This window comes from Salmo salar, chromosome ssa10 (genome assembly GCF_905237065.1).
Source record: "Salmo salar chromosome ssa10, Ssal_v3.1, whole genome shotgun sequence".
NCBI lineage: Eukaryota > Metazoa > Chordata > Actinopteri > Salmoniformes > Salmonidae > Salmo > Salmo salar.
In genome coordinates, this window is record NC_059451.1 from 27,023,073 (window position 1) to 27,934,935 (window position 911,863).

Genomic DNA, 911,863 nt, shown 5'->3' on the forward strand with positions numbered 1-911,863 from the left:
TTGTTTGTACATTCTGAAAGTTTTGTGGCAGTGATTTCAGTTTAGAGTGTTGAAGCCTGCATTCCACCATTGAAATGAGCGGGGATACAATACATTTTATAGTTTGAGGTAATGGTATAAAAAGCTGAATACAAGCACACTATTCCAGACTGGTCTGCTCGTTTTAGAGTTTGAATGGCGTGTCTAGCTTAAACGGTTGAAGACAAGCCAGAATTGCTTCCCATTCAAGTCTATGGCCCCTGAAATGCATTGGGATTAATACAAATGTGGTTGTAGTGTGAAAAGTACAAGTAGTATCAAAGCAACAGTTCCAGTGCCAGTCTGCATGTTTTAACTGACTTGCCTAGGTAAATTAAACACTTAAAAACAATTAATAGTATTCCTTTAATAGGCAACTCAACTGCCTGGGAGAGCATATTTTTCAAGAGTTCGTAAAATTCTAAAACATATTAGTCATTTCATCATTATTAAATGATGTTTTAGAAGTAAACAACCTTGTCATTTCTTATTTTATACACAATTAGCAAAAATTTTTTGGGGTAAATTAGGTTCGGTTTTGCACACATTCAAATCAAATCAAAGTTGATTTGTCACAAGCGCCGAATACAACAGGTGTAGACCTTACAGTGAAATGCTTACTTACAGGCTCTAACCAATAGTGTGAAAAAAAAGGTATGTGTGTGTGTGTAGGTAAGTAAAGAAATAGTAAAAAGACATTTGAAAATAAGAGTAGCAAGGCTATATACAGACACCGGTTAGTCAGGCTTATTGAGGTAGTATGTACATGTAGGTATGGTTAAAGTGACTATGCATATATGATGAACAGAGAGTAGCAGTAGCGTAAAAAGAGGGGTTGGCGGGTGGTGGGACACAATACAGATAGCCCGGTTAGCCAATGTGTGGGAGCACTGGTTGGTCGGGCCAATTGAGGTAGTATGCACATGAATGTATAGTTAGAGTGACTATGCATACATGATAAACAAAGAGTAGCAGCAGCGTAAAAGAGGGGTTGGGGGGCCACACAATGCAAATAGTCCGGGTAACCATTTGGTTACCTGTTCAGGAGTCTTAATGGCTTGGGGGTAAAAACTGTTGAGAAGCCTTTTTGTCCTAGACTTGCCACTCCAGTACCGCTTGCCATGCAGTAGTAGAGAGAACAGTCTATGACTGGGGTGGCTGGAGTCTTTGACAATTTGTAAGGCCTTCCTCTGATACCGCCTGGTGTAGAGGTCCTGGAGGGCAGGCAGCTTTGCCCCAGTGATGTACTGGGCCGTACGCACTACCCTCCGAAGTGCCTTGCGGTCGGAGGCCGAGCAATTGCCGTACCAGGCAGTGATGTAACCGGTCAGGATGCTCTCGATGTTGCAGCTGTAGAACCTTTTGAGGATCTGAGGACCCATGCCAAATCTTTTTAGTTTCCTGAGAGGGAATAGGCTTTGTCGTGCCCTCTTCACGACTGTCTTGGTGTGTTTGGACCATTCTAGTTTGTTGTTGATGTGGACACCAAGGAACTTGAAGCTCTCAACCTGCTCCACTGCAGCCCCGTCGATGAGAATGGGGGCGTGCTCGGTGCTCTTTTTCCTGTAGTCCACAATCATCTCCTTAGCATTGGTTACGTTGAGGGATAGGTTGTTATTCTGGCACCACCCAGCCAGGTCTCTGACCTCCTCCCTATAGGCTGTCTCGTCGTTGTCGGTGATCAGGCCTACCACTGTTGTGTCGTCTGCAAACTTAATGATGGTGTTGGAGTCGTGCCTGGCCATGCAGTCGTGGGTGAACAGCGAGTACAGGAGGGGAGTGAGCACGCACCCCTGGGGAGCTCCAGTGTTGAGGATCAGTGTGGCAGATGTGTTGCTACCTACCCTCACCACCTGGGGGCGGCCCGTCAGGAAGTCCAGGATCCAGTTGCAGAGGGAGATGTTTAGTCCCAGGTTCCTTAGCTTAGTGATGAGGTTTGAGGGTACTATGGTGTTGAATGCTGAGCTGTAGTCAATGAATAGCATTCTCACATAGGTGTTCATTTTGTCCAGGTGGGAAAGGGCAGTGTGGAGTGCAATAGAGATTGCATCATCTGTGGATATGTTTGGGCAGTATGCAAATTGGAGTGGGTCTAGGGTTTCTGGGATAATGGTGTTTATGTGAGCCATTACCAGCCTTTCAAAGCACTTCATGGCTACAGATGTGAGTGCTACGGGTCTGTAGTCATTTAGGCAGCTTGCCTTCGTGTTCTTGGGCACAGGGACTATGGTGGTCTGCTTGAAAGATGTTGGTATTACAGACTCAATCAGGGACATGTTGAAAATGTCAGTGAAGACACCTGCCAGTTGGTCAGCACATGCCCAGAGCACACGTCTTGGTAATCCGTCTGGCCCCGCAGCCTTGTGTATGTTGACCTGTTTAAAGGTCTTACTCACATCGGCTACGGAGAGTGTGATCACACAGTCGTCCGGAACAGCTGATGCTCTCATGCATGCCTCAGTGTTGCTTGCCTCGAAGCAAGCATAGAAGTGATTTAGCTCGTCTGGTAGGCTCGTGTCACTGGGCAGCTCGTGGCTGTGCTTCCCTTTGTAGTCTGTAATAGTTTGCAAGCCCTGCCAGGTTAGAGTCCCGCACCTTGAAAGCGGCGGCTCTATCCTTTAGCTCAGTGCGAATGTTGCCTGTAATCCATGGCTTCTGGTTGGGGTATTTTCACTTCCTGATTTTCAACCATCTTTGGATGGGTGTTTTAAAAATATATGGGAGTCCGATAATGAAAACCACATGATCATTTTAATAAATGGCATTGGTTGAGATGATAAAATATTGCAAAATTAGCTGCCTGTTAAGGGGAACGAATTCTTATTTACAATGACGGCCTACCCCAGCCACACCCTAACCCGGACGACGCTGGGCTAATTGGGTACCGCCATATTAAGCCAACGCTAGATATGATTTTGGACAATAGAAAAATATTGTTATGGGATCCTTATTAACTGTCTGCCTGTTATCTTCAAAATTTTTATAATATCATTCAGTACATGAAATGTTATTGTTATTCTAAGCATATGAACTGTAAACGCATTCATTTACATGTATCATATTTATTCAGATCATCAGTCCTCATTTAACTAGGCCCATCTTCCATTATAAGTAAATTAAGCAGACAAGATGTAAATTAATGTATCCTTTTTTTGATGATTAAAAAAATTCCAATACTAAATAATGCTGGTTGAGATGTTTGCGATGCATTATTTATCAAAGTTTAAGTTTCTATAAAAGTCATGCACACAAAAATTATTCATTTCTAGCCTATATCTGGCATCACCATCAACAAACCATAATCTAACTCAGTTTAGGAGCCTGAGATCGCGGATATACTGAGGGAGTCATACCCTATGGTTATGACAATGTCATCCTGTCCTTTGTTTTGTTATGTGTTAAATGTGTATGCTTATAAGGCAAGGTATGCCTATTAGGCTAGGTCTACTTTAAAGCCTAGGTCTACTATGTTGTTTGTAAATGTTTTAAACGTTTATTTAAGAAGACCACAATGAAAATAAGTTTTCAAAGTTTTGGTGTCATCCTCAATGATTTTAAATGCATTATCCACATGTGGGTTGTATTGTGTTTTACATTGTCAAATAAACCTATTTTGAGGCTAAACACAATAATTTTTCAGATATTTTTTTTTATTGGTGTGCCAGTTAAAGGTTAAAGTTGTTATGGTGTTTACGGTTTTGGTACTAGAGATTCCAGCGGAATAATAATAATAATAAGTATGACCAGTTTATAAAGCAAAGCACACCTAATTAAAACCCGTACAATGACGTGTAGCCATTGCCATGCTATTACTATAGATATATAGGGAACCACTACTTCTTGTGTCTAACACAGCTACTTACATTTACATTACATTTATGGCTGTGCTACTTGCCACAGCCAGTTGCTGCAAGACAGCTAGTATTTGCTAGCTCTGGTCCTGTACGTCGTTCGGTTGAGAGTACAGCAGAACGACGCCCTGGACCAGAGCTAGCACTAGCTAACTAGCTAACGTTAGCTGCTAAACTCACAGTCACATAGCAAATCCCGCACATTAGATGCATGGCAAGTAGCCTGTCCAGGCAGAGTGTTTACGGCAAACACTTCAATTTGCTGAACATTTTCATGCTACTAGCTAGTATTATGTATATCAGGTAGCTAGCTAACTAGAAGGTTAACGTTACCTAACAAAGTAACGTCGTTCGCTAGTAACAAGCTTACTTAGCTAACTAGCAAAGTGATGTTTACAAACGATGTTGTGTCGGTCTAGGTGATTGATGCAGCAGTCCAGACTCATTCATAACTAAATGTGCAGCAACCTGCTATGCACTCTCATGCACTTGAATATAGGTACTATAGGAGGTAGGTAGCACTACTATTTACACACCAGCGTCGACGTCTCTCATGTTCTCCTCCATCTTCCTTTCCATTTTTGCACAACACACCAGCGCACAACGCTGGCTGAGTGTTGCCACGGCAACGCAGTCTAGGGATAAGGACAGGTGGGAGGGAGTTGGATGGTTTCCACTAGCTTCCACAGTCAGATTCCTCAGCCACAAAGTCAAAATTGGCTACAAGCCTACAACAACTATTTGCTTTGTGGTCTTCATTTAAGGTTAGGGTTAGGCATAAGAGTTAGCAGCGTGGTTAAGGTTAGGGTTAGGTTTACAATTTAATTTTAAGAAGATAAATTATAGAAATGGGCGGAGTTTATAACTTTGTGACGACCCATTGGGGTTGACCTAAGCAAGTCAAAAGCAGGTGCAAGCCTCAAGTAGAGCATTACATTTTAAGATAAATTATAGAAATCTCTTTGAAAATGTAGAACTCAATTTTATTTACCCAACGCATGTATACACATGGTGTCAACTAAAAGGACCTGAACATATTAACCATTTATAAGAATGATGGTCAAATGAGTAGTAGTTTAGTGTGAAAGGGTAAGAACCATCATTTGGGTCAGTATTTTCCCTGGGACTCTAATTACTGATGAAACATGTAAAACGGTATAAACTCACCTCTGACCTGTTCTCAGATGAGAACTTTTGTCCTGTAGTTCATGAGCTATGTCATTGCACTACTAGTCTGTTGGTGTGAACACAACCATGCTGTTGTTGAGTTGTATAGTCAAAAGTTTTCTGAGAAGGTATGTTTGTTTTAAGTTGGTTGTTTATTTGATGTGTTTGGGTCCAAGAAATAAATGTTTTAATTTTTGAATCTCTGGTAGTGGAAGTAGCCTTATTTTGGAAATCTCCACTAACAATGTATGCTCCTTTCCCCACTTAACTTTTTAGCTAACAGATAACATGGTATGCTACAGAGCCTGAACATGTAGCATGATTTTCAATCGTGATTTTAGAAATGCAATGTCTCGCTGTTGCCAATGGCCCTAAATTATCTACGGATTGATAAAATATGTCCTATGCAGAAATCGCTCCGCCATTTCCTGGTTGCTAAAATGTATAATAGTTTGCCTAATTTCAGATTGTGACATGTAAGTATAGCGTAAAGTATCATTGTACCATCTAACCCGCTGTGAAATATATTTTCCTTAACCACATTTTTTTCCTTCATTTTCAGCTGATTGAAGCTGGTGTACAAAAGTAAAAGAAGCAAAAACCAAACTTAAGCATGGAAAGCATAGAAATAGTGCACATAGAACAGATCTACGCTTCTTAAACTTGCTTTCATTGAGTGACAGACTTATAACTCACATTTATGTGAATTTGGTCCGGTCACCCAAAAAGTTACATATTGCAGCTTTAAAGCATGAGGATTTCTATCCCATTCATAAATGCTAACTACCTTAAGCGCCTATTGACGATAGTAGGACTATCTTCTGGTTAGGAGAGTTTCGTTAAGAGGCCTGACACTTGTTCTAAACGTTAACACACATCGCTTGCTGTACAGTTTTGGAAACAAGCAACTTGTCTTTTATATCAGCAAGAAATACATTTATAAAAAAAAATATATATATATATATATATATATATATATATATATATATATATATATATATATACGGTCAGCTGCAACTGTGTTGAAACCGGTTAAAACAGTGTACAGTAAGTGTATATTTTGCATTTGTGAAATTAAAGTATAGTGCATTATGTTTCTAGAACCGTACCGCAATTGAGAATTGATTAACATTTAGATGAAGTATTTGGCTGTTTTGGCTGCCAGAGCCAATTTGCCTCGAGATTATGTACATTTCTTGGACTATATGGTAACGTTAGGCTCGTTTAGTCCATTATTGGGCTAGAGGCTTTCTAGACAATTGGAGCATATGTCATTAAGCCAATTGCTTTTCATTATTACCGCCACACCTGATTAGCTGCATCAAATGAATGGCCATATGACTCCAGAGCAAGAGGCATATAGACTTTCTGTTGCTTATTTTCAAGTTATAAGCTTTGTGTAACTGGAACAAATAAATAAGGCTGGGAGGAGGGCAATGATTGTTGTCCCTGTGATCATATTTGATAGCTACAGGCAGCTAAACAACTAGGGCGGCATTATTATTTCTTAAATTATAAAGAACTGTGCTGTGCAATATTTCCAGAAAATTGAATAGCTGTCCTTCATGGCATGTCATCCCTTAACTCTAGCCAATTAATGGGCTCCATGGTGCTGGATTTATTTTGGGACTGATGTTCAATGAAATTACTGTGAGACGAGAAACAAAAGTATTTGTACAGTCATTGATATTCAATGCCTATTTTTGATATGGGTTGTTAGTGATCATGTTTTGAGGAGACCATTCCACACTGCTCATAGCAGAACAGGAAAACAGGAAACCCTCAGGGAAAGGGTTTTGCTACTACACAAGATATATTTTCAAATGCTCCTTTCAATGCTACTATTTTAAAATATTTGTATTTATAGCATGACTGAAATGATAAAAAAAAACTCTATACTGTTTTCATGGCTACTTCTCTTAGTGATTGCGTCTAGTCTGTCTTTTCCGGTGGAACACTTCATGTACAGTATTGGTACAAGGAAACCCTTTTTAGTTTGACCATGTAGGGACTTCCAACATATAAAGCACCATCAATGAAAAGGAAGTCATGCAAAATCAAAAGACAGGACATGGGGGACTGGAAAGAACAGGCAGCATAAGAGACTATCACTATGGCGACAGCAATCAAGAGACTTGGGACTGAGCAGGTCAGAGAAGAGGGCTTGAAAGGCAGCTGACAGAGAAATCAACCCTCAGACAGGATGATTCAAGTGACAGCTCATCCCAGAGTACAGGCGGCCTGGCTGTCCCCAGAGAGACTGTTTTGAGAAGCCAGTTGTACATGGTAACAGCCTTTGTGAGGTAAATGTAAGAATAAGGCCATGATAGAAAAAAAACACCTAGTAGTTGTATTATTGACTAGTGCTGTATGGTCTCAGCTGTTCTCTAGGTATGGCCGATTTCAGCCATATTCTTACTCTTTCTTACTCTCTCCCTTCTAACTATCTTTTACATCCATGCAAGTATGCACATAATCACACGTTCAAATGCACAACATTAATAGCATTAGGAGAGAATTGCAGACTGTCTCTCTTCTCTGCTTGCAGTGACTCTGTCCTCTCCTGGCTGTGGTCCATACCAGCAGATGGTCTGGTGTCAATGGGCTGCTATTAACTGGCCACAGTCCTCTCCTGGGGCCTGGCAAAAAAGTACATACAGTGAGTGCACTGGAGACAGACAAGCCATGCTGCTTGTGGAGGTACTGACACTTTTTCACTATTTTAAGATGAAGTCAAACCAAACTGATGAACGGTATCATCACGCAGTTTATTATATTCAGTAGAAATACATCTACAGGAAATTATATTATGTTGCTCTGTAGTAACACTGGAATTACTGTCATAGTTGGGTTGTATAAAAGTGCTTTTACATAGTAACTGTAGTATCCCAAGCCGTAAATGACATACAGTGCAAACCCAAAGAATCTGACCCAAGAGAGACGGTACAGGTGACTGTATCACAAATAACATGTCTCACACCAATGTTCATGTTTTATGTGGCTATTTTTTACTTGTCATGCTGAAAAGGAATTCACTGAATACACAATATATTTATGGTGGTGTTCCATCATCCTGCTATTAAGTAGCCCTATTGAGATGAGGACTAGGCGGAGAAGGAATGAATGAGCCTGATCCCTGTGTCTCATACACATACAGGAAACCGAGAGAACAGGCAGATGTGGTGGCGTCGCTGTAGTTAGAACAGTCTTCCCACCTTGTGGTAGCAAAGTGAACTGTAGCTGCCTGCATGAGAGCGTGAGCGAGCGAGTTGGGGGGGAGAGAGCGACACAGAGAGATGGAATGAGAGAGAGAGGGAGAGAAAGGGCGAGAGAGAGGGAGTTTAAACTAAGAGCTATGTTTTGGGACAAACTAATCTGCTAGAGAGCAGTGTGAGGATCGGAGCGCATTGTGTGAGCGAGTGTGCGGTGGACAGATAAGGGAACAAGCCCGCCAGCCCGACTGCTTGTTTTAATGTGCAGACTGGGGAGATAAAAAAAATATTGACTCTTCAGTCGTGTGCCGAGACCCTGGGCACAAGCGCCACATACACCAGAGGTGTACCACATCCACCAGAGGTGTACCACATCCACCAGAGGTGTACCAAAAAAGGGGAAAAGGGGACAAAAATCTGACACTAAACAGATATTATAGAGGATTTTTTCCCCGTTTTTTAATTGATTTATTTTTTATTTATTTTTTCTTGGGACTGACTCCCATTTCCAGTAGAAAGAGGGAGACAATAACTGAAGGAGAGCCCTTAGAAAATAAGAAAAGGACGAAAAAAAGCATTGACTACAAGATGTTCGAAATCAGCCGAACTCTCAACGCTGCTTTGTTGAGCAATGAGGTAAAGAAATTGGCTTTGTTTCTTCTCACCTCCCCAGTGTATGTGCTGCCTACCATTCTGTGTTGTGTATTATTGTGTGTGTACATTTCTGTGCTCATGGTTTAAGTGTAAAGACGCAGGGTTGATTAATGACCAAAGCTTAGCCTATTAGCCAAGCTCGATGGTTGGTAGTAGAAAAGGATCACTACGCTTCTCACTCATTCTTGCTTGCAGTAACAAATGGGATGCTAGGTGGCTGGCTGTTTTTATGTGACCACTGTTTTATTTCCCCTAATTTACCCAAAGCAAGGTAGCTATCAATGCTAAGCTTGCTTGAGGAATCGCCCATCTTGGGCTCAAAATGTGTGTACGTGCATATGTGTATGAGCGTATGATTGTGTGCTTGTGTGTGGGTGTGTGTGCATATACACACAAGCTTGTGTGTGAGTGCATAGTGTACTGTGATTGCCCTCCTCTTCCCCCCTCTCTTCTTTCGTCTCCTCACTCCCGCTATCCTTTGCCATTCTGTTTCTGTCCTTCCTACCTTCCGTTTCTGTTCTTCCTTTCTCTCCCTCTCCCCCTCTCTCTATCTGTGTGTGAGCGTGCACTCTGTGAGCAGCATCTCAAGATGATGGTGCGGTACCCCCAGCTCTCGGGACTAGCCACTGCTGACGGCTCCGTCCCTGAGAGGCTCTCGCCGCTATTTCCCAGGGATCTCCCATCCACCCAGATGGGGTCCAGGTCACTTTTGGTAAGAGGATAGACAGAAATATCTCACTCTTAAAACACTAACAGGAGGAAAAAGACAAAGCGAGAGAGAGCAGTAGAGAATAGATCAATTTAGGAAGATGACTATCCCCAGGAATTGTATTAGCAGCTATTTACATGCTTGTGTGTGCTCAATAATATCCGCCTACTCTGCCTTATTTAACCCTCTGTCAATCAGTCCGTTATCTTGGGAGTAAGAGCGGCAGAGTGAATTTTCAGCGTGTATGAATTCAGTGTAGCAGCCTCACTGTGTGCGTAGTTTGCCAATGCCTGCATCTCGATGTGCATTTTGTATGTGTGTAAGCTTATCTGTTATGTGCATGGACATAGTTACTGCAATATTTATAAACAATTTATTTTTAAACCATTTTTTATTATCTGAAACAGATCAAATTAGAATATGGAAATGAGTATGTAATATGGCGTCAGGTAATAGTTTTTCATTGAAAAGTGTGGGGTTGTGTACATTACTACATTACTACATTACTACATTCACCATGTTGACACTCGTAACTGCCAGATGTGATGTGCGGCAACTTAATACACAGGGCTACTGCAAGAACAATGAAACCTTGCTACAATTATGAAATACAGTAAAACATAAATGTTATCTTTAATACCTGATGCTCTGTATGGACAGAATATACAAGTATGGATATAGTGTAGTTCAATAGTTTTACTTTTTCTAACATTTGTTTAGACAGGGTACTGATCTGATTTCTTTATGTAATGAAGATGGTGGCTTTTAGTGGCAACTAAGTCAACCTGAAGTTAAACCATAACGATATATTAACAGTTAAATGATGTGCGTAATGAGAAGAGGTAGCAGCAATGCACCTACATTAAGTCTGGTCTTTTAGATCATTTATTCCAGTCTTCCTCCTTATTGTTAGAACGTGAGTCTACAGTATGTGCTGTTTATAATGTAGTGTAGTTCAAGGGGAAGAGAGGCATGAGAAAACCCTCACTGGAAAACGTTGAGAGAAAATCCCTTACTTGGTGCATTAAATCTACATGAAACTGTGGGTGTCTAATCTGTGATGGGCTCTCATTCGGCTTCCCTTCAAACAGGCTCAGCTTCCCACCCTAGAGCTTTCCTGAATTTAGCAGAAATCGTTGTAATGCTGACAGCATTGAGGTCTGCTGTTGACTGTACGCGAATGCAGAGGAAATGTTTGGTCATCCATAAAGACTTAATATTCTTATTCACCTGGCAGAACCGTCTGATTCACTCACACACTATTTCCGCATACACAGTCATGCTATCTAGCTACCTGTAAAGAATCCCAGTAGTTATACTGCTGAGGAAATATAAACTTAAATTGCATATGACAAGTAGATTGATGCTGTAATTTCTCTTTCACATATAACAATAGTACCACACAGTGCCTTAATTTCTTCTGAAATGAAAATGTAATAGTAAATTGTAATAATAGATAGTGAGGTTATGGCAAGTTATTAAATCAACTCTTATAAGCCTTTTAATTGCAACACGTGAAAGTATTTTGCATTTGGGTTAGCTAAAGAACTTGATGTGGATGTTTGTATTCATTTTCATTATATCTGACTGAGTAGGCAGACAGTTCTAAAGCTATGATCAGAGTAAACGCAGACCCTGTTTCTATGTGATCCCGAAAATGCACAAATACGATGCTACTTCCTGTTAAAATAAATGTGAATACATGAGTTGTATGTAAATCAGAATATATGAGGCGTGTCTGGGATTCTGATTACCCTGGTTAAAACTGACCATCGTTACAATGATTAATGGTACCTTCATTAAGCACAGCTAGATCATTTGCATACATTAGATAAATGTGCTGGAAGATTGTTGAGGCTTTGCTCTTGGAGAGCTGGATTGTTTTATTCTTTTGGTGGATGCAAGGCATAATAATATGATACCAGAGACCAAAATGTTTAGCTCTTGATGTCTGAGCTGTCTTACGGTGTGAGCTGTGTAATACCACTGTATGGCTATGCTTCAGTATGAAATCAAAACAGAACGATTGACAAAAGGAAATCAAAAGCTATAATAAAAAGTTGTTATTATACTGGTATGATACTGAACACCTTCAAATATATTTCAAGGGAATCCAGTATAGCAAAGTAATAAAGCAAAATACAAAGCTTGCTAAATGGCTACAGTCTAGAACAATGTCCCTGTAGTCCAGGCAGCCATTTGTCAGGCTCTAGGTGAGCTAGAGAACATTGTGTTTAAAAGGATGTCTAACATGTTCTAGAACTCTACTGAGTTTTCTATCAGAACCAATGGATCCAGCCAACATAGACTGGGAGGAGAACACGCCATTCAGAATAGCAGCCATATTGGTTGCTATGAATGGTCCAAGAAGTTCAGCATGGATAGTAGTCAGAGGCATATATGGGTGAGGAATAAATTAAGATTTCTTAACTGTCTGTTTTGAATGCCGTTCATTTGTGAGCCCCTGATTACTGTCGTCATGCAGCTGTTGTTTTTCATAAAACGCTGTGCTTTCTTTGGTAACTCCATTCTTCAGTAAAAAAAAAAAAGGTTAGATTTACCTTAACTCATTTAAGGCATTGTCACAACAAACAGAAGCAAGACGAGTAGAGGGAATTGTACAGCAGTTGGCAAAGGCATATTGGCACCCCATAGATTGTAAGGGTCATCTCTATTTCACAACAATGATTAGCTCTTTCCATCTGCCGCTTCCATCACTTCCTCCTTCCCTGATTGCAGTGTTTCTCTGGTTAATTTACCCCAGGAAATTAGTTAATTTAAGCTCCACAAGTCTGCCTTTGCTGTTACACAAACAGGTGCAATATACAGAGGCATGTATCATCTCTGAGAGAGGCAGCGCACTGTGCCAAGTAGGTAGAATCCCCCGCCTAACTGCGACACAAAATCATATCTCAGATACAAAGGCCATAGATTGATATTGATTAACTTACAGGCGCATAATTTTAGGATTTACTATCGGTGAATAATGAAATTAAGAAATAACCAGGATTTGTTTAATGGTGGATTTGGACCAATATTGAGTGTTAGTGACCAATATTGAACTGAATGAAGATCTCAATTCATAACATGTCAATACCAACATGATTCATTGAACCATATGGGTTCATCGGATTTAGATTATTTTTTTAAAAGAGCAGTATGAGTAAGAAAGAGCCAAGACACACAATCACTCAGTGTGTGGTTGTCTGAAAATAAAGGAATGCTTCCTTTTTCAGCAGAGGTACCAGAACCTTGCTCAATCATATGTGGCTAGGTTAATGCGATTTGGCAGAGCTCTCTTCAGTTTTAGGTAGAAAAGTGCTATTTCTCCTGCAGGTCAATCAGCGGTCATCTGCATACAGCTGCAGAACTACAGCCCATCTCAACTGCGGCACAGCGGTTAACTACATATAGGCTGTGGAACATCTTATCATAGATTATTGTAGTGTGTGTCCACAATTTTTATTATTATTATTATTTTCTTATTTCACCTTTATTTAACCAAGTAGGCCAATTGAGAACAAGTTCTCATTTACAACTGCGACCTGGCCAAGATAAAGCAAAGCAGTGCGACAAAAACAACAGAGAGTTAGACATGGGATAAACAAACATACAGTCAATAACACAATAGAAATATCTGTATACAGTGTGTGCAAATGAAGTAAGAAGGTAAGGCAATAAATAGGCCAATAGTAGTGAAGTAATTACAATTTAGCAATTTACACTGGAGTGATATGTGCAGATGAGGATGTGCAAATAGAAATACTGGGGTGCAAAAGAGTAGAAAAACAAAAACAAATATGTGGATGAGGTAGGTAGATAGATGGGCTATTTACAGATGGGCTGTGTACAGCTGCAGCGATCGGTAAGCTGCTCTGACAGCTGATGCTTAAAGTTAGTGAGGGAGATATAAGTCTCCAACTTCTGTGATTTTTGCAATTCGTTCCAGTCATTGGCAGCAGAGAACTGGAAGGAAAGGCGGCCAAAGGGGTGTTGGCTTTGGGGATGACCAGTGAAATATACCTGCTGGAGCGCGTGCAACGGGTGGGTGTTGCTATGGTGACCAGTGAGCTGAGATAAGGCGGAGCTTTACCTAGCAAAGACTTAGAGATGACTTGGAGCCAGTGGGTTTGGCGACGAATATGTAGTGAGGACCAGCCAACGAGAGCATACAGGTCGCAGTGGTGGGTAGTATATGGGGCTTTGGTGACAAAACGGATGGCACTATGATCGACTGCATCCAATTTGCTGAGTAGTGTGTTGGAGGCTATTTTGTAAATGACATCGCCGAAGTCAAGGATCGGTAGGATAGTCAGTTTTACGAGGGTATGTTTGGCAGCATGAGTGAAGGAGGCTTTGTTGTGAAATAGGAAGCCGATTCTAGATTTAACTTTGGATTGGAAATGCTTAATGTGAGTCTGGAATGAGAGTTTACAGTCTAGCCAGACACCTAGGTATTTATAGTTGTCCACATATTCTAAGTCAGAACCGAACAATAAGGCTGTTCGAGAATATGCTGAGCTACTTGAATAGTTACATGCTTACTACATGCTAATTACGCCCATAAAGAAACTGTTGGGTCAGGTGGCCTGTGTGGTATAGGGTATGCTTTGTCAGCTTCTTGTAAAGAACCCAGTAACTGTCCAATGAATGCCAATCACACTGATCGTGTCAAGTCAATGTCATCATAATTGATTTCGGAGCCGGCTGTGGTAGCTACTGTACTGTGTTCCTGCGTGGCAGGCAGGGCCGGGAGGGTAGGCTGGCAGTGCCACACTGAGACGGGGGCAGTGCTGCAAGGGGGGCCTGGTGAGCAGCAGCTGAGCCAGTGTCCCGCTGGGAGCCGTCACCGCTGAGTGGAGCAGGTGTCTCCAGCCAGACAAAAAGCTTCCCTAAGCCAGAGGGGAGGCAGGGCCGACCACAGCACTGTGTGCCCCGCAGAGGACAGGTGGCCCACTCTCTCTCTCGCCCTCTCTCTCTACTCCTTCACAGTGCCTCCTCCAGGGGCTGTCTTTTAATACCCAGCCACCCTATTGTGTAACTTGTCCTCCGAGTACATTTAAGTGTGATCACATTAGCATGTTTCGCTAGCAATGTCACTGTCCATGGTGCTGAAGGTCCAGATAGATATACAGGGGGAGGTGGTTGTCATCCATAACACTTAGCGGAAGGGTCAGCTTTCTGAATACAGGCAGCCTGACCTGGAAGTAAGTCTGTGATTTCACCCGTAGAGGCGTTTGAAGACTAGAGAAACACAGAATACAATTATGATGATAGTTTGCAAACCAAGACTTTGAGAACAGAAATTGTAGTTTGACTGTTATGTCACAGTTCTTAACAACTTACAATAGTTTGAAACCACAAACTTTAATAGCAAACATTACTGCTTTTTCCTCTTACAACCCCCAAGAGCAGTTATATTGTGTTGATTAAACCGACATTTCATTTTAGAGCCACTTTTATTTACCGGTATGCTTACTGTAGCCATTGTTTCATGTCTAATCACAGTTATTTCACGGCTGTTAACAGAGTAATTAGAAAAGGAACAATGTTGAAAAGTTTGGAGAGAAAAAATGTAATTGTGTTGTCTTTATTGCCTGAGAGCGAGGTTTACTCTCGTCTGTGTACACACAGTAATGAATGTTACTGTTAATTAGAGTGGAACGGTGAAAGGGTATTGGGGAAAACAGACACAGCTTTATGCCAATCTCAGTCAACTGTTTCCGTACACTCAGTTCCAGCAGCATAAACATGGGCCACACCACCAACCATAACAAAGGAGGCATTACCCAGCTTGAGCCCCACTGACCAGTGTAGTTTACTATTGTAATCTCTCTTAGCTGACTGGGCTCAAAATCCCAAAACACAACACAAGAAGTGGGGTGGAATGGGGGCGCCCATGACCTGCGGATTCCATCTTTAATAAAAATAACAATGACGCTCTAGTCAAGATTATCTCCTCACAAAAGACACATTCAACCTTTTCAAGACATACAATTGAAGTGTCGATATTAGAAAAAAATGCCTTTTAATTTTATTCAAAATTGCATTGCACATTATGATGCATAAGAATATAAAACAAAAAAAATGGCAGTCAAATGGATGCACCTGCTATTCAAGAGCAAATCAGTATCGGGCCTCCATCTTAAGAGTAGAGATTCAAGAATGCATAGCTCACAGCTTACTGACCGTTGGTGAAGTAATAAATGTAGCCAACACCTGAGCAATAGGCTGTGGCTGAATCTTGACATCTTTTTTTAGCACATCCCTTTTATTGATTTACTAATTGTTTGGGAGCTAGAGAGTGACTGCTGCGGTCATGAATAAATGATATGTGCCTGACGTGTACATTACTGAGGAAGACCTGCGAGGCCAGGCATTACTTCCTTAGACACATAGCGGTTCTCTTCACAGCCCTGGGAAAGCATCATCCCTACTAGTTTTCCAAGCCATTAATAATTCATCCTTTCTAACAGCAGCATTCAGGTTTAAATGTGTTACCATGGAGTCTTCCTAGAACATCAGTGACAAGACTCTAAAATAACCCAATTTAAAGCAGGAGAAAAGCGTATTTATGTATGGTAATTATTCCTTAAGGTATTCTTCTCTGCTGCGCTCTCCATTCTCCATTTCTTTACTCTCCTTATCTCGTTCTCTATCCTCCTGAGAAAGAGCATGTGCGCGTGTGTGGGATGGGTGGGGGGGGGCTTGTTTTTTTAGAGCAGTGTTTCCCAACTCCAGTCCTCGAGGCAGGTTGACGTTTATTGTCATGAGTCTTGCCCTGGAGGCAGAACGGAGCGGTTTCCACTGGATGGGCCAGCTACAAAATAAAAAATAATGAAAACAAAAATGTGCTTTTTGATCTTAATTGAAGGTAAGGGTTAGGCATAAGGGTTAGCAGTGTGGTTAGGGTTGGGTTTAACATCAGATTTTATGACTTTGTGGCTATACCAGCTAGAGCTGCCTCCAGTACATGAGTAATCTCAATAAATGGCAACCTACATCCTCAAGTGCCCCCAACACCACACACTTTTGTTGTAGCCACAGAAAAACACACCTGATTCAGAGGGCTGTATTCATTCCTTTCATAGCTACAGTGTAGAAACACAACATCATTTATTAATGCATTGCATTTGATCAAACATAGGTCTACGCCTATCTAAACAAGGGGTTTTCTTGTTTAATAAAACACAGCTACTACAACACACAAGGTGAAGCTCTTCGACAAGGATATATGCTGTTAAACTAAAATACTGCAGAGTTAGGCTAGCATTGTGCACTCGCTTTCCTACTAGCATCATAAGGAGGAGCAGTAAACCATGAAGTGACATTTAGAAAGACGAAATGTGCAGCGTGGGCATGTTAGAAGGGCTCCAGTGCTCTGAGGCAGGCAGGCAGCACAGCGAAGGGCTGGGGCCAGGCAGGAGAATGATTCCCCGCTCTGAGGGGAGGTGCTGATTAAAGCCCCAGCCAGATGGACCGCAGTGGTCACCCTCAGAGCGTGGGGGTACCCCGACTGGGATCAAACACAGAGCAGGCCGCCCCACAGCCAACCACTACACCACCATGACAGCACTCGCCACACACAATGGCAACACAGACGCCAATAACGATGAGGGGCAACACTGGTAATGACGAGGGGAGAAAGCAACGTGTCGTTGCAGTTGAATGTCATTTATGAAGCGGCAACACCTCTGTAATCCAAATGGACTGTAATCCAAGGTCTCCTGCTGTGATTGCACCATCCGAGCCAGAATACATGTCAACCATGCAAACACCCCTGTGCAATCTTACAGCCCTCTCATTTCAGTTAAAGTTATTGGGGCCTAAGTCCTTGCTTCCAAACAATTTTTTGGAAGTATATACTTAAGATGTAGGCTACCTTGCTGTGGTTCAGTATTTATAAAACAAAGTTCCTTTGGTGTGGCCACTGCTTTTTGTAATAACTACCACTGCTATTGAATTGTAATAACTGTCTTACTACCTGTATTTTGTGACGTGGCCATCTCTCCATATACAGTATGTGGTTTTCTCCCATCACATTCTGTTCCACAGACAGAGATATCTTAGGCAGGTAGACAAGCCATGTCACTTCTTAACTCTAAAAGCTCCAGCTACACTGAACAAAAATATAAACGCAACATGTTAAGTGTTGGTTTCATGTTTCATGAGCTGAAATAAAATATCCCAGACATTTTCAATCCGCACAAAAAACATATTTCTCTCACATTTTGTGTACATTTGTTAACATCCCTGTTAGTGAGCATTTCTCCTTTGTCAAGATAATCCATCCACCTGACAGGTGTGGCATATCATGAAGCTGAATAAACAGTATGATCATTACACAGGTGCACCTTGTCCTGGGGACAATAAAAGGCCACTCTAAAATGTGCAGTTTTGTCGTACAACACAATGCCACAGATGTCTCAAGTGTGCAATTGGCATGCTGACTGCAGGAATGTCCACCAGAGCTGTTTCCAAAGAATTGAATGGTAATTTCTCTACCATAAACCGCCTCCAATGTTATTTTTGAGAATTTGACAGTACGTCCAACCGGCCTCACATCCGCAGACTACTTGTATGGCGTTGTGTGTACGAGCGGTTTGCTATGTTTAACGTTGTGAACAAAGTGCCCCATGATGGCGGTGGGGTTATGGTATGGGCAGGCATAAACTACGGACAACAAACACAATTGCATTTTAATCGATGGCAATTTGAATGCACAAAAATACAGTGAGAATTAATGTCTTGTTGAGAAGTTTCTCTTAGGTGGTGATATGAGTATGAGTTGAAATGGAAATGATTCATGTCCAATGACATGGAAAGATAGGTATTTACCGGAGAAAAGTTTCTCATGCAGTTTTAGGAGCTGAGTAAGGATTTGGCAGAATGCTTGTCTGTCGTCTTAAACATCAAAGATAACAGAAGCCAGTCCGGATGGCCAAATGTAGATTTGTAATTGATGCCTGATGTCTCGGAGTAAGCAATGCTGAGTTTGTCACACTGTATCGAGACAAAAGGTCTGACCCAAATTTGTTGATTTGTTACGGATGCAGACTGGACTTAAGCCAGGTAAGTGATGATAATCAATCTGAGTTGCACGGCCAGGTGCAGCCAAAACTTCGATACAGGAAGTAAATGGATTCTTCAAGGGAAATCAAAAAGAGCTACGTAAGCTCCTGTATACGGAGGAGAATACAAAACTGGGTGTCATTAAAAATAGTCAGCTAATTTATGAGGAACGTACTGTACTGGGATTTTTCCATGACAGGCCCAGTTCCATGGAAAGTGTATGATGAACAGAATGTTTTTGAGGTCTATCTTTCTTTGCCAAATCAGGCATAAATGGGCTAGAAAAGCAGGCAGGGGAGGACACTTTCAATCCGGTTAGTGTCCCTCATAGGAAATGTCACAGCACGGGCTGGAAGAGGCGAGGCCTCCTGTTAGCAAAGCTGAGGATCTAACTACAGGCCCAGTGTGACATGCTAATTAATCAAGGACTGTTGACCTTTCACTGACCTGGTTTTCTGGTGGTCATTCAAATAGCATTGTGAAAGTCACCATTTCATTACAGATCACTTTTTTATTCTTTAAAATCAAAGGGAATTTCGGATTTATTCGTAAAAATATGGATGTCCATGGATGAATGTAACAAATTCTGAAATCTATTTTGTTTATTCAAAGTACATGTATGGCATTGAGCACAGAGGGTTACATGTATGGCATTGAGCACAGAGGGTTAGTTACATGTATGGCATTAAGCACAGAGGGTTGGTACATGTATGGCATTAAGCACAGAGGGTTAGTTACATGTATGGCATTGAGCACAGAGGGTTAGTTACATGTATGGCATTGAGCACAGAGGGTTAGTACATGTATGGCATTAAGCACAGAGGGTTGGTACATGTATGGCATTAAACACAGAGGGTTGGTACATGTATGGCATTAAGCACAGAGGGTTGGTACATGTATGGCATTAAACACAGAGGGTTGGTACATGTATGGCATTAAACACAGAGGGTTGGTACATGTATGGCATTAAACACAGAGGGTTGGTACATGTATGGCATTAAGCACAGAGGGTTGGTACATGTATGGCATTAAGCACAGAGGGTTGGTACATGTATGGCATTAAGCACAGAGGGTTGGTACATGTATGGCATTAAGCACAGAGGGTTGGTACATGTATGGCATTGAGCACAGAGGGTTGGTACATGTATGAGCATGACATATTGAAACTTCTTACAATGTTAACAGTTCTTGACACATTTCAGGTGACACCAACACTTTGCTATTTTTCAAATAAACCTGTAATTATTCAGAGTGAAACATGAGTCGAACACACTGGATCTAACAGGTAGATTGCTTTGACTTAAATGAAGTTGACACTATAAGACTGTCTGCTGCATGCCTACACTGATTCCATACTAACTACATACAGAAGAGATATCTTACAATGTTGCTATTCTAACTGCAAAAATCAAGTCTACAATATGTGTGTGTGAGAGAGAGAGAGTGCGTGTGTGCGTGCGTGTGTAGTCAGCAGTAACATTTATAAAAATCATTGGTTGAAACTCAAGTCAGCATTGAGGACCGATCCCTATTTGCATCAGCAGAAAAAAAATATTCACTGGATGTTAATCCGTGGAGCGGTTTTGAGTGGGAGGGGTTTAGGGTGAGTAGGGAGGACAGGAGAGAGCAGGCGGAGTTCATGACAATTAGCCAGATGCTGGTCTCAAAATTAGCAGGCTTTCAGCAGAGGCAGCAGCCATTCTGGTGGGGCACTATAATTAGGGCTTCAGCAATCGGTGTGTCAGGTCGGAGGTACTTTGGGAACAAAGGGTGTGAGAGAGAGCGTCTGGGCATGTCCAGGCAGAGACAATCAATGAGACGGGCTTTACATTGCTGACTGCACCGTTGGCAATCCTCCTGGGTTAGGGCCAGTAAAGCTTTCCACTTTAAAAAAATGGAAGCATAATTTTTATTTTTTTTACATTCCAGAATAGTCTAAATAGATTAGCCTGTACAGTACAGTACATAAGGCTAAAGCTGAATTCACATTTATTTTTATGCAACATCTTACAAAATCCCAAAAACTAAATTAGACAAAATTTGATAGATTGTACCTTCCTTATATTTGTCGCGCAAACACGCACACACATACAGGGCTGTGATGATTATGTAATTTTGAGTAACAATGAATTGTCAAGCTAATAGTCGCTGTTATTGTCATACATTTTATTTTTGTTTAAAAATGTTTTGAGCTCGTAATGTATCATAATGGATATTTGAAAATGAGCTATGACACACCTAATGAATACAATACAGCTTTGGTGACACCCGTCTCAAAAGTGAAAGGTTTTGACCACTTGGAGCCTCTCCTCTTGACCATGCCATTCTGCTCCTATAATGACCAACCTTATCCCTTTCGTGTAAAACTGAAAAACTGCTATTGGGTAAACGATATCCACTTGAAAATAAAGTATAATTATTGTTATAACGGTTATTTTCCTTAGTTCACGGTTATTGTTAATCATTGTCGGTTACATGATTATACGATTATTGCCAGCCCTACACACACACACACACACACACACACACACACACACACACACACACACACACACACACACACACACACACACACACACACACAGTGTATATAAAGAGCCAAAGCCCAAGGGAGGGAAACCTTCCTGCCCAGCAACCCTAGTGACTGAATTCTCCCAGCATGGGTGGCATCCTATTTAGAATCTCTGAAACAGCTCACTCCATCTGTCTTCAGGCAGCCAACCTTCAGGCAGCCAACCTTCAGGCAGCCAACCAATATGTAGCACTGCTTTAAGACCCCATTCACTCTCATCCATCACATTCTACAGTATTTATTAAAACAACGTAAGAAAATAATTTGGTGAAAAAAAGCAAGTACAATAGAGGATATTTAGGATATTTTAAATATTTTGAGTTATTAAGGATGTTGTGCGTAGACAAGAATCTTCTTCCTGGAGCGCCTTTACTGCATACCTATTATTTCAACAGTTAAAGTTCTCTGTAATCAAAAATAAAAATGATTGTTTTTCATCTGTGTTATGTTCTGATATTTACAGCCAAGAATTAAAAGGTGGCAATAAAAGCATGGTGCCAGAGAGAATATTAAAGTCAGTGAGGCGGAGAATTATTTCCCAAGCTTGCACAGAATGCAATGAATTCTAAAAGGTCAAGTCAGAAGAATAAAAGCGATAGAAAACCTAGTCTAGTATTAATTGCAGGTTTCTAGACTGAGAAGCATTGCACCAGAAAACTCCCGAAACAAAAGGCAGTTGGTATGTGATATTGTCCCTGGCAGTAAGGGATAGCAGAAGATACCACACATAATTAAAATAACTCCAGCAAACACGTCCATTCGGGAAACATCCGAGTCCTGTTGATTCCTAATTGAGGGTGGCAAGGCTTTAGCCGTAGCTTTAATTAATGCTCATTAGTATTTCAAGCACATTGTTGTGCATGGCTTTAGTACTCAGTGAGGTGGAGGGGCCAGAGGTGCAGTGGGGAGATTGGAGAGCTTCAAAGCTCTTCCTAGCAGTTTCTCACTGTGGGGAAATTCTGTGCCCTGTGAAAGTTGACCAACGTTATTGGTCTCTTCTCATTGTCACTATGCATGTAAATACTGTATATGGATTTTATACAGTGTACTACCACTGTACGTGTACAAATATACATACAGTGCATACATATTATGTGCAGATATAGTATGTATAGCATGCATTCATAAAGAAAATACATACATTGTCTACTTTACATATTGAGAAATAAACACTTGAGTCATTCCAAGCCCACGTCCACACCAAAAAACTCCTGAAAATGTTTTGGGCGTATTATGGATTAGGTTAACAGTGCTGCAGCGTTTTGTTGGCTGTCAAGAGCTCTGTGTGATTTGCCATCAGCGCTCGTTCAGCTGGAGATTGGTGAACTCAGCCAGAGGTTAATGGACTTACTCAAGTTAGTCTGCCTGCCATGAGAGCCACCTCCTCCTAATTGAATAAAAGAGGACCAGCTAGATGTCTCTGGTGTCTGGAATAAAACAATGTACTGTAATGACGCAGTGTTGAACAATGGATAAAATAGCCCTACTGCTGCCTAACACACATGCAAATGCTGTAACAAAACATTGGGCAGTAACAAAACAACCACACAGCAAAGTGTAATATACTGTGCCATGTCAACTAAATGAATTAGAGTATGCAGGTGCTTGCTCTCCTTGTCGCTGAGTCTGGGGCCAGCTAAGGTAAATCGGGTATTTTATGGCCTCTCTGGTCACTGCAGCTCTCATACCAAAAGCTATTCTAATCAAATCAGACTATCCCCAAGAGGATGTGGCTGCTAGATTAAGGTAGATGAGGTATAGAACATACTGTATACAATATGTATTGTTATTGCATCTAAAATACTGTATAAAATATGCATTGTTATTTTATCATTGTAAAATCTAGTTATGAATTATTGTTTGGCCTACATCGAATCATATCTGTGTGTTGGAGGCCACATTGAATACATTTATGGAGGCATTATCATAATGCAAAGGTGGCATTACTGAAGTTTATGTTTGAGATGTGGCATGTACTGTAGTTAACTTGGGCAGGGTAGGGTTGACAGGACTGCAGTAGTACAGGGATGTCAAATGTTCAGGCTGCTGCACAGACACTATGGAGGCTCTAGTCTAGAGCGGCCCGGTTACATTGTGTTTGAGAAAAAATGTTAACTCTCAAATATGTCATTGTTGCAATAGTTTGTGAGTAGGCAACATAGAATCATGCTAAATGATTTTATATTGCGGTAATTTTCCTAATGTGGGCAGTTTGTGTTACTACCTCACACTGGTCCAAAGGCCGGCAGATGGTGATGTTGAGTGGTTTCATCTTACCGTCCAAAGGGAATGCATGCAGCTGGCTATCCACTCGTATCCCCCACGGACCGGTTCGTACATAAAACATTCTCCATTCAGGCTGCAAAGGCTTCGATTTCCTCCTGAACTAGATTCAATGGCGACAAGGTGGGGAAAATATTAATACATTCTTTATGAAACACCATTTTCCACCACCATGCTAGAGTGACTAATGAGGGAGAGGCTATACGGACACACCTGGTGCCCAAATTGCTGACGTATGTCACACAGCGAGAGTAGAGTGGAGACGAACGGATTTGGTTTAGTCAGTCATTTGTCCTGATGAGCCCTTCCCAGCTAGCTAGCTAATAGATGTGGCTAGAAACTTCAGCGAGAATTAGATACTTGTCTGTCGAAGTTGGGACTTTCTGTCTCAAACGTTTGCCCCTTATTCTATTTATTTCAGCGTGATATCGATAATAGTGATTCATCAAAAAAAGTATATATATACACAGAACAAAAATATAAATGCAACAATTTAAAAGATTTTACTGAATTACAGTTCATATAAGGAAATCAGTCAATTGAAATAGATTGATTATGCCCTAATCTATGAATTTCACATGACTGGATAGGGGTGCAGCCATGTGAGGGCATAGGCCCACCCACTGTGGAGCCTGGCCCAGCCAATCAGAATGAGTTTTTCCTCAAAAGAGGCCTTTATTACAGACAGAAATACACTATATATACAAAAATATGGGAACTACTCTTCAAATGAGTGGATTTGGCTATTTCAGCCACATCCGTTGCTGACAGGTGTATAAAATCGAGCACAGTCATGCAATCTCCATAGACAAAACATTGGCAGTAGAATGGCCTTACTGAAGAGCTCAGACTTTCAACGTGGCACCGTCATAGAATGACACCTTTCCAACAAATCAGTTTGTCACATTTCAGCCCTGCTAAAACTGCCCCGGTCAACTGTAAGTGCTGTTATTGTGAAGTGGAAACGTCTAAGAGCAACAATGGCTCAGCTGCTAAGTGGTAGGCCACAGAAGCTCACAGAACCGGACCGCCGAGTGCTGAAGCGCCTAGCGCATAAAAATTGTCTGTCCTTGGTTGCAACACTCACTACCGAGTTCCAAACTGCCTCTGGAAGCAACGTCAGCACACAAACTGTTTGTCGAGCTTCATGAAATGGGTTTCCATGGCCGAGCTGCCACACACAAGCCTAAGATCATGATGTGCCAAGCGTCAGCTGGAGTGGTGTAAAGCTCGCCGCCATTGGAATCTGGAGCAGTGGAAATGCGTTCTCTGGAGTGATTAATCACGCTTCACCATCTGGAAGTCAGACTAACGAATCGGGGTTTGGCTGATGCCAGGAGAACGCTACCTGCCTGAATGCACAGTGCCAACTGTAAAGTTTGGTGGAGGAGGCTGTTTTTCATGGTTCGGGCTTGAACCCTTAATTCCAGTTCAGAAATCTTAACGCTACAGCATACAATGACATTCTTGACGATTCTGTGCTTCCAAATTTGTAGCAACAGTTTGGCCCTTTCCTGTTTCAGCATGACAATGACCCTGTGCACAAAGCGAGGTCCATACAGAAATGGTTTGTTGAGATCGGTGTGGAACAACTTGACTGGCCTGCACAGAGCCCTGACCTCAACCCCATCAAACACCTTTTGGGTGAACTGGAACACCGACTGCAAACCAGGCCTAACCGCCCAACATCAGTGCCCGAGCTCATTAATGCTCTTATGGCTGAATGGAAGCAAGTCCCTGCAGCAATGTTCCAACATCTAGGGAAAGCCTTCCCAGAGAGTGGAGGCCTTTATAGCCGCAAAGGGGGACCAACTCCATATTAATGCCCATGATTTTTGGAATGAGATGTTCGACGTGCAGGTGTTCACATACATTTGGTCATGTAGTGTACTACTGTTTCTGCATATTGGTTATTCATTTGGACACTTTAAAACTGTGTTTTTACATTGGGCTATTTGTCAAAATGTATTGTCAACAGGAAGCAGCTACAGCATTATTTTCAACTTAAGTTTTAGGAATACAAATGTAACTTTCAGCATTAATTTCCGATGGTATTTGTAATATTCATATGTGAATACATACCGAATTATAATTGGATGCATTTTACCGCCGTATCCTACTGTGCGGTGATTGGTTAAGACCACCCAGACTGTTAGGTCATGGCCAGTTGATCGTGGTTGGAGATAGGCGAACATGCAGTTGTAGCTAGTTAATAAAGAGTTATGTTAAGAAACATCCTGTAGTTCTGCGTTTTATTATTTTGTACAAAGCATACAAAACAAGACAGTATTGTACTTAATCAGTCCAAAAACGTGCTGTGATTTATTTATTTGGGTGATATAGCAGAAATCACCTAAACGGGTTTGCCCTGCCTAGTAGTAGGCTTATAGGTATGGGATGTGATGCATCCCCTACCCAGGTACCAAAGTCCTCCCACCAGAGCACTACAACCACAGAGCTGTAATTATTGATGGTGCTTGCGTGCAGCTGTGAAGGGAAGCACATGTGGTTGAAGCTCACAGAAAAGACAGGAGGGAGCAGGGGGTATAGAGGGGCAAGCTGGGGCAAGGCTGTAACATTAACAAAATCATCAACATCAAAAGGGCAGATATACTACTGTGTAATGCCATGCTACTGTACTTCTCTATATAATGTTAATGGTGCTGGGTCTCCATCCATGTAGGCTACAAAACCTCATCACACCGTGTGTGGGGGGGTGGTTATTGGTTACCTTGCTCCATGTTACAGCTGCCAATTAACTTCTCTGCCTTCGCTTGGAGGTTAGATGAATACTGTAGATGTTGTAGTGCGTAATATAAATAGCATCTTACGTCGGTACCATCGCCCCCCGTAGTTCCCTGCTGCTCCGTCTCTAGCCCTCCCCCAACACTCTCCTCCACTAGCGCGCCACCCCTTCCCCGCTCTATCGCAGCCAATGAGATTCTAAACCATACAGACTGAATAACCCATAAATGGTTTGAAGGAAAAGGGATGCTTGCATTAGCTGTTTCCTTTCAGTGAAGACTTACCCTTTTAGTTTTGTTTTATTTTTTGGGACCGTTTCTTTTCTCCGACGCTCCCGCAGAGATTTCCACCCACGGCTCGCCTCTGACACGCTGCACACACTGCAGGCTCACGTTCATCCACTCACACGCGCCTTCTTTATCCGATTGTCATTGGGACCACGCGCGCCCAGCACTAGGATCGACTCCTTTAGCAACCGATTTTCTTTATCCACACGAAGACTAAATACTTGCTGCTCTCCTTTCGCTTTATCCTCCTCAATCTAAAACAAGAATGGTCATGGTGAGTAGGGAACAATTTGTTTAGCCTATGCTAAGGCATCTGTCTTATCTATCTCGTTATTTATCTACATTTAATGAACTGCTTTGAGTCACCGTCATCATTGCACCTCTGCAGCAGTAGCCTAGCCAGGTGATACACTTCCGTATGGGGTTTGTGTTTGAATCCGTAGGGAGCCTATCCCAATTTTTGGGGCGCTTTGTTGTTTCTAGATGTATCGCTCCTGCAGGTGTGTGTGAGATTTACAGTTTGACGTGAGTATAGAATAAAACTTTATTGTCCATCCAGGATGGACATTTTTCTTTGGCTTTACCTTATATTAAAACGATCACACACATACATTCTCACATCACACACTTCTAAAAGTCAGACCGTTATATTGCATACACTAAAAACATAGAGGACACCGCTACATTCATTCACTCACAATGCACTGTTAAAATAGATAGCTATATGCATATCATTAGTAGGCTGTGTTAACTAACAGCTAAGCCAGCCTTGGGTTAACAGCCAATTTATTTTTTAAATAACTGCAACTTAAAATTAGGCTATATAACATTTGTATTTTGAATTTGTTTTAGCAATATCTAATGATATTTTTCATGAATTGTAAATGACATACGTTTTAACTGGATTCGCATCCTTATTTGAATAAGATACATGCAATAAATATGAGCACATATGAATGTATACAACTAGGGTAGTGTGTATTTGCAGACTTAATCATGCATGCAGTAATAGCTAATTTATATACATAGTGCTGTTCAGGCATCCTATTACCATAGTGCCTGAGGGTGCAATCACTCTTTGTGCTCACTCAAGCAAAGACCTTAGCAGCGATTGATTGCTTTGCTGGTACCAAAAAGCTTTTCTTTGCCAAGCGCTCCTTGCATCTGTGAGGCTACCAGAGTGAATGTGTTAACTTTGTGGAGGAGTGGGCTGGAAAGACAGGCGCAGGAGCCAGTGAGAATGCTGCAGCACACGCTTCCAGAGAAAGGGGAGCTCTGACCTCACAGATGAGGAGGAGACTGGGGAGGGGGCTGCAGCCTTTTACATTCTCACCCAGCCGCTCTGGAAGAAGGGAATGCCTGCTTTCACAAGCCGCCTACTGTCTGACCATCACAGAGCGAGAAAGCAAGAGAGAGAGCTCCAAGTGAGGGGGAAATTTGCTCAGGCGCTGGGGAGAGAAAACAGCTGCCGGCTCACAAATGGAGTGGAATGGGTTTAAAATGGTAAGGAGGCTGCAGCCTGCCAGCTGCTTGTTGTGTCCTTGCATCCATCCGACAGCCTGCAGCAGTAGCACCATGCCTCACTCAGTGTGCCTTCCTTCCCTAACAGTTAATGGGGTGTTATTCATCCAGTTTTGGGAGAAGGCGATGGGTATAGTCATTGCTCTGAGAGGAAAAGCATGGAGGCGAGGGGCAGTGGAGAGGTTTCGGGGATCGACACCCATTTTACGACCATGAAGTGGTGCGTGAATCTCCTGGCCTCCCTGTAGGTTTGCACAATCGTAAACTGTTCATGTTACCTGTGCACAGCAAACGTAAAGTACATTGTTTTATCTGATATTTTGCCTGCATGATATTGTTCATGATGTTGTTCGTTGTAAATAGTTGATTGTACTTTTGTAGGTTTGGTATATTCATGTTTTATAGTGCACATTTTGGTAGGTTTTATTTTTGTAATGTTTGACAGTGTATGTACTGTAGGCCTACGGTTGTGAATAGCGTTTGTGAATGTGTAGTGTATCAGAGGGAGATGTGTGTGTGTGTGTGTGTGTGTGTGTGTGTGTGTGTGTGTGTGTGTGTGTGTGTGTGTGTGTGTGTGTGTGTGTGTGTGATATGCATGCCTGCATTGGTGTACATTTCCCCTCACTTAGACAGGTTTTTAAAGAATTGCCTGTGCCTCCTCTGCTTCTGCCTCTGACACTGCTGGTAGCTCTTGTCTGTGCTGCATGGTGGATGTTTGTGCATCCATTGTTGACAAAGGGCTCAGAGTCACTTCCTCCCCGGGCTGTCCCCCGGCTGGTGGGAGGGAGTGCCTGCCAGGGACTCAGTTTAACTCTGATCCATCCACAACAACAACATACAGCCAAGTGGCAGGGCTGACTAACCAAATCAACAAACACATATTTTTGTAAAACCTTTCTGCACTCACAGAGGCTGTTTTCCCTGACGTCTACATTTCCATAGACATATCAAACATTATTTTACTGTATGCTGTTAATAATAAGCTGAATAAAATGTTAAAATGGCATTATCCTGCTTTTAAAATGTTGTCCCTGTCACAAAGGGAATTTGCCAGCTTCCATATTAGCATCTTGAATGTGGGAAGCATTATTCATTTTTCGAAGTGAATATTTGATCGTTTGTGTGTGGGCTTTTCCGTGCAATCAAAATGCTAATTGAAAAGAAAGCAATTCCCAACCATGGTGACAGCGATAGCACCCTGTCTCCCTGACTGCTCTCTGTAGCGTAGTGATGGAGGGGTTTGCCAGTAACTCAGTACTAAAGGAGGGAGGCGTGGGCGTTGGGAGTGATAGAAGGAAGGAGAGAGAGAGGGGGGGGGATATCTAACGTTAGTGTTTACGGTGTGGAACTGAGCGCGCTCCTCATCGAGCAGCACCCTGCTGTCTGTCAGAGGGGCTCAAACACTGGGCAGTGTCACCACACTTCTACTGCCTTCCATTAGAGTTACAACACTCAGGGTGCAATCTTTACTATCCAGCACCAAGGTTACATATCAATGCTAATAGTAGAGATACTCAGATTAATATAAAGTAGGGTTTTGTGAGCAGCTGGATGGTATGCCACAGACTGGTGTGGGTAGAGGAGGGGGCTGCTGACCTTAGTGGGAGAACTGGGGGTGAGTAAAGAGCTGTGGCGAGTGGTTCAGAAGGTGGGAGAGTTTGCACTTGATGGTGCTAACACACATAACAGTGGAGTGTCAACGGGGCTCTCAGATTCTCACAGTTGGACAGGGAGTGAGAGAGGGTAAAGAGACGAATAAGAATCATATTTTATAAGATCAGGTTGTGTTCTCTTTGCTTAGGCTACGCTACCATTGTTGTGAAGAGAAGTCATTCTAAAACGGACCAGTATTGCCTCAAACAGCGATAGGATCTATAGGTGAGGCAAGGTCCTCCTGGAAGAATACAATGATTTATTTCTACCTGAATCAGGTAATGGTGAAGGAGGTATAAGTATGGGTGTAAGAACAGTATTAAAGCTAGTAGAGGTTCTGCCGAACAACCTCGGCGGTGGTTTGAGGTGATTAAATTAGCGTGCTCCGCCTTAGATTCTGTGCCCTTGAGAGTAGTGCTCTTGAGAATAGTGTACTCAAATCAAACATGTAAAGGTAAAGTTCAGCTTGCTGAGTGCTGTTTCCATCCATCCAATCAGGTATGAAATATCATGGTTACATTTTTATACATGTAACAATGGGATGTATTTGAAAGGATGACATGATAGTTGCATGATAAACAGTAACATATTGGCTGCAATATAATACTGAATAGGAAATAAACTGCTAAAACATTGTTTTTTTTTGTCATGGATGTCTTGTAGTTAATGTATTGTATCCTATGCTGTGCAGATGCAGTTGTTCATAGAGTTGAAAAGAAGTACAACTGACAAGTGTCCAGATGTACATAGACAACTGAGAGCCGGATTAACTAGACAAATTAAGAGAGGAGATGAGGCTGACTAAAATGGACAGTGGAATACTTTGCCATTACTCAACAGGGCAGTTTACATCTACCGATCTGTAATCAGCGCATAATATCAATATTCGGTACCATCCCTATCATAGAGGCATCTAACCATTAATTACAGCAATATAACTGACCACATGCCTCGCCCTTAGATCTGAAGCAATCTGTAGAACCGTTGAATAGCCAGATGTGGACAAATAAACACCCCGCAGCTCTCCAATGTTTTGTGTGAGATGTGATCGTGTTGTTGCTGTTGACATGCTACCGTGCCTATGAGAAGACTTGGACTGAATCTCCAGTCCCTGAGCAGCGTGGGTAATTATTCACATGCAACTCCCAGCAGAAATGCCACATGTTCATGTTGGTGTCCTCTCAATCATCTATCTCCTTCCTGCTTCCAGTCAGGCATAGTCACTAACATGGCAGTATCTTAATCAAAGTGGTGATTTGTTAAATAATTGCATGTTTTGATTATTTATGCCCTGAAGGGGGGATCTATAGTAATTCATTTGGATTGAGATTTAAAGCAGGATGATAAATCACATATAGTAGAACATTTGCTTTGTAAAGTAGGTTCACATTTTAATTTCAAACTTATGCCATAAATGTCTCTCGTTTATAATTGATTCAAAAAAGCTTTTTGTTTTATTGATAACACTATGCATTTGAATGAATTGGAAAGCAAGGAAATTATAACACAGTTTAATCCCATAAGCATGAATACGTCTCCCTATAAATGTTTTGGTGTTATCAATATTACTAATGTAAGCAAGAAAAACACTCATTTTCAACGTACCTTGGCCTATACTCAGACAAAAACAGTAGGAACTAATGAGCTAATGCCCATTTGAATAAGCCGCTCTGAACCATTGTCTCAAATATATGGCTTTGTTATTAAATATTCCTTTTGTGTGAAGACTAAACGTACATGAATATCAACAAAACGTTTTAGTTAAAAATGGAATAGGCTTCCACAATGATATATTTTATTTATTTATTTAAATTTCCCCTTTAGAAAGGAAAGATGAAGGAATTCAGCTGTGAGGGGAACTGACTTCACAAATACAAGTCTAATTCCTTTGGTGGAAATTGAAAGTACCACAGACAGACAATAATCAGCTACAAATTCTTAGCGCAAACAACCCGGTAGCAAACACAGGGTCATGCACTTGTTGTTTGTTGCTCCTGCTTTTCTGAGTAAATATACTAAAGGAAAGTAAGGAAATAGATAGATATTAATATATCCTCTCTATATCTCTGTTCATTCAAAGATGGAAGTAGAACGCTGACTTCCATATTTCTACTCTTCTCTTTCTTCATCCTCCTCTGTATTCCGTGTGTTTTGTGTGTTACATACTTTTGGATTTGAGTGGCAGTTACTCCTGAGACTGCCCAAACCGCACACTCCTCTGATCTACATTTTGCATCCCAGGAAAAGGAGAAAAGAAAGCAGCAGCAGCAGCAGCAGCAGTAGGCTTGGTATCGTTAGCAGTTGCTCCGGCTCGTTGTTCAACGTTGCCAAGTAAAGTGGCCAGTTACTGTGATGATAAAGGACGTTTCAAGGTCATCCCTCCAACAGGGGATTTTTTTCACAGCCTGGAAGGCATCAAACATTTATATTTCTGTTGCCGGATGAATTATACATTTAACATACAACATAACAACATGCAACAAAATGGCACTGCTGGTTGGATTACAAACAACGCACATTAGGCCTATTGCTTCCCTACATCTTTACACACAGTCTGCACCATCAAATCCTAGTACTGTAAATATAAACAGGGGGAAATATTCTGTTTCTACTTGCTGTAGGTCAAGAGAAAGAAAGGGGAGGAGGATTAAGAATGAGATGGAAGGAGGAAGGAAGTACATTTCCTAGTCAGATCTGCCCACAGACCCGTAGCGGACAGGGTACCCACAGACCCGTAGCGGACAGGGTACCCACAGACCCGTAGCGGACAGGGTACCCACAGACCCGTAGCGGACAGGGTACCCACAGACCCGTAGCGGACAGGGTACCCACAGACCCGTAGCGGACAGGGTACCCACAGACCCGTAGCGGACAGGGTACCCACAGACCCGTAGCGGACAGGGTACCCACAGACAAGGGGTCAGGGTGGTGGAACTGACAGATGCTTCCTCAATCCCTATTGAGAACATAAAAGCGTTACTGCCTAAAAGTATATGGTTCATACCATTATTTTTCTATCGCTGTCAAAAGCTGAGGCAAGCATGAGTGCGATGAGATTTGATCACTAGGTCGTTCCACCTCAAAAAGCACAAGGAAGAGGATTTCAACACCCACCATCTCAGATTGTTCTAAAATCGTTTCTGTAGTTCATAACAGATACAATTAGCATTCCTGAAACATCATTTTATTGAATTTGAGAAATTAAACTAATTGCATCCCCCCAAAAATAAATACATATTTGAATCCTATAAATTAGAATGTCTAATTTGTGTGCAATCAATTAGCTTAATTTATCTGAGATAAAATAAAATGCCAACAAAATAATGCTTCAGGAATGCAAATCATACATGTTTCTAACTACAGACACAATTTCAGAACAATCTGAGATGGTGAGTGTCATGGCTATCTGAAATGACATGGAACAATTCCACTGCCATCAGAGGTTTTGTTATCTGGGAAAGGGATTCATCCTGTCAATGCCTATACCAGTGTTTCCCAAACTCTATCCTGGGGACCCCAAGGGGTGCAAGTTTTGGTTTTTGCCCTAGAACTACACAGCTGATTCAAAGAATCAAAGCTTGATGATTAGTTCATTATTTGAATCAGCTGTGTAGTACTAGGGCAAAAACTAAAATGTGCACCCCCCAGGACCAAGTTTGAAAAACGCTGGCCTATTCCCTTCATATCAGCGGTAAAATGTTCTTCTCAAACTAGATGGAAATATGAATTTTACTACAGATATCTATCAAGACAGATAAACATTTGAAGCAATTAACAGAACCATCAATTTGAGATCCAGAGAGAGCAGATGGTAGACATCTATATCTTCCAAATACATGTCTCCCCGCCATGCTATTGATATAAAACTCCATTCCAGAATTTTCCATGGAAATAGCCCTATATTTTCTGGCACATACTATATGAACATAGATAGTCTCCTGTGGGCATTTTCAATTACACTGTACCACGGCAGAAGGAGATTAATCTTCTATTTTGAATGCATGCCACATTTTATGGTTTAGTTGATATGCTGGAGGGGTAATCTTAGCTGTGAGTATACATTTAGGCTTTGTCTTCTCACTGCAGCAGAAGCTAAATTTGAGTAGATTTTTTTTTAAATATTGAAATCTGTTTCCAATTTTCTAATGACCTAATATGCTCCAAGTTAGTATATTATAACACAGAAAAATTTGAGGATTAGTTTCACAGATGCACTTTTTTATATGAATATGACTCATAGAGCTTGTATAGTATGATTAGTACCAGTACAATTAAATGTACTGCACATGGATAGATATAACAATGGATGCTAATACAGAACATACTGTACATTCAACTGTCATACAAGGACATTATATGTAATGAATCTGTCTCTCCTGCTCTTCTCAAATAATGTATTAACTGTCTCCATCCAGGTGCTTGCTTTTCCGTATTTTCGATTGTATTATTTACTTAAGATAGATGACATGTCCTTTCGTCTTGCAGCTATTTGATTATATGAGCTCGAGTTCAGATCCTAATCAATAACCAGATTAGCTCCTAGCAATGTACTGTTATCATGGGCCTTGGAATGAAGCCCTGTGCAACGGCTGGTGTCTGTGTGATTTAGCTTCCTGTGTGAGCTGCAAGGCCCCTGACTGTCAGGAGAAGGCAGGCACACATTCTGGTCATTGGAAACACACAAGCAGGCAGGCAGCCTGGGAAGCAGCTGATGGGGCAGCAGAGATCATAGGCAGTGATTAGATTAGGAGGAGCCTTGCTCTGCTCTGGCTGGGCCTCGTGTGTGTGTGTGTGTGTGTGTGTGTGTGCAGGGAGCCTGGGACTCTCCCTCTCTGTCTTATAGGCTTTGCCCTGGTGCAGCTTAGTTTCTGGTCTTTTACCTACAGGCTATTTGTACATCTATACCTGTTTTACCCAAGCAGATATGACTCATCCTGGCTTCAAATCAGCATTAATTAAAAGTACATCCAGGGGATAGTGTTTAGGCGTGTGCAAAGGTTTGATGAACTAGAATCCAAAGTACATTAGTTCATTCTAATTTGAACAAAAAAATGTAAATATTTAATTACAACTAGGCTGGGGTTTTTACATATCATTTCTATTTTAGACCTTACGAGCAAGGAGAGACGCTTATTGTTGGTCAGGAACATTGATGCCTTTACAGGTGCAGTGATCTGACACCGGGTGCTGATGCAGTGGAACCATGGCTTCTACACTGGCTAAAAACAACCTCAAGATGGTAATGAGCTTTCACTTAAAATACGAACGAATACAAACCAAGGCTGCATTGTACTGTAGTCACCTTCATTCAGAAGTATCCCACTTGTGTAGATGAGGGTCCAATCATGTAGTAGTGATAGAGTGGCGCGGGTGTGTGCGTAGTGAGGGGTGACAGTGTATTGACCCTGTCATTGGGAATCAGCCTTAGGACTGGGGTTAGCAGACATGGGTGGTATTTCTTTCTCTCTCTCTCCTTTAGTTAAACTGTATTAAATGAAATAATGTAATCTGTCACGAAGACTTAATAACCTATTAAGGGAACATTAATATCCCACATGAGCGGTATGATTAGACCACTGCACATGTAGTATTGATGTTTTGTCAGTGATGAGGCTGTGAGGCCCTCTGAGTGGACCACTGTGTTCAGAGTTCAGTCTCAGCTGGCCTTTTGCAGCCTATGGATATCACAGCTCCTCTCCCCATGCTGGCTCATGGACAGGACCTCCAGAGGCCCCTGGGCCCAGGGCTGGGGCCGAACATGTACGCCTAGGGTACAGGGTACGGCCAAGCTGCCAGACAGGTGGCCAGGAGTTCTCACACCACTTCAGGGGAGGGAAGGATAGCACAGGTCAGTGGAGCCACACACATTGAAGTGTCATCTCAGAATCAAGATGCTCACCAATTTTCTGCTTCCATGCATTGGTGCAGAGTTGGGGTTTAGCCAATGTACAAATGGCTTGAGTCCACCTATGGTTTGGCAGTGGCAGGAGACTGCGGCCCGTAGGTCTCTATGGTCACTGTCTGTGGGCTGCTCATTCTCTAGACTAAGGCAGTTTACAACTCCAATGCCACGAAAACAAATCAGGAAAAAGCTCACTGCAGAGAAGCTAGATTACATTTTGATTGAATTCAGGCCTAATTATAATTCAGTTGTGTAGGAAAAAGTTTCAGGCTCTCCCAATGTTTCCCTTCTAGTGGTTATTAAGTGGTCTTTTGTTTGCAATTTGAACTTTCCTGAAAGTAGTCTGGCGGACGTTTACTTGTGCTTTAGTGTTTGCTTTTTTAAAAGATAAGTTGTTTTTCCAATTACGCTCAGAGCTGGGAAGAAGGAGAGGGTGATTTAAGATGCTAGCAGAAAGCTTTAACAGCCAGTGAGTTAGAGTGAGAAGTCCATTTGATGGTGCTTTCAGAAGTGGAGAGTAACACAGACAGACTTAGCTGTCGGATCTGAGATTTAGCCCATGGTCAAAGAATGTCAGGCTATGACCTTCTAGAAGCAGACCTTGGATGCATTTCATATTTATTCTATAACCAGTGTATGTTTTGAGGATACATTCTGAGATTTATATAAGTGTCTACAGTTGGACTATATAATAGAGAATTAATGAAATTGAAACAATGTAAGACTGATGTCTCCAAGGTACTCTGAGATTAGACTAGATGTAGCTGTGATATTTAAAGAGCTTGACTCTGCTGCAGACATCTTCTGCAATTAATAGCGGCGCGTTGCCTTCTCATCTCCTGACCTTTGACCCTAGAGAGTGTACGTAGATTACTCAGTGGAGAGGCCAAGAAAGGGTTCTGGGAAAGTTCTATCGATCCTATAAAACAGTGGACATCATAAGGGGAAAAAGTCAAGCAAAGTGAAATGAAAAATTGCTTACATACAGCACTGAAACATTTATTATTCTGAGTCACACAGAGAAGGGGAGAAAAAATCAATTTGGCAAAGTAGATGCGGATCGATGTTGGTGGAGTCAGGCGGGTGCGGCGCAAGGTGTTCCAGATTACTTTCCTGATTGATCCGACCCAGCTTCCGTCTGACCTGCAGGATGACTGGAGAGGCAACGAAAAATAAAAAGATGGAGAAAAAAATCTATAGCATGGAGGGAACTTCACTGACCTGGAGTTAAGATACAAAAACCATATAAATGTGTCTGAATCGCTTTGATAACTCAAGTTCCCTCTTACTCTGAAGCACTTTGAGGGAGTTGTGGCATGCTGGGGTTTCAATGGTTGAGTTTGTGACCTACCCTCTTCTTGAAATGAGCATTTCAATGGATCGAGGACACTATGACCTTTCACTGTGTTAGTGTGCTTGTTAGAGGACAGAATTACAGAATACTTTACTGTACAATGGACAACCCTTTGATTCAGAAATATTAAATATTTAACAGATTGGATTTCATTCCGTGTTTTATGATTGAACATGTCCATGTAAACAGGAAAATCTGAAAGGATAATTTTACTGATAGTCTAATGAGTCAGTGTATAATATCCTGTTGGGGTCATCCTCTGTTCTAGCATATAGGAGAATGCTGGGATGTGGCGAGACATTGAAATCACAAACAACCATCCAACTGACCTCCATTTTGTGCCAGGCGCTATCAGTTCAATTATACTACTGCCGCATTCTGATCCACTGCAGTGTCTCCTATCCGCATCCATCCCAGCAAAGTCACGGGAAATTGATTGTCTAAGCTCGTTTGGGCAGGGGAGGTCTGCCTGGCAGTAAAGTGGCGCTTTTACAGTGTCACCGTGGCAGAGGAGAGGCTTCTGGTCATGTGAGATTTGCTAGATGACGCAGGCTGCGGAGGGAGATAATGTCCTCTGTGGGCAGTTATAACATTTTCTACATGACTGCCATACCAGACACACACCGCTCACCTCAGGAGCTCAAGGAGATGGGGAGCCCTTACAGGGTGTCAAATATTTGACACACTAGAGAGTATATTGATTATATAATAACTCTGTCTAATGTCTGCTGCGCACAACCAAAATGTATTCCCTGAATAATTGAAATTGTACCCATGAGCGATTGCTCATCTGTTGTTTTTTTTAAATGTAATTGCACTGTCCCTTCATTTGAATATTATTTGAGATGTTATCAGGAAGTGTGTGTGTGTGTGTGTGTGTGTGTGTGTGTGTGTGTGTGTGTGTGTGTGTGTGTGTGTGTGTGTGTGTGTTCATACTGGAGCGAGGCAGACAGACATAGAAAGAGGGAGATAGTCATTATTAGTGGCTGTATTGATACACTTGGCTGTATATCTGTTATTGTACTGGTTATAAAACAATAGAATGTAGGTTTCAGCTACCATAAGTCTTTATCGTATATCTAATACCCACTAAAATCTCTCAATATTTCAGCAACTGTATGCTTGCTTGGAAATTGGTTTTAGAATAGATATTTGTTTGCATAGAGTTAATATTGTAGCTACAATATGTAAATACAAAAGGAACACAAACTACCCTTTTGCTGCAATACTACCAACAACCTCTCAGTAGAGTGGGTAGTACACCATTTGCTAAAATGTTTTGGAAACCATAGCCAATGTTTAGTCCTACACCTGCTTGCTGCTTTTCACCATGTTTTGGGACCTCATTTGAACATGCTGGATATTATGCTTACTTTGGCAAAACCATTCATTTTTAGACGCGCCCATTTAAAGCTATCCATAGCAGATGGGGTGAAAAATGCTTTTAATGTTTCACCTTTGTTTAACATCTCTTTTCAGGTTAGCTTTCCAAATTTGAAATGAGATTAAAACTCAATGGAAAAAAGGATGTTGCTAGTTCAATATGCCCTCTCCTTTAAAATGGACGTTGGTCCACCATATTGGGTGACCTCTTATGTCCACGGGGTATCCAAGCCTTGGGGGCATATCTATTTAAGGCTGTCCAGCCCATGCTGGTTTCTTTGGCTAAAAATAAGTGTCTGTGTCATACCTGTATTCACTTTGACAAATCCTGTGTATATGATGGTTCAGGTTGACTCAAGCAGTGTATTGTTTCATCTGAATCCCTGTGAATGGGAAAATCTAGATCATAAGAAAAAGCTAGATCAAAAATGTATATTACCTTAAGTATTAATCCCCCAAAGATGAATGTGTAATACAGTGTGTTCTTTATATTCTAAAGCTGTAAGATGTTGCTATAACCTTCGGTCTTCACCTAAACTAAAACAGAGGTGGCATCTGGTAAAGGAAATGTACCCATAATTCATTGGCTCAATTTACATTCCCCAAATTATCAACCCAAACATCCTGACACACGCCAACCTGTCACCATACACAAGCTGCCCCTCCCTATTCCCAATTCCCCTCTTCAGCTGACAGTCCATTCTCATCTGGAACCCCAATAACACCCCCTAGAGGATGAATGGTCTCCTCCATCACCTGACCCTGACTGGTTACATCCCATTGCATTCCTCTACCTTCTCATCCCTCTGTCTGGGAGAGTAAATGAAGCAAGAGCTCAGCCTCAAAATCCTCTCCTCCTAAATTGGCTGTTTTAGCTACTGGTGTTACAGCTTCAGCTCTATATTCTGCAGAGGATGCTGCTGCCTGCAGCCCGCAGCTCATTTGAAGAGCTGTCTTTGTCAAGGGGCTTGTTTACTCACCAGGAGTGAGAGGGATATCCACATCATTAATGCTACAGAGGTCACCATTGTTCCCAAGTCAGGTCTATCCTCCTCTCCCTAAATAGACCACGTCATACTCAACACCAACATTACAGTAATTGCCCCTTATCTGAATTATACCCAGGTCTCAATGAGCAGTATTCCTATACAGAAACCAACCCCTATCTGGAAGGAAGCAAAGCCACCTGTGTGTTTTAGTGTGGCTGGTGACCGTAAGGCCTGTGTAGAAAAACAAGCATGTTAAATCTTGACCCTGAAACCTCCTAGGGATCGACAGAGACACAGTGGCGTCAGGCAGAACTCCCGCAGCTACAGGGCTGGGCAGAGAAGGGATTGCTGACACAGCCAAAGATGGTAAGGAGACAGCCACAAAAATGGCTTTTTACCCGACATTACCAATGGTGATGACAGTGCTGCTGAAGGAGCAGGCCTGTCTGTCTGCTAGGCCAGAGGGGAGGGGCCCTGATGCAGGCCGGCCAGGCAGACACACTGCGCCAGCTACTTTTTCTGCCAACCTAATGTACTGTGTGCTTGGAGGATGCTGATTGATTTACTGTGAATGGAAAAAATATGGAGAGTAAATATAGCTTTATATATAATATAAATATGTGAATCTTTACAATATTGGATGTAAAATTGTAATGCTTTAACCATTCATCAACCTTAAAATGTACATGTTTTAGGTCCTATAAATATAAATGCTCTAAAATTTGCATCCAAATGTTTTTATGTCGGCTATATATTTCCCATTCTGTAATTTTGTTTTTGCATCTGGTGTGTTATTTATTGAATAATGAAGACAGTATAGGTAATGGAAAATGTATGCATTTTGTCAAGTTGTGATGTACAATATGCGAAAATATTCCAGCCTTGCAAATCACTTCTTACCTCACTCCCAATCTGAGGTACTGTTTCATAGTCACATAAATACAATCTTATTTCAAATCTAAATAATACACAACAAAATCCTCGATAATAAAAACCCATGACATTAAATCACTGCTACATAAGTATTAAGGATAGGCCTGGATGATCTGTTTTTGTCGACTCACTCATCTAAAGGGGTGAACTTTAACCTCTTCTAATGGACCTCTATCCCCTCCGTCTTCCTCCACACAGACACAGCCTCCAGAGACACTGCCTTACTCACGCCTTGCATGACTCACACACATTAGATTCATGAACCAATATTTATTTCCTACACTCTGAACCCACTAAGGCCTCCATTTTAGTCCAGAGGAAGCAGGTCCCTCCCACACACCATGCCCAGTGGCATTAATGGAGGCTGTAAATCCAGCATTGTGTTTCAGCCCGGTCAGGGGAAACAAGCTCTAATCTGAAGCTAGTGTTAGCTAGCTAGCGTTCTGTTGAATCAGTAGGCCTGGTGTCTGTCCTCAGGCTGATGGTAGAGCTCCTTTGAAGGCTTTGCTTGTGCGCTGTAGTGCCTCGGCCAGGAACCCAGAGAGACCATGGAGATATTGCCTTTCTCAGTACTGGGCTACTCTGTGGGAGAGCAGAGATATCCAGTCACTGAGGCACAATGGACAGCTGAGCATGGGTAGTGCCGGTGGCAGGGGGTAGAAATTATAATTGGTCAATCTAACTGACGGGTCTTGGGTAATTAAAGGTAGCCATTTTCTTTTTCTGGTGAAAACTCAAAGCACACGTCCCATGGAGTTGAAAGTATTTTTGACAGAATGAAGCTCAGCAGGAAGTGTAAACAAATTTAATAAGGCCCCCCAATCAACTTTGTTACTGCTAGGTACTTTATATCTTCTTCCTCGCTGTCTCCGTGGTCCCTCTTTGGTGGAGTGGTGAGGATACTGTCAAAAGCACAATTTGCATGCAGAATAGATCATGAGCGCTTTTAAAGAGGCGGTTCTCTGTTTGTATTCTGCTGTGGGCTCCAGGCATTATCTTGTGTGTTGTTCCATTGTAAAGTAGACTGGTGTGTGTGGAATGAGAAGATGGAGGCTGAAATGATTCACATTCAAGTTTATTTATGATATACCCTCCTCCACTGTAGATAATGTATGTCTCAGGCTTGAGGATCGTGTTAGAAAACCAAAGGAGAAAACAATAGAGTTGAGATCTATGTGACTGATAATGATTGTTCAGAATATTGTGATAAAATATTGTCTATTTTAGTTTTTAGAGCAGTTTTCAACAACATCATTGCTATCAAAACATTAACTTAGCTACAGTCAGATGGGGAAACCTTTCTAAATATGCTGGTTTTGAATAGAGGTACAAACTTCAATGTTATATATATATATATATATATATATATATATAGCTGCATCATATGCATTTCTCCGTGTCTTTGCCATGATGAGGGTGACAAAATGACTACCGTAATCAGAATGATGGGTAGTTTGAGAGCGCTCGATTTAATCTAAACAGTAAACAAAAAAGTTGTTTGACCTTAACCCATTTGACAATTTCATTGGTCTAATTAAAGCTTCATGCCGCCAAAAAACTGAGCACGTCACAGAATGTGTTTTTTGGGAAAATTGAAAGCGGGAAAAATCCATATATTAGCCGCGTCATTGTTTAAGCCGCGAGGTTCAAAGCCTGGGAAGAAAGTTGCGGCTTATAGTCCGGAATTTACGGTATATATATATGTATATATGTATATATATATACCGTAAATTCCGGACTATAAGTTGGACTATAAGAATTTACGGTAAATTCCGGACTATAAGCCGCAACTTTTTTACGGTATATATATATAAATAAATATACCCAAACCTGTGCGAAGATCTTTCCTTTTCTATGATTTTGATTCACTTTTGATTCAAACAGCAGGAACATGTATCCTATTTTCCTCATCTTTTAGATCTTTATTTAAAACCTGTCTGGGCCAGTGGGACGCTTGCGTCCCACCCTAATCAACAGCCAGTGGAATCGCGTCGCGCTAAATGCAAAACCTCATAAATGCTATAACTTCAATTTCTCAAACATATGACTATTTTACACCGTTTTATAGATACACCTCTCCTGAATCGAACCACGTTGTCCGATTTCAAAAAGGCTTTTCAGCAAAAGCAAAACATTAGATTATGTCAGCAGAGTACCCAGCCAGAAATAATCACACAGCCATTTTCAAAGCAACTAGCATGCATCACAAATACCCAAAACACAGCTAAATGCAGCACTAACCTTTGACAACCTTCATCAGATGACACTCCTAGGACATCATGTTACACAACACATGCATTTTTTGTTCGATAAAGTTCATATTTATATATAAAAACAGCATTTTACATCGGCGCATGACGTTCAGAAAATCTTTTCCCTTAAATGCTTCCGGTGAATTAGCGCTACAATTTACTAAATTACTATTCGAAAACATTGTTAAAATGTAATATTGTCATTCAAAGACTTATAGATTAACATGTCTTGAATGCCATGGCTTTGCCAGATTTAAAAATAACTTTACTGGGAAATCACACTTTGCAATAAACGACGTGGTATGCCCAGAAAAAAAGTCTAGGCTATAAATGTTGGAGCCATCTTGGAACGATCAACCATCAAAAATACTATTGTAAATAATCCCTTACCTTTGATTATCTTTATCAGAAGGCACTTCTAGGAATCCCAGGTCCATAACAAATGTAGTTTTGTTCAAAAAAGTTAATAATTTATGTCCCAATAGTGTTAGCGCGCTCCGAAGGCTAGTGAAAATGTACCGTGTGCGTCTGACTTGTCGTCAGGAATGAGCAAAAAATATATAATTAAGTTCGTTCAAACATGTCAAACGTTGTATAACATAAATCTTTAGGGGCTTTTTCAACCAGGGCTTCAATAATATTCCATTGGGACGGTTGCATTGTTTTTCAAAACGTTTCGAAATGGGAGAGTACCCATGGGCGCCGACGTCACAATGGTAATGGCCCATCCCCTGTGACCAAGATAAACAGCCTCTCTTTGGGTCAGTTACTACCATAGAAGACTCAAACCACTTTGTAAAGACTGGGGACATCTAGTGGAAGCCATAGGAAGTGCTAAATGATTCACAAGTCCCTGTGTGTTTCAATGGCAAATGTTTGAAGTGATATCCACACATCAGATTTCAGTTTCCTGTCAGGATTTGTCTCAGGGTTTTGACTGCCATATGAGTTCTGTTATACTCACAGACACCATTCAAACAGTTTTAGAAACTTTAGGGTGTTTTCTATCCAAATCAAACAATTATATGCATATTCTAGTTACTGGGCAGGAGTAGTAACCAGATTAAATCGGGTACGTTTTTTATCCGGTTGTGTAAATACTGCCCCCTATCCCTAACAGGTTTTAAATGACACCAAATTAACTACAGTCATTCATTTTAGAGGTGAGCTTTATACAACCGTTAGTTCATTTTGGTTCACCTCAGGAAGTGTTTACCTGTGTTTTTTTCCAAGGTTCTTTGTTAAAGGTGCAATATGCAGAAATCGCTCTGCCATTTCCTCATTGGTAGAATTCTAATAGTTCATTTAGTTTGTGACCAAACAAGCATTGTATAATGTAGAGAATCATTGTACAATCCAAACCGCTGTGAAATATTTTTTCAATAACCAAAGATATATTTTCAGCTGTTTGAAGCTGGTGTACAAAACCTTAAGTAAAAGACGCAAAAGCGAAACTTAAGAACGGGAAGGATAGAAATAGTGCACAGTACAGATCTACCGTTACTTAGATTTGCGTTCAATGAGAATGACAGATCTATAGCTCACATTTCTGTGTGAATTTGGTCGGGTCTCCCAAAAAGTTACATTTTGCAGCTTTAATGATTTTGTATAGTTGTGTTGTACAGACACTGACAGATTAAACTCAGAGTCTACACAGCCACTCCCCAGTGTCTCTGGTACAGACTTTCAATAAAACACAGAAAAGTAAATCGGTGCTCTGGCTGTTGTTCACACTGCTACATTTCCCTATGTCGTCTTCTTTAGTTAAAAGCCCATCAAGTTTACCTTTCAAAGAACCTTGTTTGGGGTGTTTTCACCCCCATGTGGGGCAGATGCCTTTAACAGCAGGCACCCTGAGGTTCCTATTCTGTCACCCTATATCTCCAAACACAAACACGCCACACCTCACACAGACCTTCCATAAACCTCTTAGGCTCAGCTTCTCTGTGTAAGTGGATGATGGAAATCAACTGACTGTAACCGAGAATCAGATAATACCATTAAACACACAGATTTTATGCTAATGGGTGAATATATTTGGTGGCAGTCTTAGGATCTTGAAATAAGTGTTTACCAGTAGATAAGCACATCAGACTGCCTTTCCTCAGTGCCTCCTCCCTCAAGGGCCAGCAAGCTCTACTTCAAACACCTGCTCTTAAAGCACACTGCAAAACCAGCCGTAAATGTTCCCTGTGACAGACAGCAGTGCCCCGCTGAATCGCTCAAATTTTTACCGCTCTCTAACTGCACCAGCTATCAAAGCACAGAGAAGAACTCAAAAATATCACTCATGTCTCTAACAGCTATGTCTGCATGAATATGTAGGAGTTTAAGTTGCATGTGTACATATAGTGTTTACTTTATGGTCTCATACTGTGAGTTAAACTTGGTCTTTCTTTTGTCTGAGTTTTGATGGCCTGGAATGTAGATTCGATGTTTACTGTGTTTATGTGAGGTCCAATAATGAATCATGGTTCTCAGATTGAGATGCCGTACCTCCTACCTCCCCTTTGATTGTTCTTCTTCCCGAACCCTTCCCTCCCTCAGATAATCAGCAACATGGAGCCTCAGGTGACGAACGGCCCCAACGGCACCACGGCTAACGGGCCGTCCAGCAACAGCCGCAGCTGCCCTTCACCCATGCAAACTGGAGGCCCCACCGACGACAGCAAGACCAACCTCATTGTCAACTACCTGCCCCAGAACATGACCCAGGAGGAGTTCCGCAGCCTGTTCGGCAGCATCGGAGAGATTGAGTCCTGCAAACTGGTCCGCGACAAGATCACAGGTACGATGAAACACAGGCCATGGGAAGAAAGGAAGTGGGTGGGTGTGGTACAGGGTGGGATGGCATGGTGCCAGAGGCCTATGATCCCGGGAAGTACTCCAGCTGGTTACTGCAGAGCAGGAGGATGGGGCTTGGCCTGGAACTGGCCGGTGAGCAGCAAAGTGAAGAAACCCAGTGCTATGTGGCACAGGGGTGTTTAAGCAGCACTTCCGAGCTAATCATGCCTCTAATCCCAGCCTAGTGGCTGTGTGGGTGGTATAGCAGATGGATGGGGGAGGCTGCTCTGAGATAATGCCAGATAATGGCTTTCATTTTAGATCCTACTTAGTGACACTTCTTCCTTGATAATCTCATTAAAAAGGGCCAGTGTTGAAGAGCAACATCTACTCTTGACCATGAGAAGCAGCCAGGCTAGACAGTGGCTCAGGCAGCAGCAGGCTGATGGAAGTACAGGGCCATCTTTTACAATAATGGGCCCGAGCTGGCAGGAAGGTAATGTGTAGTGTATATATAAGAATAGCACCTGGAAACCACACTCTCCACTCCTTTTACATATATTTTTTCGATATGTGTGATGCACAGTAAACCGTGACCGCACAGTAAACAGTGAGACCTAACATTTTATATCGGAGAGAGTAAAAAGAGACATCATAGAGTAATAATATATGACATTTAGCAGATGCTTTTATCCAAAGCAACTTAGTCATGTGTGTATACATTTTATGTATGTGTGGCCCCAGCGGGAATAAAACCCACAAAATGTGGTGTTGCAGCGCCACGCTCTACCAACTGAGGCACAAAGGACCACAAGATTACCAGGAAGCTCTCACTGACCTAAATGGGAAAGTAAGGCCATTTCTGAGAACGTTGTGAGTTCTTCTCTACCATACAAGGTCTCTGATGACTTAGGAACACAAAGTGTGTTATAAATATCCCCCTTCTCCGGTGGATGTCTTTGTTGTCCTCCCATGGGTGCAATTTCGTCGTTGAAACTTTTAGACTAACAAAGCGTTTCTCCCTCTCAGTTGAGGGAATGCCAGGAGGCTGCATGCACAACCACTTGGTATCATTATCTAACTTTCGGGGAGGACAATTTTTTAAGCTTAATATACACCTGAGCCTTTTCTTGTGCTTTTCCAAACATACCTTTCTAGACATTTGACCAGAATACCATTTAAAACACTACATTCTCAAACACCACATACAGGACATTAATGCATATGGACCTGCCCTTTCAGTTAACTGTATGTACATTTTTGAAGTACAGAATGTGAAATTCCTTTACACTGCAGTTCAAAGGGAAGGAGGATGTCGTGAGACAAGGTGATGAGAGCTACCTAAGCCTGAGCGTTGTAAGAGACAGGCTTCTCTTTTCTCTGGGCCGGGTGCTGTCAGCTTTGATGAAGCGAGAGCGGCGTGAGGTACAAGCCCACCCGGCCACTCTGCGCTCGTCTGTCAGGCCCGCTCCAGCTCAGTGAAGTGCCACCTCAGATTGTTTACCCTGCTCCCCACGCCTTTCTTGCTGCGCATGTAATACACCAGGGACCTGCAGGTTAATCTTTTATTTAAGGCAAACTTACACGCACATCGCTAGAGCCCACACATGCCCTCACTGACTCTGGCACATCACCCTCTCAACTTTCTCTCAGGCTGAAGACAAAACTAAAGAGAGACACAAAGTGAGTTGTATTGTGTGGCAGCAGGTTCCACTTTTCAGTGGGAAGGGAGTGAAGGACAGGGTGTTTGAGGTGTTGTCTAAAACAGAAGGTTCTCCAACAGACTTGTGTGTATCTCTATAAAGACGGTATTAAAATCCTAATCCTCAGTAAAAATGCAAACATCTTCAGCCAGAGCTGAAGCACCACCGCCTCTGTCTGCCTCTAATAACATAAACATACACCCTTGGGGAGAGCTAGTGATATTCTTGTGGACCTGGTAACATATTGAATGACAACTTTTAATGGAATACATTAGGAAAGTTTTAGTGATTCTGGTCATCAGCATACAGAGAATGGAAATGACTGATCAGGTGACGCCAAGGCAGGAATTGGATCATTGTCAGTTGCCCATTTTTCTTGATAATTTTGTGCACTGGCTGCATTTCTTTAGGAAAATGAATGTGTTTGTATTTATAACCAGGGAAGCTGAAGTCATTCCGCTACCCAAGAATAGTAAAGCCCCCTTTACTGGCTCAAATAGCCGACAAAAAAATTGTGTTTGACCAGATACAATGCTATTTTACAGTAAACAAATTGACAACAGAATTTCAGCATGCTTATAGGGAATGACACTCAACAAGCACTGCACTTACACAAATGACTGATGATTGGCTGAGAGAAATAGATGATAAAATATTGTGGGGGCTATCTTGTTAGACTTCAGTGCAGCTTTGATATTATTGATCATAGTCTGCTGCTGGAAAAACGTATGTGTTATGGCTTTACACCCCCTGCTATAATGTGGATGAAGAGTTACTTGTCTAACAGAACACAGAGGGTGTTCTTTAATGGAAGCCTCTCAAATATAATCCAGTTAGAATCAGGAATTCCCCAGGGTAGATGTTTAGGCCCCTTGCTTTTTTCAATTTTTACTAACAACATGCCATGACTTTGACTAAAGCCAGAGTTTCTATGTATGCGGATGACTCGACATTAAAAACTTCAGCTACTACAGCGACTGAAATGTCTGCAACACTCAACACAGAGCTGCAGTTCGTTTCAGAGTGGGTGGCAAGGAATAAGTTATCCCTAAATATTTCTAAAACTAAAAGCATTGTATTTGGAACAAAACACTCACTAAACCCTAAACCTCAACTAAATATTGTAATAAATAATGTAGAAATTGAGCAAGTTGAGATGACTAAACTGCTTGGAGTAACACCAGATTGTAAACTGTCATGGTCAAAACATATTGATGCAGTAGTAGCTATGATGGGGAGAAGTCTGTCTATAATAAAGCGATGCTCTGCCTTCTTAGCAACACTATCAACAAGGCAGGCCCTACAGGCCCTACTTTTGTCGCACCTTGACTACTGTTCAGTCGTGACTTCATCACTACTTTTATTTATGAGAGGTATTGACATGTTGAATGCACCGAGATGTCTGTTTAAACTACTGGCACACAGCTTGGACACCCATGCATACCCCACAAGACCTGCCACAAGAGGTCTCTTCACAGTCCCAAGTCCAGAACAGACTATGGGAGGCACACAATACTACATAGAGTCATGACTACATGGAACTCTATTCCACATCAAGTAACTGACACAAGCAGTAAAATTAGATTTAAACGACAGATAAAAAAACACCTTATGGAACAGCGGGGACTGTGAAGCAACAGAAACATTGGCACAGACACATGCATATACACACACACACACACACACACACACACACACACACACACACACACACACAGATTTAGTAATGTAGATATGTTCTAGTGGTGGAGTAGGGGCCTGAGGGCACACAGTGTGTTGTGAATGTATTGTAATGTTTTAAAATTGTATAAACTGCCGTAATTTTGCTGGACCCCAGGAAGAGTAGCTGCTGCTTTGGCAGCAGCTAAATGTGGATCCATAATAAATACATTTATTTTCTCTCATGTCGTTATTTGTATTTCATGCAGGAACAGGAATTGATTGTGCCTGGGATTTGGTTCCTGATAAGAGAGCAACTTTACATACTGAGACAGTCATCTGTTCATGTTCTCCACACAGTAAATAATTACCGCACTGTAATACAAGACCCATCTTCCTCAAAGATGTTCTTCCCTTGAAGAGACCATCACTCGAAGCCCAAGGGGTGGACACAGTTTTTATCCAATGTCTGCTGTGTCCCCTCTCCATTTTAGTTACCCATTTGTTCCTATCATGATTGTACTGGCCATTGTTTTCCAGTTTAGAAGCCCATTTCTGGTCACTTTTGGGTGGTGCCATTTTGAGCCTGGCTGTATCACGGGCACAATAGGTTAAATTACAGCGTATATCAAAGTCTGTATGGACTGACCAACGACAACAATGATCCCTGTACAATCAATGCAGTCACCTTCCCATAATTTAACAACTGGGACAACTGATGCAAATTATACTGACAATGCAACAAAAAAACAAGCAGATGTGAATGAAATATTCATCCTACTTGATGTCTGCTACGATGTAGTAGGCCCTGAAACACCTCACTGTACATCTGAGAGCAGAGAGAGTGTGAAGACCTGTGGTGAACTCGTGTTCGAGTCGCTCCAATCCTCTCTGTGATACACACAGCGAACTTATTGGTCTGACAGGGAAGAGATGAAAAATTCACTTTTTCACTCAGTTTACTCTCATCTCTTTGTTGATACTAAAATATACAGGTAACTGCGAAAATAATAGAAACACTTGAGTAAATCAGGGATAACAAGTATATTTAAAGCAGGCGCTTCCACACAGGTGTGGTTGCTGACTTAATAAGGCAATTAACATGCTTAGGGTCATGTATAGAAATGCTGGGCAAACCATTATTTTGGCTACCATGGCTATACCCCCATTCGTATTTATTAGGAATCCCCATTAGCTGCTGCCTTGCTCTTTTACTGGGGTCCAAACACATTAAGGCACTTACATTACACATAAAACAAAATATAAAACAGTACATCATACAACATTATTACACCACTACATTACAAAATGTATAATACCACCATACAACAATGTATGTGTGCGTGTCTGTACCTTTATGTATGTCTCTTCCATTGGATGACCATGCCCCCATCCACAGGGCACGAGTGGTTACAGTTTAGTTATTTAGCAGACGCTCTTATCCAGAGCAACTAACAGGAGCAAGTAGGGTTAAGTTCCTTGCTCAAGGACAAATACAGATTTTTCACCTAGTTGGCTTGGGAATTTGAACCAGCGACCGTTTGGTTACTGATCCAACTGATAGGCTACCTGCAGCCCCCGTGGTCATTGAATTGTTTGATGAGCATGAAAACGATGTAAACCATATGCCATGGCCGTCTCAGTCACCAGATCTCAACCCAATTGAACACTTATGGGAGTTTCTGGAGCAGAGCCTGAGACAGTGTTTTCCACCAGCATCAACTAACACCAGATGATGGAATTTCTCCTGGAAGAATGACGCATTCCTCCAGTAGAGTTCCAGACACTTGTAGAATCTATGCCAAGGTGGATTGAAGTTTTTCTAAGCTCATGGGGTTCCATCATTTGGTGTTTTGTTGTTTGGCAGTTTCCTGTACGTTCAAAGGAGTTCACAGTCAAAGCCAATGCTGTTTTATTTACTTCCAATACATGGTTTGTATTGTTGGTTTGTTGCTGGAACTGTTTGTTTACTAAGCTCTTGCGCAATCAAACGTTCCATAGTGATGAGCATCAGGAATGAATGTCAGTGCTTTGCAAAGTGGAACACAGTGTGTATTCACCCTCCTCCGGTTCACATGAATCTCACTGGTTCATATAACAATTAATATGATGCAAGCGTGCATAAAATAGCTTCCTCCGTAGAACGCTGATGATAAAACAGTATGATATAAAGTACTTAGTATGACAATGAGGCTGGTAGCTCTTAAATTGGACCAAAGTGAAAGATGGAAAACAAACTCTGCATCACCTTAGACATGCTAGCAAATACCAATTGACTTCATTTCAAATCGCTATCATTTGTTAAATCCAGAATACATTAATATACTGTAAGACAGAAATGATAGAAGGTAAAAGAAGGCATTAATATAGCTGGTATGGGACGAGATTTACACACATCTGACATCTTCCCTTACGCCAGGTATTACAGACCAGCCAGGCCCATGAGTGCAGATGCCTGGAACTCAGAAACTTAAATGTGTGTTTGCAATACATTTTTAGAATCCCAGGCATAAACACACCCGGGCTGTCTCCTTTCTTCTCCCCCCACTCCCTGTGCTGCTTGAGTGGCCCATACATGGGAGAGGGAGAGTGGGCCAGTCAGCCAGTCCCCAGATCTGGAGGACCATCGCACTGCTCCGGCTCTAGCTGCTGTCACTGTTGTCATATCCAGGCCTGACGTCACGGAGCTGGGGCGTCCCAGATTCACAGGGGTCCTCTCTCCTGCTACTCTGCTATCCTCCCAGACATCCTACACATTTTGAGCTTCCAGCCAACTCGCCTCAGGCAACAGCCACCGATTGGGAGGAGGGACTGGGGGTGGGTGGGAGACTCCTGCATATTACAGTTGCTGCTACCTTGGCAACCCCAGAGAACAGACATCTGAGCGGAGGCAGTGTATGTGTGGAATGTTTATTTGGTCAGCAATTTAGTCACACTAATGTAAGCACATAGCTACAGTAAGGCTTTATTAGTGTTTGAATGCCATTATAGTCAAATGCTTATATTATGACCTAATGTTTGTCAATTGTTCAGTGTTATGCCATTGCTGTATGTATAAAAATGAAATATGGCCAAAAATGCATATGGTAAATAGTGGCATACAAAATGCGCTTAATAGCTCTGAGTCCATGTTTGCTGTAATCAAATTACTTTTGCTATTAACAGCCAGTTAGAATGAACTGAGCCTCTGTCCTTTTTTTCGTACTAGAAGCACTTACCGCAGCTAAGTGGTTTATGTAGATTTAAAGTGTGAATTATAAATGTATATTCAATCATATCATAAAACTGCACATTAGGTAATTCTACTTTCTTTAGGAGATTAGCAAACAAAACCTAACTTCTTGAACTTTAACAACATAATACTGAACTGGGAACTTCTAGAAATGTGTATATGTGTATTTGTCGGAATTTAAGTTGGTGACTACTCCCGCAAATATTTTGGAGAGTGCTGGTCCGTCAAAAATAGTACCCAAGTTGCTGTTGCAGCAAGGGTAAAATGTCAGGGAACCAACACGATGATACACATCTGTTTTGACAAACTGAAATGTTTTCTTTCTTCCTCCAAATCTTAAATGTGGCTAAATTTAAGACTGACCAAACCAATATGCCTGTTTCTACCTCAGGAACCTGGTGCTATCAAGGTATGTTACCGTCAGCTGTTCATAGTACTGTCATCTTGTGCACAGTGCACTTTCCCCCTCTTCTCTCTCATCCCATGGCATCTTATATGACAGATTGAAGCCATTTTCACTGACAGGATGGAGTGGGGACTCCGAGACACAGACCGAACATGGAGGCTTAGAGAGAACAGTTTGTCAGTCATTAATACAGAGCATCGCAATGTTGTCTTAACCATTGTGAAATATTAAGGCAATTCTTATTTTTATGAAGGGCCCAATCACAGAAGGATATTGTTTACTGCTAGGTTACAGATCATATCTTGTGTATAGACATGCATGTTAATAAATGGAATGGAGGTACTGTAACTATCTACAGTGTACTTGAAGGTAATAAATCCAATTTTATTGGTAGAGTACACATATTTTCCAGATGTTATCACGGGTGTAGCGAAATGCTTATATTCGTAGCTCCAACAGTGCAGTAATATCTAACAATACAAAACAATAGGAAGGAAGGAAGGAAGGAAGGAAGGAAGACCATAAGTGTATGGAAGCAATGACACAGGAGGCCCCAGCGGGCAACTCTCTTTCCACATGGTGTGTGTGTGTCTGTGGTTCTCTGTGCAAGTCACCACATCGGGAGAGGCAGAACACCCGCTGGAAACACACTCATTTTATCATCTCACACATTCCGCAACCTGCTGCTCTTCAGGAAACAAATAATGGCTTAGTCATACTGTAGCACCACCGAGAGGAGCCACTCACTGGAAATAGCAGTGATTTGCCAAGGAAAAACATTTGGTACACTGCCTATTTCCCCCTCGTATTTATTTTTTGACTGTACGGGGAGCGGTGCAGACCTGGTGAGGTGGTCTCAATTACCCCGGCCCGCTCTCTCATCAGTAGTGGTTAGGGCTAAAACGGGACAGCTGTTATGAAGCATTATGGCACTGCTGTGTTAATGTCACAACTAATGAGCTCAATTATCCCCACGCACGCCTGCTACGAACCAACGCACCACTCTGGATCACAAAGAGGGGGGATCCACTGTCACACACAACTATTGGCCCTGTGCTTTTAGCTCAACTCATCCTAATGAAGGAGCTCAGCACGATCCCACCGCTGACATTACTAAGCTGTATATTTATGAACAATATCCCTTTTAATTGATGTTAAGCATTGTCTTTTTAGTTTGTACATGTTGTTCAAACGCCTCCAGATTTGGGGATGGGATTGGATTGCTGTTGTTAGGAGCTGAAAGTCATGGAAAATGAAGATCTATCCTCATTAAAAGCTAATTAAAACTGCAATGCATCATTTTGGTTTGTGGTTTTAATTGACAATTAAAATGTATAAGTTAATGTATCCATTAGACAAATTAAACGGCATAGAGATAATTTCCTGTTTGCTCTTCCATTAGAGGGTATTTATTATGCTATCTTCATGGCATTTTCAGCTTCCTGGGATGCCTTTTTTTCCAGATGTTTGTCTATAATTATCCTTAATGGCATTTGTACAATCCTTCAAAATGGCACTCAGCCTTTCTAGTGACACGTGGATCTAGATTCCTATATATAACACAGTAAACAACCAGAAAATAAGCCTTTTATACAAAAAGCTAAAACATTTTAGTGCTAAAACACCTGCGCTATCCTGTACAGCTATGTACTGCTCTTAAAGTTTATTTTTTATTTATTTTACCTTTATTTAACCAGGTAGGCCAGTTGAGAACAAGTTCTCATTTACAACTGCGACCTGGACAAGATAAAGCAAAGCAGTGTGACACAGACAACAACACAGAGTTACACATGGAGTAAACAATAAACAAGCCAATAACACAATAAACAAGTCAATGACACAGTAGAAAAAAAGAAAGTCTAAATACAATGCGGAGTAGCTTTGCTGTGCTGTGTGGAACAGCGTTGAGGCGTGCTGGGCTGCGCCGTGCTGAGCTGTGCTGTTCTGAACCGTTCTGTGCTAGGCCTGTGTATTTATTTCAGTCAGGCATCGTGCTGGGTTGAACCTGCTGGGCTGCGTGCGTGCAGAGCAAGTTGTTGTTGTGAAAGGCCAAGACAAGTTTGCCTGCCAGTGTTGGCCCACAGTCTGCGCACTACCACTTTTTGACCTTGTCAGGGTGTGTGTGTGAACACGTTCTATTTACTGTGTAGGTTTTAGTGGTATATTCTCATCAGCGGTCCATAGTTTGCAACAAAACAAAATGTTTTACATGCAGTATGAGTGTATGATTCTGTGCGTTGGCGTTGTGTCTCCAGGAAGCAGCCAGCCCATGGACCCCTGCTGTGGGCTACTCTGTTACTGGTGGGTGGAATCCCCTCATGGAGCTGCCTCGTGCTGAAAGCAGCTGCCTCACCCCATTTCTCCACTCACCTAGGGAGTGGTGCCAGGGGGGTGGGAGGAGGGGCACACCCAGATCTCCCATCCAGCCTTGCCAAGGTGGGCACAGGGACTGGTGCCAACTCCCAAAGACACACTGGTGTAGACTGCACCAGAATTGGAGGGAGTGAGGGATCAGAGACCGGTCCTTGTGTTCATTTGAAATCCATTCACACACATGGACATGCGTTTATAGTATGTATACGGTACATGTGCCTACAAACATATACAAGCACACATGTACTTTAGAGAGGTGCTTGGCACAGCGGACATGACAGTGTAGGGGCCCTGATGGCCTCTCAGAACTGAGCGCTGAGGGCCAGGGTGAGCATGCAGAGGAGGGATGAGCACCGGAGACTCTCTCCACACACACAGCTCCTGCCTGCCTGCCTACCTGCCTGCCCGCCCAAGTGCAATGTAACTGTATCATTAATCGCAACCCAGCACATCCAGGCAGCTCTGCATGAGTGCGCTTCGGAAGCACACTTCATTTCAGCTAACCTTTTGTAAGCTATGCTTGTCGAGCCTCAAGTTCTCCTTGTGAAGCAGTGGAAGGGGGAGGAGGAAGGTGATAGAGAGGGGGGAGCCGCTCTGCAGTTGGCTAATTATCGGCAACCCACATTGAGGAGTATGAGAAGAGATGTCTTTGCGAAGGCACTTTGATATTGAATACATATCCACAGGCCCACGGATATATTTGCGTTAATGGCATAGTTCTATTTTAGTGTCCAAACTTTCCGAGGGGTGCTGTCAGATCAGTGTCAGCGAGATGAAGGGTAAAAATAGCTGTGAACCACAGAGATTCTCTCCAGGACAGGAGGTTTTTAATGATCAATGGGGAAATGATAATCCAGGGTAATCCACTGAAAGTGAGGGAGAAGCATCGTGTTTGATGTGAGAAATACAGCTAGCTCCCTTTGGCCCAAAGCTGCAGCTTGCCTTGGATGCTATTTACTTGGTGCTAAAGCAGCGCTGTTTTACATTTGAGATTCACTTTGTCTTTTCCACTGTGGACTTACTGCTGTCTGTTTCCATTAATGGCTATAAGTACGTTGCTCCACTTGGACTTGCCAGGCACTTGTGTAGCAAGTTTGTTTATTTTACTATCACACAGCCACAATAGCTTTGGGCGTTTGTTGAAAGTCAACTAGCTCAACAAAGCCGGCTCTGCCTGAAATAAATATCCAGAGATGTCAGGAAAATGTTGAATCAAAACAAATCTGGTATTAATGACAATGTCAGATGTTTTTCAAAAACAATGACATTTTTTTCGCTTTCAGTTGTGAAGACATTACTTGGACTTAGAATGTATCTGTACCAATTCTGAATGTACTGGGTAGAATTATGTATTGTAAAAATGCTCTCTCTGTTTTACAGGGCAGAGTCTGGGCTATGGGTTCGTCAACTACATAGACCCAAAGGATGCAGAGAAAGCCATTAACACATTAAACGGACTCAGACTTCAAACCAAAACTATCAAGGTAAGTCAGATTGGTAAAAACTGTTCTGTACCCTGAATATCAATTCACCCAGCGGCCATGTGATTAGGATCGCACTGCTTCAGTGCCCATGTAGGTTTTAGGAATGTTGGGCAGTGACTGAGGCTTCTGATAAGCTAGAGAGCAGATTCATACTCATTTAAATACATGCAGAGAGAGAGAGAGTGAAATAGTAGCTGAATCAAAGAGCATTAAAAGCCGTGAGGTATAACTGATATGCTAATTCATTTCTAAAATGTCAAAATGTAAAGGTGAAACTAGAAAGATTTTCAGACAGTAGGGAAAAAACATTTATTACATGCTGCCCAAAGTTAAATAGAGGACTCAAATTAATATTACATGTTATTAAAGGTTGGAAGTCAAATAAAGATGAAGGGAAAATGGAGAAAGTATCATTTCATAAGTAGTATAGTTTTATTAGTAGTATACTCAATATCCATTTTATATAGTCGTTTGTCTTTACTTGTTGAGCAGGATTACGATCGCTATCCCCTCATATGGCTCTGTTATGCTGTTCGCTTTAAGCCATACTGTAATCTGCTCTGCTACCATAATCCAAGCCCTTTCAGTAACGTATTCCTAATCAGATCAGATTACCCTGCCGAGCTGAATGGGAAAAGCCCATACACAATCCCCAATCCCTCGACAGCCCTGAACATGACAGGTCAATATTGTAAAGGGAAACAACCACACCAGATCAACACAGCCCAGCCTGTTTTCAATCCAGCACAGTGCTTTGAAGTGGGCTCTTGAGAGGCAAGGGCGTGGGGAGACAGGCAGAGCTCTCTGTGTATGTCTGTGCGTGTCAGTGTGTGACAGTCAGTATGACCCACAGTTACTCTAGCGCAGGTCTCACCCACTGAGTGTAGCTGACAGGCGTTAGGATGAGTCACTGGGTCCATGTCTGTAGATTCCCGCTGCCACTCTCCCTCACTAATGAACTCTGCTGATGGAAAACCAGAGGGCCAAGCTAGCACCCAGGCCCCCAACCCAGGCTACTGTAGCAGTGACGCTCCCCAGTCCTCCCAAGTCCCCACGCATCAGGCTTGTCTTTAGGAAGCAGCCCACTTAGGAATCACCAGCGTGCTATGGCCTGTCCCCTTGGGCTAGAGAGAAGAGCCTACTGCTGTTTCTCATTGACGCTGTCAAAACCCATAGCATATTCAGAGCTACACGCACACTCCTCGCTTCCTCAGCTCTTGCACAGCCTCTTCCTCCCACAGCTTGTGTGTAATAAAACGGGAGCGATCTTCCGTGTCTATCATCCTGGAGCACACAGTCCAAAGAGCAAGTACACCAGTGAGCGATGTCCTCTCCCCCCACACGCACTGTCCTCTCCTATCTCTCTCTTACAAATACACACACTGCGTTCCACATCGTTCAGCTTCCTCTGTCTGTCCATCTTATCCAGTCAGACGGAGTAGCATCTTCGACTTCACCCTAGCTCTCAGTGATAGCAGCAGATTCCCTCTCTGCATGAGAGGTTTAGGCCAGCCCTTTTGTCTGTCTCTCCCTTTCGATTTAAATTTTGCTATTTTTATTCTTGCCACTGTGCGAAACCCATTATTTAGACTGTGCTACCCACATCAATAAGGCCTTTTCTGAGTAGCACTGAAGAAAATGCCCCTTTTACAACTTCTAATAAGTGTGTTCAAGGTCATTATCTACTTAAAATATCCATGCAGTGCCACAGGCCTTTCTTTCTGCACCAGAGGTTATCTTAAGCAGCCATGAAAATGAAGACAGACTTCCTAATAGCAGCAGACAGCTCTGTCTTGCAGCCCAGTGTGAGGCTCTCTGGTGGGAGAGAAGAGAGAGCTGCTTGTGGTGTCATTGAACTACAGTTCATACATCGATGTGCAGAGAAAACATTCAGAGCCCTCTTTTCAGGAAGACACTTGACATGAAGAGCTTAGTGTCTTTGATATGACTTTCCAGTTTCACACCAAGCCTCAGCTGATGAAACGTGTGTTTTCTATGCAGTACAATACTGTAGTTAATATGTAGGCAATCATGGTAATGTACAGTAAGCCTATGGGAATATCCATCCGTATGTGTGTACACATAATACTCACAGACACATCACTCCCTATTCCATACACACTTTTCCCTTCTAGTACCCCCATAACACTAGTACCCTCAGTGCTCCAACACTGTAGGGTGTAAACAAAAGGGAGCGGCTCGGTTCGCCACAGAGTTTCACACACACAGGCGGTGTCTTTCTGGGGTATGTTTCTGTCTTTTAAAGCGTGTGGTTTCCTCCTCCATGACACCTCAGAGTTTCTCAGCACAACTCTGCTGCTGCTACCCTGTGGAGGTGTGAGAGGAAGGAGCCCGCTGGAGGTGAGAAGAGCAGGGCTACACAGTCTCTCTTCACACACACACACACACACACACACACACACACACACACACACACACACACACACACACACACACACACACACACACACACACGTTACAGCCATTGGAGGTGTTGATGGATAAGACATATGGGGCAGGCTGACAGGGAGAGAAGGAGAGAAAGTGATAGAACCAAAGGGGAAAGAAGGAAAGTTTGTTTGAAAGAGAAGAAGGGCCACAGGGGAAGCTAACTGCCAATGCTTTTGCCTTCAGAGTTCAACAGGATAATTTGTGATATGCCAATATGTTTTTATTTGTACAAGTACATTTTTTAACCAGGCAAGTCAGTTAAGAACAAATTCTTATTTACAATTTTTTTATTTAACCTTTTTTTAACCAGGTAGGCTAGTTGAGAACAAGTTCTCATTTGCAACTGCGATCTGGCCAAGATAAAGCAAAGCAGTTCGACACATACAACAACACAGAGTTACACATGGAATAAACAAACATACAGTCAATAATACAGTAGAAAAATCTATATACAGCATGTGCAAATGAGGTAGGATAAGGGAGGTAAGGCAATAAATAGGCCATGGTGGCGAAGTAATTACAATATAGCAATTAAACACTGGAATGGTAGATATGCAGAAGATGAATGTGCAAGTAGAGATACTGGGGTGCAAAGGAGCAAGATAAATAAATAAATACAGTATGGGGATGAGGTAGTTGGATGGGCTAATTACAGATGGGCTATGTACAGGTGCAGTGATCTGTGAGCTGCTCTGACAGCTGGTGCTTAAAGCTAGTGAGGGAGATATGAATCTCCAGCTTCAGTGATTTTTGCAGTTCGTTCCAGTCATTGGCAGCAGAGAACTGTCTTTTGGGGTGACCAGTGAGATATACGGGTGGGTGCTGCTATGGTGACCAGTGAGCTGAGATAAGGCGGGGCTTTACCTAGCAGAGACTTGGTGACAAAACGGATGGCATTGTGATAGACTGCATCCAATTTGTTGAGTAGAGTGTTATTTTGTAAATGACATCGCCGAAGTCGAAGATCGGTAGGATGGTCAGTTTTACAAGGGTATGTTTGGCAGCATGAGTGAAGGATGCTTTGTTGCGAAATAGGAAGCCGATTCTAGATTTAATTTTGGATTGGAGATGCTTAATGTGAGTCTGGAAGGAGAGTTTACAGTCTAACCAGACACCTAGGTATTTGTAGTTGTCCACATATTCTAAGTCAGAGCCGTCCAGAGTAGTGATGCTGGACGGGCGGGCAGGTGCGGGCAGCGATCGGTTGAAGAGCATGCATTTAGTTTTACTTGCATTTAAGAGCAGTTGTAGGCCACAGAAGGAGTGTTGTATGGCATTGAAGCTCGTCTGGAGGTTAGTTAACACAGTGTCCAAAGACGAGCCAGAGGTATACAGAATGGTGTCGTCTGCGTAGAGGTGGATCAGAGAATCACCAGCAGCAAGAGCGACATCATTGATGTATACAGAGAAGAGAGTCGGCCCGAGAATTGAACCCTGTGGCACCCCCATAGAGACTGCCAGAGGTCCGGACAACAGGCCCTCCGATTTGACACACTGAACTCTATCAGAGAAGTAGTTGGTGAACCAGGCGAGACAATCATTTGAGAAACCAAGGCTGTTGAGTCTGCCGATGAGAATGTGGTGATTGACAGAGTCGAAAGCCTTGGCCAGGTCTATGAATACGGCTGCACAGTAATGTCTCTTATCGATGGCGGTTATGATATCGTTTAGGACCTTGAGCGTGGCTGAGGTGCCCCCATGACCTGCTCTGAAACCAGATTGCATAGCGGAGAAGGTACGGTGGGATTCGAAATGGTCTGTAATCTGTTTGTTAACTTGGCTTTCGAAGACCTTAGAAAGGCAGGGTAGGATGGATATAGGTCTGTAGCAGTTTGGGTCTAGAGTGTCTCCCCCTTTGAAGAGGGGGATGACCGCGGCAGCTTTCCAATATATGGGAATCTCAGACGATACGAAAGACAGGTTGAACAGGCTAGTAATAGGGGTTGCAACAATTTCGGCAGATCATTTTAGAAAGAGAGGGTCCAGATTGTGCAGCACTTTCAGAACATCAGCTATCTGGATTTGGGTGAAGGAGAAATGGGGGAGGCTTGGGCGAGTTGCTGTGGGGGGTGGAGGGCTGTTGATCAGGGTAGGGGTAGCCAGGTGGAAAGGATGGCCACCCATAGAAAATTATGGCCTACCCCGGCCAACGCTGGGCCAATTGTATGCTGCCCTACGGTACTCCCAATCACTCCCTATGGAACTCCCAATCAAACCCACCTGGAATCGAACCATGGTCTGTAGTGACGCCTCTAGCACTGAGATGCAGTGCCTTAGACCGCTGAGCCACTCGGGAGCCAGTGTTTAATGGCTTATGTCTTTGAATGAATACCCTGGATGGAAAAGGATCTGCAGTCAGCAATGGTAACAGGATTAAACTCACATTTTGAAATAGTAAAACCAGGTCGCAATCTAGAAATTAGAACAGCATTCAACAAAGGACAGGAACTGTTTCAGGAGAGAGCGAACATGGCACGACTGCATCATCAAGGTCTAATTTGCCAGTTATAGATCACGAAGAACACCCTGTCAATGACAAACAGAACAGCCTTCAGATAGTAGCTTCCAATATAGTGTAATACTACAGTTTATATGACATTTTAAAATAAGAGTTAAGGAAATGGTAGCATCTAAATTAGACTGAGGGAGGTGAGTGTGTGCTCTGACAGAATGAGAGCTGTGACCCAGGCTAACAGGAGAGATGACAGCCAAGCATCGACAGTCTGTGTGAGAGTGGGAGTGTGAGGGACTCCGAGTGTGTGAGAGAGAGGCGCTGTCCAAGGTGCTGGTGAGTGTGGCACACTGAAGAGAGGGTGTTACAGAACTGTGGAGGGGTCTGTGAGAGAAGGCACCCACCTCATTCAGGTTGCATAGTTATAGTCAGTACAATCCATCCCCATACAACCCCCCTCACCAAAATAGGATTTCCAAACTACCTCTTTTCGTCTATTTCTCTCTCTCCCACCCTCATCCACAGGCTGTACATACACCTTCTCTCCCATCTACTGTATGTGTGAGTGCATTTGTTTTTATGTAAGAATTAACAAGAGCAATATATATTTGTCCAATACTTCCATATTAATGATGAGGGTTGATGAGGGTTCGATGGGGATCAGGGTTCGATTGGGATGAGGGTTCGATGGGGATGAGGGTTCATGTGTGAGCCTTTTGCTACAGTACACAAATATGAATGTTATACAACAAATGAAAGGGAAGATAAATTGGTGCCTATCTAACTTCCTCACAACTCTTCTGCATGGGGTCTGCAAGGCTAATGTGTAAATGGCTTTTAGATGGAATCTGCTGTAACGCAAGTTATGTGCTAATTAAAACAAGCTCAGTAAGGTGAAGCTCTGTGATTCAGGTCATTAAAAACAACTTGCACCGACATCTCTGCCAATGCCCTGGAAAAAATACAAACCAATGCTCTAAGCTCAAAATGTTCTCATTGATGCTACAGTAATTTTTATCTCTTACCTATCTCCTAAGGTGTCATATGCACGTCCCAGCTCAGCCTCCATCCGAGACGCTAACCTGTATGTGAGTGGTCTGCCAAAGACCATGACCCAGAAGGACCTGGAGCAGCTCTTCTCCCAGTACGGACGCATCATCACCTCCCGCATCCTGGTGGACCAGGTCACAGGTATCCATGGGGAGCCTTTTCATATATATACTTACAAACTTACACACACACACACACACACACACACACACACACACACACACACACACACACACTGTAATCAGCCCAGCACACATGCATTTGCCTAAACATGATAACACACACAAATATGCACACAAACATATATACATAAACGTATGTTCATCTGAGTCATATACACCCTACTCACAACCCGAGCACAGGCACACAAAGAGATTAAACCATGATGCCAAAACATGCAGCATGACTTCCATTGCACAGCTCTTAGATCCATTTCAGAGGTTTTGTCTGCCTGCGGCAGGCTCCAGTGTTATGTGTACTGATGAAGCAGAATGAGTACAACACATTGTAAGCCACACTCATTTGCCTAAGCAGAATAAATCAGCCCTGACACTGGGGCCCTCCACACAACAGAACAGGATCAAATTTAGAGCAGGTCTGTTTATTTGCAGCTATGCTTCCACAAGACCTGTTCCACACAGCCCTCGGGATCACAAACAACAGCACAAAAAGTAAAGGCAGTGGAAAACACATCTGTTCATATAACAACAGTACTAGCCAGCTAGATATTCCCATTAACCTTGTCTCATACCACTGTCATAAATAAATCAACCTCTGAATAGCCTAAATGGAATGGAATGTCTGACGCATTCTGTGGAGCAGTATTTAAAAAAAGAAAATGTCTAAATAATTCATGGTATTACCACGCTTGCACACAGTTTGTCTTAAGAGACGGAACAGTTTCCCAAGCATGTTCTCCACAAGCCCAATGCTCATCCTGCTGGTGTGCCAACAGTCTCTTCTTCTCCATTGTATCCCAACCACACTGTTGAAGGGAACAGTAGGCAGGATCATAACCTTACATGTCTCACAGTGCCAGAACCACTCCACAGAGAGAGAGACAGGCAAATCTTCTGCCTCAGATGCACGCACACACGTTCTCTTTCTCCTTCTCTCTCTTTCTCCCTCTCACTCACACGCACACAGTGCCTGGCCCACCAGCACATACAGGCCCTACCCAGCCCAGAGAGGCCTCCCCTGAGGCAGGGGGATCTGCTGAAGGAATTTCTAATTAAATTTTAGTTGCTGGTGATTAAGAAACAAGGAGGGTTTTAGAGGAGCCCGAGAGCTCAGAGCTGGCACATCACACATACTGCCATAAAGAGAAATGGACCGTAAATTAAAACTCTCTTGCGACTCACACAAGTGTAACTGTGGGGTGAGAGAGGGGAAGAGGGAGAGAGAGATTAGTTTAAAAGCTTTGCCTTTGTCCTTTACTTTTTAGTGGTTAACCATTCATATGTATAGGACAGTTTAATCATGCATTGATTTCAACATCATTACACACACACACACACACACACACACACACACACACACACACACACACACACACACACACACACACGCCAATATCATCAACATAATTTGATATTCCAAATCAGAATTCCCCTCCATCTGTTCAGTTTCAGACATTACTGTGGCTCAGAGTGAGCACACAAGCTCCAAAGGCCAATCTAGGAATCAGTTTGGTTTGGACAAATGTGCTCAAACCCACTAATTAGGAGATTTAGTTCATTTTCACAGACCATCAACGTGATGCATATTGCAGCCAGTCTCCTGCTCAGTATCGTCAGAAAGAACTTTGAGTCACAGTTTGCATAGTTCACAGAGTCAGAGAAGACAATGTTCTGTTACAAATAGTCCAAGGATGGTGGACTGAACTCACATTGACTTGACAATGAGTTGGGACTGGGGAATTATGTTATTACAAAGCCTAAACCCACATTTCTTGCCACTGTCCTGATCATGAAGATTCTGCTGTCCATCAAGAAATAACCCCAATGACCTTTTTAACCAATCAGAACATCACGCGGTAGGCCAGTCGCTCATCCACGCTGATGCAGGCCTGGCAGTCATTGCGTAACACATCAATCATGTAACCAGAGTGTTTTGTCAATATTAGTATCTTTCTCTCCTCTCTTTCTATTGATCTCTGCAGAATGGATATGTGTATTTCCCCTCTATCGGGTAACAAATATCCAGAGAAGCATTTTTATATCGCATCACTCTCTCTAACCTTTGGGGAAAGTTGTCGGATCATGATGTTCAATGCGAACAGAAACTCAATGTGAAGGAAATATAATACGGAGAGGCTTTGATCAGTAGTTAAATATTCTGAACATCTCTGCAGGGCCCAGGCACACAGCAGTCAGTCAATACACATCTCCTCAATAAGGACAATACAATTGATCCGGAGAGCTTTCTTTTCTAAGTTACGCCTAGTCTCACAGACCACAGTATACTAATATTCACAATAATGAGCATGCAAAACATTCATACACACTACATATATTAAAACCCTGATCACATTTCTACTTAATCAATCAGTATGTGGCTTGCTCTCCATAGACACATCTACACTTTTACAGTGGATGTTGATGATGAATGTTGTAATACATTCTGGCTCATGTAAAATCCCCACCATGTGTGGATGAAGATCAAGGCTACGTACTGTATGAGCAAACCTGATTTATTTACAGATAAAAGACCTTGTACAACTCATCTCTTTCCTGGTGTCTCTATAACCCACCAGAACCCATAACATGGAGTGTATTGCATAGTTACCTTGGCCTGCGGTCACACATAGAAGCAGACAGATGGCTTTAACTCTGCTTTTACTGAACGGAGCAGAGAGCACCTAAGCTCTTCAAAGGCTTCTTTCCCACTGCCTTTTCAAAGACCATCTGTATCTATCCCCACAAACTAAGTTACATAAAACATGAACAGGTCTTTCTCTCCATCTTTCTCTCTCTCTGATTAGGAGGCAGGGAGAGGTTTTTTTCCTAATGTGTTTAATGTGTAAGTTTAACAAACATTCCATACAGTTGGTACAGCCACTTAAAAGAGCGGAATGACAAACGGTAGCAAAGCGCTTAGATTTGGAGCAGAGAGAAAAGGCTTTCATCAGCCGCCTGGCCAGATGATCAGATCTCTCCAGATTTCCCAGAGGAATGTTTGCCGGGCGAAGTGTTAGGGAGCACCGTGGTAGTGTCCTGGTGCAGTGGGCGCGCAGAAAGCTTTGTCAGGGCACTGGCAGCTCCTTGCCACTGTCTTCCTTGGTTGTGGTTATTAATAAACCAGCCATTCTCTGTGTTCATGTGTGCTGGGAAGAGATAAGTACAGGTAGAGTTACATAAGCCATGGCTGATTACTGTGAATGAAACTGCCTGTAGCCTGTAGTACATTGTGGCCTAATGCTGTCTGGCCTGTGATAAGTGCTGGAACCGGCTGAAGCTGCCTGCCTGCCACCGTCTGCTTCCCAGCTTTCCTCAGCCTGCCTGTTTGCTTTGCTTTGCTTTGTTTTGATATGCAAAAAAAAAAACATCTGGAAGCTCATTATGTAAATGTGGAAAAAGCTAGTGGGGGGAAAAACATTACTCTACAGTATCAACACTGACAGTAATTCAGTATTATTTTTTTTACTATTAAGTAGATCACTTCTGGGATTGTTTTGTTAGATTTCTGCCTTGCTTGAGGGAACCCCTGATGAAAGCCAAAACTTATACCCTACATTAGATTGTATTCTGAAGCGACTGCTGTCAACTGTCTGACACACAGACCTGTTTGTATGGAGTCTCTCTGCCAGGATATCACAGTCACTGGTTCAAAGGTCATGATCGCCTGACCTGTTGTGGTGTAATTGCATTAGGCCCTGCTGACCTTACAGTGCAGTAGTAGTGTTTCTCCTCATGCCCAGAAGGTCTATACGGCAGTGAAAGGAGAAATGAGAGGAGTTACTGTTAGTGGGGTCAAAGACCCTCACACCTCACTCCACAGCGCTACCATATAGGCACAGAGACCCTCACACCTCTCTAAAAACACAGGGACAGACCTAGTTCCCCAGAGACCACTGCACTAGCCCTCCACTCTTTACACCCATTCCTTAATGACACCACTTCAAGTCAACACTTCATTGAAGTGGCTGGGGTGTTTTTCTCAGATCCCACCCTGAATGTGGGTTTGCAGCCTTCAGCTGTATGCTAAGCACTGCTGTAGTGTAGATCTCTTCAAACAGCTGCAGCCTGGTGCAGTTCAAGACCAAGGGGCATACATAGATTACTGGTGCTTGTCTGCTCTCTTCACCAGAGGTCTGGTCATATCCCAACAGGAGATGAGTCCACAGGGTGTAAACATGTATTTCATTGCTCTAGAAACTCAAAAATACTGTAGTCTTTAAGTCTTATAATGTCCTGACTCTTCCACAAGGGGCATTCTTGACATGAGTAGCTAGTGGGTTTATGGAGAAAAAAAATAAACAACTATGCATGAAGTGATGTTGGGAAACAAAGCACAACTATGATTGTATTGGATTGATAAATGTTCATTAAATTATTAAAGTGAAAGTGACAAACCAGGGTTCAATACTGCGACCAAAACAGTTGCATTTGCGACCGTTTGACTTAGCAGTGTGACACATTTTTTATTGGTGGCAAGGGTGCCGGTGATTTATTTAGTATTTTTTTTATCTAGTCCTGTTCATTTTTGTTTTTATCATGTTTTATTCATACAATTGACCAAAAATAAACCATATTTCTAAAGAGGCAACAACTGCACGGGAAAACTGTCTTTGTGTGTCAGGGCTCGACATACAGGGGAGGTTTCGGAAACCCTCTGAGCCAGGCAATCATCCCCGTCAGTGGCCCGCTTGGGCCAGTGAATTTTTTTTTTAAATGGATTACCAAAACTGTTCGTTGTCTCGATTATTTATCATACGCGCGGCTGCACACATATATAGCAGCTCATAAACAGCTGGTTGTTGTGTAGAGCAACTCACCGAAGACCAACAGCGGTAGTAAATATGTTCCAAATTGTATTTACCAGTAAATGCTAAGGCAAGAATGGGTACGCAAACCAGATATTTAAAAGTTCAAAGTCTTGGTTGAATATTTGCGATGTGCAGTTCAGTCATTATAGCCTACCTTGAAAATCAGACCTTTCCTCTAAGGCTCTCTGGTCCTTGAAAAGTCATTGAAGTTAAAGGTAGCGATTTAGAAGTTCTACTGCTCTAATATAATTATTCTGTGATTTCATTTCTGATCAGTTTTTGAGAGATGCAGTCGCTTTCGTTTGTTTCAATTGAAGGGTGTTGCGCTTCTTGCAGTTAAACCATGTGCGGTTATTATAAGCAAGATAGCCTCATCGCGAACCATTAGAAGAAATCAGCTAAAGCGCGGTCGGAACCTGGTGTTACATCAGTGACGCCTCGCAACACGTCAAACCAATCAAATGCCTTGCTTGGGCAGAGCTCCAAAGGTGCTCACCAGATTAGTACCGAGGAGCAACAGTGCGTGAAGACTAAACATGTCAACAAAACCAGAATGTTTACAGCACGCTGGTTTTCACAGCATTTCTGTCATTTCAAGATGAGCTAAAGCTGCAGCAAGAGGGGAGAAATGGTCTACAACGCTGACCATATCAATATGTTTTTATTTAGACGTTTCTGAAGTGATATTTGGCTGTAAAGGCTAGCATTAGGGACAATAAGTAGCTAGCCACATTGAAGTTCGTTTTGAGAAAAGTCAGCTAACCATGTAAGCTACCTAAGTATAACTAACTAGCTAGTTACTAGCTAGTTCAATTTCTCTCATGTTTATAAAGCCAACAAAATGTTAATAAAAACAGCATATTATTGACCTAAAAGGTTAGCTGTGTTAGCCCAGTCGCTAGTTTATCCAGGGTCAGTGATACATACAGTAGAGAAACCATATTTTAGAGTGTAAAAATAATGTCAATGCATAATGCCATTGGGTGGTAATGCATACTTCTTCATTTTTCATTATACATTGAGTTTTTTCTATAGGCTATTACAACAATTAAATATAACATTTAAGTCCTTGAATTATAATTTCCAAGGTCTGTATGAACCCTGTAGGAGGAAAGAGGGATACCTAGTCAATTGTACAACTGAATGCATTCAACTGAAATGTCTCTTCAGCATTTAAAAACTTCTTCGGGATCGGTGTCCCGTCCATGGGACGGTTGAGCTAACGTAGGCTAATTTGATTAGCATGAGGTTGTAAGTAACAAGAACATTTCCCAGGACATAGATATATCGGATATTGGCAGAAAGCTTAAATTATTGTTAATCTAACTGCACTGTCCAATTTACAGTAGTTTTTACAGTGAAATAATACCATGCTATTGTTTGAGGAGAGTGCACAATTTTGAACATGAAAAGTTATTAATAAACAAATTAGGTACATTTGGGCAGTCTTGATCCACATTTTTTAACAAAAACATTTCATAGATGATGGTACAAAAAAAATACAAAAGAACAGTTGTTTTTTTCTTTGTATTATCTTTTACCAGATCTATTGTGTTATATTTTCCTACATTCCTTTCAACTTTCCACAAACTTCAAAAGTGTTTCCTTTCAAATGGTACCAATAATATGTATATCCTTACTTCAGGGCCTGAGCTACAAGCAGTTAGATTTGGGTATGTCATTTTAGGCGAAAATTTAAAAAAGGGGGCAGATCCTTAAACCCAACCCCTCTGAATCAGAGAGGAGCTGCCATAATCAACATCCACATCTTCAGTGCCCAGAGAACAGTGGGTTAACTGCCTTGCTCAGGGGCAGAACAATAGATTTTTACCTTGTCAGCTCTGGGATTTGATTCAGCAACCTTTTGTTACTGGCCCAACACTCTAACCACTAGGCTACCTGCCGCATGGCTCTCCAACTCTGTTTTCCCTCCAACCCTAATCTAGCGCACCTGATTCTAATAATTAGCTGGTTGATGAACTGAATCAGGTTAGTTACAACTGGAGTTGGAGTGAAACCCTATTGGAGGGAACTCTCCGGGAACAGGATTGGAGAGCCCTGCTGTATAGACTACTTGCGTAGCTCGTAAATGAAAGATAAAATCACCTGCTATTGGAATTATGCACACATCATTTGCTTTCGTAGCCAGTAGCTTTCAGTTGGCACTAGCCCGATGTGCCTCTGGCAATTTTATCTGAATGATGAGCCCTGCTGTGTGCGGTGCAAGTAGGGCCTATAAGTAACTGTTTTCGGGTAGATGGAAAGGTTACTTTTTTTTTACTGTGATATTGTTTTGGTATCAAGTATCCTTTTTCCAGTTCTGCCCTCTAGAGGATTTTGCAGAAAACATGGCACTTTGAAATCTGCAAAAAAATAAATTTAGCACTTTATTCTAACAGTCTCTTTTCTTTGCCGTTACAGTAAATCTCTCCAAATCAATGTAAGAACACAAGGGCATGCTAATTTAAAAGATAGCTAGTCATTATTTGCCTGGTTCTGTATGGAATGCAGGTACATTATGGGACAGGTCATCATCAATTATTGAAAACATTTTTTTTAACATTCTGTGCAACCAAATCGTGATGGTGCCACCAACTGAAAAAGTTAGTGTAGAACCCTGCAAACAAATCAACATAATGTACAAAAACAGTATGCACTTGTTACCACCTAGGAATATCAGTATGACACTATTTTCTACCGAAGCAGCAGTGACCCTAGTTTCACATCGGAGCCAGAGCTGTATGCCAACAATTCAAACCCCTTTGGAATAACAGACTGTGTTTATTATTTTCTAGCAGTGACAACCTAATTATAATGTACAGGTACAGGGAAGGCAGGGAGGGATTGGGAGAGTCTGTCAAGAGCTGCAGCAACCCATAAGTTAAATTATTCAGCATTAGAGTGAATGAAAGCATTCGGCATTGGAGAGATTGTGTGTAAATGTTTGTTCAGGGCTGCACATATCAAAAGAGTATGATTCGAGAAGAAAATGAGACAGCGGAACAGAAAAACATCAATAAGCGCAAGCGGCGTTGTGAGAGAGAAATGACAATAAAAAGTGTTTCTGTGTGTGGTGTAGAGATGTGCACACACAGTATTATGTAAATAGTCCTGGCAGCGTGCTGTCACTGAGCGAGGGTCCCCTGGGCCAGTCAGCCAGCCTCATTAAAAACGAGCAGCACGCGTTTATGGAGACCAAGAAAAGACCTCCTGGGTAGTACGTCTCTCCAAATGTTACTTTCAGGTGGCGGTCAAAAAACATTGCCTTGGAGACGACTCAAATGTCGCCGGCAACATGGCGTGAGGCCTGAGTGTGTGGCCATCAGCTAGGAGGAGAGCTGCAGTGTGTGCTGAGTCCAACGCGCCTCACGGAGTAGCCTCAACGAGCTGTGAGGAGACACAGCACTACAGCAGCTAGCACACAAACAACACAACAGCATTTCTGCATCAGCAGGCATCAGCTCCTCTATAGCCTCCTCTCATGCTCTTTGTGTGAGAGGAAGACAAATTCTGTCTCTTGACAGCACAGGAAATCATGATGGTGCCTTCGCTTTTCCCTCTGCTCTATACTGTCTTCTTCAAATAACACTGTTATACACATAATACAATCCCTCTCTGTATGGAATACAAATAATGTCCAACTCATTGTATCCCCTTTACAAAACTTTGCTTTCAACGTTATTAAAAGCAACAACAGACATCATCTCTGTACCATGTATGAAAGAGATAATAAGGTGGGTGTGTGTGTGTGTGTGTGTGTGTGTGTGTGTGTGTGTGTGTGTGTGTGTGTGTGTGTGTGTGTGTGTGTGTGTGTGTGTGTGTGTGTGTGTGTGTGTGTGTGTGTGTGTGTGTGTGTGTGTGTGTGTGTGTGATCTAACCGGAACCACATGAAGTAAAAGGACGCCCCTATGTTTGTGATGTGTTGGCCCCACAGGTGGTTCGCGGGGTGTGGGGTTCATTCGCTTTGATAAGAGGATAGAGGCTGAGGAGGCCATTAAGGGGCTGAATGGACAGAAGCCCTCTGGAGCTGCTGAGCCCATCACCGTCAAGTTCGCCAACAACCCCAGCCAGAAGACCAGTCAAGCGCTACTGTCCCAGCTGTACCAGTCCCCCAACCGCCGGTACCCAGGCCCCCTGCACCACCAGGCTCAGAGGTTCAGGTAAATACCTAGGGCTCACAACAAGGGTCGGGAGGTCAGGTTCAGCCATTGGGCTATTGGTTCAAATATATGTTTCTACTGTTATATGTACTGTAGAGTTGAGTATGGCACTTTATTGTCTAATTGCAACGATCAACCACCTTGTAAATCATCAGTCACCAATACGATGTTTGATTCTTTGTGCATTCAACCAAGAAAGCATTTTTGTTCCAAAGAGTGGGTTTCCTGGAGCTCCACCCATAACTGAGAAGAACTGTTTACAAGAGACAGTGGGGTTCTGTCGTTCACAATGTCTCCATCACATCACCTCATCACCCTCTTTATTCCATAATGCAACCAACTGTCATCCCCTCTTTCCATCCACTGTTCATTCCCAACACATACTTAGCCTGATACTCACCGATTCCAGACTGTAGTCCCAATGAGAATATATGAAAATTATAATCTGAACCCCAAAAAATATTTAAGATTGTGGAGCAAATTATTATAATAAAAATGATATATATTTATGAAAAGTTAGACCAACAAAGTTAGCAATATAAGACATGATTTTCTGTTCAGTAGAATCCAGGGTCTGAACATTGCAGATCCAGAGCTAGCTGCCTGTAATACACAAAGTCCATTTTCAACCTCCTCATCATTACAACCAACAGCCACAGGGCTAAACCTAATCCACAAACTCAGACAGAAATGCATCACCTATCTTGTCAATGTTGCCCATTTGCCACCAGTCAATATAATGCCTGTTTGTCTGATCCACCTCTAAGAAGGCAATATAATCCTTTAAGCAAAATATTGTAGATTTCAGTTATTAGTGATGCTCCACATTACAAATGACAGTAATTGGTCAATTAGGCTTATTATATTTAAGGTAGAAGCAGGTTTTAATTTAACAGACTTTTTTTAAACGGCCGGTTCCCATTTACATGCACTGAGAGCCACCACTTTTGTATGCTGTGGGCTTGGAGAGGGTGTGTGAAAAGCTGGCATCCAAGGCAGGTTGTTTTTTTACAGCAGCAGCCCATCAGATGTCTCCAGCACAGCGGCCTGAAGCGCCTCCTCAGAGCTTCCAGTCCAATTGACTAATTTACCCACAAAAGCTGATTGCTCAGTCCCAGCCCGCATAATGGCCTAATTGCTGCTTTAATGAGTCAACAAATTTTTGTGCTTTGTTTAGATTTTTTGGTCAGGTTCACAGACGGCATCTCTGCCCACTGATGACCTGCAGCACAGACAGTGTTTTGAAAGGGAGAAGTACTTTAGAATGGCCCCAAGTTCCCAACCCTTCCATTAGGCTGAAAGGCTTACTAAGACATGAGACAGTGCAGACCCATGTGACAAATGATGGTCATTGCGTGGCCACGCAAGACTCACTCGAAAAGCCTCTGATTTATGTGGCTGAGTGGCTTCCATCCTTGGCCCACTGAGCACAGTGACTATCTGTCTGCAGGACCGGCCTGATTTTTCCTCCCAGCCAACTAACAAACACCATTCCATTTGACATTCTACATGGACAGGTGTCAAAAGAAGGACATTTCTTTGGTCAGTTACTATTCAGTAGTGTTTTGTTAGTCCAAACCATACAACATTATTCCCTGATTTGTCATCTTCCTCTCTTAAAACCTTTACCATCTCTCAAAAAATGCCAAACCATTACACTGACAGAACTCTGGAGACGGGGATATATCTATTTTTTTTTTAATTATTATACTATTTAGTAGTATAATATATGTTCAATTTGTCTCTCAACCTTCTTGAAAATGACAAACTTAATGCCAAAGTACCTGAGGGGCAATTGGAATAATGATGCAAAGCAGTTTTCATAGTTTATGACATAAATAATCATTATTTCATTATGCTGTCAGGATCGACATTGATTTTGAGAAAGACAAGATTTCAAAACTTTCTTTGACATCAATACTATGGCTTAACTCACAGTTATAAATTACTTATAAATGATTTGAACACAACAGCACAGATGTACAACGGAACCACTTTGAAAGCCCCGTGCAGCATAAGAATGTGTGGAGCGTGAGAGTGCTCTCCATAGGGCCTCATGCTAAAAAAAGAAAATGTCGCTGTGTGCTGGCTGATTGGGCCACAGAGTGGCCTCTTGTGTTAGCGCTGTACAGTACTGTTGCTAGCCTGCTGCTTTGTTGCTGTGTGAATGACACCACCCCTGACTGGTGGGGCTCCTCAGTGTAATGGCCCATCTCTGGATGGCTTTCTTCTTTGAGTGAGGCAGGGATGTAGAATTAGTTCCATTGAGTGAGTCAACCATCTGCCTGGCATTAACCCCAGAACCCTCCTTCTCTTTACAGGCTGGACAATTTGCTTAATATGGCCTATGGCGTAAAGAGGTAATTAAAACTTCACCGAATGCCAGATGTCCATGTTGACAAAATGATTTCTATCCTGTTTTCTTCATTTTTAGAAGTCACTTGCATTCGAATCAGTTCAAGGTTATTCTGCCTTGATTTTTTAAAATTTTCTTTAGCCTTGTTTAATTTGAATCCACTAACCACAAGTCAAAAGGAAAACAATCGTCTTTTGTTTTCTAATGTTCAATTTGCTTTGAGTATGATGAGTGCTGACTTTTACATTTCGATTGCTTTGGATAGTTTCTGTGTATATTTCTGTTCTCTTGTGTGTAGCTCTTGTTTTTAGGCGTGTTTTTCTACCGGATTCAGGTACTCTAGCCTAACCTCTGTCCAGCTTTAGATGTTACATTGGGATCAAGTTCAGTTTGAAAACACTAATATCAAAGCAGTGAATGGAACTTACAATAACAAACCACCCAATTCAATAGGACTTGCCACAATGGTTATAATAAAACATTTATTACAACATGTTATTACAGCAGTAGTGATGGGGTGTTGGGGTTAAGGGGTCAGGGGTCAGTAAGGGGCAAGATGGGAGAGGCTGGAGACACCTGGATCCCTGCAGGAAATGCTGTTTCACTGCAGCCAGCTCAACTTCTGATCACCTCTTTTTGCTCATAACTTTTGCTTTTGCTACTGTTGATGTAATATGAAGTGAAGCGGCTGTGAGACATCATGATATCAGCTGATGACATTTTGACGCATGTTAGAGTAATCAGTGAGTTCCTTTGATGTCCACTCACTGGAATAGAAAGGCTGTGATCCCAGATGTAGCATGAAAAAATAAGCGTTTGCTTTTTAAATTTTTTAAATGGAATGATTAAATAGCTTTTTCTGTGAAAAGAGCAGATCCACTGAATTCATCGGTTTCCATAGCAGTGATTAGCAGCAATTCTTGCTCTGCAGAATCAGAGAGTGAAGGCTTGACTATAAGACGGTGACAGAATGATGCATGGGAAAGACTCTTTGGCACATAGCTCTACCTCAATGTCCCAGGCAGCAACTCGTTTGTCTAACATACCTCTATTTGTACTGGGGGCAGGAAACAATTAATTCAGTTGAAGGGGGATGCAAATGATCTGGCCAAGAAAATGACAACAAAAAGAAGAGAAGACATTTTTAATATTCACCAATATGCTGCAGTGCCTGCTGGTTCAACAACACAGTACCAATGCAAAGACTATTGAAAATGTACAAACTGTCAAAGCAGTAGAGTTTTGGAATACAGAAATCCAACAAGCCCTGCCTTTAGAACAGCCTTTTGCTTGCTTGGCACATGGTTTGAAGTGGTGATGATTAATGAACAAAGGCAAGCGTAGTAGTAGTCAGTGTGCTTTAGAAGTGAGCAGTGGAGGTGGGAGCTAGGGGAGGGTGGGATGGCTGCAGGTCAGCCAGCCCACCCTTGTTGCTATGCAACTCGTCTCCTTTTCTATGGAAGAACCACAGTGTGCTTGATCCTGCCCTGTTAGACACCACTGTAGTCTCCTCTGTGGCTCTGTTAGCCAGCCTGATTGTCTCTCACCCTCACACACTCACACATACCTGTATTTGCATCGAAATTACTATGGAGGTGTTATTTCACCCAGACAGAGAGATCCGAATACAATTGAACGTGTTAGAGAAGGCCTTGACGTGACTAGAGGTTTTAAGACCCTAGTGAAGGGAAGACTTGCTGTTAGAAAATATACATTTTACACAGGGACTGTAATGAGACACAAACAAGAACCAAAAAGCATATTGTGTTGGCAAAAATGTTAAAGCTCAAGTCGTGGCCAAAGTACTGATGAAAGGTCTGAGTGATTCTTGCCGATACTTAGAGGCTCTGTGGTCTGAGCAAGACTATCGATCACTGTCATCCTCATCCGCCCCACAAGAGATGACTGCAGGAGTGGGTGGATGGAATACACTTTGTTCCTAAAACTACTGGGTTGTAAAGTGTTTCCATTTTCCATTTAGTTTGCTCCTTCCTTCCTCCCTTCCTTAAGAAGGGAGGCTTCTCCGAGACAGCTGCAGTAAAGCGGAAATCTCAATTAAAGCATACCCAATAATGCCTATAGTCATTCCGAGAGGTGGCATAAGAAATTAACCTTTTATCCAATTTACCTTTTATTTAAAGTGGAAATTTCCTTTAAGCGGAAAGGCAATTAAGTGAAGTCAACTGAGCATTCAAATCTCTATCGCAAAAAGGGAGAAGATTACAAGGCGAATAAGTGCAGATTTACTTGGTTGCATACTCAATCTCTGATGAATTTCAAAATCTTTTAATTCAGCAAGTTCCTGTAATTTAGCTCCCAATAGAGGCACTCAGGAAGACCGAGGGAGAAAAGCTTCCCCTGTGCATCCCTCCCTCCTTCGGATGCTGCTGAAGCCATTTCCCAGCAGGCCCCCCACAGAGTAGTCAGCCTTGAGAAAAGGCCACTCAGTCAATATGGAGGCGCACAGAGGGGAAATAGTCTAGCAGGAGGATACAGTACACAGACAGACCCTTAGTCATAGTGCATCATGTGCACTGGGTTGCACTTGTAATAATCAATGTAGGATGGTCAGGAATGATAGAACTGTTTGGTTGGTACTGTATGTGGGTGGGTGCTTTTATTTGTCCTATTTCACACATGTACAAGTGTTTTAATACGCATGTGTGAATTAGAAATGTGGTTTTTGCATATCGCAACTCTCCCTGAGACACACTCAGAGAGTGGGGTCATGGCGAGGTTCACTTTGGACACTTGGAGGGGAACTTGAGTGTATAGGGAAATGCCTTGGCCTACAATCTCAGAGCTTGTAAATCCATGCACACGCAGTTGGTTTTCTATTTCTCTCAATTGGGCATTTGTTTCACTTAACATTGTACTATTTCTCTCCCTCCCTCTCTCTTTCTCTCTGTCTATCTTGTGGTGCAGGTTTTCTCCCATCACCATTGACAGCATGACTAGCCTGGTGGGCATGAACATCCCTGGCCACACAGGCACTGGCTGGTGCATCTTTGTCTACAACCTGTCTCCAGACTCTGACGAGAGCGTCTTATGGCAGCTGTTCGGGCCCTTCGGAGCAGTCAACAACGTCAAGGTCATCCGTGACTTCAACACCAACAAGTGCAAGGGCTTCGGCTTCGTCACCATGACGAACTACGACGAGGCAGCCATGGCCATCGCCAGTCTCAACGGGTACCGGTTGGGAGACCGCGTCTTGCAAGTCTCGTTCAAGACCAACAAGACCCACAAGTCCTGAACCCTTCCTCACTCCAAATCCCCTGTCACCACTACCACTACCACCTTACAGTCGCCCAACACAGCAACTCTCCAGAAGGAACACAGCAAACAAACAAACAAAAAAGAACTAGAAATGGCTTATACTATAACTTTGGAACTATAAGCCAATGTTGCCTAAGTATTACAAAATGAAAGATTAAAATATCCATGATTTGGAACCCCTGTGATTCTACAGGATTCCTGTTGTATATCCTTTCTGTTCTTGTGGTTGTCAAACTATTTTTCTCTTCTATGTAAACAGTAGCAAAAACCAGTCCCCTTATTTCAAAGAAGAGAATGTCCTTTTTAGATTTAACTTTCTTGGTCTTGATTGAGGATTTTTTTCTTTTTTAAATCCGGATCCACTGTCGTTAGAATTATGCCTCCCTGACAGAAGAAGGGAGGGGGCTCTTTTTTAAATTGGTGACCATTCATTCATTTTTTTGTGTATATTAAACCCCCCTAACAATTCTAAGGGATGACACAATCCTGTTTTCTCTGATGCAGAAAAAAAAATCTAACATTTGTTTGTTTTGTATTGCAAACAAAACACGTCTTTCCTCACTGGGGTTTGGGAGATGGGGAGAGGGAAGGGATGGGTTAGAATTCCTGATGACAGGTTAAATGATTTAAAAAACACTGTTGCCAAAGAGAAAATCTCTTTGCTTGAAAATGCGTTTAGAAAAATAAAAAATAAAGAGAAGAAAATCTATTTTTATAATATGATAATTAAAATAATTATTGAAGAATTTTTACAAGAATCTGGATTTGAAAAAATATAAAAATATTTTGACTGGCTAATTAGGCGGTGGGGGAGGGGTGGGCGCCACCTTGTCTTGTTCGTTCTGCCGTGGTACTTTTTAGGAGCAAAGGTTGTTTGTTTTTAGGAGAAAGTGATTGGCGATGATTTTGTAGATGGAAGGTTTTGTCAAGGGATGCAAATTGAGGCGGGTGATCGTTGTAATTTTTCATAGTGCGTAATTATTCAACAGCGATACCCAAAAGGGAAGGGAGAGGGGTCTTTCAAGGCCTAACCATCCTCACAGTTGAGAGCCCAAAGCAAGAAGACCCATTGTCCACTTGTTTTCTTTTTGTCATCAGCCTATGGGATATCAGTAATGAATATATACACATCTATCCATTTAGAAAACATACATTATCTATTGTTTTCTTTGCTATAATTTTGTGGAATTTTAAAATAACTTCCTTTAGCGATCAACAGTAGGTGCTATATTACATGATTCACATATCTTAAATATCCACATTTGTTGTTCTATGTGTTGTTCAGAGAAAAAATACTTCGATGTTGGCATTGAATTGAGCTGCTGTTCTTGTTTATTTTTGTTGTTGGCCCCCATCTGGTTAGACTATTTCTTGCTGAAATACCAGATGACGGACTTTGGGCCGTGTAAGAATCACTTAACAAGTTTTCTTTGGCTTGCTGACTTTTAGGTTACTTGCTAAGTGTGAAGCGTTGTCAAAATTCAATAATAATTAGCTAGTTCTGTTAGTCTAGATATTTGTTTCCTCAAAGGATCTATTACAACTGTGTCTTTATTTGTTGTGTACAAATAGATAATATATAGTCTACATTTGTTTTACAATATCTATATCTATATGAGTTGTCACTGTCTTTTGTTTGAGCTTGTCTTTTTCATATGACAACTTTATGAAGTGATGGTTCAGTTACTTAGAAAACTCGTGAGGAATCCTGTTTAATATGTTGTCATGTCGCTTGTAAAAAAAAAAAATGTAAAAAAGATTTGGAGAAAAATTTTGGTATCTGCCACGGCAAAAGAAACCGAACAAAAGCTTAGAAAATAACTATTTATTCATTTATTTATTGATCGATTGATTGTTTCATTGCTTCAACTATTTATTTATATTGATTATTTATTTTTATATTTATTTGTTCTGTTGTCTGTGTATTTGCGTGAATCTGGTACAGGGAGGGGTGACGTTTCTGAGCAAAAGGGAACAAAGCGACTAGGGGAGAGGCTCTTCCATTAGTCCACTGCACTGAGAACTTTTAGTACGTTTGTGCTTTGTACCGATATTGTACCGATATAAATTACAATATAAAAAAATCTAAAAGTTGAAAACTAAAAACGCTCTTCCCTTATTACTAGAAACAGTTACTCGCTATGCATAACCTAGTTGATAGTTAAATTTGCTATTGCTTTTTTCTTGTCTTGTTAAACAAAATCTTTAAATCTTTTTCAATAAAGTTTAGTCTTAATATAATGTTATAACAGTTGTTCTGGTTCAATATAACCTGTGATAAGTTTGTGTCGTTTTAAAGCCACTCCGCACCCTCCCTCCACACTACCGCTTTGTGATGAAACTTTATGCAAAAATGTGGGTCTGAAGCATAATTTTCAGTTTTCAAACATTTTATAACATCCAATTTTGGAGGCTCAGGCACCTGAATTCGATGAGCAAATGTCCATTGTATTTGAGGGTCATTCATTGCACTGGACTAATCAGTCAACTCACCTAAGAGTCAAACTTATTTTTAGAGAATCATGTTTGAAAATTACAAAAGAACATCTCTTTAAAGAGATCTTGATCATTGTACACTAACTATACTTATGGCACTTGTTGCTATTTAAAAATACTGAAGGTATTTAATGGATTATACCCATTCTATATTTTATATACTATAATATGATATATATTTTGAAAGGTAAAGATAGGGAATGGTTCCTGAAGTACTGAATTGGATTTTGTTGAGCCAGGAAACATGAGGTGTAGGAAAATTGTAAACACTCAGACACATTCATATATATATATACTCTCTCATAACCACATCTTAGGCAGACCATCTGTCATCATCGAACCACTATACAGTTCTGACCTCAGAACACCAACAGACCCCTTTTCATGCTCCAGAGCTGTTTGGAGTTTGAATTATGCAACGACCCCAGTAGAATGTTGTTCTGATGTGTGAACATATTTCCTATGTCTTTTGAACTGTGTTCATGCTCATGAGTGTGTTTGTGAACACGTTTGCGTGTGTGTGTGTGTGTTTGTAAGGGTGTTTGAAACATGGGGATGCGTCACCTCGGTCTATGCCCAACCCCTATGGCTCACACATCCCCTGTAGCGCCTTCTAGTGGCAGCCTGCCAATAGGAAATCAACAGCCAGTAGTGTAGGAGGGAAGGTTAAGAGAGGAACAAGGCTCTTGTCATTTTTAATTTTCTCCTGAAATGTGTTTGTTTACTATCTGAAAATCTATAAACTATCTTTAAAGACAAAAAATAAGAAAACATTTCAGAGCCTAATTGGTCTCTCCTATTTATGTTATTCCTTATCAATTATCAATTATTATTATTGCTATTATTCTTAGTATTCTTATCCTTATTATTAATCCAATTACTGCGATGAATGACTTCATGTTATCCTTGCTAGTTTAGGTCATTTCTGAAACTGGAAACAAAAAAATCTTGCTGTAAATGTTTTTTTTTTCTCCATAAAACTGTTGTGTTTGAATTATTTGTACTTTTGAATGTTGGGACAATAAAATGAGGTGTTGAAGAGCGTTGTTGTTGATTCTCTTGTATGCCGTTATTAAGTGATCAATTGCACATGGTATTTAGCTTTACTCCAAACTCACTTCTTAGAAGTAGTGCAATATATTAGATCAGGGGTCTTCAACTCTTAACCAACGAGGTCTAGAGCCTGCTGGTTTTCTGTTCTATCTGATAATTAATTGCACCCACCTGGTGTCCGAGGTCTAAATCAGTCCCTGATTAGATAGGAACAATGAAAAAAATGAGTGGCTTCGAGGTCCAGAGTTGAGTTTGAGGTTATTAGGTGCTAGATCTCGTAGATACAGAGTGATGTCAAATCAAATTTTATTTGTCACATACAGTGAATACAACAGGTGTAGTAGACCTTACAGTGAAATGCTTACTTACAAGCACTTAACCAACAATGCTTTAAGAAGTTAATAAGAAAAACATGTTAAGTCAAAAAAAAAAAAAATTCTAGGCATAGATAATAAACAGAGAGTAGCAGCAGCGTAAAAGAGGGGTCTGGGTAGCCCTTTGATTAGCTGTTCAGGAGTCTTATGGCTTGGGGGTAGAAGCTGTTAAGAAGCCTTTTGGACCTAGACTTGGCGCTCCGGTACAGCTTGCCATGCGGTAGCAGAGAGAACAGTCTATGACTAGGGTGGCTGGAGTCATTGACAAATTTTAGGGCCTTCCTCTGACACCGCCTGGTATATAGGTCCTGGATGGCAGGAAGCTTGGCCCCAGTGATATACTGAGCCGTACGCACTACCCTCTGTAGTGCCTTGTGGTCGGAGGCTGAGCAGTTGCCATACCAGACAGTGATGCAACCAGTCAGGATGCTCTCGATGGTGCAGCTGTAGAACCTTTTGAGGATCTGAGGACCCATGCCAAATCTTTTCAGTCTCCTGAGGGGGAATAGGTTTTGTCGTGCCCTCTTCACGACTTTCTTATTGTGTTTGGACCATGTTAGTTTGTTGGTGATGTGGACACCAAGAAACTTGAAGTTCTCAACCTGCTCCACTGCAGCCCCGTCGATGAGAATGGGGGCGTGCTCGGTCCTCCGTTTCCTGTAGTCCACAATCATCTCCTTTGTCTTGATCACGTTGAGGGAGAGGTTGTTGTCCTGGCACCACATGGCCAGGAGTCTGACCTCCTCCCTATAGGATGTCTCATCATTGTTGGTGATCAGGCCTACCACTGTTCTGTCATCGGCAAACTTGATAATGGTGTTGGAGTCGTGCCTGGCCATGCAGTCGTGAGTGAACAGGGAGTACAGGAGGGGACTGAGCACGCACCGATGTTGAGGATCAGCGTGGCAGATGTATTGTTACCTACACTTACCACCTGGGGGCGGCCCGTCAGGAAGTCCAGGATCCAGTTGCAGAGGGAGGTGTTTAGTCCCATGGTCCTTAGCTTAGTGATCACTCTCGCTGCTGGTGATTCTCTGATCCACCTCTACGCAGACGACACCATTCTGTATACTTCTGGCCCTTCCTTGGACACTGTGTTAACTAACCTCCAGACGAGCTTCAATGCCATACAACTCTCCTTCCGTGGCCTACAACTGCTCTTAAATGCAAGTAAAACTAAGTACATGCTCTTCAACCGATCACTGCCCGCACCTGCCCGCCCGTCCAGCATCACTACTCTGGACGGTTCTGACTTAGAATATGTTGACAACCAGAAATACCTAGGTGTCTGGCTAGACTGTAAACTCTCCTTCCAGACTCACATTAAGCATCTCCAATCCAAAATTAAATCTAGAATCGGCTTCCTATTTCGCAACAAAGCATCCTTCACTCATGCAGCCAAACATGCCCTCGTAAAACTGACCATCCTACCGATCCTTGACTTCGGCGATGCCATCTATAAAATAGCCTCCAACATTCTACTCAACAAATTGGATCCAGTTTATCACAGTGCCATCCGTTTTGTCACCAAAGCCCCATATATTACCCACCACTGCGACCTGTATGCTCTCGTTAGCTGGCCATCGCTTCATACTCGGCGCCAAACCCACTGGCTCCAGGTCATCTACAAGTCTCTGCTAGGTAAAGCCCCGCCTTATCTCAGCTCACTGGTCACCATAGCAGCACCCACCCGTAACACGCGCTCCAGCAGGTATATCTCACTGGTCACCCCCAAAGCCAATTCCTCCTTTGGCCGCCTCTCCTTCCAGTTCTCTGCTGCCAATGACTGGAACGAACTATAAAAATCTCTGAAGCTGGAGACTCTTACCTCCCTCACTAGCTTTAAGCACCAGCTGTCAGAGCAGCTCACAGATCACTGCACCTGTACATAGCTCATCTGTAATTAGCCCACCCAATCTACCTCATCCCCATACTGTACTTATTTATTTATCTTGCTCCTTTGCACCCCAGTATCTCTACTTGCACATTCATCTTCTGCACACCTACCATTCCAGTGTTTTATTGCTATATTGTAATACTTCGCCACCATGGCCTATTTATTGCCTTACCTCTCTTATCCTACCTCATTTGCACATGCTGTATATAGATTTTTCTACTGTATTTTTGATTGTATGTTTGTTTATTCCATGTGTAACTCTGTGTTGTTGTTTGTGTCAAACTGCTTTGCTTTATCTTGGCCAGGTCGCAGTTGCAAATGAGAACTTGTTCTCAACTAGCCTACCTGGTTAAATAAAGGTGAAATAAAAATAAAAAAAATGAAAAGAGCTTTGAGGGCACTATGGTGTTAAACGCTGAGCTGTAGTCAATGAATAGCATTCTCACATAGGTGTTCCTTAAGTCCAGGTGTGAAAGGGCAGTGTGGAGTGCAATAGAGATTGCATAATCTGTGGATCTGTTGGGATGGTATGCAAATTGGAGTGGGTCTAGGGTTTCTGGGATAATGGTGTATCTCTAAAGCAGGGGTAGCCAGGCAACCCTGTTCCTCGGGAGTGTTGCAGGTACCGCAGAATTTTGTTTCAACTAGGCACCACACCTAACCAACTGAGCTAATTGATCAGTTCAGTGATTGCCTAAATTCAACACACCTGGTCTTCCAGTTCAGTTAAATCCAAAACATGAAGTCCCTGTGGCACTCCAGGACAAGAGTTGCTTTCTCCTGCTCTGAAGCTTCACCTAACTCAGGGGTGTCAAACTCATTCCACGGAGGGCCTATTTTCTGCAGGTTTTTCTTTTTTTCTTTCAATTAAGCCAGAGACAACCAGGTGTGGGGAGTTCCTTACTAATTATTGCCCTTAATTCATCAATCAAGGACAAGGTAGGAGCGAAAACCCGCAGACACTCGGCACTCCGTCGAATGAGTTTGACACCTGTGACCTAACTGCTGCCTTGGGAATACTAAATGTCTATTTCAATATAGATTTCATAGAGAATTATTCACTGCTCAATATAAAATATTTCACTATCATAACTGCTTCATATCTTTCTCAAACACTCGAAACTGATGCATTTTGAACACCATGAAATACACTATATTGTAATAGTGATGAGATAAAAGGCATTTGTCCTCTGTCTTGTAGACAGTCACATAAAACCCAGTCAGGTGGCACGTGGAAAAGTGCAATTGTGAGATACTAGTGCCCCCTGCATCCCTGCTGAAGTATTATTTCTAACATCAGAGATTATCACCTCTCACATTGTTGACATTAACGACGTTTCCATCCACAGATTTTATGTGAGTAAAGTCATACCGTTTAAAAAAAAATCACGACAGCCGTGATGGAAACAGGAAGTTTCGGTACTATTGTATAAATATCAAAATTTGTACGTTCAAAATGGTGGGATCTTTTTGTGTTGGTAAGATTAATAATGCGAGAAATTCCAGTGGAAATGCCTTTATGCGCAAATATTGATATAACAACCATTATATCGAAGTAAACTTGGAGTCACGTGATGACATGGTGTGTGGTCCCCCCCCCCCCACACACACACATTCTGAAATGGCATTTTTGTCCCCCCCAGTTTTATCATTGCACTGTGATACAAAACGCGGCTCCAGTGTGCTTTAGGACCATGCAAACACCTCAGAGTGGTTGGGTAGGCTGCTTTTAAGTTTCAGCCAGCTCCATTTAGGACCTCACAGACACCACAGAGCACAGACATCACACAGCGTGCGGACAGGCTGTGTGAAGGCAAAGCTTCTGAAAGGTTGGCGTATAGGACCAGCACAGGAGAGATGAACAGAGGCAGCTGCTGTATGTGTTGCGCTTTTTCTCTGAGTTGTAATAGCAAGCAGAGCAGAAACTGACTACTCTTTAGTTGACTGATTTAGCTGGCATGGTAACTGCTGTTTGACAAAAAAAAACAAATATTTACTCCAGTGCTGAGCTAGTAGTGTAACTGACATGTTACGTTAGCTAATGTTTCATCACCCTCTCGACTGAAGTGAATGAACTACTAGCAGCTAGTTAGTAGCTACCACAGTCAGTTCAGCTCTAGCTAGCCTCTAGCTATCTGTCAGGTAGCAGTATCTAACAGCTTTTGTGTGTATGGAAATGTTTTGTAGCCTTAGTTTTGTCCCGTTTCAACAGAAGTAAATTTGATGATGTGTCATTGTACCATTAGCTAGCAGAACTAGCCAAAAGTTGGCTAACGTTAGCTAGCTACTTCACTAACTTTAGCTATTATTTTGGCCTCAATCACACTAGACCTGAATCAAATGATGAAACAAGCGGCCAAACGACTGAAGACCGATATTGTAATGTTTTTCAGCCCAATGTGAGCTTTTATTAGTCAGTATAGCAATGTAACATTATTGATCTGTCAGTCTCCCTAGCTAATTCCCTACTTTTCACACTGACGCTGTATAAAAAGCTCTACAGGCTTCACTGTCATCGTGCACAGTCAGTACACAACACTATGCTCATCATGTCTTAGAAGGATCAGATGGTGAAAGGTGTCCCTGCAAGGTCAGACAGCCAAGGAAGATCAGTCTACAGAGCTCAGGTACATTTTGCAGTATATTATAACAATCAGTGAATGGATACAAAGTTCCATTTTGAGTTGATGGGTAGGCTATAGTCTGGGATCTGGGAATAATGGTCATTTCAATTGTTGAAAAATGTATTATATTCATGGATAATATAATATATTAAAGAATTACATTGGTGTACATTTAATGTACACCAATGTAATTCTTTGTCATGCTTCATCTGAGCAGGGTCAGATGGTGACAGAAGTCTCATCAGGGTCAGGCAGTCAGGGAAGACCAGTCTGTGACAGAGCTGAGGTGAATTTTTGCAGATACAACCCATTATTTTCTCTGTGCAGTAAGAAGCTTCAAAGATTGAAACTATTTTAAGGCAGCCTGACAGACCTCTAAAGTTCATTTCCAAAATGTGGCAAGGGTTGATAGAGGCTTTTCCTGATGACACACGTGTAAAACAAAAATGTGAGGAAGAGCTAGGAGACGCTATTGATGATGATGAATGGTACAGATACAGTATGTTAGAATGCCCAGTCATGTTCATATAATCTCAGACATAAATTACTGCAGTTTAAGACCATCCATAGAACATATTATATGCAGGTGAAACTGAATATCATGCACACAGAAATGTAATTATTCTGCTGGAGGTGTAAAACACAAAAGGGGACATATTTGCATATGTTATGGTCTTGTGAAGGCTGGAGGAATTCTAGCAAAGAGTGTGTTCTTTTATCTCAGCATGTCTACAGATTCTCCCTTCTCTCTGTTTATGTTTGCTTGGGAATGTTGATACTGGAGACTGTTATCTGAAGAAACTGTGTAACCTAGCATTCATAGCAGCTAACAAATGCATTGCCATTAATTGGAAGGTTGGTTATCCTCCCACAATGGATGGAAGAAATGTAAACGTATGTATCACTAGATTAGATTTATTACAAGATTGCGGGTATACTGTGCAACTTTCATAAGGTCTGGATGCCTTATACAGAATACAGTACGACAAAAGGAGTCGAAATTGAAAACATGCCCACGTCAGGGGAGATACCTATTTAGGCAATCCCTAGCTGCTGGGCTGCTCAGTCCTGGCCCTTGAGGTCTGCTGTACTGTTGGTTGACACTCTGGCCTTGGCCTATCACACCTGAAACCAATAATGAATCACCAAGATCGTAAAGCTGAGTGGGGTGTGTTGTGTTGGGGCGCTGCAATGCTGTGGACCCCTAGGGACAGGATTGGGTGGTCCAGCTATATTTTGTGCAAGTAAAAAGAGCTCTACAGTACTACTAGACCTATGATATGAATTATATGGCTGGTGTACTGTTTCTGTGTGTTAATGTGTAGGTAGGTGTATGTGTGTTTTTCTAAAACTGTAGTTTTCCAAACCTTTCCTTAAGACATAAAAAAAATGATGGGAAGGAAGTTGTGTTGGGGAGAGACTGGTGGGGGTTGGGCGTGCAGGCAGCTCGGGCTAGCTTGGTGGTCTGGCTGACATTTCATCAAGAGTATGTGTTAATAAAGACAATCGAAAGTCTTTGTACTTTACTGGTGTGTTCATTTGTTAGGCTAGGTGCAACACAATATTGATTATTTAATTATCATTGACCTAGGTCAGACTTATCAATCACTTAAACATATTTAATAATGATCCCTTACCTAGCTTGATGACTGGGCATTTTTGCTTACTTTATGTTGTTCTAAATAGAGACGGCTAGAAGGGCCATGGGTCATATTAGATTTGTAGAAATGCAGGAAATGAGCTTAAGATGCCACAAAAATGGGTGGACCCCCATACCTCCACCAAGTTATGCCCCCCTCCCCCCTCCACACTTCTAAACCCAAAGTTGCCTCCCACTATGACTCGGGGGACCATGCAGTTTATTAGTCTACAGATGAAATAAATGATGATAAACTTCACAGGTTGTCAAAGTGCACGATGATCTTGATGCTCCTTTCCAATAAATACCGAGGGTGTTATTCTGGTGACATGATGATCGATGCATGGCTGCTGTTTGACAAATAAAACTATTCTCGCTCTTATCCATAATATTCTCATCATGTAGACTAGCCTATCAGCACAGCCTACCTGCACTGTATCTGCGAGATATTGTCTCGAGCACATGTGCTAAAACCAGAGTAGGCACATTTGCTATTTAACGCAACAGTTTTTATGACAACTATCGGTAGAGTTGAAAATGCGATGGAAACACGTTGAACTTTAGATGTTGTATTCTGTACATAAAAATGTAAGCACAAAAATAGGCCTACATTTTGTGTGCACTATGTCATCCATCACCCACAGTCTTTTATTTGCAACAAGTACATTTGATGGAAACACATCTCTGGTGGGAAAATGCACATATTGTTTTTATGCAGAAAAATCTGTCGCCTATTGGATGAAAACCTAGCTACTGAAATATAGCCCAATCTTGTCTGTTCATGTGAGACATTTTCCTGCCACAATAATCTCTTAAATAAAAACAAAGGCCATTATGGGTGCTGAGGAGATTATGGATATAAAAGGTGCTGTCCATCCAGCTTTGTGTTTTCCAGTTGTTAATGGTTTAATGAGGCAGGAATCCCATCAAGGCCGGGTTCTGAGAACATGAGTCACTGTTCCACTGCTCTGGAGTCCCCTTCAAACCAGCCATCAGTCTCTGCCTTTAGCATACTGATGGAATAATCTCACCATTCAATTTACCAACTTGCTCTTACAGTCTCACGTCAGAATTAGACTTTCTTCTATGTTCCTCAAATGTCAAATTTCCAAGTTGTTGCAAACGTCAAATTTCCAAGTGTTTAAGTTAAGGCATTAACTCCAAATGTTTAAGGTTAGGGTTAAGTTTAAGCACTAACTACAAAATCTTAAACTTAGGCATTAACTCTGAATGATTAAGGTAAGGGTTAAGGTTTGGGATAGGCTTAAAACAAAACTCTCAAAAACAACATTCTATCACTGGATTCAAACGTGCAACCTTTGGAATCAGAGGCAGATGCTGACGCACATCCGCCATCCCCTGCGCCCGTTTGCCATCCCTGTACACAACGCCCTAGCAAAGCCTACTTGAAGGTAACAGTGCTCACTGATGCCCCTAGTGGCCAGTTTCAACATCATCTCCCAACATCCCCAAACATGGATGGACGTAGAATACCGACTTGTACCATGGGTGACCTGACTGAAGTTTAGCACTGCCCAGTTTCTCAAACAAACTAACTTGTAACGAGAACAAAGGCACTGTAAGGGTAACTTCCCTAGATATCCCTCAATCCCTCCAGCTTGGACTCTGATTGGTGGTGGTGCCATATGATCGGGATTCTCAGTTTTATATAAACCTCTGATCACACTTGTTACGTCGTGTGAATGTCAGCATCCTGCGCTGGTGCAATAGAGAGCAAAGCTGCCAAAAGAAAAGCCTGAAGCTGCCTCAGTAGGAGACACGTTTTGACATGAGTTTTTTTTTCTGCCCCAAATATAAATCCATATGGCAGTGTGGCTGCGCCCCTCTTTTCTCCTCGCCCCTCTGTCACCTCCCCAGGCAGCAGACGTCTTTCTCTGCGCTGCGTAGCGGCATGGTGGCTGGCACCAGCACTGGGCGCCCTATACTGCCTGTTTGTTTAGAGACAGACGGTGTGACTCCACTGTGTTCAGTTCTCAGCTCCAGGCCTCTGCTAAAGCCCCTCACACTGGCCCTGGCACCAAGCAGCACATGCTGGATTCTCTCTCTCTCTTCTTTCGTTTGGCTTTCATCCTCCCAACGATAAAGTGGAACATTACAAGAGTGCACTGCATGGCAAATCACACTGTTGTGCTCCCAACCTGAAGATATACCCAAGATCCTGAGATATAGTTTATGATGCTCTGATAAAAAAGTGCTGCAAAAAGCAGTCAGAAACTTTGAAAAACATAGCTCGTCATATGCCAGTAGTTCCATCATCAAATATAATTTATCCTTTCCCAAAGCAAGGAATGACAGTGGCCAGAAATGTCCCATAGATCTGTATATCTCGGCTCAGCAACCACAGCATCCAACCATCTGTCACAGAGGGCGGCCATGTTCGAAAGCCAATCATCTCATTCCAAGGCCCCTAGAATCCTCGCTCCGCATTCCAACAGCAGGCTGGGACACAACCCAACGCCAGGTTCGCATTCATAGTCAGACAATGACAAACTATGACACATGTATCTGTCAGCATACACACCAGCCACACCTTGCACACACACAGACCCTGCTTTCAAAACATGACTTTCGACTGCCATTGATGTAACTTTGGTTTCTACAACAATTACTTACTTCACAATACCACAAGTCCAAAGAGAGATGCCATGCTATGGATCAGACAAATAGCAACGCTGCTGAAAATACACTCCTGATCAGCTGTTGGAAAAACAATGAGAAAAGGTTCCATAATCCACAGCCAGTAAAGATTAAACAATGAGTTCCATAACATGATGGATATAACTTTGCTGATTTCTCAACAGTACGGTATAGTCAGTGTGGTATATTTCTCATTGGATTTCTGAACCATCCATGTGCACACTGAACTTTTGAAGAGGGTCGAGACAGGTTAGAGTCAAATACTGTACTGCTTGCCTTGGTTCTAAATCCCTGAGGCCCATCAGGTTTCAGAACAGACCAATTTCAATTGGTGGTCATGAATAGAGGATTTAATAAACCTCAAAATATAAGTGTGCCATAATCCTGTCCTTTCCTCAAATGCTGAGGAGAATGTAAGTGATAATGAACCCTTGAAACAGATATACCGTGATCTACTGACTTTATGCTGCATTTGAAATGATTAAAGATATAGTTCAAAAAGGCAACGGACAGCAAGTTCTAGTGGAAGTTGACAGGACATAGTGAACTGTAACTTAGTTACAGTCTGATGTAACACACAGTACACGGGCCTTTCTGTCTGAGGTCTCACCCCACTTGTTCACTGTGTTTTAACACCTGTCATCACAGGTCCAGCTTAGCACCTTCACGCTGAAAACAGCTCTGGAAATGGGTGACCTGTTTGAGATGACCAAATATGGTGCCAGCTGTCTAAAGCTGCTAGAGGCATAAAAACATCCAAACACCAGCCACAGGCTATGATTAGATTAAAACACTACACATATCCAGTTGCCTGGCAGGTACTGGCTCTTGCCTCAGGCCTAAGAGGAACCTATCATCAGCACTGTGCGTATAATTTGAAATCAGTGGGTCAGGCACAGTGTGGATTTATTTTGGCCCTTGGTCCGTGGAATAGGATGTTGTTGTGAGAATCGCACACACACACACACACACACACACACACACACACACACACACACACACACACACACACACACACACACACACACACACACACACAGTGGTGGACATTGAAATCCCCTCTGTCACGCCCTGACCTTAGAGATCCCTTTTATTCTCTATTTGGTTAGGTCAGGGTGTGACTAGGGTGGGCAATCTATGTTTTCTATTTCTTTGTTGGCCGTGTATGGTTCTCAATCAGAGGCAGCTGTCTATCGTTGTCTCTGATTGGGGATCATACTTAGGCAGCCTTTTTCCACCTTTAGTTTGTGGGATCTTGTTTTTGTACTGTTGCTTTCCAGCCCTACAGAACTGTTGTGGTTCGTTTTGTTTTGTATTTGTTGTTTTTTCGGTGTCATCTAAATAAAGAAAGATGTACGCCTACTACACTGCACCTTGGTCCAATCCTTCTTACGACGAACGTAACACCCTCATATTTTCCATGCTACGGACATAGTGAAATTAAACGCAGTGAATTTAATGACATCTGTGGTAGATCATTGAAGTAGAGGGTTTTTAATCATCTGGCTTTAGGAAAAAGTCTGAAATGGATACGCATGGTGATAAAAAGCAGAGTGAGTGCTGTGGAACTGGTCACCAGATTCAACAGCCCACTCCACCAGGCGGAGCAGACAGCTGTCAGACCACCAGTGCTGTTAGTCCTGGATATGAACTGCTCTCCTGGTGGAGTACTCACAATTAGCCGCTAGTACATTTTACAGAGGGTTCCACTCTCAGGCATTGGGTCAATTACGGGTATAATGCACAGCACTGGAGTACAATAAAATCTTGACCCTCTTGATCACACTGTCCACCAATGGTGTAATAGGTAGGAAACAGGGAGAGAAATCCTGAAGCACTGCCCAAATACAAGTAAGATATAATATACAGTATACAGTCTATTTCAGTTAAGTCTACTAAATGTCCTTCGTTTACAGGAGCAGAAAAAGATGTCTGCTAGTGCAGCCAAATAACGGTGACAGGGTATTTGTTATGGTCCCTCCCTGCTTTGACATCTGCTCAGCAACAAAGTTTCCTCTTTAGGAAATGAGTGGGACTGTTGCCAGTTCTCAGAGTCAGCTCTTATGCATTGGCATGGTCAAATTTCTTAACACAAAGAAAACGCTTCGTCTGCATTCGTCCTGGCCGACTACCACATAGGTCCTGCATTAAAGTGTGCAGTATTGAGCTGGTATCTGATTCACTGACCTTCTGTGCGCTCATGCCTTGCAAATGTAATCAAGTGCAGCTCTCGATGCCATTCCCCGGAAAAACCATTCTGGCATGTACTGTACATCCAGGGAAGACGTATAACCCACCACCCCATCAAACCTCCCCAGATGTACACTCTATAAGAGAGACTGAGCCAGAGCCTACAGCTCTGAGCCCAGAGACTGGGGGAGAAATACAGACAGAATTACTGCACCAGCTAGAGAGAAACACCACCAGCCCTACAGCCACTAAATCAGCTCTGGTAGTCTGGAGGCAGGACCAGTGGGTCCAGTGGAAGAGCCTTGGAGAGAGAGGTCCCTGGTTGCCAGTGATTTCCTGGCCTCCTCTGTGTTCCTGCAGTAGAATATGTGCACACCACACATCATTTGGAGGCAGTTCACACAGGACCTCCCGCCCTCTACCGTGCAGGTGGAATTTCACATGCATGGCTGAGCTTCTTGACTGCAGCCAGTGTTGCTAGGCGACAGGCGATCCAGCAGCAGAGGGGACCTGACATTAGGAAAAGCAAATTGACCACAGGAGGGCTAATCTGGCGTGAAACAACAGCTGGCCAGGCATACTCCATCAGCAGGGCCAGGCAGCAGCAGTCACTGTCAAGGTCCAGGGACAGGCCTCCCCATGGGCCAGCGTACCCAGTGTGCCAGGGCCCCGGCAGGCTGCAGCAGGCAGAAGGAGTCCTGCTATGTGATCCATGTTGGAGCTCAAATAAGCTCAGGGCTTATATGCCTGTAGAGCTCAGCGATGACAGCGGTGGGTGTGCAATGATGTCCGAGGCAGGAATCTGTGTTTAGGTTGAGGGTCTGGTGTGTCTGGTGTCTAGATGCTGCTCCATGGGACAGAGTGCAGAGCAGAGATACAGACAGCTGAGGAATGGCAGCTAGTGAATATCATCCCGTCAGTCTAATGTTTATTCAAGGGCATACATCCTCTGTGAAGTAACTCAAGTGCAAGAAGTGCTGGAGAAGACAGCCAGAGTGCTGAGATAATTGAAGCAGAAATGATAGGGGATGAAAACAGTGACAGATCACAAACTGACAACCATCTATATAAAACTTTCAGGAAATTAAGCCTATAACAGGGGCATTAGTTCCTAAGTAAATGCAAAAAAAGCTTGAAACCTCAGGATCCTGTCAGAAAGTAAGATGGTCTGTAACCATAACAAGGAAAGGGGACATCAAAATGCACTATCTGTCTGGAAGTGTGGAGAGCTCTTCACCTCCAGACTAGTAGTCAAAATCAGACATAAAGACAGACAGACAGACCGACAGGGTCTCCTGGAGTGGGTTGTTTGTGTGAATGCATGGCTGTGACGAGAGGGTGAGTCTACCTCAGTAGCACAACAACTGAGCGTAATGATGTGATGGGCTTCCCTGAGTCAAAGCAGGCAGGCAGGGGGTCTCCCTCTAGTCAGAATACTGTCTGACTAATCATAGGGCAACCCCACTAGTAGACAATGGGCCAACAAACCGCCCTCATCAACCTCCCATTCGCTCCATGTAGCCATCAGCCCAGGAATTATCTCCCTTTTTAATTCCAGGTCTTCCTTATTAACTTAACATCAACTGCATAGAAATAACTTGGGATGGAAAGTCAGATGGATGTCAACAACCAAGAAACATAGCAGTAAAATATGGTGGCTTCATCTGAACCCCTGTACTGTTTGATGAAGTAGTACAGTATATCTGTTTCTTTATACATTGATTTTGTCATCAGTGACATTACAGCCATACTGATTTGGAGGTGGTCAGCTAAGTTCCTCTTTGATGTATTCATCTATCAGAGTTTTACTCCGTTTTTTATTACTAGCTATCAAACACTAATGAGATAAATCCATCCACATTATTCTCCCCAGCAGCAGACCCTGCACTGCATCTTGCCAGCTAATTAGCAGAAGATAGAATACATGGCACTAGCATTTGGGGTTGGGGTCCCCCTGGAGGTTGGGCCCCCCAGATAGCATATGAACACGTCCTAAGCCATGAATTATTACTTTTAGAATTACAGGAAATTAGATTTAAAACTGCAAAAATGTCTCACAGCCTCATGGCAAAATGTGTGGAATTGTAGGAAATTAGCTTAGGAATTCTTGAAAGTCGGGACAATCCTTGTCCGGCAGGGAAACTTTATAATAAAAAAAATAAATAAATAGATGTATTAGCATTATTTGAGCTTAAAATGTACATTTACGGGAATTTTATAAAGAAAATATTTGTTTTTTAAGTGTTCATGTATTTCAATATTGCGAAGTTCCATGTCGACTCTATGCCTGGAAAGAACCTTGTCCGGAGCAATTTCAAAACTCTCCCAATTTCAAACTCTCCAAAAACGTGTAAAAAATTTAAAATATAAAAAAGCCAATAATGGATATGAACTGGAAAATGATCTTATATACAATAGTTTCTTGCAATAGCCCTCTGTGACTTCTCTCAAAACTGTGATTCCTAAAAGATGAGTCCAGAAATTTGGTCAACTCTATCAGTTTGTCTAAAATCCTAAATTAATCAGGAATGAGAAACGTCAGCTATAACATAGAAGAGACACACATACATTTTTATGTATTTCATATTGTATTTTGCATTGGATTGTATTCTATTTGTTGTGTATTCTACACTATATATACAAAAGTATGTGGACACCACTTCAAATAAGGGGATTCAGCAATTTCAGCCACACCCGTTGCTGACAGGTGTATAAAATCGAGCACACAGCCTTGCAATCTCCATAGACAAACATCAGCAGTAGAATGGCCTTACTGAAGAGCTCAGTGGCACCGGCATAGGATGTTAGTCACAAGTCAGTTAATCAAATTTCTGCCCTGCTAGAGCTGCCCCAGTCAACTGTAAGTGCTGTTATTGTGAAGTGGAAACGTCAAGGAGCAACAACGGCTCAGCCGTGAAGTGGTAGGCCACACAAGCTCACAAAACGGGACAGCCAAGTGCTATCCTCGGTTGCAATACTCACTACTGAGTTCCAAACTGCCTCTGGAAGCAACGTCAGCACAAGAACTGTTTGTCGGGTTCTTCATGAAATTGATTTCCATGGCCGAGCAGCCGCACACAAGCCTAAGATCACCATGCGCAATGCCAGGCGTCAGCTGGAGTGGTGTAAAGCTCACCGACATTGGACTCTGGAGCAGTAGAAACGCGTTCTCTAGAGTGATGAATTGCACTTCACCATCTGGCAGTCTGACGGACTAATCTGGTTTCGGCGGATACCAGGAGAACGCTACCTGCCCCAATGCATAGTGCCAACTATAAAGTTTGGTGGAGGAGGAATAATGTTCTGGGGCAGTTTTTCATTGTTCGGGCTAGGCCCCTTAGGGAAATCTTAACGCTACAGCCTACAATGACATTCTAGACAATTTTGTGCTTCCAACTTTGTGGCAACAGTTTGGGTAAGGCCCTTTCCTGTTTCAACATGACAATGCTCCCATGCACAAAGCGAGGTCCATACAGAAATGTTTGTCGAGATCGTTGTGGAAGAACATGATTGGCCTGCACAGAGCCTTGACCTCAACCCCATCGAATACCTTTAGGATGAACTGGAACACCGACAGTGAGCCAGGCCTAATCGCCCAACATCAGTGCCCGACCTCACGAATGCTCTTGTGGCTGAATGGAAGCAAGTCCCAACAGCAATGTTCCAACATCTAGTGGAAAGCCATCAGAAGAGTGGAGGCTATTATAGCAGCAAAGGGGGGACCAACTCAACACAACAAAATGTGGAATAAGTCAAGGTGTATGAATACTTTCTGAAGGCACTGTAAAGAGGTGTGTTTCTTTCCAAATCATGTCCAAACAATTGAATTGGCCACAGGTGGACTGACATCTCAAGGATGATCAAAGGAAATTGGATGCACCTGAGTTCAATTTGGAGTGGCATAGCAAAGGGGTGTGAATACTTAAGTAAATTAGATATTTCATTTCCAGTAAATTGGCAAAAATGTCTAAAAACACGTTTTCACTTTGTCATTATGGGGTATTGTGTGTAGATGGACAACAAAAAACATAGATTTTGAATCAATTTTGAATTCAGGCTGGAACACAACAACATGTTGAATAAGTCAAGAGGTATGAATACTTTTTGAAGGCACTGTATATCCTGAAGTCCCTGGTCCTCCTTTTATCAACACAGTGGGGAGACTACCAGAAGTCAGATAGATTCTCATTCTCATTCCCCTTTACCATGCAGCTGCACCACTAAGTCATACATAGCAGTGGTTCTCAACAGTTTTTGCCACGGGACCCAAATTGAACCAGGTCTCAGTCGCAATCCAATATTGATAGTAAATGTACCAACTATACGACAAGGGAACAACAGTCCCACCTTTTTCATTGTCAATAATTCCATTTTGACCATATTCTTGATGAAGAATGTTATGCTCATTGGTTTGAGACCACAAAATCAACCAAATCCGCTAAATAGCATTGCTAATAACTCTATACTGAAAATACTGGGATTGAAGAAAAATGTACTTTGTGACTATGCAAATTCTCTAGTGTGTCCTCACTATTTTGCCTTTCCTTAAAGCGGCAATCTGCAATTCAAAGATTAGCAAAGTGGACACCCTGCCACTGTTTTGGTAAAAAGCTGAGTGATGGGGCTGGAGAAATGTAAGGATGTAATTAATGTACAGTAATGTAATCTGTTTATTACACTCTGCTGTACTTTGTTTCAAAAGCTCTCATTCACCAACCCTTGTCATCGTCACAAAGCTTTCAAATACATACAATTCAATTTCATGTTCTTGCACATACTCGCAAGCCTATGCCAAACACACACACACGCACGCATGCATGCAAACTGGCACATGCCAACTGGTGCATGATAGACTATATAATCTAAATGGCCACTGGAGGCTGTGTTAAATGTCTTGGGGGGCTCGGAAGTCATTACACCACTAAAGGAGCCATATGGTCAGAAAACAAACAAAAACGACTAATTTTCTCCCAAAAATAAGGTCATGAGATGCTTTCTCTTGAGTTGAAGAAAAACAGATGAAGTATCCGTGTTGGCAGCTGTAGTTCTCTAACTTGTGAGAAAAGGTCAATAACCTGCTGTCATCCTTTTTTGTGAACGCATGAAAGTTGACTTGAGGGTTTTGAACTTAGGCCGAGATTCAATTGAAGGGGTGTTATAGTGCAGGGTGCTATTCAGTCAACAATGCAACTTTTAAAGGAATTCTCTTTGACTTTTGTGGAGATCACGTTCATGGTAAATGCTACGTATGTATGCACAAGTGTAAATTATTTTGAATCCCGGCCTTATTAATCTTACCAATTTGTTTATTCATTTATTTACTTGGTGCAATGCAATTCTCAATTAACATCAGATATCTTTCTAGTCCATATCTAAAACCTGATTTTACCATTTTAAGCCCATACAGTGCACTAGGAAAGTATTCAGACCCCTTTCCACATTTTTTAAGTTCCAGCCTTATTCTAAAAATGATTAACAATACCCCATAATGACAAATGAAAAACAGGTTTTTAGAAATGTTTGCAAATGTATAAAAAATAATAATAATGAAAATATCACATTTACATAAATATTCAGACCCTTTACTCAGTACTTTGTAGAAGCACCTTTGGCAGCAATTACAGCCTCGAGTCTTCTTGGATATGACGCTACAAGTTTGGCACACCTGTATTTGGGGAGTTTCACCCATTCTTCTCTGCAGATCCTCTCAAGCTCTCTCAGGCTGGATCTGGAGCGTTGCTGCACAGCAATTTTCAGGTCTCTCAGGGATGTTCGGTCAGGTTCAAGTCCGGGCTCTGGCTGGGCCACTCAAGGACATTCAGAGACTTGTCCTGAAGCCACTCCTGTGTTGTCTTGGCTGTGTTCTTAGTGTTGTTGTCCTATTGGAAGGTGAACCTTCGCCCCAGTCTAAGGTCCTGAGCGCTCTGGACTTTGCTCCATTAATCTTTCCCTCGATCCTGACTAGTCTCCCAGTCCCTGCCACTGAAAGACATCCCCACATTATGATGCTACCACCACCATGCTTCACCGTAAGGGATGGTGCCAGGTTTCCTCCAGATGTGACACTTGGCATTCAGGCCAAAGAGTTCAACCTTGGCTTCATCAGACCAGAGAATCTTGTTTCTCGTGGTTTGAGAGTCCTTTAGGTGCCTTTTTGCAAACTCCAAGCGAGCTGTCATGTGCCTTTTACTGAGGAGTGGCTTCCGTCTGGCCACTCTACCATAAAGGCCTGATTGGCGGAGTGTTGCATAGATGGTTGTCCTTCTGGAAGGTTCTCCCATCTCCACAGAGGAACTCTGGAGCTCTGTCAGAGAGACCATCGGGTTCTTGGTCACCTCCCTGACCTTCTCCCCCGATTGCTCAGTTTGGCCGGGCAGCCAGCTCTAGGAAGAGTCTTGGTGGTTCCAAACTTCTTCCATTTAAGAATGATGGAGGCCACTGTGTTCTTGGGGACCTTCAATGCTGCATAAATATTTTGGTACCCTTCCCCAGATCTGTGCCTCGTGCAAATCCTGTCTCGGAGCTCTATGGACAATTCCTCTAAACTCATGGCATGATTTTTGCATTGACATGCAGTGTCAACTATGGGACCTTACAGTGCCTTTGGAAAGTATTCAGACCCCTTGATTTTTTCCACATTTTATATTTGAGATTCTTCAAAGTAGCCACCCTTTGCACACTCTTGACATTCTCTCAACCAGCTTCATGAGGTAGTCTCCTGGAATGCATATCACTTAACAGGTGTGCCTTCTTAAAAGTTAATTTGAGGAATTTCTTTCCTTCTTAATGCATTTGAGCCAATCAGTTGTGTTGTGACAAGGTAGGGGGGTGTACAGAAGATAGCCCTATTTGGTAAAAGAACAAGTCCATATTATGGACAGCTTAAATAAGCAAAGAGAAACGACAGTCCATCATTACTTTAAGACATGAAGGTCAGTCAATACGAAACATTTCAGGAACTTTGAAAGTTTCTTCAAGTGCAGTCGCGAAAACCATCAAGCGTTATGATGAAACAGGCTCTCATGAAGACCACCACAGGAAAGGAAGACCCAGAGTTACCACCGATGCAGAGGAGAAGTTCGTTAGAGTTACCAGCCCCAGAAATTCCAGCCCAAATAATTGCTTCACAGAGTTCAAGTAACAGAAACATCTCAAAATCAGCTGTTCAGAGGAGACTGTGTGAATCACGCCTTCATGGTCAAATTTCTGCAAAGAAACCACTGCTATAGGACACCAATAAGAAGAAGAGACTTGCTTGGAACAAGAAACACGAGCAATGGACATTAGTCCTGTGGAAATTTGTCCTTTGGTCTGGAATTCAAATTTCAGATTTTTGGTTCCAACTGCCATGTCTTTGTGAGACAAGGTGTGGGTGAACGGACGATCTCTGCATGTGTATTTTCCACCGTAAAGCATGGAGGAGGAGGTGTGATGGTATGGGGTGCTTTGCTGGTGACACCATCTATGATTTATTTAGAATTCAAGGCACACTTAACCAGCATGGCTACCACAGCATTCTGCACCGATACGCCATCCCATTTGGTTTGGGCTTAGTGGGACTATCATTTGTTTTTCAACAGGACAATGACGAAACACACCATCAGGCTTGGAAGGGCTATTTTACCAAAAAGGAGAGTGATGGAGTGCTTCATCAGATGACCTGGCCTCCACAATCCCCCGACCTCAACCAAGTTGAGATGGTTTGGGATGAGTTGGACCGCAGAGAGAAAGAAAAGTAACCAACAAGTGCTCAGCATATGTGGGAACTCCTTCAAGACTGTTGGAAAAGCATTCCAGGTGAAGCTGGTTGAGACAATGCCAAGAGTGTGCAAAGCTGTCATCAAGGCAAAGGGTAGCTATTCGAAGAATCTCAAATATAAAATATATTTTGATTTGTTTAACAATTTTTGGGATACTACATGACCAAGTGGTAGTGACATCTCAAGGATGATCAAAGGAAGTAACATCTCAAAGGAAGTAACGTTTTATTTCATGGTTTTGATGTCTTCACTATAATTCTACAATGTAGAAAATAGTAAAAATAAAGAAAAACCGTTGAATGAGTAGGTGTGTCCAAACTTTTGACTGGTACTGTATGTAAATAATACACAACTGAGATATACAACTGAGAGATAGAGAGACACAGCTGCATGTGAGCTCACATTTTGAACATGTTTTTTTTACAAAAGGATAGATTTGAAATTAGATAAACTTGGATTTTTCAGAAGGGACATATGCAGGATGCTACCCTCCACAGCATGGTCTTCGCTCCAGATCAAAACTACAAACCTTCAACCTAAATTTGGACAAAATTACCTGGAGGGATTACTGCTACAAGGATTCATTTTTCCAAGATATACGGAGGGTCCTCTGGCAAACAGCAGAGACCTGAGGACACCATCCAACCTGGAACTGAGTGAGTAATGTTTGGTCTGATGCTATTTTGAAAGCCAAGAAGAAGAAGAAAAATGTAGTACATTACAATGATACATTTTACTGTATGGGGACTGAATGCTGAGTTAAGGCTGCCAGGCTTGCTAGGACAGACCAGATACAACTACAATTAGCACTGGGGTGTGACGTGAGAGGTGTCAAGGCCTTTGGGTCCACCAAGTGGCATGAGTCTCTCGCAGCCTGCCCCACCCAAATCCAGAGGCCTTTGAAGCCCCCTCCCGCTGTTCAGAGACCATCCACTGGCATTTTCTGCAATAAATCTGCCTCCAGAAATAAAACCTTCTCCCAAGTGGGTGTGACACCTACTCCCGTTGCCTGCTGCACTGCTGCTTGGATTCCACCTGGCGATCTGTTCACCGTCTGCCCTGGCCTGTTTCCCCCTGTCTGGTACAGGTACCCCCACCACACTCCCCCCTCTCTCCTGAGCTTTCGCTCGCCTCCAGCACACACCCACTGTTGGGCTGAGTGACTCTGAACTTAGAATGGCTAGCCCCAAGTCGTTATATATTACATTTTTTGCTTGTGCATTTTTCTATTTTGCTATTTGCCTCATGACTCCTGCATGCTTTGTTGACTCTGAACTTTCTTGTTTACCCAACCGTGGGACAGACTATGTTTGTTCCCACACTCAGGACTCTGACTCTCTATTGGTTACACAGACTTTTGGCCTTCCATCCTATCCAACCACCTCTCGCTGGCTTTGTATTCATGTTGCCTGATGAAATTGCTGTACAATATTTGATTTATTTTGATCTTTTATTTAACCTTTATTTAACTAGGCAAGTCAGTTAAGAACAAATTCTTATTTATAAGATTATAACCTTTTTCGGCAAGACAGATCTTCCAAATATGATCTTGTTGCCATCCAATGCACATTAAAATGTCATAAATCAACACTGCACAGCTCTCCCTGTCCTCTGCCATGCCTTGATTGTATTATTGCTGATGATATCTGGAAATGTGCATGTACACCCTTGCCTATCTACTGTTGCTAGCCCCAATTCTGACTTGTGCTCTGATATCTGCTTCACTGATTTCTGCTCTCGTAAAAGCCTGGGTTTTCCGCACGTTAACACTAGAAGCTTATTACCTAAAATGGATCAATTGAAAGTGTGGGTTCACAGCTCCAATTCAGATGTGTTGGTCATTACTGAGACGTGAATAAGGAAGAGTGTTTTGAATACAATGTTAACCTTTCTGGTTATAATCTTTTTCGGCAAGACAGAGGTGGGGGAGTGGCAATCTTTACCAAGGATCACCTTCAGTGCTAGCTTGTCTCCACCAAGTTTGTCCCCAAACAATTTGATTTGCTGGTTTTAAGCATTACATTTTCAAATAGCTCTTTGTTGACTGTTGCTGGGTACTATCGTCCTCCATCAGCATCAGCCTGTACCCTACCTGCCCTAAGCTCTCTCCTGGCCACTTACACTAAATCTGAATTTGTCCTGCCAGGTGACCTAAACTGGGACATGCTTAAACCACCTGGCCAAGTCTTAAAGACTGGTCTCCCCACAGCAGGATAACAGCAAAAGGGGTACGGGTAATAGGAATTAGAGGATTCACAGTCTGGCTCACCAGTGTACTTGTACCTAGTAATGATTTAGGTCTCGTCACAGGGCAGGTAGCTTTGAAATGCTCCGCAGCACCACAATACAGACAACTGTTGGAGATTAGCCTATGTGAACGTTCCCTAGGCGATAATCTAGCTCTTCCCAGTTGCATAGTTTCCGGTGTATCCGACTCCGACTCGATTCTCGAGGGATATCTCGGGTGGCTTTAAATCCTCTTGGAAAAACAGATTCCCTCGGAGGTGAGCGAGCCACAGCGGATGAACGAGTGTGACCTAGGCTAGACCTCCTCTCACTCCTGCGTTCCCGTAGACGTCCATCAATCCTAATGGTGAGAGCGATGAGGGAATCGAGTTCAACCGGTAATTCCCAAGCAGCTAGCTCATCTTTTATTAACTCTGATAATCCATGGGGGAAGGTATCGAAAAGAGACTCCAGATTCCAGGCACTCTCGGCAGCCAACGTGCAAAGGTCTACAGCGTAGTCTGCCTCACTACGGGAGTCTGCCACACTACATAATTCAAGTAGTTTTCAGGCCGCCTCTCTCCCAGATACCAGAGAATCGAACACCTTCCTCACCTCTGCCAAGAAATCCTCTAGATGACGACAAATGGCGGATTGTTGCTCCCAAACTGCTGTAGCCCAGAAAAGCTCCCTTCCCGACATTAGCGTAATAATATACGCTATCTTTGATTGTTCCGAAAGGAATGAAGATGGATGTAGCTCAAAAATAAGGGAGCACTGAGAAAGAAACGACCCCGGCAGGTTCCAGGATCCCCAGGAGGTAAGCGGGGTTCTCTGGGAGCCGGGGTAGGCTGTACAAACTCACCACTAATAGAAAAAAGGTTACTGGGTGGTTGGGGGTTTGAGGTGGCAGGCTGCCTATGAGCTAACTCCCTGATTTGCTCCATAATAGCCTTAAACCCTTGATCGTGGCGTTCCGTCAGGGAACGAAGCCCTTCCAAAAGGTCCAGTAGTAGCTCCTCATGCCTCCCAATGGTGGCTCCCTGCAGGGAGACAGCGTGGTGAGCTGGTCCAAGTCTGTTGGGTCTGTCATGGCCAGTTCAAACTATAAGGGCACAGGGCGAGACCCAGATGCAGACACGGGAGGCAGATGGTTCGAGTCTCTGATATTTATTATAATCCAAGGGGCAGGCAACAGAATGGTTGTGGACAGGCAAAAAAATCATAACAAAGTCAAAGTCCAGGAGGTACAGAGTGGCAGGCCGGCTCGAGGTCAGGGAAGGCAGTATGGTCAGGCAGGCGGGTTCAGAGTCAGGGCAGGCAAGGGTCAAAACCGGGAGGACTAGCAAAAGAGAGATAAGAAAAAGCAGGAGCACGGGAAAAACACGCTGGTTGACTTGACAAGACAAGACAAACTGGCACAGAGAGACAGGAAACACAGGGATAAATACACAGGGGAAAATAAGCAACATCTGGAGGGGGTGGAGACAATCACAAGGACAGGTGAAACAGATCAGGCCGTGACAAACAAGGTTGTAACCTTTTTTTCCGAATGCACTGTATCCACTATTTTTCAACCATCTGACAAGCAACATGTTGTAGAGGTTTGTACTTGAGCAACTGAAAGATGCTTATGAAAATGCTGTGTTTCCAGAGCGGATATATACTTGTGTTATATTCCATTTAGATCCAAGGTTCAAGATCCAAAAATAGGATTAAGTGTTAGGCTTAGAGTTAATCCTATCCTTGGTCCTTAACCCAAACCGTAATTCTATTCAAAACCTAACCCTATCCCTAAATTCATGTCCACACCACTAATCAACCCTAACCCTAGCTATAACCCAAGACCTAACCCTAACCCTAACCTTTCAGTCTCTCAAGTATCTACCCCTACAACCCTCAAACTCAACTCTGTACCTCGAAGCCAGTTCCACTGCATTTTCTTCATTGTTGCCCTCTATTCATGGACTGATTTACTGTAGATCTGGGACACCAGGTGGGTGATGTTAATTATCAAGTAGAACAGAAAACCAGCAGGCTCCAGAACTCGTAGGGTAAGAGTTGAATACCCCTGCTCTTCAACATGGTATTGTCACAAGGTTGGAGAACAGTGGATATGGGCTTAAAATTCTAAAAGTAGGTTTTGGATATTGACAAAAAATAATTTTATGTTACATTAGCCATGCACTGCACCAAACAGTAAATAAATAAACAAACATAATCTATTTTTATCAACACACTGACTGAAAACAGATCTGTCTCTTTATGTATTCATATGCCCCTTAGAAAGAATTTCCACCATTTCAACCCTCTTCTCTTTTCAGGAAAATGATGGGCCAGCTGGTGTGTTTTTTGATGTGCATTTCTCTTTAATACCAAGCTCTGGCTGCTCTCTCCTGTCTCTGCTCCTCTCTCTTCCTCCACTCCCAGCTCTGAAGCAAAATCCTTCTGGGTCCCAATTAGGACTCAAAGCTGCTGTTCTCTGTATGATAACAACACCAAGCACTGACAACATGCTACCTGTCAACGAGAACATCAACACCCACCATCTGTTCCCTTGCAAATCATCTTCATTACTCTCAACTCACAATATAACGCTTTTCTTTACAAAAAAAATGATAACTTTTTTAATCCTTTCTGATTACTTAGTAATCTGACTCAACTAAAATAGCTATATTTGAGGAAGTCTCTTTCCCTATTCAAATGTCTCAAGATGGATGCTATAAAAACCTGAGAATTCCATTTCCTGATTGTTAAAACTCTAGCTAATTATATTAGAGTTAGCCTTTGTAGGTAACCACATTTCCAACCTAACACCCATATACTCCTAATAGCTTTAACAGTTGGTATATTAATCAGGATGAAACTGATTGGTATGAAAATATGTGAGACAGGTTATTTTGTGAAGTGTAACATGTCCAACAATGAATAACTTCAATCAGACCCCCTCTCTCCCATAGAGGGAGGGGGGGGAACTAGTGGGGGTTAACAACTCATGTCCTGTTGTAAATCAGGGGAGAAGATCCAGGCCTGTGCTCTCAAGATTCACCAAAGGAATGTACTTTGTTTCAGCAGACTTTTTCCCGCTGAAACTCTAACACGTTCAAAAGCGAATACTGGAACAATATTTCTAACATAGAATGTGGGGAAAGGTCAGAGGCAACCTATAGAACACTAATGTTATTTTGTGATGTCATTAAAAATGCTATAAAGGAAATACTGTAACTTGGAAAGTATACCCACTACTGTACATACACACATTTTCCATACTACTACACAAGGTGGAGACGATAAACTCACCTCCCGGACAATCATTAGTACGGCTGATTAGCTGTCCTAAGTAAAGAATCTTCGAAAGCGAATTTAAGTAGGACCATCCTGGTACTCTGCTCAAGCCAACGTATTACACGACTCTCATCACCCCACTGGGAAACCATCGATACGGCTGGCTAGCCTATCTTCAAAGAAGCATCTTCAAGAGCGAATGGAAGGAAAGTAAACTCTGTAGTTCTGTTCAGGACTACACAACAAGTCACGGGATACAGGACAACTACAAAGAAGGACAACAATAGAAGACTTGTTGGAACCATTTCGGACTATCAGAGTCTTACAAGCGTGCCGCGAAAAGGCCCAACCCCATTTCCAAGGCTGCCCTGTTCACCGACAGATCCCGGGTGATCCCAGGCATTTCACATAAATAAATTAATGATTTCTTACTCAAAGCGGGCGGCGGTTCGTGTGCAAAGTATATGGTTACTGTAGGTGAGAGTAGTTTCTGAATGGAACAATGTTAAGTGTCTCTGTCCCTGTCTCTCTCCCTCTCCATCTTTTCTTTAACAAGCATCAATGTTGTTGTCATTCCGCTAGGGACCTGTTTTCAGCGTATTACGTCTCCAGTCAATAACAGGTGCAAAGTGTGTATGTTTATCCTGTGTTCACATTAAATTAGCTAGTAAATAAATAATGAAACCAATTTGTGTAGTACTGAATCATAAGTAAGGCTTGGGTTTTTGCAGATGCAAGGAGTTACGACTGTTCAGAATGATGATATGGTACAGGGTTGTGATTAATAAGTTGACTGTTTATAGATGTGATAGGTATAGACCTTTTATAGATTCATTCGGGAGATGGTAACTATTTAAATAACTACTCTTGTGGTGCCCCAGATCCTAATGATTTAATTGTTATATGATTAATTTAAATCGGGTAACAATTAAACATAGTTAGTTAATTAGTTAAATATGTCACACCCTGATCTGTTTCACCTGTCTTTGTGCTTGTCTCCACCCCCCTCCAGGTGTCGCCAATCTTCCCCATTATCCCAAGTGTATTTATACCTGTGTTCTCTGTTTGTCTGTTGCCAGTTTGTTTTGTTTTGTGAAACCTACCAGCGGTTTCCCCTTGTGTCATGTCCTGACCATAGAGTTCTCTTATTTTCTATGGTAGAGTAGGTCAGGGCGTGACTGGGGGGTTTATCTAGTTTAATTTTTGTATGTTGTGTTCTAGTTTCTTTTTTCTATGTGGGGATCATATTTAAGTTGTTGTTTTTCCCACCTGTGTTTGTGGGAGATTATTTTGAGTTAGTGCATGTTGCACCTCTGTCGTCACGGTTTGTGTTTTGTTTATAGATTATTTGGCTAAGTTTCACAATATATTAAAGATGTGGAACGATACTCACGCTGGGCCTTGGTCCGTTTCTACCCCACCACCAGAGGACCAAGCAGCGTGGCCAGGAGGAATGGACATGGGAGGACATCCTGGATGGCAAAGGATCCTAGACGGGGGAGGAGATCCAGGCCGGATGGGATCACCTCCCATGGGAACAGGTGGAAACAGCGAGGGAGGAACGGCGACGAGATCGGGAGATCCGTTTCTACACACATGCGTCACACCTTGCTCCTGGCTGTTCCTGTTCCCTAGTTTTTCCCAGTTTTTAACATTCTGCCTACCCTGACCCTGAGCCTGCCTGCCGTTCTGTACCTTGCCACACCACACTGGATTATTGACCCCTGCCTGCTCTGACGCTGAGACTGCCTGCCGTTCTGGACCTTTTGCACCCTACCTGTATTACTGACCTCTGTCTGCCCTTGACCTGTCGTTTTGCCTGCACCTGTACTAGTATTAAACTTTAGTTACTTCAACACTGACTGCATCTGGGTCTTACCTGAAACGTGATAAAATAACAGTCTACATATTAATGTTTAAATCAAGTCAAGACAACATTGGGTTTGCTCTTTAGGAAATACATTACATAAATCCATCTCTGATGTCTTTGCTTCTCTACATACCGGATCTGAAGGGCAAAACACACAGCACACAGACCTCCCCTCGCCTCTGGACCACAGGGATACAATGTATCTTTGTAAAGAGGGTGTTCTGCTAAAACACATGGCCCTAACAAAGTCATTAATGTCAAACCCAGTTCTCAGGAATACAGTCCCCTGGTATCAGACGAAGTCCAGTGACAGTGGGTAGAATGACATAGTGACAACATGATGGTTATCTATGTTAGATCAAAAAGCTGGCCAAGAACGATTCGCTCAGAAATTAGACTTTGTTTGAAGATTCAATTAAATGTGTATCACAGCAGGGAGTGAGAGAGTGTGTCGGGGAGGTACTAATGAATCTCAAATGCCATTTTATCCATCATTATACTCCCACTAATGTTACTTTCACTCACACTTCCGCCTTTAAAAAGATCTCACATCACAACGGCAACAGAAATTGTGAATCCTCTCAAGGGAGGCCATCTCAGGAAAAGAGCTGATATGTTTTGTCTATTTTTCCCACATAATTGTCCCATTCCCCCATTTTCTCCCTGATAAAGGCTCTCCTTGATGTCTTAGGAAAACCATACAAATTATAATATAATTTCGTTACAGTCTTTACCAAACTAGGTTTCACTACAACAGTCAGTACATAAGTTTGAAAACTACTCAGAACAAGTAGAGCTGAATTATATAAACACAAATAAAGCTTTTATTGCTGTTGCTATGATAACACTAATTAACAATAACACGTTTCAGTGGCTTAAACTTCCCACTTCCAAACAAGTTTGTCAGCACAATATTCTCTCTCACTCTCTCTTGCTCTCTCTGTTTTTGTCTCTCTCTCTCTCGATTCAATTCAAAGGGAATTGGCAAGGGAAACATACAGTGCCTTCGGAAAGTATTCAGAATCCTTGAATTTATCCACATTTAGTTAGATTACAGCCTTGTCCCAAAATTATTATGTGTAGATTGATTATTAAACCAATCTACACACAATCCCCCATAATGACAAAGCAAAAACAGGTTTTTAGACATTTTTTCTAATTTATAAAAAATAAAAAACAGAAATGTGACATTTACATAAGTATTCAGACCCTTTACTCAGTACTTTGTTGAAGCACCTTTGGCAGAGATTACAGCCTCGAGTCTTCTTGAGCATGACGCTACAAGCTTGGCACACCTGTATTTGAGGAGTTTCTCCCATTCTTCTCTGCAGATCCTCTCAAGCCCTGTCAGATTGGATGGGGAGTGTCGCTGCACAGCTATTTTCATGTCTCTCCAGAGATGTTAGATCGGGTTCAAGTCCGGGCTCTGGCTTGGCCACTCAAGGACATTCAGAGACTTGTCCTGAAGCCACTCCTGCGTTGTCTTGGCTGTGTGCTTAGGGTTGTTGTCCTGTTGGAAGGTGAACCTTCGTCCCAGTCTGAGGTCTTGAGTGCTCTGGGGCAGGTTTTCTCAAGGATCTCTCTGTACTTTGCTCCATTCATCTTTCCCTCAATCCTGACTAGTCTCCCAGTCCCTGCCGCTGAAAAACATCCCCACAGCATGATGCTGCCACCACCATGCTTCACCGTAGGGATGGTGCCAGGTTTCCTCCAGACGTGACGCTTGGCATTCAGGTCAAAGAGTTCAATCTTGGTTTCATCAGACCAGAGAATCTTGTTTATCATGGTCTGAGATCTTTAGGTGCCTTTTGGCAAACTCCAAGCAGGCTGTCATGTGCCTTTTACTGAGGAGTGGCTTCCGTCTGGCCACTCTACCATAAAGGCCTGATTGGTGTTGTAGAGATGCATGTCCTTCTGGAAGGTTCTCCCATCTCCACAGAGGAACTCTGAAGCTCTGTCAGAGTGACCAGCGGGTTCTTGGTCACCTCCCTGACCAAGGCCCTTCTCCCCTGATTGCTCAGTTTGGCCGGGCGGCCAGCTCTAGGAAGAATCTTGGTGGTTCCAAACTTCTTCCATTTAAGAATGATGGAGGCCACTGTATTCTTGGGGACCTTCAATGTTGCATAAATTATTGGTACCCTTCCCCAGATCTGTGCCTTGACACAATCCTGTCTCGGAGCTCTACGGACTATTCCTTCAATCTCATGGCTTGGTTTTTCCTCTGACATGCATTGTCAACTGTGGGACCTTATATAGACAGGTGTGTGCCTTTCCAAATCATGTTCAATCAATTGGATTTACCACAGGTGGACTCCAATCAAGTTGTATTAACGTCTCAAGGATGCTCAGTGGAAATAGGATGCACCTGAGCTCAATTTTGAATCTCAAATCAAATTGTATTTGTCACATGCGCCGAATACAACAGGTGTAGACCTTACAGTGAAATGCTTACTTACAAGCCCTTAACCAACAATGCAGTTTTAAGAAAATACCTAAACAAAAATTACAAATAATTAAAGAGCAGCAGTAAAATAACAATAGCGGGGCTATAAACAGGGGTAACCGCCTGGTATTGAGGTTCTGTATGGCAGGAAGCTTGGCCCCGGTGATAGACTGGGCCGTACGCACTGAAGCAGGAATCAGGAGGATAGAATTATGGTCAGATTTGCCAAATGTAGGGTGAGGGAGAGCTTTATACGCGTCTCTGTGTGTGGAGTAAAGGTGGTCTAGAGTTTTTTTCCCTCTGGTTGCACACTTAACATGCTGATAGAAATGAGGTAAACTGATTTAAGTTTCCCTGCACTAAAGTCCCCAGCCACTTACGTAAATAAGACATTTCTATTTTTGAATAAGTCTATAACGTAACAAAATATGGAACAATTCAAGAGGTCTGAATACTTTCCAAATGCGCTGTACCTCTGTGACCAGAACAGATAATTAAGTAGGAAGTATGAAGTGGGCAGTAAGTTAAGATGTTCAATGATTTGCCTGCATCTTTTATAGCTCACAAACCTCTCTTGATTTGCCCCTTAGCTGACAGGTCACGCGTAGTATCAGAGCAAAGGTCAAGTCGTAGGAGAGCTGTGTCACGTTTGTGTGTAGAGAAGGACCAAGGCGCGGCGTGAGTATCGTTCCACATCTTTATTAATATGTGAAACTTAGCCAAAATACAAAAACAATAAAGAATAAACAAAATGTGACTAAAGAGGTGCTACATGCACTAACTCAAAATAATATCCCACAAACACAGGTGGGAAAAACAACTACTTAAATATGATCCCCAATTAGAGACAACGATGACCAGCTGCCTCTAATTGGGAATCATACAAAAAACCCAACATAGAAAAAAGAAACTAGAACCCAACATAGAAATAAATAAACTAGATAAACCCCCCAGTCACGCCCTGACCTACTCTACCATAGAAAATAAGAGCTCTATGGTCAGGACGTGACAAGCTGCTTGATTCAGAAGAGCACTTTGGTCTGATACATTTTCAACAGGATTCTTTTGTACACCTCCCTTTGAATGAAGGGTTTGTACAAACCAGGGATGTGAACGAACAACATTGTACATTCTTGAATAGATCTGTGGTGGGTAGAAAACAGTGGAACAACATGACTGCTGTGGTGAGGAGGAAACATCTCCATAATTGAGAGAGGGGGAAGCACGGATGAGTCATCTAGAAAGGCCTGCCCACTCCTGGAGAAAAAGCTAATTCCATTTGACGGATATTGATTGGCTATTTTGGCCCTCAGAATCCTGCAAGCATTTGATTTCCTTTCTTTCACCAAAAAGGCCTTTGATTTATTTTCTTGCATATGGCATAGTCGACTTCAAGGGAAATCAGTACATTCATTAAACATGCCCTGCAAAACAAAGCAAACAACACATTAATTAATGGAGGGAGAAATAACACATTTGAAATGGTCTAACATTTGAAAAGACTATCCATATTTTGTTTCCATAACTCATGAGTTTAAATATAAAATGGGTATATGAACAATGTATGATTACATAAAAGAGTGGGAGTGTTTTTTATTTCAACCTGCCCGAACACTTTGAAAGTTTACATTTATTTAAAAAACTATTTTTTTGATAGTTACCCTAATAACAGTGTGTAAAAGCCATAGAGTTAGATAGAGGACTCTAGATGGATAAACCCCATTTTGGTGTGGGCATTGCCACTGAGGGCTTCCACCATTTTAAAGTAGACAACTGGGTGGGACTTCCTATGGGTTAAGGATCACATGATTCAGCCAATGAATTATACCTGTGAGCTAGGTGGAAGTATGCACCCTTTCAGTTTGTCTGCCAACTCATAGAAGTAGTAGAAGAAGAAAATTGACAACTTCAAAATGGAGATTGCCTCAATGGCGCTGCCTGTGCACTCACCGATGCCATAATTTGACATATATGAAAATTATATCTCAATCTATGTCTGTGGTAAAAGCCCATCAGCCATGGAGATAAATGACTCCTACTCCAACAGTGAGGTCTCTACCATGACACGACTGCCCAGGGACCAGGTCGTTATGGCCTCTGCTGTTAAAGCACCCGTACATGTAATTGCAAAGGAATAAAATATTTTGTAGAGACCGTAAAAGTCCTAAAAAGAAGAGAGAGAAAATAAGGAGCAAGTCCCCAGGTTCTCTCCCTTTTGTCATTCCATCTTCTTTTTAATTAAAGGAGATGTACTGCAGAATGCCCTCACCTACTCGTATTCACGGAGGTTTTATATTTCCTCCATTATTAAGCAGTAAAAATGTAGTTTTATGCCTGGTTACAGGTAGGTGAGAAGGGGGATGGAAGGGTGAGGGGAGGTCTGCAGTGGGAGGAGAAGGACTGGGTGGAGAAAGCGCTCGCCTCATCCCTCGCTCTCTCGTCCGCACTATCTCTCTGATCTGTCATTCACTGGCATTTACAGCACATTTCATTCCACCTTTCTTTAAGGACAGTTGGTTTTCCCCCCTGAGTCCATTAACATAAAGGAGAGAGGAAATTAGAATTTTGCAGACATACTCCACCCCTCCCCCATCTTTCTCCTGTGTCTGGGAGTGAGAGGTAGAAACAGTCCAAGCGTGACAGCATCCAGTAAGCACTCTCATTTAGCCCTAACCCATCACAGGGCTTAACACTTCGCTGGCTCTGAACATTGCTGGCCTTACATTTGGGCATTGGACAGTGCAACACATGACCTCTCCCTTAACCTCACCCTTTTACAACACTCCATCCTCTCGCTGTAAGGTCATGGGGAGCCAACAATGCCCACTCTGCATTAGCCTTGATTGATCTGATATCTCCTTGGTGCAGTCTTAGGCCACTCAACACCCATACCATGACATGTACAATTTGGAGAACACACACTCTTTGGAAGATTCTTGAAATGTACACTGTCTAAGGATGTGAGAGTAATGGTTGGATAATGCTTTCTAGCTGGTGTGCAGCTACATCCCGGTGCCAATAGTAGTCATCTAATGGTTCAGACCCTTACTGGTTTCATGGGCAGGCATTTAAAGATGCCTTCTGCTACAGTTAATGCACACTGAGGTGTGTCAAAAAGGCCCGTCAGGTTTTCTGGAGCGTTTTAAGAGACAGGTGTTGTACGGCTCTCACAGTGATATACAGTATCTGTGGTCGGGGGCTCTGGGGTCTGCTGGAGCCTTGATGGAGGTAATCATTCAGGGAAATGGAGGGGCGAAGCGGCTTTAAATACTGCTGCTCCACTGTTTTAGGCTTCACTGCATAAGCAAATAACGCTCTGTGTCTCTCTAATAAGCCAGTGAGCTCAAGGGGAAAATAGCCTCGCAAAAAAGGTTTCTACAAAACACAGCTTTTTTTTAAGCTGACAAATAAATTGCTTACAATATTAATAGTTTCTGCTTCGGAGGCACTGCGGCTGTGAATAAAAATGACATATTTCAATGCCCTGCAATGTCTTAATGTGGAATGTATCATTCGTTGCAACTGGTGGCGATGTTAATAATCCCTACAGCAGTAATGGATTCAGTAAACCCACTTTATTCCAGGTAGCCTAGGTTCTCAGCTAAATCCCTTGATGAATATATAAATACATTTTATAGTTATACTTGTTCTGTCAAATTAGGTATTTTAGCATCCTGCCCCTACTGGAATTATAGACATTTCATTTTTGCTGAATGCAGATAATCATGGTTTCACTGTGGGTTTAGAAGGAAAACCCAGAGAGTTCTGTTCCCCCACACTGACTGATCTGATGTCAGAGGAAATTCTCACCTTCTCTTTCAGCCACAGAATGTGATTAATTCCCCTGCAGTCTTACACAGATTAGAGCTAGTAAGTACCAGGAGACTTTACATGTAGGATTCTCTGTGAACATATGCCAGGTCTGGCTTGGATCAGATTCATGGCAATATATAATTGATGGAAATAAGGATATGAATGAATATGCAAGGGAATTAGCTTACCATTCAACTTGCATCTCAGGTTTGACACATTGAAAACATGTATTATACATTGAAAACACGTAACCCCGTCTGTCTCTCTCTAGACCTCAGAGACAACCCTCAACAGAAATCACCACATGTTCAGAAAACATGACATGAAGGGCTATTTAGCTATAAGAGATTCTCCAGCACTAGATGGAACATGTGCGGTGTCATGCCATCCAGAGGAACATATATAATACAACATAATACCACTTTATTAGAAAGGTATCATCAGGAGCCTCAGAGGACATCGATGTACATTTTCATACACTAACAAGACTAGTATATTCGTACAGTACAATCCAACAGCACATATTAATGCAAAATCATGGAGTCCTCCACTGTGAAGAGATACAAAGTGCAACACAGTGATGACAAAGGAAAACAATCCATGATGGAATTGATGTTGTGTTAATGTATCATTGATTAAACTGATGGCTTCAAAACTGTGAAGAAGAACAATAAATCATGCAGTATTTCCACATCATCAGTCTTTGTAGTGGTGGCCTATGGCACGTCCAATGAGTGGTAAGCAAAGTATAAGGCCTCGTCCAGTCAGCCTCAGACAGACACTGTAAATATGATGGAGTGTCCTACTCAACAACTTGGCAGCAACATGAAAAATGGATTTTCTGACAGATTAAAAAAGATTAAACCAGCAATAAAAACAACAGGAAAATGCTTAATGGACCATATGCGCACACTAAGCTTTTATATGTATTATTTTCCTTTTATTTGGTGCTATTCATCTTATTTATGCCGACAGGACAGAGAGCTGTCAATACAAGCAGATGTGTCACACTGAAGTGTCCTTTGGATGAGTCCTTTAAATAGGAAAATTACCTCCTCTTTCTCACTCTTTCACAAGCGCTCCCCACTAACCCACTGTGGGAAACTCTCAGACAGAATCTGTTGAAATTTACACTTTTAAAAAGGAAGGAAACAAATTCTCCAGGGGTTCAGTCCCTGTCAGCTAAGGAAGTTACAGCTAATACTTGCCATGGCGACCTGTGTCTAAAGAAGTAATTAACCAGTAATTAACCAGGCAGACAGACAGTCAGACAAACCACTGATTGAGTTCATGAACAGTTTATAAGTCAGAGGGAATCTAAAGTTGAGAGTTCTCTCATCCACATTTAAGGTTGAAACCTAAACTAATGTATGTAAACTCCGTCCTACACATGCTATACAAATTCTATACATACACTGCTCAAAAAAATAAAGGGAACACTTAAACAACACAATGTAACTCCAAGTCAATCACACTTATGTGAAATCAAACTGTCCACTTAGGAAGCAACACTGATTGACAATAAATTTCACATGCTGTTGTGCAAATGGAATAGACAACAGGTGGAAATTATAGGCAATTAGCAAGACACCCCCAATAAAGGAGTGGTTCTGCAGGTGGGGACCACAGACCACTTCTCAGTTCCTATGCTTCCTGGCTGATGTTTTGGTCACTTTTGAATGCTGGCGGTGCTTTCACTCTAGTGGTAGCATGAGACGGAGTCTACAACCCACACAAGTGGCTCAGGTAGTGCAGCTCATCCAGGATGGCACATCAATGCGAGCTGTGGCAAGAAGGTTTGCTGTGTCTGTCAGCGTAGTGTCCAGAACATGGAGGCGCTACCAGGAGACACGCCAGTACATCAGGAGACGTGGAGGAGGCCGTAGGAGGGCAACAACCCAGCAGCAGGACCGCTACCTCCGCCTTTGTGCAAGGAGGAGCAGGAGGAGCACTGCCAGAGCCCTGCAAAATTACCTCCAGCAGGCCACAAATGTGCATGTGTCTGCTCAAACGGTCAGGAACAGACTCCATGAGAGTGGTATGAGGGCCCAACGTCCACAGGTGGGGGTTGTGCTTACAGCCCAACACCATGCAGGACGTTTGGCATTTGCCAGAGAACACCAAGATTGGCAAATTCGCCACTGGTGCCCTGTGCTCTTCACAGATGAAAGCAGGTTCACACTGAGCACGTGACAGACGTGACAGAGTCTGGAGACGCCGTGGAGAACGTTCTGCTGCCTGCAACATCCTCCAGCATGACCAGTTTGGCGGTGGGTCAGTCATGGTGTGGGGTGGCATTTCTTTGGGGGGCCGCACTTTCCCTCCATGTGCTCGCCAGAGGTAGCCTGACTGCCATTAGGTACCGAGATGAGATCCTCAGACCCCTTGTGAGACCATATGCTGGTGCGGTTGGCCCTGGGTTCCTCCTAATGCAAGACAATGCTAGACCTCATGTGGCTGGAGTGTGTCAGCAGTTCCTGCAAGAGGAAGGCATTGATGCTATGGACTGGCCCGCCCGTTCCCCAGACCTGAATCCAATTGAGCACATCTGGGACATCATGTCTCGCTCCATCCACCAACGTCACGTTGCACCAGAGACTGTCCAGGAGTTGGCGGATGCTTTAGTCCAGGTCTGGGAGGAGATCCCTCAGGAGACCATCCGCCACCTCATCAGGAGCATGCCCAGGCGTTGTAGGGAGGTCATACAGGCACATGGAGGCCACACACACTACTGAGCCTCATTTTGACATGTTTTAAGGACATTACATCAAAGTTGGATCAGCCTGTAGTGTGGTTTTCCACTTTAATTTTGAGTGTGACTCCAAATCCAGACCTCCATGGGTTGATAAATTGGATTTTCATTGATTATTTTTGTGTGATTTTGTTGTCAGCACATTCAACTATGTAAAGAAAAAAGTATTTAAGAAGATTATTTCTTTCATTCAGATCTAGGATGTGTTGTTTAAGTGTTCCCTTTATTTTTTGGAGCAGTATATTATGTTCAACCTCTGAATTGAGGGGAGGAATCAAAATGGACTTGCGCTACTAATACGGTTTAATTTCAAAGATGTCCGCTAGGAAAAAAGGGGACATTCAATTATGTTTTTCATACAACCAGAACACCTCTTTGTGTATGTCCCTGCACTGATCTCCTCTGGATTTACAACTCTGACAGTGAGGTTTCGTTCCTCAAGCTGTGGGACACGTCTCCCATCCTCAGATCAGACTTATGGCATGGGACATATTGGTGAGATTCCAGTGTCACCTTCCAGCCATAATATGGCATTGTGATGATCAATCAACTTTCCTCCTCCATATTTTCTCTCTCCCTCTCCCCCCCTCTCCCCATTACCCCCCCCCCCCATCCCCTCCTTACACCCCCCCACCCTTCTGAGGGACCTTTCTCTGACATTAGCGTTGGCAGCCAGCAAAGCCACAACAGCTAAATGCTGTCACTTCTCCACAGATGCCTCCCTGGAATGGAGCATACGGGAGGCTATTACATAAAGCTGAGTGACTTAGAAGCAAATCCTTTCTGCCCATAACTGCGAGAGCCTGCTGCCAAACCTCAGGGCAGGCTTTCCCTGAAGTAGGGGGGTATTTTTGGGTTGGAGAAATGAGAAATGCAGAATGTCAGCATTTAATCCTATCCCAGCTGCCCCTTTCTCCCCACTCACTACACACCGCTCCCTCTACAGAGCTGCTTCCTAGCTCTCTCGCTCTCTTTCAGAGAAATAAAACAACAATCTCTGAAGACTTGCCTGTTTGCAAAACTGTCTCTTAGCGTATTGTACAACAACATTTCCGGTCTCAAATTCACTCTTCCTTTGAATCATACTCCAATTTTCTCACCAATTCCAGACCAGCTCAAGTGGTACATTTATGCTAATGAAGCAAAGTTGGAACATAGACAACTCAAGCACGGAGTTTTATCTTTGACTCTAGTGGCCCAAAGCCCATTTTAGCATTGCCAGCAACATTGAGGTGAGTATGCACCCTTTCAGTTTGTTTAATAACTCATAGAAGTAGTAGAATAAGAAATTGACTACTTTAGAAGGGAGATAGCCTCAATTGCGCTTCCCATGCTGTCCCAGACACCATAATTGGACATATACAAAGATGAGAAGTCTAACTAAGTCTATGAGTTGGAAAGGGGGCTCATTTGTTGGTGAAACCCTTCCATGATGGGATCCTGTCTGTCTCAGTGTCCGAATGAGCCTGGCCATGAACAGATACTTCTTGTCTTCACCAGGCAAACACACACACACTGGGCTTTACGTATGAGCTGAGCAAGCTCCTGGTTAATTAGGTGTCACAGATCAGAATTTCACAGATCTCTCAGTCCTTCTCACAGGTCTGCAGTGGTGCTACGTGACAGAGACGAGCGCCATGATATATAATAATAATAATGTGGGTGCTTATATTTGTCCTATTTTACACGTGTGAATTGGAAATGTTTTAGTTGTTGTTGCATATCCCAACTCCCCCTGAGACACCATTGGAGAATGGGTTCACAGCCAGGGTCAGCCATTATCAACAGTGACCCTGGAGCAATTAGGGTTAAGTGCCTTGCTCAAGGGCACATTGACTGATTTTTCACCTTGTCTGCGCTGGATCTGAACTTGCAACCTTTCGGTTACTGGTCCAACACTTTAACCGCTAGGCTACCTGCCGCCCACATATATGCCATTTAGCAGACGCTTATATCCAAAACGACTTACAGTAATGCATGCATACGTTATTGTATGGTTGGCCCCAGCAGGAGTTGAACCCACAACCCTGGCGTTGCATGATGTGTGTAGGAGCACCATGATGTGTGAAGTAACACCTGTATGGTGCTATCTAGAACCAAAAAGGTTAACCAAATACGATAACCCATTGAAGAATCCCATTTGGTTCCAGGTAGAAACCTTTTGGGCTCCATTTAGAATCCTTTCAAAAGAAGGTTCTACGTGGAATCAGAAAGAGTTCTACCTGGAACCAAAAAGGGGACTGCCGCAGAACCCTTTTGGAACCATATAGTGTAGTAGAACCGTGATGTGTAGTTAGTAGCACCATGATGTGTGTAGTTAGTAGCAGCATGATGTGTGTAGTTAGTAACACCACAATGTGTGTAGTTAGTAGCACCATGATATATATTGTTAGTAACACCATGATGTATATTGTTAGTAACACCATGATGTATATTGTTAGTAACACCATGATGTATATTGTTAGTAACACCATGATGTATATTGTTAGTAACACCATGATGTATATTGTTATGTAACACCATGATGTATATTGTTAGTAACACCATGATGTATATTGTTAGTAACACCATGATGTATATTGTTAATAACACCATGATGTATATTGTTAGTAACACCATGATGTATATTGTTAGTAACACCATGATGTATATTGTTAGTAACACCATGATGTATATAGTTAGTAACACCATGATGTATATTGTTAGTAACACCATGATGTATATTGTTAGTAACACCATGATGTATATTGTTAGTAACACCATGATGTATATTGTTAGTAACACCATGATGTATATTGTTATTAACACCATGATGTATATTGTTAGTAACACCATGATGTATATAGTTAGTAACACCATGATGTATATTGTTAGTAACACCATGATGTATATTGTTATGTAACACCATGATGTATATTGTTATGTAACACCATGATGTATATTGTTAGTAACACCATGATGTATATAGTTAGTAACACCATGATGTATATTGTTAGTAACACCATGATGTATATTGTTAGTAACACCATGATGTATATTGTTATGTAACACCATGATGTATATTGTTAGTAACACCATGATGTATATTGTTAGTAACACCATGATGTATATAGTTAGTAACACCATGATGTATATTGTTAGTAACACCATGATGTATATTGTTAGTAACACCATGATGTATATTGTTAGTAACACCATGACATGTATAGCCCCGTGATGTGTGTAGCACCGTGCTCTGCCCAGCTGGCACACATCCTATCAGGCCTCTGCAGCCTCCTTCCTGGTATGATGGAATTGTACTTTCCTTTTTTGTACACAGCTGAATCTATATATCCGTCAGGAATTGATGGCAGCAGGTGTTCATAAATACCTCAGCATTGACTCAGATGAATTAAAAGGCATCAGAACATGTTTATTTACTTGTTGAGCTAATTTCTGGAGGACGTAGACCAAGAAATTGTATTGAGATTTGAGACAATGAAATGCAGCGTCATCGGGGAGCTGTCCTAGTTGGGTTGGTAAAGCGATAAAATGAAGCCATGTATACAGTATTTACCAGGTTCATTGGACCGCCTCAAACATGCACAACTATGGCCAAACAACATCAGTACGAATATAAAGAATAAACGCATGGCATACGCTGAAAATATTATTTATGCACCAGTAGAATAGGTTTGCCAGATAATGTATTATTATTTAGAGGTATTATTTAGCAGAGCAGGAGTTCACAGTCTGAGGTCAGACTCAGTTGTATGATTAATTCTACATGCCCTGGTGAGAACATCCCTTCTAAATTCCCACTCATAAAGTTACATTGTTCAAGGCTACTCATCGGGTTCAGGGGCTTTTGTAATCTTAATAATCATTCTTTGTACAATATATATACAAAAGTGTGTGGACAGCCCTTCAAATTAGTGGATTTGGCTATGTCAGCCACACCCGGTCATGACAGGTGTGTAAAATCAAGCACACAGCCATGCAATCTTCATTGAAAAACATTGGCAGTAGAATGGCCTTACTGAAGAACTCAGTGATTTTCAATGTGGCACCGTCATAGGTTGCCACGTTGCCACGGCTCAGCCGCGAAGTGATAGGCCACACAAGCTCACAGAACGGGACCGCAGAGTCCTGAAGCACGTAGCGCGTAAAAATCGCCTGGCCTCGGTTGCAACACTCACTACCGAGTTCCAAACTGCGTCTGGAAGCAACATCAGCACAATAATTGTTCGTCGGGAGCTTCATGAAATGCGTTTCCATGGCTGAGCAGCTGCACACAAGCCTAAAATCAACATACGCAATGTCAAGTGTTGGCTGGAGTGGTGTAAAGCTCACTTCCATTGGACTCTGGAGCAGTGGAAACACATTCTCTAGAGTGATAAATCATGCTTCACCATCTGGCAGTTCAATGGACAAATCTGGGTTTAGCGGATGCCAGGAGAACGCTACCTGCCCCAATGCATAGTGCCAACTGTAAAGTTTGGTGGAGGAGGAATAATGGTCTGGGGCAGTTTTTCATGGATTGAATGAGGCCCCTTCGTTCCAGTGAAGGGAAATCTTAACGCTAGAGCCTACAATTAAATACTACACGATTCTGTGCTTCCAACTTTGTGGCAACAGTTTGGGGAAGTCCCTTTCCTGTTTCAGCATGACAATGCCCCCGTGCACAAAGCGAGGTCCATACAGATATGGCTAGTCGAGATTGGTGTGGAAGAACTTGACTGGTCTGCACAGAGCCCTGACCTCAACCCCATCGAACACCTTTGGGATGAATTGGAATGTCGACTGCGAGCCAGCCCTAATCTCCCAACATCAGTGGCCGACCTCGCTAGTGCTCTTGTGGCTGAATGGAAGCAAGTCCCCGCAGCAATGTTCCAACATCTAGTGGAAAGCCTTCCCAAAAGAGTGGAGGCTGTTACAGCAGCAAAGGGGGGACCAACTCCATATTAATGCCCATGGTTTTGGAATGAGATGTTCGACAAGCAGGTGTCCATATACTTTTGGTAATGTAGTGTATATGACATCCACATTATCCATCTTGAAGACAGAGTTGCCTATCATCGGTTCATACCAACACTTGCTGGTCAATGGATCCTTGGTGTTCTTTCAGTTTTGCCATAGTGTGTGTTTTAGAACCACAGAAATGTTCTCCTTTCCAACCGTCTTTGTGTTTTTCTCTGCTGAGGCAGTGACTACCAATAGGGAGCGGTCAGTGAGAGGTAACAGAGAGGAGACAGACAGAGAGTTGCCATGACATTAAGATTCTCCCTGTGTGCTCACGCACGCTAGTCACGCCTTTCTCAGGGAATCTTCTCCAGGCACCGCTTCCAAGGTGAGTGCGCACGGTCCTGAGGAGTTGGGAGCCAGAGATAGCTGAGAGAAGCTATTAAAATATGGGCAAGAATTTCCGTTATCTCGCCCACCGAGGCTGTGAACGAGGCTTTGTGTTATTATGGAGATAAAATGCACAGACGCTCTGAACAAGGGAAGGAGGAAGGGCGGGGGCGTAGGAACGTCAGATTTATGGAGCTAGGGAAGCTTAAGGTTATTAAATCTGAAGATTACTCGACTGCGAAATTGTTGAAGTTTTACGAGAAGTTGAGGGATTTAGGCGAGTCCTAAACAGAAGGCATTAGAGGCCAGCGATACATTATTCAGAATTATTTCAGCCCTTTCTTTCCATCTCTCTTGTCTTGCTTCCATTTCCATTAATCTCATAACGAATGCCATATTGAACTATTTCTTAATACCTATTCATGGGCAGCAACCTTCCCCTCCGCTTGGTGCTCTCCCTTTTTACCCCAACCTCTGTGGTCCTCTGACCTTACAACTTCAGTAGTAACCCATCCTGCTAAATAGCTACACAGACTCTCTGAGTTGACCCTTGTATTTTATTATTATTTTTGCACAGTCTCTATGCACACTCACAGGACCATACACACTCCTATTTTATTCACCTTTATTTAACTAGGCAAGTTAGCTAAGAACAAATTCTACACCGGCCAAACCCAGACGACGCTGGGCCAATTGTGCGCCGCCCTATGGGACTCCCAATTACAGCCTGTTATGATACAGTCTGGAATGGAACCAGGGTGTCTGTAGTGACGCCTCTAGCACTGAGATGCAGAGCCTTAGACCGCTGAACCAGGGTGTCTGTAGTGACGCCTCTAGCACTGAGATGCAGAGCCTTAGACCGCTGAACCAGGGTGTCTGTAGTGACGCCTCTAGCACTGAGATGCAGAGCCTTAGACCGCTGCGCCACTCGGGAGTCCACTTACATACACTGACACCCCAACACACATACAAACACTCACTCAATAATTTGCTCACACACACATAGTATGCACATACATGGAACTGACCCTGTCTATAGCATATGCTTACTTACTTTATCGTGTGCTTCTTATTTCTTATTTTTCTATCTCGTATGTATTTTTTCTACCTTGTTATTTTAACATTAGATTGATATTGATTACTGCATTGTTGGGGTTAGAGCTTACATGAAAGGCATTTCACTGTACTTGTGCATGTGACATTAAAACTTGAATAAACACCCAAGGTAGCCATTTATAGCATCATGTGATGAGCCACCAAAGAAAACAATAGAAGTTCAGTATAGAAGTGTTATACAAAATAGCACTACGCACCAGTAAATACAATATTAGGATGACTACAAAGATTTAGTATGCAAGTGTGTGTGAGAGAGAGCATTTGTGAGACTGTTTTCCTTCCCGTTTCTTGAAAAGAAAGACATTCTTAAAAAAAAAGCATAATCTCCAATGGCAACAAAGGATACCTACCTAATGTCATAAATAACACATCAGCTACTACCCAAAAATCAGTTCCTCCTCAGTGGAACATATAGGCAGCCTCCCCCACCTACCTCTGCTAAGACTTTAAAGGGAGCTGCCACTTCTGATCCAGAGGAACCGTTTGACTCCCCCTCTGCTCTCCCTTGTTGTCTCTCACTACTCTCTACCAGCCTCTCTGTTTGAGAACTAGCTACAATGGGCTTATTCAGGTCAGGTTTGTTTTCTCTCTGTAAACACCAAACCGTTTCTCAGAGTGGAACGCACCAGTGGGGGGAGTCAGTGAATAAAACATCTCACGCAGTATAGAACAAACCTTTCCAATAAGATAGACTTTTTCAACCTGGTCAGAGCAAAACGTATTACATTTTACAAAACTCTGTGCCACATTTAGTATGATATGTTACTTTACTTTAGGTTACATTACATTGGCCTACCAATGTAATAGCAGTCATACAATGTAATACAAATTGCAGGACGTATAGTAGCCTACGTCTTGATCACATTTTACCCGTTTAGTGTGATATGCTGCAATCGAGTGTTTTAGTATGATATTCTACTTTAGGTTAGGGATTAAGGTTATGGTTAAGGTAAGAGTTAGGAGTTAGGTTAAAGGGTTAAGGTTTGAGTAAGGGAAGGGTTAGCTAACATGCAAAGTAGTTGCAGAGTAGCTAAAATGTAGTAAGTAGTTGCAAAGAAGCTAATTAGCTAAAATGCTGAAGTTGTTTGTCATGAGATTTGAACAGGCAACCTAAAGTTGCTAGATGTTCACGTTAAATGCCCACCCATCCGCCCTTCCGCCTACTTTTGTTTTTGCCTTAAGTAATCTACTGTCCTTAACAAACATAACATATCAAACCAATTTGAGTGTCCCAGATTTACATTTAATATGTTACATGTAGTCAGTGTAATGCAACCTAATGCAAAGGAACATATCATACTAAATAGAGTGGCACAGATTTTTGTCAAATATAAAAGATTTTTCTCTGAGACCAGGCTGACTTTTTACCCCCCCTCAAATCCAACCATACATCAGTCAAATGTATATCAAATCAAATGTATTTATATAGCCCTTCTTACATCAGCTGATATCTCAAAGTGCTGAAATGAAAGCAGAAAAACACATTTTGGTTTTACATGGGCTATATACGGTATTCGTGGACTTTGGGATGAAGGAGCCCCATTGTACGCCTGTAAACATGCAGCAGTCCTACATGCTCTTTGTTAAACCAGGAGGCCTCAAGATATTTCACACTTCTTTCATTCCCAATTGTGCACAGGTCTTTCTTGTCCCCTCTTTTTCCATTTCTAAATTTGCACAATTTCCCCTCTCCCTCATTGATTTGTACGAGTCAGGGAGAATCCACACACCCCAAACTGGGATTTCATATAGACTAGTTATTGGTGTGTGCGTAAGCATAAGTGTGTGAGTATGTACGTGAATGTACGTGTGTGTGTGTGTGTGCATGTGTTAGGAAGAGGCAGGTCGATGTGTGTAGTAGACAGAGGATTTACACAGTGTTTGTTGACACTCAGAAGCGGCCATCTCTTCCTGATCCACTTGATAATTTCCTTCACCTTGGTAGAGAGAAAATTCATTAACCTCTCTGCCACACAACCATTTCTTGAGATGTGCATGTTTAATGTGGCTTAAAGGAGCTTTTTAAAGCTGTAAACAGTGGCTAATTGGCAGGACTATAAGCAGCGCAACGCATCACACACACCAGCTAACTCGTTAAGAGGTGGTCTTATTTGAACACGATTGCCCCACATCACTCTGTAGCTCCTTACTCTGGTCTCCCCCTCCCCTTCACACTCAGCAGGTCTCTCTAGGGACTAAACAACCACCCCAGGGTCCACAGTGACCATCCAGCACCCATCATACCTATCCCACCCACTCAGCAGCCACCACTGGGGGGGGGGGGGGCGCTGCTGTGGCCTGGAGAGAAAACTCCCACTCAGCCAGGAAGGCTGCTGGAGCATGTGTGTGTGTGGGGGGTGTGGGGGTGCACAGGGAGAGGGAAAGGGGGCAGCTGATGGAAGGTTGGAGTTTTAAGAGCCCCCTTCCACACGTTGGTGAGGTGTTTTCTGTCAGCTACACGCAAAAACAAATAGGTCAAAATACAGGCTGATTGCCACGCTTGTAATTACACTAATGGCTTCATTACTGGCATTAATTTAGCCCTCATCACTGGCATTAATTTAGCCCTCATCAGTCTTTTGCAAGTGATTAATCTAAAGCGGAGGAGGTGCTCAGCGCACAGTTAAAAACGAAAATAATTTCAAATAGAACAAAAATACCAGATTTCCCAGCTTTGTATGTTATCTTAGGACAGTTGTTCACCTCGCTGCATTTCGGGAAGTTGACCAGGCCAGCAAAAAGAGGCTCACTGTGTAAGCAGGACCTGTGTGGTCAAAGACTCAATTCCTCGGCGATATGGACCATATTCTGTTATCAAAAATAGAAGTGTAAGAGGAAAGTATGTTTTATTTTACAAGTAATAGAACCCTGAAATAGCAGATATCAAACAGTATTTAGGTCTGAAATGGCATGAATATATAGACTGCAACAAAACTTGGATATGACTATTGGGTACACTGAAATCAATGTTCCAGGATAACCATTTAAATCATTGTACCAACTGTCAACACATGATGCATCAGCCTTTTTGCCAGCAAGTTGTGCTTTTCTATTTCAAATCAGCACATTTCAGACATGGAATGCAACACAATGTGCTTAACAGGAAAAACAAATAAAAGCAATGAAAATAAAAACTGAAATATTTACTACACAATAAACATAAGAGGACAAAAAGCTAAAGAATAACAATAAAAACTGAACGATTAAATCGCACCCTAAGGAAAAGCAAAGCTAAAAAGGTGTGTTTTAAGATCTCTTTTAAAAATGTCCACAGTTTCAGCCTCCCTCAGGTTCTCTGGCAGGCTATTCCAGAAGCTGGGGGCATAGTAACTAAAGGCTGTCTCTCCATGCCTCTTGGTCCTAGGCTTTGGGATATTTAAAAGGCCAGTACCTGAGGACCTGAGGGACTTACTGACTTACTGGGTACATAACTTAAAAGCATGTCTGACATGTCTTGGGGTGCACAGTCGTGGATTGATTTAAAAACCAATATAAGAATCTTCAAATTCTAAAACTTCTAAAACTCAGAGGCAGCCAGTGCAGAGACCTTAAAACTGTGCCCTCCATCTGGTCTTGGTCAGTACCCGTGCTGCAGCATTCTGTATGTTTTGCAGTTGACCAATAGGTTTCTTGGGTAGACCAGACAGGAGAGCATGTAATTAAAGCATGGATGAGTCTCACTGTATCAGCCTGAGAGAGAAACGTTCACACCTTGGCAATGTTCCTCAGGTGGTAAAAAGCTATTTTGGTCACATTCCTAACGTGTGATTCGAAATAGAGTTCAGAATCTAAAATAACACCTAGGTTTTTTACCTGGTGTTTTATCTTTATTGCCTGTGAATTAAAATGTGCGGACAGATTCTCTCTCTGTACTTTGGCTCCAGCAATAAGTACCTCGGCCTTGTCTTGATTTAGCTGGAGGAAGATGTGAACTATCCAAGTATTTCAATCACTAATACAGTTGTCACGACTTCTGCCGAAGTCAATGCCCCTCCTTGTTCGGGTGGTGCTCGGCGGTCGACGTCTTCTAGCCATCATTGATCAGTTTTTCATTTTCCATTGGTTTTGTCTTGTCTTCCTACACACCTGGTTTCAATTACATTCATTACATGTTGTGTATTTAACCCTCTGTTTCCCCTCATGTCCTTGTCAGTGATTGTTTGTATACAAACAGTACCGAACCCAAAATCAGACGCTGTGGAATGCCACATGTGACATGTATTTTCTTTGAGTTATTGTCACGTCCTGACCAGTAAAAGGGGTTATTTGTTATTGTAGTTTGGTCAGGACGTGGCAGGGGGTATTTGTTTTATGTGGTTCGGGCTGGTTGTGTTAGTAGTTGGGTGTTTGATTTATTATTCCAGGTTTTGGGCACTGTTCTATGTATTTCTATGTTTAGTCTAGTCATTTGTATTTCTATGTTTAGTTAATTGGGGGTTGGACTCTCAATTGGAGGCAGGTGTTTTCTAGTTGCCTCTGATTGAGGGTCCTATAAATAGGTATGTGTTTGTGTTAGTATTTTGTGGGAGATTGCTCTTGTTTAGCTATGTGTGCCTGACAAGACTGTCAAGTTCGTTTTGTGTTTTGTATACGTTTTTGGTGTTTTTCCTTCTTTACAATAATAAAAGAAGATGAGTGTACATTTTCCCGCTGCGTCTTGGTCTCAACCCTACGACAACCGTGACAGTTATGTTCACCAAAGGTGATTAAAAAAAACTCTCGACCGGTTAAATGGGTCCCAAACCAATTTAGAACTGGACAGGAGAGGCCAACCCACCTCTCCAGTCTGTCCAGAAGGACATCATGGTCATCAATGTCGAATGCAGCACTTAAATCCAAGAGTATACGACAGAGAGCTGTTTGGCATCTGTGTAAGCTCTAAGATCATTGAAATCATTTCACACCTGAAGCATTTGTGCCTAGCCGTCGTTAAAAACACTGCTGGGCTAGCACTGCTAGCGTTAGCCTGCTCCATTTTCATGATGGCTAGCAGCTAACTGCTACTTAACAGGAATCCAGGACACAAACTTGTGGGCCCAGCCGTAAAGGCTGATCAGGTCCCGGAATCAGTAGCAATACAAACTTTAGCTATGATTAAAAACGCTTTAAAGAAAACGATTTCATAAAAACAACAAACCGAATGTTGGCAGTACACTGTTCTGTGATACACAAATTAATAATGCAAATTTAACAATGGAGAAAGTAGGCATAAGAATGGACCAGAACAGAGGTACGACTAGTGAATGTGTTTGCCCAGAACACTGAGCCAATAGAAGTTGGGTAAATATTTGGTCCATTAATTTACTGCCCATTTCCAAATAATTAATTTCTGTCCGTGAGCAGCACCTTAATGCAGTACAAATACTGTCACTTACATTCAGATGCATTGACCTTGGCATCCTGGTGTGTGAAGAGGCAAATGGTTTGCAAATTCTCACAGCAGGTGTAACTGAGAGTATTTGTACTGCATCAAGGTGCTGCTCACGGCCAGAAATTAATTACTGGTGATTAGTAATCAGGCCTACCACTGTTGTGTCGTCTTGATGATTGAGTTGGAGACGTGCGTGGCCACGCAGTCATGGGTGAACAGGGAGTACAGGAAGGTCCGCGTAGCGGAGGTGTTGTTGCCTACCCTCACCACCTGGGGTCGGCCCGTCAGGAAGTGAAGGACCAAGCTGCACAGGGCGGTGTTCAGACCCAGGGTCCAGAGCTTAGTGATTAGCTTGGAGGGCACTATGGTTTTGAAAGCTGAGATGTAGTCGATGAGCAGCATTCTGACATACAGTGTATTCGAAAAATATTCAGACACCTTGACTTTCTCCACATTTTGTTACGTTACAGCATTATTCTCAAATGGATTCAATTGTTTGTTTTCTTCATCAATCTACACACAATACCCCATAATGACAAAGCAAAAACAGGTTTTTGACATTTTTGCCCAAAAAATGGAAATAGCACATTTGCTTAAGTATTCAGACCCTTTATTCAATACTTTGTTGAAGCACCTTTGGCAGAGATTACAGCCTTCTTGGGTATGACGCTACAAGCTTGGCACGCCTGTATTTGGGGAGTTTCTCCAATTCTTCTCTGCAGATCGTCTCAAGCTCTGTCAGGTTGGATGGGGATCGCTGCTGCACAACTATTTTCAGGTATCTCCAGAGATGTTCTTTCGGGTACAAGTCCGGGCTCTGGCTGGGCCACTCAAGGACATTCAGAGACTTGTCCCGAAGCCACTCCTGCGTTGTCTTGGATGTGTGCTTCGGGTCATTGTCCTGTTGGAATGTGAACCTTCCCTCCAGTCTGAGGTCCTGAGTGCTCTGGAGCAGGATTTCATCAAGGATCTCTCTGTAGTTTGCTCCGTTCATCTTTCCCTCGATCCTGACTAGTCTCCCAGTCCCTGCCACTGAAAAACCTCCCCACAGTATGATGCTGCCACCATCATGCTTCACCGTAGGGATGGTGCCAGGTTTCCTCCAGATGTGACACTTGGCATTCAAGCCGATGAGTTCAATATTGGTTTCATCAGTCCTGAAAATCTTGTTTCTCATGGTCTGAGAATACTTTTGGCAAACTCCAAGCGGGCTGTCATATGCCTTTTACAGAGGAGTGGCTTCCGTCTGGCCACTCTACCATAAAGGCCTGATTGGTTGAGTGCTGCAGAGATGGTTGTCCTTCTGGAAGGTTCTCCCATCTCCACAGAGGAACTCTGGAGCTCTGTCAGAGTGACCATTGGGTTCTTGGTCACCTCCCTGGCGAAGGCCCTTCTCCTCCGTTTGGCCGGGCGGCCAGATCTAGGAAGATTCTTGGTGGTTCCTTCTTCTTCCATTTAAGAATGATGGAGGCCACTGTGTTCTTGGGGACCTTCAATGCTGCAGAAATTGTTTTGGTACCCTTCCCCAGATCTGTGCCTCGAGACAAGAGTTCTATGAGCAATTCCTTTGACCTCGTGGCTTGGTTTTTGCTCTGACATGCACTGTTACCTGTGGGACCTTATATAGACTGGTGTGTGCCTTTCCAAAGCATGTCCAATCAATTGAATTTACCAATGAAGTTGTAGAAGCATCTCAAGGATGATTAATGGGAACAGGATGCACCTGTGCTCAATTTTCAAGTCTCATAGCAAAGGGTCTGAATACTTTCTCTTTTGTATTTGTAATACATTTGCAAAAAATTCTAAAAAGTCTGATCCACTTTGTCATTATGTGGTATTGATGACATTTTTTTATTTAATCCATTTTAGGAAAAGGCTGTAACTTAACAAAATGTGGAAAAAGTCAAGGGGTCTAAATACTTTCCGAATGCACTTTAGGTATTCCTCTTGTCCAGATGAGATAGGGCAGTGTGCAGTTCGATGGTGATTGCGTCATCCGTGGATCTGTTGGGGCGGTATGGAAATGTTAGGGGTTTGGGGTGTCGGGTAAGATTAAAGATGAGGCTGCCTCTCAAAGTATTTCATGATGACAAAGTGAGTGCTACTGGGCGATAGTCGTTTAGTTCAGTTACCTTTGCTTTCTTGGGTACAGGAACAATTGTGGACATACAAGATGGCGCCGAGAAGATGCGACAGCTACAATGTGGGCACAATTAGAATGTGGATAAGATCAGGACAAAGGCCGCATGTTTGCACCAGGTATAAACAAGGCTAGAGAGAGCGAGAGACACATACACGTACACACCAGTGGAGGCTGGTGGGAGGAGCTATAGGACGGGCTCATTCGAATGGTTGGAATAGAATGACTGGTTTCCATATGTTCGATACCATTCCATTAGTTCCATTCCAGGCATTACATTGAGCCCGTCCTCCTATAGCTCCTCCCAGTCGCCTTCACCGGCACACACATGTATGCACACACACAGGCACAAGTACAGAGCTGTCCATACTGATTAAAGGCTCATGCATCTAGGTGTGTGATTTATAGTTCTCTACTGTTTGGAAAACAATCTCTCAGATCTGAATCATGCAGAGACTGGATACAAAGACTGATGACTTCATGAGCAATCCTTCCTGTAGTCACCTCCTATAACAGAGCCTACATATTCTATAGTGCATCATCTACAGTTCACATTTGTTCCATTTCATTAATGGAGAGCTATGCTCAGATGATCTTGATTAACAAAATGGCTTCTGGGATTGGAACATACCTTCCATTGTTAAATCACAGAATTGATATTGCAGAATGAGGACATTTATCATTTTTGTTTCAATTAAGTTTCGTTGGATAGTACAAATATTACAACTTTTACATTATCTTACATATTATGAACAATAATTTGCTTTGTCCTATATATTAAAACTTGGCAACTCAGAAATGTGTGAACTAATAGTGAAAAGCTTCCTCTCAAGGTTGCAATGGGCAGTTGATCAATACTCCTCCCACACCCTCTCATCCCCTCTCCCACAAGCCACACTCCAAAAACATAAATTCCTTTAAATCCACCCCACTCTCTGTACTCTCCAAGTCCCAATCCATCACTGTCCTCCCAATCAATAATCAATCTGCAGTGTCCTGCACCCTCTCCATCCATCTCCATTGCGTAGCTGAGCACACTCTGCCAGTATAGATCATAATTTGGAGGGCTCTAATTGCTGGTCAGAAAAGGGAGGCCTTTAATGTTATCACAGGTCACCACTCTGCCTACCTCTCAACCTGACCCACTTTCTTCTTCTTCGCTCCCTTCTCACTTTCCGCAATCCCTCTTTCTCTTCAAGACCATGAGAAAATACACACAACCCACCACAAACAACCCTCAAACTACAAGGCCTTTGTGTCTCTCAAGTTTATATACTTCAAGTTAGTTAACCTTTGTTGATTTTTAAAATGAAAAAATCTAAAAGGAATTATTTACAAAGCAACAGTCTGAATGTGTGTGCTTGAGGATCTGGCGGTGTTGATTCTGTGAGTTCCTCCACAGAGGGTGTGTTTTGAGCTGTCAAGGGAGCCCAAATCTCTGCGCTGCCTGCAGAGTAAGCGAAGCACTCAGCTGCATCCAGCGTTTCCATAAAGCGATACGCAGTTAATTAATTTACCTTGAGAAAAAAAGAAATCCCAGGACTGTGCTAACTGCTGCTGTTAACCACTGATATTCTACATTTAAAAAGAATCATAACACAAGTCAGGTGGTGATATGATTATCAAATCAAGACAAGTTACTTTGTGAAAAATTAGGACAGGGTGTTGACTCTTTTGAATGCCCAAGAACATTTTGGCAATCTTCTTGAATAGTTTTTCTGGTGTTTTCCAAGCAACCAGTAATACAAGCCATAAGGGATATCTCCACAGTTTGGAACTGGACAAACAAGTGGGTCTCATGATTAGTCCATGCACAGCTGTACAATCCAAAGGCACATAGGCACTAATTGACGGCCAATGATTAAGAAAAGCCCCGGCCCATGTGAATCCTCAGCTACTAATTGGCTGCTTGTAAAAGATCACCCTGAGGGGAAACAAAGGGCCCTTGAAATATTAATGGCCTTAACAACTCTGGAAGTTCCCCAGGGATTCCTCTTATTGCCGTGTGTTTGGACTGTCATCCTCTCCTGCTGCTTACACTAGCAGAGGAAACATGTATCTGTTGGAGAGGGATCCCCCTTTGGCTGTAGGATCTCCTAAACGTCATAGGAACAGTAATTATATAACAGTTTTTGTTCACTTTAAGCAGTCATCTACATACTCTATATATACAAAGTATGCGGACACCCCTTTAAATTAGTGTATTCAGCTATTTCAGACACACCTGTTGCTGACAGGGGTTTTAAAATCGAGCAAACAGCCATGCAATCTCCATAGACAAACAGCGGCAGTAGAATGGCCTTACTGAAGAGCTCAGTGACTTTGAACGTGACACCGTCATAGGATGCCACCTTTCCAACAAGTCAGTTCGTCAAATTTCTGCCCTGCTAGAGCTGCGCTGGTAAATTGTAAGTGCTGTTATTGTGAAGTGGAAACGTCTAGGAGCAACAATGGCTCAGCCGCAAAGTGGTAGGCCACACAAGCTCACAGAACGGGACCACCGAGTGCTGAAGCGCGTAGAAATCGTCTGTCCTCGGTTGCTATATTCACTACCAAGTTCCAAAGTGCCTCTGGAAGCAACGTCAGCACAAGAACTGTTCGTCGGGAGCTTCATGAAATGGGTTTCCATGGCACACAAGCCTAAGATCACCATGTGCAATGCCAGGCGTCAGCTGGAGTAGTTTAAAGCTCACTGCCATTGGACTCTGGAGCAGTAGAAATGCGTTCTCTGGGGTGATGAATCACGCTTCACCATCTGGCAGTCTAACAGACAAATCTGGGTTTGGCTGATGCCAGGAGAACGCTACCTTCCCCAATGCATAGTACCAACTGGAAAGTTTGGTGGAGGAGGAATAATGTTCTGGGGCTGTTTTTCATGGTTCAAGCTAGGCCCCTTAGTTCCAGTGAAGGGAAATCTTAACGCTAGAGCATAGACAATTATGTGCTTCCAACTTTGTGGCAACAGTTTTGGGAAGGCCCTTTCCGGTTTCAGCATGACAATGCCCCTGTGCCCAAAGTGAGGTCCATACAGAAATAGTTTGTTGAGATCGGTGTGGAAGAACTTGACTGGCCTGCACAGAGCCCTGACCTTAACCCCATCGAAATGTTCAACGAGCAGGTGTCCAGCAGGTGTCCACATACTTTTGGTCATGTAGTGTACCTGACATATAATCAGTATAATGAAAACCCTGGTTCTGTAGCATTTTTCTTTACATCAAAATCATAAATTAAAGACATGCTCCGGTACTTTGGCGACTAGTAAATATTTTTTAAACCTCCCACTTTGGGCTGGATGTGTCAATGTGTAATTCATACATGCATAATCTATGAGTTTTACCTCAATTAGCCACAAAATCCCTAGTTTGAAAGATAGTTTTCTGGAAGATGTGTGGCGCCATTTTCCCTACGTTTAACTCCACGTGGGCCAGCCCCCTAGCAATTTGAGTTTCACCCAATAAGCTTCAGCCCCTCACCATTTGAGTAACAGCTAGAAAGACGCACACACAGTAGAGCGAGAGAGAGCAATGACGTGGTGCACATATCTGCACATTTGTGACATCGATTGAAATTTTCAGCTCATGTGCTACTTTCAGAACTACTGGCTAAAAATAATACAAAAGTACTGGAGAATATCTTTAACTTTAAGCAAACTTCAGAACAAATGGAAGAAGCCATTTATGAGAGCAATACTGTATGTGCAAGAAAATTAATTCCAACCTTCCCATCTCTCTATATGATATGCTAATAATGAATTCCGAACACACATTAAAATGGTGGCAGCTTCTTACTGTTCCTCATCAATGCATTTTGCTGAAATGTACTGTTTGCAATATGCAATTAATAAGTTGTTGAATGCTTTGAATGAATCCCATTCTAAATGTAATTGTCTCCATTCCCCAGAGGCCCAGTGACAAGCCTGGCGACGGTGCCTGTCACTAGAAACAGCCTCATCTTTAATCTTCATTTGATGACTTTCACTCAGTCAGCTGCTGTAGCATAATTCAATGTGAGAGAGAGAGCCAGAGAGGTAGCATGGAGAGGTAGTATGGCAGGTTTCATACAGACCTATTTCTGTCATTCAGACTGGGGGTGTCTCTCATCTGTTGAGTCATACACTTCAAAAGCTTCCACACCACATGAACACACTACATGGGCGGGTGTAGTGAATGTTAGGATGTTTCTGTTTTCTGTACACTGAAGTCCTTGTTTTTCATCCCGGAAATATTAAAGCATGGGGAGTCACATCCTGAAGATCCAACGCTTTCTAAGAAAATTGCCATATTTAGACAGCTGCCTTTACAACTCATGAAGTTTTCTGGCTTAGTAGTGAGTGAGTGAGTGAGTGAGTGAGTGAGTGAGTGAGTGAGTGAGTGAGTGAGTGAGTGAGTGAGTGAGTGAGTGAGTGAGTGAGTGAGTGAGTGAGTGAGTGAGTGAGTGAGTGAGTGAGTGAGTGAGTGAGTGAGAGGGCGAGAGAGAGAGAGAGAGAGAAAGTTTGAACTGTTGCTTGACTTCAGTAGGACCTCTTCTGTTTACACACTACAAGATGCCCTCCCTCTTCTCATACATACACACATGCATAATCACACACGCACGGGTATAGTGTCTCACACACACACACACACACACACACACACACACACACACACACACACACACACACACACACACACACACACACACACACACACACACACACACACACACACACACACACACACACACACACACACACACACAAACACCTTATCTGCACAAGCAGAGTTGACTGACACACCACACTTGAAGTGATTAAATTAGTTCATGCTGTGCTGGCACAGCTTGACGTACATTTATCCTTAAACTCATATGAGCAATTTCAACGAGCACCTCAACCTCTCTGTGGATGCTGAACACTACATTGTGGAGGCGGGGCACATCATCATCTGTCAGGACTGTTGCCCCAGTACAGAGCTCCTGGTTTACATTGCCATACTATTGGGAGACAGATTGCCTCTCTTCCCTTCTCAGTATTCACCAGATTCTGACATCTCACTCTTGCATAAGGCCCATTTTCTGTGTACTTTGAATTACACACACATACACACTCCGATTATGATTACATCGAGCCAAGGTTAGCAAGCATGTTTAAACCAAACAAGAATCCCTGTTCTGCCTCCTGTTCTTCTAGAAAATTAGTACATTACAATCAATTCACACAATCCAGTGAGCTTTCAAATCAATCATTGAATGAACATGGACAGATGCAGTCTGTTAGGCAGCAGTGTCTTACCAAGGGAACTATACCTGACCCATTGGGTTGAGAGGAAATGATTGTGGGCTCTATTTTCGGCTGGCGCTAAGGAGGCGCACGTTAGTTTGCAATTTCATTATGGAAAAACTGGCGCACTGGAATTTTCCACCCCTTATGCCAGGTTCAGCAATTTACCTGTCTAACATCAGCTTGCTTGCACTGAGTTGTGAGGGGTGGAAATATCTAAGGTGTGTCCTTAAAAACAAGTGCAAAAGTGACCATTTCATGCAGCACTAAAGGGAAAGTTTTAATACCCACCAAAAGCAGGTCTAAAGATTAAGGAAGTTGGTAGGCCTGATCCCATGGATTTTGAGAGCAGAAGAACAGCCTGTCCAGCCATGACGCATTGTCGTATTTAGACATGAACGTCATAATTTATCCTGGCCATACATTATACAATAAAACTTTATTAATCCCAGAAGGGCAATTCGTTCAGGGCTGACAGGATGCTTCAAACAGGACAAACACAGACACAGACAGTATAAAACATTTAATATAAACACTTATTAAGGCATCAGTTAAAAGTGCATGATGCAATTTAAGAAACTAAAAGTTAAATGGTAGCCACAGTTTTAATTAATTGCAGGGCTAAACTATCTCTGGAATAGTCCCTAGATCTTCCTTGATGGTCCAGGCGGATGGCCTAGGGCACAAACAAGGCTCTGCGCCTATTGGTGGGACACTTGAGACAGCACAGGAGGCGTCCAAGGGGGAGCAGTTGGAACTGCGGGTTGAGGACATGGGTGCTATCACCCAGGATATCATAGGCCTTCCTCCTGGCCTGCTGCTCAAATAATGAGGCTAGACTTCTGAGAGGCACCCCGGTGATCTTAGAGCAGGTGTTCACAATGGCTTGGAGGCGGTTCCTGTTCTTGACAGAGAGGGATGTGAACCAGCATTTGAAAGAGAAACACAGAATGCTCTTGATGAAAGAACTGTAAAAGGTATGTAGAATTGATTTGTGGACACTGAATGAGTTCAGTTTCCTGAGAAAGTATTGTCTCTGGTGGGCTTTTTTGATGATGGCGTCTGTGTTTTGTTCAAACGTCAGGGTGTTATCAACGATGGTACCAAGATATTTATACTGGTCCACAATGTCCATCTCCTTACCATGGATGATCACTGGGTCCATCCTGTGGGGCTTCCTCCTAAAGTCAACAACCATTTCCTTCATCTTGGAGACATTCAACTCCAGCAGTGCACTGCCACACCAGTCAATGAAGTCCTGAAGGGCTGGGCCGTGGTCCTGCTCAGTCCCTGTGCAAGTGAGTAAGGTGTCTGACATGGTACCATTAGTACAGACTCTCTGTGGCCTGTCAGTTTAAAAAATCCATAATTATCTATGCATAGTCACTTTATTAACTCTACCTACATTTACATATTACCTCAATTACCTCAACACCAATGCCCCTGCACATTGACTCTGTACCGGCACCCCCTGTATATAGCCCCGCTATTGTTATTTTACTGCTGCTCTTTAATTATTTATTTTTATCTCTTACTTTTTGGGGTATTTTCTTAAAACTGCATTGTTGGTTAAGGGCTTGTAAGTAAGCACTTCACTGTAAGGTCTACACCTGTTGTATTCGGCGTATATGACAAATAAAATGTTATTTTGATTTGATGTTTTCCAAGGCTTTGGTCCAGCAAGGACTGGAAATCTGGAGTAGGACCCCGCTGAGCTGCTCAGCACAGTACCGGAGAGTCCTGCCACAGATTCCACCTGGTCCCGGGGCTTTGTTGATTGGTGTGGATTTGAGCAGTTTCATCACGTCATTTTCTTGAGGGTTGAACGTGGCACATGGCGTGAAACTCTGCTTAAGCTCCACAGCGTCAGGGGTGAGGTCGGGCCTCTCAAAACGAGTGTAGAATATGTACAGCTCGTTGGGCAGAGAGGAGTCACTGACCCCTCCAAACTCAAAAGCCTCATTTCTGACTGCACGTTTACAGCGGCCATGTTTTTAATATCCTGCCAGGCTGCCCTATAGTTCACCTGCTCAAACGTCTACTCAATCTTGTTTTTAGATTGATTTTTAGCTTGTCTAATGGCTTGCTTGACTTCCTTGTTAACCATTTTTTTCTGCTCCACCTTACCTGTGAAAAATACCCTTTTTTCTCATTAAGAATGCCCTTGAGCTCCTTGGTCACCCAGGGTTTGTTGTTGGGAAAAATAGTAATCTGTTTCGTTGGGATTATTGAGTCAACACAAAAAGTTATGTATTTTGACACTGTTAGTACTTGTTAATTTAAGCTGGAGCATGACTCTAAGAACAGTTCCCAATTGGTTCAGTCAAAACAGCCTGACAGTGCATCAATACTTTGGGCAGTTCATGTTTTAACTATTCTCACCTCCCTCTCTACTCTCTTCACCACTGGAGTGTAGGCAGGGGCGAGTAGAACGATATGGTGATCAGCTGATTTGGCAAGTGGCAGAAGTCACATATTGACGATAGCCTTTTAGTGCTTTATCCATGGGGCAATGGTAAAAATCCCCAAGGACGAACTTGGGAGAATCTGGTGATATGGTATCCAGTTTATGCAGGGTGTTTTTTAAGAGCTCTGTGGCTTCATCAACATTAGCACGTGGGTGGATATACTGTAAACAACAACATAGAATAGTTGGGGGAATTCACGAGGCAGATAAAAAGGGCAGAAAGAGACAGCAAGAAGTTCAATGTAAGATTCACAGATTTTGTCTCTCACTAATTCTGTGTTGCCAGTAGCGGTACAATCACTGGGGAATCAAAGCCAGGAAAAAAATGCAATATTCCAACCTATGTGTTGTGATAATTGCATTGTTTGCTCTATAACCTGTTAGTTCATATGCCTTGCCACCGTTATATATAGGCCTAAGGCCAAGCCAATAAGAACGTACAGTGGAAGAATAAATTCAACCACAGCTTTGTTTCATCACAAAATCTGAAAGCAACTTCTGTCCGGTGATGTCCACAAAGCATATTGCATGTAACAAACAGTTACATGACCTACAGCATGGTCAATCAAGTTAATGTTTCCAACATTTTTGGACCACAAAACAACTATTGATTTAGAACACTTGGGAGTTACACTGTGTGTGTGTGTGTGTGTGTGTGTGTGTGTGTGTGTGTGTGTGTGTGTGTGTGTGTGTGTGTGTGTGTGTGTGTGTGTGTGTGTGTTTGTTGGAAGTCCCTACAAGAATAGTAAACAAACAAAAATCTGCCCAACTGGGGACATTTTGTTCATCCCCACGAGGTCAAATGCTATTTCTAGAAGGTTTAGGGTCAAGGTTGGGGTTAGAATTACGTTAAGGGTTAGGGTTAGGAGCTAGGGTTAGGGTTAAGGTTAGGTTTTTGGGTTAAGGTTAAGGTTAGGGTTAGGGTTACAGTTAGGGTAAGAGTACTGGTTAGGTTTAGGGTTAGGGGTTAGGGAAAATAGGACTGAATTGTGTGTCCCCACAAGGTCAGCTGTACAAGACTGTGTGTGTGTGTGTGTGTGTGTGTGTGTGTGTGTGTGTGTGTGTGTGTGTGTGTGTGTGTGTGTGTGTGTGTGTGTGTGTGTGTGTGTGTGTGTGTGTGCGTGCGTGCGTGCGTGCGTGTGTGTGTGTGTGTATAAAAAACATGTTGACTCACCCTACAGTGTATTCGGAAAGTATTCAGACCCATTGACTCTTTCCACATTTTGTTACGTTACAACCTTATTCTGAAATATATTAAATTACTTGTTTTCCTCATCAATCTAGACACAATACCCCATAATGACAAAGCAAAAACAGGTTTCTAGAACATTTTGCAAAAAAAAAAGAAAGAAATACATGACTTACATAAGTATTCAGGCCCTTTTATATGAGACTCAAAATTTAGCTCAGGTGCAACCTGTTTCCATTGATCATCCTTGAGATGTTTCTACAACTTGATTGGAGTCCACCTGTGATAAATTCAATTGATTGGACATGATTTGGAAAGGAACACACCTGTCTATATAAGGTCCCACAGTTGACAGTGCATGTCAGAGCAAAAACCAAGCCATGAGGTCGAAGGAGTTGTCCATAGAGCTCCGAGACATGATTGTGTCAAGGCATAGATCTGAGGAAGGGTACAGAAAATGTCTGCAGCATTGAAGGTCCCCAAGAACACAGTGAACCCCTTCACTCTTAAATGGAAAGAGTTTGGAACCACCAACACTCTTCCTAGAGCTGGCCGCCCGGCCAAACTGAGCAATCGAGGGAGAAGGGCCTTGGTCAGGGAGGTGACCAAGAACCCGATGGTCACTCTGACAGAGCTCCAGAGTTCTGCTATGGAGATGGGAGAACCTTCCAGAAGGACAACCATCTCTGCAGCACTCCACCAATCAGGCCTTTATGGTAGAGTGGCCAGACTGAAGCTACTCCTCAGTAAAAGGCATATGACAGCCAACTTTGAGTTTGCCAAAAGGCATGTAAAGACTCTTAGACCATGAGAAACAAGACTCTATGGTCTGATGAAACCAAGATTGAACTCTGTTCGGCCTGAATGCCAAGTGTCACGTCTGGAGGAAACCTGGCACCATCCCTACGGTGAAGCATGGTGGTGGCAGCATCATGCTGTGGGGATGTTTTCAGTGGCAGGGACTGGGAGACTAGTCAGGACTGAGGGAAAGATGAACGCAGCAAGGTACAGAGAGAACCTTGATGAAAACCTACTCCAGATCACTCAGGACCTCAGACTGGAGCGAAGGTTCACCTTCCAACAGGACAACAACCCTAAGCACACAGCTAAGACAATGCAGGAGTGGCTCTGAATGTCCTTGGGTGGCCCAGCCAGAGCTGGCCCAGCCAGAGCTGGGACCCAAAAGAACATCACTGAAGACCTGTGCAACAACGCTCCCCATCCAACCTGACAGATCTTGAGACGATCTGCAGAGAAGAATGGGAGAAACTCCCCAAATACAGGTGTGCCAAGCTTGTAGCGTCATACCAAAGAAGACTCAAGGATGTAATCTCTGCCAAAGGTGCTTCAACAAAGCACTGAGTAAAAGGTCTGAATAGTTATGTGAATGTGATATTTCAGTTTCAATACATTTGGAAACATTTCTAAAAAACAGTTTGCTTTGTCATTATGTGGTATTGTGTGTAGATTGATGAGGGAAACCCATTTATCAATTTTAGAATAAGGCTGTAACGTAACAAAATCTGGAAATCTTCCGAATGCACTGTATAGAAATAACAATGCCATCCTCCTCTCTTTCATGTTGCCGAAATGGTCTATAGTTCTGTCATACAGTACATGCTGTTAGTTTTTTTGTCCTAGGCTACCTGGCTAAAATATTTGCTCACTGGCCTACTTCCTTTCATGGGCAAAGATGAGACAGCTAGTTAACTTTAGCCTACTACATCTAGCTACATATTGAACTTCCATCCTCTCAGGCCAGGGACACAATATATACATTTATGGTTGGATCAGAATTGCAATTATAATCATTGACCAGTACAGATAGTTAAATAAAACCACAAGTCCAAATCCCTATCTACATCAATGGCTACTTTAGGAAAAGGACCGTTTTAGCTAGCTAGCTAGCCACCGGGGGACAACAACACAACGAGATGCAACAATTCAAGTTTCCTTCTGTCAATAACCTTTGGCTTTTGATGTGATTGGTGGGAAGCCAAATCCACACTGGCTTCCCTTGACACTTTTTTTGGTGCACCAGGACCATTCACAGTTAAGTTCACTCAGATTAGCTCAATGCTGATTGGCTATTATTGTATAATTTTTTATCAAGGGGGGCCAAATGCTTGCTGGCTTCCTTTGCGTTCAATGCTATCATATATATAAATATAAATATCATATATTTTTTGACCAGACAGCACCAGATAGAAGAGCTACACATACAGAGCCAGAGGGACGCTTTTTCGCTTGCTTGGATTCTTTCTCTGGTGGGATACATTCAGCCCCTTGCATATTTAAGGAAAATGAGGATACAGAGAGAGACAAAAGATAAAATATAGTATGTTTTGGAAAAAATGACAATTTTTAGAGGAAGCCTGGCTTTCCTTGGCAGCCATGAATACATGCCACTGTTGTTGCACAAGTTCTTATTTACATCAATGCAAACCCCACTGCTCGTTCTTTTCCAGTTCTCAACTTGTGTCTATCCAAATGGACTGGTGCTCCAAATCCATCAATGGAAAGATCGTTGTCACCCACTCCGCTATCCAACCAAGTCTCTCTGAAAACAAGAATAGGCATGTTCCTATATTCATGATTAGCCAAGTAGCCTTCTCAGAATGGCACCGGAGGGGATGGCTGTCGTTTTACAGGCTCCTAACCGACTGTGCTATTTTGTACATTTTTTTGTAACTTATTTTTTTTACTTATTTGTTCATAATGTTGCTGCTACCGTCTCTTATGGCCGGAAATAACTTCTGGACTTCAGAACAGTGATTACTCACCTCAAACTGGATGAAGATTTTTTTCTTTAACGGATCCGACACGATGGATATACTGCTTTCTCGGGAACGGGCCCAAATCCCCGTCATTTGCATGAAGAAAATACAGAGAAAAAGGGGGTGGAGGTCAGGTGCCTTCTGAGAATTCATAGGTGAGTGAGTAAACCTCCACTACCATCCGTTCTATTAGCCAACGTGCAATCATTGGAAAACAAAATGGATGGTATACAAGCAAGACTATCATACCAACGAGACATTAAAAACTGTCATATCTTATGTTTCACTGAGTCGTGGCTGAACGACAACACAAATAATATAGAACTGGCTGGATTTTCCATGCATCGGCAGGATAGAGAAGCTACGTCTGGTAAGACAAGGGGCGGGGTGTGTGTCTATTTGTCAATAACAGCTGGCATGCGATGTCTAATATTAAAGAAGTCTCGAGGTATTGCTCACCTGAGGTTGAGTACCTTATGAGAAGCTGTAGATCACACTATCTACCAAGAGAGTTCTCATCTATATTATTCGTAGCTGTTTATTTACCACCACAAACTGATGCTGGCACTAAGATGGCACTCAACCAGCTGTATAAGGCCATAAGCAAACAAGAAAATGCTCATCCAGAAGTGGCGCTCCTAGTGGCCAGGGACTTTAATGCAGTCAAACTTAAATCCGTTTTACCACATTTCTACCAGCATTTCACATGTGCAACCAGAGGGAAAAAAACTCTTGACCACCTTTATTCCACACAGAGACGCATACAATGCTCTCCCTCACACTCCATTTGGCAAATCTGACCATAATTCTATCCTGCTGATTCCTGCTTACAAGCAAAAACTAATGCAGGAAGTACCAGTGACTCGATCAATACGGAAGTGGTCAGATGACGCGTATGCTATGCTACAGGACTGTTTTGCTAGCACAGACTGGAATATGTTCCGGGATTCATCCAATGGCATTGAGGAGTATACGACCTCAGTCATCGGCTTCATCAATAAGTGCATCGAGGACGTCGTCCCCACAGTGACCGTACGTACATATCCCAATCAGAAGCCATGGATTACAGGCAACAACCGCATCGAGCTAAAGGCTAGAATTGCCACTTTCAAGAAGCCGGAAACTAATCTGGACGCTTATAATAAATGCCGCTACCCCCTCAGACGAACCATCAAACAGGCAAGTGTCAGTACAGGATTAAGATTGAATCCTATTACATCGGCTCTGATGCTTGTCGGATGTGGCAGGGCTTGAAAACTATTACGGACTACAAAGGGAAACCCAGCTGCGAGCTGCCCAGTAACACGAGCCTACCAGACAAGCCAAATGCCTTTTATGCTCACTTCGAGGCAAGCAACACTGAAGCATACATGAGAGCACCAGCTGTTCCAGACGACTGTGTGATAACGCTCTCGGTAGCCGATGTGAGCAAGACCTCTAAACAAGTCAACATTCACCAAGCCGCGGGGCCAAACGGATTACCAGGACGTGTACTCAAAGCATGCGCTGACCAACTGGCAAGTATATTCACTGACATTTTTAACCTCTCCCTGACCGAATCTGTAATACCTACATGTTTCAAGCAGACCACCGTAGTCCCTGTGCCCAAGGAAGCGAAGGTAACCTGCCTAAATGATATCCGCCCCATAGCACTCTTGTCAGTAGCCATGAAGTGCTTTCAAAGGCTGGTCATGGCTCACATCATCACCATCATCCCGGATACCCTAGACCCACTCCATTTCGCAACACCCCAACAGATCCACAGATGACGCAATCTCAATCGCACTCCACACTGCCCTTTCCCACCTGGACAAAAGGAACATCTATGTGAAAATGCTGTTCATTGACTACAGCTCAGCATTCAACACCATAGTGCCCACAAAGCTAATCACTAATCTAAGGACACTGGGACTAAACAACTCCCTCTGCAACTGGATCCTGGACTTCCTGAAGGGCCGCCCCCAGGTGGTAAGGGTAGACAACAACACGTCTGCCACGCTGATCCTCAACACTGCGTGCTTAGTCCCCTCCTGTACTTCCTGTTCACCCACGACTGAGTGGCCAAACACGACTCCAACACCGTCATTCATTTTGCTGATGACACAACAGTAGTAGGCCTGATTACCGACAATGAAGAGAGAACCTATACGGGGGAGGTCAGAGACCTGGCAGTGTGGCTCCAGGACAGCAACCTCTCCTTCCACGTGAGCAAGACAAAGGAGCTGATCGTGGACTACAGGAAAAGGTGGCCAAACAGGCACCATTAACATCAACGGGGCTGTAGTGGAGCGGGTCGAGAGTTTTAAGTTCTTTGGTGTCCACATCACCAATGAACTATCATGGTCCAAACACACCAAGACCGTTATGAAGAGGGCACAACAACACCTTTTCCCCCTCAGGAGACTGAAAAGATTTGGCATGGGTCCCCAGATCCTCAAAAAGTTCTACAACTGTGCCATCAAGAGCATCCTGACCGGTTGCATCACCACCTGGTATGGCAACTGCTCAGCATCTGACTGTAAGGCGCTACAGAGGGTAGTGCGTACGGTCCAGTACATCACTGGGGCCAAGCTTCCTGCCATCCAGGACCTACACAATAGGCGGTGTCAGAGGAAATCCCCCAAAATTGTCAGACTCCAGTCACATAAGTCATAGACTGTTCTCTCTGCTACCGCACGGCAAGCGGTACCAGAGCGCCAAGTCTAGGACCGAAAGGCTCCTTAACAGCTTTTACCGCCAAGCCATAAGAGTGCTGAACAATTAATCAAATGGCCACCCGTACTATTTACATTAACATCCCCCCGCCCTATTTGTTACTACACTACAGCTACTCGCTTTTTATTATCTATGTATAATCAATTTACCCCTACCTACATGTACAAATTGCCTCGACAAACCTGTACCACCGCACATTGACTCGGTACCGGTACCCCCGTATATAGATTTACATTTACATTTACGTCATTTAGCAGACGCTCTTATCCAGAGCGACTTACAAATTGGTATATTCACCTTATGATATCCAGTGGAACAACCACTTTACAATAGTACATCTATATCTTTTTTTTGGGGGGGGGGGGGTAGAAGGATTACTTTATCCTATCCCAGGTATTCCTTAAAGAGGTGGGGTTTCAGGTGTCTACGGAAGGTGGTGATTGACTCCGCTGTCCTGGCATCGTGAGGGAGCTTGTTCCACCATTGGGGTGCCAGAGCAGCGAACAGTTTTGACTGGGCTGAGCGGGAACTGTGCTTCTGCAGAGGTAGGGGGGCCAGCAGGCCAGAGGTGGATGAATGCAGTGCCCTTGTTTGGGTGTAGGGCCTGATCAGAGCCTGAAGGTATGGAGGTGCCGTTCCCCTCACAGCTCCGTAGGCAAGCACCATGGTCTTGTAGCAGATGCGAGCTTCAACTGCCTCGTTATTGTTATTTTATTGTGTTACTTTTTATAATTTTTTACTTTAGTTTATTTGGTATATATTTTCTTCTCTTTCTTGAACTGCATTGTTGGTTAAGGGCTTGTAAGGAAGCATTTCACTGTAAGGTCTACCTGTTGTATTTTGACGCATGTGACAAATAAAGTTTGATTTGATTTGATTTTGATAAAGTGGTTTTAAATGGTCTACTGAGAGTGCCTTGAAATATTTTGGAGGTTTTTGCCTTCATGCTTTTTCATGATTCACAATCAACATGCCTGCATACTTCATTTCGCTTGTTCAAGATGCACTCGTCTAAACTATTCAGTCCTCCTCCCACTGGGCAGAGACATCAGTTCAACATCTAGTTCTTATTTAAATTTGTTTGAGTTGCGTAAAACCCTTTTTGTGTGTCCGTATGCCCATCATGAATCGAGAGATGAGATGATGCCAGTGACCCACGTATTTAGAAGTTAAAGTAAGTAAGTATGCATTCAAGGGCCTTGGCTTAGAAACATTTAACTCACTGCCTTCTTGAAGACAAATAATGTATATAAAATGCTACAGTCTGGCTTTAGACGCAATCATAGCACTGAGACTGCACTCGTGAAGGTGGTAAATTACATTTTAATGGCGTCAGACCAAGGCTCTGCATCTGTCCTCGTGCTCCTAGACTTTGGTGCTGCTTTTGACACCATCGATCACCACATTCTTTTCGGAGAGATTGGAAACCCAAATTGGTCTACATGGAATGGTTTAGATCTTATCTGTCGGAAAGATATCAGTACCTCTCTGTGGATGGTTTGTCCTCTGACAAATCAATTGTACATTTCGGCATTCCTCAAGGTTCCATTTTATGACCGCTATTGTTTTCACTATATATTCTACCTCTTGGTGATGTAATTCGGAAACACAATGTTAACTTTCACTGCTATGCGGACGACACACAGCTTTACATTTCGATGAAACATAGTGAAGCCCCAAAATTTCCTACCCTGGAAGCCTGTGTTTCAGACATATGGAAGTGGATGGCGGCAAATGTTTTACTTTAAAACTCGGACAAAACAGAGATGCTAGTTCTAGGTCCCAAGAAACAAAGATATCTGCTGTTGGATCTGACAATGAATTTTGATGGTTGTACAGTCATCTCAAATACAACTGTGAAGGACCTCGGTGTTACTCTGGACCCTGACTTCTCTTTTGACGAACATATCAAGAGTATTTCAAGGACTGCTTTTTTCCATCTTCGTAACATTGCAAAAATGATGCAGAAAAGCTATTCCATGCTTTGGTCACTTCTAGATTAGACTACTGCAATGCTCTACTCTCTGGCTACCCAGATAAAGCACTAAATAAACTTCAGTTAGTGCTAAACATGGCTGCTAGAATCTTGACTAGAATCCCCCAAAAATGATCATATTACTCCAGTGCTAGCCTCTATATTCTGGCTTCCTGTTAAGGCTAAGGCTGATCACAAGGTTTTATTGCTAGCCTACAAAGCATTACATGGGCTTGCTCCTACCTATCTCTCCGATTTGGTCCTGCCGTACATACCTACATGTATGCTACGATCACAAGACGCAGCCCTCCTTATTGTCCTTAGAATTTCTAAACAAACAGCTGGAGGAAGGGCTTTCTCCTATAAAGCTACATTTTTATGGAATGGTCTGCCTATCCATGTGAGAGATGGAGGCTCGGTCTCGACATGTACAGTTGAAGTCGGAAGTTTACATACATGAAGGGCACATTTTGGCATTTGCTGTATGATTGATGAGAAACTCCATATTGCAAATGTACGGTCCCTTACTAGATGTCCGCGAATGTTTGTAAAATTCGCTGATGGTGGCGAGCCGTGCACCGAGGCCAGATCTTCCGGGGAAGTCATCGAACGAAGTCTCTCGGACATTCGGTTTCCTTTTGATAAAATGTTCTAATTTTGGTAATTTTTCCACTGTCCCGGAAAATACCACCAGAGGGCGAATGCAATCATATTGTAAATCTACAAAACATCACCAATCACGACGTGGCCTTTTCTCCTAAACGGAAAAGACTTTGAAGATGAAACTTGGTGAGCATAGGTTTGGCATTATGGGCAGTTGGCCCCGAACAAGATGGAGTCGTGGCCTCAACGCTTTTTGGGTTAAGGCCATTTTTCTGGGATTAAAGGTCAAAAATGAAAATAGAGCGCTAATTTGACCGCTTCACGTCAAAGTACATGAACCTACGGTGTCAGGAAAAAAGAACCAGACGTTTATCTATCGTAATTTAAGAGAAATTGTACAATGTACAATTGGTGATGTTCAAAAAAAGTAGTTTTGTTTCAAAAACGTTACAGATCCAGTTGCAGCGTGTTCAGATGAATCCGTTAAGGTGGGTTTCGGAGCTCTGCGAGATTTCTGTGATTTTCTGTGATTTCCTGAAATAACACACACTCATTCAACCCTCTGTAAATAAGTCAGTTCTTAACGTAAAGACTTAAAACTCAATAGTCTGTAAGAGCCTAACCCAAGGAGCATATGTGTTCACTTTCAGCTTCCTGTGTCAACCAGAAGTGCTTTAAAATGGTGTCATAGGGGCTGTTTCGAAGGGTTAAAAAGGTCAGATCTTTCCACAACTTCATATGTGTGATTAGGCAACCCTCATGAACTGTAAACCAGTCATTTCTCCCAATAGATGTCAAAGAAAAAACTCTCTCACACACACACACACACATAAAGGATGGAGTGACATAGTCCGGGGCTTAAAGACACACAGAGCCTGCAATGGCATTACCATAATCTCTAGGCTGTGCCGAGTTCAACGAGATGCCCCGCTTGACCGTAGCTTGCTCGGTCTGAGCGCAGCGACCATGAAAAAAGTAGGCCCATAATGAAGCCTGGCCTAAATTGCAGGTGCTTTTGGGTGACAGCGGGAGAACCGTTAGAGCTAGCAGCACAATTCGACCTCAGGAACATTCCTGAGGTCCTTCCGATCTGTGCAAGCATCACCTTGACCATGTGGCATTAACCCTTAACAGTGAAAAGAAGGTGTTTACATCAAACAGTTTGCAATGACTTTTCTCCCCATAGGACTACATTGCCTGCTCCCCTAAATTCAACCTGAAGCCTATGTGGCTTATGAATGTCTTATGAACCTGTCTTCGATGACTATCCATCAGGCCACTATGAGGTCTACCTGTGTTGATTCTAAGCTTCCTGGAGCAACCGGAAGTGGTTAAATTCACCCTAAAGGTATTTTGATGTACCAAACCTGCAGTTTGTGAGAAATAGTGCATTCAACCCTGTGTAAATCAGTCAGTTCTTTACGTAAAGACATGAAACTCAGGATTCTGTGAAAGCCTACCCCAATGAGGATATGTGTTTACTTTAAGCTTCCTGTGTTAATCAGAAGTGCCTTAATTTGGGGTCATAGGGGCTGTTTTGAAGGGTTAAAAAGGTCAGATCATTTCAAAACTTCATATATGTGACTAGGCAACCCTCATGAACTGTAAATCAGTCATTTATCCCATCAGATGTCAAAGAAAAGCTCTCTCACACACACACACACACACACACACACACACACACACACACACACACACACACACACACACACACACACACACACACACACACACACACACACACACACACACACACACATATACACAGCAAGGATGGAGTGACACAGCGGTGCTTAAAGACACACAGAGCCTGCAATGGCATTACCATAATCTCTAGGCAGTGCCGAGATCAACAAGATGCCCCGCTTGACCCTGGCTCGCTCGGTCTGAGAGCAGTGAACGTGAAAAAAAGTAGGCCCATAATGAAGCCTGGCCCTAAATTTCAGGTGCTTTTGGAGGACAGCGGCGGAACCGTTAGGGTTAGAAGCACAATTCGACCTCAGGAACGCTCAGGAACGTTCTGAGGATTCTGTAAAAGCCTACCCCAATGAGGATATGTGTTTACTTTAAGCTTCCTGTGCCAACCGGAAGTGCCTTAAATTGGGGTCGTAGAGGCTGTTTCGAAGGGTTAAAAAAGTCACATCTTTCCAAAACTTCATATGTGTGACTAGGTAACCCTCATGAACTGTAAATCAGTCATTTATCCCATCAGATATCCAAGAAAGGCTCACACACACACACACACAGCAAGGATGGAGTGACAGTGTGGAGCTTAGAGACACACAGAGCCTGCAATAGTTACCTTTGTTAAAACTATGAAAGAACCGTCAGACCTAGAGCTCTGAAACTTTAGAAACCTGTTCTAGAGCTCAAGTCGATAGTGCACGGTGAGTTATGTGGCTCTAGAAGGTTCTCAGACCTATCGAGCCGAAACTTGGGATTCGGGGTCGCCTCAGCTAGGCCTACACATAATGTCAGAACTGGACCCGCAGCTAGAACGTAACTATGTGTTTTATGTTTTTATTATGCTTTAAACAGAAGGCGTTGTGAATTATGGGCCTGCTCTGAAATATGTGATAGTTGGCTTATAATCGAGTTAGGAAAAAGTGGGTCTGGTGTCAGTTTGTATCAGTTTGGTGTCAGAATGATATCTAATTGACTGATGGATGGTGACATTCTGGCTGACTTTTGTCCATTTGCAATATGTTTAAACAGTGATAGACCATCACCAAAATGACATTCTGAAATCAACACCAACGAGCAATGGAGAGGAACCAGAATCACTGCCCGGCCATCCCGAGTTCATCGGGCCAGTCAGTTTCGCATTCCTGCAGTTCTTTTGAGCATGTCAAATTCATGATGGTAAATGCCCATTGAAACATATTGCAAATGGACAGCCGTGCGCCTGGTGATTGGAACGGGTTACCAGGATAACATTTTTATAATGGTTTTAAATGCCTTTAGGGGGGTGCAAGGGGTCCACGGTTGGGTAGGGAGCACCCCCCCATCTGTGCCCATCCAATAGGGGGCGCCACTAGTCATTTTGGACATTTTTCAAAAAATGGTTAAAAAAGAGAGTCCCAATTCTCTCATGTCACCATCGAGCGATGGAGAGGAACCACTAGCATGGCCCAGCCATCTCGAGTTCATCGGGCCAGTCAATTGTGCATTTCTGCAGTATTTTTGAGCATGTCAAATTTGTGATGGTAAATGCCTATTGAAACATATTGCAAATGGACAGTACATTTGCAATATGATTCAACAGTGAAAAACATCACCAAATGGACATGTTGAAATCAACACAACGAGCGATGGTGAGGAACCACTATCACTGCCCAGCCATCCCGAGTTCATCGGGCCAGTCAATTTCGCATTTCTGCAGTATTTTTGTGCATGTCAAATTCGTGATGGTAAATGCCCATTGAAACATATTGCAAATGGACAGCCGTGCACCTGGTGATTGGAATGGGTTATCAGAAGCACATTTTTAAAATGCCTTTGGGGGGAGCAAGGGGTCTATGGTTGGGTAGGGAGCATCCCCACCCGTGCCCATCCAATAGGATGGTCATTTTGGACATTTTTCAAAAAATCATTAAAAAAACAACAGAGTCCCACTTCTCCCTCATCATACATGACAAATAGACCATCTAGGTTGATTCATGGCTTAACATAGGGCTATATATCATTTGGGCAGTATAAATGCCATTTGGACATGGTTCACTGACTTTTGGGTTTGGAAACCAACTTCCTATGATCGTACATGGCAAATGGACAAAACATCCTGATTTGGCACATACAATACTTTCATATTGCATTTGGACATTTCTTGTGGCATTTGGCAAAAAAAGAAAAAAAAAGTTACTTTTGACTTCGACTTTTGACTTCCTATGAAATCATATTTCAAATGGACAAAACCTATGCCTTATGGACAAGTAAAAAAATAAAATAATTATGACAGTAAAATATGACAAAAGTATGTTCATTCAGTTCTTATACATGTGTAATTGACACAAAAATCGAAAGAATTTCAAAAAACGGTCCAGAAAGCCCTTTTTTAAGGGGGTGATACGTTTTTGAAAATGTTTTCATATTTTCAAAATGTTACTCTTGGGTCTTGACTTGTGTTACATTTGCAATAAGAACATTTACGGTGGATCGCGCTCGCCATCTATTGGATTTTTGCTGTGTGACACTTCGCATTTGCCATATGACATTTGCAATATGTTTTGAATGAAACGGCGTCCAAATGAGTGGTATTGTACATAATGTATATGTTTCGTACGGTGCCAATAAGATACCATAGATTTTTGTCCATTTCAGGGGGGTCTTCCCTTACATACACTTAGGTTGGAGTCATTAAAACTAGTTTTCAACCACTCCACAAATTTCTTGTTAACAAACTATAGTTTTGGCAAGTCGGTTAGGACATCTACTTTGTGCATGACACAAGTAATTTTTCCAACAATTGTTTACAAACTGATTATTTCACTTATAATTCACTGTATCACAATTCCAGTGGGTCAGAAGTTTACATGTACTAAGTTGACTGTGCCTTTAAACAGCTTGAAAAATTCCAGAAAATGATGTCATGGCTTTAGAAGTTTCTGATAGGCTAATTGACATAATTTGAGTCAATTGGAGGTGTACCTGTGGATGTATTTCAAGGCCTACCTTCAAACTCAGTGCCTCATTGCTTGACATCATGGGAAAATCAAAGAAATCAACCAAGACCTCAGAAACAAAATGGAAGACCTCCACAAGTCTGGTTCATCCTTGGGAGCAATTTCCAAATGCCTGAAGATACCACGTTCATCAGTACAAACAATAGTACGCAAGTATAAACACCATGGGACCACGCACCCGTCATACCGCTCAGGAAGGAGACGCATTCTGTCTCCTAGAGATGAACGTACTTTGGTGCAAAAAGTGCAAATCAATCCCAGAACAACAGTAAAGGACCTTGTGAAGATGCTGGAGGAAACAGGTACAAAAGTATCTATATCCACAATAAAACGAATCCTATATCGACATAACCTGAAAGGCCGCTCAGCAAGGAAGAAGCCACTGCTCCAAAACCGCCATAAAAAAGCCAGACTACGGTTTGCAACTGCACATGGGGAAAAAGATTGTACTTTTTGGAGAAATATCCTCTGGTCTGATGAAACAAAAATAGAACTGTTTGGCCATAATGACCATCGTTATGTTTGGAGGAAAAAGGGGGAGGCTTGCAAGCCGAAGAACACCATCCCAACCGTGAAGCACGGGGGTGGCAGCATCATGTTGTGGGGGTGCTTTGCTGCAGGAGGGACACTGGTGCACTTCACAAACTAGATGGCATCATGAGGCAGGAAAATGATGTGGATATGTTGAAGCAACATCTCAAGACATCAGTCAGGAAGTTAAAGCTTGATCGTAAATGGGTCTTGCAAATGGACAATGACCCCAAGCATACTTCCAAAGTTGTGGCAAAAGGACTTAAGGACAACAAAATCAAGGTATTAGAGTGGCTATCACAAAGCCCTGACCTCAATCCCATAGAAAATGTGTGGGCAGAACTGAAAAAGCGTGTGCGAGCAAGGAGGCCTACAAACCTGACTCAGTTACACCAGCTCTGTCAGGAGGAATGGGCCAAAATTCACCAAACTTATTGTGGGAAGCTTGTGGAAGGCTACCCGAAACGTTCAATCCAAGTTAAACAATTTAAAGGCAATGCTACCAAATACTAATTGAATGTATGTAAACTTCTGACCCACTGGGAATGTGATGAAATAAATAAAAGCTGGGGCTAGGGTCAATCTGTTATATCTGGTGTAATTCTCCTGTCTTATCTGGTGTAATTATTTTGTCTTATCTGGTGTCCTGTGTGAATTTAAGTATGACCCATTTAATTCCCTCTCTCTCCCTCCCCTACTGGACAATCTGAGCCCTAGGATGCCTCAGGACTACATGGCCAGATGACTCCTGGCTGTCCCCAGTCCACCTGTTCGTGCTGCTGCTCCAGTTTGAACTGTTCTGCCTGCAGCTATGGAACTCTGACCTGTTCACTGGGTGGGGCAGCAGCGTAGCCTAGTGGTTAGAGTGTTGGACTAGTAACCAAAAGGTTGCAAGTTCAAATCCCTGAGCTGACAAGGTACAAATCTGTTGTTCTGCCCCTGAACAAGGCAATTAACTCACTGTTCTTAGGCTGTCATTGAAAATTAGAATTTGTTCTTAACTGACTTACCTAGTAAAATATAAAAACATGCTACCTTGTCCTGGACCTCCTCTCTCTTTACTGCACCTGCTGTCTCAACCTCTGAATGACCCTGCTGGTAATTTATGAATATCTGAACATCTTGAACAACAATCTGGCCTTCATGGCCATGTACCATCTCCACCTGGCACAGCCAGAAGAGGACTGGCCACCACTCAGAGCCTGGTTTCTTCCTAGGTTCCTGCCTTTCTAGTGAGTTTTGCCTCCACAAAATGCTTCTACATCTGCATTGCTTGCTGTTTGGGGTTTTAGGCCGGGATTGTATAGCACTTTGTGAATCTACTGATGTAAAAAGGGCTTTATAAATACATTTAATTGATTGATAAGGTAGGCTACCTAAAAGCAAGGTACAGTATCTAACTAGACATGTTTATATACAGTGCATTTGGAACGTATTCCGACCCCTTGAATTTTTCCACATTTTGTTACAGCCTTATTCTAAATTTGATTAAATATTTATTTTTCTTCATCAATTTACACAAGTATTCAGACCATTTACTCAGTACTTTGTTGAACACCTTTGGTAGCGATTACAGCCTTGAGTCTTCTTGGGTATGATGCTACAAGCTTGGCACAGATCCTCTCAAGCTCTGTCAGGTTGGATGGGGACCGTTGCTGCACAGCTATTTTCAGGTCTCTCCAGAAGTGCAAGCTCTGGCTGGGCCACTCAAGGACATTCAGAGACTTGTCCCGAAGCCACTCCTTCGTTGTCTTGGCTGTGTGCTTAGGTTCGTTGTCCTGTTGGAAGTTAAACCTTCGCCCCAGTCTGAGGTCCTGAGCACTCTGGAGGAGGTTTTCATCAAGGATCTCTTTGTACTTTGCTACATTCATCTTTCCCTCGATCATGACTAGTCTCCCAGTCCCTGAAAAATATCTCCACAAAATGACGGTGCTACCACCATGTTTCACCGTAGGGATGGTGCCAGGTTTCCTCCAGACGTGATGCTTGGCATTCAGGCCAAAGAGTTCAATCTTGGTTTCATCAGACCAGAGAATCTTGTTTGTCATGGCCTGAGAGTCTTTAGGTGCCTTTTGGCAAACTCCAAGCGGGCTCTCATGTGCCTTTTACTGAGGAGTCTGGCCACTCTACCAGAAAGGCCTGATTGGCAGAGTGCTGCAGAGATGGTTGTCCTTCTGGAAGGTTCTCGTGCTTCTACACCTGCATTGCTTGCTGTTTAGGGTTTTAGGCTGGGTTTCTGTACAGCACTTTGAGATATCAGCTGATGTAAGAAGGGCTATATAAATAAGTTTGATTTGATTGGATTTGATTCTCCCATCTCCACAGAGGAACTCTGGTGCTCTGTCAGATTTACCTCCGATGGCTCAGTTTGGCCGGGAGGCCAGCTCTAGGAAGAGTTTTGGTGGTTCCAAACTTCTTCCATTTAAGAATGATGGAAGCCACTGTGCTATTGGGGACCTTCAATGCTGCAGACATTTTTTGGTACCCTTCCCCAGATATGTGCCTTGACACAATCCTTTCTCAGAGTTCTACAGACAATTCCTTCAACTTCGTGGCTTGGTTTTTGCTCTGACATGCATTGTCAACTGTGGGGCCTTATATAGACAGGTGTGTGCCTTTCCAAATCATGTCCAATCAATTGAATTTACCACAGGTGGACTCCAATGAAGTTTTAGAAACATCTCAATGAGGATCAATGGAATCTGGATGCAACTGAGCTCAATTTCAGGTCTCATAGCAAAGGGTCTGAATACTTATGTAAATAAGGTATTTCTGTGTTTTATTTTTAATACATTTGAAAAAGAATCTAAAAACCTGTTTTTGCTTTGACATTATGGGGTATTGTGTGCAGATTGCTGAGGAAAAAATGACATTTAATCAATTTTAGACTAAGCCTGTAACGTAACAAAATGTGGAAAAAGTCAAGGGGTCTGAATTCTTTCCGAAGGCACTGTTTGACCTCTACGGGATGGGTGTCCCTAAACCAGAATGGTTGTTGCTAACGTTCACTAATGTGACTAGAATGACGTTGTATACAACAGCCAACTTTCTTATATGGGCAGAAAGCTTAAAGTCTTAATCTAACTGCAGTGTCCAATTAACAGTAGCTATTATAGTGAAAAAATACCATGCTATTGTTTGAGGAGAGTGCACAACAACAAAAAACGTATCACGGCAACTGGTTTGATACATTCACCTCCGAAGGTGAATAATGTACTTACATTCAGTAATCTTGCTCTGATTTGTCATGCTGAGGGTCCCAGAGATAAAATGTAAATTACATCTAGACTCCTATCTGAAAGTATGACCTTTCTCTTGTATTTCAAAGATGACGAAAAAATATATATACATATATTTCAACAGATCTAATGTGTTATATTCTCCTACATTCATTTTAAATTTCCACAAACCTCAAAGTGTTTCCTTTCAAATGGTATCAAGAATATGCATATCCTTGCCTCAGGTCCTGAGCTACAGGCAATTAGATTTGGGTATGTAATTTTAGGCAAAAATTGAAAAAAAGGGTACGATCCTTAAGAGGATTTATAAGGCTAAAATATTAATGTTTCTGAGGAGATCTATGCACAGCAAGTTATTTGTCAATTAGCTATTCTTAGAATATGTCAAACGTTGTCTCAATGGCATGGCTAATGTTTAATAGTGGAATCCCAGCTTTCCAACAGTGCAGATGTATTTAGGCTATCTACAGTGCCGGTGGACAGGCGACAACGACAGTCATGCTTAGTTTGCTATAGTTAACTAGCGAGATAACTGCTACATATCTACAGTGCTGGTGGTCAGGCGACAACAACATCCATGCTTAGTTAGCTATAGTTAACTAGCGAGATAACTGCTACATATCTACAGTGCTGGTGGACAGGCGACAACAACAGTCATGCTTAGTTTGCTATAGTTAACTAGCGAGATAACTGCTACATATCTACAGTGCTGGTGGACAGGCGACAACAACATCCATGCTTAGTTAGCTATAGTTAACTAGCGAGATAGCTAATTCAAAACATAACTTGTAGCAGTTGTCTCTCATTACCTGCTGCTGAAATTGTCCACTTTCACTTGCACTGGCACACGCAGCACACACAGACACACGCTGAAGGGTCATTACGATAAATGCTGATATGCAGACTTTTAAGTGATTAATAATATTTTAAAGTGTTTCTTAATGAATTACATTAAGAACAATTATGAAACTAATTCCCATGACTTTTCATGACCTTACAAACCCTAATTTGACAATTTGGAACAGCGCATTATGTGCATCCAGGCTGGTGCATTTTCAATCTGTGCAATCTCGAACAGCCTACTGTCACACATCGATTCACAGATGGCAAATACACTTGAACACTAAACTGTCCCAAGTCAAGCACTGATTGAAGCCAAGCGATTAGGCTTCTTACAATGTAGCACAGCCTACACATATTTTGTTTCTATAGGCTATTTAACATACTAGGCTATAAAGAAGTCAATGTCCATGCGGAAATTGGTGACATCAGCACATATTACAACAGTACATAAAACCCAGTGTGTTTAGCCTACACTAGAGACTTCTTGTTTGTTTTTAAAAAATGTAGCCCCTTTTCTCCCCAATTTTGTAATATCCAATTGCGATCTTGTCTCATCTCTGCAACTCCCCAACAGGCTCGGGGGGAGGCGAAGGTCAAGTCATGCGTCCTCCGAAACATGACCCGCCAAACTGCTCTTCTTAACTTCCACCCGCATAACCCAGAAGCCAGCTGCACCAATGAGTCGGAGGAAACACTGTTTGACTGAAGAACAAAGTCAGCTTGCAGGTGCCCAGTCCGCCACAAGGAGTCGCTAGAGCGCGAAGAGCTAAGTAAAGCCCCCCCGGCCAAACCCTCCCCTAACCCGCACAACGCTGGGCCAACTATGCACCGCCCTATGGGACTTCCGGTCATAGCTGGTGTGACACGGCCTGGGATCGAACACCGGTCTGTAGTGATGCCTCAAGCACTGCAACACAGTGCCTTAGACCACTGCGCCACTCGGGAGGCGAGACATTCTTTTTTGGGGCTATTAAGGACTAACATGCTAATTGGAGTTGAGGACAATACATAAAATACCATGAATGCACAACTTGAAGAAACCACATATTTAGCCATGGAGTACGTTCTGATTGGCCAGTGAGGGGTCAATCCTTGACACACCTACAACTTGTCGATTCCTCAAAACCCAGCCCTTTCGCTCCACCGCGCCCATAACTCCCGATGTGAAAATATAACAAATATTTCTGACACATATACACCGCTACCACCAACACTAAGATTTACCATTGCGTTAGTTTTTTTTTAATAGAGCCCTGTGTGTGAGGGTCAAAGAGACTAAGGAGGGGGAGTGGGTCCCAGGACCCAAATAACAAAAGGACCTTTCAATTGATGGTTTAAAATGTGATTGTTGAATCAATATAGCTCAAGGTGCTCCGCTATCAATGCATGCAGAGATGAACTATGTCCAATAGCGACCTCTGACACTCTTCCCCCACCCCTCTCCAGTTTAGACACCTTACCTTAACCGGACAAAAAAATACAGATGGCTGTCAACCATCATTCCCACCACCACACCAGGGTCATAACTCATAACACAATACCCCCAAATACATATACTGTAACACCTAAAAGTTGGTATGTTAGCTAGTTGTGTGTAGTTGGGTATATTCAGTACAAAGAAAGCAATGGTTTTCTTTTGTTGTTGTTGTTTTTAATTCAGTGCAGACAGTAAATAGGGCTCTTAAAATGAAAATGAGTTTTATGTAAGGAGTAACAACCTAAATGGATTTTCTCTACACTAGGAGGCCCTGTGGCTATTTATCTTCTACTGGCTAATTTTACATTACGGCACACTGAGGGAAAACATGGAAAACATACAGTCAGATAGAAGCACAGCATTTCTCAAAATAGTGCCTCAATTTTGTTTCTCGTTTTAGCACCCTAGTCCTAGGAGATCATCTGAACAGCCCTTCTGGAATATAATTTAAAGGGTGCCATCAGCAACTTTTCTGGGAAACACTTTAATGACAATACATGTACTTTATATCACTTGCTTAACCCATGCAATTACATTGTCATAAGTACATGCAGTCCTTTTTAATAATTTCTTGGAAAATAGTTTTAACAGTGGCTTAAGTACTATGTAATTGTCTGTACATGCTGAGTAGATTAGAAGATCAATACATGGGTAATCCCTTTATAGTTATCCTGCAATAATGTCATGTCAAATTTGACTTAAAAAAATTATAATTATCATTGACTGACACGACTGGATGTTGCTGTTATTTAAGAATTAATCATTTGGTTATCACATCCTAAAGATTCCATTGATCACTGGTTTCATGTCATGGGTGTGGGGCATATACTGTACACTGACTATACAAAACATTAAGGACAACTGTTCTTTCCATGACATAGACTGACCAGGTGAAAGCTACGATCCCTTATTTAAGTCACTTGTTAAATCCACTTCAATCATTGTAGATGAAGGGGAGGAGACAGGTTTAAGAATGACTTTTAAGCCTTGAAACAATTGAGACATGGATTGTGTATGTGTGCCATGCAAAATATTTTGGTGCCTTTGACTGGGGTACGGTAGTAGGTGCCAGGCGCACCGGTTTGTGTCGAGAACTGCAATGCTGCTGGATTTTGCACACTCAACAGTTTCCTGTGTGTATCAAGAATGGTCCACCACCCAAAGGACATCGAGCCAACTTGACAAAACTGTGAGAAGCATTGGAGTCAACATGTGCCAGCATCCCTGTGGAACACTTTCGACAACTTGTAGAGTCCATGCCACGATGAATTGAGGCTGTTCTGAGAGCAAAAAGGAGGGGAGTGTAACTCAATATTAGGAAGGTGTTCCTAATGTTTGGTATACTCAATGTGTAATGGGAATGAATTGGATGAATTGAGCTCAATGAGTGCTCTACCACCTTACATCCAGAAGATGGTGCTCTCTCTCTCTCAATGCAAACTGTGGTTCTGTTTGCCAACACACTTCCACTCTAATTAACCCTTAACTCTGTTGTTCCCCAACTCCTACGCTACAGCTGCTCCACAGCCCTTCAACCATTCACCCACCTGGCCCCTCTCCAACCTCACCACTACACTACGATACGCTCCAACATGCTAAACTAAACAATCACCAATGCAGACTGCTGTTGTCGGGGCGACAGAAGAGGGCAGACAGAACTGAGTCAGATAAATAAATGGATTAAAGCATTATCTTGTAGAGACACATGCAGCTCTGTGGGCATTAGAACTATTCTTAGGGAATACACTGTGGTGGTATTCCACTATCTGTATTTCCATGCCTCTGCAACCATGTCCTGAAAACATACAGTATATTCACATCCATCAGTCACAATGAAAATAAAGGTAGTAGGCCTATACAAAAATATAAAACTTAAAAGCAAAAACGTTTCTGAAACATTACAATTCTTAGGACTGTTTTGGTGGGGTTCACTATAATCCTTGTAGCAATAGGATGGTGTGTCTTAAATTTAGAACATTTCCACATGATGCAAGCTACTTGACTGTGTGATATGAAGTGCAGCTATTAGGGGGCATGCAGGGTCATGTTTGACTTTATTGTTGACATGACAGACATCCATGCTGCATATCTCGGCTAGAGGTGGCATTCGTATGGATAGGCTGCCATCTAGTGTCTTTAATCAGACTTGCATGCAACAGTAAATTCCTCAAGTCATGAAGCTCAAGTCATGGATGAGGTGTTCATGGGTATTGTAGTTTCCAAATGATCCTCCTCGTCACACAAAGCTGGCAGGTGCTTCAAGTTGCTTTTATCAAGAAAGACAGTACGTTTAGCAAAACTTATCAATAAATTAGATAAGAATAATAAGCATAAGAAACAAATCATCCAAAATCTGCAACAATAAATGCATGATCTTTCCGATCAAATGTTACTATGATTGTGATATGTGGTTGTCTCACCTAGCTTCCTTAAGATGAATGCACTAATTGTAAGTTGCTCTGGATAAGAGTGTCTGCTAAATGACTAAAATGGAAATGTAATTTTAAAGCTAATCAACAACAAAAAATAATCGTGATTACTGATCAATTCATTTATAATTATAAATGCAACATGCAACAATTTTAATGATTTTACTGAGTTACAGTTCATATAAGGAAATCAGTCAATTGAAATAAATTTATTAGGCCCTAATCTATGGATTTCACATGACTGGGCCCACCAATTTGGGAGCCAGGCCCACCCACAGGGGAGCCTGGCCCAGCCAATCAGAATTAGTTTTTCCCCCAAAAAGGGCTTTATTACAGACAGAAATACTCCTCAGTTTCATCAGCTGTCTGGGTGGCTGGTCTCAGACGATGCCAAAGCTGAAGAAGCCGGATGTAGAGGTCCTGGGCTGGTGTGATTACACGTGGTCTGCGGTTGTGAGGCCGATTGGACATACTGCCAAATTCTCTAAAATGACTTTGGAGGTGGCTTACGGTGGAGAAATGAACATTAAATTCTCTGGCAACAGCTCTGGTGGACATTCCTGCAGTCAGCATGCTAATTGCACACTCCCTCAAAACTTGAGACATCTGCGGCATTGTGTAATGTGACAAAACTGGACATTTTAGTGGCCTTTTATTATCCTCAGCACGTGGTGCACCTGTGTAATGATCATCCTTTTTTTATATATATATTTATTTATTTTTTTTTTTTTTCAAGTTTTACAAAATGTACACCCTTTGGAATTGACCTGGAATTCTGCATAAATTGATCATAAAATGTTATCTGATCTGATCTTCATGTAAGTCACAACAATAGACAAACACAGTCTGCTTAAACTAATAACACACAAACAATTATATGTTTTCATGTCTTTATTGAACACACCGTCTAAACATTCACAGTGCAGGGTGGGAAAAGTAAGTGAACCCTTGGATTTAATAACTGGTTGACCCTCCTTTGGCAGCAATAACCTCAACCAAAAGTTTTCTGTAGTTGCGGTTCAGACCTGCACAACGGTTAGGAGAGATTTTGGACAATTCCTCTTTACAAAACAGTTTCAGTTCAGCAATATTATTGGGATGTCTGGTGTGAACCGCTCTCTTGAGGTCATGGCACAGCATCTCAATCGGGTTGAAGTGAGGACTGACTGAGCCACTCCAGAAGGCATATTTTCATCTGTTAAAGCCATTCTGTTGTTGATTTACTTCTGTGTTTTGGGTCGTTGTCCTGTTACATCACCCAACTTCTGTTGAGCTTCAATTGGCGGACAGATAGCCTTACATTCTCCTGCAAGATGTCTTAAAAAACTTTGGAATTCAAGTTTTTGGAGAAGTCATTAACCTAGGGGTTCACATGCTTTTTCCAACCTACACTGTGAATGTTTACATTATGATTTCAATATAGACAAGAAAATACAATAATTTGTGTATTAGTTTAAGTACACTGTGTTTGTTCATTGTGGTGACTTAGATCAAGATCAGATCATTTTATGACAGATTTATGCAGAAATCCAGGTAATTCCAAAGGGTTCACATTATTTTTCTTGCCACTGTAAGTACAAAGATTTTACCATATCCAAACCACCCTCCCTCCCTCCACTCAAGACATCCACTCACATAAACAAGTCAATACCGATTCAAGATACAAAAAGTGGAGCAACAAAAACAGAAATAAGGCTTCCCAAGTGGCGCAGTGGTCTAAGGCACTGCATCGCAGTGCTAGCTGTGCCACTAGAGATTCTGGGTCTGTCGCAGCCGGACGCGAACGAGAGACCCATGGGACAGCGCACAAGTTAGGGGAGGATTTGGACGGCAGGGATGTCCTTGTCTCATTGTGCACTAGTGACTCCTGTGGCGGTCCGGATGCAATACACGGTCGCCAGGTGTATGGTGTTTCCTACGACACATTGGTGCAGCTGGCTTCCGGGTTAAGTGAGCATTGTGTCAAGAAGCAGTGCGGCTTGGTTGGGTTGTTTTTCGGAGGATGCACGGCTCTCAACCTTCGCCTCTCCCAACTCCGTACGGGAGTTGCAGCGATGACAAGACTGTAACTACCAATTGGACACCACGAAATTGGAGAGAAAAAGAGGGAAATAAAAATAAGTTAATAAATGATCAGAAAACTTAAGACAAACTTGCTTGGACTGGATAGCATTATATTGATGATTGTAGATTGTACCTATTATGTAATGACTACTGGGAAACCTTAATATATCTTATCAGATGGGAGCCTCTGCAAGCCATTGAAGTATGACATAAATGGTTGCCATTTTCTAACAAACATATCATTGGAGCCCCTAAGAGAATACTTCATTTTCTCAAGCTTTGGGAAGAACATTACATCGTTGAGCCATTGAAAAGTAGAGCAGATATGAGCAGACTTCCACTGGAAAAAAAGTATATGTTGAGCTGCTAAGGACATTAAAGCAACAATATCAGCATGTTTGGGTCCAAGGAGAACAAGGTCTCTGCAATACCAAAAACAGCTAGCAAGAACCATGGCTGCAGGTTTATTTCAAGCACCTCAGATAATATCTTTAAAATAGAATCCCAGTCATTTTGTAGTTTAGAGGGTAGAATGAACATGTGACTAAGGTCACATGGTGAGACATAACATCTATCATACTGATCATTTACATTTGGATATATTTCAGACAATCTGGATTTGGAAAAATGCACTCTATGTAAAACCTTAAATTGTATGAGACCAAGACGAGCACAAGATGTAGTGGAGCGTACTCTATCAATCGCCTCATCCCACTACTCCTGTGTAAATTCAACACCCATTTCCCATTGACAAGCAGATTTAGTTTTGTTGGTGGAGTGTTTGTCCAATAACATAATAGAGATAGATCTGAGAAATGATTGCTTTCTGTCAAGGTAATAGAATCAATATGCCATCCCAGGGTTAGCAAGTGGGTGGAGCAGGGAAGCCAGAAAATTGGGAGGAGACACAATGCCTAATTTGAAGGTAACGGAAAAAGTGAGATGGAGGCAAAGAGTATTTAGAGACCAGGTTGGGAAAACTCGAAAAAAAAATAATTTACATATAAGTCTTGGAAGGACTTAATGCTTTCTCTTGCTGGACAAGGAAAGGTATTATCTATTAGGGAAGCGGGGAATAAGTTATTATTATCAATAGGACCCATAGTAGATGCAGAGGAGAATTTAAAATGAAACTGGTACCAAATCTTAAGTGTGGAAAGCACTACAGGATTGCCAGTATAGCGAGAGGAGGACCCTGGGAGAGAAGAGCAGAGTAAAGCAGGAAGATAAGCAGAAATACAAGAATGTGCCTCTAGGTGGCACCATGGGGTATCAGGACCAAGTAACCAGAATGGCAATTTCTGAAAGTTGTAATAGTATAATATAAAAAGTAAAGTACAGTAATAGTATAAAAAGTTGGCTAGTGCAAGCCCTCCACTAAACTTGCATCTCTGAAGTAAAGATCTACTGACTCTGGGTACCTTTCCTCCCCAAATAGATGTGGTAACAGCCTGATTGATTGACTTTCTAAAAAAACATCCTTCCTATAAGTGATAGTGGTAAGCTACCCCATTTCATTTGCGTAAGGAGGGGAACAAAGTTTTTTTAATGTTTAATTTAACCTTTATTTAACTAGGCAAGCCAGTTAAGGTCAAATTATTTTTTACAATGACGGCCTACCCCGGCCAAACCCGGACGACACTAGGCCAATTGTGCGCTGCCCTATGGGACTCCCAATCACGGCCAGATGTGATACAGCCTGGATTCGAATAAGGTACTGTAGTGACGCCTCTTGCACTGAGATGCAGTGCCTTAGACTGCTGTGCCACTCAGAGCATGTAATGAACAAGTTACATTCACTCCAAGATATTTGAAACCAGAGCGGCTAGGCTGAAAAGGCGAGTCTGTCTACTGGATGGATTGATTGGGAAGCATTCACTTTTCTGGAGATTCAGCTTGTAACCGGAGAAGGAGCCATGGTTCTCCAGAATAGAAAGGATAGAAGGTAAACAGGTTAGAGGGTTATTTACATAGAGTAAGACATCATCTGCATATAATGATAACCTATGTGCAATGCCTTCCCGTGTTACAATTTGGAAAGAGGAGGATGCCCGTAAAGCTACAGAAAGGGGCTCAATGGCGACGGCAAATAATAAAGGGGACAGTGGGCAGCCTTGGCGTGTCCCACATTCCAGGGCAAAATAATCAAACATGTGTCATTGGTACAGACACTGGCCTGGGGAGATGTATACAAGAGATGGATCCATGAGCTAAATTTGTCCCCAAATCCAAATTATTTAAGAACAGCAAATAGGTACTCCCATTCAATTCTGTCGAATGCTTTCTCTGCATCTAGGGAGATTACCACCTCAGGGGAGTTGGAGAATGGTTTAGAATAAATCATGTTAAACAGCATCCGAATATTAAAAAAATTAATATCTGTCCATTATAAAGCCGGTTTGTTTCTGTGATATGAATCCTGGTTATGATTACTTCCAGATGCCTCACTATCACCTTCGCCAGCACCTTTACGTCCACATTAAGGAGGCTTATGGGCCTAAATGAAGAACAGGAAGTGGGGTCTTTCCCCTTCTTAAGGATAAGCACTATTGAAGCCTGTGTTAGGGTAGGTGGCAGCGAGCCACGTTCAAGTGACTCATTATACGTAGATAAAAGTAAAGGGGGCTAACTCAGTTGGAAACCCATCAGGCCCTGGAACATTGTTGCCCTGCATTGACTTGATAGACTGAATAATTTCTTCAAGGCTGAGAGGAGAATCAAGGTAATCTGCAGTTTCAAGTATAATCATGCTGTTTAATCAGCTTCTTGATATGCCACACCTGTCAGGTGGATGGATTATCTTGGCAAAGGAGAAATTCTCACTAACAGGGATGCAAACTAATTTCTACACAAAATTGGAGAGAAATAAGCTTTCCGTACATATGGAACATTTCTGGGATTTTTTATTTCAGCTCATGAAACATGGGACCAACACTTTGCATGTTGCGTTTATATTTTTGTTCAGTATAGTAGATTTTGTTATCGGTTTCAAAAAACCTTTATTTTTGTACTTATGTAACAGTGTAGGTTCTGTGTTGGAGCTCGAACCAGGGACCCTTGCACACATCAACAACTGACACCCACGAAGCATCGTTACCCATCGCGCCACAAAAGCCGCAGCCCTTGCAACGCAAGGGGAAACCCTACTTCAAGTCTCAGAGCGAGTGACGTCACTGATTGAAACGCTATTAGCGCTAACTAACTAGCCATTTCACATCGGTTACACTTATGTATTGGATTTTTTTTTTGTGGTGCAATTTTCATATAAGCCCTTGGGGCTTCCAACTTATGTTACACCGTCACACCGCTTTAAACAAAAAATTGTATTGTTCTATAACTTGTTGAATCTGCATTGTTCTATCAATTGTTAAATCTGTATTGTTCTATCTGTATTATTCTATCCATCTCAAACAGGTCTAAATGGCAACGCTCTTGACGCCCTTCTGGAAGAGAAAGAAAACGTAGGGATGCAACAGAGTACTATTACAGTGGCTATCAAGTTGATCACCAGCAAGCAGTGTTGTCACTAAGATGCTGCCAAGTTGTAATAACAATAATTTACAGTAGAGGCCGTTGTCAGACAAGTTCTGGCATCCTGACAGCAAAAGATTTGTACCTTGGCTGCGTTAAACTTGATGATGAAGATAGAAGATGACAGGCCAAAGCCGATACCAAATAATCAAATCAAATGTTATTTGTCACATGCTTCGTAAACAACAGGTGTAGACTAGCAGTGAAATGCCTACTTACAGGCCATTATCAACAACGCAGAGAAAAAATATAGTAAAATAATTACGACGAATTAATACACAATGAGTAGTGACAACGATAACTTGACTATACACTTGTTTCGTTTTCTTTATAACTCGACTATACACACCGGGCACCAGTACCGAGTCAATGTGCTAGATACAGTATGTATATATAGGCAGGGGTAAAGTAACTAGGGAACTGGATAGATAATCAAAATCGAGGTTAGTGATCGCTGTTCTGATGTCCCGAAAGTGTTTTCGGTCATAGGAAATGATGGTGGAGACCTACAACAACAAAAACGTAAATATACACACAGCATTAGGGAGAATCTCAATTGCAAATATTCGCGTCCTCTCTCCTCGCATCCGTATCAAAACCTATTGGTGGAGAAAGTAAGAGGTGCGGGACCTATGGCTTTCTCATCCAATGGGTTTTCAGAAGGAGACGAGGAGAGAGGACGCCAGAGAAATGAATTTGAGATCTTCCCTTAGTGTAACTCTAAATCACAATCTGCTTTACTAAAGTTTGAGTGGTCACAGAGTACTCAAACAGAATGCATCAAAACCAATCATTTATATCTACACTAGATGACTAACAGGGGGCGCTTTTTTAAAGCAACTGCACTTCAATCTTGGCACTCCCTCACCACTGTTATTTTTTGGGGAGAAGCTTAATAAATGCATTTATTAATGTCTACATTTGTTTTTGCCACATTTATTCTGTTACAGAAACCTTAATCCATACTTTTAATTGTTGAATTATGTGAGCTAAACATACAAATATACATTTTTTAAATATATAAACCATTTTCCTTATAGTATAATGTTTTGAAAGTTCTAATGTTACTGTCCCCACAACAATAAACAAATACTTAAATAGGCCTACATGTAATTTAGTCCTTCAAACATTTAATTTAAATGCTGTAGAATTCCATTCATTCATATGGAGGACTGCTTCTTCTGGGGGTGCCAATATGGCCGACCGGTGGCTTCAAAGCCTCTCAATGGCCAATACATAGCATCAGCAATCCAGGGTGTATATACATCACTGATCAAATCTAGGGCCTAGATTCAATCAGATCAACCTGCGATAGCAGACACCCGCATACAGGATGTTTTGTCGGTGTTTGAGGTGGAACTGAGTTGGAGCTGTCAAATCAGTGAGCAGCTGCTCTTGCAATCATTGTCACGATGCCACACCCACCCCACTCGTGTTAGAAGTTCAGAAAGTGTAGGCTATATAGAAATAATTAAGCTCAAAGTGAAAAATCATTCAACGAAATAATGAGGATTTCTATCAGCCTAATCAAGGTGTAGATTACATCTCACATTCCAGAGTTCGAATTTGTAAACAAGGCTGCATGGGATTTCTCTTAATGCGACACCATGCGACCAATGACAATGTCCGCTTTCAGTGTAATACCAGGAGTCGCTTGTGGATTTGACAGCTCTAAAGCAGTTCTACCTCCAACACCGCGAAACAAAAAAAAACTGCTATGCTGATGTTGGCAAAATCGGATTTGACCGAATAGAGCCCTAAGTGTAAGTTTGTTTAGAGAAAGCGTCTTAAGTGTGACTTTATTTTTTAAATAACAAAAATGTAGTAAAATCCTAGTGACACAGTGTATGTATATACACTGAAATGCATTCTCAGATCTGAGGTTTGCCGCCCAGTCCTGGATTTACTCCACTCACTTGCACAGCTAAGAGCAGGAGAGACATCGTTAGTCATCTAGGCTGTATCCAGGGATTAATCAAAATGCAATAACTTGCTCCATTTTCTCTGCCCTTGTTGAGTACCCCTTGCTGATCTGAAAGGACTGGATGTGTTTGAGCAATATGGTAGTAGCTCCACCAAAGCTTGCTAGAAGTTCAGGTTGAGTGTCTGACATAGGGCTTACCAACCAGGAGCTTACACCTATCAAATCCTATCCCATCGAAGGGAGTGATTCAAAAGTGGCAGGGCAAAGGTATGCAGTTACCTACTGAATATGGGCCCAGATATGGAGTCATGTAGCTGCCTAAATTACAAAGTGGTCTCTCATATACTTGAACTTGAACAGAGAGATATCTTCCCTTTACACTAGTAAAGTATGTAAGGTATTCCTAGTCATCACCCTAAAAGCTTTCAGGGAAAATATTCACATATTGAGGTATAGGAGATTAACCAAAAAACTGTTGCTATTTACTGTCAACTGGCTATGGACATACTCAACTGTCTGCCACTGACTTTCAGAATGCAACGTGGTTGACAGTTCACATGTCCAGCATCACCTCTGGAGTATAGCCTGCCTATAAAAACAGGGCTTAGTTTAACCATTGTAGCATAACTGTTGTGGCCTTAGTCTGAAAGGCTGTTTCATGACGCTTTCAGATATAATTAAGCCATGTCTATAATAAAACTATAGTCTACCATGTTTACGTAATTGCTGTTTGAGGTATGGCTATGCTTTGATACAGAGTATCAGTGTATGCACTTTAAACGTTGTACATTGTATAAAAGGGCAGTGGTTAAATTAACAGAAATAGATAGCTAGTTTCACAAATTTCTGTGTTATAGCAAATAAAAAAGAGAACTTAAATTGGGTCAAGATGTAGGCCTATGGTATATCATGGAATTGTTTGTCATTGAAAATGATCATTGTTGGACACATGGTGCTGTATCAGGATTCAAAGTGAATTGGGAGAAAACTTAAATAACGGCCATTTAAAATGATGACTTCTCAAGCTTAGAAAGTAAATGTAAGTGGAAATGGCCAAAGACACATGAAATACTTTTGCCTGATACCATACAATCTGGAGGAGGCATATCAAATCTATTATTTTCCTTTAATAGATTAGATTGAATCTGATGTTCAGAGATTGAGATCTCTCCCTATTTCTTTGTTAGGTAGGGTCAGCATAATCAAAATGACAAAACATTCAACAAAAATATAAACGAAACACGTAAAGTGTTGGTCCCATGCTTCATGAGCTGAAATAAAAGATCCCAGAAATGTTCCATACGCACAAAAAGCTTATTTCTCTCAAATTTTGTACACAAAATTGTTAACATCCCTGTTCGTGAGCATTTCTCCTTTGCCAAGATAATCCATTCACTTGACAGGTGTGGCATATCAAGAATCTGATTAAACAGCATGATCATTACACAGGTGCACCTTGTACTGGGGACAAGGAAAGGCCACACTAAAATGTGCAGTTTTGTCACATTACACAATGCCACAGATGTCTCAAATTTTGAGAGAGCATGCAATTGGCATGCTGACTGTAGGAATGTCCACCAGAGCAGTTGCCAGAGAATTGAATGTTCATTTCTCTACTATAAGCCACCTCCAATGTCGTTTTAGAGAATTTGGCAGTACATCCAACCGGCCTCACAACTGAAGACCACGTGTATGGCGTTGTGTGGGCGAGTGGTTTGCTGATGTTAACGTTGTAAACAAAGTGTCCCATGGTGGCGATGGGGTTATGGTATAGGCAGGCATAATCTACGGACAACAAACACAATTGCATTTCATCAATGGCAATTTGAATGCACAAAAATACTGTGAGGAGATCCTGAGGCTTATTGTGAGGCCCAGGTGTCTGTGAACAACAGATGCATATCTGTATTCCCAGTCATGTGAAATCCATAGATAATGGCCTAATGAATTTATTTAATTTGACTGATTTCCTCATATGAACTGTAACTCAGTAAAAATGAAATTGTTTATATTTTTGTTCAGTATATTACCAAGGTTTATGTATTTATTCCAAGCCCTGCCAGTTTCAATTCCATCTTTTTAAATAAAATAAATGACCTGCTTTCCAACTTTATTTGGAATGGAAAGACCTCAAGTGTCAAATGGACTGTTTTACACTTACCCTATAAAGCTAGAGGTCTTGGACTACCTAATATGAAGATGTATTACTGGACTGCACAACTGCATTCACTTAAACAATGAACAGCAGACTATCCAGGTGCATGGAGGAATATCGAAGCCATAAATGTAATTCCTTATGATCTAAAATATAAATTCTTCTTATATATATATTCATTACTTCAGGTCCAAGGTGTTAAAGAAAAAAAGTCAATCCATGGATTCTCAAATTCCATTCTTATTTGGGAAAATGTACATAATTTCAGGAGGTGGAAAGAACCAATATCACCAGGCATCCCTATTTGGAATAACCCCACCTTACCTCAAGTGTTTAATGACAACACCTGTCCTGGTTCCAAACTGTCATCATGAACTTTGAACGTGCACTATGATGGATGTCTACTGTCCTTCAATCAATTACAAGAAATATTTGGATTATCCAAGGCTGATTTCTTGAAGTTCTTTTTTTACAACTCAGAAATCTTATTCAATCGCTTCAACAGAATCTGGATGAATCTAAGGCATCTAGCATAGAAAAAATACTTAAAGAAGCTGATACGCCAAAGTTGATTGCGAAGTTATAGAAAGGGTTGATTGAAGCTACATGATGGTGCAGAATCTACTGTGCCTTTCTTATTTTTACCTTTATTTTACTAGGCAAGTCAGTTAAGAACAAATTCTTATTTTCAATGACGGCCTAGGAACGGTGGGTTAACTGCCTTGTTCAGGGGCAGAATGACACATTTGTACCTTGTCAGCTCGGGGATTTGATCTTGCAACCTTTCGGTTACTAGTCCAATGCTCTAACCACTAGGCTACACTGCCGCGAAAGTATTCATCCCCCTTGGCGTTATTCTATTTTGTTGCATTACAACCTGCAATTTAAATTGATTTTTATTTGGATTTCATGTAATGGACATACATAAAATAGTCCAAATTGGTGAAGTGAAATGAAAAAAATGACTTGTTTCAACAACAAAAAAACAAAAAAAATGGAAAAGTGGTGCGTGCATATGTATTCACCCCCATTGCTATGAATCCCCTAAATAAGATCTGGTGCAGCCAATTACCTTCAGAAGTCACATAATTAGTTAAATAAAGTCCACCTGTGTGCAATCTAAGTGTCACATAATCTGTCACATGATCTCAGTATATATACACACCTGTTCTGAAAGGCCCCAGAGTCTGCAACACAACTAAGCAAGGGGCACCACCATGCAAGTGGCACCATGAAGACTAAGGAGCTCTCCAAACAGGTCAGGGACAAAGTTTTGAAGAAGTACAGATCAGGGTTGGGTTATAAAAAATATCTGAAACTTTGAACATCCCACAGAGCACCATTAAATCCATTATGAAAAAATTGAAAGAATATGGCACCACAACAAACCTTCCGAGAGAGGGCCGCCCACCAAAACTCACGGACCAGACAAGGAGGGCATTAATCAGAGAGGCAACAAAGAGACCAAAGATAACACTGAAGGATCTGCAAAGCTCCACAGCAGAGATTGGAGTATCTGTTCATAGGACCACTTTAAGCCATACACTCCACAGAGCTGGGCTTTACGGAAGAGTGGCCAGAAGAAAGTTGTTGCTTAAAGAAAAAAATAAACAAACACATTTGGTGTTTGCCAAGAGGCATGTGGGAGACTCCTCAAACATATGGAAGAAGGTACTCTGGTCAGATGAGACAAAAATGTTGCTTTTTGGCCATCAAGGAAAATACTATGTCCGACGCAAACCCAACACCTCTCATCATCCCGAGAACACCATCCCCACAGTGAAGCATGGTGGCGGCAGCATCATGCTGTGGGGATGTTTTTCATCAGCAGGGACTGGGAAACTGGTCAGAATTGAAGGAATGATGGATGGCGCTAAATACAGGGAAGTTCTTGAGGGAAAGCTATTTCAGTCTTCCAGAGATTTGAGACTGGGACGGAGGTTCACCTTCCAGCAGGACAATGACCCTAAGCATACTGCTAAAGCAACACTCGAGTGGTTTAATGGGAAACATTTAAATGTCTTGGAATGGCCTAGTCAAAGCCCAGACCTCAATCCAATTGAAAATCTGTGGTATGACTTAAAGATTGCTGTACACCAGCGGAACCCATCCAACTTGAAGGAGCTGGAGCAGTTTTGCCTTGAAGAATGGGGGAAAATCCCAGTGGCTAGATGTGCCGAGCTTATAGAGACATACTCCAAAATATTTGTAGCTGTAATTGCTGCAAAAGGTGGCTCTACAAAGTATTGAATTTGGGGGGGTGAATAGTTATGCACGCTCAAGTTCTGTTTTTTTTGGTCTTATTTCTTGTTTGTTTCACAATAACAAATATTTTGCATCTTCGAAGTGGTAGGCATGTTGTGTAAATGAAATGATACAACAACAAAAAAATATATTTTAATTCCAGGTTGTAAGGCAACAAAATAGGAAAAATGCCAAGGGGAATACTTTCGCAAGCCACTGTATACGGGAAAAATGGGAAACAGATCTAAAGGAAGAAATTGAGGAGAACCATTGATCACAGATATGTGAAAATGTTCATACTTGCTCCTAAAACCTAAGACAAACTACTGCAATTTAAGATGATTCATAGGAGTTACTACACTCCTCAACCTGGTCTCAGAGCATTTCATACTACTATATACTAAATCCGAGACACTCCATTTAGTATGCTGTGTTATGTTCGGTATGGTTACATAAGACAGATGGTTACTTTATGCTTAAACGGTTGAAGGGTGATTGGTCAGGGTGGATGTGTGGGTGTATAACCCAAACATAAAGCAACCCAAATGTTGCGAGTTCAAATCCCATAATAGACAACATTAGAAATTTAGCTAATTCGCAACATTTCAACTATTTACTACTTTTCAGCTACTTTATAACTACTTAGCATGTTAGCTAACCCTTAACCCTTTTCACTAACCCTTCCCCTAACCTTAACCCAACTCCTAAACTTAACCCTAAGCCCTAGGCTAGCTAACATTAGCTAGAATTTGCAACATATACGTTTTGCAAATTTGTAACATATAATACGAATTGTATTTCGGAACATATCATACGAAATGGGTGATGGACATCCACAAATTAATAAATACCATACGAAATGTAACAAGTATCATACTAAATGGAGTCTCGGGTTTATGTACAGAATAATCCAAAATGCTCTGACCAGGTTGCACTCCTGCCAGAATGCATGCAATGCACACAGAAATATCAGATCTCTGTTGGAACCCTATTACATATGCTGTGGTCCTGTGATAAACTGATACCATTTTGGGATAATGTATGTGCTATCATTTCATTGTGTATAGGAATGTATACCCATCCATCTCCACGATTTTGTCTGTTGGGAAATGTAAATATTGGTTCTCAATATCAAAGTTTTGTAATCTAGGTCTAATTGCTCCTCCAAAAAAAATGTAGAGCCATCAGTTGGAAAGCCTCATATTCACCCTCAAACTGGAGGACTGAACTATCTAGCTACGTACCGTTGGATTTTGTATATTATAAAAGGTAAACAAAAAACAGGAAGTGTTTGACAAAATTCTTATAATTGCATTGTTGGTTAAGGGCTTGTAAGTAAGCATTTCACTGTAACCGGTGTAGACCGGTTGTCTAAGGCGCATGTAACAAATAACATTTTATTTTGTTTTTGATCACCGGGAAGGTGTTGTATAGTGGGCGTTTGGTTTTTGTGTTGTTTGTGTGATGTGGAAAAACAAAGTATACTTTTTTTTTTACAATAATAATTTAAAGATATGAATCGAATGACAGAGAACATGTATTTCCAGTTAAATTAAAGCCATCAAATGGTCTCTATCCCATTCCTATCGAATATCACCTTACTAAGAACTTGTGATGTATGCTGCTGACTGACAATTACTTGGTCCAAAGGGCAATCATAGTATCAAAGGCACGATCATAGCGCAGAGTTTGATTGTCCAGATACTATAAGGATTGCTCAATCCGATATTTTAAAACCAGATTTATTATCATTCCTTGTGGCTGGTCATTTTATGTAAGGATCTGAAGTTATTACAACAAATACACTTTATGAAATGTGTAATAAGGGGCCTCAGTAAGTGTTGGGTTTCGTTTTCCGTTTGTCATTATGAAGGCACCCTGTCAATGACTTTGTTTACATTGTTATTTGGAAGGTGAGAGTAAACACTTCAATTCTGCCGAGCAAGAGAGATGATGTTTCCACGGCATATTTCAATAGTGAAATTTGAATTCTGAAATGAATGTGCTCTTTGCTACTTCCCCAGTGTGTTTCTGTTTTCCCTCTCAAAAGGTATGCGACTAGGCCTATAGCTGGAAAGTCTATACGATTACTATAAGTTAAAAAATAATGCATACAAAGGAATACAAATATTGTCATGAAACAGAGGCGTCATGCCCACACGGGCACGTGCCCCTTCAGATTTTTCTTTTAAAAATATATACACAGTACCAGTCCAAAGTTGACACCTACTCATTCCACGGCTTTTCTTTATTTTTACTTTTTTTCTACAATGTAGAATAATAGTGAAGACAACAAAACTACGTAATAACACATATGGAATCATGTAGTAAGAAAAAAAGTGTTAAACAAATCCAAATATATTTTACATGAGAGATTCTTTAAAGTAGCCACCATTTGCCTTGATGACAGCTTTGCACACTCTTGGTATTCTCTCAACCAGCTTCACTACTAAAGGACCCCAATAATAAGAAGACTTGCTTGGGCCTAGAAACACCAGCAATGGACATTAGACCAGTGGGAATCTGTCTTTTGGTCTGATGTGTGCAAATTTGAGATTTGTGGTACCGATCGCCATGTCTTTGTGAGACGCAGAGTAGGTGAATGGATGATCTCACTTGTGGTTCCCACCGTGGAGCATGGAGGTGGTGGTGTGATGGTGTGGGGTTGCTTTGCTGGTGACACTGTCTGTGATTTATTTAGAATTCAAGGCACACTTAACCAGCATGGCTACCACAGAATTCTGCAGATATGCACCATGCCATCTGGTTTGCGCATTTGTTTTTCAACAGGGTAATGACCCAAAACACTTCCAGGCTGTGTAAGGGCTATTTGACCAAAGAGAGTGATGGAGTGCTGCATCAGATGACCTAGCCTCCACAATTAAGATGGTTTGGGATGAGTTGGACCTCAGAGTGAAGGAAAAGCAGCCAACAAATGCTCAGCATATCTGGAACTCCTTCAAGACTGTTGGAAAAGCCTTCCAGGTGAAGCTGGTTAAGAGAATGCCAAGCATGTGCAAAGCTGTTATTAAGGCAAAGGGTGGCTACTTTGAATGTAAAATATATTTTGATTTATTTCACACTTTTTTGGTTACTACATGATTCCATGTGTTATTTTATAGTTCTGATGTTTTTACTATTATTCTACAATGTAGGAAATAGTTCAAATAAAGAAAAACTCTTGAATAAATAGATGTGTCCAAACTTTTGACTGGTACTGTGTGTGATACATATATATATATATACACATCTTGTTTGCCTATAATATTACTAGCCACCTAACAATTTCATGAAGTTGGCTTTAGCTAGCCCAGCTAGGTTCCCAATCTCCCAACTTCATAACTAGCTATGAAGAAGCCATTTCAGGCTAGCAATCAAGTTAGAGTAGCTGGCTTGTCAAACGATCTTAGCTGGCATGCCCGCTGGCAAGATTGGTAGACGTAAGAAAAACAGGCACTAACTAAAAGTACTAAATAAGACTCATTTCTTTACCCCGATTTTAGCAGAGATGCATATTTCGTTTCTTAAAAAAATTAAAAAGAACCAACAGTCAGGAGTATACAGACAGCTCAAGACGTATTTGTAGATATGCAGAAAAAAAGTTTTTACATAGAATGACGCATAATGATTATGGTTGTAGATTGCAGGAAAAAGCTTTTTCAGGTGTTATAAAAATGACCCCCTCCGGACCACCCTCACATACTTTGTGCCCCGTCAGATTTTTGGGGTGCATGATGAGACATGACACATTTATGAAACATAAAAGTTAGGAAAGGTTAAAATATTACTTGTATAAGCACTATATGATAATTACTACAAATAACAGCCTTATAGGAATAATAATAATATCAGTCAATTGTTTGTGTGGTGTCTAGAAATAATTGGCAATCATTTTGTATAAAATAACATTTATTTCCAGTAATTTCACGTGACACTACAGCTTGTGACAGTGGAGCAATAGACCTGCAAACAAATGCAATTTCACAAAATAGAGAAGTGTTGTAGTGTAGTTGATAAATGCTGGATAAAGTACACAGCTAAAGTCAATTATAATATAATCAATCTCATATAATCAAATGCAATATACAATGTACTGTTGGACAAAAAGTCAGAAAAGGAATGCCAATACATAATTCGTTTTTACAATTAAGCTTTCGATTGTAATGTTCAACGTCAGTAACCTAAACGTTATGGAAATAACTTGATCCCACTTGAACGTTTTTTTTAAAGCTTGGCTGTCCTAAAAAAATAAAAATACAAAATAAAAAGTGAGCAATAATTCATAATTCCTTAGTAACTAAGGTTACCTCCAGATTTATTTTTTTACTATATATTTTTTTTTAAGTAAGAATTGCACCAGGTTCACCAAACACAACAACCCAAATATTTCAAAAAGTGAAATTGGGTTGCACCACTTTTTTTCAATCTCACAAAACCCTACAATTTACATGAACCATATCGAAGTTATAATTTGGATGTGCTCCATATATGCACTTCAGTATTATGCTACTGCATACATTATGGTGTGATGAATAATTTGCCTGTCCGTTTTTCTGGAATTGCAACCCCTTTAGTAATGTTCCAGACAAAATACTTTAATTGTCGAGATATTTTCAGGTTACACACTATGATTGGCGGGGGACTTAAAGCAACAATTGTGTATATGCCCATGGAATAATAGGCTATCTCTGAGAAAAAGTTATATAAGTGAGCTTGGGTTCTGATGCCATTTTGGGCAAGTAAACGGACTAAAAACAAAGCATTATGTACAGCACTGGAGCATCAAACATTACTGATCTCTCCATAACATTCAACACTTGTGGCTACAAATACATTGTTCCTCTCTGAATGTGTCCACTTGAATCCTAGTCCCCACACGACTGAGTTAATGAAGCATTGCACATTCTCAGTCTAACGGTTTGTCTGGGTTATTGTTGACGAGGGGCCCGTACAGGCCATTGGTGTACCCTTGGTCTTTGTGCAAGAGTGTCCTGTCCCGTATGAGGTCACTGAATGAGTAGTCCATTGGTGGCCTGAAGCCCAGAGTTGGCATCAACCCCGTGGTGGAGTAGGGTGTCATGAAGGTGAGCCCTCTGCTGTGGGCCGAGTAGGCCAGCCGCAAGGGGTTTAGTCCCAGATGGGTGCTCAGGGGGTAGGTGCTGGGATCCGCACCAAAATGTGGCGCATTTGGCTGCAGAGGGGAGAAGGCGGAGCGGTTGCTCAGCGTCATTGCGCCGGGTAACATGGGCCTTGGAGTGGAGGAAAGGGGCGGCTGTGCGCTCTGGAGCATGCGTTCTGCTGTCCATACCTGCTCCGGGGCCTTGGCTTGTCCACTGTTGTTGAGAATTTGCTCGATGGCCTGCACCACGTCTTTCCCGCAGCCCTGTAGAACCAGTTCGAGAACACTTCGCTTGTGGCTGGGGAACACTCTGGTCAATATGTCGATGGGGTTCATTTGCCTGGAGGCGGCCGAGGAGGGGGATGGTTCTTGATCATCTTTGTCGGTCTCCGAACCCGAATCAGATCCTAAGGGGCTAATCGAACCCGGGGTGTCCTCTCCGTCTTTCAGTGCCTTGGAGACAGGAGAGCTAATGAACGACTCTCCGTCTCCATTCTCGGAGCCCGAGCCATGACGCCCGTCTGGTGATGAGATCCCTGGTTCGCTGTCAGTGGAAACCGATTTGCCCACCGTCTGCTGCTGGGTCACTGATACTGACATTTGGGACTTCGGAAACAATTCAAACTTCTGCATGCTTGAATCTGTGAAATAGATACATCAAAAAACGATGAGATGTCAGTCAAATAACAAAGAAGCCCAATACGCTCCGTTTGATTATTTTACCAAGATGGTCAGTGTCACTTGACAGTTCGGTAAATTAAAATGCCAACTTGTCATCTTGAAATATGCGTCACGTCAAACATTTCTCCATCAGGGTCCTTTACGTTACTCTTCAAAGTTGCGGAAAACACGCTTATGCACAAAACAATCTGACCTACATTGTGCCAATATCATTATGTCGGCCTATCAGTGTTTATGAGCAGGCTACTCTGAGCAGGATAATATATAAATCCACTTACCGGAGTTACTTTCGTTGTTGACAGAACCGAAGACCTCATAATTCTGACGAGGTGGTATGATGCCGTTGGCGGCCGCCAGAGCTAGCCCTTCTGCTGTCCCGTACAGGAGCTGCAGCTCCCGGGCTTCGTTCTCCTCCTGAGCTTGTTGTCGACGGAGAGCCACTTGTGCGGCCATTACGCGCTGCCTCTCAGCGATTAGGGTGCATTTGGCGCACATGCAGTCCTTCCAGCGGCAATAGCGTTTATGGCCCTTCAGCGCAGATACCACGCCATGATTCCTGCAGCGGGCACACTTCGGGGTGCGAGGATACTTCTCCGTTGCGCGATATAGCATTGGACCCCTCAGGAGGCTACTGGCCATGGAGACGGGGATGTTGACAGACGCTCCGGCTCCAGGGTGGACCTGGGATCCTGACGGCGCGGTGGAGAGCTCTGGTCTCAGATCCATGTCCTATTGCTGATCAATATCTACTATCAATTGGAAAAAGTAACGTGATGATGCAGCGTGTATTGATGCTGAGGAGTAAATTGTTCAACCGTTCACACCAGTCGAACAGTTGTCAACATCTCTGCACAACTTCTAAAGTAGGTTCATCTACTGGTGTTCTGTCCATTGAAGATAACGATACGTAGCCCCACCAAGATAAAGGACCGGTTGTCAACTTGCGCGAGTAAGGTATAAAAACGCCATGCAACCTGTCAAGAGTTGATTAACTCTGCAACAATCTGTACTGAAAAACGAACTTTAAACGTGTTATGTACGAGGAGAAATCCAAGAAACTTGCAGAAATTAGTGCCCTGTTTTAACTTAATATCACCAAAAAGGAGCCGAGGTTGTTATACTCGCACCAGCGTGAGACACTAACTTACTCAAGAGATTGCCACTAGATACAGATCCTCCTCTCTCTATTGTTACTCCTACGTTTTCATTAGACAAATTTGACAACAATGTGGCGCCTGTCATTGGCCAAAGGGGGAAGGTGCAATCTGATTGGCCTGTCACTTTTTCAACTGTGTCCATCTGAGTTCTTTCTCAAATAACAAGTGTTTAGAATCTGAAGGGGATCTGAAGAGCTAAAATACATAATTTTTTCAACTTGAATTCAAAAGCAAATAGAAAACTACGCATCAAGTAATATTTATAAAAATGGTAAATATTATGGAAACAGATTCCAAAGCTCAAATTAAATGTAATTATCGAGACATTCAGGGAATAATTTGATTTCTGAAGTTGATCTGTATTGCTTTACTTGATTATATTGCTTGATGTATCGTTACGTGTCTTTCCTATATAAAACTCCTTTATTGATCCTTTCATTTACGCTTTTTTTATTAAGACAATGTTTAAAGGCTCACTTACGTCACTGCCCTTTAATTCCGTCAAAGCACAAGGTAAGTACATTTACATATTGATTCAAATAGACTAGCTTATGCAGCGCAAGAGCTGGTAGAATGTTGTGCATGGAGTTGGGAAAAAAACGTCTGTAAGATAAATTAAAATACATAACTTTTTATCATAATAGTAATTAACGTGTTTTTATTGTACAATGATAGCACCATTACTACACGATTTTAATGCTACTCATGGACATTAATTATGCGATTCAATTGAGCCAAGCCGGACCCGTTGATACATAGGCTACTTATCTTATGTAGACTATTGTGCACTGACAATAATAAAAACGTTTCAGTGCGGTTAAGTTTAGGAATACAATTGACGTATCGAAGACCATGTCGAAAAGTAGCCTACATATTATTTACGTTGTCAGCAAACAGTGAGCCAACAACTATCCTTCCATTCTAATTTTTTTGGTACAATATTTTAATTCAAGCACATAGCTACCAAATACCTTCAACGTGCATAAATCAAATGGTAAAAAACGAGTAACCTTATGAGTTGATAGGCTATAACCTAAACAAATAATTTACTGTGAGTGAGACAGAAATTTAAAGACCGCATGTTTTGCAATTACAGTAACAGCATTTGAGGTCGTGAGAAAATATAAAATCCAACAACCTCGTACTTGACGGATTGGTCTTTTGCTTGGAATTATTTTTGAGAATAACCATCTTGAAATAATTGCTGCTTGTCACGTTGGCTTTTGTCAGTAGGCAATACCTCAAGTGAAGTGCAAACAGTAGTCAAAGCCTGTATGCAGCACCCCAAGAAAAAGACAATAGGCAAAATTCTTACATTAGTTCATAGACTACGTCTATATTTTCCTGCAATCAAGCTAATTGTTTTATTTGCTATTAATAATCCATGTGTTTTTATGGTTTAGCCTAATCTATTTCCTCTTTAGATGTAATCATTTAAAAAGGCATTGACTGCCAACGTGAGAATAAGTAAGTCGTGATTTACACAAATTAACAATTATATTACTAGCAAATGTTGAAATAGTTGTATATTGAATTATGACATATACATTCCAACTTAGCCTGTATATGAACCATTATTCAACTTGCAGCCTAAGTGTACATTGAATTGTTAAAAAAAAAAAATCACAACATACCAAGATATTAAATGTGTACTTTTGGACGACCAGATTGCAGGTGATACTAACTTGAAGGTTGCTGGCCCGCCATGGACACCAGAGGATGATGTTGCAATCGTTCATGTCACTCCAAGATGAACTTGGGATCCTGATGGTGTCTTGGATCTCTGCCCTCGATGACCTATGCCTACAATCAAATTGTAAACGATGTGGGTATGGTTGATAAATTGGATGAAACTTCGCCGATGCTACACTGGGTACATTTTCAACCGCAGAACTTCATTTTAACTTTGTACAAACCATTTAAATAATGAGGCAAATATCTAACGATAATGATCTATTATAAAATATAAAGGGGTGAGATTAAATGTCAATTCGAGTTGATCAATTCAATAAGAATATTTTATTGATTAATTTAGTCGACTCCAATAACCATTTTAAGTGGCACAACACTACTGGTAAACAAACACATAAATCAAGAGAAAATGGGTCTGTAGGCCATCATGTTTCGATCCTGGTGGATCATGCAATGTTGAGTGTTACGTTTTACTTGCACCAAATTAACTAACATAGGGCCTACAATTCTGTAATTTCACAGTGATATTGATGGACCGCAGAAAACCCAACATTATCCATGTCCCCTCTCTAGTAACCTTTAGTAATAATCCTCATAATTGACTAATACAGGTCGGCTAAACATTTCAGTTGTAGGCCTACATGGGACACTGCAATAATTGTATTTTAATGAATGTGGGTTTAGGCTATATTGACTGGATAGGGCTGCATGAGTAACTTCACAAAAGCAAACCAAAACATCATAACCTGTACCTCTATAACCCTGAGCACCTTTCCACATTTGGTCTAGGCTTTTCTGGTCGCCTCCACTGGAGGTGTATGCCCCACTCTGTTCCGCGCGCTGCGTTTCCCAGCACGCGGAACTGCCACTCATTGATTACCTACAGAATCACAGTAAGCAAATGACACCTGTTTCCCATGCAGCTGTCATCTGCACCTTTAATTAGCCTACCTAATAGAGAAGATATTAAATACATATTTTTTTTACATTAAGTAATTATGTCGGCAGTGATCTCACACGCATGAAAGAGGGGTTCATTGCGTTCACTATAAATCACGGTGTGGGTTAATATGTGATGTTTTATAAAAAGGTGGAGTTTGTAACCTGTAGTAAATGTTGAACACATTTGTTGATTAATATATTGACGATAAACATCAACATGCTAATTAACACAGGCACACAAATCCTTTTGGAGGGCTGTGTGGAACTAAGCATTCATCTAACAATATCGGTTAAAGTTGAAAATATAATAGCCTTGATAGAGTCCACCCAGAAACTATATTTTGCGATTTCATTAGTCCATTGCAGATATACTCCCAAAATGTTTTGCATGTCAGCAATCAAGTTTTAAAGATATAACTTACAAAATACATTAGGTATGATGCATTTTGCATCATACTGACTATATTTCTGTATTTTTAAAGTTCTACTCTTTAAAACTTAATTGCTGACATGCTAAATATTTTTGGGACTATATCAACAATGGATTAATGAAAGAAATACCAAAATATAGTTTTGGGGTGGCATTTTCCTTTAAAATAGTTTAATAAAAATCTTACTCATAAGAATTCAATAGGCCTACTACCATAAAACATTCTTATCTGGGTTCTCTCATGGTTTCCAATGAAATGCCCCAGCGCAAATAAGTGACTGTGGGCACTTAAGAAATTCAACATTCTATGAACTGTTCATTAGGCCTATGCATAAAAAAACATGTGAGGCTTTCATTTCTTTACGAAAGACTAGGTAACTGAGTTTTTACACCTTTTTATACAGCCACAAAATGAATGCTTGACAACATATGTAGCAGCATGTTTCTGCTACCGCAGAACCCTGGTGAAGTATTCGAGCGACCTCTTTCGCTGCTCCCGCCCTGCCTGAGCACTGCTGAACCAGGATTGCCTCCTGGGGTCTTCCGCTGAAATAGCGTAGTTTATTAAACGAGACCGAGGTGAGAGTAGCAGTTATACAAAGTGTAAGCGGTACCGGGTTTGGTGGAAAAACCACTGCGCATTTACACGCTTCATCTGTTCACCAAGTGCTCATTAGGTTGTTAACCTCTAGTTCAAATGAGGCTCTGGCGATGTTGAGTTTAAGCGAATGGTGGCATTTCCCTTAAGACATTTTAGATCAAAACCTTAAAATAACTGCATAAAAATTGCCCTTTGTTGCTGTGACCCACAATATAGGCCCTGAAATAGTTTAGCTATATCGAACCTCACAGGCCACCCCAGTAAAAATTGACTACGCTTGGTCGTACTTAGGCCTACCTTACTCTACCTATAACTCATGGATTACTCTTCAAATAATGAGTCCCATGGGCTCAATGAGAGACACTGGCATTGCTGTACATTTCTCTGAGAATAAGTGGAAGGTCGCAGTCCCTCAAAAAAACACTTGACAGCCCTTCTTCCCCACTCTTGACCGATGGAACACGCATTTCTAAATGGGGGATAACCCCGACATCACATAATTTTTATTGGTCTTTTTGCCAAACCTTTTGCCCACCTTTCAGTTGCAGTACACGCACCACGCACACACTCTCTGAAGCCCGGCCGTTTCTTCTGCCCAAGAGGCAGCGCGGCAGAGGTCATCATCAAATTCAAATTCAAATTAATTTATCCATAAGGAGATTAATTTGATAATGTCATACTGTATTAGGCTACTTAGCCTTATATACACCCATACAATAATGACAACAGTGTGCATATAACTACGTCAACAAAAGTAATCAAGCTATTAATATACAGTCATTCCACGCCTCCAATTCTAAAATGTTAAACAGTTTTAGAGTAGCCTAAATGTGTGTGTGTGTTACTTACGTCCGCACAGCCAATTAAAATGCAGACGTTATCCTTCCACATCTGTCTCCTTTGCAAACGAATGGCACAGAAAAGATAGCCCATGAATGGGCGTTCATTGAGATCACAGATGGAGTATGGGTTTTTGCTCGAAATTTGAGAAACACCATTGTCCCCAATCAAAACTCAATGTGTTGTCCTACAATGGGCTGGGCTTTGAGCTCTGCCGCTTCAATTGGCCTTGTTTTTTAAACTTGAAGTGTTCAGTACAAAGGCTTGCCTCCTAAATGTCACCTCCTGAATGCTCGCCTCAAGACCGTGCTCAAAAAGAAAAATAACACAATTATGAAGCAATAATTAGGCTACTCTGCTTCACTTCGCACGCCACTGCTCCCATTCAACTCCCTTTAGCTCTGCTTAATGCTTTATTCCAGGGCATGATAATCCGAAAGCAACAGATTTCATTTATTTGGGGTATATTTTTTTTGCATATAAATTGATTTGGGACTCGTTAAATAAATTAATGTTCCATGTCGTTGCAATACCAGCCTGTTGAATTATATAGCTTTTCGCTCAGTCCTAACGTTTAGCCGGATGTTAGGCCCATAATAAAAACAACTACAGTCAATTAAGCGTCAATTTGAGTTTAATCGATTACCAATTTACTACAATTACAAAACAGTAAACATCACCAATAGGCATGATGGTGAGTGTGCATTGATAATATTTATTCCTTATGTTTTTACAAGAGCTGAAATTACTGACACGAGTTCACAATTGTGTCAGATCTTGTAATAACTGAACCGCTATGTCACACAACATTTATATTGTCATGGAATTTACGTGAGGGTGGGGAAACAAACCTATTGGCTTGGTTTTTATGCGCCTTTAGTTTATTTTGGTGGTTGGCTATTCATGCATTCAGAAATAGGTTTATAAAAATCGCAATCTGCATATCAACTCACTATCTCATGCTTTTAGTGAGGAATAAAAAAAACCCAGAAAAATAACAAATCGTAAAAGCTACAACTAAGTAGGGCAACGAATGAGGAAAAGTTAAACAATTTCATAAATGGAAAAAAATATATATTTTTGTATGCTAATTGCTCCTCTAAGCACGCAGCGAAACGTAAATGCATCCGCGTTTGCCCTGATTAGCCTCATAATAGCTGTTGATTAAAATGCTGTTCACATGACATCATTTATAAGTGTAGGCCTACGGAGGCTGTAATTATTATATTCTATCAAAAATAAAAACGGCCTAAGAATAGAACATATTGCAAAGTTTTTCTTATATTCTGTTATTGACTGTACGTTTGTTTATTCCATGTGTAACTCGGTGTTGTTGTTTTGTGTCGCACTGCTTTACTTCATCTTGGCCAGGTCGCACTCGTAAATGAGAACTTGTTCTCAACTGGCCTACCTGGTTTAATAAAGGTGAAATAAATAAAAATGGCCTACAGTCCCTATAAACTACATGAAAAACATACTGTAGCTGTGCCAATGTTTGTGACCAATTGCATTTAAAATGGTCTATGCGTTATCCTAAATAGTTCTTATTCCTTTTGAATTTACATAAAGGATAAAATTCTATGAAAAGGCATTTATTTTTGTAGGCGTCAAGAGGTTTAATTAAGTTCTGAACTTTATTTACTTCTACAAATTGAATAAAAGACAGACCAACAATAATGCGAGAAAGACCTAAAAACAGAAATTATACATTTTTCATATGCTATAAGTCCTCCTAATTTCAATCGACAAACAGTTGAGTTTTATTACTAGGGGGACTCACTGTAATCAGTATTTAACGGTCCAATGTACAGTATACTTGTAAGCCTATAGATATACACCATATAAAATAAATATGCAGGTCACTGATTAGTGTTCTACATAGTTACTTTACCCATAGAGAGTGTGTGTACATTCGTTTATTTTTTCTACTAAATAATACTTTTACTACCACAACCTTTATATTTGCATCATCCAAATCTATATTGACTTTAGGGGTGGGGTATTAGGCAATAATGATAGGCTTATCATAAGGCTGTTAAACCTAATGAATCATATATCTTCTGACGCTATAAAGGGAGGTACAATTAATATGCATTCATAAGGAAAAAGTTGTCCTTTCAGATTAACGTTTTTGACTCTTCCACCTCCCCTACTCACTGTCCATCGACCATGCACACATCCAGACTCTCCCTTGCTCTACCCCCCCTCCCAACCACACTCCCTCTTATTGAACAAGAACCCCAGAGAGAAATGAGCCCCCTTTTGTGCCCAACAGTTTAAGCTGCATAGATTCTGTTTCTTTGAGTGCCAACATCTCTGAGAAAGTAAACTTTGAGTGACCCTCCAGGTTAGTTTAGTCTGGGATCCCTCCATCACTTGGTGAGTGGATTTAAAAAGCAGGATGCTGTGGGATCACAACTTACTTCAAAAGGAGAGATCACTTGCATCAGGAATTCTGTTCCCTCACCAGGGGCCAACATTCTTGACCCTGGAAGACTGGTTAAACATTATTGAACACTTCCCTTTTGTTAGGGAAGAATAAAGTCACCACCTGATGTTGCCACCAGTGAATCTGTGTCATAGGAAACCAGAGAATAAGTCCATTGTCACTCTGCCACATTCTCAAAATGTGGGATTTAACGGTGGCGACATTACAAGATCAGACCCTGAGTGACAGCCACCGTCTTTAAGACACACTGACATCCAAAGGTTGACCAAGACGCCAAAGAAAAATTGGTGTCCTGGGAGTTCAAGCTGACATCACCAAATAGTCAAGCCATATTGACTTGATTTGTACATGCATTCCAATATCCATGGGCCAACACTTACCTTGTTATAATTATGGTACGGTCCAGTCTAAGAGAGATGGTGGAAAATCTCACACAGTCAACAACATAAAACAATATTTCTACTAAACATCATATCCATACATGGAAGTGGGACAGTGAAGTCAAATATTGTTGGAAGAAAGCAAGTTTTACAATTCTGAATGATCAACTCATTGACACTCACCTCACCCACTGTTTACTGCAACATTATGCTTGAGAACAGTTATCCTGGGGAATATGACTCCTACAAACTTCAACAATATTGTAAAAATAGGCCTTTACGGACTAATTATTTAGGGATAAAGTGGTTTTGATTAACCGTGTAGACATCAATACACAACCAATTCTCTGGAAGAGAAATCTTTAACAGGACAAATTGCAATTCTAGTACAGTCAAATGTTGTTTTAGCATGGCACAGTTAACATATACTGGCCTTCAATTTATTTATTTTTCAAAATCAGGTGACAAGTTGGATCAAGTTGAGAGAAATATCATAATATCCAATAGGCATTTCTGACTGAATCATCATCATTAGTTGCTGCTGTACAAAAGAGATGCCCAAGTGCATTAGTGAACCATTCAATGATTGAAACTGTAATATCACACACCAGAGAGTTGCACAATCCACATAGTTCCCTGGGGAAGAATGCCTGACAAGGATTATGCACCTGTCTCTTGATTAAGTGCACCTAGTATATGTTCAATGAAATCCTGACCTTCCAGTGACCTCTCCTCTGCCTTAAGCTCTGTTCAGGATTCCATACTTTTACAACCATGATGTCAACTCTGGGCCAAAACAGGTAGCTCTGTAACTGGACGTGCCCTCTGACACGCAGCAAGCTCCTTACATTTAAAATGATCATCTTACCTATTTAAACAAGTCAGTGTTGTGGGACCTTAAAATGGGAAAGCATGAGGGAAGTTTGTCAGTGACAGTTATTAGTTTCGCCAGGATATCAGGAACAGTTTTCCTATCTATGTATAATCCTCGATAATTCAAATGAGGATTTAAACGCTGTGAGCAGTATGTTACTGACAGGGTGTGTCAGGTCAGGTTGTGAAGGGGACCGACTGACGCATGCTCTGCTCGGTCTCACCAGGCACACACACAGCAGCCTGGGGAAGTCTGACTGAATGAACACATTAAACAATCAAATTCCTTGCGTGAGAACCAAGAAAGCGGTGGGTATGTTGCAGAGGGATGAATTCGCCTCCAGGATGGAGAGATTCTTCCCTCTCCACTTAAACAGAGGTCATATGAACACAATCTGACAAGAAGATAAAGATTTTCTAGATTTTCTTATTTGCTCACCACCTGTTTTAACCAATTAACATTCTCCTGCTCTGAAACACACTGCATGTTCCAAGTTAATGACTGACCCTCCACCCAAAGAATAAATAAGAATGCCAGAAATAACAAAATCTATTCTGGACATTTCATTAGAGGCATGCATTGAGAGTACTAATCCTGATTCCCAAAACCTGCCTCTTTGAGAAAAGGAAAAGTCCTCAGTGAACAGGAGGGCTCTACTGTTGGGCCCACTGTGCCGGCTCAAACGTTGCTTTTTGCTGTTAAAAGAACGCCATTTCAGATGGAGAGATAAGCCTATAAGCTTGTCGCGGAAGTGAGAAAATGCTTTTTGCCTTTGAGGCAGATAATATCAGTAGATGTCTGGAAAATATTGCTCTAAACCAAGACAATAAGGCAAATTACTTTTTTAGGAAAAGCAAACTAGTCTCTACCATGATACACGACATGACCAAAAGTATGTGGACACCTACTTGTCGAACATATCATTCCAAAATCATGGCCATTAATATGGAGTTAGTCCCCCCTTTGCTGATATAACAGCCTCCACTCTTTCCTATAGATATTGGAACATTGCTGCAAGGACTTGCTTCCATTCAGCCACAAGAGCATTCGTGAGGTCGGGCACTGATGTTTGGCGATTAAGCCTGGCTCACAGTCAGCATTCCAATTCATCTCAAAGGAGGTCAAGGCTCTGTGCAGTCTAGTCCTTCCACATAGATCTCGACAAACCATTTCTGTATGGACCTCACTTTGTGCAAGGTGGTATTGTCATGCTGAAACAGGAAAGGGACTTCCCAAAACTGTTGCCACAAAGTTGGAAGCACATAATCGTCTAAAATGTCATTGTATGCTGAAGAACTCCCTTCACTGGAACTAAGGGGCCTAGCCCGAACCATGAAAAACATCCCCAGGCCATTATTCCTCCTCCACTAAAAACTTTACAGTTGTCACTATGCATTCGGGCAAGGTAGCGTTCTCCTGGCATCCGCCAAACACAGACTCGTCCGTCGGACTATCAGATGGTGAAGCGTGATTCATCATTCCAGAAAAACAAGTTTCCACTGCTTCAGAGTCCAATGGCGGTGAGCTTTACACCACTCCAGCCGACGCCTGGCATTGCGCATGGTGATCTTAGGCTTGTGTGCGGCTGCTCGGCCATGGAAACCCATTTCATGAAGCTCCCGACGAACAGTTCTTGTGCTGACGTTGCTTCCAGAGGCACTTTGGAACTTGGTAGTGACTGTTGCAAATGAGGACAGACAATTTTTACACGCTACACGCTTCAGCACTCGGCGGTCACATTCTTTGAGTTTGTGTGGCCTACCACTTTGTGGCTGAGCCATTGTTGCGCCTAGACCTTCCCACCTCACAATAACAGCACTTACAGTTGATCGGGGCAGCTCTAGCAGGGCAGAAATTTGACCAAATGACTTGTTGGAAAGGTGGCATCCTATGATGATGCCAAGTTGAGTCACTGAGCAAGGACATTCTACTGCCAATGTTTGTCTATGGAGATTGCATGGCTATGTGCTTTTATACACCCGTCAGCAACGGGTGTCGTTGAAATAGCCGAATCCACTAATTTGAAGGGGTATCCACAAACTTTTGTATATATAGTTTATGTAGACTTCCTGACTGATGTCTTCAGATGTTGCTTCAATATATTCACATAATTTCCCTTCATGATGCCATCTATTTTGTGAAGTGCACCAGTCCCTCCTGCAGCAAAGCACCCCCACAACATGATGCTACCACCCCCGTGCTTCACAGTTGAGATGGTGTTCTTCGGCTTGCAAGCCTCCCCCTTTTTCCTCCAAACATAACGATGGTCATTATGGCCAAACAGTTCTATTTTTTTGTCATCAGACCAGAGGACATTTCTCCAAAAAGTACAATCTTTTTCCCCATGTGCAGTTGCAAACTGTAGTCTGGCTTTTTTATGGCGGTTTTGGAGCAGTGGCTTCTTCTTTGCTGAGCGACCTTTCAGGTTATGTCAATATAGGATTAGTTTTTACTGTGGATATAGATACTTTTGTACCTGTTTCCTCCAGCATCTTCACAAGGTCCTTTGCTGTTGTTCTGTGATTGATTTGCACTTCTCTCACTAAAGTACGTTCATCTCTAGGAGACAGAACGCGTCTCCTTCCTGAGCGGTATGACGGCTGCGTGGTCCCATGGTGTTTATACTTGCGTACTATTGTTTGTACAGATGAACGTGGTACCTTCAGGCGTTTGGAAATTGCTCCCAAGGATGAACCAGACTTGTGGCGGTCCACAATTTTCTTTCTGAGGTCTTGGCTGATTTCTTTTGATTTTCCCATGATGTCAAGCAGAGGCACAGAGTTCGAAGGTAGGCCTTAAAATACATCCACAGGTACACCTCCAATTGACTCAAATGATGTCAATTAGCCTATCAGATGCTTCTAAAGCCATTACATAATTTTTTGAAGTTTTCCAAGCTGTTTAAAGGCACAGTCAACTTAGTGTATGTAAACTTCTGACCCACTGGAATTGTGACACAGTGAACTATAAAAGTGAAATCATCCAAACAATTGTTGGAAAATTTACTTGTGTCATGCACAAAGTAGATGTCCAGACCGACTTGCCAAAACTATAGTTTGTCAACAAGAAATGTGTGGAGTGGTTGAAAAACTAGTTGTAATGACTCCAACCTAAGTGTATGTAAACTTCCGACTTCAACTGCTGTTCCTATGAAGTCCACATACTTTTGTATGTATAGTGTATATTGTTACTGAAAAGCAAATACTGACGCATGATCATACACTGATCACTAGTCACATAATATTTTTTATATTAGATAATAGAACTGGTTGTCCATCAGGAATTCAGTCACTCAGTACACTGAAGTTCATCCAAACAAATTGCTTTTAAAAATGTCTCAAATGTCTAAAGCAAACTCAGCTTGCATAGAGACATGTAGTCTTCACAGCTACTCCAGAGAGCCAATCACTGACCAGATGTGGTGTATTTTCCCCATGCCTGGCTTGCTGAGTTCAGCATGCTGACGTACACACTTCAGAGTCAAACACAAAAACTCCTATTCAGATCCTTCATACAAGGACAGCCCATAGCCTACTGGCCAAATAGACAATAAAAGGTTTAAATAATATAATAGCTTTAATGTTTTGTAGAAAGTTTGCTGAGGTTTCAATGACAGAAACCCTGAAATAATGACTTAGAAGGTGACAATTAAGGAATAAACCAAATTTAAATAAAACCTAATAGCCACTTAAAATACTAAATGTTCCAAGTCAGATTTACAAAATGAATAGCCTACCAATCTCTCCACTACAGCTCAAAACACTCACGGTCAAATCTGTATTAACGATACCACTTAAATTAGAAAAAAAAAAAATGAAAAAAAAAAATCACAAAAGGCCACAATAATACAAAATTCATATGACGTGTATGTGTGTGTGCGCGCGTTTCAAGAGAGTGCTGGCTCAGACGGATGCATGTTCATATATATTTTATATAATGTATATCAAACTAAAACTAATACAGCATCAAACTTAAAAAGGATCAAGAAAAATAAAGTAGTAACAGTTGGTTGTGGAGCATTTTGAAATTAAAACCAGACTGGTCGGAGCAGAGCAGGAGGGGTGCAGATCAGGAACATTGAGCCTCTCTGGCTGCGGGTGGGAAGGGGGTAGGAAGGGGTCCATTCCTGGTTGGGTGCATGAAGGAGCAGGAGGGAGCAATGGGGGTACGACCAATTGCAGGTGGAGATTAGATAGTCCAGCGTTCTCCAGGAAATGTCTCCTTGCTTATCTTATTCAAACAAAACATGAAAAAAAAAAAAAAGCAGCTGTACTGTAGTGGGAAGTCCTTGTCCGTGATGCTGTTCTTCTACTCAAAAGTGTCTTATTAATATCCTTTATCATACTGTAAGTGTGGACAGAGAAAACCATGACACTGCAATTAAGTGAGGGGCGAGTGTGTTTGGCTGTGTGCTTGTGGTAGCTTCTCTGTGCATACGTGTACACTAGGCATTCATGTACGATGCACAGGCCGAGAGCAGGGACGCTTACGCGGGGGTTTTGTGAGTGTGAATAGTGTACTGTATATGTTGTGTATTGTGTGTGTTTGAGAGTTCACCTCCATGTGAGAGGGTGGTCTGTCTCTGTAGACCCACTAAAACCATGCTAGAACTCTTCACTACTCTTCCAGCCAGTCCCACCACCACATGGCCAGGCTGTCCTACTCTTTAGCTTCCAGGAACAGGGTCTCCTGCGGGAAAAGCTTGGCCTCCAGTAAAGACGAGGCTGGGTCTAGCTGGGTGATCTGCAGAGAAAGAGAACAAGAGAAGCATGAGAAGAGGACACATTCATACAGGATACATGACAGTCATTACACAAGTCCTTGTTCTAGCTCCAGTTGGAAGTGACATTTAACCACATGTGCATACATGGAAAGTAGAGGTCGACCGATAAATTGGAATGGCCGATTAACTATGGCCAATTTCAAGTTTTCATATCAATCGGAAATCTGTATTTTTGGAAACCGATTTGGCCGTTTTTTTTACACCTTTATTTAACTAGGCAAGTCAGTTAAGAACACATTCTTATTTCCAATGACGGCCTAGTAACAGTGGGTTAACTGCCTTGTTCAGGGGCAGAACGACAGATTTTTACCTTGTCAGTTCGGGGATTCGTTTTTGCAACTTTCCGGTTACTAGTCCAACGCTCTAACCACCTGCCTTACATTGCACTCCACGAGGAGCCTGCGTGGCAGGCTGACTACCTGTTACGCGAGGGCAGCAAGAAGCCAAGGTAAGTTGCTAGCTAGCATTAAACTTATAAAAATCAATCAAGCTTCACAATCACTAGTTAACTACACATGGTTGATGATATTACTAATTTATCTAGCGTGTCCTGCGTTGCATATAATCGATGCGGTGCCTGTTAATTTCTCATCGAATCACAGCCAACTTCCCCAAACGGGTGATGATTTAGCACAGTCGTTGCACCAAACCTAACCATAAACATCAATGCCTTTCTTTAAAATCAATACAGAAGTATATATTTTTAAATCTGCATATTTAGTTAATATTGTCTGCTAACATGAATTTCTTATAATTAGGGAAATTGTGTCACTTCTCTTGCGTTCCGTGCAAGCAGTCAGGGTATATGCAGCAGTTTGGGCCGCCTGGCTCGTTGCGAACTGTGTGAAGTCCATTTAATCCTAACAAAGACCGTAATTAATTTGCCAGAATTGTACATAATTATGACATAACATTGAAGGTTGTACAATGTAACAGCAATATTTAGACTTAGGGATGCCACCCGTTAGATAAAATACGGAACGGTTCCGTATTTCACTGAAAGAATAAACGTTTTGTTTTTGAAATGATAGTTTCCAGATTTGACCATATTAATGACCAAAGGCTCGTATTTCTGTGTGTTATTATGGTAATAATTAAGTCTATGATTTGATAGAGCAGTCTGACTGAGCGATGGTAGGCAGCAGCAGGCTCGTAAGCATTCATTCAAACAGCACTTTTGTGCGTTTGCCAGCAGTTCTTCGCAATGCTTCAAGCATTGCGCTGTTTAAGACTTCAAGCCTATCAACTCCCAAGATTAAGCTGGTGTAACCGATGTGAAATGGCTAGCTAGTTAGCGGGGTGCACGCTAATAGCGTTTCAAACGTCACTCGCTCTGAGACTTGGCGTAGTTGTTCCCCTTGCTCTGCAAGGGCCACGGCTTTTGTGGAGCGATGGATAACGATGCTTCGAGGGTGGCTGTTGTCGATGTGTTCCTGGTTCGAGCCCAGGTAGGGGCGAGGAGAGGGACGGAAGCTATACTGTTACACTGGCAATACTAAAGTGCCTATGAGAACATCCAATAGTCAAAGGTATATGAAATACAAATGGTATAGAGAGAAATAGTCCTATAATTCCTATAATAACTACAACCTAAAACGTCTTACCTGGGAATATTGAAGACTCATGTTAAATGAACCACCAGCTTTCTCATGTTCTGAGCAAGGAACTTAAACGTTAGCTTTTTTACATGGCACATATTGCACTTTTACTTTCTTCTCTAACACTTTGTTTTTGCATTAATTAAACCAAATTGAACATGTTTCATAATTTATTTGAGGCTAAATTGATTTGATTGATGTATTATATTAAGTTAAAATAAGTGTTCATTCAGTATTGTTGTAATTGTCATTATTACAACCAAAAAAATAATAATAATAAAAATAATAATAATAATAATTATTCGCCCGATTAATCGGTATCGGCCTTTTTTTTTGGGGCCTCCAATAATCGGTATCGGCATTGAGAAATCATAATCGGTCGACCTCTAATGGAAAGTATTAAGTTGCAATGTGCCTGGTAAAAAGTACAAACGATCAACTAGTCCAATTCTTAATCTTTATATGATTGAACACTTTTGTGTACCTTGGGACATGTACACAAATGTGAACGTACCAAAGTACGCCATGCTAACAGATGTACTGGAAAGGTGTTAACTTGGCCTCTGGTTGGGGTATGTCTCTAAGCTACATCATCAAGTGGAAAAGCTGTTGACGGTGAGGCAGTAATCTGATCATCTCTGTTGGTGGCCAGCGTTGCGTTTCCCAGAGAGATTGATCATTTCTGTTTTTCTAAGGCTTCCATCCAAACTAAACGGCTGTGGTTTCTACAAGGACCTGTCTTGAACTATGAGTGTTACGACCATAAACTAACCACCTTTACCTAGTGAATGAATGACCAAACAAAAAGACATAAGGTAGATGCTAATATTAAAAAAGACATACAGTATCAATAAGTGTCAAAATATTCATCATTCAGGTTGAGGGCATAGGCAGAGCATGATGGTAATAATGCATTGCCACCCATAATGCAGCTAATTTCATCAGCCATGTTGACACACGGGTAACCTATGCTGTTTAACACGAGACAACCCAGCCTGCTAGCTTATGAGGGTTAATCACCGTGAGTCTCCTGTTACATAGGCCCCCGTCATCCCCTTCCCCACACCTGGGCCCTCTGTCTACTGTGACGTGGGGGCCAGGCCAGGGCAGGGCTTATCTGTTGCCTGTGGTGACAGCCTCTGATTAGACTGCCTATTATGATCACTGGGGTGGTAATTAACAAGCAGGCATCAGACGACCAGCGCAAGAAGGTCCGAGTTCACCTCACACTGATGAGACCATCCTCACAACGACATTAGGTGGAGAAACAGTGCTGGATGATGTGATGGCTGGAAGACCTTTGAGGCTGAAACCAAGTTAAACACCCACCTCACCTCTCCTTTCACCATGGAGTCAGAGTTTTCTCTTTAACTATCCTGACAGATCTGTCCCTCTCAATCTCTGCTCTGGCTGGGGAAGTAATCCCTGCAGTTGTCAGTTGTCCTGCCCGGTTCGCTGTTGAATTTGGATGCATTGTGCCTGTTATGCCGCCAACAGGCTGATCCTACTCCCTGATATGACATCTCATGTTCTTCTGTTCTACCACACACATGGTAATAAACTAAATCTTCCATCAATATAAATAATGAGTCATATTCCCAATGATCATTGAATCATCAAAACCTAACCTTCAACAGAGCTACATAATTTCAACGGTATGATGCCGGGAGGTCAAAGAGGAGGAAGAATTCATCAGCAAACACAGCTATTCCCGGAGGAAAAGGGAAATGTCACACCAATGGAGGCTCTTTGACATCACGTTCTCATACTCATTTCTCCTGTCATTAGGGCTCCTCGCTCCCCAGCATGACCTGAGCTCATAAGGCAGCACAGGGAGGGGTGTCACGTCAACCTACACAACGCACCGCAGCCAGGGGAAAGCAAGATGGTGTGCTGCTAACAGATTACGTCCCAACGGGTGAACTGAACACCTTTCTTCCCCACCTTTTGCTCAGTATTTCACAAATGCCAGCTATGCTAATGAACCTGACAGGCTGTTATGACACCACAGCATCAGGTATGAGTAAATGAGGGTTTAGGGAGGATCAGGTGCGGCTGTGTGTGTGTTGGGGGGAGGGGAGAGCATCTGACTAAAAAGAAAGTAGAGAAACAAGATGCCACACTGACACAGGAGACAAGCGCCATCAGTGATTGTTTACATTGTTATCCAATTAAGAGACCATAAGCATTGAGGCATCTGTCAACAAACAAAGCTGTTGTTTTTCTCTCCACTCTGCGTCGCGATACCCTCTCTATATTTTCACTGTCTGGCTCTCCCTATATCCGATGAATTCTCTTCTCCCCTGACTGACACATACAGCAGCCGGGCAGAGCCTGACACACAAACATACACAGGCCTACATTATTCATGATATGGCCAACAAAGCAATCTTATCAACGAACAGCTCTATGATAAAGGCAATACACAAGCATTTAAACTGTACTGTATGACTTGTAATTACATTTTAGTGTAGTAGATAAACCAACTAGATGTCTGGCACACAACATGAAACTCTAGCATCAGTCTATGGAGGGCCATTTTAAGTGTTTTGAAGGTTCCGGTTTAATCCGTAGCAGCGGTGTTTTCTCAAGTGCTTGACAATGTTGGTGGATAATCATCTAACCCTATCACACTCATCCTGACAGGCCTCACACAGTTGCCAAACAAACAGAGCAGAACAAGATGCCACCTTCCTTGAGACACACTACTACTGACAAAATAGTCTAATTCCTCTGAAGATCTAAAACTGTTTTCCATCAAATTAAAACTAAATGGCAAATGTTGGTCTAAAATAGGCTCATTCACGTACACTACTTATGCAACTTACCCAAGGACTACGGAGGTTTCAGTGTGTGAACATCAATGTGGGTTGTATCAAGAAAATAATGCACAAGAAATGTTATGCCTACTATCGGCTGTTCCACCCTCCCACTAAGTAGAATTTCTAGATTTTATTTGAGATAATGTTGGATCTTTACTTCCAAGCTCTAGTGAAGGACTAGTAGGAACATTTCTTTATATCGGTTTGAGAACCTGCTATCACATCTCACAAAATAATGTATTAACTCCATGTCATTGTCTTCAGTGTTATGATTATCGTGCTTAACATAATTAACACTTAAGTTGAAGTAAAAATAAATATTGCAAATCACTTCATTAGTATGAATAAAACATTTGATAACTTGAGGCGAGTGAAAAAATAAACACCCGTCTCAAGATGTCAGTTTCCAACATAATCAAACGTGCAGCTGAAATAACATTTATTTATGAAGCCATTTAGGTTCTATGTTAATTCAAACCATATAGCTTGTCTGTTTTAAACTTGTGTTGTCAAGTGTTTATTTGGCCAATTACAAAAGCAGTGGGAGATCATTATGTGCTTCCAGGAACGATGACAACACGTAGAGCCAGGGCGTGAACAACACACTTCAAAGTGGGCCGCCGCCCGGCCTGGAGAGGGGGAGGAGGGTGAAAAGGGGGGCTGCCGTTCCCCAGGGGAACAGGCCCTGAGCTTTTAACTTCTCTGGAACAGGGAAGCAATCTGCTCTCAGAAGTCCCCTATATGCTGTCTAGAGCAGAGCCAACACAAACACCAGTCCCACACACACAGTGCATAAAGTGTGAGACTGAGTACAGTATGCATGTACAGGAGTGTGGGGGGCAGCTAGCCTAGCGGTTAAGAACATTGAGTCAGAACCGAAAGGTCGCTGGTTCAAATTCCCAAGCTGACTAGGTGAAAAATCTGTTGATGTGTCCTTGAGCAAGACACTAAACCCTAATTGCTCCTGTAAGTCGCTCTGGATAAGAGCGTCTGGAATCAGAGCTATAACCTACATGGAGCTATATCCCACATGCAGTCATACAGGTGGGAGAGGATATTGTGGAAAGACTTTTGGGGAAGGAGTATGAATTTTGGGACTATATCAATAAACTGCAATTGTTCTTCCTGTGCGTTTCACTGTTTCAGACTTGAAATGAACCAAGTTGTGCAGATGTGATGTCTAGTTCAGTTGGACACGAGGATCATTTCATAGCACTGTTTATTTTTCCTAAATCTAGAGTTTTGTCTAAATCATTCGACACATTGGTACTGTTCAAACATTTCATTTTCAGAAACCTGGAACATCAATTAGGGTAAGGTTAAACTCAGCACAAAGTACAGTATCACAACGTGAAGAAAAATATCCTGTGAAGACAATGTTTGGGGGTCTAAAACCTAGACTGAGCTAAGTTAACTCACGACTGGAACAACTAAGTATCTAGACCACATACACAGTACATACTGGTTCTGGTGAGTGTGAAGAGGCATGTTGACGCAAAGAGCAAAACATGTAACTTCCTCCAATAACTAACAAGCAGCCAAATAAACAAAAGTATAAAGTCAGCGATGCATTTTATTTCTGTTAAATCATCTTCCACTTAATTGCTTTCTTACTGCTGGCAATTATCTTGAGTTGTCATGCAGGGGAAGAAAGGAGAGAAGAAGTTTAAACATTTGCGGTGTATTACAAATGCAATAGTGGTACATCCGCTAATCCGAGCAGAGCAACAGTGGAAGCGTCTGGAGGAGATTGAGGCTCCTTTTAATTAGAGAGGAGAGCTGCAGGATTAGACGGACTGGGCACTGTTCAGATGCACAAACACACTGGCACACACTGCTTGGCGATGTCCACAATGGCACCCTGTTTTCTATATAGTGCACTACTTTTGACCAGGGCCTACAGGGTTGTGCAGTACTTTTGACCAGGGCCTACAGTGTAGTGCACTACTTTTGACCAGGGCCTACGGGGTAGTGCACTACTTTTGACCAGGGCCTACAGGGTAGTGCACGACATAGAGAACAGGGTACCATTTGGGACATACCATAAACTCTGTTCTCTCTTTCTCCTGTCCTCTGCGCCACGTCTCTACTGGAACTTCATTGAGATTAAGACATTTTTATCTTGGCCTAAAACACATGGATTTTAAAGTGTATTTAAGAAGATGTGAATAAGGCATGGATATGCTTCAATAGATGAAGGCATGTGTGCCCACCTGAGTGTGTGAGCATTTGTATGTGCGTCAATCTTTGTGTACTGTATGTGTCTAGTGTGCGCATGTGTATTAGTGTGTGTGTGCAGTGTGAGTTAGCTAGAGTGAAGTGTTTGTACCCCCATGTTCCCTACAGACTGGGATGGCAGGCTGTCTGGGCAGGCCTGCACACACACACACACACTCCCCTTGATTAATGGAAATCCCATTTTGTTTCCACCACTCCAATTAAGCAGGTAGTTAAAATGGTGCTCATTAGCTACCTGCCACAGCACAGAGCAGAGCGTGGCCAACAGCTCTAATTACTGGGAGGAGAACTCCAGTCGGTGCGGCACCGTGCACCGCGGCTGCAGAGGAACCAACCGAGGAGAATACTGTTGACTGTATCCTAAGTAGCCAGCGCTCTTCTGTGTATACGTACTGGCTAATTAATATTCAACACATTATAAATGCACTTGTGGATAGAAGTCACACACACTCACGCAAGCACATGAAAAAACACATTTCTCATTAGCCCACCATGGCTTTTAATTATACAGAAATCCTCTAACTATCTGAACAGTCACACTCTCTGGACACTGGGGATTGAGATGAGCAACAAACTGGAGCCACATGCAGGGGTGAGCCAATTATGACTGTGGACTTCTCCTGCAGAGATGTTACATTACAGGCTGCTGTGTTGATCACTGCTTAGTACCTGTAGTTAGCCAACCAGAGTTACTGAGCAAATAAAGATAAACATACTGTAGAGTTAAATAATGGTCATTAGTTACACTTTGGTTCCACCTTGTTTAAAGTAGGTATGCGTTCAAGACGATTCGATACATATCTAATTACACAGGCTCCATTACGATACAGGAACGATATGTTTTAGTTAGAAATGATTTGGTGCGATTAGAGAACAAATCGATGCGATTCGGTTCAACGCAATCCGATGCTCTAACATTTGTTGCTGCTGATTGAGCTCATGACCTGGGCCTCTGAGCTTGATCTGTCTGAGCTGACTTCTGTGTTTGGTGTGTGTAAATGATTGTGCACTGAGTATACCAAATAATAGGAACACCTTCCTAATATTGAGTTGCGCACAACTCTCAGAACAGCCTCAATTTGTTGGGGCATGACTGTGTCAAAACATTCCCATATGTCAACTCCAATGCTTCCCACAGTTGTGTCAAGTTGGTTGATGTCCTTTGAGTGGTGGACTATTCTTGATACACATGGGAAACGGAGCTTGAAAAACCCAGCAGCGCTGCAGTTCTTGACACAAACTGGTGAGCCTGGCACCTACTATCATACCTGTCCAAAAGAACTTCAATCTTTTGTTTTGCCCATTGACCCTCTGAATGGCACACATACACAATCCATGTCTGAATTGCCTAAACATCTCCTCCCCCTTCATCTACACTGATTGTAGTGGATTTAACAGGTGACATCAATAAGGGATCATAGCTTTCATCTGGATTCACCTGGTCAGTCTAGGTCATGGACAGAACAGGTGTTAATGTTTTGTATAATCCGTGTAGGTCCATGTACTATGTAGGCACCTGAGTTGAGCCATAATAGCGTTGGGCCAGTAACCAATAGGTCGCTGGTTCGAATCCCCGAGCCGACTAGGTGAAAAATCAGTCAATGTACCCTTCAGCAAGGCACTTAAGCCTAATTGCTCCAGGGTCGCCGTCAATAATGGCTGATCCCTGGCCCCACTCTCCGAGGGTGTCTCAGGGAGAGTGGGATATGCAAAAAAAGAACATGTCCAATTCACACTAATATGTGAAATAGGACAAATGTAAGCACCCACCTAATAATAATAATTATTAGGGAGACCAGGCTTCTACCACCATCAGATTAGGGGTGTGCAATGGAGCCTGTTTTTTGTCTCCAGTATCTTACTTTTAATCCCGTAAAACACGCTTTTCAACAGCACATAGATAACCTATGTAATTTGCTCGGTTGTTACTCAACTAATAAAGCCTAATATCACGCAAGCCATTTTAGCATTTGAATGCTGAATGTGCCGCGCAGATGAGCAAGATCAGGAACAGACCGTCTACCTCGCGTTGGTCAGTGCGCGAAGCTGGCCACAGTGCTCAGTTTGACTAGGCTACTGACATTGCCCGGAGTTGTTCTGCATGCAAAATGACTTTTAGATCAATGACTGTCAACACAGTTAAGCCTACATGCAGTTCCACACTAAAGGAGAGGATGCATCAGTTGTCACAATAGAGGAGTTAATTTTTTGGAAGTTAGAAAGAACATAATATAAAATATTTTCTGATCGACGCATGCTACATTTCAATTGGTTTGTGGCTCGATGTACTTGTATCTTAAATATTTGTATTGGGGACCGATGCTCATCGGTGAATTGCTACATTCCTAATAGAAACACACTGTGGTCCCGTGTGGCTCAGTTGGTAGAGCATGGCGCTTGCAATGCCAGGGTTGTGAGAACGATTCCCACCGGGGGACCAGTACGAAAAAAGTATGAAAATGTATGCATTCCACTACTATAAGTCACTTTGGATAAGACAAAAAATGTAAATACTCACGTTTCTGCGGGGGAAGGTAGTGAGCAGTTTGAAGTCATCCCAGGGGTAGCCCTTGGAGGCCACAAAGTCAAAGAGGACCTGCAGCTTGGTGCTGCCCAGGAAGCGTCGCACCAGAAACTCACCACTGGGAGTTCGTATACGCAGCTTGCTAATTGGCTCGCCTCCCTCCTCCGCAGGCTCTGGCGGCAGGGCATGTTCCAATGAGAGACGGATGGCCTGAACAAAGGGGAGGGACAAAGCAATCATAGAGTAAGGTAGGGAAGGGGGTGATTATTCACAGTTGGACAATGACTTTTAAGTGTGATTAATTTGCTTACACTGACATAAATAACATGGATTCACTTTGTTTCATGGAACAAACTGTGGTAGAAAGGGGAACTTTAAAACGACTATTTATGAGGCAACATATAAATTACACTGAATCCACAAGGCATCAAATCCTCTGGCCTCTTCTTCCAAAACGTGTAGGCTAGTCTTTGCGTCTCATTAATAAAGACATGCAGTACAACGCTAACTCGTGCCGGGGTAGATTAGATAACTGCCCAGAACAAATAGGATCGCCTCATCAACAGCAGAGAAAATTAATCAGGTCTCCAGTGTCACAGAGCAGGACCTGCTGCTCCCACGGGGCTCTTTCCCTCCAGCTTGTTGTTCCTGTTTTGACAGAGGGTAGCATATGCTGTGACAACACACGGCAGCTTTATTTACCAACCATAATGCAATTATATTTCATAAAAGTGAACAACAGTAGCTCATTAGCAGCTCCAGGCTTTGAGTGGGAGCGTGCCAGAGGCGCTCCCCAGGTAGGTGCCTGGTAAAGGGCCCCCCAGCAGCACACTGCACTGTGGCGTCTGTAAAGCCACAGAGCACACGCCTCACTTACTTAGGGCCTGCTTCGCACAAAGAACACACAGGAGCATAACCACTCAACGCAAAAAACAAACACCACCACAGGAGGGGCGGGAGGGGGCAGGGGGGCAGTGTGCACACCTGACAGGAGCACCATGAGGCCACTAGTACCAGTAAATAATGACATCACCACTCCCCCCTCTGCCTCTCTTCCTTTCATCTCCCTCTCCACACAAAGACAAAATCACAGAAAGCATTTCCCCTTGTACTCATGGGTCTACTGAGCGGTTTGTTTCCCTGCGGGGCATTGTGACGGGTGGTGCAGGGCAGACAGCCGGAGACGTGATGCAGACTTGAGGTCTGGTCTGTGGGTACAGACAGTGTGTAGTCCTGGGCGGCTGAGTGGGTGGGTGTTTGGCTGGGCTCCAGGTGTGGGACACCATGCTGCCTTGTTTACACACACACACAATGTCAGAGAAATTAGGCATTGGAACAGCCAGGGATAAGCAGCACAACTCAATGGTTGGGACAGCTGTTGTCCTTCCTCTACACACCATACAGACACACTGGCTCTGCTTATTATCTCCCAACCTTCTACCTGATGACCGATAGCAGTAGTAGTGGGTGATCGAGCGAAACAATCTGGAACTAGGTCTGAGGTTAGAACTCTAGCCTTGTTTAAATACAGTTGAAGTCAGAAGTTTGCATACACCTTAGCCAAATACATTTAAACTTAGTTTTTCACAATTCCTGACATTTAATCCTAGTAAAAATTCCCTGTCTTACTAGGATCACCACTTCATTTTAAGAATGTGAAATGTCAGAATAATAGTAAAGAGAATGATTTATTTCAGCTTTAATTTATTTAATCACATTCCAGTGGGTCAGAAGTTTACATACACTCAATTAGTATTTGGTAGTATTGCCTTTAAATTGTTTAACTTGGGTCAAACGTTTTGGGTAGCCTTCCATAAGCTTCCCACAATACATTGGGTGACTTTTGGCCCATTCGTCCTGACAGAGCTGGTGTAACTGAGTCAGGTTTGTAGGCCTCCTTGCTCGCACACGCTTTTTCAGTTCTGCCCACACATTATCTATAGGATTGAGGTCAGGGCTTTGTGATGGTCACTCCAATACCTTGACTTTGTTGTCCTTAAGCCATTTTGCCACAACTTTGGAAGTATGCTTATAGTCAATGTCCATTTGGAAGACCCATTTGCGACCAAGCTTTGACTTCCTGACTGATGTCTTGAGATGTTGCTTCAATATATCCACATAACTTTCCCCCCTCATGATGCCATCTATTTTGTGAAGTGCACCAGTCACTCCTGCAGCAAAGCACCCCCACAACATGATGCTGCAACCCCCGTGCTTCACGGTTGAGATGGTGTTCTTCGGCTTGCAAACCTCCCCCTTTTCCCTCCAAACATAACGATGGTCAAACAGTTCTATTTTTGTTTCATCAGACCAGAGGACATTTCTCCAAAAAGTACGATCTTTGTCCCCATGTGCAGTTGCAAACCCGTAGCCTGGCTTTTTTATGGCGGTTTTGGAGCAGTGGCTTCTTCCTTGACGAGCGACCTTTCAGGTTATGTTGATATAGGATTTGTTTTTACTGTGGATATAGATACTTTTGTACCTGTTTCTTCCAGCATCTTCACAAGGTCCTTTGCTGTTGTTCTGGGATTGATTTGCACTTTTTGCACCAAAGTACGTTCATCTCTAGGAGACAGAACGCGTCTCCTTCCTAAGCGGTATGACAGCTGCGTGGTCCCATGGTGTTTATACTTGCGTACTATTGTTTGTACAGATGAACATGGTACCTTCAGGCGTTTGGAAATTACTCCCAAGGATGAACCAGACTTGGAGGTCTACAAATGTTTTTCTGAGGTCTTCGCTGATTTCTTGCGATTTTCCCATGATGTCAAGGAAAGAGGCACTGAGTTTGAAGGTAGGCCTTGAAATACATCCACAGGTACACCTCCAATTGACTCAAATGATGTCAATAAGCCTATCAGAAGCTTCTAAAGCCATGACATTTTCTGGAATTTTCCAAGCTGTTTAAAGGCACAGTCAACTTAGTGTATGTAAACTTCTGACCCACTGGAATTGTGATACAGTGAATTATAAGTGCAATAATCTGTCTGTAAACAATTGTTGGAAAAATTACTTGTGTCATACACAAAGTAGATGTCCTAACCGACTTGCCAAAACTATAGTTTAACTTGTTATGGATAGGGGGCAGTATTTTCACAGCCGGATAAAAAAACGTACCCGATTTAATCTGGTTATTACTCCTGCCCAGAAACTAGAATATGCATATAATTAGTAGCTTTGGATAGAAAACACTCCAAAGTTTCTAAAACTGTTTGAATGGTGTCTGTGAGTATAACAGAACTCAAATGGCAGGCCAAAACCTGAGAAGAGTCTGTACAGGAAGTACCCTGTCTGACCATTTCTTGGCCTTCTTTGTCATCTCTATCCAAAACAAAGGATCTCTGCTGTAACGTGACACTTTCTAAGGCTCCCATAGGCTCTCAGAAGGCGCCAGAACGTTGAATGATGACTCTGCAGTTACTGGCTGAAAAACAGTAGCGCATTTGGTAAGTGGTCGATCTGAGAACAATGAGACGGGTGCGCGCGTGCACGTGAAGAGTCCATTTTACTTTTTCAGTCTTTGAACGAAAACAACGACTCCCGGTCGGAATATTATCGCTATTTTACGCGAAAAATCGCATAAAAATTGATTTTAAACAGCGTTTGACATACTTCGAAGTACGGTAATGGAATATTTTGTATTTTTTTGTCACGATACGCGTCCGCGCGTCACCCTTCGGATAGTGTCTTGAACGCACGAACAAAACGCCGCTATTTGGATATAACTATGGATTATTTGGAACCAAACCAACATTTATTGTTGAAGTAGAAGTCCTGGGAGTGCATTCTGACGAAGAACAGCAAAGGTAATCCAATTTTTCTTATAGTAAATCTGAGTTTGGTGAGTACCAAACTTGGTGGGTGTCAAATTAGCTAGCCCGTGATGGCGAGCTATCTACTCAGAATATTGCAAAATGTGCTTTCACCAAAAAGCTATTTTAAAATCGGACACCGCGATTGCATAAATGAGTTCTGTATCTATAATTCTTAAAATAATTGTTATGTTTTTTGTGAACGTTTATCGTGAGTAATTTAGTAAATTCACCGGTGGGAATTCAAGTGTTCGGTGGGAATACTAGTTCTGAACGTCACATGCTAATGTAAAAAGTTGGTTTTTGATATAAATATGTTCTTGATAGAACAAAACATGCATGTATTGTATAACATAATGTCCTAGGAGTGTCATCTGATGAAGATCATCAAAGGTTAGTGCTGCATTTAGCTGTGGTTTTGGTTTTTGTGACATTATATGCTAGCTTGAAAAATGGGTGTCTGATTATTTCTGGCTGGGTACTCTGCTGACATAATCTAATGTTTTGCTTTCGTTGTAAAGCCTTTTTGAAATCAGACAGTGTGGTTAGATTAACGAGAGTCTTGTCTTTAAAATGGTGTAAAATAGTCATATGTTTGAGAAATTGAAGTAATAGCATTTCTAAGGTATTTGAATAACGCGCCACGGGATTCAACTGGCTGTTGAGTAGGTGGAACGATTTCGTCCCGCCGACCCTAGAGAGGTTAACAATTTCTGCTAGTTAGTTTTTGCTACCGTTTGGGGTTTAGCTTGCTTAAGCCTGCTAACTGAGGAGTGTTAATTCACCTGTTCCCATACATGTTTCATTTAAAAAAAAATCTTACAAAGGAGTTGTTTAATCTAACTGCTTAACTATTTATCTGTACATGGAATTGTATTTGCTTTTCTTTTACTCATTTTTTCCCTACTCTACAGGAAAATGCCACGGAAGTGGGAGTCCTGGGAGTGCATTCCGACGAAGATCAGCAAAGGTAAGGGAAGATTTATAATACTAATTCTGAGTTTAGTTGACTCCAGAACTTGGCGGGTAACTGTATAGCTTGCTTTGATGGCTGAGCTCTGTACTCAGAATATTGAAAAATGTGCTTTCGCCGTAAAGCTATTTTAAAATCGGACACAGCGGTTGCATTAAGGAGAAGTGTATCTATAATTATTTCAATAACTGTTGTACATTTTATCAACATTTATGATGAGTATTTTTGTAAATTGATGTGCTCATTTACCGAGAGTTTTGGTGGGAAAACATTTTCTGAACATCACGCGCCAATGTAAAATGGGGTTTATAGATATAAATATGAACTTTATCGAACAAAACATACATGTATTTTGTAACATTGAGTCCTGGGAGTGTCATCTGATGAAGATCAAAGGTTAGTGATTAATTTTAGCTGTATTTCTGGTTTTTGTGACGCCTCTCCTTGCTTGGAAAATGGCTGTGTGGTTTTTCATGTTTAGGCGCTGTCCTAACATAATCTAATATTCTGCTTTCGCTGTAAAGCCTTTTTGAAATCGGACACTGTGGTTGGATTAAGGAGCATCTTATCTTTAAAATGGTGTAGAATACTTGTGTGTTTGAGAAATTTGAATTATGAGATTTTTGTTGTTTGAATTTGCTAGCGTCCCACATGTCCCAGAGAGGTTAACCAGTATTCTACAAGAGGACAGACGCAAGGGACAACAAACACACTGGTCTCTACATTGCAGATGAGCTGAAGGAAGTCATCAATGACCTTAGACCATAGAAAGTATTTACATTGGTGACAGACAATGCTGCAAACATGAAGGCTACTTGGTCTAAAGTGGAGGAGTCCTACCCTCACATCACACCCATTGGCTGTGCTGCTCATGCATTGAGTCTGCTCCTCAAGGACATCATGGCACTGAAAACAATGGATACACACTACAAGAGAGCCAAGGAAATGGTTAGGTATGTGAAGGGTCATCAAGTTATAGCAGCAATCTACCTCACCAAGCAAAGTGAGAAGAATAAGAGCACCACATTGAAGCTGCCCAGCAACACCCGTTGGGGGTGGTGTTGTCATCATGTTTGACAGTCTCCTGGAGGGGAAGGAGTCTCTCCAAGAAATTGCCATATCACAGTCTGCCGATATGGACAGCCCCATCAAGAGGATCCTCCTGGATGATGTATTTTGGGAGAGAGTGGTAAGCAGCCTGAAACCTATAGCAGTAGCCATTCAACAGATTGAGGGAGACAACTCCATCCTGTCTGATATTCAGACTGCTTGCAGATGTAAGAAGAAATCCGTACTGCCCTGCCCACTTCTCTGTTGCTTCAAGCAGAGGAAACTGCAGATCTGAAATAGATCAAAAAGTATGGGCTTCTGCCTGCAGCCCATACACGCCGCAGCGTACATGTTGGACCCCAAGTATGCTAGCAAGAGCATCCTGTCTGGTGCAGAGATCAACAAGACCTATGGTGTCATCACTACCGTGTCTCGCCACCTTGGCCTGGATGAGGGCAAGGTTCTTGGCAGTCTGGCAAAGTACACTTTCAAGCAAGGGCTTTGGGATGGAGATGCAATATGGCAGTCGTGCCAGCATATCTCATCAGTCACCTGGTGGAAGGGACTTTGTGGATCTGAGGCTCTTTCCCCTCATCCTCCAAATTCCACCAACATCAGCCGCCTCAGAGCGCAACTGGTCATTGTTTGGGAACACAAACACGCAACAGACTGACAATACAAGGGTTGAAAAATTGGTGGCCATCCGGGCAAATTATAGGGTTTTTGAGCCTGACAACGAGTCATCCTCAAGGCTGGAAAGTGACAGTGAAGATGAGGCCTCAGAGTCTGATGTTCAAGAGGTGGACTTTGAGGTCCAGGGAGATGACATGGAAGCCTGAGAGGAAGACAACCAAAGCTTTAGTTTCTAGACTATCATTTTACAGATGTAACATTGAGAAAAGTTTGAGATGCGATGGATAATTGGGGACCATTCAATATTCCATTTTGTTGTTCAATGAAATCATCCCATGTGAAGAGTCAAATCAATTAAAGTTCAATTTGTAACTAAATTGTTTTTTTATTTGTATTGGAAGGATTTAATCATTTGCAATTACGTCTACTTATGATAAGGTAAAAGGTTTATGTTTGTCTCCATATAAGGTAAATATATCCAATGCAAAAAACATCTACATTTAAATGGTATTAATATTAAATTGAAAGTATTTCCATTAATTCCCATATATTCCCTGTTAATTCCCATGGAGAGTTTCCACCTCTGAATATTCCCCAAAATGTGAAACCCTATTAAACACACCACATGCCCTCCTGCCTGCCTCACACTTGACTAGGCAGACACACAACCAGACAGGTGAAACACAGTTGACCAGGTGAAAATACACCTGATACAGTCACACACAGGTCAGGATAAATGACTAGATTGTGTTTTCCCCTGCTTTAGACTTTAGGGCCACAATAAGGTAAGCCTGTCTGAGGTAAAGGATGTGGTATAGACTGCATGTAAACAACAGAGGGGCCATTGTTGGGTATCATGTTTCTGAATATCTACACTGTTGCATACAAGCAGGGTCGGTTGGTGGAGAGGAAACCATGGCAACAGGCTAGAGGACTACAGTGATATAATTAAGACTGGACAGAAAGGGCTTTGTTTGGGGCTGTTTAACTAATGTGACAAATCATCTCAGCTAGCTGGTTCACCTGATCCCTGCCGTCTGTGGAGTTTGCTGCTGAGTAAATAGCCAATCAGCTGGCTAAAAGGAGCTATATGTACAGCATCCACCACTGCCATAATTGTTTTTCTTTGTCCCACCGTGCTTTGTGCTGCACCTTTTGTTCACTTGGTTTCAATATGAGCTTGTGTGTTGTAGGGAATTCAAACAGGACAATAACATCTCTGTATGACAAGCTTAACAGGGATAGGGCTTACTGTACACACAAGAGATTAGTACATGTCCCTCTGTCCCTCTGTCTCCACCATGGGGATCACATGTTAGCATACACTCCACAAACAACATATATGGACATGCAGCACGAAACAGACTCAAATACTATACAAAAGTATGTGGATACCCCTTCAAATTAGCGGATTTGGCTATTTCAGCCACACCCGTTGCCGAGAGGTGTATAAAATTGAGCACACAGCCTTGCAATCTCCACAGACAAACATTGGCAGGAGAATGGCCTTACTAAAGAGCTTAGTGACTTTCAACGTGGCACTGCCATAGGATGGTTTGTCAAACTTCTGCCCTGCTAGAGCTGCCCCGGTCCACTGTAAGTGTTGTTTTTGTGAAGTGGAAACGTCTAGGAGCAACAACGGCTCAGCCGCGAAGTGGTAGCCACACAAACTCACAGAACGGGACTGCCAAGTGCTTTAGCGTGTAAAACAACCCTGTCCTCGGTTGCAACACTCACTACCAAGTTCCAAACTGCCTCTGGAAGCAACGTCAGCACAAGAACTGTTTGTTGGGAGCTTCATGAAATGGGTTTCCATGGCCGAGCAGCCGCACACAAGCCTAAGATCACCATGCGCAATGCCAGGCGTCGGCTGGAGTGGTGTAAAGCTCGCCGCCATTGGACTCTGGAGCAGTGGAAACGCATTCTCTGGAGTGATGGATCACGCTTCACCATCTGGCAGTCTGACGGATGAATTTGGGTTTGGCGGATGCCAGGAGAACGCTACCTGCCCCAATGCATAGAGCCAACAGTAAAGTTTGGTGGAGGAATAATGGTCTGGGGCTGTTTTTCATGGTTCGGGCTAGGCCCCTTAGTTCCAGTGAAGGGAAATCTTAACGCTATAGCCTACAACAACATTCTAGACGATTCTGTGCTTCCAACTTCGTGGCAACAATTTGGGGAAGGCCCTTTCCTGTTTCAGCATGACAATGCCCCGTACATAAAGCAAGGTCCATACAGAAATGGTTTGATGAGATCGGTGTGGAAGAACTTGACTGGCCAGCTCAGAGCCCTGACCTCAACCCCATCGAACACCTTCGGAATTAATTGGAACACCAACTATGAGCCAGGCCTAATCGCCCAACATCAGCGCCGACCTCACTACTGCTCGTGGCTGAATGGAAGTAAGTACCCGCAGCAATGTTCCAACAACTCGTGGAAAGCCTTCCCAGTCAAGTGGAGGCTGTTATAGCAACAAAGATGGAACCAACTCCATATTAATGCCCATGATTTTGGAATGAGATGTTTGACGGGTATGTGTCCACATACTTTTGGTCATGTACTGTATAAATGATGTATATTTTTTAAATCTAACAAAGTGACCATGTGTTTTCAGTTATCTAAGTAGGAAATGATTGTTTAACTCTAAACATTAACCATAATGTTCTCACCTCTTTCTCATCATCTGCTTCTTTCTGGATCTGTTGCAGGCGAAGCTGTTCTGCCTGCTCTCTCTCCTGTGCTTCTCTCTGAAACAGATATATTTTTATTCATCCATCCATCCGACATCAAACCATTACGAATAGTGATCAAACAATCAACCATGTGACTGTTAACAGGTTTACTGGGTGGTTTCACAATAACCATTAACGACACATAGTAATGGCCACAATCATAAGATGATTATAGAAGGGTATCCTATTTAAAGTTGTGCTCTGTATAATGTTTCACTTGAGTTGAATGCTCAAATGCATGCTAAAAACCCTCTAACATTTATCTGATGAGAATGGATCCATGCCATTGTGTTGTAGTTGATGCCAAACCTTTTTACGGTCAGCCTCTAATGACAGTTGGTATGCCTCATCCTGCTCCCTCTTCACCATTTCCCTGGCTTCACGTTCATCCTGGATAGAGATCGAGACCACGTTAGAAGAGAAGACAAATACCCTCAAGTTATGAGGCAACCAATAACAACAGAAGTAGTTAAAACAAAGTTGCTTTCTTCCACTGCCACATGTTATATTGTTCTGTGTTGAATAGCTGTGATACCTGGCAGCTGAGCAGCAGGAAGTAGAATGAGAGAACTGAATGCTTTGTGTGGTTTAGCCAGACAAGGCTTGAAAGAGTATCATGTGGGAGAAGGGAATCCATCCGGGCCTCGACTTCCTTAACAGACCTGAGGGCTCTTTTCTTTTCCCTCAGAGTTCCTGTTTGTACAGCGGCAGACGACTGCCTTTCTACGGGCTGTGTGTAAGAGGCTTTCTAAAGCAGGGAGAAAGAACTGTTTCCATTGTGTCAGCAATGGCATTTGTTTTGGAGCCTGGGAGACTACCTTTTATTTTCTGAACCCTGGACTTTGTGCCAATGAAGTGAAAAAGTTGAGCTATTGTGATTTGTGGGGTTTGTGCACAGGGCAGGCAGGGGGAGTGGTCAATTCTTGCAAGCCTGAGAATCAAAAGGATACATTTTTCTGTTGTCCTAAATCATATTGGTCGCTGAACAGACACTGTAGTTAGTAGCATGGTTGAGGACAAAAGAATAAAGGGTCACTTATCGTAAGTGCATTTGTCCAGCACTCACGCAATAACAGTTACTGTAAAGTATAATGTTCTGTATTGTGTGCATTCCCTTTGATAAAATATCATGAAACAAACAAACGTTGCTTTTACTACCCATAACACACATTATGGACAGGTACCTTTCTTCATTTACTGGGTATTGAGGTGATACAATACAGTTTCCAACTACTTATGTAGCCTTTATCTGGTATTAAAATAGATCAAAGGAATAAACAAAAAAGTATGGAACAGATTCTAACAGCCAGGTATTTCCTGCTGTTGATGCGCAGTCCATAACTAACTAAACAGACAATCCAGGTGTGTTTGGTGAAGTCAAGTTCGTTCAAATCTATGTGAAAGTAACTTTTTGGCTCTGCTGCAGTCTGTCCACCTCCCAGGCATGTCAGTCAGTTAGTGAGGAATGCGAGTGTGATGTTGGCAGATGTCTGGGTCTGTCCTCAGAAGAATGGGCCAGCAGAGCAGGACAGCCTCAGACAGTGAGTAGGTGTGAGCTCAGAGCAGTCTGGGATAGCGGGGGCTGTGGCAATGGGAGAACATCAGGTCGGAATATAGGGACTGAGGTTTCAATTTTTTTTGGGATCCCCATTAGCCGACGCCAATGGCGACAGCTAGTCTTCCTGGGGTGAACCTGAATTCTTCTGAGTGACCTGTACTGAAGGGTGACTCAGAGTACACCAACACCCCTAGCCTTAGGAGTCCTCTGCTTGAACTCTCAAGTCCAAATGATGACTGATTACTGACATGCTGTACATAAATCTGACCCAAGGCAATCGACTGATAAGGGGGCCAAGGGGCCAAACAATTGTATTTAAATATCTATGACTGTACACGTAGTGAGGAGATTTAGCTAATATGATAACTCTTTCCAATGATTGAAAGGCGGTCGGTGAGCTCAAGGAGTGACAAGTTCACTTCACAGCGAAGATGTATATGGTCTGGCATTTACAGGATGTGGTTGCAGATTCCTGTGGTTATTAATCACTCTGGTACATTACCCACTCATGATCATTTGTTCTCCTGATTTGTGACATTATCACTTCACATTTCCATCAATACTGACAGGCCTGTGTAATTAACACAACCAGTGACCTTTATGGAGCCAGATTGCTTGTCAAGGTGCCAGAAAATAATATACTACTTGTCATGAACAGAAACATTCTAAATGTGTCAAATTGAAAAGTCATTAACAACCAAATTGCATGGTATGTTAAGTGAATAACAGTATTTATGTAGATATCAAAAGCTGTCATATTCGCTTTGCATCTATGAAGACAATAGCAACGCAACCACCCAAGCTTCTACCCATGAAAACCTGTCCCTCAACTTCTCTAAACGGTGCTGTATCCTCCAGCCTGGTCACACAGGACATACAGCTTGGTGCTGTATCATCCAGCCTGGTCACACAGGACATACAGCTTGGTGCTGTATCATCCAGCCTGCTCACACAGGACATACAGCTTGGTGCTGTATCATCCAGCCTGCTCACACAGGACATACAGCTTGGTGCTGTATCATCCAGCCTGCTCACACAGGACATACAGCTTGGTGATGTATCATCCAGCCTGCTCACACAGGACATACAGCTTGGTGCTGTATCATCCAGCCTGCTCACACAGGACATACAGCTTGGTGCTGTATCATCCAGCCTGCTCACACAGGACATACATCTTGGTGCTGTATCATCCAGCCTGCTCACACAGCTTGATGCCACACAGGACATACAGCTTGGTGCTGTATCATCCAGCCTGGTCACACAGGACATACAGCTTAGTGACAAGTGCACAGTGTACACACTTCTTGTTGCTTATTGGTCTTAATGATTTTTTCTGAAAGGGTATGCATCCAATAAGAACCTAATGGGAACCCCAGTTGCAGACACTCATTGGCTCACCTACAGTTAACCCTCCGGCTATGCGCAAAACAACACTGTCTCACAATTCCCATGACGACATGCTGTAACTAAACTAATCAAACACTGAAAGGTCACTAAACTAGTATTGTTACGTAAACACAGTGGGAGTCTAACACATTCCTCATATGATGTGACTGAGAAAGACAGGCAACCAGCCAGGCCTAGTGCTGAGGAACATGAGACAATCTCAGGTTTTAATCTACTACAACACGCTGCTGCAGATGCCTTTCATCTCAGAGACAGTAACCACTTTGTGACCATTTCTTTCTTTAAATCTCTATCCCATCAACAAGAGTGAAAGGTCTAAAGATAAGTTGGTGAGAGAGAATGTGTACTGGTAGTCAGTCATCGCCCACTGACAAGTTGACACTAAGTATTGAGCACATTGGTCTGAGCCTGATGGCATGTCTTCCCACTTCATCTCTTCCAGACTGCTGATTAATGAGAGGTTTAAACAGTACAAAGAAACAGGGCATTGAGTCACGGGTATTCACTAACAACAAGAACTGTATGCCAAAGACATCATGGTCTAGTGTAGTCAGCTGAGGGGAACTACCTGTTTAAAGGGTCAGACCAAACTGGAATGCCCGTTCTTTGTTTATTTGATGTTGAGTAAATATCTGCTAGTGCGGGAGAATGATTAAATCCATCCATTTCGACACATAAAAGACAGCATTCATGAGGTCAGGTAAATGTCTGACACAGAGGGACCCCAGCCATACTGTTGCAAGATTCCTGTCCTCACATGAAAGAATACCGCTTCTGTTTCGCTGCTTTCTTCTCAGAGTGGAGCTTGGAATTTGTTTGTCGAGTTTCTATTGGATTAAAGCGGCAATGGACAGAGAATGGTGAAAAAGAGAACAATTTGTATCCTGCTCCCATTGTGAAGACCATAGGCACAGTTAACTAAAACCAAATGGGAGGGAAATTGATTGTGCTTTGCCCCCCCTACCCCAGACAATGGGCCTCTCAGATGTGTGTTCCTAGCCTTGGCCCTAAGTGGAGCTGGTGGCAGTCACAATGCCTTCCGATTTGTCTCCGCATATCCCCACTTAGCTCCGAGACAAACTATGGCATAATTCTATGAGAACGGCTCAATTGGCACAATAATTGGCTCACTCTTGGCCTCCTGTGATTAAACAAATCATAGTATATTTCAGTGGCCATGGCCTAATCATGGCTTACATTTCAAACATCTACTCCCCTTTAAAGACTCTGTTCTTCTGTGTGCTTTCAGAGTTCCTCTCATCTGTACCTCATCCTTGATGTCCTCTTGCTGCTGAGCTGAGAAGATTTCCATCGCACCCATTAGCCTCATCATCAACTCATCCACTGTTGTATTGCCTTCAAAGAATAATAAAAAACATGGGATAAAAAAAGGTGTTTTTCTCCTCCCCCATTCGCACAAATACTTACTATTTTATCATTATAGAAGGGTCATAGAGTAAATTGCTAAATTATAGCTACAGTTAAGTATAGCATTATAAACCCCTCCTTTTATCCAGAACATTACAAATATTCAACCCATCAATATCGTTGACTTTCATTACCTTGAATAACATTTAAAACTTCATTTGATGTCCTCTTTCCCATGACAGTAAGGAGCAGGGGGAACTGATCGGTCTTGTATGTCCGAATCGTCTGTGCCACCACACTGCCAAAATGCCTCGTGCAAATGGTGAGTAGTCTAGGAAAGGAAAAGACAGGACGGACATTTTTCACATGAACAGCACTTGAGAGGTACACCGCTCATACCATTAAGGACTTTAAAACCAATTCTGCCTTTTCTTCCAGGAGACGTCCCTGTCTAAATAGGCCTAGTAGACAAATTAGTATTCCCCACCGCATGTGATGAATTGATAGGGCAGAGAGGATTTCTTATTCCATTACAAAGATAGAACTTTAAATTAACATTTCACTAGAAGGAAAAGGGTAGCAGGCAGGCCCTCGGAGCTCACTGTAAATGTCATAATATTAATGAATTGCTATAGAGTGAATGCAAATACAGATTATATTTTTTGCTCGCCTTTTAATAAGATCCACTTTAATAACTGGCTGGTAAAATATAGGAGTAATGAAATGGATGGAGGATGAGGTCAGAGGGGAGAGGGATGGAGTGATTGGTCTGGGCAGGGGTGCTACTCATTAATCATGAATTCAAAGTTGAGAGTGCTAGTTGCATTACTTTTCAAACTTTGAGATGGAACAGCATCAACTCAACGCTTAACCATGGGAAGCATTAGCTCCAATCTCCAATCAGGATTCCAGGAGAAACAAGGTCATTTCAACCACAACATTACTATTTTATTTGACCTTTATTTAACCAGGTAGGCCAGTTGAGAACAAGTACTCATTTACAACTGCGACCTGGCCACAACAAAGCAGTGCGACGAAAACAGAGTTACACATGGGATAAACATACGTACAGTCAATTACACAATAGAAAAAGTCTATGTACAGTGTGTGCAAATGTAGTAAGATTAGGGAGGTAAGGCAATAAATAGGCCATAGAGAATAAATAATTACAATTTAGCATTAACAAGGAGTGACAGATGTGCAAGTAGAGATACTGGGGGTGCAAAAGAGAAAGAATATATATATAATATGGGGAAGAGGTAGTTGGGTGTGCTATTTACAGATGGGCTGTGTACATGTACAGTGATCGGTAAGCTGCTCTGACAGCCGATGCTTAAATCAGCTCTTACCCTAAATCTACACCAAATAGCTCATGTACAGTTGAAGTCAGAAGTTTACATACACCTTAGTCAAATACATTTAAACTCAGTTTTTCACAAATCCTGACATTTAATCCTAGTAAAAATTCCCTGTCATAGGTCAGTGAGGATCACCACTTTATTATAAGAACGTGAAATGTCAGAATAATAGTAAAGAGAATGATTTCAGCTTTTATTTCTTTCATCACATTCCCAGTGGGTCAGAAGTTTACATACTCAATTAGTATTAGGTAGCATTACCTTTAAATTGTTTAACTTGGGTCAAACATTTTAGGTAGCCTTCCACAAGCTTCCCACAATAAGTTGGGTGAATTTTGGCCCATTCCTCCTGACAGAGCTGGTGTAACAGAGTCAGGTTTGTAGGCCTCCTTGCTCGCACACTCTTTTTCAGTTCTGCCCACAAATTTTCTATGGGATTGAGGTCAGGGCTTTGTGATGGCCACTCCAATACCTTGACTTTGTTGTCCTTAAGCAATTTTGCCACAACTTTGGAAGTACACTTGGTGTCATTGTCCATTTGGAAGACCATTTGTGACCAAGCTTTAACTTCCTGACTGATGTCTTGAGATGTTGCTTCAATATATCCACAATTTTTCTCCCTCATGATGCCATCTATTTTGTGAAGTGCACCAGTCCCTCCTGCAGCAAAGCACCCCCACAACATGATGCCGCCACCCCTGTGCTTCACGGTTGGGATGGTGTTCTTCGGCTTGCAAGCCTCCCCCTTTTTCCTCCAAACATTACGATGGCCATTATGGCCAAACAGTTCTATTTTTGTTTCATCAGACCAGAGGACATTTCTCCAAAAAGTACAATCTTTTTCCCCATGTGCAGTAGTCTGGCTTTTTTTATGGCAGTTTTGGAGCAGTGGCTTCTTCCTTGCTGAGCGACCTTTCAGGTTATGTCAATACAGGATTTGTTTTACTGTGGATATAGATACTTTTGTACCCGTTTCCTCCAGCATCTTCACAAGGTCCTCTGCTGTTGTTCTGGGATTGATTTGCACTTCTCACACCAAAGTACGTTCATCTCTAGGAGACAGAACGCGTCTCCTTCCTGAGCGGTATTACGGCTGCGTGGTCCCATGGTGTTTAAACTTGCGTACTATTGTTTGTATAGATGAACGTTGTACCTTCATGCGTTTGGAAATTGCTCCCAAGGATGAACCAGACTTGGAGGTCTACAATTTTGTTCCTGAGGTCTTGACTGATTTCTTGTGATTTTCCCATGATGTCAAGCAAAGAGGCACTGAGTTTGAAGGTAGGCCTTGAAATACATCCACAGGTTTACCTCTAATTGACTGAAATTATGTCAATTAGCCTATCAGAAGCTTCTAAAGCCATGACATCATTTTCTGGAATTTTACAAGCTGTTTAAAAGGCACAGTCAACTTAGAATTATAAGTGAAATAATCTGTCTGTAAACAATTGTTGGGAAAATTACTTGTGTCATGCACATAGTAGATGTCCTAACCGACTTAAACTATAGTTTGTTAATAAGAAATTTGAGGAGTGGATGAAAAACTAGTTTTAATGACTCCAACCTAAGTGTATGTAAACTTGTGACTTCAACTGAGGTTGATCATGGGTTCTGACAATGTGGCTGACCAGTCTTTTGACCATCCAGCTGTGGTTAAGGAGGGGTTCTCCCCATGACACAATGAGGTTAAGAGGATGTCCAAGCCCTGTCCTTGTCCCTGCTCTAGGGGGCCCTGAAAAGGCCTCAACACAGCCAGGCCAAAACAATGGACAGAGGTAATTCTAACCTGTCACCAAGGTCTTGGGAACAATCACCACAGCCTTCAGAGAAACCCAATCTTAATTCCCATATTAAACACAACCTCCTTTGGTTCCAATCAAACACCTTAGGAGTCAACCCAACTACCATACATAGTAAAAAGATTAAGCAGAAGTACACTAACACAGGAGTAACCCTAAAGAGCAGAAATGTTTCTATATATGGCGCGCAGGTCGGCATTTATTGGGATGACTCATACTGGAGGCTGCTCTGCATAGTGGTCACTAGCTGGCACAGCTACAAAGTCAGTCAATCTGGTTTTAAACCTAACCACATTGCTACAGTAACCCTAATGCCTAACACTAACCTTAAATTAATTTGCACACATTTTTACGATAAACAATTTTGACATTGCATCTGGGCTATCTTGCGGAAATCACTCAGTTCTGCCTCCAGGGCAAGATTCATGACAATAAACATCAAACTGTATATGGTGCACAATAACAAGTACTGACACAGCATCACAAATGAAGGGTGAAAATCGTGTCTGAAGCGCAGGAAGTAGAAATTAAACCAAGGAATAAGGTCAATAAGGTGAGCGGTTCACTGCAGTCTCTTTCAGCCATAACATATCTTATAGAATGTATAGCTTTGCTTCTCACAAAATCCTTAAGGGAGTTATTTTTTTCTAACTACTGGAAACACCTGGTCCTTGAATATCAGGTCATGGTTGGTTTGGTAATGAGAGTGACAGCTTCTAATTCAGCTCGCTCTCTTCCTCTCCACATGGCAAAGTGTTAATGTTTCCCTGGACTGTCAGGTTCACTTATTTACATCAAAGTCATGCATGAGATGTTGAGAGACTGCTGCAACTTTACATACACTCCAGTGAGCATACAACAAACTCTCAGGTGTGCTTTAGTCAATCACGTGGAATAGGAACCGGATGCTACACAGAAAACACAGATACTCTGCGCAGACATGTTTTGAATGGAAAATAGCATTTCTCAGGCGATTCTCACGTTTTGAATACAGTGCTTCTGAACAAGTCAGATGAGTGCATGACACTTTCACTGGTAATGTGCTCAATTACAAGGAGTTCAATACCATTATTGAGCGGTACAGAACCGTATGATAAATAGATGACAAGTGGTATGAAAGTAGGCAGTCAAATGCAAAATCATGGAATCAAAAGCTAACAACTATCTGAAAGATGTAGTGTTTTGAGTATATTTATTCATAATGAAGTTCAATACTAGCTGTGCATGAGGCTCAGTGTCTGTGGTATTTCAGAGACATTTTGCCATGGGCAACAATTACATTGGCACGTATTCAACAGGTCTGGTTTTATGCATAATATTTCACTTAACTAAAGGATACGCTATGAGGCCCTATGAGTTAGAATACCTTCTTAATAGCCACTGTGACTCATGCAAATCACCAGTCACTCAGGATCAACCTAAGAGCGTGAGAATGTGGGAAAAACGTGTGTGTACGTACGTACGTTAGAGCAAGTAGCAGTGCACATTATGAAAAGCTCCAGATGTTGCCTGCCTTTAATCTGCAATAAAAAGGCTCAGCTGGGGTAAAAAGCAAGAACCAAAAGGGAGAAAGGGTGCGGAATGAGGGAAGGTCAGTGTCTGAGCCTTTCCCCCGTCTTTCTTAAAACGCCTCCTACCAGGGGGTGGCCTTAGCCCTGAAGTCTAGTGGAAGGAAAAGCTGGGGCCTGCCCCGGAGCAAGAGGCTGCTGCTGGGCCCCAATCAAACCTCCATCTGGTTACCGGCCCTCTCTCCTCCTCCCCACAGTAGAGACATCACACCTGGGACGCTGCCCCATTCTTGCCCTTGGCTAGGGGAGGAGAGCATGGCCAGGGAGGGTCAAGCCTGGCTTTGGGGTCAGGAGTTGAAGGCTTGAGAGTGTTGTTGGGTATTGCTAGCGCAGGGAGTCACATACTGAGACAGGCAGGACATTGGTGGAAATAATGGAATTGGGTTGAGAATTGTTATGGAGGAAATATGAAGTTGGGTTGATAAGGCTGCCATGTCATGAGTGCCCTCAGCCTTTGGGAAATAGAGATGTACTCCCAGGCAATGCAGCCTTCATGGGACCTTCATTCTAACTGACCCTCCATTGAGGCAGATTAGTGAAGATTTGGGGCCCAATTGGGGCCTCATACTGCAAACACAACTACTTTTGTTAGCACACATCCCCCCCCCCCCACAATGAAGAGGGGCTTGAGTTAAAGAGAAACAGTGGTGCGGAGCAGGGGACTGGGGATGAATCTCAGCTATTAAGATAGCATCCACTTGTCAGACAATCTCTGATATTCATTTTGTTTTCAGGGCTACAGCGGTGGATTCCAGAGATGTGATGAGGGCATAGAGTACTCATACATACCTGGCTTTGTTAGCTTCTTTAGTGACATCCCATGCCCATGTGATGAAGTTTTGGCTCAGATAGGCCACTATGGAGTCTGCACACATCATCTGGGAGCAGAAGACGTTGCTGAGCACACTCTCGTCATTGTGGAGGTAGATGGCTAGCAGTTTTCTCTGTGGAAATGGACAGCAGAGAGGTTTTCATTAGCAGAGGTGTGAGGATTGAGAAGCTAATGACCAGCCAGACCCTGAAATACAGGGTGAGAAAAGTGTCCTTGCTCAGAGTCTGGTCCTTGCTCAGAATTTAATCATTGAAGGGAGAGGTTTTATACAGCTTTCACGCGTCGCTCAACAGGAGACCGTGAGTAAAGCGATTGCTTTCACCGACAGCAAGGCCAAACCAATGAAAAGCAAACACACAAAATCAAATGAACAGGGAGTAAATAAAAACTTCCTTTGAGAGGGCCGATGAGAAAACAAAAAGACAAATCACTTCATTTATTTTACACCAAATGCCACTGGCCTTCTCCTGCCTGCTCAGGTTAGCAGCAGGGGTGGGAAATATTGACGAAGCTCTAAAATACAAGGATATTGACGCCATCATATGAGCGACAGATTCTCAGGACTCACTGACAACTAATTTAAAAAAAAAAACACTCACAAACATAAAAGGTTCTCTTGGATGGTGTAGGAAATAAAGCCCTCGAAATTAAATAACTCAAAATAAATTCAGACCCCTTACGTTCCTTACAAAACTCAAGGGGGTGATTTCTCAGGAGCTGTAGCTCCATACCAAAAGCAAAATAAGCACAGGCAGAAAAGTGAGGGAAAGTTAAAAGAAAGTTGTGCTATATTGTGGCCTGTGTAGAAAAGGAGTGGGAGAGCACTGCTGTGTTTGCTCAGCGATTAGAGGTTTAGAATAAGCTCCCCGGTTCCTAGCGGGAAGGAGCTTGGGGCTCATTCAGTGGCCCAATTGAACGCCCTGAAAAGATTAAACACTCATGCTGAGAAGACAAGCAAATGCAGCATTGAGAGTTTTTTTTCCCCTTCTCAAAAAAGATGAAGACACACGCACACACCCTTGCACTCATTATCTTATACATACATGCACGTAGACGCACACACATTCGTTCCTCTGCAACTTGTTTTAAGTCTCCAAAAGGACATTTTCACAAACAGTAGGTTCAAAAACATACATCTTGTAAAGAGTGAACAACCCCTCTCCTTTAATAACACCCAATCACCAACTCCCTCACTTAAACTGTCTTTCCCTCTCTTCTCCAACTGTTCCCTATCTTCTTTCACCTTTTGTAATGCTTTCCTTAGCAGGGACAAATCGCCTGTGAAACCAAATTACTAGGTTCAACCTGGGCTAGAAAGTGACCCAAAAGGCCCTCTTTCTGGTGTGAATCCTCCCACCTGTTCACCATACAGAGGGGAGGAGAGAGTAAAGAAACTAGAGAAAACCGATCTGTTCTGTGAGCCAGACTGTAGTGATTTTCACACAGCACCCTGTCAGTGTTCACTTCTCAGTCACTCCGTCTGTCCATCTCCTAATGTAGACTAGAGCCATGTGAACCAGGTAGCCGTTGGCCAGGAGCTGGGGAAGCAGAATGGGCTCAGCTCACATCCGGATGGTCTTTGTGTCCAGCCTGGACCGTATGATTATCTGCAACATGAGCAGGAATTCTTCTACACAGGTGTGCCACTGGGGGATGAATAGAATGACAACCGAAAGATGCAGTAGACCAGTCAGAATAAAACGACTCGCAAAGTCGGTGAAATGTTGAACTCATCTCATCTTTAACCACACTACCGAGACACAGATTGTGAAATGCAGCACGACTCCAGTGAAAAATACAAGCATTTGTTTTGTTCTACAAAAAGTTTGTTGTACGGGTCATTATAGGACAATGTGAAAATACACCAGCTTGATAACCGTGGCCCCTGATAAACACACTGCCATATGACATTTGTGCCAGCCATCCGTTTTCATTAGTCTCATTCAGTTTATGTATTTGTGTTGTGGGAGAATGTTTTTAATTATAGCCAGTGTTGGGGAGCAGAGAAGCCAGGGGAAAGTGATCATCCACAGTAGCCCGAAGAAAAACAAACACTTCAAAATGAAGACCTCAAATTACTGCTCCCCTGCCACACACACACACACACACACACACACACACACACACACACACACACACACACACACACACACACACACACGGAGAACACACATTCGGATCAATGCTTTAACAGATGGTAGGTACATGATTGAAAAACACATTTTGTATTAATAGTAACCAGTTCTGATTTCATTTTTTTGAGGTGCCATAACCTAGTCAAAATACGTTGTGAAGACAAAATAGCACACAATTGTCAAATTGAATTTAAAGCTACAATACGTCACTTTGTGGGCGACCTAACCAAATGTACATATAAATGTGAGTTATAGACGTGAGTCTAAGACGCGGTAAATCTTCTCTAGGTATGCTATTCTATGTTCCCTGTTCTTCAGTTAAGTTCTTGCATCTTTTACTTTTGTACATCAGCTTCAAAACAGCTGAAAATAAAATATATTTCACAGTGGTTTAGTTGGTACAACGATTCTCAACACTATACATTGTTTTGTCACATAAGCTGAAATTAGGTGAACTATTTGAATTGTTGCAACCAAAGATCTATACATATTGCACCTTAACATAATAAACCTCAGTCTTTATAGTCATGAAACTATAGTCAAAAATATTCAGCTGGGCTTCAGTTCACCTGACTGGAACTGTTCTAGTAGAAACAAATAAAAACATTAAGACATTAAAATGAGATCACTTTCACTAGAGCAGGGAGAGATGGATGAAAATGTGTTTATCCATTCCCTACCCGTGGTATCGATTTCTCCTCTCTCCCTCTCATTGCTCTTTTGCTGAACTACGGGGGATTTAAGCGGATACTCGAGTGTGATAAAACCCTCACCCCGGCACTGCTATGAATTTTGATGTGTGTCTTTGTGTGAGTGAGAGAGCAGGGTTACTCCGATTAACCGCACCGTTAAGGGGATTTGAGGGGAGCCTTGGCAGTGATGGGTGGCCTGTCTGAAGGGCCTTACTGCTGATCCTCTGGAGGGCTCAGGGGCCCAAAGCATTTTCATTAAGGCTGGATTGAGGCGCATCTCTCCCTCCAGAAACGCTTCATCAAATGTAGTGTTTTACTTAGTGATTAGCCCATCAGACATTGAGTGAGACAGATTCCTCTGCAAAATCTCTCCCTGGTCCCTCCTTCCCCTGAAACCTGCATCATACCAATATCCACTAAATGAACAGCTAGTTGCGATGACAAGAGAGGAGAGATTTAGACCAATTTCTTCAAGAGGGAAGAGGGAGGTGGTGCTGGTTGCAGAGGGGTGTTTCGGAAGTTGACACCCAATGGTCACATCAGTGAGTCAGATGTGTGTTTCGCCAGTCTCATCTCCTCCAGGGCTACAGAGAGAGAGTAGGGGGTCAGCTGCATGTGTCCCTTCATATTGGTTTATTTTCATTGACACAATGTACAGTCTCCAGCTGCACCACAGAGAGATCAACGGAGAGGGGGCCATACTGAGCTGGCTTAGGGAAGAGGATATCAGCTGGGAGGCAAGCCGAGCCTCTGCCTCATGGTCTAAAACCCCCCAAACATCTTGCTGTATTCTCCCATTCTAATAAGACAGTAATCCACACAAGCTGTCAGTTGATACAACCCTCCTTAAAAGGACAAAGCAGAAAAATGAAGAAGAATTGTGGGCTAAAAATAAAAGCGGCAGCTGTCATGACGAAAATGTAATGAGGTTTATGAGAGGAATCAAATGGTGTCTCCTTTTGAACAAGCACTCCCACCTTTAGATGTAAAAAAAATAAAAAATAAAAAATAAAAAAAAATGGGACAATGGTCATTTACAGTGCCTTCAAAAAGTATTCCCACTCCTTGACTTATTCCACTTTGTTGGGTTGCAACCCGAATTCAACACACACAATACCCCATAATGACAAAGTGAAAAACTGTTTTTATAAATGTTAGTACATTTATTGAAAATGAAATGCATCATTTACAGAAGTATTCATATCCCTTTGCTATGACACTCCAAATTGTGCATCCATTTTCCTTGATCATTCTTGAGATGTCACTACAACTTGATTGGAGTCCACCTGTGGCCAATTCAATTGTTTGGACACGATTTAGAAAGAAACACCTGTCTATATAAGGTCCCACATTTGACAGTACATTTCAGAGCAGAAACTATACCATGAAATCCAGGGATGTCTGTAGATTTCAGAGATAGAATTGTGCTTAGGCATACAATACAAGTCAAAAGTTTGGACACACCTACTCATTGAAGGGTTTTTCTTTATTTTTACTATATTGTACAATAATAGCGAAGACATCAAAACTATGAAATAACACATTATCAATCATGTTGTAACCAAAAAAAAGTGTTAAACAAATCAAAATATTATTTCAAAGTAGCCACGCTTTGCACACTTGGCATTCTCTCAACCAGCTTCACCTGGAATGATTTCCACCAGTCTAATGTTCATCGCTGGTGTTTCTTGGCCCAAGTCTCTTTTTCTTATTTGGGTCCTTTAGTGGTTTCTTTGCAGCAATTCAACCATGAAAGTGCTCCTGAATGGCACAGCGGTCTAAGGCACAGCATCTCTGTGCTTGAGGCCTAACTACAGACGCCCTGGTTCGAATCCAGGCTGTATCGCAACCGGCCAGGATTGGGAGTCCCATAGGGCAGCGTCGTCTGGGTTTGGCCAGTGTAGGCCGTCATTGTAAATAATTTGTTCTTAACGGACTTGCCTAGTTAAATTAAGGTTAAATAAAAAATAAAAAATTTAAAAAAATTAAAAAATGAAGGCCTGATTCACGCAGTCTCCTCTGAACAGTTGATGTTGAAATGTGTCTGTTACTTTAACCCTGTGAAGCATTTATTTGGGCTCCAATTTCTGAGGCTGGTAACTAAGAAATTGTTAGCTCTGCAACAGAGCTCTGGGTCTTCCTTTCCTGTGGCGGTCCTCATGAGAGCCAGTTTCATCAGAGGGCTTGATGGTTTTTGTGACTGGAATGCAGCCAATAACTTTGAAAGTTTCTTCAAGTGGAAACACTTAAGACACACCCTATTCCCTCAGCCCACCAAATTAAGTGGACACTTTTGATGACACATCATGACGTCTGACGAGTTCACACTTGCAGGGCGAGTGCTAACTGGCGTTAGCCTGCCTAGCTACATCTGAAGGAAAATGTTTTATTTCTACAATTTCACAAAAGCCAATCAAACAAAAACATTATTACTTTTACGAGACGTGTTTGTGCATTAGTAGCACAATTTCCAACTTACTTACATTCGTTTTACTTACACTTGTATGTTGGCTCCATATTGACGGTTTAAGTTTTGGCAGACTTTTCTTAGCGCATGTACAATCATCGCGAATTGAATTATGGGGAGTTTCAGGCCCTGAAGTTAACATAAATTGTACACTCGCAAACTCCATTACAAAAGAGGGCTGAGGGGCTCACGTTTCAAACTTCCCTTGCTTGGCTAATCATTTGGACCAATGACAAATATGGCCGCGGGGATTCCCCCAAGGGCATAAGGCGAGGGTAAGTGGACGAGGGTGTGTCTTGAGTTTGAAATGCAGCTATTGAAATTTTCACGACTGACTGACCTTCATGTCTTAAAGTAATGAACCTTCGTTTCTCTTTGCTTATTTGAGCTGTTCTTGTCCATACTGTAGTATGGACTTGGTCTTTTACCAAATAAGGCCATCTTCTGTATACCACCCCAACCTTGTCACAACAAGTGATTGGCTGAAATGCATTAAGGAAATCAATTCCACAAATGAACTTTTAACAAGGCACACCTGTTAATTGAAATGCATTCCAGGTGACTACCTCATGAAGCTGGTTGAGAGAATGCCAAGAGTGTGCAAAGCTGTCAAGGCAAAGGGTGGCTACTTTGAAGAATCTCAAATATATTTTGATTTGTTTAAACACTTGTGGTTACTACATGATTCCATGTGTGTTATTTCAGTTTTGATGTCTTCACTATTATTCTACAATGTAGAAAATACTAAAAATAAAGAAAAACCATTGAATGAGCAGGTGTGTCCATACTTTTGACTGATACTGTATATCTGGGGAAGGAGTGTTGAAAAGTGGCCCCCACCATTGTGAAATAAATTTACAAAACATGGAACTATCCAGACTCTGCCTAGAGCTGGCCGTCCGACCAAACTGAGCAACCGGGCAAGAAGGACCTTGGTCAGGGAGGTGACCAAGATGGAAGCCACTGCTGAGAAAAAAGGCACATGACAGCACGCTTGGCATTTCCAAAAATGCATGTGAAAGACTCAGATCATAAGGAAAAAGATTTTGTGGTCTGATGAGACAAACTGAACTCTTTGGCCTGAACAAAAAGCGCTGTCTAGAGAAAATCAGGCACAGCTCATCACCCGTCTAACAACATTCCTACCGTAAAGCACGGTGGTGGCAGCATCATGCTATGGGGATGCTTTTCAGCAGCAGAGAGGTAAGGATAGAGGGAACAATCAATGGAGCCAAATACAGGAAAATCCTTGATGAGAACCTGCTTCAGAGTGCAAACAACTTTAGACTGGGGAGACAACAGGACAATGCATACAGCCAAAGCAATGCTGGAATGGCTTCAGAACAAGGATGTGAAGGTTCTTGAGTGTCCCAACCAAAGCCCAGACTTAAATCCCATTGAAAATCTGTGGAAAGACTTGAATATTGCTGTTCACCGGCACTCACCATCTAACTTAACAGAGCTTGAGAAAATCTGCAAGGAAGAATGGGAGAAAATCCCCAAATCCAGATGTGCAAAGCTGATTCAGAAATACTAAAGACGACTCAAAGCTGTAATCGCGGCCTCCCAAGTGGCGCAGCGGTCTAAGGCACTGCATCGCAGTGCTTGAGGCGTCACTACAGACCCAGGTTCGATTCCAGGCTGTGTCGCAGCCGGCCGTGACCGGGAGACCCATGAGGTGGCACACAATTGCCCCAGCGTCATCCAGGTTAGGGGAGGGTTTGGCCGGCCGGGATGTCCTTGTCCCATCGCGCTCTAGCATCTCCTTGTGGCAGGCCGGGCGCAGCACGCCGACTTCATTCGCCAGTTGTACGGGGTTTCCTCCGACATATTAGTGCGGCTGGCTTCCGGGCTAAGCAAGCAGTGCGGCTTGGCAGGGTCGTGTTTTGGAGGTCGCATGGCTCTCGACCTTCGCCTCTACTAGCCCGTACGGGAGTTGCAGCGATGGGACAAGACTAACTACCAATTGGATATCACGAAATTGGTGAGAAAAAAGGGGTAAAAAAAAAAACTAAAACCACCAAAAGTATTGACTCGGGTGTGAATATTTATGTAAATGCTATATTTCGGTATTTCATTTTCAATAAATTTGCAAAATTGTCTAAAAACATGTTTTCACTTTTATTATGGGGTAGTGTGTGTAGATGGGTGATAAAAAAATATTGAATACATTTGAATTCAGGCTGTGACAACAAAATGTGGAATAAGTCAAGGGGTATGAACACTTTCTGAAGGCACCTAGTATCATGTCCTGTTAACCTGTAAATTATACTACTGAGACCAGCTCCTCTACTGTTACTTACATCTCTGGCTTTGCCATAGAAGGCCTCTTGAGATGCTGCCTCCAAAGTACCAATGAAGAACACTGGATGACATTCTCCATACCTGCAACACACACACAAAGGAGATTGACCCGTAAAAAAGAATGCAAGGATCTTCCACATCATTGAGAAGCACAGGCCCCTTAAAACAATACTTAATACGTACCTTGTTGAAAATTCAGCAGTAAAGTGCAGTAAGGCATCACTTTCATTCTCACTATTCTCTGGCACTGCAGAGAAAAACGCATTAGCTTGATAACAATTAAATACCAAATCAACCTTTTTGAATCGAGTGGTAACATCATGCTAAGTGAGGTACGTACTCAAGGCAGCTTTCCGACAGCCTGTAGAAGACCCCATACCGAACATCTCTGATTCGTCCACTCCAAATTCAGACGCATCCTCAAAGTCATCCCCCTCGCTGTCGCTTACCATGTGGACATCTGCGCACTGTTCAAACATATTCGCTTCAGTATTGTTGACCTATCAAACACAATGAAAAATGTAAAACAAAGCCAAATGTACTGTGTGTTGCTCTACCTCTTCTGTGGCCTCCTGGTTGTTGGCTGGTGAGGACCTTCGACACACACTGAGGTGATGGCAGGGGTAGCTGATTCCAGAGGCAGCTAGTGTCATCTGGGGACAGAAACATTTTTTATTTTTTTTATTTTTACACAATACAATAAAATCTGAATAAGCTTACAATGCATTAACCTTCTATAAGGAGGCGTAAAGGCAGAAACAGATCCAAGTTGGAACGCCTTACAAAATACTCTTAAACTGGAAGAACTTGTCCAGATTGGCATTTTTAAATCACTGATGAATGATCTTGAGACTGATTCCCTGACATGTCAATGTTTTTAATTAGCTGTTTTTGATTTTGTTATGCTCTTGTGAATTCTATGGTTTTTACTAGATTATTTGTAGTTTTTCATGTTTGTCTGTAATTTTTGTAATGACTTGGTGCTGCCCATCTTGGCCAGGACGCTCTTGAAAAATAGATTTTAAATCTCAATGAGTCCTTCCTGGTTAAATAAAGGTTAAAAAAATAAAATAAAAAGGTTTAGCATTCACAGATAAACCATTCCGATTTACTGATAGGATTAGAACAAAACATTTATGAGGAAGGCCAGAATAAAATGTACAGGCATGGTTTATGGACAACCTTCTAATTAAAGACTGGAAATGTCACCAACCGCAGCACTGGAGGGACTCATTAAAGACTTTCTATATGGCTGAACCCAATGGGATAGGGTAAATATAGAGGCAGGGGCCATGGAAAATGATGGGGCCCCAGCACCCATCTTTCTACCTGTGCTACTCACTAACCTGCTCTCCCTGAGAGTGTAAGGGATGATCAGTGTTAAATCGATACTGCATGTCTTAAAAGGCTTTCATTTTAAGTATGACAGTCTAGGGGCAGATGATCTGAACCTGACCACAACATCCTACATTGCCCACTGAAGCCAAGCGGCAAATGAATAAAAGCATTATTGTCAAAACCTAGCAGAAATAATCTATACTCAACAATACTGTATTTTAGTCCGTTCATAATCAACGTTAGCAAGCCAACTCGTCCACTACAGTTCAAATAATACAGTAAAAATGTAATTTACCTACTGGTTCATCATTTGAGAAAACAACCTTATGTTTATTGCAAACAAGTGCTATAGTCGCATTAACTGGAGGTTTAACCCTAATGCCGTGATTGACACGGACAGACAAAAGGGAAAGTCCCTGGCCGTCAACAGCAGGGGGTGGCAATCTTTGCTATTGTCAGGTCCTCTAGCCAACAAAACCAGTTGGTAATTGTTGAATCAGGACCCGATTACATGTAATGGCAATTGAGTTTCAAAAGCAGAGTGACTGCTGGAGTTTTCCACATCTCTTTTAAAGTAATTCAGCCAGAGAATAGCGTAACCGCTAGTCCTCGTTGGGCACATGATTTGCTGGCTGATAAAAACATAACATATCCAAATATAGAGAGCCTTCATTCTCATTTGAGTCCATTGTTAAATTACTGCTGGTGCTAGAAATAAGGTTGTATCTTGACCATTGTAAGTCAAATTCCCACTTGCTCAACAGTTGAGGAAAAACAGCAGAAAAACAGTATTCCCTGGACAAATAAAGCATGAGCAATATCCTGCTGTGGCCCATAGCTATTTCCCTGCTGTGCAGCACAGGGCCAGGGGAAGATGCAGGAAAGCCGTGCAGCAGAAGCAGCAGAGTCCGTGAAGTCATGTTACCATCCTCTTGTCATGGTCTTCCCATTTGGCCTCGTTAGTTCCGCTGCCCACACAGACACGACAGATTGTGTTTGTCTTTCACAACTAACTTAAAGCAAATGTACTTCAAAAGAAAAAAATATTCATAAAAAGAGGCAGGACTAGGCTGCCATGGCTGGGACAGCTAAATGCAAGTGTTAATTAAAAGCATTAACACTTGCACTGAATAACACTGCAACGCCTAGGAAGAACACTTAGCAGAATTGCCTGACATTGTTCATGTAACAAAAATACTCCCACACTAATTCTTTAGCGGGTTAAGTATTATTGTATAATGGTACAATTACTATTTTCTCATTAGCCAAGTTGATCTTATTAAACCAAATGGAAATATCCTTGACTATAAATTGAGTCAGGTTGCCACACTGTTGGTTTGAAAGAGCATTTCTAAACAGTGCTCCATAGAAAGCCAAGTGCTGTTAAAAAATTATCGACACAGAGGTTTGAGAGGCTGACCCCTTGAGCAGGACAGAGATGAGGGCTTTGAGATGTGAAGGAATGTCTTGCTCTTTTCTCTTGCCTCTCCAATCGAGTGGCAATCAAACGTGAGAATCTTAATGGCGGCTGAGTGGACCCCCTTGACAATAAGAGGTTTTCTCCAAGGCCCTAATATGTGTATAAATAAAGTTGATCACTTCCCTTGTCAATGGGGGACATTGAGGGGAGGGCCAACATGTGCTGAAAATCAGAAATATAAAGTTGAGCGGTCATCCAAGCCAAGCTTTAACCCTGTGCCTTCCACTGATGCTGCGGGACAAGTGCAGCTTCCCGGCTCTGTGGCGGAACGCTGCGGGGCACAGGGGAGAGGTTAACCCCCCCACTGACCTTCTCCTCCATCCCAACACAAAGAACAAGCTCCTCTTTTTTGGATTCTTTTAATTAACACTTGCACTGAAGCTTCTAAGCATTGGGGAGCGATGCCAGGAAAGAATTCTCTCTCTGCCCCCCTTTGCCGCCTCTCTCTTTCCCGCTCTCCCTGTTTCTTTTTTGTCTGGGCAGTGTTTGGATTAGGTCGCTGGCTGTGAGTGTGAGATAATTATCACTGACAGCTGCACTGACAGTACCCAGAGCCCCAATACCACCTTGTTCAACAACTCTTTGATAAAGGGGGACAACGGAGCCTGAGAAAGAGAAAATAAAGACAGAAGAAAGAAGCCCCACCCTAAACACCTGTTGGTCTCTTATAGGTTCCTCCTTGCCTGTTTACAGTATGTCACTCCTGATTAAGATCAGGGGTCCTGCACCAAGTGTTTGAAGTTCACACAGGCTTCTCCACAGAGAGTCATAGTGTTGAAGGGAAATGCATGCCTGTCTGCTGCTGAAATCAACAGCGGGGCGTTTTACTACTATGCTCACAGAGCAGGGGATCCAAGAAGTGACCGAGCTAATGAGGAACATTCTGGAGATGGGGGGGAGACGACTTATGCATTAAAGCCCTCAAAGTAACAAATGCATTTGGTCAGAGGGAGATGGATAGAGGCTGAGCCTACACAGTCTCTCTTTCATGCAGCGCATGTCCTCCTCACTGAGTCTGGCCCCACTGAATGTTACCTGAAGACAGCAATCACACAGGGGGCTCTTTCTCGGCTTATCACTGAGCCCTGTCGCTACGGCAACCAGCAGGCCCCAATAAGCCTGCAAGGGGCTGTCAACCAGAGAATCCATTAAAAGCCGGGAGAGGAGCCGGGCTCAGAGCCCTCAGAGTGACTGCATTAATACATTAGCAAACACCATGAAACACTGGATAAATGTCAGCAATTATGGCGGAAGAGAAAAAAGCAGAGTCTAATAAGGATGTCTCACTGTCTGTCAATCACTCCCACAGGTGCAGGATCGCTCTGTCAATCAGAATGGCCAGAATACTTGCCGCCTGGCTCAGCTTGTTTCCTCAAAGGAGTACACAAAAGTGGTGGTAATAAGAAAGTCTCACAACAGATCAATCACCAAGGGAGTCAGTCAATGGCCCATTACCTCAAGCAACAACTGTTTCTCCACAATGTGCCTTTTGTTTTTTCAACCCAGCTAACCCCAAACTTTTGACTGCACTGCCCCTCTTTAATGATATTTCCAGAGGTCGGAAAAAACTCAAATTGTGACATTATGATAATGCCCTTTTTGTGTAAGAGTCGTTTGAAAAAAAAAAAAAGGACAGGAATTTCAGTCTGTTCAGGTGAGATGTTTTTGGCCCAGATCATCAAAATATGATAGAATTATTCTGACCAATGACCAGTTATCTTTTATTTGCATATATATCCTCCAACTTTCAAGGGGTACGCTCTAGAGCAGGGGTCTCCAACATCAGGTGTGGAAGATTAGGGTTGGCGTTAAAACCTACAGGACTGTAGCTCTCCAGGAACAGGGTTGGAGAGCCCTGCTCTAGATTCTAGACAATCCTATCCGCCATTCAGGGATGTTAATGTAAACACATGATGACACTGGAGGGGCTCCCGAGTGGCACAGCGGTCTAAGGCACTGCATCTCAGTACTAAAAGCTTCACAACAGACCCTGGTTCGATTCCAGGCTGTATCACAACCTGGAAGTGGGAGTCTCATAGTGGGAGTGGGAGTCTCATAGGGCGGAGGCGTCACACAATTGGCCCAGAGTCGTCCGGGTTTGGACGGGGTAGGCCGTCATTGTAAATAAGAAATTGTTAACTGACTTGCCTAGTTTAACCTTTATTTAACATTTCAAATAGCAAAAGGAGGCTCACGGAAATAAATTAGAAAAAGTTATTATTTTCAAAACACACACAGTGATGACAGTGATTTAAAAACAATAATTTCAAGACTGCATGGGGACTTTAAAGCGTCAGCTTCATCATAATCTAAGGCATCATGGATATAGGCTTACACAGCCAAATGAGCATTACCCTCTTGTTTCTGTGGCCAGGTTGCTTGCATTTCCCTTTATCACCTTTTATATTTTCACATCCTTTTAATTTTTAGTATCAAATTACCTCACTGAATCACATTGCCAACCAAAACAAGAGGTGTTTCTTCCTGCTCCGATTTAAATTTGATGTAGGCTAACACTTTGTAGAGCAGTACACAATGAAGGCACGGAATCAGGGAGGTGAAGTACCAAAACAAAAAAACTCGTTTCTCCACTGGTAAGCGCCTACCACATTTCACTTGTTGTACAAAAACAAAAACAACCTAAAACTCTTTGAAGATGACGATTTCTGAGTGTAAAGCACAATTATAAAATAAGCAGTAGGTAAATAAGTTAATCAATTAGCTCATCTCTAATTAGACAAATCTAAGCCTTGGATGTGAAAACTGTATTTTCAACCTCTGCAAGGCTTTAAATAAAAATGAGTCTAGGTAATTGGTTGCCAAAAGGCAGTGGGTGTTGGAGTGGCTGGCACAAGTGGTGCCCAGCTGAGCTTGTGAACTGATCTTTAACTCCAGAGATGCTCCAGCAGTGTACAAAACTGTGCACCACCAATACAAGGCCTGTTATCTAACAGTATGCATGTTTGTGTCGTTTACCTGTGTCTGAAATTTGTAATTTTTTTTCCCATTCACTTGAATGTAGACAATCATTTCTGACATAGCTTAAGTTGGGTATTTAATTATAAAACAGCCTGGTGACAATAAAACCTCAAAGTTGGAACAATATTGATCCCTAAATTGAACAACAAAGATTACACTGTAAAAAAGATTTCTGACTTTCCCCCCACTAAATATTAAGTGAGTGCATTGAATGAAAAAATGCTGAGACTAATGAAAACAGAGCTAATTAGTCATCGATTCTGACTCCTTCAATTTAATTTTAAACCCTAGCTGCCATGTTTATTGGTACAAATCCCCAGAGATGAGGCGGGGTTAATGAGATATGCAACGGAACAGCCAGGCTGGCATGCAAGGGCTTTCTCTGTAATGCTCAGAGACATTTCAATAAGGGTTTGGGCTGGAGAGGGCTAATATTGCAGTCAATGCTTTTAATATCTCCTCCCAGGAAACATGGGAGCAGTGAGCCACCTTAGCCAGGCTATGGCCAGGCACATGGCTATGACCTAAAGCCACTTTCTATTCATCCCCAAGCCACCTTAGAGCTTTGGTCGAGCCAAGACTCATTGACAAGCAGCCCACCTCATATTCCGGAATATTGTGGGTTCCAAAGGGCTGTGGGTGAGAAGTGATAATGTACACATTACTGTGGTTTCAGGTTGGACTTGATCTCTGGGCTAGATTGCCTGTCTAAGGAAAGAGATGGATAACAATTAAATAGATCCATATCAGTGCTGTATAGGGTGTGTGGTTTGAGAGGCTGCCTTTGGCCACTGCACTTTACATTAAAGCACACAAAGAGCAAACAATTTAGAACAAAAAAGAAGTAGAACCTTTTGTCTCAGTCTTTCAGGAAAATAAACGGTTGCAATGTACGTATTTGCTTTGACAAGAGAGCAACCAAGCGAGACATAAAAGCTCCACTTAAAAACAAAACAAAAGATGCCGGGATTGTTAATTCAATTTTGCCAAAGTGAATATTTGAATGTAGATGGTAGATGGGAAAAGAGAGGGTTGCCATATGAACCACACAACATTTAGAGAACAGGTTCTCACCAGGTGACCACACCCTGTCCTACCACATCTAAAATAGAAATGTCATTGTAGATTTTAATCATGATCAAAGCAACAAAAAAAAACAAAACAGTTCAGGGTAGTAAAGAGGATGCCACCAAATAATGTAATAAGAGGTAATACTTTAAAACAACAGCAAAGATAAAAGTTGAAGAGTCAACAGAATGTGTACGGAACAACCCAGTTGCACAATCATCCATAAAATTAGCATGGGAACATACAAGCTGTCAAAAGAAATTTGGGGGGGTTTGGGGTCGGAGTTCCTCAGGGCTTCGTGTGAGGACCGCTTCTGATCACTTTGACTAAATTTAGCTGAATGGCTGAACCGTGACCCCGGGCGGGAGAGGTCAGTGACACTCAATGATTTGAGCTTTAATGTCCACAGATAGAAGGACCCTGCAGACTGTCCTGACATCTTAATTAGTTTCTACATCTTACTTTTAGACTGGACAGATGGTTTCAGCAGTGAAAACATTTAACAGTTTCTCTCAAACCGAGATTCACTACATATTGTAAAGTAATAGGCTTTTGTCAAGCCTTCATGGAATAAACTTTAACCCGGGCCTTTAACCTTCTTAAATCAAAATATATTCAGTAAATGAAAACATGGGTAACATATTTTCCTAATTTATCTAAAACTGCTGGTGAACAGCAGCTATAAGGGCCAAAGACAACATGGAAATGGAGTGGTGTTCCCAAGTCCAAGCCTGAGAGACATGTGTTTTTGTTCCTTACCGAATCGTCAGATGCTGCAGCAGGCCAGCCCTCCCATTGTTGGTGTCGCACTGGGATGTTTGTCAGGTCTGAAACATTCCTTTTCACCTGGAAAGACAAATGGCAAATAGATTTAATAATTACCATTTCAGATTAAAACATGAACACTTTTAATGGAAATCCTGAAGAAAATAACTGCAAATATCAGTAAGTAGCCTATACCGAACTATAACAGTAAACACATCATGAGAGACATTGGTGTGTCGGCATAGCTTTGAATGTCTCCTGTGGAGGTGTGGAAAGGAACTGAGAGATAGCCAGCCACACACACTATAGCACCACAGGGAATAACAAAGATGGAGGGAGGGCACAGGGCATTGGACAGAGAGAAAAAGCCCTGTGTTATCTGCATTCCACAGATGCCTTGCTTAATACACAGAAACAACAGAACCACACTCTCAAATGAACAGTATTTCTCTTCTCCCATTCATGACCGGTGTATCTGCACTTAACATTCCGTGCTTTTAAACAGTTAGCAGCGTCCCACGAGCACCAGGCTCCACCATCCCTGCCCTGTTAGTTTAAAGCCCAATGCCAGCCTGATGTGCGCAAGGTGAGGGTGATCAAAGCAGGTGTCGCCTGAGTGCTGGATTCTAGCGCATTACCCCTGCAGAATGCACTACCCTGCGGGGGTAGATACTGATGCTGAGCAAACTGGCCATTGTGGTGGAAAGCTCCCTCCACACACAGCCAAATCCTCCCTCCAACACTCAGAGGGAGAGATGTATCCTTGCCGAGACGGTGGTCTCGTGCCCATAGATGGAGTGCTTTTTTTATGTTGAATAAATGTCTACAATTATGCAGACGAGAGTGTCTGTGTTGAGGTCTGTGTCACTTGGTAAGAAGCAGACCAGCCTGAAAATGCCTTGGTAAAAGTTTAGACAATGCGTGGCTGACATGGGATCATGATATTCAAACCTCATTCTCTCCTCTCTGAAGCAGGACGCCAGTCCCAAACACACACATGCACAGTGCCTTTCTTTATGAAGTGGAGTGGGGTCAGGCCCGGGTGGCCAGTGTTATTACAGAGTGTAATATCTGTGTTTGACCAGAGGGCTACAGGGATTTCTCCTCCGAACGCTGACCGACAGGCAGGCATAAACACTAGCGCCCAGCTGTAATTAAGCGTCTCCAGTCAGAGGTTAAGGCAGCCTTAGAGAAACAACAAACTAATGCCCATAAAGGAGGTCCTGATGGCTGCAAGCTAGAAACAGCACCTTAACCAAAACCTATTCTATCAGAGCAGCTATACGTTTATTAGCTCAGATTTTACTAGACGCATTAAAATCTCCTGCTTTAATGAAGGGTTTCCCTACCACAACGTATCCACATCCTCTAACATGTGCATAGTAGACAGAACAGGAAGGCGAGCCTCAAAACCAACAAAAAAGTTGACAGAACTGTGACATGCAAAGAAAATGGCTTCAACAAAGTTTCTAAAATGAAGATACACAACGTGACCAAAGGTATGTGAAAACCTGCTCGTTGAACATCCCAAAGGTGTTCGATGGGTTGAATTCAGAGCTCTGTGCAGGCCAGTCAAGTTCTTACACACCGATTTCGACAATTAGAACCCCGACCTCACTAATGTTCGTGGCTGAATGGAAGCAAGTCCCCGCAGCAATGTTCCAACATCTAGTGGAAAGCCTTCACAGAAGAGTGGAGGCTGTTATAGCAGCAAAGGGGAGACCAACTCCATATTTATGCCCATGATATTTAAATGCGATGTTAGATGAGTAGGTGTCCACATACTTTTGGTCATGTAGTGTATACACGTCAGTCGATAAAAAAGTGCCATAAAATTAATTTATTGAAACCATAATATCAACTGGTTAAATAAGATGGCGCAACGCAATCTTCAAAAAGGCAGTAACCTCAGCAGTGGCGCTTGCTTGTAGAAGCCTAGGGATGTGCAACGGCATAACAAAATAAGGCTAATTTAGCAGACAAGACACCCATATTTCCTCAGCTCTCACAGTCAAGACAATTATTTTATAGTAAAAAAAAAAATTAAACCCCATAAAAAGAACTGAATATTTTTCCAAATGAAAAAAGAAAAGTTGTGATGCACATTTTACATCTGGACCAGTTAAACTCTAAAAGAATGATCAGATGTTCAATTTAGAAAATTCTGCCTGTTCTTTGACATTTTCTTTGGCCTATGCTTAATAAATCTAATGAAAATACGATCTGTCTTTATCAAACCAATGTTTTTGGCGGATTTTCAGTGTGGTACCGGTGTATGTTTAGGGGGGGTTATAGCCTAGGATAACCAATTCTAAATGGCTCTAGCAGTTAGCAAAGTAGCCGCAGCGGAAAATGGACAGGACACAATTATTCCAAAACTGCAACTCGTTGTCGGAACACATTTTCCTACTTCAACCAACCAGTCCATTTAGAATGTGATAAAACTGTCATTTGTCAAGGAATGTAGCTTGTGTGTACCATTAGTTATGCGTTTTGATAGGCATTTATTTCTGTAGGCCTAACTGGAGCTTGTGGGCACACTCCGCACACGCGTGTGTAGGGAGCAGTTGGAAGGCAATTGAGTGAATATGAGACTGAGGGGGGAAAGTAATTTAGGAAGAAGAACTGTGTGATGCTTGGCTTGGTTTCTTGTTTTTGTGACCCGCAAATGCACATGTACAAATGGAATGCTAGTCAAAGCAAATTAACTAGGTCTTCAAGACAAAATTTCATTTGCCTGTTCGGGCAGCCACACAACGCACATCCACCAAAAATGTTAACAGTATTTCTGGTGAAAGATGGAAATTTGACATCCGTTCAAGTACTCATGCCCATCCCTAATTAGGAAAGAACTGAATGAACAATTAGGCTAATTATGTTTGCTTGTAACAACCATCTTGACCAATTCTCTCTGAAGCTGCCCTAAAATCAATATCAACATAAGAGGGATTCCTTTTTTATCAATATCTGGCTAAATAGAACCAGCATTAACTATTCATGATGATTTTATGCAATCTCTATGTACTACAGCCTTTTGCTGGGCATTCCAATTACAAATCTCATTAAAACTCAAAATCACCAAGCTCAGCTTTCACCAAAGCAACCTACCATTACCACTGCTGACCAAAGCGATATTACAATTCACTTTTTTAAAAAGCCCATCACATTACTAGTAAGGCCAGTTAGACACATACTCTGATAACAGTGCTGTCTAATGCTGCCCCCTGTGTGCCAGAGAACTGTATTCACTTTGAGAGCAGCTTGATTAGGGTCTCACTTCACCAGATACTACATTACATAAAAATCACACACAACTTGTACCATTTCTTAACATGTAGCCCAATCCCCTTTATGTAGAATGTTTATAATGGTACATGTTAAGAAACGGTACAAGTTCTCAGATTATTATATTATACATAAATATCTGGGCATATGGATTGATGAAAAGTTATTTTAAAAAGCATTTGGATAAATTAGTTAAATTGAGAATAAAAATGGGCTTCTTTAGAAATAGACTATGCCTCTCCATGAACAGGAGAAAACAGATAATTCAGTCAACTTTCCTGCCAGTGCTAGGCTACAGTGACACCATTTATATGAATGCAGCTGCCACTACACTGAAACCATTAGATGCAGTTTACCACAGCACATTTCCCTTTATTACAGGGGACAGGTTGAGTACACATCATTGCATCCTATATCAGAAAGCAGGCTGGCCCTCTCTTAAGTCTCGTAGATTGATACACTGCTCTCTTTGTTTATAAAGCCCTCTTGCAAACTTCCGCCGTAAACTTAGTTCATTGTTAAATTCCAGATACACGAGTCACCAAACCAGATCCCATGGATAGCAAACTATAAATATACTGAACAAAAATATAAAAAACCCAACATGTGACAATTTCAAAGATTTTACTGAGTTACAGTTCATATAAGGCAATCAGTCAGTTGAATAAAATGAATGAGGCCATAATCACGACTGGGAATACAGATATGCATCTGTTGGTCACAGATACCTTAAAACAAAAAGGGTGTGGATCAGAAAACCAGTCAGTATCTAGTGTGACCATTTGCCTCATGCTGCACGACACATCTCCTTCGCATAAAGTTGATCAGGCTGTTGATTGTGACCTGTGGAATGTTGTCGCATTCCTTGTCAATGGCTGTGCGAAGTTGCTGGGAACTGGAACACGCTGTCGTACACATCGATCCAGAGCATGAAACATGCTCAATGGGTGACATGTCTGGTGAGTACACAGGCCATGGAAGAACTGGGACATTTTCAGCTTCCAGGAATTGTGTACAGATCCTTCCAACATAGGGCCATGCATTATCATGCTGAAACATGGGGTGATGGCGGCAGGTGAAAGGCACGACAAGGGGCCTCAAGATCTTGTCACGGTACCTCTGTGCATTCAAATTGCCATCGATGAAATTCAATTGTGTTTGTTGCCCGTAGCTTATGCCGGCCCATACCATAACCCCAGCATGGGGCAATGTTGACATGAGCAAACCGCTCGCACACATGCCATACATGTGGTCTGCGGTTGTGAAGCCAGTTGGACTTACTGACAAATTCTCTAAAACGATGTTTGAGGCGGTTTATGGAAGAGAAATTAACATTCAATTCTCTGGAAACATCTCTAGTGGACATTCCTGCACTCAGCATGCCAATTGCACACTCCATCAAAACTTAGTAGGCCTAGGGTAAACTAGGCGTACTTTGGTTACACAAAACAAAAAGGACAACGTTGTCATAACCTAGAGCATTACATTCAAATAAACATTTTCTATTGCTCGATCATTAGCCAGCTTTTGACATTCTTTTTAAATTAAGTTATGGTCGGCATGGCTTGGAGTTGCTGTGGTAGTTTGTTGCGTGAAACAGTACCCATATATAAAAAGGTCTTCTTACCAGATACAATTAAATAAAAAAAATGTTAACAGGCAATAGTCATTGGCTTTAGTGTTGTATTGGTGGACATATCTAATAAGTCAAATAATTTGAAAGGTACCTTGGTCTGGTCCAAAATTACATGGACCAAACCAAGTTGAATTAATATTACACTTCTGTACAGAGAGCCAACCTAGCTGATTAAAATGCTTGACCTCCAGATGAGTACGAGGGGACAGTTGAAGTACAACTCACAAGCATGTTTTGTAGCTGGTCTATAGCTTATTCTTTAAATGTTTAGGCATGTGCACGCATAATCAAAGTGTCACTGAACTAGCGCACCTGCCAGAGTCTTTAGTTTGTCACTATCAAGATATTTTGAGGTTTGAGCTAGGATTGAAATGCTTTGGTTTATCTTTGTTAAAACCTTTAGGGGCATAGTTTCACCAGTCAGGTACTTATCCAATTCACACCCAAGGTCACTGACTGAAGTTTTTGGTGTAACCACCGAGTTGCCCACTTTGGCACTAAAATCAGGGGATCATGCAAGCTTTACTCTGGAACCAAATAAGATGGATTCTGTTTTTCCAAGATGCAGAGAAAGTTTGTTATCTGAAAGACATTTACTGATATTGGATAGCTCTGCACTAAGGAGCTCTTTGACCGAGGCTTTGTTCTTATGGGACACTAGTAGAGTAGTTACCCGCATAAAAATAAAAAAAATTACGAGAGCAGGCTGATTTTATCGTTAAATGTACAGTAGGAAGAGAAGTGGACCATGGATGCTCCTCTGCGGGACTCCACAGCTGATCCCTTTCGCACTAGAATGTTTTCCATTAACATCCACCATTTGGTCCTGCGGTTAAAACCAAGGGCTTTTATCTTGTAGCGCATGACACTATGCTCAACCGTGTCAAACGCCTTGTGCAAATCCACATTCCACAGAAATTTCCCCGGTCAACATCTTTCTAGAGGTCCCGTTGAGCTCTATGGAATTAGGTAAATCTGCATTCAGTTATTTTTTTGCACCCGTGGATAGAATGATCTGCAGAGCTCTCTGCACCTTGATGCTCTGGAGTGGGGAAGTTGTTAATGGAGGACCTCCTTGTTGAAGAATGGGATTGCATTTCTTAAATTGCTTGCAAATATTGGATGTTAATATTACATTGTATTTGTAAATGTGAATTTTGTATACATGCATGGCTCCCTATGCAAAAGATGCCTTGGTCTCAATGGGATTTCCCTGTTAAAATGTAAATGTTTAAGTAATAACAAAAGGGCTGTGACTAAAGGTAATAGCAGTTTAAGAGACGCAGACAATGAAAAAAAATTGTTTAATGTGACAAATGCTTTGAGGTGGTGTCATTTGACGCAAGGACATAGATTGAAAATGAATTATCCACTGTAATAACACATTTTAATAACTTAACAGAATTTATAAAACACAGAATGCCCTTCCCTGCTGTTAAGGCTGAGACCAGCATGCACTCGATATCACAGTACTTGGGCAACATACACAGAAACATTAATGATCAAATCATTCTAAATGCCAAGTACTAGTAATCCTTGGCTGGATCGAAATCAAAGAGAAGAAAAGGTTGCCGTTAAACAGTCACAAGCTCTCCAGCACCAGATGCTGTTCATTCAGTCACTCTCCCCCTTTCTTTTCTGTTCTCCGTTCCTCTCTCCAGCTGCAGAGTAGAAACGGCAAGGGCTGGAGAAATCCCCCGGACAACTCTTCTGATCACAGACACTCCAGACCCATCGGCCATCACTATTCTACCCGCCACTTTCCTGGCAAACATTTGCGCTCCAGCTTAGCATACCCCCACATTTTGGCTGTGAATGACAATCAGAGCCCCCGAGGCCGAACTGTGGCGAGCGAGGAGAGCAGGGAGCTGTTCCCTGGGAGCCACAAGGCAAAGCCAGAGCTTTTGGCAAAGACAAACAAGAGGACAGGACTCTCTCCCCATTGATATGCATAAGCAGAGACCATCGGCTGGTCTTCAACTAAGACAAAAGAGGATGAGAAAGATGGTTTGCACTGGGCTCCCTATGTGGCGGTGTTGTGGACAGAATGGACGAAAGGGGGCTGCATCTTTGAATATGGTGTTGCTTCTTTGTTGCGTTCTTATTTGATCATTCAGATCACCATCATGACTGCAATACAATCCCTTACATTACAACTTTTACTTGGCAAGTCAATTAATAGACAGCCAACTACATATTTCCCCACACTACTTATTCTAAGAATTTCATTGAGTTTTATGAAGTATTCCAAAACCCTTTGATGTTCTTTAGGCCTGGAACTTGACGATACAAATAGCAGTTTTCCACCTGTTAGTTTATGAAACATCACCTGCATCTTTCATTATGTTCTACACGTTTTGGTGCAAAAAATAAAATACTAAATAAAACTGTCAATGACCAAACAGTAAATATGTGCCCAACACGCAGTGAACCACAGATCGATGTACGGTGGTAAAGGTGCTGGGCCTCATATTCTCTTTTGGGGAACAGAATGCCTAAAAGACAAGCATGTGGGAGGACATGGAGGCCCGTTTGATTCTGCTTTGTCCCCTTGCCTGCTCCCCCACCAAGCTACCAGCCCTCTTCCTCTCCCCCTCTTCACAACAGGGACCCCTCCCCAGTGTTTGTAATCCCAGCAGAAACACTTAAGGTTCACAGTGGGTGCTCATCAAAACCATCTGCCTGAGGAAGGGGAGAGGACACCCTCACTCCGCTGCTGCTGTATTAATCTCTTCAATTAGCACCATTACAAACCCGTAAAGTAGGCTGATTACAGTAATGGTCACCAGCGCCATACAGGCAGCAACACCAAGAGCAGGGGACGCTGGGGCCCAGGAAACCAATCTAAGCGATGCACCAGCAAAACAGAATAATATGGTCTGTCTGCAGTCTGACTAATTATGAGACAGAAACAATAACCACTGGCGCTTTGGCGTCGCTAGAGTCACCAGTAGTGGAAATGCTGCCTTTGACATGAGCAGAATAGAATGAAAACAACTTTACCACAAAGGTGATACATTTGTACTTGAATATCATCTTGCAGAATGTTTTGTGCCTTGGGACTGTCAGAGGTCATTGCCGACTCAACATACTTACTTGGTTCCAACAAACTTTTGATTCAAACTTCAAAACGGAGCCTACTCCCCCCGAGTGCGTTACGTACCCCAGTGTCGCTCTCATTGAAGAGAGGGATTTCAGCGACACTGTCAGTCCATGGGGAGCTTATTACACTTAACGTGGACCAGACTACCTGCTGTGAATAAATAATGGAGCCATTTCAGATTGCTCTGCATATGCTATTAAAACAAGAGAAAGAGGATGAGGTGTGTCCTTATAATAGAACATTTTGTTTTAGTCCTCTGAGCTAACTAAGTGGAAACACTAGAGGCTAAAGCTTCAACGGATGAAAAGAGAGCAACTGCATTGATTCCCCTATTTTTTCAGCAGTGGCGGTAATGGTGGCCATCCTATTTGTATTTATCAAGGGTCGCCAAGCAGAAGCTACTCTTCCTGGGGTCCAGCAAAATTGAGACAGTTATAATGTTATGTAATATTTTATATAACACTTTTCCTAACACATTAAGTGTTGTCCTCTCTAGCATTAAGTGCTAGAGAGCAAGCTATGGAAAATACGTTTTGTTAGAGCTCTGCTCAATTTTGAAATAATTCCTATTAATTTCTCACCACCTATAATTTCAAACATTGTGGCAATATGACAAAAGGGAAAAGGCACCAAAAAAAAGGGGTCCCTAAACAAGAATTTGGATGAGACAGACAATGAACCGATTTCAACATGGTCGACCCACGAGGAGTTAGCTGAAGATGCTAGCTCCCAATAGCTCCCAACAGAACCTACTCCAATTGACCTACCGGCTGCTATAAACTCACTAAGCAAGAAGGTGGACACATGGTTGGCTGATATCTCAAAGAGTATTGGGACTTTGACTGAAACTGAAGGCAACCAAGGGCAGGGTGCATGGAGAAACAGTGCACGTAAAAAATTCACAACAAAACCATGAAAGTCCGACTGGAAATGCTCGAGTCGCATACAAGACACCGTAACATCCGAATATTTGGGATCCAGGAGGACACTGAGAAAGGGAAAGCGATTGAATTTGTTTCAGAGCCGATACCAGCATTGCTGGAGAGTGAACACTTCAAAACACCCATCCTGATCGACCGCGCACACAGATCACAGGCAACGAAGCCGGCCAAGGGCGCGCCACCATGGCCATTCATTGCGCTCTCTCATCCTCAAGCTGGCTAGTCAAACGTTCCCCCTTAACTACAAAGGAGCCAGGGTGTCTTTCTACCCAGATCTTACTAAAGAGGTGAGGAACCAACGGAAAGAGTATGATGAGTTGCGCGAGAAATGCAGGGTGGCCAACATGCAATATGGATTCCTCTTCCCAGCCCGGTTTAAGGTGACAGTCGAGGGATCAACACGTACATTTGACAACCCAAGAGAGGCTGACCTGTTCTTGTCAAGCAAGCTCCCTGGCTGAGGATATATAACTACTGTGTCAACCGGCTAAGTGGCCAAACAGAGGCCAGGAATGCGTTTGAATTTCCTACCGATGTCTTTTTGATCAGAAATTGGGACTTATGATGGGTGAGATGTTATTGCTTATATAGCATTGTTTAGCCTATCATGTTTTAGTCCCAATGTGAGAGTTGTGTTATTTAATATTAGTTTTTATATGCAGAGCCTATAGATGCCGAGTTAGGGTGCCTAGACATAAAGCCTGAACTAAGGTTTGTGTGTTAGTCAAGGAGTGCTTCTTTTGGGGAAGTCACTCAGTAAGAGAATGGGGGGGGGGGGAATGGGGTCTGTGTTTCATGTTTACTTTTAGTACAGGTGGCATGACAAATTCCCACACGGTGGGATGTTTTTCGTTTGGGTTTTGTATGACAGCAACAATTTGCTCTAAAATAAGAAATGCCAAAGTGACCAGGCAGAGTAGACCTGGTGGATTAAAGATAGTCATTTGGAACTGTAATGGCTTAGGTCATGTCATGAAAAGAGCTAAGGTTTAGTCTCATCTTAAAAATCACTGGGCGCTGACAGTGCTTCTTCAAGAAATTAATTAAAACGCTTGGCTAGGCCAAAACTACGAGTCGGCTGGATCGGTTAGATATACACGTCTAATTGTGATGCAAAAGCAAGAGGGGTAGCAATCCTGATAAGGAAAAACATTCCTTTTATTTACTCATCCTCGATTTCAGATCCTAAATGATCAGTATATTATTGTGGCTGGTACACTGAATTTGATACCAATAACCTTGGTCAATTTATATGGACCCAACTACGATGATCCATTATTTTTTCAAACGATATTTAAGGCCATACCAAATATCTCAGATATAAGTGTTATTGTTGGAGGTGACTATCTAAAAGAGGATCTAATGTACAGTTAAAACAGCTATCAAGGCCACTTCAACAATCAAATGCCAGTGTCGGTCTAAATACATTGATGACAACCTGTAACATTGTCGATATTTGGAGACTAATACCCATCTGTTGGGTGGGTCATTCTTTGTCAGTTCATAAGTCATATTCCATCATTTACTATTTTTTGTTGGACTCCAAACTAAATTTCAGCAGCTGCGTCGGTTACCCATCACCCGATTCTAATTACGGACCACTCTCCGTTGTCCATGGTGCTGAAACTCGACAATGTGTCTGCGACCGTGGCGCTTAGACGCATACTTGTTGAAAGATGATACTTTGTCACTATTTGAAGGAACAGATTGCTCCCTCCCCCCCTCGGAGCTAACGACACGGGGGATGTTGACGACTCTACCCTTTGGGAATCTCTCAAGGCTGTGATTTGAGGTTACATTATTTCATATACATCAGAGGAAGAAACGAGCCAATACTAGGCTGAAAGAAATTGAAAGAGAGTTAGGGGAACAGGTTTTATTACGAATTCCTCGAATACAGTCCTTGAGAAGATCAAAGTTGAAATATGAATACAGTACCATCCTTTCGAAACGGGTGGGCTCTTTACATGCTAGAACGCAACAGTTATTTTTAACTGGGTGACCAACTACATCGATTATTAGTAGGACATCTAAGGCATGTACAGGCATCTAGAGCTATTCATAAAATAAAAGAGAATGGTAAAAAAGTAACAGACCCGCAGAATATTAAATGTTTTGCGCAGTTTTACTCAGAGCTATATCAATCGAAATGCGATGCTACTGATCCACAAACTATGGAACGCTTTCTCACTGAATGCTAACTTCCTAACCTAGACAGGGGGCAGCTGCTGCACTTGATGCCAGGATAACTTTAGAGGAGATTAACACAGCAATAGCACAATTTCCAAAAAGCAAGGCACTTGGGCCCGATGGATATGTAATAGAATTCTATAAGAAGTAGTGCGCCAGTCTAGCTCCACTTATGTTGCGAATGTTTAAACAATCCAAAGAAAATGCCATACTCCCACAAACACTATGAGGCTACTATAGCACTGATTTTGAAAAAAGATCGATTCCATTGAGATGTCGTTTTATCGCCCCGTATTGGCAAACCGATAGGAAGAAAATATGTTTGACATCATACACCCTGACCAGACAGGCTTTATCCCAGGCAGACATATATACTACAATTTGAGATGCCTTTTCAACGTAATGTATCATGATCATAAAGTTGAGGCAGTGGTAATTGCTCTTGACGCAGAGAAGGCGTTTGATCAGAAGTATATGATGTCGGTTCTGGAGCATTTCGGGTTTGGAAAGGAATGTTTTAATTGGATAAGAATTATTTATGCACACCCAATGGCATCTGTGGTAACCAATCAGGAGATGTCGCAGTCATTCCACCTGTTCAAAGGCTGCCGACAGGGGTGCCCTATTTCACCTGCTCTCTTCGCTATAGCCATGGAACCCCTTGCTACTCTCAGACGTGTATGTGCCGAAAAAGCTCCCATTAAAATAAGACACGCAGCACAAAATTTCCCTCAATGCAGATTGTTTTTGTTTTTATCCAAGCCTAAAACGTCTATTCCCCCTTACTTAACTTTATGAATACATTTAGCTCACATGGTCTCTCCTATCATTGCTATGCAGACGACACACAATTAATCTTCTCCTTTCCCCCTTCTGATAACCAGGTGGCGAATCGCATCTCTGCATGTCTGGCAGACATATCAGTGTGGATGACGGATCACCACCTCAAGCTGAACCTCGGCAAGACGGAGCTGCTTTTCCTCCCGGGGAAGGACTGCCCGTTCCATGATCTCGTCATCACGGTTAACAACTCCATTGTGTCCTCCTCCCAGAGTGCTAAGAACCTTGGCGTGACCCTGGACAACACCCTGTCGTTCTCCACTAACATCAAGGCGGTGACCCGATCCTGTAGGTTCACGCTCTACAACATTCGCAGAGTACGACCCTGCCTCACACAGGAAGCGGCGCAGGTCCTAATCCAGGCACTTGTCATCTCCCGTCTGGATTACTGCAACTCGCTGTTGGCTGGGCTCCCTGCCTGTGCCATTAAACCCCTACAACTCATCCAGAACGCCGCAGCCCGTCTGGTGTTCAACCTTCCCAAGTTCTCACGTCACCCCGCTCCTCCGCTCTCTCTACTGGCTTCCAGTTGAAGCTCGCATCCGCTACAAGACCATGGTGCTTGCCTACGGAGCCGTGAGGGGAACGGCACCTCCGTACCTTCAGGCTCTGATCAGTCCCTACACCCAAACGAGGGCACTGCGCTCATCCACTGCTGGCCCCCCTACCTCTGAGGAAGCACAGTTCCCGCTCAGCCCAGTCAAAACTGTTCGCTGCTCTGGCACCCCTATGGTGGAACAAGCTCCCTCACGACGCCAGGACAGCGGAGTCAATCACCACCTTCCGGAGACACCTGAAACCCCACCTCTTTAAGGAATACCTAGGATAGGATAAAGTAATCCTTCTAATCCCCCCCCCCCTAAAAGATTTAGATGCACTATTGTAAAGTGGTTGTTCCACTGGATATCGTAAGGTGAATGCACCAATTTGTAAGTCGCTCTGGATAAGAGCGTCTGCTAAACGACTTAAATGTAAAGGCTCCCCTGGCTACACTGTCAAAAAAGCAAATTGATGCCGATATCACCGCCTGTGGTTATGCAATTTCTACAATCTACCCCATTTAGAACAGTGATGGACAAGTTCACAAGCCTTGGCATCACAGTGACAAAACTTAAATCAGCTATTGATAACGAATTGGGATATGAAAATTGATCAGCTTCAACAAAATACAGATTTTTGGAGAACTCTGCCTCCCTCCTTGGTTGATCATATAAACACTCAAAATGGTTGTCCTACCCAGGTTTCTTTACCTCTTCCAATATCTCCCCATTTCATACCACAAAGCTATTTTAAGAAACTGATTCAATAGTAATTCCATTCTTATGGGATAACAAGGCAGCCAGAATTATAAAGAAGCATTTAAGAAAGTACAAGTACTTTTGGGCTGCTAATCTGAACATTGTGTCTTTCTGGAGGGAAAGTTTACCTGGGATCTGACAGAATGATATGCCTTCATGACTTTTGACTGAGCAGACCTTCGGTCAACGTTCCTCACTCCCTGCACTTGTTAACAGCCCAGCATATGTGAAAAAAAGCCACTTACGACTAACCCAGTCATTTGTCACACTTAGGATCTGGAAACAAATTCGTTATTTTCTTAACATACCCACTGTATACATTGACAGCCCGATTTGCCTGAATCATGCTTTCCACCATGCATTGGATGATATGGTGTTATCATAGTGGAGAGAGAAGGGGCTCACAACAAATCGGTAACTTATACTTTGGTCATTTTGCTTCATTTCAACAATTACAGGGTAAGTTTAACATGTCAACAACACTTTTTCAGATACCTCCAAATCAGGAATATCTTAAGGACACATCCCATAGTACGACATTAAGCCAAAGAATCCTACATTAGATAGCCTTATCCTTGTCAAACCCCATCCAAAAAGAGTCATCTTTAGACTACAGGCCCAGAGGTACAGTTGAAGTCGGAAGTTTACATACACCTTAGCCAAATACATTTAAATTCAGTTTCACAATTCCTGACATTTAATCCTAGTAAAAATTCCCAGTCTTAGGTCAGTTAGGATCACCACTTTATTTTAAGAATGTGAAATGTCAGAATAATAGTAGAGAGAATGATTTATTTCAGCTTTAATTTCATTAGATTCCCAGGGGGTCAGAAGTTCACATATACTCAATTAGTATTTGGTAGCATTGCCTTTAAATTGTGTAACTTTGGTCAAAGTTTAGGATAGCCTTCCACAGGCTTCCCACAATAAGTTGGGTGAATTGTGGCCCCTTCCTCCTGACAGAGCTGGTGAAACAGAGTCAGGTTTGTAGGCTTCCATGCTCGCACACACTTTTTCAGTTCTGCCCACACATTTTCTATAGGATTGAGGTCAGGGCTTTGTGATGGCCACTCCAATACCTTGACTTTGTTGTACTTAAGCCATTTTGCCACAACTGTGGAAGTATGCTTGGGGTCATTGTCCATTTGCGACCAAGCTTTAACTTCCTGACTGATGTCTTGAGATGTTGCTTCAATACATCCATGTAATTTTCATGCCTCATGATGCCATCTATTTTGTGAAGTGCACCAGTCCCTCCTGGAGCAAAGAACCCCCACAACATGATGCTGCCACCCCAGTGCTTCACGGTTGAGATGGTGTTCTTTGGCTTGCAAGCCTCCTCCTTTTTCCTCCAAACATAACAATGGTCATTATGGCCAAACAGTTCGATTTTTGTTTCATCAGACCAGAGGACATTTTTCTAAAAAGTACAGTCTTTGTCCCCATGTGCAGTTGCAAACCGTAGTCTGGCTTTTTTAATGACTGTTTTGTTGCAGTGGCTTCTTCCTTGCTGAGCAACTTTTCAGGTTATGTCAATATAGGACTCGTTTTACTGTGGATATAGATACTTTTGTACCTGTTTCCTCCAGCATCTTCACAAGGTCCTTTGCTGTGGCCCTGGGATTGATTTGCACTTTTCGCACCAAAGTACGTTCATCTCTAGGAGACAGAACGCGTCTCCTTCCTGAGCGGTATGACGGCTGCGTGGTCCCATGGTCTTTATACTTGCCTACTATTGTTTGTACAGATGAACGTGGTACCTTCAGGCGTTTGGAAATTGCTCCCAAGGATGAACCAGACTTGTGGAGGGCTACAATTTATTTTTCTGAGGTCTTGGCTGATTTCTTTTGATTTTCCCATGATTCCAAGCAATGAGGCACTGAGTTTGAAGGTAGGCCTTGAAATGCATCCACAGGTAGACCTCCAATTGACTCAAATTATTTCAATTAGCCTATCAGAAACTTCTAAAGCCATGACATAATTTTCTGGAATTTTCCAAGCTGTATCAAGGCACAGTCAACTTAGTGTATGTAAATGTCTGACCCATTAGAATTGTGATACAGTGAATTATAGGTGAAATAATCTGTCTGTAAACAATTGTTGGAAAAATTACTTGTGTAATGCACAAAGTAGATGTCCTTCCCGACTTGCCAAAACCATAGTTTATTAACAAGAAATTTGTGGTGTGGTTGAAAAACCGAGTTTTAAATGACTCCAACCTAAGTGTATGTAAACTTCCGACTTCAACTGTATCTACATACACTATTAAAAAGGGATTTCTGAACATGGTTCAGAAATCTCCGATGAGAACTAGGTAGAAGCTCTCAGGAATATAAAACAGTTCTGTGAATGCCAGGCACAACCTTGTTCAGTTTAAGGTGATACACAGGTTACATTTCTCAAATGTGAAACTGCATAAAATATTCCCAGGCACCTCACCACTGTGTGAGAGGAGCAAGCAGGATGAGGGGACTTTGACCCACTTACAGTGGGCTCCAAAATTACTGGCACCCCTGACTGGCAATGCACAAACAATGCTTAAACAAATATAAATAATATAAATTAGAGAGAGAAACTCAAAATACCAACATGTGAGAAATACTGTACTTTATTCATGTTTCAATGGAACCAACCAAAATAATGTATTGATTTAATTAAAAATCAACATCCTCCAAATCAAGGTTTCACAATTAATGGCACCCTCAAAGATTATTGTAAATAATATCTACCAAAATAAAGCCACAAATTAAATTCCACTTATTTAAGTTTATCTAAGTCTTAAAGAACTATATTGAGCCATTACATCACTTCCTGTTTCACTAGGGTATAAAAATGAGGTAACACACATGCAATATCCCTTTGTCATCCAACACCATGAAGAAAACAAAAGAACTAGTAATTCAAAAGAAACAGATGGTCGTAGACCTTCATAAATCTGGTAATGGCTACAAGATCCACAAACGATTGAATATACCACTGAGCACTGTCAGGGCAATTATAAAAAAAATTCAGAAGATATGGAACAGTTGAAAACCTCACGGGTAGAGGACGCAAATGCATTTTGCCCCCCAGGATAGGGAGGAGGATGGTGAGAGAAGCAACAAAACCCCCAAGAATAACTGAAAGAATTGCAGGCCTTGGTGGCGTCTTGGGGTCACCAGGTTTCAAAAAGCACCATCAGACGCCACCTCCACAACCACAGGCTCTTTGGAAGGGTTGCCAGAAGAAAGCCCTTTCTGACCCCAAGACACAGACGCAAGCGCTTGGAGTTTGCCAAACGCCATTTAAATTATGACTGGAAGAAGGTGCTCTGGTCAGATGAGACCAACATTGAACGTTTTGGTCAGATACAGCATTGGCATGTTTGGCGTCGAAACAGATGCATACAAGGAGAGGCACCTCATACCCACGGTGAAATATGGAGGGGGGTCAGTGATGTTTTGGGGCTGTTTTAATTCCAGAGGTCCAGGGGCACTGGTTAAGATTGAAGGCATAATGAATTCTACCAAGTATCAGGCAATTGGTTGCCTCTGCCAGAAGGCTGGGGGGCTAGGGTCAGTCTGTTATATCTGGAGTATTTCTCCTGTCTTATCTGGTGTCCTGTGTGAATTTAAATATGCTCTCTCTAATTCTCTCTCTCGGAGGACCTGAGCCCTAGGACCATGCCTCAGGACTACCTGAAATGATGACTCCTTGCTGTCCCCAGTCCACCGGCCGTGCTGCTGCTCCAGTTTCAACTGTTCTGCCTGCGGCTATGGAACCCTGACCTGTTCCAGACCTGCTGTTTTCAACTCTCTAGAGACAGCAGGAGCGGTAGAGATACTCTCAATGATCGGCTATGAAAAGCCAACTGACATTTACTCTTGAGGTGCTGACTTGTTGCACCCTCGACAACTACTGTGATTATTATTTGACCATGCTAGTCATTTATGAACATTTGAACATCTTGGCCATGTTCTGTTATAATCTCCACCCGGCACAGCCAGAAGAGGACTGGCCACCCCTCATAGCCTGGTTCCTCTCTAGGTTTCTTCCTAGGTTTTGGCCTTTCTAGGGAGTTTTTCCTAGCCACCGCCACCGTGCATCTACACCTGCATTGCTTGCTGTTTGGGGTTTTAGGCTGGGTTTCTGTACAGCACTTTGAGATATCAGCTGATGTAAGAAGGGCTATATAAATACATTTGATTTGACTTGGCCATAGGTGGACTTTCCAACAAGACAATGACCCGAAACAAACCTCAAGATCCATACAGAAATGGTTCTGTGACAACAAAATCAATGTTCTGCCATGGCCATCTCAGTCGCCGGACCTCAATCCAATCGAAAACCTGTGGGCTGAGTTGAAGAGGGCAGTTGATAAGCGCAAACCCAAGAATGTGAAGGATCTTGAAAGGATCTGCATAGAGGAATGGTCCAAAATCCCTCCAAATGTGTTCCTTAACCTTGTCAAACATTACAGGAAAAGACTCCATGCGGTTATCCTTGCCAGAGGTGGTTGCACTAAGTACTAAATGAGTAGTGCCAATAATTATGAAACCTTGATTTTGGTAAAATTTATTTTGTATTAAATAATTGAATGATTTTGGTTGGTTCCATTGAAACATTAATAAAGTATCGAATTTCTCACATGTTGGTATTTTGAATTTCGCTCTATAATTATATTGTTTATATTTTAAGTATTGTTTGTGCATTGCCAGTCAGGGGTGCCAGTAATTCTGGAGCCCACTGTATTTTGGACATCCTAAGATGCATGTTTACTGGGCTCTCATTTCTGATTATTTACCAAAAGCCTTTGATGGAGTTATAGCCCCAGACCCATTGATCACTCTGTTTGGTACAGTTGATGGGAATAATAAGGAAGGGAAGGCTGTCTATCTTTGTACTCTATTAGCCAAAAGGCTCATAATGCAATTTTGGAAATTGAGACGGTACCTACCTTTGAAGTGTGGTTACGGGATTTAGGTAATATAATGCATATGGAAAAGATTCAATACAATACCTCCAATAGAAGTCTGTTTTCCAAAATATGGCAGCCTATACAGGATAAGTGTCTAGTCCAACTTCATAACTGGGTTGATGATCTGCTGCTACTCTGTGCTGTACTCCACTCAGTATTTAAATATGTTGCTTAACTACACTGCTTGTAATGACTATGCTATCTTCTAATAATATAACACCTAATAGGATTATTTTTGTATGCGTGAGTTAAGTTTTGGCCTCTAAATTTGCCATCCCATGCAACAGTACAATGAAAGTCAATGTTAGCATCTGTCTTTTTTTTTTTATTGGAAAATAAACATGATTAAAAAAAGTGCGCCTTCAGGCCACTGCTCTACTACCCCATACAGTGCATTCGGAAAGTATTCACAACCCTCGACTTTTTCCACATTTTGTTACGTTATCGCCTTATTCTAAAATGGATTAAATTGTTATTTCCCCCCCAATATACACACACACACAATAGCCCATAATAACAAAGCAAAAACAGGTTTAGAACTGCTGAAATACTGAATAGTGAAAAAATATACATTTACATAAGTGTTCAGACCCTTTACTCAGTACTTTGTTGAACCACCATTGGCAGCGATTACAGCCTCGAGTATTCTTGGGTATGATGCTACAAGCTTGGCACCCCTGCATTTTGGGAGTTTCTCCCATTCTTCTCTGCAGATCCTCTCAAGCTCTGTCAGGTTGGATGGGGAGCCTCGCTGCAAAGCTATTTTCAGGTCTCCAGAGATGTTCGATCAGGTTCAAGTCCGGGCTCTGGCTTGGCCACTCAAGGACATTCAGAGACTTGTCCGAAACCACTCCTGCAGAGTGCATTCTGACGAAGAACAGCAAAGGTAATCCAATTTTTCTTATAGTAAATCTGAGTTTGGTGAGTACCAAACTTGGTGGGTGTCAAATTAGCTAGCCATGATGGCCGGGCTATGTACTCAGAATATTGCAAAATGTGCTTTCACCGAAAAGCTATTTTAAAATCGGACACCGCGATTGCATAAAGGAGTTCTGTATCTATAATTCTTAAAATAATTGTTATGTTTTTCGTCAACGTTTATCATGAGTAATTTAGTAAATTCACCGGAAGTTTTCGGTGGGTATGCTAGTTCTGAACATCACATGCTAATGTAAAAAGCAGTTTTTTGATATAAATATGAACTTGATTGAACAAAACATGCATGTATTGTATAACATAATGTCCTAGGAGTGTCATCTGATGAAGATCAAAGGTTAGTGCTGCATTTAGCTGTGGTTTTGGTGACATATATGCTTGCTTTGAAAATGGCTGTGTGATTATTTTTGGGAGGGTACTCTGACATAATCTAATGTTTTGCTTTCGCTGTAAAGCGTTTTTGAAATCGGACAATGTGGTTAGATAAAGGAGAGTCTTGTCTTTAAAATGGTGTAAAATAGTCATGTTTGAGAAATTGAAGTTTTTGCATTTGAGGTATTTGTATTTCGCGCCACGCTATACCATTGGATATTGGTGAGGCATTCCGCTAGCGGAACGTCTGTCCCTAACAGGTTTAAGTAATACAGCAAAAATTTCTAAAAACCTTTTTTCACTTTGTCATTATGGGGTATTGTGTAGATTAATGAGGGAAACAATTATCTAATCAATTTGAAAAATAAGACTAACATAAAATGTGGAAAAAGGGAAGGGGTCTGAATACTTTCCGAATGCACTTATCTACAATACAAAATCCATGTGTATGTGTGGGTAGAGTGCGTGTCTGTGCGTGTGTCTCTTCACAGTACCTGCTGTTGCATAAGGTGTATTTTTACCCGATTCTACTGCTTGCATCAGTTACCTGACGTGGAATAGAGTTCCATGTTGCCATGGCTCTACGTAGTACTGCGCGCCTCCCATCGTCTGTTCTGGACTTGGGGATAGTGAAGAGACCTATGATGGCATGTCTTGTGTCCGAGCTGTGTGCTAGTAGTTTAAAAAGATAGGCTGAATGCACCGAGCTGTCAACACTTCTAACAAAAACAAGTAGTGATGAAGTCAATCTGTCCTATACTTTGAGCCATAAGAGATTTACATGCATATTATTAATGTTAGCTCTTCGTGAACATTTAAGGGCCAGCCATGCTGCCCTGTTCTGAGCCAATAGTAATTTGAGGTCCCTCTTTGTGGCACCTGACCACACGACTGAACAGTAGAACAGGTGCAACAAAACTAGGGCCTGCAGGACCTGCCTTGTTGATAGTGTTGAGGCAGAGTAACGCTGTATTAAATGGACAGATTTCTCCCCATCTTAGCTACTGTTGTATCAACATGATTTGACTATGACAGTTTACAATACAGGGTTCCTCCAAGCAGTTTAGTCACGTCAACTTGCTCAATTTTCACAGTATTTATTACAAGATTTAGTTGAGGTTTAGGGTTTAGTGTTTTGTTCCAATTACATAGCTTTTCGTTTTTTTTTAATATTGAGAAGTAACTTATTCCTTGCCACCCATTCTGAAACTAACTGCAGCTCTTCGTTAAGTGTTGCAGTCATTTCAGTCACTGTAGTAGCTGACGTGTATAGTGTTGAGTCAACCGCATACAGACACTGGCATGACATTAGTAAAGATTACTTTTCTCAAAGGGCCTAGACAACTGCCCTGGGGAATTCTTGATTCTACCTGGATTATGTTTGAGGCGCTTCCATTGAACTAACACCCTCAGCGTTCTGTTAGACAAGTAACTCTTTAACCACAATATAGCATGGGGTGTAAAGCCAAAACGCATACATTTTACAGCAGCAGATTATGATCGATAATGTCAAAAGCCGCACTGAAGTCTAACAAAACCGCTCCCACAATTGTTTTACCATACAGTGGGGAAAAAAGTATTTGATCCCCTGCTGATTTTGTACGTTTGCCCACTTAAAGAAATGATCAGTCTATAATTTTAATGGTAGTTTTATTTGAACAGTGAGCGACAGAATAACAAAAATATCCAGAAAAACCCATGTCAAAAATGTTATAAAATGATTTGCATTTTAATGAGGGAAATAAGTATTTGACCCCTCTGCAAAACATGACTTAGTACTTGGTGGCAAAACCCTTGTTGGCAATCACAGAGGTCAGACGTTTCTTGTAGTTGGCCACCAGGTTTGTACACATCTCAGGAGGGATTTTGTCCCACTCCTCTTTGCAGATCTTCTCCAAGTCATTAAGGTTTCGAGGCTGACGTTTGGCAACTCAAACCTTCAGCTCCCTCCACAGATTTTCTATGGGATTAAGGTCTGGAGACCAGGACCTTAATGTGCTTCTTCTTGAGCCACTCCTTTGTTGCCTTGGCCGTGTGTTTTGGGTCATTGTCATGCTGGAATACCCATCCACGACCCATTTTCAATGCCCTGGCTGAGGGAAGGATGTTCTCACCCAAGATTTGACGGTACATGGCCCCGTCCATCGTCCCTTTGATGCGGTGAAGTTGTCCGGTCCCATTAGCAGAAACCCCCCCCCCCCCCCCAAAGCATAATGTTTCCACCTCCATGTTTGACGGTGGAGATGGTGTTCTTGGGGTCATAGGCAGCATTCCTCCTCCAAACACGGTGAGTTGAGTTGATGCCAAAGAGCTCCATTTTGGTGTCATCTGACCACAACACTTTCACCCAGTTGTCCTCTGAGTCATTCAGATGTTCATTGGCAAACTTCAGACGGGCATGTATATGTATTCTTGAGCAGGGGAACCTTGCGGGCGCTGCAGGATTTCAGTCCTTCAAGGCATAGTGTTTTACCAATTGTTTTCCTGGTGACTATGGTCCCAGCTGCCTTGAGATCATTGACAAGATCCTCCCGTGTAGTTCTGGGCTGATTCCTCACCGTTCTCATGATCATTGCAACCCCACGAGGTGAGATCTTGCATGAAGCCCCAGGCCGAGGGATACTGACAGTTCTTTTGTGTTTCTTCCATTTGCGAATAGTCGCACCAAATGTTGTCACCTTCTCACCAAGCTGCTTGGCGATGGTCTTGTAGCCCATTCCAGCCTTGTGTAGGTCTACAATCTTGTCCCTTGTCCCTGATCTTGTCCCTGGTCTTGGCCATGGTGGAGAGTTTGGAATCTGATTGATTAATTGCTTCTGTGGACATGTGTCTTTTTTTACAGGTTACAAGCTGCGGTTAGGAGCACTCCCTTTAAGAGTGTGCTCCTAATCTCAGCTCGTTACCTGTATTAAAGACACCTGGGAGCCAGAAATCTTTCTGATTGAGAGGGGGTCAAATACTTATTTCCCTCATTAAAATGCAAATCAATTTATAACATTTTTGACATGCGTTTTTCTGGATATTTTTGTTGTTATTCTGTCTCTCACTGTTCAAATAAACCTACCATTAAAATTATAGACTGATCCTTTCTTTATCAGTGGGCAAACGTACAAAATCAGTAGGGGATCAAATACTCCTCCCCCCCCCACTGTATGTGCCGTGCTTGCTGAAAGTCTGTTGTCAATTTGTTTACTGTAAAATAGCATTGTTTCTGGTAAAAGAAAAAAAAAGAAAAAAAGGTTTACTAAGATTTTGTAACAGGCTGATTGGTCAGCTATTTGAGCGAGTAAAGGGAGCTTTACTATTCTTGGGTAGTGGAATTACTTTTGCTTGCCTCCAGGCCTGAGGGCACGTGCACACACACACCTTCTAGTAGGCTTAGATTGAAGATATGGCAAATAGGAGTTGCAATATCATCCGCCATCATCCTCAGTAATTTTCCATCCAAGTTGTCAGACCCCAATGGCTTGTCATTGTTGATAGACAATTTTCCACCCCTTCCATAATCACTTTACGGAATTCAAAATAACAACGCTCGTCTTTCAAAATTTGATCAGTTATACTTGGATGTGTAGTGTTTGCATTTGTTGCTGGCATGTCATGCCTAAATTGGCTAGTCTTGCCAATGAAAATATAATTAAAGTAGTTGGCAATATCAGTGCAATTTGTGATGAATGAGCCATCTGATTCAATGAATGATGGAGCAGAGTTTGCCTTTTGGCCCAAAACATAATTTAAGGTGCTCCAAAGCTTTTCACTATCATTCTATTGGCTGCAGAGTTTTTTTTCTTTCTAACATCCTACAATTATACACGTGTTGTTGTTATACTATGAGTGACTCAAACAAAACAAGGTCAATGGCCCGATGCTATGACATTTGAATTTTAGATTCTCCGACTGTCTAGTTATTTTGGTTATTGTTTAAAAAAAAATAAAAAAAAAATAAAAGTGTATACAAAAATTATAGCTCCATTATCTTTTCTACATACTTTGCATCTGGTTTAAGTTGTTTAATTAAAGTTAACACTGAAAAAATATATATATTAAGAGAGAGCGAGATTTTTTTGATATATATATATATATATATATATATATATATATATATATATATATATATATATATATATCTTTGAGGGGCAACAACGATTTAGCAGGGGCAGACCACCACTGCTAAATGCATATAGGGAAAGATGCACTGACTGAATACCCACCCAACCACCTTCAACCCTCAGATCGAGCTGCAGCTGAGACTGTAATAAGTAAAAAGAGGGGCAAATAGGAAGCCAGTGGGCCCAGTATTAATATTTAATCTGCTACCAAATCCAGTGTTTGGTTTCAGATAGAGAAAATGAGCATGACCCGTTCCCAACCCATACTACACAAACACATTTCTCCCCAATGTTGCTTGCCAATTTGTCCTCAAACAGCTTTCCGCCCATTTAGAAAGTCACTGGCTGTGTGGACCTGATAGATGGGCAATCTTGGAGAAGATAAATTATAACTACCAACTCTATTGAAGTGCTGCAGTAAGCTAACAATGCATCACAGCTGTGTGTAAAATTTGATCATTCATGTAGAATATTGATATTAATTCCTATTGTAACATGGCTGAGCAACACTTTGTGATTGCAGTTGGCGTTTATTAGAGTTGTATAGTCAATTCAAATATTAAAAATGTTCCTACTCAGTGATGGCAGTTATGTTTTATAAGAACTGTAATATCAATCAAACCTTACAACTATCCTACTGGTAGAAGGCCATATCTTGAAGACCTTTCAGCGCTGACAGGACATTATGTGAAGAGACAGAGGGCGACCCACCTCCTGTATGGTTCTGCTGCCAGGGAAGTTGAGGTTGTAGTCTCTCTGGGCTTCACGGTGGCTGATGACAAGCAGGAAGTTCTGATTTAATGACTCCTGAAGAACGCTGGAGAAGGAGGAACAAATAAAACAGAGTCAAGTGGAGAACAAGCTGAGACTAGTCAGACACTTATCCCTGCAGTGAGATGGCTCCCTGCGTCTCCCCTGGGGCTCGTGCCCACTCCTCCGTCTCTGTCCAGACAGGCCTGGTGCCGGGTCGCTCTTCTGCTCAGCAGTCTGCTAGCCTGCTCCCTGAGCCAGCATGGGGTGGTCAGGACACGGGGCCACAGCAGTGACATCACACACAATCTGTTCACAGCCCCCTCAACATTGCTGGTCTGGGAGACAAGTCAATGTATTGATTTGTCAGACTGATTTTTCTCAGTTGCTCCTATACATTGGACCAGAGTAGTTAAGGGCAGACAAGTGGAGAGTTCTAGGCCCTAGCTTGCAGCTATGAGCAATGACTGAGGATGTGTACAGTACAGGAAGACACTGTGTGCTTCACAGAGAGATTAAAGTTTTGGACGCTTCACTTATAATAAACGTTGAGGTTAAGTAGCGGTTTGAGCAAACGCTCAGTCTGTGTTCGTGAATATGAATCGGAAGCTTAGTCCAAGCCAGGCAGTTAATCAGAGCTCAACTTGAAGCGAGGAGGAAAAGGATAGTCGGAATTAATATGTAGCACACATTAATTATGCAATCACTGCCTTAATCTGCGCAGATCTGGACGAGCTTATGTTAACAGAAGCTCAAATTTACTGTAATGACAGCATATTTACATTGACTAAAACTACGAAATCAATATGTAAATGTAATGTTTGTTGTAGCTAACCGGGAAGATTGAGAATGTGTGGTGTGGAAGGACTGGATGCATATGTAATGGGTTGAGCAGGGAGAGGCAGGCAGGAGAGAGGAATGGGAACTCACATAGGGGACCTAGCTAATATCGGCATGATTTGTTTAGACACAGTCCCGACTGATTCTGGCAGACGAAACAGCAAAGGGGAAAAGTGGGTAGCTGTGTTGTAGCATTACCATAAGCCATTGTGAAGACAGCAATAATAATAAATAATATGGGGACTTATGGCTTTACACAGTAAACACTTTGAACGTGAGCGGACTATGTGGCCCATACTGTGAGGCATTTGTCTCCTCTGTTACTTAGCGATTTGGCTTCCAGCAAGTTGGTCGTATTGAGATAAAAGACCTAAGCAAATATACAGAGGACAATTAATATCTTTGCTTCCAGGATCCTACTACTGACTCAAAGTGAATTCGCTCCTCTCATGATGTTCTCTCTACACTTGACTCCCATCAGGCTCTCCTGCGTCTGAGCGTTTGCGCCAGCCGTCAGTGACCTCTATATGTGGAGGCACCGGGCCGTGTCCTCTCAGGAGTACTTGACACGGCATGAGGTGTTCTGAGTAAAATGTCACTTAACTTTATAGACAAAAAAAATCTACCATTTTGCAGGGGAGGAGCAGTCTCAACAGATTGGTTTTATTCTGAGATAAGCCTCTGAGGGTCCCCAGGCACAGAGCAGACACACAGACCTTATTAAAACAGCCCTGCCAGAGAGACACACACTTTTCCCTTTACGTTAGAACACCACACAGACTGACCATCTCATCTGCGATGTATGCTCTAAAGAGGTCAAACTACAGGCAGACATACATAACCATCCTACCTCCACATTCTGTATCCGCAACATAATACGCAATCTCCCATGATCTGGTATGTCTTGGTCTGCCATTTTGTCTCAAGACCAAACAGCAAACTAATTGTTAATAATTTCCACAGATTTTTGCCAGCCAGAATCTGAGGCATCAGTATCTCTGAGGGGATAACAGACTGGGGAGGGACGCTGCAAATTAATACCAAATGTCTAATAATCCATTTGTATTTCACATTCAGAGTTCAAATTAAAATAACCTTCAATAAAAAACACTTCCTGGAAGCAACAGAAATGGATGAGTCGCATTCAAATATAAATCACCCTACATTATTTATGCAAGCGATTAGCTCCATCTAGATACCCTCCTGTATTCACCGTCAGTCAACACAGACACCAGGAAACGTTTGTTTGGCTCAGGAGTGGATCTCGGTAACTACCTTTGAGAAGGGAGCGCTTGTCTGAAATCTCCAAAGCCTCCCAATTTATTTAAAATCAAACAGAGGTTTGACTGAGTGGGCCTGGTGATATGGATAACTATTTGATTAGTCTGTTTGGTTTAGGTGTGCAGAGATGTGCTTTGAAGTAATTGCCTACTGTGGCTTTTATTTGTTAAGTTATGTCCCATGTTCAGAAACTGCTCCCAATTATTACAAAGGAATAGGAACTAAATCAGAGGTAAAATGTTATTTTAAACTCAAGCAATGAGTATATTACATATGGACACAAGTACTCCTTGCATAGTAATACACATACAAACATCCTAGTGAAGTACTAAATACTGAAGGTCTATTCCAGCAAGCAGTCAATATGATCTTGGAATAAATAAATTGCCACCAAACATAATTGCCTTTCATAACTTAAGGTAATAGTTAAATAAATGTGTTAATGACATATACTAATCATAATTGATTTAGGCCTACGTATTATTTCCAACTTGTATTTGATTTCATTGGCTTTTCAGCTTGCTGCCTACTACAAAGTCTAATTTCAATTAGAGTTAAGCAGGCTTGAATACACCCTCTTCAGTACAACTCAGAAGGGCTACTGTACATCTTGGTTGTTCCCTGTGATTTAAAAAGGTGGTACCTAAGCTAGCCCTGCTAGTAGTGCCCTGTTTCAGCAGGTATTAGTACAGTGTTTGTCAGAGCGGTGGGATGGCAGCTCTGACAGCAGCAGACTTCCAGCTCTGTGAATGCGCTGCAACGGTTATTTTTAATGCCGCTGTGCTAACAGCTTGCCTGCCCTCCCTGTAGGAGGCCTGCTCCTCTGAGTGGTGTGATCTGTCACCCTCTTCCAGCAGCAAAGATCACAACAGGGTCGCCAGACACCCTCACCAAAATAGTTTATGGAGGATAATGAGCGCCTAACACTGAAAATGATAGCTATAGCACTAAGAAAATTGTACCACTAAGAGACATTGCAGTGGCCACGGTTAGCCAGAAAATAGTCATTAGCTGCCTGCTACACAGTCAAACCTCTACTTACTGGTTGTCAAAGCAGCACAGCCAACAGCAGCAGCAGCGTTCTCTCTTTTTGGATATCAACCCCCTACATATTTGTGAGATATTATAGAACCCTAACCATACAAAGCATTGCAATACTTGACCCATGCCGGTATCTGGCCATTTCTCTGTGTTTGATTCAATGGGTTCTGAGATGAACACGGGGGAAGAAACATGAGGCCAGCTGTATTGACTGTTGTCCTCCTGTCTGACACACGTCGGTGCACAACGACTGCCGTAGAACCGGAGTGACTCTTCATAATGCATGGCAGTGCCACGTGTCTGTCTCCTCTGCAACCCCTCTGGGCCCGACAACCTCCCTAATCAACACAGATAATTACACAGACACGTCCCCTCCTGTTACAACCGACAACAGACACACTCCAACAGCACTTCAGCTCATCAAAAATTACAGGAGCAATGCCTTAGTGCCTTTCACACCATTCTCGCTCTACATTCGGTGAAATCTGAATAGGATGTTGCTAAAGTATGCTCAGATAAAGATTGAACATGTGTACAGCGTACAATCCTGACAAGCCTTATTGGGGTGGTTTGTTGCCATGCTGGTGAGCAGATGCACCAGAGAGAATTATTACAGTGAGTGGGATTTCCTTATTAGTATGAACTTTACCTGGCTGATATAGATGAAATATCAGATAAGTCACAAAACCAGCCTTCGTGACAGGATTATAGCTCAATGATGAATAGTATGACATTTTAGAAGGAAAAGTGGCTAAAGCCTCATTGGATTCATAAAGCTTGGTAGAATGACCTTCTAGAGTGGCTTAATGGATCCTCCACATTGAATTTCAAATTTCTCTCAAAATTACAGAAGTAAAAAAGCTGCTCTACTACTTGTATAGGAAGAGAATATTTTCAGCAACAAAATAAAGACTGGAAATAGCAACAAATACAGCAATGAAGAGCATTATTTACATTACACAAAGAATATTGCAGTAGGATTTCAGAAGCCTTCTGCGCACAAGGGTCAAATATCTTTGTTAATATTCAAATTGGAAGCTATTGTACAATATTCATGGCATATATTCCGTAAACTATTTGTAAAATTACTTGGTGTACAGTGCCACCTAGTGTTCAACCCATATGAAAATGGCTTTGCTGGGAAAGTGGTGCAGTCCTGTTGATGTACCAGTCCTTTTGATGTGGGTAGCAATCAATGCTGCTGCATATTGAGGTACCAAAGGGTATTGGGTAAACAGTGTCAGTTACCTGCTAGGAATTGTTTGCTGGAGATAATGTGACTCAAAACAGGAAACAAAAGATGAGTGTAAGTGAGTCAAGTTGGGTACCTGTTTTGGCTGGTGCTGGCAGTGGGGGCGATATCTGGGGTCAGCACATACAGGCTGTTGTTCTTGGGCAAGTGTAAACTTCGTAGAACCGTCTGAGGACACAGGGACAGACCAATAAATAATACTAAGTGGTACTTTATCCATCCCCACTAGATGGGTGTGAGTGACATTTGTGAAACCTCATCCAATGTAAAAGATAAAACTAAAAAGGTGGCAAAGAGATGCTTTAAACATGCTCATTTCAAGAGATATTACATTAATCGAAACAATTGTTTTGAGAGAAATACTCACAATGTCAGATACGTCTCCACTTTTCCAACCCTTTAACTGCATTTTTGATATGGGGACCTGAAGCTCTGTCTCAAGAATATGTTTGATTTCCCCTACAAACAAGAAAAGGAAGAAACAAGTTGTAGTATTATGAACTGGCAGTTGGACATATCCCCACCATATGATGTCAGTAATAGATGAGAAAACGTGTTTTCAACACAAAGTACAAAATTCATTCTGTATTCATGAAATTTTACACCTTACCAGCAATTTACATTTGATTAAAACATTCGTAATACACACTTCCACTACCTTATCTTCACAACATAAATAGTTTCAACACTGGGTACAAGTGTGTAGATTCTGAGAAAGGGTTCAAAGTCTAAAAACGAAAGCACTATACCTAGGTGTTGTACTGACCAACATCGACTCCTTTTACCAGAAACACACAATATTTAGGATTCTCAGTAACACCACATCTGTAACACCCACATTTTCTCTGAGTAAGTAGTAAGGGTGTGTGATGTATTGTATTTATTATGGATCCCCATTAGTTCATGCCAAGGCAGCAGCTACTCTTCCTGGGGTCCAGCAAAATCAAGGCAGTAATACATTTTCTTTTTAAACATTACATTCACAACATATTAATGTAGTGGAATATTAGTGTAGGAACCATAGTATGAAGAGTAGTGTATGGTGAGCGCATATCCTCACCAACTGCACTGCCCTCCTCCACGACCACTTCCACAGTGCGCTGGCGGTACTCCACCCGGAAGTTGAGCATGCGCGGCTGCCGCTCCACAATGTGTCGAGAGGGGAGGACAGGGCAGAAGGCTGAGGAGGAGGACGGCGGAGAGGAGGAAGACGATGAGGTGGCTGGTGGGGCCACTGCTGCCTCTGCTGTTGCTGCTTGGCTGTGAGGCCCATAGATGTTGGCCTGGGACGCCTCGCTGGTGAAGTTTTTGTGGGTTCAGACAGTAAGCAGAGGTTCAGAAAACATCAACACAGGGAGCATCATGTAGTGCAGTTCAATATCATATTGAATTGTATACAGAGTTAATTGTGTCTATAAAAGTAGAAAGTCTACCACCAAAATGGTGTAATTCTCAGACGAGACCCTACATGTGCAATTTTACTCAACACCATTGAAATACAAAAACAAAGCAAAATATTTCAGTAAACTCAAACATTTAGCCTGTGCAGATTTTAAAGGGTGTCTGAATACTTTATCCACTGCAGGAAAAAAATGATTGTCCACAAAATAGGCTAAAGCAGGGGTGTCAAACCAGGGATCCGATCCGGCACACGGGTAGTTTGAGCAAAAAAATAAAACTCATACTTTAAAAACTACTAAAAACCAAATAGAAACTGTGCAGAAGTGATAAAGGACCTACATTCATACAGTTTCTTGACTGTGTCCAGCAAACTAATAATCACAGAAATGAAAGCTAGACAGTGAGAGAGCATCGAAAAATTCCCAAAACGATGTGTAGAAACTATATAACACATTTTCAGGCCGGCCCTCCGGACCTCATTGAAACCCCTGGGCTAAACCTTGAAATAGCTTGAATATGATCTTAAAAATAATTTTTCATGCTTGTTGCTTCTTCCCCATCACAATGGTACAAGCAGCACTGAACAGAAATATTCAAAATCCACAAAATACCCACAGCCCCTTTTAAGGCAACAACAAGAGCCTCTCAGCAGCAATACAAACAGTTTCAGAGTCAGTGTAAACAGGCTTTAGTGGACAATATGGGCAGGGCCCAACAGATGCTGAATTGTCTGCCACAGAGCAAATTCAGTCTTATTTTGCTGCAGAGGCCAGAGACACAAAACGTCTTTTTTCTCAGCCTCTCTCCATGTCTAAGGCCTGAATTCCCTCGAGGCTCTGTCCCACACGGCAGTCAATAATGTATTTTCTCTCTCCCAACCCAGACAAAGACGCTTCTCTTTTCCTCGTGGGTCAGCACATATCGTGCTGGGAGAGAAAGCAGGGTCTTGCACAAAGGCTGTATTTATCCAACCTGATTACAATACCAAAAAGGTTAAAGACGTTGGGGGTTCTGAGGGCACGTAGGAAATCATTAGAGATCAATGTTCCATGATAATGGCATAAAAACAACATACCGTACACAGAAACCACTTGTGAGGCTTGGATTCACCCACATGCAAGAATTAGGCCTACCATCATAGGCAGGTGGAAATGATGTTCAGGGAGAACAGAGGCTTGCTGTTGGCCATATACAAGGGTCTAACCCTCTGTAGGACAGGTGTTTGTCCATGCAGCCTTAGAGATCTGCACAGGTGCATAATGACCTCTTATAAACTAAGAACCATAGAATAAGAAGTATACATGCATGGATTTTAGGAAAATTAGATAAAGTCATAAATCAGCTATGCAGTAAGCATTTACATATAGTGAGAAAACAAACTGACAGTTTGAGGTAACTCACCATTAGCTAGTAAATTCAGTGAGTGAAATAACAGCCAATACCGCAAATAAACACTTCCTGTACCTACACAAATTAGAAAACTAGAGTGCACTGATATTTCAGTTTCAGTATCTTGGTGCAAAACTGTTACACAGATGATTGTCATTCATATCCATCATAGAAGATGTTGGTGTGTTTGAGTTGTACTCTCATCAGGGGTGTAGACAACCAAAGAAACCATAACATGGTCTAACAATGAGGACATGCTACGCAATTTCTTAAACAGGATGAAAGAAGCAAAGTCAGAATTCACCCTAGACGGTAGGCTATACATTTCCCTTGCAACGTGATGGAAGGTTTTTGTAAGCATTCTAAACTACAATTTGAAACTTGGCACATTGATACTGAGGAGTGTTGACTATTATGAGTGTTAAAAATAATACAAAGGGTTGTTCCATGGCATACATCTAGATGGCACTCTCCACCTAGTCAGGAGGCAGGCTTGGGGCTAAGAGCAGGCCTCCAGCTGGCTCCGGTCACCTCAATGGAGCCGTTTACTGAGGAGGAGTGCCATCCTACGAGAGCAGCCTGGTGCCAGCCAGTATACGGGCTGATTGCAAGTCACACAGCCAGGCTCCATTCATAATTATGTGTGCCCTTAAGAAACCATGTTCTCATGCCCAAAGTCTTCAGAAACTCACAAAATAAATCATTTAACAGAATGTGCCCAGTCAATGTATTTGTTCTTCAGCCCAGTGTATTCATCAGTTCGGACTGACCGTTGAGAAAAAAACGTGAGCCACAATGCCTCAGAGGCTTTTTTCTCAGTAACTGTTTTAATTCCAGTTTTTGGGAAGATATTCCTCTCTATGTTCTTTCACATAAAAACACTTTTGCTTCTGTTGATACTCTATACTCAAAGAGCATACCAAATACACCGAGTTATATTTTTCTGCCTACCACTGAAATGCAGTAATTCAAAGCAATGTCAAGCCTACAACTTTGAATATCACTTCAAACTATAACCACCCATACAGTATTAACCTTGATATTGCCCAGCTACGGGCTACAAATCTGGTTGTTTGATTTCTGCCTAATTTGGTGTTCAAATCTTGACTGAATAACTACATGACACTGAGCTTTGTGGGGGAAAAGAGATCCAAAGCCTCAATTTCCTGCACTGATGATCACGATTGTTTCCATCGTGTCACAGTTTGTGTCTACTCAATAGGCTTTGTACAAGAACTACAAATTCAAGAGGTCAAGTGACTGATGTAGCCATTGATTACTACATGTAGCCTGAATCTTCTGAACTCCTCAAATCGTCATCAGGCCACAAGGTTATTGCCGTTTTAAAACATAAAACCTAGCTCTTGACATCTAGGCCTACACAGAAGAGACCACAGCTGCACTTTATAAAATGATAAAAATGTAAATAATTATTTTGCAGGAGCATGAACAAGTAACCACCATTGCTCCAAAATGTACTTTCACTGCGAGTTCTAGATACTACATTTCTATAACCTCTAGCAGAATTTCATACAAAATGATGTACTGCTGCTACACCTGCATTGCTTGCTGTTTGGGGTTTTAGGCTGGGTTTCTGTACAGCACTTTGTGACATCAGCTGATGTAAGAAGGGCTTTATAAATACATTTGATTGATATTCAGGTCAACAAAACAAGGTTCTCGGCCTAGCCCACACCTGTGCTTACATAAAGTACATGAAGAGCATGTGCTATGGTAGTTTTGCATTCTAGTTTGTGAATTGAAATGAGAAATAAAGTTGATTTTGGTTTGTTTCTGTGTAGCAGGTAGAACGTCACATTGACGGCGACGCGTTTTTGCATATGATACTATGCCATATGATTCAGAGGGGTTGGGTTAAATGCGGAAGATACATTTCAGTTGAATGCATTCAGTTGTAGAACTGACTAGGCATCCCCCTTTCCCTTCCCTTATGCTTACCTCCCACGTACAAGTTGTGTTTCCTATTTTGGTTAACATATGACTTCTTACAATATGGTCAAAACATTATTTTGAGGGGATGTTTAGAAAATGCACAGTGAACACTTGATTAACTTCTGAAGATGCAACAGTCATTTCTGGCATATTACCTTTGCAAGATCCCATTCTCTTGTGGCATCACACCATTGATGGCTGCCTGTAAAAAGAGAAATGACCATGGAATAAAATGTGTCGCAAAGGATTACACTCTTGAGAGCGTGCATGTTCAAACAATGATAATCAACAGTAAATGTTCCCATAACTATCGACTGCCAGTTCCTGCCAATAGAACTACAGTCATTTGAATTTCAAAGGCAACTTTCGGTAGCCATACGAGTGGCTGTTGGTGTCTCTACAGCAAATATAATTCTGAAATGAATGTTACTGTACTAAGCTAGGATGATAGTCAGACACATTAGGTATAGGCATGCATTGATGGGCTATTCTTTTTTCTTTTAAAACAATTCGATTTATATCATATTTGGACTCAACACAAAGGGAATGTAATGCAAGCAAATGAGGGGGCACTGGTGCCCAAACGATGATAAGACATTAACACGAGAACATATCATTGATGAGAAAGGAGGTTGAAGCATGTCGTTGGCCTCAGAAGTGTGTGTATATATATATATATATATTTGTTTTTTTTTCTTCTTTTAAACAGTGAAAGTGATTTAGGGGAACTGTTGAGGACAGAGCAGCGAGAGAGGACAATACTTGCAATGAGTTTATTTTTGGCCCATTGTTAGGAGACCTATTGAGATGAGTGCTCTAGAACACTAGGAAATGTCCAGCAGTGTTTCAAAACATTGCAGAATGTACCATCAACTAAGAAGTACATGAACATAAAATATTTTAAATTGACAAAAATACCAGAGAAAATTGTAATTGTCAAAAATTTGGCAAGTATTTTGAGAAAAGTTTGTAAGTAGGTCTACTAGTGAAGCCACAAATCCATGAGAAAGGGCCACCGAGTATTTAACACTTGTTCGCTGTCCTGTCCCAACACACAGGTTTCTTTTGTACATTTTGCTCAACCTAACAGCACCGAAAAGGAACTGCAAGTCATCACATTTACAGGTGCGTTTAACCACAGCTTAGGCTCTGCTTGCTTTGAAAAGCTGCCAGCACAAGAACAGCGCTCTGATAAATATAGCCCACCCCATCCAACACACACTTTATGATAAAGTAAAACCGTTTCATACCCCCCTTTGAATATCAAACTTGAAATCAAAACTGACAGAAGACTTCCTTTATACGCCCATTAAAGAGGAGTGGTAGGTAGCCCAAATGATGTCTCACTGATAAACGGAGACACATGGCAATGATGGTGCCTTGTTGATTGAAACGTCACAATCAAGGTGACGATACATCTCAGTAATAAGTGTACCATTTTAGTTTAAATAGGAAACAAACTGAAATAGGTAATGAAATCACATACTGTGTGCTTTTAGCAGCTATGCTTTTTGCTTCTTTGGTCATTTGAATTGGCTTACAAGTTGAAGTAACTAGAAAGCACCAGTGCTCACAGTTGTACTGTAGCATGATTTGATTTGGTCAGGTTCACCATGTAGACTAAGCCTTGGTGGATGAGAGGAGTAGAGAGTTGTGAATTAGGCCTACAATTTATATAAATAGGTCTTACATTTATCAAATTATCTCAGCATAGAGTAATTGGAGTATCAGTAGACATTACATACTAAAACCAAAAAAATATGGTTAAGCATAATATTCTAGAAACGACAACATTAGTTCTTTCAACGTAAAGCACATTCTGAAATCTATAACTCACATTACACAAGGGTATGTGCAACACTAAAGCAAGGTCCCCAATAGGCGGTCTGGTGATTTTATTTGGCACCCCAAGTTGAGCAAAATATATTTTTTAAATATATAATTTGTTTCGTATAATATTTGTTGTTGGACATAAGACTATAATATCACCAGGAAATCTACTTAGTGATTTTAATTTAGGAAATCTGTTCAAGTATTCAAACACATAAATAGGAGGCATACGTGATCGTATTGCAATGTAATCAAGGTCCGATTCTGTTTTTGTCAAATATTATATCCATTTGGGATGGTTGCGATCAAATTTGCAATGTACAATTTATTTAGAACTCTAACTAGGTTTCCACACAACCTATTTATGCGAGTAAAGTACAAAAATATCACGACAGGCCTGATGGAAATAGCAAATTCATCTGTAAACTTTGTAAATGGCAACAAAACAGGCTAGACAACATGGGATCTTTTGGGGTCTAAAATTCATTATTCGAGAAATGGCGACGGAAATGTCTTTATGCGCCAATATTGATATACGGTGCTCTCAGAAAGTATTCAGACCCATTGACTTTTTCCACTCTGTTACGTTACAGCCTTGTTTTAAAAATGATTAAATAGTTTTCCCCACATTAATCTACACACAATATCCCATACTGATAAAGCAAAAACGGATTCATATTTTCAGCAAATCTATAAAAAATAAAAGACATTTACATAAGTATTCAGACCCTTTACGCAGTACTTTGTTGAAGCACCTTCGGCAGCGATTACAGCCTTGAGTCTTCTTGGATGACACTACAAGCTTGGCACACCTGTATATTGGGGAGTTTCTCCCATTCTTCTCTGCAGATCCTCTCAAGCTCTGCCAAGTTAGATGGGGAGCATAGCTGCACAGCCATTTTCAGATGTCTCCAGATGTTTGATCGGGTTCAAGTCCAGGCTCTGGCTGGGCCACTCAAGGACATTCAGAGACTTGTCCCGAAGCCAACTCAATGCAGGAGTGGCTATGTGCTTAGGGTTGTTGTCCTGTTGGAAGGTGAACCTTCACCCCAGTCTGAGGTCCTGAGCGCTCTGGAGCAGGTTTTCGTCAAGGATCTCTCTGTACTTTGCTCCATTCATCTTTCCTTCGATCCTGACTAGTCTCCCAGTCCCTGCAGCTAAAAAACATCTCCACAGCATGATGCTGCCACCACCACGCTTCACCGTAGAGATGGTGCCAGGTTTCCTCCAGATGTGACGCATGGCATTCAGGTAAAAGAGTTCAATCTTGGTTTCATCACACCAGAGAATGTTGTTTCTCATGGTCTGAGAGTCCTTTAGGTGCCTTTTGGCAAGCTCCAAGCCTTTTACTGAGGAATGGCTTCTGTCTGGCAACTCTAGCATAAAGGCCTGATTGGTGGAGTGTTGCAGAGATGGTTGTCCTTCTGGAAGGTTCTCCCATCGCCACAGAGGAACTCTGGAGCTCTGTCAGTGACAATCGGATTCTTGGTCACCTTCCTGACCAAGGCCCTTCTCCCCCGATTGCTCAGTTTGGCAAGGCAGCCAAATCCAGGAAGAGTCTTGGTGGTTCTAAACTTCTTCCATTTAAGAATGATGCAGGCCATGGTGTTCTTTGGGACCTTCAAAGCTGCAGAATTTTTTTGGTACGCTTCCCCAGATCTGTGCCGCGACACAATCATGTCTCGGAGCTCTACGGATAATACCTTTGACCTCATGGCTTGGTTTTTGCTATGACATGCACTGTCAACTGTGGGACCTTATATAGACAGGTGTGTGCCTTTCCAAATCATGTCCAATCAATAGAATTTACCACAGATGGACTCCAAGTTGTAGAAACATCTTAAGGATGATCAATGGAAGCAGGATGCACCTGAGCTCAATTTCGAGTCCAATTGCAAAGGGTCTAAATACTTATGTAAATAAAGGTATGTTTCTTTATTTTTAATAAAGGTGCAAAAATTCCAACAAACTGTTTTCACTTTGTCATAATGAGTATTGCGCATAGACTTTTTTTTTTATTAAATCAATTTTAGAATAAGGCTGTAACGTAAATAAAGTATGGAAAAAGTCAAGGGGTCTGAATACTTTCCGAATGCATTGTAATAACCATCAAATCAAAGTAAACTTGGAGTCTCATGATGATACGTTGTGTGGTCCTCCCACAACAACTTAGGAAAGCATGTAGTAATTTGGTTACAGATTAAATAAATTATGATAAACTTCACAGGGTGGTGAAAGTCCACGGTGATTTGCTTGATGCTCCTTTCCAATAAATGTTGAGGGTCTTACTCTGGTGACATGATGATCGTTGATTGGCTGCAGTTTGACAAATAAAAATAATCCTGCTCTTTTGACCATAATAATAATAATAATAATAATCTCATAATGTAAGCAATGCCCACACCGCATCTGCGAGCTGTTGGCTAGAGCCCACGTGCCATCTGCCTGTGAACGTGCCTTAGGCATGCTGCAAGAAGGCATGAGGACTACAGATGCGGAGCAATAAATTGCAATGTCCGTACTGTGAGACGCCTAAGACGGCGCTACAGGGAGACAGGACGGACAGATGATCGTCCTCGCAGCAGCAGACCACGTGTAACAACACCTGCACAGGATCGGTACATCCAAACATCACACCTGTGGGACAGGTACAGGATGGCAACAACAACTCCCCGAGTTACACTAGGAATGCACAGTCCCTCCATCAGTGCTGAGACTGTCCGCAATAGGCTAAGAGAGGCTGGACTGAGGGCTTGTAGGCCTGTTGTAAGGCAGGTCCTCACCAGACATCACCGGCAACAACGTCGCCTATGGGCACAAACCCACTGTCGCTGGACCAGACAGGACTGGCAAAAAGTGCTCTTCACTGAGGAGTTGCGGTTTTGTCTCACCCGGGGTGATGGTCTAATTCACGTTTATCGTTAAAGGAATGAGCATTACACCGAGGCCTGTACTCTGAAGCGGGATCGATTTGGAGGTGGAGGGTCCGTCATGGTCTGGGGCGGTGTGTCACAGCATCATCGGACTGAGCTTGTTGTCATTGCAGGCAATCTCAACGCTTTGCGTTACAGCGAAGACATCCTCCTCCTCCATGTGGTACCCTTCCTGCCGGCTCATCCTGACATGACCATCCAGCATGACAATGCCACCAGCCATACTGCTCATTCTGTGCGTGATTTCCTGCAAGACAGGAATGTCAGTGTTCTGCCATGGCCAGCGAAGAGCCCGGATCTCAATCCTATTGAGCACGTCTGAGACCTGTTGGATCGGAAGGTGAGGGCTAGGGCCATTCCCCCCAGAAAAGTCCGGGAACTTGGAGGTGCCTTGGTGGAAGAGTGGGGTAACATCTCACAGCAAAAACGGGCAAATCTGGTGCAGTCCATGAGGAGGAGATGCACTGCAGTACTTAATGCAGCTGGTGGCCACACCAGATACTGACTGTTACTTTTGATTTTGACCCCCCCTTTGTTCAGGGACACATTATTGCATTGCTGTTAGTCACATGTCTGTGGAACTTGTTCAGTTTATGTCCCAGTTGTTGAATCTTATGATCATACAAATATTTACACATGTTAAGTTAGCTGAAAATAAACGCAGTTGACAGTGAGAGGACGTTTCTTTTAGTGCCGAGTTCATAATGAAAACGCATACAAAAAAATACATATTTTTCTTAATTCGGTACATGAGAATTTAACCGCCAAAGTCATTTTTATGTGCACCACGTCGTCACACAGCCTTTTATGCGCAAAAAGTACATTTGAGGGAAACATCTGATGGGAAAAAAGTACATTTGAGGGAAACATCTGATGGGAAAAAAGTACATTGTTTTTATGCGGATTTCAGAATATTTGCATGGAAATCTTTGCCAATTTGATAGAAAACTAGCTTCTGTTCTGGCCCCCGAACATCTGCTCAAGAAAAAAAATAAAAATAGGCCCACGACTGTGATTGGGGACCAATGAGGTAAAGGCTATAGTCACTACAGTGGCCAGGTTGTTTAACAATTTTAATAGCAAAATAAGTATATAATATATTTTCAATTTAAAAGAAGAAAATGTCAGGTTCGTATGAGCTACTGTTGTGTGAACTTACCACTAAATCCCAATTATTGAGTTCTAAGAGCGTGATTGCCTCTGCAATGTTGTCAATGCCAGTGCAAGCCTGTGAGAAAAACAGAAGAGGTAATGTACATAAAACACAAGGACCAATAGAAAGTGTAATTGAGCAGTTATGATGCTGACCGAAAAAAACTGCATTATAGATTTGATTCCTGCATTCGCAACATATACTGAATGTGCCACTATGACCTGTTCTGTAGCCTAAGTCACTTTGGATAAAAGCATCTGGTAAATAAACCAAGGCCAACTTTGACATCTTCTTAAAAACTGACGAGTTTTAGCAGATTTGTTTGTTGTCCCTTGGGCTCGTGCGGTGGAGGAGATCTTCGAGGGCTATACTCAGCCTTGTCTCAGGGTAGTAAGTTGGTGGTTTGTTGATATCCCTGTAGTGGTGTGGGGGCTGTGTTTTGGAAAAGTGGGTGGGGTTATATCCTGCCTGGTTGGCCATGTCTGGGGGTATCGTCGGACGGGGCCACAGTGTCCCCCGACCTCCCCGTCTCAGCCTCCAGTATCTATGCTGCAATAGTCTATGTGCCAGGGAGCTAGGGTCAGTCTTATATCTGGTGTAATTCTGCTGTCTTATCTGGTGTCCTGTGTGAATTTAATTATTCTCTCTCTAATTCTCTCTCCCCCCCAGATGACATGAGCGCTGGGACCATGCCTCAGGACTACCTGGCCTGATGACTCTTGGCTGTCCCCAGTCCACCTGGTCGTGCTGCTGCTCCAGTTTCACCGGACACGCTACCTTGTACCAGATCGGCTGTTTTCAACGTTCTACCGCACCTGCTGTCTCGACCTCTGAATGCTTGGCTATGAAAAGCCAACTGACATTTTCTCCTGAGGTACTGACCTGTTGCACCCTCTACAACCACTGATTATTATTTGACCCTGCTGGTTATCTATGAACATTTGAACATCTTGAAGAACAATGTGGCCTTAATGGCTGTGTACTCTTATAATATCCACCCCGCACAGCCAGAAGAGGACTGACCACCCCTCAGAGCCTGATTCCTCTAGGTTTCTTCCTAGGTTCCTGCCTTTCTAGGGAGTTTTTCCTAGCCACCGTGCTTCTACATCTGCATTGCTTGCTGTTTGGGGTTTTAGGCTGGTTTCTGTATAGCACTTTGTGACATCTGCTGATGTAAAATGGGCTTTATAAATACATTTGATTGATTGATATTAAGATATTGGGTTAATAGCTAACTTTCAAAAAGTTCCACATTCCAAATGTTCCTAATGGACAGTGAGCTGAAAGTACACTGCTCACATAAATTGCCATTATCAATACCATAACACTGAATGATACTGTAATTTACCTGGTATCAACCACCAAATTATTCTGGTCCTCAAAGAATGAGGGTCCTCCACTCAGTATATCACTGGGTGGTTTCACTGACTGGTCATTATCAGTATAACGACATGTTTCAGTGGCCTATAAGTATTTACATTGCACCAACCAACTATGCTCAAGCTAGTATTAGTGCTACATTGAAAGAATGCTTTTCCAGAATTATTATTTACCTCCATGTAGCCTAATGTGGATTAACGAGAAGCTAAAAAGGAGTGCATGTAGCACTGACAGCTTAAACTGTGTTCCTAAGTTTTTTGTGGCCCTGTTATTTATTCAAAGACCTGTAAATTGTCAGGATGAGGAGCTCAAGCGTTCAACACTAACGTTACATTTACAGAGCTTGGAAACATGCACAAGAAATGCACGCTAGTGATGTCACTTGATAGTTTAGCTAGCTAGCCTACTCAATAGTGACCAAGCAAGTAACATTAGTTAGCTACCTAACGTCAGTTGGAGAGTTAAGACAACACAAGTTAGCTAGCTAACCAACTCAGTTGAGAACATTTACAATTCATACAGCATATATAATCGCTGAGAAATTACAAAGCAAGCTAACGGTAGCTATATCGTTTTTAAATTCCTCTATAAATAGCTACCCATCTATGATGAGCCCAGCTTTTACTAACTAGCTAGCTTTTAAGCTAACAACTAACGTTGGTTCGCTAAATTGACGTCTAACAGTACTGTTAGATAGCTACCAGACATACTGGTATATCATATTGCTGACTTCAGATAATTTTGGGGCAGACAGCTTTACGAAATGCTATGCAACAATGTAATTATTTAGTAGCAAACTCGGTCTTGCGTCTAGACGTAACGTTAGCTAGTTAACGTTAATTAGTAACGTATCTAATGTTCGCTAGCTATCGTGCTAGCTAGCTTGCTAGTAAGCTAATGTATTTGCCGTGTCAGCTGGCGAGCCATTGCTGTTGACGTTAACACTGCCTATTGTTTAACGTTAAGGTTCAACATAAACTAGCAATCTAGATAGTTTTGTATCCTGAGGAAAGTCGAAACCCACCTGAAAGTCAGCAAGAATAATTTCTCTGTCCATGCTATCGGAGGCCATCGCAGTGACTGCTTAAACGCTATTCTTCGTCTAGCTATCGCTTGCTTTCTCGCCTCACTCACTCAAGCAAATGGTGAGTACGATATCATGTAAATATCTGCTTAAGTAAACAAAATACACAGTAAACTCAATACATACATATATATATATACGGCAGCTATGTAAGTTGCAAATGCCGCACTTTGGGTTGGGTTTTACGACTTAATGAATTTCAATTCTCTGTTATCGTCACTTTTTTTTCTGGTTGGTATTCACGGCTTTGTCTTCTCTTTACGGCAATCGCAAAGTGGGATAACGTAATAGAGATTGATAGAGGACTCAATCTTTATATCTGTGCCATAGAGCTCGCCAACTTGTAGTCCTAAAACCCGGAAAATAGTTATCTCTGGTTCTTTCAGCTATCGCTATATGGAAAATTAATGGGGAAAGAATATGATTTTGCAGTAAACGCAGAAAATAAGGTCTTAAGTTAACACAGGCTTAGGAGATCGTATACGTTTTGTTCTATGAGATAATAGTAGCCAGTTAACATGACTATGAATTATGAAGCCTTTATGTGCTTTTTTAAATAACATACATTCTTCAAAATGCACAAAAACTGATGTTAGCTGATTAACATTATCTCAGAACAAAACATATAAGATCTCCTAAACCAGTGTTTAGGCTACCACAGACCTTATTTTCAGTGTTTATCGAAAAACCCTAATAAAACGCCATTCATTTTCTAAATAGACTTTGTTCAATGAACCATAGCGGAGTTAGTGCCCACAAAAAGACGCCATTACTATTTCTCTATTATAGACGGGTTGAATGTTTTGCAACACAACCGACTCGTGAGCAACTATGGGGAAAAACAGACAGGGTTGGTTTAGATTATTATTCTGTTATTGACTGTACGTTTGTTTATTCCATGTGTAACTCTGTGTTGTTGTTTGTGTTGGACTGCTTTGCTTTATCTTGGCCAGGTCGCAGTTGTAAATGAGAACTTGTTCTCAACTGGCCTACCTGGTTAAATAAAGGTGAAATAAAATATATATATATATAAAAAAAATTAAGATTGTTGACAACATGTAAATTAGATTTTGTCTCCAATGTTTATTGAAAACACAAATACATTTGCACAGTGAGCATTTGTTACCTCTCAAATACATCATTACAGTTGTTGGTTAGCTAGCTAGCGAATTTGAGCCATATTAGCATTGACATGAAATCAGCCAAAACACCTCAAAACAAGACATGGTATCAAGAACAAGATGAAACTAGCTCAAACGAGTCACTTATGATTCCCATACATGGCAGTTTCTTGTAATAGTTCGTAGCTATCTGGCCATCCAGAATCACAACTCCCCATTGAAGCGTGCACATCCTTTTTGTGACGTTGTCAGCTAACCCATCTATAGTGTCTGTGACAGCATGGGCACAGTGCCTATGAGGCAACAATCCATAGGAATCCCCACCAAGTTGACTGGGCCTACTTTGACTACTTTAAAATGGTGGAAGCATAGTGGAAGTCCTCAATGGCGCTGCCCATGCTAAAACGGCCTCTAGAAGCCTCTTTTATTTTCTATGTATATGGTTCATTTTCCCACAATGTTCAGAATGTTGCAGATAGAATGCAACGTATAAGGCACAAAAAGTATCCAAGAGGGCTCTATCTGCAACATTGTAACTTTGCGCCTTCACTGTATGCACAACATTTAACCCTAAACCTCTTAAATGTAAAGTCCCCATACTTGAGGATCCTTTTTTGTTGTTGTTCAATTCAGTCTGGTATGTGAACGGTAGCCCCTATCTGCAAAAGCAGTGTGTCTGCGGAAAGCTGAGTGTCTTGGTTATTGATCTGTGCATAATCTTTGGTGTGACTTACTACCATATATGGGCATACAAATGCCCGTATACAGACCTCATTTCAAGATGGCTGCTACCTACATTCCGGTTAGCGCTGTGAAGCATGAACGAAATAAACACGGAATACGTTGATTCACACCGAAAGCCGGGACTCCACAGATCATGAGGATGTCTTATTTGTCTGCCTGTGACCTACTGTTATTGATCAGCAGCCCTGAGAGTGAAAATGTTTATTTTACACAACGTTTTCACCAAACAGGTCTGTGTTCGAGCAATAGCTACATGGGGGGTATGAAATGAATGCTTAGGTTGGAACAAATCTAGCCTATTGCCAATGTTATCTGATGATGTATGACGTAATCTTTGTGCATGAAAAATATGATGAAAACACTTGGATATCCCCTGTATGTCCCCCTACACCACCACAATGTTTGAGATAGGTTGGTGTTGTAGACATTCGTTTTTATAGTGAACAATAACTTTAAGGCACATCCAGTGTGCAAAAACAGTACAATTACCACATTCGGACACTTTGGAGATGTTGTAAGGACACTTGAATGTACCCTGGATACCCCATAACACCACTACAGTGTTTGAGTGAGGTTGATATGGTATAAATTGTGTTTTTATACTGAACAAATAGAGTTTAGGGATTACAAACATGTAATAGCACAATAGCAATTGTCTCATTTACAGACATATGCCACTTACTGAAAATGGTGCCTATAGAGAGGGCAGCCGTGCTTCTAGCCCCTAGGCAACTTAACAATTTTTTTCGAATGTGTTATTTCTTACATTACTAGGCCAGACATTTTTTGGTGTTATTACATATAGCCGGGAAGAACTTTTGGATATAAGAGCAGCGACAACTCACCAGTATTACAACCAGGAGTATGACTTTCCCGAATCGGATCCTTTGTTCATATCCCCCAGGGCAATTGAACTGATTCCAGAGGCAGATCCAAAATATTTTGGATTTGCTTACCGCCCCAATAGATCCACAGACGATGCCCTATCCCATCTGGACCTATGTAAGAATGCTGTTCATTGACTACAGCTCAGGATTCAACACCATAGTACCTCCAAGCTCATCATTAAGCTCGAGGCCCTCGAGGTCTGAACCCCGCCCCGTGCATTTGGGTCCTGGACTTCCTGACGGGCCGCCCCCAGGTGGTGAAGGTAGGAAACAGCACCTCCACTTCGCTGATCCTCAACACTGGGGCCCCACAAGGGTGCATGCTCAGCCCCCTCCTGTACTCCCTGTTCACCCATTGCTGCATGGCCACGCACACCTCCAACTCAATCATCAAGTTTGCAGAAGACACAACAGTAGTAGGCTTGATCACCAACAATGATGAGACAGCCTACAGGGAGGAGGTAAGGGCTCTGGGAGTATGGTGCCAGGAAAATAACCTCTCACTCAATGTCAACAAAACAAAGGAGCTGAACGTGGACTTCAGGCAACAGCAAAGGGAGCACCCTCCTATCCACATCAACAGGACCGCAGTGGAGAAAGTGGAAAATTCCTCGGCATACACATCACGGACAAACTGAAATGGTCCACCCACACAGACAGTGTGGTGAAAAAAAGAGCAACAGTGCCTCTTCAACCTCAGGAGGCTGAAGAAATTTGGCTTGGCACCTGAAACCCTCACAAACCTTGACAGATGCACAATTGAGAGTATCCTGTCACTCTGTATCACCGCCTGCTACGGCAACTGCACCGCCTGGAACCGCAGGGCTCTCCAGAGGGTGGTGCACATCCAGTGCGCAAAAATTCTGACACTTTAGAGAAGTTGAAAGGACACTTCATACCCCATAACACCACCACAATGTTTGAGTGAGGTTGAAATGGTAGAAATTGTGTTTTTATACTGAACAAATAGCATGGTGCGGTCTGCACAACGCATCACCGGGGGCAAACTACCTGCCCTCCCGGACACCTAAAGCACCCGATGTCACAGGAAGGCCATAAAGATCAAAAGACAACAACCACCAGAGCCACTTCCTGTCCACCCCGCTATCATCCAAAAGGTGAGGTACATTAAAGCTGGGACCGAGAGACTGAAAAACAGCTTCTATCTCAAGGCCATCAGACTGTTAAATAGCCATCACTAGCACATTAGAGGCTGCTGCCTATATAGATAGACTTGAAATCACTGGCCACTATAATAATGGAACACTAGTCACTTTAAAAATGGTTACATATTTTGCATTACTCATCTCATATGTATATACTGTATTCTATTCTACTGTGTCTTAGTCTATGCCGCTCTGAGATTGCTCATCCATATATTTATATATTCTTAATTCCATTCCTTTACTTAGATTTGTGTGTATTGTTGTGAAATTGTTAGATATTACTTGTTAGATATTACTGCACTGTTGGAGCGAGAAACACAAGCATTTCGCTACACCTGCAATAACATCAGCTTAACACGTGTATGTGACTAATAACATTTGATTTTATTTGATTTGGAGAGGTTTAGGGACACTTTGAAACGTTCTGTGACCACACCTGACACCACTTACTAAAACATCTGCCCATTTCTAGTTGTTAGTTCTATCAATCCCATTTTTTTCTGATATTGTTCACATGATCTGATGTGTTTCCAGCTCTGGGCATCAATAATTCACTGATAGGTTGTCAATTAAAGATTACTTTCAAAATAAATGTATTTTTTTTAAAACTGTTACTTTGTGTGTGCTTGATCTTGTGTATTCTGAACTATGTAACTCATACCTTCTGATCATTTCCTCATAATCTCCCAGATATCTTCTTTCCAAATATCCCAAGTTTTGGCATGTCAGAATCATGCAATTACACATGAATAGCAGTTACTTTTGGGTATGTCTATTTAGGAGGAAATCAACATTTTGCCATTACATCTAAGAGGTTAAGAAAATATGTACTTTTTACTCCCATACATTTTCCCTGACACCCGGAGGCTCAGGCAGGACAGTAATGTGGTCCAATTCACACGTATCAATATAACTCGTCATTCCTACTGCCTCTAATCTGGCAGTCACAAATACTGCGTTTGTAAATAATGTCTGAGTGTTGGAATGTGCCACTGGCTGTCTGTAATTAAAAAAATAATAACATGGTGCCGCCTGGTTTGCTTAATATAAAGAATTTGATGTCGGGTGAATACGGAATAAGTGGGAGACTTCTTGCAATTCAGTCTTCTGTAACCTCCTTCGACATCTATCCAACATATTAACCCAACACGTGATACATTTCTGAAATCCTCGAGATGTTTCCTAATCACACACAAAATAAATGTTGATATCAAATTCACAGGAGGCATGACACACCGTTTTGTGTACAATGAGTCAAAATCCTATTTTCAGTTTGCATTCGGTAGACTGGGACAGCAGGTTAGATAAACTGGGACACCATTCAATTCAATTGTGTGTGATTAGGAAACATCTGACGATTTCAGAAATCTATCATGTGTTGGGCTAATATGTTGGCTAGATGTCGGATGACAGAAATGCAAAAAGTGTCCCACTTTTTCTGAATTCACTCAAATAACAGTACAAGAAATACATGAACAGGATATAGTCGTACAAGAACCCGAGTTCTGCCTAACCTAAGTACAGGGTAATATAATGTGAACTGGATCTCTTTCCTCCATTGAAAAAGCTTATACTGTAAGTCTGTCCCACTTTAGCTATTCCATGCTGTTTTACTTTAGCTAGGTATGGATGGTAAAGTGGGATGACAAAAAAAATAACAGAATTACAAAATTGAAACCTAATATTGGCAACTCTTTTATGTGTTTTGATTGACCAGTTTATAGTATGCACATTTACATCACAATTTGGCACAGTGCATTATTTATCACCGTTTTATAACCTTAACAGAAAAACAGAAAAAAAAGCTGTCACTGAGCTGGGTGAGCTTCCAGCCCTCTATGATGTCACACCAATGAAGGGATGTAATTTTGGTCATGTGGTTTAGAAACAACATGTAAGATTTTTTATGTCAGATCAAGAAATAAACGTGTCAGGATTAAGCTGTCCCAGTTTATATGATGTCCCACTCTTTCTGAATTCACCTGAAGTATGACTGTTGTACTTTTCCACCACCACATACTTTTAGACTGTTGCTCAAGTAGTATTTTACTGGGTGACTTTCACTTTTACTTCAGTCATTTTCCTATCTTTACTTGAACAATTGAGTACTTTTCCACCACTGGAATTAAGTAGGCTAGGCTATTAATCTTACATAAAAGTCTGACAAATAGGGATGCTAACAAAGGCAATTTCCTCCTTTTCTATGCATAGCTGCGGGAAGTAGGCAGTACTGAGTGTGCTGCAGCACCCTGATAAATCAAAATGATAAAATATATATTGAAAAAAAATATTTAAAACATTTTTGGGCCACCAAATTAGTGCACTAGGCCTTTATTACTCCTATGTGAGGAGAAAAATACTGGTCAGCAGAGCGGAGAAAAATACTCCTGCAAAAATATTATTATTCATGATTTATGGTGGGTGATTGGTTGAGCCTTCTAGGGTGTGACATCACACAGATGCGGTGCAGAGCCGTCTGTTTAGCTTGCTTGCCAGCATGAGCAGTAAGTCAATCAATCAATCAAATTTATTTATAAAGCCCTTTTTTACATCAGCCAAGGTCAAAAAGTGCTGTACAGAAACCCAGCCTAAAACCCCAAACAGCAAGCATTGCAGATATAGAAGTACCAAACAACTCGGGAAACCGAGCTTCAGCTTAATTAACTGGAGAATAAATGAAAGCCTCACCAGCTAGCTACATATCTATTTTAGTTTCCCTGTCCGATTCATAAAACTAGTTCACTTATTGTTATTTTTACCTTTCCACAAACTGTTTGTTACTTGATATGAGCAAGTTAACCCAAATGTATCAAAGAATATGAAATCATGATTAGTTTGCTAGTAACATTTTAGTAATTTAGCTATCCTTCTAAATGTGGTGGTCAGTGGATAAACTATGAGCTGAACATATTTGTCTGAAAACAAACTTGTTGCCAGTTGTTGTTGCCCGTGGTGGAATCATATCTAACCAGCTAGCTCCTGAAGCCTATGTCTATGGGTTCCTGAGTGGCGCAGTGGCCTAAGGCACAGCATCTACAGTCCCTGGTTTGAATCCAGGCTGTATAACATCCGGCTGTGATTGAGAGTCCTATACGGCGGCGCACAATTGGCCCAGCGTCGTCCGGGTTTGGCCGTGGTAGGCTGTCATTGTAAATAAGAATTTGTTCTTAACTGACTTGCCTAGTTAAATAAAGGTCTAAAAATGGCTGAGGTGACTCAAACCCTGTAGCTAACTAACAAGCCCACCTCGGCATCAATGTTATTGGGGTGTGGGAATATTAGATATGTCTTTTAATTTTAAGATAACTGTCATTGAAGTTGGTGGTTAGCTACTACTGGTTTTAGATCCAAGGTGAGAGAAATTGTCTGCCATTGTTTTGTGTTTTGGTAAGGGCTCGGAGTGATGTCAAGCACATAAGAAGCCTCAACTAATCACCCGACACATAATAATGACTTTGCCTCCGGCTATCCTACGAAAGGAAATTTCACGTACACTACAGTAGAGTACAGTACAGTAGAGTTTAATTCAGTAGAGTACAGTACAGTTTAATATAGTAGAGTACAGTACAGTTTAGTTCAGCAGAGTTTATTTTAATTAGAGTAGGGTACAATACAGTCTATTATACTGTACTGTACTATACTGTACTAAACTATACTTTTATTTACTTTACAGTACTCTATTGTGCTCTTTTGTTTTGTACTGTACTGTAATATACTCTACTTTTCTTTACTGTACTGTAATGTACTGTAGTCTGCTGTGCTCTACTGTACTGTGCTGTGCTGTCCAAACTTGTGAAATATAGATGTCTATGTTTGGGCCAAATTAAGGCCCGCACCAAATCTAAACCAATTATAGATGTCTGTATTTGGGCCAAATATAGGACCGAGGTAAAGTTGGTTTTATATTCACACATTCGGACATTCAACAGACATTCGCCAAAAGCCATTAAAAAAATGTCAAAATCAATAACTAATTCATCGTTTGTCACAGAATCATCAAACTAGATACGATTTATTCAATAAATGCCTAGCATACTTTTACAACCTTTGTTTGGAGGAAATATTCCAGTTTTGATTTTATAGAAATACATCAAATCTATAAAATGCCATTTAAAGCAGTATGAACCAATAACTAATTCACTGTTTGTCACAGAAACATCAAACCAGGTATTATTTATTCTATAAATGTCCAGCATACTTTTACAATCTTTGTTTTGACTAAATATTCCAGTTTTGATTTGATAGAGGGCATGTAGTCCGTCTAGAGGGCCTGGCATAAACTTTTGCATCTTCAGTCATATTAAATTAGATTACAGGAAAAAACAACGGGATGTGGGGGGTCAGGTAGGACTAACAAAGAAGACAGGTGGATGGATCAAGAGGACCAAGACAACCAAGAGGATCAACATGGACATTTCACAGTGGAGATAAGGAAAACCAAGAGTGAAACATATCAAACACTACCGTTCAAAAGTTTGGGGTCACTTAGAAATGTCCTTGTTTTTGAAAGAAAAGCAAATTTTTGGTCGATTAAAATAACATCAAATTGATCAGAAATACAGCATAGACATTGTTAATGTTGTAAATGACTATTGTAGCTGGAAACGGCAGATTTTTTTATGGAATATCTACATAGGTGTACAGAGGCCCGTTATCAGCAACCATCACTCCTGTGTTCCAATGGCACGTTGTGTTAGATAATCCAAGTTATCATTTTAAAATGCTAATTAATCATTAGAAAACCATTTTGCAATTATGTTAGCACAGTTGAAAACTGTTGTTCTGATTAAAGAAGCAATAAAACTGGCCTTCTTTAGACTAGTTGAGTATCTGGAACATCAGTAGTTGTGGGTTCGATTACAGGCTCAAAATGTCCAGAAACAAGTAACTTTCTTCTGAAACTCGGCAGTCTATTCTTGTTCTGAGAAATGAAGGCTATTTCATGTGTGAAACTGCCAAGAAACTGAAGATCTTGTACAACGCTGTGTACTACTCCCTTCACAGAACAGCTCAAACTGGCTCTAACCAGAATAGAAAGAGGAGTGGGAGGCCCCGGTGCACAACTGAGCAAGAGGACAAGTACATTTGAGTGTCTAGTTTGAGAAACATTCCTCACAAGTCCTCAACTGGCAGCTTCATTAAATAGTACCCGCAAAACACCAGTCTCAACATCAACAGTGAAGAGGCAACTCCAGGATGCTGGCCTTCTAGGCAGAGTTGCAAAGAAAAAGCCATACCTCTGTCCAGTGTCTGTGTTCTTTTGCCCATCTTAATCTTTTCTTTTAATTGGCCAGTCTGAGATATGGATTTTTCTTTGCAACTCTACCTAGAAGGACAGCATCCTGGAGTCGCCTCTTCACTGTTGACGTTGAGACTGGTGTTTTGCGGGTACTATTTAATGAAGCTGCCAGTTGAGGACTTGTGAGGCAAACACAACGTGCCATTGGAACACAGGAGTGATGGTTACTGATCCTGGACTGGACTTCCTGACGGGCCGCCCCCAGATGGTAAGAGCAGGCAACAACATGCCTGCCACGCTGATCCTTAACACTGGGGCCCCTCAGGGGTGTGAACTTAGTCCCCTCCTGTATTCCCTGTTCACCCATGACTGTGTGGCCAAACACGACTCCAACACCATCATTAAGTTTGCTGACAACACAACAGTGGTAGGCCTGATCACCGACAATGATGAGACAGCCTATAGGGAGGAGGTCAGAGAACTGGCAGTGTGGTGCCAGGACAACAACCTCTCCCTCAATGTGACCAAGACAAAGAAGCTGATCGTGGACTACAGGAAAAGGCGGGCCGAACAGGCCCCCATTAACATCAACGGGGCTGTAGTGGAGCGGGTCGAGAATTTCAAGTTCCTTGGTGTCCACATCACCAACGAACTATCATGGTCCAAACATACCAAGACAGTCGTGAAGAGGGTACAGTCTGTCCCTCAAGAGACTGAAAAGATGGCATGGGCCCCCAGATCCTCAAAAGGTTCTACAGCTGCACCATCGAGAGCATCCTGACCGGTTGCATCACCGCCTGTTATGGCAACTGCTCAGCATCTGACCGTAAGGCGCTACAGAGGGTAGAGCGAACGGCCCAGTACATCACTGGGGCCAAGCTTCCTGCCATCCAGGACCTATATAATAGGTGGTGTCAGAGGAAAGCCCATAAAATTGTCAAAGACTCCAGTCACCCGAGTTATAGACTGTTTTCTCTGCTACCGCACGGCAAGTGGTACCGGAGCGCCAAGTCTAAGAACAAAAGGCTCCTCAACAGCTTCTACCCCCAAGCCATTAGACACCTGAACAATTCATAAAATTCACCACCGGACAATTTACATTGACACCCCCCTTGTACACTGCTGCTACTCGCTGTTTGTTTGTTACCTATGCATAGTCACTTTGCCCCCACCTACATGTACAGATTACCTCAACTATCCTGTACCCCCGCACACTGACTCGGTACAGGTGCCCCTGTATATAGCCTCATTATTGTTATTCTTATTGTGTTACTTTGTATTATAACTTTTTATTTTAGCCTACTTGGTAAATATTTTCTTCTTCTTGAACTGCACTGTTGGTTAAGGGCTTGTAAGTAAGCATTTCACGGTAAAGTCTACACTTGTTGTATTCGGCGCATGTGGCAAATAAAGTTTGATTTGATTTGATAATGGGCCTCTGTACGCCTATGTAGATATTCCATAAAAAATTCACCGTTTCCAGTTACAATAGTCATTTACAACATTAACAATGTCTACACTGTATTTCTGATCAATTTGATGTTATTTCTAAGTGACATTTCGAAGTGACCCCAAACTTTTGAACGGTGGTGTATGTTATGGTTCACTCTTAGTTTTCCTTATGTCGCCTGTGGAATGTCCATGTTGATCCTCTTGGTTCTATTGATCCATCCACCTGTCTTCTTTGTTAGGAAGGCCTGACCCCTTCATCCCATAGTTTTTTCCTGTAATCAAATTTAATATGACTGAAGATGCAGAAGTTCATGCCAGGCCCCTTCTAATAGGATATAACAGACTCGTTAGAACTTTGACCTAGACAGACTACATGCCTTCTATCAAATCCAAACTGGAATTTTTAGTCAAAACAAAAGTTGTAAAAGTATGCTATACATTTATAGAATAAATCATACATAGTTTAATGTTTCTGTGACAAATGGTGAATTAGTTATTCATTTATACCGCTTTAAATGGCATTTTATAGATTTGATGTATTTCTGTAAAATCAAAACTGGAATTTTTCCTCGAAACAAAGGTTGTAAAAGTATGCTAGACATTTATAGAATAAATATCACCTACCTTGATGTTTCTGTGACAAACCGCAAACTAGTTATTGATTTATACTGCTTTAAGTGGCATTTTTTAGATTTTATGTATTTCTATCAAGTCAAAGCTGGAATTTCTACTCAAAACAAAGATTGTAAAAGTATCCTAGACATTTATAGAATAAATCATCTCTAGTTTGATGATTCTGTGACACACGGTGGATTAGTTATTGATTTTTACATTTTTAAATGGATTTTGGCGAATGTCTGTTGAATGTCTGTTGAATGTCTGTAGAATGTCTGTAGAATGTCTGTTGAATGTCCGAATGTGTGAATATAAAACCAACTTTACCTCGGTAAATATAGGCCGGTCCGAACCGGACCAAAGATTAAGCAAACATAGAAATCTATGAATGTTGAAATCAAGGCGGGTTCGGACCGCGCCAATAAAATAAATTTAAAAAGACGGGCGGTCTGGATAGGACCAAAGAAATGCATCCAAAAGACGTCTGCGTCGGTCCGTGCTTAGTGTGATAGGCCCTACAGCTGCCCCCCATCGTAACGCAAAATGTACGGTTGTTTTTTTATTGTCAATTGAGCCTTTTAACAATGTAGGTTAAAAGCTATAGCTTTAAAATATGTTCAAATTATCAATCTAATGGAATATCAGTCCTTGCATCCTAGCTCTGCCTATGAATATTTTCCAGCCCTCATTTTACCAAAGGGGTGTTGAAATTATAAACACTGGGCTTTCAATACATCATCTAGGCATACAGACCTCATAGCAAAATAATCATGCTTATGATATAGGTTATCGTTGTTGTCTTTGCCAGAGAACGCTACCGAGACTAACCAGAGAGCAATATTAACTGTTCTAGAACAACACTCCGTGGCATTTTTCGGTTATGAAAATGTGATCTTGCAACCGGGAAAGAAGCCCAGGCTATCGTCACAACTGCAGCCTTTTTTTGTCCCGCCCTCCTCTTGCTCTCATCGACTGTTATGTGGGCGTATGGCTCTGTATTTCAAAAATAAGTGATGTCAAAACCAGCGTTTTTTCCCATCTAAATATTGACTACCAACCAATCAAATGAGTGAACTCATTCAACAAATGATGCTGAGGTGTTGTATCTAGTAAGTAGGGGATTGTTATATGAAGGCTAGGCTATAAATCGAAAATCGTGTAAGCTTTTCTGTTTAATATTCCTACACGACTAGGCTACACCTACCCGGCATATGCCTATTGCAGGCTGAACTTGAAACGCTACTAAGTCCCGTAAACTCCGTGGTGTGGCTGATTTTATTTTATTTACCCACCTTTACAAAAGTTTAGTAGCCTAACTATTTGAATTGTAACAGATGGTCGCCTATACTGCTACATTGTGCTAAGTGGAAGAAGAGAACGTTGCTTATCAAAAGACGAAACTGTTCCCGCGCACTGTCTGAACAAACGCTTTACTATTAATGAACCAAAAGAAGGACGATATCCAGACCAAGTATCATCATTTGAAAATGGGCGGGAAGTTTACATAAAAGTCTGAACAAGCATCTCTCCAAATGTCATTGGATAACCTAACGTTGTCAGAATATTTTTTTCTTCTCTTTCTCAGCCCGGACTGGTGAGAGAGCAAGTCCGCAATCAGACGCTACAAAGTTGCAAGCCATTATCGAAACGGCAGCCATGGATACAGTTACAGGACATAGGCAACGCTTTTGAGAGCAGCAGACCAGCATTTTGGGGAGTTGCAGAGGAGTTGCACCTGTAGGCTAACCTATATTGTCAGTCCCAGAGTGAAGTAGACTATCGAACGGAGTAGGCTGTCTATGTAACAGAATAGTTTAATATGGGTTTTTACTCTAGATCGAATTGGACATTGAATGTGAATTGTAGCCTAATGCGTTGTAACTGTTTGATGATATCATTTCATGGACATACCCCCCCCCTCCCCCGCATTTAGAATACATTATCAGGCTATAGGTTAAAATCTAATGAGGGTAGGCTATGCTACCTGCAGAGTTGGGTCAAATCATCTGGAATAACACCGGTCTAGCCTATACATAAACATGGGGAATATCCATGAACTCTATTTTAGAATCTCAAATGTTACCGACTGCACGTGAACGGGGTTCAATAATAAATATGAACGTCAACTCTGCAGCTGGACGATTGGTTTTACATTTTTCAAATTCGTGCATCTTGGTCCACTACTGGAAATCCCAAACACCAATTCAACGTGATGAAAATATATATTTTTAAGGAAGGTGATGATGACCATGAATTTGAGTTAGAAATGGCGTGACATCCCTGTTGTTTTCCGTGCCGAAGCGAGTTGTTACAGTGGGATGGCATTAAAAAGGGAGGCGGACCCTGGCAGTGTAGCCTACCAATTTCTTTTAGAGGGCTACAGACTATTTACTACACTTTAGCAGTGCCTTGTGTCACAACCAAGACTTACCACCAAAATCAAGCACATACAGAGGAGGCCTATCAAGGTTTTTAACCTGTATTATATAACCTTATTCTCTTTATTGTTTTCGTCCACCAAGAATGACTGGAGAGGCAAACAGACTGAGCAGTGCATCTGCGAGAGGAGACTTGGCAAAAGTTGAGATGTTATTACAGAACGGAGCAGATGTTAATGCAAACAATGTATTCGGCAGGACACCGTTACAGGTTGGTAAAGCATTTTATATGAAGCCTAAATCTATAAATTCATTATTCAGTCTATTCAGAAGTTATATGATCGATTTCAACTCAAACTACAACATCTTAGCATATTTGTGCATTGACATAATGTAAAATAGACTAAACGGTGTGCTTTGGTGACAAAGTGGTAAAGGTAGGCTATACAATTTCTGAAACTTGGACTTACTTGAAAAAATCCAAGTGATTTTCAAGGCCTTATAAAGCATAGACTACTATGTTGGATGTCATATTGTTATTGTATGATTTATGGAATTAGAGGGCTTTAAAGTGACTTATAGGCCTTAATTTAGTAGCACTATCTGAACCACTAAAAAACCCAGTGTAGATTAATGATTTATATATGATTTACCAGAGACGTGAAATACAGAATACAACACTATAAATGCAATTTAATGTTGTTGTTGTTTTACACATTCTGTAGGCTAAAGGTTTTAGCAGCGTTATATTTCTGAATGAAGATGGTGAAGATGGGTTCACTATGAAAACTCGTTGAACAATGTGATAATGTTTTGGTATTTTTAAGAATAATGTGTGCCTTAGATCATTGATCAGTAGTGATAAAGAAGATAATATAGAAACATCAAGACCCTGCATGACCCCATGCACCACTTTGGGCCCGCATGCACACTCAAATAGGCCTATGAAAACTTTTATAGTTTTCAACAAGAATATTTCTCGAATTATAGACCTATAGTTAAAATGATCTGGTTTTTCATCTCATACTTAAATGATGGTGGTTGAGAACTTATACGGTACTGCTTTGCTTGTATTGTTACCTCCTTGACCGATACCTTTGAATAACTTCCTTGAACCACATGGGAGTCCCAAAATGCTATGTTTGCTATAGGAATGTAACTACAGTTTATTGTTTTGTCAAATTACACAATCAAACTAATATGAAAAACGAAGAAATTGCAGATTGTGAAAGACTTGGATGATTTGGACAGCCTGTTCATATGACCATGCTGCATATATTTACAGATAGGCAAATCTCTTACCATGTCATAGGCCAAAGGGCACAGATGAAAATGCTAAACGTGGTTCAAGTATGGTTCATTGACTGAACCATAACACACGTTTTTGAGAGATTTAGGACAAGTTGCTTTAGCCTGTTGAATGTATAATAACAATTTACAAATTGGCATACTTTATTCAAAGCGCTCAAAGCTTGACTTTATTTAAAAAACGACCATCTAAGTGGGCCTACGACACAAAACTGTCATACAAAAAACTGTCACAAAACTCTAATAAGCTATTCGTATCGCTCCTCTCTTCCAAATGAAAAATATATAGGCCTATCATGAAACTTAGTTATATACTGATGATCAACTAAGGCTCTATGATTTAATTAAGTGTACGGCTGTTTATCCGACGGTAATTGGTCTACAGCATTTAGGTCTGAAGAAGAATAAGAAAGGTTAAGATAATAAATTATATCCCAGGACTGATAAATCTTTTTGTGGGTTCGATTTATTTTTTATCATTCCTTTTGAAAACATAGGTGTAAATCTAGACCTGTGTCTCTGCAACATATCCCTAAATGATTTATATTTTCTATTAAAACCGTAGCTTTTACTTCCTATAGGGTACATTTTGTCTTTATATTCTTCCTTGTGTGTAATTATCCTGCTCTATCCCTCTTCTCATTATATTTTACAGGTGATGAAACTTGGTAACCCAGCCATCGCGGAGGCGCTGCTGAGGGCGAACGCAAATCCAAACGTGCGCGACCATGTCAGGGGTCTCACTATCACTCATGATGCTGCAAGGGATGGATATGTGGACACCCTACGCGTCCTGATAGATCATGGCGCAGACGTCAACCTCTTGGACAAGGACGGCAATCTTCCATTGCATCTAGCCGCAAGAGAAGGCTATCTTGATGTGGTTCAGCTTCTTGTTGGTTGTACGAAGGACGCCGCAAGGCACAACTCCGGAGGCCATACACCTTATGATTTGGCGACTATGAACAATAAAGTATCCATTGCGCAATACATTCAGGCGCACATGAATTTATGAATATACATGGGACAATCCTTACTGGGATAAAGAGGTGGACAGAGAGTAGCAAACATGTAATCTACCTCTCCTTTGTTACAATGTGTTTGGATGTTTTCAGACATGATAGCCTCAATTTCAACCATAAAGGCTATTATGAACTCAGGTCGAGTTACGTTTCCTTGTAACCTGATAAGAACACATTCCATATAGGTTTTGACTCCAGTTTGCTCCATTGCGAAACAAATGTGACAAGATTATATGCCACTGGAACTATAACAATAATTTTAATCCATTTAAAACTTTTAGGCCCACAACAATACCCTAACAACTCAACATCTCGAACGGCAACATGATGTCACGTTTTGGGATGTTGCCTATAGTGGTATAAGCCTAACGGCTGGTTTAAAGTGAAGAGGAATTTGTCTTTCAAATTCAATTCAATCCCAATAATATAAAAACTGAATTTGAGATGGGTTTAGTAGGCTATAACGACCATTTCAAATGAAATGAGGAACAACGTTGTATCGTTTAACTTCTGTAGGCTGTAACAATTAAAAAAGATGACCCTCTTCATCCATTGTACTCTTGTGCACCATAGCAAATGTCTTATTTTGTCCCATTTGTCATGGTTAATTCAACGTATGATATTTTGACTAAAAAGCTGTAGCCTATACCTTTCTTCTCCTTTTCCATGCAGACCATTGGTAATAAATGATCAATCTAATGGTAGCCTGACTGATGTGGCGATTCTCTTCGATTTTATTTGCACTTTGTAAATAGGGAAACAAGTACATTTTGTAATGAACTGTGAAAGCATGCGTTTGCTAATATTGACGTTTTATTTTGTACCAAAGACAGCAACTGACTACAGGTCTGCATTGTTTAACCTGTTTGTTTAATTTTCTGATTGGCGTGTCAGGTCAAAATTTGGTTGAAATAGAATGTAAACGGCCGTCATTTTTCTGTATTGTCTTCTATTTGAATATTGCTAATCAATGCACTGTTGTCATTTGTGAGACGAATAAATTCAGTTGTCTACTGCTTATTCGATTGTTTTGTCGTTTTTTTTTAGCATTTGACCTTTTTATCTAGATCCCCATGCTTTCATGATAGCCTAGGCTACTCAGCACTACAGTTGTGATCAATGCACCTACATGAATAATTGTGCATTACACTATACCCTTTCCTTTACTGTCATTAGAGGAAAATATAGGCTATTGAAAGTAGGCCTATATATTGGAATTAAATATCTGAGCTGGAGCGCAAATAGCCTACATAGTGTTCAAAATGAAAAATGCTGTCAAATATTGTTAGTCATATCCAAACATGGCCTATATGACATCCCCGTTACTTCTGAATTGAGTGTCTTGTAATATCAGTGTGATTACGAAATCACATAATGTTAGTTTTGATGTGACTATATGTTGCTTTATTTTATGGGGCTATTCAAGCCATCGAATGTCTGTCTATAGTCCACCCTAATTTCACATTCAAACAGATTTTGAATCAGTACATCATCTCGGCATGCCTCACAATTACAGTAATACTTATAGGATACTTCAGAAGCGATTATAGCACATGTTAGACAACATTATTTGATATATAACCAACACTAATGATATCTGCATGAAATAATAGGCCACTCACCACTTAGATAGGCGATTCTTATATAATTGGTATATATATTGTTATTCCTTTGCAAATTGACAGTGCAATGAACATTAAAACACGAACTTCAAACAATCACACGCTTGTGCAGGCCACATGGAGAAAAGCAAAACCATAGCCTACAACCGTTAGGTGAGTAGGAGGAACATGTCCTTTTTTTGTCCGACAGTCATATTTTCGAATTTTGGCGCTTTGAATGGCAGTGTTATTTTTCTTTCAAAAGCGAGAAAACGTCAATATTTATTAGAAGAAAACACACCGCATAAATATCAGTGTAGTCAAACTGTGAATGGCTATGTAATAGCTAATATAACTATTTGTTTGGCTTCTTCCTGGTTGTGTGCATCTCATCGTGTTGTCGCTTAAACAAGTTTGATAATTATTGCAAGCAAAGTGAAGAGACTGCTTTAATAAATCGGGATACAGTCACTAAGACACAAGTAGTCAGGTAGGTATCCGATGGAACGTAATTATCAGTTAATCTTCACGGTTGTCCTGAAGCGCAGCCGATTCAGATGTAGGCTAGATTTGATATGGTTTGAAATGACAAATGTAGGAATCCTGTCCATTAACGGATGTCAGAACGTGTATAATGGTTATGGATTTTAAATAGGCTGTTTTTCAGATACTCCTGGATTTCTGGCAATTCTGAATTGTCAAACAGTTTTCCACAACTTGAGCGCGCAAGAGGTGGCGGGGGCGGGGTGGGGGGGGGGTGTATGTCGCATGATGTATATTGAAATATGATACAGTATTACTGTTGAGAACTTCTGGTGCGAATTGGAAGGAAGTTACATCTAAAAGTGATGACCCTAAACATGGTTTCGATAGAAAATACATTGATAACACTGATTGAGATTCCACATGGGCTGATTAATAATAAATAATTCCAGGTTCATTTTCCCCATATCTTTAGACATCCTCACTATGATTCATTGCTCTTATCAATACCTTATTTTGACCATTCTCTCACTCACCCTCATACCAGTGTCACCCCTTATGTCTCCTTCCTTTATAGCTGTTTCATTGCCTCTGCAACTGAGTCAGTTGATTCTATCCAAACACAAAGCAGTGGAACAATCATTTTATTTAATTTTATTTAATTAACCTTTATTTAACCAGTAATAGGCCCATTGAGACACATAGAGTCTCTTTACAAGGGAGACATTTAGTTCCAGTAAGATGTGGGCTGTCTAGTCATTATCCAGGGTTCAAGGTGACGAAAGTCAACAAACATTTCAACTGGCACTGAATGTTTTTCACAATCAGCTAGATCCCAGCGAGAGAGAGGGGTGGTGGGGGAGAACGAGAGTGAGAAAAAAAAGAAAGAACAAGAGAGAGAGAAAGAGAGAGAGAGCGACAATGTACGAACTCATCCTCTGTTACTGTCTGATTTCCTAACAGGATTGTCTCACTAAGTTGCCCTGTGGCCCACTACATTAAGAGTTGATCAACATCTACACACCCCTAACACTGTTGGTGCAACTCCTGGTCTCTTTACACCCAGGGGAGAAGGGGACTAAAAACTTTTTGGACATGAAAATAGTGTCCAGAGAGCCTTTGACCTGTGTCATCCCCAACTCTTGGAACATGACCTCTATCTACACTGGAATTTGAATGTGTTACCTTTCTCATAGATATGGCAAAGAGACATTTCCCTTTTGTTCTCGAGAGATGATTCAGAAAAAAAGTGCTTGCAGCCAAAGAACGCCTAACCACAACAGGGTTAGGGAGATATATATATATATACTTCCTATTTCTTTCAGCAGTGTATTCTGGTTAGGGAGAGTGACAAGAGGGCCTTCATCAAAGGCAGCTTCCTCCCAAAGGCTTTCTCAGTGTGGCGCATGGCTGCAGGGAGGATCGGTAAGCAGATTGTGTAGAAAATGTAAATCCTCACGTACACAGATGTATTATCGTTTTTCTACTTGAATACTACTTTAGGATTACTACTTGGCTCTGTCTACGTATAAAAGTGTGCTACAATTCTGAGTTGGACACTGCACCGAATAGGTCAATGTCTTAAGTAAAGCAATTGTGAATGTTGTTTTACTATTCTTTTTTTTAATATATACTCTGTTGTAAATATTGGTTGTGTTTTGACAATGGAGGAAAGTTTATAATTAATATCATGTCCCTCTACTGGACATATTTTCAATTACAAGTTCACAATGTGCAACTGTTTGTTGGTTGGTTAATTCCGGAAATGTAAGGATAACATTTTGTAGAAACAACACACATTGCTTGTGATTGAAGGATTTGCAAACCAGAGTACATTTGTTAGCTAAAACCAAGCAGTTTCTATTCTAAGACACCACAAAATAAATCACACACAAACATGTCCCATAGCATAGTTTATATTTATTATTTGCCTGTAGTACATATCATATGCATATGTATACTTTACAAAGAAAATTCTCACAGGCACACATACAAACACACATACTGTACAAACACTCCTTACATACAGTACCAGTCAAAAGTTTGGACACACCTACTCATTCATTGGGCTCCTGAGTGGCACAGTGGTCTAAGAACCTACATCTCAGTACATAGAGGCATCACTAGAGTCCCTGGTTCAAATCCAGCCTATCACATCTGGCTGTGATTGTGAGTCCCATAGGGCGGCACACAATTGGCCCAGCGTTGTCTGGGGTCGGCCGTCATTCTAAATAAGAATTTGTTCTTAACTGATTTGCCTAGTTAACAAAAAAATCAAGGGTTTTTCTTTATTTGTATTATTTTCTATATTGTAGAATAATAGTGAAGACATCAAAACTATGAAATAACACATGAAATCATGTAGTAACCAAGAAAGTTTCAACAAATCAAAATCTACTTTATATTTGAGATTCTTCAAAGTATCTACACACCCCTAACACTGTTGGTGCAACTCCTGGTCTCTTTACACCCAGGGGAGAATGGGACTAAAATGACAGCTTTGCACACTCTTGGCATTCTCTTAACCAACTTCACCTGGAATGCTTTTCCAACAGTCTTGAAGGAGTTCCCACATATGCTGAGCACTTGTTGGCTGATTTCCCTTCACTCTGCAGTCCAACTCATCCCAAACCATCTCAATTGGGTTGAGGTCATCTGATGCAGCACTCCATCACTCTCCTTCTAGGTAAAATAGCCTTTACACAGCCTGGAGGTGTGTTGGGTCATTGTCCTGTTGAAAAACAAATGATAGTCCCACTAATCACAAGCCATATGGGATGGAGTATCGCTGCAGAATGCTTTGAAGAATCTCAAATATAAAGTAGATTTTGATTTGTTGAAACTTTCTTGGTTACTACATGATTTCATGTGTTATTTCATAGTTTTGATGTCTTCACTATTATTCTACAATATAGAAAATAATACAAATAAAGAAAAACCCTTGATTTTTTAGTTAACTCGGCAAATCAGTTAAGAACAAATTCTTATTTCCAATGACGGCCAACCCCAGGCCAATTGTGCACCGCCCTATGGGACTCACAATCACAGCCAGATGTGATAGCCTGGATTTGAACCAGGGACTCTAGTGATGCCTCTATGTACTGAGATGTAGGTTCTTAGACCACTGTGCCACTCAGGAGCCCAATGAATGAGTAGGTGTGTCCAAACTTTTGACTGGTACTGTATGTAAGGAGTGTTTGTACAGTATGTGTGTTTGTATGGGTGCCTGTGAGAATTTTCTTTGTAAAGTATACATATGCATATGATATGTACTACAGGCAAATAATAAATATAAACTATGCTATGGGACATGTTTGTGTGTGATTTATTTTGTGGTGTCTTAGAATAGGTCAGGGTGTGAGTAGCCATGCTGGTTAAGTGTGCTTTGAATTATAAATAAATCACAGACAGTGTCACCAGCTAAGCAACCCCAAACCATCACACACATCTCCTTAACGCTTCACGGTGGGAACCTCAAGTGAGATCCTCCGTTCACCTACTCTGCGTTTCACAAAGACACGGCGGTTGGAACCAAAAATCTAAAATTTGGACTCATCAGACCAAAGGACAGATTTACACCGGTCTAATGGCCATTGCTCGTGTTTCTTGGCCCAAGCAAGTCTCTTCTTATTTGTGTACTTTAGTAGTGGTTTCTTTGCAGCAATTTGACCATGAAGGCCTGATTCACGCAGTCCCCTGTGAACAGTTGATATTGAGGTTCGTGTTACTTGAATACTGTGAAGCATTTTCTTATCGGCAGACTCAACAGCCTTGGTTTCTCAAATGACTGCCTCGCCTGGTTCACCAACTACTTCTCAGACAGAGTTCAGTGTGTCAAATCGGAGGGCCTGTTGTCCGGACCTCTGGCAGTCTCTATGGGGGTGCCACAGGGTTCAATTCTCGGGTCGACTCTTTTCTCTGTATGCATCAATGATGTCGCTCTTGCTGCTGGTGATTCTCTGATCCACCTCTACCCAGACGACACCATTTTGTATACTTCTGGCCCTTCTTTGGACACTGTGTTAACTAACCTCCAGACGAGCTTCAATGCCATACAACTCTCTTTCCATGGCCTCCAACTGCTCTTAAATGCAAGTAAATGTCACGCCCTGACCTGAGAGAGCATTTTTATGTCTCTATTTAGGTTTGGTCAGGGTGTGAGTTGGGTGGGCATTCTATGTCCTTTTTTCTATGTTTTTGTATTTCTTTGTTTTGGCCTGGTATGGCTCTCAATCAGGGACAGCTGTACATCGTTGTCGCTGATTGGGAGCCATACTTAGGCAGCCTGTTTTCCTTTGGGGTTTTGTGGGTAGTTGTTTCTGTTGTGTGGTTTGCACCTAACAGAACTGTTGGCGTTCGTTTGTTTCTTATGTTCAAGTGTTTTGTATTATTAAAACTTCAATATGAACACTCACCACGCTGCATCTTGGTCCCCTCTTTCAGATGATCGTTACAGTAAAACTAAATGCATGCTCTTCAACCGATCGCTGCCCGCACCTGCCAACCTGTCCAGCATCACTACTCTGGACGGTTCTGACTTAGAATATGTGGACAATTACAAATACCTAGGTGTCTGGTTAGACTGTAAACTCTCCTTCCAGACTCACATTAAGCATCTCCAATCCAAAATGAAATCTAGAATCGGCTTCCTATTTCGCAACAAAGCATCCTTCACTCATGCTGCCAAACATACCCTCGTAAACTGACTATCCTACTGATCCTTGACTTCGGCGATGTCATTTATAAAATAGCCTCCAACACTCTACTCAGCAAATTGGCTGCAGTCTATCACAGTGCCATCTGTTTTGTCACCAAAGCCCCATATACTACCCACCACTGCGACCTGTATGCTCTCGTTGGCTGCCCTCACTTCATATTCTTCGCCAAACACACTGGCTCCAGGTCATCTATAAGTCTTTGCTTGGTAAAGCCCCGCCTTATCTCAGCTCACTGGTCACCATAGCAGCACCCACCCGTAGCACGCGCTCCAGCAGGTATATTTCACTGGTCACCCCCAAAGCCTATTCCTCCTTTGGCCGCCTTTCCTTCCAGCTCTGCTGCCAATGACTGGAACGAATTGCAAAAATCCCTGAAGCTGGAGACTCATATCTCCCTCACTAACTTTAAGCATCAGCTGTCAGAGCAGCTCACAGCACCTGTACATAGCCCATCTGTAAATAGCCCATCCAACTACCTCATCCCCATATTATTTATTTATTATTGCTCCTTTGCACCCCAGTATCTCTACTTGCACATTCATCTTCTGCACATCTATCACTCCAGTGTTTAATTGCTAAATTGTAATTACTTCGCCACTACAGCCTATTTATTGCCTTAGCTCATTTGCACACACTGTATATATATATATATTTTCCTATTGTGTTATTGACTGTACGTTTGTTTTTTTCCATGTGTAACTCTGTGTTGTTGTTTGTGTCGCACTGATTTGCTTTATCTTGGCCAGGTTGCAGGTGTAAATTAGAATTTGTTCTCAACTGGCCTACCTGGTTAAATAAAGGTGAAATAAAAAAAAATGTAAAAAAATATTTGGGCTGGAATTTCTGAGGTTGGTAACTAATTAACTTATCCTCTGCAGCAGAGGTAACTCTGGGTCTTCCTTTCCTGTGGCGGTCCTCATGAGAGCCAGTTTCATCATAGCGCTTGATGGTTTTTGCGACTACACTTGAATAAACGTTCAAAGTTCTTGAAATTTTCCGGATTGACTGACCTTCATGTCTTAAAGTAATGATGGACTGTCGTTTCTCTTTGCTTATTTGAGCTGTTCTTGCCATAATATGGACTTGGTCTTTTACCCAATAGGGCTATCTTCTGTATACCACCCCTACCTTGTCACAACACAACTGGTTGGCTCAAACGCATTAAGGAAAGAAAGAAATTCCACAAATTAATTTAACAAGGCACACCTGTTAATTTAAATGCATTCCAGGTGATTACCTCATGAAGCTGGTTGAGAGAATGCCAAGTGTGCAAAGCTGTCATCAAGGCAAAGGGTGGCTACTTTGAAGAATCTCAAATCTCAAATATATTTTGATTTGTTAAACACTTTTTTGGTTACATGATTCCATAGGTGTTATTTCATAGTTTTGATCTCTTCACTATTTTTGAGTAGGTGTTCTAAAACCTTTGACTGGTATTGTATATCTTCTAGTCTTGCAGTGCATTCCTGTAATTTATGCTGTTGGGGACTGTGGATAATTTGAAGTACACAATCTCATTGTTGCTTCATCTTTCAGTATTCCCACCATCTCTAGTGTCCTTAAAACTTATCGGCAACGACCAGGCCATTGCTAAGCCATGTCTGGGATCCATGTTCACTCCCCTCATCTATTTGAGATAATGTGGGTCCCATGCCAGACTGGGAGCTAATCAACCTCCATCTCATAAGACCTAAGGGAATGGAACTCCACATTGAATGGAGATCAAAATAAAACTAAAAGATTTAAGGAGAAATACACACTATCTTCTGGTGATTTTTTTTCATTAGCCCACTGTTGATACGGTCCCAAAATGTTTTGCATATCAGCTGTCAAGTTTTCAATACATAGGATTTTCAAGAAGCAAAGTGTCACCTGCCACATCATCACAATTATGCGTTTCGTAACAAATAATGCATTTTGCATCATCATAATGATGTGGCAAGTGACACTTTGCTTCTTGAAAGTCCAATATCTTGAAAACCTTTTGGGACTATATCAACAGTGGACTAATGATCACTCAAGGCATGTCTTCTACCTCCACTGAGAAAAATCAAAGATCTGTATTATTCCGAATGTGACTAGCCCTCTGAATACCAAAGAGAGCTGGTGGTGGTGAATTCAATGTCTAGGATGAGGAGAAAAGAGTGATAACAAGTTACTAAATTACTTCCTTTGTAAAATAGATAATATACCGCTCTTCACATCCAAAAACTTCGAACTAACAAAATAGATCAACACTTTCATAGTAATTTATGGAAAATTTGCATATTTTTCCCAACTATGAGAGAACGGGTTTTCAATTAACAAAGTACATCTTTATTAAATGTCGCAAAATGATCACTTAACATGAAAGATACCTTGCCCCCATTTAAAATAACATTTAAATAAACATTTACATTTAATTGGAGCCAAAATACAACAACATAACATGACCAAAACCACACCCATTATTTATTAACTATTGGTTACAGCGAACTGTGCTGATTGAATAGTTGTTAAAAGGTCCCAGCATGTTATCATAATACATCAGGGAGTATGAAAATCAGGAAAGTCTTGGAAAAACAACATTATTTACAAGTAGGATGAGGAAACGCACGTGCTCAGACAGATTCAGACGAACACACAAATCTAAGGGTTTGGGGTGGTTAGCACACTCATTTCCAAACCCCTTGCACAACAACATGATGATTCATATGTTGAACTAATAAATAAACACTAGGGCATGTGACTTAATTCATTGAAATGAACTCAATGACTTGTGTGTATGCATTATGAACAAGGGTCCTGTGTTTTGGTTAATCATGTCACATGACCTGGATTCCAACCATTATTTAAAGCTTTTTCATCAAACTTTTTATGTCAGATGTACCAGCTCCATCCTTAGACAATTGCTTTCATTTTTTAAATAATTCAAATTTCTGGAAAAGGCTAAAAATAAAAGGTTAAAATCCAGGTCATGTGACTTGATTAACCAAAACACAAAGGCCTAATTATGATAAATCATATAGTCTTGGTAATATGACTAAGACACTTGTTCTGAATGGGGTGAATTGAAGGTTGAATATCTCTGGTATGAAACGTGATGTGCAGTCTAGAAAGACTGTGCTAAACAAGAGTACTTTGATCGAAAACACCTTTTGACCAACCCCTAGCAGACCCACAAACCTCTGCTTCCAATATGATCAGTTTTTGACTGATCATTAGTCTAAGAAACTCACCAATTAAGGATACAGTGTCAACTTCAGGAAAACAAACCTTACCATTGTGTTGAAACAATCATGTTGCGGATACTGAATATGAAAAAATTAAGTGTTTCTATTCAAATATTTTGTAAGCATATGCTGAACTCGTCCACTGAGGCTAGAAAATAAGTGGAAGTTCTTCTGATTTGTGTACATGTGCATTAATAGTTTGCTCCTCTATTAGTAAAACGAATCCAATGAGCCCTTAAGATGACTGGTAGAACAGAGGTTCTGACTTGAGCACAATGTTAAGGAGAGAAAAGCCAGTGAATCACCTCCTTGCAAGAGATCTTTGCATATATCTGTATTTCTAGAGTTTTAACGCGTTTCTTCCCTTCCCCTCCCTTCTAGAGTGGCCGTTTACGACAACAGTGTGGTAGTGAGAGAGAGGAGAATTCTGGCTGTGGACAGAGGGTGATATATGACAGTAAGAGACAGTCTTGATCACCAGTATCCACAGTCCTCCCCCAGCCTGGGCTTTCCTGTCCAGCAGGCCAGGCCAGAATGTAGAGGCACCCTCTCTGTGTTGGCCATCCATCGCCTCCACGGCACCCTTCAACACCACCACACAGCCCCCAACTGCTCCCAGAGGCTGTGACCCTCCCCGTTGTTGGAGGTGCTGTCTGTGGGTCATGGGGATGCTGGAGGGGGCCGCATAGGTGGAATGCGAGAGTAAGTCAGAACAGTGTGTAGGGGTGGTAGCGGTGGTGCTGTTGTGTCTCAGTTGGTCTCGTAGGAGGAGAGCAGTGCAGCATCCACTGGCTCCATGCAGGAGGGGCAGGTGAAGGAGCGCATCAGCCAGTCATCTATACAGTCCATGTGGTAGATGTGCATGCAGGGCAGGAACCGGATGGGGTCTCCATACACAAAGTCCATCATGCAAATCACACACCTGCACAGACGGGGAGACAACGTTTGTATCATGTGGGATTTAGAAAGAAGTTGTATCTACCTACCTATCTTATGCAGTATTTTCATTTATTACACATTGACATTCAGCACCAGTAAGTGATCGGGCAATTCCACAGTAACAGAATTACGTTACCAGTTTTTTCACTTTAAAATGTATGCCAAACCAAAAACTTTAATTTCAAAGTTTAACAAACCATACAACTACTTTGAACAATTTCCGCAGAATATTTTACAAAAACAAATTTTGTGGAAGAAATGTACAGATGCCAACTTTGGTAACAGAATCATGGTAAAATCTCCCTCAGGTTTATAAGCGACCATGTTTTTACAAAAACTCTTAAATATCTGCCCCGAATTAAGATTCAAATATGTCTGCAGAAAGAATGGGGTGTCAGCTACGACATGACACCTTGAGTTAGAAAAAATATATTTTGGGCTTTGAACTACATTAAGTGAAGTGGATTAACACCCGGTAATGGAATTATATCATGGGTCCCTGATCTGTATTACACAGCAATGCATCATTATGGATATGAATGTCATTCTCCTCATGTTTCACATGTTCGGACATCACAGTTGAATACACTGCAGTACAGTACAGCACAACACAGCAGAGTAAAGTAGAGTAGGGTACAGTTCAGTACAGTATAGTTCAGTACATTATACAGTACTCTACAGTAGTGTGCTCTACTGTACAGTATTGCACTGCACTTTACTCTACTGTAGTGTACTGTATTGTACTCTACTGTGCTCTACTCACTGTAGTGTACTGTACTGTGCTCTACTCACTGTAGTGTACTGTACTGTGCTCTCCAAACTTGTGAAAGATATGCCTATGGTAGGTTCAGATTGGGTCCAGTCCAGTCTGTCTGTGGACGTTGAAATCAAGGCCAGGGTGGCCAGCGAGAGGGATGAGTTGTCCATACTCAGACCGTTATAACACTCTTGGTTTGACCACCAGATGACAGAAAGAAAAAACAGATTTGAGCTGAACATGGAAGGGAGGAAAGTAGCTGGGGACCAAACTGTGGTTTGTGACTATTATGATTTCCCATTGAAGCCGATTCAGTTGCGGTAATTCCATTACAGATTTTTTTGTAATTCTGTTACCGAATTGGTAACAAAATAATGAATTTTAATCACTTAAAGGGATACTTAGACATGTTGGCAACGAGGCCCTTTATCTACTTCCCCAGGGTCAGATTAACTTGTGGATGCCATCTTTATGTCTCTGTGTCCAGTATGAAGGAAGTTAGAGGTAGTCTCATGAGCCAATGCTAAGTAGTGTTAGCGCAATGACTAGAAGTCTATGGGTATCTACTAGCATACCAAAATACTTAAGTATACCGTTAATAATTCATAAGCATAATAATTAATAAACAAAAAGAAAAATCACTATAACTAATTAACTTCACTACATCTGTGAACTTTCATTATCCTCTCTCATGAGGGAGAGACGTGAAAATATCTTATAGATGTGAGTTTTTGATAAGGGATTTACAAGGCAATATTTCTTAAACTTACAGAAGGCAAACAATTTCTCCAAATCTAAATATAAGTGTTGATATTAGTTGCCAACGGTCTTTACATCAACATTGTGTTTTGATGTATTTCTAATTCCTTATTTGACTTTTTCTGGTAGATGTTTATCCAGAAATTACTTATGCCAAATATTTAAGATGGAAAATGGTTGAAAATGTATCTATGCCTTCATTTCCCCAAAATATAAACTCTTAACTTTCATTTGATAGGCTCCCATGAACTTCACATGTTGGTCCTCATGGGGTCTTTTACATGGAAATACCCGATGTGCATGTGCATACAGAGGTAACACAGATGCCCATTTCCATTCAGTACGAGGCACATTAATCCAACACAATTACAACATAAGTGTTTTAATGCTTGGAGATGTGTTGTGTTTGAGTGCTATTGCCAGTGGTACTCACTCTCTGATTTTCTTCTCGGAGCCGTCCCTGCTAGCGTCGTACACTCCCTTGGGGAGGTGGTGTATGAGGCCGATGCGTTGGGCAATGCGGACCTGCTCCTCCTCTGTTAGCTGGCTGGCCAGGCGGGCCTGACTGGGCGTGGGGTGGTACACTGGCACATAGGGCTGCTCCTGCATGGGCACAATGACACATAGGAACTTGCACTTAGAGGCCTGAGAATAGGCCTAGGTAACACAGAGGGGATTAGTGAAAACACCCACGTTTATTGTGAATATAACGTACAAGGCCATTACACTGTTTTACATTCAAACGACCAAGTTAAGTGTTGACTGGAGTAAAGAGTATCACTGTAGTGCAACTAGAACGAGTATATCAGAGGTGGTTTGAAATTATAGAGCCAGCAGGTGGCAATCTTTCCCAAGTCAGAGAACTTTCACTCTAAAAAGGGGAACATGGGCGTTTCAGTTCAAATCCCTGTAATTGAGAAAATGCAAGACAAAGTGTCCTATTGAAATCTGTTACCAATGAAAGCAAGGGCAGCGAAAGCTATTAAGCCGTGTTCACGTTGGCCATTTGAAGTGACTCAAATGCTATTATTTTTGCATATCCGATTCCAATTTGTTATTCTTCCTGCAGTCTAAACAGCCAAAAAGCTCATAGAATCAGATATTTCAAGCCACATTTCAAACCACCTTCGTCAGTGGTTTGAAGTCATACACAAATCTGCTTCCTGGCCATGCGACTTGTGTCTGAACAGTCAAATCTAATTTATTTGCCCTCAAGTGGTTTTTAGGCTGTTATTTGGTATATCTTGTTGCTTGCTAGCTACTCTGTTGACAGTTTGATAGGAACATGTGGTATTTAAATAGCTTCTTAATTGTTTACAAGCAAATGAGTGAATTTGCTAGAAAGCTAAACAGCTACAGCTAGCTAGTTGACTGCTGTGGCCAGCCAAAAAGGACTCGTTTTGAAAGTTATCCTTTTAGGATTTAAAAGTGTTCTTACACTATGATTTTGAACATTCAAAGAAACTGGGAAACATCCATGGCAGGCATTGTTGTCACCTTAGCTTGCTACATAACTTCTGAGCGAGCACCACCACCAAATCAGCTTACACCCCTGCGCACGCACCCGTCGTTACTATGACAACTAACTGTAACCATGTCAGCAAATGACTGCTGTCTGAACACACACAAATCTGATTTGGTCACTTGTATCTTGCTGTTTGGACAGTCAGTATTCCAAAACAGATTTGAAAAACAAAACTGATTTGAGCATTAAGCCCTGCAGTGTGAACAAGGCTTTAGTTTAGAGCATGCAGGCAATGTCTGAAGCCCATGTGAGGTTTACAACCTCTAACAGAGTCAATCACTCATACATACACCTCTGCGGTCAAATATAGTCCCATATCTGGCCTCTCGAGTGGCGCAGCGGTCTAAGGCACTGCATCGCAGTGCTGAGGCGACACTACAGCCTCGGGTTCGATCCCGGGCTGTGTCACAGCCGGCCGCGACCGGGAGACCCATGGGGCAGCACACAATTGGCCCAGTGTCGTCTGGGTTAGGGGAAGATTTGGCTGGACGGGATTTCCTTGTCTCATCGTGCTCTAGTGACTCCTTGTGGTGCTGACTTCGGTCGTCAGTTGGACGGTGTTTCCTCCGACACATTGGTGTGGCTGGCTTCTGGATTAAGCGAGCAGTACGGCTTGGTAGGGTCGTATTTCGGAGGACGCATGGCTCTCGACCTTCGCCTCACCACAGTCCGTAGGGTAGTTGCAGCGATGAGACAAGGTTGTAACTACCAATTGGCTATCACGAAATTAGGGAGAAAAAGGGGTAAAAGTAAAAAATGGTCCCATATCTAACACATACAGTTGAAATGACAAAAATAATTGAGTCAGATACTCCACTGTGTCAGACCAAAAACACCTGCATGATCTATACAGAATAGAAGCAATTCACACCGCATATCTTGTTCTGTGCTGTGGTTGGATGATGGTTGAGAAGCGAAGACGTACTTGTCACATGGAGTCTAAATTATGTCAGAAGTACCAATCCTCATTATGAAGAGCCCTCCAGAGATCGTCAATGGATAGAAATGTCAAACATTTTTCTCTGGTTGAACATTATGTGCTGATATTAAAGGGTTGTCATGTCCGGCATCACTAAAACAGCTCCACTGCGCTAAGAGTGTTTACGCTTAATTTTACATTTGATTGCAGACTATTTTTGGCAATTTTGCCTTTTTATACTTACCAGCTAGAATGCTAGTGTTGCTGTAGACTTCCAGTCATTGCACTAGTCATTGACCGCTAGGTAGCAACGGCTCCAGAAACTACCTTCACCCTTCTTTCAAACTGCACGCAGAGACCTAATAAATCATACCCATGACTCTGGGTAAGCAAAAAAAAAAGGGCTTAATTGCCAAAATGTCGCACTATCCCTTTAAGGTTCATTACCATACATGAAGGGAACTCATTTGCGCCAGGTGTATGGTTAGTGAGAAAGTGCATATTGCAAATGTACGGTCCCTTACTAGACGTCCGACGACGTCCGATAGAAATTTGACTCTTGACTTGTGTTACATTTGCAATAAGAAAATTCACTGCGGAGAGCGCTCGCCATCTATTGGATATTTGCTGTGATTTGGCACAATCAATACTTTCATAATTGACAAAAAAAAGAATTGGACATTTTATTTGCACATTTCTAATGGCATTTGGCAAAAAAAAGGGGAAAAAATGTCACTTTTGACTTCCTATGAAATCATATTTCAAATGCACAAAACATATGCCTTATGCACAAGCAAAAGCAACCCCCAAAAATATGTCAAAATATGTCAAAAGTATGTTCATACAGCTCTTATAGATGTGTAATTGACATAAAAAACTAAATAAATTCGAAAAACGGTCCAGAAACCACTTTTTTAAGGGGGTGATAAGTTTTCAAAAATGTTTTCATTTCATCAAAATTTGACCCTTGGGTGTTGACTTGTGTATCATTTGCAATATGAAAATCCACGGTGGAGCGTGCTCGCCATCTAATGGATTTTCGGGGTGTTACAATTAGCAATCACCATATGAAAATTGCAATATGATTTGGATGGAGATGGACCGCTTTGGGTGGTATTTACATTAGAGTGTATGATTCGTGCTCTGCCAATATGTTCCCATGTTATTTTGTCCAATTCAGGGGGGTGTTCCCTTACCCTATTTACAGGGACTTCTGAAAGTATTTGCACCCTAGACTTTTTCCACATTTTGTTGTCTTACAGCCTGTATTTAAAATGTATTAAATTGAGATGTGTCACTGATCTACACACAATACCCCATAATGTCAAAGCGGATTTATTTTTTATGTTTACAAAAAAAAGCTCAAATGTCTTGAATCAATAAGTATTCAACCCTTTTGTTATAGCAAGACTAAATAAGTCTAGGAGTAAAAATGTTCTTAACAAGTCACATAATAAGTTGCATGGACTATAATAGTGTTTAACATGATTTTTATGATGACTACCGCAGTGAATTTCAAACACAGATTCAACCACAAAGACCAGGAAGGTTTTCCAATGGTTCGCAGAGAAGGGCACCTATTGGTAGTTGGGTAAACATTATTTTTTTTTAAAAAGCAGACATTGAATATCCCTTTGAGCATGGTGCAGTTATTAATTACACTTTGGATGGTGTATCAATACACCCGGTCACTACAAATATACAGCCGCCATTCCTAACTCAGTTGCCGGAGAGGAAGGAAACCGCTCATGAGGCCAATGGTGACTTTAAAACAGTTGCAGAGTTTAATGGCTGTGATGGGAGATAAATGAGGATGGATCAACAACATTGTAGTTACTCCACAATACTAACATAAATGACAGACTATAAAAAAAAGGACACCTGTACAGAATAACATTTTTCCAAAACATGCATCCTGTTTGCAATAAGGCACTAAAGTAATATTTAAAACAAATGTTGCAAAGAAATTAACTTCTTGTCCTGAATACAAAGTGTTATGTTAGTGGCAAATCCAGCAACACATGACATGGCTGTATCATGTTATGGGTATGTCATTGGCAAGGACAAGGGAATTTAGGATAAAAAGAAACACGAGCAAAATCCTATAGGAAAACTGCTGCTTTCCAACAGACACTGGGAGACAAATTCTCTTTTCAGCAGGACAATTAGCTAAGACACAAGAACAAATATACACTGAAGTTGCTTACCAAGACGACATTGAATGTTCCTTAGCACCCTAGTTATAGTTTAGACTTAAAAATCAGCTTTAAATCTATGGCAAGACTTGAAAATGGTTGTCCAGCAATGATCAACAAACAACTTGACAGAGCTTGACTTAAAAAAAAAAAAGAATAAGGGGCAAATATTGTACAATCCACCTGGTGTGCAAAGCCCTTAAAGACTTACCCAGAAAAACTCTAAATCGCTGCCAAAGGTGATTCTAACATGCATTTATCATTTTTATTTAACTAGGCAAGTGAGTTAAGAACAAATTCTTATTTATAATGATGGCCTACCAGGAAACATTAGATTAACTGCCTTGTTCAGGTGCAGAAGGACAGATTTTTACCTTGTCAGCTCGGGGATTCGATCCAGCAACCTTTCTGTTACTGGCCCAACGCTCCAACCACTGGGCTACCTGCCACCCCATTGACTCAGGGGGTTGAATAATTATCTATATCAAGATATATTTGTGTTTTATTTTACATTAATTTAAAAAAAGTTTGCATTTTTCTTCTACTTTGACAGAGTACTTTGTGTAGTTTATTGACAAAAAATGGACAAAATCCCTTCTGTAACATAACAAAATGTGGAAAAAGTCAAGGGGTGTGAATACGCTCTGAAGGCACTGTAGATATCCAAATCCTGACAGAAGCTTTGTCTACGGTTTCCTAATCAACCATAACTTGATCAGGTCCCATCATACATAGCTTCTAATGTTACAAACATAGTACTTACACTGATTATGAAATCGCCTTTTCTGCTTAGCCATTAGAAATCCAGACTAATATTTTTATTTGCACACACTGTGTAACATCAGCAATTTTCATAGAGGCATGGCGTGCATGGCAAAGACCTCAATTTCATGCATTTGCGGATTAATATAGCAAGTATTTTAACCCTTAAATGATGTAAATGAATCTCTGCAGTCAGGCCAGGGACAATAAGCCTGATGGAAGAATGTTAAATGTTCTTCAACGTGACAATATCTCCACGGATAAGCAGCATAGTTTAGGCCTAATAAACAAAAAATAATCCTATTCCCAATCGCATTGCAAGAGATTATATCAATTACCAAATACCATTCAATTGGTTTCCTGAACAAAAATATAAATGCAGTGTTGGCCCCATTATTTCATGATCTGAAATAAAAGATAAAATAAATGTTCCATTCGCACAAAAAGCTTATTTCTATCAAATCTTGTGCACAAATGTGTTATATCAAGCATATCAAGAAGCTGATTAAACAGCATGATCTTTACACAGGAGCACCTTGTGCTGCGGACAATAAAAGGCCACTCTAAAATGTGCAGTTTTGTCACACAACACAATGCCACAGATGTCTTAAGTTTTGAGGGAGCGTGCAATAGGCATGCTAACTATAGTAATGTCGACCAGAGCTGTTGCCAGATAATTTAATATTAATTTCTCTATCATAAGCCGCCTCCAACGTTGTTTTAGAGAATTTGGCATTACGTCCAACCGGCCACACAACCGCAGACCATGTATAACTACGCCAGCCCAGAACCTCCACATCCGGCTTCTTCACCTGCAGGATTCAGCTGATGAAATTGAGGAGTATTTCTGTCTGTAATAAAGCCTTTTGTGCGGAAAAACTCATTCTGATTGGCTGGGCCTTGCTCCCCAGTTGGTGGGCCAGTCTCCCAAGTGGGTGGGAGTGGGACTATCCCCTCTCAGGCCCATCCATGCCGGCGCCCCTGCCCAGTCAAGTAAAATCTATAGATTAGGGCCTAATTCACTTATTTCAATTGACTGATTTCCTTCTATGAACTGTAACTCAGTAAAATCGTTGAAATTGTTACACGTTGAGTTTAGATTTTTGTTCAGTATAGTTTGTTTCGCTAATTGAACATAAGTGGGGCATTTAAGGAAAGAACTATGTAATAGGAATAACCCCAACGGAATTGCCTTGATTCAGGGTTTCGATGGTGTCCATTGATCAGAAGTTCACAACAACCCGTCTAAGCTATAGTCTAGGCCTACTTAGTGTATGATCTGTGAATCTTGTCAATGGGATTGGCTATGATGTACAACATCATGTGATATGTGGTCTGCCAGCAAGTGATCTGTCTGTGGTGTGTCTGCATGAACAGAGTACATGGACTGTAACGTCCTGTGCTTCCCAATCTGTCGTTCTGTCCTCTCTGGGGTTATTTCTGTCAGAGTCTGGCTGTGAGACCGGAGTTCAGACCAGTTCACTGTCTCAGAGCCCAGTTCAGTCAGATGTTTAGCTCATACGGCTGCCTGCCACGCCAATTTACAGGAAGCTACAACCAGGTCACAGATGAACTTCACTCTCAAAACCAACAGAGCCTCAATGGTAGTGAGGCAATGATGTAGTGAGGGCATGCATAGTACTGTGTATGTAACCTAAAAGATGGGAGGGAGTCTCAACTCTTTGTGGGATTATAGCAAGAACTGGATAACAGAAAATAAGCAAGAAATGAGTGCATGGTGAAAGCTGGACTTTAAACAACAAAACAGGTTCAGCCCTCAAAATGCAACCCTTTTGGAAAATGCTTAAGTCCTCTTTATTTATTTAACCTTTATTTAACTAGGCAAGTCAGTTAAGAACAAATTCTTATTTACAATGACGGCTTACCCCGGCCAAACCCGGGATAGGCCGCCCTTTCACCAGGTGACCTCAGTGCCGAGATGCTGCATATATATATATATATATATATATATATATATATATATATATATATATATATATATATATATATATATATATATATAAAAGTCAGAGCCATAGATAGTTGAAGGATGCAACATTGTATCTGTCCCATTATGGCGTCTGTGAGAGCATGGGCAGCTCTATTGAGGCCATCTCCATTCTGAAGTTTCTCCTAAAGTCAATTTAATTGACAAAATTGTATAACCTAATAAGCCTAGTCCTTTCTAAACAGAAATAAATAAAATCATTCAAAATAGGTTACCAAGAAAGCATTGGCCACCGAGGATCTTTAGCTTCTTTAAAAATTGCAGTGTCTATAGTATCTTGCACAGCAAATATCAAATAGATGATTGTTGAGTTGCAACTGTCAGTGAAAAGTAGAAAGGCCCAGCCAGGCATATCGCAATATTCTAAAATTCAATTGCGGGAACAAAATGAAGACTAATCTGTGTTTTAGTTATCAAAATGATCAACTTAACTGAGAGAACAGTATAGCCTATCTTATTGGCACCAACGGAGAGCATCGACCATGTCCCCAGTGAGTGCACATATTCACTCTTTATCATTGTTGGGTCAGTGCCACTTGACAGTTTGTTTTTGGACAATCATTTCTTCCTCCAGGTTAGATGTCATATTGTGTTTGTGTCTCCCGGTCTCGTAGACCTATTATATGGATCAGACAACGTCCTTTTTATTCATCTGTTTGTCAGTGTCAGCAGAGTAGTCTACCCTGTCATTTTTTTCCTATTAAAAAAGATTATTCTAATGTCTCCAGTCATATAAAGTGTAGCAACATAGCATGAAATGTGTTTATAAAAATGGCCGATTTTTTCCTGTGCAAAGGTGAAGAAACTCATTTGATAAAGCCTAGGCCTACTCGACACCACTTCGCGCTCAGCCATGCATTGAAGTTTTTTTTGCAGAACAGTGATTGAGTTATATTATTAACCTAAATAATGACTATCCAATCTACTCATCACATTAGGAATAGAAGGCTATCTTCTGTAAGTTTGCAAATGCAATGATGCATGGAATGCTTTATTATAAAGGTGAATTGTTATGGTGAAAATTAGCTTCCCCAAATTTGAAATGCAACCTATGTTTGAAGTTGATAAACTGAAAGGGTGCATACTGTCAAACAGTGTTGTTTGAACAGATATAAAGCTAAGATTGGTGATTTACTGCCCCCTGCAACTATGGAATGTTTGCTCACGAGTAGAATTCATTGGCTAATCTCTCCTGATGACCTGAATGGAACTATGTGATCCTTCCTTAACCCATAGGAAGTCCCACCCAGTTGACTACTTCAAAATGGTGAAAGTCGTCAATGGTGCTGCCCATGCTAAAACAGGCTTTTGGGTACTAGAGACCTCTTACCTCTATTGTCAGAGCCCGTCAGACTGAGATGACATCACATCAGACCAATGCGCTCCAGGCACGAGTGCTGTCTCATGGGGAGAAGCTCAAAAACTTTTCCTCGATTCCTCATGTCCGCGCTCCTCACCACCTCCCCAAAATCTATTGGATGAGGTCATAGGGAAGGGACCTCTGACCTTCTCATTCAATGGGTTTTGAGAAAGAGGCGAGGAGAGAGGATGCGAAGAATCAAGGAAATTGCAATTAATATTCTCCCATGGAAACCTCACTCAAAGTGGTCATCCAATCTCACCTCAACATGGATCACACACTCAGTTTAATGAAAAACAGGGTTTCCGGGTGTAAAAAAAGTGCTTTTTCTTTCTACACACATTTACTAATGTCAGAAACATAACATCTCTCAAGCATGCAAACGGTTCAACTTGAAACTTAGTTTTAATCGGCGTAAAGGCCAAACAATTCATATCTGTTAGGCTTTTTGCACGGCACTGTATTGTGTAAAGCAAAAGTGAAGCATGAGTGATTAAGTTCCTGTGGGATTTCAGTCACAGTCCCTCATTCCCTTATACAGTCACTCAGTGTTTTTTGAAAAGCTGTGACTCAGCAAAACAAAATGGCCAGGACATAATTTTCAGCCCTGAATTATATTCTCCCTGTCCACTTGTGTGTGTCAAAAACAGAGAGACTGAGAACAAAAGTGTCAGAATAACTTTTCCAGACGAGGTCTGGCGTGAGGCTGTGTGATTAGCTGGGGGTGTGGCGGTGGGGCCAGGGGACGTAGTGCAGCAGTCAGCAGTCTCTTTGTCCCGGGGACATCAGCTGGGATGTGACGGCTCAGCTCAGCCTCTCCTTTTGGCAGGAAACCCACAGGGTGACGAGGAGGACAGGAACATGACTGTCCTTCTCCCTGGGGGGTGGTCTAACTCGAGACCAGCCCCCCCTACAGTACATTTCGAGTTAAATGTCTAATTCCACATCATGGTTTGCCATCCGGGCCATTCTGCCACCCCAGGCGAGACCAAAACATTGCCGCCCCCCGAAAAGCTACAATAGTCCCAGTAAGCAAAATGACATTGAAGTAAGGTTCAATTTCAATTCTGAATGAAAGGTGAAAATATGTATTTTCCAGATGTTGAAATCAGGTTAATTAAGTGAAAGTTGAAAAGACTTAATTTACAGACGTCTATGTTTGGGCCAAATCGAGGCTGGTCTAGACCGGACCAAATCTGAGCGTCTGTGATTGGTTTAGATTTGGTCCAGAACAAAAACCAACATCCGTGGACATGGAAATCAAGCCCGGTTCACACTGCACCAAAAAAAGACGTCTAAAAGCCTACATTGTCACCTGAAATTGAATTTTAGAAATGCCCATTTATGTGGTAGGCCCACCGTTTGTAAAACAGGCAGTTGCCTTGGCTATTTTAGTCCTGATTCCTGTGACTAATCAATTTGGCTATTTAAGCTCTGAATATCAGCTAACCAACTTTATAAGAAGGAGTTATCCTGAGCCTATTTGCAATGTGTTCACACAGCGGGAAATGCAGAAGTATTTTATTTCATTTCATTATGATCTACTCATAAAAACATTTACGGATACAAACTCGAAAACCACCAATCATGACAATTTAACCCAATGAAACTCCCGGACAGCAGCTGTGAGTAACATGATTGTCCATTCCATACTGTCCATTTTACTTTGACCTGTTTTAAAGACATGTTGTTTGTTAACATGCCAGTGCATTTTCATTTGATTGTCCGTCATTTAGTTAAATCGGAGAAACCTGCATGATGTAAAAAGTTTCCGTCTCATTACATAGTCATACATTTTAACTTCAGTCTGTAGGCTAAAGAAAAGTCCACATACTCTTTCTACCATTATGCTATATCTGCAACATGCTTTTATAGATAATTTTTTGACGGAACGTTGGTAGAGCGCCGCAGAGATGATGCGACTCTCCAACAGCACCCTGGAGAGGCGTGCAGGGAACGAACAAGATACATATTTTGGGTTCCCTGCCTTTGACAAAGTGGGAACTGCTTATCACAGGGCGGCATCAGTGCTCACCTAAAAAGCCCATATGCCACTGGTTGAAAGAAATTGTCATTGTTTTTGGGCAGGATTATGTGAGGTTTTATGTGTTGTTGGAGATGCGTCTTGGCCAGTTTAGCTCAGAAAATGTCGCCCTCGTCAATCTGGCGCTATAGGCAGCGTCTAATTCTGCCTAATGGGCGGGCCGGCCCTGTGTGCAGGTAGCCTACAGGAGGGTTGAAGTAGCCTAATCAGATTAAAACACTGGATCTGGTTGTGTTTTGCCACACAAAAGATAATACATTTTAAAAGTTGAGACAAATATTTAGGCTATATGCTATTGAAGAGTTATGAGTTCTAGGTGGGCAAGGAATAACCGCTCGAATTGGAGGAGGCAGAGACGGTATTAAGCTTTCCTGAATAACTGGGCCTGCTGGGAGCATATGTCGCAAAATTATTATAGGATGACTTGGGAGAATGATGATCCGCAACAGACAGCGCATCTCAGTATCAGAACTAGAGGTCGACCGACTATGATTTTTCAACGCCGATACCGATTATTGGAGGACCAAAACACCTGATACCGATTACTCGGCCGATATTTTTATTTGTAATAATGACAATTACAACAATGATGAATGAACACTTATTTTAACTTAATATAATACATCAATAAAATCTATTTAGCCTCAAATAAATAATGAAACATGTTCAATTTGGTTTAAATAATGCAAAAACAAAGTGTTGGAGAAGAAAGTAAAAGTGCAATATGTGCCATGTAAGAAAGCTAACGTTTAAGTTCCTTGCTCAGAACATGAGAACATATGAAAGCTGGTGGTTCCTTTTAACATGAGTCTTCAATATTCCCAGGTAAGAAGTTTTAGGTTGTAGTTATTATAGGAATTATAGGACTATTTCTCTCTATACAATTTGTATTTCATATACCTTTGACTATTGGATGTTCTTATAGGCACTTTAGTATTGCCAGTGTAACAGTATAGCTTCCGTCCCTCTCCTCACTCCTACCTGGGCTCGAACCAGGAACACATCGACAACAGCCACCCTCGAAGCAGCGTTACCCATGCAGAGCAAGGGGAACAACTACTCCATGTCTCAGCGCGAGTGACGTTTGAAACACTATTAGCGCGCACCCCGCTAACTAGCTAGCCATTTCACATCGGTTACACCAGCCTAATCTCGGGGGTTGAAGTCATAAACAGCGCAATGCTTGAAGAATTGCGAAGAGCTGCTGGCAAACGCACGAAAGTGCTGTTTGAATGAATGCTTACGAGCCTGCTGCTGCCTACCATCGCTCAGTTAGACTGCTCTATCAAATATCAAATCATAGACTTAATTATAACATAATAACACACAGAAATACGAGGCTTTGGTCATTAATATGGTCGAATCCGGAAACGATAATTTCGAAAACGAAACGTTTATTATTTTCGTGAAATACGGAACCGTTCCATATTTTATCTAACGGGTGGCATCCCTAAGTCTAAATATTCCTGTTACATTGCACAACCTTCAATGTTATCTCATAATTATGTACAATTCTGGCAAATTAATTACGGCCTTTGTTAGGAATAAATGGACATCACAGTTCGCAATGAGCCAGGCGGCCCAAACTGCTGTATATACCCTGACTGCTTGCACGGAACGCAAGAGAAGTAACACACATCCCTAGTTATAAGAAATTCATGTTAGCAGGCAATATTAACTAAACATGCAGGTTTAAAAATATATACTTGTGTATTGATTTTAAAGAAAGGCATTGATGTTTATGGTTAGGTACATTGGTGCAATGACAGTGGTTTTTTCGCAAATGCGCTTGTTAAATCATCACCCGTTTGTCGAAGTAGGCTGTGATTTGATGAGAAATTAACAGGCACCGCATCAATTATATGCAAGGCAGGACACGTTAGATAACCACACATGATTGATGATATTCCTAGTTTAACCTCTTACATCTAGACGTTCCGCTAGCGGAACACCTGCTCCAATATCCAATGATAGGCGTGGCGCGAATTACAAATTCCTCAAAAATACAAAAAATTCCATTTTTCAAACATATGACTATTTTACAGCATTTTAAAGACAAGACTCTCCTTTATCTAACCACACTGTCCGATTTCAAAAAGGCTTTATAGCGAAAGCAAAACATTAGATTATGTCAGCAGAGTACCCAGCCAGAAATAATCAGACACCCATTTTTCAAGCTAGCATATAATGTCACAAAAAACAAAACCACAGCTAAATGCAGCACTAACCTTTGATGATCTTCATCAGATGACAACCCTAGGACATTATGTTATACAATACATGCATGTTTTGTTCAATCAAGTTCATATTTATATCAAAAACCAGCTTTTTACATTAGCATGTGACGTTCAGAACTAGCATTCCCACCGAACACTTCCGGTGAATTTACTAAATTACTCACGATAAATGTTCACAAAAAACATAACAATTATTTTAAGAATTATAGATACAGAACTCCTTTGTGCAATCGAGGTGTCCGATTTTAAAATAGCTTTTCGGTGAAAGCACATTTTGCAATATTCTGAGTACATAGCCCGGCATTACAGGGCTAGCTATTTAGACACCCTGCAAGTTTAGCCTTCACCAAACTCCAATTTACTATTAGAAACGTTTGATTACCTTTGGTGTTCTTCGTCATAATGCACTCCCAGGACTGCTACTTCAATAACAAATGTTGGTTTGGTTCAAAATAATCCATTGTTATATCCAAATAGCGGCGTTTTGTTCGTGCGTTCAAGACACTATCCAAGGGTGACGAAGGGTCATGCGCACGACGCATTTCGTGACAAATTTCTAAATATTCCATTACCGTACTTCGAAGCATGTCAACCGCTGTTTAAAATAAATTTTTATGCCATTTTTCTCGTAAAAAAGCGATAATATTCCGACCGGGAGTGGTGGTTTTCGTTCAAAGATAAAACATGGAGTCAACTCGTGCACGAGCCTGAGTCTCACAGTACTGTGACCAGCCACTATCCAAACGCGCTAATGTTTTTCAGCCAGAGCCTGCAAAGCCACGATTCAGCTTTTTGCCGCCTTCTGAGAGCCCATGGGAGCCGTAGGAAGTGTCACGTAACAGCAGAGATCCCCTGTATTGGATAGAGATAATCAAGAAGGGCAAGAAATTGTCAGACAGGGCACTTCCTGCATGGAATCTTCTCAGGTTTTGGCCTGCCAAATGAGTTCTGTTATACTCACAGACACCATTCAAACAGTTTTAGAAACTTTGGAGTGTTTTCTATCCAAAGCTAATAATTATATGCATATTCTAGTTTCTGGGTAGGAGTAATAATCAGATTAAATCGGGTACGTTTTTTATCCAGCCGTGAAAATACTGCCCCCTAGCCATAACAGGTTAACTAGTGATTATGTTAAGATGGATCGTTTTTTTTATAAGATAAGTTTAATGCTAGCTAGCAACTTACCAAGGCTCCTTGCTGCCCTCGCGTAACAGGTAGTCAGCCTGCCATGCAGGCTCCTCGTGGAGTGCAATGTAAGGCAGGTGGTTAGAGCGTTGGACTAGTAACCGGAAGGTTGCAAAAACGAATCCCCGAGGTGACAAGGTAAAAATCTGTTGTTCTGCCCCTGAACAAGGCAGTTAACCCACCGTTCCTAGGCCGTCATTGAAAATAAGAATGTGTTTTTAATCTGACTTGCCTAGTTAAATAAATGTGTAAACTTGACATCGGCCCTAATTAATCAGCCATTCCGATTAAATCGGTTGACCTCTAATGTGTACGCGACCAAAACAATTTTATTTTGTTCTTATGCTATCTGAGTGACTCAAAGATAACAAAATTAATGGGGGCCCTGCCATGACATTTTTGGAATTTAAGATTCTCTTCAGCAAAGTATCTTGTATATCTTGTGTCCCTGACTATTTTTATTTTGTTGATTGTTAGTTCTCAAAGACTATAATTACATAGATATATTATCTTTTCTGCATACATTAGATCTGGTTTTAGTCATTTGTTTACACAGAAAACGTTTTACCATCCTGAATTTTTAAGCAGCCTGCCGCTGCTAAATGAATATAGGCTGAACACTGGTAACTCTAAGGATAACACATGTGAAGAGGGCAGCAGATAGACAGACAGGGAGCCCATAGAGAGAGAAAGAGAGAAAGCTAGAGCTGAACCACAGAGCAGCCCTATGTGCACTGCCAAGTCCAGAGCAGCCAGGGACTCAGCAGACAATACTGGCTGCCAGCCTTCCCCCACAGACTCACTGGAGATATGGAGATACAGATACAGAGAGAGAGAGACAGAAAGCGAGACAGAGAGAGCGAGACAGAGAGAGTGAGACAGAGAGAGCGAGAGCGCGAGAGAGAGAGCGCGAGAGAGCGAGACAGAGAGAGCGAGACAGAGAGAGAGAGTGAGAAACTCCCATATGTACTGGGTGAAATACCACAGTGTGCCATCACAGCAGCAAGATTTGTGACCTGTTGCCACAAGAAAAGGGCAACCAGTGAAGAACAAACACCATCGTAAATACAACTCATATTTATGTTTATTTATTTTCCCTTTTGTACTTTTACCATTTGTACATCGTACAAGATGTGCGAGACAGACAGAGAGAGCGAGCGAGACCGAGAGAGCGAGCGAGAGTGCGAGACAGAGAGAGCGAGCGAGCGAGCGGGCGTGGGTCTGTTTCTCTTCTACCATCCACTCCCCCACCCCTCAACTTAGACAAACAGGCATACAGATGCGCCCTCTCAGCCTGCAGTAGGAATTCCAGGCCCAGTGCCTGTAATCTCCACACAGACAGACACAGGCCAGTAGCAACTGCCACTACCTCAGTGGCTTCCTTCAGGGGATAAACAATAGAAGGCTCTGCTGGCTGCCTGAACTCCTAAGCCCCGTCTGAGAGCCTGGCACTGAAGCACAGCCCTGGAGATGCACAGCAACACACACACACACACATACACACAGACACACTTCCCTGAAGGAAGCCACTGAGGGAGTGGCAGTGTCCCTGTGGCCACTGGCCTGTGTCTGTGTGGAGGCTACAGGCACGTCCAAGTCTGTTGTTATGGGCAGCAGTGAAAGAATGTCTGATGACACAGATTTCTCTTCAGCCTGTTTTCAAACAGCAATGTCATAGTGATGCAAAGAGTCAGATGCTGCTTTCACAACAAAAATCTTCAGCGGTTTCCTGAGAAATAAACAAAACAAGGCCTTCTACAATAGGCAGCATGACTTTGCATTATTCCCTCTGAAAACAATAGAAGAAACTGTAGCCCTCGCTGTGAAATCTTAGCCGTCAGTCTGGCGCTCCTCAGAGCAACCAAGTCATTCGTTTAACCTGCAAACACTATAGTGTACACCCTTGTAGTGTATAACGACACAACAGGGGAGAAAAACCTGAACATCAATGGATGTTGCGTTCCATTTTCTCACAGGAAAGCCTGTAACTGTCAGATTAGTCATATCACATTAGGGTCGTTCCATGTAATTTCAGCAAGCCATGACATCCACCATCTCAGATTGTTCTGAAGTCGTTTCTGTAGTTAAAAACAGATAAGCATTCCTGAAATATTATTTTGTTGAAATGTAATTTGAACTGAGAAATGAAGCTAATTGATTGCACCAAATGTAACATTGTATTCATACAGCATATAACATCCGAGTTGGATCCCAAAACATTCTAACACTAGTTAGGTGTCCATCCAATTGGGAATGTATTTTCATGAAAATATAACATTTTAATTAAAAAAACACGAAGAAAATATGCACATTTTCCCACCAGTGGTGTGTTTCCACCAAATGGACTTGTTGTGGATAAAAATCACTGTGTGATGACGTAGTGCAAACAAAATGTACTTTTATTTGGCCTAATTTTTCATGTACTGAATAAAAATCTAAAGTTCAATGTGTTTCCATCGCATTTTCAACTCTATATACCGTTAAATAGCAAATGTGCTTACTGGTCTTGCCACGAGTGCGCTAGCCAACAGCTCGCAGATACAGTTCGGGTAGGCTAGTCTACATGATGAGATTATTATGGATAAGAGCCAAAATATTTTCATTTGTCAAAAGGCAGTCAAGCATTGATCATGTCACTAGAATAATACCCTAGATATTTATTGGAAAGGAGCATCAAGATCACTGTGGACTTTAACCACCCTGTAAAGTTCATCATAAGTTACAGTGGCTAACGAAAGTATTCACCCCCTTTGGCATTTTCCTATTTTATTGCCTTACAACCTGGAATTAAAATAGATTGTTGGGGGGTTTGTATCATTTGATTTACACAACATGCATACCACTTTGAAGATGCTAAATATTTTTTATTGTGAAACAATCAAGAAATAAGACAAAAAAACAGAAAACTTGAGCGTGCATATTTATTCACCCCACCAAAATCAATACTTTGTAGGGCCACCTTTTGCTGCAATTACAGCTGCAAGTCTCTTGGGGTGTCTCTATAAGCTTGGCACATCTAGCCACTGGGATTTTTGCCCATTCTTCAAGGCAAAACTGCTCCAGCTCCTTCAAGTTGGATGGGTTCCACTGGTGTACAGTAATCTTTAAGTCATACCACAGATTCTCAATTGGATTGAGGTCTGGGCTTTGACTAGGCCATTCCAAGACATTTAAATGTTTCCCCTAAAACCACTCGAGTGTTGCTTTAGCAGTATGCTTAGGGTCATTGTCCTGCTGGAAGATGAACGTCCATCCCAGTCTCAAATCTCTGGAAGACTGAAACAGGTTTCCCTCTATAATTTGTCTGTATTTAGCGCCATACATCAGTCCTTCAATTCTGACCAGTTTCCCAGTCCCTGCCGATGAAAAACATCCCCACAGCATGATGCTGCCACCACCATGCTGTGGGGATGGTGTTCTCGGGGTGATGAGAGGTGTTGGGTTTGCTCCAGACATAGCGTTTTCCTTGATGGCCAGAAAGCTCAATTTTAGTCTCATCTGACCAGAGTAAATTTTCCATATGTTTGGTGAGTCTCCCACATGACGTTTGGCGAACACCAAACGTGTTTGCTTATTTTTTCTTTAATTAAGCAATGGCTTTTTTCTGGCCACTTTTCCGTAAAGCCCAGCTCTGTGGAGTGTACAGCTTAAAGTGGTCCTATGAACAGCTACTCCAATCTCCGCTGTGGAGCTTTGCAGCTCCTTCAGGGTTATCTTTGGTCTCTTTGTTGCCTCTCTGATTAATGCCTTCCTTGCCTGGTCCGTGAGATTAGGTGGGCAGCCCTCTCTTGGCAGGTTTGTTGTAGTGACATATTCTTTCCATTTTTTAATAATGTATTTAAATGGTGCTCTGTGGGATGTTCAAAGTTTCTGATATTTTTTTAGAACCCAACCCTGATCTATACTTCTCCACAATTTTGTCCCTGACCTGTTTGGAGAGCTTCTTGGTCTTCATGGTGCCGCTTGCTTGGTGGTGCCCCTTGCTTAGTGGTGTTGCAGACTCTGGGGCCTTACAGAACAGGTGTATATATATACTGAGATCATGTGACAGATCATGTGAACTTAAATAAAGTCCACCTGTGTGCAATCTAATAAATGATGTGACTTCTGAAGGTAATTGGTTGCACCAGATCTTATTTAGGGGCTTCATAGCAAAGGGGGTGAATACATACGCATGCCACTCTTTTCTGTATTTTTTTTTGTCAATATTTTTTTTAAACAAATATTTTTTTTAATTTCACTTCATTAATTTGGATTATTTTGTGTATGTCCATTACATGAAATCCAAATAAAAATACATAAAAAATGACAGGTTGTAATGCAAAAAAAAAGGAAAAACGCCAACTAAAGGTCGACCGATTAATCGGAATGGCCGATTAATTGGGGCCGATTTCAAGTTTTCATAACATTTGGTATTTTTGGGCACCGATTTGCCGAATTCTTTTTATTTTTTAAATTATTTTTTATAAATATTTTTTAACTAGGCAAGTCAGTTAAGAACACATTCTTATTTTCAATGACGGCCTAGGAACGGTGGGTTAACTGCCTTGTTCAGGGGCAGATCGACAGATTTTTACCTTGTCAGCTTGGGGATTCAATCTTGCAACCTTACGGTTAACAAGTCCAAGGCTCTAACCACCTGCTTTACATTGCACTCCACGAGGAGCCTGCCTGTTATGCGAATGCAGTAAGAAGCCAAGGTAAGTTGCTAGCTAGCATTAAACTTCTTATAAAAAACAATCAATCAATCATAATCACTAGTTAACTACACATGGTTGATGATATTACTAGTTTATCTAGCCTGTCCTGCGTTGCATATAATCGATGTGGTGCGCATTCGCAAAAAAGGACGGTCGTTGCTGCAACTTGTACCTAACCATAAACATCAATGTCTTTCTTAAAATCAATACACAAGTATATATTTTTAAACCTGCATATTTAGTTAATATTGCCTGCTAACATGAATTTCTTTTAACTAGGGAAAATGTGTCACCTCTGCAACAGAGTCAGGGTATATGCAACAGTTTGGGCCGCCTGGCTTGTTGCGAACTAATTTGCCAGAATTTTACGTAATTATGACATAACATTGAAGGTTGTGCAATGTAACAGGAATACTTAGACTTATGGATGCCACCCGTTAGATAAAATACGGAACGGTTCCGTATTTCACTGAAAGAATAAACGTGATAGTTTCTGGATTCGACCATATTAATGACCTAAGGCTCATATTTCTGTGTGTTTATTATATTATAATTATGTCTATGATTTGATAGAGCAGTCTGACTGAGCGGTGGTAGGCAACAGCACTTTCGTGCGTTTTGCCAGCAGCTCTTCGCAATGCATTGCGCTGTTTAGGCCGAGATTAGGCTGGTGTAACCGATGTGAAATAGCTAGCTAGTTAGCGGGTGCGCGCTAACAGCGTTTCAAACATCACTCGCTCTGAGACTTGGAGTAGTTGTTTCCCTTGCTCTACATGGGTAACGCTGCTTCGAGGGTGGCTGTTGTCGATGTGTTCCTGGTTTGAGCCCAGGTAGGAGCGAGGAGAGGGACAGAAGTTATACTGTTACACTGGCAATACTAAAGTGCCTATAAGAACATCCAATAGTCAAAGGTATATGAAATACAAATGGTATAGAGAGAAATGGTCCTATAATTCCTATAATAACTACAACCTAAAACTTCTTACCTGGGAATATTGAAGACTCATTAAAAGGAACCTCCAGCTTTCATATGTTCTCATGTTCTGAGCAAGGAACTTAAACGTTAGCTTTCTTACATGGCACATAATGCACTTTTACTTTCTTCTCCAACACTTTGTTTTTGCATTATTTAAACCAAATTGAACATGTTTCATTATTTATTTGAGGCTAAATAGATGTTATTGATGTATTATATTAAGTTAAAATAAGTGTTCATTCAGTATTGTTGTAATTGTCATTATTACAAAAAAAATACAAAATAAAGTAAAAAAACATTCGCCCGAATAATCGGCATCGGCTTTTTTTGGCCCTCCAATAATCGGTATCGGCGTTGAAAAATCATAATGGGTCGACCTCTACCCCACACAATATCATGTGACACCAAATTTACTTTGATATGATGGATATTATACCAATATATGCGCATAAAGGCTTTTCCACCGCTATTTCTCGCATAATTAATTTTACCGACACAAAAAGATCCCACCATGTCGAACGAACAATTTGTCTGTCAGCATTTAAAAAATTGTACCGAAACTCCCTGTTCCATCACAGCTGTCGTGATTCTTTTTTTTGTGAATAGATTGCTTACAGGGTAAGGAAACCAATGTCATTTTGTAATTTGGATGAAAAATATCACTTTAACATTGGGTGGGGGAGAGACTTAAAATAAAATAATCTAAAGCAGAAACAGCATCTAGTGGTCAAAACCTGGTAATATCAGGATGTAGGATGGGACATAAACCTTAAACAACTAATTTCTCTGAACAGGGGAAACAAATCCAATCACCAAATTCACTGAGAATACGTTACATAGGATGAAGAAATAATACTCTGAGCCGCAGCTCCATACTACTTGTCATACATAGTGAACTGAAACTGTACAATCGTTGCCGATTTGGGATTGGCGTCTTTGTCATTGTTCAAATTTTTCTGGGTCCAAATTGGATGTCATGTACTATATTTATTGAATATTATATGTATCCTATAATTTAAAAAAAACCAATTTGCAATCAATTAGCTTAATTTCTCAGAATTCAAATGATATTTCAACAAAATAATGTTGCAGGAATGCTAATCTAACCTGGTTCTAACTACATTAACAATTTCATAACAATCTGAGATGGTGGGTCCTCTTTCTTGTGCTTTTTAAGGTAGAAACGACCCATTATTCTATCAGTACAGCTAAACGCCACATCATAAACCAAATATGAACAAATGTTGCCACTGAAACATTTGTTTACATAGGCCCCCCTCCAAGTTACCCCCACTCAAGCCCCCCAACATGTCGCCTCAGTCTCTAGCACTTACGGGAGCTGGGGGTATGAAGGGGGAAACAGTTGGTTATCTCAATGGGGAAGGTTAAACAAACAAGTGTAGATCTAACAGCCAATCAGAGCCTGAGACAGTCAGAGTAGTAACAGGCTGAACCAGTGCAGAGTTGTTCTACATACAGTAGTACAGTAAGGACACCTGGGGATCTCTCAAACAGGAACAGTAAACACACTACTGGCTGGCCGACTGGCCCCATGTTGGTCAAGGCTGGCCTGGCTGTCAAAGGCCTGTTTGTTTGTCCTTTGTCAGTTAGTTCTGACGTAACAGTTAAATATACTGCTCAAAAAAATAAAGGGAACACTTAAACAACACATCCTAGATCTGAATTTAAGAAATAATCTTATTAAATACTTTTTTCTTTACATAGTTGAATGTGCTAACAACAAAATCACACAAAAATAATCAATGGAAATCCAATTTATCAACCCATGGAGGTCTGGATTTGGAGTCACACTCAAAATTAAAGTGGAAAACCACACTACAGGCTGATCCAACTTTGATGTAATGTCCTTAAAAAAAGTCAAAATGAGGCTCAGTAGTGTGTGTGGCCTCCACATGCCTGTATGACCTCCATACAACGCCTGGGCATGCTCCTGATGAGGTGGCGGATGGTCTCCTGAGGGATCTCCTCCCAGACCTGGACTAAAGCATCCGCCAACTCCTGGACAGTCTGTGGTGCAACGTGGCGTTGGTGGATGGAGCGAGACATGATGTCCCAGATGTGCTCAATTGGATTCAGGTCTGGGGAACGGGCGGGCCAGTCCATAGCATCAATGCCTTCCTCTTGCAGGAACTGCTGACACACTCCAGCCACATGAGGTCTAGCATTGTCTTGCATTAGGAGGAACCCAGGGCCAACCGCACCAGCATATGGTCTCACAAGGGGTCTGAGGATCTCATCTCGGTACCTAATGGCAGTCAGGCTACCTCTGGCGAGCACATGGAGGGCTGTGCGGCCCCCCCAAAGAAATGCCACCCCACACCATGACTGACCCACCGCCAAACCGGTCATGCTGGAGGATGTTGCAGGCAGCAGAACGTTCTCCACGGCATCTCCAGACTCCGTCACGTCTGTCACGTGCTCAGTGTGAACCTGCTTCATCTGTGAAGAGCACAGGGCGCCAGTGGCGAATTTGCCAATCTTGGTGTTCTCTGGCAAATGCCAAACGTCCTGCACAGTGTTGGGCTGTAAGCACAACCCCCACCTGTGGACGTCGGGCCCTCATACCACCCTCATGGAGTCTGTTTCTGACCGCTTGAGCACATTTGTGGCCTGCTGGAGGTCATTTTGCAGGGCTCTGGCAGTGCTCCTCCTTGCACAAAGGCGGAGGTAGCGGTCCTGCTGCTGGGTTGTTGCCCTCCTATGGCCTCCTCCACGTCTCCTGATGTACTGGCCTGTCTCCTGATAGCGCCTCCTTGCTCTGGACGCTACGCTGACAGACACAGCAAACCTTCTTGCCACAGCTCGCATTGATGTGCCATCCTGGATGAGCTGCACTACCTGAGCCACTTGTGTGGGTTGTAGACTCCGTCTCATGCTACCACTAGAGTGAAAGCACCACCAGCATTCAAAAGTGACCAAAACATCAGCCAGGAAGCATAAGAACTGAGAAGTGGTCTGTGGTCACCACCTGCCGAACCACTCCTTTATTGGGGGTGTCTTGCTAATTGCCTATAATTTCCACCTGTTGTCTATTCCATTTGCACAACAGCATGTGAAATGTATTGTCAATCAGTGTTGCTTCCTAAGTGGACAGTTTGATTTCACAGAAGTGTGATTGACTTGGAGTTACATTGTGTTGTTTAAGTGTTCCCTTTATTTTTTTGAGCAGTGTATATAATTTGGGAACGCCACAATGTTGTAATGCCTTCAGAGTACAGTCAGTCTGACTCACGTCTTTTCGAAGGAACATGTCCGTCATTGTGTTCATACTTGAAGAATGTATAATACAGGCATGATAAGTATATTTTGTCTTCGTACTGGATCATTTGAGGAGGGTTGTTTCTCTTGAAGCATACCATAAAATGTGATTTCCACTAGAAGAAAACTAGTCCCAGTTGCCAGAGCCTGGGATAAACATTTATCATTATACACAATAAGATACTTTATTGGAAATCAACAATGTTAGATAGGACACACTGTGCAGTACAACAGGGAAACAAGAGTACAGTAATACTGATCTCTTTTTGCATCTCCTATCCTCAAGCATTTCTATGGAAGCACAGCCAGGCCAGTGAGGCTAGACAGCTGGTGCACTGTGGGAGTGGGAGACCAAGGATCTGCAGGTGAACCGGGTACCAGAGCAGCTCCACACAAAAACGGTCGGTCACATCTGAGGAATTCACTGGTGAGGAATTATTATTTTAAATTATCCCCATATTTTCCTTTCACTATTGATACAGAGGTGTGAAGGCGAGTGTCTTAAACATTGTGAAGTCAGCATCTATTCCAATCGAAGCTTTGTTTTCATTGCTTTCTTTTCCCTCTGCCTTCACTGTCTCACCTTTCTCTCTCGCCAGCAGTAGGTCTGACAGCTCATTAGACCACCCCTCCAAAGCAAAAACTTTCCCTCTTCACAGCCCGAACTGAGCTTGCTGGCTCAAAGCAAAACATTGACAAGACTTCCATTCACCAGAGCAGTGACTGTGATACATGTTCTCTCCTCCTTTTGCCTCCAATTCTTTCCTCCAGGCCTCATGACACCTCTGAGGGGAGATTTAGTGTTAGTTCTCAGTCCAGGGCAGCACACGCTGCTGGTAAGTCTTAGATCATGCTCTCCCCTCCAGCCCTGGCTGTGACAGGCAGGCAGCCTTTTCAATGTCTGCAAGGTTTTCAATCCAATGAGGTCAAACCATAAAACACACTGACAACAGGATAATTGCCATTGTGCTGGACTGAATACGATCAATAAAACAGGATAATGGCCTTTGTGCTAGACTGAATATGATCAATAAAAGAGGGCCTCTGCTCTGTCATTGGGTGAGGAGGTAAATAGACCCTCGGATTAGTCATGTCAGGAAACTTGATGACAGTAGCTACAGTGATGGGACCTAGATATTCTTTACCATTCGGCCATCAGATTTGCCACCAAGGCTCCTTATAGGACACGTCACTGCACTCTATACTCTTCTGTAAACTGGTCATCTCTGTGTACCCGTCGCAAGACCCACTGGTTGATGCTTATTTATAAAACCCTCTTAGGCCTCACTCCCCTCTATCTGAGGTATCTACTGCAGCCTCCATTCTCCACATACAACACCCGTTCTGCCAGTCACATTCTGTAAAAGGTCCACAAAGCACACACATCCCTGGGTCGCTCCTCTTTTCAGTTCGCTGCAGCTAGCTACTGGAACGAGCTGCAACAAACACTCAAACTGGACAGTTTTATCTCAATCTCTTCGTTCAAACACTCAATCATGGACACTCTTACTGACAGTTGTGGCTGCTTTGTATGATGTATTGTTGTCTCTACCTTCTTGACCTTTGTGGTGTTGACTTTGCCCAATAATGTTTGTACCATGTTTTTGTGCTGATACCATGTTGTGTTGCTACCATGTTGTTGTCAAGTTGTGTTGCTACCATGCTGTGTTGTCATGTTTTGCTGTTATGTTGTCATCTTAGGTCTCTCTTTATGTAGTGTTGTGTCTCTCTTGTTGTGATGTGTGTTTTGTCCTATATTTATAATTTAAAAAAATTGTCCCAGTAGGGGCGGTTCTGGGGGGGGGGCAGTGCCCCTGTGACAACAATTTTGGACCCCCTTGTGGACCCCCTAAATGTGGAGTATGAAATTATTTCTACATAACAAATTTTTGCTATCGTTCTTTTTTAGATCCGTTATTAGACAGTGCCAACGCGGAACACTAATGATTATGAACATGGTCTTTTGCCTGCTAATGCCTGCAATGCAGTGAAGAAAACGATATGACAACAATAACGTCTAATGCAACTGGCACCTCTAATAGTACAACTGGCCCCAGCTTGGCCCCCCAGTTGAAATGGTCTAGAACCGCCACTGTATCCCAGGCCCCCGTCCCCGCAGGAGGCCTTTTGCCTTTTGGTACACCGTCATTGTAAATAAGAATTTGTTCTTAATTGCATAGTTAACCTCTCTAGGGTAGGTGGCACCAAATCGTCCCACCTACGCAACAGCCAGTCTAATCCCGTGGCGCGATATTCAAATACCTTAAAAATGCTATTACTTCAATTTCTCAAACATATGACTATTTTACACCATTTTAAAGACAAGACTCTCCTTTATCTAACCACACTGTCCGATTTCAAAAAGGCTTTACAACGAAAGCAAAACATTAGATTATGTCAGCAGAGTACCAAGCCAGAAATAATCAGACACCCATTTTTCAAGCTAGCATATAATGTCACATAAACCCAAACCACAGCTAAATGCAGCACTAACCTTTGATGATCTTCATCAGATGACAACCCTAGGACAGTATGTTATACAATACATGCATGTTTTGTTCAATCAAGTTCATATTTATATCAAAAAACAGCTTTTTACATTAGCATGTGACGTTGAGAACTAGCATACCCCCCGCAAACTTCTGGGGAATTTACTAACAATTTACTAAATTACTCACGATAAACGTTCACAAAAAGCATAACAATTATTTTAAGAATTATAGATACAGAACTCCTCTATGCACTCGATATGTCCGATTTTAAAATAGCTTTTTGGTGAAAGCACATTTTGCAATATTCTCAGTACATAGCCCAGCCATCACGGGCTAGCTATTTAGACACCCAGCAAGTTTAGCCTTCACCAAAATCAGATTTACTATAACAAAAATGTTATTACCTTTGCTGTTCTTCGTCAGAATGCACTCCCAGGACTTCTACTTCAATAACAAATGTTGGTTTGGTCCCAAATAATCCATCGTTATATCCAAACAGCGGCGTTTTGTTCGTGCGTTCTAGACACTATCCGAAATGGTAAATCAGGGTTACGAGCATGGCGCATTTCGTGAAAAAAAATGTCTAAATATTCCATTACCGTACTTCGAAGCATGTCAACCGCTGTTTAAAATCAATTTTTATGCAATTTATCTCGTAAAAAAAGCGATAATATTCCGAACGGGAATCTGCGTTTCGGTAAATAGAGGAAAAAAAAGAAAGACGGGGGCGACCAGTGCACGCGCCTAAGCCCACTGTCCCCTGATCGGCCACTTGACAAAGGCGATAATGTGTTTCAGCCTGGGGCTGGAATGACGACATTCAGCTTTTTCCCGGGCTCTGAGAGCCTATGGGAGCCGTGGGAAGTGTCACGTTACCGCAGAGATTCTTTGTTTTGGAAAGAGATGTCAAAGAAAGCCAATAAATGGTCAGACAGGCCACTTCCTGTAAAGGAATCTCTCAGGTTTTTGCCTGCCATATGAGTTCTGTTATACTCACAGACACCATTCAAACAGTTTTAGAAACTTTAGGGTGTTTTCTATCCATATCTAATAAGTATATGCATATTCTAGTTACTGGGTAGGAGTAGTGACCAGATTAAATCGGGTACGTTTTTTATCCGGCCGTGTCAATACTGCCCCCTAGCCCTAACAGGTTAAATAAAGGTCAAATAAAAAATAAATAAATATATATATATATATATACACACACTGCTCAAAAAAATAAAGGGAACACAAACAACACAATGTAACTCCAAGTCAATCACACTTCTGTGAAATCAAACTGTCCACTTAGGAAGCAACACTGATTGACAATAAATTTCACATGCTGTTGTGCAAATAGAATAGACAACAGGTGGAAATTATAGGCAATTAGCAAGACACCCCCAATAAAGGAGTGGTTCTGCAGGTGGTGACCACAGACCACTTCTCAGTTCCTATGCTTCCTGGCTGATGTTTTGGTCACTTTTGAATGCTGGCAGTGCTTTCACTCTAGTGGTAGCATGAGACGGAGTCTACAACCCACACAAGTGGCTCAGGTAGTGCAGCTCATCCAGGATGGCACATCAATGCGAGCTGTGGCAAGAAGGTTTGCTGTGTCTATCAGCGTAGTGTCCAGAGCATGCAGGCGCTACCAGGAGACAGGCCAGTACATCAGGAGACGTGGAGGAGGCCATAGGAGGGCATCAACCCAGCAGCAGGACCGCTACCTCCGCCTTTGTGCAAGGAGGAGCAGGAGAAGCACTGCCAGAGCCCTGCAAAATGACCTCCAGCAGGCCACAAATGTGCATGTGTCTGCTCAAACGGTCAGAAACAGACTCCATGAGGGTGGTATGAGGGCCCGACGTCCACAGGTGGGGGTTGTGCTTACAGCCCAACACCGTGCAGGACGTTTGGCATTTGCCAGAGAACACCAAGATTGGCAAATTCGCCACTGGCGCCCTGTGCTCGTCACAGATGAAAGCAGGTTCACACTGAGCACATATGACAGACGTGACAGAGTCTGGAGACGCCGTAGAGAACGTTCTGCTGCCTGCAACATCCTCCAGCATGACCGGTTTGGCGGTGGGTCAGTAATGGTGTGGGGTGGCATTTCTTTGGGGGGCCTCCATGTGCTCGCCAGAGGTAGCCTGACTGCCATTAGGTACCGAGATGAGATCCTCAGACCCCTTGTGAGACCATATGCTGGTGCGGTTGGCCCTGGGTTCCTCCTAATGCAAGACAATGCTAGACCTCATGTGGCTGGAGTGTGTCAGCAGTTCCTGCAAGAGGAAGGCATTGATGCTATGGACTGGCCCGCCCGTTCCCCAGACCTGAATCCAATTGAGCACATCTGGGACATCATGTCTCGCTCCATCCACCAACGCCACGTTGCACCACAGACTGTCCAGGAGTTGGCGGATGCTTTAGTCCAGGTCTGGGAGGAGATCCCTCAGGAGACCATCCGCCACCTCATCAGGAGCATGCCCAGGCGTTGTATGGAGGTCATACAGGCACGTGGAGGCCACACACACTACTGAGCCTCATTTTGACTTGTTTTAAGGACATTACATCAAAGTTGGATCGGCCTGTAGTGTGGTTTTCCACTTTAATTTTGAGTGTGACTCCAAATCCAGACCTCCATGGGTTGATAAATTGGATTTCCATTGATTATTTTTGTGTGATTTTGTTGTTAGTACATTCAACTATGTAAAGAAAAAAGTATTTAATAAGATTATTTCATTCATTCAGATCTAGGATGTGTTACTTTAGTGTTCCCTTTATTTTTTTGAGCAGTATATATTGATTGCACACCTTGCCCCCCTCCACTCACACAGACAGGCAGTTATCTCCTCTGGCCCAGTCAGTCAGCACTCTCGCCAGCTGTTATCCAAATTACCACTAGCTCTGTACACCTCTTCCTCTCACAACAGACCGCAGAGTAACACAGCAAATAATAGGGGAGCCTTCTTCCTCAGATCACCACGCAGTGGAGGGTGATGACAGTAACACAATCCCCCATTAAACATCTCCTTTGAGCTGGTATTCAAGGAGTATGTGTCAGTCTTGTTTATTAAGATATTATTTACCAGAAAAAAAAGAAAAAAAACGACATTATTGGTGTTTACAGCCTCACTGTTGGGCTGAGAACTGTAAAAGAATCAAATGGTATTTATTCCCACAACAACAAAAAAATCCTTATTATTATTACATGCTACATTTTTGTCTAACCATAGCCAGGTTAATTTGTGAATGTTACCAGTTTTCTACTCTGAAGGTTTGATGATTATAGACATTTTTCAATCAAAACTTAGTGCAACTGTGCAGCAGTTTAATGATAATGGGCAGCTCCAAGGCTCTCCAAACATACCAAGCATTGGCAGGTCTCTGTTTAAAAGAAGAAAGCGTAATCAAAAATGCTTGGCGAGTGCCCAAGGCAAGCGTCTAAATTGGAAATGATGTGGGTCCTAAAGTAGATATCTGGCCTTCCTTTGTTCAAGCTATGGTTCAAACAAGCCAGTTAGTGTTGAAAAATCCAACAAGCGCCTCAGCTGTTTAACCAGGATATTGCACAATGCGTCCTGCCATCCAGTCTGTTACTGGAAAATCAGCTCCAGACTGTTGAATTCCAACCCTTCTTATTCATTCCTGATCCTGGACCCAAGGGACTCAAGTAAACACCGAAATTCTGAGAAAATGAGAGACTAATGGTTTTCAGCAGAAAAACACAGTATCCGGGGTGTGTGAATCTGCATTTCTGTGCAAATGAGAGTAACATGTTTTTGTTTGTTTTCTTTTGTATTATTGGGTATAATCTGGACAGATGCCACTTAAGAGGCTGCTTTCCCTTGACTTTTAAATGGCCTCATGGGTATTATAGGTGTTTGCATTTTGGTGAAATAAAAATGACTTATTCTGTTCTGTACTCCCTTATAATGTTGACATATGCAGTCAACTTTAATTCTACCGGTTGGTAAATTGTTTGTGATGTCAATTTTTTAAGAACAAAGACATATTCTAAATGTAGATTAGTAGAAAATCTAAACAGATAAAGTGATAAGGAAAATTACTTTTCGAAATGAGTTAGGTATGCGTCATCATGCAAGCTGTGTATGATCAGACCTCATGTTCTCTTGAACGCGTCTTACAGTCTTGGACTACTCTGGTAAGTAGGCTCAAACTAATTAATGGATCATTCTGGTGTCACATGAGACCCGGAGACTGTGGTGAAAGAGTAGGTGGCCAAAGCTCTGGGAGTTGTGGAAGCCGACACCCGTGTCAGCCATGGCCATTGGAGACCTTTACTGGAAGGGTTCAGGCAGGGGGACTCCAGTTATCAAGATCTGTGTATAACATGCTTATCTTCACATTTGAGTTAGAGAATTAACCTGGTGACACTCATTCCTTCCTGGCTAAAGTCTTACGTAACATGACCGACTTACAGAAAAGGAATCCATATTTGGATTATTATAATGACAATGACCTGCAACAACCTGGTCATAAAACAATTAGGGAGCACAAAGACTGCTGTTTTCTCATCAGCATAAGAGTTCAATCTGTGTTCTCCAATGTAGGCTTTTGCCATTGCCTGTATCAGGGAGCTTACAGGTTCTGAATATCATTCGACTTTTTAAGTTATCTTTCTTTGTTGCGCTAAAAGCAAAGGTTGGCGCTTCTGTAGTCCTTGGTCTAGGCCTATGTCAAGTATATTTTGGATTCTCGCTTGAGCTTAAAAAAACAGCCAGCTTTTGCCTTGTGTCTCTCCCTCAACACTTCAGGCCATACACTTCCTTCCAGGAGTATGATGAGCATCTCCAGGCTCTTTTTGCTGTAGTGTGTGACTACTAGGCTGTTTTCATAAAATGCATTGCTAGATAATTTTGCATCTCATGAGTCCCTTGGGTCAGTGTTCTGTGATGATGATATGTAATGAAGGAAGACATGATGGTCTGATAAAACTAAAGACTGCAGCAATAGTAAACTTGTCATTTCACCCTAAATCCTTGTAGAAATAGAACAAGATGATAATGTAAAAGGACAGCTAGTTGATGGTTGTGTGCAGCATTGATAAACAATGTAAGGCTGTGTGTGTATACCTGCCATATCTCCCAGAGTCCGCTGGTTATTACTGTTTACATGAACATCTGAAAATCATAACTGGCTGGCAAGCTTGAGTGCAGTTTGTTTTTACTTCGGTTAGCCAGCGCCACATAAAGGCAGCACCAATTTGAAAAGTTCCTTCGCATGTCGAACCTTGAAAAACACCTGAATTTATTTAAATACTATTAGCTAATGACCTACCTGGTATGGTGGCGGTGGTTCCTGATCTGGTTCTGCCCCATCACCATAACTAGCTCTATCCGATTGTGATTCATGAAGCAATGAAATATCATCCGAGGTTGGAGATTTTAGACAATTCCCCATCTCCTCGACGTCAAACTCCTTATATCTTTGTCGCTTTGCAACGTCCACAGGCCACTTTCTCTAACCTTTCAGTCAAAATTCGCACCGTATGCTATCAATCTTATGGGCTTCAATACATTACAAATTATCTAACAAGCCACGAGAGCTGTGATGTTCAAAAGAAAAACAACATCCCCACACAAAGAGCCTGGCTGGCCAGCTAGCCAATGTACACCCTCAAACTGAAGTGATTTAGCGGTTGTTTGCTAGCTAGAACTCTCACATCGCCTATGTGCAGGTTGAACGTAATAAAGCTAAACACCTAATAGTTATTAATACTCTAAAAACGGATTCTAATTTTCAGACTGAAGACCGTCTGAAAGGGACTTTCCAGCCCCGTCAAACGCTGGGAAGGTAACGAACGTAGCAACATGAAACACCGCCCCTTGACGCACGGACCAATCAACTGCGATCTGTATTAAGGAAGCTCTCCACCATCTCACCAATCAGACCGTTGTTAAAAACATGATACAAAATTATATTTGGTAACGTTTAACATGAATTACAATGTAACAAGCAAGTATGTAGCTAAGTACAGCTAGTTGTTCGTTGGCAGTTTTCTACATAACTGCGTCTGCATGTACACTAGTAGTAGTGCGTAGTCACAAGGAAACGTTATTCCAGTAGCAGTTACTGTGGTATAAAATGCCTATACCTACTATGTTAAATGTTCAATATATTTGTAATTTCTGTGTTTTTGAAGGAGGGGATACAGTTTAGTTGAAGGTGCCTTACAGCACGTCGTAGTTGGTTCCTGGCTGCCTAATATGGCAGTTTTGACTGTTCCTAGTCACTTTATACCGTTTTATGAAATAAGTACACAAACAATACCAATTTGAAAACCAGACAGCAGCTTGGTGTTCAGAGTGTAGGTCATACAAGAGTAAAAAAAATAACCAGACTCAATTTCAGTTACTTATCATTTAATCTTAAATTAAAAAACAAACATTCAGTATGTACAGGCCCAGGAATGTCAATCTGTTTAGTAGCCAGTTCCCATATAATATGCTGACCTCAACATCACAGTGCTAATAAGATTGTTTGTACTAATATCAGTTAATTCAAAGAAAACCATGGAACAAAACGAGTAATGTCTAACATAATAATTTGAACATCCCAAACTACAATCATCTCCATTTAAAATAAATCAATGTCTACATTTCCTCCACCCGTTAGAAAAGTCTAAATGGACGCCTGGTCAATTGCTTTCACCCAAAACCATATTCTAAGTATGAATAAATCAGTTCTGATTACATTTAAACTTGAGACACCATTCTAGTGCTTGGGGTTGGATACTCATCTTGTTGTACATAAAGTTTCAATAATCATAGAACATGAAAAAAGGAAAAAAAAATCTAATTACAAATAACATTGGTCATACACAGTCTATTAGCTCATTTATTACACAGGAAAGGAACTATTTAATATATAATAGTTTCCTATAAGCCATTCTTGTATAGGATGATGTTGGAGGTGTATATTTATATATATGGAAGGCTCTAGTGGTTGTCAACGCTTCACTTACTACAGATGGAACTGGCAGCCTGTTTTTTCTGTGTCAATCTGAAAGACTTGTTTGTTTGAGCTCAAGTACTGTTGGATTGTGTCCACATTAAGATAACAAGGAAGGAGTCTGCCTTTCTAAAAGACACATTCATCTGTCCACTTAAAACGGGACAATTTTGTAAAAGGCGCCATTACAGTTAATAAATAAATACACAGACAAAATAACCCCTTACCATCACACGTGTATTCCTGCAATGTGAGTTTGCACGGTTGGATGACTTAACTTTGTGCAGTCAGTGGGCACTATTTTCACAAAAATTCAGTTGGACTGGTCATGCATTCCTTCACAGAAAGTGTTTCAGTTGATCCAATGTGCCAAAACTTCCATTGAGCTGTTCAGAGTGGGGAAAGGAGGGTGAAAATGAAGAAATAAGAATAAATCCAGTCAAATAATCAGAGAGATAAAAGCATTAGGGAAGGAGGTTATCTGCCATAGAACATGGTCAACCCAAGACAGACCTTGTCCAAGATTGGACACAATGATTTGAGTCATTAGCTCCGAGCAGAGGGCAAAACCCAGGAAGGAGAATACCGTTAACCACTCGAATACTGTATGTTGCAGAAGCCCTTGTGACAGGTGTGAAAATACATGTTTGTCAGTGAATTTATGTATTTATTCTAGAGGGAGGATATTCAGGCATTGGTAACGAATAGGTTTTTGCAATAGACGGATGAGACCCTGTACATTTCCATCTATTAGTGAGGTATTTTCTATATATTGCGTAGATTTTCTTTGTCTGAGTAAATAACTAGTGTCTGTATGCTTTTGACTGTTTAATGTACTAGTGTAGTGTTGTGTGTCTTTTTGAAAGCTTGATGGCTGGCAAGTCAAGCACTTGTTGCTGGTAGTGGGTGGTTTGGTACTCTGCCTCATCCCTGCTGCATTGGGCTGTGCACTTTGGGATGGCTGGACTTTGGGCCTGTTTTGCCCACATCAGCTATGGGCTGGAGGGCATGGTGTGAATTCCATTCTCGCTTGTGGCCTTGGCCTTGTGCAAAGCAGCCTGGATTCTGAAATGGGTCCGCGATTCCATGGAGTAGTTTTTGTAACTTTGCCTGTAAATATTGGGGAAAGAGCAGATCAATGAAACAGCTTGACCAGATGATTTAACTATCTGTTCTTATATAATTACTGTAAACAAGTCATGTTTAAGAATTCCAATGAACTACTGTAATGGGATGGGTAGAGATAATAATGTTGTGTAAGAACCAAGACACTCACTTGGCCGTCTCCAGTAGTTTGATTCCCTCCTCCTTCCTCCCTTGTTCCAGACATAGCAGCCCGTGCTCCAGCAGTGCATTGGGAACCAAGTAGTGATCAAACTTGATCTGTGTTTCACTGACAAGAGTAAAAATACAGCAGAGATCAGGATTTAAACAAGAAAGGAAGTATTTGCTAAACTTGTAAGGAATAGTAATCGAGTAAGTCTCTTCTACTGTCATGTTGTGAAAATTTGAGTGTGTGCTGAATATTGGTGTGTGTTGAGCTCACTTGCAGAGGACAAGGGTGAAGTAGTGCTCAGCCTCCTCCTGGTGTCCCAGGTGCTTCAGACAGAGACCTCTAAGCAGGCTCAGCAGACACTGGTCGTCTATGGAGAACTCGGTCCCTGAGGAACACAACATACGACACTCAGGCCCATCACTCTCACACACTAGACTGTGTAGAGGCAATATCAACTCTCTAAGGGGGACATGAGTTTGTGTTACTTACTTGGGCTACTTTCGAGTTTCGCCTGTGCCTCGTCCAGTGTTTTCAGCATGCCCTCTGTCAGGTCTTTGTGTTTCCCGATGACTGTGTAGCCGTTCCAGATATACATCATCTCCTGCATTGGACAGACAAGGCCACAAGGTGTCACAGTTACACTGTAATAGTCAGACCACGCAGTACTGACCTAGTCTTGAAAACCCGACCCTAGCCAACAGTGACTAGGGTCTGGTTTCAATGACGGACTCTTTTGGCAACTTCGATAATGGAAAGAAATTTGTTCCGTGCTGGGTCCTCTTCAGACAGACAACTCTCCAAAGTTTGCAGGCAAAACCGTTCCAGTGGTTTTAGTGAAGGTAGTTGATGCACTACCCACTTGCGAAATGCACTCATTAAAAATAACCTTGCTAGCTATATTTTCGATTTTATTTAAGCGAATAAGGTAGTAACGTAGGCAGTGACCCAGTTCTTCTTTGCCAAAAGAGTCACCTAGGGTCGGGTTTCGGAGACTTGTACTGACCAGAGGTGCAGCAGGTAGTGTAACTGGGTTCTCAGTCAGGTAGCGACGGGCTTTTCGGATGGCAAACTTCTCAGTTGGCAAAGACTTTCCAGCAATTTTCTGCTTCAGCCCATGTACCTGCCTGGAATGGATAGACAATAGATAAATATAAGATATAGATTCATTTGGATAGAATGACTTGATTATCTCAGATGTCTGGGTAAAAATACATGAATAGAGTACAAAGCAATATGTTTTTGTTTTTATTTATTAGGATCCCCATTAACCGACGCCAATGGCGACAGCTAGTCTTACTGGGGTCCGACACCTAACGAAGAAGACATTAGACACATTTTTTTACAATTTAAATACATTAACATGTAGTGTGTGTGTGTGCGCATCTATCAGTTCCACATACATGTCAGTACATACACACAACAAGTAGGTCACATGGGGGAGAGGTGTTGTGCCATGAGGTGTTGCTTTATTTATTTATTTTTAAACCAGGTTTGCTGTTCACTTGCGCTATATAAGATGGAAGGGAGTTCCAAGCACTCATGGCTCTGTATAATACTGTACGTTTCCTTGAATTTGCTCTGGACCTAGGGACTGTGAAAAGACCTCTGGTGGCATGTCTGGTTGGGTAAGTGTGTGTGTCAGTTCTGTGTCTGTGTGTAAGTTGACTATGTAAACAATTTGGAATTTCCAACACATTAATGTTTCATATAAAAACAAGAAGTGATGCAGTCAGTCTTTCCTCAACTCTTAGTCAAGAGAGACTGGCATGCATAGTATTTACATTTGCCCTCTGACTACAATGAAAAGCAAAATGTGCCGCTCTGTTCAGGGCCAGCTGCAGCTTAACTAGGTCTTTTTTTGCAGGACTGGACCAGATGACTGGACAACTATCAAGATAAGATAAAACTAGAGCCTGCAGGACTTGCTTTGTGGAGTCAAAAAAGCAGAGCATTTCTTTATTATGGACAGACCTCTCCGCATCTTTAAATGTTTGTTTTGACCAGTTTACAGTAAGGTAACACCAAGTAATTTAGTCTCCTCAACTTGTTAAACAGCAACACCATTCATTACCAGACTCTGCTGAGATCTAGAACTTAGGGAATGATTTGTACCAAACACAATGCTATTACTTTTAAGAATGTTCAGGACCAGTTTATTACTGGCCACCCATTCCAAAACGGACTGCAACTCTTTGTTAACCTGTTGGGGCTAGGGGGCAGTATTTTCACGGCTGGATAAAAAACGTACCCGATTTAAACAGGTTACTACTCTTGCCCAGAAATGAGAATATGCATATAATTAGTGGATTTGGATAGAAAACACTCTAAAGTTTCTAAAACTGTTTGAATGGTGTCTGTGAGTATAACAGAACTCATATGGCAGGCAAAAACCTGAGAAGATTCCATGCAGGAAGTGGCCTGTCTGACAATTTGTACTCCTTCTGTTGCATCTCTATCGAAATTACAGCATCTGTGCTGTTACGTGACACTTTCTAAGACTTCCATTGGCTCTCTAAAGCGTTCAGAAAGCGGAATGACGTGTCTCCTGTCTCTGGGCAAAGTACAGCAGCAGAGTTTGTAAGTGGTCTGCCTGGGGACAGTGAGACTGAGATGCGCGTTCACGAGACTTCTCAATTTTTTTCTTTCACTCTTTGAATGAATACAACGTTGTCCGGTTGGAATATTATTGTTATTTTACGAGAAAAATAGCATAAAAATTTATTTTAAACAGCGTTTGACATGCTTCTAAGTACGGTAATAGAATATTTTGAATTTTTTTGTCACGAAATGCGCTCGCGCATTACCCTTCGGATAGTGACCAGAACGCACGAACAAAACGGAGGTATTTGGATATAACTATGGATTATTTGGAACCAAAACAACATTTGTAGAAGTAGAAGTCCTGGGAGTGCATTCTGACAAAGAACAGCAAAGGTAATCCAATTTTTCTTATAGTAATTTGGCCGGCAGGGATATCCTTGTCTCATCGCGCACTAGCAACTCCTGTAGCGGGCCGGGCGCAGTACACGCTGACCAGGTCGCCAGGTGTATGGTGTTTCCTCCGACACATTGGTGACACATTGGTGGCTTCCGGGTTGGATGTGCATTGTTTCAAGAAGCAGTGCGGCTTGGTTGGGTTGTGTTTCGGAGGACGCATGGCTGTCGACCTTCGCCTCTCCCGAGTCCATACGGGAGTTGCAGCGATGAGACAAGACTGTAACTACTACCAATTGGATACCACGAAATTGGGGAGAAAAAAGGGGTACAATTATTTTTTTAAAGAAAGACTTGGAAGCAGATGGAGAGATGAGCGGATGAACTTTCCAACAGAAAGACGGACGATTCCAACAGAGATCACGACGACACACTAAGCGTAAATATATATATTGATTTCAATTATTCCAGAATGAGTGAGCGTGCAAAGGATTAGCATTTCAATTAATATAATTATCAAATGTGTAGTGACTCTTTTGTCTTTCGCGCCCTTCTCAGTCCACCAAGCCATCATATCGGCTTAGGGAACCTCCCCTATCATTTCTTTGTAACCATATCTACTGTTTGTTTGTTTATGCATTTCTGTGATTATATAGTTAGTTAGTAAATAAATGATTAAGACAATTGATGTATGGATGATTCATAGTGAAGGCTGGGTTCGTGCAGATAACCAACAATTTACGACGTTTGGAATGAGACTAACGTGAGGTAAAGACGAATTCATTAATTAGAAGACTAATTGATCAGATATTAAAATAACTGAAGAGTTATATTAGGAAAATTATAACTTTGTAATCTGAAGATTTTCCTTGGTGCCCCAACTTCCTAGTTAATTACATTTACATGATTAGTTTAATCACGTCATAATAATAACAGAGAATTGATTTGATAAAATAACAGTCTTCAATTTAATGATGCCAAATAGTTTTTTTCCCATCATAAATCTACACATACTACCCCATAATGACAAAGCAAAAACAAGTTGATTTCTTTGCAAACCCCCCCCCCCTGAAATATCACATTTACATTCAGACCCTTTACTCAGTACTTTGTTGAAGCACCTGTGGCAGCGATTACAGCCTCAAATCTTCTTTGCTATGAAGCTACAAGCTTGGCACACATGTATTTGGGGAGTTTCTCTAATTCTTCTCTGCAGATCCTCTCAAGCTCTGCCAGGTTCGATGAGGAGCGCTGCACAGCTATTTTCAGGCCTCTCCAGAGATGTTCGATCGGGTTCAAGTCCGGGCTCTGGCTGGGCCGCCACTCAACGACATTCAGAGACTTGTCCCGAAGCCAATCCTGCGCTGTCTTGGCTGTGTGCTTAGGGTCATTGTCCTGTATGAAGGTGAACCTTCACCCCACTCTGAGGTACTGAGTGCTCTGGAGCAGGTTTTCATGAAGGATCTCCGTACTTTGCTCCATTCATCTTTGCCTCGATCCTGACTAGTCTCCCAGTCCCTGCCACTGAAAAACATCCCCAAGAGCATGATGCTGCCAACACCATGCTTCATCATAGGGATGGTGCCAGGTTTCCTCCAGATGTGATGCTTGGCATTCAGGCCAAAGAATTCAATATTGGTTTCATCAGACCAGATAATCTGGGTTTCTCATGGTCTGAGAATCCTTAAGGTGTATTTTGGCAAACTTCAAGCGGGCTGTCATGTGCCTATTCCTGAGGAATGGCTTCCATCTGGCCACTCTACCATAAAGGCCTGCTTGGTGGAGTGCTGCAGAGATGGTTGTCCTTCTGGAAGGTTCTCCCATCTCCACAGAGGAACTCTGGAGCTTTGTCAGAGTGACCATCAGATTCTTGGTGACCTCCCTGACCAAGGCCCCTCTCCCCCGATTGCTCAGTTTGGCCGAGTGGCCAGCTCCAGGATGAGTCTTGGTGGTTCCAAACTTCTTCCATTTCAGAATGATGGAGGCCACTGTGTTCTTAAGGACCTTCATTGCTGCAGAAATGTTTTGGTACTCTTCCCCATTTCTGTTGCAGTAGTTTATGTGTCGGGGGGCTAGGGTCAGTCTGTTATATCTGGAGTATTTCTCCTGTCTTATCCGGTGTCCTGTGTGAATTTAAGTATGCTCTCTCTAATTCTCTCTCTTTCTCTCATGACCTGAGCCCTAGGACCATGCCTCAGGACTACCTGGCCTGATAACTCCTTGCTGTCCCCAGTCCATCTGGCCGTGCTGCTGCTCCAGTTTCAACTGTTCTGCCTGCGGCTATGGAACCCTGACCTGTTCACCAGACGTGCTACCTGTCCCAGACCTGCTGTTTCAACTCTCTAGAGACAGCAGGAGCAGTAGAGATACTCTGAATGATCGGCTATGAAAAGCCAACTGACATTTACTCCTGAGGTGCTGACCTGTTCCACCCTCGACAAGCATTGTGATTATTATTATTATTTGACCCTGCTGGTCATCTATGAACATTTGAACATCTTGGCCATGTTCTGTTATAATCTCCACCCGGCACAGCCAGAAGAGGAGTGCCACCCCTCATAGCCTGGTTCCTCTCTAGGGAGTTTTTCCTAGCCACCGTGCTTCTACACCTGCATTGCTTGTTTGGGGGTTTTAGGCTGGGTTTCTGTACAGCACTTTGTGACATCAGCTGATGTAAGAAGGGCTTTATAAATAAAATTGATTGATTGACTGATTGATTCTGTGCCTCGACACAATCCTGTCTCGGAGCTCAGTGCACAATTCCTTCGACCCCAAGGCTTGGTTTTTGCTCTGACATGCACTGTCAACTGTGGGACCTTATATAGACAGGTATATGCCTTTCCAAATCATGTCCAATCAATTGAATTTACCACAGGTGGACTCCAATGAAGTTGTAGAAACATCTCAAGGTTGATCAATGGAAACAGGATTCACCTGAGCTCAATTATGAGTGTCATAGCAAAGGGTCTGAATACTTATGTAAATAAGGTATCTGTTTTTTTTGCAAACATTTATTAAAACCTGTTTTTGTTTTGTTATCATGGGGTATCAATTGTAGAATAAGGCTGTAATGTAAGAAAATGTGGAAAAAGTCAAGGGGTCTGAATACTTTCGAATGCCTTGTAAATGCACACACGTGCTTTGTTAAATGCCAGTGGCAGGTCATTGGTAAAAATAGAAAAGAGTAGAGGGCCTAGAAAGCTGCCCTGCAGTACACCAAACTTTACATATTTGACATTAGAGAAGCTCCCATTAAAGAAAACCCTTTGAGTTATATTAGATAGCTCTGAATCTACGATTTGGCAGAGATTGAAAAGCCATAACACATACGTTCTTTTCAACAAAAGGTTATGGTCAATAATATCAGACTGCACTGAAATCTAACAATACAGCTCCCACAATCTTCTTATTATCAACTTCTTTCAACCAATCATCAGTCATTTGTGTCAGTGCAGTACATATTGAGTGCCCTTCTCTATAAGCGTGCTGAAAGTCTGTTGTTCATTTGTTTACAGAGAAATAGCATTGTCTTTGGTCAAACACAATTCTTTCCAACAGTTTGGTGACACAGGGGTTTGTTTGTTGCAGTGACCTACCTGAATAACGCTACCTCGCTCTCCCTGAATGGTTGGCATTCCTCCCTGGTCAGCATGCTGAGGTAGGCACCTTTCATATACGCATATGTTGCCTGGAGGGAAATGTGCATGTGTTACTACTGTAACTCTGTAAGCATCAACATAGATTTGTCCCTCTAAAGACTAAGTGGAATACATTAAAAGCTGTTAAACAAACAAATCTATATTCTGTTAAGACTGTCGCATTTACCAGCGAAATAATGCAACCATTACTGTACTGAAACAGATGTCCTTCATACTGCACTATATTGAACTGATATGCACAAATACAATTATTCCAGAATGTCCCACCTTGGACCATGCATTCTCTTTGCTGAGCAGATCAGCGTAGAAGTAGGCCATCTTCCAATGCCTCTTGTATGTGAAACACCACATCAGCTCCCAGTAGCACATGTGATGAAACTGATTCCACTGCTGCTGAGCTTCACAGCACTCCTCAAAGCGCATTATAGCCTGTTACACACACACACACACACACACACACACACACACACACACACACACACACACACACACACACACACACACACACACACACACACACACACACACACACACACACACACACACACACACACACACACACACACACACACGAATACATGTGACAGCTGGCCAGATTTGGAGTCTACACACAAAATAATGTTGGTAGTAGTCAGAATCATTGATCCCACACTCACAGCATCCAGGTTTCCTTTGATAACCTCAATTCGACCAGCGAAGAACAAGAAGATGGATCCCTAAAAACAACACACTATGAACTGTTTTGATGGGACAGAGTGTGTGTACAGGCCTACGCACTAAATACTTCAGAGTAGTTTCACAAAATCAATACAACTGGAATATGATTTAACTTTACACTGAGTATACCAAACATTAGGAACATTGTTGATGCACACAGGAAACTGTTGAGCGTGAAAAACCGAGCAGTGTTGCAGTTCCTGACACAAACCAGTGTACCTGGCACATACCACCATACCCCATTCAAAGGGACTTACATATTTTGTCTTGCCCATTCACCCTCTGAATGGCACAATCCGTCTCAAGGCTTAAAAATCTTTAACCTGCCTCCTCCCCTTCACCTACACTAATTGAAGTGGATTTAACAAGTGACATCAATAAGGGATCATAGCTTTTGCCTGTATTCACCTAGTCAGTCTATATCATGGAAAGAGCAGGTGTTCTTAATATTTTGTATACTCAGTGTACATGCTACAATGTCCTCACTGACCTTAGGATACCGTTTGAGATATGGCTGAAGGAGTTTCTCTGCATCCTCCACATCTGCTTCCCCAGTGCCTGCAAGCCGCAAGGAGAAAAATACAATGTTATTTCATGTTAGTTTAAGACATTTGTGCAAGATATGACCAGGGTTTTCCTTTCCCGTAGAGGTGACCACCAACCAGAATGTGGCTAGGCTACAGTATAGAGCTTGTTTTGGCAGTTGAAAAGGTCAGTGTGGTAACATTTGATGTGTGGTAACATCAGTCTTTCTCTCACCCAGGATGAAGCTCATGAAGGTGTGGTAGCAGAGCAGCAGCATATTACACAGGAAGGACCTGAACGTCTGCCCTGCTGCGCCCTCCGTCAGCTGCAGCAAGCCAAACTCCTGCAGACACACACAACACAGGACACAGGGGGCTTAGTTTAGCCCAGCCCAGTCCAGCCTAGTCCAGCCCAGTCTAGTCCAGCATCTCACACATCATCTCAGGGCCACCTGCCTAACAGTAGGAGATCTACCTTATTTCCAGAGAAACCCACAAACTCCAGCAACCTGAGGGTACGAGTGGGCAGCATGGAGATCATCTGTACACGACCCAAGAACACAGGAGTGGAAGAGTGAGAAGATGAGCCAGACACAATTACATATTGTACCAATCAGGACCATGCTTTGAGTTACACAGAGTGGCTATAGCCATAACACCCCAAAACGTCCTTCTATACAGTCTACCAGCCCAGCAAACTAGACCACAAACAATGTTGACATGAAGCATTTTCCTCACCAGGTTGAAGGCTCCCACTCCAAGCTTGACTCCGCCTTCAAAATGCCCATGATTGTCACCATGGACGTAGCTTGAGGACTGGAGGACCGTATGAAGCTCTCTGAAATACAGATGTACATTCTTTACTATAGTTTGAGTTGAGACATAAGCGGAATGCACTATAAGGGCCATGCACTACATCAAGAGTACTTACTTATATGTCTGGTAGCTATTCCTCACTTTAATTCCTCCCTTGATGAAACTGACCATGTTTTCATCCTACAAAAACAGGGGGAAAGAAAACGTTTAAGGATACAAAGAACAATATCATAAATGCACAATCAACTTTTAAATCTGTATCAGTGCTTCAGCAAGATAAAGAGTGTGTGGGTGTGTGTAGCTGATGTTGTGGTAGCAGTGGATTACCTGAAGGAAGGTGAGTGCTGCCCTCTGCAGGAGACATTCTGCATAGCACACTTCAGCATGGAGTTCCTCTGAGGTGAAAATGACAGCACAATTATCTTCTGACATACTGAAACCACTACATCAGCAGGAGGCTGCACAATAAACCCACAGACAAGAAACACATTTTAAACTGTATTCTCAACTACTGAACAACTAGTGAACAACCATAATGGCTTGAAGTAATGGAGTAATACATTAAAATCACTCAAAAACAGAGTATATTCTCCTGTATCACAGCAGCTGTGTTTTATTTACTTAGGAATACACAGCTATAAAAAACATTGTTCAATTTACACTAGCAAAATGAGTGATAAGATAAGAGGCCTGTGATAAAATAATATGTCTATGTCTAAGTGGAATGTACTGAAGTAAGTATGTTTTAACTATACTAACCTTCTGTGGAGTTTCTGTTGCTAAAGGTTGACTTCTTGCGGAACCTGTTAGAGAATACACTTCATTACACACCAAATCCAACATGCCACATTACAGTGTTTGATGAGACATATATAGCTGTGTTTGTTCACAACAACTCAACACCAGTCTGTGAATGTGCGAGCTAAGAATCTGGGAATTCAACACATTCCTGTGCGTGGATATTGAAAAACGGTGACATGTAGTAACCACATTCAGACAGACATTGACAAGACAGTATTTCTAACTAAAATCAGGTTTCATAATTAGATGAATAATATGGATTAAGGGAGATACACACATATAATGAGTGGTTTACTGTGATCCATGGGAAAACATTAAAGCTCCTGTAAAAGTTGTATTTGCATAGATATCTACATTTCATGCAAGTCAGTGTGGCCCAGCCACATTCCATGGCTTATGTTGATAAAATGTAGAGCGTCTCCCAGATTAACACAGGGTCCTGGTCCTTATAGCCAGGCAGATGGCTGTGTCATGGGGTTCCCATTCCCCCAGGGTCTCAGAAGGTGTGGCAGGCCCAGTCCGGGAGTTAGTGTGTATGTTCCAGCCTTTGGAAAGGTGCATCCGTACAGGACATTTCACACACTGACTCCAGAGCTCACTGTTACAGGCCACTCAAAACTCCCCCAGCCAGCGAGATCTGATAGAACCTGGGTGATATCTGCTTTGTGATTATGTCACAGAACATGGAGCTCACCAGCCACCACAGACCAGGATGGACATCTCCCAAAATAGCCAGAGGCTCTCCCTAGTGGAATGGCCAGGTTTATCAAGAGCCAAATGGATTTCCTCTGTATGTTGTTGTTCAAAATACGAGAGTTAAATGAGACTTACTTGGTTAAAAACAGGTGTTACACAATTCAAAAAGTGGTTTCACTTGATCGGATGACGTAGTTCCTCTTTTCATGATTGAATAGATCTGATAAGGGAGCCTTACCACTGAGTCAAAACTTTAGTTTTTGAATTTATTAAATAAAAATAACTTTAAAAATCTATATATTTTATGTGGACCCATTTTTTAATGCCTCTTTTCGGCTGTATTGCTCTCTTTTTGAGAGTATGGGTTCCTTATACGAACATCAAATGTTTTATTTGTACATGGATTTTGTTCTAGTAGAAATATACTGCTCAAAAAAATAAAGGGAACACTTAAACAACACATCCTAGATCCGAATGAAAGAAATAATCTTATTAAATACTTTTTTCTTTACATAGTTGAATGTGCTGACAACAAAATCACACAAAAATAATCAATGGAAATCCAATTTATCAACCCATGGAGGTCTGGATTTGGAGTCACACTCAAAATTAAAGTGGAAAACCACACTACAGGCTGATCCAACTTTGATGTAATGTCCTTAAAACAAGTCAAAATGAGGCTCAGTAGTGTGTGTGGCCTCCACGTGCCTGTATGACCTCCCTACAACGCCTGGGCATGCTCCTGATGAGGTGGCGGATGGTCTCCCGAGGGATCTCCTCCCAGACCTGGACTAAAGCATCCGCCAACTCCTGGACAGTCTGTGGTGCAATGTGGCGTTGGTGGATGGAGCGAGACATGATGTCCCAGATGTGCTCAATTGGATTCAGGTCTGGGGAACGGGCGAGCCAGTCCATAGCATCAATGCCTTCCTCTTGCAGGAACTGCTGACACACTCCAGCCACATGAGGTCTAGCATTGTCTTGCATTAGGAGGAACCCAGGGCCAACCGCACCAGCATATGGTCTCACAAGGGGTCTGAGGATCTCATCTCGGTACCTAATGGCAGTCAGGCTACCTCTGGCGAGCACATGGAGGGCTGTGCGGCCCCCCAAAGAAATGCTACCCCACACCATGACTGACCCACCGCCAAACCGGTCATGCTGGAGGATGTTGCAGGCAGCAGAACGTTCTCCACGGCTCTGTCACATCTGTCACGTGCTCAGGGTGAACCTGCTTTCATCTGTGAAGAGCACAGGGCGCCAGTGGCGAATTTGCCAATCTTGGTGTTCTCTGGCAAATGCCAAACGTCCTGCACGGTGTTGGGCTGTAAGCACAATCCCCACCTATGGGCGTCGGGCCCTCATATCACCCTCATGGAGTCTGTTTCTGACCGTTTGAGCAGACACATGCACATTTGTGGCCTGCTGGAGGTCATTTTGCAGGGCTCTGGCAGTGCTTCTCCTGCTCCTCCTTGCACAAAGGCGGAGGTAGCGGTCCTGCTGCTGGGTTGTTGCCCTCCTACGGCCTCCTCCACGTCTCCTGATGTACTGGCCTGTCTCCTGGTAGCGCCTCCATGCTCTGGACACTACGCTGACAGACACAGCAAACCTTCTTGCCACAGCTCGCATTGATGTGCCATCCTGGATGAGCTGCACTACCTGAGCCACTTGTGTGGGTTGTAGACTCCATCTCATGCTACCACTAGAGTGAAAGCACCGCCAGCATTCAAAAGTGACCAAAACATCAGCCAGGAAACATAGGAACTGAGAAGTGGTCTGTGGTCCCCACCTGCAGAACCACTCCTTTATTGGGGGTGTCTTGCTAATTGCCTATAATTTCCACCTGTTGTCTATTCCATTTGCACAACAGCATGTGAAATTTATTGTCAATCAGTGTTGCTTCCTAAGTGGACAGTTTGATTTCACAGAAGTGTGATTGACTTGGAGTTACATTGTGTTGTTTAAGTGTTCCCTTTATTTTTTTGAGCAGTGTACATCTAGAATATTTTCTAGTATTTGTACTGTATTTCTATCTGATATTATGACATCTAGTGGCCCTTTTGGGTACTTTAGATTACCACAGGTGTCTGTAATTACCACTGGCTCACTGTGTGGCCTCATCTGTCCCACTATTGTTTGTGGAGACATGCTCTGATGAAGGTAGACTGACTTAAGCTCATCCACAATTAAAGAAATGTGCATCTAACTGGAAGGGTGCAGAGACATTTTCCTGCTCTTTGAACGTGGATCCTTTACAAATGAGCCTTACCGCTGACACACTGCCTGAGCCTCCTTCATGGTGTTACCAGCTGCCAGGATGTTCTCCGGGTCAAAGGTCATCATGGCCTGCATCTCCAGTATGGTGGCGTATGTGAGTGCATGGTACATGCTGTCTTTGGTTCTAGGAAGGGGGGAAAAAGACAGCATAGAAATATTCAGCTCTATTTTTAGCAGCTATTGTTGCCTTCTCAAAATGCAATCAGATGACTCAAAAAAAATATTCCTTTGCACGTCTTGAAAAGAGGAGGAGCACAAGTATAGTGCCTTCAGAAAGTATTCACACCCCTTGACTTTTTCCACATTTTGTTGTGTTACAGCCTGATTTTATCACTGGCATACACACAATACCCCATAATGTAAAAGTAGAATTATGTTTGTTGAATATTTTACAAATTAATGAAAAATGAAAAGCTGAAAAGGTATTCAACCCCTTTGATATGGAAAGCCTAAATAAGTTCAGAAGTAAAAATGTGCTTAATGAGTTACACCTTTTTCAGTCTTTCAGTTTTTGTTATTCTTTTGTTTGTTGTGTAGTAAATATTTCAGTTTTTATTTTCGTTTTTTAATGTTTTTTCCTGTGAAGCGCATTGCGTCCAAAACATGCTATATAAATACAGCTTGATTTGATTTGATAAAAAGTTGCATTGACTCACTCTGTGTGAAATAATAGTGTTTAACATGATTTTTGAATGACTACCTCATCTCTGTATCCCACACATAAGGTCCCTCAGTCAAGCAGTGAATTTCAAACACAGATCCAACCACAAAGACAAGGGAGGTTTTCCAATGCCTCACAAAGAAGGGCACCTATTGTTAGATGAGTAAAAATAAAAAAGCAGACATTGAATATCCCTTTGTGATTGCCAACAAGGGTTTTGCCACCAAGTACTAAGTCATGTTTTGCAGAGGGGTCAAATACTTATTTCCCTCATTAAAATGCTAATCATTTTATAACATTTTTGAGATGCGTTTTTCTGGATATTTTTGTTGTTATTCTGTCTCTCACTGTTCAAATAAACCTACTATTAAAATTATTAAAATTATATAAAAATTATAGACTGATCATTTCTTTGTAAGTGGGCAAACGTACAAAATCAGCAGGGGATCAAATACTTTTTTCCCTCACTGTAGCAGTCATCATCATGAATCAAGTCGACAATCTACTGGCAAATCCTTTTCAATCCTTGTCATATGAAGAGAAATAATAAAGAGAAATTATAGATAAAACGTATCAGTGGTCATCAGCCATTGGACACAAACATTACACAACAAGTTGGAAATCGCAAATTCAACAATGAGTGGTTTGTAAGGAATCAGTGGCTAACTGCAAGCATTACAAAGCAACCACTAGCCTGCTATTCAGTGGAGTGGCTTTGTTCCCACTATAAATCCAGAGAATGCCAGACTTTGATGACAAAGTTTGATGACAAAATTAGTCCACAAAGGACCGCCACACCACCTTCACAAGGTGAGTCCAAAAATGTATTGTATGCTGCTGCATAAACGGTGTAATATGCCAGGGAGATATGTGTACTGTAGCTAAGAAAGTAATACTAAGTCTATGTTGTGTAGTAAGCTGTTAGCAGCCCATGTGCCTCACCCTAATTATTTGGTCTATTTTCACCAACGCAGTTTTGTAAAAACATCGTTCGTGGCCGGTGTGTGCTTGTTTGCAAACTTTTTTGTTCAACTTTGACAGTGCTCCTGATAGGAGTGATGGTGCTTATCTTGCACGTTCAAATTCAGCACACACAACATGCTATAATAGAATTGTGTTATTTGACGTGTCAAATTAAAAGCTTATTTAACGCGTCAAATAGAGCCAAACGGTGTTCAATGTGTCTCACCCTAATAATTTGGTCTATTTTCACCTCTTAATTTCACCTACTTTTCTGACTTGGTGGAGCACATGTAGCCAATAACCTGTTTTAGAGAAATGTAATCACTGAATATTTTAAGAGCTTTCATTGTCTTTTTATATGACCCATTTATTTATCCTATGGTTCTGACTTGTTGTACAGGGAGTACACTGTAAGAACGGCCCATGTTCTGAATTCTGTCACTGTACAAAAGTGCTGAACAAATAGTTATATTGACTACGTCCGTCGTCGCTCGCACATTGTCTTAATCGAAATTACGGATTGCCTCTTATCTGCTTGTTGTCCCCTCATGCTATAGTTTGCACATCTCAATTGTCAGTAGAAACCACATTTGTTTAATTGTTTAAGCAAGTCAGCCATATCAGCTATGATTTTTTAAAAGGTGTAGCAGTGGTAAGGTCTTGGGACTGCTGTTGGGACTCTGCTGTTGGGACAGCTTTATGTAGGCCCTAACAGTTTGTGGGTATCGTTTGTCACCGTTATAGTGCAATATATGTTTCTTTGCTGGCATGTTCCCACATTTTCTTTCCCCCCACCAAGATGTATATGCTAAAATCGCCACTGGTTAGGCCTATTGATTAGCGATTGTCAAGGATACACAAAAAAAATGTTTTTAGTTAAGATTATTTGTTTACATAAGCTGTTTATTCGATTGTAGGGTTTGAATAGCATGAGAAGACACCAACATAAGGTTCAAAATCTATTCTAGCTCTTAATGGGGCAGTAGCCTACATTGTGTGTAATATTTTCAATTACAGTATTATTTAATTCGCAGTTATTCTTCAGATATTTATTGTTACCAATAATATTTACATGTTGATAGTATCTTCTGATTACAATTATTATTTCTCATGTTTTAACTAAATGCAATCTATTAGCTTCAAAAATATAAGTACGTATATCTAGCTGTCCGATAACACATTCTGATGGAATAGCTTGTCTGCATTTGTAAAAACCCAGAGTGCATTGAGAGAACGTAGGAAAAAGATCTTGGTTCCAATTCTAAACATAGCAATGTGAATGCAAAGAGGACGGACCACAAAATAGGTGAAGTGAACAGGCAAAAGAGTTGAGTCCTCATTCAAAGCCAAGGGCAGTGTGAATACAAAGAGAACAGGGTTATTTTGCTATTTTTTTTACCCAAGAGTTCACTTTAAAGAGGACTGAGATCGGTTGTTTTAAAGAGAACTATATGTGAAAATACCCTAAGTTATAATATGTTCCCTTGGAAACAGGCCCAAGTTAAGTCCCTGAATGTGACACTGCAGGTCTGACAATGCACACCCAAGAGTGCTGGTCTGACTGGTTCCCAGAAAGTTCCACCACAGTCAAAGTAGCTATGAGACAATGCTGGTGAGACAGAAATCTCTTAACTGGAATGTTGCATGTCTGCATGCCTGACATTTGACTGCCATTGACCACAAAACAACTCATGGGACTACTGAGAGGACTTCTGTACAAAAAGAAGCAGCACTTACAAAATGATTAGTCTATTAGCCACAAGACGAGTAGTGTCGTCCTGGGTACCTTACCTATCAAAAATAAAGTTTCACTTTTTGTGTGACTCACTTTCACTATGTGTAAATATACACTTTATCATCAAATGTATGTCACATCAAAAACCATACACATATTATTTAAAAGGAAGACATAAATCAAGAGATATTTAGTCATGAGAAAGTGCAGAATGGTAAAAACAGCCCATGAATTGGGATGTTTGTGCCTGCTGCCTGGCTTCTGTTGTTGACTGTTGTGGAGATAGACAAGGGCCCACCATGAAGCATGGAGGAGGAGGTGTGATGGTGCTTTGCTGGTGACACTGTCAGTGATTTATTTAGAATTCAAGACACACTTAACCAGCATGGCTACCACAGCATTCTACAGTGATACGCCATCCCATCTGGTTTGCGCTTAGTGGAACTATCATTTGTTTTTCAACAGGACAATGACCCAACACGCCTCTAGGCTGTGTAAGGTCTATTTGACCAAGGAGGAGAGTGATGGAATGCTGCATCAGATGATCTGGCCTCCATAATCACCTGACCTCAACCCAATTGAGATGATTTCAGATGAGTTGGACTGCAGAGTGAAGGAAAAGCAGCCAACAAGTGCCTAGCATATGTGGGAACTTCGTCAAGGCTGTTGGAAAAGCATTCCAGGTGAATCTGGTTGAGAGAATGCCAAGACTGTGCAAAGCTGTCATCAAGGCAAAGGGTGGCTACTTTGAATAATCTCATATATATTTTATATGTAGTAACCAAAACACTTTTTTGGTTACTACATGATTCCATATGTGTTATTTTGTAGTTTTGATGTCTTCACTATTAAAAAAAAAGAAAAAGCCTTGAATGAGCAGGTGTGTCAAAACTTTTGACTGGTACTGTTTATGAATAAACATTTTGAAAGTTGTTCCAAGGTAAATTAACAAAGTTACCATAGATTGCCATACATTACCTGTCATTTACCAAAATTACAGAAGAATCTTGGACAGCCAATGAGACGGAGTCTGGCTAGGCGATTACGCTACACCCTTTGTCTGAACATGTGTGTTCCATCTCTACATATTTCTCAGTATAGATGGACAGCCCCTACCTCACCTTTCACGATGTATACACTATCAACAGTTCCATGCCTAGTGTACAACACTCACATATAGTGTGGTGGTTAATTTCTTTACTATCAAATGAGGAGAGACAAACGTATCACACAAGTCAGAGTTATACGTCAACTAAATCTTTATTCAATTAATAAGGGAGCAGGGCAATACAACACACAAAGTGAATCGATTGAGTGTTCTACAATAATGATGGCTGGTCGACGAATCACCCTCAGATGATTCGTTGAGAGCCTCGAGACAAAGGTACAAAGGTCTTCTATAGCCAAGATTCCCCCTTCAGTCTACATGACAAACAATAGATGTATGGAATGGGTCACAAGGTTAAAATTTGTTTGAAAGAAACTTATAATTCACAGCCGACAGTATCTGATGTAAAAACTTCTCATTGTGAACAAACCAGGGTCTGGCCCCGAGCCATCTCTTCCTGGTACCTTCCAGTCAGGCACACATACACTAATCATGCTATGAAATGTGGTCTTGTTAGGTTTATCACCAATCCATTGTAAATCCACTGTCAGTGTTAAATCTCCCAGAGGCCCACTTTCAGTTCACACAGACACATTAGAGGTTATATGAACCCTTTATTCTGTTGCATAAAACAACAATTTGATGCAATAACAGTACTATAACATAATCTTGAAATTTCTCTCACAATAGTTGTCAGGAATGAGGTGGGACTGGCAAGTCCTTGATTGGGATAGGACAATTACGTAAGGCCCGCTGCTGTTCCTGCCCAGTCTGCATGATTGTACAGGTAAATAGTAGCTTCAGAGAGCAGAAGGCCATGCATGATTTTACTGTCTAATCAGAAAAGCTAAAACTGTGATATTAAAAGCATGAGGTTGGCTGTTTTGATGTCATTGCACTGCCTTTTTCCTCTTGCAAGCCTTTGTCTGTGTTGCTATGTACATAAAGTAGGTCATGAACATCTGGCTGTTTGATGAAATGTACAGTACCAGTCAAAAGTTTGAGATTCTTCAAGGTAGCCACCCTTTGCCTTGATGACAGCTTTGCACAATCTTGGCATTCTCTCAACCAGCTTCATGAGGTAGTCACCTGGAATGCATTTCAATTAACAGGTGTGCCTTGTTAAAAGTTAATTTGTGGAATTGATTTCCTTAATGCATTTCAGCCAATCAGTTGTTGTGACAAGGTAGGGGTGGTATTCAGAAGATGGCCCTATTTAGTAAAAGACCAAGTCAATATTATGGCAAGAACAGCTCAAATAAGCAAAGAGAAATGACAGTCCATCATTACTTTAAGACATGAAGGTCAGTCAGTCCAGAAAATGTTAAGAATTTTGAACATTTATTCAAGTACAGTCACCCCAAAAAATGTGTATGTGTGTCCAAACTTTTGACTGGTGCTGTATAGTTAATCAAATAATCAAATCAAATTTTATTGGTCACATACACATGTTTAGCAGATGTTATTGCGAGTGTAGTGAAATGCTTGTGCTTCTAGTTCCGACAGTGCAATAATATCTAACAATTCCACAACAACTACCTAATACACACAAATCTAAGTAAAGGGATGGAATAAGAATATATACATATAAATATATGGATGAGCGATGACCGAGCGGCAGTCTGATGGCCTTGAGATGGAAGCTGGTTTTCAGTCTTTCAGTCCCAGATTTGATGCACCTGTACTGACCTCGCCTTCTGGATGGTAGCGGGGTGAACAGGCAGAGCTCGGGTGGTTGTTGTCCTTGATGATCTTTTGGCCTTCCTGTGACATTGTGTGCTGTAGGTGTCCCGGAGGGCTGGTAGTTTGCTCCCGGTGATGCGTTGGGCAGACCGCACCACCCTCTGGAGAGCCTTGTGGTTGTGGGCGGTGCAGTTGCCGTTGAGACTCTGGGCCTCAAGCTTAATGATGAGCTTGGAGGGTACTATGGTGTTGAATGCTGAGCTGTAGTCAATGAACAGCATTCTTACATAGGTATGCCTCTTGTCCAGATAGGATAGGGAAGTGTGCAGTGTGGACCTATTGGGGCGGTATGCAAATTGAAGTGGGTCTAGGGTGGCAGGTAAGGTGGAGGTGATATGATCCTTGACCAGTCTCTCAAAGCACTTCATGATGACAGAAATGAGTGCTACGGGGCGATAGTAATTTAGTTCAGTTACCTTTGCCTTCTTGGGTACAGAACAATGGTGGCCATCTTGAAGCACGTGGGGACAGCAGACGAGGATAGGGAGAGATTGAATATGTCCGTAAACACACCAGCCAGTTGGTCTGCACATGCTCTGAGGACGTGGCTAGGGATGCCGTCTGGGCCGGCAGCCTTGCGAGGGTTAACACGTTTAAATGTCTTACGTCGACCACAGTCCTTGGTAGCGGGCCGCGTTGGGGGCACTGTATTATCCTCAAAGTGGGCAAAGAAGGTATTTAGTTTGTCTGGAAGCAAGACGGTGTCCGTGACGTGGCTGTTTTTCTTTTTATAGTCTGTGATTGCCTGTAGACCCTGCCACATTCGTCTCGTGTCTGAGCCGTTGAATTGCGACTCCACTTTGTCCCTATAACGACATTTTGCTTGTTTGACTGCCTTGCGGAGGGAATAACTACATTGTTTGTATTCGGCCATATTCCCAGTCATCTTTCCATGGTGTAATGCGGTGGTTTGCGCTTTCAGTTTTGCGCGAATGGTTTCTGGTTAGGGTAGGTTTAAATAGTTACAGTGGGTACATCATCTCCAATGCACTTCCTTATGAACTCACTCAACAAATCAGCGTATAAATCAATATTATTCTCGATATTAGGCTGCACGGAACATTTCCCAGTCCGCGTCATCAAAACAATCTTGAAGCGTGGATTCCGATTGGTCAGACCAGCGTTGAATAGTTCTAGTCACGGGTACATCCTGTTTGAGTTTCTGCCCATAGGACGGGAGGAGCAAAAAGGAGTCGTGGTCGATTTGCTGAAGGGAAGGCCTTGTATGCATCACAGAAGTTAGAGTAGCCGTGATCCAGTGTATTGCCCGCACGAGTGCAACAATCAATATGCTGATAGAATTTAGGTAGCCTTGTTCTCAAATTTGCTTTGTTAAAATCCCCAGCTACAATAAATAAATGCAGTCTCAGGATATATGGTTTCCAGTTTGCAAAGAGTCCAGTGAAGTTCCTTGAGGGCCGTCGTGGTATCGGCTTGAGGGGGGATATTCACGGCTGTGACAATAACCGACGAGAATTTTCGTGGGATATAATTGTTAGAATAATTTGTATGTGTTAGAATAATGACTAAATTGTTCCACTCTGAAATTGTAGGATAGGGGGAAATGTTTGAGAATCATGGGAAGATAAAATCAGGATGTGGGTAGATTTGGTAGTATGGTAATACTTGGATGTTATATTCTTTAGTAGGGATGTAAACAGAGTAAAGTTGTATAGTAGGTAATAGGAAATCATTAGGGGGTTTCAACCCAAGAGGGTCTCAATGGGGGAGGGAAGGTGAAAGCCTTGAAGAATGTGGCAAGTTTTATGGTTCTTTGTGGTGAGTGGAAAAGTACTGGTTGTTGGAGAAGGGAGTGGTCTAAAGATAAGAATGTGTTTGTATTATAAAAGGACTGTCTTGATTTTTGACTTTAGAACGTTCTCTGAATAAACTGTACAGACGTTTTGCAGAAAGCTGAGTCCTTGCCTAATTATTCTTAACCCAGTGTCTTACAAACCTTGGGGATTAGTCAAGGCTTATTGATTGTTAATTAGTATCATTGGGATTCGAAAATTCCTTGAACAATTGGTCCTTCGAGCCGGATCCTCAATACCTGTTGACTGTCATTCCAGGGGACACTGAAAACCGTGCACGGGCGTATGAAACATCCGTAATAACAAAGACCTGCCCTCTAATATTGAGGGTTCATTTCAGGCCGGTGGCGAACTGGAACACGACAGTAAACGGTGACGAGATCTAACCAAAATTACAACTCAGCTGCAAGGAAAAGGTCAGTAATCTTTATTCATTAGTTTGGGGGTTAAGTTACAAAACTCGCTTAAAAAAATTGACTTTGCATTTGTCAAAATAGAGTGGGAAAAGGCTTGATTCTTAAACCAAACGGGATTGAATGGTATCTGGTATACCGTCCATATAATCTAATGTAGAGAAAGTATAAGACAAAAGTATCTATGTTAGTGTTGGCGGCACTGAGTCACAGATCTAAGTAACAAATTTCGAAGTAAGTATCTAACAGTAAGACCTAAAAGTAAAACTGGTTGCAGTAAGACCTAAAAGTAAAAGTGGTTGAAGTACAGTATCTAACAGTAAGACCTAAAAGTAAAAGTGGTTGAAGTACAGTATCTAACAGTAAGACCTAAAAGTAAAACTAGTTGCAGTAAGACCTAAAAGTAAAACTGGTTGCAGTAAGACCTAAAAGTAAAACTGGTTGAAGTACAGTATCTAACAGTAAGACCTAAAAGTAAAACTGGTTGTAGTAAGACCTAAAAGTAAAAATGGTTGCAGTAAGACCTAAAAGTAAAACTGGTTGAAGTACAGTATCTAATAGTAAGACCTAACAGTAAAACTGGTTGAAGTGCAGTAGCCGGAAAACGTAATATAAATGGCGAAATAAAGTAAATTAAGTTACGGTAGTCTAGGACTAATGGGAGTAAGTATGATAACAGTAGAGCACACACATAGATTGTGAGAATTGGAGTTAATATTGAGACCTAAACGATAACTGGTCAATAACATATTAGGCGGAAAATGTAATATAGAAGGCAAAAAATAAAAAAAATTATAAGAAAGTAGGTCAGGGACATAATTTGTATGAATACAGATCACCTATCGAAATACGTTTCAGAGGGATAGTCTAGATCAAAGGGAGGCACACAAATAGGTCTGACTATCCCGAGAGGGAGGGATTAATGGTTAATTATTTGAGTAGGTCGGAAAGGTGAGACCTAATATTCTATCAAAAGTCATAAAAATAATTATTCTGAATTCCAAGAAGGGTAACAACGGGAAGTGTTAACTAATAATGGGTTGTAAACCTCAAAAGAGGTCCCGGAAAGAACAGGAAGGACAGAAAGAAAGCAAGCGGAACAGAATGAGAGAAAGGGAGTCAAGTAGGAATAGGGAGAGAGAGAAAAATACTCAGGAAGAAACAATGAAAGATAGATTGAGAACAAGGAAAAGAGAGAGAGTACGAGATAAAGACGTAGCCTGGGAGAGGAAAGAAGAGCCAGTACCAAGGGAATCTAACCTTAAAAAGCGATTAGCACCGTATAATAGGCCAGGGCTGAGGGAGGTTCAATCAGAGTGGGAGGAGGTCAGTGTCCTCTCATAGAACTCCCAAATCCTAGGGCAGGTGAAGATAATCAACCAGAAACAATGCAAGTGTATAGAGCTTGGAATCAGAGAGATGTAGTAAGTGCCTTAGAGGGAATAGTACACCCAAAGACAGAAATAGAGGGGTTCAGAAGGGACATGGAAGGATTGACCGAAAGTTTTAAACTAAATACCGGGGAGCTGGAACGAGCAGTTAGACAGATAGTGGGAAAAGATTGGGCAGCCGTGAAGGGAGACTGGACCCCAGGACAGGGGGACAGAGTTGTTCTGCAGTGGATTGCAGAGGGAAATTATCAGGATAAACTCAATCAGCTATGCAACAATCTTAGGGATTATTATCACAAGTATGCTGATTTTAAAAAAATTCAGAGGACACAGACAGTGAGGTGTTGAATTGGCCACCATCGACCTCAGGTTGAGTTAATTTTATTTTACAGGGACAGTGCACATTAATCACAGTAGTGTGTGTCTAATGGCAGGGTAGTCCTAACAAACACTTTGAGAGCCTGTTTGAAGACAGACTGAAGGGGTTTTAAGGTTGTAAAGCAAGCTTGGGCTAAACTAGTCAAGGAGTAGGTTAACCTGTTTGGGATAGGGGGCAGTATTTTCACGGCCGGATAAAAAACGTACCCGATTTAATCTGGTTACTACTCCTGCCCAGAAACTAGAATATGCATATAATTAGTAGATTTGGATAGAACACACTCAATAGTTTCTAAAACTGTTTGAATGGTGTCTGTGAGTATAACAGAACTCATATGGCAGGCCAAAACCTGAGAAGATTCTATATGGGAAGTGCCCTCTCTGACCATTTCTTGGCCTTCTGTAGCCTCTTTATCGAAAATACAGGATCTCTGCTGTAACGTGACATTTTCTAAGGCTCTCAGAAGGCGCCAGAACATGGAATGATAACTCTGCAGTCCCTGGGCGAAAAACAGTAGGGGTATTGGAAAGTGGTCGTTCTGAGAACAATGACACTGGTGCGCGCGTGCATATGACGACTCCATTTTCTATTTTCAGTGTTTGAACGGATACAACGTCTCCCGGTTGGAATATTATCGCTTTTTTATGAGAAAAATCGCATAAAAATTGATTTTAAACAGCGTTTGACATGCTTCGAAGTACGGTAATGGAATATTTTGACATTTTTTGTCACGATAAGCGCCGGCGCGTCACCCTTCGGATAGTGTCTTGAACGCAAGAACAAAACGCAGCTATTTGGACATAACTATGGATTATTTGGAACCAAAACAACATTGGGTGTTGAAGTAGAAGTCCTGGGAGTGCATTCTGACGAAGAACAGCAAAGGTAATCCAATTTCTCTTATAGTAAATCTGAGTTTGGTGAGTGCCAAACTAGGTGGGTGTCAAAATAGCTAGCCATGATGGCCGGGCTATCTACTCAGAATATTGCAAAATGTGCTTTCACCGAAAAGCTATTTTAAAATCGGACACCGCGATTGCATAAAGGAGTTCTGTATCTATAATTCTTAAAATAATTGATATGTTTTTTGTGAACGTTTATCGTGAGTAATTTAGTAAATTCACCGGAAGTGTTCGGTGGGTATGCTAGTTCTGAACAAAACATGCTAATGTAAAAAGCTGTTTTTTTATATAAATATGAACTTGATTGAACAAAACATGCATGTATTGTATAACATAATGTCCTAGGGTTGTCATCTGATGAAGATCATCAAAGGTTAGTGCTGCATTTAGCTGTGGTTTTGGTTTTTGTGACTTATATGCTAGCTTGAAAAATGGGTGTCTGATTATTTCTGGCTGGGTACTCTCCTGACATAATCTAATGTTTTGCTTTCGTTGTAAAGCCTTTTTGAAATCGGACAATGTGGTTAGATAAAGGAGAGTCTTGTCTTTAAAATGGTGTAAAATAGTCATATGTTTGAAAAATTTAAGTTATAGCATTTGAGGTATTTGTAATTTGCGCCACGCTATACCATTGGATATTGGTGAGGCGTTCCGCTAGCGGAACATCTAGATGTAAGAGGTTTAAACCACAGACACCCACACAGCAATATTTGAAAGAGGAAGTAAACATAGACAAAACCCTACTAAAAGTTAGTCAGTCTAGACCACCAGTAAAGGAGATTTCTAAATGGAAAAAGTTAGGAGCTGTCTATACTGAGGGAATTTGGTATAAGGATAAGTTGCCCATACTACCTAAGTCATTGTTTAGATATGCAGCAATATTGATGCATGGGCAAAGCCATGGATCAACAGGGGGGATGATGGAAAGAATTAGGTAACATTGATGGAAAGAATTAGGTAACATTTCGTAGCATAAGTGATAACAAATTACTTACAAAATTGTTTTTGTTCAAGGTGTGTTAGATGTGCATAGAATAATCATCAAGGTAGAGGATGAGCACCACTGGGAGAATACCCCTCAGGTAGAATATCCATTCCAACAATTAGAAATGGACTTCACTGATATATGTTATAACCTATTCCGGAGTGAGGGAAAGAAGGGTGTTTAGCAATAATAGATAAGAATAGTAAATGGGTAGAAGCGTTCCCAACTTACTTGGTGGACATGATTATGGTAGCTAAAGTATTAGGACAAGAGATTATCCCTAGATTTGGTTTACTAGGATCTATTTCTTTAAGCAATGGATTATATTTCAGCTAATCAGGTAGACCAGATAGAAATAGCAGATAGAGAGACCAGAACAGGTAGACATAGAAGTTGAAGATATACTAGCAGAACACATGAGAAGACTGTTTGTTAACCAAACCCGTATGTCCAAGATTTTGTGTCCAACAGGTGAAATACAGAAGAAGGTGACACACGCAATACAGCCTGGAGTCTGGGTGTGGATCCAATCGTTGAAACGAAGAAACTGGAAACAGCCCCGTTGGGAAGGACCCTACCAGGTTCTGTTAACCACAGCCTTTGCCGTTAGAATAGCTGAGAGAGCCACTTGGGTCTCCGTTACTCACTGCAAGAAGGTAGGAACACATACAAGCACTACTGATCACACACAGAGTTAGGAGAAGAACCGAGTACCAATAGGGTTCGGGGGTTACCTCCTTAACCTGTTGGGGCTAGGGGGCAGTATTTTCACAGCTGGATAAAAAAACGTACCCGATTTAATCTGGTTACTAATCCTACCTAGTAACTAGAATATGCATATACTTATTATATATGGATAGAAAACACCCTAAAGTTTCTAAAACTGTTTGAATGGTGTCTGAGTATAACAGAACTCATTTGGCAGGCAAAACCCTGAGACATTTTCTGACAGGAAGTGGATACCTGATGTGTTGAATTACCTTTAAGCCTATGCCACTGAAACACACAGGGGTTGATTAATGTTTTGGCACTTCCTATTGCTTCCACTAGATGTCACCAGCCTTTACAAAGTGTTTTGAGTCTTTTACTGTGAGATCTGACCGAACAAGAGCCATGGAACGGTGATGGCCGATTAGACTCTGGCGCGCGAGTTCATGTTGGGTACCCTCGTTCCAATACGTTATAAAAGAGAATGCATTCGTCCACCTTGAATATTATTCATGTTCTGGTTAAAAAAGGCCCTAATGATTTATGCTATACAACGTTTGACATGTTTGAACGAACGTAAATATATTTTTTCCCCTCGTTCATGAAGTGAAGTCCGGCGGGCTTAGATCATGTGCTAACAAGACGGAGATTTTTGGACATAAATGATGAGCTTTTTTGAACAAAACTACATTCGTTATGGACCTGTGATACCTGGAAGTGACATCTGATGAAGAGAATCAAAGGTAATGGATTATTTACATAGTATTTTCGATTTTAGATCTCCCCAACATGGCGGCTAGTCTGTATCGCAACGCGTATTTTTCTGGGCGCAGTGCTCAGATTATTGCAAAGTGTGATTTCCCAGTAAGGTTATTTTTAAATCTGGCAAGTTGATTGCGTTCAAGAGATGTAAATCTATAATTCTTTAAATGACAATATAATATTTTACCAATGTTTTCTAATTTTAATTATTTAATTTGTGGTGCTGACTTGACTGCCGGTTATTGGAGGGAAACGATTTCCTCAACATCAATGCCATAGTAAAACGCTGTTTTTGGATATAAATATGAACTTGATAGAACTAAAAATGCATGCATTGTCTAACATAATGTCCTAGGAGTGTCATCTGATGGAGATTGTAAAAGGTTAGTGCATCATTTTAGCTGGTTTTATGGTTTTGGTGACCCTGTCTTTGAATTGACAAAACATTACACACAGCTATTGTCAATGTACTCTCCTAACATAATCTAACTTTATGCTTTCGCCGTAAAACCTTTTTGAAATCGGACAACGTGGTTAGATTAAGGAGATGTTTATCTTTCAAAGGGTGTAAGATAGTTGTATGTTTGAAAAATTTGAATTTTGACATTTATTTGGTTTCAAATTTGCCGCTCTTGAAATGCACCTGCTGTTGATGGAGTGCACCACGGGGGGGACGCTAGCGTCCCACCTAGCCCATAGAGGTTAACGAAGATTCCCTAACCCGACCTGTCATCACTGTGTGTGCTCCTAGAGTGTGAGTATGGGGTGGTTCCGGGCAGATAGGCTACAGGCTGGAGGGTTGGCAGTTTTTGGGAATATGGGGGACCCTAAGCTGCATCATAGTACTAATAATATTTCTGATACATCCAGATCCACCACCAGTCGGCCTAAATTGTACTGAATCTCTACCAGGGTTGAGAAGCAAAATACAAACTACTCAAAATAAGGACAGGCAAGGAAGAATAACATATAAAATAGGGGTTAAAGAAGAACAAAACGCGAGATTTAGGATGAGGGCACTAAATATGACTAATGGAAAGGGACACTGTTATAATGAGATAACTGACGACAACACTCCCTTAATGTGTCAACCAACTAGGTCTACGTGTTCCTGGTCCCAGGTGTTTAAACACACAGGGGGAAGGGAATATGAGACTAATATCTGGAAATGGAGTGCACAGTGGGGTGTTGAACGGAATAAGGATATTCCCTCATGTATGTTGGGGATAGTAGTAACTATACAAAATGTAACTAGTAATGACATACAAATGAAGTATATGGCATGCGCTGATGAGTATGGCAAGGATACATGCATATCATTTCAGTTGACAGACACTACAGGGAAATACACCGTAGTAAATCCGTTATTAGGAATTAATAATTCAGGTGGAAAATCCACTAGTCTACCTGATGTGAAGGATTTCCTTCTCCAAGAAAGGAACCAAGGGGAGATGGAAGGAATACCAGATGAAAATCTCTGGTTAAAATGGATGAATTACACAGCCAGGGCTCTGGGCCAAACTAATTGTTATGCATGTTCTACTGGGCGACCAACTATGTTGACTGCTCCAATGCCACAGACGATGCTTTCTTGTGTGTTAGACTTAGGATCTAATCAGGAAGACATAAACTGTACAGGGATGGGGTTGGCCAGATTAAAGAGCGCAGCTAATCCAACTCAGTTCACTCTAACTCCTGGAGAGTATCAGTGTTATGGACACAGGAATGGTAGTAGGGATTTGGGAGATTTTAATGGATGTAAGACAGTAGTGAATGTGACAGACTTAGATTGGAAAGTGCAGGAGAAGATTCTTAACCTCACAGCACCTGTAACTGATGTATGGTGGGCATGTTCTGACCAAGGACACATAAGACAGATGTTACCAAAAGGGTGGGTAGGTACTTGCGCCCCAGTGTTATTGGTACAACCAGTGAGGATTAGTCATCAAAGGCCAGTGGTGAGTAAAATATTAAGAAATAAGAGAGGACTGGTCCTAGATGAGGGTTAGGGTTAGGGAGAGTGCAGTGACTCAGCAGATGGTGAGGTACGGGCCCATCACAGAGTCTGACCAATTGGATGAACGAGATACAGATCTAGACCTGATGGACACCGTTGATACATTCAATCCTGAGGAGCCGGAACTTAATGAGACGATTTTCAATGTTTAGAGACTGTTTATTCAATGAAGATCATGATAAAAATCCTGAACAGAAGAGTTATGATTGGAAGTAGTATTAAACAGCCATCGATGAGTAAATTATGTAAATACATGTAATGGTTTGATTGGGTATGATTTTATTTTCTAATAAAAAAATTATGTATCAGTGTGTAACATTTAGTCAAAGGGTGGATTGTTAGAATAATTTGTATGTGTTAGAATAATGACTAAATTGTTCCACTCTGAAATTGTAGGATAGGGGGAAATGTTTGAGAATCATGGGAAGATAAAATCAGGATGTGGGTAGATTTGGTAGTATGGTAATACTTGGATGTTATATTCTTTAGTAGGGATGTAAACAGAGTAAAGTTGTATAGTAGGTAATAGGAAATCATTAGGGGGTTTCAACCCAAGAGGGTCTCAATGGGGGAGGGAAGGTGAAAGCCTTGAAGAATGTGGAAAGTTTTATGGTTCTTTGTGGTGAGTGGAAAAGTACTGGTTGTTGGAGAAGGGAGTGGTCTAAAGATAAGAATGTGTTTGTATTATAAAAGGACTGTCTTGATTTTTGACTTTAGAACGTTCTCTGAATAAACTGTACAGACGTTTTGCAGAAAGCTGAGTCCTTGCCTAATTATTCTTAACCCAGTGTCTTACAAACCTTGGGGATTAGTCAAGGCTTATTGATTGTTAATTAGTATCATTGGGATTCAAAAATTCCTTGAACAATAATATAGGTCAGCATTTGATTGTGAGGAATTCTAGGTCAGGTGAACAAAAGGACTTGAGTTCGTGTATGTTGTTACGATTATACCATGAGTAGTTAAAACATACATTATATTGCTGTGTTCATCATTCTGTGATATGGAAGGGCAGACCCCACAGTATAAACATACTCTCTGCATTATTACAAGAGTTTAGTATATGGGAGAAAGCCTGCCACTTTGTGTGCTCACTGCTCTGCAGAGGTTCTGGAATATACCTGGCCCAGTTTACTGCGTCAGTACAATACATCAGCCTGAGGGGAGGGAAGGAGAGAGAGAGGGAAGAAGAGATGGAGAGAGAGAGACACTGCTATTTCAGCACCACAGGCTTTCTCTACAGGTTTTTTCTCCCAAAGATTTTCTCTTATCATTGTTCTACCACACAATGCTGTGTAAACCTATGCTCAACAAACACATTAGGTAATATTACACACTAGGATGCTGATGACGTGGAGGCTTTCTTGAGGCTTTTCTCACAAAGGTTTTCTTGGAATAGCAAACAAAGGAAGCCATAGGGGAGTTTAAGTGCCTACACCTTTGCTCTGCCTACACAACACAAGTCTACCATCACTCCCCTTGTCTCGCCCCAGGGTGACAGCTGACAGAATATGCCAAGACTTGGAGAGATGAATTGTATACATAGTTCTGAATACATGGTAGCCTAGTCTAAGACAGGATATCAACATTGGGAACTGAAAGGGACTAAGTACATCCATTGAGTTGTGAAACAGTGAAAGGATGGGAAATGGAAGACACGGTAGGGAGGGCTGGAGAGAAATTGGGACTTGGGAGTGGCCAAAGAAGAGAAAAGATTGAATGTTGAGAAGGCCATGATAATGGAGAACATTCACAGAGGAAATTTAAGAAACCTGATGGTGTGTTTGAACACAATGCTGAACTGGTGTCAAACAGGAGAGGTGGTGGTGTTTATGAAACTACCACAGAGTGTACACTGTAGCACCAGTCACATTGTGTATTATTACCAGCCACTTGTATGGGCACACATTACCAGGGTACAGGTCTCTCACCTGCAGCGAAGCCTGGACAGGGCCTCATCAAAGTCATTCCTCAGGAACAGGTCCATTGCTGCCATGCAGTCCTCTAGGGCCAAAGACAGGTCCGACTTCTGGGACCTGAGACACAGAAAAGGGGTAAAGGGGACCGAGAGAGATGAAGCATTGGTCAATTAAGTACCTACCCATTGCTTCTCAGTGCAGGACCTAAATGTTAGAATAACACATTATATTCTTGACATCCCCTCAGAACAGTAAATAATTTACCTCTGATAAATTAGGTTTACATTGTTGAATGAAAGAAGCTGATTACTGCCAACTTCCCAGTGGACGTAAATGTATTATATTATTTTATGAATGAACCCCAGGACAAAACCTATGTGTTTGTTCATGTCAACTAGGTGACATGTCTGAGTTCTATGTAGAGTAGCAGCCTGTAGAGTAGCATGACACAGCTTTAACTAGAAAGGAGCACTTCACTGGCTATCTACAGTAACGGATATCTTTAAAAAGAGCCACGTCACTTATTTTCTCTCCCAGGCAGCTCTGCTGCAGTGCCCCTGTTCTGTTTTTAGTGTGTGTGGGGGGGGCAAGAGGAACACGGACAACCTCCAAACGTTCTGTGAGGAGTGCAGGTCATGATATTGTCCCACTTTCCCACCCAATCTGAGCAGGCTTTTACACTGAACAAAAATATAAACGCAACATGTAAAGTGTTGGTCCCATGTCTCATGAGCTGAAATAAAAGATCCCAGAAATGTTCCATATGCACAAAAAGCTTTTTCTCAAATTTTGTGCACAAATTTGTTTACATCCCTCTTAGTGACCATTTGTCCTTTGTCAAGATAATCCATCCACCTGACAGATATGGCATATCAAGAAGCTGATTAAACAGCATGATCATTACACAGGTACACCTTGTGCTGGGGAACATAAAAGGCTATTCTAAAATGTTCCATTTTGTCACACAACGCAATGCCACAGATGTCTCAAATTGAGGGAGTGTGCAATTGGTATGCTGACTGCAGGAATGTCCACCAGAGCTGTTGCCAGATAATTGAATGTTCATTTCTCTACCATAAGCCGCATCCAACGTTGTTGTAGAGAATTAGGCAGTACATCCAACCGGCCTCACAACCACGTGTAACCACTCTAGCCCAGGACTTGCACATCCGGCATCTTCAGCTGTTGGACCGTCTCAGAAGAGCCACCTGAACAGTTGATGAAATTGTGGGTTTGCACAACCAAACCAACCAAACTGTGGGTTTGCACCACACAACCAACCAAACTCATCTGTGTGGTCGTCCTCCTCACCAGGGTCTTGATATGACTGCAGTTTGGCGTCGTAACCGAACTTCAGTGGGAAAATGCTCATCTTTGATGGCCACTGGCATGCTGGAGATGTGTGCTCTTCACGGAGTAATCCCGGTTTCAACTGTACCGGGCAGATGATATGACGTCGTGTAGGTGAGCGGTTTGCAGATGTCACCGTTGTGAAGAAGAATGCCCCATGGTGGTGGTGGGGTTATGGTATGGGCAGGCGTAAGCTACACACAACGAACACAATTGCATTTTATCGATGGCAATTTGAATGCACAGAGATACCGTGACGAGATCCTGAGGCCCATTGAGGTGCCATTCATCTGCCGCCATCACCTCATGTTTCAGCATGATAATGCACAGCCCCATGTTGGAAGGATCTGCAAACAATTCCTGGAAGCTGAAAATGTCCCAGTCTTCCATGGCTTGCATTCTCACCAGACATGTCACCCATTGAACATACTTTGGATACTCTGGATCGAAGTGTACCACGGCATGTTCCAGTTCCTGTCAATATCCAGCAACTTCACACAACCATTGAAGAGGCGTGGGACAACATTCCACAGGCCACAATCAACAGCCTGATGATGGTCACACCAGATACTGACTGGTTTTCTGATCCACGCCCATACATACCTTTAAAAAAGTATCTGTGACCAACCGATGCATATCTGTATTCCCAGTCATGCGAAATCCATAGATTAGGGCCTAATTAATTCATTTCAATTGACTGATTTCCTTATTTGAAATGGCTGCATTTATATTTTTTGTTCAGTGTACATGGTTTTCCACTGTCTCTACTATTGAGTGTTCTTTTACTGCCATCAGCCTAACGTTAGAATTTTCTTATCTGACAAGATTATTGGATTCTTTTCACAGTTTCTTCAGTGAGCTGCTTTCTAATTTCTTCGGCATCAAATTACAGGTCTTTCAAATGGGTGATTAAATACCTTGACTTTGTTGTCCTTAAGCCATTTTGCCACAACTTTGGAAGTATGCTTGGGGTCATTTTCCATTTGGAAGACCCATTTGCGACAAAGCTTTAACTTCCTGACTGATGTCTTGAGATGTTGCTTCAATATATCCACATCATTTTCCTGCCTCATGATGCCATCTATTTTGTGAAGTACACCAGTCCCTCCTGCAGCAAAGAACCCCCACAACATGATGCTGCCACCCCCATGCTTCACGGTTGGGATGGTGTTCTTTGGCTTGCAAGCCTCCCCCTTTTTCCTCCAAACATAACGATGGTCATTATGGCCAAACAGTTCTATTTTTGTTTCATCAGACCAGAGGACATTTCTCCAAAAAGTACAATCTTTGTCCCCATGTGCAGTTGCAAACCGTAGTCTGGCTTTTTTATGGTGGTTTTGGAGCAGTGGCTTCTTCCTTGCTGAGCGGCCTTTCAGGTTATGTCGATATAGGACTATTTTTACTGTGGATATAGATACTTTTGTACCTGTTTCCGCCAGCATCTTCACAAGGTCCTTTGCTGTTGTTCTGGGATTGATTTGCACTTTCCGCACCAAAGTACGTTCATCTCTAGGAGACAGACCGTGTCTCCTTCCTGAGCGGTATGACGGCTGCGTGGTCCCATGGTGTTTATACTTGCCTACTATTGTTTGTACAGATGAACGTGGTACCTTCAGGCGTTTGGAAATTGCTCTCAAGGATGAACCAGACTTGTGGAGGTCTAAAAAAGAAATTCTGAGGTCCTGGCTGATTTCTTTTGATTTTCACATGATGTCAAGCAAAGAGGCACTGAGTTTGAAGGTAGGCCTTGAAATACATCCACAGGTACACCTCCAATTGACTCAAATGATGTCAATTAGCCTAACAAAAGCTTCGAAAGCCATGACATAATTTTCTGGAATTTTCCAAGCTGTTTAAAGGCACAGTCAACTTAGTGTATGTACACTTCTGACCCACTGGAATTGTGATACAGTGAATTATAAGTGAAACAATCTCTCTGTAAACAATTGTTGGAAAAATTACTTGTGTCATGCACAAAGTAGATGTCCTAACCGACTTGCCAAAACTATGGTTTGTTAACAAGAAATTTGTGGAGTGGTTGAAAAACGAGTTTTAATGACTCCAAGCTAAGTGTATGTAAACTTACAACTTGAACTGTACTTTCATTGATTAACATTTTTTATGTTTGTTTACAACATATTTACTGGTACAGAAAGGATCTGTACCTTTGAAGCCACAGTGTGACCTCAGTAACATTTCAAAAAAAGGTTCCAAGTAAGCTGTCCAAAGTAATACCTAGAAAGACACAGCAACAATTTGGCTGAGGCCTCTGAAGTTCACAACAAAGTGGCGGTTCGTCACACTATTTGCCAAACTGTACCATACCTAAACCACCCCAAGCTTAACAGTCCAAAAGTCGACAATGTCTTCTCAGCAAATTGGGCTCATGGACACAATGTATTGAACCAAACAATGGAGTCTGGCTGACACAACTGAGGAGAATCTCTACAATGAAGACGGCTAACTGACATCCCTTTACATTCCTGCAGATCAGTGATACAGAGGACTTCTTTATGCTAGACCAGGGCAACATTGATGGGGTGGGAGCCACAAAAAAATCTGAATTCATCATTAGGGGCAGAAGTGGCTCGCGGGTCTGTTCAACCACATCCATACCCACAGATGCAGTCAGAGCCGGCCTTAACCCTTTGGGTGCCCAAATGGGGCCCCACCTTGTGAGCCAAACATTTTAGCAGCCCTGCTCTTGACAGCGGAGATTGGTTTTTAAATTACAGCAAGTTTGCTGTAGTTCTACACATTTTGCCATGGGCGGAGAAAAGATTGAGCAATTTTATAATTCATTTCATTCAATTCTACTAATTTTGTCATGTGACGAAGAGAAAAATGTGCAGTTTTACAGCTAATTTACTGCAATTCTACACCTTCTGCCATAGGGTGGAGAGAAATGTTTACAGGTTTTAGTATGATATCTGAGTAAGAGTGACTAACAAAATCAATGGGAGCCCCACGCTCTGTAATTCGACCATGACAACTACAAGTTTAGATAGCTGGCTAGACTAACTTAACCTGTTAGGGCTAGGGGGCAGTATTGACACGGCTGGATAAAAAAAACGTACCCGATTTAATCTGGTTACTACTCCTGCCCAGTAACTAGAATATGCATATAATTATTGGCTTTGGATAGAAAACACCCTAAAGTTTCTAAAACTGTTTGAATGGTGTCTGTGAGTATAACAGAACTCATATGGCAGGCCAAAACCTGAGAAGATTCCATGCAGGAAGTGGCCTGTCTGACAAATTGTGTTTCATCTTGGCTCTTTTTATTGAAGACTGAGGATCTTTGCAATAACGTGACACTTCCTACGGCTCCCATAGGCTCACAGAGCCCGGGAAAAAGCTGAACGATATCGAGGCAGCCTCTGGCTGAAACACATTATCGCTTTTGGCAAGTGGCCGATCAGAGTACTATGGGCTTAGGCGCGTGCGCGAGTCAACCCCATGCTTTCTTTTCTTTTGTCTGTTTACCTAAACGCAGATTCCTGGTCGGAATATTATCGCTTTTTTTATGAGAAAAATGGCATAAAAATTGATTTTAAACAGCGGTTGACATGCTTCGAAGTACGGTAATGGAATATTTAGAATTTTTTTGTCATGAATTGCGCCATGCTCGTCACCCTTATTTACCCTTTCGGATAGTGTCTTGAACGCACGAACAAAACGCCGCTGTTTGGATATAACTATGGATTATTTTGAACCAAACCAACATTTGTTATTGAAGTAGAAGTCCTGGGAGTGCATTCTGACGAAGACAGCAAAGGTAATAACATTTTTCTTATAGTAAATCTGACTTTGATGAGTGCTAAACTTGCTGGGTGTCTAAATAGCTAGCCCTGTGATGCCGGGCTATCTACTGAGAATATTGCAAAATGTGCTTTCCCCCGAAAAGCTATTTTAAAATCGGACATATCGAGTGCATAGAGGAGTTCTGTATCTATAATTCTTAAAATAATTGTTATGCTTTTTGTGAACGTTTATCGTGAGTAATTTAGTAAATTCACCGGCAGTGTTCGGTGGGAATGCTATTCACATGCTAGTCACATGCTAATGTAAAAAGCTGGTTTTTGATATAAATATGAACTTGATTGAACAAAACATGCATGTATTGTATAACATAATGTCCTAGGGTTGTCATCTGATGAAGATCATCAAAGGTTAGTGCTACATTTAGCTGTGGTTTGGGTTTATGTGACATTATATGCTAGCTTGAAAAATGGGTGTCTGATTATTTCTGGCTGGGTACTCTGCTGACATAATCTAATGTTTTGCTTTCGTTGTAAAGCCTTTTTGAAATCGGAGAGTGTGGTTAGATTAACGAGAGTCTTGTCTTTAAAATGGTGTAAAATAGTCATATGTTTGAAAAATTGAAGTTTTTGCATTTTTGAGGAATTTGAATAACGCGCCACGGGATTACACTGGCTGTTGAGTAGGTGGGACGCTTGCCCATAGAGGTTAACAATCTAAAAAAACAAATCCTGACATCGGCTAATTGAGTGACTGTCAGTGACTGACATAAGAGAAACTGCTGATGCGCAAACAAATTTCGAAATTGCACCTTAAGTACTATTCTAACTCAACAGTAAGTTGAGACCGCGATTGAGTTCCCGCAACGGAGTTTCTATATTTCCTAAATGAATCCACGGGCCTACAAAAGGGTGTGCCGCCAGTTGCCCATTCCTGTGCTAGACCATCGCTGAAATCTCTCAAACTATAATGAGTCCAATAGGGATCATATGGAACAACAAGCCTGTATTTCCACTCATTCACAGGCTAATGACATGGGGATGACCATCCCATCCATCCAACCTATGACCAGCACCAGCCTGTAACTTCCTGCTCACTAACACACAGTGATGAATGTCAGCGCAACACAGACAGTCTAGGGCCTAATACTATCACACACAGTCATGAACATATTCAATTAACTTAGTTATAATGAAATGTATAAGCAATACCTGAAAAGTAATGCGGTATAAAAATACAGAAAGATGGATGCATTCTAGTAGCTTCTGTATTTCCATCTAAAAGGTCCATAAGGTCCAGTTTCAAATCAGTTGCTACAATCAGCACACCACCTTTAATAAAATGTGATATTTCTTATTGAATAAAGAAAACCTGCTGACGCACATCAAAAATGTCAAGTGACTTGGCTGTTATGTTGGAGAGCTAGTTAAGTTGTTTATCAGATCAAAGATAGCAAACTTGTCCAGCAGAGAGTACAGATGTAAATCGGACAACTCAAGAAGACTTGTTCAAGAGACAGTGCTAAAGCAGGACAATGTAGTTTCACATTGGCCTATTGGCTACTATGGCCATTTGAATGAACATAGCACACTTATAAAGACTGTTAACCATAAACTCAATAGGGGAATAATGTAGGTGGGTCTGAGAAATGGCATGATAATGTACACATAATGAAGGCTATCGTTTCCTGAAAGGTTGTGCGTAGTATACATCCAGATAATTAATGAATTGAAGTCAGCAACTCTGCGATGCTGATTTCTCTGGAGGGAAACGTGAACACAAAACACACACAAAGATAGAGTGACAAAACATAGCTTTATCTGCCTTCCTCCTGAATTCTTTCACCAGTGTTATTTTACATTGAATTAAAGTACTGGAGGCTGAGTAACAGAAAGGCAAACAAAGCACTACAGCAGTAAAACAAGCTGCTCCTAAACACAATGAAGTCATGAGACAAAAGAGATGAGGTGGATCTTTAAAACACATGTCCAGTTTTACTGCATACAGCTCAATTAAGAATCCTCTCTTATTTCAATCACAGTCAAAATCAGAATTGATTAATAGTGACAGTATATCACATTCAAAGACACACACACACACAAAACCACAAACTCAGCATCTCTCTGTTTACTTCAACACATTGTCAGTACCTATCACTTCACCACGCAGCAGTATCTGAATAACTCTTACCCGTTTGATAGAGTTTCTGCTTCTCCTGACATTTTCATCTGGCAGACAGAGTACTAGAGGGAAGTAAAGACAGCAAACGCAGAAGATAATTGACTATCTCTGGCTCAGGCCTTTCCAGCAGCGTAGCCCGACACACTGTCTCCTCCTGGCAGCAGCAGCAGCAGGGAGGAAGAACGCAGCTCTTAATAAGATCGGGATGACTATCACACGTAGGGAAACTAAACATCTTCCACCCCCCAACTCTCTTCCTCCAAACACACATGCATGCACACTCTATCGCTCTCACACACACAGTCCCTAAACTGTCCTCCTATCCCACCTCTTCCCATCATCACACTCACGCTACACACTGCAGTCGCCTCACTGATTGGCTGAGGCAGTGGCAGGGCTGGCCTAGCCGCACAGGACTCCAGTCAAATGATAAACAACAAAAATCATACACAAAAAAAATTAACTATTCAGCACAGATAAGAGGTACCCTGGCTATTACATCAACCGAAGAGGACAGGCAACCGCACTCAGATGATAAAAAAATAATAATAATATTCAGGTACTAATTCAGATCTCTGAATATATTGAATAGAAGATTTCAAAATCCCTCAGTAAGATTCCGTATAGAGATGTAAAGTGACTTCATGCCGGTGAGAGGAAGAGTCCTGCGAAGAAGGAAGCCTTTACTGCAGTGACTCAGGCTAACTACTGCAGCAGCACAGACACACTGCCCACTATAACAGAGCCAGTAGGACAGAGCCAGTAGGACGCTGTGTAGCGCTTAGGAGAGATGAGTACCATAGAGACACAGTAATTACACCACAGCCAATCGCTCTGAAAGTGAATGACCCATGAAAGGAGCCAGCCACTTATCAGAATGGGCTCTCAGACAGCTGTCTACATTTAGGTCATAGAGGAGAACTGATCTGCAACATGGTAAATCTGTACATCTCAAGATACAAGGAAAGAGGTCAGCTCATGACACACACACACACACACACACAGTGTTCAATTAGCTTTCTCTCTGACATCTGTTAAGCTGAATCAGTTGAAGTGTTTAAATCTATGAGCACTAGGACTACATCTAGGGGTTCAATTTAGTCCCAAAACTTTTTTGGGCTCCTGCTCTTTTTGCTTCAGTGGAATTGCTTTCTGTTATAAATGATCATGGGAAAGCAATTTATTTCAGGGACAGCTCCACCTTCAATCATGTGATGTCAATAAAACTGTGTGGTCACAACAACAGCCTTCTTCCCACATGTGAGAGGCATTGGTGAGAGGTGAGAGGCATTGAAATCTAATTATATCTCTATGGATGAGAAGATAAGCTCGTCTTCCTCTTGGTCAATCCCTGCCTGGACCGGAGCTGAGATTATTGCCCCTCTCCCCCCCCGACTGCTAACTGTCAATATCCTTTCCACAAACTACCTGTATATCACTCAGCCATCAGCCATTGACTCTGAGACTTACGTGTTTGATGCTTCTGTGGAGTTGAGTGCCTCTTTGTTGTCTGGTAACTGTAACCTGAAACAGGGGGCAGAATTGAGGCCATTTAGAAAAAAAGGTGAGCACAAGGTATGGAAACTATTTGAATAGGTAATATTGTGTGAGTAACATAATATTGTAACCCATAGAAATCTTGACACCGAAAAATACTTTCAGTGCAGGGGCAGATTTACCAAAATGGAATATGTATCATGAACAGAGACAAAGTACAAATGTAACTCAGTTACTCTGTTGTCAAACATGCCGAGGGGACCGAAGTTGAAAGATCATTGTTTCTAAGAAATACAGCTGGGAAAACTTACTTGAAATCTGTGAGGATGGGGTCAAGTTCTGGACTGTTTATGACGGACAACCTAGAAGCAAACCATGCTGTTATAAAATGTTTATATTTATCAAATCCCATTCAATGCCTTGGCATAACTAGAATAAATATAGATTTCACAGAAACTGTTCCATGTTTTTCATGTAAATTACAGAGTTGTGGTGCCATTGGGGTCGGCTGAGATTTCTTTCGCCTGCAGGGTGTCCCTAGGGTCACAGTATAACAGACAGAACAGTAAGTACCAGGGATGCGTCTCATTTACCAATGCCGAGATCGCCAACGATAATACAAGGCCTCTACTGTAGATGCTATTCTTTGGAGCCATTTACCATTATAGTTTATATTTATATTTCAGTGAATTGGTTTCCCTAAGTAGCTTTATATTCAGCACAGTGTATTTTTCTTTATCAAAGCTTGTCACCTGAGAGGGGTTGGTAGCTGTTGCTTTCTTTTACATAGGCCTTACTCCAGAATAACTATCAGTAGAACAATTTGAACAATGTGTAATTACTTTGTAACAAGCTAGTTGGTAAGTAGCCTGTTACTATGCAGTTTAGTTCTTTCCTTTTGTATTTTGAAGAAAAGAGTTGTATGAATTCCATAACTGCTAATAAATATTTGTTAACATGATATTACAAAAGTTTTCCTTTACAGTAAGCCTAATTTTACCCCATTTTAATTGAACTTCCTTGACTGTACATTTATCTCCAGATGTAACCACTGGTGATGGCATGTAATGTTAAAGAGCAACATGGTGGTACTGTGATTACAAATGTGCTTTACATTTCTATAAAGTATGATCTAGGTATCTTAGATTATACTTTAGAGAAGCTATTCCTAGGTTTTTGAGTCTGAAAATCAACTGATTTGATGGGGAGAAAAAGTAATCTAAAGTGGCTTAATTTTCTTATTTACTTTGCAGAATTGAAATATATTACATTTCCTACTACATGCTGTCTCCATCCTAATGCTAATATAACAGCTGGCAATAACATTCAAATTTCTGTCAAATAAAAAAGTTTATCATAATCAGAATGCTTACATAATCACTCAATGTTTATCAAATCCATCTGCCATATCTTCAATACAGTGGGGCCACAAGGGGCCAGTAGTACCATTTAGGGGGGCCACAAGGGGATCCAAACCCCCCCCCCCAAGAACCGTCCCTGCTTCAATAATCTGATAGGTAATCTAAAATCATGGCACAAATCAATCATTAAACACTAGGGAGGTTTCCATTGACAAAGATTTATTCGACAAAAGAAATGTCGCAAAAGAAATCCTTGCTAAATGTGTAATGGAAACGGCAGATAGGAGACATTTTCTAAAGATACGTTTTTATCCGTTCGACAAATGATGATGGAAACGGTGTTTTTCGAATAAATTATGCTGAATAAATGTCTAATAATGTTTCTACGCAGGAGAAGGATTGTCCTAATTTGAATGAATCCCAAAATTGCTTCGTCATGCTTTTCTGGTTTGTTGGCAAATTTCACCATATAATTATTTCAGATCTACAGGAATGCAGGTTTCACCATGGCACTGATCGTGGCTAGACATTAGCACATGATAATTATTAGAATATGGCAAATATCAGTAAAATGCTGGCTTTCGTGGGCTACCTGAGACGTGAAACAGATAGGTTGGAGGACATACAGGCTGTCGCCAATATATTACTGCGCAATTTGACTAAATGGGTAATGGAAACAATTCAACCAATACATTTGTATTCGACAATGTAGGTTTAGGTGTCACGTCACTACGTCCAGACGTTTTTAATCGACAGAAGATAATTAAATGGAAACGCACCTTGGCAGGCAACTGTTGCATCGGTTTTCTATGCAAACTTTCTAATGTCGACAAACAAAATAACTGGACAAGTTAATGGATACATACCGCTGTTGTGACCACAAATACAACATGCTTAGACTACTGTAGACTGTAAATACAAATATTGCTGGGTTTCTTCGTAAAAAAACGTTGTCTAGGCTACTGCAACTAGCCTACTGTATAGTTCGGTGGATTTTGCGACTCACCCTTTGCTGCCATTTTTCATCACGCTGCGTCTCCAGCCAGTGATAACACTCATTCCACTGCACTGAAATACTGTTAACGTGCAGAATATCCAGCAAAAGTGCGGCGCCTGATTATCCTTAAAATGACATACGGTTTTTACCTGTGCGCAGGTGATAATGTATCTGGCGAGTGTTTGAGAAAGTATGAGGAAGAGGTTGTGTCTTTGTGTGTGTCTTCTTGATAACTATAAATTCCTCTTTCCTGACCTAGTTTTTTTTTAAGTGGATGTACTCATCACTATTATAACCAGATCCCTTTTAAAGTGCAGTGGAATGTGGGTCAGTAGTACTGCTACAAAGTCTTAGAGCGCTCCAATAGAGCCCCACAGTTGTGGTGTCATGATACCCGGAAAACCTAGCGGTCAAATAGGGAAATGGTTCCAATCGTTTTCCACCATTCATTTTTCCCATAGTGTTTCTAAAAATCCCCTTAAATAAGGGCTGTGTTTTGTGTAGGCTTACCCTGGCGTGACGTTTTGATAACCATGCAAATCTCTCACGTACAAGTTGACTTTTATCAATATATTCGGGTCTATTTACTCAGATTCTGAAATGCTAATTAGCGTAAAAGTAGACGTCATGCAAAACAAATCACTACAAGCTCCTGCATGTCATCTGTAGCTGACACTTTTGCTAACAGGTATTGTGTAAAAGTAAAACTTGCACAAGACAGTTCACAGAATTGTCCATTTAAAGAAATGTAGCCAATTTTATTCCTTACTACATTTAGCTAACAGATAGTTAATCCAGGGATTCTTACCTTTGCCACGATTCGGCAATCTCGTCCAGATCATCATGTAATTTGTAGTTCTTTATGATAGCCACATTAGCATTACATTTTGGGGGGGGGTAAATACAGGTGACTATATTGATAAGTCAACTTGTCCTAGAGAGATTCACACAGTTATCAAAACGTCATGCCAGGGTAAACCTACATGAAACACAGCCCTTAATTTACATGTTTCTAAAATCCCCTATGGAAAAATTGAATGGTGGAAAAACGATTGGAACCATTTCCCTGTTTGACTGTTAGGTTTAGTGTATTATGACTCCTACTGTGGTATTCTAGAGAGCAATAATGTATTTTTGTAGGCACTACCTCCACTATAGTTCGTTGGACAAAGCCTATGGGGAAATTTAGTTTTTGGATAAACAACGAAAATAAGGTCTGTGGTAAACACCAGTTTAGGAGATCTTATATGTTTTGTTCTATGGTAATCTTCATCGGCCAGTCACTTTTTGTGAATTTTGAAGCATTTATGAAATACATTTAAAGATCTACTGTCCTGTAGGTCTTTGATTCAACCCTAATCTAGCGCACCTGATTCTAATAATTAGCTGGTTGATAAACTGAATCAGGTTAGTTACAACTGGAGTTGGAGCAAAAACCTACAGGAGGGTAGCCCCTTGGATCAGGGTTGGGGAACCCCAAGTCAGACTGGTTGCCTCCAAACAATGTAGACCTACCAATGTTCCAGCTTGTTGCTGCCTTAGGTCTGGGATTTCCAAGACTACTGCTAGTCTACAAAAACCAATTGGAAGTCAACTATGGCGTTGCTTTGGCATTTAGCCATTATAAAATGCATGAAAGCTTTCACATGTATTATTAAAAACAATATATTGGTAATACGCTTGTCAGTTTTGAATGACATCATCCATCCTCACACAAAAAAAAGCATTTAACAGTCCGGTGTCGTTCGAGAGGTTTATATTTATTCTGTTTTCAATTAAAATGTTGCACATACCATATTCTGACCATAACTCCCAATACTGACATGTTTAAAATTAACTAAAATAGGCCTACAATTAGCCCGTTTTTAAAAGCCTATACATAGACGGCCTAGAAAGAAAAGTGGTTTGTAATTTGAAAATAGAGAAGTCTATACAAATGATCAATAGTATTTGATAGCCTTTAAATACTAAATGAGGGTATAAAAGAAACCGCTGTCTCACAGGAGAATGGACAACTCCATTGTATTTACAAACAGAAACATGTATTGAATGAAAAACACTAGAAAGTCAGATCTGACCACAAAGCTCATTTACAGAATGCTCTCTACTGCTGAACTTAAACAACCTGGATGAAAAGCAGGATAAGTTGTGCATGGGTCAGAAAATAGTCAGCCCATATCACTCGAGCGCCTTGCCCTTCCCTTGTCAACAGTGTACTTTCACAGTATAGCCCTCTTGATTAGTGACATAGCCTCATTTCGTCTGAAAAACAAATAACCAAACAAAAAATTTTAATGGTATGCTTTGAGATGTTAACATGCCTTAATTTAATTTCACCCCCAATTCAGCCTCTCCTTGCCAACACAACAGGGCTTTGTAAGTAAAACCCAAGTGATTGAAGTTCACAGACAGAAGAAAAAACAGCCTTTGTACAAAAAGGCAAAAGGATACTTTCCTCAGTCAGTTAAGACTTTGAAATGCAGTCAAACACTGTGGAATCACCTCAGTGAAACACAAAACATTTTTTTTATTAAAAAAGATGCTTAGCTTTACAACACTAACATGAGCAGCGACAGCCATTTGCTTTACAATGGAACCCCCTACTGACGGCTGTATTCAACTAAAGCTAGACGTGTTGAATATGCAGTGTATATAAAACAAGGGAGAATTTTCCAGTGGGGCCAGGAGTATGTCTGAGCAAGAGTATAGGAAAAACTCCTTTATCCAGAATACATGACTAAACTATTGCATCACTAAAGAGGTGAGACAAGGTGTCATATGTTGTAGATTATTGTGACATTTGGAATCAGAATACAGAAGATGGCAAAACCAGCTATTCTAGTAGGAAGTACTTTCACACGTATTACACACAGCCTGTATCCAAGTTTCTAGTTAACAATTCAATCAAATGTCTTTCAACTTAAAATACATTTCAAATATCTTCCTGTACAACCAACCTACTTTCCAAAATCTTGACATCTGATATTTAACACATTACTTCATGAACCACAAAATAAAATAGTTTAGTCATGTTCTTCGTCTTTTGACTGGATTGGTGGGTAGTGTTGAGAGGGGTAGATTATATATCAAGATCATTAAAAGTGGCCTACATTTGGGGCTACATGTAGAGGTTTGGACATAAGTGGTTTTACTGGTTTAGTTATTTTTAGCACCTGTACAACCATGTGAGTCTTGTTCACTGCCTGGTGTTTGGCACATACATATTAATAAAGGGCACTTTGAAGAAAGTTGAGTAAAAAGGTTAACAACCTGTAGTAAGTAGTGTTATTAGAACTATACGCACAAATTCAATCACGTTAACTGTAGTCGAAGTAGTAAGACCACAATTGCCTAATGCACGGAGTCATTCACACAGTGTTAATCTGAAGACTGATGTCCTCTTTGCCCTTTCAACCCTCTGGATCATTTGACTTCTGCTACTCTACTCATAAAACGGCTAATTCATTTAATTTGGTAGAACTTGACGTAAGGGCATATGTCAGGTCATCTAAGAACATTGTTTTTTAAACAAGCAGGACCTCACCCCAGCCACAAAATCCAATTCACTCTGTACTGTAGATGTCTGGTGTATAGCCAGATGAATGACAGAGATTGACATTAAGGTCTGAAAAGGCACCCATTGGGCAAGTCAGGAGTATTTTCTGGTTTGCACAAAGATTATGATCAAAATGTAAAGTAGCATTTTTCACCTACACACGTGAGGGACCAGACTACTGGAATTCTTTGCATTAGGGTTGTCATCAATGGGGCAACCACAGAGCAGTCAACTTGCACAACTGCTCAGGTCACTTGCCCCAGGCAACCCTTGATCACATATGGATTCCAATTTGACATTGGTTTACACCCAGATGAATTAGATGAGCATTACTCTTTTCCTATCTTGTTAGAGTTAATCATATAAAGTCAATATCTTTTTTAAAGTGCTCAATACCATCTGGTCTGGAGCAGGCAAGAGCAATGCAGACGGGGACTGAACTTTTGCAGTCGGTTATTAGCGATGTGGTCTGTGTAGTTGAAATGAGGGGACATTACAGCTACACATACAATCTCCATGTCTATATATTGTACCAGGAGGGCTACTGAAGTCTAACAGCCAATCATCTCTATACTCACAACTCAGCCAAACACCAAAAATAACAAACATGAGGATTTGTTGTTACATAGACAAACTCTGAAAACGCCAATTGTGAGTGAAACAAAAGACAGTTGGTGGAATTGTGGAGGTTGGTGGGTGGGTAGGAGCGAGGAGCAAATACTCAAATCTCTTCCATGGGACCGAATAGTAGGCCCTTTAGTTCAGTTTTCCCACCACTCACTCCTTTCTTCCTTCCTTCCTTTGGTGCATGCTGGGTCACAAGGGGTGACCAGTCTTTCAGGAGAACTCTGACTTGCTCAGAGCAATGGCCAGCTCTAGATCCTCTTGTTCCTGTTGTGCCTGTCTGGCCAAGCGCACCTTCTCCTCCCGCTCACTCTCCCTCTTCGCCCACTCAATCATGTCCTCCTCGGTAGGGTACTGCTGCTACACACCACATAGAAACACACAAAAACACACGCATAGACACAGCACAGCCCCATCAGAACACCTCAGAGATCCAGAAAATACATACTACTCCCCCCCCCAAAGACATCCACTGAACTTAACATCCCCCATCTTGGACACAAATTTTCCCAGGACACAGCATGTCTGTAATTCTCTGTATTAAAAACAGCCATGTCTCTCTGAAGCAACAGCATACTGATCACCTTGGTCATGGTAAGCTGTTCCATTCTATACATTACAATCTAGCTTTTTGTTTGTTCCAATAGCGAACAGTTGCAATTTCTCACAATGTTTAAAATCAAAATGACAAATTTATTACCCCCCACCCCAGTCATGTGAGAGAATTTACAAGTCTGTTTCAAACAACAACACAGACATCATGCACATAAGACAGTGGGATGGCAAACCTGGTTAGTGTTTAGTGAGTACATACGCATGCTTCTTATTATATGCAGTATCTCTGCAGTGTCCCATCTATATCAATGTGAATGCAAATGAATACAGTATTGTACTGCAATATGCCGACTATTGGCTCAGAGATTGCGACATGCGTATTTCTATGTCCTAAAGTACACGTGAATGATACCAAAAGGAGAGATGTGGTAGATGGACAAAGAGAAAGCAGTAGTTCTATATAGAGTTCTGCAGATTGTGACCTTGCCAAAGGTTAATAGTCAGACCTGAGAGACTATTAATACTGACTATTTATACTGTTTTGACAAGATTATTACTTTCCCTCTAGATAATGAGCATGTGAGTCTTGTTCACTGCCTGGTGTTTGGCACATACATATTAATAAAGGGCACTTTGAAGAGAGTTGAGCAAAAAGGTTAACAACCTGTAGTAAGTAGTGTCATTAGAACTATACGCACAAATTCAATCACGCTAACTGTAGTCGAAGTAGTCTGACCACCACCATTGCCTAATGCACGGAGTCATTCACACAGTGTTAATCTGAAGACGGATGTCCTCTTTGCCCTTTCAACCCTCTGGATCATTTGACTTCTGCTACTCTACTCATAAAATGGCTACTCAATTTAACAAACATCCATACATGCTTATAAGAGGCCAGTAAAACTAGGTTAGTGAATTCAGAGCAAACCGATTGTTCTTTTTTTACAGCTCAAGTCATAATTGAATCCAGGATTTGATTACACCAGAATTGACGCATCATATTAGAACATAAAACGGACCAAATGTTACGGACGTAACTCTGCTTTCTTAGCTAGTACCACTTCCCCCCCTTTTCGGCTCATAAACTTGCTCCAACTCGGGACCTCTGCTTTGCCAACACATGTGACTGCTCTCCTTGACAAGGTACCAGTTGGATGGCTCAATTCACAACATTTCGAGTTAGCTGTGGAGAGCGCTTACGGTACGTTCTTAACTCCGTCACACAAACAGCAGCAATCTGTGGGAACAACCTGGTGAATATGGATACACATGGAGCCCAGAGATGGAACCCTTCAGACCTTTTATTGAGCTTATTCGACTGAGGAACAGAAGAGTAAAAACTCAGGAGAGCAGAAGTATCCTCCACAGTGCAGTCAGTGCTAATGGGTGGTATTAGTGGTAATAGCAGGACAAATGGTAGGATGCAGGATGAGGAATGATTCCAGTCAGAGTGAGAGGGTGATGAGGAGCTGTGGAGGGTCATTGGGAACCAGCCAATCAGACACAAGGACACAGTGTGTACAGGGCGCAGGAGGTCATGCAGGGTGGAGGCAGTCAGAGGGAAGAGAAGGAGCTCGAGCAAGCCTTTCATCCTTTCTGGGGTTGTGCTAAATAAATAAATCAATCAATCAATCACAAGAGTCAAAGCAAGCAGCCTTTCCATCCACAGCCAACCAGGGGCTCATGAGGGATATGCAGAATATGTGTGTGCTTTTAGTCCAGTTAGTGGTGACTAATGTCACTCAGTGAAGATTATTGATTTGAAATATATTAGAATGTTTATTAATATACACAGTGGACAAAATATTAGGAATACTGAGTTGCACCCCCCTTTGCCCTCAGAACAGCCTCAATTTGTCGGGGCATGGACTCTACAAGGTGTCGAAAGCGTTCCACAGGGATGCTGGCCCATGTTGATTCCAATGCTTCCCACAGTTGTGTCAAGTTGGCTGGATGTCCTTTAAGTGGTGGACCATTCTTGATACACACAGGAAACTGTTGAGCATGAAAACCAGCAGCATTGCAGTTCTTGACACACTCAAACCGGTGCGCCTGGCACCTACTACCATACTCCGTTCAAAGGCACGTCAATATTTGTCTAGCCCATTCACAATCCATGTCTCAAGGCTTAAAAATCCATCATTAATCTGTCTCCTCCCCTTCATCTACACTAATTGAAGTGGATTTAACAAGATCCATTAATAAGGGATCATAGCTTTCACCTGGATTCACATGGTCAGTCTGTCATGGAAAGAGCCGGTTTTCCTAATGTTTTGTACACTCAGTGTATATCTACATCTACACTATTAAATGAGTAAAGTTAAGCAGTGCAAGTTAATCAAGGGAACATCAATTATTAAAAGGCTAAACTCCAGTTCAACTTAGAAATAAACAGAAATGTAACTACAGATATAAAACTTTACATAAAGAAACATATCAATAATAAAATAACTATGGAATACATAAAGGTAGAAGGAATATTTAAAAAAAATGGACACAAAATTATAGAGATGACCTCTTTAGCGAAACAAAGGAATGCGTTTAAAATAATCAAAAGTCTATATACACACAGAGTTCCTTAAGGCCTTAAAATGCTCCTCTGATAGTTAAGGTTGAGAGTTTGGCTATGGATAGAGGTGAGGCTGAGAGTGCCGTTTGCTGGATGTGGCTTGTGAGCGAGGAAACAGAGGAGGGCGACCTAGTCGCTGTCAGGAGGGGGAGAGGGGGCAGGGGAGGTGCTCACTTTGTCAAAGCTGGCAAATCGGTCAGGGTCCCGTGTGGGCTGGCGGGGTGAGGATGGGGCGAAAGGGTCCTGGGCAGTGTCCTTGGCAGGTTGGGAGAAAGGGGGATCTCCTGAGCCCTGGGGCAGAAATGGTCCCCTTCTGTGGAAAGAGTCCGATGACTCTGATCTGGAGATGGAGGATCTCTTACCTGCATTCACACACACACACACACACACACACACACACACACACCTCAGTAAGGAATGAGGTGCCCAGGGAAGAACTCCTAACAAGGACTATAAAAACACACTAGGTACTAAATCTCCATGTTTTAAATACGAATGCCATTCTGCTACTAGTAATTAGCAGCAGAAAAGCACTGACAAACAGCATGAAGGAAAATTAGCTTTCCAGAGTTAGGAGCAGCAGGAGAACTGACCTGGGGGTGGAGGGGGAGGTCTGGTGGGCGTTCCCGTCTTGGGGGGCAAAGCTGGCGGAACGTCGGGGCTGCTGGGCTGGCTGTCCTCCTTAAACAGGTTCTTGTTGTTGGACGAGTTCGATGAGGCGAAGGGGTCAGAACTGTTCGACTGGCAAACAACCAGAGAGGTCCAGAAGAGCATGACTGACAACTCTCTTATGTTTACATCAACAACACCTTCCTCCTTAACACATTCCCCTCAATTATTCATGCTGTTAACAGGTAGTCCTCTCCAGACATGCTCACACCCACAGATATCAAACTACTCCTTATCTAAAAAAAGGACAGAGGTTAAATGGAAGTCCCTGTTAATAGCTAGTGCTCCCTAGTCCTCCTCACATCGCAGCATGATGATACACAACAGGGACAACTACAGAACCCAATCAGGATTTCACCTTGGCCAGGGCGCTGAAGTCTGCAAATCCAAGTCCAAATGACTCATTGCCAAAGACGGCAGCAAATGGATCTGAAGGACACACAGTGTAGATATTACTCAGCACAAAGAGTTTAGCCAAACAGGGTACTACCATCTGCACTACCACCCACTGCCCAGAGGGAAGCTCCATCCCTGGAGTCTTACCTGGGTCAGAGCCAGTATTTACTGCAGTGCCTCCAGGTGCAAAAGGGTCATTAGCTGCTGCAGTGAGATCCTTCTGGGAGAAAAACACATACAATGTCAGTTTTATGACTCAAATCCTATAAAACCGTGCCAACCTAGCTAGAATAATTAAGGACAGGAGTAAGTGCACAGTCAATTTTCATAACCATGCACAGACAGTCTTTCTGGGAGCATAATTAACACAACGTGTTGGTGCAGGGGGAGGGATTGGGGTAAACTGGGTAGCTGTCTGAGTGAATGTTCCTAAGGCATATGGACAGTTCAGCACTGTGGCACCCATAGAATTAGGAATTAGAATACTATCGGAATTTAATAGGATCTCTATGGTGGCACCACTCACAGTGGGGAGCTCAGAGCCTGGCTGGGAGCAGCTGAAGGGATCTGGGCCTGCTGTGCCCTGCGAGCCAAACAGGTCTGGCTCTGCCAGGGAGTCCATTTTGGATCCAAACTGAGCCGCATCCACATTGTTGACCTTGGCACTAAATGGGTCCCTGGCTGCCTTGTTTTGGGGTTTGGAACTGAAGGGGTCCAGTCCTGCAGCATTGTTGAGCGGAGCTGCAAACAGACTGGGCTCTGCTAGGCTGGCACTGCCACTGAAGGGGTCAGCGAGGGTGAAGGAGTCAGCAGAAGGGAAGGGGGCAGCCAAAGACTGCTTGAAGAAGGAGTCGGCAGCAAAGGGGTCTGTGCCCTTAAACGGGTCTCCACCAAACGGACCTGTTGATGAAGAACAGCTATGTTATAGGTTAACATTCAAAATATAGGCTAATATGACAATATCTGATTTGGTGAGTTAATAAGACTCACTCACAGGAAACATCTGCCTTTCCAAACGGATCATCTTTAAATGGATCATCTGCACAGAGAGACGGAAGGAAATACAATAATCAGTTGGGATTTCATTAAATACATAGGCTTCCCTGTGGCTCAGTTGGTAGAGCATGGTGTTTGCAACGCCAGGGTTTTGTGTTCGATTCCCACGGGGGGCCAGTACAAAGAAAAAATGTATGTATGAAATGAAATGTATGCATTCACTACTGTAAGTCGCTCTGGTCAAGTTCGAAATTGTACCATTTGTGAGGTGGAGGGGGAACTCACGGTCAATGAAGGGGTCTGACTGGAAGAAGTCCATGCCAGGGAGCGGAGGGGGGCTGGTCGTTGGGGACATGGTAGGCTGAGCAGGGAGTGTAGGGGGAGTGGTCTGTGGAGGCAGGGCAGGTGGGGTAGCCTGCGGAGGCTCAGTTGACTCTGGTCTCCTCTCTGGCTCTGGGGATTCCACCTGCTGAGAAGATACAGGTTATCAGTACAGTCCAGTGGTCAGGGAAGAATCCAATGGCTAAAGATTATGTGACCATATTGTTCATTGGGAGTCCTAGCTTAAAACGACTCCTCTTCCTGTTCTTCTACCTCTGCTACAACTTCAGAAGTAGGACTTCTCTGCTCCTGAAGAGTGAAAGCAACAGGACTAATGTGCTCCTAAAGAAAGAGAAGGAAAAACAAATTTCAGACACCATGATGCCATGACAGAACACATACAGACTTATGAACAAATTATAAATGACATTTCAGAGTATGATATATTGCCTTGACAGGGTTGTCCTGTGGTACTGGCCAGGTAGTGGAAGACAGGCTGTTATAGAGGTCTTCGAAGGCATCAGACTTAGGCACCGGTTCCTCTGGGGTCTTAGGCCTGTCCTCTTTCACTACTTCTATCGGTTCAGCCGGCCCCATCTGTGGCTGGATGGCTGGAGGCTCCACTCTCAGCTCCTCTGCCTGGTCCTCTAGGTGCTGCTCATCCGCTGAGCCATTCACCAGCACAGGATCCTCCTCTAGGGCCTTCTTCCAGCTGAGCTGGGATGTGACTGTCCTCTCCTCCAACTGTAGATCACTCAGCTTTTGCTCCACCTGCCCCCAGTATATACAGAGGTAAAGAGCAGAAGAATAGAAGGGAGAGAAAGGGTGAGTTAGTGAATTGCTCTCTCTCTACCTGATATTCTCTTGTACATTTTCCTATGTCAGGAATAGACAGTGAAATCTGAATTTACACCCATCACTATAAAAATCGTTGATTTTGCTCTGTCCCACCACCATTAAATCTTTGCACCATGCCACCACTGTGGTAGTAATGACGGTAAGTCTGAGTAGACTCACCTGAGAGACCTGAGAGAAGGAGCCTCGGACAGACTCCTGCAAGGGGGTGAGCTGCTCCCGCGCTGCCTGCACCTTCTCCTCCAACTGCTGTGTCTCCTCCTGCAGCCGCAGCAGCTCCTCTCTGGCCTGCACCAGCTGCTCCTCGTACTCCTCTATCCTCTGCTCCTGCTCCGCGTGCTCCACCTCCAGTGACGAGATCTCACACACACACACACACACACACAATGAGAAGGGGAAAAAAAGAAGAGTTAAAACAAAATAGAGGACAAGCGGACCAACAGATACACTTGCTATTGACTGGTTCCTCTCTGAAGGTGTTCCAGGTGCTGTGTGAGGTTGTGGTTGGTTGATAGGTCATGTAGTCTCACCAGCTGGTTCTCATGGCTGCACTGCTGGCGGATGTGACCAAGCTGCTCCTCCAGAGTGGTCTTCTGCTGGTCCAGCTCTTCCAGAGCATCCTGGACCTCCTGGCGCTGAGACTGCAGCCGCTGCAGCACCCCACCCTCCTTCTGCACCTCATTTTGCAAGTCCTGAGGGGGGGGGAGAGGCATAACAGTCACATAACAGCCAGAGAAAGAGAAAAATAATTGATAAAAGGAGCAGAGGTGGATAGGAATAGAGACTAACTGAACAGTCTGCAGAGAGGATGAGTCAGAGTCGAACCATTATGACTGACAGCCTTAGCGAGGTGCTCCAACCAAATCAATGCGAGTTCACCCAAAGTGGCATCACACTTTGACTTAGTGTTAATGCCTACATGAGGTTTCTTGGGTAAGTGTATGTAGAAGGGTGTGGTTGGTGGTATAAAACTGTAATCAGCCGCTCCTCAGCCCAGGCTCAGAGGGATGAACGTCTTTGTCTGTTTCCTCTAGGGAGCTTCTGCACTCTAAGCTATGTCTGTTTAAAGTAGCCAGGGAGTCGCAGCCCAAAATAGAAGCCATTTATCAGACCAACGTCAGCACAGGGGCAAAGCACTCCTGCCCACATCTCCTAATCATTTTGAAGGGACTGCTACACGTGCCAAGGATTCAAGGCTAGCCTACTAACATGCAAATAGTTATTTTATCCCTCTTTGTTCAGAATAATTAATTCATTCATTCATTCATTACTCAGAAAGTACTAAACATGTATTGTAGAGAGAATAATCCATGATCACTGAGGAAATATTTTTTGGGCCTTACATTTTACTGTACAATCTAATCTTAGTTACTCATATAGCTCTTGAGAAACCAGCTAGTTTCCCCCATCATGAATATATGGATGCTGGCTAATTGGCAGTGACTGGTCATTGCTGAGCAGAACCCTGGGGTGAGAAAACAGTGCTGTCTGTCTAATGGCAGGCTTTCACACCGCTGGCTAACACCTACAGTACCAAAGAAAAAGCAGTCTTTCACAAATACACAGCAAAAAATAATTCATCTTGAATGGAAGGTAATATAGCCTATAGAGTTCTATGTTTGATCACTTGGGATGAAAGTGTGGTAATGTACACCTTTCTCTAGGTGTTTAAAAATGTTCATGAAGTCAGGACCTGAGAGGAAATAATTAAACCTGACATTCATACATTCAGTAATGATCAAATAGAGACAAGGTGATAGTCACACACAGGCTTATGGTTTACAGGTGATACACCTCTGCTATGGCACTGGCTCATTCCAGAAAACTTGATGTTTTCCTAAAAATGCATTTGTTTGCATAAAATAAGATTGGCAACCCCAGATGACAGAATATGAAAGTATAATAATATACTTCCTCTAAATAGGTTATATCAATAAATCAATTCATATCCTTGATAATAACATGGAGGTAATTGTAAAAAAAATAATTAAAAAAAAAATAATCAAAAATAAAATATCGCTAGCTAGGTTTCCAACCAATTGGCGGCAGATTTTCATGCAATTATTCTCAAATCCACATAAAGAAAATATGCAAATTCTCTCAGCAGTGGTGTGTTTCCCACAAACGGCCTCGCTGTGGATAAAAATCAGTGCGTGATGACGTAGTGTACACTTTTCTCTTAAATTTTTTATGTACCCAATAAAATTCTAAAGTTCAACGTGTTTCCATCACATTTTCAACTCTACCGATAGTTGTCATAAAAACTGTTGCGTTAAATAGCAAATGTGCTGTCATGATGTTGGCCTGTGGGTAAGGTTTATGACCCCCCCCCCATAAATACCTTTCTCCCTTCCCCTCTCTTTCTGACCCTACTGAAGGACTGTTGAATAGCCTTTGTTAAATATAGAGAGTCTGGGAACATCAAACAAATGGGGAAAAGCAACCATATTTTGGTAATAAAACCAGTTGGAAATATGCTTTGGAACATAATGAGTATGGATGTCAGTTCGGTTGTCATCTGAGACATTATGACTGATGACAGGACTACATAAACCGTACCTGGGAAAGTATACACCCTCTAGTTATCAGAGTCACATGGAATTGTTATGCAATTGAAATGTTTGATATTGAAATTGTTTGTTAGGAGATTAAATGTAATTTTAGCTTCCAATTGAGAGAATTGGGTTTTCATAAGGAAAGTGCCCTGCTTTATCAGTGGCCCGCCCCTGTGAAGAGACAGGGGTTATAAACGATGACACACCCTTCTCCCCTTGCTACTATATAAAAGATAATGACACAATGTAACCGAGTTCCACTATGTGAGGTCTGCAGCCTCTGCGTTACAAGGACACACATGTCAAGTACAGAACTAAGCCAACCTTGGCGTGAGCTTTGGTTGTGAATGGTATGAACTTTGAACTTATTCACTACAGAAGTGATACTTCCTAGCCGTTGAGTTAGCAGCGGCCGCTGTAGACGTGGGCTAGGAAAGGACGGACGACGGATTCAGTCTACCACAGACGAAGATACCACCACGTATCCAATTTACCACCAGAGACATTCTTCCGAGGACCGGAAGATCTGTTGGCCAAGTCGGCCAGCATCTACGACCAATCTACCGAAGCGCAGCTCAGAGTAAATATTTATTGCATTTTCATTTTCCAAATGGGCGGTAATTTAGAATGCATAAGATTCTGTATTTACGATAGCATAGCTGCTGTTTCTTTGTTCCTAAGTCTTCCCGCTCTTTCATTCAAGCCCAACCCCCTTTCTGTGTTTAACAAGCCGCCATGTCGGCTCCGTCCACCAGGGACGTTTTCTGTATGACATAATTTGTATTCTGTGTATATGTAATTCTGTGTGATTAGTTAGGTATTTAGTAAATAAATAATTAAACCCAATTTTGTATTGCCGATTCAACTTGTTAGCCAGGGTTCGTGAAGATAACCAAGAATTTACAACTTTCATTATGAGACTGAAAATATGACGATTAATATTGACTGCTATCGATGTAAAATAATACTAAGTTAAGAGTTTATTCGGAAGATAACGGCTCTATAAACACTCTTCCGTGGTGTCCCGACTTTCTGGTTAATTACATTTACATGATTAGCTTAATCAGGTAATATTAATTACAGAGAAAGGATTTGATAGAAAAGCATGTCATATCACTTAATCCGGCATAGCCAAAGACACGACAGTGCCTACTCTGGTTTTAGCACATGCCAACATCTCGCAGATACAGTGCGGGTAGGCTAGTCTAAATGAGATTATGGTTGAGAGCGAGAATATTTTTTATTTGTCCAACGGCAGTAAAGCGTCAATCATGTCACCAGAATTAGACCCTCAATAGTTATTGTGAAGGTGCATCAAGATCGTACACTTTCACCACCCTGTGAAGTTCATCATAAACGATTTCATCTGTATCCTAATAAACTACATGGTTTCCTGAGTCGTGATGGTTATCAATATTTGCGCATTAAGGCGGTTAAACAACAAAAAGAGATCCCACTGTCTAGCGTATTTAGTTGTCGGCATTTGGAATGTTCACCGACATTTTATTTTTACATCAGGCCCATTACTTCTATTTTTTATCCAACATGTACTTTACTGAAGTATAAAATGTTGGATGGAAACCTGGTTACTGAAGCAGGAACTATACAGCTTGAGGCTACATCACATCAGTTCAGTTTGTGCCATCAATCTCAACATCAATGCGGTGCACTATACAGTGGACAAAATATTATGAACGCCTTCCTAATATTTTGCAATAAAAAACAGCCTCAATTCATTGGGGCATGGACTCTACAAGGTGTTGAAAGCATTCCACAGGGATGCTGGCCCATGTTGACTCAAACGCTTCCCACAATTGTGTCAAGTTGGCTGGATGTCCTTTGGGTGGTGGACCATTCTTGATACACACGGGAAACTGTTAAGAGTGAAAAACCCAGCAGCGTTGCAGTTCTTGACACATTCAAACCGGTGCGCCTGGCACCTACTACCATACTCCGTTCAAAGACACTTAAATATTTTGTCTTGCCCATTCACCCTCTGAATGGCACACATACACAATCCATGTCTCAATTGTCGCAAGGCTTACAAACCATTCTTTAACCCGTCTCCTCCCCCTTCATCTATACTGACTGAAGTGGATTTAACAAGTGACATCAATAAGGGATCGTAGCGTTCACCTGAATTCACCTGGTCAGTCGGTCATAGAGTAGGTGTTCCTAATGTTTTGTACACTCAGTGTAGACGTGTGCATCATAGAACTACTGGAGGCGGCTCTGACTCATACTCAGACGCACACAGACAGACAGAGGGGAGTATGTTCTCTTCTGCTCAGCCACAGCCTAACAGAACCAAGCAGACTACCGCTAACACATTCAACAAAAGCAGCTAAACAGTAGAATGTTACAGCTTTGTAACATTTGACAACAACAAAAAACGAATTCAGACAATACAGTCATCAACTGGATGAAAATAAACAATCTAAGGGTAGTGAGAGAGCTGAGGGGCATGTAGGCAGCAAGTTTACTGTACCTGGACTTCACTGGTCCTTTCTCTGACGCGCTCCTCCTTTTCATTAATGTCCTGTTCTACAGAGCTCTTCTCCCTGTAAGACCAGCACAGAAGACATGACTTTTTAATCACCGTGGAGACCGAGGGCACCCCCAGCCAGGCTACCACCCCACCACTAGATGACAGCTCCTCTCCCTGCACCACCATCCTGATCCTACTGTAGCAGACCACACTGACCGACCAACACCGGTAGCATCAGCCTTGAGCGAGAGAGGGTCTGTGTGTGTGTGTGTGTGTTCTGGCAGATGGGAGAGCAGGAGGGAGAGAGAGGGGCAGGACTGTGTGCAGATGGCTGCCTGGAGGAAGTCTCAGTGATTCAGCAGAGAGAGGGAGCGATGAATATCGTTCCTTTCCCTGTCAGTTCATCTTCCCACCTACCCCTCCCATCCCTTTCCTGCACGGTCAGATGACAAGGTAAAAAGGGAGGGAGCAGAGGATGTGATGAGTGGGAAAATGTGCAGAATAGGCAGGGCCTCTTCGGTTATCTGCTCTCCCTACCAAGTCCAAATCCTTAATCTACTGACAATAACAAAGCCATTAATTTAGCAAGGTAGAACACTAAAATGCCAAAAGGCATAACTGTGCAACAGAATAGATGTTACTACAGTTTATATTAATCAAATCAATAATATAAATGTTTTGCTCAACATGAAGACTGTTGAAACAAAAAGGCAGCCAGACAAACAGCCACACATGTCGAGAGAGAGAGTGTAGAACCAGTTGAGAGAATCTGAAGTGAGGTAGGCGACGTATGAGTCAGGAGTACTAACTAAACTGACTGTATATTGCGATGCCCTGGCTGGCAACCATCCAGAAACAACATGTGTAGACAACATCCCACACACCTCTTCCAATGCCAGACAAAAATAAGAAAATGCTGGTTTCAGACAGTCAGTCTAAATCTATGACACCCTCACCCAGTAATGCTCTCAGGCTCAGCTGAAAAACACAGCTTCATCCAATGCCCCTCCATAGGGCAGTGGGCACCGCATGAATTCCTTTCCTCAAGGACAGCAGCACCTTCGAGGACACTTACAGCAATCTTGAAAATATGAATCATCTTTGCAGTTTATGGTCCACTATTCTGAAATGCTAAAATCCTAATTTTCCTCATCTTTCCTAAACTTGAAACTTACAGCTGATATACAGTAGGTCCTATGATTAAGTGTAGTCTGGCCCAGGGGTGTGAAGGTGAACGGAAAGGCTGGAGCAACGAACCGCCCTTGCTGTCTCTGCCTGGCCGGTTCCCCTCTCTCCACTGGGATTCTTTGCCTCTAACCCTATTACAGGGGCTGAGTCACTGGCTTACTGGTGCTCGTCCATGCCGTCCCTGGGATGGGTGCGTCACTTGAGTGGGTTGAGTCACTGACATGGTCTTCCTGTCTGGGTTGGCGCCCCCCCCTTGGTTGTGCCGTGGCGGAGATCTTTGTGGGCTATACTCGGCCTTGTCTCGGGATGGTAAGTTGGTGGTTGGAGATATCCCTCTAGTGGTGTGGGGGCTGTGCTTTGGCAAAGTGGGTGGGGTTATATCCTGCCTGTTTGGCCCTGTCCGGGGGTTTCATCGGATGGGGCCACAGTGTCTCCTGACCCCTCCTGTCTCAGCCTCCAGTATTTATGCTGCAGTAGTTTGTGTCGGGGGGCTAGGGTCAGTCTGTCACATCTGGAGTACTTCTCTTGTCTAATCCGGTGTCCTGTGTGAATTTAAATATGCTCTCTCTAATTCTCTCTTTCTCTCGGAGGGCCTGAGCCTTAGGACCATGCCTCAGGACTACCTGGCATGATGACTCCTTGCTGTCCCCAGTCCACCTGGCCGTGCCGCTGCTCCAGTTCCAACTGTTCTGCCTGCGGCTATGGAACCCTAACCTGTTCACCGGACGTGCTACCTGTCCCAGACCTGCTGTCTCAGACCTGCTGGAACCCTGACCTGTTCACCGGACGTGCTACCTGTCCCAGACCTGCTGTTTTCAACTCTCTAGAGACAGCAGGAGCGGTAGAGATACTCTCAAAGATCGGCAATGAAAAAGCCAACTGACACTTACATTTACATTTTAGTCATTTAGCAGGCACTCTTATCCAGAGCGACTTACAGTAGTGAATGCATACATTTCATGCATTTTTTTGTACTGGCCCCCCGTGGGAATCGAACCCACAACCCTGGCGTTGCAAACACCATGCTCTACCAACTGAGCCACAGGGAAGGCCACTTACTCTTGTGTTGCTGACTTGTTGCACCCTCGACAACTACTATGATTATTATTTGACCATGCTGGTCATTTATGAACATTTGAACATCTTGGCCATGTGCTGTTATAATCTCCACCCGGCACAGCCAGAAGAGGACTGGCCACCCCTCATAGCCTGGTTCCTCTCTAGGTTTTGGCCTTTCTAGGGAGTTTTTCCTAGCCACCGTGCTTCTACACCTGCATTGCTTGCTGTTTGGGGTTTTAGGCTGGGTTTCTGTACAGCACTTTGAGATATCAGCTGATGTAAGAAGGGCTATATAAATACATTTGATATGATTTGATATTCATATACTTATGCAGACTACTACTATCCTCAATCTTTGCTTACCAGAAAAGGTAAGTAACAACGACAAACTATAAAGAGATCCATTTTAATTCCCCCATATCTAGCTGCTGTTATGTCTGCAGTGGGGAAGCTATGGAATTTGTTAGGTGAGAAAATATTGGATGTTGAGAAAGTGCAGACAAACAGAGGAAGGGGGAAAAGCCTATCCCAGTATTAAGGAGCTGCCTTAACAACAACCCCCCCCCCCCCCGCACCTTCCCCTTCAGCAGGTGTTTCTCCCTCATCACACACAAAGAGAGAGACAGAACCTCTGGAGACCCTGCTTGAAAGCTCCCTTCCGCCCTCATGTTATGAGTCCCTGGACAGCTGGTCAGTCTACCAGCTCTCCTCCAGCTGCTCTTTCTGCAGACAACAAACATACCTTAGCGGAGAACTTGTCTCTTTTCTCAAAATTCCCCTTATAACATGCAACTATACCATGTATTCCCTGAAATATTCCAATGTGAGACAGAGCAAGGCCCAGTTCCTTGGCTGCTGTAGCAACCTTAACAGGGGAAGTTACATGCTCCAACAAACTCCTGTAAAAACAAAGCTGGAGCTAACCCATCCCTCAAATACAACTGCTTGCCACTCACTTTTGTAGATCTACAATCTCATTGCTGAGCGAGTCCAGTTCCTTGATGGCAGAAAAGTCTGCTGCAAGATTTGCTGCATTGCTCTGTTGGGGAGAGATCATTGAAAGCAGAAAACAATGTTTACATTCACATCAGTGTAGCTTTAGTGACCAGACATACACTACAACATATACACAATGTCTAAACATTAACTCAATGGAATGGCAAACACGATGTGGAATAATATGAGCCTCCAGCTAAAGTGCCAACTAATCAATCTCACCAGTTAAATCAAACCCATTTTGCTAAAGAAATCACAAAATGACCCATACAAGATAAACTGAATGGGGGAGAACACCGAAAGCACATCTACATGCAAACAAACAGTAGAGGGCACTAAAAGGACTAACAGTTGAACTAGGAGGAAAGCAAAGGAAATATTATGAGGTAGGTACATGTGACACTGCCAGGGGCTAACCGGAAACACCGTGAAGCCAACACTCAGGAGAGTCCCCAGTTAGAGGGAGATCCCACCTTGTGTACAATGCATGAGTCATGAGGAAGAACGCAAAGAGACAGCATACACAGACAGGGTCAGAGACACAGCAGCAAGCTAGAACACAAAAACCCACACCACAGGAGAAGGGAAGGAAAGGTTTAGTAAAACATCAGGAAATAGACATTACCAAATCCGCATCACAATTAAGTAGCCTATTCATCAAAATAGTTCGACATACTTCATAGAGAAAAATACACTGGATAAAAATAAGATATTCACAGTTTATGATTATTGGCTGTCTAAGACTTGGTTGCAACGTGCAGGACGACAGAGAGGAGTCTTACCTGCTTGGCTGCAACGCTCAGTCTGTCTGAGGGAGGGATCATTTCAGGACAGAGGTTCTGGGGTGGGTCCACACCCGTGGTCAGTTTCTGGTTAATTAGATGCAGCGCTAGTGCAAACTGTTCCCTGGTAAGCTTCCCTATGTCCCCAATGTCACAGAGCTCCCTGTGGAACACAGATGACCACGTTACACAATAGAAAGATCCATTTACCCCTCCAGGAATGGGCATAACATTGACAAACTATAGGCAGGTGTCACAGACCCATATTAAGCCTAGTTCTGCTCAATAGAAAATCTTAATTGAAACAGCTTTTTAGTCCAAGAATTTACTCGAGGTCCAGAAACCAGCCCTGTATGACCAATGTCCAGATTGAATTAGTAAATGCAAGTGCAGGCACCGCATATTATCTAAGTCGCCTGAATTAAGACTAAACATGTCCTGATATGTCTTACCAGATGCGTGCTAGTGTGGCGGAGGGCAAGCCAGTCTTTAGGAAGATATCTCGGACTTCAGGCCCAGACACCAGACCATCCATGTCAAGATCGGTCTTTGCAAAAACCTCATCATACTTGGCTTTGTCTGGAGGAGATACAGCCCACTGAAAAGAGACAGAGGGGACAGGATTGTTAGAGATGGGGGTAAGTCTTTCAGCCTCACTTTCATACTAGGATGAATAGGATACTCACTGTGACTGGGGTCGCTGCTGGTTTGGAGGGCAGGGTTTTGGACCCGGAATGGGAGGAGCGTCTCTCTTTGATGGAGGGGGGCGAGGGTAAAAGGGGCATCACAGGGGGTACAGAGACAGGGAGCTTTTTCCTCTTGGAGGGTGGCACAAGGGTAGCAGGCAGAGACATGGGTACGGGCTCCCCCTCCAGAGCTCTGTAGACCAGGTACATGACCTAATGAAGGAGAACATATAGGCACGCATAAATATACGATTCACAAATATAAATCTGCCTTTCATGTCTGTTTCAATGTAAGATCAGGGGAGTCCAATGTTGACAAACTACTTATTCTATTCAGGAAGCACAGCCCCACACTAAATCTTACAAAATAGTCCACATTTCATCTTTGAACATAATAAATGTTTATATTAGACTTGAATGATTAATCTATTTCTTACCACAGCAAACTCATCTCGGTCGAGCATACCATCTCTGTCTAGGTCACTCAGTTCCCATACCTGCAACATTATTTATGGGGGAGTTCACTACATCCAGCAATACGTTAACAAAATTCATCAAGTCAGTCAAATAGACCAGTCGTAAAAAAGACCATGCAAGTCAAGTTTGGAAAAGCAACAAAAATGTTTAACACAAGACTACCCCCCAGTGGGCACACATGCATTTACTCTGTGTTGGTCACCAAAACTCATTCATTAGGAGCCCTGTAGATTCTGTATGTTAGGCTTACCCTTCCCAGTACGTCCACTGGAAGTTTGGAGTTGAGCAACACTGGTTTGACCTTCTCCCCAGAGAGCATTCCACCAACAGGGGAGAGGCTTTCGAATATGGCATCAAATTTCAGCTTCTCTTCCGTCTGAAAAGTCACACAGAGGCACGGTACAGGTGCTTGACTCAAGCACAATTTCCACTTTAGATAAAAGTAATTGATTGATTTTGCAAGGTTCGGAACCCCCCTGAAATGGCTTTGAAAAACTGATTTGAATAAGAGGTAAATGTTCAAAAAGAAATGTGTCATCCACATGTGGTTTGTAACTGCTTTCATTATTAGGGACCAGGACAAAATTACAAGATTACATTCCCCTCACCTTGACCACCCATGGGCCGTCAACGGACACTCCACCAGGTAGAAGTGGGCTGCTTGTGTCATGCTGAGACAAAAAAAAAAAATTAGCATCAAAGGTGCTGTTTTTTTTGTCGTAGTATAGCTCACTGCTATTAAATCAAACGTCTGTTTCTTGAATAGAGACTGTGGGTTTCAGTAATGATTGTACTCACAAACTTTGGGGGAGGAACTGCCAAATTGAGACTCTTGAGTGCCACCTCCAGTCCATTTTGAGCACAGGCCACCAACCGGAGAGCAATGAAGAATTGCTGATGGGTGCAGAGACAAGAAGTGTATTCTGGCTGTCTTACTACAAGGAATCTTTGAATACGTCCAACACGACATTGTAAATCTACAAAGTAACAGCTGGCCTACCTGATCGTTAAGGCACCCCTTACGTTCAGAATCTGCCAAATCCCAGATCTAAGAAGACATTTTAAATCACTTAAATTACAACAGTCATGTAGGGATTCCCGCAAACAACCATACTGGGTAAGTTCCATAGCTTGGTGTCTGGCCATCAGCTGTGTCATCTAGTATCTTACCTTGCCCAGGACGAGGTCTGCCAGGCCTGATCTCTTCAGGAACAAGGCTGCATCAGCAGCTGCCACCAGTCCACTACCAGACGGGTCAACCTACACCACAGACAAAACAAGTCAACACTAGAAAGAATTAGCCAGTAAAAGCACCAGATCTCTAGCTAATTTGTGCTGACTTTGCAATAACATTTTATTGAGTATTTAATAGACAGGTATGCTTAAGTATAGGCTAATACTTTGATGGGAGTCCTTAATAGATCACATTTTCCCATTGCAGTGTCTAACAATTTCACTTAGCCCTCTTTGAGCCTCTGCAATGACAGGGTTAGCAAAGAGTTATCATTAATTCATAAAGAAGCCTCATCTTGCACAGAGTAGATCACAGAGTGGAGAAAAGCCTGGAGACATGTTCAGTGCAGCTCTGCAGTCGCTGGCTAATGCGGCACAGCATTTCCCATTCTATCTGGTGCTCTCTCATCTGAACAGCCCTCATCCAGATGAGAGATTCTCTGTTACTCAGCTTATAAACCAAGGTACTACTGCTTTAGTACATCCTGGTAATTCGCCCATGGACTCACAAAAAGACACCTTACCTGTCGATAGTATTTGTCATAGAGAGGATTTCCACTTGAGAGCTGTGGAGATAGACATAAAATGCTCCTTGAGAAACATTTTATGATCATAAAAAGGTCCAGACAACACCCTTCAAGCAAGCCAATCATAAGATTACATGTCAATCAATCATTTGTCCAACATCAACCAAACTGCAAAAGCAAAGCAGCATAGGACTTTGAGTAGAAAAATATAATTCATTAAATAAAGCAAGGCCTACATATCAACGTGTAAGCACTAGCTAGTTAAATAACCAAACCACCGTTTAGAACACAGTACACTCACAGTAGACCCATTAGATGAGATCTACAAGTGGTTGTTTGACTTCTGGCCAAGCCTGTATTACATTGCCCTGGCAGCTGCCAAAAAGCAAGGCTAATAAATAACAGATAGGAATAGGCCTATTTCTACAGGAAATCAATGTTTCCTCTGAGTATTTTGCATCATGTTCATCTTAATAGTTAATCAGTGTGTCTCAAGTTCCTCTACCAAGACAGGGTTCCAATTACATTTTGGCTAATACATCCATAGGCTGGCAATGTGTACTTCAGTACTGTGTGTGTGCAGCGCTTGAAATCAAGTGGTTAGAAAAGTGGAATGCCTAGTCCAAGCAACAGGCTAAACTAAGTTATTATCCAGGTAGTCTGACAGAGATAAAATCTACTTTTCAAGAGACCTAGTCCAACCAAGACAGCAGCAGCAGGGGAATTTTTTTCTCCAGATGTAACAACTTAGACATCATAAAGAAATTATAGACGTAAACACACATACGAACATCATAGATAATCAATCGTACCACCACATCAAATCCTAATGATAATCACATTCCTTAGTAGCATGAGTCAACCAACCTTCTGAACTCCTCCAAAGAAACAAATAGCCTGCACTACCACATTTTACACAATGAATAAGACAAATAGGGTCTAGCCTACATATGAAATCAGATCAGGAGAAGACCGTCATCTGCCAATGATCATATGAAATAGACGAGCACTATTCCACCTTGTTTAAAGTTATCATGCAAATGGCGCCTCAAGTAATGCAATAAAGGAATGGGTATTTTCTGATTTCCGAAGAAGAAAACCATGAGATGGACTTCCTGACATTCACTTCCTGTGGCTCCTTATGGTACATTCACAATGGGAGTGTTTGACCAGTGAGAGCTTTCTCTGTGAACAGACTAAATATTGGATGTGCTCTTCTCCTTTGCACTTTCACAAAAATATTAATATTCAAGGGACGGCTAAGTAATAAATGTAACATTTTAACAACTGCAACCTTACAGTACTATAGACAAGTCAGACGATTCCAAAAGGCTATATAAAACATATAGATCTAGCTTACTCATTGAAAAGCTTATAATGACATTGCATGTTATTTCTATAATACATTCATAATCTGACCATTATTCACTATATCTTTCCCAGACCCCCAGACACCATTTTCTAATGGAAACAATTGTGTGCCTGGAACTGTTGACTGCCTAAACACAGAGTCTTTGTGTGACTAATTGCATAGCAGTGAATACTCTTCACAAAACTGCAGATGATACTAGCTATACTATGCTGTTTGCAGTATTTTCTTGTCCAATCCCTACTCCCCCCGCACAGCACAGCCCTGCTGCCAAGAAATTGCACCAACTGTAGTTACCAACCCCAGTCTTTTGCCTTGGTATAACTCAGCCTAGGTAAAGAACATGTCACTCCATTGAGGGATGGTAATATCCCATAACATAATACAAAGATATGAATCAGTGCATACTAACTTCGCTAGCTAGTTAATGACATGTAGCTAACGCAATCATTATGCAGTCAAAATATGTAGATACCTACGTTTTAGTAGTTATGAGAAAAACAATATCACCATAGTCAGGATGTCAGCTAAACTAGCTAGCTTAGCCAGTAGAACACTGCTGGCAAATAATTTCCACTATCAACTTAAATTAACCAGAAAACCAATGCTAATATCAATGTGATTAATAAAACATAGCGGTCGTCTGCAACATAGTTGGCTACTTCCTCTTCTCGCTAACGATAGCAAGCTACCTAGTTAAAGTTAGTTTGTATTGGCAGTTTAATATATGATTAAAACTGTCATATCGGACAGCTGACTTGATATCCTCTACCTAATACGTTACAATAATAACGTTAGTTTACAAAGGGAGTAAAGTGGATTGAAGCTAGTTAACGTTAACTAGCTAGCTTTGCTAAGCGGCTCACACAGCATGAGTGCAAACTGGTAGTTAGCTTGCTAACATTACTCTTCCAAATAAATGTTGACAGTCGAACAAATAGGAACTTATTGAGAGCTCCTTTATTTCAAGATGCAAAGTTAGCTAGGCAATGTAGTGACCAGTGAGTACAATCAAAAGAAACAAACTATGCAAAAGTTCTAGCTAGCTACTGTAGCTGTCCGACGTTTCCAAAATTGACACAACAGGCAGCTAGTGTTAGCCTAGCTAGCAACGCCCTTACGCAGTCCCCAAAGGCGTTAGGCAGAAACTTTACCCAGTCATATCTTGGGTTGAGGAAAACTTCAAAGAGTTCAAGACCGCGAGGCACAGCAGTTCAAATCCACTTACAGCCCTTAAATCCTTTTGCCCAATAAGGACAAGGCACCTACATACTAATCACCATTTGTTTTGAAATAAAATACTTACCTGAGTCAGGGAGAGACTGGCAGCCATAATGTTTCTGTTCCCACTACTTCATTCTGCGTAGCGATAGATTAGAGGAAGCTTTAAAAACGAGGCACTGGAATTTCTGTACTGGAAGGGGGTCATTCAATCAGCTACGTCAGATGGCGCTGTGCCCGCGACTGTCTGCAGCAGTGCGCTGGTGTGAATGTGAACGAATTTTATGCCAGTGTAATAATGAATGGCTGTTTGCAACGCTGCAAAATTATCCACCGGAAGGTAGAGGTACCCTCAAATTACGCGACACACACACGGGGAGCGTTATAGAATATATAAGAATGAGACAAAACCAACAATAATTGAGTCACTTCCTTTATGTTTCATTATTGGAGAATAATCTCTCAGAACTTCTTTCTTCCACAATAAAATTAAAACAGCCTCCCCATACATAGTATAAAATGTTTCACAACAGGGTCAACTGCCAATCAGCATTGGGACAAGTATTTAGTGCAGAAACATTGGCATTAAAAAACAGAGGGAAAAACAATTACAATATTTAAAAAAAACTCAACATTTCCCCCAAGAAGAACATATCAATGGACAGGCATCAGACCCTCCTGCTTACTGCTTTAGAATATCTTAACAGCTGTACATATGCAGTCTGATCATCTTTGTTATTTTCAATTTAGAAAATAGAGGCATTTGATTTAAGGTAGCTTGAGTAGTTAGTGAAAACTCTGCCTACCCAATACACAGAGTGACCCCATGAGTGCTGAAAATAATAAATCAGTAGACTTTCACACCATATCCAAAACAGGTGAGATATATATATATACACATACATACATATATATATACACACACACATATACATACATACACACGTTTGGGGTACAAACACTTACCAGACATCGGGTAGCACAGACTCAAAAAAATGTGTCAGATTAAATCAGACAAACAAAATGCATTTTGAGGTAAACATTGTCAGGAAATTTTAGACGGTCAATATACTTCATGTAGTTAGCAGAAGAACATTGTTTTTGAAAGTGACGTTTACAACATTTTGAATCTCATCTCTGAAAACAATTACTGGCATGTCACTGCTTAAAAAAAAAAGTGGTCTCAAATCTAACAAGAAATCGTCAACCTTAACAAATCTGAACTCCCATAGTTTATCAATATCACATGGAAACAAATAATTGATGTCCTTAGTTTTTGCCCCTTCCCTTGTCATGTAAACAAAACAATAGCTACCCATTTGTTTTGGGGGAGAAGCGTCAGTCATTAACGGAAAGGCCAAAAAAGCCCCGTCTTCAGCCTTGCGCCAATGGATCATGATGGACAGGGTTCCTTTTCAGAAGTTCCTGTTTGAGTTCATAACTCATCTTTGTGTTTAGAGTCAGTTTCTTCATCCTCTTCTCCCTCATCCTCTTCTTCCTCCTTTTTATTAATCTCTTCTGCATCCCGTTTCTTTCTCTCCTCCTCTTCCTGACTGTCCTTCATCTTCTTTTCAGGGTCCTGTGTAGACAGCCAAAAAAATATATAATATTGACAGGGTAGGAGACAATGCGCACATCACCTTTTAGAGGGCATATTATATGACAACTCAATCTAAACATAACTGGTATAGTTGATGGTAAATATTTAAAAAAACAAAGACACCATCGACTTACCTTTGTTGCACCCCATGTCTCGTTCCCCACTTGTTCTGCAAGCTTTGGGTCATTGGTGATGAGAAAATTGTCAAAAATAGTCCCTGACTTCACCTGTAAAATGATGAAGGGTCATTGGTTAAGATTTGAAGAAACATAAACTTAAAAAAAAAAAAAAAATCAAAAGATTAGTAAAAGTTAAATACACACCATCTTATATTAATCAAGGATTACAGTCAGTCACTCTACCTGCCACAAATCTAATCCAATCACCCCCATGCTGGCATATTGGTAGATTTCAGGGTCAGCAGTATAGTCAGGGTTGTCAATTTCAGGGTGCACCCATTTCCCCTTGTAGGCAGGATTGTCAATCTGTTTGGGCTTCCACTCCCCCTGGGAAAAACAATGTCAGAAAGTGGTTAGTTCCCTATGCAAAAGTATTTTTTCCCCCACTATGTATTCAAGTAAATAGACAAATTAGTCAAAATGGCAAGAGCACATTTCGCCAAGTGTAGTATATTCACACCTAATCCTTGTGGCCATGAGTACAAACGACCGTGGAGGCCTACCTTATAGTCAGGGTTCGTGACCATGGGAGGCTCCCATTCACCATCCATCTCATCGTCCCAGTCATCAGGCTTCTTGGCATCAGGGTCAGGGATGGTCTCAGCCACATCCCAGTCCTAAAGGAAACAGTGGCTTAATAATGTCCTTTGCACTGAGTCACCTGCATTTTCTACAGAAAATGAAATGGTGTTCTCATGCCTTTAATGTCTTGTTAACATACCTCTGGTTTCTTGTCTTCAGGATCATCAATGTGCTCTTTCTCATCCCAGTCATCTGGCTTCTCAGCATCAGGGTCCTTTATCTTCTTGGGGGGAAGGAAGTCCCAGTCCTCCTCTAGGCTTCCAGACTCCACTTTCTTGTTGTCGATCTTCACCTCATAGGTGTTATCCGGATTGACTACTAGTGTGTACAGGTGGGTATATTCATCATCCTAGGGAACACACAAAACAAGTTACTGCATGCAAAAACAAACAAATGTTTCTTTAAGTCCAATACTATTAAAACATAATACTGAGAAAGAGGTGGGATAGCAAAAATGTTAGACATAACAGATGGTGAAGCTCATAGATAATAAATACAACTGTTAGCATTGACTAGAAAATTTAGCAGAATTGCTTAAGGACAAAAGTGCTTCTCACCTTGCATCTTATGTCTTTGTTGATCAAGTGATTATTGCCTCTGTAGTTGAAGATCACATGAACTTTCTTAGTACCTGGACCACAGATGTCTGGACCTAAGACAGACAAAACAAACAGGAATTTAACTTCACACGGTATGTGGTGTAGACAGGCAACTTAAGACAGCGAGACCAACACTGGGAATAATACCTCAAAACAGAAAGAAATGTGACAAGTGGGCCATCCCACCCTTACATATGTAACCTACTCTCCAATGGTTTCAGTTACAAATAGGATATTTATACTCACCAAACATGATGTTGTATGTGGATTCTCCATGCATTTCCTCCTGGTTGAGATCAGCTGGGAAAAGCTTGATGTAGCCTCCACCACAGTCAATGTTCTGTTCATGTTTCACAGTAAACTGGATTACCAGAGGCTGGTCTTTGTTGCTGATGGACTCAAAGCGGGAGGATGCAGAGTAAAAGCGAGCATCTTGGCTGGTTTGAAGTCCTGAAATGTTTAAAACGCACAACAAATACTCATATCAAGTGTCAACCTATTAAGAACCAGCTAGACGCACCAGATCCTATTGCTGGAGCCTAAATGGCAAAGGCACCTTTGATCTCTTCTCACCTTTGTCTTTCTCAACATCTCCATAGAATTTCCCAGCAGTGAGAACAAAATTCCCATAGTCTGACTTGTGTTTAGATTCCAACCATCGGCTTTTCCAGGCATCTGCGAAACGTTATACAAAAATCAGGTGTAAGTAAGTCACCTGAGCAATGAGGGCAGAGCCACCTGGCAAGGGCCATGTGCCTGTGTGGTTGATCTGGGAAAAGGTCAGAGTGAGTGCATGCAACCCATTGATGGTGTTTTGGATGAGTAATCACTAAATCAGAACATGTCAGCTAAATGTGAATTACATGTTGAGCATGTCAAGCTGATATTGCATAAAGTGAGCAGGCTATGAAATTGTGTCTGTGACACTCATCCAACATATGACATGTAGTCCAATCACCACATTTCAAATGTAAAAAAACAAAAAACAGGAAGGGTCAGTATTTATTCATAACTTACCCCCATCTTCAAATTGTTCTCGGAAATAAATGGAGGACTCAGCAAATATTGATGCCACCGATACGGCCATCAAAAGCATCGACAGGGTTGTCATTTCAGCTTGCTAAAAAAAAAAACACCCTCTAAAATAGAAAATGTAATTAACTACGTAAATAAATACCATACATGTTATATACACTGAATCAAGCAGTAAAACTAGCTATGGCTAGTTACATGCTATATAAGTCAAAATCCTGAACTCAAACGCTGTACTTACTGCAAGCCCCAAATGCTGCTGATGGTCTCCTCTCGTTTCCGAACAGATGTCTGGTTTTCATTGGATAGCAGCTCCAGGAGGAAGCGTAACAACCTTTAACCAATCGAATTAATAGAAAAAAGCCAGCTGACCACGCGTTTGCTTCACACACGCCCCTCAGTAGCCGAATGAGTCGGTGGTCTTTATCTCTCGCACCGCGGCCCGGGTGAGAGAGCGGAGTTGGCACGAATGCAGTAGAATGGGTAAAAAACACACGCCATACACCTGGCGCGCCAGGTGCGATAAATCATGTGCAGCTTCTATGATTCTGGTTGTGGTTGTTCTTATTTTTTTTGTAAAGCGATTTAAAATATACAATATAGAAAAACAAACGGAGTATAGAAGATAGTATACAAACATTACAAACAACGGCTAGGGGAATAAAGACAATACATTATATAAAGACCTTGTAAAACTTACGAACGTTCAACGTTTTGATTGCTTATTTTTTTTGAGAAGAAGAAATTGTGTTAATATTTTGTTCAATTTCATAAAAAAAGAATAAGAGGCTTTTGACTCATAAATGTACATTTATGAATATGGAATTTAGCTAAAATAACAATGAGGTTACTTAAGAAGAAAGGCTTTGCATATACGTTAATATACTTTGTAAACCAAATATCACATTTTCAAGTAGAAGGGAAATATTTGCATGTATTTGATATAAAACAAATCTTCTGATATCTTGCCACAGCTTCCAAGTATAAGAGCAATACCAAAATAAATGTAAACCATTCTCCGGTTGTTCATTACAGAAGGTATAAGAAACATGAATGTATTTTTTTTTTTTTTACTTTTCAAGATAATGTTTAGTAGTTATGGATTATGGATTAATTTAGAATAAATATCTTTCATCTCATTAGTTAAAAGACATTTCTGAGAAAGAGACCAAAAAAAGAAAGAGGCCATTCTAGAAAGACATGAGGTATGGGACTGAAACAACATCACATTGAAATAAAGCATATATTTACCTAATGTTGTTCAAAACAGAAGGAGAGAAATCTACATTGCCTGCTGTCAGCTGGATCAAGAGAAGGTAAAGAAAAGGGGATAGATTTGGCTACATCCCTAAAAAGTACACTAAATCCAAAGGGGATTGCATCAAAAACTACAACAAATTCCTTTGGAGTGATCAGTATTTATGAAAAGCTAAAAATTCAGCATAATTAAATAAAATACCATTGAAGAGTTGAATCACCAATATAATATTGTTTCGGAAACATCATAAAAAATATTTGTGGGGAGAAAAATTGTGCTTGTAGATCAAAGACCATGCTAAAAGGGATTGTTTATGGAAATTAAATAAATTAGTTGGTATTTTTTCAATACTGTAATTACAAAGTAGGAGAAATTTGAGGCCACCTAAATGAGAAAAAACATACTGAGAGATAAAATTACATATAGAGGTAGGGTTCTTCAGGAATTGCTTAATCCAATTGATCTTTAAAGTGTTATTTAAAGAGGGAAAATCAAGAAAATTGAGACCACCCTCTTCACAAGTATTCATAATGACAGATTTCTTGATATAATGTGTCCTGTTCTTCCATACAAAATAAAAAAGTATCTTGCTTATCTGATTTTCGACATGTAATGATAAAGCAACATAAGTGAGCCTGGAAATACCCTCATTCTTTGTGAGCAATATTCTACCATTCAGAGATAAATCCCTTGTATGCAGTGATTAAGTTTCTTTTGAGTTCTCTATGATAGGGTTAAAGTTCAGTATGCATCTAGCTTTTTCATTCTTAGTTATCGTAATTCCCAGATAAGACCGTATCCTTAATTGGGATGTCAGAGATTGAGGGCATATCACAGTTTCTGAGATTAATCATTTAAGAGGGTGGTGTCATCCGCTAACTGACTAATAATCTCCCTGTCTGCAATAGAAATACCCTTTATTAAAGCACTTGTCTTGAAATGAGAAGTAATAAACTGTGTGGCTAATAGAAAGAGATCAGGTGAAATTGGACATCCTTGTCTGATACCCTGAATTAATTCAAACCTTGGAAAGGTACCTGCTTTCAATTTGATAGAGATATTACCATATGTATATAGTTTTAATAGTTTTACAAAATACATCTCCAAAGCCATATTTTTTAAGGGCATAAAATGTAATGTTCTACTGTATCAAAGGCTTTATAAAAATCCTAAAATAGTATAAAACTGATCAGAGAACACATTTGAGTAATCTATGATATCTAATATCAGTCTGACATTTTTCTAGATGTCTATTTTTCATAAACTCATATTTTACATGTGAAAATTATACTTTACATGCGTGTATAATTAAGTCACTATTTTACCTCCAAATAATTTTTCATAAACCCTGACTGGGACTCCTCTACAATGGCATCCAAAACAGCCCTTAATCGTTTAGCAAGGACAAGCGCTATTAGCTTATAATCGTTATTTAAAAGGCAAATTGGACACCGATTATCAATGAGTAACAAGTATTTTTTAGGTTTAGGAGTTAGAGTAATTAAACCTTGCGTTAGAGTGGGAGGGAGTGCTTCATTGGCTATACTTCAGAGTACACTTCCAATAGAAAGTGGGCCAATTCTTTGGAAAAACTTCTGCAGAATTATGTTGATGGTAGTATTACCATCAACCCCAGGGGATTTGTTCATTTGAAAGTGATCAATAACCTCTATAATTTCTTCTAAAGAGATAGGATTATCACATAATTCTTGATCAGAAGAATCAATAGAGATAACATTTCCAAGAGAATCAAAGAACAGAGCTGCAGACTCCTCACACTACCTAGAGGTGTATACTGTACATTAAGTTCCTGTAAAAATTGGCACAGTAGTTGGCAATTGTCCTAGATCATATTATTCACCTTTAACTGTTCAAAATAGTTACTTTTAGAGTGAAATTTCTCCAGTCTGAAAAAATAAGCAGAGTTGTGCTTTCCTTCTTGATGAAAGCACCCTCTGCCTTAACCTTGTAAATTTCACCCAGTTTATTTTGTTCCTTAATTAACTCCATTTTATCCGTATCTGAAAGACTATTAGGTCTCTGGAAGAGCAAATCTTTGCAAGATCACTGCTATATTTTCTTAAATATTTAGCAATTTCAAACTTTAGAACTTCCCAGTTTCTCCTTTGGAGACTTTCACTCTGGACTGTATTCCAAAAATGTATAATGCACCCCATGATATCAAATTTGACTATTTAATCTTTTAATATGGAGCTATTAAGTTTCCATTATAAAGCCTTGCACTGACTATCATTACAGAGAAATATTTTGGCTTGTATGCAAATAGCTCTATGGTCTGTTATAGGCGTGTCAAGAATAAGCGCTTTTGTAAGCGCTCTGAAACCATCCAATTGTCAATACATAAACATCTAGTACATGTTTTGTTACACCAGATATAGGATCTCTCAACAGAAAACTTCTCTCTCCATATATCCACTAGATTCAACTTCTGCATAAATAACTTTATATCTTTAAATAACCAGATATTAACAGATATCTAATAACATATATTGTGTGAATATCATTTAGCTAGCTATCTAGTCATTTTAACAAATTTGATCCATATTTAGCACAATAGAAAGCAGGCTTCCAGACCGGAACAATGTAAAACGAGAACACACGATCCAGAATGACAACACCTCACCTGATTGTTCGGAAGAAAAAGCCCTGTCCACCAGAGATAGTGTTTTTCTGTGCTGCTTGCTTGCATTTTTTTTTTTTTACAACTGCAAAACATTTGGCACAGGTTAGTCACAAAATTAGTGCCAAAACTCTGAACGCACAGATTCAACATCGACAATTGTAGTTTTGATTCACCAGTTGCAAGTTTAGTAAATGAGTTGCGCTCATTCTGAAATGTTGTTTCATGCTTGCAAATCTTATTGAATTTATTCACATATCAACTTACATGTTTGGAAGTGTTGTATTTATTCACACATCATGTAATGAGCTTGTGTTGTATTTATTCTCAAAATAAGTTCCATGTTTGCAAATATTTTTTGCAACTACAAAACTCAGTATACAGGTGCAACTCATATTTTACATGCTTGTATAATTAAGTCACTATTTTACCTCCATAGAGTTTGGCTAGGTGCCAGCAGAACTGAAGCATGCTGCCGGGAATCAACTGAGGTGAAATAATCAGCCCACAATTGATTATGAATGCAGGTTTTAGATTTAACAGTAAACTGACTCAAATTAATCAAGGATGCTTTATTAGTCTAAAGTAACTTAAAATCCATCTGGGACAGCACACTTTCTCTTTCTTTTGCAGCCACTTTGTTTGCCTAGTCTGAGAGAGACAACTAACCATTTTTAATTTTTTTTTTACACATGTGGCTCAGTTGGTAGAGCATGGTGTTTGCAACGCCAGGGTTGTGGGTTCGATTCCCACGGGGGACCAGTACGGAAAGTAAATAATAAAAAATAAAAAAAATAAATGTATGCATTCACTACTGTAAGTCGCTCTGGATAAGAGCGTCTGCTAAATGACTAAAATGTAAATGTAAAATGTAAATAGGATATGACTTATGATATTGTGCCGTCCTCCATAATTTCTGCTATTTAATGACACCTGTCCAAATCATTGTGTGTACATTTACATTTTAGTCATTTAGCAGACGCTCTTATCCAGAGCGACTTACAGTAGTGAATGCATACATTTCATACATCTTTTTTTTTTTTCCGGACCACTATTCATAATGCAACCTCACATTTTCTTACAAAACCAAAGATGTGCAGTCAATATGCTAACACTTTTTACAATGACGGAAAAACAGCCAGTAAAAATAGCTACAGCACATGTACAGACAATGGAACACTTATAAAAACTTGATATGTATGTACTTGCTAATTATAATTAGGAAGTGTATTGTGCAAGTAACACATTCCAATGGACAAAAAAAAAGCATGAAAGCATTGTTGGAATAATCAGATTATAATAATGGGCTCCCGAGTGCCGCAGCGGTCTAAGGCACTGCATCTCAGTGCAAGAGGCATCACCCCAGTCCCTGTTTCGAATCCAGGCTGTATTACATATGGCCTTGATTGGGAGTCACATAGGGTGGCGCACAATTTGCCCAACGTCGTCCGGGTTTGGCCGGTGTAGGCCGTCATTGTAAATAAGAATTTGTTCGTAACCGACTTGCCTAGTTAAATAAAGGTTAAATAAATGTTTTTAATTATATAACTTAAATCAAGTAAATGAAATTCTAGATCAAAATAAGTGTAGGGGACACAAATGTTACACTCACGTCTTAAAAATGTAGTTCATATTCGTGGAATACTCAGACCATGTACAGTGCATTTGAAAAGTATTCAGATCCCTTCCCTTTTCCCACATTGTTACATTACAGCCATTACAGAGATACAGGTTCGAGTCCAGGCTTTGTCGCTGCCGGCCGCGACCGGGAGACCCATGGGGCGGTGCACAATTGGCCCAGCGTCGTCCAGGTTAGGGGAGGGTTTGGCTGGCAGGAATGTTCTTGTCACATTGACAACTTGCGACTCCTGTGGCGGGCTGGGCGCAATGCACACTGACACGGTCATCAGGTGCACGGTGTTTCCTCCGACACATTACTGTGGCTGGCTGCCAGGTTTAAGTCGGCATTGTGTCAAGAAGCATTACTGTGGCTGGGTTGTGTTTCAGAGGATGCACGGCTCTCGACCTTCACCTCATCCCGAGATGTTTCTACAACACGATTGGAGTCCACCTGTGGTAAATTCAATTGATTGGACCTGATTTGTAAATGCACACACCTGTCTATATAAGGTCTCACAGTTGACAGTGCAGGTCAGAGAAAAAAACCAGGCCAAGAGGTCGAAGGGAAGGGTACCAAAAAATGTATGCATCACTGAAATCTCCAAGAACACAGTGGCCTCCATCATTCTTAAATTGAACTGAGCAATCGGGGGAGAAGGGCCTTGGTCAGGGAGGGGGACCAAGAACCCGATGGTCACGCTGACAGAGCTCCAGATTTCTTCAATAAGCAGTTGCCTGTACTATTGCACATCAATACTACTTTCTTCAAACCTGAATTGTAGTTATTCAGTCGGTTATAAATTATTCAAAGTGATATCACACTGTTAACCTGTGAATATTTAATCAACCTGTAAAACAAGTAATCTATATACAATTCTAGAATAATCATATTAAAATGCCCTTCAAAAGTTAATTGAATTATATTTAGTCTAGTTTGCTGTAATATACAGTATTTCCTCCTATGCATTGAACGTGCCTGCCACTGCTTAAGCAAATAGTTGTAATATATCATCAGTGCCAACAAAACAAAAAGATATACAGTACCACTCAAAAGTTTGGACACACCGACTAATTCAGGGGTTTTTCTTTATTTTTACTATTTCCTACATTGTTGAATAATAGTGAAGACAACAAAACTATGAAATAACACATATGGAATCATGTAGTAACCAAAAAAAGTGTTAAACAAATCAAAATATATTTTATATTTGAGATTCTTCAAAGTAGCCACCCTTTGCCTTGAAAGATTTGAGCACTCTTGAATTCTCTCAACCAGCTACACATGGAAAGATTTTCCAACAGTCTTGAAGGAGTTCCCACATATGCTGAGCACTTGTTGGCTGCTTTTCCTTCAGTCTGCGGTCCAACTTATCCCAAACCACCTCATTTGGGTTGAGATTGGGTGATTGTGGAGGCCAGGTCATCTGATGTAGCACCCCATCACTCTCCTTCTTGGTCAAATAGCCCTTACACAGCCTGGAGGTGTGTTGGGTCATTGTCCTGTTGAAAAACAAATGATAGTTCCACTAAGCGCAAACCAGATGGGATGGCATTTCGCTGCAGAATTCTATGGTAGCCATGCTGGTTAAGTGTGCCTTGAATTCTAAATAAATGACTGACAATGTCACCATCAAAGCATCCCCACACCATCACACCTCCTCCTCCATGCTTCACGGTGGGAAACACACGAGGAGATCACTCGTTCACCTACTCTGCATTTCACAAAGACACAAATTTGGACTCATCAGACCAAAGGACAGATTGCCACCAGTGTAATGTACATTGCTCGTGTTTCTTGGCCTAAGCAAGTCTCTTTTTTTTATTGGTGTCCTTTAGTAGTGGTTTCTTTGCAGCAATTCGACCATGAAGGCCTGATTCACGCAGTCTCCTTTGAACAGTTGATGTTGAGATGTGTCTGTTACTTGAACTCTGTAAAGCATTTATTTGGGCTGCAATCTGAGGTGCAGTTAACTGTAAATAAAATAAAATGTTATTGGTCACATACACATGGTTAGCAGATGTTATTGCGAGTGTTGCGAAATGCTTGTGCTTCTATTTCCGACAGTGCAGTAATATGTAATCTAACAATTCCACAACAACTACCTAATACACACAAATCTAAGTAAAGGGATGGAATAAGAATAAATACATATGAGCGATGACCGAGCGGCATAGGCAAGATGCAGCAGATGGTATAAAATACAGTATATACATATGAGATGAGTAATGCAAGATATGTAAACATTATTGAAGTGCCATTATTAAAGTGACTAGTGATCCATTTATTAATGTGGCCAATGATTTCAAGTCAGTACGTAGGCAGCAGCCTCTCTGTGTTAGTGATGGCTGTTTAACAGTCTGATGGCCCTGAGATAGCAGCTGTTTTTCAGCCTCTCGATCCCAGCTTTGATGCACCTGTACTGACCTCACCTTCTGGATGGTAGCGGGGTGAACAGGCTGTGGCCCGGGTGGTTGTTGTCCTCGATGAACTTTTTGGCCTTCCTGTGACATCAGGTGCTGTAGTTGGAGGGCAGGTAGTTTGCCCCTGGTGATGCGTTGGGCAGACCGCACCACTCTCTGGAGACCCCTGCAGTTGTGGGCGGTGCAGTTGCCGTACCAGGCGGTGATACAGCCTGACAGGATGCTCTCAATTGTGCATCTGTAAAAGTTTGTGAGGGTTTTTGGTGACAAACCAAATTTCTCCCTGTAGGGTGTCTCGTTGTTGTTGGCAATCAAGCCCACTACTGTTGTGTCGTCTGCAAACTTGATGATTGAGTTGGAAGCGTGCATGGCCACACAGTCATGGGTGAACAGGGAGTACAGGAGGGGGCTGAGCACGCACCCTTGTGGGGCCCCAGTGTTGAGGAACAGCGAAGTGCAGATGTTTCCTCCCTTCACCACCTGCGGGCGGCCCATCAGGAAGTCCAGAACCCAATTGCACAGGGCGAGGTTGAGACCCAGGGCCTCAAGCTTAATGATGAGCTTGGAGGGTACTATGGTGTTGAATGCTGAGCTGTAGTCAATGAACAGCATTCTTACATAAGTATTCCTCTCGTCCAGATGGGATAGGGCAGTGTGATGGCAATTGCATCGTCTACGGACCTATTGGGGCAGTAAGCAAATTGAAGTGGGTCCTGGGTGGCAGGTAAGGTGGAGGTGATATGATCCTTGACTAGTCTCTCAAAGCACTTCATGATGACAGAAATGAGTGCTGCGGGGCTATAGTAATTTAGTTGTGTTACCTTTGCCTTCTTGGGTACAGGAACAATTGTGGCCATCTTGAAGCATGTGGGGACAGCAGACGGGGATAGGGAGAGATTGAATATGTCCGTAAACACACCAGCCAGTTGGTCTGCACCATGCTCTGAGGACACGGCTAGGGATGCCGTCTGGGCCGGCAGCCTTGCGAGGGTTAACACGTTTAAATGTCTTACTCACATCGGCCACCGGGAAGGAGAGGGAGGGCCCGCAGTCCTTGGTAGCGGACCGCGTCGGTTGCACTATTATTATACTCAAAGCAGGCAAAAGTGTTTAGTTTGTCTGGAAGCAAGACGTAGGTGTCCGTGACGTAGCTGGTTTTCATTTTGTAGTCCGTGATTGTCTGTAGACCCTGTCACACACGTCTCATGTATGAGCCGTTGAATTGCGACTCCACTTTGTCTCTATACTGACATTTTGCCTGTTTGACTGCCTTGCAGAGGGAATAACTACACTGTTTGTATTCGATTTGCCGAAGGGAGGGCGGGGGAGGACCTTGTATGCATCGCGGAAGTTAGAGAAGCAGTGATTCGGGTGTACTGACAGCACAAGTGCTACAATCAATATGCTAATAGAATTTAGGTAACCTTGTTCTCAAATTTGCTTTGTTAAAATCCCCAGCTACAATAAATGCAGCCTCAGGATATGGTTTCCAGTTTGCATAGAGTCCAGTGAAGTTCCTTGAGGGCCGTCGTGGTATTGGCTTGTGCGGGGATATACACGGCTGTGACAATAACGGACAAGAATTCTCTTGGGAGATAATATGGTCGGCATTTGATTGTGAGGAATTCTAGGTTAGGTGAACAAAAGGTCTTGAGTTCCTGTACGTTGTTACGATTATACTATGAGTCGTGAAGCATACACCCCTGCCCTTCTTCAAAGAGAGATGTTTATTTCTGTTGGCGCGACTCATAAAGAATCCCGGTGGCTGTACCGACTCCGACAACATATCCCGAGAGAGCCATGTTTTCGTGAAACAGACTGTTACAATCCCTGATGTATCTCTGGAAAGCAACCCTTGCCCTAATTTTGTCTTACTTGTTATCTAGAGACTGGACATTGGCGAGTAATATAATCGGAAGCGGTGGGTGGTGTGCAAGCCTCTGAAGTCTGACCAGGAGGCTGCTCCGTCTACCTCTTCTGCGGAGACGTTGTTTTGGGTCGGCCTCTGGAATGAGATCCAATGCCCTGGGTTGCGGTGCAAACAAAGGATCCGCTTCGAGAAAGTCATATTCCTGGATGTAATGTTGGTAAGTTGCCGTCGCTCTGATATCCTCTTGTTCTTTCCGGCTGTATGTAATAAGACTTAAGATTTTCTGGGCTAACTGTAAAAATAAAACAGGAAAAAACAAAATACTGCATAGTTTCCTAAGGACTAGAAGAGAGGTGACCCTCTTTCGGCGCCATCTTGATAGCTCTAATGAACTTATCCTCTTCAGCAGAGGTAACTCTGGGTCTTCCTTTCCTATGGCAGTCCTCATGAGAGCCAGTTCCATCAAAGCGCCTAATGGTTTTTGAAACTGCACTTGAAGAAACTTTCAAAGTTCTTGACATTTTCCAGATTGACTGACCTTTTTGTCTTAAAGTAATGATGGACTGTCATTCCTCTTTTCTTATTTGATCTGTTCTTGCCATAATATGGACTTGGTTTTTTACCAAATAAGGCCATCTTCTGAATACCACCCCTACCTTGTCACACCACAATTGATTGGCTCAATCACATTGAGGAAAGAAATTCCACAAATTAACTTTTAACAAGGCACACCTGTTAATTGAAATGCATTCCAGGTGACTACCTCAAAGCTGGTTGAGAGAATTGCAAGAGTGTGCAAAGCTGTCATCAAGGCAAAGGGTGGCTACTTTGAAGAATCAAATATATTTTGATTTGTTTAACACTTTTGTGGTTACTATTCCTTATGTTATTTCATAGTTTTGATGTCTTCACTATTATTCTACAATGTAGGAAAAAGTACAAATAAAGAAAAACCTTTGAATGAGTACGTGTGTCCAAACATTTGACTGGTACTGTACATGCTAATAACAATACTAGAGTTGACCTGAGCTTGACGTAAAATCATTGCATAAAAATGGTCTAATGAGGAAGTTGAAAATGCACTCTAAAATCTCTTCGTTATCAGAATGAATCTTACTATAGCCAGATGCTCTATGCTTCCTTTCTTGGCAGTGTAGGGTGAGGAGTGGGCATACCACATGTTCGATCGACATGTGCCATTGCAGAAATGTTCAATATGTCGGCAGAACATACTTTTTCCTTTTTGCCAAAACAATGTTCATGTGTTTTCTGGGTTGCATTGGTCTGTTTAGGGTAGGAAGAAATTGATCCTCTGTGGTATGGATTTGCAGCCTTGGGCAGAGAACAGCCTCTCCTCCTTGGGTATATATAGCATGGCCTTCGCCACTTCGTCCAGCGTTCCCTCGTCTGGCTCCAGACCCCGCGCTGCATAGGCATCACGGGCACAGAGCTTGACATGACGGTACTCCAGAGGTAGGAAGGGCACAAAGAAGTCAATAAGGTGACCTGACATCAGTTCACTCTGTGCAAAGCCTCCTGGAAAGCAGACAAACTGGTAAATCCACAATTCGAGAAAGGTAGTTACATCAAAACATGTTAAGTAATTCAAAATGTTTTAATCCATTTCTAAGTAGTATTCTGTATTTTGCAAACTATTCATTTATGTGTTAACAGTGTAGTAGGGTTCATGAGAAAGGCATCTTCAATCTTGCTCTGTGAAAACGTATTTACAGTGCATTTGGAAAGTGTTCCGACACCTTGACTTTTTCCACATTGTTAAGTTACAGCCTTATTCTAAAATGGATTAAATAATTGTTTACCCTCATCAATCTACACACAATACCCCAGAATGACAAAGCAATGTTTTGACTGGGATGTTTTTCAATGGCAGGGACTGGAAGAATAGTCAGGATCGAGGGAAAGATGAACAGAGCAAATTACAGGGCGATCCTTGAAAACCTGCTCCAGAGTACTCAGAACCTCAGACTGGGATGAAGGTTCACCTTCCAACAGGACAATGACCCTAAGCACACAGCCAAGGCAACGCAGGAGTGGCTTCGGGACAAGTCTCTGAATGTCCTTGAGTAGCCCAGTCAGAGCCCGGACTTGAACCCAATCAAACATCTCTGGAGACCTGAATATAGCTGTGCAGCGACCCTCCCCATCCAACCTGACAGAGCTTGAGAGGATCTGCAGAGAAGAATGGGAGAAACTCCAAATACAGCTGTGCCAAGCTTGTAGCTTAATACCCAAGAGGCTTTAATCGCTGCCAAAGGTGATTCAACAAAGTACTGAGTAAAGGGTCTGAATACTTACGTAAATGTGATGTTAACTTTTTTTATTTTATACATTTGTAAAAATGTATAAAAACCTGTTTTTGCTTTGTCCTTATGGGGTATTGTGTGTAGATTGACAAGGGGGGAAAAAACAATTTAATCAATTTTAGAATAAGGCTGTAACGTAACAAAATGTGGAAAAAGTAAAGGGGTCTAAATACTTTCCAAATGCATTATATCTAAAAGCTGAGAATGAGTGTGAGTGATTGTAAAGCCACTGTTGGTACCTTGAGAATCCATAGCTTCAGCACGTAGCCGGTGTTCCAAGTCCTCCATCCCAATGTCCTCTCTGTTTTGCCCTGAGTGCCAGAAGTCCAAGGCCACATCGTTGATGGTGGTCCCACCAATATTACTACAAATAATTATTGCAACATATCTTGATTAGGGTCAGTTGAGTTTCCTTACATGAGTTAGTGGAAGAGGCCTCGCAATAATTTAAAGGGTATATATGGCTAACCTGAGGAATAAGAAGACAGCTCTCCTATAGCTGACCCCATCCACATTGTCATAATGGTCCATATAGGGCTTGATAGCATCTATAAGGCCGGGGTGCAGTTTCTCAGCCTCATCAAAGATGAAAAGTGTCTGTGGGCAACGCAGCACCATGTCCCGGATAGCTTCTCTGAGCTGGCCCTAGAAAGAGAGAGCTATGGTGAGCACAACAATATCACCTCTCACTCGCTCTCATTTAAGACAGGTGTGCCATATATTCACGAGATTAAAATATGCACATGCATTCCATGTATTATTCTACATGATTTTATCCACAAAAAATGGCACTCAATAATTTGCTGAGTTTGGACATACTATTGTATATTTGTATAATTCCTGCTATGGTCGAGATCAAGTTGTGTAATTGAATCAATTGCTTCACTATCATTTTGAAATAGTGATAGTATGTATTATGCAATTTAACATTGAGTTTATAATTGGTTGGAAGGTTGCCTAGCTGGTGTGAGTTCCAATAACTTTGATTTAGGTGGTGACCTGGAATATGTAAAAGTTCACATTTTCTTTTTAAACTAAATATTTAGGTAGTCCTACTCCATGAATGTTGACAACGCATGGCAATAAAACAGGGTCTCAAAAGAATGATTATATAATCTATTAACCCATATTCACAACATAGTTCTGTTCTGCACATGTTCCCGGCAGAGGAGTCATGTCTGTACCAACAGCTAGGCTCACCTTGTACGTGTCCACTAGTCTGGCATGGGGGAAATGAAATGGGGCGATGAACAGACGCACACACTCGCTCTTCACCCCGTCCCGGTACAAGTTGTCAGCTACAATCCGGGTCACAAAGTTCTTGCCCGTGCCGGAGCAGCCATGGAAGGAGAGGGTCAATGGCTTATTGGATTCAGGGTTACTGATGAAGCCCTGCACAGCCTTCAGAACCACTGATTGGGCAAGGTGCTGCCCATGAAGCTTTAGCTGTAGATCACTAGCGAGACCTGAAACAGAACATCAAAATGAGCACTGCACAAAAATGACATAGCTGGTGGAACATACATTAATATAAATATTGCCTCAATATGACTTCATCTTACCTGTAATATTATTTGTTATCCGACAATCCCCTGATTCACAGCACTGTCCCAGGCTGCAATACCACTGTGACAGCAAACTGATATAGTCTTGAGGGAATGCTGCCCATAGGTCCCTAGTAGGTACTAAAATTGCCACACAAATGTACAGTGTAAACATGTAATGCAGAGTTAGACATAGCTGTTGCAATCAATTAAACAACACAATTTCTGCTCAAGGCAAGTTTGCAAGGAAAATTATAACACTTTTACATATCATCACTGGATAATAAATTAAATAAGACATTCCCTCTATATGTTTGAATAAACTAGCTAATCATCGTTGCTTACGGTCTCTGCATTGTAATACAAATAGGTTTGTCCTGTGTAAAAACGAATTTATGCCTTACAAATTGTTCCTATGGACAGTCAGTGACAAGTACAAGCTCCAGTGCGTCTGTTTCTTTAGTGAGGATAGATCCGACATGATCGATCTGACTACACCAAGACTGTTGGAATTACGGTCTCAATTTTGATATTTCTACAGAGTAGCCTTTTTTTTTTACTTGCAGAAAATATATAAACACCATACCTTGCAGAGTCGCATCATCTTGATTCGGTTGACACTCCCCTTCCCATATATTACAATAAATATAATTGAAATAATACGTAGATACATTTGAAATACTGTCAAATTGAAAGAAATCTGCCTTTGCAGAAACAGCCCAAAATATGGGCAATAGTGGGTAGAAGAACATCAGTGACGCCGGAAATTTGCGATTATAAGAGAGTGGTCGTCAATGATGGCATTCTTCAAACCTCTGTCCATTCAAACCTGTCATACTATGGAGCGAAATATCTGCCAAAAGATGGAATGTACGTATCGTTAGAAAATCCATATCTAAATTGTTAGGATTGTAAGAAAAGCAATGCGTGAAACATGGAACGTAAACATTACATTTAATCTGTGAAAATACAAACACCATGTTACGATTACGGACTAACATTCTAGGCTTGAACAAATCTTGTAGTGTTGCAATTATGATGTACTATAATACCTTTCAGAGTTTTGGAGATTATATCTCACCAACAAAAAAAAAAGGTACACCACACGGCCTGTGAGGAGTGCTACGCGAACAAACATAACACAGTATAGAAAAAACGGAAGTCAGGGAAACCGGAAAGAGGTATCCTGCACGTTTTCAAGTTAAAAGTATCCATTCTATATTAATCCTTAGTTAAATTTACTTCACAATTAGGTATTGTTGTGAATTGTGAGATACTACTGCACTGTTGGAGCTAGGAACACAAGCATTTCGCTACACCCGCAATAACATCTGCTAAATATGTGTATGTGACCAATAAAATTTGATTTGATTATGCCTACAACAGTGAAGTTTCAGTCCGCTAAGTGTATCTCTACAGCAGGAACAATAAAACAGAATAATAATAGGTGTTTAGTGAAACTATGAATTATGTATGACCACTTGAGTCTTTGCCACTCAAAATATTTGGATATTTATTTCATCACTCAAAATCTTGCCAAAGCACATTCTGTAGGAGGGGTTAATATGAATAAAAAATAAATTTGACATGATTTATATGAATCAGGTCATGAACATATGGATTTTGAGATTAACAAGGGAGAGGTTAAACGTAGGCTAAATCTGGCATAAATGTATTCTCACACTTTACAATAACTCTGCTGCAGTGGTTTTAGGTAGTCTCTGTATAGGCTATTCCCTCCACCGCAACACTGCTGCCAATTTGAAGAGCTTGTGATCTCTATGGGCCTTTGGAAAAGCTCCCTTCAACCTCAGAAGATGTCCTCCTGGAGGCATGCAGCCATAGTCATTATACCTTAATGCTAAATAAAGGTTAAATAAACATAAATAATGTAGGCCTATTTGCCGACTAGCCATCATTCCAACATATTTAAACATTTAATTAATCCTTCATTCAGTTCAGTTAGTTAATGTCATCTATTCAGTAATTTGTCTGAATTGCAATAGGAACTAAATTAAAGAGAATAGAACAGTCTTATCCATTTGTGTATTCTATTATCTAAATTCTCCAATGGTCTTTAGCCTATCACTTTATTTACATTTTTCATTTAAGTGTATCCCAAAAAAAAATAGGCCTTCAACTTGCTGGCATTGCAATTGATCAAATACAATTTTATTAGTCACATGCACGGAAGACAACAGGAGTAGTAGACCTTACAGAGAAATGCTTCCTTACAAGCCCTAACCAACAATGCAGTTTAATTAATTTATTTATTTCTTACTTAAGAATAACAAATACAAATCACAAATAATTAAAGAGCAGCAGTAAAATAACAATAGCTATCATTTTGGGTACTGGTGATGACTGCAAGCTAAGATTTTGAAAGTATGATGTTGACAGTCCAATCAAAGCTACTGTAGATATAACGTGATTTGACGTAATTGTATCTGTGGCCAATGACCTTGAGCCTTATTGGATGGGCACTTCTAATGTACCTCTATGGCAGCACCCAAGGGGCTTGAATTTTCGAGCTCTCCCCTTGGACTTGGCGGTGACGTAGTGTCTCCATGAGTGACAGAACACTGAGCCAATTACAGAGCAACACTCCATATTTTCTGCTGGCTTGCCCCACCACCACACAAAGCACTGAGCTAGGCTGAAACACCTGCATTTTGGAGCTCCCTTACTCAAGAAAACAAAAAAAGAGGCCATGTTTGCATGCGGCTTTATTAGCTCAATTATATATATATTTTTTTACATTGTTTGCAAATTGATATGTGACACGTATTAATGCCAAAATAACATGCAAAACAGGCCATGGCTATTTCGCTCAGGACAGGTTATAGCCAAGACTTAATATTTTGTCTCATTTGATATGGATATAGCCTCTGCGCGATGGTGTTGTGCAACGCAAATGGCTATAACAAGCCTACATACAGACTGGAATTCACTAATACAGTCAAAATGCCGATTTTTAGGCCTACAGTCCATGCTCCTAAATACTGGAAAAAGCGTGATTCATTAGGTTACATGATCACTACAGTAGCCCCATGAGCGTATAAACAAATAAATGCAATTATATTGCCATTAAATAACACACAACAGCAGTGGCGACCCGTCATTCAGGGCAGGTGGGGGCAGAGCCTGTTTTGAGCCCCACATTTTAAGCAAAAATAAATAAAATATATATATTTTGAGGGGCTTCCCTGTTTTGCATGTTATTTTGGCATTCATATTTAAAATTAAATCAAATTTTATGTCACATACACTTGCATTAACATCTGCTAACCATGTGTAACGAAATGCTTGTGCTTCTAGTTCCGACCATGCAGTAATATCTAACAAGTAATCTAACAATTTCACAACAACTACCTTATACACACAAGTGTAAAGGAATGAATAAGAACATGTACATAAAAATATATATGGATGAGCGATGGCCGAACGGCATAGGCAAGATGCAGTAGATGGTATAGAGTACAGTATATACATTTGAGATGAGTAGTGTATGTACACATTATATAAAGTGGCATAGTTTAAAGTGACTAGTGATACATTTATTACATCCAATTTTTAAAGTTGCTAGAGATTGAGTCAGTATGTTGGCAGCAGCCACTCAATGTTAGTGATGGCTGTTTAACAGTCTGATGGCCTTGAGATAGAAGCTGTTTTTCAGTCTCTCGGTCCCAGCTTTGATGCACCTGTCCTGACCTCACCTTCTGGATGATAGTGGGGTGAACAGGCTGTGGCTCGGGTGATTGTTGTCCTTGATTACCTTTTTGGCCTTCCTGTGACATCGGGTGGTGTAGGTGTCCTGGAGAGCAGGTAGTTTGCCCCCGGTGATGCGTTGGGCAGACCTCACTACCCTCTGGAGAGCCTTACGGTTGTGGGCGGAGCAGTTGCCGTACCAGGCGGTGATACAGCCAGACAGGATGCTCTCGATTGTGCATCTGTAAAAGTTTGTGAGTGTTTTTGGTGACAAGCCAAATTTCTTCAGCCTCCTGAGGTTGAAGAGGCGCTGCTGCGCCTTCTTCACCATGCTGTCTGTGTGGGTGGACCATTTCAGTTTGTCCGTGATGTGTATGCCAAGGACCTTAAAACTTTCCACCTTCTCCACTACTGTCCCGTTGATGTGGATAGGGGGGTGCACCCTCTGCTGTTATATTTGTCACATATTCAAGCCCCTTGGGTGGTGCCATAGAGTTACAATAGAAGTGCCCATCCAAGAAGGCTCAAGGTCATTGGCCACAGATAAATTACGTCAAATCACGTTATATCTACAGTAGCTTTGATTGGACTGTCAACATCGTACTTTCAACATTTTTGCTCGCAATCATCATCATGAATCAAGTCGACAATCTATTTGCAAATCCTTTTTAATCCTTGTCATATGAAGAGAAATAATGAAGATAAATTATAGATAAAACGTATCGGTGCTTATCGGCCATAAACATTACACAAGTTGGAAATCGCAAATTCAACAATGAGTGGTTTGTTATGAGTGGAGTCTGCCACTAGCAGTCAGTGTAGTCAGCTCAACTATCCCCATTGAGACCGTGTCTGTGCCTCGATCTAGGTTGGGCAAAACTAAACATGGCGGTGTGCGGCTTAGCAATCTCACTGGAATAAAGACCTCCTCCATTCACGATAGCAAATTTCAATTTACCAAAAAAAAACGACTGCTTTTTCATCTTTTGAGCTTCTAGTCATGAAATCTATGCAGCCTACTCAATCACTTTTTATAGCTACTGTTTACAGGCCTCCTGGACCATATACAGCATTCATCACTGAGTTCCCTGAATTCCTATCGGACCTTGTAGTCATGGCAGATAATATTCTAATTCTTGGTCACTTTAATATTCACATGGAAAAGTCCACAGACCCACTCCAAAAGGCTTTCAGAGCGATCATCGACTCAGTGGGTTTTGTCCAACATGTCTCCGGACCTATTCACTGCCAGTGTCATACTCTGGACCTAGTTTTGTCCCGTGGAATAAATGTTGTGGATCTTTTTCCTCATAATCCTGGACTATCGGATTTTATTACGTTTGCAATCGCAACAAATAATCTGCTAAGACCCCAACCAAGGATCATCAAAAGCCGTACTATAAATTCTCAGACAACCCAAAGATTCCTAGATGACCTTCCAGACTCCCACCACCTACCCAAAGACGTCAGAGTAAAAAAAATCAGTTAACCACCTAACTGGGGAACTCAATTTAACCTTGCGTAATACCCTAGATTCAGTCGCACCCCTAAAAACAAAAAACATTTGTCATAAGAAACTAGCTCCCTGGTATACAGAAAATACCTGAGCTCTGAAGCAAGCTTTCAGCAAATTGGAACGGAAATGGCGCAACACCAAACTGGAAGTGTTCCGACTAGCTTGGAAAGACACTACCGTGCAGTATCGAAAAGCTCTCACTGCTGTTCGATCATCCTATTTTTCTAACTTAATTGAGGAAAATAAGAACAATCCAAAATGTATTTTGATACTGTCGCAAAGTTAACTAAAAAGCAGCATTTCCAAAAGAGGATGGCTTTCACTTCATCAGTGTTAAATTCATCATGAACTTCTTTGACGAAAAGATCATGATCATTAGAAAGCAAATTACGGACTCTTTAAATCTGCGTATTCCTCCAAAGCTCAGATGTCCTGAGTCTACACAACTCTGCCAGGACCTAGGATCAAGGGAGACACTCACGTTTTTTAATACTATATCTCTTGACACATTGATGAAAATAATCATGGCCTCTAAACCTTGGACCCTATTCCAACTAAACTACTGAAAGAGCTGCTTCCTGTGCTTGGCCCTCCTATGTTGAACACAATAAACGTCTCTCTACCCACCGGATGTGTACCAAACTCACTAAAAGTGGCAGTAATAAAGCCTCTCTTGAAAAAGCCAAACCTTGACCCAGAAAATATTAAAAAAACTATCGGCCTATATCGAATCTCCCTTTCCTCTCAAAATATTTTGAAAAAGTAGTTGCGCAGCAACTCACTGCCTTCCTGAAGACAAACAATGTATACGAAATGCTTCAGTCTGGTTTTAGACCCCATCATAGCACTGAGAATGCACTTGTGAAGGTGGTAAATTACATTTTAATGGCGTCAGACCATGGCATCTGTCCTCGTGCTCCTAGACCTTAGTGCTGCTTTTGATACCATCGATCACCACATTCTTTTGGAGAGATTGTAAACCCAAATTGGTCTACACGACAAGTTCTGGCCTGGTTTAAATCTTATCTGTCGGAAAGATATCAGTTTGTCTCTGTAAATGGTTTGTCCTCTGACAAATCAACTGTACATTTTGGTGTTCCTCAAGGCTCCGTTTTGTGACCACTATATATTTTACCTCATGATAATGTCATACGGAAACATAATGTTAACTTTCACTGCTATGCGGACGACACACAGCTGTACATTTCGATGAAACATGGTGAAGCCCCAAAATTGCACCCCCTGGAAGCCTGTGTTTCAGACATAAGGAAGTGGATGGTGGCAAATGTTCTACTTTTAAACTCGGACAAAACAGAGATGCTAGTTCTAGGTCCCAAAAAACAAAGAGATCTTCTGTTGGATCTGACAATTAATCTTGATGATTGTACAGTCGTCTCAAATAAAACTGAAGGACCTCGGCGTTACTCTGGATTCTGATCTCTCTTTTGACGAACATCAAGACTGTTTCAAGGACAGCTTTTTTCCATCTAGGTAACATTGCAAAAATCAGAAACTTTCTGTCCAAAAATGATGCAGAAAAATGTATACATGCTTTCGTCACTTCTAAGTTAGACTACTGCAATGCTATACTTTTTGGCTACCCGGATAAAGCACTAAATAAACTTCAGTTAGTGCTAAACACAGCTGCTAGAATCTTGACTAGAACTGAAAAAAAATTCATATTACTCCAGTGCTAGCCTCTACACTGGCTTCCTGTTAAAGCTAGAGCTGATTTCAAGCTTTTACTGCTAACCTACAAAGCATTACATGGGCTTGCTCCTACCTATCTTTCCGATTTGGTCCTGCCGTACATACCTACACGTACTCTACAGTCTCAAAACGCAGGCCTCCTTACTGTCCCTAGATTTTCTAAACAAAAACAGCTGGAGGCAGGGCTTTCTGCTATAGAGCTCCATTTTTATGGAATGGTCTGCCTATCCATGTTTGAGACGCAGAATCGGTCTTGACCTTTAAGTCTTTACTGAAGACTCATCTCTTCAGTAGGTCCTATGATTGAGTGTAGTCTGGCCCAGGTGTGAAGGTGAACAGAAATGCACTGGAGCAATGAACCGCCCTTGCTGTCTCTGCTTGGCCAGTTCCCCTCTCTCCACTGGGATTCTCTGCCTCAAACCCTATTACAGGGACTGAGTCACTGGCTTACTGGTGCTCTTCCATGCCATCCCTAGGAGGGGTGCGCCACTTGAGTGGGTTGAGTCACTGACGTGATCTTCCTGTCCGGGTTGGCGCCCCCCCTTGGATTCGTGCCGTAGGGGAGATCTTCATGGGTTATACATGGCCTTGTCTCAGGATAGTAAGTTCGTGGTTGAAGATATCCCTCTAGTGGTGTGGGGGCTGTGCTTTGGCAAAGTGGGTGGGTTTATATCCTGCCTGTTTGGCTCTGTCCGGGGGTATCGTTGGACGGGAACACAGTGTCTCCCAACACCTCCTGTCTCAGCCTCCAGTATTTATGCTGCAATAGTTTGTGTTGGGGGGCTAGGGTCAGTCTGTTATATCTGGAATATTTTTCCTGTCTTATCTGGTGTCCTGTGTGAATTTAAGTATGCTCTCTCTAATTCTCTCTCGCCTTTCTTTCTCTCTTTCTTTCTTTCTTTCTTTCTCTCTCTCTCGGAGGAGGACCTGAGCCCTAGGACCATGCCTCAGACCTACCTGGCCTGATGACTCTTTGCTGTCCCTAGTACATCTGGTCGTGCTGCTACTCCAGTTCCAACTGTTCTGCTTGCGGCTATGGAACCCTGACCTGTTCAGTGGACGTGCTACCTGTCCCAGACCTGCTGTTTTCAACTCTCTAGCAACAGCATGACCGGTAGAGATACTCTGAATTATCGGCTATGAAAAGCCAAATGACATTTACTCCTGAGGTGTTGACCTGTTGCACCCTCGACAACCACTGTGATCATTACTATTTGACCCTGCTGGTCATCCATGAACATTTTAACATCTCCACCCGGCACAGCCAGAAGAGGACTGGCCACCCCTCATAACCTGGTTCCTCTAGGTTTCGGCCTTTCTAGGGAGTTTTTCCTAGACACCGTACTTCTACACCTGCATTGCTTGCTGTTTGTGGTTTTAGGCTAGGTTTCTGTACAGCACTTTGTGACATCAGCTGATGTAAGAAGGGTTTTATAAATAAATGTGATTGATTGTTAGGAATCTGTGGCTAACTGCAATCATTGCAAAGCAATCATTAGCCTGCTATTCAGGGGAGTGGCTGTGTGGTCTCAAGTCTAAGATTAAGGGTCTATTTTCCTAGTTTTAAAATATAAACACTCAACATTGGCCATGCTGTCAAAAAAGCATGATTTGTGACGAGCTCAAAACAACTTCACTCGGAACTGCAAAATCTAACTTTAGTGAGTTCAAGACAACTGGGATCTCGGGGGAAAAAAACTTTTAGAACTTTCATCCAACTCGGAATTATAAAAATTGGGGATTCGGGATTCTCTCTAGGGCTACTACCTGAAGATCACTGAAGTCATCATGAATAAACTTTATATTTATTTCTTGTTCCCAATTGTCTTGAAAGCACCATAAATCCAGAGAATGCCGGACTTTGATGACAAAATTTGCCCACGAAGGACCGCCGCACCACCTTCTTGTTCAAGTAGGCACAACACAACAAGGTGAGTCCAAAAATGTATTGTATGGTGATGCATAAATGGTGTAATATGCCAGGGAGATATGTATACTGTAGCTAAGAAAGTAATATTAAGTGTATGTTGTGTCGTAAGCTGTTAGTAGCCCATGTGTCTCACTAATAATTTGGTCTATTTTAACCTCCTGTTCTGACTTGGTGTTGCACATGTAGCCTAGAACCTGTTTTTGAGAAATGTAATCATTGAATATTGTAAGAACTTTCATTATCTGCCCCCTTTATTTATGCTACGATTCTGACTTGGTGTACAGGGAAAACACTAAGAACGGCCTATGTTCTGAATTCTGTTGCTGTACATTTCAATCAATGTAAATAGTCAAGGTGGCAATTTGACTAGTTGTTCAGCAGTCTTATGGCTAGGGGTTAGAAGCGGTTAAGGAGCCGTTTGGTCCTAGACTTGGCACTCTGGTACCGCTTGCCGTGCTATAGCAGAGAGAACTGTCTATGACGTGAGAATTTTTTGGCCTTCCTCCGTTTAGTATATACAGTTGAAGTCGGAAGTTTACATACACTTAGGTTGGAGTCAATAAAACTTGTTTTTCAACCACTCCACAAATTTCTTATTAACAAACTATAGTTTTGGCAAGTCGGTTAGGACATCTACTTTGTGCATGACAAGTAATTTTTCCAACAATTGTTTACAGACAGATTATTTCACTGTATCACAATTCCAGTGGGTCAGAAGTTTACATACACTAAGTTGACTGTGCCTTTAAACAGCTTGGAAAATTCCTGAAAATTATGTCATGGCTTTAGAAGCTTCTGATAGGCTAATTGACATCATTTGAGTCAATTGGAGGTGTACCTGTGGATGTATTTCAAGGCCTACCTTCAAACTCATTGCTTGACATCATGGGAAAAATCAAAAGAAATCAGCCAAGACCTCAGAAAAATATTGTAGACCTGCACAAGTCTGGTTCATCCTTGGGAGCAATTTCCAAACGCCGTCGGCCGTCATACCGCTCAGGAAGGAGACAAGTTCTGTCTCTTAGAGATGAACGTACTTCGGTGCGAAAAGTGCAAATCAATCCCAGAACAGCAGCAAAGGACCTTGTGAAGATGCTGGAGGAAACCGGTACAAAAGTATCTATATCCACAGTAAAACGAGTCCTATATAGATATATAACCTGAAAGGCCGCTCAGTAAGGAAGAAGCCACTGCTCCAAAACCGCCATAAAAAAAGCCAGACTACAGTATGCAACTGCACATGGGGACAAAGATCGTACTTTTTGGAGAAATATCCTCTGGTCTGATGAAACAAAAATAGAACTGTTTGGCCATAATGACCATCTTTATGTTTGGAGGAAAAAGGGGGAAGCTTGCAAGCCGAAGAACACCATCTCAACCGTGAAGCACGGGGGTGGCAGCATCATGTTGTGGGGGTTCTTTGCTGCCGGAGGGACTGGTTCACTTCACATTATAGATGGCATCGTGAGGAAGGAAAATGATGTGGATATTTTGAAGCAACATCTCAAGACACCAGTCAAAGTTAAAGCTTTGGTCGTAAATGGGTCTTCCAAATGGACTATGACCCCAAGCATACCTTCCAAAGTTGTGGCAAGATGGCTTAAGGACAACAAAGTCAAGGTATTGGAGTAGCCATCACAAAGCCATGACCTCAATCCTATAGAAAATGTGTGGGCAGAACTGAAAAAGCATGTGCTAGCAAGGAGGCCTACAAACCTGACTCAGTTACACCAGCTCTGTCAGGAGGAATGGGCCAAAATTCACCCAACTTATTGTGGGAAGCTTCCCGAAACGTTTGACCCAAGTTAACCTTTTAGGGACAGACGCCAATATCCAATGGTAGAGCGTGGCGCGAAATACAAATACCTAAAAAATGCTATAACTTCAATTTCTCAAACATGACTATTTTACACCATTTTAAAGACAAGACTCTCATTAATCCAACCACATTGTCCGATTTCAAAAAGGCTTTACAGCGAAAGCAAAACATTAGATTATGTCAGGAGAGTACCCTGCCAAAAATAATCACACAGTCATTTTCAAAGCAAGCATGTGTCACAAAAACCAAAACCACAGCTAAATGCAGAACTAACTTTTGATGATCTTCATCAGATGACACTCCTAAGACATTATGTTATTCAATACATGCATGTTTTGTTCAATCAAGCTCATATTTATATCAAAAAACAGCTTTTTACATTAGCACGTGATGTTCAGAACTAGCATACCCACTGCAAACTTCCGGTGAATTTACTAAATTACTCATGATAAACGTTCACAAAAAACTAATTATTTTAAGAATTATAGATACAGAACTCCTTTATGCAATCACGGTGTCAGATTTTAAAATAGCTTTTCGGCGAAAGCACATTTTTGCAATATTCTGAGTACATAGCCCGGCCATCACAGGCTAGCTAATTTGACACCCACCAAGTTTGGGGCTCACCAAACTCAGAATTACTATTAATAAATTGGATTACCTTTGCTGTTCTTCGTCAGAATGCACTCCCAGGACTTCTACTTCAACAACAAATGTTGTTTTGGTTCCAAATAATCCATAGTTATATTCAAATAGCTCTGTTTTGTTCGTGCGTTCAGGTCACTATACGAAGGGTGCGCATTTCGTGACAAATTTCAAAATATTCCATTACCGTACTTAGAAGCATGTCAAACGCTGTTTAAAATCAATTTTTATGCTATTTTTCTCGTAAAATAGCGATAATATTCCAACCGGGCGACGTTGTATTCATTCAAAGGCTGAAAGAAAAAAAATGGAGTAGTCTCGTGGACGCGCATCTCCAGTGTCACTGTTCCCAGCCTGAACACTCACAAATTCTCCTGCTGTTCTTTGCCCAGAGACTGCAGACACCCCATTCCACTTTCTGGCGCCTTCTGAGAACCAATGGAAGCCTTAGAAAATGTCACATTACAGCACAGATGCTGTATTTTCGATAGAGATGCTACAGAAGGACAACAAATTGTCAGACAGGGCACTTCCTGTATGGAATCTTCTCAGGTTTTGGCCTGCCATATGAGTTATGTTATACTCACAGACACCATTCAAACAGTTTTAGAAACTTTAGAGTGTTTTCTATCCAAATCTACTAATTATATGCATATTCTAGTTTCTGGGCAGGAGTAGTAACCAGATTAAATCGGGTACGTTTTTTATCCGGCCGTGAAAATACTGCCCCATCACAAACAGGTTAAGCAATTTAAAGGCAATGCTACCAAATACTAATTGAGTGTATGTAAACTTCTGACCCACTGGGCATGTGATGAAAGAAATAAAAAAGGAAATAAATCACTCACTATTATTCTGACATTTCACATTCTTAAAATAAAGTGGTGATCCTAACTGACATAAAACAGGGAATATTTACTAGGATTAACTGTCAGGAATTGTGAAAAACTGAGTTTAAATGTATTTGGCTAAGGTGTATGTAAACTTCCCACTTGAACTGTATGTCCTGGATGTCAGGAAGCTTGGCCACAGTGATGTATTGAGCCGTACGCACTACCCTCTAGTGCCTTGCGGTCAGATGCCAAGCAGCTGCCATACCAGGCCGTAATGCAATGGGTCAGGATGCTCTCAATGGTGCAGCTGTAGAACGTCGAGGCTCTGGGGACCCACATCAAATCTCCTGAAGGGGAAAAGGTGTTGTCGTACCCTCTTCACAATTGGCCCCATCAAGTTTTGTTAGAATTGCCAATGCACAACAGCATGGAATATTTAGATAGGCCTATTCCGCTATTCTAAATCATATTTACTATTTTGCAGTGCAGGCAGTTATTCTAGATAAAGTTCTAGGCAATTATTCGCACACACGTCATTTGCTGAAGGCCCAAGCCAATATGACACCAACTACTGGTATAGCATTACTGAATTAAGTAATAAAACAAGCTCTAGACTTTTGGATATGAAATCCAAAGCTGTAACGCAACTAAGGTCTGGGCTAGAGTTGCTTGATCAGCTAACTTCGACTTCCTAGGTTCAGTTCATGCCCTTTGCAGATGCCACCTTTGACAAGTATAAAAAAAAAACATTAAAGGGAGATTAAGAATTGAACGTTTAATGCATAGCTTTAATGATCATGACCATTTACATATGGATTTTATTACCATCCGTATGTTCAACCTTTTGATCGCACCATACCACCTACCTACGACGCAAGCAGCCAATCCTGACAAATGTTATGGAATTGCTCCTAAGTCATAGCAAATCACGATTGGTCCTAAGTCATAGCAAATCACGATTGGTCCTAAGTCATAGCAAATCACGATTGGTCCTAAGTCATAGCAAATCACGATTGGTCCTAAGTCATTGCAAATCACGATTAGTCACTAGTTACCACAATCACAAAGTTGTTTTAAAAAGTTTAGGCACAAGGTTAAAAAAGAAAAAAGTAGGTTTGACCATTATGACTGGAAGCTAGTGATTCCTGGAATCAAACAGATATAAGCCATGCATGCTACGGTCAGATGGTACAATACCCCTTAACAGATTATGGCATTGAGTGTTTATATAATCCAGGCATGCTCAGTGTCAGCCCTCATACTTTGAATTACAAAAAACTATTAAATGTCTTTATCCTAACCCCACTGGAATTGTACAGAGGCACTATTAGACTAAAGATGAAAAGTACCAATCTCATCCTACAATACTTGCTATTTAGCTTGCTCTATCAGTTAGTAGCCAGGAGAGTTATTCCTCAAACAAGCAACGAGTGTCATTCCAATAGGTTTCCACACTTTAAAATGACACAGCTCAGGAAATGTTAATTGACCGGCAAATGAAAAATGGTTAACTATGCAAAGAAAACATGCACCGATCACCCAAATGGATAACATCTTGATTTGCCATCAATTAATTTCTAATATTGACATGTCAGACAGGCATAATTGAACACATTTGAATGACAATTGTACTAAACATTTCAATCTTACAAGATGAAATCACTAGTCTGCAATAAATGTCCACTAGATTTGCCTGAGAAAATAATTAAAAAGGAACAACCCCACAAGATAACAATGGAGAGTAAAATTAAAAAAGATTTTAAAAAATCTAAACACCCGTTTCCGGCTTTGTTTGGGTACCTAAAGTGGAAGAGCGGTACCTCAAACCAGTAAGTCTTAAATACCAGCACAGGTAAACATTCTAACAGTGACTATAATTAGTGCGTGCCACACATAATTAGGACATGCATCCAAACAATCTGGAGAGAAACCAGACTGCAGTCTCCCATGGTAGTGTTTCAGCAACTTCCAATAGCCCTCCCATTTCTGAGAAAAGGGAAAACTCCTAAACGAAATGTAGACAACCACAAACTCAAATGTACAACCTCAGATAAATGGAATAGTAGAGGTATAATCATAGAAATAATTAGGCAGAATCTCATCATCACAGGTTCATAAAGAAAATGAAGGGTAACTGCATCATGCATGCTTACCTTGTCATTAAATCTTAGAATATGACTTAGAATACATTGACAACTACAGATACCTAGGTGTCTGGCTAGACTGTAAACTCTCCTTCCAGACTCACATGAAGCATCTCCAATCCAAAATTAAATCTAGAAGAATCGGCTTCCTATTTCGCAACAAAGCATCCTTCACTCATGCTGCCAAACATACCCTTGTAAACCTGACCATCCTACCGAACCTCGACTTCGGTGATGTCATCGACAAAATTAGCCTCCAACACTCTACTCAACAAATTGGATGCAGTCTATCACAGTGCCACCCGTTTTGTCACCAAAGCCCCATATATTACCCAACACTGCGACCTGTATGCTCTCGTTGGCTGGCCCTCGCTTCATATTCGTCACCAAACCCACTGGCTCCAGGTCATCTATAAGTCTTTGCTAGGTAAAGCCCCGTCTTATCTCAGCTCACTGGTCATCATAGCAGCACCCACCCGTAGCACGCGCTCCAGCAGGTATGGTCACCCCCAAAGCCAATTCCTCCTTTGGCCGCCTTTCCTTCCAGTTCTCTGCTGCCAATGACTGGAACGAATTGCAAAAATCACTGAAGCTGGAGACTCCCCCTCACTAGCTTTAAGCACCAGCTGTCAGAGCAGCACACAGATCACTGCACCTGTACATAGCCCATCTGTAAATAGCCCATCCAACTACCTCATCCCCATACTGTATTTATTTATCTTGCTCCTTTGCACCCCAGTATCTCTACTTGCACATTCATCTTCTGCACATCTATCACACCAGTGTTTAATTGGTATATTGTAATTACTTCGCCAACATGGCCTATTTATTGCCTTACCTCCCTTATCTTACCTCATTTGCACACACTGTATATAGACTATGTTTGTTTATTCCATGTGTAACTCTGTGTTGTTCTATGTGTCGAACTGCTTTGCTTTATCTTGGCCAGGTCGCAGTTGTAAATGAGAACTTGTTCTCAACTAGCTTACCTGGTTAAATAAAAGGTGAAATAAGTAAATACAATTTTAAAAAGCCACACAAAGTAATTTGTGAATTCACCATCCAGTCATCTAGAGAGGAGTGAAATTAAACAGGGCAGTAATGACAATATCTCCAGGTTCCTCAGTCACGGTCAAGTCAACATAACTAAGTTCAGACATTTGTAAGAGTTACTGTAACCTGTTGTGGATGACACAAAAGGCATGTAAACCAACCTGACAGGGAGAGCTCCTCAAATTGAAATCCATCATGCCTGTTTCCACTGCTTCTGCAAATAAATTAAGCATTGTCAAAATGACCAAGAACGCGATGGACAAGGGCCACAATCTAAGATCAGTGTAACAATAGCATCTCCTCAACAAGATCAGAAAACTGATTCAATGGCATCAGCTTTATTTAAAATAAATAAAAATATATATATATATATTTATTTAAAATAAATAAATAAATATATATATTTATTTAAAATAAATAAATAAATAAATATATATATATATTTGTAGCTCACCACATTCATCCTAGTCACACCAGATCCTTGTTCTGCATCTACTGGGACTGAAAATAAATTACACTACTCAAAATGCTCAATGTTTCCAAGAACACAAAAAGCAACCGCCAATCATACGAGTGTGACAATATTATGTCCTCAACAAGATCAGAGACCTGATTCTATGTCATCCTTTCAGAGAGTACTGCCTTTTACTGCCAGTTCATTTTGGATCTTTGTAGCTTACATCATTCAGCCACTAGGATCCTGTCATACCTTGTGGTCATCAGGACACCTGCAGAGTCCTGTAAAGAACCTGTTAAAGTAGTACAGCAAATAATGACTAGTCAGTTTGAAGGATACAGCACAGGTAAAAAAGATACTTTGTCACAGAATCAGCTGAACAATGCAGTCAGTGTCAAAAATGTTACCCTAGGCAAACCATTTCAACTTTGTCCAGTGTTTGTATTTCTTTCAGAAGCTAATGGAAATGACCTTTTTTTTTTACATTTTAGCCATTTAGCAGACGCTCTTATCCAGAGTGACTTACAGTAGTGAATGCATACATTTCATACATTTTTTTTTGTCGCGGCCCCCCGTGGGAATCAAACCCACACCATGCTGGCGTTGCACACACCATGCTCTACCAACTGAGCCACAGGGAAGACTACTTTAGATGCTTCCCTATGCAGTGAGGGGTCAAAGACCTAATCAACCCAACATCAGATAGGAGCGAAAGACAACGCTAAATATTCATCATGGTTCATCTGCTTAACTATGCAGTCATCATTGTATCAGATGATAGTAGTCTCACGTTGGTTGAGTGCACAAGGTAATTTACCATAACACGTCCAGATAATTTCATTCATACCATGTAAACCATCTGCAGTTAAGGCATATTACATTTCGGCTCAGAGACCAGAAGAGCTGAACTAAATTAAACTGCACTGCCAATAAAAACATTTATTTTTGAGAGATCACCAATGTTTATGAACCTAATCATTTAGGGTACATGCGACAATTGCTATGAGATTAAGTGGGGAAATACAGATTAACGTCTGCAGCTGTAAAAGGGGAAAATATAGTTTAATAAAAGTGCTTAACAGATATGTCATACTCGTGCTATGCCTCAGAACATGCAATAGGTGGTTGAAGATTTGTCATTCTGACAGGTCGAGAGTAAGAAATGGGGTCATCAGTGGGACAGGTCTCAATCTTGGGTTACACCAAACCATGCTAATACCGTGGATGTTACGACCCTGATAATCGTGCATACTTAATTTTGCATATTCCACTTGACGTACTTCTCCCCAATACCTGCAAACAAAAAATAAAATATCCTGCAAGCTGGTATTGACAAATGCAGACTAGTTTAAAGTAAAAAGCCTCAGTAGCGAAATGGTTTTCAGTGATTTAATTTAGCACTCTTACCGAAGTTGAGCCACGAGGATATTCCTGAAAACGGAGCCTATGAGAGACAATGACAGTTAACTATCGCAGTGCAATAACATTGATACAAAGCAATAGCATTTGCTCACAAGGTAAGAACGTTTGGCGTTTCTTCAATTTAACTCAGATGTCCCTACCAACACTTATTTCATCATGTGAGCATGGGAGGCTTAGCTTTCCGGTCTACTTTCCTGCGATTTAGTTACCTCGACTTTCTAAATTAAACAGCGCCTATTAGAATCCAGTTGTGTGTGGTTGATAAAGGAGACATACTTGTCCACGATACGTGGTGAAGTTTGGTTGTTTTCCACTCGCTAGCTAGTAGGCCTAACTAGATCCTTGCCCAAGATTGACACGTTTAATAGCCATAGCTATTCAAGCGGAGCAACATGCATGTGCTTCACAGAATACAAAAAGTTGGCATATACAATACAAGCCACGATTATAATCTTTCTTTAAGACCCAAGAGGCGAAGGAAACCAGTGGAACCGTGGAGGTTGAATTTATATGGCATGCATTCGCATTGATTTATGGGAAGTCAGCATTGTCTTCTATGTTTGGCCAAACAGGATTTTGTGTTTCTCTGGGTTGGCTCGGACAATCTCAGGGTACGACCCATTAACCAATGAGAATGTGATAAACTAAAGACGATACATGGTCAATCTGTTCTCTGCATTGGCCGTGCAGCATTTGGAGCCAATTTATTCTTGATCTGAAAATGAGGCGCCATATATTGTGTGACGCAATTGCGGGGCCTCTGGGAGCATGCAGAGGCCAAATTGAGCTCCATACCGCATCGAGGGCTCTGTATAGTTCCGCATTGACATGATTGGTTGACGATACGTGGGGGGAGGGAGGTCCAGTATAAACACAAACTCACGTTCTTCCCAACAGCTCTGCGCTGCTCCGTGAAGCGCAAGAAGTTTGAATGCCCTGACAACCGCAGAGGCCGTACCACTCATTGTAAATGATGCATGGCCAATGAATACGTCAGATTGACCATGGAGCGCCTTTATGCCACAATCTTTTTTTAATGAAGGGTGTCAAACACCAAACAGAGGTAAACTCAGGGAGATTTAATATTTTGCATCAATGAACATGAAAATGCGATACAATCAAGTGTTATGATTTGAAGGAAATAAAAAATACATTGTTTTGATTGCTCCTTTGAAGCTAAACAGTGCTGTGGAAATGTATGGCAAGGCCTCAATTCAATATCAATTTACTAAGACATAACAAGAAAAAAATAATGGCTTTTGTGTGTGTAAACTCTGTAAATTCTATTATTTTAGAAGATACAGTATTTACCTACTTTAGAGAGAATAGGATGAAAATCCACCTGAATTTGAGTTTTTCACCGCAGGCAATCATTGCATGCGTGTATTCAGCAGGAATGTGCTCTATATCGCTACACATGGTTTCGGTCACTGGATCACAACTCCTTTTCGCTGACCAAAAAGTCAATTCATGTACTGTATAACCTGGCCTTGCTTACTGATAAAAACGTCTTCTGATGGGTAAATGAACATATCTGACAATATTGCACATAATGGGTTCCTAAAGAATATCCACAAACATACATAATGATTCATATGCTCAAGTGAAAAAAATCTATATTTTATTTTAGGTACTTATCCAAACATCTGCTTATTGAGGTTAAAATGATGTTGCACTGAATTGGGAATTAACCATTATTTTGAAAGCAGACATGAGACTATTATATGCTTTCCTATTGAACAACAATTGGAAAGCACATTGTGCACCCTCAACCAAATTTGGACACTAGCAGCACTCAATAAAACCTACTCTCATTAAAGCTCCTTAACATGTCACCCAATCATCTGAAAAACAAAACATACATTTGTTCATAAATGCCAAAAGGGAAAATAATCAACATGGAAACAAGTCCTCCTCTTCGACTCCACCTTCCAAATGCATACTTCTTGGGTTCTTCTTCTGGTCCTCTTGAGCAGATAAACACACACTAGATGGTAAGTTAGTACACTGGGAAAGGCAATGTCGACGACCTTGAGAGGGGACAAATGTAGCAGGGGAAATGGAATGATTCCTGATGTGTTGCCACAGAGTTCATTTCCTCAAATATTTACTATTGCCATAAGGAAAGAGAAAGGAAATAAAAAATAATATATATTCATCATATGTATCTATATATAAACAGCTGTAGCTAGTTGTAGGCAAGCCAAGTTCTCCCCCTTGTGATTCCACCATAAGGCCATCAAACTCCCGGAGGTACAGCTTTCATTCCTCAGTCACCAGTTTCCCTGAGATATAGAACGCTGTTTTTCAAGGATTGTTCAATCAAAACACCCTCCCCCTCGGGGACCCTCGAGGGATTCTCCTGACAGATTGTGAGAGCTTGTTTGTGTTGCCGAAGGGCATTGGTACTGTTTTTGTTATTATGCTTCTTTTAGTTGTTTAGGGGATGGAGAGGTGGAGGTGGTGGTGTTGGCGAAAACAAGGGGTTTTCTTTTTTACATCGTAGATGTTTCTTCTTAATTTCATTCCATTTTAACTTTGAAAATGCAAAGCTGTGTACATGTTCAATCATCAGTCATTCCAAGGCTTGGATAAGAAGTGGTTTGAAAAAGAGTTCTTATTAAGACTCCGAGATCTGTATCTGTGGCCTCAGTGCCTCTGTGATCCAGTTCTTTTCAGTAGAGGCTCATCGTAGACCCAGCACTCTCCATCCTCATGGAACAACTGCAGGGAATAAACATGGAGACTTAATCATTGGGGACTACAATACCTCTTTCAAAAATCCAAAAGGTACAGGTTAACATTTACATCTGCAATTCACAAATATTTTGACAAGCAAGCGAGGCACCCTATGAGTCATATACTTTCCATCGACATATTAAACAATGTACAATCATGACCGTGAACTATTAACCTTGATATGGACTGGTGGCCATTAATATTGCTGTCAGGGCTCTGGAGATGTGTGATAAGAATAGGCACACTCACCCTAGTTTCCCACTGCATTTCGTTTTCCTTCCTCTCCCTGGCCTCCCCCCTCTGCTTCTCCTCCAGCCTGTGCTTTGCTTCCGTTGCTGCATCGATGTCTCTCGACTTCAGGCTGACCGTCACATCCTTCCACAGGCTGAGGGTCAAACACAAAAGTGACTTGAGGTTTCAGACCAAACAAAATAAATTGTTAAAATCTGATTATTTTGTGCCTGGTTGGATTGATAGCCCCATTAAAGTGGATGCCATGACAGGAGCTACTACCCCCAAAACCACAGAAAGGGGAGTGGACAGAACAAATAAAAAACAGCTACTTATTACTGTAGTTCTGTGGCCATGATAGTACGAAGAGAGAGGCTTCTCACCTGCGGGACTCATACTCCAGCTGGTCCTCCAACTTCCTCACCTTCTTCTTGATACAGCCCATTTTCTTTGTGTCAATGAACAAGGAGTTTTCCTGGATTCAAAAGAGACACTTTCAACTCTATTTTACGAATAAAATATGAACACTTTCTATTTTGATTTTAATATACGAGGTCAACCTTCAGTGTTTTGAGTTCAGGTATAAAATGTAAAAGAACAATCCTTTCCTGAAAATCCCACATTGACAACGAGCAGAGATCACATTTCTAAACTCAACTCACCCCAGATGCCCACTTAGCGTGCATAACTCCATTCCACTCTCCTTCAATGGAGCAGAATGACTTCTTGTCATTGGGAGGACTGCAAACAAACACATTTGTAATATATAATACAACATTTTGAGAACCAGTTTTGGCTTGTGGGTGCTACTTTCAAAACTACTGGCTGAAATTATACAAAACCTTTACAACACATCTAACATCACAACAAAAACTGATTTCTATATACTGCTGTGAGCACAGTAAATAAAGCAAGAACAGGCTAACATGCTGACTAGACCGTGCGCGCGCCTGCGTCCGCATGTTGACTTTGTCCATCCACACCAGACGCGATCAAGACACGCAGGTTGAAATATCAAAACGAACTCTGAACCAACTATATTCATTTGGGGACAGGTTGAAAAGCATTAAACATTTATGGCAATTTAGCTAGTTCTGAGATATAAACATTATGTTGTTATTTTACCAGAAATGCACAAGGTCCTCTAATCCGACAATTAATCCACAGATAAAAGGGTAAACCGAGTTTGTTTCTAGTAATCTCTCATCCTTCAGTCTTCTTCTTTGGACTTTATATGGCAGTTGGCAAACAACTTTAAGGTGCATTATCACCACCAATTTAGCTGGAGTTCATGTTCAATCACCCACGTGGGTATATGCTCCTAAAAACCAATGAGGAGATGGGAGAGGCGGGACTTGCAGTGAGTCAAGCATCACAAATAAAACCTGGTTCTATTTTAGTGCCTGGCTACACAGACGCTCATTGACGCGAGCGAGCAGCTTGAATGCAATGATTGAAGAACATGTATGTGTACATTTATTTTGTAACGCGAGCGGTGGGGTCAGCATGTAACACTACATGCATGATTAAAAATAGGAAAATCCCCTTACAAGATCTCAGCGGTGATCCTGTGCTTCTTGCCACCATAGAAGGGCTTAGTGTGAAACACAATGCTGGCACTGTAGCCCGTTTTGGAGCAGTTGATGTTACACTCTCCACCCAACTCCACCCATGGGACAGTCAGGATGGACCTGAAGAGAGAAGGAGCACCCATTACATGTCAGGTCAGGGAATACTGATAACATATTTTACCCATTTATACACACTCACTTTACATACAGTAAATCGTGTGCGCTGTACTGGAGTTAACTTGTTTTTAATTGAACTGGGGCTTTTATTTCCAGAACAACAAACGTGAAACAGTGTGAGTGAGTGTGTTTGTGTTATTCACTTTTAAAGCATGAGCCTACCTGCCATAGCCATTGGGGAAGGTGAGTATGTAGTGCTCGTCATGTTCCAGACAGGACACACAGCCTACAGGAGAGATAGGGAAGCACACATTTCAGAACACACAGAAGACCATAAGGTTTTTGTAAGTGCGTGAGGACACATTTATGGACAACGTAAGTGCTTGAAGAGATTTCTTACCCTGGCCAATATTGTGGACTCCAATTGACATTCCTAAGAACTTTGACTTGGTCCAAATGTGGGCGTTGAACTGAATCTTTTTGCTCAGACACTCTGCGTAGAATGCAGAAACTACAAGGAAAGGCAACAGTACAGTTAACTCCATGGCTCTGGTTTTCTGTCAGCTGTCCGTAATGTTGACTGGGTGGGGAGACTCACTGGGGGGGTGATGAGAGACCTGCTCTGCTACAAAAGACACACTGTTGGCTGAAGACCATGGCACTGGACCCTCTGACGATGGCTCCTGAGGGGTTGGTGATTAGCATTTATTTATTAGTAAATAATTGAAAGTAAAATAAAAACTTGCCTCAATATTACAAAACTTAACATTGACAATTTATATTCATATGATTTGATTTTTAAGTAAAACTATAATCAGTCTTTACTGTGGTACAATGGGCTCTGTCAATGCTCACCACTGCAGTGGACTCCTCACTCTCTGAAGGCAGGTCCCAGTGGCAGAAGAAAACCTCTCCCAGGATGGGGTTGTAAGGCTTCTTGGCCACTGAGCTTTTCCTCCCTGCGTGGAAGGCTGACATGTACCATTTTACCATCTGCACCATGCGCTCTTTGGGTTCCAGTTGATCCGCGATACTGGGGATGAGAACATCAGCCGTCACACCACTGGATCAAAGGTTATGACCCCAACTAAGCAAAGATCTGTTCATAATGCCATGGATGGGATTCTGAAACAAAATGTTTTCCTTATTTTTGGAAACTGTTGGAGGGAATTTGAAGTGACATACCTGACAAACAAATCCGGATGTGCAAAGAAGTCAGCATACATCTCCAGCAAAGACCTCCTCTCCAAGATAAATGTGGGGAGGACCACCTGAGGAGAGAGAAGAGGGAAATAAACAGTTATAGAAAGAGACAGTTACAGACAGTTACAGACAGTTACAGACAGTTACAGACAGCTCTTACCTTGGTGAGGTCCATGCCCAGTCGCACCTGGGACAGCAGGTGCATGATGACACTCTTGTGCTCCTCCACAGACTCCCCCTGATCCTCTGCCTCATCATCATGGCTGTCAAATTGATCTGACCAGAGCAGACGGCAGACAGTTAAAAACACCTATACCACCGATACAGGACAGCCTGACATCCTCTTTTCGGTTACTAAAGAAAACATCAGCCAAAAAGGGAACAGAATGTGTGATGTTACATAAAAATACATTGAGCGCCAAAAGTATTGGGACAGTGACAATTGTGTTGTTTTGGCTCTGTACTCCAGCTCTTTGGATTTGAAATGATACAATGACTATGACGTTAAAGCGCAGACATTTTCATCTATACTGGGTGAACTGTTTTGAAATTACAGCACTTTTTGTACATAGCCCCTCCATTTTAGGGGACCAAAAGTATTTGAACAAATGTGTATTGAAGTAGTCACAAGTTAGTATTTGGTCCCATATTCTTAGCACGCAATGATTACATCAAGTTTGTGACTCTACAAATCTGTTGGATGCATTTGCTGTTAGTTTTGGTTGTGTTTCAGGTTATTTTGTGCCCAATAGAAATGAATGGTAAATAATGTAGAGTAAATTTTATTGTAAATAAGAATAGAATGTTTCTAAACACTTTTACATTAATGTGGATGCTACCATGATTACAGATAGTCCTGAATGAATTGTGAATAATGATGAGTGCGAAAGTTAGACGCACAAACATCATACCCCCAAGATATGCTAACCTCTCACCATTACAATAACATATGTCACTGTCCCAATACTTTTGGGTCTCACTGTAGGTTATTGTTGGGGGTAGACAGGTGTGAGGATAAGTAGGGCAATGTGCGTGTGTTTGTGTGTGCGTTCATGTGTGTATCACCTGCGTCAGTGGTGCCGTTAGACATGGAGGAGTCGAGGGACTCGTTAGTGTTTGGTCGTTTCAGCACTGTTCCATCATCGCTGTGAGGCAAAGCAGCAGAAGGCCTAGAGGGACTGACAGAGAGAAGGATGGAGGGAGAGATGAAGGTAGAGGGATGCAGAGAAAGAAATAACTGATTACCTAATAGGAAATATATGCCATAAAGGCACAGGATTAAAACACACCTCCAGCACAACTCAAGCAAAACACAATCAGCTTATGACAAGTTGCATTTTCCCATAACTAGGGTTGTTGCGGTGACCGTACTACCGCCACACCGGCAGTCAGGAGTCATAACCGCAGTAAAATTACACGTGACCGTTAAGTTACGGTAACCTCCTCTTAAGCACTTTGGACATGCTTTGATAGTACCCAACTTGCTAACTACCATCAGGTCCTAATGGTCTGGTACTCAGCGCTCTATTGTCCCTCCATCAGGTCCTAATGGTCTGGTACTCAGGACTCTATTGTCCCTCCATCAGGTCCTAATGGTCTGGTACTCAGCGCTCTATTGTCCCTCCATCAGGTCCTAATGGTCTGGTACTCAGCGCTCTATTGTCCCTCCATCAGGTCCTAATGGTCTGGTACTCAGCGCTCTATTGTCCCTCCATCAGGTCCTAATGGTCTGGTACTCAGCGCTCTATTGTCCCTCCATCAGGTCCTAATGGTCTGGTACTCAGCGCTCTATTGTCCCTCCATCAGGTCCTAATGGTCTGGTACTCAGCGCTCTATTGTCCCTCCATCAGGTCCTAATGGTCTGGTACTCAGCGCTCTATTGTCCCTCCATCAGGTCCTAATGGTCTGGTACTCAGCGCTCTATTGTCCCTCCATCAGGTCCTAATGGTCTGGTACTCAGCGCTCTATTGTCCCTCCATCAGGTCCTAATGGTCTGGTACTCAGCGCTCTATTGTCCCTCTAACCACTCTGACATCAATGCAAATGGTAATGAAAATCACATCAAAACACTCATCATCAAAACAGTATGTGCTTTTAAAATTTGAGAATTTCAACAACAGGTTGAAACTGAGTGGAAAACATGGTCGTTGTGGATGTTGTTTCAAAGCCTAACAACAAAATAGACAGTGCTTTCTTAGGTGATAATTCATTCAAAACACTATATGTGATCTCAAGGCCGAAAAAATACATTTTTGTCCGTGATGCAATAAATAGCCTAAAGCATATTACGCACTGCAACATAAAAAAAAAAAAAGATTGAATATGTCTTTGGTACATAATTGGTCTATCCTACACTCCAAAATTAAACATTTGAGTATTTTAGTAATGGCCTTTGAGTGTAGACTGCATTGTTATGCATACTGGATGGACTGGTTACCTTATGCTCCACTCCAAACTTTCTATCCATGATTCTGAGAGAAAACATACAGGCCTAGGCGATGCTGTCGATTCATTGATTGTGCAGGGCGGCTTACAGAGTAAGCCTAGAATTATAGCGAATCTGTATTCGATTTTTAATAGAGTAGTAATAGGGCTTATTCTTTTATATTTATTTTATGAAATATGTTTGTGAAAACATGTTACTTCCGATGTTCCTGAACAGATTTCACTTGGTTTCCCAAATCAAGCACTGGCTAGCTGCAGGAACAGGGTTGGAGAGCCCATGGCATACAGAGTTTGGATGGAATATCACCTGTCGTGCAGCAAGAGGCTGCATGCTCCTCAAACAGTGGTTGATGTGTACAGTGAAGTAACTGGAGTAGCCTACCAGGCATGACTGAAAAACTAACCGCCTATTCGAGTGCATGCGGATGTCTTTTTGCCTGTGCCCGTTCCTGCCCGTTGGATAATGGGCCATTCTAAATCAAAACAAAATTTACATATTAGTAAAGGCAAGACAATAGTCTGAGGTGTGAAAATATGATCACTTGATGAGAGAATAGTGTGTGCAGCCTGAGGGAAGGAACAGAGCTCAAACTTCTACGCTCTACATAGCTATTTTATTCAGCTAAGTGCAATTATATTCTTTTTACTATAAAATCATATAAAATAATGGCAGGGGACTTAAGCATATCTTGTCTGCTAAATGAACAAGCCTACAGCTTATGGCATGGAGCATAGCCAGATAACATACAGTCGGCCTACTCATATGCTGTTATTCTGAAATACATTTTCTTCATTTCTTAAGGTTTTTAGACCTGCCTAAAATAAAATTGATTTATGGTGATGGTATATATTCAATTGATTTATTAGAATTTTTATATGTGGATGTTCCAAAGGCGCGCATCAGTGGCTTGTATGCATGGAGGACTGGAGCTGCTAAACGTGTATATATTAAAGGCCATTTAACGTGAGACCGGCAGTCTTTTGCATGACAATACCCGGCTGACAAAATTGAATGACCACCACAGCCCTACCCATACCCATCAAGTATTTAACATGGGGTTGAATCAGACCAGTTTCAGGAAATTGCCATTTGTACACAAGCACAACTAATAAATGTACAACGACAACAAAGGATCACTAAAATCATGAAATAAAGAGAGTGCCAGGATGTGGTCAGGTGGACCATTTCCATCACCGTCCTTAGTCCCTGTAATCCCCAGTACTCCAGTAAACTGCTGTGTTGATGGATAAAGAGAGTAAATACTCACTCTAGGAAGTGTTTGGGAGACGTGCTGTTCTGGGAGAACTCGTCAGCATCATAGAACTCGTCTTCACTGCTGGAGTAAGAGAAGTCAGGGACCGAGTGGGAGGTGATGGTCATGTGACTGGGGGAGGCAACGCTGCTGCTGGGCGCCGAGGGGCCACTCCCTGAAACACAGACAGAGAGAGAGAGAAAACAGGGTGGGGGTGAGCAGGAGGTCCCAGTTGAGACGGGCCTAAACCATGTATAGCAAAAATGGCTATTTTTGTTTACTGCTTTGAACTAAAATCATACACAGCGGCTCTATGCAGCTTTTTTCCTCTCAGTGATCATATGGACACCATTTGTCTGCTCTAACTGTTCCCATATTGTTAGAGAACCATGAGAAGTTTATTCCTTGCATAATCTCCCCTGCAGTGCAATGTGTGCTCCCAGGTTTCTTCCTTAGTGCACAGCTCAGCATTTATTCAGCAGCATCAGCAGGGTTGAAAACAGGCAGGACCCTCCAAGCCAGAGGAATAATGACATTTGGAGAAAGTACCTAAGGTGCTCTCCTTGTTTCACATACACCCCAGACATTCTAGCAGTAAAACAAAACTTCCTGTTGCTAACAGCGGTTTCTAGCAAGGGACACATACCTAATGAAAACCCATTTCGAAAAATACAAATGAGTAAATTAAAAAAAGTCAATACTGTTTTATTTCTGTGGTGATTATGCAACAAGGCACTAAAGTAATACTGTAAAAAATGTGACCAAGCAATTCCCTTTTTGTCCTGAATACAAAGTGTTGTATTGGTTTTGCCCCAAACATATTACTGAGTACCACTCCACATTTTCAAGCATAGTAGTGGCTGCATCATGTTATGGGTATGCTTGTAATCTAATCATTAAGCACTGGGGAGATTTTCAGGATAAAAAAAAAAATGGAACGGAGTTGAGCACAGGCAAAATCCCAAAGGAAAACCTGGTTCAGTCTGCTTTCCATCAGACACTGGGATATGAATTCACCTTTCAGCAGAACAATAACCTAAAACACAAAGCCATATCTACGCTTACCAAGAAGACTGAATGTTCAGTTTTGACTTTTATCTGCTTGAAAATCTATGGCAAGACTTGAAAATGGCTGTCTAGCAATGACCAACAACCAACTTGACAGAGCGTTAATAATTCTGAAAAGAATAAATGGGCAAATATTGTACAATCCAGGTGTGCAAAGCTCTTAGAGACTCACAGCTGTAATCACTGCCAAAGGTGATTCTAACATGTATTGACTCAGGAATTTGAATACTTACGTAAATGAGATATCTCTGTATTTTATTTTCAGTAAATGAAAAAAATAAAAAACATGTTTTCACTTTGTCATTATGGGGTATTGTGTGTAGATGGATGCGGGGAAAAAAAGAAATACATTTTGAATTCAGGCTGTAACACCTAAATGTGGAGTAAGTCAAGGGGCATGAATACTTCCTGAAGGAACTGTAAGTGTGGGTGACCTGACCACTAGTGTGTGATGACCTCTGACCTGTGCTGTTGGGGGTCGGAGTCTGCAGGCTGCCCATCACCGTGACAACAGGCCCCACTGATAGAGTGGATGGCCGCTGTTCTCCTTTACACATCTTGGACCCATCTACATAAAGGAGACAAGAAGAAGGAGAAGACTCTGGCATGAGAACAACACTGCTTTATGATGCAACAGACTCAACGTCATTACAGACCTGTGAGGGAGCAAGCTTAAATCAAAAAAATAAAAAAATAAAATAAAATAGCAGTCATAGGTATCTATTAAACTGTGACTGTTAAAATGTTGAACTTTGCTGACACGGGTCTCGACCTTGGGATTGGATTTGTGTCCAATTTCAGAGAAAGCTTAATTTAGATTGCCCTACATTGGGAAGTAGACATGCTGAAAAATAGGGATTCAAGCACACCAGGGGGCACTATAGATGTGTGTTTCAGGAAATAAACATTTATAAGGTACAAAAATCTGAAAGTATTAAATCCAATGCTAATCTATATCCATGAAATCAAATAGTTAGTTTTGTATACAATATCCGTATGTGGACTCAAATGGATATTTTTATTCTGAGGGACAAATCCTCCTGATAGGATTGTAGATTAGATTGTGTGTATGGCTCTCTGTATACTATACCTGTGGGGAGGGTGGTCTGTGTTGGCATGGCTAAGTTGACTAAAGAAGTGTCCTGAGGCTGAAATATCCCATCCACTGGGTTGATGGTGCTCTGTACAGGGCAAGACAAAATGGTGCCAGTCTTAAAACATAATAGGTAGTTAGGTACATCTGCAACGCACATTGCTCTAGACCGGCAGTAGCACTTAACACACCAATACGGAGCAGACTACAATGACAAAATAAATACACACTGCCAATGACTAGAAAGATCAATACCTTTCACTCCTCTTCCGGTAAATATTGGAAAAGTTAGTTCTACCTAATAAATATCTAACTACATACAGTGCCATCCGGAATTATTGGGATAGTTAAACGTGTTGTTTTGGCTCTGTACTCCAGCTCTTTGGATTTGTAATTATAAAATTACAATGAGGTTCAAGTGCAAATTGTCAGATTTAATTTGAGGGTATTTTCATCCATATAGGGTAAATCGTTTTGAAATTACGGCACTTTTTGTACATAGTCCCCCCATTTTAGGGGACCAAAAGTATTGGGACAAATTCACTTATATGTGTATTAAAGAAGTCAAAAGTTTATTATTTGGTCCCATATTCTTAGCACGCAATGATTACATCAAGTTTGTGGCTCTACAAATTTCTTGGATGCATTTGCCGTTTGTTTTGGTTGTGTTTTAGATAATTTTTTGCCCAATAGAAATGAATGGTAAATAATGTATTGTGTAATTTTGGAGTCACTTTTATAATAAATAAGAATAGCATGTTCCTAAACACTTCTAGATTAATGTGGATGCTACCATGATTACGGATAGTCCTGAATGAAACGCACAAATATATCCCCAAGACATGCTAACCTCTCACCATTACAATAACAGGGGAGGTTAACATTTCTGGGGGGGTATGATATTTGCGCGTCTAATTTACTCACTCATTCATTCAGGACTATACATAATCATAGTAGCATCCACATTAATGTAGAAGCATTTAGAAACATTCAATTATTATTTACAATAAAACAGACAATACATTTACCATTATTTTCTATTGTGCACAAAATAATCTGAAACACAAAAAAAACAAATAGCAAATGTACCCAACAAGTTTGCAGTCACAAGCTTGATGTAATCATTGCTTGCTAGGAATATGGGACCAAATAATAACATTTTGACTACTTTAATACACATATAGAATACATTCGGAAAGTATTCAGACCCCTTGTCTTTTTCCACATTTTGTTATGTTACAGCCTTACTCTAAAATTGATTAAATTGATTTTATTCCCCTCATCAATCTAAACACAATACTCCATAATGACAAAGCAAAAACAGAAATATAACATTTACATAAGTATTCAGACCCTTTACTCAGTACTTTGTTGAAGCACCTTTGGCAGAAATTACAGCCTCGAGTTCTCTTCGGTATTACGTTACAAGCTTGGCACACCTGTATTTGGGGAGTTTCTCTGCAGATCCTCTCAAGCTCTGTCAGGTTGGATTGGAAGCGTCGCTGCCAGGCTATTTTCAGGTCTCTTCAGAGATGTTTGATCGGGTTCAAGTCCGGGCTCTGGCTGGGCCACTCAAGGACATTCAGAGACTTGTCCCGAAACCACTCCTGTGTTGTCGTGGCTGTGTGCTTAGGGTCATTGTCCTGTTGGAAGGTGAACCTTCGCCCGAGTGAGGTCCTGAAGCAGGTTTTCAAGGATCGCTCTATAATTTACTCTACATCTTTCCCTCGATCCTGACTAGTCTCCCAGTCCCTGGCGCTGAAAAACATCCCTACAGCATGATGCTGCCACCATGCTTCCAAACTCCCAAGCGGGCTGTCATTTGCCTTTTACTGAGGAGTGGCTTCAGGCTGGTCACTCTACTATAAAGGCCTGATTGGTGGAGTGCTGCAGAGATAGTGATCCTTCTGGAAGGTTCATCCATCTCCACAGAGGAACTCTGGAGCTCTGTCAGAGTGACCATCGGGGTTCTTGGTCACCTCCCTGGGAAGGGGTCTGAATACTTTCCAAATGCACTGTAAGTGAATTTGTTCCCATACCTTTGGTCATCTAAAATGGGGGGACTATGTATAAACGGTTCACACGATATGGATGAAAATACCCTCAAATTAAAGCTGACATTCTGCACTTTAACCTCAGTCATTGAATCATTTCAAATCCAGAGTGCTGGAGTACAGAGCCAAAACGACAACAACAACAACGACTGTCCCAATAATTAGAGGACACTGCATATCACAACACTTACAGTAAAACCTAATATTATCAAACATATTTTCCACCCTGCTAAATTTAGGACAAACAAAAACTTTCCAGCGAGCTACATAATGTGATGGCATAACTTCTCAAAGTTTTCTTGAGATTTAAAACCCACAGATTTTAATCCTAGGTATATTTAACTGTGGTCTAGCCTTATCAATTTATCTTAAAAATGTGTACACACATTATACAAAGTGCACTGCTGCCATAGCTTTATGGGTCAGTGATACCGTAACTCAACAGCAAAAGGCAGAACAAGAGGAGAGGTCAGAAATCATCAAGTCCTACACAATCTCAGAACACAACAGTGCGGTGTGAGCAGCATACGGAGGTATGACAGAGAATGAAGGAGAGTGTGGTCTGAAAATAAGTTTGGGCACCATGCAGAATGGAAGATTTCACACTACTCTACTGAGCGGACAGAAGACACTACATCAACTAAGGATCTTTACAGTCAGGAAAGTGGAAATATAAAAAAAGAAATCAAGGAAATGAAGGCATGCAGTGAAGTTCAGTCCTCTCTCTGCCCTTCAGAACAGGAGTCGGAGTGAAATTTGGGAGATTTCTCTCATTTTCCATTTACTCCCCCCTCCCCCTGTCCACGTGCTTTCTGGAAAGTAAGGCAGCCACTCCTAATTATAGCCAATTACAGAAACGTTGCTGCTCCACAGTGGTGCAACCAGTGTGGCCTCGCTAGCTAGAGATGAAACCAACAGCAAAGGATGCCTCTAGTGCAGACTGAGGGAAGGGGTTAGAGCTAGAGTTTGCTTAAGGCATGGTTAGAAGAGGGTCTATATGTGTAAGGCTAATGGCCAGAGAGATTACTGTCAGAAGACTGGCCTGGCGGGCTGATCCTATGGGATTCCGACTTACAAACATCTATGGGAAGAGAGTAAAGCCAGTAAACAGCCGTTGATTGGTTGACATCTATTAGTCCTTGACGGTTCAATAGGCATGCACAGTAAGTCAAAATCGATGGCGAGTTGGGGGAGGGTATAAGCACACTCACACACACTCCTACAAACGTGTCATAAAAGAAGCAGAATGATGTTGTGTCTAAAAGGTGTAGTGAAGAGTAAAGTTTCTCACTATTATCAGCAACAAAAAAAGAACATTATTTCAGCTGAAAAAGGGGATAGGGGCATGGCAAAGGAAGAGCAATATACGAGATGAAGCTATTTTTCTAAACAAATGGCATGCACTTTTACATATCTGATTTGTCTTTTTTTCTATAGTTTAGCGTGAATTAATCGGAAAAGAAGGATAGAGGTTTGGTTGATTTCGATATTTCTAATGGACAGAGAACGTCAGAACTTACTATCAGTCCGTATGCGTGTTGCTGTTCGTTACTTTGATCCTTAAAATTTTGAGAAGAAAACGTTACTTGAGGAATGTTCAACTGTTTGTATGTAATGACGATATGAGCTTGTTAAGAGCTTCTCTTTCAAGCAGCCATCAAGTTATTTAGAAAGTCAGAGCATTTGTAATGGTAACATCATTATGAGATCTAAGATTATCGAGTGTATGTGAGAATCACCTCTCCAAAACGTCAAAATGAAACCTAATGGAATGTAGCAAACGGCCCACAATAAACTAGGCTGTAGTTAAGTGGAAAACTACTGGCTTGGCGATATCATGCAGTGTACCGAGATGTGGTCTCACAACAATGACATGACAGTGATGCAATGAGAGTCCCACCACAGTCAAATGAATGAGTCCATTTTACCTTGGCAATCTGCAGCAATACAATACAGTGCTTGATGGACTCTACCATACTCTGAAAAGAGAAACGGCACAGAGAATGAAACACCGCACTCAAATTCAGACAGGTGATTCTGAAAATAAGGACTTTTAAAATGGGGTTTCACTTACACATGTGGTTTCCTTCAAATTTTCAATTTTCTTAAAAGGAGAAAAACATGATCAAAAATGGCTGTTTCACTTCAGACTTTATTTTAACACCTAACTAGACTTCGGGACTCAAAGTTAGGCGAGTCATTGACTGAGCAAGATCGGCACAGTGAAACCTGTGAAACCAACGCAGAAACATGCTTTGTTCAAACTCTTTCACAATCATGGCATTAGACAAGACGAACAATGATTTCACTCCAACTATAGTTGTGTCCTATGTTCATCACAACATAACAGGTCATTGTCTTCACCATATTAAACAACCTAGAGTTTAAATGTTCCAAACTGACCTAAAACTAAACTCATGATCTCAATAAGGAAGTGAATCACAGCTACTAAAAAAACTCACAGAAAATCTCTGAGTCAATAATTATCAGGCACAGTTCTGGTGACAAGAGAAGAAACAGATATCACTCACTCGGCGCGACTCATCTTCTTTGCAATCCTTGATTTTCTCATCAAAGAGCTGGAAGAGAGGAGATGTATGAGAAGCTGAAGAGGATACACTCAAATCAGGAGCCGAATAAAAACACATTCAGCGATGATGCAGTGACGAGTCAGTCGCCGTTATTATGAGAGTCACGGTCATACTTAGTCACTCAAATGTGGAAAAGCCTCACCTTTAACTGATCAATTAGAATTTGTAGGTATGCGTCAGCCTCTGCAAGTTTCTTATCGAAGTCTTGGACACTTGGAACAAATCCTGTCTCTGCCTCCTAAAATAGAAAATGAAAAAAGAGCAGAACATTCTAACTTTACAGCACAGTATGACAGTTTTCTGCTTGCATCAGTAACCTATTTTGGCCAGTGCGTCTCTACTCTGAAAGTTTGTTAGCAGATTATATATATATTTTTTAATTCTCCTGGTGGGGCTTTAAAAAAGCAGAATGTAGCAGCACAAAACAGCAACTGTTTGGCAGAAGCTTCCAGCATTGTACAGTAAGTAGAGTGATATGAACTGTTCAACTAGCATTGTTTAAAGGCTTTGCCTGCCAACCTGCCTGACCATGCCTGCTGATGACAAATCAAGAACAGTCCCTTCACTACCTGGAAGTTAGCTTGGTTAAAATACAGAAATGAAATACCCAACAACTTCCTCAAAAATACCAGAAAAAACTAATGCTTAACCAAAGCAGTCTGACCGTACAATATTACAACTCTTAAAACACATCCATAACCACTTTGCTGGACAGTTAGTAAATCATATACTCCCCTCTCTCAGTACTGCTCTGGTCTTAGCGTGTCCTATGGTTTGGCAGACGCCTTTGGACGACGCCTGTTTCTCAACTGAAATGTATCGTACAGGGATGTGAAGAAAAGCCATTAACACACATTAACCCCAGCGTTGTCTAAAGTGTAAACTGTAAAAACCTAACAAGCTTTATAGAGACCAAAGTCTGGGCCTTTTTTTCAAAAATTCCTTTAGGATCAAAGGTGGTTCGCTATCAATATAGAAGCAAGTTGCTTAGTGTTGGTGGCTAAAGAGGTGCCTGAGCAAATAAAAACAGGTACTTTGCTAAGCTAAAGAACAGTCCCCTTTCAATCTGTGGGGAAGAGGAGTCTGGCATTAGTGCTCTTTAGAGCTTGGGGGTAACCAGAAAAATACATCTGTCTCCTCTTTAAAAACCTTAAGTGGAGGGCCTCCCAAGTGGCACAGTGGTATAAGGCTGTGCCACTAGAGATCCTGGTTCGAGTCCAGGCTCTGTCGCATCCCGGCCGGGACCGGAAGACCCATGGGGCAGTGCACAATTGGTCCAGCATCGTCCGGGTTAGAGGGGAGGGTTTGGCCGGCAGTGATGTCCTTGTCACATCACGTTCTAGTGACTCCTGTTATGAGCCGGGCGCATGCACACTGACACGGTTGCCAGGTGTACGGCGCTTCCTCCGACAAATTGGTGCGGCTGGCTTCCGGGTTAAGCGGGCATTGTGTCAATAAGCAGTGCGGCTTGGTTGGGTTGTGTTTCGGAGGACGCTCTCAACCTTCGCCTCTCCCGAGTCCGTACGGGAGTTGCAGCGATGGGACAAGACTAACTACCAATTGGATACCATGAAATTGAGGGAGAAAAAGAGCTATATATATATATATATATATATATATAAAAATATTAAAACCTTAAGTGTTCAGTCCCAGGATTGAGGGCATCGGGATTCTCGTGGGTGTTTTTTGTGTGTGTGTGGCCAAGCAGACATCTACACAGCTTCATGTTTGTGTCTAAGAAACAGACAGCTCCGGTGTCTCTCCTCTATCAACAAAATTTGAAGAGGCAGAAAAGAGAATTCCTAATAAATACAAACGCCGGATATCAAATCCTTGCCTGGCGACTCATACTGAATTTAATTCTGCTGCCCTATCACTACATACATTCAGTCTGAGACTACCAACGTAGACATTTCTGCTTTACGTCAAAGTGAAGGGCTTGGTACAAAACAACACACACCAATCAGAGTATCAAAGCCAATGACTATTCCGGAAACACCGCTTTACCCACGTGTGTTCAGGCTCTGGCCCAAGCCATTGATTTCTGGGACCAATCCGAACGATATGAATGCATTCACATTCGAGAAGATGAGGAGTTCAAATCCAGACTCAAGGTGGAGAAGAAACGTTAGTGGGTGAGGCGTTTGGCCGGAGCGATGTGAATGGGTAGCAAGGAAATCAACTGAATACAAAAAAAAATCCTGGCCACGACTGTAGATTCTGAATTTGAAAGCGACGTCAACCTACTTATGGGGAAATGCATGCTCATGGTTATGTTGACTACAGTAATAGTGCTGGCTTGGTGTTAGGGTAAGGTATCACAACATGAACTGATTTTGACACCTGTGAGAAGCTGTATTGTTTGAACACCTGCATCCAAAGACACATGAAATAGAACAGGAGTTCTATGTCAGACTTTTAGAGTAATTTTTTTACCCCCGTGACCAAAATCATTCCATCCCAATTTTCACATAGAAAAGTCCTACCATACACTTACATACCAAAAACGGTTGAGCGGGCCCCTGCTGTATTTCAGGTTCAAAAGGTTAAGGAAAATGCTATCAATATGACACGGACCTCATAATTGCAGAGGGACAAAGCCGTTAACATTACAAACAAAGAGGGAGAGAGAGTCCCTATTGCTCTCTATTTCTGTTATGTCAACACAAGCCCATATCACCATGATGGAAGGGATCCTTCTGCTGGACTAGAGCAGCTTAAAAACCCAGAGGACAGTCATGTAGGCTAGTAACTGCAGCTTTGGCATGTTCACACATTCTGTTCCTAAAAGAGCTTTCTTTGTCTAACCAGACAATCCCTCCCTATGCTAGTGTACCACACCCACCCCCACTAACCACCAGACATTGGAAATAAAAAACCTCAAAGCTCACCAATCTAGCCCACCCTTCACTCAGACACCTCACCCCCTCCCCGTTTGGCTTTCCACACAGCATGACCCAGTTAAGAACTGCATTGTCGCACTCCAACCAACCATTTCCCCCCAGTGTGGTACTCACAGGACGCAGAGCTCTGAGGGACATGCCTCGTCAAAATGCACAGGCCAAAGCTGACCCTACAGCTCCTCTCTCCTGCCTTACGCAAACCAACGACTGTTCTAGTGCTCTCCACTTCTATAGACTGCCAGCAGGAACACCACCAGCATCGTCTGGTACATCTACAGTACGTTCTAAATCAGCTGAGCAGCAGCATACGCAGGCAAAGTTAATCCAGGATCCTATTCTCTCTGACAGGAAGTACAGACTTTCTTTTTTTTTTAAAGAAAGAAAAAAGGCAGCACAAGCCCATGTGACAAGCAACAACAGCTGCTCTGATTGGATAAAGCTGAGGTGAAGATGTCTGGCTGAAAGAGTAAGCAGGACTCTGATTTGGTCTAGGTCACATGACCCTGCTATGACTCCACGCTTACACAGTGTTTGCAAGCAGGCAGCCAGTCAGCAGTGTTGGGCAGGGATCGGAGAGTGAGGCAGAGGGAGGGAAGGCAGAGGGGAGGAGTGGGTTAGAGAAGAAAAGCAGAACAGAAGGCACATAAACAACTGGAGGGTAGAAGTAATGCTGGCTAGAGAAAGGAGGCCTATATTTGTGAGCCACAAAGAGCACAGACCAAAATAAGAGCTGGAAATTATCAGTTTAGAGAGCAACTAATACACAGAACTCTTACAAACAGGCTTTAATAGATAAACATGATGCCCATCATCAGCCAACAGTCTAACCAAACCGTGCTCCCTGTGCTCCTAACCACACAGAGACACTCTTACTGTGTCCAGACTCATTTCCTTCTATTCTCAGATGACTTCTTAACCCTTTCACTGATTAGGACAAGAGTGCTTTAGCCTGCTAGCAGTGTCCCCATGCTACTAGTTGAGATGAAGCTGACAGAGGCATGATATTAATTCTATATCCCGATTTCCTGCATCCAAAAGACCTCAACAAATAGCATGAAAGGTTCATTTGACAACACATGCTTCCAAAAGGTGAAACTTAAACTGCTATTGCTCAATGTTCTCAACAGTTCCTCTATTATTTCCCGTGGTCTTAGGTAAAAGAACAAATTGAAGAAATACAGTTCCCCTTATGTTCCCTCTTTGAAGGTTAAAACACAGACACTTCAATTTTTTTTTTTTTTACAATGCAACAACAGCAAGAGTTATCCCCATCATTTGAGAAGGCTTATTAAAAAAAAAAGGTTGAGCAAAATCTTTCTCCTCTTTAGCTGAACTCAATGGCTTGGGACTAGTACCCACAGTACTACTAGAGTGAAGCTGGTCTGAAAAGATGAGTGAGTGACTTACCTGCAGTTGGAGGGTGTGACGGAGAATAGTCCCCTCTAAGGCATGGATCCACTTCTCCCGTTCGTCTGCATCTCGAGCTGAGAAGAAAAACACACAAAACACAGCAGATGAGCCATAGTCGAGATAGGAATTATTACAACAGCAACAGAATGTTTCACCTAGTAGTAACCTTGTAGCTACAAGAAAGACTAGAGCATCTCATCTGCGCTCATCTGGCCCAACAAGTTAACCACGTGCTCATTGTGCTGTGCCTTTGAAGCTGCTAAGGGGGTTCTTGCAACCCTTCTGGTGCGTCGCTGGGCAAGACTATCAAGGGAGGTCTCCTGACGAGAGACACAGCCTGTTGCCAGGCTGCACCCTCTCAGAGCAAAGACACAGAGCAAACAAAACGTCTGACATTTACACTGAAAAGACCAGAGAGGCCCTCCACACTGACGGACAGATGATAAGCTGTAGACCATACTATTTACCAAGAGCGTTTCCATCTATACATTTCGCAGCTGTCTATTTACCACAACAAACCAATGCTGGAACTAAGACTGCACTCAACGGGCTGTATAGGGCCATAAGTAAACAAGAACATGCTCACCCAGAGGCGGCGCTTCTACTGGCTGGTGACTTTACTGCAAGGAAACTGAAATTCGTTTCACCTCATTTTTAACAACATGTCACCTTTGCAACTAGGTGTGAAAAAAAACTCCAGATCACCTCACACACAGAGACGCATACAAAGCTCTCCCTCCATCTGGCAAATCTGACCCTAACTCTATCCTCCTGATTCGTGCTTACAAGCAAAAACTCATACATGAAGTACCAGTGACATGCTCAATACAGCAGTGGTCCAATGAAGCGGATGCTAAGCTATAGGACTGTTTCGCTAGCAAAGACTGGAGTTTCCTGGCCATGGACCCAAAATATTGATGTTTTGTTCCTCGAGCCACTTAGTGATCATTTTTGCCTTATGGCAAGGTGCTCCATCATGCTGGAAAAGGCATTGTTCGTCACCAAACTGTTCCTGGATGGTTGGGAGAAGTTGCTCTCTGAGGATATGTTGGTACCATTCTTTATTCATGGCTGTGTTCTTAGGCAAAATTGTGAGTGAGCCCACTCCCTTGGCTGAGAAGCAACCCCACACAGTATCTCAGGATGCTTTACTGTTGGCATGACACAGGACTGATGGTAGCGCTCACCTTGTCTTCTCCGGACAAGCTTTTTTCCGGATGCCCCAAACAATCGGAAAGGGGTTTCAGAGAAAATGACTTTACCCCAGTCCTCAGCAGTCCAATCCCTATACCTTTTGCAGAATATCAGTCTGTCCCTGATGTTTTTACTGGAGAGAAGTGGCTTCTTTGCTGTCCTTCTTGACACCAGGCCATCCTCCAAAAGTCTTTGCCTCACTGTGCGTGCAGATGCACTCACACCTGCCTGCTGCCATTCCTGAGCAAGCTCTGTACTGGTGGTGCCCCGATCCCGCAGCTGAATCAACTTTAGGAGACGGTCCTGGCGCTTGCTGGAATTTCTTGGGCGCCCTGAAGCCTTCTTCACAACAATTGAACCGCTCTCCTTGAAGTTCTTGATGATCCAGGTGCAATCTTACTGGCAGCAATATCCTTACCTGTGAAGCCCTTTTTGTTCAAAGCAATGATGACGGCATGTGTTTCCTTTGACAGAGGAAGAACAAAGATTCCAAGCACCACCCTCCTTTTGAAGCTTCCAGTCTGTTATTCGAACTCAATCAGCATGACAGAGTGATCTCCAGCCTTGTCCTAGTCAACACTCACACCTGTGTTAACGAGAGAATCACTGACATGATGTCAGCTGGTCCTTTTGTGGCAGGGCTGAAATGCAGTGGAAATGATTTTTGGGGATTCAGTTCATTTGCATGGCAAAGAGGGACTTTGCAATTAATTGCAATTCATCTGACCACTCTTCATAACATTCTGGAGTATATGCAAATTGCCATCATACAAACTGAGGCAGCAGACTTTGTGAAAATGTATATTTTTGTCATTCTCAAAACTTGTGGCCACGACTGTACATACCCCAAACAGAAGCCATGGATTATAGGCAACATCCGCACTGAGCTAAAGGCTAGAGCTGCTGCTTTCAAGGAACGGGACACTAATCCGGACGCTTATAAGAAATCCCGTTACGCCCTCTCCGACAAACCATCAAACTGACAAAGCTTCAATGCAGGACCAAGATCGAATTCTACGAATTAAGGGAAACCCAGCCGTGAGCTGCCCAGTGACGCGAGCCTACCAGATGCACTAAATACCTTCCAGGGTCGCGTTGAGGCAAGCAACACTGAATCATACACGAGAACACCAGCTGTTCCAGGCGACTGTGTGATCACGCTCTCCATAGCCGATGTGAGTAAGACCTTTAAGCAGGTTAACATTCACAAGGCCAGATGGATTACCAGGATGAGTACTCCCGAGCATGCGATGACCAGCTTCACTGACATTTTCAACCTGCTCCTGACTGAATCTACTACCTATACTGAACAAAAATATAAAACGCAACATGTAAAGTGTTGATCCACGTTTCATGAGCTGAAATAAAAAAGGAAATACATTTTTTTCCATACACACAAAATGCATATTTTTCTAAAATTCTGTGCACAAATGTGCTTACATCCCTGTTAGTGAGCGTTTCTCCTTTGCCAAGAGAATCCCCCTCCCTGACAAGTTCAGCATATCAAGAAGCATGATCATTACACAGGTGCACCTTGTGCTGGGGACAATAAAAGGCCACTCTAAAATGTGCAGTTTTGTCACACAGCACAATGCCACAGGTGTCTCAAGTTGAGGGAGCGTGCAATTGGCATGCTGACTGCAGGAATGTCCACCAGAGCTGTTGCCAAAGAATTTGTTAATTTCTCTACCATACGCCGCCTCTCCAATGTTGTTTTAGAGAATATGGCAGTAAGTCCAACTGGCCTCACAATTACAGACCACGTGTAACCACACCAGCCCAGGACCTCCACATCCGGCTTCTTCACCTGTGGGATTGTCTGAGACCAGCACCCCGGACAGCTGATGAAACTGAGGAGTATTTGTGTCTGTAATAAAGCCCTTTTGTGGGTAAAAACTTATTGGCTGGGCCTGGCTCCCCAGTGGGTGGGGCCTATGCCCTCCCGGGCCCATCCATGGCTGCGCCCCTGTGAAATCCATAGATTTAAGGCCTAATGAATTTATTGCAATTTATTTATTTTCTTATATGTAACTCAGTAAAATAGTTGAAAGTGTTGCATGTTGCTTTTATATTTTTCTTCAGTATACATGTTTCAAGCAGACCGCCATAGTCCCTGTGCCAAAGAACTCAAAAGGTAACCTGTCTAAATGACAGTAGCAGTCACTGTGTGGAAAGATGTCTTCAAGGCAAAAGGAGGCTACTTTGAATAATCTCAAATATAAAATATATTTTGATTTGTTGAACACTTTTTTGATTACTACATGATTCCATATGTATTATTTCGTAGTTTGTCTTCATTATTATTCTGGTCTGAGAGTCTTTAGGTGCCTTTTGGCAAACTCCAAGCGGGCTGTCATGTGCATTTTACTGAGGAGTGGCTTCTGTCTGGCCACTCTACCATAAAGGCCAGATTGGTGGAGTGCTGCAGAGATGGCATGTCCCTTCTGGAAGGTTCTCCCATCTCCACAGAAGAACTCTGGAGCTCTGGCAGAGTGACCATTGGGTTCTTGGTCACCTCCCTGACCATCCCTAAATTGGCAAACATACAACTTTTTTTTTTTTTAAAAAAAATGTACTCGCTTTGTCATTATGGAGTATTGTTTGAAGATTGATTTTAGAATAAGCCTGTAACGTAACAAAATGTGGAAAAAGTCAAGGGGTCTGAATACTTTCCGAATGCACTGTCGTTCATCTATTTGTTTGCTGATCTCTTTCTGATCAGATACATTTAGTATGCAACGATGTAGCTTAAAGTGAAGGTCTTATTTTGCTCAAAAGCCCACAGAGGTTGTGAAACATGAACAAGACTCACATGCTTTTGAAAATATGATGGCTTGTTAGCTGTGCCACTAGAGTTTCTGGGTTCAAATCCAGGCGTTGTCGCAGCCGGCCGTGACCGGGAGATCCATGGGGCGGCACACAATTGGCCCAGTGTCGTCTGGGTTAGGGGAGGGTTTGGCTGGCAGGGATATCCATGTCCCATCGCGAACTAGCGACTCCTGTGGCGAGCCGTGCGCAGTGCACGCTGACACGGTCGCCAGGTGCACGGTGTTTCCTCCAACACATTGCTGTGGCTGGCTTCCGGGTTAAGAGGGCATTGTATCAAGAAGCAGTGCGGCTTGGTTGGGTTGTGTTTCAGAGGACGCACGGCTCTCGACCTTCGCCTCTCCCGAGTCCGTACGGGAGTGGTAGCGCTGAGACAAGATTAACTACCAATTGGATACCGCGAAATTGGGGAGAAAAAAGGGGTTAACCTCTCTGGGGTATGTGGGACGCTATTGAACAGCCAGTGAAATAGCAGGGTGGCAAATTCAAAACAACAAAAATCTCATAATTCAAATTTCTCAAACATACAACTATTATATATCCCATTTTAAAGATACACTTCTCGTTAATCCAACCACATTGTCCGATTTCAAAAAGGCTTTACGGCAAAAGCATAACATTAGATTATGTTAGGACAGCACCTAAACAAGAAAAACCACACAGCCATTTTCCAAGCAAGGAGAGGTGTCACAAAAACCAGAAATACAGCTAAAATTAATCACTAACCTTTGATGATCTTCATCAGATGGCACTCATAGGACTTCATGTTACACAATACATGTATGTTTTGCTCGATAAAGTTCATATTTATATCCATAAACCCCATTTTACATCGGCGTGTAATGATCAAAAATGTTTTGCCTCCCAAACATCCGGTGAATGAGCACATCAATTTGCAGAAATACTCATCATAAACGTTGATAAAATATTCAACAGTTATTTAAAGAATTATAGATGCATTAAGGAGAAGTGTAACCGCTGTGTCAGATTTCAAAAAAGCTTTACGGCGAAATGAAATTTTGCAATAATCTGAGTACAGTGTTCAGACACAAAACCAAACCCGCCATTTTGTGGAGTCAACAAAACTCAGAAATAATATTATAAATATTCACTTACCTTTGATGATCTTCATCGGAATGCACTCCCAGGAATCCCAGGTCCACAATAAATGTTTGTTTTGTTCGATAAAGTCCATCATTTATGTCCAAATACCTCCTTTTTGTTCGCGCGTTCAGTCCACTACTCCAAATGCAGGAAGCTCGCACAAAATGTCACGACGAAAAGTTTAAAAAAAAAAGTTATATTTACGTTCGTAGAAATATGTCAAACGATGTATAGCATCAATCTTTAGGACGTTTTTAACATAAATCTTCAGTAATATTCCAACCGGACAATTCCAATGTCTTCAGAAAAGAAAAGGAACACAGCTAACTCTCACGTAAGTGCGCGCCTCTGAGCTCATGTCATTTTCTCACTCATCAACTTCCAGGCCCTCTTGTTCGCTCCATTTTCACAGTAGAAGCATGAAACAACATTCTAAAGATTGTTGACATCTAGTGGAAGCCTTAGGAAGTGCAAAATGAACCCTAAGTCACTATATAGGGAAAAACTTCACACCTCAGATTTCCACACTTCCTGGTTAGATTTTTCTCAGGTTTTTGCCTGCCATATGAGTTCTGTTATACTCACAGACATCATTCAAACAGTTTTAGAAACTTCAGAGTGTTTTCTATCCAAATCTACTAATAATATGCATATCCTACCTTCTGAGCCTGAGTAGCAGGCAGTTTAATTTGGGCACGCCTTTCATCCGGACGTCAAAATACTGCCCCCTACCCTAGAGAAGTTAAAGTTAAAAAAAAAAGTTAAAAATTCATTTAAAATATGATGGCTATTATTTTCAAATCGGTATCATGCTTAAGGTAAGACCCTACGCCTGCTCTCAAAGAAAGTGGAGCGAAACGTGCATAAAAAAAATTATGTTCCGTTTCAAAATATTATGTTTTTATATGACAGCGGCTCAACACGTTCCCGTGACACAAGTTGTGGGGGGAAATATGTATTTTATTATGTTATATTCCATTATAAAATATATGCGTGTTGACTGTGATCGGGTAGGTTTGTCTTGTCTGTTTAATGAACAAAATAAGGAGTTATCGATTTCATTTGACATTAAAACTTAAAATATGCTATATTTTTTCCTTTTGAAAATGCATTTTATTATTCGTATGTTTCTTAAGACCTGCCTAGACAAACGAATAATGGATTTATTTTGGTGTATATTTAATGGATTTATTAAAATAGACGCCCACCCAAATCTGCACACCACTACTACCACTGGTCCCCAGCATGCCGACATGCACACAAGTGGTATAAAAGGCGTATGCAGGCAAGAATGTGGTAATAATGGGCCTGTTTCTAATATAGAACATTGCCCAATTTTTTGTTACAGGCAAATACCGTAAATCCTACGTGAAAACAGTAGTAGTTACCACTTGGTTGCATGCACTTGATGCATCCCCCTTCTACCTTAAGCTCTTTGTGTGACAGTGAGGATGCACTGTTCGGTCAGTTCCACACCTATCTGTGACCTGCAAGCAAGCAATGTGCCATCCCTGTGTGCTATTTACAGTGCATCCCAAACATGGCCACTCCTTACTAAAGGGGATGCAGTCTCATGAGAGGATACACCATCTGTCATAACACCAACCATCATTACTGGGGTCAGTCTTGAGTGTGATATAAGCTACAGACATTGCTGATGAAGTGATAGCAACAGCAAATCATTAACACTAATATAATATATTGAACACTTACATAACTTGGAGACCAATAAAACTATTGTTCTGTACAGCAAACACACTTCCGTTTTGGTAGTCCTCATGGCTATAATTTCCCTCATTCACATAATATGAACTGGGAAAATCAGAACTCTTGGTATGAATGTGGTGGTTTGAGGCCCAGGCAGATCAGAAACCTGTGCAGTGCCTGAGTGTTCAACACTGAGCCCAAACAGGCCATGACATGGCACGTTCTCACAACCCAATTAGGGCCTAATGCTTCCCTTCTCCCCAGGAAGGTAGAGTGGCTCCTCTGGCTGAAAGCAAAGTGCAACTCCTGGGCCATTAGTGCACAAAGAGGCCATTCTCTAGAGCACGTCTTATTACTGATAGCCAGGCACAGAGAGATACAGAGATGGGCAGTGGACAAACCCGAGAGCCTTCAGCAAGGTGACAGTGTTTAGACAGGCTCTAGCAGTGTGTCTAACAAGCAGCAGATGACATGACTCCATTTCCTCTCTGCTTATTCATTATCACATTCCTAAAAACACACTAATCCAAACTACTCTTCAGGACACTTCCAAAGGATGTGAATTATTTATTGTTCACCTCTTCTTCTGCTTCCCATCATTTGGCTAAATGAATGGAATGTTCTGTAATACAGAGAGAGAAGCTAGATGGCGTGACGCACAACAGTTTTTGGTAAACACAATAAAGTAGTATCTTGATTGGAGGAGAGAGAGGGGGTTGAAGTAAGTTTTGAGACTATGCCGTGGGACATTGAGGTAAGTTGTAACGTACTATACCACATTGCATTACTGTGTCATTGCGCCAGACCACCACAAGGGAGAGTTGGACCACATTACGCTTTTGGGCACAATGAAAAAGAGTTGGTACCTAGGCACTTATTCGTCTCTCTCCTTGCTGAATGAATAACGTCAATGAATAGGTGATAGAAACTGATAATTGTGCACGACTCCACGATTGAATAATGAATGAACTGAATGATGAGGATGAAGAGGATGAAGAGGATGAATGAATTTAGAAGTGTAAGACTTTCTCTTCTGTCCCGCGTGCACAACATCTCACACCTGTGAAAATATATATATTTTTTTGTTCCAACTTTGTCAGAAGTAGCTGTAACTGGACTGTAGCCTATTAGTAAAGATTTGTATAACTAACCCCAGATAGACCACAGCCTGTCATTTCCAATGGGAGCAAATTAATCATAGTGGGAAGAACAAGCAAGGAAGTGTGCAGGGCCAAGCATTAGCTAGCGAGAGCCTACTGGCGCGTTCTAGCATGTATTTGCGTATTTCTATTAGGGAACACCTACTCTGTGAAGTACGCGGTGCAATAACTCCATTCGTCCTTGCACTCCTTTCAAACAATGCACATTTTTAGAAACAATGGTAAAGTCTCCAAAACCCAGTCCACTCTGTTATAGATCCTAGTTTTGGAAACAGAAAACTGTATGGAGATCAAATGTTTAATAGATCAGAAAATTAGCAGAATGTCGGACAATATTTTAAATGTACCAGTTTATTTAGACAATTTAAATGTATTCATTTAGGCTATTTTGACTCATTTTGAACCAAAGCCACAAATAAGTACCGACACATTGTTTCTGATCATCTTTCCTAAAGAACATTTTTGACCAAGTTCATATGCTCATGTTGTTTATGTTCCAATTATTTGTGACTTTATGGTTAAAATGAATGTCAACAAATGAAATCAAATAAATCCTAATGAATAATCAGATGCGTGTTGTGAGCTTGTCAGTTTCCAACACACCTATTAGCCTATAGAGTTCATTTTTCATCAATGTTGAGAACAAGCATATTAAAGCTATAAAATCGGCTAGCCCCTCTCTACTGTAGGCCTACATACTGTAGGCAGTAAAATCTTTAGAAAAATGAACCTGGTAATCTAATAAAATTTACTGCGGCCCTAAGACCTATCGGTTTTAATAACCTTTTACTGCAGTGGGCTAAATCAAGGTCACAGTGTTTCGTGGTAGTCTTAAAACAAATCTACTTTGAAACAACAACAAAAAAGTATGCACCTCACACACATTGTTATGGGCTTAAAAAAAGAAAATGTACCATCTCAAATATAGAGTTCAAATGTATTACATTGAGTTTGCATCCCAATATTACACTTTATATACATCACAGGAGCCTGAAATAACAAAACTGTTTGACTTCGAAACACTGGATTTTCAATGTTGAATAAACTGTTGATTATGAAATTCTGAAAAATATGAATAACATTCCACCCATGAGGACACTAGGTCATTTGACTGCAGGAAAGGGCTACCCTTATGAATGAGTAAATTATTATATTGAAGAAATAAGGGGCCGTGTGTTCGATTAGCCAATAAAATACGATTAAAAATATATTTTCACAATGTTGCACATTGACAACTAAAAATCGCTTTGAAATAGCCTTCTAATAACCTAATGAAAGTCGACAGCTGATATAACAAGATATTTATATCAATATTGTTTAGATAATAAAATTGTTTCATTGAAACTTAAATACCCCAAATCAAATAGGTTGCAGAAATTATACATTTATTTAGTAAAGGCCAACTCAAACTTTTACCAGCTGCACAGGTTTATGGTCTATGAACAAAAGCCTGAATTAGCCTACAAATAAAGCTAAAAACAATAACTTCAAAAAACAGTAAATTCACTCAGATTTCTTATGTCGGGCTGTACAGCACAAGTATCTACTTTTTCGAAAATCAAGTGTTTATTAATTTACAAAAAGATAGTCTAATAGCTTGGCTAAGTGTGAATGCTGCGGTCAGTCATCTGAGTGAGAGTAGGAGCGCAGACTGATAACTAGAAATAGACTTCGTTATCAATTTGCGCTGCCGCATTTCACAATGCTAATGCTGATACCTAACGGTCGTAGCGCGTCGTTTTTTATTATTTTGTTTTAAGCCTTCCCCAAACCTTAACCACTTGAAATGAATGCCTGAACTGTTAACCTTTGATTTTTTTTCTGTTTTAACACTGTAATCACGTGTACTTAACCCTTTTACCACGCAGAAAGACAGAAGGCACATCTTATGGTTAATGCATATATGATTATATGTAATGATTTATTTCAGACCGGAATGTTAACAACAACAATAAAGATGCATTCGGTGGCAATGGAGTCAGGCGGAGAATGACTCGTTGAAGGGGGTGAGGGAGGAGATGGTCAGGGTTGGGCGGAGGAAAGGCTAATGCACTCACCGTGAATGGCCGATGTGAGTGCCCTTTGCTCAATGTAATTGTTGATAAATAAAATGAACTACAGAAAGCTTGGGATGCACTTCTCAGACTGAAAGTGCACTGTAAATACGCTACAAAGCTATGAGTCAGGTGTAAATTATTTGGCAGCCTTACCTATTCAATCAATTAATTGGAATACAAAAGAAGCAGGACAATACTCTTGCCGAGTTGATTTCTATTTTTAAGGGACTTGAAATGTATTAACAGATGTTTTAGGTAGGCTATACATATGCTACTGTAAAAAGGCATGCTCTTAGGCCTACCGCTCAATGGTGGTTATACAAGGCTACTAGTCTACTAAGCCTACTAATGATAATTACATTACTTATAATTATTAAAATAACAATAATTGTAATAATAACAATAACAAAATCAAGAAGTGTAAGAGGATAGAGAGCTGCGTGCTTATTACAGTGCCTGTCAAACATGCTGTTAGATTACAATCTCTTTTCTGACTGTTTGGAACAGTATAAACAAAGACAATAATAATCTACAAACAAATTATAAATCAATCCCATATAGTCTGTTCTAACAAGAGGTTTTAAAAGTCTTTAGTACAGCCCAAGATTAAAACCAATCGCATGCATTCGTGAATGCTGCTGCTATAGCCGACATGTTGCAGTTTATTTATTGATTAATTATTCAAGGCTCCCTTTGTTATTTGGTTTGCTTGATTGTATTTAAAGGCATGAATGACTTGTATGCTGTGTGATGACATTAACAAATTCAGATCATTCAGAAAGTATTCAGACCCCACATTTTGTTACGTTATAGCCGTATTCTAAAATGGATTAAATAAATAAAAACATCTCATCTACACACAATACCCCAAAATGACAAAGCGAAAACAGGTTTTTAGAATATTTAGCAAAATTATAGAAGTATTCAGACCATTTGTTATGAGCCTCGTAATTGAGCTCAGGTGCATCCTGTTTCCATTGATCATCCTTGAGATGTTTCTGCAACTTGATTGGAGTCTTCCTTGTGGTAAATTCAATTGATTGGACACAATTTGGAACGGCACACCGCTGTCTATACAAGGTCCCACAGTTGACAGTGCATGTCAGAGCAAAAACCAAGCCATGAGGTCAAAAGGAATTGTCTGTGGAGCTCCGAGACAGGATTGTGTCGAGGCACAGATCTAGGGAAGGGTACCAAAAAATGTCTGCAGCGCTGAAGGTCCCCAAGAACACAGCAGCCTCCATCATTCTTAAATGGAGGAAGTTTGGAACCACCGAGACAGCCCGCTTGGAGTTTGCCAAAAGGCACCTAAAGGACTTTCAGACCATGCGAAACAAGATTCTCTCTTTGATTGAACTCTTTGGGCTGAATGCCAAGCGTCACGTCTGGAGGAAACCTGGCACCATCCCTACACTGAAGCATGGTGGTGGACGCATCATGCTGTGGGGATGTTTCTCAGTGGCAGGGACTGGGAGACTAGCCAGGATCGAGGGAAAGATGAACGGAGCAAACTGCAGAGAGATCCTTGATGAAATCCTGCTCCAGAGCAATCAAGACCTCAGACTGGGGCGAAGGTTCACGTTCCTACAGGACAACAATCCTAAGCACACAGCCAAGACAACGCAGGTGTTGCTTCGGGACAAGTCTCCGAAAGTCCTTGAGTGGCCCAGCCAGAGCCCAGACTTGAAACCAATCAAACATCTCTGGAGAGACCTGAAAATAGCTGTGCAGCGACACAAAGTACTGAGTAAAGAGTCTGAATACTTATGCAAATGGAATATATCATTTTGTATACATTTTCTAACATTTCTAAAAACCAGTTTTTGCTTTGTCAATATGGGGTATTGTGTGTAGAATTGTGAGGGGAAAAAACGAATTAATCAATTTTAGAATAAGGCTGTAACGTAACAAAATTTGGGAAAAGTCAAGGGGTCTGAATACTTTCCAAATGCAATGTATATTGAAGTAGGCCTTCACGCCAATAAGGTACGTTAAACAGGACATGCTCTTAGGCCTACAGTTCTACATAATTTCAATGACTGAATTAAAATAACCTTCAACCCACCTGTCCCTGACTTTTCCTAGATGTGAAATGACAGTAACAGTAGGCCTACTTTTAGATAAATATCGTAAAAGACAAACTGAGCATTTCATCCTCAATGCGCCATGAAAGTCTGTTGCACCGTATAACAGTAGAACAGTCGGGACTTGACGAGTACCAATGGGCACCAGTCTAATAAATCCATTTAATATACACAAAGTAATCCATTAATATTTTGTTTAGGAAGGTCATAAAAAAAAAAAAATACTAATAAAAAAATAAAAAAAATCGACAGGACAGAATACTAAGAATGATTTATGCTATGTTCATTTAGCGGACATCAAACGCTTATATTTCTCTGTCCTACTTCCAGTCACACATACACTGAGTGTACTAAACATTAGGAACCCCTAAATATGCATTGCCTTCAGAACAGCCTCAATTCATCGGGGCATGGACTCGAAAGCGTTCCACAATGGTGCTGCCCCATAATAACTCCAATGTTTCCCACAGTTGTGTCAAGTTGGCTTGTAGTGGATCTCTACTGTGAATATCTCATTCAATCTCATCCCACAGATGCTCAATTGAATTGAGATCTGGTGACTGGGCAGGCCACTGCAGTAAGCCAAATTCACTGTCAAGTTTGTGGGACCATTCCTGGACAATCCTAGCATTGTGGCATTATCCTATTGAAAAAAATCTATTTGCAGATGGATACATTGCAGACATGAAGGGATGCACCTGATGGATGTATTGTTTTCTCCATACCCTAGTCCTCCCATCAGCGTGAAACAGCAGGAACTGGGATACAGCAGACCAGGCAATGTGGTTCCAATTCTCTAGTGTTCTAGCTCATTAGCCCACTGCAAATGCAGTGATTTGTTTTTTGCTGAAAGAATTCTAACTCTGTAAGGTTGTCGGCCACCATACCCCATTCATGTCAAGGTACAAGGAGTTGTGTATTATTTTATGGGTCTTTGGGAACCAATGTGTTGGACTGTCATGCATAAAAAAACTAATAATCAAAGAAAAGCATTGCAAGTTTGAATTTTGTAAAGTTAGTGTGGGAGGTGGGAAAATGATTGTTATCAATCAATAAATGACAAACCTCCTGGCATTGACAACTTAGATGGAAAGCTACTGAGAATGGTAGCTGATTCCATAGCCACTCCTATCTTTCATACTTTCCTCTAGGCTCAGATTAAAAATCTTTGTCCTCAGACCTGGAGGGAAGCCAAAGTAATTCTGCTACCCAAGAGTGGTAAAGCGGCCTTTACTGGTTCTAACAGCAGACATATAAGCTTGCTGCCAGCTCTTAGCAAACTGTTTTTAAAAAATGGGTGTTCAACCATATACAATGCTATTTCTCTGTAAATAAATTAACCACAGACTTTCAGCACGTTATAGAGAAGGAAACTCAACATGCACTGCACTGACACAAATTACTGATGATTGGTTGAAAGAAATGGATAATAAGAAGATTGTGGGAGCTGTATTGTTAGATTTCAGTGCAGTCTTTGATATTATTGACCATAACCTGTTGTTGAAAAAAACTTGTTATGGCTTTTCAACCTCTGCCATATCGTGGATTCAGAGCCATCTAATAGAACTTTTCTTTAATGTGAGCATCTAATGTCAAACATGTAAAGTGTGGTGTACCGCAGGGCAGCTCTCTAGGCCCTCTACTCTTTCTATTTTTACCAACGACCTGCCACTGGCATTAAACAAAGCATGTGTGTCCATGTACGCTGATGATTCAACCATATACACATCAGCAACCACAGCTAATGAAGTCACTGAAAACCTTAACAAAGAGTTGCAGTCTGTTTTGGAATGGGTGGTCAGTAATAAACTGGTCCTGAACATTTTCAAAACTAAGAGCATTGTATTTGGTACATATCATTCCTTAAGTTCTAGACCGCAGCTGAATCTGGTAATGAATGATGTGGCTGTTGAACAAGTTGAGAAGACTAAATGACTTGGCATTACTTTAGATTGTAAACTATCATGGTCAAAACATATAGATTCAATGGTTGTAAAGATGGGGAGAGGTCTGTCCGTAACAAAGAGATGCTCTGCTTTTTTGACACCACACTCCAAAAGCAAGTTATGCAGGCTCTAGTTTTGACTAATCTTGATTATTGTCCAGTTGTGTGGTCCAGTGCTGCAAGGAAATACCTAGTGAAGCTGCAGCTGGCTCAGAACAGAGAGGCACGTTTTGCTTTTCATTGGAATCAGAAGGCTGATATAAATACTATGCATGCCAGTCTCTCTTGGCTAAGAGTTGAGGAGAGACTGACTGCACCACTTCTTTTTATAAGAAACATTGTGTTGAAAATCCCAAATGGTTTGCAAAGTCAACTTACACACAGCTGACACACACACTTATCCCACCAGACATGCCACCAGGGGTCTTTTCACAGTTCCCAAATGCAGAACAAATTCAAGAAAGCGAATAGAATTATATAGAGCCCTAATTGAATGGAACTTCCATCTCATATTGCTCAAATAAACAGCAAACCTGATTTTAAAATCACAAAGCAACACCTCACGGCACAACGCCTCTCCCCTATTTGACCTAGATAGTTGTGTATGCATTGATATGTAGGCTACATGTGCATTTCCTTTTTTTATTAATGTTTATTTTTTTATTTTTTTTATGTAGTTCTGTCTTTGAGCTGTTCTTGTCAATTGATGTTCTGTATTATGTCATTCTGTATTGTGTTTTGTGTGGATCCAAGGAAGAGAAGCGGCTTCTTTTGCAACAGCTAATGGGGATCCTAATAAAATACCAAAATTGTAGCCCGTCTGACAGATCAACAATAGGATTCTTTGTCCACAGAGTGGAAGAGCGGGCTTTCAAACTCTCACCTATTTCCCCTCTTTGGAATGGGGGATACATGTTATTTTAATACTTTGAGTACTCGATGGAGGGGGGTGGGGAGCACAGCATTAGCGCATTTAGGCCTCACTGTCCTGCTCATACGCAGGGAGTTGGGGAAGCTAATTTTCACCACAAAAATATGAAGCATTCTATTCCTAATGTGATGAGTAAAATGGATATTCATCATTTAGGCTAATAATATTTATTTTCCTTTCTACAGAATCTTTTTTTAATGCAACTTTCAAGTGACAATAAACCAATGATAAAGACAGTGAATATGCACACTCACCAGGGATATGCTCTGCTAGTGCCATTAACTGTTTGCTCAGTTACTGTAAATTGAGAATTTTTACAACTACTAATCTGTCTTTTCATCGTCTTTTCTTTACAGCAATAGCCAATTGCTTTGTGTGTGTGTGTGTATATATATATATAAAATGTGTATATATATACACATTTTTTAATATTGCGACATGCCTGGCTCGGCGTCTCTTTTACTAACTCAACAATCTATTAGGTGACCTATTTACCGAAACCGCTGCCTTCCGACAGGCGAAATAGGCGATTTAAAAACAACCCACAGCTTTTTTTTCTTTTTTAAAACTTTTTTTAAAACTCACTCAACGTCAACAAAACAAAAGGAGATGATCGTGGACTTCAAGAAACAGCAGAGGGTGCACCCCCCCTATCCACATCGACGGGACAGTAGTGTAGAAGGTGGAAAGTTAAGGTCCTCGGCGTACACATCACGGACAAACTGAAATGGTCCACCCACACAAACAATGTGGTGAAGGCGGTGCAACAGCGCCTCGTCCCATGTAGCTCAGTTGGTAGAGCATGGTGTTTGCAACGCCAGGGTTGTGGGTTCGATTCCCACGGGGGACCAGTACAGAGGGGGAAAAAAATGTATGAAATGTATGCATTCACTACTGTAAGTCGCTCTGGATAAGAGCGTCTGCTAAATGACTAAAATGTAAATGTACACTCCTCGGCATCTGCTGTAGAGGGACACAATGGGAATATGACATCCATCTATACATCCAATTACTTGTGGGAAGTTCCCATACTCATAGAACTCTACCTTGTCGTTGGCTTGGGCAGCAGCATCAGGGAACTTCATGTAATTGTCTTTCAATTCACATATAGCATTGCAGTCTTTGTGGACTATTCTGCATACAGTCAGATCACTTGCACCACACAAATATCCTGTTTCACGATGGAAGGCTACAGAAGCCATAAACCTCACGGTGATCAGAACTTATAGGGAAGGAAGGATGGGCCTTGCCCAAAGAGTCAGATGAAAGGCTTGGTTCAAGCAAACAAATGTCAGCTGCATTTTCTTAGTACATACGTCAGCGGTCATGGAAATTGATTTAATCAAAATCATTCAGTGGGTTGCTCCTGTCTATAAGCAAACTTCTGTCTGGCCTTGGTGCTCTTTGATCATCATTGAAATAGACTAGTTAATCCATCTTCCTCCATTGCCCAGAACAACCTGGGGGCACACATCCATTCATCTGAAGTTAAACCTGCCTCTGTCCAGGTTAAATTTAAGCCTTTATTTAGATCTAGCTCTAAATCATCCTTCTGGAACACAGACTTTTAAAATCTAGACTAGGGCAAGTCAGACTATTTTAAACCATGTCTGAGAAATGCAATCTCATTTAGTCCAGTTTAAAAGTGCAATTTAGTCTAGGATTAGGTTTAATCTCTCCGCAAAACCGCCCTTGAATGGTTCAAGGAAATATGCCTATTTTGTTTGTTGATTTCCAAGGGCATCTGAATAACATAATTATACATGAACAATAATTTCACATAGCATAGCTTATTCTTTTAACATTGAATATGCTGTATATAAATGGTTATTATAGCTGATTAAACTTAATTTCTCACCAGAATGAGGCTGTGATTTGAGGTTCAGCTCTGTCTGGGCCTTCACTAGGGCTCTACATAGGCTTAGAACCCGAACTCGGTGCGTGTGCTCTCGCTGTTCACACCGTTGGTGACGGTAAAATGGAGATTGTGGCCAAAGCAATTTTGCCAAGGCCAGTTCAGTTGCCACAATGTTGGCCCCGGTGTCTGTGGTGATACAGGACCGTTTATTTTAGTCAAGGGCCCAGTCAAGCCCGAATGCAGGACTTCAGCCAGGTTGTCGGCTGTGTGGGATTCCGCCATGTAGGTTGTTTCCAAACAGTGGGATTTAAGTGTCCAGTCATATTTACACTTCACCAGTGCAAATATATATATATTTTTTAATAAATAATAAAAATGTTAAGACATCCTTTAGCTGTCTGAACCTCCACCTTGTTGAACAAGGTAGGGACCGCTATTTGAGAGAAATACTGTACTTTCTCCCCGTTAACTGTCAAATTTACAGAGCATTTCTATGAAGGTGGGGTTCTTCACCATTCTGAAGGGCACCATTCCTACAGTGGGGGAAAAAAGTATTTGATCCCCTGCTGATTTTGTACGTTTGCCCACTTACAAAGAAATGATCAGTCTATAATTTTAATGGTAGGTTTATTTGAACAGTGAGAGACAGAATAACAACAACAAAAAAATCCAGAAAAACCCATGTCAAAAATGTTATAAAATGATTTGCATTTTAATGAGGGAAATAAGTATTTGACCCCTCTGCAAAACATGACTTAGTACTTGGTGGCAAAACCCTTGTTGGCAATCACAGAGGTCAGACATTTCTTGTAGTTGGCCACCAGGTTTGCACACATCTCAGGAGGGATTTTGTCTCACTCCTCTTTGCAGATCTTCTCCAAGTCATTTAGGTTTCGAGGCTGACTTTTGGCAACTTGAACCTTCAGCTCCCTCCACAGATTTTCTATGGGATTAAGGTCTGGAGACTGGCTAGGCCACTCCAGGACCTTAAATGTGCTTCTTCTTGAGCCACTCCTTTGTTGCCTTGGCCGTGTGTTTTGGGTCATTGTCATGCTGGAATACCCATCCACGACCCATTTTCAATGCCCTGGCTGAGGGAAGGATGTTCTCACCCAAGATTTGACGTTACATGGCCCCGTCCATCGTCCCTTTGATGCGGTGAAGTTGTCCTGTCCCCTGAGCAGAAAAACACCCCCAAAGCATAATGTTTCCACCTCCATGTTTGACGGTGGAGATGGTGTTCTTGAGGTCATAGGCAGCATTCCTCCTCCTCCAAACACGGCGAGTTGAGTTGATGCCAAAGAGCTCAATTTTGGTCTCATCTGACCACAACACTTTCACCCAGTTGTCCTCTGAATCATTCAGATGTTCATTGGCAAACTTCAGACGGGCATGTATATGTGCTTTCTTGAGCAGGGGGACCTTGCGGGCGCTGCAGGATTTCAGTCCTTCACGGCGTAGTGTGTTACCAATTGTTTTCTTGGTGACTATGGTGCCAGCTGCCTTGAGATCATTGACAAGATCCTCCCGTGTAGTTCTGGGCTGATTCCTCACCGTTCTCATGATCATTGCAACTCCACGAGGTGAGATCTTGCATGGAGCCCCAGACCGAGGGATATTGACAGTTCTTTTGTGTTTCTTCCATTTGCGAATAATCGCACCAAATGTTGTCACCTTCTCACCAAGCTGCTTGGCGATGGTCTTGTAGCCCATTCCAGCCTTGTGTAGGTCTACAATCTTGTCCTTGACATCCTTGGAGAGCTCTTTGGTCTTGGCCATGGTGGAGAGTTTGGAATCTGATTGATTGATTGCTTCTATGGACAGGTGTCTTTTTTACAGGTAACAAGCTGCGGTTAGGAGCACTCCCTTTAAGAGTGTGCTCCTAATCTCAGCTCGTTACCTGTATAAAAGACACCTGGGAGCCAGAAATCTTGCTGATTGAGAGGGGGTCAAATACTTATTTCCCTCATTAAAATGCAAATCAATTTATAACATTTTTGACATGCGTTTTTCTGGATATTTTTTTTATTATTCTGTCTCTCACTGTTCAAATAAACCTACCATTAAAATTATAGACTGATCCTTTCTTTATCAGTGGGCAAACATACCAAATCAGCAGGGGATCAAATACTTTTTCCCCCACTGTACATAAGAAGTTAGACTGTCTGCCAGTTCTTGCCATTTATCGGTGTCCCGTTTGTGGTTCTGGAATTCTTCATAGGTACGTTTTTTGCAAACAGACTGGTCCAAGTCATCTGGTTCTCCATCGTCGTTAGCTGTTACATTTGTTTTGCTACGAGAGCCATCTTTATCACCTCACTCCTCCGATTTACAGTAACAATGAAAAAAGGCATACCCATCCACCCCCACCCAATGGATCTACAGTATAGGTATTATAGTTAGCCCCAGTCCCCACTTTTTACCCCACCCCCTCCCATCTTCAATGAACTGAATTGACCTTTAAAGAATCTCTCCTATCCATGCATATAGCGGATTTGCTGATTGCAGCGCATCAAAAGATAGTCGAAAAGAGGAGGCGATGTATATAGTTTAATAGATGGACTAAGTTAGCAAAACAATACCATATAATCAAATAGTTACCTATGGGCTATGGGTAAGGTATATCTATATTAAAATAAAGTTGCTAAAACATACGCTTTTTTAACTAGCATTTTTTATTAAATGGTTTTGACTTATTTTATTTTCATGATGGTCTTGACCCAAAACCGTCCATGTCACAGTTATCCAATTACCGTCATAGCCCTATCAAAGACTCGTTTTTGACCGCTGGATGGATATGCTTTGGGTGGTAGTTGATAAACAAGAATCTGTTGAGCGTGAAAATCCCAGCAGCGTTGCAGTTCTTGACACACTCAAACCGGTGCACCTGGCACCTACTACCATACCCTGTTCAAAGGCACTTAAATCTATTGTCTTGCCCATTCCCCCTCTGAATGGCACACATACACAATCCATGTCTCAATTATCTCAAGGCTTAAAAATCCTTCTTTAACCCGTCTCCTCCCCTTCATCTACACTGATTGAAGTGGATTTAACAAGTGACATCAATAAGGGATCATAGATTTCACCTGGATTCACCTGGTCAGTCTGTCATGGAAAGAGCATGGGTTCCTAATGTTTTGTACACTCAGTGCATATTTTACAATAATAATATGATTGAATACAACAGAATTAAATAGAAAGGATATTTTTTCCAAATAGGTATTTGCTGATTGTTGCTAGTAGGCTACGCATGGAGATGTGGTTATTCTAGGAAAACGTTATATTTTGAAAAATGTGTGTGTTGTTTGGAAAAACTTGAATATTTAAAAACCTTAGAATACGCTCTTTCAGATAGGTTATTGCAATCAAAATGTCTGGCCTGCATGGACCTCTGTAGGATTATTTGGAAAAGGAAGCAAGCACCAACAAGCTTCAAAAAGATGCCCTCAAAGATTCCTTCTGGTGGTTCGAACGAGCATTAACTGCAATAACGACTAACAGTAAATACTATGATGTCATGCACTGTAACACGCCGTAACATACCGCAGCATCCCGCGCCACGGTATTACGCAACTACTAAATGAGGACCCACTGTATACTCCAAAGACTGGGTGTCGTACATTACTAGAACCCCTAGACACCCTCTCTACAACAGGCGACCTGCTCATCGTGGGCTTGGCCAATGCATTCAGCAGTTTCCCAGGCTAAGCAGCTTTGTCTGTATGGGGCCATGTAGAGCTCTTTAGCACACAAGGTCTGCTTTGGAAGTGGGAGGGAAGTGGGGAGGGGGAGTTGACGGCCTCTCATGCAGCTCTGATGCTCCGCCAGGAAAAGAGCCAGATGAATTATGGATGCTCCTCTAAATAGAAATACAAATTCTCACTCTCTCCGCAGCCTTCATCTGTGGCCACCCCATACCTCACCCATGCTCTGCTCTAGCCTCCTCCGACGACGACACAGCCCCCCTGCTTGCCTGCCGCAGCACCACCACACCAGAATAAATGTGTGTAACATCAGCTGGATCCTTTACAAGGATGTATACAACAGTAATGCATCTCCAGCAGGCAACATCTGGGAGAGTAGCCCATACATCTTTTGTAACCTTTTCAAGAGCAAATTGGTATGTCCCTTGTTGTGATGTAGGTGATTAAAAACAATTCCTTTTGACTTGGGTGGTAGATGGGTTGTGAAATGGCTGTGACCTTCTCATCTTTTCCACGTAATCTTATAATTACTTTCCAACTTGGAGGAATCATCTGGAGGAGCATCCTTTTTCACCAGTGCATCTTTTAAAGGGTGAACTCCGATAAAATTGACTGGATACGCATAACAGAGCAAGTAGACCAAATGACAAAATTAAAACATGGTTATGACCATAGAATTCTAACTCAACCAACTTGATATGAAATGAATCTCAAATTGAATCAGACCGATAATATCATAGAATTCGCCTACCTCAACAATCATAATAAACACTGGTGACCTCACAAAACACCTCTTAGAAACAATCTTTCATAATATTGTTTCTTTAAACTTAGCCTAAAATATATATTTTTAAAGACACATTTAACATACGATACTTCTTCCATGGTAAACAACCACTATACATTTTTTTTTTTTTAAACATTAAAATCAAACCAAGCAGTAAGCTACTAAAACAAACAACACAAATGCCTAGGAAAAGGTTACAACCACTGCTTCACCGAGTGATGCCCTTCGACCTGACAAGAGGCCAGCATGCAGACATCATGCATCTCCTTACCCTTCCTATTGTAGAGCCACAGCATACAGTTTCGGAACATAGCAATAGGAGAGGGCATGGAGGTGGACGAAATGGGCCCACCGTGGACAGAATGCTGGTGGAGGTTGTGGTGGCTGTGTGGGGGGAGCGATGGAGGTGACAGGGTGAAGGAGGTTAGAGACCTGGAGGAGAGTGGTCCGCTGGGTGGATGGTCGGTGCAGCTGCTGGCCGGAGGAAGGGGGTGGGGTAAGAGGGGTCTGGGAAGGGGACCAGAACCGGCTCTCTGGTGTGTTCAGGGTGTGGATCGGCAGTGCAGCTCAGCAGTATTTCTTTATTCCCATAGGCGGTAGAAAATGCAAGCAATCTTCTTTTTTTTCTAAATACAGCCTCCTTCGCTTCTTTCCATCACAGAGGAATCTTGCTGTGAATAAATCTTGCTTTAGCCTCTAGACGACTAGCCATTCAAATGCCTAGAGCTCGACGTGCGTGTCTGCCTGTGTTAGCGCACCGACAAAATAATCCTCCTTTAAAAACTAAGAAGAAAAAGGCTTGAAAGAGCGAGAGCGCGCAAGAGAGAACAAGCTACAAATAGAGCCCACATGTGAGCAGCCGGCAGAATGCAGCATTGATGGATTCACTACAAACGACAGGAAAGCGAGCAAAGTGGGAGGTGAGGGAGAGGAGGAGGAGAACGAAAAGAACAAGAGACTAACCTTGAAAATGGAAAGTCTTCTGGTCCACAGTGATGGTGAATGTGCTGTCGTCTTCATCATCGATTCCTATTACAGCTCCCTGGAAAAGCAAAAAGGAAGAGGAGGCAGTGAGAGAGGAGACGTCACCATCCCTCTCTCTTGTTCACTCTATCACACACCTACCAAGGAGGAGGAAAAGAGGAGGGGGTGTCTGGGTGGAGTGAGAGAGAGAGGCAAGAAAGGGTAGAGAAGAGACATTAGGGACCAGCAGCAAGGAAGGAAGGGAGGAAAGAAAAACATTGCAGAGCTATGGCTGTAGCATGGCACCTTGCAACAGTATATCTCAAACCTGCCTGCCAGTCAAAACCAACCTGAGAAAAATAAAAAGATAAGCATTTGCCATTTAAATAAAACATGTTTGATAAGTCACAAATCAGCATTAAAGTAACTGTCCAGTGTTTCCAGATTTCTATTAAATAGGACCTATAATTAATTACAATATGAGTGAAATAGTTTTCCTTACAAAAATGTGTAAGTAGTACTTATGTTAAAAAGCAGCTTTCTGTGTTGGAATGGTATAGGTGTATACCGGTCATTGAAAATATTCATGCAAGTAGACAGCTGATTGGCCAGCTCATCCTCCTCAGAAGGATGACATCATCCTCTATGAGGCAATAGCAGGCTTTTTTTGAAACGGTCAGTTTGAGGTGGGGCTTTTGAAGGGTTCTTTCTCCAAATTATGCTTTGGCCACAAATACATGTAGAGGATGAGTCAACAACATTATTTGGGTGTGTGTTAACAGAATATTAACTTTTAAATTTAGATTTTCTCTGGAAAGTTACTTTAAGACTTCCCATGTACTGCTGATGAGGTGTAGGCGTCCATTATCACATTTGAACCACTATGTGATGACTCATTAAAAGACAATTCCCTGGCTGTTGGCTTCACACAGAGGCAGACAAAATGAGGAACGCGAGTTCAACTAACCATGAGTGGAATTAAGACTATAAATAATGTAGACTGAGATATGTGTGTTTATACACGTGGTGTGCATTTAGCCTACGTATGTGTCTGAGGAGAAAATTTCACAAGCCATAAGTAAAATCCACAGTACTGTCTTAGTCTAAAGCTAAGGAGGGGAATCGTAAATACTAACTACTGGAAGTAGTCAAATGTATAGCATGGTAGTATGATAGTACTGAAGGTAACATACTCGTATCCCTTTAAAACCAGCACACAAAACTGAAGAAACACATGAGAAATGTCTCTGTAATCGAATTATCTATCATCTGACTGAAAAAGAAGCTTATAAATGTAGTTGCTGACATGAAACCTGCAACAATCGAAGAGAACCTAGCCAATGTTATTTTCTCAAAGCTACTCTGTATGTAGATATTTGTATGTGTGGTGTGTGATGTCTTTGAAGGTCTTGTTAGCATTGTCTCTAGGCAAAAAGAAACCGGTTCTGACATTGTGTTTTGCATCAGATCCCTCACAAATTCCTGCCATAACTACAGGTCAAAAAAAGTAAACAAAGATAACTACAGTGTGATACTTGATAAACAATATATGCTAAACAAGTTTGCCCCCGTGACATTTTAATCGAACTATTTGTCAAGCGTTAAAAGTAAAACCTCTGATTTGCCTCAAAGTCAAACAGATCTGAGAACCATATCCTACTAAATTAGGTATGATTAATTCCTTGAGGACAGAAGGGGGAAAAAAGGGCAAGACACAATGGGCCGGTTAGGATCCTTTAGGAAACACAACATTAAAATCCTATTTTGTAACTGTCGAGTCCAATTAGAAGTAATACATCAAATACTGCCATCTAGTGGCAATATTTTTACACAAACATATAGCAAGTGATTATATTTAATAGCCTTGTATTGCAGGGGTCTTCAACCTTTTCTTGCTCAGGGAGCCCTTCCAAGGCATCCCGGCGATGCAGGCGCCAATGTCAGATACTCCAGTGAGTGTAATTGGAGTTGAGAAATAAAGTTGACATCACTAGAAATAAGATATTCTCCTCTTTTCTACTGTAGGTATGTAAAACAAAATGCATTTATTATAAATATATATTTGTGGATACCCTGCAGTACTGGATGTGGACCCCCGGTGTATTGTATAGACAAAGAAGAGAAAATAATTAGGCTAGTTAGGAAAAATAGCTACTCAATTAGCTGGTGCAAACTCTCCCTCCAAGCAGACGATGAACAACAGGCCAGTTCCTTACCCTGAGCCGCACACAACCTCTTCTAGAGCCACGCATCATCTTGTCCTTGGACTGAAAATGAAGAGAAGAAAACAAATTAGGTTTCAAGAATACACTTTTTTTTTCTTCATTTAAATCATTTCCACATACACATTTCCACCCAAAGTTTAAGTTAATTCATTATCAAGTTCACCAGTGGAAAGTTCATGGAACTTCATACATATAGCAAGCCAAGATTCTCTAATAACAATAGCTGCAAACCTGAATTGTAAGTGCCCTGGGCTTGCATCTCATCTGCAAGTATCAAATGCATAGCTTATATATATATATATATATATATGACATAGTCTGGTCACAAATCTGTTTGTGCTCTTGCCAACTTCATTGGTTATTGTCAAGCCAAATGTTTGGCGTGACAAGAAGTTAACATGATAGCACTCAGGCTATAGATGACATACACTGTAACCGAAAGTGCCCCTATTACTTTCATTCACTGAAGGGTCACATTGTTCAGCATCAGCAGATAGTTTTGATTTGGGATCGAGATATTGAGTTCAGCCTATCTGCTTTGTGAAACCTTCCCATCTTCATGAATGACAGTAGAATGGGCATATTTATGGTTACTTGTGAGATAGAACCATTTTGATGTGACACAGTGGAGCATATTTTCATCAAGTTCCTTCTGTTCATGGTCATATACACTCAGCGGCCAGTTTATTAGGCACACTCATCTTGTACTGGTTTGGAACACCCTTTGCCTCCAGAACAGCCTGAATTCTTCAGGGCATGGAAACGTTGCTCAATTGGTATCTTGGGACCCTGACTTGTGCCAGGAAAACATTTCCCACACCATTACACCACTGCCACCAGCCTGCACTTTTGACACCAGGCAGTATGGGGCCATGGACTCATGCTGCTGATGCCAAATCCTGACTCTACCATGACGCAAGAGGAACTGGGATTCATCGGACCAGGTGATGTTTTTCCATTGCTCAATTGTCTAGTGTTGGTAATCGCGAGCCCACCTAAGCCGCTTCATCTTGTTTTTAGCTGATAGGAGTGGAACCTGGTGTGGTCATCTGCTGCAATAGCCCATCCGTGACAAGGACTGACGAGTTGTTTGTCGCACCATTCTCTGTAAATTGTAAGAGACTTGTGCGTGAAAAAGGCCAGGAGGCCAGGCATTTTCAGAGATACTGGATCCAGAGTGCCTTGCACAGACGATAATACCACGCTCAAAGTCGCTTAGGTCACTTGTTTTGCCCATTCTAAAGTTCAATCTAACAGTAGCTGAATACCTTGATGCCTATATAACAAGCCACGTGACTCACTGTCTGTAGGAGCAAACCATTTTCGTGAATGGGGTGGTATACCTAATAAACTGGACACTGAGTATATGCCCAATGATTCTTGACTTAGCTATAATGCCTTATCAGGTCAGTTACTAGTAGCTTGTGCAACTGTACATTTTGTTGTCATTTGAATGTTTGTAAACAAACTATGTAGCTTGTTTGCCTTTCTTTGGCTTTAAAATATCATAGATATTTAACTCATACAATGCCCTGTCAATCGTTACATATCTCCAGCCTCATCCCTCAGTTTACCCACCAAAGTGGCAGGCTGTTTATATGGTAGAATCAAGTGGCTTAGGTTGTCAACTGAGTGTGGGGGGCTGTCGAAATGTCGGTAGCAACTTATGTAGTTTTATGACGGGTGCAATTAACGATACACCTGCCTTCGACTTTTGCGACAAAGCTTATTAGCTAAAAATCCACAAGAGGGATGGCATGGTAAGGCAATGTCTGCTAACTCTGACTCTTGTGACAGTAGACCATAACGGTGAATTCTACAATCCTATTATTACGCAGGCAATCAAGTTAAGCAAGCAACCAGGGGAAAAAAAGAATAATATTCTTTAAAGTGTTCACTTTCACATGATTAGTTAGCTAACCTTGCCTCCACCCTTTATTGACATGCTTATAATTACTCCTACTACGTTGCTTTTAATGCCTCGAATAATCAACAGTGTTTAAGTCTTACTGACAGCAAAACATGGACATGAAAATGAGAAATACAATGATGACAAATGCTGCAGGCTAGCAACAAGGAAAAGAACACAGCACATCGTAGTTATTGTTAACGAATTCCAGGAAGTAGAGAAAATACTGGCATTTAATTTGTTAGTTGGTCCTCCAGCATGCATATGATTGGTCAACAATGGATCTGTCGCGGAAAGTCGCCGCCCTTTTTTGCCAGCTGAGATTCCCAAACCCAACTCCTGGCACACAGGCCTCTGTCCCCACTCCAGTACTCGGTTTTGACAAGCAATGCATTGGTAACTTATACTACCGGACACCGTGGTTATCGGCTTATTCATTATCAAGAACAAGAAAATACGCACCGTGTAGTATGACAGTAAACCCGCATTGTAATCCAAAACAAACCAGCGATACTGCCAACCTTTCATGACGTTAGTCCATTTGCTAAGCGGTCCCTCCATGACCGACGCCATCTTTACACTTGGCCAAGATTCTGGGGGAGGAGTCTGTATGGAAGAAAAAAAAACGACTCGTACCACAAACGTCACAGGATGGCAAGACTTTTGACAGCTGAAAGATTGTCAAACGTTTCAGAAGTTATAATTTTGCTTAGAAAAGGTAAATCCCAATGCTCTTTATATCCATCTAAATTCATATAATCATAATTCATAACGAACTACAAAAATCTTGGAAACTGGAAACACTTATCTCCCTCACTAGCTTTAAGCACCACCTATCAGAGCAGCTCCCAGATCACTGCACCTGTACATAGCCCATCTATAATTTAGCCCAAACTACTACCTCTTCCCCTACTTTATTTATTTATTTTATTTATTTAGCTCCTTTGCACCATATTATTTATATTTTAACTTTGAACTTTCTTCAAATAACAAATCTACCATTCCAGTGTTTACTTGCTATACTTTATTTACTCTGCCAGCATGGCCTTTTTTTGCCTTTACCTACCTTATCTCACATCATTTGCTCACATTGTATATAGTCTTATTTTTTCTACTGTATCATTGATTGTATGTTGTTTTACTCCATGTGTAACTCTGTGTTTTTGTATGTTGTCGAACTGCTTTGCTTTATCTTGGCCAGGTCGCAATTGTAAATGAGAACTTGTTCTCAACTTGCCTACCTGGTTAAATAAAGGTGAAATAAATAAATAAAATAAAAAGTGGGACAATTTTGCATTTCTGTCTTCTGAAACCCAATGGCATAGGCAGAAATCCATTGATGGCAGGGCCAGCAAAAATGTAGGTGGGACAAAATTTGGGCACTCAAATCCTCATTATATTAACATAAAAACATAATCTACCCTCTACCTACTGTAATCGTTTTGTAGGCCTACGTAAATCCATGACTCTTGCATTTAACATGCAACTCACATAGACCTACACATAATAAACCATAGGCCTATAAAACTATGAGATGAGAACACAATGCCCTGATATAACAGTAATAATCACAATAGGCTTGGCAACGTCTCACTGGCTCAACGACCAGGAGATAGTAGGGTAGGCTAGGTGGCCTCAAATGTAACCGTTCAACACTAGGAGAGCCGAGAGCATCAAATTGACTCAAAAGTTTTATTTACTTTTTATATACTCTGCCATTTTAATTTTTTGTTGTTGTTGCACCACACGAACATTGTACAAAACATATACAAATATCACACATAACAATAAATAATCTTAATAAATAAAGCCAGAGACACAAAAAAGTATATTACACTATAGACAAGATACATTTTGTTATTTGAGAATGTGCTGTTTATACCTTTCAGGCGTGTTCTATAATATTCTAAATAAAAAAAAATGTAATGTTTTTTTTTTTACAGAGTAAAATGAAAAAATTCACAATGCAATATATATTTTCATATCTGTCCAAAATATTTTACTATGCAAATCACTAAATAAATGTTCTATAGTTTCATTTTCCAATTCACAAAGCTGCATTCATTTTCTACATTAATTACATATTTAGAAATAAGACTATTACAAGGATAACATCTGTGAAGGATCTTGTAAGAGACTTCTCTCACTTTATTAGTTATCAAATATTTATGTGGATTAGTATTTGCATGCTGCCATATCAAATTTAACTAGGCAAGTTAGTTATGAACAAATTCTTATTTACAATGACGGCCTACCGGGGAACAGTGGGTTAACTGACTTGTTCAGGGGCAGAACGACAGATTCTTACTTCGTCAGCTCGGGGATTTGATCCAGCAACCTTTTGGTTACTGGCCCAATGCTCTGACCACTAGGCTACTTGCCGCCTAATTTGTGGATGTCCAACATCCATTTCGTATGATATGTTACGAATTACAATTCATACAGTATGTTACAAATTTGCAAAACGTACTATGTGTTACGAATTTGCAAAAATGTATGATATGTTACAAATTTCAATTTGTTGTGGCTAACGTTAGCTAGAACTAATATTAGCTAGCTGGCTAACGTTAGCTAGGCTAGGGGTTAGGAGTTAGGTTAAAGTTAGGGGAAGGCTTAGCTAAAAGGGTTAAGGTTAGGGGGAGGGGGAGGGTTAGCTAACAGGCCAAGTAAACTCAGCAAAAAAAGAAACATCCCTTTTTCAGGACCCTGTCTTTCAAAGATAATTCGCAAAAATCCAAATAACTTCACAGATCTTCATTGTAAGGGTTTAAACACTGTTTCCCATGCTTGTTCAATGAACAATAAACAATTAATGAATATGCACCTGTGGAACGGTCGTTAAGACACTAACAGCTTACAGACGGTACGCAATTAAGGTCACAGTTATGAAAACTTAGGACAGTAAAGGGGCCTTTCTACTGACTGAAAAACACCAAAAGAAAGATGCCCAGGGTCCCTGCTCATCTGCGTGAACGTGCCTTAGGCATGCTGCAAGGAGGCATGAGGACTGCAGATGTGGCCAGGGCAATAAATGGTGATGTCCGTACTGTGAGACGCCTAAGACAGCGCTACAGGGAGACAGCACGGACAGCTGATCGTCCTCGCAGTGGCAGACCACGTGTAACAACACCTGCACAGGATCGGTACATCCGAACATCACACCTGTGGGACAGGTACAGGATGGCAACAACAACTGCCCGAGTTACACCAGGAACACACAATCCCTCCATCAGTGCTCAGACTGTCCGCTGTAGGCTGAGAGAGGTTGGACTAAGGGCTTGTAGGACTGCTGTAAAGCAGGTCCTCACCAGACATCACCGGCAACAACGTCGCCTATGGGCACAAACCCACCGTCGCTGGACCAGACAGGACTGGCAAAAAGTGCTCTTCACTGATGAGTCGCGGTTTTGTCTCACCAGGGGTGATGGTCGGATTCGCGTTCATCGTCGAAGGAATGAGCGTTACAATGAGGCCTGTACTCTGGAGCGGGAGAGATTTGGAGGTGGAGGGTCTGTCATGGTCTGGGGCGGTGTGTCACAGCATCATCGAACTGAGCTTGTTGTCATTGCAGGCAATACAGGGAAGACATCCTCCTCCTCCATGTGGTACCCTTCCTGCAGGCTCATCCTGACATGACCGTCCCGCATGACAATGCCACCAGCCATACTGCTCGTTCTGTACGTGATTTCCTGCAAGACATGAATGTCAGTGTTCTTCCATGGCCAGCAATGAGCCCGTATCTCAATCCCATTGAGCATGCCTGGGACCTGTTGGATCGGAGGGTGAGGGCCGTTCCCCCCAGAAATGTCTGGGAACTTGCAGGTGCCTTGGTGGAAGAGTGGGGTGACATCTCACAGCAAAAACAGGCAAATCTGGTGCAGTCCATGAGGAGATGATGCACTGCAGCACTTAATGCAGCTGGTGGCCACACCAGATACTGACTGTTACTTTTGATTTTGACCCCCCCTTTGTTCAGGGACACATTATTCCATTTCTGTTAGTCACATATTAGGAACTTGTTCAGTTTAGGTCTCAGTTGTTGAATTTTATGTTCATACAAATATTTACAAATGTTAAGTTTGCTGAAAATAAATGCAATTGACAGTTTGAGGATATTTCTTTTTTTGCAAAGTAGCTAAAACGTAGTAAGTAGTTGCAAAGTAGCTAATTATCTACAATGCTATAGTGATGAGATTCAAACACGCAACCTTTGGGTTGCTAGACGTTCGCATAAAACGCCCACCCATCCACCCTGACCAACCACTGTTAGTTTTTGCCTGAAGTAACCTTCTGTTTTATGTAACCATACCATACCAAACTTAACATATCATACCAATTTGAGTGTCCCAGAATTACATTGACTATTTATGTCCAGTCTATGAGACCAGGCTGTGTGCTACAGTATATGCTATCATATTCAGTTCTGTTATGTAAAATACAAAATCATCATTATGTGATCTTGCAAGACATTGATTCAGCTTTCATCTAACTTTACTAAACGAGAACAATTGTGAGAAGTGATAGTCTTATATTTGTAATAATAATAAGTGATAAGTAGGACAATAGGCAACATATCTTAATGTTGACTGAGGGTTATTTTAAGCGGTTTGAGCACCTTTCGAATCGTGGTGCTGATAGGACAGCACCGTAGCCAAGTGGTCACATATCCTTCTGGGCTCCACTGCAGAAGAGGGGTCCGTGAAGTTTTATTAACATCAAGGCAGACGCGGTAAATTTGGATCCTAGACCTCATAGGTGTGATAAGTTTCATGTGGTGGATCAGATTGTTTGCATACGCAATAGAGGTGGCCTACGTTTCTGTAAGATAAGCACTTGCACAGTAGGGAGAGTTCAAGTGCGTCGTACATGAGTCCCATGTCCATAACAGACTATTTTGAGGACAGCGATTTTAGCAACCCCTGGAGTTCTGTCAGTGGCAGTTCTTATGTCGTGTCGGATTTGGTCCGCTCAAAGTGGTCAAGCCTCCGACCAACGGGCCTCTGCACATGCCTACAGTTATTCATCATTCGTGCCACAGCCACAGAGAGGACAGGGAAGAAACCACCATTTACCTCGCTGGTGAAACCCTATTGGATTTGTTGCCCTTGGTTATTATTCCTCTTCTTCCACAATAGCACATTCCTATTTAAATTCCCGTGAGATGGTAAGGCTTCGGAGGGTGCAACTTTGCGTAAAGGGGCAAGGGCCACACCCTGTCATGCAATGCCAATTGGCAAGATAGTGGCACTATAACAAGCGATTGAAAATGCAAACTGAAAGGTCCCGCCCCTCACCCCATTTGACCTAGTCATACAATTCAGAACATAGGTCACTCTCCTCACAAGGAACACGTTTGCCTCAAGGGCCCATAAGGTCCATCATTTCAAATTTTGTGAAAAACACTTAAACCACTACTCCTCTGGCACAGAATGACCCATCTGCACAAAACTTGTGTTGCATCTTTGTACTAAGTTCTCCCAAAGCAATATTTTCCAGTACCTAAATTAACATGGACCAATGAGCATTCACATGGGAGTGGTCTGTCACAAATTCATATAAATTAGTCACAGATATTCATAATGTAACAAAACTTGATATGCATTCCAAACCACAGATTTTCCATTATATTGACCAGATACTCTCGTGGCCGCTCCAACAAATAAATTAAAATCTAAATGGAAGGCAGTTGGGAGGCAAGATCAGGTGGGATCATTCTAGCCACTGAGAGGGCAGATTGACGTGTTAACAACCGGCATAATGGTTTCCGCTAATTACCGCAGCTACAAAGTCAAAATTGCCTATTCGTAAAAATTAAAACAAAAATGTGCTTTTTCATCTCAATTTAAGGTTAGGGTTAGCAGTGTGTTTAAGGTCAGGTTAAAAATAGAAATAGGCAGAGTTTATGACTTTGTGGATGTGGTAACTAGTGATGGCTAGGCACAACTCTGATATGAAGTGTTTTTTCTTAAAGTTTCCAGGATGTCACGTGTCCTACTTATAATCAGTACAGTTGTAACAACGTAATTACAACATTTCTGTTCTATCAAATAAGCAATTACATTTTTTGTTAACTAAATTCAACACTCATTGACCTCCATACAAAAACTGTTTTACTCAGACTGATGAAATTTGTCACATGCTCAGTGATGAGTCTAGCTAACCTATAAAGTATGTTTCAGTTGCGCCGCATGGTGGCGCTGTTGGACAGGAAAAGTATTCATGCAAGGTCAGAGCGGCTTTATTAATTATGAAAAATATGAATAACATTCCATCCATGAGGCCATTTTATGGCGATTTGGTCATTTGATTTGAAAGTAGTCAACATCATAAAATAATTGTCCAAAATACATCAAAAGCATATTGCATGATCAGTTTTTGATTTTGAGTTCTGATATTTGGCAACCCTGGTAAACAGTACATTAGTAGCTCATCCTCGGGCAATTTTTCCTAGTGGTGGCAAAGTGGTCCCACAGCTAAACCCTGGAATTGCTGCTTGTAGCTATATTTTAATTGTCATTCTATCATTTTCATGAAAATTCAGTAATGAAATAATGTATTTAGAATCCAGAAATATTACAAACAGCTCTGCGTATACTCAAATTGAAATAAGCTCACTACAGCAGCACTACATCCCTGGTGACCACCACCCAGGTAGCTTCTTACAAGCCTATATCTTAGAGCAGGGGTAGGCAATCATTTTATCATCCCGAGGCCGAAGACCACATCTGAATTTCAAAATTCAGCAGAGGGCTGCACAGATTTTTTTCATAACAATCTATTCTTCAAAAGGAAATTTTAGATCGTAGTTCCAGGCGCAGATGCGATCCAGTGCTCAGGATGTGCCCTAAATTGAGAAGGATTTGAGTCACATGCCAGAAAATTATCCAGCCCCTAACTGCCCCTGGGCTATCATTATATTCCTCCCACCAATTGTATTCTATTTACAGTAAAGTACTTTCAATACTGACCTGAAGAGTAGTAAATGCATCAGTCATTATCAGTCTCTGATCCAACAGGTCAATGACATGTATGCTATTAATAAAATACTTGCTCTCTGGATAAATCTTCAACATTTTTGACAAATCAAAAAGATAAAAAGGACCTTAGAATTGTTCCAACATTTTATTTATATCAAGTTTAACACTGATGGGGAGCACTTCACAGTAATATACTATTAAATGTGAGTTTTAAATTAAAAAAAGAAAATGTTTACTCCTAGTAATAGAAATGCACGTTGTAGTGATATTTATACCTGGCCACAATCTCTTTGCAAAATCTGTCATCTGAAAACAAAAGCACAAGATATTTGGAATTACACATTGCTGTATATCGGTTTCTTGACTGAGTAGTGCACTATACATAAAATATCTTTCACAAAAGGCACCAAGAACCATAGGAAAAACATTGCTGTATCCAGTGTCAAAAAAATACTAATTATAATAATAATAATAAGCGAACCTCCCAGTGAAAATAAACTATTTCATGCTATTAGTCAAGAGGTCCTTTGAATGACCAGAGGCACACTGAAGCTCATCTGCTGGATGAGATAGGTAGTGTACCACAATGGAATGAAATGTGAAAATATATTGGGCACGACTAGAGTTTATACTAAGATGAAATGCAATATACCAATCAATGTCTACTACATCACAGGCTTTATCCAGTGTACACTTAGGGTTCCGACAAACAGAAGCTATAATGGGTCTTGCACACTGAGGAGGGCTGCAGGGCCGAGGCGTCTGTGCACTGTGCCTGATGCAGGGAAGAGTGAAGGAATGGAAAAATGAAGTAGGCTTTATGGGACATCTTTTTGAGTGCGGACCCATTACACCTTTTGTTTGCCTGAATTTGTGGGTTTTACACACCAGCCAAGCTTCTGGGAGAGCGCGATGATACCCTTTTGATACACTTAGGGTTCCAACATCTCGAGTAGGGTAATTTTCAAACAGTTGAGGAGCACTCTGTTATAAGCAAGCTTTTTAGTTTTGATTGCTTGATTCATTAGCCAAATTATTATTGAAAAATGATTGCAGGCACGGGTGAGACTTGTTATTTGTGCACAATAGAACAAACAGGATGAAATTACATCCAGCAACCTGATATGGAAATGTTTGTGTAGAGATGACATCTACTAAGGGATATCAAAACAGAAAACGTGCTTTAAGATTCAGTTTTGTAAATTGACCATAAGCATTGACTGATGTTGGTATTGAAATGATGACCAGAGAACAATTAAACATGGCATCTTCTCAAAAAAGGAAGATAACAATACATAACATTCATTTTGCAGATGTTCAGATGGGGTTGTGGAGGGAGGGGTGGGCCTCAGTCCTGTGATAAACTTCCTACTACGGTTTCTTTTTAGAGTCAAACACTTATCCAAGCAAATGTGACCTCACTTTTTCCTGGATATGAAATTAAGCAAATATTTACATAACATTTTTAAAATAGGTCTGTGCTTTTAATAAAAAAAACAATAATTTAAAATTCAAGTTCATACATAAAGCCATTCCAAAGTTAGAACCAAATAATGTACAAATATATCACTGATGTGCTAGAGACATACTGAAGTTTGTGATGAGATCAGTATTTTGTCAAGGAGTATCTGTATTTGCAGATTTTCAATCATTTAAGAAACTATAGGCACTGAGGGAAAGGGCCACAGGGAATTCAGCACTGTCCAAGGACACTTAGAAACACTGTCCCAAACCACCTGCTCATGTGCTACCCTGCACTCTCTTCACTCTTCTCATAGGCTCCAAACATATAGCTAGGTCATGTGCAAGGGAATTTGGACATCAATATTGAAATGCATACATTTTCTATTCAAATGTTGTGACATTGAATGGAAATTTTACTGAAATAATCAAACCAAATAACAGAGAAAGTAGACCTGATTAAGTGGAACACTCATCGATGTCCCAGGTGACAATAGTTTTGAACAGTGACATCCTGTCACAGGGACTCTTTCATTGTTGCCAGGAGAATGAATGAATTATTCTCCACTTTGTTTCTTGGCTGAGTTACTAAATGACAAATACTCAAACTGACTTTGTTCTTTATCAACTCTGGGACTGAAAACATTGCTGATATACTCCACATCCATTTAAAAGAAAGGCCTTAAAAGGAAAAGTTGAAATATGGGGCAAAACAATTACTTTTCTAGTTTGGTATCAACCATGTTTAAGTTCAAAGAATAGAACAGTGTTTTCCACTGGCATTTTTGAGAAAGAGTCAACTGTAAACAACAAGAAACAATTTGTAGTGATTTTCTGAGGTACTTCTGAGATTGTTCTCTGTCCCCAAAATGTTAATAGAACCAACAAAGGGAATACAAAAGGAGATGTTTGAAAGGGTCCGGTGGCTACCTCTGAACCACATCACTAATTTCCTTGATGCAGGTGTGCAAGTTGTCCAGAGCAGGGCTAGCCCCTGGGCCACTGAATGCTCCTCCGCTTCCAGAGGAGGACGATGCCCGCAGCTCCTGCAAACTGAGCTCTAATTTGCCCACGGCCTCCCGGAAGGCAAACTTGTTCCGCATCTGTGGGATGCAGTCCACGTAGCCTGAGCAGTAGTCTAGCAGCTGGTGAGCAGCGTCTAGGACCTGGCTGCTGGAGGAGGGCTCAGGGCTGCTGTGGAGGGCACCTCTCAGGCACTCAGCACACTCCAGCAGAACCTCCTTACTGATCTTCTCCGGTTGAACCCTCTCTGCCTGCTGCCGAGTCCGACGCAGAAGCTTAGAGCCACCAGAGGGGACTGTGGATGAGCCAGTGCTGGTGGCACCGTTAGCCATCTTAGTAGGGGTAGTGTTGTTGGCAGAGGAAGAGGAGGCTGAAGGAGGTGGAGGCACTTGTGGTGGCGGCACTGACGGTCTCCCTGTTCCAACTTCCCTTACTCTTCCCGGCCTTTTCACCCCATCACCATTGACCTCCACAGCCACCCCGGCCTGCTCCTCTCCATCCCCGCTGTAGGAGTGTCCAAGGAGGCGCAGAGTGGGAGGGGGAGGTGGGGCACATTTAGGCTTGACCAGCCGTGGTCGGTCCCGGTCCGCCTGATGCTCTGATAGTAGTTTGAAGCGATTCCCCTGAGAGTCCATCCCCACCAGGTGCACATCGGCCGAGCCATGCTTGAGTGTGGGCGAGATCAGCACTGGAACCTTGTGGTTGTGTGGAGCCGCTGACAGGCCCGATCCCACTGTTTTGGAGGGGGACGACCATCCCTGACGGTCCTGTCCTCCTGCCTCCTGAACCTCCGTACCCCGTAGGGTCCCTGAGGGACAATATGAATCTGCCTCACTCCCAACGCCAGGAGCTCTCACCACCCCAGAGCTCCCCCCCACCACTCGGGGAAGCAGCTTGGCTTTAGGCCGGTCCCTGATCTGAGCTGTGCCCTCATCCATCTTACGGAGAAGGGTCTCAGAGGTGTGTGCTGCCCCGTTCTCAGGCTGCGAGGTGGTGGAGGCAGTGCGCTCTAGAGGAGGCTTACTGCGGTTCCTGGGTAAAGTCAGAGCCATCCTCTCCAGGTCAGGCAGCCCTGCAGACATGGAGGAGGTGGAATTGGACCTGGGGAAGGGCTTGGTTCCCCCATCCCCCTCCTCGGTCCCAGTAGACTTGCCAGTCCGTAGCCCTAAGGTCTTTTTGATGAGGCGGGGGGTGAAGAAGCCTGCCAGGCCTGCCCAGCTGCTGCTGCTACTACTGCCCACCTGTGAGGGCGGGGCCCCAGAGGTGTGGTTGGCAGAGGCCTTTTGTCCAAAAGTGGCTCCACAGCAGCGTGACTGGATGTGGTTCCCCTCTCCGTGGGATGGTGAAAAGCCCAGGCCATCTGCCTGGGGAAGGGGGGGAGGAGGTGCGCTGAAGCCAGTCGTGGGCTCATACTTCTTGTGAGGCTGGGTCTCCATCTCCCTGAACGAGCTGCTCCTCTTGGGCGGCGTAGGCAGGCTCTGCTGCAGCTGGGAGGAGGGAGAGTTGGAGGAAGACTTCTTCTTCATGAAAGAACTGAAGAAGCCAGCCTTGCGGTCCCGTGTGAACGTGGTCTCCTGGGAGTCCTCCAAGAGGCTGCTGGGGGATTTGTCCCTCTGTTTCCGAGGCAGAGCAGGAGAGCTCCCTGACCGGCCATCCCCTGCCAGCAGAGTGGCTGCCAGACCTGCAGAGAACAGAGGACAGGGAGTCAAACAGCTACCAGACCTGCAGAGAACAGAGAGTTAAACAGGTACCAGACCTGCAGAGAACAGAGAGTTAAACAGGTACCAGACCTGCAGAGAACAGAGAGTTAAACAGGTACCAGACCTGCAGAGAACAGAGAGTTAAACAGGTACCAGGGCTGCGGTCTCTTATCAACGCTCATTACGCCATTTATTCAACATCAATCTGGAATAGCCCAAAAGCAGTGAATCTCACAGGCTGGCTGACAATTTGCTTCGAATACAGGCATATCCTCCCTCTCCAGAGCCATTCCTGTTTCAATAACTTTGTGGTGACACCTTGTACTAGGGATGTGAAGCGGCTCTGTGTGTGTAATAGAAGAGCGCCAGAGTGAGCAAGGCACCAGCCGGAGTCAGGACGGTAGGAAGCCACCTCCCTTTAGTTACCACCACTCTGGCTTCATCATCCCTACTTATGTTGTTACGCTGTGTTCGCTATAGTGTGATCAATCATAGCGGAGAAGTATCATGAAAGGGATTAAATGGTGTGAGAAATGAGTGAGAGTATAAGGGTTGACAGGAACATAAATCGCCTTTGGTTTTTACACAAGAAAACATGCAATAAAACATGAGTCAACATGGCAAAAACCACACAAAATATGATGTGCTTTTAATTGAGGTACTGGTACATATGCAGTCATTCTTAGTGCTCTGTAGAGTTGTGTGGGGAGGATGCAACAGAGAGACAGGAGGATCAGAACTCAACATCCTCAATCATCATTTTAATAAAAAAGATGACATGAACAGACGCATACAAACAGACCTATTTACCCAGCCTTGTCTAATCATGTAAGGGAGGAAGGATAGAGAGGATTGAGAATGCCTTTAATCCAAACCCTTTCTCTGTTGTGATTGTGTAATGACACCACCACCTGTGGCGGCTATTGGGTGAGGTGTTCCTGTGACAGCAGCCCTTGTCCTCAGTCTACAGGCGTGGCGGCGGGCAAGGCAGGTACCTGAGTGGCTGTGGGTGCTGGCTGTGTGTGTCTCCTGCCTGCAATCCAGACCCCCCTCGATGTTCTCCTTGTTCTCCGTATGCTTCTTGAGCGTGCGCGACTTGGAGGGCAGCAGGGGCATGTCGTGGTTGAAGGAGTGTGGTGACGGGCCGTGGCCAGAGGAGGCAGTCTTACACAGCTCCTCTGCTACCTCTACAGAGAGAGAGGGAGCAACAGGAAAGAAAGGAAGGCTTAATTAAGTGGACATTTACATTAGACCGTTATACACATTGAATCCTTTGCTAGAAATAGTAGTACTGCATTAACTGGAATAAATCAATGCTGAGTATATAATGGTTCTCTGAAAGCCCTTTGTTCTCCCTGTACTCCCCTCACCTCAGTTCAGCCTGCCCTTTCCTCATCCTCACTCAAATATCATCCTCCGTCTCTCCCTGAGGCACCAGGCATGCTGTACCACTCTGAAAAGGCCCTACAGAGATGTTTACGCATCATTAATGGACATTATCTCTAATGTCCACAAATGCATCCGCTTTAGTGCCAAAACTGACAGGCTTGAATAGTCAGGCAGCAGAACGAAATGCCTCCAAGAGAGGGAAGTGTATCCGACCGTGTTTAAGCCATGAGGGTAGTAATGTGACTGTGTGTCGTACAAGTACCTTCGGAGATGCTGGAATCGTGGAACATTGTCTCAAAAGCCTGGTGGGTTTCGGCAAACGAGGGTCGGTCCAACGGGCTCCATTGCCAGCCTGATATCACACCAAAACAAAGTTCATGTTATTTTTTACTCCATTGACAATTTATGTTATAGAGCTTCTATGCAGGACATAGGTGAATGGATGATAGTGTGAGGGACTGTGTGTGTACTGAGTGTGGTGCCCATACTCACAGGCTCTCATCAGCTCGTGGACCTTGGGCGGACAGCCCTCTGGCTGCTCCATGCGGTAGCCCTTCTCCAGCAGGTCGTATACCTGAGACAGGTCGATCCCTGGGTACGGAGACATACCGTACGTCGCTATCTCCCAAAGCAGCACACCGAAAGCTGAAGGACGAGAGACCATCATAGGATGAGGAACACGCACACACTTTACTGATTTAGTACACGTGATGACTGAAAACCTGGTTCTGACTCACCCCACACATCAGACTTGATAGAAAAGGTGTTGTAGGCCAGGCTCTCGGGGGCGGTCCACTTGATGGGGAACTTGGCTCCGGCGTGGGCCGTGTACGTGTCCCCCGTCATCAGCCTGCTCAGCCCGAAGTCAGCCACCTTCACCACGCTGTTCTCCCCCACCAGACAGTTCCTGGCCGCCAGGTCCCGGTGGATGAAGTTCTTCTTCTCCAGGTACTCCATGGCGGAGGAGATCTGCGTGGCCATGTAGAGCAGCACCACAGCATTCACTTCCTCCCGGTCACACTCCCTCAGGTAGTCCAGCAGGTTGCCGTGGGGCATGTACTCTGTCACGATGTAGAAGGGAGGCTCCAACGTACACACACCTGGACAGAGACAAGCCAACAGAGGTTAGACGTAACTACCCCTCGAGTCTACAAACAGCCGGTAGAAATCCCATGTGCTGTTAGTAAGTGGAGCTGTACTGTGAGCAGCACTGACCTAGCAGCTGCACCAGGTTGGGATGTTTCACCTCCTTCATGACTGCTGCCTCTTTCAGGAACTCCTCCACCTCCATAGTGTCCTCCTGGAAGACAAACAATCAGAAAGGTCAATATTCACTGGATTTATTCAATATCTTAATATCAGGATACCAAGGTGAGCAGAACAAGTTAAACTGTGAATAAACATATCTCCAACAGTAGTCGTTGCCCCCATTGAGTTTCATGTTGATGTAATACCACATTTCACCAGCAGGCGGTGACCATCAACCACTAAATACCACATCCCATTCCAATTACATGATCCCATAGAGGATTTCACAAATTAGACACACAAAAGATGGAGATTTTACATGCGACCACCAATCTTTATAGAAAAGACCAACCTTGAGTGTTTTGACTGCGACGGTGAGGTTGTATTTCTTCCAGACTCCCACGTACACCTCTCCATACTGCCCGCCTCCCAGCTTGTGCTTCATGGTGATGTCGGTGCGCTCCATCTCCCACTTGTCGTGGATGGGTGACACACCATAGACGGTGGGCTTGTTGCACTTGGGTGCCGGGTAGTGGAGCGTGGTGACCAGGCCGTCGGCCACGGTGGAGTGGTGGTGGACCAGTTCGGCCAGGGTGCTGAAGCGGCTCTCTGCTGTGACGTAAACCTTGGGACAGAAAGACAGACAGGGACACACAGGGGTCATCACCGTGGGGAGAAACAAGAGATGGCCAACAGAGACAGAGCAGGAACATTAGCAGGGGCAGAGTAGTTTCACAACAAAAGTGAAGAAAAGGAAGAGAGACAAGACAGCCCATCTATAGGCCCCAGACACCAGCTACCTTGCCATCTGAGGCGGTGTTGATGCGGTAGTGGTAGACACGCCCCTCGTAGCGCAGGGAGATGGACAGCTGTCCTGGGCTGCTCTCGCTCTCCCGGACCAGGAAGCTGCCGTTGATGAGGCTGCTTAGCAGGTATTCTGCAGCGCTGCGCGAAACGGGCCCGTGGTACCAGCTGTGCTTCTCCAGGCTGTTGACGGGCGTGATGTAGTTGCTTGGCACCCAGCCCTGGCCGTTCTTGGAGCGCACCTCGCTCCACTCCCCATTCTGGTTGTAGCCTAGCACCCTCAGCTTCTCACCTGGGCAGAGAGGGACAGGGAAACAGAGTCAGGTAGAAGGACATCATCTTTAAACATTTAGAGCCACTTTAGGACATTAGCACCCCTTGAAGCTTTTGGTTCCTTCATAGGGTTTAAATAGCCCCCATTGATGCTTCATTTAATACAGTCCCAAAAGGTAGGGCTGGGCTACGCATGTAGTGACTTGGTCTGCTGCTTTGTTTGCGTCCTATAAGGTCAACGGTGGAGACGGGAGGGAGTGCCTCTTAAATAGAGACAGAGAATGCAGTACTATAGAGGAGCTGTGTGTCTGTGGAGCTGAAACACGCCCTGGCTGCCCGGCAGCTCCCTGCAGCCCTTCAAAGCTGCTCCCATTGGGAGGATAATGACAGTGAGCTGTTATGGCAGCGACAAGACATGGCCTGGAGAGGGGACAGGGGGCGCCGCCAAGCTTTCTGCAACTTACCCTCTCTTTTCGCTCTCACCCTCCTACTTGCTCTGCAGACTCAATACCCTCCAGTGCCACAGAGGCGGTAGCTACAGGCTTTATTGACACTGGACAGCCGGGGAGGCAGAAAAACATTGGGCCGGCCTAACCAGTCACACTAGACAGTTTCCTCTGCGACACACCGTGGGGAGCCAGAGAGCTGGCTCCGGGTGGAAACACAATGTCAGGCGGCCCGCGGTGGACAATACTGCTCTGAGGCATGGCATTGATCTGAGACAGCGATTAAGGGCGGCAGGGCCGCTAAGTCACTCTCTGTGATCACCCAGCAGGTGGATAAACCCTGCTGGGTTTATGCACCTGTTATTATTACAGTTAAAAGGATTCCACAATAAAAGTGCATTAGAGCCAAACAAGGGTGTGGGAGGGCAAGCCTGCCTGCCTCTCCCTTGCGAATGCAGTGACTCACAGTCTAAACATTAGCTCCATCTCAGGCAGCAGCCATGGGGCGACTGGTGAAGGCAGGCATCGGCTTATTAAGATATTTCTCCATCTTTAGCTAATGCTTTTATATCTGTTAATTAAAAAGTCTGACTCTCCAAAATATTATGATTTTAAGCACATTACCCAGGAGACAGCTCTTTGATCAGCAAACTGCTGCTGGGGAAAACAGGGACACAGATTAAATAAAAAGGGAAAGTAGAACAAGGATTGGAATAAACAAACATATAGTTCACTGGATGGTAGCATGGTACCGTATTTTGGAGGAAATCTCCCGAAGAACTGACCTCCCTTGCAGAAGGTAGGGGCCCATACCTCAAAGCGAATCATCTTTAGATAAGGAGTGGTTTGTGATGATGCAGGGTGAGGAAATGAAACCAGGTTATCTATTGGGATGGCAGCTATTGATAAAAATCTTTCAGAATACATACCTTTTGTAATGCTCAGCGTGTTGTCGCCACTGGCAACAAAGTCATAAAGTGCAACAAAGAGGTTAGGGTCGCTCTCGGCAGCACCCAGCAAGTTCTCCTTGGAGCTCCAGCGCACCGCCTCCGTCAACGCTGCCGAGTCCAGGCCGAAGGGCCGGTGGAGGGCCTCTGGAGGGAGGGAAAGGGAGCGATAGAGAAAGAAAGTGGTTGGTGAATGGTTCAGTGAAAGTCAAGCTGCCTAAAAATATCTGTTGAAATCTCACCTTCAAAATACATAAACATCCCTTTCCAATGGCCCACCTATGTTTAGCCTAAATTCTTTATTTCACCCAAAAATCAGTTTCTGTTCCTTTAACAATCTGCACTAATCAACTGTGAAATAGGCTACCATTTACCAGTGCTAGCTTAATATCAATAGCTGTCCAATTAATAGGCAGCTGGAGTCTACCAACATAAACAGAAAGAGCTAAGTTGTAGCTACCCGAGAGTCTAGGCCCGTCTACATCCGTCACCCCCGTGTAGGGCCGGCCTGTCAGCCTAACCCACTCTCCCTCAAAACTGCTGCTGGGTTGAAGGGTCCTCAAATACATACTCTGTATGTCCACGCTCAAAATTTACTCGCTTCACTTTCCAAACACACTAATCTGAGATCTGAGGACTAGGTCCTACAGGAAGTCACTACTTTCTTCTTCCCTGCCTGTATGTAAAGAGTGTAGTAGCTGTGGGGAGGAGCTCTGTCGGCTTCGGTGGGTCACCACGCCCACACAACATGCTTGAGCCTCAATCACTCCTTAACAGCTGCCAACAACCTCTGAAGCATGTCTGGGCAGCTGCTGAGTGGGACTTGCCCACTGTTAGGGAGACGAGTGAATTAAAGACAGTGAAGGACAGGTAGAGGATGAAAGAGGCATTGAAGAAGAAGTCGAGAGTTGCCATAAAATGTATGTCAAACTAAAACCAATGATTGTTTAACTTTGCAAACTATACAACTGTATGCACAAAGACTACTTTCACTCAGGTACAGTGGAATTGCCCCGATACAACTAAGGAATGACCAAAGTTTAAGTGATACATCTACAGTACAGTAAGTGACTGGCACTATCAGCGTCAGTCTGTGGTGGTCAGTAGCTAATGTTACAGTAAATATCATTTCTGAAAGGCATCATCCCTTCCTAATTACACTTCCTGGGTCGTTCCAACTCAAAAAGCACAAGGAAGAGGATTTTGACACCCAGATTGTTCTGGAATAGTTTCTGTAGTTAGTAACGGATACAATTAACATTCATGAAACATTGTGTTAAAATATAATTTGATCTGAGAAATTAAGCTAATTGATGGCACCCAAATTGGCCATTTTAAGATCTAGGATTCAGATAATATTCAATAAATATAGTACCAAACATCTTCCTACCTATTTCTTCCGTGGGTGGCTTTTGGCCATTTTTGGGGGCGATTCCTCATGTCTTACTCATTGGTAGGAAGCAGGTTGGTCCAAATCTGATGTTGGGTACTATTTTATTGAATATTATCTGAATTCTATAAAATGGCCAATTTAGCTGAATTTCTCAGAGATCAAATCAAATGAACAAAATAATGTTTCAGGAATGACAATCTTACCTTTTTCTAACTACAGAAACAATCTGATATGGTGGGTGTCAACCCTGGTAACTATGATGTTCTACACAGACAGACAAAAGGGCAATTCCATGATAAGACTCCGATGTTTTACTTTGACATTTTAAACAAAAAACAATATTTGCAAAGTTAAACAAACCATACAACTCTGTGCACAAGGACTACTTAACAATTTCCATTTAAAATGTTACATAAACATTTACTTGAAGAACAGTGCAGATGCAAAGTTTGGTAACAGAATGACGGCACAAACAGCAAACTGTCATTCTGTTACCAAACTTGGCATCTGCGCTGTTCATTGCCATCATTGTTTTTTGTTTGACATACATTTTAAAGTCTCAGTGTCACTCTGTTACAGTGGAATTGCCCAAAAACAATAGCGTCTGAGAAGTTAAAGGGATAGTTCACAGCAGTTTATGGACAAGGTACGACAGCAATCCATGCTTTGGTCTGGTTTCTCTGGCACGGTTTCCACATGTTAAAGTTTTAGCATTTGTGGCACAAATCCCATTCAAGTCATTGGACAAATATTAGCATTTTTCACACATGTCCAAATCGTCCAAAAGTATCTAAAATGTATTGTGAAGCTCAACAAAGTCACTGATAGATGATTTGAACATGATGCGCAAAAAAATATATTATTGGTCCCATGGCTTGAATGGGATTTGCTCCACAAATGGTAAAACGTTAAACTAAACCAGAAAATGGATCGCGGTCATTTTTTGTCGATAGACTGCATACAGGGCAAGGAAACCAATACGGCATTTTGGTGAACTTCCCCTTTAAGATATACACTGTGTAAGACTGAGTTGAATTAAAGCTTAACCTCAACTTTGAAGTCCTGCATCTGAACCAAAAAGTTGATAAAATGGCCCAGATCTCCAAATCCAGCCTAATGAGTGTCACGTGTGAAATAGGGAGTAAAACAGGAAACACACAGCACTACTAAAGTAGGCATTGGTCCATTCTAAAACACACAGAACTACTAAAGTAGGCATTGGTCCATTCTAAAACACACAGAACTACTAAAGTAGGCATTGGTCCATTCTAAAACACACAGAACTACTAAAGTACGCATTGGTCCATTCTAAAACACACAGAACTACTAAAGTAGGCATTGGTCCATTCTAAAACACACAGAACTACTAAAGTAGGCATTGCTCCATTCTAAAACACACAGAACTACTAAAGTAGGCATTGCTCCATTCTAAAACACACAGAACTACTAAAGTAGGCATTGCTCCATTCTAAAACACACAGAACTACTAAAGTAGGCATTGCTCCATTCTAAAACACACAGAACTACTAAAGTAGGCATTGCTCCATTCTAAAACACACAGAACTACTAAAGTAGGCATTGCTCCATTCTAAAACACACAGAACTACTAAAGTAGGCATTGCTCCATTCTAAAACACACAGAACTACTAAAGTAGGCATTGCTCCATTCTAAAACACACAGAACTACTAAAGTAGGCATTGCTCCATTCTAAAACACACAGAACTACTGAAGTAGGCATTGCTCCATTCTAAAACACACAGAACTACTAAAGTAGGCATTGCTCCATTCTAAAACACACAGAACTACTAAAGTAGGCATTGCTCCATTCTAAAACACACAGCACTACTAAAGTAGGCATTGCTCCATTCTAAAACACACAGCACTACTAAAGTAGGCATTGCTCCATTCTAAAACACACAGAACTACTAAAGTAGGCATTGCTCCATTCTAAAACACACAGAACTACTAAAGTAGGCATTGCTCCATTCTAAAACACACAGAACTACTAAAGTAGGCATTGCTCCATTCTAAAACACACAGAACTACTAAAGTAGGCATTGCTCCATTCTAAAACACACAGAACTACTAAAGTAGGCATTGCTCCATTCTAAAACACACAGAACTACTAAAGTAGGCATTGCTCCATTCTAAAACACACAGAACTACTAAAGTAGACATTGCTCCATTCTAAAACACACAGCACTACTAAAGTAGGCATTGCTCCATTCTAAACACACAGCACTACTAAAGTAGGCATTACTCCATTCTAAACACACAGCACTACTAAAGTAGGCATTGCTCCATTCTAAACACACAGCACTACTAAAGTAGGCATTGCTCCATTCTAAAACACACAGAACTACTAAAGTAGGCATTGCTCCATTCTAAAACACACAGAACTACTAAAGTAGGCATTGCTCCATTCTAAAACACACAGAACTACTGAAGTAGGCATTGCTCCATTCTAAAACACACAGAACTACTAAAGTAGGCATTGCTCCATTCTAAAACACACAGAACTACTAAAGTAGGCATTGCTCCATTCTAAAACACACAGAACTACTAAAGTAGGCATTGCTCCATTCTAAAACACACAGAACTACTAAAGTAGGCATTGCTCCATTCTAAAACACACAGCACTACTAAAGTAGGCATTGCTCCATTCTAAACACACAGCACTACTAAAGTAGGCATTGCTCCATTCTAAACACACAGCACTACTAAAGTAGGCATTGCTCCATTCTAAACACACAGCACTACTAAAGTAGGCATTGCTCCATTCTAAACACACAGCACTACTAAATTAGGCATTGCTCCATTCTAAACACACAGCACTACTAAAGTAGGCATTGCTCCATTCTAAAACACACAGCACTACTAAAGTAGGCATTGCTCCATTCTAAAACACACAGCACTACTAAAGTAGGCATTGCTCCATTCTAAACACACAGCACTACTAAAGTACACATTGCTCCATTCTAAACACACAGAACTACTAAAGTACGCATTGCTCCATTCAGCAAGCAAACTACACAGTACACTACATGGCAGCAGTATAGTAAATCTATCAGGACTTCGCCTAAGGACATTAAACTGGCCTAGAGGTCAGGTGTGACCCTGCCCTGTCTAGAGCTGATGCTCTCCCACCTTTGTTCCCCACCAGCATATGCTGCAGGTCTGTCGCTGTCAACTGGCTCAGCCACAGCTCCCAGTACATCTTCCACTTGTTCCCAGTCAGCCAGGACAATCCCAGTACAGATTCCTGACCCAGTCAGCCAGGACAATCCCAGTACAGACGTCTGACGATTTCCCTCTCTTCAAACTTCTCCACAGAGGGACTGGGTGAGGGAGTCACAAAGACGCCCCACACATTTTATTTATTCACCCTGAGTGAATTAGGGCATCTGAAGCACTACTAATAGGTTCCCGCTGGCTGGGTTTGCTTTCAACCCAGAGGCTTCCACTCTTAGCTTTTGATGTGGCATTCAGAAGTAAACATTTCCTAGGCCGGTACAGGAAAGTAAATCAATGATCATGGTTCTCCGTGGCGAAAGCCCACTGTGGGAGGGAGAGAGGGGCTCGCTGTGTGTGTGAGACATAGGAAATCTGAGCTCACTGGAAGAGGTGAGTTGTGGTGGAGGTCTCTTGAGGAACAGAGCAGAGCGTGGGGTAGGGGCAGTCTTGAGGTCAACAGCAGATGGCTGTTCTTGTGGTCCTATGGGAGAGGGCCCCAATGCCACTTGCTGAGACACACTCATAGCCTCCGGGGAGAGGCTAAACAGACTGCTGAGGGGGGGTGGGGGGGACAAGAGGCACTACAACTGCTACAGGCCCTGAATTTCCTAATGTCAGAAGAACACTGCTCAAGCATATCACACTATTACAAATATTTTTATTCAAGCCTATTTTTTACTGAGAGCTGGAGAATTTCAACTCATGAAGACTGTCAGAAAACGGCTAAATGTCAATGTATTAATTCAATCAGTCCATTTTCTAAATCGATTAAGATGGATCTTTGAATAAGAGTTTGGTCAATCAATGTTGAAAGAGATATAGCTGATCCCTGAAATATTAATAACTAAGCAACAACCACCGTCTGGCAAAACCATGTAAAAGGTTCCACAGCTGGCGGCCCGCGGGCCAAAATTTGGCCCCCCAAGTTCTGAGCAAAAAAAAGTAATAATTATACAGTACCAGTCAAAAGTTTGGACACACCTACTCATTCAAGGGTTTTTATTTTTTACTATTTTCTACATTGTAGAATAATAGTGAAGACATTAAAACTATGAAATAACATATGGAATCATGTAGTGACCAAAAAAAAGTGTTAAACAAATCAAAATATATGAGATTATTCAAAGTAGCCACCCTTTACCTTGATGACAGCTTTGCACACAATTGGCATTCTCTCAACCAGCTTCACCTGAAATGGTTTTCCAACAGTCTTGAAGGAGTTTCCACATATGCTGAGCACTTATTGGCTGCTTTTCCTTCACTCTGCGATCGAACTCCAACCATCTCAATTAGGTTGAGGTTCGGTGATTGTGGAGACCAGGTAATCTGATGCAGCGCTAAACAACTCTCCTTTGTCAAATAGCACTTACACAGCCTGGAAGTGGGTTGGGTCATTGTCCTGTTGAAAAAAAAAAATGAAAAAAAAATAAAGAAAAAAATGGTAGTGGGACTAAGCCCAAACCAGATGTGATGGCGTATCGCTGCAGAATGCGGTGGTAGCCATGCTGGTGGTAGCCATTTTGCCTTGAATTCAAAATAAATCACTGACAGTGTCACCAGCAAAGCACCACCTCCTCTATGATTCACGGTAGGAACCGCACATGCAGAGATCCGCTCACCTACTCTGCGTCTCACAAAGACCAAAAGGACAGATTTCCACCGGTCCAATGTTCATGTTTCTTGGACTAGAAAGACTTCTGATTGGTGTCTTATAGTAATGGTTTCTTTGTAGCAATTCAACCATGAAGGCCTGATTCACGCAGTCTCCTCTGAACAGTTCGTATTTCTGAGGCTGGTAACTAATGAACTTACCCTCTGCAGCAGAGGTAACTCTGGGTCTTCCTTTCCTGTGGCGGTCCTCATGAGAGCCAGTTTCATCATAGCGCTTGATGGTTTTTGCGACTACACTTGAATAAACTTTCAAAGTTCTTAATTTTCGGCATTGACTGACCTTCATGTGTTAAAGTAATGATGGACTGTCATTTCCCCTTGCTTATTTGAGCTGTTCTTGCCATAATATGGACTTTGTCTTTTCCCAAATAGGGCTATCTTTTGTATACCACCCCTACCTTGTCACAACACAACTGATTGGCTCAAACGCATTAAGAAATTCCACAAATTAATTTTTAACAAGGCACACCTGTAAATTGAAATGCATTCCAGGTGACTGACTACCTCATGAAGCTGGTTGAGAGAATGCCAAGAGTGTGCAAAGCGGTCATCAAGGTAAAGGGTGGCTACTATGAAGAATCTGAAATATAAAATATATTTTGATTTGTTTAACCCTTTTGGTCACTACATGATTCCATGTGTGTAATTTCATAGTTTTGACGTCTTCACTATTATCCTACAAATGTAGAAAATAGTAAAAATAAAGAAAAACCCTGGAATGAGTAGGTGTATCCAAACTTTTGACTGGTACTGTATATATTTTGTTGAAGACAGTAAAAATACCAACTCTGTTCCAAGTATTCCACGCATAATAGAGATACATGTCATCACACACAAATGTAAGCAAGGTGTGAAATGGTTGTGTTTTAGTCAAATACTCTACAAATTATTTGTAATTATGTTCAAGCCCCCTGACCATCCGCAAAAAAAAGAAGAATTCCACCCGCGGCTGAATCTGGTTGACCATTCCTCAGTGAAGCTGTTTACAACTTCAGATTGACCCACACCATTTGGTATGTCATGCATGAGGTACGTCGTGTGCCTGTCAGTGTGCCTGTATGGGTGCGTGTGCACGTGCCTTTGTGCGGGTGCAGAGGGCTGAGGACTGGGAGCAGGGACTTGACCAGTGTTTGGGTATGAGCAGCAGGCACAGTTCTAGCCCCAGACAGCTGAGACAGTGGTGCCCCTCCAGTTCTGCTTCAGCTCAATGGGCATATTGAGAAAGACCGACCCCCCCTGGTCACCCTACCCCACCCTCTACCACTCCTGTAGCTGTTGGTAGGGTCTGTCCAGGCAAGTGGCAGCTGAACCAGCCACCTTTGCACCCTCCCAATCCCTGTGCAGGACCACATGTGAATCCTTTCACTGTGCCCATGTCAGAATACATAGCTTAACCTAACACATGACCAGGCCTCAGTCAGTGTAATACAGTTAGCTAGTTATGAGTATTACAAGGAGACACCACTGCAACCATCTAAACGACAAGCAGTATTATGCACTACTGTCTGCTGGACTGGGAATATCTTTAGCCACGGTGCAAAACAAAGCAACATCATGGCTATAAATACCTCCTGAATGATCACAGCTTTCAGATAGAGAGCTGGAGGAAATGTTAACAATAAGCTGAGACAATGTCACGGATGAGAGGCACACAACACAAGACAAATCCTGTCGCTGCCGGGCCAGACAGCCAGAGAATTAATGAGGGATGAACACAGACAGACGAGCCTTTAGCTGGAAGACTAGTGGGTCATAACAGACAGACAGGCCTTTAGCTGGAGGACTAGTGGGTCATAACAGACAGACAGGCCTTTAGCTGGAGGACTAGTGGGTCATAACAGACAGACAGGCCTTTAGCTGGAGGACTAGTGGGTCATAACAGACAGACAGGCCTTTAGCTGGAGGACTAGTGGGTCATAACAGACAGACAGGCCTTTAGCTGGAGGACTAGTGGGTCATAACAGACAGACAGGCCTTTAGCTGGAGGACTAGTGGGTCATAACAGACAGACATGCTTTTAGCTGAACAGACATGGACTGCAGAGGACAGTGCCACTTCAACTCCACTCTGAAGGGGGCAGTTGTACAGACAGAGATCCCTATGCAGCAGTCTAGTGGAGAGGCTGAGTGGCCGAGGAGAGGCAGAGTCGGCAGTAGCCATCTGTTGTTGTTAACGAGGACACATAAATGACCCCATTCACATCAAATCACAAGAGCGGGGAGTCGATCTCTGGGCGTTGGTTTGATTAGGAAAAGTGGATTGTCATCCTTAATTGATTACCTCCAAGCAAAGTGAGCATTAGTATCAACTTGACAAGTCTTCCATGCAATCTGATTTCAACACAGCAGGGGCTAATAATATTCTTCCAGAGTTGAGTTACATTGTTCAACAGCACTGCTGGGGAAAGCATGGGCTGCGATATATATTTAGAACAATAAACACAACCCAAAAAACGAGAGACAATTCTAAAATCATGAAACCTTCCTTACAAACACAGATCACCCAACTATTTAATTAGGCCTACACATTTAGGAAACACTCACAACTACCATAATTGATTCCCAACTTTTCCTAATCAGGGGGGTTAAAATGAACAGCTGAAGTTTGATCCAGACAGATTTGAGGGGCTTTAGAAGTGGTGGTGGTTGTACAAACCATAATGGAAGAGGACAGCACCAGAGCCCTTTAGGTCAGGCCAGCGCCTTAGCTGTGCTAGTAATAAGCCTTACAGGCAGGACCCCCCCCTACTCATCTACATCCTATTCCCATAAATGTCAGTGAGCAAATAATGAGACACCGGGGTGTGTGGAAACGCCATGTACCATTCATCTATAGCCTGTGCTCCACTAGGCATACAGCAATTACAGACTGGACAGTGTAAATTAGTCACCCATCGCCTGCACACCATGACCCTTTAATTGGTTAATGTGGAGTAAGTGCGTCCCTCCAGGCTCACTCACGACACAGTAAGTGGTGGTCTATTTAACTCTCTGCAGTGGACTAGAGGAAGGCCATCCACAATGCCTCACATTCTGCCTTTAACCTTCCTCTTCAGGATGCACATAGTGAGGCTGAAAAATATTCCATGCATGTTCATGTTTGTGTAAGCAAAACCAAAACACCACCACACTATTATTGTCTCAATTAACTCCTGCAAAATGCGAAGTTACACAGTATTGTTTGTCTGGAACAATGAAAAGTGATTAGTGGAAAACTAAGACACTTGAAAGTCATGGCATTTGGCATGCCTCCGTAGACGTGCCTGCTCATTCTGTTTACCACAAACACTTCAAGAGAACCTCTATTTTGTAACATGTGTGCAGCTCATTGGTTCACTCAGTTTGTACTACCTGAAGTACTTGTTCTTCCTGGTCTGGCAGTAGTCTACCGTTGTGTTGTGCTGGGCTGTGTGACGCAGCAGAAGGGTGGAGGTATGATTGGCATCATCCACCATAAGGATACGATCCAGCAGATCCCAAGAGAGGCTCAGACAGGCAGACAGAGAGGAGAGGGTCTTCCCCAATCAGATGGGGTGATATTGCTCCTGTAACTAACTAATCACCACTCAGCAGCATCACTGCAGGAGAAGAGTCCCTGTTCCTGAGAATCTATCCTAGACACAGTGTTTACTGGATCACTGTTTCTGAGAACCTGTCCCAGTCAGTATTTCCCCCACCAGGGCCCAAGGCAGACCCTCCCAGTCACTCTCCCATTGACACAACAAAGACCTGGGTGGAATTCCAGAACAGAACACCATGAGTGATGCTCACTTTACATCCTCCTCTTCATCTCAGAGAACAAACGACAGGTTTGAAGCCAGAGATGCTCCTACCTTCTCCCTTATGGTACCGAGTCCCCACCTGCCTTCTAACACAATAACATGCTTAGCCACAGGCTCTTTCAAGAGTAAATGTGTAAAGTACTCTAAGAGGTTGTGTGGTGGGGTATGAATGCAGGAGAAACCTAAGAGCATTGATTCATATGAAACTACCAGATTCCTGTAGAGAAGATGACTAACCCTAGCTAACCCAACCTAGCCAGGATCCAGGTGATGACACAGGTTCAAGCGGTGGTAAATATTTAATAAGATGAGTCTGAGCTTTCTGGTTTTAGGGGGGGTTTCACACCGAATTGGTTTTGAGCAGTTTTTCTTTACTCTGGTGCGTTTACCCACTTAGTTTGGACTGGTGTGAACACTATTCACACTCAGGAGAGCACTAAACGCACCGTGGTTCACTCAGATTCAATTCGTACCATGGTGCGTTTTGCTGCAGGTGAGAACGCAGTCCGGACCAAACACAGGAAAAGAACCAGTCGCGCAGTATTATTGGTTGTTTGACAGAGAACATTTAATTAAATGCAGCATAAATATGGGTAAATCCATTTGAATTCAATAACTGCATACCCTTTGATTTAAAGAAAACTTTCCTTAAATGTTTGCCCATGGAAGAAGTGGTCAGAAAGTGACTTTTTGGACCTGAATGCCAAAACATTCAGGAGATAAAAGTGCTCAAAGTTTACCCATTTGGCATACCATGAGACATCCATTTCTTAGTCACTGGAAAAGACAAATGGTGGAGTTGGATATCATTTTAAAGCTCACAAAAACAGGGTTGTCAAGCTATTTGATAATACACACACACACAGCTGAAGTCGGAAGTTTACATACACTTAGTTTGATAAATCCGACCACAACTCTATCCTCCCGATTCCTGCTTACAAGAAAAAAATTCAAGCAGGAATCACCAGTGACTCGGTCTATAAAAAAAGTGGTCAGATGAAGCAGATGCTAAACTACAGGACTGTTTTGTTATCACAGACTGGAACATGTTCCGGGATTCTTCCGATGGCATTGAGGAGTACACCACATAAGTCACTGGCTTTATCAATTTTGTTTAATTTTATTTAACCTTTATTTAACCAGGAAGGGCTCATTGAGATTTATCATCTCTTTTTCAAGAGCGCCCTGGCCAAGGTAGGCAGCGCCAAGTCATTACAAAAATTACAGACAAACAACATGAAAAACTACAAGTAATCTAGTAAAAACCATAGAATTCACAATATATCAAAATCAAAAACAACAAATTAAAAACATTGACATGTCAGGGAATCAGTCTCAAGATCATTCATCAGTGATTTAAAAATACCAATCGGGACAAGTTCTTCCAGTTTAAAAGTATTTTGTAAGGCATTCCATGACAATGGTGCAGAGTACATAAAAGCCCTTTTACCAAATTCAGTTCGGACATTTGGAACAGTTAGCAGGATAAAGTCCCGCGAACAAAGAGAGTACCCACCACATTTCTGAACAATAAAAATGCCCAAATAAAAAAGGTAGTAAACCCAAAATGGCTTTGTAAATAAAAGTATACCAGTGACTGAGCCTACGAGTGACTAGAGAAGGCCAGCCAACCCTGGTATACAAAGTGCAGTGGTGCGTAAGGGTTTTTCAATTTAAAATAAATCTCAAAGTGCCATGCTAAAGGGTGTCAATTGATCTTAAACACTGAGCGGAAGCATTCATATATAAAATATCCCCATAGTCAAGTAAAGGCATAAATGTAAATGATACTAGCCTCCTTCTGGCTTCAAAAGAAAAACAAGCCTTATTCCGAAAATAAAATCCTAATTTCAGCTTCAATTTTTTAGTAAGATGTTGAATATGCATTTTAAAAGAGAGGCCATCATCAATCAAAATTCCAAGATATTTATACGAGGTTACAACCTCAATCTCCTTGCCCTGACAGGTAGCAATAGGTGAAAGGTTCAGAGGTCTATTTCTTGCTTTAGAAAACACCAGTAGTTTAGTTTTGTCAGTATTGAGGATAAGCTTCAATTGACACAAGGTATGTTGAACAGTATAAAAAGAAGTTTGCAAGTTCTGGAAAGCTTTTGTAAGAGATGAAGCACAACAGTAAATAACAGTATCATCAGCATAAAAATGAAGTTGTGCATTTTGGACATTTTTTGTCTAAATTATTTATATAAATAGTGAATAAGATAGGACCGAGTACAGAGCCTTGGGGCACACCATTAAAGACAGACAATTTAACAGACCTAAGCCCATCAAATTGAGTGCACTGAGTTCTATCAGACAGATAGTTAACAAACCATGCAACTGCATGCTCTGAAAGACCTACACTCGACAATCAATAAGTGCATCGAGGACGTCGTCACCACAGTTACTGTACGTACATACCCCAACCAGAAGCCACGGATTACAGGCAACATCCGCACTGAGCTAAAGGGTAGAGCTGCCGCTTTCAAGGTGCGGGACTCTAACCATGAAGCTTACAGGAAATCCTGCTATGTCCTGCAACGAACCATCACACAGGCAAAGCGTCAATACGGGGCTAAGATTGAATAGTACTACACCGGCTCCGACGCTCGTCGTATGTGGCAGGGCTTGCAAACTATTACAGACTACAAAGGGAAGCACAGCCGCGAGCTGTCCAGTGACACGAGCCTACCAGAGGAGCTAAAACACTTCTATGCTCACTTCGAGGCAAGCAACACTTGAGGCATGCATGAGAGCATCAGCTGTTCTGGACGACTGTGTGACCACTCTCTTTGTAGCCGACGTGAGTAAGACCTTTAACCAGGTCAACATACACAAGGCTGCAGGGCCAGACGGATTACCAGGACGTGTGCTCCGGGCATGTGCTGACCAACTGGCAGGTGTCTTCACTGACATTTTCAACATGTCCCTGATTGAGTCTGTAATACCAACATGTTTTAAGCAGACCACCATAGTCCCTGTGCCCAAGAACACAAAGGAAACCTGCCTAAATGACTACAGACCCGTAGCACTCAGGTCCGTAGCCATGAAGTGCCTTGAAAGGTTGGTAATGGCCCACAACACCATTATCCAAGAAACCCTAGACCCACTCCAATTTGCATACGGCCCAAACAGATCCACAGATGATGCAATCTCTATTGCACTCCACACTGCCCTTTCCCACCTGGACAAAAGGAACACTTATGTGAGAATGCTATTCATTGACTACAGCTCAGCATTCAACACCATAGTACCCTCAAAGCTCATCACTAAGCTAAGGATCCTGGGACTAAACACCTCCCTCTGCAACTGGATCCTGGACTTCATGACGGGCTGCCCCCAGGTGGTGAGGGTAGGTAGCAACACATCTGCCATGCTGATCCTCAACACTGGAGCTCCACAGGGGTGCGTGCACAGTCCCCTCCTGTACTCCCTGTTCACCCACGACTGCATGGCCAGGCACGACTCCAACACCATCATTCAGTTTGCAGATGACACAACAGTGGTAGGCCTGATCACCGACAATGACGAGACAGCCTATAGGGAGGAGGTCAGAGACCTGGCCGGGTGGTGCCAGAATAACCACCTATCCCTCAACGTAACCAAGACAAAGATGATGATTGAGGACTACAGGAAATGGAGGACCGAGCATGCCCCCATTCTCATTGACGGGAATGTAGTGGAGCAGGTTGAGAGCTTCAAGTTCCTTGGTGTCCACATCAACAACAAACTAGAATAGTCCAAACACACCAAGACAGTCGTGAAGAGGGCACGACAAAGCCTATTCCCCCTCAGGAAACTAAAAAGATTTGGCATGGGTCCTGAGATTCTCAAAAGGTTCTACAGCTGCAACATCGAGAGCATCCTAACTGGTTGCATCACTTCCTGGTACGGCAATTGCTCTGCCTCTGACCGCAAGGCCCTACAGAGGGTAGTGCGAACAGCCCAGTACATCACTGGGGCTAAGCTGCCTGCCATCCAGGACCTCTACACCAGGCGGTGTCAGAGGAAGGCCCTAAAAATTGTCAAAGACCCCAGCCACCCCAGTCATAGACTGTTCTCTCTACTACCACATTGTAAGAGGTATTGGAGTGCCAAGTCTAGGACAAAAAGGCTCAACAACAGTTTTAACCCCCAAGCCATAAGACTCCTGAACAGGTAATCAAATGGCTACCCGGACCATTTGCATTGTGTGCCCCCCACCCAACACACCCCTATTTTTACGCTGCTGCTACGCTCTGTTTATCATACATGCATAGTTTAACTATACACTCATGTACATACTACCTCAATCAGCCTGACTAACCGGTGTCTGTATGTAGCCTCGCTACTGTATATAGCCTGTCTTTTTACTGTTATTTTATTTCTTTACTTACATATTGTTCACCTAACAATTTTTTTTGCATTATTGGTTAGAGCCTGTAAGTAAGCATTTCACTGTAAGGTCTACTACACCTGTTGTATTCGTCACACGTGACAAATAAACTTTGATTTGAGTCATTAAAACTCCATTTTTCAATCACTCCACAAATTTCTTGTTAATTAACAAACTATAGTTTTGGCAAGTCGGTTAGGACATCTACGTTGTGCATGACAAGTAATTTTCCCAACAATTGTTTACAGACAGATGATTTCACTTACTTTTCACTGTATCACAATTCCAGTGGTTTAAAGAAGTTTACATACACTAAGTTGACTGTGCCTTTTATCAGCTTGGAAAATTCAAAAAAATTGTGTCATGGCTTTAGAAGCTTCTGGTAGGCCAATTGACACCATTTGAGTCAATTTGAGGTGTACCTGTGGATGTATTTCAAGGCCTACCTTCAAACTCAGTGCCTCTTTGCTTAACATCACGGAGAAAATCGAAAGATATCAGCCAATACCTCAGAAAGAAAATTGTAGACCTCCACAAGTCTGGTTCATCCTTGGGAGCAATTTCCAAATTCCTGAATGTACCACGTTCATCTGTACAAACAATAGTAGACAAGTATAAACACCATGGGACCACGCAGCGGTCATACCACTCAGAAAGGAGACGTGGTCGGTCTCCTAGAGATGAACGTACTTTAGTGCGAAAAGTGCATATCAATCCCAGAAAAACAGCAAAGGACCTTGTGAAGATGCTGGAGGAAACAGGTTCAAAAGTATCTATAGCCACAGTAAAACGAGTCCTATATCGACATAACCTGAAAGGCCGCTCAGCAAGGAAGAAGCCACTGCTCCAAAACCGCCATAAAAAAGCCAGACTACGGTTTGCAACTGCACTTGGGGACAAAGATCGTACTTTTTAGAGAAATATCCTCTGGTCTGATGAAACAAAAATAGAACTGTTTGGCCATAATGACCATCGTTATGTCTGGAGGAAAAAGTGGGAGGCTTGCAAGCCAAAGAACATCGCCCGAACTGTGAAGCACGGGGGTGGCAGCATCATGTTGTGTGGGAGGGACTGGTGCACTTCACAAAATAGATTGCATCATGAGGGAGGAAAATTATGTGGATATATTGAAGCAACATCTCAAGACATCAGTCAGGAAGTTAAAGCTTAGACGCAAATGGGTCTTCTAAATGGACAATGACCTCAAGCAAACTTCCATAGCTGTGGCAAAAATGGCTTAAGAACAACAAAGTCAAAGGAGTGGCCATCACAAAGCCCTGACCTCAATCCTATAGACAATTTGTGGGTAGAACTGAAAAAGCGTGCGCGAACAAGGAGGCCTACAAACCTGACCAGTTACACCAGCTCTGTCAGGAGGAATGGGACAAAATTCACCCAACTTATTGTGGGAAGCTTGTGGAAGGCTACCTGAAACGTTTGACCCAAGTTGAACAATTTAAAGGCAATGCTACCAAATTCCAATTGACTGTATGTGAACTTCTGACCCACTGTGAGTGTGATGAAAGAAAATATGAAATAAATCACTCTCTCTAATATTATTCTGACATTTCACATTCGTAAAATAAAGTGGTGATCCTAACTAACCGAAAACAGGGAACTTGGATTAAATGTCAGGAATTGTGAAAATCTGAGTTTAAATGTATTCGGCTAAGGTGTATGTAAACTTCCGACTTCAACTGAGTGTGATATATAACACACACACACGCACACACACACAAACTCAGCAAAACAAGAAACGTCCTCTCACTGTCAACTGCGTTTATTTTCAGCAAACTTAACATGTGAAAATATTTGTATGAATATAAGATTCAACAACTGAGGCAAACTGAACAAGTTCCACAGACATGGGGGGGGGCAAAAATCAAAAATAACAGTCAGTATCTGGTGTAGCAACCAGTTGCATTAGGTACTGCAGTACATCTCCACCTCAGGGACTGCACCAGTTTTGCCAGTTCTTGCTGTGAGATGTTAACCCACTCTTCCACCAGAGCACCTGCAAGTTCCCGGAGATTTCTGGGGGGAATGGCCCTAGCCCTCACCCTCCGATCCAAGACGTGCTCAATGGGATTGAGATCCGGGCTCTTAGCTGGTCATGGCATAACACAGACATTCCTGTCTTGCAGGAAATCAGCCATACTGCTCATTCTGTGCATGGTGGCATTGTCATGCGGGAGGGTCATGTCAGGATGAGCCTGCAGGAAGGGTACTACATGAGGGAGGATGATGTCTTCCCTGTAACGCACAGCGTTGAGATTGCCTGCAATGACAACAAGTTCAGTCCGATGATGCTGTGACACACAGCCCCAGACCATGACGGACCCGCCACCTCCAAATCGATCCCGCTCCACAGTACAGGCCTCGGTGTAACGCTCATTTCTTCGACGATAAACGCAAATCCGACCATCACCCCTGGTGAGACAAAACCACAACTCCTCAGTGAAGAGCACTTTTTGACAGTCCTGTCTGGTCCAGCGATGGTGGGTTTGTGCCCATAGGCGACGTTGTTGCTGGTGATGTCTGGTGAGGACCTGCCTTACAACAAGCCTACAAGCCCTCAGTTCAGCCTCTCTCAGCTTATTGCGCACAGTCTGAGCACTGATGGAGGGATTGTGCGTTCCTGGTGTAACTCGGGCAGTTGTTGCCATCCTGTACCTGTCCCGCAGGTGTGATGTTCGGATGTGCCGATCCTGTGCAGGTGTTGTTACACGTGGTCTGCCACTGCGAGGACGATCAGCTGTCCGTCCTGTCTCCCTGTAGAGACGTCTTAGGCGTCTCACAGTATGGACACTGCAATTTATTGTCCTGGCCACATCTGCAGTCCTCATGCCTCCTTGTGAACGTGCCTTAGGCATGCTGCACAGATGAGCAGGGACGCTGGGCATCTTTCTTTTGGTGTTTTTCAGAGTCAGTAGAAAAGCCTCTTTAGTGTCCTAAGTTTTCATAACTGTGACCTTAATTGCCTACCATCTGTAAGCTGTTAGTGTCTTAACCTCTATGGGCTAGGTGGGACGCTTGCATCCCACCTACTCAACAGCCAGTTGAATCCAGTGGCGCGTTATTCAAATCCTTAGATATGCTATTACTTCAATTTTTCAAAAATATGACTATTTTACACCATTTTAAAGACAAGACTCTCGTTAATCTAACCACACTGTCCGATTTCAAAAAGGCTTTACAACGAAAGCAAAACATTAGATTATGTCAGCAGAATACCCAGCCAGAAATAATCAGACACCCATTTTTCAAGCTAGCATATAATGTCACATAAACCCAAACCACAGCTAAATGCAGCACTAACCTTTGATGATCTTCATCAGATGACAACCCTAGGACATTATGTTATACAATACATGCATGTTTTGTTCAATCAAGTTCATATTTATATCAAAAACCAGCTTTTTACATTAGCATGTGACTAGCGTGTGAATAGCATTCCCACCGAACACTGCCGGTGAATTTACTAAATTACTCACGATAAACGTTCACAAAAAGCATAACAATTATTTTAAGAATTATAGATACAGAACTCCTCTATGCACTCGATATGTCCGATTTTAAAATAGCTTTTCGGTGAAAGCACATTTTGCAATATTCTCAGTAGATAGCCCGGCATCACAGGGCTAGCTATTTAGACACCCAGCAGGTTTAGCACTCATCAAAGTCAGATTTACTATAAGAAAAATGTTATTACCTTTGCTGTCTTCGTCAGAATGCACTCCCAGGACTTCTACTTCAATAACAAATGTTGGTTTGGTCCAAAATAATCCATCGTTATATCCAAACAGCGGCGTTTTGTTCGTGCGTTCTAGACACTATCCTAAAGGCTAAATAATGGTGACGAGCATGGCGCAATTCGTGACAAAAGAATTCTAAATATTCCATTACCGTACTTCGAAGCATGTCAACCGCTGTTTAAAATCAATTTTTATGCAATTTTTCTCATAAAAAAAGCGATAATATTCCAACCGGGAATCTGCGTTTAGATAAACAGACAAAGGAAAATAAAGCATTCGGTCGAAGCGGGCACGCGCCTAAGCCCATAGTACTCTGAGTGGCCACTTGCCAAAAGCGATAAAGTGTTTCAGCCAGAGCCTGCCTCGATATCGTTCAACTTTTTCCCGGGCTCTGAGACCCTATGGAAGACCTAGGAAGTGTCACGTTATTGCACAGATCCTGAGTCTTCAATAAAAAGAGCCAAGATGAAACACTACTTCTCAGACAGGCCACTTCCTGCTTGAAATCTTCTCAGGTTTTGGCCTGCCATAGGAGTTCTGTTATACTCACAGACACCATTCAAACAGTTTTAGAAACTTTAGGGTGTTTTCTATCCAAAGCCAATAATTATATGCATATTCTAGTTACTGGGCAGGAGTAGTAACCAGATTAAATCGGGTACGTTTTTTATCCAGCCGTGTCAATACTGCCCCCTAGCCCTAACAGGTCAATGACCGTTCCACAGGTGCGTGTTCATTAATTGTGTATGGTTCATTGAACAAACATTGAAAACAGTGTTTAAACCCTTAACCTGTTGGGGATAGGGGGCAGTATTTGCACGGCCGGATAAAAAACGTACCCGATTTAATCTGGTTACTACTCCTGCCCAGTAACTAGAATATGCATATAATTATTGGCTTTGGATAGAAAACACCCTAAAGTTTCTAAAACTGTTTGAATGGTGTCTGAGTATAACAGAACTCATATGGCAGGCCAAAACCTGAGAAGATTCCAAACAGGAAGCGCCCTCTCTGACCATTTCTTGGCCTTCTTTGTCATCTCTATCCAAAACAAAGGATCTCTGCTGTAACGTGACATTTTCGAAGGCTCCCATAGGCTCTCAGAAGGCGCCAGAACGTTGAATGATGACTCTCCAGTCTCAGGCTGAAAAACAGTAGCGCATTTGGTAAGTGGTCGATCTGAGAACAATGAGACGGGCGAGCGCGTGCACGTGAAGAGTCCATTTTACTTTCTCTGTCTTTGAACGAAAATAACGACTCCCGGTCGGAATATTATCGCTTTTTTACAATAAAAAAATCGCATAAAAATTTATTTTAAACAGCGTTTGACATGCTTCGAAGTACGGTAATGGAATATTTTGAAATTTTTTGTCACGAAACGCGCCGGGCGCGTCACCCTTCTTTACCCTTCGGATAGTGTCTTGAACGCACGAACAAAATGCCGCTATTTGGATATAACTATGGATTATTTGGAACCAAACCAACATTTGTTGTTGAAGTAGCAGTCCTGGGAGTGCATTCTGACGAAGAACAGCAAAGGTAATCCAATTTTTCTTATAGTAAATCTGAGTTTGGTGAGTACCAAATTGGGGGGTGTCAAAATAGCCCGGCCATCACAGGCTAGCTATCTACTCAGAATATTGCAAAATGTGCTTTCACCGAAAAGCTATTTTAAAATCGGACATAGCGAGTGCATAGAGGAGTTCTGTATCTATAATTCTTAAAATAATTGTTATATTTTTTGTGAACGTTTATCGTGAGTAATTTAGTAAATTCACCGGAAGTGTTCGGTGGGAATGCTAGTCACATGCTAATGTAAAAAGCTGTTTTTTGATATAAATATGAACTTGATTGAACAAAACATGCATGTATTGTATAATGTCCTAGGAGTGTCATCTGATGAAGATCATCAAAGGTTAGTGCTACATTTAGCTGTGGTTTTGGTTTTTGTGACATTATATGCTAGCTTGAAAATTGGGTGTCTGATTATTTCTGGCTGGGTACTCTGCTGACATAATCTAATGTTTTTCTTTCGTTGTAAAGCCTTTTTGAAATCGGACAGTGTGGTTAGATTAACGAGAGTCTTGTCTTTAAAATGGTGTAAAATAGTCATATGTTTGACAAATTGAAATAATAGCATTTCTAATGTATTTTAATATCGCGCCACGGGATTCCACTGGCTGTTGACTAGGGTGGGACCCAGAGAGGTTAACAAAGAAGATCTATATTTGGATTTTTACAAAATATCTTTGAAAGACAGGGTCCTGAAAAGGTGACGTTTCTTTTTTTGCTGAGTTTACATACGCACACTATGTGGACACCCCTTCAAATTAATTGAGTCGGGTATTTCTGCCACAGCCGTTTCTGACAGGTGTATAAAATCAAGCAAACAGCCATACAACCTCCATAGACAAAAATTGGCAGTAGAATGGCCTTATTGAAGAGTTCAGTGACTTTCAACATGGCACCGTCATAGGATGCCACCTTTCCAACAAGTCAGTTCGTCAAATTTCTGCCCTGCTAGAGCTGCCCCGTGCTGTTATTGTGAAGTGGAAACGTCTAGGAGCAACAAAGGCTCAGCCGCGAAGTGGTAGGCCACACAAGCTCACAGAACGGAACCGCCAAGTGCTGAAGCATATAAAATTTGTCTATCCTTGGTTGCAACACTCACTACTGAGTTCCAAACTGCCATTGGAAGCAACGTCAGCACAAGAACTGTTCGTCGAGAGCTTCATAAAATGGGTTTCCATGGCTGAGCAGCCACACACAAGTCTAAGATCACCATGCGCAATGCCAAGCATCGGCTGGAGTGGTGTAAAGATCGCCGCCATTGGACTCTGGAGCAGGGGAAACGCATTCTCTGGAGTGATGAATCACGCTTCACCATCTGGAAGTTCGAGAGACGAATCTGGGTTTGGCGGATGCCAGGAGAATTCTACCTGCCCCAATGCATAGTGCCAACAGTAAAGTTTGGAGGAGGAGGGAAAAAATGGTCTGGGGTTGTTTTTCATGGTTTGGGCTAGGCCCCTTAGTTCCAGTGAAGGGAAATCTTAATGCTACAGCCTATAACGACATTCTAGATGATTCTGTGCTTCCAACTTTGTGGCAACAGTTTAGGGAAGGCCCTTTCCTGTTTCAGCATGTCAATGCCCCCGTACACAAAGCGAGGTCCATACAGAAATGGTTTGTCGAGATCGGTGTGGACGAACTTGACTGGCCTGCACAGAGCCCTGACCTCAACCCCATCGAACACCTTTGGGATGAATTGGCACGCCGACTGCGAGCCAGGCCTAATCGCCCAACATCAGTGCCCGACCTCACCAATGCTAGCGGCTGAATGGAAGCAGGTACCTGCAGCAATGTTCCAACATCTAGTGGAAAGCCTTCCAAGAAGAGTGGAGGCTGTTATAGCAGCAAATGCAGCACCAACTCCATACGAATGCCCATGATTTTGGAATGAGATGTTCGACGAGCACATGGTCCACATACGCTACATGACCAAACGTATCTTAAAAAATTATTCTATAAAAATGACGACACTTAACCTTTAACATCAATTATAAAAAGATGTGTAAACTGATTTATTTCACATTGTTGTAGCTTAGACCATTGGTTGAGACACATGCTCTTGAATACAGAGTGGGCCTCATTTCAATCATAGAAATAGAATTCATAGAATGGACCTATAACTTCAGACCACAGTGACTTAGCTGGTACGCCATGAAAATGTACATTATTATTTCTATACTGAACAAAAATATAAAAACACAACATGTAGTGTTGGTTCTATGTTTCATGAGCTGAAATAAAAGATGACTGAATTTTTCCATATGCACAAAAAGCGTCTCTAACATTGTGCGCAAATATTTGTTTACATCCCTGATCGTGGATATTCCTCCTTTGCCAAGATAATCCATCCACCTGCCAGTTGTGGCATATCAAGAAGCTGATTAAATAGCATGATCATTACACAGGTGCACCTTGTGCTGGGGGCAATAAAAGGCCACTCTAAAATATGAAGTTGTGTCACACAACACCACATATGTCTCAAGTTGAGCAATTGGCATGCTGATTACAGGAATGTCCATTAGAGCTGTTGCCAGAAAATGTAATGTTCATTTCTCTACCAAAAACCGCCTCAAATGTCGTTTCAGAGAATTTGGCACTATGATCAACCGGCCTCACAACCGCAGACCATGTGTAACCACGCCAGCCCACTACCTCCACATCCAGCTTCTTCACCTGCGGGATTGTCTGAGACAAGCCACCCGGACAGCTGATGAAACTGAAGAGTATTTATGTCTGTAATAAAACCCTTTTTTGGGGAAAAATTCATTGGGATTGGCTGGGCCTGGCTCCCCTGCCAGTCATGTGAAATCCATAGATTTGGGCCTAATGAATTGATATCAATTGACTGATTTCCTTATATGAACTATAACTCAGTAAAATCAATGAAATAGTTGCATGTTGCGTTTATATTTTTATTCAGTATAATTAGTACCATAAAGATGGAGGCCGGTCCACCCACCATCGAATATCAACTTAATGGTCATATCTATTCTATTATTATACCTTTATTTCAACAAGGAACACCGACTGAGACCAAGGTCTCTTTTACAGCTGGGCCCTGCGTATACATGTTTACACAGAGTAAAGGTACAATGATTAAGAAACTACACAAGACAAACAAAACCATCACGGATAACAAAAAAATACAGCAACAGATTACATTTACACATAGGTTATTCCCCTAACAGCACAAGAACTTGCATTACCCGAAACAGTTACAAGCAATACATATATTTATATGATTTCAATAAGTTTCTTTTGGAGGGTTGATGGTTATTTCAAAACAGCTATTCCCATTCAACTCAACATTCTCTGATGTGTGTACCTCTTTTTGTGGTACCATTTGAAAGCTGAAATTTCAATTTTAGTACATTTATCAGCCAAAACACGACACCCACCCTGTATTCAAGAGCATGTTGTTTCTCAACCGATGGTGGGCACAACACAAAAAACCCAGGATGTAAAGAAAGGTCTAAGCTACAACATATGCAAATATGAAAAACATTGAGGTTCATGTGTTTTTAGAGAATTGACATAAGGTTCAAATATTCTAATTGTTATAAACATTATAAAATTGTTTGACAACCTTGTTTGTAAGCTTTTAAATGATATCAAATCTCAACCATTTATATTTTCCAGTGATGAAGATGTTTCATGGTATGGTGGGGTACGCAAAATAGGTCAATTTTCTCTCTTAGATGTCTTGGCATTCAGGTCCAAAGAGTAACTTTCTGTTCACTTCTACAACAGGCAAATATTTATGCAAGGTTTCGTTCAAATCAAAAGGGGTGCTGTCAAAAAGTGATTAAATTCATACGGATTTAACCGTATAGCAGCGCATTTATGAGCGCATCCGATGCAGACTAGGGGAGACGGAGGCTATAGGCTACTGAATATAGGCTATTCACTTCACAGTTAGAGCGGCTATTGCGCGGTTTCCTCCCACATGTTGTTGAAAAAGTAATATGACGATGGGGACACACAAGTAGCGCTTCATAATAATTAGAGGTCGACCGATTAATCGTAATGGCCGATTAATTAGGGCCGATTTCAAGTTTTCCTAACAATCGGAAATCGGTATTTTTGGACACGGATTTGGCCCCCCAATTATTTTTTTACACCTTTATTTAACTAGGCAAGTCAGTTAAGAACACATTCTTATTTTCAATGACGGCCTAGGAACGGTGGGTTAACTGCCTTGTTCAGGTGCAGAATGACAGATTTTTACCTTGTCAGCTTGGGGATTCGTTTCTGCAACCTTCGGTTACTAGTCCAACGCTCTAACCACCTGCCTTACATTGCACTCCACGAGGAGCCTGCATGGCAGGCTGACAACCTGTTACTCGAGGGCAGCCAGAAGCCAAGTTAAGTTGCTAGCTAGCATTAAACTTAGAAAAATCAATCAAGCTTCACATAATCATTAGTTAACTACACATGGTTGATGATATTACTAGTTTATCTAGCGTGTCCAGCGTTGCATATAATCGATGCGGTGCCTGTTAATTTCTCATCGAATCACAGCCAACTTTGCCAAACGGGTGATGATTTAGCACTGTCGTTGCACCAAACCTAACCATAAACATCAATGCCTTTCTTTAAAATCAATACACAAGTATATATTTTTAAACCTGCATATTTAGTTAATATTACCTGTTAACATGAATTTGTTATAATTAGGGAAATTGTGTCACTTCTCTTGCGTTCCGTGCAAGCAGTCAGGGTATATGCAGCAGTTTGGGCCGCCTGGCTCGTTGCGAACTGTGTGAAGTCCATTTATTCCTAACAAAGACCGTAATTAACCCGTTAGGGCTAGGGGGCAGTATTTACACCGCCGGATAAAAAACGTACCCGATTTAATCTGGTTACCACTCCTACCCAGTAACTAGAATATGCATATACTTATTACATATGGATAGAAAACACCCTAAAGTTTCTAAAACTGTTTGAATGGTGTCTGTGAGTATAACAGAACTCATTTGGCAGGCAAAAAACTGAGAAGGTTTCATGCAGGAAGTGGCCTGTCTGACAAGGTGTCGTTCTTCTTGTCTCTGTTTATTGAAGAGTGAGGATCTTAGCTGTCCCGTGACACTTCCTACGGCTGCCATAGGGTCTCAGAAGGCAGTAAAAAGCTGAATTGTGGCTTTGCAGGCTCTGGCTGAAAAAAGTAGCGCGTTTGGGTAGTGGCTGGTTACAGTACTGTGAGACTCAGGCTCGTGCCCGCGTCGACCGAAAGCTTTGTTTACTTTCCTCTGTTTAGCTAAATGGACATTCCCGGTCGGAATATTATCGCTTTTTTTACGAGAAAAATGGCATAAAAATGGATTTTAAACAGCGGTTGACATGCTTCGAAGTACGGTAATGGAATATTTAGATTTTTTTTGTCACGAATTGCACCATGCGCACGACCCTGATTTACCATTTCAGATAGTGTCTGGGACGCACGAACAAAACGGCGCTATTCGGATATAACGATGGATTATTTTGGACCAAACCAACATTTGTTATTGAAGTAGCAGTCCTGGGAGTGCATTCTGACGAAGACAACAAAAGGTAATCAAACTTTTATAATAGTAAATCTGATATTGGTGAGTGCTAAACTTGCCGGGTGTCTAAATAGCTAGCCCGTGATGCCTGGGCTATGTACTTAGAATATTGCAAAATGTGCTTTCACCAAAAAGCTATTTTAAAAATCGGACATATCGAGTGCATAGAGGAGTTCTGTATCTATAATTCTTTAAATAATTGTTATGCTTTTTGTGAACGTTTATCGTGAGTAATTTAGTAAATTGTTAGTGAATTCGCCGGATGTTTGCGGGGGGTATGCTAGTTCTGAACGTCACATGCTAATGTAAAAAGCTGGTTTTTGATATAAATATGAACTTGATTGAACAAAACATGCATGTATTGTATAACATAATGTCCTAGGGTTGTCATCTGATGAAGATCATCAAAGGTTAGTGCTGCATTTAGCTGTCTTCTGGGTTTTTGTGACATTATATGCTAGCTTGAAAAATGGGTGTCTGATTATTTCTGGCTTGGTACTCTGCTGACATAATCTAATGTTTTGCTTTCGTTGTAAAGCCTTTTTGAAATCAGACAGTGTGGTTAGATTAACGAGAGTCTTGTCTTTAAATAGCTGTAAAATAGTCATATGTTTGAGAAATTGAAGTAATAGCATTTCAAAGGTTTTGAAAATCGCGCCACAGGATTCAACTGGCTGTTACGTAGGTGGGACGAATTCGTCCCGCCTAGCCCAGAGAGGTTAATTTGCCAGAATTGTACATAATTATGACATAAGGTTGTAAAATGTAACAGCAATATTTAGACTTAGGGATGCCACCCGTTAGATAAAATACAGAACGGTTACGTATTTCACTGAAAGAAAAAACGTTTTGTTTTCGAAATGATAGTTTCCGGATTCGACCATATTAATGACCAAAGGCTCGTATTTCTGTGTGTTATTATGTTATAATTAAGTCTATGATTTGATAGAGCAGTCTGACTGAGCGATGGTAGGCAGCAGCAGGCTCGTAAGCATTCATTCAAACAGCACCTTCGTGCGTTTGCCAGCAGCTCTTCGCTATGCTTCAAGCATTGAGCTGTTTATGACTTCAAGCCTATCAACTCCCGAGATTAGGCTGGTGTAACCGATGTGAAATGGCTAGCTAGTTAGCAGGGTGCGCGCTAATAGCGTTTCAATTGGTGACGTCACTCGCTCTGAGACTTGGAGTAGTTGTTCCCCTTGCTCTGCAAGGGCCGCGGCTTTTGTGGAGCAATGGGTAACGATGCTTCGAGGGTGGCTGTTGTCGATGTGTTCCTGGTTCGAGCCCAGGTAGGGACGGAAGCTATACTGTTACACTGGCAATACTAAAGTGCCTATAAGAACATCCAATAGTCAAAGGTATATGAAATAGAAATGGTAGAGAGAAATAGTCCTATAATTCCTACAACGTAAAACTTCTTACCTGGGAATATTGAAGACTCATGTTAAAAGGAACCACCAGCTTTCATATGTTCTCATGTTCTGAGCAAGGAACTTAAAAGTTAGCTTTCTTACATGGCACATATTGCACTTTTACTTTCTTCTCCAACACTTTGTTTTTGCATTATTTAAACCAAATTGAATATGTTTCATTATTTATTTGAGGCTAAATTGATTTTATTGATGTATTATATTAAGTTAAAATAAGTGTTCATTCAGTATTGTTGTAATTGTCATTATTACAAATAAAAATAAAAATAAAATAAAAAATAAATAAAAATTAAAACATTTTAAACGGCCGATTAATCGGTATCGGCTTTTTTGGTACTCCAATAATCGGTATCGGCGTTGAAAAATCATAATTGGTCGACCTCTAATAAAAATCGTAGATGATTTAACATGAGCATTTTTGTCCAATAAACAAATGACTTGTATGGACACCTGGTTTTGTTGAGGAGTTTTAGTTCGTTTGACATTTGGCAATGTGAAACCAACTGGACCAAATGAAAACAATCAAACTCTGATTCGAACTATAGCTCAAAACTGTGTGTGAAAACACCCTTAATAAGGTTGGCAGTTAACAACAGTGTGGTGAGGTTTCCACGATGGCACTGTGTGGAGAGACACAAGTGCCTTCTGTGTGGTGTAGAGACGCAAGCCTAGAGATGATTACATCAGTTACGAAGCAAAATGGTATACATACGTTGCATCACAGTCCAGCCAAGATGAGATGATAGGATCAGCCTGACAGGATCAAGTGGGACTCGGAGCAAAAGTCCTAAGGCAGAAAATATAACATCTCATTTCAATAGACCCCATGATATTATGGAAATTGTAAGGCAGTATACAGCAGCAGCTGGCCTTTCATTAGCCACTCGTTACATTTTTCCATAGTTAGGCTACGCTAGATTAAAAAAAAACATGTATACACACACACTAGCGTTCAAAAGTTTGGGGTCACTTAGAAAGGTCCTTATTTTTTTTAAAGAAAAGCACATTTTTTATCCATTAAAATAACATCAAATTGATCAGAAATACAGTGTAGACATTGTTAATGATGTAAATGACTATTGTAGCTGGAAATGGCTGATTTTTAATACAATATCTACATAGGCGTACAGTGGCCCATTATCAGCAATCATCACTCCTGTGTTCCAATGGCACGTTGTGTTAGCTAATCCAAGTTTATCATTTTAAAAGGCTAATTGATCATTGGAAAACCCTTTTGCAATTATGTTAGCACAGCTGTAAACTGTGCTGATTATAGAAGCAATAAAACTGGCCTTCTTTAGACTAGTTGAGTATCTGGCGCATCAGTATTTGTGGGTTCGATTACAGGCTCAAAATGGCCAGAAACAAAGAACTTTCTTCTGAAACTCGTTAGTCTATTCTTGTTCTGAGAAATGAAGGCTATTCCATGTGTGAAATTGCCAAGAAACTGAAGATCTCGTACAACGCTGTGTACTACTCCCTTCACAGAACAGTGCAAACTGGCTCTAATCAGAATAGAAAGAGGAGTGGGAAGCCCCGGTGCACAACTGAGCAAGAGGACAAGTACATTAGAGTGTCTAGTTTGAGAAACAGACACCTCACAAGTCCTCAACTGGCAGCTTCATTAAATAGTTCCCACAAAACACCAGTCTCAACGTCAACAGTGAAGAGGCAACTCCAGGATGCTGGCCTTTTAGGCAGAGTTGCAAAGAAAAAGCCATATCTCAGACTGGCCAATGAAAAGAAAAGATTAAGATGAGCAGAACAACACAGACACTGGACAGAGGAACTCTGCCTAGAAGGCCAGGTTGCCATATAGAATCCCTGAGCTGACAAGGTAAAAAGCTGTCGTTCTGCCCCTGAACAAGGCAGTTAACCCACTGTTCCTAGGCCGTCATGTAAATAAGAATTTGTTCTTAACTGACTTGCCTAGTTAAATAAAAAGGTTAAATACATTTTTTTTTTTTTACTTGTCCTCTTGATCAGTTGTGCACCGGGGCCTCCCACTCCTCTTTCTATTCTGATTAGAGCCAGTTTGCACTGTTCTGTGAAGGGAGTAGTACACAGCGTTGTACGAGATCTTCAGTTTCTTGGCAATTTCACACATGGAATAGCCTTCATTTCTCAGAACAAGAATAGACTGATGAGTTTCAGAAGAAAGTTCTTTGTTTCTGGCCATTTGAACCTGTAATCGAACCCACAAATGCTGATGCGCCAGATACTCAACTAGTCTAAAGGACAGTTTCATTGCTTCTATAATCAGCACAACAGTTTTCAGCTGTGCTAACATAACCCTTTTGCAATTTTCTAATGATCAATTAGCCTTTTAAAAATGATAAACTTGGATTAGCTAACACAATGTACCATTGGAAGACAGGAGTGATGGCTGCTGATAATGGGCCTCTGTACGCCTATGTAGATATTCCATAAAAATCTGCCGTTTCCAGCTACAATAGTAATTTACATTAACAATGTCTACACTGTATTTCTGATCAATTTGATGTCATTTTAAAATGGACAATTTTTTGCTTTTCTTTCAAAACAAGGATATTTCTAAGTGACCCCAAACTTTTGAATGGCAGTGAATATATATTTTTTATTGTCACATACACTGGATAGGTGCAGTGAAATGTGTTGTTTTACAGGGTCAGCCATAGTAGTACAGCGCCCCTGGAGCAAATTAGGGTTAAATGCCTTGCTCAAGGGCACAGAAAGATTTTTTTTTTTTTACCTTGTCGACTCGTGTATTCGAACCGCTGAAATTACTATGAACGTTCAGGCCTGGCTGAAGAGGATTACACCGACTTCAGTGGGTCTATTCATGTTCCTGTGATAATACACTGAGCTTGCCGAGATTACTTTCCCATTGCCTCCATATGCAGGGCTTGGCCACCCAAATAGCCCTGCACAAGGCACAGTATCAAAGGCTTTCGATAGCACCCAGGTTAGCCACTCGCTCCATTCTCTTTGAAATGGGGAAAATTATCCCAGTCTATTGAAAGACAAATTGGCCCTCTCTGTGGCTGAGCTTCTTGGTCTCACCCCCACTGCTCAACACATGGGAGCAGCCCTGGCAGCACCACATTAAGGGCCAGATTAAGGCCGACTCTGGTGTGTGATTAAACCGGAGGGGAAGAAAAGGGAGGACGGAGAGGATTATCCCGGGAGTAAGCAGTGCTCAATTTCAACTCCACTAAGATGACACAGAGGGTCAGATGAGAAGACAGGGAATGAAGAATTTGAGCTGAGCTTTGGGCACAGAGAGAACCAAGTAGCCTGGGATGAGAGTGATAGTGGTTAGAGACTCAGTCCTGCTGAGGGAGTAGGGTCCAAGCCAGGAGCTTGGATCTCTGGATAAGCACTGATAGAGCAGTCAGACACAACCCAGGCCAAGTGCTGGCACCCAGTCAACACTGAACTGGTTTTGCATTTCAAATCAGACATCTTCACTAAGCAGTCCAATAGACCAGTCTCCCACTTGGAAAACCAACAGCAGCATGACATACTGTATCTGAACCTATATGATTTCGGTCAGCAATTATCAACTTGTGAGTCAAGAGCCAAATTTGGGTCACGGTAGTCTGAGTGGGTCCTGGATGTCAGAGTTTTTTTTTCTTCCACACACACACACACACACACACACACACACACACACACACACACACACACACACACACACACAGACCAGTCTGAACATAAGACTTACATTGGCTAATCATTTAATCTCTGAAAAAAAAGGTGGGAATGTTGTTAACTTTCTCATAACTGATAAATTTACTATCAATATAGCATTAAAAATAGCTTTGCAGATTGTATTTTGATGATTATTTTTCCACGATATGCCTCACGACCGAGACAACCTGGTTCGATTTGGTCCCCCAAGCAAAACCAGTTGAAAACCACTGATCTAGGTTTTACAAGATAGACAGTAAACAACTTGGCCTTCTGAAGGGTAAACAAAGTCCCAATATGATATATATATGTGGGAGTATGTAAGTTCAGGTGGGAGAGTTGTCATCATCTGCAACATGTGCGTCTCGACTCCAACCATTTCCTTTGGTTAATTTAATGACAGTAGAATGAGTTCCACTGGGAAGGGGAAAATGAGCCGGGATTTAGTGCCCTCTTTAGTCTCCAGCCTCATGTTTTCACCAGTCAGGCACATAGGGAGGAGCGAGAGGAAGAATGAATAATTAATGAAGCAATAGTACAGGGTGTAATATATTACCAGAACATAGTCCGCCACAATAATCAATGTGCTTCATGGGATGCATAAGCATAGTACATACCCTGGTAAACATGCAAATGAACACCACTGCCCAGCATTTATAGGGCTGAAAATTACGAGACCGAGGTCCTTCTAGTGGCTGAAGGATGCAGCTCGGGGTGACCTGCTAGGTGGGGGAGAGGATCCAGTCACCCAGATAAGCCACCAATGGATATGATTACTTCAACACATCAAGTTTAAATTTGTTAATAAAGTCAACTGTCAGTACTGTGAGGCTTATTTTGGTTGTTGGGGCCTTTGCACATATAGAAAAGTGGATTTGTCTAATCCAATTTCACCCCTAATGCAAATCAGTTTATCTATCAGGGATAATGGGCAGATCACCCATCCACTGTCCTGCCTGCCCTGGAATTAATTCAATTTTATGAAGGCAAGCGTAGGGAGAACATGTAGAGCAGAGATGTTAAATACAAGTGTCCCATTTCCTAATCAAGTATATGAAACCTGCTCTTGACCGCTCAACCTGCTGAACTGTTTATGGGCTTGATAGCCAAATCAGCAATTCTGTGAATTCTGCAAACAAGAGAGAGCCCAAGGCAGAGCAAAATGAAAGACCGTAGTCCCACACAAGCCATTAAACAATTGAAGAATTCTAAGTTCACTTGATCAGAAGAGCATTACACTGGATGAGCACTCGAAAGTCATGTGGTTAGGGGGAATGTGAGCAGTCTTTCACTGAGGCTACATATTACGTATCAAAGATACCGTTCCCTTCGGCTTTAAAATGCCACTGAGTCACGTAGGGTTTAGTTTTCATAACGCTGCAAAGAAACGTATTCTAAGATCCGGAGACAATGAATAAATAAAGAAATACCAAAATGGCATCGTGACCCAACAGGGATGTGCAGAGTCAACTTGGGGGACAGTGACATGCAGAGGCCTTTGATTTAGAAAACTTGTCTGTCCCCACCGTGAATCACTTCCTTCAGGCAAAAAGACACGTACACAGGCATAACCCATACAAACATGGACACCAGTACACACGTACCACACACACACCTCAAAAAGGTCACAGACAGACATACATCTAAAATAGCCACAGTATCAAAACATGATTACGAAGTCATTGCATTTTCATTTGGTAAAAACTGCACTGTACACCTAGGCCTTTCACCATTGTCAAACCACACAAAAGATAAACTATTCAACAGTGGCAATCACAAATGGCTAAAAGGAGGAAGGACCTCAAATCATCTTGCTCAGCAAAGAAAGGAGGAAATGTGCTTTGTTGCAAAATAACTTTGTTAAAGCAGCCTTGGCGTGTGGTCACATAACTCAGCCAGATGTGCAGGGCTCTATTCCTATGAACAGACAAAACCATGTTCGACGTTGACACACTGCTGATTTACTCACATGGCCCAATGACGTCACAACACATTGATATTACCGAACAGTGGCACTGCCAGGTAATAACAACTGCATCATATAGCCTAGACTTACATTAGAACTGATTCTGCTAGGTCAAGGAGAATGTTGCACAAACAAATGCTTTCATACTTCAAAATATAATGGAAGGTTTACAAGGTTAACAGCCTTCCAACAACTTGGCTATGCATCCAGCTATAAAAAGGACACACTTGACATTTTAAAAAACAGATAGTGTACACTTTTCAGGTTTGCGTTTCCAGCTGAAGAGTTTAATTGTGGAGATGTGACAGGTCTCTCTTTGCCCCAGTGCAGAGCGCTGAAAAAACAACTATTGGATGAGCCGTACAATCTTGCGATTCCCATTATATCTGATTTCATACAAGACTTTGACTGACCTTCCCTTAGGCAAGCAGAAGCTCAATAGAAGCAGTAGACTGGATAGTTGTTACAATCGTGGATGGATATTATAGCTTTGTCATGCAAAGAATAATAATAATATCCCCCTCAACATAATGCTTCCCTAATGGTCTTACAGAACCTAATAGCATACATACACAACAGCAATTAATTCTAGCTCAGAGCAGGACTTGGCTGACCAAATGCAATAATGGTTTCCCTGCAGGGAGATCCTTAATGATTGCCTTCTCTTGACCAAATCCTGAGTGCCAATGACACATAACAGGCAGCAGCACAATGAGAGTGCATCTATCCAGTTTGACCCTCAGAGCCCACTGAGTGTGTCACTGGGGCACTAGATCATTTGACCACAGTGAGTCTTTCAGTACCTTACAATGGTCTATGAAAATGAGAGTATCCTCAAAGAATATGTTGGATTACGGTCAGTTACACAAACATAATTCAAAAAATTACTTTGAGCTGCAATTTTCTGCTGAGTATGTTGTAACCGAGCATGTGAAAACCACTTCAGGCTGAAATGTGAGACTGTTGTGGCTGCCATAGTGAGTTAATGGAGTGGAATTGCCACTGCATCCCCTTGTGGCAGAGATCATTGTTTAACAAGCATCTCTCAGTGGCAGGAGAAGTGAACAGTCCCTTTGCTGCTTGCAGCTGTGTAGTCCTGAAACGGCTCTTTCTTCATCACTCTGTTTGGGATCAGAATAACAACCCCAATCCTCGTTAGTAGCACTGACTGCACTGTTACCTGCCCATGCCAGACAGCTGCATGAAAAAAAAAAAAAAGCACACAACCATTAGGCTACTTGTGGGACATGTCAAGCTGTCATTGTCACCTCACACTTGTGCTCTTCAACTTCATTGTCTGATAATGTACGAGAACATATTAGAAACCAAGAAAACTAGCAAACATATGCTGGCTAACCGTACAACTAGAGCTGGCACTGATGGCAATTGGTTGTATTTCCGCTAACGCGTCGTTGACGAACACATATAGTTGATTATGTTGAAGTAAATTGGCTGGTTAGCTAGCCAATTAAAAATCACAGTTTGACTACTATTGTACAAACCACTTGATTAAATAAACTACTGTGTACTACCATGTGGCTATTCCTACCTGAATGCTGGGTGAATATATTAATTGCTGGGTCCGGCACGTTAACGGCAGTAACCCTGCCTGTCGGTGTTCCAGTGCTAACGTTACTGACTTCCCGGGGTCTCCTCCCGGCGTTTCCCCTGTTCCCCTTCCCCGGGTGTTGCTGCTGTTGTTGTGGCGGTGGCAGCCCTGTCGAAGCCCCCTCACCAACGCGGCCTACCTGTTGTCCCATCCCCGCAGTTCGGTGTAAAGATGTTCGGGACGAAGCTATCCAGCCCTGCACACTCCCAGTTCACATCCCCCAATTATGGAGCGGCCTGTTCAGAAGTCTTCCTCAACCCGTCTCCTAGCTAGCTAGCTTGACGTTAGCTGTTAGCTCGATAGCAATATCGTTGTGAAACCCACCCACCTTGCCTCAAACAATAAAGCAAAAGTCTGATAAATCACTGAAAACAACTCTCTGCCAACGGTCCGTGGGATCTCGAGACAGTAATGTTCGGTCCCCCACGTCCGAGTTTCTATGAAATATGGAGCCTTTCAGGGTCGTTTCGCCGTGCTCCAGCCACTGCGCGCCCCCTCTGCCGCCGCCATCTTTACCGCAGAATAGAGCTTGCTATTTCGTAAAAAGGGGGGGGGTCACCCTTCACCAAACTCCATTCCCATCCCTGTCCCCAACATTACTAGGACCTCCGAGCCACTAGGCGGACAGCTCGAGGACCAACCATAGACCCTCTGTCGAGATTCGCTAGACCAACTACTATCATGATTGCATTGTTCACAACTTTTATTTATGAGGTAAGACCTCTGGAAAAACGAAATGTCTATTGTTCAACGTTACAATATACACTCTTGAAATACTGTCATAACATTGAACAAATGTTATTTGTGTGAAATTAATTTCTACCACAAAACACTTAAAAAGACAACTATGGCTGTTTTCTTTTGGCAGTGACAGTTCGGATCCATAACACTGACGTGACAGCTAATGTTTCATGCCTCTGTATGTCCTCCCCCCTATTCCTACTGTACATACTGGTGTGATTTCATGGATAGGATCCCACAACTGTGATTTGAACTGACTACATTTTATATTAAATCAAATCAAATTGTATTTGTCACATGCGTCGAATAGAACTGGTGTATACCTTACCGTGAAATGCTTACTTACAAGCCCTTAACCAACAATGCAGTTTTAAGAAAATAAAGTAAAGAAAATATTGACTAAATAAAGTAAAAAAATAAAAGTAACACAAAATAACAATTGCGAGGCTATATACAGGGGGTACCGGTACAGGTTAGTTGAGGCAATTTGTATATGTAGGTAGGGGTAAAGTGACTATGCATAGATAATTAACAGTGAGTAGCAGCAGTGTAAAAACAAAAGGGTGGCCATTTGATAAATAAGTATTAACAATAAACTTTATGACAAAAAGCATTTAGCAAAATCCATTCAAATTTGTATTGTCTTGACATTGTGAAATGTACAATATTATATATGGAAAGTACATCAAAAACCCTAACTGTTCTTTTTAAAGTAAAAAATGCTGCAGTCACAATTCTAACCCACGGGTTTGGTTAAAAGACCAAAAATATATATAGATTTATAGTTTATTTTCTATCTGACATATACCTAATGCACTGTAAAGGTAAATATTATCCAACATATCTCGTATAATACCAAATAAATGTTTTAAACACTATAACTCCATACATTTATCAAGAAAAATAGAGGAATGTCAATCTCTGTTCAAAAATAGAAATATCTGAACAAAAGTATCACTCATTTTCTAAATGATCAAAAGAGCATCATAATCTCAAAAGTGGTCTCGAAATAACCACTGAAATACGATCACAAATAGTAAACAGTCTCCCAATTTCAATACAGGCTGAAGTAGTCTTGCAACAAAATCACTTGATAGGATATATATATATATACACACAAACACACACATTTCTCTATATAACAATGTTTTGTTAATGGTCCTTCTTAAATAATTACTTATGAGTAAAATAGATTGTCATGAGAAACAAGTGGGAATTCAACATTTTTTACATTACAGCGCCATCTCGTGGTTTAAAATCATCATACATGGTTTGAGTCAAAAACAAACTGTTCCATAGAGAGACAATCCATAGAGAGACAATCACAAAATGACAAGTCTACCAGACTCATGGATTGAAGCTGAAATTGAATCCCTAATTTACAGCATTAATGGCAACAGTTAGTGTAATTATGTAATTTCTGACAAAAGCAAATAATGCACTAGTGTATATTTAGGCATTGGCACTAATCAAGTAAATAAACAACACATGCATCAGCCAAACTGATAATGGCAACATTGGAGCAGCCACCTGCAACAGTAGTGCAGTTTCCACCAACTCAAGATCAGGTGTGGAATTTCTGATTGGTATAGAATCACTTTCAATATTGCTTTTGAATAAATACATATTCTTAATTAACATTAATCTTGTGTGTAAGGCTTCACATCTGACAAAACCTTCTTACTAGTAATCACAGAGCAAACTAATCTCCATTTTGTTTAATAATCTAACATCGCTATCAGGGTTGGGCTCACTTCAGAATTGAAATGGAGAACGCCTCAAATTCCTATTAAAATATTGAATTTAAATTGTAGTAAACAGCATACAAAAATTGCAATTCAAACTTGACTGAAAGGAAATGTAATTGAATTCAGAGAAATTCAAATGCCTCTATTCTATATTAGGTGTAGTCTATACAAATATACATCTTGTACATGAAACATGTCATTATATACATGCATATAAAATTGTTAAAACAATTGATTTTCAGAACAAAGTGAACGATCAAAGGAAACAAAACCTGTATGTGAATATTCAAAGTTATTGTATTTCATTAAATCGATTACATTTTGTTCAATGAGGAAAATACATTTCCCAGAATGCATTAGTGTAACCCTGCAGTTGACCCTGAGAACTTCAAAAAGAAGCCAAACAAATGAAAGGGTTGGCAGAAATATAATTGGCTATTCTAAGCACCAAGGTTAGAAACATTATTTCTAGAGAAAAGTTATTATTTGGTATCTGGAACTGTGAGATTCAATGAAACTTATGTTGTATGACGAGTGAAATTTCCTTGAATTACTTTGTCACACCAACTCTACATCCTGTGAGGTGCAGCCAATTCAACTCATGAGTTGAATGGGAGTTAATTTCCAAAACTTCTGAAATGAGCCCAACCCTGATCTCCATCAACATGATTTAAAACACCTTGGAGACTAGACGACAAAATACAGTGGCTGAACATTTGAAATGTCTGGGTTCATAAAAAAAATAACGTAAAAAAACAAAAAAAAATAAACATTGTTTTAAGTAAATTATTTGCTAAATGTATATAACTGCATGTTTGCTAAGAGGTCAAATTTTGGGAAAAGCTGCAACTTTACGATTTACCATATTGGCATTGAAAGTGCATTTCAAATGAAAACATATGGTAATTGTATCCAGGCTGAAAATAAAAGTATAAATAAAAAAAAAAAATTCTGTTCACATTTATGTGCTCTATGTTACCCTGATTTCCAATGGGTTTGTCATGAAACTAAAAGGATAAATAAGGCATCTTTGTGATGACAGAGGCCATTATATGCCTCACTCACTCCATGCCCTTTCAAATGAATAACGCAGTCTCTCAATATCAGTCTGAATTACTAGTGTAACACAAAAACAATTAATGAAAACAAAAGGTAAAAAGGCTTGAAAGAAACAGGAGGTTGTGCTCTCCTAAACACATTCAATAGATTGGCGAGTGTTGTCGGTTCAGTAGTTCAATGTGATGTCAGTTACAGCCCCTCAAGAGTCGACTGCTGGGTTGGTCTGGAGGTGACAGCTCCAGGAACGCGGCTTCAGCAGCTCTAGGAAAGAGGGCTAAAAACAAAACATGGCATGTAAAGACTTGGTTGGATCTAAGGTTGCATCTCAATAGTTTAAAAGATTTACTCTCCTTGATCTGAACAGCCTAAAATGAATGTTTTCCCTAGATGTGCAGTGGTGTATACCTCCTGAAGGGGGCAGTAGCGCTGTGCATACCACTCCTGGGAGTAGAGGCAGATGATGACCCCCTGACCGAGGAACAGAGCAGTCCACATGATCACGTTCCAAATTGGGCCTTTTCTCCGGTCATGAAGAATGAAGTTAAACATCACTGACAGATAAACAGCACAGTAAAGGAGATGAGAGCAGTTAGGATTGAGAGTCAGAAAAATGCTACAAAAGGAGAAAAACCTTCAGTTTATATTGTGTCTGTTGTATTGTAATGAAGGTAAGGTCTTACTTCCGAAGCACATGAAGAGGCAGAAGAGGACTGGGTAGAAGAAGCCGAAGCAGATCGCCAAGATGTACTCGTGCACTACTGCAGACATAGTGAAGACCAATAACATGCCTGCCGCCCGAAATCTCTTCTTCGACATCTGTCAGGGAGTGGAGTAGGGGAAGAAAACAGATGACAGACCAGAGGGTTAAGACGGGCGTGGACAAAATTAAATCAAAGCTGCTCAACTGACTTGCTTGTTTAAGATACACAGCAATGGGAGGGATACTTCATAATCTCTCTGTTTTTACAATACTTAACATTAATGCCAAGTGCAACAATAACACAACACTCACCCACAGGAAGTCACAGTAGACATAGTAATACAGCCAGTCGTGTACCACCACGTTCCAGGTGCGGTAGTAATTGGCAAAGGATGTGGAGTTCCACCAATCCTGTGAAGCAAAATCAATATACATTTAAAAAAACAACACAGCAAAGAGCTGATTGAGGCAGTGTAGTGAACACTGTGGCACTACTGCACTGTAGATTTAGTCAGTGATTGACTAAATGAGTAATATGGACGAGGAAAGGCATCTGCCTGTGTACCTTGTAAAACATCCTGTCAGCAAACCGCAGCATCTCAGCAAAGGCATTGAGCCAGCAGTGCAGGAAGGCAAAAAAGGCCAAGAAGAGAACCAGAACTCCTAGAGAGACACAGATGACATATGATTTCCCTCCATTCATTCAAATATTGTTGTAGGTAGTTAACAGAATCATCCAGACGGAGTGACCCAGAAGACAATATAGTGAACATGCAGGAGGAATACTGTGATTCCGATGAGCCAAGTTGCAAGTGAGGATGCGTTGACTGGAGTTACCAGGCAGGATAGAGTTGAACACACACAGGACCATGGCCCGCAGGTCAAACAGTTGCTGGCTGATGCTGCGGAACTGTGGGATGCAGAGGCGCACAAACACATAGTAGGCATAGAAGAGACATCCTAGAACCTGAAAGACGAGAGAGAAACTACGTAACTGAACTGATCTCCTGGTCAAGGTCTTCAACTATGCTCAGGCAGTCATTTAGATTCTCAAATCATACCTGTAATAACTTAGAGGCCACATAACTCCACCTGATGATGGGATTCCTGCAGAGGGAAACAAGAGTTTGAATGTTTACAGAAAGGTAAATAGCTCTCTAGCAGCTGAGAGAAACATGCAAGAGGTATGTTAATTTAAACTAGGTCTTATGTCATTCCACTCTGCTTACCTGGGATATTTATCTCTGTAAATAAGGGTGGGAGCAAAGAGGAAGTAGATATAGTGGCTCAGCTGTGGGATGAGTGGAGAGACTGGGGAGGAGCCTGGAGAATAAAAAGAAAAGAGGGAACTGAATACATCTACAGACAAACAGAATGTAAGATAGTGTATATAAATAATTCAACGTAGTTGCTTACTGGATTTGTCTTTTGCCAAAGCCAGAACTTTGGGGACATTCTCCCTGATATAGGAGTGTGCCTTCATCATCAGGCGCACCTGCAGGGGGACAGCACATGTTGTCAACCAATCACAGTGCGTGTCCATCAGTAGACTGAACATCAAGAAAACAAAGAAAATGTCATGCCTCAGGCGGGCCTGCATTTGGAGTACCTGTTCCAGGATGATGATGAAGCAGGATGCAGGGGGAAAGCTGTTCTTCACCACCACAAAGGTAGGCAGGAAGCCTAGGCCCAGGCCCTGGTAGAGCAGGAAGAGAGAGCCCAGTAGAAGAGACCACAGGGTCCCGTGGCTGGACTCATGGTAGTGAGAGGCCCAGGTGTGGAACAGGCTGTAGGGCACCACCAGCACTGAAAGGAACATGCAGATCCAGGTAATCACCACTAGGGGGAACTGTCCAAATACATAGACCAGCAGATCAAAGTCAAGCACCAATCTGGGGAAGAGAGAGGAATGAAGAGTCAATACACAAGTGGTAGTTTATATTTAAAGAGAGAGAACAGTAAAGAATCAGTGTTACACCTCACCTGCCTTCATCGATGAAGTCAACCACCAGGGTACTGAGGATGAAGAGGATCAGCAGGGCAATGAACATGTGGTAGATGGTCCGGATGTGGTTCACTTCAAACAGCTCACTGTGAAACAAGAGACATAGACCAGATAAACAATACAGCAACATTTCAGTTTAAGCACAATGTATATAGTGTTCGATGAGGGAGCTTTTTGTCAAGAGCAGTCACACAGTCTATTATTAACACGTCACTTACTCTAACAAGGACCTCCGGACCACAAACTGTTTGCCTTGGCCCTGGGATGACCCTTGGAGATGCCTAATAGAATAAAAAACGTTGACAAAATATTAGTTAAATAGATGTTGACCTCTGACATAGTAAGAGAGTAGGTCAGAAAGGAGAATGGTGGAAGGCAAAAGGGGGCAGTGAGGTGCTCAATACCTGAGCTTACTCCTCTCTTTATCGGACAGAGGAGGGGAGAAGACAGCAGGGACAGGAGCAGGCTCCAGGCTGGCTGATTCCTCTATCAGACTGTCCATGAACTCCAACACCTGAGAGTCAAACTGCCTCATCAGGTCAGACTTCAAGTGCTGCAGACCAGAGACACATCCACAATCAGCAATGCTTATGGTTCAGTTAAATGAAAAGGATGGTGGTGAATTTCTATTTTAATCCATATCATAAAGACATATTAAATTGACAAACATTATGTCAGAATGTAACCATTTGTAGCTGGAGATAATGATGACCCTTTAAAAAAAATGTTTTAACGATGACCTCATGTCCAGAAACTGTGGTGATTGTTCTGTCTATTTGATCTGTTTGCACAGTAACAGCTGATGAGGGTAGAGGTTAGTTGACCTTTATACTAAACAAACAGCCCTTAAAAGACCGCTTTAAGAAAACAATAACCCTCTTGCTCAATCTCTCTTCCTCTTACATTGGGTGAAAATAAGGGCGCTCTCTGGGTTTGGGTGTTCTGTACAGTAAAGACAGGACATGTTAATTTCACCCATCTATTATGATGCGATAAGATGTGAATAACACTTCATTGTTCAGCCAATACACCATACAGAAATACATGTTTCAAGTGGCCCTCTTCAGTCTGCACTTCCCAATTCATTGTGAAACTTTCATTTGGGCACTCAGTCGCCAAGGTTAACCCCTACAATGCATTTCAGTCATTTCCTCACTGGTATGCAATACCTATGGACTCAAATCAGACAAGGGTTTGGATGTCATAAAAGCAGAACTGCCTCTTGCTGCATCTCTCCATTCTCCAGGCATGAAAGTGGGAAAGATGCTGATTAGAATAGCCTTTACATCACGTTGGCTCACTGCTAGTTGTTAGCTCTTTTTCTAATGCACAAATAATGACAGGATTTGAAAACAAACAGTCAAGGCAGCTCGCCAGGTTAAAATGATAATGTTACAGCTCACATAGGCTGTTTGTTAGGCTTAAGGAAAATATTGAATCAGTCCAGTAGGGATTTGGCAGTGCAGAAGCAAGGCACAAAACACTTTTTGTTTTATATGATTAGGCACATCCACAAACAGTGATAGAACTAAGAGGAGTTTGTTGAATCATTGGGACTCAAACAATGGATGGGTGACAACATTGTTTGGAGGATTTGACATCAGAACTCAGGATCTAATCACAGGCTCAGAACAAATTTGACCTGCTGACAACACATTCTGTTTTAAGTCTCACCTCTGCTTTCCTCTTCAGTTGGAGTTTCTTGCTGATGAGTCGCTCCACTTCCATTTTTCCTGAAATACATGGAGAAAATGTAATTTACGCAAAGCAATAAATCGTGGGTCAGACATTCCTATTCATTCAGTTCCAAAGTCTACCAGTGCCAGTGAGGAATATGAATCCCAAATGATTTCAGGACCAATACAGTTGCCAGGTTACCTAGGAGGAGGATTAATATAGGCCTACTATGAGTAAACAATACCATGTTAAATATTTACATAAATGCCTGAATCAATATAGCGGGTGGACAATTGGCCATTATTCCCCATGGGAAATAATAATCACAGTCTCAGGGAACCTTAAGGACAAGGAACAGAGCTAGCTGGGGCGTGGTTAAATCCATCTTCGTCTTCAAACAGGGCCAAATGAGTAGTACGCACAATGTAGCCTTTAGACCGGATATAGCTATCCAGATAACAACCGACCTTTGAATGCTGTTGAAAAATATTTAAGAAATGTAAAAACTTTGTAATGAACTGGGTAACAGGACAGGTCAGGGAAGTTCCATGAGGCACTTAGTCATTTGAGAGTCATTGAAGACTGTTCTTGAGAAACAAATGTAACCATTATAAAGACATGACTAATGAGAAACAGCTGCTGGGGTTTAAGCAAGTGCCACTGTACAACCATTCAAACACACCCATGACTGAATGACTGTACTTGGGGTTAATCCAGGTTATCTTCACTCAGAATTTAAACAGGTTTGACCATTGACTATATGGAAATAAAACAATGACATTTGAGAGCTCAACCCATGACCTAAGAATTGCACCATCTATACCCTGATAATGTCACCCCACATAGATCATTCTTACTCATAAGCATAAACACTTTCCAACCACCTGTGTTGCATTTAGCTCTGACACATGTTAATCAAGCTTAATTCTCACACCATTACTGTGGATCTCTCCATTGCTGCCCTCTCCACCCATACCATCCAGGTCTGAAATGGTGGGCATCTTAGGTAAAGCGCTGCGGGAGCGCAGGACACTGTCATCCCCACTCTCCATCCTGTAAGAGAACAACCTGTTGGATGCGCACACACACACAAGCTAGATGGAGATCCACACAATAGTTAACACAATTCAACTTCCTAGTCTTATGAAACATGATAATGCCAAACTGTGAAAACATCAGTGGCCATTGAATGTATTTTGAATTTATGTATACCTATCAATGGGCTTAAAAACAGTGGAAGACAAGCCATGATCTCTTTGCTTACTTGCTTGATTGCTAACTGACCTCACTGGAACTGAAAGACATGGTCTGTCAAAAAGTTAGTTGAGGGTCAGTGGACGTTTGTGATTTGCTGAGCATGCCTTGCTAACTGGCAGCAGTCAGAGATTTGTCCAGAGCCAATAATATAATAATGTTCGAACCATCATGGATAAGTTACTAGCTTGCGCCAGTGATCAGTGTGCCAGGTATTCAACAACAAGCTATGCTATGTAGCTAGTACCCTGGACATACGTCACAAACTTGCTACAATCGAGCTAATCAAGTCACAAAAATATTTGTTCTTATGAGAGTTCAAATTCTGTGGTCCCATCGCTCGAGAAAACGTCAGTCAAGCGCGAGCTAACTAGCAGAGCTTGTCTGTCAAGTTCGGCGTTTGAAGGTTGTTTTGGTTAGCGAGATAAGGAATTGGCTAGCAAGCTATATTGATGCTACTCACCCGTCACTGAGCCGTGTCTTGAAAATGTATGGTAAGAACCCCCGTGTTAATCTGTTACTTTCAATTTTCATCACATTCCCACCTCTTCAATGTTGAAAAAACGTGATGCGATGATGTCTCTCTTCCTTTTCTACGCCACCACCCCGCCTCTAAATGACGAGAGGGTCGGCCCCAAATCAATCATCTATAGTCACTAGGCCTATTAGTTTCCCTCTCTCGACCAGGATGCTGGCTGCAACCTAGTCTCAGAGCATTTCACATTATTCTGTAAGTAAATCCGAGCCACTCCATTTAGTATGATATGTTAAATTTCGTATGGTGTGTATTAATTTGTGGATGTCCGTCATCCATTTCATATGATATATGAATTACAAATTTGTATGATAGGTTATGAATTGCAATTAGTACAATATGCTACGAATTTTAAAACGTATATGTTACAAATTCCAATTTGTTGTGGCTAATGTTAGCTAGGTTAGGGGAAGGGTTAGCCAACATGCTAAGTAGTTGCAAAGTAGCTAATTAGCTAAAATGCTAAAGATGTCCGTGATGAGATTCGAACATGCAACCTTTGGGATGCTAGACGTTGCGTTACGCTACCATGTAGCCTTTAGACTGGATATAGTTCTACAGATAACAACTGACCTTTGAATGCTGTTGAAAAATAATTTTATAAGAAATTTAAAAACTTTGTAATGAACTGGGCAACAGGACAGGTCAGGGAAGTTCCATGAGGCGCTTAGTCATTTGAGAGTCATTGAAGACTGTTCTTGAGAAACAAATGTAACCACTATAAAGACATGACTAATGAGAAACAGCTGCTGGGGTTTAAGCAAGTGCCACTGTACAACCATTCAAACACACCCATGACTGAATGACTGTACTTGGGGTTAATCCAGGTTATCTTCACTCAGAATTTAAACAGGTTTGACCATTGACTATATGGAAATAAAACAATGACATTTGAGAGCTCAACCCATGACCTAAGAATTGCACCATCTATATCCTGATAATGTCACCCCACATAGATCATTCTTACTCATAAGCATAAACACTTTCCAACTGTTCAACCACCTCTGTTGCATTTAGCTCTGACACATGTTAATCAAGCTTAATTCTGGCACCATTAGTGTGGATCTCTCCATTGCAAGGGTTCTCTCCATTGCTGCCCTCTCCACCCATCCCATCCAGGTCTGAAATGGTCGGCATCTTAGGTAAAGCGCTGCGGCAGCGCAGGACACTGTCATCCCCAGCATACTAAAATGCTAAAGTTGTCCATGACGAGATTCGAACATGCAACCTTTGGGATGCTAGGCATATGCTTTATATATATTTTTGTCTTATTAAGTAAGCTTCTGTCTTATGTAACCATACCAAATGTAACATATAATACTAATGTCAGTTTCCTGGATTTACGTTTACTATATTACGTTTAATACGCACAATGTAGCCTTTAGACCGGATATAGCTATCCAGATAACAACCGACCTTTGAATGCTGTTGAAAAATATTTAAGAAATGTAAAAACTTTGTAATGAACTGGGTAACAGGACAGGTCAGGGAAGTTCCATGAGGCACTTAGTCATTTGAGAGTCATTGAAGACTGTTCTTGAGAAACAAATGTAACCATTATAAAGACATGACTAATGAGAAACAGCTGCTGGGGTTTAAGCAAGTGCCACTGTACAACCATTCAAACACACCCATGACTGAATGACTGTACTTGGGGTTAATCCAGGTTATCTTCACTCAGAATTTAAACAGGTTTGACCATTGACTATATGGAAATAAAACAATGACATTTGAGAGCTCAACCCATGACCTAAGAATTGCACCATCTATACCCTGATAATGTCACCCCACATAGATCATTCTTACTCATAAGCATAAACACTTTCCAACCACCTGTGTTGCATTTAGCTCTGACACATGTTAATCAAGCTTAATTCTCACACCATTACTGTGGATCTCTCCATTGCTGCCCTCTCCACCCATACCATCCAGGTCTGAAATGGTGGGCATCTTAGGTAAAGCGCTGCGGGAGCGCAGGACACTGTCATCCCCACTCTCCATCCTGTAAGAGAACAACCTGTTGGATGCGCACACACACACAAGCTAGATGGAGATCCACACAATAGTTAACACAATTCAACTTCCTAGTCTTATGAAACATGATAATGCCAAACTGTGAAAACATCAGTGGCCATTGAATGTATTTTGAATTTATGTATACCTATCAATGGGCTTAAAAACAGTGGAAGACAAGCCATGATCTCTTTGCTTACTTGCTTGATTGCTAACTGACCTCACTGGAACTGAAAGACATGGTCTGTCAAAAAGTTAGTTGAGGGTCAGTGGACGTTTGTGATTTGCTGAGCATGCCTTGCTAACTGGCAGCAGTCAGAGATTTGTCCAGAGCCAATAATATAATAATGTTCGAACCATCATGGATAAGTTACTAGCTTGCGCCAGTGATCAGTGTGCCAGGTATTCAACAACAAGCTATGCTATGTAGCTAGTGCCCTGGACATACGTCACAAACTTGCTACAATCGAGCTAATCAAGTCACAAAAATATTTGTTCTTATGGGAGTTCAAATTCTGTGGTCCCATCGCTCGAGAAAACGTCAGTCAAGCGCGAGCTAACTAGCAGAGCTTGTCTGTCAAGTTCGGCGTTTGAAGGTTGTTTTGGTTAGCGAGATAAGGAATTGGCTAGCAAGCTATATTGATGCTACTCACCCGTCACTGAGCCGTGTCTTGAAAATGTATGGTAAGAATCCCCGTGTTAATCTGTTACTTTCAATTTTCATCACATTCCCACCTCTTCAATGTTGAAAAAACGTGATGCGATGATGTCTCTCTTCCTTTTCTACGCCACCACCCCGCCTCTAAATGACGAGAGGGTCGGCCCCAAATCAATCATCTATAGTCACTAGGCCTATTAGTTTCCCTCTCTCGACCAGGATGCTGGCTGCAACCTAGTCTCAGAGCATTTCACATTATTCTGTAAGTAAATCCGAGCCACTCCATTTAGTATGATATGTTAAATTTCGTATGGTGTGTATTAATTTGTGGATGTCCGTCATCCATTTCATATGATATATGAATTACAAATTTGTATGATAGGTTATGAATTGCAATTAGTACAATATGCTACGAATTTTAAAACGTATATGTTACAAATTCCAATTTGTTGTGGCTAATGTTAGCTAGGTTAGGGGAAGGGTTAGCCAACATGCTAAGTAGTTGCAAAGTAGCTAATTAGCTAAAATGCTAAAGATGTCCGTGATGAGATTCGAACATGCAACCTTTGGGATGCTAGACGTTGCGTTACGCTACCATGTAGCCTTTAGACTGGATATAGTTCTACAGATAACAACTGACCTTTGAATGCTGTTGAAAAATAATTTTATAAGAAATTTAAAAACTTTGTAATGAACTGGGCAACAGGACAGGTCAGGGAAGTTCCATGAGGCGCTTAGTCATTTGAGAGTCATTGAAGACTGTTCTTGAGAAACAAATGTAACCACTATAAAGACATGACTAATGAGAAACAGCTGCTGGGGTTTAAGCAAGTGCCACTGTACAACCATTCAAACACACCCATGACTGAATGACTGTACTTGGGGTTAATCCAGGTTATCTTCACTCAGAATTTAAACAGGTTTGACCATTGACTATATGGAAATAAAACAATGACATTTGAGAGCTCAACCCATGACCTAAGAATTGCACCATCTATATCCTGATAATGTCACCCCACATAGATAATTCTTACTCATAAGCATAAACACTTTCCAACTGTTCAACCACCTCTGTTGCATTTAGCTCTGACACATGTTAATCAAGCTTAATTCTGGCACCATTAGTGTGGATCTCTCCATTGCAAGGGTTCTCTCCATTGCTGCCCTCTCCACCCATCCCATCCAGGTCTGAAATGGTCGGCATCTTAGGTAAAGCGCTGCGGCAGCGCAGGACACTGTCATCCCCAGCATACTAAAATGCTAAAGTTGTCCATGACGAGATTCGAACATGCAACCTTTGGGATGCTAGGCATATGCGTTATATATAATTTTTGCCTTATTAAGTAAGCTTCTGTCTTATCTAACCATACCAAATGTAACATATAATACTAATGTCAGATTCCTGGATTTACGTTTACTATATTACGTTTAATCTGTGAGACCACGCTGGTATAATGGTAATCATGTGCTATAGCGTGGTGAATTAAATCTGTCTACATGGTTTTCGAGCTATTCGGGAAATTACATTTTATTTTCCGTGCCAAGCATGTAAGAAACCTCAGTCAGAAGACAAACTGATACTGTCCTCCATAGCTTTAGGCAAAATATCACCAAAGTTATGTTGACCATGGAGAATGGTGAGAGAGAACATTGATAACAGAATGTTACACAACAGTCTTTGTAAACTACAGTATATAACCTGTCAGAAATGTCCAGTTGATCAACTACTAGCCCATGTTAGTTAGATTATGCTAATCAGCTATTTAAACCTTGTAGTTGTCATGGCCAGATTGTGCCCATGGGGTCCTTGACCCCCAGGGAGACCACATTGATTTTGTCAGGTATCATATGAACACACGAGACATGGCGTAATGTGTAGAATTGCAGGAAATGAGTTTAAAAATGGCAGCCTAGGAAATGTGTGTGACCGGACCTTCTGAAATAGTAGTTGAGTTCCCCTGATCTAAAGGCATGGTAGTAGGAGAGGATGAGTAATGGGGAAGTGCCACCACAAGAGAAAACATATTCCTACACATGATAAGTCCTCAATGTATGAATGTGTAACCTACTGCACATGCTCTGTATGAACAACAGTTAGGAACAGTTTTATCCAGCATGGGTTTAATGTCCTGCAAATGATGTTCTGTAATAAATACAGCAGCCTACTACAACAGTTTTCCATCATCTTACGAAAACCATTTATATAATTTATTGCACATATTTCGGTTAATTCCATTTGTGACAACAGGGTGTACTACTGTTTACTGCATTTGAGGTATAAACCATAAAATGTGTGCTAAAGTTATTGTAAAGTAAACTGAAGTGACATTTCAAATGTTTCAATTTATAACAATTTGAAGTTTAGACCATCCAGATATTGGTGTTCATCAAGACTTCAGGTATTAGTCGACAGGCATAAAAAACAAGACATCAGATAATAGCAAAGACATACTTACAAAGCTTAACAATTAAACAAAACATCCACATTTATCTAATATGAAGCATATATACACACAGTACATCACTAAGAAAAATAAATCATTCAAAAAAATTGAAATGCGGGAGATACAAACAACACAACAGCTTTATATTTTTCTTTATAAAAGACACATATGATAACAAGATTAACAAATAACTCTAAAATACATATTTTATTATATAGCTCTAGTTTTTTATCACAATTACACAAATGCTACAGCGATCACACAACATGATGATATCTCTTTCTTTTGTCCTGAAGAGGAATTCCAACCAAATGTTCTTGACCCATACACTGGTCAGAGCTTGCTGCTTCTGGGAGAAACAGCTGCTTCTCTATGGATAAACTGAGACTACAAAAAGCACAAAGGTCCCAGGACAGCTCTGAGTTCTGTGTCCCAGTGGTCTCCCCTTCCCTCCATACTAACATCCCTGAGGGGCAGCAGCTCCATGTCCCCTCTGTGGATCTCTGTGCTTCCCCTCACTCGTACCTCCACCTCCACCTGAGTGACAAACATGGGAAAACAAGCTGAAAATACCTGGCTGTCATTACAGGACACAACATTGTTCTCACATTGCACAGTAGCCCTGTAGGCCTTTATATTGGTCTTGACTGACATCAAGTGGCCAGGCTGTGAATTACAATGGTTGTGTAGAATGAGTTGTACTGTAGCTGACATAAAACAACAAATGTACTAGGTGTGTATAAAGGGTTACATTGTTCTTTGGGTCTTACTTCACAACCATTCCTCGATACTGTCATATAGCTTGAACCAATCTCCCCACCAGAGTCTCCCAGAAAGTGAAGAACCCTGTTTGTTGCATTTTTCCTGATTTCTCTACTATTGTGGTTAAACGGGCAGGCGATGGACAGGTGCTGAGAGGCAGAATGGCTGTGTAACCGTAGAAATCGGAGCTGGACCACATCAAGACCAGCATACTCAGACTACAGTAGGGAGAGAGAGAAATTATTTGGAGCAGTTACAGTAATGCAGTTGTAGATGAATTCTAAATGTAACATGCATTTGTCTTACCTTATAGCCACCATCAAGCTGGCTAAACCACTGGATATACTTTTTTGACATGTTTTTTTCGGGTTCCCATTTTCCTATTATCTATAGAAAGATGAAACCACAACATGCCTTTTCAAAATGAAAACAATACGTGTAAGTGAGAAATGATGTGACCCATAATTGATGCTCACTAGAAAGCCTTCCTTCCTTCTGCTCAGGAGAGAGGCAAAGTTGTAGATACATCATTCATACTCAGATATTCTGTGCAACCACTTGCCCCAGTATCCTGACTGATGTCAGGACCAGCTACTTACCTGTGACTGGACAGGAGGTATACAGGTCATCCCTCCTGCGGTGAAGTTACAGAAGACTTGCACGGCATCAAATGGGCAGCCCTGGTTAGGGTCCATGTAGAAGTGTCCTGGAAAGATCTGACTTTGTTAGTTTTACAAAACACATTACTGGACAAATGACTCTAGCTGTAAAAAGGATGAGAGGAGGTTGGCTTCACTAGATCTGTTGCCTACATCAGCTCAGTGTTCAGTCTAACTGCTACCTGCTGAGCTCTACTCACCATCCTGCAGGTGTGGGCGAATCAGCCCCAGCTCATGGCAGGTGGTTGCAGGGCTGTCTTTGGTGCCCTGAGGCCAGCTGATGGAGCTGCTTGGGTTCTGGTCAGGCAGTAAGGTAAGCGTTCTCCTGGTCATGGCCCGAGTTTGCTGGGAAAACAGGGCCATCCAAAAACCGACTCACATTAGGAGGTTTTACTAATAAATAAAGACTGATACATCATCAAATCAAATCACATTTTATTTGTCACATGCTTCGTAAACAACAGGTGTAGACTAACAGTGAAATTATTACTTATGGGCCCTTCCCAACAATGTAGAGAGAGAAAAAAGAGAAATAATAGAAAAGTAAAATACATAATAATACAAGTAATAATAAATACACAATGAGTGAAGATAACTTGGCTACATACACAGGGTACCAGTACCGAGTCGATGTGCAGGGGTACAAAGTAATTGAGGTAGATATGTAGATATAACTAGGAATAAAGTGACAGATGATAAACAGTAGCAGCAGCGTATGTGATGAAACAAAAAAGTTAGTGCAAAAAGGGTAAATACAGATAGACCAGGCAGCTATTTGGTTAACTATTTCATTAACTATTTAGCAGTCTTAGGGTTTCGGGGTAGAAGCTATTCAGGGTCCAGACTTGGTGAATTGGTGCCGTGCAGTTGCATAGAAAACAGTCTATGACTTGAGTGGCTGGAGTCTTGGACAATTTTTTGCGCCTTCCTCTGACACCGCCTGGTATAGAGGTCCTGGAGGCCGGGAGGTCAGCCCCAGTGATGTACTGGGCTGTACGCACTACCCTCTGTAGCGCCTTGTGGTCGGATGCCAAGCAGTTGCCTAACCAAGCGGTGATGCAGCCAGACAAGATGCTCTCAGTGGTGCAGCTGCTGAACGTTTTCAGGATCTGAGGGCCAATGCCAAATATTTTAAGCCTTTGTGTTGGTGTGTGTGGACCATGATAGGTTCTTAGTGATGTGGACACCGAGGAACTTGAAGCTCTCTCGACCACTAAAGCCCCATCGATGTGAATGGGGACATGCTCTGCCCTCCATTTCCTGTAGTCCACGATCAGCTCCTTTGTCTTGCTGACGTTGAGGGAAAGGTTGATGTTCGTCGGTGATCATGCCTACCACCGTCGTGTCGTCGGCAAACGTAATGATGGTGTTGGAGTTGTGCATGGCCACGCAGTCGTTGATGAACAGGGAGTACAGGAGGGGACTAAGCAGGCACGCACACGTGTTGATGGTCAGCGTGGCGGATGTGTTGTACAAACTGGGTTAGGGAGAGGTTGAAAATGTCAGTGAAGACACGTGCCAGCTGGTCAGTGCATGCTCTGAGTACGCGTACTGGTAATCTGTCTGGCCCTGCGGCCTTGTGAATGTTAACCTGTTTAAAGTTTCTACTCATATTGGCTATGGAGAGTGTGATCACACAGTCGATCTTAGTCCTGTATTGACGCTTTGCCTGTTTGATGGTTCGTCGGAGGGCGTAGCAGGATTTTTTTGTAAGCATCCAGATTAGTGTCCTGCTCCTTGAAAGCGGCAGTTCTAGCCTTTTAGCTCAGAACGGATGTTGCCTGTAATCCCATGGTTGGGATATGTACATACTATCACTGTGAGGATGACGTCGTCGATGCACTTATTAATGAAGCCGGTGACTGATGTAATAAACTCCTCAATGCCATCGGATGAATCCCAGAACAAGTTATGTGCAGGAGTGCAGGTTATACAATTGTTTTGAGGAAACATTTAGTGTGGACTGTGGTGTATGATTCCTCCATTTTACAGTATAATAAAGAGGTATAGATTACAATAAATGAGGTACCAACTTTTTTGGATCCTCTTCTTTTACCAAGGGCTCCAGGTCGCCTGTTTCTTGGACGGCCAGGAGGACCTGGTTTTCCCTGTGACATAAATGGGGGCTTGCATTTACATGGGATCCATTATGTACTGTACTCTGCATTCTGGATGATTAAGTTACTGTTACTAATTTGGATCATAAGACACAATAATTCTACGTACTGGTTGTCCACGCGCACCTTTCAGTCCCTTAACTCCAGGCATTCCTTGTATCCCCTTCATTCCCTGCGAAGAGCATGGTGGATTTAGAAGGAAACCATGTAAATATACCCAACAATAGACATTAGAATGCTAAATGGTTACTTACCCTATTTCCAAAGAGACCCTGTAAAATAAAACAAACACAATTTACCAAACAAGACTTCAAAATGTCATAATTTTAGCAAACTTATACTGGAATAGACTCTAAGAAGGTTTGTGAAATATGGACAAAATACGTACAGGTAGACCAGGGAAGCCATTTTTCCCAGGTGGACCACGAGGACCAATGTCTCCCTATAAATTACCAATACATTGACATAAACTGATAATACATTTGTGCTGATACTGTTGTGCAACGTGTATCAGGATATGATTCCTTTAAAACAATGAATATGGAAAAGAGATACCACCAGCTAACCTGTATGCCTTTTGGACCTAGCCGCCCTTTATTCCCCGGCAGTCCTGGATTCCCCTAAAAGAAAACAGACTGAAGAGTCATCTGCTCTCTAAATATGAGGTGTGGTTCATTGATTTCCAAATATATTCCAAATGACCTACTTTGATTCCACGCGGTCCAATATGTCCCTGCAGGCCTCTGCCGCCAACCTGACCCTGAGAGATAAAATATATAAAGGAGCGATGATGTGACCACAGAAAACTAATACTGTTGTTTTACTCTATAACATACTGTAGGTGATATTGAGTGTTGAGACATATACAGCACCTTTGATCCATGCTGGCCAAACTTCCCCTTTGCTCCTCCAAACCCTGGAATACCCTATGCAAAATAGCAATATCAGAGTGCTTAGTTATCAAGCATAAGAAAAAACGTTCGAGAATATAGACAGGGATTTATAACCATGAACGTAAAGGTTTCACATGTATTGGTTTACCCTTGGCCCCATTGGCCCTGCAGGTCCTCGTTTTCCTTTTGATCCAAGATTACCCTTGACAAAACATTGGTGGAAGGTTCTGAATGTAAACCATGGCAAAATAAAGATGTTTGGCCAAATAGCTCTTGTTGTATTTCTATGTACATGCACTGTTGGATATCTCAATTAGTCAAACACAGGTCGTACCTTTGACCCTGGTGCTCCTTGACCACCACTCAATCCAGGTTGTCCACTTTGACCCTGTGACATTAATCATTAGAGTAGGGATGCATCAAGTTCCAACATACTGTGTACTTATACAGCCTTAAAAACACTATGCTTAAGTCTGTATTTCACTCACCATCTTCCCTGGTAGACCAGGCCTCCCAGGGGTTCCTCTGTAACCAATATCACCCTGGAGACAAATAGAATCAAAGGAAGATCTATTAGACAATATGTCCTGGGGCTACTGATTGACAAATATATATATTAAGGTTATGCTTGGGAACCAGACAATGCTTACATTATCTCCTTCATTTCCTTCAACCCCCAGCAATCCATCCAAACCAGCAAGTCCCTGAGATAACAACCAAAACAAGAGATAGAAAAGACAATGTAACAAACACATCAATAGGATCAACATCATCATAACACATTATGTTGTATTTTCTGTGATATGATCATGCAGATGCGAATGGGTGGCAGAGTCAGTATGCACTATAGGGATACTTGCTGGCTTTCCAGATCTTCCAACTGGTCCATCCGGTCCCAAAGGGCCTTCTTCTCCCTATAAGCAAGAGGAGGAAAATGTGGCACAGAAGAAAAGTTCAAATTGAACTATTGACTCTTCGCTTCAGTACATTGTGGGGGAAATCATTGTGGGCAGTGTTGGGGAGTAACAGATTACATGTAATCAGTTACATGTAATCTGATTGCAAAAAACTGTAGCTGTAATCATTTACGTTACCAGATAAAATAATGTAATCAGATTAAAGATACTTTAAAAAAACTAGATGATAACTTCTTGGATTACATGTTAAATTCAAAAAGGATGTTTGTAAAAAAATACATTATGACACCTTTCTGTTTTCTCAAGGACATTCAATTCAGCATTGAAAAAGGGGCAAGTTTAAGTTTGTTCCACCTGAGCAAGTCTGAAAATAAGTCAGACTACTATGATGGCACACCAAATGTGTTTGATGGGTGCCTTTTGTCTTCTTCTAATTCCTTAAAGAGGAAAGTAATCCAAAAGTAACTGAAAGTAATCAGACTGCATTACTGAGTTTGGGTCATTCAAACTTCATTACTGATTACAATTTTACAGGTAACTAGTAACTTTAATGGATTACATTTAGAAAGTAACCTACCCAACCCTGATTGTGGCAAAAGGGTTTGGTAGAGTGTAGAGCAAGCATTAAAAGAAGGAACTGATTAAACTCACTGGTTCGCCTCTAACTCCCCTGCCTCCCCTCTTTCCTGGGCTGCCATGCAATCCCTTCATCAAAGATAAATGAGAAAATCAGGTCAGACAAAACCACTTTATATGAAGAGTGTGATATTTCAAGAGGGATTGTGTACTGCATGACACAACCTCTCACCTTTGGCCCTTCTATTCCTTTAACACCTTTCTCTCCAGTGGCACCAGCAGGCCCAGGTCTGCCTTTACCTCCTGGAGACCCGGTGAACCCCCTCTTTCCCAATGTCCCCTGTGTACAAACATCCACAAAACATATTAAAACTTTAATCAAACAGCAGCTAGTAAACTCTGTATTAAATCAAAATGAAATATCCCACCATTTTGCCTCCTGCTCCAGACTCTCCTTTCTTCCCCCTTGGACCTTGCAATCCCTGAGAACAACATATAGGAAGGAGAAGGAGAGTAGATGTGGAGGCTAAAACGATGAGAAAAAAGTAGAATTGTTATTTATTTAAAAGTTGCAGAGCAAAACATACCACGTCTCCTTTGACACCGCCAGTCCCAGTCTTTCCCCTCTCCCCATACTCTCCCTGGGATCAAACACAAATTGTATTAAAATTGCATCATGGTAACTCAAATCCATATAAACTGGTTAAACAATGTGAATTATTCAACATCCTTAAGGTATCTGGATAAGAGCGTATGCTAAATGACTAACATGGTCATGTAAATGTAACAGATTGAATGGTGCATTACACCTTAAGTCCACCAAGTCCACTTTTTCCATCGACTCCTCTTTTTCCTGGTAAACCCTGCAATGACAGGACATTAAGTGTCCTATTATGTATTCTCAGGTTAAATTAACTCTAAATAGTGTGCCTTGAAATCCATCCTTACAGTTGGTCCTTTTGGTCCAACTAAGCCTGTTGGCCCAAACCTTCCAGGAGGCCCCTATAACATCAGAGAGAACACACCAGTCAGACACTCATTCCCAACCCTGAACATCGTTCTCAGCAACATTTCAGCTTCATACTGTACTGTATATTTACAAATTGTGGTACCATAACAACACTTACTGTGGTTCCGGGGAGCCCCTTCTCTCCCTTGGCCCGGCCTCTTCCGGTGTTGCCCCCTGGTCCGTAGCGCCCAGCGAGACCTGTAGGGCCTCTGATGCCTGGCTGGCCCTGTCAAGACACATCCACATCATCAGGAGACACAGAAATAAGGCAGGAATCTCATCTCATTTCAATCAAATGTATGGATTTATGTGGGGTTGAAACAAATTCCCTTGTTTGATGGTTTGTGACTCACCTTTAGTCCTGAAGCTCCTTCTTTCCCTCTGTCCCCTGATGGCCCTAAGTATCCCTGTGAGTCAGAGGACACCAGCATTAGCTCCTTTTTAAAGATATACTGTCAACTCACAGGAGACTGATTCTGAGCCATCACAATCACATTTCTAGAAAAAACACAACACCTACTTCTTTCCCCAGTGGGCCCTTTGGTCCTTGTTGACCTTGGTTGCCTCTGTCTCCCTGGATCCCTTTTCCACCTCTTTCCCCCTGAGCGCCCATCTTCCCCTTCTCACCCTAAGATATTCAAATTTCATATTGATCCTTTTGTCAGTTGAATATCACAGTTATTGTCAACCATGATTAATAAATCCTGTGATACTCACCGGTAACCCCTTCAGTCCTGGTGGCCCCATTGGCCCCCACAATCCAGTTGGGCCCTAAAGCACAGCAACACTTGTCCCTTCTTATGCAATCATTGTCTTTACCCATTGAGGATCAATGGATTTACATCAGACTCTTTAGTCAAAAATGTTATGCCTGTATTTTGGATTACCAAATCTAGATTTAGAATTAATAGAATGACTAAATAATCAATACAGTATAATCAATCTACCTCCTCACCATCGACACCAGCAACTCCCTTCTGTCCGATAGCTCCTCTGGACCCCTGCACAAACACAGGATATTTCACAGGATATTAGAAAAAGACACTGGATACAGTTGATGCCCCATTGACATGGATAATGACAGAATATACAGTAGTATAGAGTATAGTTGTACCTTATCCCCTTTGTCTGCCACTGGCCCAATGCCTCCTTGTGGTCCATCTTTACCCTAGAATTTAAGGACATTCACAATGTGAAGACATCAAAATGAAAGAAAATGTAAATCGCCCCACAATCGTTGAGAATACAGCAATCAATAAAATCATCAAGGTAACTTACTGGGTAACCTACAACTCCACGGGGCCCAACTGATCCTGGGGGACCCTTGTCCCCTGGTGGCCCTTGGTGGCCCACCTCACCCCATGGTCCTATATTGCCTGCTATGCCCTGTATAAATGAGATCAATACACACCATTTAAGAACATCCAGTACTTAACACGACATGCTCTAGTCTAGTGCTAAAACCAGGGTGTTTGGTGACTTTAGACGATGTAGTAAACTACCGGTCAAAAGTTTAGAACACCTACTAATTCAAGGGTTTTTCTTAATTTGACTATTTTCTACATTGTAAAATAATAGTGAAGACATCAAAACTATGAAATAACACATGGAATAATGTAGTAAGCAAAAAAGTGTTAAACAAATCAAAATATATTTTATATTTGAGATTCTTCAAAGTAGCCACCCTTTGCCTTGATGACACCTTTGCACACTCTTGGCATTCTCTCAACCAGCTTCACCTGGAATGCTTTTCCAACAGTCTTGAAGGAGTTCCCACATATGCCATCTCAATTTGGTTGAGGTCAGGGGATTGTGGAGGCCAGGTCATTTGATGCAGTTCTCCATTACTCTCCTTCTAGGTAAAATAGCCCTTACACAGCCTGGAGGTGTGTTGGATCATTATCCTGTTGAAAAACATATGATAGTCCCACTAAGCCCAAAACAGATGGGATGGCGTATCGCTGTACAATGCTGTGGTAGCCATGCTGGTTAAGTGTGCCTTGAATTCTAAATAAATCACAGACAGTGTCACCAGCAAAGCACCCCCACAACATCACACCTCCTCCTCCATGCTTTACGGTGGGAAATACACATGCAGAGATCATCCGTTCACCCACACCGTGTCTCACAAAGACACGGCGGTTGGAACCAAAAATGTCCAAATTGGACTCCAGACCACAGGACAAATTTCCATTGCTTGTGTTTCTTGACCCAAGCAAGTCTTTTCTTCTTATTGGTGTCCTTAAGTAGTGGTTTCTTTGCAGCAATTCGATCAAGAAGGCCTGATTCACACAGTCTCTGAACAGTTGATGTCAAGATGTGTCTGTTACTTGAACTCTGTGAAGCATTTATTTAGGCTGCAATTTCTGAGGCTGGTAACTCTAATGAATGTATCCTCTGCAGCAGAGACAACTCTGGGTCTTCCATTCCTGTGGCGGTCCTCATGAGAGCCAGTTTCATCATAGCACTTGATGGTTTTTGCAACTGTTCGGAGAAACTTTCCGGATTGACTGACCTTCATGTCTTAAAGTAATGATGGACTGTCATTTCTCTTTACTTATTTGAGGTGTTCTTGCTATAATATGTACTTGGTCTTTTACGAAATAGGGCCCCCCTACCTTGTCACAACACAACTGATTGGCTCAAAAGCATTAAGAAGGAAAGAAATTCCACAAATAAACTTTTAAGAAAGCACACCTGTTCACTGAAATGCATTCCAGGTGACTACCTCATGAAGCTGGTTGAGAGAATGCCAAGAGTGTGCAAAGCTGTCATTAAGGCAAAGGGTGGCTATTTGAAGAATATCAAATATAACATATTTTGATTTGTTTAACACTTTTTTGGTTACTACATGATTCCATTGTGTTATTTCATAGTTTTGAGGTCTTCACTATTATTATAGAATGTAGAAAATAGTAAAAATAAAGAAAAACCCTTGAATGAGTAGGTGTTCTAAAACTTTTGACCGGAAGTGTAAATATTCAGGATTACTGGTACAGTTGAAGTCGGAAGTTTACATACACAGCCAAATACATTTAAACTCAGTTTTTCACAATTCCTGACATTTAATCCTAGTAAAAATTCCCTGTCTTAGGTCAGTTAGGATCACCACTTTATTTTAATAATGTGAAATGTCAGAATAATAGTAAAGAGAATGATTTATTTCAGCTTTAATTTCTTTCATCACATTCCCAATGGGTCAGAAGTTTACATACACTCAATTAGTATTTGGTAGCATTGCCTTTAAATTGCTTAACTTGGGTCAAACGTTTTGGGTAGCCTTCCACGAGCTTCTCACAATAAGTTGGGTGAATGTTGGCCCATACCTCCTGACAGAGCTGGTGCAACTGAGTCAGGTTTGTAGGCCTCTTTGCTCGCACACACTTTTTAAGTTCTGCCCACAAATTTTCTATAGGATTGAGGTCAGGGCTTTGTGATAGCCACTCTAATACCTTGACCTTGTTTTCCTTAAGCCATTTTGCCACGACTTTGGAAGTGTGCTTGGGGTCATTGCCCATTTGGAAGACCCATTTGTGACCAAGCTTTAACTTCCTGACTGATGTCTTGAGATGTTGCTTCAATATATCCACATCATTTTCCTGCCTCATGATGCCATCTATTTTGTGAAGTGCACCAGTCCCTCCAGCAGCAAAGCACCCACACAATATGATGCTGCCACCCCCGTGCTTCACTGTTGGGATGGTGTTCTTTGGCTTGCAGGCCTCCCCATTTTTCCTCCAAACATAAAGATGGTCATTATGGCCAAACAGTTCCATTTTTGTTTCATCAGACCAGAGGACATTTCTCCAAAAAGTACGATCTTTGTCCCCATGTGCAGTTGCAAACCGTAGTCTGGCTTTTTTATGGCGGTTTTGGAGCAGTGGCTTCTTCCTTGCTGAGTGGCCTTTCAGGTTATGTCGATATAGGACTCGTTTTACTGTGGATATAGATACTTTTGTATCTGTTTCCTCCAGCATCTTCACAAGGTCTTTTGCTGTTGTTTTGGGATTGATTTGCACTTTTCGCACCAAAGTACGTTCATCTCTAGGAGACAGAACGCGTCTCCTTCCTGAGCGCTATGATGGCTGCGTGGTCCCATGGTGTTTATACTTGCCTACTATTGTTTGTACTGATGAACGTGGTACCTTCAGGCATTTGGAAATTGCTTGCAAGGATGAACCAGACTTGTGGAGATCTTCAGTTTTTTTCTGAGGTCTTGGCTGATTTCATTTGATTTCCCCATGATGTCAAGCAAAGAGGCACTGAGTTTGAAGGTAGGCCTTAAAATACATCCACAGGTACACCTCCAATTGACTCAAATGATGTCAATTAGCCTAACAGAAGCTTCTAAAGCCATGACATCATTTTCTGGAAATTTCCAAGCTGTTTAAAGGCACAGTCAACTTAGTGTATGTACATTTCTGACCCACTGGAATTGTGATACAATGAATTATAAGTTAAATAATCTGTCTGTAAACAATTGTTGGAAAAACTACTTGTGTCATGCACAAAGTAGATGTCCTACCCGACTTTCCAAAACCATAGTTTGTTAAGAAGAAATTTGTGGAGTGGTTGAAAAATGTGTTTTAATGACTCCAACCTAAGTGTATGTAAACTTCTGACTTCAACTGTATATACACAACCGTTCAAAAGTTTGGGGTCACTTTGAAATGTCCTTGTTTTTCATAAAAACATACATGAAATTAGTTGCAAAATGAATAGGAAATATAGTCAAGATGTTGACAAGGTTATAAATAATGATTTTTAATTGAAATAATAATTGAAGGACACAAACTTTGCTTTCATCAAAGAATCCTCAATTTGCAGCAATTACAGCCTTGCAGACCTTTGGCATTCTAGTTGTCAATTTGTTGAGGTAATCTGAAGAGATTTCACCCCATGCTTCCTGAAACACCTCCCGCAAGTTGGATTGTTTGATGGACACGTCTTACGTACCATATGGTCAAGCTGCTCCCACAACAGCTCAATAGGGTTGAGATCCAGTGACTGTGCTGGCCACTCCATTATAGACAGAACACCAGCTGACTGCTTCTTCCCTAAATAGTTATTGCATAGTTTGGAGCTGTGCTTTGGGTCATTGTCCTGTTGTTGGAGGAAATTGGCTCCAATTAAGCGCCGTCCACAGGGTATGGCATGGCTTTACAAAATGGAGTGATAGCCTTCCATCTTCAAGATTCCTTTTACCCTTTACAAATCTCCCACTTTACCACCACAAAGCACCCCCAGACCATCACATTGCCTCCACCGTGCTTGACAGATGGCATCAAGCGCTCATCCAGCATCTTAAAAAATTTTCTGCGTCTTACAAATGTTCTTCTTTGTGATCTGAACACCTCAAACTTAGATTCGTCTGTCCTTAACACTTTTTTCCAATCTTCCTCTTTCCAGTGTCTGTGTTCTTTTGACCATCTTAATCTTTTCTTTTTATTGGCCAGTCTGAGATATGGCTTTTTCTTTTCAAATCTGCCTAGAAGGCCAGCATCCCGGAGTCGCCTCTTCACTGTAGACGTTGAGACTGGTGTTTTGCAGGTGATATTTAATGAAGCTGCCAGTTGAGGACTTGTGAGGCGTCTGTTTCTCAAACTAGACACTCTAATGTACTTGTCCTCTTGCTCAGTTGTGCACCGGGGCCTCCCACTCCTCTTTCTATTCTGGTTAGAGCCAGTTTGCGCTGTTCTGTGAAGGGAGTAGTACACAGCGTACAAGATCTTCAGTTTCTTGGCAATTTCTCGCATGGAATAGCCTTCATTTCTCAGAACAAGAATAGACTGATGAGTTTCAGAAGAAAGTTCTTTGTTTCTGGCCATTTGAACCTGTAATTGAACTCACAAATGCTGATGCGCCAGATACTCAACTAGTCTAAAGAAGGCCAGTTTTATTGCTTCTTTAATCAGAACAACAGTTTTCAGCTGTGCTAACATAATTGCAAAATGGTTTTCTAATGATCAATTAGCCTTTTAAAATGATAAACTTGGATTAGCTAACACAATGTGCCATTGGAACACAGGAGTGATGGTTGCTGATAATGGGCCTCTGTACGCCTATGTAGGTATTCCATAAATAAATCCGCCATTTCCAGCTACAATAGTCATTAACAATGTCGACACTGTATTTCTGATCAATTTGATGTTATTTTAATGGACAAAAAATGTGTTTTTCTTTCAAAAACAAGGACGGTCGTGTATACTTTTGAACGGTCGTGTATATAAAAAAAAAAATGTCCCCTGTTACAATGACTAAAATGTGGTGTAGTCTTACAGGAGCTCCTCTGTATCCCTGTATCCCTGTCAATCCCTGCACGCCCTGAAACACAATGTGAGAAGATGTCCATGAGTCTCCATGTAGATTCAGTCAGACACACTTTACAAAGCTCTGAGAATAGAACTAATTTGACACTTACTGGACTTCCGCGTTTCCCCTTCGAACCTTCTTGACCTCTGTTTCCCTTCAGAAATCCACATATCAGTAAGCTATGTCCACACTACAGTATTACTAAACAGTTTATAACTCCTTTATTGCTTTATGGGAAACAATTTTCAATGTTTTGTATTTTAGGAGGTCCATTTCAGTACCTTCAGGCCAGGATTTCCCAGAAGGCCGTTCGGACCCTCTTTACCTTTGGCACCCTATGTAAATGATGGTAAAACAAACTGACAAAAGAAATTGTGCTGATACACTGACAAACACAACTGCTTTGTCAGACATAGCTAAGTAAAAGAGTTAGAGAATGTTTATGGGGTAATGTGGGCTTACCCTGACTCCTGGCTTTCCTGGCTTACCAGTGATCCCTCTACCACTAGAATCCCCCTGTTGACAAATAATATCACCATGCTTGGTCAGTATGATCATTTTGTCATCGCCTGTTGTAAATGAGTGTGTATAGCTAAGAACAGTACAATACTCACACTCTTCCCAACTGGACCTTGAATCCCTGGTGCCCCAGTCTTCCCCACCATTCCCTATGAAATCATATATAAATATACACTACATGACCAAAGGTATGTGGACCCCTGCTCGTCGAATATCTCATTCCAAAATCATGGCCATTATTATGGAGTTGGTCCCCCCTTTGCTGCTATATCAGCCTCCACTCTTCTGTGAAAGCTTTCCACTAGATGTTGGAACATTGCTGCGGGGACTTGCTTCCATTCAGCCACAAGCGCATTAGTGAGGTTGGACACTGATTATGGGTGATTAGGCCTGGCTCGCTGTCGGCGTGCCAATTCATCCCAAAGGTGTTCGATGGGGTTGAGGTCAGGGCTCTGTGCAGGCCAGTCAAGTTCTTCCCCACAATCTCAACAAAACATTTCTGTATGGACCTCGCTTTGTGCACGGGGGCATTGTCATGCTTTAACAGGAAAGGTGCCTTCCCAAAAAAGTTGAAAGCACAGAATCGTCTAGAATATCATTGTATGCTGTAGCATTAAGATTTCCCTTCACTGGAACTAAGGGGCCTAGCCTGAACCATGAAAATCAGACCCAGACCATTATTCCTCCTCCACCAAACTTTTATAGTTAGTACTATGCATTTGGGCAGGTGGCGTCACTTCAGAGAACGCGTTTCCACTGCTCTAGAGTCCAATGGTGGCGAGCTTTACACCAATCCAGCCGATGCTTGGCATTGCGCATGGTGATCTTAGGCTTGTGTGCGGCTGCACGGCCATGGAAACCCATTTCATGAAGCTCCAGCGAACAGTTCTTGTGTTGACGTTGCTTTCAGAGGCAGTTTGGAACTCGGTAGTGAGTGTTGCAACCGAGGACAGACAATTTTTACACGCTACGAACTTCAGCACTCAGTGGTCCCGTTCTGTGAGCTTGTGTGGCTTACCATTTCGCGGCTGAGCCATTGTTGCTCTTAGATGTTTCCACTTCATAATAACAGCACTTACAGTTGACCGGGGCAGCTCTAGTAGGGCAGACATTTGACGATCTGACTTGTTGCAACTGAACTCTTCAGTAAGGCCATTCTTCTGTCAATGTTTGTCTATGGAGATTGCATGGCTGTGTGCTCGATTTTATACACCTGTCAGCAACGGGTGGGGCTGAAATAGTTGAATCCACTAATTTGAAGGGGTGTCCGCATACTTTTGTATATATAGTGTATCACAACTGCAAGGTCTAGTAGTCCCAAAAAACGACCAAAAAGTCAACAATAGAAAATAATAATTGAAGTTGTAGAATACCTACCCTTAGTCCAGTAGATCCAGTATCCCCGTCAGATGCAGTTCCTCCGATGGGTCCCTAGAGGACAGGGATCATGGTCAAACCACACCTGTGAGTGAATTAAACACAGGACCATCTCTGGCACAGGACACATACAGTACGATGGGATCTTACCGGGGGTCCATGTGTTCCATCCAGTCCCCTACCTCCTAGATAGCCTTGAAGTCCCTGAGTGGAGAAAGACAATTGTTCTGTTTTCATGTTCTCTTCCATTGCACTTTTCTGAACTCTGGCCCTCTTAGTAATATGTGCATGTGGAGGTGTGGCAAGGAGTGAAAATAACTGCATCCTGAAATAAAATAGTAGTTTTACCTTCAGCCCTTTCAGTCCAATGACTCCTGGAATTCCAGTCCTCCCCTGTGTGATTCAAATCCAAGTGTTAGATGAAAACAAGACCTCAAACATACTGACCGGTCTCAATATATACCATGTTATAGCATCAGATCTGTTCTTCAATGGTGTGAGGGCATTTCTCTCTACTGATGATGGCAGAAAACTGTATAGACAGAATAAGAAGTGTAGGTACTTAGGAACCTTAATACCGGGTTCTCCTTCAGCTCCTCTCTCTCCTGACTTCCCCATCTCTCCCTGTGGTCAGGACAGACACATCAAGCCACAGTAAAACTGGTAGTCACATCTAAAATCAGAAATCTGTGATCATGTTTACTTGAAACAAGTCAAAAATAGTATTTCACCACTGTATGATGGATGAAAGTGAATAATTCCTTGACCTTGATCATTCTGAGTTGTCTCGTAAATGAAGACATGCTATTTCCACTTACAAAAGGCCCTGGCAAACCGGCAAATCCTACTCGACCTTCTCGCCCCTAAGAAACCAACAAACAACAGCATCAGTACATCTCTTACTGGATTGGTACGCACCACTGAGATCAAAACAATGTTACAAGAAAGTGGCAGATAGCTACAGAAATTGCAAGCTCTTCTAGTACCTTATCGCCTCTTGGTCCAACAATGCCTGGCCCACCACTAAGACCTCTGTCACCCTGCAAAGACAGATAGCCTGATGTTTAAATACAATAGTCAATCTGGATAAGTACTGTACAAGGTATGTTAGCTCCACCTCCAGACTGCTCTTACCTTTTGCCCATCTTTTCCCTGCTTCCCATTCTCCCCAATGATTCCATCATAACCCTGAAGAAACAGATAGGTAAAGTACCATTACATCAGGATATGGTGATCTGAACAGGTGTAATGATATTCCATTCCATTACAGTACTGTGCAGTGACCAGATTAATGAGGTTCTACTTACTGTGGTTCCAGGAAATCCAGGGGGCCCCATTGGTCCAACATTACCTAGCTGCCCCGATGCTCCTCCTCTGCCTTTGAAGCCTCTTTTACCTGGAGGCCCGGGTCGACCCTGCCCATCAGGGAGGACAAGTAAATTAATGCACAGTGAAGGGATGGAAGGAGGTCAATTGCTAACAGATGCAAGCAAATACACAGAACTGTCATGTCTGACAGAAGAGTAGGGTCACATAAAATGAAGCAACTTGTATAATGTATGTAGTAATGTTAGCCATGTGCATAATGTCCACTCACCTGGTCCCCTTTAAATCCTGGGTCACCCTTGTCACTTCTCTTAGATGCTTTGATCCCCTACAGGTGGAAGGTGAACATGGACAGACAGACAAACAAAGACAGCTACACGGTTAGTACTAGGCGATTGGATATGAAGGGGAATATGAATTAGTAAGAAAATCCGTACAGAACTTTTTCAGAGTAAGTAAAGTTTCAGGGACAGGAAGAAACGACTACTGTATCATGGAATTTTTACTTTGTGGGACAAAACTACATGTCCTTATAGTGTTAACATGATTACTGTTAAATACTTAAGACTTAGATATCAACTCAATACAAAATAAAGAAATTGCTTTAAGTAATCTTACTGGGTCACCTGAGGGTCCAGTTTTTCCTGGTTTGCCATTGGCTCCCTGATAAGAGGGAAAAAACAGAGGCCAAGTTTGTGAATTACTTTTTCAGTATAATTGGTTTAATAAAATACATTGCTTTGAGTTTTCAACTCTTACGTGTACATTAATGTGTGCTTACGTGAAGCCCAGAGAGTCCTGATTCTCCTATATTCCCCTCATCACCTGCGTCCCCCTGTTTAAAAACATGAAGGATTGCGTAAGATTGTAGATTACAAGTTCAATTTATGGAAATATTCATCATAAATGCTTTAAAAATAAATTCTTCAGCCTTGATTGATACTCACGGGATCCCCTTTCGGACCTGTAGGCCCATCTGCACCTGTTTTTCCCTGTGGACACATTCAAAACCTATTGATCCTCTACATTCATTGTAAATCCAGATAATAAATGTGAATTGATCATCTACAATGATTTTCAGATGGTCTATGATCACTGGCACAGATGTATGTATTGTGCATATTCTCTTGTGAGTAAATGTAGTATGATCAAATCAATGAGAGTGAGAAAAAAACATATGATTCTACCTGAGGTCCACGAACGCCAGGGAATCCAACAATCCCATCAGGACCTGGCTCTCCCTGGAATGAGACACAATAATATGAATTGTGGACAAGTACATTTACCTGGATGTCAATTCAGCTTTCAATTCAGGAAGATGAATTCTCACCTGAGGCCTGAGTGGTCCCCTTAGGCCTCGCTCACCTGGTTGGCCCTAATGACAGACAGAGAGATTAGACAGGGCTGTTGACACATGTGGCTCAATACCTACAATATCATGCTCAAATGTGTCCTTACTGGTGGTCCATTGACTCCTGGTACCCCCTTTGGCCCTCTTGGCCCCATTTTGCCCTGAAAAGGAGATGTATAGGTTCATATAAGCAGCTTGGGTGACTTGGTTGACATTCATTTCAGAGCATGATCCAATTGAGAGTGAAGCAGAATAACTTACAGGAGGGCCTGGCGATCCAACAAAACCAATGCCACCGATGTCTCCCTTAATAACAGAAAATACTCTCTCAAGACAGTGCAGACATTTTTCAGAAGACAGGTAAATAACTGTGTTGTAACTGTTTTAATATACAGAGAGCCATGAGACTCACAGGAGGTCCAGATGTTCCCGGGTAGCCCAGTTGTCCTCTGGTTCCAGGTATTCCCTACACAGCATGAAAGGAACCACTTAAATACTCAACATACTTCAACATGTTCATACTTAACATGAGGGTTCAGTATCAAACAGCTGATGTACCATATCTGATGAAATAGCAATATTCAAAGGTAGGTAGTACTCACTATGTATCCAGTGATCCCTATGAGCCCTCGGTTTCCTTTATTCCCCTGACAACAACAAAGACACAAGTTAGAATTCATGTTGAAACACATTATGAACTTCAAATGAATCCCTCAATGTGTGATTGGGTTGTTCACTGAACTGAACCGATATCAATCTGGGATTAGTTGGAATGAAAATTAGCATTCACAGCAGAGCTCCGGAACCAGTGATGAAAAAGACTCAAGTGTGAGAACATTTAGTTCCATGAAAACAAGACACTCAGTCTGACCTTGTCTCCTTTCCGTCCTCTGTTTCCCTGGGGTCCTGGTTCCCCTTCATAACCCTTAACAATACACAGAATTACTGTTACAAACAATTGGTGGCAAGACATACTGGTATGAATGTCTAGCCTACAAAACATTTCTTAATTGGGCCTTGCAGGGATTTATTGCACAACCAATCGATGGAAAGCTTGACGGCATATACTACAGCTGGCAGTGCTGAAATTTCCAGTCACGATGAAACTTTCATGGTCAGAGTACAGTAATACGTTTTCTCTGCTTAAAACATTTACTTTGAGTGTCTGTCATCTGTCCACTGATATCTAATGTGTTTCTATTGATCTAACTAAGATATAATCTACATAACGTTAGAAGTCCTAGCCATTCTTACCCACTCACCCAGCTCCCCTTTGCTGCCCTTCTCTCCTCTGTAACCCTGGAGACCCTGTTAGTACAAGTAGAGAGCTCTGTCAACAACACTGACACTGGAACAGTCTCTATTGATGTATAACACATGAAAACTCTTCACTCTTTGTACAATGTGTCCTACCTGTTCCCCAGGTGGTCCTGCAGGGCCATCATCAGAATTTATACCATCAATCCCATCACTCCCAGTTCTTCCTGGAGGCCCGGGCATCCCTGGTGGTCCAGGACCACCCTGGAATACAGACACGGACGGCATAAGATGAAGAATTTAGTCTCAGTGTGCTCAATCCTATAGCCAATGATAATGGCAGACAACATGCAGCCCAAGGGCCATGAGAAGTCCAATTCAAGACTGAAAGCAACCATCACAATTATTTTATTAAATTGTATTTACATTTTAGTCATTTAGCAGACACTCTTATCCAGAGCAACTTACAGTAGTGAATGCATACATTTCATTTCATGCATTTATTATTTATTTATTTTAAAAAATTGTACTGGCCCCCCATGGGAATCAAACCCACAACCCTGGCGTTGCACACACCATGCTGGCATTGCAAACACCATGCTCTACCAACTGAGCCACAGGAAAGCATAGTAGTTAATGATCAATGGCCAGTATAGATTTCAGTAGGTGGCAATTGACCACAATGCTGGCCCTTGGAAATGTAAAGCTTCCCCTCATTGGTTAGCTGACAAGTAGCCTCGCATGACAGGCTTCCAAGTTCTTCTAGCCAGGACGCAGAACAAATGCGAGGGTACAGCGTCTCGTCTGGCTACACAAGACTAGCAGATAATGATCAAAACCCCGATAGCGGTGTTGTGTACAATCAGAACAACAGCTTTCTGCACTTTCTGTGTCATAGCTGAGGTAACACTGTGGTGAAAGTGGTTCCTTCAGTGTGTCAGCTGGGTTCACTGGCAATCAGATGTGGACAGCTTGCCCAGTCTGCTGCATTGTGTAGCGCCACTATTGACACCGTCTGTCTGGGACAGCTTTGCATTACTGGGCTTCACAGCAGTAGCAGTGTGCCAGGGCAAAAAGAGCAACACTTAGCGGTGATGCATTTCAGACGCACGGCCATTGAAAAAGAGCTCAAGTGCTAAGGTGCTGTTAACACTTATATTAATGATGCCCTGGGCACTCACTGGAAATGCTCATATCCATGAATGTGCTGCTGCTTCACAAACAGAAGTGCTGAAAGCAAAATCAGTATGTGGTTTTTGGGCTCAGATCTCCAATGAATGCTAATGAGAGCACTGCGTTGACCTGTTGCCTGAAGTGGGTGTTGCTATGATACTGTGGAGTCTGGAAGCAGTCATCTGACTCATCTAACAGCATCCTGTGATCCTATTTCAGTGTTGTTAACATTCTGTGATAGCAGAGGAGGGAGAATAGAAACAGCAGATGGGTTAGCTTCACCTCACTGCTCTGTTTTAAGATCTCAGAGTTGAAGTAATTGTAGTTAACAGCTACATTCAGCATACCGTATAGACACGCTTAACAGATACTTATCCTGTGTTCTCACAGTTGGAAATGCCAATTGGAATGAATCTGTAATTTATTTGGGTGATCACATATGCATATAATTCAATTTCCACTCGTGTCCACATATCATCGACTGAGTTTCATCTCACAGGCAAAACAAGTTATGCCTCAGTGTAGACTCAAATTCAGATAAAATGGAGATACCTACGATTTTCCCTCCATCTCCTTTTCGTCCTTGTTTTCCAGTAATTCCCGGGGGTCCCTGGAATACAAACAATCTCTGCTGTCAGTGAACAAGCATTATGAGTGTGATGTGTCAATCAGTAGAGTCTAATAATGAGCAATGTTGGGATACTGACATACAGTATACAGTTATACATTTACTCACAGGAGGTCCAGCATCCCCAGGGGGGCCAAGAGGCCCTGGAGGGCCTTTCAATCTCTGAGGATAAACAACCGTACATACAGTACATAGACTGTGTAATAATTTCAAAATACTAAATTATATTCCTTCTGATATGATGCAATACATTACTTGATATTCTGCATTGACAATAAGGTGTGATTTAAACTCCTATGGTATACACAATATTTGGCTACTATACTGCCACCTAAAGGGCATATCCTTCTAGTTGTTTCTGCCTAGAAACTACTGATATAGAGCTGAGATCACCTACCGGCCAAGTTGCAACAAGCTTTTTGTAGAATGTCTTTTTCTGCAAGAGAACAGTACACACAATTTTAAAGAAGTAATACGAAATCAAAAGTCTGGGCAATGGTTCAATAATCAATGGTTTTATGCTGAAATATAATCACATTTATAATCACTCAACCAAACAAGAATAAATTGACATAGCCTTTGTCGTGTACTATGAAACACAGTATAACAGCACCTTGAAGGTCTCCCACTCTTCCTCAGAGCTCTTGAACACTACGATGGCGGGCATCCCTGGTGGACCAATCGGGCCTCGGTAACCTGTGCGTCCAGTCCGGCCCATCCCACCAGCGTAGCCCTGTCAGGAGACAATACACACTTAAGTGTTTTAAGAAATTCCACAATATGGAAACATCTGCATGCAGACCTGCATGTCAATAGGAATCCACACAGCACATTCTAGAAATAATACTGAGCACCCAATAATACTAGGCAACAGAATTATCATATGTGTCACTATGAGTAGTTTAGATTCAATAGATATTGTGTGAAAAAGTTAACACATACTTTATCCCCTTTTGGTCCAGGTGGCCCTGTCAAACCAGGTGGGCCCTGAAGTCCCTGGGAAAACAGATAAAACATTCCATTTCCATTATTGTCTGTTTTCATGTATGATGTCTTGATATATGAAGTAAAACTTTTATTCGGGTTTGCTTACAAAAATGCTACTTGGGTTTAATCTGCTTTTGTAAATCAATTACGATGAATTATAATTTAATCCCATTACCATTAAAGTTGTTTGCAATGACTGCATATCCATTGCTAATGTACTGGTATTGATGAGTGCTTAGATGCTGCAATTCCAAAACTTACCACTGGAGGAGGCATGTGTCTAGCTTACATTTTTGGGCAAAAGACTCCCACTGGCCACACTGATTGATCAACAGCGTCCCCACCCTCTTTCAATATGGGTAATTTCTATATATATGCAGCATAATGGACCAAATCCCATCTGTAGGACTTTGCTAGTACACTTAAATGACCCCATTCCTCCACCACCCTAGGCTTAATTCAATAAGCTCAATGCAAACTCAATTTCATATGAAGGTCTTCAGACAGCTATGCAGCCTGACTGTAGACCAGAGCACTGAGATGTCCCTTCATAACGCCATAGTTTCATTGCTTGAACGATGTTCTTGAACAATATGCAAATAAGGGTGTTTGTACATTCAAGGATACATGTGTGCATGTTAAATGTTTCTCTGCTCATTCAAACAAAATTAGAAGAGAAATACAGGAAAACATGCTCAAACGTGCTCCAAAGTAATCCTCAAATGTGTGCCGATACCCCCCAAAACATGCTATAAAAACCATCACAAATATTTTCTTTAGCCAGCTAAAGTGTTCATGCCTCTGCTTTAGTATGATGTGCATCTCGGTGAGTATGAGTGGAAATTTTTACCTGTTGCACTCGAAGACCCGGTCTATAGGCTGTCCCTCGCTCTTTGAGTGCATGTCTTGGTTGGTGATTGGCTGAAACGACAGGAACGGACAGGGTGTTCATCCTGGACTCGTACAGCATCCTCTGAGCTTTCAGAGACAGACCCTGTGTCAGAGGTTGAGGCCTTGCCCCTGCTGTCATGGCGACGACCTTTTGACCTCTCTGCTCAGTGTCTCTGAGGAAACAGAAGTAAAACTCGGGCCACAGAGAGTCTGAGGGGTGCATGCTGTGAGGGTACTGTGTCAAAGGACACATGCTGTGTACTTTACCTGGCACACTGGCAGGAGGTAGAGGGGTAGGCGGCAGTTCCCGCTCTGATCCTCTCGGCTCCGGGGACATGAGCTCAGTTAGAACATCAGTTTTGACGGCTCCCCCACTATTTTTAAACTGCCTTGTGTTGACTTGAGTGATGTCGTGTGCCAACTTGCTGTCGCCTACATCTGTTTCCTCTGTCTCTGATTCCTTATCATTGTCCTCATCAACTTCTTCCATTTCTGTTTCTGTGTCCATCTCTTCTGCTGACTCGAACTCTGTCTTTGTTTCTGTGTCTGTCTCTAGATCCTCTGTGGGTGGCTCCTGGGATAAAACTTTATCCCCCTTCTCCATGACTTGTCCAGAATCTGTCAAAGTCTTTGTCACAGTCTTTCGGCCACTTTGTCTCTTTGAAGCTTTGTCACCTGTTGATGTGGAAGTGATATCAGTGGTATTTTGAGGTGTTGGAGATAGCACTGGAGGCAGAGGAGCCTCTGGGACAGTCTTTCTCCCTGTGACAGTGCTATTCTTTGGAGGTAGCAGTGGAGGCAGAGGAATCACAGCCTGCCTCAGTAGCTCCTCCACATCTATTTTCTTGAATTCCAAAAGGTTGGGTTTTATGGTGGGTTCTAAGGACCATGTTTGTCTTGTAGGCCCAAAGCCCTGTTTGGGTTCAGGTGGGATCTGTAAATCATCTAACCTCACTGATGTATTTCTCCCTGAGCCTATTGATTCTCCATCACTGTCTGACTCCTGGAACAGCAGGGCTGGTTCAGTGGGGTTTTCTGACCATGCAGTGGGACTGAGAATGGCTGTCTCCACTGTCTGAGATGGTACTACTACACCTTTCATCACAGAGACATCTCTGGCTGTATTGGTTTGGTTTGGCTGATGAAGAGATCCAGAGGTTTGTGAATATACTGTTCTGTTTGTGACGCCTCCTGGACCGTGTGGCTCCTTTATTTTGCTAGATGAAATGGGTTCACTGGATCTGTCACTCTCAGACGGCCAGTCAGGAGCAGAAAGGGGGGACTCTGCTACTGTGCCAGTATCAAGCCCTACATATTTGACTATAGTACTATTTCTAGTGATCTTTGCTGCTGTATCATCCTGCAGTGTGGAAGTTTCATTCAGCCATCCTATCTTCTGAGTGAGCTTTAACTTGTCTGCTTCAGGTGTTATCCTTGTCTTTCTCTGTGTCTCTGGCTCTGACTGAGCTCTTACTGATGGCAATGACTGTGCTGATAGGTTAGTATTTTGGGCTGTGTCCTGCTCTGCAGTCTGATCTCTCAGCCTGGATCCATGAGACTCTTCTCTGAATGTTGCCCTGCTCGCAACTCGACCAAGCACCTTCTCACCAGCTAAAATCACTTTCTCCTGGAAAATAAGTTAAAATAAAAACTAATGTAAGATGTTAATTCTCATATCCATCTTAAAAACAAGAATCTAAGCAGGATTGTTATATGCCTGTAAAGAAAAGAGTGTGCTTGGAGTACGCTTCAATTTGAAGGGGACTTAAAAGAAGACCGCCCTCAAATACAGGTTATTATTCTGTCATAAACCTTGCACTCTCATGCACACTGTTTTCATGACCCTATGGAGCCACCGAACTGACAGACATGGAATTGTGGCGAAGTTAAAATTCCAAGCATTAGTGTCACACAAACAAAACATTATTCTTATCAGTTACATATAGCATTATTGATGGTCAGTTTAAGCCCTACACCTGCTATAAACTTGTGGACCATACCTGTTTGTCTGTGTGAGGGATGCAGGTGGAGTTGTAGTCTTGACAGTGCTGTCTGGCTGCTGTAGGATCACCCATTATGAAGGTCATCTGTTGTATTGTGCCCTGGACATGGATCAACCAAACAATAAAACATGCTATCAATGCCTTTTTAAAATCATCAGCATTGGAGCAATACCTTGTATCTCAGATTTGTCAGTGTAATATTTTTTCATATAATTTGAAAGCTGTCATTCATGTCTTTGCAAAACTCGAATTGAATGCCCATTTTTCATACGGTATATATTCACATTGGCTATTGATCCCAGTGTAGAGATCTATTGGTTTCCCTTGTGACACAAACAATGATGAGGATGGGAAATGCTTAGCTATAAAACAAATCAGATGGAAAATCATATATACAACAGACGGAGTGCATGAGAGCTTTGGGCAAAATCTATGGCCCATGAGGCAATCGCTACTCAATAAAAAGTACATTTAAAAATATAATCTTCTCAATAGGGGAAATCAATTGGTATGAATAATATTACCCGTAATACTAAAATAACAGGCAAAAACAGCAATCCCAGCAGTTCAATTCCTGAACCAAGACAACTTGGGAAAGATAATATTTGGCTCATTAAACATAACTAATGACATCCTAAAACATTTCATATGATCAATAAATTAAGTCTACTTCATTAAATTATGTGTTCTTTGGAAAGAAAATTGCTGTTAGCTGTCCTATCTTTTTTATCTGAGTGGATACCAGACAACCTCATCAATCACGTTGTACTCCACAATATGGCATGTATTCAAACAAAGTTGAGTGAGAACCTTTGGGTCAAGGACCTAGCCAGGGAGGACAGGACAGGTCTCAGACAGTGTTGACACTGCGGTCAGACTGGCGGCCTTTGTTTGATGATGTCCTACAATGACAGTGTTATTCCATGGGTCCACTTAGGGTCAAGTAGCATTGATCCTGATGCCTAGGCCCTGTGACCCTGTGTAAGAGGCCGACTGTCATGCAGCTGGGAAGTAGAGCCTCGCCATGAAACTGTGGCAGCTTTCACTAGTCACATGTTTGTCTTGCTCAGTCGAGCTCCATCCCATCCCACACTTATTGTACTTAAAAGGGGTACAAATGCTTGTCACTGCAGTGGCACCCTGTAAGATACGTCCATTGAACAGGTACATAGTTAGGTACATAGTTGTACCCTTGCAGATTGTACCTTAAATAAGCCAATAGTATACCATATAGGCCACAGGTACAAAACTGTATCTTCAGAAAAGGTAAAAATGTGCCTTTTTAGGGCACCACCACAGTAACAAAGCCATTTGTTCCTTTAAGTGGCAAAAATGTTCCTCTTCTCTATATCAAGTCCCTCACGTATACACACCTCTCCGCCATCCCACTTCTGACACCAATGGAGCGAATTGGGGGGTAGTCCCAAACGGGACTCAAACCTGGGTCCAGCGATTATCAACACCTTAACCATTACACAAAGAGGTCTGTATCTCTAGACAAGGCCTCTCAGTGTTGTGTTAATGTCACTACAATATGAATTGCAGCCCTTTATTGTCACATGCTCTTAAGTAAGCTTTTATAAAGACTTCAGAACTGGCAGCAGACATGCTCAAACTTGAACATAACCATAGACCACTTTAACTGCTACAATACGTCCATTCACGGGTGGCCAAAAATAACTACCTGAAAGCCATGCCCCCATTAACCACGCCTCCACCCTGGGAACCAGAAATCTACCTTCACTTTTTTATTAGAGTGTGTGATGATTGTACCTTTATATTCAAAATATAGTCCAAAAATGTAACATTATACTAGATTATCCGCACATGTACCCTAAAAGGTACATAACAGTACCATGTGAGATCATATGCATACCTCTGAAGATACACATATGATCTTGTACCTCTGAAGGCACACCCATATATTGATCTTTCTGTACCCCAGGGATCAATACTGTAGCCTAATTGTACTGTTTTTTTCTGAGAGTGCAGTCCGTTCTCATATATGTCAGTCTCTGATTAAATACAGTCAAACTAGGGGAAAACATTTTTAAAAAGGTGAGTTAACGGAATGATATCATCCCTCCCAAACCATAAACGGTCTATAATTTGACCAGGGCAGTGATTTAGGTAAACTGAGTCTCCAATGGGAACGGCTGAAAACAAAACAAGTCCCATTGATGTGGAGGAGAGGCCTTGTCAGGGACACCACTATCTGAGTCTTCACATGTCAAACAGCTATAGCAGTGATTGGAACTTGAAATCATAGAGTGTATAAGTAGTGTGGAAATACATGCAAAAAACCTCCAAAACAACTGAAGTATCTACTCTCGAATGCATTAGGTTGCCTTTGAGATGTCACTTTTCACTGAACAAAGAACTCAATCATATTCAGGCCTCTCAGTTTATCCCTGTTTCCACTTGAATATCAAGGCCAAGGCCAAAGACAGCGTAAGACTGTATTACATCATAATATTATACTCATTCTGTATAATATTACTTGTTGCATAGGCAACTATTACATAAAGTACCGAGATATGACTGTGGTCTTGGGTTTCCACTGCAAAGAGGCCAGTTTTACCCAACGATTTATGAGAGTTGTCTTGCAAATGTGAAAATATTTTCTGTCCCCCATCTGCTCGCATGCACATGTAAAAAGGCCTCAGGCTTGATCCACAGATCCAGGGCATATTCCAGCCACAGGCTGTACACTGTGTACGCACCACATGACGATGCAGGGGCAAGTAGTTACTAACAGTTGCATTTACAGAAAACCATAAAAGAACTAAGCAATGCTGTACTGGGAGAAGGCTGATAAAAATGAAATAACTCAATCCAAAGGGTTTAGTAAGTTGTTAGTATTGGGCCTTCATCCTACGTTGCATGTGAGCAGGAACAATCCTCCTAACACAACAAAAGAAAGCAAAACACAACAATCTTGTCCAATCATCGTTCTAAAGTCTTGCATTATAATTCTTACAGCACTTGTCGCTTACTTGACATGTGAGGTACTACTGTTAATGACAAATCGAGCACAGAAGAACCAGAATTCAAGCAGAATCCATAACAACTACATTTAAAATCAACAGAATCCCCTGCTCTTCCCTTACCCCAGAATGTACCCCATAGAGCTAATAGTAGAGGTGGACTTACATAGCTGAGTAGCAGCAGAATCACGGCAGGGCCCTGCATCGCTGCAGAGCTGACAGACGGTTGATCCCTCTGACTGCAGTAAGAACAGGTCTCCCCCTCTCACTCACACACACACTTAACTCAGCATCCAGTGCAGTGCTAGAACAGACCCCTCCCTGGACAAGGGCCAGTTCTAGGCTGGCTCCCACAGACACAGACACAGGCCATAGCAGTGACAGAATGACCAGGAAAATAGCCCTCAACCCCAGCAGACAATCGCCACACAACAAATTCACAAGGTGACAGGTCCCCTTCCTATGTACAGTGTGTAGCTCCAGACAGGCAGGTCAGTATCCACCAGGAAACTTCTTACGCGTAAACATCAGTATATTCCATATGCATTGGTCACTTCTTTTCAGACAGGAGTGCTAGTTGTTGGTGTGTATGGTATGTGTTAGTCCTGCTTTGTTCATGTGCAGGGAAGGACAGAGTGATGGGAGATGTGAGGTTTTATACTGGCAGGGCATCAGTGAGACAGCAGCAGCGTCATCCATAGAGGCCTTGTCACTGACGTGGGCCAGGATGACGGATGTCTCCTGAGATGGCTGGACTCAGAGACCACCCACACCACACACCTGCCTGTGTCCACACACCTTGGCTGGCCTAGACAAGCCATACAGGACCACCAAATATAATATGATGATGGTTCTCCATTGATTTTAATATGTTATCAGGCAGAGCTCTAACTGTGTAGAACTACCCAAAGGGCCAATATGAAATTCAAAAACAAAGCTCTGAACGTCTTCAAATGTTAATTATATTCATTTGATTCAAATGGACAAAATTCAAATTATGCATTAAATGCGTCATAAAACAGTTTCATCATCAAGAGCAATATCAGTTCAAATAAGACAAGTTAATTAGTAAAATAACATAATATTATTAACTCCACCAGAAGATATGATTAATCAGCATAAATCACTGGGTCAATTCAACGTCTATTCCATGTTGGTTCAACTAATTTCATTGAAATAAATGTGGAAACAACATTGATTCAACGATTCAATGGCACAAACCAGTGGGTACTGATTAGTCCAATCAAGCAAAACCTCTTTTTGTGCCATTGAACTTCATATTGAGCCAACCTGCCTCCCTAGTGCATCCCCCTCTTTTCCCCTGGGGTGGGAGGAGGACTGGGGCCGATGTGAGGAATGTAGCACGGGGGTCTGAAAAGCAGTGGGCTTACGGTAAAGGGTGTGTGGTAGGGCTGGGTGGCCCCTCCCACCAGAATGAAACCCTTGGTGGAGACCTCCAGGCCGGGGTAGTTCCTCCAGGGTATACTCTCCAGCAGGCTGCAGTCTGCATACACCTCCAGTCTGGACAAAGAGACAGACAGGGCCAGCCAGTGCCACTCGCCATCCCACAGGAGGCCTGCTGGGAACCTGCCCAGAGGAGGGGGACACAGAGAGGGAGGTGTGGTGGATCAGTATAGTCAATTGGTATAGAGCCACTCCACTGTAGAGGACGTTGTGCCTATGAGCTACAGCAGGATTAAGCAACTAGATTTTTGTCGGAGCGAATGTTTGGGGTTCCGGAAAATAATTCAAATAATTTGTACACTGCAATTTTAATAAAAACTTTGGGGGCCCCAAAAAATTACTTGGGTGCCTGTTGCCGACCCCTGAGCTACAGTGTTTATGTCAGGTGGAATTAGTCATTGAGCTTTTACTTAAGGGCAAAATAAATGATATGCTCAACGGACTTTCATAACATTGTAATAGGACACACAGTATATGGTACATCAACCATTCTAATGCCATGTATTACAAAATCATAAGCCATAGCCCATGGCATGAGGATAACATCTAATCCAATCAAATTTGAAATCAAATAACATTTTATTTGTCACAAGTTTCATAAACAACAGATGAAGACTAACAGTGAAACGCTTACTTACAGGCCCTTCCCAACAATGCAGAGAGAAAAATATAAAATAATAACACGAGGAAAAAATACACAATGCGTAACGATAACTTGGTGACTGTGTGTGTCCATGAGCATGGCACAGGTACTGTATATGTTGGTGCTGTCTCACTCGTAGTGGTGGCTCCAGGTACTGTACATGTTGGTGCTGTCTCACTCGTAGTGGTGGCTCCAGGTACTGTATATGTTGGTGCTGTCTCACTCGTAGTGGTGGCTCCAGGTACTGTATATGTTGGTGCTGTCTCACTCGTAGTGGTGGCTCCAGGTACTGTACATGTTGGTGCTGTCTCACTCGTAGTGGTGGCTCCAGGTACTGTATATGTTGGTGCTGTCTCACAGGTAGTGGTGGCTCCAGGTACTGTATATGTTGGTGCTGTCTCACTCGTAGTGGTGGCTCCAGGTACTGTATATGTTGGTGCTGTCTCACTCGTAGTGGTGGCTCCAGGTACTGTATATGTTGGTGCTGTCTCACTCGTAGTGGTGGCTCCAGGTACTGTATATGTTGGTGCTGTCTCACTCGTAGTGGTGGCTCCAGGTACTGTATATGTTGGTGCTGTCTCACTCGTAGTGGTGGCTCCAGGTATTGTATATGTTGGTGCTGTCTCACTCGTAGTGGTGGCTCCAGGTACTGTATATGTTGGTGCTGTCTCACTCGTAGTGGCGGCTCCAGGTACTGATGAAGGTGAGTAGTCCAGGTCCCAATCTCAGCTGTAGCAACTCCTCCCCTTCCTCTGACAGTACTGCTAGCAGGCTTCTCTCCTCCACTCACAGCCCCCCTAGCCTCAGACTCATCACGATGCTCAACTCATCTGAAAACCTGACACATACACACATCTCACACATCAGGCTCACTGCATCATCAAGCAGAAACACGCTTGACAGTCTTGTCTATGCAATCGTGACTGGCGCAAATTAGCAAGCCAAATAAGGCTATTTTGCATTCCAAGTGGAGTGAAATTGAATTTAGGTTATGTTTCAGACAGGGTAAGGGGTATACTGTTCCTTTTAACACACTATGACGAGTGGGTCCATCCAGACCAGTTTTACAAGCCAATGCTAAGTTTACCACAACGCTGGCAAATTAATTCAGCTTTAGTGCCTGACATGTCAACATTCAACTTCAGGTTCACCACCAAAGCATAATCTCAACCTTGAGAGCAAGACACTTCATCGAAAGGGAAGTTCCTCATCTACCCAATAAATTAAGGCATTTCATCAATGCTTTCAAACTCAACATTATTTTATTTTCTCTTTTCTCGTTACATTAGCTTGCTGGTTATCCTTTCCACAAGCTGTTTATCTATATGACTTACTGAGAGCCAAATGCTCTGTGTGTGGGGAGGAACAATGTGGCGTATTGTCCGATTTCCTAGGCCAAGCAGCCCCTGTCATCCTCTGCTGTAGAGACATTGTAGTGGTCTGGGGAAAGCATGTCCAAGAGGTCCAACAGATCCACTTCTAGAAAAGGGAACAAAACATGCATCTCAGAGACAGGGTATGAATTGATAGCCGTGGCAATACCCAACTTTGATTGAAATGAACGTTAGGAATTCATCAGCCAGTACCGTATTCATCATCACCTCAATCAATGGAATTGAAACAAACTGATCAGGGCAGGACTTTAATGTAAATAAGAGTTCATGAGTTAGTTTAAAAATAAGCTGGATGTGATCATGTTCTCCCACATCTGTTTGGCCAGCCACTGTGAGGGCAAGGTGAGATACTAGCCGCTGATAATTGGAACAGGTTGATGTGTCTACCTAGAGAAGAGAGAACTTGGCTGCCCTCTGTGAGATCAAAGCCTGGAGCCTCACCTGCTGCCAGTATGGAATGGCTGGGTGGAATCTCCCCAAGCATGAGAGCAAACCCCATCTTTGATATGGACCAACTCTCTGCCTATTTTAAGGGGCTCTATGACAGCACAGTGTGGCGAAAGCCAGAACCATAAAGATATATAGATATATGGCTCTGGTGAAGTTGGCATGGTTATAGAAATGAAGAAGGAACACATTACACAAAACAACACCTTCCTGCTAAACACATGTATGTTTGTTACAGTTATTTTGTAATTAATTATTACAATTCTGGGATTACCACAGTATCAAAAATAATCAGTATCTTCAATATCAATTACAGTAAATACACCAAACATGCAAACATACATACAATATATTGCTGCCATGACCAGATCCCTTTTATCCTGGGATGCCTTACTCACCTTTAGCCAGGGCTGGTGTTTGGCCTCCCCTGCATCTCCCATACTCCTCTGGTCCTGTTGGACAGGGCACAGCCCGTGTGAGGAACCATCCTGAGAAGCTCCCTCTCCCAGAGCCCCAAACAGACCTAGTCCTGTCCAGAGAAGCAGCAAGGTCTCAGCCATGCCAACCCCTCCAGGTGCCCTTCCAGTGCCCATCATATCCCAGGGGGGACTAGTCAGGAGGATCTGAGGACACGATCACGATGACTCACTGTATCAGCGTTGCCATGACTGTCTTCTCCTCTCACAAATACTGTAGAGATCGTCGCCACTGTCTGTCGACCGCACCACTGAACCACTCTCACCTGAGCTCTGTGGGTACACACACGCCCATATCAAACCACATATGGTTTATCTTTAGCATACCGAGACAAAGCCAAGCAGCCAAGCGAGAAGAGACACAGCTCTCCACATTATCATAAATATATCTGCTACATCTTAAGCAGTGAGCTGTGTGATTTATACATTATGTAGGTTTAATAAAACATTTAATCATCAAAGATGAGACCAAAACACCTGCTCCAAAATGAATCTCTTCTCCTTATTTCGCTGGAGTCAAAATTCTGTGATAATCCTTCAGCGTTTTCGCTGTGTATAAAAATTAAGCCATAAATCGATTTTCAAAAGACGATTTGTTACCACAGCTTAGTTGACATTTAATTTAAGCGGATCGTTCTATTGTATACACTGTGGCGTACAGCAGGTCAGCCACCAGGGGAAGACTCGTCGAGGCCTGGTGACAGACGGTGTATACATCACGAGGCGATGACTCCATCTGCTGGACGTGCCAGGTCTCGACGGGTTCTCCGGCCAGGACTAATTGGAGTTGATGGGGAGTTGGGGAGTAATCTCATGGGCTGATTGCTCACCAGCTGTGCAAGGCCCATAAAGCTGCCAGAAGGGCAGCACACAGGGAGAGTGGGGGAAGAAAGGACTCCCGTATAGTTGGGGCCGGTTACAGAGGTAACAGGAGTGAGTGCAGTTTTGATCCCGACAGGATACAGCAAGACCCGGAGCCCAGAAGACGGTATCCCGGAGAAGGTCTCATGGGGAGACCTATCCTTTTCTTTTTGATTTATTATTTAAATAAACACCCTTGAAACCGAGCTAATCCTACTCTGTGTCTGATCTGTGTAAACGTCTTGACCAAACCCCCTGGTCTGCCACAAGTGGTGGAGAATGCGGGCAGTCTGATAACGTGGTCAGATCAGGTTTGAAGTTTACACAGTATCAGCATGGACGAGTTGATAGCTCAGTTCGTCTCGGCCCAACAAGCACAACAGGCGGTTCAGGAACGAACGCTGGAGGAACAGTGACTACAAAACGTCCGCCTCGTTGAGGAAATCAACAAGCGTCTCCTGAATCACATCCCAACCAGTTTTGAATCAAGCTAAAGGAAGACGATGACATCGAAACATACCTCTGTATGTTTAAACGGACAGCGCTACGGGAAGGATGGCCAAGGCCGAAGTGGGCAAGTCTGCTGGCCCCGTTCATCTCTGGGAATGCACAAAAGGCTTATTGGGACCTGAACAGGCGGCTAACTACAATGGACTCAAACGGGAGATACTCAGCTGCTATGGGTACAGCCTGACCCATCGGGCTCAACGGTTCCACGACTGGAGGTTCGTACCCGACGCATCCCCCCAAGCCCAGATGAGCGACCTACTGCGCGTCACCAGGGCGTGGCTCCTAACCGATGTATCCACCCCCTCCATCACAGTACAAAAAAAATACAAATAAATAATAATAATAAAATGAAAAAATGCATGAAATGAAATGAAATGTATGCATTCACTACTGTAATTCGCTCTGGATAAGAGCATCTGCTAAATGACTAAAATGTAAATGTAAAAAAATAGACAAAGTGGTCCTGGATCGCTTCCTACGCGCACTACCCCACGACATGAAGAGGGCAGCGAGTCTATGCATGCCCCAGACTTGCCTGGAATTGCCCGGCTCAAGAGGAGTCGATGCCATCAGCAAGCCCCGGAGGTGAGGTGGGTCATGCAGTGAACTACGTCACCTCCTGTTGGGCACACCACAAATCAACTGCACCCATGGTCCCGGTGAAGGTTGACGGACATGACACGGAAGCTCTATTGGACTCTGAAAGTATGGTTACCCTCGTAACCACGAGCCTGCTGAACCAGGAGACTGATCGTGGTAGGGAGATGTCCATTTTCTGTGTTCACGGGGACACAAAGCAGTATCCAACCGTATGGGCCAACATCGTGACGCCACAAGGGAGCTGCCAGATGATGGTGGGTGCAGTACCAGAGTTGCCTGTACCTTTCCTAGTGGGATGAGATTGTCCGCTGTTCACGGCCCTGTGGGTGCACGAGCTGAGGAAGAAGGTACGAGCCGGCCGAAGACGAGAGCGAGGACGACCCATCGCCTGTGAGGCCTGGAAGCAAATGGTTGACCAACCTGTTTCTACGGGTCCAGAGTTGGAGGGGGTGCCGGAACCCGACTCCCACCGGGGAACCATGGGAGGAAGAGCCCAGCCTACCCCTCCTCGATTTCGAGGGGCCAGTCGAGACACCCGCGGGGGGCCAACTGAGGGGACAATTCGGGACGGCCCAGTGGGAGGATCCTAACTCGAAAGCCGCCGCAGCCCAAGTGATAGCGGTGGATGGACAGCTACTTCTGAGGGTGAGTGACTGGCGATACCCCAATTCCAGATCAAGAATAACCTTTTGTATCAGGTGTCGCACCAACAGGGGGAACTTTGAAAGGTATTGTTGCTGCCCCGACGTTATGTGGGAACCGTTCTTCAGCTGGCCCAGACCCACCTGTTGGGGGCGCACCTGGGAATGGAAAAGACCCGGGAACGGATCACCGCACGGTTCCACTGGCCTGGGATGAGGAGGGCCATGGAAGACTACTGTTGCAGCTGCCTGGAGTGTTAAATGACTGCCCCAAAGGCCCACTTCCGAAACCCACTGGTCCCCCTACCGATCATCGGGACATAGTGGGACCCCTGGTAAAAACAACACGAGGACACAGGTACATGCTGGTAATAGTAGACTATGCCACCCGGTATCCCAAGGCCATTCCCCTACGGGCGGCGGTATCCAAGGGAATCGCCCGGGAGTTGTTCCACCTTTTTAGCCGGGTGGGCTTCCCGAACGAGATCCTGACAGACCAAAGTACGGCGTTTATGTCCCGCCTAATGAAAGAGTTGTGTGCCCTCCTGCAGATCAAGCAGATCCGGACCTCCGTTTTTCACCCGCAGACAGATGGGCTCGTCGAGCGCTTCAATAAAACGCTCAAGCAAATGCTGCGGAAGGTCATCGAGCAGGACGGGAAGAACTGGTACCAGCTACTACCCCACCTAATGTTCTCAATCCGAGAAGTACCCCAGTCCTCCACAGGGTTTTCCCCTTTCGAACTCCTCTACGGTAGGAGGCCACGTGGCCTATTGGACCTCGCCAAGGAGGTGTGGGAAGCCCAACTGACCCCATTACACAGCGTGGTAGAGCATATGGAGACGATGAGGGAGCGGATGACAGCCATATGGCCAGTTGTGAGGGAACATATGGAGAAGGCCCAACGCGCCCAGGTCTACAATCGGGGAGCCCAGCCCCGAGAATTCCAGGTGGGAGACAGGGTGTTGGCCTTAATCCCCATGGCCGAAAGTAAGTTCCTGGCAACATGGCACGGGCCATACGAGGTGATCGAGAAGCTGGGACCTGTCAATTACTGCATACGGCAACCGGGAAGACGGAAACCTCAACAGATTTACCACGTGAACCTGTTGAAGAAGTGGCATGAGGGGACAGCCTTGGCCGTGTTATGGTTGGGACCCAGGACACCAACGGTACCAGTGGTTTTCCCGAGCAACGAGGACCTTGACCCGGCCCAGAAGCAAGAGCTCAGGGAGCTTGTCGATCGGAACACGGCGGTGTTCTCCGAGAAGCCGGGCCGCACGACCCTCATTGAACACCACATCCGTACCCGGCGCGGGGAAATGGTACAAAAGAGGCCATATCAGATTCCGGAGGCCCGAAGGAAGGCCGTGAAACAAGATGTGGAGGCTATGCTGAGGATGGGGGGTCATTGAAGAGTCTCACAGTGCATGGTGCAGCCCCAACGTGTTGGTGCCCAAACCGGACGGTAGCCTCCGCTTCTGTAATGATTTCCGGGGTGTGAACGACATAAGCTTATTCAACACCTACCCCATGACGAGGGTGGACGAGCTCATCGACCGATTGGGAAAGGCCCGGTACATCAGCACCCTCGACCTGACCAAAGGATATTGGCAGGTACCATTGGCAGCCTCCTCCCGGGAGAAGACGGCGTTCTCGACACCTGACGGTTTGTATCAGTACTGGGTGCTCCCATTCGGTCTCCATGGGGCCGCGCCCACCTTCCAGCGACTGATGAACCGAGTGCTTCGACCCCACCAGCAGTACGCAGTGGCATATCTGGATGATATCATCATCCACAGCCAAGGTTGGGAAGAGCACCTGACACGCCTCCAGGCGGTGCTGGACGCGCTCAGACAAGCCGGGTTGACCGCGAACCCCAAGAAGTGCAAACTAGGTTTCGAGGAGGTGGAGTACCTGGGGTATTTGATCGGACGGGGGAACGTCAAGCCCCAGGAGAGGAAGGTTCACACGATATGTGACTGGCCCGTTCCACGCACCAAGACACAGGTCAAGTCCTTCCTGGGACTGGTCGGATACTATAGACGGTTTATCCCCAACTTTGCGGCTATAGCTTCCCCCCTCACCGATCTAACCAGGGCCCGCCTCCCGAAAACAGTGAGATGGACGGACGAGACAGAAGCGGCGTTCAGTCGTCTGAAGGAAGCGCTGTGCTCCCATCCAATTCTCGTAACGCCCGATTTCCAGGTGTCGATGGTGGTCCAGACGGATGCATGTGATACGGGACTAGGGGCCGTTCTGTCCTAGAGACACGATGGGGAGGAGCACCCGTCATGTACATCAGCCGAAAGCTGATACCTAGAGAAAAAAAGTACCCTATTGTTGAGAAAGAGTGTCTAGCAGTGAAGTGGGCACTAGACACTCTCAAGTATTACCTGTTAGGTACCCACTTCACCCTGGTCACGGACCATGCTCCCCTGGTGTGGATGGCCAGGGGAAAGGACACAAACGATCGGGTCACCAGGTGGTACTTATCCCTTCAACGCTTCTCTTTTTCTGTTGTGCACAGGTCAGGGTCAAAGCATGGAAACACGGATGCCCTATCGAGACGGGAGACATATGTCGCACTGATGACAGTCCCCTCCCCGACAGAGCTAAGGGGGGGGGCGTACAGCAGGTCAGCCACCAGGGGGAGACTCATCGAGGCCTGGTGAAAGACGGTGTATACATCACGAGGCGATGGCTCCATCTGCTGGACGTGCCAGGTCTCGACGGGTTCTCCGGCCAGGACTAATTGGAGTTGATGGGGAATTGGGGAGTAATCTCATGGGCTGATTGCTCACCAGCTGTGCAAGGCCCATAAAGCTGCCAGAAGGGCAGCACACAGGGAGAGTGGGGGAAGAAAGGACTCCCGTATAGTTGGGGCCGGTTACAGAGGTAACAGGAGTGAGTGTAGTTTTGATCCCGACAGGATACAGCAAGACCCGGAGCCCAGAAGACGGTATCCCGGAGAGGGTCTCATGGGGAGACCTATCCTTTTCTTTTTGATTTATTATTTAAATAAACACCCTTGAAACCGAGCTAATCCTACTCTGTCCGTGTCTGATCTGTGTAAACGTCTTGACCAAACCCGCTGGTCTGCCACAACACAGATATGCAAATTGTTTTTGTCAAAGTCATAGACAGGCATCTAGACTGAAATATAGTATAAACAGTCCATTAAATTACACATGTATTTATTTATATATACTACATATATACCAGAACGCTTTTCTATACCAGAAATTCAGAAGCAACATAAAACTCATCATGTTTCACAGAGCAGTGGGCCCATATAGGCCAGCAGAACATTGGACCAAATACGTCCTGTTCACATTTCAGAAACATGTCAACAAAACAAATTACAACACGGCACATGATATAATATAAGCTCTCTTTTTGGCAACAATCACTGTTCAAAATGTAAACATGTAAACATCATTCTGTTGGGGTCTGATGAGAGAGAACGCCACTGAGTGCACATGGATCCGTCAACTGCTCTGAGTCGCCCTACTCACAGGCAGGCACATTTTATCACTATCACCATAACCATCATCACCATCACCATAACCATCATCATCACTATCACCATAACCATCATCATCACCATCATCATCATCATCACTATCACCATAACCATCATCACCATCATCATCACTATCATCATCACTATCACCATAACCATCATCATCACTATCACCATAACCATCATCACCATCATCATCACTATCATCATCACTATCACCATAACCATCATCATCACTATCACCATAACCATCATCATCATCATCACTATCACCATAACGATCATCATCACTATCACCATAACGATCATCACCATCACCATAACAATCATCATCACTATTACCATAACCATCATCATCACCATCATCATCATCATCATCACTATCATCATCACTATCACCATAACCATCATCATCACCGTCATCATCATCACCACTATCACCATAACACTCATCATCACCATCATCATCACTATCACCATAACGATCATCATCATCATCACTATCACCATAACCATCATCATCACCATCATCATCATCACTATCACCATAACGATCATCATCATCATCACTATCACCATAACCATCATCATCATCATCATCATCATCATCATCACTATCACCATCACCATCACGATCATGTTGCTACAACAAAGAGCTGTATCAGGGTAAACTCTCTTTTTATACAGCATTGTAAAACCTGTTGGCAAAAACTGACTCAGTCAGTGTTCAGAGTAACATGGGAGTTAACTTACAAATAAATCATAGTTAGGAATCATCCATAAACACATCCATATTGAAATAATTTGCATCAAAGGACAGATAGTATTCATTATGACATAAAAGGCAACACATCCTCAAGACACTTGATTCTATTTACAGGAAAATGGCTTTGTAGACTATATTTTTCAGTAGTATCCAGCACATGGACATGCTATGTCTGTTGTTTCCATATTGTTCTGTAGGAGAGGCCAGTTTTGCTGCTGTCCAGTGAGGGTCTGTAGTTCAGGGCTGGACCTCATCCAGGGCCTTACAGTGGACATCATGCGTAATCCAGTGAGGTGACAGTGACAGACAAAAGCAGGGAAGAGGGTCCTCTGTCCAGAGACACACTGAAGGGCACACAAGAACCCAACATATTTAGGCTGAAAATGACAACTAGAGCATTGACATGGAATGACGCTGGAACACCTGACTTTATAGTGATCAAAGCACCAGAGCTCTGGAAATGTACAGTATCTATCAGGTTAAGGTCTGGTCCTTGTCTCGTCTTGAAGTAGATCGTCATATCTACTGGAGAGAACATTACAACAAATGGAAAGGCCTTTCCTCTCACTGTGTTCAACAACCTTTTTTGTTCTCAGGTGAGAGCTCATGATCGGTGAGTTAACTGGTGCATACGGTCATTTCTGTTGTGACACCTTCTTCCCCATTGGCTGACTGACACGGAACCATTCAGTAGACGTCACTGCCTGAGAAATACCCCATTGATGTAGTGTGAGATGAGAGAAGAGAGTTGTTTTAAAGCAGTGTCTGTGACAACCAATGTCTGCTTCAGATCCATACAAACCTACCACTGTGTCATGATCCACAAAGATCTAATAACTGAGAACTTCCTTCTTATCTTACAGGAGGAAAAGAACACAATTTCAATACATTCCTGATACTTCAGTGCCACACTATTTTTCTGCTACACACTGTACTTAACACATACTTACTCTGTTTCATAGGTCTAAGAAGTGAGGAAACATTCTTTACATCTTGAGTTATTCAACTTTGTTATTAATCAAAATGCAACTGGTGAACGTTTGCACTGTACGCAAGCAGTCCCCATATCTTCCTTGTCTTGTTGATTTGACAAACATATTGCACTCCTACAAACACACACTCTTAGAAAAGAAGGTGCTACCTAGAACCTTTAAAGAAGCCTTTTTGGTTCCAGGTAGAATGCTTTTGGTTTCCATGTAGAACCCTTTCCACAGAGGGTTTTACATGGAACCCAAAAGGATTCTACCTGGAACTCAAAAGGGTTCCCCCTGGAACTAAAAAGGGTTCTCCTATTGAACTTTTATTTAACTAATCAAGTCAGTTAAGAACAAATTCTTATTTACAATGACAGCTTACCCCGGCCAAATCCTCCGCTAACCCGGGACGGCGCTGGGCCAATTGTGCGCCGCCCTATGGGCCTCCCGATCACAGCCGGTTGTGATACAGCCCGGGAACAAACCAAGATCAAACAAGGGTCTGTAGTGACGCCTCTAGCACTGAGATGCAATGCCTTAGGCTGCTGCGCCACTCGGGAGCCAGCTGAAGAACTCTTTTGGAACCCTTTTTTCTAAGAGTGCAGATACACACACGTACAGATGCACACTCAGTACACAACCTGACAGTGTGCTTCAAATTGAGGACCCCTGTCTTTCTGATACCCAGTTTTGCTGTCCATCTTCCTCCTCTTCTTCTCCAAGTCCCGGCCCTAACAGCGGTCATCCTCGTCGGTGTCACTCAAGAGCTCGCAGGCAACCACAGAGCTGGCCTGACCCAGGCGTTTATGGAAGTGTCCGTTGGGGACCTGCCAGTTGTGTCTGAGCTGGGGGGCAGAGCTGATGGTGTTGGCCCGGCCCAGACTGGTTGCAATGGCCGCCTCGAAGGTCAGAGTCTCATCCAGGCCTGAGGAGTCTGGGCTGTGTAACGCCTCGCGCAGGGTCAGGTACGGCTCCGAGATGTACCGGTGAGGTGAGGGGTGCAGGTGACTGACCCCTAACCCTGGGCCACCCACCCCTATTACCACCCCCACCCCCGCTCCTGACTCTGGGGCTAGCCTCTCCCCCTCCTCCCTCAACGAGGGCTCCTCCGTCTCTCTGGGCGCCTCCTGGGTCCGGGCTCTGCCCTCACTGGCAGCAGGGGGGGAGAGGTGGGCTCGGCACACCAGGGGGGAGTAGGAGATGTGAGGGCGTGGCCGCAAGGGCGTCTGGGGGAGCTGGCGCCGGCCGCGGGGTGTGCTGGACAGGTCTGGGCTGCCTGAAGTGTTGCCCTGGAGAGAGAAGAGACCTCACACATAAACCAAGCTTCAATGATAGAAGGGACAGTGTTTGATAGATAAAGCCAGGAACTGAATAATAATAGGCTCAGGACGGTTGAGAGAACACTCACCTGTCTGTGGAGGGCATGTGTGCATCCCTCACTGGGGGAACGGGACTGCTTGCGTTCCTGTGACGGGTCCTGGCTCCGCTCCTCAGAGTTGCAGCGGGACACGTCGGGAGACAGCAGGTGACGCCTCTCTTTGGAGCGCCCCCGCTCATGATCCACTGGTTCCCTGAGGTTGCACCTGATTCCTGAGAGGCAGGGGGAGAGAGGGGAGCTATGAAGAGGAACACAGTATAGTAAATACACAGCCATCAGGGGGTATCTGAAACTGATAACTTCCACTGTTCTTCAATGGTTCTACAGTATGAAAGGGGTCAGGATCAGTGAATGGACCCCAAGTAGAGGCATAGTGAAAACATTCCAGCTTTAACCAGAGTGAAGGAAAAGGAGCCATGTAAACTCAGTGGCTGACTGTTACTGTGTGTAGTATACCTCTGATGCTCCTCTGTCGTGGTCTGTTCAGACGGTCAGGACTGACCCTCTTCAGAGAGTACTCCTCCTGCCACAGGCCATTCATACACTGATCCCCAATAGTAGAGAAGGAGCGCTTCATCGATTTGCTGCCGTCTGTCCCCACCTACACACAAACAGATAAACACATACACACATACAGTAGACACACACACACATATAGATATACAGACATATACACACATATACATTTGGTTGAGAGAATGTGGGAGGGTAGAAAGTGTGTGGAGTTCTAATCTGAGTTCTGAGCAGAAGACTTTCTCTCATCCACAACACACATTCCATGTTTAGCACATGGTATTTATATTGTGCTTTTCAAGGAGCCAAAGCCACTTCCTATCCATATTACCATGGACTAAAAATACAACGTTTTGGGGAACCTGGCACACTGACATGTTTGCCACGCAAGGATTTACTAGAAACCATCAAAGTATGCCATCCACACTGTCAACAACCATTGAAGGTAGCAGCTGAAATCAGATGTGTATATACTGTTGCAACCTAGTTAACACCCAATCCTCCTCCACTTCATGGCTGATTGCCGTATGTATGTGGCTGCACTGCTCCAGTGTTCAGTCCCTCTGAAGCCCCCACAGAGGCTGTCTGCCTGGGTCCTGTTCTCTCTGAGGCCCCATGGGTAGAGGAGGGGAGGTGAGGGGCTGTACAGTAACAGGTACCTGTGTGTCTACAGCCAGCCGAGGCATAGAGGAGGCTCGGATAGAGACTGCCCGCCCGGGCACCCTGAGTGGGGCATCCTGCCTGTTAGTGGGGCAAAGGTTGCGGTTAAACTCTTTGCGCTCCGGAACCTATATAGTCAGAGAAAGAAGGAGGGGAGAGAAACACAGCAGAGTTCTAGTGTGTGAAAACAGAGTTGGCAGCAATGACGTCAGAGGACCAGCAGAGAGCTACTGTACCAACACGTCACAAGCAGATGTAGTATGCTGACTGAGATTTTGTACAGTATCGCTATCGAATAGCTGTACACCCTCTTTACTCAGATTAAAAGCACTGGCAGAGCACAACGGCAGCCAAAGCACTGTGTGTTGGCAGTGTAATGTATTCATTTTTCATTATTCATTATGAACCTGTGTGAGTGGTGACTGTCTGGAGTGCTCAGAAGTACTGTGGGTTGGAGTACCACTGTCAAAGAGGGGCTGACAACCAGGCGGGGCAGGGCAGATAGGAGGGGCTGAAGGGAGGAAGGGGGCGGTGTCTACATGCGCAACAAGGGCTTAAAGCTTAAGATGGAGCTTGAATAAGTGAAAGCCATGAAGCGGAGGCAAGAACCAGTCACAGGCATGCAGGCATAGGAAACCAAAATGCCCCACTCTTCACTGAAGAGCTGAGAAACCATAACCACGAAATATGAGCAGTATCCTCCAACGGAACTCTGTACAGCTGCTCAAAGAACAGAGAGATGGATGGGAGTGCCATATGGCATATAGCTCTGTTGATGACAAAGGTGCCAAATACCAACACAGCACAGTTAAACCACAAAACCATGAGAAGAGTGCTGACACCAAACCACCAGAGACAAGCCGCCGTCTCCGTCCCTGTTCCATTCACACACTTACAGTAAGTCACACGCTTTCATGTGGTCAAAGTCACACTCCCCACAGTGCCAAAACGCAAAATAAGCATAATACGCATGGTTCATCAAAGCCTATGACGGAGAAATTATGATACCATTCAAAGAAATGGGTGAGTAGTGATAAATGCCTTAAACAAGGGACACTGTGTGGAGTGAACAGCATGGTGAGACATTGCCATGGTGAAGTTGAGAATGACACAGAAGGGGCCAGACAGCTGTATCATCGACTGCAATCCAGCTCTGCTAGATAGAACTGGCTTGGACTGTGTAGAGTTAACTAAAGTAGGTGTGTGTTTGAATGGTTTTGAGTGTAAGGTAAGAGTGTGCATGACTCACAAATGAGTGACCAATCTGTTCTGGGTCTAATAGCTATGATGACAGTCTGATCAACAGCAATGCTTTTTAAAATGTTGTTTCAGACAAGAGTTTGATGATGAAGCAGAATATACTGGCACCATACATCAAATATTTCAACACAAATCACAAATCAACACCCTCCCACGACCACCCCCCACCCAACTCCACCCCACTAATCAACTAGCGTCAAAATACCGAATATTGATTGGGCCGGGCCTCTTGTTTAACTTGTTAATTTGTGGACAGAGACAGCTAATTGGCTGGACAGTGACACAGAGATGGATGGGGGAATGGATGAGTCAGAGTGAGTCCAGTCAGACGCTGCCTCTCCTGGGAGAGACAGCCTCAACCCCCACCCCTCTCCTCCCCATCTCTCTGGATCACAACCACAGCCTACCAGACCATAACGCAACCCTTCTCACTCCATCATATCTCACTGGAGGTTTACCCATCAAAAGTCTACTAATGCATTATGTTTGTAATAATAACACAATTATTGCCCCATTAAGTGTGTAACACAGTAATACATACATATAACATACAATGTGACATAATGTATTGTACTGCTTAGTTGAGGGAGCTTGCAAGTAAGCATTTCACTGCACCGTTTATACCTGCTGTAAACTGTGCACGTGATGAATAAACGTTGATTTGATTTTGATTTGATTATAGTGCGTTGAGTGAGTGTGTTCATGGGGGTGTTCCAGTACTTGAGACCCAGTCCTTACCAGTGTGTGGAGCTGGTGGTGGAGCTGGTGGTGGAGCAGGTGGTGGTGGTGATAGTTGTGGTAGTCCTCCTCTTTGTCCTCTAGGTCCTGGGACATGGGCTGCATGAACATCTCCTGAGGGGATATGGGACTCAAGGCCACAAATCCTCCTCTGGTCCTGATGGAACAGATAGGAAGACAGACAGACGCTCAGAGAGGCATGCCTATCTAGGATGAACACACACATATTAACTCCATCTACAGGCACGCACACACAGGATCAGGGACTTCAGGAGTAGGGCTGTGACGGTCATGACATTTTGTCAGACGGTTATTATCATGCAGCTGGTTATTGTGGCTCAGTTGGTAACGTGTGGCACTTGAAACGCCAAGGTTGTGGGTTCAATTCCCACGGGGGACCAGTATGAAAAAAAGGAGAATCAAATTATGAAAATGTATACACTCACTACTGTAAGTCTGCTAAATGACTAAAATGTCAATGTAAAAAGACTTGTTGGTCTCACTGTAATTGACCGTTAATTAACGTAAACATGTTTAGCATCTCCAGCCCTCCACGCATATGAGCGGCATACAAGCCGCTGATGAACACCTTTGGAACATCTACATTTAAAAATTCTAATAAATCAATTTAATATACACCATCACAATAAATCCATTATTTATTTTAGTCAGGTCTAAAGAAACGTTATGATACGAAGAAAATGTATTTCAGAATAACAGCATATGAGTAGGCCGACTATATGTTATCTGGCTATGCTCCATGCCATAAGCTGTAGGCTTGTTCATTTAGCAGACAAGATATGCTTAAGTCCTGTGCCATTATTTTATATTATATGATTTTATAGTAAGAAGAATATAATTGAACTAGCTGAATAAAATAGAAAGGATATTTTTACCATTCCGGAGCATAAAAATCATTTGAAACAGGTTCTCCTATACACTAGATTTAGAGTTATTTGGCAACTTTAGTTGTGAATGATACAAACCTTAGAATGTCTTAGAAATGAAAACATATATAGGCTGCATGATGCGGCAACAAGCAATATAATCTTGTCTTTGCTAATATGTAAAATGAGTTTGGATTTAGAATGGCCCATTATCAAATGGGCAGGAACAAGGACAGGATAAAAATACATGTTATCTGTATGCACTGGAATAGCGAATGGAGGCCTTGTGCTTTCCCGCTGGTCCGGTAGGCTACTTTGGTTTTATAGCGGAGCTATGCTTAATATGAGCAGCTGAGAAATACATATAAGAACACTTATTTCACTCCATGCATCACTGTTTGAGGAGCATGCGCTTGCTGTGTGACAGGTGATATTCTGCCCAAACTCTGTATGCAATGGGCTCTCCAACCCTGTTCCTGCAGCTAGGCAGTGCTTGATTTGGGATACCAAGTGAATGAAATCTGTTCGGGAACATCGATAGTAACATGTTTTCGCAAACAAAACATATTTCACTAAACTGTTGACAGCCCCTCTGCATGCTTGAGAAAGGAATAAAGGAGAGAGGAGGAGATGGAAATGCACGGTGGTGACAGATTCTGTAGCTAAAGGTAATGTGCCACCCAATTCATTTTACAAATACTTTAAAAAATCCCTATTACTAGGCTATTCACAATCAAATACAAATTCACTATAATTGTAGGCTACCTGTAAGCTACCCTGCCCTGGACAATGAACCAACAGCAGCGTCTAGGGCTCTCTACCAGAATCATGGATAGACATTTTGGAGCAGAGCATAAGGTAACCAGTCAATCCAGTATGCATAATAATACAGTCCACCACTCTCGAAGGCAATTACTCTAATTTGTTTAATTTTAAAGTATAGGCCAGACCAATTATGCACCAGACATTTTAAATCAGTTTTGTTTTTTTCTGCCATGGGTATTATGTGGTAGGCTATGTATTGTATAACCGCACAATCATCATTTTAAACAATTTTTTCCCTACCAGGCTTGAGCTCATAAGTCTATGCACATGTATATGCTCTAATATGTGTATAGGTGTTTTGAATGAATCATCACCTTAGAAAGCGCTGTCCATTTCATTGTATTAGGCTTTGAAATAACATCCACAACTACCATGTTTTACACTTAATGCAACCTGCTGTTGAACTTCTGTCTTCAAACTGATCATCACAGTGAAGTCAGTTTTAAAAGCACTATACTGTTTTGATGATATGTGTTTGTTGTGATTTTCAATTGCAATTGCGAGGATGTCAGAGTGATTAGAGGGACAATAGAGCGCTGAGTACCAGACCATTAGGACCTGATGGAGGGACAATAGAGCGCTGAGTACCAGACCATTAGGACCTGATGGAGGGACAATAGAGCGCTGAGTACCAGACCATTAGGACCTGATGGTAGTTAGCAAGTTGGGTACAATCAAAGCATGTCCAAAGTGCTTAAGAGGAGATTACCGTAACTTAACGGTCACGTGGAATTTTACTGCGGTTATGACTCATGACTGCCGGTGTGGGGGTAATATGGTCACTGCAACAGCCATATTCATGAGTATAATAACATATTTACAGGGCAGATCCAGGGCTGTGGGGCAGGAAAGGGAAGGCTTTGGCACTGCAGAGGATCTCTTGAGGCAGAGAGGACGCGTCCATACGCTGGAACATGGGAGCGTGTTTCTATAGAGGGTGAGGATGAAACAGGTATAGTATGAGAGTATGCAAACTACTGTTAAGAGGAGATGGTTTCCTAACTATACTGTACATAGAGGTATATATACCTGCTCCTCCAGCTGTTGCCTGAGCTTCTTGGCTTTGCTCTGCTTGTAGTAGTCCATGATCATCATGGCTGCGTAGATCTTCCCAATGGTCATATGACTGGCTGGAAGACCAATGGCATAATGTCACTAATTTGGAATTCTTTGAAAATCATAACTCCTAGAGTAAATAGTTCAATTACATTGACTAATGCCAGTGGTACCATACATTCTGACTGTCACCTTTGTGGATGGGGACGAGCAGGTCCAGGGTCTTCTGTGAAAGGTGTGACCAAATGACACTTATCTCCTTCTGTAGATCTGAATCCATCTGACCTCGGTCCTCCCCTCCTGGAACCACCACAACAACAGCAGATCAAGCATGCAACTTATGGAGGAAATTGATCAACAGTATGTGGAGAAAGTAGAGAAAAACAAGGTTATACTAAGTATATAGCATGTTAGCTAGCGCCTGACCTCTGGCTATCTTCACCTCGAGGGCGGTTCGGATCAGGGCCATGAGGGTGGAGGTGAAGTGAACTGACATCTCTTCATCCACAGGCATGTTCATCAGCACCAGCCTCTGAGGGTGTCCATGGAAGGGACAGAGGGGGAAGCAGGAAATATATCTCATCAAACAGGAGACAACATGATGCAAATGGGAGGAGCTAGCCATTTGCAGTCTTAATGTAATACTCAAGTCTCTACTTGATAATATGCTTTCACTGTTTAAGCTAAACTTACAATATAAGGATAAAAACACATGTGATAAGACAATACTCTAATAAGAATGACATAGTAAGAACAGCCAAGAGACTCTCACAACACAGCGTACACAAAGAGGGTGGGTGCATCTCTGCCATTGTACATGCACACATATCACAAAATAAATGACAGGGAAATGATATGTGAAAAAAAGCAACAGAGTGCAAGGGCAGAAGGCACATGCATATACTTATAGGAAGTAATCAAGAAACACTGATTGAGGAAGATTGTATGACATTCTGACACTGTACAGTGTGGCTCTATGAAATACATGTCAGGTTTATGCACCCGTTTCAAAACAGCTGCATTCTTACTGACTGTAAAAGCCATTTACTCCTCAGACAGCTCTTAACACACAAAACATCAATTAATTACTCAGTCAGTTCTCTGCCAAGATGCAAACCAATAGAAAAAAAGAAAACACCAAAGCACAATGCTTATTTATTTTTACTGTACGTATTGTCATCCACCAATCAAAAAACACCATTGTAGATTCTCTTACAGTTGAACAAGCGACACATTACGATACAATAGACAACAGCCATTTCCCACACTTCATTTGGAATTGGGATGATCCGGTATATGACAGAGAGCAAGGTTTTAGTTTGCCGTCTCCATTGACCTAACATAGAAACTTTGCCTGTCTGTCTTTGGTCTACCTTATAAGCCACTTTGGATGGACATTTCTTGCCGAGGCCTAGAGGTGGCGACATGAGGGTCAGCATTTCATACATGTCAGTGTAATGAATACGCCCGCTGGGGAGGAGGCAGGGAGCAAGGCAGATGACGAGGAGGAAGTAGAGGAGGAGGAGAAAGGGCAAGGAAGGCATTCCAAAGGAATGGAGGAAGAAAGGAATATGTAAAAGGGAAAAGGGAAGAGGGAAGAGATATCAGAAAGAGGGTTATTCAATGGCATTACACAGAAAGAGGAAAATGATTAGATCAGGTTCTGGTCTTTCTACGCAGACCTGGCATAGAAAAGAGGGAGCGGAAGAAATCTAACATGGCCAAAGGAATGACAGTAGGGTCCTCTGTGGATCTGGCAGATACTTACTTCACATCCTAAACCTGTACTGCTGACACTTGTCAGGGAGGGACTTACAGTAGGCCATGAATTCCCCACCATAACACTTCTCATCCTTCTAGGACCAGTCAGCTAACCCAGAGGTACCAGATCCAACCAGGCACAGAGAGCCAGGGTATCACAGAAAACTGATTTTGTGTAGTTGTTAACTTTATACTACATTTTCCAATAGCTTATTGCTCTGCATCTACAGAATTAAGTGCATCATTTTCTGTATGTTAGAGGAACACCCATCTCTTTGTATCTTGAAGCCATAGCCCAGTCATTCTTTGGCCTGGAGCAGAGCTAGAGCTGGCCCCCTCCAGCAGTGCAAGCAGGCCTAGAGCAGTAGTAGTAACTGGTAGAGAGGAATGGAGGGGGTGGGGGGCAGAGCAAGGATCCCAACGGAGGAAGGGGTTGAGGGAGCGAGGGATAGTGGTGGGGGAGCCAAACCTTGCAGGCCACCATGTAGGGGCAGTTCTTTCCAAAGCCCAGGGGAGGTGAAATAGTACGTACTACTTTGTACATCTCCTTATAGTGAATCCTTCCACTGGAAAGAACATACATTTATGTAGTTAACAATGAACATAGAGATTCAGCTTTGCTGGAGTTTACCAGAGCCGAAGTGCCAGCATTGCCCTAAGATAAATAACCTGGAAAGCAAAGCACCAGGACACAATGGACAGCAATTAGCCAAATATGCAATACCTTTCATATCATGAGATGTTTTGGACATTAGGGCTATATGGTGGTCTTTGTAAGTAGGTGGGAGTAACATTAGAATAACTGTACATTAGTAAATAATTCACATATGTGCCGCTACTTTGTATGTGTTGTCTTGTGGTGAGCCTCTGACTTACCAAGCAGCTCGGTCATATTCACCCCAGATACGAACAAATTCATCCAGGTGGTGAGGCCCCAATATCGAGGAATCCCGGGTGAGGTACTCAAAGTTGTCCATGATTACAGCCACAAACAGATTCAGCATCTGAACAGTGATTAGAGGAGGTCATAGACAAGGAACTACAGTATGTGTGTATGAAAGTGAAATATATATGCATGTAGGTGTCTCCTTCAACTTCTTCCGCTCATTTCTGGTAAGAGTAGAAATCTTAGAGTAGCACAGGAGGACTCTTTGACTAGGACAGTAGACCTCTTACAGTAGGACTCTTAGAGTTAGGACAGTAGGACTTTAAAGTAGGACAGTAGGTATCTTAGAGTAGGACTCAGAGTAGGACAGTAGGACTCTTAGAGTAGGTCTCAGAGTAGAACAGTAGAACTCTTAGAGTAGGACAGAAGGAGTCTTAGAGTAGGACAGAAGGACTCTTAGAGTAGGGCAGTAGGATTTTTAGAGTAGAACTCTTAGAGTAGAACAGTAACTCTGAGTATGACAGTAAGACTCTTAGAGTTAGGACAGTATGACTGCTAAAGTAAAACAGTAGACCTCTTAGAGTAGGACAGTAGACTCTTAGAGTAGGACAGTAGGACTTTTAGAGTAGGACAGTATACATCTTAGAGTAGAACAGTAGGACTCTTAGAGTAGAACAGTAGGACTCTTAGAGTAGGACAGTAGGAGTCAGAGTAGGACAGTAGAACTTTTAGAGTAAGACAGCAGGGCTCTTAGAATAGGACTCAGAGTAGGACTCTTACCAGAAATGAACTGAAGAAGATGAAGGAGACAAAGTAGAAGTAGGCAAACTCAGTTCCACAGCGCTCCTCGTGGTCTGATGTTAGAGCTAAGGGGTCTGGCTCACACTTCTGCCCCCCTAAACATGACAGCATGATCTCCTGCCACGACTCCCCCGTGGCACTCCTGCAGGCAGACAGCGGTGTGTCGTTCAGTGACTGAAAATGAGGCCCGGTTTGCCACTGTGTGACACATGAAGGATATGCTACTGTACCTGAATAGCAACATCAGAGCACCAAAAAAGGTCTTGAAATTGTTGTGTTGGTTGATGTGAGTCTCCTCATCCAGTCTAATGTTTCCAAAAACCTTGAGGAATATTCAGGCATATATCATGAGATATGTCCTGACTCTGTCTTGTACACAGAACCGACAGATTCACATCATGCAATGACAAACTAAGAAAGCGGCAGAATAGATAAAGAGTGTGAGCAACACCTTACCTGCATTCCGATGATTGCATATATGAAAAAGAGCATGGCAATGAGCAGACAAACGTAGGGGAGAGCCTGAAAGAGAAACCGTGTGTCATGACACAGTAACAGACATTACACACACACACACACACACACACACACACACACACACACACACACACACACACACACACACACACACACACACACACACACACACACACACACACACACACACACACACACACACACACACACCTGCCTTCAGTGTTAAGTGTCCCTATCCAGTGCTGTACTGCACTGTGCGTGGAGCTGACCTTAAAGGACTGGACAAAGGTCCAGAGCAGGATGCGGATGGTGTAGCCCTGCCTCAACAGCTTGATCAGTCTGGCTGCACGGAACAGCTTCAGGAAACCCATGTTGAAGGTCTCAATTGACTTCAGGGAGATGAGAGAGTATTTTAACAGCTCATTAGCAGTGCACTGTATAGAAATGGTAACACAATCAGCCATTGATTGATATTCAGTAATGCTTTGTTACCTGCAAGTCTACCACTATTTCTGTGATGCTTCCCAAAACTGTGATGAAGTCGAATATATTCCAAGTGTCTCGAAAGTAGTTCTGAAGAAGAGGGGAAAACATCCATTCTTCAGTCAGTAGATGTTAGTAGCATTGCAAACAGGATCAGATCATGATGTCATGGACAGTAAGGCATTAAATTGCTCCTCACCAGAAAGCCAAAGGCCATGATCTTGAGGACACACTCCACAGAGAAGAGCACAGTGAAAGCTGTGTTCAGGTGTTTCAGCACAGCCTCGTATGCTGGTGGGGCAGAGTAATACTACCACCATATAGGAGATAAAGAGAGACACCATTAAACACCATTGGAATGACCCCAAATTACTGGGATGCACAGACAACCCAAAATACCACAATGAACCTAAACACAGACCATCTTGCTCAATCTCCATACAACTGTAGATCTATAGCCACAGGTTCATAGCAGATTTCATCTGATACATAAATAGCGTAACATTAAGCTGAGGCTATAAAAGGAGTCATTCCTCTGAGTTGTACAGACAGAGTTAACGAGGCCATGTTAAATACTAGCCGTTGGATATAGATCAATATTTAATAGAGGCTGAGTCATCCTCTCCTTCCGTCTGACTGAAGGCCTTTTCTTGGAATAAATTAAATGCTCACAAGGACGGGGATGGAAGAAACCCAGACCGTTAGCTAGAGAACAGCACAGAGTAGAGGGACATGCATCTTACAACCCCAATCAGCTACAGATACAGGCTCCATAATACCTTCTGCACCACAGGGACTAGACTCCTGCTTTACAAAAGGGATTAGCTCAGTGCATTGTTTGAATGTGATCATTATCCACACCTTCATCATCAGGACAATGGTGTTGAGTGCAATCATGGCCAGCACGGTGTATTCGAAGGAGGGGGAGACCACAAAGTGCCAGAGGCGGTACTGGAACGTCTGTCTGTTCTGAGGCATGTAGCGGGTCAGGGGTTTGGCACCTATGGCAAAGTCAATGCAAGCCCTCTGTAAGGGAAAACACACAAGAAAGAAAGTTGAAGAACACTTTGTTGGGAATAAGCATGAAGCAGTTAGCTCTGGGAAAGTCCTTATATTTTCTCCTTGAAGTAGACACACTGCTGTATGGACTGCTGGGAACATTCTGGTCAATATTGACTGAGGGATACCTGGTGGGAGAGACTGTGTGAGTCTGGAGGGGAAATCTCACTATTCCTGTATATTTACCAGGCCTTTTCCATGAGCCAGTGTGCTCCTCTGTGTAATAACCTGTCAAGACTGAGCGAGTTAAGTCTAAAAGCGCAGACGGGGTCATTTTGATGTGTGTGCTACATTCCACCAGCAAACCATATCAATAACACATACACTGAGCTGGTGTGTCCTAGATTATCACTGGAAAGTCTACAGTTAAAAAGGAATGTCTAGGTTCCATTTGGCTTGTTTTATGATTCACTGTGTTTGTGTGTGTGTATGTGTGTGACTCCATCACCTCGTTCTTCTCCAAGCTGCATTCCTCCATCATCTTGTCTCCCTGCTCCTGGAAGGTGATGATGATGAGAGCCACAAATATGTTGACAAAGAAGAAGGGGAAGACCACAAAGTAGATGACATAGAATATGGACATCTCCATCCTGTTGCCCCGGCTGGGACCTCTGTCCTCCTCTGTCACGTCCACAGAGTGCTGCAGGACCCTGGACAGACACACAGACAGACCACAGTGTACTCAGTAATGGACTTTCTGAAAGATATTTCAGTCTAACTTATGTACAGTAGTGACATAGTAAATGAAAGTAGTCTTGTGTGAGTCAGAACTGCTCATAGGAGCCTATCTCCTGTTTCTGTAGCGTGAGGCACAAATACACCCCGTGGACAAAACGCTAGTCTATTGCAGTCTTTAGTATGACTCGGCTAGGGATCGAACTCCCAACCTTTCTATCTCAGGGAGGACACTCTAACCACTAGGCCACAAGGTGCTGTTGTAACATAGTGAATAGTGTGTATGGAGAGAGTGAGACTTACTGTGGCCAGCCCTCCCCAGTGGAGACAGTAAACAGAGTGAGTAGGGCCCAGACTATGTTGTCATAGTGGAAGTCATGTCTCCTCCAATCCCTCCTCTTCACTTCCTTCTTATCCTTCTCATAGTCAATGTAGAAGCCTCTGATAGGAAGAGACAGACACACAGTGTACAATAGACATTCAGCGGACAAAGAAGCAGTAGAAAACACAACCATTCTGTAGGTCTCCAATAACAACTAGAGTATGTTAGTGTTCTGTAAGGCCCAGTGTATGAGTGTATACAGGCAGCTCAGCAGACACCTACTGGCAGTCCTTCTCTGTGTCTTTGGATCCGTCTGTGCAGTAGAAGAACTTCCCTTTGAACAGCTGCACAGCGATGACAGCGAAGATGAACATGAAGAGCTTGTAGACGATGAGGATGTTGAAGACGTTCTTCAGAGAGGTCACCACACAGTCAAACACTGCCTACACACACAGGCAGAGGACGAAGCATGAGGGAAGGCAATTGAAAAAGAGAGTCAAAGAAAGTGATACGCTAAAACTGTGGGGGTTCAGCTTTCGTCCAGTTAGCCAGTGATTTGTTGAGGCTGACTTTTATTTTATTTTAATTTTTTTCCCCCTTTTTCTCCACAATTGGTAGTTACATTCTTGTCCCATCGCTGCAACTCCCATATGGACTCAGGAGAGGTGAAGGTCGAGAGCCGTGTGTCCTTCGAAACAGGACCCCGCCAAGCCGCACTGCATCTTGACACAAAACTCACTTAACCCGGAAGCCAGCTGCACCAATGAGTCAGAGGAAACATTGTACACCTGGCGACCGTGTCAGCGTGCATTGCACCCAGCCCACCACAGGAGTCGCTAGAGCGCAATGGGACAAGGATGACCCGGCCGGTCAAACCCTCCCCTAACCCAGATGATGCTGGGCCAATTGTGTGCCGCCTCATGGGTCTCTCGGTCACGGCCAGCTGCGTCACAGCCTGGGATCGAACCAGGATCTGTAGTGACGCAGCTAGCACTGCGATGCAGTGCCTTAGATGTTCATCAAAGCTGGGACTGAGAGACTGAAAAGCAGCTTCTATCTCAGAGATGCTGCTGCCTACATACAGACTCAAATCATTGGCCACTTTAATAAATGGATCACTAGTCACTTTAAATAAGGCCACTTTAATAATGTTTACATATCTTACATTACTCATCTCATATGTATATACTGTATCTTATACCATCTATTGCATCTTACCTATGCCGCTCGTCATTGCTCATCCATATATTTATATGTACATATTCTTATTCCATTCCTTTAGATTTGTGTGTATTAGGTAGTTGTTGTGGAATTGTTATATTACTTGTTAGATATTACTGCACTGTCGGAACTAGAAGCACAAGCATTTCAGTACACTCACATTAACATCTGCTAACCATGTGTATGTGACCAATTAAATGTGATTTGATTAGACCTTTTCACCACTCGGGAGGCCCTTAACGCTGACTTCTAACTCAAGTGGTATAAATAGCATACAATTGTCCAATATGATCCCAAACTGTTGTTGCTACATGAGTGACTGGAAGAGGATTGTATTACTCTGTCGATCTTTATTTCACTTTCCAGTCCCAGGACAATCAGGTCTATTGATTGCAGTGTGTCTGGTATCAGCTGACTGACTGACTCCCTGGTCGACTCACACAGTTATCAGTCGGACTCATTTCCTCATTTCCCTTGACAGATACACTCTTCCCCCCAGCAGAAATGGAATGTGTGAGGTTTGGGAAATTCAGTCTTGACTAAATGTTTTCATGCTCGAACGCTCAGGTTTATCACCTCATCTATCAATCTTTTCTCCAGCTGATTCTCTGCTGCCTGGAAACCCTCATGTGGAAATAGGTGTGACTAAATGGATGTGTGGCAGTGGCTACTGACCTGATACCGTTATACCACACACATAGACAGTACTGCAGCCTTGATAAACCCTGAACAGCCTGATAAAACTGCCATGTAGTCTATCCCTCCAACTGTTGACTGGGGCAGGCACTGTTAACATGGGAAGGAATTGCTGAGAAAACAAATGGAAAAGGTTACCTTAAGTTTCGGTAGTCTCTTGATGGTCTTCAGGGGCCTCAGGACGCGCAGCACCCGAAGAGACTTGATGGTTTTGATGTCCCGTCCTTTATTATTTCTACAAGTAGAAACACATAGAATGAAGACCTGATAAACTCACTCCAACATTGAGCTAACTATATTACAGGAGATGTATTACTGTACTTTACGTCTCTGATTAGAAAGAGATACAGTGCCATAAAAAGTATTTTCCTCTTTTCTGATTTTCTCAGTTTTTCATATTTTTGATACTGAATGTCATCAGATCTTCAACCAAAACCTAATATTAGATAAAGGGAACCTGAGTTTACAAATAACACAACAAATTGATACTTGCTTTATTTATTTAATTAACACAGTTATGCAACACTCAATTCCCCTGTGTGAAAAAGTAATTGCCCCCTAACACTCAATAACAGGTTGTGCCACCTTTAGCTGCAATGAATGAAACCAAATGCTTCCTGTAGTTGTTGATTAGTCTCTCACTTCGCTGTGGAGTAATTTTGGCCCACTCTTGTATGTAGAACTGTTTTAACTCAGTGACATTTGTGGGTTTTCAATCAGGAACTGCTAGTTTCAAGTCCTGACACAACATCTCAATTGGGATTAGGTCTGGACTGACTAGGCCATTAAAAAATCTCAATATTTGTTGCACTTGAACCATTTTCATGTAGACTTGATTGCGTGTTTTGGATCATTGTCTTGCTGCGTGACCCAGCTGCAGATGGCCTGACATTCCCCTGTAGAATTCACTGATATAGAGCAGAATTCATCATTCCTTCTATTAAGGCAAGTCGTCGCCAGACATAACGGGAGCCACCTCGTCCAAAAAGATGACTCAAGTATGCCAAAAAGCACCTAGAAGCACCTGGATGATCAGCAAGACTCTTGGAAGAATGTGCTATGGACAGATGAGTCAAAAGTATAACTTGTTGGACGACATGGGTCCCATTATGCCTGGCGAAAACCAAACACTGCATTCCACAGTAAGAACCTTATACCAACGGTCAAGTATGGTGGTGGTAGTGTAGAATTCTGCTATGTATTAGATAATTCTACAGGTGAATGTCAGACCATCCATCTGTCAGCTGAAGCTAAAGCACAGCTGGGTCATGCAGCAAGACAATGATCCAAAACACACAATCAAGTCTATATGAAAATGGCTAAAAGGCAACAAATTTGAAGTTTTGGAATGGCCTAGTCAAAGTCCAGACCTAATCCTAACTGAGATGTTGTGGCAGAACTTGACACGAGCAGTTCATGTGAGCAGTTCAACATTCCTCCACAGCGAAGTGAGAGACTAATCAATAACTACAGGAAGCGTTTGGTTGGAGTCATTGCAGTTAAAGGTGGCACAACCAGTTATTGAGTGTAAGGGGGCAATTCTTTTTTCACACAGGGGCATTGGGTGTTGCATAACTTTGTTTATGAAATAAATTAAAGAAGTATGTAATTGTTGTGTTATTTGTTCAATCAGGTTCCTTTTATCTAATATTAGGTTTTAGTTGAAGAACTGATAACATTGAGTATCAAAAATATTTAAAAGTAGAGAAAATTAGAAAGGGGGCAAATACTTTTTCACAGCACTGTACACGTCTGAACTATAGAGGAAAGACAGGATGCTGTTGAGAACTGTTGAGAAATGAGCAGAAAGAAAGGGAGCGAAGAAAGTGTTTTTACCCCAACACATTCCTGGCAGTCCCACAGCAACACAATCCACAGGAGCAGAGGACGACAGAGAGAAATACATGATACTGAACATGTACATCTCAGGGTGGGAAAAACATGTATATCACAAAACAGAGTGAAAAACAAGCTACACTGGCAGTTTACATTCTAGTACTGTACACTACACAAACCACTACACAGGAAGTTATAACCTATGCAAGGTCACACGACTCACGTGAGGGCGAAGGCCACCAGAGCTCCGACCACCACGATAAAGTCTAGAATGTTCCACAGGTCCCGGAAATAGGAGCCGTCATGGAGAATCAAGCCCTGGTCTATCATCTGTCAAATACACATCTTATTAAGTCATTTGAAAACTGCACTAAATATTGGCATAGGGGGGCCTCACTGCTAATTAGCAAAATACTGTACATTCTGTCTATCTGACATTACATTTTCTCGGGACTACCCACTGGGCACAGACGTCATTCATTGAAATGACATGGAAAGAACATTAATTCAACCAGTGTGTGCCCAGTGGGTAACAGCTTATGCCAAACATGTTCATGTACCATCTGTCAAATCCAACTGTCTCCACTACAGTATGTCCTCTGTCATGTCAATATGACACAGTTTTAATACAGGATTCCTGCTGATTGAATAACTCACCTTTATTATCATTTCAAATGTAAAGACACCTGTGAACACGTAGTCAAAGTAACGCAAAACCTGTGGGGTAAAAAGTAGACAAATATATTAATACATGAATCACAATATTGGACTCCAGGGGTTGATGAAGAACATTTAATGACTTGCCATTAGCTCATACATTACAGGAGAACAAAAAGCACTTAAGACCAGAGAGAGACTCTGAGACACTATGTTTAATGTGTTGCATCTGTTCTTCACCACTGAACTGGGGACACATTCCGCCTTTAGGAAACCAACTTCTCTCTTTAATGGTCACATTGATTACATTTACCCTGAGGGCCTTTTATTTCTAAGACGATGCTTTTAAGTGGCACCCTTCTGATGAATATGTGCTTTGATTATCTTCCTTGCATATCACACAGGCCCATTTCATTTCCAACTCAATCTGCCTCAATCACCAACATCCAGAGAAGCCCCCTCATTGAGTCACCGTGGGAGACCTTCACAAAGCAATTATAAGAATGCTTTATTTTAGTCTTTCAGCTAGTACAGGGCCAGATATGAGACCCCAGGCACACATTCCCAAGGATTTGTTTTTACTTGAAGGAACTTCTGTAACGACATACAAAACAATGGCATCAAAAAAATGATATGCTATCTGTTTGGCTTGTTGTCATATGAAGAGGCTAAAGCAGAGACAGCTGTAGGGAGTGTGATGTGATGATTCTACACCCCACAACACCCTCCTCTCCTTAATCTGACTCCTCAGTGTGAGCAGAGAGTGACAACTCTAATATTGCTCTCCCTGTGAGATCAGATAGAGTGTCAGACGCAGACACAATCCCCGTCAGGGGCGCACGTTTGCACTCGTCGTTATGCTGAGAGAAAGATAATACAGCAGAGGAAAACAAAGCAAAACAAAAGCAACCACACGCCAAAGACAATAGCCTAGCCACCATTGTGGAGAAGGACAGTTAGAATAGTGAGGCTCAAGGTCAGCGAGGAAAACAGCCATCTGTTGAGTCCATGTAAAGCCCAGTGACCAGACTGGCTCTCACTTTGTTCCAGTTAGAGGTGGCTGACACGGGGTCCTCTGCAGCCAGGGCGATACTGCTGGCAGCGATCACCAGCAGGATGCATGTCTCAAAGTAACGCAGGTTCACCACATAGTGACAGGCCCGGCGGATCCTGGAGAAGGAACAGAGGACACAACCGCTCTGACTGAGAAACATCTGACAGAGCAAGACTGATATGAGTGTGTTGTTTCTATAGCTCTATCATGTCTGTGTTAGATTGTTTGGATGATGGTGTTAGGATGATGGTGTTAGGATGATGTTGTTAGGTTGATGGTGTTAGGATGATGGTGTTAGGTTTATGCTATTAAGATGATGGAACTAGGATGATCAAATCAAATTGTATTTGTCACATGCTCCGAATACAATGCTTACTTACAAGCCCTTAACCAACAAAAGTAGTTAAAGAAATAGAGTTAAGAAAAGATTTACTAAATAAACTAAAGTAAAAATGTTTTATCAAAAAGTTACACAAGAAAATGACATACCAATAACGAGGCTATATACAGGGTCAATGTGCAGGGGTACAGGTTAGTTGAGGTAATTTGTACATGTAGGTAGTGGTAAAGTGACTATGCATAGATAATAAACAGCAAGTAGCAGCAGTGTAAAATCAAAGTGGGGGGGGTTCAATGTAAATAGTCCGGGTGGCCATTTGATTAGTTGTTCAGCGGTCTTATGGCTTGGGGGTAGAAGCTGTTAAGAAGCCTTTTGGACCTAGACTTGGTGCTCCGGTACCACTTGCCGTGCGGTATTAGAGAGAATTGTCTATGACTAGGGTGACTGGAGTCTGACAATTGTTGGGACCTTCCTATGACACCGCCTAGTATATAGGTCCTGGATGGCAGGAAGCTTGGCCCCAGTGATGTACTGGGCCGTACGCACTACCCTCTGTCGTGCCTTACGGTCAGATGCCGAGCAGTTGCCATTCCAGGCGGTGATGCAACCAGTCAGGATGCTCTCGATGGTGCAGTTGTAGAACGTTTTGAGGATCTGGGGACCCATGCCAAATCTTTTCATTCTCCTGAGGGGGAAAAGGTGTTGTCGTGCCCTATCCCCACATGATGGTACTAGGATGATGGTGTTAGGTTGATGGTGTTAGATGATGGTACTAGAATGATGGTGTTAGGATGATGGTGTTAGGTTGATGGTGTTAGGTTGATGGTGTTAGGATGATGGTGTTAGGATGATGGTGTTAGAATGATGGTACTATGATGATGGTACTAGGATGATGGTACTAGGTTGATGGTACTATGATGATGGTGTTAGGATGATGGTGTTAGGTTGATGGTGTTAGATGATGGTACTAGAATGATGGTGTTAGGTTGATGGTGTTAGGTTGATGGTGTTAGGTTGATGGTTGATGGTGTTAGGATGATGGTGTAAGGTTGATGGTGTTAGATGATGGTACTAGGATGATGGTACTAGAATGATGGTGTTAGGATGACTGTGGCTCAGTTGGTGGAGCATGGTGTGTGCAACGCCAGGGTTGTGGGAGTGATTCCCACGGGGGGCCAGTAGAAAAAAATTATAATAATATATATTTTTTTAATAAAAAAAATGCATGAAATGAAATGTATGCATTCACTACTGTAAGTCGCTCTGGATAAGAGCGTCTGCTAAAATGACTAAAATGTATAAATGTACAAAAAATGATGGTACTAGGATAATGTTACTAGAATGATGGTGTTGAGATGATGGTACTTGGATGATGGTGTTAGGATGATGTTGTTAGGTAGATGGTGTTAGGATTAATGGTACTAGGATGATGGTGTTAGGATGATGGTGTTAGGTTGATGATGTTAGGATGATGGTACTAGGATGATGGTGTTAGGATGATGGTACTAGGATGATGGTGTTAGGATGATGTTGTTAGGTTGATGGTGTTAGGTTGATGGTGTTAGGTTGATGGTGTTAGGTTGATGGTGTTAGGTTGATGGAACTAGGATGATGGTGTTAGGTTGATGGTGTTAGGATGATGGTACTAGGATGATGGTGTTAGGTTGTTGGTGTTGAGATGATGGCACTTGGATGATGGTGTTAGGATGATGTTGTTAGGTTGATGGTGTTAGGATGATGGTACTAGGATGATGGTGTTAGGTTGTTGGTGTTGAGATGATGGCACTTGGATGATGGGATTAGGATGATGTTGTTAGGTTGATGGTGTAAGGATGATGGCTGTCTGTCATGGACACTCTTTTTCGTCATTTCCGGTCACAACTTGCAGACTTGTTTACGTGCTGCTGTGCGTTTTGTTGCTAACCTTACTTTGCTACCTGACAACTTTACGTTTTTTACTTTTTAATTACCGTTTATATTTTTAGTTTTTCCCTCGCTCGACTTGTTTTCATTCAACTTTTTCACTCCGGATGCTTTATCTGGACGTGGTTCGTCAGGGCCTCCACCAGCCGAAGCTAAGTAGTAACATTAACATGATGCCTTCTAATTGCAGTCGCTGTACTCATAATATACAGGAGAACGATCGCCTTACAGCGAGGATAGCTGTGCTGCAAGCCCAGCTTCAGACGCAATCGTTAGGCAAGGGTAATTTCAGTGTAGGAAAGGATGAAACAGCTTCTGTGCCACCAGTAAATACAGATAGTATTATAAATCCCCTCGCACAGTCCCCGCAGCCGGACAACTTTCTCATGGCTTCTAGAGGGAAATGCTGTAGAAATGCTCAACCGGTTTCGCTCATTCAGCCGACAGAAACTTTCAACCAGTTCTCCCCATTAAGCAGCGAGTCGGAGTCAGAGGCCGAGCCTTCTCTGGTCTCTACTCCTTCCGTTACGGGGTCTGATACACCGAAGCCTCCCACCATTTAGCTCTGACAAATTGAAAACCCTAGTCATTGGCGACTCCATTACCCGCAGTATTAGACATAAAACGAATCATCCAGCGATCATACACTGTTTACCAGGGGGCAGGGCTACCGACGATAAGGCTAATCTGAAGATGGTGCTGGCTAAAACTGGCGAGTGTAGAGAGTATAGGGATATTGTTATCCACGTCGGTTCCAACGATGTTAGGATGAAACAGTCAGAGGTCACCAAGCGCAATATAGCTTCAGTGTGTAAATCAGCTAGAAAGATGTGTCAGCATCGAGTAATTGTCTCTGGCCCCCTCCCAGTTAGGGAGAGTGATGAGCTCTACAGCAGAGTCTCACAACTCAATCACTGGTTGAAAACTGTTTTCTGCCCCTCCCAAAAGATAGAATTTGTAGATAATTGGGCCTCTTTCTGGGACTCACCCACAAACAGGATCAAGCCTGGCCTGTTGAGGAGTGACGGACTCCATCCTAGCTGGAGGGGTGCTCTCATCTTATCTACGAACATAGACAGAGTTCTAACTCCCCTAGCTCCACAATGAGATATGGTGCAGGCCAGGCAGCAGGCTGTTAGCCAGCCTGTCAGCTTAGTGGAGTCTGCCACTAGCACAGTCAGTGTAGTCAGCTCAGCTATCCCCATTGAGACTGTGGCTGTGCCTCGACCTAAGGTCGGGCAAAACTAAACACGGCGGTGTTCGCCTTAGCAATCTCACTGGAATAAAGACCTCCTCCATTCCTGCCATTATTGAAAGAGATTGTGATACTTCACATCTCAAAATAGAGCTACTTATTGTTTGATCCCTCACTTCCAAGGCAGTTATAGTCAATGAACTAATCACTGATCATAATCTTGATGTGATTGGCCTGACTGAAACATGGCTTAAGCCTGATGAATTTACTGTGTTAAATGAGGCCTCACCTACTGGTTACACTAGTGACCATATCCCCTGCGCATCCAGCAAAGGTGAAGGTGTTGCTAACATTTATGACAGCAAATTTAAATGTACAAAAAAAAGAAGTTTTTGTCTTTTGAGCTTCTAGTCATGAAATCTATGCAGCCTACTCAATCCCTTTTTATAGCTACTGTTTATAGGCCTCCTGGGCCATATACAGAGTTCCTCACTGAGTTCCCTGAATTCCTATCGGACCTTGTAGTCATGGCAGATAATATTCTAATTCTTGGTGACTTTAATATTCACATGGAAAAGTCTAAAGAGCTAATGTAAAAGGCTTTCGGAGTGATTATCGACTCAATGGGTTTTGTCCAACATGTCTCCGGACCTACTCACTGCCACAGTCATACTCTGGACCTAGTTTGTCCCGTGGAGTAAATGTTGTGGATCTTAATGTTTTTCCTCATAATCCTGGACTATCGGACGACTATTTTATTACGTTTGCAATCGCAACAAATAATCTGCTCAGACCCCAACCAAAAATCATCAAAAGTCGTGCTATAAATTCTCGGACAAGCCAAAGATTCCTAGATGCCCTTCCAGACTCCCTCCGCCTACCCAAGGACGTCGGAGTACAAAAATCAGTTAACCGCCTAACTGAGGAACTCAATTTAACTTTGCGCAATAGCCTAGATCCAGTCGCACCCCTAAAAACAAAAAACATTTGTCATAAGAAACTAGCTCCCTGGTATACAGAAAATACCTGAGCTCCGAAGCAAGCTTCCAAAAAATTGGAACGGAAATGGCGCCACACCAAACTGGAAGTCTTCTGACTAGCTTGGAAAGACAGTATCGTGCAGTATCGAAGAGCCCTCACTGCTGCTCGATCATCCTATTTTTCCAACTTCATTGAGGAAAATAAGAACAATCCAACATTTATTTTTGATACTGTCGCAAAGCTAACTAAAAAGCAGCAATCCCCAAGAGCGGATGGCTTTCACTTCAGCAGTGATAAATTCATGAACTTCTTTGAGGAAAAGATCATGATCATTAGAAAGCAAATTACGGACTCCTCTTTAAATCTGCGTATTCCTCCAAAGCTCAGTTGTCCTGAGTCTGCACAACTCTGCCAGGACCTAGGATCAAGGGAGACACTCAAGTGTTTTAGTGCTATATCTCTTGGCACAATGATGAAAATAATCATGGCCTCTAAACCTTCAAGCTGCATACTGGACCCTATTCCAACTAAACAACTGAAAGAGCTGCTTCCTGTGCTTGGCCCTCCTATGTTGAACAAAATAAATGGCTCTCTATCCACCGGATGTGTATCAAACTCACTAAAAGTGGCAGTAATAAAGCCTCTCTTGAAAAAGCCAAACCTTGACCCAGAAAATATAAAAAAAACTATCGGCCTATATCAAATCTCCCATTCCTCTCAAAAAATTATGAAAAAGCTGTTGCGCAGCAACTCACTGCCTTCCTGAAGACAAACAATGTATACAAAATGCTTCAGTCTGGTTTTAGACCCCATCATTGCACTGAGACTGCACTTGTGAAGGTGGTAAATTACCTTTTAATGGCGTCAGCCCGAGGCTCTGCATCTGTCCTCGTGCTCCTAGACCTTAGTGCTGCTTTTGATACCATCGATCACCAGATTCTTTTGGAGAGATTGGAAACCCAAATTGGTCTACATGGACAAGTTCCGGCCTGGTTTAGATCTTATCTGTCGGAAAGATATCAGTTTATCTCTGTGGATGGTTTGTCCTCTGACAAATCAACTGTAGATTTCGGTGTTCCTCAAGGTTCCGTTTTGGGACCACTATTGTTTTCACTATATATTTTACCTCTTGGTGATGTCAATCGGAAACATAATGTTAACTTTCACTGCTATGCGGATGACACACAGCTGTACATTTTGATGGAACATGGTGAAGCCCCAAAATTGCCCTCACTGGAAGCTTGTGTTTCAGACATAAGGAAGTGGATGGCTGCAAATGTTATACTTTTAAACTCGGACAAAACAGAGATGCTTGTTCTAGGTCCCAAGAAACAAAGAGATCTTCTGTTGGATCTGACAATTAATCTTGATGGTTGTACAGTCGTCTCAAATAAAACTGTGAAGGACCTCGGCGTTACTCTGGATTCTGATCTCTCTTTTGACGAACATCAAGACTGTTTCAAGGACAGCTTTTTTCCATCTAGGTAACATTGCAAAAATCAGAAACTTTCTGTCCAAAAATGATGCAGAAAAGCTAGCCAATGCTTTTGTCACTTCTAGGTTAGACTACTGCAATGCTCTACTTTCCGGCTACCCGGATATAGCACTACATAAACTTCAGTTAGTGCTAAACACGGCTGCTAGATTCTTGACTAGAACCCCAAAATTTGACCATATTACTCCAGTGCTAGCCTCTCTACACTGGCTTACTGTTAAGGCAAGGGCTGATTTCAAGGTTTTACTGCTAACCTACAAAGCATTACATGGGCTTGCTCCTACCTATTTTTCCGATTTGGTCCTGCCGTACATACCTACACGTACGCTACGGTCACAAGACGCAGGCCTCCTTATTGTCCCTAGAATTTCTAAGCAAACAGCTGGAGGCAGGGCTTTCTCCTATAGAGCTCCATTTTTATGGAATGGTCTGCCTACCCATGTGAGAGACGCAGACTCGGTCTCAACCTTTAAGTCTTTATTGAAGACTCATCTCTTCAGTAGGTCCTATGGTTGAGTGTAGTCTGGCCCAGGAGTGTGAAGGTGAACGGAAAGGCACTGGAGCAACGAACCACCCTTGCTGTCTCTGCCTGGCCGGTTCCCCTCTCTCCACTGAGATTCTCTGCCTCTAACCCTATTATGGGGGCTGAGTCACTGGCTTACTGGTGCTCTTCCATGCCGTCCCTACGAGGGGTGCGTTACTTGAGTGGATTGAGTCACTGACGTGATCTTCCTGTCTGGGTTGGCGCCCCCCCTTGGGTTGTGCCGTGGCGGAGATCTTTGTGGGCTATACTCGGCCTTGTCTCAGGATGGTAAGTTGGTGGTTGAAGGTATCCCTCTAGTGGTGTGGGGGCTGTGCTTTGGCAAAGTGGGTGGGGTTATATCCTGCCTGTTTGGCCCTGTCGGGGGGTATCATCGGATGGGGCCACAGTGTCTCCTGACCCCTCCTGTCGCAGCCTCCAGTATTTATGCTGCAGTAGTTTATGTGTCGAGGGGCTAGGGTCAGTCTGTTATATCTGGAGTATTTCTCCTGTCTTATCCGGTGTCCTATGTGAATTTAAGTATGCTCTTCTAATTCTCTCTCTCTTTCTCTCCTTTCTTTCTTTCTTTCTTTCTTTCTTTCTTTCTTTCTTTCTTTCTTTCTTTCTTTCTTTCTTTCTTTCTTTCTTTCTTTCTTTCTTTCTTTCTTTCTTTCTTTTTCTCTCTCTCGGAGAACCTGAGCCCTAGGACCATGCCTCAGGACAACCTGGCCTGATGACTCCTTGCTGTCCCCAGTCCACCTGACCGTGCTGCTGCTCCAGTTTCAACTGTTCTGCCTGCGGCTATGGAACCCTGACCTGTTCACAGGACGTGCTATCTGTCCCAGACCTGCTGTTTTCAACTCTCTAGAGACAGCAGGAGCGGTAGAGATACCCTGAATGTGATCGGCTACGAAAAGCCAACTGACATTTACTCCTGAGGTGTTGACCTGTTGCACCCTCGACTACCACTGTGCTTATTATTATTTGACCATGCTGGTCATCTATGAACATTTGAACATCTTGGCCATGTTCTGTTATAATCTCCTCCCAGCCCAGCCAGAAGAGGACTGGCCACCCCTCATAGCCTGGTTCCTCTCTAGGTTTCTTCCTATGTTCTGGCCTTCCTAGGGAGTTTTTCCTAGCCACCTCGCTTCTACACCTGCATTGCTTGCTGTTTGGGGTTTTAGGCTGTGTTCCTGTACAGCACTTTGAGATATCAGCTGATGTAAGAAGGGCTTTATAAATACATTTGATTTGATTTGGTGTTAGGATGATGGTGTTAGGTTGATGGTGTTAGGTTGATGGTGTTAGGTTGATGGTACTAGGATGATGGTGTTAGGATGATGTTGTTAGGTAGATGGTGTTAGGATGATGGTGTTAGGCTGACGGTACTCTGATGAATGTGTTAGGTTGATGGTGTTAGGACGATGTAATAGGAGTAGCAGAGAGGAGCAGAGGGAGACTTACGGGTTGCCAGGTTTGAAGATGAACATGCTGTCAGGCGTGACAATATTGGCTGGGCTGGTCAACTGCTCCTCTTCCTTCTCAGGCTTGGACACCTCCATGTCTTTACTGTTACCTGGAAAAGGTTGAGAATGTGGGTGTGCTGCTGTGCACTGATTGTGGTACCATGCTGTGATATCAGAGATATCTCCAACCCCCAAGAGATGGAGGCTTTCATACACCAAGGCATTTCATTCACCTCACAGCTGAACTATTTTTAATGTGAGAGCACACTGAATGCACATATGTGATAGAATAAGGACACACTTGAAGGTGTTACCTGTGCTGGGGGTGAGCTCTAGTGAAGACTGAACATTGGTCACCTCTATGTAGATACTGGAGCTCAGAGGGGACTTATCCTGGTTCAGAGTGGTGGCGTTGTTACCAGTATCACTGTCTCCTGTCTGACCCTCTGGGAGCTCCGGTACTGCAACCTGAAATGACTGAAGGGGGGGTGGTTCTGACTGTGGACCCTCCTCCCCGTTCTGCAGCTGAGGACCTCCAGCCTGGTTAGGGTCACCCTGTCTGTGGAGGAGCAAGGGACAACATCTAGGCTTGGAGTCTAGATTCACTGGGGATTTGTTGCATTTTGGGCACCCTGAAGTCTGATACATTGAACATAGCAGAAACCTGACTACTGAGAGTTTACTATACAAACAGAGTCTACAGAATACTATACAAACAGTCTACTATTTACTGAACTAATAGAACTAGCTGTACATCAGTGTCAGTTCCTCCTCACCTGTGTTCAGCTTCCCTGGTCTCAGAAGGCTGGCTGGTCTCTCCCGTGTTACAGGCTCTCCTCTCCTTGTCCTGTTGTTCCTCTGGGGTCTTCCTCTCCCTGCTGACAGAGCGACTGCTCCCCTCCCCCTGGGGTGAGTCCAGGCCTCTAGCCCCAACCTGGGCTTCGTGGTGCCCTGTGCCCCTTGGCCTCCTGAGCCTCATCCCTGCCATGTCAGGGGTCAGGGTATCACCAGCAGGAGGGCGGAACTTACGCACTGCTCTCTGCCTTCTCTCCCCATTTAACCTGGGGCTCCTGCGGCCATTGAGACCTGGGTGGCAGTGGTCGGTGACATCAACCTGGCCCTCTGGGCACGGCTCAGATTCAGTGGGCTCCGGAATGGACACAACTGTGGACGTGGGGGGGTCAGGCAGGGGACTGTCGATGGGTATGGGTGGCTCTGCTAAAGGGACGGACAAGGGGGGCTCAAGGACCCCCATGGACAGGGGTGGCTTCTCTAGAGTTAGGTCCATTGGCTTGGGGGGCTGAGATAAGGAGGCCGTAGGGTCAGCCGTGGGGTCAGCCAGTTTCAGGCTGCCTGTGGGTGTGCCTGTGGCTTTGAGGTGGTGGGGACATCCAGGGGGCGCTTCCTGCTCCTCACTGGGGCTGCTGAAGAGGATCTCTCGGCTGGACATCTGCCGGTGCCTGCGCAGTTGGCTGGTTCTCTGCTCCCACACAGACATGGTCATCCGTCTTCTCCTCTCTCCCCTGGACATGAAAGAGTTAGAGGAATTCAATGGCGGGCAGGGGGGCCCCTCGGCGAGGCTCTCAGCCTCCTCCAGAGAGTAGGCAGGCCGGCTCCTGTGTATCGCTCTTTTCCTGTACAGGTAAGGTCTCCTCCTCCTGCTGGGAGAGAGGACAACAACACTGTCAGGATGAGCAGTAAGGGAGATAGCAACACAGTACTTGTCTAAAACAGTGATATACACTGAATGTTGTAAGTTCTACTTTTCATTTTAAACCAATTCCAAAATGTGTTAGAATTGTTTTTTAATTTATTTTACTTGCTTGTGTACAAATGTTTGTGAAACATACATTTATAAATAAAACATTTGTACAAAACCAGTGAGCAGTTGGAACACATTCGAGAAAAGGCAATCTAGTCTGATTTTCAAAGCTTGGTAAACAAGATCCAGAATTTTAATTAAGCATTGATGAAAAACAATTTACTGGATCAATGAAGATGTTATGTAATAAATTAAGCAAAATGTAACTAGGAAGTTGTAATAACTATAATGAAAGTGGGAGATGTAGAAACCAGTGGAACTGATATAAAAAGCAGAGCCAAATACTGTAAGATTCTGGAAGGAAAACGAGGAATGTAATAAAATGAGAACAGAAGATTTACCCAGTTAAGAAAATCAGGCAGTTTGTTTTGAAATTGAAATGAACAGACAGTGTTAATACTTACTCGTACTTGTACTCTTGTGTGGTCCGTGTTATCAATAAGCGATTGGTTGAAAACAAGACATTAGTGCTTTTGTGAGCAGAGACAAAACAGGCCCTGAGACACAGTTCAAAACACATGACCAATTTCAATGGATCACTATTAGACTATAGTCTACTGCATTGTATTTCTGTATAGCCGAAATCATTATTTTCTGTATTACCAAGTAGTAAAACCCTGTTAAATGATTCAACCAAATGAATATTGCTTAAATGTTTTGGATTGTGCCTCTAGCCAGGCAAAGCGCCACATGACAAACAGGATGGCAGCAGTATTAGATCAGAACAACATTAACATCAACAGGTGCAACATATAAAATATTCAGGAAGTTTGAAATGTTTAAGACATTCAGAGATACAGTATGGCACAGGAATAAAACACAGAAATGGCCTTCATTGGCACAAACAGAACAGAGACGGAGATTGTTTAGGCAAAGCAACCATATCAGTTTGCATTATGTGTGCAGCTATCCTCTCCAAAGTTGTGCCAGGGTAACATTCTCATTGGTCATGCTGGTCAGAGAGAGACATGCACCCACCGCTCTCTACATTATCAGGAGTCTCAGACATGCTTCAACCTTTTTCACTTAGTCAACATCATCATCATCATGCTCTGAAGGTCAGTTGTGCAAGAGCCCCCGGAAGGAAGACAGTTACAGCATTTCACCCCAAACATCACAGACATGATGCAATGCTACCAAAGTTCAGAGTTTTCTCCAAACACAGATGCTGGAAAACCCTATGGTATTCAAATCTCATCAATGTGATTCGACAAGTGCCTGACCCTGAATATGTCATAAGGTACACTGCAAAACCCTGCACATATATCTATGCCTCAACCTGGGTGAACCTAGATGAAAAACCAACAACTTCAAGATACTCAGGCAAAAATCCTGCAGTTTGATATTTCCGCATAAGCAATTCATAGAACTGGTTATATTTGTAGCACGCATCACAGCTCTGCTAATCTTTACTCCTTCTGTACTAACGTATTGCCAAGGAGAACTAATGCCGCACAGCATGAGACCAAAATGTTTAATTATGAAACATTTTTAAATGATTTTTCCGTGCATGTGGTTTGAATGACCATGCAATATGCTGTTCATTGTCAACATGCGTACCATCTCTCTATGTTGCACCATGCCCAAGTACATGCACTTCCACCAGACAGACTGGGTGTCAGACCATTCATATAGGAAATCAATACCGTGGGCTTTGATGAAATAACATTACTTTATGACTCTTGTCTCTTATAACCCAACATGGCATGTCCAGATGAATGACTTCCTGACACTTGGTAATTCTTCTACTTACTCCAAAAACATAATGATTACAAAAAATCAGTCTTGTGAAAGTAAGGGTGACTAAGTACTGCAGTATATTTCTCGAATGGGAATGATATATTAATTTGGATGCCAGTAATGCTGTCTCTATGACAACGGTATAGGCTCATCCCTGCAGATACTGGGAAGCCTGCCGGTAGCCATGGTGACACACTGTTGAATTTAGAGAAAATTATAGAGGTACAAGTTAAAACAGACTTATAGACCTATCAGGAAGGGCATATCAATACATCTTTAGTTGTTCAGTTCAGTTGTTTCCAGAACATATTTTCAGCCATATAAACGTCATTATGAAGGGCACTACGACTGTCCGGGGCTCCATTATACAGCTCCAATTACAGTAGCCTGTACATAGATCAAACTGACTAAATCAACTATAATTTACCAGTAACACAAACTACACTAGGAACACCTGCTCATCCATGACATAGACTGACCAGGTGAATCCAGGTGAAAGCTATAATCCCTTATTGATGCAATACTGTTATATCCACTTCAATCAGTGTAGATGAAGGGGAGGAGACAGGTTAAAGAATGATTTTTAAGCCTCGAGACAATTGAGATGGATTGTGTATGTGTGCCATTCAGAGGGGGAATGGGCAAGACTAAATATTTAAGGGCCTTTAAACAGGGTATGGTAGTAGGTCCCAGGCGCACTGGTTAGAGTGTGTCAGGAACTGCAACGCTACTGGGTTTTTCACGCTCAACAGTTTCCCGTGTGTATCAAGAATGGTCCATCACCCAATGGACATCCAGCCAACTTGACACAACTGTGAGTCAAAGTGGGCCAGCATCCCTGTGGAACGCTTTTGACATCTTGTGATGAATTGAGGATGTTCTGCGGGAGTAAGAGGGTGCAACTCTATATTAGGAAGGTGTTCCTAATGTTTTGTACACTCAGTGTATAATCTAATCTAGTTAAAACCCAGGGCTCTAATGCATTACAAGGCAAATATCCCTGGCAACTTACAAAATTCCAATGCATAGCACGACATAACAAACATATCCCATAGTCAAACTGATTCCCTAAGGCTTTGTCAGCCTCAACCCCTCCCTTCCTTTAGTGTTGTCTGTGCTGCAGCAACAGCCTCTGGTGGGATTACACAGTGTTAGTACTGTTAGTTAGCAGTCTATTAGAGTCCTGAGGGAGACAGAGAGGAAGGGGAACAGGCAGCAGGGGTACACACACCACTTACTGTGAGGACATCAGGGAAGACATGGCCCCAACTTCCTTGGCTTTTTGGAGAGCATGTTTCTGATTGAAAGCAGCCTCTTCGTCCTCTTCGTCCTAGATATACGATTGCATAGAACAGAATAAATAATCACAGATGCCGTTGAGAGCGGGTATCATCTTCAATTATGGGAAGACTAGTGAATTGTTGAAAGGAGATTTTTTTACCTTGGTTAGTTCCTGGGCATTAGCCAGATTGTCCACAGCGATGGCCAAGAAGACATTCAGCAGTGTGTCTGGTCACACTCATGTCAAGGATCTACATGTCTGATCTACAAAATCCACACATCAGACATGTAGTCTAATCATATTGACAGTGTGACAAGTGATTTGCTAGCTGAGAAAGGATACAGTTACCAAAGAGTGTGAGCACAATGAAGTATATGGAGGACCACATTCCTGACTTCACTCCTCCCTGGGAGCGGATCCCATTGTACATCACCTCATTCCAGTCTTCTCCTGTCAGGATCTAGATATACAGTGCCTAGTGAAAGTCTACACACCCCTTGCACAGTCTTCAGAGTTTTCTGCCTTAAAAACGGATTACATTTGGGTTTTCTCATACAGATCTACACAACCTACTCCACATTTTCAAAGTGAAAAAAGGTTACAAAACATTTACCAAATTAATAAATAAACAAAAAAGCTAAGATGTGTTGATTGCGCATGTCTTGGCACCCCAGAGTTAATACTTGGTGGAAGCACCTTTGGCAGCCATTACAGTTGTTAATCATTTTGAATAAGATTTTACCAACCTCTTAGGGGAACATACAGTGCATTCGGAAAGTAGTCAGACCTCTTGATTTTTTCCACAATTTGTTATGTTACAGCCTTATTCTAATATGGATTAAATTAATATTTTTCCTCATCAATCAAATCAAAATTAAATCAAATGTATTTATATAGCCCTTCTTACATCAGCTGATATCTCAAAGTGCTGTACAGAAACACAGCCTAAAACCCCAAACAGCAAGTAATGCAGGTGTAGAAGCACGGTGGCTAGGAAAAACTCCCTAGAAAGGCCAAAACCTAGGAAGAAACCTAGAGAGGAACCAGGCTATGAGGGGTGGCTTCTGGCTGTGCCGGGTGGAGATTATAACAGAACATGGCCAAGATGTTCAAATGTTCATAAATGACCAGCATGGTCAAATAATAATAATCACAGTAGTGTGCAACAAGGGTGCAACAAGTCAGCACTTCAAGAGTAAATGTCAGTTGGCTTTTCATAGCCGATCATTGAGAGTATCTCTACCGCTCCTGCTGTCTCTAGAGAGTTGAAAACAGCAGGTCTGGGACAGATAGCACGTCCTGTGAACAGGTCAGGGTTCCATGGCCGCAGGCAGAACCGTTGAAACTGGAGCAGCAGCACGGCCAGGTGGACTGGGGACAGCAAGGAGTCATCATGCCAGGTTGTCCTGAGGCATGGTCTTAGGGCTCAGGTACTCCGAGAGAGAGAAAGAAAGAAAGAAAGAGAGAAAGAAAGAGAGAATTAGAGAGAGCATACTTAAATTCACACAGGACACCGGATATGACAGGAGAAATACTCCAGATATAACAGACTGACCCTAGCCCCCCGACACATAAACTACTGCAGCATAAATACTGGAGGCTGAGACAGGAGGGGTCAGGAGACACTGTGGCCCCATCCGATGATACCCCCGGACAGGGCCAAACAGGCAGGATATAACCCCACCCACTTTGCCAAAGCACAGCCCCCACACCACTAGAGGGATATCTTCAACCACGAACTTACCATCCTGAGACAAGGCCGAGTATAGCCCACAAAGATCTCCACCACGGCACAACCCAAGGGGGGGTGCCAACCCAGACAGGAAGACCGGTGCGTTTCACCCACTCAAGAAACGCACCCCTCCTAGGGACGGCATGGAAGAACACCAAGTAAGCCAGTGACTCAGCCCCTGTAATAGGGTTAGAGGCAGAGAATCCCAGTGGAGAGAGGGGAAACGGCCAGGCAGAGACAGCAAGGGCGGTTCGTTGCTCCAGAGCCTTTCCGTTCACCTTCACACTCCTGGGCCAGACTACACTCAATCATAGGACCTACTGAAGAGATGAGTATTCAGTAAAGACTTAAAGGTTGAGACCGAGTCTGCGTCTCTCACATGGGTAGGCAGACCATTCCATAAAAATGGAGCTCTATAGGAGAAAGCCCTGCCTCCAGCTGTTTGCTTAGAAATTCTAGGGAGAATTAGGAGGCCTGTGTCTTGTGACCGTAGCGTACGTGTAGGTATGTACGGCAGGACCAAATCGGAAGATAGGTAGGAGCAAGCCCATGTAATGCTTTGTAGGTTAGCAGTAAAACCTTGAAATCAGCCCTTGCCTTAACAGTAAGCCAGTGTAGGGAGGCTAGCACTGGAGTAATATGATCACATTTTTTGGTTCTAGTCAGGATTCTAGCAGCCGTATTTAGCACTAACTGAAGATTATTTAGTGCTTTATCCGCTTTGTGATTGTCTCCACCCCACTCCAGGTGTCGCCCATCTTCCCCATTATCCCCTGTGTATTTATACCTGTGTTCTCTGTTTGTCTGTTGCCAGTTCGTTTTGTTTTGTCAAGCCTACCAGCGGTTTTCCCTCTGCTCCTGTCTCTCGATTGTTCCTGTTTCCTAGTTTTCCCGCTGTTGACCATTCTGCCTGCCCTGACCCTGAGCCTGCCTGCCGTCTTGTACCTTTTCCCTGCCTTTTACCTGCCCCTGTTGGATTAATAAACTGTTGTTACTTCGACGTTGTCTGCATCTAGGTCTTACCTGAAACATGATACTACGAACTGGCCATGACTGACCCAGCAGACTCGGACCAGCTGCGCAACCCAATCTCCTCCCAAGGAGCCACCATTGATAGGCACAAGGAATTGCTTCATGGCCTTATGGAGGGGTCCACACCTTGGCCGAACGCCATGACTGGGCGTTGGACATCTTGCTGGAGCAATTCCGCGGGTTGGCTGAGAGGCAGCCTCCTATGACGGTAACCTCACAGCCCCTCAGTAACTCAGTGGTTAGCAGCGTCGCCTCACCGGTCACTCCGCCTTCCCGGGAGCCTATTTACCTCCCCCGGAATGCTTCAATGGAGAGCCGGGCACCTGTCAGGCATTTATAGCTCAATGTGCCCTCATCTTCGAGCTTCAGCCCTCCTCTTTCCCCTCGGACCGCTCTAAGATAGCGTACCTTATCATGCTGATGTCCGGGACGGCGCTCACCTGATGTTCGGGACGGCGCTCACCAGGTGTCTCCCATCTCCCCTCATTATCCCATGTGTATTTATACCTGTGTTCTCTGTCTGTTGCAAGTTTGTTTTGAAACGTGATACATACCTCATAATGACAAAGTGAAAACAGGTTTGTAGAATTTTTGGCAAAAGTATAAAAAAAACAGACATACCTCATTTACATACAGTAAGTATTCAGACTATTGCTATGAGACCTGAAATTGAGCTCAGGTGCATCCTGTTTCCATTAATCATCCTTGAGATGTTTCTTCAACTTGATTGGAGTCCATCTGTGGTAAATTCAATTGATTGGACATGATTTGGAAAGGTGCGCACCTGTCTATATAAAGTCCCACAGTTGACAGTGCATTTTGAGCAAAAACCAAGCCATGAGGTCGAAGGAAATGTCTGTAGAGCTCCGAGACAGGGTTGTGTCGAGGCACAGATCTGGGGAGGGGTACCAAGACATTTCTGCAGCATTGAAGGTCCCCAAGAACACAGTAGCCTCCATCATTTGTAAATGGAAAAAGTTTGGATCCACCAAGACTCTTGCTAGAGCTGGCTGCCTGGCCAAACTGAGCAATCGGGGGACAAGGGCCTTGGTCAGGAAGGTGACCACGAACCTGATGGTCACTCTGACAGAGATCCAGAGTTCCTCTGTGGAGATGGGAGAACGTTCCAGAAGGATAACCATCTCTCCAGCACTCCACCAATCAGGCCTTTATGGTAGTTGCCAGACGGAAGCCACTCCTCAGTAAAAGGCACATGACAGCCCGCTTGGAGTTTGCCAAAAGGACTTTCAGACCATGAGAAACAAGATTCTCTGGTCTGATGAAACCAAGATTGAACTCTTTGGCCTGAATGCCAAGCTTCACGTCTGGATGAAACCTGGCACGATCCCTACGGTGAAGCATTGTGTTGGCAGAATCATACTATGGGGATGTTTTCAGCGGCAGGGACTGGGAGACTAGTCAGGATCGACGGAGAGATGAACGGAGCAAAGTACAGAGAGATCCTTGATGAAAACCTGCTCCAGAACGCTCAGGACCTCAGACAGGGGTGAAGGTTCACCTTCCAACATGACAACGACCCTAAGCACATAGCCAAGACAACGTAGGAGTGGCTTCGGGACTCTGTCTCTGTCCCGAAGCCACTCCTATGTTGTCTTGACTGTGAACCTTCGCCTCAGTCTGAGGTCCTGAGCGTTCTGGAGCAGGTTTTCAATAATTGATGGACAACAATATTCAAACTTTGTCTCTGATTTTCAGGCAAATTTGACTAAGGCTGGACCAATCAGGAACACTCAACACCTATTGGAAAGCCACTCTGGTGTGTCTTTGGCATTTACATTTCTGTAATTGTCCCATTGAAAAACACAACTATCTCAGGGTAAGGTTTTCAGAAGACTGAAGAGGGTTTTCCTCTAACTTTTTACCTGGGATTTGCTCCTTTCATTATTATGTTGATCCTGACAGACTCCCTAGTCCCTTCCGGATGCTGCCTCCACAATACTTGAAAATACAGAGGGTTTTACTCTGTTGTGATCTATTGGATTCAACCCAAACCTGTAGTTTTAAATGTAGTCCAAAATGTTAATTTATTTAACGTGTTGTCTTGCAGTATTACTCAACGGCCTTGTTTCAAACCGAATGGATGATTTGGATAGGCTTTTTAACAGTCTTTTTTCTTTCCACTTTGTCACACAGGCCAGTAATAGGGAGTGAATGCAATGTTGTTAATCCTCTGTATTTTCAAGTATTGTGGTGGCAGCATCATGTTATGGGTATGCTTGTCATCGGCAGGGACTGGGGAGTTTGTCAGGATCAAAATAAATATCCCAGGTAAAAACCCACCGTAGTCTTCTGAAAACCTTACCCTTGGATAGAGTTTCTGTGGGACAGTAACACAAATGTTTATGCCAAAGACATATCAGAATGTCTTATCAAGAGATGTTGAATGTTCCTGAATGGTCCAGTCTCAGTCCTGACTTAAATCTTCTTAAAAATCAGAGACAAGGTATTTTGTCCAATGTAAATTGTCGGGTGGCGATTTTTATGAATTGTTCAGCAGTCAAATGGCTTGGGGGTAGAAGCTGTTGAGGAGCCTTTGGTGACTGGAGGAGTCACTTGGGTGACAGGAGTCTCTGACAATGTTATGGGCTTTCCACTGACACCGCCTAGCATATAGGTCCTGGATGGCAGGAAGCTTGGCCCCAGTGATGTACTGGGCAGTTCACACTACCCTCTGTAGCGCCTTACGGTCAGATGCCAAGCAGTTGCCATACCAGGTGGTGATGCAACTGGTCTAGGATGCTCTTGATGGTGCAGCTGTAGAACCTTTTGAGGATCTGGGGACCCGTGCCAAATCTTTTCAGTCTCCTGAGGGGGAAAAGGTTTTGTCGTGCCTTCTTCACGACTGTCTTGGTATGTTTGGACCATGATAGTTCGTTGGTGATGTGGACACCAAGGAACTTGAAACTCTTGACCCGCTCCACTACAGCCCCGTCGATGTTTATGGGGGCCTGTCCGGCCCGCCTTTTTCCTGTATTCCACAATCATGTCCTTTGTATTGCTCACATTGAGGCAGAGGTTGTTGTCCTGGCTCCACACTACCAGTTCTCTGACCTCCTCCCTATAGGCCGTCTCATCATTGTCGGTGATCAGGCCTACCACTGTTGTGTCGTCAGCAAACTTAATGATGGTGTTGGAGTCGTGTTTGGCCACGCAGTCGTGGGTGAACAGGGAATACAGGAGGGGACTAAGTACACACCCCTGAGGGGCCCCAGTGTTAAGGATCAGCGTGGCAGATGTGTTGTTGCCTACTCTTACCACCTGGGGGCGGCCCGTCAGGAAGTACAGGATCCAGGTGCAGAGGTAGGTGTTTAGTCCCAGAGTCCTTAGCTTAGTGATGAGCTTCATGGGCACTATGGTGATGAATGCTGAGCTGTAGTCGATGAACAACATTCTCACATAGGTGTTCCTTTTGTCCAGGTGAGAAAGGGCGGTGTGGAGTGCGATTGAGATTGCGTCATCTGTGGATCTGTTGGGGCGGTACGTGAATTGTAGTGGGTCTAGGGTGTCCTGGAGGATGCTGTTGATGTTAGCCAGCCTTTCAAAGCACTTCATGGCTACCGACGTGAGTGCCACGGGGCGGTAATCATTTAGGCAGGTTACCTTCGCTTCCTTGGGCACAGAGACTATGGTGGTCTGCTTGAAACATGTAGGTATTACAGACTCGGTCAGGGAGAGGTTGAAAATGTCGGTGAAGACACTTGACAGTTGGTCCGCGCATGCTTTGAGTACACGTCCTGGTAATCCGTTTGGCCCAGCGGCTTTGTGAATGTTGACCGGTTTAAAGTTTTTGTTTATATCGGCTACCGAGAGCGTTATCACACATTCATCCAGAACAGCTGGTGCTCTCGTGCATGCTTCAGTGTTGCTTGCCTCAAAGCGAGCATAAAAAGCATTTAGCTCGTCTGGTAGGCTCGCGTCACTGGGCAGCTTGCGTTTGGGTTTCCCTTTGTAGTCCGTAATAGTTTTCAAGCCCTGCCACATCCGACGAGCATCAGAGCCGGTGTAGTAGGATTCAATACTAATCCTGTATTGACGCTTTGCTTGTTTGATGGTTCGTCTGAGGGAATAGCGAGATTTCTTATAAGCATCCAGATTAGTCTCCCGCTCCTTGAAAGCGGCAGCTCTAGCCTTTAGCTTGATGCAGATGTTGCCTGTAGTCCATGCCTTCTGGTTGGGATATGTACGTACAGTCACTGTGGGGATGACGTCATCGATGCACTTATTGATGAAGCCGATGACTGAGGTGGTGTATTCCTCAATGCCATTGGATGAATCCCGGAACATATTCCAGTCTGTGCTAGCAAAACAGTCCTGTAGTGTAGCATCCGCGTCATCTGACCACTTCCGTATTGAGCGAGTCACTGGTACATCCTGCTTTAGTTTTTGCTTGTAAGCAGGAATCAGGAGGATAGAATTGTGGTCAGATTTGCCAAATTGAGGGCGGGGGAGAGCTTTGTATGCATCTCTGTGTGTGGAGTAAAGGTGGTCTATGATTTTTTTCCCCCCCTGGTTGCACATGTAACATGCTGGTAAAAATTTGGTAAAACTGATTTGTTTGCCTGCATTAAAGTCCCCGGACACTAGGAGCGCCGCTTCTGGGTGAGCATTTTCTTCTTTGCTTATGGCCTTATAGAGTAGGTTGAGAGCGGTCTTAGTGCCAGCTTTGCTTTGTGGTGGTAAATAGACGGCTACGAATAATACAGATGAGAACTCTCTTGGTAGATAGTGTGGTTGATAGCTTATCATAAGGTACTCTACCTCAGGCGAGCAATAACTCGAGACTTCTTTAATATTAGACATCGCGCACCAGCTGTTATTGACAAAAAGACACACACACCCACCCCTCGTCTTCCTAGAGGTAGGGTCTCTGTTCTGCCGGTGCATGGAAAATCCCACCAGCTCTATATTGTCCGTTTCTTCTTTCAGCTACGTCTCGGTGAAACATAAGATGTTACAGTTTTTAATGTCCTGTTGGTAGGATAATCTTAATAGTAGGTACTATTGCACGTTAGCAAGGAGAATGGAAGGCAATCCGAGTTTATTCGCTTGCCTCCGGCTTCTCAGAAGGATCCCCAATCTGCGTCCCCTTTTCCGGCGTCTTTTCTTCACGCAAAAGGCATGGATCTGGGCCTGTTCCAGTGAAAGCAGGATATCCTTCTCGACGGACTCGTTAAAGGAAGAAGTTTCTTCCAGTCCGGTCAGCAATCGCTTTTCTGATGTCCAGAAGTTATTTTTGGCCATAAGAGACGGTAGCAGCAACATTATGTACACAATAAGTGAAAAAATAAGTTACACAAAATGCAAAAAAAGAACATAATTGCACAATTGTTTGGGAGAATGTAAAACATCAGCTATGTTCTTCGGCGCCATCTTGTGCAATGTTGGTAGAGTTGTGCAAGGTTGGTAGAATCTTATTTAGAATTATTCACAGCTGTAATGGCTGCCAAAGGTGCTTCCACCAAGTTTTAACTCTGGGGTGTGAAGACGCACAATCAATACATGTTAATTTTTTACATTATAGGACAGCAAAATGTTAAGATTGTGCAAGGGGTGTGTAGAATTTCACTAGCGACTGGAAATACCACATACTGTATCACAGGATTCTCTCACAAGATACAGAGTAGATCATCTGTAAATTCATGACAATCCAAATATTTATATGGACTCTAAGATTTCCACATGCAAAGCTTTGTTACCTGAATCAAAAACACAAAACTTTACTCAATCAAAACAATTGAATTGGGCCAGACCTGAAAGACAGTCATGATGGCAGCAGGAAATGTGTCAAAGTTTGTAGGAGTGTAGTCTTCAAAGATGAACCTGCATAGAAAGATAAGGACAGAGAGGACATCAAGTTGAGCCAGGATTTTAAAAGATGTTTTTCCCAGAGAGAGAAAACATTTTATTTTTCTCGGTAATAGAGGGGGGACTTTTTTTCCCTAAGTCTGTTTTCTTTTCTGTATTCCAGTGACCAGGCAACATACGTCTCCGGCATGCACTGCATTCATTGAAGTGACAGTTTCCCAGAAATTGTCCTTTATCCGTGGGAACATAGCGGCACAACAGCTAAGACTTGATGTGTGACAGAATCTTCTTGGGAAAGACTGAGCCCTGTCAGGGTGTTTTTACATTGCCACAGGGGATGAAAATGTCCTCTGTAATATCAAATGTCACAAGGAGAAGGTCATGATGACACAAATCAAACAATCAGTTTTACTACATCCACTTTGATTACATTGACTGCCAATGTCCATCATAGTTTATGATGAGATCTGACAGACGGGCAGTAGTAGTTCGTGGTACTGTACCTGCCACCGAATAGCTGCATGCCCAGCAGAGCAAAGACCAGGATGAAGAGGAAGAGGAGGAAGATGAGGCTGATGATGGACTTCATAGAATTCATCAGGGATACCACCAGGTTCCTCAGCGACGCCCAGTACCTGTCAATCACAACCAACCGGGGGCGGGATTGGTTGCATTTGAAATCCGTCGAAATAAGAGACAAATCACTTAACTAACAGTGTCTAAATGTTGCTATTGTGAGGGTTTTCAATTATTTGTAGCCAGCCTGGAAATGAACATACATATCTGCATATCCTATCCCTAGCAGGAGGCTACAAATATCACACTGACGTGACACCCAGCATCTTCATAATGTAGGACATTGATAGCTAGGTGCCAGTGCATTGCCTCACTGCATACTGCAGGAAGAATGCTATAAACCAATGAGGAGGCCTTGGACTAACTTGGTGATCTTGAATATCCTCAGCAGACGGAGAGCGCGCAGCACACTGATGCCAAAGGACATGTCAGGCCTGAAGAACCCCCACATCACCTCAAAGATGCTGCCCACTATCACCTGTTAACAGAGCCATAAACAGCATAGTCACCAGATGTACCAGCACACCAACAGCAGCCTTTAATTAACATACAGTAAGTATACAGAGAGACAAAGATGAAGGATGTCCGTTCACAGCTGAGTGCAGAGGTGACAGAAACAGAATAGGGACATTTACTGCACTTCATTAACTAAGTTACACCCATCAGTGTCACTTTCATTAAAAAGTGTTTAAAGGTGCAATCCGTTGTTGAAAAATGAACAAAGCAGACACCCCACATCAGTTTTGGCAAAGATTCTGAGGGATGGATCTGGAGAAATGTAACCACTCATTCAAAGACAGAGCGATTGATGCAAGGACTGACCATCCAAGATGTCACAATTCTTGTTTTAAGCACATTTTGAGGATATACAGTGTTTGTTTATATGTACAATGTTTACAGACGGAGTAAAAAAAGTTTATATATTAGGTTCTGATGGGGTACAACAGTTGAACTAAGCTCATGTTGCATTTATATTCTTCAAGAATCAATGAGTATATATAATGAATTTATAAGTCTTAAAATGGAAGCAGCAACTGCGGATTGCCCCTTTAAGTCACTGTCCAATGTTTTAAGTAAAGCATTTCCTCTCTCTCCCTCGTACTGGGGGCAATGTTATAATCTATAGTATGTCCCTGTCTTTCCATCTGGCATGGGGTCTCCATGTTGGTTAGAGATGAGGCAGAGAAATAAAGGGACTTACGCCGCAGTCGAAGCGGTTGAAGGCGGAGTGGAAGTAGAGTCTGGGTCCCAGGCTGTACATCTTTAAACACATCTCAGTGAGAAACAGACCCAGGAAGAGAAACTCTGCATAGTCTGAAATGCAGACAACAACAGCAACAGCAAAACTCATAAACACAGCAGAAAACAATAATCTCAAAGATTAATGTCACTTGACTTGATTTATTTTGGATGGAGATGATGGTACGTGTGTGTGTGTGTGTGTGTGTGTGTGTGTGTGTGTGTGTGTGTGTGTGTGTGTGTGTGTGTGTGTGTGTGTGTGTGTGTGTGTGTGTGTGTGTGTGTGTGTGTAAGTGTAAGTGTGACATACAGAGGAACACAGACAGCCAGCGGGGCTGGTTGTGATGGACGATGGCTACACAGAGTGTGTTGAGGGCCACCAGGCCCAGTACGGTCCAGTAGAAGGTGTGTGTCTTCACCATGCGGCGGATAGAGATACGCAGCAGACGCTCCTTCCGCTTGAAATAAGCCGTGGGTCCTCTCTTAGCACTCCTGATGCTGGCTCTGGTCATCGGGATGCCTGGAGGGGACAGCCCATTTAAGATCATTACTAAAATCCCCCTAGTAGTACAATCCCAAATAGACAGTATATTTTAGATCTCTCCTCTATCAAATGTTTCACTTGCACAATAGATACAATTTCTCCAACAGGAAAACAAAGAACCAAAGGCCTTCTCATCCATTTAGCTTAGCCACTGACTGTAACATGTAATGATGGCTGGAACTGATGAGCTGCCATTTCCAGTTTTATTCCCAATACGACAATGACAATCTCCTCCTCTGTAATTACAGAGTCTAATACGGAGGGGGTGCCTGTTTCCTGATGGCAGATCATTCAACCATTTGGGATGTTAGCTACAACATACTGCTCTTTTCAGTGGCTTCACACACACACACTCACCCACAGAAGAGATGTCACCGTACTGCTCGTCCTCTGGGCCCCGATGAACGGCATCCACCCCTCTCCTCTTGATGGTGGCCCTCTTCAGCACTGCAGCCAAATGTTTCACATTGTCACCCCGCAGAAAGCCCACACAAAACACAACGTTTCTGACACTCCAACACAGACAACATGTCATGAGACACACAAGTAGATATACAAGATCATGAGGGCATTACTAACAAGATGAGAAGAGAATGGTGAAAATAATAAACGCATTTACATGCCACTGTGTTTGGTGCTTTGGGTATTGTAAAACAAGAGTACAAACATATGCATTTAGTACACATGTGAAACAGATTACAGCAACATGGTGTTATTAAAATATGCATATATTGTTATTACTGTATGATGAACCCAACTTAAATGCAACTAATCGTTGTTGTTGTTGGTTCTATTATCTGGGCTATAACCCACACTCACATTAAGTTTGAGACAGTATCATACCATATCATTCTAAAGAGCTGTATTGATGCACACATATAATTTTATATGTGCCTGATGCGGAAAATACCACTAATTATCAGGGTGAGTTGAGCTCTTCCTCCAGCCAACCCTCGTACACCCCCACCACCTTTTGGTTAGAATCTCATTTATTTATTAATATTTACCTAGACTTTCCCCCTTTTAATAAGCCAGTGAACCAATAGTGTTTGCACGAGGCACACACTGGCTGACACCCAGACATTTAATTTCAGTTGCTATGGCAACACTGGCGCACTCTCTCAAAGCTATTACATCTTCTGAATTTGTTTCCACTGGAACAGCTGGAACTTTTTACGGCTACTTTTGGTTCGCTTGTGCCAAATTAAATGTTGGAAGTTCAGAATGGCTCGTGGTTTATTTGTAAGTGTGGTTTGTGGAACAATAGCTGGCTTTATTTAAATGTTCATGTCAGACTGAGTTGTTGAAAAGGAACAAAAGGTGGCAAGGAAGTGTAGAATAGAAGTTGTTCCTCACCATGGTTACCGCCTGTATTCCATTCAGACAGCCTCTTGGGAGCTGTCAATCAACATTTAATAAAAACGATTTGTTTGTTTGTTTGTTGGGGGGAAAAAAATCATGCTTCACTTGATAGGGTCATAGCTTTGTGTAAAGGTTTGTCTTGTAGGTTTAAAAGTCCATATTGATATTGAGGTAGCAGAGATGATTATTTTGGGGGTACAGCATGCATGGTCCTCAATAATCCTAACCAAAGTTGTTTTTGAAGTGAACCACACCAGAAGCAACAACAATGGTATTTTAGGTATAGCTATTCTTGTGAAGATTTGCTTCGAAATATGTCTTTGGAATAGATATACAGTGCCAGTCAAAAGTTTGGACACACCTACTCATTCAATGGTTTTTATTTATTTTTACTATTTTCTACATTGTAGAATAATAGTGAAGCCATCAAAACGATGAAATAACACATATGGAATCATGTAGTAACCAAAAAAGTGTTAAACAAATCAAAATATATTTTATATTTGAGATTCTTCAAAGTAGCCACCCTTTGCCTTGATGCAGCTTTGCATAGTTTTGATGTCTTCAATATTATTATACAATGTATTTATAATCTTCAAGAATTTTGCAAACTCTTGGCATTCTCTCAACCGGCTTCACCTGGAATGTTTTTCCAACAGTTGTGCTTTTCCAACAGTCGTGAAGGAGTTCCCACATATGCTGAGCGCTTGTTGGTTGCTTTTCCTTCACTCTGCGGTCCAACTCATCCCAAACCATCTCAACTGAGTTGAGGTTGGGTGACTGTGGAGGCCAGGTCATCTGATGCAAATAACCCTTACACAGCCTGGAGGTGTGTTGGGTCATTGTCCTGTTGAAAAACAAATGCTAGTCCCACTAAGTGCAAACCAGATGGGATGGTGTATCACTGAAGAATGCTGTGGTAGCCATGCTGGTTAAGTGTGCCTTGAATTCTAAACAGATCACAGACAGTGTCACCAGCAAATCACCCCCACACCATCACACCTCCTCCTCCATGCTTCACGTTGGGAACCACACGTGAGGAGATCATCCGTTCACCTACTCTGCGTCTCACAAAGACACTGCGGTTGGAACCAAAAATCGCAAAATTTGACTCATCAGACCAAAGGACAGATTTCCACTGGTCTAATGTCCATTGCTCGTGTTTCTTGGCCCAAGCAATTATCTTCTTCTTATCAGTGTCCTTTAGTAATGGTTTCCTTGCAGCAATTTGACCATGAAGGCCTGATTCACGCAGTCTCCTCTGAACAGTTGATGTCGAGATGTGTCTGTTCCTTGAACTCTGTGAAGCATTTATTTGGGATGCAATTTCTGAGGCTGGTAACTCTAATGAACGTATCCTCTGCAGCAGAGGTAACTCTGGGTCTTCCTTTCCTGTGGCGGTCCTCATGAGAGCCAGTTTCATCATAGCGCTTGATGGTTTTTGTGACTGCACTTGAAGAAACTTTCAAAATTCTAGAAATTTTCCGGATTGACTGACCATGTCTTAAAGTAATGATGGACTGTTGTTTCTCTTTGCTTATTTGAGCTGTTCTTGCCATGATATGGATTAGTTTTTTTACCAAATAGGGCTATCTTCTGTATACCACCCCTACCTTGTCACAACACAACTGATTGGCTCAAACGCATAAAGAAGGAAAGAAATTCCACAAATAAACTTTTAAGAAGGCACACCTGTTAATTGAAATGCATTCCAGGTGACTACCTCATGAAGCTGGTTGAGAGAATGCCAAGACTGTGCAAAGCTGTCATCGAGGCAAAGGGTGGCTACCAACACTTTTTTGGTTACTACATGATTCCATATGTGTTATTTCATAGTTTTGATGTCTTCACTATTATTCTACAATGTAGAAAATGTTAAAAAGAAAGAAAAACCCTTGAATGAGTTGGTGTGTCCAAACTTTTGACTGGTACTGTATATTGTGAGTACACACAAGCCCAGATATATTACAAAAACAGGGTAGCACACACGTTTAAGAGTTTTGCGAGACAAAACTGCTCAAAATAGTTACACTGTTATGAGAAAGTGTTAGTAAATTACTTTCACAGAGTCAACCAAACAGATTGTACTGTAAGTTCCAAAACTCAATGAGACATAATGTATACATATCATGCCTCAGGAGAGACTGAAGTTAACAGTGAGATTCAAAACACCTACTTTTCCTCGCTAGCACTTAAGATTGTTTGTGGTTATCTATGTATCATGCACAGCGCATAGGGTAATATGATATTATTAAATTACAAATAACAATTACAATTTTCTACAAATGATATGTTTCAGTCTAGGCCAATGTTTTAGTTATGCTTACAGTGTGTGGTTGCATTAGAGGACAGGCAGATGAGAAATATTCTCATGGTAGACAGTCATGTGTACAAAACAGAATGCCATAAATCCAGTACAGACAGATAAACAGTAAACTAATGCAGGGGTCTAAAGACAATATAACCAATGGGGCCATCTTTCCATTCTTACCATCAAGAGCAGAAGGTCCTAAATTCTTATTCTCCTCCGCAAGCATCACCTCTTCTGCAAAACAGACCCAACAATGAAGTCTGATTCATACAGTAGGAAAGTAAATATCAAGAACATTTTTGAGGTAACCTTTTAAAAGCATGACATGTACTGGGTCTATAGTGTAGTACAGACAGTGGTTTCAGTACCTGCTCTGTTGATCCAGGCTCGGTAGCCATTGAGTTCCCGCTCAATTTGCTGTTGCCTCCGTAGCTTCATGAACGCCCTGCGGTTTTCCACCCGCTCCCTCTCCTTGGCAAACTCCCTGCAAACACAACAGCAGATAATGACTATTCTGGGACCTGCTGTTCAGCGCTAACCTGACCTCCCTCATCATTCAGACACCATGGGAGAGAAGTAGTGTGGAGGGGGGGGGACTCTATCCTTGTCTCCTTTCCATGCAGTTAACTAGAGCATATTGTGCATTCACCTTTTGAAAAAAAAACATGAAGTTGTACAGACGGTGACAGAGTGTATAAAATACATGTCAGCCACCCTGGCACAATGAGGCGGTGCTGCTGTAATGTTAAGGTGGACTCACCCTGAGAGAACTCCCAAAACCAGGTTCAGCACGAAGAAGGAGCCGATGATTATCAGAGGGATGAAGTACATGCAGTTCCACGTGGGGCCTAAGGCATCGTTGGTCTGTGGAGATACAAAACAAACAGCAGACAATAACCAGGAGCTATTGAATCCAGGAGAAAGCACTGTATTGTTATACTGTATACCAACACAAAAAATGGAGCCCCACATTGTTGTTCTGCACCTGAGATCCATGAATATAAATCATATTTTGACATCATCATCAATGCATGATTTGTGCAAAGTGCAAGTTACAGTCCTGTCTCAAGACAGGATTGAGCCCAATATGGACATGCATGTCTCTGGCTCTGTTCCATCCTACAGTCAGAGTTTATTAATCCATTAGTGAGAGTGGGATGCAATGAGAGAGGAACCAGTGGTACTCCAACTGAAGTGTTGAGGCAGTGCAGAGCTGCAGAAGGAGCCGTAAACAGTCTGGGCTCCAGATACCTTCCACACACACAAAAAATTATAATATCGGCACAAATACCACAAAGTCATGGTACCAATATTATAATTTTGTGTGAACCATGTTCAAATCATCTATGACTTTGTTGATCTTCACAATCAAGTTTAGATACTTTTGGATGATTTGGACATGATGCGTGAAAAATGCTAATATCGGTACCAGGACCTGGTTGGGATTGGTGCCACAAATTCTTAAACATTAGCATTTGGAAACAGTCCCAGGGAAATAAGACCAAAGCATGGCATGGATTAGCTTGTCCATAGACTGCTTACAGGTTAAGGAAACCAATGTGTCATTTGGTAATTTGGGTGAGCTATCCCATAATTATCTAAAAGGTGGTGTTACCATGATCCCAAGCAATTGTTAACAAGTAAAAATGGCTATGACTAGCTGACTAAAGCCAGTGTAAAGCGTACTGGCTTGCGTTCCATTGACCTGCTGTGCACTGTCTGCATGCTGCTGCACCTTGGGTATCTGTGCTTTATCAGACAGCAGCGTTCAGAGTCAGAGAGTGGTAGTCTTTAACAAGCCATTAGGCTGTACCCCACATCCTCAGTTTCACAGTTATACAGAGCTCTCAATAACTTAATGAGGGGGCCTATTTTGTTCTCTACCTCCATGTGACAATTCCCTTTGTCCACGATTCATAAACGGTTTTCACTGTAACTTGAATGTGGACTTTGGGGAACATAATGGATATATATGAAACTGAAAACCAAGTTGATCTGCGTTAAATAAAACAGAATGATATAGTGTGCAGCAGGGAGGCAGAGGCAGCAACTGCCTGCTGGTGTCTCAATCCTAGAGAGAACAGAAGTATTGATTGGCTCTGGGCCAACATGAGAGGGGAGGTTGGATCCTGTATGGCAGTAAGTGGATTCTGTATCAGAGAATGCAATGAAAACAATAAAGAGCAGCATCTGTACTCAACCTTGTTTTAGCAGACTGCAATGAAGTGGATGGAATGGTTTGTTTGTGAGTGACTTACTGGCTGACTAAGAGTCTGAGTACGTGTACATATGAAGCGTTTCACTCCAAAACGCTATATACTGTATCCACTTTCAGAAATGTTGGTCAATTCGTTTTTATTGTTTAAAGAAATTATGAAAGAGATTGGTGGGTTTTTTCACTATCTTATCAAGGCATGGGGTTGTTCAATGACAGACACACATTTGTTTAAAATCTATCACTTGATGGTTTCATTTCGGAGAGGCAAATAATCATGTTTTTATGCACTTCACTCTTAGACAAGTAGTACTGCTAGGTTTCACACAGTAGGTTTTACACAGTCAAATGTAACAAATAACTAAACATTCTATAAAGAAATGTACAAAATATACATTTGTGACATCAATATTATTGTTATTATTATTTTTGTAATTTTTTTTATAATTCAATACAGTAATATGAGCTCTGTATGTAATTTTTTTTTTTTAAGTTTGGCATGGGCCCTCGAATCCTGAAGGTTCTACAGCTGAACCATTGAGAGCATATTGGCTGTATCACTGCTTGGTATGACAATTGCACCACCCTCGATTGCATGGCGCTGCAGAGGGTTGTGCAGACAGCCCAGTTTCCTATTCTTACTTTGCATGTGTTTTTTCTAGTAATACATTGTTATTGATTATTGCATTGTTGGGTTTTGAGTTCGCAAGAAAGGCATTTCACTGTACTTGAAAACATTTACATTTTACATTTTTGTCATTCAGCAGATGCTCATCCAGGGCGACTTAATGTAAGTACATTCATCTTAAGATAGCTAGGTGAGACAACCACATATCAGAGTCAAATATTTTGGATAAGAACATTTCATTCCAGTTAAACAATGGATATATAGAATTTGCAGAAAAACACATTTTCATACACAAATCTCTAATTACAAATCGAAGAAAACAGTAATATTTTACACACACATGAAGGAACCCATAAGCAATCATTACTGATGAAAAAAACTAAATCAGAAAAATTGGTGGATGTAGCGTTTTGGAAATTAACTCTTCATGTGCACATGTGTGTTTGACTGAGTGTGTGTGTGTGTGTGTGTGTGTATGTGCATGCGGTGTTTGCATTCCTGTAGAAAGGAATATAAAACAGCAAACAGTATTAGAGACTCTTGTCTGCTAGCCCTTTTAACCACCAGAGCAGACTCTCATTCTCTACCCTCCACTGTCTCTCTTCATTCCTTAATAAATTCCATTCACCATAATGTAAGTCAACATAATATAATCACGGCAGAAAATCATCTGCTTCCATCAATTTAAATAAAGTGCCATGAAAGCAGTGAGCAGAAAGTATGACCTGGCATCTATGCTCTGTGGGTAGGCCTATCATACACTGTGCTACACTGGTAGTCAAGCAGTGAAAATGACATCTTTAATCAAAATCAATTCAATGTATTTTCCAATACCTTACGGAAGATGTGTTAGGATAATCTTTCCGTGAATCTCAATCCCAGGGTATCTATGATCTAAACCGTATGATTACCCTGGTGAGGACAGTGGTTTTCAGAGGTTGTGTAGCATATGGCAAGCATGTTATCCAGAGTAAAGCCACAGGCATTTTCATTTTCAAATTAGCATTTTGATAAAATGCTGAAAGGAGATAAAAGATTATGTTCTTGTGTCCAGGCCCTTTTCACTATATTGAGTCATTTTGTCAACACGTCACAACTTCCGCCGAAGTCGGTCCCTCTCCTTGTTCGGGCGGCGTTCGGCAGTCGATGTCACCGGCCTTCTAGCCATCGCCGATCCACTTTTCATTTTCCATTTGTTTTGTCTTTGTCTTACACACCTGGTTCCAATCCCCCAATTACTTGTTAATTATTTAACCATCTGTTCCCCCATGTTTGTTTGTTAGTAATTGTTTGTCTTGTATACGGTCCGTTATTGTGGGCTCGGTATATTTTGTTGTATTTTGTGAATACTTGAGTAAAAGCTCCAAAATGCAGGTGGCTCAGCCTAGCTCAGTGCTTTCTGTGGTGGTGGGGCTGCCAGCGGAAAATACGGAGCGTAGAGGTTCGTGATGTTCTCTTGTTGCACCGTGATTGGTTCAGTGTTCTGTTGCTCATGGGGACACTACATCACCACAACATCTACGGGGATTGCTCGGAAATTCAAGCCCCTTGTGTGCTACCATAGAGTTACATTTGAAGTGCCCATTTAAGGCGGCTTAATGTCATTGGCCACAGATAAAATTACGTTAAATCCTGTTATATCTACAGTAGCTTTGATTGGACTTTCAAAATCTTAGCTATCAAGCTAGCAGTCATCATAATGAATCAAGTCGACAATCTACTGGCAAATCCTTTCAATTCTTGTCATGTGAAGAGAAATAATGAAGAGCAATTATAGAAAAAACATATCGGTGGTCATTGGCCATTGGACATAAACATTACACAAGTTGGAAAGCGCAAATTCAACAATGAATGGTTTGGAAGACATCAGATTGCATTGCAAAGCAATCACTAGCCTGCTATTCAGTGGAGTGGGTGTGTGGTCCCAAGTCTGGGTTTAAGGGTCCAAGCTTAAGAGGATAAACATTCAACATTGGCCATGCTGTCAATCCAGCATGACCTCTGCTGCGCTCAAAACAACTGGAAATTCGGAATTGCGAAATCTGACGTCTGAGTTAAAGACAACTGGGAACTCCGAAAAAAAAGAGCTCCGACGGTCATCCAACTCGGAATTGCAAGTCGGGAACTCAGGCCTCCTTCTAGAGCTCCGACCTGAATATCACTGACATCATCATGATTCGACCTTTTTTTTTTCAGAGTTTATAGAGAATGGCAGACTTTGATGGCAAAATTTGCCTACGAAGGACTGCCGCGCCACCTTCCTGTTCAAGTAAGCACAGCACAAGGGAAAGGGGAAAACCTAGTCAGTTGTCCAACTGAATGTATTCAACTGAAATGTGTTCTCCGCATTTAACCCAACCCCTCTGAATCAGAGAGGTGTGGGGGGCTGCTTTAATCAACATCCACATCTTCGGCGCCCGGAAAACAGGGGGTTCTTCTGCACCCCCTGCCTTGCTCAGTGACAGAACAACAGATTTTTACCTTGTCAGCTTGGGGATTCAATCCAGCAACCTTTCGGTTACTGGCCCAACGCTCCAACCACTAGGTTACCTGCCGCCTTGAATCCAAAAATGTATTGTATGCTGCTGAAAAAATTATGTAATATGCCAGGGAGATATGTTCAGTGCCTTCGGAAATATTCAGACCCCTTGACTTTTTCCACATTTTGTTACGTTACGACCTTATTCTAAAATGTATTAAATTGTTTTTTCCCTCTTCAATCTACACACAATACCCCATAATGACAAAGCAAAAACAGGTTTTTAGACATTTTTGCGAATTAAAAAAAATATATATGGAAATATCACATTTACATAAGTATTCAGACCCTTTACTCAGTACTTTGTTGAAGCTCCTTTGGCAGCGATTACAGCACCAAGTCTTCTTGGGTATGACGTTACAAGCTTGGCACATCTATATTTGTGGAGTTTCTCACATTTTTCTCTGGAGATCCTCTCAAGCTCTGTCAGGTGTGTACCACATGTGGACTCCAATCAGGTTGTAGAAACATCTCAAGGATGATCAATGGAAACAGGATGCACCTGAGCTCAATTTTGAGTCTCATAGCAAAGGGTCTGAATGCTCAAGTAAATAAAGGTTTTGATTTGATATCTGTTTTCTATTTGTAATACATTTGAACAAAATTCTGAAAACCTGTTTTTGCTTTGTCATTATGGGGTATTGTGTGTCGATTGCTAAACATTTTTTTTAATCCGTTTTAGAATAAGACTGCAACGTAACAAAATGTGGAAAGAGTCAAGGGGTCTGAATACTTTTTGAAGGCACTGTATACTGTAGCTAAGAAAGTAATACTAAGTGTATGTTGTGTAGTAAGCTCTTAGGAGCCAATGTGCCCCAACCTAATAATTTGTTCCCTTTTCCCCTCATAATTTTGCCTACTGTTCTGACTTGATGGTGCACATGTAGCCTATAGCCTGTTTTAGAGAAATGTAATTATAAAATATTGTAAGAGCTTTCATTGTCTGCTTCTATGCACCCTTTATTTATCCTACGGTTCTGACTTGGTGTACAGGGAGAATACTGTAAGGACTGCCCATGTTCTAAATTCTGTCGCTCTGCTGAACAAATAGTTATATTGACAACTGTACGTCCGTCCTAGTTCGCTCATTAATGTCTTAATCGAAATTACGGATTGCCTCTTATCTACTCGTCGTCCCCTTATGCAATAGTTTGTCCATCGAAGTTGACAGTAGAAATCACATTTGTTTAAGCAAGTCAGCCATATCAGCTATGTTTTTTAAAAGGCAGTAAATGAGGCTGAATGAACTGTTTCGCTGCCAGACAAGGCTCTGCTGATAGCTAGGTGTAGCAATAGGAAGGTGTTTTGGGACTGCTGTTGGGACTCTGCTGTTGGGACAGCTTTATGTAGTCACCATTATAGTATCATTCATGTACTGTTTAGTGTTGTGTTGTGTAGTGTAGTGTCTTTGCTGGCATGCGTCAAACATTTTGGGGGGGGAGTTTGCCCCACCAAGATTTGGCCCTCCAACAACACTTTCCGCAGCATCTGGTGTGCCATCCAGGGACCAACCAGGACCAACCCTGCTTTGTTTCAGAATCAAGCCAACAGTGAGATGCAGGGTGGTATGCTGCTGACGAATCTATGGATGGAGGACAGGGGGAGTTAACCATTAAACTTCACACAGTAATACAACTGCTCCTCCTAGTCCAGCAGCTGTACCCTTTTCATATTGAAAGAGTATAAGGAAGAGTATAATATCGAGGCAGTGTTATGTTACGTATACTGTAATATGGATAACTGTTGGCTGTCATTTGGCAGCAACAGATGGGGAGAGTAACAGTGTGCTATATATAGGACAGTATTCTTATCCCTCAGAGTCCCAAGATAATACGTAATGAAATGGAAATCAAAAGCTGTGAAGCAGCAGTCAGACATGTAAGACTCATCACAACTCTCTGCAGTGTCAACAACGTCATCTCAGTCATCTCATATTGCTAGTTGAATCTGAAGGAGAAAAATCATGGAATCAGAATTTCATATTAGCTTCCAGGACTCTAATCAGAAATCAATCAGCTGCACTGAACAGAAAGCCCAGATCATTGAGTAAAACTCAAGGTTACTTTCGTTACCCCGGTTCTCTAATATTATGAAGTGAAGGGCGGTGGGTGGAAAGTCACAAGCTCAATTATAATAGTCGCTGACCATAGGCATAAAAGCAGGGTTGGGCAACAAGGAAACCTTGGAAAAACCTGGGGCAAACCTTAGGCACGAATGGTGAACTGACAGTTCATGCAGCTCGCTCACTCAGTTTGCGGTCCTACAAAAAGCATAAAACCTCAGATACAGAGCATTGGTAATGAATTATCTGTTTTTAGGCATGCAGTAGCCCCAAGACAAGCCCTGTGTATTTTTTTTCTCAAAAGTCTCATGGAATGTAGGCCTATTTTGAACACCACACATTGGCTGCTACTGTAGGCTAAATGACAGAACAGCTATTTCCATATTTATTTATTTATTTATTTTTTATATTAAAATGTTATTTTCTGCATTGTTTTTGATGGTAGGCCACAATGTTAGGCCTACATTACGATCAAATAGCCACAGTAGCCTACTTGGCCACTGTTAAAACTAACTTAAAGCGGGTACAGCCTCAGTGCTCACAGTAAACGCACCCAGGAAGTTGCATAGAATTTTCACAACGTTCAAGTTTGCGCTCAGCAGACCTGACATTTTCTCAGTGCCCAAAAATTGGTGGGGTTAACATTGGCTGGCACTCTGGATAGTCTCAATGACTTCGAGAGGCAACCCTGTCATATCCAGATTTAACCTCTCACGGGCCAGGCCCAGAGGGTTATGGTGTCCAGGTGAGGGTGGAAAATATCAGTTTGCTTGGGTCAGAAGATCTCTGCGTAACGGGAGTTTCCAGGGCTTGTCGTACAGCAAGAGAATGATCTGCCTGGCAATCGAGGGGCTACCAAGAGCTTTATTTCCTCACTTTGAGTAGATTGGGGTGTATGAGGGATAGAGGAGGAAAAGTGTAAAGCAGCACCCTCGGCCAAGAGTGTGCCAGCGCGTCCACATCCAATGGTGTGTCTTCTGCTAGTGCAAAGAACAGCGTGCAGTCCATGTTTTCATACAATGCGAAGAGACATTTATCCGGTAGCATCAAAGCAGATTGGTAGGCTAGCAGTAGGGACATAACATTACCAGAGAGGAAAGTGCCTGCCAGCGATGAGGGTCTGGGGTTGGGTTGGTTGGCCACTCTACCACTGGTGGCTTGCCGAGGCCCAGCTCTTCCATGTATTTGACATTCATATTGGTAAAAAGTCTGTCCCAATTACATTTGGCTTCTGCCACGCAAGCTGGGATGGCTGGGAGGAGTTGCTTCCTCCTGTCCTACTAGTCCCTCTCTGCACTGCCACCCCCCATGGATTTGAGCCACTCAATGCTGAGTCTGGCCACTGCCTGTTTGCAGACATCGATGAGCAAATACTGTATCTGTCCTCCACCATCGATGCCCGGCTAAGGGTAGAAGAGGTCCTAGAGGTAAAGGCTTGCGCCTCCTCGTCCTCTTCCTCCACCAATGCCTGGAGGAGGTCAGTCCTGCCCTTGCTATTCTCCTCGTCGATGAAAGATACTCATTTAACAAGTACCTCTTGAGCCAGGCTAGCAGGCTCCATGGCTCCGAAAAACAGCTAATCCGAGAACAAAGTGAAACATAACTAGCGTTAGCCATGTGGGCGTATAGCCTAGCTAGTTAGCCCAGTGCTAGTCGGAGTAAGCTAATCCTTTAACTTCTTTGGGATATTTTGACGTCCGGATGAAAAGCGCGCCCAAAGTAAACTGCCTGCTACTCAGGCCCAGAAGCTAGGATATGCATATGCATTGGATAAAAAACACTCTAAAGTTTCTAAAACTGTTAGAATAATGTCTGTGAGTATAACAGAACTGAAATGGCAGGCAAAACCCCGAGGACAAACCATCCCCCCCCAAAAGAAATCATCCTACCACTGATTTCAATGGCTGGCACTTTTATAATAGGGCGAAATCGTGCCCGATTGCAGTTCCTAGGGCTTCCACTAGATGTCAACAGTCTTTAGAAAGAGTTTCAGGCTGGTTTTTGGAAAAATGACCCAGAAATTGTAGTTTTTCTAGGTGGCTCCCATTTTGGTTTGTAGTGTTTTCATGAGCATGGACGAGTGTGCGTTCTTTTTGTTTATCTCCGGTAAAGACAATAACGATTCTCCGTCTTAAATTTGATCATTATATTTGCGTAATAGGATACCTAAGGTTTGATTATAAACGTTGTTTGACTTGTTTGGAAAAGTTTATTAGTAATGTTTGGGATTCATTTTGTATGCATCTTGACGGAGGGAAACTGAGTGGATTTTTGACTGAAGCGCGCCAGCTAAACTGAGTTTTTATGTATATAACGACCGACATTATCGAACAAAAGGATCATTTGTGAGGTAACTGGGACATTTTGGAGTGCCAACAGAAGAAGATCTTCAAAGGTAAGGCATATATTATATCGCTATTTCTGACTTTCGTGTCGCAACTCCCTGATTGAAAATGATGTTGTTATGCATTTGTGTGCTGGGCGCTGTTCTCAGATAATCGTATGGTTTGCTTTCGCCGTAAAGCCTTTTTGAAATCTGACACGATGGCTGGATTAACAACAAGGTAAGCTTTATTTTGACATATTGCACTTGTGATTTCATGAAAGTATAATATTTATTGCAATTTAATTTGAATTTCGCGCTCTGCAATTTCACCGGCTGTTGGCCAGGTGGGACGCTAATGTCCCACCTATCCCAAAGAATGTGAACAATGTAAGCCCAATGAAGCTAGTGCTTTCTTATTCTTGTAACGAACAAAAGTCTGTCTCTCGACTGATAAGCAGTGAAGCTAGGATGGTCAGTCTAGTAGTGAGGAGAAATTTGTGCTTTTTGAGGTCGGTTCGGTTTCAGTTCAATTATAAAAAAATGACGATTTCGGTTTTGATACATTTTTTATTATGTGGGTTGAATGCTGTAACAACACAGAATAAAACAATGAATGAAAGACTGCCCATTACTGCTTATCACTTATTAACCATTATTCATTCACAATTCATTCACAATATTTCATTTGTTGTGTATTTAGCTTTTTTTTAGTTGATGACTTGATTATTATTACAACATTCAGGAAGTCCTTCTGCTCACCCGACCTAGAATTCCTTACATTCAAATGCCGGCCATATTATCTCCCAAGAGAACTCTCGTCAGTTATCGTCACAGCTGTGTATATACCCCCTCAAGCAGACACCCCGACGGCCCTCAAGGAACTTCACTGGACTCTATGTAAACTGGAAACCATATATCCTGAGGCTGCATTTATTGTAGCTGGGGATTTTAACAAAGTAAATTTGAAAACAAGGCTACCTAAATTCTATCAGCATATTGATTGCAGCACTTGCGCGGGCAATACACTCGATCGCTGCTAGTCTAACTTCCGCGATGCCCTCCCTCGCCCTCCCTTCGCCAAATCCGACCACGACTCCATCTTGCTCCTACCGTCTTATAGGCAGAAACTCAAACAGGATGTACCCGTGACTAGAACCATTCAACGCTGGTCTGACCAATCGGAATCCACGCTTCAAGATTGTTTTGATCACGTGAACTGGGAAATGTTCCGGGTAGCCTCAGAGAATAACATCAATCTATATGCTGACTCGGTGAGTGAGTTTATATGGAAGTGCATTTGAAGATGTTGTACCCACTGTGACTATTAAAACCTACCCTAACCAGAAACCGTGAATGGATGGTGGTATTCCCTCAAAACTGAAAGCACGAACCACCTCATTTAACCATGGAAAGAGGACTGGGAATATGGCTGAATATAAACAGTGTAGTTATTCCCTCCGCAAGACAATCAAACAAGCAAAATGTTGGTATAGAGACAAAGTGGAGTCGCAATTCAACGGCTCAGACACGAGACGTATGTGGCAGGGTCTACAGGAAATTACTACAAAAAGAAAACCAGCCACGTTACGGACACCAACTTCTCGCTTCCAGACAAATTAACCTGTTGGGGCTAGGGGGCAGTATTTGCACGGCCGGATAAAAAACGTACCCGATTTAATCTGGTTACTACTCCTGCCCAGTAACTAGAATATGAATATAATTATTGGCTTTGGATAGAAAACACCCTAAAGTTTCTAAAACTGTTTGAATGGTGTCTGTGAGTATAACAGAACTCATTTGGCAGGCCAAAACCTGAGAAGATTCCTTACAGGAAGTGGCCTGTCTGACCATTTTTTGCCCTCCTTGATCATCTCTAACAAATACAGGGGATCTCTGGCATGACGTGACACTTCCTACGGCTCCCATGGGCTCTCAGAAGGCGGGAAAAAGCTGAACGATGTAATTCCATCCCCAGGCTGAAACACATTAGCGCGTTTGGCAAGTGCTCTATCAGAGGGCCATTAGACTGAGGCTCGTGCATGAGGGGATAGCATGCTTTTACTTTCACTCTGTTTGTAATAAAAAACGATTTCCCGGTCGGAATATTATCGCTTTTTTACGAGAAAATGGCATAAAAATTGATTTTAAACAGCGGTTGACATGCTTCGAAGTACGGTAATGGAATATTAGAATTTTTTTGTCACGAAATGTGCCGTGCTCGTAACCCTTATTTACCCTTTCGGATAGTGTCTTGAACGCACGAACAAAACGCCGCTATTTGGATATAACAATGGATTATTTGGGACCAAACCAACATTTGTTATTGAAGTAGAAGTCCTGGGAGTGCATTCTGACGAAGACAGCAAAGGTAATAACATTTTTCTTATAGTAAATCTGACTTTGGTGAATGCTAAACTTGCTGGGTGTCTAAATAGCTAGCCCTGTGATGCCGGGCTATCTACTTAGAATATTGCAAAATGTGCTTTCACCGAAAAGCTATTTTAAAATCGGACATATCGAGTGCATAGAGGAGTTCTGTATCTATAATTCTTAAAATAATTGTTATGTTTTTTGTGAACGTTTATCGTGAGTAATTTAGTAAATTCACCGGCAGTGTTCGGTGGGAATGCTAGTCACATGCTAGTCACATGCTAATGTAAAAAGCTGGTTTTTGATATAAATATGAACTTGATTGAACAAAACATGCATGTATTGTATAACATAATGTCCTAGGGTTGTCATCTGATGAAGATCATCGAAGGTTAGTGTTGCATTTAGCTGTGGTTTGGGTTTATGTGACATTATATGCTAGCTTGAAAAATGGGTGTCTGATTATTTCTGGCTGGGTACTCTGCTGACATAATCTAATGTTTTGCTTTCGTTGTAAAGCCTTTTTGAAATCGGACAGTGTGGTTAGATTAACGAGAGTCTTGTCTCTAAAATGGTTTAAAATAGTCATATGTTTGAAAAATTGAAGTTTTTGCATTTTTGAGGTATTTGAATATCGCGCCACGGGATTACACTGGCTGTTGAGTAGGTGGGACGCAAGCGTCCCACCTAGCCCAGAGAGGTTAAACACCTTCTTTGCTCACTTTCAGGAAAATACAATGCCAACATCGTGGCCTGCTAACAAGGACTACGGCCCCCCCCTCTCCTTCTCTGTGGCCGACGTGAGTAAGACATTTAAATGTGTTAACCCTCGCAAGGCTGCTGGCCCAGACGGAATCCCTAGCCGCGTCCTCAGAGCATGTGCAGACAAGCTGGCTGGTGTGTTTACAGACATATTCAATATTCAATCGCCATCACACTGCACACTGCCCTATCCCATCTGGACATAAGGAATAGCTATGTAAGAATGCTGTTCATTGACTACAGTTCAGCATTCAACACCATAGTACCCTCCAAGCTCATGATTAAGCTGGAGGCCCTGGGTCTCAACCCCGCCCTGTGCAATTGGGTCCTGGACTTTCTGACGGGCTGCCCCCAGGTGTTGAAGGTAAGAAACAACATCTCCACTTCGCTGACCCTCAACACTGGGGCCCCACAAGGGTGCGTGCTCAGCCCCCTCCTGTACTCCCTGTTCACCCACGACTGCGTGGCTATGCACACCTCTAACTCAGTCTGGCGACGACACAACAGTAGTGGGCTTGATTACCAACAACTACAGAGCCTACAGAGCCTACAGAGAAGAGGTGAGGGCACTCGGAGTGTGGTGTCAGGAAAACAACCTCTCACTCAATGTCAACAAAACAAAGGAGATGATTGTGGACTTCAGAAAACAGCAGAGGGAGCACCCCCCTATCCACATCGAAGGGACAGTAGTGGAGAAGGTGGAAAGTTTTAAGTTCCTCGGCGTACACATCACAGACTAACTGAAATGGTCCACCCACACAGACACATAGGAGACTGAAGAAATTTGGCTTGTCACCTAAAACCCTGACAAACTTTTACAGATGCACAAACGAGAGCATCCTGTTGGGCTGTATCACCGCCTGGTATGGCAACTGCACCGCACTCAACTGCAAGGCTCTCCAGAGGGTGGCGCAGTCTGCACAATGCATCACCGGGGGCAATCTACCTGCACTCAAAGACCCCTACAACACCCGATGTCACAGGAAGGCCCAAAAAAATCATCAAAGACAACTACCATCCGAGCCACTGCCCGTTCACCCCGCTACCATCCAGAAGGCGAGGTCAGTACAGGTGCATCAAAGCTGCGACCAAGAGACTGAAAAACAGCTTCTATCTCAAGGTCATCAGACTGTTAAACAGCCATCACTAACTCAGAGAGGCTACTGCCTACAAAGAGACTCATATCATTGGCCACTTTAACCTGTTGGGGCTAGGGGGCAGTATTTTCACGGCTGGATAAAAAAACGTACCCGATTTAATCTGGTTACTAATGCTACCCAGTAACTAGAATATGCATATACTTATTATATATGGATAGAAAACACCCTAAAGTTTCTAAAACTGTTTGAATGGTGTCTGTGAGTATAACAGAACTCATTTGGCAGGCAAAACCCTGAGACATTTTCTGACAGGAAGTGGATACCTGATGTGTTGAATTACCTTTAAGCCTATGCCATTGAAACACACAGGGGCTGATTAATGTTTTGGCACTTCCTATTGCTTCCACTAGATGTCACCAGCCTTTACAAAGTGTTTTGAGTCTTCTACTATGAGATCTGACCGAACAAGAGCCTTGGAACGGTGATGGCCGATTAGACTCTGGCGCGCGAGGTCATGTTGGGTACCCTCGTTCCAATACGTTTTAAAAGAGAATGCATTCGTCCACCTTGAATATTATTCATGTTCTGGTTAAAAAAGGCACTAATGATTTATGCTATACAACGTTTGACATGTTTGAACGAACGTAAATATATTTTTTCCCCTCGTTCAAGAAGTGAAGTCCGGCGGGCTTAGATCATGTGCTAACAACACGGAGCTTTTTGGACATAAATGATGAGCTTTTTTGAACAAAACTACATTCGTTATGGACCTGGGATTCCTGGAAGTGACATCTGATGAAGAGAATCAAAGGTAATGGATTATTTACATAGTATTTTCGATTTTAGATCTCTCCAACATGGCCGTTTGTCTGTATCGCAAAGCGTATTTTTCTGGGCGCAGTGCTCAGATTATTGCAAAGTGTGATTTCCCAGTAAGGTTATTTTTAAATCTGGCAAGTCGATTGCGTTCAAGAGATGTAAATCTATAATTCTTTAAATGACAATATAATATTTTACCAATGTTTTCTAATTTTAATTATTTAATTTGTGGTGCTGACTTGACTGCCGGTTATTGAAGGGAAACGATTTCCTGAACATCAACGCCATAGTAAAACGCTGTTTTTGGATATAAATATGAACTTGATAGAACTAAAAATGCATGCATTGTCTAACATAATGTCCTAGGAGTGTCATCTGATGGAGATTGTCAAAGGTTAGTGCATCATTTTAGCTGGTTTTATGGTTTTGGTGACGCCTGTCTTTGAATTGACAAAACATTACACACAGCTATTGTCAATGTACTCTCCTAACATAATCTAACTTTATGCTTTCGCCGTAAAACCTTTTTGAAATCGGACAACGTGGTTAGATTAAGGAGATGTTTATCTTTCAAAGGGTGTAAGATAGTTGTATGTTTGAAAAATTTGAATTTTGACATTTATTTGGTTTCAAATTTGCCGCTCTTGAAATGCACCTGCTTTTGATCAGGGTGCACCACGGGTGGCACGCTAGCGTCCCACATAGCCCCAAGAGGTTAATAAATGGATCACTAGTCACTTTAAACAATGCCACTTTAATAATGTTTACATGTCTTACATTACTCATTCCATATGTACATATACTGTACCTTATACCATCTATGCCACTCATCCATATATTTCTATGTACATATTCTTATTCCTCCCTTTAGATTTGTGTGTATTAGGTAGTTGTTGGGGAATTGTTAGATAACTTGTTAGATATTACTGCACTGTCGGAACTAGAAGCACAAGCATTTCGCTACACTCACATTAACATCTGCTAACCAATACAATTTGATTTGATTTGATTCCAAGTCATCATCTAATTTCTATAGAGCTGCAGCCTATGCTATCTGACAAAATCACTATTTTAGTAGTTCTTCAAAGTAAATAAGGCATACTTTTATGACTGCTGAATACAAACTATCAATCACTTAGATAATGTATTTTCAGGTGGAAGCAACTGCTCTCTATCCCTCTCGATCGCGCATTCTTCTGTCTCTTCTCTTTGTCTTCATGTCTGCTCCACTGTAACCAAACGTAGCAGGTGTAAAAGAAACACACAGACCGACCGGACAAGTAGGCTCGTAATGGATTATGGTCATTATGGTTAATTACTATGTTGTCTGCACTAAGCTATGTAGAATATTGGCCTGTTGAAAACTACAACTCCCTACTGCATCGCACAGTTCAGGCTTGATCTGATTCTGATCTCAAGAGAAACTGAGCAATATGCACATTGAGCAAAAAATAAACAAATCACCTACATTTTGTTAATTGCTCAGCACTATGGTCTAGTCAACGTGGCACGGTAGTGGCTTGTGATAAACAGAGAGAGCAAGCTTGTAATTTTACCCTTCCAGGTAGAAAAGCTAGTTGCTAGTGTAGCTAGCTTTGCGGCGGGCTAGCCAAAACAGGGATCAAGACTTGCATCTAAGCTAGCCAAGTCTCAGTAGCCTCCGTGTGATGTTACTGAGACAAAGGGAAGAAAAAGCTGAAAGCTAATTCTTATTCAAAGTGAAAACTTTCCTTTTGGTAAAGTCACCCAACACAAAAGACGAGGTGAAAAATCTGCACTCCGAAATGTAACCTCGCAGCACACCTGTGAACAATTAAGCAGGAAAACAGGGATCAAGTCATGCTGAAGAGAGCTTATATACTGTAGGTACTCTTTGTGAGGAACAAAGGTGAGAATGACCATAGGGCGAGTGGCTCCTTATCATGAGGGGAGTGGCTCATCTAATTCGCCACGCGTCCAGTCTGTCTCTTAATTGGTTCATCAAGCTTCTGAGATTCAGGTGCATCAAGCTTCTGAGATTCAGGTGTATCCCACATGTGAGATAATGAAATTAATAATTGAAAGAGAACCAGTTTGAACTCAGTAACATCCTAACATGCTTATAATGTCCTAACACGATTATTATCATGACACAATGGTCAATCTGTAAGCAACTGATCTAACGTACAGATAATGGGTGTAACTGATCATTCAATGAATGGTGTCAGCATTAAATGTCTGCTAGCAACATTCCAGCCCGGCCCGATCATGCCCATGTGTTTAGGATGTAATTTAGTGGGATTAGATAAAGTGGGTTAGTGGGCAGGCAGATGGTAGTAGTGAGTCAGTGGAGGGAGGTTGGCTGGGAGATTAGGAGAATGAATGACCACCCTAACGCTCTAGCCCATTCACTGCACTTAATTCCACTACTCACTTGACACAGATTCACTTCTCTATGGCTGCGTTTAGACAGGCAGCCCAATTATGATATTTTTTAAACAACACAGTACCAGTCAAAAGGTTGGACACACCTACACATTCAAGGGGTTTTCTTAATTTTTACTATTTTCTAAATTGTATAATAATATTGAAGACATCAAAACTATGCAAAGCTGTCATCAAGGCAAAGGGTGGCTACTTTAAAGAATCTAAAATATGAAATATATTTTGATTTGTTGCACACTTTTTTGGTTACTATATGATTCCATATGTTAAATTTCATAGTTTTGATGTAGAAAATTGTAAAAATAAAGAAAAGCCCTCTTCAACCGATCGCTACCCGCTCCCGCCTGCCCGTCTAGCATCACTACTCTGGAAGGTTCTGACTTAGAATATGTGGACAAATACAATTAACTACTCCCCTTCCAGACTCACATTAAGCATCTCCAATCCCAAATTATATCTAGAATCGGCTTCCTATTTCACAACAAAGCATCCTTCACTCATGCTGCCAAACATACCCTCGTAAAACTAACTATCCTACTGATCCTTGACTTCGGCGATGTCATTTACAAAATAGCCTCCAACACTCTACTCAGCAAATTGGATGTAGTCTATCACAGTGCCATCCGTTTTGTCACCAAAGCCCCATATACTACCCACCACTGCGACCTGTATACTCTCGATTGCTGGCCCTGGCTTCACATTCGTCGCCAAACCCACTGGCTCCAGGTCATCTATAAGTCTTTGCTAGGTAAAGCCCCGCCTTATCTCAGCTCACTGGTCACCATAGCAGCACCCACGTGTAGCACGCGCTCAAGCAGGTATATTTCAGTGGTCATCCCCAAAGCCAACTCCTACTTTGGCCGCCTTTCGTTACAGTTCTCTGCTGCCAATGACTGGAACGAATTGCAAAAATCACTGAAGCTGGAGTCTTATATCTCCCTCACTAACTTTAAGCACCAGCTGTCAGAGTAGCTTACCGATCATTGCACATGTACACAGCCCATCTGTCAATAGCCCACCCAACTACCTCATCCCCATATTTTTTTGCTCCTTTGCACCCCAGTATCTCTACTTGCACATTCATCTTCTACACATTTATCACTCCAGTGTTTAATTGCTAAATTGTAATTATTTTGCCACTATGGCCTATTTATTGCCTTACCTCCCTGATCTTACTACATTTACCCACACTGTATATAGATTTTCATATTGTGTTATTGACTGTACGTTTGTTTATCCCATGTGTAACTCTGTGTTGTTTATGTCGCACTGCTTTGCTTGATCTTGGCCAGGTCGCAGTTGTAAATGATAACTTGTTCTCAACTGGCCTACCTGGTTAAATAAATGTGAAATAAAAAAATACAAAAATTAGTGTGTCCAAACTTTTGACTGGTACTGTATGTCTTTCGACCAATCAGATCAGCTCTTGAACACTTGTTTTGGTACTGCCCATATTTAGCTTGCTTAGGTCGCAGGTACAGGAATGGCTAAAGAATTACAACATTTACCTGGAGCTAACTCTGCAAATAGCACTGCTGGGTGATTTGAAAAATTATAGTCAATTGATCAATAATATAATTATACTCTTAGCAAAACATTTGATCTTTAATTTACAATCTGTAGAAACTATGACAATAGAAAGGTTCAGGACTTTGGTGAAACATCACAGCACAGTTTTAAAAAAATATGGCTAATAGAAAACTAAACTGGATGGTGTTCAGACATAGATGGGAGGGTTGAGGGGAGCTGAAAGGTGAGACTAAAAATAACAAAAAAACAAGATAACTAATGTAAAATGTACAGTTGAAGTTGGAAGTTTACATACACCTTAGCCAAATTCATTTAAACACTGACATTTAATTCTAGTAAAAATTCCCTCTTAGGTCAGTTAGGATCACCACTTACTTTAAGAACATGAAATGTCAGAATAATAGTAAAGAGAAGGATTTATTTCAGCTTTTATTTCTTTCATCACATTCCCAGTGGGTCAGAAGTTTACATACACTCAATTAGTATTTGGTAGCATTGCCTTTACATTGTTTAACTTTGGTCATACGTTTTGGGTAGCCATCCACAAGCTTCCCACAATAAGTTGGGTGAATTTTGGCCCATTCCTCCTGACAGAGCTGGTGTAACTGAGTCAGATTTGTAGGCCTCCTTGCTCGCACACGCTTTTTCAGTTCTGCCCACAAATCTTCTACAGGATTGAGGTCAGGGCTTTGTGATGGCCACTGCAACACCTTGACTTTGTTGTCCTTAAGCCATTTTGCGACAACTTTGGAAATATGCTTGGGGTTATTGTCCATTTGGAAGAACCATTTGTGACCAAGCTTTAACTTCCTGACTGATGTCTTGAGATGTTGCTTCAATATATCCACATAATTTTCCTCCCTAACGATGTCATCTATTTTGTGAAGTGCACCAGTCCCTCCTGCAGCAAAGCACCCCCATACCATGATGCTGCCACCCCCATGCTTCATGGTTGGGATGATGTTCTTCAGCTTGCAAGCCTCCCCCTTTTTCCTCCAAATATAACGATGGTCATTATGGCCAAACAGTTCTATTTTTGTTTCATCAGACCACAGGACATTTCTCCAAAAAGTACGATCTTTGTCACCATGTGCAGTTACAAACCGTAGTCTGGCTTTTTTATGGAGGTTTTGGAGCAGGCTTCTTCCCTGCTGAATGGCCTTTCAGGTTATGTCGATATAGGACTCGTTTCACTGTGGATATAGATACTTTTGTACCCGTTTCCTCCAGCATCTTCACAAGGTCCTTTGCTGCTGTTCTGGGATTGATTTTGCACTTTTGTTTGCACCAAAGTACGTTCATCTCGAGGAGACAGAACGAATCTCCTTCCTGAGCGGTATGACGGCTGCGTGGTCCCATGGTGTTTATACTTGCGTACTATTGTTTGTACAGATGAACATGGTACCTTCAGGCATTTGGAAATTGCTCCCAAGGATGAACCAGACTTGTGGAGATCTAAAAAAAACATTCTGAGGTCTTGGCTGATTTCTTTTGATTTTCCCATGATGTCAAGCAAAGAGGCACTGAGTTTGAAGGTAGGCCTTGAAATACGTCCACAGGTACGCCTCCAATTGACTCAAATTATGTCAATTAGTTTATCAGAAGCTTCTAAAGGCATGACATAATTTTCTGGAATTTTCCGAGCTGTTTAAAGGCACAGTAAACTTAGTGTATGTAAACTTCTGACCCACTGGAATTGTGATAGAGTGAATTATAAGTGAAATAATCTGTCTGTAAACATTTGTTGGACAAATTATGCACAAGGTAGATGTCCTAACCGACTTGCCAAAACTGTAGTTTGTTCAGAAGAAATTTGTGGATTCGTTGAAAAACAAGTTTTAATGACTCCAACCGAAGTGTATGTAAACTTCCGACTTCAACTGTATATAGTATGTATGAGCTGGAAGTAGAAACCTAAGTATTGTTGGCGCCGTATTGGATGGCCGCCGTTTTGCAAGCTCCAACCCAACTTTGCTATTTTGTGATTGTTTTGTTGTTTATTTTTACTCTATTTTCACGAAATGTTGCAACTGTTATTTCTTGCAACCGACAAGAACTCTTGAACATCAGATTGGCAGTTACTGACCCCAATTCCGGCTTCTACTTCGACTCATCTGCCCTGGGTTCTCTAAGTAATTCCAATCCAATTTTCGGGCTACCCAAGAGGGGTCACCGGCGTTACAGAGGCAAGAGGGGGGTCCTTGTAGGATTAAGGCGAAGGGAAATCCGGCCACTTCTTCTCTCCCTTCTATTGGGTAATGTACAGTCACTTGATAATAAGATGAATGACTTCCGATCACGGATTTACTACAAACGGGACTCTTGAAACTTCAATATTCTTTGCTTTTCAGAAACATGGCTCTCGGACAAGATACCCCCCACAGCTATCCAACTCGATGTATTCTCCATTCACCGTGCGGCCAGGACTCGGAGTTGGGGAAATCGAGGGGGGAGGGGTTTGCCTCTTCATCAACAACAACTGGAGTACTAATTCCAGCGCGGTGGAAGTGTCGACCCACTGTTTACCCATCTTGGAATACCTGATGTCAAATGCCGACCCTTCTACCTCCTGATGGCGTTTTCAGCTGTGATCGTGACTGCTGTATACATTCCACCTCAGGACAATAAAAATAACAAGCTGGCACTTAATTAACTGTACAAGGCTATAAACAAGCAGGATAACCTACACCAAGTGGCTGCCTTTCTGGTTGTCTGCGATTTTAATATAGCGCCACTAAGACACATCTCCAACACCAATAGGGGCGATAAAGTCCATACAAGGCCCTCTTTCATCCACCATTCGGCAAATCAGATCATGACTCCATACTTTTTCTTCCTGTTTACAAGCAGAAGCTGAAACAGGAAGAACCCGCGATTCGCTCCGTTGATAAATGGTCATCAGAATCAGAGGTTATGCTACAGGACTGCGCTGATTGGATTATGTTTCGAGACTCTTCCGAAAACATGGACAAGTTAACCACCCCCGTCACCGGCTACATTAGAAAATTCATTGGTGACATTGTACCCAGGGTGAGGGTTCACTGCTTTCTTAAGCAAAAGCCCTAGATTAACACCGAGGTTGGCGATAAACTAAAGAACAGGGCTACCGCACACAGAGCTGTAGTAGACAACCCTGAAGCTATGACCGAGAACAGGAATAAGTACAAGAAGGCCCGCTATGACCTCCGCAGAGTCATCAAACAAGCAAAAGGACAATATAGGAATAAGGTGAAATCATATGACACAGGCTTCGACGCCCACCACGTGGCAGGGGCTACAGTCAATTGCGGATTACAAAATAAGACCAAACCATGATCTGCCCAATGATGCCTCTCTAACCCACCACCGGCCCAGGTGACAGGCCCAGGCCGATAGTGGTCAAGTTCCTGAGGTTCAAGGACAAGATAGCTGTTCTGGAAAGCCGAGAACTTGAGACAAACGTATATCTTCCTCAACAAGGACTATCCTGAAGCTGTGCACCAGAAGAGGAAAGAATTGATCCCAGCCATGAAAGCTGCCGGAGCACATGGGAACTATGACAGGCTCATTGTCCACCCTCCCTCCCAAAAGCCTGGAAGGGATGAGAGAGCCAAGCCAATGAGTTCGTAGCTTCAACCCCGCAGCACACACACACACACACACACATACTACACACACCAACTGATTTCTGGACTGCTGAATGTTTTTTTTCTCTCTTGCTTTGTTTGCTCTTTTCCATATCGTGTCTGTCTCTGATAAGCTACCCAGGAAAGGGCTGAAAATAGCCCATATTAATATATATAGCCTTAGAAATAAGGTTCATGAAATCAATAACTTGCTAACATCAGATAACATTCATAATTAGCCATTTCTGAGACTCACTTAGATAATTAATTTGATGATACAGCAGTAGCAATACAAGGATATAACATCTATAGAAGAGACAGAAACACTTATGGGGGAGGTGTTGCTGTATATATTCAGAGCCATATCCCTGTAATGCTTAGAGAAGATCTCATGTCAAATGTTACTGAAGTGTTGTGGTTGCAGGTTCACTTGGTACATCTAAAGCCTTTTCTTTTGGGGTGTTGCTATAGGCCACCAACTGCTAACAGTCAGTATCTAAATAATATGTGTGAAATGTTTGATAGTGTATGTGATGTAAACAGAGGTCTACTTTCTTGGGGACCTGAATATTGACTGGTTTTCATCAAGCTGTCCGCTCAAGAGGAAGCTTCTTATTGTAACCAGTGCCTGTAATCTGGTTCAGGTTATTAAACAAACCTACCAGGGTGTTTACAAACACTACAGGGACAAGACCATCCACATGTATTGATCACATTTTTACTAATACTGTAGAACTTTGTTCTAAAGCTGTATCCGTACCCATTGGATGCAGTGATCACAATATAGTGGCTGTTACCAGGAAAGCCAAAGTTCTAACAGCTGGGCCTAAAATATTGTATAAGAGATCATACAAAAGATTTTGCTGTGACTCTTATGTGGATGATGTTAAAAATATTTGTTGGTCTGATGTGATTAATGAGGAGCATCCAGACGCTGCACTTTATGAAATTGCTTCTTCCAATTATTGATAAACATGCATCTGTTAAAAAACTGACCGTTAGAACTGTTAAGGCTCCATGGAGTGATGAGGAATTGAAAAACAGTATGGTTGAAAGAGATGGAGCAAAAGGAGTGGCTAATACATCTGGCTGTACATCTGACTGGTGTAATTACTGCAAATTGAGAAATTATGTGACTAAACTCAACAAAAAGAAGAAAAAAACTGTATTATGAAGCCAAGATCAATGATATAATGAATGATGGAAAAAAACTTTGGAGTACTTTAAATGAAATTATGGGCAGAAAGACAAATTCAACTCCATCTTTCATCAAATCAGATGGCTTATTTATCACAAAACCATTTGATGTTGCCAATTACTTTAATGATTATTTAATTGGCAAAGTGGACAAACATAGGCAGGAAATTCCAAATGACAAACCTCTTGGCATTGACAACTTAGATGGAAACTACTGAGGGTGGTAGCTGACTCTATGGCCACTCCTATCTGTCATATATTTAATCTGAGTCCAGAGGAAGGCGTTTGTCCTCAGGCCTGGAGTGAAGCCAAAGTAATTTTGCTACCCATGAGTGGTAAAGCGGCTTTTACTGGTTCTAACAGCAGACCTATCAGCTTGCTGACAGCTCTTAGCAAACTGTTGGAAAAAATGGTGTTTGACCATGTGTTATGGCTTTTAAACCTCTGCCATATCTTGGATTCAGAGCTATCTATATAATATAACTTTTCTTTAATGAAAACTTCTCTAATGTCAGACATGTAAAGTGTGGTGTACCGTAGAGCAGCTCTCTAGGCCCTCTACTCTTTCTATTTTTACCAACGACCTGCCACTGAAACAAAGCATGTGTGTCCATGTTCGCTGATGATTCAACCATATACGCATCAGCAACCACAGCTAATGAAGTTACTGAAAACCTTAACAAAGAGTTGCAGTCTGTTTTGTAATGGGTGGCCAGTAATAAACTGGTCCTGAACATCTCTAAAACTAAGAGGATTGCATTTGGTACAAATCATTCCTTAAGTTCTTGACCTCAGCTGAATCTGGTAATGAATGGTGTGGCTGTTGAACAAGTTGAGGAGAATAAATTACTTAGCGTTACCTTAGATTGTAAACTGTCATGGTCAAAACATATACACTGCTCAAAAAAATAAAGGGAACACTTAAACAACACAATGTAACTCCAAGTCAATCACACTTCTGTGAAATCAAACTGTCCACTTAGGAAGCAACACTGATTGACAATAAATGTCACATGCTGTTGTGCAAATGGAATAGACAACAGGTGGAAATTATAGGCAATTAGCAAGGCACCCCCAATAAAGGAGTGGTTCTGCAGGTGGGGACCACAGACCACTTCTCAGTTCCTATGCTTCCTGGCTGATGTTTTGGTCACTTTTGAATGCTGGCGGTGCTTTCACTCTAGTGGTAGCATGAGAAGGAGTCTACAGTTGGTAGAGCATGGTGTTTGCAATGGTGTTTGCAATGCCAGGGTTGTGGGTTCGATTCCCACGGGGGGCCAGTACGAGAAAAAAAAAAATGTATGAAATGAATTGAAATGTATGCATTCACTACTGTAAGTCGCTCTGGATAAGAGCGTCTGCTAAATGACTAAAATGTAAAATGTCTAAAATGACAACCACACAAGTGGCTCAGCTAGTGCCGCTCATCCAGGATGGCACATAAATGCGAGCTGTGGCAAGAAGGTTTGCTGTGTCTGTCAGCGTAGTGTCCAGAGCATGGAGGCGCTACCAGGAGACAGGCCAGTACATCAGGAGATGTGGAGGAGGCCGTAGGAGGGCAACAACCCAGGAGCAGGACCGCTACCTCCGCCTTTGTGCAAGGAGGAGCAGGAGAAGCACTGCCAGAGCCCTGCAAAATGACCTCCGGCAGGCCACAAATGTGCATGTGTCTGCTCAAACGGTCAGAAACAGACTCCATGAGGGTGGTATGAGGGCCCGACGTCCACAGGTGGGGGTTGTGCTTACAGCCCAACACCGTGCAGGACGTTTGGCATTTGCCAGAGAACACCAAGATTGGCAAATTCAAAGAGGAAGGCATTGATGCTATGGACTGGCCCGCCCGTTCCCCAGACCTGAATCCAATTGAACACATCTGGGACATCATGTCTCGCTCCATCTACCAACGCCACGTTGCACCACAGACTGTCCAGGAGTTGGCGGATGCTTTAGTCCAGGTCTGGGAGGAGATCCCCCAGGAGACCATCCGCCACCTCATCAGGAGCATGCCCAGGCGTTGTAGGGAGGTCATACAGGCATGTGGAGGCCACACACACTACTGAGCCTCATTTTGACTTGTTTTAAGGACATTACATCAAAGTTGGATCAGCCTGTAGTGTGGTTTTCCACTTTAATTCTGAGTGTGACTCCAAATCCAGACCTCCATGGGTTGATAAATTGGATTTCCATTGATTATTTTTGTGTGATTTTGTTGTCAGCACATTCAACTATGTAAAGAAAAAAGTATTTCATAAAATTATTTATTTCATTCAGATCTAGGATGTGTTGTTTAAGTGTTCCCTTTATTTTTTTGAGCAGTATATATTCAATGGTTGTAAAGACGGGGAGAGGTCTGTCCGTAATAAAGAGATGCTCTGATTTTTTGACACCACACTCCAAAAATGAAGTTCTGCAGGCTCTAGTTTGTCTCATCTGATTATTGTCCAGTCGTGTGGTCCAGTGCTGCAAGGAAAGACCTAGTTATGTTGCAGCTGGCCCAGAACAGTGCAGCACGTTTTGTTCTTCATTGTAATCAGAGGACTGATATAAATACTATGCATGCCAGTCTCTCTTGGATAAGAGTTGAGGAGAGACTGACTGCATCACTTCTTCTTTTTATAAGAAACAATGAGTTGAAAATCCCAAATTGTTTGCAAAGTCAATGTACACACAGCTCTGACACACACACTTATCTCACCAGACATGCCACCAGGGGTCTTTTCACAGTCGCCAAATCCAGAACAAATTCAAGAAAGCGTACAGTATTATATAGAGCCCTTATTGCATGGAACTTCCTTCTATCTCATATTGCTCAAATAAAGAGCAAACCTGTTTTCAAAAAACAGATAAAGGAACACCTCACGGCACAACGCCTCTCCCCTATTTCACCTAGATAGTTTGTGTGTATGCATTGATATGTAGGCTACATGTGCCTATACATTTTTTTTAATGTAGTTCTGTCCTTGAGCTGTTCTTGTCTATTGATGTTCTGTATTATGTCATTCTGTATTATGTTTCATGTTTTGTGTAGACCCCAGGAAGAGTAGTTGCTGCTTTTGCAAAAGCTAATGGGGATCCTAATAAAATACTAAATACCAAATACCAGACAAACTCAATGCATTTAATGCATGCTTTGACAACAAAGCAATCAAGCCAGGTGTGAGGGCCGTCACCGACCCAGAGGATTAGACGATCTCACTCTCCGAGCTCAATGTGAGAAGGGTCTTTAATCAGGTCAACACCCGCAAGGCAGCGGGCCCCAACGGTATTCCAGGGCACATTTTCAGAGCATGAGCAGAACAGTTGGCAGGCATATTCACAGTAATTTTCAACCTCTCCTCTACCAATTCTGTAATCCCCACGTTTTAAGATGACCACAATCATTCCTGTTCCTAAGAACTCTAAGGCTTCATGCCACAATGACTACCGCACTGTAGCACTCACTTCTATAATCACAAAGTGCTTTGAGAGGCTACAGTAGTTATGGCACACATTAACTCCTCCATTCCAGCCACCCTAGACCCACTCCAATGTGTATAGCGCCCCAACAGATCCATAGATGATGCAATCTCAACTGCTCTCAACACTGCCCTCTCCCACCTAGATAAGAGGAATACCTATGTGAGAATGCTGTTAATTGACTACAGCCCAGCGTTCATCACCATTGTCCCCTCCAAGCTCGTCACCAAGCTTAGGACTCTGGGTCTGAACATCTCCCTCTGCAGCTGGATCCTGGACTTCCTGACGGGCCGACCCCAGGTTGTGAGGGTAGGCAACATCACCTCCGCCACACTGACCCTTAACACAGGGGCCCCACAGGGGTGTGTGTCTAGTCCCCTCCTGTACTGCCTGGGCATCCACATCGACGTGGGTGGCAGTGGAGCAGGTAGACAGCTTTAAGTTTCTCTGTGTCCAAATCACTAAAGACTTCAAATTGTCCAAACACACACACACGCTTGTGAAGAAGGCATGACAGTGCCTCTTCTCCCTCAGGTGGTTGAAAAAGTTTGGCATGGGCCCTTGGCTGGCTAGATCACTGCTTGGTATGGCAATACCACCACCCTCAATCGCATGGACCTACAGAGGGTTGTGCGGACAGCCCAGTACATCACTGGGACCAACCTTCCAGCCATCAAGGACCTCTATATCAGGCTGTGTGAAAAAAAGGCCCGTAAAATCGTCAGACTCCAACCACCCAAGCCATAGACTATTTTCTCTGCTGCCGCACGGCAAGAGGTACCGGTGCATCAAGTCTGACACCAACAGGATCTTCAACAGCTTCTATCCCCAAGCAATACGAATAGCTAACAAAATAGCTACATTGTAAGGGTTGCGGAACTAGTGTCAGTGCAGTCAGACGCAGGAGAGCAGAAAATAGGTAATAGCCGGAGCCATACAAAAAGAACCTACATGGGTACAAAACCCGACGCGCACCAGTAACATAGAGTACAAGCACTTACAAACAAACAATTCCACACAAGGACATGGGGGGAGCAGAGGGTTATATACACAACAATTAATGGGGCAGCAGGGTAGCCTAGTGGTTAGAGTGTTGGACTAGCAATTGAAAGGTTGTAAGTTCGAATCCCTGAGCCGACAAGGTACAAATCTGTCATTCTCCCCCTGAACAAGGCAGTTAACCCACTGTTCCTAGGCTGTCATTGAAAATAAGAATTTGTTCTTAACAGACCTGCCTACATTTTATATTTTGAGATTCTTTTGAGAAAAGTAGCCACCCTTTGCCTTGATGACAGCTTTGCACCCTCTTGGCATTCTCTCAACCAGCTTCATGAGAAGTCACCTGGAATGCATTTCAATTAGCAGGTTAAAAGTTATATTGTGGAATTTCTTTCCTTCTTAATGCGTTTCAGCCAATCAGTTGTGTTGTGACAAGGTAGGGGTGGTATACAGAAGATAGCCCTATTTGGTAAAAGACCAAGTCCATATCATGGCAAGAACAGCTTAAATAAGCAAAGAGAAACGACAATCCATCATTACTTTAAGACATGAAGGTCAGCCAATCCGGAAGTTTTCAAAAACATTGAAGTGCTGTCGCAAAAACCATCAAGCGCTATGAAGAAACTGGCTCTCACGATGACCGCCACAGGAAAGGAAGACCCAGCGTTACCTCTGCTGCAGAGGATATGTTCATTAGATTTACCATCCTCAGAAATTGCAGCCCAAATAAATGCTTCACAGAGTTCAAGTAACAGACACATCTCGACATCAAATGTTCAGAGGAGACTGCATGAATCAGGCCTTCATGGTCGAATTGCTGCAAAGAAACCACTACTAAAGGACACCAATAAGAAGAAGAGACTTGCGTGGGCCAAGAAACACAAGCAATGGACATTAGACCGGTGGAAATCTGTTCTTTGGTCTGATGAGTCTAAATTTGAGATTTTTGTTTAGGTGAGAGTAGGTGAACATCTGTGGTTCCCATGGAGAAGCAGGTGTGATGGTGTGGGGGTGCTTTGCTGGTGACACTGTCAGTGATTTATTTAGAATTCAAGGCACACTTAACCAGTATGGCTACCACAGCATTCTGCAGTGATACGCCATCCCATCTGGTTTCCGCTTACTGGGACTATCATTTGTTTTTCAACAGGACAATGACCCAACACACCTCCAGGCTGTGTAAGGGCTATTTGACCAAGAAGGAGAGTGATGGAGTGCTGCATCAGATGACCTGGCCTCCAAAATCACCTGAGCTCAACTCAATTGATATGGTTTGGGATGAGTTGGACTGCAGAGTGAAGGAAATTCAGCCAACAAGTGCTCAGCATATGTGGGAAGTACTTCACGACTGTTGGAAAATAATTCTAGGTAAAGCTGGTTGAGAGAATTCCAACAGTGTGCAAAGCTGTAATCAAGGCAAAGGGTGGCTACTCTGAAGAATCTAAAATATATTTTGAATAGTTTAAAACCTCTCTTGGGTAGGGGGCAGTATTTTGACGTCCGGATGAAAAGCGTTCCCAGAGTAAACTGCCTGCTACTCAGGCCCAAAAGCTAGAATATGCATATAATTAGTAGATATGGATAGAAAACCCTCTGAAGTTTCCAAAACTGTTTGAATGATGTCTGTGAGTATAACAGAACTCATATGGCAGGCAAAACCTGAGAAAAAAACCAACCAGGAAATGTGGAAATCTGAGGTTTGTAGTTTTTCAAGTGATTGCCTATCCAACATACAGTGTCTATGGGGTCATATTGCACTTCCCAAGGCTTCCACTAGATGTCAACAGTCTTTAGAACATTGTTTCAGGCTTCTACTGTGAATGGGGCGAGAATAAGAGCTGATTGATTCAGGTGTCTGGCAGTCAGCCATTATTTTAGTTACGCGCGCGGCCATGAGCATGAGCTCAGTTCTCTTTCCTTTATGAAGACAAAAGAATTGTCCGGTTGGAATATTTTAGAAGATTTATGATAAAAACATCCTAAAGATTGATTCTACACATCGTTTGACATGTTTCTACAAACTGTAATGTAACTTTTTTGACTTTTCGTCTGTACTTTAGTGTGCGCGCCTTCTGCATTTGGAATAGTGAACCTAACGCACTAACAAAATGGAGGTATTTGGACATAAAGATTAACTTTGTCGAACAAAACAAACATTTATTGTGGAACTGGGATTCCTGGGAGTGCATTCCGATGAAGTTCATCAAAGGTAAGTGAATATTTATAATGCTATTTCTGACTTCTGTTGACTCCAAAACATGGCGGGTATCTGTATGGCTTGTTTTGGCGCTGTACTCAGATTATTGCAAAGTGTGCTTTCGCCGTAAAGCTTTTTTGAAATCTGACACAGCGGTTGCATTGAGGAGAAGTATATGTTTAATTCTATGCATAACAGTTGTATATTTTATCAATGTTTATAATGAGTATTTCTGTAAATTGATGTGCTCATTTGGAGGTAAAACATTTCTGAACATTACACGCCAATGTAAAATGGGGTTTTTGGCTATAAATATGAACTTTATCGAGCAAAACATACATGTATTGTGTAACATGAAGTCCTATGATTGCCATCTGATGAAGATCATCAAAGGTTAGTGATTAATTTTAGCTGTATTTCTGGTTTTTGTGACGCCTCTCCTTGCTTGGAAAATGGCTGTGTGGTTTTTCTTGTCTAGGTGCTGTCCTAACATAATCTAATGCTATGCTTTCGCCGTAAAGCCTTTTTGAAATTGGACACTGTGGTTGGATTAACGAGAAGTGTATCTTTACAATGGTGTGTAATACTTGTATGTATGAGAAATTTGAATTATGAGATTTTTGTTGTTTTGAATTTGGCGCTCTGCTATTTCACTGGCTGTTGGCGAATAGGACGATACCGTCACACATACCCCAGAGAGGTTAACACTTTTTTGGTTACTACATGAGTCCATATGTGTTATTTCATAGTTTTGATGCTTTCACTATTATTCTACGATGTAGAAAATATTAAAAATAAAGAAAAACCCTTGAATGAGTAGGTGTGTCCAAACTTTTGACAGGTACTGTATATTTACCCCAAAATATATGGGGGATTGGAAATGATTCAGACAATTACATTGATAGAAGCCACAATCTATCTTCAATATTAAAGCTGATCTACCCTCTATAAAAACAAAAACAAAAAACAAATCAGATCAGCTCCTTTGCCAATAATTGGGCAAAAGATCAGAATTGGGCTATCTGTGTAAACACAGCCTAAATGGTGTGTTTGTTTATCGTTGTGCAATGCTTCAATCATTTCTCAGGTATGGTCTGTAATCAATTGTGTTCACAATCACAGAACAGGGAAGCTACTGTAAAGGATGTTTGAGTGCATCTTGCAACAAATATTCAACAGCTTTAGTAAAGACAGGTAAAAAGCTAGCTAGGGTTCGGAGAGGTATATCAAAGGAATACATTACCAGGTCAAATAATAGGCTTATTTTTCCCTCATCTATGGCAGAAGCAGGTGTGACTCACATTGTAGAGCACGGTGGTCCAGCCCTCCATGGTGATGCACTGGAAGACGGTGAGCACAGCAAACAAGATGTTATCAAACTGGGTGATGCCATCGTTGGGGCCGATCCAGGTGTCACGGCAGGCGTACTTGTCAGGGCACTTCCTCACCCCACACGGGAACTCTGACTCAGACTTGTCCACCGTCTCATTCTCTGACAGAGGGACAAGAGAGAATGTTTATTATTGTCCAGAGTCAGAGTCCACTAAAGGATGTGTAGGCTAGGCTAAAGATTTTAAAAATGATGCAATACTGAAATCAATCTAACTAAACGTGTTTTTCCCATGAGAGATACGATGACTTCAGAGAAATGTCTAAATTCTGAGAAATGACTTGCATCTACTGGGGATGCATGAATAAGTAGCACAATATGATGACTATAATGTAATGCATGACTCGATCAATAAAGTGAGCAGCAGCAGCAGCTCTCTGTGTGAAAGTCCTTTCCTGAACCATTGTGAAATATGACGGTAATAATATGCTATTTGATTTGTGCAATGTGTGATTATAATAAATCATCTCTATAAAGCCAATAGGGGGTAAATAAGGTTAACTCATACAGTGTGGTCCCCACGTAACCTTTATGATGACATCATCTTAAAAATTACAGTATGTTGTTTGACACAATTGGGTACTGTATTAAATCGGATATATTTGAAATGCAGTAAAGGAATACTAGAATATATGATATATAACTCTTTACTGTATTAAACCACTGAAACAGTCTGTAGGGTGTTCACCCATAAAATGATTAATTCCTTCAAGGTTTATACAAATATTTATACAAATATGTAGCATGTTTATGTAGCAAGTGAATGGAAGGTCATCACAGGCATGATCAAATAAGTGGTCACTGCTCAATAGAACCCTGTGGTGCTGCTCCGCGGCAGAACAGCGCTAACTTCGAACATCAACTGACAATCTAACTAGTGGCTGCAGGTTCGTGAGTGAAAACATGGGCTTTTTCTAAATTAAATCCGCTCAATATAAAACTAAATAGAGACTAAATGTATATTTATTTACAAAGCTAACCGACAGAATTGAAATATCCACCATCCGAAGACAATCTGTTCCTGTTTTCATTGTGCATTTCTGAGCCTCCTTTAAGTCGCCATAGAAACGGGCCCCTCTCAACAAAGATTGATCGCCAATATAGGAAATGAAAGCCAAGGATCTGGAGCTGAAAATGACAAAGGTATCAAGTTGATTTTGATTGGTCCAACCAGTGGAAACACCTCCAAATGGTACAACATCACAACATTAAATATGGAAGCGGCTCAGTCTAAACGAGCAGTGATCACAGCAAATGAACGCTCTTATTTCATCAACACCGTCAAGTACTAGTCTATTAAGGTTAGAATATTGTAGAAAACAATCTAATGATGTATTCTATGTAATTTCTAATGACATAGGGCAAAGACAACTACATTTTGACATTAATTTCGTAGCACCCTCTTGAATTGCCAGATTTTATTCCACATTGTACAGCAGAGAGTGAACACCCTACAGTCTGTCAATGGCAGACCATAGGACATTTTTATAACCAAGTCAAGCTGTGAGTGATATTAAACCCTCAACAAAAGATAAGCTGAAGGACAACCTTTTTTGAAAAGGACAGATCATTTCATCATCTTCTCTATCTGTGACAACTAAATTCCTATCATGTAAAAAACCAAAGGAACAAATCCCCAGTAAGCTTGTTAAAAGACCACACTACCTGAATAACAAATTATGTTCAGGAGATAAACATCTGTGTGAATAGAACTGTGTAACCCACTTTATTATAACATGATTCATGCATCGAGCCAATAACATCTATGACTTTACAATTAGTCGAGGTACTGTATTGAGCTGCCATATTGTGGGGTTTAATTACATAGGCAGTCATGTTGGCTGTGGTTACATTTACAGGTGCAGCCAGGATTGGTACTGTGTGTTTCAGGTCTGTTGGGTAACACAGATATTGTCAGCCTGACCACTGACAATACATTACACTGGGCGGGAACAGCAGAGAGCACTCACAGGACGTTTGTATGGCTTATCATTACAGCTGAGGAAGCCTCGTAGAAAATAATAATCCACTTGTTGTGTAGGTGCAGTATAACCTTGCTGATAAATGATCGGCTCGAAGGATGTTTACGATAACTTACCGTAAATGTTTACATGTAACAGAGCTAAGGATCACAGCACGATACTAACACACTGTTTAAAAAAATTAAATGTAGCTAGATGTTCAATGCAAGCATAGGCTATAAGCAGAGTACAGGTATAAATACACCGAATACAACAAATTCAACCTCATAAAGGGGCACCAACTGCCACAGAACCAACCCGAATTGATATGCAGAGCAGTGTGCGTCCTGGATGAATGTAGACTTGATGGCATCTCTCTAAGGCTTAGAGCTCAAAGTGCCCTTTGTCTGTCTGGGTGAGTCCCAAATGGTACTCTATAGCCTATATATTCCCTGGTCAAAAGTAGTGCACTACAAAAGGAATACAGTGGTTATTTGGGATGCATATTCTGTCTTACCCAGGATATTTGGCATGGGCAGACAGGTGTTGTGGAGCTTCCCGCTGTAGAACTCCAGGCCGATGATGGCAAACATAAGAATGGCGAAGAAGAGCAGCAGGCCGATCTGGAGCAGCGGCACCATGGCTTTCATGATGGATTTCAGGACTATCTGCAGGCCTGGTCACACACAGAAAGATAGAGAAAGAGACAACTGTCATGTGTCATAAGTGCCAACAATGAGTAATAGCACAAAACATTTATAAATGGTAAGTGTGGGAACCACTTCAAGCAGATACTGTCAGCACTCTCACTTTGGCTAACACAACAGTCCCCCTAAGACATTGTTGCCTTTTGGGAGTGGAACACTACTGCATCTGCTAGTTGTCAGTATGACTCAGATGTGTTCTGCCAACACAATAACTCATTAGGACTAACTTTATGGACCCCAAATTGAGGTTAGACAGGGGTCCAGAAAACACCAGTAGAACCAGTGCAGATACCTATATGTGTACTGTATAGATCAGTGGAGGCTGGTGGGAAGAGCTATAGGAGGATGGGCTCATTGTTATGGCTGGAATGGAATAAATGGAACGGTATCAAACACATCAAACAAATATGGAAACCACATGTTTGACTCCATCCATTTATTCCATTCCAGCCATTATAATGAGCCTGTCCTCCTATAGCTCCTCCCACCAGCCTCCACTGGTATAGATTTAGATATGCAGAGCAGATCCATGGACACCCAGTACATCTGGTGGTGTAAGCTACTCACTGGGGATTCCAGAGACCAGTTTGAGGGGTCTGAGCACACGTACGGCCCGCAGGGTCCGCAGGTCCACTGGGATGTTCATGTGAGCTCCCGCTGTGGCCAGAATCCTGCATACACCCACACAATACACATACAACACAGGGATTATATTAAATCATATACACACCATTAATATTCCATTCATATTTCAAAGAGGGGTCTGAATGTAATGTCAAACATGATCTGAATCAGGCACTGTGTGATACATTTCTTTGTGCAGGTCCAGGACCGGTCATGACTTAACCTATACCACAGTTGGGGGAGAGGGTAATGTATTGGCACTGGTGGCCCCAAATAAAGTACTTGTTGGCGGTGTATTCATCACATCAGCTCCCCAGGAAAACATGACACTTCTTCATTACACAGTCTGATTAGCTCTAATTAAACTATGTACCTATGCAATTACACAGTCTGATTAGCTCTAATTAAACTATGTACCTACGCAATTACACAGTCTGATTAGCTCTAATTAAACTATGTACCTACGCAATTACACAGTCTGATTAGCTCTAATTAAACTATGTACCTACACAATTACACAGTCTGATTAGCTCTAATTAAACTATGTACCTACACAATTACACAGTCTGATTAGCTCTAATTAAACTATGTACCTATGCAATTACACAGTCTGATTAGCTCTAATTAAACTATGTACCTACACAATTACACAGTCTGATTAGCTCTAATTAAACTATGTACCTACGCAATTACACAGTCTGATTAGCTCTAATTAAACTATGTACCTACGCAATTAGAACCGTGTGTCCCCTTTCATGCTATTAGAACAAAATTGTCTCAAAACAACAGTCTATCAAGGCTGTTATTTTTTTACAGCTTCAAATTGGTCTACACTTAAGACTATTTGTGGCTATTACTCATGGATAATACTAGAATCTTAGAAAATTCCTGATTTTAAACAATAAAATAGCATTGGTCAAGACTCAACACACATGATTGACAGATCAATATTGCAGTGAAATGGTCCATTAGTGTAATTCTGCTCCTACTCTGTTTAGCTAACATTCAGCAGCTATCCTAGCACTTCATCTCTGGGTCTTATCATCTGAGTCATCTATCACATGTGTGCAGCTAACCACATTAGTTATGTTTTCCCATCAGACTGGAGTCAAATGAGACCAGCCATTATAGATGTGTCCCACTCAGAAGGTTCTGGAGGAGCAGGGAGGGGAAGGGTGTACTATTGTTCAAGCAATCTGGTTTCACTGGTTCTTGTTTGTGAAAGGCACACACGTGTGCATGCGCGCAGACACAAATAATAGGGAGTGTGAGGGTCTACAACAGGCAGTGAATGCAGGAGAAAACGAGTCTTCTTATTGGCTGCACTGCGTAGGAGGCAGGCATAGACAAATTCTATTAAGGAAATGAAGACTGCAGCTCTATCAAGGCAATGCACATTCAGGCTAATATGCTGTAAACTGTTAAATAGATACATATATTATTGAATCGTATTCTTGCTGTGGCTTACATACTAAAACACTGAATGAAAACAAAATCACCGAGTTTCAATACTTTAAGCAGTGGGCATAGAGTTTCAGCCCCCTGGACAAAATGGTGCAGTCCACAGACTGAGTAAGGACCCATCAGCAGCTACCTGGAGCACATGTGAAGCAGCTCATTATAAAATGCAAATGCTGTCCTTTCTCTGATGTGCCTCTTAATAGGAGGGAACACATTGGAGATACAGCGCAGCAGGTAGAAGAGAGATATGGAAGGGAGGCCTATGTGTTTACTGTGTACTCCCAAGCCTGGCCTCTGGTCCTTTTCTCCTCCATTACGCCTCCCCTCCTCTCCTTCACGTGTTAGTGGCACTAGGCTGCTGTGCACACTCGGGGGGATTCAGATCACCCTCCCCCGTTTTCTCCTCACCCCTCTCTCTCTAAATATACTTCAGCGCGGCTCACTTTACAGCATAATGGGAGTGATAGACAACCCGTGGTCACCCCTCTCACTGTGCTTTTCCTGATTAATTTCTGCCTTTCACCTCTCTCTGTCCAGATCCGACAGGACGCCAGTGTTGTGTAGTCTGGGACCTCTCTGAACACAGCAAGCAGGACTTACTGGAGAGAGATGCTAAGGCTTAGTTCCAGAAACAAATTTCAAAGATTCAGAGATACAGAGATTAAATGATGTGCGGCTGCAGATGATGTCTTCAAACAACAAAGAAGGGGGTACTTTTTTCAACATTAGCAAATTGTTATATCCCTGTTTTGTCATTTTCTGTTAACACAGTGTTACACATAAATAATACAGAGTACATTGAATATGGCATAGATCCAATTATAGCCTGAAGATTAGTCACATCTGGGGTGTCAGGACACTGGGGTGTCAGCCATTTTAATTAAGACTGGAGAGAGATCTTAAAATAGCACGTCCATACAGAGACAGAAATGATATTATTCCATCTGGGATGAGAACAGACAGAGCCTCCTCCCCTTCTCCAAAACATTACCAAGTCTGGGCTGCTCTTTAGTTGTTATGGAGACTGGGGGATCTAGGAGCTAAAAATGTAATCCCCATTTATTCTGCTGATGGACTTCCTGCTCAGGCAGACACCCTTGTGATTTGTGAGGAGCCAGCCAGGTGAGCTGTACTCTGGTCTGGTCTATATTAGTGGACAGAGAGAGTGGCCACTGGGCAGACACACGTGTAGGCTAGGTACATGAGCTTGATGATACATAGTTACAGTACGTGTAGCCGTTAAGTCCCATTCAACAGAAGGCATAAATAAAGTACAAAGAGAACATTACGTTAGGCTTTGGCAAAATACCGTTTACACCGTACCAGGGTATTTTGAAAAACTGACGGTATGATTTTCAATACCGTTTGTTAAACAACCGTTTTTTGTTTGTACAGACGAAACCATTCTGTCAAAAGTTGCTAACTCACGTCTAAATTCTCAAACTAAATACATAGTGCAATTCCAACCACAAAACCTCTGCTTTGATTTTAAGCCTAGCTAGCAGCTAAATGTTTGTTTTTGACTTTATTCTAATTCTAATGCTATTTTCGAGGCTACACATGTTGTCATGGAAAATATGAATGATGTTTCCAACAACCAATGAGCAACACCATAAATCCAGCTGCATATGGAGATTGCCGAAATGCCAGTGGTGGAAAAAGTACCCAATTGTCATACTTGAGTAAAAGTAAAGATACCTTCGTAGATAATGACTCAAGTAAAAGTAAGTCACCCAGAAAAATACTACTTTAGTAAAAGTCTAAAAGTAGTTGGTTTTAAATATACTTAAGTATCAAAAGTAAATATAATTACAAAAATATACTTAAATATCAAAAGTAAAAGTATAAATCATTTCAAATTGCTTATAATAAGAAAACCAAATGGCACAATTTTTTTTTACGGATAGCTAGGGGCACACTACAACACACAGATATCATTTACAAACGAAGCGTTTGTGTTTAATGAGTCCTCCAGATCAGAGGCAGTGGGGATGACCAGGGATGTTCTCTTGATAAGTGAGTGAATTGGACTACTTTCCTGTCCTGCTAAGCATTGAAAATGTAACGAGTACTTTTGGGTGTCAGGGAAAATGTATAGAGTAATAAGTACATTATTCTATTTAGGAATGTAGTGAAATAAAAGTAAAAGTAGTCAAAAATATAAATAGTAAAGTACAAATACCTAAAAAAAAATGACTTAAGTAGTGCTTTAAAGTCTTTTTACTTAGGTATTTTACATCACTGCAAAATGAAGGTCTCTTTGGCAATGACATGGAGTGGCAATGAGTGGAATGTTACCTAAAGAGACTGGTACCCAGACTAGAGACATTCAACCCCCTCCTGGATCAAGATCCCTGTTGCCTAAATTGTTTTGTGCATCAAAAATAATATAGATAAAAAAATGATGTGTGCAAGGGGCTCTATAATAATGTATATTATAATACCGTATAACCCGGTATGATACAGAAACGGTATGACAGTATGAAAATCTGGATACCGGACAAACCTTATCTATGTGGACGGTGCACATTCCTACAATTTAATATTTCATTCAGAAAATACAATTTATGCAACAAAATTCAGAGGCAACAGTGTTTGTTTTTTAAGTTTTCAGCCTGGGAGCATAATCCAGCATGTTAAAACCCTGTGAGGAGTGAAGACACTGTGGGAGGCTTCAGAAGTAATGGATGCTATCTCTTTGAGCCAGAAAGCAGAGCAGTGTGGGAGTACCTCAGCAGCACAAAGCCTGGGTAAGGACAATCCACTGTCACTGGTACCACTGCATGCCAGGGAACGATGTATTGTCACTGATTTTACTGTATCATGCCAGGAAACAAAAGCTGTTCACTTTTAACACCACCTGGACCCTCAGCTGCAGAATTCACACTCATTACTGATTCTATTCATCTCCATTTCTGATAATGATCTGCTGGTGTCGACAGCATGACACATTTTCAACTGTAAATCCACACACAAGAAACAACAATAATACTTCACTTGACAGTGACATACTGTAAGTCATAATATCATGACATGATTGACACCTGTCATTAACATTAGGTCAAATGACAGACAGCTGTCATTTCTTCAGGGCAAATCTAGGTTAGGAAGTTATCTAACTGACTACTTTGATAGGGAGGACATGTAGAATTCAGCTGCCTCATTGAAGTCTTTGCTTTTGACAGACTGCTGTAACCAAGGCCTACCTTGGTGCCTTCACCGTTTCTACAAGACACCTTTTATGTGTTTGCCCATGATGGTGTGTCTGTGTGCAGCGTGATGGGGCCCTTTTATAGCCAGAGAGACAGACAAACACTGTCTGTCTCAATCAGTCCCCTGACCCTGGGCTGTTGTCATGGTAACACACTGCCCACACCAGTCACAACAGGCCTGCATCACTCCTCAGTATATATTACAATATCCAAATACAATGGTCTGTTTCTGACTCACATGGCAAGACTATGGTGACCATGGTGATTAAATAAGGTGGTGGGGACTTTCAACGACATAAGCCATCACCAGTAATACATATGGACCAGTAAGACACATGGCCAAATGTTAGCCAGCCCTCTGTGTATTTGCACCTATATATAACCGCTCCATAACCTGTCTACTCTACAGTACTCAGAGAGAGAGAGCATTGTGTTTTGAGGAGGGCTCGTCTCACACTAACCCTGCTCTGTTCCTCTGTGTCTTATGAATCATTCACTCACCACCAGATCTATTATTCAACTTGGCTAAAGAGCAAACACTTAGCTAATTGTCACACATCCAATACAGAGAACCAGTGATAGACACCCAAGGATAGAGAGACAACAGAGAGAGACACAGAAGTGTCAATGACGACACCTCGATTTCATATGAATAACTGGAGCTTGCAGATTATTTCCAAACATTGCGCTAAGCCTTGAGCATTGATTCACGGGGATTTCATAAGACCTCATTACCATGTACTTTATAAAGACAAAGTGCATCTAGACATCTTGTTATCTGCTTGTTCACATGTTCATCACTTAGTTTTGGAGAAAAGATTTGGCCCCTATTAAATCAAATCAAAGTTTATTTCTCACGTGTGCCGAATACAACCTTACAGTGAAATACTTACTTACAGGCCCTAACCAACAGTGCAATTTTTAAGTAAAAAATAGGTATTAGGTGAACAATAGATAAGTAAAGAAATACAAATTACAGTTAAAAGACAGTGTAAAATAACAGTAGCGAGGCTATATACAGGCACCGGTTAGTTGGGCAAATTGAGGTAGTATGTAGATGAATGTTTAGTTAAAGTGACTATGCATATATGATAAACAAAGAGTAGCAGCAGCGTAAAAGAGGGGTTGGGGTGGACACACAATGCAAAGCCATTTGATTACCTGTTCAGGAGTCTTATGGCTTAGGGGTAAAAGCTGTTGAGAAGCCTTTTGGTCCTAGACTTGGCGCTCATGTACAGCTTGCCATGCGGTAGTAGAGAGAACAGTCTATGACTAGGGTGGCTGGGGTCTTTGACAATTTTTAGGGCCTTCCTCTGACACTGGTGTAGAGGTCCTGAATGGCAGGCAGCTTAGCCCCAGTGATGTACCCGGCCGTACGCACTACCCTCTGTAGAGCCTTGCGGTCGGAGGCCGAGCAATTGCCGTACCAGGCAGTGATGCAACCAGTCAGGATGCTTTCGATGTTGCAGCTGTAGAACCTTTTGAGGATCTGAGTACCCATGCCAAATCTTTTTAGTTTCCTGAGGGGGAATAGGCTTTGTCTGTCTTGGTGTGTTTGGACCATTCTAGTTTGTTGGTGATTTGGTCCTCCTTTTCCTGTAGTCCACAAACATCTCCTTTGTCTTAGTTACGTTGAGGGAGAGGTTGTTATTCTGGCACCACCCGGCCAGGTCTCTGACCTCCTCCCTACAGGCTGTCACGTCGTTGTCAGTAATCAGGCCTACCATTGTTGTGTCATCTGCAAACTTAATGACTGAAGGTTACCTGTTATAACACAAAATAACATGCCATTTTGTTCTACTTTACTTTATTTGATAGTATAATATTTTTTACTACTGATAAATTACATGACCAAAAGTATGTGGACACCTGCTCGTCGAACATCTCATTCCAAAATCCTGTACATTAATATGGAGTTGGTCCCCCGTCTCTCCCCTTTGCTGCTATAACAGCCTCCATTCCTCTGGGCAGGCTTTCCACGAGATGTTGGAATATTGCTGCAGGGACTTGCTTCCATTCAGCCACAAGAGCATTAGTGGTGTTTGGCACTGATGTTGGGCGATTAGGCCTGGCTCGCAGTCAGCATTCCAATTCATCCCAAAGGTGTTCGATGGGGTTGAGGTCAGGGCTCTGTGCAGGGCAGTCAAGGTCTTCCACACCGATCTCAACAAACCATTTCTGTATGGACCTCGCTTTGTGCATGGGGGCATTGTCATGCTGAAACAGAAAAGGGCCTTTCCCAAACTGTTGCCACAAAGTTGGAATCACAAAATCGTCTAGAATTTCATTGTATGCTGTAGTGTTAAGATTTCCCATCACTGGAACTAAGGGGCCTAGCCTGAACCATGACAAACAGCACCAGACCATTATTCCTACTCCACCAAACTTTACAGTTGGCACTATGCATTGGGGCAGGTAGCATTCTCCTGGCATCCGCCAAACCAAGATTTGTCCTGTCGGACTGCCAGATTGTGATTCATCACTCCAGAGAACGCGTTTCTACTCTTCTAGAGTCCAATGGCGACGAGCTTTACACCAGCGGACACTTGGCATTGCGCATGGTGATCTTTGGCTTGTGTGCAGCTGCTCGGCGACGGAAGCCCATTTCATAAAGCTCCCGACGATCAGTTATTGTGCTGACGTAGCTTCCAGAAGCAGTTTCGAACTCAGTAGTGAGTGCTAAGCGCTTCTGCACTCGGCGGTCCCGTTCTGTGAGCTTGTGTGGCCTACCACTTTGCGGCTGAGCCGTTGTTGCTCCTAGACGTTTTGAACGGGCAGCTCTAGTAGGGCAGACAGTTGACGAACTGACTTTTTGGAAAGTAGGCATCCTGTGATGGTGCCACTGTCAAAGTCACTGAGCTCTTCAGTAAGGCCATTCAACTGTCAATGTTTGTCTATGGTGATTGCATGGCTGTGTTCTGGATTGTATACACCTGTCAGAAATGGGTTTGGCTGAAATTGCCGAATCCACTAATTTGAAGGGATGTACACATACGTTTGTAGATATAGTGTATTTATTACTGCATTGTTGGGAAAGAGCTTGCAAGAAAGGCATTTCACCCTACTTGTGCACGTGACAATAAAAATTGAAACTGAAACATCATATGCTAAATTCATTCTGTTACTCTATGTGTTTATAGTATACCAGAGAACCATGACACATGACAGTTTCTAAGCACAATACTGTATTTGGAAGAGCATTCTCTCACTGGCAGCCATCTGCTGTGAAAAATAGCTTATGTTACACCAGGATGCCAGGATGAAATCATGTTTTCTCAAAAATTGTACTCTCAGGCATCTGACATCAATGGTTACTGTATCACCTAGTAGCCTACAATACTAAATTGAAAGTCTCTACTATATTACACTCCATATTGACCCAGCAGGGTGAGTTAATGCCTAGTCTCTTCCTCCATAACATAACATGCAGACTTCTGAGCCTTTTATTTCATTCATAATCTCTGTCTATATCTCCATGCATCCCAGGCATGCCCTTGCCCAGCCTCACCCCTGTATCCTTTGCTTGAATCCCCCATTGGACCAGAGGGCCTGAGCTAACTGTATACTACAACTACAGGCCCTAAAGCCACTACATTAAAAACAAAAGTGCTAAGGAAGGCCCATTTGATTTCAGTGTCCCCAAACCAAACTGTCACGACACCGACGGATAGTGGCGCCCCTCCTCGACCGGGCGGTGCTCGGCGGTCGTCGTCGCCGGCCTACTAGCTGCCATCGATCCTCTGTTTCACTTTCTGTTGGTTAGGTCTAGGTTAGGCACGCACCTGTTTTGGTTTAGTTATTAGTAGGGGGGTTATTTAGTCTAGCGAGGTATGTCTGTGTTTGTGCGTGATTGTTCCTTGTCAGGTTTGTGGAATCTTGAGGAACGTGTGTTTTTTTCCCCTCTGCCTGTGGTTGTTTAGTGTTTTATCATCGCAGAGGTATTTATGGGCTGCGTCCCTATTTTGGACGTCTAATAAGGGTTTTGGAGCGTGGTATCTGTTTGGCGCCCTGCCCTGCCGTGTTTGGACTTTCTTTATTTTTGTGCATACGGATTAAAAGTGTGTTCAAGAATTTACTGTCTCCTGCGCTTGACTCTACCTCTCCTGCTTCCTTGAGCCAGCCCTGACACAAACACTTTGGTCAAACCCAGTCACACCCTAATCATATCTAAGGTATCCTGTAGAACATGGATATTAATACAGCCAATAATAAAAAATGTACTCTTCGTAGAGAGGAGTTAGAAAAGGCATCCTACAGAAGTGAAAAAGCAATTTCACCTAAATGGGCCATTTGAAGCTCCCTGAGGACAATTTCAGCAAATACCTTGTGTCCCAGTGAAACAATGTGACTCCAAAACAATTACAAAACACATTTCTACAGGAAAAGGGAGAATGGTGAGTTACCTTAACATTGCTTTCCCCACAAACCCACACCACAGGGAATAAAACCACAGGTTGATCATTTGTGCCGCTACAGATATTAATTATCCTTGGTAGATGCCAGGTGTCTTTGTTTGTCTGATCAAGAGGTAAATAGAAAGACAAACAGTAGAATAGCTATACAGTAGAGCCATCTGGTTTCTTTACAGCAGGATACAAATGTAATAACCCACATTGTCACAGGTGTCGTGTTGAATACACCAAGGCGCAGCGTGGATAGTGCTCATTCTTGATTTATTTTATGAGAACACTTTAAACAAAATAACCAACGACCAACAGTTCCGTCAGGTAAAACAACTAAACGGAAAATAAACACCCACAAAACCCAAAGAAAAACAGGCTGCCTAAGTATGGCTTCCAATCAGAGACAACGAAAGACACCTGCCTCTGATTGGAAACCATACTCGGCCACACATGGAAAATGAAACATAGAAACAGAAAACTAGAACAAATCCCCCTAGAAACAAACCAACCCCAAAACACACAAAACAACCCCCCTGCCATGCCCTGACCATTATACTATGGCAAAATGACCCTTCTCACTGGTCAGGACGTGACACACATAGAAAAAATATATTCCATGTCTTGTAGGCTTTGGTTGGAAATTGCATCCTCAAATTCATATACCAACCAAAGCCCAAAGGGTGTTAACACTGCATGATTCCAGTATTGTCACTTGAAAGCACAGGCTATATTTAAGCAATAAGGCCCAAGGGGTTGTGGTATATGGCCAAGTTGCATTGTGCCTAAGAACAGCCATTAGCCCTGGTTGTAACGTGTACGCTAATAATCGGGAACAAGTACAGGGAGTGAATTTAATAAATAAACAAACATGGAACAAAACAAGAAACACGAGTAGCATACAGACATGAAACATATAAACAGAACCAATAACACCTGGGGAAAGAACCAACGGGAGTGACAGTTATAGGGGAGGTAATCAGGAAGGTGATGGAGTCCAGGTGAGTGTCATGAGGCGCAGGTGCGCGTAACGATGGTGACAGGTGTGCGTAATGATGAGAAAACTAGCAACAACGAGCGCCAGAGAGGAGGAGCGGGAGTAGACGTGGCACTGGTATTGTCACAGTTATCGCTGGTGAAGGAGGACCAAAATGCAGCAGGACTGTGTTTGTTCATCTTGAACATTTATTAAACTCAAAATGAACACCAAAACAACAAAACAAACTCACGATCACCGAACAGTCTTCTCAGGCTCATACACGCTAGACAAGAAACAATCTCCCACAAAAACCTACACCAAACAATTACCCATATATAGGACTCTCAATCAGAGGCAACGAGGAAGCACCTGCCTCCAATTGAGAGTCCCAAACCCCAATCAACCTAACATAGAAATACATTAACCAGACTACACATCGAACTACATAAACATAGACCATAAACCAAAAACCCGGAAATAATAAATCAAACGCCCTTCTACCAAAATACCACCCCGAACCACATAAAACAAATACCCTCTGCCACGTCCTGAACAAACTACAATAACAATTAACCCTTATACTGGCCAGGACGTGACAGGTATATTGGCCATTAACCACAAATGCCTGAGGTGCCTTATTGCTACTACAAACTGGTTACCAACATAATTAGAATAGTAAAAATAAAAAATGTGTCATACCCGTGGTATACATTCTGATATACCACGGCTTTCAGCCAATCAGCATTCAGGGCTCGAACCACCCGTTTTATAATAGCTTATAAGTCCTCTGAGAATTACAACATGGCTAGATATTTTTTGGTACTATATGTTGAACACTGAGACCAGATAGGAAACAGAAAGGTTGATCAAATTCAATATACTGGTCATATCTATTATAGTTCAGGGTACTACATCCTTTAGAGGGGACCATAGAGACACTGAGCAAAGACAAGAGGAGGATAATTCAGTTCTGTATGTGGTTAATCTGCCTTCACCTTTCTCTCTGAGGATACAGTATAAACTGATTTAGGTCATTACCAATGCACGGTGACAAAGAGCAGAGGACAGAAACGGGGACCTTTAACATCCAGATAATTTCCAAATATCTGTAAGGGGCTTGTTTGTATCATGCTGTGATATAGAGAAGCAGTACAGAAAACCAGCCCCTTTCGTCCTAGAGAAGTAAATGTTCTCTCCATCTTTCAAAACTTGAATAATTGTCACATCCTGACCAGTATAGGGGTTATTTGTGATTGTAGTTTGGTCAGGACGTGGCAGAGGGTATTTGTTTTATGTGGTTCGGGGTGGTGGTTTGTTTAGAAGGGTGTTTGATTTATTATTTCCGGGTTTTGGGTTATGTTCTATGCTTTTGCATTGCGTTGGTGTAGCCTGCAAAACTGTTTCCTGTCGTCGTTTCTTTGTTTATAGTTTTTTTGGTGTTCACATTTAATAAACTATAATGTTGAGCACGCAACCCGCTGCGCCTTGGTCCTCTCTACCAGACGACAGCCGTTACAATAATGCGTCAAGTCTGTGGAAGAGGCCTATCTCTCTCACAAATATAACAAACTGTGACACTTTAACAGCAATTTACCAAACCTTTAACAAGTAATAATGTACAGTACCCTAAAAATCATAACTGTTTCGTCTGATTTCAAAAGCTTTCCAGTCCGCTTGTGTAGAGAGGAGCAGACAGCTCTCTAAAATCTCTCCGTGTCTCTCCCACTCATCCTCTCTTTGAAGCACAGCAACAAGTGCTCACCGTGGGTACTTGACCAATCTGATTATCATTCACTAGACGAATCCTAAATAAGAGATAAAACACATTCACTCCACTGCATACTCTAACACAATTCATAATGTTGTTGAATGAAGTGAAAACAGTCCACACAAAAACATAAAGGGGTCAATAATACTTTTTCTGTCTAGAAATAATGATTTACTCCTTGGACCAGTTGGATGTCCCAAAGAATTATGTGAAACCTCCAAACAGAGTCTATTGACATCCTGTCCCTGATGGTCAGACCAGACCAGAGGGTCATAGTGGAGGGTAACCATGGTCACTGCTCCAGGAGACACAAACTCCACCGCCTTGTCCATACTCATCAATGGATCACACAGCAGATGGACACTTGAGACTGTGTGTGTGTGTGTGTGCGTGCGTGTGTGTGTGTGTTTGGGTGTGTGTGTGTGGGTGTGTGCGTGCGTGCGTGCGTGCGTGTGTGTGTGTGTGTGTGTGTGTGTGTGTGTGTGTGTGTGTGTGTGTGTGTGTGTGTGTGTGTGTGTGTGTGTGTGTGTGTGTGTGCATGTGTGTGAGCATATGTGGGCGTGGGCGTGTGTGGGTGACGGCTGGATGGTGGAAGCCTGTGCCTGCCTCTTGGCTTGGATCACCACTGTGATCATCACCAGTCAACCCTAAAAAGGAGACAGCCAGACAGGAGGGCAGAAGATGTCACAGACAAGACACGACACTGAGAGAGATACTGTGACTCGGGATTGCCGGTAAAACACCCAACCTATTGACCATAGCGGCCCAAACACAGACCAACACTGTCAGGGATCCTCCCTTAGGTTCAGTAAAGAAGTGCCTCTGGCCAGCCCATTCCAGAGCCACATTGTCACGGAACACCCTCTCTTACATCAGCCCTGAGATAATAATAGTGTGTGAACAGATCAGCACAGCACCCCAATCACATGGTGAAGAGAACCAACAGACTGAATATCTGATTAACATAGTCACTCCTTCATGGAGCTGTGACCAGACCCATGGCACACTCAAAGTACAGTCAGCCTTCATCTGTGAACTCCTCCTGCTCACTCCTAAATGTGACACTAACCGCGGGGTCCCAATACTTACTCCTCTTCCCCTCATTACGGCTCTGTCGGCTCTGCCAGTGCTAGTTTCTCTGCTGATGCTGTGACAGTACGGAAACTGAGAAACTCTCCCATTAGGAGCCTATTAAAAATAGCTGCTGGGCTTTAAAGCCCAGGAAGAACAATGGGCCTGCTAGCTGTGATAGCTGTCTGTCCTGTCTGTCTGTCCTGTCTGTGTGTACACCCCAGCACCGTCCCGCTCCGTCACATCCGTCTGTCCTCTCCTCTACTCTCAGACACAGCTGTAAATCCTGCCTAGAGTCAGGAATTGAATTCCCCCACTTTTCAAAGCTCTGCCATATACATGTCTCAGTCTGCAGCACAGGTCATAAGTCAGCGCTGATACATAGCCTGATCTGGATGGAGGTGAAGCAGGTCCAAATCATTCATGTCACTATCTCCCTGAAGACAGAGGAACAAAGCACAGACTAGAGTTTAAAACAAACAAGCTAGCAGGGTTTTCTTGAGGGCTTGAACACAGCCCGTGACACGGTTAGCCATTGTGGCTGGGACCGTGGATTGTCCAGGGCTTGTGGCTGTCTAGATCCCTGCTGTTTGTTGTTGTTTTCAATCTTCCCTGCAACCTGCCCTGTCTGGAACTGCGGGGAGTAACAGCGTAACCTACTTTGCTACCATGACAAAGACCAAAGCCGGCAGGAGCACCGTTGATGAAAGTGGTGTCTCTCTATTACAGGTGAAGGATCATTTAAACGAACAAAAATAATTATAGAAGCAGTTGTTACAACAACAAGAATATAGCTTCAAGTGTTTTGTCCAAATACTGGTGGAGTCAACTAATAAAAGAATGGACGACCTGACCAGAAAGGTCCAGGATCTGAAGAACAGTTTGCAGATCTCCCAGGGTCAGCTCGATGAGTTTAAACAGGAGAAGAGCAAAATGAACACAATCTGTAAGTCATTGGGAGAGGACATCAGTTCTGTACGTGAATCCATGATAACAATGACAGAGAAATCAGATTATCTCAAGGGATAATCAAGGCGGAACAACATGGTTGTGGACAGATTGAGGTGGAGCGCACCCACAGAAATGGAAAACCCACCACCGGCCCAGGTGACAGGCCCAGGCCTGGTGAAGTTCCTGAGGTTCAAGGACAAGGTAGCTGTTCTGGAAAGAGCCAAGAACTTGAGAGGAGCATACAGTGCCTTTGGAAAGTATTCAGACCACTTTGGTTTTTCCACATTTTGTTAAATAAATTATATATTATAATATTTTCCTCAGCAATCTTCACAAAACACCCCATAATGTGGAGGCGAAAACAGATTTTTTTAAATGAATGCAAATATATTAAAAATAAAAAACAGAAATACCTTATTTACATAAGTATTCAGACCCTTACTATAAGACTCGAAATTGAGCTCAGGTGCATCCTGTTTCCATTGATCATCCTTGAGATGTTTCTACAACTTACCTGTGGTAAATTCAATTGATTGGACATGATGGAAAGACACACACCTGTCTATATAAGGGCCCACAGTTGACAGTGCATGTCAGAGCAAAAACCAAGCCATGAGGTTGAAGGAATTGTCCATAGAGCTCCGAGACAGGATTGTGTCGGGGCACAGATCTGGGGAAGGGTACCAAAACATTTGTGCATCATTGGTCCCCAAAAACACAGTGGCCTCCATCATTCCTAAATGGAAGAAGTTTGGAACCACCAAGACTCTTCCTAGAGCTGGCCGCCTGGCCAAACTGAGCAATCGGGGGAGAAGGGCATTGGTCAAGGGGATGACCAAGAACCCAATGGTCACTCTGACAGAGCTGCTCAGCCAGATCCCGAACATGAACCTGATCGAACATCTCTGGAGGGACCTAAAAATAGCTGTGCAGCAACACTCCCCATCAAACCTGGCAGACCTTGAGAGGATCTGCTGAAAATAATAGGAGAAACTCCCCAAATACAGGTGTTCAAAGCTTGTTGTGTCATACCCAAGAAGACTCAAGGCTGTAATCGTTGCCAAAGGTGCTTCAACAAAGTACTGAGTAAAGGGTCTGAATACTTATGTAAATGTGATATTTCAGTTTTAAATTTTTTATAAATTAGCAAAAACAAATGGGTATTGTGTGTACATTGATGAGGGGAAAAAACTATTTCATGAATTTTAGAATAAGGCTGTAATGGGGAAAAAAAGAAAAAGACAAGGGGTCTGAATACTTTCCGAATGCACGGTATATCTTCCTCAACGAGGACTGTCATGAAGCTGTGCGCCAGAAGAGGAAAGAACTTATCCCAGCCATGAAAGCTGCCAGAGCGCGTCGGGACATTGCTTACATCCGCTATGACAGGCTCATTGTCCACCCTCCCTCCCAGAAGCCTGGAAGGGATGAGAGAGCCAAGCCTATGGGTTTGTAGTTTCAACCCTGCAGCACACACACATACTTACACACACCAACTGATTAATGGACTGCTGAATGTTTTTTTTGTCTCTTGCTTTGTTTGCTCTTTTCCATATTGTGTCTGTCTCTGATAAGCTACCCAGGAAAGGGCTGAAAATAGCCCATATTAATTTATGTAGCCTTAGAAATAAGGTTCATGAAATCAATAACTTGCTAACATCAGATATTCATAATTAGCCATTTCTGAGACTCACTTAGATAATTCATTTGATGATACAACAGTAGCAATACAAGGATATAACGTCTATAGAAGAAAAAGGAATGCTTATGGGGGAAGTGTTGCTGTATATATTCAGAACCATCAAAAGCCTTCTCTTTTTGGGTGTTGGTATAGGCCACAAAGTGCTAACAGTCAGTATCTAAATAATATGTGTGAAATGCTTGATAGTATCACGTTTCAGGTAAGACCCAAGTGCAGACTGCGTTGAAGTAACAATGTTTATTACAACAACAGGGGCAGGCAAACAACAGGTCAAGGCAGGCAGGGGTCGGTAATCCAGAGTAGGGGCAAAGGCACCAGACGGCAGGTGGGCTCAGAGTCAGGACAGGCAATGGTCAAAACCAGGAGGGCGAGAAAAGAGAGACTGGGGAAAAGCAGGAGCTGAGAAACAAAACGCTGGTTGACTTGACAAACAAGACGAACTGGCAACAGACAAACAGACAACACAGGTATAAGTACCTTGGGGATAATGGGGAAGATGGGTGACACCTGGAGGGGGTGGAGACAAGCACAAGGACAGGTGAAACAGATCAGGGCGTGACAGTACCCCCCCTCTAGTGACGCCACCTGGCGTCCTACCTGGACGCATACCTGGTTGAGCGGGGTGTCGGCATTGGAATTCAGAGATGAGGCCTGAGTCCAAGATGTCCCTAGCAGAGACCTAGCACCTCTCCTCCGGGCCATAACCCTCCCAGTCAACCAGGTATGTGGTCGAACCTTCAGGAGACGTCTCACCCTGTACGACGGTTGGCCGTCGATGAGACGAGGGAGAGGGGTGGGCCTGGAAATAGGAGACAAAGGGCTGTGAGACATGGGTTAACATCTATAGCCATGAAAGTAGGAAGTATACGGAGGGTACGGGGCAACACAGGACAAACAGCAGAGGGGCTAATGATTTTCGAGCAGGGGGGAAGGGCCTCGGCTTCCGGGGGTGTAGCCACGGGGCTATAGCGGCATGCCAGTGCATTCGGCTTAACATCCTTGGGTACCGGTCGGTGTTGCGGAAGCAAAGTAGCCCGTGCCTTAATGAACCCCTCCCGGAGGTCCTGGTACTACACAGGAATGGCAGAGAGGTTCGGGGCAATTTTCAAGCCCCCAGGAAGACGTCCTGGGACAGGCAGAGCTGATTTCAGGCAATGAGCGTGGCAGAACGGGCTCCAGCCCACGATGGCACCAGTACCCCAGTCAATCGAGTGATTGTGTCACTGGACCCAAGAGAATCCCAAGACCACAGAAACCTGCGGAGACTCAATTAGCAGAAATTGGATCGTCTCGCTGTGGTTCCCCGACACTCGTAGGTTGATGGTGGTAGTATGGTGGGTGACTCAGCCTATAGAGTGCCCGTCCAGAGCTCTATCATCCATGGGAATGGAGAGGGGTTGAGTGGGGATGCCCAGCTCGGACGCCAGGGTAACGTCCATAAAACTCATATCAGCCCCTGAGTCGATGAGTACAGACTTGGACTGGTCGCCCCACAGCAGGGTGGCATGGAGAGGGTGGCGAGTAGTGGGAGAAGCAAAATTATCCTTAAGACCCGCCAGAGTAATCATTCCTACCAATGAGCTAGGTCTCTTGAAGGGACAGGATGACACATAATGACCGGCAGTACCGCAATACAGACGACTCTGGGTGTTAAGTCTGCGTACGCGTTCGGCTGGAGAAAGCCTAGCCCTGCCGAGCTGCATCGGCTCGGGAAGAGGCAAAATGGCAGTCTTCGAAGGCTCTTGGAGAAACTTCGGGTAAGCCGGATCCTCTCGGGGACAAAGACGCCGGGGACTTCCAGAGTTCATCAGATGCAAGGTGGGATCCTTGAGTGAGTGATTGGGACCGCAATCAGACCTCTTCTCCCTCCTACGTTCCCGTTGCCGTCCATCGATCCGGATGGTTAAAGCGATGAGTGAGTCAAGATCCGTCGGTAATTCCCGGGCTGCAAGTTCGTCCTTTACGTCCTCCAATAATCCGTGCAGGAACATTGTTGAACAGCGCTTCCGGGTTCCAGGCACCCTCTTCTGCCAGCGTGCGGAAATCCACCGCCTAGTGCCCTACTGAGGGAGTCCTGCCGAAGCTGGAGTAACTTCTGGACAGCCTCTCTCCTGGACACCGGAGCCTCGAAAACCTTTCTCACCTCCGTCACGAATACCTTCAGACTGAGGCAGACGGCGGAATGTACGCTATCTCCGAGGGGAACGAAGAAGGCTGCATCTCGAAAACGAGCGAGCACTGGAAGAGAAAGGCCCGGCAGGTCCTGGAATCTCCATCGTTGCGCTCCGGGGGTTGAAGTTGGAGTTTACATACAGCTGAAGTTGGAAGTTTACATACAGCTTAGCCAAATTCATTTAAGCTCAGTTTTTCACAATTCCTGACATTTAATCCTAGTAACAATTCCCTGTCTTAGGTCAGTTAGGATCACCACTTTATTTTAAGAATGTGAAATGTCAGAATAATAGTAGAGAGAATTATTTATTTCAGCTTTTATTTCTTTCATCACATTCCCAGTGGGTGAGAAGTTTACATACACTCAATTAGTATGTGGTAGCATTGCCTTTAAATTGTTGAACTTGGGTCAAACGTTTTGGGTAGCCTTCCACAAGCTTCCCACAATAAGTTGGGTGAATTTTGGCCCATTCCTCCTGACAGAGCTGGTGTAACTGAGTCAGGTTTGTAGGCCTCCTTGCTCGCACACGCTTTTTCAGTTCTGCCCACAAATTTTCTACAGGACTGAGGTCAGGGCTTTGTGATGGCCACTCCAATACCTTGATTTTGTTGTCCTTAAGCCATTTAGCCACAACTTTGGAAGTATGCTTGGGGTCATTGTCAATTTGGATGACCCATTTGCGACCAAGCTTTTCCTGGTGTTCTTCGGCTTGCAAGCCTCCCCCTTTTTCCTCCAAACATAATGATGGTCATTATGGCCAAACAGCTCTATTTTTGTTTCATCAGACCAGAGGACATTTCTCCAAAAAGTACGATCTTTGTCCCCATGTGCCGTTGCAAACCGTAGTCTGGCTTTTTATGGCGGGTTTGGAGCAGTGGCTTCTTCCTTGCTGAGCGGCCTTTCAGGTTATGTCGATATAGGACTCGTTTTACTGTGGATATAGATACTTTTGTACCTGTTTCCTCCAGCATCTTCACAAGGTCCTCTGCTGTTGTTCTGGGATTGATTTGCACTTTTCGTACCAAAGTACGTTTATCTCTAGGAGACAGAGCGCGTCTCCTTCCTGAGCGGTATGATGGCTGCGTGGTCCCATGGTGTTTATAATTGCATACTATTGTTTGTACAGATGAATGTGGTATCTTCAGGCGTTTGGAAATTGCTCCCAAGGATGAACCAGACTTGTGGAGGTCTACAATTTTCTTTCTGAGTTCTTGGTTGATTTATTTTGATTTTCCCATGATGTCAAGCAAAGAGGCACTGAGTTTGAAGGTAGGCCTTGAAATACATCCACAGGTACACCTCCAATTGACTCAAATTATGTCAATTAGCCTATCAGAAGCTTCTAAAGCCATGACATAATTTTCTGGAATTTTCCAAGCTGTTTAAAGGCACAGTCAATATAGCGTATGTAAACTTCTGACCCACTGGAATTGTGATACAGTGAATTATAAGTAATCTGTCTGTAAACAATTGTTGGAAAAATTACTTGTGTCATGCACAAAGTAGATGTCCTAACCGACTTGCCAAAACTATAGTTTTTTAACAAGAAATTTGTGGAGTGGTTGAAAAACGAGTTTTAATGGCTCCAACCTAAGTGTATGTAAACTTCTGACTTCAACTGTATGTTATGGTTTTTCAACTTCTACCATATCGTGGATTCAGAGCTATCTTTCTAATATAACTTTTCTTTAATGGAAGCTTCTCTAATGTCACACATGTAAAGTGTGGTGTACCGCAGGGCAGCTCTCTAGACCCTCTACTATTTTCTATTTTGACCAATGAACTGCTACTGGCATTAAACAATGTATGCGTGTCCATGTATACTGATGATTCAACCATATATATGTATCAACAAACACAGCTAATGAAGTCACTGAAACAATTAACAAAGAGTTGAAGTCTGTTTTGGAATGGGTGGCCAGTAATAAATCTCTAAAACTAAGACCATTGTATTTGGTACAAATCATTCCAGAAGTTCTAGACCTCAGCTCCATCTGGTAATGAATGGTGTGGCTGATGAACAAGTCAGATTGTAAACTGTCATGGTCAAAACATATACACTGAACAAAAATATAAACACAGTGACTTCCGGTGATGCAACTTAGGAAATGGCTGCCTAGTTTTTAGTACAACACATCGGTTGGGTATTTCCGCCCTAAATTCAAGTATTTACTCTGAGCATTATAATAACTTACACAAAATGGAAAAGGGGAAAATAGGAAAAGGTCGTGGAGCTACAACAATAGATCGTAACAAGACAGCAGAAGATATAATCATAGACGAAACAGAGATGGCTAATGCTAGCGCAAATAAGCTAGCAGCAGAAAAATAACCCTCCTTTTGTAAGGTGATAAAGGAGGAATTGCACGAGCCGCTCACAGGCTTACGAGAGGAACTTCAAGAAGATGTACGAAAATAACTAAATTAGTTCAAGAAGGACATTAACCAGAAACTCTAAGAAAACAAACAACTTCACAGCATATCTACAATAATGGGGGATGCAGAACAGCGCATTGGGGAAACGGACACATGGAACACTGCAGTCAAGGAAAAACTTGAACTGTCTTTGAAAAGCCATCACGAACTACAGGCAAAAGTGACAGAACTCAAAGGTTTTTCACGTCGAAACAACATTAGACTTTATTCTGTAGCAGAGGGTGCAGAAAAAGACTCTATGCCCAAATTCGTGGAGGGTCTATTCAAAGAAATACTTGAAGACGACACTGACCTGGGAACAGAGCTCTGGCCTCAAAACCTCCCAGCGACGCCCCACCAAGATCCATAGTAGTATGGTTCTTAAAATTCTCCGTCAAAGAGAAAGTCTTACGTGCAGCCAGGGAAAAGCCTGTTAACTTCCAAGGCCAACGAGTGTTCTTTGATCATGACTACGCGGGTGAGATACTTAAAGAGAAAGGTATTCGCTTCCAAACACCATTCCAGGCAAAAATGCGGGTATTTCTGGATAATAGCCTGGTTACATACGAGCATGCAGACGAGGCGGCTGAGGACCTGAAGTTGAGGGGCATCCCAGTGGAATATACCGCAAGGAGAAAATCGTCTTCACCGGCGGAAAGACTCGAGCAGGCCCTCCCATAGATCGTTGTCGGGGAGCAGAGTCACGGGAAATTAGGAAATCACCTCGTCGAGAGGACGTTCACATCCGAGATAGACTCAGGCATTTCCAACGAGAAGATGGAAGACACTAATTGGATTTAACAGACTTAATAGTTACTGCGAGCTGTTAAGAAATATTGGGTTGTTATGGTTGACATTGCAATAGGTAAAATGTCTCCCTTATTTTCCGCCAATGCTGAGCAAGGGTGAGTAGCCAAAAGTATGTGTTCTTTATGGACACATTATGTATGGTCCTGTTAATAACATATCTATTAGCTAATGATTAATAACACATTGACAACGGGGTGACAGAAGGGCATATCAAGGGTAGGATTCATGATATGCACGCATGACCTATATAGTTTTCACTTGTAATTAACCGATGTGTATATGCGACGAAATAGGCACCCTTGTTTGTGACTGCATTACACATTTTCATATCTGAGCGAGGGGCCCCTCCAGCGGACAGGCTCATCCCCTCAAACTCCAGAGACAAGTGACAGTCCTCTGACATGGGAGTCCAAATAGCAAAGTATTTTCCCACTTTGGTTTACTTTTTTAACGTTCTTGTTTCTTCGTTCATTTTTAGGCTCATGTTAAGCAGGCAGTTATGGTGCACAGATTTTTTTATTTATATCGACGCATCATCGGGAATTTAAGTTCATAAGTCTCAATGTTAACAGACTGGGGAGTTCAAGAAAAGTAAGGTAATAGCAAAGATGAAATGGGAGAGAGTTGACATACTATTCTGGCAGGAAACTCACTTATCTACTCAAGAAAATGGGATATATACCTTTATTTCTTCTTACAAAATGGGTAAAAGGGGCGTTGCAATCTTGATCTCAAATTCAGTTAATTTTTCCACCAGAGCTGTTGCCAGAGAATTTAATGTTCATTTCTGTACCATAAGCCGCCTCCAATTTCGTTTTAGAGATTTTGTAAGTACATCCAACCGGCCTCACAACCACAGACCACGTGTAACCACGCCAGCCCAGGACCTACATATCCAGATTATTTACCTGAAAGATCGTCAGAGGGGTGGGTGGGAGTAGTATTTCTGTCAGTATAAAAGCCCTTTTGTGGGGAAAAAAATAATTCTGATTGGTTCCCGTGGGTTTATTTATTTAAATTGACTGATTTCCTTATATGAACTGTAACTAAGCAAAATGTTTGAAATTGTTGCATGTTGCGTTCATAATTTTGTTCAGTATAGATTCAAAAGCAAGTCCTGCAGGCTCTAGTTTTGTCTTATCTTGATTATTGTCCAGTCGTGTGGTCAAGTGCTGCAAGGAAAGACCTAGTAAAGCTGCAGCTGGCCCAGAACAGAGCAGCACGTCTTGCTCTTCATTTTAATCAGAAGGCTGATAAATACTATGAACGCCAGTCTCTCTTGGCTAAGAGTTGAGGAGAGACTGACTGCATCACTTCTTCTTTTTATAAGAAACAATAAAGTGTTGAAAATTCAAAATTGTTTGCGTAGTCAACTTACACCAGTGGAGCCTCCCCAGAGGAGGAAGATGAGGATCATGCTTCTCAGTGAATTTCATAAAAATAAAAATAGTGAAACATTAAAAAAGTTATCCTTTTTAGATAAAACTATACTTATATATTCACATCACCAAATAATTTATTAAAACACACTGTTTTGCAATGAAGATCTACAGTAGCCTCAGCAGCACTCTGTAGGGTAGCACCATGGTGTAGCCGGAGGACAGCTAGCTTTTGTCCTCCTCTGGATACATTTACTTCAATACAAAACCTAGCAGGCTCATGGTTCTCACCTCCTTCCATAGACTTATACAGTAATTATGACAACTTCCGGAGGACGTCCTCCAACCTATCTGCTCTTGCAGCATGAACTGACATGTTGTCCACCCAATCAAAGGGTCAGATAACGAATCTAGTACTGAAAGCATAAGCTACAGCTAGCTTGCACTGTACTGCATAACATTTGGTAGTTGACTCAAAGAGAGAGAAAGACAATAGTTCAACAGTTTTGAACAAATTCATTTCTTCCAAAATTAGGGAGAAGCGAGAGAGAGAGCTAGCTATATTTCGTAGAATATATTTTTTAAACTTTCACTTTCACTTATTAGCTAGTGTCAAATGCAGCTAGCTAGTTTAGCTTATTCAAACACCTGGCTCAAACAGAGAGGGATGCTATGTTAGCTATCTGGCTATGGCTATCCAACACTGGAACTCTTTCAAGTCAAGGTAAGCTTTTGGCTTTATTAATGTATTGCCACCGGTGCCGGACGGTGTAACTGCTAAACTGATTGGTGCTGACTACACCGTTCTGTATGATTGTAGCGGGTTTACTAACGGGTCTTAGTTCTAGCAGCTAAATCTAGGTTTTTTATTTTTTTATTTTATTTAACCAGGTAGGCCAGTTGAGAACAAGTTCTCATTTACAACTGCGACCTGGCCAAGATAAAGCAAAGCAGTGCGACACAAACAACAACACAGAGTTACACATGGAATAAAAAACGTACAGTCAATAACACAATAGAAAAAATCTATATACAGTGTGTGCAAATGAGGTAAGATTAGGGAGGTAAGGCAATAAATAGGCCGTAGTGGCAAAGTAATAACAATTTAGCAAATTAAACACTGGAATGATAGATGTGCAGAAGATGAATGTGCAAGTAGAGATACTGGGGTGCAAAGAAGCAACAACAAAAAAATAACAATATGGGGATGAGGTAGTTTGATGGGCTATTTACAGATGGTCTATGTACAGGTGCAATGATCTATGAGCTGCTCTGACAGCTGATGCTTAAAGTTAGTGAGGGAGATATGAGTCTCCAGCTTCAGTAATTTTTGCAATTCGTTCCAGTCATTGGCAGCAGACAACTGGAAGGAAAGGCGGCCAAGAAGGAATTGGCTTTGGGGGTGACCAGTGAAATATACCTGCCGGAGCGCAGGCTACTCGTGGGTGCTGCTATGGTGACAAGTGAGCTGAGATAAGGCGGGGTTTTACCAAGCAAAGACCTATAGATGACCTGGAGCCAGTAGGTTTGGCGACAAATATGAAGCGAGGGCCAGCCAACGAGAGCATACAGGTCGCAGTGGTGGGTAGTATATCGGGCTTTGGTGACAAAACGGATGGCACTGTGATAGACTGCATCCAATTTGCTGAGAAGAGTGTTGGAGGCTATTTTGTAAATGACATCGCCGAAGTCAAGGATCGGTAGGATAGTCAGTTTTACGACGGTATGTTTGGCAGCATGAGTGAAGGATGCTTTGTTGTGAAATAGGAAGCCGATTCTAGATTTAATTTTGGATTGGAGATGCTTAATGTGAGTCTGGAAGGAGAGTTTACGGTCTAACCAAATACCTAGGTATTTGTAGTTGTCCACATATTCTAAGTCAGAACCGTCCAGAGTAGTGATGCTGGACATGCGGGCAGGTGCTTGTAGCGATCGGTTGAAGAGCAGGCATTTAGTTTTACATGCATTTAAGAGCAGTTGGAAGCCATGGAAGGAGAGTTGTATGGCATTGAAGCTCGTCTGGAGGTTAGTTAACACCGTGTCCAAAGAAGGGTCAGAAGTATACAGAATGGTGTCATCTGCATAGAAGTGGATCAGAGAATCACCAGCAGGAAGAGCGACATCATTGATATATATAGAGAAAAGAGTCGGCCCGAGAATTGAACCCTGTGGCACCCCCATAGAGACTGCCAGAGGTCCGGACAACAGACCCTCCGATTTGACACACTGAACTCTGTCTGAGAAGTAGTTGGTGAACCAGACGAGGCAGTCATTTGATAAACCAAGGCTGTTGAGTTTGCCGACAAGAATGTTGTGATTGACAGAGTCGAAAGCCTTGGCCAGGTCGATGAATACGGCTGCACAGTATTGTCTTTTATCGATGGCGGTTATAATATAATTTAGGACCTTGAGCGTGGCTGAGGTGCACCCAGGACCAGCTCAGAAACCAGATTGCATAGCAGAGAAGGTACGGTGGGATTCGAAATGGTCGGTGATCGGTTTGTTAACTTGGCTTTCGAAGACCTTAGAAAGGCAGGGTAGGATAGATTTAGGTCTGTAACAGTTTGGGTCTAGAGTGTCTCCCCTTTGAAGAGGGGGATGACTGCGGCAGCTTTCCAATCTTTGGGGATCTCAGATGATACGAAAGAGAGGTTAAACAAGTTAGTAATAGGGGTTGCAACAATTGTGGCGGATCATTTTAGAAAGAGAGGGTCCAGATTATCTAGCCCAGCAGATTTGTAGGGGTCCAGATTTTGCAACCCTTTCAGAACATCAGCTATCTGGATTTGGGTGAAGGAGAAATGGGGAGGCTTGGGCAAGTTGCTGGGGGGGGTGCAGGGCTGTTGACCGGGGTAGGGGTAGCCAGGTGGAAAGCATTGCCAGCCATAGAGAAATGCTTATTGAAATTCTCAATTATCGTGGTTTTATCGGTGGTGACAGTGTTTCCTAGCCTCAGTGCAGTGGGCAGCTGGGAGGAGGTGCTCTAATTCTCCATGGACTTTACAGAGTCCCAGAACTTTTGGGAGTTTGTGCTGCAGGATGCAAATTTCTGTTTGAAAAAGCTAGCCTTTGCTTTCCTAACTGCCTGTGTATATTGGTTCCTAACTTCCCTGAAAAGTTGCATATCGCGGGGGCTATTTGATGCTAATGCAGTACGCCACATGATGTTTTTGTGCTGGTCAATGGCAGTCAGTTCTGGAGTGAACCAAGGGCTATATCTGTTCCTGGTTAAAAAAAATGTAATGGGGCATGCTTATTTAAGATGGTGAGGAAAGCACTTTTATAGAATAACCAGGCATCCTCTACTGATGGAATGAGGTCAATATCCTTCCAGGATACCTGAGCCAGGTCAATTAAAAAGGCCTGCTCACCTGCTTGAAGTGTTTTAGGTCGTTTGACCGCAGACCCATTACGGACGCAGGCAATGAGGCAGTGATCGCTGAGATCCTGGTTAAAGACAGCAGAGGTGTATTTAGAGGGCAGGTTAGTCAGGATGATATCTATGAGGGTGCCCGTGTTTACGGATTTGGGATTGTACCTGGTAGGTTCATTGATAAATTGTGTGAGATTGAGGCTATCTAGCTTAGATTGAAGGACGGCCGGGGTGTTAAGCATGTCCCAGTTTAGGTCACCTAACAGTACGAGGTCTGAAGATAGATGGGGGGAAAATCAATTCACATATGGTGTCCAGGGCACAGCTGGGGGCAGAACGTGGTCTATAACAAGTGACAACGGTGAGAGACTTGTTTCTGGAAAGGTGGATTTTTAGAAGTTGAAGCTTGAATTGTTTGGGCACAGACCTGGATAGTATGACAGAACTCTGCAGGCTATCTCTCCAGTAGATTGCAACTTCGCCCCCTTCGGCAGTTCTATCTTGTCGGAAAATGTTATAGTTAGGGATGGAAATTTCAGCATTTTTGGTGGCCCTCCTAAGCCAGGATACAGACACGGCTAGGACATCCGTGTTGGCAGAGTGTGCTAAAGCAGTGAATAAAACTAACTTAGGGAGGAGGCTTCTAATGTTAACATGCATGAAACCAAGGCTTTTACGGTTACATAAGTCAACAAATGAGAGCGCCTGGTGAATGGGAGTGGAGATAGGCGCTGCAGGGCCTGGATTAACCTCTACATCACCAGAGGAACAGAGGAGGAGTGGGATAAGGGTACGGCTAAAGGCTATAAGAACTGGTAGTTTAGTGCGTTCGGAACAGAGAGTAAAAGGAGCAGGTTTCTGGGCGTGGAAGAATACATTCAAGGCATAATGTACAGACAAGGGTATGGTAGGATGTGAATAGTGGAGGTAAACCTAGGGATTGAGTGACGATGAGAGAGATTTTGTCTCAAGAGACATCATTTAAACCAGGTGAGGTCACTGCATGTGTGGGAGGTGGAACAAAAGGGCTAGCTAAGGCATATTGAGCAGGGCTGGAGGATCTACAGTGAAATAAGACAATAATCACTAACCAAAACAGCAACGTTGACTATGACATGACAACGATGTAGGCTGTGTGTAGTGGCCAGCAGTCATAATATGAAGGTTTGGCTTGGAAAGGTTTTTTCACCTGGTCACAGAAAGCTGATGTGTTCTGCACTGAAGTCCACAAGCGAAGGGAAAAGGTGAGAGGAGGAGAGTGCATAGATAGATGCAGGAAGGAATTATAAATACAACAAGCTGTTTGTATGTGTCTGGTATGAAAGTGAACTGTGTTTGTATGTGATCAGGGGTGTATTCATTGCACAGATTCTGCTGAAAAACACAACCGGGATAAACATACCTAAATTTGTCCAATCGAAACTCTCGTTTGCAACTGTTGGACTAATTATTATACCCTAGATCAGCTAGACTCAGGCAAGAGTGTGCAAGGCGGTATTGAATGTGTCACTGTCTGTCACCTTGATTACTCAAAATTCTCTCGACCTGTGCACCTACTTTTGTAAACTTTCCTTCATAGACTAGGTTGTAGCAACCTCATGATGGGTATAGGGAAAATTAGAGTATCATATAGTAGCCTAAACCTATCGATGTTACATTGAGCTAGGTGAATGAAATATGACAGTCATCCAATATGCTGTAATAGAAATAAATAAAATGTAGCATCCTCCCTCATCTTAAACGGCACCGACCGCCACTGACTTACACACAGCTCTGACCCACACACTTACCCCACCAGAAATGCCACCAGGGGTCTTTCAGTCCCCAAATGCAGAAAAAAAATCAAGAAAGCATACAGTATTATATAGAGCCGTTATTGTATGCAACTCCCTTCCATCTCATATTGCTCAAATGAACAGCAAACCTGGTTTAAAAAAAACGGATAAAGCAACACCTCACAGCACAATGACTCTACTGTATTTGACCTAGATAGTTTGTGTGTATGTACTGATATGTAGGCTACTTGTGCCTTTTTGAAATGGATGTAGTTCTGTCCTTGAGTTGTTCTTGTCTATTAATGTATTATGTCACGTTTTATGTTTTGTGTGGACTCCAGGAAGAGTTGCTTTCGCAACAGCTAATGGGGATCCTAATAAAATACCAAACACCAAAATATTGTCAGTGTATTCTGGCACCTGTAGCTCTTAATTCTAGCATTGATTCTAGTAATCTGAAGCTCAAATCAAGGTTACAGATGTAATCAGACACAATTAAATACTGTAAATTATATGGATGAACTCACTCTTTCCAGTGTGAGTGTGGCACGGCACTGTGACACAGAGCAGTGACACACTCAGAGCAGTGCCATTGTCACAGTGAGGCCTGTGAGGGAGGAGCTCAGTGTCTTGTGTTCTCAGTCTAATAGAGGGGCTGCTTGCCACCCTGACCAAGGTGCCAATTAATACCATTACGCATGGGGGGATTCTTGTCTTCTCTTTTACATTTTGCTGGGGACGTTTCCACTTGTAACCAGGCCTAAGATTAGCAACATTGTATTTGCATTTAAATCACTACAGTCCACAGCTGGCCGATAACAGGCGTTAGGCTTGATTGGCAATCCATTTACCCTCCCACTCACATTCACCGCACTAATCAGGTCTTGTTTAATCTACTGCTATAGTGTGGTAGGCAAATCTGCACTTCCTGTGTTTACCTTGTGTTAAGCTTCCACAAACACACAACCCACTGGGTACAAACTGGTTGAATCAACGTTGTTTCAATGTAATTTGCAACATATTGTGACGTGGAATCTAAAGTATGTGGAAAATACACTATATATACAAAAGTATGTGGACACACCCAAATTAGTGGATTTGGCTATTTCAGCCACACCCATTGCTGACAGGTGTATAAAATCGAGCACACAGCCATGCAATCTCCATAGACAAACATTGCCAGTAAAATGGTCTTACTGAAGAGGTCAGTGACTTTTAACGTGGCACCATCCTAAGATGCTACCTTTCCAACAAGTCATTTCATCAAATTTTTACCCTGCTAGAGCTGTCAAGGTCAACTGGAAGTTCTGTTATTGTGAAGTGGAAACGTCTCGGAGCAACAACGGCTCAGCCGCAAAGTGATAGGCCACACACGCTCACAGAACCCTGTCCTGGGTTGCAAAACTCACTACCGAGTTCCAAACTGCATCTGGAAGCAACGTCAGCACAAGAACTGTTCGTCAGGAGCTTCTTGAAATGGTTTCCATGGCTAAGCAGCCGCACACAAGCCTAAGATCTGGGTTTGGCGGATGCCAGGAGAACGCTACCTGCCCCAATGCACAGTGTCAACTGTAAAGTTAGGTGGAGGAGGAAGAATGAAGTGGGGCTGTTTATCATGGTTTGGGGAAGGCCCTTTCCTGTTTCAGCATGACAATGCCCCTGTGCACAAAGCGAGGTTCATACAGAAATGGTTTGTGTGGAAGAACTTGACAGGCTTGCACTGAGCCCTGACCTCAACCCCATCGAACACCTTTGGGATGAATTGGAATGCAGACTGCGAGGCAGGCCGAATTGCCCAACATCAGTGGCCGACCTCACTAGTGCTCTTGTGGCTGAATGGAGGACCCCGCAGCAATGTTCCAACATCTAGTGGAGAGTCTTCCCAGAAGAGTGGAGACTGTTATAGCAGAAAAGGAGGACCAACTCCATATTAATGCCCATGATTTTGGAATGAGATGTTCGACGAGCAGGTGTCCACATAGTTTTGGTCATGTTGTGCACATTGAATTTGCAAAAGGTTCTCAATTGTTGTTTTCAGGGGGAAATTTCAACCACATAATTGTGTCATCATGGTAACCAATATTCATCATAGACTAACCTTGTATAAAATATGTTGAATTTGTACCTTTAAAACAACGTCAGATCTTCAACATTATATCCACTATCAGAAAAAAAATAGGCTATGCAGCACCTTCAAATAGAGAGTTGATCTATCTACAGCTATTAATTTGGTCTCCCATGCAGGATTTAAACCAAAACCAGCGTTGCTTAGCTTTGATACAGTGGGGGAAAAAAGTATTTGATCCCCTGCTGATTCTGTACGTTTGCCCACTTACAAAGAAATGATCAGTCTATAATTTTAATGGTAGGTTTATATGAACAGTGAGAGACAGAATAACACTCAAAAAATCCAGAAAAACGCATGTCAAAAATGTTATAAAATGATTTGCATTTTAATGAGGGAAATAAGTATTTGACCCCTCTGCAAAACATGACTTAGTACTTGGTGGCAAAACCCTTGTTGGCAATCACAGAGGTCAGACATTTCTTGTAGTTGGCCACCAGGTTTGCACACATCTCAGGAGGGATTTTGTCCCACTCCTCTTTGCAGATCTTCTCCAAGTCATTATGGTTCCGAGGCTGACGTTTGGCAACTCAAACCTTCAGCTCCCTCCACAGATTTTCTATGGGATTAAGGTCTGAAGACTGGCTAGGCCACTCCAGGACCTTAATGTGCTTCTTCTTGAGCCACTCCTTTGTTGCCTTGGCCGTGTGTTTTGGGTCATTGTCATGCTGGAATACCCATCCACGACCCATATTCAATGCCCTGGCTGAGGGAAGGAGGTTCTCATCCAAGATTTGACAGTACTTGGCCCCGTCAAATGATGAGGTGAAGTTGTCCTGTCCCCTTAGCAGAAAAACACCCAAAAGCATAATGTTTCCACCTCCATGTTTGACGGTGGAGATGGTGTTCTTGGGGTCATAGGCAGCATTCCTCCTCCTCCAAACACGGCGAGTTGAGTTGATGCCAAAGAGCTCCATTTTGGTCTCATCTGACCACAACACTTTCACCAGTTGTCCTCTGAATCAATCAGATGTTCATTGGCAAACTTCAGACGGGCATGTATATGTATTCTTGAGCAGGGGGACCTTGCCGGCGCTGCAGGATTTCAGTCCTTCACGGCGTAGTGTGTTACCAATTGTTTTCTTGGTCACTATGGTCCCAGCTGCCTTGAGATCAATGACAAGATCCTCCCGTGTAGTTCTGGGCTGATTCCTCACCGTTCTCATGATCATTGCAACTCCACAAGGTGCGATCTTGCATGGAGCCCCAGGCCGAGGGATATTGACAGTTCTTTTGTGTTTCTTCCATTTGCGAATAATCACACCAAATGTTGTCACCTTCTCACCAAGCTGCTTGGCGATGGTCTTGTAGCCCATTCCAGCCTTGTGTAGGTCTACAATCTTGTCCCTGACATCCTTGGAGAGCTCTTTGGTCTTGGCCATGGTGGAGAGTTTGGAATCTGATTGATTGATTGCTTCTGTGGACAGGTGTCTTTTATACAGGTAACAAACTGAGATTAGGAGCACTCCCTTTAAGAGTGTGCTCCTAATCTAAGCTCGTTACCTGTATAAAAGACACCTGGGAGCCAGAAATCTTCCTGATTGAGAGGGGGTCAAATACTTATTTCCCTCATTAAAATGCCAATCAATTTACATATATACATATAGGCCTAGGGTTTCAATCTTTGGTTGATGTCAAATGTAATCAAATGTAATCTTAAAGATAAAAATGAATATGTTGGATTCACATCTCCATTTCAACCAAAAATCGAAGTTAAAGAATAAGACTAAATCAAATCAAACTTTATTTAAAGTGCATTTAAAGTTACATTTTAGTCCCTTTCTTTAACTTAGATTTTTGTTTGAGATGGTGATGTGAATCCAACATATCAATTATTAATTTGTAGACAAAGTCAGATTAAGTCATTGGCACAAAATATACACTACTGGTCCAAAGTTTTAGAACACCTATTCATTCAAGGGGTTTTCTTTATTTTCACTGTTTTCTACATTGTAGAATAATAGTGACGACATCATCATCAACTATGAAATAACACACATGGAATCATGTAGTAACTAAAAAAGTGTTAAACAAATCAAAATATTTTATATTTGAGATTCTTCAAATTGCCACCCTTTGCCTTGATGACAGGTTTGCACACTCTCGGCATTCTCTCAACCAGCTTCATGAAGTAGTCACATGGAATGCATTTAAATTAACAGGTGTGCCTTCCTAATGCATTTGAGCCAATCAGTTGTGTTGTGACAAGGTATGGGGGGTTACAGAACATAGCCCTATTTAGTACAAGACCAAGTCCATATTATGGCAAGAACAGCTCAATAAGCAAAGAGAAATGACAGTCCATCATTACTTTAAGTTTAAGACATGAAGGTCAGTCAACACGGTTAAAGTCAAGAACTTTGAAAGTTTCTTCAAGTGCAGTTGCAAAAGCCACCAAGCACTATGACACTGGCTCTCATGAGGACCACCACAGGAATGGAAAACCCAGAGTTATCTCTGCTCCAGAGGATAAGTTCATTAGAGTTACCAGCCTCAGAAATTGCAGCCCAAATAAATGCTTCACAGAGTTCAAGTAACAGACACATCTCAACATCAACTGTTCAGAGGAGACTGTGTGAAACAGGTCTTCATGGTCGAATTGCTGCAAAGAAACCACTACTAAAGGACACTAATAATAAGAAGAGACTGGCTTGGGCCAAGAAACACGAGCAATGGACATTAGAACAGTGGAAATTTGTTCTTTGGTCTGGAGTCCAAATTGGAGATTTTTGGTTCCAACTGCTGTGTCTTGGTGAGACGTGGTGTGGGTGAACGGATGATCTCCGCATGGTGACACTGTCTTGTTTAGAATTTAAGGCACACTTCTGCAGCGATACGCCATGCCATCTGGTTTGGCCCTATCATTTGTTTTTCAACAGGACAATGACCCAACACACCACCAGGCTGTGTAAGGGCTATTTTACCAAGAAGGAGAGTGATGGAGTGCTGCATCAGATGACCTGGTCTCCACAATCCCCCGACCTCAACCAAATTGAGATGGTTTAGGATGAGTTGGACGGCAGTGTGAAGGAAAAGCAGCCAACAAGTGCTCAGCATATGTGGGAACTCCTTCAAGACTGTTGGAAAAGCATTCCAGGTGAAACTGGTTGAGAGAATGCCAAGAGTGTGCAAAGCTGTCATCAAGGCAAAGGGTGGCTATGTGAAGAATCTCATATACAAAATATATTTTGATTTGTTTAACACTTTGTTGGTTAATACATGATTCCATATGTGTTATTTCTTAGTTTTGATGTCTTCAGTATTATTCTCTAATGTAGAAAATATAAAAAATAAAGAGAAACCCTTGAATGAGTAGGTGTTCTAAAACTTTTGACCAGTAGTGTATATCTCCTTCACATGTCGATATTTGGTTGCATTGACAACCAAACACAATTCAATATCACTTTTTTTAACTTTAGTCTTAACTAAACCAACAATAAAGTTCAAGAATAGGATTAAGCCAGTGGCTCAGATGAAACAATCCAAGCATTAGATACACCTCTAAATGTTGATATTTGGTAGCATTGTCAACATGAACATTATTCAATATGACTTTAGTAATACAGTAAATAGCCTAACGTTAAGGCTATCTTACAATCTAATGTAACAGTTTTTAGTCAACCTTAAAATGTGTATCTCATCCATGGCCACATGGAGGTTACTGCAACTTCTTATGGAATCATAGAAAGCGTACATGTTCAAGATAGCATGCAAAGGTTGCAGGTCTGTGGAGATCTTCGCAATATAAATATCTGTGCAGTATCTCGAACAGCCTTGATCACTTGCACTATGTACTTTTAATGTAATCTCAACTACAATCCAGGTCATTTAGTTGTGCAATTAGATGAAGCACAGTGATAACACAGTGATAAGTTGTTGTATAAATACAAAATATCTGACATTGTATTCTCATTTAAACTTTGTTGTGCATTTAAATGGTTGAAAGTGCAGTGATAACATTTTGGGAATTCAATACACTTCTGGCTCTTTTGTTGAGTGGGTGAATAAAGGTTGAAATCCCATTGACCAACATCTCAACCAAAAATGACCCATATTTCCACGTTGAAATGACGTGGTGTGCCCAGTGGGAAGACATTTGAGTACAGTTGGAGATATCTCTCACATATGCATGTAAACACAAGTGAACACACAAAATCCCTTTCTCTTTCACTTAACTTATAGTGAAATAAATTTAGGCTACAGCAGAGAATAGCAATACCGTAAAATCCTTTAAGTTGCAGAGAAATATAATGTTGAGTCCTTAGACCGTTCATTTTCCCTCTGACCGCTGTCTGCACATCTGTTAATTAATAACGAATGGATACTGATGACTCCTCCCCTATTACAACCAAATCTCATAATCTTCACTCATTTCTTAACAAGGTTGCAATCCCCTGCCGGAATTGTGAGTGTGATTGTCTGTGAGAGAGAACAACAGCGGGAGCGAAATTCATTGCATTACATTACGGTTGCCGTGGACAGAACAATAATAAAGAAAAAAACATCTCAACCTCACTTCATTATACTCAAAATGAATCCAATGAAACCTACGAGCAAATTACCTCCAGACTACATGAAGTCCCCCACAGAGGGGGATGTTTACAAGATGAGATCGGGGCATACTGTATACATGCTGTGGACCATTTCATGTGAAATATACCGATCATGCTGTGTCAGTGATAACAGACTGCCAGACCTGATGTCTTCCTTGACTGATGTCATGCTTGACTGGAAGCTGATATGTGCCCAGATTTACTATCAGTCAGAAAGCAGATGTCTTCTACCATCCAGGTCCATGAATCATTCAACTCTCTCTGTACATTCAAAGTGGATAAAATATGACACAGATGTCAACCTGTCTAGTGGTCAGTGCTGGAAAGTGGAAAGGGTTCACCAAGAGTAATAAAATGAAAAGAAACGCAAGAATGTCACATCTGGAAGCTGAGATCAGTTGACAAGAGCCAGTCACTGACAGCTGAGGTAAGAAACTACTAACAATACATACTGTATGCCTGGTAAGCCAAGCAACTTGAGGAATTTGGCTAAATGATCTGATAAGCAGACTGCTCTCCCCACACTATATGAATTTTATATTCAATTTATATTACTATTGTCTGACATTAAATGTACAAGATTTTGGTCTATCAAGTATCAAGAGACTGGAATGCACTCGTCCGGCACATACAGTTGAAGAGGAAGTTTACATACACTTAGGTTGTAGTCATTAAAACTCATTTTTCAACCACTCCACAAATTTCTTGTTAACAAACTATAGTTTTGGCAAGTCAGTTAGGACATCTACTTTTTGCATGACACAAGTAATCTTTCCAACAATTGTTTACAGACAGATTATTTCACTTATAATTCACTGTATCACAATTCCAGTGGGTCAGAAGTTTACATACACTAAGTTGACTGTCCCTTTAAACAGCTTGGAAAATTCCAGAAAATGATGTCATGGCTATAGAAGCTTCTAATAGGCTAATTGACATCATTTGAGTCAATTGGAGGTGTACCTGTGAATGTATTTCAAGGCCTACCTTCAAACTCAGTGCCTCTTTGCTTGACATCATGGGAAAATCAAAAGAAATCAGCCAAGACTTCAGAAAAAAATGTAGACCTCCACAAGTCTGGTTCATCCTTGGGAGCAATTTCCAAATGCCTGAAGGTACCACATTCATCTGTACAAACAATAGTACGCAAGTATAAACACCATGGGACCATCATACCGCTCAGGAAGGAGACGCGCTCTGTCTCCTAGAGATGAACGTACTTTGGTGCAAAAAGTGCAAATCAATGCCAGAACAACAGCAGAGGACCTTGTGAAGATGCTGGAGGAAACAGGTACAAAAGTATCTATATCCACAGTAAAACGAGTCCTATATCGACATAACCTGAAAGGCCGCTCAGCAAGGAAGAAGCCACTGCTCCAAACCCGCCATAAAAAAGCCAGACTACGGTTTGCAACTGCACATGGGGACAAAGATCATACTTTTTGGAGAAATGTCCTCTGGTCTGATGAAACAAAAATAGAACTGTTTGGCCATAATGACCATCATTATGTTTGGAGGCTTGCAAGCCGAAGAACACCATCCCAACCGTGAAGCACGGGGGTAGCAACATCATGTTGTGAGGGTGCTTTGCTGCAGGAGGGACTGGTGCACTTCACAAAATAGATGGCATCATGAGGAAGGAAAAGCTTGGTCGCAAATGGGTCATCCAAATTGACAATGACCCCAAGTATACTTTCAAAGTTGTGGCAAAATGGCTTAAGGACAACAAAATCAAGGTATTGGAGTGGCCATCACAAAGCCCTGACCTCAATCCCATAGAAAATTTGTGGGCAGAACTGAAAAAGCGTGTGCGAGCAAGGAGGCCTACAAACCTGACTCAGTTACACCAGCTCTGTCAGGAGGAATGGGCAAAAATTCACCCAACTTATTGTGGGAAGCTTGTGGAAGGCTACCCAAAACGTTTGACCCAAGTTCAACAATTTAAAGGCAATGCTACCAAATACTAATTGAGTGTATGTAAACTTCTGACCCACTGGGGATGTGATGAAAGAAATAAAAGCTGAAAGAAATAATTCTCTCTACTATTATTCTGACATTTCACATTCTTAAAATAAAGTAGTAATCCTAACTGACCTAAGACAGGGAATGTTTACTAGGATTAAATGTCAGGAATTGTGAAAAACTGAGTTTAAATGTATTTGGCTAAGGTGCATGTAAACTTCCGACTTCAACTGTATCCCTGAAAATAATGTAATGTACAGTAAAACCTGAAAAGGAAGATGTAAGACTATCAATATATGCAGTGTGAGAAGACAAATGTCTGAGTAGAGTATTAATCGTGTATCTCAAAGGTTAGACACGACAGGTAATTTAAGGGGGAAATGAGGCCAGATGAGAAGAGTCTACAGAGAAAGTGAACCGGAGTAAACCAATCAATTTGAATGATCTGCTTCTTGCTGTGTTTTAATTAAATCTTTAATTTGGGCTGTGGTGCGGTGATTAATGCAGAAGAGAGAATAGCTATAGCCAGACCACCCCCCTCTCACCTGGCTGGGATTATCCGACAAGGCTAACATCTCCACTCACAACCATCTCCAAACACATCACAACACACAGCCAGAGAGGAGGGGTGAGTGGAGGAGGGGTGAGGAGGGGGTAAAAGTGCAGTGTGGTTGAGGAGACATTATCAGAGCTTTAAGGAAATGGCATCACAGAAATGAGCCACCTAACATCTGATCACTATAACACTGTTACTCTCTACCCCGTGGACATGAGAAAATCATAAAAGCGTATTTCACTGATCTTCGAAGCCAGAGAGCTTATTTCAAGCCTCATCAGAAAGATCCAGTTTCCCGCTGAGTGATTACTCTGAATCCTGCTGTAGGCCAAACACAACACTGTTATGTTTAATACCTTAAAGCCCATGACCGGTTCAAATGACCACAGAGCACCAGTCTGGCTCAGGGGATCTCTTTCCAGTGGCGAGGAGGCCTATTTTAAAAAATGACCGCGGGAGGCTCCAGACTACATTGACTATGGCAGGGAAGTCCTCTCCCGAGAGCCGGCTGGGACCTGTGTTCTGGTGTTCTACTAACGTTGGTCTGCTGGATCTTCCAATGGGGCACAGAGGGAAGGAGGCAAGGAACATTTCATGTTAAGAGTGTGATTTTAGCCATATGTGGAATGTGTTATAGCACAAGCTCTGCTCACTGTTACAATACATACTTTGATTCTTTTGATTCTAGTACTGTACATACGCTCCAACATTAGAGCCAATTTACATTTTTACTGACCATAATAGAGTGCTGGTTATATGCTCTGGTCATTCTGAAAATAACTCATTGGACTTATTCATTGGACCTATAGTGTGCTACAAATTCATTCTGAGTTACAAGCCTTTTGTTTAATATGCCAAAATGAGCTCTACAGCCCCAGTCTGACACCCATCTCTCACCACCTCATCCCTCTCTCCTCTCCTCCTTTTCCTCTCCTCCTTTTCCTCTCCTCCTTTCAGCAGAGGGCTGGGCCTCATTCAGCACTGTGAGCCTGCACTCATTAATAAGGAAACGCAGAGAAACATGTACAATTCTGTAAGAACCTTGCCACACTTTGTACTTTTGCACTTTGGAATGGATTCATATTTAATATGTATGTATTTCTATTTGATTTGGAGCAGAAGTGAACCAGCGTTGGCCCCGCTGTTTTTAACAGGCAGTGCTGTTACGAACATAAACTGTCTTTGTCCTCCATACCTCAGCCTTTCAAGAGAATCCCTTACCCCTTTTAGGTATTGTATTGTAAATCAAAGGCCACTCTGCAAATAACCTGCAGTAACCTTTTCATTGACCACTGCAATACTTTGCTCCAGAAGTCGAGATAGTTCATTCCTTTCATTGTTTGTAAAAGGTAAACTGCAATCTTGTGTGTTATTTTAGTGGATGACACCAAGAGCCCTAAAGCTATGCCTCCGCAAAATCGGATTATTCCATGGACAGTGTTTTTGTGCTTGGCATCAGAACTGGGAAGATGTGCCACGATATTTGCCTCAGAAATGTATTCAACTCCTTCCAGGAAATTAACAACAGATAACCATCCATCTGATAAAGTCTAATACATATAAACTAGTCGATTAAACACACCAGTAACATTGACAAACATTCAATAAAAAACGTTTAACCTGTTATGGCTAGGGGGCAGTATTTTCACGGCCGGATAAAAAACGTACCCGATTTAATCTGATTATTACTCCTGCCCAGAAACTAGAATATGCACATAATTATTAGCTTTGGATAGAAAACACTCCAAAGTTTCTAAAACTGTTTGAATGGTGTCTGTGAGTATAACAGAACTCATTTGGCAGGCCAAAACCTGAGAAGATTCCATGCAGGAAGTGCCCTGTCTGACAATTTCTTGCCCTTCTTGATTATCTCTATCCATTACAGGGGATCTCTGCTGTTACGTGACACTTCCTACGGCTCCCATGGGCTCTCAGAAGGCAGCAAAAAGCTGAATCGTGGCTTTGCAGGCTCTGGCTGAAAAAAAGTAGCGCGTTTGGATAGTGGCTGGTTACAGTACTGTGAGACTCAGGCTCGTGCCCGAGTCGACCCCATGCTTTATTTTCTTTCGTCTGTTTACCTAAACGCAGATTCCCGGTCGGAATATTATCGCTTTTTTACGAGAAAAATGGCATAAAAATTGATTTTAAACAGCGGTTGACATGCTTCGAAGTACGCTAAATGTGCTTTCACCGAAAAGCTATTTTAAAATCGGACACCTCGATTGCACAAAGGAGTTCTGTATCTATAATTCTTTAAATAATTGTTATGTTTTTTTTGTGAACGTTTATCGTGAGTAATTTAGTAAATTCACCGGAGGTTTGCGGGGGGGTATGCTAGTTCTGAACGTCACATGCTAATGTAAAAAGCTGGTTTTTGATATAAATATGAACTTGATTGAACAAAACATGCATGTATTGTATAACATAATGTCCTAGGTGTGTCATCTGATGAAGATCATCAAAGGTTAGTGCTGCATTTAGCTGTGGTTTTGTTTTTTGTGACATTATATGCTAGCTTGAAAAATGGGTGTCTGATTATTTCTGGCTGGGTACTCTGCTGACATAATCTAATGTTTTGCTTTCGCTGTAAAGCCTTTTTGAAATCGGACAGTGTGGTTAGATAAAGGAGAGTCTTGTCTTTAAAATGCTGGAAAATAGTCATATGTTTGAAAAATTGAAGTTTTTGTATTTTTGAGGAATTTGTAATTCGTGCCACGCCTATCATTGGATATTGGAGCAGGTGTTCCGCTAGCGGAACGTCTAGATGTAAGAGGTTAAAAAAATCAATTTTAGGAACTAGGCTAGTGCAAGTGCAAAACAACTGTCTTATTTGAGGAAGCAGCCATAAACAGGGTGTCAAAACAGGAGAATGTAATACAGCAGTAGTAGTTAACAGTCCTGTAGTGTTTCAGCTCACTGAGACAGCCAGGCCACTCACCCACTCAGAACCACGATGAAGTCCATGACGTTCCAGCCGTTCCTTAAGTAGGAGCCTTTATGGAATACAAATCCCAATGCCACAACCTTAATCCCAGCTTCAAAGCAGAACATCCCAATGAAGTAAGGCTCTGTCTTTTCCTGTGAATTAAAAACGGACACATCAGACAAATACAGCACAAAATGGTCATGTTAATATGAAAGGTCACAGAACAGAGGCTTATACAATAACAGTATTGTGTGTGTGAACACATTTATCACAATTTAGAAAAAACACTTTCACACTTTAGAAAAAAAAAGAAATCTGTGGGAAAGGAGATGCACATACTATGACCGTATTGAATATAGGTACTACATAACAAACAATCATTTTCTAATCATTGCTGTTTTGCCCTTTCCAAGAGCTTCTCTCTAACCCTTACACATGCTCAGGAAAGTATTAATTACACTTTTCTCTCAGCGGGTAGGTAAGCACTCTCATGCGCTCAGATGCACTTAGCATGATAATATAGAGGTGGGCTGTGGCTCTAATAGCTATAGAATGAGAACTAATTAATCCAGATAGTTTCTCACGCTAGTGGAGGAAACTGTAAAACACAACTGTAAAACTAACGAGCTACTAACAAGCTAGAGGTGATAACTGTGACTTGCCAAAACACCCATATAATAGCAGGCTATATTTAAGCAATAAGGCCCAAGGGGTGTGTGGTATATTGGCCATATACCACAAACCCCAGAGGTGCCTTATAGCTATTATCAACTGGTTACCAACATAAATAAAACAGTAAACAAGTATTTTTGCATCATACCAATGACATATTGTCAAATATACACACGCCTGAAAAGCTATTTCAGCAAATCACCATCCAGGACCCAAACTACCCGGTTCATAATAAATGTCACAGTAATACACAGTTATTTGTACTCTTCTGTGTTGGGCATTCATAGACAGTAGGGAACTGAAAGGATACAGCTCAGTTTGGACCTGGTTTAATGGGTATACTGAATTCAGAATTCATGAATAAACAATGCAGCAACACCACACAGTAACTCAGAAAAATGGGACATGCCTTCCACAAAATACTAATTTCTAAGCTAACAATGAAAGAAATAAAACAAGATTTTGTGTTCTCATTTTGCTGCAACTATTCACTTAATCTTTGGAGAACATTTCAGGTCTTAAATAAATATCAAGCTTCATGAAGAAGAAATTGGGAGGTAATTAGTGTTTTTTAAATAAGACTCCGTAAGGTTAAAGAATCCCACTGATAATGACTAAAGACACAGTGCATTAGTAGAAGGTTGACTCACCAGTCTCTTGGACATGGGAGTCTTGTCCTCTCCAGGCAGGTGCTGCTCCAAAGCCAGTACGATACAGTTTGCGATGATGGTGGCTAAGATCATGTACTCAAACGGAGTGAAGCAACAAGTTAAGGAAGAATCCTTTGTCACAATATACCTCACATAAACCCTGTTCTTCTATCTAATTTCAAAGTCACAGTTTTCCAAATACAGTAACCTGTGATATTCAAAAACATAATGCAGTATTTCTGTCCCACCATGAGAGAGATATATCATAGAGTGCTGAGGCCTAATAATCCCCATACAGAATGACAAGGATGACAGTATCATCAGCCCTATCTAAAACACCACCCTCCTAAGACATCTGATGACAATCCCTCTCATTGATTGAATGTCAGAATGCATCTATTCTTCTGACTTCTCCATTGGCAGGCACGCCAGTGTGAATCTAGCCTGCTGCTGCTGCCTCCTCCTCTCCTCCATACAGCTTGCTGGCACACAGAGGCCCTGGCTGTCAGCTCCTCACAATGCCCTGAGGCTGTCCAACCAGCCAGCCATCCATGGAGAGGGGCAGGAGACTGCTGTACACAATAGCTGGGGACAGTAGCAGGAGACAGGCCATAACCCTGAAAGCTGTAGGAGAGCTAGAGGAGAGGCGAGTACAGGCACACTGGGGATGTGTGGGAAGATCAGGAGTCTGATCCTACAAATAAGGGCACTTTATTACAAGCTTACAACTTGTACCAAGGGACCTCTGGTGGTTGGAGGTTTAAATGGAGCACAGGGATGAAACCAAGGTTGTGTATTTCTCAAATTTTGTGCGTGGGCACTGGATTTATTTTGGCTGTGTGGAAAAAAGAGGTAGAGAATGAGGGAGCCTAAATCTCCTCAGTGGAGAGAGAGGGGGAGAGAAGGAGAGAGGGAGGAAGAGAAAGAGATCAATGCAAACAGAGCTGGCAGCTGGAGCTGCTGCCTGGAGGGTCACACAGGGACGCCCCTCATCGTCTGAGCATTGAAGAACTAAATAAACAGAAGCTCCCATACCGTCACACTTTTACCATTCTGCTGGGTTTAAATACTTCCTGGCCTGCTCTAATGGGAGCACTGAACAAACTATATTCAGCCAGGACTTATAGAAAACTGTAGATGTTACTGTCTCACAAAATGGGACCCAAACTCCCATGATTCTCTCTGTCATGGGCCCTCCTCCACAACCACACCCTACCTCCATCCCCTCAAACACAAGAGCACTGACACTGCACTCAGAGAGAGAGGGGAGGAGAGAAGAGAGAGATAGAGAGAGAGAGAGAGAGAGAGAGAGGTATCCACGGCAACAGGCTCCTCTCGGCCAAAAGTCAGCGCTCACATTTAATGGGCGTCAGTCAGAGCTATTGCGACTGCCCACATGTTGCAACCACCCTCCTGACAATCAAAACCTGCCTTATTCATTTAATTTGCGTTTAAAATCTCTTCTCCACTCAGAGCCATTTACACAATATATTAAATACATATACAAAGCCATGTGTTTTTATATCATCCAATGAGAGAAGTGTGATTTCTCCAGGGACAGGTGTATCTACAGTATCATCTTGTAATCAGCCATGGGGCTGCGGTAAAACCTCAAGGATTTTTATCCCAATATGTATAATTCAGTTGTATCATTCATGAACTGTCTTCTGAGGAAACTGTGTCATTTATCCACGAAGGGACTTTGTAATGAGGGCTTGTGGGGATGTGTGAGTCATATTGACAAGTTTGCGCTGGCTCACGCTTCTCAAACAGGTTAAAAATAGCAGTGGAGATGGAATGTGATATAGGGTGCATCTGTGTTTTTAGACTGGATTCAAACCTTATTACACATATGGAGGAAAATAACCAATCACTGTGACTGAGTCTGGGTTACTGAAGAGAGAGGAACATGTGTATGATGTAGACATTACATACAGGATGATTTTAAACAAACATGAGAAAATGCCAAACAGTGCTTGTAGATGGATTATAATAGTAAACAAAGACATTGAAACACAAGTACATTTCTGATTGAAAGTATATTACCATTATCTTATGAATGTAAAGGTTACTGGATTGATGGAAGGCAACTTGTTGAGAGAATTCGATCTAGAATAGCAAGGCTGTCTTAAGAAATTAGCTAATCTAATTTTGAATGATTGCAATAACCTGATGCATACAGTCGTGGCCCAAATTTGGAGAATGACACAAATATTAATTTCCACAAAGTCTGCTGCCTCAGTTTGTATGATGGCAATTTGCATATACTCCAGAATGTTATGAAGAGTGATCAGATGAAAAGTCCCTCTTTGTCATGCAAATGAACTGAATCCCCCCCAAAAACATTTCCACTGCATTTCAGCCCTGCCACAAAAGGACCAGCTGACATCATGTCAGTGATTCTCTCGTTAACACAGGTGAGAATGTTGACTAGGACAAGGCTGGAGATCACTTTGTCATGCTGATTGAGTTTGAATAACAGACTGGAAGCTTCAAAAGGAGGGTGGTGCTTAGAAACATTGTTCTTCCTCTGTCAACCATGGTTACTTGCAAGGAAACACATGCCGTCATCATTGCTTTGAATAAAAAGGGCTTCACAGGCAAGGATATTGCTGCCAGTAAGATTGCACCTAAATCAACCATTTATCAGATCATCAACAACTTCAAGGAGAGCGGTTCAATTGTTGTGAAAAAGGCTTCAGGGCGCCCAAGAAAGTCCAGCAAGCGCCAGGACCGTCTCCTAAAGTTGATTCAGCTGCAGGATCGGGGCACCACCAGTACAGAGCTTGCTCAGGAATGGCAGCAGGCAGATGTGAGTGCATCTGCACACACAGTGAGGCGAAGACTTTTGGAGGATGGCCTGGTGTCAAGAAGGGCAGCAAAGAAGCCACTTCTCTCCAGGAAAAACATCAGGGAGAGATTGATATTCTGCAAAAGGTACAGGGATTGGACTGCTGAGGACTGGGGTAAAGTCATTTTCTCTGATGAATTCCCTTTCCAATTGTTTGGGGCATCCGGAAAAAAGCTTGTCCGGAGAAGACAAGGTGAGCGCTACCATCAGTCCTGTGTCATGCCAACAGTAAAGCATCCTGAGACCATTCATGTGTGGGGTTTCTTCTCGGCCAAGGGAGTGGGCTCACTCACAATTTTGCCTAAGAACACAGCCATGAATAAAGAATGGTACCAACACATCCTCAGAGAGCAACTTCTCCCAACCATCCAGGAAGAGTTTGGTGATGAACAATGCCTTTTCCAGCATGATGGAGCACCTTGCCATAATGCAAAAGTGATAACTAAGTGGCTCGGGGAACAAAACATTTATATTTTGTATCCATGGCCAGGAAACTCCCCAGACCTTAATCCCATTGAGAATTTATGGTCAATCCTCAAGAGGCGGGTGGACAAACAAAAACCCACAAATTCTGACAAACTCCAAGCATTGATGATACAAGAATGGGCTGCCATCAGTCAGGATGTGGCCCAGAAGTTAATTGACAGCATGCCAGGGTGGATTGCAGAGGTCTTGAAAAAGAAGGGTCAAGACTGCAAATATTGACTCTTTGCATCAACTTCATGTAATTGTCAATAAAAGCCTTTGACACGTATGAAATGCTTGTAATTATACTTCAGTATTCCATAGTAACATCTGACAAAAAATATCTAAAGACACTGAGGCAGCAGACTTTGTGAAAATTAATATTTGTGTCATTCTCAAAACTTTTGGCCACGACTGTAGATCAACCAAGAGAAAAGGCAAATGTAGTGATGTGCCAATGCCATATCAATTGTGATTTGCCAGTCTTGCTGCTGTCAGTGAATGTGACGCTAAAGGTGGGTGTGGCTACAGAGGGTGGCGTCAGCTCCACGCCCCTCAGACCTCCTCTGCAATGGGCAGGATCAATTATTAAAGGAGTATCTACACCCCGGGGCACTTCCTGTAGCAGCCTCCCAGCGGGTATCAGACAGGGAGAGCAGCTGCTCGTCCTCCCCAGGCCACCTGCACCAGAGTGGGCCACGTTTCATTAGGCCTGCCTGGCTCCTCCACCCAGTCCCTGCCAGCCTCCACATCGACCCTGACACAACCCTGCTGCTCTGCATCAAGCCAGTTACGGAAGCCTGGAAATAAACCCCTCATCAATCACTGGTTTTAATTGAGCACTCAAAAATAAAGAACTGCTTATGCCATGGAGCATGTTGTTCTGCACACAGCCATGACCTTTTGATAAGTCATGCAGAGAGAACGGATTGTGTGTGTGTGTGTGTGTGTGTGTGTGTGTGTGTGTGTGTGTGTGTGTGTGTGTGTGTGTGTGTGTGTGTGTGTGTGTGTGTGTGTGTGTGTGTGTGTGTGCTCATGGGTCAGGTGTGTGGGTGTGAACAAGTGAGGATGCCTTACAAGGTTCATGTTGGATATTTGCCAGCGCTCTCTAAATGCTGAATCTAAAGCTCACCAACATCAGCCTATGCTGTGCCACATCATGATAGGAAACTACTCTGAATGAGATAATCAGTTACAGTTCTAATCCCTTTATCCCACATGATTCAGCAGACTGATCAGACGTCATTAGATGTAATGTTTGTTAATTAAATTGGCAAAGTCAATTAGATAATACGAGACACTCCCCACACAATGCCACATTAACCTTGGGGTTAGTTTCTGCAATTTCCACCCAACAAAACAGCAAGAGAGCCACAAACTGCAGAGAACCAGCCAGGAACTGCATAAACAACGATATGCTTGCAGTCACAATAACATATGGATTGAACTCCTCCGCATGTTGGCTACCCTCACCACATACTACAAGCTCATTTGATATGTTCAATGGGTAAACAGTGGGTTCGATGTTGAATTAATAATGGGAAATCAGACCACAAATATGAACTCCCATGAAAATGATAGCGTAAGGACTATTTTGCTATAATAGTCTATCAAAAGGCCATTCAGCTGGGCAGCACAATAACAACACAACTGGGACACCTGTTGTACTGTAGATGAACAATAGCTGACCAACACAAGGGCATTGTGTTGCTTTCTTTTCACTAAGAAATGGCCATCCATTTGGTTTGGTGTTTTACCAAGTCATTTCCAGGCTATTAGTGATTGTCTCCGCTTTCCATCCCTCCATCTCTCCATCTCTCATTCCCTCCATCCCTCCATTTTTCCATCCCTCCATCTTCCCATCCCTCCATCGCCTCTCCTCAGTGACATGTGGAAATGTGGTGATATTCCTCAAATCTCCAGCCAGTGATCATCACGCTCAACAACACCTGCATCTTGTTGACAGAAAGGGCTGCATGGAGCAGAATGGAGGTCTACGGGTGTAATTCACTTTCCACTGACTGACATGTGAGTCACGCTCTCCCACTGAGAGACAAAGGCAAAGACAACCATGCATGTTAAGCCTTACATACTCTACAGCAGTCTTCCAATGACAACACACATTATTTTGTTCATGCATGTTTTGATCATCATACACACCTTACAATCTGATGCAGATCCTCTATGATATTTTGAAAAATGCTTAGACCATATTACATTATTTTCATAGTAAAATCAACCATTGTAAATAACCTTCGAAGAGTGGAAAATGGTGACATTAAATTATATTCAAGAGTGCCTTTGGATATTGATCCAATTTAGGTAAATCAATTTATCTCAACACAGTGAATTAACCATAAAATGATGGACAAACCAGAGGTAGATGGGTGGTAAAGAAGCCCATCAGCTATAATGCAAACGTTAAGGTAGGAACTGCATAAACAACGATATGTTTGCAGCCCCCACAAGGAATCTGAAATCCACTGATAGTAAAGCTCTATACCCAGAGCTGTATTGCTATAAGAATTACAGCTGAGTAAAACACTGTCAACTAACAAGACTTCAGTCTCAAACACTTCATCATGGTTTATGTTCATTCCTGGCAGTCAATTACAGTGCCAGACCTATCCTGCATCCTGCTGCCTGCCTCTATGACAGCCTGTCCTGTCGTGCTCCATCATGCTAATTCACCACCAGGAGACTGAGGCTTGAATCCCAACAGGTTAACAAGGGCTGTGTTAGTAGCACCACAAAGAAGGGGCCACTGACAGTGTTATACTGTTGTCTGTGCTCTGCCCAGACACATCTCTTCACTCTGACTCATCACATGCATTTCCATTTGATCGTGTCCTTTTATTCCGTTGGGGATATCAATACCTGTAGGACTTTTGATCAGTGACACACAGCAGAACCCTGAAGTCTTCTCCTGTGGATACCGTTCAGCATCTTGAACAGCAATTTTAATCAGTGGGAAGTTATCATGGCTTAAAACATGTCTGCCTTAACCTTGAGTGGATTGTGAGTGGTCAGTGAAGTGGACCTGTTAGGTGTTACATGTTGGAATTGAATTTGTAAAAAGATGGTACTATAGGTAAAATATTTGTATTCGACTAATTTTGAGTGGAATTATGATAAGTTTAACAACCATTGCTGGTGCTGTCCATGGTGCTGAATTCTACAGTCCACGGTGCTGAATTCTACAGTCCACGGTGCTGAATTCTACAGTCCACGGTATTCATTATTATAAGAGAAACGTTAACATAATAGATAGACAATTCAATATTAGTTAAGAACTTTTGTCGAATGTGTGTGTTTACACTTAAACACAAAGGATATGGCCACTCTATGACCTTCTTTGCGTACTTCCGAACAATGTTGTCCTCTCCGAAAATGAAGAGTGATCTATTTACGGTGAAACAGTTCTGTCTGACAGGGATGGGGTTGTACAGGGCCATGGTGCGGGCTCTCTGCGCCTTGGTCTGTTTGAAGGCTGGGGACACTCCACCACCTGTAGACAGAGCCGGTCCCTCCCGGGTCCTGTTGCGATCAGAGCCCCCATCCCCAGAGTCCAACAAGCCGGGGACGTCGTCTCCGAAACGGGCCATTCTGCGAGGAGTAAGGAAAACAGAATAGAGGGGAAAGGGTTAGCCCCTGGGAAGCAGGGCGGGGTAGGTTACAGCAACAGATCTGACAGAAAAAATACTTGTTTTAGTCCATCATAATGTCCTTAGCCAAGGCAACAAGTGATGATAAATATTAATATCCCCATGTCGAGTTGTTCACAAATAAATATTCTTCCGTTTTGAAGTTAGAATTCAAGCCTTGACTTCTTTGACCGTGGGCTATAGCACTTCTTGTGAATAAAAGTCGACGCACGTCTACATCGAGTGGGTAGGTTATAAAGCAACACAACAATTGTCCGCAGAAAATTCAAACCCAATAAGCAAAAATAAAAACATGTATCATTCGAGACTCAAAATGTCCAATTTTAACTTAAATCTATTCACTAAAACAAATCTTAATAAGATCAATTCAGATCCCCCCGGAACTGTTCTCAACACAAAACCACCGTAAGTCACGTCCCCCGATGTTTGTCCTCATGAGAGATAAGAACAAGAGCATTTTGTATGGGTCCATGGATAAACCGACATCCCTGTCCTCACTCTCTCATCTTCTCTTGCACATCTGTCATAAACATATTCCCACAGAAAAAAATTAAGCACCGAGCAAACTTTTTGCATTTTCTAAAATCTTGCTTCGCTTTTCGTTGCCACAAGGACCCCACCACTTCTCAAAGAGTTGATGGCATGCGATGATGCGCAACAAGCTAAACTGGAAGTCACAAAGGTACAAGGTACAGGCACCATGTCCGCGCAGTTTTTTTAGAGGGCTTCTCCGCAACGAGGTGTCAACTGGTTATGCAAAGCACGAGGCTCTCGGGCTAGGCTACATTACTCACAGAAAATGCGTCTCTCTACTTTATGCTTTGCCTTATTTTTGCGTTTTATCTCCAGTCCATACATTTCAAATAGGCTATGTGTCTCAAATTCAATACCATGAGAATAAAACAATATTTCTAATAGCCATGATGATAATTCAAAAGGTTATTAATAATTGTTATATTAGCTGCCCTTAAATTAGGCCTTCAAAGCTTAGAAATAAAGGGTATTTAAGGCAAGTTACATTAATGCATAGCCTATAGATTTAATGTAAATATTATGCAGGTAAAAACTTTCACAATGTGGAAGGCAACGCACCAAAATGTGGAGCAAACACCTGCTAGAAATTCATTACAGGGGAGGCGGGATATTTTTTCCGATTAGGTTCTCCACTATGAGAGTCTGCGCAAAGATTAAAGGTCATTGCTGGGTAAAAGTTACTGTTTCAGGACATGATCTCCTAGTGAGTGGGAGTATTGCTGCTGCTGTATTTTCTGAACGGGAAATGGATGTGTGGAGTATGCACAAGTCAGGGGAGGCTGCTAGTATATTTCACAGAAACAATGGCAGATTCTCCAGTTCCAAAAAAACTATTTCATTTATATTTTGATGTGTGGAGTAAACCGGCAGTCTTATTTGAAACAAACATTGAAACTCATTGAGAGCTAAGAAAAAAAACCTTAAAATATTTCATACTGAGAAGGGAAATGAAGCTAAAACTTTCTAGACTAACCCACAGAAACCCGCGTGCTAGGACTGTGAAATTATTATGCATGGCCTTATAATATCGTAAACTGAGAGATTAAAATGATGATGATGTGGGGCGAAAGGTAAGAGGCTAATAAGCATATTTTGCAGAGTTAAACTAGCACAGTTTGGCTAATAGGCTCTGGTATAATTCATTATTATGACGAGGCAGTGATCCAGTAACAGACCCAGTATTGTCTCATATCAAGGCCAATAAAAAGACAGCTGCAGAGCATGGAGGGCAGAAATAGAACACGTGGGAAATCCTGCTTTACTTTGTCCAAGGTAAAGAGTGTCATTGTGAAGCTACATTTTTGTTTTTTTAAAGCCAAAATCCACAAGGAAAATGGAAAATCTATCCGTTGTCCATCAGATATGTAGTGCAAATACATTGAGTGTACAAAACATTAGGATCACCTGCTCTTTCCATGACAGACTGACCAGGTGAATCCAGGTGAAAGCTATGATCCCTTATTGATGTCACTTGTTAAATCCACTTCCATCAATGTAGATGAAGGGTAGGAGACAGACTAAAGAAGGATTTTAAAGCATTTTTTAATTAAAAGAGAGAGGGTGTGTAAAATGTTTAACCTGTATGGGATAAGTGTCCCCCCCATGAGACGGTTGAGCTAACGTAGGCTAATGTGATTAGCATGAGGTTGTAAGTAACAAAAACAATTCCCAGTACATAGACATGTCTGATATGGGCAGAAAGATTCAATTCTTGTTAATCTAACTGCAATCTAACTGTCCAATTTACAGTAGCTATTACAGTGAAATCAAATCAAATCAAATTTATTTATATAGCCCTTCTTACATCAGCTGATGCCACAAAGTGCTGAACAGAAACCCAGCCTAAAACCCCAAACAGCTAGCAATGCAGGTGTAGAAGCACACCATTGACCATGCTATTGTTTGAGGAGAGTGCAAAGTTAGGAACTTGAAAATTTATTAATAAACCAATTAGGCACATTTGGGCAGTCTTTATACAACATTTTGAACAGATATGCAATGGTTCATTGGATCAGTCTAAAACGTTGCATATACACTGCTGCTATTTAGTGGCCAAAATCTAAATTGCGCCTGGGCTGGAATAATACATTATGGCCTTTCTCTTGCATTTCAAAGATGATGGTACAAACAAAACAACAAAAAAAACTGTTTTTTTCTTTGTATTATCTTTTACCATGACATTAATTTCACATTTCCACAAAGTTCAAAGTGTTTCCTTTGAAATGGTATCAAGAATATGCATATCCTTGCTTCAGGTCCTGAGCTACAGGCAGTTAGAATTGGGTATGTCATGTTAGGCGAAAATTGAAAAAAAGAGTCCGATCCTTCAATGACAGGTGCTTTCATTCTCTGAATGGTCTCATGTCTATGAATTTGTTCTGTAGCTGTAGGTTTGTGATCCTTGATCTTAACTAATGGATATGTCAGGACCAATATTGAAAACCAATCACATAGGACAGATAACACAAATCCAATGTGTCTTTAATTTTAAAACTGGTTCTTCTCTCAAACCTGATTATGAGACTGATGATTGTCAAAATAAGTCTTGAACTAAACAAGTCTCTGCTGGGGACAGAACCTTGCAGATCCTGACGCTGACAGGCTCTGTGGATAGAATAGACCTGCTCTGTAAATAAGGTATTCTCAGTATAACCACAGAGCTCTCCTAACACAAAGACCCCAGCCTCCCCAAGCTGTCAAAGCCTTTTCTGAAAGGCCAATTATTAAATAAAACGGTAAAGTACATCTCTGTAAAACAAAAGTGTGTGTGTGTGTGTGTGTGTGTGTGTGTGTGTGTGTGTGTGTGTGTGTGTGTGTGTGTGTGTGTGTGTGTGTGTGTGTGTGTGTGTGTGTGTGTGTGTGTGTGCGTGTGCGTGTCTATGAGCATGTGTATTTGTGTACAACATGTCAACAGATTTTCATAATGTACTGAATGCATGTGATGAAAAGCATGGGAGACGCTTCAATAACACAAAATCGAGAGAAAAAAATGCTCAGACACCGGCTTGAAAATATTATCATGACATGGTAGCATTAAAGTAGCAAACACACTTTTCCAACTGATCTATACACTCTCAAAACAACTTACAAACTGTTGCATTTGGAGTTTATAAGGAAATGTTACATTTGACTTTGTGAGCCAAGCAGCTCTGTTAGACAGGAAGAGAGAGAGAGTATCACCACAGACGAGTCAGGCCAGTGTCAGGATACCTGATGTTAATCATCTCCAGGTGGATCAACGTTATGATTAAACGCAACTGTCTCTGCTTCCCTACGTAAGCCCTTTTAATTAAAGCAGCTAGCCAAGGAGTATCAGCTTGAAAGATTTCCCGCTACTGCATAATGCTGCATCCTTGTCATCTTAACAGTAGTTTCCATAGCGACAGTACACCCATGAATGTCTGATTTGTCATCCTACTTGCCAACACTGAGATTCTTCTCTCTACCAAACCTCCACCACAAAGGCCTGCTTCTCACCCAGAGCCATATTGTTTGCAGCACAGTCACAATGCCTCATACCCCAAAGGATGTGATTATCTAATATTTGAATAGGTTTGTATGACATGTATTTAGACTAGTAGCCTATGTAAACGTAGCTCAATAAACAAAGGATAGATTGATCATTTTCAGTCTTATGTTTACCATTCATGGGCTGACAAGTAGCCTAGTGGTTAGGGCGTTGGGCCAGTAACTGGAAGGTTGCTAGATCGAATCCCCGAGTTGACAAGGTAAAAATCTATCCTTCTGCCCCTGTACAAGGCAGTTACTGTTCCTAGGCTATCATTGTAAATAAGAATTTGTTCTTAACTGACTTGCCTAGTTAAATAAAGGTAAAATAATAATTTAAGTTGTGAATAGTTTGGAAATAACAGTTTGAGGCACATGAATCCTTTATATTAGGTTAAAAACATGATGATGTATCATAGGTCCACAGCTTGTATCAACAGCCCTTGGCACCTGACTGACAGCATATTGGTAGAACCAGGGACTCCAGAGGGTTCTATGCCAATTGTTCAATTGCATACACTATGTCACCTTTTGCATTAAAATCACTTCATGAAACCTTGAATCAGCCATTCATTGTGTAACTGTAGTCTTCACATTTTCATTCAAGACACATACATGACACCTGCTGTGTCAAACTACTCTTCCATTTTCAAGCAAATTATAGTGACACTGTCATTATAGTGGTACTGTCATTATAGTGGTACTGTCATTATAGTGACACTGTCATTATAGTGGTACTGTCATTATAGTGACACTGTCATTATAGTGGTACTGTCATTATAGTGGTACTGTAAGCACCAAAAGGACAGTGGGGTAGATGGCATAATGTAAAATCTGGCAACAAAGTAATTGATTGCAAGATTATTTTTAGCACCATTGAGATGTTAATGGTTGGACCATCAGAAGAGTTGACCTTCATTCAGCTTGAGTGTTTTCAACAGAACTCTAAAGAGCAATGAAGAATATGTTTGGAATTGCTGCAGGATTTCAGCAGTTTAGTGTTTTCTTTACACTGTTACCTAGCAACTTGTCCCATTCTCAGCCGTTACTAGCAAGGCAGTAACAATAACCCCCATCTTATATATATATACAAAAACATATAAATCTTAATTCCTCTTCAACATTATTTGTGCTGTCCATGAAACAGCAAACGTGTTTTCTGTTCAAACCTGAATCATATTGTGACACATTGATCGATAGAAGCTAAAATGGATTTCCAGCAGGGGTGAAAATAAATTGACTGTTGCCAATGCAGAAAATTAATACATTACATATTTTTTTTTACATGCATTGCTTCAATTTATAAAATTCAAAATACATTTTAAATCATCACTGTACTGCTTTTCTTTGAACAAACAGGTTTCATATTTCATAAACATCCCTCTCAGTCTCACAGGTATTGCAAGGTTGGTTGGGACAACAGCAGCTCATGCTTGGTACCTTGTCAGGCATTCTCAACTCAAACCATCTGATCTGATAGCATACTGCCTGCCTGCAAGACACAAAGTATGGCCTCAATTCTCAAATTCAAAAACCATTGTTGACCAAATGAAGCACAAAATCAAGCACTTATCTATAGAACAGCCTAGAAGCATCTTAACTCTTTTATCATTTGAATAAGACCTTGGGATATTTCTCCACAGCTGATCCTTGAGTTCATTAAAGACACAACCTCACTATGCAACATATAGGCCAAGGTCATGCAAAACATGTTCAATTTCTTGAGCTCATGCATCAATATTATGAGAATCACAACATCATCAGTGTGCATGGCGAGTCCCTCACCCTAAACCCAATGGATATTGTCATTCAGGCTTGAAATATTCAAACTGACTAAAATCTCTAAACTTTTTCTGAGAACTGAATTATTTGATTTACTGCATTAATTCAATGGCTGAGTAGTCTAGATGTGGCTAATTGACACAAGGCATCAGATCAGCCTTCTTACATGAGATTATAGGCACTTAAATGTGGCAATATTAGCATTTGTGTTGTGGCTGTCTTTGATTGTGGCTGTAATTCTTGGGATAAGGTGTTCTCTGAGCTTTTACCTCCCTCTGGTGGAGTACTGTAAGTACTGTCTCTAAAATGGTCAACACAAACATTTATTCATATCAGAGATGAAATGTAATTATGAGTCAGCATTTTTTGCCATATGGATAAACCCATTCCACCAGTTATACACATTGCTGTGGCCTATAGACAAAGGCAGTATCCAAAGCCATGCAATCTCTCTATTTGGAGAAGGAATGAATCAGTGGGAAATGGTTTTGGCAACATGAAGGAGGCTTCTTTACACTCAAAAGTAGGAGGGTAAGTTTACGGCTGTGAAGAAATAGTAAAAAAACTGCTGAGAGAAATTCTGTATGATTTAGGGAGTAATCAAAACTTCCAAGAATATGCAATGTTTAATCTGAAGAGTGAGTAAGTTCTCACTGCAGTTAACTTTTTTAACGAAACAATCATATCTCTATCTGACGAAATATTAAAATGAATGAAAGGAATGTTATATTAATGTTCATGCTGGCAACACATCAGATCAATATTGTCCAGAGTGGACTGTACATTTCCCTCCCAGTACAGTAGTCTGCTAATCAGAAGCTGTTCCCCTGAGCCCTCCCTGCCAGGCCACTGCACCAGAACCAGGGCAGTAGGCGACCTGCTGGTGGCCCCCGCCTTGAACCCGCCTGGCTCCCTCCCTCCCTCCACCAGCGAAGAGCAGCTCCACAGTTGAGACGGGTGCTAGGCAGCAGATGGCTTGATAGACAGAGCTGGTACCTAACTGAAGACAGGAAGACTGCCCTGGCAGCGAGAGAGAGAAAGAGAGAGAGAGACTGCTGTGTGTCTTTGCCAGAGTTAAGGGTCTCTCCCTCTCCCCCACTCCACCCACCTCACAAATCTACTAGCACCAATAAATAAACTCACATAAAACTCTTTTCATCTCCCAGCGTGATTGACATCCTTGAGCAGGGGAGAGAGGCATTATGTGCATGAGCCCTGCGGTAATGAAAGACTGATGTGGGTTTAGGCTTGTTCTGTCCATGCAACTACTATCTTCAATAGAGAGGTGGACTGCACCCCCACCTTAAGGACATCAAATCACAAAGTCATCAGAGTGTTTTGGAGTTGATAAAACAGCATAAACTCTGAAAGTTTCTCCCACATTGTAAAGGGATTGTATGTGTCATCAGTCCAGGAGAAGTGGCAAATACCACTAATGGTTTTTCAAGTGCTGCCATTCCTTTCTGATGAATGGCTTATTATGAATGCTGTCAGAATCTATTACAGCAGTGCTCTCCCTCTCATCCTGTTTAGTAAGGACAGGAGAGGGATAAACATGCTTGCTCTTTGATTATAGACCTACTCACTGTGTGTGTGTGTGTGTGTGTGTGTGTGTGTGTGTGTGTGTGTGTGTGTGTGTGTCAAATACAGCATTTTATCAGTTGATTGGGGGTATATAAAATCACCTAGACTGCTGGTGCTGCATGCAACAAGATTCATTGAAAAAATAAACTAAAAATAAAGAAAATCAAACTGTGCTCTTGTAAGCAGTTCCCCATAGCTCCACAAGAGGGAGTAGAGATATATAGATATATAGAGATGTCGGTAGATTGATAAAGACATGGTGGGATTGATGCCTTATGTGCGTCAGCTATTTGTCAAACAGCTCCCAAGAGCAACATTAGTCACCACACTAGCGCATTTAGATTTGTTTGTTGGTGATTTGGGGAGTCTAAATGATAGATTACCCACATGCAGAGAGGGAGAGGGAGAGAGAGAGAGAGAGAAAGATGTAGAGGGAGAGAGAGAGAAAGGAGAGAGAGTGAAAGAGAGAGAGAGAGAGAGAGTGTGAAAGAGAGAGCGTGATAGGGAGAGAGGAAGAAGGAGAGTGAGAGAGAGAGGAGAGAGAAAGAAAGAGAAAGAGTGATAGAGAGAGAGTACTCAAATGGGGCATTAAGACTAAGCTACAGTTGTCTTGTTCACTACGTAGCCTACTGTACCTTACACAAGAGCCTAGATGTTGAGAACATGAGGCTAGGAAAGCAAGCCAAGGTAGGCTAGGAAATCAGACCATAAAACCCAACCAATACAGATAGGTCCCACAGAGGGAACCATTTCATTGAGATCTCCTGCCCAAATTAAAGACTTCTCCCTCAACAAAGACTTTATTTATTTATTTAATTTATTTAACATTTATTTAACTAGGCAAGTCAGTTAAATAAATTAAATAAAAATATAGGACAAAACACACATCACGACAAGAGAGACAACACTACATAAAGAGAGACCTAAGACAACAGCATAGCAAGGCAGCAACACATGACAACACCGCATGGTAGCAACACAACATGGCAGCAACAAAACATGGTCGCAGCACAAAACAGGGTACAAACATTATTGGGCACAGACAACAGCACAAAGGGCAAGAAGATAGAGACAACAATACATCACGCAAAGCAGCCACAACTGTCAGTAAGTGTGTCCATGACTGAGTCTTTGAATGAAGAGATTGAGATAAAACTGGCCAGTTTGAGTGTTTGTTGCAGCTCGTTCCGGTCGCTAGCTGCAGCGAACTGAAAAGACAAGCGACCCAGGGATGTGTGTGCTTTGGGGATCTTTAACAGAATGTGACTGGCAGAACGGGTGTTGTATGTGGAGGATGAGGGCTGCAGTAGATATCTCAGATGGGGGGAGTGAGGCCTAAGAGGGTTTTATAAATAAGCATCAACCAGTGGGTCTTGCGACGGGTATACAGAGATGACCAGTTTACAGAGGAGTATAGAGTGCAGTGATGTGTCCTATAAGGAGCAATGGTGGCAAATCTGATGGCAGAATGGTAAAGAACATCTAGCCGTTCAAGAGCACTCTTACCTGTCGATCTATAAATTACGTCTCCGTAATCTAGCATGGGTAGGTTGGTCATCTGAATCAGGGTTAGTTTGGCAGCTGGGGTGAAAGAGGAGCGATTACAATAGAGGAAACCAAGTCTAGATTTAACTTTAGCCTGCAGCTTTGATATGTGCTGAGAGAAGGACAGTGTACCGTCCAGCCATACTCCCAAGTACTTGAATGATGTGACTACCTCATTCTCTAAACCCTCAGAGGTAGTGATTACCAACAGCAATGAACACAGCTTCACCTTTGATATTCAAATATGCAAGGGAGTGATTCCACAGCAAAGGACAGGGTATGCATTCATCCATCCTGCATTTTCATCACATTTATGTCCTAAAGCAGACACAAGTATATGTACAAATATATTTCTTAATTCCATTCTTTTACTTTTAGATTTGTGTATTGTTGTGAATTGTTGATATTACTGCACTGTTGGAGCTAGGATCACAAGCATTTCACTAATCCTGCAATGACATCTGCTAAATATGTGACCAATAAAATCTGCTTTGACAGACCCTCTAGCAAATGGCATCAGGACCTCATACTGCTTTTGGAGAACACACCAATACTTATCCACTAAGCCCTCACTTAACTATTATGCATTTTACATTATTTAAGAGACACTCTTATCCAGAGCAACTAGGGTTAAGTGCCTTGCTCAAGGGAACATTGACAAGTTTTTACCTTGTCGGCTCAGAGATTTGAACCAGCAACCTTGTGGTTATCGGCCCAATGATCTTAACCGCTAGGCTATCGTATTTCACATCGTTCTGGTTAGTATACCCACAGGTGAAGCAAGCTGCATATCTGTAATTGAAACAATATCGTCAGTTGTGGAGTAAGTTGTGTGTCTAATGTGGCCTTTGACTGTGTTGGATGGTTTAATATCACCCAGAAAGATGGTCCTGTGTGGCTCAGTTGGTAGAGCATGGTGTTTGCAATCCCAGGGTTGTGGGTTCTATTCCCACGGGGGACCAGTACGAAGAAAATGTATGCATTCACTACTGTAAGTCGCTCTGGATAAGAGTGTCTGCTAAATGACTAAAATGTAAATATGTGAGGTCATTAGTTGTGCAAAAATCACTTGTTGCTGCCTGCTCATATCTAGAGTGTATTTTAATCACACTAAAAACATATTAATGTCTATTCTCTGTGCAAAGGAGTCTGTAGCAGTTGTGATGTTTGTGAGTGTATTTTTTTAAAGACTGACTAATAAAACTACTGAAATTAAATCGGATTAAGTAGTTATAGTAAGCTATGAATGAACTCATCTGAGAAGATTCTTAAATACAAAATGTGTCTGAGAGTAGTCAGCTGCTCAACACATAGATATTAAGAAACTGATGAAATTACAACTGAAATATCCCCATCAAACAGTGGCTGACAGGTTATTTCAAGATATTGCCCGCAGCCAGTGAGATATCAATAAATTGGTACCCTTTAATAATGAAACACAGACAGCGATGTGGGTGCAGAAATGTGCATATAACTGTGGGGTCACATTGAATGAGAGGGCCATGGACATACTTCACAGGTTTCTCTCTAGAGACGCCGTGTTGTGTTGGTGGGGCAGAGGCCTGAGATGCATGGTGATAATGTTTTGCTTTAGAAGAGTAAAAACACTTAAGTGAAAATGGACCTGCTATTAGGTCATAAAGGTTTAGCTTAATTTCCTTTAGATTCGATTCAAATGTTCTACCTCTACACAAATTAGTCTGTAAGATTTGATCCATAGAACGAATAATTACAGCCCAGTCTAAATCCGTTTTCAATTTCCTAACCTCTCTTTGTTAATACAGCTAAAAACGACAAATTAGTCAGACTCTTCCAACAAATGGGCCTATAATTAAGCCCTCTTCACATTGCCATTATGCCTGACATTGACAAGCTATAGGACCTGGAGTGTGCTACGTCTTCACTCACTACTATTGTTAAAGGCCTTGCAAATGCCATGCAGTGGAAGCTAATGACTGTGCCTATCAAAAACCTTTATTTTTCTGGGCAACTTATGTTTCTCCAATTTGATAACGCATCACTTCTGAATAGAGAAAGGTCAGTCATGATGCGAAGCATATTCAAGAAATCTAACACTTCCTGTATTCAAGACTAAATGTGAACTGAATTCAGATTCAGCTCTTATAAACATCTAAAGCAGGTATTCCCAAACTGGGTACATGCAATGCTCTCGGGGGTACGCCCAATTAAAAATGTGATTCACATAAAAAAAAAAAAAATAATAATAATAAATTCTTCACATTTTCAACAGTCCATTTATATTTTTCAACAGGGCTATACATTTGGGTTTTTTTTTCTCGCCTGAGTAGCCTCGTTTCACTGCCAAAAATAAAATTAAACCATCTAGTGTTCAGCGAAATAACAACACAATGTCAAATACAGATAGCCTAGTCAAATAATTAACATCCAATCACATTAACCGTTACTGTCTTGCGGGAATTCCACTAACGGTCCGTATGTAGCTAAACGTAGCTGATGCTCATGTTCATGTCTGTACTGATTGCGCAAAAGCCATGACAGGGAGACATAGTGGAGTGGTAACGCGCTTGCGAACAGTTGCTCCCGACGCCACTTGGGTACAATGCAGCATCCACCGAGAGGCTTTTGCTGCCAAGGGAATGCCTGACAGCTTGAAAGATGCTTTGGACACTACAGTGAAAATGGTTAACTTTGTTAAAGCAAGGCCCCTGAACTCTCGTGTATTTTCTGCACTCCAGTCCACTTACCGATATCTGAACAAGAGAGCCTCATCGAAATTGCAACAAGCGGTTCTGTGTAAATTGAATTTAATCAGAAGCCACTGCCAGATTTCTGGATTGGGCTGTGCTCTGAGTATCCTTCCTTGGCAAATTGCGCTGTTAAGACACTGATGCCCTTTGCAACCACGTACCTATGTGAGAGTGGATTCTCGGCCCTCACAAGCATGAAAACTAAATACAGGCACAAGCACAGTATGATCGTGCCGGAGAAGAAGGCAGACGTTTTACGCGCCCCCAATCGATTGTGTTTTTTTGTTAATTTATTTGCGTCGTTTGTAACTTCTTTTTTTACTTATTTTCTTCATAATGTTACCGCTACCGTTTCTTATGACCGAAAATAACTTCTGGACATCAGGACTGCGATTACGGCCTGGCAGAATCCTTTTTTTTCCCTTAACGAGTCTGACGAGGCCGAAGGGAATGATACGTTGCTTTCTCGGGAACAGGCCCAGATCCCCGTGATTTGCGTAAAGAGGAGGTGGAGAAAAAGCCCGGAGGGCGGGCTGCCTACTGAGAATTCGTAGGCAATCGAATAAGCCCCCACTTCCTTCCATTCTGCTAGCAAATGTGCAATCAATAAAATAGATGACCTACGTGGAAGATTAAACTACCAACGGGACATTCAAAACTGCAATATCTTATGCTTCACGGAGTCGCGGCTGAACGATGACACTATCAACATACAGCTGGCTGGTTATACACTGCACTGGCAGGATAGAACAGTGGTGTCTGGTAAGACAAGGGGCGGCGGACTATGTATTTTTGTAAATAACAGCTGGTGCACGATATCTAAGGAAGTCTCGCGCTATTGCTCGCCTGAGGTAGAGTATTTCATGATAAACTGTAGACCACACTACCTACCTAGAGAGTTTTCATCTGTATTCTTCGTAGCTGTTTACATACCACCACAGTCAGAGGCTGGCACTAAGACAGCAATGAATGAGCTGTATTCCGCCATAAGCAAACAAGAAAACGCTCACCCAGACGCGGCACTCCTAGTAGCCAGGGACTTAAATGCAGGGAAACTTAAATCTGTTTTACCAAATTTCTATCAGCATGTTAAATGTGCAAACAGAGGAAAAAAATCTCTGGACCACCTTTACTCCACACATAGAGAAGCATACAAAGCTCTCACTCGCCCTCCATTTGGCAAATTCTATCCTCCTGATTCCTGCTTACAAGCAAAAATTTAAGCAGGAAGCACCAGTGACTAGATCAATAAAAAGGGGTCAGATGAAGCAGATGCTAAGCTACAGGACTGCCTTGCTAGCACAGACTGGAACATGTTCCGGGATTCCTCCATTGACATTGAGGAGTACACCACATCAGTCATTGGCTTCATCAATAAGTGCATTTGATGACATCGTCCCCACAGTGACCGTACATACATAGCCCAACCAGAAGCCATTGATTACAGGCAACATCCGCACTGAGCTAAAGGCTAGTGCTGCCGCTTTCATTACAGACTACAAAGGGAAGCACAGCCGAGAGCTGCCCAGTGACACGAGCATACCAGATGAGCTAAACTACTTCTATGCTCGCTTCGAGGCAAATAACACTGAAACATGCATGAGAGCAACAGCTGTTCTGGAAGACTGTGTGATCACGCTTTCCGCAGCCGATGTGAGTAAGACCTTTAAACAGGTCAACATTCACAAGGCCGCAGGGCCAGACGGATTACCAGGACGTGTACTGCGAGCATGCGCTGACCAACTGGCAAGTGTCTTCACTGACATTTTCAACCTCTTCCTGTCCGAGTCTGTAATACCAACATGTTTTAAGCAGACCACCATAGTGCCTGTGCCCAAGAACACTAAGGTAACCTGCCTAAACGACTACCGATCCGTAGCACTCACGTCTGTAGCCATGAAGGGCTTCGAAAGGCTGGTCATGGCTCACATCAATACCATTATCACAGAAGCCCTAGACCCACTCCAATTTGTATACTGCCCCAACAGATCCACAGATGATGCAATCTCTATTGCACTCCACACTGCCCTTTCCCACCTGGACAAAAGGAACACCTATGTGAGAATGCCTTTCATTGACTACAGCTCAGCATTCAACACCATAGTGCTCTCAAAGCTCATCAATAAGCCTCATCAAGGACCCTGGGACTAAACACCTCAGTCTGCAACTGGATCGTGGACTTCCTGACAGGCGCCCCCAGGTCGTAAGGGTAGGTAACAACACATCCGCCATGCTGATCCTCAACACAGGGGCCCCTCAGGGGTGCTTGCTCTGTCCTCTCCTGTCCTCCCTGTTCACTCATGACTGCATGGCCAGGCACGACTCCAACACCATCAATAAGTTTGCAGATGACACAACAGTGGTAGGCCTGATCACCGACAATGACGAGACAGCCTATAGTGAGGAGGTCAGAGACCTGTCCGTGTGGTGCAAGGACAACAACCTCTCCCTCAATGTGATCAAGACAAAGGAGATGATTGTGGACTACAAGAAAAAGAGGACTTAGCACGCCCCCATTCTCATTGACGGGGCTGTCGTGGAGCAGTTTGAGAGCTTCAAGTTCCTTGGTGTTCACATCACCAACAAACTAACATGGTCCAAGCACACCAAGACAGTCGTAAAGAGGGCACGACAAAACCTATTACCCCTCAGGATACTGAATAGATTTGGTATGGGTCCTAAGATCCTCAAAAGGTTCTACAGCTGCAGCATCGAGAGGATCCTGACGGGTTGCATCACTGCCTGATATGGCAACTGTTCGGCCTCCGACCGCAAGGCACTACAGTGGGTATAAAAAATTGTCAAAAACTCCAGCCACCCTAGTCATTGACTGTTCTCTCTGCTACCGCACGGCAAGCGGTACGAGAGCCAAGTCCAGGTCAAAGAGGCTTCTAAATAGCTTCTACCCTCTAGCTACATAGAAGACTCCTGAACACCTAATCAAATGGCTACCCAGACTATTTGCATTGTCCCCCCCTTTTACACCGCTGCTACTCTCTGTTGTTATCATCTATGCATAGTCACTTTAATAACTCTACCTACATGTACATATTACCTCAACTAACCGGGGCCCCCGCACATTGACTCTGTACCGGTACCCCCTGTATGTAGTCTCGCTATTGTTATTTTACTGCTGCTCTTTAAGTACTTGTTACTTTTATATCTTATTCTTATCCGTACATTTTAAACTGCATTGTTGGTTAGGGGCTCGTAAGTAAGCATTTCAATGTAAGGTCTACACCTGTTGTATTCGGCGCATGCGACTAATAAAATCTGATTTGATTTGACTGTGTGTGGGAAGTTATTTAAGACTGAGACTCTCTCCAATACAACCTTTCAAGCACACCCTTCTCATTAACCTGTGGTGAGTTATTCACAATTTCCGATGAACAAATAAGGTTTTATATGTAAGATGGTTAAATAAAGAGCAAAATGATTGATGATTATTATTTGTGCCCTGGTCCTATAAGAGCTCTTTGTCACTTCCCACGAGCTGGGCAAAAAACAACATTTGAGAGTGCGCTGACCCAGTGCTAGAAGGGGTACGCAGCTGGAGGTTGAATCTTTGAAGGGGTACGGGACTATAAAAAGTTTGGGAACCACTGATCTAAAGCAATATTTACTAGTCTTTCTCTCACACACACATTAGATCACATGTTATTTTCATAAACCCTCCCTAATATTGCACATTTTGCAAGGCACTAATCAGTGGAGGCTGCTGAGGGGAGGACGGCTCATAGTAATGGCTGTAAGGGAGCGAATTGAATGGTATTTAACACCATTGTTTTTATTTCCGCTCCAACCATTACCACAACCCAGTCCTCACCAATTAAGGTGCCACAAATCTACTATGGTACTAATCCAATGGCAACCTACTGCACCAGATACAGATGTAAGATCTTAATGTGATCACTATTTTGTTGCTGAGAATTTTCCTGCGTTGCAGAATTGTAGATGAGCTTTGTGATTTTCATAAACGTATTGGAAACCTGCACTAACACACGGTTAAATTAACAGTATTCCACTTTTCATGTATCCTCATTTTGACTAGCTAATAGCCTAACCACCGAGCAAGCAACATTGTGGACTACACGTTCAAATCCTCTTGCTGCTGGATTATTTTGCTGTGACAATACAGGCCAAATTAAGATCATATATGTGTAGAAACAACACTGTTATATCCTGACACTTCAAAACCCCAGCGGTCTGAATGACATTACGACGTCTCAGGAGACTTCCCCCAATCTTAATCACCACTTTCTAACTCTCCTCTGGGCATGTTTTGATTAGTAAGGAAACCTGTCTTCAGGCAGCACTACAGACACTACACTACCACTATACTTCCCCCCGTTGCAGGATAAATCGTGGGGCAAAAAAAAGTGTTTAGATGCATGCCAGCAAAAGCCACTACACAACACAACACTAACCAATACATTAATTGCACTATAACGGTGACAAACGGTACCCACAAACTGTTAGGGCCTACATAATGCTGTCCCTACAGCAGAGCTTTCTTTTTCTGTCAAACCTTACCACTGCTACACCTGGCTATCAGATGAGCCTTGTTTGGCAGCGAAACATTCAGCCTCATTTACTGCCGTTAAAAAACACATAGCTGATATGGCTAACTTGCTTTAACAAATGTGGTTTCTACTGACAATTGAGATGTATACACTATGGTATAAGAGGACGACGAGTGGATAAGAGGCAATCCAAAATTTAGATTAAGACATTAATGTGCGAGTTAGGATGGACGTAGTCAATGTAACTATTTGTTCAGCACTTTTGAAATGTCCAGCGACATAATTCAAAACATGGGCCGTTCTTACAGTATTCTCCCTATACTGTCACACCCTGCTCTGTTTCACCTGTCTTAGTGATTGTCTCCACCCCCCTCCAGGTGTCGCTCATCTTCACCATTATCCCCTGTGTATTTATACCTGCGTTCTCTGCTTGTCTGTTGCCAGTTCGTTTTGTTTTGTCAAGCCTCCCTCTGCTCCTGTCTCGCGATTGTTCCTGTTTCATGCTTTTCCCGGTGTTGACCATTCTGCCTGTCCTGACCCTGATCCTGCCTGCCATTATGTACCATTGCCCCACCTTTCTGGATTACTGACCATTGCCTGCCCTGACCCTGCCTGCCATCCTGTACCTTTACCCCGCCTTTCTGGATTACTGACCTTTGCCTGCACTGACCCTGAGTCTGCCTGCCGTCCTGTACCTTTGCCCCACCTATCTGGATTACTGACCTTTGATTGCCCTGACCCTGCCTGCCGTCCTGTACCTTTGCCCCACCTATCTGGATTACTGACCTCTGCCTGCCCTTGACCTGCCTTTGCCTGCCCCTGTTCGATTAATAATCTGTTGTTACTTTGACGCTGTCTGCATCTGGGTCTTACCTGAAACGTGATATATACACCAAGTCAGAACTGTATGATAAATAAAGGGGGCATATAAGCAGACAATGAAAGATCTTACAATACTCAATGATTACATTTCTCTTAAACAGGCTATAGGCTACTTGTGCACCACCAAGTCAGAACAGTAGGCTAAGTTGTGAGGGGGAAAGGGACCAAATTATTAGGGTGAGGCACATGGGATACTAACAGCTTACTACACAACATACACCTAGTATTACTTTTATAGTTACAGTACACATATCTCCCTGGCATATTACACAATTTATGCAGCAGCATACACGACATTTTTGGACTCACCTTGTTGTGCTGTGCTCACTTGAACATGAAGGCGGTACGGCGGTCCTTGTGGGCAAATTTGGTCATCAATCTTTGTCATCAAAGTCTGGCATTCTCTGGATTTATGGTGCTTTCAAGACAACTGGGAACTCAAAAAAAAACAAGGTAGAGTCATGACGTCAGTGATCCTCAGGTCGGAGCTCTAGAAAGTTCCCGACTTGGAATTCCAAGTTGGGATGACCGTTCACAACGTATTTTCCCAGTCGGACCCCCCCCCTTTTTTTGAGTTCCCAGTTGTCTTGAACTCACTGAAGTCTGAAATTTCCCCGTTCCGGGTTTCCACTTGCTTTGAACGTGACAGAAGTCATGTTGGATTGACAGAATGGCCAATGTATTCAACCTTCTCTGGCCCATGGTGTTGAATGTTTATCCTTTTAAGCTTGGAAAAGAGACCCTTAAACCCAGACTTGGATCACACACTCACTCCACTGAATAGCAGGCTAGTGATTGCTTTGCAACACTTGCAGTTAGCCACGGATTCCTTCCAAACCACATTGTTGAATTTGCGATTCCCAACTTGTTATGTAATGTTTATGTCCAATGACCAATGAGCACCGATATGTTTTATCTATAATTTCTGTTCATATGTGTCACGCTCTGACCTTAGAGAGCCTTTTTTACTCTCTATTTCATTAGGTCAGGGTGTGACCTTTCCTACCTGTGATTGTGGGATCTTGTTTGTGTGTAGTTGCTTTCTGCACTGCATGTAGCTTTACATTCGTTTTCGTATTGTGTTGTTTTTCCCGGTGTCATTGTAAATAAAAGAAAATGTACGCCTACCACGCTGCACCTTGGTCTCATTCCAACAACGGACGTAACAGAAGATCCCATCACCAAGTGACCAAGCAGCGTGGCCAGGAGGAGCCGACATCCTGGACATGGGAGGATATCCTGGACGGTAAGGGATCCTAGATGTGGGAAGAGATCCAGGCCGGAATGGATCGCCATCCATGGGAGCAGACGGAGGCAGCGAGAGAGGAACGGCGAGGAAAACAGGAATCAAGGAGACGACGGAAGCCAGAGAGGCAGCCTCCAGAAAAAATGGGGGGGCACACGGGGTGGCGAGCGGAGCAAAGGTGGGAACAAGAACCAACTCCCTGTAATTACGATGAGGAGTTGGTCACGGTTCAGATACCATGCTTTGCGGAGATACGCAATGTGTCTCCAGTGCGCATCCACACCCCAGTGCGTTCTGTGCCAGTGCCCTGCATTTGCCGTGCGAAAGTGAGCATCCAGCCAGGACGGGTTGTGCCGGCTCAGCGCTCCTGGTCTCCAGTATGCCTCCTCGGTCCAGGATATCTTGCACCGGCTCTACGCACTGTGTCGCCAGTGCGCCTTCACAGCCCAGTGCATCCTGTGCCAGCGCCCCGCAGTTGCTGGGCTAAAGTGAGCATTCAGCCAGGACGGGTTGTGCTAGCTCTACGCTCCAGACCTCCAGTGCGCCTCCACGGCCCAGTATATCCTGTGCCAGCTCCGCGCATCCGGTCTCCAGTGCGTCTCCCCAGCCCGGTACGTCCTGTGCCTGCTCCACGCACCCGGCCTCCAGTGCGTCTCTCCAACCTGGTAAGCCCTGTGCCTGCTCCACGCACCCAGTCTCCAGTGCGTCTCCCCAGCCTGGTACGCCCTGTGCCGGCTCCACGCACCAAGCCTCCAGTGATGATCCATGGCACGAAGCCTGCAGTGATGATTCATGGCACGAAGCCTGCAGTGATGATTCATGGCACGAAGCCTCCAGTGATGATCCATGGCATGAAGCCTCCAGTGATGATCCATGGCACGAAGCCTGCATTGATGATCCATGGCACGAAGCCTCCAGTGATGATCCATGGCCCGAAGCCTCCAGTGATGATCCATGGCCCGAAGCCTCCAGTGATGATCCATGGCCCGAAGCCTCCAGTGATGATCCATTGCCCAAAGCCTCCAGTGATGATCCATAGCCCGATGCCTCCAGTGATGATCCATTGCACAAAGCCTCCAGTAATGATCCATGGCACGAAGCCTCCAGTGATGATCCATGGCACGAAGCCTGCAGTGATGATCCATGGCACGGAGCCTGCAGTGAAGATCCATGGCACGGAGTCTACAGCAACGGTCAGCAGTCCAGAGCCTCCAGCGATGGTAGGCAGTCCAGAGCCTCCAGCGACGGTCGGCAGTCCAGAACCTTCAGCGACGGTCGGCAGTTCAGAGCCTCCAGCAGGGGTTCCCAGTCCAGAGCCTCCGGCGATGATCCACGGTCCGGTTCCACGGAAGTGGGGGGAGCCTCAAGCGGAGCGGGGTCTGCGTCCCGCACCGGAGCCTCCACCGAGAGGAGATGCCCACCCGGACTCTCCCCTATAGGTTCAGGTTTGCGGCCGGAGTCCGCACCTTTGGGGGGGGGGGTACTGTCACGCCCTGACCTTAGAGAGCCTTTTTTATTCTCTATTTTGTTAGGTCAGGGTGTGACTTGGGTGGGCAAATCTATGTTTCTATTTCTTTGTTGGCCTAGTATGGTTCCCAATCAGAGGCAGCTGTTTATCATTGTCTCTGATTGGGGATCATACTTAGGCAGGCCTTTTTCCCACCTGTGATTGTGGGATCTTGTTTGTGTGTAGTTGCTTTCTGCACTGCATGTAGCTTTACGTTCGTTTTCGTATTTTGTTGTTTTTCCTGGTGTCATTGTAAATAAAAGAAAATGTACGCCTACCACGCTGCACCTTGGTCTCATTCCAACAACAGACGTAACAATATGACAAGGATTGAAAAGGATTTGCCAATAGATTGTTGACGTGATTCATGATGATGACTGCTTGTCTAGCTTGCTAGCTAAGCTTTTGAAAGTTGACATGATCAGTCCAAACAAAGCTACGGGAGATATTACGTGATTTCTTGGATGGGCACTTCTAATGTAACTCTATGGCAGCACCCAAGAAGCTTACATTTTCGAGGTCTCACCGTAGATTTTGTGGTGACGTAGTGTCTCCATGAGTGACAGAACACTGAGCCAATCACGGCGCAACTAGAGAACATTACCAACCCCTACACTGCATATTTTCCGCTGGCAGAAAGCACTAAGCTAGGCTGAAACACCTGCATTTTGGAGTGACCCCAAGCATACTTCCAAAGTTACACCAGCTCTGTCAGGAGGAATGGGCCAAAATTCACCCAACTTATTGTGGGAAGCTTGTGGAAGGCTACCCAAAACGTTTGACCCAAGTTAAACAATTTAAAGGCAATGCTACCAAATACTAATTGAGTGTATGTAAACTTCTGACCCACTGGGAATGTGATGAAAGAAATAAAAGCTGAAATAAATCATTCTCTCTATTACTCTGACATTTCACATTCTTAAAATGAAGTGGTGATCCTCACTGACCTAAGACAGGGAATTTTTACTAGGATTAAATGTCAGGAAATGTGAAAAACTGAGTTTAAATGCATTTGGCTAAGGTGTATGTAAACTTCCGACTTCAACTGTATATATACACTGTAGTAGACATGTATAATGTTCATTTCAACAGTCATGTCATGTTTTAAAAGCATGCGGCATAGACTGTTTAAGACCTGTTCTACTGTGTTTCATGATTTGGGCTCAGATCATCAATTCTTAGACACTCTGCAGCTTGCCTGAACACAACACTACTGCACCACCACCACAGTCACAGAGGTGAATGCAGATAATGAGTGTAGTCCATCACTCAGACAGTCTTCCTCCCCGTCCTGCTCAAACAGTCCGTATGTCATAAATGAAGACGTTAAACCATATAAATGAAAACATTACTGTGATACATCCAGTGGCAATGCGTTCCTGCACTTTCTATGACATATTTTCTGTTTTTCCCTTATGCTGGATGCCAGATACATCAGATAGGGCTGATGAATAGGCCTTCTCAATATGTCAACATAAATAATGCAGCTGTGACAAACCACTGACATTTACACTTTGCTGCTTTTCTGAGGCAGCCTAATATATTTATAGGCTGATGAGAACAATTGAGAAATAAATTATTTTAGCTGTGTATCAGATGCAGTCGTATAAAGGCCAAATCTATTGCTCTATTGGCCCACTCTTCACCTTTGAGCTCCAAACGCTGATGAAAGATGTTTTAAAGCTTTCCTATGACTTCTCTTGATCTAGAGGGGCCGGTAGCATCATTGAAAGCAATAGAGTAGTCTGTGTAGAAGTTGGATTAATATGTCAGTCTTACATATTGTTCTCAGGTTTACAGATGACCTCTGACCCCAACCTTCAGGGTCTGCTGTTGACTGGTGTAATCAAGCTTATACGACCACCTCAAAACAAAGTGATCTGAGGATAACCTAAACTGAGAGTTTCATTCACAGACACAAAGTGCAGCCATTTCTATAAGCATGGTCAATGGGCAGAGATATACTGAGAAACCATGACAGAAAACAACCCAGGGGGTTTCAGTTTCCCTGTGTCGGGACCTGGTCAACCCAAATCCTGTGCACACAGGAACACCTCCACCTTGCAGCACACTTACTGCACACTACGCTCATGCCTGGCACTGTGAGAGCCCTGGGGGTAACTCTAATCCCCTTCATACCACCACCACAACCAACCAGAACCCTGTGTTTGAGTGCAACCTCCATGTGCCATTCCCAATCACAATCTCATGGTCACATGGTAGCAGTCTCACAAACCTGTTATTTCTCTATCTCTTAGTAGACCGATTTGAGGAAGACATTAGAATAGTAGACTTGCTGTGTTGACTAGAACAGACCCCTCACCTTTCTACCTGTCCCAGGTAACCATAGCTACAGGTTCTGAGGCAAGTTATTACGTTTGACTGCATTTCAGAACCAATATTCTGAGAAAGTTTAGAAAACATATGGTGGTTTCTATGGAGATATAGTTATGGACAGGACCAGGATAATTTGTAGTAAGGTCAAGAACAGAATTGAACATGGTATGCTATGTAAACTGATGCTGATCTGATGTTTCTTACTTTCATGTCCGGGGGCAGAGTCTTCCTGCTCCTCTGTAGAGTACATCAACTGTATATTGTTGATTCAACTTCCCCAAAAATGTTTACTCTGCAGACACCAACCTACGCATGTCTAGCACTGTAACCTGAAGACAGTGACAACAGAAAGCATGTTTTGTTGTAGTAGAAAATTTGATCAATCATCTTTATGACACATACAGATGTAGAATCTTAATTTGAGCCAGGTTGCTAGGGCAGTGAAATAATCCTCCAGCAACAGGAAATGTGAATTATAATGTGGATTATAATGAATGGATATTTTTGTAGGGGTTGATACAATTTTGTTACGGCAAATTAAGTCTGAAATGTCTAAGTGGAAATGACAAACTTTAGAAGCCTTTTTGAAACTCAAATACATGACAAGTTTGTATTTCCTGCAGTGCAGGAAAATGATCTACAACAAAAGAGTGATCAAATGAAGATCCTAGATCTGTAAGAGGGACAGTGTTGATATGATAAAAATCCAGACTCGTGGCTCTGTGAGTAACTCTCACATACTGCCACCACCCCATTGGGGACATTAATAGATTTGTTTGGGGCCAATGAATATGAATCATCTGATTGAATGTGGAAGTACAACACAGACTGATGCCTTGCCAGAGTTGATGTCAATTATTCATATTAGCCACCTCCTATTTCTCTAATTTCTTTGCTCTGGTCTTCTGCATGTTGTACACGAGGAGCCGCAAGTTGGCAAACCTATTCATGACACAACATGCCCAGTAAGCTGAAAAATAACACACACACATATTGCAGTTATCCTTTGAGAAGAATAATCTCTAGGGGTAGTTGTTTGAGTCTATAATAATCTTTACCTGTGTTTGTGTGAAGAAGAAAGGGAACTAAGAAGGTAAATCACTCATACTTTCTGAGTATGGGGATAACTTGAGAGGTGCACAGCAAACATAATGACAGAGTAGAAAAGGTATGCTTGAGTTCCTGTCTGAAAGGATACTTTGAGTGTTTTCAGGCAGAAGGCAGCATATTGGTAGAGCAAAAACACTTTCATTCCTTTCCTTTCTTTTTTGTTTGGGTTTGATGATAAATGTGCATTTCTACCCCAGTGAGCAGCCACTAAGTGTTATAGTCCCACCATAAAAGTCATTACAGATAAGTGATGGGGTGAGATTATTAGGCCTCTGATTGTAGCGCACTGTATCCCTCAGCTACACTAGGCTGACAGCAAACAACAGATCCATAACTTGATGTTGCATTACACATATTGCTATGGGAGCCTCTGGGAGCTATCAGACTATTCAAACTATTCCTCATCAACTCAACAGACCGAGTCAATTAGTAATTACATCTACAATCTGAATTCCTTACCCTGCCCTCAAAGTCAACATTCCACTGAAATGTACACATCCATGAATACAAAACTCAATCTTCCATGGATGAATAATGATGAGTAAAGTACTTAAATGGTGGTGCGTAACAGTCATCTAATTATCTACAGTCGTGGCCAAAAGTTTTGAGAACGACACAACTATTCATTTTCACAAAGTCTGCTGCCTCAGTTTGTATGATGGCAATTTGCATATGCTACAGAATGTTATGAAGAGTGATCAGATGAATTGCAATTAATTGCAAAGTCCCTCTTTGCTATGCAAATGAACTGAATCCCCCAAAAACATTTCCACTGCATTTCAGCCCTGCCACAAAAGGACCAGCTGACATCATGTCAGTGATTCTCTCGTTAACACAGGTGTTGACGAGGACAAGGCTTGAGATCACTGTCATGCTGATTGAGTTCGAATAACAGACTGGAATGTTCAAAAGGAGGGTGGTGCTTGAAATCATTGTTCTTCCTCTGCTAATCATGGTTAACTGCAAGGAAACGTGCCGTCATCATTGCTTTGAATAAAAAGGGCTTCACAGGCAAGGATGTTGCTGCCAGTAAGATTGCACCTAAATCAACCATTTATCGGATCATCAACAACTTCAAGGAGAGCGGTTAAATTGTTGTGAAGAAGGCTTCAGGGTGTCCAAGAAAGTCCAGCAACCGCCAGGACCGTCTCCTAAAGTTGATTCAGCTGCGGAATCGGGGTACCACCAGTACAGAGCTTGCTCAGGAATGAAAGCAGGCAGGTGTGAGTGCATCTGCACGCACAGTGAGGCGAAGACTTTTGGAGGATGGCCTGGTGTCAAGAAGGGCAGCAAAGAAGCCACTTCTCTCCAGGAAAAACATCAGGGACAGACTGATATTCTGCGAAAAGGTACAAGGATTGAACTGCTGAGGACTGGGGTAAAGTCATTTTCTCTGATGAATCACCTTTCCGATTGTTTGGGGCATCCGGAAAAAAGCTTGTCCGGAGAAGACAAGGTGAGTGCTACCATCAGTCCTGTGTCATGCCAACAGTAAAGCATCCTGAGACCATTCATGTGTGGGGTTTCTTCTCAGGCAAGGGAGTGGGCTCACTCACAATTTTTCCTAAGAACACAGCCATGAATAAAGAATGGTACCAACACATCCTCCGAAAGCAACTTCTCCCAATCATCCAGGAACAGTTTGGTGACGAACAATGCCTTTTCCAGCATGATGGAGCACCTAGCCATAAGGCAAAAGTGATAACTAAGTGGCTCGGGGAACAAAACATCAATATTTTGGGTCCATGGCCAGGAAACTCCCCAGGCCTTAATCCCATTGAGAACTTGTGGTCAATCCTCAAGAGGCGGGTGGACAAACAAAACCCCACAAATTCTGACAAACTCCAAGCATTGATGATACAAGAATGGGCTGCCATCAGTCAGGATGTGGTCCAGAAGTTAATTGACAGTATGCCAGGGTGGATTGCAGAGGTCTTGAAAAAGAAGGGTCAACACTGCAAATATTGACTCTTTGCATCAACTTCATGTAATTGTCAATAAAATCCTTTGACACTTATGAAATGCTTGTAATTATACTTCAGTACTCCATAGTAACAACTGACAAAAATATCTAAATACACTCAAGCAGCAATCTTTGCGGAAATTAATATTTGTGTCATTCTCAAAACATTTGGCCACGACTGTACAGTGTCAGTAGTTAAACTGTGAGGGAAAAAACATAATACGTAGCATGCATATTCCTCCTCTATTAAAAGCCATACACACTATATACACAAAAGTATTAAGATTAGTGGATTCGGCTATTTCAGCCACACCCTTTGCTGACAGGTGTATAAATTCGAGCACGCAGCCATACAATCTCCATAGACAAACATTGGCAGTAGAATGGATTTACTGAAGAGCTCAGTGACTTTGAACATGGCACCATCATAGGATGCCACCTTCCCAACAAGTCAGTTTCTGTCTTGCTAGAGCTGCCCCGGTCAAAAGTAAGTCAAATCAAATCAAATGTTATTTGTCACATGCGCCAAATACAACAGGTGTAGACCTTACAGTGAAATGCTTACTTACAAGCCCTTAACCAACAATGCAGTTTTATGAAAATACCTAAAAAAAAGTAAGAGATAAGAATAACAAATAATTAAAGAGCAACAGTAAATAACAATAGCGGGGCTATATATAGGGGGCACCGGTCAGAGTCAATGTGCGGGGGCACCGGTGTTGAGGTAATTGAGGTAATATGTACATGTAGGTAGAATTATTAAAGAGACTATGCGGTGCAGTGTAGAAGGGGGGGGGGCAATGCAAATAGTCTAGGTAGTCATTTGATTAGCTGTTAAGGAGTCTTATGGCTTGGGGGAGAAGCTGTTTAGTAGCCTCTTGGACCTGGACTTGGCGCTCCGGTACTGCTTGCCGTGTGGTAGCAGAGAGAACAGTCTATGACTAGGGTGGCTGGAGTCTTTGACAATTTTTAGGGCCTTCCTCTGACACCGCCTGGTATAGAGGTCCTGGATGGCAGGAAGCTTGGCCCGGTGATGTACTGGGCCGTACGCACTACCCTCTGTAGTGCCATGCGGTCAGAGGGAAAGCAGTTGCCATACCAGGCAGTGATGCAACCCGTCAGGATGCTCTCGATGGTGCAGCTGTAAAACCTTTTGAGGATCTGAGGACCCATGCCAAATCTTTTCAGTCTCCTGAGGGGGAATAGGTTTTGTCGTGCCCTCTTCACGACTGTCTTGGTGTGCTTGGACCATGTTAGTTTGTTGGTGATGTGGACACCAAGGAACTTGAAGCTCTCAACCTGCTCCACGACAGCCCTGTCGATGAGAATGGGGGCATGCTTGGTCCTCCTTTTCCTGTAGTCCACAATCACCTCCTTTGTTTTGATCACGTTGAGGAAGAGGTTGTTGTCCTTGCACCACATAGTCAGGTCTCTGACCTCCTCCCTATAGGCTGTCTCATCGTTGTTGGTGATCAGGCCTACCACTGTTGTGTCATCAGCAAACTTAATGATGGTGTTGGAGTCATGCCTGGCTGTGCAGTCATGAGTGAACATGGAGTACAGGAGGGGACAGAGCACGCACCCCTGAGGGGCCCCCGTGTTGAGGATCAGCGTGGTGGATGTGTTGTTACCTACCCTTACCACCTGGGGGTGGCCCATCAGGAAGTCCAGGATCCAGTTGCTGTTATTGTGAAGTGGAAACGTCTAGGAGCAACAACAGCTGAGCCGCGAAGTGGTGGGCCACACAAGCTCATAGAACGGGACCACCGAGTGCATAAAAATCATCTGTCCTCGTTTGCAACACTCACTACAGAGTTCCAAACTGCCTCTGGAAACAACATCAGCAGCCGCATACAAGCCTAAGATCACCATGCGCAATGTCAAGCGCTGGCTGGAGTGGTGTAAAGCTCTCTGCCATTGGACTCTGGAGCAGTGAAAACGCGTTCTCTGGTGTGATGAATCACGCTTCACCATCTGGCAGTCCGACGGATGAATCTGGGTTTGGCGGATGCCAGAACGCTACCTGCATCAATGCATAGTGCTAATTGGGCTCCCGAGTGGCACAGCGGTCTAAGGCACTGCATCTTGAGTGCTAGAGGCATCACTACAGATCCTGATTCGATTCCAGGCTGTATCACAACTGGCCGTGATTGGGAGTCCCATAGGGCGGTGCACAATTGGCCCAGCGTCATCCGTGTTAGGGTTTGGCCGGGGTAGGCCGTCATTGTAAATAAGAATTTCTTCTTAACTGACTTGCCTAGTTAAATAAAGGTTAAATAAGAAAATTATTGTAAAGTTTGGTGGAGGAGGAATAATGGTGTGGGGCTGTTTTTCATGGTTCAGGCTAGGCCCCTTAGTTCCAGTGAAGGGAAATCTTAATGCTACAGCGTACAATGATATTCTAGACTATTTTGTGCTTCCAACTTTGTGGAAACAGTTTGGCCCTTTCCTGTTTCAGCATGACAATGCCCTCGTGCAGCAAAGTAGAGGTCGACCGATTAATCGGAATGGCCGATTAATTAGGGCTGATTTCACATTTTCATAACAATCGGTAATCAGCATTTTTGGACACCGATCATGGCCGATTGCACTCCACGAGGAGACTGCGTGGCAGGCTGACGCAGGCGCAGCAATGAGCCAAGGTAAGTTGCTAGCTAGCATTAACTTCTTTGGGCTAGGGGGCAGTATTTTCACATCCGGATAAAAAACGTACCCGATTTAATCTGGTTACGACTCCTGCCCAGTAACTAGAATATGCATATAATTATTGGCTTTGGATAGAAAACACCCTAAAGTTTCTAAAACTGTTTGAATGGTGTCTGTGAGTATAACAGAACTCCTATGGCAGGCAAAAACCTGAGAAGGTTTCATGCAGGAAGTGGCCTGTCTGACAAGGTGTTGTTGTTCTTGCTTCTGTGTATTGAAGAGTCAGGATCTTAGCTGTAACGTGACATTTCCTAGGGGCTCCAATAGGCTCTCAGAGCCCGGGAAAAACCTGAACGATGACGAGGCAGCCTCAGGCTGAAACACATTATCGCCTTTTCCAAGTGGCCCATCAGAGGACAATGGAATTAGGCGCGTGCCCGATTCGACCCCGTGCAGTATTTTCCTTCGGCTGTTTAGCTAATTGCAGATTCCCGGTCGGAATATTATCGCTTTTTTACGAGAATAATGGCATAAAAATTGATTTTAAACAGCGGTTGACATGCTTCGAAGTACGGTAATGGAATATTTAGAATTTTTTGTCACGAAATGCGCCATGCGTGCGACCGTTATTTACCATTTCGGATAGTGTCTGGGACGCACGAACAAAACGCCGCTATTCGGATATAACGATGGATTATTTTGGACCAAACCAACATTTGTTATTGAAGTAGCAGTCCTGGGAGTGCATTCTGACGAAGAACAGGAAAGGTAAGACCATTTTTGTTATAGTAAATGGGATTTTGGTGAAGGCTAAACTTGCCGGGTGTCTAAATAGCTAGCCCTGTGATGCCGGGCTATCTACTCAGAATATTGCAAAATGTGCTTCATCCGAAAAGCTATTTTAAAATCGGACATATCGAGTGCATAGAGGAGTAATGTATCTATAATTCTTAAAATAATTGTTATGCTTTTTGTGAACGTTTATCGTGAGTAATTTAGTAAATTGTTAGTGAATTCCCCGGAAGTTTGCGGGGGTATGCTTTTTCTGAACGTCACATGCTAATGTAAAAATCTGGTTTTTGATATAAATATGAACTTGATTGAACAAAAAATGCATGTTTTGTATAACATAATGTCCTAGGTGTGTCATCTGATGAAGATCATCAAAGGTTAGTGCTGCATTTAGCTGTCTTCTGGGTTTTTGTGACATTATATGCTAGCTTGAAAAATGGGTGTCTGATTATTTCTGGCTGTGTACTCTGCTGACATAATCTAATGTTTTGCTTTCGTTGTAAAGCCTTTTTGAAATCGGACAGTGTGGTTAGATTAACGAGAGTCTTGTCTTTAAATAGCTGTAAAATAGTCATATGTTTGAGAAATTGAAGTAATAGCATTTCAAAGGTTTTGAAAATCGCGCCACAGGATTCAACTGGCTGTTACGTAGGTGGGACGAATTCGTCCCGCCGGTCCCATAGAGGTTAAACTTATCTTTTAAAAAACAATCAATCTTATCATAATCACTAGTTATCTACACATGGTTGATGAAATTACTCGTTTATTTAGCTTGTCCTGCGTTGCATATAATCGATGCGGTGCCTGTTAATTTCTCATCGAATCACAGCCTACTTTGCTCAAACGGGTGATGATTTATTAACAAGCGCATTCACGAAAAAAGCACTATCGTTGCACCAATGTGTACCTAACCATGAACATCAATGCCTTTCTTTAAAATCAATACACAGGTATATATTTTTAAACCTGCATATTTAGTTAATATTGCCTGCTAACATGAATTTCTTTTAACTAGGAAAATTGTGTCACCTCTCTTGCGTTTTGTGCAAGTAGAGTCAGGGTATATGCAGCAGTTTGGGCCGCATGGCTCGTTGCAAACTGTGTGAAGACCATTTCTTCCTAACAAAGACCGTAATTAATTTGCCAGAATTGTACATAATTATGACATAACATTGAAGGTTGTGCAATGTAACAGCAATATTTAGACTTAGGGATGCCACCCGTTAGATAAAATACGGAACGGTTCCGTATTTCACTGAAAGAATAAACGTTTTGTTTTCAAAATGATAGTTTCCAGATTTGACCATATTAATGACCTAAGGCTCGTATTTCTGTGTGTTATTATATTATAATTAAGTCTATGATTTGAAATTTCATAGAGCAGTCTGACTGAGCGGTGGTAGGCAGCAGCAGGCTCGTAAGCATTCATTCAAACAGCACTTTCCTGCATTTGCCAGCAGCTCTTCGCTGTGCTTCAAGCATTGAGCTGTTTATGACTTCAAGCCTATCAACTCCCGAGATTAGGCTGGCGTTACCGATGTGAAATGGCTAGCTAGTTAGTGGGGTGCGCGCTAATAGCGTTTCAATCGGTGACGTCACTCGCTCGGAGACCTTGAAGTAGTTCTTCCCCTTCCTCTGCAAGGGCTGCGGCTTTTGTGGAGCGATGGGTAACGATGCTTTGAGGGTGGCTGTTGTCGATGTGTGCAGAGAGTCCCTGGTTCGAGCCCAGGTAGGGGCGAGGAGAGGGATGGAAGCTATACTGTTACACTGGCAATACTATAGTGCCTATAAGAACATCCAATAGTCAAAGATAAATGAAATACAAATGGTATAGAGAGAGAAATAGTCCTATAATTCCTATAATAACTACAACCTAAAACTTCTTACCTGGGAATATTGAAGACTCATGGAACCACCAGCTTTCATATGTTCTCATGTTCTGAGCAAGGAACTTAAACGTTAGCTTTTTTACATGGCACATATTGCACTTTTACTTTCTTCTCCAACACTTTGTTTTTGCATTATTTAAACCAAATTGAACATGTTTCATTTTTTATTTGAGGCTAAATTGATTTTATTGATGTATTATATTAAGTTAAAATAAGTGTTCATTCAGTATTGTTGTAATTGTCATTATTACAAATAAATAAATACACACATATATATATATATATATATATATATATATATATATATATATATATATATATATAAAATCGTCCGATTAATCGGTATCGGGTTTTTTGGTACTCCAATAATCTGTATCGGTGTTGAAAAATCATAATCGGTCGACCTCTAGCACAAAGCGACGTCCATATAGAAATAGTTTGTCGAGATCGGTGTGGGAGAACTTGACTGGCCTGCACAGAGCCCTGAACTCAACCCCTTCGAACACCATTGGGATGAATTGGAACACTGACTGTGAGCCAGGCCTAATCGGCCAACATCAGTGCCCAACCTCACTAATGCCCTGCAGCAATGTTCCAACATCTAGTGGAAAGCCTTGGCCCTGTCCGGGGGTATCGTCGGACAGGACCACAGTGTCCCCCTACCCACCCCTATCTCAGCCTCCAGTATCTATGCTGCAATAGTCTATGTGCCGGGGGGCTAGGGTCAGCCTCTTATATCTGGTGTAATTCTCCTGTCTTATCTGGTGTCCTAATTCTCTCTCTCTCCCTCTCTCCCTAACCTGAGCCCTAAGATCATGCCTCAGGACTACCTGGCCTGATGACTCCTGGCTGTCCCCAGTTCACCTGGTCATGCTGCTGCTCCAGTTTCAACTGTTCTGCCTGCTGCAATGGAACCCTGACCTGTTCACCAGACGTGCTACCTTTTCCCAGACCTGCTGTTTTCGACTCTCTATCGCTCGCTCTACCGCACCTGCTGTCTGGACCTCTGAATGCTCGGCTATGAAAAGCCAAATGACATATACTCCTGATGTACTGACCTGTTGCACCCTCTACAACCACTGTGATTATTATTTGACCCTGCTGGTCATCTATGAAAGTTATTTTTTTCAACGTTTTTATTTTTGGCATTTTTTTTAATTCCACAGTTAACAGACAGAACAGGTAGAGGGCAGAACACACACGGATCCCCTACCAAATCAAATCAAACCCACCCCAACACCCCCATGCTCTAATAGAGCCCCACCCCAAAACCAGACTTAAAGCAGGCATGATATACCATACAATGAGTAATACAATCAAATAGTAAAAAGAAATACAAACATATTATAAAACATAAAGTTACAAAATATTAATTTGGGTTGGTTTATGGAGTTGTGAAATTAGATGGATTCATGTCTTCTACAAAGGATAGGAGTGGTTGCCAGATATTATAAAATTGAATTAAAGATCCCCTAATGGAGTAGCGTCTATCTAGAAGAGTAGTAAATGCCAGCATGTTGCCCTTAGAACTGTTTAGAGGGGTCTCCTGTGGTGCCACTCCGAATAATACAATAAATGAGAAAGATGGCGCTGGAGGGGATTGCTGCCATTTTCATGGCTCTTAACCAACTGTGCTATTTTGTATGTTTTTTCACGTTGTTCGTAACTTGTTTTGTACATAATACTGTCTCTTATGACCGAAAAGAGCTTCTGGACATCAGAACAGCAATTACTCACCTCGAATTGGACAAAGAGTTTTTCTTTAATGAGTCAGACGAGAAGGATATACTCCAAACACCCGAACAGGCACACATCCCCGTCATTCGCTGGAGAAGGAAACTGAGATTTTGCTGAAAGAGGTCAGGGTGCCTTGTGAGGATCAGGCAAAGAGTGGCTAATCTGCCTTTGCCCTCTGTACTGCTAGCTAACGTTCAATCACTGGAAAATAAATGGGATGAACTGAAAGCAAGTATATTCTACCAATGGGACATTATAAACTGTAACTGTAATATCTTATGTTACACCGAGTTTGTGTCTGAACGACAACATTAATAAAATACAGCTGGCGGGTTATACACTCTGTCGGCAGGATAGAACAGCAGCCTCTGGTAAGACATGGGGTGGGGGCCTACGCATATTTGTAAACAACAGCTGGTGCACGATATCTAAGGAAGTCTCAAGGTTTTAATCGCCTGAGGTAGAGTATCTCATGATAAGTTGTAGACCACACTATCTACCTAGAGAGTTATCAGAATTTTTCGTAGCTGTTTTACATACCACCACAGACCGATGCTGGCACTAAAACTGTACTCAATGAGCTGTATACCGCCATGAGCAAACAGGAAAACGCTCATCCAGAGGTGCCACTCCTAGTGGCTGGGGACTTTAATGCAGGGAAACTTAAATCAGTTTTACCTAATTTCTATTAGCATGTTAAATGTGCAACCAGAAGGAAAAAAACTCTGGCCCACCTTTACTCCACAAACAGAGACACATACAAAGCTCTCCCTCGCCCTCCATTTGGCAAATCTGACCATATTTCTATCCTCCTGGTTCCTGCTTACAAGCAAAAATTATAGCAGGAAGCACCAGTGACTAGGTCTATAAAAAAGTGGTCAGATGAAGCCGATGCTAAACTACCGGACTGTTTTGCTAGCACAGACTGGAATATGTTCCCCAACCCCAACCAGAAGCCATGGGTTACAGGCAACATTCACACTGAGTTAAAGGGTAGAGCTGCCGCTTTCAAGGAGCGGGACTCTAACCCGGAAGCTTATAAGAAACAGGCAAAGCATCAATACAGGACTAAGATCGAATCGTACTACACCGGCTCCGATGCTTGTCGGATGTGGCAGGGCTTGCAAACTATTACAAACTACAAAGGGAAGCGCAGCCGAGAGCTGCCCAGTGACACGAGCCTACCAGACGAGTAAATAACTTCTATGCTCGCTTCGAGGAAAGTACAGTCTAACTCCCCCTAGTCATAGAGAGCATCAGCTTTTCTGGACGTCTGTGTGATCACGCTCTCCACAGCCGATGTGAGTAAGACCTTTAAACAGGTCAGCATTCACAAGGCCACAGGGCCAGACGGATTATCAGGACATGTACACCGGGCATGCGCTGACCAACTGGCAAGCGTCTTCACTGACATTTTCAACCTCTCCCTGTCTGAGTCTGTAATACCAACATGTTTCTAGCAGACCACCATAGTCCCTGTGCCCAAGGTAACCTGCCTAAATGACTACCGACCCGTAGCACTCACATGCTTGTCACGGCTCACATCAACACCATTATCCCAGAAATCATAGACCCACTAATTTGCATACTGCCCCAACAGATCCACAGATGATGCAATCTCTATTGCACTCCACACTGCCCTTTCCCACCTGGACAAAAGGAACACCTATGTGAGAATGCCTTTCATTGACTACAGCTCAGCGTTCAACACCATAGTGCCCTCAAAGATCTTCACCAAGCTATGGACGGTGGGACTAAACACCTCCGTTTGCAACTGGATCCTGGACTTCCTGACTGGCCGCCCTCAGGTGTTAAGTGTAGGTAACAAAACATCCGTCACGCTGATCCTCAACACGGGGGCCCTTCAGGGATGCGTGCTCAGAGTCCTCCTGTACTCCCTGTTCACTCATGACTGCACGGCCAGGCACGACTCCAACACCATCATTAAGTTTTCAGATGACACAACAGTGGTAGGCCTGATCCCCAACAACAATGAGACATCCTATAGGGAGGAGGTCAGAGACCTGACCATGTGGTGCAGGACAACATCCTCTTCCTCAACGTGATCAAGACAAAGGAGATGATTGGGGACTACAGGAAAATGAGGACTGAGCATGCCCCATTCTCATCAACGGGGCTGTCGTGGAGCAGGTTGAGAGCTTCAAGTTCCTTGGCATCCACATCACCAACAAACTAACATTCTCCAAGCACACCAAGACAGTCATGAAGAGGGCACGACAAAACCTATTCCCCCTCAGGAGACTGAAAAGATTTGGCATGGGTCCTCAGATCCTCAAAAGGTTTTACAACTGCACCATCGAGAGCATCCTGACGGGTTGCATCACTGCCTGGTATGGCAACTGCTCAGCCTCCGACGGCAAGGCACTACAGAGGGTAGTGCGTACGGCCCAGTACATCACCGGGGCCAAGCTTCCTGCCATCCAGGACCTCTATAACAGGTGGTGTCAGAGGAAGGCCCTAAAAATTGTCAAAGACTCCAGCCACCCTAGTCATAGACTGTTCTCTCTGCTACCACTTGACAAGTGGTACCGGAGTGCCAAGTCTAGGTCCAAGAGGCTTCTACTCCCAAGCCATAAGACTCCTGAACAGCTAATAAAATGGCTACCCAGACTATTTGCATTGTCACCCCCCTCTTCTACGCTGCTGATACTCTCTGTTAAAATCTATGCATAATCCCTTTAATAATTCTACCTACATGTACATATTACCTCAATTACCTCGACACCGGTGCCCCCGCACATTGACTCTGTACCGGCACCCCCTGTATATAGCCCCGCTATTGGTTATTTACCGCTGCTCTTTAATTATTTGTTGTTCTTGTCTCTTACTAGTTTTTTAGGTATTTTCTTAAAACTGCATTGTTGGTTAAGAGCTTGTAAGTAAGAATATCACTGTAAGGTCTACACCTGTTGTATTCAACACATGTGACAAATTCAATTTGATTTGATTTGATTTAAAGGCAGAAGGTTCTATAGGTCTCTCCAGCATCTTAAAAAACGTCAAATAAATTGATATCCAGAAATCTGTCAATTTCGGGCATGTCCAAAACGTGTAATAAAGTAGCAGGAGCCTCCTTACATCGGTCACAACTGGGATCTATTTATGGTCTAACCTTGGATAATTTTGCCTTTGACCAACACTGGCGATGAACTATTTTAAATTGAATTACAGCATGTCTTAGACATATCGATGAAGAATATATTCTCTGAAGCATACTCTTCCAAGTTTCGTCTGAAAGTTGTTCACCTAAATCCTCTTCCCATTGGTTCTTAAGAGAGTTCAGGGAATCCAGATTGTGCGAGTTTAATAACGTGTAGATCAAGCTTATGCCCCTTTGATATAAGGGTTCACTTTAAAAATAGAATCTAGAAGGGAGGTACAGTAAGTGGGCGTGATGGGAAGTGACTAGAGTATGAAGATACCTGCAATTGCGTATTTTTGTATGTAAAGAAATGGGATCTAGGAATATTGAAAATTTGTACTAACTGTTCAAAAGATGCAAAATCCATATCAATGTACAAGTCGTTCAGTGAGGAGATCCATTTTCCAGAGCAGATATGAAACACACGGTCTAATAATGATGGAGAGAATGTTTGGTTCTTTAACAATGGGGCATTAGTTGAAAATTCACTGAGACCAAACAATCGCCTAAACTGTTTCCAGATTTGTAGAGAATGTTTCCCAATAGGGTTTGAGTGTATTTAGAAACAGCCTCAGCTAATGCAAGTTTTGAGCAGAGTAAGGCAGCTAAGGAGGTGGGGCCACAGGATGAGATCTCCAAGGTCAACCATTTCGGGCCTGTAACATCAGGGATTTCTGTCATCCAATATAGAATGATTCTTATATTAGCTGCCCAGTAATAAAATTGAAAGTTCAGAAGTGCTAGACCACCCTGGGGGTGAGATCTCTGCAATACGCTCTTACATATCTGAGGGTTGTTCTTGTTCCAGTTAAAAGCAGATATCAGTTTATCTATGGAGGTAAAAAAAGATTGTCAGAAAGATAGGAATACATTAAAATAAGTATAAAAACGTAGGTAATACATTCATTTTAACAGTGTTAATTCTTCCGCCCAAAGAAAGAGAAAGTAAATCCCAGCGTTTAAGATCGTGTTTCAGGCGGAGTATCAAGGGAGGGAAATTGGCTTTATAGAGATCTTTGAAATTGTGTGTGACCATAATTCCCAAATATTTCAATTTCTGTGTAGTTACTCTGAAGGGCACATGACTAAAATAGGTTTGCATGGCAGAAGGATTAATAGGCATCAATTAACTTTTTTGTAGATTAACCTTATACCTGGATATTTTACCAAATGTCATTAGTAGAACTTGGATCTGTGGAAGACCAGTTAAAGGGTCAGACATATAATAGCATGTCATCCTTATAGACTGAAACTTTATGCTCTAAGCTCCCTCTTCGAATACCTTTGATAGTGGTGTTATTATGTATTGCTATGGCTAAAGGCTCAATTGCGATGGCAAACAGTTGAGGGGATAGAGGACAATCCTGTCTTGCCCACGTTGAAGTTGGAAATAGGATGAAAGGTTATTATTTGTGCACACGGCAGCCATAGGGGAGGAGTAAAGGACTTTGATCCAGGACATAAAATTGGAACCGAATCCAAATTGTTTGAGAGTATAAAATAGATAATCCCACTCCACCCGATCAAACGCGCCTTCTCAGCATCAAGTGATAACAAGATCTCTGGAGTGTCAGATGAAAAAGATTTATAAAGTATGTTATAAAAATGTCTGATGTTGAAAAAAGAATGATGATTTTTAATGAAACCAGTTTGATCTGTTGAGATAATGGAGGGAAGGACTGACTCAAAACGGCAGGCAATCATCTTAGAAAGCAACAACGATGTACAGCTGTTCCTGATTGAGAGCCATACTAGGCCAACACAAAGAAATACACAACATAGACAGAGCATAGAAATACAAAACATAGAACATAACCAAAAACCCCAGAATACTCTAAACAAACACCCCTCTACATAAACACATATCCCAACAAACCCCGAACCACATAAAACAAACACCCCCCTGCCACGTCCTGACCAAACTACAATAACAAATAACCCATTTACTGGTCAGGACGTGACATTAACGTTACATAATAATAACAATATAAACTGATACCACTGGCAACGCTATACAGTATCTACGAAAGAGAAACTGAGTCTGCAGTGGTAGACACATTCGTCCATTACCCTAATCGCCAAACAGGTGAACATTCAGCCATTTGCTTTGCCCAACCTCGCTTTATGGGGGTCTTGGAACTCTTTCTCGGTGCCGTTGTATGTTATATGGAGGCGGGCAGGAAAAGCCACACCATACTGAATGTCAGTGTCCACTGAGAAGACTCTTGACATCTTGAAAGAGGCACGGTCACGAGCAACGGTGGGGGCATAGTCTGGGAAGTTAGAGATGGGTGCTCTGTTCCATCAAAGGGGGCCAAATTCTCTGGAGAACATCTACTACAATCCTGATAGTAGTGTAGTTTAGCCACAATGACGCAAGATTTTCCGCCAGGCTTTCTTGCTTGAGAGCCCCGGTGTGAGCGGTCTACAAGGACGTCTTTAGGGCTTCTCAGGGCTTCTTTCAATAACTTTGAGACGACCTATGAAGTAGAACATTAACCCGTGTCCTCAGCTACCCCCATTATCCTGATAATGGATCTTCACATATAACCTTGTAAATGTATGCATTGTTCCTTAAGGCTAGCCACATCAGTTTTCGGGCTTCTTAACCGTGGTTTGTAGCGTAGTCGTGTTGTCTGAGCATGTTGACAAGCCTTGCTCCATGTCAGAGACATGCTGTATGCTTTGCGAGTTCATTCTTGACTGCTTGTAACTCCGACTTAATTCAAAATTCAAAAGGCACTCGAACGATCTGAGCTATCTTTTTTGCAGGTGCATGGTAGCATTTCAATAAAATGAGAAAAAATAGAGAACCCGCACACTGCTCTTGATAGTATCACTGCTCTTTAATGAGCTTTACATATCAGCCTCACAGCCTTCGACTTAATAAAATTAAAGTCCTCACTGAGCGCCTCCTTGAATATTGATAAAATGTCTGCTCTGAGGACAGCAAGAATGGCGGCCTTCAAATCCTCTGTGCTGAGGGGAGGAGCCGCTGCTCCCACTTGTTGAACAACTTCGTCTTGGGCCTAATGTTTTCTCTTTTGTCAGTGACTCCGCTATTTACACATTAAAACAAAAATAAAAGTTGAACAAAGTAAAGCACATCATTCAAAGGCTGTGTTTCCTAGTTCTTTTAGGTCAAAGCGCAAAGAAAGTATTAAATAAATGTAGTGTATAGTGTAACTTCGATCAGGTCATGATTTACCATGGTCAGCCAATAGCCTTCCTGTATGCCCTCCAACCAAAGTCTCAGCTCAAAGAAATGTCAGATCAACTCTGCAAGAGTACTGTCATTATCATTTGCAGTTTAGGCATTTAAGTACTGTTATTTTGGTGATCGAATTCTTCAGAGAAGATGACAGTGAGAGGTAAAGGCCATGGTAATAACATCCTGACTGGCTAGTTAGATTATTGTCCCAAATAGAGTAACATCAATTATCCTGGACTTTGGAGGACAAACCAAACTGTGACAATCATTTGAACCGGCCAGATGATGCAGGAATTAACCAAACCTAAATTTTTGACACACGCTCTATTTTCTACTTTCACAACACATACAAGATGCTATCAGCTGCTTAAATCATCTCTGGATTCCCTGCTCCCTGCCTCCTCCCCTGACATCTTGTTAATGAAAACCAAGGGGAAGGGTCAGGGCAGAGAATTAAAGCAGCAATTAAGGACACCATCAGCTACAGTTAAAGACCCCCATCTTCCTCTCCCTCTCCAACCAGGCAAGTCTTCCTGTGCCTGGGGTGCTGAGGAGGGAGGCAAGGTCACTGGAGGGCAGCTCCACAGCGTGAGAGAGGCAATCATCACTGTCAGAAATCACAGATTCCATAGCACCACAGGGAGGGAAGATGCCGGTCTCCCCTCCTCCTCCTCTATAGCTGGGTTGGGTATTAGCATGGTGGTGAGAGAGTTCAGTCTGCAGTATACTGCTTTCAACCTGATTTGTCTGCTGCTATTGCTTATATGTTATGCTAAGCCTGATAATATTACTCAGTGTGAGATCCAATGTTCCCTCGAAGCTGCGTGCCTGTGCAAGTGTGCAGCTCCCCTTGGACTGCCATGCAGAAGAAATATCAGCTTGTGCAGAGAAGCACAACATTGAACTTCACTCAACTTTCTAGAGCTTTCCCCTTTAGTTAACACTATCAATGTTTCGCTCTACTGTGCTCGAATAAATGCAAAATGTGCCACTTTCAATGAAACATACTAAAACAAAACAAGCTACGCAAGAGATTTTCTTGTAGGCAGAGTGCATCGGAGTAGGATTCTACTGCAATGACAAGCAGGCCCATACTCTACACAGACCAGTGCGCCATAACCAATCAGAGCTGCAGTAGGCCTACAAGAGCACAACATGTGTGCAGTCAGGTAAAGAGTTTTTTTATGTCTTAAAGTGGCAGTGTTGTATTTTGAGTGGTCTTGAATAAGCTAAGTAGCCAATGGGCAGAGGGTAGCATAATTTGTCTGATTCTCTGTAATAATGGTATGGGAATAATAATGAATGTTATTTTGTAAAGTGGTTTCTTGCATTAAACAACACAACATTTTCAGTCACCCCCTTGTCTAAAGAACAAGTGGATGAACAGGTTAATGTCGAGCCCTGCATGTTTTTTTTTCTCAAAAGTCTCATGGAATGTAGGCCTAGATTGAAAACCACACATTTGCTGCTAATGTAGGCTGAATGACAGAGCAGCTGTTTCCATGTTTAAATGATATGGGATGTATTTTTCTCCATTGTTTCTGATGGTAGGGATTAGTGCTGTTACAATGACCGTATTACCGCCACACCAGCGGTCACGAGTCAGGATGGCAGTCAACAGCTTTGTCACGGTAATTAGGTTTCTCCAAGCTCTGATGCTGCTGATGGTCATTAGTAGCCTACCAACTGCCTGGTACTCAGCACTCGATTGTCCCTCTAATCATTCTGACATCAACATATAGGCTATGCAAGTGCGTGAGAAAGCAGAGTGATGGCCTCTATTAAAAAGAGGAGGATTCTATCAGCTTTCTATAGGCTAGGCCTGCTATATTTATTTCTCAACTTTCCTAATATTAAGCGCATTGTTTCTCTTTACAACAGGAGTATAGCCTATCTGGCTGGCATGAAAATGAACCATGAGGGAATGTCATGTCCTGACCAGTAAAAGGGGTTGTTTGTTATTGTAGTTTGGTCAGGACGTGGCAGGGGGTGTTTGTTTTATGTGTTTCGGGGTTTTTTGGTTAAAGTTCTATGTTAGTATATTTTCTATGTTCGTTCTAGTTTTTCTATTTCTATGTTTAGTTTATTGGGTTGACCTTCAATTGGAGGCAGCTGTTCCTCGTTGCCTCTAATTGAAGGTCCTATTTAGTAGGGGTGTTTTTTCATGGGTTTTTGTGGGTAGTTGTTCCTGGTATAGTGTTGTGCCTTACAGGACTGTTAGCGTCTTCTTCATTGTTTGTTATTTTGTTTTTCGGTGTTCACGTTTTCTTCTCAATAAATAAGAAGATGAGTTTACACATTCCCGCTGCGCCTTGGTCCCATCCTTACGACGAACGTGACAGAAAAGCATCCTCCATTCGCTATTTAAGTGCATAGATGACATGTATTTTTTTCCCCTGCCCCTGTTTCAAGACAGGTGCATGATAATGGTCCATTCTAAATCAAAACAAATTTCACACATATATGATTTAGTATATGTGAAGACAAGATTAAATCAATTATAGTGTGATGGGTGACAATATTAGCCTAACACTTGTCAATGATATATTATCACTTGTGAACGATGCCCAGCTCTTGTGCAGGAACATATGCCTTTTTTTGCAACTTTTTCAAATCATAGTCGCACACCTCATGTAGCCTAGCCCATAGGCCTATATGGTTTGATAAGGTTTGTATCACAACTAAAGTAGCCAAATGACTTCTTAAAATGAAGCACATTAATCCGCTTTTCAATGGATATAGAGCCTAACTGGCAGCATGTGCAGCACGTGAGTTTCAAGTTCGGTGAAGATAATTTTCACCATAAAAATGCACCTTTGTAATAAAAGCATTACATGCATAATCACATTTGGTCTCTTTTGAGAATGGTGTTTTCCCGCTAATGGAACATTTGCGCTTATAGCCTACTGCCATGAACGCATTATTGTGCGTATAATATGAGGAAATAACCTAATAGTTCATCAAAATTTTAAGCTAACCGTTCTGATCTATTGTGTCAGCCTCATTGCTTAAAAAGGTGTTTTTGATGCTTGTGGTTGTATTAATTTAGGATCCATCCCATCCCACAACTGTCCCAGACAGAATAGAATAGGTCAACTTTTGTACTATGGGGGATCTTTTGATGTTTGTTAGGCCTACTCATTTTGTTGGCTGACGAAAAGTAGGCTAAATATGGACAGTTCTAACATCTTCAATATTTGCTTCTGAATTCGATAAGAGGGACCCACGATGTGTCTACCTTCATTCACTTGTAGCCTACTTCTTTTCTGAAATGCCTGTGAGTTGGACCCGATCACATGATGGTCATTGGCTACATCTGAGAGAGCCATGTGAGTGAGAGGTGCTTCGGAGCACGGCAGCCGGAGAAAGAAATTATAAATAGCATATTATATTCACCCCAAGTGCACAACTGCCACTTTGGCCACAAAAGGCATGGATTTTTTGGGGGGCAATACGGCCACACAAGGAGGATGCCGCCGGGAAATTTGAGTTGAACCTTGTATTTTATTTTTGCACTGTCTCTATGCACACTCACAGGACTCTACACACTCGTGCACACTGACACGCCAACACACACATAACATGCACACACATTTATATTGACTCCACACACACACACACACACACCTACAATTATAATTTACGCTGCTGCTACTCTGTTTATCATATATCCTGATGCCTAGTCACCTTACCCTATACATATATACCTCTATTGATCCAGTATCCCTGCACATTGTAAATATAGGTATTGGAACTGACCCTGTATATAGCTTCTTACTTTGTTTTTGTTCTACCTTAAGTTAATTTTAGTGCTACATTGATATTGAATATTGCATTGTTGGGTATGGAGGCTTGCAAGAAAGGCATTTCACTGTACTTGTGCACGTGATATTAACAACTTGTTCAATGGTGAAGCTAGGCTTACATCAGTGAATAGAAGTAGAAAGAAAAATAGAAAGATGTTTCACAGACTCATTCCTGTATATACTTCCTCTATATACTCATTCCTGTATATACTCATTCCTGTATATACTCATTCCTGTATATACTTCCTGTATATACTTCCTGTATATACTCATTCCTGTATATACTTCCTGTATATACTCACTCCTGTATATACTATGTAGCTTGCTTAGAGAGGAGAGGCACATTGTACTTACTCCCATTCTTTGCGGAGGGCCTGTGGGGTGCTCTGAATCTTGTGAGCCTGGTGGGCTTTAACAATGTCCCGCTGCTCGATGAGACCCCCCCGGCGCCTCTTAATGACGATGGGGCTGACGGGTCGGTCCGGGTCCATCACCAGCGCTTCCCCGGCCCTGTCGTAGGAGCTGCCCACATCCAGGGAGAGGCCATGGGGGGCATGAGCATTGTGGGGGAGGTAGAGGGTGTTGACGCTGGCTGTGTGGGAAAGCAGGCTGTCTGACAGGCTCTGGGGTTCCAGTAGGGAGCAGGAGTGGGAACCCTCGGCCAGGCCCAGACGGTGCTTGCGCCAGTTCTCTGACTCGGGGTGGAGGACGTAGTGGCGTGGGTTGCTGCTCCCATAGCTCCCCCTGGCCAGATGGGGCACCCCCAGGGCACTGTGGTCCGCCAGGGTCTGAGCACTGACTGAACAGGAGCCCAATTCCAACATGCTGGGGCCAGGCACTTAGCATAATGCTGTGGAGAGGAGAGTGAGAGAGAGTTAACACACCACAATAGGGAAAGCTAGGCGGGGTTACTAAAGGACCTCCCAGTGGGAAGGCAGAGGTCTATTCTCACATACACACACTAACTGATTGAGATCTCAACAGATCCCAATTCCAATTTTGTACAACATAAAAAAGCTTACAGTAAGTGTTGTCATTTTCAATAATTGAACTGTGTACACTGAGATATCTTACATTGAGGGATGGAGCACTCAGTGGTGGAATGTGGTGTATGGATGGATGAATCAACAGGGCCAGTGGATGAATCTGTCACGTCCTGACCAGTAAAAGGGGTTATTTGTTATTGTAGTTTGGTCAGGGCGTGGCAGGGGGTGTTTGTTTTGTGTGGTTTGGGTTTTTTGGTTTATGTTCTACATTTTCTATTTCTATGTGTTTATCTAGTTTTTCTATTTCTATGTTGGGGTTTTGGTAGGACCTCCAATTAGAGGCAGCTGGTTGTCGTTGGCTCTAATTGGCGGCCATATTTAGTTGGGGTTTGTTTCACTTGTGTTTTGTGGGTGGTTGTTCCTAGTATAGTCTGTGCACCTTACTGGACTGTTTTCGTCGTTTGTTTTGTTTAAGTGTCTTCCCTTTAATAAATAAGAAGATGATAAATATACCCGCTGCATTTTGGTCCACTCCTTACGACGAACGTGACAGAATCAACAGTGCCAGATGATGAATGCAGCTTTAGTAGTGTTCATTTGTTCAGCAACGCCTCACAGGCAATTTGCCAATGAAACACTCATTTTAACATTTTAAAATGACTGAGGCTGTAGCAGGCTCCCCAGCCCCTCAGAATGGGAACCAATTAAATAGAGTAAACAAATTTGGTCATCTAATATCTCCAGTGATATTCTTCTTTATAATCATAGCCTCCTAGGAGCAACAGGAATACTCATCACACCTGTTCTTCCACAACTAGGTCCTCTAAGGATTCGACTCACTCATCTTTAGACTGAAGCTCTATCCTCCAGAGAAGAATAACATTGTATTGGACTTTTATGTAATACTTAAAAACTTCAGCTAAACTGTGAATAAAGAGGTATACATATTTTTGCAGCTGGCCTTCAGACGTCCACAAGAGTGGAAAGAATCAATATCATCTGTGCTGCCTTACTGAGAATGACATAAGAAACCACCGTTAACCATGCAGGGAAAGAGCACCAGTAAATTGCTGTGACCCGCTTGAGTTGATGACGGTACTGTCATTTTGATTCCAGGAAGACCTTTGATCAAGACTGCCTAGGAATCGAAGGGATAGTTCCGATAACACAGACTGTTTTCTTTTCTTTCATGAGGAGGGTGAATTGAAGTAAATATTGTTCAGCATCATTTTTCAGAAAACAGTTTGTTAATAAAAACATATGTCATGACCATAATGATCCAGCATCTAATTTTTCGAACTCATGAAGCACACACTGACACTACATAAATTATAAAGATGGAATAAATAAAACATTGTGACAAAAAAATACATTATTCTTTTGCCTTGGAGTGCAGTAATCCATCACATTGATCCTAGATGCAGCTAGTGTTGCAGCTCATTAAAACAACTGAAAGTGGGGCAGTTGGTGACAGTGCTAGTAGGGTGTTTTGTTTTGCATTCCTATCTTTACTGTGACCCATATCTCTAGTAAAAACAGGGAATACCTTCATACACATACGTGTACACACGTTGGGTAGATGAGCAAAACTCCCCTGTGGCAAAAACATTTTCTGAATAGCCAACTATTTTGGATTTTACCAGGCAAGTCAGTTAAGAACAAATTCTTATTTTTGATGAAAGCCTAGGAACAGTGGGTGAACTACCTTGTTCAGGGGTAGAACAACAGATTGTTACCTTGGGGATTTGATCTTGCAACCTTTCGGTTACAAGTCCAACACTCTAACCACTAGGCTACCTTCCATCCACCTAAATAAACTTCTGACCCACTGGGAATGTGATGAAAGAAATACAAGTACAAATAAATCATTCTCTCTAATATTATTCTGACGTTACACATTCATAAAATAAAGTGGTGATCCTAACAGGCTGACTACACCGCTCACGTCGCATGCGCAAGCATTGCAAAATAAATTTTGATATCTATGTTATTCAATTATTGCAACCACACTGACAAGCGTCTGCATTGCCAAGGGCTAAAATAGAAGTTCTACTTCTGACAAAGATTGTGCTGCAAGTCCTGCCTCTCCCATCTCCTCATTGGTTTATAGAAGCAGGTACCCACGTGCCATCTCCTCATTGGTTATACCCACATGGGTGACTGAAAGATGAACGAGGTCAGTGGCAGTAATGCACCTAATTTATGAAAGTTGCCAATCGCAATATAAAGTCAAGAGAAGAAAAAGCCTGGAAGGAAGAGAGACGACTAGAAACGATTCGGTTGACCGTTTTATGTGGAAAATTGGCAGAGTAGAGGACCTTGTGCATTTCAGGTAAAATAACAACTCAATGTTTATATCCCAGGACAAATTAGCTAGCAACAGCAAGCTAGCTAAATAGGACAAATTAGCTAGCAAGTGCAAGCTAACTAGCTAAATTGTCATAAATGTTTAATGCTTTTCGACCTGTCCCCAAATTAATATAATTGGTTCAGAGTTTTTTTTTTTATATTTTAACCTGCGTGTCGTGATCGTGTTTGGTGTTGGGGGACAAAATACATTTATGCACGATGCCGAATGTGCGCAGCTGGTTTGGGTTCCGTGTAACTGACCTAAGACAGGGAATTTTTACTAGGATAAAATGTCAGGAATTGTGAAAAACGGATTTTAATTGTATTTGGCTAAGGTGTATGTCAACTTCTGACTTCAACTGTATAATGATAACTAAATACTAGGGAGTTCATGCCATGATATTCAATTTCAAAACCTGTCAAATGGACAGATACACAGAACGTTTACTGTGTCAGTCACACATCAGCAACCATTACAACACATATTTTTTACATTTTCACATCAGTCATTCCCATCTACATGACTCCTACTTGACTGCCGCATGAAGGCCCGCTGAGCAGTGAAAGTAGTGTCCCTGCTCTATCTGGCCCTGTTCCATCTGGCCCTGTTCCATCTGGTCCTGTTCGAGCTGGCCCTGTTCTATCTAACAGAGTCAGAAAACCGTACACCTGCCGCGGCCAAGTCTCCTCCAAGGAGCCTAATTAGACTCTTTAGCTGCACTTGTGTTTGGCAATATCAGAATGAAGAGCACCCTAGTAGAATATATATGAATTTGTTCAAACAATGGAGCTATTCAGGTTTCTGGCACAGGGGCTATGTCAAAAAGGCAGAGTCATTCATTGATCTGAAGCCTAGCTAATCCATTAGAAAATTATGTTTCAAAGTGGCTGGGAGAAATATGGCAGTGTGAAGCAAATCTATGTAGATTTGATAGACCAGAGCCAAAACAGTTTACTGATAATATGAACATTTCCCCACTGAAGGTAACAACGCAGAAAAATCATGACAAATCGACAGCAGAAGGGAAACCTTTTTGAGATCAACACACTGCAACAGGTTACTGTAGTAACATAGTCATTACTAACAAGGAACTCTATATGAAATAGAAATCAGACTTCTATCAATAGGTAGACATTCTATAATCTCTACAGACAAGCAAGATAAGCAGGTTGAGAACACAAATCAGTCGTTCCATATCACATACAGCACTGAACAAAGCCACTGTCAGTTCATAACATACAGTTGAAGTCGGAAGTTTACATACACTAAGGTTGGAGTCATTAAAAAACATTTTCAACCACTCCACAAATTTCTTGTTAACGAACTATAGTTTTAGCAAGTCGGTTAGGACATCTACTTTGTGCATGACACAAGTAATTTCTCCAATAATTGTTTACAGACTATTTCACTTATATCTCACTGTATGACAATTCCAGTGGGTCAGAAGTTTACATACACTAAGTTGACTGTGCCTTTAAACAGCTTGGAAAATTCCAGAAAATGATGTCATGGCTTTAGAAGTTTCTGATAGGCTAATTGACATAATTTGAGTCAATTGGAGGTGTACCTGTGGATGTATTTCAAGGCCTACCTTCAAACTCAGTGCCTCTTTGCTTGACATCATGGGAAAATCAAAAGAAATCAGCCAAGACCTCTGAAAAAAAATTGTAGACCTCCACAAGTCTGGTTCATCCTTGGGAGTGATTTCCAAACGCCTGAAGTTACCACATTCATCTGAACAAACAATAGTACGCAAGAATAAACACCATGGGACCACGCAGCCGTCATACCGCTCAGGAAGGAGACGCGTTCTGTCTCCTAGAGATGAACGTACTTTGGTGCAAAAAGTGCAAATCGTTCCCATAACAACAGCAAAGGAGCTTGTGAAGATGCTGGAGGAAACAGGTTCAAAAGTATCTATATCCACAGTAAAACGAGTCCTATATTAACATAACCTGAAAGGCTGCTCAGCAAGGAAGAAGCCACTGCTCCAAAACCGGCATAAAAAAGCCAGACTAGGGTTTGCAACTGCACAATGGGGACAAAGATCGTACTTTTTGGAGAAATGTCCTCTGGTCTGATGAAACAAAAATAGAACTGTTTGGCCATAATGACCATTGTTATGTTTGGAGAAAAAGGGGGAGACTTGCAAGCCGAAGAACACCATCCCAACCATGAAGCACGGGGGTGGCAGCATCATGTTGTGGGGGTGCTTTGCTGCAGGAGGGACTGGTGCACTTCACAAAATAGATGGCATCATGAGGCAGGACAATTATGTGGATATATTGAAGCAACATCTCTCAAGACATCAGTCAGGAAGTTAAAGCTTGGTCGCAAATGGGTCTTCCAAATGGACAATTACACCAAGCATACTTCCAAAGTTGTGGCAAAATGGCTTAAGGACAACAAAGTCAAGGTATTGGAGTGGCCATCGCAAAGCCCTAACCTCAATCCTATAGAACATTTGTGGGCAGAACTGAAAAAGCGTGTGCGAGCGCGGAGGCCTACAAACCTGACTCAGTTACACCAGCTCTGTCAGGAAGAATGGGCCAAAATTCACCCAACTTATTGTAGGAAAGTTGTGGAAGGCTACCCAAAGCGTTTGACCCAAGTTTAACAATTTAAAGGCAATGCTACCAAATACTAATACTAAGAGCGTCTGCTAAATGACTAAAATGTAAATGTAAATACTAATTGAGTGTATGTAAACTTCTGACCCACTGGGAATGTGATGAAAGACTCCTGAACAGGTAATCAAATGGCTACCCGTACTATTTGCATTGTGAGCCCCCCCGCCCCCCGCAACCCCTCTTTTTACGCTGCTGCTACTCTCTGTTTATCATATATGCATAGTCACTATAACTATACACTCATGTACATACTACCTCAATCAGCTTGACTAACCGGTGTTTGCATGTAGCCTCGCTACTGTTATTTTTCACTGTCTTTTTACTGTTATATTTCTTTACTTACCTATTGTTCACCTAATACCTTTTTTGCACTATTGGTTAGAGCCTGTAAGTAAGCATTTCACTGTAAGGTCTACACCTGTTGTATTTGGCGCACGTGACAAATAAACTTTGATTTGATGAAAGAAATAAAAGCTGAAAGAAATAATTCTCTACTATTATTCTGACATTTCACATTCTTAAAATAAAGTGGTGATCCTAACTGACCTAAGACAGGGAATCTTTACTAGGATTAAATGTCAGGAATTGTAAAAACGGAGTTTAAATGTATTTAGCTAAGGTGTATGTAAACTTCCGAGTTCAACTGTAAATGCACCAGACCAGGGTCAATCCAAGCCTTATCTGTGAGCACTGTTTGTATTTCTTCAACTCAGGGCTCTGCATCACTGGTAAACAACCACCACCTATGTTTCCTGACTTATCCCACTTTATTTTGAAGGTACTGTATAGGCCAGGCAAACATGTTTGCGAGACTAGATGACACATATTGTTCATTGATCATATAATCCTAGGTTGGTAGAGCTGAATGTGAATGGGTGAACAAACCATCTGACAGAAAGAGGGAGAGGCATTTCCTTTGGTTTTTTGTGTGTAGATCATAGCTGAACAGCTGTGTAACAACCACCTCTCATTACCCTCCCTCATGACCATTATCATTATTTTCAAACCCCCAGCCCTTAGCCCTAGTCTCACACCAGTCACTTTGCTTTCTACACCAACTACCAACTGATAACGTCAAACTGAGTGGAAACATTAACTCACAGACATAAAATCCTGTTTCATGCTCATCGGAAGACTTTTAAGTCAAATCCAAGAGTGGCTAATTATTACGGGGTGAAAAGAACAAGAGCTGCCATGCGAGGAGGAGAGTGAACTGCTGCCCACGACAGAGCCTGATTAACCATGTCTGTCTCATCTCTTCCTCTCCACTGTTGATTCATCTCCCTTTGCTGTGGCCAAAGGCTGTCAGGAAATGTTAGCACAGCTCAAGTCAACACACAAATGCTGGAGATGATCAAATACATAGACTGCTTTCAGCATTACAACATTAGGAGAGCAATGTAAAGAACAACAAAAAATACATGTTCTTTCTTTTATTGCAATGCAAAATTGCCTAGCTATAATATTATTTCTCTCTTCTGGGCCTCTCGATCTCTACACTGACAGAATTACTCGACAATATTACAGTTGTCTATAATTCGTGACAGGGTGCATGGCCTGGGGCCAACATCTATAGGGAAAATGTACAACTTTCAATTGTTTTCTGCATCTCAATGGGCACACATAAACATACCGTATGCAAATACCGTATATACATCTCGTTGAGTAGCTCTAGTTTATGTGAGGTTATTCCCATTATTTATAAAAAACAACATTGAAGTTAAGAGATGTAATTACTAGAAAAAGCATCAGAGGGAAATATTAGAGTGCTATTGAAATCACTACAAACAGCAACTCTTGAAAATCAAAAACAGGAGCTGTAAAATATTCATTGGGAAAGGAGACCACATACGCATCTAAGAATTGATGATCTGAGCGCAAATCATGAAACACATTAGAACAGGTCATAAACAGTCTATGCTGCATGCTTTTAAAACATGACATGACTGTTGATATGAACAGTATACATGTCTAATACAGTGTATATTTACAGTTGAAGTCGGAAGTTTACATACACTTAGGTTGGAGTCATTAAAACTCGTTTTCAACCACTCCACACATTTCTTGTTAACAAACTATAGTTTTGGCAAGTCGGTTAGGACATCTACCTTGTGCATGACACAAGTCATTTTTCCAACAATTGTTTACAGACAGATTATTTCACTTATAATTCACTGTATCACAATTCCAGTGGGTCAGAAGTTTTCATACACTAAGTTGACTGTGCCTTTAAACAGCTTGGAAAATTCCAGAAAATGATGTCATGGCTTTAGAAGCTTCTGATAGGCTAATTGACATAATTTGAATCAATTGGAGGTGTACCTGTAGATGTATTTCAAGGCCTACCTTCAAACTCAGTGCCTCTTTGCTTGACATCATGGGAAAATCAAAAGAAATCAGCCAAGACCTCAGAATAAAATGTGTAAACCTCCACAAGTCTGGTTCATCCTTGGGAGCAATTTCCAAACCCCTGAAGGTACCACCTTCATCTGTACAAACAATAGTACGCAAGTATAAACACCATGGGACCACGCAGCCATCATACCGCTCAGGAAGGAGACACAATCTGTCTTCTAGAGATTAACGTACAGAACAACAGCAAAGGACCTTGTGAAGATGCTGGAGGAAACAGGTACAAAAGTATCTATAACCACAGTAAAACAAGTCCTATATCAACATAATCTGAAAGGCTGCTCAGCAAGGAAGAAGCCACTGCTCCAAAACCACCATAAAAAAGCCAGACTACGGTTAGCAACTGCACATGGGGACAAAGATCGTACTTTTTGGAGAAATGTCCCCTGGTCTGATGAAACAAAAATAGAACCGTTTGGCCATAATGACCATTATGTTTGGAGGAAAAAGGGGGAGACTTGCAAGCCGAAGACACCATCCCAACCATGAAGCACAGGGGTGGCAGCATCATGTTGTGGGGGTGCTTTGCTGCGGGAGGGATTGGTGCACTTCACAAAATAGATGGCATCATGAGGCAGGACAATTATGTGGATATATTGAAGCAACATCTCAAGACATCAGTCAGGAAGTTAAAGCTTGGTCGCAAATGGGTCTTCCAAATGGACATTGACCCCAAGCATACTTCCAAAGTTGTGGCAAAATGGCTTAAGGACAACAAAGTCAAGGTATTGGAGTGGCCATCACAAAGCTCTGACCTCAATCCTATAGACAATTTGTGGGTAGAACTGAAAAGGTTCATACGAGCAAGGAGGCCTACAAACCTGACTCAGTTACACCAGCTCTGTCAGGAGGAATGGGCCAAAATTCACCCAACTTATTCTGGGAAGCTTGTGGAAGGCTACCCGAAACGTTTGACCCAAGTTAAACAATGTAAAGGCAATTCTACCAAATACTAATTGAGTGTATGTAAACTTCTGACCCACTGGCAATGTGATGAAAGAAATAAAAGCTGAAATAAATCATTTTCTCTACTATTATTTTGACATTTCACATTATTAAAATAAAGTGGTGATTCTAACTGACCTAAGACAAGGAATTTTTACTGGGATTAAATGTCAGGAATTGTAAAAAAACAGTATGTACGGTACATTTAGGTAGAGTTCATTAAATTGACTATGCATAGATGACAACAGAGAGTGGCAATGCGAATAGTCTGGGTAGCCATTTGACGAGATGCTCAGGAGTCTGATGGCTTGGAGGTAGAAGCTGTTTATAAGCCTCTTGGACCTAGACTTGGTGCTCCGGTACCACTTTTTTTAAATGTATTGTTTATTTCACCTTTACTTAACCAGGTAGGCCAGTTGAGAACAAGTTCTCCTTTACAATTGCGACCTGGCCAAGATAAAGAAAAGCAGTTTGACACATACAACAACACAGAGTTACACATAGAATAAACAAACATACAGTCAATAACACAGTAGGAAATAAGGTCCCGTGTGGCTCAGTTGGCTATATCTGTTCCTGGTTCTACATTTTTTGAATGGGGCATGCTTATTTAAGATGGTGAGGAAGGCATTTAAAAAAAATAACCAGGCATCCTCTACTGAAGGGATGAGGTCAATATCCTTCCAGGATACCTGGGCCAGGTCAATTAGAAAGGCCTGCTCGCTGAAATGTTTCAGGGAGCGTTTGACAGTGATGAGTGGAGGTCGTTTGACCGCTGACCCATTACGGATGCAGGCAATGAGGCAGTGATCGTTGAGATCTTGGTTGAAAACAGCAGAGGTGTATTTAGAGGGCAAGTTGGTTAGGATGATATCTATGAGGGTGCCCGTGTTTACGGCTTTGGGGTGGTACCTGGTAGGTTCATTGATCATTTGTGTGAGATTGAGGGCATCAAGCTTAGATTGTAGGATGGCTGGGGTGTTAAGCATGTCCCAGTTTAGGTCACCTAGCAGCACGAGCTCTGAAGATAGATGGGGGGCAATCAGTTCACATATGGTGTCCAGAGCACAGCTGGGGGCAGAGGGTGGACTATAGCAGGTGGCAACGGTGAGAGACTTGTTTTTAGAGAGATGGATTTTTAAAAGTAGAAGTTAACAGCCAATGTTTACTTTTTTAATTGGAGCTACGGCAGTCAATTGCAAAACATTCTAACAGTATTTCTGATTGTATTCTCAACTCACTATCACATACTATACTTTTAATGTGGTGCTATGACAGTCAATTGCAAATTAGTCTGACATAATTTCTCTTATCTCACCATCACTAATGAGATGAGTGTGCTTGATGCATGTCGTGTCGGAGTTTCTAAAAGTCAGGGGGCATGGTCGACAGTGCGCACCTCATCTCTCCTGTCACATCCAACCTGGATCCATATTTGTTTTTAATGCAGACGAGAGCACTGAATCAGCGTACCATGAGTTTTAATGCTCGGAGGGAGACAGCACAGTATTCGCTTTGAGTCATGAACCAAAACTCCTCCATAGTCTCTCGTGAAAGTGATGTCTGCAGAATTCGGTCACATGACAGCTTGATCAGCTGATTCGGTCTCTGTATAAATGTTTTGTATTCCCCTGCATGCTTGCATGCAGTTCGTTCAGTTTCCCAAATATGTCTGCTACATAGGGAAGGAGACACATTTATTTTCATTACACAGAAAGTCTTCTTTACATACATTGAAAATGACAACAGTTCCTCTCTCAATTCAAAAATATTTCCGACACTCCCCCTTGATAACCAGCAAGCCTCGGTGTGAAATAGAACATTGTCATGCTCTAACCACATATCTCAACATGGTTCTTGCCAGTAGATGTAGTTAATGTAGTTTACAATCAAAGTTACCTGCTGCATCTCTCTGAGTTCTGCGCTCAGCTCTTTTGCAGCCAGTTGCTCTTGATGTATCCATTATAGCTCAGTGGGTGTATCATACGATGCGTCCATATGGCAGAGGGAGTCCCATCTGTGCAAATCTGTGGAATCTGTTTTTCATTAATATAGCCATGCAGCACACTGAACATCCCCTGTGCCATTTCATGCTCGGGAATCGTGAGACAGGATTTAATTGTGAATAGCATCCCCCAACAAGTAGTGAACAAAAGTCAATGCATAGGCATCTCGGCCCTCACAACTAACGTCCATTTGGAGATTATAAGGTGGGGAGTTATTGAGTTGTTCAGTAAGAGTTTCCTCTTGATTGCTAGCTATAGCATCAATTCTTAGTTGCACAGTGTTATCTGACAAAGGTATTGATGTGAGTTTCTGTGCCTCTGCCTCCCCACATATTGTTTTGACCATATCAATTGCGGCCGGTAATATCAAAGTCTCTGCAATAATGTGACGTTTCTTAACCTAGCTTGCTTAGCCATTCATCGTGGGAATGATTCAAGTGCAACGGTCAAGTGCGGCCTTTTCCCATGATCTAAGGGTGCGCTCTGGTTGAATTTTACTTTCAGATTTGAACAATTTGAATTTACATTTTAAGGGTTTATTTTTTCTCAGGATTTTGGAATTCTCCCATGACCCCATTTTCATATCAGGCGACCTCACATGGGGTCGCGACCCCTAGTTTGGGAACCACTGGATTATTGAGTAATTATTATTTTTACACTTTAGACATGACTCTGCCGTTGTGCTGTAGAATTTGTGAATGTTTCCTCCTGTATAATACATTCTATACATTTGTTTATCCTGGATTAAGCATACATTTATGTTAGCTGTAAGTTTGTTAGTTTTGCTCCAACTTTCCCTCCATCTTGTGCCAACATCAGTCTTGATTCCAATTGTTTATTCTAATAGATTGTCAGTTGGATATGCTCTCTGCAAGGTTTTGCATATCTTCCCTATCAAATGAACATCCTTTTTGGACTCAGATAATATTCCCTCAAGGTTGCTCGAATGTCTAAAAGATTTCAAGCCGAAATGTCATTGTTTTAAGTTGCATGTATCTGAAACTATCTACATTGGTCAGTCCAAAATAACTTTTTAATTCTGTCATGGAAATACATTTATTTCCTGTAACCAAGTCATTTACGGTTTCTCAGCATTTAGTTTTCCATGTGGACCAATATATCGGTGAATTCTGAAAAGCTATCCAAGGATTGTTCCATAAGATTGTTTTTAGGGAGTGATATGGGCTCTTGTAGAATACATTTCATTTTCTTCTATATTGATACTGTGTTCTTAACTATGAAGTTGTTCTATTAAGTGTTCTTAGCTTTATCCTTTGAAAATAGACAGGTAAAAAGATTCTGGGGATGAGAATGCTCATCTTCAAAATGTACCAATTGTTCCTCTTTAGTGTTTTTAACTATATGTTGAAAGTAAAAGCCTTGGGTAGTCTGGAAGATTAAAACCACCCTCAGACTTAGGAAGATGCAAAACCTTCCTTTTTATTCTATGACTTTTATTTGCCCATCTGTTATGACCAAATATACTTTTTAAAATGATGTCTTCGATGGGATAATTACAATTACCAAAAATAAATACAAAACTTTGGCAGCCATACTATTCTAAAAGAGGTTTATTATACCTGTAAGATTTATGGGAAGGTTATTCAATTTAATTAGATATGTTTTCATATTGTTGTATAATGGAATAAAGTTATCTTTATATATTTGTTGTTTGTTGTCAATTATTAAGCATCCTAAGTATTTACAATTTGTTGTGGTACACTTAAAGAATTGCTGTAGAAAGTGAGTTATTCTTTTTCTTTTTCCTATTGCCATTATTTTGGGGGGGGGTTTCTACTTAAATGTTACAGTTGAAGTCGGAAGTTTACATACACTTAGGTTGGAGTCATTAAAACTCGTTTTCAACCACTCCACAAATGTCTTGTTAACAAACTATAGTTTTGGCAAGTCGGTTAAGACATCTACCTTGTGCATGACACAAGTAACTTATCCAACAATTGTTTACAGACAGATTATTTCACTTATAATTCACTGTATCACAATTCCAGTGGGTCAGAAGTTTACATACACTAAGTTGACTGTGCCTTTAAACAGCTTGGAAAATTCCAGAAAATTATATCATGGCTATAGAAGCTTCTGATAGGCTAATTAACATAATTTGAGCCAATTGGAGGTGTACCTGTGGATGTACTTCAAGGCCTACCTTCAAACTCAGTGCCTCTTTGCTTGACATCATTGGAAAATCAAAAGAAATCAGCCAAGACCTCAGAAAAAACAATTGTAGACCTCCACAAGTCTGGTTCATTCTTGGGAACAATTTCCAAACGCCTGGAGGTACCACGTTCATCTGTGCAAACAATAGTACGCAAGTATAAACACCATCAGATCACGCAGCCGTCATACCGCTCAGGAAGGAGACACATTCTGTCGCCTAGAGATGAACGTACTTTAGTGCAAAAAGTGCAAATCAATCCCATAACAACAGCCAATGACCTTGTGAAGATGCTGGAGGAAACAGGTACAAATGTATCTATATCCACAGTAAAATGAGTCCTATATCAACATAACCTGAAAGGCCACTCAGCAAGGAAGAGGCCACTGCTCCAAAACCTCCATAAAAAAGCCAGACTACGGTTTGCAACTGCACAATGGGGACAAAGATCATACTTTTTGGAGAAATGTCCTCTGGTCTGATGAAAGAAAAATAGAACTGTTTAGCCATAATGACCATCGTTATGTTTGGAGGCCAAAGGGGAGGCTTGCAACCGAAGAACACCATCCCAACCGTGAAGCACGGGGGTGGCAGCATCATGTTGTGGGGGTGCTTTGCTGCAGGAGGGATTGGTGCACTTCACAAAATAGATGGCATCATGAGGCAGGACAATTATGTGGATATATTGAAGCAACATCTCAAGACATCAGTCAGGAAGTTAAAGCTTGGTCGCAAATGGGTCTTCCAAATGGACAATGACCCCAAGCATACTTCCAAAGTTGTGGCAAAATGGCTTAAGGACAACACAGTCAAGGTATTGGAGTGGCCATCACAAAGCCCTGACCTCAATCCCATAGAAAATCTGTGGGCAGAACTGAAAAAGCGTGTGCGAGCAAGGAGGCCTACAAACCTGACTCAGTTACACCAGCTCTGTCAGGAGGAATGGGCGAAAATTCATCCAACTTATTGTGGGAAGCTTGTGGAAGGCTACCCGAAACGTTTGACCCAAGTTAAACAATTTAAAGGCAATGCTACCAAATACTAATTGAGTGTATGTAAACTTCTGACCCACTGGGGATGTGATGAAAGAAATAAAAGCTGAAATAAATAATTCTCTCTACTATTATTCTGACATTTCACATTCTTAAAATAAAGTGGTGATTCTAACTGACCTAAGACAGGGAATATTTACTAGGATTAAATGTCAGGAATTGTGAAAAACTGAGTGTAAATGTATTTGGCTAAGGTGTATGTAAACTTCCGACTTCAACTGTATATCCTGAGATTTGTTAGTATATTTTTTGAAAATGGGGCATTGAGTTTTCAATATTGGTCAGGTATATCAGGAGATCATCCGCAAATAAGTTTAGTTTATATTCATGTTTACCAATACTGGTACCTGTTACATTTGGGTCCTGTCTAATTCTTCTGCAAGTAGTTCAATGCCAATGAAACAGGAGGGGGAGAGTGGACATCGCTGTCTTGTGCCCCTTTCTAAAGCAATTTCATTAGATAATGTATTATTTGTGGATATATATTTTTTAGCTTTAGGACATTTATACAATATTTTCATTAAATGTATTATTTCAGAAGGAAAGTTTATTGATTAATCTATATCTAGTTTTCTTTGCATATTGTATTCAACTGAAACATGTTCTATTTGCAAGTGTCTATTTTTAATAAACCCTGTTTGATTGATATGTATTACAGTGAGGGAAAAAAGTATTAAAAGGCAAATCATTTTATAACATTTTTGACATGCGTTTGTCTGGATTATTTTTGTTGTTATTCTGTCTCTCACTGTTCAAATAGACCTACCATTAAAATTATTGACTGATCATTTCTTTGTCAGTGAGCAAACGTACAAAATCAGCAGGGGATCAAATACTTTTTCCCCTAACTGTAAGTTTGGTAAGACTTTTTCCATTCTACTGCTTATAAGCTTTGTTATTATTTTATTGTTAAAGTTTAGTATTTGGTCCAATATTTCTAGCACACAATGCATGATTACATCACGCTTCTGTCACATATACTCCCTCTCTGGCCTCTAGGTCACCAGGCTGCTGGTTATGGCGCACACCTGTCACCATCGTTACACGCACCTGCGTGTCGTCAGACTCAACTGGACTCCATCACCTCCCTGATTACCGTCCCTATATATATATATATATATATATATATATTCACCAGGCATTATTGTTTCTGTTTCAGTTTCCTGTCTGTGCGTTGTTCGTGTTTTGTATTATGTTTCATTTATGAAATTATTCACTCCCTGAACTTGCTTCCCGACTCCCAGTGCACACGTTACAGAATAACGCCTCACCTAAGGGAAGCGTCAGGGAGTGTTTTTTTGTTTTTGTTAATGTGTTGGAGGTGATCTTGGGTCCATGTGGCAGTACCGGAGCTACCGGCTCGTCCTCAGCCAGCTCGTCGGGCTCTCACGCTTCAACCGGCTTATCGGACTCTCAAGCCTTAGCCGGTTTGTCGGACTCTCACACATCAGCTGGCTCGTCAGGCTCTCACGCCTCTGCCGGTTCGTCTGGTTTCCGCGCCTCAGCGGAGGCAACCGGTCCGCTCCTGATCCCCGGGATTGTCACCTCGGGCGGCGTCCTGCAGCTGGAGCCGCGCGCCAGGGAGGGGTTACTGCCACATATACTCCCTCTCTGGCCTCTAGGTCACCAGGCTGCTCGTTATGGCGCACACCTGTCACCATCGTTACACGCACCAGCGCGTCATCAGACTCACCTGGACTCCATCACCTCCCTGATTACCGTCCCTATTTATATATATATATATATCACTCCCTTCCGTTCCTTCCCCAGGCGTTATTGTTTCAGTTTCCTGTCTGTGTTGTTAATGTTTCTTGTTTTGTATTATGTTTCATTTATTAAATTATTCACTCCCTGAACTTGCTTCCCGACTCCCAGCGCACACGTTACAGCTTCTGACTCTACAAACTTGTTAGATGCATTTGCTGTTTGTTTCAGATAATTTTGTGCCCAAAAAAATGTGAACGGTAAGTAATTAATTGTGTAATTTTGGAGTCACTTTTATTGTATGTAAGAATATGTTTCTAAACACTTCTACATTCATGCAGATGCTACCATGATTCTGGATAGTCCTGAATATATTGTGAATAATGATGAGTGGGAAAGTTAGACACACATATCATACCAGCAAGACATGTAACCTCTCACCATTACAATAAGGTTAGCATTTTTCTCACTCATCATTATTTACGATTCATTCAGGACTATCCTGAATCCTCCGGTAATATATTCACACCAAGATCCTTGATCACTTAGCTGGAAAAGTATCCTTCTTCCTCGTCTTCCGGTAGGGACAATATTCTCATTATTTGCTCTTGTTCTGTCACCTAGCTGGTCCAGTTCATCTTCTAAAGTTTGCACCTTTATTTCCAGAAGGCCAATTTTGTTGTAACAGTTTGTTTGTTCTGGTGAATATTGAGAGCATTTTAGCTATGTTTTCCTGGATATCCTTCAGATGTTCGTTGCTCTCATTTGATGTCCAAATTGGTATTTTCTTCTAAGGGAAGCCATGGCCTGTTGGGTTCGAATCGCAGCGTCGCTTTACCCACAGATTGGTTCGTTGTTGTATATATCTGACTGCTCATTCTCTCCCGGTTGCTTGGGGATATATTAATCTATTGATTTGAAAGGATTAATTTAAACTATGTTGTCTGGCTTCTTTCTACATATAATCACAGTTTTGATGGTACAAAGTCGAGCTACTCCCTCCCCATGTGTCCTATCGGTACGCACGTGCGCCTCAGAACACAGAACACACACAGCATTAACAATACTCTCTCTATCTTAAGTGTGTTCAGGTGTGAACTTAATGAGTGCTTGTTTCCTTAAAAATGGGGTCTGTTTGAATAGACTAAAATGAACACATGGCATGCTAGCATCATCCTGGTGGGGCAGTGAACTAATTCCATAGATAAAGAACAGAATATTATAGGTTTGAATCTCACTGTCTCGCCGTATCACAATTAAAAAAAGAAATGTGTTTGCATGATTAATGCCTAATGAAATGAATTTCCATGTGTCACATCGGTGCTTGCAGTAAAAAAAAGTTACCCCAAAGCTAGCAGCGTTATAACTAAATATTATATAATTTCCGTTCTCAGAGAGTTAATAAAACCTCCCAGGAAAACTTTCAACAAACCAGAGTAAAACGTTCGCAGAACCTCCTTGCAACCTAAAAATAAATGTTCCCAGAACAGGCAACATTTTTACTTTTGTTCTCAGAATGTTTAAAAAACGTTCAGTTTTACCAGTCAGGAAATGTATGGCTTTGTTCCCACAACCAATGTGAAACCAAAAACATACATTCCCACAACTTCCAAGGAACCAAATGTGCTAGCTGGGCTGTGTGGGTGGTCCAATTGAACTACATGTTTGGACCCTCTTCTTGGATAGCACATAATATAATGTTGCACTCTGCACACCCTGTCCCTGTCCTTGTGTCATAACAAATCCTCAGCATTATGGTGCAATGAATGAACTATGGGGTTACATTACATTCAGCGTACACCTGCTGAGGGACTTGCCACAGACATGACTCACATCTTGTTTTAGGATGAAATAAATATATAATTGCAATGCTCCTGACACACAGTCAATTGAGTGTAAATTTATCTTTCAGCTCTCTAGATTTGTTGTGCTCGAAGGGGAGCAAGGTACAGTTGTATGTATCACTGATGCAGTTTAGTTCATAAACAACCTGACTCAGAAGGTTAACTCATACAGCAAAAGGCTCATAAATGTGTCAATTTTCTGTCAGACTCATGCCGCCTTTCTGCAGATAATGGAAAGAAAAGGTCTATGCCCCCGCTCAGATACTGCTATTTGTTTGCCACCATGGCACATAACATGATGACCACATTAAAACCCAGAAAAACATCAACATCAACAATCAGGCCCAAATAACTGGAGGAAACGTGAAGAACATAGAGCATCAGGTTAGTGAATGTTCATGTTATATCAACATTATTATCTGCACAGTGTATGCTGTGGCTTCACATAAGCTATTATGCCCCTATTATGCTCAGCAGAAGATATTGGATAAAGGTTGTATGTTGTATTGTGAGATGCTGTTACTGAGCTTTTCATGGACTACCTTCAATTTGAGCTGACTAAAGCTGTATCACATCCGTAACTAAGCAGACATATACAGAGTGCTTGACTTGGATTGAAATAGGTGCAGGTATTCAGCAGCGTCATGCACCCCCAAAATCGGAGGGGTCAAAAAGTATGAAATAGAATGAACAGAACTGCCTTGGAAGCACTAACCCTCGCAATTTAACTGGTAAACTCGCAATGGCTGCCTGATATTGTCATGCAATCCTTTTCATTTTATTTTAGAATGTTCTACAGTATCAACTGATAGTCCGAGCCGATATTCACGTAATAATAAGGAATTCCCCTCGACCACGCCCACATATTGGGGAACCTTCTTACCCATTGACCCCCAGTGATTTTTTTGTTGTAAAGAAATAACAAAACATAGCGAAAAGCTGCTGTGTTGTTCCATGCACATGTAACCAGGTCAAAATTCCTGACCTGCGGTACACAATGCTCTAACGTAGGCAAATAGGGCCTGCTAGAAGAGCCCTGTGGCTTCAGGCTATTCAGAGTGGGAGATTGGGAAATGTGGGGTCCAGTGTGGAAAACATTTCATCATAGGTAAGACATTTAACTTGTTTAGTATAGTTTGTTTGTAACTCCTCACTACTTGTAGCTGTATAGTTTGTTTGTTTGTGTTGTTGGTCTTGGCTAGCTTAAAGTGGAACTGACAGCATTATGGCAACATGAAATCTTATAAAAATGTGTTCATATACACCCCCAGGAAGAACGTGACACCTTTATTGTACATTTTTTGACAAGCGAGTACTTAGATATGGTAATTTTCACTTTTTCATAAATTCATAGCAGTGGCGACCTGTCATTCAGGGCAGGTGGGCAGAGCCCCATCTGTTTTGAGCCCCACTTGTTCAGCATGTTATTTTGGCATTAATACATGTCACATATCAGTTTGCAAACAATGTAAAAAAAGATATAATCTTTGAGTTAATAAAGCCGCATACAAACATGGTCTATTTTTTGATTTCTTGAGTAAGGAAGCTGCAAAATGCAGGTGTTTCAGCCTAGCTCAGTGTTTTCTGTGGTGGTGGTACAGCCAGCGAAAAATAAAGAGCGTAGGGTTTGGTATGTTCTCTTGTTGCGCCGTGATTGACTCAGTGTTCTGTCACTCATGGGGACACTAGGTCACCGCAAAATCTACAGGGAGAGCTTGAAAATTTAAGCACCTTGGGTGCTGCCATAGAGTTACATTACAAGCGCCCATCCAAGATGGCTCAAGGTCATTGGCCACAGATAAAATGACGTCAAATCACGTTATATATACCGTAGCTTTGATTGGACTGACAATGTCAACATCATACTTTCAAAATCTTAGCTAGCAAGCAGTCATCGTCACGAATCAAGTCGACAATCTACTGGCAAATCCTTTTCAATCCTTGTCATATGAAAATAAATTATGACGAGAAATTATAGATAAAGCGTATCGGTGCTCATCGGCCATTGGACATAAACATTACACAACAAGTTGGAAATAGCAAATTCAACAATGAGTGGTTTGGATGGAATCAGTGGCTAACTGCAAGCATTGCAAAGCAATCACTCGCCTGCTATTCAGTGAGTTGGTGTGTGGTCGAAGCCTGGGGTTACGGTCTCTTTTCAAAGCTTAAAAGGATAAACATTCAACATTAACCATGCTGTCAATCCAGCATGACTTCTGCCACGTTCAAAACAACTGGAAACTCAGAACTGGGAAATCTCAGACTTCAGTGAGTTCAAGACCACTGGGAACTCGGAAGAAAATGAGCTCCGACCGGAAAAATAACATTGGACCAGTTACCCAACTCGGAATACCAAGTCGGGAACTCAGGCCTCTTTCTACAGCTCCGACATCATGATTCGACCTTGTTTTTTTTCGAGTTCCCAGTTGTCTTGAAAGCACCATAAATCCAGAGAATGCCAGACTTTGATGAAAAAGTTTGATGACAAAATTTGCCCACGAAGGACCGCCGCTCCACCTTCCTGTTCAAGTGAGCACAGCACAACAAGGTAAGTCAAAAAATGTCTTGTATGCTGCTGCATAAATTATGTAATATGCCAGGGAGATATGTATACTGTAGCTAAAAAAGTAATACTCAGTGTATGTTGTGTAGTAAGCTGTTAGTAGCCCATGTGCCTCAACCTAATAATTTGATCCCTTTCCCCCTCATAATTTAGCCTACTGTTCTGCACATTTAGCCTATAGGCTGTTTTAGAGAAATGTCATCATTGAATACTATAAGAGCTTTCATTGTCTGAAATTACGTATTGTTGCTCGTCGTCCCCTTATGCCATAGTTTGTACATATCAATTGTCATTAGAAATGACATTTGTTTTAGCAAGTGAACTATGTTTTTTTTTTAAAGGCAGTAAATGAGGCTCAATGAACTGTTTCGCTGCCAGACAAGGCTCGGCTGATAGCCAGGTGTAGCAGTGGTAAGGTGTTATCACCCTGTCCAGGACCGGAGTCTACGTTATTGTTTTAAATAAACACCCTTGAAACTGAGGTATTACACTTGTGTCTGATCTGTGTAAACATCTAGATCAAACCCCCTGGTCTGCCACAAGTGGTGGAGAATACGGGCAATCTGACGTGGTCAGACCAGGGTTGACGTTTACGCAGTATCAGCATGGACGAGTTGATAGCTCAGTTTGTTCAGGCCCAACAAGCGCAACAGGACATTCAGGAACATACGCAGGAAGAACAGCGTCTACAGAATGTCCGCTTGCTTGAGGAAGTCAGGAAGCTGCGAGGAGAAATGCAGATCGAATTGCATCCCAAACAGTTTTAATCAAGCTAATAGAGGATGACGACATCGAGACCTACCTCTGCACGTTCGAACGGACAGCACTCTGGGAAGGATGGCCCAAGTCAAAGAGGGTGAGTCTTCTGGCGTCGTTCCTGTCCAAAAGACGTATTATGGCCTCATCACTGAACAGTTGGCTAACTACGACTGTTTCAAGAGGGAGGTACTCAGCCGCTATGGGTACAGCCTGGCCCGTCGGGCCCAACTGGTCCACGACTGGAGGTTCGTGGCTGAAGTTTCCCCCCGAGCCCAGATGAGCAACTATCACCAGGGCATGGCTCCTAACCAACGTAGCCACCCTCCCCGTTATCGATAAAGTGATAATGGACGGCTTCTTATGGGTGCTACCTCACGACATGACGAGGGCGGCGAGCTTACGTGCTCCCCAGACCTTGGAGGACCTCTTGGGAGCTGTGGAGACGCACCAGAATACCAAGTCCCTGCTGAAGGAGACGCAGGCCGAGTCCGAGAGCCGTCAGAGGGGACGGAAGGCAAACCCCGCCACTGTACTCCCCAATCCGACAGTCAGCTGGGCTAAAGGACTGCAGACCCGCCGCCGATGACCCCAGGTGGATGGAGACCAAAGGAGGTGTTTTGAGTGTGGAGCCAGTGGACACCTCGCATGGAATTGCCCGGGTCGAGAGGAGTCAATGCCATCAGCGGGCCCCGCATTAAACTACGTCACCTCCTGTTGGGCCCACAGCAAACCACCAGCACCCATGATCCCGGCTAAAGTCGGCGGTCATGACACCCACGCTCTGTTGCCTTCCAGGAGTGTGGTAACACTTGTACAAGCGCGTCTGCTGGCCCATCCGACCGACAGTGGTGAGATGTCCTTCTCCTGTGTCCATGGCGACACCAAGCAGTATTCGCCTGGGCAGGCCACCATCGTGACGCCACAAGGGAGCTGCCAGATAGTGGTGGGTGTCGTACCTGACTTGCCGGTACCCCTCCTTGTGGGATGAGATTGTCCACTGTTCGCGGCACGAGCTGGGAAAAAGAGTACGAGCTGGTGACCGACGAGAGCGGGGACGGACCGTCACCTGCGCGGTCTGGAAGCAAGCGGTTGCCAACCCGTGTCTACGGACCCAGCTTCAGGGTCCAAGGGGTGCTGGAACCAACCTCACCTGGTGAACAACCGGATGAGGAGCCCATGCCCCCCCTCCTCATTTTAGAGGGACCCGCCGAGACACCTGTCCTGAGCCCCCTGAGAGGACAGTTTGGGACTGTCCAGTGGGAGGATCCAAACTTGAAAGCTGCCGCAGCCAAAGTGATAGTTGTGGATGCCAGCTTCTTCCGGGGGTGAGTGACTGGCGATACCCCCATTTCCAATAAAAAAATAACCTGTTGTATCAGGTGTTGCACGAACAGGGGGAACTTCGAGAGGTGCAGTTGCTACCCCGCCGTTACGTCAGAACTGTTCTTCAGCTGGCCCACACCCATTTGTTGGGGGAGCATCTGGGAAAGGAGAAGACCTGGGAACGGATCACTGCCCGGTTTCACAGGCCCGGGATGAGGCGGGCCGCGAAGACTATTGTCGCAGCTGCCCGGAGCGTCAAATCCCCACCCCAAAAGCACACTTTTGGAACCCGCTGGTTCCCCTACTGATCATCGGAGTGGACATAGTGGGCCCCCTGGTAAAAATGTCTCGAGGACACTGGTGCATCTTGGTAATAGTAGATTATGCCACTCGATATCCCGAGCCCATTCCCCTATGGGCGGCAGTCTCCAAGAGAATTGCTTGGGAGCTGTTCCACCTCTTCAGCCGGGTGGGCATCCTGAACGAGATCCTGACTGACCAAGGTACCGAGTTCATGTCCCGACTAATGAGAGATTTGTGTGCTCTCCTACAGATAAAGCAGATCCGTACCTCCGTCTTTCATCTGTAGACGGATGGGCTTGTCGAACAGTTCAATAAGATGCTCAAACAAATGCTGCCCCAGGCCTCCACTGGGTTTTCTCCTTTTGAACTCCTCCACGGGAGGAGACCACGCGGCCAACTGGATCTCGCCAAGTAGGTGTGGTAAGCCCAGCCGACCCCCTTACGCAGCGTGGTGGAACACATAGAGATGATGAGGGAGCAGATGACAGCCATATGGCCATTGGTAAGGGAACATATGGAGAAGGACCAGCGCGCCCAAGCCAAGGTCTACAATCGGGGTACCCAGCCCCGAGAGTTCCATGTGGGTGACAAGGTGCTAGTTTTAATCCCCACCAGCAGAAAGTAGGTTCCTGGCAACATGGCACGTACAAGGTGACAGAGAAGCTGGGACCCGTAAATTACCCCGTAAGGCAGCCGGGGAGATGGAAACCCCAACAGATTTACCATGTGAACCTGTTGAAGACAGCCTTGGCCATGTTGTGGTCAAAAACCAGGGACGTCGAATGGTCCCGAGCAATGAGGACCTTGGACCGGCCCAGAAGCAAGCGCTCCGGGAGCTCATCGATTGGAACACCGCCGTGTTTTCCAAAAAGCCGAGCCGAACGATCCTCATCGAACACCACATCAGAACCCGACGGTTTTAACCATAGTTGGGAAACTGTAAATCCGACTATCACATACGAAAGCTTTTAACATGTGAAAGTGTAATTGACATGTGATGTGAAAACATAGTATTCTCCTCACATGTGAAAAGGTGGTGTTAACATCTGAACTGTACATTTAATACATGTGAAAATGTGATTTCACATGTGAAACTGCAAATTTGACATGTTTTTTGTTTTAAGTGTCCCGTCTGCACGCACAGCTGGAACACTCACCTCACACTGCAAGACATGTGCTCCATGTCTCCTTGTATTCCACATGACCATACATGTGCCTCATTTATACATATTTGCACATACACTTAAGATGAAGGCCCATAAAACGTATTTCATAAATTACTGATAGCTCCTCAAAGGTATTTCACCATAACTTCAAATAAGCCTACTACCTTCAATTAGCCTAATTTCTGTAGGGAGAACAGAGAACATATGGATATATCCAATAGCAAAAGTAAAATGTAGGCTTCTCTACAGAATCAAGCAAGAGCCAAAATCGGCATGCTGTGCGCTTAAAATATGTCATTTTTCAGTATTGCTTCAGGGATAGAAGAGAGACTGTATCAATAAAATACTGTTTGTAAACAGATCTGTTTGTAAAATGTCTTCCACTCAGAAATGCATATGGCACATTTTGAGAAATTACCTAATAAAGTACACTCTTGAATTAACTGCCATTATTGAATCTAATGATACTCTAACATCAATGAAAGAGAGCAACTGTTTAAACTTAATGAGGAGTGAACTGCCTTAGAGGTGGGACTCTGTTTTACTGTAGACTGTGCTGAGGTTTGTCCTTGGATTGAAAGGACAATGGACTTGTCATTTGTCTGATAAAAAAAAGGTGTCTGAACAAGTAACTTCCTTGTTCTAGAATCTAGGCTGTCTGCTCTCAAAGCTCAATAATAGGTCCACATGTTAAAAAATGTTGGGCCTGAAACAAAGTCTCAATTAGCAATAAGGAGAGCATTCATACATGAAGCCAAAAAGTCTGTAGCTGTAATTTTTTAGCGATGTAAATGGTTCTAACGGGGGATTAGTTCAGCTGATAGTGGCTTTGTTTAACTGATGGGGTGAAAAAACATTGCTTTTATATTAACTTCCTGATGTCTTCCCTCATCACACGTGGCTTTCATTTACACTTGATACATTCTAATTATCACCAGAACAAACTGGACAGGGTGTTAAATCAAAACATGAAACCAAACATAAACTTGACAAAAAATAATCAACGTTTATAATGACAAAACAAAGTTTGATATTCTCACTGCTGATTTTTCTTCTGGATTGGTCTTCTGTTCTCCTTCCTAAATGCGTTGCAATTAAAAAGCCAACAGCAGTATGTTTTCATTCTCCTGCAACATTCAGGAGAAGTGGCAGGTTTGACCCCAGGTTCAGAAGAGAGGTCTGTGAAGTGAGGAAGCCTCCTCAATAAGCACAAAGGACTGTCATCTTCCATCCAAACGCCAATTATTATAGCTGCTGCTTTGCTGTCAACCTCAGCAGACTTCAAAGAAAACATGCCATAGCTACAATTGTACATTTAATGACCAAAAGTTAAGTTAGTACATACATCACTACATACATATCATTGGCTAGTAAACAACTGATACTATCATAATGCTACAAATGTGATGTTATACAAAATCTGAATGTCTACAACAGTGACTTTTTTAATGAATATGGACTGCAGATTTTCAGATTTTAAGTGCTTTAGATGGAACTTTGCAAAGTTATTAGATTTAGTTATTAGAAGTCCCAGCTCATTTCTTGTATTGTCTTTAATTCTCCTCTGTCTAGCTATGGTAATCATTGCTTTTTCCCACCTCTTATTGTGTTGGAAAGGTTCTCTTCCCACACTATAGCTCTTAAAATCATCTAGTCTGTGCCTCCTTTGTTATTAAGACTTTTTAATTCATGTGGGTAAAGTATGGATTAATGCACACTATCATGAAACTTACTGAAACATGAAGTACTTTGAAAAGCGTGACCAAAACAAAATATCTTTAAAAACAGAGACCGTTACCCAAGCACTTGGCCATGTTTCAGTTTTGTGGCACTTCTGTGGCACTTTGTTATGGTTATGACTGAGTTATGGTTAGTCATACGAACATGGAACATTACTATAATAGGTTGTACCGAAGCTGGTCTGGAAAGTGGAGCTATTATGAGGCCATTTCTACATAATGACTTCAAAAGCTGAAGAAGCACTAGGTGCATAGAGAGTGGAGGAAGGTGACTCATTGGATTATGACAGGATTCTTCAGACTACTCCACTGTCCAATCATATCTCAATGCCCTTTTTTTCTTCCTGGTCTAAAATACAAGCATCCCGATCTTAATGATGCATAACTCCAACTTTAAAAATAGGGATAAAGAGCAGTTAAGTTGATTATTGTCTCCTCCCATAACCGTGGTCGTCAACCTGGGCTCATGAACATAACTGCAGACAATCTGAATGCCAATCAACCCGTAGCATAGGCACTGGAGGTCTGAGAGGATAAGGGTCTGCAGTATGGCAGAGGGCAAGATGGAGTTATACCACCATATTGCTTACACCTATCCAATCCTCTCAGATCTATAGGTGCCCAGTATGGTTTGAATAGGCTTGTGGCACATACAGGAAAGCTGAGCGAGCGAAACAGCGCCCCTCTGTCTCAGTATGTATAGCCCATGTATCTGATGCTGTCTGGTCAAAAGATTATAGCATTTCATACTCTTTCCGGCCAGACAGCATCAGATACATGGGCTACATATAGTAAGACAGAGGGGCGCTGTTTTGCTTGCTCGGATGCTTTCTCCGGTGAGATACAGTAGTTTCAGCCGTGCCAATTGAAAGAAAGTTGGCCGGTGCACAGTGTAGTGTTCGGATTCTGGAAATATTTTGGACGAATGTGCGAAGGTAACCTCCTTTTTGGATAGGTGGAGAGTCCAATAGGCTTAAAGTACATTTTAAATAAGTTTGATAAAAAATGATATACAGTGCCTTCAGAAAGTATTCACACCCCCTTGACTTTTTCCACATTTGTTTGTCTTACAAAAATGGGTTTAATTGTAATTCTTTGTCAATGATATTCACAAAATACTCTAATGTCAAAGTGGAAGAAAAATTCTAACATTTGTAAAAGATGTATGAAAAATAAAAAAAACCCTGAGTCAATACATGTTAGAATCACCTTTGGCAGTGATTACAGTTGTGCGTCTTTCTGGGTGAGTCTCGAAGAACTTTGTGTGTGTGGTGTGCGTGTATGTGTGTGTGTGTGCTTGTGACTGAGTGTATCAATATGTCCATCTCTGTTAATCTATTTGTTTGTAGCACCCAAAACCCTGGAGGATGCTCCAATCAGATTACCCTTGGAGGGGAGTGCTGCAATTTCCCTTTCCAGTAGCATGGGGGAAAAGGGTCCACAGACAGAGAGAGAAAAATAAGACAGACATTTTCTCTGTCCCCTCCTGCCTCTCTGCCCTGTGATGCTTCTGTCTGTCCCACATGGCCATGAACTAGTTGTAGCCCAGCCAGATATTTATAACTATTGATCTACCTAGTCCCAGGCAGAGACTTTTTGCCTTTTTAAAGCTGATTTCCTGCAATTCTACACATTTTGCGCCATGCAGCTGAGAGAAAATGTTGCAGTTTTAAAGGTAATTTCCTGCGATTCTACATATTCTGCCATGGAGCTGAGAGAAAATGTGCTAGTTTCCTGCAATTCTATGCATTTTGCCATGGCTAATGCTGTGTTCTTCTGCTCAAACATAATAACAAAAATGAATACTACTCAATTCATTGTTTGGGGAATTTTCCATTCTTCCTGACTGTCCAGCTTTTATTTTGGTGTGTTAGTTCTCATAGATTATATTATAAAAAGAGATATAGGTCCCTCATCTTTTCTACATACTTTATATCGGTTTTAGTTGTTTAAGTTAACACTGAAAGCATTTTTCCATCCCGAAAATGAACATTTTAATTGTAGATATACACAGTGCCTTCAGAAAGTATTCATACCCCTTGACTTATTCCACATTTTGTTTATGTTATAGCCTGGATTGTACAATATTTGCACATTATTCTTTAAAACAAAATGTCAAGTTGGTTGGTAATCATTGCTAGACAGCCATTTTCAAGTCTTGACATAGATTTTCAAGACGATTTAAGTCAAAACAGTAACTAGGCCACTCAGGAACATTCAATGTCAAGCAACTCCAGTGTAGATTTGGTCTTGTGTTTTAGGTTATTGTCCTGCTGACAGGTGAATGTGTCTCCCAGTGTCTGTTGGAAAGCACACTGAACCAGGTTCTTCTCTAGGATTTTGCCTGTGCTTAGCTCTATTCCCTTTATTTTTATTAACAAAAACACCTCTTAAGTCTTTGCATGATGCAGCCACCACCATGCTTGAAAATATTAAGAGTGTTAGTGATGTGTTGTGTTGGATTTGCCCCAAATATAATGCTTTGTATTCAGGACATATACTTAATTTCTTTGTCACATTTTTTTGCAGTTTTACTTTAGTGCCATATTGCAAACAGAATGCATGTTTTGGAATATTTTGTATTCTGTACAGGCTTCCTTTTCACTCTGTCATTTAGGTTAGTATTGTGGAGCAACTACAATGTTGTTGATCCATCCTCAGTTTTCTCCTAGCACAGCCATTAAACTCTGTAACTGTTTTAATGTCACCATTGGCCTGATGGTGAAACCCCTGAGTGGTTTCCTTACTCCGGCAATTGAGTTAGGAAGGACGCCTGTATCTTTGTAGTGACTGGGTATATTGATACACCATCCAAAGTATAATTAATAACTTCACCATGCTCAAAGGGATATTCAATACATGCTTTTTTCTATTTTGACCCGTCTACCAATATGTACCCTTCTGTGCGAGGCATTGGAAAACTTCTCTGGTTTAGTCTGTGTTTGAAATTCACTGTTCGATTGAGTGACCTTACATTCATCTGTATGTGTGGGCTACAGAGTTGAGGTAGATATTGAAAAATTATGTTAAACACTACTATTGCACATAGAGTGAGTCCATGCAACTTATTATGTGACTTGTTAATAAAGCACATTTTTACTCCTGAACTTATTTAAGCTTGCCATAATAAAGGGGTTGAACACATTTCAGCTTTTCATTTTTAATTAATTAGAAAAAATGACTAAAAACAATTGCACTTTGACATTATTGGGTATTGTGTGTAGGCCAGTGACACAAAATCTAAATTTAATAAATTTTAAATTCAGTCTGTAACATAACAAAATGTGGAAAAAGTCAAGAGGTGTGAATAATTTCTGAAGGCAATGTATGTACTCCTGTCTATACAGAAATAAAAAATAATCATTCAAAATACTTCACCAGAGAGCATGATTTAGCCACAGAGGATCATGAGCTTATTTTGAAAAATAGCTGTGGATTGTTTCAAATCACAAGTGCATAGGCCTATTTGGAAAGCCCACAAGTTGCGCAGCATGCATGGCAAGAGGACTAGCTGATTATTGCGTTGCAGCTGTCAGTGAAAGCATCTAAAATTAGATAATGTGTCTTGTGTATAATTTTAAAATGTTGAGACAAGAAGAAGGGGTGTGTGGTGAAGATATAGAAGTGTCTCTCCAGAATGCCTGAGCTGTCTCTCGCCAATTCTTGCATTCATTATTTCACTGTGTTAACTGTTTGCCCTTTGATTGTTTATTTTGATCAATTCCCCATTACATTTGTCACCTGTAGTAAATGTACAGTTAATCCCAGTAATTTGGTTACATTAACTTATGTTAATGTATATATTCATTACAGTCATTTACCGTTCTCATTCTCGGAGTGGAAACATTGTTTGCATATTTCACAACCTGCTACACTTGTGAGAAACAATTTTGGGGATATTTCAGAACCATAATTTATGAGTTTTGTCAATTTCTCCATTGTCGTTTGTTTGGAGTGCTACATGTGAGCAATGAGCATGTGTCTGGTTTCTCTGTCCTGTTAATAAGAGTTCAGTGTGTCAAATCGGACGGCCTGTTGTCCGGACCTCTGTCAGTCTCTATGGGGGTGCCACAGGGATCAATTCTAGGGCTGACTCTTCTCTCTGTACATACAGTTGAACTCGGAAGTTTACATACACCTTAGCCAAATACATTTAAACTCAGTTTTTCACAATTCCTGACATTTAATCCTAGTAAAAATTCCCTCTCTTAGGTCAGTTAGGATCACTACTTTATTTTACGAATGTGAAATGTCAGAATAATAGTAGAGAGAATTATTTCAGCTTTTATTTCTTTCATCACATTCCCAGTGGGTCAGAAGTTTACATACACTCAATTAGTATTTGGTAGCATTGCCTTTAAATTGTTTAACTTGGGTCAAACGTTTCGGGTAGCCTTCCAGAAGCTTCCCACAACAAGTTGGGTGAATTTTGGCCCATTCCTCCTGACAGAGCTGGTGTAACTGAGTCAGGTTTGTAGGCCTCCTTGCTTGCACACGCTTTTTCAGTTCTGCCCACAAATTGTCTATAGGATTGAGGTCAGGGCTTTGTGATGGCCACTCCAATACCTTGACTCTGTTGTCCTTAAGCCATTTTGCCACAACTTTGGAAGTATGCTTGGTGTAATTGTCCATTTGGAAGACCCATTTGCGACCAAGCTTTAACTTCCTGACTGATGTCTTGAGAGATGTTGCTTCAATATATCCACATAATTGTCCTGCCTCATGATGCCATCTATTTTGTGAAGTGCACCAGTCCCTCCTGCAGCAAAGCACCCCCACAACATGATGCTGCCACCCCCGTGCTTCATGGTTGGGATGGTGTTCTTCGGCTTGCAAGTCTCCCCCTTTTTCTACAAACATAACAATGGTCATTATGGCCAAACAGTTCTATTTTTGTTTCATCAGACCAGAGGACATTTCTCCAAAAAGTACGATCTTTGTCCCCATTGTGCAGTTGCAAACCCTAGTCTGGCTTTTTTATGCCGGTTTTGGAGCAGTGGCTTCTTCCTTGCTGAGCAGCCTTTCAGGTTATGTTGATATAGGACTCGTTTTACTGTGGATATAGATACTTTTGAACCTGTTTCCTCCAGCATCTTCACATGCTCCTTTGCTGTTGTTATGGGAACGATTTGCACTTTTTGCACCAAAGTACGTTCATCTCTAGGAGACAGAACGCGTCTCCTTCCTGAGCGGTATGACGGCTGCGTGGTCCCATGGTGTTTATTCTTGCGTACTATTGTTTGTACAGATGAATGTGGTAACTTCAGGCGTTTGGAAATCACTCCCAAGGATGAACCAGACTTGTGGAGGTCTACAATTTTTGGCTGATTTCTTTTGATTTTCCCATGATGTCAGGCAAAGAGGCACTGAGTTTGAAAGTAGGCCTTGAAGTACATCCACAGGTACACCTCCAATTGACTCAAATGATGTCAATTAGCCTATCAGAAGCTTCTAAAGCCATGACATTATTTTCTGGAATTTTCCAAGCTGTTTAAAGGCACAGTCAACTTAGTGTATGCAAACTTCTGACCAACTGGAATTGTGATACAGTGAATTATAAGTGAAATAATCTGTGCGTAAACAATTGTTGGAAAAAGTATGTGTCATGCACAAAGTAGATGTCCTAACCGACTTGCCAAAACTATAGTTTGTTAACAAGAAATTTGTGGAGTGGTTGAAAAACAAGTTTTAATGACTCCAACCTAAGTGTATGTAAACTTCCGACTTCAACTGTATCTCTGTATATATCAATGATGTCGCTCTTGCTGCTGGTGATTCTCTTATCTACCTCTACGCAGACGACACCATTCTGTATAAATCTGGCCCTTCTTTGGACACTGTGTTAACAAACCTCCAAACGAGCTTCAATGCCATACAACACTCCTTCCATGGCCTCCAACTGCTCTTAAATGCTAGTAAAACTAAATGCATGCTCTTCAACCCATTGCCGCCCGCACCAGCATCACTACTCTGGACGGTTCTGATTTAGAATATGTGGACAACTACAAATACCTAGGTATCTGGTTCGACTGTAAACTCTCCTTCCAGACTCACATTAAGCATCTCCAATCCAAAATTAAATCTAGAATCGGAATCCTATTTCGCAACAAAACCTCCTTCACTCATGCTGCCAAACATACCCTCTTACCGGTCCTTGCTTTCGGCGATGTCATTTACAGAATAGTCTCCAACACTCTACTCAGCAAATTGGATGTAGTCTATCACAGTGCCATCTGTTTTATCACCAAAACACTATATACTACCCACCACTGCAAGCTGTATACTCTCGTTGGCTGGCCCTCGCTACATATTCGTCGCGAAACCCACTGGCTCCAGGTCATTGATAAGTCTTTGCTAGGTAAAGCCCCGCCTTATCTCAGCTCACTGGTCACCATAGCAACACCCACCCATAGCACGCGCTCCAGCAGGTATATTTCACTGGTCATCCCCAAAGCCAACACCTGATTTGGCCGCCTTTCCTTCCAGCTCTCTGCTGCCAATGACTGGAACGAATTGCAAAAATCACTGAAGCTGGAGACTTATATCTCCCTCTCTAACTTTAAGCGTCAGCTGTCAGAGCAGCTTACCGATCACTGTATCTGTACACAGCCCATCTATAAATAGCACACCCAACTACTTCATCCCCCTATTATTATACTTTTTTTTGCTCTTTTGCACCCCAGTATCTCTTCTTGCACATCATCTGCACATCTATCACTCCAGTGTTAATGCCAAATTGTAATTATTTCGCCCCTATGGCCTATTTATTGCCTTACCTCCCTAATCTTACTAAATTTGCACACACTGTACATAGATGTTTCTATTGTGTTATTAATGACTGTACGTTTGTTTATCCCATGTGTAACTGTGTTTTTTAAAAATAAATAATGATGAGGGAGTGTGCCACCTGTGCATGCATAGCAGTACCCGGCCTTCTGCGTGCAAATGTAGAAAAGTGCCAATTTAGGGATGGCTGTTTTCTGATTGTCTTAAAGAGTGACTGCCGCTAAAAAACAACTAATAACTTTGAAAACGGCCTATGTGGCATTGGTATGAGTCAGAAAAATGTACTCTAGTGTCAAAATGGACTACAAAGCGTAAATATGATAATTCTGGTCATAAAGTCAGTCTCATAAAAAACTGAGTTTGGAACCTCAATGCGCGTCACAACGAGTAAATGAAGGTTGGGTTTGGATTACAATTATGTCAACAAATCATGCCCCCTTTTGCAAAGTTCCACGTGCAAATCGCCCCTCTGCCCACTTCACTTCCCTTCATTGAATGGTGCTCCATTGTTTCATTGCCCGCAACGCATTCAAAGGATCGCCACTATGGCTGTGGCGATCATGACATTTTGTCAGACTGTTATTGTCAAGCAAATAACTACAGGTCTCACGGTAATTGCCATGAATTAATATAAACACATTTAGCATCTCCTGGCTTCTATGCATAGCCTACAAGCCAATGATGCAGACCTTTGGAACATCTACATTTAAAAAAGTCTAATAAATCCGTGTAAGCCTACAATATCACAATAAATCCATTATTTATTTTAGACAGGTCTAAAGAAACATGAGATGAAGAAAATGTAGTCTATTTCAGCAGAACAGAATTGCATACTCTCGGTCAGGGGTGTCAAACTCAAATACCCAGTGGGCCAAAATGTAAAACCTGAACAAAGTCGCGGGCCAACATTGAACAAATGAACCTTTTAATATGGACCCAAACAAGTTTTGCTTTAACATTGAATATGGAACAAGCATCGCTTATTACCATACAATATATAATTTAATAGTGGAGACATGCAAAATCGAATTTCAAATGAAAAAACACATCAATGGCATTCATTTATTAAATAAATAAAATTTAAATAAAAATCGTATGCCTCTTTTCTATTTGCAGCCTTCTGATTTAAATACCAAAATAAACTTTTTCCACTGGCTAATAATTTTACAAATAAAATGATAATACTCCACGGATGAAGACTGACAGCTGAGCAGTATCAGATGCGTCGCAGCTCTCATCCACAGCGAGGGAGAACGCAACGAAATCTTTTCCCTTTTCCATCAGCTGGTCATACAGATTGGTGGCAAGATCACATGTGCGATCAGCTACTGTGTTCCTGCTCAGGCTCACGTTTGAAAATGCTTGCTTTTTCTCTGGGCATACGAGGTCACAAACTTTCATCATGCACTTTTTCACGAACTCTCCCTCATTAAAGGGCCGGGCTGATTTTGCGATCTCTGCTGCCACTATATAACTAGCCTTTACAGCAGCCTCACTTTGTGATGTGGCTTTTTGAACATATTCTGTTGTGAAACCAAACTTCTTTTCATCTCCTCTACTTTCTGGCTCCTTTGAGTCATGTCCAGGTCCTTGTATTTGTCATGGTGTTTCGTTTCATAGTGTCGTCTAATGTTGTACTCCTTACTTACAGCCACGTTGACTCCACAAACAAGACAAACAGGTTTGTCTTTTACATATGTAAACAGATATTCTGCCTCCCACTTGTCCAGAAAGCTCCTGTTTTCTGCCTTTCTTTTCGCCATTTTTGGGAAGGGATAGCGCGCTGTAGCGTCTATGTTGCTATGACTACTGTCACATAGGAGAGGGCGTTTCTGGGTCCTGTCCTGATTGGCGCGCGAAAACAACAGCAGAGCATTATGGGATTCGTAGTATTAGCGGTGAATGCGCTGTATAATACCGGCGGGCCAGCTCTAGTAGTAATTTGGTATTGTCTCCCGGGCCAAATATAATTACCCCGCGGGCCAAATCCAGAGTTTGACACCCATGCTCTAGGTTGTCCTTATGTTAGGCCCTGATCTGGCTATGCCATATTTCTATGGGCTACTCTAGTTCATTTAGCAGACAAGATTTGCATTATTTTATAGTGTGAAGAATACAGTTGGACATAGCTAAAAGAGTGTGCACATGCGGCTATTCTGTGTTTAGCGGTTAACAAAGAAACAGGTACTCCTATATGCTGCTTAATTTCGAGTTATTTATGTAACCTTAGTTGTGATACAAATGTTGGGCTATATGTTTTGATTTTTAATACATTCTAAGGTTGTATTATTGATTTGAAAAAAGTTGCATGAAAGGCATGAGCTCTGTTTTGCGCAAGCTGTACACACTTCATCGGTCTCTCTTGGTCACATGATCGGGTCTTTTTCACAGGCTACAAGTGAAGACAGACACATCGGGGACGCAACTGCGTGTGTCCTTATCAAATTCTGATGCGCATATAGAACATATTGGAAGAACTGTCCGAATGTGCCTTTCGTCAGCCAACAAGATGAGTAGGCATACCGAACAGCAAAAGCACTAGACTATGTCAATCTACTATCGCCTATAGTACAAAAATTGACCTATTCTGTGCGAGAAATAAATATTCCAAACATAGTCTGGGACAGTTTTGGGATGCGATAGATTCCAAATGAATACAACCACGAGCATCAAAAAAACTATTTTAAGCAATGAGGCTGATGCAACAGATGAAAGCATTTAGCTTAAAATGTTGATAAACTATTAGGCTATTTCATCACATTATAAGTGCAGGAATGCGCACACAGCAGTAGGCTATAACCAGAAATGTTCCATTAGCAGGAAAACACCATTCTCAGTGACCACAAATCTGATTATGCATGTATTGCTTTTATTATAAAGGTGCATTGTTATGGAGAAAATGATCTTCCCCAAACTTGAAACTCACAGTTGTAGAGCCAGCAACGCTCTACACCCGCTGTAAAGCGGATTAATGTGCTTCATTTTAAGAAGTTATTTGGCCACTTTAGTTGTGAAATAAACCTTATCAAAACATATAGGCTACATGAGGTGTGCGAATTTCATTATTTGGAAAAGTCGCAAATAAATTATGCACTGTTTGCCTTATGTCACGTCCTGGCCAGTATAAAGGTTAATTAGTATTGTAGTTTGGTCAGGACGTGGCAGAGGGTATTTGTTTTGTGGTTCAGGGTGGTGTGTTTTGTAAAAAGGGTGTTTGATTTAGTAATTCCGGGTTTTGGTTTATGTTTAGGTATTTCTATGTGGAGTCTAGTGAGTGTATGTCTATGTTTGATTAATTGGGGTTGGGACTCTCAGTTGAAGGCAGGTGTTGTCTATCTGCCTTTGATTGAGAGTCCCATATAGTAGGGTGTGTTTGTGTTTGTATTTTGTGGGTGATTGTTCTGTGTTTAGCCTAGTGCCTTACCAGACTGTCAGTTTGTCAATCGTTCGTGTTTTTTGTTATTTTTGTACGTTCGTTTTTTGGAAGTTAATAAACAAGATGAGCATACACATACCTGCTGCGTTTTGGTCCTCAATTTCCAACGACAAGCGTGACAGAATCACCCAACAACTATGGACCAAGCAGCAGAAGAAGGAGCAGAGGGAATTCGAGTTGGACTGGCGGGAGAAGTGGACCTGGGAGGAAGTTCTGGACGGGGCCGGACCTTGGCACCAGGCTGGGGAGTATCGCCGCCCGCAGTGGGAAATTGAGGCAGCCAAGGCAGAGAGGCGTAGGTACGAGGCCATGGACGCGCTGAGGGAGAAGCACGAGAGGCACCCCCAATAAAAAAATTTGGGGGGGCACACGGGTAGTTTGGCTAGGCGTAAGAAGAGCTGGAAGCCAGCTACCCGTGGTTATATGGAGGAGCGTATGGGGTGGAGAGCGCTATGTTTCGCTGAGGAGCGCACTATCTCACCCATACGCACGCACAGTCCGGGGCGCGTTATTCCAGCCCCTCGCAGGTGCCGTGCTAGAGCGGGCATCCAGCCTGGTAGGAGGATGCCTGCGCAGCGCATCTGGTCGCCGGTACGCCTCCGAGGACCAGGCTACCCAACTCCCGCTCTACGCACGGCTACCATCAGGCCCCTGCACAGCCCAGTCTGCCCTGTACGAGCACCCCGCTCGTACAGGGCTACTAGTTCCATCCAGCCAAGGCGGGTTGTGCAGGAGGTAAGATCTAGACCGACTGTGCGCCTCCATAGCCCTGGGTTTCCAGCTCCTGTCTCTCGTGCGGACCCGGAAGTGCGTCAACCCAGTCCGACTCGTCCTGTTCCCGCTCCCCGCACTAGCCTGGAGGTGCGTGTTCATAATCTGGTAAGCCCAGTACCAGCACCACGCACCAGGCTACAAGTGCGTCAACCCAGCCACGCCAGTCAACAGTCACCAGAGCTGCCCGCCAGTCAACAGTCGTCACCAGAGCTGCCCGCCAGTCAACAGTCGTCACCAGAGCTGCCCGCCAGTCAACAGTCGTCACCAGAGCTGCCCGCCAGTCAACAGTCGTCACCAGAGCTGCCCGCCAGTCAACAGTCGTCACCAGAGCTGCCCGCCAGTCAACAGTCGTCACCAGAGCTGCCCGCCAGTCAACAGTCGTCACCAGAGCTGCCCGCCAGTCATCAGTCGTCACCAGAGCTGCCCGCCAGTCATCAGTCGTCACCAGAGCTGCCCGCCAGTCATCAGTCGTCACCAGAGCTGCCCGCCAGTCAACCGTCGTCACCAGAGCTGCCCGCCAGTCAACAGTCGTCACCAGAGCTGCCCGCCAGTCAACAGTCGTCACCAGAGCTGCCCGCCAGTCAACAGTCGTCACCAGAGCTGCCCGCCAGTCAACAGTCGTCACCAGAGCTGCCCGCCAGTCAACAGTCGTCACTAGAGCTGCCCGCCAGTCAACAGTCGTCAGAGCTGCCCGCCAGTCAACAGTCGTCAGAGCTGCCCGCCAGTCAACAGTCGTCAGAGCTGCCCGCCAGTCAACAGTCGCCAGAGAGGTCAGACTGCGCTGAACTGCCGGAGTGGCCAGACTGCGCTGAACTGCCGGAGTGGCCAGACTGCGCTGAACTGCCGGAGTGGCCAGACTGCGCTGAACTGCCGGAGTGGCCAGACTGCGCTGAACTGCCGGAGTGGCCAGACTGCGCTGAACTGCCCCGAGTGGCCAGACTGCCCTGAACTGCCCCGAGTGGCCAGACTGCCCTGAACTGCCCCGAGTGGCCAGACTGCCCTGAACTGCCCCGAGTGGCCAGACTGCCCTGAACTGCCCCGAGTGGCCAGACTGCCCTGAACTGCCCCGAGTGGCCAGACTGCCCTGAACTGCCCCGAGTGGCCAGACTGCCCAGACTGCCCCCCGGCGATGCCAGAGTGGCCCGACTGCCCCCCGGCGATGCCAGAGTGGCCCGACTGCCCCCCGGCGATGCCAGAGTGGCCCGACTGCCCCCCGGCGATGCCAGAGTGGCCCGACTGCCCCCGGCGATGCCAGAGTGGCCCGACTGCCCCCGGCGATGCCAGAGTGGCCCGACTGCCCCCCGGCGATGCCAGAGTGGCCCGACAGCCTGGAACGGCCGGAACCAGAGCCACCTCCAGATATAGGTGGGTTGGGGAGGGGGGGTGTAGCACAGTGCCGTCGTTGACGGCAGCCACCCTCCCTTCCCTCCCTTTAGTAGGGGGGAATTTTGGTTTTGTTGTTTGGGGTTGTTTTTTTTTGTTTTTTCGTTTTAAGGTGCTTCCGGGGTTAGCACCTTTAAGGGGGGGGTACTGTCACGTCCTGGCCAGTATAAAGGTTAATTAGTATTGTAGTTTGGTCAGGACGTGGCAGAGGGTATTTGTTTTGTGGTTCAGGGTGGTGTGTTTTGTAAAAAGGGTGTTTGATTTAGTAATTCCGGGTTTTGGTTTATGTTTAGGTATTTCTATGTGGAGTCTAGTGAGTGTATGTCTATGTTTGATTAATTGGGGTTGGGACTCTCAGTTGAAGGCAGGTGTTGTCTATCTGCCTTTGATTGAGAGTCCCATATAGTAGGGTGTGTTTGTGTTTGTATTTTGTGGGTGATTGTTCTGTGTTTAGCCTAGTGCCTTACCAGACTGTCAGTTTGTCAATCGTTCGTGTTTTTTGTTATTTTTGTACGTTCGTTTTTTGGAAGTTAATAAACAAGATGAGCATACACATACCTGCTGCGTTTTGGTCCTCAATTTCCAACGACAAGCTTGACACCTTAAGCTGGGCATCATTCACAAGTGATAATATATCATTCACAAGTGAAAGGCTAATATTGTCACCCATCACACTATTATTAATTTAATCTTGTCTTTACATATACTAAATAATATATGTGTAAAATGGGTTTGATTTAGAATAGACCATTATCATGCACCTTTTTTCGAAACAGGGGCAGTGTCACGTCGTTCATTTTTATGGCAGCCAGGTAGGCTATACTCATGTTGTAAAGAGAAGCAATGTGCTAAATAATTGGAATGTTGAGAAATAAATATAGCAGGCCTAGCCTATAGAAAGCTGATAGAATCCTTCTCTTTTTAATAGAGGCCATCAATCTGTTTTCTCACGCAATTGCATAGCCTATAGAAATGTTGCACAACATGAGCTCATGGGCTCTCGAAGTGTTTGATTAGATTTTCAATTACATTTGCATTGATGTCAGTGATTAGAGGGACAATAGAGTGTAGGGTACCAGGCAGTTAGCAAGTTTGGTAGGTTATTAATGAACATCAGCAGCATCAGAGTTTGGAGAAGCCTAATTACCGTGACTAAAAGGTCATGTGGAATTTGACTGTTGTCATGACTCATGACCGCTGGTGTGGCGGTAATACGGTCACCATAACAGCCCTAGTTGGAGTTCCTTGGTCCCCAGTGGTGGTGAGTATAATAGTAGCTAGACCAAAGACTGCTGGTAATGTATCTGGTTATGTATATTTGATAATCATTATCACTATCATCTCTAGCAGAGCTGACATTAGCTAGCTAGCTACCAACTAACTAGATAGCTGACTAACTACCTAGCTAGCTAACGTAAACTCACTCACTTTTGTACATCGCCTTGGTCCGTACAATTGACCTTATTTTAGCGCCCCAAAAACATAATACTTCAAGATCAACTGTAATGTCAATACCATTGTAAAGCACAATTTCTCCCCTTTCCTACAGAATTCATGCCGAGACCTCCACACTGCCCGTTTCTGCATGATTCAAGAAGGCAATGAGCTCCGTCAGGTCTTTTAAAAAATGGCGGGTGGGGAAGCGAAACTAATGCGTGGTAGTGAGAAGGAGAGGAGATGTGTGGGAAAACGACTTTTTTTCACTCGATCTGTCCAACTTATCACCTTATCGCCTCTAAAATGTAAATAAAACACTATAAAGAGTTTATATAATGTGTCATTACATACCTATTTGAAGGTTTGTGTCGAATTTGAATCGGGTTTTTAGGGCGGTGCTAAAGTGATCTTCAGAAGTAAACAGCGGCTTTGAGAATCATGATCGCTTGCAGTGATGACGCAAAAAATGACTAGGTATCCCCCCTTACCCCCGTCACTGTCCATTTCTTGTTTTTAAACGATGAGAGAAGTGCTACACCTGGTGGAGAGAGATTGTAAGACAGAAATAGTTGCTTTATGCATGCTGTACGTTACGGCATGACACGTCACGATGTAACGGAGGGTCAGTTTTTTCAACTTTTCTCAATACTATAGAGCCATTACTATGTCGATCAACGCTTGAATAGAAACGTAGTTCACACCCCAGATTTTGAAGTCAACACAGTCGCTACAGTCCCATTAGTTTTCTTTGCAGCCTCGTTTGAATGTCGCGGTTGCGCACATTTGTACGGAATGGGGTGAGTTTACATTAGCTACCTATCTAGCTGGCTAACGTTAGCCTACCTCAATGCAACTTGGATTTGGCTAGGAAACACAACATTTCAAAACAAGGCAAATAATTAGTAGGAAAACCTTTTGTCATGATGTGGATTGACTTTAGATGCAGTATAACTTTAGCTAGCTAATTAAGATTGAGGGGACCACTGTATTTTTGTCACGTCCTCACCAGCAGATGGAGTTCTGTTGTAGTAGTTTTGGGGTCAGGACGTGGCAGTCTTGTGTGTGTGAATGTTCTGTGTTGGTCTTGTGACTCCTGATCAGGAACAGCTGGGGATCGTTGTTCCTGATTGGGAGTCATATATGTAGGAGTATGTTTGTCACTTAATTTTGTGGGTAGTTGTTTTTGCACTGCGTTTGTGAGCCTGCAAAACTGTTAGTGTCGTGAGTACTGTCTATTATTTTGTTTTTCCTGTGGATGCCCTTTCGTTTTACCATTAAAAGCATGAGTATCCACAAACCTGCTGCGCCTTGGTCCTATTCTCTCCCATACGACATTTTCTGTGAGGAGTACGACATTTTCTGTGACAATTTTAGCTACAGCTAACATTATCATTGCTAGTTATTTTTGATGAACTTTGCTAACAGTAATGGCAACATTTCCATTCTATAAAGTAAATTCGACGACATCATAATATGGCAAAGTTGTTTCCTACTAATTATTTGCCTACTTTAGCAATGTCAGCATATTTCCATGCCACTCTAAGTTAGTGTATTTTAGACGAAACATTCACATTAGCCTCCGAGGTGCAACCCATGTCTAGGGCACAAATAAATATTGGATGCGGCTATGGTGGTACTAGCTAACACATGTCTGACTACAACAGTGTACTAACTAGCAGCAACAAACTCAAACCAACCCAGGGCTATAGCAAAACATGTCACGGTTGGTTTCATTGTGTAACGGCGTCACCGGCCTGAATCCAATCCAATCTGGAGCCAGTCAGTCTACATCTGTAAAGCATTGAATTAGCTTCCAAATGAGATTACGTTATTTCTTGAGCTATGTTTATAATTGAGGGATGGTGACAATCATTGACACTGTTTTTCTGTTAGACAAAGTGCACAGTTGGGTGCCAGATTGATCCCCTGGTTATGAATGGATACCGGGACCTACCAGAAGGAGCAAAAGTGGGCATCATACCATGTCCTGCAATGTAATTGCAATGGTTTAGTGACCTCCAAAAATAATTTCTAATCACTGTTCACTTACTATTTTCACAGCTTGTCAGGAAACATCTCAGAATAAAAGTGTGTCATGCGACACAAGTCCTCTTCCTCTGACACTTCCTCTGAAAGCAACCTGGTCTCAGAGCATTTCATATTATTTTGTACATAAATCTGAGAACCTCCATTTAGTATGATATGTTTGGAATGTATTAATTTGATGTCCATGACTCATTTCGTATGATATGTTATGAATTACAATTCGTATGATATGTTACGAATTACAATTCGTATGATATGTTACGAATTACAATTCGTATGATATGTTACGAATTACAATTTGTGTGATGTGTTACGAATTTGTGAACGTATGAAATGTTATGAATTCTAGCTAGGTGGCTAAGATTAGCTAGCTCGCTATTGTTAGCTGGGGTTAGGGGTTAGGGTTAAGTTTAGGAGTTAGGTTAAAGGGTTAAGGTTAGGGTTAGGTGAGGGTTAGGGGAAGGGTTAGCTAACATGCTAAGTAGTTGTAAAGTAGCTTAAACTTTTTATGGCTAGGGGTTCCGCTAGCGGAATGTTTCGACAACATTTGGTGAAATGGCAGAGCGTGAAATTCAAAAAGAATTATTAGAAATATTGAACTTTCATACATTCACAAGTGCAATACACCAAATTAAAGCTTAACTTCTTGTTAATCTCGCCACCATGTCAGATTTCAAAAAGGCTTTACGTCGAAAGCAAACCATGCTATTATCTGAGGACAGTACCCCATCAAACAAACACATGACAATCATAATTCAACCCGCCAGGCACAACACAAAACTCAGAAATAACGATATAATTCATGCCTTACCTTTGAATATCTTCTTCTGTTGGCACTCCAATATGTCCCATAAACATCATAAATGGTCCTTTTTGTTAGATAAATTCCGTCATTATATCTCCAAAATGTCCATTTATTTGGTGCGTTTGATTCAGAAAAACACCGGTTCCAACTCGCGCAACATGACTACAAAATATCTAATAAGTTACCTGTAATCTTGATCCAAACATTTCAAACAACTTTCCTAATACAACTTTAGGTATTTTTTTTACGTAAATAATCAATCAAATTTAAGACGGGAAAAACTGTGTTCAATACCGGACGAAAACAAAGTGGAGCGAGCTTTCAGGTCTTGCACCCCAACCACAACAGTACACTATACTCGTCCCTCGTTCTGAACAGCCATACTTCTTCATTACTCAAAAGAAAAACATCAACCAATTTCTAGATTGTTGACATCCAGTGGAAGCGATAGGAACTGCAAGCAAGTGCCTTAGAAATCTAGATCCACATAGAAAACCCATTGAAAACAGTCACCTCAACAACAACTAAAATTCCTGGATGGTTTGTCCTCGGTGTTTCGCCTGCCAAATAAGTTCTGTTATACTCACAGACATAATTTTAACAGTTTTAGAAACTTTAGAGTGTTTTCTATGGATATCCTAGCTTCTGGACCTGAGTAGCAGGCAGTTTACTTTGGGCACGCTTTTCATCCAAAATTCCGAATGCTGCCCCCTATCCCAAAAAAGTTAAAAAGTTGTAAGTAGTTGAAAAGTAGCTAATAAGATAAAATTGTCTGTGATGAGATTCAAACTCACAACCTTTGTATTGCTAGACATTCACGTTATACGCCTACCCATCCACTCCGACCAGCAACCCTCCTTTCGTTTTTGAGCTAAGTAACCATCTGTCTTATGTAACCATGCTAAATGTAACATATCATACTAAATAACATGTCTCGGATTAACGTACAGAAGAATATGAAATTCTCTGAGACTAGGTTGCTGATATCAAAACAAATACATTTTTATTTGTCACGTGCGCCGAATACAACAGGTGTAGACCTTACAGTGAAATGCTTACTTACGAGCCCCTAACCAACAATGTAGTTTCAAAAAATACAGATAAGAATAAGAGATAAAAGTAACAAGTAATTAAAGAGCAGCAGTGAAATAACATCAGCGAGACTATATACAGGGGGAACGATATAGAGTCAATGTGCGGGGGCATCGATTATTTGATGTAGTATGTACATGTATGTAGAGTTATTAAGGTGACTATGCATAGATGACAACAGAGAGTAGCAGTGGTGTAAAGAGGGGGTGAGGGGGGGTGGCACTGCAAATAGTCTGGGTAGCCATTTGACTAGATGTTCAGGAGTCTTATGGCTTGGGGGTAGAATCTGTTTAGAAGCCTCTTGGACCTAGACTTGGCGCTCCGGTACCGCTTGCCGTGCGGTAGAAGAGAGAACAGTCTATGACTAGGGTGGCTGGAGTCTTTGAAAAATGTTAGGGCCTTCCTCTGACACCACCTGGTATAGAGGTCCTGGATGGCAGGAAGCTTGGCCCCAGTGATGTACTGGGCCATTCGCACTACCCTCTGTAGTGCCTTGCGGTCGGAGGCTGAGCAGTTGCCATACCAGGCAGTGATGCAACCAGTCAGGATTCTCTCGATGGTGCAGCTGTAAAACCTTTTGAGGATCTGAGGACCCATGCCAAATCTTTTCAGTCTCCTGAGGGGGAATAAGTTTTGTCGTGCCCTCTTTACGACTGTCTTGGTGTGCTTGGACCATGTTAGTTTGTTGGTGATGTGGACATCAAGGGACTTCAAGCTCTCAACCTGCTCCACTGCAGCCTCGTCGATGAGAATGGGGGCGTGCTCGGTCCTCTTTTTCCTGTAGTCCACAATCATCTGCTTTGTCTTAATCACGTTGGGGAAGAGGTTGTTGTCCTGGCACCACACGGCCAGGTCTCTGACCTCCTCCCTATAGGCTGTCTCGACGTTGTCGGTGATCAGGCCTACCACTGTTGTGTCTTCTGCAAATTTAATGATGGTGTTGGAGTCGTGCCTGGCCGTGCAGTCATGAGTGAACAGGGAGTACAGGAGGGGACTGAGCACGCACCCCTGAGCCGTCCCTGTGTTGAGGATAAGCGTGGCGGATGTGTTGTTACCTACCCTTACCACCTGGGGTCAGGAAGTCCAGGATCCAGTTGCAGAGGGAGGTGTTTAGTCCCAGGGTCCTTAGTTTATTGATGAGCTTTGATAGTGACCAGAGTTACTGCCCTGATGGCACAGATGGCTTCAGCAACAACGACAGGTTGTGAAATATGAAAAGTTGTATGAAAAAATACCTGGCTTGATAAAATAGTAGGCTAATTCCCCAGCAAAGTAGACATAGCTACTGGAAGTATGGGTGATGAAGCACCCCCTGAAAAATCTTGAATAAAAAAAATATTAACAATACCTGCACAGGATCGGTACATCCAAACATCACACCTGCAGGACATGTACAGGATGGCAACAACAACTGCCCGAGTTACACCAGGAACGCACAATCCCTCCATCAGTGCTCAGACTGTCCGCAATAGGCTAAGAGAGGCTGGACTGAGGGCTTGTAGGCCTGTTGTAAGGCAGGTTCTCACCAGACATCACTGGCAACAACGTCGCCTATGGGCACAAACCCACCATCGCTGGACCAGACAGGACTGGCAAAAAGTGCTCTTCACTGACAAGTTGCGGTTTTGTCTCACCAGGGGTGATGCTCGGATTCGCGTTTATCATCGAAGGATTGAGCGTTATACCAAGGCCTGTACTCTGAAGCGGGATCGATTTGGAGGTGGAGGGTCCGTCATGGTCTGGGGCGGTGTGTCATAGCATCATCGGACTGAGCTTGTTGTCATTGCAGGCAATCTCAATGCTGTGCGTTACAGCGAAGACATCCTCCTCCTTCATGTGGTACCCTTCCTGCAGGCTCATCCTGACATGACCCTCCAGCATGACAATGCCACCATCCATACTGCTCGTTCTGTGCATGATTTCCTGCATGACAGGAATGTCAGTGTTCTGCCATGGCCAGCGAAGAGCCCGGATCTCAATCCCATTGAGCACGTCTGGGACCTGTTGGATCGGAGGGTGAGGGCTAGGGCCATTCCCCCCCAGAAATGTCCGGGAACTTGCAGGTGCCTTGGTGGAAGAGCATCCCGGAGTCGCCTCTTCATTGTTGATGTTGAGACTGGTGTTTTGCGGGTACTATTTAATGAAGCTGCCAGTTGAGGACTTGAGAGGCGTCTGTTTCTCAAACTAGACACTGTAATGTACTTGTCCTCTTGCTCAGTTGTGCACCGGGGCCTCACACGCCTCTTTCTATTCTGGTTAGAGCCAGTTCACACTGTTCTGTGAAGGGAGTAGTACACAGCGTTGTACGAGATCTTCAGTTTCTTGGAAATTTCTCACATGGAATAGCCTTAATTTCTCAGAACAAGAATAGACTGACGAGTTTCAGAAGAAAGTTATTTGTTTCTGGCCATTTTGAGTCTGTAATTGAACCCACAAATGCTGATGCTCCAGAAACTCAACTAGTCTAAAGAAGGCCAGTTTTATTGCTTCTTTAATTAGCACACTAGTTTTCAGCTGTCCTAACATAATTGCAAAAGGGTTTTCTAATGATCAATTAGACTTTTAAAATGATAAACTTGGATTAGCTAACACAACGTGCCATTGGAACATAGGAGTGATGGTTGCTGATAATGGGCCTCTGTAGGCCTATGTAGATATTCCATAAAAAATCTGCTGTTTCCAGCTACAATAGTCATTCACAACATTAACAATGTCTACACTGTATTTCGGATCAATTTGATGTTATTATAAATGGACAAAAAAAGTTGCTTTTCTTTAAAAAACAAGGACCTTTCTAAGTGACCCCAAACTTTTGAATGGTAGCGTATATTTATATACACACATACAAATACCCATATATATATATATATATATATATATATACACTGCTCAAAAAAATAAAGGAACACTAAAATAACACATCCTAGATCTGAATGAATGAAATAATCTTATTAAATACTTTTATCTTTACATAGTTGAATGTGCTGACAGCAAAATCACACAAAAATAATCAATGGAAATCCAATTTATCAACCCATGGAGGTCTGGATTTGGAGTCACACTCAAAATTAAAGTGGAAAACCACACTACAGGCTGATCCAACTTTGATGTAATGTCCTTAAAACAAGTCAAAATGAGGCTCAGTAGTGTGTGCGGCCTCCACGTGCCTGTATGACCTCCCTACAACGCCTGGGCATTCTCCTGATGAGGTAGCGGATGGTCTCCGGAGGGATCTCCTCCCAGACCTGGACTAAAGCATCCGCCAACTCCTGGACAGTCTGTGGTGCAACGTGGCGTTGGTGGATGGAGCGAGACATGATGTCCCAGATGTGCTCAATTGGATTCAGGTCTGGGGAACTTCTTGCCAGTCCATAGCATCAATGCCTTCCTCTTGCAGGAACTGCTGACACACTCCAGCCACATGAGGTCTAGCATTGTCTTGCATTAGGAGGAACCCAGGGCCAACTGCACCAGCATATGGTCTCACAAGGGGTCTGAGGATCTCATCTCGGTACCTAATGGCAGTCAGGCTACCTCTGGCGAGCACATGGAGGGTTGTGCAGCCCCCCAAAGAAATGCCACCCCATACCATGACTGACCCACCGCCAAACCGGTCATGCTGGAGGATGTTGCAGGCAGCAGAACGTTCTCCACGGCATCTCCAGACTGTCACGTCAGTGTGAACCTGCTTTCATCTGTGAAGAGCACAGGGCACCAGTGGCGAATTTGCCAATCTTGGTGTTCTCTGGCAAATGCCAAACGTCCTGCACGGTGTTGGGCTGTAAGCACAACCCCCACCTGTGAACGTCGGGCCCTCATACCACCCTCATGGAGTCTGTTTCTGACCGTTTGAGCAGAGACATGTACATTTGTGTCCTGCTGGAGGTCATTTTGCAGGGCTCTGGCAGTGCTCCTCCTTGCACAAAGGCGGAGGTAGCGGTCCTGCTGCTGGGTTGTTGCCCTCCTACGGCCTCCTCCATGTCTCCTGATGTACTGGCCTGTCTCCTGGTAGCGCCTCCATGCTCTGGACACTACGCTGACAGACACAGCAAACCTTCTTGCCACAGCTCGCATTGATGTGCCATCCTGGATGAGCTGCACTACCTGAGCCACTTGTGTGGGTTGTAGACTCCGTCTCATGCTACCACTAGAGTGAAAGCACCGCCAGCATTCAAAAGTGACCAAAACATCAGCCAGGAAGCATAGGAACTGAGAAGTGGTCTGTGGTTACCACCTGCAGAACCACTCCTTTATTGGGGGTGTCTTGCTAATTGCCTATAATTTCCACCTGTTGTCTATTCCATTTGCACAACAGCATGTGAAATTTATTGTCAATCAGTGTTGCTTCCTAAGTGGACAGTTTTATTTCACAGAAGTGTGATTGACTTGGAGTTACATTGTGTTGTTTAAGTGTTCCCTTTATTTTTTTGAGCAGTATATATATATATATATATATATATATATATATACACACACACAGTACCAGTCAAAAGTTTGGACACACCTCCTCATTCAAGGATTTGTCTTTATTTTTATAAATTGTAGAATAATAGTGAAGACATCAAAACTATGAAATAACACATATGGAATCATGTAGTAACTAAAAATAAAAATATATGTTATATTTGAGATTCTTCAAAGTAGCCACCCTTTGCCTTGATGAAAGCTTTGCACAATCTTGGAATTTTCTCAACCAGCTTCATGAGGTAGTCACCTGGAATGCATTTCAATTAACAGTTGTGCCTTGTTAAAAGTTCATTTGTGATATTTCTTTCCTTAATGCGTTTGAGAAAATCAGTTGTGTTGTGACAAGGTTGGGGTGGTATACAGAAGAAAGCCCTGTTTGGTAAAATACCAAGTCCATATTATAACAAGAACAGCTCAAATAAGCAAAGAGAAACAACAGTCCACCATTACTTTAAGACATTAAGGTATGAGGTCTGCCACAGGAAAGGAAGACCCAGAGTTACCTTTGCTGCAGAGGATAAGTTCATTAGTTAAATTCACCTCAGATTGCAGCCCAAATAAATGCTTCACAGAGTTCAAGTAAAAGACACATCTCAACATCAACTGTTTTTTTTTATGTATTTCACCTTTATTTAACCAGGTAGGCTAGTTGAGAACAAGTTCTCATTTGCAACTGCGACCTGGCCAAGATAAAGCACAGCAATTCGACACATACAACAACACAGAGTTACACATGGAATAAACAAAACATACAGTCAATAATACAGTAGAACAAAAGAAAACAAAAAGTCTATATACAGTGAGTGCAAATGAGGTAAGATAAGGGAGTTAAGGCAATAAATAGGCCATGGTGTCACGTCCTGACCAGTATAGAGGATATTTTGTTATTGTAGTTTGGTCAGGACGTGGCAGAGGGTAGTGTATTTATGTATTACGGGGTTTTTTGGTCACTGGTTTATGTGTGTTTTCTATGGGTATGTTCTAGGTTAGTTTTTCTATGTGTAGGTTGGGTGCTGGACTCTCAATTGGAGGCAGGTGTTTCTAGTTGCCTCTGATTGGGAGTCCTATAAGTAGGTGTGTGTTTTGTTTGTTCAATTGTGGGTAGTTGTTTGAGAGCACTGCTTTTGTTGAGCCTGCTGCTCTGTTCCTGTCGGTAGTTTGTTTATTGTTTTTCCGTGGTGTTCGCATTTTTGATTAATAAATATGTTGAGCACGCAACCCGCTGCACTTTGGTCCCATTCTCTCTTCATTGACAGCTGTGACACATGGTGGCGAAGTAATTACAATATAGCAATTAAACACTGGAATGGTAGATGTGCAGAAGATGAATGTGCAAGTAGGGATACTGGGGTGCAAACGAGCAAGATAAATAAATAAATACAGTATGGGGATGAGGTAGGTAGATAGATGGGCTGTTTACAGATGGGCTATGTACAGGTGCAGTGATCTGTGAGCTGCTCTGACAGCTGGTGCTTAAAGCTAGTGAGGGAGATATGAGTCTCCAGCTTCAGAGATTTTTGCAGTTAATTCCAGTCATTGGCAGCAGAGAACTGGGAGGAAAGACGACCAAAGGAGGAACTGGCTTTGGGGGTGACCAGTGAGATATACCTGCTGGAGCACGTGCTACGAGTGGGTGTTGCTATGGTGACCAGTGAGCTGAGATAAGGCGGGGTTTTACCTAGCAGAGACCTGTAGATAACCTGTAGCCAGTGGGTTTGGCAACGAGTATGATATGAGGGCCAACCAACGAGAGCGTACAGGTCGCAATGGTGATTAGTGTATGGGGCTTTGGTGACAAAACGGATGGCACTGTGATAGACTGCATCCAGTTTGTTGAGTAGAGTGTTGGAGGCTATTTTATAGATGACATCACCGAAGTCGAGGATCGGTAGGATGGTCAGTTTTACGAGGGTATGTTTGGCAGCATGAGTGAAGGATGCTTTGTTGCGATATGTGAGCCCTTGCTGTCTCTGCCTTGCCGGTTCCCCTCTCTCCACTGGGATTCTCTGCCTCTAACCCTATTACAGGGGCTGAGTCACTGGCTTACTGGTGTTCTTCCATGCCGTCCATGGGAGGGGTGCGTCACTTGAGTGGGTTGAGTCACTGACGTGGCGGAGATCTTTGTGGGCTATACTCAGCCTTGTCTTAGGACGGTAAGTTGGTGGTTGGAGACATCCCTCTAGTGGTGTGGGGGCTGTGCCTTGGCAAAGTGGGTGGGGTTATATCCTGCCTGTTTGGCCCTGTCCGGGGGTATCATCGGATGGGGCCACAGTGTCTTCTGATCCCTCCTGTCTCAGCCTCCAGTATTTATGCTGCAGTAGTTTATGTGTCGGGGGGCTAGGGTCAGTCTGTTACATCTGGAGTATTTCTCTTGTCTTATCCGGTGTCCTGTGTGAATTTAAATATGCTCTCTCTAATTCTCTCTTTCTCTCTTTCTTTCTTTCTTTCTCTCGGAGGACCTGAGCCCTAGGACCATGCCTCAGGACTACCTGGCATGATGACTCCTTGCTGTCCCCAGTCCACCTGGCCGTGCTGCTGCTCCAGTTTCAACTGTTCTGCCTGCGGCTATGGAACCCTGACCTGTTCACCGGACGTGCTTGTTGCACCCTCGACAACTACTATGATTATTATTATTTGACCATGCTGGTCATTTATGAACATTTTAACATCTTGACCATGTTCTGTTATAATATCCACCCGGCACAGCCAGAAGAGGACTGGCCACCCCTCATAGCCTGGTTCCTCTCTAGGTTACTTCCTAGGTTTTTGCCTTTCTAGGGAGTTTTTCCTAGGGAGTTTTTCCTAGCCACCGTGCTTTCACATGCATTGCTTGCTGTTTGGGGTTTTAGGCTGGGTTTCTGTACAGCACTTTGAGATATCAGCTGATGTACGAAGGGCTATATAAATACATTTGATTTGATTTGATATAGGAAGCCGATTCTAGATTTAATTTTGGATTGGAGATGCTTAAGGCAGATTATGCCGGTATTCCAGTCATAGAGGATCGGTGGGTCTCTGTGCCCCGTACCGGCAGTAGAAGGGGTCCGGATATTTTAGCCCAGGAGTGGGCTTCGGTGGTAGCACAGGAGCCCTGGCCGGGCTAGCTTCAGGCTAATTGGTGCTTGCTCCGGGATGGAAACGCTAGCCAGGAGTAGTCACCCGGGATTGCAGTTAGCTAGTTGCGAAGATCCAGATGAAAATGTTCAGAGTTTGCGGTAGGAATCCGGGGATATGGGGGGGGGAATTATAATAATAGGTCCATTATGCTCTGGTTTGAATCACGTTGTTCGAACTGGCGAGAGCTTTCTGAGCTGATGACTGCTAGCAATGGTTTGCTGACTGATAGCTGGTAGGTAGTTAGCTGGCTAGCTTCAGTTGAGGGATTCCAGATCCGAAGTAAATAGAAATACTTTAGGAAAAAAAAATGATCCATGCCACATTGGGTGAGGCGGGTTGCAGGAGAGTATTTAGAAGTTGAGGTTCAGGAAAATATTTTTAAAAGATATGTGAAAAAAAGATGTAAAAAGATATATACAAGGGACACGACAGGACAAAGACGTCTGACTGCTACGCCATCTTGGATTCGAATTTGTTTCATAGGAGACTGCATGAATCAGGCCTTCATGGTTGAATTGCTGCAAAGGAACCACTACTAAAGGACATCAATAAGACTTGCTTGGGCCAAGAAACATGAGCAATGGACATTAGACCGGTGGAAGTCTGTCCTATGGTCTGATGAGTCCAAATTTGAGATTTTTGGTTCCAACCGCCGTGTCTTTGTGAGACGCAGAGTAGGTGAACAGATGATCTCAGTGTGGTTCCCACCGTGAAGCATGGAGGAGGTGTGATGGTGTGGGGGTGCATTGCTGTTGACACTGTCTGTGATTTATTTAGAATTCAAGGCACACTTAACCAGCATGGCTACCACAGCATTCTGCAGTGATACACCATCACATCTGGTTTGCACTTAGTGGGACTATCATTTGTTTTTCAACAGGACAATGACCCAAAACACACCTCCAGGCTGTGTAAGGGCTATTTGACCAAGAAGGAGAGTGATGGAGTGCTGCATCAGATGACCTGGCCTCCACAATCACCAGACCTCAACCCAATTGAGATGGTTTTGGATGAGTTGGGCCGCAGTGAAGCAAAAGCAGCCAACAAGTGCTCAGCATATGTGGGAACTCCTTCAAGACGGTTGGAAAAGCTTTCCTCATGAAGCTGGTTGAGAGAATGCCAGGAGTGTGCAAACCTGTCATTAATTAAGGCAAAGGGTGGCTGCTTTGAAGAATCTCATAGAAAATATATTTCATTTTACACTTACATTTTAGTCATTTAGCAGACACTCTTATCCAGAGCGACTTACAGTAGTGAATACATACAGTTCATTTTCATTTCGATTTGTATAACACTTTTTTGGTTACTACATGATTCAATATGTGTTATTTCATAGTTTTGATGTCTTCACTATTATTCTACAAAGTAGAAAATAGTAAAAAAATAAAATAAGAAAAACCCTTGAATGAGGTGTCCAAACTTTTGACTGGTACTGTAAAAATTCATACATAAACACATACAGTTGAAGTCGGATGTTTACATACACCTTAGCCAAATACATTTAAACTCAGTTTTTCACAATTCCTGACATTTATTCCTAGTAAAAAATCCCTGTCTTAGGTCAGTTAGGATCACCACTTTATTTTAAGAATGTGAAATGTCAGAATAATAGTAGAGAATGATTTATTTCAGCTTTTATTTCTTTCATGACATTCCCAGTGGGTCAGAAGTTTACATACACTCAATTAGTATTTGGTAGCATTACCTTTAAATTGTTTAACTTGGGTCTAACGTTTCAGGTAGCCTTCCACAAGCTTCCCACAATAAGTTGGGTGAATTTTGGCCCATTCCTCCTGACAGAGCTGGTGTAACTGAGTCAGGTTTGTAGGCCTCCTTGCTCGCACATGCTTTTTCAGTTCTGCCCACACATTTTCTATAGGATTGAGGTCAGGGCTTTGTGATGGCCACTCCAATACCTTGACTTTGTTGTCCTTAAGCCATTCTGCTACAACTTTGGAAGTATGCTTGGGGTCATTGTCCATTTGGAAGACCCATTTGCGACCAAGCTTTAACTTCCTGACTGATGTCTTAAGATGTTGCTTCAATATATCCACAATTTACCTCCCTCATGATGCCATCTATTTTGTGAAGTGCACCAGTGCCTCCTGCAGCAAAGAACCCCCACAACATGATGCTGCCACCCTCATTCTTCACGGTTGGGATGGTGTACTTCGGCTTGCAAGTCTCCCCCTTTTTCATTCAAACATAACGATGGTCATTATGGCCAAACAGTTCTATTTTTGTTTCATCAGACCAGAGGACATTTCTCCAAAAAGTACGATCTTTGTCCCCATTGTGCAGTTGCAAACTGTAGTCTGGTGGATTTGGAGCAGTGGCTTCTTCCTTGCTGAGTGGCCTTTCAGGTTATATCGATATAGGACTCCTTTTTAACTGTGGATATAGACACTTTTGTACCTGTTTCCTCCAGCATCTTCACAAGGTCCTATGCTGTTGTTCTGGGATTGATTTGCACTTTTTACACAAGTACGTTCATCTCTAGGAGACAGAACGCATCTCCTTCCTGAGCGGTATGACAGCTGCGTCGTCCCATGGTGTTTATACTTGCGTACTATTGTTTGTACAGATGAACATGGTACCTTCAGGCGTTTGGAAATTGCCCCCAAGGATGAACCAGACTTGTGGAGGTCTACAATTGTTTTCTGAGGTCTTGGCTGATTTCTTTTGATTTTCCCATGATGTCAAGCAAAGAGGCACTGAGTTTGAAGGTAGGCCTTGAAATACATCCATAGGTACACCTCCAATTGACTGAAATGATGTCAAATGACTTGTTACATGCACAAAGTAAATGTCCTAACCGACTTGCAAAAGCTATAGTTTGTTAACAAGAGAAACGAGTTTTAATGACTCCAACCTGAGTGTATGTAAACTTCCGACTTCAACTGTATATATCCATACAAATACGAAAATTAGCACGGAAATTAGCATATGAAAATCATAACTGGCATGCAGATCGGTAGAAATGGTAGGATACATTGTAAGCTTTCCCAAACTTTAAACTCAAGTGCAGCCTATGAAGTGCTATGTTTGACAATCAAATGAAAACATAATGACTGGTTGTGTTCATGCCATATTAAAAGGTAATATCAAATCAAATGTATTTATAAAGCCCTTCTTACATCAGCTGATATCTCAAAGTGCCGTACAGAAACCCAGCCTAAACCCCCAAACAGCAAGCAATGCAGGTGTAGCAGCACGGTGGCTAGGAAAAACTCCCTTGAAAGGCCAGAACCTAGGAAGAAACCTAGAGAGGAACCAGGCTATGAGGGGTGGCCAGTCCTCTTCTGGCTGTGCCGGGTGGAGATGAAAACAGAACGTGGCCAAGATGTTCAAATGTTCATAGATGACCAGCAGGGTCAAATAATAATAATCACAGTGGTTGTCGAGGGTGCAACAGGTCAGCACCTCAGGAGTAAATGTCAGTTGGCTTTTCACAGCCGATCATTCAGAGTATCTCTACGGCTCCTGCTGTCTCTAGAGAGTTGAAAACAGCAGGTCTGGGACAGGTAGCACGTCCGGTGAACAGGTCAGGGTTCCATAGCCGCAGGCAGAACAGTTGAAACTGGAGCAGCAGCACGGCCAGGTGGACTGGGGACAGCAATGAGTCATCAGGCCAGGTAGTCCTGAGGCATGGTCCTAGGGCTCTGGTCCTCCGAATACATTTTTACAGTTAAATGACATGTTTTTACTATAAAACCCATAAAAAAATACATTCACATAAGAGGTCCAGTAAAAGAAATGTGCCCCCTATGGAAATCAAATGCCTGTCCAACTGATTTGTTTTGGCGCAAGCCCAGACCCCAACAGGTGTACGATATCTTGACTTGCCCATTGAATGAACATGGTTTACACAGCTTTTTCAGTTCAGAGAGTGAGCGTTGACATTCAAGAGATTTTTGACTCCATAAAGTAAAAAGATTGAGCTATCATTAACATAGGCTACAGTTTACAGCTGTTCAGGTGAGGTCTACGAAGGCGAGTCAACAGGTCCAAATGGGAGGGTACAATGTGGCGATTGAGACGTAGCCCGTTATGTTTACTGATCTTGCCGCCCATGCTTAACCAGGCGCGGTTATTTATTGGATAAAGAAAACGAAAAATACATCTCATGACAAGTAGTTTGTCCATTAGAGGACGAAAATGCTGCAATACCCCGGAAAAGACATACAATTGCGAACCCCGTGCAATGTCGTTAGAATGTATAGCGGTTGCCAACCAAAATCACTACTAGATTCCCTCCGGCAGCGCATCAAGCTCTGAAACCTCACCGAAGTGATACAGCCAAGGCTCTTCAATTTCAATGTAAATTAAGAAATTAAATATGAAAAACGTACCTTGACTCATTCCTATAGCCTGCTGTCCACGCAATGCAAAAGTTGTCTGATGAGACTCTCCATGACAAAAACTACAATAAGATCTTCCAATGCTTTCAGATGGGAAAAATGTTCAAAGCTAAAACGTATATATATATATATATATATATATATATATATATATATATATCAATGACTTGCGAACATTGCTGAGAAATTGGCAGTCGATCGAGCTACAAGTGTAACATTCTAACAGGCTATTTGCCTTCCCATTTATTCTAACTGAAACGACAGTTTCACAATTTTACCTAAAGGTAATGGCTGTCTCTCCATTTTTTTCTTCGAATCCCCCTAAGATAAGGTCCAGTCTTAGATAACGGACATGTCCATGTTCATCGAAGAATGTCCTTGTTGTGAGTGAGAGAAGATGTAAAGGTAGAGCCGGGCAGATACTGTATGAGTGACTGACTGTCTGCTGAGTTTCACGTAGTCATACAGGTTAGTTCACCACAGGGGGGCTGCGAGAGCAGGGCCGGCCGAAGCATTTGGGGGGCCCTAAGCGAGATTTGGTTTGGGGGGTCCACACCTCATGGCAAAACGTTTTAGTAGCCATCCCTCTTAGTTTTAGTTTAAAAGTTAATCTCCTGCGATTCTACACATTTTGCCATGTGGTGTACTGAAATGTTGTCGTTTTAAAGATAGTTTTCTGCAATTTTAAACAATTTTGCAATGTTATAATCCATGCCACATAATACTAGACATTTAGCAGTATCCTGGAGCCAACTAATGTAATAGTATATCATAATGAGATTCAAATACTCATCATGGGACAGTGGGGAACTGAACATGTTAGACTGATGTGAAATGATATTAGAAGGGACAATATCTTACTAGGCTAATAGGCTATATTCATACAATTGTCACAAATAAATTAAAATGTTAGACACTTTGCTCTGTTACAAATGTTGTATCCTGTTTTTATTGAATAAAAGGAATACCCACCAGTTTACATCGTTGACTTCACGAGGGGCGGTCATACAGACAGTCCTTGCCATTCTGTACACTTTAGGATTGATAGCCATGCACCACCTCCTTCGAGTGATACACAAGCTGCATGGACTACAGCCCAGATTTTGACATAGTGCAAATTTTCCTCTGATATGGCACATTGAATTTCAGCTAAATAAGGCCCTTATTAAGGAGAACCCATTCATTGATTTAAATCTAAATACTGTAGTGAACGGCGGGAAAGGGAAGCGAACAATACTTTGGGAAATCTTTCAACACATTTCCCCAAAATCAGGTTAACAACCAGCAAATCATGTTGAGTGACTCTTCCAACTACTTGCTAAAGTGGATTTCAGGCTTGAACTTGAGAGTATGGCTATTGTCCTCTGTGTGTCAGTACACAACCACTTATACCCACTGCTTTATACAGAGCTAAGGAAATAGTCTGCAGTTCCATTTCAGCCCCTAGCACCTAAAAAGTGACTTGAGCTGTGACGTTTGGTGACGGCCTTTGTACTTCTCCACGGATTTTGCTGTTAAAGTACTCTTTTCATCCTGTTTTGCTGATCTGCTATGAGGATTTACCTGTTCAACATTAATAATTTCCTTGTTGAAAGATAGATAGATAGATAGATAGATAGATAGATAGATATGATAGATAGATAGATAGATAGATAGATAGATAGATAGATAGATAGATAGATAGATAGATAGATAGATAGATAGATAGATAGATAGATAGATAGATGTTTGAGAAGAACAACCAGCAGAGGGTGCTATAGCTCTCTTTCAAAATGCCTAAATAGCTAGTTTGACATTTCCCAAATGAAATGTTAGTTTATGACAGTCTCTAACCATTGCCACTGTATCTAACCATTCTGTTGTGTCTTTTCTAAATGTATGCTTATGTTTACCTCTTCTGTTTCCCTTGTTTTATCGAAGTGTCCAGAGACAGGAGATTGCAGATGCAAACCTTGTAGATAGAAGTCTCTGGGCCAGGTTCACATAGCTCAGTGTGGCCTAGCCTAGCTTGCTGGCAGTTTATGCTATTATTCCTTTTAGGTTGTTTGTAATCTATGTCAAAGATGTTCTATTATATTGACAAGATAATCAAGTGCCCGCTCAAAAAATGTAAATACATATCCTCAACGATGGAAGGCAGGCAGTACTTATCAAACAGGATATCATTGAGGTTGGATGACTGGTTTATAACTGAATAAAGGATTTTCTTTTTGGGCGATCAATACAAGGGAGGTACCCCCCCAGCGAAGTGTCATTAGTCCTTTGATGTTTTCCATTATGATTGACAATGTATTCTCCCAGGTGACACCTGATATTGGGAGGTCATTGTTTGTGGATGACGGGGCACTGTGGAAGAGAGGGAGAAATATTACCCATACAGCCAGGAGAGTTGAAGAAGTGATCAGTGAAGTTAAGCAGTTGTCCCTCAGGTGGGGCTTCAAGTTTTCAGTTGAGAAAACACAGATTGTGTTTTTTTCTAGAAGGAAGGTTGGGGAGGAAATATACTTGTTGTATGGAAAGAATCTGAACAGGGTGGGAGTGTTTTGGTGTCTGGTTTGACACTCAAATGACATCAGTGGAGCATATTAACAGAGTAGTTGTCAAAGGAAAGAAAATATTGAATGTGATGCATTGCCTGTCAGGTATGGAGTGGGGGGGCAGATAGAATGGCATTGAAAATGCTATATATAGTGCTGTTAAGGTCATCCCTGGATTATGGAAGGGTAGCATACGGATCAGCAGCTCAGACATCTTTAAAAAAGCTAGATGTTATCCAGGCCCAAGCCCTAAGAATATGTTGCGGAGCACTCAGGACCTCCCCGGTGGCAGCGATGCAGGTAGAGTTGGGACAGATGCCGTTAAAGTTAAGAAGACAACAGCTAACCATGACATATTGGGTAAATCTACAAGGACATAAGGTTACACATCCTACAAAAAGTGCTGGGAATATGAACAAAATCTGAATACAAGCTTTGGGTGGATAGGCAATGGCAATGCGAGAGAGATGGGGTTGTTTCGGAGGGAGTTTAGCTCCTTGGTTTAGCCCCACCTTTGATGCTCCCTCAGTCAGTGATAGATCCAGGGTTGCTTGAGAGGGTAAGAGCTGTTGAGCAAAGAGTAGATTCAGTTGTAAGTGCACATTTAAGAACACAATACTATGATTTTTTTAAAAATATATTCACAGAAGGATCTAAAGACCCTAAAACAGGGAGGAGAGGTGCAGCTTTTAGTGTTCCTGAGTTTAAGGTGGCAGTGACAAAAAGGGCAATGGATCATTTATCTGTTTATACAATGGAGTTGCTGGCCATATTCTTGGCCACAGAGTAGGTGAGGCCAGACTGACTGGGTAGCCATCTGCTCTGACTCCTGTGCAGCAATGAAGAGCTTAAAATAATTTGTGTCTCGGAGCAGACAGCATGTATTGTATGAGGTATTTCAGTGCATGTATAGGGTGAGACAGATGGGGGTATATGTGATGTTCCTCTGGATACCAGCTCAGGTGGGAATAGAGCGGAATGAGATAAAAACAGTGGTTAAAAACAAATGGCAAGAGTTGTGGAAAAGGGAGGGAATGGGAAGGTACCTGTATAAGATTCAGAAAAAGGTGGGGGCAGGGAGGTCCTCAGGCCGAGAGAGAAGGGAGGAAAGTGTAATCACAAGGCTGAAACTGTGACACAGAAGGCTCAATAGTACATTGAAATTGGTGGGGAAACATTGACCTGGGAGGTGTGATCATTGTCAGGAGGAGAAGGATACAGTGGAACACATTCTATTTCAGTGCCTGAAACATGGGAGGGAAAGGGAGCGATTGTTATTAGATTTGAGGAGTAATGGGGATGAAGAGCCAATATTAAATGAACTGGGGATGTAGTATTTAATTATGTATTTCGTTTCCTTAGGGAGATGAGAATATTGCATAGAATTTCGACCTTTCCTGTCGCTGGTCCACACTCCAGTCCAGTTGATGGCGGTAATGCACCTTAAAGTCGGTTGCCAACTGCCAAATAATAATATTAAGAAGACAGGATGGCACCTTTTGAAACCCTACTTCTCCTTATATGGTTACTTTCTAAATGCCCACTCCTTTCGAAACTGCCACTTTTCCTGAGAGATTACAAATCAGTAGGTGGTAGCATAAAGACCATGGCAAAGTTGAATTGAAATTATTAACGCAGATTTTAGTCAATAACCTATGCCTATTGAAATAAGTCAATCGGTTTGTTATCTTAACATCTGGCACATAATAACAGCACAATTGCCAGAAAATAACCTATCATACCTTGGTGGTTTGAGCCCTGAAAGCTGTGATATATCAGACCGTGTACAGTGTACCACAGGATTTTGTTTTTTTCATTTAACTTGGCAAGTCAGTTAAGAACAAATTCTTATTTACAAAATGACGGCCTACACTGGTCAAACCTGGACGACACTGGGCCAATTGTGTGCCACCATATGGGACTCCCAATCACAGCCAGTTGTGATACAGCCTGGTTTCGATCCAGGGTGTCTGTAGTGAAGCCTTTAGCACTGAGATGCAGTGCCTTAAACCGCTGCGCCCCTCGGGAGCCCAAATTACAAAACATTTATTTTTACTGTTCTAATTATGTTGGTAACCAGTGTATAATAGCAATAAGGCACATCAGAAGTTTATGGTATATGGCCAATATACCACGGCTAAGGGCTGTGTCCTAAGAACAGCCCTTAACTGTGGTATATTGGCCATATACCACATCTCTGGCCTTATTGCTTAATCATAGCAGTCAAAACAAGTTAAACCGACATCCATTGACAGAAAATTATCTGGTGAGTTTAATAAGGGTGATTTATATTTTCTCTTGTGACATATTCTTAAACGGTCAAGAATTATTATTTTGACAGAAAAACACATTTTGCGTTGATATTGCTTCTTAATTCGCTTGATAACGTTATAGAAAAAAGGGTTTATTGGATGAATGTGGCAACTCCTATCTTGCTGCGCAAATATTTATTGGGCTAGTTTTCAGGCTTTTTGGGCAGGTGTTGAGGGGTGAAGGGTCTAGATATTTTTGCTAGACCTGGAATCCCTGCCTTGACCCATCTTCCTCTACTTTCTTCACTGCCTCAGCATACGACACCATCTCCACTAATCTAACCCTGGAAAACTCAACCTGCCTCTCTCGCACCAGACATTTCTGGTCCCCCCTGGCTGAACATGGTGCACAGCATCAGGAAGTAGCATTAGCCACTCTAGCCCTTCATCATGACTCTCAGTTCCATAACATTGCACATAAGTCATTAGATGAAGGCCTCTTCTGTATGAGGAAGTTTTGTTAAGAGCCCCGACATTCGGTCTGAATATTAACACGTATTGCTTGCGGTACGATTTTGGAAGCATAAGGACCTTATCTTTCATATCAGCGAGAAAGTATTTTTAAAAAAGCAAAAGGTTAAATTGATACACACCTTTATACGGTTAGGGTTCCCAAAAGGCCATATCTCAATGTTACAGCTCATGTTTACAGAATACATATGGTAGAAAGAGAGACCACCGGTGCTAATTGGCTATCTAGCATGCTCCCTGGTGTGTGTAAAGGAAGAAGGTCGCAAGAAACATGTTGTCATGTTTCTTGTTTTATTCCAATGTTTGCAAACAAAGTAAATGTAAACAAACACCATATAGCCTCAACACATGGTTAAAACTATAATGCTGATGTCATGGTTGTTCAGTCCGTGCATCCATAGCTATGTCTATGCATTTGAGAGTGGTTCAATTTCTCTAGCGCCATCCCTCAGCTTTTTACCGAAAAAGGTGCGGGATCTGCGCTTTGTCGTTATTTCAACTGCTGTTTTCTGCTTTAAGTAGTAATGGTAGGCTCCTTAAGAGTACAACTTGGGCTATATCCACTAGCACGGTGGTGGGGGAAAAAAGACAGTATGCATATTTCTCTGTATTTTTTTTCCGGCGGCACGCCATTAAACCTAGTTAAGGAGGAAACCGAACCCCCTTCAATTCAAATCACATTTTATTGGTCACATACACATATTTAGCAGATGTTATTTCGCGTGTAGCAAAATGCTTGTGTTCCTAGCTCCAACAGTGCAGTAGTATCTAACAGTGCAGTAGTATCTAAAAATGATTCACAACAATACACACAAATCTAAAAGTTAAATAGTGGAATTAATAAATATAAAAATATTAGATTGAGCAATGTCGGACTCGCATTGACTAAAATACAATAGAATAGAATACAGTATGTACATTTGAGATGAGTAATGCAGTATGTAAACATTATTTAAACATTATTAAAGTGACTAGTGTTCTATTATTAAAGTGGCCAGTGATTCCAAGTCTATGTACAGTACCAGTCAAAAGTTTGGACACACCTACTCATTCAAGGGTTTTTCTTTATTTTTACTATTTTCTACATTGTAGAATAATAGTTAAGACATCAAAACTATGAAATAACACATATGGAATCATTTAGTAACCAAAAAAGTGTTAAACAAATCAAAATATATTTTGTATTTGAGATTCTTCAAAGTAGCCACTCTTTGCCTTGATGACAGGTTTGCACACACTTGGCATTCTCTCAACCAGCTTCATGAGGTGGAATGCATTGGTCACCCATGGTTTGCCAGGTCTGTGATAAGATATTGTATGTAAAATAATGAATTTGAAAAATGTATGTTTGTTAGCTAGCTAGCCAGACAGTTTTAGAGGAATGATTCCATACATTTTTCTAATTAACTGCCAATATGCCAAGATTTAATTCAAACAGTGCAGTCAATCCACCGCCATACACTGCTGTCTCAAATCAGATGATGATGTTAAACAGCTTCAGTCAGTTTAGATGAAGGGGAGGAGACAGGTTAAAGAAGGATTTTTAAGCCTTGAGACATGGATTGCGTATGTGTGCCATTCAGAGCGTGAATGGGCAAGTTCCTTTGAACAGGGTATGGTAGTACAGTTTTGGTTTGAGTGTGTCAAGAACTGCAACGCTGCTGGGTTTTTCACACTCAAAAGTTTCCCGAATGGTCCAGCCAACTTAACACTCATCCATATATTTATATGTATATATTCTTATTCCAGCCCTTTACTTAGATGTGTGTGTATTAGGTAGTTGTTGTGGAATTGTTAGATTACTTGTTAGATATTACTGCACAGTCGGAACTAGAAGCACAAGCATTTCGCTACACTCGCAATAACATCTACTAACCATGTGTATGTGACCAATAAAATTTTATTTGGAAGCATTGGCGAAAATAAGTATTGATATTGTGTCATATAAGAGCACTCACAGCTTTCCAAGAAAACAAAATCTGAGAAATGTATGTTGTTTACATATATTTAGACCATATTTATACAGAAAATGTGTATACAATATTTTAATAGTCAATATTTTAGGTTGACTATAATTCCACTACACAATTTCTGATATTACATGCCATTTATTTTGGTGCATTTGAGATAACTCGGAAACTGTTTGTCGAAGATGATGCCGCGTTGATGTGCTAAACGGAACTAGGAAACTCTGACATTTCTGACTTTAAAACTCTTTGTAGAAATTGGAGCTCCGAGTTGCCCACTTGAAAGTACCAGAATCAACCAATAGGAAGAAGTTCTACGCAAATAACTTACGTTAAATTTGAACTCTGAGGTTCCGACTTCAGGAATGTACCATATGTCGATTGCCGCGTTAACTTCTATCAGAAACTCCGAGTTAAAATAAATGTAAATTATTTGCATAGCCCGTTCTGTTGGTTGATTCTGTACCTTCTCAAGTGATCATATTTCTACAGCGAGTTAGCAAATCGGACATTTCCTAGTTGTCTAGGTCCGACTAGCACGTGAACGCGGCACATCGTTATACGACGCCTTAGCAATTCAATCTGGAGTGCTAGAGTGCGTTCTGGGCGTTTGTAAGAGTTGGGTTGATCCGAGCGTTCTGACCTCACAACGGCAGTCAAGCACCCAAGCTACCTGGCTGACGTTGGCTAGCTTGCTACCTACTTCCAGACACAAATGAGAGAACGCCCCAATATGACCATTTTACTCGCCCTAGCAGAGCTGGTAAAAGTAGTTTTCATGTTATCCAGAGCGTTTGTGACTGTAACTGTGCTGCTGGCAACAATTTAATTAAGCTTCTTTGCCGACGTTTACTGACACCGGCCATATTCAACGGGTATTGAGCGTCAGTAGATTCATCAGCTATTCTGTGCTCTGAAATCGTAGTAGATAACCAGAGTGAATTTACGAACGGCACTCTTCGTTCGGACTCGAACTTGAATGCAGTCTCGTGTTGTGAAATCACGTTTCCACCTCCCGCGAGGTTCTGCGGCACCAGTTTCCTGTAGTTATTTTGTTAATGGCGGACAGTCAACGTAACGGACGGGGAAATATCAACACTGTAACCCGGGAAAAGACAACCTGAAAGGCGGGTGGCTAATTATTAATAGAAGCCTTAAACCAAACTCTCCAATACTGAGGCTTTGATAACAGGCGACAGACCTCTGGAAATAAGTTATCTGGTTGATGCTAACAAGCTAGCTGGCTAAAAACTGACAGTAGCCTAGCTACGGTAGCAGCGGCCTGGGGTTTTGGAAAAGTTGGAATTTCTGACCATCAACAAATTAGCTAGCATCACTAGCCATGGACATCTAGATCGGAGCGTCACCCGTACCGGTATGTGGCCACGATTGGCATCTTTTTGAAGTTGTGCAAAATTGCCTTTAAACTAAGCCCCAAACTAACGTTAGCCTTCTAGCTAGCTACAAAGTTAGGTATTTAGCTAATGTCGATAACCCAAAGAAGAACAATCATACTGAATATAGTTTTATTAATATACATATATACTAGTAGTAGCTAGCTAGTTTTCAATACAATGTGTGGTGTAAATCCCCCGTCGGCAAATCCTTAGTTAGCTAGGTAACTAACGTTAGCTAGCTAACAATTTTACCTAACTAGCTAACTACTGTAGGTAGTTATCAAACGAACGCTAGCTAGCTTCACTGAAGAGTCAGCTTTTCTTGATAGTTTCAGTCTCTCATCTAGACATTGAGACAACTAGCTAACGTTAACTACTTGCAAGCAACCGATGTTGTGCTTCAATGTGGACAACGGGACAGTCATGTTTCTGTGAATAAATAATTCTATACAGAATGCAGCCTGTGGCTCAGTTGGTAGAGCATGGTGTGTGCAACACCAGGGTTGTGGGTTCGATTCCCACGGGGGGCCAGTACAAAAAAAAAATGCATGAAATGCATTCACTACTGTAAGTCGCTCTGGATAAGAGCGTCTGCTAAATGACTAAAATGTAAATGTAGGTTGATTTAACTTTTGTGTTCGCAGCCTCACCTTAGTTTAAGAAAACGATTTATTGCAGATTTGTATTAGTAATGATGAATAATGGCTTTTTAAACGTTAAAACACTGAAACTGTAGCTAACGTTGTGTGCCCAGTTATTACACTTGTATTAAAAAGTTGCTGCATTTAAAATATTAGTTTTTGCCTACAATGCCTGATGATTTGCTATGTATGTAGTGAACGAATTGTTGTTGCAGATCTCATATTTTATTGAACACATTGATTTGTGGCTGTCACTTTCAGTTGGCAGAGAGACAGTAAAAAGTGGTAGCTATGAGTGTATGGGGAGTAGGCTAGATCTTGAATGTAACCATAGCATTTGCAATAGTCATTCATGCTAGCCTGAACTGACCACCTTCAAGGAAGTGTTATGTGTTGTTTATGAGTAAACTGTCTTGACATGAGAGGAATGCATGAAGCGTGACATATGGGATGCCAGAATGCCCTGTTTTTTTTCTTCTCCTTTTAACACATCTAGGTAAAGGGACTATTATTGGTTTATTTAACAACATATTAACACTGGGAGAGGGACATGCATTGATTGTGTGCCGCCCTATGGGACTCCTAATCACGGCCGGATGTGATACAGCCTGGATTCGAACCAGGGACTGTAGTGACGCCTCTTGCACAGAGATGCAGTGCCCTAGACCGCTACGCCACTCGGGAGCCAAATACATAAACCTTGTTAGTTATTTGCTGTAGGACCGGTTTTAAACAGTAGTGCAACCTCTCTTGAGTCAGCAGTCTGTCATGAAAGACAAATGTGCCATTTCCTAGACAACCATATATATGTATAATTCATCCTGTTTTGACCCACTGCACATAGAGGTGCTTGTCCCAGTCACTTGGATTATCTGCCTGCCACTACCTTTAATGTTGTTTGTCTTCAGTGTTTCTGCTCAGGAAGTTTGTTTTCTGTGTACTCTGTTTTCCGAGGTAGATGGCAGCATAAAAGTACTGCTGCTGACATTAGATTCCTTTTTCTCACTTACAGCTACTCAGTAAACTGTATTTATTGATCAGATGGTTGTCTTGGTGAAATGTTATCAAGTATATTTCCTTACTTCATTACTGTCCTCTACTATTCCAATTGAAGGTGTGATGTGGAGCTCCAAGCGGAGTGAGCCACACCTGAGTCCCCCGGCGCAGCCTACTAGGCAGGACAACGGGAGAGGTCAGCTTCTTAATGTCTCTTATGCTATTATTATCCTTTTTATATCAGTGCAACATCCTACTGTCTGGCACACTGAAGTAATAAGGACTTGGGATACTCCTCCATGTCACCTCAAATGTGTCTATCACAGGAGGTTGGTGTTAGCTTAATTGGGGAGAACGGGCTCGTTTTAATGACTGGAGTTCAATGGTATCAAGCACATGGTTTCCAGGTGTTTGATGCCATTCCATTTGTTCTGTTCTGGACATTATTATGATCCGTCCTGCCCTCAGCAGCCTCCTGTGGTGTCTATGGGGCTGCAAAGACTTTGTTTACCTTTTTGTGTTGCCTTTTTTCTTTACCCCGTGTTTCTTTTCACTGAAATGCGTTTCTCCACTCAGAGCTGTCAGCTGCATGGACAAGTCTGAATCAGACCAAAGCTGCTGTAAGTAAGCTAATATTTACAATGTCTGATTTTACTGTTTCTCTCTTTGAGGGGAGACACCCTTAATGTAATTACTCATGGCCTGTGGTATTTGTGATGTCTGTCTGGACTCTGAAGTGACTTCTTGTTCTACATTGTGTATCTGAGGCAGGCGCTCTTGTTTTCCTTGCAGTTGCGGCACATTGAGAACCGCCTGGAGGCAGCTCCTGGCTCTGGGGTTCTGCTGGAATCCATCATGGATACAAAGAAAAGCTCTGGGGGCGCCACCAGGAAAGTCAGCCGCAGAGGTGAGGCACCCAATGGGATAGCTAATCCTTGGAAGCCATGGTTACTATTTATAGAGCAAGGTTCTCCCTCGAACTGGACTTGGCAGCAGGCATCATCATTACTTTGCAGATGCAAGTGTAATTCATTTTACATTGCAAGGTTAGTTTGCAGGGATCTAACCCTATCTCTCCTGACTCAGATGGGCGGCGCACAGAGGACTGCTCTCAGGCAGGTGGAACCTCCAAGTCCAGCACAAGGAGTCGTCGCAGCCCAGACAAGAGCTCCCGCAGCCCAGACAAGAGCTCCCGCAGCCCCCTGAGGAACACCACACAGGACAGCAATGTCCGTAGGAACAACTGTGTGGAGTTCAAGGAGCCTCTGGCTTCCTATAGGTATGCACTGTTAAAACACTCCGATTTTTATGAGATGTATAAAAGAAAAAAAATTCAGAAGTTCATTTCTACCTTATTTACTCATGTTTGCTGCGACTGAGTGGAGGTTGTGCTATGATACAGGACAAAAGGTTGTTTTTTTCAGTCCCTGACTGTAATCCTATAAGGCCTGTTGTCAGAGGATGGTCGTTAAGTGGCTACTTCAAAATAGTCCTTTTATACTAATAACCGCCACATCTACATGTGTAAGTCTTTGCACATAAAAGGATGCCATTCAAAGCCATGTGATCTTGACACCTCCCACTCGAGTAGCCTGTTTTCTGAGGTTTTTGTAAATAGCAACGAGACAATTTGTTTCTGCTCTAATCATCCTGCTGCCCCTAGGGAAGCGACTCCACCACCCCTGACCTCCTCCCAGCTGGAGGCCCACAGTCTGCGGTCGGAGGTGGCTAACCCCCCTCCCCCGGACTCCCGTCTCAGCCAGCTGGTCTACCAGAGCGACACCCGAGACCAGCAAACCCGCCGAGACCTGGACAGCACACACTCGTCTGCTCTGGACAGCACCGTGGTGCGCTACCTCAACGACCGGCCCGCGCTGGATGCCCTGCGTCCCCCAAGCCACGCTACTGCAACCAGAGACCTTCACAGGGAGGAGGGCCTGGAGGACAGGTCCAAAGCACACACCCTGGAGTGCCCGGCACCACCCTCAGCAGAGAACTCTTCGTCCTCCAGTCCTGGCTCAGCCTCCCAGCGGCTGGAAAACTTAAGGCGAAGGCAGCCGGACGACAAGCTGGAGAAGCTGAAGGAGCGGATCCGCAGGCAGAGAGAGCACCTGGAGGAGGCTGCAGAGAGAGACGGGTTGCTGGGGTACCTGGATCAGCCAGTGGGCATCGCTGGAGCTGTGGAGAAAACCACCGTACCCACGGCTAAAGTGCGCAAAGTGGCAGCCGCACCTCCAGCACCTATATACAAAGGTAAGGTCCACTGGATAGATGCAGTTGCACTGGATGTAAAAATAGCATTACATAATTCCTTCAAACCAAATCTTATGTAACCCAATCACTTGTCCCATATCAGGTTTCAGCAGTAGTGAGACAAAGATCCGCACTCCTGATGGGAAAGTGTGGCGAGAGGAGGAGTTCCACAACCTGAGCAGAGAGATATACAGAGACCTGTCTCGCCAGCTCTCAGGTGGGCACCGAGCAGTAGATGTCAGATCACAGAACACACACTATTATATGCTACATAATAATCCCTGTAGTACAGAGTTGTAGGTTGTGATTCAATGCACTGTTGAGATGAACTGCCAACTCAACGCTCAATAGAGTCAATGGGCTGTTGCGATCAAATGGACAGTGTAGTTGGTTGTCCTGTTTCATAATAGGCTATAAATGTATCTGACAGTCCGGTTTCAAGCTCCTGTGCATAAATGCTGCTCTGCCTTTTCAAACTGCCCTGGAAATTAGATGGCATTAGATACGCACCAGTAATTTCAGGAGGACTGAGACCTATTTGACCTATCCCAATCAACTGTTTCCTTTAAGAAATAATGCAACTGTCCTTTTTGATATGAGGATAATGCTGAGAAAGAAATGCCACCAAAGAAATCTGAGTGTTCTCTTTTTTTAAATGTAGGAAAACCTCACCGCAGTCATCAAGTTTTCGCTGCAGCAGACTTTCCTTGCATTTTGCCACAACTGCAGCACAGCTCATTTCCCATAGTTTTGTATGACTGCTTGAAGATTTTTCTTCTCTCAAAGTCTCTCTTCTTTGTCCTCCCTGGCTCTCTGCTGATGCCTAGGCTTCCACCCAAGTGTAGGAGCCAAAGCGCTCAGCTTCTTCCTTTACGCTGACACAGTCCACCAGCTTCCTATTCAATAGCTTTGTTTTGCATCCAGATTTATTTGTTGTGCTGCTTTTTGTAATTTGATAGTTCTGTTCATTTCTACTCTTTTGTGCTCAGACTGTCATGTCATCTCCTTTCTCCCAATTTTAGACAGTACCAAGCCCCAGCAGCGGCCCACAGAGAAGGCTAAGGAGAGGAAGCCGTCCAAGCCTGTGAGGAAAGTCCATAAATCAGCTTCTGTTCCTGACCCAAAGACCAAGCCAGGTAGGATCTTTTTTCCTCTTTCTCTCTCTCTTTCTTTCAACCTCCTTGTAGTGCTTACTCATCTTGGGTCTATGCATTCAATAGAAGATGTCAAACTTACTTCAATATTGTGTGTAGGTTAGGTGCTAAAACTCATTAATAATCATTGTGAAGCCAAGGGGTCTTTCACAAAGGGGAACCCCCCTCAGTAGGAGACTACAAATCACATTTATTTTGGTTCATCAGTTACTGTGCAGTATGCACACTGAACCTGATCAGGCATATCACAGTGAATACATTTGGCAGGCCCGTACCACAGAAGGCCTCTCTTAACTGTGTGCTAGTCAACAGGCCCCTCTGTTTGTGTGGGAGTGCCAGCATTTAGTCTCTTATCTTCAAAGATATGTCCAGAATGTATCACATGCTGATTGCAAGCAAGCAGCGGCCTAGAGGCACACTATCTGGAATGCAGATGCGTCCCAGTTCAGCTGGGCTCGCCATACCAGCTCTGACAGCTGAGAACAGACACCCTTTACAGGGCCCATACCAGTCTCTCAATTTAAGGGCCTTTATTGGCATGGGAAACTTATGTTTACATTGCCAAAGCATGTGAAATGGATAATAAACAAAAGTGAAATAAAAAATGTACAGTAAACATTACTCACAAAAGTTCCAAAAGAAAATACATTTCAAATGTCATTAAGTCTATATAGAGTATTGTAATGATGTGCAAATAGTTAAAGTACAAAAGGGAAAATAAATAAACATCTCTCTCTCCTTCCCAGTGCAGTGGAAAGTGAGATGACTGTGGTATAACCTAGTCTTATCCTGTCATCCAGCTATCCTCCCCTTCTACCCTGCTGCTGGCCTCTGCTCCCAGTCCGCTCACTAAAAATAGCCCTCTGAAATCTGTGATCAAGTTCCTTTACCAAACAGAAACAGCTGCTGGTCTTTATATTTTCTGTTGATTTCAGATGGTGCATAATTGAGCCAAACTCATTACGTTTGATGATGCAGCTCTAAAATAATTGATCTCCAAAGACATTCAAAGTAGAGAGAGAAATCATGTTTTTGTCTCTCTTTTGGGGACATGAAGATCCTTGCACTTCAATAATACAATATTAGGGTTTTATGTGATTCATTTAAGTTGTAAATCTTGGCTCTCTGAGAAACAATCCTAACGTAAGTCATTACTGCAGAACTCAACACTGATTATGACCTGTGTGTTTTCTTTATGTCTTCGCTGTTGCTGCAGTGATTAGCACCACGTCATGGCGGGAGGGCCAGAAGATGGTGAAGATGGTACTGGGTCCCGCTCCACGTCTGCCTCAAGAGCAAAGGCCAGAGCCCACAGACAGACTGGCCAGGACAGGTGGGATTTGAGACCTGCATACTACCCTCACTCCTCTCTGCTCTGCTTGGCCTTCCCCCCTCTCCTCCAACCCCTCCCCTCTCCTCCACCCCCTCCTCGTTCCACCTTGCCTACACCCCTCCCCCATCTCTCTCATCCCCCTCCACAACATTTACAGTCAAATCAAATCTAACTTTATTTGTCAGCACTATGTAAAACCAGACAGCAGTTGATGGTCTGGCAAAACCAAAAATGTGTGACAAAGCAATCGTGTTAGTAGTGGATATTGTTACATTATATGTGGTGTTCATGTTTTTTTTGTGTTGTTTGCATGTTAAAAGGTGTACAGTGCCCTGCGACAGACAGTCGGCATGGCTAAAGGAATATCAATAAATAAAGGGGTTGTCGTCTCTTCCAGCACACAGGCACATTAGCAAACATTGGCTGTCAGTGACCGAAATTAATTAAGATTGACTAGCCGTTTCTGACTGACTGCACAATTCAGCACGGTCTGGTTTCCAGTGGTTGTCCCTGTGCTAGACTCAAATACACGGAGGAATTGGAGTGAGGCATAAAGGGTTGTACTGCCACTATTCTAAGACAATAACAGATCAGCCAGGTCTGAGTTCACATAGAATATCATACAGCTAATGCATCTAGCCATGTCTACTTCTTATCCGTGTTCATAAACATTTACTAGTCACAATTTGCTACTACTAGAATTGGGATGATTTGCTAAGATCTTTTGACTTGAGGACTACAATAAAAACAGTTACTAAATGGAATCAGAGTTGAATCTAAAGGCATTCAGCCATGGCATTCTAAACATTCTCATTTTGTTAGCTAGATAACATTGGCATAACAAACTAGCTACTTCTGTGCAAATTAAGTGTTTGTTGTTATTTAAAGAAACACCTGTGAAAGTGTTTATGGTTGAACTTTGAAGTTTTCCTTATACAAATTATTGCTCAAAACCTTCTGGGAAAATGGAGATGTGATTAAATGCCTAAAAAACAAAACAATGCTGTTAAAAATGTTAACTTTGACAGCCCTAATGGCGACCAATATTTCCCACCTAATCATGCACTCAAAACATTTTCCTTTCCATTAACAATAATATGAGTCACCAATCAGTACCCTTTGTGTCTTTACAAATCTTTTCCAGGACCCCTTCCCCGGTCAAATTCAGACCACCGTCCGGAGCTGATGCGTCGGTCCAGACCCAGCAGCCGAGACAGGACCACCCATCCCAACCTTCAGTCTGCAGGCCCAGCCAAGGACAGGGCCCCCAACACAGACAACCTCTCTACAGATATCCGGGGCATCCTGGATGACCTGCAGCTGAAGAGCAGAGCAGAGGAGCGAGGTCCAGCGGATCCCAGGAGAGGTTCAGAGTCCAGGGCCAGAACCACAGCATGGACTACTGGTGGCACCTCCTTATGGGGCTCCCGCAGTGCCAGCCCCGCCAAGCGCAACAAGCCAGAGCCCTCAGAACCAGCGCCCAGGAAGAGGCACTACGATGCCGACTCAGTGCGCCAGTACATCGCCCGGCAACAGGAGGAGCGCAAGAAACGTCAGGTGGAGGAGCGGAGGGCCCAGAGGGAGGAGGCGGAGAGGAAGAGCCAACGTCTGCAGGAGCTGTACAGGAAGCAGAGAGAGGGGGTAGCCAATAAGGGCCCTGCAGTACCGGAAAGCCCAGTACAGAAACGCCTGCAGGAGACATACACCAAACTACTACTGGGACAGGCTCAGCTAGGAGAGGAACCTCTGCCTTCCCAGACACAGCCAGCATCTGCCACAGTCATTTACCAGGTAAAGGCATCTTTAGTTGTAATGGGGATGAAGCCCTCGCCGTCCCCTTACTCGCATGGCAGGCTTTAGTGAAAATGGGGATGGTATGGCCGGTGTGTCAAATGCAATTCATAGCTGCTCTTGTTATGTAAAGTGACCAATATGTGAAATAGTAACATGTAGAATTACCCTCAGTTTAACTCCTCAAGTTGCCTGTAGGAAATGACACCTCTCATGTGGTGAGTGGAACTAGCTATGAGTTATTTGTGGTGTGTTCCCGTATAGCAGAAGTCCCTGTACCAGCCATCCGGAGAGTCGGACAAGGAGAACAAGAGACAGGAGAGACCCCAGAGTGCCTCCTCCAGCAGTGACCTGTCTCTTTCTGAGCCTCCGCCCCCTCCACTCTCAAGGTCATTATATATGTAAACTTTTCCACTAGCACTGTCTAGTGTAGAGGCCCAAAACAAAGCACAGAACCATAGTACTTCCTCATAGCGAAGCAACAGAGCCAATAAGGAATTGTTTCTTTCTAAACTGTCTGTTTCCATGGGCACTCCTAGCAGCGTTTGAAAACATGGTGGCGTATGCTCGGTTAACCTTAAAACAGGGAATTTCCAGTGCTATTTTGGATTCAACAGTTGCATCAGATGACTCTCTGTGTAAATGTATGTCTGGTCCTTGCGTGGGGTAAACATTACGGTATGTAATCTGTAATCTGCATAATGTTCATACGCTCTTGAGTTGCTATGCAGTTCTTGGAATTTTGTTGACTTGATCCTTGGCCCTGAACATGTTTGCTTGTATAGTGAACACATAGGTTGTTCTCAGAAGCTCATGGTTGGACTGTACAAACCACATATTTTAATGGCTGCATGCACATTTAGATGTCTTAAATCCTTGTAAACCTTTGACATAGCCTATGGACAATATCGCTGAGTACTAAAATGCTATGAGTCCATATACTAAAGGACTTTGAGTCCATAAAACAATATTTCCAGTGTTTCCGAGCCCTTTGTTTGAATACACTTTTAAAAAGTGTAGTATATTTGAATACTAATCCTCCGCTCTCTTCTTCCTGTAGGAATGAGTTGGGCTTGGGAGTTCCATCGTGGCTGCAGCCGGACCGCCTGAGTTCTGCAGTCAGACCCTCCACCACTCTGGCTCCACCCACCGACCAGCTCTTCTCCCCACTCTTAGGCCCGGAAAAAGCAGGGAGCTCTGGTGGGAGGGGAACCAACCCCCCAGCCCGGCCCCAGCACTCCACTCTCAATGGAGCTGGCAACAAGACCAAGATGAACCGCATTGAGGCCCTGAAAGCCACCGCTGCGTCCCTGTCCACTCGCATAGAGAGTGAAGCGAGGAAACTGGCTGGCGCAGGGATCAACTATAGCTGTGCATGGGACATGGACGTGACTGGTCTGACCCCTCCGGATGACGGCCACTGGGCCAAGCCTGTGAGCCCACCGGTCAGAGAGAGAGCTGATGCTGCTGACGAGCTGTCCATGAGGATACAGAGGCTGCTGAGTGCTGGCCAGAGCACATACAATGGAGCTCTCCCAGGGGTGGGCAACCTGCACAGCTTCAGAGAGCAGAGAGACAGGACCTCTGCTCCAGGCAGCAGGCCCCAGACAGCCCCAGGCCTCGGCTCCCATAAGGAGCCAGAGTTGGAGAAGGGAGGGAAGACCATCACCCATGACTCCAGTGGTGAGTCCATCAGTGAGGGCCCACTGCTGAGCGAATGCAGCCTGTCGGAGGGCGACGGGAGCCCCCTCACCAACATAAAGGGGGTCCCAAAACCAGCAGAGCATCTCGGGGCTCTGGACTTCTGTGCAGGCCAGCGGGAGGGCTTCCAGCCCATCTCTCACTTCCAGAGAGAGGCAGAGAAGTACCCGGGCCTCAGCCCCCTCTCTCAGCAACGGGACAGCAGCCGTGGCCCATGGGAGGAACTGGCCAAGGGAAGCCCTCATAGTGTCATCAACATCTTCACCAAGAACCACCTGCTCAACCACACCAAAGGTTAGCCAACACATTTACACACCCAACTGTATCCTTATTGTTTTGAGTGAAGAATGAACGTTTAAACAATAATCTGTTCCTCTGGCTTCTCCCTGCAGTTGGAGGAGAGGAGCGAGCAGACCGGAGTTCCCCTCCTGTGCATTGTGGCCTGTCTGCAGCCAGTTTGGTGGATGGGGCACCAATGTATGAGGATGACTTTGTGTCATCCTTTAGCAGCGGCGGCAGCAGCCAATATAAGAAAAGATACAACGGACGCAGGTAAGGAGGGTTTCTACCACTGTCATGTGACAGGGTGCTGCTATCTGAATACTGCTTTCATGCAATAAAAACATCATTTGGGGAAAAAAAAACAGTAAAAATGACAGGATTAACCACAAGGTGGCACTCATGTCACATGGATGACAGAGAAGACTGGCAGGGAGTTTGGAAGTTGTCTTAGTAGTCTTTTTGTGGTTGTTAGATGCACGTGATGTGGGACTTGAACCATCTTTTATCTCAATGTCTCATTGCAGTGTCACGAGTGGGAACAGTCACTATGATGAGTTGATGAGTCGCAGGTCCCCTTATGACACCAGGACTGTAGACCTGCCATCCCATCACTCCTCAGGCTCCACACCAGTATCTTCACCTCACTCAAAGGGCTCTGTGAAAAGGGGTGAGATTTCCACCATAAAATAACCACTTTCCCTGAAATGATGCTATCAAGTGACCATTTTTTACCAGTGAAAGTGTCTCTGCTCTAAAGAGTTTCTCCCCTCTCTTTAGGCTCTGCTTCAGACAAGAGTGATGCCACTCTGGTGGAGGAGCAGAGGAGCCCCTGCTACCCGGGCTTGGAGGCCCTGACTAGAGACTCCAGATGGGGAGGCTCAGTTTCCGAGAGAAGCTCTGTCCACAACCTGGTGAAGAGCGCCTACTCTGACTGTACACTAGGTGGCGCCTCGGGCGACACACTCCGCAGGTAAGTGGCCTCAGCCAAGCCCAGAACTCTTCTGAGGGGCTTAGGGGGATTCCCAGGAGCTTGAATATCTTCCTTGACCTTCAGTTATTACTGGTATTTCTGAGCACATTTGAGTGGGGATATTATTTTTGAAGGCATACAGTTGAAGTCAGAAGTTTACATACACCTTAGCCAAATACATTTAAACTCAGTTTTTCACAGTTCCTGACATTTAATCCAAGTAAAAATTCCCCGTCTTAGGTCAGTTAGGATCACCACTTTATTTTAAGAATGTGAAATGTCAGAATAATAGTACAGAGAATGATTTATTCCAGCTTTTATTTCTTTCATCACATTCCCAGTGGGTCAGAAGTTTACATACACTCAATTAGTATTTGGTAGCATTGCCTTTAAATTGTTTAACTTGGGTCAAACGTTTTGGGTAGCCTTCCACAAGCTTCCCACAATAAGTTTGGTGAATTTTGGCCCATTCCTCCTGATAGAGCTGGTGTAACTGAGTCATGTTTGTAGGCCTCCTTGCACGTACACACCTATTCAGTTTTCTATGGGATTGAGGTCAGGGCTTTGTGATGGCCACTTGGGGTCATTGTCCATTTGGAAGACCCATTTGCGACCAAGCTTTAACTTCCTGACTGATGTCTTGAGATGTTGCTTTAATATATCCACATACATTTCCTACCTCATGATGCCATCTATTTTGTGAAGTGCACCAGTCCCTCCTGCAGCAAAGCACCCCCACAACATGATGCTACCACCCCCGTGCTTCACGGTTGGGATGTTCTTCGGCTTGCAAGCCTCCCCCTTTTTCCTCCAAACATAACGATGTCATTATGGCCAAACAGTTTTATTTTTGTTTCATCAGACCAGAGGACATTTCTCCAAAAAGTACGATCTTTGTCCCCATTGTGCAGTTGCAAACCGTAGTCTGGCTTTTTTATGGAGGTTTTGGAGCAGTGGCTTCTTCCTTGCTGAGCGACCTTTCAGGTTATGTCGATATAGGACTCGTTTTACTGTGGATATAGATACTTTTGTACCTGTTTCCTCCAGCATCTTGACAAGGTCCTTTGCTGTTGTTCTGGGATTTATTTGCACTTTTCGCACCAAAGTACGTTCATCTCTAGGAGACAGAACGCGTCTCCTTCCTGAGCGGTATGACGGCTGCATGGTGCCATGGTGTTTATACTTGCGTACTATTGTTTGTACAGACAACGTGGTACCTTCAGGCATTTGGAAATTGCCCCCAAGGATGAACCAGACTTGTGGAGGTCTACACTTTTTTTCTAAGGTCTTGGTTGATTTCTTTAGATTTTCCCATGATGTCAAGCAAAGAGGCACTGAGTTTGAAGGGAGGCCTTGAAATACATCCACAGGTACACCTCCAATTGACTCAAATGATGTCAATTAGCCTATCAGAAGCTTCTAAATTATAAGTGAAATAATCTGTAAACAATTGTTGGAAAAATTACTTGTGTCATGCAAAAAGTAGATGTCCTAACCGACTTAACAAAACTATAGTTTGTTAACAAGAAATTTGTGTAGTGGTTGAAAATGAGTTTTAATGACTCCAACCTAAGTGTATGTAAACTTCTGACTTCAACTGTATATGGCAGAGTTTCTGGATCAAATAGATTAGAGACTTAGGTGGTGGGTGTGGCAATGGGCCCGGTCTGCCATCTGCACAGCTGGAGTTTAGAGACATTTTTAGACTCTTTTAGAGGCCCCCCCATCTTGATGATGTAGAGACATTTTTATAATTAAGCCAATTCTCTGCAATTCTACAAATTTCTCCCATGGAGCTGAGAGAAAGTGTGGCAATTTGTAAAGCTAATTTCCTCATTCTATGCATTTTTCTATGGCTAATGCTGTTATTTTGCTCAAACATAATAAAATCAATACTGCTAGATTCTTTGTTTTTGGAATTTTCAATTCTCCCTGACTGTCTAGCTTTTATTTTGTTGATTGTTAGTTCTCAAAGATTATATTATATAAAAAATATCTATAGGTCCCTCATCGTTTTTACGTACTATATATATGGTTTTTAGTCATTTAAGTTCACACTGAAAGCGTTTTTCCATCCTGATTTCTGCCCCCACCCCCACCCCCCAAGGATTTCAATGGCAGAAAAATCGCTGTATGGCACATAATGCTGCTTTCTAATACACATTTCTGGTCTATTGGTTTCACTGTGCAGTCTCACTTCAGGGAGAGTAATGATTAAGTGAACCCTGGCTTCCAAAGACCAGCGCTGCACCCCATACTATTTACACAGTTCAAATGACTGGAGAGAATATTGAAGTGAACTTGGGACACCTCATCAGCCACAGTGTTCTCTCTACAAAGTATCTCTCTGCCAACATAAAGATGAATCTTAAAACCTCTGTCAGGTCTGAGCAGTGAATGTGGTCTTTTCAGTTAAGTACCACATGGGGCACCCCTGTTGTTCCACTCACTCAATGTCCTTTGCTAACTCAACACTTTGGAACGCTTATTTTGCTAAGGCTATATAAACTCAGCAAAAAAAGAAACGTCCTCTCACGGTCAACTGTTTATTTTCAGTAAACTTAACATGTGTAAATATTTGTATGAACATAACAAGATTCAAGAAGACATAAACTGAACAAGTTCCGCAGACATGTGACTAACATAAATTGAATAATGTGTCACTGAACAAAAGGGGGGGGGTCAAAATCAAAAGTAACAGTCAGTATCTGGTGTGGCCACCAGCTGCATTAAGTACTGCAGTGCATCTCCTCATGGACTGCACCAGATTTGCCAGTTCTTGCTGTGAGGTGTTACCCCACTCTTCCACCAAGGCACATGCAAGTTCCCGGATATTTCTGGGGGGGAAATGTCCCTAGCCCTCACCCTCCGATCCAACAGGTCCCAGACGTGCTCAATGGAATTGAGATCCGGGCTCTTCGCTGGCCATGGCAGAACACTGACATTCCTGTCTTGCAGGAAATCACGCACAGCACGAGCAGTATGGCAGGTGGCATTGTCATGCTGGAGGGTCATGTCAGGATGAGCCTGCAGGAAGGGTACCACATGAGGGAGGAGGATGTCTTCCCTGTAACACACAGCGTTGAGATTGCCTGCAATGACAACAAGCTCAGTCCGATGATGCTATGACATACCGCCCCAGACCATGACAGACCCTCCACCTCCAAATCGATCCCGCTCCAGAGTACAGGCCTCAGTGTAACGCTCATTCCGTCGACGATGAACGTGAATTCGAGCATCACCCCTGGTGAGACAAAACCGTGACTCGTTAGTGAAGAGCACTTTTTGCCAGTCCTGTCTGGTCCAGCAATGATGGGTTTGTGCCCATAGGTGACGTTGCTGCCGGTGATGTCTGGTGAGGACCTGCCTTACAACAGGCCTACAAGCCCTCAGTCCAGCGTCTCTTAGCCTATTGCGGACAGTCTGAGCACTGATGGAGGGATTGTGTGTTCCTGGTGTAACTCGGGCAGTTGTTGTTGCCATCCTGTACCTGTCCCTCAGGTGTGATGTTTGGATGTACTGATCCTGTGCAGGTGTTGTTACACATGGTTTGTCATTGCGAGGACGATCAGCTGTCCATCCTGTCTCCCTGTAATAGCACTGTCTTAGGTGTCTCACAGTGCGGACATTGCAATTTATTGCCCTGGCCACATCTGCAGTCCTCATGCCTTCTTGCAGCATGCCTAAGGCACACTCACACAGATGAGCAGGGACCCTGGGCATCTTTATTATGGTATTTTTCAGACTCAATAGAAAGGCCTCTTTAGTGTCCTAAGTTTTCGTAACTGTGACCTTAATTGCCTACCATCTGTAAGCTGTTAGTGTCTTAACGATCGTTCCACAGGTGCGTGTTCATTAATTGATTATGGTTCATTGAACATGCATGGGAAACAGTGTTTAAACCCTTTACAATGAAGATCTGTGAAGTTATTTGGATTTTTACGAATTATCTTTGAAAGACAGGGTCCTGAAAAGGGGACGTTTCTTTTTTTTGCTGAGTATATTTGGGCATAGAGGCTAAACACTAATAATTAAAATGTGTTTAGGAGCTGTAGTTCAGAGTGCCAGGGAAAGTAGTGGTGTTGCTCTGGTTCTGGCTGAAGGGTCTGCAGCAGCCAGCCTCACGCCGTCGAGAAGAGGGGGGTTGGGGGGCTAGCATAACACTGACTCTTTTGATTGGGCTGCACAGTGGTCAAATCTCCCCATTGCAAAATGGTCACGTCGCCAGGCAGAGTTCTCTCCTGTGACATTTGAGCATCCTCAGCGGCATTTAAAAAATATATCAGATTCCCTCCATACCGTTCTGTCTGTGATTTGATAACATTCATAATCCAGTCCTTAATGCTGCAGTTGTTGGTAAGGTAAAGCACTGGGTGCTTGCTTGGGTGCACTAGCAGTTAGGGCATCAGAGAGGCACCACTGTCCACTACAGTGTCTGTTTCCAGTTAGGAAGCTGAAGCATATATCATCATGGATTAGACATTGTTGCCTGTTCCACTGGTTCAAAGCAGCACAATATGGTCATTGATACCGTTATTTCAGCTTAACATACTTCGGATGGCTTTCCTGGGGCACCCTTTCCTTGATTCTGTTAGTCCCTGGTTCCCATTTCACCTTGTTACAGTGCTCTGTATAGCACACATACCTGAAGTCAAACGGAGTAGGAAAAGTCAATTTTATTTAAATTACTTTTTCAAACAATAATCCAGCCTTATTTAAATTGACAGTTAGAAATGGGACATGATATTTATTTTCAGAAAGCATGCATATGAATACATTTGTTTTTTTCTTGTTTACAGTTTGGGCTTGGACAATAAGAAATCCCCCAGAAGCCCTGGCCTGTCTCCAGCTGGCTCTCCTATAGGCTCAGGTTCTCCTCGTGTCTCTCCAAGCAACGCCTCCCTAGCTGGGGCAGACAGCCTGGGCCTGGGGTCCGGCTCCCCTCACTCCTCAGCCCGCCCCAGCTCATCCTCATCCCTGTCGTCTGCAGCCAGAGCAGAGCCCAAGGCTGCAGGTATAGAACCTAGAAACACCCGCTCAGCAGTTTAAATACATACCAGTATTGCCTATCTACAGTGCCTTCAGAAAGTATTCATACCCCTTGACTTATTCCACATTGTGTTGTTATAGCCCGAATTCAAATTGGATTAAATAAATACAAAATCTTATTTATCTACACACAATACCCCATAATGACAAAGTAAAAACATGTTTTTAGATTTCAAATTAGTTGAATATGAAATACAGAAATGTCTAATTTGCATATCTATTCACGCCCCGGAATCAATACATGTTAGAATCACCTTTGGCAGCGATTACAGCTAAGAGTCTATCTGGGTAAGACTCTAAGAACTTTGCACACCTGGTTTGTACAATATTTTTACATTCTTTTTTTAATTCTTCAACCTCTGTCAAGTTGGTTGTTGATCATTGCTAGACAGACATTTTCAAGTCATAGATGTTCAAGCAGGTTTAAGTCAAAACTGTCTTCTTGGTAAGCAACTCCAGTGTATATTTGGCATTGTGTTTTAGGTTAATTTCCTGCTGACAGGTGAATTTGTCTCCCAGTGTCTGTTGGAAAGCACACTGAACCAGGTTCTTCTCTAGGATTTTACCTGTGCTTAGCTCTATTCCATTTATTTTTATCCTAAAAAACGCCCTACTTATTGCATGATGCATCCACCACCTTGCTTGAAAATATGAAGAGTGGTAGTGATGTTTTGATATTTCTTTGTCACATTTTTTGCAGTTTTACTTTAGTGCCTTATTGCAAACAGGATGCATGTTTTGAAATATTTTTATTCTGTTCAGGCTTCCTTTTCAGTCTGTCATTTAGGTTAGTGTTGTGGAGTAAATACAATGTTGTTGATCCATCCTTAGTTTTCTCCAATTACAGCCATTAAACTGTAATTGTTTTTAAGTCACCATTGGCCTCATGGTAAAATTTTCTACATTTTACACTTCAGTCATTTAGCGGACTCTCTAATCCAGAGCAATTTACAGGAGCAATTAGTGTAAAGTGCCTTGCTCAATGACACAATGACACATTTTTCACCTCGTTAGTTCGGGGACTTGACGTACTGACCTTTCAGTTACTGGCACAACGCTCTTAACCGCTAGGCTACCTGACGGTTTCCTTCCTCTCCGGCAACTGAGTTAGGAAGGATGCCTGTATCTTTAGTGACTGGGCATATTGATACACCATCCAAAGTATAATTAATAACTTCACCATGCTCAAAGGGATATTCAATGTCTGCTTTTTTTGAAAATGTATTTGTGAGACAATGAAAACCTATTTGTGGTTGAATCTGTGCTTGAAATTAACTGCTCGATTGAGTGACCTTACAATTATCTGTATGTGTGGGGTACAGAGATGAGGTAGTTATCATAAAATAATGTTATACACTATTATTGCACACAAAGTGAGTCCATGTAAGCACATGTAAACTTGCCATAACAAAGGGGTTGTATACTTGACTCAAGACATTTCATTTTTTATTAATTTGTAAACATTTCAAAAAATATAATTCCACGTTTACAGTATGGGGTATTGTGTGTAAGCCGGTGACACAACATCTCAATTTAATCCATTTTAAATTCCGGCTGTAACACAACAAAATGTTCAGACGGTCAAGGGGTGTGAATACTTTCTGAAGGCACTGTACTATCCATGTCTTAACTCTCCCTCTCTTTGTTTCTATCCGTCTCTTTATTGTCTAGGTGAGCTCCACTACACCCCAGGGGTGTTGCAGCAGCGTATGTCTGCAGAACTCAATTACCTGGAATCGATAGAGGAGTCAGTGCGTCAGCTGGGCGATGTGGAGAGGCTGAGGGGCGTGTCTCTGGCTCAGCATGAAAGCGTCTCGCTCGCCCAAATACTCAAGGTGATAGATGCCAACCCACCAATCAGAACACCTGAAGATTGCTAACAATATGTTTAGATGCTTAGGGTAGTGCTGCACTCTTGAAACATTACCTTCGGCACTTTTGGCGTGTTAGTTATGTTCTGGTAGTTTTCATTCGCCTTTTTCCATAGGTCCTGACCTTTGACCTCTAACCTTTCAGGCGCAGCAGCAGCGGCACGAGCGTGACCTTTATGAGCTGAAGGTGAAGGCAGAGCAGGAGGCACTGGAGACCCAACGTCAGCTGGAGGAGACACGGCAGAGAGCAGCCAGGGTACTGTACACACAGCACTGGCATTTAGAACGAGCAACTCTGCAGAATACAGACAGGAATCACCTAGAGTTAGAACCATGCCCCAACTTGGTAGATTGTTGTCTCAAGGAGGGCTTCATATTTGCAAACACCTTGAATATTTATAGAACGCAATTTAACTTCACTGCATTTGTTGTGAGATGGGAGCTATTTTATTAGACGTGTGTAGACCGTGTAGTGTGATTCACTAACAGAAGTGTGCGCGTGTGTGTGTGTCGTTGCAGGCTCACATGGAGCTGCAGGAGAACATGGCTCAGACCCAACAGCAGTCTCTGGGAGGCATGCAGGAGGCCACCACTAAGATGATCAGCCAACAGGCTGAGTCTGTACGCTATACGGCCGAAGCTGCCCGCCAGATCAAAGAGGTCAGAACACTCCCTCTCCACTCTTTTCTCTACAGCCAGTCACTGGCCTTGGTTTTTGTTCGTTTTCTCACTGAGTCTCCTGTTGTATTGACATGCAAATATTGAAATTAGGAAAATATTACAAATATGCAAATAATTACCGTCTACTTTAGATTGGGTTAAGTCTGCTTTTCAGTTGATACAAGTTGCTCTCTCTCCCAGATGACCGATCTGGCCCGTTCTCAGATTGCTGGAGCCATAGGTGTCCCTGCTGCTGCTCCCATCACCACCTTGTTTGACCAGCAGAGGCAGCATCACCAGAGCTTCATGAAGCAGCTCCAGTCCCGCACTGACACAGACAGCTCCAGGAGTGAGGTGTCTGCTGCCTGGACCAGGACTGAGGAGCCTCCCTCTTCCCTGGACAGCCGCTCTGACTCCATCCCCTCCAGGAGACCCACCCTCAGGTACTGGGTCTTTCACACACTGGAGCGCCTCACAGATACCAGGGGTCTTTCCTTGTTAGCTTACTTGACTTGGTCCCATTTATAGGCATTACCTTGACTCAATACTCAATTTTTTTTTTTATCTCCCCGTCCCCTCTGCCTTGCGCTCCCCAGTGGTGGAGAGAGTAGCAGCCACATGAGTCCCTCCCTGGCCTCATCTGAGAAGAGGGAGAGGAGGAAGGCTGAGACGGGTAACAGCTCAGTGGAGGAGGAGGCCCATACAGCAGCTGATGACTCCATCCCCAGTGACAGCGTGCAGTCCCTACTGGATGAGAAAGGTAAGGCCTGGGCTCATAGCACGCATTGTGGGATCTGGAGGGGGACCGTTATCAAGCAGGCAGTGTATAACCATCATTTATGATACATACACTCCCATCCATATGTATTTGGACAGTGAAGCTAAATATTTTATTTTGGCTGTATACTCCAGCATTTTAGATAGAATGTTTCATAATAGGCGGTAGTATAGAATGTCCGCTTTATTTGAAGTTGTATTTATACATATCAGGTTTACCATTTTAGAAATGAAAGCACTTTATGTATCTAGTCCCCCAACCCCACCCCCGTTTGAAGTAGTCATAAGTATAGTTTATGAAAGTAGTCATAAGTTTTGTGTTTGGTCGACTAAATACATAAATTGCTTTCATTTCTAAACAGTAAAACAGATAAATAAAAGGTGACATTCTGTCCTGTAACCTCATATAAAGCCAAATTTAACATCGCTTCACTGTCCAAATATGTATGGAGGAGAGTGTAAATAACCTGGAGTCTTAGAAAGTTATCCATGTTTCCCCTCTCCAATCTGTCCCCATACAGACAGCACCTCAGTTGCTACAGAGTACTCTCTGAAGTTTGATGAGTCCATGACGGAAGATGAGATTGAGGAACGTTCGTTCCGCTCTCTGCTTCCCTCTGAGTCTCACCGGCGGGGAGCGGTGGAGAAGAGAGGTCCCCGCGAGGAGTCAGACAACCAACCCAGTCAGGAGAAGACCACAGAACAGGACAGCTCCAAGGTTAGTATGACACCTCATCGCAATAGTTGTAATTCTGGCAAAATAGCAAGGCTACTCAAATAATAATTGGCCTCCACAGTACTGAAATCCTAGCGCTTATCCAAAAGCTTAAGTGTACTAGTTTACTTGGAGAGGTTTCTGCCTATCCTTGAATTAACTAGTGCATAATGCTTATCTAGCATTTAGCCCTATTTGACCTCATTAATGGTGAAATTATATCTTCTCTCTAGTATTTTGGCAGCAGCATCTGTCTTAGCTCTTAATGTCAAGCCACAGTGGCAGCTCCCTGCCTCTCTGAAGGACTCAGTGTTCAGTCCCTGAGATGAAGTATGAAGGAGTGTGCCTGGGCATACTGAGGCCAGGAAAGACCTGCCTGCCTTGTAGGGCTCCACTGGCCAGGGCATCAGAGAGACTGGGAAAGCCTGCGCAAGTCATTTCTACCCTGGGAACAATAAACGTGCTGTGTTCCCCAGTCCGCTTAACTGCTCCTAGGAGATTCCCTTCCTGGCTGTATCCCTCTCTCCCCAACCTGTACTCAGTCCTCTCAAACCCAAGGAGGAGAGGTGGGCTGTGGTGCAGCTAAGAGAGGGTGGAGAACCATACACCGTTGTTCACACCTGGCTGCCACATGTGGAGATGATCTTGTACAAACCTTGGCCTTCATTGGGCCTGTGTGTTTTATCTGAATAGACTTAGGTATTTACAACACTTATTCTATGTAGCATCCACCTCACGGACAGCGGCCTCTCCCACGCCTCAGTCTGTTTGCCAGCCGAATAAACATTTAACCAGTGGCCAGAGTGATTTTCCATCTATCACTGTTGGCTCTCTGTGTATGCCCCGTTTCCTGACTGATAAGGCTTTGTGGTATCTGTGTGTGAGTGACTCACTGTCCCCTCTACCTCTCTGCCCCCCTAGCAGCAGCAGCAGGATGGCAGCATGCCCTTCTCTAGTGGGCAGGACAGCTTCTCCAGGTTCACCATGGACATGGTGCGTCAGTACATGAAGGAGGAGGAGGTGCGCGCCCACCACCAGAGCTCCCTGCTGCGCCTGCGACAGAAGGCCCTTAAGGAGAAAACCAAGGCCGAGCTCGCCTGGCTGGAGCATCAGAAAAGGCACTGGTTTACTTTTATTAGGATCCATGTTGTCCAATTAATAGTGTCTCATTCCCTGCTAAATGTAATGTTTTGTTTTCTGTCATGTCCTCCAATGATTCATATACAGTAACCACGAGAGAAATTCAACAGAACACATTGACCAATACTAGACTCCATTTGGCACTTCTGTCCTCATTTTGCATTCATGATCTCACTTTCTCCTTTCTGACCACATAGGCGCTTCAGAGACAAGGGTGAAGATGACAAGATGCCGCCCATCAGAAAGAAGCAAAGAGGCCTACTGATGAAACTTCAACAGGAGCAGGTAACTAACTTACTAAGGGCTTGATTCAGTCTGTGTCGCTGAAGTTTAGCTCTGTGGTGTGATTGGCATTTAAAGGCAATTTTTCCTCTTTCGCGGAGACGGCATTCACTGTAAACTCAGCATTTGTCTGCTCAATCGGGAAATGACCTTTCAATTTGAAGCACACTATAGCACTTAACTTCAGCGATACGGATTGAATCGAGCCTTAAATCTCTGCCCATCTCACCTGCTCCCATAACTGCCCATCTGTAATGCTGAGTGACCATGATCCTGTGTGTGTGGCGTCCAGGCGGAAATCAAGTGTCTGCAGGAGGCCAACAGGGCAGCCAGGAAGGAGAGGCAGCTGCTGCTCAAACAGCAGGAGGAGATAGAGAGGATGAGATACACCACCCTCAAGCTGAAGGAGCGCCTGAAGTGTGCCAGCACCGGTGACACCCCACCGGTCAGTACTACCACCACCTTTCATCTTATTCCTATCTGAGACGCATACACTTCTTATTCATGGATACTGAGCTGAACTTCACAAAGACATGCTTTTTGTGTTATTCATATATCTAAAACAATGCTACATGGTCTCATAAAGAGTTGAAATGATCCATCTGTGTCCTACAGGAGACTCCAGTGTCAGAGCCCATAGATGTGACAGCTTCCCCCAGTGCTGCGATAACAGACGGGGACGTGCGCAGTGCCTCTCCCCTCTCAGTGTCTGGCAGTGAGACCAGCAGCATCATGCAGAAGCTCAAGAAGATGCGCTCTCACATGGAGGAGAAGTAATTTTCTCTTCTATTAATAACTACACTGTCCAAATTTCTATTGACAACTCAATTGACTGTCTTCATGGACTCTTTTTTTTTTTTCAGCTTTAGGGGTTATAGCAGGATTCACTAAGATGGACAATATTACGCTACCATTCTGGTCACTGAATTTGAATTTATAGCAACTTTTAAACAGCTGAAATTACCATATTTGATAACCATATCTTTATGGGTGTGATTGTTGTCATACACTGACGATTGAACAAAACTATAATCCTGTTCATGTCAATCATTCAAGCTGTTTGCTTTATTATTCACAAGGAATTAGCTAGCCACCTCAGTCTGAGCTTCTCTTAGTGAAAACAATTGAGTCCAAATCACTATTGCCTTGTGAAAGTGGGGGAATGGCTTGACTAGACACCCTGATCCTTAACCTGTGGTGTGGATATGAATTTAAGCATGCTTCCTGTCCTCTATAGATAGAGTGCGTTCTCTCTAACACCTGTAGTAATCATTGGAATATTAACAATATGAACCAGAGCAGATATGTATTGTAAAATGTCTGTCTGGTGTCTCGTACAAGCAACCAGGGCAGGTTTAGGTCTGTGTTAAAAATGTTGTTATGTGACTCTGGGGCTCACATGATGGTTATACAACCAGACCTGCACACTGACTGAACTCATTTCTGTACTTGAACATTCTGCAGTACAGGTCCTAACAAATGTTCAGTTGTTGTGGCGTTTTAGGATTTGGAACTTTCTTTCAAGAACGTCATCAGTACTAATTCTAGAGCTAATGATTCCTTGAATTTATAAAATGACCAAATAACACAAACTGAATGTACTTAATATCATGGCTAAACATGGGAGGTCGCTGTCAATTTGAGCCTAGACTTTATTTTCTATAGGGAACTAATAAGCTGCTTGTAGCCATGCCTCTGTCTGCTTGCTAGCTTTGGTCTTCTAACAATCTGCCCTTTCATTATGTAAACAGCCTCTATTTGAATCATGCCCTAGTGTTATTATTATTGTGTTGATCATAGTGAAGGTTTGTGCTTTTAGCCTGGGTTTTATTCTAATGAAGTTCAGATCAGTAGTTAAAAACATTAACAAAATGATCACCCACCACATTTGCAAGTTTTTGCAAAAATCATCTAATCTCCCCAAATTCCTCAATCCAGTGCATTTAATTAAAGAGAAGCATTATGTCCAGTGTGGTGCAAAATGAGACAAAGGCCTCTCTCTTAACCCGTAAGGATGATCATTTATCAGTCACGCCTAGCTCCCATCTCTGGCACTGCCACCACTGCACGCATTCACACATGGCTACACATTAGTAGACACCAGCGATTCATTGTAGTCCGGCTCCAAAGACAAACACGCACTACATCCTTGCCATTGTCCTGGCTCACGTCTGATGAAAAGGACTGGGTTTTAATACCCCTTTAAAGCACTGCCAACAACACAAAGCCCTGGCGCAGTAATTAAGTACATTCATTCTCTTAGAATGAAACATGAAACATTCGGTGCAATAAAACACATGCTTACTCACTGCTGTCTTCTCTCTCTCTCCCCCTCTTGTCTCTGTGGTTGTTTTTCTATTACTTCCTATTCTCTCTATTTTGCTGGTTTTTTTTCTCATTTTCCAACTCATGTTTTGTTGTTTTTCTCTGTGTGTCATGTGTCCCCTTGCTTTGTTTTGTTGTAGACACTGCTCTCCTGTGCACTACTTCTTCTGTGTGTTTACGGCCCACCACTGGGCCTCTCTCAGTCTCTGTTTCCCCAATCTCCATCCCAACCTCCAGCTGTTTATCTACAACCAGTTGGTCAGGTACAGTGCTGCTCTCGCCTCTCACTGCTGCCTCTGTCCCATGGAGCATGCTTGTGTTCAGCCACTACCACTAGTGGAAGCATGGGTGGAATGGTGTGTGTGGGGGAGGGGGCGGGGCTGCTAGGGTCTTGCCAGGTTATTTAAAAAAAAAAAAACTCCAATAATTGGGGAATTGAAAGCTTGAAAAACGCAAACCAAAGTCACCAGGCATTGCATGCACGATCACAACCGTATGCATGAAGGGGCACAGAAGTAATATAATTCAAAAAGAAGTGAAAAACAAAAGGCATTTTTGTCAATAATAATATGACCTCTCTTTGACCTGCTTCGGTCAAAGGTCATATTCATGTTAATATGGTTGGCCTGATTAAGCGAGACTCTCCCATTGAACAGCGAGAGCTCACTGTGGTGTTGCTTGGAGGCGCTCATTTAACTCTCATTCAAAGTGAATAAATCATGATCTGCATCTCCTAATATTCCTCATTCATGCCACTCACTACTTAGTTGGAACAAAGTCCCTAAGATTAAATGCTGAGATATTAGGCTACAACCCATCTATGAGAAAGACCCATCTATGTGAAAGACGTGGTGCTTTAACATATGATAAAGGGTTTCATCTGATTTAATGAGCCCAGTAAATCTTCAGTGATTTTCCTGATTAGGTAACTGTTGCTTGTGATAGGCTAATGAGAATATATATATATATATATATATATCAAGTGGGCTTAATAGAATTGGGAGCACAGTCTAGACCAAGGCCCTACAGTATCTTTCCCAACTTCAGTATGAATTAGGCTGGTGCAAGAGGGAGTGAGACAAAGCCAAACAACACAGTACTGTCTGGTACTTCTACTAATTATAGTAAATATGCAAAATAGCTGTTTAACTTGCATTGCATAACGCACCAGTCCTTTTCAATGTATAGTATAAATCCAGGCAATGGAGAAAGAATGTGAATGTCTTTTCTCTCAGCAGTGTACGTGGGGAAATGCATTTTGACTCTTGTGTTGTGTAGAATTGATGTTGAAGTTACACCCATAGAGACATTTTGGATATTCTGTGGTGCGGTTTTGTATTGGACAGAGATGTTTGAGAGGAGTTATCAAATGCATGATGTTGGCCTGGTGATCAGGTCGCCACCACACTTTGTTTCTGTTTTTCCCCTTTTTGACCAAATGCTTTTACTCTGTTGTTTGGGGAAGAGTTTTGGTGACTTGTGCACTATGGTGTCAAAATGAAACCATGTCTATTGAGGTAAACATGGTTCGTGGTGTGTGTGTGTGTGGGCGATCCCATAGGTTTTGAGTTTGCAGTGAAGATCGGCTGGGGGTGGTTGGGTTGACTGTTTGGACTGCTGGTGGCTCTGCTAGCATCTGCAATGTTGCCATCATTTCACTGCTCCTCATGTAGATTGTGCCCTTTGTGCTTTCTCTCCTCCTCCACCCTTCTTTCCATTCCTCCGCTCCTCCCCACCATCAGGTTCCTGACCAAGCGGGAGCAGGGTTTGATGCAGCGGCGGAGGCATGCGGAGGAGCTGCTGGAGTGGAAGCAGAGGCTGGATGCTGAGGAGGCAGAGGTGAGGCACATGGAGAAGCAGGCCGTGGCTGCCTGGGACAGAGAGTGTCCTAGAGACCAAGGCCAGAGGTCAGAACAGAGAGAGAGCCCCAACGCCAGCCCCAACGCCAGCCCCAACGCCAGCCCCAACGCCAGCCCCAACGCCAGCCCCAACGCCAGCCCCAGCCAGCACAGCCCTGAGGGCAGAACTGACAGAGGTGAGAAAGAGGTTGTGTATGACATTAAATAAATGGGCACCTGATAGTATACAGGCATTTCTGTTTACTGCCTGTTATCAGGTAATGTGTTTGCTTGCCTTATGTCATATACTTTTATGAATGACAGAACGCTAGCTGCATCTCAATGTTTGAGGCTGCAGGTCTATCTACTACTCTTGACCCATGACCTTTGTGTATCTCCTCAGACTCTGTGAGTGAGGGTGACTACTCCCCAGTGGTGACTGGCTCCAGCGTGCACACAGAGCTATCTGGGTCCCAGCAGCCAGACATCCCCTCCACTGATCAGCCTTGCTCTGTCTCTGAGCTGCCCTCTGCCCAGCACAGCCCCTCTATCTACACCCAGGACTTTGACTCCCCCTCTGCGAGCAGGAGGGTAAGGCCCTGTGCATGTTGGGATTTTATGTTATGCAGTAATGTATTAATACAGTAGAAAGACATTGATTACATGTGTTTATTAGCCTTTCCATAAGATTAGGAAATAATGTTAAAAGAAATCAAAAGCAGCATATGGAGGGAATTGTATAATGAGTTTCCCTCCTGAGTGCAAATTGAGACTTTGTTAGCTCTCTCTTCCCATCGCTGGGCAGCTCAGTGAATGCAGGCCTTTGTCCAGGCTCCAGGATCAGTTGCTGCTTTCAGTGAATTGTCACTTCTCGTGATCAATGAATTTGTGCTACTTGATTGTTTTGTTACATGCAGTATTGTTAATCAACTGCCCTATTAGGTCAAGAAAAAAATCACAACTTTCACCCAAATTGTGAAAAACATAATATGTAGTTATCTGAGTTAAATCATTTTAGGAATGTACATTTTTTCAGTCATTTAGCGGACACTCTTAACCAGAGCCACCTACAGGAGCAATTAGTGTAAGTGCCTTGCTCAAGGGAACAAAGACTGATTTTTCACCTAGTTGACTCGATGATTCTAACCAACGACCTATTGGTTAATGGCCCAACGCTCTTAACCGCTACCTGCAGCCATGTGCAAATATGCTATAAGCAAGAAGACTAAAACAAGGCAGAATATGGCATATATGAATCCATTAGGGACACTGCCGTTTTGAGTGTGTTTGTTTTTGTGTATGTGTGAGATGCTTGGCATGGTTAGTTGGAGCATGCTGTTGTGGTGAATGTGAGACTGTGTCCTGAATTCCCCTTGGACCCTATCCTTTTACTCTGTTGAACAGTCTCCTTCACCAAAAGCCAGTCTCGACACTAACACACACCCAGAGGGCAGCAGCAGCAAGATGCAGCTCTGCTCCTTCTCCAGGACCGCCAGCCACGACCCCAAGGCCACTGACACCCCTTCAGGCATACACACAGGTGAGTTGGTCCCAATGTCTGGAGCAGTAGTCCCTTCCAAACTGGGACATTATTTTGTATTTTCTGTTAGATATGTTGAAAGGCAGAATAGAAAGATGACTGACTGTGCAGGCATAATGTGATGCTGTAAGAAAAGGATTGTGCGTGCAGTTCTCTGATGCTCAACCTGCTTAGTTGTGTTCTGGGAGTATGGAAGCTTCCTGCCTGTGTCACCGAGCTACATTCATAGTCCTTAAACTGTTGCTGATTCTGTGTAAATATCATGGTGGGAATTTCAATCTTCAGGTTTTACCCCCCCCCCCCCGCTCAGAATTTGAGTTCTGTAGCTCTAATTTGGATTACTTTATACTAATCAGTCTGGTATGGATTTAGCATTCTAACCATACTTATTGTGCCACACAGAGCCCATGTCAGATCAGAGAGACATCGAGAGCCGTATCCGTGCCCTGAAAGAGGAGCTGCGCAAACGCAAGTCTGTGGTGTACCATCTGAAGAAAGAGCAGAAGAAGAGGCACAAAGAGCGTCTGAAAGCCCAGGAGGCCAGCCTACTGAAGCAGCTAGAGGTCAGTGTGTGTCTGTCAGAGAATCCTAGCATGCCCTGCTCCATTCAATGACATATCAAAAAGAGTGACTGACTTTTTTGTTGTTGTTGTTTTCTTACGTCTAGTCCTATAATGACTTCATTGAGAAGACCAAGACTGAGTTGAATAAGGAACCAGACTCGACACCCTCTGCCAAGCCTCAAATCAAGGCCCCCATCTCAGCCACAGAGAAGCCCAAGATTAAACCACCACCTCCTTACAGGTACACCATCGCACTTCACTATATGTATGATTCGCAAACTGATCAATTGGTCCGCTTTCATGGGATCGTAATTGGAATATTCTAATATTCTCCCCAGGTCTGAAACCAGCAAAAACTGGAAGGTTGTCTCTGACTCTGAGAAAGCTGAGAAGACCCTTCCACATTCTCCAGTTGGAAAAGGTAGGTTGTGGATAAGCACTGTCAATAAGTGTATTTTTCTCCTCAAAATACTTTCTAAGACTTAGACATTTGTGCCAATACTGTGATTATAACACACATTGTTTAATGCGTTGTTGATTTGTTTTCAGATGACCTCACACAATCTGGGCTCAGTAAATATACCTCAGGGCATGAGGAGTCCTTAGACGAGGACCCCCCTACAGTCACCCCAACTCCAGTGTATGGGAGTCCAGAGCACACCAACGGTCTAAGGGGCCTACTGTCCCCCGAGCATCTCCCCAGGCAGCCTTCTGAGGGGGCACTCCCTCTGAGGGAGCCAGCCAGACCACAGGCCACCGACTCGGGGGATGAGAGCGTTGACTCCAGCCTCCGGTCAGAGGTCATGGAGGAGCTGGACTCTGTGAAGTCTGAAGGCTCTGAGCATTCTCATTCCCGTTCTGAAGACCGACACTTTGACCATCTACTCAAACTTGACCTAGAGCAGAGACCAGCTTCCCAGCAGCACCAGTCTCAGTCTGAACATGTTTCTTTAAAGAAAGGAGAACAAGGGCTTTCCCCGATAAGCAGTCTTGATGTTGATGAGAAATCACCATCCCCCATTAAAGAGCGACCATACAGCCCTGAGTCTGATGCTATTTCATCAAATAGGGACTTTTCAGCCAAGGGTAAGGAGGCTTCTCCTTCAGCTGATGATTATCATGAAGACTTTGAATCCTCAGTGGAGTCGTCACTCAGGGAGGACAACCAAGGCTCCAAACCTACCTCACCGTCCCGCCAAGAGACCAGGGAGGCTTCCCACAATAGGTCACCCTTCTACAGTAGTGAGGAGGATATCGGTGAAGAGCTGAGTGAAAGATCTGGAGCTAGTTGTGGCAGTCCTTGCTCTGAAAGACTTCTGGGCCTGAAGAGCAAGACCAAGGATTCCCAGGAGAAGGTCATTAGTTCAAACCGCTCCCCAACTATCTCCCCTTCCCAGACACCACCTTCACAATCAGTGGATGAAATGCCTAACTTCACCATTGGGGACAGGGTTTTAGTGAGCAACGTCCAGCCTGGTACGCTTAGATTCAAGGGCCACACCAGCTTTGCCAACGGCTTCTGGGCTGGAGTAGAGCTGGACAAGTTTGAGGGAAGCAACAATGGCACCTACAATGAGGTGGTTTACTTTGAGTGTGAAGAGGGCCATGGCATTTTCGCTCCTCCAGACAAGATCTCCCATCTGCCAGATAAGTTTGAGATCTATGTGGAAACCACAGAGGATGAGGACTCTTTCCTTGACGACCAGTCTGAAGACGAGCCAAAGAAACACCACATTGAGAAGACACGCGGGGGGAATCTGAGAAATAGAAAAGAGGAAACATCTCAGAAGAGTTATGATTCTGAAGACAAAGGACCTACTGATGTGAATGATGGTCCAGCTGAACACAAGATAAACCTGACCAACTCGCATGAGTTCAAAGAGGGAGAGTATCCAATGTCCAATGGAAGAACCAAGACAATCATTCTGGACCTTGAAGATGTGCCTACCAGTCTCTTCAGCACTAACATAGACAGTAAGATAGCCTTGGGGAAGAAAACTCTTAATGAGACCACTACCCTAATTGAGAGGAAAGGCCTAGATGCCCATCAGAAGTCTACTCCAGAGCAAACCGTGGAGAAAGACGCCCTCAGTGCTTTTGCAGATAAGCTCCTCAACAACTTCATGAAAGATGCTGTGAAGCAATTCGCACAGATCAGAAAGGCCAAAGAAGAGAAGATATCAGCTTCTAATCAAATGCAAGATTACCTTTTTAATGATGTGGGTGGGGAGACTGTCTCCCAACCACAGTCTGTAGCACAAAGAGATGGTCTGCCCTTCTTCCTAGATGCAGAGCAAGAAGAGCAAGTCTCCTCTCCAGAACTCCGTAACCGGCCTGTGAGTTCATCTGACCCTTTCTAAAGACATTTATAGAGTAAATGTTCTAAGTGTTAAAACAAATAATTTACTCCTCCAATAATGTGATAACCTGAAATCACATAATGTGTAACACATTGAATTTCAAATGTATAAATTCCTAGTTTTTCAGTTAAAGTGCTTAAGAGACTTGATCTAGTAAATGATTAAACAGAACTGATAAGATAACTGAGGAGGAATGTAGCAATAATTGCATTTAGCAGCACTATCGATAACCATCCTGTCTTGATTTGACCTCAAAAGACCTCAATGCGATTTGTTTGAGTCCGAAGGTCAAATGAAAACTGGGACCAAGAGGCTTATGTTGACAGATATCCAGTTGAATTTGGTGCTCTATTTTCTTCCCTTTTGTAGATTTTCATCACAGTCTAACATAAACTTTTAGTTTTTAGTTTTTTTTTTACTGTGAGTGACTTGTCTTTCCTCCCTCCCTCTCTCCCTCCCTCTCTCTTTCTGTAGGAGAGTCCAGTGTTGGGGGCCAGTGGTCAGGAGGAGTTGGCCAAACGTCTGGCTGAGCTGAAGCTGAGCCGCGAGCTACTGGATGAACTGGGAGACGAGCAGGACTGGTTCGATGAGGACTATGGCCTCAGCTCTCATAGAGAGCAGCAGAGACAGAAACGGAGGCAGCAGCAGGAAGAAGAGGGGCTGTCTGCTGGCTCAGGATGCCAGGTGAAGACCCCACCCAGACCAGAGCTGCCCCTGCAGCCCAAGCTCCCTGAGCAGCCTGCTATGGTGGTTCCCCACTCCGCCCCTGAAGTGGAGAAACTGGTCCATGCTGCCACCCAGGAGATCTGGGACAGATTTAAACTGGGCCAGGGCACACAGACCCTCGCTGGTCTCCCCGTCCTCAAGCCTTCAGAGGAGTTCCTGGGCTGCGATACCATAGGTCAGGATAAAGGTCAATGTGTTCGCAGCTACAGACAGGTAAGACCACATTGAAAAGGATTTGCCACAAAAATGGATACTATATGAAATCCTCAAGACCCATGTAATTTATTGAAATGTATCCACTGACATAACATTTGCTTATCTGCAGGCTGTATATGACTTAACATGGGAGATCATCCAGGAGATCTTTGCAGAGGATCCTAACGCCCATCAGCCTCAGTGGGTGAAGCCTCGACGCATGAACTCCTCCTACTTCCATAGAGTAAAGAGCCCTGGCGACATAACCAGGGTTCAGGTGTGTATTCCATGTTTATGGTGACATCCAATATGGGTAACACTTCAGTGTTGGTGGTTTGATTTGCAAAGATCACAATGTAATATTTAACCTTGTCTTCTAAGGTGTTCATCACCACTGAGGTGTTGAAGCTGTATGGCCTGAAGAAAGACTACAACCAGAAAACAGATTGGCAGAAGATGTTGAAATTCGGGAGGAAAAAACGGGATCGAGTAGATCATATTCTGGTAAGGGAGTAACTGATTGTGAATTTTCCAATTTCAAAAAGTCCTTTATTTTCTGATAGTAAGTATTGTGTGTTTTCAGGTCCAGGAGCTTCACGAGGAAGAGTCTCAGTGGGTGAACTATGATGAAGATGAGCTCTACGTCAAGATGCAGTTGGCTGACGGGATCTTTGATGCATTAATAAAGGACACAGCAGAAGTTCTCTCTCAAATTCAGGAGAAGAGATCAAAAAGGGCCCTTTCCTGAGCTTTTAAACCTCTGTTTTAAACCCACCTTCCAACAGACATTTCCTCCCACAGCCAATGTGCCAATGATCTCCGGATGCCTTCATTTCAGTCAAACTGGTACCTCTCTGCTACACAGATTTGGATCAGCTAATTGTGGATCTACCACGTCTTACACCAAACATCTTTGATCCAGCCTTTAACCAATATGTAAAGCCTCCCACGCTGGCCCACCTGTTCATGGCCAGTCAAAGATGGAGTAGGCCTTGTTTTGCATTAAATTAATCAATGCTGCTAAATGTAATGTTCCATGACAAACTCATGGTTTTTGTGATGAGCACAGGGGTAATTTGACAAGACACTAAAGACAGCGGCATTGAGAAGCAGTCTGGGTCATCTACAAACGGGACGATAAGGATTAGAGTATGGAAGAGTCATTGGGGTTATCAGATTTTTTTTTAAATTATAGTATACAAATAAATATTTTGCCTCCTGTATTGTGATATTTATTGTGAACTATTTGATTAGGATTTTTTTTTTTTTTTTGAATTTGTAAGTAATCTTGCTGTTAACATGTTTAGAAACAAAGTTTATTTTAGCATTTTGTAAAACAGACTGATGAAATAACAAAGCACAAAAATAAATGGGAATGTCAAAATGGCAATTCATTGTATAGGGATTTAAAGGGAATTTTGTTGAAAATACCTGCAAAGATACCTATTTGTATTTAATATTTAAATATCTTAATATTAGTAATTGATGGATTTGAACACTGTCCCTTTTCTTCCATCGTTTTACCTGTTAATTAGCCTCTTGGCCACAAACAGATACCAAGAGGTTGTACACGGTTAGTTTAGAAACCTTTCATTCTGTCATGCTGGATTCAACCCTTAAGATGAGCTTTTTACCTGTTTCAGTTAAAGTGCCTCTTTTTTTTGTTCTGTATGATTATGAATTGCCTCACTCAAGAAGAGCAACACAATTTACAGGCCTTAAACGCTGTTTCTACTCTTACGGACCTCCTTTCTTTTAATGTTATTTACATATATACCATGTTTTTCATAAATACCTAAAGGATAACTGTTCCCCAACTGGGTAAACCTTCCGTCTCTGCCTTATTCTGTGTCTCCCGAAGCATAGTTCTATCAGAGAACACCTTGAAATCCCTCATTTGCCTTTTTGGCATTTGAGTCACTAATTCAGAAACATTAGAAATGCAATACAGACAAGCAAGTATTGCATTTCTAATGTTTCTGAAGCAGTGACTCAAATGCCATTTATGGTAGGTAGATAAACTAGCTTCTGTGTCGTTATGCCTCTGTGGGTGTCACTGATGATGCACATTTGATATACTGTAATGGAATCAAGTGTTCTCGCCATTCGTCCACGAACACAATGGCTTTTGCATCATGGTAACAAGTGAGTCATGGATTAATCTGTGTGGGTCGTAGCATTCAACATCGATGTTCAAGGGCTTACTCTTCTTTAGCTATTTCAGTCCAAAAATACTGTGCTGTAGCTACAGATGAATTTAACATGCATGACTATGCTTGTCAACTGTAATGTCTGTTAGCAAAGTGACTTTAATGGTGGTATTGAAAGTTTTCATACCAATTAGCATTTACCACCACTGTTCTTGTACTGGACGAAGGGGTAGATATTTAAACTGTCTATTGCTAGGGCTCTGACTGTACATTTTCCTTTGATACCTGTTTCTCCATGATATGCCTAGTTTCCGGTCCCTAGATGTGTTTAATGAGAGAACTATGATGTGATTAGTACCAAGGAAATGCATTTCCACAAGGCTGTGTATTGCAACACTTCCTCGGGGATTGACATTTAGGGATGCCCTATTTTGGGGCGGCAGGTAGCCAAGTGGTTAGAGCGTTGGGCCAGAAACCGAAAGGTTGGTGGATCGAATCCCCGAGCTGACAAGGTAAAAATCTGTCGTTCTGCCCCTGAACAAGGCAGTTAACCCACTGTTCCTAGGCTGTCATTGTAAATAAGAATTTGTTCTTACTTGCCTAGTTAAATAAAAAAATACCAAACTGCAAAGAATTTAATAAGCCTAAAATTGATATTTCTGGGTCCTCCCAGTTAAGTGAAAGAACATTTGTGTGGCAAGTTGAGCCTGGTGAGATATTATTTGTACTGACAACCATTATACTAAGAATATCAGTACTGATGTTTCTGATTCCTCCCATATGTGTAGGTGAAAGGCAGGCAATATGACACTTCTGAGTGTAAATACGACTAATAAAACTAAATGGCTCATTTACATTTATTGGGAAGTGATCATAATCTTCGGGTAACTGAAAAATACTCCTGACATGTCTAGAATGCTTAAAAAATGCTTAAAAAAAATCTCAATTGATTGTAGTTTGGGGATGGAATGTCCCATTTATATCTATGCAGTATTTGTTGGATACATTGTTTTACAAGCCAGCTTTGTAGTCTCATTGAATAACAATGTAGTTGAAGTTCTCTGGGCCTCCCATAGGACAGTCAAAATGCCTCAAATAGAGATGCTGACTAATGGAGAGTAAATTATAAAAATAAAAAGTGTCACATGAATTATGCTCCCAAACATTTAATGGGAATAACAACCACCGTTTCAGCATGCAGTGCCTTCAGGGTTCCCTTGCTATGAGGACAGGGATTTCTATTCCAAAATGGTTAGATAATCAAATGACTTGTAGACTAGTGAAATCTTTTTGCATCTTTAAAGTGTATGAATATTTATAATAATGTACTACTGTGAGAGATGCAGGTGCACTTGAAGACTTGTACATTGTTTTATGGGGTGTTCTTGTATATTCACAATCTCCTGTTGGATCTTAATCACTATTGAACCTATACGGTTATTGTAAAATAAACACTGTTCACTTTGCGGATATGTATATAGTATACATATATATTTGTTAACTAAATTGAACTTTGAAATTGTAAATAAAGCTTTCATTATTTCCACATATTAAATGTTGTATTACCTGCAAAAAAAACACTTGCTTTTGGTGCACAGTGCCTCAAGTGTGGTTTGCCAAATGTGATTTGCATAGGTGTATTATAAGCGTATTATTATAAACAAAGCTGCAGGATATTCTCAATGTGTCCTGTTACACCTTGAACTTCCCATACCCCACACGTTGTCATATTTTTTTTAATGGACATTAGCATTTGGAAGTCTGACTACGAGTTATCATGAGGTAGTAAGTCATAATTATGAGCACTCATTATTTTGAGATACTAAGTCACAATTGTGAGATAGTAAATCATTATCATAATTGAGAAGTACGTTTTTATTATGAGGTGGTATCTCATTATGACTTACTAAGTCATAATTATGAGAAGTCATTATTATTAGATGTTTAAGTCAATTATCAGATCGTAAGTCTGGATCATGGACATTGAATACGTTCTGCAGGCCAACCCCTTTTAAAGGGGCAATCTGTAATTCCAACAAAGAGGATTCCCTGCCACTTTTTTCGTAAACAGCTGAGGAATGGGGAGAGATGTAACCCCTCTCCAATACATAGGCACAAGTATTCTCGCATATGGATGCATCAACTCACATCAACAAAGCTCAAATCAATTATATCACCTCCGTCCTTGTTTATGAATGTAGCCCTGCTTCTTCGGCGGTCAGAGGTTGGGGGAGGGAGTTGGATGAGTGAAAAAAGTTTCTATAACTTTCATATACAGTGGTTGCCTTGCTCGGACCTGTTGGCTGTCAGAAAAACATACGAAGATGGCGTGGCGCTGCTACGGTGTCACGTCTCGATTTACATGGAAAATACACGCACATTTCAGAGAGTCATTCATATCTACGATCTTATTTGTGTGTTTACTTTTTCCTTTTACCACGGAAGCTGGCTTGTACACCGCTTCTGATCAGGTAGTCGTTTTAACCCCGGATAATGTGGACAGCGTTTTGGTCAATTCTACGGCCGCACTGGTTGTTGAGTTTTACGCCTCTTGGTGCGGACATTGTATTGCTTTTTCTCACGTATGGAAAAGTCTCGCAAGCGATATTAAAGGTTGGTTTGCATTTTCCAGTAATATAATATTCAGTGTGTTGGCCTATGACAGTTTCGCCTACTTCCTGGTGTAACACTCGTATTGTTTTTGAACGGGCTTCAAGTTTATATCATCAAATTAATCAACATTTTGTCATTTAAGATGTCAAATTATATTCGTGTTCGTGTATTAATTTACTTTCACTCAATGCATTCTATATAGGTTTCGATTACGAATAGAAAAACGCAATCGAAAACGTTCATTAAAGGCATCAGGTTAAATTACATTATGGCACGAATATAATTTGACGTATCTTAAATGACCACATTTTCATGAATTTGATATAAACAGTACCGTAGGCGGGGGTTTTACAACGTATTGAACGGGTTGTTAGTAAACCAATCATAATTGACTGGTCATGTGTTATGTGTACAAGTCATGGGTTAAACAAATTTAAATGTTCTTGCGACATGGATCCATCAATTTGTCTTCGTTTTTCACTTACAGTGCATTCGTAAAGTATTCAGACACCTTTTCTTTTTCCACATTTTGTTACGTTACCACCTTATTCTACCATTTATTCAATTACGGGTTTTCCTTATCAATCTACCTCATAATGACAAAGTGAAAACTTTTTTTTTTAATGTTTGCAAATTTCGTACAAATTCAAAACAGAAATACCTTATTTACATAAGTATTCAGACCCTTTTCTATGAGACTTGAAATTGAGTTCAGGTTCAGCCTGTTTCCATTGATCATCCTTGAGATCTTTATACAACTTCATTGGAGTCCACCTGTGGTAAATTCAATTGATTGGACATGAAAGACACACCTGTCTATATCAGGTCCCACAGTTGACAGTGCATGTCAGAGCAAAAGCCAAGCCATGAGGTCGAAGGAATTGTCCGTAGCTCCGAGACAGGATTGTGTCGAGGTACAGATCTGGGGAAGGGTACAAAAAATGTCTGCAGCATTGAAGGTCCCCAAGAACACAATGGCTGCCATCATTCTTAATTGGAAGAAGTTTGGAACCACCAAGACTCTTCCTAGAGCTGACTGCCCAGCCAAACTGAGCAATCAGGGAGAAGGGCCTTGGTCAGGGAGGTGACCAAGAACCCGATGCCCGTGTTCATTTGTGGAGATGGGAGAACCTTCTAGAAGGACAACTATCTCTGCAGCACTGCACCAATCTGGACTTTATGGTAGAGTGGCTAGATGGAAGCCACTCCTTAGTGGAGTTTGGAGTTTGTCAAAAGGCACACAAAGGACTCTCAGACCATGTGAAACAAGATTCTCTGGTCTGATGAAACCAAGATTGAACTCTTTGGCCTCAATGCCAAGCGTCATGTCTGGAGGAAACATGGCACCATCCCTACGGTGAAGCATGGTGGCGGCAACATCATGTTGTGGGGATGTTTTTCCACAGCAGGGACTGGGAGACAAGTCCAGGATTGAGGGAAAGATGAACGGAGCAAAGTACAGAAAGATCCTTGATGAAAACCTGTTCCAGAGCACGCAGGACCTCAGACTGGGGCGAAGGTTCACCTTCCTACAGGACAACGACCCTAAGCACACAGCCAAGACAATGCAGGAGTGGCTTCGGGACAAGTCTCTGAATGTCCTTGAGTGGCCCAGCCAGAGCCTGGACTTGAACCCGATCTAACATCTCTGGAGAGACCGGAAAATAGCTGTGCAGTGACGCTCCCCATCCAACCTGACAGAGCTTGAGAGGATCTGCAGAGAAGAATGGGAGAAACTCCCCAAATGCAGGTGTGCCAAGCTTGTGACGTTATACCCAAGAACACTCTAGGCTGTAATCTCTGCCAAAGGTGCTTCAACAAAGTACAAACTAAAAGGTCTGAATACTTATGTAAATGTAATATTTCAGTTATTTATTTTTAATACATTTGCGAAAATTTCTAAAACCTGTTTTTGCTTCGTCATTATGGGGGTATTGTGTGTAGATTGATGAGGGGGAAACACTTAAATACATTTTAGAACAAGGCTGTAATGTAACAAAATGTGGAAAAAGTCAAGGGGTCTGAGTACTTTCCGAATGCAGTGTATGTATTCATGTTTTATATGCCCATCAAACTGCAGTGCAAATTGAGACTGTGTGTAGTATCCAATTTCTAAAACAAAAATGTATTAGCCTATGCAGACGTTAAAACATTATTTTTTTTCCTTTAAAAAAAAATAAAAAATAAAGCAATTATTAACAATTGTTTTCATTTTATATTCCTGTATTCCACTTTAAAATGTAAATTGCGGGATAAAAGCTGTGTGATTCTCATCTTGTGGCTTTTCAGAGTTCAGGACAGCCAGTATCTCAGCCCTCCCCTCCCAGTAGGCAGACTCTACATTTGATTATTGGAGCATATGATGTGATTTAGGAATTCACATTCTGTCCATCTCATTGCTACTCTTGTTCAAACACCATCCTTTGGAATCCCAAATTAGAATACATTTTGGCATTTCAGGTCTCAGTCTATATGCAGCATCCAATTAACTGTCTAACAGGAAAATAACCCCATGCAATTAGTTTGAAATTGACATAGTTTCCTATTGGCAGCAGGCCCAAACCACGAGGCAGGTTTTAAGGCCTCAGATCTAGAGAGAAGCCACCAGCCTCTGGCCTGCTTTCCTGCTGATCATATGGAATAATTGTATATGCTTAGAAGTTGTAGTAATCAGAGGAATATTTATATGAACCCTATCGTATAGAGTTATGCATTTTTGGTGCATTGAGTTTGAAACTAATTATAATGTCTCTCCCTAGAGTGGAAACCAGCTGTGGATTTAGCTGCCATAGACTGTGCTAATCAAGATAATGGGCCGATTTGTTCCCGTTTTGGTGTCAGGGGGTACCCCACACTGAAGGTACTTCAACTGTTATATTCCACCAGCTTTATGGATTTTCAGTGTCTTACCTCACAGGAACCAATGTATCCAATGTTTAAAAATGAACCACATCACAGATTGTGAGTCATTCATTATCAGCTATTTTGACTCATAAACTCTAACAGTGTTACGTTTCAGTTAGCAACACACTCACTTGAGATTAGTTGTCAATAAATGTCTGAGTTCTTCTTTTTGTGGTCCGGTGAAAGTCAAATCAAAGAGACCATTTGTCTGAATGGATGAGGGAGCTGCAACACCTGCAGGGGATTTAAAGTAGGAAGGGGTTATAATGGGGAGGGGTGTCCCCTGTTCCTCCCAGTGGTCAACATGGACCTGCCATCTGATCCTCTCTTTCTCTCCCTCTGACAGTTCTTCCACGCATACTCCAAACCTGACTCCAAGGGAGAAGGTTTCAGAGGTAATACAAATGTTTAGATAATTCCTGGGGCAGATGGTGATGGTGAATGGCTAGTATGAGAAGTTTTGAACTGTGTTTTTCTACATGTTCTCTTATTAGTCCTGTGTGCCTGTATCCTCCCAGGATTTCCTCGTAATGTGAGGGATTTACGCCGTAAGATCATCGATAAGATGGAGACCCATGCGGAGCCCTGGCCCCCTGCCTGCCCCCCTCTGGAGACTGCTAGGTGTGGCAGCATCTTCTGATCACACAAACACCCTAGTGCTCACACACACAAACACTACCTCTAGGGCCTAGGCCATCATGACTTCTGTTTATATTGTGACAATACCACCCTTGGTTTAAAGGTTTTCATGGATAAATGAGGGTGTCTATTGGGTTGTGCCACAGCACATATACTCACACACTCCTCCAACCCGTCAGAAGAGACACTTGAGTTTTACTTTTGGCGTTATTTATCTCTGACTTTACAAGATAATGGTTGATAACATAGGAAGTAGAATAAAGAAAACAGTCAGGAGGTCACATTGATTCCTCTTTTCTGAATGAAAGTGTAAGATCATGAAGTCTTCCTCTTTTGAAGAAGGCGCTATACCATTTGTCATGTGTGTTACATGTCAATGCTCAGATTGTGCTGTTCAATTTCTATGAAGTCTTAATAGAAATGTACTTGATGTTTCAATCGTCAACTATTAGTGATATGTTGTGGTCCTTATGTAAAATGTATTATCCTCCTCGCTCCACAGCAGAGCAGAGCTTGACAACTTCTTTGAGACAAACAGTGTGGGACACCTGGCCTTGCTCTTTGAGACCTCTAACTCATATGTGGGCAGAGAGGTAAGAATTAATTAGCATCAGTAAAGCTACATGCTTCTCAGAGGGAAATGGAGGAGATAAAATCCTGGGGTGGTCAAATGGTAAACATTCACAAGCACACAAAAACATTTTCTATAGCAGGGGTTGGCAAAAGACAGTGATATTTTTTTGGCTCCCCTAAGTTCTGATTCAGCCCCTCAAAAAAAAAAATTTTGGGGGGGGGAGAATCTGTTCCCACGAATTCCCACAATGAAAAAAATATATTAAAAAAGATGTGATCGTGTCTCAATGTAATCATTTTTATTTTCTAATACAATCTATTTTTGGACTTAGTTGTGGTCAATTTGCAATGTACAAATGATTGTGTCCCCCGACCACCAGCCCCGACAAAAATCTCCCCCGGCTGAATGTAGTTGCCTACCCTGCTGTATAGTAGGCCAACATTATGTTGACTGTGTCACTATGTCAACACGTGTGTCACTGTGTCAACATGTGTCACTATGTCAACAGTGCACTTGTGTGCCTAGTACATCCAATTTGAAACAACATGCAGACAGTCGGTCATTACTGTGTTGGTTGTTCTTCCTCACCAGTTAACTCTGGACCTACTGCAGTATGAGAACATAGCTGTGCGGAGGGTCCTGAGCACTGAGGATGGCCTGGTGGCTAAACTGAATGTGACCGACTTCCCATCCTGTTACCTGTACTATCCTAGTGGGATCTTCACCAGGCTCCATGTGTGAGTGGCTGCTCTAATACCATCACAATATGTGACAGAACTGCAGATCACTTTCAGCTGTCCTCAGAGTCTGGACCCTAAGAGTTTTTCTTCTATTTTCACAGTTCAATACTCAACAATCTTGTTGTGAAGTTTCAGTTGTGTTATACACTGCCATAGTAGGATGCCTTTTAACATCTGGCCTCTTAATGGGCTCATGGAATTAAAATATTCTATTATTATTATTCAATATCATAATACATTGTATGATGATTCCTCACCCCGTGAATTAATCTGCTTTCTTTTGCATTGTTTTGCTTATTTCCATAACTTGGCATGCAAGAGGAGTCTTTTTAGTTGACAAATGCAAAAAGGAAATGATTTATTACGGATTTATTTATTCCCCCCTCCTCTTCCAGGGTGTACAGAGGGAGTTTAATTTATTGCATGGATACAATAGCGTTTCTTTCCTCCGGTTCACCTGCCAAACCACCCCAACGTTGCCTCGCGCTGCGACAGATGGTCGCCCATTGAATACGTGATTGATCCGGGGGGGGGGGTCACACATCCGTCATGCGTGTGCCTCTCCCAGGTGAAAGCGGCCCCTCCCCTCCGACGCGTGCCTCTCCCCTCTCTGACACGTGCCTCTGTGCTCTGGGGACCCCACAATGAATAGTGAGTCTAGTGTAATTGAGTCCCAGGCAGGGGTGGGCCGGGCGAGCTCAGGCCTGGAGCGTCCTCCTGCTCTCATTGGTCCACAGGGTGGTTTGGCTGGTTGGTAAGAACAGGGAGAAGGGTAGCAGTCTTTTTTGTTCCTTTTGTAGGGTTAGTAGAGAGGGAAATGATCAGCAATGGTATTTCAGCACCATCTGTTCACCAGAGGAGAGAGGAGGGCTTAGTGAGGAGACCAGGGGCCCACCTTTGGTCTGTTGAGGGCAGGCCCTGGCACATGCAACCACTTGTATCCTGTTCCTAGACAGAGAAGCTAAAAACCTTATTTTTCCACTGTAGCTACAATATACTGTGAGGTCTGTGTTGTTATTCTAGTGGGAAGGATTTTTCACCTGTTTCCATGGTTAAAATCTTCCTCTGACTGGTGCCAGATTAATAGAAATTCATCAGTCCTAACTGTGAACTCAACTGTCTGCTTGGCTGTCTTCCAGACAACTTGAGGCCCGGACCTTCTACAGCTACGCCCTCCAGAGGCTTCCTGGGGTAGTGCGGGCCGGAAAGCCACTGCCAGTGACCTCTGACCTTGCGAAAAACACAACAGAGGACCAATTGAGACCATTCAACAGGTAAAGCATTTTAACTTAACAAAACAGTAATAGTGTCCAGAAAAATAAGTTCCTAATTTTTAGGTATAAGATTTACCAATGTAACCCCATTGATTCCATGACAAAAATGTTGAATTCTGTGTTTCGTCAGGTCTCGTGTGTATATGGCAGACCTGGAGTCTACTCTGCACTACTCTCTGCGCATGGAGCTGGCAGCTCACCCTGTCATCAAAGGAGAGGCACTGAGCGCTCTACAACGCTACATCTCAGTACTAGCGAAGGTGAGTGGACAGGTTTCCTGCTCACACTGAAACTAAACCATACCCATACTGAACACTAACCTCACCCATTCATCCTCTCTCTGTTCATATCAGCCCTAAAGAAGATGGTTGGCTGGCTGTTGTCAGGGCTATGCAGTTATGACGACATGCCACTAGAGGGAGAGTGAGACAGTGCTTTGGATTTGTTCAAGGATATCAGTTGTGAAACAGAGGCCTTCCATTTAGCTGCATAATTAGATCTAATTCAGTTTTGCTTTAAAGAAAATATATATGAAAATATGGTCCATATAATTCACCAAATGAACAAGTGCCGTTGTTACTTGGTTCAAAATTCCTAATGTAATACCGTTAAGTGTACAATAACTACACTATTACGTAGTTCTTACATGCTTATACCTTCACACCCAAAAATGTGTATCACAGTAGGAATGACTCTCTCAATGGTGAGCCCAAAATTGGAGGCCATTGACTTGACAGGACACAAAAGGCTCTCTTGGGGAAATACTTTATTTGCTTCCCATTGGTTCCCCACCTCTTTTTATTTTTTTGTATTTTTTTTTTTTGTATGCAGACATATTTTTTTTTCCCGTACTGGGAAAAAAAAGGGTATGAAATGTATGCATTCACTACTGTAAGTCGCTCTGGATAAGAGCGTCTGCTAAATGACTAAAATGTAAATGTACCCTGATTAGGATTTCTTAGAACTGGGTAAAACCCCTGCCCCACCCCTCACCTCCCCTACCAGCTCTATGCTACCCAGAAGTGTGCCAGGGATCCCAAGACAATGACCTCCCCTACCAGCTCTATGCTACCCAGAAGTGTGCCAGGGATCCCAAGACAATGACCTCCCCTACCAGCTCTATGCTACCCAGAAGTGTGCCAGGGATCCCAAGACAATGACCTCTCCAGTCCTGCTCGTAATGGCTGTGCATCAGGCAGCCTCTCCTCCACCAATCTCTGTGATTATTTCAGATTCTCTAGGGAGGGATTGAACGGACTATGGGAGGGTTTTTCTCCAGCCCCCCATTAACTCCAGTTTGTTTTGTCAATACCTCAAACTCCCTGTGGTATTTGTCAGTGCCCCACAACAATGTCCTTGCTGAGACTGTAGCAGAGAAAGCAGGCATTGCAGCAGTATTTATTGACGTTTGTCAGACCGTTGCCTCAACAAAAGGGTTGCATTCAACCTGTCTTAGGGATGGTTTGGACCAATACAGACAAGTGAACCATGTGTATAAAACCATGGTCTGTCTGTTCATGCTCAATCTCTCGTATCCTTTCAAGTGTTATGACCAAATGGCAGACCGCACAGCACTGTTTACCCGTCTACTTGATAACACGCACGGCATATCACAGCAAACTAAGATTCTTAAACTTCCAGAGTGACTGGTGTAATTGGATCATCCTGAGAATGAGTCACTGTGCACAAAACCTACAGCTGGTCTCATACCGATGACACGCTCCTGACGCTCAGCTGTGTGCTCCCACATCACAGTGCATCTCTGTCCCAGACAGGACGTAAACAAGTTCTATTTTCTTGCGCTGTGATATTACTAGATTTACTGTCTTGTCAACCAGAATCCAGATTTATGAATCCCTACATGTATATGAGGATTTAAAAAAGTGGATCTGGGAAGCATGAGAGCATTACAAAGAGGTCTTAGGATTACCGTTTCTATCCTGCTTTCTTGAAAGAAGCCTCCTGCAGCAAGGGAGGGAGGGCCAGGGAATAAAACAAGGATTTAGGGGGGAGCTTGAGCCCAAATCCATCTCTCTCTCCCGTGGCGCATGGCTCAGTGTGTCCATGCTAAGGTTAGCAGTTAGCGGAGGTGGATGGTGGTGGAATGTGGCTGTGTTAACTGATTGGCCTCAGTAATACTGTAAGGGTAGCCCACCAACCTCTGGACTCCACCAGTAGGACAAAGGCCTTTGTTTGTTGGGTTGTGGCTGGGCTGTGGGCATGACAGATAGGTCCACTAGGCTGCTGCATGCAGGGAAGCAGTTAGGCAGCTTTTACTCAGTGGCATGTATATTGGTCCCTGAGGTTGAATGAGGCAGGATTAAAAAGGGCTTCCCCGGGCCAGGCCGACAGATGCATTCTATTTTGAACGTCTCTCGGAGGAGACTGCGGTTTCTCAAGTGCTGATACTAATCGGATTTAAGATGACATATTGCCGGGGGAAGTGGATTGTCATGGTCCTCTGAGAGGCTGGGGGAGGGGGCAGGGGGTTAGGTTTGGGGGTCAGGTGGGGGCTCTGATAGTGGTTAGAGGTACACTACCAGAGAAGAGGTCACTCGGAGAGATCTTTCATGATGGGGATACAGTATACTGTAGCATTGATTCATCACACTTGATATGTTCATGTTTGCCAATCAAATACTTCAGACCAGATTACTACTAATTTCCCAGCCAAATATGTTGGCCTTTGCTTATGATTTAGGAAATAGATACGCAGGTGGAGAGCAGAACATGCTAAGTGTTTGGCTCTGGTGAGCAGAGCCCATTTGCCTACCCGTCCCCAATTTCTGTTAAATTCAAATGTGTGTTAATGAGCTTTTCAGCCTGGTTAGTGCCTAGTAGTCCCCAGACCTAGGCGTCTCGGCCGCCCGGCCGATAAACTAATTGTCCTCCTCAGCAGCAGCAGCCGGGGGACCTCTTTTGTATCCTGTTAACACCCCACCTGTAGTACAGGATTGGGTATCTGTGTCTGTGAATACCCAAACACCATCTTCTTAGCTGAATGTCTCAGATTAAGGGAGCAAATGAAACCCTGTATGGGGCTGTGTGGGCCACAGGGGTTAAGTAAATCTCCAGGAGCCTTTTTAAGTGGGCCTGGTGTAATGGAGATCCAGTTAGAGAGTGATGAATAGAACCGTGAGCCAGGCCCCCAAATGCTGCTGAACAGATGGCCAGGGCAAATTGAAAAGACTCTGCAGCACAAATCAAAAAAGGTGCACCTCTGGGATGCTGTCCCCCCCCTGGCCAGGCCCCTGCCTCTGTGTCGCACTGATGGGTTTGTGCCACCGTGCCGCAAAAGGGCAGCACTGGCCCACTTCCAGGTCCACCATATTCACACTGCTGGATGTTACTACACTGTTTCTTGCGGGTGTGTGCATCTGATTTTATTGTTATCTACAGGCTCCTCATAAGTAGTTTTCACCATGACAACACCAGAAAATGCTAATGAACTTAAATAGTCCATCGTGACTGAGACATCTTACCTCTCTGTTTTGAATGGGAGAAGGTTGCCATGACAGCCTACTGTTTATTTGGTCGTCTCTTAGCCGTTAGGGTTAAATCCAGGTCGACCTGTAGAATCTAGTCATTACTACTCATAGCAGTATAGTGATGGGTCTTCCAGGGTGGCTGTTGTAAGGGTTCTTTAAGGATAGGAAGTGGCTTTACACCTCCAATCGGCTTGTTCTGTTGTTAATGCCTCCCTGTTTTCAGCTGACCCTCTTCTGTCACCATCCGTCTCAAACACAAGGCACTGGGATTTCCTCCCTCCCTCCCATAGTGGCCCACTGTTAGTTGCAGTGTTATATTTCCACACACGCCATGTTGTCTTTGTATTTCTATTTATTAGGGATCCCCATTTGCTGCTTCCAAAGCAGCAGCTACTCTTCCTAGAGTCCAAACACATTAAGGCACTTACATTACACATAAAACAAAATATAAAACAGTACATCATATAACATTATTACACCACTACATATCTACAATACAAAATGTACAATACCACCATACAACAATATTTAAATGTACGTGTGTTTAGAGCGTGTGTGTGCTAGCGTTTGTGTGTGTATGCATGCATGTGTCTGTACCTGTGTGTTCGTCTCTTCACATTCCCTGCTGTTCAATATGTTTTTTTTTAATCTGATTCTACTGCTTGCATCAGTTACCTGATGTGGAATAGAGTTCCATGTAGTCATGGCTCTATGTAGTACTGTGTGCCTCCCATAGTCTGTTCTTGACTTAGGGATTGTGAAGAGACCTCTGGTGGCATGTCTTGTGGGGTATGCATGGATGTCTGAGCTGTGTGCTAGTATTTTAAACTGACAACTCGGTGCATTCAGCTTGTCAACACTTCTTATAAAAACAAGTAGTGATGAAGTCAATCTCTCCTCCACTTTGAGCCATGAGAGATTGACATGCATATCATTGTTAGCTCTCTGTGTACATTTAAGGGCCAACCGTGCTGCCCTGTTCTGAGCCAATGGTAATTTTCCTAAGTCCCTCTTTGTGGCACCTGACCTTACGACTGAACCTGCCTTGTTGTTAAGAAGGCAGAGCAGCGCTTTATTATGGACTGACTTACCCCCCCATCATAGCTACTGTTTTATCAACATGTTTTGACCATGACAGTTTACTGTCCAGGGTTATTCCAAGCCGTTTAGTCACCTCAACTTGCTAAATTTCCACATTTTTCATTTCACAATTTATTTGATGTTTAGGGTTTAGTGAATGATTTGTCCCAAATACAATGCTTTTAGTTTAAATATTTAGGACAACTTATTCCTTGCCACCCATTCTGAAACTAACTGCAGGTCTTTGCTAAGTGTTGCAGTAATTTCAGTCACTGTAGTAGCTGACATGTATAGTGTTGAGTCATCTGGCTTACATAGACAAACTGGCTTTACTCAAAGCCAGTGGCATGTTGTTAGTTAAGTTTGAAAAAAGTAAGGGGCCTAGACAGCTGCCCTGGGTAATTCCTGATTATGTTGGAGAGGCTTCCATTAAAGAACACCCCCTGTGTTCTGTTAGACAGGTAACTCTTGGTCCACAATATAGCAGGGGGTGTAAAGCAGTAGACTATGATCAATAATTTCAAAAGCCGCACTGAAGTGAAAACAGCCGCCACAATCTTTTTAATAAATTTTTCTTAGCCAATCATCAGTCATTTGTGTAAGTGCTGTACTTGTTGAATGTCCTTCCCTATAAGTGTGCTGAAAGGCTGTTATCAATTTGTTTACTGTTAAATAGCATTGTATCTGGTCAAACACCATTTTTTTTTTTTGCTTTACTGTCACGAATTCCGCCGAAGTCAGTTCCTCTCCTTGTTCGGTCGGCATCGCCGGTCTTCTAGCCATCATCGATCCACTTTTCATTTTCCATTTGTTTTATCTTGTCTTCTCACACACCTGGTCTCAATTTCCCTCATTACATGTTGTGTATTTAACCCTCCATTTCCCCCATGTCTTTGTGCGGAATTGTTTATTGTAAGTGCATGTGCACGTTTTCTCTGGTGCGTGACGGGTTTTGTACCCATTTGTTTGTGGTTCTGGTTACCGGTGGTTTTATGAATAAAACTGCTCCGTTGATTACCAAGTTTTGCTCTCCTGTGCCTGACTTCCCTGCCGCCAGTTACGCACTCCCTTACATTTACTAAGGTAGCGGATTGACTTTGCCTTCCCTCCAGGAAACTTTCTAATCGGCTTAAATCAAATAAATGGCAAATAGGAGTGTCAATATCATCCGCTATTATCCTCAGTAATTTTCCATCGAAGTTGTCAGACCCTGGTGGCTTGTCATTGTTGATAGACCGCAATAACTTTTTCACCTCTTCTACACTTACATCATTTCTTCAGTTATACTTGGATGTGTAGTGCCAACCTTTGTTACTGGCATGTCATGCTTAAGTTTGCTAATCTTGCCAATGAAAAGGTCATTAAAGTAGTTGGCAATATCAGTGGGTTTTGTGATGAATGAGCCATCTGATTCTTTGACAACGACAGAGGTTAGAGAACATAAACAAACAGTACAAGAAACAGTCATGACAAATCCTCCGTTGTCGTTTTTACTAAATTAGTGGAAAAAACATTACACGTTAAGTATGGCAAAAGCGGGTTTAGGTGAAATTTCTAAACTCAGACAGATGGCATGACAGATGGATTTCCAACTCATAGTAATAATAATCTATTACCACACAGTACAAAATATACTGTTTAAGAGTCTATTATATGAAATGAGAGGAGAGTTAATGATGATGATGTTTACCTGTAATGTTGTCTTGGGCAGTACTTCCCTGGTCGTCCTGTGGTGAACAACCTGCTGAAGTCTGTGGACACGTGGCTGAAGGGTGAGAAGGACACAGAGCTGTCCTACAGCTCTCTGAGGGACGCTCTGGACAACACTGCAGAGGTGAGGGGTCAACCCACCAGCCAATCAGACAAGCTTGAGGCAGAACCACTCACCATATTGTTGATGAGCCAGAGTCAAGTGATTTTTATAGATGATAGCTGAAATATTTCAGGCATAGAGTATCAGCACACAGGGAAGTAGGTTTACGTAATGCTGTAAATGAATCTTTGCTCACAGCCTTGTGCCAGCATATGTATTATTGGAAAATGTATGTGTTGTTGATTTTGGATTAAAGCCGACATGCCTATAGGTTCCCCAATTGGACCAGTCACTTAGTGACATCATTAGCTTTTAGCAGCCGAATCAATGAAGAGGTATGAAATGGACTGGTGTCGAACAGTATACACACACCGAATCTTTACTATCGACTTTGAAGTAATTCTGTCAATCACAGACTCTGCAATCCTGGGCAGTGGCAGGGAGGAAACGACAATATGTCAGAAATATGCTGTTTGATCAAAGCATGTTTTACCAGTGTTTCCTTCCCTTGACCTGAACACAATCTCACCACCATTAACCTGGAATCACCATGATATAGAATGAGAATAGTATGGCATAGAACGTGCTCCCACTTAACATGACATGCTGCAGTAAAATAAATCAGATGTATTTTCCATGTCCTTACTTGGCCTGTTTTCATTAATGTAAACTAACCTCTTATTAAGAATCCTCAGACAAAGCTGTTTCCATATAATCTGCTCTATGAAAAGATGGGTAGACATCAATCAATCTTGGAAAGTGTTAAAGTAAAATAAATCAAATCAAATGTTCAAATTTGATTGGCTACATACACATATATTTAGCAGATGTTATTGCTGGTGAAGCAAAATGCTTGTAAATGTTTGTGTGATCAGGTACCTAATGCTGCGCTGCCTGAGGGGGTGAGGTGGGTGGGCTGCCAGGGCTCCAAGCCCCACTTCAGAAGGTACCCCTGTGGCATGTGGACCCTTTTCCATGTCCTTACTGTACAGGCCGAGGAAGCTGCTGACAAAGGTAGGAAAAACTCACTAAACAACAGCTGTTTGTCTTTATGATTACATGATCACTAACTTCAGTTAATTCAAGAGGAATGTTCCTGGGACCATGGTAATAAGTGGAAAAGGGATGTTGTTAGAAGCTAAAACAAGTCCTCCTGCCATGTTAGCCTGTTATTGCGGCCTTTAGAGCCTCCTAGGAAATTGGCCAGAAGTCAGCAGCCATTCAGTCTTGGAGGAGTGAGTGTGCCCAGGCGATGAACCATGACACAAGTGTTTCCAGTCTGTTAGAACCCCTATGGCTCTCTGGGGACAGATCCCTCCAGGTCATTGAGCCAGTCAGAAGAGTGTACAGCGTTCACACAGGGGCTGCTGCTTTCAATACAGGGATATGGGCCAGCTAGGGGAGAGCAGGGTGGGGGGAGCCCATTGGGGACAAGTGCTTTGTGGGGCTTTGTAAACAAATTAGCCTGGAATGTTTAGTGGAATGTTTTGCAGTGACCGTATTTAACTGCACACACTTGCACAACATTTAGACAGACTCACGCACACTTACTTCAGTGTTAAATTCCGTAAGTAGCCTATACAAAGCACTTTTTTTGTTTTTTGTTTTTTGTTATTTGTTCTGTTTTCTTGTCACAACAGCATCTGAAACAGTCCCTAATTGTGGGTGGGTCAAAAGGGATTTCTTTAGATTAGTGGAATATGAGTGGTTAATAATGGAGGCAGCTGACCAGCACTCCTCTCCTGGAGGGCTTAATACCAGGGCTTATGGGATGGGGTGGAAAGGGGGGTCACATAACCTGCAGATGGGCCAGCAGGGGACCAGGGGTGTCCATCTGGCCCCCTGCGGATGGACCTCTGGATTAGGCCTCCACCCTACCACCACGGATCATCTGAGAGCAAAATAAGGCTTTACTGTAGAGAATTAAACGCAACAAAAACCTGCAGCAGAAATTTTGGTACTGGTGGTGACATCTGCCAACCTGGTTGTTTTTCAGAGCACATTGACTAAATACTGGTATTCATGGAAGATATCAGAGCACCGTGGGAATGCCCAGAGGACTCAGGATCCAGGCCCTTTATTGTCCTGTTATTAACCACTAACAGTTTAGTACTATCACTATCCCTGTCCATGTCTGTTGTCCATGTTTTGATGTTTTAAGCCTTTCATAATAACTGGCAAAACATTTTAAGGGACCTTTGCACCTTTTTTACATTGTGCCAAACCCATATGTCCATAGCCATACTAAATGTATACGAAACAATATACAGGCATTGCTTGCTGCGATTTTCAAATGTACAATATTAGACTCCTTTTCAACATTAGACATCATACTGATGTGTATAACAAGTATGGTTAATCTTGCTAATGACTTCCTCCTCCTGTGCGTTCTTCTCCCCAGACCCCCAGGAAGTGCTTCAGGTGATGAGGTCATACATCCACAGTTTCTTTGGCTGTCAGGCATGTGCCACCCACTTTGAGAACATGGCCCAGGAGAGCATGTCCCATGTGGGGACACTGTCCTCCGCCGTGCTATGGCTCTGGTCTCACCATAACCACGTAAACAATAGACTGGCAGGTAAGGACGTATGACAAATGTTACTGCTACTTCCATTGAGAACGATTGGCCTTTAAGACTGAACCTTCAACACGTAAATCATAATATGCTAATTAGTAAGTATAGAATTTGCATATCATATTACTATAGAGTAGTATGATAAATTGAAATGTCTCCTACAGTGGTCACCATTGTCCATACAATGACGTTAGATAAATGTGGGCCCCACAGGCCACTGGACTTTTCCCTCTCCCACTTCCACCCTAGAGGATCTCTTTCAGCCTCTCACTCCTTTAAAAGGGCCCCTACGGACCCCCCCCAAGTGTCCCAACTCTACTCCTAATCCCTATAATACGCCTGGCGATCCTCTGGGCAGACACCAGCTGTCCCCCCTCACTCCTCCTCGCCCAGTCTCCCCCTTCTCTTCTTCCTCTCAGAGATTAGCCCTCCTTCCAGAAGACTGAGATTCCCTGCCCTGCCATAGCCTGTCTAGAGCTCACTACAGATCAACAGTAAATACTAAATCTATGACCTTAACTGTAGTGCTAAAGACTGCAAACGGCCAAGACTGCAGCCCTGATGTCCGTGTCATTTTAATGAGGGCTATATGGCTGCTGAGTTGGCTGTTAGGGCCATCATTTGAGTTTATTTGGCACAAGCCTGTCATTTTCACCTCACTTCGTTGAATCACATTGTTGTCGTTTCTGTGTGGTGGTGGTGACTCCCCCATCCTCAATCCCCTGGACAGCCTGTGTCCTGAATAACAGGGTAGAGGGGCGTGTGCGTCCCCTTCTGTGCTTGTCCCTGGTCCCCAGACACTCCTCCCTATTAGGACTGCATGTCTGTCCCTCCCCAGAGAGTCATATCCTTCGCTTGACAATTGATATGGCAACAATCTCCCAGAGCGAGGACCATCAGCCTAAGAGCTCAATTTCCAAGATGCTTGTGACAGCAGTTGGCACACGCCATGTCACCTTCATCACGCTTCCCCCTGTTTTGTAATCCCTCACCAGGATGCTTCAGGTTGTGACGTGGGGTTTGGGGGCAGGGCCTCAAGGGGTGGGCTTGGCTGGTGGGGAGGGGATGCGGCAGGGCCTCAAGGGGTGGGCTTGGCTGGTGGGGAGGGGATGGGGCAGGGCCTCAAGGGGTGGGCTTGGCTGGTGGGGAGGGGATGGGGCAGGGCCTCAAGGGGTGGGCTTGGCTGGTGGGGAGGGGATGGGGCAGGGCCTCAAGGGGTGGGCTTGGCTGGTGGGGATGGGGCAGGGGTGTTGGTAGCATTCAGTAGCAGTATCTTCTCCGTCGGTCCACCCCCTCACAAACCCCTCACGCCTCTGCTTCTCATCCCAGTCTTCCCCAGGGGGAATGTACTCTCCTATTCCCCCTCTCTTTCTCTCACCCCTCCCGCTCCACCTCTTCGCTAAAGTGGGGCTCTTTAGCAGCTCCCACTGTCCTCCTTTCAGTGGCAGCCATGCATGAAGCGGGGCCTATTTGTAAAGCAGCGACGCAATTAATTTAGCTGGCACAAAGAGACCCTGAGCCGAGCCTGGCTCGGCAGCAACAGCAGACCTGTCCTGTTGCCACTTGTCAACAGGGTGAGATAGAGACGCATGTCTACAGACAGCAGAGCCACGGGCCTGCCAGGGCTCAGTGAGGAGGGGAAGGGCGATGCTGAGGAGGCTCTCTCAGTAGTGCTGCTGGAGACTGGAGCAGCTCGTACTGTATCAGCCTCATACTGTTGGTTTGCTTTGTAGAGCATCACTCTGCTAATCTACCAGTCTGCCTACATTAATACTACTCCTCTGTGTCCTGTACAGTAGATCTCCACATTGAGAATTAGTGCTGAAGAAACTATTTTGATGTGGTAAATAGATATTTCTTTCTACTTCATTAATATTTATGGGATGCTTTGAATGACATTCCCTGACAAGCCTTTGTTACCGTATCAGTATACTATTGCTACTGTAGTATCATTACTATTGCTACCGTAGTATCATTACTATTGCTACTGTAGTATCATTACTATTGCTACTGTAGTATCATTACTATTGCTACTGTAGTATCATTACTATTGCTACTGTAGTATCATTACTATTGCTACTGTAGTATCATTACTATTGCTACTGTAGTATCATTACTATTGCTAAAGTCACCCCTGGAAATGAAAGGCAAGGTGGTTAGAATAGAGACATCAAAGACATGTCGTCATAAGGGGACGGGATATGAAAGCTGTCACGCTGGTGAAATGTATAAAAGGCCCCAAGCCCAGCAGGACATAGTAAAATTGATGTATCTCTTATGTAAAGTGCTGTATGCAGAGTACATACACACATGCATATGACTGAGATTAATCTGGGGGAGAGACGGGGGATGTAAATTGACAGCGCTGTAAAGTGACAGAACTGCTGCAGCTTTGACTTTCCTCTCGCATGGGTGACGACAAGCAATTTATTAGCAGATGCCTCCATTTGGGGGGCTAAAGAAAACATGTAAAGCAAAAAAAATGTAATTCATTAAAAGGAGAGCTCCCCTCTGGAGGTGCCTGCTTTCATATTCAATTTGGAGATTGGGCCGTCTTCAAAGGGGTGTGGAGGTAAGGGGTTCGGGGTCTGGGAGGGGGGGTTCGGGGTCTGGGATGGGGGGGGGGGTAGCTGTCCGCTTGGACGACGTCTATTATCTCGCCACCCCTCCCTCCGGGACGTCCCAGAAGCCCATTGATCATTGTTAGACCCTGTCACACTGTCACACACACACACACCGAGACATCACACACTCATCCACACACGATGCAAACACACTGCACTTACTGCTTATTATGAGCCATGTGGAGAAATGGATCTTTGTAATGTATTCAAGCATCAACATAGATTATGCATGTAAAAATACCTTTGTTGTCTTGATATCAGTTTAGTTTTATTGTGTGAGATGTCATCAGTATGTCCTTCAATTGGACCAGTCAGTTTTACCTAATACATTTACATTTCCACCAAAACAGTTTACCCTCTCAACATGACTGTGTTGTTATCTGTATCATTTATGTTAGCTCTGATAAGTAAGCACACTTACTCATCCTAAGTAACCGTCTCATTCCTGCTGACCAGGTGCTCTGAGTGAGGATCCCCACTTCCCTAAGATCCAGTGGCCGTCCCCAGAGCTGTGTCCCAGTTGCCACGGGGTTAAGAATGGAGAACACACCTGGAACCAGGAAGAGCTGCTCACCTTCCTCCGCTCCCACTTCTCCTCTGAACACCACCTCTCTGACTACCTGGAGGAGGAGGCCCAGCTCCTCAGCAGGCAGAAGGAGAGGCTGGTCGCCAGGCATCAGGAGCAGGAGGCCAAGAGAGGAGCAGAGAGGAGGGCCAGGCAGACCCAGGATACCTCGGTCAAACCACCGCCGGAGGAGGAGGAGGAGGAGGAAGTGGCTAAAGAAGAGCCAGCAGAAGAGAAGGAGGCGGAGAGGGCAGGAGGAAAGGTGCAGATGTCTGAACCTCCACCCTGGGTAAAGCCCAAGGCAGATGTGTCCCACCAGCCCCAGCGCAGGCCCAGCATTGTGGGGCTGAAGTTCAGGCCCCCCCAGGAGGAGATTGTAGACCTGGACGCCTTCATCAACCAGCACTACAAGGCCCTCCGCGCTGCAGCCAGAGTGTCCTCCCGTGTCAAACTCAGGACCCTGCAGAAGAAGGAGCAGCCTGGAGCCGGCCTGGAACAGGGGCCAGTGCTGCTGCTGGGGATGCAGCCCGTGGAGCCGGAGGACTTGTTAGGGCAGCACAACATGTTGCAGAAGAGGATTCTGACAGGCAAGTACACTGGGTCAGAGGAGGAGGGGGCTCTGGAGATGTACCCGCACCCTAACAAGAGGCGCTGGATGTCCTTGCTGAGCGTTGGCTTCTCCAGACTGGACATCAGCCTGTGTGTGCTCCTCTACTTCCTGTCCTCAATGTGTCTGCTGGCCATGTACCTCTTCTTCAAGAACTGCCGGCGGCTGCGACGGGCCAAGGTGGCTTTGCCCTGAGTCAACATTACCTGGCAGTGCTACTGTAGATTTACCCATACTGTGACGCTGTGGTCAGTTCTGAAACCCTCCAACGGAAGGATTCGTAATGTTCCGCATCAATGGATTGCTTCATGGTGCTTGCATTCAGGATAATAATTTATGACCACCAAAAATGTAGCCTTTTTTGACCACTTCTGAAGGATGAATTAAAACACCAGGGAATTAATGGGATTTTATGATTTTTAGTGAATACAACAAAAGGGGTTTATTTGATATGACAAATTTGTGAAAAAATAATCACTGTATATAGTTTTATGGATAAAAGCCCTAATGTAATATGAGAAACACTGCTCTTTTCTCTTAGACCTGTCACTGCCAGCCTTTCCAAAGAGTTCTATGAGCTGTGTACTCTACCAACTATTTTATATTCTTAGAAAGAAATCAACCTCCATTAGAAAATGTGATATTACAAAGAGAAATGTGCCTTGAATGTCATTTTGGAAAAACGGTGCCTGAAAGTAGATTATCCATATTGATTTTAGCATAAAGCAAGTGGATGTTTCCAAATAAACAAAGATGCTATATGATAAAATGTATATATGCCCTGTTCAGATAGTATGTGTGGTCAGATTAATGTTGTTTATTGTTCACACTATAGAATTAGTTCTTATTCTATGGTTCACACATTCTGTTCCAAAGTGGTCTACGTTGTGACTGGCCATGCCATGCTATTGTCTGATTGGCTAGTGCATCTTACATGTCCCAATGAGTTTTGCACAATAGAGTTTAGACATTAATGAAGTGTTGTAGAGCAACACTTGTTCACAGGGTACAAAATAAGCAGGATTGGGGTTTTGGCTAGTGTCCATTACATTAGGCTTACTGGTCTCACTCAACTCGAGATGCTGTGTTTTGCCTTGCTTATCTCAATCAATACAATTATTTTTGCTAAGATTGTGCATCGTTGTAATTGTTCAATAGTGGACTTTGATCGTTCTCCTGGAGCAAGTTGCACTGTTAGAATATACACTATAACTACCTTTCTGCTGTTTTATCTCTCTACAACTATAGATTAATGTAAACCAAATGTATATACAGTATACCATCAATATCCAAAGTACCTGAGATGCCAGATTATTCTCTTTTTCTGTCCCTCCACAGCTTTCCACTTTATGTTTTGCATGAGGCCTTATGAGTAACATCCAAATGTTTTGTTTTGAGGAAGGGGGTGGGGTAAGGAGTGGTGGGGGTGTCTGTAGGTTGAAGGAAAAAGCCTGTTGCCATCTGGTCTGTTGCGCTAGCTAAATCCTAACAATTTCATTGGGATTATAGCAAGTGAGTAATCCAGCTTTCCTTTGGGTTGTGGGAGATTACTGTGAGGATTAGCTCCCACCCGATAATAAACTTTATTAAAACGCAATCGGCTTTCAGGGTCTCTTCCTTCACACACTTGGAAGTGGGCTCTGCTGGGGGTGTTTCAACCGTGGATGTGAAGGCCGGGTGGATACCTTTGGGAATGGAGGGTTTTGCTGTGGTCCAGATTACAAACTCATATGAAGGACAGTAACGCTTGATCTTGAGCTTTGTGTTTTCCTGGAACATTGCAGTTCACCCATCCCGTGTCCCCGCCCCCTCTCCAGTCCAAGCCCTCCCTGTCTCCTGGCTTTCACATTGGCAGAGTAGAGTAGAACCATGGTCACAGCAGCCAGCTCTCAATTGTCTCCACAAAAGCACACATGATTAATGGCCCTACATTACAGTTGAGCACCAAACCTGAGAAGCTGTGATCTCTGACCTAATCAAACCTTTTAGAATTGTGAATTATGGCAAGTTACAGTTTATGATCTGTAGAATGGGCTGAGAAAAGCATAGTTTGTGATGCTGAAATTACTGCAAGGTTTAGACATTTTACCGATTGCCTCCGATGTATCATCTATGTTACTCATTCCGGAAAGGTTTATCTCTCTGATTGAACTGTCTTTGAGACGTCAAACTGGTGTAAGAATGATTACATAAACAAACTTTTGTTAACTGTACTTATTTACTTGCTTTATCACTTGCTTTGTTACTTACCTGTTACTACTTACCTACTAATCTTTCTCAATTTACTTGTTTATTTGTTTAATTGCTGTTGGATTGTGAGTTGTAAAGGTGCTTGTTGACTCCCACCCTGCTGCTTGTGGCAACCCTCAGGTGCTTTGAGCCCTCGAGCCCAGGATATTATGTGGGTTGAGACTAATGAGAGTTAATGAGGAAGTTGGCTGTGCAAAATTCATCTGTGGCTTTGCCAATACTGAAGGTGAAAGTGCACACTGAGAACAAGGTTTTCTAATCCAGTCGTAGACTCTCAGCCATCCACTTGATATCCCTGCTCATGAATCGAGATCACAGAGGGACACTTTTACTACTTTAACATCTTTTAGAAACTGAGAAAGCCTCTCCTTACACTGATCCTAAAACGTGGCCAGACTCAGTGAGGTCTGTGTCTGCAGCATTACACCAGAAGAATGGAAATGTTAATGTTATGGAAGCTCAAAACACAAGGGTAAAAAAATCACCTAGCTGCCCTCTATGATGTTGTTTTCCACAATGCTTAGTTTTATTGTCAGCCTCTCCTGTATTCACCGCCTGCATGTTTATTACCTGTGTATTGATATTAAAATGCAGGACAGGCTTGATACATTTCCTGTCATCTCTCTCTGACTTTAATAATACTATAAAGCTTTCCCCTATAGAGGTCCAGCATGTAGAAATGTAGTCATTTAATTAAAAAATGAAAGAAAAAATAGGTTAATGTATGATACCCATATCACATCTCATTCACCCATTTATCCAGGGTTTTTACATTTGCCTCTAAAGAGGGAGTCAAGCAAGTTCAGATTCATCTCAATTTACTGCCATGGCTCAACCTCCCCCACTTGGACCGATCTCCTTGGACACACATCTTATCTCTCATGCATCTTATCCTATCTTCAGCTTCCCCACCATGGCCACCAGATCATCCTAGGAAAAGGGACATGTCTCCTCCTGAAAGAGATGATAGCAGAGGATACCTCCAGGGGCAGATTGGCCATCAGGCAATTCTGGCAAATGCTAGATAGGCTGGACTGTTTTTTTTTTTTAGCTATGATCCCTTATTGATGTCACTTGTTAAATCCACTTCAATCAGTGTAGATGAAGGGGAGGAGACAGGTTAAAGAATGATTTTTTAAAGCTTTGAGACATGGATTGTGTATGTGCCATTCAGAGGGTGAATGGGCAAGAGAAAAGATTTAAGTGTCTTTGAACAAGGTGTGGTAGTAGGTGCCAGGCTCACCGGTTTGTGACGAGAACTGCAACACTGCTGGGTTTTTCACAGTCAACAGTTTTCCCTGTGTATCAAGAATGACCCATCACCCAAAGGACATCCAGCCAACTTGAGACAACTGTGGGAAGCATTGGAGTCAACATGGGCCAGCATCACTGTTGAACACTTTCGACACCAACACCTTGTAGAGTCCATGCCCTGACGAATTGAGGCTGCTCTGAGGGCAAAGGGGGGTGCAACTCAATATTAGGGATGTGTTCCTAATGTTTGGTATACTCAATGAGCCTTTGGCTGATCAGTGTGCAACGCCCGGCCTGGTTTTCTGATAGCTGAGGTCACGCAAATTCACATTCAATGCCATACATGGAAGCACCAAAGAGACAGCCAAGATCATGGATTGTAAAAAACAGAAAAAGACCAGATTCTACATTGTCACCTCACTCAAAATGTCCTGTTTGTTGGGCAGCTAAAACCATGATTTGGCCAAACAGTAAAGTGCATTGTCCTCATGACTCCTGTAATGAAAGTGTGTCCCATTCCCTGTGCCTGTTTTACTGGGACCTGCTGCTGTAATGAGCGAGACACTCGCCTATCCCGCCATGCGCTCAACAGAAAAATGTGTTCTGATCCTATAAAATCTCGAAATGCAATTTCGAGGAAAACACAGCTTTTGAAGCTTCATCCCCTTGTCCCTGCCAAATAGAGGGAGGAGGGTATCAGCTTTCTCTAGGCATCGAACATAGCACTATGAATTACTTTATAATATGATTACTCATGATTTCGGACAAACCAAATCATGGGCTGGTGCCACCAACTGTAAAAGATAGTGGCACCAGTGACACCAGGGGAATGTTAGTCTGTAGCCCTGTAATAGTAATTAACACTTAGGGTATGTGTTGATTCAGGGGAACATGCATGACAGGCACTCATTTGCAATATAGCCTAAGTTGTTAGCTTGGCTTTTATAAAGTATAAGGAATAAAAGCAGACAGGATGACAGACAGACAGGCAGGGCAGGGCAGGGCAGGGCAGTGCAGGGCAAGATAGATAGATAGATAGATAGATAGATAGATAGATAGATAGATAGATAGATAGATAGATAGATAGATAGATAGATAGATAGATAGATAGATAGATAGATAGATAGGTAGGCAGATAGGCAGATAGATAGATAGATAGATAGATAGGCAGATAGGCAGATAGGCAGGAGAACAAGAAGAATCACAGTGACAGCAGAGAAGGTGCTGAGACAGACAGGCAGATAGGTAAGAGAACAAGAAGAAGAACAGGGACAGCACAGAAGGTGCTGAGACAGATAGACAGGCAGATATACAAGAAAACAAGAAGAAGCACAGTGACAGCAGAGAAGGTGCTGAGACAGATAGACAGCACAACAGTGAGGCAAACAAAATGGCTAGATCTGCGGCACAGCTTGTGGTGGTGGTGAGTTGGATCCCTTGTGGTGTTTTTACATAATGTATTTATTTTGAAGATGAACTGGTTTAAAAAAAGGAGGACCATGTCTGGCCAGTCACTGATACAGAAATGGTTAAGAAACACTGTACTGTACTACCAATGTTATGTGTCAGCACTACTGCCTGTGTCTAAGTAGGGTGTGTAGGGTCAGGGTGTATGTGTGGGGATGGTGTGTGTGTGTGTATGGTTGGTGGCCAGTGGGGAGGGGTTTGAGTTGGCGGTGTACACTGTCACATCCTGACCAGTAAAGGGGGTTATTTGTTATTGTAGTTTGGTCAGGGCGTGGCAGGGGGTGTTTGTTTTATGTGTTTCGGGGTTTTTGGTTTATGTTCTATGTTAGTATATTTCTATGTTTGTTCTAGCGTGTCTATTTCTATGTTTACGTTTCTTGGGTTGACCTTCAATTGGAAGCAGCGGTTCCTCGGTGCCTCTAATTGAAGGTCCTATTTAGTAGGGGTGTTTTTCCATGGGTTTTGTGGGTAGTCGTTTCCATGTATTGCCAGTGTACCTTACAGGACTGTTTTTCATCGTTTGTTTAGTATAAGTGTTTTTGTTTTTGTTTTCTTCAATAAAAGAAGATGAGCATACATATACCCGCTGCGTTTTGGCCACTCAATACGACGCTTATGACACACACGGTGATGTGGGCTGGTGTGGATTAAATGCCAGGGCTGAATTCTTGTCCCAGTCCGCCCCTGCATACCTCAATGAGAGTAGAAGACATCAGATATCACTATAGCAGTGAAAACAGTGCACCCATCTATGCATACTTTAACTATATCCCATTAATGTGACAACACAAGATTTTCTTTTTAACTTTTTTTTTTTTACATACACGGTTCAATCCATTTTACAATAATTCCATTGTCAGCATGCTGTAGTGTAATATTTACATGTAGCTTACTTCACTTGTGATAATTCTTAAGTGTAATTATTCAGTAATGCATGGTGAAGAGTTGTTCGTAGATGTGTAGATGCATTATCTCAGTCCAAAGCGCCCGACTGTGGCTCTCCTGTTTGCACCTAGACCTTCAATTGTCATGTGACTGCTATTTAAGGAGGACTCTTTTTTAGCTGTAAAGCTCTATGTGTGTTTAGCCAGAGAAGCCTATGTTAGGGGCAGTTGCTTTATATTTTGCAGTCCATCTCCAGTGTACCCTAATGGTGTGCTATTTGATAAAGGATTGGGTTGGGGGGAGTGGAGTGGAGGAATAATTGAGCTATATATTTCAGAATCAGGCCCTGATACTGTTCTCTAATTTTGAAGTTTAAATAGGGACCAATTCAACTTGAAAGGACAGAAAGTTTGGTAAGCCTCAGTGTCAGCCTAACATTGGATATGGACGATGAACTAATACAAATTCCCGGATGCGTCGATCACATTGTTTTAATGCACCCAAGCACCCATGTATTTTCACCCAACAGGGAATATTTTCTGTTTCCCTTGTTTATTATAAGATTTCAGTCGGTGTTCATTCAAGATGTAGATCATCAGTGTCAAGGCTGCGTGTTCTTATTTGTCAACAACAGAAATTCAGATTTTATACAAAATATAAGCCTATTGAATGTTCACAATTGAAACGTAGGCCAGTGATATGGGGAGGTAGATAGACATTATTGCAAAAGAAACGTTTGTGAGGTTTGTTTTTTAAGTCTTCAGTTCGGTCATTTTTCAAGACCTATAAGCTCCCCATATAGTGCAATACGGCATACTGTATCTGTAACGACCTATTCTAAAAAAAATAAAATGCAACTAAAATAATATAATGGCACGATTCAGATGTTTGATTTATCTTTAAAATGTCTTAGCAGACATTACAACACAGATGATCAGTTATTATGTAAGGGCTTCTTGTTATGCACAGAGCCATACATAGTAAGTAGCCTACCGCTGGTTGTGGTTCACATTTGTGGTCTAATAATAACAACGGATTGATTACATTAGCCTACAGATAATACAATCAAATGGAAAATATAACTTATTAAGCCACAAAATAGTAGTCTATCAGATTGCGGTGGAAAACATTATTTCTGACTAAAATACAGCTCGTTTGTTCAAGCAATCTCTTCCACTAATTACCTAAATGGACAGGACCTGTCAGGAGACAATAACTATTCCCTAATAGAATTTGCTCCCAAGTGCAATTTAATTTTCTCCTTGTCCTCGTCTAAAGGTCCCCCTTTTTTTCACTGTCTTTTTCTGGCAAAGAAAGGGGGAGCACGTTCTGACATGCCACAGCCACGATGGTTCTCTCTATTTTTGTCTCTATTTTCAGAGAAACAGAGATAGATATTATTAAAATGCTACAGCTTTCTCCTCGTGCTTGCAGAAGCTAGCTGGAGTAAACAAGACGTGAGAAAGCCACGACCTGGCTGCCAAACTCGCGTCGCGTTGAGCGCTGTCCAGTAGGAGTAGTGCTGAAATTAACATGACGCCTGCAATCCACCTAAGTAGGTAGGTTTGCATGAAGTTGTACGTGTTTTGTCAATACGAGGGGCAGAAGTGTGATGCTCCCTATGGATATTACGCATCTTGAATTTTAATTAATTTAATTTATTAATGTGATGTTAAAACCTGTATATTGTATAAGTCTGGGTCCATTCATTTGTGATTGTCGTGTCTGTGTCACTTTGACAAGTAGGCAACGCAGGCTTATAAAAAGTAACTAGATAAGGATAAGAAGGAGATTTCTCCTATGGCACACAATGTTCCAGGTTCAATTCGAGCGAAGTTGATCGCTATTGTAGTTTAAGTTTCATTGTGCAAATGCATTAAATGCACAAATCCACCCCAATTTACAATATATGAACATATTATTCCTCCTTGAATTATTTAGCAGGATATAATTTATGTTTTAAAAAGAAGATAAATAGATCTAGCATAAATAAACCATTGGCTTTTCTATTTATATTGTTATTCATGTTTCTCCCAATCACAGTTGACTGTTTTCGTGTGCGTATCATCTCATGGAGCGTATGGTATACACACTCTACGGTGTGTGGTGTTGTGTGTGTTTTCTTACTGGAATCTACTGTACTACTGGACAACCTATGTGCATTTGAGTTCGGTTCAACCCGTTCAACTATACAACCTGACTTGATATAGACCTAGGTGATTATTTATATATCTGTCGATTACCCACAACTATCAACTGCATTTCAAGTAAGATACTTATAGGCTATAGGTCCTCAAGTTATTTGTGCTTTCTGTCAATCACCAAACCACTTCCCTCAGTGTGTTTAAATAATAAGCATAGATGACGCCTTATTTCGTTCAGGGTAATCAAGCTAGCCTATTGGGTGCAAACGTGTAATATTCTTTTATAAGCTGGTTTTGGGGGAAGGCCTGGTTATCTTATGGACAATATAGCGGTCCAGTGGTGAGAATGAATGGTTGTATTGGGAGACCTCTTGGTCCTTGTGCTTTGCCTATAAGATGGATTTGTGGATCGCAGATGTCAATGAACTCTTACACTGAAATATTATATCTAATTAGAGGTGACTGGGTCAACAGTGGTGGTAGAAAAGTTGCCCTTTGCTTGAGTTATAGCTTCCAGCCTAGGACTCATTGTCCTATACTAAGGGATGCATCATTCGATTTTACAATGACACAATGACTCCCCCCCCCAAGCACACAAGAGGTGTACTACCCACTTCCATGTATTTGTACCTTCTAGCAGGGGATCGAACAAATGCAGGTTTTTATACTATTTCAATAGGTTTATTTCTCTTCAGATATTTTGATCGCTTGCTCTATTGTATTTTTATATAGACTACTTTTTATATTCGTTCGTGGGTATATGAATAAAAGAAACAACATCTACATTTTGTCCAGCAGTTTCACTGTCGAATGTGCTCTGCCTTTATCCACTACAGACCTACTACATCCATCAATTCATCTAACTGTATGACCGAATGTTGACAGTCCAAGATCATTTTCTCCAAACTGTATTTAAAAGCCAAATGCATGATTGCAATGCACTCGACAATCAAAGTAATTGAATAATCTTTGGGGAAAAGTGAATATTGAAAATGAAAGTGTATGACGGGATGATTCCCTTGCCTTGCCGCGCTGTCCTGGATGAGGGGATAGATGAAGGGGTTGGATATTACTGGAACACCTGGCATACAGACATGAAGGAGGGTTTAGCGCTGGTGTGTGGCTGGTGTGGGGAGTATTCCCGTAATATCCCTGCTGCTCACATTTAATCAGCTTGATGAGTGTTTTCATTTTACTAAATTCTATTTGAAATATTAACACACAGCCGCGTAGGGGTTTGTATAGGCCCTATTGCACTGCGATGTGACACAATGGAATCACCAGCTAACTTCTAAATATCCTATCAGTTTAGCTGAAATATCCAACATCATATTCCCATTATGCTAATTATTCCGAATATCTTCTATGTTTTAGACATTGATTCACCTATAGGCCTATATTGTCAGTCTACAAGTGATAACCCAACTGATTTGAGTTTAGTTAGCATTGATATTGAAAAAAATAGTTTTGTACTTGTACATATTCAGAAAACGAAAGAAGATGCCCACTGGGCACACGCTGGGTGAATCAACGTTGTTTCCATGTCATTTCAACGAAAGTATGTTGAACCAACGTGGAATATTGACGACTGTGGGAGGATGCAAGGTGAATAGAAAAAAACGAATATTTCTTATGCCCCAAATTGATATTTTCCTCTTTCAATTGTTGTCTAGATAAAATAATATTCTACAGTTATTGTGCTCATTATCAAAATTCTGTTGATATTAATAGGTTATTCTTCTTCTTATTATTATTATTAGTAGTAGTAGTAGTAGTATTGTTAGTATTGTTATTATTAATGTTATTATTATTATTAGTAGTAGTAGTAGTAGTATTGTTAGTATTGTTATTATTAATGTTATTATTATTATTAGTAGTAGTAGTAGTAGTATTGTTAGTATTGTTATTATTAATGTTATTATTATTATTAGTAGTAGTAGTAGTAGTATTGTTAGTATTGTTATTATTAATGTTATTATTATTATTATTAGTAGTAGTAGTAGTATTGTTAGTATTGTTATTATTAATGTTATTATTATTATTAGTAGTAGTAGTAGTAGTATTGTTAGTATTGTTCTTATTAATGTTATTATTATTATTAGTAGTAGTAGTAGTAGTATTGTTAGTATTGTTATTATTAATGTTATTATTATTATTAGTAGTAGTAGTAGTAGTATTGTTAGTATTGTTATTATTAATGTTATTATTATTATTAGTAGTAGTAGTAGTAGTATTGTTAGTATTGTTATTATTAATGTTATTATTATTATTATTAGTAGTAGTAGTAGTATTGTTAGTATTGTTCTTATTGTTGTTATTAGTATTGTTATTAGTATTGTTATGTTGTAATACAATCATTCAATGATGATTAATAGGCTACATATATTATTTAATGTAATAAATGTTCAATGTTCATGATCATTAATGTAAACACTTGTTGTTATATTAGTGATGGTGGTACGGGTTATGGTAATAGCAGACATAAGCCTATATGCTGTAGATCTTTTGTATTCAGATATTCCGAGATTCAGACGGTCGGCTACTTGTAGGCTTCGATTTCGTTCAACGTGTGAGTGGAATAGGACCGTATTGTTCATCTGAAAGCTTGGGACGCGGACCAAGCAACCACACTGTACATGGTTGAAGCAAATTGGAAGCGAAGATTGAGTTCATCTTGCTTGAACTACGAACTCTCCGGGGGGAATATCTTATCCGAAAGCAGTCTCTCAAACGCGGAATTGAAATGAACACTGTCAGAAGGACTGTGCTTGGACTTCTAATACCTGTCAAGGCTCTCGGACAATAGGTCTTCCTTGCAGTCAGGTTACATCCCATTCATAGAGATCAGACACAAATATTGTGATTGTGTCCAATCAACGAAAAATAAAAAGGAAAAGCCCGCACGCTGATGCTCATGCTCTAAGGTGATTTTATTTTAACAACCATACTACACTTAGGTCTTCATCAGGCATCCATATCCCAGATGGGGGTGGAAGGTCCTATATGTTCAATCAACAAAATGTAATTAACTTGCTTTTTAAGCCTACACATCATCGAAGGTAGGCCTATTTGTATGCTATCGGCAAACCAAATTCAATAACTCCTATCCTAACAAATATGGCCTGCCTTTCCTGAAGGTTTAGAGCATAATTTCTTTTTTTTTTAGCCTACATGCAATTTACAGATCAGTTAATTGTCAATAGAGCTTCAATAGCATACAACACTCCTTCCGTGGCCTCCAACTGCTCTTAAATGCAAGTAAAACTAAATGCATGCTTTTCAACCGATCGCTGCCCGCACCCGCCCGCCCATCTAGCATCACTACTCTGGACGGTTCTGACTTAGAATATGTGGACAAATACAAATACCTAGGTGTCTGGCTAGACTGTAAACTCTCCTTCCAGACTCACATTAAGCATCTCCAATCCAAAATGAAATCTAGAATCGGCTTCCTATTTCGCAACAAAGCCCCCTTCACTCATGCAGCCAAACATACCCTCGTAAAACTGACCATCCTACCGATCCTCGACTTCGGCGACGTAATTTACAAAATAGCCTCCAACACTCTACTCAGCAAATTGGATGCAGTCTATCACAGTGCCATCCGTTTTGTCACCAAAACACTATATACTACCCACCACTGCGACCTGTATGGTTGGCTGGCCCTCGGTACATATTTGTCGCCAAACCCACTGGCTCCAGGTCATCTACAAGTCTCTGCTAGGTAAAGCCCCGCCTTATCTCAGCTCACTGGTCACCATAGCAGCACCCACCCGTAGCACGTGCTCCAGCAGGTATATCTCCCTGGTCATCCCCAAAGCCAGCACCTCCTTTAGCCCCTTTCCTTCCAGTTCTCTGCTGCCAATGACTGGAACGAATTGCAAAAATCACTGAAGCTGGAGTCTTATATTTCCCTCACTAACTTTAAGCATCAGCTGCCAGAGCAGCTTACCACCATTGCACCTGTACACAGCCCATCTGTAAATAGCCCACCCAACTACCTCATCCACATATTGTAATTTCTTTTTTTGCTCCTTTGCACCCCAGTATCTCTTCTCCACATCTATCACTCCAGTGTTTAATTGCTAAATTGTAATTATTTCGCCACTATGGCCTATTTATTGCCTTACCTCCCTCCTCTTACTACATTTGCACACGCTGTATATAGATATTTCTATTGTGTTATTGACTGTACGTTTGTTTATCCCATGTGTAACTCTGTGTTGTTTGTGTCGGACTGCTTTGCTTTATCTTGGCCAGGTCGCAGTTGGAAATGAGAACTTGTTCTCAAATGGCCTACCTAGTTACATAAAGGTGAAATAAAAACTAAAATGAAAAAATATGAGAAAAGGTATTAATTGAATATGTCACCAGAGCAGGTAGGCTGTGTATTCAGCTGTATAGGCTAGTAGCGGTTGCTCAATGTTACCTTTCACGTCTCTGAAGAAAGAGACGCTTTGATAGTGCAAAGTCTATCTATTAAAGCGTATTGCCATATTCAGCTGAAAAACATTTTACCCCTTCAGTTATACTGATAGAAAGACAATGCTATGTGCAAAGCGAGAATCTATTTATTGATACTATTCTAAAGAGGGTTGTTTCTTTCTGGGGGAATTCTGTTTTGTCACCAATTCTTCCGTCTTTCTCACTGCACACCTGCGCTCAGGAGCAGAATTCTTCCGCCCATTTGAGACTTGATGGAGGACCCCATTGGTCCCTGGTGGTGCCTATGCTGGGGTGACGTCACAGTTGCCCCTGCAGTGTGAATGAATCAAGCAGCTTGTATGATCCACATCAAAAGAGCACGGCGAAATCTCGCACGCATGGACAATATTCCAGGATAATAAAAAATACCGGACTTTAAAGGGACAGCTAGATCTACAGAACGGTTCATACCCTGGTTCTATTTGACATATTCTACATTTTCTCACTAAAAGACGGGAGCTTCAGCCCACCTTGTTGAGCGTGTATATGTGTGTGTTTATTCCCCGTTTTGGATCACAATGATGCAAAGTGCTGCTGTTCTACCAACAGAGAGTCCTGTGAAGGGTGTACCCGAGATACTCGGAGTGCCAATGCAACGTAAGGCTTTTCCACTTCCTTTTCTATATTGATTATATCATACGGAAATTGGCAGCCGAGCTCTGAAATGCTGCAGGGCACTGCTGTAGAAAAAAAGATGTAGCGTTTAATTAAATTGGGTTGAGGGACAGACAAGCCTGGCTAAAGAAGGCAGCGATATTATTCTACTGGATCATATGTATTCATATTATTCTACTTACTCATATAACGTGCGTTTCATATTATTATTTGAAGTGAGGGTATTGTTCCTTTCATTTTGATCTTCTGGTCCTCATGTGAAATTTGGCGGAATGCTGTATGGATAGAGATTCTTTATCACATGTAGCCTGTGTCTTGTTTAAAGTGTGCGTTTGTACTGCTCGTAGTGTTGTGTTTCCAACCCCCAGCCTTATGCACGAGTTGTACATGCTGGTTTTACACTATTAGAACCCCTGAGCATATATAGGCCTAGGTTGGGACATGTGTACAATAGTATAACACTCATCAAGGCATAAACACTTTATGTTTGTACATTTTTTTTTATTATACAGGAATATTCATATTCCCTACCTCGAGCGCATTTTGTTATTCTATTCCCTCGAGCTGTATGAGAAGTTTGCTTCTGGTCAGAGATGAGACAGCTGTTTATTTGTCTGGCCATGGACGAGAGATCAGACGCTCTCATCACCTACTCTCCATACCCCTCCAGTTTGACTGACAGCTATTACTGTGTCGTATCGGAATTATCCAGGTTATGTTTACGTATGCTTTGATGTTTCTGCTATAGCTGTGTTATTGTACAATTCTGTCAGTCGTATTATTGTTTGACACACAGGGTGTAGGCTATATAACACTTATAGATTGTGATATGATATTATAGCCTACCAAAACAAGTAGTTTTAATTTTTATTTAAAAAATGACAAACGTGGAATATTTCACTACATTGTGTGTGCAGTAAATACTTTAGCTCAGCATCAAAGCAAATAATTGCTCATTATCTTCGCATCTGCTCTTTAACTCCGTTTTGTTAATCTATGCTATATAATCTGATCCTGCAATCAAGATGGAACTGGAATTGGATACATTCCTGACCTAATTATTCATATGCGAGCCACGGAAATGTGTAGATAGACCTACCTCTAATGTTGCTTTTAATCCACAATGAAATACTAGATAGTTTACATCACAGATCCAAACGAGTTGTTGCTTCTTTCAGCGCAGGAGAGTATATTTTAGTTCAACATCTAGCATCATTTATCATTTAAGCCATTTAAAAGTGTCTTGAATTGACCTTCATTTAGGCTACCTTATTGGTAAAGGCAGTGAACCATAATGTTTAATGCACAAAGTGAATCCATGTAGAATTGTGAAATAGAATTGGTTTAACCTATACAACTATATGTTAGTGGTGTATATGCTCTTTAATTTTGTAAATCGAAGGAGATTGTGTAAAGATTGTGTAAAGATTGTGTAAAGATCTTGCCACTCAACCCCCCTTGGTGCACACATGCAGGATTTAATACCGGATTACTCTGGGAATAAAAGCAATTTAGTATTATGTATCTAAACATTATTATCATGATTAATATGGCTGTTAGCATGCTCTTATGAATAAGGGTAATTATTCTAAACCGTTTGGATACAAGAGCCGTTTAGGCCCCAAGAAAAATAAGATTATTACCTGAATAGTGTTTACAGTCTGCTTGCTTTGAAGTGTAGGACATACAATCTACAAAACATATGAGCTATAGGCCTGTGAGCTCAATGTGGCCTATGAGCTCAATGTGGCCTATGAGCTCAATGTGGCCTATGAGCTCTATAGGCTATGTGCTCGTTCCCTATAAAACCTACAGTTATTCTGATATTGTAGCTAATAAGTACATGACTTGGGTGATATGAAACACTTTTTTAGTCCTGTTAAAAAACACAATTAGCCTCTGCTAATCGAAATACAGTAAAACAGGATGATATATTTATGTTGTAGGAGATGCATATATTGTAACTGAGAAAAGGAAGCGTATAGGATCACATTTGATTAGATTTGAGGACCCGTCTTGAGGAGGCTCACAAGAGATCGTAAGTGGTATAATCGTGTGATTTACAAGTTATGCAGAAGGGGGGGGTGAAGGGGCTATTAGACATTGAACGTGAATACTGCCAAGATTGGCCCTCGTGCTATCCTTTCAGTATCATCACTTACACCAAAGCATAATGCATAACGCTCCACAAACCAGGGGATTTCTTTAACATTTTGTGGATGTAAAATACACCTAACTTTCATTTAAGTTTTGTAAAGAGTCTTAAAAAGCCATGTACTCCATAGTTATCTCATTTGATTGGGAAGTTGATTGGGAAACACCTGGTATGCCGATGTCTGTATAGGCTAATGCCACATCGCAATAGTATATTAAATACATTTAACTTTGCAGCATCTCAAAATGCAACTCCTGTGCATTGTATAGGCTACCGTATCACCTTCATAAGTGTATTGTAAAATCAACCCTCTATTTGTGCATGCTTAGCTTAGGCCTTATGTATAAATGTAGTTGATTGAGCAGCCCTCCAGAAACTATACATAAAAATGTAAATGTTTTACTCTTCAAAAATGTCTCCCAACGTAGGCTACAGTATGAAGATGCACATGTAGGCCTACTGTATTGTAATTGTTTAGAAATGTTGTCATGACCTCCACAGCGCACATTTAAACAGCTTGGTATGGGTGTGATTAGATTACTCATTAGGCAGTATGAGTTAAAAAAATATTTATTTAAAACAACAATTAGCTTGGCAAAGCCTGATTGCAGACATACTGTAGATACAGTACAAATATTAAACTGCTCGAGCACAAAAAAATCACCTGGCCAATTATTTTGTGCACAAAACGGTGCTTATTGCATCCGTTTTCATGAGTTTGAGGGGTCAGTTTCAATTTCGATCTCTTCATGCGCTCACCCGCTATTCTAAGATACTGAAAAGGCCATTTAGTCTACCATAGAAGCCCCTCTTCATCTGGCCATTGTTCACATGCGGTACCATTGCACAGACGACAACGGAGATTGAGGGAAATTATTCCCGAAGTTTCATTTTCTGAAATGAAAAAAAAATAAGATGGCTATAATAATAACAATAATAATAACAATACTATTAATATGTATTATTCTATCAAACTCATGAAAAACATTATAAATATAAAAATAACTCTGGTTATTTACTTTTGCATAGACTAATCACATTAATAGCGACACTGTTCTGGTGTTACGATGTTGATGGTGATAATAGTGCATTGTTTTTAACACTATAAGGCCAAGGTTATTGCTCCTTCTTATAGCCCAGTTTTTTTTTCATTCACGTTATTTATGACTATTAGTATTTATTATATATATATACTACTTGGTTTCGAATCAGTCGGCTTATCCAATCAAATCCACTTCAAGGCTAAATATTGTGGCACTGACACAGGCCTTTGATGAACCTAAGTCGAATGAGTGGCATGATGATGCAATTTACTCTGTCAGGCCATATTTGTTTTCATCGAGGGTCACAATGATGAGGAATTAGGCTACATTACCGATTTTGTTTAACATAATTTTAGCCGGCTCTGATCTTAAAAACATGCAAGGGAAGGTTTTCACCTTGTCTCCTTGCACTATTCCACCACCAATATTTTATCTTAACTCATGGTGTGTGTTCTCTCTCTCTCTCCCCATAGAAATCCCCCAGTGTGCGGGCTGTAGTCAACACATCCTCGACAAGTTCATCCTGAAGGTGCTGGACCGACACTGGCACTCCAAGTGCCTCAAGTGCGCCGACTGTCAAGCGTTGCTGGCAGACAAGTGTTTCTCGCGGGCAGGAAATGTGTACTGCAAAGAGGACTTCTTCAAGTGAGTTCCACTTCTTCATCTTAAAACATTCACCTATCTTGTTTGATTGGGAATTTTGAGAATTTGATTGTTGCAAGCTAAGTGACATTATTTGTAGAAGTGATTTACTTTAATATTTGTGAGCTCAAAAATGACAATAAACTTGCACTGATTTTGACTTGTAAAATCCGTGACATGATCGGAGTGGTCTGTATTGCATGTTGCTTTTGAGGAAAGATTTGGTGAGCACATTACTCATGGACTAGGTTTGACTTCACTTATCATACAGGACTAGTGCTAGTGAGGATTTTCCTCTTTACATAGTTTACTTTCATAATATAATGATGTGAGATAATGGATGTTATAAAACAGGCTTGTGTCAATACTTAGTGACAGGACCAACACAATGAGGTTAATCAAGCTGAACATCCTTTGACATCCTCCTGCCTTTCTGTCCATGTTGAATACTTATGTTGGATAAGACAGAGCACAAAACACTCAAACTTTCAACTCCAAAGACACTCTATATAGTAATTCAATGAATTACTGATCTACCAACCTTAGCTGGACACACACAACAGCAACTTGAATTTCTTCTCATCCCTATTTCTCTGTCTTTTGCTTCCATCTTTTTACGATTGAATTTCTGAGGCATTAAAGAAGTAAATGAAGTTATACTTTAATCCAAAACAGGATCAGTACTGTCTTTTACTAAATCATGTTTGAGAGGTTTTAATGTCAGAAGCTTCAATGAGACCTAAAAAGCTTGCGAGTCAGAGAGTGGAGATTAACTTTATTAGTCGGCCCTGGGGACAATAGGGGCGATTTTTGCTGTTAAAACTGCAGTGATGCTGTGTGTGCACTATAGGGATGCTAGTAGAGATGATGGGGCTGAGGCCTGGGCTGGAAACTGGAGTATAGTGCAGGATTTTCTAGCAGTAATGAAGAAACTTCTCCTTGGTCTAAAGGAAGGGTTTATTCTTCTGTATAGGCTTTGTGATTTACAGCCCCATCCTGAGTCAGTGCTTTATTGGTTCTCTTCAGCCTGTTTACTGTGCAGGGCTCTCTCTACTGGTTCTTATAGCCTCCACTTCCACTGCATTGATCCAGGCCATTCGTCAAGCTGAGGACAAGCCCAACACCAACACAAATACATTCCACCACTGACGCTTTGCCCCTCTACAACTAACCCAAGTAGTATTACAGATACTATTATTACAGGTGGAAGTGGAGGTGTAAGCTATGCGTGCTACGTTATAACTATCTTATAAGGCCATGTTAACTTCAGCCTCTGAACAGTGGAGATGCATCCACCTGTTCTGTGTGGGGTTTGTGTAACTGATGGCAGGTGTGTGTGTGTGTGTGTGTGTGTGTGTGTGTGTGTGTGTGTGTGTGTGTGTGTGTGTGTGTGTGTGTGTGTGTGTGTGTGTGTGTGTGTGTGTGTGTGTGTGTGTGTGTGTGTGTGTGTGTGTGTGTGTGTGTGTGTGTGTGTGTGTGTGTGTGTGTGTGTACTTGCAGGCGGTTTGGAACAAAGTGTGCGTCGTGCCAACAGGGGATCCCTCCAACCCAGGTGGTGCGGAAGGCCCAGGACTTTGTGTACCACCTGCACTGCTTCGCCTGCGTCATGTGCAGCCGGCAGCTGGCCACTGGGGATGAGTTCTACCTCATGGAGGATGGCAGGCTGGTGTGCAAGGAGGACTATGAAACAGCCAAACAGAATGGTAGGTTTCTGACTGGGCCATCCTACTAGTTCTATGGCCAATCGGCCATCAAACACCATCCAAATATTTTAAAAGAATAATTCAGTCTTATCTCCCTGGTTGATAAACTGTCATATTCAGAACCTCTTCAGGGAATTGACTTGAATGAACTATCTGGAGCTGGTGTGATGCTCTGAGTAATGGGTCCAGCAGGGGAGCTGTGGAGAGACGTGCAGGAGTTAGCAGCCCATTCAAAAGCATTCAGACAGGGAGTTCAGCAGACAGCAAGGTGCAATTAACTCCTTTATGTACAATAATACTGAAGCATTGAGGAATCACAAGAGACAGTGAGATAGTGAAGTGACAGAATCATCATAAACCCAGCCGGATGGGGTCCCAGTGTCTCTCAGTGTCTCTCAGTGTCCTGCTTGGGCATTACATCTCCAGTTGCTGTGACCTTTTATGGATCTGATTCTGAAAGCTCTGCCTGTGTATTTATGGAAATTTCCATGGCCCACGATTGATTATGTTAAGTGATGCAATGCACTTTTACGGTGGGTCCCCAATAACTCCCTTCTTCTAGCATTCCCCAGGGAGATTTATATCCCCTACAGATAGAGCGGGACAGTTTCAGAAGGGTATTGACTTGCCATACATGACCACTCAGTCCATCCAAGCCTATATGATGTTTTCAAAAGTGAAAAGCCACAAGTTGGTTTAATTTTTTTTTTAATGCAAATATTGCAAACAATATTCTTCCAGAAGATATTCTTTAATCCTTGCACATCTTTCTCAGATGATTCAGAGGCAGGGGCAAAGCGACCACGGACCACCATCACAGCCAAACAGCTGGAGACCCTTAAAATTGCCTACAAGAACTCTCCCAAGCCAGCGCGCCACGTCCGCGAGCAGCTCTCCTCAGAGACGGGACTGGACATGAGAGTAGTGCAGGTGTGTGCTTCAACAGGATCTTTAATTCCAAGCTGAGCAGTTGTCTAGTTTGGACTAGCTTAAGATAACATCCCAGTGATAATATGCAGATATATACATGAATTAGAAGTCAAACGTCTCTACTCCCACAATGGCAGGTGTGGTTCCAGAATCGTCGTGCAAAAGAGAAGCGTCTGAAGAAGGACGCAGGGCGGCACCGTTGGGGTCAGTTCTACAAAAGCGTCAAACGTAACCGAGGGGGCAACAAAGCAGAGAAGGAGAGTTCAACAGACGATGCGGGACTGAGTGACAGTGAGCTCAGCTTCAGAGGTCAGTATGGCTAACCCAACCCCAAACCTCCTTCACTTCACATCTTTCTTTCGCTTCTTCAAGTCCTCCTCCTCTTCCTGTCTTTCTTTTCACACTTCTCCAATATGGAGCCTACATGAAAAGAGAAGCTTCTACTGTGCAAATTACATTTTAGACATCCCCATGTTTTTATGGTTGTTTGATGTTTGTGAGCCCGTTTTGGGGACTCATAAAAGTCTCAAGCCATTTTTAAAAGGAGGCCATTTTTACGAGAAATGAAAACCCCATAGCAGAAACTCTATAAAGTAGGTGAAGCTTTTAGTCAATTAGAGGGAAAGTGCTCTGGGGCATTGTTGTTATTGAAACAGCACTGGAGGGACTGCCGGAGACAAATATTTTGTATTGCACGCAAAGACCCCCTTTGTTTGAGCTTAAGGTAAATCACAAGTCTTTCAACCTCTTACTAAGCGCTGGGGGAAAACTACACACCCATGCCATTTACCTAGATGAAATCCAGATTATGTTTCCTCAATAAAAAGGTTTCGCAACGGCACTTAATTCTATTTAAAGATAAAAGCTGTATAATGTTGATATAGTTGATGACAGCACCATAGAATTGTTAAAACCCTCCCTCCCTTCTCTCTGTAGATGACCAGATCCTGTCAGACCTGGGCCACACCAACGGCCTGTATGGGAGTGTGGGCGACGGGGGAGTGTTGAACGGAGGCTTCTCTCTGGACGCTGCTGGACAGCCCTATCATGACATTCGGACTGGCAGTCCCTACGGCCTCCCCCAGTCGCCCTCGTCCATCGCCTCACTGCCCGGCCACACCCCGCTGCTCAACAACCTGGGCTTCACCATGGACAGCATCATGGCCCAGGGGGGGCAGGGAGGCGTGGGGCAGGCTCTCAGGTCCATGGCAGGAGGCCCCACCTCTGACCTCTCCACGGGAAGCAGCACGGGCTACCCAGACTTCCCCACCAGCCCTGCATCATGGCTGGATGAGATGGACCACTCCCAGTTCTGAGCTCCACCATGAACACAGCAGACTGACTGTGGAACAGAGACAGACGAAGCAGGCTTTTTACATTTCTATTTCCCTGAAACTGATATTGCTTGTTGTCCAATAATGGTTGTGGAAGTAGTAGGTATGCCGGACAGGCTACACTTCAGCTACCCTCCCACCACATTAGAGTAAAGGATGTGTGGAGACCCACCACTGACCCGAGCAGAGCAGTGGCGCCACACAGAACAGAATGGCAGGACAAAACACTACTGAATGTTGAACTTACACTGTATTATCATTTTTTTAATGGATAGATTTGATTCCATTCTCTAAAAAAACTGGATTTGACATTTCCAGCATGAGTTTCTGCATTGGGATGATGTTTGTCATTAAACCCTGTGGCAAGTCCAAACGGCCATCAGCAATGTTAGGGCCACAATCTAAATGGAATCCCTAAAAAAAGAAGCTTTGCATGCTTCTGAATGAGGAGGATCAATGTTCATATAAAAGCCTTTTACATTGGCAATGCACTTTACACTTCTCCTCTTTTGTACATGGACAGCAACAAACAGAAGAGAGGTGAATGCACAATGCAACCCAGCAGTGTTTCATTTGAGAATTAGTTTCAAACAGTGACACAAGTTTAATTTTACAATGCAAAGTTTTTATTTATTTTGTATGTAATGCTGAAACTAACAGCACTGGGTTTTTAGGAATTGCTAGATGTTGGTCTAAACAGTGTGGGGGGAAATCGCTTTCTTCAAATCCATTATCTTCTGTAATGTATGTGCTTGACTTGTTCTTCTCTGTGAATTAGCTGTAGTCCTGGGGCTACACTTTTGTCAGTATTTATTTCTCTGTTGTTCATACTCCAAGAATATGCTCTCTGCTAGAAGTCGTCATGACCCAATGGCTGTAGGATAGAAAGAAGTGCAAAGGCAACCCAACAACAATGTGGAAATTCACATTTGATATCCTCTTTTATTGGGGAATCTTAACTCATTATGACAGATATAGGAACAGAACAATCGTTTTACTAAATGTTTCATTAATGCAGTATATTTATTTATATGAGAAAACACACACCAACCTAATCTTGACTGAGGAACATTCACTGTTAATGCTGAAAAGTCATAAACAGCCTTCCTGGTTCCAGTATCTTTGGCTGCTTAGAAGCTGCTCTTCTCTGTCAACAGATGTAATATCACCCATCACAGTATACTGAACCAAAAAACAAATGCAACGTGTTGGTCCTATGTTTCATGAGCTGAATTAAAAGATCCCAGAAATGTTCCATATGCGCAAAAAGCTTATTTCTCTCATATTTTGTGCACAAATTTGTTTATATCCCTGTTAGTGAGCATATTTCCTTTGCCAAGATAATCGATCCACCTGAAATATCAAGAAGCTGATTAAACAACATTACACAGGTGCACCTTGTGCTGGGGACAACAAAAGGCCACTCTAAAATGTGCAGTTTTGTCACACAACACAATTCCTGAAGTTTTGAGGGAGTGTGCAATTGGCATTCTGACTGCAGGAATGTCCAACAGAGCAGATGCCAGATAATTGAATGTTAATTTCTCTACCAGAAGCCGCCTCCATTGTCATTTTAGAGAATTTGGCAGTACGTCCAACCGCAGACCACGTGTAACCACGCCAGCCCAGGACCTCAACATCCGTCTTCTTTACCATCAGGATTGTTTGGCTCCCAAGTGGGTGGGTCTATGCCCTCCCAGGCCCACCCATGGCTGCGCCCCTGCCTAGTCATGTTAAATCCAAAGATTAGGGCATAATGAATTTATTTAAATTGACTGATATCCTTCTATGAACTGTAACTCAGTAAAATATTCGAAATTGTTGCATGTTGCGTTTATATTTTTGGTCAGTATAAATACATGCAAAAGGGATTATCAAATGTAATACTTAGAGACAGTGTAAAACAGCTGATGGCCTGATTGTCATGGTATCTGAATATGTTGTTGTGTCGTGCGTTACAGGCTGTCTCCTAGTACCCGCACTGGGTGAGATGAGAGAGGTTTTACAAAATCTCAGTTTTGTGTGATGGTGTTGGTTTCAAGACTTTCATGTTGTTTCTAAAGTTTTACGACGAGAATAAGTGTACAAGGGGACAGAACAATTCCTGTAAAAAAATCTCAATGTCTGCTAATTTATATTTCTTTCTGTGTCAATTGCCAAATGTTGAACCAGCTGAAAAGAGCATACATTATGCCAACCAGAAAGCAAATGAAAAAAAAACACATGCAAATATATACACACACCAATGTACTTTTTGTTCAATCTGTTGCCTCAGAACTTTGCGTCTTAATTGTTGTAAATCTTGTACAGTTTCAAAAGGTGTTGACAGTCTTGTTTCATGAGCGCTATTTATTGCCATGTGTCTTTAAAAAAGATGAAAAAGATAGCACTGAAACTATTCATATATGCCTTCTGTGCATTGATAGGAACTGTGTACAGAAATATCTATATGAGGAAATAAAGCTAAAATGTCTTTGGATTAAAGTGGGTGTATTTCTCTTTAATGTTTACATGTATAGTATATCATAAATGCAGATAGCAGATGCAGTTAGAAGAGATTAGACTTCAGACTGCAGAGAAAGAGGATGAGCAACAACTCAGCATTGGGAAGGACCTCGCTATGTCCGGCCCACCACTAAAGAACCAGAAGAAAAGAGGAGGGACCATAGTTAGTGTTTCCTTCTCATAGGGAAAGGTGTGACAGACAAGCAAAGCAAGGCCCTAGGGATTGTTCACTCAATTTCTATAATTTGTCAATCTTGTTCTTACCTTGTAAGAAGCATATGGGCCAGGAGTGACTGCAACCTATGATTCATATTTTATGACTTAGCTATGACCATGCACCAGAAGGTATGAATAGCATCAATTACCTCAAACAGTGGTGTTTAACATCACTCACTTCAGAAGAGTAATCCCATAGGATTGTAGCTACGTGTTTATTGAAAATGTGGAGAACATTATTTACATAAGTATTCAGACCCTTTGCTATGAGACTCAAAATTGAGCTCAGGTGCATCCTGTTTCCAATGATCATCCCTGAGATGTTTCTCCAACTTGATTGGAGTCCACCTGTGGTAAATTCAATTTATTGGACATGATTTGGAAAGGCACACACCTGTCTATATAAGGTCCCACAGTTGACAGTGCATGTCAGAGCAAAAACCAAGCCAAGAGGTCGAAGGAATTGTCCGTAGAGGTCCGAGACAGGATTGTGTCGAGACACAGATCTGGGGAAGGGTACCAAAACATTTCTGCAGCATTGAAGGTCCCCAAGAACACAGTGGCCTCCATAATTGTTAAAAATGGAAGAAGTTCGGAACCACCAAGACTCTTCCTAGAGCTGGCCACCCGGCCAAACTGAGAAATCAGGGGAGAAGGGCCTTGGTCAGGGAGGTGACCAAGAACCCGATGGTCACTCTGACAGAGCTCCAGAGTTCCTCTTTGGAGATGGGAGAACCTTTCAGAAGGACACACATCTCTGCAGCACTCTACCAATCAGGCCTTTATGGTAGGGTGGCCAGACGGAAGCCACTCCTCAGTAAAAGGCACATGACAGCCCGTTTGGAGTTTGCCAAAAGGCACCTAAAGGACTCTCAGACCATGAGAAACAAGATTCTCTGGTCTGATGAAACCAAGATTGAACTCTTTGGCCTGAATGCCAAGTGTTACATCTGTAGGAAACCTGGCACTATCCCTACGGTAAAGCATGGTGGTGGCAGCATCATGCTGTGGGGATGTTTTTCAGCGGCAGGGACTGCGAGGCTGATCAGGATCGAGCCTTCCCTGTAGCTCAGTTGGTAGAGCATGGTGTTTGCAACACCAGGGTTGTGGGTTCGTTTCCCACGGGGGGCCAGCACAGAAAAAAAAATGTATGAAATGTATGCATTCACTACTGTAAGTCGCTCTGGATAAGAGCGTCTGCTAAATGACTAAAATGTAAACGTAAATGAAAGATGAATGTAGCAAAATACAGAGAGGTCCTTGATGAAAAACTGCTCCAGAGTGCTCAGGACTTCAGACTGCGGTGAAGGTTCACCTTCCAACGGAAAACGACCCTAAGCACACAGCCAAGACAACGCAGGAGTTGCTTCGGGACAAGTCTCTAAATGTTCTTGAGTGGCCCAGCCAGAGCCCTGACTTGAACCCGATTGAAGATCTCTGGAGAGACCTGAAAATAGCTGTGCAGCGACGCTCCCCATCCAACCTGACAGAGCTTGAGTGTATCTGCAAAGTAAAATGGGAGAAACTCCCCAAATACAGGATTACCAAGCTTGTAGCATTTTTTTCTTTGTCATTATAGGGTATTGTGTATAGATTGATGAGGGAGGAAAAAACTATTTAATCCATTTTAGAATAAGGCCTTAATGTAACAAATTGTGGAAAAAGTCAAGGGGTCTGAATACTTTCCCGAATGCACTGTATAATTTAGCTGTATATATTTTTAGATATAGGCCTATTGTAAATGTGTGTTATTGTTGCGTCACCATCTTCATTGCAAAGATAAATAAGTACAAACATAAGCTAAGTTACAGAAATCAGGATTTTTTATTTAACTAGGCAAGTCAGTTAAGAACAAATTCTTATTTACAATGATGGCCTACCCCAGCCAAAACCTAACCCAGATGACGCTGGACCAATTGTGCACCGCCCTATGGGACTCCCAATCATGGCCGGTTGTGATACAGCCCAGGATCGAACCAGGGTCTGTAGTGACACCTCTAGCACTGAGATGCAGTGCCTTAGACCGCTGCGCCACTCGGGAGGAATGCAGACCGGCTCTATCTATCTGAGCTACTGTGTCCAACACACCACCACCTGTTATGTTGGGCACCAACTAACCAAAAAAGGGTGTTATGATTTTTTTTTCAATTACATATTTTACAACAAAAAAAGGTTTAAGGAAATACAGGCATGCACCACATTATTACAGGACAAAACAGTTAAATCAAGCCAGATGGTCTTGTAAGTATTAAAGTAAAGCTTGCGTTCATTTAATAAAAAGAGCATGAAAAGGTAGCGTAGTGGGATAATGTCTTATTGTTGTGTGTGAAGAATCCAATACATTAACTTAACTTACATTAACTATGCGGTACAAATCATATTGTGGAAGCACCTCCTCTAAGGGTATGAATTAGGCTGTTTGAGAAGGTTTGAATCCTAAGCAACCTGCCTACACATATAGTGTTTAGTACAATACCAACATAGCTATTGTAGTAGGTCAAAGCTGTGTGCTGTAAAACCTTAGTAGAGCATGGGTGGGATAGGCATTGTGGTGCTCAAGTTAATTTCCTCTCTTTTTCAGCTTCAGACCAATGCCTATTCTCACTTAAAACTCGTTTTAAAAAACAAAATATTCTTACTACTTTGGGTAAACTATCCCTTTAAGGATGAATTGATAATAAATATCACACACATTCAAAGATGGAGATCCAGTTAGTAACCAATGGTGGGTGTTTGTTTTCTGTGTCTGCTAGTCCTTGGCCGGTAGTGTTTGTTTGTAAGCCCATATACACCACTCCCACCCATAGAAGAGACAAAACGGGGGCAGAAGCAGCACATCTGCTTAGCTGCTGCAAACACTGATCCCTCTGCTACTAAAGACTGCACCAGATTGCAGTTTTGCACAGTCAAATATTTCCTTAATCCCTGCACTATTAACTAATTGTAAACTGCTTTGTGAAATATGGATAAATATGCTTTGTGGACAGGCAAGATACACTCTTAAAAAAAGGTGCTATCTAGAAGCAAAAAGGTCTCTTCGGCTTTCCCCTTAGGAGAACCCTTTGAAGAACCCCTTTTGGTTCAAGGTCGAACCCTTTTGTGTTCCATGTAGAACCCTATCCACAGAGGGTTCTATATGGAACCAAAAATGGTTCTCCTATGGGGACAGCCGCAGAACCCTTTTTTCTAAAAGTGTAGAGATAGAGAGAAGCATTAACTATGGCATAAATACAGGAGTGTATATTACATATCATAGTAAATTAACTGAATACAACAAGTCTCAATTTTAAGTTCCTTACAATTCCGCATTACTAAAACCCATGAGCTAAAGCTGTCTTGTTGGCTAGTCATCTGCAATATACTGGCTATAAATTCATAGTTAAATGGAAACAAATAGAACGTAAATATAACTCCTTAATAGTTTATCCGTTATCCAGCCTTGTCAGAGTCATAGCATGTGTGTACTATACTTAAGTATCATCAATTTGGTTGCGTTTTAGCTATTCCTGTTGCAGAACAAGCACGTCTGCATAAAACGCCACAAAACAAGCTGGTTTTATTCAGCCATTGATTAGACAAGCCATGGGCATTAATGGATAGCCTTTAATAGTGCTGCCTTACAAAGATAAACAGCGACAAAGACAGTTAGGATAATTTACACGGCACTTACAGCACTAGTATACAAATAAATCTGGGAAATTCCTGCACTGTTGCTTTTGCAAAGATGACAAACACAAGCACAAATGCCATTATCATCGATCTGAGGCTTTTATTACAAACTTCCTGAAGGTAACAATTCTATGTTCCTTCTGATGGAAAGAAATACATTAACATGTAAATAGATATTTGGTTCAGACTAAACTTAATCTTGGACATCAAGACAGGATATTTTTCTCCTAAAATTATGCTTTATTTTAATGTTGAGCAATGGCTGCCATGACAGCTTTAAAGGGGTTTGAGTCACAGAGAGGCCTTTCAATG

The 911,863-nt window shown here is 42.3% G+C and overlaps 18 protein-coding genes and 3 non-coding genes across 80 annotated transcripts in view; 5 read left to right on the forward strand and 16 right to left on the reverse strand.

Moving 5' to 3' along the window:
• The window catches only part of LOC106613892 (cytosolic carboxypeptidase 6), a 402,565-nt gene extending 398,095 nt beyond the window's left edge, over positions 1 to 4,470 (reverse strand). The window contains exon 1 of the mRNA XM_045687571.1: positions 4,406 to 4,470. Within this exon, the coding sequence (XP_045543527.1) occupies positions 4,406 to 4,448 (43 nt within the window). The 5' untranslated portion in view covers positions 4,449 to 4,470. The remainder of the gene's footprint in view (positions 1 to 4,405) is intronic.
• A 3,872-nt stretch (positions 4,471 to 8,342) lies between these two features.
• elavl4 (ELAV like neuron-specific RNA binding protein 4) lies at positions 8,343 to 80,468 on the forward strand. Of its 10 annotated transcripts, XM_014216626.2 has the most exons (9): positions 8,343 to 8,884; positions 9,483 to 9,614; positions 39,652 to 39,738; positions 45,105 to 45,345; positions 56,095 to 56,198; positions 62,139 to 62,292; positions 71,064 to 71,298; positions 73,620 to 73,658; positions 76,580 to 80,468. In XM_014216626.2, the coding sequence occupies exons 1-9, from the start codon at positions 8,837 to 8,839 to the stop codon at positions 76,905 to 76,907; spliced, it is 1,368 nt and encodes a 455-aa protein (XP_014072101.1). In that variant the 5' UTR covers positions 8,343 to 8,836; the 3' UTR covers positions 76,908 to 80,468. The 10 variants fall into 10 exon arrangements, with proteins under 10 accessions (XP_014072101.1, XP_014072106.1, XP_014072102.1 ...); XM_014216627.2 differs by lacking the exon at positions 9,483 to 9,614 and having other exon boundaries at positions 8,347 to 8,884; XM_014216622.2 differs by lacking the exon at positions 8,343 to 8,884 and having other exon boundaries at positions 9,390 to 9,614; positions 71,073 to 71,298.
• Positions 80,469 to 175,961: 95,493 nt separating this feature from the next.
• On the reverse strand, positions 175,962 to 179,256 carry dmrta2 (DMRT-like family A2). Its single transcript, XM_014216633.2, has 2 exons — positions 178,149 to 179,256; positions 175,962 to 177,830 (listed from the first exon to the last, which is right to left on the reverse strand). The coding sequence occupies exons 1-2, from the start codon at positions 178,594 to 178,596 to the stop codon at positions 176,977 to 176,979; spliced, it is 1,302 nt and encodes a 433-aa protein (XP_014072108.1). The 5' UTR covers positions 178,597 to 179,256; the 3' UTR covers positions 175,962 to 176,976.
• An 11,536-nt stretch (positions 179,257 to 190,792) lies between these two features.
• Positions 190,793 to 277,720, reverse strand: LOC106613896 (FAS-associated factor 1-like). Of its 3 annotated transcripts, XM_014216634.2 has the most exons (19): positions 277,413 to 277,720; positions 275,015 to 275,083; positions 269,248 to 269,294; positions 265,410 to 265,645; positions 264,717 to 264,808; positions 264,426 to 264,517; positions 259,897 to 260,002; positions 235,513 to 235,599; positions 228,446 to 228,541; positions 228,229 to 228,355; positions 228,072 to 228,135; positions 227,888 to 227,969; positions 220,248 to 220,402; positions 214,928 to 215,064; positions 214,633 to 214,721; positions 210,710 to 210,790; positions 210,338 to 210,415; positions 201,195 to 201,410; positions 190,793 to 191,978 (listed from the first exon to the last, which is right to left on the reverse strand). In XM_014216634.2, exons 1-19 carry the CDS (start codon positions 277,458 to 277,460, stop codon positions 191,895 to 191,897), a joined length of 1,986 nt encoding a protein of 661 aa, XP_014072109.2. In that variant the 5' UTR covers positions 277,461 to 277,720; the 3' UTR covers positions 190,793 to 191,894. The 3 variants fall into 3 exon arrangements, with proteins under 3 accessions (XP_014072109.2, XP_045543531.1, XP_045543532.1); XM_045687575.1 differs by having other exon boundaries at positions 227,888 to 228,135; XM_045687576.1 differs by having other exon boundaries at positions 227,888 to 228,135; positions 277,599 to 277,717.
• Positions 277,721 to 289,661: 11,941 nt separating this feature from the next.
• LOC106613897 (cyclin-dependent kinase 4 inhibitor C) lies at positions 289,662 to 294,424 on the forward strand. Of its 8 annotated transcripts, none has more exons than XM_045687578.1 (4): positions 289,689 to 289,805; positions 290,282 to 290,450; positions 291,219 to 291,345; positions 293,038 to 294,424. In XM_045687578.1, exons 3-4 carry the CDS (start codon positions 291,220 to 291,222, stop codon positions 293,395 to 293,397), a joined length of 486 nt encoding a protein of 161 aa, XP_045543534.1. In that variant the 5' UTR covers positions 289,689 to 289,805; positions 290,282 to 290,450; position 291,219; the 3' UTR covers positions 293,398 to 294,424. The 8 variants fall into 8 exon arrangements, with proteins under 8 accessions (XP_014072115.1, XP_045543534.1, XP_045543535.1 ...); XM_045687579.1 differs by having other exon boundaries at positions 290,282 to 290,433; XM_014216641.2 differs by having other exon boundaries at positions 289,796 to 289,805; positions 290,282 to 290,290.
• Positions 294,425 to 302,499: 8,075 nt separating this feature from the next.
• On the reverse strand, positions 302,500 to 337,369 carry rnf11b (ring finger protein 11b). The gene is made up of 3 exons (XM_014216642.2): positions 336,839 to 337,369; positions 306,307 to 306,476; positions 302,500 to 304,340 (listed from the first exon to the last, which is right to left on the reverse strand). Exons 1-3 carry the CDS (start codon positions 336,959 to 336,961, stop codon positions 304,169 to 304,171), a joined length of 465 nt encoding a protein of 154 aa, XP_014072117.1. The 5' UTR covers positions 336,962 to 337,369; the 3' UTR covers positions 302,500 to 304,168.
• A 537-nt stretch (positions 337,370 to 337,906) lies between these two features.
• LOC106613900 (tetratricopeptide repeat protein 39A-like) lies at positions 337,907 to 381,290 on the reverse strand. Of its 3 annotated transcripts, XM_014216644.2 has the most exons (21): positions 380,870 to 381,290; positions 378,986 to 379,039; positions 378,814 to 378,864; positions 378,476 to 378,529; positions 369,725 to 369,829; positions 352,205 to 352,336; positions 349,198 to 349,241; positions 348,766 to 348,833; positions 348,554 to 348,618; positions 348,361 to 348,460; positions 348,098 to 348,163; positions 347,858 to 347,966; positions 347,589 to 347,656; positions 347,038 to 347,097; positions 346,649 to 346,810; positions 346,319 to 346,410; positions 340,792 to 340,912; positions 340,278 to 340,389; positions 340,059 to 340,173; positions 339,789 to 339,905; positions 337,907 to 339,622 (listed from the first exon to the last, which is right to left on the reverse strand). In XM_014216644.2, exons 1-21 carry the CDS (start codon positions 380,920 to 380,922, stop codon positions 339,505 to 339,507), a joined length of 1,866 nt encoding a protein of 621 aa, XP_014072119.1. In that variant the 5' UTR covers positions 380,923 to 381,290; the 3' UTR covers positions 337,907 to 339,504. The 3 variants fall into 3 exon arrangements, with proteins under 3 accessions (XP_014072119.1, XP_014072120.1, XP_014072121.1); XM_014216645.2 differs by lacking the exon at positions 378,986 to 379,039; XM_014216646.2 differs by lacking the exons at positions 378,476 to 378,529; positions 378,814 to 378,864; positions 378,986 to 379,039; positions 380,870 to 381,290 and adding an exon at positions 377,015 to 377,567.
• Positions 381,291 to 382,599: 1,309 nt separating this feature from the next.
• Positions 382,600 to 406,286, reverse strand: eps15 (epidermal growth factor receptor pathway substrate 15). 5 transcript variants are annotated; one of them, XM_014216650.2, is made up of 25 exons: positions 406,068 to 406,286; positions 403,390 to 403,431; positions 402,803 to 402,892; positions 402,633 to 402,680; positions 402,431 to 402,526; positions 402,241 to 402,303; positions 401,883 to 402,008; positions 401,593 to 401,652; positions 401,156 to 401,368; positions 400,922 to 401,067; positions 400,470 to 400,632; positions 399,648 to 399,730; positions 396,445 to 396,517; positions 391,932 to 392,093; positions 391,573 to 391,761; positions 390,997 to 391,317; positions 390,820 to 390,888; positions 390,511 to 390,694; positions 390,224 to 390,268; positions 389,756 to 390,129; positions 389,377 to 389,449; positions 389,192 to 389,262; positions 388,758 to 388,905; positions 388,339 to 388,526; positions 382,600 to 385,400 (listed from the first exon to the last, which is right to left on the reverse strand). In XM_014216650.2, the coding sequence occupies exons 1-25, from the start codon at positions 406,092 to 406,094 to the stop codon at positions 385,254 to 385,256; spliced, it is 3,201 nt and encodes a 1,066-aa protein (XP_014072125.1). In that variant the 5' UTR covers positions 406,095 to 406,286; the 3' UTR covers positions 382,600 to 385,253. The 5 variants fall into 5 exon arrangements, with proteins under 5 accessions (XP_014072125.1, XP_014072123.1, XP_014072124.1 ...); XM_014216648.2 differs by having other exon boundaries at positions 389,377 to 389,446; positions 391,564 to 391,761; XM_014216649.2 differs by having other exon boundaries at positions 382,600 to 385,397; positions 391,564 to 391,761.
• Positions 406,287 to 406,402: 116 nt separating this feature from the next.
• Positions 406,403 to 410,448, reverse strand: LOC106613902 (calreticulin). Of its 2 annotated transcripts, XM_014216652.2 has the most exons (10): positions 410,216 to 410,448; positions 409,960 to 410,081; positions 409,516 to 409,617; positions 409,189 to 409,392; positions 408,901 to 408,995; positions 408,483 to 408,692; positions 408,265 to 408,378; positions 407,945 to 408,088; positions 407,717 to 407,809; positions 406,403 to 407,561 (listed from the first exon to the last, which is right to left on the reverse strand). In XM_014216652.2, exons 2-10 carry the CDS (start codon positions 410,051 to 410,053, stop codon positions 407,418 to 407,420), a joined length of 1,200 nt encoding a protein of 399 aa, XP_014072127.1. In that variant the 5' UTR covers positions 410,054 to 410,081; positions 410,216 to 410,448; the 3' UTR covers positions 406,403 to 407,417. The 2 variants fall into 2 exon arrangements, with proteins under 2 accessions (XP_014072127.1, XP_045543537.1); XM_045687581.1 differs by having other exon boundaries at positions 409,960 to 410,225.
• Positions 410,449 to 420,654: 10,206 nt separating this feature from the next.
• On the reverse strand, positions 420,655 to 424,820 carry LOC106613903 (torsin-1A). The gene is made up of 7 exons (XM_014216654.2): positions 424,705 to 424,820; positions 424,239 to 424,505; positions 423,671 to 423,793; positions 423,309 to 423,574; positions 422,578 to 422,753; positions 422,348 to 422,472; positions 420,655 to 421,320 (listed from the first exon to the last, which is right to left on the reverse strand). Exons 2-7 carry the CDS (start codon positions 424,402 to 424,404, stop codon positions 421,073 to 421,075), a joined length of 1,104 nt encoding a protein of 367 aa, XP_014072129.1. The 5' UTR covers positions 424,405 to 424,505; positions 424,705 to 424,820; the 3' UTR covers positions 420,655 to 421,072.
• A 13,035-nt stretch (positions 424,821 to 437,855) lies between these two features.
• Positions 437,856 to 437,926, reverse strand: LOC123724985 (small nucleolar RNA SNORD47). The gene has a single exon (XR_006757462.1). It is a non-coding gene; the product is annotated as a small nucleolar RNA SNORD47 (small nucleolar RNA).
• A 2,231-nt stretch (positions 437,927 to 440,157) lies between these two features.
• LOC123724987 (small nucleolar RNA snR60/Z15/Z230/Z193/J17) lies at positions 440,158 to 440,241 on the reverse strand. Its single transcript, XR_006757464.1, has one exon. It is a non-coding gene; the product is annotated as a small nucleolar RNA snR60/Z15/Z230/Z193/J17 (small nucleolar RNA).
• A 735-nt stretch (positions 440,242 to 440,976) lies between these two features.
• On the reverse strand, positions 440,977 to 441,052 carry LOC123724986 (small nucleolar RNA SNORD74). Its single transcript, XR_006757463.1, has one exon. It is a non-coding gene; the product is annotated as a small nucleolar RNA SNORD74 (small nucleolar RNA).
• Positions 441,053 to 441,953: 901 nt separating this feature from the next.
• Positions 441,954 to 488,613, reverse strand: LOC106613904 (oxysterol-binding protein-related protein 9). 10 transcript variants are annotated; one of them, XM_014216655.2, is made up of 24 exons: positions 488,487 to 488,613; positions 486,107 to 486,157; positions 483,891 to 483,969; positions 461,565 to 461,641; positions 457,397 to 457,492; positions 457,195 to 457,242; positions 456,738 to 456,767; positions 456,592 to 456,642; positions 456,184 to 456,222; positions 452,607 to 452,697; positions 451,980 to 452,084; positions 450,464 to 450,623; positions 447,816 to 447,928; positions 446,911 to 447,026; positions 446,733 to 446,818; positions 446,403 to 446,580; positions 446,146 to 446,230; positions 445,948 to 446,058; positions 445,770 to 445,833; positions 445,410 to 445,550; positions 444,522 to 444,600; positions 444,243 to 444,334; positions 443,878 to 444,013; positions 441,954 to 443,613 (listed from the first exon to the last, which is right to left on the reverse strand). In XM_014216655.2, the coding sequence occupies exons 1-24, from the start codon at positions 488,595 to 488,597 to the stop codon at positions 443,539 to 443,541; spliced, it is 2,214 nt and encodes a 737-aa protein (XP_014072130.1). In that variant the 5' UTR covers positions 488,598 to 488,613; the 3' UTR covers positions 441,954 to 443,538. The 10 variants fall into 10 exon arrangements, with proteins under 10 accessions (XP_014072130.1, XP_014072132.1, XP_014072131.1 ...); XM_014216657.2 differs by lacking the exon at positions 456,738 to 456,767 and having other exon boundaries at positions 456,592 to 456,600; XM_014216656.2 differs by lacking the exon at positions 456,184 to 456,222.
• A 6,518-nt stretch (positions 488,614 to 495,131) lies between these two features.
• LOC106613905 (tyrosine-protein kinase ABL2) lies at positions 495,132 to 538,810 on the reverse strand. 5 transcript variants are annotated; one of them, XM_014216666.2, is made up of 11 exons: positions 538,428 to 538,810; positions 531,754 to 531,828; positions 504,275 to 504,439; positions 502,623 to 502,918; positions 502,175 to 502,447; positions 501,790 to 501,874; positions 501,312 to 501,674; positions 501,067 to 501,219; positions 500,837 to 500,926; positions 500,181 to 500,372; positions 495,132 to 499,166 (listed from the first exon to the last, which is right to left on the reverse strand). In XM_014216666.2, the coding sequence occupies exons 2-11, from the start codon at positions 531,758 to 531,760 to the stop codon at positions 497,389 to 497,391; spliced, it is 3,402 nt and encodes a 1,133-aa protein (XP_014072141.1). In that variant the 5' UTR covers positions 531,761 to 531,828; positions 538,428 to 538,810; the 3' UTR covers positions 495,132 to 497,388. The 5 variants fall into 5 exon arrangements, with proteins under 5 accessions (XP_014072141.1, XP_014072137.1, XP_014072138.1 ...); XM_014216662.2 differs by having other exon boundaries at positions 538,229 to 538,810; XM_014216667.2 differs by lacking the exon at positions 495,132 to 499,166 and adding an exon at positions 500,556 to 500,649 and having other exon boundaries at positions 500,189 to 500,372; positions 538,229 to 538,810.
• A 163-nt stretch (positions 538,811 to 538,973) lies between these two features.
• soat1 (sterol O-acyltransferase 1) lies at positions 538,974 to 550,920 on the reverse strand. 5 transcript variants are annotated; one of them, XM_045687586.1, is made up of 16 exons: positions 550,674 to 550,920; positions 549,891 to 550,024; positions 546,216 to 546,274; positions 544,946 to 545,094; positions 544,760 to 544,822; positions 544,520 to 544,627; positions 544,146 to 544,428; positions 543,953 to 544,031; positions 543,766 to 543,859; positions 543,598 to 543,643; positions 543,374 to 543,503; positions 543,102 to 543,199; positions 542,849 to 542,947; positions 542,517 to 542,652; positions 542,242 to 542,387; positions 538,974 to 542,110 (listed from the first exon to the last, which is right to left on the reverse strand). In XM_045687586.1, the coding sequence occupies exons 1-16, from the start codon at positions 550,742 to 550,744 to the stop codon at positions 542,036 to 542,038; spliced, it is 1,770 nt and encodes a 589-aa protein (XP_045543542.1). In that variant the 5' UTR covers positions 550,745 to 550,920; the 3' UTR covers positions 538,974 to 542,035. The 5 variants fall into 5 exon arrangements, with proteins under 5 accessions (XP_045543542.1, XP_045543544.1, XP_014072145.1 ...); XM_045687588.1 differs by having other exon boundaries at positions 549,891 to 550,009; positions 550,674 to 550,891; XM_014216670.2 differs by lacking the exons at positions 549,891 to 550,024; positions 550,674 to 550,920 and adding exons at positions 547,153 to 547,271; positions 547,936 to 548,152.
• Positions 550,921 to 552,782: 1,862 nt separating this feature from the next.
• On the reverse strand, positions 552,783 to 581,480 carry si:dkey-21p1.3 (collagen alpha-2(I) chain). Of its 9 annotated transcripts, XM_014216674.2 has the most exons (65): positions 581,033 to 581,480; positions 577,877 to 577,978; positions 576,144 to 577,503; positions 575,836 to 575,906; positions 574,941 to 574,994; positions 574,612 to 574,731; positions 574,396 to 574,434; positions 574,107 to 574,160; positions 573,927 to 573,980; positions 572,354 to 572,461; positions 572,195 to 572,248; positions 571,812 to 571,865; positions 571,543 to 571,587; positions 571,353 to 571,406; positions 571,202 to 571,246; positions 571,048 to 571,101; positions 570,920 to 570,964; positions 570,777 to 570,830; positions 570,537 to 570,581; positions 570,371 to 570,424; positions 570,208 to 570,252; positions 569,861 to 569,917; positions 569,571 to 569,678; positions 569,398 to 569,451; positions 569,250 to 569,303; positions 569,082 to 569,126; positions 568,834 to 568,887; positions 568,612 to 568,656; positions 568,414 to 568,467; positions 568,264 to 568,317; positions 566,982 to 567,035; positions 566,830 to 566,883; positions 566,649 to 566,702; positions 566,477 to 566,521; positions 566,335 to 566,379; positions 561,334 to 561,441; positions 561,170 to 561,223; positions 561,003 to 561,056; positions 560,773 to 560,826; positions 560,576 to 560,683; positions 560,409 to 560,462; positions 560,174 to 560,281; positions 559,995 to 560,048; positions 559,856 to 559,909; positions 559,634 to 559,687; positions 559,475 to 559,528; positions 559,279 to 559,386; positions 559,122 to 559,175; positions 558,399 to 558,467; positions 558,204 to 558,257; positions 558,042 to 558,095; positions 557,888 to 557,941; positions 557,702 to 557,755; positions 557,533 to 557,586; positions 557,367 to 557,420; positions 557,227 to 557,280; positions 557,049 to 557,102; positions 556,915 to 556,932; positions 556,770 to 556,832; positions 556,577 to 556,651; positions 554,744 to 554,888; positions 554,484 to 554,590; positions 554,191 to 554,271; positions 553,893 to 554,102; positions 552,783 to 553,659 (listed from the first exon to the last, which is right to left on the reverse strand). In XM_014216674.2, the coding sequence occupies exons 1-65, from the start codon at positions 581,069 to 581,071 to the stop codon at positions 553,510 to 553,512; spliced, it is 5,595 nt and encodes a 1,864-aa protein (XP_014072149.1). In that variant the 5' UTR covers positions 581,072 to 581,480; the 3' UTR covers positions 552,783 to 553,509. The 9 variants fall into 9 exon arrangements, 8 of the variants coding, with proteins under 8 accessions (XP_014072149.1, XP_014072148.1, XP_014072147.1 ...); XM_014216673.2 differs by having other exon boundaries at positions 558,414 to 558,467; positions 575,836 to 577,503; XM_014216672.2 differs by having other exon boundaries at positions 575,836 to 577,503.
• Positions 581,481 to 591,908: 10,428 nt separating this feature from the next.
• Positions 591,909 to 715,919, reverse strand: cacna1ea (calcium channel, voltage-dependent, R type, alpha 1E subunit a). Of its 6 annotated transcripts, none has more exons than XM_014216684.2 (47): positions 715,627 to 715,919; positions 714,317 to 714,456; positions 674,657 to 674,760; positions 673,900 to 674,058; positions 671,333 to 671,523; positions 640,563 to 640,666; positions 640,171 to 640,286; positions 639,983 to 640,036; positions 637,486 to 637,527; positions 636,487 to 636,576; positions 635,896 to 636,105; positions 635,548 to 635,660; positions 634,712 to 634,824; positions 634,274 to 634,405; positions 633,716 to 633,785; positions 625,523 to 625,640; positions 625,340 to 625,407; positions 625,137 to 625,228; positions 621,113 to 621,859; positions 620,651 to 620,895; positions 620,335 to 620,446; positions 612,400 to 612,529; positions 611,360 to 611,419; positions 610,926 to 611,032; positions 610,703 to 610,714; positions 609,005 to 609,101; positions 607,232 to 607,392; positions 606,931 to 607,068; positions 606,401 to 606,602; positions 605,755 to 605,919; positions 605,093 to 605,203; positions 604,903 to 604,983; positions 604,680 to 604,799; positions 604,390 to 604,455; positions 604,164 to 604,255; positions 603,913 to 604,075; positions 603,123 to 603,250; positions 601,859 to 601,955; positions 600,912 to 601,017; positions 600,678 to 600,785; positions 600,459 to 600,559; positions 600,251 to 600,357; positions 597,718 to 597,874; positions 595,719 to 595,847; positions 595,003 to 595,147; positions 594,577 to 594,758; positions 591,909 to 594,457 (listed from the first exon to the last, which is right to left on the reverse strand). In XM_014216684.2, exons 1-47 carry the CDS (start codon positions 715,717 to 715,719, stop codon positions 593,900 to 593,902), a joined length of 6,636 nt encoding a protein of 2,211 aa, XP_014072159.2. In that variant the 5' UTR covers positions 715,720 to 715,919; the 3' UTR covers positions 591,909 to 593,899. The 6 variants fall into 6 exon arrangements, with proteins under 6 accessions (XP_014072159.2, XP_014072155.2, XP_014072156.2 ...); XM_014216680.2 differs by having other exon boundaries at positions 621,113 to 621,997; XM_014216681.2 differs by lacking the exon at positions 601,859 to 601,955 and adding an exon at positions 602,716 to 602,812 and having other exon boundaries at positions 621,113 to 621,997.
• Positions 715,920 to 828,978: 113,059 nt separating this feature from the next.
• On the forward strand, positions 828,979 to 864,308 carry cep350 (centrosomal protein 350). 4 transcript variants are annotated; one of them, XM_014216688.2, is made up of 38 exons: positions 828,979 to 829,424; positions 831,202 to 831,279; positions 831,660 to 831,703; positions 831,876 to 831,990; positions 832,170 to 832,362; positions 832,747 to 833,336; positions 833,440 to 833,553; positions 834,359 to 834,472; positions 835,707 to 835,823; positions 836,968 to 837,614; positions 837,879 to 838,003; positions 838,675 to 839,609; positions 839,708 to 839,867; positions 840,122 to 840,264; positions 840,375 to 840,567; positions 845,367 to 845,581; positions 847,288 to 847,451; positions 847,633 to 847,743; positions 848,007 to 848,147; positions 848,349 to 848,590; positions 848,744 to 848,907; positions 849,446 to 849,642; positions 850,564 to 850,757; positions 850,977 to 851,064; positions 851,354 to 851,506; positions 851,677 to 851,834; positions 853,527 to 853,649; positions 855,129 to 855,421; positions 855,628 to 855,815; positions 856,629 to 856,764; positions 857,167 to 857,327; positions 857,432 to 857,568; positions 857,666 to 857,748; positions 857,877 to 859,663; positions 860,162 to 860,626; positions 860,739 to 860,885; positions 860,990 to 861,112; positions 861,192 to 864,308. In XM_014216688.2, the coding sequence occupies exons 2-38, from the start codon at positions 831,207 to 831,209 to the stop codon at positions 861,354 to 861,356; spliced, it is 9,198 nt and encodes a 3,065-aa protein (XP_014072163.2). In that variant the 5' UTR covers positions 828,979 to 829,424; positions 831,202 to 831,206; the 3' UTR covers positions 861,357 to 864,308. The 4 variants fall into 4 exon arrangements, with proteins under 4 accessions (XP_014072163.2, XP_014072162.2, XP_014072161.2 ...); XM_014216687.2 differs by having other exon boundaries at positions 837,882 to 838,003; positions 850,561 to 850,757; XM_014216686.2 differs by having other exon boundaries at positions 828,980 to 829,424; positions 850,561 to 850,757.
• Positions 864,309 to 864,834: 526 nt separating this feature from the next.
• LOC106613912 (sulfhydryl oxidase 1) lies at positions 864,835 to 885,851 on the forward strand. 2 transcript variants are annotated; one of them, XM_014216691.2, is made up of 12 exons: positions 864,835 to 865,371; positions 868,131 to 868,231; positions 868,622 to 868,670; positions 868,794 to 868,896; positions 869,420 to 869,507; positions 870,080 to 870,225; positions 871,368 to 871,502; positions 871,633 to 871,762; positions 877,782 to 877,904; positions 878,759 to 878,897; positions 880,285 to 880,461; positions 883,539 to 885,851. In XM_014216691.2, the coding sequence occupies exons 1-12, from the start codon at positions 865,083 to 865,085 to the stop codon at positions 884,447 to 884,449; spliced, it is 2,391 nt and encodes a 796-aa protein (XP_014072166.2). In that variant the 5' UTR covers positions 864,835 to 865,082; the 3' UTR covers positions 884,450 to 885,851. The 2 variants fall into 2 exon arrangements, with proteins under 2 accessions (XP_014072166.2, XP_014072165.2); XM_014216690.2 differs by having other exon boundaries at positions 864,836 to 865,371; positions 869,417 to 869,507.
• Positions 885,852 to 897,035: 11,184 nt separating this feature from the next.
• Positions 897,036 to 906,486, forward strand: LOC106613913 (LIM/homeobox protein Lhx4). Its single transcript, XM_014216693.2, has 6 exons — positions 897,036 to 897,336; positions 901,026 to 901,197; positions 902,695 to 902,897; positions 903,673 to 903,827; positions 903,965 to 904,136; positions 904,764 to 906,486. Exons 1-6 carry the CDS (start codon positions 897,258 to 897,260, stop codon positions 905,141 to 905,143), a joined length of 1,161 nt encoding a protein of 386 aa, XP_014072168.1. The 5' UTR covers positions 897,036 to 897,257; the 3' UTR covers positions 905,144 to 906,486.
• The last annotated feature ends 5,377 nt before the right edge of the window (positions 906,487 to 911,863 follow it).

What these genes read in the sequence shown, in the direction of transcription:
- elavl4 (XM_014216626.2), top strand. Translation starts at nt 8,837, where the DNA reads ATGTTCGAAATCAGCCGAACTCTCAACGCTGCTTTGTTGAGCAATGAG. An exon ending in TGCTGACACAGCCAAAGATG is followed by an intron (nt 39,739 to 45,104) that starts GTAAGGAGACAG and finishes TCCCTCCCTCAG; the next exon opens with ATAATCAGCAACATGGAGCC. An exon ending in CACCAGGCTCAGAGGTTCAG is followed by an intron (nt 71,299 to 73,619) that starts GTAAATACCTAG and finishes TTCTCTTTACAG; the next exon opens with GCTGGACAATTTGCTTAATA.
- dmrta2 (XM_014216633.2), bottom strand. Translation starts at nt 178,596, where the DNA reads ATGGATCTGAGACCAGAGCTCTCCACCGCGCCGTCAGGATCCCAGGTC. An exon ending in CAACAACGAAAGTAACTCCG is followed by an intron (nt 177,831 to 178,148) that starts GTAAGTGGATTT and finishes TCTATTTCACAG; the next exon opens with ATTCAAGCATGCAGAAGTTT.
- LOC106613896 (XM_045687575.1), bottom strand. Translation starts at nt 277,460, where the DNA reads ATGGCCTCCGATAGCATGGACAGAGAAATTATTCTTGCTGACTTTCAG. An exon ending in TCAATAATTGGGATTTAGTG is followed by an intron (nt 269,295 to 275,014) that starts GTAAGTTCACAC and finishes CTCTTTTTACAG; the next exon opens with GCAGCCATCAATGGTGTGAT. An exon ending in TCTATGGCAAAGCCAGAGAT is followed by an intron (nt 220,403 to 227,887) that starts GTAAGTAACAGT and finishes CCATTTCCACAG; the next exon opens with AGAAAACTGCTAGCCATCTA.
- LOC106613897 (XM_014216640.2), top strand. Translation starts at nt 291,220, where the DNA reads ATGACTGGAGAGGCAAACAGACTGAGCAGTGCATCTGCGAGAGGAGAC. An exon ending in TCGGCAGGACACCGTTACAG is followed by an intron (nt 291,346 to 293,037) that starts GTTGGTAAAGCA and finishes TATATTTTACAG; the next exon opens with GTGATGAAACTTGGTAACCC.
- rnf11b (XM_014216642.2), bottom strand. Translation starts at nt 336,961, where the DNA reads ATGGGGAATTGTCTAAAATCTCCAACCTCGGATGATATTTCATTGCTT. An exon ending in AACCACCGCCACCATACCAG is followed by an intron (nt 306,477 to 336,838) that starts GTAGGTCATTAG and finishes GTGCCCATGCAG; the next exon opens with GAGCAGCCCTATGTGCCAGT. An exon ending in TCCGAGAAGAAAATCAGAGA is followed by an intron (nt 304,341 to 306,306) that starts GTGAGTACCACT and finishes CCGTCTGTGCAG; the next exon opens with GTGTGTGATTTGCATGATGG.
- LOC106613900 (XM_014216644.2), bottom strand. Translation starts at nt 380,922, where the DNA reads ATGAGTGTTATCACTGGCTGGAGACGCAGCGTGATGAAAAATGGCAGC. An exon ending in CTGTCCAGGCTTCGCTGCAG is followed by an intron (nt 352,337 to 369,724) that starts GTGAGAGACCTG and finishes CCCCCTTCCTAG; the next exon opens with AACCAAAGACAGCATGTACC. An exon ending in GAAACTCGAAAGTAGCCCAA is followed by an intron (nt 340,174 to 340,277) that starts GTAAGTAACACA and finishes TGTGTTCCTCAG; the next exon opens with GGACCGAGTTCTCCATAGAC.
- eps15 (XM_014216647.2), bottom strand. Translation starts at nt 406,094, where the DNA reads ATGGCTGCCAGTCTCTCCCTGACTCAG. An exon ending in AAAGGACCAGTGAAGTCCAG is followed by an intron (nt 392,094 to 396,444) that starts GTACAGTAAACT and finishes CCCCCCCCTCAG; the next exon opens with GACTTGCAAAATGAGGTGCA. An exon ending in GCAGCCATGAGAACCAGCTG is followed by an intron (nt 391,762 to 391,931) that starts GTGAGACTACAT and finishes TGTGTGTGTGAG; the next exon opens with ATCTCGTCACTGGAGGTGGA.
- LOC106613902 (XM_014216652.2), bottom strand. Translation starts at nt 410,053, where the DNA reads ATGACAACCCTGTCGATGCTTTTGATGGCCGTATCGGTGGCATCAATA. An exon ending in TCACGAACCCTGACTATAAG is followed by an intron (nt 408,089 to 408,264) that starts GTAGGCCTCCAC and finishes TGTTTTTCCCAG; the next exon opens with GGGGAGTGGAAGCCCAAACA. An exon ending in TTGGATTAGATTTGTGGCAG is followed by an intron (nt 407,810 to 407,944) that starts GTAGAGTGACTG and finishes ATCATTTTACAG; the next exon opens with GTGAAGTCAGGGACTATTTT.
- LOC106613903 (XM_014216654.2), bottom strand. Translation starts at nt 424,404, where the DNA reads ATGTTCTTCTACCCACTATTGCCCATATTTTGGGCTGTTTCTGCAAAG. An exon ending in GATAACAAATAATATTACAG is followed by an intron (nt 423,575 to 423,670) that starts GTAAGATGAAGT and finishes GTTCTGTTTCAG; the next exon opens with GTCTCGCTAGTGATCTACAG. An exon ending in TGAAGCTATGGATTCTCAAG is followed by an intron (nt 421,321 to 422,347) that starts GTACCAACAGTG and finishes TCTGCTTTCCAG; the next exon opens with GAGGCTTTGCACAGAGTGAA.
- LOC106613904 (XM_014216655.2), bottom strand. Translation starts at nt 488,597, where the DNA reads ATGGCGTCGGTCATGGAGGGACCGCTTAGCAAATGGACTAACGTCATG. An exon ending in TTCTAATTGATCAGTTAAAG is followed by an intron (nt 457,243 to 457,396) that starts GTGAGGCTTTTC and finishes CCTCTCTTCCAG; the next exon opens with CTCTTTGATGAGAAAATCAA. An exon ending in CATCCGGATTTGTTTGTCAG is followed by an intron (nt 446,581 to 446,732) that starts GTATGTCACTTC and finishes TCTCATCCCCAG; the next exon opens with TATCGCGGATCAACTGGAAC.
- LOC106613905 (XM_014216662.2), bottom strand. Translation starts at nt 538,439, where the DNA reads ATGGGACAACAGGTAGGCCGCGTTGGTGAGGGGGCTTCGACAGGGCTG. An exon ending in ACACCGCCTCAGATGGCAAG is followed by an intron (nt 502,448 to 502,622) that starts GTAGCTGGTGTC and finishes TTCTGTCCCAAG; the next exon opens with GTTTACGTCACAGCAGAGAG. An exon ending in CAACCTGGTGCAGCTGCTAG is followed by an intron (nt 501,675 to 501,789) that starts GTCAGTGCTGCT and finishes GTCTCTGTCCAG; the next exon opens with GTGTGTGTACGTTGGAGCCT.
- soat1 (XM_045687586.1), bottom strand. Translation starts at nt 550,744, where the DNA reads ATGAAAATTGAAAGTAACAGATTAACACGGGGATTCTTACCATACATT. An exon ending in TACAGAGATAAATATCCCAG is followed by an intron (nt 543,644 to 543,765) that starts GTAAGCAGAGTG and finishes TTCCCTCTGCAG; the next exon opens with GAATCCCATCATCAGGTGGA. An exon ending in GCTACTGCCCCCTTCAGGAG is followed by an intron (nt 542,111 to 542,241) that starts GTATACACCACT and finishes TTTTGTTTTTAG; the next exon opens with CCCTCTTTCCTAGAGCTGCT.
- si:dkey-21p1.3 (XM_014216672.2), bottom strand. Translation starts at nt 581,071, where the DNA reads ATGCAGGGCCCTGCCGTGATTCTGCTGCTACTCAGCTAT. An exon ending in AAGGAATAGAAGGGCCAAAG is followed by an intron (nt 559,176 to 559,278) that starts GTGAGAGGTTGT and finishes TCTTTGATGAAG; the next exon opens with GGATTGCATGGCAGCCCAGG. An exon ending in TAGGTCCAAAAGGCATACAG is followed by an intron (nt 557,103 to 557,226) that starts GTTAGCTGGTGG and finishes GGTAATTTATAG; the next exon opens with GGAGACATTGGTCCTCGTGG.
- cacna1ea (XM_014216680.2), bottom strand. Translation starts at nt 715,719, where the DNA reads ATGATCTTAGCCACCATCATCGCAAACTGTATCGTACTGGCTTTGGAG. An exon ending in CCTTTGTCCAGTCCTTTAAG is followed by an intron (nt 604,456 to 604,679) that starts GTCAGCTCCACG and finishes TTTCTCTTTCAG; the next exon opens with GCTCTCCCCTACGTTTGTCT. An exon ending in GAATATGACCGAGCTGCTTG is followed by an intron (nt 601,956 to 603,122) that starts GTAAGTCAGAGG and finishes CCTCCTCCCCAG; the next exon opens with CGGGCGTATTCATTACACTG.
- cep350 (XM_014216686.2), top strand. Translation starts at nt 831,207, where the DNA reads ATGTGGAGCTCCAAGCGGAGTGAGCCACACCTGAGTCCCCCGGCGCAG. An exon ending in GTGTTCGCAGCTACAGACAG is followed by an intron (nt 860,627 to 860,738) that starts GTAAGACCACAT and finishes GCTTATCTGCAG; the next exon opens with GCTGTATATGACTTAACATG. An exon ending in GCGACATAACCAGGGTTCAG is followed by an intron (nt 860,886 to 860,989) that starts GTGTGTATTCCA and finishes TTGTCTTCTAAG; the next exon opens with GTGTTCATCACCACTGAGGT.
- LOC106613912 (XM_014216690.2), top strand. Translation starts at nt 865,083, where the DNA reads ATGGCGTGGCGCTGCTACGGTGTCACGTCTCGATTTACATGGAAAATA. An exon ending in ACTCATATGTGGGCAGAGAG is followed by an intron (nt 869,508 to 870,079) that starts GTAAGAATTAAT and finishes CTTCCTCACCAG; the next exon opens with TTAACTCTGGACCTACTGCA. An exon ending in CTCTGGACAACACTGCAGAG is followed by an intron (nt 877,905 to 878,758) that starts GTGAGGGGTCAA and finishes TTGTGTGATCAG; the next exon opens with GTACCTAATGCTGCGCTGCC.
- LOC106613913 (XM_014216693.2), top strand. Translation starts at nt 897,258, where the DNA reads ATGATGCAAAGTGCTGCTGTTCTACCAACAGAGAGTCCTGTGAAGGGT. An exon ending in TGAAACAGCCAAACAGAATG is followed by an intron (nt 902,898 to 903,672) that starts GTAGGTTTCTGA and finishes CATCTTTCTCAG; the next exon opens with ATGATTCAGAGGCAGGGGCA. An exon ending in TGGACATGAGAGTAGTGCAG is followed by an intron (nt 903,828 to 903,964) that starts GTGTGTGCTTCA and finishes CCACAATGGCAG; the next exon opens with GTGTGGTTCCAGAATCGTCG.